The 1,153,433-nt window shown below is 45.0% G+C and overlaps 2 protein-coding genes across 21 annotated transcripts; both read right to left on the bottom strand.

Moving 5' to 3' along the window:
* Positions 1 to 287,547: 287,547 nt before the first annotated feature.
* FGFBP2 (fibroblast growth factor binding protein 2) lies at positions 287,548 to 298,760 on the bottom strand. The gene is made up of 2 exons (XM_069202545.1): positions 297,856 to 298,760; positions 287,548 to 294,219 (listed from the first exon to the last, which is right to left on the bottom strand). Exon 1 carries the CDS (start codon positions 298,482 to 298,484, stop codon positions 297,870 to 297,872), a length of 615 nt encoding a protein of 204 aa, XP_069058646.1. The 5' UTR covers positions 298,485 to 298,760; the 3' UTR covers positions 287,548 to 294,219; positions 297,856 to 297,869.
* Positions 298,761 to 390,522: 91,762 nt separating this feature from the next.
* PROM1 (prominin 1) lies at positions 390,523 to 1,007,002 on the bottom strand. 20 transcript variants are annotated; one of them, XM_069202406.1, is made up of 29 exons: positions 1,006,795 to 1,007,002; positions 767,343 to 767,401; positions 763,055 to 763,081; positions 748,549 to 748,754; positions 718,267 to 718,387; positions 710,779 to 710,842; positions 710,236 to 710,325; positions 669,980 to 670,003; positions 667,034 to 667,251; positions 639,382 to 639,456; positions 626,317 to 626,380; positions 616,053 to 616,212; positions 589,614 to 589,766; positions 563,408 to 563,531; positions 560,765 to 560,868; positions 557,119 to 557,203; positions 543,379 to 543,525; positions 542,399 to 542,470; positions 524,571 to 524,663; positions 510,669 to 510,686; positions 509,559 to 509,612; positions 491,943 to 492,023; positions 491,767 to 491,835; positions 467,440 to 467,532; positions 432,653 to 432,768; positions 431,284 to 431,307; positions 422,378 to 422,446; positions 403,368 to 403,407; positions 390,523 to 392,055 (listed from the first exon to the last, which is right to left on the bottom strand). In XM_069202406.1, exons 1-28 carry the CDS (start codon positions 1,007,000 to 1,007,002, stop codon positions 403,389 to 403,391), a joined length of 2,637 nt encoding a protein of 878 aa, XP_069058507.1. In that variant the 3' UTR covers positions 390,523 to 392,055; positions 403,368 to 403,388. The 20 variants fall into 20 exon arrangements, with proteins under 20 accessions (XP_069058507.1, XP_069058454.1, XP_069058543.1 ...); XM_069202353.1 differs by lacking the exon at positions 1,006,795 to 1,007,002 and adding an exon at positions 962,140 to 962,674; XM_069202442.1 differs by lacking the exon at positions 763,055 to 763,081.
* Positions 1,007,003 to 1,153,433: the final 146,431 nt, after the last annotated feature.

Raw genomic sequence — 1,153,433 nt, 5'->3', positions numbered from 1 at the left:
TTAGATGTAACAGTGCCCAGAACTGAGTGGACAAAACTGTTCATGATCAACATTTGTGTCATCTACCTTGTGAGCCTCACGTGCCCCAACAAGTCTGAATTTCTTGTGTCCCTGTGCATTAGGAGGGCTGTGCATGGAATCCATCACTTTGACACACCTGGTGGAACATCATGGCTTGCGCAGCCAGCAAGTAGCGTAGGTGTGGCCCATATGATAGGGGGTCAGGTAACTTCACACCTTCTATTCTAAGGTTAGGTAAATCAACATTGTTGTGTCCTGTTGTAAAACCTGCCTTGAGCACAAAAAACAAGGGGGCATGCAATTGCCTATGATGTGCCCACTTGTACAACTGACTGAAACTTCCCAGCAAGTCAGGCTTGAAGCCTGTGTTGCACATCAGAGTTGTCAACACATAACTGAACTAAAGCCCTCTATCCTGTGCCATGTAGTGCTACATGTGTTAAACGGCACACACATGGTGGCTGTATGGGTGCCCTTAGGCCCATGGTGAGTTTGGCACTGCAGTGGGTGCTGCAACAGTATCGAGAAACCTTGTCCATTATTTGCATATTTATGTCAGATGAAATCAAAGTAGCAGGTACGCACACACCCTTCACATCATATGCATATGTGATGTGATCTACATCACTCACAAATAGCCTGGTGGCAGGACCATGTTGTGAAAACCGCCTGAGAGCTGGTGTTGGAAATTCATGGACTTTTGACACAACCATCTGGAGGTGAGTTGCTCACTACATGTGTACACTACTGATTATTGCGCAGCACAATATGGCTCCTTGCAGTGCTATAGACACATGGGCCCATATTGATAGGAAAAAGACTGAGCGCGTCACTGCGGCAAAATTGTCAGTGCCACACTATGTCATGATCACAATGCAGGGATGCCGGGATACCCCTGTGTTGTCCCCTGCGCTGGCGCTAAATTTAGCTGCCGGTAGCATTGCAGCCATCCTTGCTCCATCGTGCAAGGATGTCTGCATTGAGGGGTTTGTTTGTTTAAGGGTGGGAAGGTGTCTCTTCCTGCACATAAACAATCACTAATGGAGATTTGGCACTCCTATGTGCGCAGCAGAATGCAGCACACACAGAAGTGCCAAAGCATATTTGACAAATCATTGTTTATGTACAGGACAGGACACTTTCCCGCACATAAACAATCATTTCTGGCATTTTGCTCTTTCCCTGTGTGCTGCAAAGTGCAACATACATAGTAAAAGGTAAAATCAAAGAGGAATAAAAGTATTCCTCCTCGTTGCGTCTTGCTAACGCCACCCCTGCAGTGGCGTAAGATCTTGGTGCTGCCTTTAGGTATACTAATACCTGTAAATCTGAGGCAGTGTCAAGTTGCAATGGGTCTCGCTGTGGTACGCCCACAGCAACAGCCATTGCACACCCCTTCACGCAAAGGGCTGCATGTAAAGGAGTCGTATTTACACAGTGGTGTTGATCCACAAATAGTGCCTTGACGCTACCTTGTAAATACGGCGCAGGACATAGCGCCACCGGAGCGTCACGAAAAGTGATGCTCTGGTGGCCCTGGGGGCTCAGAAATATACGCTATGATATCTGAAGGGTACTAGTCACCTGTGGTGTATGTGTCTCCACATAAGCCCCCTAGAGACCTCTGCAGATGTCACCCACATCTGTACCGTCTTGTCAGTAAGTGTAAGCTATGTGTGGCACACTGTGGTGACAATGGTATTGTGACAAAGTCTTTGTAAATGTGAAACATCACAAACAACGGGTTAGGAACAATACAGACGTTTCCCATGCAAGCATAACCACACTTGCTGGAACAACAAATACCTTTATCTGTGCATTAACCACGCATAAGCTGACCTAGGCAAATTCATGGGAAGGCACAGAAAATGGCAGGGTGGACTGGGAGTAGCCGTGGTGAAGTAAGTGGGGATGGGGCAGGCTTGGGGGTTAGTTGTCAGGGGTGGGGGTGGATTAAGGGCTTGGGTTGGGTGGGTGATTGAGCATGTTATGTTATGTTATGTTATGTTATGTTACTAGTGCTTATATAGCGCCAAACTACCCGGAGGCCTCGTAGCGCTGATCAGACTAGAAGATTAAACAAATTGGAGGAATCTTACCGCCTCCATAGGGAGAGTAGTACTGCCTTGCTGTTAGAATAGCCAAGTTTTAATGGCCTTCCGAAATTCTATCTCCTGAGTCATCATACGAATGTTAGCTGGCAGAGAGTTCCAGAGTTTGGCTCCTGGTACTTCAAGGATCTTCCTCCCATATTAGGGTAAGAACGTTGTGCTATTATTGTTTTAGGTTTCAGGGGTGGAGGGTGAAGAGAGGGCTTGGGGTGGGTGGGCTGTTGGGCTGAATGTTATTTTTTAGGACAAGGGGGTGGGGGGCCTTGGTTATTTTTGGGTAGGGGCTTGCATTATTTTTATTTTTGAGCTTTGAGAGATGGATTGGTATGAGGGCTTGGGGTGGTTGGGGGGTGGTATGATAGAACAACAAATGCCATTCCCACACATGCCTTTAGCAGCCATGCTTTTGCAATGGAAAATTGTTGTAAAGGCATGCATGGTAAAGGCATGTGTGGTAACAACGTGGTCATTGTCCCGACCACGTTGTTAAGGCATGCGTGATTCCAACATGTATTGTTTGTAAACAGGCATGCTATGTACATGAACAACTGCCCTGAGACCTGCCATAGTAGACACCAATGGATTACTGGCCACCCGTGTCAATTCCCATGTCCCAAAATTCCATGCCAGCACACGTTGCCCCTTGATCTACATGCAAGCCATTCTCATTTCACAACATTCCAACATGCAAGATGTCACCATCCATTCTCCAATTAAATCAGGTCATTGGTCAGGGAAAACCATCTTACGTTGCATTCCACACTTCAGACTGACTCACACCAAACCCATGATTTGCTCCCATAACACACAAGATGACACTTACTGGATACATCAGGTTATTTAAATTGGGCAACCTCTCTGACAGTGTAGGGTGCAGGTCCACCTGCAACACATTGATTGAAAACATTGGTTAGTGTAATTTGTACATTTTTGTTAATGGACAACATTGTTTACTGTTAACTAGTTAGACTGAGTGAGCATGTCTTCATAGTGGTAGAGCAGAGAAACTAATAAACACCTGTGATCAGTCACTCACACATATTCTCAGATAAGTAGACCCACACACCTACAAACCATCACTGTCCCTGACACTCCTGTGGTGCTTCTCAGTGCTCCATTGCTACATGGCCTTGTCATGCAGGTGTCTATTATCTCAGCACCACCATGGCCATATGGGACTGCTTGACAATGTATATTGCATCTGAGGGGCATGCAGTGGTTGTTGCAGTGGCCATTGTGACACTCATAGTATTTGCGCCTGCCTCAGATGTTGTTGTCATCTACCTCATTGTCATAGCGCACTGACAAACTACTACCTAGGGGTTGTTTGGGCATGTCAAGGTGTTGAGGAGTGACGTCATACATCCTTCAGTGACCTAAGTAATGCGTGTTTGCCATCACAAGGCACACACATAAGCAGTAATGCAATGGGAGCATACTAAAGTGAAGATAGTTGTACCTACCTGCACATTGACTGATTGAATTCATGGATGTATTGGCAATATTGTGTGGCCAAGCATTGTTGCCATGGTATACTATTATGTGTCCAGGGAGGGATTTGAACATGGGCATAGTATATGCCTCAACAGTGAAACACTTGCTCTGTGGTTCAAGGATGCATTTGTTGGTGGAGTTACCTGCGTAATGTGCCAGTAAAGGAGCAGGTGCAGGCAGCCCCATACTGCCAGTGAGAAGGTGCAGGCCTGTGGAACTGACTCTGCAAATATGTGTGGTAAAAGACATAGTATAGGGTGTATGTGATATGTAAGGAATTTGAACAGGGAAGTGCTAGTAGTCTGGGCCCAGTGCATGGTCAAGCTCCCTTACATGGCTTTGGCCAATTAAGTAAATGGGCCAATGGAACAACAGGGGTGCTGCAGCAATTGCATCACTACAATCCCTGTGGCCCTCAGTACAATCCTTACCCCAGCCAAGTGTGTGCATCATGAGTATTGAAGCACAGCATGATGCAGGTAGGGCCCAAATGCATCGATTTATGTGTAGGTAAATGATGTACTCAGCAGGAGTTGCAACAGATCCTCACCACTTCTCCTGAGAACATTGGGGGCCCATCTCACCTGCTCTCAGCAGCCTTTCACAGTGCGGGTAATATTGTCCTAAAGGAATTTTTTAGCTTACTCAGTGGCACATACATATGCCACCCAAACAGGTTTTGGGACCCCCTTCAATACATGATACATGATGCTGGCCTAATTTGTTCCTGCTCATTACCAAGTTGCGCTATGCATGCATCACAACACTTTCTAATGGTTGTGCTGGGAAAAAGGTACATGTGCACAGCATCAGCTAAATTTTTGTGCACCTCACTTGCAGGCCTATGGTGGGGCTGGGACTCATCATACAGGTAGCATACAAAATGTCCACATGTGACCTTGCACTCCTCAGCACAGAGAAATGGGCATGGAGCCCTATTTGGAACCGGTGGGCAAGTCACCCACCTGAGAGACTGTGACCTTGCACTCGCCAGCACAGATATATGAGCATGAAGCTCCCTCCAGAACAAGTGAGCAAGTTCCTGACTTCAGCTGAGGTGCTCCCCAACCCCCAACCCCCTGAGGTGCCTGCCCACTTGCGAAATTATGCCCCTGCAGAGTTATGTGCAGATGATGTCAGGAGACAAGTTGGGCCTTGGACTGTACCCTGTGGCCATGTGAGCCCTTTGTACTTTGGACTGGGCATTGGCCTGTTGTGGACAATTGTACATATCTCTTTTTTATCTAATTGGTTCATTTGGTATCTCTTCCCATTCAATACATTCTCATTACTGCCTTCTTGTTGTCCTTGCATTATTCTGCCATGTGTCGTGTACCATTGTTTTTCATCTGCAGCTGGGTGTGTGTATGGTGTGTGTGTGTCTGGTGTGTGTTATGCGTTTGTGTGTCACTCTCCTTTACCTCCCTCTCTCTCTCCCTCCATCCCTCCCTTGTGTGCTAGGCGGCTGTACTCACCGTCGTCATCTTCGTTGGTGTTGGTGTTCCAGGTGGAGCATGGCATAGAGGAGCATCGGGAAGACTTGCAGTTCTGGTTCCATGGTGGAGCTGGTCTTGTCTGTGTTTCTGTAGGTGAGTCTTTCGTCTTCTGTGTTCTGTTTCTGCTGAGCTTTTGATGGCGTCGGTTCCACCCCGGAAATCGTGGCGGTGTACTGTGTCATGATATGGTGGGTGGCACTTTGTCTCCCGCCTGGCTGTTGATGGCGACCGCCGGCGTGCGTGGTGTTAACGCCCTGGCGGATGGTGTGGTACTTTGGCTGTCTATGGGAGTTCTCACCGCCATGGTCATAATTTGGCAGTAATTACCGCCGGCCTCTATTTTCTTAGATGTTCATTGCGACAGTGTGATTACGGCCTCCGCTTCACATCAGAAGGAGGAACCTGTTTGTATAACTTTGAAATCGGCTGGGTAGTGCGCATACATTGTCAAAGATAAACACCCCGATGATAGCAGTGCACAGTGCAGCATGTCTTGCATCAAGTCTCGTCACTGGTGTGCATCCACGCCCAATACTTTTGGTTTTACGCTCCAGGCATTTACGAATACCCATAGTGTGTGGGCTCGACCTGCCTTTTTTGCGAATTTTAAAAAAATATAGGATACCTTGGCATTCATTTGGAAGCCGTTTTAAAAATACTATTGCGGATTCATTGAGAACTTATGCTGTGTATGCCACGATGCGGGTATGAACCTGGTACAGGCGTTGGGATATGTGTGCAATCTATGCCCCAAATGGATTTTGGCATCCTAAAGATGAAAGCCATCTTTTGTATGCACAAGTCTTTCTCTGTGTGCGGAAGATTACACAAGTGCGCACCATATATGGGTTAAGACTTCCACCACAGGATGGCAGATGAACCTAAAGGTTGTTTGCGAGAATCCACCATATTGTGCTGCTGTGGACTAGAAGCTACCACTAGCAATATCTAGAGGATTGCAGCCAGCTTTAGTAATAGTATTGACTGACACTTCCGGGTGGTTGGTATTACTTCCTCTCCTCCGCGCTCTCCCATTAGGCCTGAAATTGACTCTCATGCATAGACATACTCCTTGAACTGGCGAAATATGTTGCCCTCAGTCTGGGCCCGCTGTCTTCTTAGATAAGCAGACTGTGGAACTGCACACGGCTTGCCACTAGTCTGCCATCTGGCTGTGTTTGTTTTTGTGTGCTTCTTAATTAAGCATCCATCCAGTCCGTTCTTGTGGGTGATTGCAGCCTCTTAAATGGTACTGTGTTTTCAGTGATTTCTACCATACATTGGTTCACATTGACGGTTTATTCCCCACTTTATGCTGGCCCTTTATTTGGCGATATGTTCCATCAATTTCTGATTACTACATTCCGACACAGCAAAACATACTATATTGCAAAAGCCGGTATTTTTTATACCGGTTTAAAAGAGATGACGTTAAAACAGTGCCAATACTGTCAGTGTGACGTCTTAACAAGTAAACCGTTTTAATATACTCGAAAATGTCTTAGAGATCCCATGGCATTCGCAGACCACATTTCCAGAATCCGTGCTAATATTATTACTTAAGGTGTATTTTTCTGACACCAGACTGTGCTTCTATTTGCTTGGGACTTACAGCGTGGCATGCTTTATCTTGTGGAGCTGATAAGATATGATGGCAGAAATTGCTTCAGTTTCAATGGGATGTTGGTATGTAACTCGAATTTCCGTGTTTTTTTTATTTATTTTCTTTTGTGCAGAATTGTTCAAATATTTTCTACTTATATCCTACTGATGGATTTCACATTTTTGTCACAAGTCCAGTGTGGATTTGGTTTCAGTATCGTGTTTAGGTGAATGAACAAAGTTCAAAACCTCTATGATGCAAAAATTGAGGAGGTGGCCAATTGAGCACTCAAGTCATGTTGATTAAAACATAGCAACAAGATGCCGAATCTTCATGTGGCGCAGAAACTTTGTACCTGTACATCCTCGTGTGATCATCATTAACTGGCTGATATTATCAGTCAGGGTGCAAACTTGATCTTTAGACATGTTATCTTATTCACTGAAACAGAAGCATAAATCATTTTTCATATCCATGCATAAAATTGTAAAAGTAATATGTAATTGCATCCTCTTTCTTCTAAGGGTCGTATGTGATTTAATAGAAAAATAATTTAATGGAATACCACTACTGAGAAACCATTTAACCCAAACTGTTTAATGGAAGGTTGCAAAATAAATGGCATTTACCGTTTCATAGAAATTAGTTCATAGAATGTCTTTTTTCGAAATTGGCTATTCCATGCTTATTTTTTAAGGTGTAAATGCAATGGATTCAGGGATTACTTTCAGAAACATTTTTGCTGAAGCTACCTATTTCAGTGCTTTACTTCACGGGGCATTATTCGTATTTATATATTTTACATTGTCAAACAACTACATTGGATGCTTTTAATTCACTGAACCTTCACCGCCCCTAAACTATACCCATCCTGACCTCTAAACTCCACCTATTACTAATCCCTAAAATCCCTTTCTACCCCTAAATTCAACCCATCCTGAACCCTACAGACTCCTCAGCACACCTAAACTACCTCATCCCTAACTCCTAAATTCCATCAATCCCTGAACCCTAAATGCCATTTCTAGCGCTAATCTCCATTCATCACCAAACCCTAAATCCACTCACTAACCCTAGACTCCAGCCATTCCTGAACCTAAAAACCCGTTCTACAGCTACCCACCCCTGAAACGTTAAAACCCCACCCCTAAACCTCACCCAAACCTGAACCTGAAATCCCCCACCACCTCAAACTCCCACATCCATGAACTCTAAAAACTCTTTCTACATTGAAACTCCACCCATCCCTGAACCCTTAAAAACCTTCACCACTAAACTCCACCAACTCCTCAACCCCCCAAAACTCTTTCTGCCCATGAACTTTAAGCATCCCAGACCTCTAAACCCCCACCACCATAAGCTCCACCTATTCCTGCACCCACAAAATTGTTCACCACCCATAACCTCTACCCATCATTGAGCCTTAAAAACCATCACCACCTCTAAACTCCCTTTTTGAACCATAAAAATATCTTGCCCCAATACTCCACCTATTCCTGATCCCTAACAAAACCCTCACCAACACTAACTTCCACCCTTCCCTGAACCCTAAAAAGCTCTTTCTACATCTGAACGCCACCACTCCCTGACCAATAAAAGCCCCTCACCACCCCTACACATTACCCATGCCTGAACCCAAAAACGCCTCACTACCTATAAACTCCACGCTTAATGTGATTGTTAGAAATTGAGTCTCTACTTGGCAGAGGTGTGCACCCTGTCCAAGAAGGGACCACTTTCCGAGTCAAGGTAAGTCAGTTACACTCCCTAAATTAACTGATGCTCACCCTCTGGTAACTTGGCATCGAGCAGTCAGGCTTAACTTAAGAGGCAATGTGTAAAGTATTTGTGCAACACTTAATTACAGTAACACAGTGAAGGACACCACAAAAAGACTCAACACCAGTTTAGAAGAAGAGAGAATATTTATCTGAGTAAAACAAGATCAAAACGGCAAAAATCCAATCAGTAGAAGTCGAGAAATGAATTTTTAAGGCATAAACAAAAAGTATTGTTTGAAAGTCACTAGCGGTCAAAAGGTTATTGGAGGTCATGAGGGACCGTTGAAAATCCAAAGTTAAGGCCGACCGTGAGGGAGGGTAGGCCAGCTACAGAATTCACCCAGGGTCTGCTAAAACAGTACCTTGGCTAGCGCAAGTGTTAACATCGAGGATCAATTGCGAAGGTGATGTGTCAATATTTTCCACAATGTCGGGTCACTGGGTTGCCATTGAGCCTCGCAGTCAGGTCCCGCATCGGCGTTGAACTCCATTGAGATGAATGCAATGCATCATCGTGGAGCCATGCAAGTGTTGTCGAGCGGTGGTGATGATACATTGGTTTTTACAGGCAACAGCTGCAGAACCCTTTTCTAAAGCCTAGGACTGGTGGGGGGCACCGCAGGCAAGGGTAGGACTCACAGATGGCAGAATCCAGCAATACCAGGAGAGATACAAGCATCCTTTGATGTCCTTGAGACTGCAGGAGAATAGGGGCAAGCCAACAAACCCCTTGGAGAATCTTGGGTTCAAGGATGTAGAGAACAGGTCCAGACCTTCGCACTTCAGGCAAGAAGAAGCAGGCAACAGGTCAACACAACAATGCAGTTAGCAGAGTGGCAGTCCCTCCTGGCAGCACAGCAGTCCTTACTCCTGGCAGAATGTCCTTAGTTCCAGTACAGTTCTGCTTTGGTGGGGTTTTGGGGCCCAGAACGTATACCAGTTGAGCATTTGAAATGGAGGAGATTTCAAAGATATGCCTTTGAAGTGCACAAGGTCTGTGTCCTTCCTTCCCTGGCTCCTGACACTCTACAGGGGGTTATGCAGCCCTTTGTGTGAGGAGAGGCACATCCCTATGTTAGCTGTGTGTCAGCTCCTCCATCCCAACTACTCCAGGAAGACCCATCGGCCTTGTGATGGACCATCAGGATGCAAATGTCACACCCAAGCTTCCTTTGTATGTGACTGTCTAAGAGGGAATGCCAAAGCCCAGCTGTCATTCACCCCAGACGTGAATTCAGAGGCAGGCAGAGGCACAGAATGGTTAAAGTAATAAAAATGCCAACTTTTTAAAAGTGGCATTTTCAGACTCACAATTTAAAATCCAACTTGACCATAAGTTGTGATTTTAAATTGTGAGTCCAGAGACACCAAACCCCATATTTTTATATTTTCCCAACTGGAAGTTATACTTAAAGGTTAACCTATAGGAGAGATAGGCCTTTCAGTAGTGAAAAACGAATTTAATCGTTTTTCTCTACCTGGACATGTTGAACTTAAAAGTACATGTTCAACTGTTCACATAAACTGCAACCCACCCTTGGGGCTAACCAGGGCCTACCTTAGCGGTGACTATTATATAATAAAAAGGAAGGTTTGGGCCTATCAAGTGAGTGTACTTGCCAGGGCGGAACTGCAGTTTAAAACTGCACGCACAGGCTCTGCAGTGGCAGGCCTGAGACATGTTTGAAGGGCTACTGCAGTGGATGGCACAATCAGTGCTGCAGGCCACGAGTAGGGTTCTAGTTACAGACCTTAAACACCTACAGTGCGCTTTGCTAGGGATCTACAAGTAAATTAAATATGCCACTTGTGGATAAGGCACTGTTACCATGTTTACAGTACAGAGCACCTGCACTTGACCACTGGTCAGCAGTTTTAAAGTGCACAAAATCCTAAAGCCAGCAAAAATGAAGTCAGAAAACAGGGGGTCAGAGGCCAAAAGGTTAGGAGAAACCACACAAAGGATGCCAGGTCTAACAGAGATTTGGGGTTTTTCCTTAACATATCTTTCCTTTAAATTGTTTCCTTGAATTTTCGATTAATTTGTATTTCCTTAAAATTGTTTTTCCTTAAAACTGGTTTTCTATGATTTGGTTTTCACTAATGTGGTTTCTCGGTTTTCATTTTTCCATTAATTCATATACATCCTCTTCTAAGATGTGAAATACAGTACCATTAATCATATGACAGGCGCGCTAGAAAGTCCCAGTGTTCAATCACTTAGGGTGTACACTCCTTTAAACTTAAGTAGCTTTCCTAGATACCCATCCTTCCCATTCCCATTCATGCCAGGCTTGGTACTTTCTAAAGATGCTACTCTTGTTTACTGCTAAGGAAAAGATGGTGCTGTAGTAGCTCTTTCTTGTTATTGCTAGCTAACACCTTATTAGACTGCTGGTTATTAACCCATATCCCTTACATCATCCAACCAATGGGAAATCACTTTCTACTCTTCCCACAGTCCTTTCCCTGTTTCCTATAGATTACATTCATGAAGATTGACAGTGACATTACCAAAGGGCCTGTGCATACTGCATGGGCTGATCAACCTCCAGGTCCCTGGGTTTTACATGGAGCATAGGATCCACTTGTTTAAGGTAGGCAGGAACGTGCTTTTGCTAAACATCACTGGGGCATTGAAGCTAGCGAGTTATTTATAGTCAGTTCATAGGGGAGAAGCAAAGAAGGGGAGCAGCCAAGGATTGAAAAACCTTTTTCAGTATAACAGAGGTAGCAGCAATAATTGTTAGCAAGACCACCCACAGGTCAGCTGAAAGGCTAAGGAAGGGTGAAGGTTGCCACACCATGGTCCTTGGTGTGGCTTATGGCAGGGGCACTGGTGGGATTCAAGAATAATAATCAGAGGGTAGCCACAAAGTAAACACTGCAATTGCCACCTGGACACTGCCTACATGGTCTCAAGAAGACAGATAAATAGTTGCACAGTAACCCTAGAATCTGCAGAATGCAACACCTCTGATTTAGTATATTCTATGTGTAGTATGAGGCTATGAAGGTGACATTTGATTTCTTCCTCCTGCGACCGGAGTTGGTGATTTATGGTATCAAGATAATAAACTGCAACCTGTTATTTCCAACTATTGACTCCTCGTAATCTTGGGAGCGGGGTTGGTTGTGGGTTTCATAGGGGGTGGCGAACAAACACAACTGAGTGAGTTAATCCAGGGTTGAGGGTTGATCTTTGTTCCTTGCCATCCTCAGGAGACTGGTGGGAATGTTGGAGAAAAGGTTATAATATTCTCTCTTTCCATTTGGGTCACCTCTAACGTAATTGCTGGGTGTGGATTGCTGCAAAGCTGCATTCCTCTGTCAGGGACCACTCATCACAGTAGGATTTTTATGAGGTTGAAGTGGATGTCTGGTATAGGACAGTGCCAGCCAGCTCCAACGTGCAGTGTCACAGGAACCAGGAAACTGCACAAGCCAATCCTGATGCTGGTTTGATGCAGGATTGGTGGAAGTAGGCTCTCTCAGCGCTCACCAGAGCACTGGAGGCATGTGCCTTCTCTAACCCACCTGTCATAAGACGTTTAAAGACGCTTAAACTGATTAAAGTGCGCATGTTAGACTGGTCGTCGCAAGACGGCTGGCCAAAGGGACATGCGCACTTCAAACAAGTGCACAGCTCCCTGCTGCCACTCGGCATCAATTGCCATGCCCCGTCCTGACACTCAGTTCAGGATGGGGCACTGAAAAATAAAATGATAATAAACAAAGTTTATTACCATTTTATTTTTCTGTTCTAGGGGGCATTTTTTGGTGGGGCGACTCTCCTCCGCCCACGTGGAGGGGCGCCCCTGCTATAGGAGACTCCCTTAGTTCATCTGACGTGGTCACAGAATAGCATTTTTATCTGTATAGACTGTCCTTGAAAAACAAATACTGAAAGTTCTTTGAACTTTCAGGGCGGTGTTTCCTCTTACCGACTCACTACACACGTACTTTTTTCAAATTTTGAGATGCTTGCGTACATGTGTTTGAGTTGTCTCGAGATGGTTTCCCCCTTAGACCAACAAGATTTCGCTCTGATATTAAGCAAAAGATATATTGTTTCTGTCCACAAGCCAGTCCTCAGTTGTTCGTCTACCAGGTAACTAAGCTGTTTGATATTAATTGGCATAAAAAACTCCAGTGCAAAATACATTTGTGCAGGCATTGGGTTAATTTTTCCCTCCCATGGATACCTATCTTCGAAATAACGGGGAATGCAGTGCACGCATAGGTTCTGCGTCAACTGTCTTGCAGTGTTATCTCTAGTGCATTGTTTTTGCAGGGTAGTTATTATCAGATGGGGCCTGGCGGTAAAGGACTGTAGATAACACTGACGTGAGCACAATGTCGATCATTTCATGTTGGGTTCAATTGAAAAATACATTTTGCATCCATTTTAGCGCTTGCACTTGGGTCTAGGTCAGTCTTTATGTGTTCGACATGCTTTCTGCACATCTTGACCATTAAGGCCAGTAATAGCTAGGAAAGTGGCTGCTACCCTTGACCTGCCATTTCATACCCCTGAAATTGCCCCAGTGAAATTTGTTGTGAAATCCTGGCTCATTAGTTGGAATCAGGGCAAATGTTGTACTCCAAAACTGGTGGGGTGCAATAATTGCACTTAATTCCAGCGAGTGAGGTAAGCACTTCCAAATTCTTCTAGACAGGCTTTTGTAGGGTGCGGGAGTCCTTCCTCAAAAATATTTAGAAAAAAATGGTAATGTAATGTATTTTAAAGCACAGTTTTTACATTGCTCACAAACCATAGGCTCTGAAGGGGCATTCATTAAATATTACAGCACTTTCATGGCGTGTCATTGAAAATGGATGCTCCCCCGGGGGCAGCATTTTGTGAATACAAGATAAAGTGAAATATGTGAAATGCAAACAGTAACGGCAGATCGCACATGGATTACCTTCAAAGCTTTTGGAGTGAATGTTGAGAAATTGTTCTGTACTTTTACTTTGAAGTTAACTGTGTGTTGAGAAATTGTTATGTACTCTTACTTTGAAGTTGTGTGCGAATAAAGGATCCATTGGGGGCCTCTTTCAAAGTGAGTGTTTCCTTGCTTTCCATACATGGCCTTTTAAGCCCTGGCCATGGATTAGAGAGGGTTTGCAGCAAGTTGGAGCCCTGCGGAGAGGCTGGCAGTAGGAGGCAGGGCAAGGAAAGTGTTCTTAAGCAACTCCAGTTCTCTGAGGTGATGCTGTAAAGCACTGCAGCTCCTTAAAGAGAAAGTGAAAGCAGATGGCAGATAAACTGTGCACAGACAAAGCATGCACAGTCTATCGATTTACTGCATGCAACCTGACATCATGAAGTTATCCGATCACATGACTATATGCGCCAGATCGCATGGTTAAAGACTGACCCACCCTCCTTCCTCTTTCACAGGCACCTTTATCATGTCCTATGTCTCTGGAAGTACAGAGCTGAAACCCACAACTCTTGGGGCTACCTTACACAGTGTGCATCATCTACAGATAGCAATAGGGATATTGCTGTCTGATTTCTTCTGGTCACAAATCACCAGATCCATTAAAGGGTGGGTCCCTTATTGGCCATCTCATGTAGCCATCTGATGAGGATGGCTGGGAGACTATGTCAAACACTGCAAAGATGTCCAGTAGGGTGAAAGCCATCGTTCTTTGTCTAGGATCATCCGTATGATATCTGTTGCTTTGGATCCAGACTGCATGGTGTTGAGGATCCAGTGGTTGATGACTTGATTGGTGAGGCATCTATTGTTAACTTTTCCCAGGATCTTATCTGGAAAAGGTAGGAGGGAAATTGGCTGACCATCTGTGAGCTTGGTTGGGTCTGCTGAGGGCTTCTTTAATAGGGCGTTGACAGCTCCATGTTTCCAGGATTCCACAAAATGTGGCAGTGCTGATTGAGACGATAGGGATGAGTGATGGGGGGTGTCCTCTGTTGAAAGCATGGTGGGCCCCTGGGTCCTATGCTGTTCTAGAGTGGATGGATTTAATGCCTGTGGTGGTGTTCCATGTAGTCAGGGTTGCTTCTTCAGCAGAAACTAAAAGATTAGCTGCTAGGTTGATGGGATCAGTTTGTGGCTCGAAGTTGTCATATATGGGTGTGATTTTGTTGGTGGGAGTCTGGGAGATCATTTCATAGGTGATGTTGCTGTGGGTGACTGCAAGCCTGTGAAATCTCTGATGATAGAGAATATGTATTTGCTCCTGTTGCTGCTGGCATCAATCTACTAGGGCCTTCCAATTGGTATTATGGATTTGCTGGTGGTAGTGCCTCAAGGAGAATTTGAAGACATCATTTGCCATGGTTTCCTTGCTCACTATCCACCTTCATTCCAGTTGCTTTCAGGGCCGAATTGTCAGTCTGTGTTCTGTGTCCCAGCCAGCCTGAGTTTGTATTCTTGCTGTTCTACATTTGCGGGGGCCAGGGTCACGGTGCAGGCAATGCTCCAGCCATTCGAGTTCTTGATGTCTTTGGCTAGGTTACTGGTTTGCTCGGAGGGTTTCTAGGAGAGGGCAGAAGCCAATTCTACTTGGATATGTTCTTCCAGCAACAATGGGCTGGACCTTCTGTCCAGGAAGTTCTTCTGCGGTGCGGAAAGTTGATGTTGAAACTGATGTGGACATGGTCTGTCCAGGTGGTGGGTGAATGTTTGTTGTCCCTGATTTCGCTGAAGGAGAGTGAAGACCGGGTCCAGGAGGTGTCCAGCAGCAAGGCTGGCTCCAGAGACGTGTTGTGTCAGGCTGAGGTTAAAAAGGCTTTCGAGTAGTGTGACTGAGCTCAGGTCAGATCGGTCCTGTAAGTGAAAATTTAGGTCTCCCGGAAGGATGAAGGCACTGAAGTCCATGGCGAGTGGATCCGCAAAGTCTGTAATGTTGATGATGAAGTTGGTGCGGGGTCCTCGTGGTCTGTAGATGAGGGTGCTGCTTTTAGACCTGTCAGATTTAGGGTGGCTTTCCCCCAGATGTTTTGCCTTCACCCCTTTGTTTTTGTTGGTGTTAGGACTCTGTGCACTTTACCACTGCTAGCCAGTGCTAAAGTGCTTGTGCTTCCTTTTTTAGACATGGTGAAATTGGCTTTATATGCCAGAGTATTGTGGTGTTACTTGAAAGGTAAATAGTCAATCTTTCACCATGTACAGAGGTCAGAGCACACATGCTCAGTGGCTGCATAGCTGAATTATTATCCAAAACCTTCACAAAGAGATAATTAGTTTCTGCCCTTTCTTGACCAGATCATAATTCTTTGCTACAGAGTCCATGAAAGACCCTTCTCAGAAGGAAGGAAGTCTGAGTTGATTTTGCTGATATTAGAACTAATGACCTACAGATCACTGCATGTCTCACTGGTGAAAACCCAGCCCTCGGCATTATCCCATCTTTCTTGTTGCCATTCTATCTGAGAGGCTCCCGGTGTGTCTTTATATTTACTGATCTATTGTATGGGTAGCAAACAGTAGGCAAGTTGAGACAAAACTGGGGGAAAAGTAACCCCTTACAAAAAGATGGCACTACACTACTGAACTTAGCCTACCTGTGTGGAGCCAGAACTCCAAGGAATCTCTAAGATTCTGTCGGCTTGCCCCCTGTTCAAGCAACAGGCACATAAAAAGCTTCTTCGATACAGATGCATCTACACGTATCTTTACGAAGACCGTCATCGACTCTGGCTTGGGACGACGCAACTCATCCCCAATGCTCTGACACTTCTCGGTGCAAGTTCTTGCATGCCCCGGTGGCTTCTTCCATGCCAACATAGCCAGATGCTGACACTGTGCCAGTGTAGCGCATCTTGTCCCCTGCGCTAACGCATCTCAATGCAAGACTCCGCAAGCCTCATTGGCTTTCTCGACCATGTATATACAGATGCCCCCTATCGACGTGGGAAAGCTTTCAAAAAGTTCATGGTCTAAACCGGTGCATGAGATATATTAAAAAAAGAGGAGGAATCCACAGTTAGCTAATCTATCCATCAGAATAAGCGTTACTAAAAGTAAAAGGTCATTAACTTGCTGCTAAAGTAACATTATTGGAGGCACGTCTAGCACCTTTCACTGCTCCATATTTGTCTTTACCTCTCAGTCACTCAGGTAGGTTGACACATTCCTCAATAAAGTCATCAGCTGCCAGATGAACTGCACCACCTCAATATAACACCCATTGAAGCCATTGGAATTAAACGTCTCTTGTGCTGTTCAGGAGTTTTCAGTTTAATCAGGTAATACAAATCACATATTTTCCTGAATGATCTGTAGATGGCCCCTGAAAAAGCTTCTGCAGTCAAACTTCAGGAAGCCTATCATTACATCTCTGAACGCATGAGAACATGTGAACTTTGTGAAACACGTTTTGGATTCTGAAGTCACATTCAATTATTGAGATACCTGAATATTGCAGCCATAGTTTAAAAGATAGCTGTGTCCTCCTGTGTATTACTCAGTAACACAGTGCGATGAATGCTACAGATGATCATGAGACAGGGTTAGCATTGAGAGTTGATTTGTCCAGCATGCCACTGAAGTTGGACTGAAAGCATTGTGCAAAAGGAAAGACCAGGTCACCAGGCACTTCACCTGAGGTACTGTAAAGTGCACTGCAAGCTGTCCTTTCTAGTTACCAAGAGTCCCCACCAATGATGGATAATTCCAATTCCAGGTGGACAGTGACAAGACCATGTCCACTCACCTGAATTCCAGGTTCCGCTGGAGCGAAGAGAATAAAACCCTCACCCCTAAACACTATTCTCTTATATCTGAAATGAACATGTAACTAGCGAATAGCCTCTGGGGGAAAGAGATTGGCAACAGGGATTTGGGAAGGGAAGAGAAACAAACACTGGTTCTTGAAGGAGCGTCACTGTTGTTCTAAGAAAGTTGTCTTCAGGGTTTGGATCAGGAATTCTAAAACCCAAAACAAATCAAAAACAAAAGAACTGCAAATACCACAGAGGCCCTGTTAGACTTTTCATCCTTGGTGTGGTCTCCCTTAACTTTTTGCCACTGTTCCCCAGGTTGTTGATGTGTGCTGGACTCTGATCCTACTGTTTGTGTTACTCTGGGCACTTTACCACTGCCAACCAGTGCTAAAGTGCAAGTGCTCCTGTTTAAAATGTGTACGTAATTGGTTCTCCATGATTGGCATATTTATTTTACTGTTAAGTCCCTAGTAAAGTGCACTAGAGGTGCCCAGGGCCTGTAAATCAAATGTTACTAGTGGGCCTGCAGCACTGGTTGTGCCACCCACACAAGTAACCCTGTAATCATGTCTCAGACCTGCCACTGCAGTGTCTGTAAGTGTATTTTTACACTGTAAAGTCGACTTGGCAAGTGTACCCACTTGCCAGGCCTAAACCTTCCCTTTTCTTACATGTAAGGCACCCCTAAGGTAGACCCTAGGTAGCCCCAAGGGCAGGGTGCAGTGTATGGATAAGATAGGACATATAGTAATGTGGTTTATATGTCCTGACAGTGAAATACTGCCAACTTCGTTTTTCACTGTTGCAAGGCCTGTCTCTCTCATAGGATAACATGGGGACTACCTTTAAATATGATTAAAGTGTAGATTCCCCTAGAGAGTAGATGGACATGTGGAGTTTGGGGTCCCTGAACTCACAATTTAAAAATACATCTTTTAGTAAAGTTGATTTTGAGATTGTGCGTTTGAAAATGCCACTTTTAGAAAGTGAGCATTTTCTTGCTTAAACCATTCTGTGACTCTGCTGTGTTTGTGGATTCCCTGTCTGGGTCAGTTTGACATTTGGGTTGTTTTTCACCTCACACCAGACAGTGACACAAAGGGAGCTGGGGTGCAACCTGCATTTCCTGATTAGCCATATCTGCTAGGAGGGAGGGGTGGAGTGGTCACTCTCATCTGAAAGGACTGTGCCTGCCTCTGACAATGCCGGCTCCAACCCCCTGGTATGTGTCTGAGGCCTTGCCTGGGCAAGGCAGGATTTCACAAGTAGGTGTGAGTCCCCTTTGAAGAAAGGTGACTTCAAAGACTAAAATGGGTATAAGAAGGGCACCCAAATCTACAGACTTGAGAAACACTTCTGGAACCAAGAGGAACCTCTGCCTGGAGAAGAGCTGATAGCTGAGGAAGAAGTGCTGCCCTGCCTGTGACTGTGCTTTGAGGAGCTTTCCTGCAGTGCTGCTTCTGCCAGAGTAAGAGGGCAAAGACTGGACTTCGTGTGCCTTCCATCTTGTGAAGAAATCTCCAAGGGCTTGATTTTAAAGCTTGCCTCCTGTTGTTTGAAGTCTCAGGGACAGCAAAGACTTCTCTCTGCCAGCACCTGGAGTCTCTGGATAGACTCCTGCTCTGACAAGTGGTGCCCTATCCAGTTCCTGGGCCCTTGAAAGGAAAGCTGGTGGAAATCCAAGGAAATCGACTTCGGATGACTCCGGACCGACGCCACTGCTGAATCCGGTAACTCCGCCTGCACCCGGCGCTGTGGCCTTCGCTGGAACGCGACGCTCTTCGCAGGCCCGACGCCGCAGCGCCCCGCTGAAGTCCGCGACTCTGTGGAAGTCGCCGCACCACGTCGTGACCGACGCCGCTCGAAGTGCACTGATTTAACGTTTCGCACAGACGCCGCGATCCTCGACTTCGCGCATCAGCTTGTTTTCACTCTTCACCAAAGGTACTGTACTTGGGGGTCTACACGACTCCGTGTCCGGCGCCGCTGGTGTCGGCTTATTGGGAACAACTCCGTCACGACGCTGTGTTAATATCTCATCGAAGCATTTTTGTTTCTAAGCGCTATTTTTGAGTTTAATCTCTAAAAATTCATAACTTGACTTGTGTATGTTGGATTTTTGTCGTTTTGGTCTTGTTTTGTTTAGATAAAGATGTCCTATTGTTCAAAACTGGTGTTGTGTCATTTTGTAGTGTTTTTCATTAAGTTACTGTGTGTGTTGGTACAAATACTTTACACCGAGCACTCTGAGGTTAAGCCTACTGCTCTGCCAAGCTACTAAGGGGGTAAGCAGGGGTTAGCTGAGGGTGATTCTCTTTTTCCCTGACTAGAGTGAGGGTCCTTGCTTGAAAAGGGGGTAACCTGACTGTCAACCAAAGACCCCATTTCTAACATTGGTGATCAGTGGTTGGGATTTGGACTTGTATTTGTTCTTGACATACAGTAATTAAGTGTACACTACTGTTTGAGTTCAGACCACTATGTGACCACATACCGCTTGTCTTGAGATTTTTGCTTTTTCTCTTTTTGTGGATTTTTCCCTACGTCCACTTTGTTTTTTTTTCGCTGATCCTTGATTGACTTTGAACTTCATTTGGGAACTTGTTTCTTCATTTGGAACTTTGCACTCTTTTTACCTTTCATCATGTCTCTACTTGGAGATGCATCAGTTGGAGCTGACTTTGACCTTGAGAAATTGGAGAGTTATACCAAAGCTCAGTTGAAGCAGTTCTGTAAATGTTTTGACTGTCCCATTAAGAGCTCATCCAGGAAGGAGGAGCTGCAAAAGGCGCTGAGGGCCTGGGTGACAGCCAAGAGCACTGAAGGGCACACAGAGGATGAGGGAGATGAGGAGGATGAGGAAGAGTGTTCAGTACACAATGGTATTGTGGGCGGGCCTGTTATGTCCAGGGAGAAGGTCTCCAGGGCAGGTAGCAGTGTCTCATCCAAGGGTCTGACACCTGAGGAGTTGCAGGACAGACAGGCAGAGAGGGCATACCAATTGGAGCTGCAGAAGCTCAATCTGGAGAAAGAAAAAGATGAGAGAAGAGCAGTCCTTGAGGAAAGGAAGATGCAGCTGGCTCATGAGCTTAACTTAAAGGAGTTAGATCAGAGGAGCCAGTCCAGTAGGGATGGTGGCAGCAATCCTACAGTGCAGCCGGAGAGAAGGGTACACATCCCAAAAGACCTTGTGAGGGATTATAAGAGGGAGGATGATATCTACTTGTGGTGCAAGGGTTATGAGTCAGCTCTCCACATGAACCCTATCCCTGAAGCTCATTGGGGGGCAGCCCTGTGGAAGCATTTTGAGGCAGAGGGGAGGGACACACTGACGGCCTTAGGGATGCTCAGAGTCTCCCTTACCCTTTCATGAAGGAGGCCTTACTCACCAGGTATGGTCTCACCCCTGAGCAGTACAAGGAGAAGTTTAGGTTCTACCAGAGAAAGGAATCCCAAACATGGTTGGAATGTGTTGATTCTTTTTGCAGGTCACTGGATGGTTGGGTGAAGGGCAGTAAGGTAAACACGTATGAGGGGCTTTACAATTTAATTGCTTTGGAGCACTTGTACAGTTTATGTTTTCCAGAGCTGCACCAGCACCTCATTGACAGCAAGCTGACTGGCCCCAGGAAGCTTGCGCAGGAAGCGGACCGCTGGGAGAGCACCAGGGTCTAAAACAGGTATGGGGGAGACCACGCCAAGGGTGGGCAGGGTCCCTCTCAGAAGAAAGGGGGGGTAAGGGCAAACAGGGGGAGTTCTCTAAAGGGCCCCAAACTGATTCCCAGGGTAAGGATTCCCAACCCCCCAGTGAAAAGAAGCCATGGTTGTCCAAAGGGAAGCCAGTGGCAGGTGGTCACCCACGTAAGTGCTATGCATGTGACCAGGTGGGTCATGTGAGGGGAGACGCCAAATGCCCCAAAAGTACACCGGCACCCACTGGTGTACTGTCCCAGGGTTTGGCCAATGTAGCGCTTGGGGAGAAGTTGGTTTCAGGTGGGTGGGAACCAGCAAAAATGACCCTTGTCTCACTAGGGGACAGTGAGATGGTCCAGAGAAACCTAGTGCCTGATAATACTAAGAAGTACAGGCAATGGGTGACCATTAATGGACAGAGGGTGGAGGCTCTGAGAGACACAGGAGCCAGTGTGACTACAGTGAGGAGCCACCTGGTGTCTGAAGAGCAGATTGATCCCCGGGTACTTCACCAAGTAGTTGCGGTAGACAACTCTGAGCGCCTCTACAGAGTGGCGCAGGTACCCTTTGAATGGGGGGGGTCTCAGGTTCCTGGAAAGTAGCTGTGAGTCCAACCATGCCTGTTGATTGTTTGCTAGGTAATGACCTGGAGGATTCCCCTTGGAAGGAGGTGGAACACAGGTCTCATTTGGAGATGTTGGGTCTGCCTGAGTGGGTATGCGTATCCACCCGGTTTGTGGCAGCCAGTCAGAGTAGTCAAGAGCCCCTGGAGCCTGAAACAGTGGCACAGGGGACCGCCAAGAAGGGGAAGGGCAGGGGGCGCGGTAAACCGGCCCCAGAAGTTCCCACGGTCCGGGAGGAGGCAGAGCCTGAGGGTGATGCCCCGGAGCCTACAGGGGAACAGGTGGCTGAACTGGGGGAGGTCCCTGAGCTGTCACAGTGGCAGCAGGAAGGGGGACCCACCAGGGAAGCATTCTGCACAGCGCAGAAGGAGTGCCCTACTCTTGAGGGGCTACGGCAGCAGGCTGCAGCCCAGGCGGCTTGCGAGGCGCCAGGTACTCACCTGATATATTGGGAGGATGGCCTCCTGTATAGTGAGCCTAAGGTTCCTGAGCCTGGGTCAGCTCATATGCTGGTGGTACCCCAGTGCTTCAGGGCCTTCCTACTGGGTTTGGCTCATGATGTGCCTTTGGCAGGACATCTAGGGCAGGACAAGACCTATAAGAGGCTTGTCTCCCACTTTTACTGGCCCTTGATGCACAAGCAGTCAGCTGCTTATTGTAGGTCTTGTCAGACTTGTCAGGCAAGTGGCAAGAGTGGGGGGAAATGCAAAGCTCCCCTCCAACCTTTACCTGTAGTCAGTACTCCATTTGAAAGGGTAGGAATTGACATTGTGGGGCCTCTGGATCCCAAGACAGCCATGGGCAACAGGTTTATCCTGGTCTTGGTGGACCATGCCACACGGTACCCAGAAGCCATTCCTCTAAGGACGGTCACTGCTCCCATGGTGGGACGTGCCTTGATGGGAATTTTTACCCGCATGGGGTTCCCCAAGGAGGTGGTATCTGATAGAGGTACAAACTTCATATCCACTTATATGAAGTCTCTGTGAAAGGTGTGTGGGGTAACCTACAAGTTCACCACCCCTTACCACCCCTAAAGTAATGGTCTGGTTGAGAGATTCAACCATACCTTGAAAGGCATGATTCAGGGCCTGTCAGAGCCCTTGAGGCGTAAGTGGGACGTCCTCTTGCCATGCCTTCTGTTCGCTTGGAGGGAGGTGCCTCAAAAGGGACTTGGCTTTAGCCCCTTTGAGCTCATCTATGGCCACCCTGTGAGGGGACCGCTCAGTCTGGTGAAGGAGGCTTTGGAGAAAGCTCCTAGTAAACCACCCCAGGATGTATTTAGCTACATGCCGGCACTAAGAAACCAGACTGCCCGCTTCAGGAGTCTCGCTCAGGAGAACCTGGAAGCAAGCCAGGAGGATATGAAACGGTGGTACGACCAGAATGCCACTCTGGTTGAGTTTCAGCCTGGACAAAAAGTGTGGGTCATGGCACCAGTGGAGCCTAGGGCTCTCCAAGATAAGTGGTCTGGGCCTTTTGAGGTGGTGGAAAGAAAGAGCGAGGTCACCTATCTGGTAGACTTGCAATCCCCCAGGAACCCTTTGAGGGTTCTACATGTCAACCGCCTCAAACCACACTTTGAGCGAACTGAGCTATCATGCTCCTAGCGACAGATGACGGGGTGGAGGAAGAGAGTGAGCCTCTTCCTGACCTCCTGTCTGAAGGAGAGAAAGATGGGTCTGTGGAGGGAGTGATCCTCTTCCCCTCCCTGACTGAGGAACAGCAGAATGACTGTCGCCACGTGCTGGGACAGTTCGCCTCGCTGTTTTCCCTGATCCCAGGAGTCACACACCTGTGCACACATGATGTGGACACTGGGGACAGTACACCTGTTAAACATAAGGTTTACAGGGTGACTGACAGGGTCAGGGCTTGCATTAAGGAGGAAGTCCCAAAATGTTAACCCTAGGGGTTATTGAGCACTCCAGCAGTCCTTGGGCCAGCCCAGTGGTCTTGGTCCCAAAGGCTGCTGCTCCTGGTGCCACTCCAGAACTTAGGTTCTGTGTGGACTACCGGGGTCTCAATGCGGTGAGCAAGACTGACGCACACCCCATCCCCCGAGCTGATGAGCTCATTGATCGGTTAGGAGCTGCCAAGTACCTCAGTACATTTGATTTAACATCTGGGTACTGGCAGATTGCCTTAACTGAGGGGGCAAAGGAGAGGTCAGCATTCTCTACCCCAGATGGGCACTTCCACTTCAATGTGATGCCCTTTGGGATGAAGAACGCCCCTGCCACCTTTCAGAGGTTGGTCAACCAGGTGTTGGCAGGACTGGATGAGTTCAGTGCCGCCTACGTGGATGACATTGCTGTGTTTAGTTCCACATGGGAGGAACACCTGCAACACCTCTGGAGAGTGTTAGAGGCCCTGCAGAAGGCAGGCCTCACTATTAAGGTGAGCAAGTGCCAAATAGGGCAGGGTTCTGTGGTGTACTTAGGACACCAGGTGGGGAGTGGCCAGGTGGCACCCCTACAGCCTAAGATTGACATGATTCTGGCTTGGGAGCCTCCCAAGACCCAGACTGAAGTGAGAGCCTTTTTAGGTCTCACAGGACATTACGGGAGGTTTGTTAAGGGATATGGTACCATTGTTACCCCCTTAACTGAGTTGACTTCTAAGAAGCAACCCAAGAAAGTGATCTGGACAGAGGCTTGCCAGAACGCTTTTGATGCCCTGAAGGCTACCATGTGCACAGCACCTGTGCTGCAGGCACCTGACTACTCCAAGGAGTTTGTTGTGCAAACAGACGCCTCAGAGCATGGTATTGGAGCAGTACTCTCACAGCTTAATGAAGAGGGCCTAGATCAACCCGTAGCCTTCATTAGCAGGTGGTTACTACCCAGGGAACGTAGGTGGAGTGCCATAGAACGCGAAGCGTTTGCTGTGCTCTGGGCACTGAAGAAGCTAAGAGACTACTTGTTTGGGACTCACTTCCGAGTTCAGACCGACCACAGGCCCCTCAGATGGTTAATGCAGATGAGGGGTGAGAATCCAAAACTGTTGAGGTGGTCCATTTCCCTACAGGGGATGGACTTTACGGTGGAACATCGTCCTGGTACAGAGCACGCCAATGCTGATGGTCTGTCCAGGTTCTTCCGCCTTAGTGATGAGAACTCCCATGAGGTTGGGTTGTTGCTCCCCACTTTTAGCTGGGGGGGACACGTGTTAGACTTTTCATCCTTGCCGTGGTCTCCCTTAACTTTTTGCCACTGTTCCCCAGGTTGTTTATGTGTGCTGGACTCTGATCCTACTGTTTGTGTTACTCTGGGCACTTTACCACTGCCAACCAGTGCTAAAGTGCAAGTGCTCCTGTTTAAAATGTGTTCTCCATGATTGGCATATTTGTTTTACTGTTAAGTCCCTAGTAAAGTGCACTAGAGGTGCCCAGGGCCTATAAATCAAATGTTACTAGTGGGCCTGCAGCACTGGTTGTGCCACCCACACAAGTAACCCTGTAATCATGTCTCAGACCTGCCACTGCAGTGTCTGTAAGTGTATTTTTACACTGTAAATTCGACTTGGCAAGTGTACCCACTTGCCCGGCCTAAACCTTCCCTTTTCTTACATGTAAGGCACCCCTAAGGTAGGCCCAAGGTAGCCCCAAGGGCAGGGTGCAGTGTATGGATAAGGTAGGACATATAGTAATGTGGTTTATATGTCCTGACAGTGAAATACTGCCAACTTCGTTTTTCACTGTTGCAAGGCCTGTCTCTCTCATAGGATAACATGGAGGCTACCTTTAAATATGATTAAAGTGTAGATTCCCCTAGAAAGTAGATGGACATGTGGAGTTTGGGGTCCCTGAACTCACAATTTAAAAATACATCTTTTAGTAAAGTTGATTTTGAGATTGTGCGTTTGAAAATGCCACTTTTAGAAAGTGAGCATTTTCTTGCTTAAACCATTCTGTGACTCTGCCGTGTTTGTGGATTCCCTGTCTGGGTCAGTTTGACAGTTGGGTTGTTTTTCACCTCACACCAGACAGTGACACAAAGGGAGCTGGGGTGTAACCTGCATTTCCTGATTAGACATATCTGCTAGGAGGGAGGGGTGGAGTGGTCACTCTCATCTGAAAGGACTGTGTCTGCCTCTCACAATGCCGGCTCCAACCCCCTGGTGTGTGTCTGAGGCCTTGCCTGGGCAAGGCAGAATTTCACAAGTAGGTCTGAGTCCCCTTTGAAGAAAGGTGACTTCAAACACTAAAATGGGTATAAGAAGGGCACCCAAATCTACAGACTTGAGAAACACTTCTGGAACCAAGAGGAACCTCTGCCTGGAGAAGAGTTGATAGCTGAGGAAGAAGTGCTGCCCTGCCTGTGACTGTGCTTTGAGGAGCTTTCCTGCAGTGCTGCTTCTGCCAGAGTAAAGACTGCAAAGAGGGCAAAGACTGGACTTTGTGTGCCTTCCATCTTGTGAAGAAATCTCCAAGGGCTTGATTTTAGAGCTTGCCTCCTGTTGTTTGAAGTCTCAGGGACAGCAAAGACTTCTCTCTGCCAGCACCTGGAGTCTCTGGAGAGACTCCTGCTCTGACAAGTGGTGCCCTATCCAGTTCCTGGGCACTTGAAAGGAAGCTGGTGGAAATCCAAGGAAATCGACTTCGGACGACTCCAGACCGACGCCGCTGCTGAATCCGGTAACGCCGCCTGCACCCGACGCCGTGACCTTCGCTGGAACGCGACGCTCTTCGCAGGCCCGATGCCGCAGCAGCCCCACTGAAGTCCGTGACTCCGTGGAAGTCGCCGAACCACGTCGTGACCGACGCCGCTCGAAGTGCACGGATTCAACGTTCTGCACAGACGCCGCGATCCCCGACTTCGCGCATCAGCTTGTTTTCACTCTTCACCAAAGGTACTGTACTTGGGGGTCTACACGACTCCGTGTCCGGCGCCGCTGGTGTCGGCTTGTTGGGAACGACTCCGTCACGACGCCGTGTTAACATCTCATCGAAGCATTTTTGTTTCTAAGCGCTATTTTTGAGTTTAATCTCTAAAAATTCATAACTTGACTTGTGTATGTTGGATTTTTGTCGTTTTGGTCTTGTTTTGTTTAGATAAATATTTCCTATTTTTCTAAACTGGTGTTGTGTCATTTTGTAGTGTTTTTCATTAAGTTACTGTGTGTGTTGGTACAAATACTTTACACCTAGCACTCTGAGGTTAAGCCTACTGCTCTGCCAAGCTACCAAGGGGGTAAGCAGGGGTTAGCTGAGGGTGATTCTCTTTTTCCCTGACTAGAGTGAGGGTCCTTGCTTGAACAGGGGGTAACCTGACTGTCAACCAAAGACCCCATTTCTAACAGGCCCTCATTACAACCCCAGCAGTCGATAATAAAGCGGCGGTAACACACCCAACAGGCCGGCAGTAAAAAAAATGGAATTATGACCACAGTGGAAACCGCTAACACAGACAGCCATTTTAACACACCGACCGCCACAGCGGTAGCAACAAGCACCGCAGCGGTAACCGCCAATAAGACAATGTACCACCCACCCTATTACAACAAGCCAATCTGTCACCTTTTCCGGGACGGTACCAACGCCATCAAAAGCACGGCAGAAACATTACACAGAAGGAAAACGACTCGCCTCGGGACACTCAAGGAAGAACCACAATGCCATGGAGCCAGAACTGCAGATCTTCCCCATGCTGATTTACCTCCTCCTACACCAGGAACACGAACAGCGGCAAAGATGACCACTGTGAGTACCCACCTAGCACACAAGGGAGGGGGGAGGAGAAAGAGAGTGACACACACACGCAACACGCAACACCCCTACCCCTAACAACATACACACAAACAGATGCAGCAACAGTACATATCCACCCTGTACCCCTCAGGAATAACGCAAGGACAAAAGGAAGTGAGTTAAGTCAGTGTAGTAATATAAATTTCAAGAAATGCGTCCTCAAAGCATAAAACAGTATCTACAGTATATACAAATGGAGGGACACTGCCCAGTCCAAATTGTCCGTGGCCCACAGGGCCATATCACATAGGCCAAGGCCCCACTTGACTTCTGCCTCAATGCAGAGAGAACACTGCTGGGGCATCAGCTAAAAAATACACAGGCACCTCAGGGGGAAAGGAAGGGGGTGGGCACCTCAGCCGGAAATTGGTACAATGCCACTGCTGCTGGAGGGGGCCACATGCCCTCTGTGATGTCCTGGGGAGTGCAAAGCCACAGTCTCTCAAGTGGGTGGTTTGCCCACTGCTTGGTCCTGGGAAGTGCAAAGCCACAGTCTCCCAAGTGGGTGGTCTGCCCACTGCTTGGTCCTGGTGAGTGCAAAGCCAAAGTCTCTCAAGTGGGTGGTCTTCCCACTGCTTGGTCCTGGGAAGTGCAAAGCCACAGTCTCTCAAGTGGGTGGTTTGCCCACTGTGTGGTCCTGGGGAGTGCAAAGGCGCAGTCTCTCTAGTGGGTGGTTTGCCCACTGCTTGGTCCTGGGGAGTGCAAAGCCACAGTCTCTCAAGTGAGTGGTTTGCCCACTGCATGGTCCTGGGGAGTGCAAGGCCACAGTCCCTCTAGTGGATGGCTTCTCCACTGGTTCTGGAGGAGGCATTGTGACCAGTGTGCTTCATCCTGGCAAGGAGTGGGTGAGTGGATGCCTTTTTCCACTGGTCCTGGAGGGGGCCTTGTGCCCAGTGTGCTTCATCCTGGCAAGGAGGGGGTGAGTGGATGCCTTCTTCCACTGGTCCTGGAGGGGGCCTTGTGCCCTGTGAAGCAGATCATGGAGGGTGCAAGGTCACAGTCTCCCACCTGGGTGTCACACCTACAGTCTTTGCAGGGGCCAGGACGCACTACAGCCCATGGAGGCACGACTACACTCTGCCCGCCGGTATCCTGTGTCTGTGCATGATGCTTTTATCCTGAGGAATGGCGGCATCCCATATGTAATGGCTCAACTCCAAAGGGACAGAGTGTGGCTAATAGGTGAGCCCCCCCACCCAGTGTATGTTGGTATATGGGTGTGGGGTTGGCCCTAAGTGTATGTGTCTGGCTAGCAGGTATCCCTCGATATTTACAGGTGACTCTGGTTACCCCAACCTCTCATGGCTACTGACCCCAGTGAGGAATCCCAGGACAAGGGCAGAGGAACGTTACAATGAGACACATGGGCAAACAAGGAGGATCAGGTTCAGGTGCCTCCATCTGACAGGTGGATCCCTGTGCTACTCACCCAAGAAGGTCTGCCAGATCATCGTTGCATGTTGCATGTTGCACTACCTGGCCTTGAGAGGCCATGTGCCTTTTCTGCAGGAGGAGGAGGCTGGAGATGGTCTTGTGGCAGCGGTGGAGCCTGTGGGCAGTGACGAAGAGGAGGCAGATGAAGAGGATGTGGACAACAGAACAACTATAATACAACAGTACTTCCAGTGACACACAGGTAAGACACTGTAACCTCACCTTCCATTGCTGCTTTGTGAAGTGATTTTTCTCTGGCTGGCTGCTGTTCACACTACAAGGGCCACTTATTGTACCCTTTAACATGTCTATTTGCAGATATGTGTGCCCTCCTGTGGCTCCTGGTGTATTGACTGCAGCACATTACAGGTCATAAGTATGTATAAATCACTGTACAGTCTATTTTCAATGTTTACTGATTGTTAAACAACTACATCCTTAAATCATATGACATACTCCATACTTGTTTTTTCCAAGAGTGTTTATTTCAGTGCTGAGAAGTAAATGGGGATGTGCAATAGGCTTGGGTGATGGTGGAGGAAAGTCCAGGATAGGGTCCAGTCTATTTGTTTCACCGGTGCATTGTCCAAGGGGGCATAGAAAGGGGAGCGATGGCAGTTCAAGATGGACAGGGTGACAGAGTGGGGCACAAGGGTGACATTCAGAAGAGTCTTATTTCCTGACAGGGGTCTTGGCAATGTTCTCTGGCGTCTGCCTGGATCTCTGGGCCCATTTGCGGGGTGGTTCTTCTTCTGCAGGGGGTGGGGTGTTGGTGGCCTGTTGTTCCTGTGGCAGGGCCACCTGTCCACTAGCGTCTGTTCATCGATGTAGCTAGTGTCAGGTGCCCGTTGGTGTGCCACTGCCTCCCTCATGGTGTTGGCCATGTCTGCCAGCACACCTGCAATGGTGACCAGGGTGGTGTGGATGTCCTCCCTGATCCCCAGGTACTGTACCTCCTGCAGCCGCTGGATCACCTGAAACTTGGCCAGTGTCTGGCCCATGGTCTCCTGGGAATGGTGGTATGCTCCCAGGATGTTGGTGAGTGCCTTGTGGAGAGTCGGTTCCCTGGGCCTGTCCTCTCCATGTTGCACAGCACTCCTCCCAGCTTCCCTGTTGTCCTGTGCCTCTGTCCCCTGAACCATGTGCCCACTGCCACTGACCCCAGGTCCTTGATCATCCTGTGTTTGTGGGGTTGCCTGGGGTCCCTGTAGTGGTGGACACACCTGAGGACAGTGGTATGGGCCCGCTGGGTGGGTGCTGTGCTGGTGTTTCCTGAGTGGGGAGGATCTGTGGTGGTATGGGACTGTGCCTGGGTAACCGACTGTCCAGAGGTCCCTGGTGCGCCAGGTTGGTCATCCTGATCCAGGCGTGCAGAGGTGCTGTCATCACAGTGGGCCTCTTCTGGGGCGAGGACTGGATGTTGCTGGCGCCTCCTCTCCGGTGACGTTGGCTGGGGGTCCTGTGGGGATGTAAATGCAGTGTTATTGTTACTCCGTGTGACATCTTGTGCATGGGCATGTTTCCCTCTATGGTTGTTATTACCAAGACAGCTTTGGCTTGTGTGAGTTGTAATTTGGTTGGCTAGGTGATTCTCTCTAGTGTGCATGCTGTGGTGATGGGTGTCCATGCAGGGCTGTGAGTGGTGTCCATGCATTGGTGTTGCATGCAGTGCTGGGTACTGGGATTGGTGGGTTGTGATGGTGGGATGTGTGGGAGTTGGTGGAGTGATGGGAGTGAGGGTGAGTGTGGGGGTATGTGATGGCATGCAGGTAGTGGGGTGAAAGTAGTAAAGATTTGACTTACCAAAGTCCAGTCCTCCTGCTACTGCTGCCAGGCCCTCAGGATGCAGTATTGCCAAGACTTGCTCCTCCCATGTTGTTTGTTGTGGGGGAGGAGGTGGGGGTCCACCGCCAATCCTCTGTACAGCTATCTGGTGTCTTGCAACCACAGAACGCTCCTTACCCACTAGGTCATTCCACCTCTTCCTGATGTCATCCCCTGTTCTGGAGTGCTGTCCCACGGCGTTGACCCTGTCCACGACTCTCCGCCATAGCTCCATCTTTCTAGCAATGGATGTCTGATGCACCTGTGATCCGAATAGCTGTGGCTCTACCAGGATGATTTCCTCCACCATGACCCTTAGCTCCTCCTCTGAGAATTTGGGGGGTCTTTGTGGTGCCATGGGTGTAGTGTGTGTGGTGTGTGTGAGGGTGTGTGGGGTGATGTGTTGGGGTGTGTGCTGTGAGGTGTGTGGCTGGAGTATGGGTGATGGTGTTCTGTGACTCTGGTTCTGTGGGTGCTCCTGGCATGTCTCTCTCTCTCTTGTAAATTGTAGTGTTAAAGGGTTGTGGGTAATGTGGGTTTGCGTTTTATAGTGGTGTGGGTGTGTGGGTTTGGTGTGTGTATGGGTGTCAGGTGTGTGTTATTTAAATTGACCAATGTAGTGTTGTTTTGTTAGTGTATGTGTATTTTGAGCGCAGCGGTATGTACCGCCAATGGTTTACCGTGGTTGAATATCCACCACAGTGATTCGTGGGTTATAATGCTGTGGGCGGATTTCTGTTGGCGTAACGTTGTGGGTTTTGGTACCGCCATTTTATCACTGACCTGTGGTGCGGCAGACTTGTGTGTGTGTTTGTATAGTGGCGGATTTCTATGTGTGTGTTTCATGATACTGGTAGCAATATACCGCCGCGGTATGTTGGCGGCAGTCAGCATGGCGGTAAGCGGCACTTACCGCCAATGTCATAATGAGGACCAGAGTCTTTCAGCAAAATAACAATAATTATTATCATTTGATTGGGCAATCCCCTAATCTTTCAGCAAAGTCAAAATAATTATTAGTGCTTGATTGCTCAACTATTAACCACGCTTTTGTAACATACAACAAAATCGTTATAAAATCAAACTTATGAATTTGTATTTTGTTATTTTTTTTCACACAATAGACCTGCTCCAAAACAATCAGAATAAACATTAAGTTTGCATAGATATCGAGCGATGCTTTCAGGAGTTCACAACACTTCAATGCTGCTTTTTAAAAATACTTCTCAAGCTGTCTTTGGAACACAGTCTTGCATCACTGGATTCTCAGCATCGACGAATGTCTTTCATGATGTACCAAAGTTCACTAACCTCAAGAAGGCTGAAAACAGTGAAACAAGAGGGAAATTACTCACAAACCGACTTCTTCTGGAATGTTTTGATTATTTGAGGAAGATGGAATACTGCTCGTAAATTCTCCAGCTGCTGCGACAGTAATCCGCTCCAGAGAGCCTTGCACTGAAAAGACGACTCCTAAAATAATCATGGAACTCCAGCTGAACCGAAAACACCTGCGAGCGAAGGAAGTCTCAAAGCCAAGCACAGGAAACACCATGGCAGTTCTATTTATGGACTGGTGATAAGTCGTCAGACACGTGCTGGTGATGAATCAACGATCACTACTGTTAATTCATCTGAAGGAATTCTGGTGATGAGTCATCAGACACATGCTGGTGATGAGTCATCAAACACTTCTGATGATTTATATGAAGGAATTCAATGTCTCCATAAACCACTTGGCACACAGTTCACAAATGGAACAACACTTGCTTTTATCAATATAAACAAACATGCAATGTAGTGTTCCTCACAAGTTACAGGGAAAAGCTGTGCTGTACACACATTCATGACATGTTTCATTGTTCTTCATACATGCTGATTTATTTTGTGAGGGTGCAGCAAGAAGCGTGTGTGTGTGAGTGCAATGCTTGATTTAAGACTGGCAGCATTGGAAAAGGGTCAGGTAACTCTAGTGTCTCACATAAATCAAAAACTTTACTTCAGGATATAGTAATTTCTATGGAAGATAGGCTCCAAGGGGCAAGGGTCCCTGAAATGCAGATATGTTGATTCTGGGATTCAGTGTCGCTAAAGCCTTCAGGTTTAGGGCCAAAAGCGGTGTGTGAGACAAATGTAGAAACTGTAGATGATAAAGACACTTGACACTGGGGTAATTTTGTCATCTTGTTCCAGTCCTAACTTCTACCTTCAGAATGATATGTTTTCTAGATGCTCTAAAACACGTGTCAGAATATGACTTTCTACACCCCCTTGCCTTAACCACCCCACAACCACCTGATCAAGATTTACTTGAGTTGTGTTTCAGTTAACACTCAATCCTATAAGATATGACAGGGGTCGTTAGTGGAATCCAAATCCTCTTTAATTTAGAAAGGCAAACTCAAGAACACTAGAAAACAATGGATAAGGGCCTCATTAAGGGTTTGGCAGACGGATTACTCTGTCCCAAACGTGACAGATAGCCCGTCCACCGTATTACGATCTCCATAGGCTATTATGGGATCAGAATATGGTGGGAGGAATATCTATCATGTTTGTGACGGAGTAACTCCCTCCACCAAACTCTAAATCAGGACTATAATTGAAAACAATTATTTTAAGATCAAAATCCTAGCTTAGTGCACAAGGTATGAATTATTAATAGGCCTGGGTACAATTTCAATTATGTCAGAGGCATTTTGGGAAGTTCATATTGTGCTTCCTATGTGAAGTTCCTGAAATTATGGCAAAAGACTCTTTGCAAAATTATGCCACATTTATGGTAAAAATTTACAGTGAATGGCACCTTCTAACAACAGAACGCAAGTAACTCTTATTTGCTGTGTTTTTGTTTAAATACACCCTCACGCCATAAATTGATGCAAGGACACTTTTCACTTTAAAATATAACATGAAATGATTGATTTGCATTTTACATAATTTTGCGTAATACCAAGAAATCTTTCTGAAATTGTAATTAATTACGCAAAATCAAATTAAGCGAATTTTGCACTACTCTGATTGTAATGACAATGAAAACAAATAGAATGTAAGCTGTAATATTTACTCTACGTATGAACAGCAAAAAGTATCCCAACATTTTGGCTGAATGACTTTATAACAGTCTCTTCCACATTTCTTTACTTACCAATTTTTTAGCACAAAGAAACCTAATTTGCGCTTCTGAGATGGTTCACACCAGTGTACCTTTTTGAACAATAAGGCTTTATATTCAATACAATAGAACGTCTGATATTCTCTTAGGTGCTGTCTGATTAGCCTTCACCAAAAGTAGGTAATGCAGTGCTGCATTGTGTTTTGCTTGGGTCGCTTTGCCTGGGTCACCTGCTACAAAGTGCATTTCTAACCCTTCACAACGTTTGGTTATCTGATCAGCTTCTATGTTATCATTATTTAGATGTTGTTGAATCTTTCAGGATAAACATATAGAAGAAAATGGCTTGGTACCCTTTTACTTATATTCATTCTGTAAAACTGTGTCATTTCAACAATAACAAAAAATGAGGAACTAAATTATCAGCTTCCCATTAAATTTTGTTCACCACTCAATAATAATTATTTAGACAGAAAAGTCAACTCACATTAAATACTGTGAATATATTTTCAATTAGTCTTGATTAGCCCGTTGCAAAGAAAAATTATGTAAAATAAACGTGCAATCTGGATTAATCACTCGGAGTCTAAATTATTAAAATGTTTAATTTAAAAGGGGTATATCAAGAAGAGAAAAAAAGTGAAAAGTATAACAGGACTTAGTTAGTTTTTTTTACTTCGAAATCACTCAATGCGGTAATTGTTCCAGGACTAAACAAGGCTGAACACCTCCACTACAAAGTTCCACTGAATCCATTTTCCTCAAGGCAAAAATCTCTGAGCAGGATGAATCTAGAAATGTTGTCCACTGAGGTTCTACCTTTAAATGGTAGCCTAACTCCTTGCCAAGGCATATGGAGGTTCAAAGGGACTAAGGACATGATTTAGTAGTTGGGCAACGGCACGTCGTTCCTTCACGGGGTGGTAGTAAACTAGTCCAGTCCATAGCGAGGGGACCATCCGCCAAATTTATAAATGACTGCCAAGCAGGCAGAAATTTAAAATGCATTGGCAGGAACCGTCGTCATTGGAATTCCTGACAGCACCTTTCCCTGTTTGGTGCAGGGCTGCATCAGGAAGACACAGACCTGCACCAGTTTTCTTTTTTTATTTTCAAAAAGAAAATTCTGAAACATTACTTTTTTTCAAATAAAAAATGTAAGGCTCCCCTCGCCATCTGAGTCATCTCCCATGGCTGTACCATTATTGGCATTTACTTTCCTTTGCCGCCAAGGTTTGACTGCCAATACAGACAGTAGAAAATGGCTTTATGTCTGCCCATGCCGATTCGAGAGGTTTGGCCATGGCAGTTATGAAGTAGTCACTGCCGTAGCCAAACCTATGGCCTGCTGCATTTACATCGGGCAGGTGGATCATTATGTTGGCGGTAAGGATACTCAATCGCTTTTGTGATGGAGTATCCTTCAACACCATCACCATTGCGATGGAGTATCCTTACTGCCAACACATAAATCAGGTCCATTGTCCCAACTTTTTACCTGTGCTTTTTCCTGATCATTCCTAGGGCTCACAGTCCTCCGGGGGATACACCAACACCTCATTCCAGCAAAGACTCCTGCAGTGTCCAGTACAAATCTTCTTCCAACTTCTTCACTTTATGGCTTTCCTGTCTCTGACGTTGCTGGAAGAAGGCTAGTTTTCTAATAACTGCATACAAGTGGTGAGCAAGTCATGCCTCAGTCCTCTCTCTCGGCAAATTCAAACAGGACTTATATCTTCGGATTCTTCACCTCGTACAGTTATATTCCGAGGGTTGGCATTGTGAAGCCACTTTTATAATGCAAACTAGCTAGTGATTAGTTCTAACAAAATCTTCAAGTAATATTCACAGATCAGCCTGTTCACTTTTTTCATCAGTTCCTATATATGCTTTCAGAGCTCCCAAGCTCCACCTAGGGGTTGCCATAATAAACTGAGAATCCACCGCTGACTGGTTCATGAAACTGGTTCTTTTCAGTGATGAGCAGAAGGGGCAAAGAGGGAAAGATCTGCATTCAAAAGTCTTCCTCACACTATTCCTCGTTTTAGGCCATATGTACAAAATTTAGGAATTACAATTTCTACATTTTGAATCCATAGAAATTTCTATTTGGGAATTGCAAAATGGTACATACATACCCGCCGATTCCCCCAATAGCGATTTCTATGGATTCCTATTTGCAATTAGGAAATCGCAATTTTGGAAATAATGAAATTGCAATTTCCTAATAGGAAATCCCAAATTAGGAAAAGTCACATTGTAGGTGCAGAATGCTGATGCCAGAGGAGGAAGTTTACAAATACAGGGTGTGGCCACAACCTAGAAGCCTAGGAAGCTGCTGGAAGTGAGGAGGGCACCTGGCTTATTATGTGCAGTGCTTTTGGCAATTCCTGGATAACACCATGTCAAAAGAAAATGGAGACAAGAATTCAGGGGGCAGGAAGAGAAAGGTTAAATTCTCTGAGAAGGTGCTAGAGGGCCTCCTTTGCAGTACCAGAGAGCTAACAGACAAAGATCTGGACCAGCATCCTGGAAAAGGTGAGCTCCCTAGGTGTCACCCAGAGTACCATCCCAGAGATACGCAAGAGATGGTATGACCTGTGATCTCGCACTAAGGAGAAGGTGGCCAGTATGATTGTTGAGGGTCGTGGAACAGGTGGTGGACCCACTACAGACTCTCTTCCCACTCCCATGGAGACACTAATCGAGGGGACCCACTAATCAGGGTGTGTGGTGGGAGTGTCTGACATTGGCACCTCCATTCGAGCAGGCATCATCCTGGGTAAGTCATCCTCCCTTTACTTACTTAGCATAACATAATGTTAGCAAATCCAAAAATCAAACATCACAGCATTAAGAATTCCATTGAGATGCTTGCCCTATCCTGGCAATGTATTATGGGAGTTGTAATACACATAAATTGCTTCCTGTTTTGTGTGCTGAGGACTACAACAAACACATGTGTACATCATCACCATTTCCCAAGCACATGAAGCACAGTTACAACGTTATTGTGTACAAACATTAACCATTTATTTACTCTAACTATGTACATGGTTTCCACAGACCACAACCAGGATGTGTCAGAAGCATGTGATGCTGAAGGGCTACAGACACACATGCTGAAGTTGAGGACACAGCGTCACCATCTACTCAGTGCATCACACCAACTCAAGCTGCCGGGAGAGCAACCATATCATGACTACCCGACTTTGTGGACAGTAACAAGGGACCATCGCAGAACAAGGGCACCACAACATATGTGGTTAGGACACACAGACAGCATAGAGGCCAGCAATCAACATTCCACTGTAAGAATGTGTTAGACGACATGTCAGAGTTTTTGGCTGTATTTGGTGTCTTGGAGAAGTCCATAATTTCTGTGCAGCACCTGCAGACAAAACAAATAAGGACTGTTAACAGGCTTCTGCTGCAGATGTCTCAGTCAATGCAGCAGTCAGAGAAAGAGCAGGAACGGTGGCTAGCTGCAATGAAGAAGGAGCACCATGTCCAGCGACAGAGGCACAGTCAGTACCTAGCAAGGTTTGATTCTTTTACACGGTCCATCAGCCGATTGGCAGTAGCCACTAACACACTAGGAATGAATCATCTTTGTTTTGTTTTGCCTTACATATTTTCTTTGCATTTTTATCACACTATTACATCCACAGAGGTACAGTTGATCCTTCAGTGAAACAATGTTGTTGCTACCTGAATAAAAGGTAGTCTCTCAGTTGTGCACCAAGCATTACCATCTGTTCTGCTGTTTCATTGTTAGATGTTTTAATTACTCTTACCTTACCTCAGACATAGTTGTTAGTGATCTCTGTGCGTCGTGCTGGGCCAACTCCTGTACATGTACCCTTCTGCTGCACCTGTAGTGGTGGTAAGTCAGAATGGAGATGTTGAGCCGACCCTTCCTCCTAGCAATATTTTGCAGAATGACACAAGTAACAATTATCTTGCAGCACGTCTCCAGTCTGTACAGTAGTGCTCTGCTGGTGCTGTGTAGGCAGGGAAACCGGGACTTCAGGATCCCAAAGGTCCTCTCTAAAATTGCATGTGTTGTCCTGTGTGCCCGTTTGTATAGCCTTTCATTTCTCTTCCTTGTAGTCAGGTATGGTGTGAGTATTCAGGGATGCAAAGCATATGCACTGCCACCTTAAAAGCATGAGAAGGGAAGCCATTAGATCACATTACACACAGAGTCTTGGCCAATGTATTCACTGAGTGTGCGATTCTCTTATCTAGTAGGATACCATTGTTAAAGTCACCCTGTGAGAGTCGGTTTTGTATTCCACTATGTTGAAACATGAATGAGTCGTGGGTGCTGTCTGGGAATCTGGCCACAAGATCTTTTATGATACCAGAGGCATCACACACTACCTTTTCCTGTCTTTGAACATGCATTCATTTGCTGGAGGGGGACATATGGCAATATGTGTGGCATCAACACAACCTATAAAATTAGGGAACTGTGCTACTCTATAGAACATCAATTTTGTTTGTTGCATAATTGGGGGTATTAGGAAAAGATATATATTTGTTCAGTTTGGCCACCATGATATCCAGAAACCTGCGAAATAACCTGGAAAAGGCACTGTGTGACACCCTCCACCACTGCTATGACCCGCTGTTAACTGCCAGAAGCTAAGAGGTGTACCTGCACCCGTGGTTGGATTGCATTGTCTCGGAGTGTTGGGGCCTGTAGCTGAGGTTGTAACTCAGCAATTAAATAAAGAATTACATCACTACTGAGTCTGTACTTCTCGTATATCTTCTTCTCAGTCTGTTTAAACAGTGTAACCCTCAGTGTGACCTCCACCTTAAATATCCTCTCATGCATCCTCCTTCTTCTCTCTCTCTCCCAACCAAAATCCGCCCGCCAGAACATACTAAGCCACCATTGCGAAAGTGCCTGATGCATTTGGATACCTTATTATATTGTGCACCTGGTTATCACCTGATCTGAATCAATGGTAACTGTATTTCCTAAATGCCCATTTTGCAGCTGGTCGCAATTAGGAAATCTGTTGTGCATGTGGTTAGCAAATTGCAATTAGAAAATCCCTATTTGGGATTTGCAATTTTGCAACTTCCAAAATGCTATTTCTACAAGGAAGGAATCACATTTTGCACAAGCACAAATGCCTTTTGTACATAGCAAATGGCATTTTGCATTTCCTAACAACCCGAAATTGCGATTCCCACCGTTAGGAAATGCAAAATGCCTTCGTACGTTTGGCCTTCAGATTAGACATGTCACATGTTCAGCCCTCAGTTTGTTGTATGTTACTTTGTGAAAGTCTATGAGTTCCTTTTGACTCCTCCCCAAAATCTTTAGGTAAATGGCCATTGATTACTATTTCTAATCTTCTTGGCAGGAGAGCCAGACTTAGGTGGTCATTCTGACCCTGGCGGTTGAAAACCACCAGGGCAGAGTGCAGCGGAAGCACCGCCAACAGGCTGGCGGTGCTTCATGGGCAATTCTGACTGCGGCGGTAAAGCCGCGGTCAGAAAAGGGCAACCGGCGGTTTCCCGCCGGTTTACCCCTGCCCCAAAGAATCCTCCATGGCGGCGCTGCTCCCAGCACCGCCATGGGGATTCCGACCCCCTTCCCGCCATCCTGGTCCTGGCGGTGAAAACCGCCAGGAACAGGATGGCGGGAACGGGTGTCGTGGGGCCCCTGGGGGCCCCTGTACTGCCCATGCCTCAGGCATGGGCAGTGCAGGGGCCCCCTAACAGGGCCCCATAATGATTTTCAGTGTCTGCCTAGCAGACACTGAAAATCGCGACGGGTGCCACTGCACCCGTCGCACACCAGCAACTCCGCCGGCTCCATTCGGAGCCGGCATCATCGTTGCTGGGGCTTTCCCGCTGGGCGGGCGGGCGGCCTTTTGGCGGTCACCCGCCCGCCCAGCGGGAAAGTCAGAATGACCGCCGCGGTCATTTGACCGCGGTGCGGTCTTCTGACGGTCTCCACCCGGCGGGCGGCGCCCGCCGCCCACCGGGGTCGGAATGACCCCCTTATTGTCTCTGGTCCGGCAGGTGATGATGAACAAAGGTGTTTTGTTCATAATGTACAATAATAATAGTGTGGAGACCAATTAATTAGCACTTGAATTTACATATGTACACTGACTTGGAACTAATGCAGAAGAAATACATTTGTTACGACTTATTAAAGTGTGGTTTCCAGGCTTATGCAAACTAGATCTCAGTTAGGTCAACCCATCTTGTTCAAAATGGATGCTACATCATGCCCATATTTAGTTTATATTTCTGCATGTAGTGAAGCAAGATGTGGATTTTTTCTATTTCTGAATGACACTATTCTTGAACAAAGTCTCCAACCTACTGTATCACTTTTCCAAGGACAGTCCACTTTCATACTGGATTACATTCACTCACAGTGGTTCACTGTTGTTAAATAACTATCTTTTTCTGATACCTCTGCAAGGCATTAGGTGAGAGGCTCTGAGTCAATATTCATGTAGTAGCTTAGAGTTAAGGTTGTAGTGTTATGCTACATGTTAGTACTCTGTACTGAAAATGTATTTCTTTGCTGACACCACAGTGACTTTGTAGTTCTAATGTTCCTCTATGTAGATAGTGGCTATAAACCTATGAATCTGAATTCCATGTGTTACTTGGTATGCTGCCCAATTTCTCATTAATTTTGGGACTAGCCTATTGTTGCCTTTGCTTATTATTCTGCATTATTCCACTAAGGGGAGCCTACATGGCAATGTAAATGAGACTTGATGCATCTGCACTTTACAATTTCTGTATTGTACTCTTTTTGAATTTTAATATAAAATCTTTCTGGGTATCCTAAATTCAGCTCTAGAACTCACTCATTCAGTCCTTCTTTTCTTTATTTGACTGCATATTGAAATGCTCTTTTGAACCTTGCCTCTGGGACACACTGCTTGATAAAATTGAGGTTAACGCTACCCCTGATCAACCTTACTCTGGACATGCCACTGAGCTGTAAAAGCACACTCAAGGTTTGTTGGTAGTAAAGGAGGGTTAGAGAAAAGGTTTGGTTTCAGAAACTATTCTATTTTCCATCCCTAGACTGATTTTTGCTTTCATTCCTGAGTCCTCCTTTGGATTAATCCTGGCCTGGACAGCTGCAGAGCTGTTGTTGAGCAAAAACGATTGTGAGTATTAGTAGGGCAGAATGATTCTTGAGATTGAGAGTGTTCATTGTGCTAAGTAACGTATTATGAGAGTTTTAGTTGAGAGTGTGGCTTTGTGTTGAGTCATTATGTTGGAAAATGGGTTATTGGTAGGGCAGGTAGGTACCTACACCTAGCAACAAGCCACAAACCTCCACATAAGTACAGTTAGGTCTCAGTAAATTAATCCCAGCTCTACCCTGGGTAGCTTGGCATCGAGCGTCAAGGCTTAACTTAGGAGACAAAGTGTAAAGCATTCAAATATCACAAAACAGTAATTAAATAAAACACAGGAAACAGTTTAAAAATCCAAAACCAATTTATAAAAATAGCTTATATTTTTATCTTTAAAATGACACAAAAACGATTAAAATCGGTTCAGGGGAACCGGAGATATGAATTTTTAAAGTATTATTATTTTCTAGCGCTTAGAAACAAAAAGCGCCAATCGGGTCATCTGGTTGCACCAGGACCGGGGCAAAGTCAAACTTTCAGGCCGACCGCGATGGAGCCCTGCTCGGCTACAACTCGCGGGAGGCCTCGGTTAAAAAGTTACCTTCTGACTTAGTCTCTTTTTTGATGTTTTTCTTCCCCGGGACGAACCTGCCAGTTGGATCCGACCTCCTGGAGCCCTTGTCCGGATACGCGAAGTCGGTTTCCTCGGTGGTGATTTTTACCTTCGGACTTAGTCGTTTTTTCGAGATGAAAATCCTTCGACCGGGGTAAACCTGGATCTTGATCCGACGTCCGTGGAGCCCTTCTCGGATACGATGGCTGGAAGGTCCCGGTCAACTTTTTACGTTCGGACTTAGTCTCTTTTTTGGATGTTTTTCTTTACCGGGACGAACCACAAAGTCAGGCCGGGTCGCGGTTGAGGCAAGCCGGCTAGAATTTCCGCGTCGGGTCGGTCACTTTATGGAGCTTTTTTTCAAAAATTCTCTAATCTTTTCCAAACTTCTGGGGCTTCACCCAGATGTTCTTTTAAGGTTCTTTTGGGGTCCACAGCTCACCCCAAGGGTCCAGAAGTTCTGTGATGGTCCTTGGGGGGTGCGGACTTCAACTCCCAGAATGCACCTGGCGCAAACTCCTTTTTGGCCACTGGACAGTGGTCAGCTGGTCGCTTTCTTCAGGAGTTGGTGCAGGGGACTCTGGTTTAGCAATTTTTCACCTGTAGCAAACAGGGAGTCCCTCCTTGAACCAGTTGAAGCCAGGCAAAGTCCTTCTTGTGGTGAAGCCCAAGTGTGCAGCTGGTGCAGTCCTTCTGAGTGCAGGGTCCAGGTGCAAGCCAGGGGTCCAGCAGGGCAGTCCTTCTTCTTCTTTAGTTCCTTTCTTGTTGAATTCTGGAGGGGATCTGAGGTGTGGGTTCAGGTCTGCCAGTTTTATCCTTGCTCCTGGGTGAAAAGCAGGGGGGCCCTGGTTCTCCAATCAGGGACAGGGTCGTCCCCCTGTGATGACCACTTCCTGGGAAGTGTGGCAAAAATCCATCCCAGAAGGCAACAGTCTCTAAAAATCCAACATGGATGAATCTGATTTTTGGAGGTTACATCTGGCTGAGCCCACCCACTGGTGTGGCTAAAAATCATAAACACACCCCTCTCCTGCCCTCTCCTAATCTAATCAAGGGGGCACCTAGCTGTCTGGGGTTGCAGGATGTGGGGGTGTTGCTGGGTGCTGCAAATGTCCTTCTCTGCCTTTGAAGACCAGTTTGGCAGCCCTCCCCCTTCCTGCCTCACCATCTGCTGAGGGGAGATTCTCTCCCCCAAGCACATTCCTTTGTGTGAAGTCAGGCCACTTCACACCTCATCAAGGGAGCCTGGCAGAAGCTGCTGCAGGCTGGCCAATCAGAGCACAGCAGCAAAAACAATGCAGAGCTGAAATTGGCAACTTTTTAGGTAAAGTCTAAACTTTTTACCTGCACTAGTTATATTAAATCCAACAACTGGAAGTTGTGGGATTTATTATAACAATCAATTTGATACCAAATTCTTGGTATGTAACATTTAAGGAGACTTTAAAATTTAAAATAAAGTCTGCCCATTCTAGCCTATGAAGGCCATTTACTTCAATGAGGGAAAAACGAATTTGGCTGTTTTTACCTCACCAGGGCTTATAAATCTTTTTTTATAAAGTCCCTGCTTATAGTTACATGGCACCCAGCCCTAGGGGCACATAGGGCACACCTTAGGGGTGACTTATATGTAAAAATAAGGTAGTTTAAGACTTTGGAAGTACCTTTAATTCCAAAGTCGAATTTGCATATAACTTTAATTTAAAAGCAGCCAGCAAGGCAGGCTTGCTTTTAAAATGACACTGGGCACCTCAGCAATGCACCTAGGTGTGCACCACCTATGCTGTGGTCCCTAAACCTACATGCCCTACCATATACTAGGGACTTATAGGTAGGTTAACTTAGCCAATTATAATTAGCCTAATTTGCATATCCATTTTACACAGAGCACAGGCCCTGGGACTGGTTAGCAGTACCCAGGGCACCATCAGAGTCAGGAAAACACCAGCATAAAGTGGAAAATGGGGGCAAAAAGTTATGGGGCCTCTGCAATCAGCCCCAGTTTCTCACACAACCCCCCCCCCAGCCCACATGCCCAGGAGACTCAGCCCAACCCTGGGAGAGTCTTCCTGGCTTGTTAGGCGAGGAAAACAGTGAAGAAAACTGGCTGTCCCTTTGCAGGGCCTACTCTGCCTTATATCCTCCTGTCAGGGTCACTCCCTCTGGGTAGTGAAGCCATCCCAACAGTAAAAGGACCCAACTCAAACTGAAACTTCCCTCTAGGGGGGTCTTCCTCCTCTCTCTCTGCCAACTTGGGTAGTGAGGTGCCCACCTCCCCTACTCCTAACTTTGCTAGGGCAACACCTAGCTTACCCAAAGACGTCACCCAACACTTGAGCAACCCCACCATGACCAATAGGGTCAGAGGGCCTACTTTGCTATTGGCACTGGGGTCTGCCTCCCAGGCCAAGTACAGTGCTGCCAGGAAGGCTAGCACCCAGCAGAGGCTACTGACAGCTGTCAGTACCCAGAACCACACCCTAAGCTCTCCACTGACAGGTGGCTGAGCTGCTTTAGGGGCATCTTTGGGGTCCTGGCACCCCTCTTGCTGTCTAGAGTGGGGGGCTACCACCTCCTGTGGCAGACACCCTCCTTCCACTCTCCCTTCTGTCAGTGCAGGGGCAACACCTTGCATCTGGACAGCTGCCTGACTACTCAGGACTTCCTTGGGGTCAGGTGAGGCCTCACCAGTGCCAACTCTGGGCTCCCCCCTTACTGGGGCAGAGGGCCCTTGGCTCCCTGGAACTCTCTTTAAGAGTGGCCTACCCTTCCTTTTCTTCTTTCCTTTTCTTGGGGACCCCTGTCTCCTAACTGTAGGGACTGACTCCCCAGGACTTTGGGTTGGGGGGGCGCCCTGGGCGACCACCCCATCTGTGACCAGACCCACCTCTGGGAGGTCATTGCCCAGGATACAATCTAGGGGAAGGTCAGCACTGACTACCACCCTAATCCAGTCAAGGATACCCTCCCTCTCTAGGGGCACTATGGCTACAGGTTTGGAGGTGACCTCCCCTGTGGCTATCCTGACTTTCTTTGTCTTTCCTGGGACATACATGTCTGGGGTCACTAACCGGTCACTCACTATAGTGTGACTGGCACAGGTGTCTCTCAGGCCAGTGGTAGGGATCCCATTCACTTGAATGTGGTGGAAGTGCCTACTCCCACCCTCAGGGATCACCAGCTTACCATCTGGTCCTGTCTCCCAGCTAAATGCTAGGAGGACTTCATCATCTGAGGAATCCTCCTCTATGGCTACACTGGACAGCCCAGTGCTAACCACCTTCTTTGGACAGGCTGCATCTCCTCTGAAGTGACCTGTCTGCTGACAGTCAAAGCAAGCCCTACTGTCCAAGAGCTTTTTTAACCCTGGGTCTAACTGTCTCTGCTGGTCAGAGTGGGATTTACTCTCCTCCTTCTTAGGGTTCTGGGGTACAGAGGGAGTCTCTGTGGTGGGCTTACCACCTCCCTCCTTAGGTTTTTGGGGACCTGTCCCCCCCTTCTTGGAGTCTCCCCCCTGGGACTTGACAACCACCCTGGTTCTCAACCACTCATCAGCTGCCTCCCCTAGCTCTCTAGGGTTGGTCTGCTTAGAGTCCACTAGATGCTGGCGTAACCTTTCTTGGATACAATTGGTCAAGATGTGCTCTCTCATGATCAGATTGTATAACCCCTCATAAGTATCTACTTTGTTACCAATAATCCAGCCCTCTAGTGCCTTTAGTGAAATGTCCACAAAGTCAACCCAAGACTGGGTACTGACCTTCTGGGTGTCCCTGAACTTCATTCTATATTGCTCTGGGGTCAGACCAAACTTCTTGGCTAAGCACCTCTTCATACTAGGGTATGAATCTGCCTCCTCCCCCCTTAAGGTGAGAAGCCTATCCCTCCCTGAGTTGGGGACCAACTCCCACAAAAGGGAACCCCAGTATTGAGGCCTAACCCTTCTCATTTGGAGTGCCCTCTCAAAGGCCCCCAGCCACTTATCTATGTCATCCCCCTCTACATAAGCAGGAACCACCCCCTTGGGTAATCTGGGGCAAACTCCCCCACCCATGGACACCTCAGCTTCTTTATCGCTGCTTCCATCTCTTTTCTCTTTGTATGCCCACCTTTTCTTTTCTAGGGCCAGCTTCTCTGCTTCCAAAGCTATGTATGCTAGCTGGGCCTCCAGCTCTCTTTCTCTGATGGATGGGTTCTCTCCTCCTGAAAGGACCCTCTTCCCACCACTAGCTTTGGATCTGCCCCTAGTGACTGTATTTACTGAGGACCGTTCTTCCTCATCCTCACTTGGGCTCAGATGCCTTCCCTCCCCTGAGTGGTTAGAGCTTGCATCCTCCCTTCTTTCTCCCTCCTCTGGAGCTTCTTCTGACTCTACCTCTTGGGCCTCAGCCCATGCTGTCAGGGATGTGATCAGGATTTGCTTCCTGAGATCAGTGGTTGCAGGCAACCCTCTTTCAATACACAACCCCCTAAGCTGGACTACTGTCAGTGTGGGTAGGCTAGCCAGATCAAGCTCCATGGTTCCCTAGTTTTGTGTCAACAAAAATTTTTTGCAAAAATTGGAAACAAGAATTTAGAAAAATTACAAAAATTCAATAATTGAAATTAATCCAAATTAAAAATTAAAAACAATTTTTGCACTAGGACAATTTAAAGGATTTTTAATTTGTTTTACCTAAAACTGTAACGTGATATTGAACACAAGTACAGGATCCCGTCGCTGCTTCCAATTATGTTGGAAAATGGGTTATTGGTAGGGCAGGTAGGTACCTACACCTAGCAACAAGCCACAAACCTCCACATAAGTACAGTTAGGTCTCAGTAAATTAATCCCAGCTCTACCCTTGGTAGCTTGGCATCGAGCGTCAAGGCTTAACTTAGGAGACAAAGTGTAAAGCATTCAAATATCACAAAACAGTAATTAAATAAAACACAGGAAACAGTTTAAAAATCCAAAACCAATTTATAAAAATAGCTTATATTTTTATCTTTAAATTACACAAAAACGATTAAAATCGGTTCAGGGGAACCGGAGATATGAATTTTTAAAGTATTATTATTTTCTAGCGCTTAGAAACAAAAAGCGCCAATCGGGTCATCTGGTTGCACCAGGACCGGGGCAAAGTCAAACTTTCAGGCCGACCGCGATGGAGCCCTGCTCGGCTACAAGTCGCGGGAGGCCTCGGTTAAAAAGTTACCTTCTGACTTAGTCTCTTTTTTGATGTTTTTCTTCCCCGGGACGAACCTGCCAGTTGGATCCGACCTCCTGGAGCCCTTGTCCGGATACCCGAAGTCGGTTTCCTCGGTGGTGATTTTTACCTTCGGACTTAGTAGTTTTTTCGAGATGAAAATCCTTCGACCGGGGTAAACCTGGATCTTGATCCGACGTCCGTGGAGCCCTTCTCGGATACGATGGCTGGAAGGTCCCAGTCAACTTTTTACGTTCGGACTTAGTCTCTTTTTTGGATGTTTTTCTTTACCGGGACGAACCACGAAGTCAGGCCGGGTCGCGGTTGAGGCAAGCCGGCTAGAATTTCCGCGTCGGGTCGGTCACTTTATGGAGCTTTTTTTCAAAAATTCTCCAATCTTTTCCAAACTTCTGGGGCTTCACCCAGATGTTCTTTTAAGGTTCTTTTGGGGTCCACAGCTCACCCCAAGGGTCCAGAAGTTCTGTGATGGTCCTTGGGGGGTGTGGACTTCAACTCCCAGAATGCACCTGGCGCAAACTCCTTTTTGGCCACTGGACAGTGGTCAGCTGGTCGCTTTCTTCAGGAGTTGGTGCAGGGGACTCTGGTTTAGCAATTTTTCACCTGTAGCAAACAGGGAGTCCCTCCTTGAACCAGTTGAAGCCAGGCAAAGTCCTTCTTGTGGTGAAGCCCAAGTGTGAAGCTGGTGCAGTCCTTCTGAGTGCAGGGTCCAGGTGCAAGCCAGGGGTCCAGCAGGGCAGTCCTTCTTCTTCTTTAGTTCCTTTCTTGTTGAATTCTGGAGGGGATCTGAGGTGTGGGTTCAGGTCTGCCAGTTTTATCCTTGCTCCTGGGTGAAAAGCAGGGGGGCCCTGGTTCTCCAATCAGGGACAGGGTCGTCCCCCTGTGATGACCACTTCCTGGGAAGTGTGGCAAAAATCCATCCCAGAAGGCAACAGTCTCTAAAAATCCAACATGGATGAATCTGATTTTTGGAGGTTACATCTGGCTGAGCCCACCCACTGGTGTGGCTAAAAATCATAAACACACCCCTCTCCTGCCCTCTCCTAATCTAATCAAGGGGGCACCTAGCTGTCTGGGGTTGCAGGATGTGGGGGTGTTGCTGGGTGCTGCAAATGTCCTTCTCTGCCTTTGAAGACCAGTTTGGCAGCCCTCCCCCTTCCTGCCTCACCATCTGCTGAGGGGAGATTCTCTCCCCCAAGCACATTCCTTTGTGTGAAGTCAGGCCACTTCACACCTCATCAAGGGAGCCTGGCAGAAGCTGCTGCAGGCTGGCCAATCAGAGCACAGCAGCAAAAACAATGCAGAGCTGAAATTGGCAACTTTTTAGGTAAAGTCTAAACTTTTTACCTGCACTAGTTATATTAAATCCAACAACTGGAAGTTGTGGGATTTATTATAACAATCAATTTGATACCAAATTCTTGGTATGTAACATTTAAGGAGACTTTAAAATTTAAAATAAAGTCTGCCCATTCTAGCCTATGAAGGCCATTTACTTCAATGAGGGAAAAACGAATTTGGCTGTTTTTACCTCACCAGGGCTTATAAATCTTTTTTTATAAAGTCCCTGCTTATAGTTACATGGCACCCAGCCCTAGGGGCACATATGGCACACCTTAGGGGTGACTTATATGTAAAAATAAGGTAGTTTAAGACTTTGGAAGTACCTTTAATTCCAAAGTCGAATTTGCATATAACTTTAATTTAAAAGCAGCCAGCAAGGCAGGCTTGCTTTTAAAATGACACTGGGCACCTCAGCAATGCACCTAGGTGTGCACCACCTATGCTGTGGTCCCTAAACCTACATGCCCTACCATATACTAGGGACTTATAGGTAGGTTAACTTAGCCAATTATAATTAGCCTAATTTGCATATCCATTTTACACAGAGCACAGGCCCTGGGACTGGTTAGCAGTACCCAGGGCACCATCAGAGTCAGGAAAACACCAGCCTAAAGTGGAAAATGGGGGCAAAAAGTTATGGGGCCTCTGCAATCAGCCCCAGTTTCTCACAGTCATGCATTGTTATCTGTGTGTTGGTACTTTGTTACTTCATTAAATCTCCTAGTTTTCTCCTGTATAGGTTGGGAAGGCACAATTTTATTTTATTTATTTTGTGTGCGTTGGGCGATAGAAAAGGATTCGCATTTTTTTCCTATTCACGGAAAAAGCCATGCTGCAATTGGCCAGCCAGCTGAGGAGTTGCAGTAGGATCAGAAAATTGTCACCCCAGACTCAAGCTGTCATTTGTTGGGTGCTACTGAAGCCACGCTTTGATTGGTTGACCTTTGCCATAGCCGCACTGGCATTGGTTGTTACTTGTTTGTTTGTTTAGTGAGGGTTTTGAATTATTTTGAATGAGATTAATGGGTGTTGTATGGAAAAAGCCAAAAGCATCTAGTGTATCTGTTTTAGAGGGGCATTAGATTCCTCCTGAGGTTTCTCCTTCACTTGAAATGATGATGCACGTTGAGTTTTATTCATGTGTTTGGTTGAAATGCTAGCATGAGTGACAAGGACATGCAAGTCCCTTTAGAGAATACCTTTAGTACTTGTAAGGTTAATTTCCTGAGGCACTCAGGCCCATATTTATACTTTTTTAGTGCTGCATTTGCGTCGCTTTTTGACACAATACCGGTGCAAACTGACAAAATGCAATTGCGTTTTGCCAGTTTGCGCCGCTTTTCCGCCAATAAAATAACACAAATGTGGCACAAAAAAAGTATAAATATGGGCATCAGTGTGTGAGAGAAAGCCACAACCTAGAACTACACAATTTTGAATCATTAAATGACTGGGATTGAATGGCCATAGTTAAGGTTAGAAATAAAATAAGGAGCCAGTTTAAAGGTGCAATGAGTCAGTGGATGGAATCAAAGTAGGCTAATCAGAAAAGGGCATGGAGAGAAGACGTTCTAGAATGGTAAGCTTTTTCCTGCAATAGTCAATGAGTCAGAAAAAAAATATGCTGGTTCTGAAAGGGACAGACAAAACAAAAATCAGGATCATTTCTTAAATGACTTATGGGGTGCCACAGAACCACAGGACTGGCCCTGGACTGGATCACCTCTTTCCTCTCCAACCGCTCCCAAAGAGTCTACCTCCCTCCATTCCGCTCAGACCCCACCGAGATCATCTGCGATGTCCCACAAGGCTCCTCGCTCAGCCCGACTCTCTTCAATGTCTACATGAGCCCCCTCGGCGACATCGTATGCAAACACAGCATCATCATCACCTCCTACTCCGACGACAATCAGCTGATACTTTCCCTCACCAAGGACCCCACTGGCGCCAAGACCAACCTACAAGATGGAATGAAAGACGTCACAGAATGGGTGAAACTCAGCCGTCTGAAACTGAACTCAGAAAAAACGGAAGTCCTCATCATCGGAAACACCCCGTCCGCCTGGGACGACTCGTGGTGGCCCACGGCCCTAGGCACCGCACCTACCCCCTCAGACCACACACGCAACCTCGGTTTCATCCTGGACCCGCTCCTCACCATGACCAAACAAGTCAACGCCGTATCATCTTCCTGCTTCCTCACTCTCCACATACTCCGAAAGATCTTCCGCTGGATCCCCACTGACACCAGAAAAACTGTGACCCACGCCCTCGTCACAAGCCGCCTGGACTACGGAAACACCCTATATGCAGGAACCACCACTAAACTCCAGAAACGTCTGCAGCGAATACAAAACGCCTCCGCCTGCCTCGTCCTTGACATACCCCGCAGCAGCCACATCTCCGCCCACCTGAGACACCTGCACTGGCTTCCCGTCAACAAAAGGATCACCTTCTGGCTCCTCACCCACGCACACAAAGCCCTCCACAACAAGGGATCCGAATACCTCAACCGTCGCCTCAATTTCTACACGCCCACCCGTCAACTTCGCTCCGCCAACCTCGCACTCGCCGCCGTCCCTCGCATCCGACGCACCACGGCAGGTGGGAAATCCTTCTCCTACCTGGCAGCCAAGACATGGAACTCCCTCCCCGCCAACCTCAGGACCACCCAGGACCACCCTGCATTCCGGAGGCAGCTCAAAACCTGGCTCTTCGAGCAACAGTAACCCACTCCCCCTAGCGCCTTGAGACCCTCACGGGTGAGTAGCGCGCTTTATAAATGTTTTTTGATTTGATATGATTTGATTTGATAGGTCATTTAAGTTTAAGAATGCTCAGATACAGACACAAGGACTGATATGGGTGTGAGTAGTATGACAAGTACAAGTATGCAGAGAATATGGACTCTTACAGTACTAAGTGTGAGTGCCTCAGCAACTACAGGTGCTTCGCCTGATAGTGCATTACTAGTTTTATCTGGTCGCACTGGGATTAAAACCAGTAACAGTTTCTGATACTATTTCTGTTTTAGAAGCAGTAGCTACTACACCTCCTGAGAAGAGAGAAATTGCTAATCTGAAAATTGAATTTGGAGAGAATTTACAGGGGACAATTGCCTTAAGCAGAATAATGACCTGTACTTCAGATGAATTGAGATACTTTCTGATAGAAGCAGCAAGGTGCGCAAATGGCGAATATGATAATTCTGAAATTTATCTGAAGAATTAGGAGTTGATATAAGAAAAACAGAGGGCTTGAAGGAAAATTATGAAGTGGAATTGAGTAATGTAGGAATAGCATACATGGGTCTAGTTGCTTTGCAAGCTCATATCAGAGACTTAGTTGAGCAAATAAAATATTGGAGGGATTTGAGAAAATACATGTACAAGTGGAAGAAGAAAGCAAGTACTAAAAATAAAAATACTGACACAGGGAAGAAGACAAGGGTGGCTATGAGTGATCCAGAACCTGAGTCGGTGACAGATTTACCTTCATGGGGAATAAATGGAGGGAATTATGTGTATGTAGCTAATAGCGGCTGGGCACAAGAGCACAGCTATTGAGATGCCAATTATATTGGAGGAGGAGGCCTCACCCACTATTTGTGGCATGCATCATCATAGGCAAACTCATTCCTTCCTGGTAAGGTAATGCCACCAGGGCATACTCAACCTTGAAAAAGAGTGAGTTATTTGATAAAATTCGCTAGATAAGAAGGGATCCAGTTTACCTAAAAATACTAACAGGTAAACCCAGTTTGTCACCTTCATTCACAAGCACCTCCGGTATACCTAAAAACAATATGAGGATGAAGTGAGGGCATAATGACCCCACCATCCTCTGTAGGCCAACATGTTTCTGCCCTACTGTTTGCCAATACTGTTCAGTGGCATTCTTCAGGGCCAATGGGGATCCCAATTGCTACACCTCATGCTAAGTCAGTGAGCATAAAGGGGTCAAAGTGTGTCCTACCTGGACATCCCAGGCTATGCTTCCCTAACTTAAGGAATACCGGGCTGCAAGGTCTGGGTGGAGATGGTAACCTCTATAGTCACACATTCGTCAAGAGGCATATCATGCTGCATGTCTAGCTGAAAGAGAGTCTGATCTTTCAGCCCTGTACCTGGATTCCAATGAGGTCGACTCAGAGGCTGCTGGGACTAATAGCCTACTGCATCCTCCTGGTCGAGCACACCAGGGGTGTATGCAGGCTCTGCAGTGGGATCACAAGTCCCAATGAATATCAAGGGGACCTCTCTGACCATGTCCATACTTTGGAGGAGACTGCAAGAGGTCTGCAGAGGTTGATACTGAACAACAATTGGGTCAGCGGCAGACCCCCTTTCTTTCCAACCCAGAGCTGACAGTGGTGGCCAATGCATCGCTACTACATTTGGATGGCTCTCTGGGAGAGGTGCTGAACAGAGGCCTCTGGTCTCTGGTGGTGTCTGGGCTCCTTATCAACCTTCTGCAGTTGAGGACGATCCATTTGGCATTGAAAACCTTCTTTCTATCTATCAAGGGAAGAATGGTACAAGTGCTTACGGACAACAGGGCTGGGTAGGATCACCGGCCCTGTGCCTGGAGGCTTTGCACTTCTGAAAATGGCTGGTCGACCAGAGAATTTTCCTAGTGGTAAACCACAATGGCAGGATCATTGAATGCCAGGGCGGACAAGCTCATCTATCGCCACCTAGTGGATCACAAGTGGCAGCTACATCCGTAGGTGGTGCAAGTTCTCTACTGTGAATGGGAAACACCTTGGCTTGATCTGTTCGCCACCATAAGTAACATGCAATGTCAGCATTTCTGCATGTTGGAGGTTCCAAGGTGTCTCTTGCTCTGAGATGCATTCCACCTCAAGTGGAACTCAGGACTCCTGTATGCCTTTCTGCCGATACCACCCCTGCCCTGAGTTCTCATGAAGATCATGACCGACAAGGCCCAAGTCATCCTAGTTTCTTTGGACTGGGCATGGAGAGTATGGTGTCCAGAAATCCTGAGCTTGAGGATCTGTCCTTTGATAAGGCTGTCCCTCAGAAGATATGCTGTCGTAGCAGAAGCCTCAGGTTCTCCACAACCTCCACCTTTATGCATGAAGATCGAGCAGCAACAGCTTAAGTTCTTCGAACTTCTTCCAGAAGTTGATATCATATTGGCAGCTAGGTGTCCTTCGATGAAAACTGTATACGCCGTTCGTTAGGACAAATGTTTTGTGTGCCACCTGCCAGATTGACCACCTCCAGTCCAAACTGTCTGATGTTTTCTTATTTGTCTCTCACCAAAAAAGGCCTTCCTCTGGGCACAGTTAAGAGTTATCTTTCAGCCATCCCAACCTTTTGCGGTTCTCTGATCAGCCCTCTTTGTTTAAACCGCTGGTTCTTTCTGATGGGCTTTTTGAAAGAGCTGCAGGATGTTTCCCCCTTCTCTGTTTGTGATGCCCCAGTGGGGCCTCAATCTTGTCCGTATTTATCAAATATGTACTCCCTTTGAACAGCTCCCTAGTTGTTCCTTGTGGATTCTCACAATCAAAACTGTGTTCATCATTTCCATCAAGGTTTGTGACTGTGCTTCAAGGTCTGTTCATGCATGCTACACCATCTTGTTCCCCGATAAGTAGGTTCTGGTGAATAGGGCAGCTTTTGTAGGAGGAAAAACTCCATCATTTACTCCTGAAAGAGCTCCCAGCTTCTAAATCGATCATATCAAAGACCACAGGGTATGATCAGCTCTTTGTGGGGTTTGTCAGATCTAAAAAAAGGCAAGGCTGTGCACAAGCATATCATCTCATGCTGGATCATGCTCTGCATAAAGTTCTGATGTGATCTGCATTGGCAGCCAGAAAAGCTGTGTGCCTATTCTATAAGGGCAAATCCACTACCACTGCTTTAGTGCTCTAAGGCTCAGATTTACAAGAATGGTGCAAAACTGCAACATGGCGATAAGGAAAGCTTAGTGCCACAAAGAATGGCGGTAATGTGACTTGTCGTAAAAGGTAGTGGCGCTGTTGCCAGAAAAGTGGCGCTAACCTGATTAGCCAAAAAGAAAATGTCAAAAAGAAGCCTGAAAATGGAAACCTGGAGGATTCTGGACAGGAGAGACCCCAGAGAGACCCCAGTGAGCCAGGTACCAGCCAGGATGGTCATGCAGAGTCACAGGACTATAAGAAGCATTGGCATGATTGCAAGCGCAGAACTGAAGTGAAACCGGCCAGCAACAGAAAGGCAGCACTGCAGATCGGAGGTAGGAACCCCATACCCCAGGAGCAGGTGGATGAGCTGGAGGAGATGGTGGCAGCAGTCATCCCAGATGAGGCGGTGGAAGGAGTCCAGGGACAGGACACTGCAGCAATTGAGAAGCTACAACAAACACAGGGTAAGTTGCAGTGAGGGGCAATGTTGTAACCCATGAATGACATAGAGAAGAGGCACTTTGGAGGTACTGTTTGCATGCTAATGGGTTACATGGGGCATACCAGTGGCTAAACATCAAATGCATGTAATGTCCACTGACCCTCCTCCCCACCCTATCTGCACAGACCACTACACTACCTTCACACCACTACCTTCACTGTGTCAACTGTACCATCTAGCCATTTCTGACTCACAATGGGCAGCACGGACCAGGCATGTTGTGCATGGGGGGGACGAATGGCTGAGAAAGGCCTGCCTGTACCACTGGGAAAGGACACTTATGTAACTTGCACACAACAGATGGGTCTCCACTGTCCTCACCACTTGGGCTGCTGCACAATTTGCTGCCATGTGCCTCTACAGACACATCAGCACCATACTGCAAGGGGGACTGTGTTGAGGGGATGATCACTTTTGGGCATGAAGGGACACCTCCTCGTATGGACACATACACACATTGTAGGTGCATCTTACTATGGATGGTGCAGGATAATTCACATAAAACAAGAGATCACATGGAGGATGCACGTTGACAGTTACCCCCCTTGCATCACTTCTACAACACATGTGGGGTTGCAAAAGGACCTGACGCAGTCCCTAAAATGTAGATCTGGCAATGCAACAGATTCTGCCTGATTCCATGGGTCTTGCATGTGTACACTACAAGCAACACCCATGGCATCCAAATGCCATGCACTGCACACCAAGAATTGGGTCACATGCAGATGCAAATGAAAAGTTGCATAACTCAGAGGTGACATGATTTGGACATGTGGACTTGCACAATGTGTCAACAGGGGGTTATCCAAATTAATTTCCTGGTGACGTTGTGTGCGCCCAGGGACCAGTGAATTAGGCACATTTTTTTTTAAATGCAGGACTAAATAGAATATCTAGTACAGGACAGGACGTATCTCTAGCTCATTGCAGAGACTGAAGAAATCCCTCCTGGCCGGCTGCCTGTCCTGGACTTCCAAGATGATCTTGATGATCAGCTAGCAACCATCATTCCAGACACCATCCAGCAGATCATGGGTTCCAACCGGTCACCATCACTGGTTGCAGGGAGGACACACAGAGTTGCGGGGTCTCCAGATGACTCACCTAACAGAGCACACACACCACTTGCCAGCTCACACAGAGCCCTGGACTCCCAGGACCCAGATATCGTTTCCCAAAGTCAAGCGGTAAAGGTCCAGCAGTAGCTGCCACAAAATGGGCGGGTGGGGATGGAGACCATGGCGGGCAGCTTAGCTGAAGTACAGAGGTGCCTCAGCCCAAATAGGGACAACTCTGCTGCCATCAGAGGTACCCACTCCTGCACTGTGGACTGAAGCAGTCCCTAGCCAAAATCTTAGGCAGAGGCACAAACAAATTCCCTACGAAAGTGGCACCAGCGAAGTTGCCAACAGGCTGGGGGAAATGCTCACTGACATGCAATCCATGCAGCAGGAGCTGGTATCCATGAAGGGGTACTTGGCTCCCTACCACCATGATGTTGCTGCTGTATTAAGGTACAGGCAGTTTCTCCTTGCTGCAGTAGTGCCTCATATCTTCCCATAGATAACAGCTACTGGGACCTACGATTCAACCTCTTCGGCCCCTGATGTGTGTGTACCTCCCTCAACTCCAACGCCAGCACAATTCCTGGAACAGGGGGCACCACACCCATCAGAGGATGAAGATGTGGAAGAAACAATTCTCACCGGTAAAACATCCCAGTAACAGTCTGTGGCTCATGGAAGTTTTTCTTCAGCTCTGTGTTTAAGATTGTGTCAGTGTCACTAGAAAAATCTATGTCCTCACTTCTTTTACCCACTGTTGACCAATCAGACGTATGGACTGTCAATGTGCCCCATCCTAAATAATGGCAATTTGACCACCTCCTGAATGAAACTCCTCCTCCACACATGTCTGATTACATTCTCCCCTACCTCTTGTATCTAATTGGACATCCAATGAATTAGGATCTCTCATGGGGTTTATCTCCTGTGCAATGAACTGAATAAATAATTCACAATAGCATATGTAAATAAATGCATGTTATACATGATCTGAGTCAATCTGTGTCTGAGGTTGAAACTATTTGAACAGAATGCATCATGTGACACTAAAACAATGAGGAGCCTTTGTTCATAGAAATTAAGCTGTTCGATTCTACAAGTGAAGTAAATATACTGAGGTGTGTCATTCAAGAACCGCAGGGTGGGGACCTATGAAAAAGAGCAAGGTAAAAGCGTGTGCCTACAGTAGCTCATGTGTATGATCTACAGCCCAGCCCCAATGCAGGCATCATAGCACCATGCTGCAATGTGTGGCAGGCTTGCAGGTAATAGTTGCAGTCTATGCAGGAAGTTTTCCCTTCCAGAATGACAACAGTCCGTAATGTATCTTTGCACTATTCATGTGTGTTGGAAAATTGGGCATATCTAGTGAAATCCAATCTGTGAAGCAATAATCGTGTTACTCACACATGTGCATGCCAGCCACACCCCTGGGCTGGTGTCAGTAAACTATCCATTGCCTCAGGTATGCATATCATGGTATGGCTGATACTGTGTCAAATGTCATATATTTGCTTGGATATGGCCAAATCACCACCCTTGGATGCCCCTCTACCACATCACCCTACTGCAGGGGAGCTACACCTGTAAATGTGTGTTGTGGCACCCACAGTGCCCATTTGTACATATCGGTAAACAATCATCACCACTGCATTGTTGCAATAAATGACGGCATGATGGTGTCAGTGCATTGCATATATGCCACTGAGTATCTAGCAAAAGGATATGTGTGTCTACTGTATGTATCAATATACAACAATGCCGTATATACTGACTGCAACATGAATAAGGTTACTGAGTACTATGAGAAGAACCAAGTGATAAATGAGGCATCCAAGCATGGCATGTGTCCTGTAGCATGTGTGTATCATGACACCTGATCCCAAATACAACACATGTGGCTGGGCTATGCAAGTCTGTTAGTTACATCATACCATTTACATGACAAAGACATAACGCACGTGTAAGATTGTGAGGGCCAGGCATGACTGACCCTGTCCCAAAACCTTGATGTAAGGGGGATCCATTGACAAATATTCCATTGACAGTGCAAGTCACATACCTTCAACACAGTAAATTTAAATTAGATGACCTGTGTCAGGATGTGTATCCATCCACAAACAGAGTGCCATGTACCTTGCAGAAATTTGTCTTCAATAGTGGACATCATGTTATTGGCAACCTGAAAGGAACATCAGCACAGGTGATACACATTGTCACAAATGCCACAAAGTTCTGCTGGTCAGGTCAATGAATGTGTAAACAATTTCCTGTATAGACATGCTATCACCTACACAATAGACATGATGGAGAGGAAGCTGTATGGTAGAACAAGATTTATTGAACAACATACTTAAGTCTATGTACACACTAACTAAATTACCTAACTCAACTATGCTAACCTATACTAACTTATCCTACATCTATCTTAGCTTAGCCTAACCTATTCTAAACATCAGACACCACAATTGAACATCAACCTCCCACCCCCCTTAAATTGCATCCATTGACAAGGACAACAATGACTAAAGCTAAACATTGACTAACTAAACATACATGCTAAACAAAGATATATTTTTTTGTATTTTTGTTTTTGTTTTTTATTTTATACATGAAACATTGACATAAAACATCACCCTCCCAACCCCCACTATCACACTGATGCCCACCAACCCCAACCCCTACTAATGTACAACTATGGCCTAAAAATACCTACAGTAAACTAATGTAATTATACTAACTATCTAATGAAACCCCAAATAAGAAATAAAAAACATTTTGAACAAGGGGAAGGGAAAACTGTCACAATCACAGATCTTCCAGATCAGTGTCTCTTCTGGTTGGCCTGTATGTCCTCCACTATTGTCAATATTTGTTCCACCTTATGCTCCAGCCAAGCAATCCTGTATTTCTGATCTGCCAGTTCAGTACGCAGGTCCTGTATGTATGGTGGCTCCACATGGTGCTGCCTTGGCTGGATTCCTGCAGGTGGTGGCCGTTCAGTAGGTGGCACATGTGCAGATGATGGTCCTGCTCCTGATGGTCCTCCAGCATCAGTTGTAGCTGACCTGCCTGCTGGTTGAGTGGCGGAACTACCATTGTCTCTTTCTGGTCCCTCAAGCAAGAATGCCCTCCACCTCCCTGAGCCCTTGTCATGGTTATTGGGGGCCTCCATTTTCCTGTACTCCTTGTGGACCTACCTGATGTGGCAATAACATTCTGCCCATTTACCAACGTTTCTTTTTTTAGCAGAGGTCATGTTGGCAGCTGCATAAAAATTGTTAGGCTACTGTCTGTCAGGGGAAAGACAAACAGGCATACAGTGAAAACAGAAACTGAAACTCCAAAGCTCTGATATTGATATACACATTCAAATAATTTGCTCTTACAATTTGGACCATCTCCAACCTTCCTAGAAATGGGACTTGTTCAAGGTTTCATAACTATCCACTGTGGACCTATACAAAATCACTGTCTGTTATCATCTCCTGAGGACCATGACACCATTGACAACTATTGTCATAGACATCTTCCATTTGACCATGGTATGTCATACTCATCATGTGGGATAGCTCTTCTTTGATCCTCATTCATGTGCCAAAAACCTGTGCTATTATTGCATGTACAAAACCCATCTTAGCAAAGAGGGCTACAGACAGGTAGGCTTACAACAGTTAGTGCCTGCTATGGCAGGGATAGTATCTGACCACTTGCTACATGGAAAAGGTCTGTGACACGTATAATATGGGAGCTTGATGGAAACAGCAGTCACACATGTCATACAAAGTAGGGTGACACAATAAAAATATCCACACAGCTCTCTCCAGGTTCATTGTGCCATAACTGATCGGAGAGTCGAAGAATACCTTTATGTCTAGCACTATGTTTAGCATACTTTGTACACAGGTCAAAAACATATTCATTGTATTCATTGCATGTAGCACTTCAGCACTCAGCGACACTATCTCATCTGTGGGTGCACACATGTCAAAGACCTATTCTGCACTGGGAATTTGGGTCAGCACTGATAATGCTGTACACAGTGTGAAGCTATTTGATTCACATCATGGACACTTACAGGTCCAGCACTAACATAGAATGTATGACATGATGGAATCTGGTCTGACAAGGTTGTATGGACAACCCTCTGCCTGCACACACAGGTCAAGATATCTGAGGGTGACGTGTTGGCAATGTAGTGACTAATGACACTGAGCATGCGGTATGACACCATCATGCTGGTTGAGATGTGGGTAGTACTGAATTGTTGGGCCCTGCCCGCCATACAGCATCATGTAGGTAGTATTCACATGTTGAAAAATCTCACCATGTACAGAGTCAATGTGTGCCACGTGGGGCACACAGTGCAGTCACATCTTTAGCAAATAACATATGAACATTGTCTAAATATATGTCTGAATCTGAAAATCATGCACATTTACCAACAGTCAACACTGTTATTTGGACTCTTGTACCATGGCTAATATTTACAAGTCTGTTCTGGGACATGTTGACACCAGTGCATTGTGTACTAGGGATTCACATCTCAAACACATGTGCAACAAATCAGTCCACATCCATGTTTTGCATATGAGGACTGTAATGGCATCCATACAATTATTCAAGAGCATCACTGATGACCATGGCCTATCTCACACCATACTCTCACCACAGAAGTTGTAAACATTTTGACACTTACTGGCAAAATCAGGGTCAGCAAAAGCAGAGACTTCTCTGATGGTACAGGGAGGGGGACCACCTGCAAGAGTACGCATGAGACATAGCATTGTGGATGTTGATCACTCAAGAGTATGGTTACATATTGCACATCACACATATTTACCTAAAGTACATAGGGGACTTAGAATACTGAAACCCAAAAAAGGCAAAATGATATGTCTGTGTGACAGCTTGACATGTTAATATGTGTGCAAGGACAATACATACATGTCTCAGCCACATTGTACACATTACAATAAGGTCTCATAAGTGCATCATTTACCAATCATCATGTCACCCAGCACATACGTGACTCAAGGGACAGACTCAAGCATGATTCCTTTGCTCCTGCATCACTTCCATCATCACATGCACATGACTATGAAACATACACCATCCCTTAGTGGTCGAGGACATATCTTCCAGTGTAAGTGTTCTATACATCCAAGACTCAGTTGTGCCAACATTTCTTTACATCATCCCTGTGTCAAAGAGATCATACATTCTATACTGGGGATAAGGGGAGTGATGAGCTATTTGCCGACATGCTGCTTCACTGTCCTTTTTACGGTTGCATATGTTCAAATTGGACCTCACCCACTAGGTAACCATGATGCTACACTTTGTAAAATTGGGCATATGTCAAATGGGCATCCAGTAGCTTTCACACAACTGAAGTAACCCACAAAGTACTTATACTCGCCAACTGTTTCACTAACCTTAATTCGAAAAAAGACCAGCAGGTCACGCTCACGCGCTATCAGGTCTGCCCATGAATGTTTTAGTTGCCAGACCGTCCTCTCCACCTGAAAGATCCAGTTCATATGGTCCAGAACCTTGTCCCAGCGCAGCTTTCTGGCCTCGGTGTGGTAACCCTGGATCATCTTGTCACCTTGGGCGACCATGTGGGGGAGGTAGTGCAGGTCCAACCATATGAAACCCCCTACCTCATCAGCTCCAAAATGACAGGTTCTACCCTTCCCCAACATTCTAGCCTCCCACAGTACCTTATACTCCCAAAACTATGCAAGCACTACCCCAACCCCAACTGACACAACTGCTTAACTACCCCATACATGCAGCATGTTTTTGGGAATGCACTTTTTTTTTATTTAACGCTAAAATGTGTCATTTTCCCACGTTGTCACACTAGTAAAATATAGGGTAGCCCTTATGGGTCACATGGTATGCGTCATATTTTTCACACGCAATTTGTGTAAAAAACACACATATGACCAATGCGTTGTTTTTTAGGTAGAAATGTGTGTAATGTGTGCTTGCAGATGTATGGTGTCATGTCCTTGTGGATTGATGTCCTGCTTATGTACTTTCCTATATCACATTCTGCTCTCTACACGTGTACAATGTATGTGCCAACTGTTTACAAGGGCAATGATACATGCCTTTTAAGGATGTGTATATGCTAAGGCTACATTTTGTTATATTATTGTACATGTGCACTACAGGTATTTGTTTCATGTGCTGACATTGTGTTGTCATCAAATTCCTATGTCCATGTCACACCCATGGATGGCATGTACTTGACATTGGAACGTGATTGTTACATTAACATGTAGACTTGTGCACATGTCACGTATTATGTCCAACATCCTAAAGTGCAGAGTGCATGCCATCATGCAAGGTTGTGGGTGGGTTCATTTAGTGCTGCAGACGTGTTGTGATCTGATGGACGGAAAATTGTAATGGTGTATTTTTTAATGACATGACATGCATGTGAATGACAATTGTTCTTCGTGTATCTTTATCTTCAGCAAACTACTGTAGGGTGTTCTGGGTTGTCACTTTTACAATCCATGTACTCAATAACGGGTCAATACAGTCCTTTTATGCACTATCCTTGCTCATAGTGGTATATTACATGATGTCCAATGTTGAAACATCTCTCCTGTACCTAGATGTGCTGAGGTGGTTTCACCATACAGCAGGTCCATTGCTGCATCTATGCATTTACGATGTTCAAAAATGTGATACACACAATGCAGGAGGGAACAAGGGAGTACAATTAGGTAGTGATTTGTGTAACAGTTCCTTACACAAACACTTTGACAGTGACATTGCTCTTCATGTGTGATTTCACTAACTTAGTTTGCCCGTATAGCAGGGCTGTTGTCAGACAAGGAGTGCAAAGTACATATCAGTGCACAGTGATGTGCAGTGACATGAAACCATTGCATACACTCTCCTGCCCTATTACCTACTAGGGATTTACAGGCTGATTGGTGTCAGCCATACCCGTTATGTACTGGGACTCAGTGGTCAATTGGTGTTAGCCATGCCCTATTATCTACTAAGGACTTACAGGTCGGTTAGTGTCAGCCATACCCATTATCTACTGAGACTCAGTGGTCAATTGGTGTTAGCCATGCCCTATTATCTACTAGGGGCAGGTTGATTGGTGTCAGCCATACCTATTATCTATCCGGACTCAGTGGTTAATTGGTGTTAGTCATGCCCTATTATCTACTAGGGACTTACATGACACAGCGATATGTGATTTTCATGTTTTCCTTCTGTGCTGTTAACTTTCATTTGTAGACATTGGGACAGGGACATGTGTTGCAACCTGGGGTGCAACGAGTGTCAGTGCTAACATGCCTCACTCATGCTTGTTAGTGCTGGGCTATCACACTGGGGGACTTGCTAACAGTGGGAGTGTGATGCAAAGTAGCATACACAATGTTTAAGCTTGTGTGTGGGCTCACATTGCTAGAGTGTTGATTTGTAGACTAAATTTGACATTTTGTGGTATTCCCACATGTTGCAGCTACCTTGTGTACTGTAGGTGTCTCTTATGACTTGGCTACCACTATTTTCAGATTTGTATTCAGCTCCTCATCTTCTTCATTCTCGCTGTTCAGCCCTTCATGCAGGTTACAGTATTTGGTTAACACAAAACTTGCTCATACACTTTGGTTCATCTGCAGGACTATCAGTATTTGCTGTGGCATTTCCATTGTATGCAGGATTGGTGGCTGACTCCCACACATTGACAGACTTCAGCTACAACACTTGTGCAGTGTGTGAGTGGCGTTCACAAAGTGGCTAGGCCATATGAGTAGGGGAGTGTTTCAGATGTCCTTCAAAATGTGTGGGTTTCACATGTGTACTCCCACACAGCTGCAGCCAACATCCTTTGTCAGATGTACAATGAGTGTTGATTGTATGTATGATTAGTTCTGACAGATATGAATGCAACATGCCTGTGGTAATATGTCAGTGTCATGTGTTCCAAATGCATATTTCCTAGAATTTGGAACATGAAATCTCATACTTTCACATACATGCCAGATGACAACTGACTTGAGTGTGAAAGGTCTAGATATTGAAGTGTTGTGTCCTCTGTTGTCACACATGTGGTTGCCACTGAGGGGTGTGTTGGTATTTTTCGCCTGTGATAGTGCCAGTCAGACATTGATTTGTCACATAGCTCACAGTGACCCACTGATACTGGCACTGCCTACTGCTGTCCTACCTTTGCCTGACCTATAGATGGCATTAATCACTTGGATCCTAATTCTTTCTGCTGTCATGTTTTATTCTGACAGACTTTTGTGATATAAGTGTAGCTATGTGATAACTATGTTCAAATGGTAGTGCATACTTTTCATTTGCACATTCCTTCCTCAGTGCATTGTGTGTGCATGTTGGGATTCTAGAGTGTGTGAGTCCTTGTCTACCAACTGTTGTGGGCTACTCATGGTTTCAGATTTGTGGATGATTTACTGTTGCATACTAATGTCTAAAATTACTCCAAGACAGTTGAGAGGAAAAGTGATTTATTTGCAGCAATGGTGCATAGTGGCTATATCTTGGCAGTATTCATGTAAAAATTGCACTAATACTTCCCTTCTGCATGCCCCAGCAACAGTAGTCCTCTTTCATATGGTGGGACATCATTGTCCTCATCCTCCTCCCTGGGGGCCTCCACTTGTTACTCCAAGGGGACATTAGTCCTCACACATATATTGTGCAATATGGCACACACAACTATAATTTTGCATGCAAGCGTGGTGAGTACAACAGTTTGCCTCCAGATAAATCAAGGCATCTGAAGCAGCCTTTTAGAATGCCAAATGTCCTCTCCACCACGTTCCTGGTCTTTTTGTGTGCCTCATTATATGCCTTCTCAGAGTGTGTTTGTGGGTTGAGTTGAGTTCATCACCCATGGTTGGATGCCATATCCCTGGTCCGCTGCAATGGGAGAGGAGAGACAGTGTTAGACTTGCCCTTGTGTATCTTTTCAACTGGCCTGGCAAGGTATTGGTGCATGAATTAGGGGATCAGACTCACTTCTCACGTTGTGTGAGTTCCTGTTTGCGTACATGATTATATTGGTGTGTTATGGCATTCCTTCCAGTTGAGTGTGCAGCCTCAGGGGCATGGGGATTGTGTTATTTGAATGGCATTACAGTTCACCCATGAAGGATGTGTGTGATGTAGATGTATTTAGATGAAAGTTCTTGTAACGTGGCCCACCAAAGAACCATGTTGTGTGAGTTTGATCCCTTTGTGTGTGTTCCGTGCCATAAGACAGGTGTTGTGCCCTGTGTGTAGCATGCAAACCACACACCCTTGGGCTTGGCACTCTTCCCCTGCCCAAATGGCTATTTTCAATATTTCCAGACTCACAGGCATGTGTGTGTGTTTGTGGGCATCAGGTAAAGTATGGCATAGTAGCTTGGGATGTATTGGCATGTTTGTGGATTTAGGGGTAGCCCCTGTGACACAGGATGTGACAGGAATTGTCCTGCAGCCCCACCCTACACCACTGGGACATATCAACAGTGTGCTATGGCTACTAGATATGGAACATTGCTGTCCTCAGCCACTGTGCTGACACTTGTTCAGCTGCCAAGTTGCAACATGGGCAGCCTACCACCTTGATACTATGATGCCTGCATTGCAGGGGTGATTGCTTATGTGTATGAATGTTTCTTTTAGTGCACATGAGGTATCAATGTTGAAAACCTGCTAACTTTATGTGTGCTGTAGGCTGATGTACACATTGAGAGATCCAAAACAATTGTAGTGTGAAGTGTTTCTCCTTTTTACACAATACTGTTTTCAACCCTATGGTCGGCTTAATTTGTCATCTTGCCTCAGGTGTACATATTGCTGTATATGTGTGCCAATGCTAACATGCAACATATTATGTGGTGGCACACCCACATCATGACACAATGTAAAGCCCTTCCACACTCAGGGATCCATGTGATACATTTATGTTCACACAGCTGCTTAAAGAGCCAAATGAGCTGCTGAACACCACCTTGTGAATGCAGAGCAGCCACTGCTATATGGGAGCATCATTGCCAATTACATTCAGGTGGCACCAGGGGCTTGTATAGTGTTCCCTATGTGTTGGAGATGTGTGTTGGAAGTTTGCTGTGATGCATGTTGCATGTATGTTGCTGACTGTTGATCCATGTGTCCCTATCCATGTGTGGGGAGTGTTGTGGGTTTATAGTTTGCACCATGTGTGTAGAGTGTTGTAGGTGTTAAGTGATAGCTGTTTGCTTGCCATTTCCATACTGTCCATCCTGGAAGTGTTGGTTGATGGTGGACTGCCGAAAGATGTAGGCATCTTGTACAGTTCTAGGATACTTGGGCAGCATTTTGGTGAATAATCCCTTGTGGTCCACAATGGCCTGCAGTTTGATTGATGTCTGTGCTTCCTGTTCCTGTAGGGGATATTCGGTTTTGGCAGGAGGGGCAAGTAGCACATGCATGCAGTCCATGGCACCCAGCACATGTGGGAAGCAGGCAACATGCATAAAATCCCTGTTTGGTCTCCTGCTGCACTTGCTGGGTGTTGGGGAAAATGATATGGCGAGGAGTGAGGTGGATGATTGCATCCAGCACACTTGGTAGTAGGGCTGAGAGGGAGGGCTGGGATAATCCACCCATTTCGGCCACAGTTGACTGGAAAATGCCAGAGACCAGCATGTGCAGCACAGCTAGGAGCTTGGTCATGGGTGGTATGTTGGTTGACCTTGACCTGTGCATCCTGGGTGTAATTGCTGGTTCGATGTCATGAAGCAGCTGCACAACAGACTTTGGCTTCAGCCCGTAGTATCTGATGACAGTTTCCTCCCATTGGCCAAGGATGGTAATCCGTTGGCGATACACATTGGTGTAGTGGTGATGGGGGATCCTGCAGTGACGCCGGCAGTGTTTTGCGTCGTCTCAGTAACAGGTCCATGTTTCTCTGGTGGTTGTCAGAGTGCTTAATGTGTGTTTTACTTTTATACCTGTGCCTTTGCACCATTTTAACGCCTAGTCTGACCAGGCGTTTCAATTTCAGCGCTAATTAGTATTTGTGCAGTTTTTCTGATCTGCACGCAATTTTTGGGCAGGCTTGTAAATATGGCTTTAGGTGGCTAATGCCAATTTTTAGTAGGGAATGACTACCTTGCATATGATTTTTGTTAAACGGCGCAGAGTTAGGCGGTGCTACTAAAAAATGGCACAAGGGTCAGGAAAGTGGAGCTAGACAGACCTAGCGTCACTTTGTTAAGAGGGCAGCACAAAAACTTTGTAAATTTGGGCCTAAGTTCCTGTCCTAGACATCAGCCAGGCCACTTTTTGGGCGTTCCTCCACATGTTGAAGAAGAACTATTGTCTGGACCACCAAGTATGCAGAGAAGGGCTCTCTGCCCACTCTGTCATGCAGGGCTTTCTGGTTTGACTCCACCCATATCTCTCCTACCGTTAGGTACTGCTTTGGTATCTATCCCAAAAGGTGAGGGACCTGTGGCTTGTCTCGATCAGAAGAACAAGTTACTTACCTATGGTAGTGCTGTTTTGTGGTATGTATGTTCTGCTAAAATTGAAAACTCCTAACAACTATTGTAGTTTTTTGATGGTATTTGGTGTTTGTAAATAAAGATGTCCCTTCCTGCACAAAAACAATCATCCCCACAATGCAGGCACCCGTGCACCATGGTGCAAGGGTGCATGCATTGGCACTGGGCAGAAATTTGTGCACCAGCGCAGGGGGAGAGGACAGAAATGCACAGTATCTTTCATATACAATGCATTTCTGCCCGTTCCTGGTGGTGCAGGGTGGCGCAGCAAGGCACTCATAAATGAGGCCCTCGGTGTCTAGAAGCGACTATATTTCAGAGGATGACCCTGTCACTTGCAATTCGAAAGGTGGGCAGACAGATGTAAGCAGCACGTGTTTCTGAAACAATAGTGCTTTTAGTCCGCTCATCTTGTGTAAGTTAACATTAAATGTTGGAATGGAATGCCACAAGCTGCTACCCTAATTGCATGCGTTGGGGAAAACTACGTCATCATAGCAGGTCACTATTTCAGTAACAGAAGTCACATATGGGGCACCTGCTTTCAGCCTTGATCATTCTGCATCAAGTAACTTCCCTTCAGAAGTAACTGAGACACTGGGCGAATCAAGGAGAAAGGAACTCCCTTCAAGTTGCATGCCAGATTGGCCACTGGTGCATCGAATATTCCTTGCAATGTAGCCTGTTTACAAATCACTGAGTGGATAACATAAGTTTCACAATCACCTCCACTGAGACGGACTTCTTGTTCTTTGCTCATACATTTGTAATCAAAAGATAATTCCTGTACCTCATGCATGAAATTCTTCCCTAAGTCCTCAAAACTGCCTACCGGAAAATGTTTCAAACATGATGTGAACTGAAACATGGAACTTGGTAGAAACATAACTCTGTGTATTAGACATACTACTGATGGTATTTCAGCCACTGTGAAAGGCAACTTTCCTAACTTTCTTATGTTAAGCATTGTGTATTTAGCATCCTTTTTTACCTTTTTCTCTTGTTCACTTGTTAAATTAAAAGGCAAGAGCAACTCTTTTGAGTTCACGTGTTTCTGGGGCACGCAGTCGATTTCAGAGCTTGCAATGTCCAACTCAACTGTGTTATAGATCTAAGCCAACTCTGTCCATATGCTGTAAAAAAGACATGTCATTTTGTATGATGTTGACTGTAGAAGACACAATGTTGTTTATTGCGTAAAAACAAGTGGACAGTGTATTCATTCTGTTATCAACAACAGTCAATGTTTTTTCCAAAGTAGCCTGATTTACTTGCCTTAAATAAGCAGCAGCTTCCATTTGACAAAGCTTACAAATCCCATTGTAAAAGGCGTACAAGAATCTTTTGGAGCGTGGTGATCTAGGACCTAGCAAGAAATCTTGTAAATCCATGTCATAAGAGAGGAAAGAGAGGTGCCCTTTTACAGCTGACAAAGTGGAACGTTGTAACCATTGCTGACATAGCTTCCCTACGTTGTAAGTAGTGACAATTCCTGTGTGCTCTGTCTGGATGTAATGAGGGTCTGGTCTGCTTGCTTTAAAAACCTGCGAGGAGTTAATAAATTGTGCATGACAACCATTTGTGTCCACTGGCCACAATAACCACTCATTGGGAGCTGAAACTGTTCAATTAAATGTAGCATTCCAAACCATACTGTTGAGCTGTACTGCTGAGTAATTTACCAAACTTTGCGCACTGTCAAATCATGCCATTGAAGGGAACGGGGCACATTATTTTGTTTTATTTTTACTAGACCCAGGCAAGTACTCCGCTGACCTGTGTCATTCAGAAAAATCATCTGTAGTGGAATAAGACATCCATGCCCTGCATTTCCAAATTTTTTGTTCCTCAAACTGATTATAAATCAATTGCATCTTTCCAATATTTATAGCCTTTAATGACTATTTGGGAAACTAATGAATTTGAGTAAATTAATTTAGTATTGGTCAGTATGTTTTTCTTTGCTTTTGTTGATGGTAGTTTAAAGTAGTAAGATACAGGATGTGAAGTATCTTGCCCAGAAAAATATGAGAATAAGCTTGAGTAAGTCTTGGAACTCACTACTGGTGAAGTTGGGTAATGATCCTACTGTGTTTAATTGAAAATTGTACATGGAATACTAGTCCTATGAAGTGAATGGTGTGCACAGTGATGGTAACAAAACATTTCACTGTAATTAGCTGAGTTCATGTACATATATTTACTTTCAAGTACAGCATAATATTCAATCTTAGAAATCATTGGAGAAACCGTTTTTACATCAGACACAACACTTGGTGTGATCACATCGTCCATCGCAATCTTACACATATATAATTTAAATAGTTTCTGAAGGATGAAAATTTTTATATGGAACCTTATCCCAAACAATCTCATCAGGAAGTGGGACAGCAGAAATGTTCACCATGGACAGGTCTCTTTGCACTTTGTGGGAAGACAAATGAGTCTTCAATACCTCATCTACCATTTCAACAGCAGAGCATTCAGGAAGATAATGCCCATTTGTAAGCAAGAACAAAACAGTCACAAATCCAATCCACAAGAAGAGAGCAAACAACGCACGTATAATCCACAAAGAGGACCATGAAAGGATCAGATAGGTACATTTAAGCCAGCAAAAAATCTTACATATACTGTTAGAAATGGGGTCTTTGGTTGGCAGTTAGGTTACCCCTGTCCAAACAAGGACCCCTACTCTAGTCAGGGTAAAAGAGAATCACCCTCAGCTAAAACCTGCTTACCTCTTTGGTAGCTTAGCACCAGCAGTAGGCTCAACTTCAGAGTGCAAGGTGTAAAGTATTTGTACAAACACACACAGTACCTTAATGAAAACACTACAAAATTACAACACAGGTTTCGAAAAATAGAAAATATTTATCTAAACAAAACAAGACTAAAATGACAAAAATCCACAATACAGATGTAGTTTTAAACACACACTAACACAAAAAGTGCTTGCGATGCGTCAATTTCACTCACAAGCATCGTTGTTCCTTTTGTCGGATCGGGCGCGTCGTTTCTTCTCTCCGCCGGAGAGCAATGCATCAATCCGGTCAGCACTCTCAGGTCTGGGCAGGCCTTGCGTTGTTTTTACACGCCCAGCGCTGTTGGCGTCGGAAATCAAGCCGCACAATGATCCAAAAACCATGCAGCGCGGGTTGCGATCCCACCAGCCTCCGTCAGCAATGCTGCGCATTGTTTCCCTAGCTCCATGCATCGATCTTCCGGTCGCATTGCAGGTGAGCGTCGATTTTCAGCCACAAAGCCAGGGGCGCGTCAATTTTTCAGCCGCAGATCGGAGTCGCGTCGATCTTTTCCCCGTACGGCGTTCTGTGTGTGGATTTCTTCCTCTTAGACTGCCAGCTTCTCCTTTCAGGGTCCCAGGAACTGGATGGGCACCACTTGGCAGAGTGGAAGTCTCTCCAGAGAGAAGTCTTTGCTGTCCCTGAGACTTCAAACAACAGGAGGCAAGCTCTAAATCAAGCCCTTGGAGATCTTCACAAGATGGAAGGCACACAAAGTCCAGTCTTTGCCCTCTTACTCTGGCAGAAGCAGCAACTGCAGGATAGCTCCACAAAGCACAGTCACAGGCAGGGCAGCTCTTCTTCCTCAGCTCTTCAACTCTTCTCCAGGCAGAGGTTCCTCTTAGTTTCCAGAAGTGTTCTAAAGTCTGTGGTTTTGAGTGCCCTTCTCCTACCCAATTTCTCCTTTGAAGTAGGCCTACTTCAAAGCAAAGTCTCTCTTGAATGTGAAATCCTGCCTTGCCCAGGCCAGGCCCTAGACACTCACCAGGGGGTTGGTGACTGCATTATGTGAGGGGAGGCACAGCCCTTTCAGGTGTGAGTAACCACTCCTTCCCTCCCTCCTAGCACAGATGGCTCATTAGGAAATGCAGGCTACACCCCAGCTCCCTTTGTGTCACTGTCTAGTGTGAGGTGCTCAACTGACAAACTGACCCAGACAGGGAATCCACAAACAGGCATAGTCATAGAAATTGTATAAGACCCCAAACTCCACATGTCCTTCCGCTCCCAAAGGGAATCTACACTTTAATCATATTTTAAGGTACCTCCCATGTTAACCTATGAGAGGGACAGGCCTGAATATTTCACTGTCAGGACATATAAAACATATTATTATATGTCCTACCTTAACCATACACTGCACTCTGCCCTTGACACTACCTAGGGCCTACCTTAGGGGTGCCTTACATGTAAGAAAAGGGAAGGTTTAGGCCTGGCAAGTGGGAACACTTGCCAAGTCGAATTTACAGTTAAAACTGCACACACAGACACTGCAGTGGCAGGTCTGAGACATGATTACAGAGCTACTCATGTGGGTGGCACAACCAGTGCTGCAGGCCCACTAGTAGCATTTAATTTACAGGCCCTGGGCACCTCTATGCACTGTGCTAGGGACTTACTAATAAATTAAATATGCCAATCATGGATAAACCAATTACATACACATTTTGTAAAGGAGCACTTGCACTTTAGTACTGGTTAGCAGTGGTAAAGTGCCCAGAGTAACAAAAACCGCAAAACCAGAGTCCAGCACACATCAACAACCTGGGAAACAGAGGCAAAAAGTTAAGGGAGACCACCCCAAGGATGAAAAGTCTAACATGTGTCCCCCCCAGCTGAAAGTGGGGAGTAACTACCCAACCTTGTGGGAGTTCTCATCACTAAGGCGGAAGAACCTGGACAGACCATCAGCATTGGCATGCTCTGTACCAGAACGGTGTTCCACCGTAAAGTCCATCCCCTGTAGGGAAATGGGCCACCTCAACAGTTTTGGATTCTCACCCCTCATCTGCATTAACCACGTGAGGGGCCTGTAGTCAGTCTGAACTTGGAAGTGAGTCCCAAACAAGTAGGATCTTAGCTTCTTCGGTGCCCAGACCACAGCAAACGCTTCACGTTCTATGGCACTCCACCTGTGTTCCCTGGGAAGTAACCTCCTGCTAATGAAGGCTACGGGTTGATCTAGGCCCTCTTCATTAAGCTGTGAGAGTACTGCTCCATTACCATGATCTGAGGCATCTGTTTGCACAACAAACTCCTTGGAGTAGTCAGGTGCCTTCAGCACAGGTGCTGTGCACATGGCAGCCTTCAGCGCATCTAAAGCGTTCTGTCAAGCCTCTGTCCAGATCGCTTTCCTGGGTTGCTTCTTTGAAGTCAACTCAGTGAAGGGGGTAACAATGGTACCATATGCCTTGACAAACCTCCTGTAGTATCCTGTGAGACCTAAGAAGGCTCTCACTTCAGTCTGGGTCTTGGGAAGCTCCCAAGCCAGAATGGTATTGATCTTAGGCTGTAGGGGTGCCATCTGGCCACTCCCCATCTGGTGTCCTAAGTACACCACAGAACCCTGCCCTGCACTTGCTTGCCTTAATAGTGAGGCCCCTTAGGGCCCCTAACACTCTCCAGATGTGTTGCAGGTGTTCCTCCCATGTGGAACTAAACACAGCAATGTCATCCAGGTAGGCAGCACTGAACTAATCCAGCCCAGCCAACACCTGGTTAACCAACCTCTAAAAAGGGGGCAGGGGCATTCTTCATCCCAAATGGCATGAAGTTAAATTGAAAGTGTCCATCTGGGGTAGAGAATGCTGATCTCTCCTTGACCCCCTCAGTTAAGGCAATCTGCCAGTACCCAGATGTTAAGTCAAACGTACTGAGGTACTTAGGGGCATATTTATACTCCGTTTGCGCCGAATTTGCATTGTTTTTTTTGACGCAAATTCGACGCAAAACTAACTCCATATTTATACTTTGGCGTTAGACGCGTCTAGCGCCAAAGTTCATGGAGTTAGCGTAATTTTTTTGCGTGAACACCTTCCTTGCGTTAATGATATGTAAGGTAGGCGTTCCCGTCTTAAAAAATGACTCCGATGCATATGCGTCGTATTTATACTCCCGGGCAAAAATGACGCCCGGGAGTGGGCGGGTCTAAAAAACCCGCATTAGCGCCGGATTTTTGCGCCTGGGTCAGGGCAGGCGTTAAGGGACCTGTGGGCTCAGAATGAGCCCAGAGGTGCCCTCCCCTGCCCCCAGGGACACCCCCTGCCACCCTTGCCCACCCCAGGAGGACACCCAAGGATGGAGGGACCCACCCCAGGGACATTAAGGTAAGTCCAGGTAAGTATTTTTTTAATTTTTTTTTTGTGGCATAGGGGGGCCTGATTTGTGCCCCCCTACATGCCACTATGCCCAATGACCATGCCCAGGGGACAGAAGTCCTCTGGGCATGGCCATTGGGCAAGGGGGCATGACTCCTGTCTTTGCTAAGACAGGAGTCATTTCAATGGGGGATGGGCGTCGTAAAAAAATGGCGCAAATCGGGTTGTGGCGATTTTTTTGCCTCAGCCTGACTTGCACCATTTGTGGACACCCATACGCCATTTTCCCCCTACGCCGGTGCTGCCTGGTGTATGTCGTTTTTTTTAACGCACACCAGACAGCGCCGGCGGCTAACGCCGGCTAACGTCATTGAATAAATACGGCGCCCGCATGGCGCTTCAGAATGGCGTTAGCTGGCGCTAATTTTTTTGGCGCAAAACTGCGTTAGCGCAGTTTTGCGTCAAAAAGTATAAATATGGCCCTTAGCAGCTCCCATCCGGTCAATGAGCTCATCAGCTCGGGGGATGGGGTGTGCATCAGTTTTGCTGACCGAATTGAGTCCCCGGTAATCCACACAGAACCGGAGTTCGGAGGGTGGCACCAGGTGCAGCAGCCTTTGGGACCAATACCACTGGGCTGGCCCAAGGACTACTGGAGTGCTCAATAACCCCTAGGGTTAGCATTTTGAATACTTCATCCTTAATGCAAGCTCTGACCCTGTCAGTCACCCTGTAAACCTTCTGTTTAATTGGTGTACTGTCCCCAGTGTCCACATCATGTGTGCACAAGTGTGTGACTCCTGGGATCAGGGAAAACAGTGAGGGAAACTGTCCCAACATGTGGCGGCAGTCACCCTGCTGCTCCTCAGTCACGGAGGCGGAGAGGATCACTCCCTCCACAGACCCATCTTTTTCTCCGGCACCCCATCATCTGTCGCAAGGAGCATGGACAGCTCAGTCTGCTCAAAGTGAGGTTTGAGGTGCTTGACATGCAGGACCCTTAGAGGGTTCCTTGGAGACTGCAAGTCCACCAGGTAGGTGACATCACTCTTGCGCTCCACCACCTCAAATGGCCCAGTCCACTTATCCTGAAGTGCCCTAGGCTTCTCTGGCACCATCACTCACACTTTCTGACCAGGTTGGAACTCGACCAGAGTGGCATTCTGGCCGTACCACTGTTTCATATCCTCCTGGCTTGCTTCTAGGTTCTCCTGTGCGAGACTCCTGAAGCGTGCAGTCTGGTTTCTCAAAGCCAGCATGTAGCTAAATACATCCTGGGTGGATTTACTAGGAGCTTTCTCCAAAGCCTCCGTCACCAGATTCAAAGGTCCCCTCACAGGGTGGCCATATATCAGCTCAAAGGGACTAAACCCAAGTCACTTTTGAGGCACCTCCCTGTAGGCGAACCAAAGGCATGGCAAGAGGACGTCCCACTCCCACCTCAAGGGCTCTGACAGGCCCATGATCATGCTTTTCAAGGTGCGGTTGAATCTTTCAACCAGACCATTACTTTGCGGGTGGTAAGGTGTGGTGAACTTGTAGGTCACCCCACACACTTTCCGCAGAGACTTCATATACGTTGATATGAAGTTGGTACCCCTATCAGATACCACTTCCTTGGGGAACCCCATGTGGGTAAAACCCCCATCAGTGCACGACCCACCACAGGGGAAGTGACTGACCTCAGGGGAATGGCTTCTGGGTAACGGGTGACATGGTCAACCAAGACCAGGCTGAACCTGTTGCCCAAGGCTGTCTTAGGGTCCTGAGGGCCCACAATGTCAATAACTACCCTCTCAAAGGGAGTACTAACCACATTTCAAGGTTTAAGGGGAGCCTTACAATTCCCCCCACTCTTGCCATTTGCCTGACAAATTGCGCAAGACCTACAGTGTGCAGCAGAATGCTTCTGCATTGGGGGCCAATAGAAGTGGGAGACAAGCCTCTTATAGGTCTTGTCCTGCCCCTGATGCACTGCCAAAGGTACATCATGAGCCAACCCCAGTAGGAAGGCCCTGAAGCACTGGGCTACCACCAACATACGAGCTGAGCCAGGCTCAGGAACCTTAGGCTCACTATACAGGAGGCCACCCTCCCAATAGATCAGGTGAGTACTGGGCTCCTCGCCAGCCGCCTGGGCTGCAGCCTGCTGCCACAGCCCCTCTAGAGTAGGGCAAGTTTTCTGTGCTTCACAGATTGCCTCCCTGGTAGGTCCCCGTTCCTGCTGCCACTGCGACATCACAGGGACCTCCCCAGTTTATCCACCTGTTCCCCTGTAGTCTCCGGGCGTCACTTTCAGGCTCTACCTCCTCCCGGACTGTGGGAACTTCTGGGGCCAGTTTCCCGTGCCCCCTGCCCTTCCTCTTCTTGGCAGTCCCCTGGGCCACTGTTTCAGGCTCACAGGCAGACCCAGCATCTCCAAGTGAGACCTGTGTTCCACCTCCTTTCAAGGGGAATCCTCCAGGTCATTGCCTAGCAAACAATCAACAGGCATGGTTGGACTCACAACTACCTTCAAGGAACCTGAGATCCCCCCATTCCAAAGGAACCTGCGCCACCCTGCACATGCGCTCTGAGTTGTCCACTGCAACTACTTGGTGAAGTACCCGGGAATCAATCTGCTCTTCAGTCACTAGTTGACTCCTCACTGTAGTCACACTGGCTCCTGTGTCTCTCAGAGCCTCCGCCCTCTGTCCATTGATGGTCACCCACTGCCTGTACTTCTTAGTGTTCTCAGGCACGAGGGTTCTCCGGACCATTTCACTGTCCCCTAGTGAGACAAGGGTCATCTCAGCTGGCTCCCTCCCACCTGGAACCAACTCCTCTCCAAGTGCTACACTGGCCAAACTCTGGGACGGCGCACCAGTGGGTGCTGGTGTACTTTTGGGGCATTTGGGGTCCCCCCACACATGACCCACCTGGTCACATGCATAGCATTTACATGGGGGACCACCTGCCACTGGCTTCTCTTTGGAGAGCCATGGCTTCTTCTCACTGGGGGGTTGGGAATCCTTACCCTGGGAATCAGTTTTAGGCCTTTTAGAGAACACCCTCTGTTTACCCTTATCCCCCCTTTCTTCTGAGAGGGACCCTGCCCACCCTTGGCGTGGTCTCCCCCATACCTCTTCTGGACCCTGGAGCTCTCCCAGCGGTCCGCTTCCTGCACAAGCTTCCTGGGATCAGTCAGCTTGCTGTCAATTAGGTGCTGGCGCAGGTCTGGAAAACATAAACTGTACAAGTGCTCCCAAGCAATGAGATTGTAGAGACCCTCGTACGTAGTTACCTTACTGCCCTTCACCCAACCATCCAGTGACCTGCAATAAGAGTCAACATATTCCAACCATGTTTGGGATTCCTTCTTCTTGTAGGACCTAAACTTATCCTTATACCGCTCAGTGGTGAGACCATACCTTGTGAGTAGGGTATCCTTCATGATAGTGTAGGTGAGATTCTGAGCATCCCCTAAGGCTGTAAGTGTATCCCTCCCCTCTACCTCAAAGTGCTTCCACTGACCCACCCCCAATGAGCTTCAGGGGCCAGATTCATCTGGAGAGCAGACTTATACCCCTTGAACCACAAGTATATGTTGTCCTCCCTTTTATAATCCTTCACAAGATCTTTAGGAATGTGCACCCTCCTTCCATGCTGCACTGTGAAGTGGCTGCCACCATCTCTACTAGACTGGCTACTCTGATCCAGCTCCCTCAAGCTGACCTCATGAGCCAACAACAACTTTTTCTCTTCAATGGTCATCCTCATTTTCTCCAACTCCTCTGGTGCTCCCTCTCTGCCTGTCTGTCCTCCAATTATTCAGGGATCAGACCCTTAGATGAGACACTGCTACCTGCCCTGGAGACCCTCTCCCTGGACATAGCAGGCCCACCCACAATACCATTGTGTAGGGACTGCCCTTCCTCCTCCTCATCTTCCTCATCCTCTGTGTGCCCTCCAGTGCTCTTGATTGTCACCCAGGCCCTCAGCGCCTTTTGCAGCTCCTCCTTCTTGGATGAGCTCTTAATGGGACAGTCAAAGCTTTTACAGAACTCCTTTAACTGAGCCTTGGTATGGCTATCCAATTTCTGTAGGTCAAAAACAGCTCCAACTGATGCATCTCCAGATTGGGACATGATGAAAAGTCAACAAAAGTGCAAAGTTCCAAAAAGCAGACAACAAGTTCCTAAATGAATTTCAGAAGTCAATCAAAGATCACCACAAAGATGGATGTAGGTAACAATCCAAGCGAAAAGAGAAGAATCAAAAATCACAAGACAAGTAGTATTTTTTCACGTAGTGGTCTGCGCTCAAAACAGTAGTGTACACTTATTTACTGTATGTCAAGTACAAATACAAGTCCAATCCCACCAATGCCGCGTCATTTCCCCAACTCCGTGCATCGATCTTCCAGTCGCATTGCAGACGAGCATCGATTTTCTGCAGAGAAAGCCGCTGGTGCAACGATTTTCCAGCCGCAGATCGGAGTCGCAGCAATCTTTTCCCTGTACAGCATTCTGTGCATGGATTTCTTCCTCTTAGGCTGTCTGCTTCTCCTTTCAGGGTCCCAGGAACCAGATGGGCACCACTTGGCAGAGTAGGAGTCTCTCCAGAGACTCCAGGTGCTGGCAGAGAGAAGTCTTTGCTGTCCCTGAGACCTTAAACAACAAGAGGCAAGCTCTAAATCAAGCCCTTGGAGATCTTCACAAGATGGAAGGCACACACAGTCCAGTCTTTGCCCTCTTACTCTAGCAGAAGCAGCAACTGCAGGACAGCTCCACAAAGCACCGTCACAGTCACAGGCAGGGCAGCTGTTCTTCCTCAGCTCTTCAGCTGTTCTCCAGGCAGAAGTTCCTCTTGGTTCCCAGAAGTTTTCTAAAGTCTGTAGTTTTGGGTGCCCTTCTTATACCCAATTTCTCCTTTGAAGTAGGCCTACTTCAAAGCAAAGTCTCTCTTGAATGTGAAATCCTGCCTTGCCCAGGCCAGGCCCCAGACACTCACCAGGGGGTTGGAGACTGCATTGTGTGAGGGCAGGCACAGCCTTTTCAGGTGTGAGTGACCACCCATCTCCTCCCTCCTAGCACAGATGGCTCATCAGGAAATGCAGGCTACAGCCCAGCTCCCTTTATGTCACTGTCTAGCGTGAGTCACAGAAATGGTATAAGCAAGAAAATGCTCACTTGCTAAAAGTGGCATTTTCAAACACACAGGGGGTTATTACAACTTTGGAGGAGGTGTTAATCCGTCCCAAAAGTGACGGTAAAGTGACGGATATACCACCAGCCGTATTACGAGTCCATTATATCCTATGGAACTCGTAATATGGCTGGTGGTATATCCGTCACATTTGGGACGGATTAATACCTCCTCCAAAGTTGTAATAACCCCCACAATCTTAAAATCAACTGTACTAAAAGATGTATTTTTAAAATGTGAGCTTAGAGACACCCAGACTCCACATGTCCATCCGCTCCCAAAGGGAATCTACAGTTTAATCATATTTTAAGGTAGCCCCCATGTTAACCTATAAGAGGGACAGGCCTTGCAACAATGAAAAATTAATTTAGCAATATTTCACTGTCAGGAAAAATAAAACACATTACTATATGTCCTACCTTAACCATGCACTGCACCCTGCCCTTGGAGCTACCTTAGGGGTGCCTTATAAGTAAGAAAAGGGAAGGTTTAGGCCTGGCAAGTGGGTACACTTGCCAAGTCTAATTTGCAGTTAAAACTGCACACACAGACACTACAGTGACAGGTCTGAGACATGATTACAGAGCTACTTCTGTGGGTGGCACAACCAGTGCTGCAGGCCCTCTAGGGCATTTGATTTACAGGCCCTGGGTGGGCACCTCTAGTGCACTGTACTAAGGACTTACTTATAAATCAAATATGCCAATCATGGATAAACCAATTACATACACATTTTGTAAAGGAGCACTTGCACTTTGGCACTGGTTGGCAGTGGTAAAGTGCCCAGAGTAACAAAAACAGCAAAAACAGAGTCCAGCACACATCAACAACCTGGGTAACAGAGGCACAAAGTTAAGGGAGAACAAGCCAAGGATAAAAGGTCTAACATATACCATGAAGAGAAAAGTGTCAGAAGAGTCTGAAGAAAAATCATCAATGTCGATAAAGTACTCAGAAGCAGTTTGTGTGAAATCATGAGCCTCTGCAGGCAAAAGAGAACCGATAGCCACCTCTAAAGGAGGTTCATCATAAACAACATAATTGCCTTATGAAGTAGTAGGGAACTGTAGACTTTCGCCTGGTGCGTTTCTTGAGTTTGTGGCGGTAATGGGAATCAACAAAAGTTCATTCTCCGCCCTCCCCAACCTAGGGGAAACAATGTTGGTGCTGTTCAACGCCTGAAGAGATATTTCCTGTATTGTAGTGAGAGTGGAAGGAGGACTATCCTGGAGTCCTGGAGGCCTACTGCGTAGGATTGGACACATGATCCAATTTTACTTGATCAATGGAGACAAAGGTGGTCATTACAACCCTGGCGGACGGTGTTAAAGTGGCAGTAAGACCGCAAACAGGCCGGCGGTAAAAAAATGGGAATTATGACCCTGGCGGAAACCGCCAACAAAGACAGCCACTTTAACACTCCGACCGCCACGGCGGTACAGACAAACAGCGCGGCTGTCACTGCCAACACACAGACGGAAGACAATGTACCGCCCACAGTATCACAACCTACCAATCCGCCACCTTTTCAGGGGCGGAGTCACCGTGGATAAAAACATGGCGGAAACAGCCATTTCAAAGGGAAAACGCTCACCTCTACACACTCCACGAGGAACGACGACACCATGGAGCCAGAACTCCATATTCTTCCTGCACTAGTCTTCCTGCTCCTGTACGACGATGATCAACGCCAGCGGTGAAGACAACGGTGAGTACTGCACCTACGACATAGGGGAGGGGGAGGCAAAAGACAGGGACACACACACGCAACACCCCACCCCCACCTCGACCCTCACCCACTACAACACACACACCAATGCATATCCAAACATTACAGTAACAACCCCCCCGGAAGAATGCAAAGACAAAAGGAAATTAGAGGAACCATTGTAATATATCAAAATACAGTAACCAATATATATATATATATATATATATATATATATATATACACATTAAACAAAATATACACAACGATTAGTAGTGCAGGTAATGCACAAGTCATTGTCCGTGGACCACTGGGCCCAAAATGCATGGGCGAGGCCCACACAAGATACCTGATCAAAATGGAGAGAACCCTGCTGGGGCATCAGATACAAATACAACAGGCACCTCAGGGGGAAGGGAAGGGGGGGCACCTCAGCCAGATGAGTGCACCACGCCAGATCCACGAGGGGGCTCCATGCCCGTTGATGTAGCCTGGGGAGTGCAAAGCCACAGTCTCTCAAGTCTATACAGTGGGTGGGTTGCCCACTGTTCAATCCTGGGGAGTGCAAAGTCACAGTCTCTCAAGTCTATACAGTGGGTGGTTTGCCCACTGTTCAATCCTGGGGAGTGCAAAGCCACAGTCTCTCAAGTCTATACAGTGGGTGGTTTGCCCACTGTTCAATCCTGGGGAGTGCAAAGCCACAGTCTCTCAAGTCTATACAGTGGGTGGGTTGCCCACTGTTCAATCCTGGGGAGTGCAAAGCCACAGTCTCTCAAGTGGAGATCAGTCTCCACTGGTTCTGGAGGGGGACTGGTGCCCAGAGTGCTTCATCCTGTGCAGGACAGACTGAGTGGATGCCTTTCTCCACTGGTTCTGGAGGGGGACTGGTGCCCAGAGTGCTTCATCCTGTGCAAGACAGAGGTAGTGGATGCATGTCTCCACTGGTTCTGGAGGGGGACTGGTGCCCAGAGTGCTTCATCCTGTGCAGGGCAGAGGTAGTGGATGTATGTCTCCACTGGTTATGGAGGGGGACTGGTGCCCAGAGTGCTTCATCCTGTGCAGGACAGACTGAGTGGATGCCTTTCTCCACTGGTTCTGGAGGGGGACTGGTACCCAGAGTGCTTCATCCTGTGCAGGACAGACTGAGTGGATGCCTTTCTCCACTGGTTCTGGAGGGGGACTGGTACCCAGAGTGCTTCATCCTGTGCAGGACAGAGGTAGTGGATGCATGTCTCCACTGGTTCTGGAGGGGGACTGGTGACAAGAGTGCTTCATCCTGTGCAGGACAGAGGTAGTGGATGCATGTCTCCACTGGTTCTGGAGGGGGACTGGTGCCCAGAGTGCTTCATCCTGTGCAGGACAGAGGTAGTGGTTGCATGTCTCCACTGGTTCTGGAGGGGGACTGGTGCCCAGAGTGCTTCATCCTGTGATGGACAGACTGAGTGGATGCCTTTCTCCACTGGTTCTGGAGGGGCACTGGTGCCCAGAGTGCTTCATCCTGTGCAGGACAGAGGTAGTGGATGCATGTCTCCACTGGTTCTGGAGAGGGACTGGTGCCCAGAGTGCTTCATCCTGTGCAGGACAGACTGAGTGGATGCCTTTCTCCACTGGTTCTGGAGGGGGACTGGTGCCCAGAGTGCTTCATCCTGTGCAGGACAGAGGTAGTGGATGCATGTCTCCACTGGTTCTGGAGGGGGACTGGTGCCCAGAGTGCTTCATCCTGTGCAGGACAGACTGAGTGGATGCATGTCTCCACTGGTTCTGGAGGGGGACTGGTGCCCAGAGTGCATCGCTCTCCCCGTGACGGTCCCAGTTGCGTCACTGCCCCTGCCGCTCATGGGCTAGTGGTGCTTGAGTTGGTCTTTGCCCTGTTCAGCAGTGCTTGCCCTGTTCAGCGGTGCTTGCAATGACGGTCTTTACCCTGTTCAGCGGTGCTTGAGTTTGCAGTTTCTGACCTGTTCAGCGGTGCTTGCCATGGCGGTCTTTGCCCTGTTCAGCGGTGCTTGCCATGGCGGTCTCTGCCCTGTTCAGCGGTGCTTGCCCTGTTCAGTGGTGCTTGCCATGGCGGTCTTTGCCCTGTTCAGCGGTACTTGAGTTTGCAGTTTCTGACCTGTTCAGCGGTGCTTGCCATGGCGGTCTTTGCCCTGTTCAGCGGTGCTTGCCCTGTCAGCGGTGCTTGCCATGGCGGTCCTTCATTGCCCAGCTGGGCTGGGGCTGGCGGTCCTTCATTGGGCAGCTGGGCTGTGGCTGGCGGGGCCCACCTGGGCAGCGGCTGGTGGTGGCCTCCTGGCCACTGACGATCGGGCTGCCCTCCTGGGCACTGACTCTGGCGGTGGCCTCCTGGCCACTGACGATTGGGCTGCCCTCCTGGGCACTGACTCTGGCGGTGGCCTCCTGGGCAGCGGGGATGATGGCGGTCTTCTCCGCCGTGCTGCTCCTCCCAGACTTTGGCGATTTCTTCTGCCCCTTCCCCACCTTGGGAGGAGTCATAGCTGAGTGGACACTCCCCCCGGGACCCTTGTGAGCGGCTTTGCTGGCTGGAGTCTTCCCCCACTCCCGCCGGGCACTGTCCAACTTCTGGTGCTTCACAGGGGGGGACTGGCTGTGCTGTGGCTCCGTGTCTGGCGGCTGTACCTAAAGAAGTGGGGGGGCACAGATTTTGCCACCACCACAAGGGAGCTCCCATCGGAGGACGAGTCCGTGTCGCTAGTTGCTGATCCTGTCCCCGCCGTGAAGCTCCCCTCGCCCTCCGTCCCACTGGTGTATTCTGAGTCCGTGGTGTGGCCCTCCATGGCCATGTGGGATGCAGCTCCCTCGTGCTCCGGTGCCACTGTACCTCCGCCTGATGATGCTGATGCACGCAAGAACAGGGAGACCACAAAAAGGGGGGGGACGACAGAAGAAAAACAGGTTGAGTGCATGGCTTACCGCTACCGTTGGCGGACAATACAGACACAGCAGCCCCCTGCACTACGCCACGCTGTTGGGCTCTACAGATGCAGTTCGTGGGATATGGCCTACATGGCTATGGTCGACATCTGCACACATAGATGACACAGGGGCATGTATACCTGTACTTGGCACTCTACAGAGGTGGGGTGGAGTGCCACATGGCCTGCATTACGGAGGGGCCTAGCCTACGGAACTCGCCCTGGAATAGGGGAACCCACAGCCCTCCTCCCCCACCCAGACACCTTCACTGCGCACAAAGTCAGCAGAATGATGTTGTACTCACCCCCTTGTGTCTGCTGTGATGCCCTCAGGCTTGCCCACTGTTACATCCTGGGGAGTGCAAAGCCACAGTCTCTCAAGTGGATAACAGTCTCCAACGGTTCTGGAGGGGGAATGGTGCCCACACTGGATTTAGCTCCCCGTGACGGTTCCTGTACCGTCACAGTCCCAGCTGTACATGGGATAACGATGCTTGATGTGGCGGTGTTTCCTTGTTCAGCGGTGCTATGCCAAGGCGGTCTCTGATCTGTTCAGCGGTTCTCTGCCCTGTTCAGCGGTGCTGTGCCCTGTTCAGCTGTCTTCACCATGGCGGTGATTCCCCTGTTCAGCGGGGCTTTGCCATGGCGGTCTCTGATCTGTTCAGCGGTTCTCTGCCCTGTTCAGCAGTGCTGTGCCCTGTTCAGCGGTCTTCACCATGGCGGTGATTCCCTTGTTCATCGGGGCTTTGCCATGGCGGTCTCTGATCTGTTCAGCGGTTCTCTGCCCTGTTCAGCGGTGCTGTGCCCTGTTCAGAGGTCTTCACCGTGGCGGTGATTCCCTTGTTCAGCGGGGCTTTGCCATGGGGGTCTCTGATCTGTTCAGCGGTTCTCTGCCCTGTTCAGCGGTGCGGTGCCCTGTTCAGCGGTCTTCACTGTGGCGGTGATTTCCTTGTTCAGCGGGGCTTTGCCATGGCGGTCTCTGATCTGTTCAGCGGTTCTCTGCCCTGTTCAGCGGTGCTGTGCCCTGTTCAGCGGTCTTCACCGTGGCGGTGATTCACTTGTTCAGCTGGGTTTTGCCATGGCGGTCTCTAATCTGTTCAGCGGTTCTCTGCCCTGTTCAGCAGTGCTGTGCCCTGTTCAGCGGTCTTCACCATGGCAGTGATTACCTTGTTCATCGGGGCTTTGCCATGGTGGTCTCTGATCTGTTCAGCGGTTCTCTGCCCTGTTCAGCGGTGCTGTGCCCTGTTCAGAGGTCTTCACCATGGCAGTGATTCCCTTGTTCAGCGGGGCTTTGCCATGGCGGTCTCTGATCTATGCATTGGTTTGTGGCATGACGGTCCCTCATTTTCCAGCGGGGCTGTGGCAGCCGGGGCCCTCCTGGGCCGTGGTCTCCTGACCTGTGACGATACTCGGGCCCTCCTGGGCAATGACTCTGGCGGTGGTCTCCTGACCAGTGACAATACTCAGGCCCTACTGGGCACTGACTCTGGCGGTAACTCTGGCGGTGGTCTCCTGACCAGTGACGATACTCGGGCCCTCCTGGGCAATGACTCTGGTGGTGGTCTCCTGACCAGTGACGATACTCGGGCCCTCCTGGGCACTGACTCTGGCGGTGGTCTCCTGACCAGTGACGATACTCGCGCCCTCCTGGGCACTGACTCTGGCGGTGGTCTCCTGACCAGTGACGATACTCGGGCCCTCCTGGGCACTGAACCTGGCAGTGGTCTCCTGACCAGTGACGACGGTGCTGGCTGTGGCGTCCCGGCTGCCGGGGAGGATGGCGCCCTTCTCCGCCGTGCTGCTCTCACCAGACTGTGCAGACTTACTCTGGCCCTTCACCACCTTTGGAGGAGTCACAGCTGACTCTGCAATCCCCCTGGGACGCTTGTGACCAGTTTTGCCGCCAGGAGTCTTCAACTTGTCCCGTCGGCCACTTTCCAACTTTGGGTGCTTTACAGGGGGTGGACTGGCAGTGCGTTGGCTCCGTGTCACACTGCCTGCCCTGGTGGCCGGTGCACTCCACATGCCTTGAACACGCACCACTGGTACAGAAGTCTTTTTGGCTGAGGTGCTACTACGGGACTTATGAATTGGAGGGGTGGGGATGGGGGCAAAGAGGTCAACGTTTCTGAGGGGGAGTTTCTGACGAACACTGGGATGGGTAGCTGGAGGGGGTCTGGGAGTGGAGGAAGAGGAGGTGGTTGTAGGAGGTGTCACTTTAGGTGTTTTGGGTGCAGGTGCAGGTACTGGAGGCTGTCGTGAGGTGGATGGATGTTGAGTGTGGGGGTGCCCGCGTTTGTGTACTTTGGGAGGGGGCGTTACAGACACACTGGGAGAGGACACAGGGGACGTGTAAATGGAAGTGGGGGTGGTGAGTGCAGGTGAGCGGGGTGTGGTGATGGGTGTTCTGGTCGGGTCCAAGTGCCTGTAGATGTAGTGCATGCAGGTGAGAGTGTAGACGACACTGGGAGGGAGGAGGGAGACGATGAGGAGGGGGACACAGTGGAGGCAGTGGATGTTGGTGTGTCTGTATGTGTGTGATGCTTGTGTGAGTGTCTGTGGGATGTGTGGTGCCTATGTTTGCTTGAGCTACTTTTGTGTGTTGAGGTGTGTGCATGCTTGTCTGTTGGTGTGCTTGGGATAGGCTGGGGTACAGGGGATTGGGTCTGGGTGGAGGAAGTTGGAGCGGGGAGGCTAGACACAGGGACAATGGCTGCCATCAGTGCTGAGGCCAGAGATTGCAGGGTTCGATGAAGGGCAGCCTGACCAGAATGAATGCCCTCCAGGAATGCATTACCATGTTGCAACTCCCTTTCTACACCCTGGATTGCATTCACAATCGTAGACTGCCCAACAGTGAGTGACCTGAGGAGGTCAATGGCCTCCTCACTTAGGGCAGCAGGGGTGACAGGGGCAGGGCCTGAGGTTCCTGGGGCAAAGGTGATGCCCACCCTCCTGGGTGAGTGGGCACGGGGCGAACGCTGAGGGGCTGCTGGGAGGGCGATGCTGGTAGGGGAGGTGGCGGCTGTACCTGTAGAAGTGTGGGGCACAGATGGTGCCGCCACCACAAGGGAGCTCCCATCGGCGGACGAGTCCGTGTCGCTGTTTAGGGATCCGGTGCCCGATGTGAAGCTCCCCTCGCCCTCCGTCCCACTGGGTGCACTGTGGGTGCATTCTGAGTCCGTGGTGTGGCCCTCCATGGCCATGTGGGATGCAGCTCCCTCGTGCTCCGGTGCCACTGTACCTCCGCCTGATGATGCTGATGCACAAAAGAACATGGAGAGCAGAAAAAGGGGGGGGGAGACAGAAGAAAGACAGGTTGAGTGCATGGCATACCGCTACCGTTGGCGGACAATACAGACACAGCAGCCCCCTGCACTATGCCGTGCTCCTGGCCTCTACAGATGCAATTCCTGGGATCTGGCCTACATGGCTATGGTGGACATCTGCACACATGGATGCCACAGGGGCATGTATACCTGTACTTGGCACTCTACTGCGGTGGGGTGGTGGTCCACATGGCCTGCATTACGGAGGGGCCTAGCCTATGGAAGTCGCCCTGGCCTAGGGAATCCCACAGCCCTCCTCCCACACCTAGACCCCTCAACTGCGCGCAAAGTCCCCAGAATGATTGTGTACTCACCCCCTTGTGTCTGCTGTGATGCCCTCAAGCGCCCATCCAACTCAGGGTAGGCCACCGGCAGGATCCGGAACATCAGGGGGGTCATGGGGCGACGGGCACCCCTCCCACTTTGGGAGGCCATCCCCAGCTGAGCCTCTGCCATCTTCTTGCTCCAGCGGCGAATGTCCTCCCATCTTTTCCGGCAGTGGGTGCCCTGTCTCTGGTGGACCCCCAGGGTCCGTACGTCCTTGGCGATGGCACGCCAAATGTCCTTCTTCTGGTGGGCGCTGACCTACATGACATGCACAGGGGAAGAAGAGAAGTCATTAGCAAGAGCACCGTCGAAGTGAGTGGCCCCTATCCCTGCCCTTGCCATGTGGCACATGCATTCACAGTCCTTCATGTTCACTGCACTCTGCCCCCTTCCCTCTTACAACAGCACTCTCCACCCAGGCATAGCCCATACAACGTGCTCCCTGTGGACTTACCTGTTGGTCTGGAAGACCGTAGAGTAGCGTGCACTGGGGGAGGACCCCGTCCACGAGCTTCTCCAACTCCTGAGCAGTGAAGGCAGGGGCCCTTTCCCCAGATGCAGCAGCCATTGTCTCTTCCAGACCGAGGTCACAGCAGCACTTGCAGTGTAGGTCCTCTCCTGTCGAAGATCAGGTATCGAGTGATTGAACAGATAGAAAATGGCGGTCATGTCTGCGGAGGTGACATCCGCGGCGGTGCGTATCATCACCGCCGGCGCACTTCATCATTGGCTCCTGGGACCCATAGGGTCCAATGTTAACCAATGCAGCTTTGCGCTGCGGTCTTCGACCGCCTACCGCAGCGGTGTACAACGCCAGCGCAGTTACCTCACCTCCCACTGTCCCAGTTTAGAGGTCAGGCAACCGCCATTTCAGGGGCCCACATGGCTTAATTTGCAACTGCGTCACACATACCTAGGTCTACAGTCGACACACATACAGGAAGATTTTTGTCTTTGGTGTCGTGTTCTGTGTATCGGTGGGTACATACCTGGGATTTTGTTGACTCTGTTGTCGCTGTTGTCCTTCCTAGGCACCGTCAGCTTGGACATTTGAGAAGATGGCGGAATGCTCCGGTGTACCGACCGCTGGTGGACCTGTTGGCAATGGAGGAGCGACATTCACTCATCACCTACAGGTTTGACCGTGCCACAATCCAGGAACTGTGTACCCAGTTGGGGCCAGACCTGATGTCACCAATCCGCCATCCCACTGGAATCCCCCCTCAAGTACAGGTGCTGTCAGTGCTCCAATTCCTTGCAAGAGGATTGTTTCAGACAACAGTGGCCATGGCATCAGGGATGTCCCAGCCTACGTTTTCCAACGTGTTGTCCAGAGTGTTGTCTGCCCTGCTGAAACACATAAGGAGCTACATCGTTTTCCCTCAGGTGCAGGATTTGCCAACAGTGATAGGTGACTTATATGCCCTTGGACATATCCCCAACATCATAGGTGCTATTGATGGAACCCATGTAGCTCTGGTCCCCCCGCACAGGAGTGAACAGGTGTACAGGAACCGGAAGAGTTATCATTCGATGAATGTACAGATGGTATGTTTGGCAGACCAGTACATCTCGCAGGTAAATGCTATGTTCCATGGCTCAGTGCATGACGCCTACATCCTGCGCAATAGCAGCATCCCTTATATGATGGGTCAACTCCAGAGGCACCGTGTGTGGCTATTGGGGGATTCTGGTTACCCCAACCTGCCCTGGCTATTGACCCCAGTGAGGAATCCCAGGACCAGGGCAGAGGAACGCTACAATGAGCTCCATGGGCGGACTAGGAGGGTGATCGAACGCACCTTCGGCCTCCTGAAGGCCAGGTGCCTCCATATGACAGGTGGTTCCCTATTCTACTCACCAAGGAAGGTGTGCCAGATCATCATCGCCTGCTCGATGCTTCACAATCTTGCTTTGCGACGCCAGGTGCCTTTTCTGCAGGAGGATGGTTGAGATGGCGGTGTTGTGGCAGCTGTGGAGCCTGTGGAGCCTGTGGACAGTGATGAGGAGGACGCTGACGAAGAAGACATAGACAACAGGGAGTCAGTCATACGGCAATATTAACAGTGACACACAGGTGAGAACAGTTATCTTTTTACCATTACATTCACTTTCACAGTTCTACCTCTATCCTGTCTGTCATTTCATAGCAGTATTTGGTCACTGAGTTGTACCTTTCCATTACGGTTTGACAGGTGTGGTTAGCAACGTGTGTCATCTTCTTGCATCCTTCAAGGACTTGTGATGTGTGACATAGGTATGTTGGCTATAAAAATGGAAAGCATGTTGACACTGTCATTGATTATACATATTTACCAAATCACAGACTGACTCCAGATTGTTTTGTGGTTCAAGGGTGTTTATTGCAGTGCTCAAAAATGGAGAGGGGTAGTGATATGGTGATGGTGGACGGTGGAGGAATGTCCATGGCAGAGTCCAGTCTATTAGTCTCACAGGTGCATTGCCCATATGGGCATAGGAAGTGGAGCTGGGGCAGTTCCAATCGGGACAGGGTAACAAAGTGGGACAGGGGGAGGACAATCAGGGTGGTCTCATTTCCTGGCGGGGGTCTTGCCATCTTGCTCTGTCCTGTTCCTGGATCTCAGGGACCGCTTGAGGGTGGTTGTCCGTCTGCAGGGGGTGGGGTGCTGGTGTGGTGGTCCTGTGGCGGTGCCTCCTGTCCACTAGCGCTGGCGGAGGTGGTGGGCAGTTCATCATCCTGGCTAGTGTCAGGTGCCCCTTGGAGTGCCACAGTGTCCCTCCTTGTGATATTGGTACATTTGTGAGGAGTTGGAGTGATAGGGGTGGGGGCGAGGATGGGGGTCTGTGATAGCATGCAGGTAGGGTGGGGGATATGATAGTTAAGATTTGACTTACCAGAGTCCATTCCTCCACCGACTCCTGCGAGGCCCTCAGGATGCATAATTGTCAAGACGTGCTCCTCCCATGTTGTTAGTTGTGGGTGAGGAGGTGGGGGTCCGCCGCCAGTCCGCTGTAACGCAATGTTGTGTCTGGAAACCACGGAACGCACCTTCCCCGTAGGTCATTCCACCTCTTCCTGATGTCGTCCCGATTTCTTGGGTGCTGTCCCACTGCATTGACCCTGTCGACTATTCTTCTGCATAGCTCCATCTTCCTAGCAATGGAGGTGTGCTGCACCTGTGAGCCAAATATCTGGTGGTCCTGTGGCGGGGCGTCCTGTCCACTAGCACCGGCGGAGGTGGTGGGCAGTTCATCGTCCATGCTAGTGTCAGGGGCCCCTTGGAGTGCCACGGTGTCCCTCATGGTCTTTTGTATGTCCTTCAGCACCCCTACGATGGTGCCCAGGGCGGAGCTGATGGTTCTGAGCTCCTCCCTGAACCCCATATACAGTTCGTCCTGCAGGCGCTGGGTCTCCTGAAACTTGGCCAGGATCGTCGCCATTGTCTCCTGGGAGTGGTGGTATGCTCCCATGATGGAGGAGAGGGCCTCGTGGAGAGTGGGTTCCCTTGGCCTGTCCGCCCCCTGTCGCACAGCAGCCCTCCCAGTTCCCCTGTGTTCCTGTGCCTCCGTCCCCTGGACTGTGTGCCCACTACCACTGCCCCCAGGTCCCTGTTGTTGTTGGGGTGGTGGGTTATCCTGGGTTCCCTGGAGTGGTGGACACACAGCTGATTGACGTGTCCTGGGGACGGAGGTATGGGCCCGCTGGGTGGGTGCTGTGCTGGTGTTACCAGAGGGTGGAAGGTCAGTGTTGGGCTGTGCCTGTGTGAGGGGAACCGACTGTCCCGAGGCCCCCGATGGTCCGGGCTGGTCATCAGGATCCAGTAGGGCAGAGCTGCTGTCGTCACTGTGCGCCTCTACTGTGGGTGTAGTGGAGTTGTCTGGACCCTCCGGTGTGGTGACGTTCCGTAGTGGTCCTGCAGGGGTGTAAAAGCATGATTTTTGCATGTGTGTGTGTAATGGTGTGCAATGGGTGGGTGACCGTGTACCCCAGTGCAAGCATTCATGTGTGGGGGCTTGTGTGATGATGGTTAGGGAGTTGTTATGGGTATTTGCAGTGAGCATGCTTTAGTGATGGGTGACCATGCTTAGTTGTGTCATGCAGGGCTTGGTGTTGGGATGTGTGGTTTGTGTTATGAGTACATTAGTAAGGAGTTGGAGTGATAGGGAAGGGGGTGAAGGGGGGTGTGTGATGGCATGCAGGTAGGGTGGGGGGGATAATAGTTTAGATTTAACTTACCAGTGTCCATTCCTCCACCGACCTTCTCCGAGGCCCTCAGGATGCATAATGGTCAAGACTTGCTCTTCCCATGTTGTTAGTTGTGGGGGAGGAGGTGGGGGTCCGCCGCCAGTCCGCTGTACCGCTATGTTGTGCCTGGAACGCACCTTCCCCCGTAGGTCGTTCCACCTCTTCCTGATGTCCTCCCGATTTCTTGGATGCTGTCCCACAGCGTTGACCCTGTCCACAATTCTCCGCCATAGCTCCATCTTCCTTGCAATGGAGGTCTGCTGCACCTGTGACCCGGATAGCTATGGCTCTACCCGGATGATTTCCTCCACCATGACCCTGAGCTCCTCCTTCGAAAACCTGGGGTGTCTTTGAGGTGCCATGATGTGGTGTAAGTGATATGTGAGGTGATGGTTGATGTGATGTGTGGGGTGATGTGCAGGGGTGTGTGGTGTGTGGTGTGAGGTGCGTGGATGGTGTATGTGTGATGGTGTTTTGTACCCGTGGATGCTGGTGTGGTCTTTGCTTTTCTCTCTCTCTGCTTCTTCAAATTCTTTGGTGTAACGGGTTGTGGGTAATGTGGGTGTGTGTTTTGTAGTGGTGTGAGTGTGTGGGTGTGGTGTGTGTATGTGTGTCAGGTGTGTGTATTTTGAAGTGTCCAATGTGGTGTAGTTTTGTTCGTGTGTGTATATTTTGAGCGCAGCGGTGTGTACCGCCAATGGTTTACCGCGTTTGAAAGACCGCCGCGTTGATTTGTGGGACGTGATACTGTGGGCGTATTCCTGTTGGCATAACGGTGTGGGTTTTGCTATCGCCAGTTTATCACTGACCTGTGGCGTGGTGGACTTGTGTGGGTGTCTGTATAGTGGCGGAATTCTCAGTGTGGGTCATAATACCCATTGCGGATTTCCACCACGGACACAGTATGTCGGCGGCCGTCGGCACGGCGGTAAGCAGGATTTACCGCCAGGGTTGTAATGAGGGCCATAATCTTTATCAGTGGCAGTCAAGGAAGTGGCCCATTGCAGCCATCTGAGATGTAAGGCTTTTGCATTTGGGATGCTAGCCTTTGTGAGAGGCTAGAAGGCCGGAACGGAAGTAGCAACAATGGTGCATTTTCCCTGAGCCAGTAGTCTTTCCTTAAAGACAGCGATCTGAACTGCAGTCAGTATTTTTTTCAGTGGGCACAAAATGCATTTCAGCATTTGAATATAAATGGAATTTATACAATCAGCACTGTGTCACCTTCATTGAATGTGACATGGCACCCAGTATTATCTGAATGAACAGGTTTGTTTTGTTTACACGTGTGTAAGTGTCTTCCTTCAAGCTTGTCAGTCTGTAGTGATCTGAGTATTTGTGTATGTTCCGGTGTCCGGTGGTTGCTGGTAAAATATGGACAAATTAAATTGTACAGTGGGTTTATGAGTTGTGCATAATTTGGTATGTATGTTGTTCCAAAATTAAAAAATTCTAACATGGCTTGTAGTTTTTTTATGTTTGTTTTGGTGGTTGCAATTGAGCACACTTCTTCAGGAAGTGTGGTGCCAGGCTCTTCCCTTCACTTAATAACTCGGTTCCTAGGAAGAGGACATTGAGAAACGCAATTTTTGTTTTCTTTAAACTGAATTTGTCGCTATGTTCTGCAAATCCCAAAACAATGTCTTCTGCTCTGGCTAAATGAGTGTTTAAGTCATCGACATAGGACAATGCTTCTGGATCAATATCATATAATATTGATGTTACATGGGCAAGAACTCACTGGAGCTTTTGCTTCATGTTTTATGGGTATTGTGGTTGCACCTGTGAGCTGGACTTTATGGGTGTAACATTATAAGGCAAGTCCATGGCCCTGAGACTTTAGAAAACAGGAGGCAAGCTCAATCTAAACCCTTGGAGAGCACTTCTCAGCAAAGTCAGAGACGAGGGCAGCAAGACAGCAGGGCAACAGCAGGGCAGCAATCCTTCAAAGCAGAGCAGTCCAGCTTTGTCCTTGGGCAGCCAGGCAGTTCCTCTTGACAGGTTGCAGGTTCAGGTCCACAAGTGTCTGAGTTGGTGGGGTCAGAGACCCAGTTTATATACCCCAAAATGCCTTTGAAGTGGGGGAGACTTCAAAGAGTGGTGTTAAAGTGCACAAGGTCCCCTTTCAGTACCGGTCTGTCTGTCAGGGTCCCAGTAGGGGGTTTGGCAGTCCAATGTGTCAGGGCAGGCCACTTGCCATTGAAATGTATCAGGCCCTCCACGCTTCCAGCCCAGGAAGACCCTTTCAGTATGCAGATGAATGCAGATGTGTCTGAGTATCCTGTGTTTGTGGTTGTCTGGGTGAAATGCACAAGGGAGCTGTCAACTAGCCCAGCCCAGATGTTGATTGGAGACAGGCTGTAAGGAACAGATGGATTTTAAGTGCAAAGAAATGCTTACTTTCTAAAAGTGGCATTTCTAAAATAGTAATATGTAATCCAACCTTACCAATAAGCAGGATGTTGTATTAACATTCTGGTCATACTAAACATGACCTGTTTACCCCTTTCTGATCAGAATCTACCACTCAAACAGTAGATGAGGGCAGACCTAATGCTAGCCTATGAAATAAACAGGCCTCACAATAGTGGAAAATTAATTTAGGAGTTTTCCACTACCAGGACACATGAAACTCACATGTATATGTCCTGCCTTTTACCTACGTAGCACCCTGCCCTATAGGCTTCCTAGGGCTTACCTTAGGGGTGACCTATATGTAGAAAAAGGGGAGTTTAAGGCCTAGCAAGTACTTTTTTTTACCAAGTCAAAGTGGCAGTGAAACTGCACACACAGGCCTTGCAATGGCAGGCCTAAGACATGGTTATGGAGCTACTTATGTGGGTGGCACAATCAGTGCTGCAGGCCCACTAGTAGCATTTAATTTACAGGCCCTGGGCACATGTAGTACACTTTACAAGGGACTTACCAGTAAACTAAACATGCCAGTTGATTGGGAGCCAATGTTACCATGTTTGAAGGGAGAGAGCATATGCACTTTAGCACTGGTCAGCAGTGGTAAAGTGTGCAGAGTCCTAAAACCAGCAAAAACATTGTCAGAAAAGTGGAGGGAGGCTGGCAAAAAGTTGGGGGATGACCACCCTAAGGCTGTCAGCTCTAACAGGAGAGTTCTAACAAACCCTGATGGCTAATCTTTTTCAGCCAAGAGAATGTCATAAATAAGTGTTAGGATTTCCCAGAAAATTACTTTAATTGTGCGCATTGAGTCCCCCTCAGTCTGTGTGTTCAATTTATACATTGTATCTGGAGGAGTGTTTTGTCTAGCTTTAGTTTTTACTTCTATGCTGTTGTTAGTTGCTTTTGCATCCAGAAACTCTTGATGATTCTGGCAAATGAAATTGACGTCTGCCGTGCTGTCTAGCAGATGCAAAAAGAACAGTTGATGGACAGAATGTAGAACAAATCTAACATTCACCCCCAGTCACAGATCTGGGTTTAATCCAAGAGTTTTTTTGCTCACCATGCCATTCCAGTTTTGACCCAACCATATGCAAATCAATCTTGACCCTGTTCCCGATGGGAACAGTCCAGCCAGAACTGGCAGACCAGGTCCTCCCTGGACCAGAAACGAGCATCCTAGGACCGGTTTCGGGGTATCACCCCTCTTCAGCCAGGCTAGCTTGAATCTGGTGGCATAGTGAGCATGGGACCCACATCTGGGCATACCCTTCCCACTTGGGACGACAAATGCAAAAAGAACAGTTGATGGACGGAATAAAGAATAAATCAAACATTCACCATCAGTCACAGATCTGGGTTTAATCCAACAGTTTTTTTTGCTCACCATGGCATTCCAGTTTGGACCCAGCCATATGCAAATCAGTCTTGACCCTGTTCCCCATGGGAACAGTCTAGCCCGAGCTGCCAGACCAGGTCCTCCCTGGATGAGAAACAAGCATCCTAGGACTGGTTTTGGTGTATCACCCCTCTTTAGCCAGGCTAGCTTGAATCTGGTGGCATAGTGAGCAGGGGACCCAAGTCTGCGCATATCCTCCCCACTTGGGGCGACAAATGCAAAAAGAACAGTTGATGGACGGAATGTAGAACAAATCAAACATTCACCCCCAGTCACAGATCTGGGTTTAATCCAACAGTTTCTTTGCTCACCATGCCATTCCAGTTTGGACCCAGCCATATGCAAATCAGTCTTGACCCTGTTCCCCATGGGAACAGTCCAGCCTGGACTGCCAGACCAGGTCCTCCCTGGACCAGAAACAAGCATCCTAGGACTGGTTTCGGGGTATCACGCCTCTTCAGCCAGGCTAGCTTGAATCTGGTGGCATAGTGAGCACGGGACCCACGTCTGGGCATACCCTTCCCACTTGGGGTGACAAATGCAAAAAGAACAGTTGATGGACGGAAGAGTCTAGCAGAGTCATTACCCATGTCCTGTTCTGCTGTATTGTTCTCAGTATGGGTGACAGATTTAGCCTAAATTCCTTCTTCTTGATGAATTGGAGTTTTTGTTGTGGAAGTTTCTCTTCCATTTTTATGATGATGTCAGATGAGAATTGTGAGTCCTTTTTTGGTTTCACATACTATTCCTGTCTGCTTTTTGAAAGCTGCTGTCTTGGACCATTTGTCGGTTGAGTCCTGAAAGAAACAAGAAAGGCGTGTATCAGTGTCAGGCTCTTCCAAATTATCACAGTTATGTAAATTATAACTATTTCAGAGGTCTCCGGTTGCAGGGATTCTTTCTGTGATTTTATTTCATCTTTGATCTTTGTTTGTCCCATCAATTTTTAGAAGGCTCTTGTGCTTGCCTGTTATTATCCTTTTCAGGATTACTTTTAAGATGTGGCTTATTTGGTCAGGCCCCTAGATTACTTCAACCTAAGGATGTATAGGTTTTGGCAATAATTTTTGGCACTTTGCATATCTGCTCTTCTAAAGTATATTGCATGAGCTATTGGCATACTGCCAGTTTTGCTGATTCCCTTTTTATTTTCTCTGAAATACTGAGGATACAGTGGCAAAATTGCCAATTAAGTTCATCCCCAAATCCAGTCCAGGAGCAGCACTGTATTCATTTTGTATCTGTTTCAACACATCTGGTAAAACAGCAAGAGATGATGTACAATGGGTATTATATGGTATATAATGCAGCAAAGTGTGTACCCTAATGCTATGTTTATCTTGTGGCCCTGTATGGGAAAACACTGCTTCAAGCTGGTTTGTTTTTTGAGCAATACAGAATAGAATTTCCTCCTGTCTGGTGGGTACCTTACATAGCATTAATAGTTACTAGGTTAATCCAAGGCATAGCCACTTGTGATTAGACAGCTTGAGCGGTCCTCGCTGTGGCAGTGTTTAAAGTGCATATAACAGATTAAACATTTTTAAAATCTAACTAGAATATTATATAATGGGTGAAGATCGTCTGTGGCTACATTTTGTATGTTTGGATATGGTGTGTAGGCAGCTAGAACTAACCATGTAGCCCTGTCATTACTGAGGGGATCCAATCTAATGTGTTCTACAATATGTCGTAGGGTGCCTTGGACCTAATTTTCATGTTCCTGATATGTTAAAGGTATTACTAAGTATTGGTATGCTCTGTATTGGCCTGATGGGTTTCCCACTGTGTATGTATGAAATGTATTTGTGCTGGCATCGACTGCAGGAAAAGTGACCCATGAATAAAATACTGCTATTTTGTATGCATTGTGTGCCTCTACCAGGAATGTAATATCTCTGCCAGTATTAGGTAGCCCAATTTGGTGTATATGTTGTGTGATAGCATGTCTTCAATTGACAGGAATATTAACTGGATCAGCATCTTAGTGAATAGAATTCAGAGGAGGAAATACTAAGTTGGCTATCCTTTTAGAGGTTTAAGCTTGAACAGCCTACAGATAAATACAAGTGTTTCCTATACTGCTGAGGAGAATATTATCCGTAACACTATGGACGCCTCCATTTTAAGGTCAATAGGGCACCCAGGGCACACAAGAGAAACTACTCAGGAGATCCATTAAATAAGTACCAGACCTATATACGTTGGGGGTGCCATGTATTACGGCTCCTACTAGGTGATAAAACTGTGTATTAGGACAACAAAACTTTAGAAAGTGGGGGACTAACTCCATCCACACCATCTGGAGCTGTTGACCCAACTCCTGGCTTGTTCACAGTGCCTCTCCCCGACCCCTAAACCTGCTGGTGAAAGGTGATTACTGCAACCTAAACATGACACTCGGACTCTTCAGGGAAGTCGTAGAAACAGATCTCACCCTTTCATTACTCATGCATGCCCAGGTGAAACACAAGAGAGATATGAGATACGTTTGCAATACATTTATTGAAACAATTGCAATCTTGCAATTAGTTGTGTTAATTAGGCAGATAAAACAAAGCAAGGTTACCAGCTTTATGAACATTGTAAAGACAATGAATAATCCAACCGTGGTGAATGGAGTGCTAGAGATTCTCCCGTATTATCTCTTTCATAGATTCACATGCTTGAATCTTCCCCGTCTTCATGGTGGGAATCCCATGGTAACAGCAATACAAAGCAGTGCTAATAGAAAGGCCTTAGAAATCACATTGAAAATAATAGATGTTGCCAACCAGTTGATATTGTCTAAATGCATAAACATTTCAGTCAATCAGAGCACAGACCCTGAAGCACTCCTTCCCTGCAGAGCCACCATAACTCAGATTTCTTACTGCATGTTGTGATTTAGAAAGTCTCTCTGAGCTCTGCTCAGTCACAGTGTTTCATCAGTGAACTTTTGACTTGTCAGCTCTACAAACGACTTCTAAACCTCCAGGCGACATCTTATATACAGTTTTGTAGAACTATTGCCTATTTTGAGCATGTGTGAAGTACCCAAAAAAAGGCTTTTCAGGCCTTGTAAGCCCTGTGGGAAATCTATCCTCTTTTCTGAGGACCTCCACAAAGGGTGTTTGAACTGCCCTTATCTTCAGCACAAACCAAAAGAGTGCAAGTACTGTCGTAATTTTTCAGCTAAAACCCTCAAGGACCGTGAAGCCAGGTTGCTTCTCTGGTTTCAGGGTAAAAGGAAAGCTCAATCTGACTCGGAATCTGAGAGTGGAGAAGGAGAGGACACTTCCTCAAAAAAGTGAAAAAATTAGGACCCGGATTCGGAGAGGGCAAAATCCCTGAGCAGGACAACCAGTGTTGACAGGTTGAGAAGCAAGGATCAGACTTGACCCTCTCCCTCTCATAGAACATTTCCCTCCTCACCTGCATTGGTTTCCGTCACACCCTTTAAGGAACCATTGACCGATCCGGCAACAAAGATCATCCCATCGATGACCACTCCATCGATGATGCAGATAGCTCTGGCGCGTGACAACAGAGGAATTGATGACACTCACTACTAGGTCGACGGCAACCACTTCTTCATCGTCGATGAAAGCAATGACGACGACAATGTTATAGATGACCAGGATTTCTATGCCATCCTCTTGTCTCCCGTTGATGAAAATTCCATCTGGATCAACGTCGTTGATGACCGCATCGGTGGCACCTTCGAACACAGGGAAAGATGTTGTCTACATATCTGAGAAAGGCATTCCAGTGTCTCTGCAATCTGACATTTCAAAGGTGTCACTTTGCCCCGAGAATGAATGCTGAAAATTCAGGAATCAGGGGATGGACATCTGTTTGGCCATGCGTACAATCCCTCTCAGCCTTTCATTAGGTGGCAGGAGACTGAGGGTGAGGATGGCGACTAAGGTCCTTCCACCTATCAGGAAGGCGATTTTTGTTTTTGTGACAGAGGCAAGGAGTATGCAAGGAGTCTGCTCAGGATTACAATAACTTTTAAGAGCATTACACCTACGATAAGCCAGAGGAAGAGCATCAGATGCAAGGACCCACTATTACAGTCCCTGTCTCTTTGGTCACAAACTTGTGTATGATGAATAATGATTATTACAAAAGGTTTCCTTACACCAATACATCATATCCATAAGCCCCGATATGGATATTCCTGAGGCAGTTTCTCTTCTGAGAAGTTCTATAGGGACTCTACAAAAAAAATCTGCACAGCCGCCCACTACTATCAGGGATACCTTTGTGGATAGCGATGGCGACCACCAACCAGAGATAGGAGAAATTGCGTTTGTTTCAATGGGGGATGATCACATGGCTCCCCTGTTTGCATTGCCTACCCAACCCGACAGAGTCACCACTAGCGGAACTCATGGAACAAGAGTCCAAATGTTTCAATATACCCCTCCTCGTTAAGCAAACCAAGCGGCGGCTAACCCGCCAACAGGCTGGCGGTTTAAAAAATGGAATTCTGACTCTGGCGGAAACCGCCAACAGAGACCGTCACTTTAACACTCCGACCGCCACGACGGGACAAACAAACAGCGCGACGGTCACCGCCAACAGACAGGCGGGAGTCAATGTACCGCCCACCCTATCACAACCCACCAATCCGCCACCTTTTCCGGGGCGGTAGCCCCGCCGATAAAAACACGTCGGAAACAGACATTTCAAACGGAAAACGCTCACCTCCCTACACCCCACGAGGAATCTGGACAGCATGGAACCCGAACTACACATCCTACCAGCCATTGTATTCCTGCTCCTCTACCAGGAGCACGAACGCCGGCGCAGAAGACTACGGTGAGTACTGCACCTACGACACAGGGGAGGGGGGGAGGAGAAAATATTACGGGCACACATACGCTACACACCCACCACCACCCTCACCCACTACAACACACACATCAATGCATAGCAATACATCACTGTTACAACCCCCAAACCCCCCGGAAGAATGCAAAGACAAAATGAAATGATCATAAACAGTCGAATATATTGTATTATCGGCATATAAAAATATCACACATTTATAACTAATATATACATAAATATTAAAAGTCCGATAATTTTAGCTGTCATTGTCCGTGGACCACTGGGCCCAAATCACATGGGCAAGGCCCTCACAGGATGCCTGACACCAATGGAGAGAACACTGCAGGGACATCAGATAGAAAAACTACAGGCACCTCAGGGGGATCGGAAGGGGGGGCACCTCAGCCACATGAGTACACGACGCCAGATCCACAAGGGGCCTCCATGGCCACTGTCCCATCCTGGGGAGTGCAAAGCCACAGTCTCTCAAGTCCATACAGTGGGTGGTTTGCCCACTGTACCATCCTGGGGAGTGCAAAGCCACAGTCTCTCAAGTCCATACAGTGGGTGGCTTGCCCACTGTACCATCCTGGGGAGTCCAAAGCCACAGTCTCTCAAGTCCATACAGTGGGTGGCTTGCCCACTGTACCATCCTGGGGAGTGCAAAGCCACAGTCTCTCAAGTCCATACAGTGGGTGGGTTGCCCACTGTACCATCCTGGGGAGTGCAAAGCCACAGTCTCTCAAGTCTCTACAGTGGGTGGTTTGCCCACTGTTACATCCTGGGGAGTGCAAAGCCACAGTCTCTCAAGTGGATGACAGTGTCCACTGGTTCTGGAGGGGGACTGGTGCCCAGAGTGCTTCGTGCAGCCCTGCCCGACACAGATGCGGCACAGCCCCTTCCGCCAATGGGCCAGCGGTGCTTGAGATGAAGGGCCCAGTTCAGCGGTGCTTGAGACGGCGGTGCCCAGCGGAGCGGTGCTTGAGATGAAGGGCCCAGTGCAGCGGTGCTTGAGATGAAGGGCCCAGTGCAGCGGTGCTTGAGATGAAGGGCACAGCGGAGCGGTGCTTGAGACGGCGGTGCCCAGCGGAGCGGTGCTTGAGATGAAGGGCCCAGTGCAGCAGTGCTTGGGATGAAGGGCCCAGTGCAGCGGTGCTTGAGATGAAGGGCCCAGCAGAGCGGTGCTTGAGATGAAGGGCCCAGTGCAGCGGTGCTTGAGATGAAGGGCCCAGCGGAGCGGTGCTTGAGACGGCGGTGCCCAGCGGAGCGGTGCTTGAGATGAAGGGCCCAGTACAGCGGTGCTTGAGATGAATGGCCCAGTGCAGCGGTGCTTGAGATGAAGGGCCCTGCGGATCGGTGCTTGAGACGGCGGTGCCCAGCGGAGCGGTGTTTGAGATGAAGGGCCCAGCGGAGCGGCGCTTGAGATGAAGGGCCCAGCGGAGCGGCGCTTGAGACGGCGGTGCCCAGCGGAGCGGTGCTTGAGATGAAGGGCCCAGTGCAGCTGTGCTTGAGATGAAGGGCCCAGTGCAGCGGTGCTTGAGATGAAGGGCCCAGTGGAGCGGTGCTTGAGACGGCGGTGCCCAGCGGAGCGGTGTTTGAGATGAAGGGCCCAGTGCAGCGGTGCTTGAGATGAAGGGCCCAGTGCAGCGGTGCTTGAGATGAAGGGCCCAGCGGAGCGGTGCTTGAGACGGCGGTGCCCAGCGGAGCGGTGTTTGAGATGAAGGGCCCAGTGCAGCGGTGCTTGAGATGAAGGGCCCAGCGGAGCGGTGCTTGAGATGGCGGTGCCCAGCGGAGCGGTGTTTGAGATGAAGGGCCCAGTGCAGCGGTGCTTGAGATGAAGGGTCCAGTGCAGCGGTGCTTGAGATGAAGGGCCCAGCGGAGCGGTGCTTGACACGGCGGTGCCCAGCAGAGCGGTGTATGAGATGAAGGGCCCAATGCAGCGGTGCTTGAGATGAAGGGCCCAGCGGAGCGGTGCTTGAGATGAAGGGCCCAGTGCAGCGGTGCCTGAGATGAAGGGCCCAGCGGAGCGGTGCTTGAGACGGCGGTGCCCAGCGGAGCGGTGTTTGAGATGAAGGGCCCAGCGGAGCGGTGCTTGAGATGAAGGGCCCAGTGCAGCAGTGCTTGAGATGAAGGGCCCAGTGCAGCGGTGCTTGAGATGAAGGGCCCAGCGGAGCGGTGCTTGAGACGGCGGTGCCCAGCGGAGCGGTGTTTGAGATGAAGGGCCCAGTGCAGCGGTGCTTAAGATGAAGGGCCCAGTGCAGCGGTGCTTGAGATGAAGGGCCCAGCGGAGCGGTGCTTGAGACGGCGGTGCCCAGCGGAGCGGTGTTTGAGATGATGGGCCCAGTGCAGCGGTGCTTGAGATGAAGGGCCCAGCGGAGCGGTGCTTGAGATGAAGGGCCCAGTGCAGCGGTGCTTAAGATGAAGGCCCCAGTGCAGCGGTGCTTGAGATGAAGGGCCCAGCGGAGCGGTGCTTGAGACGGTGGTGCCCAGCGGAGCGGTGTTTGAGGTGAAGGGCCCAGTGCAGCGGTGCTTGAGATGAAGGGCCCAGCGGAGCGGTGCTTGAGATGAAGGGCCCAGTGCAGCGGTGCTTGAGATGAAGGGCCCAGTGCAGCGGTGCTTGAGATGAAGGGCCCAGTGCAGCGGTGCTTGAGATGAAGGGCCCAGCGGAGCGGTGCTTGAGACGGCGGTGCCCAGCGGAGCGGTGTTTGAGATGAAGGGCCCAGTGCAGCGGTGCTTGAGATGAAGGGCCCAGTGCAGCGGTGTTTGAGATGAAGGGCCAGTGCAGCGGTGCTTGAGATGAAGGGCCCAGCGGAGCGGTGCTTGAGATGAAGGGCCCAGTGCAGCAGTGCTTGAGATGAAGGGCCCAGTGCAGCAGTGCTTGAGATGAAGGGCCCAGCGGAGCGGTGCTTGGGACGGCGGTGCCCAGCGGAGCGTTGTTTGAGATGAAGGGTCCAGTGCAGCGGTGCTTGAGATGAAGGGCCCAGCGGAGCGGTGCTTGAGACGGCGGTGCCCAGCGGAGCGGTGTTTGAGATGAAGGGCCCAGCGGAGCGGTGCTTGAGATGAAGGGCCCAGGTCAGCGGTCCTTGCCCTGTTCAGCGGTGCTTGCTTTGGCGGTCCTTGCCCTGTTCAGCGGTCCTTGCCCTGTTCAGCGGTGCTTGCCTTGGCGGTCCTTGCCCTGTTCAGCGGTCCTTGCCCTGTTCAGCGGTCCTTGCCCTGTTCAGCGGTGCTTGCCTTGGCGGTCCTTGACCTGTTCAGCGGTGCTTGCCTTGGCGGTCCTTGCCCTGTTCAGCGGTCCTTGCCCTGTTCAGCGGTGCTTGCCTTGGAGGCCCTTGCCCTGTTCAGAGGTCCATGCCCTGTTCAGCGGTGCTTGCCTTGGCGGTCCTTGCCCTGTTCAGCGGTCCTTGCCCTGTTCAGCTGTGCTTGCCTTGGCGGTCCTTGCCCTGTTCAGCGGTCCTTGCCCTGTTGAGCGGGGCTTGCCTGGGCGGTCCTTGCCCTGTTCAGCGGTCCTTGCCCTGTTCAGCGGTGCTTGAGTTGGCGCTCCTTCATTGCCCAGCTGGGCTGTGGCTGGCGGGGCCCTCCTGGGCAGCTGGGCTGTGGCTGGCGGGCCCTCCTGGGCAGCTGGGCTGTGGCTGGCGGGGCCTTCCTGCACACCTGGGATGGGGCTGGTGGGGCCCTCCTGGGCAGCTGGCCTGCTGCCGGACTTGTCGGGCGTGCTGCCCTTCCCACCCTTCCCTGGTCGTCTGTGGCCCTTTCCCACCTTTGGCGGTGTGCCAGGTGGCACCCCACTTCCAGGCGGAGCCAGGGTAGGGATTTTGGTCCCTGGTGTCCTTGGCCTCTCGCGCCGGGCACTGGTGATCTTTGGGTGTTTTTCCGGGGGTGGGCTGGCCGTGCCTTGGCTCCTACCAGAACTAGTTGCCCTTGAGGGTGGGGGACTCCACAGTCCTTGGACAACAGTCTTGATAGGTCCTGGTTTGGTGGTGGCTGAGGTGCTGATTGCAGTCTTATTCGATGGACGGGGTGGGGGAGTTGTTGGAAAGAGGTCAAGTTTGGAAAGGAAAATCAATTTGGAAAGAGAGGGACGGCTAGGTGTAGTGGGTATGGGAATGGAGGAAGAGGATGTGGTTGTAGGAGTGTAAAGTCTGGTGTCTTTGGGTGCAGGTGCTTGAGCTGGAGGCTGTTGTGAGGTGGATGGCTGTTGGGTGGGTGGCTGCCTGCGTTTGTGTGGTTTGGAAGAGGGGGTGACAGACACACTGGGAGAGGACACAGGGGACGTGTAAATGGTAGTGGGGGTGGTGACTGCACGTGTGCGGAGTGTTCTGGTGGGTGTGCTGGTGATGGACGTAGTGCCTGAAGATGTTGTGCATGCAAGTGTGAGTGGAGATGTCACAGGGAGGGAGGAGGGAGACGAGGAGGAGGGGGACACAGTGGAGGCACTGGGTGTTGGTGTGTCTGCATGTGGATGTTGCTTGTGTGAATGCTTGTGTGAAGTGTGGTGCTTATGTCTGGATGAGCTTCCCTTGGGTGTTGAGGTGTGTGCAGGCTGGTCTGTAGGTGTGTCTGGGATAGGCAGAGGTACAGGGGATTGGGTCTGGGGGGAGGAAGTTGGAGGGGGGAGGCTAGAGACAGGGACAATTGCTGCCGTCAGTGCTGAGGCCAGAGCGTTGAACGATCGCTGATGGGCAGCCTGACCCGAATGAATGCCCTCCAGGTGTGCATTACTCCGGTGCACCTCCCTTTTTACACCCTAGATGGCATTCAAAAGGGTAGACTGCCCAACAATGATGGTCCTCAGAAGGTCAATGACCTCCTCACTGAGGGCAGCAGGGGTGACAGGGGCAGGGCCTGAGGTGCCTGGGGCGAAGAAGATGCCCCCCTTCCTGGGTGAGCGGGCACGGGGCAAACGCTGAGGGGCTGCTGGGAGGGCGGTGCTGGTGCGCTGGGTGGCGGCTGTACCTGTTGTTGCGGGGGGCACGGATGTTGCCGCCACCACAAGGGAGCTCCCTTCAGAGGACGAGTCTCTGCCACTGACATCAGCACGAGTCCCCGCTGTGGAGCTCCCCTCGCCCTCCGTCTCACTGGTGAAATCCGAGTCAGTTGCATAGCCCGCCATGGCCATGTGAGATGCAGCTCCCTCGTGCTCCGATGCCACTTCTCCTCCGCCTGATCATGCTAATGCACACATGAACAGGAAGACCACAAAAAAGGGGGGGGAGAAAGAAAGACATGTTGAGTGCACGGATTACAGCTACCGTTGGCGGAGAGGACAGACACAGAAGCCCCCTGCACTACGCTGCGCACTTGGGGTCCACTACTCAATCAGTGGGACATGGCCTACAAGCCTATGGACGACAACTGCACACATAGATGACACAGGGCCATGAATAGCTGTACTTGGCACCCTACAGAGGTGGGGGGCGGGGGCACAGGGCCATGCCTTACGGAGGGGCCTAGCCTACAGAAATCGCCCTGGCCTAGAGATATCCACAGCCCACCTCCCCCACCCAGACACCTCCACTGCGCGCAAAGTCAGCAGAATGTATTTGTGTCTGCTGTGATGACCTCACGCGCCCATCCAAATCAGGGTAGGCCACCGCCAGGATCCGGGACATCAGGGGGGTCAATTGACGACTGGCACCCCTCCTACGTTGGGAGGCCATCCCCCAGCAGAGCCTCCGCCATCTTCCTGCTCCCGCGTCGGATGTCCTCCCACCTCTTCCGGCAGTGGGTGCCCCGTCTGTTGTGGACCCCCAGGGTCCGGACGTCCTTGGCGATGGCACGCCAAATAGCGATTTTCTGGTGGGCTCTGACCTATGTGACATGTACAGGGGGAGAAAAAAAATCATCACCTTCTGCATGCTTGATGTGAGTGGCCCCCCATCCCCACCCTTGCCATGTGGCCAATGCTCTCATCTGTCGTCTGATGCATGCCTCAATCGATCCCCTCCCCACCATCTTTCATCCACCCGACTCAACCCAGGCATTGCCCACAAAGCATGGTCCCATTGTACTTACCTGTTGGTCTGGAGGACCGTAGAGTAGCACATACTGGGGGAGGACCCCATCCACGAGTTTCTCCAATTCTTCAGAAGTGAAGGCAGGGGCCCTTTCCCCAGTCGCAGCAGCCATTGTCTCTTCCAGACCGAGGTCACAGCAGCACTTGCAGTGTAGGTCCTCTCCTGTGGAAGATCAGGTATCGAGTGATTAAGCAGATAGAAAATGGCGGTCACACACACGGCGGTGCGTACCGTGGCGGTGTGTACCGCGACCGCCGGCGCACATCGTCATTGGCTCGTGAAACCCATAGGATTCAATGTTAACCAATGCTGCTTTGCGCCGCGGTCTTCGACCGCCTAAAGCCACGGTGTGCCACGCCAGCGCATTGACCTCACATCCCATTGTCACACTTCACAGGTCAGGCAGCCGCCATTTCAAGGGCCCACATGGCTTAATTTCTACTGCATCACACATACCTAGGCCTTTCCTCAACACTCATACAAACCATTCAATGCATAGTGAATCGTGTTGTGTGCAAGCTGTGGGAACGTACCTGTGGGTTGATTGACTCTGTGCTCGCTGTTGTCCTTCCTAGGCACCGTCCGCTGGCCAATGCGAGGAGATGGAGGAATCTTCCCGTGTACAGACCTCTGGTAGACCTGTCGACAATGAAGGAAAGACATGTCATACTGACATACAGGCTTGACCGAGCCACTATACAGGAACTGTGTGCCCAGCTGGAGGCAGACCTGATGTCACCCATCCGCCAACCCACAGGGATCCCCCCTCTAGTGCAGGTGCTGTCAGTACTCCATTTCTTAGCAAGTGGGTCATTTCAAACAACAGTGGCCATATCATCAGGGATGTCTCAACCTATGTTTTCCAAGGTGTTGTCCAGAGTGTTGTCTGCCCTGCTGAAACACATGAGGAGCTACATCATTTTCCCAGAGGTGGGGGATTTGCCTACAGTGAAGGGTGATTTCTATGCCCTTGGACATATCCCCAACATCATAGGTGCCATTGATGGGACACATGTTGCTTTGGTACCCCCCAGCAGGAGTGAACAGGTGTACAGGAACAGGAAAGGTTATCATTCGATGAATGTACAGATGGTCTGTTTGGCAGACCAGTACATCTCCCATATTAATGCCAAGTTCCCTGGGTCAGTGCATGACGCCTACATCCTGCGGAATAGCAGCATCTCGTATGTGATGGGTCAACTCCAGAGGCACCGGGTGTGGCTATTAGGGGATTCTGGTTACCCCAACCTGTCCTGGCTACTGACCCCAGTGAGGAATCCAAGGACCAGGGCAGAGGAACGCTACAATGAGGCCCATGGGTGGACTAGGAGGGTGATCGAGCGAACCTTCGGCCTCCTGAAGGCCAGGTTCAGGTGCCTCCATATGACAGGTGGATCCCTAATGTACTCACCAAAGAAGGTGTGCCAGATCATCGTGGCCTGCTGTATGCTTCACAACCTGGCTTTGCGCCGCCAGGTGCCTTTTCTGCAGGAGGATGGTCCAGATGGTGGTGTTGTAGCAGCTGTGGAGCCTGTGGAGAGTGAAGAAGAGGAAGCCGGAGAGGACGACATAGACAACAGGAACACAGTAATAGAGCAATATTTTCAGTGACACACAGGTAAGAGTACACACCAGCATATTACATTTACTTAAAGACTCCTACCTCTCTACTGTCTGACTTTTTCCCCCAGTGTATGGTAACTGTGTTGTGACTTTCCCTTCCGTTTTCAGAGCTGTGGGCCCCACTGCGTGACATCTGCTTTGTTTCCCCATGGACTACAGCTGTGTGACAGCGGTTTGTTGGCATCACAATGTGAATAACAATTTTGGCACTGTCATGTCTAATACATTTGTTACAATCACAGACAGACTCCAGATTGTTTATGTGCAATAAGTGTGTTTATTCAAGTGCTCTAATTTGGATGGGTGGTTGCAAATCGGTGAGGGGTGATGGTGGAGGATTGTCCATTGCAGAGTCCAGACTATCAGGTTCACAGGTGCAATGTCCAAATGCCTGTGGGAAGTGGAGCAGGGGCAGTTTAAGGTTGGACAGGGTGACAATGTGGGACAGTGGGATGACAATCAGGGCGGTATCCTTTGCTGGCGGGGGTCTTGACATGTTACTCTGTCTTCTTCCTGGATCTCAGGGCCCGCTTGCGGGGTGTTTCTCCTTCTGAAGGGGGTGGGGTTCTGGTGGCCTGTTGGTCTTCTGTCGGGGCCTCCTGTCCACTAGCGCCGGCGGAGGTGGTAGCCAGTTCTTGGTCCATGCTAGTGTAGGGGCCCTTTGAGGTGCCACAGTGGTCCGCAATGTGGAGATTAACTCATTCAGGGCCACTACGATGGTACCCAATGGCGGTACTGATGTTTCTCAGTTCCTCCCTGAACCCCATATACTGTTGCTCCTGCAGAAGCTGCAACCTAATATAGTGATGACAACAGACGCCTCCCTGGAAGGCTGAGGAGCTCACCTGCAGGATTTGGAAGTCCATGGGAAATGGACCACTCAGGAGGCTTTGTCTCACATCAGTCTCCTAGAATTGCAAATGGTTTTCCGGGGCCTTCATGCTTTTCTTCCCATGCCCCACAACTCTTCAGTGTTGGTGAGAACGGACATCAGTACTACCATGTTTTATCTCACCAAACAAGGAGGAACAAGAACAAGGATCCTGTCAGCTCAAACACTGCAAATCTGGGAAAGGTTACTTACCAACACCATCAATGTCGAGACGGGCCACTCACCTGAAAAGCAGGATGTCTGCAGGGGCAATGGTATGCCCCCCAACCTCCTGGAACACCTCTCGGCACTTCCTGGTGGACACAGAAACCCCAGCAGGTGTGCCAAAAGGAAAGGGGGATTGGAAGAGAAAGAGACAAAACACTGCCACGTCTTTCCGGTCCAGCCAGGCACCCTGTATCTTTGGGGTGCAGGTCGTTGTTGACAGAGTGATAGTAGAGTTAGTGCACTCAACTTCCTTGAAACTGAATCTCTCTTTCTGATATGGGCACGAGAGTGGTAGAAGAACACCGGGATGCTCCAGCACTTTTCTTGGATAATAATAATTGTTGGCACAATTACTAATACTGCATTACCAAAAACCCAAACTGAGTATCATAACAATAAGTACTGTGACACAGAAATTCACTAATGCACACCACAATTAGAACTGTGGTTGCACTTATCATGCACAAGAAAGACAAACAAGGGCATTAATTATATCACATATAACTTTCCTGCATGCATAGGGTTAAACTAAAAGGAACAAAAACAATCCAAGAAATACAAATGTCCACTCTGGGTTTAACCCCTTCGCTGCCAGGCCTTTTACCCCTCCTGTGCCAGGCCTTTTTTTTGCTATTTGAGGCAGTTCGCGCTTAGGCCCTCATAACTTTTTGTCCACATAAGCTAGCCAAGCCAAATTTGCGTCCTTTTTTCCAACATCCTAGGGATTCTAGAGGTACCCAGACTTTGTGGGTTCCCCTGAAGGAGGCCAAGAAATTAGCCAAAATACAATGAAAATTACGTTTTTTTTCAAACAAATGGGAAAAAGTGGCTGCAGAAGAAGGCTTGTGTTTTTTTCCCTGAAAATGGCACCAACAAAGGGTTTGCAAGGCTAAAATCACCAGCTTCCCAGCTTTCAGGAACAGGCACACTTGAATCAGAAAACCCACTTTTTCAACACAAATTTGGCATTTTACTGGGACATACCCCATTTTTACAATTTGTTGTGCTTTCAGCCTCCTTCCAGTCAGTGACAGAAATGGGTGTGAAACCAGTGCTGGATCCCAGAAACCTAAACATTTCTGAAAAGTAGACAATATTCTGAATTCAGCAATGGGTCATTTGTGTAGATCTACAAGGGATTCCTACAGAAAATAACAACTGAAAAAGAAAAATATTGAAATTGAGGTGAAAGAAACAGCAATTTTTCTCTACGTTTTACTCTGTAACGTTTTCCTGCAATGTCAGATTTTCGAAAGCAATATACCATTACGTCTGCTAGACTCCTCTGGTTGCGGGGATATATAGGGCTTGTAGGTTCATCAAGAACCCGAGGTACCCAGAGCCAATAAATAAGCTGCATCCTGCAGTGCATTTTCATTCTATAATGGGTATACAGCAATTCATTTGCTGAAATATAAAGAGTGAAAAATAGCTATCAAGAAAACCTTTGTATTTCTAAAATGGGCACAAGATAAGGTGTTGAGGAGCAGTGGTTATTTGCACATCTCTGAATTCCAGGGTGACCATACTAGCATGTGAATTACAGGGCATTTCTCAAATAGATGTCTTTTTTAAACACTCTCTTATATTTAGAAGGAACAAATGTAGAGAAAGACAAGGGGCAATAACACTTGTTTTGCTATTCTATGTTCCCCCAAGTCTCCCGATAAAAATGATACCTCACTTGTGTGGGTAGGCCTAGCGCCCGCGACAGGAAACGCCCCAAAACGCAACGTGGACACATCACATTTTTTTAAAGAAAACAGAGGTGTTTTTTGCAAAGTGCCTACCTGTAGATTTTGGCCTCTAGCTCAGCCGACACCTAGGGAAACCTACAAAACCTGTGCATTTTTGAAAACTAGAGACCTAGGGGAATCCAAGATGGGGTGACTTGTGGGGCTCTGACCAGGTTCTGTTACCCAGAAGCCTTTGCAAACATCAAAATTTGGCTAAAAAAACAAATTTTCCTCACTTTTTGGTGACAGAAAGTTCTGGAATCAGAGAGGAGCCACAAGTTTTCCTTCCACCCAGCGTTCCCCCAAGTCTCCCGATAAAAATGATACCTCACTTGTGTGGGTAGGCCTAGCGCCCGCAATAGGAAATGCCCCAAAACGCAACGTGGACACATCACATTTTTTGAAAGAAAACAGAGGTGTTTTTTGCAAAGTGCCTACCTGTGGATTTTGGCCTCTAGCTCAGGCGGAACCTAGGAAAACCTACGAAACCTGTGCATTTTTTAAAACTAGAGACCTAGGGAAATCCAAGATGGGGTGACTTAGTGGGGCTCTGACCAGGTTCTGTTACCCAGAATCCTTTGCAAACCTCAAAATTTGGCTAAAAAAACACATTTTCTTCACATTTTGGTGACAGAAAGTTCTGGAATCAGAGAGGAGCCACAAATGTCCTTCCACCCAGCGTTCCCCCAAGTCTCCTGATAAAAATGATACCTCACTTGTGTGGGTAGGCCTAGCGCCCGCGACAGGAATTGCCCCAAAACGCAACGTGGACACATCACATTTTTTTAGGGAAAACAGAGGTGTTTTTTACAAAGTGCCTACCTGTAGATTTTGGCCTCTAGCTCAGCCGGCACTTAGGGAAAACTACCAAACCTGTGCATTTTTGAAAACTAGAGACCTAGGGGAAACCAAGATGGGGTGACTTGTCTCCTCTGACCAGGTTCTGTTACCCAGAATCCATTGCAAACCTCAAAATTTGGCTAAAAAAACTCATTTTCCTCACTTTTTGGTGACACAAAGTTCTGGAATCTGAGAGGAGCCACGAATTTCCTTCCACCCAACGTTCCCCCAAGTCTCCCGATAACAATTATACCTCACTTGTGTGGTTAGGCCTAGCGCCCGCAACAGGAAATGCCCCAAAACGCAACGTGGACACATCACATTTTTAGAAAGAAAACAGAGGTGTTTTTTTGCAAAGTGCCTACCTGCAGATTTTGGCCTCTAGCTCACGCGGCACCTAGGGAAACCTACCAAACCTGTGCATTTTTGAAAACTAGAGACCTAGGGGAATCCAAGATAGGGTGACTTGTGGGGCTCTGACCAGGTTCTGTTACCCAGAATCCTTTGCAAACCTCAAAATTTGGCTAAAAAACACGTTTTCCACTCATTTCGGTGACAGAAAGTTGTGGAATCTGAGAGGAGCCACAAATTTCCTTCCACCCAGCGTTCCCCCAAGTCTCTCGATAAAAATGGTACCTCACTTGTGTGGGTAGGCCTAGCGCCCACGAAAGGAAATGCCCCAAAACACAAGGTGGACACATCACATTTTTTCACAGAAAACAGAGATGTTTTTTGGAAAGTGCCTACCTGTGGATTTTGGCCTCTAGCTCAGTCGGCCCCAGGTGGGGCAGAAATGGCCTAAAATAAATCTGACCCCCACCCCCCCAAATCCCCCCCCGGGAGCGACCCCTGCCTACGGGATCGCTCCCACGCGTGACATTGGCGGCAAAAAAAAAAATCCCAGTGCCTAGTGGTTTCTGCCCCCTTGGGGGCAGATTGACCTAATATCGGCCAATCTGCCCCCAAGGGGGCAGAAATGGTCTAAATACAATTTGCCCCCCAGAGGCGCGACCCTTGCCTAATGGGTCGCTCCCCATCTCTAAAAAAACAAAGAAACAAAAAAAAACACACATTTTTTTTTTGCCCAGGCGCCTAAAGGTTTCTGCCCCCCCCTGGGGGCAGATCGGCCTAATAATAGGCCGATCTTCCCCCGGGGGGCAGAAATTGCCTAAAATAAATTTGCTCCCCTGCCTCCCCAGTCCCCCCCCGGGAGCGACCCTTGCCTACGGGGTGGCTCCCCCTGCGTGACATTGGTGCCAAAAAAAAAGTCCCCGGTGCCTAGTGGTTTCTGCCCCGACCTAAAATCGACCAATCTGCCCCCAAGAGGGGCAGAAATGGTCTAAATACAATTTTCCCCCCAGGGGAGCGACCCTTGCCTAATGGGTCGCTCCCCATCCAAAAAAAACAAACAAATGGCCTAAAATAAATTTGCCCCCCAACCCCCCCCCCTGGGAGCGACCCTTGCCTACGGGGTCGCTCCCCCTGCGTGACATTGGCGCCAAAAAAAAATGCCTAGTGGTTTCTGCCCCCTTGGGGGAAGATTGGCGTAGCAAAAATCAACCGATCTGCCCCCAAAGGGGGCAGAAATGGCCTAAATACAATTTTCCCCTCCAGGGGAGCGACCCTTGTCCAAGGGGTCGCTCCCCATCTGTAAAACAACAACAACAAAAAATCCCCGGTGCCTAGTGGTTTCTGCCCCCCTTGGGGGCAGATCGGCCTAATAAAAATTTCCCCCCCAGGGGAGCGACCCTTGCCTAAGGGGCCGCTCCCCTTGCGTGAAATTCACGAAAACAAAAAAAACTCCCTGGTGTCTAGTGTTTTCTGCCCCCCATGGGGGCAGGTTGGCCTCATCAAAATAGGCCAATCTGCCCCCAAGGGGGGCAGAAATGGCCTAAATATAATTTGCCCCCTAGGGGAGCGACCCTTGCCTAAGGGGTCGCTCCCCACCTAAAAAAAAAAAAAAAAAAAAAAAAAAAAGATCCCTGGTGCCCTAGGCAGAAAATGCCTTCCTAAAAAATGCCCCCATTGGGAGCGACCCTTGCCCAAGGGGTCGCTCCCTTATGCCAGTTTCAACCAAAAAAAAAAACATCCCTGGTGTCTAGTGGGCGTTTCAAAAGCCGGATTGCAAGCAATCCGGCTTTTGAAATGCTTGGAGAGACTTCAAAGGGAAGGAAATACATTTCCTTCCCTTTGAAGCCTCTCCGGGCCTCCCCCACGTGATCGAAAGAGAAATGCAAAGCATTTCTCTTTCGATCGCGCTGGAAGCTGAGCTTCCAGCGCGGTGGGGGAGGCCCTGTGACAAATCAGTGCGCGCTCGCGCGCTGACGTCACAGGTGGGTGGGGAGGGTCGGGGGGGAAGGGGAAGGGCTTCCCCTTCCATCCCTGCCTTGGGGGGGTGGGTGGGGAGCACAGTTCTCCTGCCTTGGACGAGATGACCTCGTCCAAGGCACACGGGAACCGGTGCCTTGGACGAGGTGACCTCGTCCAAGGCACCCTAGTGGCTAAACAGTTAGGGTGGCATAGTTTGGTTTGGTTTCACTGAGTGTCTGAAAAACCCTTCAAAAGCAAATTCCTCAAACCTGAAACATAGGCAAAATGCAGACCACGTTGCAAAGTATGGCACCCTTGAAAGCACATATTTAAGATCAAATGATCAGAAACAATGCAAAAATCAGAACAATGTGAAAACAAACTTGATGTAAAGGCTTGTGATGACCTAAATAATGTCAATTGTTTCTTGTTGAATCCAGTACAGACAATTTTGAGTGAGTTATGTGAGCTGCAGGAGATAGTACCAGATAATGAAAAGAAAAGATGGGAATTAACCTGTTATGAGAAATACTACCCTAATTTGTGGGCAACCCAACATCACCAGTATGTCTTGCCAGCTTCAGGGTTGTTTCCCATGGCACGCTATTTGCATGAGTGTTCTCATGTGGGACAGGATGGAATGTTTAGGTAGTGTTAGTACAATACGAAGTTCAGAAATGTAGTAGAAGGTCTGTGCCAGAGATGTATTACTTGCCAGAGAAATAATCATGGAACACAAACATTGGTAGTCATGAGTGACATAGGTAAATCAGAAGGCCCATTTACTAGACTTCAAGTGTAGAGATGCCTGTGTATAAAGGCCTCTGATGCATTCATGTGATTATCCGTTTGTTTTCTAAATGGCTTGAGGTCTATCTGACAAGAAAAAGTGACAGCATGACAGTGGTCAAACTCCTGTTCAGGAAATTAATACAGAGGTCTGGCTTGCCTACTTCCATTCTAACGGATTGTCGAACCCATTTTATAAATGAGGTCCTAAATCTGCTATGTACTACTCTGCTGATTGAGCAAAAGTTTCACCATAGTTATCGACCACTGGCATCAGGAGTTGAGGAGAAAATTGAACTACACCATCAAAAAACTTGCTAAGGTCTGTGTCTCCACAAGTCTTAAGTGGCCTGATGTCCTTCCTCATGTTCTCATGAGCATTGGAAGTACTTCAGATACAAAGACTTGGCTCCCACCCCTTGAGATCTTAAACCATGAGAGTTGCATATATCCCTTCACAAAACTTGTATCAATAACTGATGATATCGTATGTGATTACTGCAAAGGTCCTACTAATGTGGTGAAATCTGTCTTTCCTCAGCTGAATTTGGCAACAGCGACGACAGAAGAAACTCAGTGGCACGTACTTCAAGCAGGTGATGGTATTCTGATCAAGATGCACATTTGCAAGAACTGTCTTGAACAGCGATAGAAGGGGCCACATCAAATTGTGCTTCTGACTAACACTCCTGTAGAGTGTGCCGAAATCTTGCAGTGGATCTATGTAACTCAAACAAGAAGAGTGAAGACAGCGCATGAAGAAGCGGTCCCAATAACTACTGATTCACAGACTCAAATTCATGTGTATGTATCCAGGATCCAGAGAGGGGAGAGGTTGACCCTGAAGAAATGAATCCTAAAAATCCTGCAACTGGTGAAACAGAAGGAGATAATTCTAGTGAAGGCATCGGGAGTCAGTTTCAGTTTGAGAATCACAGTGTAGAACTGTTGCAAAGTCACCAGCAGCAGCAAGAGATAGTCTCTGATCTAATTTGTGAAAAAGCCAAGCTGAAAATTCAAGGGAAAGTGATTCACAGTAGGTCAAGTTGCTGATGCTGATCAAAGCAAAAGGTCCACTGTGAGTGGAAAAGGCTCAAAAAGTACAAAAGTTGAGAAAGTACATTAAGGAGGTAAGTGGCATGAAGCAGTGAAAAATGTCAGTAAAAAGGTACGCTTGAAGAATCAGACATCAGAATCAATCAGAAGAGAACCAGAGACAATTGAAATCGATTCTGAGAACAGTGACAGCTAATCACCTGTTTCTAAGAGACCAAGAAGAAGAAGAATCCCAAATAGAAAGTATGCATCACCTGAGTAAATTATCTAGCCTCTGTGTCAGAAAAAGAATAAATTGTAGAAATATGCAGTCCAACTAGCTGTTGCCAATTCATTTTCCAAGGCGAACCAGAAGAAAAAAAACAGAGAAGCCGCCTTGAATTTTTTAAAAAATCATGATGATTTTGAAACTAAGGCCTGAATGTATACTTTGTGTTGCAAATCTGCGGGAACGCAGTTTTGCACCTAAAAGTATAGCGCCGGCTTGCGCCATTTTACAATGCCAGCCGGGCGCCGTAATAATAGAATGGCGCAAGCCGGCGCTATACTTGGGCTAGTGTCTTACAAAAAGATGCTAGCCGGGTGGGGGTGGCAGTAGGGAAGGAGGGGGTTGTGCGTAAAAAAATGACACTAGCCTGGTTAAAGGAAAATAAAACACCTCTAACCAGACTAGCGCCATCTTCTGGCGCACAACCATAAAAAACACGACTCCTGTCTTAGGAAAGACAGGAGTCATGGCCACCACCCCAATGGCCAGCCAGCGCAGGGGACAAGTGTCCCAAGGGCATGGCCATTGCACCCTGTGCCATGCAGGGGGCCCCAAGTTAGTGCCCTGATGACATTAAAAAAATGTTATAAAATACTTACCTGGACTTACCTCTGGTGTCTCTCTGGTGGGGGTGGTGTTCCTGGGGCTTGGGGAGAATACCTGAGAACCCATTCCATGGTGTTTAACCATGGAAATGGGTCCCCAGGTCCCCTAACGCCTGGTCTGAACCAGGTGTTAAAAAATTGTGCTAAGCAAGCTTAACACCATTACTTAACTCCCCCTCCCACCTGTGTGTCATTTTAGCACAGGGGGATAAATATGGAGCCATGGGGATAGCACACTTTTTTGGATGGGAACGCCTTCCTTGCATCTCATTGACGCAAGGTGGGTTCACTCATCCAACAAATGGTCCAAAGTCCTATATTTTGACGTTAGACGTGTTCAACATCCAAATATAAATATGGAGTTAGGTGTGCGCCGAATTTGTGTAAATAAATGACACAAAATTATTGCAAAAGGAGTATAAATGTGGGCCGTAGAGTTTGAACTTTGCAAGAAACAGAAGAGTTTTTGGTGATTCTGAGTATATAGACTGAGAAAAAAAGAGATCCTAAAAGTCTGATTTTGATTTTTGATTATGGTTATTGGAGAATTATTTGAATCCTGAGATTGAATTCTCTTATAATTTATGTGTTTGATCTCAGAAGAGGATGGCCTACAGCAAATGCTTTAAACGTTTTTGTGTGGTTTCACTAATAGAGAGATATTAAAGGTGTTAATTGGCCTAATGTTGTGTCTAATTTCTCTGGCTCTATGGAAATTCTGGGAATACAAAGACATATCAAATATCTAAAACTGGTTGTGCAAATTAACTTGGACATAAACATGACTAGAAGGGGGTGTGGTTGTAGTTTGAGTACAGACACGCAAGAATTTGTTAAATGTATAATGGTAGGAGAGTGAAGACCTTGAGAAACTGGAATGATGAGAGCAAAATTAAAGAACAAATTGAGGTTGTAGAGAAATTTAGGAAATTGACTTTGCATCCAAGTTTGAGAATGGAGCATGAGAGAATGGGTGACTTGTAAATAGGGTGTCATGAACCTACAAGAGTTTAAGTAAATTGAGTTTGTTGGAAAGCGTGACTGTGATAGGAGTTATGTTGTTAGTGATGAATGTTTGGTTGATACAGAGTGGAATGATTGCTCATTTTAGTCTGCCTTGTAACTGGGTTCTTCCTACCTGGCTTTAGTATTCTCAGAGGTTTACAGTGTAAATGAGATGAGTGAAGCGGTTGGTTTGAAGAGACTGAAATGAAGATTTAGACAAATTGTGCTGACTTTGTTAGGACCACTGGAATTATGCGTAAGGAGAGGACCAAATTTTGTGGCAGTGTTTACTAAATTATGCAGCACGAGAAGGGAAATTATTCAGCGTAATGCAGCACATTTTATGATAGTATTACTCTTTATTTTATCATATTTACACCTGTTTCTTTGTGTGGGCATAAGTTGCACCCCATTAGTAGCAGCTTCATAATCACATGTAGCAATACGCAACAAAAGGGGTCTTACACTGTGCAGCAACACATGTTGCTGCACATTTAGTAACGTTTGAACCATTTGAGCTAGAAACAATTTTTTTTTTATCTGTAGATTATGCAGCAGATGATGGGTTATGTAGCAAATGTGGCAACTCCATATTTATGTGAAAAACGCTGTACAACTACATATTTCTAATGACCATAGCTATAATGTATTGGAGTGGCTATGAATGATGCAAAAATTTGAAGACTATCTGCGCTTGTAAATCACTTGGCTTCTTACACTGCTGGTGCATTAACCAAGATAAATGATGAGTTAGTTGCCATACCATTATGATTATGCAGAACAGAACCACCTTGTGCTAGATAACCTACTTGCACTGGAGGCCAGAGTGTGTAGAGTTGTGAAGGTGATAGAGTGCTGCATCTTTTTTCCATATAAAAGTAGGTTTATGAATGCGTATATTGCTAATATTACTAATGTTTCTCATGGAGTTAAAAGTTTTGAAGAGCATGGCTTGAGGGCATCAGTTCCTAGTAAGACTGGAAATGGCTTCAGAAGGTAGGTGAGTGGTTTCATAATTTGGGAGCAGGCATGCTGAGGATTATACTGATCCTATAATGCCATTGTTCTATTTCTCTTGCTCAAATTGTCTGAATTAATCATTAATAAGTCGAGTCTAAATTGTGAGGGTAGAAAGAAGAAATCATCCTAGAGAAAAATGTTATGAGATTAAAGTGTAAGAAGATGCCAGAAATTGAGTTATAATCAGCTTAAGATGTTGGAGGAATTGAGATGCAAGAGACAGAAAGTGATGCAGGCTACATTGTAAAAAGTTTGGGGGTTTTATTATTGGTAGAACCATCAAAAGGTGGGATTTGACAACGTGCAAATGCATTTTGTTCTCAATGTGCATTATTAATAGTGTGTTCCACAGTTAATCGACACTCAAATTCACATGTGTACACTGACATGATCTAATGCAGTAGAAAGAAATTTGTTAAAACTTTTCAAAGTGTGTTTCCCTAGCTTATGCTAACTACGCCTTAGTTAGGCCTCGATGCCATCTTGTCCAAAATGGATGATACACCATGTTCATGCTTTGTTTATATTTCTACTGCACGTAGCCAAGCAAGATGTGGGTTAGTTTATATCTGAATTACTCTGCTCTCAATGAAAGTCTCCAGCTTACTGTATCACTTTTATGAGGAACGTCTGCGTGCTTGCATTTGTTCACAGAGGTTTACTGTTGTATGTGTAACACTTACGGATGACATTAGGTCAAAGGCTCTGAATCAATTTTCCGGTAGTAGGTTTGTGCTAAGTTGGTAGGGTTATGTGATGTTTTTAAACTTTGTATTTTGATCTGTTGAAAATATATTACTTTGCTCACACCACAGAGACTTTGCAATTCTAATGTTTCTCTATGCAGAAATTTAATGTATAAACCCATTAATTTGGGGAAGAGCCAGATACCTTTCCTAAACTGCTAGAGGTGATGCCCGGTTTCTTACTGAGTTTGCTGCACATTTGGGCCTATTAAATACATTTGCCTATTATTCTGCATTGTTTCATTCATGAGAATGCTCATGGCAATGATCTATGCATACAAGGGAGACTTGCTGCATCTGCACTTTACTATTTATTTATTGTACTATTATTGAATGTTGTAATAAGAAACCTTCATGGTTGTCCTAAGTTCCACTCTAGCTCTCTCTTATTGAGTCAGTCCTTTCTTTATTTGACTGTATTTGGAAATGATGTTGTGATACTTGTCTCTTAGACACATTGCCTGATGAAACTGAAGTTTAACACTGCCCCAATCCACTTCATTCTTGGCGACACTGAGCAGTAAAACTCCCCATTAAAGGACTAATCATTGTCAGGAGGTTAGAGCCAAGCAGAACTCATTTAATTACTGCTATGCCTTCCAGGCAGCATAAAACAGGAATTAATAAAGTTGCCTTTGAACTATATTTAGCAATAACTTACCTTCAACAATAAATTAAGCTTTCTATAAATATCACAACAGTGCTTCAGTAATCCTTGTAGAAATTTCCTAGCCTAACACATGGAAAAAGTGGCTTTTAAAAACACATTAGGCCTTTCAATAGGAAAAGCTGCAGTGGCAAACACAGTGAAATAAATCTTTAGACGTTCATACTTTTGCTTATGTAAGAATGCAAAGAGGATGTCTACCTCAACTTCAATTAAGTTGCTCTTTTTCTTTTTAATGCTTTGTATTGATTGGAACATGGTGTCTTCTTCCTTCTTGCTCATGCCCTATCAGTACATGTTCGCATGCACATTTTCACTTTATGCCTGTTATGAATATTACATCCAAATGGAGCACAAGTGCTTTTATGAATATGGGAGAAATTGGGTTTCTGGTTGGCAGAGGTATGAACCCTGTCTAAGGGGGGACCACAGTCCTAGTCAGGGTAAGTTAGTTACACACTATAAATGACCTATGCTCACCCTCTGGTAGCTTGGCACAGAGCAGGCAAGCTTAACTTAGAAGACAATGTGTAAAATATTTGTGCAATACTTGAAACAGTAACAAAGTGAAAAAACCACAAAAAAACTCAACACCAAGATTATATTTGGAGAAGTAAAACAAGACCAAAATGATAAAACTCCATTAAGTAGAAGTTGAGATATGTATTTTTAAAGAATATCTGCAAATGTAGTGCTTAAAAGTTTAAAGCTTCAACCGGATCTATCTGGTTGCACTAGACCTGGATAAATCCAAATGTTCAGGATAACCACGATGGAGTGCAGGCCGGCTACAGGGACGAACCTTGTCACCCTGAAAAAGTACCTTGTGTGGAGAGTTGCATTGACGTCAAGGATCCGATGCGAGGGTGATGTGAAGGTGGTGTGTCAGTTCCAGTGTGCGCAGTCAGTGATGCGATGTCCTCGAGCATCAGTGCGGCGTCAAATCCACTTGCAATGAAGATAATGCACCATTGTAGAGCCGCACAGCCGGCGATATGAAGGTGATGCATCGGGCTGAGGGTTATGTGTCGATTTAGAGCGATGCAGTTGGCACTGCAATGTCCTCCTTCTCAGCAGAAGTGGTGATATGTCGGCGTCAAGGAGGGATGCGGCAGTACTGATCGGCCCCGGGAAGGCGATGCATGGCTTTCTGTAGAAAGAGCAGCAAAACCCATTTCCAAGGGCCCAGGACTAGATTGGCATCACTTGGCAGGGCACGACTCACAGGTGGCAGAGTCCACAGGCCATAACAAGGGTGAGTGAAATTTCTGGTGTCCCTGAGACTTCAGAATGGGAGGCAATCCCTTGGAGTCACTTTGGTTTTGGGGATGTAGAGATGCAGGTCTAGTCCTTCTTATTCCCAGGCAAGGACGGCAGCATGCAGCAGGGCAGGCACAGCAAAGGAGGAGTGCAGCAAAGTCTAGCAGAGTGACAGTTCCTTCAGCAACACAGCAGACCTTCTTCCTTGCAGAATGTCCTCAGGTCCAGAAGTGGACTGATTCGGTAGGGCCAGAAGTCCAGTTCTGATACCCAGTGGTGCCTTTGAAGCAAGGAAGACTTCAATGAGAGGCCTCTGAAGAGCAATGGTTCCCTGCTCTTTCTGCCCTGGCTCCAGACACACTGCAGGGGGCTAGGCAGCCCTTTGTGAAGGATCAAGACCCTGCCCATTCAGGTGTAAGTGTCAGCTCCTCCCTCTCATCCTGGCCAGGATGAGCCATCAACATGCAGAAGGCCACTCAGTCATACCTAAGCTCCCTTTGTGTGTGACTGCCTGGAGGGAATGCACAAGAGCCCAGCTGTCACCCACCCAGACATGTATTCAGAGACAAGTTAAAGGCACTAGATGATTTAAAGTAAGAAAATGCCAACTTGCTAAAAGTGGCATTTTCAGAATTACAATTTCAAATCCATGTAAGGAAATGCCTCGTTGGCATGGTCACCCCCTCACTTATTGCCTTTGCTGATGCCAAGTTATGATTTGAAAGTGTGCTGAGGCCTGCTAACCAGGCCCCAGCACCAGTGTTCTTTCCCTAAACTGTACCTTTGTCTTCACAGTTGGCACACCCTGGCATCCAGGTAAGTCCCTTGTAACTGGTACCCCTGGTACCAAGGGCCCTGATGCCAGGGAAGGTCTCTAAGGGTTGCAGCATGTCTTATGCCACCCTAGGGACCCCTCACTCAGCACATGCACACTGCTTGCCAGCTTGTGTGTGATGGTGGGGAGAAAATTACTAAGTCGACATGGCACTCCCCTCAGAGTACCATGCCAACCTCACACTGCCAATGGCATAGAGAAGTCACCCCTCTAGCAGGCCTTACAGCCCTACGGCAGGGTGCACTATACCACAGGTGAGGGCATAGGTGCATGAGCACTATGCCCATACAGTGTCTAAGCAAAACCTTAGACATTGTAAGTGCATGGTAGCCATAAGAGTATATGGTCTGGGAGTCTGTCATACACAAACTCCACAGCACCACAATGGCTACACTGAAAACTGGGAAGTTTGGTATCAAACTTCTCAGCACAATAAATGCACATTAATGCCAGTGTACATTTTATTGTGAAATAAATCTTAGAGATGCCCTCTGAAAACATACCCGACTTCCAGTGTGGGCTGACTAGTTTTTGCCAGCCTGCCACACACCAGACATGTTGCTGGCCACATGGGGAGAGTGCCTTTGTCACTCTGTGGCCAGTAACAAAGCCTGTACTGGGTGGAGGTGCTTCACACCTCCCCCTGCAGGAACTGTAACACCTGGCGGTGAGCCTCAAAGGCTCACCCCCTTTGTTACAGTGCCACAGGGCATCCCAGCTAGTGGAGATGCCCGCCCCTCCGGCCACTGCCCCCACTTTTGGCAGCAAGGCTGGAGGAGATAATGAGAAAAACAAGGAGGAGTCACTGGCCAGTCAGGACAACCCCTAAGGTGTCCTGAGCTGAGGTGACTCTGACTTTTAGAAATCCTCCATCTTGAAGATGGAGGATTCCCCCAATAGGATTAGAGATGTGACCCCCTCCCCACCGGGGACAGGCACATAGAGAGTATAGCCACCCTCAGGGCTAGTAGCCATTGGCTACTAACCTCCCAGACCTAAACATACCCCTAAATTGAGTATTTAAGGGCCCCCAGAACCTATGAAGATAGATTCCTGCAACCTGAAGACGAAGAAGGACTGCTGACCTGAAGCCCTGCAGAGAAGACGGAGACACCAACTGCTTTGGGCCCAGCCCTACCGGCCTATCTCCCCACTTCAAGAAAAACTGCAACAGCGACGCGTCCCCCAGGGTCCAGCAACCTCTGAAGCCTCAGAGGACTACCCTGCATCTAAAAGGACCAAGAAACTCCCGAGGACAGCGGCCCTGTTCCACAAAACTGCAACTTTGCAACAAAGAAGCAACTTTTAAAGACCACACGTTTCCCGCCAGAAGCGTGAGACTTTCCACTTTGCACCCGACGTCCCCGGCTCGACCTGCGGAAAACTAACTCTACAGGGAGGACTCCCCGGCGACTGCGAGCCGTGAGTAGCCAGAGTTGATCTCCCCGAGCCCCCACAGCGACGCCTCCTGAGGGAATCCAGAGGCTCCCCCTGACCGCGACTGCCTGCTTCAAGGAACCCAACGCCTGGAAAACACACTGCATCCACAGCCCCCAGGACCGGAAGGAACCGAACTCTAGTGCAGGAGCGACCCCCAGGCGGCCCTCTTCCTAGCCCAGGTGGTGGCTACCCCGAGGAGCCCCCCTCCTCTGGCCTGCCTGCATCGTTGAAGAGACCCCTGGGTCTCCCCATTGAAACCCATTGAGTTTGCACTCTGTACCCGGCTGCCCCTTTGCCTACTTGTGTCCCCCCCGGTGCCCTACAAAACCCCCCTGATCTGTCCTCCGAAGTCGCGGGTACTTACCTGCTGGCAGACTGGAACCGGGGCACCCCTATTTCCATTGAAGCCTATGTGTTTTGGGCACCACTTTGACCTCTGCACCTGACCGGCCCTGAGCTGCTGGTGTGGTAACTTTGGGGTTGCCTTGAACCCTCAACGGTGGGCTACCTTGGACCCAACTTTGAACCCTGGCTTTACTTACCTGTGAACCTAACAAATACTGACCTCCCCCAGGAACTATTGATTTTTGCAGTGTCCATTTTTAAAATAGCTTATTGCCATTTTTGCCAAAACTGTACATGCTATTGTGATGATTCCAAGTTCCTAAGATACCTGAGTAAAATACCTTTCATTTAAAGTATTTTTTGTAAATCTTGAACCTGTGGTTCTTAAAATAAACTAAGAAAATATATTTTTCTATATAAAAGCCGTTTGGTCTGGAATTGTCTTTGAGTGTGTGTTCCTCATTTATTGCCTGTGTGTGTACAACAAATGCTTAACACTACCCTCTGATAAGCCTACTGCTCGACCACACTACCACAAAATAGAGCATTAGAATTATCTCTTTTTGCCACTATCTTACCTCTAAGGAGAACCCTTGGACTCTGTGCACACTATTTCTTACTTTAAAATAGTATATACAGAGCCAACTTCCTACATTGGTGGATCAGCGGTGGGGTACAAGACTTTGCATTTGCTGGACTACTCAGCCAATACCCGAGCACACGACTAAATTCCAACAATTGTCATTAGAAACTGATTTTTGAAATTTGAGCTATTTTTCTAAATGTTTAAAAGTTCTGCTAGGGCCTTGTGTTAGTCCCTGTTAGCATTTCTTTTAGAGGTTAAAAGTTTTGTAAAAGTTTGGAATAAGTTCTAGAGATAGTTTTAGATTCTTAAAAAATATTCCAAATTTTAGAGAAATAATGTCTGCTGCAGAAGAGATGGTGGTGGAGCTCAACCTCACCCCTTACCTGCATCTTAGAATGTCAGAGTTAAGGACTCTCTGCAAAATCAAAAAGATAAAAACTGGTTCAAACCCTACCAAAGTACAGCTCCAGGAGCTCTTGGCAGAGTTTGCTAAAAACAACCCCTCTGATGATGTCCTCACAGAGGGGGAAACTAGTGATGTGGAGGAATTCCCGCCTTCAGTCCTAGTTAGGGAGACCAGGGTTTCTCCAACCCTGTCTCCACAAGTGATAGTCAGAGATGTTGCTTCTCTCACAGGAGAGTCCAACAGCTCTGCAAGCATTGAGGGCAGCCTCAATGAAGATGACCTCCTGTTAGCCAGGATGGCCAAAAGATTGGTTTTTAGAGAGACAGCTCCTAGCCATAGAACGGGAAAGACAAGAGATAAGCATAGCTCCCATCAATGGTGGCAGCAATTTAAATAGGGTCAGAGATACTCCTGACATGCTAAAAATCACCAAATGGATTGTAACTAAATATGAAGATGGTGATGACATCACCAAATGGTTCACAGCTTTTGAGAGGGCTTGTGCAGCCAGAAAAGTAAACAAATCTCACTGGGGTGCTCTCCTTTGGGAAATGTTCACTGGAAAGTGTAGGGATAGACTCCTCACACTCTCTGGAAAAGATGCAGAATCCTATGACCTCATGAAGGCTACCCTGATTGAGGGCTTTGGATTCTCAACTGAGGAGTACAGGATTAGGTTCAGGGGGGCTCAAAAATCCTTGAGCCAGACCTGGGTTGATTGTGTTGACTTCTCAGTCAAAACACTGGATGGTTTGATTAATGGCAGTGGTGTAAATGATTATGATGGGCTGTACAATCTGTTTATGAAAGAACACCTTTTAAGTAATTGTTTCAATGATAAAATGCATCAGCATCTGGTAGACCTAGGTCCAATTTCTCCCCAAGAATTGGGAAAGAAGGCAGACCATTGGGTCAAGACTAGGGCTACCAAGACTTCCACAGGGGGTGACCAAAAGAAAGGGGTCACAAAGACTCCCCGGGGGAAGAATGTTGAGACATCCAAGGGTAAAAGTAAAGAGTCTTCTACAGGGCCCCAAAAACCTGTTCAGGAGGGAGGGTCCAAAGCCTCTTCACAATCTAATTTTGGGTACAAGGGTAACAACTTTGATCCCAAAAAGGCCTGGTGTCATAGCTGTAATCAGCAGGGACACCAAACTGGAGACAAGGCCTGTCCCTAGAAAGGTTCCACTTCAACTTCTACTCCAGTTAGCACTGGAATAGCCAGTATCCAGGTGGGATCAACAGTGTGCCCAGAACAAATCAGGGTTCACACTGAAGTTACATTAGTTCCTGAGGGTGGGGTGGACTTAGCCACACTGGCTGCCTGGCCTGCTAATATGCACAAATACAGGCAGCAACTCTTGATTAATGGGACTAGTGTAGAAGGCCTGAGGGATACAGGTGCCAGTGTCACAATGGTGACAGACAGACTGGTTTCCCCAGGACAATACCTGACTGGACAAACTTATCCAGTCACTAATGTTGACAATCAGACTAAAGTATATCCCATGGCTATGGTAACTTTAGAATGGGGAGGGGTCACTGGCCTGAAACAGGTGGTAGTCTCCTCAAATATCCCTGTAGAATGTTTGCTTGGAAATGACCTGGAGTCCTCAGCATGGGCTGAGGTAGAACTCAAAACCCATGCAGCCACACTGGGTATCCCTGAACTGGTGTGTGTCAAGACAAGGGTGAAAAAGAGGTGAAAAAGAGGTGTTGGAGGCTGGAATAATGGCCCAACCCTCCAAGAGAAAAGGAAAGAAGACTGGGGAACCAGCTTCAACACAACAAAAGAAAAAAAACCTCTCTTCCCAGGAAGAAGTTCTGCCCTCTGAGGGAACTGAGCCAATGGAGTTGGAACCTTATCAGGTTGAACTCTTAGGCCCAGGGGGACCCTCAAGGGAACAGTTGTGTACGGGGAAAGAAACCTGTCCCTCTCTTGAAGGCCTCAGGCAGCAAGCTGCTGAGGAAACCAAAGGAAAAATCACTGGAACACATAGGGTCTATTGGGAAGATGGACTCCTCTACACTGAGGCAAGAGATCTCAAACCTGGTGCCTCTAGGAGAGTGGTAGTGCCTCAGGAGTTTAGGGAGTTCATTCTGACCTTAGCCCATGATATTCCACTTGCTGGGCATTTGGGACAAACCAAGACTTGGGAGAGGTTAGACAAGCATTTCTATTGGCCCAACATGTCCCAGAAAGTAAAGGAGTTTTGTGTCTCCTGTGCCACCTGTCAAGCCAGTGGTAGGACAGGTGGCCACCCAAAGGCCCCCCTCATTCCACTTCCAGTGGTGGGGTTCCCCTTTGAAAGAGTGGGTGTGGACATAGCGGGTCCACTTGAAACCTCCCACAGCCTCAGGGAACCAGTACATACTAGTAGTAGTGGATCATGCTAATAGATACCCTGAAGCAATTCCCCTTAGGTCCACTACTGCCCCTGCAGTAGCCAAAGCACTCATTGGTATCTTTACCACAGTGGGATTTCCTAAGGAGGTGGTGTCTGACAGAGGTACCAACTTCAGGACAGCATAACTGAAACATATGTGTAATGAGTGTGGGGTGACTTACAAATTCACCACACCATACCATCCACAAACCAATGGTCTTGTGGAAAGATTCAACAAGACATTGAAGGGCATGATCATGGGGCTCCCTGAAAAGCTCAAAAGGAGATGGGATGTCCTCTTACCATGTCTGCTTTTCTCCTACAGAGAGGTGCCTTAGAAGTGAGTAGGGTTTTCCCCCTTTGAACTTCTGTTTGGCCATCCTGTAAGGGGACCACTAGCTCTTGTAAAAGAAGGCTGGGAGAGAACTCTTCATGAGCCTAAACAAGATATAGTGGACTATGTACTAGGCCTACTTTCCAGGATGGCAGAGTACATGGAAATGGCAAGTAAAAACCTTGAGGCCAGCCAACAACTCCAGAAGATGTGGTATGACCAAAAGGCTGCTATGGTTGAGTTTCAGCCAGGGCAGAAAGTCTGGGTTCTGGAGCCTGTGGCTCCCAGGGCACTTCAGGACAGATGGAGTGGCCCTTACCCAGTGCTAAAGAGAAAGAGTCAGGTCACCTACCTGGTAGATCTAGGCACTAGCAGGACCCCCAAAAGGGTGATCCATGTGAATCGCCTCAAACTCTTTCATGACAGGGCAGATGTAAACATGTTAATGGTTACAGATGAGGACCAGGAAGCTGAGAGTGGACCTCTTGAGGTACTGGGTTTTTCAGAACCAGTACTGATCCGGTAACCCAGCGGTGCCAGGGTACACCCAAAGACCTCGGGTACTTTCCTGATTCAGACCACAGAAACTCAGAGTCTTCTAGGTGAAGTCAAAGATCGAATTTATTGGCTGCAGCCAAGTAACAAGCGTCCTAGAAGTACAACAGCACGGTTTGTATGTTCTCAGGAGACTGTGTTTCAATGCAAAGTCAGGTTTCCTTATATACAGTTTTTTAAGCTTCAGGCAAACATTCTTGACATTTTGGTTGGTCATTCACATGTTTTCACTACAAAGGAAAAAACAGTGTCATGATTAAACCTCATATTTCATGTCATCCAACCCATAATAAATTACCCGGCAAGGCCTAGTATTTTACATCAGATAAGTGTGGACCCCCAATAAAAACGGGCACCTCCCCCTCGTAAAGTAAGAAGAAGAAAAGAGCAGGTGCAGGTGTGAGCAAGATTAGGCAGGGTGTGTGAGCGATAATAAGGGTTTTATGGCATGGTGTGCCTTGATGCTATCTGATTCGGCCACTGGGAGAGGGACTGACCAAACAGGTTTGGCCTGAGGCAATGGTTCCAGCTTGCCCAGGTCAGAGAAAAGTCAATCAAGGTGTATGTGTCCTTGGAATCAAATCTGACTGTATTATAAGCCTATATGAGGGCAACTTTTAAAATGGCTGCCGTGTATAAAATGGGAGCCACGAGTGCAGGACGAAAATGGCGATTTCAAGGTGAAAACGCTGCTGGAATTGAGCGAAAATGCTCATGCTTAGTGTACTAGTCATTATCGGTCTTTTGATACTAAAATTGTACTGCTGTGGCAAAGTAAATTACATGGGTCCAGAATTTTTAGAACCACAAACCCTCCTTTTGCCCTTACATAGGCAATAAACCTATTCTCATGCTAATCTGAGTCCAGGTCTATGTTTATAAGGCCATGGAGATGTTGCTGGAGCAAAATTCTAGTACTTGGTAACTCTCTCTGGACAGGTCTCCTCGAACATGAAGTAGCACAAAAGGCCACATATGGCAGGACAAAATAAGGAATACCTCTATCTGCAGTAGGTGGCATAAGATCACACACCCAACAATTAGTGATGTTCACTACTAACTAGTGTTGATGCAGAAACTGTACAAAAGAATTGCCTACGAATTCTGATCTTTTAACCTGCTCATGTTCAGGAAAAGGGTGAAAAGAGTGCAAAGAAACAATAGTAGGAAAAGACATAGGTTGGGAAGTGGGTGCAGAAGTCAATTGAGTAGAGAAAAACAATCCTACCCATAAATGACAACGTCATGTTTAAAAGACACTAGAAAACACGTTATTAAGAACATATAGACAACGGGAGAAAGTAGTGACCACTAACACAAATGAAATAATAATTTTTCACAACCCTAACCAAAAAGCAAATCCTAAAATTATCTAGTAACATTTTTAGGGCTCCTGTGCATTTCAGTAATTTTTGTATGTTCAGGTGGAACAGTGGTGACTCTCATCAATGCTCTAAGGTGAAAAGGGGGGTACTCTTTCCACAGAAAATTGACTTTATTCTGCTTTTACTAAACAGAATAGTACTTTAAAACAATGCCAGCAAAACAATCAGTCTCCTAACACCTAGTCTATACAATCACACGGAAACCTCTTGTGAAACCAACTATGCCCAGAGTCCGTTCAAAAAGCCTCTCTGGCAGGCTTCTATTGTCCATCAAATTTTCTTTTGTTGTTTTCTTTCGCATGGGCCTCTCAATTCAGGCCTCTTCGTGAGAAAAGTACTGCTTAGTTGGAGTGCCCTCCTGGCAAACACCCACAGCTCACTCGAAAGTCTCAATGTCTTAAAGCAATGCACCAGTGTCTCTCCTCTGTGGCAGACACTGCAAACAATGTGCTCTTCATTGATCAAGGGCACAAATCATCTCGTGCAGACCCAAGCACCATTAATTGTGAAATAGCTCAAGCTCAGCAGCACTTTCAGACTCCAACACTCATTATTTAGTGTCAGAGGACGCTCAAGCTGCTCTTTCATGGGCACCACAATATAGTGCCTTTTTCCAAACTTGAAATCTCCGGTGCACTGCCCTTCTTCCGTTGGAGCAAAGAAAAGGGGGGGGGGGTGGCCAAAACTCAGGCCAAGGGGCTCAAGGGATTGCACACTGTCAGAGGTTACCAGCACATGACAGGTAGAGAAATGAAACCTCAAAACAGCTCTGCCATCAACAACAGGAATCCTTCTCTTTAGCTCCTTTACACTGAAACTTTGGCACTGCGATGTCCAACGCCGTCTGATGGAGCAAGTACGATACCATGCGCTGGCGATCGCTGTCCAGCTTTGCTACTTTCTGGGTGCTGAGACTGTAGGGCCAAGACGTCCGTCTTTCATCTGTAGCTGTCACTGATGGGAATTAGGCTTAAATCAATGTCCTGCAGGTTATTATGACTTGATACCCGCAGAATCTAGTGACGTAGGAAATGTGCCACAGTTGTTAGTTTCCTTCAATTTAGTAAAAAAAAACAGTTCATGGTTTTTAACAAGGGGACTGCAAGCAGGTGGTCTGCAATCTTCAAAGGAGTAGCCATACACCATGGGTATAAAATACAAAGACAAAGGCAGAAGGGCAAAACAGGGTCTCTAGCATCTTTAATTGGGTTCTCTCCATTATTCTCTGCCATCTATAGCTACATGATAATTCTATCTGAATGGATTTCCTCACACAGTGGCATTGTCTAATGGGGTAAACACATATTTTCCTCAATGATTAAGTCTAGGTGTTCCTCCTTACCTTAGAACATCTCAATAGAGAAATCACATGATACCGATTATCAGGGACATGTAGAAACCTTCCTTTAAAAACTGTGCATCAGGTGCACTATGTAATACACAGGCTAATAGTCAAATGTGCAAATAAAAAGACAAGAACTAGAGGGTCCTGATATTTGCATGATTAGGACACATCTGATCCCACCAAAAATTAAAGTAGCAGGAACAGAAGGGAACCGAAAACCAAATTAAAATAGACATTGAAAATTCGTCATGTTCAAAAAGGTAAACATAAGATATCTCCTATTGAAATGGAAAACTTGTCTTACTATAATATTGAGTCAGTTAACCAGTCTATCGCTACCCTGACAGTCAGGCTGGAAAACATTGAAGCAGGCCTAAGGCAAATTCTTGAAAACCAGTCTGGTCATACCAAAGGGAATTATACATAACATGGGGGTCCCTGGTACATCACTGCAGTCTGGAAATGTGAACCTGAACAATACATCAATAATAATAAAAGGGCTGACTGGTGAAAGGAATTCGAAAAAGAGAAATGGGACTAGGACATAGCTAAAATCTCAATAACTAAGCATGATGCGACATTGGTCAGGGGAAGTAACAAAAGAAAAAAATCTATAGGAAGAACAAAAAAAATTATTTGGGTGATAGTCAGGCATGTGACACAACACCGAGAGTACGGGTGATACACAAAGGCCAAAGTTATACAAATTTTAACTCTACCGTTGGCGCCTACACCATATACAGTACTCCTGGCTAATGTTTCAGTTCCTTCTTCAGGAAAAAATGAAAACCTGGTTTTCTTTTAAGGAACGAAAGCCATATGCTACTTAGGAAACAGAACATCATTAACTAATGTAATATAGAAATTAGGCCACCTTGAGTCACAGATCTATAATTTCATCCTTAGGTCCAATCAAGGCTACATAAATGTAGGGCTGCCTGTTCCTTTAAGGGAAGGGGCAGTAACGTGACTAACTACAGGTGATACACTTTGATCCTGTATATCTCTTTTTATTTTCCTTCAATACCATTATAGCCAAATAGACATGCACTGGTGAAGTGTTGTCTTTTATGTTCACAGCAGGAAATATCATTATCTGTGGAATTTAGTAACCAGAACAAGTTCAACCAACTGTTGCGTAGCGATGGGCATCGTCATGACCATCCCCTCACAACACAGGGGAGCTTGTAATAGTATCAAAAGCAGCAACAAACATGCAAAAAACTAATAAAAAATAATAAAAACGCACAAAACATCAAGCCATCAGATATACTTGCTTTGTATCAAGCACAAAAAGCATAGACAAAACAATAGCATGTGTGAATAATCGGTGACACACAACACCATGTCATGTACTTTATGCACTGTAAACCTGCAGCCCAAAACCCAATATTTGGGCCTGTTTAATTTGTCAGGTTTAAAATCCTTACCCTCCTTTTGACAGTAGATCACCAGGCAATGGAAATCTGCTGTCAAATATAACTTTACTGTTTCTCTTCTAACATACAGGACCAGCAAGAACAATTCATGATAGGACCAAATACATGAAAATAAATTTCCATTACTTAACTGTTACCCTCTTGTCAGTTACTTCGCAACATCAAGCCACCTTAGTTTTACCTTTCTAAAAGTAAAAATTGTTACACTGACACTCCATATTAATTTGGCACCTACAATTTCCACTGTGAAAAATAAGTCTTAATTGGCAAATCGTTCTCATTAAGGCATGTAGCCTTCAAAATTTTAGAAAAGGGCTGCATCTTATTTTCTGTCTAAGACTTAATGCAACACTTTGTTTTCTGTCAAATAAAAGCGACTAGCAGGCATCATTTTATTTTTTAGAGCGTAGACACAAATGTATCAGTTCTGCAGAGCATTTAACATGATGTTGGGACTTTCGAAGAAACCCCTTTTTTTTATATTTTCCCTTTGGAATTAAGTTCTTTAATTGTATTGATGTTCTTCTGGAGAAACCAGAAATCCCACTTTTAGAGGCCCGTAGGGTCATTCTGCATTTCACAGAGACAAGGCCCTAATTTAAAAGGTCACACGTGTCAACATGACAGCCTCCTCCATTGTTTATGGGAAAACTAAAGATAGCATCTCAGCAGCGTGACTTGAGCCAGCCTCTGTAGCTCTCCTAGCTTCTGCCACTCTGAATCTGTCAAAGACAGTAGGCCTTCCTATTTTCCTTCTAACCTGCAATAATTCACTCTATTTAAAAAAAAAATATTTTTACTTTTTAGGCGCTAAAAAAATTATCTCTATTTCCAGATTATTAAACTACATTTACTGTGAATAATTCACAAACCTTAATAACACACATACCAGTTGTTAGAATAAATGCTTGTTGCAATCCCATGCAATGGTACATATTTCATCAACCTCGAATGAATGAACGTCTCAGTAGGCCCAGCTGAAGTTAGAACCTTCAAGCTTGATATTAAAACAAGCCTTTGTACTGGCACATTGACTCATTGAATCATAAGAAGGCACAACCTGCAAATATATATTAAACCTAAATGTATGCATTTACTGAAGCCTGAGACACTTTAAAAAGTACTCTGAATGAAAGAAAATGCAGTTTAAACAGTGCTTTTGCCCAAAATCGACTTTGATATTTTAGGCATTAAAAAATCAATATCCTACAATTTTCTTGCATAATATGCATTACCAGAATGTCTATTGCACAATCCATGAGTCAGCCATTGAAAATATTAACTTATACTTTATAGAAATGAGCTTGTTTGCTCCTGCGCCAAGGGAAAATTGCACATACAAATGTCATTTTAGCGGTGCAACATAACTTAAATTAAATTTTAATGTTAGGAGGTCATAGTATAGGTATTAAGCTTTATAAATATTAAAAAACGATTTTGAAAGGCACTTATTTTTTAAATAATTTTTCCATAATTAATAATTTTCTTTTTTTTTAAAAATAAAAACCCAATTATTCTTTTTTTTGTGATAATTCCACATATAAAAGCAAGCTGCATCCCTTGCCTATTATTTGGGATACATTAACTCACAAGCCTAAGCGCATAAGCCTAACTTGAAATGCGTCACATTTTTGCGCCACTTTCATTTAAAAGGAAGGTTATGCAAAATTCCACCCATGTTTAACTGGGAAAGTGCTGGCTGAATTGAACATTCCTATCAAATATACTGTAGCTGAAAAGTTTGCCTGTGAACATCTAATACAATGCATCTAAGAAAAATGCTGTAAATGTATTTTTTTTTTTTTGCAAAAATAGATAATTTCGTTTTTTTTTGGGGCCCTATTTATATCTATTGAATGTGTTTTCTAATTTATTAAGCATTTAACGGCAGTTTTGTATATGTGCACAATTGCTCATTCTATAAATTAAAGAGCAACATATAGCTATGTTAGCACATCACATGGTTCATTTCTGGATTTTTTTAAAGTTTCTACTTAATATTAATTAACCAACATTTTACTTAACAAACTGTAAACATCAAGAAGACCCACAAACACACATTGAGCTCATTTCAGATATAAACAGAAAGCACTCAGTACACACAATACAGCGCGCTTTAGCCATTTTTCATAAATAGCACCGTCGCAATTTACTTACAGAACCGTTTGCAGATCCTAGTTGTAAGTCATATTCACAAGAAGAAAAAAAAACTTTTCTCAATTATTTCCAAGAATAGCGGACCCATACTTTATTAAACGTGATGGGGCCTGCTCCGTGCTTCACATATAGTTCATAGGTTGGAGTTCCAATCGGAGGAACCGGACATGAGTCCTCCAACCGGGAGTCCCTTTTACAACCAATACAAAACAAATTTCCAAGTCTGCTAAGACCAGGCATCTTCGCTCACTAGTCTAGCTTCAAACTTCAAAGTATTATCGTTTACGATAGTCTCGTGATTACACGAGTCCTTCGGCTTTGGTACTTGCAAGTTCCAAATCAAAGTGATCCCGAAGGGATACCAAACCAAATGTCCAACTAAGGACCAAACCAAGTGTCCAACTAAGGACTGGGAGACGCTCCACTTATACTTAACTGAAAATATCGATGACGTCACCAGAAGACTCGTCTTATCGTTTCGCTCTACCAAACATCAAGGGTCCAAATCAGGGCGATAGCCAGGGCAGCAGTCCTTCGTAGCCGTCGGGAAGCGGGGAACCTCGCAGCAAAGACTTTCGGACCACGTCGACATGCAGGGGTCGATGAAGTGGCGGCCTTCCTCCAGAATTTTCACACGAAGCTCCCCACGGACCTCAGGCTTGGACCGGTACCGCTGGTATCGCCCCACGTTGGGCGCCAACTGAGGTACTGGGTTTTTCAGAACCGGTACTGATCCAGTAACCCAGCGGTGCCAGGGTACACCCAAAGACCTCGGGTACTTTCCTGATTCAGACCACAGAAACTCAGAGTCTTCTAGGTGAAGTCAAAGATCAAATTTATTGGCTGCAGCCAAGTAACAAGCGTCCTAGAAGTACAACAGCACGGTTTGTATGTTCTCAGGAGACTGTGTTTCAATGCAAAGTCAGGTTTCCTTATATACAGTTTTTTAAGCTTCAGGCAAACATTCTTGACATTTTGGTTGGTCATTCACATGTTTTCACTACAAAGGAAAAAACAGTGTCATGATGAAACCTCATATTTCATGTCATCCAACCCATAATAAATTACCCGGCAAGGCCTAGTATTTTACATCAGATAAGTGTGGACCCCCAATAAAAACGGGCACCTCCCCCTCGTAAAGTAAGTAAGAAGAAAAGAGCAGGTGCAGGTGTGAGCAAGATTAGGCAGGGTGTGTGAGCGATAATAAGGGTTTTATGGCATGGTGTGCCTTGATGCTATCTGATTCGGCCACTGGGAGAGGGACTGACCAAACAGGTTTGGCCTGAGGCAATGGTTCCAGCTTGCCCAGGTCAGAGAAAAGTCAATCAAGGTGTATGTGTCCTTGGAATCAAATCTGACTGTATTATAAGCCTATGTGAGGGCAACTTTTAAAATGGCTGCTGTGTATAAAATGGGAGCCACGAGTGCAGGACGAAAATGGCGATTTCAAGGTGAAAACGCTGCTGGAATTGAGCGAAAATGCTCATGCTTAGTGTACTAGTCATTATCGGTCTTTTGATACTAAAATTGTACTGCTGTGGCAAAGTAAATTACATGGGTCCAGAATTTTTAGAACCACAAACCCTCCTTTTGCCCTTACATAGGCAATAAACCTATTCTCATGCTAATCTGAGTCCAGGTCTATGTTTATAAGGCCATGGAGATGTTGCTGGAGCAAAATTCTAGTACTTGGTAACTCTCTCTGGACAGGTCTCCTCGAACATGAAGTAGCACAAAAGGCCACATATGGCAGGACAAAATAAGGAATACCTCTATCTGCAGTAGGTGGCATAAGATCACACACCCAACAATTAGTGATGTTCACTACTAACTAGTGTTGATGCAGAAACTGTACAAAAGAATTGCCTACGAATTCTGATCTTTTAACCTGCTCATGTTCAGGAAAAGGGTGAAAAGAGTGCAAAGAAACAATAGTAGGAAAAGACATAGGTTGGGAAGTGGGTGCAGAAGTCAATTGAGTAGAGAAAAACAATCCTACCCATAAATGACAACGTCATGTTTAAAAGACACTAGAAAACACGTTATTAAGAACATATAGACAACGGGAGAAAGTAGTGACCACTAACACAAATGAAATAATAATTTTTCACAACCCTAACCAAAAAGCAAATCCTAAAATTATCTAGTAACATTTTTAGGGCTCCTCTGCATTTCAGTAATTTTTGTATGTTCAGGTGGAACAGTGGTGACTCTCATCAATGCTCTAAGGTGAAAAGGGGGGTACTCTTTCCACAGAAAATTGACTTTATTCTGCTTTTACTAAACAGAATAGTACTTTAAAACAATGCCAGCAAAACAATCAGTCTCCTAACACCTAGTCTATACAATCACACGGAAACCTCTTGTGAAACCAACTATGCCCAGAGTCCGTTCAAAAAGCCTCTCTGGCAGGCTTCTATTGTCCATCAAATTTTCTTTTGTTGTTTTCTTTCGCATGGGCCTCTCAATTCAGGCCTCTTCGTGAGAAAAGTACTGCTTAGTTGGAGTGCCCTCCTGGCAAACACCCACAGCTCACTCGAAAGTCTCAATGTCTTAAAGCAATGCACCAGTGTCTCTCCTCTGTGGCAGACACTGCAAACAATGTGCTCTTCATTGATCAAGGGCACAAATCATCTCGTGCAGACCCAAGCACCATTAATTGTGAAATAGCTCAAGCTCAGCAGCACTTTCAGACTCCAACACTCATTATTTAGTGTCAGAGGACGCTCAAGCTGCTCTTTCATGGGCACCACAATATAGTGCCTTTTTCCAAACTTGAAATCTCCGGTGCACTGCCCTTCTTCCGTTGGAGCAAAGAAAAGGGGGGGGGTGGCCAAAACTCAGGCCAAGGGGCTCAAGGGATTGCACACTGTCAGAGGTTACCAGCACATGACAGGTAGAGAAATGAAACCTCAAAACAGCTCTGCCATCAACAACAGGAATCCTTCTCTTTAGCTCCTTTACACTGAAACTTTGGCACTGCGATGTCCAACGCCGTCTGATGGAGCAAGTACGATACCATGCGCTGGCGATCGCTGTCCAGCTTTGCTACTTTCTGGGTGCTGAGACTGTAGGGCCAAGACGTCCGTCTTTCATCTGTAGCTGTCACTGATGGGAATTAGGCTTAAATCAATGTCCTGCAGGTTATTATGACTTGATACCCGCAGAATCTAGTGACGTAGGAAATGTGCCACAGTTGTTAGTTTCCTTCAATTTAGTAAAAAAAAACAGTTCATGGTTTTTAACAAGGGGACTGCAAGCAGGTGGTCTGCAATCTTCAAAGGAGTAGCCATACACCATGGGTATAAAATACAAAGACAAAGGCAGAAGGGCAAAACAGGGTCTCTAGCATCTTTAATTGGGTTCTCTCCATTATTCTCTGCCATCTATAGCTACATGATAATTCTATCTGAATGGATTTCCTCACACAGTGGCATTGTCTAATGGGGTAAACACATATTTTCCTCAATGATTAAGTCTAGGTGTTCCTCCTTACCTTAGAACATCTCAATAGAGAAATCACATGATACCGATTATCAGGGACATGTAGAAACCTTCCTTTAAAAACTGTGCATCAGGTGCACTATGCAATACACAGGCTAATAGTCAAATGTGCAAATAAAAAGACAAGAACTAGAGGGTCCTGATATTTGCATGATTAGGACACATCTGATCCCACCAAAAATTAAAGTAGCAGGAACAGAAGGGAACCGAAAACCAAATTAAAATAGACATTGAAAATTCGTCATGTTCAAAAAGGTAAACATAAGATATCTCCTATTGAAATGGAAAACTTGTCTTACTATAATATTGAGTCAGTTAACCAGTCTATCGCTACCCTGACAGTCAGGCTGGAAAACATTGAAGCAGGCCTAAGGCAAATTCTTGAAAACCAGTCTGGTCATACCAAAGGGAATTATACATAACATGGGGGTCCCTGGTACATCACTGCAGTCTGGAAATGTGAACCTGAACAATACATCAATAATAATAAAAGGGCTGACTGGTGAAAGGAATTCGAAAAAGAGAAATGGGACTAGGACATAGCTAAAATCTCAATAACTAAGCATGATGCGACATTGGTCAGGGGAAGTAACAAAAGAAAAAAATCTATAGGAAGAACAAAAAAAATTATTTGGGTGATAGTCAGGCATGTGACACAACACCGAGAGTACGGGTGATACACAAAGGCCAAAGTTATACAAATTTTAACTCTACCGTTGGCGACTACACCATATACGGTACTCCTAGCTAATGTTTCAGTTCCTTCTTCAGGAAAAAATGAAAACCTGGTTTTCTTTTAAGGAACGAAAGCCATATGCTACTTAGGAAACAGAACATCATTAACTAATGTAATATAGAAATTAGGCCACCTTGAGTCACAGATCTATAATTTCATCCTTAGGTCCAATCAAGGCTACATAAATGTAGGGCTGCCTGTTCCTTTAAGGGAAGGGGCAGTAACGTGACTAACTACAGGTGACACACTTTGATCCTGTATATCTCTTTTTATTTTCCTTCAATACTATTATAGCCAAATAGACATGCACTGGTGAAGTGTTGTCTTTTATGTTCACAGCATGAAATATCATTATCTGTGGAATTTAGTAACCAGAACAAGTTCAACCAACTGTTGCGTAGCGATGGGCATCGTCATGACCATCCCCTCACAACACAGGGGAGCTTGTAATAGTATCAAAAGCAGCAACAAACATGCAAAAAACTAATAAAAAATAATAAAAACGCACAAAACATCAAGCCATCAGATATACTTGCTTTGTATCAAGCACAAAAAGCATAGACAAAACAATAGCATGTGTGAATAATCGGTGACACACAACACCATGTCATGTACTTTATGCACTGTAAACCTGCAGCCCAAAACCCAATATTTGGGCCTGTTTAATTTGTCAGGTTTAAAATCCTTACCCTCCTTTTGACAGTAGATCACCAGGCAATGGAAATCTGCTGTCAAATATAACTTTACTGTTTCTCTTCTAACATACAGGACCAGCAAGAACAATTCATGATAGGACCAAATACATGAAAATAAATTTCCATTACTTAACTGTTACCCTCTTGTCAGTTACTTCGCAACATCAAGCCACCTTAGTTTTACCTTTCTAAAAGTAAAAATTGTTACACTGACACTCCATATTAATTTGGCACCTACAATTTCCACTGTGAAAAAAAAGTCTTAATTGGCAAATCGTTCTCATTAAGGCATGTAGCCTTCAAAATTTTAGAAAAGGGCTGCATCTTATTTTCTGTCTAAGACTTAATGCAACACTTCGTTTTCTGTCAAATAAAAGCGACTAGCAGGCATCATTTTATTTTTTAGAGCGTAGACACAAATGTATCAGTTCTGCAGAGCATTTAACATGATGTTGGGACTTTCGAAGAAACCCCTTTTTTTTATATTTTCCCTTTGGAATTAAGTTCTTTAATTGTATTGATGTTCTTCTGGAGAAACCAGAAATCCCACTTTTAGAGGCCCGTAGGGTCATTCTGCATTTCACAGAGACAAGGCCCTAATTTAAAAGGTCACACGTGTCAACATGACAGCCTCCTCCATTGTTTATGGGAAAACTAAAGATAGCATCTCAGCAGCGTGACTTGAGCCAGCCTTTGTAGCTCTCCTAGCTTCTGCCACTCTGAATCTGTCAAAGACAGTAGGCGTTCCTATTTTCCTTCTAACCTGCAATAATTCACTCTATTTAAAAAATATATATTTTTACTTTTTAGGCGCTAAAAAAATTATCCCTATTTCCAGATTATTAAACTACATTTACTGTGAATAATTCACAAACCTTAATAACACACATACCAGTTGTTAGAATAAATGCTTGTTGCAATCCCATGCAATGGTACATATTTCATCAACCTCGAATGAATGAACGTCTCAGTAGGCCCAGCTGAAGTTAGAACCTTCAACCTTGATATTAAAACAAGCCTTTGTACTGGCACATTGACTCATTGAATCATAAGAAGGCACAACCTGCAAATATATATTAAACCTAAATGTATGCATTTACTGAAGCCTGAGACACTTTAAAAAGTACTCTGAATGAAAGAAAATGCAGTTTAAACAGTGCTTTTGCCCAAAATCGACTTTGATATTTTAGGCATTAAAAAATCAATATCCTACAATTTTCTTGCATAATATGCATTACCAGAATGTCTATTGCACAATCCATGAGTCAGCCATTGAAAATATTAACTTATACTTTATAGAAATGAGCTTGTTTGCTCCTGCGCCAAGGGAAAATTGCACATACAAATGTCATTTTAGCGGTGCAACATAACTTAAATTAAATTTTAATGTTAGGAGGTCATAGTATAGGTATTAAGCTTTATAAATATTAAAAAACGATTTTGAAAGGCACTTATTTTTTAAATAATTTTTCCATAATTAATAATTTTCTTTTTTTTTTTAAATAAAAACCCAATTATTCTTTTTTTTGTGATAATTCCACATATAAAAGCAAGCTGCATCCCTTGCCTATTATTTGGGATACATTAACTCACAAGCCTAAGCGCATAAGCCTAACTTGAAATGCGTCACATTTTTGCGCCACTTTCATTTAAAAGGAAGGTTATGCAAAATTCCACCCATGTTTAACTGGGAAAGTGCTGGCTGAATTGAACATTCCTATCAAATATACTGTAGCTGAAAAGTTTGCCTGTGAACATCTAATACAATGCATCTAAGAAAAATGCTGTAAATGTATTTTTTATTTTTTTGCAAAAATAGATAATTTCGTTTTTTTTTGGGGCCCTATTTATATCTATTGAATGTGTTTTCTAATTTATTAAGCATTTAACGGCAGTTTTGTATATGTGCACAATTGCTCATTCTATAAATTAAAGAGCAACATATAGCTATGTTAGCACATCACATGGTTCATTTCTGGATTTTTTTAAAGTTTCTACTTAATATTAATTAACCAACATTTTACTTAACAAACTGTAAACATCAAGAAGACCCACAAACACACATTGAGCTCATTTCAGATATAAACAGAAAGCACTCAGTACACACAATACAGCGCGCTTTAGCCATTTTTCATAAATAGCGCTGTCGCAATTTACTTACAGAACCGTTTGCAGATCCTAGTTGTAAGTCATATTCACAAGAAGAAAAAAAAACTTTTCTCAATTATTTCCAAGAATAGCGGACCCATACTTTATTAAACGTGATGGGGCCTGCTCCGTGCTTCACATATAGTTCATAGGTTGGAGTTCCAATCGGAGGAACCGGACATGAGTCCTCCAACCGGGAGTCCCTTTTACAACCAATACAAAACAAATTTCCAAGTCTGCTAAGACCAGGCATCTTCGCTCACTAGTCTAGCTTCAAACTTCAAAGTATTATCGTTTACGATAGTCTCGTGATTACACGAGTCCTTCGGCTTTGGTACTTGCAAGTTCCAAATCAAAGTGATCCCGAAGGGATACCAAACCAAATGTCCAACTAAGGACCAAACCAAGTGTCCAACTAAGGACTGGGAGACGCTCCACTTATACTTAACTGAAAATATCGATGACGTCACCAGAAGACTCGTCTTATCGTTTCGCTCTACCAAACATCAAGGGTCCAAATCAGGGCGATAGCCAGGGCAGCAGTCCTTCGTAGCCGTCGGGAAGCGGGGAACCTCGCAGCAAAGACTTTCGGACCACGTCGACATGCAGGGGTCGATGAAGTGGCGGCCTTCCTCCAGAATTTTCACACGAAGCTCCCCACGGACCTCAGGCTTGGACCGGTACCGCTGGTATCGCCCCACGTTGGGCGCCAACTGAGGTACTGGGTTTTTCAGAACCGGTACTGATCCAGTAACCCAGCGGTGCCAGGGTACACCCAAAGACCTCGGGTACTTTCCTGATTCAGACCACAGAAACTCAGAGTCTTCTAGGTGAAGTCAAAGATCAAATTTATTGGCTGCAGCCAAGTAACAAGCGTCCTAGAAGTACAACAGCACGGTTTGTATGTTCTCAGGAGACTGTGTTTCAATGCAAAGTCAGGTTTCCTTATATACAGTTTTTTAAGCTTCAGGCAAACATTCTTGACATTTTGGTTGGTCATTCACATGTTTTCACTACAAAGGAAAAAACAGTGTCATGATGAAACCTCATATTTCATGTCATCCAACCCATAATAAATTACCCGGCAAGGCCTAGTATTTTACATCAGATAAGTGTGGACCCCCAATAAAAACGGGCACCTCCCCCTCGTAAAGTAAGAAGAAGAAAAGAGCAGGTGCAGGTGTGAGCAAGATTAGGCAGGGTGTGTGAGCGATAATAAGGGTTTTATGGCATGGTGTGCCTTGATGCTATCTGATTCGGCCACTGGGAGAGGGACTGACCAAACAGGTTTGGCCTGAGGCAATGGTTCCAGCTTGCCCAGGTCAGAGAAAAGTCAATCAAGGTGTATGTGTCCTTGGAATCAAATCTGACTGTATTATAAGCCTATGTGAGGGCAACTTTTAAAATGGCTGCCGTGTTTAAAATGGGAGCCACGAGTGCAGGACGAAAATGGCGATTTCAAGGTGAAAACGCTGCTGGAATTCAGCGAAAATGCTCATGGTTAGTGTACTAGTCATTATCGGTCTTTTGATACTAAAATTGTACTGCTGTGGCAAAGTAAATTACATGGGTCCAGAATTTGTAGAACCACACTCTCCCTGATCTCCTCTCCACTGACCCTAAAGATGGCTCAGTAGATGGAGTGATCTATCCAGACACCCTCTCTGGCCAGCAGTAAGCTGGCTGTAGGAAAGTCTTACAACAGTTTGCTGAGCTCTTTTCCCTAACCCCTGGTCAGACACACCTGTGTACCCATGAGGTGGACACGGGAGACAGCATGCCTGTCAAAAACAAAATGTTTAGACAGTCTGACCAAGTTAAGGAAAGCATTAAAGTGGAAGTCCACAAAATGCTGGAATTGGGAGTCATTGAGCACTCTGACAGACCCTGGGCTAGCCCAGTGGTCTTAGTCCCCAAACCTCACACCAAGGATGGCAAGAGAGAGATGAGGTTTTGTGTGGACTACAGATGACTTAATTCTGTCACCAAGACAGATGTCCATCCCATTCCAAAGGCAGATGAGTTAATTGACAAACTAGGTGCTGCCAGATACTTGAGTACCATTGACTTGACAGCAGGGTACTGGCAAATAAAAATGCCAGCAAAGAGCAGGAGCAAAAGAAAAGACAGCATTCTCCACACCTGATGGGCATTATCAGTTTACTGTGATGCCCTTTGGCTTAAAGAATGCCCCTGCCACCTTCCAAAGGTGGGTGAATCAAGTCCTTGCTGGCTTGGAGTCCTTTAGTGCAGCTTATCTTGACGATATTGCTGTCTTTAGCTCCAGCTGGCAGGATCACCTGGTCCACCTGAAGACGGTTTTGCAGGCCCTGCAAGCAGCAGGCCTCTCTATCAAGGCATCCAAATGTCAGACAGGGCAGGGAACTGTGGTTTACTTGGGACACCTTGTAGGTGGATGCCAAGTTCAGCCACTCCAACCCAAGATCCAGACTATTCTGGACTGGGTAGCTCCAAAAACCCAGACTCAAGTCAGGGCATTACTTGGCTTGACTGGCTACTACAGGAGGTTTGTGAAGGGATATGGATCAATAGTGACACCCCTCACAGAACGTACCTCCAAGAAAATGCCTAAGAATGTAAACTGGACTATAGAATGCCAACAGGCCTTTGACACCCTGAAACAAGCTATGTGCACAGCTCCAGTTCTAAAAGCTCCAGATTACTCTAAGCAGTTCATTGTGCAGACTGACGCCTCTGAAAATGGGATGGGGCAGTTTTGTCCCAAACAAATGATGATGGCCTTGACCAGCCTGTTGCTTTCATTAGCAGGAGGTTACTCCCCAGGGAGCAGCATTGGAGTGCCATTGAGAGGGAGGCCTTTGCTGTGGTTTGGTCCCTGAAGAAGCTGAGACCATACCTCTTTGGTCCTCACTTTATAGTTCCAACTGAACACAGACCTCCCAGATGGCTAATGCAAATGAAAGGTGACAATCCAAAACTGTTGAGGTTGTCCATCTCCCTACAGGGAATTGACTTTATAGTGGAACACAGACCTAGGACTGCCCATGCCAATGCAGATTGCCTTTCCAGGTTCCTCCACTTAGAAAATGAAGACTCTCTTGGGAAAGGTTAGTCTCATCCTCTTTCGTTTGGGGTGGGGGGGTTGTGCCTCCTTGGCATGGTTACCTTCTGACTTTATGCCTTTGCTGATGCCAAGTTATGATTTGAAAGTGTGCTGAGGCCTGCTAACCAGGCCCCAGCACCAGTGTTCTTTCCCTAAACTGTATCTTTGTCTCCACAATTGGGACACCCTGGCATCCAGGTAAGTCCCTTATAACTGGTACCCATGGTACCAAGGGCCCTGATGCCAGGGAAGGTCTCTAAGGGTTGCAGCATGTTTTATGCCACCCTGGGGACCCCTCACTCAGCACATGCACACTGCTTGCCAGCTTGTGTGTGCTGGTGGGGAGAAAATGACTAAGTCGACATGGCACTCCCCTCAGAGTACCATGCCAACCTCACACTGCCTATGGCATAGAGAAGTCACCCCTCTGGCAGGCCTTACAGCCATAAGGCAGGGTGCATTATACCACAGGTGAGGGCATAGGTGCATGAGCACTATGCCCCTACAGTGTCTAAGCAAAACCTTAGGCATTGTAAGTGCAGGGTAGCCATATGAGTATATGGTCTGGGTATTCTGTCATACACAAACTCCACAGCACCAAAATGGCTACACTGAAAACTGGGAAGTTTGGTATCAAACTTCTCAGCACAATAAATGCACACTAATGCCAGTGTACATTTGATTGTGAAATACACCCTGAGGGCATCCTAGAGATGCCCCCTGAAAACATACCCGACTTCCAGTGTGGGCTGACTAGTTTTTGCCAGCATGCCACACACCAGACATGTTGCTGGACACATGGGGAGAGTCCCTTTGTCACTCTGTGGCCAGTCACAAAGCCTGTACTGGGTGGAGGTGCTTCACACCTCCCCCTGCAGGAAATGTAACACCTGGCGGTGAGCCTCAAAGGCTCAAACCCTTTCTTACAGCGCCAAAGGGCATCCCAGCTAGTGGAGATGCCCGCCCCTCCGGCCACTGCCCCTACTTCTGGCGGCAAGGCTGGAGGAGATAATGAGAAAAACAAGGAGGAGTCACTGGCCAGTCAGGACACCCCCTAAGGTGTCCTGAGCTGAGGTGACTCTGACTTTTAGAAATCCTCCATCTTGCAGATGGAGGATTACCCCAATAGGATTAGGGATGTGACTCCCTCCCCACCGGGAGGAGGCACAAAGAGGGTGTAGCCACCCTCAGGGCTAGTAGCCATTGGCTACTAACCTCCCAGACCTAAACACACCCCTAAATTGAGTATTTAGGGGCCCCAGAACCAAGGAAGATAGATTCCTGCAACCTGAAGACGAAGAAGGACTGCTGACCTGAAGCCCTGCAGAGAAGACGGAGATACCAACTGCTTTAGCCCCAGCCCTACCGGCCTGTCTCCCCACTTCAAGAAAAACTGCAACAGCGACGCGTCCCCCTGGGTCCAGCGACCTCTGAAGCCTCAGAGGACTACCCTGCATCTAAAAGGACCAAGAAACTCCCGAGGACAGTGGCCCTGTTCCACAAAACTGCAACTTTGCAACAAAGAAGCAACTTTTAAAGACCACATGTTTCCCGCCGGAAGCATGAGACTTTCCACTCTGCACCCAACGCCCCCAGCTCGACCTGCGGAAAACTAACTCTACAGGGAGGACTCCCCAGCGACTGCGAGCCCGTGAGTAGCCAGAGTTGACCCACCTGATCCCCCACAGCGACGCCTGCAGAGGGAATCCAGAGGCTCCCCCTGACTGCGACTGCCTGCTTCAAGGAACCCGACGCCTGGAAAACACACTGCACCCGCAGCCCCCAGGACCGGAAGGAACCGAACTCTAGTGCAGGAGCGACCCACAGACGGCCCTCTTCCTAGCCTAGGTAGTGGCTAACCCGAGGAGCCCCCCCCCGGCCTGTCTGCATCGTTGAAGAGACCACTGGGTCTCCCCATTGAAACCTATCACAAACCCGACGCCTGTTTGCACTCTGCACCAGGCTGCCCCTGTGCCGCTCAGGGTGTACTTTCTGTGCCTACTTGTGTCCCCCCCCCGGTGCCCTACAAAACCCCCCTGATCTGCCCTCCGAAGTCGCGGTTACTTACCTGCTGGCAGACTGGAACCGGGGCACCCCTATTTTCATTGAAGCCTATGGTGGTCATTACAACCCTGGCGGACGGTGTTAAAGCGGCGGTAAGACCGCCAACAGGCTAGCGGTAAAATATTTGGAATTACAACCGTGGCGGAAACCGCCAACAAAGACAGCCACTTTAACACTCCGACCGCCAGGCGGTACAGACAAACAGCTTGGCGGTCACCGCCAACAGACAGGCAGGAGACAATGGACCGCCCACACTATTATGACAGGCCAATCCGCCATCTTTTCTGGGGCGGATTCACCGCGGATAAAAACACGGCGGAAACAGGAATTTAGAAGGGAAAACGCTCACCTCATCACACTCCAAGAGGAAGGAGGGCACCATGGAGCCGGAACTCCATATTCTTCCTGCGATAGTCTTCCTGCTCCTGTACCAGGAGCACCAACGCCGGCGGCGAAGACCACAGTGAGTACTGCGCCTACGACATAGAGGAGGGGGGAAGCAAAAAACAGGGACACACACACGCAACACCCCAACCCCCACCCTCACCCACTACAACACACACACTAATACAGCATGTCCAAACATTACAGTCACACGCCCCAACCCACCCGGAAGAATGCAAAGACAAAAGGAAATGAGTGTAACCATTGTATAATAACTAAATAGAGTAAGCAAAAATATGCATATATACACTATTAACAAAATATACACCACAAATAGTAGTCCAGGTAATACACCATTCATAGTCCGTTGGCCACTGGGCCCAAAATGCATGGGCGAGGCCCACACAAGATACCCGAACATGATGGAGAGAACACTGCAGGGGCATCAGATAGAAATACAACAGGCACCTCAGGGAAAAGGGAAGGGGGGGCACCTCAGCTGGATGAGTGCACGATGCCAGCTCCACGTCTCTCAAGTCTCTCCAGTGGGTGGTTTGCCCACTGTACCATCCTGGGGAGTGCAAAGCCACAGTCTCTCAAGTCTCTCCAGTGGGTGGTTTGCCCACTGTACCAACCTGGGAAGTGCAAAGCTACAGTCTCTCAAGTCTCTCCAGTGGGTGGTTTGCCCACTGCTTTATCCTGGGGAGTGCAAAGCCACAGTCTCTCAAGTCTCTCCAGTGGGTGGTTTGCCCACTGCTTTATCCTGGGGAGTGCAAAGCCACAGTCTCTCAAGTCTCTACAGTGGGTGGTTTGCCCACTGTACCATCCTGGGGAGTTCAAAGACACAGTCTCTCAAGTCTCTCCAGTGGGTGGTTTGACCACTGTACCATCCTGGGGAGTGCAAAGCCACAGTCTCTCAAGTCTCTCCAGTGGGTGGTTTGCCCACTGTACCATCCTGGGGAGTGCAAAGCCACAGTTTCTCAAGTGGATAACAGTCTCCACTTGTTCTGGATGGGGCTTTGTCCCCAGAGTGCTTCATCCTGTGCAGGACAGACGGAGTGGATGCATATCTCCACTGGTTCTGGAGGGGGACTGGTGCCCTGAGTGCTTCATCCTGTGCAGGACAGACGGAGTGGATGCATGTCTCCACTGATTCTGGAGGGGGACTGGTGCCCAGAGTGCTTCATCCTGTGCAGGACAGACGGAGTGGATGCATGTCTCCACTGGTTCTGGAGGGGGACTGGTGCCCAGAGTGCATCACTCACCCCGTTACGGTCCATGTTGCGTCACTGCCCCTGCCGCTCATGGGCTAGCGGTGCTTGAGTTGGCGGTCCTTGCCCTGTTCAGCGGTGCTTGAGTTGGCAGTCCTTGCCCTGTTCAGCGGTGCTTGCCCTGTTCAGCGGTGCTTGAGTTGGCGGTCCTTGCCCTGTTCAGCGGTGCTTGAGTTGGCGGTCCTTGCCCTGTTCAGCGGTGCTTGCCCTGTTCAGCGGTGCTTGAGTTGGCAGTCCTTGCCCTGTTCAGCGGTGCTTGCCCTGTTCAGCAGTGCTTGAGTTGGCGGTCCTTGCCCTGTTCAGCAGTGCTTGAGTTGGCGGTCATTCATTGCCCAGCTGGGCTGGGGCTGGCGGTCCTTCATTGCCCAGCTGGGCTGTGGCTGGCAGGGTCCTCCTGGGCAGCTGGACTGTGGCTGGCGGGGCCCTCCTGGGCAGCTGGGCTGTGGCTGGCGGGGTCCTCCTGGACAGCTGGGCTGTGGCTGGCGGGCCCTCCTGGGCAGCTGGGCTGGCGGGGTCCTCCTGGACAGCTGGGCTGTGGTTGGCGGGGCCCTCCTGGGCAGCTGGGCTGTGGCTGGCGGGGCCCTCCTGGGCAGCTGGGCTGTGGCTGGCGGGGTCCTCCTGGACAGCAACGGGGGGATTGGTGGTGGCCTCCTGGGCAGCGACGGTGGGGCTGGCGGTATGCCTCCTGGCCAGCGGGGATGATGGCGGTCTTCTCTGCTGTGCTGCTCCTCCCAGACTTTGTGTCTTTCTGCTGCCCCTTCCCCACCTTGGGAGGAGTCACAGCTGAGTCCACACTCCCCCCGGGACCCCTGTGAGCGGCTTGGGTGGCTGGAGTCTTCCCCTTCTCCCCCCAGGCACTGGCCAACTTCTGGTGCTTCACGGGGGGACTGGCTGTGCTCTGGCTCCGTGATACACTGGCTGGCCTGGTGGCCGGTGCACACCACATACCTGTCACAACAGGCACCACTGGTCCCAGTGATTTTGTGGCTGAGGTGCTAGTACGGGACCTATGAGTTGGACAGGGGGGGTGGTAGGAAATAGGTTAAGGGTGGACATGAAAAGTTGTTTGGAGACACTGGGACGGGTAGCTGGAGGGGGTTTGGGAGTGGAGGAAAAGGTGGTGGTTGTAGGAGATGTAAGTTTTGTGGATTTGGGTGCAGGTGCATGCGCTGGAGGCTGTCGTGAGGTGGATGGCTGTTGGGTGGGTGTGTGGATGCATTTGTGTATCTTCGGAGGGGGAGTCACAGACACACTGGAAAAGGACCCAGGGGACGTGTGAATGGTAGTGGGGGTGGTGCCTGCACGTGAGCGGGGTGTGGTGGTGGGTGTGCTGGTGCGTGACGTTGTGGCTGTAGTGGTAGTGCATGCAGGTGTGAGTGTAGACAAGACTGGGAGGGAGGAGGGAGATGACGAGGAGGGGGACACAGTGGAGGCAGTGGATGTTGGTTTGTCTGTAGCAGAGGTGACAGGGGCAGGGCCTGAGGTGCCTGGGGCGAAGGAGAGGCCCACCCTCCTGGGTGAGTGGGCACGGGGCGAAGGCTGAGGGGCTGCTGGGAGGGCGGTGCTGGTAGGGGGGGTGGCGGCTGTACCTGTTGAAGTGGGGGGCACAGATGTTGCCGCCACCACTAGGGAGCTCCCATCGGAGGACGAGTCTGTGTTGCTGGTTGCAGATCCTGTGACCGCTGTGGTGCTCCCCTCACCCTCCGTCCCACTGGTGTATTCCGAGTCCGTACTGTGGGCCTCCATGCCCATGTGGGATGCAGCTCCCTCGTGCTCCGGTGCCACTGCTCCTCCGCCTGATGATGCTAATGCACACAAGAACAGGGAGACCGCAAAAAAAGGGGGGGAAACAGAAGAAAGACATGTTGAGTGCATGGCTTACCGCTACCGTTGGCGGACAAGACAGACACAGCAGCCTACAGTGCAATTCCTGGGAAATGTCCTACAAGGCTATGGACGACATCTACACACATAGATGACACAGGGGCATGAATAGCTGTACTTGGCACTCTACAGAGGTGGGGTGGGGGGCCACAGGGCCATGCCTTACGAAGGGTCCTAGCCTACGGAACTTGCCCTGGCCTAGGGAAACCCACAGCCCTCCTCCCCCACCCAGACCCCTCCACTGCGTGCAAAGTCAGCTGAATGAGAGTGTACTCACCCCCTTGTGTCTGCTTTGATGCCCTCAAGCGCCCATCTAGCTCAGGGTAGGCCACCGGGGGGTTCATGGTTCGACGGGCACCCCTCCCACGTTGGGAGGCCATCCCCAGCTGAGCCTCCGCCGTCTTCTTGCTCCAGCAGCGAATGTCCACCCATCTCTTCCGGCAGTGGGTGCTCCGTCTGTGGTGGACCCCCAGGGTCCGGACGTCCTTGGCGATGGCACGCCAAATATCCTTCTTCTGGTGGGCGCTGACCTACATGAAATTTACAGGGGAAGAAGAGAATTCATTACCAACTGCACCGTCAAAGTGATTGGCCCCCATCCCTACCCTTGCCATGTGGCACATGCACCCACCGTTCATGCATGCAGGACTCTGCCCCCTTCCTTCTTACAACCAGCCCTCTCCACACAGGCATAGCCCATCCAACATGCTCCATGTGTACTTACCTGTTGGTCTGGAGGACCGTAGAGTAGCGTGTACGGGGAGGAGCCCGTAGACTAGCTTATCCAACTCCTCCGATGTGAAGGCAGGGCCCCTTTCCCCAGACGCACGAGCCATTGTCTCTTCCAGACCGAGGTCACAGCAGCACTTGCAGTGTAGGTCCTCTCCTGTCGAAGATCAGGTATTGAGTGATTGAACAGATAGAAAATGGCGGTCACGTCCACGGTGGTGCGTACCATCACCATGGGCGTACACCGTCATTGGCTCCCGACCGCCTACCGCGATGGTGTACAACACCAGCGCAGTTACCTCACATCCCATTGTCCCGCTTTAGAGGTCAGGCAGCCGCCATTTCAGGGGCCCACATGGCCTAATTACCAACTGCGTCACACATACCTAGGCATACTCTCAACACACATACAGGCCAGATTTTGTGTATGAATCATGTTCGGTGTAGACTGTGGGTACATACCTCTGAGTTGTTTGACTCTGTGGTCGCTGATGTCCTTCATAGGCACCGTCCGCTGGGACATGTGAGGAGATGGCGGAATCCTCTGGTGTACCGACCGCTGGTGGACCTGTTGACAATGGAGGAAAGAAATTTGATCATCACCTACAGGTTTGACCGTGCCACAATCCAGGAACTGTGTACCCAGTTGGAACCAGACCTGATGTCAGCAATCTGCCATCCCACAGGAATCCCCCCTCAAGTGCAGGTGCTGTCAGTGCTCCATTTCTTCATGGTCTTTTCGAACAGCTGTGGCCATGGCATCAGGGATGTCCCAGCCTATGTTTTCCAACATATTGTCTAGAGTGTTGTCTGCCCTGCTAAAACACATTCACAGCTACCTCTTGTTCCCTCAGGTGGAGGACTTGCCTACAGTGAAAGGTGATTTCTATGCCCTTGGACATATCCCCAACATCATAGTTGCCATTGATGGGACCCATGTGGCTTTGGTCCCCCCCACAGGAGTGAACAGGTGTACAGGAGAGTTATCATTCGATGAATGTACAGATGGTATGTTTGGCAGACCAGTACATCTCCCATGTGAATGCCATGTTCCCTGGCTATGGCATGACGCCTACATCATGCGGAATAGCAGCATCCCTTATGTGATGGGTCAACTACAGAGGCACCGGGTGTGGTTATTAGGTGACTCTGGTTACCCGAACCTGTCATGGCTACTGACCCCAGTGAGGAATCTCAGGACCAGGGCAGAGGAACGCTACAATGAGGCCCATGGGCTGACTAGGAGGGTGATCGAATGCACCTTCGGCCTCCTGAAGGCCAGGTTTAGGTGCCTCCATATAACAGGTGGATCCCTATTCTACTCACCAAAGAAGGTGTGCCAGATCATCGTGGCCTGCTGTATGCTTCATAACTTGGCTTTGCGACGACAGGTGCCTTTTCTGCAGGAGTATGGTCCAGATGGCGGTGCTGTGGCAGCTGTGGAGCCTGTGGACAGTGATGAGGAGGAAGCAGAGGAAGAAGACATTGACAACAGGGACTCAGTCATTCAGCAATATTTCCAGTGAAACACAGATGAGAATACATTCCTGCCTACTACATGTACTTTTACACTTCTACCTCTATCCTGTCTGTCCATTTCACCCAATGTATGGTCACTGAGTTGTCACTTTCCATTACGGTTTCACAGGTGTGGGTCCCAACGTGTGTCATCTGCTTAGATTCCTCATGGACTAGAGCTGTGTGACATAGGTATGTTGACATTACTAATTCCTGGAAATTTTGTCACTGTCATTGCAAATACACTATTTCAAAATCACAGACAGACTCCAGATCTTTTGGTGCTTTAGGTGTGTTTATTTACATACAAAATATTGGAGGGTGAAGTTAAATGGTGAGGGGTGATGGTGGAGGAGTGTCCATGGCAGAGTCCAGTCTATTTGTCTCATAGGTGCATTGCCCATATGGGCATAGGAAGTGGACCTGGGGCAGTTCCAATATGGACAGGGTGACAAAGTGGGACAGTGGGTTGACAATCAGGGTGGTCTCATTTCTTGGCAGGGGTCTTGGCATCGTGCTCTGTCTTGTTCCTGGATCTCAGGGACCGCTTGCAGGGTAGTTCTCCATCTGCAGGGGGTGGGGTGCTGGTGTGGTGGTCCTGTGGCGGTGCCTCCTGTCCACTAGCGCCGGCAGAGGTGGTGGGCAGTTCATCGTGCATGCTAGTGTCAGGGGCCCCTTGTAGTGCCACAGTGTCCCTCCTGGTGTTGAGTATTTCCTTCAGCACCCGTACGATGGTGCCCAGGACGGAGCTGATGGTTCTGAGTTCCTCCCTGAAGCCCAAACACTGTTCCTCCTGCTTGCGCTGGGTCTCCTGAAACTTGGCCAGTACCATTGCCATCGTCTCCGGGGAGTGGTGGTATGCTCCCATGATGGTGGAGAGGGCTTCGTGAAGAGTGGGTTCCCTTGGCCTGTCCGCCCCCTGTCCCCTGTGTTCCTGGTCCTCCGTCCCCTGGACCGTGTGCCCACAACCACTGCCCCCAGGTCCCTGTTGTTGGAGTGGTGGGTTATCCTGGGTTCCCTGTAGTGGTGGACACACAGCTGATTGATGTGTCCTGGGGACGGAGGTATGGGCCCGCTGGGTGGGTGCTGTGCTGGTGTTACCAGAGGTGGGTAGGTCTGTGGTGGCCTGTGCCTGTGTGAGGGGAACCGACTGTCCCGAGACCCACGATGGTCCGGGCTGGTCATCTAGATCCAGTTGGATAGAGCTGATGTCATCACTGTGGGCCTCTTCTGTGGGTGAGGTGGAGATGTCTGGACCCTCCTGTCTGGTGACGTTGGGTAGTGGTCCTGCAGGGGTGTAAAAGCATGATTATTGCATCTGTGTGTGTCATGGTGTGCAATGGGTGGGTGACCGTGTACCCCAGTGCTTGCATTCCTGTGTGGGGGCTTGTGTGATGCTGGTTTAGGGGGGTGTTTGGGTATGTGCAGTGGGCATGCTTTAGTGATGGGTGTCCATGCGTTGTTGTTGCATGCAGGGCTTGGTGTTGGGATGTGTGGTTTGTGATATTGGTGCATTTGTGAGGAGTTGGAGTGATAGGGTGGGGGCGAGGGTGGGGGTATGTGATAGCATGCAGGTAGGGTGGGGGATATGGTAATTAAAGGTTTGATTTACCAGAGTCCATTCCTCCACCGACTCCTGCGAGGCCCTCAGGATGCAGAATCGCCAAGACCTGCTCCTCCCATGTTGTTAGTTGTGGGTGAGGAGGTGCGGGTCCGCCGCCAGTCCGCTGAACCGCCTGGTGGTGTCTTGAGACCACAGAACGCACCTTCCCCCGTAGGTCGTTCCACCTCTTCCTGATGTCGTCCCGATTTCTTGGGTGTTGTCCCACTGTGTTGACCCTGTCGACTATTCTTCTCCATAGCTTCATCTTCCTTGCAATTGAGGTGTGCTGCACCTGTGCTCCAAATAGCTGTGGCTCTACCCATACGATTTCCTCCACCATGAACCTGAACACCTCCTCCGAGAACCTGGGGTGTCTTTGCCGTGCCATGGGGTGGTGTAGGTGATGTGTGGGGTGGTGTATGTGGTGATAAGTGTGGTGATATGTAGTGGTGTGTGGTGTTTTGTGCGTGGAAGTTGTGTGGGTGATGGTGTTGAGTGCCTGTGGCTGCTAGTTTGTGGATGATGGTGTCTCTCTCTGGCCTTCTCTCTGTAATAGTGGTCGTAGGGGTTTGTGGGTGATGTGGGTGTGTGTTTTATATTGTATTGGGTGTGTGGGAGTGGTGTGTGTATGTGTATCAGGTGTGTGTATTTCGAATTGTCCAATGTGGCGGTGTTTTGTAGAAGTGTGTGTATTTTGAGCGCGGCGGTGTGTACCGTCAATGGAATACCGCAGTTGAAAGACCGCTGCGTGGATTCGTGGATCGTGATAGCGTGGGCGTATTTCTGTTGCCGTGACAGTGGAGGATTTGTTTTCGCCAGTTTATCACTGACCTTTGGTGTGGCGGACTTGTGTGGGTGTCTGAATTTTGTCGGATTTCGAGATGTGGGTCATAATAGCTGTGGCGGAATTCCGCGGTTGCGGCAGTGTGTTGGCGGTCTTCTGCACGGCGGTAAGCAGCTTTTACCGCCAATGTTGTAATGACCCCCTATGTGTTTTGGGCACCACTTTGACCTCTGCGCCTGACCGGCCCTGAGCTGCTGGTGTGGTAACTTTGGCGTTGCCTTGAACCCCCAACGGTGAGCTACCATGGACCCAACTTTGAACCCTGTAAGTGCTTTACTTACCTGTGAACCTAACAAATACTTACCTCCCCCAGGAACTGTTGATTTTTGCACTGTGTCCATTTTTAAAATAGCGTATTGCCATTTTTGCCAAAACTGTACATGCTATTGTGATGATTCAAAGTTCCTAAGATACCTGAGTGAAATACCTTTCATTTAAAGTATTGTTTCTAAATCTTGAATCTGTGGTTCTTAAAATAAAATAAGAAAATATATTTTTCTATATAAAAAACCTATTGGCCTGGAATTGTCTTTGAGTGTGTGTTCCTCATTTATTGCCTGTATGTGTACAACAAATGCTTAACACTACCCTCTGATAAGCCTACTGCTCGACCACACTACCACAAAATAGAGCATTAGAATTATCTCTTTTTGCCACTATCTTACCTCTAAGGGGAACCCTTGGACTCTGTGTACACTATTTCTTACTTTGAAATAGTACATACAGAGCCAACTTCCTACAATCCAACTTCACCATAAGTTGTGATTTTTAATTGTGATTCCAGAGACACCAAAGTTGGGGGTTCCATCTTGTCCCAATTGGAAATTATGCGTATGAAATGTGATAAGGCAATGCCAATGTTAACCTATGAGAGAGATAGCCTTTGCAATAGTGTAAAACAAATTTAGGAGTTTTTCATTACCTGGACATGTAAAACTTATAAGTACATGCCCATAAATACACTGCATCCTCCCCTTGAAGCTGTCCAGGGCCTACCTTAGGGATGGTTTATATGCATTAAAAAGGAAGGTTTGGGCCTGGCAAGAGGGTTAACTTGCCAGGTACGACATGGCAGTTTAAAAGTACACACACAAGCTCTGCAATGGCAGGCATGAGACATGTTTGACTGGCTATTGAAGGGAAAGCACAATCAGTGATGCAGGCCCACCAGTAGCAGTTTCTTTACAGGCCCTGGGAGCATGTTGTGCACTTTACTAGGGTCTTCTAAGTAAATTAAATATGCCTTTTGTGAACAAACCATAAGGCAATTATGTTTTAAGATATAAGTACATGTACTTTAGCACTGGTCAGTAGAGGTAAAGTGTCCAGAGTCCTAAAGCCATCAAAAGCGAATTCAGAAGAAAGCGAAGGGAAAGGGCAAAAAATCTGAGGATGACCCTGAACAAAAGGCCAGGTCCAAAAGTATATGTACCTGTAACCTCTGTGAGGTTTGCGATTGGATTATTGGCTTTTGGAAACTCTTTAGTAGTGATGGGACACTGGTATTGAAAACAGCATTATTGTTTTATCTTTCTGTGTCCAAGTGTATTTTCAGAACTGATATGTTAATATGATAAACGTGTACTTCCACTATGCTTTTATTCAGCCAAGTGCAGTGGTGCTTCGAATATAATGAGAGATCGTTACTGTTTTACTGCATTTTAATGCAGAGATGGTCTGAGGGGTCACTGTGCTCCCCTTTTAATCTGTTGGAAGTGGAGCATTCTGTTTACCGAAGAACAGAATTATGTACATTCATTAAAACACTTTCACATGCAAATGACTGAAGCCACTTTAAACAACTGATGCTCCTTCGATCTGTGTCCTCCATTTGCCCTTTCCTTTCGCACACAGTTGTTCATTTCAAAAGTGAGTACTAACGGTTTACTGAGAAAATCAAAGGTGCAAACTTGATAAAGGTTTGTAGAAATTAATCCCCTTGGCAATATTAATATTTGATAGCACATGCTTGGAATTACAGCACGACAACAATAATGCAGACTGAATGATGAGTGAATGCTTACTTAGCCTCAGTGAAAGAATAGTCACAAACACCTTTTGAGGCCAACCATCAAAATAAATCCAGTCAACCCGTTCTGTGGCTCTTGCACTTTATTCATGAATATTGTTTGTCACTGCATACGCCTCCACTGGGCAACAATGCTCCTTACACATATCCTTTATTCCACATTGATTTGGTAATATTTTTACCTGTTAATGGTATAATCCATTTTGGCTGATTTAACCTGAACTTTAGACACTTTCATTATACTAAACCCTGTTGCTAATTACCACAACCAAAAGGTTTGAGTCAAACACGAAGATTACATTATTTTATAACACGAAGCGCCAAAGGAGATTCTATGATTAGTTACTGTCAAGTATCTGGCTCTAAACCTTGCTCCTTCAACGAGTAACTTTACTGTAGTGGACTATTCTAGTGAGTGATATCCAGAATACCTCTAGCACCACCGAAGGTACTCAGACTAGATTGCCTCCTCAAACTACAACCAGTCTTCAGGTCATAGCATTCCTGTATGATGTTATTTTACCAGTGACATGGGATTAAACCTGGCAAGTGACATGGGATTAAACCTGGCAAGTGACATGGGATTAAACCTGGCAAGTGACATGGGATTAAATGGCAAGAGTGCCACTCAAGTAGGATCCTGATGGTTCACCTGATGTTCCTTGGATTCAGGGTTTACCTCACCCCTAGTGTCGCACTGAAGCAAAAGGTATGCATCACTAGAATGACCAGTATTCCATGGAGCAGATGCTCTCTCATAATTACTGTAAAACAGGCACTGGGTAGCTTTTTTAAAACTAAAATTAACCTTTGGGTTACTCATATGAATTCTCTCCAGTAGATCTGCCAAACAGAGCTTCTATCCAGTCTTCTGCTGAATGCCATCTGCTACTCCTCCAGTTCCACATTCAGTGATGACATCACAGACCGTCTGCTGCACTAATTTGCACTAGTCTTTTGCATGCATTTCAAGTCTACATGCTCACTCTCAACCAGAAATACAAGATGAACCTTCAGGTAATTACTCTCTAACAGAAATAGAATCAGCTGTGACAATACACTTGGACACAAACAATAATGCTGTTTTCAATACCACTGTCTCGCCACTACTAAGTTGTTTCCAAAAGCCAAGGATTCAACCCCAAACCTCACAGAGGTTACATGTACACATACTTTTGGGCCTTGCCCTTTCTGCAGGGCCATCCTCAGACTTTTTGCCTTTTCCCTCTGCTTTCTGTTGAGTTCGTTTTTGTTGGCTTTAAGACTGTGCAAAAGTTGTCACAGAGTATTGTGCAGATTACCGTGCATTGATTGTGCCTGTGTTGATCATTGTTTGTTACACTGTTAGAACAAGCATTGGCAAAGCTGGTATGTCTTCCGTTGGGGGGGGGGGCAGCCTTTTGTCGTGGTTTTTGCAAAACCTTATTGTTCAAGAAACTGCCGGGCTCTCATTAAATCTTTAAAAAAACAAACACAATGGTTAATATCAAAAGAGTTTTTCTATTCTCAAAAAAGTACATATTACCATGGTACACTCGTACTGAAGGGACTACCTTGTGTGTGGATGTGCTCTTTGTGAAAGGACAGCATGCCGTAACTCATAGTGAAGTCAGTCAATGGCTGAAGTACACTAACATTGCCCCTTGATGCATGCTGGAGTGAGTGGCATAGAAATGTGTATGACACAACTACAGACCAATGGATTAAGTCTGGCTGAAGACTAATATAAGTAACTACGTTATATATATGTTCAGTAAAATGTCTGGCGTTGGCTGACAGCCTCTCCTTTGAGAAAGAAGGGAAAAAAGAAAGAAGAAAGTAAGGAAGGAAGGCAGAAAAAAGGAAATAAGGCAGATAAAAAAGGAAAAAAGATGGACAAAAAAAAGAGAAAAGGGCAAAAAAGGAAAGAGGAAGTAAGGAAGTAAGGGAGGCAAGCTTGGAAGTAAGGCAAAAAGAAATAAAAAAGGAAGAGGACAAAACACAAAGAAGGAAAGGAAAAAGGAAACATGGCAAATGAAGAAGGAAAGAAATGAGAGATGGCTAAAAAGAAAGAAGGAAAGTGGACAAAAAGGAAAGAAAGAAGGAATGAAAGAGAAAGCATAAAAGAAAAAAGAAAAAGAAATCAAGAAGGAATGAATGAAAGAAGGCCAAACAGAAAGAAGGAAGGGAAGAAAGAAAGGAAAGAGAAAAAATAAGGCAAAAAGAAAAGAGAAGGAAAGAAGTGAAGAAGTCAAAAAGAGGGAAACAAGGCAAAGAAGAGAAGAAAGAAGGAAGGAAGATAAAAATGGAAAGAAAGAAAGAAGGCAAATGGAAAGAAATAAAAAATGTAAAAAGAAAAAAGAAAGAATGCAATAAGAAAGAAAGTAAGAGGGAAAGAAGGCAAAGAAAGAAGGAGGAAAAGAAAAAGAAAATTCAAAGCAAGGCAAGAAATAAAAATGCAAAAAAGAAAGGAAAGAAAAAGGAGTGCATGCAAAAAAAGAAATAAATTAAACAAGGAAAGAACGCATGGAAGTAAGCAACAAAGAAAGAAAGGATAGAAAGAATGAAAGAAGGTAACAGAAAGAAAAAAGAAAAAAGAATGAAAAAGGAAAAGGATGAAAGAAAGAAGGAAAAAAATGAAGTAATGAAGGAAAGAAGGAAGAAAAGAAGGAAGAACGAGAAAGACAAAAAAGAAAGAAAGAAAAAATGAAAGAAGACAAAAAAGAAGGAAAAAGAAAGCAGAAAAGAAAGAAGGGAAGAAAATGGAACAAATGAAAAAAGGAAAGAAAGAAGCAAAGAATGGAGCCGGAAAGAAGGAGGGTTCATAGCTTAAAATATTGGATACTAAAGCCAACATTACACCCCACCTATGTTAAAATACAACTGTTACAAGTCTGCTGCAAATTAAACACCATACAGGTTGTTTTGAAACTGAGTCCAGGAACACAATATGACATGCTGTGAAATATCAGCAGTCCACTTCAAAAGGAATTTACAATAGCATAAGAAAGAGACATTAACTGATAAAGATGGAATGGGCCATTTGCTCACTTCAAATGTGTCACTATCACATCTGGCAAACCTGGAACTGAGGGGACTTCATTGTGTGCAGATGTACAGCTTGTAAAAGAGAGAAATGAAGTCAATCACGGTAAGGTTAACCAGACATTTAGGTAAGCTGACCTATTGATCCATGCCTTAGTGGGCGGAAACAAAATGGTAGACACAACAACAAACCTATGGGTGAAAAGAGGTGGCTGAGAGCCAATTTAAGTAAGAATAGTTTAGTAAAATCAACCGCCAGACCTAAAAATAGAATAGAGATATTAAAAGAATAGTACGCACAGATGGAGTGCACACAAGCTCATTTTTATTTCTGGCATACGCTTCTGTACACCTTGGTAGTATGAAAATAAACTAATTTAAAAAACGACTATGTTATAACATACTTGTTCAATGTCTTAATCCAAGGCTATAGTTTCTGGCGAATGACATATTTTAAAACCCACAGCACCTCCATGTGGTGGTTGTTATAATAAGGCTTTGAAAGAAAGAAATTCTCTGCAGATTAATTAATAAACGTGTTGAATCGGTTCATTACCGGCATACTGCGGTGCATTCGCAACTATGCATTTCATGTTTGTTCCATGTTGTGGCAGTTTTACTGAAGTGTGTGTTTCTCATTACTTTTCAGAACTAGTTTGTTATTGGCCTTTGTTTTTGGTATTCACTGTGCGAAGGCTTGCTTGTTTCACCTCGTGTTAAGACAAATGGCTCCAGTCGGTGCACCCACAAAACGCATAGTAGTGCAAGTAGCAGCTTCGACCAACTTTAAAAAACAAAACTATTTTGTGCAGAAAGTTCTTGTGACCACAGTACCAAAAATACTTTGGTGCGCATATTGCCAACCAATTATGATATACGGGTTGGAAGGCCTAGTGGGCACACAGGCAGTGGAGTGCCCGATGGGCTGGCCTGGAAAGTCAATGTCTGAACCATTGTTTTTGGCTGTTTGTGGGCCTGATTTATTGTCTTCTGGGCTAGATTTTACTTATATTGACTGCAGAAATCAAAAACGTGTCACCTTACGAAACACCTCTGTAGCTTGTCTTTACAAATGTGGGCCACTTTTTTAGCTATCTGATTTTATAATAGGGGCACGCTTATTCTGATGCCTCGGCCTATTTTCTGTCAAAGTCTGACCCTGGACGTACACAAAAGGGCACAACATGGCGGAAACAGTGCAGGCACATATAGGAACCCACGCTTAGCCAAAAATATTACAGTAGCGTAACCTGATGTGTGTGAAAGCCTAGCGTCCAACTGAAATAGGAACAAGCATTGGGCACGCGTAATATGAGGTGATATTTGCATCACTAATATGTAATTTCTGAGAAACTATATACTTTATCCAACTTACCCTTTGCTGGTTTTCATCACGTAACACTTTGTACTATAGAGTCTACTTCAAGACACCCTGATTCACCGTTGTGCCATGATGCAAGGCTTAGACCCTCATTACCAGTGGCCTGTAAATGTCGACGAGCTCAGTAAAAGGAGTTACCGGGCCAATTGCAGTTATACATATTTCACACAGAGCCTTTGGCTGCTAAAAAATATGTGGGAATGTGGTGCCAAAACACTAATTCCCACACGCTGTTCCCCAAAAACATGTAATCCCCCTTATTTTCCCTCATCCATAATTACCCAGACCCGCAATGATTGTAGTTCAGGGACTGGAAACTAAACGTTATTTTAATAGACCACTGTTAGAAATGGTGTCTTTAGTTGGCAGAGGTATACACCCTTATCCAAATAGGGACCACAGTCCTAATCAGAGTAAGTCACAACACAATCTAAATTCTACTTGTACCCACCCTCTTATAGCTTGGCACTGACAGTTAGGCTTAGCTTAGAAGGCAATGTGTAAAGTATTTGTGCAATAAATCATACAGTAACAGTGAAAACACACACAGGTTTGTACAAATAGATAATATTTATCTGAATAAAATATTGATGAAATAATGAAAATCCAATGTACACAAGCAAAGTTATGAATTTCTAAAGGGTAAATCCAACTAAAGTGCCTAGAAAACACAATAGCTCCGACTGGGGCTATCACAGAATCGTTGACGGAGTCGGTTTCAACAATCTGACACCACTGGTGTCGGTCACTAGTCGTACGGACCCCCAGGTACATTGCCTTATGAAATTGAAGCAAACAAAGACCAAGGCCCGTATTTATACTTTTTTTGTACCGCATTTGCGTCGTTTTTTTACGCAAAAACGGCGCAAACTTGCAAAATGCCATTGTATTTTGTAGGTTTGCGCCATTTTGCGTCAAAAAGCAGCGCAAATGCGGCGCTAAAAAAAGTATAAATACGGGCCCAAGTGTGCCGGAGAGAGGCGTCACTGGAATTGGTGTGGCGTCAGTCCCTTACGGCATCTGGGAAAAGAGGCATTGGTTCCACACTGCAAAGTAGGTAAATGTGAAGCATCAATCCCGTCCAGATGCAGGGGGAGATGATGTGGCGGCGCCAGAGATGCTTCGATCCTTTCTGATCCAGCGGGGTTGCTGATTCCTGTCCGTCAGGACATGATGTGTCGACTTTACAGGGTCACGATGACCCTGGATGATGTCAGCGGATTTGCAGCAACGTTGGACTTACGTTGCAGGCCGCGGTCGTTGCTTGCAGCGAGGTCCACGAAGCGGGAGCAGGCTACGGCATCGCTGAAGTCATTCCGACGTCGCTGAAGTCGTGTACTAGCAAAAGCTAGCAGTGGAGGCCTTTGTAGTCTCTAAGACCCCAAAACAGGAGGCAAGCTCAACCGGTGAGGCATCAGTCCCTTACGGTGTCTGGGGTAAGAGGCGTCAGTTCCATGCAGTTCTGTGCTGCGAAGTTCCGGTCCGTCAGGACATGATGTGTCGACTTCGCAGGGTCACGAAGACCTTGGGTGACATCAGCGAGTCACGGCAGTGTCGGACTTGCGTTGCAGGTCGCGGTCATTGCATTGAGGTCCATGAAGCAGGAGCAGGCTAAGGCATCGCTGGTGTTGCTGAAGTCATTCCAAGATCACTGAAGTCGGTGTCCTAGCAAAAAGCTGGCAGTGGAGGCCTTTGTAGTCTCTGAGACCCCAAAACAGGAGGCAAGCTCAATCCATGCCCTTGGAGAGCATGTTTGGGGAAAGGTAGAGTCATTCCAGCACAGTCAGGGGCCAGCAAAGCATCAGGGCAACAGCAGGGCAGCAGTCCTCTGCAGCGAAGCAGTCCAGTGAGTCCATGCAGGTCTCCTGAGAGAGGTCAGGTTCAGGTCCAGAAAGTGTCTGAGTTGGTGGGTCAGAAACCCAGTTTATATACCCAAAAATGCCTTTGAAGTTGAGGAGTTTTCAAAGAGTGGTTTTAAAGTGTGAAAGTTCCCCTTTCAGCCCAGTCCTGTCTACCAGGGTACCATTGGGGGTTATCAGTCCATTGTGTGAGGGCAGGCCACTGGCCTTTGAAATGTGAGTGTCAGGCCCTTCACCCTTCTAGCCCTGTAAGACCCATTCAGTATGCAGATGAATGCAGATGTGACTGAGTGTCCTGTGTTTGTGGTTGTCAGTGTGAAATGCACAAGGGAGCTGTCAACCAGCACAGACCTAGCTTCGATTGGAGACAGGTTGTAAGGCACAGATGCTTTTAAGTGCAGAGAAATGCTCACTTTCTAAAAGTGGCATTTCTAAAATAGTAATATAAAATCCAACCTCACAAATAAGCAGGATTTCCTATTACCATTCTGACCATACTGAATATGACCTGGTTACCCCTTTCAGATCAGAATCTACCACTCAAAAGGTATATGAGGGAAGTCCTAATGCTAGGCTACGAAAGGAGCAGGCCTGCCTTAGGGGTGACATGTGTAGAAAAAGGGGAGTTTAAGGCTTGGCAAGTACTTTTAAATGGCAAGTCTAAGTGGCAGTGAAAGTGCACACACAGGCTATGACAGTCCAGAGCCATGGTTAATATGCCACTTGGGGAAGAACCAATGTTACTATGTTTAAGGGAGAGAGCATATGCACTTTAGCACTGGTTAGCAGTGATAAAGTGCGCAGAGTCCTAAAACCAGCAAAAACAGTGTCAGAAATGTGGAGGGAGGCAGGCCAAAAGTTGGGGGAAGACCACTCTAAGGTTGTCAGGTCTAACAAACACTGATAATGAGGATTTAGGCCTTCATTACAACCCTGGCGGTTGAGTTGGCGATTGCTGGCGGTACAATTCGCCATATTTTGACCGTGGCAGTAGCGCCACGGTCACACTGCCGGGACCGGCGGTTTTCCACCATTGTTGCCCCGGCAGTTATAATCCGCCAGGGCAGCACTGCTTACAGCGCTGCCCTGGGGATTATGACTCCCCTTCCCGGAAAGGCTGGCGGGAAGGGGAGTCGCGGGGCCCCTGGGGGCCCATGCACTTAGCATGGGCAGTGCAGGGGCCACCAGACACAGCCCGTCGCGATTCCAGGCAGACAGTGAAAAGCGCAACAGGTGCTGCTGCAGCTGCCGAACCGCCACATTGCTGCCGGCTCCATTAGGAGCCGGCTGCAATTTTATGGGCCACATCCCCGGCGGCCCAGCGGGGATGTCCAAATGCGGCCGTCCGACCGCCAAGGTTGTAATGAGGGCCTTAGTGTGGTGCTAAAACAGCGGGTCTGCCGCCGCCAGGTAGGTCTCAGCGTGGGGATTACAAACAGCAACTTGCTACAGTAGTCCCTCAGCATGCATTAACCCATGGGGCCCATCTCCTAATATAGGAGAGTCTAAACCTAGTTAGGTTCTTTTGTATCAGTTCATGTAAGTTGGACATTCATTTTACGCACCATGTACTCACATTTCTTTTGGTCCGAAGAAACGCCACCTGATCCATAGAGACAATATAGGCGTGAAACATGTCGACCATTTAATAGGGTTGAAGGATGAATTTTCCCTTTCCCCACCTCTTTTCCCTTTTTTGGTAGAGTGGAACATTATTACCTTGATCACTCCCCTTGTTTTTAACCTTGACCTAGACCCCCTGCTCAAAATGAACACATTGATGGAAGGGTCTAGATCCAATTTTAATACACCCTCTCCAGCTTTTCCTCATAGGCTGAATCCACTCCTACGGCTAACCACGGCACTCATCCAAAAATATCTCTAGCAAAGAACCCCCTGGAGGGGCCCGTCGGACATTGCAGTGCAGCCTGACGAGGAGCAGGCCCTATGATGAAGCATGACCCCCATTAGGTGTACGAGGGCTCTAATTTCTACTTTCAATAGTGCCCTTTTGACCTGTGGTCATCCTCTTGGAACAGTGTACTTTATCTATTTGTAATTCAACTTTGGGAGGATGTACACTGGACCATTATGAAATTTTCCTGTCCCTCCTTTAGACTTGCAATCTCCAGAGGATTTACCAGCAGTATTGCGGGGTGACACCCCTGCTTTTGTTCCTTCTACGAGACCTGGAAGCAGTGTCTCTCATCAGGGCCCAACTGCAGAGGAAAAGAGTGAGGAAAGAGAATTTCAACTGCAGTTGGCAAGAATAAAAATAGAGACAGGAGAGTAGAGCTGGGGCTGAGAGAGCCTTGGCAGAAAAGAAACTCATCTTGGCTCACAAACTGAGCCTGAAAGAGCTGAAGCTCACGTTTAGGCAGTCTGAGTCTAGCAGTGATGGTGGTAGCATACATACAGGACCTGCTGGAGATAATAAGGTTTGTGTACCAAAGGATGCGGTGCCAAGTTATGTGCTGGCAAATGACATTGATAAGTGGTTTTCTGCATATGAAGTGGCACTAAGGGCTCATGGGGTTCCTGAAGAGCAATGGGGAGGGACACACTTCTTACACTATAGGTTGGGGACCAGACCAAGTATGCCCCTATGAAAGACATTTTGATTGCCAAATTTGGACTGACCCCTGAAAAGTATTGCCAAAACTTCAGGGACAGTAGCAAGCTCCTCAACCAAACCTGGGTAGACTGTGTTGATTTTTCTAGTAAGGCAATGAATGGCTGGGTGCAAGGCAGTAAAGTAAATTGTTACATGGATTTGTATAGTTTGATCCTGAGCGAGCATATGCTCAGCATTTGTTTTACAGAGTTGCACCAGCATCTAGTTGACAGTAAGCTGACTGATCCCAGGAAGCTTGCTAAGGAGGCGAACCTCTGGGTTAGCACCAGAGTGTCCACAAAGGTATCTGGAGGGATCCCCACAAAGGTGGACTGGGTCCTCAACAGAAGAAAGAGGGGGTAGACAAACTTAAAAATAAGGACTTCTCAAAAGGCTGCCAAAATAATTCTCAAGGGAATTGTGGTAACCAGTCCCAGTCTGATTCTAAAAAGATAATTTGTTGACCATGAGACAGGGAGGTTTGTACCCTAATGCATGGAGTGCTCTAAGTATGGTCACTGTAAGGGCGACTCCTGATGTCCAAAGAGGGCACAGCACCCCACTGGAGGGCAGACACCTGGGCTGGCTAGCCTAGCACTCAGGGAGGATGTAGTCCCAGTTAGTTTTGGAGAACAGACAGAGGTAACCCCACTGTCCCTGTGGGGTGCAGAAATGGTGCCAAAAGCCCACATGCTTGCCAATACTTTTAAGTATAGGCAGTGGGTCACCATTAATGGGCAACGGTGGAGGCTCTGTGTGACATAGGAGCCCCCATGACCACTGTCAAGGGTCAGCTGGTGTCAGCAGAGCAGGTGCTACCAAACACATTCCACTAAGTGATAGTCACCCACAATCATGAGAGCCACCTATCTGTAGCTCTGGTTCCCTTTGAGTGGGGGAGGTCTCTCATTCTCTGAAAGTAGCTGTGAGTCCTGCCATGCCTGTAGATTGAATGTTAGGCAATGACCTTGAGCACACTACCTAGAAGTAGGTAGAGCTAATATCTTGCTTGGAGATGTTGGGACTGCTTCAGTGGGTCTGCATGACCCCAAGGTCCATGGTTGCCCAGGAGGGGAGTGAAGGGCATCTGGAGCCTGGAAGAATGGCCCTGACATCTGCCAAGGAGGGGGGCAAGGGGCGTGGGAAACCCGTCCCAGAAGTTCCCAGGGTGGTTGACGGGATCCGTGAGGAAGAGGCCACTGACTCAACCGGGGAGGACATTGATGCCCTGGTCGAACTACCTGAGCTTGCTGACTGGGTGGGTCAACCAGGGAAGAATTCTGCAAGACGCAGAAAGTGTGTCCCACTCTTGTGGACTTAAGGCAACAGGCCTCATCCCAAGCAGCAGGTGAAGCCTCTGGGGATCACCTCACCTATTGGGAGAATGATCTCCTTTATAGTGAGCCTAGGGTACCGGAGGCTGGGGCAACATGTGTGCTTGTGGTCCCCCAGTGTTACGGGGCCTTCCTACTGGGCCTGGCTCATGACATTCCCCTTGCAGGACATTTAGGGCAGGGCAAGACTTTTGCCAGGCTTGTCACCCACTTCTATTGGCCCCAAATGCGGGGGGGATCAGAGGTCCTGTGCAACCTGCTAGGTCAGTGGGAAGACAGAGAAAAAGCTCAAGGCCGGCCCTGATCCCACTCCCCATTGTTGACACCCCCTTTCAAAGGGTTGGCATCAACATCATTGGTCCATTGGACCCCAAAACTGCTCTAGGCAACACGTTTATCCTTGTTTTGGTGGACTATGCCACCCGCTACCCAGAGGCAATCCCTCTGAGGACGGTGACTGCACCAGTGGTGACCAGAACTCTGATGGGGATCTTTACCCGTGTGGGATTCCCAAAGAAGACTGTGACTGACAGAGGCACAAACGTCATGCCTGCATACATGAAGTCCATGTGGGATGCGTGTGGGGTGAACTACAACTGCACCACACCCTAACATCCTCAATCCAATGGTTTTGTGGAGAAATTCAATAAGACCTTGAAGGGCATGATCACAGTGGGACGTCCTCTTGCCATGCCTTCCCTAATAGAGAGCTACCCCAGAAGAGGCTAGGATTCAGTCCCTTTGAGCTTCTTTATGGGTACCCTGTCAGGGGACCCTTAAGCATTGTGGAAGAGGGTTGGGAGAGAGCTTCCAAGGCACCCCTTCAGAATGTGGTCAGCTACATGCTGGCCCTTCACAACTAGATTAACTGCTTCTGGAAGAAGGCCAAGAGCAACCTCGAGGCCAGACAAGAGATTATGAAATCCTGGTATGACCAGAAGACCATCCTGGTGGGGTTTCAGCCTGGAGACAAAGGCGGTCATTATGAACACGGCGTTAAACACCGCTGACCGCCATGGCGGCGGTGAACAGAAGGCCGCCATTGGCGGTGAATGGAAACCTGCCATATAATGAACGAAAATTCCAACCCCGCCAAAAATCACCATATCACCTGTCACCGCCATGACCTTGTCCGTGGAAATGCTGGACCTCCCCACCCCGCCACCGACAAGCACACCCACATCCCGCCCTCCAAATAATGATGCACAAATCACCTTGGTGGACATTGGAGGCTGGACGACCATTGGCGGTGCCGACCGCCACAGGTGGCAAGTGGACTTAACAGCAAGAAGTGCACACATTGGATAAGCTTGAAACCCACACACCTGACACACATTCATAACCTCATAAAACACTCCTAGACACACCCCACAAACCTTTGCAACAAAACCAGGCCAAAGAAGACAGAGAGCACCAGATGCAGACACCGAACGCCATAATACACAAGACGCACACCGACCCACAGAAGAGCACCCTCACCATGTTTCCAGCACCAACACCATTCACCACACTCACCATGTCACCCCCCAAACATCCACGCTTCACAGAAAGGGAGTTAAGGACCATGGTGGATGAGATCCTGAAGGTGGAGCCACAAATATTCGGGGCCAAGGTGCAGCACACATCCATCGCAAGGAAGATGGAGCTATGGCAGACTATTGTCAACAGGGTCAATGCAGTGGGACAGCATCCACGCACCAGGGATGACATCCGGAAGAGATGGAACAACCTGCGGGGAAAGGTCAGGGGCATGGCATCAAGGCACCACATTGTAGTCCAGAAGACTGGGGGAGGACCGCCACCAACACCACCCGAATACACCGACTCGGAGGAAAAGGTACTGGCCATCCTGCACCCTGAGGGGCTCACTGGACTCACTGGAGGAATGGATTCGGGTAAGTCGTCCACATTTACCCCACATACACCATACCTGTAATGCATGCACCACCCCCACCCCACCCACACCCACCAGGACAAATACCCCACCCAGGCAACAGCCACTGAATCCACTCCCCCTGCATGATCCCAAACCCACTAACAGGCCCACATCCCTCCCCCTGTGCACAGCCACCTACCCCTGCAAAGTTCCACAGTGGAACAACACACCCCCATGCAACCCCACACCCTAAGCTAAATGCACTGTAAACCTGACAAAGGCACCCTGGATGGCCACTAAAACGGACAGCAGCACCAAATAGCCCAGTCCTGTGCACCCCAACCGTTTATGCATTTGTAACAGACATGTCTATGTCCCCCAACGGGCACCACCACCAATGCCACCCTCATAGACAGGACAAGGAGTGCCAGTGCCCCCATGGAGACAGAGGCACCTCACAGGACACTGGTGAAGGATCCCTGGACACTGATGAGCAGGGAGGCCTCTCACACAGTCCAGGACTGTCACCATGCAGCAGCCCCACCCAGGATACCACTGTCACCACTACCACCCAGTCAACAACAGCAGCCCAGGGCAAGAGTCCCCACACCAGTGTATCCAGGCCACAGACTGGTAGAACACAGATTCAGAGGCCGCAGTCTCCCATTCCCAACATGCAAGAAGGCAAGGGCCCCAGTACAAGTGGTACTGCCAGACCTGTGTAGGGGACACAGGCACAGGGGGCTACGGCAAGTGTTAAGGCCTCAGTGTGCCGGGGGGCCACTGGATGGATGCAGCAGCCCAGGATGTGATATCTGAGGTATTGGGGACCTACCAGCATACCCATGACAGTTTGGCACAGATAGTATCCACCCTGGAGCACAGTCAGAGGATGCAGGAGGAACACCACCAAAAGGCCATGGAGCAGTGGAAACAGCACAACGCCACAATGGCCAGCATAGCAGGAGCACTGCTGAAGCTGCAACAAACCCAGCCTGAGACCCACACAGGAAAGGAGGCCCCCACTACAGCACCGGACACAGACCTGGCAATTACACCATCATCAGAAACATCCCAGGAACTACCCTCACAGGTAACCCAAGGCCCAACCATGTCATCCCCTCAAGATCAACAGCAGGCACCCAAATGGACCCTCAGGCCAAGATATGGCACTGGAACCCCAGCAAAGAACAAGGCCCCCTTCAGGAAGTAACTCAGCAACAATCTGCACAGCAACCATACCACTCAATCAACCACCACACATTGCTAGGAGACAATATGAACTAATGTAAGAATTGATGGACCCATCAATACTACCAGCAAGGCTGCCACCATGTTGGCATTGAGGGCACCCACTAATGGTCACATGCCATCACTGTAAATAGCACTATTCATTCCCTGCCACCAATAAAACACATATCACACCCCTAACACTGGCCCCTGTCATAAACTGTGAACAAAGTGAGGTATGGATGCAACAGGCTGATAACCACTTTATTGTCAAATCGTTGCATGAAAGGACTCCTGTGTGCCTAAATGTGGCCCCAAAGTAAATGCACTTAAATTGAAATCTGTACCATGCAGACCTGGACCCTGTTTCACATATAAGAATCAAACCCCCCCTATATGACAAAGCACACTGACAGTATGTGTCACAAACCCCAATGTCAGCCCTAAGTCCCACATAGTTACTGGAAGTAGAGTTGTATCAGTTGGGTCCTAGAATTGACATCTTCCCCTTCCTCATCATCACCATCACTCTTGTCCCCTCTCTGAGGTAGCTGGTCAGGACATACAGCACCCTCCACCTCCAAGAGGGGGATAGAATGTCTCACTGCCATGTTGTGCAGCATGCAGCAGGCCACCACTATTCAACACACCTTTTCAGGCCCATATGCCAGGGAACCCCCAGAGATATGTAGACAATGAAATCTAGCTTTCAGGAGACCTATTGTTCGCTCTATCACCCTCCTAGTACATCCATGGGCCTCATTGTAATTCCTCTCAGCATCCGTCCTAGGATTCCTCACTGGTGTCAGGAGCCAACACAAGTTTGGATAGCCAGAATCACCTAGAAAAAGGTGCATTACAGAGTAGTCATTGTCAAGCACCTTAGACGGCCTGGCTGTCTGCTATGTGTCAGTTAGTGACAGAAACACTTACCTATGATCCACACTCTGTCCTCTTGGAGTTGTTCCATCTTCAGTGGCACACTACTGTTCCTCAGCACAAATGAATCATGGACTGAACCTGGGAACATGGCATTCACATGTGAGATGTACTGGTCTGCAGTGCATACCAATTGGATGTTCTTGGAATGAAAGTTCTTTCTCTTTCTGTACACCTGTTCACTGACTATTGGGGGTATGATCTGTATGTGAGTGTCATCGATGGCACCTATCACATGGGGTATGTTGGCAAAGGCACAGAAATCAGGCTTGATGGCAGGGAGGTCAGTACTTTGGGGAAATCTCACATAGGACTGCAGGTGTAGTACAAATGCATTTAGAAATCTTGCAAGTACCATGCTGAACATTGGCTGTGAAAATCCAGCACCCATGCCCACAGTCACTTGAAATGAGACCGTGGCCAGGAAATGGAGAGCACTTGCACTTCAGTAGGGATGGCATGCTGATTATGATTTCCCACAGTTAGTGCAGGATCCAGTAATGCACAAAGTTCCAGAATGGTTGCACGGGTGAGTCTGTAATTGATTATGATCTGACGCTCCACCATGGTCCTCAAATCCACAAGTGGTCTATACACCAATGGTGCCCTTCCTCGCCACAAGGGTCGGTACCTACGAGGGATATCAAAAAAGTGTGATGAACACACATACATAGGCACACATTGTCATCAATTGTGCACTGCATACTTCATTGTAGTGACTCAACAGTATCATGTTCTTGACAGATCTACATCTACACCTCAGTGAGGGAACAGTGGTTTTCATGTGTGTTATATTTTGAAATGGTCACATACATAGGTGCTTCATGTGGAAAGTAGGGCCTGCATTGTGCACAATTTTTATTTATAGATGTGTAGTTAATGCCAAAATGTCTGCCCACCGTCATTGGTTAACATGGATGCCAATGGGGAATCCTGGCGTATCATGATCGCCGCCGGCAGTGACGGTGCACACCGCCGCGGTACAACGCGAATTCGTCATCTATATTTCACTTGACTCCCTGATCTTGTGCGAACAGGTACTCCACTGTGTGTACTGCTGTGTCCTGCCTCAGGTCATGGATGTGGCTTGTGTTGCAGGGGAAAGGGCCCCGGCCTTCACCCAGGAGGAACTGGAGAGGCTAGTGGACGGGGCTCTGCCCCCGTAACCAAAACTCTACGGATGGCCAGAGGTACAGGTGAGCCAGGGTTTGGGGTGCACTGTTTGGGTGTAATGGATGGTGTTGTAAGGACATATGTGTGCACCTCAGAGCCTGCATGGGCCATGGTGCATGGCATGCTGCGTGCGTGTGTCCTGTAAGTCTGACAGTACTGTCCGTCCCATAGTGGACGAATATCCAGCTGTATCTATCTTGCAAGTGCCTGACCTATGTGTTCCATTTCTGTGTCACCCTTTTAGGTCAGCGCCCACCAGAAAAGGGCACTTTGGCATGCCATTGCCAAGGTGGTGTGGACCCTGGGGGTCTACAACCGAGGGAGCACCCACTGCAGGAAGAGGTGGGAGGACCTGCGGTGCTGGGCGCTTAAAATCTGTGAGGCCCACCTGGGGAAGTCCTCCCAACATGGAAGTGGTGCCTGTCGGGCACTGACCCCCCTCATGCAATGTAGCTGGCGGTGGCGTACCCAGACCTGGATGGGCGCTTGAAGGCTGAACAGCAGTCACAAGGGGGTGAGTATTTATGTCACAAACTTAAGTCTGGAAGGATGTCTGTGTGTGCATTAGGGTTCATGCTGCTTAGAGGCAGGGACTCTGACTGTTGTCCATCTACATGATGGTCCCCATAGGGTGTAGGGGTGTCTTTGTCAGGTCTCCCACACGTCGGGTCCATAGGTAGTTCAGGGGAGGGGTGTAGAGCAGGGTTCTGGTCAGTAATCAGGGGCATGGCAATGGGCATAGTGAACAGTGCTACCTGTTGGGGGTGTCTTCTGGGTGGGTGTATGTCTCGCCACTATGTACCTCCATTCAGCTATTTACAAACGTCTCTCCTGTTTTGTCTCCCCATCCCTGTTCTCTTGTGTTATTTTTGTACAGCAGCAACACCTAGCGAGGGAGCTGAGGCACGGCAAGTGGGGAAGCAGTGGCCCACGGATCCTCGGAGGCAGAGACATCAGACGCCAAGGGGACCAGTGGGTGGGAGGGCGAGGGGAGTACCACGGGGGAGGCAACTACCACTGGAGGTAGTGACTCCGATACCTCCTCTGATGGGGGCTCCCCGGCGGTGGCGGACCCTAGTGGCCACACCACTACAGTGACATCTTCCGCCACCCCCCATTCCATCACTGCCCTCCCTTCTGCTCCCCACCGAGTTATCCGTGCCCGCTCACCCAATAAGGTGGGTGTCTCCTTCGCCCCAGGCACCTCCTCCCCTGCCCCAGTCAGCCCCGCTGCCATCACAGAGGAGGCTATTGACCTCCTTAGAACCATCTCTGTAGGGCAGACAACCATTGTCAAGGCCATCCAGGGGCTAGTATCAGAGGTGCAGCAGACCAATGCCTATCTGGATGGCATTCACGGTGCCGTGTTCACCCTACAGAGATCTTTTCAGGCTCCGGCCTCCTCGTGGACAGAAGCTAGTTTCCCTGGCCATTTCGTCCCCCCTCCAACCTCCTCTACCCCTTCCAGCATCCCACTCCCTTAACTCGTCCAAAGCACACAATCTGACATGCAGTCAAGCACATCAACACACAAGAAGCACACTTCAAAACACAAGCACCACACCTCCCACCACAAGCATTCACACAGCCAACATACACATGCACACACAACAACATCCACTTCCCCCAGTATACCCACCTTTTCCGCCTCCCTATCTGTCCCCTCTACATGCACACCCTCATGCACTGCACCTTCAGTCAGTGTTGCTGCTCCTCTTACTCCACTCACCACAGTAGCAGAAATCCATACATGCACCCCAGACACCACACCTGCACTCACCACAACTACTGTAGTTGATACATGCAGCACACTCCCCAGACTTGCAGACACCCACACAACATACATCCACACTGGCAGCCTGTCTTCTCCCACCGTGTCCACCCCCCCTCCAAAAACACACAAATGGATCAAGACACCCACCCATCACACATCCACCACACCTCAGCATACTGTCCAGTCACCTGCACCCACTACACGCACCCCTACACCACATACGTCCACATCCTGTGCCTCCACTCCCACGCCCTCATCCAGGACCACCCCAATTGCTCCGAGGAAACTTTTCCTCTTCCGTGCTGACCTCTTACAACCCACTGGCCCACCCGTCTTGTCCCCAAGTGTGCACACCTCCTTGCCCTTTCCACTACTTCCACTTCACAGCCCACCCCTGTCTACCACTCAAATTCCTGTGCCCCTTCCCCAGAAAAGAAGCCCATGCAGAGCTAAGTCCATCTGGCTCCACCTGCTCGAAACAACCCCCCCCAACCTTCAAAGGACAAACCCACACCCCCTCCACCTTCCAAGCGCAAGTCCAAGCCCCACCCCCATCGCAAGTCCCCACCACCCCTGCCCCCATTCCGTGAGGTGCCTGGATGCCCCTTTGTTGCCCCATTAGATGGAGTACCGTGCACTTTTGGGAGTCAGGTTGGGTCCATTGTGGCCCATGGCACTTGGTGCGCTACGGACTGGCCATTGGCCTTGTTGGAATTAGTTGGCTCTGTGAGCTTTAATAAATATTTCTGTTTTGCCTGTGTTTTGGTGGCACACTGTTGAACCCTGGTCTTTCGTTTCATCTTTTGTGGGTGTGGGGCATTTGTATGTACTATGGTCAGGTTGGATTTGCCTTGTGTCAGGTAAGTACCTCTTGCTGTGGGGTGTATGGGTTGTGCTCCTGGGAAGGGTTGGGTGTGTTGCAGGGTGGGTGGAGTGGGTGGGTATGTGACTGTGCCCTTTCCTCCCTTGTTTCATAGGTTGCAGTACTTACCGTCGACGTCTTCGTCGGCGGTCTCAGTCGTGGAGGTATATGGCAAGGAGCAGGGCTGGCATGATCTGCAGCTCTCAATCCATGTCTGCTTCGACACGTTGTGTGGGCATCTGGTGAGTGTTTCAATGGATTTGGTTCAGTTCCACCTGGACTTGTGTGGCGGTGGTTCCCGCCCCGGAACTGGCGGCGGAATAGTGGTTTATTATTTGATGGGTGGGTTGGGCCTTTCCGTCGGCCTCGGTGGAGACTCTGCTGTCATCGTCGGCACTCCTTTACTGGCGGTTGGTGGTTTTCTGGATGCCTGTGTTTCGATTGGTTCATTATTTGGCGGTCCAGACCACTCCTCTGTTGGTGGTTTTTACCGCCACCGTCGGCGCGCGGTACGAACCGCTGTGTTCATAATGAGGGCCAAAGTATGGGTGATGGAGCCAGTAGAGCCTAGAGCTCTCCAGGACTGCTGGACTGGTCCATATGACATAAAGGAGCGTAAAGAGGAGGCCACTTACTTAGTGGAGCTCCAGTCCCTTAGGAACCCCCTAAGGGTGCTCCATGTTAATAGAATGAAGCCTCATTTTGGGAGGACTGAAGTCAACATGCTTCTGATGACAGATGAGGGTGTGGAGGAGGAGAGTGAACCTCTCCCCAACCTCCTGTCTGCCCAAGAAGGTGATGGGTCAGTGGAGGGTGTCACTCTCTCTGACTCCCTGACTCTGGGCCAGCGAGGGGACTGCTACCAGCTGCTGGAGCAGTACTCCTCCCCATTTTCCCTCACTCCTGGAATCACATACTTGTGTGCCCATGATATTGACATGAGAGACAGTTCCCCTGTAAAGAATAAAATGTACAGGTTGTCAGACAGGGTGAGGGCCAGTATCAAGGATTGATTACCGGGGTCTCAATTCAGTCATTAAAACTGACGCTCACTCCATCCCCTGAGCTGATGAGCTCATAGACAGGCTAGACGCCGCCAAATTCCTCAGTACTTTTGATCTTACGTCAGGGTACTGGCAGATCGCCTTGACTGAGGGGGCGAAGAGAGATCTGCTTTTTCCACTCCTGTGGGACATTACCAGTTCAGAGTGATGCCCTTTGCTTTAAAAAATGCCCTCACTACCTTCCTGTGGTTGGTTAACAGGGTCATGGCTGGTAAGGATGCATTCTGCACCACCTATCTAGACGTCATTGCCGTCTACAGTTCCAGCTGGGAGGAACACCTGCTCCACCTCCAAGAGGTGCTCTCAACCCTGCAACGGGCAGGCCTGCCCATTGAGGTCAGTAAGTGCCAGATTGGGCATGGTTCAATGGTGTACGTGGGACACCTAGTTGGTGGTGGCAAGGTGCAGCCCCTCCATGCCAAGATTGAGACAATCACGGCTTGGCAACTACCTAGAACCCAAACAGAGGTGAGAGCCTTCCTAGTCCTCACTGGGTACTACTGTAAGTTTGTTAAGGGTTATGGGACCATGGTACCCCCTTAGCAGAACTAACTTCAAAAATGCAACCTAGGTCTGTGAATTGGACAGAGGCTTGTCAGAAAGCCTTTGACTCCCTAAAGGAAGCCATGTTCACAGCACCCATGCTCAGGTCCCCTGACTACTCCAAGGAGTTCCTCATGCAGACAGAAGCGTCAGAGCATGGCATAGGGGCGGCTCTAGCACAGCTGAATGAAGAGGGCCTAGACCAACCAGTAGCCTTATTTAGCAGAAGGCTGTCACCACAGGAACAGAGTTGGAGTGCTATTGAGAGAGAAGCATTTGCACTGAAGAAGCTGAGATCATACCTGTTTAGGGCTCACTTCCGGGTTCAGAAAGACCACAGGCCCCTCAAATGGCTCATGCAGATGAGGGGTGAAAATCCAAAACTCTTGAGGTGGTCCATCTCCCTACAGGAAATAAACTTTACGGTGGAGTATCACCCGTAGGCAATGCTGATGGTCTCTCTAGATTTGTCCGCCTAAGTGATGAGAGCTCCCACAGGGTTCGGTAGCTCTCCCCACTATCAGCTGGGGGGGACACATGTTAGACCTGACTGTCTTGGGGTGGTCATCCCCCAACTTTTTGCCTGCTTCCCTCCACTTTTTTGACTCTTTTGGCTGGGTTTAGGACTCTGCACACTTTACCACTGCTAACAAGTGCTAAAGTACATATGCTCTCTCCCTTAAACATGGTAACATTGGTTCATCCCCAACGGGCATATTTGATTTACTTATAAGTCCCTAGTAAAGTGTACTACATGTGCCCAGGGCATGTAAATGAAATGCTACTAGTGGGCCTGCAGCACTAATGGTGCCACTTATATAAGTAGCCCCTTATCCATGTCTCAGGCCTGCCATTGCACGGCCTTTGCAGTTTCACTGCCACTAGCATTAGGACTGCCCTTATATACTTTTTGAGTGGCAGATTCTGATCCAAAGGGTGTAACCAGGTCATATTTAGTACCGCCAGAATGGTAATAGAAAATCCTGCTTATTGGTGAGGTTGGATTTTATATTACTATTTTAGAAATGCACTTTTAGAAAGTGAGCATTTCTCTGCACTTAAAACCATTTGTGCCTTACAGCCTGTCTCCAATCAACATCTGGTATGTGCTGGTTGACAGCTCCTTTGTACATTTCACCCAGACAACCAGGACAAAAAAGACACTCAGTCACATCTACAGTCTCTGCATACTGAATGGGTCTTCCAGGGCTAGAAGGGTGAAGGGCCTGACACTCACATTTCAAAGGCCAGTTGCCTGCCTGTGGTATTCTGTTTGTTGGGGAAACATTTATGTATGCAAATTGTAATTCAAGGTTCAGGTAATTATATCTTGCCCTTTTACGCTTCGTTTATTTATGTTATGTGAAATGGTATCTTCCTGCTCTCCCTGCTCTTAGAATGGTACTGCCTGGAATGTGGGGATTGGAGGCAGTTAAAGAAGGAGCTGAGCAGGAGCGGCTGGGGTCTTTCATTATTCAGGACTTGAACAAATAAACAAGTGTTCTACTTTTTGAATTGGTATTTTTCTTATGGATTTACTTCATTTTGGCGACGAGTGACTTTTTGACCCCAGGACCCCAGGGGTCTCTCTGAGCTCTCATCTGAGCTTTTAGACCAGAGCTATTCATGCTGTTCGACATTGCTGGTTTCCTAGGCAACGGCTGAAGCTGAAGGGATTTCCTCTCCTAAGGCCGTTAGAACTGAAGGATTTGTGTTTACTTTAGGCCGTCTGCTCTTTGCCTATTAATTGACAGAGGAGGAGAAGGAATTCGGATGAGTTTCATTTCATGTTGGCCACCTGCCAATATTTACTTTGAAGCTTAACACATTGTGCTATCCCTGCTTCAAACAGAATTAGCTCATCGGAGCTCGGTATTGATTTTGTCTGCCTGCCAACAAAAGAGTGTTCAGCTGAAACTATGGAAGAAAGGATTTAACGTGTGATGTTGTTTTGGCTCCCAGCCAAAACATCGGAGCTCAGTATTGATTTTGGCTGCCTACCAACAAAAGAGTGTTCAGCTGAAACTATCGAAGAAAGGATTTAACCCGTGTGATGTTGTTTTGGCTCCCAGCCAATGTTTACATTTCACAATTATTAGAGCTGCTGTGCTTCTAAGAAGATTGTCAGAGCTTGGTATTTACTTTGGATGCCTGCCAACATGAGTCTTGAAGTGTTCAGCTGAACTTGATAATTACCTTGTTTCATTGTGTTTAAGAAAAGTTGGGTATTTATCTTGGCTTTGGGCCAATGCTTCTATCTCAGCATTAAGGTTCTGTTGCTAGGCAACGCACAAGCTTTAGCAACCTCACTAGCAAGTGCTGTAAGTCTATTGTTTTTTTTCCTCTTTGTTTTCAACTATGTATTCTTTTGATATGCTCTGCTTTGTTACACATGATTATTAACATTTAAGGCAGTTTTACATTTCAAAGGGTTGCATTTAAGTAAGAGTATATCTGAGAGAATGCAGAATATAACACCGCCCCCCTTTTTCTTGTCTTTACCTGGTGATCCACCTATACCATGGAGTAAATGGAAAAAGGTTTTTCTTACATACATTCGAGTTTGTGGCAGCAATTTATCTGCAGAACGGAAAACTTCAATTCTCCAACATTGTCTGGGTGCAGAAGGTCAGGAGATTTTGGAGAATTTACCGGTAGTTGATTCACCAGATGGAGCGGAAGGCGACACAAATTTGAATGAGTTTGAATTAACTTTGCTCAGGTTGGATAGACATTATCTCCCTAAAGTGTCCATTATTTTACAAAGGTACTACTTTGGTAAATGTAAGCAAAGTGAAACTGAGACAGTGGAGGATTTTGTGACTGCTTTGCGTAAATTGGCTGCCCAATGTAAATTTGGTGACACTTTGGAGGAGCGCATTAGGGACCAATTTATGCTGGAATGTAAGAGCGACAAGATTAGAGAAGCCTTGTGGTCCAAAGGTGATCCAAATTTGGATGAAGTTATAATGGTGGCAAAACAAATTGAACATTCTGAACTTTGCATGGAAAACTTAAGAAAATCTAAAAATGCCTTGAGGGATATCCAGTTAGTTGAAACCAAGGTGGCAACAAAGAAACCGACTGGATCACTCAAATCTAAACTGTTATGCTATAGGTGTAATTCTTCATCACACTTAGCCAATAGCAAGGATTGTCCAGCAATTAACATGTTATGTAAAAAATGTGGTAAAAGAGGGCATTTTGCTAGATGTTGCAAGTCAAGTGAGAAGAAAATGGTGAAAGTGAATGAAATTGAGTATGCTTGCAGTGATGAAGAGGAAGAGAAGTCGTTTGTGTTACAGGTTGTTAATTATGTAAATTGTATTGCCAGGGTAAATTGTGATTATCCCATTGATGAGGTTGATGTAAATGGGATCAAGGTTTCCATGATGATGGATTCAGGCGCAAAGTTAACCCTGATTTCGGAGTCAGATTATTTGAAATACTTTATCAACAATGTGACTCTTCTCCCTCCGGATGTTATGCCGTTTAGTTATGGTGGGAAACCTATTGAGTTAAGAGGGTACTTTGAGGCTAAGATCACGTTCAAGGGAAACGTAATTGAAGGAAAAATATATATTCCTGTTGTGGGTGACACGATTTTGGGATGGCCTCATCAAAAATTACTTAATATTATATTGAATCCTAATGCTAACCCTCAAGTTCAAGTGCAGAAGGTATGTATGGAGGGTGAAGATCTCAAGAATGAATTTCCTGAGGTATTTTCCAACAAAATTGGATGTGTTAAGGGCTACAAGCATCGCATTGTACTTAAGAAAGGAGCAATACCTGTAATGTGCAAAGTTAGAAGTATACCCTTTAGTGTAAGGGACAATGTGAGAAAGGAACTTCAGAGATTAGAATCAGAAAGTATCATTGAAAAAGTTGAGGCTGCGGAATGGATTGCACCCATTGTGGTTGCCTCTAAGGCCAATGGAGACATAAGATTGTGTGTGGACTTGCGCAATTTAAATAAGGCAGTAGTTGAAGACAGGTTTCCCTTACCCAACATAACTGAAATGATAAGTTCGTTAGGTAATGCTAGATTTTTCACTACTTTGGATCTCAGCTCGGCTTATCACCAGGTTCAGCTTTGTGAAGAATCTAAAGTGTTGACTTCCTTTATCACTCCTTTTGGTGTTTATAAATTCAACCGGATGCCGTTTGGTCTATGTTCTGCGGCTTCGGTCTTCCAAAGACTCATGAATGAGCTTCTTGGTGAGTTGCCTTTCGTGAAATTTTTTCAAGATGATGTTCTCATATTCTCCAGTACTCTTGAACAACACAGAACATCTGTGAGGAGTGTGCTCAACATTTTCCGGAACAAAGGTATAACTCTTAAAGGGGATAAGTGTAAGTTTTTTTTAAAATGAAATCTCTTACCTTGGACACATGATTACTGCAGAAGGTGTAAAGCCGAAAGATGATCTAGTGAAATCTATTATCAAGCTTACTGTACCTGAAAGTAAGTCTGATGTGCAGACGTTCTTGGGAATGGTGGAATATTATTCTAGGTTCATTCCTGATCTAGCTAAAAGAACTTGTGCTATCAGAAATTTACTTAAAAGTCGATCTGTATTCATGTGGGACTCAGAATGTCAAAGGGAATTTGATGACTTGAAAGAGAGCTTGTCATCGGCGCAATCCTTAAATAGTTTCCAACCTGGCCTTCCGTGCTCTATCACTACGGATGCATCTGAGAAAGGGTTAGGTTGTGTTTTGAAACAACTTAGTGGTGATGAGAACAAAACCATTGCTTTTGCGTCAAGGAGTTTACGTGGAGCGGAGTATAAATATTCTACCATTGAAAAAGAGGCTTTGGCAATTTTTTGGGCTATAAAGAAATTCAAACAATTTCTGTGGGGAACTAAATTTGTGGTGTGCACTGATCACAAACCACTACGTGAGATTTTTGAGAAGAAGGGTTTGGATAATGTTTCAGGTCGTATTTGTAAATGGATTGTGGGCCTACAGGATTATTTTTTCGATGTAAAGTATGTGCCAGGTTGTGAGAATAAAGCTGCAGACTGTTTATCCAGACTCAGAAATAAAGGAGTGGGAGAAGATGACCCTGAAAGTTCCTGGTGGGTAGATGAGGAGGTGAAAGTATGTGCTGTAACGGATGGATGTGTTACTGAGGAAGAATGGAAACAAGGAGTGGATGATGATGTTGAACTTTCCCGTGTGAGAGATTTACTTTCTGTTGGTAAGGTTTTAGATAAAAGTGAGAGTATAGGTGATGGTTTTGGTAAGATTTGGCATGAATTGTCCATTCAAAATGGAATTGTGTTAAGAGGGGAAAGGTTGATCCCGCCGTGCAATTTGCGTGAACGTATTATGGATCTTGCTCACAGTGGTCATCATGGGATCTGCAAAACTAAAGAAAGACTTAGGGGAGTGTATTGGTGGCCAGGGATGGATTTATCTATCGAGAGAAGGGTGCGTGATTGTGTGGAGTGTAATGTTGCAGATAAATCGTTGAAAGTCAGAACCCAACCCATGATACTCAAAAAAATTCCCAGTGAGGTGTGGGATTCTGTATCTATTGACATTTTGGGGCCTTTGAATTATAAATCTCATTCGAAGTATGTGGTGGTCCTCATGGATGAGTTATCTAGATGGCCGGAAGTCAAGATTGTCTCTGAGGTGTCTTCTTTGACTGTTTTAGAATTCCTCACTGAAGTATTTAGTAGAGAGGGTAATCCTAAGTCTATTTTGACTGATAATGGAGTTCAATTCACATCCAAACTTATGTGTGAGTTCTTGAGGAAAAGAGGGATTTTACACAAAAAGAGTGCATTATATCATCCAGAAACCAATGGCATGGTAGAACGCTTCAACAGAACATTAAAAGAGACTATCCAGTTAGCTAATCATTTAAATTGTGATTGGGAGTATATGGTGAAGAAGAAGGTTGAGGAATATAGGTTCACCCCTCACACTAGCACTGGTCAATCTCCGTTCATCATGTTCAGGAAACGTATACCTCACACTGTGATAAATCCACCGTGGGTTAAAAATTATACCAAGGAACATCTCAATTATGAGGGCAGGAGAGTTTCAGCAAGGAGTAAGCATTTGTCCTGTCAGGAGAAAAGAAAACTTGTGTATGATGCGAGAAAATCTGTAAAGGAGATGCATTTTGGGGTAGGGGAGTTAGTTAAAGTCAAATTACCAGGGAGAACTGGTGGAGGGCAGTCTCACTTTAGTAGAGTCTTTAAAATTATTAAAGTCTATAAAGGAGCGGTTAAATTGGATGATGGACGTGTATGGAATCTCAATAGAATTGTCAAAATAAAATAATGTGTATATATTAATAGTTATTTAGGAATCTCAATAGGAATGTCAAAACAATATTATGTATATATGTTTATAGTTATTTGTTTGAAGGGGAAAGATGGTGTGGTATTCTGTTTGTTGGGGAAACATTTATGTATGCAAATTGGAATTCAAGGTTCAGGTAATTATATCTTGCCCCTTTACGCTTCGTTTATTTATGTTATGTGAAATGGTATCTTCCTGCTCTCCCTGCTCTTAGAATGGTACTGCCTGGAATGTGGGGATTGGAGGCAGTTAAAGAAGGAGCTGAGCAGGAGCGGCTGGGGTCTTTCATTATTCAGGACTTGAACAAATAAACAAGTGTTCTACTTTTTGAATTGGTATTTTTCTTATGGATTTACTTCACTGCCCTCATACAATGGACTGATAACCCCCACGGGGACCCTGGTAGACAAGACTGGGCTGAAAGGGGAACTTGTGCACTTCAAAACCACTCTCTGAAAACTCCCCCACTTCAAAGGCATTTTTGGGTATAAAATCTGTGGTATTAACAATAATGACAAATTGTTGAGACTGTATACACTGCTTCATATGAGGCAACGGAAACTGACTTAACAGTAAAAGAAGTTGCTCTTTGTACATTCAGATAGATGGTGCAGTAGAAATTGCTTTGAACACAACTGAAAACCTAGGGGCATATTTAAGGAAAGTGGCGATGCACCTAGTGCAGCGACACTTTCCTTGTGCCCCTTAGTGCCCCCCTACCACCACCATGTGGGTGCTGTATTTAAAATACGGTGCACCATGGCACAGGGTAGGGGGCAATAGCTCCATTTTCTGTGATGCTATTGATGTGCTCCTGCAGAGTACATAGGGGCCCATTATAAATGATGGAAGCCCCCCTTTAACGCCTGCTATAAGCAGGAGTTGAAAGTGCCCTAAATAATGACGCAAGATTTCACAAGATTTGATGTTGAATTTCCTTGAGCCAGTTTTTCAGCCCCCCCCCCCAAACTGGGGAAAGCCCCCTTTGCATACATTATGCCTGGTGCAGGTATAATGTAGCACAAAGGGTTACAAAGTGGCCCAATGCATGCACTGTGCCACTTTGTAAATATGGTGTGAGGATTTTGGCCTTGGCGGGCCACATTAGCGTAAAATAAATGACGCTAACGTGGTGCAAGGTGGCACTAGGAGTTTATAAATATGCCTCTTAGTGGCTTTTGTCATCTAACGAAATAACAAAAGTCTGCATGAATTTGCTTGACCTTATCACTGATCTTCTCAAACTCAGAGCAAAATTGAAAAAGATTTTAGATAAGACCTATAGCGCGAAAGAGGGGACACTGCTGGCCCATACAATGCATCCCACTACAGACACATGATATCCCTACCATATACAGCCCTTAATGTGCCAACCAAGATTTGCATCTTATGGGAAAATGAACTTACCCAAAGAAACTAATCACTTAAACTAAAAATAATGTTAAAAAAAATTACAGGAATAAATATATGACAATGTTTTCATCTGGTATATTTTGCCTTGATCGCACATTTACAAAAGTGATATACTGTTATGTCCTTCAGGCTCTTCCGATCACAGGAATATTTAGGGGCAGATTTACCAGAAAGTGGTACATCAGTCCAGATGCGCCATTTCTCTTGAAACGCCCTTGCACCACCTAACGACACTATGGTTGAGCCGTATTTACAATACAGCACACCATTGCGGTCATTACTACAACAACGTCAACATTTTTTACACCGCTGTGGCGCTTTGCTGCAGTAGCGTCAAACATTTTGACACTAGAGCAGCAAAGCACAGGGAGGCCATAGATTATTATGGGTGTGTGACCTTAACGCCTGCCCTGAGCAGGTATTAAAAATTACAGAAAAATGGTGCAGTCAAATCTTGTAAGGGGGAATGCCCCCCTTGCATACATTATGCCTGATGCAGGCATAATGTGGTGCATGGGGTTGCAAAGTGGTGAAATGCATGCATTTGTAAATATGGCGTGGGGGAATGGCCGCCTTAACTCCACCTTAGAATCATAAAAATGATGCTAAGACAGCGTTAAGGTGGGGTAAGGGGCTTGTAAATCTGCCCCTAAGTGTTTACTGGTTGTCTGTAAGAAGCTGGCTATCTATGTATTATACCAATGTAAGGGGACAATATGCAGATAGTCAAGGGGACCCTTATTGGCTGACAGGGGTTAAAATAATAACCCTAAAAGCTCTCTTTTGTGGTAGTGTGGGGAGGCAGTTAGGCTTGTTAGAGGACAGTGTTAAGCATTTATTGCAAACACAGAGCCAGTAAATAAGACACTCAATAAAGAATTCTCATAGCAATTTATAAAAAATAATACTTATTTTTATATGAACTTAGATACCAAGATCATCAGAATCAGGTGAGTACTTTTCGGGATATGACTATATGTTTCAAAAGTTGACTGTGCAATTTCTGGAGTGGTAATGTTATTCTGTGGAGAAAATATATATAATGCATTCAGGCACTTAAAAACTATTTACAGGACTGTTCTTCTGGAGTTAAGGAAAGTATGTGGCAAGGTCCAAAGCAGCATCAATAGGTCACTTCGGGAAGCACTGAGGCACCGGTTCCAGAGGTGCTTTTCAGTCTCTGGTGCTTTAATGTTATCCTATGGGACACAGGCACTGCATAAGGGTACTTGGCAATGACTTAAAGGACTGCTCTTCTGGGCTTTAGGTGAGTATGGGGCAAGGTCCAAGGCCACATCAACAGGTCACCTTAGGGGGCTCTGGGGCATCCGGGTGTAGAGGTGTGTTACATTGTCAGATGTCCCATTCACTTCAATGGAGATCGTTCTAGAAAGTGGAGGTGATAACACCTCTTGCCAGAGCAGGCATTGTTTCTGACCTCAGAGACCAAAGGTTCTTGTTAGAAATGGGGTCTCTATTTGGCAGAGGTATACACCCTTGTCCAAGTAGGGAACACAATCCTAGTCAGGGTTAGTCACAACACAATCCAAATTATCCTGTGCCCACCTTCTGGTAGCTTGGCACTGAGCAGTCAGGCTTAACTTAGAAGGCAATGTGTAAAGTATTTGTGCAATAAATCATGCAATAACACAGTATAGCACCACAAACATACACCACACAGTGTTTAGAAAAATATATAATATTTATCTAAGATTCAGGTCAAAACAATTAAAATGCAATAAGTATATGTTGAGATATCACTGTAAAAGTGATATAAAGTGTCTTTAGTCTTATAAAAGCAATAAATGTCTCTTTGAAGCACAAAGTACCTGTTTCGCATTCAAAATGTCAGCAAAGAACTGCAGAGGAGGAGATGCATGGAAACAAAAGGGGTGTGTGTGTCGATTTCTCGGGCCACACACAGCAATACTTCATTTAGTTTTCATGCAGGGATGGCTGTGCGTCGATTTCAGGCGCTCAGTCGTGGATCCTCTTGGGGTTGCTGGGTTTTCGGAAGCCCCAGGGACGATGCGTGGATTTCCAGTGCTGACAGGACGAAGTCACAGGTGCTACGTCGATCCGGTGGGCGTTGCATGGAAATTTGGACCGCACGGCAGGTGCTGCGTAGATTCCTCTCTGGAAGTCGGGCTGTGTCGTTCCGGCTCGGCTGTGCGTCGATCCAGTGGGCTGTGCATCGAATTTCCAGTCGCTACGCTGGCGCTGCATCCATCTTCTCGTTGCAAAGTTGGGATGTTTCGTTCCGGTTTGGCGTGTGGTGAATTTTTCACCGCGGTGCAGGCTATGCGTCGTTTCTGACAGGCTGCACGTTGATTTTGACTGCACAAGGAATCCTTCTTGTGGAGATGAAGTCTTTTTGGTCCTGAGTCTTCAGGGAACAGGAGGCAAGCTCTATCCAAGCCCTTGGAGAGCACTTCTCACCACAGCCAGAGAGCAGCAAGTCAGCAGGGCAGCAGTCCTTCACAGAAAGCAGTTAGGTGAGTCCTTTTGGCAGCCAGGCAGTTCTTCTTGGTAGGATGCAAGTTCTGGTTCAGGTTCTCTTCTCCAGGAAGTGTCTGAGTTGGTCGGGGCAGAGGCCCTGTTTAGTTACCCAAATGTGCCTTTGAAGTGGGGGAGACTTCAAAGAGTGGTATAGAAGTGCACATGGTCCCCTTTCAGTTCAATCCTGCCTGCCAGGGTCCCACTAGGGGGTGTGGCAGTCCTTTGTGTGAGGGCAAGCTACTGTCCTTTGACATGTAAGTGTCAGGCCCTCCACCCTCCCAGCCCAGGAAGACCCATTCAAAATGCAAATGTTTTCAAGTGAGGCTGAGGATCCTCTGTTTGGGGTGTGTCTGAGTGAATGCACAAGGGAAGTGTCAACTGAACCCAGCCAGATGTTGACTGTAAGGCACAGAAGGATTTAAGTGCAGAGAAATGCTCACTTTCTAAAAGTGGCATTTCTAAAATGGTAATATTAAATCCAACTTCACCAGTCAGCAGAATTTTGTATCACCATTCTGCTTTCTCTTTTCTACTTTCAGATCAGCAGCTACCACTCAAACAGTATATGAGGGTTGCCCCAATGTTAGCCTATGAAGAGAGCAGGCCTCACAGCAGTGTAAAAGCAGATTTAGGAGTTTTACACTACCAGGAAATGTAAACTACACAGGTACATGCCCTGCCTTTTGCCTACACAGCACCCTGCCCCATGGGTTACCTAGGGCATACCTTAGGGGTGACATATGTAGAAAAAGGGGAGTTTTAGGCTCGGCAGTACTTTTAAATGCCAAGTCGAATTGCCAGGCCTGAGACAAGGTTGAGGAGCTACCTAAGTGGGTGGCACAACCAGTGCTACAAGCCCACTAGTAGCATTTAATCTACAGGCCCTGGGCACATATAGTGCACTTTACTAGGGACTTATAAGTAAATTAAATAATCCAATTGGGTATGTTCCAATGTTACCATGTTTAAAGGGAGACAGCATATGCACTTTAGCACTGGTTAGCAGTGGTAAAATGCGCAGAGTCTTAAAACCAGTAAAAACAATATTTAAAAAATGGAGGGAGGCAGGCAAAATGTTAGGGGGTGACCACCCTGAGGCTGTCAGGTCTAACAGTGATCCAATTTGGAAAGAGGACAGGGGAACTGCCTGGTGGATAAGCCTTGCAACCTAAACCCAGTAGTCCTCCTCATGTAATGTTGCTGGACCAGGTTTATTGAATTCCTCTTAGGAAACGTAAAATGTTGTATCTTACTGACATCACTGTCAAGAGCTTAATTATGTGCATTGATTGCTTTTACCTTTGCTGAATCCAGTGGCTAGCTTTGTTTCTAAGAAACAGATTCAGGTTGGGGCGTAGGGAGTCAAAAGACAACACCCTCCTCCTGAGCAAGGTGCAAACTACTAAGGGATATAAGAGGTGCAGCCCTAGAAATATACCTTATTTACACATGTCTTTGAGTTGGTGAGGGCATCGGAGGCCTGTACCTGGACTGTGAAAGATATGAACTGTAATTGCATGACCACATAAAATAGAGAATTACGTTTCACTCTTCCAGTGTAGTCCTCGATAACTGAAAGAACTGCCTCAGTTTTAGCAGCGGCAGTGGTATTGATCAATGGTATTGGTGTACCATCCAACAAGGCAACTATATTTTGGATCCCAATAATGGCATCTTTGACGGGAGCCTTGAAGCCCTCGGTTCACTTTATTTATTTGATGGGTGAAATTAGTGATTGCTCTAACTTTTACCAGGGACGGCTCCTCTAAGAGGGTGAAGGAGCATTGGTCCTCCCCGCCAGCAGCAGGAGCTGCAAAACGTTCACCACAAAGGGATAATAAACTATGGGGGTCATTACAACATTGGCGGTAAAAGGCGCTTACCGCCGTGCAGAAGACCGCCAATACACCACCGCGGCGGCGGGAGCCCGCCACAGCTATTATGACACACATCACGGAATCCGCCGAAAGTCAGACACCCACACAATCCCGCCACACCAAAGGTCAGCGATAAACATGCGGAAACAAACCCTTCACCTCCACGCCAACAGAAACACGCCCATGCCATTATGACCCACGAATCCACGCGGCGGTCTTTCAACCGCGGTATTCCATTGGCGGTACACACCGCCTCGCTCAAAATACACACACATCTCCAAAACACCGCCACATTGGACAATTACAAATACACACACCTGATGCACATACAAACAACACTCCCACACATCTACAACAATATAAAACACACACCCACATCACCCACAAACCCCTACGACCCAAAATTAGAGAGAAGGCCAGAGAGAGACAGCACAGATTAGAGAACCCCATCACACAGAGGCACACTACACCATCACCCACACAACACCCACACACAAAACACCACATACCACTACACTCACCACACTCATCAACACATACACCACCCACACCTCACACACATAACCCCATGTCACGCCAAAGACACCCCCGCTTCTCTGAGGAGGAGCTCAGGGTCATGGTGGAGGAAATTCTACGGGTAGAGCCACAGCTATTTGGCTCACAGGTACAGCACACATCCATAGCCAGGAAGATGGAGCTATGACAACGAATAGTCGACAGGGTCAACGCTGTGGGACAGCACCCAAGAAATAGGGAGGACATCAGGAAGAGGTGGAACGACTTACGGGGGAAGGTGCGTTCCATGGTATCCAGGCACCACATCGCGGTACAGCAGACTGACGGCGGACCCCCACCTCCTCCCCCACAACTAACAACATGGGAGGAGCAAGTCTTGTCCATCTTGCATCCTGAGGGCCTTGCAGGAGTCGTTGGAGGAACGGACACTGGTAAGTCAAATCTTAACTACCATATCCCCCACCCTACCTGCATGCTATCACACACCCCCACCCTCACACCCTCCCCAATCACCCCAAATCCTCACTAATCTACCCATAACACAAACCACCCATCCCAACCCCAAGACCTGCATGACATAACTAAGCATGGATACCCATCACTAAAGCATGCCCACTGCACAGACCCAGAACACCCCCCAACCATCAGCACACAAGCCCCCACACAGGAATGCCTGCACTGGGGTACACGCACACCCAAACATTGCACACCATGAAACACACACATGCAATAATCATGTACTTATACCCCCACAGGAACCCGAAGGAACGTCACCACACCAGAGGGTCCTGACAACACCACTCCACCCCCAGAAGAGGGCCACAGTGACGACAGCAGCCCTGCCCTACTGGATCTTGATGACCAGCCCGGACCATCGTGGGCCTCAGGACAGTCGGTTCCCCTTGCCCAGCCACAGCCCAACACCGACCTTCCACCCTCTGGGAACACCAGCACAGCACCCACCCAGTGGGCCCATACGTCCCTACCCAGGACAGGTCAATCAGCGGTGTGTCCACCACTACAGGGCACCCAGGCTAACCCACCACCCCAACAACAGGGACCTGGGGGCAGTGGTAGTGGGCACACGGTCCAGGGGACGGAGGCACACAAACACAGGGGAACTGAGAGGGCTGCTGTGCGACAGAGGGAGGACAGGCCAAGGGAACCCACTCTCAACGAGGCCCTCTCCTCCATCATGGGAGCATACCACCACTCCCAGGAGATGATGGCAACGGTCCTGGCCAAGTTGCAGGAGACCCTGCGTCTGCAGGAGGAGCAGTGTTTGGGGTTCAGGGAGGAGCTCAGGACCATAGGCTCCGCCCTGGGCACCATTGTAGGGGTGCTGACGGACATTCAAAAGACCTTGAGGGACACCGTGGCACTCCAAGGGGCCCCTGACACTAGCCACGACGATGAACTGCCCACCACCTCCGCCGGCGCTAGTGGACAGGACGCCCCGCCACAGGACCAACACACCAGCACCCCACCCCCTGCAGACGGACAACCACCACGAAAGCGGTCCCTGAGATCCAGGAACAGGACAGAGCAAGATGGCAAGACCCCCGTTGTCCTCCCACTGCCCCACTTTGTTACCCTGTCCAGATTGGAACTGGCCCAGCTCTACTTCCAATGCCCAGATGTGCAATGTACCTGTGAGACTAATAGACTGGACTCTGCCATGGACATTCTTCCACCATAACCCATCACCATTTCACAACCTCCCTTCATTTTTTAGCACTTAAATAAACACCCTTGAAACACCAATAAAACTGGAGTCAGTCTATGATTTTGAAATTTGGTTTGTCAATTACAGTGTCCAAAAGGGTTACCCATTGGAAGGGCAACATACCAATGTCACACATCACAAGCCCTTCAAGGGTGCAAGCTGTTGACACGTAGATTACCACATTTGTGAAACTGAAATGGAAGGGGACAACTCAGTTAACAAATAGTGAGTGAAATGTAGGTACAGGATAGAGGTAGACGTGTGAAACTTAATGTAATGTTAAACATGAAAATGTACTCACCTGTGTCTCACTGGAAATATTGCTGTATGACTGACTCCCGGTTGTCGTTTTCTTATACCTCAGCTTCATCCTCATCACTGTCCACAGGCTCCACAGGCTCCACAGCTGCTACAACACCGTCATCTGGATCATCCTCCTGCAGAAAAGGCACCTGGCGTCGCAATGCCAAGTTATGGAGCATGGAGCAGGCGATGATGATGTCGCACACCTTCTTCGGTGAGTAGAATAGGGACCCACCTGTCATATGGAGGCACCTGAACCTGGCCTTAAGGAGGCCGAAGGTGCGTTCGATCACCCTCCTAGTCCGCCCATGGGCCTCATTGTACCGTTCCTCTGCCATGGTCCTGGGATTCCTCACTGGGGTTAGTAGCCACGAAAGGTTGGGGTAACCAGAGTCCCCCAATAGCCATACACGGTGCCTCTGGAGTTGACCCATCATATCAGGGATGCTGCTATTTCGCAGGATGTAGGCGTCATGCACTGAGCCAGGGAACATTGCATTTACCTGAGAGATGTACTGGTCTGCCAAACAGACCATCTGGACATTCATGGAATGATAACTCTTCCTGTTCCTGTACACCTGTTCACTCCTTCAGGGGGGGACCAGAGCTACATGGATCCCATCAATAGCACCTATGACGTTCGGGATATGTCCAAGGGCATAGAAGTCACCTTTCACTGTAGGCAAATCCTCCACCTCAGGGAAAATGATGTATCTCCTTACGTGTTTCAGCAGGGCAGACAACACTCTGGACAAGACGTTGGAAAACATAGGCTGGGACATCCCTGATGCCATGGCCACTGTTGTCTGAAAAGACCCACTTGCTAGGAAATGGAGCACTGACAGCACCTGCACGTCAGGGGGGATTCCAGTCGGATGGCGGATCGGTGACATCAGGTCTGGCTCCAACTGGGTACATAGTTCCTGGATTGTGGCACGGTCAAACCGGTAGGTCACGATCAAATGTCTTTCTTCCATTGTCAACAGGTCCACCAGCGGTCGGTACACCGGAGGATTCCGCCATCTTCTCATATGTCCCAGCTGACGGTGCCTAAGAAGGACAACAGCGAAGAAACAGTCACTATTCCTCCAGGTATGTACCCACAGTTACACACAAGACTACACCAGACAAAACCCCTTCCTGTATGTGTGTTGAGTATAGGCCTAGCTATGCGTGACGCAGTAGTAAATGAAGCCATGTGGGCCCCTGAAATGGCGGCTGCCTGACCTCTAAACTGGGACAATGGGATTGTGGGGTAACTGCACTGGCGTTGCACACCGTCGCGGTAGGCGGTCGTAGACCGCGGCGCAATGCTGCATTGGTTCACATAGGACCCTATGGGTCCCAGGAGCCAATAAACAGGTGCGCCGGCGGTGATGATGCGCACCGCCGCGGACGTCACCGCCGCGGACGTCACTGCCATTTTCTATCTCTTCAATCACTAGATACCTGACCTTCGACAGGAGAGGACCTACACTGCTAGTGCTGCTGTGACCTCGGTCTAGAAGCGACGATGGCTGCTGCGTCTAGGGAAAGGGCCCCTGCCTTCACTGCACAGGAGTTGGAGAAACTTGTGGATGGGGTCCTCCCCCAGTACACGCTACACTACGGTCCTCCAGACCAACAGGTCAGTACACTGGGAGCACGTTGGATGGGCTAGGCCTGGGTGGACAGGGCTGGGTGGGAGAGGGAAGGGGGCAGAGTTCTAAGAACAGAAATGCATGGGGATGAATGGGCCACATGGGCAGAGTTGGGAGGGGGACACTCACATTGATGGTGCAGTTGGTAATGACTGTTCCTCTTTCCTTGTGCATGTCATGTAGGTCAGCGCCCACCAGAAGAGGGACATTTGGCGTGCCATCGCCAAGGAGGTCCGGACCCTGGGGGCCCACCAGAGACGGGGCACCCACTGCCATAAGAGATGGGAGGACATTTGCCGCTGCAGCAAGAAGACGGCGGAGGCTCAGCTGGGGATGGCCTCCCAACGTGGGAGGGGTGCCCGTCGCACCATGACCCCCCTGATGTTCCGGATCCTGGTGGTGGCCTACCCGGAGTTGGATGGGTGCTTTAGGACATCACAGCAGACACAAGTGGGTCAGTACAACCTCATTCTGTGGATTTTGCGCACAGTAGAGGGGTCTTGGTGGGGGAGGTGGGCTGTGGGTGTCCCTAGGCCAGGGCGAGTTAGGTAGGCAAGGCCCCTCCGTAATGTAGGCCATGTGGCACTCTACTCCAGCTCAGAACAGTGGCAAGTTGAGGTATAGTTGCCCCTTTGCCATCCATGTGCGCTGATTTCTACCATTGCCATGTAGGCCATATCCCAGAAATTGCATGTGCAGAGGGCAGGAGCACGGCGTAATGCATGGGGCTGCTGCGTCTGTCTTGTCCGCCAACGGTAGTGGTATGCCATGCACTAAAACTCTCTTTCTTCTGTCTCCCCCCCTTTCCTGCTCTCCCTGTCCTTTTGTACATCAGCATCATCAGGCGGAGGTACAGTGGCACCGGAGCACGAGGGAGCTGCATCCCACATAGCCATGGAGGGCCATACCACAGACTCTGAATACACCAGTGGGACGGAGGGCGAGGGGAGCTTCACGTCGGCCACAGGATCACCAACCAGCGACAATGACTCGTCCGCCGATGGGAGCTCCCTTGTGGTGGCGGCACCATCTGTGCCCCCCACTTCTACAGGTACAGCCGCCACCCCCCTCTACCAGCACCGCCCTCCCAGCAGCCCCTCAGCGTTCGCCCCGTGCCCGCTCACCCAGGAGGGTGGGCATCACCTTCGCCCCAGGCACCTCAGGCCCTGCCCCAGTCACCCCTGCTGCCCTCAGTGAGGAGGCCTTTGACCTCCTCAGGTCACTCACTGTTGGGCAGTCTACCATTGTGAATGCCATCCAGGGTGTAGAAAGGGAGTTGCAACACGGTAATGCATTCCTGGAGGGCATTCATTCTGGTCAGGCTGCCCTTCAGCGAACCCTGCAATCTCTGGCCTCAGCACTGATGGCAGCCATTGTCCCTGTGTCCAGCCCCCCCGTCCAACCTCCTCCACCCAGACCCAATCCCCTGTACCCCAGCCCATCCCAAGCACACCTACAGACCAGCATGCACACAAGTGAACACCCAAAGGTAGCTCAAGCAAACATAGGCACCACACACACCACAGGCACTCACACAAGCATCACACCCATACAGACACAGCAACATCCACTGCCTCCACTGTGTCCCCCTCCTCTTCTCCCTCCTCCCTCCCAGTGTCGTCTACACACACACCTGCATGCACCACATCTACAGGCACTAGTACTCGCACCAGGACACCCAGCACCTCAAGCCGCTCACCTGCACTCACCACCTCCACTGCCATTTACACGTCCCCTGTGTCCTCTCCCAGTGTGTCTGTGACGCCCCCTCCCAAAGTACACAAACGCCAGCAATCACTCACCCAACATCCATCCACCTCACGACAGCCTCCAGTACCTGCACCTGCACCCAAAACACCTAAAGTGACACCTCCTACAACCACCTCCTCTTCCTCCACTCCCAGACCACCTCCAGCTACCCATCCCAGTGTCCGTCAGAAACTGTCCCTCTGTCAAATTGACCTTTTTGCCCCCACACCCCCTCCAATGTATCAGTCCCGTCGTAGCGCCTCAGCCAAAAAGCCTCCAGTACCAGTGGTGCGTGTTCCAGGTTTTTGGAGTGCACCGTCCACCAGGGCAGGCAGTAGGACCCGGAGCCAAGGCACTGTCAGCCCACCCCCTGTAAAGGCTCTGAAATTGGAGAGTGGACGACGGGACCGTGTCAAGACTCCTGGTGGGACAATAAGTGAAATGGGATTGAAGGCGATTGGTGAGTCAGCTGTAACTCCAAAGAAGGTGGGGAAGGTCCTGAGGAAGTCTCCCCAGCCTGTTGTGAGTGTCACGGCAGAGAAGTGCGCCATCATTTCCGGCGGTCCAGACACAACCGCCAGCACCATCGTTACTGGTCAGGAGACCACCGCCAGAGTCAGTGCCTAGGAGGGCCCAAGTATTGTCACTGGTCCGGAGAACGCCACCGGAGTCAGTGCCCAGGAGGGCCCAAGTATCGTCACTGGTCAGGAGACCACCGCCGGAGTCAGAGCCCAGGAGGGCCCAAGTATCGTCACTGGTCAGGAGACCACCGCCGGAGTCAGTGACCAGGAGGGCCCAAGTATCGTCACTGGTCAGGAGACCACCGCCGGAGTCAGGAGACCACCGCCGGAGTCAGTGCCCAGGAGGACCCAAGTATCGTTACTGGTCAGGAGACCACCGCCGGAGTCAGTGCCCAGGAGGGCCCAAGTATCGTCACTGGTCCAGAGACCACCGCCAGAGTCAGTGCCCAGGAGGGACCAGGATCCCACAGCCCCGCTGGGCGATGATGGAACGACAAGCCACACACCAATGTCCAGTGTGGAGTTCGTCATGCCATACACCAATGTCCAGTGTGGAGTTTGTCATGCCACACACCAATGTCCAGTGTGGAGTTCGTCAAGCCACACACCAATGTCCAGTGTGGAGTTCGTTATGCCACACACCAATGTCAGTATCCGAACCGCCATGTCAGAGCACCGCTGAACAAGGCCAAGACCGCCATGGCAAAGCACCGCTGAACAAGGCCAAGACTGCCATGGTGAAGACCTCTGAACAGGGCAAAGACCGCCATGTCAGAGCACCGCTGAACAAGGCCAAGACCGCCATGGCAAAGCACCGCTGAACAAGGCCAAGACCGCCATGGCAAAGCACCGCTGAACAAGGCCAAGACTGCCATGGTGAAGACCACTGAACAGGGCAAAGACCGCCATGTCAGAGCACCGCTGAACAAGGCCAAGACCGTCATGGCAAAGCACCGGTTAACAAGGCCAAGACTGCCATGGCAAAGCACCGCTGAACAAGGCCAAGACTGCCATGGTGAAGACCGCTGAACAGGGCAAAGACCGCCATGTCAGAGCACCGCTGAACAGGGCAAACACCATTTGGGTATGAATAGGCCGCCACATCAGGCATCCTTATCCCATGTGCAGCTGGGACAGTGACAGGACAGGAACTTTCACGGGGAGACTCATCCAGTCTGGGCACCAGTCCCACCCAGTACCAGTTGAGAACTGCATCTACTTGCAATAATGTGGCTTTGCACTCCCCAGGATGGTACAGTGGGCAACCCACCCACTGTAGAGACTTGTGAGACTGTGGCTTTGCACTCCCCAGGATGGTACAGTGGGCACCCCACCCACTGTAGAGACTTGTGAGACTGTGGCTTTGCACTCCCCAGGATAAAGCAGTGGGCATGGAGCCCCGTCGTGGATCTGGCTTTGCAGTCATCTGGCTGAAGTGCCCCCACTTCCCTTCCCCCTGCGGTGCCTGTAGTGTTTCTATCTGATGCCCCGGCAGTGTTCTCTCCGATTTTGGTCAGGTATCTATTGTGGGCCTCGCCCATGCTTTTTTGGACTGTTGGTGCACGGACATTGTTGTGTACATATCTGCACTACTTCTTGTATTGTATATATAATTATGGCAGATTTCGAGATGTAAATCAGTATATTTTTGTATGACATGTATATTGGCACATTACAATGTTTGACCGCAATTCGCTTTGTGTATTCATTCTTCCGGGGGGATTGTGGGTTGTTAATGTGATATTTTTGACTGCATTGGTGTGTATGTTGTGATATGCGAGGGTGGGGGTATTTGGTGGGTGTCCCCCTAACTTTTGCCTCCCCCCTTCCCCGTGTCGTAGATGCAGTACTCATCGGTATGTTCTGCGCCTACATCGCTGTTGTTCGTAGAGGAGCAGAAAGACATGGGCAGGTAGGAATTGGAGTTCCGGCTCCATGGAGTCGTCGTTCCTCGTGGGATGTGTTGAGGTGAGCGTTTTCCCATAGCAAAAGCTGTTTCCGCCGTGTTTTTATCCACGGAGAATCCACCCCGGAAAAGGTGGCGGATTAGTGTGTTGTGATACTGTGGGCGGTACATTGTCTTCCGCCTGTCTGTTGGCGGTGAACGCCGCGCTGTTTGTCTGTCCTGCCGTGGCAGGCGAAGTGTTAAAGTGGCTGTCTTTGTTGGCGGTTACCGCCAGGGTCATGATTCCCTTTTTTTGTCCGCCGGCCTGTTTGCGGTATTTCCGCAGCTTTAACGCCGTCCACCAGGGTTGTAATGACCACCTATGTTTATTATCCCTTTGTGGTGAAAGGGGTGGGGCCATGGAGGTGACAGGCAGTGAGAGGAGTGCACAGAGCACTCTCCTCAGAGTACATGTGTGTTTGGCCGGCCGTCTTGGGCCGGCCAAACACACATGCACACAGGGCTCTCTCCAGCCTGACACTGTGTTGCTGGGTTGCAGAGAGCCTGCACAGGCTCCCAGTCTGCCTGACATGCGCAGCCAGGGCGCTCCCAGCCAATCCTGACACTGCTTGATCAGGATTGGCCACAGGGCAGGCTGGGAGCCTGTGTCTGTCTGCAACGGCGACCAGGGAGAGAAGAGCGGCACTGCAACGGAGGAGCTACGTTCTTATTTTATTTTACTTTTTTTAATAAACGTTACTTGCGCACGCTGGACCGCCCCACCCCTTTACAGGTCATCGAGCTGTGACTGTCTTTTACACCCCCATACCTACCTAAAGCCCAGAAGAGCAGTCCTGTAAGTCATTTCCAAGTACCCCTATGCAGTGCCTGTTTCTTTCCCATAGGATAACATTAGAGCACCCGAGGCTGAAGTACATCGCACCTCGCCTTCTCCACCTTGACCCTTCTCCAATTCCAGTTGAATAAATGCATTACTCTAAAGGGTTTCAAAAATAATCTCGACAATGAGTTCAAGCGGTGCCAGTGAGGAGTTCTTGATTGCTTAGACTACTAGAAATGTAATCGCCTGGTGTATTCAAAGCAGAAAATGAAAATGAAAGCTTGATGAGGCTCAAGATTTTTACACCTAAGCTAATGAACTGTACATTGTACTATCAAAAAGGAGAGATAATTTTTATTATACGATTATAATATTCTAATATTTTTTTAGCACTTGTTTATACTTGAGAGACATAAAAGAGAAAATGTACTAGTTGCCAGTAGTACTCCCAAGAGAAATGCGGTGTATGAATGTGTAGGGTGTAGTAAAAAAAAGTTGCATCACATATTTAAAGAAGTGGGTGATCACTTTTTACACAGCTCTGTTCTACCTCATGCGAGGATTTTTTAAACTTTCCTCTACTCTGTTATGATCATTTAAAGTGCAATAAGTTCCGTTACTCAGATATCACATTAAGAAGGGTCGTGATAGGATTCAAATTTTTGAGCGTATTTTGGGAATGCTTACTACTTACAGGAGTACAATCTCCTTGCAAAATGTCTGTAAATTAACGACTTTTTGTAATGGGCTGTAAGTTGGAGAATCCTCTCCTTCTTCCATTTGCCTGTCAACCTTCCACTTCTGCTTATTATTGAGGCTTTTTCATATATGAATACACTCGCTCCCATTAACCTCCTTCACTGAACTATATAATCTGTTTAATACCAGAACATGATGTTCATCTCATGAACGCTATGTGCACCATCGTGATTTTATCTTCCTTCACTCATTTATTTTGTCAACTACTTGTAATCGATGAATACATGCATGGTGTTATGAACTTAGGGCCAGATGTACAAAACTTTTTAGCAGTCACAGACCTTGCCATTCACTGAATTTGTGTGTGTACCCTGCACTAATTCTAATTTAGGGGTCAGTAAAGATTTAGAAATACATTTTGTGGCATCCGTTCTAAATTGTGATTCCTATCAATATTTATCAGTAGCTTATTATAATAATTCATAATAGTGGTTACAAAGTACTGAAAAGTTTCGACAACCCCCCCCCTATGTGAATTGTTGCAACAGTTTAAGGGGAGAAGGCAGTGGTCCAAAGGACCACTGTTTACCTTTCCTGAAACATTAAAGAAATAATGCCAAAGGACCACTGTTTACCCTCTCTGAAACTTTGAGAAATGTTTTCTTTAAAAAACAGCCCCCTGCTTCTTTTAAGGAAATCGTGCTGCTTTGATAAAAAAAATCTTTATTTATAATCAGACTCAGGCAAGGTTGGTTTCTGACTCCTACCTAACAAATATTAATTAGGTAAGCTGGAGTTTGATCAACTCCATTGACTTATTTTGCGAACTGGTCTGTACTTAGCATGATTCAAAAACTACATTTCTGGTCACAAAAAGTAGATACTCGTACTGTGGACACTTTTTGCAACCAGAAAGATAGGTACGTCTGACCCTTAATGTTTTAGTTTCTGCATGGGCCATCTGAGACTACATAAAAATGCTTTAAGTATTAACAAGGTTATCTTTGGTACACTCCATCTGAAAGATACATTCCCCTGACCAAAGTCATGTTTCTAGGTCTGGCTAGATAGTCCAGTTGTATGAGACTGTTGTTCCCTATTCATTAAAAGGTGATGTCCATCCAGTGAAAACGGGCCTCATTGCGAGTTTGGCGGTCTTAGGACCGCCATGTTGGTGGTGGCGATCATACAGCCAACAGGTCGGAGGAGAAGACTGCCAAATTATGACCATGACGGTCTTCCCAACAGAATACAGCCAATCCACCACCTGCACCGCCAGTGTGGTCAGGCTGCCACCAACAATGGCAACCACCTTCAGGCCAGGGGAGACCATGTTCCCCTGGGTGGCATTCATGACGGTCAACTGACCCACAGAGTTCGACCCGTAGAGGTCAATAGCCTCCTCACTGAGGGCATCTGGGCTGACAGGGGCAGGGGCAGAGGTGCCTGTGGCGAAGGAGACGCCCAACATCCTGGGTGAGAAGGCACGGACAAGTGGGTAGGGAGCTACAGGGATGACGGTGGTAGAAAGGGTGTGGCAGACAAAGATGGTGCTGGGGTGGTCCTAGAAGGGTCTGCCACCACCAGGGAGTGTCCACTGAAGGAGGCTACCAAAAATGATGTAGTGGAAGATTCGGTCTTCCCTGTGGCACGCTCCTTACCCTCTGAGCCACTGGGTCCCTCGCTGTCGGTGGTCTCAGCACTCTGGGTCCTGTGGCCGGCAGCATTCCCCACTTGCCTGTGCCTCGTCTTGTTCACCAGCCTATGCTGATGCACACAAATAGAGAGAGAGGGAGGGCGGGAGAGGGTCATCACATTCTTCGCATACACACATTACAACATGCACAACTGTAGAAATACATCTTCTGCCTAGGGAATTCTGTATAGTAAAACACAGATCCTACATCATGTCACAACATGTCATTTCTATCCATCCCTTCATGTAATATCTCTCGCCAATATCATATTCCATGTAAGGTTCCACAACTGGAGCCTTCCATCAAATCACCTGTAAACCTATCTCAGCATGCACATTATGGCCTACCAAAAGCTTAAAATTCGTCCTAATCCTGGGCATATCTCTACTATCATCATTAGGAACAGCAGTTGACAGTTAACACCACATCATGCATGTGCACATTCAACTCCTGACATGTCTGCGTCGATAATTAATATACCATGCAAGTGAAGACAACTCTATTGACTAACTACACAGCACCTGACATTGAAATCACATGCCCACCTGAACCCTCAGTACAGATTTTACACTATGGATACAATCCCTGATAAAGCTACACTATGTGCCAGTCCCAGGCTGGTGCCATCAGTATCTTAGAATACATGTCTTGAGAACAGCTACATCACAACTTGTATTAAATTCCAGAGGGTTTGTTGCAATAACCATACACAGATACCCCACATCACACCATACATGCATGTACAGCAATAGTGTCCTACCTAGCACACATGATAAAACCACTGACAATCGCAGACAGCAATGTAACTATAACTATACAAAGGTCAGCCAACTGATACCTAACATGGCAACTTATACATCACATGGCATGCAGCTACAGAGCCACAACATGTCAAAATAAGTGAACCCTCATCACTCGCACCAATCCTAACATGTGAATACTAACATGTACACATGAGGCACACATGCACCTACACCATTGCCATTGCACCTACAACAAATGCTCCCACAACACCTTGATGACAAAGAGCACAGGCAAGGCATTACATTTTCAAGTATGAAGTAAGGTTAAATCAATGCCTGTCTAACCTGTCCACATCAGCTAGGCTAAGGGTAATAAGATTTGTCCCACTGCAGTAGAGCTGACCCCAAGTAACCATTGTGACGTGATGTAAGTGGATAATACCATATGTTGCACTAATGTTGGTAGACCATTGGCAGATCTTGCATGTACATTGCACTTTATCTAACGGTAGGAAAGCCCAATCGCTTACCTCCTCTGATCCAAAGACATTGGGATAAAAGTGAATCACCTGCATCAGTGGTTCCCAACCTTTTGTTTTCTGTGGACCCCCACTTTATCATTACTGGAACCTGGGAACACCTACCGAATCATGATTGGAATCCGAGGATTCCCCACTGAGTCATTCCTGAAAGCTGGGGACCTAGAACTGTTAAAACTATTTAATTTACTAAGCAGTTGCGGACCCCCTGAGGAGGCTTCGCAGACCCCCATGGGACCCTGGACCACAGGTTAAGAACCACTGGCCTACATTATAATGGCATGGAAAAGCATGTACCACCAAATACACTATATCGCACACCCATATTTGGATGTTCTTCAGTTACATACCCCATAGTATGCATATGAAGGGACAATGGGGTCAGCACCACAAACCCATTTCTACAGTCCAAATCAACCGATACCTGTTGACTGAATGAGATGGCAGACTTAAATGAGGTCAATACCGGTACCACCACAAAAGATAACTAAGCCCAAAACCACATATGTGAGGCTATCTGTAGGAAATACATATGATGTACATGGATGGGAGTGATCAGCCACCTTAGATCTGCATGTTCATATATCCTGATAGACTGCTACAGCTGGCTACATACATGTTTCTATGGCTGGGTGGAGACACATGTGGCACTGTCAATTGTACATCTCCACATGCAGACATACATGCATATTTACACTGGCAACCTATACGTACACAGGCGTAAGCCTAGGTCCAGATATCCCTCTCTCAGTCAGGCAAATAGAGTACTATGTAATCGCTATAGTCAAGATACATGCAGCACCTGTTACATTGTCACAGCTGTTAAAATGTGACAGGAAGCGCCAAAGTATAAGAGCAAAGTACATGGTTTCTGTAAGTACTTACCCCCTTGTGGCTACTGTCCTGCCCTCAAATGCCCATCCACCTCAGGGTAGGCCACTGCCAAAATGCGGGCCATTATGGGGGTCAAGGTCTGATGGGCACCCCTCCCTTGTTGGGAGGACATCCTCAGCTGGTCCTCCGTGGTCTTCTGGGCCAAGCGTCACAGGTCCTCTCACCGCTTTCTGCAATGGGTGCGCTGATGGCTATGGACCCCCAGGGTCTGCACTTGCTTGGCGATGGCACACCAGATCCCCTTCTTTTGATGGGCATTCACCTTCATAGATGACACAGACAGAAAAAGAAAGTCATGTACACGTGCACCATACCAAGAGGAATGATCAGTTCACACCAGTCACAGCTAGCTGGCACACATACCCCTCCTCTCAGTACACTTCATGACATCTGAATGCATTTACACCCACACTAGTGCACATGCTCGAGACAACGTCACAGACAAAATGTATCACACATGGCTAAGGCGTAGGACTCACCTATTCCTCTGGTGCCCCACATAGCTGTCCATACAGGGTAGGACCTCATTCACCAGCCTCTCAAGTTCTTCCGGGGTGAAGGCAGGGGCCCTATCACCTGCAGGAGGTGGCATGATGGCTCCCAGAGGCAGTACACAGCAGCTCATGTTGTGGAGGTCTTGCTGTCAGAAGTGTCAGGAGTCAAGTGAGCAATACATCAGAAAATGGCGATCACAGCCACCACATACAGGACCATCACCGCCGGCGGTCATCGCCATTGGTCCAAGTCCGCCAAGGTCAGTAATGTCACCCAATGGCAAGTTGCATGGCGGTTGTGTCTGTCTACCGTCATAACAACTTCCGGCGGCTGACTTAGGTCACTTCCAACTGTCTAGTACAGTAGGTCTGACGCCTGCCATTTTGGGAACATTTCATCGAAGGTTGAGTATATTACTCTGCGTCATTCACCTATTCCACCAAAAGAAGTGTATATACATACGTAGTGCCAACATGTATGTGCAACATAATGGTCATACATTTAACAAATTACATGATAAGGGAGTATGTGTGAATAGTGCAGGATAGCTACATCTTACGCACATGTACACAGACATTAATTTAACATGTACATTCCCATAAACATGCTAGCCAATGTGCAGCATTGATGCTAGGAATTGTGCATATCAATGAACTTTACTGTATATGTCAGAAGTGCTACGCATCCTCAACAGATGTTATGTGTCATGTAATTCACACTGTGTAAAATATTTGTGCATGCTGCATAACTCATAGTATAATCTCTTCTCTCTACATAGTAATGCTGCCATGAGGAGAGTGTGAAACCCACCAGTGTACCAACCACTAGTGGACCTGGAAACCATGGAAGACAGCATGTCATCCAGACCTATCATTTGACTCGTCATATCATCATGGATCTTTGTACACAGTTGGAGCCCGATCTGATGCCTGCTATTCCCAATCCCTATGGCATACCTCCCATCATTCAAGTCTTGTCAGTGCTACACTTTCTGGCCACAGGGTCCATTCAGCATATTGTGGCCTTAACAGCAAGGATGTATCAGCCCATGTTCAGTCTGGTGTTGAAGGATCTACTGTGTGCATTGTTGAAATACCTGGAATGCTAAGTCAGGTTCCACCAATGTACAGATTTATCCTATGTGAAGGCAGACTTTTATGATATGGAACACATTCCTCATGTGGTCAGAACGATTGATGGCACCCATGTAGCCTTTTTCCTTCCCAGTGTCAATAAACAGGTGTATAGGAACAGAAAGAACTATGACTCTGTCAACATGCAGGTGGTGTGACTGGCAGACCAGTACATCTCCCAAGTTCCAGCCAAGTTTCCAGGATCTGTGCGTGATTCGTACATCATGTGGAACAACAATGTCCCACATCTAATGGCACGGCTACAAACAGAGAGGGCCTGACTGCTTCGTAAGTTTGTTTTGTGGTGTGTGTCTGTGAGTTATCCCTCCTGTCATCACAATTGAGGCAGTCCCACTTACAACAATCGTGTTTTTTGTTTATTGTGTACACAGGTAACTCTCTCTATCCTAATTAACCATGGCTGTTTACTCCAGTGAGGTACCCAGCCATGCCAGGAGAACTCTGTTACAGTGAAGCTCACAGAAGGTCAAGGCATGTAATCAAACGAACATTTGGGTTCCTGAAGGCAAGATTCAGGTACCTGGGCCTATCTGGAGGAGCCCTCCTCTATTTGCCCCAAAAGGTATGCCAAATAATCGTTGCCTACTGCATGCTCCACAATCTAGCCCTGAGACGTCAGATACCATTGATTGTAGATGAGGGTGAGGCAGCAGGAGCTGTGGGTGGAAATTCAGAGATGGCATGTGATGAAGAGCCAGAGGAAGAAGGAGCAGGTGTCTCCAGGGAAGATCTCATCAATCAGTACTTCAACTGACATACAGGTAGGTGAAGTGGACCTACTGATGTGTTGTGTGTGCACAACTTGAAGTAGATGTCAGCCATTACTCCTTCTGAATTGCTTCATTAGTGGGGTAGTCATGAGTTCCCATGCCTAAGTGTGAGTTGTGGATGTTGACTGATAGATTGTAATGTGTACATTACATTTTGTTCAGCTTTGTCATGTGCTGTTGCATCAGATCCTAGCATACACTTCTGTACTGGACTACTCAGTATAGAGCTATGTGTGTGGTATTCCCCTACCCTCTTTTCTTTCCCCTCAATGATATGGCCATTTCCTGTTTGGCTCTGCAAACTAGGCTTGAGGTATTCATTGTCATTGGTCAATTATAATTGATGACAGCCATGAGAGGTTTACCAGACAGATGGCTGAAAATATGGATATTGGTACAGTGGCTGCTCCCTTGTTAGTACTTCCTCCATACAAGTGGGTTGTGACAGCTTAATCCTTTCCTATTCCCAGTGGGGCTGGGGGATGTGCAATGGTCTATTATGTGTCAGTTGTAGTTAGCAGACCATGGGGGTGATTGACCGCCGGGGCCAGGGTCGGCGGGAGCACCGCCAACAGGCTGGCGGTGCCCCGCAGGGCATTCTGACCGCGGCGGTTTGGCCGCGGTCAGAAGTGGAAAACCGGCGGTCTCCCGCCGGTTTTCCGCTGCCCATTTGAATCCTCCATGGCGGCGCCCCATACCGCCATCCTGTTCCTGGCGGTTCGCCCGCCAGGAACAGGATGGCGGTATGGGGTGTCGTGGGGCCCCTGGGGGCCCCTGCAGTGCCCATGCCAATGGCATGGGCACTGCAGGGGCCCCTGTAAGAGGGCCCCAAAAAGAATTTCAGTGTCTGCTCAGCAGACACTGAAATTTGCGACGGGTGCAACTGCACCCGTCGCACCTTCCGACTCCGCCGGCTCCATTCGGAGCCGGCTTCCTCGTGGGAAGGGGGTTTCCCGCTGGGCTGGCGGGCGGCCTTCTGGCGGTCGCCCGCCAGCCCAGCGGGAAAGCCAGAATGGCCTCCGAGGTCTTTCGACCGCGGAGCGGCCATATGGCGGTTCCCGCCAGGCGGGCGGCTACCGCCGCCCGCCTCAATCAGAATCACCCCCCATGTGTGATGTCTGCATCATGGCCTGTGCCCTCACAGTGGATGAGGTACATAGTGGTGTGCTTGGCACCTAGTAGTATTTGTATACAGACGTCGCTGTCCAAGGTGCAGGTAACTGTATACTGACAAAGGTGACTGACAATCCTACAGGTATGGGACCTATGTTTGTGTATAGTTTTAGTGCTGTGTTCCTCTGTGATGATCTTTGTGTGTTCCAAGGGATATGTGATTGTGTAGCTATGGTATGGTTATGTGAAGAGCCTGCACCTGGTGATGTATTGGTCCAAACTGGGTGCCCCTACTTTGTAGGTAGTCTACCATGGGCATGACTTCTAATAGCTGAAAATGTGATTAGTATGCCACCATGCCTTCCTTCCTGATGGTACTCTCTGTCATGCTGTAAGTGCAGATTGGACTACAGACTGTACCCTGCTGTTTCTCTAGATCTCTAGATTTTCAACCTCTCTGACATCTGTCCAGTGACACTTCTGTTGTCATGTGTCTCCTGCTGAGTGAGCCTTAATCTGATGGCCATTACAGTGCCTGTTCGATTCACAGGGACATTACGAGACCACAGTTGGCAAGCAAATGTGGTTGTACCATTAAAGACACATATACAGTAGCTATGTCCAAATGTTATTTATTGTGCATTTCAGGGTAGAAAAATTCAAATTAAATGTGAACACATAAATAAAAAGGTGATGAGTGAAGTCATGGTAGATGGATTAATCAGAGTAGCTGCTACAACAGTTGGTTACACAGGTCCAGTGTCCTTGTATCATGGGAAAATGGAGTAATGTCTCAGAACAGTCAACAGGGTGTCTCAGGAGCACACCAGGGTGACAAACAGGAGAGGTTCCCTTCTTGGCAGTGGGTTTGGCCTTGGCATCTGCTCTAGCCGGATGTCTGGGGTGACGTCCACGTTTGCGGGGGAGTTCTTCAGCTACAGAAGTAGGGGTGTCTGAGGCATGTGTTTCCCCTGGCAGGGCCTCCATTCCACTAGCTGCCACTGATGTAGATGGGACAGATGTAACATTGGTAGTGGAAGGGACCTGTTGGTGTGTTGAGGAACCGCACAGGATGGTGTTGATGTCCATCAGCATCCCTGCAATGGAAGCCATGGTGGTGTTATGTGTCTGCCACTGCTGCATGACTTCATGGTGGTATGCCTTCTACAGCCTTTGATTTACCCCCAACATGGTGATAAATTGGCCCATCTATCCTGGGAACTTTGGTATGCTCCCAAGACTTGGGAGATGGTTTCCTGGTCAGTAGAGTCCCTTAGAGGCCCCATCCTCTGGCTTACAGCATCCCTCCCACGCACCCTGCCCCCAGGTGCCTGCGCCAGTGGCACAGTGTGCCCATTCCCAGTGGTGGCAGGACCATCATTGTCTGTGGTGTCAAGGTTTAACTCAGGTCCCTGTACTGTGGGGCACACAATTGATTGAACAGGCCTTGGGACATAGGTTTGGGGGCAAATGGTTGGCTGTGATGTGGATGCCCCAGGGGTGGGAGGAGTTGATGTTGGCAGGATAAGGCAGGGAGTCGTTAACTGACCCGGTGTCCCAGATGGGCCAGGTTGTTTGTCACTGTTCTGACATCCAGGTGTGTTGTCCTCACTGGGGTCTTCATCCGGAGGGGGACTGACAGTCTCTGGTATCCTCTCCATGGTGGCAATGTCAGGGTTACCTGTGGAAGGAGTGGGACACAGAGTTCAGTTTAGATACTGTGTTTGGTTAGTTCTTTGGTTAGTTCTTTGTGAGATGCAGGCAGTGACTTAACATGATTCCCTGCAATGACATTGACAGATGCTGCACAGCGTACCTTTGTTGTATATGCAGGTATGTGACTTGATTTCCATACTCCATGTTGGGAGCTGTCATTTAGTTATGGTACATATTGCACCAAGGATGGCTTACGGGTTTGTCTGATACTTGACATGACTGTTCACCTCTCTTAGCTACGGATTTGTCGGGCTTGCTAGATGTCACACATTATAGCTGCATATTGCACAATGGTGTCCTAGTGGAAACACAGTGTGTGAGTATGCTAGGGTAATAGTCCCGCCTCTGAATGTTGTGCATGTGCATGGAGTCTACCATCTCATTTTTCAAATCATGGTCAGTCTATCTCAGGCCTGGGAATATGCATCAGTGGCCCATTAGGAATGGTAAGTGAGCTGGAGCTGTGTTTTGCTTTAGTTACTATTGTGAGTGTGCCTTTGCATTGCTCCCATTGCCATGCACTGGTCCTCACTGGGACAATCTAGATGGTGTGGCTTGAACTTTAAATGTACATACATTACATGTGATGTGTTGTGCACATGCCAGGTTTTCACATTTGTGGGTTAGTGCATTCTGGGAGTCAAAGTGATATGATTAGCCAGTAGTTGACTTGCCTTTGCCTAGGGCTGTGTGGGCATTTGGACTGAGTGGGGTGGTGTCATGCAGGTGAGGGCCATTGGGTGGATAGGTGGTGGGTGTAGTGGGACATTCACTTAATTAGTGAGTATTTGGGTGGTGAGGAAGCATGAAGGACAAGACAAATGTGTGACATGGATGTTGTGGGTACTTACCAGACTCCAGTCCCCCAGGTACTCCAGTCGGGCCCTCTGGATGCAGTATGTCCAAGACCTTTTCCTCCCAAGATGTGAACTGTGGGTGGCTGGCAGCGCTGTTGGTGGGCCTGACTCTTTTCCACCCTCCAGCATCTTGGCGGTTTCATATTTGTTACAGTTTTTTGGAGGTCTTCACAGTGTGACCCATAATAAGGTGGTCAGATGACAGCAAACATGGTGGTCTTTTGGCGGCCGCCACCACAGCGCTCATCTCAAAAAGCCGCCAAACTTGTAATGACCCCCTATGTCTCTCTTCATGATTTGCTGTTTGCTTTAGGGACTGCATGGATGTTAAGGCTTATGAGAGGAGTGGCATGGGCAAGTGATTTATTTTTTAGTTTATTCTTTAGGTATGTTGGTGCTGAGCTATTCTTCAGTTTGGATTTTAAGCTTTCAGAGTGAAAGCTTTATTTATATGAGTGAAGCAAGTGGGAGACATTGTGGTTTTACATAGCAGTCGGCTGTGGGGAGAGTGACCATGAACAAAAAAGTGTGGTGGTCAAGTGGGTAGTAGTAAGGACTTTATCCAGGCTGAGGCTCATACATGTACCTGTGAATTCATTAAATTAAGGGATGGATAAATTTTCCTTGCACTAGATAACCATGACACAACTTGGCACACAACTTGGCACTGTGGCTGACACCAATAGATATGTGTTGCTCTGGCATCTATGGGAATTTCAATATTGCTAAGGGGAGAAACAGTTCCGTCATCAAATATGCTGCAGTATTTTTAAGTTTCAGTTATCTTTATTAACGTTTTAATTCTGTACACCGTGAGGCATATATATCCAACTAATTCAATACCCTAAAACTAACTTCCCTACTCTCTATTAGAACACTCCTACTGCTCCCCATACCTAATTTTCCAGTCTCTTCCCACTAGCTCACTAATCCACAAACCACTTAACACTCGTTGATTTACCTGTCTAAGCAGTGTTCTCAAATAGAAGGTATAGATTGCTTTCCTTCAAGCTCAGGGTCCTCAGTCTTCTGCGGCATGTGAAGCCATTGATGATTGAATTTGTATACTGTATTCTTTGACCATACACTTGTCTCTCATATCTATATATATATATATATATATATATACATATACAGTATATATATATATATAAATATAGATATATATGTATACGAGACAGTCAAAATTCTCCATCAGGGGCACACAACCCTGCAGGGCGGCCTCAGTGCAAAGGGTGGAGTATCCCAGTAACATCAACACAAAAATATGATGCTGAGGCTCAGTTCCAGTTGACTCCCAGGGTTTAATTCAATTTAAAATGGCAGCACCACCCAAATCCTGACGTGTTTCGACAAAATGTCTTACTCATAGATAGGTGGTTGAAAAATGCTCACAAATCAGGTGCTTTTAAATCAGATAGCATGTGACTTGCACATCGCAGCATACATTTCCCATAATGCACTGTTCAAGTTCTTCCTATCTTATTGCAGAGTTATATCATAATCATGCTTAAATAGCGTTCAAAAAACTCTACAAGTGATGTTCATGTCCATATTTACAGTGCAGAGACAAAGCCACATGTTTTTCAATGTAATTCATATATTTGTAGAACCTTTGTGTCAAAGCTGCTGTCATTAATTATAATGTGTAACACAAGGAAGTCCAAATCTGTTTGAAAGTGAGGTCAAATACCTTCCTCCCAACCCTTTCTCACCTCTGTAAAGTCATAAATATCAGGATAAATGCCTAACTTGTAAGAAGGTCAGCGAGTCGGGCCCCTGTAGTATCATATAGGAGACAGTCAAAATTTTCCATCAGGGGCACACAACCCTGCAGGGCGGCCTCATCGCAAAGGGTGGAGTATCCCAGTAACATGAACACAAAAACACGATGCTGAGGCTCAGTTTAAATTTAATTAAACCCTGGGAGTCAACTGGAACTGAGCCTCAGCATCGTGTTTTTGTGTTCATATCTATATATATAGATATAGATATAGGGGGTGATTCTGACCCCGGCGGTCAGGGTTGGCTGGAGCACCGCCAACAGGCTGGCGGTGCCCCGCAGGGCATTCTGACCGCGGCGGTTTGGCCGCGGTCAGAAGTGGAAAACCGGCGGTCTCCCGCCGGTTTTCCGCTGCCCATTTGAATCCTCCATGGCGGCGCAGCAAGCTGCGCCGCCATGTGGATTCTGACACCCCATACCGCCATCCTGTTCCTGGCGGTTCGCCCGCCAGGAACAGGATGGCGGTATGGGGTGTCGTGGGGCCCCTGGGGGCCCCTGCAGTGCCCATGCCAATGGCATGGGCACTGCAGGGGCCCCCGTAAGAGGGCCCCAAAAAGAATTTCAGTGTCTGCTCAGCAGCCACTGAAATTTGCGAGGGGTGCAACTGCACCCGTCGCACCTTCCCACTCCGCCGGCTCCATTCGGAGCCAGCTTCCTCGTGGGAAGGGGGTTTCCCGCTGGGCTGGCGGGCGGCCTTCTGGCGGTCGCCCGCCAGCCCAGCGGGAAAGCCAGAATGGCCTACGCAGTCTTTCGACCGCAGAGCGGCCATATGGCGGTTCCCGCCAGGCGGCATAGATATGTACCTATAGATGTGTATAATCACCTGTTTTGCTACAAAATGGTTTTCTTCTTACTTCAGTGGAGGGTTATATCTGGTCTGCTGGTCTCCCCAAAAAAGTTATCTTTGGGCATCTTTCTATTTCTTTTTCCATAACTTTAGAAATGCTTCATAGGACCTCCCCCCAAAACTGAATTAGGTTCAGGTATGTCTTCAGTATGTTTAATATCATTCACATCTCTTGGCAATGTCTACAGCATTAACTGTTTTTTGTGTTATCTGTTCTCTGCAGTCACACTGAGGTGTACTGTTATTTGTACAGTATTTTCTAAATTATTTTCTAAATTAGCTCTTTCTCCTGCATGCATTGTGCATAGCTGTTAGTCCGGGTAAACACTCCCTCACTGCTTGTGTTTAGAGTGATAGTAAGGTCCCTTTCCGATTTTATTGGTATGGATACTTATTTAAAACTTGCCACCCATTAAGAAGAGTATATTTCACAAACTAGGTGTTTTATGGTGTTAAGCTTCTGAAGGAGTTATTTCAAAATTTGTGGGGTGTCTTGTGTTTTACGTGAAAGATCCTCATGCAGGTCACAAGGTCTACAGCAGCCCTAAGCACTCAAAGTCCAGAAGGTGAGAGACCACAACCCCTGTAAGAAGTCTGAATTGCCAATCAGTGGTGTTAATGGTATCAACATTGAGGCGAATGTGGGGTTAGCTCTACATGTGTGACCAAGTGATCACATACCTGTGGTTCGATTACCCATGGATATGTACAGATTTAATGCTGGTTGGTATTTTGTAACCAAAAGTATTTCACCCATTTAGTGATTCTCTAGACTTTTGTGAATGAAGCACCACAACTTGTTGGTCTGTCCCCAAAATTATTCAAACTTGTACCATAGTTGGGAGGGCTTGTAGTGATTACATAAGTCCTGCAGTCTTAACTCCTCCTGCTTGTGGTGTTTTGTCCATATTTTCCAACTGAGATGGGGTTTAATCCCAGACCATGTGACTATCTTACAAATGTCTTGATTTATGGATATTTTCTCTGTTGTCAGTGAGAATAGAAGTGCCTGGAAAATGGTAAAGATATTGGTGAAAAGCATCATCTACAGCACTGCTGTCTTTCCGAACCATGATAATACATGGTTTTGACAGATGTGAGTGTGACTTTAGCATCTCTCAGGGGAGCTCTAAACTTCCCTCTGCCACACAGATGTAGGTTTGGAATTAACCTAATACCTAAATAACTCTAGTGGGGGGTCATAGACTGTGTATGACTTCTGATTGATTAACCACCCACCAGGATCAGGCCATTTAGTTGTGGTTTACTTGAAGACCCAATAAGTATTCTTCCAGGATTGTGATCAGTTCCCATAAACCTTAATTCAGCTCTTTCTAGGCAATAGCCCATGAAGGCTGAGAGTTTGAGAGTTGGTAGATGTCTGGTGGAATGACACTTCCTTGATCTGCAAGTGTTCTCTTAGACTTTGCAAAACAGCTCCAGGAAGAGATCAAACAGTAAATTAATGAAGATACACCCTGTGCAGGTTCTCTGTACCTAACAATGTGGCTAGGAGGTCTACCATTCAGCCTTATCCTGGCTTAGCAGGAATCCTAATGGGCTGCTATCCACTCCATTAAGTGATGATCTATCCCAGACTGAGTCAGGGCATCTTATCATGCCCCATTCTATTCTGTCAAATGTTTTTTCTGCATCTGTGGCAAGAGCATTGTCCCTTTGCTGCCCTTCCTGGCTATGTCAATCAAGTGGTGGGCTTCTTTGGTGTTGTTGCTAGTAGTTCAACATCCAGGATGAAGTCCCACTGGTCGGTGTGGGCCAGATAAGGCATCACCCTGTCCAATCCATGTTCAACAGGGAGATCGGGCGATATGATGTGCATTGAGTGTGGCCTTCGTTTAACAGCTATCAATGAAATCATTGATTCTGCAATAGTGTGAGTAACACCTTGTCTTTGGCCAAAGTAATTAGAGACTTCTGTCATGACTAGGAGTACCTGGTTAGCAAACTGTTTAAAATTAGCTAAGGCCACAAGTCAAGCTGATTTTACCCCTGCCTTCAATAAACTGTTTATCACTGCAATGACTTCTTCTTTAGTTATGGGTTTGTTGAGTGGCTCCTCATGCCATCCTGGTGGCTTGGGAAGGGTTAGAAGCTTTAGGTTGACAGAAACTGCAAAATTTTCAGAAGGTCCAATATTTTTAGAAGGTCCACTTGTATATAGCATCTGCTAATAGATATGGAATGCCTCCAGCTTTCTGTCTTCACACATCTGAACCTCCATTTTTTCATTTCTATGTTCACTAATATGCCTGCGTGCTTCACTAGCAGGCATTTTAGCCTTTTGCTTTCCTATAGCGCCTTAAGGCCGATATTTATGGATTTTGACGCAAAACTGCTCTAAAGCAGTTTTGCATCAAAATCTATAGCACCTGCTAGTGTCTTTCCATAGCACCAGCCGGGCACCATATTTATGGAATGGTGACTGGTGGTGCAAAGGACAGGCTAGCGTCTAAAGAAAAGACGCTAGCCGGGGGGATGGTCAGAGGGGAAAAGGTGGTAATGGGCCAGAAATGACACTAGGCTTGTTAGCGGCAATAAATATGCCGCTAACCAGCCTAGCATCATTTTCTGACGAACTACCACCCAAACATGTCTCCTGTCTTACTAAAGACAGGAGTCGTACCCACCACTCCAATGCCAACCCAGGGGACCAGTGCCACCTGGGCAAAGCCATAATACCCAGTGCCAGGCACGAGGCCCCAAGTAAGGGGTCCCCAATGGCACAGAAAAAAAATCATACTTATCTGTACTTACACAGGATCCCCCATCCTATGCCATCCCTCTGGTGTGGGTGGGGGTGTTCCTGTGGCTTGGGGTGGGCATCTGTGGGCCCATTCCATGGTGTGTAGCCATGGCAATGGGTCCACAGGTCCCCTATCGCCTGGTCAGACCCAGGCATTAAATAATGGCACTAAGCAGGCTTAGCGCCATTATTTTGGTCCGCCTACTCCGTGTGCATTGTTTTTGCACGGGAGTATAAATATGGTGGTCCGGGGTTAGCGTGATATTGTGGACAAGAACGCCTACCTTGCATCTAATTAGGGCAAGGTAGTTTGCTGCATCTACAATATGACGCTAACCCCTATATTTTGATGCTAGATGGGTCTAGCGTCAAAATATAAATATGGAGTTAGCCATGCGCCATTTTAGTGTCAACATTTTTGATGCTAAAATGGCGCATGCCTATTATAAATATGCACCTAAGTTTACTAGTCAGCCTCTCAAGAGCTGTCACTCTCAAACATTTGAATCGGGCGGCCTCCTGTACAATTGGGTCCTTGATTACTGCTCTAAGGATGTTCCACATTATTCCCCTTCTTGTCTGCGTTGTTAAAGATCTTATATATAACTGCTGGCTCTTTTAAGAGGGAATCATTCAGGTGCCAAATTCTAATAGGGTGGGCTCTGTATTCGACTTTCCACATGAGAACTAATTTTATTGGTCCATGGTCAAACGTTGGAAGGGATCCCTGATATAAGTCTTCCATGAGTTGTATTAGGCGCTTTTCTAGCAATAGGTAATTTATTCACATGTTTGCTTGGTGTGCAGCCAAGAAGTGTGAGAAGTGAGTCATCAAGGGGTGACGTTGTCTCCATGTCCCAATCAGGCGCAGATCTATGAGCTGGATTCTCTCCTCGGCCCAGGTACAAGGTACCTCTCTTCTGTCATACCCCCGTTTCTGCTGTGATCATTCTTGGGTACAATTCATTACCAGGTTGAAATCTCCATCAATTAACGGTGTTAAAGTAGATTTCACCTATTCCTTGTATGGTTTTTCTTAAGAATTCTCTTGTCCCTGATGGGGTCATATATCACTGCTAGCAGTGTTTGGTTGTGCCTTCCACTCTCCATGTACTACTATCCAGCTCCCTGATTTGTCTATATTGGTATTGCCCTGTTTGAAGGTGTGTTGTGACCTCAGCAGGATGGCCACACCTGCCATTTTGACTGGCACCAAGGCATGGTATTGTTTAGGATAAGGTCAAGAGCGTAAGCTGTGCTTGTCTGCTTGGATAAGATGTGTCCCCTGTAAGAAACAGATGCCTGTCTCCAAATCATCGAGTTTCCATAGAACTGGCTTGGTTGGATTATTGATACCTCTAACATTAAAAGTTTTATTGTCTTAAGTGGCATGTCTGAGTATTATAGCCTTCATTATGAAAAGTTCCCACCCACCTCTTGGGTAGTATGCTTCATCATTGGGCCGGCCTACCTTGGCACCAGTCTTAGCATGTTGACTTCTCTGTGTATGTTAAATAGCACCTGTTACCTTTCATTCCTATTGTCGGTAATCTAATAACATTTCTTTCTCCACCACTAGGTAGTTTTGACCTATATCCATTCCACTGTGCGTTTGAGCCCTTTAGCCATTACCCATTACCCACACATGCTCATGAAATAGCACCCATCCTGCTAACAACCTTGTAAACACCATTCAAGTTCCCCACATTAGGATAGTAGTTCACACTAGGATTGCTAATACCAGTGCCAGGGGAGACCAGATGATAAAGTATGGCACCAAATGGGTGGGTGTGGGCCTTTCATTGTGAAAACAACAGTACGTAATGGATGTATCTTGTAGCTATTATAGTGTCTACATTCTAACAAGGAATATTTTTGTGGTTACATGAATTGGAGGATGTTTGTCCTTGCTTTCTTTCCCCTGCCTTCTTTTTATTGAATTTGAGGGGGAGTTCCTTCTCCAGGTGCACAGGACCTCAATAGGAAGGCCGGTTGCTCCCAGCCTAGCCTGTTTTTTTGTGCACTCATTTGGATCAGAGTGTGTTCTACATGATTCCAACCCCTTTAGAGAAAAGATCTGTCTCTGGAAATGCTATATTGACAATGTCCTCCTAATCTGGACAGGGAGAAGAGAAGAAGCTGTTTCCTTTGTGGAATGCTTGAATGCACTGAACCCTTTCCTACATTTCACAGCAATGATGGGTAAAGGGGAATTACCATTCTTGGACTTAGCGATTAGTGCTTAGGATGGGTTTCTGGAGACTGAGGATTTTTAATAAGCCAACAGATCGCAATAGTCTCCTGAGATTTAACAGCCTTCACTCATGAGCACTGCAGGAGACCTTACCTGTGGGGCAGTTTATGCACCTGCGACATACCTGTTCTGATGTATATGTCATGTGTAAAGAAACTATCTGAAAAGCTCGTTGAAAGGAAGTATCCAAGCAATTTGATCAAAAGGCCAAGTAAAAAAAGAGCCCTTAACATCAACAGGGAGCAGGTGCTAATGTCTTTTGAGAAAGAGGACACTAAAAGATTGATTTGTCTGACTACTTTTAGTCCCTTATTGATCAGGTTCCAAAAGATTGTTAACAAACACTGGAGGATCTTACAGTTAGGGGGCCTGGATTTAGAAAGACCTATGTATTCCTATAAGACAGCCAAGAATAACATTTTGGTACACACATGCCCTAAGAAAATAAAAACACGGGGTGATCAGACAACCCTCTGGAATTTACCTCCCCCTATACGTCACTCACCTTGCAGCAGCTGTAGTGTCTGTCTTCTCACACAAAGAATGAAAGAGGTGGATGTATACCTGAGGACACAATGGAAGTTGAAAAATCCAACTAACTGCAACACAGAGAATGTTGTCTATATGATCAGATGCTCATGACATTTTATTTATTTAGGCATGACTTCTAGAATTGTGTGGATCCAGATTGTGGAACATCAAAGCAAAGTTAGGTGCAAACCAGATGCGACAAAACTGACTAGACAATATGGTGAGAAAGAACATGGCGAGGATGAGATGGAATGGTGTGTGCTGGAGAAACTGGAGAAAACACGCCTTGATATGACAAACCTTTGCTCATTTCCGAGCAACAATGGATTTTCCGACTCTGGACAGACCTGCATGGGCTCAATGATGAAGTCTCATGGTGAAGCATAAAAAATGGATTCCCTTTTCACATGGTCATTGGGTCCAAAGAAATGGACTGGGTAACCTCTCTACATTTGGTCTGTTATTATTAAGGCTGCACTGAACTGGGTTATAGAGTAACTGAGAACGGAAGTCCAAGAAAGGCCCGGGTGCTGCAATCATGGTACCCTGGCCATCAGGAGTTTTGATGAGTGCATAGAATGTGTTGTCTTGTAAAAAATGTGCTTTCCCCATTGGAGGATGAAGGCTTGAGTCCAAAAGAGGATAATGGAGAATTACCATGTTGATGATTCAGCCCTGGCAGTGAGACAGTATTAGTCCACCTTCCCCATTTCCACTTCCCCTTCTCTCCCCCTAAACCCCAGCCTAGCCCCCATTTTGTGATGGAGAGAAGACCGCACATGCATAGCGGGGTCTCTCTTTTCTGGCAGGAAATGAATGCCCCCAGTCTGTAAGAATAATAGATAGGGGGGAACTGGCCATCATTCAGAGTTTCAATACGAATCTTCGGCCCGAAAGTGGGTGAACCACAATTCCCGGCATTCCTGGAAATGCGCCCTGATGGCGTATCGCTACAGACATGGTCTGCTGAGGCAATACACCGTCTCCAGGATAGGGGACGAAGTTGACTCCAATTAGTATTTAAAGTGAGTGAAGGTGTGTGTAATATCATAGTAGGCGGGGGACCGCACTTGAGTGAGAGGGTGTGTATTTTGGGACTATGTCTGAAAGTGCAACAGCTATTATAATTGGCAACATACGTTGAATGATCCTGCGGTTAAATTGTGTCAATAACATCATGAGGGGCCCTTTTTTTGGGTGGGTTTTTACTATGTGGAGCGATCCACAGTGGTGCAAAATGCTCAGTATGTTGGGGACAATGTGAGAGTAACTATTCTAAATGAAACAAACAAACTGTATGTTTGAGTGGCAGCTCCAGCTGATGTTAAACATGAGGTGCGAGGGCTGCGCAACGCTGGACTGTTCTGAGTGAGGCAGATATGATTGGCCAGATAGTTTGTTTAGAGATACCGCAAGTATGATTAATATGTGATGTGATGTGAGCAACATATAATATAATATGTCTTTTCTTATATGTCGCCTTTGCTTGACATGTCCATGTTTTCTGTCTTTGTATCTTAATCTTATCAGGAAGCTGATAGCCCCTATAACTAGGGTAAGAATGACTAGAGTGTAAATACTCCTAAAAGAGGATTAAGTCTAGTAGATCTAGAGATAAGAACACTCTACTTTTGTAGAATGCTAGGAGTTAGTAAGCATGTATAGGGAGGTCTATTGCATGCACTGGGTCACATGTCACAAGTGTTTGCAGTGAGGTGTGCAGTGTTATGTTTGATCACAGAGTGATGCTTTAGGGGACTTATAAATTAGCAGAGAGTGTTCTCCGAGCTGTGACATTTTGATCCTGCAGGTGGATCAAGACATTTTTGGCACTTATTCAAGTAGGATTTTCCCACATGTAGTTTCCTTGCACTAAATAATATTAAATAAGGCAGAACAGTCAGCAAGGTTGACGAGGGATCCATGGCCCTGAAAAATGGTCAAGACCCATTTGGAATTATAAAAGTAGGCAGAAACATGTTGGCTGTAAATTAAGTGTCTTGAAACATAATTCTCATTATCACCTTTTACTGTTTTTAACAATACCTGTGTTCCCCACTAATATAGGTGAAAAGCCGGAGTAATATAAGGTATTTTCAGTGTAGTCATCTGTATCTCAGTTTTTATAGAGTAGTTTACTTATCAAGAACTACCTCCTGAGCTGAGTCCGTCAGGTGGTTGAGTTCGCCCTGGTGGCAATGTCTTACGAGTATGGGGAGAGGAAGCTGATGATGAAGCATGACACTATTAGGCGTGTGAGGCTTCATCTTTCATAAAAGGAATGACCCATGTGGCCTAAGACCCTGTATCTAGATGTCAAGTGGAGGCTGTTTTGAAAAGAGAACCAGCAATGGACTTCTCTGTTATAGCAGTCACATTCGGTTGTGTTTTCTTCACATTTGGGGCCATTAAAAGTGGGTGACAATCCTCTCAAATGTTTTGTCCTGCCATAGGCACATCATGAGGCAGACCCAGTAGGAAGTTGCAGAACTCCTCCCTGGTGAGACCCCTTCTTGCTGCCAATGGGTCAGCTCAGGCACATCCCCCAGTTCAGTCACCTGTTCCTCTGCAGGTTTTGGGACATCCCCATCAGGTTCAGCCTCCTCCCAGACTCTGGGAACTTCTGGGGTGGGTTTCCCATAGTCCCTGCTCCTTCTCTCCCTGGCAGGCACCTGGGCCACTCTTTCAGGCTCCAGGTCCTCCTGAACACCCTTACTGACTCCCATTGACCAAGTGGTCATGCATACCCACTTATGCAGACCCACCATCTCCAACTGTGACCTGTGTTCCACCTCACACTAAGGGGAATCCTCCAAGTCTTTACCTTTACCTAGTCTTTGCCTAGCAGGCATGGATGGACTCACAGCTACCTTCAAGGAACTTCAGACACCCTCTCATTCAAAGGGAACCTGCACCACTGTGTACTGGCACTCCGAATTGTTCACAACAGCTACTTGGTGAAACACATTGGGACCACCTGCACTTCAGACACCAGGTGACACTTGAAAGTAGTCACGCTGGCTCCTGTGTCTCTCAGAGCCTCCACCCTCTATCCATTGATGGTCACCCACTGCCTCTATTCTTAGTGTTCTCCACCATGAGGATCCTCTGGACGATCTCACTGTCCCCTAGTGAGACAAGGGTCATCTCAGCTGGCTTCCACCCTTCTCCTGGAACCAACTCCTCCCCAAACACAACCCTGGCCAACTCCCATGACTGTGCACCAGTGGGTGCTGGTGTCCACTTGTAACATTTGGGGTCCCCCCTTATATGACCCTACTGATCACATTTACGGGGACCCTTCTCTGCAGGCTTCCCTGTAGAGATCCAAGGCTTCTTCACACCTGGGGGATAGGAATCCTTACCCTGAGAACTAGGCTGGGGCCATTTAGAGAACTCCCCTGTTTACCCCTGCCCCCCCAACTTAATCTGATGGGGACCCTGCCCACCCTTGGCAGGGCCTCCCTCATTACTCTTGTCGACCCTGGTACTCTCTCAGTGGTCTGCTTCCTGGGCAAGCTTCCTGAGGTCAGTTAGCTTGCTGTCAATCAGATGCTGACACTTCTCTCGAAAGCAAAGACTATACAAGCGCTCCCATGCAATCAAATTGTACGCCCCTCATAATCTATTACCTTTCTTCCCTTTACCCAGCCATCCAGGGCTCTGCAAAAAGAATCAACCATCCCAGCCAAGTGTGGAAATTCGACTTCTTGTAGGACCTAAACGTTTCCTTGTACTGCTCTGGGGTGAGACCATACCTGGTGAGTAGGGCATCTTTCACAGTAGAGTAGGTGAGCCCCTGGGCATCCCCTAAGACTGTCAAGGTGTCCTTATCCTCTACCTCAAAGTGTTTCCACAGACCTGCCCCCCAGTATACCTCAGGGACCCTGTTCATGTGGAGAGCTGACTCATATCCCTCAAACCAAAAGTGTGTGTCATCCTCACTCTCATAATCCTTCATTAAAATCGTTAGGAACGTGCACCCTCCTCTCAGACTGCACTGGAGGTATGCTGCCACCATTGTTGCTGGTTTTGGTCCTCTTGGCCTTGAGGTCCAGCTCCTCATACTCAACTTGTGGGCCAAAAGCAATTTATTTTCCTCAAGAGCAAGGACCCTTTCCCTCTCTTGTTGTTTTTGCTCCATTTCAAACTTTTTGCTTTCAGCTTCCAAACTGAGCTTCTCAATTACCAGCTCATTCTTTCAGGCCTGTTGCCTATCCTCCAGCTCCTCTGTGGACAAATCTCTGGATGACACACTGCTGCCACTCCTGGAGGGTGTACTTCCTACAGAGAGATCCTGAGCTCCAAAGTCCCCTTGTTGTTTCTGTACCTCCACATTCTCAGCATCCCCAGCATCTCTTGCTGCCCACTAGGCCCTCAGCGCCATTTGCAGCTCCTTCTTCCTAGAGGAACTCTTCACAGTGCAATTAAGACTCTTGCAGATCTGTTTCACTTGAGGTATTGTGTAGGATTTCAACTTCTCACTCGCAAACACAACCTCTGCAACTTCACTTGCTGGTTCCCCAGACAGAGACAGGATTTGTGGATGACTCCAAGGGTTGTCAAAAAAACAGAAAAATCTAAAAGCAGTATGTGGTTGTATGATGGTCTGCACTGTGCAGCAGTGTACACCAATCACTATATTATATCAGGGACAAGCACAAGTCCTATCCTTGCAGTGGTTTGTCCCCTGTCCAACTAGGGACCCTCACTCTAGACAGGGTAAGGGAGCCACACAGCTAAGATAACCCCTGTTCACCCCCTTGGTAGCTTGGCATGAGCAGTCAGGCTTATCTCAGAGGCAAGGTGTTAAGTATTTGTACCCACACACAGTAACACAGTGAAAACACTACCAGTTTAGAAAAATAGCCAATATTTATCTAAGTAAAACAAGACCAAAATGTCAAAAATCCAACATACAGAAGAAAATATATGGATATATAAATATTAAATTCCAATAAAACGCTTAGAAACACAATAGTTCCAACTGGTGCTATAACGGTGTTGTGACAGAGTAGGTTCCCAAAAGTCTGATGCCACTCATAAGGGAGTGTGGCACTGGTCACGGAGTTGCATGGTCACCAGGTACAGTACCTTAGAAACGAGGTGGAGTTAGAGATGCGGCACGCAGTCAGGGAGGTGAGGCGTTGCTGGAGCCAGTGCGGTGTCGGTTCCATACTACTATGCAGGAGGTGAGTATGAGTTCCTTACTGCTAAGCAGGGAAGGTGCAGTGTCAGTTCCTTATGGAGGCAGTGGCGAAGCATTGGTTCCTTACAATCCATCGGTGTCGATGAGTCCAGCGGATCAAGACACAATGGGGTGAATTTGCGGTGTTGCAGTCACACCCTAGGGCCACAGGCGCAGCGGGCAGTCAGGTTCACGGACGTCAGTGACACGCATCTCAGGATTTACAATGTTGCAGGACTTCAGAGGTGGTACAGCAGCAGCAGGACTGCGGTGCCAGTCATGGTCATCACACCTCAGTGAGGACCACAGCCTTGGATGCAGGCAGTGATGCTGAGTTGGGCAGCGGCGCCAGTTCTAGAGTCATCCAGAGTCGAGGTGCCTGCCTCTTCTTGTTTTATGCCAAATTTTACTCCCCAGGGCTCAGGAACTGGAGTGGGCACCTCTTGGCAAGTCAGAGTCCTCAGCAAGAGAACCCAAGGGCTGGCAGGTGAAGCCTTTGATGTCCCTGATACTTCTTAACAGGAGGCAAGCACTGTCCAAGTCTTTGGAAAAACTTCACAAGCAGGATACACCGCAAAGTCCAGTCTTTGTCCTCTCTAAAGCAGAAGCAGCAAAGCAGGAGAAGTCAAATACTTATACTCATTTCTGCCTTTGAAGTAGGCAAACTTCAAAGGTAAGTCTTTGTAGTACACCAGACACTGCCTTTCCTGCCCTGGTCTTAGACACACGCTAGGGGATTGGAGACTGCATTGTGTAAAGACAGGCACAGCCCTATTCAGGTGTAAGTGTCAGCTCCTCCCACCACTCTAGCCAGGAAGACCCATCAGAATATGCAGATCACACCTCAACTCCCTTTGTGTGACTGTCTAGAGTGAATTCACAACCAGTCCAACTGTCATCCTGATCCAGACGTGTATTCCACAGGCTGGCAGAGGCACAGAATGGTTAAGCAAGAAAATGCCCACTTTCTAAAAGTGGCATTTTCAAATACGCAATTTTAAATCCACCTTCACTGAAAGATGTATTTTTAAATCGTGATTTTAGAGACCCCAAACTCGTGATCTCCATCTGCTCCCAATGGGAAATTACACTTAAGAGATATTTCAAGGCAATCCCCATGTTAACCTATGGGAGAGATAGGCCTTGCAAAAATGAAAAACGAATTTGGCAGTATTTCACTATCAGGACACGTAAAACACACCAGTACATGTCCTACCTTTTAAATACACTGCACTCTGCCCATCGGGTCACTTTGAGCCTATCGTAATGGTGCCTTACATATACAAAAAGGGAAGGTTTGAGCCTGGCAAGTGGGTGCTCACACAGACACTGCATTGGAAGGTCTGAGACATGCTTACAGGGCTACTCATGTGGGTGGCACAATCAGTGCTGCAGGCCCACCAGTAGCATTTGAGTTACAGGCCCTGGGCACACATGGTGCACTATACGAGGGACTTACTAGTAAATCAAATATGCCAATCATGGATAACCAATCATAATCACAATTTACACAGGGAGCACTTGCAATTCAGCACTGATCAGCAGTGGTAAAGTGCCCAAAGTACCAAAACCAGCAAAAAGAAAATCCAGCACAGTCAAAAATATGTGCGGCAGAAGCAAAAATATAGGGGAAACCACACCAAGAGTGCCAGGTCTAGCAATGCTGTTTTCAGCATGAGAGCAGCTCTAGGATTGGTGGGAGTAGGTTAATCCAGTGCTCATTTTGAGGCTGGGAGCCTGTGCCAGCAATCCCTTAGCGGTTTGACAGCCCTGGATTGCGCATGTCGGGCTGGCCATAGCTAGACTGCTGGCCAACCTGTCATTTAGTTCCTCATTATAACCCTGGCGGTTGGCGACTGCCAGGGCTATAGTGGCATTCGTACCGCCAACACACTGGCGGTACTGGACACCATATTGTGACCGTGGTGGTACCGCCGCAGTAACACCGCCATGGTGGTCCCAGCGGTCGTAATCCACCAGGGCAGCGCTGCAAACAGCGCTGCCCTGGTGATTTCAACTCCTCCTACCGCCAGCCTGTCCATGGCGGTAGACAACGCCATTGAAAGGCTGGCAGTAAGGGGACTCAGAGGCCCCCAGGCATAGCCCCATTGCGCATTTCACTGCCTGAATTTCGGGCAGTGAAATGCGCAACGGATGCTACTGCACCAGCTGCACATCAGCATTGCCGCCGGCTCTATTAAAAGCTGGCAGCAAGGTTGATGTGACTTTTCCGCTGGGCCAGTGGAAAAGTTGAAATAAGGAGCCAGACATTCTGCCAGCAATGGCGGTATTCTGGTGCCTGCAGCCTCGGCGGTCTTTTGGGAAGACCGCCGAGGTTGTAATGAGGGCCTTAGACTCAAAGGAGCAGCAGTCATCCTGCAATTGGAGGATTCACCCAGCCCCATACCCTCACGCTCATGCTGGCCACAGTGTGAGCTGGTGGCAAAATAAAATGGCATTATTATATTATTTATTTGTGTTTGCCTGCTGCAGATGGGGCGACGCTCCTCTGCTCTTTAGTAGGAACCGCCCGGGTTTATAGAAGTAATTTAGGAAAGAGAAGACAATATTGAGCACCCTTTGTAATTATATCACAATAAGGGGCGAGGTTATACTTTATGTAAGAGGGGCAGTGGCACCAAGACCCAGTGCTGTGAAAGGTCCAATGAAGTGCAAATATTGCACCCTTTTAAAGCTCATTCAGGGGATAAGCTGTCTATTTTCCTTCGTTGTATTAGGGTCCATAGCAATCTAGTTAAGTCACAGAAAACAGTTAGTTAAGTTATACTACAATGCATTACGTCCTTGCTTTTACATTTGTCATGCTTTGCTCGAGCAGAAGCGAATTACAACGTGAAGAAGAATCAAAATCAATGGCTCTTGGTGCTGTCCAGTGTGTATGTTAAAAATAGTAGTTTTCATCGAATGTCTTTTCAATCATTCTGATACCTATGAGGCACCAGCTGTTTTTCATGTCTGAGTATCATTTCAAGTCTTTTGTTCACATGTTTTGTCTTTGGCTTTCTGATATATGTTTTCAGAACAATGATTTGCATCCCAACCTACATTTTGTTCATGGAGGTAGGTTTGTTTTGGCTCGAATATAAAAAGGTTCTAAACTAGAATATGGTCAGTTTTATCAACAGCGCTTCATGGTGGATGGGACACGGGATGGGTTATGCAGCACCTGGATATCTTTAAGAGAGCTTACTGCTGGCAGAAGTTGACTAGTTATAAGACTAAGGAAATAACTACTCAAGGACTTGGTAAATGGAAACTATTTTGTTAAATGGCTGGTGAGCATAAGTGAAAGTTGAGATGATGTATATTTTAGGTGGTATCAATTGCAAATTACGACGCAGAAAAGAAAAGGCAATGAAACAAGGCAAAATATGTTTAATATTAAATAGTTTGATGACTCCCTCTTTTGATATCTCAGGATGAGAAGGTGAGTGGCAGGCCCTTACTGAGTCCAGTCTCTCCCCAGCCATGCCTGCTTTCTCAGCCTTCCACATTCTAGTCCCTCTCTCCCCAGCAGTGCTTCCTCTCACTCTCTCCATTCCCTTCCTGTCTGGACATTCTTTCCTCAGCAGTCATTGCTCTCCATCTTCCATTCCCAAACCTCTTGCCTACAAACCTCCTGCTCTCATCCTTTTTCCTCCCTTTGGCCCCTCTCTCCTCAGCAGCACCAGCTCTCTTACTTTTCCTTCCCCCTGCCTGCTTTCTCAGTATTGCCTTCTTTTACACCCTCACTCTTACTGGCCACACTGTTCTCTTACTTGCCACTCTCTTCTCAGCGGTGACGTTTTTCTATCTTGTCCCTTCTCTTGGTTTCCCTTTTCTCTGACGTTTTGCTCTTTCGCCTTTTTTACACCCTCGCTCTTACTGGCCACACTCTTCTCTTGCTTGCCACTCTCTTCTCAGCAGTGACTTTTTTCTATCTTGTCCCTTCTCTTGGTTGCCCTTTTCTCTGACTTTTTGCTCTACTTTGTGAAAGAGGGTGTTCCACTTTCTCTGGTAGGACGGACCACAGCCCAGATCTTAGTGCAGTGCATGTACAAGATGAAGGTTATATGGGTGTTGTGAGAAATTGGGTTGTTGATTGAGGAGAAAGGTGTGAACCCTTCTGAAGCAGCAGTCACAAACCCTGTCAGTGTGAACCTTACAAGTTACTTAATTAACTGTGCTTAACCCTCTGATAGCTTGTCACAAAACAAGTCAGGCTTAACTTAGAGGCAATGCGTATAGTAGGAGCACACAAACAGTAATAAAGTAAAAACACAACACATTAAAATGTCCACACCAATTCAGAAATATAGAGTCAAATGTACTAAATTATTTGACACCCCGAAAGGACAAAAATCTGATTAGTATAACAGGAGATGTGTCATTTAAAATATTTAAGGTAGATATGGTGCCTAAAAGCACAAAGTGCCACCCGCAGTCATCTGGTCGTACTAGAGCAGAGGAAAGTCACAGGTTCTGCCTGACCACTATTATACAGGGACCAGGATATACGCCAGTATTCTAATTTCCCCAAATCAGCACATACAGCATTGGAATATCTCATGTGTTCCCTTTCAGTGCATTAGCAATTTTAGCAAATGTATGCCAAAATAGTGCTTTACAAGCACTTTTTGATTTAAATTGTTTTTCAAAATTTTTCTGCAGTGGGGTGAAGGAACCTCCTATCAAAACTTTACTTGAGGAAGGCTTGTTGGATGAAACTCAGATCGAGTATTACATTTACCTTTCAGCAATGCCAGTTGTGGATTTGGGCAGAGACAATACAGAAGTAGGTGGAGCCAGGGGAAGGGGGTGTAGTCTCCTAAAAACACTTTTGAGCACCTGCACTTAATATTTTTGCAAACTAATCACTGAAAGATAATCCCAGATACTCTGTTTGTTATGATGTAATTCACAGTTGGTCCTTCTTAGCTATTCCAGCTTGTGGTGTGGGCAGTAATGTTGCCTGCCTTGCTGCTTAAAGACTGGCTGAACATTAATCAATTCTTAATGCGTTGTGGCTTGCAGTTGATAGAACTGCTAGCCAATTTCAGTGGTGAGCTATGATCAGCTTTCAATGGCTAGTTCTGAACTCATATTTCAAATCCCTGAAGCAAGGTCTACACCTGGGCCCAGAATTCCAGAGATCTAATGTAACAAAGCGCAACAAGTGAAGTTGGCCTCAGGTAGTGGAGTTTTTCAGAACTGGTTGGGGTCCACGATTTAGGCTTCTGCTATCTTATAAGCTCAGTCATGGCCTCTACACAGTAATTTTTAGAAAATTTTGAAGGTGGAAAGTGGGAACACCAAAGCATTGTAAATATCACAAATGAATTATAAATGTTAGAAATAGAAACTCCATGTTTTCTGAATTTGAAAAGTTATAGCAGACATGTCTATGGCACAAAATTGTAGAAGGTCAATTACTGGATTGTAAATACTTGGTCAAACATCATAATAATGTGTTCAGTATACCATTTAAAAACACACAAATTCAAAGTATTTGACATCCAAATATTTCATCTGAAACTTAAATTGACAGATTAACAAAAAAAGCCAATTGTGGTCCCGTACCAGAATTAAGTTTGTGAACTATCAATAAGTAAACTCACATCTGGACAATCATGTATGAATAACTTCCTTTCTATAGTGTATGCTGTAAAGCAAACCACCTCAAACCACTGGTGAAGACACTGTTCAGGGATAGTGTAAGAACAGTGGAAGCTGCAGAAGGGTGACAGTGGCATTACAACATAGTTATCCAAGTGTACTGGGAAGATTTCCATCCATTAGCACTACAGTCACTGTTGCTGGTAGGTTTTATGTTACAGTTGAAACCAGTAGTTGGTAAGAGCAAGGCCGATATTTATACTTTTTTAGTGCTGCATTTGTGCCACAATTGTATTTTGTAACTTTGCGCCACTTTTGCATAAAAAATGACGCAAGTGCAGCTTTAAAAAAGTATAAATATGGGCCCAAATGTCTGACATTGAAAGCTTGGTAAGCTACTAGTTTGAAAAACAGATTAGCAAACATTGATGGAGTTTGAAAATCAAGTATCAATTAGCTCTAGGATAATGCTTGGGGTAGAAGTCAATGTAAGGGCAGTGGTAGAAGTAAGCGTCAGAGTAACCAGTTTTTTTTTTATATTTGTAAGGATTGTCAAGGGTTACTTTGACCATCCTTGTATGATTTAAAATTATGTAAAAACAAAACTTGAACTAGATATTCCACACTTGCAATAAATATGCCCTGTTAATAAATTCATATATGGAAACACAGAAATAATTTGTCTGCTATTGACTGCTTCATATATCTGGGCTTTGAGATCAGATCTATTTAAGGTACCTAGTAACTAATGCAGATCCCCTTCAGTATTTATCATGTGTGGTAAATACCTCTTCAGGCTAAATTGTAATTAGGGCTTTATTGTTAGGCTTTATGTGTCAGATACAGTTGGAATAGGGATTGGGTAATTGATTGGGCTAGCACTAGTGTTGGTGGGTGTAGGTTAGAGATAGAGGGCCTGATCCACAAACATAAGCTTACATTTTAGTGTATGTTTATGATTTTTTTCTATTCACCAGCACATTTTACAAGTAGTATCTTTACCACTGTGGAGTCTTCACACTTGTGGCAGAGACTCTGCACTTAGAAAGATAGGACTGTCCTGTCCTATCAAAGAAGCCCTTGACAAGCATTACAAATTAAACAAATACCCTTGACATGCAACACAAATTACACAAAATTATCTTGATAGATCTAACATGGTTACTCTCACTCTTACTCTTACTTTTACCCTTGTCCTTACATTTACTTCTACCTCAGAGCTAAATGAAACTCATTTTTCATTCTCCAATTTTTGCTAACCTGTTTTTCAAACTAGTAGCTTACCAAGCTCTCAATGTCAACCCTTTGATCTTTCAAACTCATGGTGGAGAGTCTGCACAAAAAAAGATAGGCCTATCCTATATTTCTGTTTGCAGAGCCTCACCATGAGTGTGAAGACTCCATAGTGGTAAAGATAGTACTCATAAATTTTGTTTGTGGAAAGCAATAAAACATAAACATACACAAAAATCTAAGTTTACTATTGTGAATCAACCCCACGGTATTTTGTAATATGTAGTAAGTAATGAGGGTATCATTAGCATTTGGGGGGTTGAGTTCAGGGTTGTGGTACCTTACTGGAATTGTAGATACTTTCAACAACAAGATGTGTTATTTTCAAAGCTAGAATATTTAACTTTTGGCTTTTAGATAACGTTTTATGTCCAACTGACAAGCTGCATTTTCACTCATACTATTTGTGTCTTATTTTCAGTTTCACACTTTTGGCTTTCCAAATAGTAAACTTTGAACTTTCATCCTTGAATCTGTTGGTAGGCAAATTGTGACTATTCTTATGTTATTTGCATTTGTAAGGAGCACTAACACAGATGAGGGTATCCTGGCGGTGAGCAGGCGTGTGCTTAACCCTGCCTAGGGTAGGTTTGTTATTTGAAAAGGCAGCTCTTCAGCTACTTTCAGAATTCAAGAAGAGAGGAGGAGGATCTGATGTAGAATGGGAGATTGTCCACCCTTTATGAGCAATGTAAGAGAAAGCCCATCCTACTGATCTGCTTCTTTGTATGCAAGTAGGACGCCTGCAAAGCAGAGGTGTCTGGGTGGTTGGTGTAAGGAGATGCAGCTAATCAGATAGGTGGAGCTTAAGTTTTTTAGTACCTTGAATGTGTGTCAGGAGTTTGAAATGAGCGTGTTCGTGTATTAGCAGTCAGCGGAGCTCTCTGAGATGTGGTGTGATGTGAGTTCTATGTGAGAGTTTAAGTCTGGCTGCCAGTTCCAGATAGTTTGTAGTCTTCTGGTGAATTTTTTTGTGATTTCATCGTAAAGGGTGGTCCCATAGTTCAACTTGCTGGTGACTAGGGCTTGAGTGATGGCTTTTCTGGTGTTGCCTAGGAGACATTTGAAGATCTTTCTCAGTATATTCAGGGTGTGGAAGCAGGATGCAGTGATGGCGTTGACTTGTGCAGTCAGGTCCAGTATGCTGTCCATTATGATTCCCTAGGGGTGGGTCTGGGTCTGAGTTTGGCTGGCTACCAATTGGAGTCCCTTGACGAGGTGTTCTTGCCAAAGATCACTACATCTGCCTTGTCATGATGAGCTGGCTTTTGCTTGGAACACAGGTGCCTATACAAAACCCCACACACATAGATGCATTCAGAAATCCCAAAATAGCCTTTCTTTGCCTTTTAGCTTTTCACAGCACTCCTGAGTACATCTCCACTATGTAAGGTGTTCAAGATTTTCAGTGAATCCTGTCAGGGGTTCTTTCACCAGACAGTAAATGCAAGCATTGGCAATGCCGGTAAGTCTAGCTTACGAACAAAAGTGTCTTTTGTGTCACTGATGGGTGTTTATATACTTAAAAGTTCATCACGCAAGCACTCTGTCACTCATCTTTGCATTGATTCATCCATTCATCAAACCTCTAACTCATCCTTCCATTCACCTTCTGACATAACTGCTGTAAAACACACACAAACTCAACTACTTATGCAAGATAAATTAAAATATTACAAGTAGTAAAAAGAAAAGCTGCTGCCTTCTAAACATGGCAGTTATACATTTGCAGTAACAAAACTCAACATAGCAGCAGGTGATCGTCTTGCAAAGGTATTGTAAATAGTCTATAATTTTCAAGTTCAAGCATGGCTGTCACATATAGAACTAACGTGCTGCCATTTTGGAATGATAAAACAATAATACACTATGGGCAACAGTATTCTATAATGATTTCCTGGTTTGGAGTAAGTTGCCACCTGAAATGTGGTGCACTGCAGGTGCAATTAGCGACACACAAGCATTCTATTAACAAGCCTGGTGAGCTACAGTATCCAGAAGCATCTCCTGTATAAGTGTGCTGGGGCTGTCCCCCTCTCTTTTTGTGGCTTCCTAATAAGCTTACTTAAATAAACAAAATTAAACACTAATACAGTTGCTTGTCGGCTTACTTCCTGACCTTCGCTCTGAGCCACACTCAAATAGACATTTTTGCAATGCCTCCTCTGTCACCATGAGCATGTGACTATTCTAGTACTGCTGTGCTGGTAGGGTTTAACTACACACAGCCCTTGCCTTATCTCGGAGCTGGTGAACTCCCTTTCAAATTCCCATCTCCAGTTAGAGCCCCAGTTGAAAACTGCCTCAGGTGTTTTGCTACCAAGCCCAGGTTGTACAAGGCTGATTGCCATTCAGCAGCAGTTACCCAACCCCTTAACCATCATGCCACAGTGGGAGGTGAGACAAGCAAGCATCACTGACCATACCCTACACTGTGATGAGATGGGAAAGGGTGGACTTAGGAAGCCACAGACCAACATATTCCATCAGTCTGTGGTGTTATGTAATTTTATTTTGTGTACCTGAGAGGCGTGATGTGGCTCTAAATCCACAGTCAGGACAACAGGCCATTCATGCTCAACACGAAACAGAGCATGAAGCCTAGATCCAACCCTGCAGTGGAAATGAGTGTGATCTAGCATGACCTTTTCAAGCAAGATGGCCAGATCAACATACTGCCTCAAAATACCAACACAAGTTAGTTAAGAGAAAAAAAGTAAAAATCTGCTCACTTTGCTTTCCTTTCCCCTCCATAACTCCGGCTCTCTCCCCTCTACAGCACCAGTGGGATCTGTGCTAATCTCTATACTGTTATGACTGCATACAGTTGTTTTAACTCTCCTGTAGATTTTATATGCTTATTGTGACATTTGGACATCTAGATGTAATCTGCAAGAAGAAGAATACAAGCACTAAATGTAGCTTTTTATTAGTTGAAACTGCTGGCTACTCAATGGTTGATGTTTGGTGTATTTGTGTGAATGGATAAGTTATTGATTGTGGGGTTTGGCTGGGTGGGTAAACGTGATGACTGGTTATGTGAGTTGGGTTAATGACAGTGTGAAGCTTGATGCGGATAGGCAGTGTTTAATGTGAGTTGGCGGTTGCTGGTGGGGCCCACCAGCACTCACTTTTGGAGGCTGGCACTTATTTTTCCTTATATGATATTGACCATGAGTAAGAGAGTTAAAAACACACAAATGAGAAAGAAGAAAGAAGAGAAAGGTGTAAAAACAGGCACAAAGGGAGGGCGCAGTCACTGGCAAGATTGAGATATAGAGGTAGGAGTGTCTGGTAATAGAGTAAAAAGGTTTTAGGCGAATTTAAGATTACACAATCTTGGTATTTGGCACAGCAATATTTGATAGCACTGCCGGAGCAGAGCTCTGAGCACCGGCACTCATTATTTTACAAATTAAGCACTGGGAATGGTGAATGTAAGTGGGTAGGTGAATTATGGAAGGTTGGTGAAAGTGATTGAATTGTTGAATGAGGGTGGGTAGGTGAATGATCATAAGTGAGTAGGTGAGTGATTAACTAGGTTGGTGAATGTGGGAAGGAAAACATACCAGTCCAGCTCTCTTTCTTGGTGTTGGCCCCTGATCATCCAGATTCTTGCCCTCCTTGTGTTTCAATTTTTCTTTCTTCTGGTCTTTGCCCTTTGTGCCGTTTTCCTTTGCCTTAGTGCCTTTCCACTTTGTGCTTCCTTGTGTCTCGTTTTTCCCTCCCTTTTCTCCCACTTGGTTTTCTTCTGGCCTTTTCCTACTCTTGTGAGCCCTAACCACTGCCACCCTGTGCCACTCTCTCCTCCCAGGACCTACTTAATAGAGGCTGTAGTGAGGCAATCCCATCTTCACTGGTCTGCACCTGGACCTTGCCCAGTGCCAGGAACCCTGGTTTGTCTACACCCGTAGCAAATCCACCCCCAAACTCCAAGCCCTGATCCACAGATGCCACCACAACAGCTGCTGATGCACCTCCCCTGAATCCACAGCTCCTTTTCCTGCATCAACAGATCACCCACCAACATGCTATCTACCAGCACTTGAGCCTACCAGAAAAACACTCCTACTTCACAGCAACTTGCCTGCCTCCTCTTTAACGCATGCATGTGTTGCAAAACTCCCTCTCTCCAATGTTATCTTCCTCACTGAGATCTGGCTCACACCTGTGTCCACTCCTGACATCACCACAGCAATACCCGACACACACAAGATCGTACATCAAGACCGCACCAACAAACCTGGAGGAGGGATCTCCATCAGCCAAAAAGAAAACATCCACTGCACCACAAGACAGAAGACACCATTCAGACCATGGACCATCTCAACTTCAAACTCCAAACAGAAGGGAAAAAAAACATCAGAGGCACCCTCGCATACAGACCACTTGGACCTCGCTCCAGCTTCTGCATCATCATCCTTGACTTCATTCCCCCCTCTCGCCATTAACTTCAAAGACTAAATCTTCCTCAAAGATCTGAATTTCCACTTTGATGACCTCAATGGCACCAACACCACCAGCCTCCTCAACAGCATGAATAACATCAAACTCACCCAAGTCGTCACCAAACCCACAACGTCGGACACGTGCTTGTACCCATCTTCACCTCTAGTAACAGGGTCAAGTACAGCAAACTTACCTGGACAAACCACTTCATCGTGCAATTCGACATCTCGAACACCGATACCCCCACTGCGGAACCACCTAGTGCGCTTCACCTCAGCTGGAGCAAAGTATCTGATAGCCAATGGGTTGACAACTTCAACACATCATGCCCTAACACTGCATCAAACTTGGACTAAACTGTCAAAAACTTGAACCCCTGGTTCAACTGCACCAACATCATCGCTCCCATCAAGAGCAGCTGACACAGGAGATCCACCAAGCAGGCAAGTAGGTACACCAAGGAACTGATAACAGATAGACGTCCATGCAAGCAACTGGAAAGTAGATGACACCACAAGCAAGGGCACCTCAGACAGGAACACCTTCAAGAACTTCCCCAACTTCTACCAAAGGCTATTGAAAGAGACAAAGAAGAAAGCCCGGGCTGACCAAATCAAGTCCAGTTTGAACAACAGCAAAAAGCTCTTCTACATCGTCAGAGAGTTTGCCAACCCGGCAGCGTCTGAAAACAGCATCATCCCTCCCAATAATTTTGTGACAGCCTTCTTCCACGACAAGGTCACCACCATCTATGAGAACTTCAAACACCCAGCCCGAGCTCTCAAGCTTCCTTCACCTTCACACACTCACCAAAATCAGCAGAGACCACCGACTTATCTCATGGAACCAGCCCGCCCCAGGTCACCACCACCTTCATTAATCCATCCATTCAGGAGACACCACTGACCCCTGTCCGCACCAATTTTTTAACCTCAGAAGCCTCAGGATCAGCAGCAAGCTCACTACCCTCAACTCCTCACTTGCCACGGCCACCTTTCATGAAGACTGGAAACATACAGAGGCCAAACCACTCCTCAAGAAATCATCTGCTGGCTCGAGCAAACTCAAAAACTACTGCCCTATCTCCGTTTTCCCTCTCCCTGCCAAAGTCCTGAAAAAATCCACCAACTGACAACTGACAAAATATCTGGAGAAGACTTTCTCCTAGACACCTCCAAATCTGGATTCTGTGCCAACCACAGCACCAAGACTGCTTTAACTGCAGCAAAACGATAACATCAGAGCCCTCCTGAACCAGGGATAAACAACAGCTCTGATCCTCCTCGATGTCTGAGCAGCCTTTGACACCATATCTCATCACACCCAGATCAGAAGACTGCATGACATTGTTATCCAAGAAAATGCCATCATGAGGATAACCTCCTTCCTCATTGGAAGAATGAAGAAGGTCCACCTACTTCCATTCACCTTCGAACCAATGGACATCATCTGCGGTGTTCCTCAAGGAACCTCCATCAGCCTGATCCTTTTTAACACCTACATGACCCCCTTGGCCAACATCATCAGATCCCACGGACTAAACATCATATCCTATGCAGACGACACCTAGCTTATCCTCCCGTTGTCAGAAGGTCCAGCAAATACAAGAACCAACTGTGCATGACGAGCGTCACGAGCGTCACCAACTGGATGAAGGACAACTGTCTGAAGCTCAACATGGAAACAAAAGAAGTGCTGATCTTTTGCAACACCAAGAACCCCTTGGAATGATTCCTGGTGGCTCTTGGAACTAGGACCATTACCCAAACTGACTGACCAAGCCAGAAAACTACGCATAATCCTGGAAAGCAAACTGATCATGATGTCCCGGGTCAACGTAGTCACCTCAGCCTGATTTTGCACAATTTGCATGTTACGAAAAGTCTTTAAATGGCTCCCCCTCAACACCAGACATACAGTCACTCAAGCGCTAATCACCAGCTGATTAGAGTACAACAACACACTCTATGCTGGGATCACCATGCATCTTCTGCACAGACTCCAGACCATACCGAACTCCACTGCCAGTTTCATTTCCGACCTCCCAAGACGAACCCACATCACACCCAACTAAGAAAACTCCACCGGCTAGCCAAACAAAAGAGATGCTAATCCAAGTTGATGATCAATGCCTACAAAGCACTGCACAACTAAGGACCAGCCTACATCAACTTCCACCACCCTACGAGACAACTATGCTCTGCCTCACTCGCCCACACCCCCCGCATCCACCAAAGCAGCAAGCGGAGGATGCTCCTTCTCTTATCTCATGACGAAATCCTGGTACAACCTCCGCAGCTACAGACCTCCACCTCTCTGTCGGAGTTCTGGAGAACACTCAAGGCCTGGCTGCTCAAATGAGTCACCTGAACAATCATGACCCTCAAACACCTGGATACCCACTGAGATGATTAGCCGCACTATATAAATCCATTTCATTGATTGATTGAATCTGGGTAAATGAAAGCTTGTTAAAATGCCATTAATTGAATTGAAATGTAACTTGCTGCCATAAAAAACATTTTTTTAATTGAAATCTTCCTCCTAAGAAACATTCAAATAAAAAGAGAAGAAGCAAATAAATGAAAGAGGAACTATAAAAGGTGAACAAAACTAAATGACTGGCCAATCAGCCATGATACTGAAGCAAACGCTTTCAGGTGGATGTACACGTGATCAGACAATGCCATCATTCACAGAGCTAATAAGCTGCTGACAAAACTATTAGCCCATTACCCAGGCAGTTTGTTGTCATGGATGGAAGCATGGAGGAAATGACAGATGAATGCTACTACAGAAGGGACCCAAACATCCTTTATTTATCCAAATGTACATGTATTTATAGATATGGACTTATGTATTATTGAATTATTTTTTATTACAAAATCCCAGCAGACATTTAGGAAGGGATTCTAGTAAGAATTATTACAGTGCAAATGTTCTTCTAAGTTTTGTGAGAGTCAGTAACCATAACCAAAAGCATCCCCGACAAAGATTATTTGACATTTCATGTAAAAACAATATCTATCTCTGAGCTTTAATACAGAGAGATAACAATCCACCCATAAATGGCTCTTGACACTCAGTGTGTCAAGCCTTATGTGTTTATCATAAGGTTTCATAATAAACAGATCAAACCGATGGCAACAGAAATATGCAGAGTCCAAATGCAATGGGTGTTGCAGTGGAACGCCCACACCAACACCAATTGCACGCCCCTTTCACGCAAAGTAATGCATTTAAAGGGGCCATATGTACAATACGGCTTAAGCCACAAAAGTATAAATATGGGGCATGGATTTGCACCACCGGAACATCAGTAAAACTGGTGTTCCGTTGGCGCAGTGCTCTTGTAAATGAGGGCCTTGGTTTGTCAGACCAGAAGGGATTACAGATCCATTTAGCCACCCTGCCTCATTGAAACATTGTCCCAGGCTCCTATGGGGCCCCCTTTAGCGGGAAGCTCTGAGGGACCAGTTTAAAGAATGTTTTTTACTTAATGGCACAGAGGGGGTTAGGACATTGGATTTGTGGGGAGAAATGAATGCTGTGGGACAATGGAAGCTTTTAACCAAATCGTAATTTAGTGATTGGGGCAATTACACACTGGACCACGATTAATTCCATCTCTTATGGAGAGATGGTCTGGGCTAGAGAGACATGTTGGCAGGACACCAAATTTTAGGATAATGTGCTAGGAAAAAAAGAAAATTTAAGACTAGGGGCTACAGTGGCAAGTGCCTCGAAATGGCAGAGGGGAAGGTTAAAGAACTGAACAGACAGGTTTGAAAACAAAAAGAATATCAATAAGGATACTCATGATTCCTGTGTTTATCACTTTATATTATATATAGTGATTCCATTTTCAACATTCTAAGTAAACGTTTACATGTTTTACATGGATCCTGTTATAATTAGTAATGTTGTCTCAATTATTATACTTTTACAGTTTCTTACATCTTTATATAGCTATTGATGTCATGTTATTACAAGGGATTATACAAAAGGAACTCAAAATAATCTACAGTTGAGGCAAAACCTTTGGAAAATGCTATGTCTCCGTTACATCTGTACATGTCATTCGGATAACACAAAATCTAATTGGCTCATTAATAAACCTAAAGGTTATTTAGGTGTGTGTTATGCAACTTGTGTAACTATAAAGTACACAGGAAGAAGGGTTTTAGCTAAAATTGTAAAAGAAAATAAAGAATTAGTGAATTTGTTAATTACAACACTGCATATGCTCACTATGCGATTGGATGTCAACGTGACGAGGTGTACATTGGGAGCACCATTAGACCACTTAAATGTAGGATTTAGGGGCATGTTCGAGCAATCAGGAATAGGGATACAAAGTAGTCATTATCATTACATTATCATGAGGTCTGTCTAACGTTGTGGTTTCATGAAATAGAACATTTAAGGACCAATGTGAGGAGAGGGGGTAGATGGTTATTCTTGAGGCAGAACTGTGGAACTGGGCCACAACATGGACAAGTAATTGCCTGAGTTATGGACCAGGAGTTAGGAGGTCAAACATGAAATATTACAAAAAAGACTTGACATATTTTACTTCCTTTTGCATACCTTGCATGGGTAATTAGACACATGAGCACGGATGCCAGTTGTGATCATTTGAAATTATAAACATGGGGTAATATTACGATAACCATAACTGCAGCTATTAACATAGTTACTTACAAGCTTTTAAACTGTGCGAGAGAGTTTTTTAATTAACAAAATAATGGGTGCAGAATTTCAAGAGTAGAAATAACTTGTAGGTCTGAAAATGACAATGAAGTGCATTTAAATTTAATTTCTGTGTCTTTGGCAATTATAAATGCACGAAGCAGTCCTATCGGTAGGCTTTAGTTGAAGAATGCACCCATGAACACATAATTTACTTGTTTTCCCATATTTTGCTCATTTTTCAATAGTGACCTAAGTCAGAAATGTATTATAAACCTTTCAACTTTGTTAGAGATACAAAACAATAATTCTATGTAAAATAAAGTATATCCATTAGTCTTTACATGTTCATAGGTTCGATTAATGAAAAAATTTTGTTTTAAATCACAAAATATGTTTCTTTATGAGTATTTTTAATAGAAAACATGTTTTGGAAAGGAAATAAGATGTCCAAAAATGGATTATCCTAACCATTAACTTTTTTTGTCCATTCTCTAAGACTGTGAGAGACAGAATCCAGTAGATAGTTTAGTTGCAACTTTAGAAAATAAGTTAAATTATTCTAAGCTACTTTGTTTAGATAGGTTAGTCAACAGAAGATGTCCTGTTCCCATAAAGACATCTAGGCCCATATTTATACTTTTTGACGCTAAACTGCGCTAACGCAGTTTAGCGTCAAAAAGTTTTGCGCCGTCTAACGCCATTCTGAAGCGCCATGCGGGCGCCGTATTTATGGAATGGCGTTAGACGGCGCAATCAGACCGGCGCTGCCTGGTTTGCGTGGGAAAAAACCACGTAGACCAGACAGCGCCGGCGTAGGGGGAAAATGGCGCATGGGCGTCTTAAAATGGGGCAAGTCAGGTTACGTCGAAAAAATCGTCTTAACCCGACTTGCGCCATTTTTTAACGACGCCCATCCCCCATCAACATGACTCCTATCATTGTAAAGATAGGAGTCATGCCCCCTTGCCCAATGGCCATGCCCAGGGGACTTCTGTCCCCTGGGCATGGTCATTGGGCATAGTGGCATGTAGGGGGGCACAAATCAGGCCCCCCTATGCCACAAAATATTATAAAAAAAAAAATAAAAAAAACTTACCTGAACTTACCTGAACTTACCTGAATGTCCCTGGGGTGGGTCCCTCCAGCCTTGGGTGTCCTCCTGGGGTGGGCAAGGGTGGCAGGGGGGGTCCCTGGGGGCATGGGAGGGCACCTGTGGGCTCATTTTGAGCCCACAGGCCCCTTAACGCCTGCCCTGAGCAGGCGTTAAAAAGTGGCGCAAATGCGCCGTTTTTTGCCACGCCAACTCCCGGGCGTCTCTTTTGCCCGGGAGTATAAATACCACGTAAAGGCCTGGGAGTCATTTTTTAGACGGGAACGCCTCCCTTGCATATCATTAACGCAAGGAAGGGGTTCACGCTAAAAAATGACGCACATTCCGGGAACTTTGGCGCTATTCGCCTCTAACGCCATAGTATAAATATGGCGTTAGTTGGCGTTAGTTTTGCGTCGAAATTGCGTCAAAAAAAACGACGCAATTTCGGCGCAAACGGAGTATAAATATGGCCCCAAATTTGATTGACCAAACTGGTGACAAGTTAAGTTGTTTGTTTATTATAAAATGCAAGTTCCTAAAGTAAGAGAGGAGCCTTCATGATCTTTTCCGCAGGGCACTCACCCATTCTCAGACACTCCTGAGAGAGATTTCTGACTAGGCTTTTCACAGAGGCTCCCTGAGATACTACTAAGACTCACTTTAAGATGCTTTCTTTTTGACACTTAGATTCAAATCCAAGACTTTTAGCGTGAAACTTATTTGTTCCAAAACTCTACTGAGTTTCTAAAGGCTTGTACATACTTTATTTATGCACTCTCCATGGGTTTCTCTAGCTAATTTATTAATCTTTCTTTTATATAACCATCCACTAGATTAGACTGCTGAATTAAATTGAATGGAAAATGCTTCATGCATTCTTCAGTTTCATTTTGATTTAATAATCTTTGATGTATGATTTCTGTTTTTGTTGATTATATTATTTAAGATGATTAACTAAGAAACTGAAAATTAAAATACTGAACCTTCTTCAAACTCTCATCAGTGCCTCCTAAAGAAATGTCATTGATAATCTGAAAAGTACTTGATGTTTTGATTGCAACTTCATCCCTTCTTACTTGCCTCAAAAGTCGATTGCCTCGGAGTCCAGTAATAAGCTGAAAGTTAATTTGAATCACTGCTTCAGCAACTGTTTTGGAATATTCACAGGGATGTATGTTCTGACTCTCCTACAACTCAGTCAAAGCCTTTCTCCCTGCCCATACCACTCTGTAATGGCGAATGGATTCTGAATGTAGAAAGAAATAAGGTTGTCAGTTTCTATAGAACGTGTGTGTTGGGTACAGTAGGCGACATCAACATGGCGGCATAATCTTACACCATATCTTAGGTGCTTTGGGGGCGACTGTAAGAAGCATTTATGTATGTAGATATAACCTGTAGAGGTTCACAACCATTTAAAAATGGTGATGGTTTACAAATGTAAATAGAGAAATCTCTGAATTGTCATATATTTGCATTTCAACAAAATATTGGTTCCAGTTTGCTATCCTTTGTATTGTTGGCTCCTATACTATTCAGTTGAACAGTATAGTAGAAATTGAGTCTCTAGTTGGCAGAGGTATGTACCCTGTCCAAGTAGGGACCACAATCCTAGTCAAGGTAAGTCACAACACAACCTAAATTATCCTGTGATCACCCTCGGGTAGCTTGGCACAGAGCAGGCAGGCTTAACTTACAAGGCAATGTGTAAAGTATTTGTGCAATAACTCATACAGTAACACAGTGAAAACATGACAAAAAGTACTGCTCACCAGCTTAGAAAAAATAGATCAACATGAATCCAATATGCACAGGTTAAGATATCACATTTTAGGTTTAGTAAGCCTTAGACTATAGGAATCAATTGATGCATCTTTTTAGCACAAGGTTCCTGGCATGTCTCAAAAATAATGATGCAGAGGGCCACATAGGAGGGGTTGCATCAGAAAGTAAAGCGATGTGTTGATTTTTCTGGCATGGCGGAGGCGACGCATCAATTCTTTCCTCGCAGACAACGGATGTGTTGATTTCTGGGTACACAGCCTTGGCTCCTTATTGAGGGGTGGGGATATTTTGATGCCTAGGGACGATGCATTGATAATCCAAAACATGCTGTGAGGATGAAACAGGCACTGCGTCAATCCAGTAGGTGCTGCAGCAATTTTCCAGCCGCTAGACAGGCGCTGCGTTGATTCTGCAGGCGATGCATCATTGTTTGCAGGTATTGCATCAAATTTCCGATGCAGTGCATTTTCTCTCTAGTGAAGTCTTTATTGGCCCGAGACTGCTCATCCAGAGGCAAGCTCAGTCCAAGCTTTTGAAGCTCACTTGTGGGGAAGGCAAAGTCGTTCTAGCAGAGTCAGGGAGCAGCAGGCAGCAGGGCAACAAGCAGGAGAGCTGTCCTTCCAGAAAAGTAGTCCAGAGGAGTCCTTTGGGCAGCACGGCATTCCCTCTGAAAGAGTCCAGTTGTAGGTACAGAAGTGTCTGGTTTTAGGGGTCCACAGGCCCAGTATATAGACCCAAATGAGCCTTTGAAGTAGAAGAGACTTCAAAGAGTGGTTTTGAAGTGCACCAGTTCCTCTTTCAACCCAGTCCTGTCTGCCAGGAGATCTGTGGGAGGTTATCAGTCCTCTGTGTGGTTTTAGGCCACTAGCCTTTGAAGTGTAAGTGAGAGCCCCAGCTCAGGAAGACCCATCAGTATGCAGATGAATGCAGATGCATCTGAGTGGCATGTATTTATGGCTGTCTGGGTGGATTGCACAAGGGGAGCTGTCAACCAGCACAACCCAGACGTGGATTGCAGACAGGCTATGAGGCACAGAGAACAGTATTTGCAAAGAAATGCCTACTTTCTAAAAGGGACATTTCTAAAACAGTAATTGTTAGACCTGACATCCTTAGGGTGGTAATCACCCAACTTTTTTGCCTGCCTCCCTCCCTTTTCTGACACTGTTTTTGCTGGTTTTAGGACTCTGCACAAAGTGCGTATGCTTTCTCCCTTAAAACATGGTAACATTGGTTTATACCCAATTGGCATATTTGATCTACTTGCAAGTCCTTAGTAAAGTGCACTACATGTGCCCGGGGTCTGTAGATTGAATGCTACTAGTGGGCCTGGAGCACTGGTTGTGCCACCCACATAAGTAGCCCCTTAACCATGTCTCAGGCCTGCCATTGCAAGGCCTGTGTGTGCAGTTTCACTGCCACTTCGACTTGGTATTTAAAGGTACTTGTCAAGCCTTAAACTCCCCTTTTCTACATATATGTCACCCCTAAGTTTGGCCCTAGGTAGCCCATAGGGCAGGGTGCTGGGTAGGTAAAAGGCAGGACACAAATCCTGTGATTTTTATATGTCCTGATAGCGGAATCTTCTAAATTCGTTTTCCACTACTATGAGTCCTGCTCCTTTCATAGGCTAACATTAGGGCTACCCCCATATACTATTTGGTGGTAGATTCTGATCAGAAAGGGGTAAACAGGTCATGTTTAGTATGGTCAGAATGGTAATAGAAAATCCTGCTTATTGGTGAGGTTGGATTTTATATTACTATTTTAGAAATGCCACTTTTAGAAAGTGAGCATTTCTCTGCACTTAAAAATCCATCTGTGCCTTACATCCAGTCTCCAATCCATGTCTGAGTTAGGCTGGTTGACAGCTCCCTTGTGCATTTCACCCAGACAACCACAAACACAGGAAACTCAGTCACACATACACTCATCTGAATAATGAATGGGTCTTCCTGTGCTGGAAGGGTGGAGGGCCTGACACTTACATTTCAAAGGCTAGTGGCTTGCCCTCACACAATGGACTGCCAAACCCCCTACTGGGACGCTGGCAGATGGACCTGTACTGAAAGGGGACCTTGTGCGCTTCAAAACCACTCTTTGAAGTCTCCCCTACTTCAAAGGCATTTTTGGGTATATAAACTGGGTCCCTAACCCCACCAAATCAGACACTTCCTAGGAGAGACACTGTCAAGAGGAGCTGCCTGGGTGCCCAAAGGACTCACCTAGACTGCTTTGCTGTGAAGGACTGCTGCCTTGCTGTTGCCCTGCTTCCTTGCTGGCCTCTGACTCTGCTGAGAAGTCCTCTCCAAGGGCTTGGATTGAGCTTGCCTCCTGTTCCTGAAGTCTTGGGCCAAAAATACTTCTTCTCTTCAAGGAAACTCCTTCTGTGGCAAAAATTGACGGACAGCCTGCTGGAAACGACACACAGTCTCCCAGCAGTGAAGTAATCACTGCATCGCTGAACCATAACGAGGAGCCCGGCTCCCCGAGTGGAGCTCGACGCAGAGCCTGCATTGCGACCAGAACTTCAACGCACAGCCATACCGGATCGATGCACCATCGAGCCGGAACAACACAGCCTGACTTCCTGCGTGAAGAATCGACGTAGAGCCTGCTGTGTGACAGAGACTCCGACGCATAGCTATACCGGATCAACTCAGCACCTGTTACTTTGACCCACACACCCAGGATTTCCACGCATCATCCCTGGGCGTCAAAAGACCCTGAATCAGAGTGAGGATCCAAGACTGTGTGCTGGATATTGATGCAAAGCCCTTGCAGCATGGGAAGAAACGATGCATCATCTGTGCCGCATCAGGAAATCTGACGCACACCAACCTTTTTCCATGCATCTCCTCTGCTGCGGTCTTCATGCATGTAATTTTGACGCAAACCAGGTATTTTGTGCACAGACAAGATAATTGTTGATTTTTAAAGACTTAAGACTCTTCTTAACATTGGAAAAGTGATATTTCAGCTTGTGCTTATCAAATCTTGATCATTTTGACCTTAATTTAATCAGGTAAATATCTTATATTTTTCTAAACCTGTGTGGTGTATTTTTGTGGTGTTTTCACTGTGTTATTGCATGATTTATTACACAAATACTTTACACATTGCCTTCTAAGTTAAGCCTGACTGCTCAGTGCCAAGCTACCAGAGGGTGGGCACAGGATAATTTATACTGTGTGTGACTTACCGTGACTAGGATTGTGGTCCCTACTTGGACAAGGGTGTATACCTCTGCCAACTAGAAACCCCATTTCTAACATTATTGTTAAATCCAGCTTCACCAGTAAGCAGGATTTCTCACTACCATTCCAACCATACCAAATATGACAATGTCACTCCTCTCAGATCAGGAATTACCACTTAAAAGTATATAAGGGAATTTCCAATGCTGGCGTATGAGAGGAGCAGGCTTCATGATAGTGAAAAATGACTTTGGGTGTTTTTCACTACGAGGACATGTAAAACTTACAAGTACATGTCCTGTCTTTTACATACGTAGCACCCTGCCCTATGGGCTATTTAAGGCTTACCATAGGAGGGGCTTATCTGTAATAAAAGGGGAGTTTAAGGCTTGGCAAGTAGTTTCAAATGCCAAGTCAAAGTGGCAGTGAAACGGCACACACTGGCCTTGCAGGCCTGAGACATGGTCAAGGGGCTACTTATGTGGGTGGCACAATCAGTGCTGCAGGCCCACTAGTAGCATTTAATTTACAGACCCTGAGCACATGAACGTTACAAGGGACTTATAAGTAAATTAAATACAACAACTGGGTATAAGCCAATGGTATCATGTTTAGGCGAGAGAGCACAAGCAATATTACCAATGGTCACAGTGGTAAAATGCGCAGAGTCCTAAAACCAGCAAAAGAAGAATGGAAGGAGGCAGACAAAAAGTTGGGGGAAGATCACCCTAAGGCTCTCAGTTCTAACAGATGATATACATTTTCCTTCCATCATTACCATTTAAAGATGGTTCACAGATGTAGAAGTGATGAGTTCAGTGACTCATTATGCTACATGCATGCAGGGTAAATTAAAGGTCACCAACATGGCTGCCAGATACAGTACTGTGTTGTTTGGAGATGTGTGACTATATGGAGCAATTTGTGAGACCATACGGAGCAATTGCTGTGTGGGATAAGAATTTACCATCTGTGTGGGATCTGTAGGGACTTTGGTATTACACACTATTGCATTACTATACCGTTAGTAGGGTTTTTGATTCTTCTTGAACATTATGTCAGAAAGAGACATGAAAATATGAAGGAGTAGTTGCACAGTTGAATGTTGAGGCGATTGTACAATTTAATTTGTGGCTTCTCCTGTTTATGGATGTGCAGATGTTAGGGGATAGGTTTGCAGGCCTTATAACAAGCCCATATATTACTTATGTCAGTGGGGCGCACTCGTCTATCCACCCATATAGGATTAGACTGGCAATAATACACATATCAATAATAAATTCTATGATTGACTGTTTTTTTTATCCAGTAGACCATATTGGCTAGATTAGGTATGCCATTCACACACACTCCTTAATTTTAGAATGTTTAGGGCCAGATTTAATGGAAAATGATGGTGCACGACACTGCGCCAAATTTGGCAGTGTTGTGCACCGTCATTTTCACAATGCAGGGATGTGCCGTATTTAATTGAACACAGCACACCCATGTGTTGCCCCCTGCGGCGTCGCTAAATGTGCTGCAGTGTGCCAATGCAGCCACCCTTGCACCATAGCGCAAGGATGGCTGAGTTGAGGGGGAGATTATTTTTGTGCAGGAAGGAACACCTTCCTGCACAAAAACAATCTTAAATGGTGATTTGCTTTTTCTACGTGGGCTGCAAAATGCAGCATACATAGAAAAAGCAAAAAACGAGGAGGAATGAAAGCATTTCTCCTTGTTGTGCCACTCTAATGCCACCAGCAACACCCATTGCACGCCCCTTCCATGCAAAGTGCTGAGTGTGAAGGTGCCGTATTTACAAGGTTGCGTTAAGTCACAAAAGGTGACTTAACGCCACCTTGTAAATACAGCACAGGGTATAACACCTCCAGAGTGTCACAAAAAAGAGAAAAGCAGGGGAGCCAGCACACACCACTGGCGCACACCTGTTCTGATAGAGAAGCTTCCAGTGTTTTCCTCCTCAGGCCCATACCGTACGTTGTCTATTGTGCCCTCAGGTAGACTTTGCAAGGCTGTTAGCAAATACTGACAAAGACACTGCTGCCGCAGCACTAACCATAATGGGCCCCTATCAACTAAGTCAAAATCTGACTTTAAATTGAGGAACAGTAGTTGTTCCAGTGCCTTTTTTTTAACCTCTTTCTAAATCCATCTTGATTATGATTGGTCTTATGAAAACACCAGGCAATGATGGATGCTGGGTCAAAAATGTGTGAATTTAATAGATCGAACTATGCTGAACAAAGACAGATGGTCAACCATACTTTTAAGATTCTGAATATTTAATAGATGGTGGGTCTATTTCATGGTCGAGGAACTTGTTGAATAATCATTCCCATAGAGAAGGATGAATGTGACTATGAGTCTGTATATTACAGAATAGTTATACTAATGATAACACTTCTGATACGAAGAATTCTATCAATGTTAATACCCAATGGTTCAATTTATGTATTGTAGTACTGCTTGATTTTCAATTGTATATATTATTTTACGTGAAATTTGTGGAATCTTGATTATTGTATTATAATTTTGCTTATCACCCAAATCAAACACTGAAAGTGAAAAAAGAATGCAATTATCTCAGATGATTTAGACTTCTGTAGTATAAAGTGCTATGGACTTGAGTGTGATGTTATAAAAAACCATAAGGAGAGTGATGAGACCATTGATGTGTTCTACTAGGGAACAGTATCTCACTGATGGTGTGAATACAGGGAGAAACGTAAGCTATTACCTCAAATCAGATAGTAGGTTTTCATGCATCAGGCTGATTGGACTGAACCATCATTGTATAGAGGGAATGTCATTTGCATGACATCATAATCATCACAACAATATTAAATCAATGTAATCTACAATCTCATAGTACTTCAATAACCACACCAGTTTTAGTGAAAGGTTAACAATCCTATTTCCCTATATTAGCAAAGCTAAAGTCATGAAAATAATTCTCAAACACAAATGATACATATAGAGAGTAGACAAAGACTGATTAGAACGCCTCATGTATCTGAGTTTAACCAAAGCAAACAAGCAAATCAATTCAATGATTATAACACAAAAACGTAATGCCAAGATCTTTGCTAACGAAATCAAATACATCAGAACAAATGATAAACATGAATAACAATTCGAGAGCATCTGAAGAAAAACATTTCCCTCACTAACTACTAATTAGCATCAACATGTTGGGCTTCATGTAAAAGTGTTACTAACACAAATTTAGAAAAATATCTAACTCCGGTTATATAAAAAATCATTAGCAGCAGTTGATTCAGTAAGTTGCAGCTGGTACCTGGGAAAACAGAAACACATAACAAGTACAATTCATACTTTTCCAAGGAACTACAAAATCAGCAAGTTTGTCTGCTTCACTAGAGGGACACTCTCAGTAATCAGCATCAGAATACAGGATACGGGATCGGACAGGGTAATGGTTTAGATTTTGGATCATAAACTACACTAAACCATCAAAGCATTAGTAACAAATACACTCTCAAAGGGTGAACTGCTAAAGCTCTCACAGTAAGACTCTAAATAACCTCCCAAAGATGGCTGAACCTCAAAATGATGCCTGTCCAAAAGAAGTGGTGACCTGACATTAAGTTAAAACTGATGAATGAAATTGATTGGACAAAACATAAGGTGAGCAAAGTAGGACCAATTAGAATTAAAACAGAATCTAGGAATTACACATTTACACATCATTCACATTTTCCATTGGTTGTCAAATCCCTAAACTAATACATTTGTATCCTAGAATTCCTTCTATTTCGTCTCATCTGTGGATCCTTTGTTTCTCCCTCATCAAGAAATCATGCTCAGGATATGTGATTTAACATTGTTTGATTCATTTCCATCCTCGAGGGAAACACACACGTTAGTAACATTTCTCTAACAATGAGAATATTAAGACTTCGAACAACAATTGAAACTTTCATTAATTACATCATATAACAACCTTGTATATGCTTATGCTTTAGTCCTGTAGATGTCACTGTTAACACATTTATTGGTTAAGAAACGTACTAGAGAAAATACATGCAAAGTCAATAAAAATAATTCTATTCACGCTAAGTTAACACAGGCCTACATAAGATCGTGGCCATTTCATAAAACACTCGTTTTCATTACTACATTTATTAATTAAAGTTAAACCACACATTAGTCTATAAAGTGAGTACCTCATCAAATCTAGATCTTTATCACTAAAATATCTGCTTCCACAATCCCTCCTCTGGTGACTATGGGGGTGATTCCAAGCTTGGCGGGCGGCAGGAGTCGCCCGCCAAGCGCGAACCGCCAGAAGACAGTACCGCGGTCAAAAGACCGCAGCGGTCATTCTGGGTTTCCCACTGGGCTGGCGGGCGACTGCCAAAAGGCCGCCCGCCAGCCCAGCGGGAAACACCCTTCCACGGGGAAGCCGGCTCCGAATGGAGCCGGCGGAGTGGAAGGGGTGCGACGGGTGCAGTAGCACCCGTCGCGAATTTCAGTGTCTGCTAAGCAGACACTGAAATTCTAAGTGGGGCCCTCTTATGGGGGCCCCTGCCATTGGCATGGGCACTGCAGGGGCCCCCAGGGGCCCCACGACACCCCAAACCGCCATCCTGTTCCTGGCGGCCGAAACTGCCAGGAACAGGATGGCGGTATGGGGGTCGGAATCCCCATGGCGGCACAGCAAGCTGCGCCACCATGGAGGATTCCCCTGGGCAGCGGAAAGCCGGCGGTACACCGCCGACTTTCCGTTTCTGGCCGCGGCTGTACCGCCGCGGTCAGAATGCCCAAAGGAGCACCGCCAGCCTGTTGCCGGTGCTCCGGCGGACCACGGCCCTGGCGGTTTTTACCACCAGGTTCAGAATGACCGCCTATATATGTCATCACACAAACCTTTCAAATAAATGTATTTATTTCAATTTAGGAAATTTCAAACCTTGTCTCTTTTGTTTTCTTATAAATCTTCTTTCCCCTTATTTTGTCCCCATAACATTTTTCCATTTGAACATCCAATCTCTTCTGATTCTTTTCAACTTTTCTTCTTTTAATTATTTTATAAATTTTGTGTATCCCCATTATACCAATTGGACAAAACACAATAATTGATACCCATTTGATCACTTTCAATACTAATCCTTTTCCCAAGTTGGCAAACCAATTTCCCATTGAAGCAATTCCCTTGCCAGCCTTTCCCCAGATAGTAGTTTCAGTTAGTTCTTTTAGTTCAGTTTTATCATCTGTTAGATTATTAAGCAAATCTCTAACTAATTTTGAATTGTCCGGTATGTATGAACAACAGTGACGCGGACCAAGTAATTTGCAAACTCTGCCCTCTTTCGCTAAAAGAATGTTTAATGCAAGGCGGTTCTGAAGAGCCATAGCTCTTGTAGCAGCCTATTCAGTATCTAGGAGTATGATAGCTCAAGAATACCTCGTCAACATGTTATCCACGATTATAGACAACTTCTGTATCTTTATTGAATTGAGAACAACTCCCACTGAAGAAATTATTGCTCTAAAAATGTCTCCCACAATGCTAGAAACTGATTCGCGCTTAAGTCTTGTTTGAATCTTAGAAAATTTGGGAAACTTACTCAAGTCTTCCAACTGATATATTTTCGGAAAGACTATTCCCAAATAATGTGTACCATACCATCCTCTAGGAAGACGATAATAAGTATTCTTTCCACAAACATAGTATACACCAGGAATTGGAAGGTCCTGTCCATTCAACATAAAGTTCCACTTACTCTGAAACAAAAACACGTCTATATTCACTTGTGCCTATATAGTTTATCAAAATGACTTTGGGACCAATATATACAAAGATTTCCCACATGTTCTGCATCTAATGTTAGTTTTCCTTGTTTATTAATGTTAGTATAAGCATAATCAATCCCAGGTCTACGATTAAGTATTCCGTTATCTATGTTAATTTTAATATCTCCTTTCCTATCTTCTGTGTTATCTAAAAATGTCTTCTGTACAGGTGTTAGTAAGCAACTTAGATTATTTTGGTGAACAAATGCCGTCCCAAAGGTTAATGTCGGCTCAACGAAAGCTCTCATTAGTACTATGTTATGCACTCTGGCTATTTTTTTCAAATAACCAATAACAGGCACAAAAAAAAGAACTACATCATAGTTCAAGAAAAAGTATTGTATATATTCTTGGTCATAAAAACTAATTAGTAAAAGACTGCAACTTATAGCATAGGTTAGAGGCAAGCTATGATATGTAATTCCTTCCTCCACAGAGGCTGGAATCTGCGTGCAAACATAACAATCTTTCACGTCCATCACTTCAACATCCTTACTCAATAAACGATAGAAGACATTAGAAGAAAGCTCTTTCTCTTTGTGTAAATATTTCATATTTATCTTAAACCTATCTATTGTAGAAGATGTAGTAGTAGACTCTAAAGAATTATCAGAAGTGTGTAATTCTGTATCATGGTTGGCTCCATTCATCTAAAAAACAATCATTCCTACAATTAATATTAAACATATTATAGCACAAACAACAAACAAACCAATACATGCAAATCTACAACAACTATTTTTAGTGTGTTGATTACTAAAGTTTCCCATGATCTATTGAGAATCCGAAATTAGAAGTAAGCAAAAATATATAACTATGCAGCAAAAAATCAAAACAAAAGTAAAAAACAAAAGACACAAATTTTCAAAATTTCAAATAAATTTAGCATCAATCCCTCCTAGTTTTTTTTCTTCAAAAGTTCATTCACACAACAAGATTCTCCTTGTCACAATCCGATAAAACCATTTGTCAATATCAGTTTAGTAGCTTGTCAAAATATGTTATCAAAGTCTTTTAAGCAAATGTCTCTAGACACGACTTCATTTAAAATTCTTTTCTCTTTCCAAATTCAACTTATCATCAAAAAAGAAAAAAGAAAAACTCAGAAAGTCTTTCTCAAAACAGTTCAAAAACTCCTCATGCCATTCATTTGTAGCCAAATATGCCCATTCTGGTCCAGAATATCTCCTGTTTGCAACTCTGTTTTTCTTTGTTCTTGTATTACTTTCAACTTCTTCTTCACTGATGTTTTCTCTTTCATTGACCTCTTTCTCCTCTTGTACTGATGGAACTATGTTTATCTTCTCTCTTTTTTAACTGTTGTCTGGCCAGCAGTCACCTGTCAAGTGTTTTCTTGTCAATACTTTCCTCAGTATTGGACTCGAGCTTTTCTCCCCTGACGTTCCCACAGTAGGCTCAGGAGGAGTCAAATCCACTTTGTCAGGACCTGTCTCAATTCTCTTCCCATTGGGGTCAGTCACTTGATCAGTCTGGTATGTCAGACCATCTGCTTCTGAGGACACCCTCCTCTAGGCAGAACCTCTCTCTGCCAGGTGTATCAGATTATCTGTTTCTGAAGACACCCTCCTCTGATCATCTCTTCTCTCAACCGGTATTCCTTCTTGTTCTTGTTGCACCAGTTGTCTTATTTCTTCATTTGTAGATGATTCACCTTCCTCCAGTATTCTTTCGCTTTCATCTGTTAGAGGAATATGCAAATCAGTTTGAACATTTCCAGGTATTGCTTCCAGTTCTTTCTCTTCTTAGACTCTAGAATATTCTTAGCTGCAGGCAACCTCAACAGTTCTTCTTCTTGTTCTGTTGGGTTGTTCACCTTCCGAGTATGGCTTGTATTACCCAGTTCGGTAACCCTTCACATTTCACAGCTGTTGTTGTTATTAGAATCACATGACAAGGTCTTCACCACCGTGGTTCCAAACATGACTTTCTCACGTGCTTACGAAAAACAACCCAATCATGAGCTTTCAAGTTGGGACTTGGCCTTCAGATTGTTGAATTGTAGTTGCCTCCACCTGATGAAGAAAAGATTGAACCACATCAGCTAAACCTTTGCAGTAGTCCAATACCATGTCATCTGTAATATTTACAAGAGCATTTGCAGGAATTGTTGGTAGTCTTATTGCTCTCCCCATTAGGATTTCGTGAGGTGACAATTATGCCTTCTTGTCAGGGTACTTCTCATTGACAGTAAAACCAAAGGTAAAGCATCTGGCCATTTCAAATTCGGTGATGCGCACATTTTTGTAAGTCTGGACTTTAAAGTTCCATTCATCTGCTCTACAAGTCCTGAAGCTTCTGGCGGCAGCTACAATGAAGTTTCTGCTGAGTGTTTAAAGCTGAACATAGTCATTTTATCACTTCATTGTTGAAGTGGCTTCCTCTATCAGATTCTAAACAGACCAGGAAACCAAAAACGTGAAATCAGTTCTCTAAGTTGTAACTTAGCTACTGTCAAGCTGTCATTTCTCCTAGTAGGGTAAGCCTCAATCCAATGACTAAAAATACACACAATCACCAATACATATTTCAAATCAGCACATGCAGGCATCTCAATGAAATACCTTTGCATTCTGCTGAATGAATCTCCCGCCAATCCAGTGTGGTCCATGTTGACTACTGTTCCTTTGCCAACGTTCATTTGCTGACAGACAATACATCTATGGCAAACTACTTCAGCAACTTGTCTAAATTTTGGATTAAACCAATAATGCTTGAAAGTTCGAATCATTGCATCTGTCCTTATGTATGCTTGACCATGGTAATATTTAGCCATTTGAGTAAGCAAACTATTTGGTAGAACCATCTTTCCTTCTGCTGTTACCCAAACATCATCAGCACGGGCAACTTGGTGCAAATCTTTATCACTAAAATCTCTGCTTCCACAATGGCCTATCTACACACGCTCCATAAGCAGGATGTTGAGAAACTAGAGAACTACTTTACAGATATGGACCTACAATATAAGGAACGTCTTCAGTAGCTAACCTGAGACAGCTTACTCCACTGCAGGGCCAACTTAGACCATTGTATGCTAACAGAGAACCCCTCATGTTACACTTGAAACAAGCTTTATATACGGTTGCCATGCCAAGGAGGCTCCCACCTGGCACAGCAGCTTAGAGAGAAGAGAGAAAGAGAATATGTCCTGCAAGCTGAGGGAGCTCAGTGCATCTCTTTTCATATGAATTATTTCTATATATCTCATTCCAAGCTGTACTTTAAAGACGATAAATAGTCAGCAGCAATGTCTGGGTGAATTAACATTGACTCCTCTATCAGAGAGTCAAAATTAGCTGCTGGATGCTGACATCTCCCGAAACAAACTACGAAATGCGATTAAAACCCTTGAACACAATAAAGCCTGTGGACCAGACAGGTTCACAAATCCTTCTTATCAGGCATTTCAGGGGAAACTAACTCCCAAACTGGCATCGCTGGATAACCACGTAGGGCAGCAGGAGATTATACTGAAGGACATGGCAGATTCAACAATATCTGTAGTACACGAACCAGAGAACAACCCATTTCTATTCACATCCTATAGGTCAATAGCGTTATTAAATGTGGATATCAAACTCTACTCAAGGATTCCAGCAAGCAGATTAGAGAGAATTCTGGACAGCTTGATTCCCGCAGACCTTTCTGGCACACAATGACATTCACATGATCTTCCACTTGGTTGAAAAGGTACAAACAAATAACTTTCTGGAGAACTTGGGCCCAAAGAACGTTCTTTGCTTGCTGCGCTGCCCTGCGTCAAAGGGAAAGAGCAGGAATATGCTGTATTTAAGCAATACAATGTGTTCCTGTCCTTTCCCCCTGCGCTGGTGCCATTTTGGCAGCCGAGCACCAACACAGCCACCCTGTAACCATGTTGCATGGTTGGCTGCGTTGCATGCAGGATTGTTTTTGTGCAGGAAGGGGCACCTTCTGCACAAAAACAATCCTAGGAGGCTTTTTCCTCTTTCTGTGCTGCAGAATGCACATGGAAAATGGAAAAAACTAGGAGAAATGAAGATATTTCTTCTTGTTGCTCTAGCCTGGGATGGCGCAAGGTTCTGGCGCAACCCCAGGTGTACAGGGCCTTGTAAAGCTGGGGATGCATCAAAATGCATGGGTGTCGCGTGGGAACGCCCATTGTAATGCCTATGGAATGCTTCTCAGTGCAGAGTAAGGCGATGCAGAGATTTTGCGCTGCCTTGCCTTGCCTTGCCTTACTCCATAGGTATGAGGCCATTCAAAGCCATATAAAGTGGCTTTGCATGGCTTCATAAATATGATTCAGTGGTTTTCACTGCTGATGCTTCACAAAAGGTGATACAACAGAGGTGCAAAGACCTCACCAGTATGGGCCAAGGTGTCTTTAAATATCAATAAAGCCTTTGACTGAGTGGACAGGTCCTACATTCAGAAGGTTATTCAAAATGGTGTTGCAGGCACAATTTTTAACTATGGTGCTTGCACTGTATAGTTCATTGAGGGCTAGGAGCGTCCTAAATAGCTCTTGATCAGATGTGCTGCACTTGGAAAGGGGAACCAGAGAGGGTTGCCAGATGTTCCCCCTGCTTTTTGCTTTAAGCATTGGACCATTAGCAGAGAGAATTTGTAGCAAGAGAGACATAGCTGGCATCACTTTTGAAGAGATGAGTATAAAAATACTCCAAGCAGATTATGTCCTCTTGATGCTGGGAACCTTATGGCATCGCTATCGGTGGCGGTGGTGAAGCAACAGGGGTGGTACAAACAAATGTCTGGACTAAAAATAAATATGGAAAAGTAAGAAGTTTTAAACTTGTCCGTCTCTGCACAAGATATTAACATCTAGCAGACAGGGCTTCCATTCCGGTGGGTCCTTAGCAAATAAAGTATCTAGATGCACAGATAACAAACCAGGTTGACAAACTGCACAAGGCACATTATCCGTACCTACTCACAGAGATAAAATGGGATTTGGGGAGGTGACAGAATATGATGCTGTCTTTGTCAGAGAGGATAGGAGATAGGATGAATATCCTGCCATCAGTATTATATTTGTTTCAAGCCCTTGCCGCAAAAAGTGGGAAGGCATTTTTTTGAACAACTACTTAAAGTTACAGTGGGGTTTGTTTGGAGGTGTACGAGGTCCAGAGTAACATTGAGGCTACTGGAATAATCAAGAGAAAGCAGAGGAATAGCTCTCCCTGACTTCAAAATGTATTACCGGACATCTCAATTCAGAAAAAAATTGGAATGGCCAAAAAGCTGACATGGATAAGATTCTGGTTTTTATGTATCTGATCTGTGGGATCTGCTCTGGCTAAATAAACGGATAGCCCACCTAACTCCTACTTGTCCACTCTAGTGGGCACCTGGGACACAGTGGCACAAGCCTGGGTTGAACGCGCTCCCTTCTAATATACCCTTGGTTGTAAAGTGGCCCTTTTTAGATGGTCACCCCCCACTTTTTGTTGTCAGATGCTGTTGTTTTGACCTGTCAGTGTACTGAGCAGCAGAGGCTCCTCCACTATGCTGGAGGAGCGCTCCCCCCGCAAGCAGCAGCAGCTGCAAACCTTTAAAAATAAAATTATAATAAACAATGTTTACTAACGTTTAATTTTTTTAAGGGGCAGGGCAATTGGAATGACACGCAAATAGGGGGAGTGCACAGCACTCCCCTGAGTGCGCATGTGTGTACGGCCGGCCTTCTCGGGCTGGCCAAACACATATGCACACTGTGCTCTGTCTAACCCGGCACTGTGTTGCTAGGTTGGAGAGAGCAGACAGAGGCTCCCAGTGTCCCTCGGAGTGCCAAGCCAGGGCGCTCCGGACAATACTAATGCTGCTTTCATGCTGCCTGCAGCATGAAAGCAGCATTAGCAGGCTGAGAGCCTGTGCCTGCTGTTTTGTGAGGACCAAGGAGCAGAGCAGCGGGGTGGAGGAAGCGAGTAATGTATGTTTTTTTTTCCTTACATTTATTTTTCTTGTCTCCCCCGTCATTAGCGGCATGGCGCCGTCCTATCCCTTTCCCATGCTGTGAGCCACGCGTGGTACTGAGGCCCGCTATTCAGGTCCCAGTATCAATGCTCTTTCTTTTAAATTGTATGTCGAATTGCATAGGCCAATTGGCAAGCACCTTACCATCCCTATAAGTCCCCAGTGCATGGTACCCAGGACAAGGGTGGCAAAGAGGGTATCAGGGCTTCAGCACTGATTGTGCCACCCTAAGTACTCCAAGTAAAAGAGAGACTGCTCGATTGAGATTCACCAGGTGCAGAGTCCCTGTTACTCCCCATGGACAGGTCAGTCTCCCCTAAGGCAGGCCCCATCTATCCCAGGGTGCACTGTTCCATGAGTGAGGACATACGTGCAGAAGCACATATGTCTCTGTGCTGGCATTTAAAACGTGATGCTGGCCTGAGCCACGAGTGGTTTATTGGATAACATGGGCTGGCATCTGATCACTGCTCAGATGTCCAGCTCTACAATGACCCAGCCAAATCCTGTCATGTTTGGTATCAAACACTGCACTTTTCAACCCTGAACATTTTGCCCACATTTAGGATTAAAGAGCAGATGCCCAGGTGGCACCCTTAGAGGCCTGTACTGTTTTGGCAGGCTCTTTTGAGCCACTACCACAACAGACAAGAGTCTGATCTTCTGCCGGTGGTGCTAGCACCTTGGCAGGATGTAAGACAAAGGGCCTGGGCAGGAAGGACATCACACCTCCTCCCACCCAGGGTTGTCGATGAGAAAAGCATCAGGGCACTGAGCCTCAAAAGCTCCACCCGCCTTTGATGTGCAAGTAGCTGTCCCAAGTGGAGGAGAAAGTCCTTCAATTAGGTATGCATGAGGAGTGCACCCCCTAGAACTAGCCACACCATGAGGGTGGGCTAGGAGGTCTGCACAGCTGACGGCTGGTTCGGCCATCTTAGCAGACCCCAAGAATAGTAGTTTCTGGATAGTATGTGATGTACTTCCACAAGAAGTTGTTACTGCAGGGGCAGATTAGCCACAGGGGCTAGTAGCCCACTGGTCACTGTCCCTCACACCCTTAAACGTCCTCTAAACCAAGATTTAAGGGGCTCTCGTGGCACCAGAACTCAGGTCTTGCCTGGAAAAGAAGAAAAAAGCACAAAGAGATGCCTGCACCAACAACAGGACCTGGACTCCAGCCCCTGTGCAAAGGAGAGGAAACAGAGTTATCTACGGAGACCAGTACTGGAGCTGCGGGCCAGGCATATGCCCAAGGTGAAGACTCATTGTTCCCAACAAGAGGAACCCCAGTCAACACCGGAACTCCAAGGAAGGCTCCCCTGACTGGTGGTACCAGTTCCCTGTAAACTGCAAGAGTAAAGGTGGGTTGAGACTGAAGAACTTTGACCCAACAGGCTTTGCATGTCTGAGCCTAAAAAAACTCAGTGCCCAGCATCTTATGAGTGGAAGTGAGGCCTGTGCCAAGTTTCAAGCCTCTACTCCCCTCCAGATGACCTCCAACTGCTTAAAAGCACATGGACCACCCTTGCAGCTACCAAGGCTTGTCTGCCACCTGCCTGGAAACCGATGGCCATACAACGTACACCTCCTCCAGGGCATCCACCCAGCATAGAGACTGACGTTGCCAGAGATCCCTTTCCTGTGGGACTGTAGCCTGAAGGACGTGACTTTGACTGAAGCAGCAAAGCATCTTTGGCACAACCAGCTCGGTGATTGATAGCTAGGAGCTACCTCTGCACCCAGAGACACCGAATGAGGTAGTGAAGATCAAAGCGTTGATTCCTGGTTCTAGCCCCCAAAAAACCTCTACATCCAAAGGGTAAAGTGTGAGTCCATCCTTAAGTCCAGTTTTGCAATGGAGTGCAAATTGCACTAGCCACTCTGGACCGTTCAGCAACAAGGACAGCCAAGTCACCTCTGCAACTGGACTCCCTGGGCAAGATAACAAAAATCTGTTGAATCTTGGATCTAGGACCCCACAGAACCTTACGTTCTCTTGTGTTCGTCGGAACTCACACTACAAGTGCACACGAGTACACGGCTATATTTTTCATTGACTTCAATGGAGGCCCTTTAAACCTAAAAAGTATAGTATTTTCTAAAGATTTGAAAATTCACAACTTCGGTTGTACAAAATCTACAAAGTTCTTTTTGGCGTATAAATTAAGATGAAAATCGAATCTATTTTTCCAAATTGGTGTCAGGTTTCTGTCGAGCCGTGTCATTTACTTATCATCAATGTTGGTAATGTGAATGCTTCACACATGGCCCTCTAAGTAGCCTGACTGCTCTTTGCCACACTACCAGGACTGAGCTTGGGTTGCTGGGAGTGAATCCAAGGTCCACTACTGGATATTGTGTTGGCATTCCATGGTAAGGCTACCTAGTCTTACCATATAATACCTTCACCTTGCTACATTACAACTGAGTATATTTTTGAGTACACGAGAAATCCTCAATTGACTTTTAGACTCAAAAATATTTTTTTCGATTTTTCAAAAAAGTAGGGTAGGTGGAATTGCTAGGGCCCTGTGTTACATCCCCATTCCAATAGGCCATAAAAAGTTTGCAAAATAATTTTGCAAGAAGCTATGGTAGTTAGTTAAGAGCTATAAAAGTTTTAAAAAGTTCCCAACTCCTTAGATAAACCAGTGCAAGATAGAGAGGGTCCGGAGTCTCGACCAACTGTTCTTTGCGACCCACTCACCTGAATTCCAGGCATTCAGATGGGGTAATGACAATTTCCCAATCCTGTTGTGGACTAACGTGACCACGATGAAGAGTGCACTGCCCTCTCGCAAATCCTAAAGGGGAAGGGGGTTTAGGGAAGAGAAAATACCAGCTTCGGCTTCGTGGACTGCTGAATTGGACTTCTGGACCCTGGACTCCCTGTCGTGTTGGGCATCTGGACTTCTTATTTCTCAAAATACTGGGTTCTGGGCTTTTAGGATTCTGGGCTGCAAAAGACTTACTTCACTAATAAATTTATCTTGCATAAACTATTGTACATTGCATAATGTCCGTTATTGTTGACACATTGTGCATATGTTTCTATAAGGCTGAACAAGTCACTTCCTCTTTTCACAATACTTTCGGGGTCTCTGAAGCAATGTCCAAACTCAAAAACAATCAACTTCACTAAAGGGCTTCTTTGTGTTCTGGCATAATCTCTTGCCAATAATAGTTTTGATAAACATGCTCTTTTTCCAATCTCCTAATTTTCAGGGACGCACTTGATACAGGAAATCGTCATTCCATAATGTCTGTTTAGCGGTATTTTGGATTCCCACCCAAATGATATATCACACTAGCTCTTATTGTCATAAATTATTTAAATGACAGAGCTCTGTTTTGTTTCATTTAAGAGATTCATCTTTCTTTACCTTGAAATTAAGTTACTTGCTTGAAAATTTCAGAACAGAAACTGGGTTTTTTCACCTTTCTTATTTTCTCTCTTTTACAGGAAATACAGCAGAAGACAGAAGAGGAGAACTAGGACTCCGCAGGAAGCCACCGGAGGGCGAGGATCACCGGAACTTGACTGGAGGCTGTCCAGAGGACAAGAAATACTAGAACTCAACTGGAAGCTGGTTGGAAAATGAGGAACACTGTAACTCGACTTGACGCAGGCTGGAAAAAAAGGAACTTGACTTGCACTGGAACTCAACTCGAAGCAGGCTGAGGATAAGGAACTTCACTTGACTGGAAACAGCTGAGCAGAGCAATAGGTATGAAGCCAAGCAAGGTCTCAGATTCACAAGCATCCTTAAATAATCAAATGTGCACATGTGCCTTTTCGCAGTTGATTGCTTGTTAAGGAAATTAGCACTTATCCTTCTGATTGTGGCACATGTTCAATACACATCACATTGTGAAGAGCACATGCTTTGGCAGTTACAGTTGGAGCAGTTGGAATACAATGTGCATAATCAACAAGAATTAGTTATAATAAATGAGACATTTAGAAAGCATTAGTTATTGTAAACTTGATATTCAAGGATGTAATGAAAATACCCAAATATGTCTGAATGTTGCAAGCAACATCATCTCACTGTAATCGAGCACTTGGATGTGCTAGTGTACCCACAAAACCAGCCCATTTTCTCCATCTTCAAGATCAATGATTTGAAGGCAATGTGCAAAGCTAGGGGTATTAGCTTAAAGCTACTGCCAAGAGAGGAGACCTTGTAGAGGCCCACCTCTCTTTCGAAGAGTAAAGAAATAGAGAAGAGGCATCTTCCTCAGAACCAGAGTCTGTGAGAGAGGAGGAGGAGGAGGCCTTAGTCCTAGTAAGTGAGGGGAAGGTGGAGAGGACCTTGACCTTCTGTCCTTCCACAGATCGCCCTCTCCAGTGGGAAGTGTCCTAAGCAACTCTTGTAACCACCCCCTCCACCGGTACAAGGAGTAAGATCACTGATGACAAGCTTCAGCAACTCTCCCTGGAGGAGAAGAGGTTTGAATTTGATGAAAGGAGATTACACTTAGAAGAGAGCTAGACTAGGACTAGTTCCCAGAGATGGCGGCAGCAAAGAAAATAAGGAAAGTGAGGGTTCTTGTGACCCTAAGGTCCCTAAAAGGATTGTTCCAGCATACAGTGCAGGAGATGATATAGTCAAATGGTTTGCAGCATTTGAGGGATGTTGCAGAATGAGGAAGGTTGGTCCACAGCACTGGGGCTCCCTACTTTGGGAGTTATTCCCAGCTAAGGGCAGAGATAGACTTCTAACCCTACCTGAGGAAGTGGCTGAGTCTTATCCCCATATGAATGAGACCCTCGTTGAAGGGTTTGGAAGGGTTGACAGTGATCAGCCAGGGTAGAAGAGAGGTGATTCAGTTTGCACCTAGAAGTCCCCCACTGAGGGGCAGTCCAAGGATATTGTTAGTGCTGGTTTGGGAGTAGACTTTTTTGTGGAGAGGCCAGAGACAACACTGAGGCTACCTTGGTTTCACTGGGTGGAGTGCACATTGAACCTTTGCCTGTCTTACCTTCCAACTTGTAAATGTACAGACAGTTGTCATTAATCAATAGGACGGATGTAGAGGCTTTGAGGGATACAGGTGCCAGAGTCACTATGGTGACAGCCAAACTGGTTTCCCCAGACCAGGTGATCCCTGGTGAGAATCACTTTATTACCAATGCTAATAATGGGACTAGGTCACATCTAATGGCTTTGGTGAACCTAGAGTGGGGAGGAGTAACTGGCCCAAAGTAGGTTGCTGTGTCTCTTGGCATCCCAGTAGAATGTCTTTTGGGAAATGATTTGGAAACTTCTGCTTGGGCAGAGGTTGAGATGATGGTCCATGCAGAAATGCTGGGTCTCCTTGGGTGGGTGGGTGTGACTACAAGGGCACAGGCTGCACATCAGGGCAAAGATAAGGAACTGTAGCCTGAAATTATGTCTCAGCACCTTAAGAGCACGAGGAAGGGCAAGAGGACTGCAGACTCAGCCTCTACTTCCACACAGGCTCATGGGGAGAACTCACCCCAGGGTGAGGCCCTGATGCCTGAAGAGGGAACTGCAACTGAGGAAGCCTGGCCTGACCTGGCAGAGATGCTCAGTGCAGACCTTTGCAAAGAGAAAAGAATTGCCCTATCCTTGAGAGCATCAAACAGCAAGCTGTACAACAGTGGTACTCACAACAGTGGTACTCACAGAGTCGATTGAGAGGATGGCCTACTATTCACTGATGCCCGGGACCCCAAACCAGGGGCAGCCAGGGGAGTGGTGGTCCCCCAGGTGTAAAGATAATTTATCCTCTCCTTAACTCGTGATATACCACTGGCTGGACATCTGAGACAATTCAAGACATGGGACCAGTTAGTAGCCCTATTTTTACTGACCTCAAATGTCTGAGAGAGTGAAGGAGTTTTATTTCTCCTGTGTGACCTGCCAAGCCAGTGACAAGACAGGCTCACAGCCAAAGGCTCCCTTAAGTCCACTACTTGTGGTTGGGACCCCCTTTCAGAGGGTAGGGATTGACATGGTTGGTCCCCTTGGCCCACCCTCTGCATCTGGGAACAGGTTTATTCTAGTAGTAGTAGACCATGCCACTAGGTACCCAGAGGTAATTCCACTTAGGAATGCCACTGCACCTGCAGTAGCCAAGGCCCTCCTGGGTATCTTCACCATTGTAGGGTTTTCTAAAAAAGTGTTTCTGATAGAGAGACACATTTCATGTCTGCATACCTAAATGTTATGTGGGATGAATGTGGTGTGACTTATAAGTTCACATCCCCAGACTAATGGCTTAGTTGAAGGGTTCAACTAGACCATTAAGGGCATGATCACGGGACTCCCAGAGAAACTCAGAAAGAGATGGGATGTCCTCTTGCCATGCCTCCTGTTTGCATACAAGGAAGTTCCTCAGAAGGGGGTTGGATTCAGCCCCTTTGAATGTCTGTTTGGACACCCTGTAAGGAGTCCTCTGAGCCTTGTGAAGGAGGGATTCCAGACAGGAGCTTGTAAAGCACTGGTATGATCAGAAAGAATCCCTGGTTGAGTATCAACCTGGCCAGCTGGTGTGGATTTTGGAGTCTGTGGCTCCCAGGACCCTCCAGGATAAGTGGACTGGGCCATATCCCATTGTGGAGAGAAAGGGGGAAGTCACCTACTTGGCTGACTTAGGGACTCCCAGGAATCCTCACAGAGTGATTCATGTCAATCACCTAAAACACACCAGGACAGGGCTGATATGACCATACTGTTGGTCACAGATGGAGAACAGTAGGAGGAGAGTGAGTCACTCCCATACCTCCTGTCATCCAACCCACCAGATGGTACAGTGGAGGTTGTTGAGCTGTCTGCTACCCTCATTGCACAGCAGCAGGCTGACTGTAGGCAGGTTTCAAGTCAGTTTGCAGAGCTCTTTTCCTTAACCCCTGGACAGCCAACATGGTGTACCCATTATGTGGACACTGGGGACAGCCTCCCTGTCAAGAAAAATGTGTACAGACTGTTTGAACAAGTCAAGGATTGCATCACAACAGAGGTCAAAAATATGCTAGAGCTAGGGGTGATTCAACCCTCTGATATTCTCTGGGCTAGCCCAGTGGTACTTGTCCCCAAGCCTCAATCAAAAGGTGGGAAACCTGAAGTGAGGTTTTGTGTGGATTATAGAGGGTTGAATGCAGTCACCAAAACTGATGCATACCCCATTCCCAGGGCAGATGAGCTTATTGATAAGCTTGGGACAGCCAAATTCCTAAGTACCTTTGACTTAACATCAGGGTACTGTCAAATTGGACTGACCCAGAGAGCAAAAGAGAGATCTGCATTCTCCACTCCTGATGGCTGCTTTCAGTTTAAATTGAAGCACTTTATCTTGACAAATGCACCTGCCACTTTTCAGCGGTTAGTGATTCGAGTGCTCTCAGGTTTGGAAGACTTTAGTGCAGCTTACTTAGGTGACATGGCTGTCTTTAGATCTACCTGGGAGGATCACCTGGGCCACCCCAGAGACGCCTTAAAGGCCCTGCAGCAGGAAGGCCTGACTATCAAAGCTAGTAAGTGCCAGATAGGGCAGAGTTCTGTTGTCTAGTTGGTCCACCTGGTAGGTGGAGGGCAAGTTAGACCTCTCCAGGCCAATGACCAGACCATTCTGGACTAGCAGCCTCCCACAACCAATACCCAGGTCAGAGCCTTCTTAGGCCTGACTGGGTACTAAGGGAGGATTGTGAAAGGGTGTGGATCCATTGTGGCCCTTTTCACTGAGTTAACCTCTAAGAAACAACCCTGGAAAGGCAACTGGACTGCAGCCTGTCAAAATGCTTTTGATGCCTTGAAAGCAGCCATGTGTTCAGCACGTGTCCTACAAGCACCAGATTATGGGAAACAATTCATTGTCCAGACAGATGCTTCTGGACTAGGGTTTGGAGCAGTGTTTTCACTGACCAACGATAAGGATCAGGATCAGAAAGTAGCTTTTATTAGCAGGAGACTCCTTTCCAGAGAGCAGTGTTGAAGTGCCATTGAGGCATGCCCACTGTAGCCCAGGGAGCGGAAAGCCTTTGCTGTAGTTTGGTCCCTGAAGAAGTTGAGACCATACTTGTTTGGGACTCACTTCTAAATTCAAACAGTCCACAGGCCTCTCAGGTGGTTAATGCAGATGAGAGAGGAAAACACCAGATTGTTGAGGTGCTTCATTTTTTTACAGGGGATGGACTTTGTAGTGGAACACAGACCAGGGACTGACCATGCCTATGCAGATGGCCTTTTCAGGTTCTTCCACTTAGAAGGTGAGGACTACCAGAAGGGAGGTTAGTGCTCATCCCCTTTCGTCTGGGGGGTCATGTTGTAAATTACACCTTTTTGGATGGTCACCCCCCACTTCTTGCTGTCAGATGCTCTTGTTTTTGACCTGTTAGTGTACTGAGGCAAGCCCCAGTGCCAATGTTCTTTCCCTTAAATTGTATGTGGAATTGCATAGGCCATTTCGCAAGCACCTTACCACCCCTATAAGTCCCCAGTACATGTTATCCAGGGTAAGGGTGGTAAAGGGGCTACCAGGGCTGCACCACTGATTGTACCGCAAGTAAAAGAGAGGCTGCAGAGCTGCCATGTCAGCCTGCATGAGCAGCCTCTTTTTGATTGAGACTCTGCCCACACCAGGTGCAGGCAGAGCCCCTGATACTGCCCATGGACAGGTCAGTCACCCCTAAGGCATGCCCCCTGTAGCCCAGGTAGCGGGGTGCACTGTTCCATGAGTGAAGACATATGTGCAGGAGCTCTTATGTATCCCTGTGCTGGCATTTAAAACGGAATTCTTGCCTGAGTAACCAGAGGTCCATTGAATAACATGGGCTGGCATTTGACCACTGCTCAGATGTGCATCTCTGCAATGGCCCAGCCAAATCCTGTCATGTTTGATATCAAACACTGTGCTTTTTAACCATGGACATGATGCCCAGGATTAGGAATAAAAAGCAAGTGACCAGATGGTACCCTTAGAGGGTGTCCACCAAGTAACCAAGTCTTGTACTGTTTTGGCGGGCTCTCCCAAGCCACTGTCACCACAGACAAGAGTCTCACCTCTTGTTGGTGGTGCTAGCACATTGGCAGGACCTAAGACAAAGGCCCTGGGCTTAGTGAGAAAAGTATTAGGTCGGTGAGCCTCAAAGGCTTCACCCGCCTTTGATGTGAAGTAGCTGTCCTCCAATGGACGACAAAGCCCTTCCTACCCTGTTCAGCCATGCAGGTAGGAAATTAGCTTTGCAGGAGGCGTGCACCCTCATAGGATTAACCACACCTTGAGGGTGGGCTAAGAGGTCTGCATAGCAAAGGGAGGGTTCTGCCATCTAGGCAGACCCCAAGAATAGTGGGTTCTGGGTAGAATGTGATGAACTCCCATAGGAAGTCGTCACTGCAAGGGCAGATTAGCCGCAGGAGACTAGTAGCCCATTAGCCACTGTCCCTCACACCCTTAAATGCTCCCTAAACCAGGATTTAAGGGGCTCCCCTAGCACCAGAACTCAGATCTTACCTGGAAAAGAAGAAAGAAGCACAAAGAGTTGCCTCCACCAACAACAGGACCTGAACTCCACCCGAGTGCAAAGGAGAGGACACAGAGTGACCTACAAAGAACAGTACTGGAACCACATGCCTGGCGTATACCCAAGGTGAAGACTTGTTGGGCCCAGCAGTAGGGACCCCAGTGGACACCAAAACTCAAAGGAAGACTCCCATGACTGGTGGTAACAATCACCTGTAAACTGCAGGAGTAAAGGTGGGTAGAGATCGTAGAACTGTGACTCAACAGGCTCTGCATATCTGAGCCTAAAGAAACTTGGTGCCCAGCATCTTAAGAATAGGAGTTGGCCCGTGCCATGTTTCAAGCCTCTACTCCCCGCCAAACAATCTCCAGCCGCCAGAAAGCCCAGGGACCACCCTTGCAGCTACCAAGGCTTGTCTGTCACCTGCCTGGAAATCGACGGCCACAGGATGTTTACTGTCTCCAGGGCACCCCCTCAGCATAAAGACCAATGTCACCAGTGACCCCTAACCTGTGAGACTGCGGCCTGAAGGACATGATTTCGACTGGAGCAGCAAAGCATCTTTGGCATGACCAGTCTGGTGATTGACAGCCAGGAGCTACCTCTGCACCCGCAGCCACTGGATGAGGTGGTGAAGATCCTAGCGTTGATTCCTGGTCTTGGCCCCCCAAGGACCTCTACATCCAAAGTACAGAGTGTGAGTCCACCTTCAAGTACAGTTTTGCAACAGAGTGCAAAATGCACCAGCCACTACGGACCGTTCAGCAAAGTCACCTCAGCAACCGGAGTCCCTGGGCAAGGTAACAAAAATCTAACTGTTGAATCATTGTCTAGGTCCCTGCAGAACATTAAGTTCCTGTGGGTTTGTCGGAACTCACCGTACAATTGCCTGAGTGCAATCTGCTATTTTCCCTATTGACTTAAATGGAGGGCCTTTAAGCCTACAAAGTACTGCATTTTCTAAAGACTTAGACATTCACAACTCTTGTTGTACAAAAGCTACAAAGTTTGTTTTGGTGTCTAAATTAAGATTAAAATCTAATCTATTTTTCTAAATTGGTGTTAGATTTCTGTTGAGTTGTGTCATATACTTATTGTCCATCTTGTAGTGTGAAATGCTTCACACACGTTCCGTCTAAGTAGCCTGACTGCTCTTTGCCACAGTACCTGAAGTTAGCAAGGGTTTGTTGTGAGTGAATCTGAGGTCCACTACTGAGAATTGTGTTGGTATTCCATGGTAAGACTACCTAGCTATACCATATAATACCATCACCTTGCTACACCCTAGTACACCATAATCCTAACTTTACTCCTGCATGAAGATTGGTCAGTTTGAGTGCTGAAAAGGGGGAGGATGCTGAGTGATCACCGATTTATTTCTGGGATGGCAATAAAATATTTTAATCTGTGTAAATTTGAATTTGGGCTGAAGGTTATTAGAGAGAATGAGGCACTCATGGTTACAGTACTGAGTGATTCAAACTGAAACAAAGGAGGCAGCAAATAGACAAGACTCAGTTTGACAAGACCATCAGCAAGCTTCTTTCCATGAAGAGGGCAATCTTGAATGTCTATAAATTACTTGTGGGAGTGACTCAGCCAGAACAGTGGGTATATCGAGAGTGATAGGACAAACATCTGGCCCCTCAGATTGGACAGACTCAGTGGGGCCTGCTCTGGAAGGATGTACACGAAAGCTCTGTTAGCTTACAAACCGAAGAGATACACTACAAGTCCATATATGATTGATATTATACCCCAGTGAAGATACAGAGAATATATCTTACACTCCCAAACCTTTGCGAGTCCAGATGCAGTATGATTGGAACAACGCTACATATATAGGGTTGTAAGAAACTGGATTATTGGTTGAGGGGTGTAATCTCCACTCAGGGAACAACCACAATCCTTGTTGGGGTGAATCACAAAAGTCACTAAATTAACCTGTACTTAACCCTCTGGTAGCATGGCAAAAAAGCAGCCAGGCTAAACTTAGAAGCAATATATGAAGCAGTTATGCAGCACACAAACAGTAATAAAGTAAAATCACACCAAAAGAAACATCCCAAACCAATTTAGAAAACTAGAGTGCAAGTTATTAAATAACATGACAAGAAAACACATTGAATCCAACCAGTTTAGCTGGAGTTATGAATTTGTTTAGGTTTTTAGTGAAATCTAGAGCCTAAATTTCAAAGCACCAACCTGGTCACACAAGACCGGGGCAAAATTAAGGCCAGCCATGATGGAGCATGAGTTGGATGAAAGGGGTGGATTAGGACAGGTCTCAGCTTACTTTTGGAATTTCAAGAACAAGTTCTGTTGAAGGTAGAGAATCAGTGGAGCAAGGCAACAGGCTGTAGCCCACAGAAGGTCATCAACAGTGTTGAAGCAGCTGGCCAAAGTTTTGGGGAATCTGTCAATGAAGTCAGGAAAAGTTTGGCATGGGAAAAACTGGATTTTCAGAATAAGAATGTTGTTGTCATCGATGGGTGTGAGAAGGTAGCCTCTTTCTAGCCTTGTTACCCCCACTTTTGGCCTGTTTGTGAGTGTATGTCAGGGTGTTTGTCACTGTTTTCACTGTCTCACTGGGATCCTGATAGCCAGGCCTCAGTGCTCATAGTGAAAACACCATGTTTTCAGTATGGTTGTTATGTGTCACTGGGATCCTGCTAGTCAGGACCCCAGTGCTCATAGGGTTGTGGCCTATATGTATGTGTCACTGGGACCCTGTCACACAGGGCCCCAGTGCTCATAGGTGTGCATGTATATGTTCCCTGTGTGGTGCCTAACTGTCTCACTGAGGCTCTGCTAACCAGAACCTCAGTGGTTATGCTCTCTCATTACTTTTAAATTGTCACTAACAGGCTAGTGACCATTTTTACCAATTTACATTGGCTTACTGGAACACCCTTATAATTCCCTAGTATATGGTACTGAGGTACCCAGGGTATTGGGGTTCCAGGAGATCCCTATGGGCTGCAGCATTTCTTTTGCCACCCATAGGGAGCTCTGACAATTCTTACACAGGCCTGCCACTGCAGCCTGAGTGAAATAACGTCCACGTTATTTCACAGCCATTTTACACTGCACTTAAGTAACTTATAAGTCACCTATATGTCTAACCCTTACCTGGTAAAGGTTGGGTGCAAAGTTACTTAGTGTGAGGGCACCCTGGCACTAGCCAAGGTGCCCCCACATTGTTCAGAGCCAATTCACTGAACTTTGTGAGTGCGGGGACACCATTACACGCGTGCACTACATATAGGTCACTACCTATATGTAGCTTCACCATGGTAACTCCAAATATGGCCATGTAACATGTCTATGATCATGGAATTGCCCCCTCTATGCCATCCTGGCATTGTTGGTACAATTCCATGATCCCAGTGGTCTGTAGCACAGACCCTGGTACTGCCAGACTGCCCTTCCTGGGTTTCACTGCAGCTGCTGCTGCTGCCAACCCCTCAGACAGGCAGCTGCCCTCCTGGGTTCCAGCCAGGCCTGGCCCAGGATGGCAGAACAAAGAACTTCCTCTGAGAGAGGGTGTGACACCCTCTCCCTTTGGAAAATGGTGTGAAGGCAGGGGAGGAGTAGCCTCCCCCAGCCTCTGGAAATGCTTTGTTGGGCACAGATGTGCCCAATTCTGCATAAGCCAGTCTACACCGGTTCAGGGACCCCTTAGCCCCTGCTCTGGCGCGAAACTGGACAAAGGAAAGGGGAGTGACCACTCCCCTGACCTGCACCTCCCCTGGGAGGTGTCCAGAGCTCCTCCAGTGTGCTCCAGACCTCTGCCATCTTGGAAACAGAGGTGCTGCTGGCACACTGGACTGCTCTGAGTGGCCAGTGCCACCAGGTGACGTCAGAGACTCCTGCTGATAGGCTCCTTCAGGTGTTAGTAGCCTTTCCTCTCTCCTAGGTAGCCAAACCCTCTTTTCTGGCTATTTAGGGTCTCTGTCTCTGGGGAAACTTGAGATAACGAATGCATGAGCTCAGCCGAGTTCCTCTGCATCTCCCTCTTCACCTTCTGATAAGGAATCGACCGCTGACCGCGCTGGAAGCCTGCAAACCTGCAACATAGTAGCAAAGACGACTACTGCAACTCTGTAACGCTGATCCTGCCGCCTTCTCGACTGTTTTCCTGCTTGTGCATGCTGTGGGGGTAGTCTGCCTCCTCTCTGCACCAGAAGCTCCGAAGAAATCTCCCGTGGGTCGACGGAATCTTCCCCCTGCAACCGCAGGCACCAAAAAGCTGCATCTCCGGTCCCTTGGGTCTCCTCTCAGCACGACGAGCGAGGTCCCTCGAATCCAGCGACACCGTCCAAGTGACCCCCACAGTCCAGTGACTCTTCAGCCCAAGTTTGGTGGAGGTAAGTCCTTGCCTCACCTCGCTGGGCTGCATTGCTGGGAACCGCGACTTTGCAAGCTACTCCGGCCCCTGTGCACTTCCGGCGGAAATCCTTCGTGCACAGCCAAGCCTGGGTCCACGGCACTCTAACCTGCATTGCACGACTTTCTAAGTTGGTCTCCGGCGACGTGGGACTCCTTTGTGCAACTTCGGCGAGCACCGTTTCACGCATCCTCGTAGTGCCTGTTTCTGGCACTTCTCCGGGTGCTACCTGCTTCAGTGAGGGCTCTTTGTCTTGCTCGACGTCCCCTCTCTCTGCAGGTCCAATTTGCGACCTCCTGGTCCCTCCTGGGCCCCAGCAGCGTCCAAAAACGCCAAACGCACGATTTGCGTGTAGCAAGGCTTGTTGGCGTCCATCCGGCGGGAAAACACTTCTGCACGACTCTCCAAGGCGTGGGGGATCCATCCTCCAAAGGGGAAGTCTCTAGCCCTTGTCGTTCCTGCAGTATTCACAGTTCTTCAGCCTAGTAAGAGCTTCTTTGCACCAACCGCTGGCATTTCTTGGGCATCTGCCCATCTCCGAGCTGCTTGTGACTTTTGGACTTGGTCCCCTTGTTCCACAGGTACCCTCAGTCAGGAATCCATTGTTGTTGCATTGCTGATTTGTGTTTTCCTTGCATTTTCCCTCTAACACGACTATTTTGTCCTTAGGGGAACTTTGGTGCAATTTGCACTCACTTTTCAGGGTCTTGGGGAGGGTTATTTTTCTAACTCTCACTATTTTCTAATAGTCCCAGCGACCCTCTACAAGGTCACATAGGTTTGGGGTCCATTCGTGGTTCGCATTCCACTTCTGGAGTATATGGTTTGTGTTGCCCCTATCCCTATGTTTCCCCATTGCATCCTATTGTAACTATACATTGTTTGCACTGTTTTCTAAGACTATACTGCATATTTTTGCTATTGTGTATATATATCTTGTGTATATTTCCTATCCTCTCACTGAGGGTACACTCTAAGATACTTTGGCATATTGTCATAAAAATAAAGTACCTTTATTTTTAGTATAACTGTGTATTGTGTTTTCTTATGATATTGTGCATATGACACTAAGTGGTACTGTAGTAGCTTCACACGTCTCCTAGTTCAGCCTAAGCTGCTCTGCTAAGCTACCATTATCTATCAGCCTAAGCTGCTAGACACCCTATACACTAATAAGGGATCACTGGGCCTGGTGCAAGGTGCAAGTACCCCTTGGTACTCACTACAAGCCAGTCCAGCCTCCTACATTGGTTGTGCAGTGGTGGGATAAGTGCTTTGAGACTACTTACCACTCTTGTCATTGTACTTTTCATAAGAGAAAAATATACAAAACAAGGTCAGTGTATATACACATAGCCAAAAAGTTTTGCATTTCCTCTTTTCACTCTTTTCTAAGTGCTGAAAAGTACTTCTAAACTTTCAAAAAGTTCTTAAAAGTTTAAAAAGTTTTTTTCTGTCTTTCCAAAAAGTTCTGAAAACTTTTTTCTCTTTGTCTATCACTTTAACTCTCTCTAAAAAATGTCTGGCACAGGCCAAAAAGTTGAACTGTCCAAACTTGCATATGATCACCTTAGCTGGAAAGGAGCAAGGAGTCTCTGCATAGAGAGAGGTTTGAGTGTAGGGAAGAATCCTTCTTTAGAACTGTTAATTAATATGCTTAGAGTACAGGATAAGGCCATAAGTGCCCAATCTGTAGAAAAAGTAGCTAATGGTTCTCAATCTGATCCAGGGACTCCCCCAGGAAAAGGTTCAGGAAAGAAACTTCTCAGCCTGCCCATTTCTAGACAGTCTAGCATAGTTGGTACAGAGGTTGAATCACATCATACTGATGATGTGCTCTCACATTATACTGGTAGCCAAGCTGTTAGGGTGCCCTCTGTAAGGGACAGGTCTCCTTCTGTTCATTCCCATCATACCTCTGTATCTAGAAATGTCCCTCCCACCCACCCTGATGACAGATTGTTAGAAAGGGAGCTCAATAGATTGAGAGTGGAACAAACCAGACTGAAGCTCAAGAAGCAACAGCTGGATTTGGATAGACAGTCTTTAGAAATACAGAAGGAAAGACAGAAGTTGGGTTTAGATACCCATGGTGGCAGCAGCAGTATTCTCCATAGTCATCCTGCAAAAGAGCATGATTCCAGGAATCTGCACAAGATAGTTCCCCCTTATAAGGAGGGGGATGACATTAACAAGTGGTTTGCTGCACTTGAGAGGGCCTGTGCTGTACAGGATGTCCCTCAAAAGCAGTGGGCTGCTATCCTATGGCTATCATTTACTGGAAAAGGTAGGGATAGGCTCCTTACTGTAAAAGAAAATGATGCTAATAATTTCCAAGTTCTTAAGAATGCACTCCTGGATGGTTATGGCTTAACCACTGAACAGTACAGGATAAAGTTCAGAGAGACCAAAAAGGAGTCTTCACAAGACTGGGTTGATTTCATTGACCAGGCAGTGAAGGCCTTGGAGGGGTGGTTACATGGCAGTAAAGTTACTGATTATGAAAGCCTGTATAACACAATCCTGAGAGAGCATATACTTAATAATTGTGTGTCTGATTTGTTGCACCAGTACCTGGTAGACTCTGATCTGACCTCTCCCCAAGAATTGGGAAAGAAGGCAGACAAATGGGTCAGAACAAGGGTGAACAGAAAAGTTCATACAGGGGGTGACAAAGATGGCAATAAGAAGAAAGATGGTGAAAAATCTCAAGATAAGCATGGGGATAAGGGTAAAACCAAAGATCCCACTTCAAATCTTAAACACTCTTCAGAGGGTGGGGATAAAACAAATTCTTCCTCTTCTTCCCAACCTGCACACATTAAAAAGCCTTGGTGCTTTGTGTGTAAAAACAGAGGCCATAGGCCAGGGGATAAGTCCTGTCCAGGTAAACCCCCTGAGCCTACCACCACTAATACATCAAGCTCTAGTGCCCCTAGCAGTAGTGGTACTAGTGGTGGGACTGCTGGCAACAGTCAAGCAAAGGGTGTAGTTGGGTTCACTTATGGGTCCATAGTGGAAACTGATGTAATCAGTCCCAAGACAGTTTCTGTCACACCTAGTGGCATTGGCCTTGCCACACTGGCTGCTTGTCCCCTTACAATGGATAAGTACAGGCAGACAGTTTCAATAAATGGTGTTGAGGCCTTGGCCTACAGGGACACAGGTGCCAGTTTCACTTTGGTGAATGAAAACCTAGTGCCTCCTGAACAACACATCATTGGACAACAGTATAAGATTATTGATGTCCATAACTCCACTAAGTTTCTTCCCTTAGCTATAATTCAGTTTAGTTGGGGTGAAGTTACTGGCCCTAAGCAGGTGGTGGTATCACCTAGCTTGCCTGTAGACTGTCTCTTAGGTAATGACCTAGAGGCCTCAGGTTGGGCTGATGTAGAGTTTTATGCCCATGCAGCCATGCTGGGCATCCCTGAGGAATTGTTCCCTCTCATTTCAAGTGAAATGAAAAAGCAAAGGAGAGAAGGCCTGAAAACTCAGAATCCCTCTCCATCAACAGGTAAAAAGGGTATCACAGTATCCCCTAACCACCCTACCATTCAGGATACTATTCCTGTGGTGGGAGAAACCTCTCCTGGGGTGGCACCTGTTCCAAGGGAATCATCAGCTGGCAAAGCTGGACTCCCTGAGGTGGAAGTACCTCTCTGTGGGATAACTAACATTGGTGAGAAAAAGAGCACCATTTTAGTTAACATGGAGCATCCCTCCAACCCTCCCAGAGAAACTTTAGTGCAGAAACTCTGCACTGCCTCACAACACTTAGGACAGCATCCCTGCCCTAGTGTGGAGCTGATAGGACAGCATCCCTGCCCTGCTCCAACCCAAGAGAAACAGCATCCCTGTTCTCTCTTCCAGCCATATGGACAAAGTTTTTGCCCAGCTATGGCTTTTCTGAGACAGCATCCCTGTCTGGCATTTCCATCACTACAAATAGGCTCAGTGGACAATTCCCACTGCTCTAAACTAAAACTTACTGATAGAAACTCTGAAAATACATCTTCACATTGTTGCTTAGCTAAAAAACTTCAAACAGGGTGGTTTACATCCCCACAGGGAAGTAACCATATAGTGGATGATAAAGGGAGTAACCAGTCTATTGCAGAGCTACTCTCTACTTATCACCACTTAGACAATAAAGTCTCAACTGGCCAAGGTTAGCCTTATTGTCCTTCGTTTGGGGGGGGGTTGTGTGAGAAGGTAGCCTCTTTCTAGCCTTGTTACCCCCACTTTTGGCCTGTTTGTGAGTGTATGTCAGGGTGTTTGTCACTGTTTTCACTGTCTCACTGGGATCCTGATAGCCAGGCCTCAGTGCTCATAGTGAAAACACCATGTTTTCAGTATGGTTGTTATGTGTCACTGGGATCCTGCTAGTCAGGACCCCAGTGCTCATAGGGTTGTGGCCTATATGTATGTGTCACTGGGACCCTGTCACACAGGGCCCCAGTGCTCATAGGTGTGCATGTATATGTTCCCTGTGTGGTGCCTAACTGTCTCACTGAGGCTCTGCTAACCAGAACCTCAGTGGTTATGCTCTCTCATTACTTTTAAATTGTCACTAACAGGCTAGTGACCATTTTTACCAATTTACATTGGCTTACTGGAACACCCTTATAATTCCCTAGTATATGGTACTGAGGTACCCAGGGTATTGGGGTTCCAGGAGATCCCTATGGGCTGCAGCATTTCTTTTGCCACCCATAGGGAGCTCTGACAATTCTTACACAGGCCTGCCACTGCAGCCTGAGTGAAATAACGTCCACGTTATTTCACAGCCATTTTACACTGCACTTAAGTAACTTATAAGTCACCTATATGTCTAACCCTTACCTGGTAAAGGTTGGGTGCAAAGTTACTTAGTGTGAGGGCACCCTGGCACTAGCCAAGGTGCCCCCACATTGTTCAGAGCCAATTCACTGAACTTTGTGAGTGCGGGGACACCATTACACGCGTGCACTACATATAGGTCACTACCTATATGTAGCTTCACCATGGTAACTCCAAATATGGCCATGTAACATGTTATGATCATGGAATTGCCCCCTCTATGCCACCCTGGCATTGTTGGTACAATTCCATGATCCCAGTGGTCTGTAGCACAGACCCTGGTACTGCCAGACTGCCCTTCCTGGGGTTTCACTGCAGCTGCTGCTGCTGCCAACCCCTCAGACAGGCAGCTGCCCTCCTGGGGTCCAGCCAGGCCTGGCCCAGGATGGCAGAACAAAGAACTTCCTCTGAGAGAGGGTGTGACACCCTCTCCCTTTGGAAAATGGTGTGAAGGCAGGGGAGGAGTAGCCTCCCCCAGCCTCTGGAAATGCTTTGTTGGGCACAGATGTGCCCAATTCTGCATAAGCCAGTCTACACCGGTTCAGGGACCCCTTAGCCCCTGCTCTGGCGCGAAACTGGACAAAGGAAAGGGGAGTGACCACTCCCCTGACCTGCACCTCCCCTGGGAGGTGTCCAGAGCTCCTCCAGTGTGCTCCAGACCTCTGCCATCTTGGAAACAGAGGTGCTGCTGGCACACTGGACTGCTCTGAGTGGCCAGTGCCACCAGGTGACGTCAGAGACTCCTGCTGATAGGCTCCTTCAGGTGTTAGTAGCCTTTCCTCTCTCCTAGGTAGCCAAACCCTCTTTTCTGGCTATTTAGGGTCTCTGTCTCTGGGGAAACTTGAGATAACGAATGCATGAGCTCAGCCGAGTTCCTCTGCATCTCCCTCTTCACCTTCTGATAAGGAATCGACCGCTGACCGCGCTGGAAGCCTGCAAACCTGCAACATAGTAGCAAAGACGACTACTGCAACTCTGTAACGCTGATCCTGCCGCCTTCTCGACTGTTTTCCTGCTTGTGCATGCTGTGGGGGTAGTCTGCCTCCTCTCTGCACCAGAAGCTCCGAAGAAATCTCCCGTGGGTCGACGGAATCTTCCCCCTGCAACCGCAGGCACCAAAAAGCTGCATCTCCGGTCCCTTGGGTCTCCTCTCAGCACGACGAGCGAGGTCCCTCGAATCCAGCGACACCGTCCAAGTGACCCCCACAGTCCAGTGACTCTTCAGCCCAAGTTTGGTGGAGGTAAGTCCTTGCCTCACCTCGCTGGGCTGCATTGCTGGGAACCGCGACTTTGCAAGCTACTCCGGCCCCTGTGCACTTCCGGCGGAAATCCTTCGTGCACAGCCAAGCCTGGGTCCACGGCACTCTAACCTGCATTGCACGACTTTCTAAGTTGGTCTCCGGCGACGTGGGACTCCTTTGTGCAACTTCGGCGAGCACCGTTTCACGCATCCTCGTAGTGCCTGTTTCTGGCACTTCTCCGGGTGCTACCTGCTTCAGTGAGGGCTCTTTGTCTTGCTCGACGTCCCCTCTCTCTGCAGGTCCAATTTGCGACCTCCTGGTCCCTCCTGGGCCCCAGCAGCGTCCAAAAACGCCAAACGCACGATTTGCGTGTAGCAAGGCTTGTTGGCGTCCATCCGGCGGGAAAACACTTCTGCACGACTCTCCAAGGCGTGGGGGATCCATCCTCCAAAGGGGAAGTCTCTAGCCCTTGTCGTTCCTGCAGTATTCACAGTTCTTCAGCCTAGTAAGAGCTTCTTTGCACCAACCGCTGGCATTTCTTGGGCATCTGCCCATCTCCGAGCTGCTTGTGACTTTTGGACTTGGTCCCCTTGTTCCACAGGTACCCTCAGTCAGGAATCCATTGTTGTTGCATTGCTGATTTGTGTTTTCCTTGCATTTTCCCTCTAACACGACTATTTTGTCCTTAGGGGAACTTTGGTGCAATTTGCACTCACTTTTCAGGGTCTTGGGGAGGGTTATTTTTCTAACTCTCACTATTTTCTAATAGTCCCAGCGACCCTCTACAAGGTCACATAGGTTTGGGGTCCATTCGTGGTTCGCATTCCACTTCTGGAGTATATGGTTTGTGTTGCCCCTATCCCTATGTTTCCCCATTGCATCCTATTGTAACTATACATTGTTTGCACTGTTTTCTAAGACTATACTGCATATTTTTGCTATTGTGTATATATATCTTGTGTATATTTCCTATCCTCTCACTGAGGGTACACTCTAAGATACTTTGGCATATTGTCATAAAAATAAAGTACCTTTATTTTTAGTATAACTGTGTATTGTGTTTTCTTATGATATTGTGCATATGACACTAAGTGGTACTGTAGTAGCTTCACACGTCTCCTAGTTCAGCCTAAGCTGCTCTGCTAAGCTACCATTATCTATCAGCCTAAGCTGCTAGACACCCTATACACTAATAAGGGATCACTGGGCCTGGTGCAAGGTGCAAGTACCCCTTGGTACTCACTACAAGCCAGTCCAGCCTCCTACAATGGGATGCTAGTCGTATTGAGCCTAGTGAAAACTTGTACCTTCTGGCTTAAAGTTTTTTCTGGAACTCGGATTCACCTAGCGGGACGAGGCTGCAGGTTGTAGGTGAAGAGGGCTCCACAAGGACATGTATTGCTGCCAGAAGGTCCCACTGAAGAGGATTTGTTGCTGTGGAGAAGAACGTAGTGGGAGCTGCAGCAAGGTCAGTCCCATTGACGATGCACCTTGTGTGCATCGGCTTGCTGGTAGGGCCTAATCTCCTCTTGTTTCTCGGAGCAGTTTTGGGTAAAAAAGGTTGTAAGTCCCAGATTTTGGATTCCGGTAGGGGGAGACCACTCCAACACCACAGCAAGGGTCCAGGAACTTGAGGACACCACTTGGTGGGTTGGGACACACCCCTGAAGAGACCAGTAGCATGGTTTAAGGCCTCAGTAACTTGTTATGGCCCTGTAGCTCACACAGTAGGCCAGACAACTGAAGTCACTCTGGTGGTTCCTTGTTCAAAAAGCAGGTCCAGTCCTTCTTCTTCAGAGAATTGAGCAGTAAGTTCTATCAGCAGTAGGGAATCTTCCACAGGTCCGGGAGCCCAGTATTTATACCTGGTGCCAGACTGTATGCAGCTGGATATCCTGTCATATCCCCACATCTGGTTCAATAAAGTTCTTGCCTTTCCTTGTCAAGGCTCCAAACTATCTGAGGTGACAAACGGCTGGTGTCAAGTTTGTTTATGACTCTTGGACGAAAGCCCTTTGGCACAGCTCCGCCCACAGCCATCCTGGCAGAATGGCCTGTTCCGGCAGGATGGCTCATCCTGTCCACAGCAAGTCCCCTTGTGTCACTGTCTGAGAGCAATAAACAAACCCCAAAAGCACAGCCATTTACAGTCACATGACCCAGGACACTGCCAGGAGGCACGAATGGTTAGGACAAGAAAATTTTAACTTTCTTAAAAAGGTATTTTCAGAACTGTGACTTAAAATCCGACTTTAGCATTGGAGAGGAGTTTAGGTTATAATTCATTTGAGTCTAAACAACTTATCTCTATATGCCCCCAATCCAAAGTTAGCACTTATTTGATGCAATAAGGTAACATAGTGTTTGCCAGTGGAGGAGATAGGCCTTAGAGCAGTAAAAAACAACTTTAGGAGTTTTTCACCACCAGGGCTTGTAAAACTTAAATCCACATGCACTACTTTTTAAATACCATGCATCCTGCACTATGAGCCTTTAGGGCATATCTTAGATGTTATTTATAAGTATTAAAAGGAAGATTTGGGCATAACAATTGGTTTATTTTGCCAGATCAAGGTGACAGTTTAAAACTGTACTGCTGTAATGGCAGGCTAAAACATGTTTTAACGTGCTACTTTACTGGGTGGCACAATATGTGCTGCAGGCCCAGTAATAGCATTTAATTTACAGATTTACAGGGCCTTGCATACATGTAGAACCATATGTACAAGGAACTTACAAGTAAAATAAATGTGTCAATCTGGTTTAGGCCAAGTTTATTATATTTTAGGGAAAGAACACAAACACTTTAGCACTGATTATCAGTGGTAAAGTGCACAAAGCCAAAAAAACAAATTCAGAAAAGGAGGAGAGGTGAAATCAAAATGTTTGGGACAATATCATGCCAAGGATGGCAGGTATAACAGTACGATTGTCCAAAACGTGTACCTTTCTGGACCGATGAACTGGTCCTAGGTTGCCAGTGTTCTGGTTCGCCGAGAACCTGGCCGGTAGTTTGGGCTGGACTGTTACCATTGGAGCAGGGTTAAGGCTGATTTTCTTATGGCTGGGTCCAAACTGAGGTAGCATGGAGTGCAAAAAATGACAGGGGATTGGGATGCGGCCCCAAGTAAATGACTTGTGGCTAAGATTAATGCAAGCATTCCAGCTATAATTTTTTGTATACTTCAGTGTTTCTGGAAAGGAGTGGCACACAATCTAAAACTCATCTTAGGCATCCCTTTGACACAAAAAATATGCTCTTACGCTTCAGACCAAATGACTACGTCTGTATGGTTAAAGTAAAGTGATATGCTTTGCTGCAATGCTTGGGAGCAGCTAAATTGGCTATTGAGCAACACTGTAAGAAGGTAAACCCTCCCACTTTAGAACAGTGGAATCAGAGGCAAGGGAGTACTCTTGCTATGGAGAAGCTCATTGGCAATCGAGAAAATACCTCAGGAGGGCACTGGGTCTGTTGTCCTGATAAGGAAGGAATGGTCTCTTGGACAGGAAAGGGAGACAAGGGAGTTAGGCAGGGTAGCAATGGACTTGTGGATACCTGAACGACCTTGTTTACGTAACACTGCCATGTCGCTTTAGGGGAGGTAGGAAGGGTGGTAAGGATGAACAATCATGCCCATAGAAAAGAATGAATGTGAATACGAGTGTATGTATTACCGTCAGAGGGAATCACAGGATCTGTAGTAAACTGTTTTGTTGGTTTTTATAAAGTAAGCTTTGTACCTAACGAAAAGTACTAATTCAATATTATTTTTAAAAAAGGACTAGACCGTTGTACATGTGCTCTAGCTGAGCTCATAAATCACCCTTGAGAAAAGGAGCATAGAAGAACGCTACAGGTCTCTTGGAAGTATCTTAGTCCACCTTTGCTTAGTGGGTGATGAGCTCAAGACTAAATATCATAGAGGGGCTGGGGTTAGAGGTAAATAATATTAGCAGAGTTAAAAAATACTTTAATAATATTCAAACGTGCTGAAGAATATTGGCAAATAATAGCTGTAGTATTATCAGCTAACATATTGTGTAGAAAAATACAGAAAGAAAAACAAATAGCTATAGCCATATTGAAGTAAACTCAGTCGGGCAACTCTCGCCATAGAAGTCAATGTGAATATTAATATTAAATACATAGTTCTACTGAAAGAAACAGGAAACATCTCTGTTGCTGGACTTGGTTCAAAAGGTACCGCAGGCAATGACTGGACGAGACCATCTTGATGTTGGAGTTTGGTCCTGCTGAAAGAAATAACTTTAAATTTAAAAGTTTTATTGGACTGAGTTCTCTCTCATACTACAGAGACGAACACCTATCCTTGTTGGTTAGCAGAATTTCGGCTTCACAAATGGGGCTATTGGTACCATCAGAGATGTTCACTTTCGGTGCAGCACACCAGTATCATTTGTTAGCTGTTGTACCAGGCCAGCCCCCGTTTCATTTTGTGAGCAGTGTATCAAACGTTTCCAATATAATCATCATGTTGCGAATAAGGCAGCACTTTTAGCTGCTTCACTTCTCAACCGCTTTAGATAATAAATCGTTTTGCTCATAAACCTGAAAATCCATCCTCAAGGAATTGCAGCTGTTTCATCCTCCTTTGGCGCAGGTTCCATGCTGATTACCATCTGCTTCTCTGTAGATGTTTATATTCCTCCTTATTGGCACCTATAAAGGTAAACATGTGCTGCTAGATTACCTTGTGCAGGCACCTGTGTTTTACCTCCTCCCTCCAAGTCACCTTTTAAACAAACTGAGAGGAAAAGGAGCACACTGCCAGCCAATCAGTACCACTACTGGTTTTAGTGTTGACTTGCTGACAGTGTGTAACCCCCACCGTCCTTATTGTTAGACTGCTCTAGAAGCTATTGGGTTGATGAACCATAGGATAAACCTACTTGACTTGGAGTAGGAATTTACCTGACATAGCACGGGCAAGAATCCAGAAGTATGTCCAAACATGTTGCCAACACTGATGGCAAACACGTTTCTACTTTTGAATAATTATAAAATGCTTCTAACAACATTCTCCAGATGGAGTGGGAGAACTCGTGCTGACTTGTTCGCAGTGTGCTCCCTCCCCTATCTTTTAAACAATTGATGCCCCTCGCAGGCCCCGATGCGCAGTTCATTGCTGCTCGTGCCTTCCAAGACTGCTCTTGATTGCTCTTTTGCAAACCAATGTATTAAGCATTTCAATGGCTGCAAATGCTCCAATTCTGGGTTTGCAAATTGCAAAAAAAGTTGCATTTTTTACAATGCTGTTATAGACATGGTGGTCTGCTGACCCCAGCAGACCACCATCCCTGTGGTGATATCTAATTATACTCGCAATTTATGACCTACCTCATGAATATTGAGGAGGTAGGTCAGATTGCAACTCACAATTCAGAATTTTGTGAACTGACTCATTAGTATAGAGGTTGGTTAGCAAAATTCCTTCCCATTTCCCATTTGCAAACAGTTGGTGTGTAATTTGCAACCAATTTTTGCAAATGGAAAATGTGTACATCAGGCTCAATATCAAGTGAATCCTGCACAAAGAGGAGTAGACTACTTAAGGTTGTCTTCACCAACCAGCGCTCTCGATACCAAGGCTTTACTATCTTTCAGTGCCAAAAACTAACATCTCCCCAGGGGTGGCGGTGAGGGGGAGATTGTTGTGCAAGAAGGGACACCTTCCTACACAAAAACAATCTTAAATGGTGATTTGCTCTTCCAATGTGTGCTGCAAAATGCTGTACACATAGAAAGAGCAGAAAACTAGGAGGAATAAAAGTATTCCTCCTTGTTGAGCCTTGCTAACGCCACTGCAGGTGTGGCATTAGATTTTGGTGCTGCCTCAGGTTTATGAAAACTCGTAAATCTGAGGCAGCGGCAAAATGCAATGGATGTCACTGTGGCACGCTTAACGCCACCCTGTAAATACGGTGCAGTGCATAGCGCCACTGGAGCATCACGAAAAGTGACGCTCCGGTGGCGCTAGGGCAGAGGACTTCAAACTGGGGGGCGGGCCCCACTAGGGGGGCCTCAAGTGATCGAGGGAGGGGGCACCAGACTCTGATAAAAAGATGGATTATGCAGATAATAGTGCTTTGTTTTCAGCAGAAAAATGTTTATTGCATTTGTAAAAAGGTAACATAACTTAACTGCAATGTTTAAATAAGTTTGGACGTATTTAAACATTGCCAGCATAATAGAATAGTTATGAAAAAATCTGAGGGGGGCCGAAGATTTTTTTTTCCCCACTGGGGGGGACGCAATATTAACACGTTTGAAAACCACTGCGCTAGGGGGTCTTAAATATGCCCCTTAGTCAGTCCCTGCAAACCTTTGTGGAGCGTTTTACAAAAATCCCAAATTGATAAACCATCAAGCAGCAGATTAGGAGAGATTTTACGCTACACTACTTTTAGGATGATAGTACAAAAACATGTAGCTCACCTTCATCTAATTATTAGCCTGATGAAATAATCCGAAAAGTGTGTTATGCAGCCTCTGGCGAAATATACACAAAGGACGCCTTAACCTAAGTCTGACTTGGCTATGTTCAGATAATGTGTATTATCTGTGGCTACGGGTGTTGGTTATTTCGCCTTCAGGCTCTCCGTGGTTGCCTGAATGCGCCTTCTCTACACCTGTCAGGGAGCGCTACTCCCGCTCGTTAAAAAGTGACATTTTCCTTCCCGGGGCTCGCATACCTCTCTTCTCTGCCATACCACCCCCGGGGCAGGCTTCTCCTTAGCTATGGACGCTGATCCCTGGGCGGCAAGCCTACTGCACGGAGAGTGTGTTTCCCCTCGGTGAACAAATGCGTATTCACTGCTGTACATTTACCTTACAACCGCTGAGGCGTTTTATGAGGTGAACGAGGAATTCCGACCGCAAATGGACACGCTTACAGGGCCATGAAGAAAGCACATTCATATAGGCACCCATTATGGCCTTCTGGCGCAGTAAGACGTGTTTTATTAAGATTGGTTTTGATGACATTTGCTCGGTAGTGTTAACGCACATTCTCCGACTGAGGCCACGTGTACAGACGCGCTTTGTAGCACCTCTGCAAGATGTAGCGGCCTGGGTACAAAGACCCGCTGGTCTCACATGCGCTAACTGCCCTTTTCCGGCCAATGAATCTTAGAGGCCGACGGATAAGGGAAGAGTTATGTGTAAGGAAGTTTGTACCGATGGATGCTGCCAGGTCTTCTATACTTCGGACGCGGATAACTTGTTCAGTGACGAATGTTTTAACATAAGGAATGTTTTAACATAACTGGCCAGATTCACAAATTGCACTTTGTCCTGTGTTTTGTGGTACTACAAAACGTACTACAGTGTGCTATTCACAAACTGCATGCACAGTTTATGCCTTCGCTTTTACCTATACTTATGTGTGCGGAGTTTTCTGCCCCACTGCGGAGTGTCTGGACACATACGTATACGTTTTAGTGGTACATGGGGGAGGGAAGTAGGTCGAAAAAAGGGGTAGAATTACTTCAAAACAGGAGGAAAAACAGGGTTTTAGGGAGGGCAAGGGATGGGGGTTAGGAAGGGACATCACCCACCCAGACAAAAGGAAGTCGAATGATTCACACAGGAGGTTAAGGCACATAACTTATACTTTGGTAGTAAATTTACACTTGGAGTTTTTGAATACCGAAAAAAAGTAAACCTACATCAAAATGTAAATTACTCAATAGGGTAAAGTTACCTTTGTGAATCAGTCCTTGAATGTCATTTTTAGGGTTGAGTGCAAAGCGCACTGTCCCTGGTGTAATCTCTCTGTGGGTTTTTAACCATGCCCATCAGTTTGGTTGGTTTGTGGGCTTGCCTTTTAAAATTCGCATCATTTCATTTGTGAAAGGCATTCATAGCCATGCCTTTTCCGGTGTTTAGCCTTCCTCAAGCACACCGGCTAACTACTGAAAACATACAAGGCTCCGTGTTTTTCGTATGGTTTCTGGACTACCCTTTCTCTTTATTTCGTAGTCAGCACGATCTCGCTGGGCAGCAGTCGAGTGCTTTGCATGACATCGACCCTGTTACATGGATAATTATACTTTTGCCGGTTACATGGATAATTACATTTTTGCCAGTTGCATGAATAATTGCACTTTTGCCAATATGTTTCGCTGCAAGCGAACCTCTGTTTCCCTTTGTGTATCTCCTTCACACCCATGGCACCGTTGGCTTGCTTATGTGAAACCGTTTTACTTTTTATTTTTTTCCTTTGAGTTCTTGTATTGAAACTGAGTGGTCTGTGTGCATATGTTTGCTACTTGTTTTTTTTGCAGAAAGGCACCCGGAGCGTTAAAAGTGAGCAGTTGCTGTTGAATGAAAAGTAGCATTCAGGACTTCCTGTTACATGACATAGTGCGCTTCCTGTATTATTTCATCTTTAGCCGATGGGGCTTTCGATCAGACCTAAAATGGCTTTATATCACATTTGCCCGTTTGTGTTGCTCACGCCCATTAGATGGTTACATTTGGTTCAAAGTAGATATGTAGTCTTGTTGAAAAACTAAATAAGTCCTTCCTTTCTGTTTACTGACACTTATATAAATCTCCCCAGGAATATCTTTCACTTTCTCAGCAGCCTCATTAATTACTTGCCTCGCCACGCAGAAGGTATTAATTGCTGTCAGCTCTAGAAGAATGGACGTCAGATTTAATTGGCTAGGCAGGTTCCAGTTCAGAAGCGAGCTCACTGGAAAAGCCATTGGACAGACACATTCCGACCTCTTTTTACAGACAGAGCACGGATGTGTCACTCCACACATAGCTTTTAGTGCAAGGAAGCCCATTCTTTCCCTCACCTTGACCAACCTTGTAAATGTTGAATTTGATCGGTGATGTTTGCAGTATTAGCATTCTTTAGTAATCAAAAGCACACGCACCAGCTTTAATTGATTCACGAAATGAAGGGGTTGGGCGGATCCTGAGAGCCATTAAAATGTTGTTCCCGAACACAAATAACAACATAGTTGTTACAATATAACAAGGCATTTGAAAATCATTAGTTGCATCACCAAGAATAGTATCATCAATGTAAATATTTAAAACTTAGAAATAATATATGCTGGTATAAAATGTTAGCTTCCGTTCATAAGTTTCAAACTCGCATAATTGCAGTGTTCTTGTATTCGCTTTGTCGTTTTTTAGGGTTGACCCTGGGTAGCGTGCGCTTGCGCATACGTATCGCTTGCGAGACGCTGTAGTAGTTAGAAAAGGGCTCAGAGCCCCATCCATGTCAGGTCAGTGTCTTTCATTGGTTCGTGGGCTTGCCTTTTAAAATCTGCTTGCTTTCATTAGTGGAAGGCATGCAAACGTCATGCCTTTTCCGGTGGCTAGCCCTCCTCGAGCGCAGCGACCAAGTACTGAAAACATACGAGGCTCGCTGTTTTCCAGCCGGTTTGTGGGCTACTTTTCTCTTTTTTCGCAGTGCGATCTCACTTGTTTAGCAGCACGATCGCGCTCGTTTTTTATTTTTGTTCAATTCAATGATGCAAGAAAAGTCCAGTTGGGAGTTTACAACTGCTAATAGCTCTAACTCGGAGAAATGTGAGACCAGTTGCATTGCAAATGGTTGTTTGACCTTGAAAATACTTTTTATAGTGAATAGCTATTAAATTATGGACACGCAACCAGCTCTCTGTGCTTGTGGTCCTTGGATTTTTTTATTAGTATTTTACAAAATTAAAATATGACAAAATAGCCGTAGAACGGATGCAATAAAATACTACATGAGCAAAATTATGATTTATTTATTTGTGAGACATATAAAAATGTGAGCTAGACCGTGATAACTAAATATTTTGTTTGCTTCCTGAAATTTTCAGGAAAGTTACACAAAACAGTTTGTGTTGTTTTCCTTTCTTTAATAAGCTTGGTAGTGTGGTCCTATTACTGTTCTTTATGACTTGGATAGTAACACAAGTTGTAGGTATTGGAGTGCTTTTTTTTTGCAGTTTTCTGTGTCGCAAACTCGACACAAAGGTATTGGAGCGCTTTTTTTTGTTGTTGTTGCAGTTTTATTTAGCACGAACTCCATACAAATATATTACAACGCTTTACATGATCACTGGTTACATTACGCAAGAACACATTCATTTTTGGTAGTAAGGGCAGATTAAGTGATTTTCCCAAAAACCACAGGATGTTGAGCTGCCGCCAAGACGTGTTCCCCTGCTCCAATGTCAGCAGCTCTGGCGCTTATGCCACATCCTCTCATTCTTTGTCTGGTGCATGTTGGGGCAGTCTGGGAATAACTTGTTTTTAGGTTGAGCATAGCAGTGCACAAGCGCTGCTTATCCGATGTGTTGGTATGTATCTGGGCTTTAAACCACACCCACCGCACGCCTATCACTATCACTCGTTTATTGGCTTGCCTCTCAAAAATCCTTTCTTTTTGTTGGTAAATGCTTTACGTTTGTCCCTCCTTGGGGCGGTTTGGCTACAGCCTTGGCCTTCGACCGTAGTACATGGGTAATTGCACTTTTGCCGATAACTTTGACTGCGAGCGAACTTCTTTTTCCTTTTGTGTCTCTCCTTGGCGCTCATGGCGGCGCTTTGAATCGGCTAGCTTGTGTCAACTATTTTACTTTTTATTTTTAGTTTGTGCGGCAAGAAAAGTCCAGTTAGGAATTTTCAACGCTAATAGCTCTAACTCGAGCAAACACGAGATCCATTTTATTGCAAATGCTTGTTCTTCTTGGCCTTTAGACCCTAGCCTTTTGTAGTACCTCCTTAATCCCTCTGCTCGCTTCCAAAAACTTCCCCCAGCCACTTCCCGATCTACCCTTGCTCACTCTGACTCTGAACAGTCTCTGTCACGTTTAGTCCCATCACTGCTGCCTGTTCTGTAACAGAATTTTGGAATGAAGGGCAGGCAATATGAGACTTGTGGGCACTGGTATTCCTGGGTGCACACTCACAGGGTTCAGTGACCCCAGAGGTCTTTACCTTTGTGTTCCCCACCACATGGGAGAGCCCAACGACCCAGCCTGTAACATGGATTCCATTAAATACCCGTCTGGACCTCTCAGAAGCACAGAACAGCTTTCTGCCCATGATCTGTCAGTAAATCTCCCTCCATCCCATTCACCCAAGAGGCCTTTCAGAAACCAAAAGGAATACAGCCCTCTTGCAGCTGCTTCGTTTCCTGTGCTTACGAACAGGTGCAGCCCCAAACCGTCTAATCTTCCTTTTGGGAGATTGCCTTGTCTACATTACATTGTTCACTCAACCAGTGGTGTAACAAAACTTGAGGGGACTCCTCTGGAAAGTACATAGAGGCCCCTCTTATGGACTCAGTCAGGAGCTCTGAGGTCAGGGTACTGTGCTGAGGGGACCCTCCGGATCTCAGTGGCCCCTACCACCCCTCCCCCACAGGGACTGTGGGGGCCTATGTTACATCACTGCACTAAACATCTTCAACACCGCACTTAACTTTGCATCAATCCCATTACCATTGCCTCAAACTAATTGAAGTAAGGGTAGTAGGGGACATGGCAAAAATATGTTTATGGAGGAGGTGAGGGGAAAAATACAAATGTAAGAGTTAGTGTTATGGTAAGGTGAAGACAAGTGAAGCAAATGTTAAGGATTAGAGATAGGTTTAGGGCTAGCATCAGCATTAGGGTCATGGTTAGGCTTAAGTTTAGGGGAACTGCAGAAGTACCATTAATGACAATGTCATGGTACTAAGGTAATGGTATCTCCAGTGTTACATATAAGGCAGTGGCATACAATAAAGTAGTGACAAGTACTGATCGACAAGGTAATGACGTAAAGGGTAATTATATATGGCTTAACATATTGTTTGACTTGCAGCAAAATGTAAGTTTGTGTCCTGGTGAATAGTTTAATCCTGGAAGAGCTTCTACTTGCATTTAGGATGCCACTTTGGAGGAATGCATGCATTGTGCCACTTGCAAACCCTTGCGTCACATTATGCCTGCACCAGGCATAATGTATGCAAGGAGGGCGTTCCCACGCAGGGAGGCCCGAAAAAAATGCCACAATTAAATTTACTAGGTTTCATTGCACCATTTTTCTGTCATTTTTAACGCCTGCTCCAAATTTTTGACGCTAGTGCAGCAGAGTGCCACAACAGCATCAAAAATTCTGACGCTGTTGTGGTAACGACCGCCATGGTTCACCGCATTGTAAATGCAGCACAACTATGCTGTCGTTCGGTGGGGCAAGGGCGACGCAAGACAAGTGGCGCATCGGAACCGATGCACCACTTTCTTGTAAATATGCCGTAAGTGAGGCAGGAAAACACCACTCTAGATTGGCGGGACGTTTGCCGTATATTTGGTGGGTATGGTATTACCTCCCATCTCTAAATTAGGTGCACAGATACCTCCAATCACACAAAATGTTTTTAGGTTCCCCAATGAAGAGCCTGTAAACATTCCCATTCACATTTTATTCACATTTTATTAACAATTAACATTGATATCATTGCAATAATATAAAAATTGGGAGTACACAGGATAAATATCATTAACAACGGTTTTGTAACATAGTGTGATGGTACAGTACAACAAAGCTGAATAATCATTGTGCTTTTCCTAACAAATGAAAGGTATTTAAATAATTCGTAACTAAAAGTTAAGGTTAATGATGCATGCACAGTACGTTATAACCTGATACCCAACTGCGTTAATAGTATAAACTGCTCGGAGTATAATTCAAGAAAGGGTTTGCATATTCCCATATACCATATATCAACACACATACCTGACATGTACAAGCAGGATCTTTACTACTTTATTGCACATCTGCGGGGTTTTCGATCCTTTTCCAACGAGGGCCGGATCCAAGTCAAATTTATTTACCTATATATAGGCTTAATTTACTTACACGGAATGTAAATAGTAATGTACATTGTCATTAGTCACATTGAACACCTGTTTAGATCCGGCCCTTGTCAAACAACTTTGGCAATCCATTTGTAAACACAGACACATGACGATCTCTGTGTTCAAATGAACAGTACTCAATATTAAAACATGTAAAATAAAAAAAAAAAAAAAAACCCTGTAGGCACATTCTGTGGTATTTTTCCACTTTTGGTAAGCATTTTGTACTTTCCGAATTTAGGGATAGAATCACTGGTCGAGCATGCGGGCATCTTTTCAGTCTGGCGTCTAGTTTTTGGTCACATGCTTTAGATACATATTTATTCATTTTTAGCCCCGCACTTGCGTCATTTTTTGACGCAAAAGCGGCGCAAACTTGCAAAATACAATGGCATTTTGCAAGTTGGCGCGGTTTTTGCGTAAAAAAGTGGCGCAAATGCGGCGCTAAAAAAGTATAAACATGGGCCAAATTTTTTAGACTGATTTATGGTGCACAGTCAGTGTCAGTGGAAACAATTTCCGCAGGAGCGGTAGCGTTATGCTGTGTGCAGTAAGAGGCCTAGAGGGCAGGCCCTCCTCGGCCACGATGTTGACTCTCCCCTAGTTCTACGACCTCAACTGTCTCTGATTTGTTTCAATAAAGGTTCTGAGTCTCCTTTTGGCATTGATCAGTAGTTTGTTTGGTGGTCTGCTGGTTTCAGTTAGCTCTTCTGGCAGAGCTCCTTGTGTCTTTGAATCACGCGCAGCACCAGAGTAAAATGCATTGTTTATGGTATAAAATACCCCACCGTGCTTAATTTGAGCTGGTAATTGCCGGTGGGGGCACCGGCAAACATTTTTGGGGACCGACACTTACTTTTCCACATCAGACATCAACCCAGAGAGGTAAAAAAAAAAAGCGTAAAGACCAGGGAAGAGAGAGAAGGGAAAATTGTCAGAAAGGGGCAGAGGCCTGCAATAGTGTATAAATGGGCTGTGAGTGTCTGCTTAGTGGAATAAAAAGGCATCAGCTGTTTTAAGACTACGCCGCCTTGGTCTTCCACGGCCCAACGTTTAATTGCCTCGGCCTTTTGAGAAGAGCTCTGGGCACCGGCACTCCTTATTTTACAAATTAAGCACTGGTATCCATCATATATTATAAGAACATTGCAAGTGACTGAGAAATTCTATGGCTATAAATAGGCAGAAGGCGGAAAGGTAAGTGTCTTTATAGGATATGGGGAATATCACTCATTATGCCACAGACGTTTACATCAAGGTATTTTACAATGCATATAATACAACACGTGGACCTTTACAACACATTGCATTAAATGATTGTACTATTAACATGAAAAACTGTTGAGTACATATACATATATATATATACATATATATATATATATATATATATATATATATATATATATATATATATATATATATCCCACCAAGATTTTATATTATTTATATTTTTCCTCTTGCTTAAATGGGTAACATCGTCCACCCCCTTAAAATGTATGTGTATATTATGTATACATTTATTAATGTAAAGCCCTACCCATCCCTAAACAGTTAAAATAAAATCCTTAACACTCCTTAGTCCAAGTAACCCTAAACCCTAAAAAACCCTTACAACTACTTACTTAACCCCTAAACCATAAACCCCCCTTACTACCCTTTACCCCTATCACTACACCCTAAAACAAAAACCCTTACTTCTACCCAGCCCTGACCCTAAAATCCCATTATTACCCCTTTTTATCGCTAAACCCTAAAACCTCTTTACGACCCCTACTCAACCCTGAACTTTAAAACCCTTTACTACCCCTCACCCCATCCTTACCTGAAACCTAAGAATGGCTATATTTTGTAATTGACGTAAGTAATATATAATGCATACATTTTTATTCATATAGATATATGTTTGCATTAACATACATATGTACACATAAATGAATGCTCTTGCCATTAAACAAATTACTTACCTCTGTGGTAAAGACCCTAGTTTCAAAGTACTTCAAAATGGCCAACATGGTACTTCCTTGTGTTGTAAAGACTGTATGTTAAAGGTCATATGCAGTAGTGAAAAGGTAACATACTACCAGATCAGGGAACTCTGAGGTGACTTGCAGTATTCTTACAATGTATGTTTGTAGGCGCTTTAACATCTCTAGTATACGGCCAGAAGACTCATTAGCTGTCCTCCATACTCATGCCTCCCACACATTCGCAAGTGTACCTGTGTCATGTAATCGCTTCAACCAGTCCTTGCTTTGTGGCTAAAAGCACTTAGGGGCATATTTAGAAGACCCGTGCACTGCCAGAGCATCACTTTTTTGTGCTCCAGTAGGGTAGACTGCAGACCCATATCTATGAGGCCACACAAAGCCACTTTGCATCGCTTTTTATGGCCTCATAGATATGGAGTAAGGCAAAGCAGCACAAGTCACTGCATTGCTTTACTCTGCGCCACAAGTGCGTTCCATAGGCGTTGCAGTGTGTTTTCCCTTGGAACACCCATAGGTTTTGACGCATTCCCAGATTTACAAGGACTTGTAAATCTGTGAATGCGTCAAAATGTTAGGCCTCCCTGGGGGGTGTAACGAGAAGAAATGTCTTTATTTCTCCTTGTTTTACCTTTTTCTATGTGTGCTGCATTCTGCACACATAGAATTCAGCACACACAGAAAGAGGAAAACGCCTCCATGGATTGTTTTTGTGCAGAAAGGTACTCCTTCCTGCACAATCCTACATGCAACAGTGGCACCCTTGCACCATGGTGTCGGGGTGCCTGCATTGGTGGTAGACTGTCTAGATGGCACCAGCGCAGGGGGGAAAGAACAGGAATGCACCATATTTCATAAATATAGTGCATACCTGCCCTACTGCAGCAAGGTAACGTGCTGTGCTGCCATGCTCCACTATTCTAGTTAATATGCCCCTTAGTTTGATGGTATGTTACCAATGTTAAATCTAAACCAAGAAGTCCCATAATGCAACATAATATAAAAAAACCAGGACTGGCTTAAGAGGTCACATTTCAAGTGAGCTCACTTGTCAACTATAGAAAGCAGATACCACAGAAAAAGTGCGTTCCTTGTCTGAAGCTCAGAAGTTGCCAATTGGGGAGTATATTTTTTTTAACAACAACACAGTATAAAATAACAGTTTAGGAAGGGGTTCAATCTTTATGTTTTTATAAAGAAGAAGCAGTGGGTGCCCAGAGTGAGTAAAAGCAGTTTTATTGTTTGAAGTTGTCACTCATCTCCGTGTCCTGCTTCATTCTGTTGACGTGAGGTAGAGAAGAAGGCACCTCAGCCCTGCCTCACATTAACAGAATGAGGGTGCTGTGCCTCTCCTATCTTGGAGTGGAGAAGGATCCCAGTTGACAGCCAGTTAGGGCATGGAGTGCGGTGCAAGGCAGACGCATCCTCTCCAGTCAGAATGTACCAGAGAGACAGTGTGCGCACACTGTAGAACTGTCTGTCAGTGGTTAATTTGTAAATAAAAACATGCCGGTGACCAAAGCTGTCTACTGAAACACGCTGTTGCTACAGTTAACTGTGTGAGGACAGAATACTAAGGCAGTGTAATCCTAAAGCCGTCCTGGGCCTCTTTAATCCATTTACAGCCACTTCTTGCCCCTTCAGCTCATTCTTGCATCTTTCTACTTTCTCCTTTTGTGTCTCTTTCCCATATGTCTTTTTCTTGCAGTAGCTGTCCTGATGTAGCAAAAAAAGTTCTGGCTCTCAAAAATAAGTGGCGGTGCCCCTCAGCGCTAACCTCTGGCTAAAAATTAAGCACTGGTCTCTGTGCTCCAGAAGGTGGTTGAATTTCTATTGCTTTTTTCCGAAACACAGTTTTCGGGGCTGGCACACCTTCTGTCACAGTATCTGACAGGGCATGGCTGCTGCTTTGTACTGCTGTGAAGAACGAGGTTGTGACTGACATCAGAACACACTTGTAATAAGAAAATAATAGGAGACTGTAAACAAATAAATGCTCCTTATATGACATGAGCAATGAATTACCCCCCAAGTGAGCATTACACATATATTGCAAAGATGCAAAGGGAAACCCCAAAACCCAGGAGGTGGCAGAGCTGTGGCAGAGGCATGTCACTAGTCGTTACAGAAGGCTACTGAGGGCATTTTGTTGTGGGCACAATATGACCTCTGAATACAACTGTAATGAGAAAGTAAGCTAGAATACGTTCTAGAGAAATGTAATTTTGTGTGTAACAGCACTGTTTTCTGAACACTCAGCAGCCTACATAAAGGCAGAGAATGTCATTGCCATGATGAGAGGATTGTAAATAGAGGAAGATAATGGCATTATGGTGATTGGAGAATTGATCAGTTATAAATGGTTTCATAATTTAACCTGGGCGTACTGGAAGGGCATCATGACTACAGATGTGTTTTGCATATAGGGCCGTCTGGTCATACATCATATGCTCTATAACAAAATCCACATGGCAACAAAATCAGGCACCATTCCAAGGGGCACATTTATAATCCCCTTGAGCTACATTAACGTTATTTTTTTACGCTAATGTGGCACTAAGGAGGCATTTTCGTTGCACCATATTTACAAAGTGGCACAATACCAATGTAACCTCTTGCGCCACATTATGCCAGTGACAGACATAATGTATGCAAGGGGAGGCGGGTTGTTCCCCTGTTAGGAGGTCCAGAAAAATTGCTCAGTGAAATCTACAAGATTTTACTGCGCCATATTTAGCGTCAGTTTTAATGCCTACCTTAGGCAGGCGTTAAAGTGACGCTCCTATTGTATTCAGTGGGCCTCCCTTGACTTTGGTGAATTAGCGGCATAATTGTTGGTGTTAATCCACTAAAGAACCACAATAGCGTAAACATGTTTGATGCTATTGGCCTAACATGCGCCATGGTGTACCGTATTGTAAATACGGCACACTCATGGTGTCGTTGGGGGAGCGCAAGAAAAGTGGTGCATCCTCCATGATGCACCACTTTCTCGTGAATATGCCCCCAAGGTTCATAAATTACCTTTATATACAGATGTGACATCAACCTACTTTAACCCATTGACTGCCATATTCATATATAAGCCACTGTAACATGGCACAAATGTTGAAGTAAGTGCTGTTTCGGTGTTTGTGCAATGCCTAAGCAAACACGTCTCTAGCACAGGAGTACAGAGGCAAGACAAACCAGCCGTTAAAGGTTTAAGGATTGAATCCCAACACATTTTTGACTGGCACCATTACATTTAATTTGTGGTAGGTAAGGTAGTGCTTGCTATAGATACCTTTTACCACCGTATCCTTCAAGTAGATTTTCATAGGTGGTAATATGTGACAAGAATGTTTCTGCGTAATTGTCGTGTTTCAGTTTACTGCTGTCATGTGTTGCTGTTTGTGCTATTTTGTTGTGCTATATTACTGCATTGTGTTTTTGTGGTGTACTGTTGTTGTTGTGTTCTCTTTTGACTTTGTTGGGCTGTGACAAGTTATGTTTATGTTGCATTGTCATTTTGCTTTGTGTTGTACTATATGTTGTGTTCAGTAATTATTTTAGAGATTGAACACTAGACAATTTCCAGCCAAATCAGCACTTGACAGAAAGATTCAGTGATAAACAAGCATTAACCACTAAGGTGATAATATACTTCCTCTCCCTGTGCTCATCTGTCTAAGACAACAATCAGAACAAAATTGTGGCAGAGACCATGCCTTCCATTAGCCCTTTCAGTGCTCATTATATGTGATACGACCTTATTACTGTCCACATAGACAGGGTAAGTGCAGTGACATGACTTCCATATTTACAAATGACCTAAGGTACCAGTCAGATCATATTGTTCCATTCCATTCTGTATTGCTGATTTTTTGGTATATGAAACATTTTATTTAAGAGTCTTTCTGCATGGCATTTTGTATGCACCATACTGTATCCTTGAAGAGTACTTTTGATGAGGAAGCTGATGAGGCAAAATTGAGAAACAGTCATGAACGATCATTTCCCACTCACAGGGTGCGGGACATATGTTACACGCAGGGGTCTAATCAAATTCCATTCTTAACTCTTCATTTTACAATTCTTGTAGTAGGTGGGTTAGGACTTCTAAGATATGTGTTCCCCTGTGATTACTCATGACATGAGAAGCGCCAATATTTACACAGAAACCAACCCACTTGGGTAGGGAACATGGAAATGGCTGCAAGGTACAGGGCTGTCTGTCACACGTCAGGCGACCACATTCTGTAAAACAGAAAAAAAAAAAATTATTTGCAGGTTTACCACATGCACATATACAATACTTATTTGCCATGCATCCATGCCATATTTTGAAGTTAGGTAAATGTGCAATTGTTTTTTTTCTTTTGGGAATGGTCATTGTTACCTCTAGTGTGGTTCAAAACATTTTGAGTATTTACTTGCCGTAAAGGTGCCTTCTGTACATAAGCTGTATTCTGAATCACAGAATCAGAAACCGCTGACATTTACAAATGAAATTTACCATGGTGTAAATCTACAAGGGTGGCAGATTTTCTGCGTTCATAACTTTCAGCGCTGTTAATCTACTGAGAGGGACAGTCGATGGAAACTTACATTGCTGTATCTTGTCTGGGTTTTACAAATCTCCAATGGTTTCTCATACCCAGTGTATACACAGAATAGCCAAATAGGTTGATATAAGTATGAAAATGAGGTGTGAAAATCCTCAGACACTCCCTTATTTATGGGGATGAAGGGGAAATGGTTTCTGCACATGGAAACATAAAAAAGTAAAAAAAATACTTATGTAAATGAACATACAATCCGCTGGAGCAAGTATACAGAAGTAAGAGTATTTTCCATGAACCTTATATTTCCAGGTGCAATCATGAACATTGTAGAGCGCCCAAATGTGCAAAAATCTTCACAAATTGTAGGATAATGGTTCAATTCACAGATTTCCACATGCTTTTTTTTTAAATCAGACTAGAATGTGCTGGTTTCTATGATATAGCTGATCTCAGATTTGTAGTCATGAATTAATAAGAGTTTAGAGGAAATAAAGCATTTTCCAAAGCAAAGTCCACACTGCTCAAAGTCTATTGTAGCTATTTATAACGGGATTGGATTTCACGCCAGTATCAAAGCTGCTGATGTTCAGAGTCTCAATCTCACTTCCTCTTTGTAGACCTTTTGATTCTAAACAAAACCTCCGGACAAAATTCATAAGCTAAGATATTGGGCCGGATTCCAACATTTTACATACTGCTGAAATGTCTGCATTGTGCAATTCCCCACACTCCTCCTCCAGAATTACTCCTGCAGAACTGAGGGGAAACGAGCATTTACACATTTAACATTTGTCTTCCCTTTTCTACTACCTGGAAAATATTTTTCAAGTTGAGAAACCTTCTCTACACAACTATATGAATTTTGGTGGTGTTCCATACCTTGTCCTAACCCCCCAAACTTACCTCCTCTCGTCTGCAGTAGTAGATTAACGTGATTATAGGGTGAGAACGGCCATACAAAATGTCTGAATATTTGGGTGTTCTGGACATAGTGCAAGGCCATTCCTTCCCCCAAGCCATATTTTGAAACTTTCAATTATGGAATCATCATACTTTTCCCAATTGCAAGTTAAATTTGCTGTTGAATAAAATTGGAAATCCTTAACCTGTGAATCGGATTTTTTGGTTTTCCAATTGGCAAACATTTTGAGCACCAAAGTGACAGTTACCTGTGTAACACGATTTGAGAATTGGGTGCTCGGTCACTTTAAATGGCACTTTGCAATTGTCAAACCTATCTTAAAAAGGTTAACAATCACAAACCTGTGCTTTACAATTTAGAACGCACGACTCTTATATGACGAGTGAAACAACTGGTGCAAAAAGAAAACATTGGAATCAGCACAACTAATGTCACATTTTCCATGAAAGGGTGCACGCATCGAGGCACTACTGGAGCCCGATGTCATTGGATTAGTGAACCGTGTCACTGCTTGTTGAGAAGTCTCCCTTTTGCTGGATGAAGGTACCGTAAAGTGACAATGCCTCAGTGCCTTTAATTGGATCCCTGGAGCTGAAAAACGGGGATGTCCAAGTGTTCCTGTTACTTAATTATGAGGTGAATAGCATCGATTGTGGGGTGCACGAGGGCCCCATGGTGGGCTGGGGGACCCCCCTCCCGCACTGCAGGAGCCTCCCTTATGCCTTGAATGTAGGGGCCTTTCCATGTTGTCCAAGGTGTAAATGGCAAATTCATTTCCGGACATTTGCTTCTGTGGACCCATTCTTCTTTTCAAGTAACATACCAGTTGAAACCAATAGACACTTTTAGACAGTGATCACGAGTACCGTGATTATCGTGAAATATTCTTCATAGCAATTCAGTAGATAACTAAATCTTTTTATGCCAGCTTCTTGCTCCAGTAGAAGCACTGGTAGTGGTACACTGGAAATTCCACTGGGGTTTACTTTCCACTGCTCTGGGGTGTGTGCAAGGACCTCTTTTAGGGATCGCCAGAGGTCGCAGGTACGACTCTGGCTTGCCCTTTGCAACCCCAGACACTGCTTTTGCGACCTGTAAGGTGGCAAAATTAGGGGCATATTTATAAGCCCCTAGCACCACCTTGCGCCACATTAGCATCATTTTTTTTTTTACACCAATGTGGCCCAACAAGGCCAAAATCCTAGTGCCACTTTGTAACCCTTTGCGCTACATTGGGGCAGATTTATGGAAAGTGGGCCTGCACTGAGTGCAGCGCCACTTTCCCTACACCCCCAAGCACCCCCCTACTGCTACCATGTGTGCACCGTATTTAAAATACTGGGCACCATGGTGCAGGGTAGGGGGCAATAGCGTCATTTTTCATGACGCTATTGATGTACTCTGCAGGAGTAGTGCAAAAGCATTGGTGCTACTCCTGCAGAGTACATAGGGGCCCATTATAAATAAAGGAAGCCTCCTTTTAATGCCTGCTCTGAGTAGGCGTTAAAAGTGCCATGCAAAATTTGTTATTTTTTCGGCCCCCGTAACGGGAGAACACCCCCTTTGCATACATTATGCCTGGCGCATAATGTAGCTAATGTGGCGCAAGGTGGCACTAGCGGCTTATAAATATGCCCCATTATGCCTACGCCAGGCATAATGTATGCAAAGGGGGGGGAGAAAAATGTCACAAGGAAATTTAAGAGATTTCCTTATGTCATTTTGTCGGCAAAAGGCAGCTTCCGTTATTTAAAGTGGGCCTCTATGTACTCTGCGGGAGTAGCGGCAGTATTTTGATGCTACTCCTGCAGAGTACATCAGTAGCGTCAAGAAAAATTACGCTATTGCCCCCTACCCTGTGCCATGGTGCATTGTATGTTAAATACGGCGCAGACATGGTGGTGGTAGGGGGGCACTAAGGAGCGCAGGGAAAGGGGCGCAGCACCACTTTCCATAAATCTGCCACTAAGTGCCAGGAGCACAGTGGCAGCGGACTGCACTCTCGTTGCTTTCTGTCAATTTTTATCACTAATAGTGAATAATAGCATTTTTCACTATTAGTGTAATACAAATGGGGTACAATTAGCCGGGTGTATGGCCTTCCATGGCAGCTGAGGAAAGTAAAGATGTTTTTAAATGTATCTTGTGTGCGTGCTTGCTGGTAAGAGTGTGTTTATGTGAGAGTGCGTAAGTGTAAATGTGTGTGTTTTTGTAAGTATGCGTGTGAGTGAGTGAAAGTGGAGTAAACTAATCGTGTGGGTCTGCACACTCAACGAAGTTGCTTCATCAAGACCGTTGCAGATTTTTCCGGAATAGGTGTTAACTTATTTTAGTTTTAATTTAGGTCAGACGCACGGATCATTCCTTACCCCTCCCTTCCTCAATTATCAATAAAAAACACCATACCTGAAACAAAAGCTTTATCTTGTGAAGAAACCGATGACGTAGGAGCAGAAACCGTGCAGCGACTCCCAGCAGTGCTCTTGTGCAAGCTTCACTGCCTTGGCCTCGCTCGGTGTCTCAGTGGGCTTCAAGGCAGACGCTGTGGTTGGCTTGGGCTTTGCAGGTTTTTTCCCCTTCCCTGGCGGCGGTGGCGGTTTCTGAGCAGGCTTTGGCTGCTTGGCTGCATCTGCTGGCTTTATGTCACTTAAGCCGGCAGCCACCTGCTTCATTTCAGCTTCAGCTGGCGCTTTTGGGCACATGCTGGGCTTCAGGACCTTCGGCTCACACGCATTGGCGACCTTCTTTAACTCGAGGCTAATCTGGGTCCAGTAAAGCTTCGGGTTGTTGTTGAAATTCCTGCAAAAAGTTGGCTTCCCAGTGTACTCGCACCAGTAGTTCTTTCCTTGACTTTTGCACTCAACGCGGAGCATCATTTCACTATGGCCACTGGGCAGCAAAGTGCACGACTCCTTCGCTTTGGTCTGAAATGAAATCTTTTCTTCAGCATTGCTCCTTTTCTTGGGCTTCACCTTCTGTCCTTCAGCTCCCAGGTAGCAAATAGCTACCAAGAGAACCAAGGCTACAGCCCTCATGACGAAGCACAGACCCCACGACCGTTCTCGAAAGCTGGAAACGAGAAAGCAGGCTGCAGTTGGCTCCTCACGGTTTATATGCAGCTGGACAAAGAAGCCCTTCTCTGTGATGAAGCTTGGTGTGTTTGGAGTACTGTAGCCGGTGCAAGAACGCTCCTGTAATTTATAGCTCAAAGCTGCATTGTATAACTCAAGTAACCGTACATGGGAGGAACAAGACACATCTTGCTCGATGCGGCAGCACAGCCCTGTAACTCAAGGCACATTGATGCTCCATACACATGCATGTCATGGATTCAGATTTCGTGACAGGAAATATTTTTCATTTCCAGTCTGTCTTGCAGCTGTCTTCATGCCAGGTCTTGTACGGAAAAAGTGTAGAACTTTAAAAAAACGACTAGGAGCAGGATTCATAAATGGAAAGACCTGCTCTTTTTCTTCTCAGTATTTGAAATCACATGGCCAGGATACCTTGGATGTCCGTCATACAAATATCCTGTGACAAATTGCTGTATTAAGTAAATTATCACGTTTCTATACTTTTTTAAATGACATTCTTTGATTCATTTGCTAGTTTAAAACATAGGTACATACTTTTACTTGGCTTGCACCGTGTTAGTGTAAAACATTTTGAGGCTAAATCGGTGCATAGCTAACTCCATATTTATATTTTGATGCAAGACCCGTCTAGCGTCAAAATATTGGAGTTAGCACCATGTTTAGGATTCTCAAAACCACCTTGCATCAATGAGATACAAGGTAGGCGTTCCCGTCCTAAACACAACGCTAACCCCGTAGCGCTATATTTATCCCTCGATGCAAAAACAACGCTAACAAAGGAAGCGGACTGAAAATATGGTGCAAGTTCTAAATATCGCCAAATTTTAACATCTGGTCAGACCAGGGGGCTCACACATCACCACTGAAGGAAAAAACACAGGAGTTTGGAAACTGCCAGGACAACATGGAGGTGGTACTGCTCCAGTTTGGCACACACCACAGACATCTGCGAAGACAGCAGATCCAACCACCACCACCGCAGCAACCTCAAACCCCACCACAGCAGCCACAGAGGCAGCACAGAAGAAGGGAGAGGATCTTCAGGCAGCGCACAACCATCTTTGGAATGAGGGAACAAGATGTGGTCCGGATGTACAGACTCAACCAGGAGTCCATTGTATGCCTGCTGCACCAGATTGCGCCACATAACAGCATGGCTGCAAATTCCCTATAACATCCCACCCATGACAAAACTCCTCGCTGTCCTCCACATGATGGCGTCTGGATCATTCCAGACAACAGGTTCACTAGTGGCTGGTATCTGCCAGTCATCCTTCTCCGTCTTCCTACCAAAGGTCCTGGACGCAATACTATGCCTCACACCCCAATACATCTGCTTCCCAAACACCCAGCAGCTGCAGCAGGAGACCAAGCAAGGTTTCTATCAAATTGCTGGTTTTCCACATGTGCTGGGTGCAATGAACTGTATCCATGTGCAACAGAGCACCTCCAACAGAGCACCTCCATAGGAAATGCAAGCACACACATTCTATCAATGTGCAGGCCATCGTGGACCACCGTGGGCTCTTCACCAACATCTTTGAAAAATTTCCTGGTAACGTTCATGATGCATACATCTTTCGCCATTGCACCATCAACCAGTGGTTCCAGGATGGCCTATATGGCAATGAGCTACTTGTAGGTGAGCCACCATACCAATCATACCGCACAACACACCAACAATCGAGGACAAATGAGACAAATACCACAATAAATATGCATGGGTAGGTACACAGAGATGTACATGCAATAATACATGCAACAGGCCACACTACACTGCACACTTTGCAAGTCACAAACACATGCATCCAAATCTCCATAACACACCAACACCCAGACTGGCAAACCACGTGTGGACATATGGAGCCAAGTCCCCTTTGCATACAGAAGCTGCTCACAAACCACTATAAGTGTCCACAGGTTAAAAACGAAATGCAGATCACACACACACATCATACCAAACAAAGAAGTGCACAGGCATGTCAATGGCATAGTCTATGGCCATGTTGAGGAAGTCACACATAGACACAGTCCCACGTAAACCACTGTGTGCAAGCCTCGGGCAGAACCTAAATCCAATGCCACCCAAGTGGAGCTATAACCAAGTATATATCAGCTATGCATACCTGACATGCACATACACCTGTCTGCTGCATTATGTCCCACACATACGTTTACAAAAATATCTGCCATTGAAGACCATGGGGCTGAATCATGAGAAATGGGGCAGCACCTACTCCAGTGCCTCCTCACATGCACCCCTTGTGCCCCCTAGGAACACCATGTCTGTTACTACTACCAGAAATAGTCCTCCATGGTGTTGAGTCTGTTAAAAAATACTAACATCCACGGATGTCATTGTAGGATGGGGTAGGAGTATGGAGGAGAAACCTGACCTTACATGCACCATACGAAGGAACCCATGTGAAAGTAGCTGCATCCCTTCCCAATGCCTGCACTGTGCATATGTAGAAAGTGTCTGTCAGAAATCATGTAATAGAAGCCAGGAGAGTCACCTACATCAAATGACATCATCCTATCAATGTGGGAAACACACTCTCGTACACCTGATGGCTGGCACAACCATCATATGCCAAAAGGGTCACAAAGTGTCACATTATATGCGTAGTGCCAAATGGTAACATGGATGGCACAGTCTGGCTTTGTAGGGCAACTATGCTGTTAAAACATCCTACACCATTGTGCTGCTAGGAGATGGTATATGCCATGTAAGAATAGAACACTGTTTCAAATATGGACTACACAACACATTTATCTAAATCATAACCATCACTTTTGGGATCAACATAAGAATTTCCCAGGCCATTGAGCCACTACCCATGCTTGTCCTGTCTATCAACACAGTCCAAAGAAACCATTTCACAAGAACAGGAACATACAAGAAAGTCTGTGTCACCACTCCAACTAAAACGTACAACTGCCATGGGATATTTCCAAACCACTATCAACACTTACCAACACATCTCCTCTCTATCTTTTGCAGCTGACCAAGGGTACAGCATACAGCCATGGGTGATGACCCCATTTGCCAATCCCGCAATGATGGAACAGCGGGCCTACAATGAGGGACACAGGAAAACACGCAATGTGGTGGAGAGGACATTTGGCCTCCTGAAATCCAGGTTCAGGTGCCTGGCCCTGACAGGAGAAAGCCCCTAGTATGTTCCAACACTTGCCTGCAAGATAATTCTGGCATGTGCAATCCTGCATAACATCTATGTCAAAACACATATCCCCTGTGATGAACAGGTTGATGTCCCTGAGGAGGAGGATGATGATGGAGAAGTTAATGTGGTGGGGGAACAACAGAGCACTGCTGCAGGAGTTCGTAGGAGACACTTCATTGTTGAGAACTTCTACACATGGTCACAATACTATGAACTTCACATTGTAAATCGCACAAATAAATGACTTTTCACCTGATTCTCCTTGGTCTACTCATTCTCCACTACCTACACCATTAGAATGTGAACTAAACCTCAGTGAGCAGGCAAGTAACACAAAGGTGACAAGTATGGTAGCAACAATGTTTGTGACATAAGTGGGTCTACTGCCACCATCTCAAATATCAGTGACACACAATTTGTAGGCATGTGACTCCTGAAGGTCTAGATCCATGCACCACATATATTGTCCCGTCAAGTGGGCAGGGTGCTAATACTTAGCCCATTCACCACAATGCCATGCATAACAGGATGAATGCAAGGGGGGCACACATGAGGTAGGGACTGTCAACAAATGGATTTCAGGTTATGTAGGAACAGAACACTGTCACAACTCATGGTGACAGTAGTATTGCCTGCATGGTACATGTGTGACAAGGGTGGAACATCATTGTGAACTGTGGTCCCTCAGTAAATGCACAAGGATTGTAACCAATGTCCGATGCTGAGCCTGCACAGTGTATCCATGGGATTGTGTCCTGGCACTGCCAATGTGCACAACCCTGGCACATGGTGCACAGTACCCTAAGTATGGCACACATACGTTGACTGTGGAGTGTGCAATGGGTTGCCTTGACTACATAATCAGCTATGAGTGCAGAATCACTATCCAAACACATGACCCATAATCACTATCCATGGATTTATTGGGACAATGCACCACCACATATTCAACTGGGTTGAATGTAGTCAGAGTTGCAAATATTCACTGTGTACATAAGGTGCACACTTGTCACACAAATCTGCTGTCTTGACACATGGCTAGAGCAAATCTAGGCAAATATGTGCAGACTGATGAATGGGTATATGTTCTAGGTAGCAACGAGTTTGCCAGGATCAACAATGCTTGACGTGACAGCATGTACCTAGAATGCTGTGTACAACTACATCACACAGCACAAAGCAAGACACACCACTCATTGTCACCCACATGACAGAACAAGTGCATGACAGCAACATTATCAAATAGTCCCATACATGTTGTGGCCTCCAACATCGCAATCAGGTGTACGATGTGCTACTCTGTCCAGCATTGTTGAATTATGTCTGAGACACAACCCCAAACTGAGTGGGAGTAGACCTACTCATATATGTTGCAATTGGCTATTTAACTCTCCAGGACTGAGATGATGTCAGTCAGTCATGGTAAGAGTTACCTAGGTTGTGCGAAGCTGGAAGAAATGCAAACACATGTACAATGGACGTTCTAGATGAACTGCTTCCAGACACCCACAGAAACTTGCAAATAGAACACAGGAGGTGAAATGGAGACAACACAGGTAGTGTGGCAGTAGTGATGTGTGTGTGTGTGGAACTCATGACAACTCACGAATACCGTCAATGGAACCCTACCTATCAAGTAGGCAGGAGAAGGAGATGTGAACATCTTCCATGTACACAAGTCTCATGTTGCATTATGTCCATGTATGAATAGACAAAGTTTCAGTAGAAGATGTGCAGAAAGTGTAAACAGACTAAAGAATGGGAGCAATGTAGGTGATAATACATGCCTCATCAGTAGTACAGGAATACATAGAGAAGGGACACACATAGACCAACACTGGCTGTACAGCACATCAATGTCTACATGTCAACATTTCACATATGTACAGAGAAGGTGGCCAGGTCAGTAGATCACCCAGTAATGTTGGCCACTAGCATACTATGGTATTTGCCCATTGCATGCCACCATTACAGGAGGCTGTGACAGACAACACCATCTGTACCCTGGCACGTTTCCAATATTGAAGTAACAACAGAGATGCAAGCCCAAAAAGCTTCCCAAGGAAACTGCAAAGAACATCAAAACCTGTCACATGTCCCAAATGTGCAAGACCCAAGTGTTGTACATGAGAGGGGAAAGCTAACATCAAGTACAGCAGAGGTAAATGTGAGATCCTGGACTGTATGACCACAATTGTGTATGTGTCTGCTGGGGAGTGTGGGGAGTACTGCTGAGTAGCAAACATGAAGAGGGTAGGTCCCTGCTTAATGAGCCCACACACCACTGCTCTAGCTACATGAATGTATCACATTGTCAGGGGCCTGATGCATGTGCACAGGGGGGTGAGTGATTAAAATGGGGCTCCATTGACTTTTCCCTTCACATGCAACCATGGGTTTGTTTTGCTATAGAAACTCACACTGTTGTGAAGATGAGTAGGCTGCCAGCTATGTCAGACTGCAACACTGTAACACAGTGGTATGCCATTGTCTGTGACAGTCAACACAAACATGATGTGGACAAATCTGGGTGCCTAGCTGACATATGTCCGCACACATGTACCACTGTATTGGCTCAGGCATGGAAATGTGTATGGATTGAGAGCAAAAGGCAACTGTTAGAAATGTAGTCCCTAGTTGGCAAATAGGGACCACAATCCTAGTCAGGGTAAGTCACACACAATCCAAATTATCCTGTGGCCACCCTCTGGTAGCTTGGCACTGAGCAGTCAGGTTTAACTTAGAAGGCAATATGTAAAGTATTTGCGCAATAAATCATACTGTAACACAGTGAAAACACCACAAAAATACACCACACAAGTTTAGAAAAATATATGATATTTATCTGGTTAAATTAAGGAAAAAAAACAATAAAGATTCAATAAGCACAAGTTGAGATTTCACTTTTGCAAGATTAAAAAGAATCCTCAATCTTAGAAATCAACAGTTGTCTCTTGTTTGCAACAAGTACCTGGTTTGCATCAAATATAACACGCACGGAGACTGCAGAGGAGGAGATGCGTGGAAAAATAGGGTGTGCGTCGGAATTTCTGGCGCAGCACAGACGATGCATCATTTCTTTCCACGCTGCAAGGGGCTTTGCGTCGATTTATGTCATGCAGTCTTGGTTCCTCTCTGCTTTGTGGGGATCTTTTTGACGTCCATGGGCAATGCGTGGAAGTCCTGGGTGTGCAGGATGAAGTCACAGGCATTGCGTCAAATCGGTATGGCGATGCGTCATGTTTTCTGTCACACGGTAGGCGCTGTATCCATTCTTCACTTGGGGAGTCGGGCTGCGTCATTCCGGTTCGACTGTGTGTCGATCCGGTAGGGCTGTGAGTCAAATTTCTGGCTGCAAGGCAGGCACTGCATCGGTTCTTCACTCGGGAAGTCAGGCTGCGTCATTCCAATTTGGCTGTTGGGTGATTTTTCAGTTGCACCACAGCTGTGCGTCATTTTCGGCAGGCTGTGTGTCAGAGTCAACAGATCCTCGGGGTCTGTGCACGTTCCCAACACGTCCACCACTGAACAGCTCCAAGACTCTGATAGATAGGCTGAGAGAGTTCAAGAGGGGAAGAGGGGATTAGGAAGGGAACAGCTGGGAAGGAGACCTATAGTAAGAAAAAAGGTTAGAACACACAATATGACCTGAAATCAATACTAGACTAAGGTTTTAAGCATAATCATTCTGAAAACATGAGCCATCTAAGAATGAAGTTTAAAATGACTAGGTTTCAAGATGGTCGGATACCTGTAATGGAATCAAGATGAATTAAATGAAAACTTTCTTATTCAAGCATGAATCAGAAAAAAGAACATGCATAATAGAAGCATAAAATATTACATTTAGAAACTCTGACTTTTTTGTGTTTCCTTGAAATGTTTTCTTGAAATGTTTTCAACACAGGTTACACTCTTTACAGATATGTATATAAATATATATAGTAAACACTATGGAAGAATTGTGTTTCAATGACTTAATACTACATGAGTTCAAGAAATAAATCACACACTTGTACCACCAAACAAATGTCCTAGAACAGTAGTATACAATGAACAACATAAAATAAATTTGAGGAGAAAATTGCACGTCCTACTGACTCGAATGCCACCATGCAAAAAAGTCAAGAAATGGTAGCGCGTGATAAACAACAAGGTTTAAATCATCATGAAACGAATCGTGTTTTTTTCCGATTTGTAAACCTTCATGTAAATGTCAAGAAATGGTTGCGCACAATAAACAGCAAGCTTTAAAATTATCTTGAATCGAATCGCACGTCTTGCCGATTCGTAGCTTCCATGTAAATGTCAACAGATGGTAGCGCGTAATGAAACACAAGTTTTAAAGCTTCATAAAATGAATCGCGCCTCTTGCTGATTCGTAAGCGTCCATGTATATGCTAAAAAATGACAGCGCGCAATGAAACACAAGTTCCAAACTTCCACAAAACGAATCGCGCGTCTTGCCGATTCACAAACTCCCATGTAAACACTACAAAACACTCAAGTGCACTTTTTCTGAGCTCAAAGCAATATGTTAATCAAATAAATAATTAGACCCTAGAATACGATAGTTCTGAAAATAAACGGTGTTGGGAATAAACCCAACTACCGTCTTACCGCCCAAGAACAAGATTCACCAATGAAGCATGAAAAGCAGAGGACTGGAAAATCAAATAGGCCACCGGGACAGGAACTCTGGAAATAGCTGCTGTTCTTCACCGGGACCTCTGAATAGTGAGCACTGGGATTAGGGCTGGCTCTTCTTTTATAGTCTTGGCCCAGCCCACAACCACACCCAGGCATGCTGCAGGGAAAGTCTCTGGAAGGCCCTGGAAAGGGCCACACCCGAACACACTTTGAAAACCTGGAACAATACATTGCAAAGGAACAGTATTTGTAAGCATATTCAAAATCAGTCTTCAGGATTGAACTCTGCAATGCAAAAGTTTAAACCACAACATATCAGCAAAATCCATAAATTACGGTGTTTTGAGAGTGCTGGGTTTTTGCATTCTAGTCGCCAATAGAGTGCGTAATGCTCTGGTGTTGACAGTACTCCACTCTCCCAGGCGCGATCTAGGGCCTGGTTTGCCTGGATTAAGATGATGAAAGCGTCTCACAAGTACTGGAGCATGAACATCAGAAGCGGAAACCCATGAGTTACTTTCAGGACCATAACCTTTCCATGAGATTAAGTACCATAGATTACGCCCTCTCAGTTTGGAATCCAACACTTTCTGGACTTCGTATTCTTCTTCCCCTTGTACTAGAACAGGAGCTGGATGAGGGTGGATCTTTTGGACTGCCTTTTTCAAGAGGGAAGTGTGGAACACTGGATGAATCCGTAGGGATCTGGGTAATTGTAATTTATAGGTCACCGGATTGATTTGCTGAAGGACAGTATAAGGACCTATGAATTTGGGGTTAAACATGTGCTTCTTCTTGAAGTCTATATGTTTTGTGGAAAGCCACACTTTGTCACCTGGTTGATATTGCGGTCCCTCACAATGTTTCTTGTCATAATGCCTTTTGTATTTTTGTTTGGCTTTTTCTAAATGCTGTTGAATCAGTTTCTGGGTTTGATGCAAATGCTGAATGGTTTCTGACACAGCTGGAGTAAGAGAACTTTCTTTAGGAATTGTGATGGGCAAAGTGTCAGGATGATAGCCAAATAAACCAAAAAAGGGTGTAACGCCAATAGAAGTGTGGAATGAATTATTATAAGCTAACTCAACTAACCAGAGCATAGATGTCCAAGAAGGAAGTGCCTTTTCAGCGTAGGCACGTAGGTATTGTTTCAAAGTCTGATTTAGTCTCTCCGTTTGACCATCTGTTTGAGGATGGTGACTAGTAGATAGCGTAGATGTCACTTGGAGTGTTTTACACCATGTCTTCCAGAAATTGGAGGTAAATTGCGACCCTCGATCGGAGAGGATAACCTTTGGCAGTCCATGATAACGAATTACTCTGTTTAGTAAAATAGTTGCCAGTTAACTAGAAGTGGGCAGTTTTTTACAGGCAATGAAATGTCCATATTTCGTGAGACTATCTACTACCACCAGAATTACTGAATGCTGTTGAACCACTGGCAAACCGGTAATAAAGTCTAAAGAAATGTGCTCCCATGGATGACTTGGGGTTGGAAGTGGATGTAACAACCCTTTTGGTTTTGAATGACTTGTTTTAATGCGAGCACAAACTTCGCAGTTGTTTACCATTGCTTTTACATCTTTTGTTAGGGTAGGCCACCAAAAATAACGTTGGATCAGTTCAAGAGTTTTAGGAGTACCTGGGTGACCTGCCGTAGGTATAACATGCAACCAATGAAACACTATCTTGTGAAGTTTGGTAGTGGGTACAAACAAACGAGCGTTATAAAAGGGTAGTCCTTGCTTGATTGACCTTTTGGGATCTGCTTGTGCCCATTTTTGCCATTTTTCAACAGTGAAAGAATTGTGAATTTCTTCAAAGAAATCTTCAGTTTTTATGATACATAGAACCTTGTCAGGAGCAATGATAGCTCTGGAGGCTTGAAATGCATGCAACGTGGTAGGCTCTTGACGGGACAAGGTGTCGGCTTTGCGATTATCTCTACCAGGCCGGAAAGTTCCTACAAAATCAAATTCGGCAAAAAACAGCATCCAGCGTAATTGCCGAGGGGTCAAAAGTCTGGCGGAACTCATGAATTGAAGATTACGATGATCAGTATATACTGTAACCGTTTATTTGGCACCCAACAAATGATGTCTCCATTCTTTAAAGGCGTCACGAATCGCCAGAAGATCTTTTTCAGCAATGACATAGTTCTGTTCGGCTTCGTTCAACTTTCGAGACATATAAGCTACAGGATGAAGTTGACCAGTGTCTTTATTTCGTTGTGATAAGACGGCTCCTATTGCTACATCTGAAGCATCAGCTTCCACTAAGAAAGGTCGATTTGCATCAGGATGAATCAAGATTGGGGCAGTGGAGAAAGCTTCCTTCAAAGTCGAGAAGGCTTGATCAGCTTCTGGGGACCATACACATTTTTTTTTCTTTCTTAGTAGCTTAGTGATTGGAGCCACTGTCTGGGAGAAATGATTTATGAACCTCCGGTAAAAATTTGCAAACCCCAGAAAACATTGTACATCACGAACATTCTTTGGGGTGGGCCAATCAGATACTGCTTTCACTTTCTTTTCTGCCATCACCATACCTTGAGGGGTAAGAATAACCCCTAGAAACTCAACTGTGGTAACGTGAAACTCACACTTGGTTAGTTTGCAATATAAGTGATGCTTTCGAAGGGCTGCGAGAATTTTCTTGACATGTTGGACATGTTCGTTTTCATTGTCTGGGTAGATCAAGATGTCATCGATGTAGACTATGGCAAATATGTCAAGGTACTCTCTAAGAACATCATTCAAGAAAAAGTTAAATGCTGCTGGAGCATTACACAGACCAAAAGGCATGACGGTGTATTCAAAAAGGCCATATCTTGTCTTGAATGCTGTTTTCCATTCGTCACCCTCTCTCATTCTGACCAAATGATAAGCACTTTGAAGGTCAAGCTTCGTGTAGATTTTGGCTCTCTTTACTTGTTCCAATAAAACCGGAATTAGGGGTAAAGGATATTTATTCTTGATGGTGACTTTGTTCAAGCCCCTATAATCGATGCAAGTTCAAAGTTCTCCATTAGCTTTTGAAACAAAAAACAAAGGCGAAGCTGCGGGAGACTTAGAGGGACGAATGAAGCCATTCTCCAAAATATGATCTAGGTATTTTCGTAAATGTTGGTTTTCATGTTCTGACAGGGCATATACACGACAGTTGGGAAGTATCGCACCTGGGCTAGATCAATTTGGCAGTCATAATATCTATGAAGAAGTAGATTCTCTGCTCCTTTCTCATCAAATACATCTTTGTAAGTTGAATACTGTTTGGGCAATTGAATTTCTTTCTCCGCGGCAGTAGCTATGGAAGATTTGCAAATTTTTGGTACTTGAATCTTTTGGAGACATTGTTCGTTACATAGCGCAGATGAGAACACGATTTTTCGTTCTGCCCAATTGATCTCTGGATTGTGATGAGTTAACCATGGCAAGCCGAGGATAATCCCATATTGGGGAGCATGAATCATGTCAAAGATGATTTTCTCATTATGTTTCTTTCTTTGATTCTTATCTTCACAAATCATTGACAAGGGGATAGTCTGCAGAGTTACTGGGCCTCCAGTCAAGAGTTTTCCATCGACTGCCTGGATGATTTCTGGGGTTTTCTTTTCAATACATGGGATCCCCCATGCACGAACCAATTGGATATCAACAAAGTTCCCAGTAGCCCCAGAATCGACTAGAGCCTTTTTGAAATAACTCTTTTTCTTGACCTGAACTCTTATTTCCAGTTTAAGATGTCTAGATTGTGAAGGGTCCACGGTGACACCCAAGAGCAACCCTTCTCTGCATCTTGGGTGTTTTAGTTTCCCAACTCGACTGGTGTATTGGCTGCGACCTTCTGAACCGGACCTTGCTTGTTCTTTGGTTTGATTGGACAATCTTTGGCAAAATGACCCTTCCGCCCACAATAAAGACATTGTCCATTTTTTCTGCGTAAATCCTTTTCCTCTTTGGTCAATGGTCTTCTGATGGTTCCAATTTCCATTGGTTCCGGCGTTCTCTCTTTCGGAATTCTTGAGTCTCTGATATCATGAATACGCCATGAATACTTTTCAATCTTGTTGCGCGTTCCTTTACGTTCTGCTAAACAATGATCAAGCCTCAAAACAAGGTTTATTAATTCTTGACAGTCTGTGGGTCAATTTGCGCTAAGATATCTTTTAATTCTTCTTTGAGTCCCTTGTAAAACAAAACCGCTTGTTTTTCTTCAGGCCAGGATGTCTCAGCAACCAACCGATTAAAATTGGCTAAATACAATACTAGATCTTGATTCCCTTGGCGTAAATCTAATAATTCACGATCTGCTGACTGTGTTACAGTTCTACGATCAAAAACTCTCTCAAACTCACGAACAAAATTTCTCCAGTTGTACAACAAAGGACTATCTTTACGCACAAGAGGAATTGCCCAAGTAGCTGCATCCCCAGCCAAATATGATAACAAGAAAACTACTTTGGACTGGGCATTGGGGAAAGTATGTGGTCTGCAGGTGAAATGTAGTCCCACTTGAACCAGGAAAGATTGCGCTTTCGAAGGGTCACCTGAGAAACGTTCAGTGGGAGCTAAAGGAATTGCGGAAGGAACATTTAGAGAAGTGTTTGTCGGATTACTTCCAGAAGCCTGAGAAGAAGTACCTGGCCAAAACACACCTGTGGGACTTTGTTCCTTCTTCTCTACCCTATCTTGCAACTGACTCACTTTCGCAGCTAAACTAGTTATTAATTATTCTTTGGATGATACCACCTCTGCCTGGAGCTGGGTGATAGCCTTGACTAACTCGTCCAACGTGGCCATGCTGAGAACATACACAAACCAGGAGGATAATAATTAGTGGGCTCACTATTCTGTCAGAGTCACCAGATCCTCGGGGTCTGCGCACGTTCCCAACACGTCCAACACTGAACAGCTCCAAGACACTGATAGATAAATCACAGAGGCTGAGAGAGTTCAAGAGGGGAAGAGGGGATTAGGAAGGGAACAGCTGGGAAGGAGACCTATAGTAAGAAAAAAGGTTAGAACACACAATATGACCTAAAATCAATACTAGACTAAGGTTTTACGCATAGTCATTCTGAAAACATGAGCAAACTAAGAATGAAGTTTAAAATGACTAGGTTTCAAGATGGTCGGATACCTGTAATGGAATCAAGATGAATTAAATGAAAACTTTCTTATTCAAGCATGAATCAGAAAAAAGAACATGCATAATAGAAGCATAAAATATTACATTTAGAAACTCTGACTTTTTTGTGTTTTCTTGAAATGTTTTCTTGAAATGTTTTCAACACAGGTTACACTCTTTACAGATATGTATATAAATATATATAGTAAACACTATGGAAGAATTGTGTTTCAATGACTTAATACTACATGAGTTCAAGAAATAAATCACACACTTGTCAGCTCGAATACCACCAAACAAATGTCCTAGAATGGTAGTATACAATGAACAACATAAAATAAATTCGAGGAGAAAATCACACATCCTACTGACTCGAATGCCACCATGCAAAAAAGTCAAGAAATGGTAGCGCGTGATAAACAACAAGGTTTAAATCATCATGAAACGAATCGTGTGTTTTTCCGATTTGTAAACCTTCATGTAAATGTCAAGAAATGGTTGCGCACAATAAACAACAAGCTTTAAAATGATCTTGAATCGAATTGCACGTCTTGCCGATTTGTAGCCTCCATGTAAATGTCAATAGATGGTAGCGCGTAATGATACACAAGTTTTAAAGCTTCATAAAACGAATCGCGCCTCTTGCCGATTCGTAAGCGTCCATGTATATGCTAAAAAATTACAGCGCGCAATGAAACACAAGTTCCAAACTTCCACAAAACGAATCACGCGTCTTGCCGATTCACAAGCTCCCATGTAAACACTACAAAACACTCAAGTGCACTTTTTCTGAGCTCAAAGCAATATGTTAATCAAATAAATAATTAGACCCTAGAATACGATAGTTCTGAAAATAAACGGTGGAATAAATCCAACTACCGTCTTACCGCCCAAGAACAAGATTCACCAATGAAGCATGAAAAGCAGAGGACTGGAAAATCAAATAGGCCCCCGGGGACAGGAACTCTGGAAATAGCTGCTGTTCTGCACCGGGACCTATGAATAGTGAGCACTGGGATTTGGGCTGGCTCTTCTTTTATAGTCTTGGCCCAGCCCACAACCACGCCCAGGCATGCTGCAGGGAAAGTCTCTGGAAGACCCTGGAAAGGGCCACACCGAACACACTTTGAAAACCTGCAACAATACATTGCAAAGGAACAGTATTTGTAAGCATATTCAAAATCAGTCTTCAGGATTGAACTCTGCAATGCAAAAGGTTAAACCACAACATATCAGCAAAATGCATAAATTACGGTGTTTTGAGAGTGCTGGGTTTTTGCATTCTAGTCGCCAATAGAGCGCGTAATGCTCTGGTGTTGACACTGTGCGTCAATTTTCGGCAGACAAGGAGTTTCCTGAAGAGATGAAGTCTTTTTGGCCCTGAGACTTCAGGGAACAGGAGGCAAGCTCTATCCAAGCCCTTGAAGAGCACTTCTTCACCTCAGCCAGAGGGCCGCAATGCAGCAGGGCAACAGGAGGGCAGCAGTCCTTCTCAGGAAAGCAGTCCAGATGAGTCCTTTGGGCAGCCAGGCAGTTCCTCTTGACAGGCTGCAGGTTCGGGTCCAGAAGTGTCTGATTTGGTGGGGTTAGAGACCCAGTTTATATACCCAAAAATACCTTTGAAGTGGGGGAGACTTCAAAGAGTGGTTTTGAAGTGCACATGGTCCCCTTTCAGTACAGGTCTGTCTGTTCAGTAGGGGGTTTGGCAATCCATTGTGTGAGGGCAGGCCGCTAGCCTTTGAAATGTTAGTGTCAGGCCCTCCACCCTCCCTGCCCAGGAAGACCCATTCAGTATGCAGATGAGTGCAGGTGTGACTGAGTAGCCTGTGTTTGAAGTTGTCTGGGTGAAATACACAAGGGAGCTGTCAACCAGCCTAGCCCAGACGTGGATTGGAGACAGGTTGTAAGGCACAGAAGGATTTTAAGTACAGAGAAATGGTCACTTTCTAAAATTGGCATTTCTAAAATAGTAATATAAAATCCAACCTAACCAATAAGCAGAATTTTCTATTACCATTCTGGCCATTCTAAATATGACCTGGTTATCCCTTTCTGATCAGGATCTATCAACAGTATATGAGGGTAACCCTAATGCTATTCTATGAAAGGAGCAGGCCACACAGTAGTGGAAAATGAATTTAAGAGTTTTCCACTACCAGGACATATAGAACACACACATGTACATGTACTGCTGTTTACTTACATAGCACCCTGCCCTATGAGTTACCTAGGGCCTACCTTAGGGGTGACTAATATGTAGAAAAGGGTGAGTTTAAGACTTGGCAAGTACTTTTAAATGACAAATCGAAGTGGCAGTGAAACTGCACACACAGGCCATGCAATGATAGACCTGAGACATGGTTAAGGGGCTACTTTTGTGGGTGGCACAATCACTGCTGCAGTCCAACTAGTAGCATTCAAGTTACAGGCCCTGGGCACATGTAATGCACTTAACCAGGGACTTACAAGTAAATCAAATATGCCAATTAGGAATGAACCAATGTTACCATGTTTAAAGGAGAGAGCCTATACACTTTAGCACGGGTTAGCGGTAGTAAAGTGCGCAGAGTCCTAAAGCTAGCAAAAATTAGGTCAGAGAAAGAAGAGGAGGAAGGCAAAAAGTTTAGGGGTGACCCTGCAGAGAGGCCATTTCCAACAGCAACCTAGCACAAAAGTCAGTGACTGTCAGAAACGAGCTTCACGTGTGTTCTGACATATGGAAACATAGGTGGCACTGATGTAACAGCACATGCATTTGTCAGATGGCAACATGTGTCCATGCAGGAAGATAGTAATGTGAGGTTTCACATCCAATAAACACACCACTGTCGTCATAAGTGACAAAAGTCACAAAACACATGTCTATACACACACACGGCGGATACCAATCTTCACGGTAGTACATGTACATGACATCTCCTGCAACTACGGTGCATGGGGGCACAAATGGCACACGTGTAGCAGAACAACATGAAGGGAAATTCAACGACACACCACAGAGTAAACACACATATACAGGCAAAATGGCAGTGTTGGCATGATGTCAATGCAGTCCAAGTCCACTGAGTACTGCGTGTCAAAACTTTCATGGTTATCACATGCTTTACCAAGTGTTGGACATAGGCCACCAAACACGTTTGGTGTCATAGGTATGCATACATACGTATCTCAGAAATAACAATGTAGTCCAGCCCCAAAAAAAGTAAAAATATACACATAGCACGCATGTGCCACCATGTATGCGGACACAGTGTAGCTATACATGCACATGTACATGAGGTGTTGAGTAATCGCATGCAACAGACTCACAAACAAACCCGTAGGTTCAATATACCATTGTCACCGGAATGACAGGACTGGACTTTCACCCACATGTTGCCATACCACATATACACCTTTGTTGCATACCCCATGTAACAATTGAAGTCACTCAGGGTTCACCCAAGGTACACAATGCAAAACTCCACGCAATGTTGTCATGTGTGAAAAGTTTTCACACATACGCATATGCCATACAATACCCTTAAGCTAATAGACGCATAGCCCCTGTGCATTTATCGCATGTCCACAGGCCTTTTCACACTAATGGTGAGAAAATACGCCGCATGACTGTAATGCGTAAATTTATTTTTTACGCATGACTGGAAATGTGACACACAGGCCCAGGGAGTGATGTAACAGGACATCCTGCCTCAAAACAGTGTACAGTGAGTTAACTTTCACTTTCACTTTACAGTCTATTTGTCGGTTACTGAAGTAGGGTGTTTGGTGCTGATTTGGTGGTTGGATTGCTGATTTTTGGAGTGTTAGTAGTGCTGTGTCTTGTAGTTTTTGTCTTTGCTTGTCTTTTGTGGTGTTTTAGTATTGTTGTTGTCTCTGTATTGTGGGGGTGTTTGTCGGGGTTAGAATAGTTGTTGGGGTATTTGGGGGTCGTTGGGGTATTTGGGGTTAGGTGTATTTAATATAATTAATTGGGTGAACTGCACTAGCAGAATGAGTGGTAAAGGGAGGATGCCCCATATGTATGCAGATGAGCTGGGGGGGGTTCATCTGGTTAGTGCAGCACTACCTTTCATTGATGCTGGAACTGGGTGGCCGTGTGATCCTTGTCTACCCCACAGAAGCACGGCAGCTGCGGTGGGGCAAGGTGCTCCACCACCTCAACAGAATTTTCAGCAGTGACAGGAACGACGACCAGCTTAAACACCGATGGGCAGATCTGGTGACAAGGGAGCAGGATCTGCTGGCTCATCTGTGAATTTAGATTGGTGGACCAGTTGGTAAGTCTCACATTACCATGCAAAGTTCGTAGTTTTGCATGTGCATGACATTTACAGATACGGTTGAGTGCTGCATGTAATGCTTGTATATGTGGACATGTCGTATGCTACCTGTATGATGAGTCCCAGCGCCACATTAGGCCTGTAAGTGAGGTGTACAAAAATGTAGCCAATGCTGGGCAGATGTACCTTTTTCCCAGCGCAGCCATTAAAAAGTGTTGTGATGCATGCATAGGGCAACTTAGTAAAGAGCAGGAACAGATGAGGCCAGCACCATGCATCATGTATGGAAGGGTGTCCCAAAACCTGTTTGGGTAGCATATGTATGAGCCACTGAGTAAGCTGAGAAATCCCTTAGGACCATATTACCCGCACTCTGAATGGCTGCTGAGAGCAAGTGTGATTTGGGGGGATGAAAATGTATGAGATGGGCCTCCAATGTACACAGCAGAAGTGGCGAGGATGCAACTCCTGCTGAGTACATCATTTACCTACACATAAATAGATGCATTTGGGCCCTACCTGCATCATGCTATTCTCATGGCGCGCACAGATGACGGGGGTAAGGGTTGTACTGAAGGCCACAGAGACTATATTGCTACAATTGCTGTAACACTCCTGTTGTTCTATTTCCCCTTTGTGGCATTGGCCAAGGCCATGTAAGGGGGCTTGACCATGCACTGGGTGCCGGCTACTAGCACTTCCCTGTTCAAATTCCTTACGTATCACATCCTATACTATGTCTATTACTACACATATGTGCAGAGTCAGTTCCACAGGCCTGCTGCTTCTCACTGACAGTATGGGGCTGCCTGCATCTACTCCTTCACTGACACATCACTCAGTTACCTACACCAACAAATGCACTCTTGGACCACAGAGCAAGTATTTCACTGTTGAGACATGTACTATGCCTATGTTCAGATCCCTCCCTAGACACATGATGGTATACCATGGCAACAATGCCTGGCCATGCAATATTGCCAATACATCCATGAATACAATCAGTCAATGTGCAGGTAGGTACAATTATCTTCACATTAATATATTCCCATTGCATTACTGCTTATGTGTGTGCCTTGTGATGTCACACACGCATTACTTATGCCACTGAAGGATGTATGACATCACTCCTCAACATCTCGACATGCAAAAACAACCCCTGGGTAATAGTATGTCAGTGTGCTATGACAATGAGGTAGATGACAACAACATCTGAGGCAGGCGCAAATGCTATGGGTGTCACAATGGGACAGCCACTGCAGCAACCATTGCATGCCTCTCAGATGCAATATACAGTGTCAAGCAGTCCCTTATGGTCATGGAGGTGTTGAGATAAAAGACACCTGAATGACAATGCCATGTAGCAATGGAGCACTGAGAAGCACCACAGGAGTGTCAGGGACAGTGATGGTTTGTAGGTGTGTGGGTCTAAATGATCTGAGAGTCTGTGTGACTGACTGATCACAGGTGTTTGTTAGTTGCTCTGCTCTACCACTAGGATTACGTGCTCACTCAGCCTAACTAGTTAAGAGTAAACAATGTTGTCCTTCAACAGAAATTTACAAATTACACTAACCAATGTTTTCAATCCATGTTTTGCAGGTGGACCTGCACCCTACACCGTCGGAGAGGTTGCCCAATTTGAATACCCTGAGGTATCCAGTAAGTGTCATCTTGTGTGTTATGGGTGCAAATCCTGGGTTTAGTGTGATTCAGTCTGAAGTGTGGAATGTAATGTAAGATGGTTTTGCCTGACCAGTGACCTAATATCATTGGAGAATGGATGGTGACATCTTGTATGTTGGAATGTTGTGCAATGTGAATGGCTTGCATGTAGTTCAAGGGGCAACGTGTCCTGGCATGGAATTGTGTGACATGGGAATTGATATGGGTGGCCAGTAATCCATTGATGTCTACTATGATAGGTCTCAGGGAAGCTGTTCATGTACATAGCATGCCTGTTTACAAAGAATACATGTTGGAACCACGCATGCCTTAACAAAGTGGTCGGAACAACAACCACATTGTTACCACACATGACTTCACCACACATGCCTTTACAATGATAATACGTTGCAAAAGCATGGCTAATGAAGGCATGTGCAGGAAGCCCTTACTCTACCCCAACCCCTGAAACCTAAAACATTAATAGCGCAACCCCCTTGCCCTAATATGCCCAAAAACCCACCCAACCCAAGCCCTTAATCCACCCCTAACAACTACCCTCCAAGCCTGCCCCAGCCCCACTTACCACACCACATCCACTCCCAATCCATTCTGCCATTTTCTGTGCCTTCGCCACACATTTGCGTAGGTCAGCTCATGCCTAGTTAAGGCACAAATAAAGGCATTTGTTGTTCCAGCAAGCCTAGTTACGCTTGCGTGGGGAACGTCCGTGTTGTTCCTAACCCATTGTTTGTGACGTTTGATGTTTACAAAGACTTTGTCACAACACCATTGTCACCACAGTGTGCCACCTATAGCTTACACTTACTGACAAGATGGTACACATGTGGGTGACATCTGCAGTGGTGTCTAGGGGGCTTATAGAGAAGACACATACACCACAGGTGCCTCAGTACCCTTCCGATATCATGGGGTATATTTATGAGCCCCTGGCATCGCCAGAGCATTACTTTTCGTGACACGTTGGTGCTATTTACAAGGTGGTGTCAAGACACTATTTGTGGCTCAGTGCCACCTTGTAAATACGGCCCCTTTACATGCAGCCCTTTGCGTGGAAGGTGCGTGCCATGGCTGTTGCTGTAGGAGTGCCACAGAAAGACCCATTGCAGCTTGAGGCTGCCTCAGATTTATGAGTTTTAGTAAACCTGAGACAGCACCAATATCTAACGCCAACCCCAGGGGTGGCATTAGCAGTGTGCAACGAGGAGGAATACTTTTATTCCTCTTTGTTTTTAGCTTTTTCTATGTGTGCTGAACTCTGCAGCACACATAGAAAGAGCAAAATCCCAGAAATGATTGTTTATATGTGGGAAGGTGTCCCCTCCTGTAAATAAACAGTAATTTGTCAAATATGCTTTGGCACTTCTGTGTGTGCAGCATTCTGCTGTACACACAGAAGTGTCAAATCTCTATTAGTGATTGTTTATTTGCAGGAAGGGACACCTTCCCACCCATGAACAATCAAACCCCTCAATGCAGACATCCTTGCACGATGGAGCAAGGATGGCTGTATTGGTACTGGCAGCTAAATTTAGCGCCAATACAGGGAACAACACAGGGGTATCCCGTATTCAGTTGAATATGGGGCATTCCTGCGTTGTGATTATGACAGAGTGCGGTGCTACCAATTTTGCTGCAGTGATGCACTCCATCATTTTCCTATCAATATGGGTCCATGTGTCTGTTGCACTGCAAGGAGCCAAATTGTGCTGCGCAACAATCAGTGGTGTACACATGTAGTCGACAACTAACCTCCAGATGGTTGTGTGAAAAGTCTATGCATCTCTGGCATCAGCTCTCAGGCAGTTTTCACAATATGGTCCTGCCACCATGCTAATTGTGAGTGATGTAGGTCACATCACAAATGCATTGATGTGAATGGTGTGTGCGTACCTGGTACTTTTAAATACATCTGACATGCATGTGCAAATGATGTACTGTGTTTCTGGATACTATTGCAGTGCCAAACTCACCGTGGGCCTAAGGGCACCCGTACAGCCAACATGTGTGTCCAATTCAACACATGTAGCACTACATGGCACAGTGTAGGGGGCTTCATTTCAGAAATGTGTTGACAACTCTGATGTGCAGCACAGGCTTCAAAGCCTAACTTGAAGTTTAAATCAGTTGTACATGTGGGCACATCATGGGCAGTGGCATGCCCCTTTGTTATGCGTGCTCAGGGCAGGTCTTACAACAGGACACAACAATGTTGATTTACCTAACCTTAGAATAGTAGGTGTGAAGTTACCTGACCACCTATCATATGGGCCACACATTGCCTCCTTGCTGACTGGGCAAGCCATGATGTTCCACCAGGTGTGTCGAAGTGATGGAGTGCATGCACAGCCCCCCTAATCCACAGGAACACAGGATTTGTTGGGGCACGTGAGGCTCACAAGGTAGAAAACACAAATGTTGATCATGGACAGTTTTGGCTCTGGGACGTGTTGTATCTAAACACATTTCCTTCATCCCAGTGACATGTACATGATAGTGATGATGACTGGTAGGAAATACACATAGATGAGGAGTGAGTTATCTTGGAGGAATGTGTGTTGGACTGTAGGTGTTATCTGCAGTTGCAGTGTACATACTATCGGGGTCATTCTGACCCCCGCGGGCGGCGGTCGCCGCCCGCGTGGAGGGAGCCGCCATATGGCCGCTCCGCGGTCGAAAGACCGCGGAGGCCATTCTGGCTTTCCCGCTGGGCTGGCGGGAAACCCCTCCCCACGAGGAAGCCGGCTCCGTATGGAGCCGGCGGAGTGGGTATGTGCGACGGGTGCAGTGGCACCCGTCGCGTATTTCAGTGTCTGCATAGCAGACACTGAAATACAAAGTGGGGCCCTCTTACGGGCATGGCATGGCACTGCCAGGGGCCCCACGGCACCTCCTACCGCCATCCTGTTCCTGGCGGGAGACCCGCCAGGAACAGGATGGCGGTAGGGGGTGTCAGAATCCCCATGGCGGCGGAGCGCGCTCCGCCGCCATGGGGGATTCACAAGGGCAGCGGAAAACCGGTGGGAGACCGCCGGTTTTCCTTGTCTGACCGCCGCGGTCAGAATGCCCTACGGGGCACCGCCAGCCTGTTGGCGGTGCCCCCGTCATTTTAGCCCTGGCGGTCGACGACCGCCAGGGTTAGAATGACCCCCTATGTCTGTACAATCTCCACCCAATACTGTTACTGATGCTTGCTTCTCCTCGTGTTTCAGCTGCCAACATGACTGATGCACAGAGGTGAGACTTCCACAAGAGGGTCGAACGCTACCGCCACATAGTGAAAGTTGATGATGCCTACCGCCAAATGGGCCGGAGGTTCCAAAAGGAAAAAATATCAGGGAAATGCTGTGCCTTTCCAAATGAGGGGACCTCAAAACTCAGCCACAGCAGGCACTGGCAACAAGCCATCAGGGGTCCAGGGGGCCACTTCGGGAGCAGGGCCATCCACATCAGCTGCACCACTATTAACACAGCCACCAGTGCAGCCAACTGCAGCAGTGGGCCCAAGTCAATTTGCGATGGACATGAGGAGGGACATTGGGATGATATTGTCAAGACTGACAAAACTGGAGGAGGAGGTTGCAGCAAATCGCATAATGTTGCGCTACGTCAAGACTAAGTTGAAAAAAACAAGTAAACTACTGTAGCATCCTGCAACCTCTCAGATCTTACATCCTCCCTTTTACCATTTTGTATCGTTTTAATTAGGGTATTAGATATGTAGTGTTAAGTTAGTGTAGGGTAGGCATAGATTAGGTTAAGTATAGTGGGGGGTAGGTTTTACTATATCATTTTATTGTTGGGTGGGGGTAATGTTGGGGTGTTTGTATTTAAAAAAAATAAATAATACAAAAAATGTATATATTTGTTAGGTCTTTAGTTAGGTAGTACATGTGTAGTTATAGTTTATGTTGTCCTACTTGTATCTCATCTCATAAGGGGGTGGGGGGGCAATGTTCAGAGTGTGGTGTTATATGTGTAAGATAAGTTTAGTATAGGTTAGATAGGTGAAGTTAAAATTTTAGGATACTTAGGCCCATATTTATACTTTTTTAGCGCCACATTTGTGCCGCTTTTTTATGCAAAAGCGGCGCAAACTTACAAAATACAATAGTATTTTGTAAGTTAGCGCCGCTTTTGCATCAAAAAATGACGCAATTGCGGCGCTAAAAAAGTATAAATATGGGCCTTAGTTTAGGTTAGTTTAGAATAGGGTAGGTTTTAGATTTTCATATGCTTGACGGTTTTAAATAAATCCTGTTCATATTTGCCTCATTACTTGTTTTAAATGATTTTGTCTGGGGCTTTTCATGAGTGCACTGGGCAAGTTGGGGCAATGGTGTAGGGTATGCATACTGTCATGATTTCCCAGGTTTCCCATATGCATCCTCATGACCAAGGAGCTGTCAGAATGGCTGCCACATTATGTCTACTTGTGCACACATTTGACATCCAGTCAGTCACAATGTGTCTTTAATTTTCACCTTGGAGAGGTGAATATGGGACTTCACCTGTCATTGGTGGGGTCCTGGTATTTCATTGTTGGTAAGTGTGGTACATCTGAAAACTCCCAATTTTGGAACTGTGTCCTGCAACACTGACAGGTGCCCATCACTGATTAGGTTAGGTTTTCCTGTTCCACACATATCAGTTGTATTTGTACTCCCATCTGGGTAACTCAAATTTGATTGGGTAATGAGCCATACATGCCATATCTCTACTTCAAAGGCTATGTATTCAGGAGAATTTGATCTACACAGTAAATTGGTTGTAGCCAACAACACCATCATTCAGCTTCCTCTTCATGCACTCATGTACTGATATCCTTACACATTGACATGGATCGACACAATGGTAACGTATTGCTGAGTAGACAGATCACAGTAAACGTAGGAATGCTACATGTGTACAAGGTTCTTTATTTACAGGTGCAATTGTTATTGTGATTACTATAAAATGACCATTTTACCGGTCCCATGAATGAACGTTTGTCAAATATGGGTCACTCGGAGTCCAGGGTTAAGGGACATGTCACCAAACAGGATTAGGAGTAGTGTGCATAAGTGAGGAGTGTATGCCATTGACAATTAGTATGGTAGAGACATTGACAGCAAATAGCAGACATTTCAACAGTGGTACGGTGAAGAGGGCACATGTCCTAATGTCACAACACTGGCATGATCTTAAGCCCAGAACTAAGGAGAAAATGTCCATGTGGCACAGACTGGTGCCACTGGGTGATTTTCCTTTTTATTGTTATTCCTTCCACATCTTCATCCTCTGATGTGTGCGGTGCCTCCTGTACCATGGCTGATGCTGCTGTAGAGGTAGAAGGGGCCACACACACTTCAGGGGATAGAGATGTGGAGTCAAGTGCCCCAGCGGCTGCCATTTGTGGCAACACATATGGCATCACTGCTGCATTCTTCAAGACCACAACAAAGTCATGGTGGTAGGCTGCCATGTTTTCCCTGACTGATGTCACTTCCCGCTGTATGGACTCCAGGGTATTCTGCATGCTGATGGCATTTTGGGAGGCCATCTGTTTTAGCACCTGGTTCATCACAACAGCTAACTCCGCCAGGGACTGCTGGAGTCCACGTAGCGGGGAGTGGGTGCCTCTAATGGCAGCTAAGTTGTCCTTATTTGGACTGCGGCACCTCCGCACTTCCTTTAGGCTGCCTGCCATGGTCTCTACCCCCACATGAACCTGCTTTGCCAGCACCCGCTGGACTCTTACCACTGTCCTGTGAAAGCTGATCTGTGGGTCCTCAGAGTCCACAGCTGTGTGTGGACTGCCTTATGGTGTGTGTTGGTGGCTGGGTGGTTCACGTGGCGACCCCACAATGCTGTCTGTCCACCCTGTGACTGGAGGTGGTGTCTGGAGGGATCCTAGGACATCCTGGAGAGTATGTTGATTTATGGTTACCAGCTGGTCATCCATGTCATATTTAAAGTCCAGGACAGGCAGGTCAGCAGGAGGTAAGTCATCATCCTCTGCAATGAGATAGTGTAATATCAATTTTGGATTGCATTGACTGTTCACATGGTTCATCATGTATTTGCCACTGGAGGCTCAGTGACACGTTACTGACCAAAGGTTGTGGTTGTACTTATGTGTAGCATTGTGCAGCTCACATGGATCAAGCTCACTAGTTATTCGGAATGACAGAGCGCAACGCTGCGCTGAGAGTGGCAGTGCCCCGCTGCGTCATTTTCACAGTGCCGGGCTGCGCCATATTCATTTACATAGGCGCCACCCCTGTGTTGTCCCCTGCCCTGGCATGAACTGGGGGTGCCTAGCACCAACGCAAGCATCCTTGCACCATCCTGCAAGGATGTTTGCATTAATAGGTTTGATTTTTAATGATTGTTAACGTGTAGGGTGGTGTCCCTTCCTGCACATGTACAAACTAATTTTGCAAAGATAGCATTTCAATGTGGGCTGCAAAATTTAAAGGTGGGCTGTGCAACTCAAACAACAATCATTTGATGTGGTGTATCGACATGGTGTGAGTAGCCCTACCAATTATCTGTTGCGGCACGCCATGGCAGCTGGCGTGAGTGCTCTGAATGAAGATGAGCAAAGAGTGGAAGGATTTGTGAGAATGGTTGTGAAAAATTGCCTGTCCTTGGGCACTGTCACTCAAGAAAATTTAAGAAGCCACGACATTCAATGCATGTCTCGCTCAAGCTAAAGAGGCGCTAAAAGGGCGACAATGGAGGAGCTTTCTGAATGGAGCGCAAGGTCTAACGCCGGAGGAACATGAAGCTCAGACACAGATATGGAGGGTTTGTGATGAGCCCAGTGTGAGCGAAGGAGGACTAGTACCGAGAGGCCATCAGATTGTTATTCCTCCCAGTCAATGGGTACGAACAGTGGAATTAGTGCATTCAGGGCATCAGGGCATTGGCAAAACGAAAGCTTGAGTGAGAAGCAAAATCTGTTTTCCCAGAATGGACAAGTAGGTTGAGGAGAAGGTAAAGAGCTGTTATTCCAATACAATTATTGAAGAAGCCAGCAATCAGTAATGTTCGTCAGTGAGCATGGACTTTGGAAGTTTTCCTGACAACAGGCTTACTTTAGCTGCAATGGACAGCCACTCCCAATTTCCAGCTGTCGAATTGGTCCACAGCTTTGGAGTATGTCCATCCAGCGCTTGAGAAAATCTTTGTATTTCTGGGGCTGCCCAATAACGTCAAGATGGACCAAGGTCAAGATGGACCAAGGTCAACATTTTCAGAAATAGTTACATTGTCTTAATATGAAGCACAGAAGGATAACTTCGCAGTGGCCGTGGGCAAACGGGGAAGTTGAATGATTTTTGAGGACCCTCAACAAAGCACTAAGGATCTGTGTGAAAAGAGGAAAAAACCTTGAGTATTGCTGGCATCAGTTCCTGAGGGGATATCGTCAGATGCCCCACAGTACAACAGGGTGTCCTCCAAGTGATATGCTGATGAAGAGAGGTGCCCAAGACATCATACCTGCTGGTCCCCAGTGGCAGCTCGCAGTCATTGACATACAAGCCACCTAGGAAAAGAGATGGATCACCAATTGAAAAGCAAGTAGAGATCGCAGAGTGGTTGAACCAGACCTTGAAGTTGGAGATAAGGTTGCAATAAAAGATGACCACACAGTATGGAAGTTTAGGACACTGTTTGAGAAGGAGGTGTGGGAGATTGTGAGAGTGTGAGGGACCATGATAACAGTAAGGAGAGGTGGTTCTGAGATGTGAAGAAATGTGTCATGGTTCAAAAGGGTTCAGTCTGCGGGGCATGAACCAGAAGAAGAACTGGCGTTCGGTGGATGAAGACAGCCATAAAACGCTTGCATGATGACACAACCACAGGAACAACAGTGGTCAACAGTCCAAATCATTCCAGCGCACTGTCATCTGTTTGCCTAAATGATCACAGTCAACCTACCAGGAATCAAGATGCCAACAGTCGCGGTCACCCTTATCATCTGCAATCCAATCCAGAACTAAGCCAGAGACTAAGAGATGTTGTTTGCTGCATATCACTTTAATAATGGTTTGACTGTTTGCTTTGTGTTATCTTTTATTTCAAGAAAGGTTGTATGTAGTGCAACCCAAGAGCTGGGTGTGTTTGAAGGGTAGAAAGAAAGGCTAGGTAGCCGCTCACGTCTACATTATTGTAAACCCAAGCAACGGTGTAGGTGTCCTTTGTTGCGCCCCCCTCCTTAGGCCTGCAATAGACCTTGATAACCACAAGGTGGTCAGCAGTCAACAGCTCCCACACTTTCTCTGTGGGGCCTCAGTCTTGGTCTGCTCCGCCCCTTCCAGAATTTCTCAAAGGTGGAGCAACACCCACTGTGTTGAAGGAATTCTATGAGGCTGAGCACCTCATCTTTGAGCGAGCCGAACACTCTTGCACCTTTGAGGCCTCATGGGTTTGGAAGGTGACTTGCCTGGATCTCCACCAGCTGGTTTGTCTACGTTACCTGTCAGGCCCTTTGAATCCATTCCTGGGTCTGGACTGACTCCAGACGTGCATCCAATACTTCATTAGAGTCTGATCAAGTGGTGTTGTTCCTGGTGCTGCCATTTGGCAGCACTGACGCTGTTGTCATTCCCAACTCCAATACGGATCCAACGTCGACTCTGACGCCACCCGGACCAAGACCCTCCTGTGCCAGGTCCTCCATTTTCTGACAGGCCCTTTGTGGAATATGTTGAAAAAACAATTCTGGCAACAATAACCCTATAGAGGCCACACCTTCCTGTACTTTTAGTGAATATAATATTGGTGCTCATACACTACTAAACGTATCTGTTGCCAAATACGTATACTGGGGTAGGAATACACCTACACCAGTTAATATGACCACACAAAAAACAACTTGTGGAGCACACAAATGTACAAGTACTTGGCTGTCTATTATGATGGATTCAAAGATTTACGAACAGTAACAAGAATTACAATAAAATATTCAAATACAAAAAGAAACAAAAGATAAACAAGTAATACAACTAGTATGTGGCAAGTACAAATAAAACTTATTTAATTAACATAGTTATATTCATTTCAAAATACATCACGTTGAGATATGTTGATATAAAAAAAATCAACCTATTTAAACAAATAAGTCAACAATGGGTCCATCTAAATGCTGATACACTTGTATTTAAAAAATTCAGCCAATTGAACAATGAAATAAATAAAAAAGTCCATCCAAGAACAGTCTTGCTTGTATTTGCTTGGGGTGGATCTGAGTATCATTATGGTTATAGTGACAGCCCTTGTAGAACCCTTGACAGAGGATAACTGGTATAAGTACCTGGCTGATGCCATTGGTCCGGGCACTTCGCCAGACTCTTGCCCGGTCACTCCTCCTAGTGTGGCTGGGGAGAAAGAGGGTTCTTTTACCATGGGAGTTCGGACAGTGATCTCCTGCTACCACCTCTCTGCACACGGGGATCCACCTTTCCTTACCTAGCACTCCTAACCCAGAGACCCAGACAACTTGCAGGCCTCAAAATCCAAGATTAACCCTGGTGCGTTCTCTACGACACCATCGGAGTCTGGACACTATGGTAAGTGGATTTGCTCTCCCACCAGCCTTGCACAACAGTTGGGCCAGTATACCCACACATTGTGGAACATAGTTGCAAAAGTTCTGTCCATTCTCTTTGAGGAGGCCTGAGCCATCCTGACCCAGGCTATTGCAGATGACATTGCTGCAGCAACAGAATACAATACATTGCGGACTGGACACAACAGACTCGCTGAGAAGAACGATTACATCATTGGTGGCTCTCCGCCACCATGTCTGACGAAGGTCAACTTGCTTCTTGGTTGATGTCCAGACATCCTTTATGGACATGAACTTCAACTGCACTCTCCTGTTCGGTGACAAGGCAGATTCAGAGCTCAAGTGCTTTGAGGACAGTGGGCCACCGCCTGGTTGTTGGGACTCCCCATAGCTATGGAGGGGCTATCTGCTGCATCCATTTCTGCCTAGTCACCACGGCCAGCAGGCTCCTTTGTCCTTTCTTGGCCACGGATGTGACTACCACAAGCCTTGTGGGACCCAAAGTGAGAGATCTTCCCAGTTCCCCCGCCAGCAGCTGCAGCCTCCAAATTTCTTCAACATGTCCTTGCAGCATTACAGATAACCAGTTGTTGGCAGGATCAGGCACCACCTGACCCACTGGTAGTCTATGACTTTGGACAAGTGAAAGCTCCTAATTGTTCAATGGGATTATGCCCTTTCATTCATAGAAGCACCATCACCCATGCCAGCATCCTCAAATCAGCTGATGGAGGATCTACTCTCCCTATTGCGCCAGGAAGTGCAGGCTCTTTTGGCCAATGGGGCCATCAAGAAGGTGTCAACATCAGAAGTAGGTCATGGTTGTTATTCTCAGTACTTTCCAGTGTCATAGAAGGACTCAAGCCTCCACTCTATTCTTGATCTGCACCCTCTCAACTACTTTCTGAAAAAGAAGAAATTGAAAATGCTCACAATGGCTCTGGTCCTATCTGCCCTGTACCCTGGAGACTGGATGATAGTGCTGGATTTGCAGGATGCTTATTTCAATATACCTCTTCTGCCAGCCCACAGATGTTACCTATGGTTCATAGTAGGCCACAAGCACTTTCAGTTCTCTGTGCTCCTCTTTGGCTTTACCAGCCACCCTCAAGTGTCCACAAAAGTGATGGCAGTGGTTGCAACCCATCAATGGATGGCACGGGTTCCAGTCTTCCCTGACCTCAACAACTGGCTGTTAAAGGCGGGTTCACCCTATGCGGTCATCGCCCACCTCCAGACTACAACAGTCCTCATGCATTCGCTTAAGTTCACTATCAAAACTCCAAAGTAACACTTGACTCCCTCACAGATGCTCCCTTTTATCTCAGCCATTCTGGACACAGTTCAGTTACATGCCTGTGTTCTGGAGAGGCAAGTCTAGGATATTCAGGCTATGATTCTGAGGCTTCAGCCTCTATCCTGGATTTCGGCGAGACTGACTTTGAGGCTGTTGGGTCTCCTGTTTGTTGTAATTGCAACAATGGTGGATCAATAAAACATATGCAATCATAATGTAAACCCAATAAAAACATTTATCAGAAATAAACTTTGGTGTTTGTGCATTCTTTCATACCCTTGACAGTAGACTGTAATGGTCAGAACAGCATTGTAATGTATACATATAACCAGCCTCTAGCAGGGCATAACCACATGAAAGCAATTTTAGGAAAAACATAGCAGAGTAATTATACATTCCGCCCCAGGAGGGCATAACCCTATGCAATGTCATTACAACGTAATTACATTGAAACGCATTACATTGTAGCCTTATATTTAAACACTAGAGGGCACAGTGCATACATTTTCAGGCTTCTTAAAATGTTAACATACACCAGGCTTCCAGAAGACAAACTACCCTCTGCTGTAAAGCACAAGCTCTGCCACAAGAAAGCATAGAAATGCCTTGAAAAGTAGGAAAGGGGATGATTTTGGGGTTCCCTCTCAACTTAGGGTGGGGACTCAAAAGATGATTCAGTAATAAAGAGCTTGTGGTGCTGAGTATTTTGGTGGTGGTCCCATCATCCTAGGACCACCACAAGCAAGGATATGGGCACAAATGTGTTCTGAACAAGAGGCCCCGCAAGGCATTAAGGGGCGAGTTTACCCGAGTGCAGTGAATTTTATAGTAGCAGCTCTCCTGCTGGGCCAGGGAGAACCATACTCAGTTTTTCTTTGGATTTTTCTATTTAAAAAGGCGGCCTTGCAACGCATTTTCAATGTTTTGGTGAGGGGGTCCGATCCCATGCGGGCACACCAATGATGACCACTGTTGGAGGGCAGCTCGTGGAGCCCACCCATGGCTACCCTCACACGCTCCCTGTGCTGTCAGCACGTCCGCATGGGCTGCGGAAGTCAGCAGTCCTTCTGAGTGTTGGGCAGACAAGTGATGTTGCGGCTGTCTCCAGGGACCCAGGCATGGGGTCCTGGGCCCCTCCTGCCTCTACCCAGGGAAGTGCAACTGCGCTTCCTAATTATTACATGTACATGGGGGTCTGGGATGGGGTCACGACCCCTGCAAGGAGAGTCTGCCTGGAGGATGGGGTCCCAGGGCCAGTTAGAAACACAGGGAGGGAGGCCCATGCAGACCCTCTCCCCAACAACGTAGATTTAGCTTTCCTGCTCCGTCCCCTGGGCACTGACCCACCCCAGAGGAATTTTACCAGACCTGTGTCAGAGCTCCACTCACTCAGTGGCAGAGAAGGTCAAAGGTTACCAAACTTTAAAATGCTGTAACTCAGGCCCTGTTGGGCCAATTTGGACGATCCTGGGCTCATGTTACTCCTGGAGGTGAGCTCTATCAACCGGGGCAGTTACAACAACCTCCCTCCCCTCCAAAGTGGTCCAGTCCTCCAAAACCTGGGCCTACTGCCTCCCTGCGCCAGTTCACCTTCGTGGCTTTATTGGTGGGTGCAGAAAAGTCCAGGGCTTCCCCCACCTGGTCCTGAGGGGGAGTAAGGGGGGCAGCGTCACTAGAAAATTTAATTACTGGACACAGCAGGGTGGGAACAGGCCTGGGGTCTGATCCTGAGCTTATCTGAGCCAGGAAAATATGAAAACTCTAAATGACCCACAAGATGTACAGTTATCATTTTGGAAGTGGCAAATTTGATTTTCTTTCATAGGTTACACTCTAATTCATGATGTTAATGATCTCTCTAGGCCAAGGAGAAGGGAAACTACACTCTAAGGCAGTTCCCTCCCTATGTGTGTAACGGTATGTCACTATTGTTAAAACAGTAAAGCGCAATGACATTCCCTGATAGTGAACACTACTCTCATGAGGTCTATCCCAGGTGAATACCTATACCTGCAGAGTCCTTATTGCACCAAACTACCTGTGCACCGTTACTGGGCTGTGCAGGACAGTAGCCTCCCACGCGCAGCCCGCACATGTGTGCCCACACGAGTGTGTACATGTTCACATGTACCCAGCCAAGTGCCCCTTACACTTGCTGTGTCTCAGCGGTCTTATTTTAAAAGGCGGGCACTGGCGGTAAACACGGGCAGTCCGTTTATAGCGTGATTACTGTAGGAGGGACACCAGTAGTGAGGCTCACCCACAGTAAAAAGCCCAAAAGCCGGCTGATCAAAAAAGCAATAATTCAAGGCGTACTGCTGGGGCAGAACCCAGTGCAACTGCAGTAGATCCCTCTCTCTTCCCCACCCAAATCTCACAGTTGTAACACATGTATTGCTTATGGGTTGGGACAGCAATCTGGCAGAGGTGGTGATCAAAGGACTCTGGTCTCTGGGGGAGTCTCAGCTCCATATCAGCCTGTTGGATTTGAGAACAATTCACTTGGCATTGAAAGCCTTCCTTCCATCCAGCAAAGGGAGGCTGGTTCAGGTGCTCACAGACAAAACTACCACCAACTGCTATTGAAATAAGAAGGAAAGAATAGGGTCTTGGATGCTGTGCCAGGAGGCCCTGCACCTTTGGACACGACTGGAACATCAGGTCATATTCCTCGTCATACAACACCTGGCCGGATCTCTAAAAGTTAGTGCAGACAAACTCAGTCGTCAATGCCTTGCGGATCATGAAAGGTGTCTTCAACCTAAGGTGGTAGTAGGTCTCAGTCGCAAATGTGAAAAATCTTTTGGTTTGATCTATTAAGAATTGCTGAAAATGTGCAATGCCAGCACTTCTGCACGTTGGCGTTTCTAAAGTGACTCTCGCTGGGAGACGCATTTCATCTAAAGTAAGACTCAGGACTCTTGAACTCCTTCCTGCAGACACCACTCCTGCCTCAAGTTCTGACGAAGATCGGGATGGACCAGGCCCAAGTCCTTCTTGTGGCTCTGTATTGGGCGCAGAGAGTATGGTATCTCAAACTCCTGATCATGAGCATCAGTCCTACGATTAGTATACCCCCTCTGCACTCAAACCTGCGCACACTCTGCCTTCATGCGTGGAGACTGAGCAGTCACAGTTGAGTCTTCGATGTCCCTTCTGAAGTCTGTGAGGTCATCTTTGCACCCAGGCAACCCTTCACAAGGACCATATATTCTTGCCTTTGGGACACATTTGTGGCTTGGGGCAGTTATAAATATGTTGACCCTCTTTCTGCACCCTTGTCTGAAGTTTTGCTGTTTGTTTTGTATTTAACCTGGCAGGGCATTGCTCTGGGCAAAGTTTAGGGGTACCTTTTGGCCAGCCCTGCTTTTTTTGTGATTGACAGATAAACCCTCACTGTTCAAGTCACACGTTGTGACACTTTCACTAATAGGTCTTTGCAGGGTCAGGCCCAAACCTTTTGCCTTTCACCCTCCACTTTTTTCCTGACTTTGTTTTTGTTGTTTCTGTGCACTTTATAACTGCTAACCAGAGCTAAAATGCTTGTGCTGTCTCCTCTAAATTTTTTAAAATTAACTGTTCCCAATTGGCATAGTAAGGTGTCACTACATATGCCCAAGGCCTGTAAATTAAATGCTAATAGGGGGTCTGCAACACTTATGGTGCCACCCACTTAGGTAGCCCTTTAAACAGGTCTCAGGCCTGCCATTGCAGACTGTGTGTGCAGCTTGTAAACTGCCATTTTGACCTGGCAAAATAAACCCTTTTGCCCAGCCCAAACCTTCCTTTTTGATACATATGTCACCCCTAGAGTAGGTCCTAGACAGCCCACAGGCAGGGTGTTATGTATTTAAAAAGTTGGGCATGTACTTTTCAGTTTTACATGTCCTAGTAGTGCAAAACTCTTGTATTCATTTTTCACTACTGCAACGCCTACCTCTCCCATAAGATAACATGAGATAACATTAGAGTTACCTTATTACATTTTACAGGTGTAATTTCCAAATGGGAATAGGTCACTAGATCATGTTTGGTGTCGCTGGAATCAGAATTTAAAATCATAACTCATGGTGAAATCGGATTTTAAAACGTAATTTTCAAAATGCCACTTTTAGGAAGATGCAAAGCAAGCACAAAACCAGTACTGAGAATGATTTGCAGCACAGTTGCTTCACATACGTGGTCACGCAAATCAGTTAACGTGATCATATTTGTATTCTTTTTCACTATTATCAAGCAGCTTTTGTGAATTTTTCCAAATAACATGTCATAAACACCTATGGCCAAAATGAGCTGACAGAGCTGCAGAATCTTAAAGGCTAAAGAGGGACCATTTGCGCTAGTGAGTAAGGGGGGGAGTACTGTCTCCAGCGTGAACTATAAGATTCATAATGCTTTATGAAAAGCATTCCTCAGTGTAGCCGAGATTTCAGTAAAAATGAAAGCTGTTGACAATGAACATATTACACACCATACAATTCTTGTACTGGGTCAATTACTTCCTTCAAAGATCTGAATTGTAATTTTATCAAAACAAATCGATTCTCAAAAAGTAGCATTTGGAGAGAATGGACTGTAGGGCTAGTGACAATCCCCGCCTCGGTCCATTGAAGTCGATGAACCAAAGTCGTCAATACGAAACCACTAATCAGCACAAAGCACCATATGCTTTCAAAAAACAGGCAGGGTAGTTGATGCGGATAGCAGCTTCAAGACGCATTGTAACTACCACACAGCACGGAGGCCCAATTTAGAGACTGACTTTGTCAGAATCACACACGTAAGTGGTAAAAAGATACCTTGACCCTTGTGTTCTTTTGGAAGCCACACTGGCTGTGTTCATGCTCCATCGGTTTAAGACACTGTAATAGTCCATTAGATACAGGCCCATATTCATACTTTTTGTGTGCCGCATTTGCATCATTTTTTTACGCAACAATGGCGCAAACTTACAAAATATAATTGTATGTTGTAAGTCTGCGCCGCTTTCACGTTGAAAAATGACGCAAATACGGCGCAAAAAAAGTATTAATATGGGCCACAATGTCTCAGGCTGTTAACAAACTGTTACCGCTACAGACACTGCAACTTCGTTGCCAGAGCCACCCCAGATTCCGTTTAAATGTCTCCAGTATTTGTTAACCAGTGTTTCACTGTTTATTTATTTAACAACCATTTGAGGAAACTGCTTTCTATCATGAGCCTCACGAGCCTCTGGCTGCCTTTATGGCAGACGCACGCAGCTAATGCACGCTGCTACATTGTTATCACCTGCCTTCATCTTTTGCAATTTCAGTGTAAAATGCTGTATTTGTAGTTTCAGCTGCTGCGTTAAAATCAAAATAACATATTTCACAGAAAAAGTTATTGACACTGGATATTAACTTAATTAAGTAATTAACACTCTTCAAAAGAAGAACATGGATTCACAGCTTCTGAGTCCAACTGCTAGTAACCGATCAAGGATGTTGTAAAATTGGCTATAAGTGGATCTTCCCATTTTCTTCAAAACGAATTTTCATCCAGTTGTTTGAAAATCATTGCATGATAGCCAACATTATCAGAAACAAGTGGAGATCTAGCTTTTTCTAAAAAATTATCTACCTGTTCTTGGTCCTGAGGAGAACCCAGAATTGGGGTGCAAGAGTACTTGCGTTGGAAGAGGCACACATAGAAAGAGCAAAAACAACGAGAAATAAAGATATTTCTCCTCATTACGGGCTACCTGGTAAGGTCTAGCATTTTGGCACATTCCCAGGTCTACCACTTCTGGTACATCTGGGAATGCATCAAAATCCATGGATGTTACGTGGCAACACCCACGCAACATGCATGAAACGCCTCCCTGGTGCTGAGTAATTCAACACAGCAATTTGCTCTGTGCTGTTTTACTCCAAATTCATCGAACCACTCTGGACCATGCAAGGTGGCCTTGTGTGGCTTCATAAATCACATTTTGGGCTTGCGTCTCGCATGCGCCACATTGTGTGGTTCAAGAGCGATGTAATCCCTGTAATCTATGCACACAAGATCTGGAACAACATCCCCGTATACATCAGGACCATGGCAACGCTGCTCCAATTTAGGATACAAATGAAGACTGTTTAAAGAATGCTACATAATTATGCATTAACCATCCACAATCCAGCTACCTCTCATCAAATTTTGATTATATACTTATCCTTGACTCTCTACAGCTGTTTGCTGCCTTTTGGATAGGTTTGCACTACAGAAATACCATACACATACATACATTCATTTACAGGAGGCATAGGGAAAGTTTTCTCAAAAATGAGCATTTGCACAGATGGTTCCATTACCTCTGTACAGAGTTCTGCCTGGCACTGTGGCACTGGTACTGTGTGTAAAACCCCTTTTACTATAGGGACAAGTAGTTGTTCAATGTATATAGTCACAGTAAAGCCAGTCAGCGTTTGACTCCCTATGTATAGTGGATATGCTTTACATTTCCTAATATCTCAAACAGTTATGACCCAAAGAATAACCTTTAGAAGTTCAACCCTTGCAAACATAGAGGTGCCTAAGTTAGATTAGTTTTCACAAATCATATTTTAGAATTGATTAGATTGTTGCTAAAGGAAGATAGTAAAAATATATAATTTTAGAGCTAACGTCATGGAGAAAAGATGTTGACAGAATCCTAAATCGAGTAGAAAATGCGTCATTGATTCATTATGGTATCTTTGTAGCATTTAACTTCACTCAGAAATGTCTGAGGAATTATACTTTCTTAAACACGTCATGTGTAAAACATGTTAAACAGCTAGCAAATGTTCTCTCTGTCTCACTACAGATGTTCCTAAAGGCATGTCTTAAAAAAGCCGCCAATGGTGGGGGCAGAATGATTCATCTAGTTGGGTTTCTTCTGCCCCTGATTTTCAATTTGATACCTTTGTGCTGTATCCAGTCAACCTAGTGACCCATGTTATGGAAAATTGAAACAAAACAAACACCTTATTATTTAGCTAGTGAATGGAAGAAGGATATGACAAGCAGCAGGGAATTCGTGGCCTCCATGCACTTACTATATAATGTTGCTCAAGTTCTCAAATTTATCCTCACGTATTCAACGTTTTTGCAAGTTTCTATCCTGTTAATTTCTTCATCCGGACTGCAAAAGGGCATGCTCCCCTTCCAGTAGGCTGCAATATCTAGCATTAAGAGAGCTCAGCACGCTAGGTCCTATCTACCCTGTGGAAGCAGCACATTAAAAGTTTAATTGCTCAGTGAGATTATTTTACTGAGGTCTGAAAAATTAGTACAATTGAAATGGATAAAAGTAATATCTATCACTTTTCCCTGCAGCATTGCGAATTCAATATTCTTCTAACAGTAATGATATCGTTGACACATACTTTTCATCATTCTATTTACTATTATTATTATTATTAATAATAATAATAATAATGAAAATAACAAATTAATTGACACTTGAACACACAAATGCTAAACGAGAGACTTCATGCAGTGCACCTATGATCTGGGATGGAAAGATATTACAGAGCGGGTGATAGGAAGACGAACGCTCTCCAAATGAGCTTGTCTCCTGATCCAGAACTTGGTTCCCAAATTCCGCTCTACCATTTTGCTATGTCTTACTACATTTCCAACACACCGTGTTGTTATGTATTAAGCACGCGATCACCTTCATTCGAGAGATAGAATGAAGGTGACGCGGAGAGACGGTTGGGATCGGAGGCTGGATGGCTGGGGCGACATGAAATAAACCGATGGACTGTTCTTACAAACGTGTACTTTGCATATCGTATTTCACATCTGGCGACGAAGGTGGCTGTCGCCTCAACATCCTGACATTTGTGAGTTACCAGGATTTGACGGTACTCACTGTTTTACAAGGCTCCGTTCGACGCGCTCTGGCTGGCGATCGTTGGCGCGCTGATTCCGGTGGACGCAGTCTCTGCGCAACCGGTGACAGGTGTACCTTTGGCAGGATTTTATGGTCGGACCGCGTTGGAATCATGCGGATTCTCGAAACCAGCGTGTAAAACTTCAAAGAAGCAGCAAGTGGAGAGGAGAGCGACGCTGGTTGTATCCGGTGGGAAGCAGTGTTCAAGACTTCTGTTTGGGGGCGTGTCGAAGTACATCGGTGCCCTTAAAGGGATTGTTGGTGGTAGAGCTTAAAGGGGAATTTTGTCTTTCTACACTTTTAAGGTATAATAGACAGCTGTAAAGGAAGGGTGACAGGCACACCTTCTGCAGAGGAGCAATTTTATTTGTCTGTTGTGTGGAACATACGGTGACAGGCACTGTTGGAAAATGGGTTATTGGTAGGGCAGGTAGGTACCTACACCTAGCAACAAGCCACTAACCTCCACCTAGGTACAGTTAGGTCTCAGTAAATTAATCCCAGCTCAACCCTTGGTAGCTTGGCAACGAGCGTCAAGGCTTAACTTAGGAGACAAAGTGTAAAGCATTCAAATATCACAAAACAGTAATTAAATAAAACACAGGAAACAGTTTAAAAATCCAAAACCAATTTATAAAAATAGTTTATATTTTTATCTTTAAAATGACACAAAAACGATTAAAATCGGTTCAGGGGAACCGGAGATATGAATTTTTAAAGAATTATTACTTTTCTAGCGCTTAGAAACAAAAAGCGCCAATCGGGTCATCTGGTTGCACCTCGACCGGGGCAAAGTCAAACTTTCAGGCCGACCGCGATGGAGCCCTGCTCGGCTACAGGTCGCGGGAGGCCTCGGTTAAAAAGTTACCTTCTGACTTAGTCTTTATTTTGAAGTTTTTCTTCACCGGGACGAACCTGCCAGTTGAATCCGACCTCCTGGAGCCCTTGTCCGGATACGCGATGTGGGTTTCCTCGGTGGAGACTTTTACCTTCGGACTTAGTCATTTTTTCGAGATGAAAATCCTTCGACCGGGGTAAACCTGGATCTTGATCCGACGTCCATGGAGCCCTTCTCGGATACGATGGCTGGGAGGTCCCGGTCAACTTTTGGGGTCCACAGCTCACCCCAAGGGTCCAAAAGTTCTGTGATGGTCCTTGGGGGGTGCGGACTTCAACTCCCAGAATGCACCTGGCGCAAACTCCTTTTTGGCTCTGGACAGTGGTCAGCTGGTCGCTTTCTTCAGGAGTTGGTGCAGGGGACTCTGGTTAGCAATTTTTCACCTGTAGCAAACAGGGAGTCCCTCCTTGAACCAGTTGAAGCCAGGCAAAGTCCTTCTTGTGGTGAAGCCCAAGTGTGCAGCTGGTGCAGTCCTTCTGAGTGCAGGTTCCAGGTGCAGGCCAGGGGTCCAGCAGGGCAGTCCTTCTTCTCCTTAAGTTCTTTCTTCTTGAAATTTGGTGGGGATCTGAGGCGTGGGTGCAGGTCTGCCAGTTTTATCCCTGCTCCTGGGTGAAAAGCAGGGGGGGCCTGGTTCTCCAATCAGGGACATGGTCGTCCCCCTGTGATGACCACTTCCTGGGAAGTGTGGCAAAAATCCATCCCAGAAGGCAACAGTCTCTAAAAATCCAACATGGATGAATCTGATTTTTGGAGGTTACATCTGGCTGAGCCCACCCACTGGTGTGGCTAAAAATCATAAACACACCCCTCTCCTGCCCTCTCCTAATCTAATCAAGGGGGCACCTAATTGTCTGGGGTTGCAGGATGTGGGGGTGTTGCTGGGTGCTCCAAATGTCCTTCTCTGCCTTTGAAGACCAGTTTGGCAGCCCTCCCCCTTCCTGCCTCACCATCTGCTGAGGGGAGATTCTCTCCGCCAAGCACATTCCTTTGTGTGAAGCCAGGCCACTTCTCACCTCATCAAGGCAGCCTGGCAGAAGCTGCTGCAGGCTGGCCAATCAGAGCACAGCAGCAAAAACAATGCAGAGCTGAAATTGGCAACTTTTTAGGTAAAGTCTAAACTTTTTACCTGGACAAGTTATATTAATTCTTACAACTGGAAGTTGTGGGATTTATTACAACAATTAATTTGATACCAAATTCTTGGTATGTAACATTTAAGGAGACTTTAAAATTTAAAATAAAGTCTGCCCATTCTAGCCTATGAAGGCCATTTACTTCAATGAGGGAAAAACGAATTTGGCTGTTTTTACCTCACCAGGGCTTATAAATCTATTTTTATAAAGTCCCTGCTTATAGTTACATGGCACCCAGCCCTAGGGGCACATAGGGCACACCTTAGGGGTGACTTATATGTAAAAATAAGGTAGTTTAAGACTTTGGAAGTACTTTTAATTCCAAAGTCGAATTTGCATATAACTTTAATTTAAAAGCAGCCAGCAAGGCAGGTTTGCTTTTAAAATGACACTGGGCACCTCAGCAGTGCACCTAGGTGTGCACCACCTATGCTGTGGTCCCTAAACCTACATGCCCTACCATATACTAGGGACTTATAGGTAGGTTAACTTAGCCAATTATAATTAGCCTAATTTGCATATCCATTTTACACAGAGCACAGGCCCTGGGACTGGTTAGCAGTACCCAGGGCACCTTTAAAGTCAGGAAAACACCAGCAAAAAGTGGAAAATGGGGGCAAAAAGTTATGGGGCCTCTGCAATCAGCCCTGTTTTCTCACAGGCACACCTTGACAAAACGGGGAAGCAGGAAACACAGTTATTTAACAAAGGAAGTCACAGTGACAGGGACACATTGAAGGAGTAGAAACACTGGCATCTGGTACACTGCAGAGGGATTGGATATTCACTGTGTCAGTCACGCAGTGGTGCATTTGTGGACTAGTATTCATTGTGTTGTTCTGTATTTAGGTAATCTTGGACAATTTTAAGTTTAACAGAGTAATGCAGAACGTAACACCCCCTCCATTTTTTTTAAGCAGTCCAGGTGATCCGACATATCCTTGGAGCAAATGGAAAAATATATTTGTCCACTATGCTAGAGTGTGTGGACCGACACTGAGTGCGGAAAGGAAACACGCATTATTGTTACACTGTCTGGCGGGTGAGGGACAGGAGGTATGAGAAAATTTGCCTGATTTATGTATTGAAGAAGGTAGGAATTTAAATGAATATGAAGTGTGTATTATGAAGTTAGACAAACATTACTTACCAAGGGTGAGTACGATAATGGAACGATATTATTTTGGAAAAAGGGAACAAGGAAAAGAGGAGTCAGTGGAGGAATTTATAACTAGTTTGAGAAAGTTGGCGGCGTCATGTAAATTTGGAGCATTGGTGGATGAGAGAATTAGAGATCAGTTCGTATTATAGTGCAGTAGTGATAAAATTAGGGAGGAGCTGTGGTTAAAAGATGAACCACCTTTGGAAGAGGTGATTATGGTGGCAAAAAGAGTAGAACACATGCTGAGGTGTGTTAAGGAATTAAGTGGAAATAAGATTACGAGTGGAGAATGTACAAAGGTGGAGGAGATAGTGTGCGATGTGAAGAGCAAAGAAAGTGGAGGAGAAAAAAAGAAGGAAGATATAGTAAAATTCAAAGGAGAATGCTATTGTTGTGGTAAAAGTGGCCACAAAGCTAATGCGAGCATTTGTCCAGCATTGAATGTAGCGTGTAATGGGTGCGGGAAAAGAGGACACTTCTACAAATGTTGCCGTAGTAGGAAAAAAAAGTATCATAATGACAATATGATGAAAGAGGTCAAGGAGGTATCTCAGGAAGTAGTGTTCCAAGTTGATGCTCAGGTTAAGTGTGGAGAACATCCAAGTGAGGTGGTGAGAGTGGATCTACTAATGCGATTTGATTCTTGTTCACAATTGACGATAATTTCAAAAACAAGTTTTGTCAGTTTAACTCAAAAGATTAGAAAGTTAAAGAAAATGGATGTATCTCCTGGATGTTATGGTGGACAACCTATAAAGATGTTAGGGTATTTTGAAGGTCATATTGAGTTGAAAGGTAGACATCTGTTAGGGAAAGTTTATGTGTCCAATCAAGGTGACAATCTTTTAAGTTGCACACACCAAAAGCTTTTAGGTGTCATATTGAATCCTAATGCACAACCGCAAGTACAAGTTCAGAGTGTGGATGGTGTTGACAGTGAGTTAATCCATGATTTTCCTGAAGTATTTTTGGAAAATTTGGGATGTCTAAAAGGCTATAAACATAAAATTAGGTTAAAGGAGGGTGCCATTCCAATGGTAGCGAAAATGAGAAGAATACCTTTGGCTTTACAAGGGCCTGTAGAAACTGAACTTAAAAGGTTACAGGTGATGGGTATAATTGAGGAAGTGGAGGCAACTGAATGGTTGGCCCCTATAGTTGTGGCAAAGAAGGGGGATGGATATATCAGGCTTTGTGTGGACCTTAGGGCTCTAAACAGAGAGGTAGTGGTGGATAAATTTCCCCTTCCAAATATTGAAGAGATAGTGTCTATGGTTGGCAGAGCAAAGTACTTCTCCACTTTAGATCTGAAATCGGCGTATCATCAGGTAGAGTTAGAAGAGAGTTCACAAGAGTTGACTGCATTCATAACACCTTTTGGTGCGTTTAAATTCAAGAGAATGCCTTTTGGGCTTGTGTCTGTGGCCTCTGTGTTTCAACGCATCATGTACAAAATTTTGAAAGAGATCAATGGTGTGAAATGCTACTAAGATGATGTGTTAATTTACGCTGACACAGCGGTAGAACATTGGGAACGAGTAAGGTTGGTTTTGGGATGTCTAAGTCGTGCTAGTCTTACCTTGAAGAAAAAGAAATGTCGTTTTGGTTTGACTGAAGTTGAGTACCTGGGACATTTGATTACATGGTATGGGGTAAGACCCAAACCAGATTTGGTTTTGACTATTAAAAAGTTAGTTTCTCCTCAAACTAAGGAAGAAGTGAGTTCGTTTTTAGGAATGGTAGAATACTATGGGAGGTACATTAGGAACTTGGCGGAGAAAACTGTGAATATGAGAGATCTATTAAAGAAAGGAAGAGAGTTCAAGTGGGATGCCATGTGTGAAGAAGAGTTTGTCAAAATTAAAAAAGAACTAGAATATGCTCCCTGCTTACAAGCCTTTAAACCGGGTAGGTCAACTGCCATTGTCACTGATGCCAGTGCGAAAGGTTTGGGTGCGGTTCTGATGCAAGATGATGGAGGAAAGAGAAGGATGATTGCTTGCGCATCCAAATCTTTGAGCGGAGCTGAGAAGAATTACTCTGTAATTGATAGAGAGTCGCTGGCCATATATTGGGCACTGAAGAAATTTAGACATTTTGGGGGTCATTACGAGTAGCCGCCCGCCAAGCGGTAACCGCTGTGCGGCCGCCAATGCGGCCGCACTCCCGCGGACCCCATTACAACATCCCAGCTGGGCCGGCGGGCGCAAACCTAGTTTACGCCCGCCGGCCCAGCGGGGATGCGGCCGCAACATAGGAGCCGGCTCCTAATGGAGACGGCGGTGTTGCGGCCGTGCGACGGGTGCAGTAGCACCCGTTGCGCTTTTCACTGTCTGCTATGCAGACAGTGAAAAGCTGCACGGGACCCCCAGGGGCCCCAGGACTCCCCTTACCGCCAGCCTCTTCCTAGCGGTGCAAACCGCCAGAAACAGGCCGGCGGTAGGGGAGTCATAATCCCCAGGGCAGCGCTGCTTGCAGCGCTGCCCTGGCGGATTATCACCGCCGGGGCTAAAACGGTCGTAATACGGGTCTCCGTACCGCCAGCCTGTTGGCGGTACGGACGCCACATTATGACCCCCTTTGTGTGGGGCACGGAGTTTGTGGTTTTGTCTGATCACAAACCTTTAGTAGAAGTGTTTGGCAGTAAAGGTCTAAATTGCATTTCTGCAAGAATAAGAAGGTGGATCATCGGGCTACAGGATTTTAAATTTAAGGTAGAGTATTTACCAGGCGCATTGAATGTTAGTGCGGATTGCCTTTCAAGATTGGTGGAGGAAAACGTGAAGGATGAGGAACAAAAGGACATAAATTTGCAGGAGGAAATTGTGTGTGAAGTTTGTTGTGATGTGTGTGAAGTTACATGTGGAGTAATAACCGAACAGGAATGGAAAGAGGCGTTGAAAGAAGATGTAGAGCTGAGTGGAGTGTGTGAGGCTTTAGAAACTGGTAAATTTGTGGTTCTAGGAAAGGTTTGGAGGTTGATGAAAGATGAATTGGCGGTGGATAAATGTATATTGTTGAGGGGTACAAGATTGATTCCACCAAAAGTGTTAAAATGCAGGATAATGAACCAAGCCCATGAAGGTCATCTTGGGATAGTTAAGACAAAAGAAATTCTAAGAGCGAAGTTTTGGTGGCCAGGTATGGATGTAGAAGTGGAACGCGTGGTTAGGGAGTGTATACAATGAGCACGGAGTGACAAAATACTAAAAACTCGTAATGTACCTATGTATTGTAGGAATTTACCATGCAAACCCTGGGATGAGGTAGCAATATATATCGTTGGTCCTTTACCAGGTGAAAATTCTACCCCAGATCTAATTGTGTTAACAGATTTGTATTCCAGGTGGGTGGAAGTCAAAAATGTGTGTGAAGTTTCCTCTTCTAGTGTGATATCTTTCTTAGAAGACATTTTTAGGAAAGGGGGTTTTCCAAAGTCATTATTGTCAGATAATGGCCCACAATTTTGTTCGACAGTCTTTGAGAAATTTATGGGTAGCTGTGGCATATCTCATAAAAGGTCAGCAGTGTATCATCCAGAAACTAATGGTGCAGTTGAAAGATTTAACAAGTACATAAAAGAAAGCATTCAACTTGCAAAGGCGAACATTTTGAATTGGCGAGCGGAACTCTTGAAAAGGATTACAACTTATCGGTTCTCTCCGCATTCAACTACTGGTAAATCTCCTTTTGAACTGTTTAGGAAAAGGATACCCAATACCAATTTGTCTCCAGGATGGATGGAGTGGATAAAAATGGTTAGAATTTAGTCCACACGGAGTGGAGGGATAGAGAAGAAAGGCTCATACATAAAAGAAAGCAAGAATTTGATACAAGAAAGAAAGTGTGTAAAATAAACATAGCTGTGGGTGATGTGGTGAAGGCGCCCGTTGGATGTCTAGACGGGTCAAAGTTCACTAGACCTCTTCATGTGATTAAACTATTCAAGAATGCTGTCAAAACTTCAGATGGGAAGATTTGGAACATGAACAGAGTGGTTCGGCTGAAAGGGGCGGTGGAACCGAGTGTAAATACTGAAAGGATCAGAGGAATCAGAGACAATGTTTGGTCATGAACACAAAGTAATGGTCGAGATGACACTGGTGGGTTTGATGGAATAAGGAGAAGTAGTAGGAGGAAAATAAGTCCTGGACATCTTAAAGACTATGTTATCATTTGACAAGGGTGGCGCTTATGAGGTTGTGTGGTAACATGTATTACACAATATTTAGCAAATAGTTGGATTTGGGGTGATGATAATTTCATATGTTTGGGGTGTACATAGTTTTCTGTTGACCTCTCTTTTGATCTGTGTTATTGTTATGTGGGAACATTACTCCTGCATCAATTTTTGTTAATTATATAAAAGGGAGATGTGTGATGTATTAAGCACGCGATCACCTTCATTCGAGAGATAGAATGAAGGTGACGCGGAGAGACGGTTGGGATCGGAGGCTGGATGGCTGGGGCGACATGAAATAAACCCATGGACTGTTTATACAAACGTGTACTTTGCATATCGTATTTCACACGTGTGTGTTAGATACTAACGCAGCAACAGTAGTTTTATAGAGTTATAAACTTAGGGGCAGGTTTATGAAAGGGTTGTGTCGCTTTCATGCCACACAACAGGCCACAAAAGTGATGCAACCCTCAAATTTGATTTATCAGGCCATGCAAGGCCACCTTGCACGGCCCTGAGTGGCTTGGTAAATCTAGAGTGCAGATGCAACGCAGTGCAGTGATGATCTCTACATCACGTTCCTCAGCACCAGGGAGGTGTTCTTGGGTGGTGTGTGGGTATTCCCTGGCAACACCCACGGATTTGGACGCATTCACAGATTTACCATAAATGGTAGACCTGGGAATGCGCCAACAGTGCTACACCACCCAAGGTGGGCCATAACGAGGAGAAATATGATTATTTCTCCTCATTCTGTCCTCTTTCATAGAAAGAGGAAAATGCATCAGGGGATTAATTTTGTACAGGAAGGTTCCCCTTCCTGAACAAAAACAATCCTGCCTGCAACGTAGGCACCCTTACACCATGGTGCAAGAGTGCGTGCATTCGTGCTAGCCAGCACATTGTGTGCCAGTGCTGGGAAAATACAGGAATGTGGTGGATAATGTTAAATACGGCACATCACTGTACCTTACCCTGTCACAGAGTGCAGCGCAGCAAGGTGGCTTGCTGAGCTGCATGACTATTTAGTCTATTTTATCTTCTGACTTCAGTGCGGGGGGACTGAGCAGCGCTGCTCTGCTTCACTTTGTGTCAAGCCCAGTGAAGCTTTTGGAGGGAGTTGTCCGGAAGGGCTCTGCATCAAATCCAAAGTTTCAGTTGGAAGCTGCATAGAATGGCTCTGCATTCCTCATGCTATGAGCTTTAGGTTGGAAGTTGCGTGTCTCTGCAGGGCTCTGCGTCACATCTGTTGAAACCTGACTCCTTTCAAATGTCAGGACCTTGAAATAGGTTCATCTGTGTGTGGTAAGGCAGGTCCCTTTGAAGTGCAATTATTGCCGGGGCATAGCATCTCCCCAGCCATCTTGTCAGGATATCCCACACCACCACACACCCAGGCCCTTTGCCCACTACCTGGAAGCAATCACAAATTATCACAAATTACGCCAGGGAGCCAATAGGGGTCAGATAACTCCTGGCAGTGGCAGTAAGGCAGTTTTAGGTTTAGAAAGGAAAAATACAGCTTTCTAAAAGTGTAATTTCCAAAATAGTAAATTAAAATCCACTGTTCCATTAAATTCGATTTTAAATTGCTATTAAAAGGACTATTTGAAATATTTTATTAGCTGCTTCCATACTTAATTGATCCCTTATTAAGTGTAATACGATATACCAGTGTTAGTCTATAAGAGGGTAGTCTTGCCACAGTGAAAAATAGCTTTGGAGGTTTTTCACTACCAGAACAAGTAAAATATTAAATATACATGTCCTACTTTTTTTAAAAATCCCTGTCCCTTGAGCATTTAGGGACTACCTTAGGGCAGTGCTTAATTTGTAAATAAAAAGGTGCCAGTGCTCAAAGCCCTCCTCAAACACGGGGCTGCTGCAATTAAATGTGTGAACACAGAATACTCAGGAAGCGTAATCCTGAAGCCATCTCGGGCCTCCTCAATCCATATAAAGGCTACTCCCTGCCCCTTCAGCTCACTCTTGCAGCTTTCTACTTTCTCTCTTTGTGACGCTTTTTCGTTTTTCCCTTCATCCATTTTACCCATATGTGTCTTCTGCTCACACCAAATGCTTTAGGCAGGTGAATAAGTCCTGGCCCGCAAAAATAAGTGCCGGTGCTCAGCACCGGAGACAATAAGTACAAATTAAGCACTGCCTTAGCGGTAACATACAAGTAGTAAAAAGCAAGGTTTAGGTGTTGCAAAAGGTTTATTTTGCCAGGTTGAAATGGCAGCTTGAAACTGCAAACACACAGCTGCAGTGGCAAACCTGTAGCATGTATTGCAGTGGTGGCACAATGGGTGCTACAGTCCCCTAGTAGCATTAACTTTACAGGCCCTGGGGACATGTTCTATCCCATACCAGGGACTTACAACTAATTAATTGTGACAATTGGGTTTATGCATGTCATGTTTATTATTGTTTTATAACTCTGGTTTGGTATAAACCTAGGTTTTACAACATGCATTCACATGATTGTACATGTAGTCTGTAAAACGTTTGTTTACATAGTTACACAAGACTGTGTTCTCATTTGATTTCACTGCAATGTCCACCCTATATCCCAGAGTACTTTATCCACTGACCCTCACACTTTATTATGCTTCTCAGGGCACCCCCTTGATTTATATACGAATCACTTCGATGTGGTGCAGTAGTCCATGCCTTGTGCCTATTCCTCCCTTGAGAGGGCTTGTTCTGTGCAATATCTCTTTTGGTAATTAGTAATTCCATGTCTACTAGCAGCCTAATGCCCTTACTGACTCCTCATTCATCCATCAGCCCAACAGCACTAGTTTGTGTCTGGTATAATCCACACCCCAACCACCTGTGTTAGTAGGTTCTAATGTTGTGCCAGTAGATTTGTATTATAGGGCATTCCCATATGGTACATGTTAGACTTGTCAGCCTTAAGGCGATTTTCCCCCAAACCTTTTGCCTTCCCCCTCCATTTTTCCTGGTCTCAGTGTTGCTGTTCTTAGGACTCTGCACACTTTACTGCTGCTAACCAGTGCTAAGATGCATTTGCTCACTTCTTAAAACATGGTAATAATGACTCATCCATAATTGGCATATTTAATTTACTTATAAAGCCCCAATAAAGTGGTCCTACATGTGTCCAGAGCCTGTGAATTAAATATTACTAGTGACCTTGCAGATATGATTATGCCACCTACGTTAGTAGCCCTTAAAACATGTCTCGAGCCTTGGAGGGTTTGTGAAGGGGGGAAATGATGCCTCCAGTGCCTGGAATAGCTGGAAATGTCGAACGAATTCTGGATTATGCATCTCATAGGTGTCTATTCGATGCTCAAATAAGCACATGGTTTACCCTCCTGAACACATCCAAGTGTGGAGATGCCTATAGCATTACAGGCCCTGAACCCTTCAAGCCTATTTGTGTGCTGCAGCCATTTCCTGGTCCACAGCAGTGTTTCTGCTCTTGGCACGCAGTGCCACCTTATCCACTGCAGTGCTAGGGACCAGCATGACAGGGAGGTGTGGGTCATGGGAGGTAGATCAATGTAGTATACCGCGTTGCTAACACGACATGCAGCTCCACAGTTATTGCCGAGTTGTTGTGGTCCACCTGAAACCAGTCATTTATAGGTACTATCTGGCGGACCCAATAGCAGAGATTTATGTCCAGAATTCCCAGACCCGTTTTGAAGGGGCTGAGTATGCATTTGTGATACAATATGCATGGTTGGCTTTCCTCTCAGAGAAATTTCACAATTGCAGACCTGGAAAGAACTGGAGTGAAATGACGTGGGGGTAATTGTGCCATGTATATAGCAGTCTCATCAGAGATCATCTTAAATACAGTACATCTGCTTGCTATATTTAAAGGAAGATCCTGCCAAGTGTCCATTTCGCGTCATGTCCGGGTAATCAGCGGAGCAATATTCAGGTCCCATGCCTGTTAGTTGTGCAGGGCTATGTGCATACCTAAATACTTAGGCCCGTATTTATACTTTTTTAGCGGCGCAAACTTACAAAATACAATTGTATTTTGAAAGTTTGCGCCGCTTTTGCGTCAAGAAATTATGCAAATGCGGCACTAAAAAAGTATAAATATTGGCCTTAAAGTGTTATCCGTATGTCGTCTTGATTCCGGTCAGGGAGATATAGATTGACAGTAAGACCTGAGGAATCAGCATACACCTGTAGCATGTGTAACAGTTTTGGGAAGGGAAGTCTTGGGGTCGCTAATGTAGATTAGGATGTCATCTGCATACAGCGATATCCTGTCCTCATTGCAGTCCGGCCACCCAGAGCCACTAAGAAGTGTGCTGTGTCTGATCCACTCTACCAACATACTGCAGCACACATAGAAAGAGGAAAAAGCCTTTTAGGATATTTTATTTTATGCAGGAAGGTGTACCTCCTGCACAAAAACAATCCTGCCTACTACACAGGCTCCCTTGCATCATGGTACTCTAAGCACTAGGCAGCCCATCGTGTGCCAGCACGGGGGAAAGAGCAGGAATGCACATTATTGGATAAATATGGTGCATTCCTGCCCTTTCCCTATGCTGAAGGGCAGTGCAACAACGTGACTTGCTACCCTGCGCCACAAAAGTCATAAATATGCCCCTTAGTCTCTAGTGCCTGGGTCACCTTTGCTTAGGTTGTTTAATTGTTATCAATCCCGCAGCATGGTCATATAGGGCTCAGGGTAGTATGTGTGCTCAGGCCAGTGTGGCTGTGTAGGTGCAATGGATGACTAGTAATCAGTCCTAGGTGCATGACTAGTAATCAGTCCTAGGTTATGACCTGGGGGAATGGGAATAGAACATATATTCTGCAGCACAGGGGTGCATCCGGCACCAAGAATCAGTGAAGCCCAGAAAATTGACCCACATGTTCAGTATTGTTGATTTACGAGTATGCATGAGTTGGTGTTGGCATCTGGGGCCATTTCTGAGTTGAAGTTTCCTCCAACAATCGTGCACCCAGAGGTAGTTTGAAGTAGATGTCGAGTGCATAAAATGTGCCATCTATTAGTATGGGGGAGCATAGACTGAGGTGATGGTCCAGTGAATCTCTCCCATTTGGCCTTCAATCTGCTGAGGTCGCCATAATATGTGTCTATGAAATGTAGAGGGAAGTGTTTGTGGAGTAGGATTGCGATACCCCTAGATGTGTTTGTGTACCCAGTGTGCTACACTCTAATGTACCCTCTTTGTGAGAGGAGGGGGCATCTGTTGCTTAGTACAAGTGTCTCCATGAACAACACCACCGGTGGCTGGTGCCTCTTGATATAATAAAATATTGTGCATCTTTTTATAATATTGTTTAAGCTGTTGACGTTCAATGAGACTTTAAAGGAATCTTGCATTGCTGTCATAGTTTTCTGTGGTGTGTCGTATTGCGTGGGAGATGCCCATTTGCCTGTTTACTTGTTGCAATTCTAAACATAAAGAAGGTGAACACAATAAACTAAGTAAACCCCAACTCCCAGTGTGAAGTATCCGTCGTCCCTTCCAAATTATAGGAACATAGATCATGGGGATTGTGGCTCAGGCCACATGCCAAGCAACCAACCATGTGTATAATGAAATGTGTATGTGTAGACGACCCTGCCAATGTAACATACAGATATCATAGTAGCCCCGTTTGTCCTTTCCAGTCTCCCACCCAGCCACCCCACATCACAGCTCTAGTCCGCCTCAGATGTGACACCATCCCATGAAGGTGCCATCTTTGCTCACTGACATCAATTTAATTTTTGAAACATTCCTGCCCCAGGGATGTAGAATCTAGCTGACAGAATTGAATTTTACTTACTGTGAGAAAGGTAGCTCGAAACCTTACTAATTCCTGCAAGTCTATGCCACAGAACAGAAAGGAGGTGGGTGGTGAGGAAATTGCTGTTTAAGTAGAGTATACAGCAGAAAGAGCGTAACCAAAGGTAATAAAGAGTTTCTTCTGAGGCATACTTTTAACCACAAATTCCTTACCTTGTGAATCAATACCAATGCAATTCCACCTCTAAGGCAGTGGTTATGAGGAGTGGGCTCTTTATCAAGAAGTCCTACAGACTTAAGCAGCAAAATGGCCCTCATTGCAGACATGACAATTGAGGCCCTAATGCCTGGTGAAAGACCAAAACTGGACTATCCCTACCTAGGAGAGTGGTAGCAGCTTTTGGTTTTGTGGAATGGGCCCTATGGCTTTCAGGAGACCAGATCTTTGCAGGGCATAACACAGTTTGATACACAGGATAATCCAGTGGGATTAGGTCTCTTTCTAAAACACCTTTCTGTTCTTTGCACCTTTGAACCGAACGAAAAGCTAATCATCCACATTTTGTTTACATTAATTCAGCACAAACCTGATTCCATATTTGTTCTTTGGCGCTAGACACGTCTAGTTCCCTAGTTATGGAGTCACTTTCTGGATGTGAAAACCTACCTTGCGTTAATAAGATGCAAGGTAAGCATTCCCGTCCAGAAAATGTCGATATGGCCTTTGCGCCATATTTATCCCCCATGCTAAAATCTAGCACGGGGATGGGGGCCTTAAATAATGGTGCTATGCTTGCTTAGCGCCATTATTTAATGTATGGGTCAGGGCAGGTGTTAGGGGACCTGTGGGCCTTTTTCCATGGTCCGAGACCATGGAAAGAGCCCACAGGTGCCCTTCCCTGGCCCCAGGGACACCCCCACCCACACCAGAGGGACACCACAGGATGGGGGAGGCGGTGACGATGAACAGATCTACAAAGGGTTGCACCCCACTAAATGAAAAAGCCCTGCGCCACCTCTGGATGCAAGTGGTCTGCATCCAGAGGTGGCGCAGTGCTTTTTCAGGGAAGACAAACTCAGCAAGATGACCCCTGCTGAGTTTGTCTTCCCTGACATTGATGGATTTCACCAGGTGATTGATCTTTAGGAATATCCTGTGAAATGCCAGCACCTGCCAAAGCAGAACAGAGCCTCCAGACAGAAGGCACAAGACTCCACTGTATCCTGCTTGATGTGGTACCACATGGCATTCATGTTGTTCATCAATACCTGGATCATTTTACTACTGATTGGCAGTCGAAAGGCCTTTAGGGCCAGTGTGAGAAACTGGGTTGTTGGTTGACTGGGGTGTGAGCCCTTGTCAAGCAACAGCCACAGATCCTTGCAGGGCGAACCTCAAAAAGTCACTAAATTAACAGGTGCTTAACCCTGGGTAGCTTGATTTAAAAAACAGGCTGGCTTGATTTAGAGCCAATGTGTAAAGTATTTATGCAGCACACAAACAATAATAAAGTGAAAACACAACAGCTGAAAATCCCAAACCAAATTGAGAAAAAAAGAGTATATTTTAATGAATAATTTGACATGAAAATGAGTATAATCCAATCAGTGGAACCAGAGTTTAAGTTCAAAATAGTGCCTAAAAGGGAAAAAGCTTCAACAGCGGACATCTGGTCATGCTAAACTGGGGCAAAGTCAAAAGTTAAGCATGACTGCGGTGGAGCAAGGTTCAGATATAAGTGGATTGGGCCCAGTCAACGTTTACCTTTGGACTTAAAAACATTTCTGAATAACAAGTATCTGAGAAGGTAGAAGCTCAGCGGGGCAAGGCTGCAGAAGTGTGAGGAGAGAGCGTGGTCATCCGATAGCAGTGGAGCGGAGACATGGTAAAGATTTTTACCTTCAGACTTAGGGCCTGATTAGGATCTTGGCTGTAACGGTCCTGCCATTGGTTTTCCAACTGAAAAAACACCTGTGACCTTGTCGGTCCACCCGTCAGATTTAGATGTTGGTGGTCCCATAGGGAAAAGACCGTCCAAGTCCTGCCGACTCCACCACGGAGTCCCATCTGCCGTCAACGGCATCATAGGAAATAGCGGCTGATGGTGGGACTACAACGACACTTACCGATGAGCAGATTTGGATCTGCCTTTCCGCAAAGGAAAAAGTGTCGGTCCAAACTCCAAGTCTGAGTCCCGCAAGCCCCTCCAGTAAATCGTCAGCTGATCTGGAACATCTAAAAATGGTGAGCAGAAAACCATCGACTTGGTGGTCTTCTCAGGTCTGCTGCTGATGCAGCTTGGCGGTGCAACCAACAAGCTCTAAAACAGGCTTTTAGGCATCAAGATGGAAGTTGAAAATCTCCAGCGGGATAAAGCAGAAGGCTGTAGCCGAAGACAGTTCCATGTGGTCAGATACCTCTTTGGTGAAGGACCGCTGAAACAGATTTGCTGCTGCAGAGAAGAATGTAGCAGGAGAGGCCGTGAAGTCAATCCGACTGGTGATGCACCTCGGGCAGATAGAGGAGCAGGTTGGTCTTGCTGTCTTCCTGGTTCTCAGAACAGTTTTTGGGCAAATTATGTACACGTCCTCAGCACTGTTGGCACCACAACCAAGGGTTCAGGATTGATGGAGGGGTTCATGACTCACTCAGACTGAATCCAGGTGTGGGTTCAAGATGGTGGGAGCCTTATATGTCCCTGTGGCTCTGAGTAGGAGGCCAGCAAATTAGAGCTTGGAGTCACTTCTGGTAGTCCTGGGTGCAAGTGTAGAGGCAGGGCTCAACAGCAAAGTTGGCCTCTGATGGTTCATGGCAGGCTCCAGGCAGCAAAGCGGTCCTTCCAGGTACAGCAGAAGTTTGGCAGAGGGCACAGCAGGTCACAGCAGGAGGCAGTCTTTTGAGAGTCCTTTTGCAGGTCCAGTAGTGAACTGAAGAGTGGGTCTGAGAGTCTTATTTTTATATCCTGGTGCTCTGCTGCTAGAAGGTGAGAGAAGTTTCTTGTTCTTTGAAGTTCTTTGAGTTTTTTGCCTCTACTGCCCTGGCTGCAAGTTGGTTGCGCTGATAATGCAGGGTTGTTAAGCCTATTGTGAGGAGATCGGACACAGCCTATTCAGGTGCAAGTGGGGCTGTGCTCAGCTCGGCCCCCTCCATCCTTCCAGGTGATCGGCCATTCCAGCTCTGATAATCCAACTATTGTGTGACTGTCTGGGGGGAATCCACAAATTCCTAGCTGTCAGTTACATCCAGTCATGTGGCCTAAGACTTGCTGCAGACACAGAGGGCTAAGGGCAGGAAAATGTTAACTTTCTAAAAGTGGCATTTTAAAACTTTTAATGATAAATTTGACTTTACCATTAAAGAAGGTTTATCGTTACAAGTTAATAGGGACAAAACATCAGTTATCTACCTCCTCTTATTCAGGAGTTACAGCTTATTAGATGCAAAAAGGAATCCCCAATGTTATCTTATGGGAGGGGTAGGCATTGTAGTTATGAAAAACAAATTTAGGAGTTTATCAATACCAGGACAAGCAAAAATGTAAAAGTACATGTCCTAACTTTTTATTACAGAGCACACTGTCCAATGAGCTACCTTTTGTCTACCATAGGGGAGTGTTAGACTTGGCATCCTTGGTGTGGTCTCCCCTAACTTTTTGCCTCAGTTTCCCAGGTTGTTGATGTGTGCAGGACTCTATTTTTGCTGTTTTTGTACTCTGGGCACTCTACCACTGAAATCCAGTGCAAGTGCTCCTATGTAAAATGTATGTGTAATTGGATTTCCATGACTGGAATATTTGATTTACTGGCAAGTCCCTAGTACAGTGCACTAGAGGTGCCCAGGGCCTGTAAATCAAATGCTACCAGTGGGCCTGCCGCACTGGTTGTGCCACCCACATTAGTAGCCTTGTAAACATGGCTCAGACCTGCCACTTCAGTGTCTGTATGCAGTTTTGAACTGCCAATTCAACTTGGCAAGTGTAGCCACTTGCCAGGCCTAAACCAACCCTTTTCTTACATGTAAGACACCCCTAAGGTACAACCTAGGTAGCCCCATGGGCAGGGTGCAATGTATGTTTAAGGTAGGACATATACTAATGTGTTTTTTATGTCCTGACAGTGAAATACTGCCAAATTGGTTTTTCACTGTTGCAAGGCCTATCTCTCTCAAAGGTTAACATGGGGGCTACCTTTAAATGTGATTAAAGTGTAGATTCCCTTTGGGAGCGGATGGACATGTGGAGTTTGGGGTCTCTGAACTCACAATTTAAAAATACATATTTTAGTAAAGCTGGTTTTGAGATTGTGTGTTTGAAAATGCCACTTTTAGAAAGTAGGCATTGTCTTGCTTAAACCATTCTGTGACTCTCCCTGTTTGTGGATTTCCTCTTTGGGTTAGTTTGACAGGGCTGTTTGCACCTCTCTCTAGACACTGACACAAAGGAAGCTGGGGTGTAGCCTGCATATCCTGATGAGCCATCTGTACTAGGAGGCAGGGAACGAGTGGTCACTTACACCTGAAAGGGCTGTGCCTGCCCTCACACAAAGCAGTCTCCAACCCCCTGGTGTGTGTCTGGGGCCTGGCTAGGCAAGGCAGGATCTCACAAACAAGAGAGACTTTCCTTTGAAGTAGGCCTACTTCAAAGGCCAGGATGGGTATAAGAAGAGCACCCAAACCCCTGAGAAATTAGATGAAATCAAGAGGAATCTCTGCCTGTAGAAGAGCTGAAGAGCTGAGGAGAAGTGCTGCCCTGCCTGTGACAGTGCTTTGTGGAGCTATACTTCAGTTACTGCTTCTGCCTGTGCAAGGGGACAAAGACTGTACTTTGTTGTGCATTCCTGCTTGTGAAGAAATCTCCAAGGGCTTGTCCTGAGCTTGCCTCCTGTTGTTGAAGTCTCAGGGCAATCAAAGACTTCCCCTGTCAGCACCTGGACTCTCTGCTGAGACTCCTGACCTGCCAAGTGGTAACCTATCCAGTTCCTTGGGCCTTGAAAGGTGAAGCTGGCAGACCAAGACTGAAAATCCACGAACTTTTTGACGTACCTTCCGAGACACAGCTGAGAAACGATGCGCCGCCGACCTCGCGGCTGAAATCAATGCTCCACCTGCATCACAGCTGGGAGATCGATGCACGCAGCTGGAGAAATGACGCGTAACACCCGCTGATGCAGGCTGATAACATCGCAACCCACATAGCGCGTTTTTTCTGATACCGTGTGGCAGGATCTTCAATGCAAACCTCGCTGTGGGCGGGAAAAAAAATGCAAAGCCTGCCCGGACGCGAGGTGCCTGTCAAGATCAACGCATCGCTCTCCTGCGGAAAGGAAAAACAACGCACGCTGACCCGACCGGAGGAGGAATGCCGCACGGTCTCGCTTGCGAGTGAGAAATCGACGCATCGCTGGCCTATTCCGACGCACACTCGCCCGTGCGGTGTTATTTTGATGCAACCCAGGTGCTTTTTCTTGTTAACAGCATTAGCACTGTTTTCTAAGGATTTACTACTCTTTTGCTTTTTAATTCATACCTTGACTTGTGTATGGTGGATTTTTGTCATTTTGGTCTTGTTTTGTTTAGATAAATATTACCTATTTTTCTAAACCTGTGTTGTGGCATTTTGTAGTGTTTTCACTGAGTTACTGTGTGTGTTGGTACAAATACTTTACACCTAGACTCTGAAGTTAAGCCTGCCTGCTCATGCCAAGCTAACAAGGGGGTGAGCGGGGGTTAGCTAAGGGTAGTTCTCCTTTACCCTGACTAGAGTGAGGGTCCTTGCTTGGACAGCGGGTAAACTGACTGCCAACCAAAGACCCCAATTCTAACATTGGTGATCAGCAGTTGGGATTGGACTTGTATTTGTACTTGACATACAGCGATTAAGTGTACACTACTGTTTTCAGTGCAGACATCTACGTGACAACATACTACGGGGGTGAGTATGACCTTGGCGGACGGCGGAGGCCGTCCGCCAAGGTACCGCCGCCAAATGACCGGCCATTCAGACATTTCCTCTAGGCCAGCGGGCGCTCTCCAAAAGAGCGCCCGCCGGCCCAGAGGAAATGCCCCTGCAACGAGGACGCCGGCTCAGAATTGAGCCGGCGTAGTTGCAGGGGTGCGACGGGTGCAGTTTGCACCCGTCGCGTATTTCAGTGTCTGCATTGCAGACACTGAAATACACAGTGGGGCCCTCTTACGGGGGCCCCTGCAGTGCCCATGCCATTGGCATGGGCACTGCAGGGGCCCCCAGGGGCCCCGCGGCACCCCCTACCGCCATCCTGTTCCTGGCGGGTCTCAGATGGCGGTAGGGGGTGTCAGAATCCCCATGGCGGCAGAGCGCGCTCCGCCGCCATGGAGGATTCCCCCGAGCAGCGGGAAGTCGGCGGGAGACCGCCGACTTTCCACTTCTGACCGCGGCTGAAGCGCCGCGGTCAGAATGCTCGTGGGAGCACCGCCAGCCTGTTGGCGGTGCTCCCGTGGTCGGTGGCCCTGGCGGCCACCGGCCGCCAGGGTCAGAATGACCCCCTACGTGTCTTGAGATTTTGTTGCTTTTTCTCTTTTTTTAAAAATGTTCCCTACTTCCATTTTGTGGTGATCCTTGATTGACTTTTGAACTCCATTTGGGAACTTTGTTTTTCTGCCTTTGGAACTTTGCACTTGTAACTCTCCATCATGTCTCAATTTAGGGATGCATCAACTGGACTGCTTTTGAATTAGGGTAACTGGAGAGTTACACAGTGGCCCAAATGAAACAGTTCTGTAAGAATCTTGCCTGCCCCATTAAGAGCTCCACCAGGAAGGAGGAGCTGCAAGAGGCCCTGAGAGCCTGGGTGGCAGCCAAGGAAGCTAAGGGGCACACAGAAGATGAGGATGAGGGTGAGGAGGAGGTGCAGCGTATTCACAATGGTATTGTGGGTGGGCCTGTTTTGTCTAGGGGGAGGATCTCCAGGCAAGGTAGCAGTGTCTCATATAGGGGTCTGACTCCTGAAGAGTTACAGGACAGACAGGCAGAGAGGGCTCACCAGTTGGAGGTGGAGAAAATGAGGATGGCCATAGAGGAGAAAAAGTTATTGTTGGCTCATGAGCTCAGCTTGAGGGAGCTGGATCGGAGGAGCCAGTCTAGTAAGGATGGTGGCAGCAATAACGCAGTGCAGCCTGATAGGAGGGTGCACTTTCCCAAGGACCTTGTGAAGGATTACAAGAGGGAGGATGACATACTGTTGTGGTTTAAAGGGTATGAGTCTGCTCTCCATATGAATCTGGTCCCTGAAGCTCATTGGGGGCGGGTATGTGGAAACACTTTGAGGTAGAGGGAAGGGATACTCTGACATCCTTAGGGGATCCCCAGGGGCTCACTTACCCTATCATGAAGGGCACCCTGATCACTAGGTATAGTCTCACCCCGATCATTATAAGGACAAGTTTAGGTCCTATTAGAAGAAGGAATCCCAAACATGGTTGGAATGTGTTGACTCTTTTTTGCAGGTCACTGGATGGAAGGGCAGTAAGGTAACAACGTATGAGGGGCTTTACAATCTGATTGCTTGGGAGCACTTGTATAGTTTATGTTTTCCAAAGCTGCGCCAGTACCTAATTGACAGCAAGATGACTGACTCCAGGAAGCTTGCGCAGGAAGTGGACCGATGGGAGAGCACCAGGGTCCAGAAGAGGTATGGGGGAGACCACGCCAAGGGTGGGCACGGTCCCTCTCAGAAGAAAGGGGGGTAAGGGTAAACAGGGGGAGTTCTCTAAAGGGCCCGACTCTGATTCCCAGGGTAAGGATTCCCAGCCCCCCAGTGAGAAGAAGCCATGGTTCTCCAAAGGGAAGCCAGTGGCAGGGGGACCCCCACGTAAGTGCTATGCATGTGAATTAGTGGGTCATGTGAGGGGGGGACCCCAAATGCCCAAAGAGTACACCAGCACCCACTGGTGCACAGTCCCAGGGTTTGGCTAGTGTAGCGCTTGGGGAGGAGTTGGTTCCAGGTGGGTGGGAGCAAGCTGAGATGACCCTTGTCTCACTAGGGAACAGTGAGATTGTCCAGAGAACCCTAATGCCTGAGAACACTACGAGGTACAGACAGTGGGTGACCATCAATGGACAGAGGGTAGAGGCTCTGAGAGACACAGGAGCCAGTGTGACTACAGTTAGGAGTCACATGGTGTCTGAAGAGCAGATAGAGCCCCAGGTACTTCCCCAAGTAGTTGCAGTGGACAACTCAGAGTGCCTGTGCAGAGTGGCGCAGGTTCCCTTTGGATGGGGGGTGTCAGGTTCCCTGAAGGTAGGTGTGAGGCCAACCATGCCTGTAGATTGTTTGCTTGGCAATGACCTGGAGGATTCCCCTTGGAAGGAGGTGGAACACAGGTCACACTTGGAGATGTTGGGTCTGCCTGGGTGGGTATTCATATCCACCAGGTCAATGGCAGTCCTTCACGTGGGTCAAGGGCCCCTGGAGCGCAAAACAGTGGCCAGGGGACCACCTAAAAGAGGAAGGGCAGAGGGCGCGGGAAACCGTCCCCCAGAAGTTCCCATGGTCTGCGAGGAGGCGGAGCCTGAGGGTGACGCCCCGGAGCCAACATGGGAACAGGTGGCTGAACTGGGGAAGGTCCCTGAGCTGTCGCAGTGGAAGCAGGAAGGGGGACACACCAGGGAGGGATTCTGTGAGGCACAGAAGACATGCCCTACTCTAGAAGGGTTGTGGCAGCAGGCTGCAGTCCAGGCGGCTGGAACGGAGCCAGGATCTCACCTGATTTATTTGGAGGATGTCCTCCTTCATAGTGACCCTAAGGTGCCTGAACCTGGGTCAGCCCGTGTGCTGGGGGTAACCCAGTACTTTAAGACCTTCCTACTGGGTCTGGCTCATGACGTGCCTTTAGCTTGACATTTGGGGCAGGGCATGACCTTTGTCAGGCATGTCACCCACTTCTATTGGCCCCAAATGCGCAAGCACTCTGATGCACACTGTAGGTCTTGCCAAACTTGTTAGGCAAGTGGCAAGAGTTGGGGGAAATGTAAGGCACTCCTTCAACATTTTCCTGTTGTTAGTACCCCCTTTGAAAGGGTTTGGTATTGACAATGTGGGGCCTCTGGATCCCAAGACATCCATAGGCAACAGGTTTATCCTGGTCTTGGTGGACCATGCCACCTGGTACCCAGAAGCCATTCCTTTAAAATCAATAACTGCCCCTGTGGTTGGCCGTGCCTTGATGGGAGTTTTTACCCGCATGGGGTTCCCCAAGGAAGTGGTGTCTGATAGGGGTACCAACTTCATATCAACCTATATGAAGTCTCTGTGGAAGGTGTGTCGGGTAACCTACAAGTTCACCACACGTGAGAAATGCGGTGTTATTTTGATGCAAACCAGGTACTTTTTCACGCTAACAGCGTTAGCACTGTTTTCTAAGTATTTAAGACTCTTTTTGCTTTTTAATTCATAACTTGAGTTGAGTATGGTGGATGTTTGTCATTTTGGTCTTGTTTTGTTCATATAAATATTACCTATTTTTCTAAACCTGTGTTGAGTCATTTTGTAGTGTTTTCACTGAGTTACTGTGTGTGTTGGTACAAATACTTTACACCTAGACTGCCTGCTCGTGCCAAGCTACCAAGGGGTTGAGCGGGGGTTAGCTAAGGGTGATTCTCCTTTACCCTGATTAGAATGAGGGTCCTTGCTTGGACAGGGGATAACCTGACTGCCAACCAAAGACCACATTTCTAACAGGGAGGCTTATATGTAATAAAAGGAGAGTTTGGGGCTTGGCAAGGGGTTTAAATGCCAAGTCGACATAGCAGTGGGACACTGCATTCAGGCTGTAATGGCAGGTGTGGGCCATGTTTTGAAGTGCTATTTAAGTGGGTGGCACAATAGGTGCTGCAGGCCTACTAGTAGCATTTAATTCACAGGTCCGAGGTATATGGTATATGTTAGAAATGGGGTTTCTAGTTGACAGAGGTATACAACCTTGTCCAATTAGGGACCACAATCCTAGTCAGGGTTAGTCGCAACACAATCCAAATTATCCTGTGCCCACCCTCTGGTAGCTTGGCACTGAGCATCCAGGCTTAACTTAGAAGGCAATGTGTAAAGTATTTGTGCAATAAATCATGCAATAACACAGTGTAGCACCACAAAAATACACCATGCTGTGTTTAGAAAAATATATAACATTTATCTGGTAAGATGCAGGTCAAAACGAGATTCATAAGTACACGTTGAAATATCACTTAGAAAATGATATAAAGATCCTTTACTTCTTAAAAAGCAACAAATGTCTCTTGCATGAACAAAGTATCTGGTCTGCTTTCAAATTCTCTGCAAGGGACCGCAGAGGAGGAGTTGCGTGGAAAACGGGGAGGTGTGTGGTGATTTTTCCGGCGCACACAGACGATGCGTCAGTGAGTTTTCATGCAGAGCAGACTTTACATCAATTTCCGGCACATAGACTGGGATCCTCTTTAGGTTGCGGGGTTTTCGAACGCCCCGGGGACGAATCGTTGAAATCCTGGGCATGCAGGACGAAGTCACAGTGGTTGCGTCGATCCGACGGGCGTTGCGTCGAAATTTCTGCCGTACGGCAGGCGCTGCGTCGATTCCTCTCACGAAGTTGGGCGGCGTCATTCCAGTTCGGCTTTGAGTCAATCCAGTGGGCCATACGTCTAATTTCTGGTCGCAACTCTGCAGCTTGTTGATCTCCTCGTCGGGAAGTTGGGCTGCATTGTTCTGGTTCGGTGTGCGGTGATTTTCTCACCACAAGGCAGGCTGTACATCGTTTCTGACAGGCTGTGCTTTGATTTTCACCACACAAGGAGTTCTTTTCCACAGATAAAGTCTTTTTGGACCTGAGACTTCAGGGAACAGGAGGCAAGCTCTACTATCCAGGCCCTTGGAGAGCACTTCTCAGCAGACCAGAGGGCAGCAAGGCAGCATGGCAACAGCAGTCCTTTGCAGAAAAAAACAGACAGGTGAGTCTTTTGAGCAGCCGGGCAGTTCCTCTTGGCAGGTTGCAGGTTCTAGTTCAGGGTTTCTTCTCCAGTGGTATCTTGTCCAAAAGTGTCTGAGTTGGTAGGGTCAGAGACCCTGCTTAAATACCCAAATGTGCCTTTGAAGTGGAAGAAACCTCAAAGGGTGGCTTAGAAGTGCACAAGCTCCCCTTTCAGTTCCATCCTGTCTGCCAGAGTCCCAGTAGGGGGTGTGGCAGTCCTTTGTGTGAGGCCAGGCTACTGTCCTTTGACATGTAAGTGTCAAGCCCTTCACCCTCCCAGCCCAGGAAGACCCATTCAATATGCAGATGTGTGCAAGTGTGACTGAGCTTCCTGTGTTTGAGGTTTGTCTAAGTGGAATGCACAAGAGAGCCGTCAACTAAGCCAGCCAGATATGGATTGTAAGGCACAGAAGGATTTAAGTGCAGAGAAATGCCCACTTTCTAAAAGTGGCATTTCTAAAATAGTAATATTAAATCCAACCTCACCAGTCAGCAGGATTTTGTATTACCATTTTAACCATACTAAATATGACCTTGTTACTCCTTTCAGATCAGAATCTACCACTCAAACAATATATGAGGGTAGCCCTAATGCTAGCTTATGAAAGGAGCAGGCCTCACAGCAGTATAAAAACAAATTTTGGAGTTTTACACTACCAGGACATGTAAACTACATAGGTACATGTCCTGCCTTTTGCCTACACAGCACTCTGTACTATGGGTTACCTAAGGCCTACCTTAGAGGTTTCTTATATGTAGAAAAAGGGGAGTTTTAGGCTTGGCAAGTACTTTTAAATGCCAAGTCGAATTGGCAGCGAAACTGCACACACAGGCCTTGTAATGGCAGGCCTGAGACAAGGTAAAGGGGCTACTTAAGTGGGTGGCACAATCAGTGCAGCAGGCCCACTAGTAGTATTTAATCTACAGGCCTTGGGCACACATAGTGCACTCTACTAAGGACGTATAAGTAAATTAAATAGTCCAATTGGGTAAGATCCAATGTTACCATGTTTAAAGGGAGAGAGCATATGCACTTTAGCACTGGTTAGCAGTGGTAAAGTGCGCAGAGTCTAAAAACCAGCAAAAACAATGTCCAAAAAGTGGAGGGAGGCAGGCAAAAAGTTAGGGGTGACCACCCTAATGTTGTCAGGTCCAACAATTACCCTGATTAGAGAGAGGGTCCTTGCCTGGACAGGCAACCAAAGTCCCCATTTCTAACATTGGTGATCAGCAGTGAGGATAGGACCTGTATTTGTGCAGTGATATCAATAGCTAAGTGTTCACTACCTACCCACAGTTCAAGGTCAACTTGATTTTTGTCTTTTTCTGCAATTTTGTTCTCTTCATGATTTTTAACTAAATCCTCATTCAACATGTCTCTGGCTGGGTCTCAAGCAGGAGCTGAAGATTTTGACCTAGCCGAGCTGGAGGCATACCCAGGGTGCCTCCAAGAAGGAGGAGTATCAAATGGCGCTGAGGCAGAAGCCCATTCAGAGGAGGATGTTGAGGAGGAGGAGCAAGAGGAGGGCCCCTCAGAGGATTTCTCACCAGTAGTGGGGGATATTACCCCTGGAATTGTGCCCCCTAGTAAACCAGGGAGCAGTGTCTCTAGCCATGGCCTGACCGCAGAGGAAAGGTGAGAGGAGAGAGAATTCCAACTATAAATAAAGTTAAACCTGGAAGCAGAGGAAAGCAGAGAGAGAGGCTGAGAGAACAGCCAAAGAAGTTGAAGCTGAGAGAGCTGAGGCTGCAGCAGAGAGAGCCTTGGCTGAAAAGAAACGTTTGTTTGCTCATGAACTGAGTCTCAAGGAGCTGGATATTAAGCCGAGACAGTCTGAGTCCAGCAGTGATGGTGGCAGCATACATGCAGGACCTGCTGGGGAAAGGAAGGTTCGTATACTCAAAAATGTAGTGCCAAGTTATGTGTTGGGAGATGACATTGACAAGTGGTTGTCTGCTTATGAAGTTGCGCCAAGGGCTCATGGGGTCTCTGAAGAGCTCCTTGTGGTGGTATGTGCCAGTAGTGGGGAGGGACAAACTCCTTGCATTGGATCCTAAGGATCAAAACAGATACACACCCATGATAGCTGCTTTGCTTGCCAAGTTTGGGCTGACTCCTGAGAAGTACCGTCGGAAGTTCAGGGACAGCACCAAACTCTCCACACAGAACTGGGTAGACTTTTTTTATTTCTCCAGTAAGGCACTGAATGGATGGCTAAATATAAAGAGTGAAAAATAGGTATCAAGGGAACCTTTGTATTTCTGAAATGGGCACAATATAGGGTGTTGAGAAACAGTGGTTATTTGCACATTTCTGAATTCTGACATCCCCATACTAGCATGTGAATTACAGGGCATTTCTCAAATAGACGTCTTTTTTCACATTGTTTTACATGTGGAAGGACAAAATGTAGAGAAAGACAAGGGGCAATAACACTTGTTCTTCTATTCTGTGTTCCCCCAAGTCTCTCAATAAAAATGGTACCTCACTATTGTGGGGAGGCCTAATGCCCGCGAAAGTAAACGCAACATGGACACATCACATTTTTACAATGAATACTGAAGTGTTTTTTGGAAAGTGCCTAGCTGTGGATTTTGGTCTCTAGCTCAGGTGGCACGTAGGGAAACCTACCAAACGTGCATTTTTCAAAACTAGACACCTAGGGGAATCCATGATGGGGTGACTTGTGGGGCTCTCACCAAGTTCTGTTACCCAGAATCCTTTGCAAACCTCAAAATGTAGCAAAAGAAACACTTTTTCCTAACATTTCGGTGATAGAAAGTTCTGGGATCTGAGAGGAGCCTCAAACTTCATTCCACCCAGCGTTCCCCCAAGTCTCCCGATAAAAATGATATCTCACTTGTGTGGGTAGGCCTAGTGTCCGCGGCAGGGACTTCCCCAAAAAACACAACATGGACACATCACATTTCCCGCTAAGAAAACCGCCCTTTTTTTTTCCAAAGTGCCTAGTTGTGGATTTTGGTCTCTAGCTCAGCCGGCACCTAGGGAAACCTACCGAACCTGTACATTTTTCAAAACTAGACAGCTAGGGGAACCCAGGATGGGGTGACTTGTGGGGCTCTCACCAGGTTTTCATACCGAGAATCCTTTGCAAACCTCAAAATTTGGCAAAAAAAAACACTTTTTCCTCACATTTAGGGGATGAAAACTTCTGGAATCTGAGGGGAGCCACAAACCTCCTTCCACCCAGTGTTCCCGCAAGTCTCCCACTAAAAATGGTACCTCACTTGTGTGGGAAGGCCTAGTGCTCGCTACAGGAAATGCCCCAAAACACAACATGGATACATCACATTTTCCCCATTGAAAACTGAAGTGTTTTTTGCAAAGTGTCTAGCTGGGGTCTTTGGCCTCTAGCTCAGCCGGCACCTAAGGAAACCTAGCAAACCTATAAAAAATTTAAAACTAGACATCTAGGGGAATTCAGAATGGGGTGACTTGTGGGGCTTTCACCAGGTTCTATTACACAGACTCCTTTGCAAACCTCAAAATGTGGCAAAAAACACTTTTTCCTCACATTTCGGTGATGGAAAGTTCTGGAATTTGAGGGGAGCCACAAACATCCTTCTACCCAATGTTCCACCAGGTCTCTTGATAAAAATGGTACCTCACTTGTGTGGGTAGTGGCCATGACAGGAAATGCACCAAAACACAAAGTGGACACATCACATTTTCCAAAGGAAAACTGACCTGTTTTTTGCAAAGTACCTAGCTGTGGGCTTTGGCTTCTAGCGCAAACCTACACATTTTTTAAAACTAGACATCTAGGGGAAGTCAGAATGGGGTAACTTGTGGGGCTCTCAACCAGGTTCTATTACCCAGAATCCTTTGCAAAACTCACAATTTGGCAAAAAACACTTCTTCCTCACATTTCGGTGATAGAAAGTTATGTAACCTGAGGGGAACCACAAACTTCCTTCTACGCAGTATTCCCTCAAGTCTCCCAATAAAAAATAGTACCTCACTTGTGTGGGTAGACCTAGTGCCCGTTACAGGAAATGTCCCAAAACACAACATGGACACATCAAAATGATCTATAACAAAACTACCTGTTTTTGCAGGTGTGGGGGGAGCACCTGCGTTTTTGGTCCCAGGTGCGGCGATCATCTAGGGAAATTTACCACACCCAGACATTTTTGAAAACTAGACAACCAGGGGAATTCATGGAGGTGTGGATTGCATGGATCCTCCAACATTTTCTTACCCAGACTCCTCTGCAAACATCAAATATAGCAAAAAAAAATCTAATTTGCCACACTTTTCTTTGTTGGATCACAGTGCCAGCACAAATTTCCTACCAATCAATGTTCATCATCGGGGTCCTACTCGAGACACCTAGCATGTCACAGGTGTGCTTCGATGCCTGATTACAGCAGAACAGGTTTTTTCATTTTTACCACACATACTGGTTGGATTTGGCACAAGGGTGAGTGATGGTTCAGAAGATCAAATTATTAACAAGAGATTTCACAAAAATGAAATGCACTGTTAATAATTGAAAGGCCAAAAACCAGAACCAATGACTCACAGCTCGTAAGCTGTAAAGCTGCGTCAAGGCACCAACCCCTTTACAGTCCATTCACACACCTTTCATACATGACATGCACAAGACCATTCACGCTGCCAGCCGCGGGCCTAGCACATTACAACACTCTCATCAACAGACAGCGCCATTCTAGTGCCCATCACTTTCATACGCCCACATGCCTGACACAGCAATCACACCAGCTGATGGGAGTCTGAGAACTGGCATTTGGCTACCAGTGGGTAGCAGTGGCCGACAGCAAGTCACTATTTACACCACCAGCCAAGCACCACTCCACACACACCGCCAGCCAAACGACACTACATGCACACCACCAGCTAAGCGCCACTCCATGCACACCGCATCACTTTTTTTTTTAAACAAAGAAACTAATTAGAAATAAGTACAAAACTACAAACACAGAAACTCTAACTAAATACATGACAGTAATGCCAACCCCTGAAACGGAACATATGAGAATATAAAACAGGTAGTTTACGCTCACAGTAGTTCCCGATAATTCGGACAATCAGGGCAGTACATACGAATCTCCTTCTGGACACCTCTTTGAGCACAGGCTCTATGGCGGTCATTATGAACACGGCGGGAAACCCTGCCGACCGCCATGGCGGCGGTGAACAGAATCCCGCCGTTGGCCCGTTCGACCCAACAGCAAGAAGTGCACACATTGGATAGGCGTATGACCCACACACCTGACACACATCCAGAACCCCATAAAACACCCCCAGACACACCTCACAATCCTTTGCAATGAAACCAGGCCAAGAAGTCGGAGAGCACCAGAGGCAGACAGCATACAGGAGACACACACCGACCCACAGCAGAGCACCCTCACCTCGTTCCCAGCCCAGACACCAATCACCACACTCATCATGTCACCCCCCAAACATCCACGCTTCACCGAAAGGGAGTTAAGGACCATAGTGGACGAGATCTTGAAGGTGGAGCCACAAATATTCGGGCCGAGGTGCAGCATACACCCATCGCAAGGAAGATGGAGCTATGGCAGACCATTGTGAACAGGGTCAATGCAGTGGGACACACTCCACGCACCAGGGACGACATCCAGAAGAGATGGAACGACCTGTGGGGGAAGGTCAGGGGCATGGCATCAAGGCACCACATTGCAGTGCAGAAGACTTGGGGAGGACCGCCACCAACACCACCAGAATACACAGACTGGGAGGAAAAGGCACTGGCCATCCTGCACCCTGAGGGACTCACTGGACTCACTGGAGGAATGGACTCGGGTAAGTCATCAACATATACCCCATATACACCAGACCTGTAATGTATGCACCACCCACCAGGACCAACACCCCACCCAGGCATCAGCCACTAAATCCACCCCCCCCGCATGACCACAAACCCACTAAAAGGACCACATCCCTTCCCCTGTGCACAGTCACCTACCCCTGCACATACCACAATGGAACAACACCCCCACCAAAATGCAACCCCACACTAGCGCTAAATGCAATGTCAACCTCGCAAAGGCACCCTTGAAGGCCACTGAAAGTAACACCAGCACAAAATAGCCCAGTCCTGTTCACCTCAAACGTTCATGCAGCTGTAACAGACATGTTTATGTCCCACAATAGGCACCACCACCCATGCACCCCTAACGGAAGGGACAAGGAGTGCCAGTGCCCCCCAGGGAGACAGAGGCACCTCACAGGACATTGGTGAAGGATCCCTGGACACCGATGAGCAGGCAGGCCCCTCACACAGTCCTGGACTCTCACCATGCAGCAGCCCCACCCAGGAAACCACTGTCACCCCTACCACCCAGTCAAGACCAGCAGCCCAGGGCAGGCGTCCCCACACCAGTGTATCCAGGCCACAGACTGGTGGAACACAGGTACAGAGGCCACAGTCTCCCACTCCCAACATGCAGGAAGGCGAGGGCCCCAGTACAAGTGGTACTGCCAAACCTGTGCAGAGGACACAGGCACAGGGGGCTAGGGCAAGTGCAAGGGTGGCAGTGGGCCAGGGGGGAGGCCACAGGATGGCTGCAGCATCCCAGGACGTGATATCAGAGATATTGGGGGCCTACCAGCATACCCATGACAGGTTGGCACAGATTGTGTCCACCCTGGAGCACAGTCAGAGGATGCAGCAGTAACACCACCAACAGACCATGGAGCAGTGGAAAGAGCACAACGCCACAATGGCCATCATAGCAGGAGCACTGCTGCAGCTGGTCCAAAACCAGTCTGACACCCACACAGGACAAGAGGCCCCCACAACAGCACCGGACAACCAGAATCAGATTACCCCATCAGCAGAAACTTCCCAGGAACTACCCTCACAGGAAACCCAAGGGCCTATCATGTGCCCAAGCGTTCCCTCAGGTCAAGATATGGCACTGGAACCCCAGCTAAGAACAAGGCCCCCTTCAAAAAGTAACTCAGCAACAATATGCACTGCAACCATCCCACCCAATCACCAACCACTCATTGCTAAGAGGCAATATGAACTACTGTAAGACAAGATGGACCCATCAATACTACCAACAAGGCTCCCACCATGTTGGTCTTGAGGACTCCCCCCCCCTATGACTTGCCATCACTGTAAATAGCACTATTTACTCACTTCAACCAATAAAACACATATCACACCTGTAACACTGTCCCCTGTGTGAAATTGTTAAAAAAGTGATGTATGGATGCAACTGGCAGAGAACTACTTTATTGTCAAATCTGTGCATGAAGGGAGTCCTGTGTGCCTAAATGATGGCAATGAGGACAAGCATATCATTTCAATCTGTACCATGCCGAAGTGGGCCATGTATCGCCTATCATTACCAACCCCCCCCCCCATATGACTGAGCACACTGACTGTATTTGTCACAAATCCCAATGTCAGGCCCAAGTCCCACACATTTACTGGAAGTAGAGTTGTATCAGTTGGTTCCTGGAATTGACATCTTCCCCCTTCCTCATCATCACCATCACTCTCCTCACCTCTCTGAGGTAGCTGATCAGGACCTACAGCACCCTCCACCTCCAAGAGGGGGATAGAATGTCTCACTGCCACGTTGCGCAGCATACAGCAGGCCACCACTATTCTACACACCTTATCAGGCCCATAGGCCAGGGAACCCCCAGAGATATGTAGACAACGAAATCTAGCCTTCAGGAGTCCTATAGTTCACTCTATCACCCTCCTAGTACGTCCATGGGCCTCATTGTAATTTCTCTCTGCATCCGTCCGGGGATTACTCACTGGTGTCAGGAGCCAACGCAAGTTTGGATAGCCAGAATCACCTTGAAAATGTTGCAATACAGAGTCTTCATTGTTATGCCCCTTAGTCAAACAGGCTGGTTCTCTGCAAAGTGTCAGTTAGTGACAGGCACACTTACCTATGATCCACCCTCTGTCCACTTGAAGTTGTTCCATCTTCTGTGGCACACTACTGTTCCTCAACACAAAGGAATCATGGACTGAACCTGGGAACATGGCATTCACATGTGAGATGTACTGGTCTGCAGTACATACCAATTGGATGTTCATGGAGTGAAAGTTCTTTCTATTTCTGTACACCTGTTCACTCACTCTTGGGGGTATGATCGGTATGTGGGTGCCATCGATGGCACCTATAACATGGGGTATGTTGGCAAATGCATAGAATTCTGACTTGATGGCAGGGAGGTCAGTACTTTGGGGAAACCTCACATAGGACCGCAGATGTCGTACAAATGAATTCAGAAATCTTGTCAGTACCATGCTGAACATTGGCTGTGAAAATCCAGCACCCATGCCCACAGTCACTTGAAATGAGCCCGTGGCCAGGAAATGAAGTGCGGAGAGCACCTACACTTCAGTTGGGATGGCATGCTGATTACGATTTCCTGCAGTAAAGCACAAAGGGCCAGATGTATCAAAGCTTTTTGCATTCGCAAACGGTGCGAATGCCCGTTTGCGAATGCAAAAAGCCCTTTCAGAATGTATCAAAGGTTTCATAATGCAATTTTAATGAATCGCTAGAATAGCGATTCCTTAAAATTGCGACCCTGTTTAGAGAGTCGCAAATTGCAACTCTCTAAATAAGAAATCGCAAATAAGGAATCCTTATTTGTGATTTCTAAAGCACATGTATGAAGCAATTCCTTAATGCGAATTGGGCATTAAGGAATCGCTATTACCACCAAGTTGAACTTGGAGGTAACCATGTGCAAATTTTAAAAATGCATTTAGAATGCATTTTTAAAATGTACATGTAAAGCACACATGCCCTTTTGGCATGTGTGCACCTTACATGTTGTTAAAACATGTTTTGGGGTGCAGCAGAGGGGGCCTTAGGCCCCCAGCACCCTGGACTTTGCATTTCCCAAAATTGCGAATTCTTGTTAGGAATTCGCAATTTGGGACATGCAAAATATTCGCAAATATGGGCCGACAGGCCCATAGATGCGAATGGGGGCCAGTATTGCAATTTGCGATTCGGTAATAGAATTTGCGATTTTTAAGAAATCGCTATTACCGAATCGCAAATATGATACATACCATTTTGCGAATCAGAAATAGCGATTACTTAAAAATCGCTATTAGGGATTCGCAAAGTGGTTTCTTCATACATCTGGCCCAAAATTCCTGAATTGTTGCACGTGTGAGTCTATAAGTGATTATGATGTGACGCTCCACCATGGTCCTCATATCCACAAGTGGTCTGTACACCGATGGTGCCCTTCCTCGCCACAAGGATCGGTACCTACGAGGGGTTTAAAAAAGGTGTGATGAAGACACATACATAGGCACACTTGTCATCATTTGTGCACTGCATTGTTCATTGTAGTGTCTCTACATTAACTGCTACCTGACAGACATACATGTACATCACACGGAGGGAACAGAGTATTTCATGTGTGCTACAATACTGAATGGACAGAGGCCTAGGTGCTTCATGTGGCTAGTAGGGCCTGCATTGTGAGAAGTATTTAATTTTAGATGCGTAGGTCATGGCAAAATGTCTGCCCAATGTAATTCTGCCCTTTCGTTGTGGAAGTGACCTCATACCGCTAGCGGTTGACATCACAGCGTAAGGCGGTGTTTACCGCCGTTCGCACCTTCACTGGTTAACATGGATGCCAATGGGGAATCCTGGCGCATCATGATCGCCGCCGGCGGTGACGGTGCACACCGCCGTGGAATGTACGTGCGTTCGTCATCGTTTATTCACTTGACTCCCTGATCTAGTGCGGACAGGTATTCCACTGTGTGTACTGCTGTGGCCTGCCTCTGGCTATGTATGTGCCTCGTGTTGCAGGGGAAAGGCCCCCGGCCTTTACCCAGGAGGAACTGGAGAACGTAGTGGAAGGGCCCCTGTACGCAAAACTGTACGGACAGCCAGAGGTACAGGTGAGTCTGGGTTTGGGGGGCACTGTGTGTGTGTAATGGATAGTGTTGATTGGACATATGTGTGCACCTCTGTGCCTGCATGGGCCATGGTGCATGGCATGCTGCGTGCGTATGTCCTGTATGTCTGACAGTACTGTCCGTCCCATAGTGGACGATTAGGTAGCTGTTCCTACCATGCAAGTGCCTGACCTCTGTGTTCCATTTCTGTGTCGCCCTTTTAGGTCAGCGGCCACCAGAAGAAGGCACTTGGCATGCCATCGCCAAGGAGATGCGGACATTGGGGCTCTACAACCGGCGGAGCACCCACTGTACAAAGAGGTGGGAGGACCTGAGGCGCTGGGCACGTAAAATCAGTGAAACCCAGCTGGGGAAGTCCTCCCAATGTGGAAGGGGTGCCCGTCGGGCACTAACCCCCCTCATGCGACAGATCCTGGCGGTGGCATACCAAGACCTAGATGGGCACTTGAAGGCTACACAGCAGTCACAAGGGGGTGAGTACTCATTTCACATACTTCAGTCTGGAAGGATGTCTGGGTGTGCATTAGGGTTCATGCTGGCAGGGACTTTGACTGGTGTCCATCAACTTTATTGTCCCCAAAGGGTGTAGGGGTGTCTTTTATCAGGCCTCCCATATGTCACATCCTTAGGTATTCCAGGGGATGGGTGTAGAGCAGTACTCGGGTCAGTAGTCCGGGGCATGGCCATGGGCATAGTGTACGGTGCTGCCTGTTGGGTGTGTCTTCTGGGTGGGTGTATGTCTGGCCATTATGTACCTCCATTCAGCTATTTACAAGTGTCTCTCCTGTTTTGTCTCCCCATCCCTGTTCTCTTGTGTTGGTTTGGTACAGCATCAACATCCGGCGAGGGAGCTGAGGCACCGGCAAGTGGGGAGGCAGCGGCCCACGGATCCTCAGAGGCAGAGACAACCGACGCCCAGGAGACCAGTGGGTGGGAGGGCGAGGGGAGTTCCACGGGGGAGGCAAATACCACAGGAGGTAGTGACTCCGAGACCTCCTTCGAAGGGGGCTCCCCGGCAGTGGCGGACCCTAGTGCCCACACCACTACCATGACATCTTCGGCCACCCCCATTCCATCACCGCTCTCCCTTCTGCTCCCCACCGAGTTGCCTGTGCCCGCCCACCCAGAAAGGTGGGTGTCTCCTTCACCCCAGGCACCTCCTCCTCTGCCCCAGTCAGCCCTGCTGCCCTCACAGAGGAGGCTATTGACCTCCTGAGAATCATCCCTGTAGGGCAGACAACGATCGTAAATGCCATCCAGAGGCTAGCATCAAAGGTGCAGCAGACAAATGCCTATCCGGATGGCATTCACAGTGCCGTGTCTGCCCTACATAGATCTTTTCAGGCTCTGGCCTCCTATCGGACGGCAGCCAGTTTCCCTGGCCATTCCGTCCCCCCTCCAACCTCCTCTACCCCTTCCATCACCCCACTCCCTTCACCCGTCCAAGGCACACATTCAGACACGCAGTCAAGCACACCAACACACAAGAAACACACTTCTAAACACAAGCACCACACCTCCCACCACAAGCATTCACACAGCCAACAGACACATGCACACACAACAACATCCACTTCCCCCAGTGTGCCCACCTCTTCCGCCTCCCTGTCTGTCCCCTCTACATCCACACCCTCATGCACTGTACCTTCAGTCACTGTTGCTGCTCCTCTTCCTTCACTCACCACAATAGCTGACATCCATACATGCACCCCATACACCACACCTGCGCTCACCACCACTACTGTAGTTGACACATGCAGCACACTCACCAGACTTGCAGACACCCACACAACATACATCCACACTAGCTGTCTGTCTTCTCCCACTGTATCCACCCCCCTCCTCCCAAAACACACAAACGCACCAAGACACCCCCCATCAGACATCCACCACACCACAGCATACTGTCCAGTCACCTGCACCCACTACAAGCACCCCTACACCACATTCATTTACACCCTCTGCCTCCACTCCCACACCCTCATCCACGACTACCCCAATTGCTCCGAAGAAACTTTTCCTCTCCCGTGCTGACCTCTTCCAACCCACTGGCCCACCCCGTCTTGTCCTCAAACGTGCTCACCTCCTTGCCCTTTCCACTCCTTCAACATCATAGCCCACCCCTGTCCGCCCTTGTAGTGCTTTCCTCTTATTTAATTTCTAAGCACTAACATAACACAACAGAAATGCACTTCTGAGGTCAAAGAAGACTTTTATTGTTATTTTATTCTTCCCCAACCACAATGTTTATGAATGAATGACGAATTAGTAGCTTTCAAGTCCGCGTTAATCAAACAAAATATATCAGTTTGCAATATACACAGCAGGTTATATTTATAAGATATTGAATGCAAAGCAAAACAAATACTTCACCGTGTAGGAACTATTTACAGCTACATCTTTCTAAGGTCTGCAAGCTGAGACCCCTGTCAGCCGCGAGAAAGAGTGTCATCTACCCACACGGGATGCTGGCAACTGGCGCCAAGCTCCAGCACGAGGTCCGGCAGATTCGAATCTGACTCTCTGCAGCCTGTTACATTCGTTACAAAGGTGTGCCCCCTCCTCTCAGACCTGGGAAACTGAGCAAGCCTTTTGGAGACTGGCCAGGTCTCCAAGACTACTCCTGTTCCCAAGCTCAAGGGAAGAGAAACAACGCCCATGTACTCTCTCTTATCAGGTCTAGTCTACTGTGAGAGCAAAACATCTTGGTTCTCTGGTGCAAAAACACAGCTTGGAAAAATACAGAACTATTCTCAACTGCAATGTCTAACTCCACGTTAAAGGCAATGGGCAGCTAACCTAAATATCAAATGCAATGTCATGTTAAAGGCAATAGGCAGCTAACCTAAATATCAAATGCAATGTCTAGTGTCATGTCAAAGCCAATAGGCATCTAAGCTGAATACAAAATGCAATGTCTTATATCATGTCAAAGCCCATAGGCAGCTGAGCTGAATACAAAATGCAATGTATAATATCATGTCAAAGCCAAAAGGCAGTTAAGCTGAATATCATGTCAAAGCCAATAGGCAGTTAAGCTGAATACAAAGTGTAATATATGATATCATGTCAAAGCCAATAGGCAGCGGAGCTGAATACAAAATGTAATATATGATATCATGTCAAAGCCAATAGGCAGAATATCTAATAGCATGTCAAAGTCAATAGGCAGCTAAATTGAATACATCATGTCAAAGTCAATAGGCATGCAATGTCAAAGCCAATAGGCGGCTAGACTGGATACAGCGTGTCAAAGCCAATAGGCAGAATACAGAATGTAATGGCTAATGCAATGTCAAAGCCCATAGGCGGCTAAACTGAATACAGAAAGTAATGGCTAATGCCATGTCAAAGCCAATAGGCGGCTAAACTGAACAAAACATACCATGTGCTACTGGTGAACATTGAGCGACTAATATGCGCAGTGGTGAAACACAAAGTCATTGGTCAAAACAACACTTTATCAAATGGCAGGACAGCCCTTCACATTCCCAAGCCCGTTCCTCAGATAAAAAAAAGGCCCGGACTGAGCCGAGTCCGAGCTAAAGAGCCCCCACCCCTTCAAAGGACAAACACACCCCCCCTCCACCTTCCAAACGAAAGTCCAAGGCCCACCCCATCGCAAATCCCCACCCCCGCCACCCTCTGCCCCCGTTCCATGAGGTGCCTGGATGTCCATACGTTGACACATTAGGTGGAGTACCATGCACTTGTGGGAGTCAGGTTGGGTCCGTTGTGGCCCATGGCAATTGTAGCCATACGGACTGGCCATTGGCCCTATTTGGACTGTTTGGCTCTGTGAGCTTCACATTAAAGTTTCTGTGCCGCCTGTGTCATTGTTCATGGGTGTGGGGCATTTGTATGTACTATGGTCAAATTGGATTAGCCTTGTGTTGTGTAAGTACCTCTTGCTGTGGGGTGTATGACGTGTGCTGCTGTGGAGGGTTGGGGGGGCGTAGCAGGATGGGTGGGTATGTGAATGTGCCCTTTCTTCCCTTGTTCAGTAGGTTGCGGTACTTACCGTCGTAGTCTTCGTCGGCAGTCTCGGTCGTGGAGGTATATGGCAAGGAGCAGGGGTGGCATGATCTGCAGCTCTCTATCCATGTCTGCTTCGGCACATTGTGTGGGCCCCCGGTGAGTGTTTCCTCATATTTGGTTCATTTCCACCTGGCTTTGCGTGGCGGTGGATCCCGCCCCGGAACTGGCGGTGGACTGGTGGTTCATTATTTGATGGGTGGGTTAGGCCTTTCCGTCTGCCTGTGGGCGGACTCTGCCGTCATCGTCGGCACTCCTCTACTCGCAGTGGGTAGTTTGCGGGATGCCTGTGTTTCGTTTGGTTCATTATTTGGCCCGCTCCTCTGTTGCCATGTTCATAATGAGGGCCTATATCTCTTAGCAGGAAAGTATTTTTTGGCGTGGGAGGAATGTGCTCAGCAAAGTGGAGATCTTTCAATCTAGCCACATCCTCCACCACTGCTTCTCTAAGAACTCTTGCCTGTGCCAGCACAACAAGGCTCACTATGACAGACTCCTGAAATTTCACAAATGTCATCCTTGACTCTGGAGAACTATTCTTGAACACAACAAAAGCATTAAAAGTTGCCAAATGGAAGAGGTGAATTGCTAATTTCATATACCAAACGTAAGCCTTACGAGCAGCAGTGCAAGGTCCCAACTTCTGATCTACTCTATCAACACCACCCATGTGCTTATTGTAGTCCAAAATGCACACAGGTTTGCGCACTTCAGCAACCTGACCCCAAACGGTCACAGGGGAAGTACTCTCATCATGGATGGTAGTTAGCATGTAGACATCCCTCCTGTCTGCACATTTCAGAGCTAAAAGCTCATCATTCCACAAGGCACTGCACTGTCCCCTCTCAAGGTTTTTACAGACAAGCTCCCTTGGATACCCTTTCCAGTTAGAACTGATTGTGCCACAAGCAACAGCTTCCACTCTGAACAATTCCTTGAACAACTGCACTCCAGTGTAGAAGTTATCTACTTACAAATGGTGACCTTTGTTAAACAGTCGTCTACCAAGTTCCCACACATTTTTCTCACTAACTCCAAAAGTGGGCGGGCAACCAGGGAGGTCAATACTGGTGTAGACCCAGAAATTATAAAGATATTCTGTACTACTTTCAGACAGCACATTCAATTTAATTCCATACTGTACCTTCTTAATAGGAATGAACTGCCTAAAAACCAAATGACTGTTAAACAGGACCAAAGACTTGTCCACAGCTATTTCTTTGCCTGGAACATAAACTTCTGAAAAACGATCTAAAAAGTGATCAAAGACAGGTCTAATCTTAAAAAGACAGTCAGAATCAGGGTGATCTTGTGGCAAGGCTAAAGCATTACCACAAAATGCAGCATCCAAAGAAGAAGCTCATACCTGTTCGGGAAATATAGCAGTTGCCATCGAGGGACTAGTAGACCAATATGAAGACAGTGATGGCTGCCTTATCAGCCCCATCACAAAAGTTAAACCCAAGAACTTTTACAACTCTTCCAGATTTGTGGGAATCCACCAGCCAGCTCTAGAGTGTGGCCTACGCCTCGCAGCGTTATCCCTCAAATACTGCTCCGCATACAAATTAGTCTACTCAACAATCTTGTCCATAAACAACTGAAAGAAATTGACAGGCAAAAAGTTTTCTGTATTCACTCTACACCCCAGGAGAACAGTAAAGGTAGGTAACTCCGGCTGCTACATGTTTGGGGCAACCCAGAGGTCAGGTCTTCCAATGGGAAGCCTTTCAGCCGCTGGCAGGTGCACTATTGGCACATCAGTGTCCTCCTCTAAAAGAGGAACTTCATCAACACTGAGAGTGGCTAAATCATCAGACAATTCCTCTCTGACAGAAAATTCTCATCCAGAATCTTGCACTTCCTCCTCTGCCTCAGATGCAGAGTCAGTCTCATAATCATGGTCAGAAGACGACTCAAAAAGCATACCAACAACCTGCTGAGTGGTCATCCTTCGGTTAGCCATGATCCTTCCTACGAAAAGTAACTGGACAAATGCACCACCAACAACCAGCACTGTGTAAGATAAGTAATAAACAAAGTGTGGCTTTATCACTAAGAGTTATAAATTCAAAAACTATACCACTCACTTGCCTGAGAAAGCTAGACTGACCAGCAACTACTCTGTACAGCCACAGCAATCACCAATGATATCCCACTAAAAATAAAAAATAAAAGAAAATTACACATATCATCATGCACTAATCTAAGGACAATTTCACACACAATCCTGCATTTAGTACACCACTTACAAAATGTCATTCATGCATGGCAACAAATCATTTGAAGTACATTTTTTCTTGCCTAAAACATCAACTAGGCAAACTGCTGGTCAACCACTGCCAAAAATCACAAGGAGTCACAGCAAAGGAAGCAAAAGCATTGAACTAGAACAAAAAGGAGAAATATAACATTATAATCACAAATGCAAATACTTTGCTAGTCGACAAACACTCCGCCACCAAACATTTAGAAATTGCCTCTGGTGCCTTAGTGGCTTCTGCTCCCCTTGAGGGCAGATGGGCCTAAACAAAATAGGCCGATGTGCCCCAAAGAGGAGTAGAAACGGCCTACAGTGCTGTGCCCCCTATGGGGGGTGACCCTTACCCAAGGGGCCTCCCGCCCGCACAAATAAACAAAAGTAAACAGTCCCTGGTGTCATTGTGGTTTCTCCCCCCCTTGGAGGCAGCTCGGCCTAAACATAATAGGCCAATCATGGGGGGCAGAAATGGCGATAAATAATATGCCCCCTTAAGGAGAGCGACACTTGCTAAAGGGGCTGCTTCCCCGTAGTGAAATAAACAAAAAAAAAATTGCGGTGTGATCAGGCAGCAGGAATGCTGAAAGAGACATTGAGGGAAAGGAAATCTCTTTCCTTTACCCCAATGCCTCTTTTAGAGCAACTCCCCCTCCTCCCCGGTGAAAGAAGAAACTCACCTCCTACTGCGAGATCGCGCTGGAAGCAAATGGCTTCCAGCCCGACCGGCACCCTCTGATGATGTCATTAGATTGGGGGAATTGGGGTAAAGGATGTTTAAAGCATTTAGAAGAATCAACACAGATAAAAAGTAAAAAACACAATACAATAAAAATCTCACTCCAGTTTATAAAAATAGAGAATATTTTAATGAACAGAATGACTCCAAAGCGACAATACGGGGAACTGGAGATGTAGTGCACTTCACTAAATAAAAATATTGCCAAAAAGTGCAAAGCTCCAATCACAGGCTACTAGCCATGCTAGATTGGGATATGGGTAAGGCTGAGGCCAATCACAATGGACTATGGGTCGGATACGAGGTGCAAGTAGTTCCTGGTCAAAGAATTACTTTTGTACTCAGAATTTTTTCGGCAGAAAAAGTGGTTGTCGACGAAGTCCTGCAGTGCAAGCTTAATCCGAAGGATGGTTTGACAACGGCGAGTTGCTCAAAAGCAGGTTCGATGAAGGCATGCAAGCTCTGAGAGGGCAAAGTCTGGCATCCATGTCCAGGAAGGTCTCGATGTCAATTGGCTTCAGCTTGACATCTCTCTCGGTGAAACCCTCTATGACCTGATCAGCGATTTAACATTGAAGGATTTAGCTTGACAGCAGTCCTCGTCTCCTATTATTTTTTTAGAGGAAAAGTTGGCAAGAAGGTTTAAAGTTCCAGCTTTTGCAGTTTGGGCAGGAGGAGTATACTTTACACTAGCAAGGGGTTCCTGTACCTCAGGAACAGCTCATGGAAATCAGAACTAATTTCAGCAGAAGCGACACGCAGGGTCTGGAACAGGTCCAGTTGAAACCGGTCAACTGGGCTTCTTTGTGTTCCTGTAGCTTAACAGGAGGTCAGCTAACTGGCCCTTGAAGTCCACTTCCTGGTCCTGGGCACAAGTGGAAGCAGGTCTAAGACTTAGGCCCATATTTATACTTTTTGCTGCACAACTGCGCAAATGCAGTTTTGTGGCAAAAATATAGCACCGGCTTGCGTCATTCCAAGGCGCCAGCCTGGCGCAGAATTTAAAGAATGGCACAAGCCGGCGCTCAGGTTGGGCTAGCGTCAGAAAAAATTACGTTAGCCGGGTGGGGGTGGTGGTACGGGTGAAGGGGGTTTGCCTCAAAAAATTATGCTAGGCCGGTTAGAGGCAAAAAAAATGCCATTAACCAGCCTAGTGTCATTTCCTGATGCAAAACCATCCATTCCACATGACTCCTGTCTTATAAAAGACAGGAGTCATGCCCACCACCCCAATGGCCTGCACAGGGGACCAGGCATGGCCATTGCACCCAGTGCCATTCATGGGGCCCATTTCAGGGCCCCCAATGGCACTTGTAAATTAAAAAAAAAGACTTACCTATACTTACCCTACTTACCTGGGATGGGGTCCTCCATCCTCTGGTGTCCCTCTGGTGTGGGTGGGGGTGTTCCTGGAGCTTGGGGTGGGCACCTCTGGGCCCATTCCATGGTGTCTGACCATGGAAATGGGTACACAGGTCCCTTAACGCCTGGTCTGACCCAGGCGATAAATAATGGGGCTAAGCAGCCTTTGCACCATTATTTAGGCCCGCCTCCCAACCGTGCACCATTTTTGCACAGGAGGATAAATAAGGCGCTAGGGGATTAGAGTCATTTTTTGGATGGGAACGCCTACCTTGCTGCTAATTGACACATGGTGGATTCACGCATCCAAAAAATGACATTAACTCCTATATTATGTGTCAAAATACAAATATGGAGTTACGTTTGCGCCAAATTTGCGTCAAACAAATTACACAAATATAGCGCAAAGAGAGAATAAATATGCCCCTTAGGGTTCTCCACACAGGTCACAACAGCAGGTGCAGTCCTCCTTCTGTCTTCCACAGGTCCATCGTTGTTCTGAGGAGGGTATTGGGTGTGCCATATTTACGCCGAGTGCCACATGGTAGGTGCAGGAAACTCCTGACCTCTCCCTAACCAATGGGATAAAAGTTCGTAGGGGTGACCTTACCCGTTGTGCAGCACTTTCTGTGTGTTTTACTGTAAACTAGCACACAGTGCCCCTCTCTACCTAAACTCCAGATGGCAGAACTGTTCCTATCTTGTGCAGAGCTCCTGTGCCCACCCTAGAGCTGTGGCTAGGGAAATGAGCAAACCATCTCCTGTTGTCACTCAAAATCAGTTGTTAGGCAACTCCTCTCCCAATTGGAGTGGTGCCTGGCTGGCTAGCAGAACAATTTGGGTGGTCATGCCCATGTATGAGCTACATCTGCCAGTGACAGGTTAGGCACCCTTTAAAGTTGATTCATTTCCTGGCACAGTCCAAATGGCCATCTAGTCAGGAGAAGGTCAACCCCTCTCCCTTTGTCTAAGCTGTAGGAGCCAATTCACACCTAATCAAGAAGCCATTTGACGTAAAGTTCCTAAGGTCGGACTCCATTTTATATAGGCCTCAACTTCTTCTTGACTAATGGAGGACACTATCTTCCCTCTCTCAAACAATGGAAGTTACCATCTTTACCAGTTTTTTCAGAATCATTATCATGTCTTCTATTAGACGTAGATGATGCTTGACCTTATCTTACTGAGAACTGTTAACGCATCAAGCAGCATTTGTCTGAGCCAGCTGTCTACTTCCTACCATGTCAAGGTTGATTGAGAAACATACAGCCATATGACTGAAAGAGTGTAGTCTGAATTGATATCATTTTACCTTATATGTTCATAAGGAAACTTCTAGGACACATACCTTGATGCACATAACTTATGTCACAAATTAACATTTCTGATAATATTTCATATATAGGGATGACCACTTGACCACTTGTCAGGAGACGTCCTTCGCCCACATTATCGCCTGAGATTCTGACAGAGCCGGTCTCACCTACTGCCGGCACACTTCACAATGCTGCATCTCACCTAAAGCCTGAAGCTCATAAAGCTGAGCCCTGAAGGAAGACTGACTGACTGCTACCACAGTTTGAATTTGGCCATCACAGGGAGCAGTGTATTCACGCCTCTGTTACACGGTTCCTACTATGATAACAGGACTGATGATTAGGAGGACAGAACTTAAGAACGTGGGGAATTAAGTCCATCCACACTATCAAGAGCTGTCTGCCCAATTCCTGGCTAGGTCACAGTGCCTCACCTGAAACCCCTAACCTTACCGCGGTGGAAGGTGATTGTGTCAACCTAAACATAGCACTCTGATTCCCAAATAAGTAGTGGACACAGATCTTACCTTTACATTGCGTTACCCATGCATGACCAGGCGAAAACACAAGAGAGATATGAGATAAGTTTTCAGTACATTTACTGTAACAATCATAGTTTTACATGGAGAGAATTAGCTGCAAGAATTAGGCAGATGAAACAAAGCAGAGTAACCAGCATTATGAACATGGTAAAGAGAATGAACAATCGAACAATGGTGAATGATTGCTAGATATTCTACATAACCTTAATCTATACTGACAGCACAGTAGGTGTACCCTCTGCCTTTGCCTGATCAGAAAGGTTAGCCTAGCCCCTATAACTGGATAACCTCGTCAAGAGTCAGCCTGTAGAATGAAAGGCAATCCTTTCAAAAAGCTGGTAGATTAGCACCAGCAGAGCTGCATGTCGAGCACAGCATTCGTCCCAGGACAGTCGCAGCTGGAGTGACCCCTGCCCCTTCTTGGTCAGTGCATCGTTTATATATTTTCAGCGACGCTGTGTTAGAGACACAGCTCTGATTCAATTATATGTCTAAGTTTTAGAAGCTGTCTCCAAACGGGCAATGCAAGCACTAGAACACATAAAGTTGTTTTTCACTGCTGTGAAGCCTGCTCACTTTATAGCCCAGCTTTGGAAATGCCCTTATATACCTTTAAGTGGTCATTTCTGATCTGAGAGGAGTGGCATGTTCATGGTTGGTATGGTTGGAATTGTTAGTGAAAAATCTTGCTTACTGGTGAAGTTGGATTTAACATTACTATTTTAGAAATGCCACTTTTAGAAACTAGGGGGCATATTTATACTCTGTTTGCACCGAATGTGCGTAAAAAAGTTAGACGCACATTCTGCGCAAACCTTGCCCCATATTTAAACACTGACGCCTGACCCCGCGGATGTCAAAATTCCACCTTGTGCGTAATTTTTATGGAGCGGGAAACTGCCTTGTGTTAATGATATGCAAGGTAGGCGTTCCCGCCCAAAAAATGACTTTAAGGCCTGTGCGCCTTATTTATACCCCAGCGTCATTTTGACGCACAGAAGGGAGTGGGCCTTAAAAAACGGCGCACAGCCTGTTGTGCGCCGTTTTTTAACACCTGGGTCAGGGCAGGCGTTAAGGGATCTGTGGGCTCGGAAGGAGTCCAGAGGTGCCCTCCCCTACCCCCAGGGACACCCCCTGCCACCCTCGCCCACCCCTGGAGGACACCCATGGATGGGGGACCCATCCCAGGTAAGTAAAGGTAAGTTCAGGTAAGTATTTTTAAAAGTTTTTTTAAAGTGGCATGGGGGGCCTAATTTGGGCCACCCTACATGCCACTATGCCCAATGACCATGCCCAGGGGACAGAACTCCCCAGGGCATGGCCATTGGGCAAGGGGGCATGACTCCTGTCTTTGCTAAGACAGGAGTCATGTCAATGGGGATTGTGCATCAAAACAAATGGCGCAAGTCCGGTTTGAGGCCTGATTTTTGCCTCAGACCGGACTTGCACCATTCTTTGACGCTCAACCCCCATTTTCCTCTATGCCGGCGCTGCCTGGTGCGCGTAATTTTTTTTTACTCAGACCAGTCCGCAGCGCCGGCTAACGTCATTCCTTAAATAAGGCACCCGCATGGTGCGTTGGAATGGCGTTAGCCGGCAGTAACATTTTTGACGCACAACTGCATCAAAAAGTATAAATCTGGCCCTCGGTATTTCCCTGCTCTTACTACTCTCTGTGCCTTACAGCCTGTCTCCAATACACGTCTGGTCTGTGCTGGTTCACAGCTCCTCTTGTGCATTCCACCCAGACAGCCTTAAACACAGGACACTCAGCTCTATCTGCATTTATCAGCATACTGATGGGTCTTCCTGGCCAGGAAGGGTGGATGGGGCTCTCACACTTCAAAGGCTGGTGGCCTGACCTCACACAAATGACTGATAAACACCCCCCTTAGATCTCATGGCAGACAGGACTGGGTTGAAAGGTGAATGGGTGCGCTTCAAAATCACTCTTTAAAGTCTCCTCCACTTCAAAGGCACATTTAGGTATATATCCTGAGTCTGTGTCCCCCCAAAATCCACTTCTGGACCTACAACTGGACTCTGTCAAAGGGACTGCCATGCTGCTCAAAGGACACATCTGGACTGCTCTCCTGATTGTTGCCCTGCTGCCTGCTGGCCCCTGCCTCTGCTGGAAGGACTCTGTCTTCCCCTACAAGTGCTCTAGAGGGCTTGGACTGGCTTGCCCCCTTTTCTGAAGTCTCAGGGCCATCAAAGACTTCATCTGAAGGAGAAAATCCACAGCACTGGAAAAACCGACGTAATGCCTGCAAAATGTGACGAAACGCCTGCAGAATTGATGCAGCGCCTGTCTCACAGCTGAAAAATTGCTGCATTGCCTGCTGGATTGATGCAGTGCCTGTTGCCTCTTCACAACGCGTTTTGGATTTTCCATGCATCGTCCCTGGGTGTTAAAAAATCCATGCATCACAGTGAGGAACCAAGACTGTGTGCCCAGAAATCGATGCATCCCCTTGCCGCATGGAAAGAAATGACACATCATCTCTGCCGCTCTGGAAAAAACAAGGCATTGGTTTACTTTTCAATGCATCTCCTCCTCTACGGCCCTCAGCATGGTTATTTTTTACTCAACCCATGTACTGTCTGTTAAAAGGGTATAATCCTGATTCTTAAAGATTCAATCAATCAATCAAAGCATTTGTAAAGCGCACTACTTACTCGTGAGGGTCTCAAGGCGCTGGGGGGGTGCTGCTACTGCTCGAACAGCCATGTCTTGAGGTGTCTCCTTAAGGTTAGCAGGTCCTGTGTCTGTCGCAGGTGGATAGGAACAGTGTTCCATGTTTTGGCGGCCAGGTGGGAGAACGATCTGCCACTGGCAGTTGTTCTGTGGATGCGTGGGTCGGTGGCGAGGGCAAGGTCAGCGGTGCGAAGCTGTCGGTGGGGTTTTGAAGGAGAACCGTCTGTTGAGGTATTCTGGTCCGGTGTAGTGCAGTGCTTTGTGAGCATGGGTGAGGAGTTTGAACGTGATTCTCTTGTTGACGGGGAGTCAGTGCAGGTCTCTCAGGTGGGCTGTGATGTGGCTGTGGTGGGGGATGTCCAGAATGAGGCATGCAGAGGCGTTCTGTATGCGTTGCAGTCTTTTCTGGAGCTTGGACGTGGTTCCTGCGTAGAGGGCGTTGCTGTAGTCCAGTCTGCTGCTTACGAGGGCTTGGGTGACCGTCCTTCTGGTTCCGGTGGGGATCCATTTGTAGATCTTCTGAAGCATGCGGAGGGTGTTGAAGCAGGAAGAAGAGATGGCGTTGACTTGCTGGGTCATTGAGACTCATCTAAACCCTTCAAAAGTGATATCTTTTGGATTTCTGTTGTTTTGGTCTTATTTTATTCAGATAAATAATATCTATTTTCCACTGGTCTGGAATTCTTTTTGTGGTGTTTTCACTTTGCTACTGTATAAGTTATTGCACAAATACTTTACACATTGCCTTATAAGTTAAGCCTGCCTGCTTCATGAAAAGCTACCCGAGAGTGAGCACAGGATAATTTAGGTTGTGTTGTGACTTACCATGACTAGGATTGTGGTCCCTACTTGGACAGAATGCATATCTCTGCCATCTAGAGACCTAGGCCCATATTTATACTTTTTTAGCGCCGTTTTTGAGCCGCTTTTTGACGCAAAAGCAGCGCAAACTTACAAAATACAATTGTATTTTGTAAATTTGCGCTGCTTTTGCGTCAAAAAGTGGCGCAAATGCGGCGCTAAAAAAGTATAAATATGGGCCCCAATGTCTAACACTCCCAAACTGAAGTTAACCATTTTAAGATTTTATAATGTAACCAATTACTTTCGTATGGGAGAGCCAGCCTTGCTACAGTGAAAAATGGCTTTGGAGGTTTTTTACTGCCAGGACATGTGAAACATAAAATATACGTCCTACTTTTCAAATACCATGCACCCTGCCCTCTGGGGATTAGGGGCCTACATTTAGGGGTGGTTTAGAAGTATCAAAAAGTTAGGTTTAAGCCTGGCAAAAGGTTTATTTTAGCAATAAGTGGCAGTTTTAAAACTGCACACCTAGTCGGCAGGTGCAGGCCTGGAGACACACTTAGCATTGTCAGTTTAGTGGTGGCACAATGCCAACATGCTTTACGAGTCAGAGCACATGGACTGGGGCCTGGTTAGCAGTTCTCCAGTGTAACGTTGCATCCTGGTAACATTAGAAACAATATTGGAACTACAAAGTAATTGAAATTAATACTAAAGCAGGCATCTACTACAGTGCATTGCTATAATGATTTGTGTATATTGGGTGCACTTGCGCCAAATGTTTTTTATTTCCCACCCAGGAAACACGCATACATTTATATTTGTAAAAGTGATGAATATGTGTATTTCCAGAATGAGAGAAACCAGACACATATTTAGGAAAAAATATAGTGGAACCCCATGGAGAAAATGCATTATTCATGAGGAATTTTCCACTTGTTAGAAACTATGATGTGTAAATTTAGGGCCAGATTTATACCTTTTCACGCAAAAACTGCGTTAGCGCAGTTTTCAGTGAAAAAGTATAGCGCTGGCTACCGCCATTCCAAGACGCCGGACGGGCGCCATATTTATGGAATTGCACTAGCTGGCGCTAATGCCTTGTTAGTGTCCTTGGAAACTACGCTAATAGGGTGGAGGAGGCCTAGGGGAAACCGGGATTTGTGCGCAAAATTATGGCGCTACACTGTTTAGAGGCAGAAAAATTGCCTCTAAGCAGTGTAGCTACATTTTCTGGCACACAACCCCCATGGACATGGCTCCTGTCTTAGTAAAGACAGGAGCCATGCCCACCACCCCATTGGCCATCCCAGTGCTGTGCAGGGGGCCCCAAGTCAGGGCCCCGAGTGGGGTAATATAAAAAAATATATATCCTTACCGGGACTTACCTGGAATGGGTCCCCCATCCTGTGGTGTCCCTCTCGTGTGGGTGGGGGTGTCCCTGGGGCCTAGGAAGGGCACCTGTGGGCCTTCTCCATGGTCTCTGACCATGGAAATATGCCTACAGGTCCCCTAATGCCTGCCCATACCCAGGCGTTAAATAATGGCGCTAAGCAAGCGTAGCGCTATTATTTAAGACCCCCGTGCTGGATTTTAGCACAGGGGATAAAAATGGCGCAAACACCATATCATCCTTTTCTGGATGGGAACGCCTACCTTGCATCTCATTGACACAAGGTAGGTTTTCACGTCCAGAAAACAACATTAACTCCATACCTTTGGCACTAGAAGTGTCTCGCGCCAAAGCATAAATATGGAGTTAGGTTTGCGCTGAATTAGCGTAAAAAAATTACGCTAATTCAGCGCAAAACAAGTATAATTATGGGCCTCAGTGTGCATGAGTATTTCCACAATCCTATGTTTGCCACAGACTTCAATACATCATTCTAAGATTGAGTATAAAGACCATAAAAATAAAAATCTTTTACTGACAGAGGATTAATCATACAGGAGCAAATGTCTGACTTTTTAATCAAGCCACTTGTAAATAATTCCGTTTTGGGTTGGTACAGGGTTTTAAAATGGAGTAGAAGTTCTACCCACACGCCACCACTTCGGAAGAAGAATGGGACTTCCACTTTTTTAGGTCTGGCTTGATATCCCAGTTGTTGTCGAGTAATAAAAAACAGAACTTTCAGGGGTACTACAGAAAAGGACAGATATTGGCTCATTTAGGTACAGGTTTTGATTTGTCAAAAGCTGTGTGCTTCCACAGAAACAGTGCTTACCCTCCAAAAAGTGGTGATTATTTGTTTATCCAGTTGCTTGAACCAGGCTCTTCATCAAGCAAAGCGATTTTGTTTGAATATTCAATCTCACATGTGCCCTTTAAGGTCATGCAACTGAAATGTGATGCTATTAAACAGATTCAACTAGAGAATTAGATATTTGTAGGTATGTGTGAAAGGTTAGGCGATATGTGGAAGTTTACACATAATAAAGCAAGGCTTTATTGGTTATGGTGGCAAGCCAGCAACCATGACTATAAGTTAGATCTGTTTATTATGAACAGTTATGATAAAGTTAGTGGGCCTAGCCCATTTATTGTGAAAAGGATACCCAAAAGTCAATATTTGAGGGTGGATTGTTATAACTATTGTTAGAAATGGGGTCTTTGGCTGACAGTCAGGTTACCCCCTGTCCAAGCAAGAACCCTCACTCTAGTCAGGGTAAAAGAGAATCACCCTCAGGTAACCCCTGCTTACCCCCTTGGTAGCTTGGCATGAGCAGTAGGCTTAACTTCAGAGTGCAAGGTGTAAAGTATTTGTACCAACACACACAGTAACTTAATGAAAACACTACAAAATGACACAAAACAGGTTTAGAAAAATAGAAATTAATTATCTAAACAAAACAAGACCAAAACGACAAAACTCCACAATATACAAGTCAAGTTATCAATTAAAAAGCAAAAAGAGTCTTTATGTAGTTTTAAACACACTAACACTGTTAGCATGAAAATGTACCCTGGGTGCATCAAAAATAACCCCGCATGGGCGAGTGTGCGTCAAAAAGGGCTTGCGGTGCGTCGATTTCACTCACGAGTGAGACCTTGCATCGTTTCTCCTTTCGTCAGTTGGGCACATCGTTTCTTCTCTCCACAGCACTCTCGGGTCCAGGCAGGCCTTGCATTGTTTTTACACGCCCTGCGGTGCTTGCGTCAGAAATCCAGCCGCACAATGATCCGAAAACTACGCAGCGCGGGTTGCGATCTCCCAGCCCCTGTCAGTGATACTGCGCGTTATTTCTCCAGCTCTGTGCGTCGATTCTTCAGTCGCGTCTGCGGCGAGCATCGATTTTCAACCGTGGAGCTGGCGGCGCATCGTTTCTTCAGCTGCAGATCAGAGTTGTGTCAATCTTTTCCCCGCACGGCACTCTGTGCTTGGATTTCCTCCTCTTAGGCTGCCAGCTTCTCCTTTCACGGTCCCAGGAACTGGATGGGCACCACAGGGCAGAGTAGGAGTCTCTTCAGAGACTCCAGGTGCTGGCAGAGAGAAGTCTTTGCTGTCCCTGAGACTTCAAACAACAGGAGGCAAGCTCTAAATCATGTCCTTGGAGATTTCTTCACAAGATGGAAGGCACACAAAGTCCAGTCTTTGCCCTCTTACTCTGACAGAAGCAGCAACTGCAGGATAGCCCCACAAAGCACAGTCACAGGCAGGGCAGCTCTTCTTCCTCAGCTCTTCAGCTCTTCTCAAGGCAGAGGATCCTCTTGGTTCTGTGGTTTTGGGTGCCCTTTTTATACCCAATTTCTCCTTTGAAGTACGCCTACTTCAAAGTAAAGTCTCTTTTGAATGGGAAATCCTGCCTTGCCCCGGCCAGGCCCCAGACACTCACCAGAGGATTGGAGACTGCATTGTGTGAGGGCAGGCACAGCCCTTTCAGGTGTGAGTGACCACTCCTCCCCTCCCTCCTAGCACAGATGGCTCATCAGGAAATACAGACTACACCCCAGCTCCCTTTGTGTCACTGTCTAGTGTGAGGTGCAACCAGCCCAACTGTCAAACTGACCCAGACAGGGAATCCACAAACAGGCAGAGTCACAGAAATGGTATAAGCAAGAAAATGCTCACTTTCTAAAAGTGGCATTTTCAAACACAAAATCTCAAAATCAGCTTTACTAAAAGATGAATTTCCAGATTGTGAGCTCAGAGACCCCAAACTCCACATGTCCATCCGCTCCCAAAGGGAACCTACTCTTTAATCATATTTAAAGGTAGCCCCCATGTTAACCTATGAGAGGGACAGGCCTTGCAACAGTGAAAAACGAATTTAGCAATATTTCACTGTCAGGACATATAAAACACATGACTAAATGTCCTACCTTAACCATACACTGCACCCTGCCCTTGGGGCTACCTAGGGCCTACCTTAGGGGTGTCTGACATGTCAGAAAAGGGAAGGTTTAGGCCTGGCAAGTGGGTACACTTGCCAAGTCGAATTTACAGTTAAAACTGCACACACAGACATGATTACAGAGCTACTTATGTGGGTCGCACAACCAGTGCTGCAGGCCCACTCGTAGCATTTGATTTACAGGCCCTGAGCACCTCTGGTGCACTGTACTAGGGACTTACTAATAAATCAAATATGCCAATCATGGATAAGCCAATTACATACACATTTTGTAAAGGAGCACTTGCACTTTAGCACTGGTTAGCAGTGGTAAAGTGCCCAGAGTAACAAAAACAGCAAATTCAGAGTCCAGCACACATCAACAACCTGGGAAACAGAGGCAAAATGTTAAGGGAGGCCACACCAAGGATGAAAAGTCTAAAAGCTATATTAAAATGTGCAAAGATGTATTTTGTTACATAGAACCTCACAGGTTATTATATGAGGCCAGGGATTCAGTGTTGGTTACGCCCCCTGATGGATCGTGGGGGATAGAAGATTTGCACTGTGATAAAACTTGTTAAGTCCTTGTAGAAAACCTACGGGCAGATTTATCATTCATTTATGCAATGAAGCAAGACAACTTACTGCGCTGCGCTACATGAATGGGAGAGGGTAGGAATGCACCATAGCTATACAAATATGGTACATTCCTATGCTCTGCCTGTGCTGGTGCACAGTCACCATCCTAGCGCTAATTCAGGCACTCTTGGGCCATGAAGCAAGGGTGCATACGTTTAGGTAGGATTGTTTTTGAGCAGGAAGGAGCACCTTCTTGCGCAAAAACAATCCTTAGAGCCATATTCCATTTTCTAAGTGTGCTACAAAATCCAGCACACTTAGAAAGACACTGAGTAAACAGCAAGGAAAAATAAAGATATTTCTCCTTGTTGCGCCTCTGGTGTGAAGGCATACAATTCTAACACATTCCAGAGCTACCAGTTTTGGTAAATCTGGCAATGCCTCAGAATATGTGAGTGAATGTGTGGGAACACCCATGATCCACCCTTGTAATGCCCCCACCAAGTACAGTAACACAAGGCAGAGACCAAGCTACGCAGGGCCATGCAAAGCGGCCTTGTGTGGCTTAGTAAAACTCATCTAGGTTTTGTGTTGCCAAAGGAAACACAAAAAGTTGATAAATCTGGCCCCTAATATTTTGCTTACTGTAATATTGTTTACATTTCTTATTTTGTGACTGTATGCATGATGGTTGCCTTGTTGGAAAGCAGACAGTCAATACAGTCAGCCTGAGTTGGTTGATAGTCCTCATTAGGCACTTTTAAGAGTGGTAGTATATTGTTTTACCAACTGTAAAACGGTAATTTTATACATGTTTGTAATTGTGTAACTGTATGCCTGATTGTCGCTAGCATATGTATACCTCATTAGACCTATGTTGGCTATATTCTCAAAAAATAGTAATGGCTATAGGCCTTATTGGTTTGGTGTGAACATTTTTGTGAGACTTCATAGGATAGATTTGTTTTTTTATGACATGTTATAAGAAAGCCAGTAGGCCGCACCTGCTTATTTTGAAATGCATGTGTTAAAGGCAAAGGACTTTTAAAGGTGATTTATTATTACACTGTGGTCAGGGGGCCAAATTTACAGAATTATGGTACAGGAGAGCGCAGCAAGTCATCAGCTGGAAGTTTAAAATAACAAAACACCATGTAGAATACCATTGCACAATGGCAACCTGCTGATATGTTTAACTTTATTTGTTATTGCAAGCCCATGACTGCCATGTTTAGGCAGCAGCATGCTTTCTTTTTCCACTTTATTCTTTTAATTTATCTTGCATATATTGTTGAGTTTGTGTGTGAATTTATTGTATTGTGTCAGTCGAGTAATATGAGAATGAGTCAATGGGTGGATAAATGCACCCCGGAGTGCTAAGATGAGTGACTGAATGCCTATGTCATGACTTGTTGAATGCCTAAACCCATCATTGACTTGAGGATGCACTTTCATTTAGAATCCATACCTATTGGCATTGTTAATACTTGTTTGACTTACATCCCATTACAGCCCTCCACAAAACATGCTGCTAATCTCGTTCTGACTGAATGCCATCACTGGAGATCAATTAATCGTGACCAAATGTTTTTATTGTGGTATTTGGTACATTTTCTCAAAATACAGTAAAAATAGAAGGCTTTTTGTAAAAACTACGGCTCATAACAGTATATACAAATATGCTACATCATATTACTAAAGTGACAAAGAAATGAAAGCTCTACTTGTAGTTGTCCAAACAGAAGTGAAAAGACCCTGCCTGAGGCTTCGGCGTCTTTCATGTTCTAACAAACTTTGATTTGACAGAACACTAAAGATATTGGCAGACTGTAGCTGATTGCTGTACAATTCAAGTTTCTCTAACACTACACTAACGTTTTAATACAAGCGTTTGGATGTGTGGAGCCCTTTGTCATTATGAATTGTGCTACCATGGTCCATAAATGCATTCAAACATTTAAAAAGTAATTATTGTAAGACTTTTAGTAAACAATTTATGAAAGCATCTTATCAAGAATAAAACGAGACGCCCAAGGTACAGCACCAGGGCCTGATTTAGTAGGTTTCCTGAAAATGGAAACTATTCTTTTTGAATCTTATATGCGCCCAGCTGCTCTTTGTCATTCCACTCATTACTGTGACATCACTTCGAGACTGTAAAAAATCTTACATTTGATTTGAATTGACAATACTGAATGTTGAATACCCTGCGTGAAATTAACTGAAAGCACATTTTTACAGTGGCTCAGTTTTGCACTTCATTTGGTAGCACCTTTTAACATCAGAGCTTTTCTTTTCACGTTATGCATACACTTATAAACAAAAAAAAATAATAGAAAGTCAAAAACATCTTAGGGGTCTTTTTAATTTATCCGATAATTAGAATCTCCATCCTGTGCTTATGTCAAACCTATATTCAGATGAGAGTTTTTCAATGGGTGCCTTATCACTATCAAATACCAGAATGCCATTAGTCACCATGTATTGCTTTTTGTAATTTGATGGTATACTTCAGTCAGTGGCACCATATAAGTATATTATAGATACTAGACTGATTTTATTTTAGAATCATTTAGGGCAAACCATTTTCAATTTGGCATGATTGACAAAAAATAAGCAAAAAAGGGGGTGATCACAATTTCCCTTGTGGTGATAATATATCAAGATTGAAAACAGTGTTTATCGTGTGCATTTGTGGAATGTCATGTCTTGCCATTGCAAGCTAATTTATTTTAAATATTGCTGTAACAAAATACATATATATACATCTTACAAAAGTTTTTCGTACAAAATATCTACCATTTTTGAAAACACTTAAATATATAACATATCTTCCAGATAAATGGGCTTTGATGTGCGAATAATTTCAAGTACCCAAACAGTGGCCATCACTAGGTAAAGATAGCATGTGGCTGTGATAAAATGTAGATTATTGAAGATGGATGGCTTCTTCAAAGGTTTTCTGAATCAAGACGATGCTGTGTTGTCCATTTGAAATGAATAGGAAATGGCTCAGTACTTGAAAAACAAGCTTGGTTTCTCTGAACCTGGCTGTTGACGCCAAACATTTGTTTCAGACTGAAAATTGAGCTCTGTGGTTGCCCTAAAAAAGAATCACAAGGTGAATTTAGAAGCAGGTATCAAGTATCCGGAGTAAAAAAGGAGATTAGGGTCACAGAGGAAAGGAAAAAATTGATATATCTGACCAAAATGGTCATAAGTAATCGTCTAGTGCAGTGGTTCCCAACCTTTTGACTTCTGTGGACCACCACTTTATCATTACTGGAACCTGATGACCCCCACTGAATCAATACTGAAAGCTGGGGACCTTATCTGTTAATATTTTTTAATTTTCTAAGCAGTCGCGGACCCCCTGAGAAGGCTTTGCGGCCCGCCAGGTGTCCCCTGGGCCACAGGTTGGGAACCACTGGTCTAGTGCACAGCATACAAGAATGTCAGCTAACATCAAGACACTAAAACTACCATCACAGAAAGTAAGGAAAACTAAGCATTTCCATTGGTGTGCCATGATTATAGATATTGAGATGAGAGGTTTTACAAAATAATCAGGTTGGAATATTGTTAGCAATAAAATACTGTAAGACAGCATGGTAGCATGTAACATGCGACTCAGAATTTTTTTTAGGTGAGAGGTAGCAATGTTGGATAGTGCATGGTAGCAGGATGACAGGACAAGAACAAGTTATTCACCACATTGCTGGATATCTATACTATGCCTCCATAATAACCATCCCTCATATGCATAGGACATCTTGCCTGCAGGTGGGTCACAAGAACTCTCATTGCAGGGAAAACTATCTGGAAACCAAAGGTTATGCATGACGCTTTCCCGTGTCCATGCCCTGTCCCCATATACCTGCTAGGATCTCTATTCCTCTGTTCACTTTGTACTATCTACCGCCATGTTGCGTATTTGCAGATATGAGAGTAGGATTTGGCTGCTTGATTACCTGAAGGAAAATAACTAAGGGGCATATTTAAGAAAAGTGGCACTGTACACAGTGCAGCGCAACTTTTCTTGCACTCCCTAGCGTCCCTCTAACACCACCATGTATGCACTGTATTTAAAATATGGCACACCCTAGCGGTAGTTAGGGGACTACCATCAGATTTTTTATGCTAGTCCGCCGCTTTGCAGGATTAGCGTAAAAAATGTTGACGTTAATCCTGCAAAGTACCATGAGGCCTATTGTAACCAATGGAAGCCTCCTTTTAACGGCTGCTCTGAGCAGGCGTTAAATGTGCCGAAAACAATGACACAAACAAATCTCTTAGATTTCTTTGCGCCATTTTTTTGGCCACCTAATGTTGGAACCCCTTCTTTGCCTACATTATGCCTGGTGCAGGCATAATGTAGCACAAAGGGTTACAGAGTGGCACAATGCATGCATTGCACCACTTTGTAAATATGGCACAGCGTTTATTGCCTTATAACACCACATTAGCAAAATAAATGATGCTAATGTGGCATTAGAATGTCACTCGGGGCGCTTAAGTATGCCCCTAAATGCTTAGTAATGCAGACATAACTCCAGTGAGCAAATTGTACTTAATCCTGTGTAGCCAGCCTTCTTCCTTTGTGTAGGTGCAGCACAGAATAATATTCGTGGAAAGTGATAAATATGTTAAAGTTATGGTTGATTCAGTAAAAACTAGGCTTGTCAAGGTGGACTGGCCAAGCTGGAAAAACTAGAGTCCAGTCAGGTATATGTGGAACCCTAGTTGGATATCTTTAACTGTTACACTATTCAGCATGCAGTTTTAGCAAATGCCAGTATCAACAGTTCAGTCCTTAAGAGGTGCCATTGATCCTTTTTTAGGACAGATGAGGCGTGAAACATGTCGACCAAGTGAAAGATCTAAAAGACATAATTTTTCCCATATCTACTGTTTGTTTTTATTGGTATACAGAGGCCCCATGAATTAATAGATGCAGAAGGGACCTTTAGTAGATTTTAATAGTCAGACTAATCTACATTTCATTTGAACCTCTTTGTGAATCCCTTCTCTGAAATGTTATTGGTAAAATCACCCGTACCATAAGACAATTCAGAAAAGATCTCCAGCAAAGTGCCCCACGGAGGACTGTTGGGCATTGCAACACCAGCCCTTTGATATTGAGCGTAAGGTATATGTCGAATATGTAACTTTCTTTGCTCGTTGAGCATCCCCCAGGTGGCCGAAGCCCACAGCCAGTGTGTTTCACCAAAAGCCATTGCTGGTTTTGATTAGGTTTTATTGACTTGTCAATTAAAATCATCCATACCCAGTATTTTCTTATCTATGGTCAGTAGTTCTATGTTAGTGTGAGCAAGTCATTCAATTCTAGTCTGTGTATTGAGAGGGGTGTGGTAAATCATGCTGCAGTGAATGACAAGTTGGGACTGATTGTGCAGCAGGTTTCTGCACTGAAAGAATGAGTTTTGTATGCCAGTTAGTCCTGTGAATGGCAAATTAGTTCTACCCAAACCATGTCATAAGCCAACTATGCGGCAGATGATATTGCATAACAGGTCTTGAGTGAATAGTGTGTTTCTACATGAGTGGGTGCTGATGAATCCCAGATTTCATGTGAGGCCTTGGCTCCTCTGGAGGCATTACTGCAGATTTGTGGTCTACACCCTTCTTGGAGCACACTAGGCAGTATGGAGTGGTTGCAGAAGTGGCACTAGGCAGTGGATAGAGGTGGAAGGCTGAAGTCTGCTGATGAGGAGATACTACATCCGGCAAGTGATGATATAAGAGAGGTTTTATTTCTAATGAGCTGACATGGGATTGTCTTAAGACTGAATTTCTAACCTTTGATGTATATTAGTATGACTTAATGGGAAACATGCAGTGGTAATTCTTGGCAACATGTTCCTAGGCTGAGGTGGCATTGTGGTTAGGGCAAAAGGTTTGGCTCTTTTTAAAATATAGAAGGTCCCTTCACAGTCAGACAGCTTTTTGTTAATGGCCTAAATTGTGACTATTCAATTGAGGTACATCTCAATTGTAACTTTACTGAGGCAGCCAGTGCTGCATACAATGTAATTATGGAACCTTCTTGTACTTCTGAGATCCTTGGTTTTGCAAGTACTTTTGGGGAATGTTGTACTTCATTAAAAAGTAGGAAATTTCCAGACTTTTCCCAAAAGGACAAGAGTAAACTGCATGCATCCACTGCTGCCTGTCGTCTTGTTCAACAAGGATGGGATATCAGGCTCCAGTGATATATTTCTTGGCTGTCCACTGAGTTGCAATGGAGAATCACAATAGCAGCTGATTCCAACCCTCCTGCCGCAGGGCTCTTGCAAATCCAGTTCCAGAGTATTGTGAATCTGAAAAATGAGAAGGAGCGCCACCACCAATAACAGAGGTAAATCAGCGCATGGCAGGGTAAAGGTTTCTGCTGCAGTGCTAAGCCCCATTTTACACTTTTTTCCTTAAAAAAAAAAGACTTTGGCCCTCATTCCAACCCTGGCGGTCATGGACCGCCAGGGTGGAGGGACACGGAAGCACCGCCAACAGGCTGGCGGTGCTTCCAGGGCCATTCTGACCGCGGCGCTAAAGCCGCAGTCAGAAAAGGGGATCCAGCAGTTTCCCGCATGATTTCCCCTGGCCCGGAGAATCCTCCATGGCGGCGCTGCTTGCAGCGCCGCCATGGGGATTCCGACCCCCTTCCCTCCAGCCTGTTTCTGGCGGTTTACACCGCCAGAAACAGGATGGCGGGAACGGGTGTCGTGGGGCCCTCTAACAAAGCAGACAGTGAAAATCAGACTGCCTGCACCCGTCGCACCCCTGCAACTCCGCCGGCTCCATTCGGAGCCGGCTTCATTGTTGCAGGGTCTTTCCCGCTGGGCCGGCGGGCGCCCTTTTGGCGGTCGCCCGCCGGCCCAGCGGAAAAGTCGAAATGACCCCCGCGGTCTTTCGACGGGGTTACTTTGGCGGGCAGCGTCCGCCGCCCGCCAAAGTCAGAATGACCCCCTTTGTCTGTTCCACAAGTTACAAAGTCGATGAACTTTTTTAAAATACTGAATAGAATTGTAAGCCATTGGTTTATTTCGCACAGATTTAGTGAGCATCTACAATGAGGAACGCCGTAGACAGTCTAGTGCTAGTATTGTTTGGAGTTTCTTTCCATTTTTGGCAAATTAATTCCTTGGAGGCACTTTGAAATTTCACCCTGATGGATGGCTAAGTAAATAAAGGGCTGAAAACATGCAATCTACACAAAAGATAACTGGTCATATTTACCAGGTGATGTTGGAGGTGGAAACAGTTATCAATGTTTAATATATGAGTGTACAACAAAATGTTGGTTAACCATCTAAAGGAGGTGCATAGTTCAGGAGCACACTTTGGGGGTCATTCTGGCCAGGGTTGGCGGGAGCACCGCCAACAGGCTGGCGGTGCCCCGCAGGGCATTCTGACCGCGGCGGTTTGGCCGCGGTCAGATGCGGAAAACCGGCGGTCTCCCGCCGGTTTTCCGCTGCCCTTTAGAATCCTCCGAGCTGCGCCGCCATGGGGATTCTGACAGCCCATACCGCCATCCTGTTCCTGGCGGTTCTCCCGCCAGGAACAGGATGGCGGTATGGGTTGTCGTGGGGCCCCCGTAAGAGGGCCCCACTTTGTATTTCAGTGTCTGCTTTGCAGACACTGAAATACGCGACGGGTGCCACTGCACCCGTCGCACCTTCCCACTCCGCCGGCTCAATTCTGAGCCGGCGTCCTCGTGGGAAGGCTCTTTTGCACTGGGCTGGCGGGCGGCCTTTTGGCGGCCGCCCGCCAGCCCAGTGCAAAAGACAGAATACCCTCAGCGGTCTCTCGACCGCGGAGCGGTATTTTGGAGGGGGGAACTCTGGCGGGCGGCCTCCGCCGCCCGCCAGGGTGAGAATCACCCCCTTTATCATCAAGACCAGCACCACAACTACACTCAAAAAAGTGAAGTGTTGTATTTTAAGTTACATTTAAAATACACACTCTAGCTGTTCACAACTTGCCCAATGAGTATATCTGTATATGAGAAAGGTTCCAATTATTTTTAAAGATATTGGGCCTGATTACAACTTTGGAGGAGGTGTTAATCCGTCCCAAAAGTGACGGTAAAGTGACGGATATACCACCAGCCGTATTACGAGTCCATTATATCCTATGGACTCGTAATACGGCTGGTGGTAAATCCGTCACTTTACCGTCACTTTTGGGACGGATTAACACCTCCTCCAAAGTTGTAATCAGGCCCATATTGTCTTCTAATTGATACTGATAATTGCAATCTAACTTGTGGTCTCAATTAAATATACTCGAGTGCAAAATAAGTACATAAATTTGCAAAGGCACCTAAAGATGTATCTATTTCCTACGAATACAACTTTCACCTTCTACCTTATAACTCAGGCCTATAATGCTTAACCATTCTAATCAGGGATTCAGTACTTCACAAATAAGAGTAAAATTCTTTAACTTAACCGAGGACACAGTGTAAATAATAGACGTGGCCCCCCTTATAGATTTATTTGGAACGTTTATGCCACTGCCAAGCCAGATATGCTTCGTTAGCTAGAATGGGCATTGAGTCTTTTTTTTGGGAGGAACCCTTTTGGCCTTGTAATAGTATACAATTTGAGAAATTATTTACTGAGGGATATTAGTGATAGAGGGGGTCATCCTCCATGATTTGTATTAAATAATAAAAAACAGTAACTGAGACCTAACTCACTCCAGTGGCTGATGCTGAATCTCAAAGCTGTTTCTCGAGTTGGGTAATGGTCTCTTGATTTATTGTAAATCTTAAACAGCATTACAAAGGAGGAATTGGTGGGGACCCAGTAACATTTTCCATTTATTAAAGGTTAGCACAGATTAGTATCCAAAATGTCCTGCAGAAAGAGCAAGAAAGAGCCAACAGTTTATATATTGGCTCTATTGGCAGATGGAAAAGGCAATCGTCCAAGTTAAAGACTATAAATCAAAGAAAGACATGCTCAAAGGGTGCTTTGACAAACTGGTAAAGTTAATAGATGTTTCCACTATGAATGCAAGGCTTATGCAGAAGGGATCATATGGGGAGTTTAATAAAGTTCCTTTTCATAGCTTGATTGGATACGGAAAATGTATTTCCGTATGGCTGCAAAATAAACTTTATAGGAATGAACATGAACATCTGTGTTATGTCAATGTGTGTACAAGACATACCACCAAAAGGTTGATCGAGGGAGTTAATGATGTTAATATAGTATAATGAAAAAAAAACAAAGGGGCATATTTACAATGCACCTACGGCACAATAATGCTGCCAGAGCGTCACTTTTTTGGATGCTCCAATAGCGCAGTGTGCACGCACATATTTACAAGGCCACATAAAGCCACTTTGCGTGGCTTTTCATTGGCTTGTAAATATGGATGCATAACTATGCGTGAAGGGTGCATTCCATGGGTGTTGCGCTGGGTGTTCCTATGCAACTCCCAAGGAATCTGATGAATTCCCAGATTTACCATGTTTCATAAACCTGGGAATGTGTCAAAGTCCTACGCCACCCCAGGGGTGACGTAAAAGTGGCGCAACAAGGAGAAATACCTTTATTTCACATAATGTTTTGCTCTTTCTTTGTGTGCTGCATATTGCAGCACACAAACAAGGAGGAAAATCCCACTAATGGTTGTTTGTGTGCAGGAAAGTGTCCCTTCCTGCACATAAACAATCATCCCTGCAATGCAGGCATCCTTGCATCATGGTGCAGGGGGCCTGCCTTTGCGCTACTCAGCGAATTGTGCACCACTGCAGAGGAAAGTACAGGGATGCGTGGTATTCCTGTAAACACAGCACATCCTTGCACTTTCCTAATGGTGCCTTGCAGTGCCACGCTTTGACATTTTCTTGTAAATATGGGTCTCAGTCATCTATTCTTGTGCTACGATTTTCTTGTCGACCCTGAAGATGTAAGGGAACAGAAGGTCCATGCACCATATGTGGTAATGTATCCTGTTTGAACAAACGTTGTGCCTCTGTTAACTGGTGCGCCTACTAGGGAGTCAGTTTTGTTGTAGTTGTATACCCGAAAGCAGTGGAAAAATGTTCTAGGGTAACACGTCAGTCCTTAAATTATTACGTAACATACCATATAAAAGCACCTCTAAAATATCACGTTTTAGCTAATATGTACTTTGGAAAATGTACTGTAAACAATCCTTCTAAGCATATCTTTTGAATGGTTTCTTGAGAAGAACTTGTCCATTTAAAAGGCCCATTGGAATATCTGCTCCTCCTGTACTGGGGTAGTTTTGTTGAAATGAAGTCAGTACACTTTGAGACACTCATACTTGTCCTGTGTGTGTGCAACAAATAAATAAAATAAACCAGAGGACCCTTCTAGTGGTTTACATACCCTAGACTCTGTCATTTTAGGACACTTAGGGCCTGATTTAGATCTCGACGGACGAGTTACTCTGTCACAACTGTGACAGATTTCCCGTCCGCCAAAATATAAATCCCATTATATTCTATGGGATTTATATTTCGGCAGACAGGATAGCCCTTAATGTTTAGATGGAGTAACTCATCCGCCAAGATCTAAATCAGGCCCTTAGTGATAGCACTTGTGTTCAGTGGTAGAGGAAATGAATGTGCACTGAAAACAGCCCTTAAGGCTGGCCCAAAATACAGACAAGTGATCATTGCTGCACGGAAAAACTATAAATAAATATATATTTAGGGTCAGAAAGGCCGAAGCCTGGTCCGATCTGCTGTTTGGTGAGTCGCTCAAAAGACATGAAGAAATTAAGGGATGTCATCAATCCGCCCCTGTTCTCGAAGGGACCTCCGTTTAACATTGATTGACTTGTCTAAGAGACAGCATGAGTGACACATTTCTCCAGCATTTTTAACCCTGTCAATAAGCCAATAAGTCATCTAGATATGGACGCTGGCATGGTGAAAGGTAGGGATCTTGACATCCAGTTCAGTCAACCTATCTTAGTGAAGGAGTTGGAGTTAGCCATTAAGCAAGGCATGTGCAGGAAAGCCCCTGGACCAGATGGAGTCCAAGCGGACCTCTTCAAAAACAGCCCTGCCCTTTGGGCCCCAATGCTCACTAACATCTTTAGAGCAGCTATTATTATCCCACTCCCACCAACATGGCAAGAGGCCACAGTGGTCATGATTTTTAAAAAAGGTGATAGGATTGACCCGGAGTGTTATAGGCCAATTTCTCTAATTGATTCTACGGCTAAGGCCCTGGGTAGGGTCTTGTTGGTATGACTGGAAGAGTATGTCAGTGCAAAAAACATTCTATTGGGGGCTCAGTACGGCTTTGGGTAGGGATTAGGAACAGTTGAGCAGTGTCTTAACCGCTTTCTAATTGTTAGCAAGTAGAGCAAGTATAGCAAGTATAGGGAGGGTTCTTTACACCGAGCCTTCATGGACTTGTTGAGCTCTTTTGACACTGTCATCGATAGCAAACTGTGAGAGACGATGGGCATTAGAAGATCATACTGAATCACCACTGTTAACATACGATATGGTCCCCGTGACGAATGTACAGAATCTCTAGTCTCAACCGAAGCGTCTGCTAGGGATGTATTTTGGCTCTTTTTCTGTTCTTGATCTACACAAATGGCCTTGACGACTATTTACTGCAAAAGAAACTGGATTTCCCGAGGGTTGGCAATCGTTTCATCCCCATGCGCCTTTATGCTGATGAAGTCGTTGTACCTACAAGGCCTGCCAATAGCTAGCAGAAAGCCCTGGATGTCTTTGTACAGTTTATGTCTTCTTTGGATTTGAAAATTATTCATCGTAAATCTTATGTAATAGTCAGTGGGCCAAAGAAAACTAGGTCCAAAACATTTTACATTCAGGGAAACCGACTGATAAAGTACAGCGTTTTTGCTACTTGGGGATTCTTTTTACCACACGGTTAAAGTGGGACCCTTTGCTGGTCTTAATGGTGCAACAAACAAACAGAGCGATTAAAGCTCTTTTTTGCTCCGGCCAAGCTAGAACATAAGGCTGTAAGAAAAATGACAGCCCTCTACAAATCCAAGGGTCAGATTTACAAGGTCCTTAGCGTCATTTTTTTTACGCTAATGTGGCTCAATGAGGAAAACATTGCAGAGCCATATCTACAGAGTGGTGCAATGCATGCATTGTGACATTTTGCGACCCCTTGTGCCACATGCAATGGGGGGTGTTCCGGCATCAGGAGGCCCGCAAAAATGGCGCATGCAATATACAAGATTTCATTGCTCTATTTTTGGCATCATTTTTATCGCTTGCTCAAAGCAGGTGTTAAAAGAACCCACCCATTGAAATCAATAGGCCTCCTTGCACTTTGCTCCACTAAGTCAACGTTTTTGACTCTAGTGGAGCAAAGTGTCACAATAGCGTAAAAAATGTTGACGCTTTTGGCCTAACATGTGCCATGGTGCGCCGTATTGTAAATACGGTGCACCCTTGGTGTCAATAGGTGGCAGAGCAAGAAATCTGGCGCATCAGTACTGATGCGCCAGATTCTTCTAAATCTGGGCCCGTGTTTTGCAACTGCCAACTATGGGGCGGGAGTGTAGGGGCACCTTAACTGTTCAAAATTCCACGTAGTAGCTTCCCTAGGAGGCTTTTGATGATCCCTCAAGGATCTTCCATCTCCTTTTGTCATACAGAGGTGAGTTTTAACTATATAAAATCAAATTTTGTATCATGCTATGTGCTTTCATGACTATTCAAGTCAAATAAGGTTTTTATGACTGACCAACAGGACTGACTGAATGTTCACTGTGATTCTGTTAAAATAAATTCCCATATATGTGCATGATGGAGTCTGTTGAATTTGTTTGTTTACATGTTCCCAACTCCCAAAGAGTTAGAAGGTAAGGAGATTCAAACTCTGTGACTGATATAGCCAGCTGACAGGGCAGGGCAAACATAGCAGTGATGTGCTTTAGTTTCACAGCATCACTTTACCTCCCAGGGCAAATTTCAATGGCTTCAGGGCCAGGGTTCCATCAACCAGGAAAGCACGTGCAATATTTATGAACAAAGATTGCAGCATTACTGTCTACTGAAATGTGATAACTCGGTAATGGGAAGGTTCACAATGGGGGTTTAATATCAAAAGCTTCTCGGAATGTTATTAAACAAGGCTAAAAAGCACAGCAGCCATTGCCAATAAAGATGAAGCTCAAAGGACCATGGTGATGTTTCGTAGTTGTCATTCACTGGCCTGGTTGTCATTCACTGGTCTGGCAAAAGGCAATTCTAGCATGCATGATACTATGACCAACAGTCCATTCTGGTAGAGCAAGCACATATTTCTCTTTGACCTCCTAATGTGTAATGATAAATATATCTTTATAACTAGCACCAGTGACAGACTGCTCTGGACAGGCAGCAGAATGGCTCCTAGATAACATAGTTTTTGAAGTTGTGGTAAGGTGTGAGGGTTCAGTTAGTACCAGCATCAGCCAGCATGCATGAAAAAAAACCTGCTACTGTAACATGCCAGAATATATGCAGAAGAATGGTAAATTCCTTTTACATACTGGGGCATTGCGGAAATCACCTGCCATATCAGTACTGAAACGGGCATGGTAAAGTTAGCTTTCAAACTGGAGACAATTTACTTTATGTAGTAAACTGTATTTGTAAGCTCCTCATACCACTGTCAGGCTGTCTCAGACCGTTGAAGGTTGTGGGGTAGGCAAGGTTTTAGTGCATAGGTGGCAGAATACATGGGTGATTAGACTTGCATAAAATGTACAGTCACTTTGCTGAGAAGATTACGTTTTTTCCTTGGTTAGTCACCTTGAAAGGTAAAGACGCTTGCATCTATTACTCAAGGTGGTGACACATACTTACTTTAGGGTACTGTTGTTCGAAGAAGATATGGTGGCTAGAACCTGAAGGGAGCAGAAAGGGAGGACCAGACCATACAGAAAAGTCAAGCAGAAGCAGTAGGCCTTCAGATTATACTGAATCTTTAGTGAGCCTGCCACTTCTGAGGTGACATGTTACATTACATCCAACTCCTATGCTAAATCTAACAGCATTCAAGATTAAGAAAATCGCAGAGTTCACGTGGAAGGAACGTTGTAATTACCATACGAATAGAAGAAAAGTGGGCCCCATGAAGTCTGGAATTTGGCTGGCAGAAGCATGTTTGAATGATTGAGTTTAGAAAAGAGAAAGTTGTGGAAAAATGATTTCTGCATACGGTGGTATGGGAAATGGCATATTTTGGGAAAGTGGAGTAAATTGCAAAAGATGGAAAAAGTGAAAATCATGAATCTTCGCTGAGCTGGCGAATTACACACCAGGCCGAATGATTGTATGGTCAAAACACGGGGATGTCTTAAGTTAGCCGGCACAGAGTAAGATCATTTGTTCACTCGCTCCAACCTGAAATGTTCATGAATTACCTCAGATGTGTTCAGCATCCTTTACCACTGCTCCATGCCACTAAAGAGAAAACATGGAATAGAAAAATAATTACAATATAATCTCTCTGAAATGTATATATTGACTGGGCACTATCCATAACAAGATTCTCCAACACAAAATCCTGATTAGCTACAAAATATCATCTTTGGGAAAAAGCGGAGCTGTGAGGTTTTCACTTCCACCCCACGATCATACTAAATAAACTACACAGCCGACAGAAAGAGCCGACAGAAAGAGACAACAGCCGAGTCATTTTTTTACATATTTGTACCAAACGATTTAACTTTGGTTTACATACAATTTACCCAGATACGGTTATCTGCCTTTGTGTTCATGAAAAACAGTTTCTAAATTGTTTTTAGAAACATGACGTAAATTAACATCGATGATAACCCACAAAATGGGCATGGGTTATGTGATCTACTCTAAGAATCAAATTCACAAAACTGAGAAAATTGGTCTTGAAGAGTTACCCCTCTGTTTAAAGAAAACAATTCAAATCAAGTCTGCATGTGCATAACCGTATCCACAAGTGAAAATGCAGTAGCTACAAAAGTGCAAATTGTTTTAGTTTTTTTGTTTCTTCACAGCAGACATATGTTTTTTAGTTGTATAAAGCTCTTACACTCATTCCACATCAGTCTTTAGCTTGATCTTTCCCTATTACCATCCTAAGAACCCATTTTGAGGAGTAAAGTTTTCAGCCTGGGAAACTATGTGCAAGTGCTTGTAAATAGAGACAGAACACAACTGGACCGTCTACAAACACCACTACAACTGGAACTAACCATTTAAGAAAATTGTCTGAATTTCTTTGTGAGAAAAACACTTAAAGGATAAAATCCGACTATTCCTGATTCTGTAAGGCAGGGGTGTGATTTTGTTCATGGAGATTGTTAGAATGGGGTCTCTAGTTGGCAGTGGTTTGCACCCTGTCCAAGTAGGGATCCTCACTCTAGTCAGGGTAAGGTAGCCACACAGCTAAGATAACCGCTGCTCAGCCCCTTGGTAGCTTGGCACGAGCAGTAAGACTTATCTCATAGGCAATGTGTAAAGTATTTGTACACACACACAATACCACAGTGAAAACACCACAAAAGTACTCCACAACAGTTTAGAAAATAACCACTATTTATCTGAATAAAACAAGACCAAAACAACAAAACTCCAACATACACAAGCAAAGAAACGAATTTTCAAAGATTAAATCTTAGTATAGCACTTAAAAAATACAATAGCTCCAACTAGGGCTATCACAGTGTTTTGGTGGGGTCATTCTCAACAGTCCGACACCACTCATGAGGGAGTGCGTGGCGGTTCACCGAGTCACATGGACCCCAGGTACAGTGCCTTGGAAAATGAGAAAACAAACTTTTTGCGCTGAGTTGGGGAGGTGAAACGTTGCTGGAGGCAGTGGGGTGCCAGTTCCTTACTGACACTGGGGAGGTGAGGTGTTGGTTCCTTACTGTTGATTTGGTGGGGTCGATGAATCCAGCATGGCCATGATCAAGATTCAAGGCATCAACTTTGTGATGTCACGATCACACCACAAGACCACAGGTGTCACTCAGGACTCACACTGTGGCAGAACTTAGGAGGCACTGTGGCGGTATCGGGACTGTGGCGTCCGTCATGTTTGTTGCACTCAGTGGGCACTACGTCTCCGGTGCTGGCAGCCATGCAGAGTCAGACAGCTGCACCGGTTCTGGAGTTGCTCTGGAGTCGATGTGCTTCATTCTTCTTGGTTACACCAGAACTCACTCCCGAGGGCCAAAGAGCTGGATTTGGCACCACTAGGGAAGTCAGGACTCTCAGCAAGAGAACCCAAGTGCTGGCAGATGAAGTCTTTGATGTCCCTGATACTTCTTCATAGGAGGCAAGCTCAGTCCAAACCCTTAGAGAACCTTTGGAAGCAGGATGTGGAAAACAAAGTCCAGTCCTTTCACACCCAGGACAGAAGCAGTAAGCAGCAGGCCAGTACAGAAAAGCAACAGGCAGAGTGGTAGTCACTCCTACAGCATCCAGCTCTTCTTCCTGGCAGAATATCCTCAGTCCAGAAGGATTCTAAATGTGTGGGGTCAGAGGTCCAGTATTTATACTCTTTTCTACCTTTGATGTAGACACATTTCAAAGAGAAGTCTTTGCAGTGTTGGGGATTGGAGACTGCTTTTTGTAAGGACAAGCACAGCCCTATTCAGGTGCAAATGTCAGATCCTCCCACCACTGTAGTTCATGAAGAGCCATTAGGATATGCAGCGCACACCTCAGCTCCCTTTGTGTGACTGTCTGGAGTGAATTCACAAACAGCCTAACTGTCATCTTGACCCAGACGTGTATTCCACAGACAGGCAGAGTCACAGAATGGTTAAGCAAGAAAATGTCCACTTTCTAGAAGTGGCATTTTCAAACTTACAATTTAAAAATCAACTTCACCAAAAGATGTATTTTTAAATTGTGAGTTCAGAGACCCAAAACTCCACATAGCTTTCTGCTCCCAATAGGAAATTACACTTAAAAGCTATGTCAAGGCAATTCCCATGTTACTCTAAGAGAGAGATAGTACCTGGCAAGAGTGAAAAATGAATGTAGCAGTAGTTCACCATTGGGGCATGTAAACTACACCAGTACATGTCCTACCTTTTAAATACACTGCACCCTGCACATGGGGCTGCCTTGGGCCTACCTAAGGGTTGACTTACATATAATAAAAAGAACGTATGTGCCTGGCAAGTGGGTGCACTTGACAGGTCGAAATGGCAGTCTAAAAATACACACACACAGACATGGCAGTGGCAGGTCTGCAACATGTTTACAGGGCTACTCATGTGGGTGGCATAATCAGTGTTGTAGGCCCACTAGTAGCATTTGATTTACAGGCCCTGGGGCACACATGGTGCACTATACTAGAGACGTACTAGTAAATCAGATAGGCCAATCATGGATAAACCAATCACCAATACAATTTAGACAGAGAGCACTTGCACTTTAGCACTGGTCAGCAGTGGTAAAGTGTACAGAGGCCTAAAGCCAGTAAAAACAAACTTCAGCACAGGATAAAAAAACAGGAGGTCAGAGGGTAAATGTTTGTGGATAAGCCTGCAAAAGGGCCATTTCCAACAGAGGTACATTTATTTGTACACCTGTATTGAAATTAGGTTATCCAACAGATCTTTGTGACTCAGGCCTAAGAAGACCATGTTTAGTCTTTGAAGTGCCTGAGATTAAAATACCTTGCCTAGGTTCATCATGGCAGAAAAGTGGAGGTCATGTTGCAATTGTTTGGGAAGAGAAAGAAATCAAATTCATTTGGTTTCCCAATCTCTATTGGTAAACTCTATCAGTAGGTTTTATGAGATAAAATACTTTCTTTATCTCCTTATCCACTAACTTCCAAACAAGAACAATCACCAATAAACACATTTCTATTTGTGAACTTTAAAATAATATCAAATGTTGAATGAGTCTTGTTCATGAACATACTTTGCAAAAGCATGAAAACGTAGACATACTCCATTGAGGAACTCAAACCCAGTTTCACTCTACACATAATTTCTCTGCCCTTAGTCATTCTAAACCTCTTTTCTGAACTGTGAGACATTGCCCATGATCTTCTAGTTGCTCATTCCATAGCAATCTACTCCAATATTACCTATTTTGCTATTGATAATTTAGCTGGCCTCCAACAGGAGCTTTCCTAATCTTTTTGCATCAGTCCTTTTGTTCTTTTTGAATCTCATGCAGGTCCTATTATGAATGAATTTGATTCTTATTTTATATTGGTTTATGTGCCCCAGAAAATATACTTCTATGGCTGGATACCCTTGCGGCTTTAGAAATATAGGAAGTATCTGCTGGTGTGCTGACCGCACTTGCGCATGTCCTGCTCAGCCTGGTTGTTGCTTAAGCTCTGGTCTGCCAAGCAAGTCTGATCCCTTAATGTGACATGCCCTGGAGATGAGTTTAATTACAAATTAGCTCATAAAGTGGGGCTCATTTTTGCTCTTGGAAATGAACTTGCATAAGCTTTCTCTTACCCTTCACCTTTGAGCACCAACGTAACCTTCACTCAAGAAGAAAGGTGATTTTGGGAGTGCTCAAAACGTCATCCAGTCTCGTTTAGAAGAAAGCAAGGAAAGTAGAAGAGGAATAAAATGGGAAAGCTACTGCTGATCATGGAGGAGTCTGAAATGGCAGTGGAGAAGGGTGACACAGTGATATTCACATAAGAAGATTTGCAGGGCTCCTTTAATAGCCTCTAGTGAACATTAACCAGTACATTTGCAATATAAGACAAGGACACCTGTTGTGATGTGAAAATAACCCTAAAGGATAGTGATTCTGAGAGATACACTACTAACCTCTACAGAGACATATTGACAGGAATGATGACAGAGAATGCTTGACAGTGTTACTCTGGAGAAGGGCATCCTGGTGAAGATTAACTTATCACAACTCAAGGACACTATCACATAAGTGGATAAGAAGTATCAGCCCATATCCTGATGCACGTGCAAAGTACAACTCCTTCAGGAAATGTCTCAGAGTACTTCTCACTAACAGTCAAGCTTGATTCAAAATCTCAAACAATAATGACTGGAGATACATTTATTGATGGACTTTCTGAACTGAATGAACAAGAGAGATCATTCACAGCCAGGCAGAATGAGCAGGAGAGCAGAAAGAAAGCAGGAGCCAGAAGGCACAGATTGAGATTACAGTTCTCAGGATGAGGTGCCCAGAAGCATAGGTTTTTTGAAGACACTGATGGAGGTTACCAATTGGTTACCAGTTTGTGAGGCAGTTGAATACAATTTTGACAGCTACATTTGTAGCTACATTCTAATTGCCAGTATTCCCAAGAAGTGAAAAAGCAAATTACTGGTTCTTCATTAAGGCCAATCGCACTGCTCAACTTTAAAATCAAAATACATAGATAAAAATCTTGTCCAAGAAACTGAAATCATTGGTGACACTCTGCATACACCTGGACGAATCGGGATTGATTGAAGAAAACAAACCTTTGATAACAGCCACAGTGTGTGGCATCTTATTGAGAAAGTGCAGAGTAAAGAATATCTGCAATATTGATCACCCTCAATGCTGCAAAGGCTTCCATAAGGGTAGGGTGGAAATTTTTCAGTAAGTTTTTTAACCAGAGCAGGCACAAAGGAGGACACACTGAAACATACTGGGGTAACAATTATGCTCATGCAAAGGTTCCTGGTCTGTGGTGCACCACCAGAAAAAATTGCCACACAAAGAGGCTTCAGTCGCCACTTCTGTTCCCCTGCAGCTAAGTCCGTTTCAGCCTTGGAGTAAAGATGTATATACGACTCTCCATTCACTGATCATAGATGGTGTTTCCTAGAGAGTTTGAGTCCATGTCCAAAAGCACATTGATCCCTGATGGTTAAGCGCAAAGGTTTGGAGACACTGATTCCTCTACAACAAAGAGCTACTGATAATACTGCATAATTTGCATATTCATGGTTGATTCCTTACGCAAAACCATTGCCAACACTATATGATTCAGAGGGATTTCACATGCAAACTAGAATACCCTTCCCTAAATCTAATCTACACATCTAACCGCCCATGTGGATACATTACCACATTGCATCAATAGATACCCACCTCAGGAGTACAATCCTTTGGGTGCTTCTCCTTCCTTCGTCCTGATGATGACCCTCTACGAATAACTGTATGGGGTCAAACATTGACATAATACCAGTGGACTGTTTTTTTACTGTGATTTGGAGCATATCACTCAGTTTGAGAATATGTATTAACTATCAGTGTATCCATATCAGTCACTATTCTTATACATATATTGTATAGCACTTGCACACTCCATATTCACTTATTTCACTTTCACTGCGCTGCTACAATATTGAGAGCACCAGTTTACTGTGAAAAGCCTTAAAAAGAAAAGTTTCACTCTATTTTTGGATTTTAACACTAAGTAATTGAATAAATGTGTTCCTTTTTCATCAAAACCAATCTTTTGGGTGGTTATGCGTCATTACTGAGGAAGTTTAGGTTCACACTTCTCCCATAGGAACCATTGTTCACTTTAATTATAGCTACGTCTCTTCCAGCACAGAGTAGAGACAATTTTTAGGTGAATTTTTTGGAAGGAAGAGCATAAAATACAACTGTTTCTTAAAACTCAATGATCGCACCTGGGGAAAGGTGTGTTTGGGAAGGGGAACTTGAGTGGGATGCCCTATATCCTCTCTACTCTTCTCATTGAGCATCAAACTTCTTGCATGTCATATACACCAATTCAGGTATATTGCTGGCCTTCAATTTGGGGCAGAGTTGCACAAAATATTTCTATTTGCTGACAGTGCCTTGGGAACCCTGGGTGACACAGACAGCTCTCTGCCTGCACTAGCTAAATAATTAAAAGTACTTCAGGAAGTACAGATTATAAAATGAATGTGGAGAAGATTAAAATATTAAACTTGACACCCCCTAAAGAGGTGGTTGCCTCTTTGCTACAGCAATATCCCTTCCAGTGAGCCAAGCACCCCACTAAATACTCAGGTGTGAAGAACCTCCCCTTGGTGGCTGACTTATTCAAAGGTGATTGTCCTGTACCTCTTATAGAAATACACAGTGACTGGGCCATTCGCCCTCTTTCTTTGTCTACTGGATAGACAGGATTAACGCTTTAAACGTGGCCATTTTACCTCATGTACTATTTCTGCTTCAGACTTTGTTAAAATTCAACTCACCTTTTACCTTTTATTACTCTCTGCATAGAGAAGTATCCCAGTTTATATGGTACTGATCTTGATCCAAGGTGCCCTTGAAAGTTATGCAAAGTGACAGGCTGGGGGGGAGGGCTGGCAGTTCCAAGCTTTCTGAAGTTACTGATTGATTGGGCCAAACCTGAAACAGACAAAATCTGGCCCAATATGAAGAAGACTCTTATGGGGAGGTCCTCTTGGGCAAACACCTTTCCCCTCATTCCCTCACTGTTCACTCAGATGTATCTTAACCTGTTCTTCATCCCAGCCCTCCATTATCATCCCTCTAACAGATAGAGGGAAGTTGGGTGTACACCCTCTATCTATATATTTCTCAAGGGTAAAATTAAATCCTTCATGCAATCTGAACTAGACATCTGATAGAGACTTCTAGCTGCAGATTCCTTACCTAAGAATTTCCAGGCATCAGAACTTTTGCAGAGCAATACCCTTGCATCCGCTGTCGGGTAGCGTAGAATGGATCCGCGTGGTGTTGTTGGTGTTGTTGGAGCAGTCTGTGACATCACGGTCACCTAAAAAGGCACCACCCAGGTGCACGGACGTCAGTTCTTTTCCTTCCGTGCCACTTAAACCACAAATACGGAATAGACATACCCTCTGTCTTTTTTGACAGGCCTTTTTCAACCTTTTTGTCAATACTTTTTTGCATCTGTGCAGGATGACTTTGAGGAAGATGGGGTTCAAGTCATTTGGCGCCTGCCACCGCACCATGTCAGTGACAAACCCCCACTAGGTACGTTACTGGTGCCTAGACAGAGACCATACTCACAGTCGTGTTCGGACTGTCGGGCCATGGCTTCGAAAGCTTTGAGGGAGCGGTCCCTGAAGCTAATGGCGGCCCAGCAGTCGAAGCTGGGGGCGTGACTCCTCAGAGGTCATGGTCCCGGTCGAGGAGGAGCCCAAGTCCACTTCATCCCACTCGAGGTCCTCCGGGCACTTGGGGAAGATGCACAAAAGGAAGAAGAAGTACAGGCAGACTTCACCTCACCTGTCGGCCGACTCTGCGCCTTCCTCCTTTTCCGGAAGCCGGAGCGACTCCCACTCAGCTTAAGGAGTTTTACGAGGCCATGCGTCTCATATTTAAGCAGGCTGGCCCACCGGAGCGCCTTTGGGCCCTGTGGGGTCATCAGAGGCCCCATCAGGTTCCACACTGGCGGCTTTGGCCGCAGCGCCGATGGGGTCTCTTGGATACGATATCGGATTCAGAACGACACCGAGTCCACACAGTTGACCTCCTCCGGTGTCGCTTCCGATGTCGATGCTTCCGGCACCACAGGCGCCCACCGGCGGTGCGAGCACCATTCTGATGATCTGGAGCTGAAAGAGCGTGGCACAGCGCCAATTCCGGCAATGACGGTGCCCACAGGGGCCACCTCATTGCCTGAGCATTTCTACAATCAGTCAGGCACTGGTGAGGAATGAGAGGGATCTCAGGACCCTCTAGAGTCCCAATTAGAACCAATGGACTGGTATTAGGAACTAGGAGAGGCCACTAGACTGGACACCTCTTCATATACTGGCATGCTCTTAGCTCCTACTGTGGCTACAGAGGAGGGCGCATCATATGCAATGGTGGTACGCAGGGCAGCTAGGGTCCCGGACCTTGAGCTTCACTCAGTGCAGGTCAAGACTATCAACTTGACGGAGGTGCTTCAGCTGGGGGCTTTATTATCGGAACCAATGTTGCCCTTTAATGAGGCCCTCATCGATGTCCTGCTGGGAATGAGGTCCAAACCCAGCACAGGGGCACCTGTAGACAGGACAATTCGCTGCTGCCATCGCCAGGCTCCGGGCGACATGAGCTTCCTCACGTAACACCCCAACCCAGAGAGCTTGGTGGCCCAGGCCTCCACTTCCCATGTTGCCTTTGGTACCGCTTCCCCAGATAGGGAATCTGAGAGCCTGTACCAATTGGAGAAGAAAATGTTTCCTTCCTCCAGCCTCTCATTGAGGTCAGTAAACACCTCATGCCTATAGGGCTGTTTTTCCCATTCTTTATGGGATACGGTGGTGCAGGTGCTGACTCAGGTCTCAGGGGACATACGGGCCACTCTTTCATAGGCAGTCAAAGATGGGAGAGATGGAGCTAAGTTTACAATCAGGTGTGGTTTGGACACAACAGACTCGATGGATAGGGCGATTTCCTCAACAGAGACCCTTCGACGCCACGCCTGGCTACATACCTCTGGCTTTTTGAGGGATGTCCAGGCAAACCTCATTGACATGTCCTTCGATGGGACCCACTTTTTTTGGCAAAGAGGCAGACTCGGCGCTGGAGCACTTCAAGGACTCCCGGACTACCACCAAGTCCTTGGGCCTCTCAGTGACTACTCGCCAACAGTCTATCACCCTTTTCGAGGCTTTGGAAGAGGCATGGCACCACGCCATCCACAGACCAGCCACCGTCCTCCACCAGGCCAACATCTTGTGCGGGGACGCGATCGTGGTGCCTTCAGACCCAGAGGGTCTGGCCAGAAGCCGTCCACCACCCAACCCCCCACATCTACAGCATCCAAGCCCTTCTAGTGTGACTCTGCAAGACCATGTACGTCCAGTTGAAGGAAAGCTCCAATGTTTTCTCCCTCACTGGTGGTCTATAACATTGGACAAATAGGTCTTGCAGATCATATAGAAGGGCTATTCCCTCCCCTTCCAGTCTTTCCATCTCCCACTGCCTTCCTAAAAAGAACGGCCGATGGAGGATCACTTGGTTTTGCTCTGCGAGGAAGTTTCAGCTCTTTTGGCCAAAGGAGCCATAGAAAGGTTTCTGATATCAGAAGTAGGCTGTGGTTGTTATTCTCGCTACTTTCTGATACCCAAAAAGAACAAGGGCCTTTGCCCTATTCTAGATTTGTGGGGCGTCAATCTCTTCCTCAAAAAGGAGAAATTCAAAATGCTCACTCTAGCTCAGGTCTTGTCTGCCCTAGACAAAGGAGACTGGATGGTAGCGTTGGACTTGCATGATTTGTATTTCCATATCAACTTCCTGCCCACAGGCATTACCTGCGGTTCAAGGTAGGCCATGAGCACCTTCAGTTTACTGTGCTCCACTTCGGCCTCACCAATGCCCCTCAGGTGTTCACCAAGGTAATGGTGGTGGTCGCAGCCCAGCTGTGCAGGCTAGGGATTTCAGTCTTCCCCTACCTCGATGACTGGCTGTTCAAGGCTCCTTCGCCCCAGCCTGTTGTCACCCACCTTCAGACTATGGCGAACCTCTGCATTCGCAAGGGTTCACTATAAACATGCCAAAGTCATACCTGACTCCCTTTCAGATGCTCCCTTTCATCAGAGCTGTCCTGGACACTGTGCACTCTTGGGCCTATCCTCCAGAGCAGTGAGCCCAGGATATTCAGGTGATGATTTCCGATGTTTCAGCCTGTATACTGGATTTAGGTGAGACAGACTCTGAGGCTGTTGGGCCCCATGGCCTCCTGCATCCTGTTAGTAAAACATGCCAGATGGCATGAGTCCCTGCAGTGGGACCGGAAGTTCCAGTGGGCGCAGCATCAGGGATATCTCACTGACACGGTTCAGATCTCAGAGAGACCTGCAAAAGATCTGCAGTTGTGGTTGGTGAACCACCATTGGGTCAGAGGCAGACTTTTCTCCATTCCCCAACCAGATTTTACAGTAGTGACAGATGCATTACTTCTGGGATGGGGCATCCATCTGGGAGAGGTGGAGATCAGAGGCCTCTGGTCTCTGGCAGGATCCGGACTCCATATCAACTTACTGGAGATCTGGGTGATCGGACTAGCATTCAAGGCATTTCTTCCTGTTGTCAAAGGGAAGACAGTGCAGGTGTTCACGGACAACACCACCTCAATGTAGTATTGCAACAAGCAGGGCGGTGTGGGGTCATGGACCTTTTGTCAAGAGGCCCTGCATCTCTGGACATGGCTGGAACAGTAGGATATAACTCTGGTGGTTCAACACCTGGCAGGTTCTCCGAATGCCAGAGCAGACAAACTCTGCTGTCGATGCCTAGAGGATCACGAGTGATGTCTGCATCCGGTGGTGGCACAAGGACTTTTTCAGCCTTGGGAAGAGCCTTGGTTAGCTCTGTTGGGCTCCAAAGAGAACGATCAATGGCAACAGTATTGGCATTGGAGTTTCCAAGGCGGAACTCACTCGGCGATGCTTTTAGTCGTGAGTGGATCTCAGGCCTCCTGTACGCCTTTCCGCCCATACCACTTCTGCCCTGAGTACTGTAGAGGATGAGGAGTGACCGGGCAAAAGTAATCCTGGTGGCTCCGGACTGGGCACCGAGAGTCTGGCATCCCAAGCTTTTGAAAATGAGCATTGATCCGCGATCAGGCTTCGGGAAGATCTTCTATCACAGCAGCAGGGGAAGGTTCTCCACGTGAACCTGTCACCTCTGCGCCTTCAGGCATGGAGATTGAGTGGCGGCAGTTGACAGCCTTCAACCTTCTTCCTGAAGTCTGTAAAGTTATTTTGGCAGCCAGGCATCCCTCAACCAAGATAGCATACGCCTGGCATTGGAAACATTTTGTATATTATTGTATAGAAAGTTCTATTGATCCTCTTGCTGCTTCTCTCTCTGACATTCGTCTCTTTGTCTTATCCCTTGGCCAACAGGGCTCTGCATTGGGCACTCTCAAAGGGTATCTTTCTGCCTTATCGGCATTCCTTTGGTTCCCTGATCAGCCTTTGTTATTTAAATCACCTATTGTACATAGATTCCTCAAAGGGCTTGTACATATGTATCCTCCTATGCCCCTTGTCATGCCTTAGTGGGAATTAAAGCTGGCCTTCACATTTCTCATGTGTGCTCCCTTTCAGCCCTTACACATATGTCCGGTCCAGCTGCTCACCCTCAAGACACTCTTCTCAGTGGTAATAACATCTGCCAGGAGGGTGAGTGGGATGCAGGCTTTTTCATCTAAGCTGCCGTATCTCACCATGTTCACGGACAAGGCTATACTTAGAACTCGTGCCTCTTTCTTCTCCAAGGTAGAGAACCCAATTCACCTGTGTAAGAACATCACCCTGCCCACCTTCTTTGGTTCTCCGCATCCCTCTAAAGAAGTGGACCGACTGCAACGGTTTGACCCAAAAAGAGTGTTGTCTTCTACCTTGACCACACAAAAGAGTTCCGGGTGGATGAACAACTCTTTGTGGGTACGTGGTAGCAAAGAAAGGTCGAGCAGTGCAGAAGCGAACCATTCGTGCTGGGTCGTTCTCTGTATTAAGATCTGATACGCCCTGGCCAAGAGCAACCTCTTGAGCGCTTGAGAGCTCAATCCACAATGGCAAGGCTACTACCACTACATTAGTACAGAGTGTTCCAGTCCTGGAGATGTGTCAGGCAGCGACGTGGGCGTCCTTGCACAAATTCGCAAGATATTACTGTCTGGACAATCAGGTCCGTAGAGACAGGCACTTTACCATTTGGTCCTACAGGACTTTTTAGTGATAGAAGATCTGTCCACAGCCCACCGCCAGGAGGTTACAAATTGGGTATCTATTCTAGGATAAAGGATCTGCAGTTAGAAGTCTCTGTCAGATAAACAAGTTATTTACCTTTGGTAGCGCACTATCTGGTAGAGATTCTAGCTAGCTGCAGATCTCCTTACACCCACCCATGCCTCCCCACTCTGTGGACACTTTTGCTAGGGCTAGGGATTGTCCCTTTCAGGGTCCTAGTTTTTTTTGCACAGACAAAACTGTTGGTTCTTTCCATGGCTCTGCGCTTTCGGAGTGGACGTTTATGGTAAAGTACTGATGTCCGCACGCCTGGGTGGTGCCTTTATAGGCAGCCGTGACGTCACAGATGGCTCCAATGATGGCGACGATGCCACACAGATCCGAACGACGGCATCTGCATAAGTTACGGATTCCAAGTTAACACCGCAAAATTCTAAGGTAAGGAATCTGCAGCTAGATAGAGTCTCTACCACATAATGCGTTCCCGAATGTAAGTAAGTTGTTCTTTAGGGTGAGCGAGGTGGAACCTCTTCATGATCTTCAAATATGACACTAAGGTGGTCATTCCGACCTCGGCGGTCTTTTCTCCAGACCGCCGAGGCCGGGGGAGACAGAATACCGCCATTGCCGGTGGTATTCATGCCTCCCTATTCCGACATTTCCACTGGGCCAGCGGTAATGGCTCATCAACATTTCCGCCGGCTCGTAATAGAGCCGGCGGCAATGTTGATGTGCAGCAGGTGCAGTAGCACCCGTCGCGCATTTCACTGCCCGAAATTCGGGCAGTTAAATGCGCGATGGGGCTATGCCTGGGGGCCCCTGCACTGCCCATGCCAAGTGCATGGGCAGTGCAGGGTCCCCGAGGGGCACCCCCAGTCACCTTACCGCCAGCCTTTCAATGGCAGTGTTTACCGCCACGGACAGGCTGGCGGTCGGGGACTCATAATCCCCAGGGCAGCGGTGCTTGCATCGCTGCCCTGGGGATTTTGCCCGCCAGGCAGAAGCCTGGCGGGAAAGTGGAGGGGCCGGCGGTATGACCGTGGCTTTTCCGCCACGGTCAGAATTGCTGGCGGAACACCGCCAGCCTGTTGGCGGTGTTACCGCCAACATACCGCCGGCCGCCAGGGTCGGAATGACCCCCTAAGTGATGCACCTACCACTCAGAAAGGTGGCAATAAGAGCTAAAATGATTGAAAAACTCTTCACTTCACTCATGACCACCAAGGGAATCATTGCCAATCTTTACAAGATCGTACCGGGCTCCAGGCCTTCAGGTCAGATGTCATATCATTGCAAATGGGTTGGGAACCTCAACAGAGACCTTGACAGAGACCTTGACAAACGTAATAGGCGTTGCTTTGGACTGATGTGCATAAGAGCACAATGGGTTAAGGAAATAGAGAAGTACATTATAAAGTGATGCATAACTGGTATTGGACTGGGAAGTTTGGTATTAAAGTTCTCAGCACAATAAACCCACACTGATGCCAGTGTTGGATTTATTGTATGATGCACACTGAAGGCATTGTAGAGATGCCTACTGAATTTTACCCAAATCTTGGCAGTGAGACTCAAAAGCTCAGGCCTCCTGAAACAGTGCTCCAGGACACTCCAGCTAGTGGAGATGCCCATCCTCAGGCCAAGCCCCGCTTTTGGTGGCAGATCTGCTGGGAAAATTAGTTAAAACAGGGAGGAGTGAGCCCTGCAGCTAGGACCACCCCTAAGGTGTCCAGAGCTGAAGTTACCCTCTCCTTGCAGAATCCTCCATCTTGTTTTGGATGGTAGGGACCAGTAGGGATAGGAATGTGCCCCCCTCCCCAAAGGGAGTGGGCACAGGAAGGTTGTAGCCACCCTCAGGGATTGGCTACTGCTCTCTGACCCTTGTAACACCCCATAATCTAGTATTTAGGAGCACCCCTGAACCTTACTCACCAGATTCCTCGTGACCTCAAGTAAGAAGACGAAAGATGAAGGACTACTAAGCTGACCATGACAACTGACTTGGCCCCAGCTCTACCGGCCTGTCTGCAGCTTCAAGACCCCCTGCTCCAAAAAGGTGATGCATCCTGCAAGACCAGCAACCTCTACAAACCCCAAGAGGACTGCCTGCCCAGCAGAGGACCAAGAACTCCAAGGACAGTGGCCCTGTCCAGAAGAGTTCTTCATTTTTTCTTTAAGGAATCAAAGAGAGTTTCATTTGGTGCTTTTCTCTCCTCAGTAAATAAGATAATTTGTTATGTGATGCAGGACATACCTCTGTCACCTATTGTTTTTAATCTGTATCTCAGAACCATGTCTACACTTACTCATTCACGATTTTCAACCATATAAGTGGTCATTCCTCCAATGATCTCTCGCTTCAGCACTCTCTTTCAGATGTCAAAATCTAGAATGGCCACCACTGGCTGAAACCGGACAACTAAACAGAAATATTGGTTACTTGTGGAATGTCCAGCCTCTGGCATCCATCTCTCTGGCCTCTTGACTTCAGACTTTGCTAGAAGTCTGTAAAGAGTCTTGGGATTCAAATTGATTTTTGTCTTCAAATGAACTGTCAAGTTGCCACAGCGGGTTCTTCCTGCACCTTTTTTATAAAAGTTTGCCCTATTGTCCCATACCTTTCAGAAGATGATTGTCGTGCTACCATCATGGTAAATTTTTGGACCAAGATAAGACTGTAATGGTGCCTAGGTAGGTGCTAAATCTCCTCTAATTCAGCACCTTCAGTCCTTAAAAATCAAGCTTCTCATATGGTAAGCCTGGTGTGCCTTGCTTTAATCGATCAACTCATATTGTGAAATACTTGCATTGGCTGCCTATAAAAGCTTGCATCTCTTTTAAAGTTCTAGGTATGCTGTTAAGTTCTTTCTTCTGTAATCTTGATGGCAGTTAGCCTGTGTAGGGCAGACATGCTTTTAGGTACTGTCCCTACACTATGGAACTCTCATCTGCTGTGTTTCAGATCTATTGCTGCTCAGATTAATTTCAGAAAAGAGATAAAGCATTCTTTTATTCAATAAATACCTTCTGTTGTTTTTTGACACTCCTAACTTCAATATACCCTTGCTTTCAGCACCAAGTGACCCACTGAGTGGTATTGCTTTCTACAAATCACAATATCCCTTGGGTAGCAGTGCTGTCTTAGGTGAAACATGATCACTCTCATATAAAGTCATAACACCTGAACCACCATCAGGCTCATGGCTCCTGAAAACTACCACGCTGTGGTTGTCATATGGCTCTGTAAGTGTGGTGTTGTTTCCTGTAGCAGTACCATCTACTTGAGAGCATGGAAAGAAAGGCTTTCCTAGAAGTATAGAAATGGTATGATTAGATCCCAGAAGAGTTTGCCTTCTTGACATACAAACTCAGCCCGGTGAATACAGATGGCATGCACAGTCTGGAGGAGGAACATTTTAAAGAGTCCGCCACTTCCAGAAAGACTAGAAGCCTTTTAACTCTTAGATTGTATGCTACTGCAAATATCCCTGGGGTGCCTAGCTGAAATTAATGAGGCAATTTCCTCTGATTTTCTGTTCCTCCCTAAACAAATTGCAGGCACTTTCTGCATAGCTCCAATGAAAAGGTACTTCCTGCATGGCTCCTATAAAAGTGAGCCCTTTGAAACACTATAGCACATAGCCAGTTCTCTCAACAAAGGAATGAAGGAAGGATGACATGTATGCAAGAGAATCTTGTTGACCTTGCAGGGGGGAGATGGTAAATTAATAGGTGTAATCCGGGGATAGCCCAAAGAGGAGCCTGTTTCTCATTTTCAGAACTAATAGTTTCATATCTCATTGAGCAGTGGGTTGAAAAAGACTCAATTTGAGGACTCAAGTGGAACATTAACGAGAATTCTTGACCAGCTGTCTATCAACCTTTTATAGATGAGTGTAGAGGTTAGAGGGCGAAGTTAATGTGAATCCTTGATCAACTGTAAACTACTGAAAGAATGTGTTAATGCCAATTTGCAGATGAAAAGAGGGAAAAGGCTGAGGATAAGATGGGATGAGGCTGAGCAAAGGAGGGGCTCCTTGATTTACTTTTCAGAGCTTTAGCTTTTGCTTCTGATTTCTTCTCATTGTGTGGGTGGACATCGCATGTAGAAGAGAAATGGGATATAAGCACATGTATGAATGTTTTTTATCAGTATGATCTCCAACTTGCCCAAATATTTCAGGTTACTAATAGCTAGCTCCATTAAATGGCATGAACGATTCTCACTCCTAGTACTGTTGAAGGATACCATAATGCTTTGTAAAATATGTTGGGCCAGGTAACTTTGAAAATATTGTCTACACTTTTTTGGACATGCAGAAATAAGTATCTACTTTTTATAGATGAGGGAAGAGGAAAGGCAAGAAAAACAAGGCAACTGTATCCAAGTAAGGGTCTAGGGGCTACTGTACAAGTGCAAGAATGGGTACTGTAGGTCCAGCACCTTGCAGGTTCTTAGATTCTTTCTTCATAATACCATCTCCCCAGTCAACAGGTGTAAATCAGAAATATTAATCTTTTAATAGAGATGAAGGAGCCTGTGAAATATGCTATGTTTCACAGATGCATTAATCATAGCAATGGTTTATCTAAAAAGTGTGATTGTTAGAAGTAAATAATGTGGGACCGCAGCCACACAATATCTGCCTCACAAATACTTTGACAATGCTTAAATCTCGAGAAAGGGTTGCATTGATGACTTTGGCAGTAGGGCTAGCACCATCCATGATGACAAATTATCTAACATGAGAGAAAGACAATTCTTTCCTAAACTGAAGCAGGGAAGGAGGGGATTCTAATCTGACATGGCTGTAACTTATACATTTAGATATAAAGAAGCAACTCTCTGGAAATTTATGAGACCAATAACTGCTCTGATATTAAACATTTTTCTATTTTTTAGTTAGGCTGTTTGTTTCTGGGCAGCCCATATATATAGTACATACATATAAATAGAAGCCATTTTATGCAGCCTTAGCATAGGCATGGAAAATAACCCCTGGGAGAAGCTCTTTTTTTCTGGTTAGGAAAGAAAAGTTTAGCCTTCACAGTTTCAAAGTTTAGACTTTAAGTGCTAGTTATAGTGGTCGTATTTTCTTTGAATTAGGAACAGAACAATTCTCAGAAGTATATATTTTTTCTTAGTACTTATTCAGTTTTGAGATCAACCTGCACATGCAACTAGTATTCCTTAGTTCTAAGCATCCCCGGAGGCAGACAGGGAGATTCATGACTGACCCACTTTGAAGGTAGGCATAGCAGTTCAATAACCTCAAACATTCAAGAAAATAACAGGCAAGGCTTCTTCAGAAAAATGAAATAGTACCTTAACTCGCTTTGGGTACCTACTCATTCCTTTAACATTACAAACACACACTGGGGGTCATTCCTACCCTGGCGGTCTATGACCGCCAGGGTAGGTGACGGAGGAAGCACCGCCAACAGACTGGCGGTGCTTCCGGGGGCATTCTGACCGCGGCGGTAAAGCCGCGGTCAGAAAAGGGAAGCCAGCGGTTTCCCGCTGGCTTCCCGCTGCCCCAGGGAATCATTCACATGCTTGCAGCGCCGCCATGGGGATTCCGACCCCCTTCCCGCCAGCCTGGTTCTGGCGGTTTTCACCGCCAGAACCTGGCTGGCGGGAACGGGTGTCGTGGGGCCCCTGGCATGGGCACTGCAGGGCCCCCTAACAGGGCCCCACATAGATTTTCAGTGTCTGCGTGGCAGACACTGAAAATCGCGACGGGTGCAACTGCACCCGTCTCACCCCTTCCATTCAGCCGGCTCCATTCGGAGCCGGCATCCTCGTCGAAGGGGGTTTCCCGCTGGGCGGGCGGGCGGCCTTCTGGCGGTCGCCCGCCAGCCCAGCGGGAAACTCAGAATGACCGTCGCGGTCTTTTGACCGCGGTACGGTCTTCTGGCGGTTCCCGCTTGGCGGGCGGCGACCACCGCCCGCCAATCTAGGAATGACCCCCATTGTCTTGGCAAGGTTGGAAACGAAATATGCCATCACTCCTCCCTGTGTGAAGTTTAGTTGTTGCTTTATGATATCTAAGGTCTTCCCCGCATTGGAAAATGTGGTAACAATAACAAAACCTGAATCCGGTGCTGGTATGAGGGAGGCCACTCCACCCCATATCATCTTAAACCCCATGTTTACAATTGCATGGCATTTTTGTGACAGCCAAATGCATTATGGGTGTTATGATCTTAATTTGCTTAAACTAAACTAAATAGACCGACACATCTGGTAGCAATAATTTGTTACTGAAAAGGCCAGGACTGAAAATCTGGTTTTTGAAAAGACATGTAGTGAGGTGCTACCAAACCTGAATGGCACACAAGAGGGTGGCCCCCCGAAACGGATACCTGATTATCCCTGAGAAAAACACCTTTAAATGTACTTGCATTATACGTTTGAACAGAAAGATTCTGCTTTTGAAACTATCTTTCTTTGAATATTCTATGTGACTTCATTGCAAGGTTCTACAAAAAAAAACAATTGTCAGCATGCACATGCACTTATCATTCTTAAACAAATGATTCTGCTAGTGTACTTGAAAACTGTAAATCATAAGGAAAAACACCTTCAGTTAGTTGAAGGATTATGAAGTTAGAGAAATAAATAATAGAGATGCCATGCAGTGCTGAAGGGCTAAATGAAGAATGATTGAGAATTGGACATGCAGAAAAATGAGATCACTATATAGCTAATCGATCACTACTGATATGTATACCATGGCATGCAGGCTTGACTGTTCCTTTACCTTGTCATAACAGGATTGTGAATACCATATAAGTGCTCGTTATGATAACTATTATTACCATTTTCCATACTGTAAAAAATAATTACATGTAAAAATGAACACACCATGTACTGACAAGTGATGTCACATAAAAATCAACTGTAATTACAGCTTGATCACAAAAAAACTGATGGATTTGTGACTGTGCGTAAGAAATTAAAAGATATATCATATATATTTCCTATGGCCCAATATTCAAGCAAATGCCATTCTAATTAATTTTGATTAATTTCTCTAAATAGTTAAGAACCTAGTCAGATCCACCTCCGGCACTAAAGGAGTGTGGCATGTCTTTCTCATCTTGAAAATAAAATGTGGATACAAATATATCACTTGTTACTCATAGCCATGCATTTAAAAGGTGCATTTGGGAACTTATTACTTTTGGACATTTATAACACTTCCATAGAATGGACAATTCCATTTTACCAGTCTGGGTGTAATTCTCCAACAAGTATTGGCAAAGCCAAGAGGTTGTGTCTATGCAAGAGCTATTGGCTTTGCCAATGTGTCCCAGCCATGTTGTACACCATCATGGTTGCTTTTCAGCATGGCTAAAAGTAAGGGGCATAGAGGAGACTGGCAGGGAGTGTCGTTGAGTGGAATGGTGAAGAGTGGAGTGGTAGAGAATGTCGTATATTGGAGTGGCATTGAGTGGCGTACAATGGAGTGGCATTGAGTAGATTGGACTGGTGTGGAGTGCATTGGCATAGAATGTTGCAGATTATAGTGGCGTAGAGTGCAGTAGCATTCAGTGCAGTGATATTGAATTCAGCAGCACAAAATGCATCATTGAAGACAGCAGTGGCATAGATTAAAGTGGTGCATAGTAGAGTGCAGTGGCGCAGAGTGGAGTGGCACAGAGTAGAGTGTCACAGTGTACAGTGGTGCAGAGTGGAGTAGCGTAGAGTTGAGTGATGCAGAGGGCAATGGCACAGAGTAGAGTCGAGTGGCATAGAGTGCAGTGGTGTAGAATGTAGAGTAGAGCTGAGAGGCATAGAGTGGTGCAGAGTAGAGTAGCATAGGGTTATGCAGAATAGAGTATAGTGCCATAAAGTGCAGTGGCATAAAGTGCAGTGGTGTAGAGAGGCATAGCATAGAGTGGAGTAGTGCACAGTATAGTGGCAGGGAGTTCAGTGGTTCAGAGTGCAGTGTTGCAGAGTACAGTATCAGAGTGCAGTGGTGTGGTGTGGTGTGGAGTAGGGTAGAAAGCAGTGGCATAAATTACAGTGGTGCAGAGTAGAGTAGCATAGAGTCATGCAGAATAGAGTATAGTGCCATAAAGTGCAGTGGCATAAAGTGCAGTGGCATAGATTGGAATAGCATAGAGTGGAGTAGTGCGCAGTAGAGTGGCGGGCAGTTTAGTGGCAGAGAGTGCAGTGTTGCAGAGTAGAGTGTCAGAGTGCAGTGGTGTGGAGTTGGGTAAAGAGCAGTGGCATAAAGTACAGTGATGCAGAGTAGAGTGCAGTGGCTTAGAGTGCAGTGATATAGAGTGAAGTTGTGAATAGTGCAGTGGTTAAGAGTAGAGTGGTGTAAAGTACAGTGGTGCTGTCACGACTCAATCTTGTGCCCTGTGCATGGTGGGTATTACCTGCTGGCCTCATGTCATTCCTTCTACTGTGGCACCTTTCCATCTAGAAAGCTCCTTGACTCATCCCTGAACCATTGACCCTCCTGCGTGTTGCTACTGAAGTTTTATCTAGTTTGCACCTGAAGATATTGTGTACCCTATTAGGATGGGCATGTTTCCACTGTAAACCATTAGGATGTACCACCATGCCATTGGGTTTGTTGTATCTGTTAAGCCATGCCCATTTGTATGTAACATGTGATTCTTCCCAGGTTCCTTTAGAAGCCTCCACATGAGACATATACTCTTGGCTTCTGCTATAAATAGCTCCTCTGAACTTGCATTGAGGCTTGGCCTCATACCTGTATTCAGACCCGCACGACTCTACAATAAGCCCTGTGCAAGCAGCTCCCCTGCACGCACCTCCTGATTGGGCTGTGCTCCTGTTCAGTGCAAGCTTCATCCCTGCACTCATCTCCAATTTGCTTGGATCATCCTCGCTTCATTTCTGCACGATCTGCCACCTGACGATCCAGTCTTCCACGTCCTTTCCGATGATGCCAAGAACCACACTCCTGAGAACCCTCAGAGTCTCTCCTCCATAAGTTACAATTCCACCTCTCTTTAACTTCTAGCAATGACCCGCCTGCTTCCTCCAAACTCCTCTATAGTATTTCCCAGGTTAAGTACCTGTTCCAGCTTAGTGCACACTAATCTTTAGAAGTCTTTGCAGGCCTGTTTGTTATCTCCGTGCTTCCACCATTGGACTCGTTGTCTGAATCTGAGTTTTCCAAACAGTTGCCCATAGACTAGAGACTGTCTGACTGTTTGGTTGTCTGGTGTATCCTAGGAGTATTTACTACTCCAACTTTCAACTGAGAGTTAAAATGTTTTCTAGTATATCTTGCGAGTCCCCCCGACTCCATTCTGTTTTCTCAGCAGTAACCCTTATATCTAGATTATTTGGGAGTATCTCTTACTCCAATCCATGTTCCAAGTACAACCTTGGAAATCTCAGTGATTCCATGCTTGTGTCTCAATGCAACCTTGTTTATTACATTGTTGTATTTTTATGTGTCAGTCAACGTACAAAGTTTAATCCTAGGAGTGTTGATAACTCCAACCTTGTATCAATAAAAATTCCGTTTCATGTGAATGTACATTGCCGAGTCCTGGCCTATGTGCACAGCACAAACTTGGGAAAGCTGGTATCCCAACCTTGTGTCCAGCTGGGAAAACTGGCATCTCAACCCTGTGTCCGTTAAATCTTGTTTCAAGTTCATGTAGTTTGAATGTAATCAAATTCCAGTAGCAATCTGGTCTCAAACATGCCTTGAGAATTGTTTAACTTCCGACTTATGTGCTCACAGAAACTGGTTTTCTATTTACTTATGCATGTCTCTGATTTCAAAGATATGTATAGAATGCTATTTTGGGGTGCCATTAACTCCAATTATATGTTTTCAATTTTCCGTGGAGTGACTTAACTCTACCTAGTACTTCCTTTCAGTACTTCTTCAAGAGTTCCAGAAGATTTTTCTACAGTATCTGATTCATATGCTCCCATGTTATAATTATTTAAGAAACCGGTAAGTGTGAAATATTGAAAATATTGTATTGTAAACTGAGATGTGAATCTATGCAACAGTGGTAATTAACCTTTCTTGTTGTTTACAGTGCATTGCATTTTCATGATAACCAGACGTACAGACTTGCAAATTTCCATCTACGACTAACCATTAGGTCAAGAAGTGATAACCTAGTTAGCAGAGTAGTGCCGTTGTGTAGAAGAGAAAGGACCACTGGTTTTTTTCATTAGTTATTTTGTCCCTTTCTCAATTCCACCTTCTGGAGGTTGGTGAGTACTAGGAATTCTGTTCCCTGGGCTAGCCTTCTTCCAGAGCTCGGAATGGGGGGGTCTAGCATTGGCTCCAGAGCGATATCAACGGTTGAAACCAGGTCAGTGTGTGAAAGACACAGAGTGGAGTCGAGTGGCATAGAGTGGATTGTTTCCGAGTAGAGTGGCGTGGAGTGGTGCAGGGTAGAGTGCAGTTGCATACAGTGGCATAGAGTGTGATGGCGTAGATTAAAGTGGTGTAGAGTGCAGTGGCATAGAGTGCAATGTTGCAGCGTAGATTAGAGTGGCATACAGAGGACTGGCGTAGAGTGCAGGGGTACAGAGTTGAGTGTTACATAGAGAAGTGCATTGGCGTAGAGTTTACTGGCACAGAGTGCAGTGTTGCAGAGTAGAGTAGAGTGGAGTTGTGCAGAGTAGACTGTTATGGCCTAGACTGGAGTGGTGTAGAGTGCAATAGCCATGATTGTATTGGCATAGAGTAGAGTGGTAAAGGGTAGAGTGGAGAGGCATAGCATGAAGTGGCATAGAGTGCAGTGGAGTACAATGGAGTAGTGCAGAGTGCAGTGGTGTGGAATGGTGTAAAGTGGAGTGGTGCAGAGTAGAGCGGAGTGGCGTAGAGTGGAGTATTCATGGTGTTGTAGCCCACTGCCATAACAGACAACACATTTTCAATTGAAATAACCATTACATTTGCACAGACATACAGTTTTAATAATAAAACTATTCAGTCCACAGACGAAAATGTGTGGAAATTGCATCACTTCATGTAATGATTGTTTTGATCATATTAATGTATTTGTTTCCAACACACTTCAGAAATAAATAAAAAATGTGCTTTATTTGTGAAATACTAACACAGTTCACTTAAATATTGTCCTGTGGTAGAAAAAAACTCTTTCCTATCCCCAGTATCTATCAAGATTGTCACATAAATCCTCTCACTTTGAAATCAGAGAAACAAAAGTTGATTAAGCTGTCTCTGAAGACAGAGTCTGATATTTGATCTCAGCATTTGAATGCACAGCAAATGTGACAAGATAAGAACTAGATTCGCAGACCTTTTTACAGAAAGGGGGCACTTGAAAGGAAACTGTAAATACAATTTGGGCAAGGGAAGGTACTAACTGAACCTAGAGAGCCTAAAACAAATAAAGCCAGCAAATAGAAAGCAAGAAAATGTGAGTTACAAAGCCAATGGCAAGCAACGGGCAGAATGCATTCTTTGGTCAGCTCTCTTTATGTCCCCAGGATGTCTTGAGCAAACCAGACTGCTGTGCTGTCTGGTAGGCTGCGACCTAAATATGACCACACACTCACTGTTGGACTATGTGAATGGATGAATTAATTAGGTACTTGGAAAGCGCGCTGCCACTCCAGATGTAGCTTCCTGGTGCTACACAGAAATACTGACTCAAATCAGTCAAGGGAGCTAGCAGGAGATCCTCAATCTGAGAATCAGAGAGTAACAAAGTTCGTCAGGTGCAAGAAAGAGCCATGTCTTTTTAAAAATTGCTGCAGATTTGATCAATTTTAACTGCCTGGGCCGTTGATTCCATACCTTAGTGGAAAAAAAGAGAAGGTTTTACCTCCTTGAGTTTTAAGTCTAAAAGAGGGGGGTTAAGAAGATTTGCCTTGGAAGATCTCAGTGTTGTTTTAGTTGTATAGTAGGTAAATCTGATCGTTAGATATCTAGACCCAGTTGATCTGTAAACTCTGAAAGTCAATAAAAGGATTTTTAAAAGGATCCTTTTATGCACTGGAAGCCAATGTAGGGCTTACAGAGCAGCCAAGGCTGATGATCATCTGTGAACTTTCAATACGAGTCTGGCCGCCGCATGCTGCACCACCTGAAGTTTATGAATGGGTTGCTTTGAGGATCCTGCATAGACACAGAGTTTTCCTTGCAGCAATGGAAGATAATCAAAAAAACTGCCTCAAAGTTTTTATAAGGTTAAGGCAAGTCTGCTACTGCAATAAAAGTTTATTGGATGTATAGTGCCCTATGCAGACTGAAAGACTCAGACTCTCGGAGTCTAGTTAATGTGATGGTTAAAGGTACTATTTATTCAAACATGATGATAGAAAAATAAATAACTTAAGGAGGAGTCTGCATGCGGATGCATTGTGGGTTTTGAAGTGATTACGGAAACCAGAACTCAACACTAGATGGCAGGATAGTGCCAATCATGTGATCCAACGCAACCCAGGCTGCAGGTATGTTTTATTAAAATATAACATTTAGGAAGGAAGTTTTAAACCACTATGTTTATGTTTAAGAGCTCTACGTGTAAGAAAAGGGAATTTTATGCATAGAAATACGTTTTCAATGAGTAAATAAATCAGGAAGATAAATATGTGCAACTGCACAGAACAATCAGTGAGTACTCCATTAGGTTTCTTACTTGTTATGAGAATCCAAACTCTGAGTACATTTAAAAATCATAGGCAAAAACCAACATGTGGAAAAAGCAACTGCATATTCAATGTGCCAGGCTTACAACAGATCTTGACTGCACACAGAGTAGCTGTCCACAACAGTACACTCCAATTTACGTTACTCTCTGCCACTCCACTCTACTCCACTATTCGCCATTCCACTAAACGACACTCCATGCCAGTCTCCTCTGTGCCACTACTGAGGATTTCAAAAGGTGACTTATTCAGCCATTAGGCAAACAAAAATAAACAATTCCAAGGGAATGCCCAAATAGAAATGTCTGACGATCTGAATTAGGAGATTAAAGCATATAATTCCTTGGAAGATAGTGGATGTTACATTCTGAACAAATATTCAACAGTTCTGTACTGCCATCAATCACTTGCAGTCGAGACAAAAAAGAAGGCATAGCAGAGAATAATCCATGGGGGCTTCGTGTGATTTGCACATTTGACAGATACCCAAGAATGAGACATCCTGAATCAGGGTTAACAGCTTTGGACAAGTCAAAGGTGATCATGGATTGCGAAACATCCCTCAGGACATTAAGGGCCTCATTATGACCCTGGCGGTAGAGAACCGCCAGGGCCAACGGGGGCGGGAGCACCGCCGACAGGCCGGCGGTGCTCCCTTGGGCATTCTGACCGCGGCGCTTTGGCCGCGGTCAGAAAGGGAAAACCGGCGGTCTCCCGCCGGTTTTCCACTGCCCCTAAGAATCCTCCAAGGCGGCGCAGCTCGCTGCGCCGCCGAGGGGATTCTGACAATCCTTACCGCCATCCTGTTCCTGGCGGCTCGCCCGCCAGGAACAGGATGGCGGTAAGGATTGTCGTGGGGCCCCTGGGGGCCCCTGCAGTGCCCATGCCAATGGCATGGGCACTGCAGGGGCCCCCGTAAGAGGGCCCCGCTAGTATTTCACTGTCTGCGTAGCAGACAGTGAAATACGCGACGGGTGCAGTAGCACCCGTCGCACCTTCCCACTCCGCCGGCTCGATTACGAGCCGGCATCCTCGTGGGAAGGGAGTTTTTCCCTGGGCTGGCGGGCGGTCTTTTGGAGACCGCCCGCCAGCCCAGGGAAGAACTCATAATACCCTCCGCGGTCTTCTGACCGCGGAGCGGTATTATGGAGGGCGGCATCCTGGCGGGCGGCCTCCGCCACCCGCCAGGGTCGTAATGAGGCCCTAAGTATTTACTACCAATATTCCAAGACTTACTTGGGTCTAGGGGTATCCTATTGCCATAAAGGTATAATTTATCTATGACTGCAGAGGGAGTAATAAATGCTGCAATCAGTAAATGAAAAGGAAATGGCACAGATTATCTAATACCGAGAAGATATTACCGCATTTCCATCCTTCATCATGTTTAAAAGGAAAAACTTAATAAAGATCAAAGGTACACAAACCTACTATAAACGTGCAATATAGTGAAAGAAGCTGAGCCTCATCCGCCATTAAGATCTACATGCATTCATTTAATGCAAAATCAATATTCAGTTCTATACTAATAATAACAAATAATTTGGAATACATTTTCAACAAAATAAAATATTAGGTTGTATAGAGTGATCATAACTATTTCTGTGCTATTAAAACACTCCCCTAGAATGCCAAAACAGAAAACAAGAAGTCCACAATGGCCAGTGAGGAAAATGTAATATAGTTCCGTCTCATATTGACACACCAGAAGAATGAAAAGGTGCACAAAATAAGGTAATTATTAGAAATTTAAACAGATCAAAAGAACTTCACAAAAATGTGTAGAACAATGGCATGTGGAACAATCAACTTTGTGCTAAAAACTAAAGCTAAAAACAAAAGAATTGATTATAGTTCTCCGGGCAGTTTTCAAACCATTAGCTGGAGAAAGAGTTAATATGAGTACAGATAGATTTTGTTAGGTGGTAGGTTAACTGTTGTGGGAGATTCCACAAATTTAGGTGCCAAACAGTGCGACAGGGTTTTGCTGCATGGGAAAATATGTTTTGTCTGTTCCTAAGAACTAGAAATCATAGAGCTGATTAAGGAAACTGTGCACAGCATTGTGTAGCACAACTCTTTGTCGTACGACATCTACATGTTGAACATGATTACTGTAGACTTGTTTAGCTGACTGTGCAGGTAATAGCAGCATGTGTATACAATCAACAGTTACACCACATTCGGGAAACCTCATATGGGTACAGGATTGACGTGTGTTCCAATAGTGAACACATTTTTTCAGAATTAGGCACTGATCATCATGAAGGTATTTGAGCGAACCTTACCACCTTCAGTTGGCGCTATATGCCACAAATTTTGCCTGTTCTGTTCTGTTCTATTACAGTGTGCAATGTAATTTTTGCACCAGTGCTTTTTTTGCCAGCACTAATACCATTGGCGCGGGAACCAATGCCACACAAATCACCTTACTCAGAACATGATTTGCACTACTGAACATAAGAAAATTACTTTGAACTGATTAATAGCACTATCAAAGGGTTCCAATTTTTTAGATAATTCTAGACATAAATGAGCCAGAAATAGCCTACTTGCCTCCCTTTTCCTCCAACAATTCATCACTGTGGCAAACTGTAAGCATAGGGATAAATTGAAGCAGTGATATATAGTCAACAGTTTGTTATTCATATGTAAGATTGGATTCACGCAAAATGGACTGCATACCCAATACATACATATACAATGAGTCTTACTAAAGGGCTGCAGTTTTGTAATTATGATTATTATTTGATATTTAGGGCATTTGACCCCATATATTTTTATAGCTGCGGATAAGCTGGACCATTTATTAATGAAAGCAACATCTAAGTTTGGTAGGGGTGACACTGTATTACAAGACTGGCTATTTAATGCTTTGTTATTTTCAAGATGAGAAAATGTATTTGAGAGAAAAATTACAAAAACAAGTGTAAAGAAAAGAACTGCTTCTAGGTTTTAAAAATTGATTTATACACCCCAACACCCATTCCATTTGAAATTCTGTAAGTTACAGTAAAAAAGTCTTACTTTTTCATGGGTACAATTTCAACACTACAAAATATAAAAAAGCAAATGGTTAATTAAAAATACTTAGTACTAGAGGAACAAGGCTTGCATGTCATGATGTCCATTTTGATGTTCATACACATGGCATTTCTAAAATTTATTTCATAAAACTGGGTCCCATCGAAAGGTTTAGCCACACAATTACATGTGAAATGGCAAACAATGATAGTGCGATGTGCGAAGTCATAAACAAAAATGGCAACGAAAGTCAAAACATAGATTAACAAAATATAGTAAAAATAGTTATCATATAGTAAAATGCCAGGTTCCCGAGACGGAGGAACTGTAATTGAGAAATGAGAAATTAGATTAAATACAGGCTCAAAATAACACAGAAGCCAAAAGTGAATAATTCAACACAGAACGGATCAGTTGATGTAGCACTGGAGGTTTTAGTTTTGAAATGCAATGCAACAAAACTGTCTAATTGAGCATCAGTGTAAAAGACAATGCCAATGCGCACTGATTTCACTCTTGTGGTTTTTGGCATGGTTTTTGGCAGTTCCTAACAGGATATGGATTTGTAAACTGGTCCATACCCTCCAAGGGCTGCATTATACAGATAGCGCTCTGCCTAGGCTGAACTCCAGTGCACACGTAAGTCTATGGGACAGTGGAAGACTGAAACACTGAAGTGAATCGCAACAAATGTGCTGTTCTCAGAGTAGGCACAAACCCGGGCCTGCAGTGGGAACAGCACATTTGTGAGAGATAGGCAGGCTGTTTAAAGCCGCTGGTATGTCTTTCACTGTGCAGGCTGCAATGGGCAAAGCCCCCAGGGAATTGGGGGAACACCCCCTTTAAATCCTGCTAATGCATATTTAGCACAGGCTCAATCTGTATTACAGAAGAGGCTGTGTAAGAGTCTGTGGTCCATTCTATAATACTAAAGTGTACCAGGGGCTCGGAGAACCTGTTGCACCACTAGGGCACTTATTGTAATACATCCCCAGATGTTTGTGAGTGCTTGCTTTCATCTTGATAGAGACTGATTAACCTAGCATTTCAAACACTACACAATGTCAGAGAGCAAGACAGTGGGTATTTTACGTCACACAATTTTACCATCATTTGGGGTAAAGGAATACATCAATATTTAATGCAAAAGACACACATGCAATATATATAATGTTCCACTGAGGAGCTATTGAGAAAAGTGAACACTGTTTGTGATCCATTATCATATCCAGCACATCCCAATCAATGGTTTCACGTCATTTCAAAAGTAATACGGTTACCAAATACCAAAAACGTTTGGTTTTCAAGTAGAAATTATTTTGTTAAACTGACTTTTTAAGCTTAAGTCATTGTCTTTCTATAGAATACTTACTCATCATACACGTCTTCTGTGTCCATTCTGCGGTAGAATTTGGCCAATTTTACAGCAAAAATGATGGCAGGAATTAAAAATATTGTTGCGCCTCCCAAGCCAAACCAAATTGCATTCTAAAAATGAAAGGAAAAAAATGAAAATGGAACTTTAATTTTAGGTTGTAAAGGTATATAAAACAATTGCTCCTCAAATAATACATTGACTCTGGAAACATATATATTCACAAGAGTGCACATGTATCTAAAATCATTTTTTGCTTTGAGATTTTATAGTGTGCATGCACATATCTAGTTTATTTAAGGGAGTTGCACAAGAACTCATTGGTTCATTCTTTTTTTATGAAACATTTTCATTGGTAATTATGGTAAGCATTAAACATTACAGTCAAAATGATTGATGCATTTCATCATTTTACTACAACATGTAAGTAGGTTACAGACTTTCATTAACTCATATATCGTCAGGTGTCCAAAGTGGTCATGTCTTTCCCTTTTAGGTGAGGCCGCAGTATTGTGCCCAGTCACCCCATTTATTCTTTTGCGTTTGTGGGCATCGTCTAGCTACATATATGGTTGGTTGAAAGAGTCTGCAGTTGTCCATGCTGGTTTTCCATTTTTTTGTGTTTGGGTCGTCTAGATGCCTCCAGTCCTGTTCTCACTTTACCAGGGCAATCTTTAGATCCAGAAATGCTCCCTGGTATCTAGTGAGGTTCAAATGTTCTAAATTATTTAAAAGTGCCACCTGTGGGGTGAGTGTAATATGTCTGTTAGGCACTTCTACCAATGCCCATCTAGTCTCTTCACAGAGGCTTTGATGATACCACAATCATATACTGTATGGTAGAAGTCTTCTTCCCTTAAACTACATTGAATGCATATTGAAGAGGAGTCCCTGGGCATACACCATAATCTTCACATGGTGAAGTACACTTAGAAGAGCTATTTGAAATGTATTAGATGGAACCTGTAGAGATAGTAATTTTCCTGGGTGCCATGAGGGTCTCTCACCAGTATGTGTCTTCCAGGATTCCTAGGTTCACCCCAAAGCTTTGTCTGGGGATGTGAACGGTATTATGGGTATGATCAATGACCTGAATATCTTAGATAGAGCCTGATTATGACCTTTGCGGGTGGGATACTCCATCACAAACTTGTAACTTGTAATACGGTGTTAGACTTTTAATCCTTGGCGTGGTCTCCCTTAAGTTTTTGCCTCTGTTCCCGATGGTTGTTGATGTGTGTAGGCCTGTCCCTCTCATAGGTTAACATGGGGGCTACCTTTAAATCTGATTAAAGTGTAGATTCTCTTTGGGAGTGGATGACATGTGGAGTTTGGGGTCTCTGAGCTCACAATGTAAAAATACATCTTTAGTAAAGTTGATTTTAAGATTGTGTGTTTAAAAATGCCACTTTTAGAAAGTGAGCATTTTCTTGCATATGTCATTTCTGTGACTTTGCCTGTTTGTGGATTCCCTGTCTGGGTCAGTTTGACAGTAGGGCTGGTTGCACCTCACACTAGACAGTGACACAAAGGGAGCTGGGGTGTGGCCTGCATATTCTGATGAGCCATCTGTGCTAGGAGGGAGGGGAGGAGTGGTCACTCACACCTGAAAGGGCTGTGCCTGCCCTCACACAATGCAGTCTCCAAGCCCCTGGTGAGTGTCTGAGGCCTGGCGTGGGCAAGGCAGGATTTCACATTCAAAAGAGACTTTACTTTGAAGTAGGCCTACTTCAAAAGAGAAATTGGGTATAAGAAGGGCACCCAAAACCACAGACTTTAGAAACCCTTCTGGAAACCAAGAGGAACCTCTGCCTGGAGAAGAGCTGAAGAGCTGAGGAAGAAAAGCTGCCCTGCCTGTGACTGTGCTTTGTGGAGCTACCCTGCAGTTGCTGCTTCTGCCAGAGTAGGAGGGCAAAGACTGGACTTTGTGTGCCTTCCATCTTGAGAAGAAATCTCCAAGGGCTTGATTTAGAGCTTGCCTCCTGTTGTTTGAAGTCTCAGGGACAGCAAAGACTTCTCATTGCCAGCACCTGGAGTCCCTGGAGAGAATCCTACTCTGCCATGTGGTGCCCATCCAGCTCCTGGGACCCTGAAAGGAGAAGATGGCAGCCTAAAGACAAGGAAATCCACGCACAGAGCACTGTGCGGGGAAAAGATCGATGCGACTTCGATCTGCGGCTGAAGAAACGACGTGCCGCTGGCTCCGTAGCTGAGAAACAACACTCGCAGGAAACGCGACCGAAGAATCATTGCACGGAGCAGGAGAAATGATGCGCAGCACCGCTGATGGAGGCTGGGAGATCACAACCTGCGCTTCGGGGTTTTCGGATCATCCTGCGACTGGATTTCTGACTCAAGTACTGCTGGGCGTGGAAAAACAAGCCCAGACCCAAGAGTGCTGACTGTATCGATGCATTGCTCTCCTGCGGAGAGAGGAAACAACGTGCCCCGACCCGGAAAAAGGAAAAACAACACAAGGTACCGCTTGTGAGTGGAATCAACGCATCGCAAGCCCTTATTGACGCGCACTCTTCCGTGCGGGGTTATTTTTGATGCACCTAAGGTACTTTTTCACGCTGACAGCGTTAGTGTGTTTTAGAAACTACTTAAAGACTCTTTTTGATTTTTAATTGATAACTTGACTTGTGTATTGTGGATTTTTGTCGTTTTGGTCTTGTTTTGTTTAGATAAATATTTCCTATTTTTCGAAACTGGTGTTGTGTCATTTTGTAGTGTTTTCATTAAGTTACTGTGTGTGTTGGGACAAATACTTTACACCTAGCACTCTGAAGTTAAGCATACTGCCCTGCCAAGCTACCAAGGGGGTAAGCAGGGGTTAGCTGAGGGTGATTCTCTTTTACCCTGACTAGAGTGAGGGTCCTTGCTTGAACAGGGGGTAACTTGACTGTCAACCAAAGACCCCATTTCTAACATACGGCACATAGGATATCCGTCATGTTTGTGATGGAGTATCCCATCCACCAAGGTCATAATCAGGTCCTTAGTCTGCTCCTTAGAGCCAATTAATAATTAGCATGATGTGCGCTGCCTGAAAGTAAGGGGTGAAATCTGCCATCCCAAAATGTCCATCAAATGGGGACTGACAACATTTGGTTAGTGATACTGTGGGTATTCACTTTTTCCACATGCAACAGGGTCCAAGAGTGCTTGGAGAGACCTGTTTCACATGTAGTGAAGTGGGCAGCAGTGGTGGGCCCAACCTCCCTGCAGCGCTATTAAAGCACCATCACCTCGTGCAGCACGGGATGCTACACTGTCTGGGTAGGGGAATACCTCTCTCAGAGTGCATGGAGAGCCCTGTTTCACCTGGAGTGTGGGGGTAGAAGAGGTGCACCCCTAACCCTGCTTGCAGCAGTACTACTGAAAGGCCATTATGCCCACGCAGTCAGTAGCAGACCCATCTGTGCCCAGGGGAGGCTGGGCTGGGCTACCCCTCTTGGCCCTCGAACTCTTGATCTCACTGATTATCATCAGTCTGCTTTCCTGAAAGTCAAGTAATGAGTAAAAGGAAAACAACATTATAGACTAATGGCAAAACATGCACTCAGAGTAACACTTTGGCAAATTTCCTCTCAAGTGTGATAAGGGTAATTAACATAGAATGAAGCACAACTGAGGCAAGAATCGAAGCCTCAACCCGAACAGCAAAGTACATAGATTGTGCTTGCCTATCAAGTACTGGGGAAAAAGTTTGTCAGTCTCCTTCAAGGGGCCCGCAGGGAAACCTTGTGTTTCAATGGACACTCATTTAATTGATCATTCACATCCTTCTTCTCCTCCCTTAATTGACAATTTACCGCCAGCCAAGAAAAAGAAGAAAGACAAGAGGATCCCTGGCAAGCAAACTCCTGACCCATAAGCTATTGAACTCACTGACATGGACCATGCAGATGTAATGGGGAAAGACGCCCTGTGAGCAGCTTTATGACACTGTAGGATGCTATTATTAAACACATGAGTGCCCTATTTTCAGAATTTGAAGGGCAATGGAGAGTGAGATTGGATAACTGACTAGTAGTGTAAAGACAGTGGAACTATCAGTAGCCTCCTGTATGGAATCTGTCAGTTAAATACCATCACTGATGACTGTGAGGATGCTGCACTCCCAGTGGGATAAGATCAATCATCAAGTAAAATTGCCCTGGATTTGACAAATAAGGACTTTGCCGCTCGACAAGAAAAGTAGACACAAGTCAGCTAATAATATGAGGGACTAAAGAACGATATTACCACAGACAAGCTTAGGGTTAGTGGGAGATAATCTTAATAGCTCAACGAGTACACGGGGTGGGGAGAGGCAGAAAATGCTGCGATGGGAACTGTATTGTTATCAATTTTAGATGTCCAAGGGCAGTCGAGTTGAGTTTATGTGGTTACAGGCCCACAACCCCTTGCCCCTCACAGATGAATGTTGTACCCTTTGGTTTCTCTTATAAACCACAAGTGTGCTTCCCTCGTATGCAAAGGTTACTTATAAACCTTCCATTGACCAGTTTAGGGATGGTTTTAACTAATCTATTGTAAATCGCTTTAGGTGTCTGAACGAGTATAACAACTCTGAATGGCCGCTTACATGGCCAGGTTAGGTAATGATTCTACTCCAGTTCCGGTCCCCGGGGGTGTTGCTCTGGGGTTGGAGAAATGACCAAGGGATATAGCCATTATTACAGAAAGTGAGGGAGGGAACCAATGCCGGGCCAATTCTCCCAGCCAGACCAATAGTAAAATTGTTGTAGAATCTACGCAGATAGTGCCAGGAATTAGGGTATCATGGTTTTCGCAAAAAATTGGTTATCCTCTTCTGGAATGTGGCAGGGCTGAAGAGTAAACTGACCAATCCGATAACGAGTGGATCGATGTTAATCTAGGATTTCAGGTTCTCTGTTATCAGGAGACGTGAGTGATTGATGCTGATGAAGCAGAAAATGAAGGTTTTGATTTATTAACGCTTAAACGTAGTGCTGAAATAATCATGTGTGACTTTAACCGAACTAATAAAGTTTGTACGGGGACAAAATGTGCCCTCAGAGTAGTTTGCCATCATTTATACGCGAGCTTTATATAACGTGGTGTATTAGAATTGCACTAATCCGACATAATCATAAACGTGTGCTACGATTTGCTTGTTTGAATTGCTTTAGCTTAGCATGACTTTAGCGGAGGCTTTGGCCTAGTTGCCCGGTCTCACGGTTTAGGTGCTCGTATTTTTCCACTGTGCTAATAAACGTGTATTTTTGCTTGAAGCTGTACTTTTCCACAGAAACTGTTCACATGCTTATCTTAAGGTTTCGTGCCAGCCTGGCATATTTTCTCCTTACTTCAAGGTCGATTTGCAGGTGCGGACAATGGAGGCTCTGAAAGTGAGCTAATTGGTAGACAATGTTGCAACTTGCGTACCCATCTCCAAGGATAATGTATGCTTAAGTAAAAGCTTGAGAACGGTTGTTTTTGATTGGACAATTTGAAGCTAACCTATGAACCCTCCAATGGAAGACCCTACTGGACTTGACTGTTGTCTATAAAAACCAGGTGCACGAGATGAAACTCTCTCTATCATCGGACATCCCGCCATTTTGACTTCGTAGCTATTATGGCCCACTTTGCTGCGACGCCATTTTGAAAGAGACTTTGATTCTTTCTCTGATCGAGAGAAAGAGACTTTAAATGATTCTTGCCCTAGAGACTGTAACTTTGATTCGATCCCTTTGCATGAAGTAATAGTTTTACCTTGCCGCCGTGAGGAAATTGCCCCGTTCACCCCTGCCCCTTTGCCCCGTCTCATGCTGATCAAGAAACGGTACCCATGCTGACCGATGAACGGTACCTGTGAGACGAAGACTTCCTTGATTGCTGATCGTAATTGGTAAATATGAAAGGAAAATTGTAAAATTGCATTGTGTTTCTTTTAGGTAACCAACTGCTGATTTTGATAAGGTCCCTAGTTAGGAGCTTTTCCTAAATTAATGTTGCTAAATTGTTTTCGCATGAAGCCCCACATGCCGATGCTAATTTGAGGTTAGACGAGGGTTCCATATGTCGCACGATGCAATTTGAGATCTTGTTATGCTGACTAAATGTATGCAATTAGTTCATTACAGATTATCGTATTAGTGATTTGCATTGCTATTATCGAATGCCTTGTGATTCAAATGCTACATAGATTGCACCTGTTTCGCCGCTATGGACAGCTATTAATGTTCATATATGTTTATCATTTGGTGTTGAGACACATTTATATTGTGCTAGCTTTGTTAATATAGGGAAATAAAATTCACTAACTTTGAATAAACTGGTGTGGTTATTCCTGACTGAAAGGTCAGGGTTCGCCGAAATGTATTCTGGATTAATTGTTAAGTGCTATGTCTATCAAGGTATTGCCTATGTTCGTTATTGATTATTGATTAGAGGGAGTTGATCGATTAAGAGTACAGAGAGTTCCCACTTAGTCAAAAGATTCATCGGCCTAAAGAGCGTCCGGACACAAATAAACTATTACTACGGACCGCTCTATCAGTAGATGGTAGCAGAGGACGGTTACGTCTTTTGGGACCCTGTACTCTTAAAGTACATGGTGTTGAATTAACGGTTACGCATTTTGAGACCCCACTCGAGAAGTTGAATTAGATTTTTCTTAGATAAAACTGATTGACAGAATGATGATGGGCTAGGTCCACCGCGACTTTCCCGGGATCTCGGAGCTTGCGAATGGAGAGAACGGAGGTGTGGAAACAGCGTTGGCGGTACTAGTGATGGTGTGAGTGAAGTTAGGGTTTTGCGCTTGCACAGCTTATTGCCGCAGGGTGTGTGAAAAGGCTGCGAGGATTTTTCTTTTTAGGGAATAGCGGAGGTGCGACTCCGAGTGTAGAAGTAGAGAAGTCGTCGAACTTCATAGAAATAGCGGAGGTGCGGCTCCGAGTGTGAGAGTAGGGAAGTCGTCGAACTTCATGTGCGTGTGGCGCTTTGTGCATAAAAAGGTCCACGTGGTTGTTGTTGTTGAGACGGGCCCTGCGAGGTCAAGAGACTCCGGAGTATGTTGATCCATGTTGTGGTCTGGGCGGTTTAGTAGGTTGATCGGGCGTGGTCAACAAGTCGGTACGTGTGTTAGGGAGTGAAAGAAACTTCGACTTCGGGCTTTGACAAGATTCTAAGTGCACTAGAATAGATCATTGACAAGTTGAGAGTAGGTCTGCGGGTCAGATTTGCTTGCGAACGTGGGGACTGAGAAAGACGGAATAGCGGCCGAGGCTAGTGAAAGGTCCCTAAGGTCCTGAAGCGATTGTGTTACCCATCCTGTAGTAAACCGACAGATCTGTTTTATTTTTGGTAGCTCGCGATACATGCAAAAAGTTGTTACGAAAAGAGCTGAGTGAAGGAAGACTAGCCGCGAGGCTTTGTCAGCCGCAGTGTGTGTGTGTGACGTCACTAGGAGCCGCGCTGGGATAGGTTGGTTGCAGAGAAGGGTCACACACGGATTGGACCCAGTCCGTGGGACTCGATTGGAAGGGGAAAGGCAAGCGAAGAGTATTCCAGGAATTAAAGTCACCCATTGATTACAAACTTTGTGAAATAAAAGACGAGAAAATGAAATTCTTTAAAGCATTCAGGAGTGCGATGAAGGGGGAGTCTTACATTAAAGCGAGCGTAGGAGAGGAGACGCCGCCCGAGGGTACACCAGCTTACATTGTAATGGAAGAGAAGGGTGTAGCTCCGTGCCTTTGGCTAAAGCAATGGCACAAACTGACAGAGAAACATGGGAGCGTAGCGTTCCCGATACATGGGACATTCAATATAAGGATTCTAGAGAATTTGAGGTTCACGATGTACGACATGAAGGTGCCTCCAAGGCCAGCCCAGTTTGAGGCTCTAGCGATTTGGGAACTAATGGCCAGACAGCAACAGCAAAAGAAGTTTGAGACAAGGATGAGAAAGGTAGAAAAGACACTAGCGGATGCTAGGTGGGATAATGCACAGAAGGTGTGGAGGTCAGATGTATTGCAGGGGATAAAATTGTTTCCAGCAATTACTAAGGAGGAAGAGGAGACAGGTAAGAAAGCTACCTGTAAGACGGACAGGAAGTGTTCCAAGGATAGAGAGGACGAGGAAAAGTTGAGAAGAGAAGAGGAGTTAGAGGATGAGGAGTTAATAATGCAATTGCTGAACGACCGTCCACCACCTTATGCGGAGGATGGACAAGGTCCAAGTACCAGTTCTGCCCCTCCGGCACCGGTACAGAACAGTGAAACCCAGAGTTCAGGAGCGTCATCGGGATCTAAGGACCCGAGTTTATTGTTTACCCCGCAGATACCGCAGGTTAGGAGAATATATCCAGATGTGCCCATGTTGAAACCAGCAGAAAATTATCAGCCGCAGATGCCAGGGTACTACAGCAGTGACAACAGTGGAGGAACAATTCTAGAACCAACCGTAAGGGGAGTACAGAATGGTTACAACCAAACAATGGGACAAGCTGAATCAACTCAGTTTATGCTGCCCCAGAAGCAGATACAGGGAGGAAACGCACATGCTCAGATGACGGGGAGTCAGATGGGCATGCCGGCAATGATGACCCATGGTGTGGGCATGAACATGCCACAGAACATGGGAAATGGACAGAACCCAGACGCGATATCACTACCCATTACTGTAGGTCCACCAGTACCTCTGTATAGTCAGCCTAACTTGGGTATGAGCGGTCAGGGATCAATGCTCCAGAATGGGACCGAAAGGAGGTGCATAGAAAACACTCCAGGGATAACTCCGATAGCGGCTCAACCCAATGGACCCGGATCCTTGATGGAGTTTAGTCCCATATGTGCTCAGTCAACACTGGTGAGGTCGAGCCCCACACTGATAATACCTCTAACATCGAATACTGAAAAGTTGCCGCAACCATCAATGGCAGTCGATGTGAATGCCACGCTGATGGGGGTGAATGCGCAACAGTTGACACAATGGTTCAACAGTCTAAACTCCACACAAAATTCAGCCAGTGGGAAAGGAGAAGACTATATGAATAGGGTTAGGTTGAACATGGAAGCACAAGAATTGGTGGAAGGGACCATGGGTGTGAACAGGTTGGAGTCCTACACAGAAGAAGAGCTGAGGTATCTATGTCCCAGGATTACGAAGGAAGTGAACAAGGTACATAAAAGTTTGCAGGAAGTAGCGGACAGAAACGGGATTGACATAGGCAAGATGAAACACTTGAGCAGAAGCTATAGGTTAGATTTTGGGACCACAGATTTTGAACACATGAGGTCAGCAGGCATGAAGACACACCTTAGAGAATTGCTGCAGAGTGCACAAGTGTGGAGGTGCTTAGACAAATGGGAAAGCAGGTGGGTAAAGAGAAAGGAAAAGAGGAGGGACAGTGCTACAGAGCACAATGAGAAAAGACCGCAGAGTAGTGATACAGTAACAATGTTACCAATGAGGGAGACAGCAGGGGGAAAATTAGTACATGTACCATGGCACAGAAGCGATATTCAGTCTTTTACGGACGATTTTCCCAAACTGAGAGAGAAACCGATCGAATGGTATCAACAGACCGACAGGTTTGTGAAGCTTGCCAAATGTCTCTGGGAAGATCTGAACACCCTCTTTGAGATTGTGGTTCCAGCCGATTTGTGGGAGGATTGCAAAAGAGCGGTAGGTTGGCCGACAAGTGAACCAGAAAGGGACAGGGAGACGGGTGCACCATCACCTACGGTGATGAGCTTGTACTATAAGGTGATTGAGCATCTGAAGACGAAGGTACCTGCGAAAAATGTGGATTGGCAGAAGATTGATCGAACGGCCCAAGAGGCTAAGGAATCGATTCATAGTTACTATGAGAGGTTGTTGAAGGCGTTTAAGAACTACAGTGGGACGGAAACAATAGAGGCGAAGGACATGCTCCATTTTGTCTTCAGATTTGTGGAAGGGCTGAGACCAGAAATAAGTCAGATGATAAAGTCGCATTTGATTTGCTGGCAGTCGAAACCGATTGATGAGGTGTTGAATTATGCAAAATACTGTAGTGACGAAATTGAAGTGAAACAGAAAAAGCTGAAAGAGAAGGTGATGATGATGCAGCTTAAAGCAGCTCAGACAGGTTTGCAGGGTTTGCAAGGGATGCAAGGGTTCCAACAGCAGGTACCGCAACCACAGCCGCAGTTGCAGGGAAATATGGCGTTTCAGCCACAGGCCAGAGGCAGAGGCAGAGGAGGTTTTGTGAATAATGGTCCGGATTTGAACACTGTTGTGACGGGTGTGCAGGCAATGAAGAAGGTGATGCCGTGTCACGTGTGCAGAATTGTAGGTCATTGGAAACGCGAGTGCCCGATGGTGGTGCAGGAAGGTGTAGGTGCAGGTGCAGGTGCAGGTGTTGGTCAGCAAAACAATGATGTCAATGCATTTCAGACAATGAGGGGACCGAAACTGAGAGGTCCAAGCCCAAATTTTCAGACCGTAAATCAATTGCAGGGATTACAACCTATGCAGCCGCAGCAGATGCAGATGCCTCGTATGCAGATGACGCAAATGCAGCCAATACAACAGCAGTTACCTATGGTACCTAATCAGCAAATGCAATTACCCTTGGCACCAATGAGTCAGCAGCAAGTGATGGTTCCTCCACAGGTCTCGGGTCAGGTAATGAGCACAAATGGCACCGTACAACAGTTCCCATTACACAGTGAGAGTGGAATAAACAACGTATGGGAGAGTGAAAGTTCAGGAGAAGAAGGAGATTGTGTGCTTGCGGCATCCTTGGAAGTTGATCAAAGGGGTCCGTACGTAGAATGAAGAGTAATGGGTCATCGTGTCTCGTTCTTGGCTGACACGGGAGCCACCCGTTCAACAGTTAAGAGCAGTGAAGTCCCAAATTTGCCACTCTCAGGGAGGACAGTTCAAGTGGTGGGAGTAGCAAACAGACATCTGACGAACCCAATAACAGATCCGGTACCAGTCAGCATTGGTAACTATCAAGGGGTACATCAGTTTGTGGTATGTGACTCAAGCCCGATAGCACTGTTAGGGAGAGACCTATTGTGCAAATTGGGTTGTTCGATCATGTGTTCAAATGAAGGAATAACAATCCAGACGAGCAGTGATGGGGAAGAAGAGGACAGTGTAGAGGGGGATGAGGTGGAAACTGTCGATGAAGAGTATCCTTTGATTTGTCTCTTCCCGATGATAACTGAAGAGAACATCCCAGCTGAATTACGGGAAACAGTCGGAAGGGAAGTGTGGGATATGACAGGGAAAGAGGTGGGATTGATGAAAGGAGTGGAACCAGTGAAAGTGGCTGTAAAGCCCAATGCAATCTTTCCCCAGACCCCACAATACCACATGCCACAAGATACCCTCATGAAAGTTGCTCAACTCATTGACGAATTTGTAAAGCAGGGGGTACTGAAAGAAGTGTTAAGCAGTCCATGTAATTCACCAATAATGGGACTAATAAAGCCGAGTGGAAAGGTCCGACTCGTGCAGGATTTGAGGAAAATAAATGACATCATAGTCAAGTGCTGCCCTGTCGTACCGAATCCAGCTGTGATAATGTTTCAAATTCCTTGCGATGCCGAATGGTTCTCAGTCATCGATTTGTCACAAGCATTCTTTTCTGTGCCTCTTCATGAGGACAGCCAATTTCTCTTTTGTTTCAAATTCCTAGACAGAGTGTACAGTTGGTGTCGAATTCCTCAAGGGTTTTCTGAGTCACCGTCAATCTTCAATCAAATTCTAAAGAAAGATTTGGAAGAATTAGAATTGCCATTCGAGTCAACCCTAGTACAGTACATCGATGACTTACTGGTTGCATCAAAGACAGAAAGTGGCTGCACAGCCGATACCATTGCTCTGTTGAATCATTTGGGAAGGAATGGACATAAGGTGTCTCCTTCCAAATTGCAGTTCTGCCAGAAGAAAGTGAAATACTTGGGTCACCAGATAGAGAAAGGGTCACGGAGAATAATGAAGGAAAGAATAAGAAGTGTACTCCAAATGAGTCCACCAAAGACAAGGAGGGAGGTGAGGACGTTTTTGGGAATGGTGGGTTACTGTCGCCAGTGGATTCCCAACTTCTCGACTCTAGCAAAGCCTCTACTGAAACTGACCCAGAAGGATGCTTTGGATCAAATTGAGTTGAAAGGAGATGAGATGGATGCTTTTGTTGAATTGAAAGAATGCATGTGCAGGGCTCCAGCTTTAGGTATGCCTGATTACACGAAGCCTTTCACATTGTTTTGTCATGAACGTGATGCATGTTCTCTGTCTGTCCTGACCCAAGCCCATGGTGGCGTAAACAGACCAGTAGCGTATTTTTCAGCTACTTTGGATCCGGTCGCAGCAGCACTCCCAGGGTGTTTGCGCGCCGTTGCAGCAGTTGGTATCAGCCTCACTCAGAGTGAAGGAATAGTGATGGGACATCCAGTAACAGTCATGGTCCCTCACTCAGTTGAGATACTTTTGACCCGCTCCCGAACGCAGCACATGACTGGAGCAAGACTCACAAGGTATGAAACGATAATTCTGGGCTCACCGAACGTGCAGCTGAAAAGGTGCACTACGTTGAATCCAGCAACCTTGCTTCCTGGAGAAAATGCCGAAATTGAGAACGCTGAAGACGTCGAGCATGACTGCCTTCAGGTGACTGAATTTTGCACAAAACCCCGACCGGACATCAAGGATACTAAGCTTGATGAAAATGACCAAATTCTTTTTGTAGATGGTTCATGTCTAAGAGACGGGATGGGGATTTTGAAAGCAGGATATGCTGTATGTACCGTAACAGGGGTCTTGGAAGCGGGATGGCTTCAGGGAGTCTATTCTGCACAAGTAGCAGAACTCGTAGCCCTCACAAGAGCATGTCAACTGTCTGCATTGATGAAAGTCACCATTTACACGGATAGTCAATACGGGTTTGGGATTGTGCATGACTTTGGACAACTATGGTCACAAAGAGGTTTCCTGACTTCTTCAGGATCCCCAGTGAAGAACGGGGAGAGGATAAGAGAATTGTTACACGCCATTCAAGTGCCAGCCGAAGTTGCAGTGGTAAAGTGTAGTGCTCATACGAAAGGGCAGGACTATGTTTCTCTGGGGAATGCATATGCGGATCAAGTCGCAAGATTTTGTGCCTTGAACTGTATATTACTCAGGGATGATTGGAATACGATAAATGAGCCAGAACTCGAACCAGCTGAAGCATTTGCCTTGAAGGTCGTAGATACAATAGATGAATTAAAAGCATTACAAAATAATGTCAGGGAGGATGAAAGAGATTCCTGGATTAAATCACAATGTATAAAGAGACAAGACGAGTTATGGGTTTCACATGAGGGAAAATTTGTTTTGCCAGATAGTCTCTTATCACAGCTTGCGCGGTTCTATCATGGGCAGGCTCACCTAGGGAGAGATGCCATGATAAGATTGTTCAAAACTGATTGGTTTAACCCCAGATTTCGTCAAGCTGCAGAAGCAGTTTGCCATCGATGTGTCACTTGCCAGCAGATGAACCCAGGAAAGGGAACAGTTGTGAACGCGAGCCACATTGGTAGGGCAAGCGGGCCTTTTAGTCGAATGCAGATGGACTTCATTGAGATGCCTGCGCATGGAGGTCTGAAATATGTGTTGGTGATTGTGTGCATTTTTAGTCACTGGATTGAGGCATACCCCACACGTAGAAATGACAGCCTTACAGTTGCAAAGCTATTGTTGAGGGAGTTAATACCACGTTTCGGATTCCCGATCTCTTTAGAATCAGATAGGGGAAGTCACTTCAATAACGAGGTGATAAAGTTACTCTGGGAAGCGCTGATCATTGAGCAAAAGCTGCATTGTAGCTATCGCCCTGAAGCATCAGGACTGGTGGAGCAAATGAATGGTACACTGAAATCAAGAATGGCGAAAATATGTGCATCGACAAATTTGAAATGGCCTGACGCATTGCCCTTAGTGCTAATGTCAATGAGAAACACCCCTGATAGAAAGACTGGATTGTCTCCGCATGAAATTCTCATGGGCAGGGCTATGAGACTTCCTGCAGTTCCCGCAAACGCGCTTTTGAATATTACAGATGATATGGTGTTAGACTACTGCAAGGGTCTGGCTGACGTGGTTCGCTCTTTCTCTCACCAGGTGGAAGCGACCACCTTGCCACCGATCCAAGGTCCAGGACACGCACTAAAAGCAGGTGACTGGGTCGTGGTAACGAAGCACGTGAGAAAGTCGTGTCTGGAACCCCGTTGGAAAGGCCCTTTCCAAGTGATCCTGACGACAACTACCGCTGTGAAGTGTGCGGGGGTTCCCAACTGGATTCACGCCAGTCACACAAAGAAGGTGTTGTGTCCCACAGATGAGGAAGTTGAAGCGCTGAAACTGCCAGTGCCTGATAAAACAGTGCTGAGTGCTGAGACAGAACAAAACCGAACTGAAGGCGAACAGGCAGAAGCAGGAGAGAGAGAGATATTATTGGAGGGCGAAGAGTCCGACTCACTTGGGGAAGACCAAGGAGAAAGTTCAGATAGCGACGCAGAAGCTGAAGGTGACAAACAACCTGAAGCAGCTGAGGGTAGCAAAAAGCCTGAAGCAGCTGAAGGTGAAAAGGAACCTGAAGCAACCGAAAGTGATAAAGAGCCTGACGAAAGTAACGGTGACGAAGGGCTCGAAAAAGGTGAAAAGGCAGGAGAGCCTGATCAGAGGAGGGCTTTCCCAGAAGCAGACGATACAGAAAAGGAAAAAGAGAACGTGATTGATTCCCCAGAAGGAGGGAACGAGGCAGAACAAAAGGAAAAGGTTCAAGCTTCCACAGAAAAGACTGCAGGTCCATCGAATGGACATGGTGCAAAGAGAAGACTAAGTATCTCACCAATAAAAGAAAGGGGTAAAGAAAGTTTGAACGAAGGAGGAAGGCCAAAAGTGAAAGAGAAAAGAAAGGAAGTGACTGTCGTGGAACAATTGTCAAGTGAGGAAAAAGACTTGACAAAAGAGGAAAGTGCCAGCGAAGCAGAGTCGAAAAGAGAAGCAAAATTGAAAAGGAAAAGGATACCAAACAGGAGATATTCCGGTCCTGAATGGGCATATGCAGTCAATGATGATTGGACTGACGAGTTTGTATCTCTAAGCATCGAGAACGAAGAAGAAGAAGAGATACCAATAGAAAAGAAAAGTTTCATAGACTCTGTCGATTGAAAGAATAGTAAATGATATTGCTTGCTACAATCTAACGTGAAAGAAACAACCAGCTGAGACATTGCTAAACCGGATGAGACTTGCTAAACAGATAAAGACTGAGTTATTGCCAAATTGAGACAAATGCTGCTAACCGATAAGTGACTGGCCTTTTGAAGAAGACGGTGTGAACCTTGCGCTCGTTCAGCTTTGTAACTGAATCGCTAAATAGTTTCATTTATAGGTGCTTCTAGATCTCAGATTCTATACAGATCATGACTAGGTACGCTATGCAGAATAATAGAAAGAAATATTGTAAATATGTGTGTATAGGCTTGGTAATTGCATGTGTACTAATAATAATGGCAATTGTGCTTGGAATGCATGGAAAGGGTGAGAATGAGAATATTGGGGCTTCTACTTTTGCTCCTGTTACTGTCACTGAACTAACCCCATTGAAAAGACTAGCATTGGATGAGAGGCTCTTGCACGATAAGAAAGAGCTTTCGTATAACGTTTTCTATCGCTTGCTAACAGAGTATGTTGAGACTATGGATGCGAAAGATTGTTATGTGTGTACACAGATACCGACATCAGTAGAGGAAGGGGTGACTTATCACCACATGCCTCTTACATATGGGATTACATGTAGTATAGTAATGTCTAGGTTTTATGGTCAAACTAACATACAGTATTTTTATTCGAATTATGATGTTACCTTTGCTTATGTTCCTATAATAGCGCAGCTAAGCCAGATTTCTAAAGATTGGGATGCTAAAATAATGAGGGAATTTTTCGAGCCAATGCAACCTTTTGAAACGGCTCATGCTCATAGGGAGAACCTTACTTGCTCAGTTTCTGCTGTAGAAATAAGCTTTTTAGATCGCACAGATGATAGAAGGGCACAAATGAAGGCGAAATTAGAAAAAGAGCTACATAAGAGGACTTCAGTAGATAACTATGATTTTGCTGCTATAAAGACACAAGGGAAAATAGCTTTAGATGCTTGGCATGTAGGGAAATTTTGTATATATCGAGGTGAATCTTATTACGACAATATTTTTGTAGGAGCGAGTGAGTGTAAACATACGTTTATTTTTAAGGCCAAATGGACATTCATGATGAACGGACTTGACCCTGTCATTCCAGGTGTATATTACATTTGTGGGTATAATGCCTATTATCGTCTTCCAAAGGGATGGTGGGGGAGATGTTATTTGGGTATAGTATTCCCAAAGGTTTATCAGCTGGATGACGTATCGATGATTCAAAAGACATCTGGATCCCATCGTATCCAGAAAAGAGAGACCGCAGCTGCTGTGGTAGGAGATATATTTGGAGCCATGATTCCTTCGTTGGGAGTTGTGTTGAATTCCATCAAGATAAGAAAGTTGTCTACTATAGTGGATAACATGTTGACAAAGTTTTCAGGTGCTATAATCCTGATAGATGCTGAACTTGCAGCGGAAAGAGCTATGACTCTTCAAAATAGGCTTGCTTTAGACATTCTTTTAGCAAAGGATGGCGGTGTTTGCAAAATGCTTGGTGCACGACACTGTTGTACCTATATACCCGACAATAGTCTGAAGATTAAAACTATGCTTGCTAATCTAACAAAAGAAAGTGCAGATTTGAAGGAATTGAAAGAACCAGGAGTGTGGGAGAAGGTTGGAAAGGGACTTGCTTCAGTGGGACATTGGATTGGGGGAATTTGGAATGGGATACTATTGAAAATAATAGAAGGAATATTAATAGTAATAATTTGTATATTTGGAATTTGGGGAATAAAAAGGGGAATAATAATGATTATGGAAAGAATTAAAAGAAGAAAAGAAGAGAAAATTATGAAAAGAATGGCAGAAGAATACAAAGCGCAAACTAGGGGAACTAAGAGGAAAAGAGAACTGACAGAATTTTAATGGAATAAAATTTGTGGGCATGGTTTGGTGTGATGACAAGTAGTCATCAGAGGAGGGATTGATGAAGCAGAAAATGAAGGTTTTGATTTATTAACGCTTAAACGTAGTGCTGAAATAATCATGTGTGACTTTAACCGAACTAATAAAGATTGTACGGGGACAAAATGTGCCCTCAGAGTAGTTTGCCATCATTTATACGCGAGCTTTATATAACGTGGTGTATTAGAATTGCACTAATCCGACATAATCATAAACGTGTGCTACGATTTGCTTGTTTGAATTGCTTTAGCTTAGCATGACTTTAGCGGAGGCTTTGGCCTAGTTGCCCGGTCTCACGGTTTAGGTGCTCGTATTTTTCCACTGTGCTAATAAACGTGTATTTTTGCTTGAAGCTGTACTTTTCCACAGAAACTGTTCACATGCTTATCTTAAGGTTTCGTGCCAGCCTGGCATATTTTCTCCTTACTTCAAGGTCGATTTGCAGGTGCGGACAATGGAGGCTCTGAAAGTGAGCTAATTGGTAGACAATGTTGCAACTTGCGTACCCATCTCCAAGGATAATGTATGCTTAAGTAAAAGCTTGAGAACGGTTGTTTTTGATTGGACAATTTGAAGCTAACCTATGAACCCTCCAATGGAAGACCCTACTGGACTTGACTGTTGTCTATAAAAACCAGGTGCACGAGATGAAACTCTCTCTATCATCGGACATCCCGCCATTTTGACTTCGTAGCTATTATGGCCCACTTTGCTGCGACGCCATTTTGAAAGAGACTTTGATTCTTTCTCTGATCGAGAGAAAGAGACTTTAAATGATTCTTGCCCTAGAGACTGTAACTTTGATTCGATCCCTTTGCATGAAGTAATAGTTTTACCTTGCCGCCGTGAGGCAATTGCCCCGTTCACCCCTGCCCCTTTGCCCCGTCTCATGCTGATCAAGAAACGGTACCCATGCTGACCGAAGAACGGTACCTGTGAGACGAAGACTTCCTTGATTGCTGATCGTAATTGGTAAATATGAAAGGAAAATTGTAAAATTGCATTGTGTTTCTTTTAGGTAACCAACTGCTGATTTTGATAAGGTCCCTAGTTAGGAGCTTTTCCTAAATTAATGTTGCTAAATTGTTTTCGCATGAAGCCCCACATGCCAATGCTAATTTGAGGTTAGACGAGGGTTCCATATGTCGCACGATGCAATTTGAGATCTTGTTATGCTGACTAAATGTATGCAATTAGTTCATTACAGATTATCGTATTAGTGAATTGCATTGCTATTATCGAATGCCTTGTGATTCAAATGCTACATAGATTGCACCTGTTTCGCCGCTATGGACAGCTATTAATGTTCATATATGTTTATGATTTGGTGTTGAGACACATTTATATTGTGCTAGCTTTGTTAATATAGGGAAATAAAATTCACTAACTTTGAATAAACTGGTGTGGTTATTCCTGACTGAAAGGTCAGGGTTCGCCTAAATGTATTCTGGTTGAATTGTTAAGTGCTATGTCTATCAAGGTATTGCCTATGTTCGTTATTGATTATTGATTAGAGGGAGTTGATCGATTAAGAGTACAGAGAGTTCCCACTTAGTCAAAAGATTCATCGGCCTAAAGAGCGTCCGGACACAAATAAACTATTACTACGGACCGCTCTATCAATGCCGTGCATATTAACGGGTATTAAACCTTCCATTTGCCAGCAATTCAGTCTATATCTGGGAGACCAAAGGCTGGTCTCTCAGTTCATATTTCACCCAGATAATTGGAATGTATTATAATATGGTATTATGAAGACGTAATAATTGTATTATAAAGCGTAAACATCTTCCTCTGAAAACGTATGCTCTGTATATAGTTTCCGTTCTTCTTGGAATGTTTCTTCTCCATAGCACAATCTTAATGAAGCTTGCTTTAGAATGCTCAGAACAATGAGCGTTAGTGAAGCACAATTGAGCAGAGGGGATAGCTGAATAAAGAAGACTTCTCACCGCATAATTTGTCTTCTACGACTATTCTAAACTACAATACTGGTGTCGAGGATCCGCATCAGGCCATCTCCCCTTTCATTACTCTCTCCATTACTGAAGATCGTCTTGTTTGAAACGCTCACATCAGCTCATAATTCAAGAAAGCTCTGTGTAAGTAACTTTCCTGTAAGAGGAGTGTCAACCTCTGTGCAAACTTTCCAGCCTGATGAGCTTCATTCTGGCATAGGACGCTTCACTATAATCAACACACTCAACTGTTTCCTGAGGGAGCAACTTTGCATGCATATTTCAGGGAGAAGGACAGTAATCATAAATGCCTTGTGGGCCAGGAACATCGCAGCCGGAATTGTAGTGCTGATTGGTGAACGTTTGTTTAGGAATTGGAGCTCGTCTCCCGTGTGGCCAGCAACATTGCAGCCAAAATTGTAGAGCTGCCCGGCAGAAATTCTCTGAAATTGTGAGTCTTCTCTTGTGCGAGAAGTGTCTTTCATCTCAAGTTCCGTGGGCCAGCAACTTTTAAACTGGCATTGTGTGTCGCCCCCGCCGGAAGTCCTTCAGGAGCCATGCATTCTGCCTGAATTTGAGCCAAAGATCGTTCTCTCCATGCACTTATGCATGTGTGTCAAGGGAAATCTATCCACTCGTGAATAACAAAAGATCGAGGCAATCCATCTTCAATTGGTGACTATTACACCTTGCGGCTTTTTGTGGGGGTTGTGTTCCTCCATTTTTAAGCATGTGTTGAAAGTTTTGTGTAGCGTGTCATCCCCTCAGGTTAAATGGCACGATGACAACCAGACCCTCTTCTCCAACAAATTAGAACCTGAACAAACAATCAATTAATTAAACATTTCTGGCCAGCTTTACAGAACATATATTTTCTATTGAAAAGTGAAATGTTCGCAGAGACACACACAACTCTAAATTGTCTTGGAGTGTGTGCCTATGTCTTGAAATTCTACGGGCGACACTACACAAAGTGCATGTGAATTAAACATCACATTGGAGACATTAAATGTGTGTTCTTTTTCTGGACTTATTATAGACTTAAAAGAGTAGTAGTTAATTAAAGCAAGCTGGTAGGATAAAAAGATATACAATTGAGCACAACATTATGTTGTGCAAACTAAGCCTTTAGTATTATTATGCTGTTTAGTCATTTAGTATTAATGTGATGTATAGTCAGTTATTAGGTATATAAAACTATATTTATCCTGTATTCTCTCATCACTAATTCAGATAATAATGATGGTTGGAGTGAGCATAAATCAACTTCCTTCTTTATTAAATGTAATTGCAGAAGCTCACATACATTGGTAGGGTTGGGTCAAGTTATATGAGTCATACCTGATAGAGATAGGGGAGAAGGATTCAGTGCGGTGCGCAAGCAACACATACTGTTGCATAATTTAGGTTTGCATGGGCACAAAATGTATGAAGCATTACCTGAACCAAAGGTTGAGGGAGATGGTGAACAAGAGAAATATGATGTTTACAAGGTAACCTTTAAGACACTTAAGGCTCCTTTTGGTGACAAAATAAATTTAGTTTTAGAGCGGCATAAATTATTCAGTAAAGGTCAAGGGAAACAGATCACAAATTACATTGCAGCATTGAGGCTTAACCAAGTTGTGTGATTTTGGCAGTCTCACAGATTCTTTGATAAGAGACTAGTTGGTTAGATGTACAAATAATCCCTGTATTCAAGAAAAGTTAGTTGCTAAAAGTCTTTCATTAGGTGAAGCAATAGACATTACCCAATCTATAGAACATACCACAAATTGTATCAAAGAGATGAAGGGGTCTAGTGAACTGGTTGCTAAAATTCAGGAAGAGCAACAGAAAGTGAGATATATAAGGTTATGAGTAAGGAAGTAAAAAAACCTAGAACGAACAAAGAAGATAGCAAGTTGAAATATTTTAGATGTGGTAGTAGTAATCTTTTAGCCAACAAAATACTGTGTCAAGCTAAAAATGCTACTTGCAAACAAATGCAACGCCAGAGGGCATTTTGTGTGGAGAAGGAGCAGATCCTCTAGTGAACAGTGTTAAAAATACTGAACCAGATGAAAAAAGTATGTTTTTCACCTTACCAACACAGAAGTAAATTCTCAAGTGAATTGTCCTAAGTGTTAAGTGTATCTAAATGGTATCCAGTAGAAATGTATGCTGATTCATGTTCTCCTTTTGCATTGGTAAATCAGGAAGAGATTGAAAAGATAATGAAGAACAACAAAGTTATACTAGATAAACCAGACATCACCAAAAGGGTATACCAAAGAACCTATACCTCGTGTGGGTATGTTAAAGATGCATGTGTGTTTCAAAGATAGGTCCACTATTGAGAAATTATATATTGTAGAAAACGGCTCCAATTTATTAGGGTGGCAATCAGAAGGAATTAGGGATAACTCTTGATCCCAATAATAAGGAACAAGTGTCCTCATAGACAGAGGTATGTAGCATCGACATCTGTGATGAATTCCCAGATTTATTTTCAGGTAAACCTGGCCAATTAAAGGAGTACCAACATAAAATTAGATAAAAAAAATGGATCTAAACCACACCCTGTCCCTAACATGATGAAAGAACTGTCGCCTTGGCTCTCATTGTACCAATGAGGCTGCTGGATTTGGGCGGCAGCATCACCTGAAATGTGAGGAACTGAATCCAATCTCACACAATGTGACAACTGTCTGCGTAAACCGTTTCTGGCCAGCTAGCAGTGCCTCACCTGTGCCCAAGAGCAGGGATAATATGTGGCAACCAGGCGCACGACATTTTGATTTCTCAGGGAAATCGTAGTGGATCAGATCTCATCCTTTTTTCAGTTACATTAGTTTCACACATAAAAAGACAAAACGAAGCAGGAAGTAGTTCATTAAGATTTATTGAATCAGCTGTGTCTTAGATAAACTAACATGAAATGCAATAATTAGGATGATGAAACATATTAGAAGCAAAATGGTGACAAGAGAAGTGAAACACAAGAAAATTCCCATCATTCCGTTACTATACATGTTAGAAATGGGGTCGTTGGTTGGCAGTCAGGTTAGCCCCCTGTCCAAGCAAGGACCCTCACTCTAGTCAGGGTCAAAGAGAATCACCCTCAGCCAACCCCTGCTCACCACCTTGGTAGCTTGGCACGAACAGTAGGCTTAACTTCAGAGTGCTAGGTGTAAAGTATTTATACCAACACACACAGTAACTTCATGAAAACACTACAAAATGACACAACACAGGTTTAGAAAAATAGAAAATATTTATCTAAACAAAACAAGACCAAAATGACAAAAATCCACAAAACAAGTCAAGTTATCACTAAAAATGCAAAAAGAGTCTTCATGTAGTTTTAAAAACAACGCTAACGCTGGTAGCGTGAAAATGTACCTTGGGTGCATCAAAAATAACCCTGCACGGGCGAGTGTGCATCAAAAAGGGCTTGCGAGTCGTCAGTTTCACTCACGAGTGAGACCTTGCATCGTTTCTCTTTTAGTTGGGTAGGGGTGCGTTGTTTCTTCTCTCCGCAGGAGAGCGATGCATCGATCCGGTCAGCACTCCGGGTGCGGGCAGACCTTGTGGCGTTTTTACACATCCAGCGGTGTTTGCATCAGAAATTCAGCCGCACGATGGTCCGAAAACCACGCAGCGCGGATTGCGATCTCACCAGCCTCTGTCAGCGATGCTGCGAGTCATTTCTCCAGCCGCGGGCATTGATCTTCCGGTTGCGTTGCAGGCAAGAGTCGATTTTCAGCCGCAAAGCCAGCAGCGTGTTGATTTTTCAGCCGCAGATCGTAGTCGCGTCGATCTTTTCCCCGCGCGGAGGTCTGTGCGTGGATTTCTCAATCTTGGGCTGCCAGCTTCTCTTCTCAGGGTACCAGGAACTGGATGGGCACCACTTGGCAGAGTAGGAGTCTCTCCAGAGGCTCCAGGTGCAGGCAGAGAGAAGTCGTTGCTGTCCCTGAGACTTCAAACAACAGGTGGCAAGTTCTAAATCAAGCCCTTGGAGATCTTCACAAGAAGGAAGGCAACACAAAGTGCAGTCTTTGTCCTCTAGCACAGGCAAAAGCAGCAACTGCAGGGTAGCTCCATAAAGAACAGTCACAGGCAGGGCAGCTATTCTTCCTCATCTCTTCAGCTCTTCTCCAGGCAGAGGTTCCTCTTGGTTTCCAGATGTGTTCTAAAGTCTGTGGTTTTGGGTGTCCTTCTTATACCTATTTTGCCCTTTGAAGTAGGCTTACTTCAAAGGAAAGTCTCTCTTGTTTGTGAAATCCTGCCTTGCCCAGGTCTGGCCCCAGGCACACACCAGGGGGTTGGATACTGCATTGTGTGAGGGCAGGCACAGCCCTTTCAGGTGTGAGTGACCACTCCTCTACTCCCTCCTTGCACAGATGGCTCATCAGGAAAAGCAGACTAGACCCCCAGCTCCCTTTGTATCACTGTCTAGTGAGAAGTGCAACCAGCCCAACTGTCAAAATGACCCAGACAGGGAATCCACAAACAGGCAGAGTCTCAGAAATGGTGTAAGCAAGAAAATGCTCACTTTCTAAAAGTGGCATTTTCAAACATACAGTCTTAAAATCAACTTTACTAAAATATGTATTTTTAAATTATGAGCTCAGAGGCCCTAAACTCCACATGTCCATCCGCTCCCAAAGGGAATCTACACTTTAATCAGTTTTAAAGGTAGCTCCCATGTTAACCTATGGAAAGGCCTTGCAACAGTAAAAAACTAATTTAGCAATATTTCACCGTCAGGACATATAAAACACATTACTATATGTCCTACCTTAACCATACACTGCACCCTGCCCTTGGGGCTACCTAGGGCATACCTTAGGGGTGCCTTAGATGTAAGAAAAGGGAAGGTTTAGGCTTGCCAAGTCGAATTTACAGTTTAAAACTGCACACATAGACACTGCAGTGGCAGGTCTGAGACATGAGTACAGAGCTACTTAGGCGGGTGGCACAACCAGTGCTGCAGGCCCACTAGTAGCATTTGGTTTACAGGCCCTGGGCACCTCTAGTGCACTTTACAAGGGACGTACTAGTAAATAAAAAATGTCAATCATGAATCAACCAATTACATACACATTTTGTATAGGAGCACTTGCACTTTAGCACTCGTTAGCAGTGGTAAAGTGCCCAGATTAACAAAAACAGCAAAAACAGAGTCCAGCACACATCAACAACCTGGGAAACAGAGGCAAAAAGTTAAGGGAGACCACACCAAGGATGAAAAGTCTAACACTACAGATATGTGATTCCTACATGGGCCACTAATGCTCTATGTTAGAGCACAGAGGGATAAGCCCTAATCCACCCTTAGGACCCTCCAGGAAGATATCTTCCCACATACCTGAGTTTGAGAGTAGCAAAGAAGCCTGTCGCCTATTGAGAACACCATCCCCGTATAGGACAGGGAACCAGTAATCTCAGAGAGCAGCTCTAACAAAGTCAGACAGCATGCGGTCGTGGTCATCTGGCTGGAATCTCCCTCTAATGTGCATGGGCTAGAGAGATGTTTTTATAATAAAACAGTTAGTGTTCTAGGAAAAGTGTCCCCATGTGAAAATAAGTATGTTCTGCGAATTGTTAGAGATGTGGTGCACTGCTTAAGCAGGCAATCCTATCACGTTGCAGCCTTGAAAAAAACACAGAGTGAAAGAATGTTGCGCTAAGAAATATAAATGCTTTCCTAAGCAAAAGGATCGCATGATAAAGAGAAAAAACATCACCACAAATGTGATAGTTTCTAAAAGAATAAAATGAAATGAAATGAAGCATTACTAGGCTAAAGGGCACAGACAGTAGGCCTAGTTGCTAAAATAACGTGCCCACAGACATCACTACAATGGCTCCACAACAGAACCTTTAGAAAAAGAATTAAAATAAATTGTGTGGGATGGGAGTTATCCAACCTATAGAATCCCCAGAGTGGTAGGCCCCTGTAGTTCTTGCGCCTAAAGCCAATGGAGAAGGAATTTGTTTATATGTGGACTTACGCAGTTTGAATGAGAATATCTGGGTCGAAAGACATCCCCTTCACCACATAAACGAGATGTTAAGTACAATGGGAGAGGCTAAATATTTCAGTGTCATCAATCTTTTGATGGTTTACCACCAAGTAGATCTACACCCAGACTCCATGCCCTTAGCAGCATTCATAACTCCAATGGGAGTATACATGTTTTCAAGGATAGCATTTGGGCTTGCTTCAGCGGCTGCAGTTTGCCAAAATATTATGAATCAAATATTACAATGTACGGAATACCTTATGTTTTCAAGATGACATAATGATATATGGCTCATCTATTGAAGAACCTGGCAATACTTTACATGAGGTATTAAAAAGATTGAGGGATGCAGGTCTTAGTTTGGAAAAAATAAATGCCAAATAAGAGTTAGATTGGTTGACTACTTGGGGCACACAATTTCAAAGGAGTGTTTCAGCCCAAACACCAGTCTAATACAAGCAGTCAAAGAAGCTCCATTATCCTAAAAGTAAAGATGAATTAAGATCCTGTATGGGTCATATTGTATACATGTCAAAATATGTCAAAATGTCTCTGACAAATGTTATAATCTACGTTCTATACTTAAGAAAAATAAAGAATTTATTTGGGAAGAGAAACACAAAGAATTGATTGACAAAATCAAAGAAGAGATGATTAATTCACCTGCTTTAGGCACATTTTACCCCAGGAAGAAAACCTATTTAATTACAGACGCCAGTAGCAGGGGCTTAGGCACCAGTCTTTCACAGGAAGGGGAGGGAAAATAATTGCATTTGCTTCCATATCTCTAACTAAAGCAGAATGTAATTATTTTGTGATTGAAAGAGAGGCCCTAGCCTGCTATTGGGCTGTAAAAAATTTAAAATTCTATTTGTGGGGTATTAGTTCACTGTACGCACTGACCATAAACTACTTATGTACACATTTTCCATTAAGGGAGGTGAACGCAGTACACCAAGTATTGCCAAACAGATACTTGACCTTGAAAGCTACTGCTTTAAAATAGAATATGTGCCTGGGGAAGAAAATAAAATTGCTGACTATCTTTCAAGGGCACCATTAGAGCAAGAAATGCAAGAGGAATAAATGGATAAAATGATATTTCTGCCTTACCTGTATTGTCTGAAGATGAATGGAATGAGTGCATGGGAAAATATGTTAATCTTAGTTAATGGAAAGATTTCATTCTAGAAGTTTGGCCTACCAAGAGCAGTGAATTCAAGGAAGATTGAGAGACTATTGGGAAGTGACACATGAGTTACACATCCAAGAAGGGAGAATATGGCGTAATGGGAAAGTCATTCCACCTGAAGATCTGAACGGAAAAACTGTTGACTTAACACACGAGGGACACCTATGTAGAAGTATAACAAAAATCAAAGTAAGAAATAAATTCTGGTTTCCTAGAATTGACTCAATTGTTGAACAGAAGGTAAAAGACTGTGCTAGTTGTGTATTTAGTGATGAGCAAAATCACCTATAAAGTACCTTTGTCTCCAATACAGGCAGCACAAAAGCCTTGGAACAAGTTAACCATGGACATAATTGGACCAATGGAAGGAATAAGAGCATACACAATAATTCCTGCCTTAATAGAGTATACTTCACATTAGATAATCACAAAACTAGTACATCACACTGCCACTGCTATTTTAATTGAATTCTTAAAGGATGCATTCAGTAAGGAAGGTATACCTTCCACGGTAATTACAGACAATGGAGTTCAGTTCACATCCCAAGAAAGGAAAATGTTACTTCCCAAGTAGGCATCTGTTTTTGGCATGTAGTGCTATAGATTCACGTTCTCTGCATACGTCTGCCATCTTGCGTTGTGCCCGGAAGGTTGCAAGTCATTTTTCTTTTAAACGTTTTTCGAGTCACAAGTCATAGTGACTCCTCCTCTTGCTGGTAATGTATATGGGATCGACTCCATTGTTAGATTGTTTCCCGCAAGATGGTGAGAATGGAGTGTAGTGTAAAGGTAATCGGAATTAAGTGTCCATGCATGTGAATACCTCGAAAAGGCTGTAATGGCCACAGGTGTCCAGGGAGGCAAGTGGGCACAAGTGAATCGATAGCACTACATGCCACAAACAGATGGTTACTAGGTAAGTAACATTTTCCATTTCATGGCAAGTGTGGCTGTAGATACACATGCTCTGCGTAGACTGTAAAGCAGTGCCTCTCCAAATGGCTGGCTAACCTGTGGGTGTTAGTGTTCTAGAAAAGTGTACGTAGCACTACCTCACCTACATGAGCTTGTTGACATGCCAAAACATCCACACAATATTGATTACTGAAAGTGTGTGGTTTATCCCATGTAGCTGCCTTACATATGTCAGCTATGGGAATGTTACCTAAAAAGGCCAGAGATGCTCCTTTTTTATGAGTGGAGTAAGCTGTAGGAGGAATAGGTAGTGGTCTTTTGGCTTTAACATATTAAGTTTCAATACATTTGATAATCCATCTTGCTATACTGGATTTAGTGATAGGATTGCCTTTGTGTGGGGGAGAGAAGGCAACAGAAAGTTGTTTTGTTTTTCTAAATGTTTCAGTTCTATAAATGTACAATATAAGCACTCTTTTCACATCTAATGTGTGGATGGCTCTTTCAGCAACAGAATCAGGGTGTGGAAAAAAGACTGGCAATTCAATAGTTTGATTTAGATGAAATTGAGATCCCACCTTTGGTAAAAATTCTGGACTGGTGCGAAGAACTACTTTATCCTTTTGTATGTGGAAAAAAAATTCTTGCAAGGTTAAGGTCTGGAGCTCACTTCCACGTCTAAGTGAAGTGATTGCAATTAAAACAGCCACTTTACAAGACGGAAATTGTAAAGGACATAAGTGTAGAGCTTTGGAGGGTGGGCCCATAAGTCTAATGAGGACAATATTAAGGTTTCAAGAGGTTACTGGAGGTAACCTTAGTGGAATCACACTTTTAAGCCCATCCATACATGCTTTAATTAATGGGATTTTAAAAAGAGAAGAATGTTGTCTAATTTGAAGGTAAGCAGCTATGGCTGCCAAATGTAACTTTATGGAACTGTATGCTAAGTTTGCTTTCTGCAATGTAAAAGAATATTCTGCACTGACACTTTGAAGGGGTCCCATTGTTTGGACATGCAATAGTAGACAAAGCGTTTCCAATTTACTGTATAACATTCCCTACTAGTAGGTTTAAGTGCTTCCTTTAGAATTCTTGAGGTGGGTTTGAGTATCCAACTTCTCTTACTTCAGGAGCTAAATTGCAAGACACAATTCCTTGGGGTTTGGCTGCCTGATTTGGCTATGGTTCTGAGTGAGAAGGTCCAGGTTGCACGTTAACTTCTTGTGAGGAACCACTAATAGTTCTAGTAGAGTGATGTACCAGGTAACTGGCCCTTGTGGGAGCCACTAGTATCAACATAAGAGACATTTGCCTTAGTTTGCAAACCAGGTACAGAAAGAGAGGGAGAGGCGGAAAAGCATAGGCAAATATCCCTGACCAGTTCATCCAAAGAGCATTGTCCTTGGACTGAGGGTGTGGGAACTTAGAGCAGAAGTGTGGGCATGTTGCATTTTCTTTTGTTGCAAATAGGCCGATGCTTGGAAACCCCCACCTTTAGAAGTAAGGAAGTAGGACTCAAGGGTGGAGTTCCCACTCATGGACTTGTTGCCGCATCCTGCTGAGCAAAATTGTTGCGTGTTCCTGGGAGGAGTTTCGCAAATAGGCAATTGTTGTGGTGAATGGCCCAATGCAAAATTGTCTGTGAGAGATTAGAAAACTGTACAAAATGTGTCCCCATGTTTTTTGCATATAATACATGCTTGTCATGTTGTCTGTGCATATGAGGACTACATTGTTGGTAAGATGAATTATGAATGCTTTGAGTGCTAGTTGAACAGCTAGCAACTCTAGATAGCTGATGTGTAGAGTTTGATGTGTGTGACCCCAAAGACCCTGGACTGTGAGATTCTGGAGGTGAGCGTCCCATCCTCTCTGAGAGGCGTCTGTTCTCAGAATGATCTGTGCAACAAGGTCTAGGAAAGGCCGCCCCTCAAGAAGATTGATTTTGTTCCACCACTGCAGAGAGTGGTAGGAGTGGCTGTCTACCAACACTAGATCTTCTAGTCGACCCTGTGTAAACAGGAATGTGGCACAATGGCAATGCAAGAGGCCATCATGCCTAGAAGCCTCATGACACATATTATTGTGACTGGGTGATTGGGATAAAAATGAGAGAGTTAGATCTGAAAATATTGTATCCTTACTGCATTTGGGTGGGCTAGTACCAACTGTGTGTTGAGAATGGCCCCTAGATAGGATTTTATCTGAAGCAGATTTAGGTGTGATTTCTGGAAATTGATTGTGAAATGTAGCTGATGAAGCAAGTTTATGGTGACTTGAGTACGATGCAAACATTGTGTGAGGGTACTGGCTTTGATGATCCAGTTGTCCAGGTATGGAAAGACATACATTTTTTGCCTGCACAAGTGAGCTGCTACAACTGCGAGGAATGTTGTGAACACTCTTGGCACTGTTGTGACCCCAAAGGGGTCAATTTGAATTGTTAATGTGGACCTGCTGTCACAAATATGAGGTATTTGTGATGTGCTGGTTGTATAGGAATGTGAGAGTAGGAGTCCTTTAAATCCAGTAATGATAGAAAGTCGCCTTGTTGAAGCAGTGGGATCATGTTTTGAAGCGTGACTATGTGGAAATGTTCTGATATGATGTAATGATTGAAAGGGCTGAGATCTAGAAAAGGTCTTAGGGAGACGTCTTTTTTGTGTATGAGAAAGTATAGTGAATATACTCCTGTTCACTGACTGTGCGGAGGAACTGGCTCTATCGTTCCTTTGTCTAGTAAGGGATGAACTTCCTGTTTGAGCAGAATTATATGTTCTTGTGAATGTTTGTGAGTGTGAGGGGGAATGTTTGGAGATGTGGAACTGAGTGCCAGACAGTAACCATGTTGGATAATATCCAACACACATTGGTCTGTTGTGGTATTTTGCCAGTGATGAATAAAGAGCTGAAGATGTCCGGGTGTTTGATAATCAGAGAGAAGGTGAAGAGAGTCACTGCTTGGTGGCAGTGGAGGAGCCTCTAGGGGAGGGTGTTTTTCCCCAGCCTCTGTTGTTGTTTCCTGTATAGGAACCCTTATAAAATTCTCTATAGGAGGATGAATGGGGTTGGCCTTTTTGGTAGGATAACAAAGTCTCTGGTGCAGATATTTTGGAGGTTGGTTTATGTTGTGGTCTATGAAAGCCACCAGTGAAGCAGGAGTTTGCAGAGCTCCTGTGGACTTGGACACTTCATTATCTTTCTTAATTTTCTCAAGCACCTGATCGATCTGCGGGTCGAAAAGGTGTTCTTTATCAAAAGGTTTGTTTAAGATTGTTTGCTGTACCTCTTGTTTAAACCTGGAAATATGTAGCAGCGCATGCCGGCAAAAGAGGACACTAGTATCTGTAGTATTGTAGATAAGATCTTTGTTATATGTAATTGGCTCGCACGTGATAAGCGCGAGCCGGCGAACTGGAGAATGTTGAGGAGTGAATGTTGTGGAATGAATGTGGGTAAGGATTCGTGGGCAGTTGAGAAGGAGGCGACGGGAGAAGAGGCGGCAGGTCCGTTGCAGCCGGGGCTATTACTTTGTAAGGAAACTACTTGTTCGATATTTCCTTCTTTGAAGAATAAACATGCACAACCTACCGATTCCTGTGCTCATTAGTGTTTGCGGCTGGAAATCATCTTAACAGTATCTTCTGGTGCCTCTGGTGGCTGTGTCCGCAGAATCTAAGGCACAATGAGGCACAATGAATAGTATTGTTAGAAATGAGTTGTCTCTCACTAACAATCCCCTGTCCTCTTTTTCTGTGCTCCACTGGGAGGTATTGGAGAAGCTGCTCCATTTCATACCAGTGGGCACGATCGTATCTAGCAAGCTGCCCTTGTGTATTGCGATATGCCAATGGTTGGCTTCTTGAGCAGCAACATGCTTGCCAGAGGCATCAATGAGCTTGCTCTCCTTGTCAGGAGGTGGAGCATCATGAGCTGCTTGAGAGCCAGCTCTTTTCTGGTGTTAGAGGCCACCAGAGAATCTGCAGGTATTGGACCTTTGATGAGGACGGAATCAGTTTGCCCTTTGATGAAGACGGGATTAGAGAAGGAAGCCTTATACATTTTCTCCACACGCAAAGTGATTATGTGTGCCCTAGCAGGATCCTGGAAAATAGCTTCCACATGCCTCATCATGCCTTTAAGCATGGGAAGAGTGGCTCTGTGAGATGTTGTGAGGGTTTTGAAAAGAAAATCATCCTCAATTGGTTCTTTATGTAGGGGCACTTGACGGTACGTGGCTGCCCCCCAATAAGTTCCTAAAAAAGGAAGTAGTATCATCTGATGGGGATGGTAGAGCTGGACAGACATCAGAGTCAGTGTTGACATATGGATCAATATCATATTGAGACCAAGGGTCTGTGTCTGCGGGAAAAGGCATATTATCATCCCTGTATCTTGAATGTCATGAAATGAGTGAGGTGAGTCCTGTGGTGTAATGTCAAGGGGGAGGTGAAGGGGTAGGTGGTGGTGAAGGAGAGGTTGGCAGTGGGGATGTAGGCAGTGGTACATGAATATCTGTCAAGTCCATATCCACTCTTTTGTGCTTGGTAGGAGGAATTGGTGAGTCAAGAGCCTCTTCAAAATTAAGCTGCTGTTTACAGGGTATGGTGACAAAAGATTTGACCAAGATATGCCCGTTTGAGACTGAATATGAAGCTGAGATTCACATGGAGGTGTTGCTTCATTCTGTGGAGGATAGACTTGAAGGAAGTCGTCGGCTCTGAGGCTCTAGTTATTTCTATTTTTTTCGGTGTGAGGCACTCTTGATTCTCAATGCAGAAGTTGTTGGTGCTGAGGCAACTAGTAATTTTTTCAGTGCCAAAGCAGCTAGTGCCAAGTAGAATGCAGCACTTTTGGTGCTTAGGCCGGTGGTGTTCGTGTCAGTATTAAAAAGAAAGGCTTAGTCTTACTTTTCAGAGCAGAGCTGGACGGCGGGTTGCCCAAATGGGTTTTTCGGTGCCTGCCATGCCTGAAGGCAGTGGCCACCCAGTAGCCTTTGCTTCTGTAGTGGAGTATTTTTTAGTCCTGAACAGGGGAGCTTTTACTCATGGTTGACTGAGCTGGAGGAAGTTGTTGCATTTTGTGGATTGTGTCAAACTCAAGAGTCAGAAACCTCGATGGAGTAGGCCTCTTCCTCATTAGCTGAGTCCTCCTGAAGCTCCTGCTCCTGTTCGGACATGGTGCTTGAAGTCCAAAAATATCCAGAGTGTTGTTGATTTCCTGCCTCTGCATTTTGCAATGACAGGCTCTTTGATCTCACAAGGCCTTCTTCGATCAGAAAGACTGGCAGGCCTCACAGTCCTACTCTCTATGTTTTGGCAAAAACAGACATTGCAGACCTGGGGCTGGTCGGTCGGCAGAAACTTTGTGTGGAACTTAAGACAGAAACGGTAAGGAGTCTATTCCATTAGGATTTCATACTCTTGTAGCTGGACTTGAGAAAATGACAGTCCAAAGGGCTTCTATCGAAGTGAATCGATCTGATGGATAGTGTCTTTGGTCCTAGAATGCAGAAGATGAAAAATATACGTTCGAAAGACTATAATGATGGTGTGGGAGGTTTCCCGAATGGAAGAGGCCTAAAAGATAGTCTCGAACTGGAGCTCGTGAAAACACAACCAGACCCAATGGTGGAAGAAAACAATCCAACAATGGAGTCGATGCCCATGCACATTACCCGCAAGAGGAGTCACTATACCTCGGGACTCGAAAGACTTTTCAAAGAAAAACAACTTGCAACCTTCCGGACCCAACACTAGATGGCAGAAGTATACAGAGCATGTGTATCTACACCAGCATATGCCATTAAACTGAAAGATTATATACAAGCACTTAATATCAGACATGGGAGAACAGCTGTGTACTGCCCCAAAGCTAACAGCCTTATAAAGAGGGCAAATCGTCTTTATGTGATTGCATATGGTCCTACTGCCCTTCACACAATCTCATTACCAGAGTATCTCCTTTTGCAGCACTCAAAGGTAGAAACCCCAGCATCAAAATAATCCCCAATTGGTTGGAAGGAGGCAAAAGAGTGAAGGCAGACTCTGACAAGGCCCAAAGAGATAGTACGCCAACAACAAATAAAATACAAAAACTGGTATGTTAACAAACATGGGGTAAGGAATCAGAATAGGAAAATTGGGGATTGGGTACAGGTAAAAAGAGATTCCAAAGAACACCATCATCAGAGTAAATACTATCCTCCTTATCAAATAACTAGAACTTATCATAATGGGGTAAAATTGATCATGGTCAAGTTTGGAGAACAGATAAATTAGTCAGACACAAACCAATTTAAATTAGTTCACCCTGCTAGGGACAGCTACTCACTAGAAGACTTATCACCTCAAAATGGTCTTCTATAACTATTTTAAACTAAAATAGAAAGGTCTATATGTATGCAACTGAAGACCCTTTCTATCAAATCATTGGCTGTGAGTACTGAAGTGCACACACCCTGTATGCATACATATTTATAATAACACTCCTAACTCAGCAACAGCACAAGTCCTTTACAGCCTAGATATTGTTACTGCTCTGCATTGTAGCATTCCTGACGCCATAACACTTCTGCCTAGCTTGTCAAACTAAGTGTGGACCCTGAAAAGGGGACGTGGCATCTGAGCAGTACTGCCCTGCCTCTAGCACTTTGGGTACAACCTGCAGTGTAGTTTGTGCCAAAGCCATACGAACATAGGCATTAATAATAGTTATTTAATAGTTGTGTCACATGGAGCACCAGCACTTCTGACACATTGTGTTTGGCCGCTTTCATCACTGCACCTCTTCTAATTTAATCTAGAAATCTGCTGACATTCCAGGAAGGGCTACAGAATGTTGCCTGCCTTCTATCACTTATTTTGCATTCAAGTTGTTGAGGGAGATGCTGAGGATATACTGTTTACAATACTGTAACTCAGCCAACATTTGAACCATTCCCAAATGATCTCCTATCTTGCACTTCTTTTACTGAAGCATCTGAAAAAACTTTAGGTGGTATAAACATTCCCTAGTGCGGATAACAGCTAACTGCTTTTCCTCCTCTAGGTTCAAAAACATTCCCATAGAACGAATACCTTTTTTTCAAAGCCCTTTGCACCCAGAAGGATATTACATTCATGCAATTAAATTCTGATAGAGGCACTGCATACCATTGCCTCTTGGAAAGTTATCCGTTTCATAAGGCAGAGCACAGCCACTCGTGTCCGAAGTCTATTACTTGGCTGTGTGGGCCCCCAGGTTAACCCATTTGCTAATAGTACACATAAGCAATGTCCTGTGGTAATTATTAATATGTAGGAGAGTCCCCACTATCTGGTCCCCCTATCACTGATGGCTCTCTCAGGAGTAACTGCATGTCAGTTGCCTGTTTCAGAGAATCGGTGTTAGGAGGGCACTTTACCAATGATACTGAGTCAATAGTTAAGGCCCATGTAAAAAAATATGGAGCTTTCAAGACATTTTGAAGACATAAAAGGGTGTTAAAGTAATCTGGAAAACATTTTTGTGCAGGAACCCAGAAGCACTTTACAAGTGGGTACATAACATAACTGCATAAAACGTATCTTACCACGGAGTCCACCACATAGCTGCATAGAAATACATCCAGTGCTGTGTCTACCAGGTTAGAAAGGGGCTTGCATCCTGCAACTTCATAGGAAAGCTTATGGGGAAAAAGATAACCAAAATTAAGATTAAGGCATGACTACACCGATAATCTGCAGCTTCATGCAAAGGCTCTATATTGTTCACTGTCATAGCACTCATCCAACCATTCGCCTGGCTCCAATAATGTCTGTTATAATTATAATGTAAAACAAATCTAGATGTATCTTGCCTCTATGGTGAGAATGAACAAATTGTTAAAAGTATTCTTATGTGTAACATAAACTGTGAAATAAGGACAATATAATGAACAAGGACAGAGGGATTTTGCAATGAGATTAAAAGGAATATACCACATCAGGAATCCGTGGTGCATGCTAATGGGGTGCAAACACCTAGGCAGCACATGTTTTGTGGGAAAAGTGAGGTAAGAGTTACAAAAATTTGGAACTTAGTGCATGTTGCACTCCCTTAAAAGCAAACATACACAACACTTGTGCAGCAATGTAGTCTAAAATCAGAGGATCTGTGGAAAAAGACATGAAGAGACAATCATCACAAATGTATTGCTGCTTTCTAAGCACATCTTTAAGCATTGATTGATTGTAAACATGAAGCACAGTCATCTCATGATATTTGGGGGGGCACATCAGGGGCTAAGATAAAAGTGCGGGAGATGAGCTGTTGTGAAAAGTGTATAAGTGCATAATATATTATATTACATCTCTCTCTCTCTCTATCTCTCTCTATCTCTCTCTCCATATCAATATATGTATGATAAAAAAAACAAAGGTTAAAGTGACAATATAGTTAGGGAAACATTTCACAGCCAAAGTAACATTTTAAAGTATAAAACACACTGAAATTCATCTGTTATAGTTACCTCTAGTAACTATAACGCGTGCCCTAAGTTAAAAAATCTTTTTTTATTTAATGTGCTTATACGTGCAGGTATACATGATCGTACAGCAAAATAAAAAAAAACACGTTAAGTCAGGCGTTCGACCTCTCACAATACCGATGTTCATCCATAATATACTAAACAGTTGCGTAGTGCAGTATTTAACACAAAGTAAGGACATGCATTTAGAGTATAATACATCAACAATAGACATATCTGAATTGCTGCTTTATCTTAGATTTTTCATGATTAGCCATTCCCTACGATTTCTTCATATCCTACTTCCCCTGGAGACATTACGCTATTACCCCAAATACAGTGGTAGTTCCGAATGGCCCCAATTCTTTGGGCCTAGAGTCGTTATTTGAGCTGGACGATTTGATTTTGCTTTCCCAACTATCGTTGGACAGAGGCAAGTCTGTTCTCCATTGCTCCAAGATCAAAGATTTTGCAATTAATGATGAAATAAAAATAGTTTTTTTGTTTGGTTTGACAGCTCAGAACAGCTAGCTATGCCAAACAAGGCCCCAACAGAATCCGGCACTTGAGGTACCTGAAGTTGCTTACTGATCCACTGTAAGATTTTATCCCAAAAGATAGTGATAAGAGGGCAGAGGAAGCAGATGTAAATCCATTCGCCAGCTTTGCAATAACATCTTAAGCATTCACCCGAAATTGAAGGGAACATCTTGCTAACCCGCTGAGGTGCCTAATAAAGCATCCATTTTGTGTAAAAAGCCATTCTCTTAAAGTTGACGCCTCTCTAGGCTTTATGGGAGAGTAAATTATACTGCTTCCTAGACTGGGGATCTATCACACAACCTGTCACAGTCATTATTCTATTTAAAGCAGATGTGAGGATTCTTACTAGTAACTCTTGCAGAAGAATTCGGTACCAGTTCCCGACCTCTGTTTGTCTGTGAACCCATAGGGCTTGAGTAATTTTGGAGGAGAGTGTTTCGGTTGAGTAATGTATTAAAGAAAACATTGACTGGATATTGGGAAATCTGCAAAAATATAAACTTTAAAGAATCTGTGATTATTGGATATGAGTTGCTCTCATTGTTTGACATTCCCTGCTAAAATAAAATCTTGAAATTTTGAAAAACCCAGTTCAGCCCAGTCATTTATAGATTTCTTGGGAAGCAGGACTCTGAATGACGCAGCTTTCTTTAATGAAATTGATGGATGACAGTGGATAAAGTGATAAAGCTGTTACATTTCAACACCTCGGGACCATAACAGATATGGAAATTTATACCTAGTGCATTTCAGGAGCCACAGGATTTTGAGAAAATGGGATCATTTGATATCATTCTCTAAGAGCATCTGGTTGAGATAAAAATTAGAATCACCTTGATGCATGCTGGCAGCATTGACAATCCAATCCATAAATGCTGCCTCATAATACTTCTTAAAATGGGGTAAAGCTAAGCCTCCATCTCCAACGGTGAGCTTGAGCGATTCCTGCCAAATATGAGCGTTTTTACTCAGACAGATGAAGTGGCGAAGCATTGAATTTAACTCCTTAAAAATATTTTTGGGGACTTTGACAATTACATTTGAAAAAATTATTAGAACAGCTGCAAATATCATCATTTTTAAAAAGCAATGCGACCGATAATTGTCAATAGGGAATTCTGCCACCTATGCAGAAGAGCTTTTGCTTTCTTAAGGGTAGATAGATAGTTTAAGGGATAAAGATCTAAAATGTTTTGGTAAACATAGGCGCCAAGATATCTGATTGAGTGAGAAGTCCGATAGTTAATTTGCATTTCATATGCAATATTGATTCATGGCTGTTATAGAGTACTGCCTCGGATTTTGATTTGTTGTTCCAATAGCCTTGTCGACCAGAGAACGATTTGATCTTTTTAAAAGTGCACCTAATATTATGGACATCAGCAGTGAGGTTCAAAATCATCTCATCTGCGAAGAGTTTTGTTTTGGTGCTCCTAAGATTGGAGCTTGAATAGATACATCTATGCAAAAAGGAATGGGGATAACGGGCATCCTTGGCGAGTCCCACGACGTATCGCAACCTTACCAATTACTCTTGATTTAAGTAGGATTTTTTCTTCAGTCACTTGATAAAGATTTGATAGAAACTGCACTAATTTGTGAGGAAATTTGAATGTCCGCAGTATTGAAAAAAGAACCTCCCATTGTACTAGATCAAATGCTTTTTTGGCATCAAGCATTATTATAGTGGCCTTGATTTTGTTCCTAGTATAATAGTCTATTGCCTGAAGCAAGAAATTGGTGTTAGTAGACCTCCCTGGGAGGAACCCACACTGGCCTCTATGTACGAGGCTCAGGACTAGCAGGGCAATGCAGATTACCCACATTTTCAGAAGAAGCTCATAGTCATTATTAAAGAGGCTAATGGGCGATAGGAGTCTGATTTTTTCCTGGCTTGCCATTCTTGAGAAAACTGACTATTACTGCACTAATGAAGGAACTAGGAACTTCCTGACCCATAAATATTGCATTAAAAAATGCAGCTAGGGTTGCGGCAATCTGTTCGGAAATCTTCACCACAAGCTTTACCGTTAGTGAAACTCTTAATGGCCTCAGTTACTTCCAAGATATTAATTGATATTAATTGGCCGCAGCAATGCACTCCTCATTAAGACTCGGTAGATTAACTGAATCAAGATAATCATTTATATGGTGATCGCACACCGCAATCATTGGTGTATAAAGCTTGGTATAAATGTGCTAAGAACACGTTGCCTATCTCCTCATTCCGATCAACATTTCGATCCTGGGTCTCATCAAATATTATTTAATAATTTTTTGTTTTATAAAATGAGCCACAAACCTCCCTATATGGTCACTCTCTTCATAATGCTGCTGAAAGCATGTATTTTTATTAACTATCTCCTGCAATAGAAAGTGGTCTTTCAACTTAGATCTGGCATCCTAGACAAGGGTCAATGAATCACATTCATAGTGGACTTGATGGGAGTGCATGGCATGGTCGAGTTCTTGCTGAAGGTTGTCTTCTTTTTCTTTCCTTATTTTTTTTAGTTGGGCCTTGTAAGCAATAGCTTCACCTCTGATGAGCGCCTTATATGACTTCCAAATTGCACACATGGAAGCAGCTGCCTCATTACTAACTAGAAATTCAGTAACTGATGCCCTTAAGACACAAATCCAACCTCGTCAGTTAATAAGGACTTGTCCAGAGACCAACTAGGTCTCTCTATTTATCGTCCTGGTAGGGACAGTTGGACCACTGGAACTGAATGGTCCGAAAAAGGGTTGGGCATTACACTTGAGAGAGCCCTATCCCAGTAATGGGAAGGTAGAAAAAAATCAATCCTTGAGAACAAATTAAACCTTTAAATCAAACAAGTGTAATCATGGGCTTGTGGATATTCGAGCTGCCAGGAATCCTGAACTGCCAAATCACTAATACATTTTGGCAAAAATCGCAAAGCTTGCGGTTTATTTTGTGCTCGATTTTTGCGAGACGCAGTAAGATTGATGTCTTGAATTATGTCGAAATCGCTTCCTACTATGAAAAGGCCAGCAAGCAAGCTCAAAATATCACAGAGATTCTGCGGGGAGATGATCTGATCCTCAATAGGACCATAACAGCTCGAAATATGAACCAGTTGACACTAACGATACACCTGAAGCACTTCTCCCTGAAAATCTCGCATTAGGAGGAACGCAACCCCAAGTACAGCCACATTAGTGGAGGCAAAAAAAGAATGAGAAATAAAGCTAAGAGTGCTAGGAAGATGTGTCTGTTGCTTAAAGTGTGTCTACTGTAACAGAATGACCTGGATTTGGGAGGATCTTATCCACTGAAGTATAGCTCTGTATTTGTTGGAGTTATTAAGCCCATTAGCATAGCAGGAAGCAGTTTTAAAAAAGCTGTGAGAGCACAGATTAGTCTGTGCGATGATCATTTGATGATCGAATTAAGTGTCTGAAAGTCAATAGCTCAAAAAGGCCCATCCCCCCTAAAAATCTGCTTACAAAAGAAAAGGCAGACATTAATTCTTTGAAGGACCTGCACATTTCCTCCCCCCACCGTGTTGAGATTCTACACCCCAACCACCAAATGCGACCCGACCAGTAATGGCCTCACCCACCAGTGGGACCCACACCACCCCTGTGACCCACCACCTAAACCTCAAAATGGAGTACAATGGCATGGCTCTCTCAGAACCTACACCCGAAGGAGGCAGCAGAAAGGCCGAAACTTACACCATGAACTCACTTTATGAAGACAAGATTGTGGACAATATCCCTCATTAATGAAGAATCTTGAATCTTATTGTGAAATACAATCTTTAACAATCTTTATGTTAGTTGTGAAGCTGTGTTACTTCTTAAGTGAGCCCAATAAATCCCTTGCCTGCTGCACACTTTGAAAAATGTGGGCCTGACCCTTGTGAAGGACCTTAAGTTTTGCAAGTTGAACAATGCCAGCTGGGGCCCCAAGCATCTTGAAATAATCGATGAGGGTAATAAATTCACGGTGTTGACATGCAGTTGCTCTGGACATGTCAGAAAAAACCCGAAAGGTGTAATTGACCGATGAGTTGAAAGTTTTTATTATTATGGCTTGTGATAAAATCTGTTCCTTGATCCTGAAGTCGCCAAAGTTGACTAGTATAGTGCATGGATACTGTGAGTTGGAGGATCCTGCTGTGGGAACCATGGGAAGGATGCATTTTAAATAAGACCTGTAATCACTTTAGACATGGTAGACATTGCTTCTGACTCTTCGGGAATTCCAACGAATCTAAGATTGGAATGCCTTGATCTGTTTTCGGCTTCATCAATTTTAAATTGAAGTTGCTCAAGTTCTGTCCGTATCTGGTTAATCACAGTTTTGTGTCTATTATATGCATAGTCCAGATCAGGGACCCTCTGTTCTACTTGGGAAATCAGTGAAGTAAGATGTGATATGCTGCCATTCAGCTGATTCAGATGTTAGTTGATTTTCCTATGCGTCTCCTCATGCCAAACTTTCAGATTGCGCAGCTCAATAGGGATCTGAGTAAGCATAATTTTGAAAGTTAATTTAGGAGGTGAATTTTCTGGAGGCTTAGTAGGGTTTGAGCTTGATGAAGTAGTAGACAAGATCTGGATGTGGATGACATTGCTATTTAGCGGTGGATCTGATGCGGGATATGAGAGGTCTCTGATTGTTGGATCAACTGAGCTATTAAAAGATTGATTATTCGGTGCCTCATTGGACAGTGATATGTTCTTCTTTTTTTCGCTCCCCTTAATTTTTCACATTGAAAACAAGGGATAAAATGTTCCCCAACAGAAAATGAGGCACAGGGTGGAAGGGTATCCATGCTCACAGTGGACCGCCGCGCCTGGTCCTCAAGAAGTGATCTACTCCTTTCCCGATTTAAAAAGGGCAATGGTGACCCTATGATCGGTGATGCCTGAGCTGACCCTGACTCCTGCTGTGCTGTAGCCGTAGACCCAGAGTTGGTTGGAGCAGACACTGGAAAAGTCATAGGAGCAAATGTGCTTTCTTGGGGCCCCTCTGAATCTCTTAAAGATACGTCCAGATGATCTTGCTTAGGTCCCGGCTTTTTCCTTCCCAGTAGAGGAGTCAAGCTTTTCAATCCGCTAGCTTTCAGGGCTTTGACAGCTGCCCGTGGTTTAGATGAAGCATCCCGGTTAATACGCTTCATGCTTGGCTAGAAGAGGTTGCACAGGGGGATTCTGGAGGAAAACTGGAGAGCAACAGGCTGCATCTGTGCTACACAGACCGATTCCGCTACCATTCTTGTTTCACAGTCCACCTAGGGAGCTGCCTAGTGCGGCATCCAGAGGCTACCTCGACCCCCATATAGCTCTTAGCCCCAGTACAAGGAAATGTCAGGAGAAAATGACTTGCATAGAAGTACACAGAATGATCCATAGTCTCTTAAGGCAGTAGCTGCAATACTGGCAACCAGATGCTGTATACAAGGACTAGTGATAACGTAAGACTGCACTGATCAATTGTGGAAACCAGGTAACTGGATAAAATTTGACTTCTATTGTTAGCTGGCAAAAATAGAGTTCCTAGAAAATGTATCTTAAATGCAGTAGGAGGCTAATGTTTTGAATCGTGTGTGCGCCTTTTCATCAGATATAGCACTTAATGTTTTGCGCGAGCTTTTGATGTTGAATGGCAGCGTACAGGATATGGCACAATAATACTTGGTCCTTAGTCCTAGCTTGTTGGATTGGCTACTAGCAGAATATTAAAGGAGTGCATAACAGAGACTCTTTAAGATAACAGTTCTCCTTCTAGTCAGCTGTCTGTGCTTTCCCCCCTTATTGATTTCTGTAACAAAAAGGGGGTGCGTTGTAGCAGCTCGTAGCAGGGGAAAGCACATTGCAAGTACCTTGCACTTATAACATCGCACCATGCAGTCGTACAACCCCTCATAGGGTTGTTGAGCTACCAAAGAGCTGGGTTGGGCCTCCATGCATGGATGCCATAAGCTGGAAAGTGCTGCACCCACGCCCGCATGGTTCCCTAATTCACCTATCAGATGCTGCCCAGCACCGCGGGTCTCCAGTACCTGCCCAGCGCAGCAAGGTAATCCCCATCAAAGCCTTTGGTAAGCTACAGGGGTTGCTAGCATGGCTGGGCAGATGGAGGGCTCATCCCAACGACACCACTGCAAAAACAAGCTGCAAACAAAGTGGCGTTGGCTGGAGCCGCATACAATCCAGCCATCCTGCAGTCTTCCCGGAGCGGCCCAGTCACAAAGCATGACAGCAGGTCCACAAGAGCCCCTGCCTGAAACCTTCCTCTTGCCCTAACTTGTGTCTCTGCGATGCACAGCTTGTCTCGAATTATGTCATTTCTGGGGGCGTGGCTAACTGCTGGAGATGGCAGTCGCACTTTTGTAGTTCTCTGGTGCTGAGCGCCAGAATCCACATCATCTGCACACTAATGCAGCACCAATACAGCCTGGAGTGATTGCTACCTGCTGCTCACCTTCCCTGGCCCAGCGGACATTGCAGACACAATTTCAAAGGGCCCTGGAGTTGACTGTACAGCCCTTTCCCGCGGCGACAAACATTGAGAGGCTAGACGAGGCACCCACTGTATGGCCATGGGCACTGCAAGCCTGAGCCCCATTGAGCACTGGGACTGACGACCCGTTCCGAGACTGAGGTATGTGATGCAGGGATTCCCAGATGATAATGGCCAGCTGCACCTGCCTACTGCTGCACAGCATATGCTGCAGCGGCCTGCTGCATGGTGTGCCACAGATTGTCATGACCCACCGGCAGTGTGGCTGGGCCCCCCCCATTCAGTGTGATATTGTGCTGCCAGAGGAGCTGTAACATGGCATGTGACCCTGCTGATCCTCATTAAAGGCATGGATTTTATTTGCTACAGCGGCCTCCTCAAGCTCCCCCCGAGACTGGCATTTGCAGGGGACTACTACGTTGCAGAATCATTTTGTACTGAAACCTTCAGGGGCTGCTTAGAGGGGCCCTAACTGTGCTCCCTACATTGTGCTGAAGCAGTTGTTTGCAGTTGTTTGCTTAGGGTGTGACTTACCTGATTGGACTTCGCAGGTGCTTCATATTTTGGAACAGCTGTCTGGCCTGTGAACTACTGCCGCAAGGGGCCCCTCACACTGTTGCCTCTCATGCCAATCCACATTTCTTCTCTCCACAATGCGCCACACTAGGGCTAAAGCAATGCCAGTGCTTAATCTCACTCAGTCCCAAACTACCCACTCTGACATTTCTTCACTACTCGCTGTGGAGGACTGTATATCCCCCAAGCGGGCTGCTTCCCTGCAGGATATACTAGACCTTGTCCATCAAGAGATCCATGACATCACAGTAGCAACAGAGCAGCAAGTTGGTGCAATCACCACAGAATTAAGGCTTCTCAATGATGAGCATCATAAGCTAGTGGACAGAGCCAAAGCTAAGAAGGTGGCTCTTTCCTCTCTGGCACCAATACAAACTGAACAATACTCAATCCTTGGCGAAATTCACAAACAGCTCACAATGTTACATGAGTGAGCTGAGGATGCCGAGCGGGGAGTGTACAGTAACAACGTTCGTATTATTGGCATGCAGTAAAATAAGGAGGGTTCCAATGGCACTCAATATATTGAAACTTGACTGAAGACTAAAGTAGCACCTTGTGGTCTATCTGAACTGTTCACAGTCTAGAGGGTGCACAGAGTCCCAAAGCGGCGCCCACCAATCATGGCCTGCATACTCAATTTCAGAGACTGAGATGTCCTACTCAAGAATGACAAGCAGAACTCACCTATCATTATAGACAATGCTCAAATCCTTCTGTTACGGGACTACTCACTAGTGGTTCAGCACCTACGTGCCTCCTTCAAGGCAGTCAAAAAGCAGTAAAGATTGGAGAGACTAGTTTATGCGATTATGTTTTCGGCCAAATTGAAGGTAATTCACAACCAATGCTCCATTTTCTTTGGAACACTGCAGTCTGCACGGAACTAGCTGGAGGAGCAGTTTCCTGATTTTCAAAGAGCTGCTGTGTCTGGGCCTCCAGCAATAAATGTTGCTGTCCCAGATGCCACTATATTATGATCGGGGGCACCATCCACTTTTGAGAGTAGTCCTCAACTGGAAATATACTCCCTTGCCACCCCCGACCTCTGTTGCCTTCTCCTCATGAACATTGGCTGTCTCTGGACATGCCACACAATATAGAGACTAGGGTAACGCAGCCGGAGCGGTGTATCCATCCTCGTTTGACTTGCCTCTCATTTGCATAAGTGTTCTGGCCTAATGCCCCTATAGCAAATGCATACTCCGACAACCCTGTTAAATCGTTTCACCTGTTTTGGTTGAACAATTGTTTTTCACTGGACCTAGTATTGGGGCATTATTTGAATATTATTGTCATCATCACTCACCTGTTGTCTATGGGTTGTTTTAATGCAATGTGTGGAATTTGGTTGTCTATTACATTTTACCTGGTACTATGTCAGTGGTCGAGTACAGCTATAATGTAATAACATGGAACATCAGGGTCATGGGATCCATTCAGAAGTGGCGCTGTATCCTGCAGCAGCTCAATTGCAGCAAAGCCAATATACTGTAGTTTACTTGCAAGAGATACACCATTCTACTACTGAAGCTCTGAACTTACGTAAGCAGTGAAGGGGACAATTGTTTGGCACATCGTATTCAGCATTTGTATGGGCTGCAGCAATCTGCCTGCATGTGGGGGTGCCCTTTGCAGTCTTAGACACCAAAATTGATTGACACTAAAGGCTGCTATGTCTTTGTTAGGGGAACACATGATGGGAGGCAGGTGGTGCTGGGCAGCATCTATGCCCCCAATACTGAGCAGGATGTATTTCTGGTGTTCTGGTGTATTTATCCACTGTTTTAACTGATTGAGAACAGTATACTTGGGCACTGGGGGGACTTCAGTGCAGTTCTTGATCATAATTTAGATTGTTCTCACCCTCCCCTCCCTGGTAAGGGTTCTGTCAAGCAGGCCAAAGCCCTGCAGTAACAGGTTATAGGTTAGTCCCTGTCTGACGTTAGGCGGGATAGAAATGCTGGAATGCACGAGTACTCCTTCTATTCACCCCCTCATAAATTACTTGCATGCCTGGACAGGATCCTTTGTACTGCGCCCTATGGCTAATGTCACCCATGCAACATATCTGGGTAAGATGCTGTCAAACTATAAGCCATTGGAACTTTAACTGTTTTGGGGCCGCGTCCCAACCCCTATCCCCACTTAGTGGCTGCAGCCTCAGCTTTTGGAAGACACAGGGGGTCATTCTGACCTCGGCGGTAAAAGGCGATTACCGCCGGTCAGAAGGCCGCCACAACACTGCTGCGGTAAACCGCCACGGTCATTCTGACCCTCAAGAGGCAAACCGCCAAAAACCCGACATCCACAAAAGTCCACCACACCAACGGCCAGCGTTAAACTGGCGAAGAGCAAACCTCCACCGTCACGCCAACAGAAATACGCCCATGCCATTACGTCCCACGAATCCATGCGGCGGTCTTTCAACCGCGGTATTCCATTGGCGGTACACACCGCCGCGCTCAAAATACACATACAGCTCCAAAACACAGCCACATTGGACAATTTGAAATACACACACCTGAGACACATACACACAACACTCCCACACACCCAATTAACTATAAAACACACACCCACATCACCCACAAACCCCTACGACCACAAATCAGAGACGAAGCCCAGAGAGAGACAGCACAGAATAGAGAACACCATCACACAGAGGCACACTACACCATCACCCACACAACAACCACGCACAAAACACCACACACCACTACACTCACCACACTCATCACCGCAAACACCACCCCACACCTCATCCACACCACCCCATGGCACCCCCAAGACACCCCAGGTTCTCAGACGCAGAACTCAGGGTCATGGTGGAGGAAATAGTTCGGGTAGAGCCCCAGCTGTTCGGGACACAGGTGCAGCACACCACCATTGCCAGGAAGATGGAGCTATGGCAAAGAATAGTGGACAGGGTCAACGCTGTGGGACAGCATCCACGAAATCGGGACGACATCAGGAAGCAGTGGAACGACCTACGGGGGAAGGTGCGTTCCATGGTATCCAGGCACAACATCGCGGTGCAGAAGACTGGCGGTGGACCCCCACCTCAACCCCCAGAATTTACAACATGGGAGGAACAGGTCTTGAACATCCTGCATCCTGAGGGCCTCGCAGGAGTATCTGGAGGAATGGACTCTGGTAAGTCTAATCTCAACTACTTCATCCCCCCCACCCACCAGCATGCCAACTCATACCCCCACCCTCCCCCCCACTCCCATCACACATCCTCCCTGCTAATGTCTCACCATCACAACCCACCCATCCCAACACCAAACCCTGCATGCCACCACAAACCATCGACACCCATCACCTAAGCATGACCACTGCACATACCCATCTCCCCCACAAACCGCCGTCACAACAGCCCCCACAAAGGAATGCCAGCACTGGGGTACACGGGCACCCACCCATTGCACGCTATGGCACACACAGAAGCAATAACCATACTCTTATACCCCTGCAGGACCCGAACGCCACCACACCGCCCAGGAGGGTCCAGAAATGTCCATCCCACCCCCAGAAGAGGCCCCCAGTGATGACAGCAGCTCTGTCTCCCTGGACCCAGATGACCAGCCCGGCCCATCGGGGAACTCAGGACAGTCGGTTCCCCTCAGACAGCCACAGGCCACAGCAGACCTACCCCCCTCTGGGAACACCAGCACAGCACCCACCCAGCGGGCCCATGCCTCTGTCTCCAGGACACGTCAATCAGCGGTGTGTCCACCACTACACGGCACCCAGGTTAACCCACCACCCCAACAACAACAGGGACCTGGGGGCAGTGGTAGTGGGCACACAGTCCAGGGGACAGAGGCCCAGGGAAACAGGGGAACTGGGAGGGCTGCTGTGCGACAGGGGGGGGACAGGCCTAGGGAACCCACTCTCCACGAGGCCCTCACCTCCATCATGGGAGCATACCACCACTCCCAGGAGACGATGGCGACGGTCCTGGCCAGGTTCCAGGAGATCCAGGTACTGCAGGAGGAACAGTTTATGGGGTTCAGGGAAGAACTGAGAAACATTAGTTCCGCAATGGGCACCATCGTTGTGGCTCTCAACCAGATTGTCACCACATTGCGGGACCATGTGGCACCACAAAGGGCCCCTGTCACTAGCATGGACCAGGAACAGGCTACCACCTCCGCCGGCGCTAGTGGACAGGAGGCCCGACACAAGAACAACCGCCCCCCAGAACCCCACCTCCTGCAGAAGAAGAACCACCCCGCAAGCGGGGCCTGAGATCTCGGAAGAAGACAGAGTAGGATGCCAAGACCCCAGCCAGGAAAGGATACCCCCTGATGTCATCCCACTGTCCCACATTGTCACCCTGTCCAACCTTAAACTGCCCCTGCTCCACCTTCCACAGGCATATGAACAATGCACCTGTGAGACTGAGAATCTGGACTTTGCCATGGACATTCCTCCACCATCACCCATCACCGATTTTAAACCATGTCCCAAAATTGAGCACTTTAATAAACACACTTATTGCACACAAATAATCTGGAGTCTGCCTGTATTTTTGAACAAATGTATTAGACATAAACGTGCCAAAATGACCAGTTACATTGTGATGACAACATACCACTGTCACACAGCTGTAGTCCATGGGCAAACAAAGCAGAGGTCACGCAGTGGGGCCCACATCTCTGAAATTTGAAGGGAAAGTCACAACTCTGTTAGCATACACTGGGTGAAAAGGACAGACAGTAGAGAGGCAGGAGACTATAAGTAAATGTAAAATGCCGGTGTTGATTCTTACCTGTGTGTTATTGAAAATACTGCTGTATCACTGTGTCCCTGTTGTCTGTGTCGTCCTCTTCGTCTTCCTCCTCTTCACTCTCCGCAGGCTCCACAGCTGCTACAACACCACCATCTGGACCATCCTCCTGTAGAAAAGGCACCTGGTGTCGCAAAGCCAGGTTGTGAAGCATACAGCAGCCCACGATGATCTGGCACACCTTCTTTGGTGAGTACATTAGGGATCCACCTGTCATATGCAGGCACCTAAACCTAGCCTTCAGGAGGCAGAAGGTCCGCTCGATCACTCTCCTAGTACGCCCATGTGCCTCATTGTACCGTTCCTCTGCCCTTGTCCTGGGATTCCTCACTGGGGTCAGTAACCACGACAGCTTGGGTAACCTGAGTCACCAATTAGCCACACACGGTGTCTCTGTAGTTGTTCCATCACATAAGGGATGCTGCTATTTCGCATGATGTACGCGTCATGCACTGACCCAGGGAACTTGGCATTTACATGGGAGATGTACTGGTCAGCCAAACAGACCACCTGGACATTCATGGAATGATAACTTTTTCTGTTCCTGTACACCTGTTCACTCCTGCTGGGGGGGACCAAAGCCACATGTGTCCCATCAATGGCACCAATGATGTTGGGAATATGTCCAAGGGCATAGAAATCACCCTTCACTGTAGGCAAATCCCCCACCTCAGGGAAAACGATGTATCTCCGCATGTGTTTGAGCAGGGCAGACAACACTCTGGACAACACCTTTGAAAACATAGGCTGAGACATCCCTGATGAAATGGCCACTGTTGTTTGAAATGACCCACTTGCCAAAAAATTGAGTATTGACAGCACCTGCACTAGAGGGGGGATCCCTGTGGGTTGGCGGATGGGTGACATCAGGTCTGGCTCCAGCTGGGCACACAGTTCCTGTATAGTGGCTCGGTCAAGTCTCCATTGTCGACAGGTCCACCAGCGGTCTGTACACGGGAACATTCCTCCATCTCCTCGCAAGTCCCAGCGGACGGTGCCTAGGAAGGACAACAGCGAGCACAGAGTCAATCAACCCACAGGTATGTTCCCACAGCTTGCACAGTACACGATTCTCTATGCATTGAATGGCTTGTATGAGTGTCGATGCAAGGCCTAGGCATGTGTGACGCAGTAGAAATTAAGCCATGTGGGCCCTTGAAATGGCGGCTGCCTGACCTGTGAAGTGCGACAATGGGATGTGAGGTCAATGCGCTGGCGTGGCACACCGTGGCGGTAGGCGGTCGAAGACCGCGGCGCAAAGCCGCATTGGTTAACATTGAACCCTATGGGTTTCAGGAGCCAATGACGAAGTGCGCCGGCGGTCGCGGTACGCACCGCCGCGGTACGCACCGCCGCGGACGTGCCCGCCATTTTCTATCTGCTTAATCACTCGAGACCTGATCATCCACAGGAGAGGACCTATACTGCAAGTGCTGCTGTGACCTCGGTCTGGAAGATACAATGGCTGCTGCGACTGGGGAAAGGGCCCCTGCCTTCACTTCTGAAGAATTGGAGAAACTTGTGGATGGGGTCCTCCCCCAGTATGCGCTACTCTACGGTCCTCCAGACCAACAGGTAAGTACACTGGGAGCATGCTTTGGGGGCAATGCCTGTGTTGAGTCGGGTGGATGAAAGATGGTGGGGAGGGGAGCGATTGAGGCATGCATCAAACGACGGATGAGTGCATGTGCCACATGGCAAGGGTGGGGATGGGGGGGCCACTCACATCGAGCATGCAGAAAATTATGACAATGTTATTTCTCCCCCTGTACTTGTGACATAGGTCAGCGCCCATCAGAATATCGACATTTGGCGTGCCATCGCCAAGGACGTCCGGACCCTGGGGGTCCACAACAGACGGGGTACCCACTGCCGCAAGAGGTGGGAGGACATCCGCCGTGGGAGCAGGAAGACCGCGGAGGCTCTGCTGGGGATGGCCTCCCAACGTAGGAGGGGTGCCACTCGTCAATTGACCCCCCTGATGTCTCGGATCCTGGCGGTGGCCTACCCAGATTTGGATGGGCGCGTGAGGACATCACAGCAGACACAAGGGGGTGAGTACCAGCACATTCTGCTATCTTAGCACGCAGTGGAGGTGTCTGGGTGGGGGAGGAGGGCTGTGGGTATCCCTAGGCCAGGGCAATTTCTGTAGGTTAGGCCCCTCCGTAAGGCATGGCCCTGTGCCCCCGCCCCCCACCTCTGTAGGGTGCCAAGTACAGCTATCCATGGCCCTGTGTCACCTATGTGTGCAGTTGTCATCCATAGGCTTGTAGGCCAAGTCCCAATGATTGAGTAGTGTACCCCAAGTGCGCGGCGTAGTGCAGGGGCCTTCTGTGTCTGTCCTCTCCGCCAACTGTGTTGCCAATGCATGCACTCAACATGTCTTTATTTCCCCCCCCCCCTTTTTTTGGTGGTCTTCCTGTTCATGTGTGCATTAGCATCATCAGGCGGAGGAGAAGTGGCATCCAAGCACGAGGGAGCTGCATCTCACATGGCCCTGGAGGGCCATGCAACTGACTCGGAGTTCACCAGTGAGACGGAGGGCGAGGGGAGCTCCACAACGGGAACACGTGGAGACATCAGCGACACAGACACGTCCTCGGAAGGGAGCTCCCTTGTGGTGACAGCAACATCCGTGCCCACTGCAACAACAGGTACAGCCGCCACCCAGCGCACCAGCTCCGCCCTCCAAGCAGCCCCTCAGCGTTCGCCCCGTGCCCGCTCGCACACAAAGGCGGGCATCTCCTTCGCCCCAGGCACCTCAGGCCCTGCCCCAGTTACCCCTACTGCCCTCAGTGAGGAGGTCATTGACCTCCTCAGGACGCTCATTGTTGGGCAGTCTACCCTTTTGAATGCCATCCAGGGGGTAGAAAGGGAGGTGCACTGGAGCAATGCATACCTGGAGGGCATTCATTCGGGTCAGGCTGCCCATCAGCGATCGTTCAACGCTCTGGCCTCAGCACTGACGGCAGCCATTGTCCCTGTCTCCTGCCTTCCTCCTCCAACTTCCTCCACCCAGTCCCACTCCCCTGTTCCTCTGCCTATCCCAGACACACCTACAGACCAGCCTGCACACACCTCAACACCCAAGGGCAGCTCATCCAGACATAAGCACCACACATCACACAAGCATTCACACAAGCAACAGTCACATGCAGACATACCAGCAGCCACTGCCTCCTCTGTGTCCCCCTCCTCCTCGTCTCCCTCCTCCCTCCCTGTGACGTCTCCACTCACACTTGCATGCACAACATCATCAGCCACTACGTCCATCACCAGCACACCCACCAGAACACTCCACACACGTGCAGTCACCACCCCCACTGCCATTTACACGTCCCCTGTGTCCTCTCCCAGTGTGTCTGTCACCCCCTCTTCCAAACCACACAAACGCAGGCAGCCACCCACCCAACAGCCATCCACCTCACGACAGCCTCCGTCACAAGCACCTGCACCCAAAGACACCACATTTGACTCTCCTACAACCACATCCTCTTCCTCCACTCCCATACCCACTGCACCTACCCTTCCCACTGCTCCTAAAAAGTTTTTCCTGTCCAAAATTAACCTCTTTCCATCACCTGACCCACCCCCTCCATCTCGTAAGAGTCCAATCAGCACCTCAGCCACCACAACCCCTGGACCTACAAGGACCATAGTACAAGAATATTGGAGTCCACCACCTTCAAGGGCAGCTACATCGGCCAGCAGTAAAGGTACAGCCAGCCCACCCCCTGAGAAAAAATCCAAGAAAGGCAAGGGCCGGCGCGAGAGGCCAGAGACGGCAGCCTCCAAAGGCACTACCCTGGCACCGTCAGGAAGTGGGGTGCCACCTGGCACATCTACAAAGGGAGGCAAGGGCCACAGAGAATCACAGAAGGATGGCAAGGGCAGCACGGCCGACAAGTCCGGCAGCAGACGAGCTGCCCAGGAGGGCCCCACCAGCCCCATTCCGGGTGTGAAGGAGGACACCCACAGACCCGGGACTCCAGCACAGGAGGGCCCCGCAAGCGAGAAGTCGGATGGCGAGTGAACTACATATATTGGCCGGATATGGTGCCCTGGAGACACATGTCAAGAACCGCTGAACAGGGCCCTTCAAGACAAGCTCCGCTGAACAGGGCCCTTCAAGACAAGCACCGCTGAACAGGGCCCTTCAAAACAAGCACCGCTGAACAGGGCACTGCCGTCTCAAGAACCGCTGAACAGGGCCCTTCAAGACAAGCACCGCTGAACAGGGCCCTTCAAGACAAGCACCGCTGAACAGGGCCCTTCAAGATAAGCACCGCTGAACAGGGCCCTTCAAGACAAGCACCGCTTCACTGGGCACCGCCGTCTCAAGCACCGCTCCGCTGGGCCCTTCAATTCTGCACCGCTCCGCTGGGCCCTTCATCTCAAGCACCGCTCCACTGGGCCCTTCAACTCTGCACCACTTCGCTGGGCACCGCCGTCTCAAGCACCGCTCCGCTGGGCCCTTCAACTCTGCATCGCTCCGCTGGGCCCTTCATCTCTGCACCGCTCCGCTGGGCCCTTCATCTCAAGCACTGCTCCGCTGGGCCCTTCAACTCTGCACCGCTTCGCTGGGCACTGCCGTCTCAAGCACCGCTCCGCTGGGCCCTTCAACTCTGCACCGCTCCGCTAGGCCCTTCATCTCAAGCACCGCTCCGCTGGGCCCTTCATCTCTGCACCGCTCCGCTGGGCCCTTCATCTCAAGCACCGCTGCGCTGGGCCCTTCATCTCAAGCACCGCTTCGCTGGGCACCACCGTCTCAAGCACCGCTCCGCTGGGCCCTTCAAGTCAAGCACCGCTGGCCCATTGGCAGAAGGGGCAGGCCCGGATCTGTGTCGGGCAGGGCTGCACGATGCACTCTGGGCACCATGCCTCCTCCAGTACCAGTGGAGTCTGTAATCCACTTGAGAGACTGTGGCTTTGCACTCCCCACGATGGCACAGTGGGCAAGCCACCCTTCTGTAGAGACTTGAGAGACTGTGGCTTTGCACTCCCCAGGATGGCACAGTGGGCAAGCCACCCACTGTAGAGACTTGAGAGACTGTGGCTTTGCACTCCCCAGGATGTAACAGTGGGCAAGCCACCCACTGTAGGGACTTGTGAGACTGTGGCTTTCCACTCCCCAGGATGGCACAGTGGGCAAGCCACCCACTGTAGAGACTTGTGAGACTGTGGCTTTGCCCTCCCCAGGATGGCACAGTGGGCAAGCCACCCACTGTAGAGACTTGTGAGACTGTGGCTTTGCACTCCCCAGGATGGCACAGTGGGCAAGCCACCCACTGTAGAGACTTGAGAGACTGTGGCTTTGCACTCCCCAGGATGGGACAGTGGCCATGGAGGCCCCTCGTGGATCTGGCGTCGTGGACTCATGTGGCTGAGGTGCCTCCCCTTCCCTTCCCCCTGAGGTGCCTGTAGTTTTTCTATCTGATGCCCCTGCAGTGTTCTCTCCAAAGGATTCGGGTCTCCTGTGTGGGCTTTGCCCATGTGTTGAGGCCCATTGGCCCACGTACAATGACTGAAACCCAATTTGGACAGGACAATTTACATATGTGTATATAGTTATGGATGTTGGAAATAATTTTTTACTTAGCCTTACAATATATTTGAATTTCATGATCATTTTATTTTGTCTTGGCATTCTTCCGGGGGGTTTGGGAGGTGTCAGTCTGAGTTGTTGCCCTGCATTGATGTGTAGGTAGTTGTGGGTGAGGGTGGGTGTGTTTTGTATGTGTGTGCCCGTAATCTTTTCTCCTCCCCCCTCCCCTGTGTCGTAGGTGCAGTACTCACCGTTGTCTTCTGCGCCGGCGTTCGTGCTCCTGGTAGAGGAGCAGGTAGACAATAGCTGGTAGGATGTGTAGTTCTGGTTCCACGCTGTCCAGATTCCTCGTGGAGTGTGTAGAGGTGAGCGTTTTCCCGTTCGTAGTCTGTTTCCGCCGTGTTTTTATCGGCGGGGCTCCCGCCCCGGAAAAGGTGGCGGATTGGTGAGTTGTGATAGGGTGGGCGGTACATTGTCTCCCGCCTGTCTGTTGGTGGTGACCGCCGCGCTGTTTGTTTGTCCCGCCGTGGCGGTCGGAGTGTTAAAGTGGCGGTCTGTGTTGGCGGTTTCCGCCAGGGTCAGAATTCCATTTTTTTGACCGCCTGCCTGTTGGCGTGTTGGCCGCCGCTTTAACACCGACCACCAGGGTTGGAATGACCCCCACAGTGTTTAGGGACACATTAGCCTTCACAATTGATATCCATTTTTGCTGAAAACCCAACACAGTCTCTTCCCCAATTTTTGGAATGAGAAGCATTTAAGGTGGTAGTGAGTGGGGTGCCCATTAATGCCATTGTAGGTGCCCTCAATGACCTTGTATGCATTGAAAATCATTTAGGCCCAATAAACAGGCCGCTGCAGTGGATGCTGAACTCCTAGAAAGACTGTGGATTATCAATTATGCTACATACACACAAAAAACACACACTGAAGGCAAATGGCCAGGGCAGTGCTCGCTAGGATGATAAAACTGGCACCACCGCCACCCCTATCTTATCAGTGTTCATATCACTGACTACCCCTATCACAACCTAATTGGTCATTAACAAAACCTTTAAATACTTCCACACCACGCTATACACACACCATCCTGACCCAGCCTATAGTATCTCATTCCCTGAGGGATTACAGTTACCTGGTGCATCCGCTACCAACTGTGAGGCGCTGGGTGCTCCACTCGCAACGGATGAAATATGACACACCATTAATGACCTCTCTCATAATAAGACGCCAGGATTGGACGGACTACCTGTTGAATTTTATGCCACATTCACGGCTTGCTTAGTGTCACGGCTTTATAAAGCATCACTCGAAGCAGGATCATTGCCCCTCGCTACGAGCCAGTCAGAGTCACCTCCTTGCTGAAGCCAGGCTGTGACCCAGAGGTTTTGACCTCTTGCAGGCTGTTATCCTTGTTAAACACTGAATACAAAATATTGATCAATGTACAGGTGGGAGGCCTGCTCCCTCTGCTTCCACAATTAACAAATTCAAACCAGTGCGGTTTCCAACCACGCTATAACACCTCGCTCAACATTCGCCGTTTTTACCAAATCATAGACATTGTTTGGGATCAGTATCCAGAGTGTGGATATCCTCTCCCTAGACCTCCAACAAGCATTTGATACACTTGGGTGCTGCTTTATGTTTGCAGCCCTTGCACAGTTTAACATTATCCCTTCCTAGATGCGCTGGTTGATAACTTGTCCGGATTTTGGGTGAACTACGGTAAGTCCCATGGTTTCTCCTGTGTAGATACCACCAATAAGGATAGTCTTCCTTTTGGCCCTGATAATATACGGATAACCCACCAAACGTACAGATATATTGTGACCCTAAAGACCTCTTGGATGGCAATCTTTTGAGAACTATTAATGCATTGAAATCTCAAACTGAATTCCGGATCGCCTTCCACCTTTTGCTCGCAGGACGGCTGACTCTTGTCAAAATGGTCATGTTAACCTGACTGTTATATTATTTTGTCAACCTGCCAGGGGTTATCCCCTCATCGGTCTTCAGACTACTCAACTCCTTATTAATTGACATGATGTGGGGGTCTGGGAGATGCAGAATTGGCCTTTCTAAAATGCAATTGCCGTCTTGTAGTGGGGGAGTCCCGGAGTATAAAACCCATTGGTTTATGAGACAGCTGCAATGACTGTTTTTATTGGTTGGCAGGACATAACATGACTGAAATAGGCTATACATGGCATATGCTTAAACTGGGTAAACTACACCGCCTGTTCTTCCCAGGGTAAGACTGCCCACCCCACAGCCCCTGTTATTCCGCATAGCTCTCATATACTGGAAAACTGTTCTACATTACACTGCCTTGCTCCCACATTATGCCCTGAGTATCCCACTCAGAGGCCTCCCCACTTCTCTGGGCATTCTAACAGCTACTAGATTGGCAGCATGGGAATAGCTGGGGTTCAGCTGGTTGGAGACACATTTGCGGATCATCATATGATGGATCACCTGGATTTTATTCAGGCTCAGGGCTTCTGGAGACTCTCTTTGTGACACGTGTTTGTATCCTTCAGTATGTTTGTGTACACTGGCTGTCACTTGGCTCCAAACCAGAGACTCATGAGCTTGTCCAAGGGATGCATATCATGGGCCACAGTCAGCGCCTGGTTATATGGTTGTGCAGAGGCTTTCGCTCCCATCTTGCTGCCCCATTAACTACTCTGCGCACCAAGTGGGAGAAAGACCTATCTCGCTTTCTCCATGGTAAAGAATGAAAATTCGTCATTGCGTCCCCCTGCAGTCTTTCCCGCAACTCCTGTTTAAAATTTATAAAATATGCAATTCTGCATTATGCTTATCTCACACCACGTAAACTACATTCTATGTCTCTCACTGTCTCCTCTCACTGTCCCCATCACCAAACACAAGACGTGGATTTACTCCAAGTTTTGGGCCTCTTCCTCATTGTCTCCTTACTAGGAATAGGTTCGGAGCGTCTTGGTGGACCTGTTCGGGTCTGAATACTGGGGCACAATCAAACACTGTCTGCTGGGCTTATACCGGAGGCCTAAAGGTTTCAAGGCTATGGGACATATCAATTTAGTGCTTATATTGGCAAAGCGCCTATGGACAAAGCAATGGAAGTCACCCATGGATCCCCATGTCTTCCAGTGGAGAGAAGATGTGGGGCATTGGGTAACAGAGGAGAATTTTGCGATACATAGAGAAGAAAGCCATGGAGTGTGCAATACCCAATTGCCATGGATTGGGATGTTATTCTTGAATGCTTTAAATCCCAAAAGGAGAGAACTAGACAGACTCCCTACCCTTTCCCTTTAAACACCTATCAATCGACCCTCTGTGCACGCTACACTGGAACTTCCCCTCCCACACCGCTATGCCACGGTGGACCATCGGCACTCATGGGGCTTACTGACATTCTCTGCCTTACTCCTTTATTCACCATTGTTTTGCTTGGTCTCGGTAAACTGACATAACATCCAACTAGCATGTTTTGCGATGTCTCACAACACGAGTTTCACCTGCACACCAATATCTCTAATCCATGCAAAGAACAACCGTGTGACACAATAGTATCATGACAGTTGGGAGGAGTGTGGGGGGGGTCATGTTGCCTTTGCATTGTTGTGAATATTTCCTATGGTGAGATGGTCTTACTTCTGCCATAGCTTTTAGTCTTTCATTTATTTGTTATACATGCCATTATGTTAATTGTGTCAAGTGAATGATCTTTGTCATTCCACATTATTGGGTGTGTGTAACATTATACAAGGTTCAATTCCTGTACATAGTCGGGCCTCTTCTCTGAAAAATGCACATATTATCTTATGTATTCGTTTATGCTTATAAAATGCAATGAAGTTTGTGTTAAAAAAACGAATTATATAATTTCAAATGTTGTGTTGCAGTGATTTTATCAATGATGTTATAGAACACGTTATAAGGGATGTAATATGTCTGACAATTAACTGTGCATGTGTATATGTATATATATATGTATGTATGTATATATATATATTTTTTTTCTCTCCAAATGAAGTCCTCCTCCTGAACCATCGATACGGTGGCACAGCACAGACAAGTCCGCAACCAAGATATTGTAAATGATAGAATTATTTATCACCAAACTGCCAAATCCTTTAACAAAGTTCAAATAATGAATAATAAAATGTACATGAGAGAGCGAGAGAGTGTCACACTTTCCATTGAAAAGGCATTTTTTGATTTGCCTATAACTTTAACTGTGTAGCTCTGAGAATGAATTTGCACCAAATATGGCAAAGTAGCTTAGGCCAATTTCTAATTTGTATGCAGATACATGAAAAAACATGTTAAGGGAGGTTGAAATAGATGTGTTTTAGCATTGTAGCTCCCACAGAAAATGTTGCTTTAACCTTTAGCCTAACCTGTTGGAAATTGTACTCCAAACTGGAAATAGAAATAGAACTTTACTCTAAAAGTGTGCTGTCCTATTCATTAGCGTGTGTGATAAGTGTTTAAAAATATGCTTTGTGAGCTTTAAATGGTTAAACCAATTCTACATATGTGGTATTCGTTATTTTTTTTTTTACTACTGTGATTCGCGGGAGAAAGGCTGTGGAATTCTTTCTGTCCACCATCCAGAAAATCACGGATCATTTCAGGTTTGTGAACTTTGCACTGTAGAAAAAAAAATACACAGCCACCGGGTACCACCCTTAGAGGTGTGCAACCCATGGGCAGTACTGAAAGGTACCCAGAGGAGTGCAAATTTGATTCCAACTCGAGAAAAAGCGTAGAAAATGTCAGACAATCCAAAACCAAAAAACGATTGTGAGCCTGCATTTTAAGATTTCACTGCCATTTTGTGAATGATTCGTGAATCAAATAGGACGTTTGTGTGGTGGAAAGAAAAACAAAGGTTCGAGGCATTAAAAACACAGGATGTTAGATGAAGGCCTAGTGCAGCCAGGGGTAGGCTGACAGCAAAGAGATGCACACATAGCATTGGTCACAAGCCAGGCCACGTGGCCGACCCCCTGCTTTACCTGGCCAAAGGCTGTGTACTGTGGGGTTTGCCCTGTTGGACACGGGGACTGGTCACAGAACAAACCTCGCAGCCAACCCCGCTGTGCATGGCTGAAAGTCAAATGTAGCAAGGGTTGAAAATTAAGTGCATCATAAAAAAACAGTTACATTCACTGAAAAGAACACAGTTAAAAGTGAGTTATGGTTGTGGCTCAAGTATGGTAAACGGTTTAACACAAATGTTCAAGTTACAGAAACAACGCAAAGATAACCACATGGTAGGCTATTTATGGAGTTTGTTTTGTAATTGTATTTTTTCAGTGACAAGGTAAGACTACGTGCACCATAGCCTCAGTGTAACTATATGTTCAGTGTCTTCTGAATAAACTGTGTTTGACTAATATTTTTTCCAAACTAAATAGCACATCTTTAGAAAACATAGCAGTTACTTACTGAGTCCTTCACCCACTGAATATACTGTACAAAGTATCCAATAATTGAGTCAGCAAACTTTTTGGATTCCTAAAACAGGTGTAGAAAAGATTACCTCTTGTTACAAAAATCAGATTTTTCTATTAAAGGAAAAAAACAACTTTCAACAGTCCAAAGAGAGCAATAAAAAACTTTACCTTGATGATAACTGTGGAAGCATTGTTGTTTATTAGAAACTGAGCTGCGTCAATTGATGCAATTACACTCGAGATTTTTCCCTGAGAAAGAAAATATTATTTTTTAGTTTTCTAAGTACAGGATTTAACTTATGTATGGACTGTACTAAACAATTACAACAACAGCACAACAAGCTACGTTATTGTATCTCTTCACTTGTTCTTCAGTTTCATTTGGTTGCTCTTGGCGTGTGAGCAGCAATGCACCCACATGCCTTGAAGACATGCACAGTTCCCATAACACTCACTTCCGAATTTAAAACAATCAAAGATATATAACTTGTAAGTGGATGTTCACCGTGCCTATTTCAGAAAGCATGATTGCACTGAGTGCTCATGTATTTGGAGATTGTCCGATGGGGATGGATTTGTATTAGAAAGTGACCAATGCAAATCCCGTTATTCTCAATTTTTGTGGACATCAAATGTTGGTTCTAGATTATGATTCCAGCAGAAACAGGGCAAACCTAACCCACAATAACACAGACTGGCCTCTCCACGACCCAGTGGCATGCAAGGACCTTAGAAACCTACATTTAGCAACAAGGACATGGTTATATAGACCATTACTAATGGAGAGATATCGTAATGGTTCCACTACACACTGTAAAACATTTTTTGCAAGGCAACCTAATATACCACTGGGCGGCCAGGAAATATGGCATTTCTGCACTTATCACCTCTGTTGAATAAATGCTTTGCTCCCCATCAGTAACACGCTCACATCAGAGGCCCTAGTATGAAGGACGCTTTTTATTGGAACAAGTAGGTTTCAGGAAGCTGATGAGAAGAGCGTTACCACCATAAAGATGAGATACATCAAGACGGTTTAGCTTCTTGATCATCATTCTTTGAAACTCCTGTTGTTTGCTAGAGTGGGGAGAATGCAGATCGAAGTCTTAGTCGTACTCTGTTTGAGGTATACCTTGAACACTCAGAGTTTGATGGCTAAAAGGCAGGTCTTGAGACCTCATGTTATGATGTGATCTTTAAGTCTGGCTGGGTGTCAGCTGTGCATTAACGAGTGATTATTTTCATATCTGCTATTAGGACTCCCAGAGGTTTCAAGTACATATGGAAAATGACAGGAAATAGAGTAGAACCTTGGGAATACTGCATGCCACCAGAATCATGAAGAACCCACCATAACCAGCATGTCTATGTTCTCCAAGTATAGGTATTTGTTCAGTCAACATTACTAAATCCCTTCCCCAAAATCTTCGTAAGAGGTTTATGTATGAAAATATCAATAGGAATGGATGCTTTATCCATAGAATAATAAATAAAAAAATCAACTGACAGTTTGAAAAAAAATTATGTTCCAATTAATATCAATCAATTCAATAATCCTGACCACAATTTCCTCAAGTAACATAGTCCAGTTCTGAAGTGGACTTTAAGATTTGCACATGTTTCTTGACTGAGAATGCAATGGTGTTCCTGGTCTCACTTAAGATTTTTCAACTACTTTCTTTGATCTTTCTGGAACTCTTACAAGTGCTAAGGAGAACAACTCTGTTGGAAAATGGGTTATTGGTAGGGCAGGTAGGTACCTACACCTAGCAACAAGCCACTAACCTCCACATAGGTACAGTTAGGTCTCAGTAAATTAATCCCAGCTCAACCCTTGGTAGCTTGGCAACGAGCGTCAAGGCTTAACTTAGGAGACAAAGTGTAAAGCATTCAAATATCACAAAACAGTAATTAAATAAAACACAGGAAACAGTTTAAAAATCCAAAACCAATTTATAAAAATAGTTTATATTTTTATCTTTAAAATGACACAAAAACTATTAAAATCGGTTCAGGGGAACCGGAGATATGAATTTTTAAAGAATTATTACTTTTCTAGCGCTTAGAAACAAAAAGCGCCAATTGGGTCATCTGGTTGCACCTCGACCGGGGCAAAGTCAAACTTTCAGGCCGACCGCGATGGAGCCCTGCTCGGCTACAGGTCGCGGGAGGCCTCGGTTAAAAAGTTACCTTCTGACTTAGTCTTTATTTTGAAGTTTTTCTTCACCGGGACGAACCTGCCAGTTGAATCCGACCTCCTGGAGCCCTTGTCCGGATACGCGATGTGGGTTTCCTCGGTGGAGACTTTTACCTTCGGACTTAGTCGTTTTTTCGAGATGAAAATCCTTCGACCGGGGTAAACCTGGATCTTGATCCGACGTCTATGGAGCCCTTCTCGGATACGATGGCTGGGAGGTCCCGGTCAACTTTTTACGTTCGGACTTAGTCTCTTTTTTGGATGTTTTTCTTTACCGGGACGAACCACGAAGTCAGGCCGGGTCACGGTTGAGGCAAGCCGGCTAGAATTTCCGCGGCGGGTCGGTCCCTCTCTGGAGCTTTTTTCCAAAAATTCTCAAATCTTTTCCAAACTTCTGGGGCTTCACCCAGATGTTCTTTTAAGGTTCTTTTGGGGTCCACAGCTCACCCCAAGGGTCCAGAAGTTCTGTGATGGTCCTTGGGGGGGTGCGGACTTCAACTCCCAGAATGCACCTGGCGCAAACTCCTTTTTGGCCACTGGACAGTGGTCAGCTGGTCGCTTTCTTCAGGAGTTGGTGCAGGCGACTCTGGTTTAGCAATTTTTCACCTGTAGCAAACAGGGAGTCCCTCCTTGAACCAGTTGAAGCCAGGCAAAGTCCTTCTTGTGGTGAAGCCCAAGTGTGCAGCTGGTGCAGTCCTTCTGAGTGCAGGGTCCAGGTGCAGGCCAGGGGTCCAGCAGGGCAGTCCTTCTTCTTCTTTAGTTCCTTTCTTGTTGAATTCTGGAGGGGATCTGAGGTGTGGGTGCAGGTCTGCCAGTTTTATCCTTGCTCCTGGGTGAAAAGCAGCGGGGCCCTGGTTCTCCAATCAGGACAGGGTCGTCCCCCTGTGATGACCACTTCCTGGGAAGTGTGGCAAAAATCCATCCCAGAAGGCAACAGTCTCTAAAAATCCAACATGGATGAATCTGATTTTTGGAGGTTACATCTGGCTGAGCCCACCCACTGGTGTGGCTAAAAATCATAAACACACCCCTCTCCTGCCCTCTCCTAATCTAATCAAGGGGGCACCTAGCTGTCTGGGGTTGCAGGATGTGGGGGTGTTGCTGGGTGCTGCAAATGTCCTTCTCTGCCTTTGAAGACCAGTTTGGCAGCCCTCCCCCTTCCTGCCTCACCATCTGCTGAGGGGAGATTCTCTCCCCCAAGCACATTCCTTTGTGTGAAGCCTGGCCACTTCACACCTCATCAAGGCAGCCTGGCAGAAGCTGCTGCAGGCTGGCCAATCAGAGCACAGCAGCAAAAACAATGCAGAGCTGAAATTGGCAACTTTTTAGGTAAAGTCTAAACTTTTTACCTGAACTAGTTATATTAAATCCAACAACTGGAAGTTGTAGGATTTATTACAACAATTAATTTGATACCAAATTCTTGGTATGCAACATTTAAGGAGACTTTAAAATGTAAAATAAAGTCTGCCCATTCTAGCCTATGAAGGCCATTTACTTCAATGAGGGAAAAACGAATTTGGCTGTTTTTACCTCACCAGGGCTTATAAATCTATTTTTATAAAGTCCTGCTTATAGTTACATGGCACCCAGCCCTAGGGGCACATAGGGCACACCTTAGGGGTGACTTATATGTACAAATAAGGTAGTTTAAGACTTTGGAAGTACCTTTAATTCCAAAGTCGAATTTGCATATAACTTTAATTTAAAAGCAGCCAGCAAGGCAGGCTTGCTTTTAAAATGACACTGGGCACCTCAGCAATGCACCTAGGTGTGCACCACCTATGCTGTGGTCCCTAAACCTACATGCCCTACCATATACTAGGGACTTATAGGTAGGTTAACTTAGCCACTTATAATTAGCCTAATTTGCATATCCATTTTACACAGAGTACAGGCCCTGGGACTGGTTAGCAGTACCCAGGGCACCTTTAAAGTCAGGAAAACACCAGCAAAAAGTGGAAAATGGGGTCAAAAAGTTATGGGGCCTCTGCAATCAGCCCTGTTTTCTCACACAACCCCCCCCAGCCCACACGCCCAGGAGACTCAGCCCAACCCTGGGAGAGTCTTCCTGGCTTGTTAGGCGAGGAAGACAGTGAAGAAAACTGGCTGTCCCTTTGCAGGGCCTACTCTGCCTTATATCCTCCTGTCAGGGTCACTCCCTATGGGTAGTGAAGCCATCCCAACAGTAAAAGGACCCAACACAAACTGAAACTTTCCTCTAGGGGGGTCTTCCTCCTTTCTCTCTGCCAACTTGGGTAGTGAGGTGCCCACCTCCCCTACTCCAAACTTTGCTAGGGCAACACCTAGCTTACCCAAAGAGGTCACCCAACACTTGAGCAACCCCACCATGACCAATAGGGTCAGGGGGCCTACTTTGCTATTGGCCCTGGGATCTGCCTCCCAGGCCAAGTACAGTGCTGCCAGGAAGGCTAGCACCCAGCAGAGGCTACTGACAGCTGTCAGTACCCAGAACCACACCCTAAGCTCTCCACTGACAGGTGGCTGAGCTGCTTTAGGGGCATCTTTGGGGTCCTGGCACCCCTCTTGCTGTCTAGAGTGGGGGCTACCACCTCCTGTGGCAGACACCCTCCTTCCACTCTCCCTTCTGTCAGTGCAGGGGCAACACCTTGCATCTGGACAGCTGCCTGACTACTCAGGACTTCCTTGGGGTCAGGTGAGACCTCACCAGTGCCAACTCTGGGCTCCCCCCCTACTGGGGCAGAAGGCCCTTGGCTCCCTGGAACTCTCTTTAAGAGTGGCCTACCCTTCCTTTTCTTCTTTCCTTTTCTTGGGGACCCCTGTCTCCTAACTGTAGGGACTGACTCCCCAGGACTTTGGGTTGGGGGGGCGCCCTGGGCGACCACCCCATCTGTGACCAGACTCACCTCTGGGAGGTCATTGCCCAGGATACAATCTAGGGGGAGGTCAGCACTGACTACCACCCTAATCCAGTCAAGGATACCCTCCCTCTCTAGGGGCACTATGGCTACAGGTTTGGAGGTGACCTCCCCTGTGGCTATCCTGACTTTCTTTGTCTTTCCTGGGACATACATGTCTGACGTCACTAACCGGTCACTCACTATAGTGTGACTGGCACAGGTGTCCCTCAGGCCAGTGGTAGGGATCTCATTCACTTGAATGTGGTGGAAGTGCCTACTCCCACCCTCAGGGATCACCAGCTTACCATCTGGTCCTGTCTCCCAGCACAATGCTAGGAGGGCTTCATCATCTGAGGAATCCTCCTCTATGGCTACACTGGACAGCCCAGTGCTAACCACCTTCCTTGGACAGGCTGCATCTCCTCTGAAGTGACCTGTCTGCTGACAGTCAAAGCAAGCCCTACTGTCCAAGAGTTGTTTTAACCCTGGGTCTCCCTGTCTCTGCTTGTCAGAGTGGGAGTGGGATTTACTCTCCTCCTTCTTAGGGTTCTGGGGTACAGAGAGAGTCTCTGTGGTGGGCTTACCACCTCCCTCCTTAGGTTTTTGGGGACCTGTCCCCCCCTTCTTGGAGTCTCCCCCCTGGGACTTGACAACCACCCTGGTTCTCAACCACTCATCAGCTGCCTCCCCTAGCTCTCTAGGGTTGGTCTGCTTAGAGTCTACTAGATGCTGGCGTAACCTTTCTTGGGTACAATTGGTCAAGATGTGCTCTCTCATGATCAGATTGTATAACCCCTCATAAGTATATACTTTGTTACCAATAATCCAGCCCTCTAGTGCCTTTAGTGAAATGTCCACAAAGTCAACCCAAGACTGGGTACTGACCTGCTGGGTGTCCCTGAACTTCATTCTATATTGCTCTGGGGTCAGACCAAACTTCTTGGCTAAGCACCTCTTCATACTAGGGTATGAATCTGCCTCCTCCCCCCTTAAGGTCAGAAGCCTATCCCTCCCTGAGTTGGGGACCAACTCCCACAAAAGGGAACCCCAGTATTGAGGCCTAACCCTTCTCATTTGGAGTGCCCTCTCAAAGGCCCCCAGCCACTTATCTATGTCATCCCCCTCTACATAAGCAGGAACTACCCCCTTGGGTAATCTGGGGCAAACTCCCCCACCCATGGACACCTCAGCTTCTTTATCGCTGCTTCCATCTCTTTTCTCTTTGTATGCCCACTTTTTCTTTTCTAGGGCCAGCTTCTCTGCTTCCAAAGCTATGTATGCTAGCTGGGCCTCCAGCTCTCTTTCTCTGATGGATGGGTTCTCTCCTCCTGAAAGAACCCCCTTCCTACCACTAGCTTTGGATCTGCCCCTAGTGACTGTATTTACTGAGGACCGTTCTTCCTCGTCCTCACTTAGGGTCAGATGCCTTCCCTCCCCTGAGTGGTTAGAGCTTGCATCCTCCCTTCTTTCTCCCTCCTCTGGAGCTTCTTCTGACTCTACCTCTTGGGTCTCAGCCCATGCTGTCAGGGATGTGATCAGGATTTGCTTCCTGAGATCAGTGGTTGCAGGCAACCCTCTTTCAATACACAACCCCCTAAGCTGGACTACTGTCAGTGTGGGTAGGCTAGCCAGATCAAGCTCCATGGTTCCCTAGTTTTGTGTCAACAAAAACTTTTTGCAAAAATTGGAAACAAGAATTTAGAAAAATTACAAAAATTCTATAGTTGAAATTAATCCAAATTAAAAATTAAAAACAATTTTTGCACTAGGACAATTTAAAGGATTTTTAATTTGTTTTACCTAAAACTGTAACGTGATATTGAACACAAGTACAGGATCCTGTCGCTGCTTCCAATTATGTTGGAAAATGGGTTATTGGTAGGGCAGGTAGGTACCTACACCTAGCAACAAGCCACTAACCTCCACATAGGTACAGTTAGGTCTCAGTAAATTAATCCCAGCTCAACCCTTGGTAGCTTGGCAACGAGCGTCAAGGCTTAACTTAGGAGACAAAGTGTAAAGCATTCAAATATCACAAAACAGTAATTAAATAAAACACAGGAAACAGTTTAAAAATCCAAAACCAATTTATAAAAAATAGTTTATATTTTTATCTTTAAAATGACACAAAAACGATTAAAATCGGTTCTGGGGAACCGGAGATATGAATTTTTAAAGAATTATTACTTTTCTAGCGCTTAGAAACAAAAAGCGCCAATCGGGTCATCTGGTTGCACCTCGACCGGGGCAAAGTCAAACTTTCAGGCCGACCGCGATGGAGCCCTGCTCGGCTACAGGTCGCGGGAGGCCTCGGTTAAAAAGTTACCTTCTGACTTAGTCTTTATTTTGAAGTTTTTCTTCACCGGGACGAACCTGCCAGTTGAATCCGACCTCCTGGAGCCCTTGTCCGGATACGCAATGTGGGTTTCCTCGGTGGAGACTTTTACCTTCGGACTTAGTCGTTTTTTCGAGATGAAAATCCTTCGACCGGGGTAAACCTGGATCTTGATCCGACGTCCATGGAGCCCTTCTCGGATACGATGGCTGGGAGGTCCCGGTCAACTTTTTACGTTCGGACTTAGTCTCTTTTTTGGATGTTTTTCTTTACCGGGACGAACCACGAAGTCAGGCCGGGTCGCGGTTGAGGCAAGCAGGCTAGAATTTCCGCGGCGGGTCGGTCCCTCTCTGGAGCTTTTTTCCAAAAATTCTCAAATCTTTTCCAAACTTCTGGGGCTTCACCCAGATGTTCTTCTAAGGTTCTTTTGGGGTCCACAGCTCACCCCAAGGGTCCAGAAGTTCTGTGATGGTCCTTGGGGGGGTGCGGACTTCAACTCCCAGAATGCACCTGGCGCAAACTCCTTTTTGGCCACTGGACAGTGGTCAGCTGGTCGCTTTCTTCAGGAGTTGGTGCAGGGGACTCTGGTTTAGCAATTTTTCACCTGTAGCAAACAGGGAGTCCCTCCTTGAACCAGTTGAAGCCAGGCAAAGTCCTTCTTGTGGTGAAGCCCAAGTGTGCAGCTGGTGCAGTCCTTCTGAGTGCAGGGTCCAGGTGCAGGCCAGGGGTCCAGCAGGGCAGTCCTTCTTCTTCTTTAGTTCCTTTCTTGTTTAATTCTGGAGGGGATCTGAGGTGTGGGTGCAGGTCTGCCAGTTTTATCCTTGCTCCTGGGTGAAAAGCAGCGGGGCCCTGGTTCTCCAATCAGGACAGGGTTGTCCCCCTGTGATGACCACTTCCTGGGAAGTGTGGCAAAAATCCATCCCAGAAGGCAACAGTCTCTAAAAATCCAACATGGATGAATCTGATTTTTGGAGGTTACATCTGGCTGAGCCCACCCACTGGTGTGGCTAAAAATCATAAACACACCCCTCTCCTGCCCTCTCCTAATCTAATCAAGGGGGCACCTAGCTGTCTGGGGTTGCAGGATGTGGGGGTGTTGCTGGGTGCTGCAAATGTCCTTCTCTGCCTTTGAAGACCAGTTTGGCAGCCCTCCCCCTTCCTGCCTCACCATCTGCTGAGGGGAGATTCTCTCCCCCAAGCACATTCCTTTGTGTGAAGCCTGGCCACTTCACACCTCATCAAGGCAGCCTGGCAGAAGCTGCTGCAGGCTGGCCAATCAGAGCACAGCAGCAAAAACAATGCAGAGCTGAAATTGGCAACTTTTTAGGTAAAGTCTAAACTTTTTACCTGAACTAGTTATATTAAATCCAACAACTGGAAGTTGTAGGATTTATTACAACAATTAATTTGATACCAAATTCTTGGTATGCAACATTTAAGGAGACTTTAAAATTTAAAATAAAGTCTGCCCATTCTAGCCTATGAAGGCCATTTACTTCAATGAGGGAAAAACGAATTTGGCTGTTTTTACGTCACCAGGGCTTATAAATCTATTTTTATAAAGTCCCTGCTTATAGTTACATGGCACCCAGCCCTAGGGGCACATAGGGCACACCTTAGGGGTGACTTATATGTAAAAATAAGGTAGTTTAAGACTTTGGAAGTACCTTTAATTCCAAAGTCGAATTTGCATATAACTTTAATTTAAAAGCAGCCAGCAAGGCAGGCTTGCTTTTAAAATGACACTGGGCACCTCAGCAATGCACCTAGGTGTGCACCACCTATGCTGTGGTCCCTAAACCTACATGCCCTACCATATACTAGGGACTTATAGGTAGGTTAACTTAGCCACTTATAATTAGCCTAATTTGCATATCCATTTTACACAGAGCACAGGCCCTGGGACTGGTAAGCAGTACCCAGGGCACCTTTAAAGTCAGGAAAACACCAGCAAAAAGTGGAAAATGGGGGCAAAAAGTTATGGGGCCTCTGCAATCAGCCCTGTTTTCTCACAAACTCAAATGTAGTGATACTCATAGGTAAAGAGCAGACCTCAAGTGCATTGTGAGAGTAAAAACACAAGTGTGAAAAGGGTTGGAGTTGGTCCCTATGTCTCTCACTCTCTCTTTCCCTAATGGAAAGTACACCGCATGTAGATATGTACTTTGTAGGGTATGGAACCATCTTCTGGTGTGAGTCAAAGAGACCCTGACATGATTGATCATACTATTACTGCCTTTGATTTGTTGTTTTGAAAAATATAAAGTATAGTTGGACTGGTGGTTGTGGCAAATACAAGGCATTGCAACAGAAATATGATTACCAGAAAGCCAAAGAGCATCTAAGATATAAGCAGACCATCATCAATTCTACACTGTGATCAGGCAGTTGTCGACTCTGATAATGAGAGGATTAGGAGGTATCTTTCTAAAACTGTAAGATATGTTTCTTTGGGGTACTGTAGGCAAGGGGCAAACAAAGAATGTTTTCCTGCCTGTAATGCTGATCTAGGATCCCATACACTTAATGCTATTCCAAGAGAACTACTTTGTCCTACTACCAACCCTCACACCCCCATTGCAAGTAGCATACAGCTTGGTCATAGGGGAAGATTTGGCCTCAGGTGAATGCAGCAGGTGGCAGTCCATACAGCAAAGAGCTCCAGGAAACACGGACACAAGGCAGTGAGCTGAAAGCTGTTTAGAGTTAGCTCAAATTTTTTATTGCATATTGCGCTAGTGGCACCAAGGCACTGCACCTGGCACTAACAGGTAATCAGAGAAATTCTTATAAGATTAAACTGCCACAGAAGGACAGTGTCTTAGTAACTTCCTCTGTATGAGATTTGATATGTTAAGACTGCTGTGGATGACCAGACCTGTTCTCGCTTTGCAGCTTTGATTACTTCTGTATTTGGACTTTACGCTGACATTTTTCCAGGTCCTCTCTTGCTCTACTTCCTCCAGCAGATGAGTTCCCTTGGTTCTCATTCTTCCCTAATTTATACTTCTCTCCTGACCCCTCCTGTTTTGACTCATTCCACTCTTGAGCCAGTGAAGCTGTCTCTAGGGGTGGAAGAGTCACTGGCTAGCACAACTCACTTGTAGTTGCGTCCGCTTCCTATCAATCTCCAGAATGATGCATTACAAGTTCTCTGCAGTTGTTTCTGAAGATTCAGATTCCCAACAGAAGTGCATTCTAGATCAGGATGTTCACTAAGTGTGGTAGTCGGCCAGAGGTGAATTACTTAGAACACAGACTTGCATTAAACCATGAGTTCCTCTTATTGATTACTGTCATTTGTCTTATTTCACCTCACTAGAAACCACTGTTGTTTTCCTACCCTTGAGAGCTCCATACAGTTTAGTGTTATATACTAGTGAGCAGGGGTATCTTAAAACAGTAGAGAGGTACCTCATCAGAGAATAAACATCTGTCTCCAGCAGCCTGAACTGAACAAATTGACATCAAATACAAATGTCCAAGATGAGTTCACTGTTAGCTATTGTTGATTTGGAATAAAAAAAAGTGAGCTGCATATTTAGAAAATTTGAAACTGCCCTAGAATTACTAATGCTCACTTTTTGGGGGGGACTAAAGTTCAAATTATTTGGTGGAATGTGCTAAACATTTTTATTAAGACCTCCCTTTTACTATGTTAAAAATCATGAGGGTAAGTAGGACCACCTGTGTCATTCTTGCATAGCTGAGATGTCTGCGCCAATCATACTGCCACTAAGAGTCATGGGTGTTAATGAAAAATAAGGATTAATGGTCTGAAACACATACAATTATATAAGAGTATGTGAACAAAAGCACAACCCCAATTACATGTTTTTTTCTCAGGCATTTTTGGATTTTATTTGAAAACTCAAAGTCTTCATAATCCGTAATATAAAATAAAACAAGGTCCGAAATCACAAATAATTAGTAAATGCATTGGCTAAATTAGTATATTTTTCGAAAAAGGAAACAGATTCAGTAATGTGTGGCTCTGATTAGCAAATTACACTATCCAAAACAGTAAGAACCGCAGAAGATATGAAAATAACAAATTCATGCCTCGGTGTTTCAAAATGAGTCAGTCACTGTACTCTCAGACACCAAATGAGTCACAATTGTTAAAACATGACTCTGATGGGTCGCAATTTATCAGGTGTGATAATTACCACCCAATTATTAGTTTCCCTCTGATACTATATAATAGCCATAAAGATTTTGGTGCTTACTACATCAAAATCCGCATGTCCTTTTACATACTGGAATTTCCCTACTAAAAATCAGCAGGTTTGACCAGGTGAAATAAATTCAGGGGATGCGATAGTAACTGCATATGTTGCAATTTAATGGCCAACTCATAATAAGAGCCTTAGTGGGACAATTCAGCAATCAGGGGACAGCGTGGGAAAGGTGAGGGTTGGAGGTTTTTTATTGATAAAAACAGGCCGTTTCCCAGTGGCTGGTATGCCCTATGTCACTGGCAACTTCAGTCCAGCCACTGGACATTTAAATGTAGTTATATCGTTTGAGATTTTATATTTGGAGTCAACCAAGGTAGAGTGATTACCTGACCTATTGGGCTATCTCCAAGAGTCTAGTCCATAGTTGTCAACCATCATTCATAAAGGCTACTTAGGCTAAAGCAATAGGTCAATCCATGGAGAAAATGTGTGGAAGGTACTTAGAGCTATTAAGAGACGTAGCCTTTCCGCACCTTGGTTCTCAGCACACTTAGCGGAGGAGAAAAGCCAATATAAGAAACTTAAATACAGAAAGGCTTTCACAAAATATTATGTAGCAATTAAAGCAGCTCAGGCTGCATATTTTGAAGGCAAATTTTCAGTAAAAGCCAAAAGGCCATGAGAAAGGCTCAAAATTGTTAGGAATTCTCTTCATTTTGTTGTCTGTACACAGCCGACTTTGCCTGCTCTGGATTTGAACGATAAGTTATCACACTTTTTTGACGCCAAGATTGTTTCTGACCTAAAGTCCAACCCAATAAGAATGGTTGCTGAGACGAGGATGGGTGAGTCAATGTCAACTCAGAGGCAATGTGTAAAGTATTTGTGCAAGACTTCAAACAGTAACACAGTAAAAACACACCATAAAAGGTAGCCCATGCCAGATTTTGAAAAATAGAGTCATTTTATTTTTAACAAATAAAACAAAATCAAATCAACAAAAGTCCAATCAGCAGAACCAGAAACATGCAGATGCAGAGTTTAAATATAAATAGCACCAAAAGGCCTTATGCGCCAACTGAGGATATCTGGTCACGCAGGACCAGTACAAAGTGCCTGATTTAGATATTGGCGGACCTGTTACACCATTGCAACAGTGATAGATATGTCGTCCTCCAAAATCTAAATCCCATAGTATATAACGGGATTTAGATTTCGGCAGACCACTGTGACGGAGTAACTCGTCTGCCAATATCTAAATCAGGCCCAAAGTCACTAGTTCAGGCCGACCATGATGGAGTGCAGGCCGGCTACAAACATTCAGTTAGGATCACTGAACAAAGTGCCTTAAATCCTGGTTTGTGGAACATTTGGAAGATCCACGTTGAGAATGTGCCATGCAACCAAAGTAATGCATCAGTTCCGAGGTGTGGCAAGGCTGCGGTGTGTGATCGTCGAGGATCCTCTTGATGGGGGCTTGCGATGCAGAGTCCAGAGTTGGGGATGAGTCACTTTGTTGGGGTAATGTGTCGGTTCTGAGGAGCTGCGATGCAGAGTTCATCATCGTCGTCGAGGCTGCTGCCAACAAAGGATGAGAAGGCCTGCACAGAGGATGCATCACACGGCAGCAGTTCCGAATAGGCAAGGGGCTGCAGAGTGATGTGGGTCTTTGTGACAGCTCTGATCCATGCAGCAAGGGCAATGTGTTGATTCTGCGGGATCCACCGAGGCTGGCAGAACACCTTAGGCCCATTTTCAAAGGTCCAGGACTGGGGTGGCACTACTTGGTAGGGCAGACTCACAGATGGTGGAGTCCAGGTGCTGGGTTCAAGGTTGTTGGAGCCTTCTGTCCAAGAGGTGATTAAAATGTGTTATTCCCTATTCCAGGGAGATGAATTGTAATAGCTGAAATTTGGTGCAGGGATAATGCCTGGAGTTGGAGATGTCTGTCTCGGTATCCCTGGAACTCATCATATTCAAAGCTTTGGGCCTGATTTCAAGTTTGGTGGACAGGCTACCCCATCACAATTGTGAGGGAGTACTCTGTCTCCCAAACCTGGCAGTGACAGGCAGAAATAAATTGCATTACATTTTTGGTTTTTAGAGACCAACTCTCACTTTGGGAAATGGTTTCTGAAAAGCAAAAACGTTAATGCACAGCTGCCTAAAAGACAGCAACGGTGCACCAAACTTTCGGGGCCTTCACAGGAGCTGCCATGGTACTGGCTCCTGTGTATGCACACAGATGACCGCAGGGTCACAAATGATCTCTAAATATTGTGGTATTGTGTCCATCACGGTAGCAGAATGTCCTTACCTACGATGACAGAGTAAAGAACGCCATTCACTAAATCAGGCCCGTACCATGTGGTACATGTAATGCTGCACTGCACTGGGCGCGCGCACAGTGCGATGGTGTGGAGCGCTTGAAATAACGGTCTGACACCTGTGACTCTTTGGCGGGAAGGTAAAGACCCCGTGTGCACTTCTTCCCATTTATTTATACTCTTGCTGTGTCCTGGAAACAGTAACCCAACCTTCCGGGTCAACTGCAAACGCGCAGCCACCAGACAACTAAACCAAACACCCCTTTATTACATCCCTTCCCAAGTAGATCCAAACATGATATGATCATGAACTACATACAAAATCTCTTAGTCTTTGACTGGGCTGAGGGTTGGGCCGACGGCTGCACCTCTGCGACCGTAACCGACCTTCACCTGATGTGGCTGGAGAGTTGGTAGTCGCCGATGATGCAGGAGGGAATGTGTCCTCTGCCACTGATGACTGGTGCACACACCTAGGCTCAGAGCCCTCACCCACTGACCACTCCTGGGAGCAGTCATCATCACGCAGTTCATCTAGGGGCGCCTCGAACGTGGCTCTTCGAAACCACAAGATGTTTTGCGTTGCCCCCTTTCCTCGCCTTTCAGCCGTCATCATGGTCCCATCACATGTTCCTCTGTGGCCTCTCCATTGGGGCTGTGGACTTGAGCTGGATCTCCTGGGTATTGTGAGAGGAAATCAGCAGGATTCTTGGCACCAGGATGGTATGTCACCTCCATGCAGTACTGCTGAAGTTGGATAGCCCACCGTTCGACCCTGGCCGGTGGGTGTGGCACTGTCCCCTTAAACAATGGGACCAGAGACTGGGAGTCCGTGATCACCCAAAAGGGTCTTCCCTGCAGATATAGATGGAAACGCCCACACGCCCACTTGATGGCCAGGGCCTCTCTTTCGATTTTAGACTACCGTTGTTCAGTGGGGGTTAAGGCCTTGCTGGCGTATGCCAGTAGAGCCCACTTGCCAGGCTTAGTTTCCTGGGTCAGGACCACACCAAGCCCTACCGGGCTTGCGTCAACTACCAGTTCAGTTTTCTTCGAAGGGTCAAAGTATGCCATGGTAGCCGCGCAAAGAAGTGCTTCTTTCAGTGCCTGAAACGCCTGCTCTTCTTTGGTTCCCCACACCCATGGTGCAACAGCCTTCGTCAACACTCAGAGGGGCTCAGAGAGTGTTGCCAACTGTGGGATGAAACGCCCACAATAGGTGGCCACACCGCCGTCACTGTTCGTGGGGTGGGAGCTTGTTCGATGGCATTCAATTTGTATGCCACTTTGATTGAACAAGTACCCGAAAAAGTCAATTGAGTTCAGGAAGAACGAACATTTGTTTCGGTGTAGAGTGATCCCATGTTGGGATAGCAGTTTGAGAGTTGCTTTTAAGTGCTGGTGGCTTCAGCAGTGGCAGAGAAAATCAAAATGTCATCACTGACATTCATGACACCTTGTAGCCCGGACAGGGTCTGATGGACCACATTCTGCAACACCTCTGCAGCTGGCGATATGCCAAAACTTAATCGATTGTACCTCCTCAGTGCTAAGTGTGTTGAAAAAGTTGTAATGTATCTGCTGTCTTCCGCGAGGCTCAACTGGTGGTACCCAACATTTAGATCCAATTTAAAGAACCGCTTGGATCCGTTGAGGTCCTCAATGATGTTGTGTATCGTGGGAGTGATATGCCTCTCTCTTTTAATCGCCTTGTTGGGAAGCCTCATATCAATGCAAAGTCTGATTTTGCCTGGTTGTTTTGGTTTTTTGGATATCATCATCGGCAAGACCCAGGGGGTGGGTCCCGACACTTTTTCTATCTCTCCTTGTTCCTCTAGGCTGTTAAGTTCCTGCAGTCGGAGGTGAAATGGAACCCGCCCGGTGTCACAGAGCAATGGGTTTTAGTGCCTTGTCGATGTGTAGTTGTACCGGGGGTGCCTTCAGACAACCCAGTCCCATGAACTACTCTGGGAATTGTTTTAGCAGCTCTTCTACCTGACATGTCCTTATGCTTCTTGCATATGACATTAGACCTTGTTCCTCAGCCGACTGGCTACCGAGGAGGGTGTCAGCTTCCCTGTCAACGACATGAAATGTGGTGTAGATTGCTTTCCCTTCTGTTTTGACAGTCACGGCCATGCGTCCTTTTAGGGGTAGGGACGTGTTGCTCCTTTAAGTGAATATTTTAGTCTCTGACGGTGTTAGTTGCGGGCGAGGTCGGAGTCGTCTAAACTGTTGGATGCCCATGACAGTCACGGACACTCACGGATTCACTGCGGTGTCAATCAGTGCTTTGACTCAGGACCCTACAATCTCAATCAGGCACGTCGGTTGCGATCGCCTGTGCCTCTTTAAGTTGCTTGCCAAGATATCAGGAATGCCTCCTACTCTTCTTCTTCCGGGGAGGAGTCCTCCAGTGTCTGACCGGACAGTGGATGTTTGGTGTTTGTGTCCATCTGGTCACTCAATGACACCTGCTTGATCGCCTGGGCGGGTGCCCTTCGGCTTCCTCTTCCTTTCCCCCAGGCATTTCCTTTGCAGACAGCGGCGAAATGGTTTGGTTTCCTGCAATTCAAACAGATGTGTCCTAGAGCTGGACAGTCTTTTGCATTGTGCACCTCCCTCCCACATTGATCGCAGCATTCTCCTTGCCTGACTGATGGGTGCAATCTTGGCCTCCAGCATTACTGGTTGTTGCTGTACTGCATCCACACATTCTGCCTTGATCACAGGGGCTTTCTTCCGGCATTAGCGATAGGGCCAGGCCCATTCCTGCTGCCCTGGCCGCTGACAAGTCATGAGACCGTGCAATCACCAGTATTTCATCAAGGCTGCTAAGGGGTTGTCTCAATATCAGGTCTCTGAGCGTCTTGTTTCTGCAGCCTTGTATAATCTGCGTGCGTATCTCCTTCTGTTGGTCGTCTTCCGTGCATGTGCTTGCCAGTTCACGCAGCCTCGCGTAGAATTGGTCAATAAATTCCCCCTCACGTTGGCGTGCCTGACAGAGTTTACAACGTTCGAAATCCGGATTGAGCTGGGGGTCAAAGTGCACATTCAGAGCTTTCACCACTGCGTCATAGTCATCATAGTTGCTTGTGTTTGGGAGATATCTGAAAAGCTTGTAAATCTCATCCCCCGCAAAGTGAAGGATTAGGGATCTCTTGACTGCACCATCCCACTCACAGGTAGCAACAAAATAGTTCTCTAATCGCCCAATCCAGACTTTCCACCTAGGGGACTCTGTGGCCGGGTCTTGTAACTCGCTGAAAGGTGGAAGTGTGCTGACCATAGAATGCTGTGGGGGTGGGTGGACTGGCCGCTTTGGTTCATTAGATTTTTTCATGAAGAGAAACCAGGGACTAGTGAGAAACCCCAAATAAAATGGTTTAAAATTATCATGAGTTGTAGCATATTTTAGTCTTCACTATTTGCAAGATGTGTAGAAGCCTGAATGTCAGATAAACTGAGTTTTTTCAGTGTGAGGTAGAAAATTCAAACTAATGCTATTGTTTCTCTGAGATATTCTTAGGTCACTGAATTTCTCAAAGGTAGCTTTTCATGCAGCTGTTTGAATTGGGGAATCACCATTAATTGCCACAAATATAAAAGGTGTCCAACCCAAAGAGAGAGTCAAGAAGAAACATGATCAGTCTCACCCACACTAACCTAGCTAAATTAAAGGTACTACAACAGTTTAAAGATGCTTGAATCTACTGCCCTGAGGAATATGCTTTTCGGCTACTTTCTGCTCGGAGTCAGAGCACACAGGATAATCTCACCAACAAGGGTCTGTTCGTAGGCTGTGAACTCACGTTCCTGAATAACTAAATAATAGTATAGCAATATAAAAAGTCAAACATACCGCAAGCTCCGCTGCTGATCTTTGGAGAACCCTAATGCTCTGGTTTAAGGTTGTCTGGAGAAGAAAAAAGAAATCGGATTAACCATTTGCATTGCAAAACGAAATTTAAAATTCAGTCTTAAGACAAAGAAGAGTTCAGGTATTTCCAGTTTACTACTCAGGAACAATTTACTACAGAAGGTGTGCATTTATTTTTTGTGTTTTGTTATATAGTTCTGGCCAGACCCCAGAAGCCACAATGCTGCATGTGTTGCAAACAAATGTTCAATACGTATACTTTGCTGCTTCTTCGCCAGGTCCATCTATCCACAATGGAGCCCCCATCAGAATATGTAAGCCGGTTTTGAAGAAAAAAGTGCCATGCTGTGCCCCTTCTGCCTTAAGTGACAATGCCAGTGACAGCCTTAACCTATCTACTCTTGTCAGAACACCCCTCTATAATTCAGTTATGGGCTTCACACTGGGACAGCATCATGAGGCCTAGACAATGTCCTATAGAGAGCCGACCAGCTTTTCCTGAATCAGGCAGTGGAGTAGACCTGGATAGGAGGAGGTGCCATCTCATTACTGATTATGCAGTTTCAGATTCCTCAAGGGTATTTCACTCAAATTGAAGTGATACATAAAGTAACCTAAACAGAAGACTTCACTTCTTGGTGTGTTGTCTCTAAAATCTTAAGATATAGCTGGCCCATCAGGTGTTTAGCATCTACAGAGGGCTATGGATGTAATATCAGTTGTACAATAGAACTGATGAATTGTAAAAGCAATTAGTATTATCTAAGACATTTATGACATGGCTCATCAGTGGTCCACATTCAAAAGACATACCAAGACTCAAGTAAATCCTCTCAAATGTCAACTAACCTGCCCAAGTGTACCCTGTGGATTTTTCAGATAAAAACATTTGTATCTCTTGTTGATATTATAAATTGCTGACAGGTAATATGCGCTCTGTGGAGTAACTAGATGTGTTATATTCTTTAACCTCAAGAAAGAGTTGACCCACCCTCCACTAGAAAAGTGATTAAAATCAATTATCAGTTATAAGAAAAAACACACCAATAAGCCTGCTAGCAGAAACACAGTTGGAAAGTAGTATATGCTTACCCTCGCTTTCACATATTTCTTGAGAGCAAGAATGAAAAGGAAAGGAAAAAAAGAAGTTGAGAATATACAATTGTTAGTTAGAAAGGAAGCAAAGCAAGACTTGCTAAAAGTAAAGGAGAGAACACAGTTAAATAGATCAAAACAACTTTGTGAGACCGATATTCATAGCAACTTGGGTTCAGATAACACTTCACGGGAAAATACTTCTAACTACTGTTGAGCAGCAGACATTGACTCTTCAACTTTATAAATTAAATTAGAACCACATATACACGCATCGCTCAGGTATGTCCATTTCTCACTCCTGACTGCACAATTGCCTTAATTCTAAAGAGATTTTGTGGCTATAGCAGTAATGTATACTAAAGTAATTTGGCAAGAAAAGGAAAATGGTGCTTAGTAATATTATTTCTAGGCCTTGTATTGTTACTCAGGGCCTGATTTAGATTTCAGCAGACAAGTTACTCTGTCACAACGGTGATGGATATCCCGTCCACCACAATGTAAATCCCATTATTAGTTATGGGATTTATATTTCAGCAGACGGGATATCTGTCACCATTGTGACGGAGTAACCTGTTCGCTAAAATCTAAATCAGGCCTTCAGTCTTTCAAATATACATAGATTATTACTGTCTAACCTCAAGAGACTGGGTACTTGATGTATAAATTATTTCCTTCTGGGCTGATTGCATTGCAATGCCAGAGGGGCTATTTCATACCTAAATGTACAACTCAATTATCACACATTAAATTCTAAATCTCACACATGCATTGTATATAGAAAGCAAACCTTTTTTACATTTTTATTTCTGCAGTAAGCCTGTTTAAATGCTTTTAAGGACTCAATTGTGATGTTGAGGTCACCAATACTTGCAAACTCCACAGGAAATGTTGATGATATTGAAGAGGAATGAAGACAGATTTACTTGATGGTGCATTTTCTTGAGAACAATGTAAACCATGTTAAGGCCTTTCCACCAATACCCACCACCTCTTTCAGAATGTTGTAATGCTATCATGGGGTTATTGCCCGAGCCTGTAGAGGGATCACTCTGTCTAGGGCTACGACCACTGTCAGAATCTCAGCCAGGATGCTGGAAAATGGAGAATTTGTCCAAGGGTGTGCTTGGAAATAAAGGGCTGGATTCAGGTTGTGCATGTTTGTCACAAAAGAGAAGAGAAATTAGTCCTGAAGGGTCTGTGTTTCACTTGTAGGCTGTTTGCAGTATTGAGTGTTATGAGAATGTAGTCCATGGCTAGCCACTGATAATTTGAGATGTGCATGTTTACCATTAATGAGAACAGCAAATCCGTGACAATGGGTTTTGTTATGTGATGATCTGCTGGGTGAAGCCACAGCCATCCTTGAGTAAAGGTTGTGAAGAGTTCATCAACCCAGATATTGAGCTCTCCAAGGAAGAACAATCCCTTTCATCTAATCGGAGGACTTTGACCAAGGTTTTGTGATAAATTCTGCTCTTTAATGAGTGTGAGTGCTCTTCCACTTGTGAGTCATGTCATTCGTCTTGCTAAACAATGCTATACATTGTTTAAATTATGGACAATGTATCCTGACACTTTTTGCATTATAGACGAATGGATGAAGGACTAACCCAAAGCACGATTACTGATGGGAGGTGATCACGCACTGAATGTGAAAATCATGTCATATTACTATGCCTACTGGCACGTATGGTCCATATAATGATCCATGTAGGAATGCTGCATGCTGCACTCTGTTAGTCTACTATTCTTCCTTCTCAAGCCCCACTGTCATCTTTTCGAATTATGCATAAATCACTGTTTATTGGTTCAATGCAATTTGAATGCTCATTTTCGCTCAAGTCTGACTTGGGCTTTCTAGCTTTTTTTCAAACACCTTGAATACTCTACAGTGTGTTCGCTCTTATGTTATTGCCCAAATTCTTCAAATATTATTTTACCATTGTTGTTTTGAAACTTCAATCATATCCATTTCAGCAGTCATCTTATCTCTCTTTTTCTATAACTATTTTTCATAGATTCACATGCTTGAATCTTTCCCGTCATTGAGGTGGGACTCCCACAGTAATTATAACAAGTAGCAGAAAGCTAAGCATTTCACAGGAGTGGCATTGTTTGCCAACTCACATATTTATAGAAAGAGCCAAACTTCAGCCAATCAGAGAACAGTTCTTGAATCATCCTTCCACCCAACTATCACCACACCTCAGATTTCTAATCACACATCATGTGAAGGGAGTCTCCATGAGCTCTGCTCAATTCTATGATACCCTTTTCTCTTATTTTTTCTCTTGACCTTTTTCTGAACTTAAATCACCAGACTACATGGAATCTGTGATTTTCATGACAATTTTTCAAACCTCAGGCAAGACCTGTGGAAAAGGTAGACCTATCTCCAAAGACCCTCAGAAAGAGTGTTTTGTATTGCCTTTCACTTAGTCACAAGGCTAAAGACTGCAAATATTGCAGAACATTTTCTGCCAAAACCCTGAAGGACATGGAGGCGACAGTCTTCTGTGGCAACAGAATAAAAAATCAGCAGACACTCCAGTCTCTGGAGAAGACGAGTAGGGAACATAAACCAATAAAACCTTCAAGAGAGAAAGGTAAAAAAAAAAGAGTTTTGTAAACAGCCTCCTAAGAAATTATCAAAAGGGAAAGAAAAAAGGGAGGACAACAGGAATCCTCAAAACAGATCCAGCTATTTCCCATCACCTGAGTCATCTAAGACAATGAAAACAAGCTCACAACCTTTTACTGCTTTTGATATTGCTTTGGCCTCTTCACATATTAAAAAATTGTCTCAGAACCTATACGCAGATCACATGCGTCAATGACAAAACTGTTGACAAAACCGTCAGCAATACCGTAGATGGCGATAATGTCATTGTGTATGTCACCAGTGTATCTGTGGCACCCTTCTTGTTGAAATTTGTATAGATGACTTCTCCGTCAATGAGACAGTCTATGACCCTTCAAGTGTCAAAATCATTGGCAGCCGCTTCATCAGCAGGACCATCAACAAATGCTCTAGACACAGTTCTAGACTAAGCTTGCAAATCACTCATTGGGTTTTGAGAAGAGGGGATAGCAGAGCTTGAGCAGTTTAAGTCCAGCTTTGGGTTGGTGATTTCAATAAGGAGCTATTAAGTGAGCTATTAATGTTTGTGCATCTCTCAGATGGAAAGTGCCCCTTCCTAATGGTGGAGATGTTCAAAAAGAAAAAAGAAGATCCTTGGATTGAGAGGAACAGATCAGATGGTGAAGAGTGAGGAATGAAGCTGGATGCTAGCTGCTAAGCCAAAAGGGCCCCTGAAGTAATGGGTTGCATTATGAATAATATTCAGTTCCCATGATAGTTACAGCTATATGGAGTGGTAGGTTAGATTTGCATATAGAAACACACAGGAGCTACTGCAGGTTATAGAGGTCATGACAATGGGTGGATAACTGAAAAAGAGGCAGATTTATTAATAAAGAGGGTACATAAGATACCATACTTTTACATACTGCCAAAAGTCCACATAAATATACATCCATCTCCAGGACGTCCCATAGTATCAGGGATTGGCTCAGCGCTGGAACCGTTGGTCACAAACTTTTGTGATTTCTTCCTAAAATCACTTGTGAGCAGGATGGCCTCATATTTAAAAGATACTAAAGACATCCTTAATAAACTCAAGGACATATCCTTTGATCGTGAAGATGAGTTATTACTCACACTAGGCGTGGAACCCTTATATACAAACACACCACAGGAATCAACATTACAGGTAATTGAACCAATACTGAAACTGAGACAGGGAAATTACATGACACGTGATGATTTCATATTAGATTGTGCACACATGGCCTTAACCAGAAATGTGTTTGAGTATGATGGAGCCTTTTTCCTGCAAACACATGGTGCCTCCATGGACAGTACCTTTGCTCCCAGTCTAGCCTGCCTATATATGCATAATTTTCAGACATAATTTATATACAGCGAGGACAGTTCATTCACAAATCACATTCAACTGTGGAAGAGATATAGGGCCTGATTCTGACTATGGCGGGCGGCGAAGGCCGCCCGCCATAGTCCCGCCGACAAATGACCGCACCGCGGTCAAAAGACTGCGGCGGCCATTCTTACATTTCCGCTGGGCCGGCGGGCGCTCTCCAAAAGAGCGCCCGCCGGCCCAGCGGAAATGCCCCTGCAACGAGGATGCCGGCTCCGAATGGAGCCGGCGGAGTTGCAGGGGTGCGACGGGTGCAGTGGCACCCGTCGCGTATTTCAGTGTCTGCATGGCAGACACTGAAATACTTTGTGGGGCCCTCTTACGGGGGCCCCTGCAGTGCCCATGCCATTGGCATGGGCACTGCAGGGGCCCCCAGGGGCCCCGCAGCACCCCCTACCGCCATCCTGTTCCTGGCGGGAGACCCGCCAGGAACAGGATGGCGGTAGGGGGTGTCAGAATCCCCTGCGCTCCGCCGCCATGGAGGATTCTCCCGAGCAGCGGAAAGTCGGCGGGAGACCGCGACTTTCCGTTTCTGACCGCGGCTGAACCGCCGCGGTCAGAATGCTCGACGGGGCACCGCCAGCCTGTTGGCGGTGCTCCCGTGGTCGGTGACCCTGGCGGTCACCGACCGCCAGGGTCAGAATGACCCCCATAGTGATGATATCCCGGTGATGTGGAAGGGTACTGAAGAGGAGGCTGACGAATTCAATATGTGGGTGAACAGCCTAGACCCTTTCTTTAGATTTATCATGAACATCAGTAAGATGGAAATACCTTTTTTGGATCTGTGGATATATCCTGATGGTGGAATTCTAAAGTCAGAAGTGAATTATAAACCTAGAGACAGGGATAGTCTGGTAATACTTGAACAGTTTCATCCTAAGGAGTAGGTTTGCCTATTGGACGATTCTTGAGATTGTGAAGTAGTTGTACTGAAATATCCATCTACCAGAAACAAGCAAAAGACTAAGAGAGCCAGGAACAATGACAGGGAAGCACTTCTTGGCATCTATAAAAGGACCATGGACTCCTAGGCTGATATGTGTAACAACCTTCAGTCCAAGTTCCAACTTGGTGAAAAAGCTTATAGGGAAACATTGGATCATTCTTAATTTGAGGAAACTAAGAATTGAATATCCAATGTTGTCATACAGAAGAAGTCAGAATCTTCAAGATAAGCTGGTACATACAAGTCCAAAAAACAGCAATCAACACCCAAAAAACGTTATGGAATACACATGCCCCCAAAGGCCACCAACCTTGTGGGAATTGTGGGGTATGTAGTTTAACTAAAAAGTGTGCAGCTATTGACTTGGGACTAACAACACCTTGGGAGTTAAAACACTTCACCCCTGTAATTTGTTATATGTTGGTATGACAAGAAGGAAAATACGTACAACGATTACAGAACATAGAAGTACAATTAGGTGCAGAAAGTATAATACAAACCTCACCAGACACTTAAGTGAAACAAAATCACACAGGTGTTTACACTAAGTGGTACCTAATAGAGGAATTGGAAGAGAGAAGTGGGACTATGAATAAAGCATTGCTGAAATACGAACAGTGATGGGTATTTAGATTACATAGTGATTCCCATAGCATTAATAATGAAATACCCTAGGATCTTCTGGTGATCCAATAGCAAGGCCTCTCTGAAACTTGTCATTAATAGGATTCCCCCAAACGATCATGGTCTTTGTTTTTTTCACACATGTGAGGACAGTGTTCAGAAGTGAGACTTGCAAGGCAAGCATGGTCTGGCTCTACAGCAAGGTTGTGTCCTCCCCAGTTGTAAATAAGAGAAAAGTGAAATTATAAATATGTTACTGGCAGCATATTTTATTAAGTCTCCGTTCCCGTGTCACATACAAAAATAGACAGAGACACAAGAAACATAAAAGGTTTTATTGATAACCCTTTCATGCTGTTTAAATAATTCCTTTTGCTTATATAAAAGGATGCTTGGAGTGTCTGTTCATTGACAAGAGGACTCTCCATTTTTTATCATTTTCTGTTAACTAGAGTGTTTAGTATACACGTCTTGTTGGGAGGTTGAGTGAGTCTGCCACACCCCTCCCTAACATCCTTCCTCCTCCCCCTCATTTCCAGCCCTCTCAGCCCATTTCTCAATAGGCTGAGACAAGTGGTACACTCTTCCAACCAAGGGCTGAACTGTGTCACACGCTTTCAGAAAGCGCAGCCCACATCACTTCCACAGGGCAAGGCCTACATCCTGGAGTGGAGCCCTCTCAATGTGGTTTTACGCTCTGGGGCACGCATATTACAGAGCTCAGATTGGTTTCAATTCAGCCACTCCCATAGGTGAGACATGGCACCCTTGTAACGATCCTCACATTTTGAGCAAGGTGAGATGATTTCAGTCACTTACGACCCACGCAACAAGTAACGCAATTACGCCTATGAGCAAGTTGATGCCTTATACACCTGAGGGCCTGAAATCACAGGTGCAGATCATTTGGCCATGATTAGAGACGTTGCCCCACACCATAAAAGCCTCATGTTTACCAAAGTTAGAGTATGAGACCGCTATTCGAGGGGGCAGGGTAGGAATTCAAAGATCGATTCTCCTTGATGAAGTAAGTGAATGGTCACTATTATACACATATAAATACACTTTTTTAGACATCTGGAGGTGAACTCTCTTCTCTAGCAATGGATATCATATGCTGGGTTGTTTTCCTCTCATATACCATATGAGTTTGTGTAGTACATGCACAATGAACTGGGGCATAAATAATATCTTCTGTTTTATATATAGAAAAATATTTTTGACTAAAGCTTCTTCTCCAGAGTGTGACTCTAAGGCGCCCCCTACAGATCATGAGGCACGGGTCTAAATAAATTGGATAAGGCAGAGTGGGTCATAAAAACAATGCAGTATGTATTTATGTGTGTGTGTGTTGTGGTTCACATTTTGCAGCATGATGTGTGCTAGTGTTTCAGTACCACGTGTGACACTTATTTTATCTTCAGTTACAATGTGTTAGTAATAGAATGTGGTTGCGCAAAAAAATAGATGTGTTCCCATAGTAGGATTACTGATAGTCTACCTATATTTTATGGTGTATTTTCTTATTTTCTACCTCCTATTAGGTAAATTACTTGTTAAGAGATGATGAGATGTAGGTTGTTTCCTTTATTTTTACTACACCATTAAAACCTAAATGGAATAGGGATCCTAGGCAGCCATGAAGAATTCCCAAGTCCGGATTAGGCTTTAAAAAGGGCAGAACCATGTCAGCATCAGAGAGGTACACAAGGGCCATAATACCCAGCATTGTCCTTTCATGAATAGAGTTTAGTATTTTTTATGTATACCAAGGGTACCACCAAATAAAGAATAATCTTGTGGCTTATCCAAAGGTATTCTTAATAAGTACAACTGGATCCCAGAAAAGGTGTCCAGATTAATTATTTCTAAGAATTCCCTCAAGCAAACCTCCTTTTCCCCCTTGAGGTTGAGTCCACCCTGGGAGTACTATCTTACCAGGGTAGGGTGAAGTGGGCAATTATGAAGCATGTCACATTACATGAGTGAGCCCACCTCTGCCAATTTTTGGAATTGCTCACAGTTGAGATAGATGAATATGTATAGAAAGACTATCTCATATGTAAAATAATCGGGTACACGAAGAATATTAAAGTACCCCATTAAGCGGGTACCGCATCCTTTTGTGATGTGAAAACGGTTTGCTCTACCTGTGCCGGTACAACAAACAGATTGTTTCCTATATGATTTTAAGGAAACTGCCATGAAATCAGTTATACAATATAAATGGGCAGACTTGAGTGAATCACCTAGCCACTGTTCCTGGAGAGCATTCCTGGGATTGGTTTGAGTGGAATGTACTGCTGTTCTGATAGAAGGTGAAGTTCTGTGAACCAAAATTGCCTTGCCCATTCTGGGGCTATAAGAATGATTTCACTGATTTCACACGGCTCCCTGGCTCCCTCTTTTTCTTCTTGAGGATTCAAGTAACTAGAGTCAGAAAGGCATATGCAAATATTCCCACCCATTCGATCTGAAAGGCGTTCCCATATGGCTCTTTGTGGGGAAATCTGCCCTCATTTGTGGAAAATGTTGGCAGCAGAGAACGGGACAGCTCCCACTTGTGGCAGTCTTCTAATGATCTGCTTAGATATTCTGCCCACCTTAGCTGCCTGGTTCCTGAACATAACAAATTTCACAAACTGAAGATATCTCAACAGTGCAGAGACATTCTTGAAAAAGCAAGGGCAGACTCTACAAATACATCTTACAGAGCAAAATGGTTAAGGTTCTACAATTGGTGTTTATCCAACAGTTGCCATCCTCATTCCACAACCTCAGCACAAGTACTACCATGTTTGCTCAGTTTAGCTCAGTCTGGCCTTTCGTATAACACATAAAAGTCACTTTCCAGCAATTTCTAGGTTCAGATGGTCCTGAAATCAGAAGTTCTTATAAGCTGACACTGATAAAGGAATTTGTGTGAGAACTGTAACTGATCAGAGCTTACTGCCTGTCTGATCAAGAAGCCACTGATTACATGACAATTGAATATGATGCAGTCACAATTAATGCGAGGAACGTTTGAACCAATACATAAATCAGATATTAAGTAACTTTAGTGGAAAATGGCCCTTCTCCTTGCCCTTCATCTTGCCTTGACATCAGCGAGGATAATCAGCGATATACAGGGCTTTACAATTCAACAGCCTTAGATGGAATTTAAAAAAGACAGGGTCATTTTAAGGATTAACCCTCGCTTCATTCCTAATGGCACTTCCATGCTCAATATATGGAGAACATTCACCAACATTCCCAGCAGTGGAAGAAACATCCTACCAGTTCCTCTTCTTATATTTCCCTCTAGAAGTTTTGCCTCATCCCAAAGTTCTATACTTCATCCTCCCTCATTTTCCTGCTGAGCGAACTTTTCTTCCTTTCAATTTCAATGCAAACAATACCTAAAACTGCCACCTTCATCCTACTTTTATGGAGATCATTACTAATATCTGTCACCAACCAAAGCATCTTTGAATATGACTTGCATTTCTTACTTTGAAAATGCAGTCATACTAGCGGTCTCACTTCATCAATCCACTATTTTAAGCTAAAAACATCTGCGTTTATTTGGCCCTTGACTGCATTTTCACAATGTCATGCTCTTAGTTACTATAGCTTGATAATGCCACACAACACTCAGAAAGTACAGCACTAAAACACATTCACTGCTTATATGTCCTTATCCAAGTAAATTGCTTTTCACATTCTGATAGCTGCTCTGCCTACTGTTTCTCTGTTTCTCTGTTTTTTCAATGCATACAAAACTATCTGTATATATTACTCACAGTATACGTTTTCCATATCATGCCTTACTAAATTTCAGTAGCTTTTTATGAAAACCTAAATTCAATCTGGCTATCATACTATTGTTTTCAATTTACTCATTGTTTATCTAACCCTTGTATCTCACTATATTTTATGTGGTATGCTTCACAGCAACATTGTTTGGGTGCACTCTTTTTCTATTTAGCTCTCATCTGTCTGCTTCCAAAGTGTACTTTCATTCTGTTTGTTTACTCCTGAGCTCTTCAATAGTTTTGATAATTAATGTGCAGAATACTGATACAAAGGCCGCTTTCCTGCCGAAACGCGTCATGTAACTAATGCTGCTGTAATAAATGGATTTACAAGGGGACATGCTTTTGAGTGCCTATTCTTCATATAAGTATGGACCGACATGAATACTAATGCAATATATTAATCCTGCAATGGTTATCTAGTGATTTTTGTATGCCTTGCTTTTTCCTGTTTTAGTATGCTTATACAAAAATATTCTGTAATTACTCCTTGACATTTGGTATATCTGAACAAACATGGGATGTTTTTATAATTAACTTTTCATTGACTGCAGTAATGATTTAAGTTAACTTTTTGCATTAATAGGAAGTGTATGTGTTTTGTCATGAGAAACTTCATATTGTTTGTTGCTGCTCGCACATGACTTAAATGGCTTACTTTTGCAGGAGACGAAGTGGCCAGAGTCCAAAATGGCCACAGTGTTAAGAGGACTGCTGGTGAGGACTCCATTATCCACCTGACACTGTCTGATCTGTTGTGCATTCCAGGAAATAGATCCACCAATTATGCATAGCGTACTGCGGTACTGGATAGGCCCTGCCACTGAAATGACCATTCGCTGAGGTCAAGATTCTGTGACTGGATTCTCCACTCCTCCACCAGCAGAGAACCTATGTATGGTAGAGTAAAATGGTGGTCGCTTGTGGCCCCTGCATGCTAGTGTACAAGTAGGGAGTTACTGATCAGGCCGGTGCCTGAGAGGTGACCAGAACGGCTGGACTGGCATAACTGGAGAGATTCTCTGGTTAACTAGGCCCGAGAGATGCTAATGGAGGACTATAGGCTGCATGCCAGCAGTGGGAGAAACATCTGAGGAAGAGCTTGTCACATCAGAGTCATTGCTGAGAGGTTCTAACTCCAGTGCCTATGACCCAGGCGTGGGCTCTACCATCTGGACCTGACCCTGCCTGCCTCCCTATCACAGTGGAAACCATACAGATCTGCAGTGAGCCTGGAGGTATCCAACTACTTGAATCAGTGAGGCAAGTGTAGTCTAGCTGGACAGTGAAGCAAGCACCTTGAAGAAGTTACTTACTGCAAAGGAGACGTTATTTAAACTATATGATGCCAAGCAGCAAAGATATCACTGACAGACTACCCTTCAAACAGTGGCGGAGGAAAAGAACTTACTAGAGGCGATAGCATTATTCCAGTCTGTGTATGGGGTCAATGAAGACCTTGGCACGGGAACGAAGCTCACTGTATCAACAATTCGGGCCATGAAAGGGATGCTGCAGAGTCGACTTAGACCATTAAAAGAGTTAAGCAGTCCCCAGTGCAAATGGAGGCAACACTTGCTGATTTAGAATGTAGGCGATTGATTTGAGGTCACTGGCAGAAGCCAAAACAGACAAGATACTTCTAGCTAAAACTATATTGTACATTGACCCTAAAACATAAGTTGAAACTATCTTGGCCTACTATGTGAAACCCATAGCCATTGGGGCTCTCCCTTGTTATAAAGAGCCTATATGCTCTCCGCTAGCTAGAGAAGATACTGGAGGCACACTCATGTTGAGGTTATGATACGCTTTTGAATACCATCAACGTGAGAGACTTTCTCACATAAGACGTAAGGCTGAAGGTGAACTTATATGAAAGAGAATACTCATTTAAGAAGTTGGGTTTGTTGCAAGAGGGTTTGTTTACCTGAAATTACATATGAGAGTGTGTGTACAGACACATACAGAATATGCGATTTATTGTTTAGTGTGGAGATGGTCATAAGTCACAAGATGCAAAGCCTCAAATGTGCCATGATGCTTCTTCCCTCCCTCGAAAATAGCAATGAGTAGCACATTGCTCTCTGCGTGTATGGTGAATGCTATGCAGTTTTTTTTCATGTACACTAGTTTAAAACACACAACATTTATTATCAGAACCAGAGAAAAAGGGGTTAATCTGCACAATGAAACAGAATCACAATAACTAGGCAGTGGTTTTCTGCAAACGGTTTGGGAATGGAATATGAGGCATTACTCAATGTTTTCTCAAGTTATTTATCCAGTATTGTGGTGATAATATAGTAATCAACCTCTGCACTGGAGTGGTAAATGTATTAACCAATGGTTATTAGCACACGTCTGTAATTAATATGTGTTATTGGGTCACATTTATCTTCATGGGTCTGATGTGTCTGTGTGTGTGTGTGTGTGTATATATTTGCTCGTAAATTGTCTTAATTTCATTGCACTTTCTGCAAACTATGCGTGAAGCGTATTCAATAAATGTAAATAAGTTGGCCAAAAATCTATTGATCCATTGCTAAGTAATTCAGTTTGAATATCTTTGATTTTGATTCTGTCTTCCAATAAGGATATGGCATTATGGGCTACACAGCAGTGTATAATAATTCTAAAGACTTCTAATGTGCTGCGGAATAAGCAAACATATTTCATCCATCATGTTGTGTTGTGTAGGTTTCTGATGATTTCATAAGCAGTGTGGTGCTCTCTGAACAGCATTAGCAATACAAACCGACTCGAAAGGCAAAAAATAAATTGCACATTTCTTCACACACTATACAAATAACAAATGACACATTAACTTCCCATTACACTAATAAGCTGTAGTTTCAAAAAACAAAATTTAACATGCAAGGATAATTCCAATGTTATTCAACAGTTTCTGTCGGATATGGTGAGCTGTCTGTCGGATTCTATCAGGACGTTTTTATATACACAGACAAAAAGCTCACACACAATCTCCCTCTCTCGGTTTTGAAAGTCGGAACAAATGTGGTTATTTTTCAAAATATTGTGTTTTCTCTCACTTAGTACTCCTTAGTACTCCTCCCAGTCCGCATTTCTCTCCCTTTCCACTGTCTCTCTCACTGGTCCTGATTGTCCTATATAAAGTGTTTAAACATTGTGGCCCATATTTATACTTTTTGACGCAAAACTGCGCCAACGCACTTTTGCGTCAAAAAAATTTGCGCCGGCTAACGCCATTCTGAAGCGCAATGCGGGCGCCGTATTTAATGAATGACGTTAGCCGGCGTTAGCCGCCGGCGCCGTCTGGTGTGCGTTAAAAAAAACTACGTACACCAGGCAGCGCCGGCGTAGGGGGATATGGGGCTTGGGCGTCAAGAAATGGGGCAAGTCAGGTTGAGGCAATTTTTTCGCCTCAACCCGATTTGCGCCATTTTTTTTCACTCCCAACCCCCATAGAAATGACTCCTGTCTTAGCAAAGACAGGAGTCATGCCCCCTTGCCCAATGGCCATGCCCAGGGGACTTCTGTCCCCTGGGCATGGCCATTGGGCATAGTGGCATGTAGGGGGGCACAAATCAGGCCCCCCTATGCCACAAAAAAATACTTACCTGAACTTACCTTAATGTCCCTGGGATGGGTCCCTCCAGCCTTGGGTGTCCTCCTGGGGTGGGCAAGGGTGACAGGGGGTGTCCCTGGGGGCATGGGAGGGCACCTCTGGGCTCCTTCAGAGCCCACAGGTCCCTTAACGCCTGCCTTTTGCAGGCGCTAAAAAACGGCACAAAAGCGGCCGTACGTCATTTTTTTTGACCCGCCTACTCCCGGGCGTGATTTTTGCCCGGGAGTATAAATCCGACGCACATGCCTCGGAGTCGATTTTTTAGACGGGAACGCCTACCTTGCATATAATTAACGCAAAATAGGTGTCCACGCTAAAAAATGACGCTAACTCCATGGAGTTTGGCGCTAGACGCGTCTAACGCCAAAGTATAAATATGGAGTTAGTTTTGTGTCGAAATTGCGTCAAAAAAAACGACGCAATTCCGGCGCAAACGGAGTATAAATATGCCCCTGTACTTTTTTAGCGCCGCATTAGCGTCATTTTTTGACGCAAAAGTGGCGTAAACTTACAAAATACAATCGTATTTTGTAAGTTTGCGCCACTTTTGCGTCAAAAAATGACGCAAATGTGGCGCTAAAAAAGTATAAATATGGGCTAAATGCCAGCGTGATTGTTGGAAAATCTGAAGTTCAGCCCCTGCCCCTACTCCAGTCTTACTGACCAAGCTACCCCCTGAATAGCCCACGCTTGTGTCACGATGTCTTAAGAATAACAATTGAGCTTTTGCGGTTTTAGAGGCGCGCACAGGAAAATATCCCTTGCTCTGAACAGCTGCTAGGGCAGACACACACTTCAATAAACGCCAAACAGAAAAATAGTGAATAGTAAAAATTTTTACTCGAAAAAAATGTCAGCATATGTAATTAGTACAGAAATCTTGTAAAATGACTGCTAGTATTTTAGTAAATGTTTTACCATCGACTGTTCTAGTGGGACAACTTGCTGGAGATGTATCGTCCGAATGCTGTTTGCATGGCCTTTCAGGGCGTTTTCCAGTGCTCCTTTCGGCTGCAAACAATATTTATAAAATTTAGATTTTTCTTTTTGGAAAAAAAGCATATTTGAACATTACTTTTCAATAGAATCGCGTTGAAACAGTCAGTATAAGCGTATGACCACGTCAGTAATCCATAGCCCTCCATATTTTACCTCAATCTAGAGTCTTAGCATGCCTTGGTCCTTATGGCACGTACAGGCATGAGGAACGGTTTGCAACGAAGTCAAATAATACCCCCTGGTGCTTGTTTGATTTGCTGTGCTCCAAGCAAATTTCCATCCGGATCACAAGGGAAGAGAACTGCGTGGGCGCGCACCGCGTGCTGAATAAACGCTGACACAAGCCGGCGGGCATTCCTTTATTGATTCGCATATTATAAAACAGGCGGAGATTCATGTGTGCTTGATTGACAAGCTGTCAATCACGAGTACACATCGTGCATATCAGAACTATGTAAAACGCTCTAATGTAGTACTCCGAATCAAGTTTCTGAACCTGCCGTAGTCCATATTGACCGAACCAACATTCCCACCCAGAGCCCAGGCAAGGCTAACAGTCCAATAAGCCACTTGCAGAAGATACTTCAGGTGTGAATATGTGAAATGAGTATTTGATGCACTTTGTTTTCCTGCCTGCTCAACGTATGAGGTATTTTAAAGTAGGGACTAGAATAGCACTTGCAAAGCCAAGACATCTGGCATAATGTGATTACACATGCAAAGAGAATTTGTGCACGCCTATATTTGCGTTTGGTAGCACATTAAAGCCAAACCTGTCTTTGCCAATGCTTGTTTTCTTAACTCATCACACTGCCAGGCACACAGTGGCAATGTGTCTCATCAAGTATGAGGCACACAAAGACATATTCTGTATCTCCTGATCACTAACCAAAGTCTATTGCATAGGCTTTGGGCCAGCTGCTGAGTAGGTCCAGCCATACTCATGTGTATACAAAACAAGGCATGTCACTTCTAATGCAACTCCCCTGCAATTTACAAGATTGCACATATACCTGCCCGGAGCCCCTAGAATGTTTGACAACACCCCTGACCCAAACACTTAAGGAGTAATTAAATATTTAAACTGAGACAAGGGCACATTTGAGGAGACATTGAGGACTCTTCTGTTGAAACATGGATAAGGGCAAACAAGGTTTCAGGTGGAGATACAGCTAATAATAAGCGGTCATAAGTCATATTATGGAGGACTATTACGTAAAAGGAAAGCTGTTGATGAAAGGGGAAAAAGAGCATACATTACAGTGGTGAATTTTACCTGATCCATTGCTATATCCAGCACTACAGTGCAGGGGCAGAGTCTCGGTTAGGGCAGAGGAGCCTACCCTCCCCCCCCCCCGGCAGCAGTGGCTGCTGCAAAACCTTTAAAATAAAATGATAATAAACTGTGTTTATTATCGTTTTCTTTGAAAGGGGTGGGGCCACGGGGGTGATAAGAAGTGAGGGAGAGTGCATAGCACTCCCCCTCAGAGCGCATGTGTGTTTGGATGGCTGTCTCGGGCCAGCAAAACACACATTCGCACAGGGCTTTCTCCAGCCCAGCAACTGAGAGAGCCTGCACAGGCTCCAAGTCTGCTTGCGAGCGCCCCGGCTGGGCACTCCCAGCCAATCCTGACTTTGCTTTGAGCAGCATCAGGATTGGCCGCTGTGCAGGCTGGGAGCCTGTGCCTGCTGCAAGAAAGTGGAGGAGCAGAGCGGAGCGGCACGATGGCTAGGAGGAAAGTGGGTTTTGTTTCTTAATTAATTGAATTTTTATTCTCCCCTCTCAGCGCGCCGCCCGCCCCTTCTTCCCCCCGCAAGCCGCCACTGCTACATGGTATAGATTTTCTCCATTTGAAGGTGTTTGAGGACCGGGATCAGTACTGTACATACAGAAGGGCAAAGGGAAGGAGCGGGAGGCGGTGAGTTTCTAGTGGTTATTTTAGCCCTTCCATTTGGCATGCACTAATGCAGTAGCTTAACAGGAGCCATCAGCTATGCTAGCTCAGATGCATACTGGCAAGTGAGGACCTGCCTGAAAAGAGGAGAGGATGCTGACTTGCAAAGAGAATTATGCAAATTATGAGTAATGAAAAAGGACCATATGCACTAAAGCGGTTGGTAACCCTGTAATTTGGAGAATTGCAGGCTTTGCAACAGCACAGTGGTTTCCACTACATACAGGGAGTGCAGAATTATTAGGCAAATTAGTATTTTGACCACATCATACTCTTTATGCATGTTGTCTTACTCCAAGCTGTATAGGCTCGAAAGCCTACTACCAATTAAGCATATTAGGTGATGTGCATCTCTGTAATGAGAAGGAGTGTGGTCTAATGACATCAACACCCTATATCAGGTGTGCATAATTATTAGGCAACTTCCTTTCCTTTGGCAAAATGGGTCAAAAGAAGGGCTTGACAGGCTCAGAAAAGTCAAAAATAGTGAGATATCTTGCAGAGGGATGCAGCACTCTTAAAATTGCAAAGCTTCTGAAGCGTGATCATCGAACAATCAAGCGTTTCATTCAAAATAGTCAACAGGGTCGCAAGAAGCGTGTGAAAAAACCAAGGCGCAAAATAACTGCCCATGAACTGAGAAAAGTCAAGCGTGCAGCTGCCACGATGCCACTTGCCACCAGTTTGGCCATATTTCAGAGCAGCAACATCACTGGAGTGCCCAAAAGCACAAGGTGTGCAATATTCAGAGACATGGCCAAGGTAAGAAAGGCTGAAAGACGAGCACCACTGAACAAGACACACAAGCTGAAACGTCAAGACTGGGCCAAGAAATATCTCAAGACTGATTTTTCTAAGGTTTTATGGACTGATGAAATGAGAGTCTTGATGGGCCAGATGGATGGGCCCGTGGCTGGATTGGTAAAGGGCAGAGAGCTCCAGTCCGACTCAGACGCCAGCAAGGTGGAGGTGGAGTACTGGTTTGGGCTGGTATCATCAAAGATGAGCTTGTGGGGCCTTTTCGGGTTGAGGATGGAGTCAAGCTCAACTCCCAGTCCTACTGCCAGTTCCTGGAAGACACCTTCTTCAAGCAGTGGTACAGGAAGAAGTCTGCATCCTTCAAGAAAAACATGATTTTCATGCAGGACAATGCTCCATCACACGCGTCCAAGTACTCCACAGCGTGGCTGGCAAGAAAGGGTATAAAAGAAGGAAATCTAATGACATGGCCTCCTTGTTCACCTGATCTGAACCCCATTGAGAACCTGTGGTCCATCATCAAATGTGAGATTTACAAGGAGGGAAAACAGTACACCTCTCTGAACAGTGTCTGGGAGGCTGTGGTTGCTGCTGCACGCAATGTTGATGGTGAACAGATCAAAACACTGACAGAATCCATGGATGGCAGGCTTTTGAGTGTCCTTGCAAAGAAAGGTGGCTATATTGGTCACTGATTTGTTTTTGTTTTGTTTTTGAATGTCAGAAATGTATATTTGTGAATGTTGAGATGTTATATTGGTTTCACTGGTAATAATAAATAATTGAAATGGGTATATATTTGTTTTTTGTTAAGTTGCCTAATAATTATGCACACCTGATATAGGGTGTTGATGTCATTAGACCACACCCCTTCTCATTACAGAGATGCACGTCACCTAATATGCTCAATTGGTAGTAGGCTTTCAAGCCTATACAGCTTGGAGTAAGACAACATGCATAAAGAGGATGATGTGGTCAAAATACTAATTTGCCTAATAATTCTGCACTCCCTGTATAAATCCTCTTTTGCAACTTAGAAAAGGCCATACGAATTGCAAAACGAATGTTGTGACACGTTCAGAATTGTAAGTAGGAGGGGCATGAAAGGGGAATGTCCTCCTATTTGTGATTCACAATGAAATATAGCAATGATATGTGGATGCATTTATGGTTACAAATCAGTGGAATGTTATAAACACCTCAAAAGAGGTGGTAACTTATTGACAAAGGAAATTGTGTCAGGCACTGTGCGGTAGCAGGCAGTGATCCACACAGATCAAAAATCCCATGCTTCCTGTTGGGAATGTGAACGCAGGAATGGTGGTTTGCTGTCCTTTTAAGCCCACCACCCCTGAGCCATTAAGCAGGTCTTTCTGTGATCCCTGGCGAGAGGGAATATTGCAATACCACCTGTAAGAACATAGGTCGCATTGCAAACGTACAGAAAAGTCCCAAAAAGTCATGTACAACTTTCAACCAGTGTTTGCAACCAGCCTCTTAGCACGTCTAGCCAACAGTTCTTTAGAGCAGTACTAAACAGGACAAAATGAGGAGAAAGGGCAATACATAATCAGGTTATGCACAGCTGCCAAAAAAAAGTCTGCCTTGTAAAAAGTACAACATTTAGCTGGGGGCAAAACCAAGAGTAAGTACATGTAAATCAAAAAAATACACAACGAATACCACCTCTAGCTCTTAGCAGCGGTGGATATGCCCTACTTTAATAACATATTGAAAAAGCATCAATGCCACAGCAAGAAACAAAGAAGAGGACAGAGCTATGTTCATTTTAAACTGTCGCTGTATGCAAGGAATAGTGACAATCACGCCCTCCAGTTACGAAATAAAAAGTCACATTCAACGCTTCGTCAGGGGTAGTAAGCGCTATATAAATATTATCACAATACAATACAATAGTCATATTTCAGAAGGCGGAAACTGAAACACCCTTTGCAAGATGCATACCTTAAATTGATAAGTAGTGAAACTAGCAAATCGCATTTGTAACAGATACAATGCTGGTGCTGGAGAATGTGGGTAGCCCAGTGCACACCAAAAACAGCTTCCTCTAGGCAAAGCAACCACATCACACACTTTGCCAACACTTTGAAGAAGCAATGAGGAGGGTTATGAACAAGATTAATTGGGGTTAGAGTTATTTCCCCCTATTGGTCACATGGAACAGAGGCAATTTTAGGCGGGAGACAGCAGAAATAAAGACTTTTTGAGCTTAAAATAGGGAGCCTCCTGCCTGAATCAGGTCTGTTGCCATGTATGAAAGATACACTCACTATTGCCCAAGAGGAAGGCAAAGGGTGGTATATCTGAGCCGAGCACATATGGTTGGCCTGCATGGTACGCCGCAGTTATGCGTGCAATAAGCAAGATGATAGAACACACTGTGCTGCTGGAAGCTGATGTAAGAATGCAAGAATGGCCAGGATGACACTCGGTACTAATGTATGTTTCAGAAGCTGCCAGGGTGCTGAGCACCATAAATGCTGCTCACAAGCTTCCCTACGAGTGTAGTAGCTTGTTATTGTTTATCCACAAAAATAATACCCGTTGGAGTTAAAAAAAATAATCTACCCCAGTGTGATGATATTTCTGTTCGTGACATTTAGGACACACGGTTATGCCAGACGATATTTCTGATAACGATATTCTAACTTACAAACATGTAGTACCTACATGCATTATTCTAATAGGATTTCTTTTTAGTGGCGGTTTACTGAGGTTTGTGGCAGGGCTTTCCGATGATACAAGCATGTTACACACAAATCAGGCCCAATTGTGTGGCAAACACGAGAGCAGTAACTCCTTAAAGTGTGCGTGAGAGGCAGAGTGCTAAACAACTAATGCTTTAAATGATGGTAATAGCTATATAATATGCAAGATCACCATGTTTATTTACAAGCTGTTGATAGCTCACAAAAATAACAGAATTACAGCAAGGCAGAAGTATCTGTCCTGTCCAGGGAGCGACGTGTAGAGTAACATTACAAGACCATCTGGCCTGGTGCAGAGTCAATCTGGAAGGAAGAATACACTGATACATTTAGTGCCTTCCGACGTGTCTGTAACTAAGGCATAGTTACTTCAATGAAGCAATTGCACTGCTCCTCCTCTCTCCATAGAGAATCACTGGGGAGGAGGGTATAACAAGCCCTAAGGATGCTGGAGGAGGGCTCAGAAGCACTGACTGGTTGTGGAAAATGCCAGAGACCCCTTACCCGACTGCATGCCTGGAAGCTTTCTAGAGATATGCGGGGATTGTACATGGCTTGGCATAAAGAAATGAGGGAAAATACTAGTCACTCTGCCAATACTATAAACATCATGCTGACAATAATATAGATATTAGGGTTAATACAGCGGTTAAGTAGAGTTTAGATCAATTATTATAGATAGAACGAACGTGCAACACAACATGCTTTGGGTTTATCTAATGTTTATCTTATTAGTGTCTCTCAACTCAATACAATGTGGTAGGTTATTGTCCCCAGGATGAAGTGTGGTGGTCTGCTGACACCCATTGCAATATGATGGGTAACTATCTCTTGGAAGCAGTGTTCAGCAGTTTATTAACATCCCCAGTGTGCAACGTCGTTGACTAATGTCACAAAATGTACACAGTGTGATGTGTCTGTGTATCTGAGCATGCAGTGAGCTAGTGATGCAGTGCAACATGTTAGTGTCTACTGAAAGCACTGCAGTGTTGCTGGTGATTGTGTCTTTAGGATGGAAAGGAGTGTGGTGAGATGGTATCCCTGGGATGCAAGTGTGACAGGTTAGTGTCCCAGTGAAGCAGTGCAATGTATTACACATGTATGTATTTATGTGTGTATGTATGCATGCATGCATGTGTGTGGTACTTGTTTAGTACAAAACTAGTCAAAAGGTGTTGGAGACCTAAGAAACATTCAATGAGTGGACAGAGGGATTCTGAGATCAGAACTGGGCTGTCACTGCATTGAAATGCTGTATTTGTTGAATAGGGGCTTCTTCATATATTTCCTAAATTGTAACAGGATTCAGCGGTCCTGATACATGCAGAGATATTATTTCATATCATGAGAACATTGATGAAGAAGGCCAGTTGTCTAGTTTCTGTCTTTTTTGTTCTCCTTTTTCTCCAGTTTCGTGGTGTATTGGGTGCAGGCATGCTGAGGGTTACTGGAGCTTGTCAGACATACAGGAGGGAGTGGTGGTTTTAATGGCTTTGTAGATGATGCAGTTGGTTTTGAAGATGATGGGGGCTGTCAAGGGGAGTCAGTTATTTCAATCAGGGGGTATGCAGTGTAGTCTTATTTCTTCTGGCCTTAGATGAGGTGTGCTGCAAGTGTAAGATGGCCATAATGGGGCTAATGTGGGGTCTGGGAAGCCTTTGAGCAGGACGTTGCCATTAGCTAGAAGCAAGAGTATGAGGGCTTCAACAGCAGTCCTGAATTCAACTTCTGGGACAAAATGTTTTACTTTCTTGAGTGGAGAGAACTGGTAAATGGCCATCTTAGTTTTCAAGGCAATGTGTTCCCTGAGGGTTAAGTTAGTGTCCAGGGTGAATCCAAATGGTGTGGCCCTCGGGCAAAGTTGGGTTCTAATCCATTGAGCCAGGTTTTGACTAGTTGTTTATAGTTTTTCTTGACCTGTAGCAGGGTAGGAGCTGGGTACCCAGGTCTGGATGTAGTGCAGGCATGGTTTGAGGCACTGGGTGTCCACAGAGTAGGAGACTTGTATGTTTTTGTCATATGTTAATTTTCACAGTTATCTCTCCACAGGTGACAAGGATCTTCTGGGACATGGAGGTGCTCATGCAAACGAAGTGGTGCTAGTTGGTTAGGTAGGAGGAGAACCAGTGAAACATGCTGCAGGTGAATGCCATTCAAGATTTCACAGTGTGGATGATTATGGGGCAGGTGATGATTTTCAAGGTAGCAAACCATTTCAGCAATATTATGAGGCAGGAGTCATCTTTATCAGTGGTCAGGAGGGTATTGTTTATAACGTTTAAGGTAGCACTCTCGCTGCTGCAGCATGTTCTGAAGCTAGATTTGTAGTTGTGCAGCTGTTTAGCCTTGATGGGATCTTGGATTTGCATGCAGACTGCTTTTTCAATGATCTTTCCAATAAAGGATTGGTAAGTGTTGGGCCGGTAATAGGTGCGCTTAGGTTGAGCATAGATTTCTTGAAAGGTGGCAGGACATGGTCTGTTTTGAGTATTGAGATCCTTTGAATAAGTTAACAATGGAGAAAAGGAGAGAAAAGTTTCTCAATACAGGGTTTCTAAGATGAAGGACTTGGGGAAGACATCATCTTCATAGGAGGCAGCTTTGTTGGATCTTCTGTATTTTTTCACTGAAGAATAGACTAATGGAGTTCAGCACAGGCAGGTGGTTCATACAGTGATTCAGTGCCTTAAAGGAAGCTCTGCTTATGTTGGCAGATTCAGTGATGGAGTTAGTATAGTACTTTGGCTTTGGCTGGTCTGATGAGTTGTCTGTGTAACTGCAAAGAGGGACTTCAAAAGCTTGAGGTGGTTATGGCATCTGTTTTCTTCAATTTTCTTTACTGTTCTTTGATGGACATGATTTTCCAAAAATGCCTCTGGAATGGCCATAGGGTGCACTGCAGTGTGGAGGCTCTCTGCTCTTAGGATGTAGTATAATAGAGAAGGGTGTTATGCCCTGATGCAATCCAGAACAGTAGGTTATTGTCCACCAAAATAAGAAAATCAGTGGAGAGGGCAATAGTCCCTAGTATACAGTGGACTTACACTGAAGTATGTTGGCATCTAGGGTATGCACAGGAGTGGGTCATGGTCACATAGACCAAGAGAAGTGGGGTGCTTTAACGTCTCAAGGCATTTGGTTCCGTAGAAAGGTGAATTATTATTTGGGGTGGGCAAGTCTCCACTTCAAAGTATAAGGCCACCACCTGCTAGATGTCACACAAATTAAATAAAACAAATTTGTGCTCAGTTCCTGATAATGTGACACAAGACACCAAGGTGTAAATCAAAGGCAATGTGTAAAGTAGACCAATTATGAAATAAAGAGACATTTTTTACAAGTACAATAAGACCAAGATAACAACAATCCAATAGGTGGAAGCAGAGATATGATTTTTTAACCTTGTGGGTAGTGAGATACGCTTATAGATGATTTCTTTAACGTCTTTATTCTTTTAAATAAGTTGTTTATAACTTATTTAAAATGAGGTTTATATACCTGCCAAAGGGTGATTTTGACAGGTATGTGTAGTAAAGTTCAAGCGACTGCTGTCAGGCTACACAGGGTGGGCCTCAAGCCATGTTTTCACTGGCACTGTAGTGGATGGAACACTAAAGGCGGCAGTCCAGAAGTGGCATTTAAGTTTCCATGTCATGGGTGTCCTTCTGCACCATATACTATGTCCTTATAGGAAGGTTTAAATCAGGTGCTAATCAGATCTTAAACCAATTGTGACATGTTGTAAGGGTCAGAGCAAATAGACTGGCATTTAACAGCAGTGCCCCAGTGTTAGAGTTCAAGATTACCAGCAGGGGAGTCCCAAAAAATGAAAAACTAGGGGTGACCACCCAAAAAAGGAACGCTTGGCAAACGGTATATGTTGGGTCGTGCCCTTCTCATGTAATGCAATATATGTCAGTGTCCCAAATGGGGTGCACTGCAATAGTGCCTCAATGATGCACTACTGTATAGCTGTTCAGTAGATCTGTTATGCAGTAGAGTGTGGTGAGAAATGCCCATTGGCTGCAATGTAGTTTGATGGATAGGTGTACTAATCTGAAGTGCCACTGGCAGCCATCTCATGAACATGAACAGACTAGATTATGCCAAAATGTTCTGTACTTGGGGCTACCGGATTATTTGACCCAGCGGCTGCAAGTTATGCAGAGCATGGCTGTCCGCTTATTGTTTAAATTTCTAAGACACTCTTCAGTGTCCCCATTTTGGGAAAGATTACACTGGCTACCAGTGAGTCAACACATAGTGTATAAGGCTCTGACTGTGACACATCAAGCTTTTCATAATAAGGAACCCAAGAATTCTAATGAGAGGATAAAGGAGTACCACCCTAGGAGATCTTTGTGGTCTAGTAGTGCCAGTCTAATTGCAGTTCCCCGCTTTAATAGGCAACACAGGAGGCTCTTCCTTCATTGTTAAAGCTGCAGGTTTTTAGAACCAATTGCCTGCACAAATTAGGTGCATAAGAGAGGAAGACAAATTTAAGAAGGAGCGGAAAACTTTCTTGTTCAAGTACCAGGGATGAGTGAATTTGGTTGGTCCTCTGTTTCCATTGCTCTCAGTACCTAAAAGCGCCGGGACACTATTTTTGAGTAGCTGTGCACTACAGACGACTCTCTTATTCATTCATCCATTCAAGCATTCAGTCATTCATTCACCATAACTGGCTCACCTACTCCCTGGGAGTCCCAGTCCCATGGTCACAATTTTATTTTAACCTTTCAATAACGGTTGCACTACTTTTTTAAAACATACAAGCATTTTGGAATGGAATATGGGCCTCCTAAACCATCAGAGAAACATCATCTCCAGCGTAGAATTTGTCAACAACCCCTTTATGACTCTAAACCACCTGGGAGCCGAACTCATCTGACTTGCATAACTTTTTAAGGAAAAAAGCTTTTTGGCCTGCAGCATGATTCTCCTTGTACAATCATCAGGCCACCGAACTGCACTGCCTACCCAACTAGCTGTCAGAACATGCTTCCCCCTTCTTGGTGACTGACATTATTCCACAATGTATTGTTGCTCTTTGTACCGACTGGTTTGGTTCTGTCAGATGTTGTTGCAAAGGGCCTTCCAGGCACCATATTAATCCACCTCTTGACATTTGAGTTAACTATTGTGTCATGCATTTGAGTGATCTGAGCCCCTTGTTGACTGGTCTGTACTCAGTATTTGAGTGATCAGTGTTTACTGTATCCTGTCAACAGTGCCTTAAATTTTAGTGAACTGTGCTCTCTGCTAGAATGAGATCTGTTATTGTTTTCATATATATATATTTTTATTGAAATTTGTAAAACATTAACAAGTGCCGTCAGTCACAGAGTGAATTAAAATATTTGAACAGCATACTACACAGTTATAATGGATCACAATCCATACACTGCACACATTGTAGAGTTATTTCTTACTACTGTAGTAGATCTTATATTGTGGAATTTGTTAATAATATTTTGTTCACATGAGGATGTTCACAGAGGTCTGGCACCTGGTGGGTAAATTAGATAGCAACATCTAACCTCAAACAGAAATGTGTATTAGAATCTGAGCATGGCTTTCATACCTAGTTATTACCTGCCCTCAATAGTAATATTTTTAACATTTATTGCTGTTTATCAGCCTTGATAAAGTCCTCAACGGGACGAAACACGTGTCGGCTGAACCCTGCAAATACAAACAAGACTGTTCCTGGATGGACTTTTGTTTGGTTTCACTATTCAATTGGCTGAATTCTGTAAATACAATTGTATCAGCATTTAGATGGACCTATTGTTGACTTATTTGTTCAAACAGGTTGAATTTTTCTATATCAACATATTTCAACAGTGCTGTAACATGGTCAACGTGGGATGTATTTTGAGATAAATATAACTATGTTAATTAAATAAGCTTTATTTGTACTTGCCACATACTAATTGTATTACTTGTTTATTTTTTGTTTCTTTTTGTGTTTGAAAAATATTTTTTTGTAATTCTTGTTACTGCTTGTAAATCTTTGAATCCATCAGAATAGACAGTCAAGTACGTGTACATTTGTGTGCTCCATAAGTTGTTCTTTGTGTGGCTATATTAACTGGTGTAGGTGTTTTCCTATCCCAGTATACATATTTGGCAACAGATACATTTAGTAGTGTATGAGCACCAATACTATATTCACTAAAAGTACAGGAAGGTGCGACCTCTATAGGGTTATTGCCAGAATTATTTTTTCAGCACTCCACAATAGTTCTCCTATTTTTCTGTAGTCTTGAGCTCTCTGATAGGGGTGTCATCTCTGGGAGCAATGTGGAGCGTGGTGACCACCAGCAAGCTCAGTAATTTTGCCTCTTGCATTATGTGTTGAATATCTCCCATTTTTGTGCTGCTACTTTGCGCTGGGCTTAATACTGGAGGATCGGCACCCTATCCATACTGAATACTTGTGTTGCTCTTACTAGAGTTTCCAGGGCACCCAACTCAAATAGGTACCCTGCCATTTAGCAGCTCCCTATCTTCCATTGTGACATTTCCATTTTTACATTGAGCTTTGTAAATGTATTACTGGTATGTATCAGTGATACAAGTCTTTTGCACCCTGGTGAAATACTTCCCACACTTCAGTGATTGGGACCCCTTGCATCCTAGATGCAGATACACCAATACTTCATATCCCGGTACCATCTCACAGTCTGTACCCTCCAACTCACAAACATGCACACTCAAATTAAAAAGATACATACATCTTACAATAACAGAACCTTATCCACATCATCCCACAATCATAACCTGACTTTGACAAACTCACGTACGATTACTAATAACAGACAAGCATCATGAAAACTAGTGATGGACTTCCAGCAAGACACAGTTCCGTTATTCTCCTCTCAGTTCATCATAATCCACATTCTTCCAGTGCTAGTCCTCTCTTATAGTCCTCATTCCCTCACTGCCCATCACCTTTCACCATACTTACTGTTCATCTGGCCACATCAACTGTCTTCACCCCAAACACTTAATAGAGGCATCAGTCTACCAGATGACTCAACTACAAAACCATAACATATACCTTTAAAGAGAATAACAACACACATCTTGGTATCTACATACTACAAAAGCAGGATGTTGGACTTCATCAATTCACCACTGCTCTCTGCAGATTATCAAACCACCATCTTATCCAGTGAAACTAACTATCCATGAACCTACCCATCACATACTTCAAAAGACAATGCCAAACTTCAAGTTCAGTTGTTCTTTGATAATTTAGACTACTACATCCTAGCTTCCTTAACTATATTAGCATGATTCACTTCTGTTCATTGTAAAGTCCTCTTCGCATGCATGGTCAGCACTTATGCAGTCCTGACCTTGCTTACTCTCCTTCTCTCAGAAAGGCACCAGTTCTGGAAAAATCACCCTATCAAATGTCATGTGCAGATTCGTTCTTGAAACCAAAGTAACACAACACAATCTATAAATGGAAACTAAAACCTGAGGACTATACTTGCAAACAAACTAATCCCTTCATGAATACACCATTGACAGAAAACCTCCTTTAAAAGCATGCTTAGGCAAAGCCGTCAACCTGCATTAAGACTCTCTAAACACCATCCAAACTAAATGCCCACATTTTACCTGCACCTAAACTCGAGTAGACTCAGATCATATTGAACAGGCAGCACACCCTGAATATGGGCATATATCTACTTATCAGATATGAATTGCAGTGCTCATACTTTGAAAGAAATGTAATCACCTGTCCTTAAAAGAACATGTAAAGAAGAAACATGAGCCTTCTCTAAGGTTGCCCCAACAACTTCCATTAAACTGTCTGGGTCCTTGCCATAGGTGGTGACAGTTACCTGCTGCTAGGCGTTTCTGACACCACACTCCCTTTCCTGACAACCATTCAGCCAACTCCAGCCTGCCTGATTCTGAACAAAAGAAATTTAATTACCCTTCTTCCACACTAAAACAGACCCATAGGACTTGAGGTCTCAAAATAAGACACAGCTAATTCATTTAATGTGGAGTCAGAAATCCAGACGGCTAGTCACAGAAACAGCCTGAAACAATCCATTTCTACATATGCACCAACACTCTGAAATAAATTATATCTACAACTCAGACTCCCACTCTCTCTGCAACAGTTTAAGAAAGAGCTAAAAACTCACCCCTGCTCCTATGTTTATGGCTGGACAGCTTTCCCTCTCCAAAACTTTGTTTTCTCTGTGATGTTTACGCATTCAATTTTACAGTACCATTTAGCATGCCCATCACACTCTGTTCTACTCACAAATATCCCTTCTATATTGTGAATCATATTTGGAAAAGGTTACACTCATGTAGGGGTTGAGCCAACTAGTCCTTCTTATGAGCTAAATTCTCCCATAAGGAGTGTTAATTTCATAAAAATGTTAATCTTTCTTTATGTTACCCTAATTATTCAAATTTTTAGTAGTGCAATTGTAAGTTACTGAACATTATAATCATGTATTAATCACAAAAGCCATTTAGGCTTGATAGTGTCCATCATTCTCATACATTTTCCATAATTGTCTGTAAAGTGCCTTGATGAACAAGTTACTTACTTTCGGTAATGAATTATAGCGTCAACTTCGAATCCGGAATTTTTCTGCTGAGCAGTACCCTGCGCGCGCCGTCGGGTGGCGTCGCTCGGATCCGTGTGCATGTTCCGGCTCAACGTGGCATAGTTGGAGCCATCTGTGATGTCACAGTCTTCCATATAGGCACCACCCTGGCACATGTACGTCAGTCCTTTTCCACAGCTTCCCACGCCAGAAGCGCAGAGTCATGGAAGAACCAACTTTCTCTGTTTGTCTGTGCGAAATGATATGCTCTGAAAATACATGACATATCCGCAGAGCGGGGAGGCATGGGTGGGTGTAAGAAATCTGCAGCTAAATAGAGTCTCTACCAGATCATTCGTTACCAAAGGTAAGTAACCTGTTCATCTGATAGAGACTTCTATCTGCAGATTCCTTACCTTAGAATAGATACCCAAGCCATAACCTCCTGGCGGTGGGCTGCGAACATATACTTTATACAAGAAAGTCCTGTAGGACTGAGCGAGCAAAATGCCCATCTCTCCTCACCTGGCTATCCAGGCAGTAGTGCCATGCGAACGTGTGGAAGGAAGCCCACGTTGCTGCCTGACAGATGTCTAGGACAGATACGCCTCGAGCTAATCCCGTGGTAGCAGCTTTCGTCCTTGTAGAGTGAGCTCTCAAGTCCTCAGGAGGCTGCTTCTTAGCCAATGCATAGCAGATTTTAACACAGAGAACGCCCCCAGCGCAAAATGGTTAGTTTCTGAACTGCCCAACCCTTCTTTGCATCAACGGACCCCACAAAGAGTTGGTCATCCACCTGGAACTCTTTTGTGAGGTCAAGGTAGAACGACAACGCTCTTTATGTGTCCAGATGGTGGAGATGCTTCTCTTCTTTAGAGGGATGGAGCAAAGAAGGTGGGCAGTGTGATGTTCTGACCCAGATGGAAAGAGGTCACCAACTTTAGGAGGAAAGAGGCATGAGTTCTGAAGACCACTTTATCAGGATATACCGGATCATGGGGTCCCCAAAGCGCTGAGGCCGAAGCTGGCAACGTTGAATCCGATGGGGCCTCTGCTGACCCCGCGAGGCCCGAAGACCCACCTCGTAAAATTCCTTATTTTGAGCGGGGGTCACTCCGGTTCCCGGAAAGGGGGTAGGACGTGGAGTTGGCCCTTGCGAAGGCTCCACTGAGCCGCGCTCGGAACGTCGACGTTCCCTAGACGCCTCGTCAGCCAACGGGCGTGGCGAAGTCGAAGTCCGCTTGGACTTCTTCTTCTTTGTGTGCCTCTTACCTGAATGCCCCGAGGACCTCGAACGCGAGGAAGATGACTTGGGGCTCCTGGAGCGGTGCCACGATCTCCTCTTAGAGCGAACCATGACCTCCTCGGAGTCGTGCCAACCAAAGACAGCTGCTGGGCCGCTAGAAGTTTGAGAGATCTCTCTCTGAAGGCCTTCGGAGCCATGGCCCGACAGTCGGAGCACGACTTTGTGGTCCTTTTCGAGGCACCAGAGACAAACTTGGTGCAGATCAGTGACTGACATGGCACGATGACATGGGCCACACGGTTTGAATCCAGTCTTCCTCGAAATCATTTGCATAGACGATCAAAAAAACTTTGACGAAATGCAAAAAAACGGGTAGCTCTAACCGGACCTGCACTTAACCGGCTCGGAAGGAAAAGAACTGACATACGCATGCCAGGGTGGTGCCTATATGATAGACCGTGACGTCACAGACAGCTCCAATGACGATGACGATGCCATGCAGAGCCGGACGACGCACACGGACCAGAATGACGCCACTCGACGGAGCGCGCAGAGTACTGCTCAGCAGAAAAATTCCGGATTCAAAGCTGATGCCAGAGAATTCTAAGGTATGAAATCTGCAGCTAGAAGTCTCTATCAGATAATAGTTAAACAATCCTTAGCCCCAGGCTCGTCATCCAAAGAGAGGCAAAAACGTGTTGGTTGTACTTGGATGAATATAAAAAATATCACAAAGTCCTGCAACACAACATATCCTTGGGATGACATAAGGAAACTCATAGATGAGCTGATGAAACCACAGATTTTTTTGCATAATTATTGGTTTGGACATTTGCCCCATATTCCATCATTTGCTGCTTAATCTGCAGATTAAATGGATGAAACGTTACCAAAAACTTGGCTAAATTTGTTCCCTCGTAGTGGAAGGCCGTTCGCTAAGGTTAACTGGTCATTTTTAGGTTACTTATTTCTCCATTTGATTGTTAACCTAGTACTAATGAGGTGAAAACTTTGCCCAGACAGTATTACCATATGTAAAAATAACAACATACTAAAGTAGCATTATGCTGCATAATTTGCCTTTTCTTGCTGCATAATTTAGTCACCCATGCAGAATAATTTGCCTTTTCTTGCTGCATAATTTAGTCACCCATGCTGCATAATTTGGTGCTAATCTGCTACATGATTCCAGTGGCCCTACACCCTAATAAACTGTTTAACTAATATCAAGCCACTTTACTATGTATCATGGAAATTAAAACAAGAATGATGGACAATATCAAAAATACATGTTTTTTTGTGATTAATACTGAATTATAATGTTCAATAACTTCAAATTGCGCTGCTCTTAATTTTAACCATGAGGGTAACATAAAGGAATGTGAACACAGTTTGGGAAATTAACACAATGCACCAGCCCCCCCTTTGCTTATGGCCTAAAAAAGCCTGTAATTTATTGCTAATGCAGGTTGCTACTTCTAGATTATTGGGATGACTATATACCAATATGCTACTTGTGTTTTATGCATTATGATAGTGTGCTTTTAATTCTTCTATTCAAATAAAGTATCATGTTTTAGCTTAGGATTAGTTGTTTCCTATATGGACATTCATACGTAGAGTTGTAAAAATACTTGTGATATTCTTTACATGCTGCATCAGTAATCACTGGGACAGTTTCTCATGGTGGTGCTTTGAAACAGTACAAACTTAGTGTTGTCAGCTCTCTCAGGCAGAGAAAAGCACCTTGAAATCCAGTGAGTCAATTTTTCCACCACTAAGGACAGTGGCTGATAACAAGCTGGGCTCTCTCAGACAGAGTCCGGCCTTTGCTTACAGGATAGTCTGCTCATACCAAAGAGGTGTACAACAACCAGGGCCACTGGAAATATGTGATTTTGTGGCTGCAGTGTTTTCCACATAATTATGGATTTACTGCATTTGCCACATAACCCATGATCTGTAGCATTATCTGCAGATTTTAACCAAAAAACTAGTTTTCGCTCAAATGGATTAAAAGCTAAACACAGCTACATCTGTTGCCGCACAGTGGAAGATCCTTTACAAAAGTTGACAGGCCCCTTGTCTGTTGCTTATTATGTATGTGAATGTTCAACTGGTGCTTAAGAGGGGAAAACTGTGGCCAGTCAGTGTTATCCTGTGTGAAAATGATAAAATAAGGAAGTAATACTGTCACAAAATGTGCTGCATTATGTAGCATAATGTGCCTTTTCGTGCCACGTAGTTTTTTCGACCCTGCCTCATAGGTTGGACCTCCCTTGCCACATAATTCCAGTGTCCCTGACAATAATGTACAGCACCTTTCTCGACGACAGAGCATTATGTCTAATGAGTATATCATGACATCCAAAACATTAAATAATGTTATAATATTCAGAATGAATTGCATTCGACTCAATAAACAGATCACTACATTGTCTTTCATTTTGTAGGTGTTTTTACGTACCAGTAGGTCTGCACTTGCTTCCAGCTCATTCGCAAATGCTAAAAGGTCCACTTTCGTTATGCTTTTGCTAGTCTGAAAAAGAATGTTAACAATAAAGATCAGTGATCAATTCATGAGCCTAAAAGAAACACAAGCCAGGGTGCAGACGAGGCACTTCTACATGCTGAAGCACAGCACATATTTGTGGAAGTGAACCACAAACCTTAGACATTTATGCATTGAGAATTCTACCAGGATGTATGGGTTACAGTAGCAGCTACACAAGATAACTTTACAGCCAAATTCTCTGAAGTTCATATGTGCATGTGGGCTCAACATACCCTATGAGTGGATTGCATACATTTTCCCTCAAGGTAACGATTTGTGCTGACACCCATACTTGGTGTCTGCTGGCCTTCACCTCTGGGACATGCATGGTGCATACGTCTGCAGTGTGATAAGAGAGTGTGTTTTTCCCTGTGTAGGAAAGAATCGGTGGGTATTGGATTTAATGGGACTCCACAAGTGTTTGCCCTACACCAAATTTGTATCCTAAAGAAATAGCCATGTCTGGCCATTGGTTGCGTCCAAAGACCTCTGAGCGCAGAATCAGCTCTGTGCCCAGGCACTGTACTACCCAATCCCACTCACAAGCATCTGCATTTGGCCTTTGGCCATGCAGAGCAGTTTGCCATCATGGGGCCTGTTATATGACCAGACCATGTGCCTGTCACATCCACATCATCTGTGAGCTACCCCCTAGAGTCATATAGATAAGTTTATGTTTTCATATTTGGAGGAAGTATTTACCCCTTTGCATCCAACTGCACATCCTTCCTAGAGTCATGGCATACTTTTCCTCTTTTATACACAATCGAAAGAATAAAAAAACAACTTTATGTTCCATCAGCATTATGATTTTTGTTTAACATATATTAAAACACAAACATAATAAAATTCACATCTATAGCATAGTATCTTTAGAAATAAACTTAACTTACCTCAGACAAAAATGCATCAAAATCTATATCCTCTAATCCGGCTGCTCCAAAATTCAGGAGAGCTTGTTTTCCTGAGTCATCCAGTAAAATGATATTGTCAAAATGTAGATTCACGTTCTCAAATTTGCCTTCAATGTCATCTACATACTGTGAAAAAACAGTTAGTGTTCACACATGACAGATTATAATTCATTTTTGAAACAACCCTCAGGGGGTGCAGAAGGGTATCAGACACATAGGGAGACATACATGTGAGGGCAACAGTATATTCAGGACCTGTGAAATTCACTAGCCCATAAGTGGCCCACGGAACCAAGTGACTCAGTCACGGTACATTCTGAAGCAATTTAAGATGAAGTCACTATGAGTTTGATCCGCTTGTTCATTTTGTCCTAGGAAAGGGTGTTTTTCAATAAATAATAAAATTTTCTATCTGTAGTAATTACCAATATTGCAATTAGAGGGTTGTATAGAGTAACACCTCATTCTTATAGAATTTGCAGGGTTCACAAGCAGTGAGAACCTGAAGAGCACTGAACCTTCTGGCTCATGAAATTGGCACCAGGAAGCAGTGACGCAGGTGGTAAGTTTCAGGACACAGGAAATTATAGGGTAAAATATTATTATTAAGCTTCCTGGTGTTTTACAGCCAACATCTTTCCAAAGGGGATTACATTTAAGTTTTTTGGAGATAAAATCAAGGAAACTTAACGTTACACCTGGAACTTAGAGTTACCACGTAGACCAGATTGTACACTTTCTGCATTCTATGTGTTTCATAACCTGGGCCTGAGGTTCCTTGCCCATAATAGAAAAAGTTATGTAGCGTACTAACATCCCATCCTATGAAAGCAGTAAATATATTGTATGCTGATAAATGGTGCATGAATAGAAAATAACAAAAGAAATGGACCTAAACTACATCACTGGTCTCTACTTTTCAAAAACATCTGGGGTGGAGCGATCGGAGGGAGGCTAAATTCAGCAAATATCTTGAAATTATATTTAAGCCCTATTCAACTACACGCAATATGTCAAGCACAAAATTTTGCAACAAATTGAGTATTAAAATCAAACATTTATCAGTGAAGGAAGACTCTAAGAGTAATTGTGACTCCACATTTGATGATGGCTCCACCTCCAACTGTTCAAAACCTTACCCCCCCCCTTTCAAAGTCTGGGTCTAGTGGTGCCCCTGATAGGATACTATAACTGGAGATCAAGTAACGTCTATAGTGGATTCCCGTTTTACCAACAAGTTTCAAGTAGCAAATAAAAGACACAAAATTGCATGTAGACCACGTAAGAACACTAAACTGCTTTCAAATAAGTAATAATAAAGTATAAACTTCCTTCTCCAGAGTTCATGCTCCACTTTTCAAATGTATAGATTTCCGTTTGTAGCAAAATCACGCTGCTCTGTTTCCCCCTTGTAAGCAGAAATATAGTGCAAAAATGCTTTGCTCCATGTTGAGCAGTGTGTGATACGTAGTCATGTAATATGGAGATGCAAAAAATATTTGATTCATTATCAAGGAAGAAGGAAAGATGGTGCAAAGTGAATGCTTGCTCTGCACCAGTGCAAATTTTACATAAGATTTTACGACTGGACAGCCAACTGGACTACGGCAATACCCTCTACGTAGGAATCACCTTACACCTCCTACAGACACTTCAGACCATACAGAATGCTGCAGCCAGTCTCATCCTTAGGCTTCCCCGACGAACACACATCACACCCCACCTCAGGCAACTCGACTGGCTCCCCGTACAGAAGAGATGCCAATTTAAGCTGCTGAACCACATGCACAAGGCTATACAAAATCAAGGCCCGCTTACATTTACCACTGTCTGAACTTCCACTAACAGTCGAGAAGACTACGGTCTGCCTCCCTTTCACTTGCATGAGCAAGCAGCTTGAATCAAGCAAAGCAGAAGTGAAGGATGCACCATCTCTCACTTCACAGCAAAAACCTGGAACAGCCTCGCCACCACCTCAGGACCATCACCTCACTTCAGGACTTCCAAATGGCCCTCAAGACCTGGCTGTTCGACTAAGCTTTCGGGACCTGCAAGAGCCTGGATACCCTATTGGGTGATTAGCTGTACTTTATAACTCCTGATTGATTGATTGATTTGCGCATCTATTGCTAATTACTACATTTATTTAGTAGTGACCTATAGGTGCATTCCAGACATCTTTTAATGGGCAGTTTCTGACCAGTGCATTCCTAGTGAGTACCTGAAACCTTTATAAGGTCTCAACCCAAATCAAATCAATCTTTGATATCATTTTACCATTACCAGCATAAACATCATTGCTTGTTCGGTGAAAACCATAACCACCTTGCCTTGGTGTGGCATTTGACACCGCTGACAATCAGGCAATATTATAGACTTTTTCCTGATGCACAGGCTTTCAAATAGCACTTCTGTTTACTTCTCATGTTTCGGAAAGGAATCAATTTCTTCAAATGGAATTATCCTGCATCGCACCACTCCTTCTGTGGTGTCCACCTGGGATCCACACTCGTTTTCATGCTATATATTCTGTACAGAGAGCCTGTACTCCGCCCACTGTTCTTCACCAACATACCTTGAAGTAACATTTGTTTAAAACATCTATAAACTGAAGCCATGCCTGTATACCATTGAAGTATATGTGTCTGCCATGTACTTTAAACTCAAACTCAGAGTGATTTTATTATCATTTGTGTGAGCACAATCCATCATCTTGTACAGCTCTTGCTCAACAAGAATCTGGAGAACTTCTCAACCTACAGCTCAAACGCACAGAATTCCTGGGCTTTTAAATTGATTCAAATATTTTCTTCAAAAACGGATTCGATCCCTCAGCCTCACTTAGTTCAATACCTACATGACCCCCCTGGCTGACATCATTAGATCCCACAGACTCAACATTATCTCCTATGCAGACAATACTCAACTGATCCTCTCACTAACTGAAGACCCCTCCACCACCAGAACCAACTTCCGCAATGCCATGACCACCGTAGCCGACTGGATGAAGACCAACTGCCTGAAGCTCAACTCAGACAAGACGGAAGTCCTGATCTTCGGGAAAAACACCTCCATTTGTGGCATAGCTGGTGGCCAGCTGAACTAGGACCCACTCCCATGCCTACAAGCCACGCTCGCAACCTTGAAATCATCCTCAACAGTAAGCTGACCATGAAGCGGCAGATCAAAGCAGTGGCCTCCACCTGCTTCCACACCCTTTGCTTGCTCCACAGAATCTTCATGTGGATCCCAGCCTACACCGGGAATACCATTACCCAGGCCCTTGTCACCACCCACCATGACTATGGCAAAGCTCTCTACGCCGCCATATCCTCCCAGCTTCTAAAGAGACTCCACACAATACAGAATACTGACGTCAGACTCATTCTGGACCTTCCTAGGTGCTTCCATATCACCCACATATCAGAAACTTCCACTGGCTCCCTGTTCAGAAGACAGGTCATTTCAAGTTTCTCACACATGCCTACAAAGCCCTACATGATAAAGGACTGGACTACATGAACCACCACCAGACACCTGCGCTCTTCCCATCTGGCCCTCGCGCACACACACAGAATCTGGTGCAGCGGTGGCCACTCTTTTTCCTACATCATCTCCAAGGCCTGGAATGACCTCCCCCTCCAAACTGCAGCTCACTGGCAGACTTCACGAAGAGACTCATGATCTGGCTCTTCAAAAGAGATATCACACCCTGGCACCAAGATACCCCCAGGAGTGACAGCAACGCAATGTACAAATGACTGATTGATTGATAGGTCTAAATCAGCTGAACATAATCAAGCTCTTCCCATAGAATATCCTGCAACACAAGCCCTCGTTCTGTCTGTTCAGTGGGGCATGGCATTATAAGGCTGTCTCATTCCTCAGACTGCTTCTGCTGAAGGTTGTACTACTGTAGTAAATATCGCTAACTCACTGAAATTTGTTGTTCTCTTTAAAGCCTGTTGTGTAATTTTCAAGGATGTTCACTCAATAACACTAGATTATCTGGCAAATAGATCTTGTCTCAGGAGGCAGTTGTGTACAGAGTAGATCCATGATGGTCCGCCTGAAAGTCAACAGTTGATGTCACAAAACCTATACCACACAAACGGGTGTTCTCTTTACAGGGTCCCATGCTGAGAAATGCCACTCCTTCTGCACCTAAATGTTCCTTCCTCTTTACAATAGTGCCTCCAGAAATATTTCAAATCCACCTCTTCACCACCTTCCTCTCACCAGTGAACTAATCTCCCATTTTTCTTCACATCGCTGATGCCCCTTTCCCCTAATTTACATTTCTGGTGCGTAATCATCTCCTTATGTTACTTGTTAGGCATGTATTCCGATTTCTGTGTGCAGTTCTCTGCAAATAAAATAAAAATAAAAAAAGAAGGCTATGAAGGAAGCTTTCTTTATAACAAATATAGTGTTATGCCTAAGATGGTTGCACTAAAAAGGAAAGGAAGGAGCTGGCTCAGGAAATGTTGGTATAACGAGATCAGTGTCTGAGGTGATGAACAAAGATTTAAAGAAGGTCTGAAATCAGTGTCCACTAAGACAGAGCTAGTGCAGAAATCTAAACAAACATATAGAATTGTAACTGGGAAACAGTAAATAACAGGAATGTTTTTCAACAAGAGACTATGGGTGACACCAAAAAGACAATGAGAGAAAAGCTTCAGTTTTCTATGTTGTCATCCAGAAGTTAACCCCAAGATGAAAAGCACAACCTTTATTCACTGTTAGCATCTATGATGTTATGCTGTGTATGGCTCACCCAAATAATCTGTGCCTGATTTCAACTGCAATACAGGGGAAGAGGATGAATGTGGGAATTATATATGGCATGGTCCCAATCCCTTTCCCAAATGTAGGAAAAAAAATTAGCCTCTTCCCACCCACCCTTACCAACCTTTGTGCCTTTTCCACCCTCTTCGCTCCCACATCTGCGCTAGACGTAAAGCTTTACTTACAGGCTCTCTGAGAGTCCTTTCGGCACTTCTTTAAATTACTTTGTGAGACAGCAACAGTGGGAAACAACTTTTGTTTCCTGCTGCTACTACATCATTGCTGTGAATAGATCCTAGTATTCACCACAGAGACTTCCAATGGAAGCTATCCAGAACTACATAAAACATAGAATTAATGATGGGCAATACTGAATAATGGGGATGATTTTCACCAAGGTGTTTTGAGTATCATCAACTAGACCAGAGGTTCCCGACCTTTTGACTTCTGTGGACCACCACTCTATCAGTACTGGAACCTGTGGACCCCCACTGAATCATTATTGGACCCCCCCAATGAGTCATTACTAAAAGCTGGGGACCTAATCTGTTAGTATTATTAAATTTTCTAAGCAGTCACAGACCCCTTGAGGAGGCTTCACGGACTCCCAGGGGTCCCCAGACCACAGGTTGGGAGCCATTGAACTAGACAACGAGAATTAAATTTGCTTTCTCTATAATGTCACTCGAATCGGCAATGTAAAAAAACAACCTCATTATTCACTCTTTACTTATCTATAATTTTATATTATGCCTGGCCCCCAAAAATAGTTGATCCTACTTTTAACTGCTATGCAAAGGCAGGGGAGTAATTGGGGAACAATACATGACATAGCCTCTCATCCTGCCCCACATTAAAAAACAAATAGCTGGGTGCCTGCCACCTAACTCCATCACTTCCTGTGCCTTCTCTCCCTTTCCTGAAACTTTGCTTCCTTCTCTCCAAGAGTCCTGTTAGAGCAGCCTGTAATTCACTTTTGATGTAGCAGCAACAATAGGAAAAAAGTTTAGTTTCCCACTGTTGTTGTGCCATGACAATGAATAATCTGATTTGGAGTCTGGCATTCACGCTGGTGAGACCTGTACAGCTGGTAATTTGTGCCCTAGTACTACTGAGTAGCTTTCATTTTAACCACAAAATAGAGGCCATCTGCAACTTTCAAGCTGAGGTCAACAGGTATACTTTTCAAGTAAGAGGCTGCTTTTTGACTAAAATCACCAGGAGAAAACCTATTCAACACTAACACAATATGCTGCAGCTTCAGATAATGATGCATTATCAATGTTTGCTAAGTGATCAAAAATTACATTTTGATTAAAAACAGAACCTAGAAATGGTTGGCTTTCTACATGAGGGTCTGATTAGCCAGTCATTCAGGAATGCTAAAGATAAACGACCTGTCGATGTAAAACAGTCAGGACACTGATAAACACCACTGAAGCTTATTTCAAAGGGATATAACATTACACTTGAATGTTATTGGAGAAGCCACTGCTTTTGTGACAAAAGACCTTTAAAATCTTGTTACTGAACTGATGCAACAATTGTGTGGGCTGTATTTTCAAACTGTATGAAGCAAAAGCATTCTGAGCTTTCACTTCTTAGAAATGGATACAATCCGCTAAATGGGTAGGTGGTCTTGCTAATCTAGAGTAAGTAAGAACTACCACTCCCCTAGGAGGTAAGGTTGTCCGACTAAAGCTTGGATGCAAGTAGCTATCAGTTGTTCAAAATAAAAATTTCCTAGTTGCTTGCAGTTCAAAATAAGCATTTCTGCTGTAGGATGTGTGATCTCCTATGAACATGTAACAAAGCAGTAGCTTCTAGGTGTGGTGAGAATCAGAACTAGCCAGAGACATCCAGAGGAGTAGCCAAGCCCATCTGGGCAACAACCATTTTTTGATTTTACCTTAAGAGAGACATGGCACCAAAATGAATAGAGGAATGGAATTTACAGAACTAACTATCAAACTGAAGCACAGGTCACTCTTCTTACAGTAAAAGTGGATACAAACAATATGTCTAATTTGAAACATTCTCAAAGTGTGATAAGGAGCACAATGCCTGAAACTCTCGTATCAAAGTTTGAGGACCTTTCTGGTGATAGACTTGATGTGCTACGTAAAATACTGTTTACCTAATTTGTTTCAATAAAAATGAGTAGATAAAGGTCTGCATTTCCATAAACAACAATTACTTAATAAAAAAGCTAGTATACCATTTTTACAGATGTTGCTCTCAGAGGGGGTCATTACAACCCTGGCGGAAGGCAGAGAAATGGTGGTAAGACCGCCAACAGGCTGGCGGTCTTACTTTGTGGAACTATGACCATGGCAGTTACCGCCATGGTCATCCGCCGGTTCTCCATTCCAGCCCGGCGGCCGTCACTATACCGCCGGCGGTATTTGGACCCGGCTTACCGCTGTGGATTTCCAGCTGTTTGAACCGCCATGAAATCCATGGTGGTAAGCACTATCAGTGCCAGCGAACTCCTTCCCTGGCACTGATAGGGTCTCCCCCACTCCCCAGCCCCACCCCGACTTCCTCCCCTACCCCCCCACCACCCCTGCCACCCCCCAAAAGGTAGCAGGGCCCCCCTCCCCACCCCGACCCCCAACATCACTTCACCCATACCCACAAGACACGCATGCAGGCACCACCTACATATTTACACGCACACACGCCGACATACATGCCTACATCCACACACACAGTCATACACGCACATCCACATTCAAACTTACATGCACACATCCATACAGACATACCCACAGACATACACGCACTCATTCCCATACACACAACACCCCTGCAGGCATACACGCACTCACACACCCCCTCTACATACACACACGCACACCCCCATGCACCCACACAACACACAGCACCCCCCCACCCCTCCTCTCACGGACGATTGACTTACCTGGTCCGACGATCCTCAGGGAGGGGACGGGAGCCATGGGGGCAGCTCTGCCGACACCACACCGCCAACAGAACACCGCCACGGCGAATCACAGGATGTGATTCGCTGGGCGGTGTTCTGTTGGCGTGGCCGTGGAGGTGTAGCAACCTCCACTTCCCCGCCTCCCGCCAGTATGGCTGTTGGCGGCTCTCCGTCCGTAAAAGGACGGAGAGCTGCCAACGGTCATAATAGGCCGAGCGGCAAACTGACACCAATGAAGAAAGACCGCTGAGGTCAAAATGACCCCCAGAATACCCTAAATCTGTGGTACAAAGGACAATTTAAAGCTCACATTGGGCCTCATTACAACATTGGCGGGCGGCAGTGCGGCCGCCAATGCGGCCACACTCCTGCCATCCAGCGGGGATGTGGGCCGCAACATGGGAGCCGGCGGTGTTGCGGCCGTGTGACGGGTGGAGTTGCACCCGTCGCGCTTTTCACTGTCTGCATAGCAGACAGTGAAAAGCTGCATGGGGCCCTGTCAGGGGGCCCCTGCACTGCCCATGCCGCAGGGGCCCCCAGGGGCCCCACGACTCCCCGTACTGCCAGCCTTTTCCTGGCAGTTCAGACCGCCAGAAAAGGCTGGCGGTCGGGGACTCGTAATCCCCTGGGCAGCGCTGCAAGCAGCGCTGCCCTGGCGGATTACATCCGCCGGGGCCATTGTGGCAGAAAACCGCCGGCCCCGGTGGTGCGACCGCGGCGCTACCGCCACAGTCAAAATATGCCGGGAGGCACCACCAGCCTGTTGGCGGTGCTCCCGTCGTTTTGGCCCTGCGGTTGTAATACCGCCAGGGTCATAATGACCACCATTGTGTTTAGTTTTAGTGACACAGGTTAAATACTCTACCCATGGCTTAACGTGGAGTTCCAAATTCCATGTTTGTTGCCCACCACCAACTTGTTGGTGTTTATCTTTTGTAAATGGACTTAAATGAGAAGACCAAGTGGGACTGCTGTTGTCTAAAAGCCACTGCAGACAAAATAGTGAAACCGTTTCAAAACTGTCCCTTTGAGATTGTTTTCTGTTGGAAATGTCTGTATCTGCAGGGTCATCCCAAACGTTTTGCCTTTTCCCTCACCTTTTGATAACTAACTTTTATTGATTTTCAACACTAACAACATACAGTAGAACTAAACCACACCACCCAGCATTAAACACACAATCAGGGCAAACACAGGGCCATTAAGCTCTCACAGCTAGTCATGATACATCCACCACTTGCCCCAAATCTTGTCATGCTTCTGGGGCCACTCTCTTGCCTCATAAATCGGTAGCTCCTGGCAAGCACACCAATCAACACCCCTCCACCACATTGTCAGTGAAGGGGGTTCTGGTCAGGTGCGGGCAGTGTCTCACTTGACCACCAGGGTAGCCATTCCCGCCACTTCTTTGCTTAATTTGTTTTTGTTGGCCTTAGAACTCTGTGCACTTTACCACTGCTATCCAGTGCTTGTGCTGAGTCTCTTAAACCTGGTTTGACTGGTATATACTTAATTCGCATATTTAATTGACTTACACATCCCTAGTAAAGTGCACTACATGTGCCCAGGGCTGTATATTAAATGCACTGATTGTGCCACTCTCTTAAGTAGCCCTTTAAACACGCCCCAGGCCTGCCATTGCAACCTGAATACAGTGTCACACTGAAATGTTGACTTGGCATTTAATCCTTCTTCCCAAGCCTTAAGCATCCCATTTATTACAAATGACTAACCTCTAAGTGTGGCTCCAGGTAGCCCATAGGGCAGGGTGTTATGTAATTAAAAGATAGGGCATGTCCCTTTAATTTTTTTATGCCCTGGTAGTGAACAATTCCCAAATTTGTTTATCACTACTGTGAGGCCTCACCTTCTCAGAAGATAAAATTGGGGATTCCTTATTACATTAAATAAGCTTCAATTCCTGCCTGAGAGGAGGCATATCTATTGTGGTTAGAACCTATTCCACAGTAAAATTAAATCCTCTTTAATAGTAAGGTCAGATCTGTTGTTACAATTTTGAAAATGCCAATTTTAGAAAATTGCAATTTTCCTTCTCTTAGCCCTGTGTGCCTGTCTCTGATCACTTGGTGGAAGTGGGTGACAGTTGGGCATTTTGTTTTCCCTCTAGACAACCACAAACAATGGGAGCTTAGGTGTGACTTGATGGGCCCTGATGGGCTATCCTGACTGGGTGGGATGGAGGAGCTAGCCACAGCCTCACACTTACACCTGCATAGGCTGCCTCCTGTTCCCACACAAAGGGCAAGAAGGGAGGACCTTTGTGTACTTCAAAGACTGCCACTCTGCTGGACTGCTGCTCTGGACGAACTGCTTCCTGGCTGTCCTCTTGCCTGGGTGAGAAAGACCTGCACCTCTCCAACACAGAACCCAGAGTGACTCCAAGAGGACTCCTGATCTGAGGTCTCAGGAACATAAAAGACTTCCAACCAACCCAACTAGACGCTGCCAGCTGTGGGCCTGACCTGCAAAAATTGTGTCACACTAGTCCTGGGCTCCTGCTTCCCCATCAATGACTGCCTCAACGGCGATGCCGAACTCTGCATCACAGCCACTATGCTCATTGTAATCAGCACATTGCCTCATCATCAAGGAAGCCAACTACTGCACCTGAACTCCATTGCATCTCAGCTCCAACGCAACACCACCACTGCGTGGGGAACTTTGATGCATCTCCTTGGCAGTGTGGTTCAGAACCACTGCAACACTCCTACACTAGAGTTTAAGGTTATTTGTTCAGTGGGCCCAACTGGGTGCCTGTAGCTGGCCAGCACTCCAATGTGGTTAGCCTGAACTTTTGAGTTTGTCCCAGTCTGGCATGACCAGATAGCGCCAGTTGGCGCTTTTTGCTTCAAAGCACTTTTCTACAGTTTATTAAAAATTCATAACTTAAGTCCTACTAATTGTTTTGTTGTTTTAGTCTTGTTTTATTTATTCAATTAAGCTCTATTTTTCTATCCAAGTGTGGAATTTTGTGAGTGGTACTTTCACTGTTTTACTGTTTGAAGTGTTGCACAATTACTTTACACATTGCCTCTAAGTTAAGCCTCCCTGCTCTGTGCCCAACTACAAGAGGTTGAGCATAGGTTAATTTTAGGTGTGTTCGTGACTTATCCTGACTATGATTGTGGTTCCTACTTTATCAGGGTGAATACCTCTGTCAACCAAAAACCCAATTTCTAACAACATTGCACTGTTGTTTGACCAATATAACATTGTTGGATGCATCTAATTCACACCTATCAATATTAGTGTATTTACACAACCACTTTCATATACTCTCTATAATTTGTAAGGAGAAGAGACCAACGCTTCCACCAGTGAGGCCGACTTGCCAGAGAGAGACAATCAGACTGACTTACAGTAACACTGCCTGGTGTAGAAGCCTAAGCAGAACACAGGAAATGACAGACCTTATAATGAGACATTCCTGGGAAAAAATGAACAAGGCAACAGTACTCCTAACCCCCAATGTGCTGACACTCAAGGAAAATATGGTTTCTGCTTAGCCCCAAAGGAGGAGACACAGACTCCTCCTTAGTACTAGGGAACCTCAGTGGAATCAAGTGAGGTAGGATGGTGGCAGACCTGATGGTGAGCTGTTGTTGACCCAGATGCTAGCGGGCTGCACATCTAGGATGGCCATGTGGCACAGCTTCTTACTAAGGAGCGACCCATGCAGATGACGTGGTTGCACAGGACTCCTCACCAAAGACTCTAGAGGCAATTGGCCACTGCTAAATTGACTGCTGGTAAAAGAGGCATCCTTTGTGTTCTTGGTGGAAAACTAGAGGGCTGCACATTTGAAGGACTTTTACCTGGCAATAAAGTGGTGATTCCAAGCCACCTTTCCCAACAGTCGTACATCATCACAGTGACAACAAACTCAGCAAATGGATAAATAACCCCCAAGTTATATGAAATGCTGACAAATGGTGGGTGGTTCTTGTAGCTCAGGCTAAAGAAAGTATATCTGACAATTAATTTGTAGGGTCCTGAAGTCAGCCCCAGAATATGTATATTCGATTTCCTTCTCTGAAGAGGACACACTTAATGGAGTTTTCTCCAGCCTGTCCTATAATGTCAGATGTTGTAAATTTATTAAGGCCAGCTGGTTGGTGAAGCAGGATTGGTTAACAAATTTATATGTAATGTGGATAACATAGAGGGGTCCTATTTTATTAGCATGAGGGTGAGGTGGGATTTCCCTACAGTATCAAACAATAGAGGATCAGGGAGATATCCAGGAAGACAGTATTTGAAATTTGGAGAGGACTAAGCAATGGAGAGTACAGGTTAGCTCTGCAAAGGTGCAAACCCTTAGCAACAAAACACTGTGGTTATGACACAGACTCACTGAAATAGTGAAAGAGGCTTAATGGTCTCTGTTTAAGATGTGGTACTAAAAGAAACTTCAAATACTCTGAGTCATCAAAACTTTCTATTTCAAAGCATAGGTCGTTGATGCATTTGTAAGTGGTTTGATCTATTTTCTTCAGAATAACTGGAGCCAACCAGGACCCTGTTGTGAGCTAATCTTAACTTCACAATCAACCCTTACCAAGTTGGCAACAGGTTCAAAAAGTAATGATTTAATTAAGGTCTGACAAACTACTATTGGGAATTTGATGAAACAACAACAAACCAAAGTCAGACAGGAATGGGCTCTGTTTTCCATTTGCCAGCAGCCCTTCCAAGTATTAAATAAAAGACCAGGAACATCTATGTCCTTCTGTAGTTCAGAGCTTTGAATGTTTCTATGTGTAAATGAATCTTAACTCACAAAGGTATCTAATCTGAGGTAATGGTCTTCAGGGATGACTTGTAATAACTTTTGTTTTGTAGAATATGGGTTACTTTATTGCTTGTCATAAAGGTTGCACTGTCAAACCACTCTTTCAACCCCCTGACCTCTTCTCATCAAAATCACTATCTCCTCTTGATGAAAGAATTCCTATGTTTGTTGATACATAAAATAAATGAATGTATGAATGCATTCTGTCTTAAATGACTGCATGCCAGCTATTAAGTGAACACAGCAGAGAAAAATTAAAGGAGCCTAAAAATGAGTGTTTTCTTTAAGGCCCTCATCTACACCCGGGTGGAGCCACTGCTACTAGCGGTTCGACCTCTTAATTAAAGGGGTGGCTGGACCATGTGAAATAATAGCAGGGCACATCAGACATTGGCTTAGCAGTGCAGGCCCCACCAAGCTGATGTCCCTGTTCCACCTGATAGTCTTGAGGACTGTCCGGTGCATGCCATGAGGGAAGGACAATGCTAGGCACAACAGCAATTTGCCTCCTCTCCTGACCTACTGTGCATGTGTTGTGGGTCCAGAGACTGTCTCTGTGCTCCGTGGTGAGCAACATGTCAGCTACTGGCAGCACTGAGCTGGTGGTTGCCTCTGCTACCCAACTGCCATCCATCCTTGCCAGCTGGCTACGTCAGATCCAGCAGCAAATACTCTAACCACAATTTGACAAGACAGCTGTTTTCTGGGCAGCTGGAAGGCTAATGATGAGATCTCATTATCTGATTTAGGATATTTTCACCTCTGAGCCATCTTGTAAGTAGGGAGTGGGGGAATTTGGTGGCAGAAGGGAACTACATCGCTTGGCCAAGATATTATACAAAGCTAAATTTATAAGTGGCAGTTTGTGTTGTGATTAGGGAGCTGCTTTTCACATGGCAGGCCCTAGCACTAAGCATTGCTAAAGTTCCTTTTTACTAAATAGGAAAACAATGTGATTTTTCTACAATGAAAGAAGTGTGTTTGAGCAGACTGTAATAGGTAATAAAATTAGAAACATGTTTTCATACAGGGAGTGCAACCTTCTGTGTATAATAGAGGTTAAATGTTTGCACGTCGTAATCAATATGACATTAATGAGTTGTCGCCATCCTCAACATCAATATTGCTATCTGAAAGCAGTGGATTAAACACACAATTATTTGTTGCTTACCTTGCTGATGTTTAGGAGCTCATTTAGATGAAAAACATTTTCTATCTGGAGCGCAGAGTAAATCCCTTTGTTCTCTTTACAGTCACTGTAAAATGAATAATTATGAAGTGATTACTGAAATATTTGCACTTTTCCGTGCAGCATATTTATTTAAAAAAACAGAATGGAGCAGTGTAAGCAATCGGATGGAAGTCATCTGCAAAAAATGAGACGGGGAATGAAATTCATCCCACGGTTTGCACTGAAAGGTAGTTAGCACTATTTGTATTAACATTTCATATTTTATGGTTCAAAATATAATAATATTGTAATCTCTAGCCTCGAGTATTTTCAATAAATACATACATACTCTTGCACTTTCAATCAGTCTCTTTTAGCCAAAAGGGTAAAAATATATAAAAACATATTTTAATTTATAGCCTTTAAACTCAGAGTTTCATTCTTCGAAAGTATGCTCCTTGATCTATTCAGTCAACAAAGGCATAAGTGCAAGTTATCAGAGTATATTTTGAGTATCACATGAACAGTTCCCAGCATGGCTTTAGAAATGCCAGTTAAAACAATCATTTGCAATGCCATAGGTCTCGCATATTTTGAAAATGTTAATTGTCATCTTTTGACAACAGCGCCCACGAGCAAAAACAAAAAAAACACGAGTGGAAACTGAGAAAAGATGACTTAATAAAATAAAATAAAGTTAGCATTAAAAATAAAATTTAGCAAATGTGTTTGTCCTGAGGGGCACTTGAAGTTAGTACATAATAGTACCTCGATCACGTCGGGAGCTGCAGAGGGGTACTAATAAGGTTGAAATCAATCAGTGCTTGATCCCTGCTCCCCACAGAGGAACGGAAATGATGCCAGACATGCCTTGACAAATTACGAGGCTATAAAGAAGAGTGCCACGCAAAACAACAAATGGTGAGTGACAGGCAGGCTCCTAGCCCTTTACTGAACACAACAGTGTCTCATAAACTAAACACATGAGCTAGCGCATGCATTCGCAGGCTCGACCCTAAAAACGAAGGGTCGGTTACTGACTTCTGGGCTATTTGTCATAATACCACTAATTAAATAGTACCCCTAGCGCCACTGGTACCCTCTATATTACCCAGAATGTAGAATTAAATTGGGAGTAATTTACCGAAATGTGGCATCACCACATTTTTTATGAAATTATACCACTTTTAGTTAAATGCATAAATTGCATTGAATGCATGAAAAACCACTCATTTATCATTTAACAATAATGACCAGTTAAAAAAACAAAAACAGTGAATTTTGGATAATGTCATTGAACAGTGGTTCCCAACCTGTGGTCCGGGCACCTCCTCAGGTGGTCCACTGCTACTGAGCAAAATTAAATGATATGAACAAATTAGGTCCCCAGCTTTCAGTAATGACTCAGTTGGGAGTCCCCAGATTCCAATAATGATTCAGTGAGGGTCCCTGGGATCCAGTAATGATAACGTGGGGGTCCACAGAAGTCTAAAGGTTGGGAACCACTGTCATAGAACGTTCCTAAATAACATAGATGCTTCTGTTCTGTTCTACGCAACAGAAAAAATTTAACATGGCAAACAATTCTTGACAAACAACCATAAAGAATAAGATTTGAAAAATATTTTGTAAATACATTTCAGTTTGCATTCATAAAGAAGAAACAACAAGAATCTGTGAAACACAGACATTAATTTATTAATAATTATTTCTTTGTTTGTTTCTGCAGCTATAGTTTTCTATTTTTGGATGCCTCAGTAGGATTTGTACTGGGTGCTCATTCAAAAAACTGGTATGCTGTTTTCTCGGATGTAGGAGTTCACCATTAATCACTACATAAGGTCAGGCTGAACTATGTAGTCAGATACAACAATCATTGGTCGGTTAAATGATAGTAATGAGCCGGCATGAGTCTCTCTTGTCCTGCTGGAAAACGTAACAAAGACGGTATTGGGTTTCTATCTGGCGGGAAAGTAAATGGTATTTGTATGATTGGACACCAGCAATAGTTGCTGCTGTGTATGTGAGAGAAATAGTGAGGGGTTCACTTACTTTTCGTGGGGAGGAAGAGGCAAATCAATTCTGCATCATAATAAGTCTCCAGTACTAAGGATTGCTTAATGTCCCCTTGCTTTATGTTGCTTTAGGGGAATAGAAGACTGACTTGTAAATCATACATTAGACAAACAATGGATTGTTTTTGTAAATGTTGTTGTAATACACTACAAATTGTACAAACCATTTTTTAAATTGGTTCGCACACAGGTTTGCCATTCTATGTGAACCCAAGAAGGTATTACCATTTGTACTAACTTACACATTTCTGTAATAAGTCCAGCACTCCTCAAGGTCAACCACCGGTACTGCAACACCCTCCCATTGAAATTAATGAAGGTATGGACTTACTACAAAAGTGTAAGTTACTACAAACATGAAGTTTTTGAATACTGAAAAATAGTAATCTTACTCAAAACTGTAAGTTACTGCAACAGTGCAGCTTGTGAATAGCACATTTTTAGTACTACAAAATTTACTACAAAGTGCAGTTTGCGAATCAGTCCCCTAGGCTTTTACAGCAAAAATGACATGCAGGAAAATTGGGTCAGGTCTAGGGACATAGGTATGTGAGCAGGTGCTGGTAATAGCAGCTTTCTATTATAATGGGAGGCTACATCTCTAATGTGGGAATAAGTGTTGGAACCATCTTCTAGCAAGATATCTTTATTTAAAACTGACCAATGTAGTTGGCATTGCCAAACCTCAATGATTCAAATGGTTAAATAAATGTGAATGAGGGAAGACAGGACGGCAGGGTGATGCTATCTCGCCAATGCCCAAGAGCGCTGCCTTACATCTTTATATTTAGCTAGTTCAATCTGGCATGTAAAAGGACATTTTAACAAAATTATCATATGGTCCGAAGTTAAAAGGTATAGGTTGTCTGGACAAATTGCTGCATAACAAAAATGAGAAAATAATCTGAGCATAAACTTTAAAGATGGTGAAAGAGTTAAACAACCATTGTTGTAATTTCTTCAACACACAATCAAATATAAAGTGCTGTCCGCAAACACCAATACAAGCAGTGGCAAAAGTAATAGATCTGGCGTTGGCTGCCAGTCTTTTGGTTTGTCAATGCCTGCTGTGTGTTGTCATGGCTTTTGTAAAATGTTATTTTTGTGCGAGTTGCAAGACCATAGTTAATATTTTAAAAAATGGGTACAAGTAAAAATGTTTTTTTAACTAAAAAAGCACACATCATAGTAAGCGCTGGTACTGAATGGAAGTATATGGGTGAATGTGCTTGTAACAAAAGCGAAGAATGTCATTACTCAAAGTAAAGTTAGCCAAAGGTTGAGCTGTCTGGAACCTCTGTAAGTAAGTATATTATATATATACTTTTAGTTAAATCAAGAGGTCTAACGCCAGAACTGAAAAAAGGTGGCATCAGACAGATAATTTACATGTAATTATAAACAATATAAATTGGCTTTTAAACTTATATTGATTATCTGAAAAGACTAAAGGCTTAATATTACTCCTGCATTTCCTACGACCTTCACAACCCAGAAAACTGGTCCTGCAACCAGGAATTAGAACACACAAATATGTAAAAGTCTAGCTTTCATCACAGCTATATTTTTACCTGTACACTTTTTCAAATGAAAGGTTCACATTAGGACTCTGGAATAAAATACCAGATAAGTAGTTTCTCCATTGAGAATTTAATAAGTAGGGAGTGTCCAACACCTGGTCAAAAGAGAAAACATAAAAATGTTATTGATGTATAATGTTCTCCAAATAGGTAACTGTTACTTAAAATAATAATGAATTAGCAAAACGAAAGACATCCTTAAATAAAAATTATTTGAAAAGTGAAATATACTAAAAAGAAGATGCTGAAAATGTTTCTTTCAATGTTGTAGTATGAGTTTGGACAGAAGAGAAGGGTTGCATATCTTGTTCAATCGAAATGCACATTTTCAATGATCAAATTCCAAACAAAAAGACTTTGCATAACAAATTTGAGTTTAAATCCTCAAGTGCTCACTAAAAACCTGTTCAGATTTCAGCATACTGTTTGCATGTCTACGTTGCAAATCCACCATAAATTGTGTGCAACCCAATTTACTAGAGGTGCTTGTCTGTAAGCAGTTTACTTCACTAAAGTCAAGGTACCTCTGTAGTAGGACAAGATGGAGCTTCTATTGTGTGCAGATCTTAATCACAACTGGATGAGAATGAAGAGTTCACTCTCTGAAAGCTTTCTACTAGGTGTGGTCTAACTGGGTAGAAGATATACAGGGCCATAGTATTCCAGGTTCTCTTCTTTGGCACATGCATAAATGCAGCTTACAGCATTCCACATGCTACGCCCTCTAAGGCTGTCCTCTACAACAAACTCTTAGCACCCGTGTGCAACAAGCACATGTATTATCAGACATGGGAGAATGCTTTCTGTTTATGCAAGTGGGTTGCATACAGAGTACTTACGTACAAGTCTTTCCCCCCATAGCACGTTCTATTTCATAATAAAGGCGATCAATTATATCTCACCCTAATCGTAAAACCACGATATGCATGTTGCTCCTCTCACCCTAATCGTAAAACCACGATATGCATGTTGCTCCTCTTTAACCACACATCAGAGATATGTGTATCAGCCCACGTATGTGCTACCAAAAATGTATACACCGTTTGTACTCTACAGAAATTCTGGTGTTTGTACCTTGAAAAATGTTACCACATGTGCATGCAATATCTCTAGGACAAGCATGACTAGCAAAAGGGGTGGACTGGCCTAAAGGGCCAGCAGGCATTACCTGGTGGGCTGCTGGTCTGACATGTCAGTGTATGGGCCCCTTTTTTACTAGTTTGTGGGCCTGCTTTATGAGGAGGTGGGCTGTTTTTCACTGTTGATTTCCCTAATTTCACCACAAATATTGTCTTCAGGAAAAACAAATGCATGCAGTCGCCCATACCTTGCAAAATACCCATGCAGCCTATCTTTAAAAGTTCAAAGCTGGGCTGGTTTGCAAATGTGGCCCACTTGTTTAGCCATCTGATTAGCTAATAGGGGCCACTTTGTTTTAGTGCCCAGGCCTAATTTTTGTCCCAATCGGGCAATCACTAGCAATAGTCATGCAACACCTAGGAAACTCTCAAATATGGGGGCAAATTACAACATTTTAGGAGATTGAATTGCCTCCAAAGAGCTATTTTATACAGTGGGACACAAGCAGGAACTAAGAATAGGTAATTGAGGTATTCAGACAAGACTTAAGTGGTTGTGAGTTGCTTGAGGAGGTGCCGGTTGCAGATTTTTTTAAACGACAGGAAGAAGTAACGTGGAATTGCAGGAGGATTCCATGAATGGATGGGAAAAAACACAAGACAGATGATACAAAGTTCAAGGGAGGGGATACGCAAATGAGGGACCACTAGGTGTAAGTAAAGAAGGAGTGAATTGGTGGGAAAAAGTGGAAAGAAGAAGGAGGACGAAAGGAGAAAAGCATGGTAAAGGGATGCCCAGATATTTTGGCTCCTCAGTGAGTAGAAAGCTGTACAGTAGCTTGTTGTTACAAAGCACAGTGTATTAGGGGTACAGGGACAAAAATGTATCGGTGAATCAGGCTGATTAAATGGTGAAGAAGAAATGCAGTCAGTGGTCGTAGAAGTCAGAGAGAGAGAGTTTGTCAGTACTAAAATAGTTTGGAAGCTAGTTATGCCAGTAAGTTTTCCACTCTTGCAGAGGTGATCATGCATTGGGATCTCCCCTTAGGTGATGGCGAAGGTATCCTGAAGCACTGAGAAACTTGCACTGGATAATCTTGTGGTAGGTAGTGTTTTTGGGGTCGTCCTGAAACAGATCAATTGAAGGTGGTGTTGAGTAAGTATAAGTGTCCGTGCAGGCAGATGAGTGTTTAAAGACTGTAGTAGAGGGAAAGATTAGCAAAAAAGTCACGCCAGTAGGAGTACTTCTACTTGCAAAAGTAGGCGAGCATTTAAACCCACACTTTAGAAATGGCAAAGTTGACACAGGGGTAGGGAGTAGAAGTAGACAGTGTGAATAAGTTGAAAGGCGTGGCATTATTGAATGAGCTGACAGAATGTTAGGTAGGGGTGGCTGGAACTGCAGAGAGTGACAGATGGACGAAATGTACATTAAGAGGGGTTTATCACACGCGCTATACAATAATTCATCAAACAAGGAACCTGCAACTCCAAGCGACAATAATGCACTCTTGACAACAGTTTATTTAAACCAACATCTGCAATATAACTGTACCTTGAATAGGCTTCTATCTTCAAAGGGTTCACAGACCAACTTTTCAACATTTCCTCCAGCTATGAAAGTGATGACTACGACGGACATCAATATAGAGGAGAAGATGAAACTGAAACCTACGCCACTAGGGAAACATTAAAGCAAACAAAATGCATGTGTCAACATTGTCAGCAATAATCAACTGAACACATTTTTTATTTAACAATGCACCTATGCAACAGATTCGACTCGAAATCATAGTGGGGAAAAACAAATTGTTGAAAATTTAAAACACACGTGCCCGCATTAGTAAAATTGTAGCCTGCTGCAATGTTTTCTTGCTCAGGGTAACACTGCTCACAGTAAGGCCCATATTTATACTTTTTTATTGCAGCTAATTGTATTTTGTAAGTTTGTGCCGCTTTTGCATAAAAAAATGACGCAAATGAGCGCTAAAAAAGTATAAATTTGGGCCTAAGTGTATGACTTTAAGGCGCTTTCCGTTTTAGCTGTCAAGGCACCAAAACAATGAAGTAGTTTTCTCAGCCAAAAACTATGTTTTTTTAATCATTCTTTTTCTTAAACCGTTGTGCAGTATAATACATTGAAAGCATTTAATTCTCAGATTATGGACCGTAAGCAGAAAAGAGAGTCTACGTGATCAACATCTTGTCAAAATGCAAATCTCATCATAGAGCTGGAGCCCCGTTTGAATCTAAGCGCATCAATAGCTGATAGTCCTCAACAATGCTCCACATGTATTATCATGCCCAAATCTACCCATTCTTTTCGTGCATCATCTAGTACACCCTGACAAGCTCCTATATGTGCTCCGATGGGACCATATCTTGTCAAATTTTCAAGGACACCCCCGGCTCTGATAAATAATCTGCTCTGCATGGTGACACCAATCCATGCTTTCTTTCCAGGCATGAATGTCTGGCAGCCTAACCTCTCCCCAGCCTCCTGCTATTTCTCTCTTGGCCACCCCGACCGCCAACACCAGCCACATCTTCTGTTGCCGGGGCCAGGCTTCCTCCCCTGAGATGTGTAACACTAACCATCTAGCCTCCCTTGGGATCATGGGGCCTGTGACTTGGGCCATGATATGGACCACCTTTTCCCAGAAGTGTTTGATTATGGGGCAGTCCTGCAATATGTGAAAACATTTTCTTACCCTACCACACCCTCTTTTACACAGGTCAGAATCACTGTGGCCCATGCGATGTAAGAGGGATCTGGAGAAGTATGATCTGTGAGCCAAAAACTATTTTGACTTTTTGTTACACGTATAGGTCATCTCTTGTTCTCTACTACTAGTACAAATCCTGTTCTCCCCTACTAGAAATTTCTGGATGAAGGGGTACAAACGTGAGCCTTATCTTTTCCCATCAAACTTGTCTCCTTTAATGTCGGGGGCCTCGTCTGTGATTCACAGCAAATTATTTTTCTTTTCTCAATAAAACCTCTGAAACCCTGAACTCTGTTTACGTACAGTCCATTAGTTGCAATCTCCTAATAACACAGTGACCTATAAACTGTCATCAAAGAGCTGAGCTGCATGTCAATCAATCAGGTCATACTTGTAGAGTGTGGCTTGTCACCCAAGAGGGTATCCAAGCATTTGCTGCAGGTATAAGATGAAGCGCCAGGTCTTGAGCCATTTCCTCAAGTGTGTCAGCAAGGGTGAGGTGCAGAGAGAGAGGGGGTGGGCGTTCCAGGATTTGGCAGCAAGATGGGAGAAGACTTTGTCGAGCATGAAGAGCATGCAGAAGCAGGCTGAGGAGATGGCGCTGACCTGATGTTTCATGGAGAGTTCGCTGTCAAGTATGATGCCGAGGTTGCATGCGTGGTCTTCAGGTGTGTGGGTGAGTCCGAGTTCCAACAGTCACCAGGAGTCGTTTCAGAGGGCAGTGTTTCTGCCAAAGATCAGAACTTCAGTTTTGTCAGTGTTCAGGTTGTCCCTCATCCAGGCAGATAGGTTCTTCAAACAGTTGTGGAAGTTAGTCTTCGTCAAAGTGGGGATGTCTGAGAATGAGAGAACAAGCTTGGCGTAGGAGATGATGTTGATGTTGTGCGATCTGACAATGTCTGTAAGTGGTGTCATGTAGTCGTTGAAGAGGGTTGGGCTGAAGGATAAGCCTTTTGGGGGGCACAGCAGACTTTGTGCTTGAGCTGCAATGTGAAGGGAAGGAGGTGGACTCTCTAGGTCCATGAAAATATACATTTTGGCAGAAGACATCTTTTAAGGCCTTGTCCACATTTGGTTACGAGGAGGGATGGGATCAAGAGAGCAATAACTTATGCTCCATGGTGCATTGTTTGGGGACTGGGGTATTCCTGAAGATTTCGAGGGCTCAGTAGAAAAAACAATGTGGTCTCTCAATTGATTTGCTCATATACTATAATCTCAGAGAGTTTTCCAAGTATTACTTAGCATAGTGTCTCAGTGCAAAGTAAATAATCAGAAGAGTAACTTCTTCTTTGAGGAATGCACACTGCTTAGCTTGAACTGTGCCCTGTTCTGGGTCCTTTCTGTAATGTACTTAGCAAACTATTATAGTAATTATTTTGTAACACATCTTTGATCAATCTATCTCTAAATGACAAACTGAATCGAGCAGGAGGGCTCAACATCTTATTTACAATGTAGCTGGTAAGAAGTGAATGATAGGGTCAGCCCAGGTTCTCTCATGCCTGGCAATGGGGAGCAAGGATGCCTAATGCACCTAGGGACACAGGGTATCCCAAGGAGTCACCCAAAGGTACATGGCTCACATCGGGGTGCAAAAGCCTCCCCTCCCCCCCCTCTGTATTTCTGTGACTTCCTCATGTTCAGGGCGAAAATGCTGTGCTCCAGAGCAGAAGCCCAACAGTGATGGGGACACTTACTTATGTATGCCCTCCCAGGGAGTAAGCCATCAACCAGGACTCTCCAGTCATCTCTGTCTTGGGCTTTTCTTTCAATCTGACTCCAGGTGTGTAATCCAGCTCTTTGCAGTCAACCTTGAGGTCTCAACCTAGGTACTTCTTGGCCTACCTCTTTTCCTTTTCCTCTGAGGAGTCTAGGTGAAGGCTTGCTTGGTGGAGTTTGATGCAGGCTTGCGGAGGTGTGACCTATCCAGCCCCATATCTTTTCTTGATTTCTTCATAGGATGGAGTTGGAAAGGCTGTTGCCATAGGTCATTATTGGTGATGGTGTTTGGCCAGCGGGTTTAGAGGATTTTTGTCAGGTCTGGACTTTTTTGGTGATGGTCACTGTTTTCTTCCAAGTTTCTGCTCCATACAGAAGGACCAAAACTATGTTAGTGTTAAAAAGCCTGATGTTAGTTTTCAGGGTTAGGTCCTTAGATCTGCAGATCTTCTTTAGCTGAATGAAGGCAGCTCTTTCTTTGCTGATTCTTCCTTTGGCACTGGGGTTTGTGCCACCCTGCTTGTCTGCAACACTGCCAAGGTAGGTGAAGGCTTCAACCTCTTCCAGTGCATCACCTGCAAGAGTGGGTGCAGTGGTGCTGGCCGTGTTAGCCTTCAGAATCTTGTTTTTTTCTCCTGTGGATGTTGAGGCCAAGTTATGCTGATGTGGCTGCCATATTATTGGTCTTCTCTTGCATCTCGAAGATCGGCATAGGAGAGTAGGGCCAGGTCATCTGCAAAGTCCAGGTCATTGTGCTGCATCCAAAGTGTCCACTGGATCCCATTTCATCTCATTGCTGTGGATGTCTTCATTATTCAGCATATGGCTAGTAGGAAGTGAAAAGGAGAAAGCAAATGACTGTGGAGGACTATGATTCTCACTTCAAAGGGTTCTGTGAGTTGTCTTCCATGAAATATCTTGAAGGTCATTCCCTCACAAGAGTTACTGATGATTCTTACGTGTTTATCTGGCACACTTTGGTGGTGGAGGAGTTCCTGAAGTATCTATCTGCCCACACTGTTGAATGCTTTCTCCTAGTCAATTAAGTTGACATAGAGGTAGTAGTTCCATTCCATTGACTGCTCAATGATGATGTGCAGTACTGCAATCTGGACTGTGCAAGCTCTATCTTTAGGGAAGCCAGCGTGTTGGTCTCACAACTAAGCATCAACTTATTTCTTTAGTCTGTTCAGGATGACTCTGTTAAGTTCTTTGCCTGGGGTTGACAGAAGAGTTATCCCTCTCTAGTTTACAATTATTCAAGTAACCTTTTTTGGGGATTTGATGAGATATTGCTCCTTACAGTCTGATGGCACCTTTCCCTCTTCCACAGATGAGTAGAGCATGTCTACTGATGTTTCAATGTCTACCTTCAGTGCCTCTGAAGAAATGTTGCCAGGTCCTGCTGCCTTCCCATTTCTCAAATGTTTGATGGCTTGCCACAATTTTTCCTTGGTTGGTTTGCTGCAGTAGATTGGCATGTCCTTGCCAGCTGGCTGTATGTGTGGTGGAAACTGCGGCACAGGCTGGTTCAGCATCTCTTCAAAGTGCTCCACCCATATTCGTTGTCAGCTTTTGTCATCCATGATTGTCTTCCCTGCTTTGCCTTTAAAAGGTCTTCCTGGCTTGCTGTATCTGCCAGAGAGTTTCCTTGTTATGTTGTGGAGTTCTTTCAAATTTTCATAGCTTTCTGCTTCCTGGGCTTCTGTGGCAAAACCACTGATGAATCTTCACTTCTCTGCCCTTAAGCTTCACTTTGCTTCCTTGTTGGTTTTGGAGTATTCGCCAGGAGCTTTAAAATGTTCTGCTCTTGTTTGGCTGTGGTTGATTGCAGCTTTCTTTTCTTATCTCGCTTGGATTGCAGAGTCTCGGTGGAGATCCATTCTTTATGCTGGTATTTCATAGGACCCAGTACCACCTGTCAGGTTGATGTCACAATTTCTTTGAGGAGGGTGGTGTTATATCATTGGCGTTGGTTTATTGGTTTCATCCATGCTTACTTCAACTTAAGCTTTGGCCTGGCCACAAGGTAATGGTCTGATGCCACGTTCGCTCCTCTCATCAATCCCACTTCCTGCAGGGATTTCCAGAACTTCTTGATAATGCAGACATGGTCGATCTAATTATCTTGTGAAGTGTATGGTAACACCCACGTTGCCCTGTGCATTCTTTAGTGTGGGACTACACAACCCCCTATCACCAGACCGTTCAGGGCACCGAGATCTGAGAGGCTTTCACTATTCTCATTCATGTCGCCAAGGCCATGGTTGCCCATGACTTCTTCATACCCAGTGTTGTCGCTTCCAATCTTGGCATTGAGGTTTCCCATCAGCATGGCTATGTCTCTCTGAAGACATTTCTCCAGAATGGACCAGAGTCCGTTGTAAATCTGTTTTAGTTCCTCTTTTTTGCTGTCATTTGTAGGCTCACAGCACTGGATAACATTCATGTTAATCCTCTTTTTCTTTGGGCCGTAGGTCGCTGTGGGGATTCTGGGATCGTGGGCTACTTATCCAGTCAGAGCTCTGTTGGCTGATGGCGTTAGCATCAACGTTACTCCCTGAGTATATGGGATGCTCTCTTCCTTGTATCCACAATACAGCAGCATTTAACCTGGATACTGTTGTTTCTGTCCAGACTGTGTCCATTTGCTCTTGCTGATGCCAAGCAGGGAAAGGTTGTATTTTTTCATCTCCACTGCCAGTTGGGCTGTCTTGCCTGTCTCAAACATGGTATTTACGTTCAATGTCCCAATGGTGATTGTCTTGGTCGAAAGCAGGTGGATCTGCTTTGTGGCTTCAGGAATCTCTGTTTTTCCCCACAAGCTGCCACAGCTCTCCGTGAAGGATTAACCTTTCTCCCCAAGACAGGAATGTCTTTTGGTTGAGGTTTCTGTAGCTAGGATTTTTTACATGGTGGGGTAGCTAGCCCCATGTATAACCCTCCTTCTTACGCACTGGGCTTGGGACCAGCCATGGCAGAGTTGGTGGTGACCCACCAGGCCCTTTACACCTGAATGGTTCTACATAACATCAGCATGCCATTGTTTAACTGTTGTTCTTAAATGGGTCAGGATTTCCATCCCATACCAGGACACAGAATGCACAGGGTCAGGTTCTGGATGGTGATGGTGCCTTTGTTCAATATAGAATGAATTAATAGATTCTTATAACAAACTTTATTACATTTTTTAGCCTAATCACATTACAAACCTTTTGCAATTACTGGTTTATATATCAATCCATGTGGGTATGTATGGTATGTGAGTATCAATGGTGGGGAAACAGTGTACAGCATTATTTCCAAGACTGTATACCATATCATTCTGAACAGAGACTGCCATACATTACATAGGTGGTGAAGTCCGCAGGTGGGGTGATTACAAACCATGGGCACATCAAGCCATACATTCTTAAACATAGCACAGAATATGTTTATTTAATGCTTGTGTTTATGACTCAGGAGTAAAAGTTTAAAAACGTCTGAGCAGTTCCATCCTTTTGTTGTACAATTTTTTGTCACAAAGTATAACTCTAATCTAAATTATTTTCTAATGACCCCACATAACCATACAGCATACGTTTGTTCTTTGAGATTCGAAAAGTAATTCCCTATACCTTCAGCACTTTATAATAGGAATATTTTTTAGAATTTCTTTATGCAACTTTATATTAAACAACATTGCTAGACCTGGCATCCTTAGGGTGGTCTTGCCCCAGACTTGTTGCTTTTCCCTCCTGTTTTGTTGTTGTATCTTTTTGTTGGCCTTGGGTCTCTGAAAACTTCACCACTGCCAATCAGTGCTAAAGTGCATGCGCTTCTTCCCTACAAATATGGTAGCATTGGTATACTCACAACTGGCCTATTTAATTTACCTGTAAGTCCCTTGTAGAGCGGTAAAACATACACCCAGGGCCTGTAAATTAAATGCTACTAGTGGGCCTGCAGCACTTATTGTGGCAGTCACCTAAGTAGCCCCATGAACCTGTCTCAGGCCTGCTACTGCAGAGCCTGCATGTGCAGTCCCACTGCCACCCCGACTTGGCACTTAAAACCCCTGCCAAGTCGTACACTCACCTTTTGCTTACATGTAGTCAACCCTAAAGTAGACCCTAGGGAGCCCATGGGACAGGGTGATATGTAAGTAGGACGGCACAAATATGTACTTCTCTGTTTCCATGTCCTGGTAATGAGAAACCCCTCCGGTGCTTTCTCGTTATTATAAGGCCTAACCCTCTTATAGACCCGCAATAGGAATCCCTTATGAAAACCTTAAGTTGTAATTCCTGATCTCAGAGGAGTGACTGGGTCATGTTTAGTACCAATGAAATGGTAATAATAAATCCTCTTTGCTGGTAAGGTTGGATTTATTACTATCAGTCTAGAAATGCTACCTTTAGAAAGTGGACGTTTCTCTGCCCTCACTGCCCTGTGAGCCCACAGCCTCCGTCCAATACACGTCTGCCTTGGGTGGGGTGACAGTTCCACTTGTGCATTCCCTTCAGACACCCACAACACAAGACACTCAGTCATATAGGCATACTGATAGGTCTTCCTGGGGAACGGGTAGGGAGGATCACACACTTACATTTCAAAGGGTAAGGGCTGGGATGCACACCAGAGGGTTGATCACCCCCACCACTGGCTGTCTAGAGCCGAGACCGGCTTGAAAGGGAGGACTGTGCACTTCAAAAGCCTCCTTTGTTAATCATCCCCCACATCAAAGGCACTTTTTTGTATAAGTAGTGGGCGCCTTCACCCTCTAGGTAGTACACTCCTGGACCTCCAAAGACTACACTGGAACAAAGATTGCTGTGTGCCAGGATTGCAACCCTGCCAGGTCTGACTGTTTCCAGGAACTGCTGCTTTACCCTGCTGCACTGTCCTGCTGCCTGCTGATTTCTGCCTGCACTTCTCGTATACAGCCCCAAAGCGACCCCAGAGTGTCTCCAGGACCCCGCCGGTGTGCCCTGTCTTCACACAGATTAGGGGACAGCGAGCTGTTGCCCAGTCCGTGATGGAGCCAGACCTTATCAAAAGCACACCTGGCTGCTCAAGGGAGGGAGAGAGCGACGGGGAGAAGATTGCAGTATTTCTCTGAGGTGACGCACCTCTGGGGCTACTTAGTCAGTGCCGGAGCCAGACTTTCATCAATTATCTTTCTCGGCCGCTCAAGTGGGGAAGAGAGCAACCGGGGAAAAGGAGTACTGTATTTCACTAAGGGGAAGTGCCTCCAACCACTGCTCGCCCTTCAAGACCCGGGCAGCAGCGGTGATTCCCCCTTCCCTGACGACGGCACAAGTGGAGAGGAGCCCAACCTGGGAGGCTTTTTCCTAAAACAGAGGTGAAGCGCCTCCAACCACTACAAGTCCTTCAGGACCAGGGTGGCAGCAGTGACTCTCACTCCCCCGACTGCACAAGTGGTAGGACAGCATGGCTGGGGAGGCTTTACCTGAGACCGAGGTAAAGCGCCTCTGCACCTACCAAGTCCGTGCAGAAGCCGGACTTCTTCAATTACCGATCTCGGCCGCTCAAGAAAAAGAGAGAGCGACCAGGGTAAAGGACTACCATATTACCTGGGGCAGAAGCGGCCCCAACAAATCCTCTGGATAACCCTCTACTGGTGCAAACTCACCGCAGTGCTTATCCAAAGGCACTGCTCTGTTTTTGTATGCTATTTTTAAATTATTGTCGGAGTATTGACAGATTACTACTGAACAGGTGACTGTTGCTCCCACTTGAAGCACTGCTAAGTTAACTGTACCTTTGTATAAATTCACCCTAATCATACCTGAAAGATTATTGTTGAATGGACTACTGTTGCTTTTACCTCCCAATATAAAGATTCAGTGTATTTTTCTACAACCTTGTGTGGAGTCCTTTTTGTGGTGCATTCAGAGGGGACACTGCAGAGATAGAATTGCACAAATACTTTACACATTGCCTTCTTAGTTTAGCCTGCTTGCTCTGAGCAAAGCTACCAGAGGGTGAGCATAGGTTAGCCTAACTTGTGTTTCTGACTAGCCCTGACTAGAGTGAGTGGATTCTACTTGGTTGGGGTACATACCCTAGCCAACCAGGAACCCCATTTCTAACAAAAATCAATAGACTCAATCAATTAGCAATAAAAGTACATAGCTATCACTGACATGTAAGGTCAGCGGCTTATGTACAAAAACAATACTAATCCCAAAGTTAAGGTGTTCTCCCCTCCTTTGATTTGCCAATTTAGCAGTCAATAGGAGGTAACATTACATACAACTTAATGGAAACACAACCCAGTATCCAAACTGTGAGATACTTTTATTATACCTTTGGCCCTGCAAGTCCCACTAGCGTTTGTCAAAAATTACTTTAGTGAGGTAAAGTAACAACAAACAATACAGTGCATCTCAAGCACATCAGTGTTGGCTGTAAATATTAATGAAGTTCACCATTCTTGTTCTGCAGGGCCAGTAACAATATGTCCCTCGTATTTACATTCGGTTTTGTGTAGAAATCAAGAAATTTCCCTCCGCTGCCACCCATTTCAACATTTCCATGATCCGTTCTTTGAAGCAGGGTAGATTTGCAGATTTCCAAACCATGGCTATGAAGTACTAACAGTAAGCCCAAGTCTACGAATCTAGATTCTATTTTGGCTTCCTTGGGTGTACACGTGAGGCAGGGGCGTTGCTTCAGAGGAGATGTTTGGGGTGTTACACCCTACTAAAAAATGTATTCCCTACCAAATAGTTGGGTACAGGTGCTTTTAGTTGGTTATGGTGAGGTGGTTGTGAGATTTCACCTAGGATTTTTCCATGCGCGCACAGACAAAAAGTTTCTCCTCTCTGTTTTGAAGTTCTTATAACTTTTGGTTATTTCACAACATAATGAGCCTCATTACGAGAACACCAGCCTCGCGGTGACGGTCAGGTCTGCCGTTGCTGTGGCAGTCCAACCGCCACATTAAGATCCTGGCGGTCAGACCGCCAGAGTTCCGCTGTCTCCGCTGGATCAGCTAAAATTGCAAAACGAGCAGATCATGAAATTGAATTCACTTCAACAACCCTGTCATCGGGAACACCTTGAAAGCGCAAACATCCAAAGGCTATTTCACTTCGACATGATCATGTAAGCCCTGAATACACCACGATAATTATGTATATTTGTAATTCTAATTGGTTACGTTTAAATCAGATATGTATGCTACTTGACCCTAATTATAACCCACGTGGAGCGAAATTAAGCCATGATTTTCATGCCATCTGATTATAAAGTGTTCGTGTTTTTTTAACCCGGTTTTACCGATTCGGGAGAACCAAACATGATTTTTACTTCCAGAATCCAGAATCCTGAAAAGTCTTAAAAGACTGTGGTTGATGCAGCAGCATTGTATCCTTCCACTGTCAGAAAAACATAAGTGGAAGAGCAATGCATTTAGAAAAAAACTTCCCTTTCCCTCCACTACTCATCTCCCTTTCCTTCCACACCCCTCTTCCACATCCACGAATTTAAACCTATGGAATGGCGAATTCCGCGTAGTCTTCTGTCTGGAAAAATCACTCTGCATGGTCATTTCCCAAGCTTTTACTTGAATTGCACGGTACTGAGTTGACTTTAACACATGGAAACTATAAAATCCCACGCAGTTCTAGTGCTCAGTAAAATCTCCCCAGTGCCGTGCACTTCCCTACGTTTTATGCACCACTGATAAAAGACCACAGGTAGGGCCCTAATGTACCACGCTCTGTACACCCACGGGTTTCTGTGAAGGGCGGAAGCTGCTATTGAAAGTTATGCCTTTTCCATCTCGTGCTGCATATATGACTCTTCATGATAGGCGGCTAGGAGAAATAAACTTCTTTAATTTCATATTTTTCAAAAACATTTTAAAAAATAAGATGTTGTAAAACCTGTAGATAAAGTGTGTGCGTTGCACTTGCCACTTCCCTTCACAGTATCAATCTTGCTCCAGTGCCACCTTGTGTTGCACATACACACCTTAGACAGCTTGCAACCAATCATTCTCCCATCTCTCAAAACAGGATGCAGATGACTGACAACAGAAAGCCAGCCTTATTTGCACTTTTCAACACTGCGTGGCGCATTTAAAATCAAGGCCCGTGAAATCCCAAGTACAAGAATGGGAGAGGTCATTAGAGAAGCACTCAAGCTAATACCACATTCTTATTCTTACTATCAAGTCACACAGGGTTAGCCCGAAAAGAAACAGCACTGCATCCAAAGTAGTTTCAGAATCCCGTTGCCCTCGGCTTGAAGTGCTGGTAAAGCCTGTTTAACAGAAAGCCACTGCACCTTGGTTGACAGAGAACTGAATTTCACTGCCAGGAGGCTAACATCCAACTGCACGGCTATCACCGACACCTTGCACCAGTATAACCTCACTTTCCCTATTAAATGCACATATGTATGTAGATAAGTGGTAAGTGCCATTTACACACTGGAAACCAAGTCAAAAGGCAGTGGAACGCTGTACAGGGTCAAGGCAAGGATACAGTCAACGAGTGCGTGGAAAGGATAGCTGGTTCTGAGAGTGGAAGTTACTTCTTTGTGATGTAGAAGTCACTAAAGCAGTGCGTCCTCAGCCTTTTCCTCAACTGGAGCAGGGCTGGCGCAGTCCTAATGGATAGGAGGATGTTGTTCCAGAGCGTGGAAAAGGACTGCTGCTTTGCTTTTTTTGTCTTTGCACCTATTTGTTTCCATTCTGATGAAGCTCTGCCTGCAGGTGTGCCGAGAGCCATCGGAATTGGCGAGCAGGTCAGCCACACTCGCAGCGATGGTTGTTGTTATAGCTTTATAGGTTTTGCAGCTGGTTTTGAGGACTGTGCAGGCCACAAAGGGGAGCAAGTCAAGCTCCATTGAGATTGATGTGGTCATATTTCTTTAGAGCCTTAATGAGGTACGCTGTAGTGTGAACGATGTCTGGGAACTCATGGAGTAGAGAACTGCTATGTCCAGATCCAAGAGATCAAGAGGTTGAATGGAAGTTGATATCTGGGAGAAACGGCTAGTAGCAGGCCATCTTGGTTTTCTTGGAGAATTGTTCCTTGAGGGTGAGGTTAATGTCGAGGGTGAATCCGTGTGACTTGGCACCGGGTGAAAGTTGGGGTTAGAATATATCCAATTTCATGTCGGTGAGCCAGGTTTGGACTACTTGTTGCTTTTGAGGAATAGAAGAACTTTTGTTTTGATGAATGTGAACTACTGGAAGAGATGCAAGCAATGTTTGAGAGATTGTATGTCTGGAGCAGAGGAGATTTACAGCTAGAGGTAAAAGTCATCAGAATATTTGTGAATTGTGCTGCTAGTATCAGTAAGCAGAGGCCAAAAGGGCTCCATGAAGACGTCAAAGATGATGTGGGATAGGATGAGACCCTGAGAACTCTCCAAGTTATAGGGATCTTCTGGGACTGAGTGGTCTCCATGTGAACAAACAGATATTGATTGGATAGGTAGGAGGAGAACCAGCAAAGGACAATCCCACTGAATCCTCTATGAGTCTTCATGATGTGGATGAGTGTGGGATGATCAATCTTCATACAAATAAGAACAATCATAGTCAAATATACTGGTTTACAAACTTCCATATCAGCAGCAATGTTTAGGTGGTTAAGACATCCAGCAGTGTCATGAGATAGAGGTCAACTTCAAATGCAGTCGAGTACATCATCTGTTAACTGTAATAGAGTGTGCATGCAGTATGCAGAGTGATCTCAAGCTGGACTGCTAGTCATGCATGAGATGATTAACAATGATATAACCTTGGAGTAGTGCTTAGACTGCTTTTCAAAGATCTTGCTTATAAAGGGTAAGTGAAGGACAGGCTACTAGATGGTGAGGTCATCAGTGTTTAGTATGAATTTCTTCAAGAGTGGAAGGTTCTGACCTGTCTTGAGTGCTATTATGAAGATTCTTTGAGTCAGGGAGGCATTGATGATGAAATGCAGACGTGAAATTGCTTCTCCAGATTGGGCTTTGATAAAGGAAGAAGGTAATACATCATCTTTAAAGGAGGTGACCTTGAGGGAGTAGAGGATGTCAGTGTGCTATGCGAGAGATAGGAGTTAAAAGAATTACAAATGTGAGGTGCAGCATGGAAGGATGGGCATCAAAGGAAAACAGACATTGTTGTTGATAAGCTTTTGGATCTGCATTTGTTTCAATAAAGAAGAAATTGATGGCACTGCACTTACCTATGAAGAGAGGGTGATGCAGTAAGTTTAGATCAAAAGTTTAAGTTCAGACCTAAAGCCTAACCTTACTTGCAGTAAAGTTAGACTTTTGGTTTAAGTTTAGACTTTTGGTCTAAACTTAGAGCAGAAGTCTAAAGTTAGACCAAAAGTCTAACTTTACTACATGTAAAGCTAGACTTTAGTCTAAACTTAGACTTTTGTTCTAAGTTTACCTTTGCAAATCAGGGCCATTGTGTTTTAGTTGGCATGGTACTGATGGTGTTGGTGTGGTACTCTGCTTTGCTGATGTAGGAAGTTATCTGCATATTGGACAGAGATACTTCAATTGTGTGAGCTCATAGAGGGTCCCTTTTGGCTTCCATTTTCTTTCTTGTCTGTGGAAAGAACATGTGTTGTGTGCGAGATCTTTGGAGCTGAAGGATTTAGATTACATTTGTGTGGTTGAGTGAAGTGTGTTGATATCAGATGTACAGACATCAGGGTGAGAGATGAGTTTGAGATTTGGGTTGTCAATGGAGAATAGCCTTAAAAAAGTGCCCATTTGGTCACCAACCACAAAGTGACCAGCCATGCTGGTCTCACCGTTCTATGTGCACTTCACTAACACCCAAATCAAACTTGCATCAGTGGTGCATAAAATGTAGAGAAGTGCCAACATTGCTTAGGTTTATCAGGTTGTGTGTTGCGAGGAGTGTTATCTATGGAAAAAATACTATCCACAGTTATCCTATCCCCGCGTAGGACTAGGGTAGGCATTGTGTGCATTAGGTATCAGTGTGATTAAGGAAATAAGCATAAATAGTCACTCCCCGAAAATATTGTGCACATACAATTGTTTTGAAACGCTTAGCTATTTCCATAACCGTTTCAATGTTGTTTGCACGTCAAGGATCTTCAGCAAAATACACAACATAGAAAATCTCAAAATATATAAATAAAAATAAATGTATTAAGAAATGTGGGCTTCACGTTGTAGGAGGCTGGACTGGCTTGTAGTGAGTACCAAGGGGTACTTGCACCTTGCACCAGGCCCAGTTATCCCTTATTAGTGTATAGGGTGTCTAGCAGCTTAGGCTGATAGATAATGATAGCTTAGCAAAGCAGCTCAGGCTGAACTAGGAGACGTGTGAAGCTACTACAGTACCACTTAGTGTCATATGCACAATATCATAAGAAAACACAATACACAGTTATACTAAAAATAAAGGTACTTTATTTTTATGACAATATGCCAAAGTATCTTAGAGTGTACCCTCAGTGAGAGGATAGGAAATATACACAAGATATATATACACAATAGCAAAAATATGCAGTATAGTCTTAGAAAACAGTGCAAACAATGTATAGTTACAATAGGATGCAATGGGGAAACATAGGGATAGGGGCAACACAAACCATATACTCCAGAAGTGGAATGCGAACCACGAATGGACCCCAAACCTATGTGACCTTGTAGAGGGTCGCTGGGACTATTAGAAAATAGTGAGAGTTAGCAAAATAACCCTCCCCAAGACCCTGAAAAGTGAGTGCAAAGTGCACCAAAGTTCCCCTAAGGACAAAATAGTCGTGTTAGAGGGAGAATGCAAGGAAAACACAAATCAGCAATGCAACAACGATGGATTCCTGTCTGAAGGTACCTGTGGAACAAGGGGACCAAGTCCAAAAGTCACAAGCAGCTCGGAGATGGGCAGATGCCCAAGAAATGCCAGCGGTTGGTGCAAAGAAGCTCTTACTAGGCTGAAGAACTGTGAATACTGCAGGAACGACAAGGGCTAGAGACTTCCCCTTTGGAGGATGGATCCCCCACGCCTTGGAGAGTCGTGCAGAAGTGTTTTCCCGCCTGATGGACGCCAACAAGCCTTGCTACACGCAAATCGTGCGTTTGGCGTTTTTGGACGCTGCTGGGGCCCAGGAGGGACCAGGAGGTCGCAAATTGGACCTGCAGAGAGAGGGGACGTCGAGCAAGACAAAGAGCCCTCACTGAAGCAGGTAGCACCCGGAGAAGTGCCAGAAACAGGCACTACAAGGATGCGTGAAACGGTGCTCGCCGAAGTTGCACAAAGGAGTCCCACGTCGCCGGAGACCAACTTAGAAAGTCGTGCAATGCAGGTTAGAGTGCCGTGGACCCAGGCTTGGCTGTGCACGAAGGATTTCCGCCGGAAGTGCACAGGGGCCGGAGAAGCTTGCAAAGTCGCGGTTCCCAGCAATGCAGCCCAGCGAGGTGAGGCAAGGACTTACCTCCACCAAACTTGGGCTGAAGAGTCACTGGACTGTGGGGGTCACTTGGACGGTGTCGCTGGATTCGAGGGACCTCGCTCGTCGTGCTGAGAGGAGACCCAAGGGACCGGAGATGCAGCTTTTTGGTGCCTGCGGTTGCAGGGGGAAGATTCCGTCGACCCACGGGAGATTTCTTCGGATCTTCTGGTGCAGAGAGGAGGCAGACTACCCCCACAGCATGCACAAGCAGGAAAACAGTCGAGAAGGCGGCAGGATCAGCGTTACAGAGTTGCAGTAGTCGTCTTTGCTACTATGTTGCAGGTTTGCAGGCTTCCAGCGCGGTCAGCGGTCGATTCCTTATCAGAAGGTGAAGAGGGAGATGCAGAGGAACTCGGCTGAGCTCATGCATTCGTTATCTCCAGTTTCCCCAGAGACAGAGACCCTAAATAGCCAGAAAAGAGGGTTTGGCTACCTAGGAGAGAGGAAAGGCTACTAACACCTGAAGGAGCCTATCACAAGGAGTCTCTGACGTCACCTGGTGGCACTGGCCACTCAGAGCAGTCCAGTGTGCCAGCAGCACCTCTGTTTCCAAGATGGCAGAGGTCTGGAGCACACTGGAGGAGCTCTGGACACCTCCCAGGGGAGGTGCAGGTCAGGGGAGTGGTCACTCCCCTTTCCTTTGTCCAGTTTCGCGCCAGAGCAGGGGCTAAGGGGTCCCTGAACCGGTGTAGACTGGCTTATGCAGAATTGGGCACCTCTGTGCCCAACAAAGCATTTCCAGAGGCTGGGGGAGGCTACTCCTCCCCTGCCTTCACACCATTTTCCAAAGGGAGAGGGTGTCACACCCTCTCTCAGAGGAAGTTCTTTGTTCTGCCATCCTGGGCCAGGCCTGGCTGGACCCCAGGAGGGCAGCTGCCTGTCTGAGGGGTTGGCAGCAGCAGCAGCTGCAGTGAAACCCCAGGAAGGGCAGTCTGGCAGTACCAGGGTCTGTGCTACAGACCACTGGGATCATGGAATTGTACCAAAAATGCCAGGATGGCATAGAGGGGGCAATTCCATGATCATAGACATGTTACATGGCCATATTCGGAGTTACCATGGTGAAGCTACATATAGGTAGTGACCTATATGTAGTGCACGCGTGTAATGGTGTCCCCGCACTCACAAAGTTCAGTGAATTGGCTCTGAACAATGTGGGGGCACTTTGGCTAGTGCCAGGGTGCCCTCACACTAAGTAACTTTGCACCTAACCTTTACCAGGTAAAGGTTAGACATATAGGTGACTTATAAGTTACTTAAGTGCAGTGTAAAATGGCTGTGAAATAACGTGGACGTTATTTCACTCAGGCTGCAGTGGCAGGCCTGTGTAAGAATTGTCAGAGCTCCCTATGGGTGGCAAAAGAAATGCTGCAGCCCATAGGGATCTCCTGGAACCCCAATACCCTGGGTACCTCAGTACCATATACTAGGGAATTATAAGGGTGTTCCAGTAAGCCAATGTAAATTGGTAAAAATGGTCACTAGCCTGTCAGTGACAATTTGGAAAGAAATGAGAGAGCATAACCACTGAGGTTCTGATTAGCAGAGCCTCAGTGAGACAGTTAGTCACTACACAGGTAACACATACAGGCACACTTATGAGCACTGGGGCCCTGGGTTACCAGGGTCCCAGTGACACATACAACTAAAACAACATATATACAGTGAAAAATGGGGGTAACATGCCAGGCAAGATGGTACTTTCCTACACAACCCCCCCCCAAACGAAGGACAATAAGACTAGCCATTACCTGATGAGTCTTCATTGTCTAAGTGGAAATATCTGGAGAGTCCATCTGCATTGGAGTGGCTACTCCCAGGTCTATGTTCCACTGTATAGTCCATTCCCTGTAGGGATATGGACCACCTTAACAATTTAGGATTTTCACCTTTCATTTGTTTTAGCCAAAGTAGAGGTTTGTGGTCTGTCTGAACAATGAAGTGAGTGCCAAACAGGTATGGCCTCAACTTCTTCAGAGCCCAGACCACAGCAAAGGCCTCCCTCTCAATGGCAGACCAACGCTTTTCTCTAGGGGTCAACCTTCTACTAATAAAAGCAACAGGTTGATCCTGGCCCTCAGAATTAAGTTGTGATAGGACTGCCCCTACTCCTAATTCAGATGCATCAGTTTGGACATAGAATTTTTTAGAGTAACAAGGGCTTTTCAGGACAGGTGCAGAGCACATGGCCTGCTTCAGCTCCTCAAAAGCTTTCTGACAGTTTGCTGTCCATAATACCTTTTTAGGCATTTTCTTGGATGTGAGGTCATTAAGAGGGGCTGCAATGGAGCCATAGTTCTTAATGAACCTCCTGTAATACCCAGTGAGGCCTAGGAAGGCTCTCACCTGAGTCTGAGTGGTAGGGGGAATCCAATCAATAATAGTTTGGATTTTCCCCTGAAGTGGTGCAATCTGTTCCCCACCAACAAGGTGTCCCAGATAAACCACTTTACCCTGCCCTATCTGGCACTTTGAAGCCTTGATAGTGAGGCCTGCCTTTTGCAGGGCCTCCAAAACTTTCCAAAGGTGGACCAGGTGATCATCCCAGCTGGAGCTAAAGACAGCTATATCATCCAAATATGCTGCACTGAAAGCTTCCAGCCCTTGCAGGACTGTGTTCACCAACCTCTGAAAAGTGGCAGGTGCATTTTTCAAACCAAAAGGCATTACAGTAAACTGGTAATGTCCTCCAATGGTAGAAAATGCAGTCTTAGGTTTAGCATCTTCTGACATTTTGATCTGCCAATACCCTGCAGTCAAATCAAAAGTGCTTAGATACTTGGCAGATGCCAGTGTATCTATTAGCTCATCTGCCCTGGGTATAGGGTGAGCATCTGTTTTGGTTACCAAGTTGAGACCTCTATAGTCTACACAAAACCTCATTTCCTTCTTTCCATCTTTAGAATTGGGTTTTGGTACCAGTACCACAGGAGAAGCCCATGGACTGTCAGAGTGCTCAACCACTCCTAGTTCCAACATCTTCTGAACTTCTTGCTTTATGCAGTCCCTGACATGGTCAGGCTGCCTATAGATCTTACTTTTGACAGGTAAACTGTCTCCAGTATCTATAGTGTGCTCACACCAAGAAGTGGTGCCTGGCACAATGGAGAAGAGTTCTGAAAATTGTCCTAGGAGATTTATGCAATTATCTTTCTGCTCAGCAGTAAGACAATCAGCCAAAACTACCCCTTCCACAAGAGCATCTTGTTCTGTGGAAGAGAAGAGATCAGGTAGAGGATCACTGTCTTCTTCCTGTCCCTCATCTGTTGCCATGAGCAGGGTGAGATCAGCCCTGTCATAGTAGGGTTTCAGGCGGTTGACATGGAGCACCCTAAGGGGACTCCTGGCAGTGCCTAAGTCAACCAAGTAGGTGACTTCACCCTTCTTTTCAACAATTGTGTGTGGACCACTCCATTTATCTTGGAGTGCTCTTGGGGCCACAGGCTCCAAGACCCACACTTTCTGCCCTGGTTGGTACTGAACCAAAACAGCCTTCTGATCATGCCATTGCTTCTGGAGCTCTTGGCTGGCCTGAAGGTTTTTACTGGCCTTTTTCATGTACTCAGCCATCCTTGATCTGAGGCCAAGTACATAGTCCACAATATCCTGCTTAGGAGCTTTTAAAGGTTGTTCCCAACCCTCCTTTACAAGTGTGAGTGGACCCCTAACAGGGTGTCCAAAAAGAAGTTCAAAGGGGCTGAAGCCCACTCCTTTCTGGGGTACCTCCCTGTAGGCAAAAAGGAGGCATGGTAGAAGGATATCCCATCTCCTGCGGAGTTTTTCAGGGAGTCCCATAATCATGCCTTTGAGAGTTTTATTAAATCTCTCCACCAGTCCATTTGTTTGTGGATGATAGGGTGTTGTGAACTTGTAAGTTACACCACACTCCTTCCACATGGCCTTTAAGTATGCAGACATGAAATTGCTTCCTCTGTCTGATACTACTTCCTTTGGGAAGCCCACCCTGGAAAATATTCCCAGGAGGGCCTTTGCCACTGCAGGAGCTGTAGTGGTCCTTAAAGGAATTGCTTCAGGATACCTTGTGGCATGGTCCACTACCACTAAGATAAACCTATTGCCTGAAGCAGTAGGAGGGTCAAGGGGGCCAACTATGTCAACCCCTACCCTTTCAAAGGGAACCCCAACCACAGGCAGTGGGATAAGGGGTGCCTTTGGAGTGCCACCTGTCTTGCCACTGGCTTGACAGGTTTCACAGGACTTACAAAATTCTTTTGTGTCCTCAGACATCCTAGGCCAATGAAACAGTGGTACCAATCTGTCCCAAGTTTTCATTTGACCCAGGTGCCCAGCTAAGGGAATGTCATGTGCCAGTGTTAGGAGGAACTTTCTGTACTCCTGAGGAATCACTAATCTCCTGGCAGCTCCAGGTTTAGGATCCCTATGCTCAGTGTACAAGAGGTTGTCCTCCCAGTAAACTCTGTGTGAGTCACTGACATCCCCATTAGCCTGTTTGACAGCTTGCTGTCTGAGACCCTCTAATGTGGGACAGGTTTGCTGTGCCACACTCAGCTCCTCTCTGGCAGGCCCCCCTTCACCCAAAAGCTCAGCAGTGTCTGCTTCCAGCTCCTCTGGTGTAGGTTCTGCACAGGGAGGGAATTCTTCTTCCTCAGAATTAGAATCCACTGTAGAGGGAGGGATAGTAGGAAGTGGTTTGCTTCTACTAGCCCTAGCTTTAGGGAGCACTTGGTCCATTGTTCCAGGATCCAAGCTTCCCTGTCCTTTTTGCTTTTTGGCCTGAGCCCTTGTCAAAGCAAAAATATGCCCTGGGATGCCCAGCATTGCTGCATGGGCCTCCAACTCCACATCTGACCAAGCTGATGTCTCCAAATCGTTCCCTAATAGACAGTCTACAGGTAAATCTGAAGCTACCACAACTTTCTTTGGACCAGATACCCCCCCCCAGTTGAGATTTACAACAGCCATGGGGTGGCTTTGTGTTATGTTGTGAGCATCGGTTACTTGGTACTGGTGTCCAAGTATGTGTTGTTCAGGGTGCACCAGTTTCTCAATCACCATTGTGACACTGGCACCTGTGTCCCTGTAGGCCTGGACCTCAACACCATTTATTAGGGTTAGTTGCTTGTACTTCTCCAAGTTATGGGGGCAAGCAACCAAAGTGGCTAAGTCAATAGCCCCTTCAGAGACTAAAGTAGCCTCTGTGGTCTCCCTAATCAGACCAACCCCAACTAAATTACCAAAAGTGAGCCCAGCTACTCCCTTGGATTGGCTATTAGTAGGTTTGCTCCCACCACCACTGCTATTAGTAGGGACACTAGGTGTAGCAGTAGGGGTTGTAGTGGTAGGAGCTGTGGTGCCTTTCTTTGGACAACTGGGATCTGTTGTCCAATGGCCTTTTATCTTACATAAATAGCACCATGGTTTCCTTTCCTTGTTCTGATTAGAGGAAGGTTTGGGCCCACCACCCCCACCAGAGTGTTTTTGTGGGCCTGATGAAGACTCATTTTTAGATTTGTCCCCACCCTTGTCAGAAGACTTACCATCCTTCTTTTTGTTGCCATCTTTGTCACCCCCTGTATGAACTTTTCTGTTCACTCTTGTTCTGACCCATTTGTCTGCCTTCTTTCCCAATTCTTGGGGAGAGGTCAGATCAGAGTCCACCAAGTACTGGTGCAACAAATCAGACACACAATTATTAAGAATATGCTCTCTCAGGATTAAGTTATACAGGCTGTCATAATCAGTAACTTTACTGCCATGTAACCACCCCTCCAAGGCCTTCACTGCCTGGTCAATGAAATCAACCCAGTCTTGTGAAGACTCCTTTTTGGTATCTCTGAACTTGATCCTGTACTGTTCAGTGGTTAAGCCATAACCATCCAGGAGTGCATTCTTAAGAACTTGGAAATTGTTAGCATCATTTTCTTTTACAGTAAGGAGCCTATCCCTACCTTTTCCAGTAAATGATAGCCATAGGATAGCAGCCCACTGCCTTTGAGGGACATCCTGTACAGCACAGGCCCTCTCAAGTGCAGCAAACCACTTGTTAATGTCATCCCCCTCCTTGTAAGGGGGAACTATCTTATGCAGATTCCTGGAATCATGCTCTTTTGCAGGATGACTATGGGGAATACTGCTGCTGCCACCATGGGTATCTAAACCCATCTTCTGTCTTTCCCTCTCTATTTCTAAAGACTGTCTATCCAAATCCAGCTGTTGCTTCTTGAGCTTCAGTCTGGTTTGCTCCACTCTCAATCTATTGAGCTCCCTTTCTAACAATCTGTCATCAGGGTGGGTGGGAGGGACATTTCTAGATACAGAGGTATGATGGGAATGAACAGAAGGAGACCTGTCCCTTACAGAGGGCACCCTAACAGCTTGGCTACCAGTATAATGTGAGAGCACATCATCAGTATGATGTGATTCAACCTCTGTACCAACTATGCTAGACTGTCTAGTAATGGGCAGGCTGAGAAGTTTCTTTCCTGAACCTTTTCCTGGGGGAGTCCCTGGATCAGATTGAGAACCATTAGCTACTTTTTCTACAGATTGGGCACTTATGGCCTTATCTTGTACTCTAAGCATATTAATTAACAGTTCTAAAGAAGGATTCTTCCCTACACTCAAACCTCTCTCTATGCAGAGACTCCTTGCTCCTTTCCAGCTAAGGTGATCATATGCAAGTTTGGACAGTTCAACTTTTTGGCCTGTGCCAGACATTTTTTAGAGAGAGTAAAAGTGATAGACAAAGAGAAAAAAGTTTTCAGAACTTTTTGGAAAGACAGAAAAAAAAACTTTTTAAACTTTTAAGAACTTTTTGAAAGTTTAGAAGTACTTTTCAGCACTTAGAAAAGAGTGAAAAGAGGAAATGCAAAACTTTTTGGCTATGTGTATATACACTGACCTTGTTTTGTATATTTTTCTCTTATGAAAAGTACAATGACAAGAGTGGTAAGCAGTCTCAAAGCACTTATCCCACCACTGCACAACCAATGTAGGAGGCTGGACTGGCTTGTAGTGAGTACCAAGGGGTACTTGCACCTTGCACCAGGCCCAGTTATCCCTTATTAGTGTATAGGGTGTCTAGCAGCTTAGGCTGATAGATAATGATAGCTTAGCAAAGCAGCTCAGGCTGAACTAGGAGACGTGTGAAGCTACTACAGTACCACTTAGTGTCATATGCACAATATCATAAGAAAACACAATACACAGTTATACTAAAAATAAAGGTACTTTATTTTTATGACAATATGCCAAAGTATCTTAGAGTGTACCCTCAGTGAGAGGATAGGAAATATACACAAGATATATATACACAATAGCAAAAATATGCAGTATAGTCTTAGAAAACAGTGCAAACAATGTATAGTTACAATAGGATGCAATGGGGAAACATAGGGATAGGGGCAACACAAACCATATACTCCAGAAGTGGAATGCGAACCACGAATGGACCCCAAACCTATGTGACCTTGTAGAGGGTCGCTGGGACTATTAGAAAATAGTGAGAGTTAGCAAAATAACCCTCCCCAAGACCCTGAAAAGTGAGTGCAAAGTGCACCAAAGTTCCCCTAAGGACAAAATAGTCGTGTTAGAGGGAGAATGCAAGGAAAACACAAATCAGCAATGCAACAACGATGGATTCCTGTCTGAAGGTACCTGTGGAACAAGGGGACCAAGTCCAAAAGTCACAAGCAGCTCGGAGATGGGCAGATGCCCAAGAAATGCCAGCGGTTGGTGCAAAGAAGCTCTTACTAGGCTGAAGAACTGTGAATACTGCAGGAACGACAAGGGCTAGAGACTTCCCCTTTGGAGGATGGATCCCCCACGCCTTGGAGAGTCGTGCAGAAGTGTTTTCCCGCCTGATGGACGCCAACAAGCCTTGCTACACGCAAATCGTGCGTTTGGCGTTTTTGGACGCTGCTGGGGCCCAGGAGGGACCAGGAGGTCGCAAATTGGACCTGCAGAGAGAGGGGACGTCGAGCAAGACAAAGAGCCCTCACTGAAGCAGGTAGCACCCGGAGAAGTGCCAGAAACAGGCACTACAAGGATGCGTGAAACGGTGCTCGCCGAAGTTGCACAAAGGAGTCCCACGTCGCCGGAGACCAACTTAGAAAGTCGTGCAATGCAGGTTAGAGTGCCGTGGACCCAGGCTTGGCTGTGCACGAAGGATTTCCGCCGGAAGTGCACAGGGGCCGGAGAAGCTTGCAAAGTCGCGGTTCCCAGCAATGCAGCCCAGCGAGGTGAGGCAAGGACTTACCTCCACCAAACTTGGGCTGAAGAGTCACTGGACTGTGGGGGTCACTTGGACGGTGTCGCTGGATTCGAGGGACCTCGCTCGTCGTGCTGAGAGGAGACCCAAGGGACCGGAGATGCAGCTTTTTGGTGCCTGCGGTTGCAGGGGGAAGATTCCGTCGACCCACGGGAGATTTCTTCGGATCTTCTGGTGCAGAGAGGAGGCAGACTACCCCCACAGCATGCACAAGCAGGAAAACAGTCGAGAAGGCGGCAGGATCAGCGTTACAGAGTTGCAGTAGTCGTCTTTGCTACTATGTTGCAGGTTTGCAGGCTTCCAGCGCGGTCAGCGGTCGATTCCTTATCAGAAGGTGAAGAGGGAGATGCAGAGGAACTCGGCTGAGCTCATGCATTCGTTATCTCCAGTTTCCCCAGAGACAGAGACCCTAAATAGCCAGAAAAGAGGGTTTGGCTACCTAGGAGAGAGGAAAGGCTACTAACACCTGAAGGAGCCTATCACAAGGAGTCTCTGACGTCACCTGGTGGCACTGGCCACTCAGAGCAGTCCAGTGTGCCAGCAGCACCTCTGTTTCCAAGATGGCAGAGGTCTGGAGCACACTGGAGGAGCTCTGGACACCTCCCAGGGGAGGTGCAGGTCAGGGGAGTGGTCACTCCCCTTTCCTTTGTCCAGTTTCGCGCCAGAGCAGGGGCTAAGGGGTCCCTGAACCGGTGTAGACTGGCTTATGCAGAATTGGGCACCTCTGTGCCCAACAAAGCATTTCCAGAGGCTGGGGGAGGCTACTCCTCCCCTGCCTTCACACCATTTTCCAAAGGGAGAGGGTGTCACACCCTCTCTCAGAGGAAGTTCTTTGTTCTGCCATCCTGGGCCAGGCCTGGCTGGACCCCAGGAGGGCAGCTGCCTGTCTGAGGGGTTGGCAGCAGCAGCAGCTGCAGTGAAACCCCAGGAAGGGCAGTCTGGCAGTACCAGGGTCTGTGCTACAGACCACTGGGATCATGGAATTGTACCAAAAATGCCAGGATGGCATAGAGGGGGCAATTCCATGATCATAGACATGTTACATGGCCATATTCGGAGTTACCATGGTGAAGCTACATATAGGTAGTGACCTATATGTAGTGCACGCGTGTAATGGTGTCCCCGCACTCACAAAGTTCAGTGAATTGGCTCTGAACAATGTGGGGGCACTTTGGCTAGTGCCAGGGTGCCCTCACACTAAGTAACTTTGCACCTAACCTTTACCAGGTAAAGGTTAGACATATAGGTGACTTATAAGTTACTTAAGTGCAGTGTAAAATGGCTGTGAAATAACGTGGACGTTATTTCACTCAGGCTGCAGTGGCAGGCCTGTGTAAGAATTGTCAGAGCTCCCTATGGGTGGCAAAAGAAATGCTGCAGCCCATAGGGATCTCCTGGAACCCCAATACCCTGGGTACCTCAGTACCATATACTAGGGAATTATAAGGGTGTTCCAGTAAGCCAATGTAAATTGGTAAAAATGGTCACTAGCCTGTCAGTGACAATTTGGAAAGAAATGAGAGAGCATAACCACTGAGGTTCTGATTAGCAGAGCCTCAGTGAGACAGTTAGTCACTACACAGGTAACACATACAGGCACACTTATGAGCACTGGGGCCCTGGGTTACCAGGGTCCCAGTGACACATACAACTAAAACAACATATATACAGTGAAAAATGGGGGTAACATGCCAGGCAAGATGGTACTTTCCTACACACGTAGATTGCAATACCACATACATGAATAACCAAAACGTCAAAAACTAAGCACATGCACAAGGAATAAATTACACATTGCTCAATTTATGAGACCAAAATCATATCACCCCTAAAATATGTTCTGCCTGCCATGCCTCCTCAATACTCTCTTTCAGCTAACATTGAGCTTTGTTCAAAGCTTATTTTCCACACTAAAGGATAATTTTCACTCTCTAATGAGATCAATTTGACCGCTGGGGGGGAAGTTCCCCTTAGCTCTGAGCTCAATCTACTGTTGGATAAACAAGAATTACGTCTGGTGACAGAGCTTTTATTGACAAATAATGCCCTTTTAGCTTTTGTCTAATTGGCTTGGCCTCTCTGTATGGGCGTGTGTCAATCACTATGGTTGTAAAAAACACAACCTAGGAATTACAGTGGATGCTAACCTATCATATCGAAACCGGTTGCAACCGTGACAAGAAGCTGCATTTTTGCATCAAGATTTTGTTAACGTAACCATGTTTTTTATTTAAACATAAATAAATTTGCACACCTCTACTAAAATATGTTTTTTATTTGTCATCCACCACATTTTAAATCTTAGCACTTCACTAAAGAAGGATGGGTTGCATTGAGTAAACAGTCCGGCTTGCAGGGAGGTAGTGGACTAGGTGATCATGAAAATACAAATATCGAATGCACCAGATTTTCAGAAAAGCTTTTAAGCAATTTGATGAGGAAGGTGAATGAGATTGGCACTTACCTGTCCTGTGGATACGATAAATGCCTGCAGTCGAATAACTATGACTTTACTTTATTTTTACTTATTCATCAACGGCTTGCTTTTCAATACCCTTCACCACTTCACCTTGAAACTATTATTTTAAAAACATAAAATAAAAAACTTACGCCATGAGGAAATTGCCTCCAGTATTTGAGATGCACCCTCGGGTAGTCGGGGTAGCTTGTCGGTCATAGCCACATGATCCACAGAGTAGTCCAAGGCAGAAAAAGATTAGAATGAGGATAAGCATACAGCACAAAGATAAGGAACCTAGCCATCTGTGGAAGAAGATATGCAAAATAACAGATCAACAACATGTAGGACACATACAACATATATGGAAACAGCAAAAGTATCAACCCAATTAAGTGGTGTGCTTAGACACATTTAAGTTGTAAATCAAAGAAACAACTAATGTCAAGAAGCCAAGTAACAGTGGTGCCGAAACATAACAGAGCACAGTAGGAACAATAATTAATGAGTCTGAATAGCTCTCACCATGAAATATTCTCTCTGTGAACCAAAACTCCATTCACCGCCCGTTGGCGCCATGACCCAGTGACTTGCTAAAAAAAGGCAGAAACTAAAATATCGTGCTTTGCCTGTATATACTATGCTTTGTTCAAGGCCCTTCTACAGGGAAAGTATTGGGGCTAGAAAGAGTTAGGGTTCTTAAGTAGGCAGGAGACAACTGAAAGGATGGAGTGGGGGCTACAGGTTAAACCAAGATCTTGAGACTCTTCCCTGATGTGTTAGATCATCTTGACAGTGTATGTATCTTTTGCAGTGTGACACTGATATGCTTATGAATAATTTATATTGAAAAATAAAAAAGTATGGCGTTTTTGCTTTATTTTAGGGGTTATTGTTTCCTTACATATTGGGGTGTATCTTGATATGGATATTTCATGCAAAGGATTCCATTTTCATGCATAGAATCTTCACATACTAAGTATAGTGTAGCAAGCTTTGCCAGGAGCATGTATATGCTGATGAGATTAGGCATTTATAGAGAGAGGAGGGACTGACGATTGTGTGGTTCTGAAATCCCTGCTGTGAGTGAACGTGGGCCGGGGCATATCACCCGGAACTTGGATGAGCGTGGACTATCTCTTTGCTATCTATGATACGTTACCACTAAGGCAAAGGCGAGTAATATTCCAAATGGCTTAAGTAAGTCAGATGGTTGTCTTGTAGGGGCTAACTTAGGGATGTGTTTTGGGATAACTAAATGATTTTGAGATGCTATCTTTCTTTTTTTGAATACGAACCTGCAATGTTGTGAAAATGCTGAAGAAGTAAGTGCCATGCTGTGACTACATTTTAGTGAGGTAATTAGCTTTAAACAATGTTGCTTATATGGAAGTTTGTAAACCATTATATTTTACTATGATTATTCTTATTTGTATGAAGATGCAAACAGATCGGAGTATTTTTGTATTTGTGTTTAATACTTGTTTGAATGGGGCAAAGTTTTATTTAAACACCAAAAAAAAAAAAATTTAAAACAGAACTCCGAATAGACAGCACAGAGTATAATTTTAGTTTATCTTGGACATCAACAGCAAGAGAAGCAGACCCTCTTGCAAATCACATCCAAGCCCCTGAAATATGTATATACAAGAAATTAGAACTTTTGTTACATATAACGACAGATACTATGATTAATTTAGTTGGTGAGCAAATTAAAGTATACTAGGGCTGCACTCAGGAATCAGAGACATGCTTTCGATAATTAAGATAACTAGAAGTAGATATTTTGAAGGAAACATAGATAAAAGACAGTTCAGGACATTCAAAAATAAAGAATGCAAGGGCAGAACGTTAATGTGCTCGTGTACACACTTAGCTACAGGTTGGAGCCCTTGTTTATGATGTTATGCATATTGCTCGCTAATTTAAACAAACTAATTGAGAAAGTGTGCATATATTGTGAAGCGGAGATATGTGGTGAGCACTGACAAACATCTCAGTAAATAGGGAATACTGAAAACCATGCCATAACATTCCAAAGACATAAACTTTTGGAGTCACAAATATTCAAGCAATAGTATTCAATGGGAAGAACACTCCCAGGTAGTTATTTGCCAAGGTGGAGCAGGGGGCGCAAGCCAAATACAACAGTTCTACTCACCCCAGTCAATAATAACCTGTGAGTGCCCTCTCCTTTGGATAATATTACTATTATAAATCAAACCGTTGAACTGTGGGGTGAAATTCACAAGATTTGTTTGTTAAATTGAGTGTTTTCATGGAACTATTTAAGGGGAAGGTTACGAAAAGCATACTGTTGCATATATTTTGTTGCTAAGACTCTGCCATTTTTGTCTCATTGAAATGCATTGTAGTGAATAGCTCGCTTTGAGGATCACAAAATAGTAGCCTAAATGAAGTATAACAACATATTTTAGTCACAATGTCAATAATTTTACTTAATATCATATTCATTTTAGGAATTGGGATTTCTATAGTGATTTTACCCTATGAAAAATGTTGATTCTCTGCTGGGATTACATTCCATATGGAAAATATGGAAAAGGCTCCAGAAGCTAAATTAAGAACACATAATGGGCCTGATTACAACTTTGGAGGAGGTGTTAATCCGTCTCAAATGTGACGGATATACCACCAGCCGTATTACGAGTTCCATAGGATATAATGGACTTGTAATACGGCTGGTGGTATATCCGTCACTTTACCGTCACTTTTGGGACGGATTAACACCTCCACCAAAGTTGTAATCAGGCCCTTTGTATTAATCCACAAATATCGTCCTCAGCCACGTGAGAAAGATTAGGACATGCTAGGTAAATGCACTTTTAACAGCAGCAGCAGACTGTGGATTGGTACATAGAGTTCTACCTCAGCTTCACCATACAGTTCTCATGAGCAACTTGAGCTGTAACATTCTATAGTGATGGAAAGGTGAGGGACTACTGAATGCCATTTTGCTGGAATAGGAGCTTTTGAATTTGAAGTATTTTCTATGGTGCAGAGTGAAATAGATGAGCATTGAGACGTTAATGCTGATTTGAAACCAGCTGGTTTAAAGAATATGTGTGGGGAATTATGGGTTTTTAGTTACTTATGGAACAATATATTACTAAGGGGCTAAAATAATTTAATGGGAGCAATACATATCTAAATCCAGCGTCCCCTTTCCACATCTGTTTATTTAAGCCACCCATCATCTCTATCCCTTGATACCGCCTTTATTTCAAAACTATGATGGTTTGGTAGACATCAAAGGTTTTTAATCTTCAATTTAAATGTATTGAAATAGTTTTTTTGAGGCTCAGGAAGATATCTACAGGCAGATCTCCTATTTAAAACTAAAAGATGTATGCAATGGGTCCCGAGACCCTATGAATGGGATGCTGTTGCAACACTTCATTTTTTTCTTTTGACTGTTTCTCATTTACTCTTGTTAATTTATCTGCACTGGCTTCAAAATGTTTTTGATTGTGTGTTAAACATGAGGAAATGATAAGACACGGTTAACTGCTTAAGTGTGGAGGATGACCTGTTGATGTCCTCTGCACTTCCTTTAGGGCTGAGGACGTCAAAGGCTGTTTTTAAAGATCAGAGCACTTTTTTCTCAGAAATCAAAGTCAGGACACAAGGGAAGAGGTCTCCGAGCATCGTGAGTTAGATTTTTCTTTTTTTGCTGTAACACCAGCTCGCACAGAGCTTCACAAGGACTCCCACAGTCCTTATTTTGATGCACTCATTTGGCAGGCACTAGGCCAAGCCACATAAAGGGGGTAGTTTTTCTTTTGGGACAAGTGTGGAATTGCTGGGTAGGAATTTAGTGGATCCCTGCAGATGCAGGAAGTTTCTGCCACAGAAATATGAGGAAAACATGATATTTCAGGCAAAGTTTGAGGCTTTGGGTGTGCTGACCGGTTTCCTGAGGCAACATGGCAGTCAGCAGTCACTGGGCTCCGGTTACATCAACTGGATGTGTTCACGACTGGTGTCCGGGGGCCACAGTACTATTGGACCCCAAACTGGACAAACAAGTTATCTTCTACTACACTTGGGCAGTCAAAGGCTTACTCAAAGAAATGAGGTAGGTTAGACATTCAGAAAACAGTTTACACTGTAATAGTGGCTGATGTCCAGTCTGTGCTTTATTTCATCAAATAAAATATTTCAATAAACACAAGTAAAATATGCTACACATAAAGCTAAGATATACAGTGAAATTCAGAAGTCTCTAGAGTTCTGCCCCACACAGTATCATAGCTCCTAGACACAAAGCACTATGAAAAGACAGCTAACATTGCTTTATACAGACCATCTTGTGCAGGGGTACTCTTCAAAGCTAGAGCAATGGTACCAATAGTTATATCTCAGTGATGTAGTTTTCGGCAGTTGATATAAAGTCATATGTTCGTGATCTAACACCACCATTACCCAAAGCAACAGAAGCACCTACCCTTCCCTGGTGAGGTGATAGCTCTGGTGGGGTCAGGGGTCTGGTTTGGGGTGTCTGTTGTTTTGACACAGTTACTGGAGACCCAACAGCCCAGGACCCACTGGGCTGTCTGTAGGAGGGTAGTAGCTGACCAGGGTGCCATATCACCATTTTACCTCGGATGACACAAAAGGGGAGAGGGCCTGTGCCACTGAGCCCACTGGCCACCGTCAAGATTTTCTAATAGCAGGACACTCACAGGGATGCTGCTGCTTGCTACTAGTGCAGGACAAGCAAGGACACAGCTGGAAATAGTAAAAGTCCTGGAGCAGGCACCAAGGGTTCAAATGGTAAGTCCTTCAGCAAGGCACTCTTCCCCCAGCTACAGATTGTGGCTGGAAGCACCCCCACGCTCCTACAGCACAAGGGAGGGGTCAAGGGCAAGACAGTCTGGCCTTCCCCCCGATGTTGATGAGCAGAAAGTTTCCTTATCTTGAACAGCTGTCTGCAGTCTTTGTGTTGCAAAGCACAAATACCCCATAAGCCTTACATCTACAGCTTGTTCTCTGCTTGAATGCTGACTGATAAACTGAAGTCCAGATCCTTCCATTAGGCTGGAAAATTCATTTAACTGGTAATCCATCCTAGAGACATCTTGTGAAGTTCAAACCCTGTCTCCAAGTCTATGAGGAGAATGGCAATCCAGCCATTGGATTCAACTCCTGAATTCCGGCTTCCTCATCGACCCCTTGTGGGTGCCTTGTCAGAACAGAAGAACAGCCTAAACAACCAACTGGCTGATGAGGCTAGACTTTTATTTTTCCCTATTTGACAGGCTAATTTCATCATGGGGGCTGGTACTCTTGCATCCTTGGTGCCCATCCAATCCTGGGACATGTTTCCTGCATGATCATTGTGTGATCATTGTGTGTGAGGAGGGATCCCTCTCAGACTCTTGGTAGCTGTCCGGCGTATCGTCTAGAGAGGAATTTGTTATTATCACCAGACAAGGAGGCCCTGACCATCACTCATGAGAAATGGAGGGAGTCATTCCAGCAGAAGGCATCTTAGCAAAATACAGATAAGAGTTAGTGCCCACCCCAACCCACCAAGCCTTTAAAAGGAATAGTGAGGGGCACGGAACGGAGGAGCTGAAATCGGTCCAGAAGAAAGATACCAAACACACCATCCTCACCCATTGAACCCACTGGCTCTCAACACAGACATCCCACCTATGGCAAAAGATTCCAGATAAGGGAGACTGCAGAGACTTTAGAAGGAGGGAATAGATAGGCCACCCCTCTTAAAAGGTACAGGGGTACAGGCACATTGAGCATGGATTAATGCTGCCACCACAGACAGTCTACCACAGCCTAGGTAGAGATGGCAGTAGCCACTCTCTTTAAAAGAATGGAACAGTCTGCATGCCTCCTATACCTCAGAGCTGAGTTCTATGAGCCTCAATCCATCTAAACAGGAAGACGCTCAATAGACATACGTGATTGACATGTTCACTGAGGTAGAGATCAAGAAAACCTACAGTATTTTCAACTGACTAACCAGGAGATCACTTTAGGACAGGGAAGGAAGCTCTCCAGACCGTTGCAGAAGGCTTTCCAACAGCGAGGTATAATGGGAATTAAAACATTGTGGGATCCATGGAGGACACACTACCCAGGACACACCACCTGGACTCCTCTGGGTGTCTATTTTTCAAAAATGCCTGTGTTTCGTACGTTTCCTGGGTGATGGTGGAGCACATGGCCAAAATCCACAGCTACCACATTGCAAAAAAAAAGTCACTTTTGAGGGGAACATATTTGATCTGCCTATCCTGCGTATTCGGGCATTTTCTGTTAAGGGTGTCTGGGCTCACACTCATAAGTGGGGTTGCATTTTTATTGGGGCAAGTGTGGGAACATAGAGTAGCAGGAAATTAGTTGATCCCTGCAGATTTCTAAACTTCTCTCACAGAAAAATGAGGACATTTCTATTTTTTGCCAAAGTTTGAGGTTTTAAGTGCATTCGTATAGAAAAACTATGGGAATCCATGCAAGCCAACCACCCTGGACTTCCTTGGGTTTATAGATTTCAGAAATATCTGGGTTTGGTAGGTTTCCTTCAGTGGCAGCCAGACTCAGGCTCAAAATCCATCACTGCCAACATTGCAATTAAAAGGGTTATTTTGAGTAGAAAAATGTAATCGGTCCATGTTTTGAGGCCTTTTCTGTCACGGATTCCATCACCACAAGTGAGGTAGTACTTTTATTGGGACAAGTAGAAATGCTGGGTGGTAGTAAATTTGTGCATCCTTGTAGCTCCTTGAACTTTCGCTCATATAAATGTGAGGAAAATGCATCTTTTTAGCCAAAGTTTGAGGTTTGCAAGGCATCATTGGTAAAAGTATGTTGTGGGATCCACATGAGTCACACCATCCTGGACTGCCTCAAGTATATAGTTTTCATAAATGTTTAGGTCTGGTAGGGATCTCTACGTGGTGGCTGAGCTATGGCCCAAATTCCACAGCCATCCACATTGTAATTTTTTTTTTATTTTGCTGGATGGAATGTGATGTCTCCAGGTCGCATTTTAGGGTGTTTTGTGCCTCAAGCTCGAGCTTAAGCCACAAAACTGAGGCACCGTTTTTATCGAGAGATGCGTGAGACACAGAATGGTAAAAGAGTTTTCTATCATTGTTGGACTTTTTTCTTTTTGCAGGGTCAACCCTAATCTTTTTGCCTCCTGCCTCCTTTTTTTTCCGACCTGTTTTCGTTGGCTTTTGAACTCTGACCACTTTACCACTGTTAATCAGTGCGAAAGTGCATATACTCTCTGTGCACTAGAGGTGTCCAGGGCCTGTAAATCAAATGCCTGTAAACATGGCTCAGACCTGCCACTTGGTCGAACTACCAATTCGACTTGGCAAGTGTACCCACGTGCCAGGCTTGAACCTCCCCTTTTCTTACATGTAAGACACCCCTAAGGTAGGTCCTAAGTAGCCCCATGGGCAGGGTGTAGTGCATGTTTAAGGTAGGACATATACTAATGTGTTTTATATGTCCTGACAGTGAAACACTGCCAAATTCGGTTTTCACGGTTGCAAGGCCTATCTCTCTCATAGGTTAACATGGGGGCTGCCTTTAACAATGATTAAAGAGTAGATTCCCTTTGGGAGCAGATAGACATGTGGCATTTGAGGTCTCTGAGCTCACAATTTAAAAATACATCTTTTAGTGAGGCTGGTTTTGCGATTGTGTATTTGAAAATGCCACTTTTAGAAAGTGGGCCTTTTCTTGCTTAAATCATTCTGTGACTCTGCCTGTTTGTGGATTCCCTGTAAGGGTCAGTTTGACAGTTGGGCTGTTTGCACCTCTCTCTAGACAGTGACACAAAGGGAGCTAGGTTGTAATGGCCTGATGAGCCGTCTGTGCTAGGAGAGAGGTGAGGAGTGGTCACTTACACCTGAAAGGGCTGTGCCTGCCCTCACACAATGCAGTCTACAACCCCCTGGTGTGTGTCTGAGGCCTGGCCTGGGCAAGGCAAGATTTCACAAACAAGAGAGACTTTCCTTTGAAGTAGACCTACTTCAAAGGCAGAACTGAGTATAACAAGGGCACCCAAACCCCTGAAAATTAAATCACTTCTGGACATCAAGAGGAACCTCTGCCTGGAGAAGAGCTGAGGAGAAGTGCTGCCCTGCCCGTGACTGTGCTTTGTGGAGCTATCCTGCAGTTGCTGCATCTGCTTGTGCAAGGGGACAAAGACTGGACTTTGTTGTGCATTCCTGCTTATGAAGAAATCTCCAGGGGCTTGTCCTGAGCTTGCCTCCTGTTCTTGAAGTCTCCAAGCCATCAAAGACTTCTCCTGCCAGCACCTGGCACCTGGACTCTCTGCTGAGACTCCTGCCCTGCCAAGTGGTGCCCTATCCAGTTCCTGGTGCCTTGGAAGGTGAAGCTGACAGACCAAGACTGAAAATCCACACACAGACCGTTGTGCGGGGAAAGTTTTGACACACCCTCCGAGACGTGGCTGAGAAAAAATGCGCCACCGGCTTTGCGGCTGAAATGTATGCCCATTTTCTGCATTGCGGCTGGAAGATCGACGCACGCGGCTGGAGAAACGACACGCAACACCAGCTGATGAAGGCTGATAACGTCGCAACCCACATAGCACGGTTTTGCTGATAACGTGTGGCAGGATTTTCAACGCAATCCTCTCTGGGCATGGAAAAACTATGCAAAGCCTGTCCAGACCCGAGTGCTTGTCTGGATCTACGCATTGCTCTCCTGTGGAGAGGAAAAACAATGCACGCCGACCCGACCGGAGGAGGAATGACGCACGGTCTCGCTTGCAAGTGAGAAATCAACGCATTGCTGGCCTTTTCCGACACACACTCACCCGTGTGGGGCTATTTTGAAGCAACCCAGGTAGTTTTTCACGCTAACAGCGTTAGCACTGTTTTCTAAGGATTTAAGACTCTTTCTTGCTTTTTTAATTCATAACTTGACTTGTGTATGGTGGAGTTTTGTCGTTTTGGGCTTGTTTTGTTTAGATAAATATTACCTATTTTTCTAAACATGTGTTGTGTAATTTTGTAGTGTTTTCACTGAGTTACTGTGTGTGTTGATACAAATACTTTACACCTAGACTCTGAAGTTAAGCCTGTCTGTTTGTGCCAAGCTATCAAGGGGGTAAGCGGGGGTTAACTGAGGGTGATTCTCCTTTACCCTGACTAGAATGAGGGTCCTTGCTTGGACAGGGGGTAACCTGACGGCCAACCAAAGACCCCATTTCTAACAATCATCAATTGGATTTCTCTGCCTTTTTGGTTTCCAAATGTCATCCAGTGTAAGAAAGAATAAATTTTACAAAATGCACCCTGAATTACATGAGAGTATGGGTAAACCCAAATTCGGGTATTTGAGACGTTAGTCTGCACATTATTATTCTGCATGCTTTACTCAAGATCAGTTTACTCCTCAAGCCTTTATAATGCAGTTTCATTCAAAGTAATAACTGCTTTTACAATTCAACTCTTTACTCCCCTCCCCTCTTATACTTTTTCACTCTCTGTTTTGTTTTTTCGCTTTTTAAAAATATATATGTATATGTGTGTGTGTATGTGTACATAGATATATACACAATAAAAATCTGTTGTGTTGACATGAAGACGTGCACTCTGAAGTTGCAGTTACTGTCCACTTAATTTATTCAGATGAGCAAAATATCTTATGCATTTAGTCCTTGCAGCCTTGTATACTACCACATATGGTAGTGGTTGGAGACCGGACTTAACATTAAAAATATAGAGTGACAAACACAAATTACTTCAAGTCTAACAGTACTACATAGGCACATATTTGAATGTCTTATGTGTAATTACTGGTGTAACAACATATAATCAAAAGCAATTATTATCAGATTAATATCTCATACAAAGTGCAAACATTTTCAAAATAATTCAATTGTATATCAACGTGTAACATCAGTTAAAGCAAGGTATAATCCTATATATTTCCCTGCCAGTGCACACATGAATGCAGTAGTTGTTAGAGGTACTGTCACCATCATGCCTACTAAAACTAACACAGAATGTAATCAACATGAATAGCTGTGTTATCCTGTAATGACCAACACAGGCCATGTGTCCTGTCCAAGACTGTCATTTTCACTTTACGCTGCAGAGACACCATTGAGTCCTTTATGCATACACTGTGGAAATGCCCAAGAGTTCAGGCCTACTAGAATGAGATCACTGGTGAACTCTCTGCCATATTGGAGATGTTGCTCCAGTCTGATCCGTGGTTTGTGGTACTGTGGATCCCCAAAGACGTTGATCTTTCCCGCTTCAGACTCGTTTTTTATATGTTGGGACATGTGGTAGCCAGGAGGGATGTGGCAAAATACTGGGGGGTGCCGGAAATATCTTTCATGCAGGAATGGAGACGGGAAATGGATCTATAAATGGCTGCCAGAAAAAGTGACATAGTATAGCAGGGGCTGCCCTCATACGCTGGACAACATCTGGAGATGGTGGAGAACATACTGTGGACTAGGGTCACTGGGGGGGACACAGGGGAGAAATCAGGCATGGCTGGTAGCCGGAATGATTGACTGTGAACACTGTATCATTTACTGTGCATTTTATTGATTTTAGTCCACTGCAGTATAAATTGTTTCAGGCTATGTATTTCAGAACTTCATGCAGAACACACTGGTGCAGGCGACACATGACTGTAATGCCTTCCATGGTTTGTGTTATAATAAAAATAAAAATATATTTGAAAGAAAATGTCATTTTTAACTCCTATGTTTCATCGTAGTTGCATACATGTACTGGCAGGCATAAGCATCTTAAACCACATGATAAAGTTCAAATTGGCAAAAGACAAGCTCATATAATGCCAAAACTATACCGTGCACAGTCCATTCACCACATGTGTCCCTAATTGTATATCATAATTGCCCTACCTATCATATATGATCGCCTTTATGTAATATATGATGTCTCAAAATCTGTCCCTAGTAGGATTAATAATACCATTCCACAGCTTCATAGTGTCATATTCCCCTCTACTTCCATCCACCCTTAACCCTAAAATCACTCTTATCCTCCTTTACCCCTACCCACCCCAAGTTCTAAATTAACTTTTATACCCCTTTACCTCTAACCACCTCTAAATCCTAAAATTACCTTTACCACTTTACCTCTACCCAGCCCTTAACCCTAAAATCACCCTTTCCCTCCTTTTACCCCAGCCCACCCCTTAACCTTAAAGTCACCTTTACCCTGTTTTATCTCTACTCACCTTTTTACCCAAAAAAAACACTAAAATGCGAAGTAAAGGCATTTGGAGGAAGGCACATGTGGAGTAAAGGCTGAGAAGTGAAGGCTATGCGGACTAAAAACTGCAGAGTAAAGGTTACATACCCAAATTCAGAAGTGAACAAATAACCACTGCTCCTAAATTCAGCATCTTGTGTACATTCTAAAAAAACATAGGATTCCTTCATTTCCATTAAATTTCACAATATGAATTGCTACGTGGTTTGTGCACCTTGAATATCGAATCCAGAATATTGAGGCATGCAAATATCAAGGACAGATTGTTGAAACCAAAATATCAAAAGGTAAGTATGTATAGATTTTCTACACATAACTCCAAATGTATGCACCTTGGTGATGAATGTATCTTCAATGTACATAGATGTGAAGTTAGGAATAGTACATCTATACTTCCCTATATGAACTTATCTTTTGATATTTTGTCTTTTAATACTCTGTCCATGATATCCTTGTATGTTGATGTTCCTGGTTCGATAGTGAGAAGTACAACCTTGCATGGTACACAATGAAAAATCATTACAATTTGCAGCTCAGTTGCTGGCCTTGGTCATGGTGTGTTTTTACAAAACCTACAAATTCGATATATCCTTGTGACCAGATGGCCCTGACAGACATAAAGGTATACTGCTTTTGTAAATCGGCCATTGTGATAAAAAACATAAAAATGACTACGTTGTAGCCTATTCCTATTTTTTCTTATTATTGCACATCTACACAAATGACACCTCACTGAACTCAGATTTTCTACTTTTCAGAGATGTATAGCATTATGAGTTTCACACTGGTTTCCACCACAGACTGCAAGGAGCTTGAAACCACAAAAATTGGGAAAAATTAACTTTCACTTAGGAATAATACAAAAACTATGGTAAAAAGTTGTCCTTTTTTTGATACAACTCTGCTTGCTTCTAAGAAGTGGGAAGTTGGTGATACTACAACAGCAAACCTTTTGTTGGAGTCAATTTTAGAAAAAAAGCATATGTTTTCTTGCACAGCACCTAGTTCCATTTTTCTCCAAAGACACACAAATTAGCTATATTTGATCTATTGTCTTGGTTCCATCCAGGGAAATCTAGATCTCATGCATACCTTTAATATTCATAGGATGTTGGATCAAAAAGACGCAGATTTGGCCTGGTTAATTTTTGTGTACAAAAGTTATGAAGGCCTTAGGGCGGAGTGCCTCAACCATCAAAAGAAGGGATCAGCAATGGGGAGTGGATAAGCTTCAGCAGGTAAGGAGTTAACAATGGTCTACAAAACTGTTGCTTTGTTTACTTTATAAATGATTGCATTCAAGTTTATTTAATTAAAACACATTTTAGGATGTGTAACATTGTAAATCCGTAAGAACAAAAAGGCTACTATTTTTAAACACATAGAAAACTGCCATGGACTACATAGACTCGCAACAATCTAAATATGTACAAACAAACAAATATAAATGCACGTTTTTAAGGAGTTGTTATTTCATGAATTTGTAGCAGCAGAGATGAGAGCCGTTTTCATGTATATCTTCTGCACAGAATGTGCATGCACTGGGAGGCATGCTTCTTCAGCAGCATGACTCCTCTTGCAGGCACTTTCTGTGAGATAGGTGGAAATTCTACTTTTTATTAGAACTCTCATCTATAGATGCAGCTTCTATGGGGTGAAGGTGTAGGTTTATTTTGTAATGAGGCTTGCCTCAAGTATTAAGTATAAATCTTCTGGGTAGGTACTGACCGGCTATGAGCCAATGAAAATGCAGCATTTCTGTAGTCACAGCTGTCTGATTTATATCCCTATTTGGATGGCAGTGGAACATTGCAGTGTAAAGGAGTCTGTTTGGTCTGAAATCCTACACTTTGCACAATCTTTGCATTTTATTTTAGGCTAGAATGGCATTTCCTTTTTTATTTACAATCAAGGGGAGCTTTTACAACAGAGACCTCTCTGGTGTGCAAGGAATATAAGGGGTGGGCTATGAGAGAGAATGGTTAGTTTCCAGAAGAGAGCTGTGAATAAGATACAGAGCTATCTGATCTGGGAGACCCACAAAGATTAGCCAGTTTCCCAAGGTGGATATCTGGCTCCCTCACTGATTTGTGGTGTATGCAATAAGGCATAGCTTAACTGAACTGTGCATCATGCATGTAATCTAACAAAGTGCCCAAAAAGTAGTTAAGAAGTTAAAGATTCACACAAAAGAGTATAAAACGAATTCAGATTTTTTACCTAATGCCCATTAAATTATGGAAATTGGAAAAAAGGAAAATGAAGTAAGCTGTTCTTGTTGGGATACTGACCCATTAAATGGGTTAGATATAAAACAGAAAGTCATAAAACAAGAACAAAGGTGCATTTCATAGTGGAAATTCCCTAACAAGATAGGTTGCATATCTATGGAATTCATTACCCCCAACTATAAGAGCCACAGATAACTTTCTTGTCTTCAGAAAACTACTCAAGAGTTGGCTCTTTCCTTCATAACCACCATATTCAAACAACTATGGACTGCATATGCCTATGTTGATAAATATTTTTTTCAGATTCTGTGTATATTTCTAGTTATGTATAGTTCTTTAGAAAATATGTATCGCTACTATGTCATAACAATAAAATACACACACACTCTTTAAACCTGTTTGACTAAGTATATTTTACCCATGGTTCTAATTATGTATTGTATATGCATATGTGTGTGTATTCATGTGTGTTTGTATGTGTGTGTGTATGTGTGTATGTATATATATATATATATATATATACATATATATATATGTATATATATATATATATGTGTATGGAAAATGTCACTTACCCAGTGTACATCTGTTCGTGGCATTAGTCGCTGCAGATTCACATGCTGTGCACAGTCCGCCGTCTGGTGTTGGGCTCGGAGTGTTACAAGTTGTTTTTCTTCGAAGAAGTATTTTCGAGTCACGAGACCGAGGGACTCCTCCCACTTCGGTTCCATTGCGCATGGGCGTCGACTCCATCTTAGATTGTTTTCCCCACAGAGGGTGAGGTAGGAGTTGTGTATGCTAGTAATAGTGCCCATGCAATGGAATGAATAGGTATGTACAAAATGAAGGTTGAAGTAATATATTTACAAATGTACAAATGTTGAAGATCTACTTCCAAACGGCTACAGGCTCCCGGGGAGGCGGGTGGGCGCATGTGAATCTGCAGCGACTAATGCCACGAACAGATGTACACTGGGTAAGTGACATTTTCCGTTCGGTGGCATGTGTAGCTGCAGATACACATGCTGTGCATAGACTAGTAAGCAGTTATCTCCCCAAAAGCGGTGGTTCAGCCTGTAGGAGTGGAAGTAGGTTGAAATAAAGTTCTTAGTACGGCTTGACCTACTGTGGCTTGTTGTGCAGATAACACATCTACACAGTAGTGTTTAGTAAATGTATGAGGTGTAGACCATGTTGCTGCCTTACATATTTCGTTCATTGGAATATTTCCTAGAAAGGCCATAGTAGCACCTTTCTTTCTGGTTGAGTGTGCCTTTGGTGTAATAGGCAGCTCTCTCTTTGCTTTAAGATAGCAGGTTTGGATGCACCTAACTATCCATCTGGCAATACCTTGTTTTGAAATTGGATTTCCTGTATGGGGTTTTTGAAAGGCAATAAATAGTTGTTTTGTCTTCCTAAATACTTTTGTTCTGTCAATGTAGTACATTAGTGCTCTTTTGATGTCTAATGTATGTAGTGCTCTTTCAGCTATTGAATCTGGCTGTGGGAAGAACACTGGTAATTCTACTGTTTGATTTAAGTGGAACGGTGAGATAACCTTTGGTAAGAATTTTGGATTTGTTCTTAGAACTACTTTATTCTTGTGTATTTGAATAAATGGTTCTTGTATGGTAAACGCCTGTATTTCACTTACTCTTCTTAGAGATGTGATGGCAATGAGAAATGCAACTTTCCACGTTAAGTATTGCATTTCACAAGAATGCATGGGTTCGAAAGGTGGACCCATGAGCCTTGTTAAGACAATGTTGAGGTTCCATGAAGGAACAGGTGGTGTCCTTGGTGGTATAATTCTCTTTAGGCCTTCCATAAACGCTTTAATGACAGGTATTCTAAACAGGGAAGTTGAATGAGTAATCTGCAGGTAAGCAGATATTGCGGCGAGATGTATCTTTATGGAAGAGAAAGCTAGATTGGATCTTTGCAAATGTAGTAAATATCCTAATACATCTTTTGGAGAGGCATGCAGTGGTTGAATTTGATTATTATGGCAGTAATAAACAAATATTTTCCATTTACTTGCATAGCAGTGTCTAGTGGAAGGTTTTCTAGCTTGTTTTATGACCTCCATACATTCTTGTGTGAGGTCTAAGTGTCCAAATTCTAGGATTTCAGGAGCCAAATTGCTAGATTCAGCGATGCTGGGTTTGGATGCCTGATCTGTTGTTTGTGTTGTGTTAACAGATCTGGTCTGTTGGGTAGTTTGACATGAGGTACTACTGACAGGTCTAGTAGTGTCGTATACCAAGGTTGTCTTGCCCATGTTGGTGCTATTAGTATGAGTTTGAGTTTGTTTTGACTCAATCTGTTTACTAGATATGGAAGGAGAGGGAGAGGGGGAAAAGCGTACGCAAATATCCCTGACCAATTCATCCATAGAGCATTGCCTTGGGAGTGCCGGTGTGGGTACCTGGATGCGAAGTTTTGGCATTTTGCGTTTTCTTTTGTTGCAAATAGATCTATTTGAGGTGTTCCCCAAATTTGAAAGTAAGTGTTCAGTATTTGGGGGTGAATTTCCCATTCGTGGACTTGTTGGTGATCCCGAGAGAGATTGTCTGCTAGTTGGTTCTGGATCCCTGGAATAAATTGTGCTATTTGGCGAATATGGTTGTGAATTGCCCAATGCCATATTTTTTGTGTTAGGAGACACAACTGTGTCGAGTGTGTCCCCCCCCTGTTTGTTTAAATAATACATTGTCGTCATGTTGTCTGTTTTGACAAGAATGTATTTGTGGGTTATTATGGGTTGGAATGCTTTCAACGCTAGAAATACTGCTAACAGTTCTAAGTGATTTATGTGAAACTTTCTTTGATGTATGTCCCATTGTCCTTGGATGCTGTGTTGATTGAGGTGTGCTCCCCACCCTGTCATGGAAGCATCCGTTGTTATAACGTATGTTGGCACTGGGTCTTGGAAAGGCCGCCCTTTGTTTAAATTTGTACTGTTCCACCATAGAAGCGAGATGTATGTTTGGCGGTCTATCAACACCAGATCTAGAAGTTGACCCTGTGCCTGTGACCATTGTGATGCTAGGCACTGTTGTAAGGGCCGCATGTGCAACCTTGCGTATGGGACAATGGCTATGCATGAAGACATCATGCCTAGGAGTTTTAATACTATTTTTGCTTGTATCTTTTGTGTTGGATACATGGCCTGTATTACCTTGTAAAATGTTTGAACCCTTTGTGGACTTGGAGTGGCTATCCCTTTTGTTGTGTTGATTGTCGCTCTTAAGTATTGCTGTGTTTGACACGGCAAAAGGTGTGACTTTGCATAGTTGATGGAGAAACCCAGCTTGTGAAGGGTTTGTATAACATAATTTGTGTGATGTGAACACTTTGTTAGCGTGTTGGTCTTGATTAACCAGTCGTCTAAGTAAGGGAACACGTGTATTTGCTGCCTTCTGATATGTGCAGCTACTACTGCTAGACATTTTGTAAAGACTCTTGGCGCAGTTGTTATTCCGAATGGCAACACTTTGAATTGGTAATGTATTCCCTTGAATACGAATCTTAGGTATTTCCTGTGCGAAGGATGTATCGGTATATGGAAATACGCATCTTTTAGATCTAATGTTGTCATGTAGTCTTGCTGTTTGAGCAGTGGGATTACGTCTTGTAATGTGACCATGTGAAAGTGGTCTGATTTGATGTAGGTGTTTAGTGTTCTGAGATCTAGTATTGGTCTTAGAGTTTTGTCCTTTTTTGGTATTAGAAAGTACAGTGAGTAAACTCATGTGTTCTTTTGTCGACTTGGTACTAATTCTATTGCGTCCTTTTGCAGTAATGCTTGAACTTCTAGTCCTAGAAGGTATAAATGCTGTTTTGATATATTGTGTGTTTTCGGTGGGACGTTTGGAGGGAGTTGGAGACATTCTATGCAATAACCATGTTGGATAATTGCTAAGACCCAAGTGTCTGTTGTTATTTTCTCCCAAGATTTGTAGAAGTGGCTTAGTCTTCCCCCCACTGGTGTTGTGTGAAGGGGTTGTGTGACTTGTGAGTCACTGTTTATTTTGAGGGGTTTTGGGACCTTAAAATTTTCCCCGGTTTCTTGGGAATTGGCCCCCTCTGCATTGTCCCCGAAAACCTCCCCTTTGATATTGTCCCTGGTAGGTAGGTGGTCTTGCTTGTGAGGTGCTGGTTTCTGTAGGTTGACCTCGAAACCCTCCCCTAAAAGTTGTTTTACGAAATGTGCCAAATGTGCCTCTGCCCTGCGGGGAGTAGAGTGCGCCCATGGCTTTGGCTGTATCGGTGTCCTTTTTTAATTTTTCAATTGCAGTGTCCACCTCCGGCCCAAACAATTGCTGTTCATTAAACGGCATATTGAGCACAGCCTGTTGTATTTCAGGTTTGAACCCAGATGTGCGCAGCCATGCGTGCCTCCTTATCGTGACTGCAGTATTTATTGTCCTTGCAGCTGTATCCGCTGCATCCATGGAAGACTGTATCTGATTGTTCGAGATACTTTGTCCCTCTTCCACCACCTGTTGCGCTCGTTTTTGGAACTCTTTGGGGAGGTGTTCAATGAAATGTTGCATGTCATCCCAATGAGCCCTGTCGTATCTCGCCAGGAGTGCTTGCGAGTTGGCGATGCACCACTGATTTGCCGCTTGTGCTGCAACCCTTTTTCCCGCTGCATCAAATTTGCGGCTCTCTTTGTCCGGAGGTGGTGCGTCGCCTGATGTATGCGAGTTGGCTCTCTTACGAGCTGCCCCCACAACTACTGAGTCTGGTGTCAGTTGTGATGTAATAAAAACAGGGTCTGTGGGCGGTGCCTTGTATTTTTTCTCCACCCTTGGAGTTATGGCTCTGCTTTTAACTGGCTCCTGAAATATCTGTTTCGAGTGCCTTAGCATTCCTGGGAGCATGGGAAGGCTTTGATAATGGCTATGGGTGGAGGACAGGGTGTTAAAGAGGAAGTCATCCTCAATAGGCTCCGAATGTAGCAATACATTATGGAATTCGGCTGCCCTAGCTACCACCTGTGCATATGATGTACTGTCCTCAGGTGGTGACGGTTTAGTTGGGTACGACTCTGGGCTATTGTCCGATACTGGAGCGTCGTAGAGGTCCCATGCATCCTGATCATCCTGGCTCATTGTGGTATGAGCTGGTGAGTGTGTTAATGGTGGAGTTTGTGCCGGTGATGCATGAGGTGATGGTGGTGGAGAGGGTGGTGGAGTTACCTTCTTTACCACCTTTGCTTGTGGTTGCTTGTCTCCTTGCTGGAAGTCAAGTTTCCTTTTCCTTTTGATTGGGGGAAGAGTGCTGATCTTCCCTGTATCCTTTTGAATAAAGATCCGCTTTTGCGTGTGATCTGGCTCTATTGTTTGTAATTCCTCCTCAAATCTGTGTTTTTTTAGTTGAGAGGACAGTCCTTGTTCCTCTGAGTAGGAACCAGTTTTCGGTTCGGTTGCCGGCTGTTTCGGCACCGAAACCGTGTCTCTGGATTTTTTCGGCTCCGACAAGATCTTTTTTCTTTTCGGCGTCGTGCCCTCTCGGTGCCGACCAACTTCGTTGCCGCTGTGTCGGTGCCGAATTTTTTCTGCGTCACTCTCTCAGTCCCGATATTGCTGCGTGCCTGTATCTCGACCGGAGTCGGATGACTTCGACAGCAGCTCGCCCTTTTTCGGTGCCGATGGACGGTCACCTACTTTCCGGGTTGAGCCATAGCCTGTTGGCGGTGGCGTCCCCTGGGCTTTGTCAGTCTTTTCGTGTGATTTTTGTTTCGACGTCTTACTCACGGTTGGTTGTTCTTCGACGTCGAATTCTTCGGAATCCGACTTGTGGATGGAGAAAGTTTCTTCTTCCTCCTCCTCGAACCGTTGTTGTCCTGTCGGCGTGGATGCCATCTGCAACCTCCTGGCTCTTCGGTCCCTGAGTGTTTTTCTCGACCGAAACGCGCGACAGGCTTCGCACGTATCCTCCTTGTGCTCGGGGGACAGGCACAAGTTACAGACCAAATGTTGATCCGTATAAGGATATTTATTATGGCATTTAGGACAGAATCGGAACGGGGTCCGTTCCATCAGTCTCAATGTTGCACGCGGTCGGGCCGACCAGGCCCCGATGGATGATCGAAATTACCCCGAAGGGCTACCGGAGCTCTTCAAGATTCGGTGTCGATTTGTTCTAACTAACCCGATACCGAACGAAACAATACCGACAAATTTTTCCGTGATTCTGACTAACTTTCCGACCCGAAACACGGAGCGAAAAGGAACACGTCCGAACCCGATGGCGGAAAAAAACAATCTAAGATGGAGTCGACGCCCATGCGCAATGGAACCGAAGTGGGAGGAGTCCCTCGGTCTCGTGACTCGAAAAGACTTCTTCGAAGAAAAACAACTTGTAACACTCCGAGCCCAACACCAGACGGCGGACTGTGCACAGCATGTGTATCTGCAGCTACACATGCCACCGAACATGTTGTTTCTGTGCTTGGCATGTTCGTGGGTCATTGCATGGCTCCTGGGTGGGTTGTTATACTAGATATCTATGAATTCCTGCTCTCATTTTATCACACTTATCTACCCATCATCATATATCATGTCTCTATCAAACTATCCTCCATTGTCACTCTGACTTATCCCAAATCCTTTCTACTACTTTCATCTCCTAAATAACTCTGCCTAAGCTCTTCCCTCCGCTTCCACATCTAACTCACCAAACCTCACTCTACTACCGTGACCTCCCACACAACCCTACTAAATTCTCCTGCATTTATCTCAGCCTGCTACTACGCTCTCCCTAACCCTTCCACATACTCTTCCCTCCTCCATCCCCCTTTACTCATCCCAAGCCTTTGGGTTGAGTAAATGAAGGATATACTCCCAATTAACATTTCTGGATTTCTTTCCTCCTCCACCCCTCCATTACTCCAGTCAATCTAACTAACAAATTCTCATATCTGCGGCTCAAATTAACTCATAATAATACTAAAACTGTACTCATTATTTCCCGATACTAATCCATCACTAATTCTTGTTGGGTTCCAGAGTAGCGTGCTACTCACCAAAAAGCGCTTCAACGCCTCGTCAGGGGTAGTAACCGCTATATATATACGATTATAATACAATACAATACAATATGAAGAAGGTATTTTTTTCAACAGTGTTTAAATGGGGCAGTAGCACAATTGGATGAATTCAGTAGGGGATTTTAAAGCAACAGGGGCTTTCAAAAAGCCCAAAGGGTCTTGCTTGAAGCCCATTAACTTGAGTGATGCATGCTGTTTTCCTGTGCTGCTGTTGGTTCAGCAGAAGAAGTAATAGTAGCTACTGTTTTTATGTAGCCTATGTTCACCGATGTCTAGTAGCATCACCAACAATGTTTTCAATTTCTTTCTTACTTTCAAGTTTTGCAAGCATACGGAGGCTTCCCAGTTGACACCAGCTCCTTTGCCTTTGGCGCTTTCAGCATTCATGTACTTCTGTGCTCCACAGCTAAATCAGGAGAGTGAATTCAGCAGTCCTAAAATAAGTCTTCTGTCCTTTTTGGCAGAGATTCTGGTAAAGGATAGGGCAACTGTCCAGTATTTCTTGGCAGAAGGCATTTCAGGATATTTAGATCACAGGTTTTGGTTCATTTAGCACGCTGAAGCAATTCTCTAAACCCACTCATGCTGTCTGCATCTCAGAGAAGGTACAGCTGGCAGTCTTCACAGTGTCGGCATTGTCTGGTGTTAATGTTTGCATGCATAGAAAACACAGAACACAACTCAGAGGAAAAATGATGGCACATATTTATACTTTTTCAGTGCTGCACTTGCGTCATTTTGTGACGCAAAAGCGGCGCAAAATTGCAAAATATAATTGTACTTTGTAAGTTTGCGTCACTTTTGCGTTGAAAATGACGCAAATGCAGTGCTAAAAAAGTATAAATATGGGCCTATATTTCCTAGCATTCCAATACCTCTCACATTGCTCTGAGATGGTGGCAGCCATCTTGGATTATGGGATATAACTTCTTTTGTGTTTCACGGTGTCCAGTGCGAGGCAGTCATGATACAATGCTGGTGCATCCATGATTTTGCTAGGAAGATTCAGGAATTCCTTTTGTAAAGAACAGTTCCTTTCTTTGGATCTTTTTGGGGAACATTTGGGAATACACAGAAGTATTCTGACAATCAAGTTGCATTGAGAAAACAAATGTTGAACTATTTTGAACATTTAACTTTCAGTAAAGGACTGTAAAGATTGGTTAACATAAACTGGGGGTTTTATACTTTAATGGAACAGGAAGACGTCTCATGATAAGACAGCGTTGCATATATGTATCTATGATCTTGCTTATATGTCACAGAGAGTTAACTAGGAACTAAGCCCATCTACCGATTATGACATTTCAGATAGTTATCTTACTAACAGGAACAAATGTCGATGAACATAAATCTAGATATTTAGGTACTGATTTAGATCTTAAAGGAGGGGAATACTCTGTAACAAATGTGACGGCTATCCCGTCCGTCCTATTACAATCCCATTATATCCTATGGAGATTGTAATACAGCGGACAGAGTATTACATATACTGAGATCTAAATCAGGCCCTTAGTTTTGTACTTATAGTTTCAGGAGGAACAAGTTTCACATCAGATGGTCACACAGAGATACAGCTAAGGTGTATCCTTTCACTGTTATAGTTAGATGCTGCGCTTTTGCAGCAGGTTACTGAGGTATCTCTTATTGCCGTTAGGTACTCACTTCAACCCCGCAGACGTCAGGGCCAACTGAAGTGGCCAATGCAAGTGGTGGTTCAAGTGTCTCTATTTTCCCTCTTTACCCATTTCCCTTTTATCATGTCCGCTAATGGCAGCCATATTCTTGTTGTATGTTGTCACTGGTGGAGGTAGTGAGAGCCAGAAGAGTGCAAAACGCTTCTTACATCCAGAATGCAAGGTTAGTGCTTTTACATTTCCTTTGACACATGAAAACAGATGTCTGCAAACCTTTCTTTTGGTCAGGTTTCTTCTGCTTTATTAAAGCAAGATAATATACACAGGCAATTTCGAGAAATTAGTTGATGGAAAATAGTTTTTAGGAGAAGCAAAGCTGGAGGGGAAACCCCCAATTCCATATCTGACACAAAAGGACACAAGACAGTGTAGCTATGGCAGAAATATTTATATTCCTGTGCCATACAACCTAACTGTAACCGGAGAGTGGTGTCTTGCTGTCAGCCTAGTGGACTGATAAATGTGCAATGTTAACCAGGGCTGTGTCAAAAGTGAAGGCAACACCATAGTAGCAAACATATAACGGTTGGAGCCTCGTCAACACGATTCACAATGAGGTTGAGGTAAAACAAATTTTAAGTGATTAAAAGCAAAATTTTGAGATAGCATGTTCCTCAGAAGGGATTTCTAACATCATCTATGAGGCTGGGATAAACACCATCTGGCCATACTTACACCAGGAGACATCAATCAGACATGCGCAAAACAAAATAGAGGTATAAATTGATAAATGTTAGTCAAGGGCTATCAGAGAGAGCTAAAATCATTATCTCAGTCACTGGATGCAAACGTTGGAGGATTCAATTTTAAGTAACATTTGAAAAGGTTTGAGCTCCTTTTAAAGCTCAAGTAAATTTGCAATACAAGCTGGCTACTGTGTGCATATTACTGGTATGGCAAAGGATAACCTTGTGCCAGGACAAGCAGTAGTCTCACATAGACACTTAAGATCACTGGAGATCAAATGGATCCCTAGGGCAGCTGATGTCAGAATAGCACGAGTGAAAGGAGAGTCCAATTAAGCTTGCTGACTTCCTCAGAGCATCTAAGAAAAATCGAGTATTTCACTGTATACAACCATAATATATGTTTGATATGTTTACTCTGACTAGATGTCTAATTATTATACAGTATGTTACTGCTGCTGGAATATTCAGAGTGAGGTGATCTGCTGCAGATCTAACCCCTTTCAGATTTGTGTTTTCTCAACTCCAATGTGTTGCAATAGGGAGTTCTAAAATAGCATATTTACATTTGTTAAAGACTGATCTTCTTCACTTTGAAATATGACTTATTGGACATATCAAAATAAGTTGAAAGGACAATACAATCCTTTCCCTATTACCAAAATTGTTTGCAAACTAAATACTGCAACAAAAGTATTTTTGCCAGCTTAGTGATGGATGATACTTTATAACAGCGACTTTACATGTATGCATGAAAGGTTAATTACTATGTAAAAATTAATATTACTACCTGCTTTCAGTTCACAATGAAATTCAGTTCTAAAACTGCATCATGCCGTCTTTTACTCTTGCCCTGAAAACACTAGTTTTATTTTGGTGCATATGTCGCTCGTGCACTGTACAAATAACTTTGGTACCAGGCTGCCGATAAGCTGTGTGCTTACTTGATCTAAATATCTAGTCAAATATGGCTTAATCCCCGTAAGAGCATGTGTTGACACACTTTAAAAAAAGCTATGTTGTTTTTACTTGAACCCTAGCATTTCCTATTAAAGGATGACTAAAAACTGGGAGATCTCCAAGAAAGCCTCTTTTTCTTCGTGTTTAAATGGAAACCATAAGATGGAGAGCCTTATTAGGGGTTTAGCGGAGCAGAAACTCTGCCACATGATGACGGATACCCCACCTGCCTTCTTTATTTAAAGTGCCATTGATATCAATGCACTTCTAATGCAGCACAAGGGATATCCACCACTTTTTGACAGATGTCCAGCTTCCGCCTAACTCTAAGTAGGGTGTATATGTGATATATATTATAGAAAGTAAAATACAGCACACAAAACCGGACATTCTGCATTCACTTGGTGAATGGCTGGTTTCAATTTTGTTTTTAGCTTTGTTTTGTAGGCCCATAAATTGAATGACATCCATACATAACTACGAAAGAAACTGTGCAAACCATGGTACTCGCCAGTCTCTCAATTTGGGAACTAGACAATTAATTTCTGGGTATACTAAATTGATGCGAGTGGTTCTGTAAGTGGCAGGGCGCACAGGGAACAATTTTGGAGGGCTGGAAAACAATGAGCAGCAGGTTGAGGGATTCTCATCCATTCAGCCTTGAAGGCAGCCCCGATGGAGCATCACATAGTTTCCTTAAGGGAACATATTTGATTCAAAACTCCCTGCCAGATCTATTGATGTTAAGTCAGTACATCTGGAAATTGTTCTGTAAATAATCTGTCCTCATTTTTAGGTCTGACCTAAGGAGAGCTATAGTTGTCTTAGTAGGCTCATGTAATCAAATAAATCATGCATAAACATATATACATATATGATTTCATAGAGGAAGTTTGAGTTTGCCTTCTTTATCCATTAATCTATTCAACTGTCATTCACAATGTTCTTCTTCTCGCCACAGCATACACTATGAAACAAAAAGCCAGCCCACTTCAGCTACTGGCTCCCTAGCACCAGGCTTTTGGATTGATCACATCTGCGAAAAAAAGAACTGGTCTCAGTGCCAGGGATGGCGGGCCAATAATTTATTTTGTGAAGCCTTTATTGTTTTCCATTGTTCATCCTTGTTTTCAATTGATTTAGACATCCTTATGTTTTTAAAGTATGTTTTTTTCGTTTTTTTGATTACGGTAAAAAATACAAAAATATATCACACCAGCTTGTCAGGACAAGCTCCAATGGAACAGCATAATTTACTCTGTGATTGGGGTTAAGTCCTATTGGAGAATCAAAAACAGTACTGGGAGGGCCTTCTCATCGCTGTCTCTGAAAACAACCTCACACCACTGATGCTTAACAAGTTCTTTATCGCTTATCCAAGGATACCATTCCTGAATGTGCAAATCACATATACTTCTGTAACAAAAGAAAAATATCTCTGTCTCAATGGTGCCGAACATCCAGCCACTATGATAGAGTGTGGGACTAAAGGATGGATCTCCTTTTAAAATTATCTCTACAGTGAGATATTCGAATCCTCCCTATCCTCTGCAGAGGAAGTGAAAACCTTAGGGCCTGATTCAGAGTTTGGTGGACTAGTTACTACGTCACAAACGTGATGGATATCCCGTCCAATGGATTACGATTCCCATAGGATATAAGGGGATGGTAATATGGCGGACGGGATATTCGTCATGTTTGTGATGGAGAAAACCCACCTGCCAAACTTTAAATCAGGTCTTAGCACTTATTGTTTGCATTAGAAATGCACAAATTTGTCTCTTTTACCTCAAAAAGAATTTGCCATTTTATCGAACACCCCCCAAGTTTAACTATTGAAAGTTCTGGCAAGGTTGTATTATTGTAATTGCAGTCAATGGGTTACAAAACAGGCACCTCATATAAAAATTAGAACAAGAAATATAACAATGGTGCAGCAAAACTGATAATCTGAAATAAAAAAAAAACAACAAAAACAATTATTTGCCCTGGACATGTACCAACTATACGAGGACTAAACACATCGGCTGGTTAATGTTGGACATTACTGTACTTGAAGAATTGTTCCTGAAGAAAGAATAAAGTACTCATCCTATTAACCATGCTCATAGTACATAGTACAGATATTTATACTTCCTTTTCTCCTTAACCAAGATCTCTAAATGCAGCTGGCAGCACAATAGTAAACATTTATGTCACGTGAACCCATGTACCGGATTAATCTCTGAGCCATTGTACTTATCTGATTGTCTCTTTGGATAGAGATTACTACCTCAGCCGAAGATCTAAACAAAACTGACAGGTAAATACAAATTGAACTCTTTAACAAGAGTTTATGTTTTCCAACTATAAAAATGTTGCAATTGCTTGAAATTAGCTTCACTTGATTTGATATACAGTTTGATTCAAAGGAAGCAAGAAGCTTTTACATGAATCAGTAAGTAAGACATGAACACATAGTAGAGTGTTGCTGTACTCTATAGTGTCTATTCCCCAAGGAGGAAAGCAACTGAACAACAAAGATGTGGACATTAGAGTAACAGCGGCACGTGTCCCCCGAATCATCACAAAGCTAGAACTGATGGACCGAAGAGTACAAAAATATTAAGTATTTTGTCACAACTTGGAAAATATGTTGGTTACATACATTGAGAAATATTGCCTACCTGTAAAAATCATACTGTTCTACCACAGGGAAATACTCTCGAATGTATGCTTCGCTCCTTGAGACAAAGGTGGTTGCGTTGGAGAGTATATGCTGGACTGGGCTCACTTTGGAGAAGTTAGATATATTCCCGCCAATTGAATCCAAAACACTTTTGACATCTACAAAAGGAAGTGGCACAATGTTGACACAAATAGGATCTTGGACAACTGAAGTTGCGTGTGCAGATGGCTCATACATTTAAGTTGTAGACATACAATGTGGTGACTCATGACCGGAACAGAATAGTACCATAGATACAACACAGCACCACAGTGAGCCGGTCACTTCCCATACAACAGAGAAGGTGCTTCACAACATCCAGGTTTGACACACATTTGCAGCAATGTTAATGAGTGCAGATGTAAAGTCAGACATTCCTTCTTCCATAGATGTGTTTTCATACGGATGATGACAGTTTTCATCATGCTCCTGCCCTCCAGCAGCACTTGGAATTTCTGGCATTTTGTCCTGATCTGTCGGCAGATATTCAAGTTGAAACTTAATTTTTAAAATGCCGGTGGGCAATTAGAAGCTTAGCAGCTTCTTAAATCCTATTACAGCATGAAAGCCCCGCTCCCCTACATTCGGGTTGCTAAATCTTGCATTTTTAATCTTGATTTTCTAATAAACAGGTAGAAAACTCGAATATACACAGATCTAGTAAATTATAAACGTGTAAAACAAGATATCCTGATCACACTCAATTAAAAGTTCTGCTTTACATTCTACAGTACAAGAAATATCTGACTTTTCTGACGTCTCAGGCAAATGAAAAACACAGTATGCAACGACAGTGTTATACATACTGCGAACACCTTTGCCAAACTTACAAGGAAGAGCTGCTTAGAATTGCAGTACAGGTCCACCAACAAGGGTAAAAAAACATAAAAGAACATTAGTCAGCGAGGGGGATACCATTTACCACAACTTCTTAATAACAGTTTATTAAACAATACATAGAAATATGTTATGGTACAAGACGAACCCACTAATAAAGTCGTGGAATACCTGCACTGTTTCTGCATTCATGTGGACAGACTTACAGTTTCTGTGCTGATGCTGTCTGTAACTATATTAGTGATGCATTGACAAAAATCCTACGTAAAATCCTGCCAGGTGTTGCCACGCGCTGTTGCTTAAATGGTGTGCAGATGAGAATGTTTTTTATAATTATTAGCATATACTCTATTGAATTATTTTACTCACCTCTAATCTGCTCTCTTCTATATTCCCAGAAAGGCAGAATCTTTGTGTTGGACTCTCTTTCTTTGTCTCACTTTACAGTTTCTGAAGAGGCGCCCCAGAGCCATGGATATTTTTAAACAATTGCATTGTGGAATGTTTTGCAGTGGTCCTTTTGAAGTGAATGGGAACTACATCTCCCAAAAGGCTTTAGGCTGATCTAAGAAATCCAAGGCATTAAACGTGAGGCCCTTTCTGTGATTTTACATCCATGTATGCATGCATGTACATTGTACTTTTATAGCACAAACCAAGCCAAAGACAGCGAAGCACTTTACAGGGTCAAAGTGAAGTATAAAGTCAATGAGTGACAGGAAAGGTAGTTGGTTTCTGGGTGGTTGATGCATTGTGATGCAGCATTCTTTAAAGAGGTTCATCTTCAACTCTTTCCTAAATTGGAGCGGTGTTGGGGCTCTCATGTTTGATATGGGGATTTTTTCAAACCCTGAATACATAGATAGAAAAGGCCTGCTGCTTATTTATTTCCTTTTTACACTTATCAGTCTCCAGTCTGATGGTGCCCTGGCTGTGGGTGTGCTAAGCTTGTCTGCAAGATAAACAAGGGTTATGATGGCAGATGGTTGTTATGGCTTTGTAAATGATGCAGCTGGTGTTGAAGAAGGTGTGGGTCGGTGACAGGAGCAATAGCAGATCCATGCCTGTGTATTCCATGTCTCTGTTTTTATGTGAATTATGTGTATCACTTGATAACTGCTATTCTCTCAGAGAAGCTTTTATTTTGCACTGGCAGACATAACAAGTCTTATTTCAGAGATAAAATCAGGCACCAGGAATAGCGCGTTTGATGGATTTCCAAAAATGTGCTATACTGAGGTGTGAATGACTGCACACAGGGTTATTACTCCCGGCGTTAGCTCACTTGTTTGATGTTATGCTGACCTAACTCCAAGTGTGGGTGGTGAAATATATGTTTAGATAACATGATGGTAAACCTTCTGACATGTTTTCTGATGTTATATAAAGTCTTAGAACTCATCGGAAAGGTTACTCTGTCACTACGGATAACACCACTGCTGAAATCTTAATTCCGTTGTGTTCTATAGGATTTTGATTTTGATGAACGCGATATCTGTCACCACTGTGATGTAGTAACCCATCCACAGAGTTCTAAATCAGGCCTCAAATTGTACAGCATGCATTTTTTTTTAAAGAAAGATCAAATGCTGAACCCGGTGCATCATAAAGACTGGGAACATTATTTCTGTGTATTAGGTAGCATACAACTTTTTGGAGGAGACACAAAACAGATGTAATTTGTAACCAAAGGTTCCATGGACCTGAGTCCAGGCCTAGAAAGGCAGAGGGGGCAATGAAGTGTTCAGGGCACAAAAGCTCAAGATACGTGGCTGTTGTGATAGCGTGAGAGATAAGGATGCTTTTTGCACCATACAAACTTGGTGCAAACTGCAATCTCTGCTATGTCCACTGAGATGAACGTTTACCTCGAACTGAGGTTAAAATCAAAAATTCAGCAGTACATCAATGACAGTGAAGCAGAATTTGCCCCACAGGAACGAGAGAGAAGGGTAATTTCGCAAACTATAAAGGTTAATTAGCAAAGTAGTAAAGTTACAGTGCCAAATCAAATCAATTAAGTATAAATTAGTAGTCATCGGAATAAATCATGTGTGAATATAATTCAGGCAATTCAAATTACGAATGCAAATACCCGTTATTAAAGACAGCATATGCAAAGTGAAATAAAAATCTGTTCCCAAAAGGGAAGAAATTTATTGCTAAGCAAAGTGTGTGGGTAAGTCCAAGAATTTTAAGCAGCTGGTATCAGCAAATATAGCATCAAAATGAGAACTAAATGAAGGCTTTAATCAAGGAAACGAAAAATGGACTTCCTCTAGAAAGTAAGTCTGTGTTATCTTATGCAGATTTTTAGAGCGTATTCCGAAAGTACATCCTCGATCTGAGCAGAAGTGAGTCTAGGCACACCTAGGGCCTAGTGGGACTACTCGAAAAGCCAGGTCCTCAGCTTCTTGGAGAAATCAAGAGGTGAGAAGGAGGCTCTTTTGTGTAGTTGCAGGCTCGATCGCTGGATCTGGTTTTCCGTCTGATGGGATTTGTACATGTCCGGATGAGCTGAGGTGCCTGGAGGGTTTGTGAAAGCAGATGCACTTGTTGAGGTATGTTGGGCCAGTGTTATGTAGTGCCTTGAAAATGTGGGTGAGGAGTTTGTATTATGCTTGTTTGTGAATGGGGAGCCAGTGGAGCTCTTCCAGGTGTGGTGTGAGTGTGGTATGGCAGGTTAGGAGTGATTCTGACTGCCAAGTTCTGAACGTTCTGCAGCTTTCTGGTGATGCTTTTGTTACTCTCAGCATTGAGAGTGTTCCTGTAGTCCATTTTACTGGTGACCAGGACGTGGGATAGATTTCCAGGTGCTGGTTGGGAGCCATTTTAAAATCTTTCTCAGGATATTTAGGGTATGGAAGCATGAGGCAGTGACGGCACTGACTAGGGAGGCCATGTCAAGTTTGCTGTAGGTGATGATCCTGAGGTTCTTGGCATGGGTGGTATGGGTGGGTATTGGTCCTAGCTCTGTTGCCCACCAGGTGGTCTCCCATGGTTATGTGCTCTTCCCAAGGATGACGATTTCGGTCTTGTCGGTATTTAGCTTTAGACAGTTTGTCTTCATACAGAGCGCAATTTCAGTTATGCAGGCACTGAACTTGATACGGGTACTGGGCATCTTGTCCACGAAGGAGAGAATGAGTTGCATGTCGTCAGCGTAGGAGAGGATATTGAAGTTATGAGAGCAGATGATGCTGGCTAGAGGAATCATGTAAGTGGTGAAGAGGTCTGGCTCAGTAAGGCACCTTGGGGAAATCTCACAGATGTTCAAGATGTACGGTGCCATGCTGACTGACTGGGCCCTTCCTATGAAAAGAAATGTATAGAGCATTGGGTCTCAAGGGAGTGAGATCCTTCCATCATTCTGGCCTTCACAATATCTCACAAAGAAGTATTCACCAGCTCTGCCTCCCGTTCTGTGCAGGTCCTGATGATAATCATTCAACCAATAAATTGCAATAAAACATGACCTTCATGTATTAAGCTAACAGGAAATACATTTTAATGAGAACACAGTGACTCCTGTGCCTGAAACAAAAAGAGAGTTATCCACAGCAATCAGGAATGGAATGTCTTTAAGGTGAAGTCAGGCACCTAGGCAAACTCATGTCAATGTTAAAACACACATATTCTAACTATATTTATTAAAAAACATATAAATAACTATTTTCACTAAATTTAAGTGTAAAATAAAGTGTGCACACTTATAAGTAATGATTATATGTGTTGACCCCTAGGGTGCCCTGGATGTAACGGTTACGTCCTGGGCAGCACTGCTCGAGTGCCCAGGACGTAACTGTTATGTCCATCTAGGGGCCCATGGGGCCTGGCACCTCCTTCCCCCTGGGCAGGGATGGAAGGGGAATCGCTTCCCCTCCCACCCCCACCCCCAAACTCCCCATGGCGTCTGATGACAACAGTACGCGATCGCGTGCTGAGCTCATCAGAGGCTGCCCCCACCGCGCTGGAGGCTAATTGCGATGCGATTGGGCAGCAGAAATGCTACTAGACACCAGGGAATTGTTTTAGATTTTTTGTTTATATCAAAAGGGGAGTGCCCCTTGGGCAAGGGCCGCTCCCCAGGGGGGGCAATTTATTTTTAGGCCATTTCTGCCCATCTGCCTATTATAATTAGAAACCGCTAGACACCAGGGATCATTTTATTTGTTTTTTTGTTGTTTTGTGTATGTGGGGAGCGACCCCTTAGGCAAGGGTCGCTCACTGGGGACAAATTTATTTTAGGCCATTTCTGCTCCACTTAGGGGCAGATCTGCCTATTTCTATTAGGCCGATCTGCCCCAGGGGGTGCAGAAACCACTTAGGCACCAGGGATTGGTGGGTATGTATGTGTGTGTTTTGTTTGGGGGGCAGCCCCTTGGGCAAGGGTCACTCCACATGGGGGGCACAATACTATTGGCCATATCTGCCCGCCCTGGGGGCAAATCGGCCTATTTTTGGAAGGCCCATCTGCCCCCAAGGGGAGCAGAAAGCCCACCAGATATTTGGAAAGATTTTTTTCCAAAATAAGAGGGAGTGGGTATGGCGATACCCCACCCCAAATAAATGGGGTCAAAGTTGTTCCGCCCACTGGTGGGCAGGTGGGGCAATTACCCCAGATCCACTCCCCGGGAGGGCAGAAAGCATACTAGATGGCAGAGAATTAAAAAAATATAAAATAGTGGGGTGGTGGCTACCAACCAGTATGGCCCTGGTTATGCCCCCACCCCAACTGAAGGGGGTAACAGTCTTTCAGCTCTCCCCCGCCCACTAAAACATCTTATACCAGGGCAAGCAAGAGGACATTTGATTATTTTGTGTTTTGGGTTTACATTTGGGCCACGAGCGCTTGCTAACTCCCAAAATAGTCCGACTTGGAATGGTGAGGGCTGCACTTTTTGGACTTTGGGACACTGCCATGTAGAAAAATCCACAAAACCTAGACACATCTGAAAAACTAAACATCTGGGTGATTCCAGGGTGGTGTGCTTCACATGCACCGGCACCATTTTCTTACCCACAATGCCATGCAAACCACCAACTTTGCTGGAAATCACACATTTTTCCCACATTTTTGTGATGAAACCTTCGGGAATCTGCAGGAATTCACATCATTCCTACCACCCAGCATTGTCTCATCTATACTAATAAAAATTCTGCTGCACTTGTCAGCCTAAATTTTTTTTTTTCCCCAAACTGCCCTTTTGGACCCGCTTTGGTTCCACCTCAATTTCAACATGTTTTTGGCTCTTCCCTGTCACAGGCACTTGCCCCACCCACACAAGAGAGGTACCATTTTTATCGGGAGACTTGGGGGAAGGAAATTTGTGGCTCCTCTCAGATTCCAGAACTTTGTGTCACTGGAATGTGAGGAAAATGCGTTTTTTAGCCAAATTTTGAAGTTTGCAAAGGATTCTGGGTAACAGAACCTAGTCAGAGCCCCACAAGTCACCCCATCTTGGATTCACCTAGGTGTCTAGTTTTAAAAAATGCTCAGGTTTGGTAGGTTTCCTTAGGTGCCGGCTGGGCTAGAGGCCAAAATCTACAGCTAGACCCTTTCCAAAAAACAGCTCTGTTTTCTGTGGGAAAATGTGATGTGTCCATGTTCTGTTTTGGGGCATTTCCTGTCGCGGGCGCTAGGCCTACCCACATAAGTGAGGTACTATTTTTATTGGGAGACTTGAGGGAACGCTGGGTGGAAGGAAATTTGTGGCTCCTCTCAGATTCAAGAACTTTCTGTCACCAAAGTGTGAGGAAAAAGTGTTGTATGGCCAAATTTTGAGGTTTGCAAAGGATTCTGGGTAACAGAACCTGGTGAGAGTACAAGTCACCCTATCTTGGATTCCACTAGGTATCTAGTTTTCAAATATGTGCAGGTTTGGTAGGTTTCCCTAGGTCTCGGCTGAGCTAGAGGCCAAAATCCACAGCTAGGCACTTTGCAAAAAACAGGTCTGTTTTCTTTGGGAGAATGTGATGTGTCCACATTGTGTTTTGGGGCATTTCCTTTTGCGGCGCTAGGCCTACCCACACAAGTGAGGTACCATTTTTATCTGGAGATTTGGGGGAATGCTGGGTTGAAGGAAATTTGTGGTTCCTCTCAGAGTCCAGAACTTTGTGTCACCGAAATGTAAGTGGGTTTTTTGGCCAAATTTTGAGGTTCGCAAAGTATTCTGGGTAACAGAACCTGGTCAGAGCCCCACAGGTCACCCCATCTTGGATTCCCCTAGGTGTATAGTTTAAAAAAATGTGCAGGTTTGGTAAGGTTTCCTTAGGTGACGGCTGAGCTAGAGGCCAAAATCCACAGCTATGCACTTTCCAAACAACAGCATTTCCTTTTGCGGGCGCTAGGCCTACCCAAAAAACAGAAAGCCCAGCTTGCTAGTGCTGAAATGTAGGCAGCTGTCTTGCATGTTGTTGCATTCTAGTACTTGCCATTATTTTCTCTCCTAAAGTCAGTCCAGCTGCATGGAAGCAAACAAAAAGATTTGATCTTCTACTCATGTCAGGCCTAATTTCATTTACCATAGAAACGTTAAACTGACCCAATGCATGTCTGATTTGTATTCAGCAAACAATGGAGCAGGTTCTGTTTCCTTGCTACCACAACCTTTATTTTCATCTCTCCCTCCCTTCCATGATTTCCCTTTTAACTCCCCTCACCCCAGCTCCTTCCCGTCCCTCTTTCCATCCAGCTCACCATGTACTTTTTATTTATTTATTTTTATGAGGGCTTGGCAGTTGCAAAGTGTTGCCGGGGCTACTTATTTCCTTTTGCTTTGAGATCACTTGCATTTAACTTTTTTATATTTTAATTTATCATTCTAACACGGCCACCAACCACATTACAACAGTAAATTAAAAAAGGCTGCTATGCATCACAACATAGGCAAATGCACGTCACAAGGCATGCACAGCACTAGTGTCACAATACATGCATCACAAAGCACACATGCGCATGCATCATAATGTGTGTATGTGCTTCGGTGTACAACTAGGAGTAGAATTTCTTAATAGGAAACCTACTGCAAGATTGCCAACCAAGTGTGTGCATGAATGTGAATAAATGTGATTGTATGCAATTGGGAAAAAGAATTTGCAAAGCCAATGCCTGAGACTTTTGGAGAGAGACCCACTAGTTTTGTCAGTGCTTGTTCCATGTAATGTCATTATTATACCTCAAGTGTTTCTTTCTTCCAAGGTTTGCTCCCGTAGCCTTACCTAGTTTCCCATCTTTGTCTTACACTTGCTCATGATTCGGAGTAACTCTCTGATCTCATTCCCTACCATAGTTTAAGAGTTTTTGATTGCTTCCAAAGTAGTGGTTTCAGCAGATAGGTCGTCCTGGGATTTATAAAAACATAGACAATTTGTCCTTTTTCAAGCTGACAGTGTCCACCAGGGCTTCAGATTTTGCAATATACTGTTCAACTGCCTCCTTGTGGTAAAGATTTGGAGGCTGACTGAGTATCTTCCCACTTCGCTTGAGTTTGGATCTCTTATGAAGTTCTATTCTTAGACTCTATAAAGCTCTGTACTTATATCCCTGCAGTTTATAACCCTGTTCCTATGGCTATGGGTCTCGCTTTTCTCAATGAATTATAGTAAATAATTGGTTGCCACAGCAGCTGATTGTCAATTCCTGTTATTTTAGGACAAATATGTAGCACTGATCTTTACCCATTAAGGGTGAAGCAGCAGATTTAAAATGAGAACATTTAAAATGAGGTACCAAGGCATGTGTCAATAGGTGCAGAGTACCGAATTTAAAGTCAGATTTCCCGTTAATCCTATTGTGCCTCAATCAGGTTACTTACTAATTCTGTGTTCTGCACAGCAGCTGAACCCTGAAACCATGACAGAGAACTCAAAGGTTCCTGAACCTAGTAGGAGTTGGCAGTGCCTTAGTAAAATCTCTTTACTCTTAAAATATGTAAATCCTTTTTCTGGAAGGAACAACACTGGGGAGAGATAAAGCAAAAAGTAGACATGCGGATCCAGTGTCATCACTTGTAAAGACACCCCAGCCCTCTGGTGGGAAATGTGCCACCAATTTGAAGCCATGGGAGAGGATTTCAATATTTTCCTCTTCTGCCATACTGCAATTGGTATTTGTCATTTAGATTTCTTATAGCACACTAGATAATCTCAGTCACAGGGCCGTAATGTTTGATGTTGTACCACTATCGGTATTTGTCATTTAGGTTTCTTCAAGGGATATTGGGTATCCGGGCCCTGATGCAGCCAGTTAAATACAAGCATCAATTTTTGTCCAAAATTGAACATAAATTAATTCGTATTTACAGCAGCTATATGATAACCACCTTTTCTGGGATGTGGCATATCTGGAATATTTCAGTGCCCATCAAACAATAACCATTTCACATTACGTGCACTTCATATTTTACCAAGACAAATACTGCTAAGATTCTCTGGACATAAAATCTAATAAATATCAGCCAATTTAAATGTGGTGCAGTACAGTGTAGGTAAAAACACTTGTATAAAGTAATGCTTGGGATCTTCATTGCCTACGAAGCTTTATTCTAAGTAATAAAAAACATTGCAACCTCTAGACAGCTGTAAAAATAATTAAACTATTTGCAACCGTTCCCAGACCATCATAAATGTCAGGCGTAGAGAATACAACTGGAGAGAATGTTCCAAAAGAAAGGTGACAGAACTTAGGCCCTCATTCCAACCCTGGCGGTCATAGACCGCCAGGGTGGATGTCGACGGAAGCACCGCCAACAGGCTGGCGGTGCTTCATTTGGCATTCTGACCGCGGCGGTACAGCCGCGGTCGCCCAGCCGGGTCCGGCGGTTTCCCGCCGGATTTCCCCCGGGTGGGAGAATCCTCCATGGCGGCGCTGCAAGCAGCGCCGCCATGGGGATTCCGACCCCCTTCCCGCCAGCCTGTTTCTGGCGGTTTTTACCGCCAGGAACAGGATGCCGGGAACAGGTGTCGTGGGGCCCCTGGGGGCCCCTGCACTGCCCATGCCACTGGCATGGGCAGTGCAGGGGCCCCCTAACAGGGCCCCAGCATGATTTTCACTGTCTGCATAGCAGACAGTGAAAATCGCGACGGGTGCTACTGCACCCGTCGCACACCTGCAACACTGCCGGCTCCATTCGGAGCCGGTTTCTGTGTTGCAGGCCCTTTCCCGCTGGTCCGGCGCCCGCCGACCCAGCGGGAAAGTCAGAATGGCCCCCGCGGTCTTTTGAATGACCCTCTTAGTAATCCAAGGTACAGAGAGAAATATTCTTAGACCTCATCTTGTCATTCTGTGTATCAAAACAATTAAACAAACAAAAAGATGTAGAGGGGAGGACAGACACATTGGGCCATGTATGCCATGTATTCAAAAAATGGTTTATTTTCCATACCTGATTCAATATTCCTTGTTTGGTTTTGCACTAGTTCGGGAGTATTGTTAAAAGCTGCATACCCCTAAAATACAAAAGATGTTGAAATGTTGATTGTTTTAACAACGTTTGTACTTTTAAGATCACAAACAGCTTCAATATTTAGTAGAGTTGCTAGTGCACTTGAAAGCAGGTTGCAAGCATGTGAATAATAAGTGTGGATGGGGAGGCTGATAACCTGTAGTAAAAATAATAACATTTACAAACGTACATTTAAACAAACATTTTTGAAAAGGCAAATTGATGATCATTTTAAATCTCGAAATCCAAAAATAAATCTCCCCAGAACTATCCTCTTTTCTCTTCCTGGAATTGAGCGGAAGAAAGTGCTTGAAGTTTGGAAAAGTTTTAAAGTTTTTGATATTAACTGTTTAATATTAACATGACCGTAACGTATAGACCCGCAATTGCTATTTGTTGAAGAAAACTATTTTTAATCATATTTAGACTGACTATAGTTAATGTAGGCTGAATTTAAAATGAGCAATGCTGGTTTCCACATTTGCTTTGTAAGACGTGAACATTTTATTTCTAAGCAGGCTGGAGTTCTAATTGTCCGACGCAATGTTCTTTTGTTCTTTTCCTTCCGTTCCATGTGAAGAAATGTTTTCTTTTCTTTGTGATAATCACTGAATGTTTTAATTAACAGCACATTTAAGAAGACACCTGCAGTGTGAAGCCTCCATGTACCTTATAATTACAGTTACTGTAAGTTTGAAGGGCACAGAGAGAGAGCTTATTAGTGAGAAAACTATGAGAAATTAAAGAGCATACATGTGTATCATTTTGCTTTAACCTGACTGGACAGTCTTATTAGTACTGCATGCATGTGTAAAATATTTGCATTTTTGTTTAATATATTGATTAGCTAAATTAAGATGTTTGACTCAGACTTGTGCTTAGATAATGAGCAGAGAAAGAGGTTTAGAGTATTCTCTTAGAGAGAGACTTGACTTCCCTTTTGCCCTTCCCTTTGAGGTGACCATATGCTGGTTCGTCCTCTGCTTTATATAATTTTGATTGAATTGAATGGCATATGAAGTGAAACATACACATTTTGATTATTGATAAATGCTAACCTGATTTTTGCCTTCTGTAAACTATTAACGTTTAATAAATCTTGATAGTTTGAAACTAAAGTATTCTCTGTCTTTTTGGGGGAGTATAATGTGTTTCAAATACTATTGAATAAATTTGATTTGTTGACCACGCTCAGGTCTGGAATTCGATCCATCCGATTGTGCTTCATGGTCCTGAAATATGTGAATAAAATAGCACTAATAAATACACTTGCACTCTTTCATTGAGGGCCGGATCACAAAGCTATTTTTCTGGGGGTATTTCATGATCCTGGTGGTAAGTAAGGCAGTGCTTAGTGCAAACACTCATTTTCATTGTGTTATGAAATCTGATTTCTTGAGGTGTTAAAGTGTAGGTATTTGTGGAGTGCAGTTGTTTTCTTGTAGTGAGGTGCGGTGCTGACTTTTCTGCTATTGTGCTTTTGTGCTGTACAACAGTGAGACAACACAGGTTCTAAAAGTCTACTGAGAGTAAAAACAGCTTTTGCAGAATTTACACCATTTTCTGGGTTCATCATACTCTCAGATGCTGGCAGCTAGGTTGTTCCAAAGGTTCCCTTAGAGAGACTCCCTAGGAGAACCAAAAGGCCCTGTCACTAGTGCACTTTTTTGACAAGTGAGGAATTTCCACCATGTGTGCCAAATTCTGTAGGACTGGGGGCCAATACCCAACAATATTTGAGTTGGAGGGCTGATGAAAGCTTAGCAAAGCATGGACCTTGCTTGGGGAACAGAGGTTCTAGCAATAGGGATTTCTTTTATCTTATAAATTCAAAACATGTTCAGCTGTTAACATGACCAAAGCGGCTGGGGTTTGTGGATACTGCTGTAACATAGGAACCACAACCTATAGGGCTCTCATTCTGGTAGATTAAGATTACCTAATAGCACTGGGATTCTAATTCCAGCATATGAAATATAACCTCCATTCTTTCACCACTGCACTGATTAACCTATGATTGTTTCCAAATAAAAAGGGTAAAAATCACACACTGAAACTAGATTTTTTATACACTTTTTACATTGTTGTCAAGTGTTTCATGGTCATTAATAACCCCTTCAGCTCTGCCTGGCTTTTCAGGCACCAGCATACAGTGGTAGATGTTTAAGATTGTAAACAGATGCAAACAATCCCAACATACAAAGAGTTGCTGGGTAAAAAGACAGGACTTCCTGAAGGAGTCATGCATGACAGAAAATAACTTGGAGGCTATGCTTTGAAATTTTACAACAGTTCATTCCACTTACCATAACAGCTTGTTTGGCATGCAAAACCAAATACACACTCTGCTCACCTATTCCATTCACATTGTACAAGAAAACAAGAACTGGCAATGCCATGTTGCTTTATTTCTGTACAGTTTTTAGTGAAAATGTTTTCACCAAGTATTATTGACAGGCAGCCAGGGAAGACGGCAATGCTAGCTTTTCTAACACAGCACAAGCAATTGGCACAGGTGGCTAGGGCCATGAAATAATATTTTTCATGATGCAGTAAGCGAACTGCAGTGGAAATCTCCTACATGTCACAGATGAAAATTAAGGAGGAAGGCAGTGAACAAGCTGTCAACGAACTGCAAACTGCCAGCGATAGAGACCGTTTTGTGCAGTACATGCAGCACCTCTGGTTCTCTCTGAAGAATGTTCTGCTGGCCAGGTAGAACGATATACATTGAATAATCTGTCCGGTACCTGACCCTTCTCAAAGCCTAATTTCACTTCATGAGTGTTAGACCTGTCAGCTCTTGGCATGGTTCCCCCTGTCTTTTTGGCTTCCTACCTTCTATTTTGATCCTATGCTGAAGTTCGTTTTTGCTGGCTTTATGACTCTGGGCACTTTATTACTGCTGACCTGTGCTAAAGAGCAAGTGCTCTGTGTCTATATTGTATTAGTAATTGGTGTATCCATGACTGGCATATTTGATTTTCTAGTAAGCCCCTGAAACAGTGCACAGTGTGTGTATAGGCCTGTAAATCAAATGCTAACAGTCGGTCTGCAGCTCTGATTGTGCCTCCCACATGAGTAGCTCTGTAAACATGCCTCCGACCTGCCACTGCAGTGTCTGTGTGGGCAGTTTGGAGCTGCCAGTTCGACCTGGCAAGAGTACCCACTTGCCAGGCCCAAACCTGCCCTTTCACTACATGTAAGTCACCCTAAGTTAGGCCCTGGGCAGCCCCATGGGCAGAGTGCAGTGTATTTGAAAGGTGGGACATGTATTTTGTGGTTTACGTGTCCTGATAGTGAAATACTGCTACATTTGTTTTTCCCTATTGCAAAGCCTATCTCTCCCATAGGTTAACATGGGGATTGCCTTGAAATATCTTTATAGTGTAATTTCCCATTGGGAGCAGTTAGAGATCTGGAGTTTGGGGTCTCTGACCTCACAATTTGAAAATACATCTTTTGTTGAAGTTGGTTTCCAAATTGTAAGTTTGTAAATGGCACTTTTTGAAAGTGGGCATTTTCTTGTTTAACCATTCCGTGCCTCTGCCTGGCTGTGGAATAAAAGTCTGGGTCAGGATGACAGTTGGGCTGTTTGCAAATTCACTATGGACAGTCACTCAAAGGGAGCTGAGGTGTGCCCTGCATATCCTGATGGGTCTTTCTGGGCTAGAGTGGTGGGGGGAGCAGATACTTGCACAAGGCAGTCTCCAACCCCCTGGAGTGTGTCTGAGGCCACGGCAGGAAAAGCAGGGTCGTGTGTACAGCAAAGACTTTCCTTTGAAGTTTGCCTACTTCAAAGGCAAAAATGAGTATAGGTTTTTTGTTGGACTTCTGCCCTTTTGCAGGGTCATCCCCAATCTTTTTACCTCCTGCCTCCTATTTTTCCTGACCTGTTGTTGTTGGTTTTTGAACACTGAGCACTTTACCACTGCTAACCAGTGCTAAAGTGCATATGCTCTCTGTGTGAATTGTATTGCGGATTGATTTATCCATGATTGGCATATCTGATTTACTAGTAAGTCCGTAGTAAAGTGCACTAGAGATGCCAGGGACTGTAAATCAAATGCTGCTAGTGGGCCTGCAGCACTGGTTATGCTACCCACCTATGTAGCTCTGTAATCATGTCTCAGACCTGCCATTGCAGTGTCTGTGTGTGCAGTTTCTAGCTGTAAATTCGACTTGGCAAGTGTACCCACTTGCCAGGTCTAAACCTTCCCTTTTCTTTCATGTAAGGCAACCCTAAGTTAGGCCCTAGGTAGCCCCATGGGCAGGGTGCAGTGTATGCTTAAGGTAGGACATTCAGTAATGTGCAATATATGTCCTGACAGTGAAATATTGCTAAATTCGTTTTTCACTGTTGTAAGGCCTGTCCCTCTTATAGGTTAACATGAGGGCTACCTATAAATATGATTAAAGTGTATATTGCCTTTGGGAGCGGATGGACATGTGGAGTTTGGGGTTTCTGAGCTCACAATTTAAAAATACATCTTTTAGTAAAGTTGATTTTAAGACTGTGTGTTTGAAAATGCCACTTTTAGAGAGTGAGCATTTTCTTGCCTATACCATTTCTGTGACTCTGCCTGTTTGTGGATTCCCTGTCTGGGTCAGTTTTACAGTTGGGCTGGTTGCACCTCACACTAGACAGTGACACAAAGGGAGCTGGGGTGTAGTCTGCATTTCCTGATGAGGCATCTGTGCTAGGAGGGAGGAGAGGAGTGGTCACTCACACCTGAAAGGGCTGTGCCTGCCCTCACACAATGCAGTCTCCAAGCCCCTGGTGAGTGTCTGGGGCCTGGCCTGGGCAAGGCAGGATTTCACATTCAAGAGAGACTTTGCTTTGAAGTAGGCCTACTTCTAAGGAGAAATTGGGTATAAGAAGGGCACCCAAAACCACAGACTTTAGAACACTTGTGGAAACCAAGAGGAACCTCTGCCTGGAGAAAAGCTCAAGAGCTGAGGAAGAAGAGCTGCCTGTGACTTTGCTTTGTGGAGCTATCCTGCAGTTGCTGCTTCTGCCAGAGTAAGAGGGCAAAGACTGGACTTTGTGTGCCTTCCATCTTCTGTAGATCTCCAAGGGCTTGATTTAAAGCTTGCCTCCTGTTGTTTGAAGTCTCATGGACAGCAAAGACTTCTCTCTGCCAACACCTGGAAGTCTCTGGAGAGACTCCTACTCTGCAAAGTGGTGCCCATACAGTTCCTGAGACCCTGAAAGGAGAAGCAGGCAGCCTAAGAGGAAGAAATCCACGCACAGAACGCCATGTGGGAAAAAGAATGACGCAACTCCGATCTGCGGCTGAAAAATTGACGCAGCACCGGCTTCGCAGTCGATGCTCGCCTGCAACGCGACCGAAGAATCAACACACGGAGCTGGAGAAACAACGCGCAGCATCACTGATGGAGGCTGGTGAGATCGCAACCCGCGCAGCGTGATTTTTGGATCATCGTGCGGCTGGATTTCTGATGCAAGTACCGCTGGGCGTGTAGAAACACCGCAAGGCCTGCCCGGGCCCGAGAGTGCTGACCGGATTGACGCATCGCTCTCCTGCAGAGAGAAGAAACAACGCGACCTGACCCGACCAAAGGAGAAACAACGCAAGGTCTCGCTCGTGAGTGAAATCGACTCATCGCAAGCCCTTTTTGACGCACACTCGCCCGTGCAGGGTTATTTTTTACGCACCCAAGGTACATTTTCATGCTAACAGTATTAGTGTGTGTTTAAAACTACATGAAAAACTCTTTTTGCTTTTTAATTGATAGCTTGACTTGTATATTGTCGATTTTTGTCGTATTGGTCTTGTTTTGTTTAGATAAATATTCTAAATTTTTCTAAACCTGTGTAGTATCATTTTGTAGTGTTTTAATTAGGTTACTGTGTGTGTTGGTACAAATACTTTACACATAGCACTCTGAAGTTAAGCCTACTGCTCGTGCCAAGCTACCAAGGGGGTACGCAGGGGTTAGCTGAGGGTGATTCTCTTTTACCCTGAGTAGAGTGAGGGTCCTTACTTGGACGGGGGTAACCTGACTGCCAATCAAAGACCCCATTTCTAACAGTTTTGGGCCTCTGAGATCACAACTTCAGAACACTCCTGGACTGAGGACATTCTGCCAGGAAGAAGAGCTGGATGCTGTAGGAGGGACTGCCACTCTGCCTGTTGCTTTGCTGTGCTGGCCTGCTGCTTGCTGCCTCTGTCCTGGAAATGAAAGGACTGGGCTTTGCTCTCTACATCAGCTTTCTAAGGTTCTCCCAGGGCTTGACCTGAGCTTGCCTCCTGTTAGAAGCCTCAGGGACATCAAAGACGTAATCTGCCAGCACATTGACTTTCCTGCTGAGAGTCCTGACTTGCCAAGTGGTGCCAAATCCAGTACCTAGGCCCTTGGAGGTGAGTTCTGGTGAAACCAAGAAGAAACCAAGTGCATCAACTCCACAGCGACTTTGGAACCGGCGCTGCTGCCTGACTCCGAAGCGCTGCCTGCACCAAGAGCCATGGTCTCCTCTGAGTGCAACAACTGCATCCGATGCCGCAGGCATAATGCCGCTGCAGCTCCTCCATAGTCCTGCCACAGCGTGAGTCCTGAGTGCCGTGTCCCCAACGTCCGGGACACTCGACTCCACTGCAGCACCTGTGGCCCCGTGGTGAGATTCCAGCACCACGATGTTGACGCTGCATGTATTGACCTGCTGCGTCCACCGAACGTAAGGAACCGAGGCCTCGCCACCTACTCTGCATTGCCTCCCCTGCAACCGTAAGGAACCAACCCCTCACCTCCCCTGCCTCACAGTAAAGAACTTGATGCCTCACCTCCCTGGTAGTAGTAAGGAACTGACGTCACACTGGTTCCAGCAACGCCCAACTTCCCCAACTCTGTGCAATGTCTTTGTTCTATTGTTTTCAAAGGTACAGTATTGATTTAGCATTTCTTTAGATGATTTCCAGACAAGCCTTGAGCTTCAGGAGGAGGGCATACTATCTCTCTCCTACTGCAAATCGCGTCCCACCAGGCCCTTTTCTGAATCTTACTCAGGTAGGTGGGATATATCTTTGTTGGGTGTGGGGGATGCTGGCAGGCCACCACAATCAAAACTTACCTTATTGCAGCCGGCCTGCCTGTACAATGTTGGGGCACATTGCTCTCTTCCGTTGGTGGGAATATCCTGCAGAGACACCAGCAGTGTCTCCATTATGGATCTCCTTTTTCTTGTCCCAAAGCATTCTGAGAGTTAAGGATTACCTGTTTCAAGATGGCCACCATGTAATTCATTCCTATAGCCCTTTTCTGAATCCAAGATGGCAGGATAGATTCTCAATGCAGTTTCCTGCCTTTCCCCACTAAATAGGAGGAAATCCATCTGCTGTTTGCATTGCAATGCTTCAAGTAATGTATTTAGCGATATTCCTCTCTCCTAGTGTCTTTTCTCCTGAAATCGTGACAGTTCCTTCTTTGTTCCTCCCTGTGCATCCTCTGGAACTTTGCACCTTCTTTCCATGTCATAAGTACTTTTCCCACAGTGCGCCATGTCATGAGCCCAGTTCTTCTCCATAAACGTGCTGTTGGTTCCTTCGTCACTATGCTTCAAGCACCCAGCAGCCCGTCTTCATGAACTGTTTGCCTCCTTGTTTTTTTCTCCTTGTTTCTCCTGAATAAACTACGAGCTTGATATACACTTGTCTGTGCAACATGGCTACTGGAAAGGGTCGCTCTTACTGTGAGCAGACCAGTCTGTGAAGCTCAGACTGTCCATAACTGAAGGCAGTCCCAAGAATCCATCCAGACTTCAGCCAAGCGACTGTGATCTCCCTTTCCAATCCAGAAGAGATGGATTAAGGTTAGGATCTGGCCCAGACTGACCAACCATAGACAGAAGAACTTTAGTGGCTGAAGAGTAAAAACCCAGTCTTACACGAAGCCGTTGCTGCCAAACATTTGGAAATTCCTGAAGTCTAGCCAGGCACCCCTCTCTATTCCTGTGATCCAGACAAACTGAATAAGTTCCCTGTTTCCTTGATGGTGTTCTTCTCTTTTTGCCCGAGTCAGTTTTCACAAGCTGAGGTTAAGGTGGGATATCTCATTAGGGCCTTATTTAGGACAGCACTCACATGACAGACCCCTTTAGTAGCTGCCAAGACCACTTTTTGTCGAATTATATACCATGTTCATACGAATGTTCCAAAGACACTGCCTCAAGTTCTCAGCTGAAGAGGCTCTTTGTGACATTCAGCAAGGTGGACAAGATGTACATACTTATATAACCCGGTTCTATCAACTAGCAGCTAAAACCACTTGGGTAGAACAAACATTGATTGACCTTTTTCACAGGAGCCTCAAAGAGAAGATGAAGGACAAACTGGTGCACTCGCCACGGACAGCATCTTTCTGAGGTAGTAGTTCAGGCCTTACTAATTGAGTTTCACATATGGAAATGCAGAATTGAGACACGAAAGAGCCGTTCATCTCGATGGATAGTATTGGAATTCCTCATTGGAAGATTGAACTTTCTCCAGAAGGCCCATTGAGTTTGTCTAGTGAAAAAGGTATGCAAATTGGTGTGGCCAGTGAAGCCTTTTTCAGAGGTCGAGAGGGAACATTGTCGGAAGCATGGTTTGTCCATATATTGAAACCTTATTTCAGCTAGTTCTTCTCTCCTATTGGTTCTTTCTGTTCTGTTGTGTCCTGTTTTGTGGGCATTACTAGCGCCAGGACGCCCCAGGAAGACAGATGTGCTTTACAAATAAATAAATAAATAAAATATCTCTGGAATGTCTAGTACTGCCAACAGCCACTCTTTCCCCAGTTCTTGTCTTTCTCTCCCTCCTGCTTTGGTTGCCAGTGTGCTGCCTTATATTTTTGCAACTTTCAGTCCTACCTTTCTGGCATAATTTTGATTACTTTCTGACACGTTTTACCTAGGTTTTCTATTCTTTCCTGTTAAGCTCTCAATGGACAAGCTTCTTACCTGTTGGGTCTCTGTATTAAGTTACATTATTTTTTATAACATCGCTGAAGTTGTCTGCTACACAGACCCTGTTCTTGAACATGTCTGAAATGTGGAGTTTTTTGCAGACAACATCTCTAACAGGAATTGTGGATGAGGACCTCACTGAGTTTAACTACTGCACGGAGCTGCCAAATACTTTGCCCCACATGCCCTGTAGTATTAATGCTGTTAGTAATATCTCCCGCACAACCTAGATATTAGTAATTCTGAATTGCCTCTTCAGTGCTTGTCACAAGCCCCTGACAGACTTTGACAGTAACTTAATGCAATTCTTTTGGCAGGCAGTGCAACTGTCAGGACAAAATTGGATTCGCACCAGTTCAGAAAATGGAGGTACAGACTTATAATAGAGGACATTATAATTAAGGACATAAAATAAAGCCCCATAGGTAAAATGGTTAAAGTAAATGAACATATTAAAAATAGTTAAAATAGAAATTGATATTATTTAATGTTAAACAAAATTAAAAATAACTCACTTTTAATATTCACTTATAAAATATTTTAATAATCTTGTTTGAATGTGTATAATAATGTAACATTAATTTAGTAAACATATTTAAATTACCTATTCTTAATGCATAATAAAACAAATCTTTTTACTTGGGGTGAAGATTTATTTTCTCATTTAACCATCAAAAAATATGTTTTATTTAATTTAGTACATTAATGGAACACTTAATTCAAGATTAGGTTAATAGTGCTACAGCATTTTTTATTTTGCTCTACATTTAAAATAAATATATAAAATTTTACATTAATTTTAACATAAACATATTGTTATTAATTTATTATTAAGTTTAATTTTTTTTGTCTTTGTGCTTCACCATAGGAAAATCTTCACCACTACTGTGGAGTCTCCCTATGGTAAATTATAGGAAACAGTAAAAAAAATAGCACAAATAGTTTTTATGTAAAATATTAATGGAAATGTATTTGATATTTATTTTAAATGTAGACCAAAACAGAAAATGATACAGCACTCAATTTAATTTTGAGTGAAATCTTTAATTAATTTGAATATATGAAATTAAATTAAAAAAAACCTTCAAGTTCACATTAAAAAATAATTTCCTATATGAAGTAAAAAAACAATTACTATCCAATAATATTTATTTAAAGTGATTAATAGAATTCAAAACAATTTAATTATATTTCAATAAATATTATTCTTACATTCAAAAGCAATTGTTAAGATATTTTAAAAATATATAATACATTTTTTATTTTGAACATTAAATTATATTTATTTATATTTGTAACTATCTTGGATATTTTAATTTAATTTAACATTATTTTTTATGGGGTCTACTTTTAACTCCCTAAGGCCATTATTTTCTATATGAGTTTTAGTTGATTGATATACTCTAGCTGTGAGCTAGAGTAATTTACTACTGGTGTGGGTCCTTTTTTAGCATCAATAGTTTTAGAAGTGCCATTAGAAAATGGCAATGAGTTTACTCTTCTGTGTTTGGGTACAGGTCCTTCCCTAAGCACCACTAGCCCTCCATGAACCACTTATTACTCCTCTCTAAACCCCTACCATTTATTAGTAGGTATGACCCTTTATCCAGCCAATTTGCCTGCTCTCTTCCACATTTACTACTAAGTAGCAACATTACATGTGTGTGGATCTCTCCATAAAAAAGATATAGGATGTGGACATGGAGATTTAAGCTCATAGGTTTATGACTAGCCCTTTGTAGTACTTTTGTAGTGCTACTGTTGAACTAATGAATGTAGTACAAAACACAGTTTGTGAGTAGGTCCCAGAGTGTTTAAATTTAAGCACACAAGTGTCCCACTTAAAAATGACATATGTTTTAGATATGAACAATTTTCATTAGACAGTGGTCTTTTTGAATGGGGATCCTCTGGTAGTGGTTTTTTAGGTCGAACCCTACCAAACAGCTCAGCTGTCTGTTTACGAAAACACATCTTGTGGGAATTCTGAAAGCTTTCCTGGGAATGCATCCTTCCCATTGCTTATTATTGGCTTTGCAGTTTGAAACACAAATTTTCTGGCTTTCTATTTGCTGGCTTTATTTGTTTTAGGCTGTCCAGCCTGTCTTTGCTGCTCGGGTGGAGCAAACCTTGTTCACCATTGCTCCTTGTATGATTTCACGAGTCCTCGCTTTCTGTAAACAGGCCTTTAAATTTTATTCTTATCTTGTCACATTTGTGTGCGTTCAAAGACAGAGGTCAAATGTCAGACTGTATTTCGAGGGAGTATGATGTTGTCTTTTCTTTCACTGACTTCAAAGTGAGAGGATTTATGTGACAATGTTGTGGGGTACCAGGGAAGAATTTCATTTTTTTTCTCACACATAACAAAATGTAAATGTCTGTAAGTGAAATGTGCAAATATTTTAGAACATATCAGAATTACAAAAACACAAATGAAGCACATTTTATGTAATTGGAAGTGTGGTGGAAACAAATATTTTAATATGATCAAAACAAACCAGTAGACTAGGTAATGCCATTTTCACACATTATCATTTACGCGCTCTTTAGATTTATCAATACAACTGTGTGTGCAAATTTAATTGTCATTTCAATTGAAAATGTGCTGTCCGTAATAGCAGTGAGGTACCACACTATACATACTCTACACTACTACATTCCAGTTTACACCACTCCACAACACTCTAATAATTCCGTGCCACTCCACTCTAAGCTACTCCACTCTATGACACTCTGCTCCATGACACAACACTCTAATCCACTATACTCCGATCTACTCCACACTAGGCCACTCTGCTCTACTCTATGACACTCCACTCTTTGACAGTCCACACCATGCCACTCCACTCTCTCACACTCGACTGTACAACATGTTACTCCACTCTGCTTCAGACTCTGCCACTCCACTCTACAATCCACTATGCAGCACTCCACTCTAGTCCACTCTACAACACTCCACTCTACTCCAAGCCATCCTATTCTATCACACTCTACTTTACTCCAATCTACTCCACCCTATGCCACCCACTGTACACCACTCCACTCTGACACTTTACCACACTCTACAACACTCTACTCCATCCTACTACATTCCACTTTACAACACACTTCTCCACTCTACACCACTACATACTACTCCACACCACTTCACTCCATGCCATATCACTTCACTCTATGCCACTCCTCTCCACTCTATGACTCTACTCTACTATATGGCAATCCACTCTGCCACACTCCACTCAACAACTCTTTACTCCATTCTACTCTATGCTACACCACTCCACTCCACTATACAGCACTCTGCTCTGTGCCACTTTACTCTACTGTATGACACTTTACTCCACTCAACCCTATGCCACTCCACTCTGACACTCTATTTCACTCTACGACACTCTACTACAGTACACTCTACAACACTTCTCCACTGTAAAGCAATATATGCCACTCCATGGCACTCCACTATACGACTCCATTCCACTCTACAATTCTACTCCACTCTACCCACTTCATGACACTAAGCAACTCTACGACACTCCACTCATCTAGACCCCACTCAACTCTTTGCCACTCTACTCCACTCTTTACCACTCCACTCCATGCCACTCCACTCTACGCCAGTATCCTCTATGCTACTAACTTTCAGCCATGCAAAACAGCAGCTATGCTGGTGTACAACATTTCTAAAACACATTGGCAAAGCCAATAGCTCTTGTATAGGGTGAGGCCTATTGGCTTTGCCAATGCTTGTTTGAAAGGGGATTCTTGTAGGAATTAGGGTCTGTAATTTAAACCAATACACTTACACAACAATAGATATGAGGAGGATCATATTGAAGAAAGCCTGCATGCTCACTTTAGGGGTACTAAACATGTAGCGCCAGAGTTACACAGATGGTTAAAAAAAGCCTGGCTTTCAGCTAATGAAATTAAATATTCCCTTCTGATTACAAAAAAGACTTTGCTGTATTCATTTATCCAATTAGTTAAGCAAAACAGAAAAACAAAACTTGTTATATCAAAAGAAGAAAAATCTGTACCTTTTGAACCAGGCTTGTCAGGTCTGTTTTACGTATATCATTTAGACGATCAAGCTGTTCTGTTACGTCCGGCAACTAGGAAAGGAAGCACCATCAGGGTTTTGTTACATTTCAGGAAAACATAAAATATTGAAGATGCTGTCATAGAGAACAGTCTAATACGTCTTGAAGCTTTATAAAGGTGCATAATCTGCAATATAACATGTATAATGTAAAAACAGAGTGGCAGGTATTTTATGATCTGCTACAAATCTGCTTCCCATCCTTCATCTGAATTAAATTTATTAGTCGAACAGCTTATATAGCTAAGGTGGAGCATGTCAGACTCAATGCACTTCCGTGCACCGAAAAAAGTTAAAGTTTTAATTCCCATGGGAATCTTTGCTCACACCTACAGGAAAACTTGCTGTACAGATTTACACCAAAACTTCGTATGAAAGTCCAACTTTACTTAGAATACATGTTTTACTTTTGGTGCAATTCTGTTTAGGTATGGTTTGAGAAATAGGTGTTTTAAAAAGTCCTAGGTGCATTTGAAAGGGTTAACATGTTGGTAAAACCTACCTGCTTAATGTTGTGATTCAGTGACTCCTTTCAATTACAAATGACCTTTTAGAAAATGTCATTGACTGGTGAACATCTCTATAGAATATTTTCACCATTTTAAAAATGGTGAATCAAATTTGAATCAGAGCCTTTGAGCTGAATTTTTTATTTCAAACAAACAAGTTACTTACCTTCGGTAATGCTTTTCCTAGTAGATACAGTAGCTACCTTCGAGTTCTTCACCTTTTGTATATCCTCATGCACCAGTATTCCACAGAGACTTTCTTGATAGCTCTCCCACATCAAAATGGGCTATAGCATCCACACAGCTCTGCATGAGGCATCGTGTGGCATCGCTTGAGCAATAAGGAGACCCCTGGGTGTGCTGACCTCAGTTTGCACCCATTTGTTATGTGCCTTTGAGGCAAGCGGATGAGACCAACATCACAAATGCAATTATAGTTGCTAATTTCTAACTGAAAGATTTACATATGAAACTCATTTATATACAAAATATGCAAACAGGCCTCTATTTGGAATAAGCAGACAAGCAACGGGGAGGTGGGAAGGTAGGTGAGGAATCCGCAGGTAGATACTATATCCATCAGAAAAAGTGTTACTGAAAGTTAGGAAATTGTTTACCTGAAGGATACATCTACCTGTGCATTCCTCACCTTTTGAAAAGAGAACCAAAGCAATCCGACACTCGGAGGTGTTTACATATCTGCCTATACCAAACAATCCTGCAAACCAGAACAAGCAAAGTGACAGTCCTTTCTCACTTCAGAGTCTGCAAAATAGTGTTTCGCAAAAGCATCAATGGAGGCCAGAGGCACAGCATTACAAATATCTGCTATGGAGACTCCTCTAGCTAAACCAGAGCTGGAAGATTTAGCACCAGAAGAGTGAGCATGAATACCTTCTGGGGGTTCTTTGTGTGCTGCCATGGCATAGCAGAGTTTAAAATGACAAAGTCCTTTTGTGAACCTCCTTTCCTTTCATTTTGCCAATATATCCCACAAATAGCTTGTCATCCAGCCTAAAATCATGTCCTGTCCATGTAAAAACTGGCAGCCCTTTTGGGGTCCAACCAGTGAAGTCTTTCCCCTTCTTTAGATGAACAGGGAGAACAGAAAGTGGGAAAAGTGAGTGACTGACCCAAATGAAAGGGTGTAAACTTTTGGCAGGAAAGCAGCCCTGGTTCTTAGAACCAATTTATCAGAGAAGAAAGTTGTGAAAGAAGGCTTAACCCTTAAGGCCTTTAACTCACTAAACCTTCTTGAAGCTATTATGGCAATAATAAAAATCAGTGTAAAAGGAAGAAATGTCAAGGGGCAACTATGTAGAGGTCCGAATGGAGAATACATGAGATAAATAAGAACTAATTAATGTCCCATTAAGGCATAACGAAAGTAACGGGACGGAATTTATTTGTAAGTCCCTAAATAAACCTCAAAACTATAGGAGACTTAAATATGGAAGGCTGAACTGGTAAACAGAGAAACGCTAAAGGGCAGATGAATAACCCTTAACCATGGCAACTATTCAGCCTTAGTGCGCCAAAGGAAGAGTAAAACATAAAATATCTGACAAATTGGTCTTTAGAAGGTCTATAGAATTATCACTACACTGTTGAGCAAATTTAGAACATCTGCCAGCATAAACAGATTTAGTAATGTCTTCTGTACAATAAAATAACATCCTCTACATAAGGGGGAAGTGAGAAGAAACTCAGGTTGCCCCGTTTAATCTCCAGGCATTGAGGTGCAGGCTCTGGAGATGAGGGTGTAGCACATGCCCAAGCGAGTACAAGAGGAGATCTGTCCTGAGAGGAAGACAGAGTGTAGGGCACAGGGATAGGTGAAAAAGGGCTCTGCACTACACCCTTTGCACCCCAACCGTGGCTATTAATATGATTTGGGCCCAGTTGAGGAGAATCTTCTTCAACACTTGAGGAATCAAGGGAATGTGGGGGGGGAGCGTAAAACAGCTGGAAGCTTCAGTCCAATTGACACACATCCACCAGTGCCCTCTGCACCGGATACTGGAGGCTACCAATTGATGGGCGTGCACATTCTCTCGAGAGTCAAAAAGGTTTACCTGAGGAGTCCCCCTATCCTGAAAATGTGTACAACCACTTCCGGATGGAGACATCACTCATGGTCCACTCAAAAATACCTACTGAGACCATCGACAAGCACATTGAAAACTCCAGCCAAGTGATTTGCAATCACACAAATCTGATGATCCTGAGCCCAGGACCACAGTCGTAAAGCTTTTCTGCAGAGAGAATACAACCCTACTTCCCCTTGCTTGTTAATATACCACATCGCAGTAGTATTGTCTGTTAAGACTTGTTCTGACTGACTTCGAATGGAAGGGAGAAAGGCCTTGAGAACCAGTCATATTATCCACAATTCCAACAGATTGATATGAATGAACTGTTCCTACGGAGAACAAAGTCCTTTGATCTCCAGGTTCCTCAGAAGAGTTCCCCACCCTAGGGTGACGTCATCTGTTATAATTGGGGCCAGTGGAGGAGGGTGAAATGTCTTCCACCGAGCTAGATTGCCAAACACATCCCACCATTGAAGGTCCACTGCAGAGTCTCTAGAGATCTTGACAGACGCCTGGAGATCCCTCTTGTGCTGAAACTACTGCCTGCGGAGGCACCACTGGAGGGTCCTCATGTACCAGAGTCAATGATTGACCAACAGAATACAGGAGGCTAATAGGCCTAACAGGTGCAAGACCTTCAGGACTGGAACCATTGTTTCATTCTGAAATATCTGAAACATAGTCAGTATGTCCAGAATCCTCCAAGAACGAGGGAAAGGTTGAATCACAGTAGCGTCCAGTACTACCCCTATAAACAGGGTGCGCTGAGAGAGCTGCAGGTGAGATATGGGCTTGTGATGGAAAAACCCATGTTGAACAACCACTGAATTGTCAACCGCTAGTTAAGCAACACCAACTCTGGAGACTTGAATTTGATAAGGCAATCATTATCGTAAGGGAATACTGATATTTCCAACCTTTTGAGATGAACTGAGACACCCGATATCACCTTCGTGAAGACTTGAGTTGAGGAATTAAGAATAAGCGGGATGACCGCAAACTGATAATGCTGAAATACCACTGTGAAGCAGAGATACTTCATGTATGACTGCAAAATAGGGATGTGAAAGTAGGCGTCCTGAAAGTCGATCAAAACTATCCAGTCTTATTTCTCAACGCAAAGAGCTCCTGAGCTAGGGTTAGCATTTTGAACCTTTCATACTTAAGAAACCAGATAAAAATCCTGAGGACTAGGATCAGATGCAACAGCCGTCCTCCTTGAGAATCAGGAAAGAAAGTGAATACCATCCCTGGCCCCGTTCCTGCTCTGGAACCAACCCAACTGCATCCTTTTGTGGGAGGAGCTGAAGATGGTCTGCGGAAAGGAATCTGAAGGGGCGGAAAGAATGGGGGAAATTCCTGGAAAGGTAGAGCGTGCACCCCTTTTCAACAATATTTAATACCCAATGATCCGGGGCTATTGACCTCCACTGTTATAGAAACTGGGACTCTCCCACCAGTAAAGCGTGCTCAAAGATGAGATAACTAGGACTTCTTTCCTGTGACGTTGGCAGAAAGCTACGAGGAGGATAAGTAAGAAGATTGGGCAAGTGGAACAGCTTATTGTCTATCCCTCCCATGCCCCCTGTAACTTCTATAAAGGGAGTTGAATGGCTGCCTTTGGGTAAAAGAAAAGCTTTTGGTAAAACCATGGAACCTCTTAAACTGTCTGTAATCCTTAGGCTAAGACTGAGGACCCAAAGTACAAGCTATCACCTTGCTCTCTTTAAAACATTCCAGGGCAGAATCTGCTTTTGCACCAAACAGCTAAGCCCCATCAACAGGCAAATCCAAGACTTTCGGAACACACTGAGAGAATCCAGAACCCCTCAACAATGTGTGCCTTCTCACAGTGAGCGGAGTTCCCATCACTCCTGTCACCAAATCAGCAGTATCTAACCCGGATTGTATAACCTGACAGGCTGCAGCTTGGCTATCATTCGAAAACTCAGCTAAGTGACCCTAAACATCATCAAGCAATTTCGGAACAACTGTCTTGGCAGAATCCAACAAAGCATGTATGTAGTGACCCAACAATCAGGTTGCATTTGTTGAAGTCAGCACCATCCTGCCTGATGAAAACACATTCTTAGCCAACAGCTCCATCTTTTTGGATTCTCTATCTGCTAACAAAGAAGGAAAAGGTCCAGGAGTCAGCCACAACTAACATAATGCCTGAATTACCAAACTCTCAGTTGAAGGGTGAGATGACGAAAAAGCAAATCCCTCAGAGCCAGATTGTACCTTCTAGCTATTGGCCTGGAAATAGTGCTCTGAAGGCAACGATGAAGAGTGAAGGACCTCAATCAACAAATTGGACTTAAGTTTCATACTAGGAAGAGGCAAATCCAACATTTACGCTGCCTTTTTTGTATTGTAGGAAGGGACTGGTGGTGGAATCCAAATTAGCGACAACAACTCCCATTCCAGGGATATGTCCAAACCACTTGCCCCTTCCAACCCTTCAAAGTCCACATCTAGTGAAGGCACAATCTCACCCTTTTCCACTTCTTGAGGATCCTTTTCCCCAAAAGAAATACTGTCCTTCTTCAAGAGGTCTGTGAGCCTCTCATCTTGTCCTATTATGTGACATCAGTAATAGCGTCAGCAACAGTGCCAGTGACATCAGAAACTGTGCTTGAGAGGTGAGAAGAGGCACTGGAGTCGAAACATAAAATGTTGGAATAGAGCAAGCTGGTGCCAGAGAAGGCATAATCGGCGTCAATGACATCTCAACAGGGGGGATGGATAGAGAAGAAGGAGTCTTTTTTTTCAGCACATCCCTCGGTGCCAAAGTGGACCAGGAAACCTGAGCCATCGGCATGAAGGGCATAAAAGCACGTCCGGTGCCAGCTCCCCTACAACAGGTCTCCCAAACATTTGTTGCAAACTCTGTCGACCTCTCTCTCCATCTTTACCTGTCTCTCTTCCCAGCTTCTTGTCTTGCATTTCTGCCTCTTCCTCTTAGCTTTTTCTGCCGTTTTTCTCAGCTTTTGCCTCTCTACCTTTCATCTTGCCTTTAATTTCTGCCTCCTTGCCTTGCATTTCTGACTCTTTCTCTTAGCTGTTTTTTACTGTCATTTTCTTCAGCTTCTGCCTTTCATCTTGCACTTCATTCCTGCCTGTCATTTCTGACTTTCATTTTGCCTTTCATTTTTGCCTTCCCTCTCTTGGTTTTTGCCCTTGCCACATGCTTCCCACCCGCTTCCTGACATTTTCCCTCCTACCACCACCCAGCAACCCTCCCCCAGGACCTACTTAATGGGCATGCCGCAAGACTGTCTGCACCTGTCCATGCCTGGATCACGCCGAGCAGCAGGAACCATTGCCCTCCCGCCACCCACCGCTACACTACTGAGGAGCTCCAAGCACTGTGTGCCACATCAGCAACTAATGCACCTCCTACCTGCGAGCAACCAAAGGACCCTTCACCTAATGACACTGCCACTCTTCTTGCAACACAGAGCCACCAGCCCACACAGGACACTGCGCGACACCCTCAGGGAAGACCACTAAGAACCTGGAACCGCTCCAGTGCATCCTTCTCAACGTATGATCCCTCTGCAAACATGCCACCTCAAGCCCTGATCTAGCCACCGCAACACCTGATGGCTAGAAGATGATACACCGAGACCACACCAACAAATATAATGGAGGCATCAACATTATGTTCAAGAACACCATCCGGTGCATCTACACCATCAACAACCCCCACACCCCTCATGGAAGACCTCAATTTTCAGCTACGAACCAATGCCAAGACAATAATTACAGCACCCTCCTATACAGACCCCAGGACCTCGGCCAGCCATCTGCGACGCCAACCACAACAGCATCACACTGCTAGCCATCGACTCCAACCACTACATCTTACTCTGTGACCTCAATTTCCACATCAATAACCCCAACAACACCAACTCCACCACTTTCCTCAGAACATGAGCAACACAAGCCTCGCCCAATTGGTCACAGAACCCACACACAAAGCCGGACACACACTGAACCCCGATCTTCACCTCCAGTGAGATAGTCACATTTAGCCAGGTCACAGAACTTAGGTGGTCCGACTACAGCATCGTCCACTTCACCATCTCCGGCGCACAGCATACCATCACCAAATACTACTGCCACAACTACCACAACTGAAGCAAGGTAACAGAAACACAGTGGAGGCAGCCTCTCAGCACTTCCCAACCCAAGACCTCATCTGACCTTGAACAGGCAGCCCAGAATTTCTCCACCTGGATCACCAAATGCCTGGAGAGAGTTGCCCCACTGAAACCTGCCAGAACCAATAAAACTTCAAGACAAGCCAGCTGGTAAAATCCAGAGCTCAGAACTGCCAAGCGCAGATGCGATCAACTTGAGAAACATGTTAACCACCAGGAACCCGTCTGACAGAGTTACCCACAAGGCAGCCCTCAACAACTACCACCAGTCAATCAAGGAAGCCAAGAGAGCGACCATCATGGCCCGCATTGACACCGAAGCCAACTGCACAAAAGAACTATTCAAGGATAGTCAAAGAATACTCCAACCTGACAGCCACTGAGAACACTATCCACCCATCCCAAAAACTCTACGACACCCTCTTGACTACTTTCACAGCAAGATCTCAACCATCTACAACAATTTCAACCCTCAACCCTAAGTCCTTAACCTCAGCTCTCTCAACCTCCCAGCGCACACCAACAAAACAATCACCCATGGACACCGATCATCACACAATCCACCTTGGCCATTATGTCATACATCCACTCCAGGGCACCCACCGACCCATGCCCCCACCACCTGTTCAATGTCAGAACCAACCACATCAGCACAGAACTCACCAGGATCCTCTACACCTCCATCACTACAGCAATCTTCCCAGATGAATGGAAACCTTGCATAAATCAGACCCCTCCTAAAGAAATCTTCCCCTGACTCCAGTGAAATATAAAATTACCGAACCAACCTCTCTCTGCAGCCCTATCCTGCTAAAGTACACAAGAATGCCATCAATCAACAGCTCACTGAATACCTAGAGCAAAACAACCTGCTGGACATCTCCCAATCAGGATTCCGTGCTAACCACAGCACTGAGTATGCATTCATCATAGCCTCGGATGATATTAGAGCAATCCTCGATCATAGGGAAACCTCCGCCCTGATCCTACTCGACCTTCCAGCTGCATTCAAAATTGTTTCCCACTACACCCTCAACAACAGACTCCTCATCATCGGCACACATGATGCCCTCAAATGGATCACCTCATTCCAACAGGATATACTCAGAGCATCTGGTTGTCTTCTTCACCTCTAAACCCAAGAATATAATATGTGGCGTACCCCAAGGATCATTGCTCAGCCCCACACTGTTCAACACCAACATGACCCGCCTGGTCAACAGCGTTAGATCCCACCGACTCAACATCATCTCCTACATAGAAGATACACAGCTCATCTCTCTCGCTCACCGAAGACCCTCCACCGCCATACAAAGCTCCGCAATGCAATGGCCAACGCAGCCAACTGAATACAAACACACTGCCTCAAACCCAACTCCGACAAAACAGAAATGTTGATCTTTGGAAGAAACACATCCATATGGGTCACAGCTGGACGCTAGCCAAATTTGGACCACTTTAATTCCACAGACCACGCATGCAACCTTGGCATCATCATCAACAGCGATCTGACCAAGAAGCGGCAAATGAAGGCAGTCACCTTCTCCTGCTTCCACACCCTCTGTATCCTCCCCAGAATCTTCAGATGAATCCCAGTCGACACCAGGAAAACCATCTCCCAGGCCCTCGTCAACAGCTGCTTTGACTACATTAATGCACTCTACGCTGGCACTCTACTCAACTCCTCAAAAGGCTCCAGACCATGGAGAATGCTTCAGCCAGACTCGTCATGCATCTCCCCAACTGAACCCACATCACACCCACCTCAGAAACCTCCACTGGTTTCCCATCCAGAAGAGATTCTAGTTCAAGCTCCTCACGCACACCTACAAAGCCCGACATGATCAAGGTCCAGCCTACATCAACCACCGACTGAATTTACGCCAACCTGCCAGACACCTGCGCTCCTACTTGGTGGCACTTGCACACACAAATCAAATCTGTCACAGCTGTTTCTTCTCCTATGGCGCCGCCAAGGCCTGGAACGACCTGCCCCTCCTCCTCCAAACAGCACCCTCCCTTGCAGACTTCAGGACTCAAGACCTGGCTCTTTGACATAGACCTCGCACCCAGATACCGCGCAGAACGCTACTGAAAAGTAGCCTGTTAAGTTACTGGAAAGCCTCCCAACGAGTACCACAGCTGACCCATTAGGCCCGCAGGCGCACCAGATGGAGTCATCATCGCTCTATTGAAGATGTTAAACATACCATGCAAAAAGTGTGGAGGATCCCCACCTGGGTCAGGGAAGGCTGGATACATCTGCTCCTGCTGAGGCTGAGGCACTGGCTCCAAAAAAGGCACTTTATCTGGACACCCAGGCAAAGTCGGCGGTGGCACTGGAGCTGAAAGTGACGCTGGGAGCGGCACCAGAGTGACTTCTTCTCAACCCTCTTTAGAAGCCGTGCGTTTAGACACCAGCCTCAGTGACTCATCTTTGGAAAAACAATGCAGAAAGCCATGATGTTGCTTCTTCTTGTGCTTCTTTATTGTTGACCTCAAATGAGGAGATGGTGACTTGAATCGAGGATGAGACTTTCGACGACCTCTCATCTCATGCCTCGCTGTAGCCATGAAGAGATTTGCCTACCATTTTTTTTCAAGGCTTTTGGCTTTATCTTCTGATATGAAGAGCTGACATCATGATCAGACCCTAAACACCAAAGGCAAATATAATGAGGGTCAGTGATAGACATCTGACCATCACAGTCCTTTCAGGGCTTAGACCCTGATTTATGAAGTGGAGACAACTTTTTGAAAATAAATTATCATTCTTAATAAACGCTGAAAGACTTTGACCATTCCTTAATGGAGAGGCAACAAAAACTGTTACATGTCAAAGGTACGGAAAAAAGGAACTGACGTCAGTATGCAGACGGGAGCTTCTTATGGCTCCAGTGACATCATGCAGTGCTGCATGCAGAGCCGTGTGGATTCTGAAGCCTTGTCAATGTGGGAGAGCTATCAACAATGTTTCTGTGAAATGCTGGTGCCTGGGGATACTCAAAAGGTGAGGAATCCACAGGTAGATGTATTCATCAGAGTATATAAAGTACTGCTCTGTTATCAAGTGATGCTAATCTACAAATTCAGTTTTGTGGACTGACAATATAGTTGGACAGCACTGATGAGTGGTAAAAGACCTAAATTGATACAGTTGAGACCCATTTACTTTTCGATTCCATTGGCCTCCCAAACCAGCCCTCACAGTTGATGTGTATGGCCTTCGATTCAGTGGGTGGTAAGTATTTCTATTGTCTGAGTGACTTCTAGAGTGCCACTGTTTTAATTCAGCAAGGTTTCTATATCCCAAGACAGACATTCTTTCCTAAATCCCATCAGTCTAATGTGGCAGTATTCTTTTTGAGCTGATTGTGTGTTAGGGTTAAGACTGACAACACCAAATTCCGTTCTTCTTGTTCATTGATGCTTCACTGGGCATTATCTCTCAGTGCCCTAAAGTGATGAACCAGGCACCAGTGGCAATGCTTTCTTTTTGATCTTCTAGCTGATTATGTTTATTGTGAAGAGGATATATTATATTTTATGGTGTCCTGTCATATGGGGGTGTTATATTTATAATAAAGTACATTTTTATCTTGGTGCCATACCTTTTTCATCTTTTGGGGGTTGGGGGTCATGGAGCTGTGCATAGCTAGTTTTGTTGATCTTGTGTGAGAAGACATTTCTCATGGCAATGTATTTTTTCCTGGGATGCCCTGGAAGAGCAATTGGCATGGGCATCATGCACTGTTTGATTGGTTTGAAAGGAGTCTTTCTTCTTTTGGCAGTTTTTGTTTTATCAAGGTAGTGTTTTAGGTGGCTATGGATGCAGATTTGAGCTTTGCGCTGGTAGCCCAAATGTTTTTCATAAGCTGGAGCTCATCTTGCTAAGACCTTCATTATTTCTTATCCTGTGCCCAATTTTGTTGCTCGCTTGCTTTTATAAGACAGTTGAGAGCTTCTCTACAGCACGCTTGCTTGTATAAGACAGTAGAGAGCTTCTCTTTATGTGACCAGAGCTTGAGTGGTGTCGGGTATCATCAGGAGGGTGTGGTTGAAGTCGCAAATGAGTACAGTGGACTAAGAGGTTGTGGCTAGCATTGAAGATTTGAGAAGTATGTTGTCAGGGGCATAATTGACTTCTGTTGAGAATTCTACCCTCACTCCCGAAATCCTCTTCCTCATCAAAACATGGCTCACACCCATGTGTGCTTCAGAAATTGCCACAGTAATCTCTCACAAAGACCACGCCAGCAAGCCAGGAGAAGGAACAGCCATAGTCCACAAAGAAACCATACAGTGAACTACTGACAACACTACCACTCTCATGGAGCACCTCAACTGCAAGCTGTGTACTGACAACAAGACTACCATCAGAGGTACCCTCCCCCAGGCCTGTGCGCCAGCTTCTTCAACACCACTGCAGACTTCATTGCGCCCCTAGCCTCAGACTCCAGGGGCTACATCTTCCTCAGCAACTTTAACTTCCACATTGACAACCCCAATGAGAACAACACAGAACACTTCCTCAACAGTATGAGCTGCCTTGATTAACCCAGATTGTCCATGGCCATACACACACTGCAGGACACACGCTGGACCCCATGTTCACCTGCAGCAGCCGCTTCACATACAACCACATCACTGAACTCACATGGACTGACCACTCGGTCATCCACTTCAACATCTCCAGCCCCGCACCAACACCCCCAAGACATCCAGCACCCCACCACCACCACAGGACGTGACACACAGTTTTAGAGACCAACTGGACTGACATCCTCAACAATTCCAGCCCAGCCACCACCACTGATCTCAAACTAAGAGTAAAGAACTTCAATGCCTGGATACCAACTGCTCTGACAGCACTGTCCTCATCAAAAGCAGGATCCACAGAATGCCCTCCAAATGGACCAGCTAGTCCACCCCTGAACTCAGAACACCTAAATGAGACAGCAAACAGCTGGAGAGGAAGTGGCGTGCCGGCAAAGACATCTCTGACAGGGCAGCTTTCAAGACCTCTCTCGACTTCTATCACCGCTGCTGAAAGCAACAAAGAAGGCCATGTGTATCAAAACCAGCAGCAACACCACCACAGAACAAGATTGCAACCATATACAGGAACTTTGAACCACAACCTACACCTGCAGACTTCATCAACAGAGTAACTATCCCCACAACCAACACCAACCACAGACTAACCACCTGGAACCTTCTCTCCACCGAGGACACCACCTCCACCATGAAATCCATTACTCAGGAGCCCCCACAAACCCCTGTCCACACCACATCTTCAATCTCGGAAACCAGAGGATTGACCAGGAACTCTCCACTCTATGTAACACCTAAATCACCACCGCAACCTTCCCCGATGCTCGAAAATACACCAAAGTTAAACCACTATGCAAAAAAAACACTCCAGACCCAAGCGTACTCAGAAACTACTGACCAATCTCCCTGCTTCCCTTCCCAGCTAAGGTATTAGAAAAATTCATCAACAGGCAACTCATGATCTACCTGGGGCGGAACCAGATACTCGATGCCTCCCAATCCGGCTTCTGAAGCAATCATAGCACTGAGCATGCCCTTACTGATTGCAGCCACGGATGACATCAGTACCCTCCTCGAACAAGGAAAATCAGGGGCCCTGTTCCTCCTCAACCTCTTGGCAGCCTTCGATAATGTATCTCACCACACACTGCCTGATCAAAAGACTCCACCACATAGGCATTCAAGGGAACACACTCAGATGGATCATCTCCAGAAGAACCCAGAAGATTCACCTACCTCCTTTAACCTCCGAACCAAAAGACATCGCCTGCAGGATATCCCAAAGATCATCTCTCAGCCCCACACATTTTAATGCATATGTGACCCTGCTAGCCAACATCATCAGATCTCGTGTCCTCAACATAATCTCCTATGCAGGCGACACCCAACTCATCCTCTCGATCACCGACCACCCCTCCACTACCAAAACCAACTTCCACAGCTGCATGACATACATTGATGACTGGATGAAAGAAAACTGCCTACAGCTAAACACAAATAATAATCTGTTTAAAATAGTTATGATGTTCTGACCCTCTCAGGGTAAGTGGAAAAATGTTCCACAATTTATCTGCACTTACTGCAAATGCACAACCTCCTTAGTTAGTCCCTCTGCCTCTTGGGATCTTTAGTTTAAACGTATGAACTGTGAGCAAAACTTGAGTCGCAATCTTTCTTTTTATGTGTTGCTGGTGACAAATTGATTCACTGACCCAAATGGATGGATGCAATATGTCGCCCCAACTTACCTAGGGGCCTTTGAACAAAGATGAAGGAAGAAAGTATAGAGAAAAGGCAATAGTAAATACCCTGGACCCCTGGAGCCCTTGTGCATCTTCTTAAACGTGTATAAGAGTCAAGCACATTGGTGACCTTTATGATGGGGGGATTATGTTATCAGGAGTGAAGGAATCATTTGAGATTCATTCCAGATAATTTATTTTCTACGGTCTTATGAAAACAGGAAACCAACTGACCTGTTCACTGGTATCCTGAAACCCAAATCCCACAAGGTACTAGGTACCCTATCAGAACTTGAGCCAAGGTACCATATTTATGTCATAAGAATTAAACATTGGCCATCTGATAAGGGTTGGGTCTCAAATGAGTATATAAATTGGCCACTGGTGTATAATGTTTAACATGATTTGCTGTCATCAATGGGCCAGGCTCATCTAACCCTAAAATACCATGGCACACTCTTCCACTCTGCTAGAATGGGCCAAAAACGTGAATGACAAACCATCAAGAGGAAACTACAGATGGATGACTATCTGAAGAAAAATTAAAATCGCTTTACATAGTTTTGTGGCCATATGCTGACTAAAGCTATGAGTCATGTTTTATTGCAAGCTGTAATGTGGGCAGTATACAAACTCTGGGATTCAGCACATAGGGTGGAGAAAGTTACGCGGTTGGGAGGTCTATAGGTTGGTTTCCAAAACGTCCTCATTTGTAGCATCATCAAGAGAATGACGATAGAAGGGAAATTATGTACTTGTAGTGCTGCAAAACTGCAAATCAATAACTATGAACAAAAACATTCTGCATGTGGTACTCTTTACCAACTTTGTAAGTGCAATCTTTTGTCTTTTGCTTTACAATTTGAACATTTCAGGACATAGAATCAAAAGTGTGCTGGAAACCTGACGCACAGACTAGAATACAGATCTAGTTATATTTGTAATGTTGTGGTAGTGTTACTGCTACATTGGTTGAGTGTTGTCTGTCACTATAATGCCAGGGGAAGGTTCCCCCATGGTTTATTCAGGACATGAGGTCATCCCAGTTGATAAAAAGCCAGCCTGGTTCCCAGGAGGGTCAGCTGCACTCCAGCTCAAATGCCCTGTGTGCTGTTATTGCTGCGCTGCGTGCTAGCCCACACGGCCCTGTCCACACAACAAATGGTGGCAAGGATTGCCTGAGCCTACAGGTGCCCGGCCGACAGCCCTCCCAGAGCTCTGCACTCCTACGGTGCTGCCTCAATTGTGCCCAGAGGGCTGCTCCGAGATGCGGGAGAGGCACCGGTTCTCAGGCTGCCGAGAGACCGATGCGCCCCAGCATCACAGCCCTCCTCCAGCTCCGACAGTAATGCCTGTAGCTGGCCTGCTTGCTATTCTGTGGGCTCGCCTGAATTTGCGGCCCTTGTGCTTGTGTCGGCCGCCAGCCCAGGGACGCCTGACTCACAATGAAAGAGTGACATCTGTATTGATTGTCCCCATCTGTCCCCAGAGGGTGTGTCTTCCAGCATCTGCTGCATCTTCAGGGGCAAAGAATCACACATCACTTGGACAAAAAGGGACAGCGCATCGGCTGTCCAGTAGGGTGCAACCCACACCTACCTCAATCCAACTGCAGCCTCACCAAGTGCACTGGACGCGGAGGGCAGTTCCCTTCATGCTGTTCCAAAGGTACGTCCTGCCCAGCTGTTCTACTCCCTGGGGTAGCTCTGCCTGAAGTGAAGGACCTGCATACCTTGTTCGGATATCCTACCAATGAGCCCACTCACCCTAGCACCAAGTGAGTGACTGAACGTGCCACCGCATTGCTCTGCCCATAAGTCATTATAGCTGGCAAGCCAGCATTTGAACCATTCCTCATCACAGGCCTCCCATCAACCCGGAGTTCCAGGTGGAAAGTGTGGGAGGAATGCCTAGAACTCTAATTCACAGTCATCAGCGTGGGTGCCAAGCGAAAGAGAGCACTTCTACTCCACCTTGCGGGGGTGGACCTTTATGTGTTGTCACATACACTTAACGAAGCAAGTCCTCCACACATGTAGATGCTTGCAGCTGTCACTGTGTATTTTGTACCAGTGGCCAATCCTGACTACAAGCGCTTCTTCTTTCGACAGGCCAGGCAAGAACTGGATCAGTCACTAGGTGTGTTCCATGCACGACTGAAAGACCTGGTGGCTATGTGTACTTTTACTAATGAAAGTGAGGAGATCTGAGCACAAACCATCCAAGGGTGTGCATCTTCTAAACTTCAGGAGCACATTCTTCAGGTCATGGGCATGCCACTGACTGACACTCTCATGATGGGCTGCTCAAAAGATTTTTTCAAGGCACCGCATCCCTTATAGAGGCAGAGCTCAGCAAACCGATAAAAACTGAGCCTGTCAACTTAGTGACCTCCACTAAACTCAACCGTATGCCCCGTCAGAAAGCCACACCATATGGACAGTGGGGACACTTTGGAGGGCCCACTTACTGCCTAGTGGATTGTCTGACTAGAAAGATGTGCAGAGCATGTAAAAAGCTCAACCACTCCGCCAAGGTATAATGCGCAAGCAGGAAGGCCGAATCCGCCAGAAGGAAAGTTGTCAGTGCAGTAAAAGAACAAGAACTGGGAACAGACCAGGAAGAGGTAGACAATATGGTTCATGATGGCCTGGTGGTGGTTATACACTCTGTCCTCACTGTCTAGGGCTGCCATCACCGGACGAAGGACCAGCCCACCTGTACAGTCCTTGGGGGCCCCACAAAAGTCACTGCTGTGATAGAAATGGGAGCATCAGTTAATTTTGTGGCAATGGAGGCATACAGCAAAATGTCTCCCAAACCACCACTATGCTCCATGAAAGCCTATGGCTAGACTGAACCGCTATCACTGAAAGGTCAGTTTGCCGCAATGATCAGGCATGGCAGTGATAACGTCTCCACTCAGATGTATGTCACTCAAGAGGGTCAAGGTACACTTTGAAGCTGTCATACAAGGGGGGAGCTCTATCTAGTTCATTTTTCCATCCAGATTCACACCGACCAAATAAGTGATATCATCAGGGACTTCCCGAAGCTGTTCAATGGCATCAGATGCCTCAAAAACGAAAGAGTAGTTTTGCAGGCTGAAACGTTTTCTGGATTCACATGCTTTGCATTATGCTGTCATCTAGTGGTTGGGTCTAAAATTGTCCTTCCTTCCTTTTTGTTTTCATGGACGTCATCAACCACATTTGGTGGTATGCCCATTTCATGTATGACATCAGACAGCGCCCCGGATGTTCCTGTGTGTGGTCACCATCTTCGGATTCTTTTTTTTTTTTTATCTTGGAATTTTCCCTCCTTGGTGTTTGTCTCTCTTTTCTTGCCTGGTTGCATTATCTCCCATTTCTGGGAGGCAGGTGGGTTGTATGTGAATCCAGAAAACTCTTCAGGCTGCAAAACTACTCCTACTGGTAAGGAACCATTTCGTTTTGCAGCATGAATCCTTTTCTGGATTCACATGCTTTGCATTCGATTATGTAGTGGTATCCCTTCCGTTGGGTTGTTTGGAATGAAATGAGGGAAAGTTTGCAAACAGGTGCTGCAGTACCTTTTGTTACACTTTTGTCTCCTTGTTCATTTCAACGTCCACACAGAAATGTTTAGTACATGTGTGTGGGGATGCCCATGTTGCTGCTGGGCAGATTGTGTCTATGGGTATGTTTGCTTGAAATGCTAAAATTTCACCCTTCTTTCTTGTTTAGTGTGCCTTTGGGAGTGTGGGTAGCATTATCCCTGCCTCTGAGTAACAAGTTTGTATTGTTTCTACAATACATCTAGAGATTGTTCCTTTTATTACTGGAGACCCCTTGGTTGCTTTTGCGAAGGATACAAATAACCGATTTTCCTTACGAAACTCTCTTGTTTCTTGCAGATACTTTATTAAAGCTCTTCTTACATCCAAGGTGTGTCGGTTCCTTTCCATTTGTGTTTGAGGTTCCTTGAAGAACACTAGTAGCTGTATGCTTTGACATGCAAACTGTTTACTACCTTAGGTAGGAATTGAGGGTTGGTCCTGAGAACCACCTTGTCTTTGTGTATCCGTAGGTACAGTTCCTGTATTGTCAGTGCTTGCAGTTTGCTCACTCTTCATAGGGAAGTAATAGCAGTTAGGAATGCAGTCTTGAATGTGAGGGATTTGATATCGGCTTTGTGCATAGGCTCAACCAGTTTTGTCATTCATTGCGTTAACTTTGTGCTTATGTGCCACATTGGTGCTGGAACTGTTCTTGGTGGAGCAATTCTTTTTGATCCTTCTAAAAACCTCTGCACTACTGTTGAAGTGAAGAAACTGTTACATGAGGTGCCCTTGTGTATGCTCCTATCGCTGCCAAGTGTACTTTTAATGATGAATAGGTTAAGCCGCTATCCAATAAATGATTGAGACGCGAAACGTCCTGAACTATGACTCTGGAACAACAAAGTTGTCTACAACGCAAGCGTAACCACGCTTGCCGGAGCAATCACTGTCTTTTTCTCTGCCTTAACTATGCATATGTGCTGAAAAAGGCAGAGTGGATCGGGAGAGGGCACGGTCAGGTAAGTAGGGTTGGGGCAAGGTTGGCATAGTTTTTAGGGGTGGGGTGGATTAATGGCTTGTTGCGAGGGTGAGGGGTTGATTAAGGGCTTGGGGCGGGGGAGTCCAGGTAGTTTGGTTTTTCAGGGGCGGGGTGGGGGGATGGAGGTAGTTTGGTTTTTAGGGGTGGGGGATCGGGGTAGTTTGGCCAGGTAAGTGGGGTTGGGGTAGTATTTAGGGGTGGTGGGTGGATTAAGTGCTTGGGACAGGGGTTGGGGGATCAGGGTAGTTTGTTTTTTAGGGGCAGGGTGGGGGATTGGGTAGTTTGGTTTTTAGGGGCGGGGTGTAGGATCGGGGTACTTTGTTTTTTAGGAGTGGGGTGGGGGATTGGGGTAGTTTGGTCAGGTAAGTGGGGTTGGGGGTAGTTTTTAGGGGTGGGTAGATTAAGGGCTCTGGGTCAGGGTACTTTTGTTTTTAGGGGAGGGGTGGGGGTCAGGGTAGTTTGGTTTTTGGGGGCAGGGGTGAGGGGATCAAGGTAGTTTGGTCAGGTAAGTGGGGTTGAGGCAGGGTTGGGGTAGTTTGTAGGGGTCGGGCAGATTAAGGGCTTGGGGCAGGGGTTGGGGATCAGGATAGTTTGGTTTTTAGGGGCAGGGTGGAGGGATTGAGGTAGTTTGGTTTTTAGGGGCAGGGGTGGTAGGATCGGGGTAGTTTGCTTTTTAGGGGTGGGGTGAGGGGATTGGGGTAGTTTGATCAGGTAAGTGCCCGTTGGGGCAGGGTTGGGGGTAGTTTTTAGGGGTGGGGTGGATTAAGGGCTTGGGGTGGGGTGGTGGGTCGGTGTAGTTTTATTTTCAGGGGCGGGGTGAGGGGGTTAGAGTAGTTTTGTTTTTAGGGGCAGAGGGTTCAGGGTAGTTTGATTTTAGGGGCAGGGGTGGGGGTGTTGGTTGTTTTTAGGGTGGGGTAAGGGGTCGGGAAGGTTTCAGGGCTCAGGGTGGGTGGGGGTATCAGGGTAGTTTAGTTTTTAAGGGTGTGGTTGGGGTACTTTTGTTTTGGGATGGGGTAGGGGGTTGCAGTAGTTTGGTGGTTTTTAAGGGCAGCGTTGGGGGGATCAGGGTAGTTTTGTTTATAGGGGTGGGGTGGGGGATTGGGGTAGTTTGGTCAGGTAAGTGTGGTGGAGCAGGGTTGAGGGTAGTGAGGGCTTGGGGTGGAAGTGGGGGGGCCGGGGTAGTTTTGTTTTTAGGGGTGGGGGTAAGGGTAGTTTGGTTTTTGGGCAGGGTGGGGGATCTGGGTAGTTTGGTTTTTAGGGGCGGGTGGGGGGATTGGGGTAGTTTGGTCAGGTAGGTGGGGCAGGGTTGGGGGTAGTGAGGGCTTGGGGTGGAGGTGGGGGTCGGGTAGTTTTGTTTTTAGGGGTGGGGTTGGGGGTAGGGGTAGTTTGGTTTTTGGGCGGGGTAGGGGGATCAGGGTAGTTTGGTTTTTAGAGGCAGGGTGGGGGGTCAGTTGTTTTTAGGGTGGGTGGGGGTTGGGAAGGTTTTAGGGCTCAGGGTAGTTGTGTTGTTAGGGTGGTCAGAGTAGTTTTGTTTTTAGTGGGGCGATTGGGGTAGTTTGGTTTTTAGGGGCGGGTTGCGGGGATCGGGGTACTACGTCCTGAACTATGACTCTGGAACAACAAAGTTGTCTACAACGCAAGCGTAACCACGCTTGCCGGAGCAATCACTGTCTTTTTCTCTGCCTTAACTATGCATATGTGCTGAAAAAGGCAGAGTGGATCGGGAGAGGGCAAGGTCAGGTAAGTAGGGTTGGGGCAAGGTTGGCATAGTTTTTAGGGGTGGGGTGGATTAATGGCTTGTTGAGAGGGTGAGGGGTTGATTAAGGGCTTGGGGCGGGGGAGTCCAGGTAGTTTGGTTTTTCAGGGGCGGGGTGGGGGGATCGAGGTAGTTTGGTTTTTAGGGGTGGGGGATCGGGGTAGTTTGGTCAGGTAAGTGGGGTTGAGGTAGTATTTAGGGGTGGTGGGTGGATTAAGTGCTTGGGACAGGGGTTGGGGGATCCGGGTAGTTTGTTTTTTAGGGGCAGGGTGGGGGATTGGGTAGTTTGGTTTTTAGGGGCGGGGTGGTAGGATCGGGGTACTTTGTTTTTTAGGAGTGGGGTGGGGGATTGGGGTAGTTTGGTCAGGTAAGTGGGGTTGGGGGTAGTTTTTAGGGGTGGGTAGATTAAGGGCTCTGGGTCAGGGTAGTTTTGTTTTTAGGGGTGGGGTGGGGGTCAGGGTAGTTTGGTTTTTGGGGGCAGGGGTGAGGGGATCAAGGTAGTTTGGTCAGGTAAGTGGGGTTGAGGCAGGGTTGGGGTAGTTTGTAGGGGTCGGGGCAGATTAAGGGCTTGGGGCAGGGGTTGGGGATCAGGATAGTTTGGTTTTTAGGGGCAGGGTGGAGGGATTGAGGTAGTTTGGTTTTTAGGGGCAGGGGTTGTAGGATCGGGGTAGTTTGCTTTTTAGGGGTGGGGTGAGGGGATTGGGGTAGTTTGATCAGGTAAGTGCCCGTTGGTGCAGGGTTGGGGGTAGTTTTTAGGGGTGGGGTGGATTAAGGGCTTGGGGTGGGGTGGTGGGTCAGTGTAGTTTTATTTTCAGGGGCGGCGTGAGGGGGTTAGAGTAGTTTTGTTTTTAGGGGCAGAGGGTTCAGGGTAGTTTGTTTTTAGGGGCAGGGGTGGGGGTGTTGGTTGTTTTTAGGGTGGGGTAAGGGGTCGGGAAGGTTTCAGGGCTCAGGGTGGGTGGGGGTATCAGGGTAGTTTAGTTTTTAAGGGTGTGGTTGGGGTACTTTTGTTTCGGGATGGGGTAGGGGGTTGCAGTAGTTTGGTGGTTTTTAAGGGCAGCGTTGGGGGGATCAGGGTAGTTTTGTTTATAGGGGTGGGGTGGGGGATTGGGGTAGTTTGGTCAGGTAAGTGTGGTGGAGCAGGGTTGAGGGTAGTGAGGGCTTGGGGTGGAAGTGGGGGGGCCGGGGTAGTTTTGTTTTTAGGGGTGGGGGTAAGGGTAGTTTGGTTTTTGGGCAGGGTGAGGGATCTGGGTAGTTTGGTTTTTAGGGGCGGGTGGGGGGATTGGGGTAGTTTGGTCAGGTAGGTGGGGCAGGGTTGGGGGTAGTGAGGGCTTGGGGTGGAGGTGGGGGTCGGGTAGTTTTGTTTTTAGGGGCGGGGTTGGGGGTAGTGGTAGTTTGGTTTTTGGGCGGGGTAGGGGGATCAGGGTAGTTTGGTTTTTAGAGGCAGGGTGGGGGGTCAGTTGTTTTTAGGGTGGGTGGGGGTTGGGAAGGTTTTAGGGCTCAGGGTAGTTGTGTTGTTAGGGTGGTCAGAGTAGTTTTGTTTTTAGTGGGGCGATTGGGGTAGTTTGGTTTTTAGGGGCGGGTTGCGGGGATCGGGGTACTACGTCCTGAACTATGACTCTGGAACAACAAAGTTGTCTACAACGCAAGCGTAACCACGCTTGCCGGAGCAATCACTGTCTTTTTCTCTGCCTTAACTATGCATATGTGCTGAAAAAGGCAGAGTGGATCGGGAGAGGGCAAGGTCAGGTAAGTAGGGTTGGGGCAAGGTTGGCATAGTTTTTAGGGGTGGGGTGGATTAATGGCTTGTTGAGAGGGTGAGGGGTTGATTAAGGGCTTGGGGCGGGGGAGTCCAGGTAGTTTGGTTTTTCAGGGGCGGGATGGGGGGATCGAGGTAGTTTGGTTTTTAGGGGTGGGGGATCGGGGTAGTTTGGTCAGGTAAGTGGGGTTGGGGTAGTATTTAGGGGTGGTGGGTGGATTAAGTGCTTGGGACAGGGGTTGGGGGATCCGGGTAGTTTGTTTTTTAGGGGCAGGGTGGGGGATTGGGTAGTTTGGTTTTTAGGGGCGGGGTGGTAGGATCGGGGTACTTTGTTTTTTAGGAGTGGGGTGGGGGATTGGGGTAGTTTGGTCAGGTAAGTGGGGTTGGGGGTAGTTTTTAGGGGTGGGTAGATTAAGGGCTCTGGGTCAGGGTAGTTTTGTTTTTAGGGGTGGGGTGGGGGTCAGGGTAGTTTGGTTTTTGGGGGCAGGGGTGAGGGGATCAAGGTAGTTTGGTCAGGTAAGTGGGGTTGAGGCAGGGTTGGGGTAGTTTGTAGGGGTCGGGGCAGATTAAGGGCTTGGGGCAGGGGTTGGGGATCAGGATAGTTTGGTTTTTAGGGGCAGGGTGGAGGGATTGAGGTAGTTTGGTTTTTAGGGGCAGGGGTTGTAGGATCGGGGTAGTTTGCTTTTTAGGGGTGGGGTGAGGGGATTGGGGTAGTTTGATCAGGTAAGTGCCCGTTGGTGCAGGGTTGGGGGTAGTTTTTAGGGGTGGGGTGGATTAAGGGCTTGGGGTGGGGTGGTGGGTCAGTGTAGTTTTATTTTCAGGGGCGGCGTGAGGGGGTTAGAGTAGTTTTGTTTTTAGGGGCAGAGGGTTCAGGGTAGTTTGTTTTTAGGGGCAGGGGTGGGGGTGTTGGTTGTTTTTAGGGTGGGGTAAGGGGTCGGGAAGGTTTCAGGGCTCAGGGTGGGTGGGGGTATCAGGGTAGTTTAGTTTTTAAGGGTGTGGTTGGGGTACTTTTGTTTCGGGATGGGGTAGGGGGTTGCAGTAGTTTGGTGGTTTTTAAGGGCAGCGTTGGGGGGATCAGGGTAGTTTTGTTTATAGGGGTGGGGTGGGGGATTGGGGTAGTTTGGTCAGGTAAGTGTGGTGGAGCAGGGTTGAGGGTAGTGAGGGCTTGGGGTGGAAGTGGGGGGGCCGGGGTAGTTTTGTTTTTAGGGGTGGGGGTAAGGGTAGTTTGGTTTTTGGGCAGGGTGAGGGATCTGGGTAGTTTGGTTTTTAGGGGCGGGTGGGGGGATTGGGGTAGTTTGGTCAGGTAGGTGGGGCAGGGTTGGGGGTAGTGAGGGCTTGGGGTGGAGGTGGGGGTAGGGTAGTTTTGTTTTTAGGGGCGGGGTTGGGGGTAGTGGTAGTTTGGTTTTTGGGCGGGGTAGGGGGATCAGGGTAGTTTGGTTTTTAGAGGCAGGGTGGGGGGTCAGTTGTTTTTAGGGTGGGTGGGGGTTGGGAAGGTTTTAGGGCTCAGGGTAGTTGTGTTGTTAGGGTGGTCAGAGTAGTTTTGTTTTTAGTGGGGCGATTGGGGTAGTTTGGTTTTTAGGGGCGGGTTGCGGGGATCGGGGTACTACGTCCTGAACTATGACTCTGGAACAACAAAGTTGTCTACAACGCAAGCGTAACCACGCTTGCCGGAGCAATCACTGTCTTTTTCTCTGCCTTAACTATGCATATGTGCTGAAAAAGGCAGAGTGGATCGGGAGAGGGCAAGGTCAGGTAAGTAGGGTTGGGGCAAGGTTGGCATAGTTTTTAGGGGTGGGGTGGATTAATGGCTTGTTGAGAGGGTGAGGGGTTGATTAAGGGCTTGGGGCGGGGGAGTCCAGGTAGTTTGGTTTTTCAGGGGCGGGATGGGGGGATCGAGGTAGTTTGGTTTTTAGGGGTGGGGGATCGGGGTAGTTTGGTCAGGTAAGTGGGGTTGGGGTAGTATTTAGGGGTGGTGGGTGGATTAAGTGCTTGGGACAGGGGTTGGGGGATCCGGGTAGTTTGTTTTTTAGGGGCAGGGTGGGGGATTGGGTAGTTTGGTTTTTAGGGGCGGGGTGGTAGGATCGGGGTACTTTGTTTTTTAGGAGTGGGGTGGGGGATTGGGGTAGTTTGGTCAGGTAAGTGGGGTTGGGGGTAGTTTTTAGGGGTGGGTAGATTAAGGGCTCTGGGTCAGGGTAGTTTTGTTTTTAGGGGTGGGGTGGGGGTCAGGGTAGTTTGGTTTTTGGGGGCAGGGGTGAGGGGATCAAGGTAGTTTGGTCAGGTAAGTGGGGTTGAGGCAGGGTTGGGGTAGTTTGTAGGGGTCGGGGCAGATTAAGGGCTTGGGGCAGGGGTTGGGGATCAGGATAGTTTGGTTTTTAGGGGCAGGGTGGAGGGATTGAGGTAGTTTGGTTTTTAGGGGCAGGGGTTGTAGGATCGGGGTAGTTTGCTTTTTAGGGGTGGGGTGAGGGGATTGGGGTAGTTTGATCAGGTAAGTGCCCGTTGGTGCAGGGTTGGGGGTAGTTTTTAGGGGTGGGGTGGATTAAGGGCTTGGGGTGGGGTGGTGGGTCAGTGTAGTTTTATTTTCAGGGGCGGGGTGAGGGGGTTAGAGTAGTTTTGTTTTTAGGGGCAGAGGGTTCAGGGTAGTTTGTTTTTAGGGGCAGGGGTGGGGGTGTTGGTTGTTTTTAGGGTGGGGTAAGGGGTCGGGAAGGTTTCAGGGCTCAGGGTGGGTGGGGGTATCAGGGTAGTTTAGTTTTTAAGGGTGTGGTTGGGGTACTTTTGTTTTGGGATGGGGTGGGGGTTGCAGTAGTTTGGTGGTTTTTAAGGGCAGCGTTGGGGGGATCAGGGTAGTTTTGTTTATAGGGGTGGGGTGGGGGACTGGGGTAGTTTGGTCAGGTAAGTGTGGTGGAGCAGGGTTGAGGGTAGTGAGGGCTTGGGGTGGAAGTGGGGGGGCCGGGGTAGTTTTGTTTTTAGGGGTGGGGGTAAGGGTAGTTTGGTTTTTGGGCAGGGTGGGGGATCTGGGTAGTTTGGTTTTTAGGGGCGGGTGGGGGGATTGGGGTAGTTTGGTCAGGTAGGTGGGGCAGGGTTGGGGGTAGTGAGGGCGTGGGGTGGAGGTGGGGGTCGGGTAGTTTTGTTTTTAGGGGCGGGGTTGGGGGTAGGGGTAGTTTGGTTTTTGGGCGGGGTAGGGGGATCAGGGTAGTTTGGTTTTTAGAGGCAGGGTGGGGGGTCAGTTGTTTTTAGGGTGGGTGGGGGTTGGGAAGGTTTTAGGGCTCCGGGTAGTTGTGTTGTTAGGGTGGTCAGAGTAGTTTTGTTTTTAGTGGGGCGATTGGGGTAGTTTGGTTTTTAGGGGCGGGTTGCGGGGATCGGGGTAGTTTGGTTTTTGGGGCGGGGTGGGGAGATCAGGGTAGTTTTGCTTTTAGGGGCGGGGTGGGGTGGTTGGTTGTTTTCAAGGCAGGTGGGAGGTCAGGGAAGGTTTTAGGGCTCAAGGTAGGTGGGGGTGTTAGGGTACTTTTGTATTTAGGGGCGGGGTCGGGGTAGTTTTAGAATTATGGGTGGGATACTTTTGGGCTTTCTTTCGTTCCCTCTTGAACGGATGGGATCGTCAAGGGTTTCAACTACGTCTTGCCTGCAATGGTATCCCGTGATCATGGGCCTCTTTGTCTATGGGCTGACCTTCAGTCAACGTTTGCTTCAGTGGTAAGGCTGCCTTTTTCTACTTTTTTTCCGAGGATTTAGGTCTGGTGCCTTCTGGTGGCTTGGTTACCTTGTGGGCTTTCTTTTTTACCTCCATTGTCGCTTTCTTCGGTGCCTGTTTCCTCTCTGCAACTGTCATGTAGGTTTCAGCATCCGACTGTCCACTGTGTGCTGTTTCAGCTTCCTCGACATTTTCATTGTCGTCGCTGGATAGGCCGATGTCCTTCAGTGATACCTGTGGTCTCTGGGTGGCCTTGGTGTAATGTTATAGCCTTTGTCTTCAGCATGTCCTTAGGGTACTCGGCATGAATGCGGGCACGCCTCAATGGTGGTCTTAGTCCAAAAACAGGACTGTGGTGAGTGGGCCCCAGTGGCATACACCAGCAGGAACTGACGCCCATGGAGCAGCGCTATTCGCAAATCAAATGTAAAGCCATTGTGATACACTGGGGGCTGCCGCCAGTTTCATATGTATGTGTACAGCCACTTCTTTGTGGTTCAAATGGGCCAAAAGCCTTAAGAACTGCTGTTCGAAGGGTCATCTTCAAAACCTCTGCCCAATATTGAGACGTAAGTATGCCTGCTCCAGGAGTACTCTTTCAAGTTTGAATACAAGCCGGATGCCCACAACACTACTGATTACCTGCCCTGACATACCAGACCTGTGACACTACAGAGGAATGTGAAGCACTGGCGACAGAAGAACATGTTAAGTACCTGGTAGAAAGATCCCGACCAAGGGTGATGACACTGGAAGAGATCAGAGCAGGCATCATGTGAGATGACTGCCTGCAGTTGGTCAATCATGTACTGACGACCAACTTGAAGTCTTAAAGGAGACGGAGGACACCAGAAGTACAGAAAATCCTAGTATCCCTCTACAACGTTTGACATGAGATAGCAGGAGATGAGAGTGAGTGTTTGTTCCACAGCCACTAGATAATCATTCCTCAGGATCTGTTTACCCGAGCCATAGCCCTGGCACATGCTTGCAACCAGGGCATGGTAACGACCATACGGTGTTTTAGACAAAAAGTCAGATTCCCACTCTTAGACATGCTTTTTGAAAGAATGGTACAGAGTTGTGCAATAACAATCTGGGGGCAAAGCCAACTCTCTTGAGCCGGTGATCACTGACAAAAGACCTCGGCGGCCCTGGAAGTGTGTCAGCCTTGATTTTGGAGGCCTGCCAGATGGCCGACACATGATGGTCATGGCGGACGACTACTCGAAGTATTTGGAAGTAGAGCTGGTAATAACTTCAGCAGACAGTGAGGCCATACCAAAAATTGAGAAGGATATGGCCACTTATGGCCTTATTCAGGGACTGAGGACAGACAATGGGCCATTGCATAGTCAGGATCTAGCCAAGTATCTATAGTCATGTGACACTAGGAAGCCACGCCCATGTGGCCTCAGGCGAATGGAGAAGTGGAATACTTTATGCGTGCAATGAACAAAGTAAACCAAATAGCACAATTAGCGCGAATGCCAATAGAATGGGCCATCTTGTTATTCCTGCAAGAGTATCACCTAACTCCTGACATCGCCACAGGAGTAACCCAGAGGAGTGTCTTATCAAGAGAACTGTGTTAGACAGTATTCCGCATCATCCCTTCTGGAAGCCCGAAGAGATAAACAATACTGAAACCTTCGTAGAAGGGAGGTGCCCACCGCGAGTTGCCTTTTAAGCCTGAACTGTGGGTTGTGACTACGTGAAATGGTACTATGGCCACAACCAAACGCTGAGCTGAAAAGATCACTAGAAACGTATCATTCTTCAAACAATACGTTAATCCTCAGTCCAAGGGAGTAACAATGTCCAGACGAAGAGGAAGGATCCAGGGGGTATTAGAGTTACAAAGTCACCAACTGAGAACACAAGCCCCTCGTGCTCGATACCTTGAGATCACCTACACTCGGATCAGTTGTCAGCAGCTTTTAGCCAAGAAAGTGAGGCAGGATGCGGCCAGGAAGACTCCCAGGGACGGAGATGTCCCTACAGTTTGAGAAACAACCCCAAGCCATCACGCAGACTAAGAGACCTGAGATGCCCCAGTTATATGCACTCTTTGGGTTGATTACAAGGCGCTGTCAGTTCCCGGGATGTTTGAGACTCTTGTTTTGGTTGTTATGTTTGGGGGGGGGGGGGGGGGGGGTGTAATGTTGTACGAGTGTTGGGAAGCTCCATTGGTCGAGGGGTGAAAGTTCCCCGGTGGTATATTCAGGACATGATATTCACTCAGTTAATAAAAAGCCTGCTAAAAAGCTTCGGTGGGGGGGGTCAGTTACACTCCAGCCCAAGTATCCTGTGTGCTGTTATTGCTGCGGCAGGGTGCGGGCCCACGAAGCGCTGCTCACACCACAACGTTTAATTTAATCAAACAACTCTTTCGAAAGTTACAATAGGGAGACATAAAATATGGCATATGCATTAATAAACAAAATCAAAAACTGAAAATGCACGAGGAAAGTAATGGGCTAAACACTGCACACCAGATGCACAATTACAACACACCCTTTACCTTTGATGGCCCTTTCCACTTTCATCTCAGGCCGCGTACAGCAAAAACGAACTGATATGTAGTAAAAATACTGTGTTAAATAAATAAAAGTAGGCAGCAATGCTGTCAGGCTCACCGAAGCCCTGTTGGTCTAGCACCAGACATGCACCAATAAATCACATCAGAGGAATGCGATAAATTACATTAAATATTCTGCACAACACAGGAACATGTTCTTACCCCGCTGAAGTTGGCGTTGATGTTCAAGTCATGTAATGACTTTCTGATGGAGCTGCATGTCGGGGCGGCCTGCGCGCGTGAGCACGCGGGGTCGGCGAGCGTGTTGCTCAGGTTGGCTCTTGCATCTGTTAGATTAGCCTGGAGCCGTTCTGTCCTCTCCTTCAGCACCTCCACTGAGACGCTGACGTTCTCCAGGGCTTCCTTTGTTTCCCTGATTGCTGTCGGGATAATACTTTTTATCATGGACTGTTTGAACCGAATATGCTTCAGACTATTTCCAAACAACCCGTTTACCCCCAAGCCCCTCCAAAAAAATACTGTACACTGCATTTTATGTGAAGCTCAACTTTGCACAGCCTGAATCAAGCGAGATTGTTGGAGGAAACCATTAATAATGAACTCATGGGACAGGATAGGCTCAATCTATTACGGTAGACTTACCGTCATAATCCATGTTTCAATAGGTGGACGCATTAGTTTTGAGCACTAGCAAAGAAGGCATGTCAGTGCTAACTGCTCAGACCATTTGTTCAAGCACTTGTGTTCACAAGGAGAAGGACCTGGATGCATCGAATGATGCTCCAGGATTTCAGCTCCACTTGAGGAATAGGTCACAGCTGGTTTAAAAAACCCTTCCCTGGTATATGTCTGGAGGCCCTTTGCAGGCTTGGATCTTGCTGTGGTCAAGAATTCAACAGAGGTTAAAATATCCACAAATGACCTCAATGCCATCGCTAAACCCTCCCCAGCATCATCCTAAAAGGCGCAGGCTAGTATGGTAGGATGTATAACCTTCTAAGGGTTATGAGTGTCTGGCTCCCTGCATGGCACTTGTGTGGCTACCTGCCGCTGCCCCTCTTTACGGGATCCATGGTTCACATCAAGTTTACTGGGGTTCAAAGTGCGTCTCTAACAAACAAAGGTAATCCTACCCAAGATTCTGCAGCCCAATGGTTAGAAGAGAGAATTAATTCTGGTTGGAAAAGGCAGGCTGGTGAGGGAAAATGGCAAAGCTTCTCTGGCTCAAGGTGTGGGGATGCTGTTTGTAGTGAGGGACAGTCATTGGGCAGCACTTCTGCTTTCGTAGGGGGATCACATCCTTAAATTAGGTGCATGTGTACAGCTACTTTGGGCAGTTGCCAGGCAGATAAGATTGGGATTTGGACCTAGAGGTGGGTGGCACCACTGCTTGCTCATTGTGTGGCATGTGTCACTGCTGTTTAAGACTGGATACTAGAGACCTCCTGATCTCAGCAGTCATGGCGAAAGGGCTTGGTCTGGAAAACAACAGTTTGCTGCTCATTGATGGTGGCCTATTTGGTGTAAGTTCCTTTTTATGGGTGAGCGCAAAGCGCTCCGTGCATTCTGTAATCTCTCTTTGGGCTTCAAACCACGCCCATGTCACGCCAGTCACTTACATTGGTTCCTGGGCTTGCCTTTTAAAATCCGCTTGCTTTCATTTGTGAAAGCCATGCCTACTTCAAGCCTTTTCCGGTGTTTAGCCACCTACACAGCACCGGTAAACTACTAACAACATACGAGGCTCGATGTTTTCAGCCTGGGGTCCAGACTACTTTATCTATTTATTTTCCACGCAGCGCGATCACGGTGCATTTTACATAGTGCGATCGCGCAGCATTTTTTTTTTCCTTTACAACGCTAATAGCTCTAACTCGAGCAAATGCGAGATCCGTTGCATTGAAAATGCTTGTTTCATCTTGGAGTTTAGGAAGCAACAAGAACCCAGGCACCTTCAGCTTGAAGGTAATTCTGAAATGGTGCCCAGCTCTACACATCTCACACAGTGAAAAGGAAGAATACAAAAGACCCAAAGCCTGAGGTAGAAAGAACTGTGGATCTGTTCTTGGTTACTTCAGAGACCGAGTTGCTCCAATGAACCTCTGCTCCCACTTAAGACCAACCCTGATTACAAAAGAAACTGGAATAGTTTTCTGGGAAACTTCTACGATTAGCCTTGAATTGAAGAAAGGAGGCAAGTGCAGCAAGTGACTCTCTTTTCATGGTGTAGCAAAGGTGTCCGAAGCATTATTTTTCCACAGGAGAAAATCCTCGCTGAATACGTTCCTGTGAACATGAAGGTTATGTACTTCCTCAGCGCTGCTGCAGGCCTGTATGGTTGATTGATCCAACAGGACAACCAGAAAGAAAGCAGCCGCCTATCCCACTGCCCATCAGGGATTTTTACTGTAAGGATCACATGCTGCTTCATTGCGCTACCCACTATTTGCTCTATCAACAACCTTTTGGGGTACAAAGGGGTCATAGAGGAGACATGCAGGAACTCTGTAACACAAATATGTACATTATTCTTACTTGGAAAAATAGATGTCATGGGATGCACAGAAGGCGAAATTTAAAGGGGGCATGCTCAGCGACCATTAGTTGTCAGTTCTCTGTTGAGTCCCCCTCACTTCTAAGACCCCAGAAAGTGTGGGCCCTGGCACCATATAATACGCCTTCTCTGGATGGCATACATGATACGTCAAGACATCCCTCACAGACGTGTGCCATAGTTTTCCCAGATCCGTCTAAGTCTGTGAATCTGCAACGTACAACTTGAGTTTGCCCACACATTTTAATGCATCAATTGCATTATCAATGTACACGCATTGTGGTACGGTTTACCAACTTTGTAAGTGTAACTTCTTGTCTCTCGCTTCATAATATTTCATTGAGAAAAAAACACAAAATGTGCTGGAAACCTGACACATTCCTTTGTGTAGAATGCATGCCTAGTTATGTTTAATCTCATAAAAAAAACTCTTCTAAATGTCCATTGCGAGCCCAACGTTAAAAAATTAACAGTACGGAGACATAAAAATATGGTACATGCATTAATGAACAGAAACAACAACTAAAAATGCACGAGGAAAGTAATGGGCTAAGCACTGCACACCACACGCACAATTACAATACATCCTTTACCTTTGATAGCCCTTTCCACTTTGACTTCAAGCCACATACAGCAGAAAAAAGAATAATGGTGATCGAGGATGAGAAACACGTAATGGTGATCATGCAAATTAAAATGTTAAAGTGCAAAGCATAAATGTCAAATTTGATGGTCTTTATCTGTTCCTAAAATCTCAAAAGCAGGCTTTCGTTACAAACATTTCTTGTAATGGCACAAAAATAACTTGACTCAGACATCCCAATGATGTGCTGACAGTATGTGTGGTTATGGTTTGTGTAAGGGCGTTAACTTGTCTCTTCCACGGTACTAACGTGCTGAACATAAGGTTTGACATTTACTAAGACATAAGCCTGAGCTGTAGGCGTCATGAAGAGTGCAACAAGGATTCTGCAATACAACCCGCTCCATTACTGAGAGCAGGTAAGGCGATACAAGTGCCCTAAGATTGAGTTGGTGATTTCTTTTTCACTAATATCTCACCAATGCTGGGATCTAGGGTCCCCTCCACTTTTATAACAATGGCATTCTGAAATGTGGCCATGCACTGAAATGATCAAGCAGAGCAGACACAAGCAACAGTCAGTGTTCTAGTAACCATCATCAAAGTCTCCAACCTATCCAGTGATAGCATTTTCAAAGTAATAAATAATGACTACAGAATGAAAAATTAATTTCTTTCAAAACAATTCTTCAAACTTTCCTACTAAAACATTCATCTCTGGCTAATCTGTAACAGGTAAACCATTTTCATACAGTACCTGTGTACCTAGGGATGCGTTCTGTGCACTGGGTTTCTTTTTGAGGATGTCATCTGGGCAGAGTTTGATATGCTGGCATGCGGGTATTGTTCTTGATATATTATCAAATGAATTTAGTATGCAGTGTGAGCGTGCCATTTAGCGATAGCAGTTAGCATTCTAGTGCTTGGTGTGCAGGGTTCCATTGTCTCATTTTCAGCATCACTGTAAACTGATTGGGTGGTCAGTCATTTTAGCCTGCTGAGACTGCCTGTAATTTCTGTCACTTGAAGCAAGGCGGTAATCTAGGTTTGAGCTGAGCTGAAGAGAGATGGTGCAGCTAATCTCCCTTGAGAGTATCCAAGTGGATCAGCAGACAAGTAGGCACAGGATTAGGCTGTAGGGTGTCCATCCCCCATAGTTGGTCAAAGAGCCATGACTTCAGCTTCTTGTGGAATTCAAGAAGTGAGGAGGAGTCCTGAGGTGTTGAGGGAGGTTGTTTCAAGTTTTGAGTGCGATGTAGGAGAATACTCCCTTTTGGCTTTTGTGGATGCGGGGGGGTGTGAGGCTGAGCGCAAGTGTCTGGTGCATAATGAAAGTGAAGGCGGTTGTTCAGGTATGGTCCGATGTTGTGTAGTGCTTGGTAGGTATGTGTGAAGAGTTTGAAATCGCTGCCTTAATAGATGGGGAGCCACAGGAGCGCCCTGAGGTATGATGAGTTGTGGGTGCATTGTGGGAGGTCGAGGTTGAGTCTCGCTGTAGTGTTCTGGATGGTGTGGAGTCAATATAGGAGATGATTAGAAATCCCTGCCTTAACTGCGTTGACATAGTCTAATCTGCTTGTGATGAAGGCTAGTGTGACGGTGCTTCTAGTGCCTCAGGGGTAGCTATTTGAAAATGTTGCAGAGCAAGCAGAGAATGTGGAAGCAGGCAAAGCTGTCCAATCTGACCTGTGCTGTAATATTGAGCTTGTAACCATGGTTGATTCTCAGGTTTTTGGGGTGGATGTGGGACCAACTCTGCTGGCCACCAGGTGGAGTCCCATGGAAAATTCTTTCTCCCGAAGATCAGCACTTCCGTCTTGTTGGAACTGAGTTTCAGGCAGTTAGTTCTCATCCAGTCTGCTACATTGATAATGCAGTTTGAGAACTTAGTTTTGGTGGTGTTGGACTTGTCGGTCGATGCACCACCATCAAATGTGATTGTACTGTAGTCAGTCATATACATAATAAACTAGAAATCCTTTAAAGATAAGTATAGAGAAAGAAGATTGCTCAGCCTTAAGCATGAAGAGTAGTAAAGAGATCGGAAAGAACATGCCTGAGATAAACTAATCATGGCCTTGTTCTCAAAGCTTAAAAATTACATGAAAACAACTTGCCTGTTTGCTTGTATAAGAGTTACCTGAACTTTGTGATAAGTTAAAAAGACTTCTAGGAAAACAAACCTGTTTCATCCTTTTTGGCTCATTTGCCTAGTTAGGTGTAGAGAACCTTACATACAGGGTGAAAGACTACAGTGAATGACTTTAGAGTAAGGATGATTAATGAATAACTACATAGTGAATCCCTGTTATGCGTTGCGGTAGTAACAGATATAATAAATCTAGGAGAGAGACGTTCCTAACCGTTTACACTTTATGTGCTAAAATACATGTAATATTTAAATTAAGTCATAAAATGCTTACGCCCAAAACTTTAGTCTGGTAAACTAGAGACAATGACAGAGAAACTCCACCACCTCAGATCAGGTAATTTAAAGAGTGAAGTGGAGATGCAGTGAAGAACAATACATATTTACCCACATTTGTACTCACTCATATTTATTCACAGGTTCACCAAGGGATTTGGTGTGGGTCAATGTACTTAACCTCATCCAAATGTGAAACCTCAAAGAACCTATCCTATTTACCTTATGTTTTGACATACTTAAAAATGTGAAAGGGCGTAAAAAAAAATGGTGCTTTGTTGGGAGGACATACTGGTTGTTTCAGAAACAACTACCAGGCTCATTGTATATCAAAAGCAGTGCTGCCAGATAAAGCTTAACCAAGGCAGATTGATGAGACTATCTTGGACAAAACTTAAGGAAATAAATATGGTTGAGAACATGCAATGGGGTGAAGAGTATCCTGTGTCTGATGTATTCTTATCTTGTCCCCTTCTGATAGTGTTATGGCATTAGTTTGTTACAAAATGATAACAGGATCATTCCTAGACGTAGTTCACTGCATCCATAGAAGCATTTCAGAAGCCAAATGCTAGCTTTGTCTGCTCAGCAAACAATGGCCTAGGTCCTTTCATATTTGGTCATCGAATACCTTATCAAGTTACTATTGGTCACAAAAGATGATGATGTTAACAGTTCTACTCATAATTCTTCTTTACCATTGGAGACTTTCAATGGGGTGAACGGAGGAGGTGCTGTGACACTGTCCAAAGTGACATACCAAATCCTTCAGTGCCATTTTTTATGGACTTTGTTTTCAAGGTCAGAATGGTCTGTAAGGATAATCTGGCAGTACCAGAAGGGCTGGGATAACAGGCCAATGTGTGGCCTGAATTATTGGCTATTTGTGGGTCTGTTGGGCCGGTGTTTACTGCTGATTTCTCTGATATTAGCATAAATGTTATATGAAACAAGCACAAAGGCATGTAGTCGCCCATACCCTGCACAACACCTATACAGTTCACTGGTGCCCGGGACTATTTTCTGTCCGTACCTGACTCTGTTTCTTTTTATCTGAACGTAAATTTGACAGAATCTCAGTCGGGAGCTGTCACACACCATGGTGACTGAAAGCTTGTCAGCATGTGCCAGCATTTGAAATACATGCACTGCTTTTGAACTACCTCATTCCATTTGAGGTTTCTACGCTTGTCCAGGATGCAACTAAGTGATTTCAGCTCAATAGCTGATGAAGGAGTACCTACCATTTAAAACTGCCACAATTAAACTTTCATTTATCTGTTCTTTCCATCAGTCCAATAGAAAAGCAATGAACGTTTCAAATTTTTTAGGTAGAGCATTTGAGACCTTTTGTATATACTTTAGTATATAGTTCTTAATGGGTTCTCTGCTTTTTCATTGGTTTGTTTCAGTGTCTTTAAAAAATCCTTGTTTTCTAGTGGTCAATCCGTCCTCTTTCTCCCACCTTTTCCTCAGTTGTACACTCCCCTAGAGCATGGCCACAGTACTTGTACCCTTTCAGTTGTGCCACTGTAGCATGTGCTTAGGGACTACTTTTTTTTTTTAGGCTAAGAGCATTTGACCAAAGTGCTGGATGTTTTCAGTGGCTCCACTCAGTTTCAGTGAACAGGGCTCTAAATCATATTCTTTTCTGGTTAAATGTGCTGTGCATTCAAAGACTGAGGTCAAATGTTAGAGGCTGTTTTATGAGGGCGCCTTTTTTCCGCCCTCTACCGTCACCGCACAAAGACAATCATGGCCATGTTTGCATTGATTTCCTTACTTGATGCTGATGCATAGAGAAAATCACTACCCCTACAATATTTAATGCATATTCCCCCAATTTAAGATGGCCACTGCACGTTATGCGCGATGACGTCATTAACATCATAATGCAGCCATCTCTTTTCCTTTGCCGTTGCTTGTTGTTAATGGGTTTTAACCACTTGTGATAGTTACAGAAATGTGATTCATACTCCTATCGGCGGGTGATACTGCAGGTCGCTCTGCTCTCCCAAGACTGTCTCTCCCGAGTATTCCTTTGCAGAGGCTTCTAAAGTCTCACGTGACTACTCTTTTCCTCCTCTTTCGTTCCCTAAGCTCCAACATGGCAGTCGGCCAGAACAAACGGTTAACCAAAGGAGGCAAGAAAGGCACTAAAAATATGTAAGTTCCCCCCATTCATGGCGTGGTATTTAAATGACTGGGATGCGAGTTAGATGGAGTTTCAAACCCGCACTCTTCCTGTGGCAGTATGGCAGTGGGTGCGGGGAACGGAGGCGACACAGTGAAATGTCCCAACCAGAGCGCAGTGTGGAATTACATTTCATATTGCATTGTTTGTGTTTAATGTGGTCAGAACATAAGCAGTCATGGTTTGCTTGCTGTTCAAAAGCAGTTATGGTTAAATCCTACCCACCTTGTCTTAGCAAAGATATAATAAATGCAGACGTTTGCAAGAGTTATGTTCACATGATGTGGAAATGTTCCTCTTCTTAATTGTAAGTACTTGAATTTTGAGTGGTATTGAAGAAGTATGCAGACACGCATGTCTTTACTGGTGCAGAGTTAATGGAAGTAAAGCATTATGCATTATTGGGGCGACTGCCCAGATTTCGAGATAGTGATTCACTTTTGGTTTGAGTGCTGCTAGTGGTGACTTGGGATGTGTTATACTTGATCATCTGTCGTTTACTAAGCAGTACAAGTTTTTCTCATCTGTAATATGTTTATCTCTGGCCACTAATGTTACTGGTCTCACAAAAACACACCTTTTTGTCAAATATTATATATACCATGATTTTGTTGAAGCTGAACTTGTTTTCCCCTTTCCCATTTGAACATTTGTTTCCTATTTTAAGGGCCCTCTTTGGTCTTATTTGCGTGCGAGGTCTGATAAATACTTATTAATCTGTTGCATGTTGATGTCAGTAAAGCTTTCTGTGGTATATGTTAACATCTGCCCAGATTCTCTAAGCTTTGGTATTTCGTATTTTGTATTCTTGAAAGCAATTGGTCTGAGGCTGCTCCTAGTGCTACTTTGGTGTTATGGGTCGATTTGTGAGATAACGTACCCCCATCCTTACATTATAAGGATATTGCGAGTTACAGAGGAATTGCATGACTATACAGAGCAACTAGGCCGATAGCAGGGTTCTGTTATATTATAGATACTCGCAAACATTTCCCCAGGGGACACAAAGTTTGGTCAGTGATAAAAATATAATAAATAATGGAAATATTTTCGTTTTTTGCTGCAGATAGAGGTGGAATGTAAATGGGAATGCTTTAGTTATATACAAGGCCACTGGAATTATCTGGCAGAGAGGACCAAATTGTACAGCAGGGTTGACCAATTTATGTGGCAAAAAAAAGTTCAGTTTTGCATTTACAACTTCAATAGCTCTAACTCAGGCAAATGCGAGACCTATTGTATTGCAAATGCGTGTTTAACATTGTTAATTCAAAACCAGACGTATGATAGCCCTTTCCATGATTTGAAAGTTGTTTATAGCATTCCAGATGGTATTATGTACTGGGGGAGCCATTTTGACTTCAGGGAGATGTAAACTGTTTACTAAATCCTAAATAATCCTATGCTGGTCCCCAAGTGTAATGCCCTTTATCCTGTCACCTATTCATTTCCCGTTTGGGAACAAGCACCTGATCTGTTTTTTTAAATTAAACAAAGTGGTACAAAAAAAAGACATGGCACGCTGTCCTTTGTTTTTATCTTGCTTGTTGCCAAGTGGGAGATTTAATTTCATTACTGGCTGCTGCATACTCAGTGTTTACCTGAACCGTCTTCATTTGATCACTCTAATGAGCACATATTTAGCTTTGGCAGCGATGCAGCATTTCTGTCTGATTGTTTCCGTAGGCAGTCTGGTGCTATGTGGCTTCGGTTAGGAGCACAGATGATAGTATTGGCTGAATGTGTACCACTGCAGAGCCAAAGGGGTGGCTCTTATGGATCTTGATTCATTTTCACAAAGGTGAGAGAACGAAAGGATGTTAGTGGCCTTCACATATCCTCCCACATATCACAAACCATTCTCACCACAAATTGTGATGATCTAGGGATCATAGGTGCCTTTTCATTAGATATCTATCCTACAGGGTCATAAAAAATATTAAGAGGAGACATTTCACCCACCAAATGGTGGCATGCTTCATCATTGGTGTGTCCCTTCTCCCAAGTAGGTCAATACCACCTGGATGGGTTCAATCAGGTATGGAAGCTCTTACATAATCAGTATTGTCAGATGTAGCAGTCCAGTTTACATAAAAATTATTATGGGTTTACCCTAAATACCTTTGTTTATTGGGTATCCATGTCATGATTAAATCCTCAAAGATGGGATGTCCAATGAAAATGCAATGTTTCAGACATCCTTATATTTTCAGCATATTTCAGACGAGTAAGGTATTGGCCAAATGGGTCACTCTGCTTTCATCAAGGCTACTAGACCTCCGTGTCTACCCCTTACTAATTTTAGAGAAGTGTATGAAATAAGGAGGCAAAAGGCTCTCCTACCTGACCAATTAATACAAGTGAAAAACCTGTAGGATAAGAAAAATGTCAGTTAGTATTATACTAGTGAAACAATAGTTTCACACAAGTTGGTTCCAATATGAAAATACTCAACACCATTCAAACTGGTGACCACTGCAGGCCATGCACACTTCATTTCCGATTTGTGAGACTCAGCACCATTAAAAACATTTATACTGCACACCTTAAATCTGTGGCTGCTACACATGGTGTGCAGAAGTGGCACTCACTGTGTGAACTAACACACGCCTTTGGTTTTTTTTATCAGGCCTCGCCGAATAAGAGGGAGTAGTAACACTCGTGGAGTTAGTTGCAGTAAGATAATTTTTTTTATTTATTTTGAATTAGCAGTACATTTCTAATTTTGCAATTAGTCTACTAGAAATTCCATGTAATATAAGAGAACAGCAAAAAATATGACATCTGCAGTATTATTTATTAGGTTTTACGGTTTTAAGCTATTAGTATAGTCCTCCCTTGGTTAGTTATTTAGATTACAGAGTGTTGCTAATGTGCCACAAATGGTGCTGCACTTATAATGTAGAAACACTAGTCGCAGCCTACCTGGTTGATTCTTAAAACATCCACCAATGCCGTGGCCAGGGCTATTCTATCATGCTCATTCTTATATTATGATCATAGTTGCTTAGCATTTTTTGGTTATTAAGTTGTGATGGAGGTAAGTGTTTCATGTTTCTTTTTCAATGACTACAACTGACTCATGGTCCAAGTCTAGTAATTTCATGAAGGACAAACACAAACGCAGAACATAAAACATATATAACTTTTCATATGCCTTTGATCTATCTGATAAAAAATCACTCTGTCTAATCAAGTTAATGTCTCCCCCAGAAGACTTATAGTTGCAGTAGTGTGGCCACTAGAATCAAAATAAAGTTCCAGTGTGATAACGGCAGGAAGGGAGACCGACCAAATTCTAATTACTCCATCAAGGGTAAAGCTCCTCCATTGCAGTACCAACATGTCTCTCCTCTGCAGCGGTGGACTCCCGTGTAGCGGCATTTATTCTATTAATGTCTCTCAGATGCACTTCTGATTAAAATTAAGACAAGCGAAACACTGCTAAAAACCCAGATGTCAGTGACAATGTTTAAGAAAAAATAGGATGAAACCAATAAAACAATGAATTCAAGAAATTCTTAACCCATTATAAAATCACCAGGTTGCCAAATTAATTTGAAAAAAAATAATTGGAAGGGTTCTTTCCTAGCTTCAGGAATGACTACCAACCCAAAACCAATCCAAAGTCAGACAGCTCATCATGGGAATCATCAAGAGATAGCACCCCCTCAGACTCCGATTGGAGTGATGGGGATGATATGAAGCTACAGAAAAAGAATAGGTGCTGTGGCCGGGGACCCTGGAATCAACCCCAAAACTATGCGCGAACTGAATACCCCATACTCCTGTTTTTTTGTATGGAACCCTTGTTTGAAATGGGGTCTCTGGCTGGCAGTCAGTTTGCACTCTATCCAAGCAGGGACCCTCACTCTAGTCAGGGCAATGGAGATACATACTTAGATAACCCCTGCTTACCCGCTTGGTAGCTTGGCACAAGCAGTCAGGCTTATCTCAAAGGCAATCTGTAAAGTATTTGTACCAACACACACAGTAATACAGTGAAAACACTACAAAATGGACACCACACTGGCTAAGAAAAAAAGGCAATATTTATCTAAATCAAACAATACCGAAATGACAAAAATCCAACATACACAAGTCAAGATATTAATTTTTAAAATAATAAGAGTCTTACTTCATAGAAAACAATGGAAACGCTGTGGTTACACAAAGTACCTAGGACCAGATGTAGCAAAGGTTTTTACCCATTCTGTGTCTATGGGAAAAAGTGTTCGTACATATGGCCCCTGGTGTGCGTCAAAAATAAAGCTGCACGGGCAAGCGTGAATCGGAAAAGTCAGTGATGTGTCTATTTCTTACTTGCAAGTGAGGCTGTGTGTTGTTTCTTCTCCTGTCAGGTAGGTGATGGGTCGTTTTTCTCTCTCACAAGAGAGTGATGTGTTGATTGCCAGACGGGGCACCTCGGACATGCAGGTTCATGATGATTTTGATGCCCAGCGACGATGTGTGAGAAATTCTGTTGCACGGTGTTGGAAAACTGCGATGGTGGGGTTTGTGTCATTTTCAGCAGCCGCAAGCAGGTTTTGCATCATTTCTCCAGTCGTGATGCAGGTGATGTGTCGACTTCCCAGCTGCAATGCAGGTAGTGCGTCGTTTTTACAGCCATAATGCAGGTGGTGCAACAAAACTTTTCCCGCACAGCTTCCTATAGATGGAGTTCAGTCCTTGTTCTACCAGCTTCACCTTTCAAGGGCCCAGGGACTGGATACGCCACCACTTGGCAGGGCAGGAGTCTCAGCAAAGAATCCTGGTGCTGGCAGAGGAAGTCTGTCATGGCCCTGAGACTTCAAAACAGGAGGCAAGCTCAGTCCAAGCCCTTGGAGATTCTTCACAAGCAGGAATATGCCACAAAGTCCAGTCCTTGTCCCCTTCCTCAGGCAGAAGCAGCAACTGCAGGATAGCACAACTAAGCACAGTCACAGGCAGGGGCAGCACTTCTCTTTCAGCTCTTCAGCTCTTCTCCTTGACAGAGGTTCCTCTTGGTTCCAGAAGTATTCTAAAAATCAGGGGTTTTGGGTCCACTACTTAAACCCCTTTCTGCCTTTGAAGTAGACAAACTTCAAAGGAAAGTCTCTATTGTTCACAAGATCCTGTCTTTCCCAGGCCTGGCCCCAGACACACAACAAGGGGTTGGAGACTGCATTTTGTGAGGGCAGGCACAACCCTTTCAGGTGTAAGTGGCTACTCCTCCCTCCACACTAGCCCAGATGGCTCATTGGGATATGCAGGCTACACCCCAGCTCCCTTTTTCTCACTGTTTAGAGGGGATCCACCAACAGCTCAACTGTCAAACTGACAAAGACAGGGAATACACAAGCAGTCACAAAATGGTTTAAGCAAGAAAATGCCCACTTTCTAAAAGTGGCATTTTCAAACTGACAATTTAAAAACCACCTTCACTAAAAGGTGTATTTTTAAATTGTGAGTTCAGAGACCCCAAACTCCTCATCTCTATCTGCTCTCAAAGGAAAATTGCACATAAAAGTTATTTAAAAGCAGCCCCCATGTTAACCTATGAGAGAGATAGGCCTTGCAACAGTGATAACCAAATTTGGCAGTATTTCACTGTTAGGACATGTAAAACACATCAGTACATGTCGTACCTTTAACATACACTGCACCCTGCCCATGGGGCTACCTAGGGCCTACCTTGGGGGTGCCTTACATGTATAAAAAGGGAAGGTTTGAGCATGGCAAATGGGTAAACTTGCCAGGTCTAATTAGCAGTTTAAAACTGCACACACAGACACTGCAGTGGCAGGTCTGAGCCATGTTTACGGGGCTACTCGTGTGGGCGGCAAAATGAGTGCTGCAGGCCCAGTAGTAGCATTTGATTTACAGGCCTGGGGAACCTCTGGTGCACTTTACTAGGGACTTACTAGTAAATTAAATATGCCAATCATGGATAAGCCAATCACCAATACAATTTATACAGAGAGCATTTGCACTTTAGCACTGGTTAGCAGTGGTAAAGTGCCCAGAGTCCTAAAGCCAACAAAACAAAAACTGGTCAGAAAAAACATAGGAGGAAGGAGGCAAAAAGTTGGGGATGACCCTGCAAAAAGAGCCAGATCCAACAACCCTTCTCCTAATTTTGTAAATATGTTACCCCCACCAAATTTCAATTGGCATTGAATTACAAATCCTTTATAGATCTTGTCTATAGCAGCGCATATGCTGTTGCTTGCGAGTATTTTGATTCTTTTTTAAAAAAAGATTCAAAAGGGCTTAGAGCCCACCTCACTCTTGTGTCTTTCCTTCTGTTTGGTGTTTGAGCTCTGATTGCACCTTCTTTCGAGTATGCTTCTCATCCATTGGAGCATAGACAAAGTACAATTTCCTGTGTTTTTGTGTGTTCTTCCACCGTTCTTGCTTTTTACATTGGCCTACTTTTTTTTGCTCTTGGAGTATTCATTAAGTGTGTGTGTCTTTGTAGCTCATCTTCGTCTTGGTCATATTTGTGGTTCTCGTTTTGCATGCTTCCCGGTTTTTCCCTTGTTTCCTTTCTATGATGTTAATTTGTTTTGTGCTTGCGGCATTTCTTCATTTTGATTCTGTTTTGTCCTTTTCCATTTACCTGTTATTTTTTTTTTTTTTTCGGTTTTCTATTTTTTAACTTTTTGTTGTGATTCCAGCATTTATTAAGAGTGTGTGTGTGTAGCTTGACCTCCTTGCTTCCTTTTGGACCCATCTCCTGATTTTACTCTTATCTGCTACACTTTGTCGGTGTTTGCTTTTCGCAACAAAATATTTGCGTGTTTCTTGCTTGTATTTATTTTGGTCCTGTTTTGTGCTTTTGATTTTACCCTCTTCCCTTCGTCCTCCTGATTTTTTTAAATACATCAATGCATTTGCACTGTGGGCCAGATGTATCAAAGGGTTTTACCCACTTTGTGTCTTTGGGGAAATTAATTCATACACATGGTTCTATGGGTATTAACTGATCACTTTTCGAGTTGGTAGTGAAGTGGTTATTTATGAGTGTCTTGTTATTTTTCGGATGAATTGTCTATTATTGTATTGTTTCTATGCAATAAAAAGTTTGTGTTTTTAGAATTATCTTGCTCTGAAAACGGAGGGAAAGAGCACATCTTAATAATTAATGGACTGTAAACGTATTTTTTTATTTTAGCCTGTTTCCACGCATTGTCTAGTTTTATTAATTAATGCTTGCCCCTCTCCTTTTAAAAAAAAATGTAATAGTATGGTGTATGTATAGAAATAAGGCGGTGAGAGTTGTAGATACATGTGCATTGTAATGTATGACAATAGCAAAGTCCGGTCAGCAATTCTTTTCAGAAACAGCAGTCATGTTTAGGTTGAGCATGGCAGCGCGCAAGCGCTGCTTTTCCAACGTGTTGGTATGTATCTGGGCTTTTAACCAGGTCCACCTCACGCTCATCATTACCACTCATTTGTGAGCATGCCCTTCAAAAATCCTATGATGACATTGGTAAATGGTTTCACGTTTGTCCCTCCTTGGAGAGGTTTTGTTACCGCCTTGGCCATCGCCCCTGTTACATGGCTAATTGCACTTTTGCCGATTAGTTTGACTGCAAGCAAACTTCTTTTTCCTTTTGTGAGTCTCTTCTCAGTGGTGCTAATGGCGGCCGTAGGTCTGTGAATAGGCTCGTGAAACTGTTTTACTTTTCATTTTCAATTTGTGTAGCAAGAAAAGTCCGGTTAGGAGTTTACAAGGCTAATAGCTCTAACTCGATCAAATACGAGACCCGTTGAATTGCAAATGCTTATTATGTATCTACACGCACGACACTGTTGTGATTACATGGTATTCTTTCTTTCTTTAACTACTGGAACTATGAACGGAGGAGGTAGTCCTGCCGGACCCAGATCTGCCCTTTAACGATCGTACACTCACTCGCACAGCAGGCGCTCAACCCATTGGGCCACTGAAGTGCACATACTTTTCGTAAAGCATCTTTTAGTTTCTTGTACCTCAGTTCATGTTGCATCCTGAGCTGAGCAGCAGGTGCGTATTTCGACGAGTTTCCATAGCACAGTCTTTGAAAAGCATCTATTGCACGGTGCGCTTAAAGGCAGCGCGGGAGGCCTCTCGATAATGTTTTTTTTTTTTCACCGCCGCTATATTAGGATTTGATGTGTGAACACAATAATTGAATGCCGGTGTTTAATAATAGCCAGTTTGCATGTCTGCAGTATGTCCTGTAACAGATTTGACTTTTTTTTTAGAGGATACTGAAGAACGCGTTCTCCCTTCGTTATGTACAAGACATGCTGATATATTTAATATTCACAATATCTTAACGGTTCAATTTCAACACATTCGGACATACTAATGCTGTGCATTGGCTGGAAAAAGTGTTTACTTTAAGGGGGTTTTGTTTTATAATATTCTGCAGTGAACCAGGGTTCCCTTCAATTTGGAGATTTTGATTTTAGAGGCAGTATTTACACTCCTGGCATGCTATACTCCAGTATGCACACCTACGGCCTCTGATAATAATAAACAACTTCATTTTTTGCCAGTTATATATAGCGCCAACTCGGCCAAAGGGCATTGGTGCGCTTTACACGAGCTCTAGATACATTACACAAGGTCACCATTCATTGTTTATAGGGATGGGGTGGTTGCCCAGAATCACAAGATGTTGAGCCAACGCCAGGGCTAGGGTGACCACCCGTCCGTAAATTTCACAGACTGACCGTAATTTCGCCCTGCTGTCTGTTGTCCGTGATGAAAGCTTTAACGGATGGCATTTGTCCGTAATTTTAGCCTTTCACCTAAAGGGCAACGGAGGCAGGGCGAAATTACGGGCAGAGGAGTTTGCCCAGCTTGCCTGGAGGCAGGGGGTCTCCTGTGCTCTGAGGGAGGGAGGGGCAGACAGATAAGAAAAGGCCTTCTTGCCAGGGGGTCTCCTTCCCTAAAGACATGCAAATGTGGACAACTGGTAAATCTGCAAATACAAAGGGGCTTGAAAACCTGCATTGACTTTACCTAAAGGAGTCACTTGAAGTTTTCTGGTGGCAAAGATATTTCTTTCAGAGAGGTATTGTAATGGTGTTCAAAGGTGAGCTGTGGAGTGTGTGGTTTTAATGGACTGTTATAAATTTTTTTTATCCTAGGTATAAACTGTATATTATTCAAATCTGTATTTGAGAAGCACTTTTTTTTTAATTTAACCGAAATGTATTTGTGCATTTTGTAGCAGCCTTTATTATGATGTAATTGTATTTTTCACAGTTCTTTCAGGTACCTCGGTACCTCATAGTACTAACAAACATTGGCAAAGCCAATAGGTCTCATCTACGAAAGAGTTATTGGCTTTGCTAATGTGTTTTAGCCATTAGCCCTGTTACACCAGAGTAGCTGCTGTTCAGCATGGCTTAAAGCTAGTGGCATAGTGGTGTGGAGTGGAGCAGAGTAGCATAGGAGCAGTGGCGTAGAGCCCAGTGGTTCAAAGTACAGTGCAGTGGGGTACAGTGCAGTTGTTTAGAGTACGTTAGCGTAGAGTGCAGTGGCATGGAGTGGCATGGGACAGAGTAGAATGGCATTGAGTGCAGTGGAGTAGAGTGGCATACAATAGAGTAGCAGAGAGAGCAGTAGTGTAGAGTGGTGCAGTGGCATAGATTGCAGAGTAGACTCACATTGCAGGGAGTGCAGTGGTGTAGTGTAGAGTGGTGCAGAGTTGGACAAAGTGCTGTACAGTGGAGTGATGCAAAGTACAGTGGCATAGAGTGCAGTGGCATAGAATGCAGTAGTACATAGTACATTGGTGTATAGTACGGTGGTGGAGAGTGCAACACTGCAGAGTAGAGTGTCAGTGCAGTGATGTAGAGTGGAGTAGAGTGGCACAGAGCAGTGGCGTAGAGTACAGTGGTACAGAGTAGAGGGCAGTGGCGTACAGTGCAGTTGTTTAAAGTGCATAGGCGTAGAGTGCAGTGGCATAGAGTGGCATGGGGTAGAGTTACATAGAGTGCAGTGGAGTAGAGTGGCATACAATAGAGTAGCAGAGAGTGCAGTAATGCAGAGTGGTGCAGTGTCCTAGAGTGCAGAGTAGACTCATGTGGCATAGAGTGTAGTGGTGTAGAGTGGGGCAGAGTGGAGTATTGTAGAGTGGTGTAGAGTAGAGTATAGTGCCTAGAGTACAGTGGCATAGAGTAGAGTGGTGTAGAGTGCAGAGTTGCAGAGTAGAGTGTCAGTGCAGTGGTGTAGAGTGGTACAGAGAACAGTGGCATAGAGTACAGTGGTGCAGAGTAAAGGGCAGTGCAGTTGTTTAGAGTGCACTGGTGTAGAGTGCAGTTGCATAGAGTGGCATTGGGCAAAGTAGAGTGGCATAGAATGCAGTGGAATAGAGTATATTGGTGCAAAATGCAGTAGTACAGGGCAGAGTGGTGTAGAGTATAGTGGCGGCCAGAGCAGTGTTGCAGAGTGTCAGCTTGCAGTGGTGTAGAGTGCATTGAACTAGAGTGCAGTGGTCAGAGTGGTATAGAGTACAGTGGCGTAGAATAGATTGTTTCAGAGTAGAGTGCAGTTGCATAGAGTGGAGAGGTGCAGGGTAGAGTGCAGTGGCATAGAATGCAGTGGCGCAGAGTGCAGTGGCATAAAGTAGATTATTTTACACTCTACGTGAGGTGGCTTAGAGTCGAGAAGTGCAGGTTAGAGTGGAGTTGCATAAAGTGGCATAGAGTGTGATGGCATAGAGTAAAGTAGTGTAGAGTGCCGTGGCATAGAGTGCAGAGGTGCAGAGTAGATTAGAATGATGTACAGTGTATTGATGTAGAGTGCAGGGGCATAGAGCTGAGTGTTACAGAGTAAAGTGCATTAGCATAGAGTGTATTAGCTTAGAGTGCAGTGGCGTACAGTGCAGCGTTGCAGAGTGGCAGAGAGTGGAGTTGTGTGGATTAGATTGGTGTTGCCTAGACTGGAGTGGTATGGCGTGCAGACGAGCAGAGCGCAGTGGTGTAGAGAGGCGCAAAGTGCGGTGGCTTAGAGTAGAGTAGTACAGAGTAGAGTAGAGAGGCATAGTGTGAAGTGGCATAGAGAGCAGTGGCATAATGTGGAGTGGTACCGAATGGAGAAGAGAACAGTGGCATGGAGTGGTGTAAAGTGGAGTGATACACAGTAGGGTGCAATTCTGATATATTCTGAAGTCTATTTAAATGTTGTCATGTGATAGAAAAAACTCTTTCCTAACCCCAGTATCCAGCAAGATTGTTGCATAAATCCTCTCTCTTTGAAGTCAGAAAAAGGAAAGTAAACATTAAGTTCCCACCGAAGACAGAGCCTGACATTTGACTTTGTTCTTTGAATGCACAGCAAATATGATAAGATAAGAACAAGATTTACAGGCCTGTTTACAGAAAGGGAGCACTCTGCAGGATACTGTAAATAAAGTTTTGGCAAGGGAAGGGAGGAATTCAAGCTGCATAGCCTAAAACAAATAAAGCCAGCAAATTGAAAGCAACAAATTGTGAGTTACAAACCACAAGGCCAATGGCAAGCAACAGGCAGAATGCATTCACAAGGAAGCACTATGAATTTACTTAAAGTGACAGCTGTGGGATACTTTGTGGGGAAAGTCCAGTATTTTAGTCCATATCTTGCAGAGGTTTGGCTACATCAATCACCCAGGTAGTATGACAAGAAGACCTGGAGTGGTTTCCATGTTGCAGGATAGGTCTGTACACCCATTCTATCAGTTTGCCACCATTTCCTATGGTACAGAGCTTCTGGCACACCTCTTGTAGGGTTATTGCTAGGTAGCAGACATGAAATAGGGCATTTAATGATTATTTAAGGTGGTTGTAAGTAAGGAGTTGACCGGGGTGAAGATGGTAGTCTGCCACAAGGGTTTGGAAATTTAGTAGCTCACTGTTCAGAAACAAAGTCCACAATTTTAAGACACCTGCAACATGCCACTGATGGAGTTTCTCTGAGCACAGCCATCCTGCGCGAGTGGGAAGGCTTAGCAAAGGTAGTGCAGGAGCATAGGGTTTCTTCGTGTCAGTGAGTTTACAGGTTCTGGCAAGGCAAGAGAAAGCCATGCATGATAACCCCGGATGGTGATCCATAGAATTGTCCGTAGGAAACGATGAGCAGTGCATTAAGCCTTCCTTAAAAGTCTTTACTGGTAAACCCCATCTCATGCAGGGCGGTGGGCAGAAAGCCAGTGAGCCACCCATTGGACATCTGCAGCTGAATAAAAGCATTCTAAGTCCAGAAGATCTAATCCACCGCAGTCACAGTTAGCTTTAGAGTGGAAAGAGCTCCCGATGGCGCCGCAGCGACCAAATCAGATGTGTGGCCTGTCTGAAGAAGGAATGAAGGACGAGCAGGGGAAGGTTTGCAAATTAATACTATCATTGGGGTAGCACACCATTTTCGCTAGTGCCACATGGCCTCTACAGAAAGCAGAAGAGAAGACCAAAAAGCAAACTGGGTTTGGAGGGACTGTTCGCTCTGCTGAGATTTTCATCCTGGAAATCAGTGTAAGAATGGTAGATATTAATCACTAGGTATCAAAAGGTAACTGGTTCCCAGTTCAATCTGAGATCTAATTGTGTATGAAGGCGAAAACAGTGTCATATGTTAAAGAAACACTAATTAAATTTAAAAATTTGTAAATTTTGTTTGTGCAATTTACATCCCAAATATTTTGAAGATTCTATGTGTACTTGACACTTAGGGATAACCCAGATCTCTAGTTTGGCTTTTGCTCAATTTCAAAACCATATAAAGACATGGACTAAGTGGGCAATTGCCTTGCACAACCTTGCAAGGGGTCTGGCCCCTGCTCACCCTTCACAAGCACTAACAGTGAACCATTGCACCAGATGAGTTTGCCAAGGTGGATGGGTGTTGATTGTTCAACCACTTGACAGTGCCCCTTCTGTTTCGCTCCTGTGTGCAGACAACTCCCCAGGTACCCAATACCTTCAAATAGTCTTGGTGGACCCATCTTGTCTGATTTTAGGAATTGTCCCACCTTGTTCTTCTCTTCTTTATTTATCTAGTTGTTAGCAACAACCCTTTGAATTACTTGCCGTGGATCTCCCATTTGATCTCGATTTCATCCTACTCTTTTATTATCTTTGATTGGTAGTCCGGGCTCCCATTTCTGAGATACATGTAGTCCCAAACATACACTCTAGTGCAGTGAGACTACAGACAAGTTATGGGTACATCACATCCTGTCATTAGGTGTGAGACTGTCACCCACACCATCTGCCCTGCCTCTTTAAAAAAAAATTGGTTGAAAGTCCATGGGCAGTTGGGGTAAGCCAGATGTTTTTGTTCAATTTGATTAGACTAGCATAAGGTTAATTACCTTAATGTTTCCCAAACGGTTTGCCAGTAGTTTTGAAATGTTCAGAAACATAATCAAAATGTTGCTGTTACTTTCTCTTCAGGAAAGATCGGGTAGATTTGGGTTGGGGTGATGGCCTTGCCGTGAAGGGCATTAATTTACTACTGAACAAGGACATAATGTGACACCTGAATGTAGCATACCAGGAGGCAATCACAAAAGGTCCACAGTGAATAAATAGTGCTATGTTAAAAAAAGAGTACATAAATGCACTGACAACATAGTGAGGCATGGCCTCTCTTGCGTGTGTCCTGAATTTTGACCCCTTGTCCTGGATTTTTGTCCTGAATTTTGACCCTTTGTCCTGAATTTTTTACAGTCCTGTCCAGAATTTGCCTCAATGCCAGGTGGTCACCCTAACGCCGCCGGGATTCGAACCTGGAGCTCTGCACTTTAAGCCACATACTTAAGGTCAACATACTTATGATAAAGATGGCAGACTATAAGATTTTCAATGAAAGCTGTTTTAGGTAAAGAAGAGGTCCTTGCGAACTGGGAAAATATCGGTGCTGGTCCATTGGTTCACAGTGCACCCAGGGCTGCGCAGCACGCGCTCAACCCATTTAAGACCCATAACAGGCACACTGTTCGTAAAGCATCTTGGATTTGCTTGCAGTTCGATGGAAATTACATACTTAGCTGCACAGCAGGCGCTCAGCCCACCAACCTGCTGTCGCAGACGCACGCTTGCTAATTGTTTTGTAAATTGTACCAAGTGGTGTCGTGTGCCCGCTTCTAAATGCACATTTAAGCGTGTTATGATGTTTATTAGTTATTTGCAGAAACATTCTGTTATTTTACTTTAATTATTGGAACTATGAACGGAGGAGGTAGCCCTACTGGACCCTGATGTGTGGTTTAAGAACTGCACACTGACATGCACACCAGGGGCCAGATGTAGGAAGAATTGATTTTGCGACTTGGAAATTGCGAGTCGGTGCGACTCGCAATTTCTGAGTCGCAAAATCAGATGCAGAATGGTGTCTCAGACACCTTCTGCAAATCGCAAGGGGGTCGCAAAGACCCACCTCATTAATATTAATAAGGTGGGTCGCAATTTGCGACCCCCTTGTGAATCCCTGCACTCACATGGATGGTGGCCTGCTGGAGACAGCAGACCTCCAAGTCTGTGACTGCTTTTTTAATAAAGCAGTTTTTGTTTTTGTATTGCAGCCCGTTTTCCTTAAAGGAAAACGAGTTGCAATACAAAAGAAAAAATGAAACCATTTGGTTTCGTTTTTTCAGAGTAGGCAGTGGTCCCTTGGACCACTGCCGCTCTGAAAAAATATTTATGGCGACATTCACAAAGGGGAAGGGGTCCCATGTGGACCCCTTTCCTCTTGCGAATGAGTTAGCACCCACTTGACATGGGTGCTAACTGCGAATTGCTTTGCGACCACGTTCGCGGTCACAAAGCAATTCTGCATTGCGGTGCGAATCGCAAATAGGAAGGGAACACCCCTTCCTATTTGCAAGTCGCATTCCCATTTTGCGAGTCGGTACCGACTCGCAAAATGGGAATGTGCATCGCGATGCCCGTTTTGCATGGCGCAAACTGCGAATTTTGCAGTTTGTGCCATGCAAAACGGTTTGTACATCTGGCCCCAGGTGCTCTGCTCACAGACCGGGCCGTTGCAGTGCACATTATTTTTGGAAAGCATCTTTTACGTGCTGGCACTTCAGTTCATGTTTGCATACTGAGCTGCGCAGCAGGCGCTTAATCCACTGTGTTGCCATAGCAGGCACAGTCTTAAAGCATATAGTGGATAGTGGGTTTAAAGGCCTCTCCACAATGTCTAGTTTTTCCACTGCATCTATAATACGAATGATGTGTGGACACAATCAGTGTTTAATTGGAGCCGGTGGATTCCGGTGCGGGGCACTGGAACTTATTTTTGAGGGCCTGCACTTATTTTTTTGCCTCAAGCATTTACTGGGAACAAAATACACATTTGGGAAAGGCGAGGAAGAGAAAAACGAAAATGTGTTACAAAGAGAGAAAGCCGAAAGCTGCAAGAGTAAGCTGAAGGGGCAGGAAGTGCTGTAAATGAATTAAAGAGGCCTGAAGTGGCTTTAGGATTACCATGCCTCAGTTTTCTGTGCTTGCACATTGAATGCAGCAGCCGCGTGTTTCAAAGGAGAGCCCTGGGCACCGGCACATTTTTATTTACAAATTAAGCACTGGACACAATAATTGAATGTCTGTGTTTAATAATGTTTATTTTATTGGTAGCAGCGGACTTTAACTGAAAGTGAGCGTGTTCAGTGGCACAATAAATGAAACAATAAAACTAATATATCTTACATAATTGATACTTGCCCCAGGGCTTGTACAAGCTGCACTATATGCTATAAACATGCAAAACTTCCTCTAACTAAAATGCTGTTAGTGCCCCTTTAAATGTGTGTAAAAGCCAGTTTGCATGTTTGCAGTATGTCCTGCGAAAAAATGTCTTTCTTCAGATGGTGCTAAAAACACCTACTTTAAATATATAAAAGACATGCTGATACATTTAGCGCCACATTGGCATCATATTTTTTCCCGCTCATGTGGCCCAACAAGGCCAAAATCCTCGTGCCACAATTACAAAGTGGCACAATGCATGCATTGCGCCACTTTCTAACCCTTTGCGCTACATTATGCCTGCGCCAGGCATAATGTATGCAAAGGAGGCGTTTCCCCTTTAGGGGAGGCCAAAAAAATGTCGCAAGGCAATCTAACAGATTTCCTTGCGTCATTTTGTACAGCACTTTTAACGACTTCTCATAGCAGAGCAGTTATTTATAATGGGCCCCTATGTACTCTGCAGGAGTAGCGCCAATATTTTGGCTCAACTACTACAGAGTACATCAATAGCATCAAGAAAAATGACCCTATTACCCCCTACCCTGCGCTATGGTGTGTTGTATTTTAAATACGTGCGCCGTATTGTAAAGACGTGCGCTGTATTTTAAATACGGTAGGGGGGGCGGTAAAGGGTGCAAGAAAAGTGGCGCTGCACTGAGTGCAGTGCCACTTTCCTTAAATATGCCCCTTAATATCAACAATATCATAGTGGTTTTATTTTAACATGTAGGGCAATACTAATACTGTGTTTTGGTTGGAAGGAATGTTTACTTGAAAGAGATTTTGCTAAATAATATGCAACAGTGGAACCAAGGTTCCCTTCAGTTTGAAGACTTTGGATTTAGAAACAAAGGCACAGAAATTATTAAGGTTTAGTATTACCCTTGCTCCAAGACTGGGGCGTAAGGGCAACGTAAAGCCTAAGTGAGATTTAGCAAGCCATGCAAGGCCATCTTGCATGGTCCTGCATGGCTTGATAAATCTGGAGTATCGCAGGGCAGCGCAAATGACTTTGTAGTATTACTCTGCCCCAGGGAAGCATTACATGGTTGGACTATGGTTGTTTCCATGCATTCACCATGTATTTTGGCACATTCCCAGATTTACCATTAGTGGTAGATCTGAGAATGTGTCAAAATCCTACACCTCCCCAGGGAAGGTGTAGTGAGAAGAAATATGTTTATTTCTCCTCATTGTTTCCTCTTCCTACTGGGCTGCATTCCGAAGCACACATTAAAAGAGGAAAATGCCTCTCAGGATTTTTTTTGTGCAGGAAAGTGTCCCTACCTGCACAAAAACAATCTTGATTGTAACAGAGGCACCCTTGCTCTGTGGCGCAAGGGTGCTTGTGTTGACTCTAGGCTGCGCTGGTGCAGGCAGATGACAGGAATCAGTGGTATCTCGATAGATATGGCGCATGCCTGCCCTCCCTCTTTCACGCAGCGTAGTGCAGCAACATGTCTTTCTTCATTGTAGTGCGGAAAATTTTGATAAATCTGGCCCCTAGTTTACACTCATGGCATGTTACACTCTGCACACATACGGCTTTTGTATTTTTTGTTCCTTTTTTGCCAGATATATGCAGCACCAACTAAGCCCAGGGCTGCTGGAGCTCTTTAGATGAGCACCAGTAACATTACATAGGGACACATTCACTTTCTTTTAGGGCCGTAAAGATTAAGGGCCATATGTACAAAACGTTTTTCGGGGTCGCAAATGGCCCAACTCACAGGCAATTAGCAACAGCAAAAGAGGTTTCTAATATGTACAAAAAGCCAACTGTGATTTGTTACCTGTTACTGAACTGCAATTTGGGTTTACAAATCAGTGTTTGGAAAGGGCATGTTTAGGGTGTTCCTTCCTATTATCGATTTGCAGTGGTATGTATGAATGTTTTGCAACCAAATTACAGTAGCAAAATATTCATTTTTTTACCAACACCTCAAGGGTGGTGGTAACCATTCTCAAATGTGAATGGCCCCCCATGGGACCCCTGCCTAGTCCTAAAAACTGAAACTAAAATGTTTCATTTTTTTCTTATTGAATGCATCCTGTTTTCCTTTGAAGGCAGAAGAATGGAAAATACAGGGTTACAAAAGAAGTCCACTTTTACGCCAGTGATGTCACTTAGGCCACTAGAAGTCATGGCCTTTGAACAGGATGTCTCAAAAGAGATTGACAATTTGAAAAATCATTGATGTGAGATTTATCACAATCTATCTAACTTAGAACAACAAGCACTGTTAGAACTACCGGACCTGGAAACAGTTATCATCAAACCTGCATACAAAGGCGGGGCAATTGTGTAGCGATAAGTGCCTCAGGTTATTGAATTATAAGGGGAAATACAAGAGATAACTGTAAGAAATTGAGTTACTAGTTGAGGGGATGAAGCCTTACTGAAGCAACAACTACAGTCCGTGCCACAAGCAAACCCCAAATTAACCTGTGCTTAACTCTCTGGCAGTTTGGCACAGAGCAGTCAGGCTTAACATAGAGGCAACGTGTAAAGTATTTATGCAGCAGTTCAAACAGTAATAATTAGAAAACACATCACAAGAAAAATCCCACACTAACTTGGAAAAATAAAGTACAAATAAAACAAGAGCAAAATGACAAAAATCCAATCAGTAGAACCGGAGGTATGCAAGTATAAAGATTTTAGTAAAAATAGTGCCAAAAAGCAGAAAGCGCCAACTGTAGATTCTGGTTTGCATCACGCAGTCGAGGCAATCTGTTTGTACTAAGGAGCTCTATGAGCTGCAATGTGAGGTCCTGCATCACTGTCAAGAATCCAGTCAATCAGGGCTTGTGATGCAAAGTCCAGCATCTGTGATGCTTTTTCAGTCAAAGCGATGTGACACTTCCAAAGAGCTGTGAGGGGGCGATGCAAAGGTTGCTGGTGCCTTCTGTTCCTGAGGCTCTAGTCAAGAGCCTAGCCAACTAGCCCTTTGAGTCACTTTGGGATCATGGGTTCGACAGATGCAGGTCCAGCCCTTTTCACTCCGGCAACAGGGCAGCATGTCAGCACAGCAGGGCAGCAGTTTCTTCAGAGAAGCAGTTCAGCAGAGTGGCAGTCTTTTCAGCAGCACAGCAGTCCTTCTTCCTGGCAGTGTATCCACACGTCCAGAAGTGTACGGAAATGTTGGTGTCTGGGGTCCAATATTTATTCCTGGGCCTTCCTTTGAAGTGGGAGATGCTATTAGAGGTTTCCCTTTGCAGTCCCCAAGTGTTATAAATTGGATCTCTAGCTGACAGAGCTATGCACTCTGTCCAAGTAGGAACCACAGTCCTAGTCAGGGTAAGTCACAACACAATCTAAATTATCCTGTGGTCACCCTCTGGTAGCTTGGCACAGAGCAGGTAGGCTTAACTTTGAAGGCAATGTGTTAAGTATGTGTGCAATAACTCATACAGTAACACAATGAAAACACCACAAAAGGTACTCCACACCAGTGTAGGAAAATAGATATGATTTATCTGAATTAAATAAGAGCAAACAACATAAATTCAATATGCACAAGTTATGCTATCAGTTTTTAAACATTTAAATGAGTCTCAATCCCTAAGACTCAGTAACACACACTACCTGGGATATGTCAAAAATAACGCAGAGGGATGAAGAGAAAGATGTGTGTCGGAAAGTAGGGCGAAGCCTTATTGTTTCTAGTGTGGTGAAGGTGGTGCATAGTTTATTTCCCTGCAGTAAGGCGATGCACTGATATCTGGCAAAGCAGTCTTGGTTCCTCACTGCGAGGCAGGGAGATTTTCCACGCATGACAGGGACAATACGTGGAAAATCCAAAACATGTTGTGAAGAAGCAACAGCTGCTGTGTCGATCCAGCAGGCGATACAGCAATTTTTCAGCCACAAGACAGGGTCTGCGTTGATTCTGCCAGCATCGAATTTTGCAGGGGTTGCGTCGGTTTTTCCAGCGCTGTGGATTTTCTCCTTCAGATGAAGTTTTTGATGGCCCTGAGACTTCAGAACAGAGGACCAAGCTCAGTCCTAGCCATTGGAGAGCACATATGGAGGAAAGCAGAGTCCTTCCAGCAAAGTCAGGGGCCAGCAGGCAAAAGGGCCACAAGCAGGCAGGAGAGCAATCCTTCCAGAAAAGCAGCCCAGTTGAGTCCTTTGGGCATCACGGCCATCCCTCTGACAGAGTCCAGTTGTAGGTCCAGAACTGTCTGATTTCAGGGGGTCACAGACCTAGTATATATGCCCAAATGTGCCTTTGAAGAAAGGGAAACTTCAAAGAGTTGTTTTGAAGTGCACCAGTTCCTATTTCAATCCAGCCCTGTCTGGCAGGAGATCTGTGGGAGGTTATCACTCCTTTGTGTGAGGTCAGGCCACTAGCCTTTGAAGTGTAAGTGAGAGCCCCTCCACCCTTCCTGCCCAGGAAGACCCATCAGTATACAGATGAATGCCGATGAGTGTCCTGTGTTTATGGCTGTCTGAGTGGAATTCACAAGGGGAGCTGTCAACCAGCACAGAACAGACATGGATTGGAGATAGGCTGTAAGTGACATAGAGCAGTAACTGCAGGGAAATGCCTACTTTCTAAAAGTAAAAAGAACAGATACTGGACGGAATGCTGAACAATGCAAACATTTACACCTAGTCACAAAGATCTGCATTTAATTTATTGTTTTGCCTAACACGCCACCTCAGTTTGGACTCAGTCATATGGAAATCAGTCTTAACCCTGGTCCTCAGGGGAAAAGTCCAGCCCGAACTGCCGAACCAGGTCCTTCCTGGACCGGAAACAAGCATCCTGGGACCGGTTTCAGGGTATCACCCTTCATTAGTCAGGCTAGCTTGAATCCAGTGGTGCAGTGAGCATGGGACCCACATCTGGGCATACCCTTCGCACTAAAAGTGACAAAAGCAAAAAGAACAGATGATGGACAGAATGCTGAACAATGCAAACATTCACCCTCAGCCACAAAGATCTTGGTTTAATCTGTTGTTTTTTTGCCTACCAGAGCACCCTATTTGGATTAAGCCATTTGCAAATCAGTCTTTACCCTGTTCCCCATGGGAAAAGTCCAGCCGAAACTGCCATGCCAGGTCCTCCTTGGACAGGAAACAAAAATCCTGGGATCGGATTCCTTAGGATCAGCCTGAATCCAGTGGCACAGTGAGTCGGGACCGATGTCTGGGCATACCCTTCCCACTTAGGGAGACTAAAAAAAAGGGCAGGTGATGGACAGAATGCTGAACAATGCAAACATTCACCCCTAGTCACAAAGATCTGGGTTTAATCCATCATTTTGTTGCCTACCACACCACCCCACTCTGCACCCAGTCATAGGCAAATCAGTCTTGACCCTGTTCCCCAGTGGAACAGTCCAGCCCAAACTGCCAAGCCAGGTCCTTCCTGGACTGGAAACAAGCATCCTGGGGCCGATTTCGGGATATCACCCTTCATCATCCAGGCTAGCTTGAATCCAGTGCATAGTGCGCACGGGACCCACATCTGGGCATATCCTTCCCACTTAGGGTGACAAAAGCAAAAAGAACAGATGATTGACGGAATGCTGAACAATGCAAACATTCACCCCCAGTCACAAAGATCAGGTTTAATCCATCGTTTTTTTGCCTAGCACACCACCCCAGGTTCGACCCAGCCATATGCAAATCAGTCTTGACCCTGTTCCTCATGGGAACAGTTCAGCCCGAACTGCCAGACCAGGTCCTCCCTGGACCAGAAACAAGAATCCTGGGACCGATTTCGGGGTATCACCCTTCATCAGCCAGGGTTATAGATACACTGCTCCGGGCTGCCCAGGAGCTACCCTAGGGGTGACTTACATGTATAAAAAAAAGGGAGGCTAGGGCCTGGCAAAAGGGTTATTTTGCCAGGTCGACATGGCAATTTAAAACTGCACACACTGGGTGCAATGGCAGACCTCAGACATGTTTAGAGGGCTACTTAAGTGGTTGGCACAATCACTGCTGCAGGCCCACTAATAGCATTCAAATTACAGGCCCTGTGCACAGGAAGTGCCACTTTACTACAGACTTACAAGTAAATTAAATATGCCAAGTGGGTATAGGCCAATTCTATCATGTTTTATGGAGAGAGCACAAACACTTTAGCACGGGTTATCAGTAGTAATGTGTGCAGAGTCCTAAAGCCAGCAAAAATGAAGTCAGCAAACAGGAGCGTTGAAGGCAAAAGGTTATGGGGAAAACCACTGATGAGGAAGATGCCTACCTGCCTACAGGATGCAAAAGATATACTGAACCTTCTGGAAGGGATAACATTTAATCCAAAAGATGAGATTTTGGTAACAATGGACGTAGAACCATTATATACGAGTATCCCTTAGGAACAGTCAATAAGAGTCCCCACATCATTTCCATAAAATGAACCACGAGATTTCATTACACCTAAAGGTTTTATGCTGGACTGTCCACATATGGTACTGACGAAACATTATTTTCAATTTAAAGAATGTTTTTTTTCTTCAGACCCATTGTGCTTCCATGGGCAGCGATTTTGTACCTAGAATAGTTTGTCTGTACATACATGATTTCAAATCAAAACACATTTTGATGAAGTTAATCCATACAATAAAAATAAACGACTTTGGAAACGTTAAATTGTTGACGTGTTTATGATTTGGAAAGGAGAAGAGAATCTACTTCTATCTTTCAATCAGTTAGTTAATAATAATTCCTTAAATTCACTGTATCATCTATCTGTAGCGAGCAATACTTTTTAAATCTAAAGATTAGGGTCCAGCAGGGCACTTTAATACGGAGGTGTTCTACAAACAGACTGCAACAATGTGTTATGTTTTCATTAATCCTAGATCTCTAAGAGAAAACCTCCCTTTCAGACAATTGAGAAGGAATTGCACAAAAAAGACTTTCTTAAATATTCAGAAAAGCTGACAACCAAATAGAGGGAAAGAGAAACCGCCAACAAAAGTATAAGGTAGATGAGAAGGTGGACACAGAATATACCTTGTAAAGTATTATAACAACAAAACAAAAAAAAACAACAGAATAGATTGATTTGTGTTACCACATACAACCCACTCCCTAATATGGTGAAAAGATAGTCAACGAAAATATTGACATCATTATCACTGAATTGTAATAAACCAGTGTTTGTATTCAAAGGAGGTACATCAAGAGATACAGTGCTACACACAAGGCCAAAAGAAACGGATGCGAAACGAGCCACAGATATACAGTCCTTATGGAATTTACCAGCTATCACAGGGCACTACTCATGTGGGAATTGCAATGTATGTATGTTAACCTTGAAAGGAAAAGACATGGAAGTAAGACTAAGAACACCATAGGTATTGAAGGCACATACAAATTGCAACTCAGAGAACAATGCTTACAGTTTCATTTGCACATGCGCCTTACTCTCTGTGGGAATGACCACCAGAAAAGTAAAAGTGAGGATAAATGAACATAGGAGCACCACCAGATGTAGAAAAGGTAATACAAAGCGCATGAGGCACTTATTAAATGCACACCATTCAGATAGAGATTTAAAATGAGTGGCCTTGAAAACAATTACAGGCAACCCAATCTATTTGACAAGAAATTAATTTACTATGAACAAAAATGGATTTATCGCTTGGGACTGATAAACAGGGACTTAACAATGATATAGCATGGGGGCAACTTTAATCTGTGTCTCATGTGGAGTCATGTATTCTGACAGAGACCACACAGAGAGAGCTGCTAAACACAATGGGGGTGATTCTGACCGCGGCGGACGTCGGTCGCCGCCCGCCAAGCGGTTCCCGCCGAAAGACCGCTCCGCGGTCAAAAGACCGCGGCGGTCATTCTGGCTTTCCCACTGGGCCGGCGGGCGACCGCCGAAAGTCCGCCCGCCAGCCCAGCGGGAAACTCCCTTCCCACGAGGACGCCGGCTCAGAATGGAGCCGGCGGAGTGGGAAGGTGCGACGGGTGCAGTTGCACCCGTCGCGAATTTCAGTGCCTGCAAAGCAGACACTGAAATTCTTCGTGGGGCCCTCTTACGGGGGCCCCTGCAGTGCCCATGCGATTGGCATGGGCACTGCAGGGGCCCCCAGGGGCCCCGCGGCACCCCCTACCGCCATCCTGTTCCTGGCGGGAGAACCGCCAGGAACCGGATGGCAGTAGGGGGTGTCAGAATCCCCATGGCGGCGGAGCGTGCTCCGCCGCCATGGAGGATTCTCAAGGGCAGCGGGAAGTCGGCGGTACACCGCCGACTTTCCGTTTCTGGCCGCGGCGGTTGCCCAGCGGTGCACCGCCAGCCTGTTGGCGGTGCTACCGCCGACCTCCGCCATGGCGGTAATTACCGCCAGGGTCAGAATGACCCCCAATATCCCCTGGTGTTGTTATTCACCTGTCTATATCCAGACTTGGATTAGCCTGGTAGTACACAAGTTGAGATGCACCCCTTGCCAAGCTGACTATGACGGATACAAAAATCCAGCACAGATTGCACCTGAATTGACAGAAAGTGGTGTCTAAGAATTTATGGTAAATCAGCAATTAATCCATAAACAGCTAGTAAATTATCACTGCCCAACAAATACTGGATAGGATATTTTGCTAATCGTGGGACACATGAAGTTAATGACCCAGTACCTATCCTCTCCTTTTGCAGCAGTATAAGTCACTTCACAACTAAATATACGGTAATCCCCAATTATGAACAGACTATGGGGGTGATTCTGACCACGGCGGACGGCGGTCGCCGCCCGCCAAGCGGTTCCCGCCGAAAGACCGCTCCGCGGTCAAAAGACCGCGGCGGTCATTCTGGCTTTCCCACTGGGCCGGCGGGCGACCGCCGAAAGTCCGCCCGCCAGCCCAGCGGGAAACACCCTTCCCACGAGGACGCCGGCTCAGAATGGAGCCGGCGGAGTGGGAAGGTGCGACGGGTGCAGTTGCACCCGTCGCGAATTTCAGTGCCTGCAAAGCAGACACTGAAATTCTTCGTGGGGTCCTCTTATGGGGGCCCCTGCAGTGCCCATGCCATTGGCATGGGCACTGCAGGGGCCTCCAGGGGCCCCGCGGCACCCCCTACCACCATCCTGTTCCTGGCGGGAGAACCGCCAGGAACCGGATGGCGGTAGGGGGTGTCAGAATCCCCATGGCGGCGGAGCGCGCTCCGCCGCCATGGAGGATGCTCAAGGGCAGCGGGAAGTCGGCGGTACACCGCCGACTTTCCGTTTCTGGCCGCGGCTGAACCGCCGCGGTCAGAATGCCTAGCGGTGCACCGCCAGCCTGTTGGCGGTGCTACCGCCGACCTCCGCCATGGCGGTAATTACCGCCAGGGTCAGAATGACCCCCCATATGGCCAACTGGTTGTAGCACTACACGTTACATCACCATTGATTACACAGAAGTACCTCCCCACAAATATTCAATGCAGTCTACACATTTGTATGCTACATTTTTCAATATTGGACTCCATATGATTGTAGTATCACAAATCTCATAAACAATACAAAGAATGAATTAGCCCATGATGATGGAACTGTATAGCGGATAGTAAAACAATTATTAAAAGTATTGATGCCCCCAGCGTCAGTGGCACAGAGTATTTGCTCAATTACTGACACCCTATTAGTTAGGAAGCAAGTGTCAAATCATAATAAAACAAACATAGACGCTCTATTTTTAAGTACATTCAAGATAAGGTTAATCAGTAATGCCATTAGCACAAGCTAACGCAGGCTGGTGTCCCTGTGAAACAGGAGAGGTGGGACCACAACTCTCATGATGCCTTCTCACATTACCTAGGCGTACCACATGACTAGACGAAGGGGGCATGAGCACTATGAGGGACGCGGGCGAGGGAAACATAAAACAAGCATTTGCAATGCAATGGGCCTCGCATTTGCTCAAGTTAGAGCCATTAGCGTTGTAAATTCCTAACTGGACTTTTCTTGCCACTTAAACTGAAAATGAAAAATTAAACAGTTGACATAAGCGAGACGATTCAAAGCGCCATGGTCCCCATAAGCTTGAGCGTGAAGGAGAGACACAAAACGAAAAAAAGAATTTTGTTTGCAGTCAAACTTATCAGTAATCGTGCAATTATCCATGTAAAGCGGGCACTCTGCAAAGCAGTAACAAAACCGCCCCAAGAAGGGACAAACATAAGGCATTTACGAATGATAACAAAGGATTTTTGAAAGGCAAGCCCACGAACGAGTGAAAGTGATGGGCGTGCAGTGTGCGTGGTTAAAAGTCCACAATACTCACAACAGGTCAAAGTGCTTACGCGCTTGACCCAAAAAACGAATGACGTTACACAGGAGTCCCTGGCAGCAGAGGAAAAACATGTAGGTGCTGAAATAGAGGCATGTACCCTTGAGCTCCCTTGCTGCAGTCTCCACAGTGGAACTTTATTTTGATTCTATGGGCCAAGGTACTGCAACTGTAAATCTTCTGGGGGAGACATTAACTCGACTGGTCAGAACAGTTTTATATCAAGTAGATCAAAGACATATCAAAAGTTATATATGTTTTATGGTGTGCCTTTGTGTTTGTCCTGCCAGAAATACTAGACTCAAACCACGAGTCAGCTTATATTTGTTGAAAATGCTGCGAAGCGACTACGACCATGACATAAGAAACAAGCATGATATAATATCCAGGGCATGGCACATTTGTAGATAAGAATTAGCCAGGTAGGTTGCGACTAGTGTTTCCAGATTACACGCGCAGCACCATTTGTGGCACATTAGCAACAACTTTGTAATCTCAATAACCAACAAAGGGGGGACTATAATAATAGTCAGCTTAGAACCTAATAAGTAATACTGTAGAGGTCATACTTTTTGCTGTTCTAGTATATTATGCGGAACTTATAATAGAGTAATTGTTTAATTAGTAACGCACTTCTAATTTAATACAAATATTAATAAATATCTTACTGCGATTACCTTCAACCGTGTGACTGCAGGGAAGCGCCAATTTCCTCGTAGCCGAAGAGGTACAATTAAAAACCCAAAGGAGATGAGTTAGGTCACATTTGTGCGTGCCCACTTCTGCATGTCATATATAGCAACGATGGATGCTGATGTAACACCTTTATATATAGATGGGAGTGTGGATTTAAGGTATGCAGTGTACACGTTTTTAACAGTACAGGATTTTACAAGTAGGAACATGGAGTGTGCATGGCTTGCTGTGATCACCAATCTGAATGCTGTTGCGTCTCTTCATGTTGGGACGAGCTTGTGTGAAATATTAAACCACTAGTATAGTACTAACTGACATTTTTCGTATCTTAAAGGTTTTTTCAACTTTATCAATTGTTCAGGTAGGAGAGCCCCACGCTTCCTTATTTCATACACTCCTACAATTAGAAAGAGATAGGCACAAAGGTGTAGGAGCCCTGATGAAAGCCAATAATCCTATTTAGGCATTACCATAGTTGGCAGAAACATGTTGGTAGTAAAAGGATGCCGGAATCATTGCATTTTCATTTAAGAGCCCATCTGTGAGTTTTTAATCATGATATGGGTACCCAATAAATAAAGGTATTTTGGGTACACCTATAATATTTTTTACATAACCTGGACCCCTGAATCTCTCCAGAATACTAATCATGTAGGAGCTCTCACACCTGGTTGAGCCCATGCATGTGATATTGACCTACTTGAGTGAGGGGACACACAAATGATGAAGCATGCCACCATTTGGTGGGTGAGATGTCTCCTCTTAATATCTTCTATGACCCTGTAGGATAAATATCTAATGGCTAGGTACTAATGGCCACGGGCCATCGCATCTTGTAGTAAGAATCATCATACTTATTAGTCCACATTTCTTCTCTGTTAGTCTTTCCTCCTGCTCTCTGCTTCCTTGATGCTCCTATCAATAGTTTATTTCCAGCCATCTGCCTTTCCATCTACTGAACCATCCTCATATGCATATCTACCCACATTTATCCCTCCAACCAAGGCAGGGCACTCACTTTAAGGGGGTACCGTGTTGAGCAATAACTTACTGTGCATCCAGCTTTTAGGGAGCAATAAAAATGTCAAGATAATTCTTGTGACTAATACAGTATTCCTGCTAGAGAGAGGCTGGAGTTTTGTCTAGTGCAGTTTTGACTCACCATAAAGTAGAGCACAGGGTTAATATGCCTGCAAGAAGAAACAGATCTGTATTTTATGTGGCTAGCTGAGTGGATTACTAAAGTCAGTCTTTACCAGTGCTTTAAAACAAACTAATTGTATGTGAGAGAGGGGCTTTGGAGCGATGAGGGACACTTTTGCCAGATGGTACTGGGGGAATCTGGGGAGGAGGTCATGGGTGGTGGAGCATCTAAAAAGATTGTTGCACCAGGCACCACCAGCAGTAAAGCCAGCCCTGCCTTCAGATCACCCACACATCATCTATCCAACTCATCTATCCATCCCAACATCTCCTAAACATACCCATCTAGTTGCCCATTTCTTTAATCCAATCATAAATTATTGCCATCCATCCATACTGTCACTTCATCTATCCCTGGACTCACCCATCTCTTCATCCATTCCTCCAAATCATCTCTCACATACATTCCTCTCTCGATAAATACACTCCATCCACTCACCTCATCCATTCCTCCCTATCAATGCATCTCTCCAGCTCACTGAAACATTCATGCATCCATTCACCCCTTCATGCTTCTCTCCAAATTACCCATATATCCCCTGTAACTTATCCATTGACCCCAAGCCAAGCACTCATTACTCTCACACTCCATCCAATTCACTCATTCAACCATTTCTTTTGCACGTTAAGTCAGCTATTCATCTATAACTCTCTTCCCACCAACTAACCCATGCTTCCCAAAAATCCATCCACATTGCCCTCCCATATCACCCAAACACCCATTCATGCCTCCCTCATAACAGACCTATTTCTCCCTGCAAACTAACATAGAACTTTTACCACCCACCTAGCTATCAGTAAAAATGCCTAAATCCACTTATTCACTCGCATATTGATCATTGACTAATTCACTCAACGTTTCATCAATCAAATCACTCGCAAACTCTCGCTCATCCATTCAACCATTTACCTATTTACTCTCCCTCTCATGAGTTAATCGACCCATTTATCCCACAATTCTCCCTAAATGCATATGCATTAATAACGAAACATTTTGTGGACATATTCCAACACTGACTTTCATAACGGAAGCCGATAAGGAACCTGTGGCCTCCAAAACTTGAGGCAATTTGTCAAATGGTGCCTTGGGACTGGATGCAACATTCCCCATATGGCATCACAACTGTACACGCAATGCCAGAGGCAGACACCTACACCTCAGACAATACACTAAAGGTAGCCCCTATAAAATAACACCATACTCTATGTGTTACTCCCAGTGCTGGGCACCACACATCAAAGGTGGCAACCAGAACTCGGCACAATATGTCAGAAGTGATCTCCAGAATTAAAAACAGTACTCCAAATGAGGTTAATGTAACTCAACACAATGTGCCAGACGACCTCCACAAAAAAGCCTTCTCAACAGAACACTTCGAATGAGGCAATCAGAAGAGGGCACAAAATGTTGATGTAGTCGCCAGAAATGAAAACAGTACTCCAGGTGAGGCCTCAGAACTGGGCACAATATACTAGATGAAGCACCAGAACTTTACATATTACGCCCTGAAAAACTCCCTGGCCTGAACACCGCGTGGCCCTCCTCTGTGGATGGCAACTCCAGTGGGAATCCACTGCAGGGCTGCACGATGGCCATTGGAAGATGCTGAGAAGGTGAGTGGTCCACAGCTATTGTTTAAGAAAGGCCTATATTTGTATATCAGCACAGGGGTATGTGGTCATAGACAGGTGGAATGCCTGTGCTTGAGAGATGCTGCTGCTGTTGGGAGGAGTGAACATAGGCACATATTTATGGATTATGTGTTGCAGATCAGTTCAGCAAGTCACCTTGCTGCGCTGCTCTGCATTACAGGGAAAGAGAAGGAATGCTCTGTATTTATCCAATACAGCTCATTCCTGTCCTCTCCCCTGTGATGGTGCCCTTTTGGTAGCCTATTGCCCATGCAGGCACCCTTGCACCATGGGCAATAGGCAAGGGTGCCTGCATTGCATACAGGATTGTTTTTGTGCCAAAAGGGGCACCTTCCTGCACAAAAAACATCCTGAGAGGCTCTTTCCTCTTTCTGTGTGTGCTGGCCTTGTTAGGCCTCTCCTGAGGAGGCGTATTTTTTGGAGCATTCCCAGGTTTACCAGGTCAGGTAAATCTGAAAATGCATCAAAAACCATAGGAGTTGAATGGGAGCACCCATGGAGTGCCTCCCTTACTCCATATTTTTGAAGCCATTCAAAGCCACACAAAGTGGCTTTGCAGGGCTTCAAAAATATTACTTAGTGGTATGCGCCATGAATGCACCATGTTGCGTGATGCAAGCATGGCACAAACTGCTCATAAATATACAACACATTTTTCTTTATATATTCAATTGTATCCAAATGATGTAAATGATGACCTTACACTGCACCAAGATACAGCAGTCTTTATTGGGGTTCTTCAATGATTTTCTCACCATCACCATCCATAGCCCCTCTCTCACATGTATTTCATTTGTTTTATAGCACCTCTCTTATCAGCATAAGGTGTTGGAGCACTTTACATCTCACACATACACATACAGAGACAATGAATCATATGTGTGTAAATCAGTGTATAATAAATGTTGGCAAAAGGGACTACAAGGTGTAGGATTCACATGCCATCTACATTGGTAGGTATTTTTTACGAGTGCTTGGTCTGGGGAAGCATAAACACAGTGCTTAGGGTTGGCTTTACTAATAACAAAATTATTCCTACCCAAACAAAACCTTTTTTAGAAAAAGTAGGATAATTAAAGACAGAAAAAATAACATTCTAACCTGTACCATGCAGTGTGCCTGCAGCTCTTTAATGGCAGTTCATAGCTGATAGCTATGCACATAGAATACTGTTCTGTAAGCTGCATGGAACAGGTTTGTTGTAACAGGCACCTCAACCCTCTGCGCTACCTTAGATAAGTCAAAACTGCCACTAGGCAAAAACCCAAACTCTATCCAGTAGGTACATTAATCACCAGAGATATCTTGGCACTTTTATTGTTGACTGAAAACTGTTGGATATATAAGGAACTCTGCAGTGCTTTTAAAACTGCTGCACTGCTACAAAAGCAGCCCTCACCCTTCAAGCATCACAGGGAAATGCCCGATGGCCGGTACAGCCAGTTTGGCCCCGACAATCACACACATAACCTCACCACTACACACATGAGTGCACACACTGACACACACACCCATCAGTAAACCCCAGGAACTTGATACAATATGCCAATATGCTAGAGGCACCCCCAAATCTAAAGACAATATGCCAGTAGTGATTTCCGCATCAAGGAGCAATGCCAACTGTGTAACACACAGGCTTTAGGGCAGCAGCTATGTTCTTCTTGGTGTTCACCAGTGCTTAATTTGTAAGGAATCGGTGTCGGTGCCCAAGCTCTGCTCAAAATCCCACAGCTGGTGCTATTACATGTCAGCGTGTGCCAAATACCACAGTTGCATAGTTCTGAAAACACCCCAGACCTCTTCAATCCAATGGACTTCCCTCCCCTTTATCTCACTCTTGCGGGTTCCTGTTTTCTCCCTTTGTGACGGTTTTCCCTCTTTCTCTTTCTGCTACTTCCTTTTTGCTTGTTTTTTCCGTCTTACTCTCAGGGAATGTCTGATGAGTAAAAATAAGCGCTGGTTCCCAGAAATGAGTGCCAGTGGTCCCCACCGGCAACCAGCAGCTCAAATTAAGCAGTGGTGTGCATCCACCTATAACTTTCTGTGTCCAGGAACGGAACAGAAAAGATGACGAAAAAGCCCTTGTCCCCTGTTACTGGTACTTGGCTACAGGGGATGGAAAGTTAGCTGAGAACTCTAAAGATGTTGTAAGGTAGGATTCAAATGAATACAACTATGATCCCTTCTGAGCCACAACAATGTGGATCTGGGTAAGCAAGAAATGTCCAGGATACTCCTCAACCTCTACGTTGGTCATACTTGGGGCACGAAATGAGATCCATATGCACCTCTCTCCCAGCACCGCAGCAGAGCTAGATATTGTCAATACTCCTGCTGGCATCATCAGGTCACTGGGACCAGGATTTATTTTCCAGTGTATCATTGATTGTTCCTGAATTAGACAATAATGGGTTGTGTCACTATCTTCCCTGGCCAGCATTACCACTTTGTCTTTGTTCCTTCTTTGTGTCTTATCTGTTGTCCCTAAGACTTGTTTATAGGACTTGTTTATAGGCTAGTCCAGTCTTTATATCCAGCTAATCCAGTCATAGGCTTATCAAGCAGCATGTAGAGAAAAGTTCCCCAAACTCTGCAGTCCTGCCAATTTGTCTGGCATTATGATCTCTCTGAAAATTGAAGGAGAATCAGTGCACCGGGAAGAACATTTATTGAGGTATGTGGTCCCTGGCAGTCACTGGTAGGATGGGTTGGGGGTGAAGAGAGTCACAGATAATGCATTTATAGGCGCATTCAGCCTCAGTAACACTGGTAACATTATGTAGGGATTAAGGACCACTTTAGAGGAAGAAGTGAAGGTTCTTCTACGGTGATTTTTTTTTTTTAATTTAAGGACAAATGATACATTTGTAAGAACACTGTAAACACAAAGTAAGCATATTGTCAGTAACATTGTTCAAACCATTTGTTTTAAATAATACTTTTCAGTATTTACCTAATGTTTTCCCGCCAGCGATTATTTTGTATTTGTTAGAGCGTTAGGGCGTAACACTGGTCAAAACTTTGCATCATTTAGAGTAGTTTACAGATGGGACAAACAACTCAGCTTCGATGGCTGGCATGAAAATTATGCAAATGATGGTCAATGTATGTGTGTGCACGCGTGCACCACTCCTGCGTTGTTTTTATTACAAAGTTGGCAAAAAGTACCACATATACGATTGCATTCCAGTGATGGAAAACAGAAAGACAGGAATATGGTGCAGCCAGCTTGAAAGACCGAAACAGGGAGAGATGTACATTTTGACCCACAGGTGGAATTGAAGACTGTAGAAAATCAGCAAATATGTTGGATTTTCCGTGGCCATAAATTCAATGCTAGGGATGGGAGCATGGGGTTCACAGGTGGAAGGTGGGAGATAAACATACCTCCCAAATAATTTGTGAGTGTTCACAAATGTTTGCAATAGTTTAGAACACCCAACTGGCTTACTTAGCTTGAGTTAGTGTACAAACTTGGGGCCAGATTTATCATAGGACTGTGTTGTGTTGCCCTGCAATCCTTAAATCAGATTTACCAACCCGTGCATGGCCACCTTGTGTTGCCCTGCATTGCTTGGAAAATCTGGAATAATAGATGGCAGCACAAATTGCTCTGTGCCGGGAAGGCATTACAAGGGAAGAAAGTAAGGCCCGTATTTATACTTTTTTAGCGCCACATTTGCGTTGTTTTTTGACGCAAAATCGGCGCAAACTTACAAAATACAATTGCATTTTGTAAGATTGCGCCAATTTTGCATCAAAAAACGACGCAATTGAGGCGCTAAAAAAAGTATAAATATGGGCCTAAGTGTTCCTGTGCATCCACCCATGTATTATGGTGCATTCCCAGATTTACCAAGAGGGGTAGACCTGGTAGTGCGTCAAAAAGCTATACTTTCCTGTTAGAGGTGCAACAAGGAAAATATCTTTATTCCACCTCCTTTTTTTCTCTTTCTAATTGTGCTGCAAAATACAGCACATAAAAAGAGGAAAACGGTTCTAAGATGGAGTTTGTGCGGGGAAGTGTCCCTTCCTACATAAAAGCAATTCTGCCTGCAATTCTGCACCCTAGCACCATGATGCATGGGTGCCTGCATTGGCACTAGGCTGCACTGAATGTGCCAGTGCAGAGAGAAAGCAGGAATGCACCATATGTTAGTAAATATGGTGCCGTCCCTCTCCATTTCATGCAGCATACCGCAGCAAGCTATGTTGTGATGTGTCAAAAAATGCTAATATATCGGGCCCTGGGTGTACAAAACATTGAAACACACTCATATATAGTGAGAAGTGAAGGAAGTTTAAGAAACCAAATGGAAAGAAATTGGCTAAGTTAGGTATATGCCCAGAAAACTGTGAGTTCATACGTGCTTAGGTCTACGGATTAATGCAAAACCCCAAAAAGTAGTAATTTGACAAAAAGCATATGTGCAAGTCTGCTACGCATAAAGATGCTACTTTCTTTGTGAAATTGACCCGCTTGCGTCACCTCCAGTGAAAAGAGTGCAGACCAGGATTGTCATTGTCCCACAGCAGCAGTTTCCATCTTGGCTACCCAAACTCGATTCTTTAAGTAAGGGTTACTTGAATTAATTTTAAGGACAGTTAAAAATCATTAATTGATGCATTAGACCTTTAAGAAAATAAAGGTAGAAAATTAGGCCAAAACAAATTGTATTAAAATGCGTGTTGTTCCTTTAAACTGAGATTCATGTGTCAGTATCATTGGCAGAACATTCCTAGTGCTGACTAGCATTTAATACATCTGTAAGAATGCATGCAAGCTCTGTAGTTAAGGGATGAGCTGTGACACTGATAACTCTCATTAAGAGGTGATATTTCTTTCAAATGAATGTTCGTCAGAAATGCCTCCTGATGAAAACCCTTTTCCTCTTTTTAAAGGTCAGATAATGTTCATCTTATTGAGGCCCCTTTGATAAAACTTCAGGCTTTTAATTCAGAAAGGCACACTCTTAAGGCGTGCTTGACAAAGTGGTTTGCAAACTGCATGTGAAAACTGCATTAGAAGCACAAGTGGATTTATGAGTGAAAGGTAATCACTGAAGTTGTTCCGATCGTTTCTACATTTTCTTTCACTGAACATTCTGTAATATTCCACTTGGGTAAATCCCACACAAGAGTGAAGTGTGGCCATTTCAAGGCAAGCTAAACTTGGTAACTTTGTGACTAACCATAAACGTTAATCTGTGGCCACTCATAACCTCTCCTCCACCCCTGCTCATCTTGAAAATCGCCAGAAATATACTCCTGGCAAGAGCAGGGTGAACTGATTTCCAGTGCAGGAAGGCACAAGTTTACTCCAACATAGGCGTAGGTGCAGGGAAAGGGGTTTCCGCACAGGGAACAATGTTTCCTTACTGGGAACAAAATGTGCCACTCCACAAAATGTTTTGACATTTCAGCAGGCACAGCTGTACACTCACGACAACTTGTTTCCTAAGGGAAGGCTCCTTCCCATACAACCCCATTCATTTTAGACATTTCTATTCCCTACCTGCTAGACTTGTGAGTTTTGAATTTTTCTCAGATTTTTGGTGGTTGACGCTGCTAGAAAGGTTCATACCCTTGCCCCAGTCAGTAAATTTGCGTAACTAGAAATTCTACCATGCTGGACAAATTTCCAAGTCAGAAGATTACGTTTACGAGGGCAAACACTTTTGGTAAATGATGTTATCTGTGCAACTAGGTTTTACTGATGTGTGAAAATAGCTTTATGAAACGGATGAGCCTCCAAGTGGTGGGGAATCTCACCTGCTACAATAAATTACTGGTGTATGTGACTAACTGTTAACCTTTTTAATGAATTACTTATAATTTTACGGTTGACGTTTATGGAAAATGATTAACTGTGCTTCTCGTTTTAGACAAGCAAGAGTTCAATGTGTTGTTTTCCGACAACAGAGGGCTTATAGTTGATGCTTAAAGTTAAACTGTGCGTGGAGCCACAGTCTAACGTCATCCCCCACACGGATGACGCACACCAGCAGTGCCTATCGAGTAATGGCCAGAACACCAGAATGACTAATAAGGTACTGGCTAACATTCTACAATATGTGTCAAGATTCCTCTTAACAACAGTGAGCAAACCAGGCCAAAAAGAGTCGTGCTGTACAGTACCTCCTGCCATGTTCAGAACCGCGTCGAAGGCTGGGCGGACCTCCCTTGCCAGCTGCTCCTGGACTCTGCCTCCCAACAGTGGACCTACATCTAAAAATGCAATGAGAATGTAAATGAGAGACTTGTACCAAGCAGTACTAAACAGCAACTCTTCCTGCACCAACGTGTCTCAAAACCTCTGGCAGAACTCCGTGTTGTTTCACTTGCAGGCTTTAGGCTCATATCAGAGATTTAACACCGGGCGCCACACTTCTTGCTAAGTAGGACTCTAGCCCCCCCCCCCCAAAAAAAAGAAAGCGGGTCCAGATCCCTCAGACAGAGTTTATCTACTCCATGACGTCTGATGGGTTTGTCGGGGTGGCACCACATACTTCGCAGGGGTTCCCCTTGGGTTTCGCTAAGCCCCTAACAGGTATGCCTGCCCGAGCAGTGCCTCCAAAATCTGGTGACGATGAACCCAGTTCAGTGGGTGGTGGCATTGCCATGCAAGCATTTTACTCTTGTCGGCTCACTACCGATAGTGAAACATAAAAGATCACTTACTATTTAGGTCTGACAGCGCCTTGTTCTTAGTGGTGTTGTACTGGTTCACCAAATACTCAATTTGCTGAGAAGAAAACGAATAAGCAAATAATCAAAATAAGGAAAACATACAGTAGAACAACATGTAGATACTGCATTTCACAAATTGAACATTCTGAAAACTGATCAGTCACAATCCTAGATTCCTAGATGTCATTAAAAGGAGAAAACACTGGCATCTGCCCTGGTGCCGAGTCTTTTAATCTAAAAACAAGTCTAAGGCTTTGGCCTAACATTTGGGTTCAAGATTAGATTTGAAATAGGTATGATTTCAATTTTTAGCCCTAAAGTTGCATTGTTGTATCATGGTGTTCACTGGAGTCATTGCCCCCCTAATCCTTCCCCCAACCAAGAAGGAGGTTCACAAGCACTTGTAATTCTAGACGAGAGTCCGGCCATTACATCCCACCATCCTCCTTCTTCCTGCCCTCCCTGGGTCTGGGAGAATCATGCCATAGGCCACAATACTTATAGGTTCTGAACACAACCTAATCAATGTGACCATTAGGAACCAGGGCAAAAAAAGGAATAGGTTGAAAACGTGTGATGATAATTTACAGAAACAACAGAGTTCCGGGATATAGCATGACTTGTTCATGTCAATTGCCCATCAGTGTCATACGATTGGTCAATCAGGTCTTCACTGGCTTGTTTATATCAAGAGATGTTAAAAAATAAATGATAGCGGTGGCCCTGATTTAGAGCAATGGATAAAAGTTGACCAAGTTGTAGTGAAGTGTACTTCCATCTCCCCTGAACAGACACACTTTCACTCACCCCAACAGGTTATGTCCAATTATATTACAAGACACTAGGGGCCTGATTATGACCTTGGCAGAGGGGATTACTCTGTCCCAAACGTGACAGATATTCCGTCCGCCGTGTTACAAGTTCCATAGGATCTAATGAAACTTGTAATAAGATGGGAGGGATATCCGTCACATTTGGGATGAAGTAATCCCCTCCGCCAAGGTCGTAATCAGGCCCTAGGTATCTCTGAACACCCACTTTCTCCACTAATAGTGTGAAAAGTTATTAAAGGGTCATGCATGTGGACTACAATGGATGCGATCTAGTGCAAGCAGAGCACACATATACATCTCCAGGGTGAAATGCACCTATCTGTGTCCTAAATATGACCTGATAGCACTACAGTAGGGGCAGAGACACAAGCATCATCTTTGGTGTATCAGATGCAGCTTGTTGAGTAACTCTAATATGGAGTATGACTTTGGTGGCTGAACTGTTTGGTAAGGAGCTACTTTTGTTAACTGAAACTAAAACCAACTCATTTAAGAACCTATTACAATTTGTTTTTCTTGGATGTATTTGTTGCTGACAACAGGTTTTCTGATTGATTTGGGTTGCAATCCCACCCTACTTTGGACCGCGGCTCACCAGTGAAAGCTTTGAATGTAAAAAAAATCACTGTAATTACTTATGCTACATCTACCATTGCAGGTATGATGACAGTCAAAATAATAGATCATGTATTGTTTAGCTACAACCCTCCCACCACATTCAGCAGTTTACGCCATTGGAGGCAGCTGATATTACCCAGTGTTGGTAATGGCACCTATGAACAGTTTCCACCTCAGGCCAATGCTGGAGCAAGGCAAATCTTGGCAATCCTATCAATTTCAGATCTGAGATTTGAGAATTACATTTGGTGTTTGAGCCTCAGCAAGGCATCACACACCTGCTCATTTGTGTTGAACTGATACTATTTGGATGCTAAGATTCACTGACTGCCAAACAAACACTCTGTGGCCTCTTCTGTTTTGTGTATCAACATAGAATTCTAGGCTGTAGAATAAGGCACCACCAGCTAGACAACCTCATACTGCCACTGAAAGAATGAAACGTGGCTAAATGAGTAGGTAGTGGGAAGTGTGCTCAATTAGTGGGTAGCGGCTAGTTGGGGTGGGGTGTCACATCACATGGGATGTCACCAAAATATCTAGCCCTCCCAACACTGAATCCAGAGTCACAGTCAGAAATTCAGATATTGATTCATCTCAGAAAATCATTGTGGGCACAAGTATGTATACTTAAAAGGGTTATCTTAAAACAAGTACCACTGAAACATTGACTAATATAATAATACAATCAGTTCAAGTGGTCGTCACAGGCATGTCATGAAATCTGAAAGATCTAACACAAAGTTAATCAAATACCTAAAAGCAAGACATTTTGGTGATATATAAAAGTATACATATTTTTTTACTTCCAATTGAATTACACAAACGTTTCCTCATGTTCATGCTTAAGAGACAAAAACATTGGAGAGTAACGCCATCTTCTAGGCAATGCTTACAATTCCAAATCCAGTAGGAAGATTTACCCTCTGTGGATGAAGTTTTTATTAAAGACCTGTATATGTGGAAATGGTAAAGATATAGGATACCTCATATTTACCATAGAAATGGAAAGAATCAACATCATTACAAGATAACACTGTCTAATTAATTTCTCTTATAGATCTGGTCATTTGTGCAGGTCCAGATCTATGCCCCCATACCTAACTGGTCTGTAATCTGTTCACTTACTAGTTTTTTTTCTTGGGCACATGGAGGGGGGAAGACATATATGGGTCAAGTCAGCATTTATAGATGATCTATTCCCACACTACATAGGGCATCATAAATTGTTTCAGTCTCATAGGTTTCACTAACGAGCCTTGTGAGTTTGCCACCAAACCTCCTGTTGAATCTTGAGCTAGAAGTACTTAAAAAAAGTTTTCTAGATTTTTCTAGTTACAGTTCTAGTTTCAGTTGTCAGCCTATGAAGCGATAACCTTAGTGCTTTTTGACAATTTCCAGTGTCTGGACCATAACCAACTACTTACTATTTCCGAATATTTTTATTGCTTGGCTTTTTTTAAATCCTTCTAGGAGTATTTGTGTGCTTGGCAGTGTGAAAAGTCTGTGAACGTCAGCAATGGCAAGCACCTTAACAATGAAATGTCTAGTTGCAAAGGAGTCATTTTTCAAAAGGGCAAGTAAAGTAGATCTATGGCAACAGACTTTCCAACTCCCTGCGCATGAAGAAATCATGAAAAGATGCTGTACCTGGATAGGTCCCACTCTCCACAAACCTCCCATCAAAAATCACGAGGCAAGCCCTCACCTGGTATCCTCAAGAGAAAAGAGGAAGGTCAAGAGGTAAAAGAGCTGTGATGTCACAAGAGGAAGAGCTTGCTTCCTCTTTGTTCTACCACCTTGCCTGAATGACCAGCAACCCAAGTGCAGTTGCAGAATGGCGGTTAGCAGTACACACGCCTTCTTCCTCCTTTCGCAAGTCTCAACGGACCCAAAGATCAAGGGAGAAAAGGGACAACACTGTGCTTGCACCAGTCGCCTTCTCCTGTTAGCATGGGTCTCTGCAGACCTGTGCTGATATGCGGCTCTTACAGACCACTGTCGGCATTGTACTGGCTCTCTGCTGTCAATGTTAGAGTGGAGAGCATGGCTTTGAGAAGGGAGGCAGTGGGGTGGCACCCGCATTGATGGGGATGGTTGGCAGGACGCCACATTTCTTTTGTATTTGGATTTGGGTGGTGGTGAGCAGTTATAAGAATGGTAGAGGGGTGGGTAGCAGAAGTCTGTTTTTTTATGATAGGTATGGCCTCCCCATTACTTCTCCACTCCTTTGTATATGTTGAAGACAGGGCCAGTTTATTTGGAGAGTGCATTGAGAAAGTAATATTATAGATGTTTAAAATCTGAATAACCAGGAGGTTTTTCACCTCATGGTGTAGGAAGGTAGCCTCTTTCTAGCCTTGTTACCCCCACTTTTGGCCTGTTCCTGAGTATATGTCAGGGTGTTTTTACTGTCTCACTGGGATCCTGCTAGCCAGGGCCCCAGTGCTCATAGTGAAAACCCTATGTTGTCAGTGTGTTTGATATGTGTCACTGGGATCCAGCTAGCCAGGACCCCAGTGCTCATGAGTTTGTGGCCTATATGTGTTCCCTATGTGGTGCCTAGCTGTATCACTGAAGCTCTGCTAACCAGAAACTCAGTGTTTATGCTCTCTCTGCTTTTAAAATTGTCACTGCAGGCTAGTGACTAATTTTTCTAATTCTCATTTGGCACACTGGAACACCCTTATAATTCCCTTGTATATGGTACCTAGGTACCCAGGGTATTGGGGTTCCAGGAGATCCCTATGGGCTGCAGCATTTCTTTTGCCACCCATAAGGAGCTCAGACAATTCTTACACAGGACTGCCACTGCAGCTTGAGGAAATAACGTCCACGTTATTTCACAGCCATTTTTCACTGCACATAATTAACTTATAAGTCACCTATATGTCTAACCCTCACTTGGTGAAGGTTAGGTGCCAAGTTACTTAGTGAGTGGGCACCCTGGCACTAGCCAAGGTGCCCCCACATTGTTCAGGGCAAATTCCCCGAACTTTGTGAGTGCGGTGACACCATTACAGGCGTGCACTACATATAGGTCAATACCTATATGTAGCGTCACCATGGTAACTCCGAACATGGCCATGTAACATGTCTAGGATCATGGAATTGTCACCCCAATACCATTCTGGTATTGGGGTGACAATTCCATGCATCCCCAGGTCTCTAGCACAGAACCCGGGTACTGCCAAACTGCCTTTCCTGGGTCTCCACCGCAGCTACTGCTGCTGCCAACCCCTCAGACAGGTTTCTGCCCCCCTGGGGCCTGGGCAGCCTGGTCCCAGGAAGGTAGAACAAAGGATTTCCTCTGAGAGAGGGTGTTACACCCTCTCCCTTTGGAAATAGGTGTGAAGGGCTGGGGAGGAGTAGCCCCCCAGCCTCTGGAAATGCTTTGATGGGTACAGATGGTGCTCTCTCTGAATAAGCCAGTCTACATCGGTTCAGGGATCCTCCAGCCCTGCTCTGGGGCGAAACTGGACAAAGGAAAGGGGAGTGACCACTCCCCTGACCAGCACCTCCCAGGGGAGGTGCCCAGAGCTCCTCCAGTGTGTCCCAGACCTCTGCCATCTTGGATTCAGAGATGATGGAGCACAATGGACAGCTCTGAGTGGCCAGTGCCAGCAGGTGATGTCAGAGACCTCTCCTGATAGGTGCTTACCTCTCTCAGTAGCCAAGCCTCCTTTCTCAGTAGCCAAACCTCCTTTTTGGGCTAGTTAGGGTCTCTCCACTGGGCTATTCCTCAGATAACGAATGCAAGAGCTCACCAGAGTTCCTCTGCACTTCCCTCTTCGACTTCTGCCAAGGATCGACCGCTGACTGCTCCAGGATGCCTGCAAAACCGCCACAAAGTAGCAAGAAGACTACCAGCAACATTGTAGCACCTAATCCTGCCGGATTTCTCGACTGCTTCCTGGTGGTGCATGCTCTGAGGGCTGTCTGCTTTCACCCTGCACTGGAAATCCCGAAGAAATCTCCCGTGGGTTGACGGAGTCTTCCCCCTGCTAATGCAGGCACCAAACTTCTGCATCACCAGTCCTCTGGGTCCCCTCTCATCCTGACGAGCGTGGTCCCTGGAACACAGGAGATGGATCCAAGTGACCCCCACAGTCCAGTGGTCCATCGGTCCAAGTTTGGAGGAGGTAAGTCTTTGCCTCCCCACGCTAGACGCCAAACCTGTGTACTGCATGATCTGCAGCTGCTCCGGCTTCTGTGCACTTTTCCAAGGATTCCTTTGGGCACAGCCTAGCCTGGGTCCCCAGCACTCCGTCCTGCATTGCCCAACTCGCTGAGTTGGACTCCGATGACGTGGGACCCTCCTTTGTGACTCTGAGACGACTGCTGTCCTCAAGTCCCTCAAGTGTCTGCTCCGGTACTTCTGCGGGTGCTGCCTGCTTCTGTGGGGGCTCTCTGAGTTTCTGAGCGCCCACTCTGTCTCTTCCTCCAAGTGGCGATATCCTGGTCCTTCATGGGCCCCAGCAGCACCCAAAAACCTCAACCATGATTCTTGCAGCTAGCAAGACTTGTTTGCGGTATTTCTGCCTGGAAACACTTCTGCAACTTCCAGCACACCGTGGGACATCTTCCGTCCAAAGGAGAAGTTCCTAGCCCTTTTCGTTGTTGCAGAATCGTTGGCTTCTTCCACCCAGAGGCAGCCCTCTTGCACCTTCATCCGGGGTTTCCTAGGCTCCTGCCCCTCCTGGACACTCTTGCGACTCTTGGACTTGGTCCCCTTCCTTTACAGGTCCTCAGGTCCAGGAATCCATCTTCAGTGTTTTGCTGGTGCTTGTGATTCTTGCAGAATCCCCTATCACAACTATTGTGTCTTTCTGGGGTAGTAGGGTGACTTTACTCCTACTTTCTAGGGTCTTGGGGTGGGGTATTTTGGACACCCTTACTGTTTTCTCACAGTCCCAGCGACCCTCTACAAGCTCCTATAGGTCTGGGGTCCATTTGTGATTCGCATTCCACTTTTGGAGTATATGGTTTGTGTTGCCCCTAGACCTATGTCTACCTATTGCATCCTATTGTGATTCTACATTGTTTGCACTACTTTTCTAACTGTTACTTACCTGTTTTGGGTTTGTGTACATATAACTTGTGTATATTACTTACCTCCTAAGTGAGGGTATTCCCTGAGATACTTTTAGCATATGATACTTTTGGCATATTGTCACTAAGATAAAGTACCTTTATTTTTAGTAACTCTGAGTATTGTGTTTTCTTATGGTATTGTGCTATATGATATAAGTGGTATAGTAGGAGCTTTGCATGTCTCCTAGTTCAGCCTAAGCTGCTTTGCCATAGCTACCTCTAACAGCCTAAGCTGCTAGAAACACCTCTATTCTACTAATAAGGGATAACTGGACCTGGCACAAGGTGTAAGTACCACAAGGTACCCACTATAAGCCAGGCCAGCGTCCTACACATGGTTCTGACTGACATCACAGACAACTCAAGTTTTGCTCTTGTTGTCTACTTAGTCTCAGTCAGAACACCTCAGGGAAAAACTCTGTTATTTACAGTTACCCATCTATATGTCTGTGTGTTAATAGCATGTCATTCTGACTGTGTTTCTATTAGCTTGACCAGCTGATGGCTTTAGTGATAACTGCTTTACTGTTGGTCCAATCAGCTGACTCCATTACACGTGGCTTTCAGAATGGTTCCTTTGTAAATAGCCTGCACAGGTGATTTATCTATAGCCTGTACTAGTGATCAGTCATATGTTTCAATCTCTAGCTAAAGTTATGCTTTATTTATTATTGGAGCTCCACTAACTTTCCAGTGGCAGACAGGCGATACCGTAATGAAGAGTCAGGATCATTTACTGATAGTATCCTAGTGTCTACTGTATACTTCAATACATTCCTTACATTCAACTTTATTAAAACCCCAAATGGATACTTTTACAAATGTTACAAATTCGTTTGATGAAAGCAAAAACAAGAAATATTTGCCATAATTAACTACACAATATTGATGGCGTACTCAATACATTACTCAAAATCAAGGGCTGCATGCTTACCCCTGGAGCGTCGTTAATTAGCATCTTCAAATCTTTAAAATTGTTGTTCACCAATTTTTTCGTTCCTCGAACTTGGTTTGTCAGATGCTGATTTGCAAAATAAGCACTCATGACACAGATGCTGTGATAGAAATAGAAAAGACATCCATCTGTTAGAAGGAAAAGGTATTCATAATGTCAGTATATGTTATTTCTATTGCGTGAACCCAGCCAGAAGGCAGCGGAGTGCTGTACATGGTAAAAGACAAGCATAAAGTCAACGAGTAAGAGGAGGTGGAGCTGGGTTGAGGATGGTTACTGCATTGTGATGTAGTGTTCTTTAAAGAGGTGAGTCTTCAACTCTTTCCTAAATTGGAACAGTGTTAGGGTGGTCTTGATAGATATGAGGGTATTGTTCCAGATCCTGGGCTCATAAACTGAAAAGACCTGCTCTCTTGTTTCTTCTTTCTTACACTTTCTAGTCTGCAGTCTGATGGTGCCCTGGGTACAGATGTGCAGAGATCCATCAAAGATGGTGAGCTTGTGTGCAAGAAAAACAGTGATAGTGGTTGTAAATGTAAAGATACTTAACCACTTACAATCATTGTAACATTTTGGACTGCCACAGGACCCACTACCTCCTGCCGAGGATATAGAAGCAGTTTAGACCCAAAATCAGGTCTTAGCAGAAACAATGGCCTAAAGTGTAATGCTAAGAAATGAACTACTTGTTACTGCAGTTATACAGCAATTGTGATGTAAGTTATGTGAACTGTGTGTATCTGTGCAAAAGTAATAAATATATGGTTCAATGAAAAAAGGCAGTCAGACATTTCAGCCTATGCATGATTCGAAGTTCTTAAGAGTCTTGAGTCGTATATATTTTGCATGCATAGAGTTAGAAAAAATAATGTTTTTTTAAAAATATTTCAAGATTTCAGTTTTGTGCTCGACATGAAAATATATATTTCTAAACACTATTTTTCGTAATGTCCTTCTTTCCTATCCACACCCAATGGCAACGTCCTCCATTTCTCACACATTCCCCAACATTCACACTTGTCTCACTGAGGTGTGAGGTACATGTGGAGTTAAGTGCTAAATCCACTGCAACGCGTTTTGGAATATTAAAAAAATAAATGGATTTTGACCTTGTTCGAACTGCATTTCTCTGGCCACTCCTTTGGCAACCTCCTGGAAATAGTGACATCATCTACACAATTATAAATAGCACATGTGTGTGAATCCGGCTGTATGGCTAGTTTATGACTGTAACAACAGTTAGGGGCGTAGGTTTAGGTGGGCGTTTGAGGAGGTACACCCCCCTAATAAATGTATTTTCTGGTAAATAGTTGGGTACGGGTGCTTTCAGTCGAGCATGGTGAGACAGACGTCTGTCGGATTTCCCCACAAATTTTGACATACACACAGGGAAAAACGCATACACTCTCTCCCTTTCTCTGTTTTTATAGTGTTAAAAAATGTTGGTAAGTTCACAAAATACTGTGTTTACCCTTACCTAGTACCCCTACCAAAGGCGATCTGCATTCATTACCCTTTCCACTGACTCTTAAGGCCCTCTCGTGCGCCCTGACCCCACAATTATATATTTCTACATTATATTCCAGTATGATTGTTGGGAGAATCTGAAGCTTACTGACCAAGCTACGCCCCTGACAACAGTGTGGTGCCACACTAATGGCACCGACCACATTAACTTAGTTTCCACTGTTATGGCATCTGGCCTAACAATGTATTCGCTATGACACCCGTTCTGTGGAAAAGAAGTGGTGAGGACCTTTAAGGACTTTAAGAGATAGATATTGCTAAATCTATGAGTACAAAAAAGTAAGTGCATAATCACAGAAAAATATGCAGGTGTGTGTTTCTTTATTTCTGAAGTCAGTGGGTGAGATTATTTATCTTTAATCTGAATCTATTTCTCTAATTCTATGATAATTGGCATACATGTGCAATACATCTGTACTAAAATGTTCGTGATAAACCGTGATTATTAGCAGCAAGCACTCCTTTGAAATGCTTCCCTCTTTCAGTCTTTTTATTCGTATATGCCTTCAAAATAGTTGGGCAGTGGGCAAAGCGTCTTTACGTTTCTTTAACCGACTGTTTACAGAATCCATATCAAACGCTGTTTCTTCCGCCCTCAGACACCAATGGATCTGTTCTTTCTGTCAGTTTCACATAATATCCACCAGGGGGCGGTAGGTAACTACAAATGCTCAGTGGTGTGTTTCCTCTGAAATAAATGAAACTGATTTGCCTGGTACTTACTAAGCGCCCACGAAGTGACCATGTTTTGGCACCGTGAGAGTACTAGCAGAAATGTTTGAACGCGATTAAGAGGAATGTTGAAAAGCTATGGTAGGGTGTTATGTTTTATATGAAAAAGCACGTCTTTGCTAATTGTGAACTCACATCAACAATTATCGTATTCGAAAAACAGCACTTTAATAGTGGAATGTAGCTGTCGTACGTGAGTTAATGCACGAGGCCGGAGGGACAGAGCTAGTCTGTCTTCTATGTTTAGACCCCTCATGACGCCACGACCAATCTGTAACGAGGACGGTCGTGACGTCAGGGGGCGGCGCGGCGGAAAGGCAGAGGCGCGAAGAAAGCGCGGTGTTGCGGCCGGCCGGCTGCTCGTGGGCCTTATTTCTTGTGGCAAGAATAAAAGATATTAACATGAAATCTGCCTCCCTCGCATCCTTCATACTTGCCACTACAAATGGCGACGAGGGTCACAGCTTCTACCAAGGCCCACGAGTGTAGCCCACCTTACCTGGTGTTTCGGGAGGCCAGTGGAAAGCGCTGATATCTCTTCACTGGGACTACGTGCAACCCCTAAGGCGCTGATGCTGCGGTCTCCACACGATTGACTTTGACGACTCCTACCGTTCTGCGCAGCCCAGTAGCCTCCCGCTTTCCGGCCATGTCGCAGACAGGTCATATCTGCGTACCTCCTCTCTTCCTGGACTCTCCCGGTAAGCCATGCATGAAGTGGAAAGGATGGCTGCGCGCATTTGAGAACTATATTATCTCAATTGATGGTCAGGGGTATAGCCCCGAACGGAAAAAGTCTTTGCTATTGGGACTGTTGGGGAAGGCTGGACAAGAGGTTTTCGATAGCCTGCCGGTATATGTGAATCCCCATGGAGCCACAGCTCCGCTGAATGAGTACCAGGAGGCTGTACGGCGGCTTGAACTGCAGTATGCAGAGGAGTGCAACATCATGGTGGGGCGCCATAAATTCGCACTGCGGAAACAAGAGGAAGGAGAGACTATCGAGGAATATATTGCATGTCTACGTGTCCTAGCTCAAGATTGTGAATTTGCAGTGATGACTGATACGTACATTAGAGACCAGGTGGTGCTCTACTGCCATTCAAAGAAAGTGCAGGAACGTTTGCTTTCATGCAGGAATCCTTCGCTGAAGGACGTAATTGCCATTGCAAAGGCAGTGGAACGAACCATGGTATCTTCCAAGGAACTGGCGAACACTAGTCAGGCTTCAAATGTGTTCTATGTACAGGACAGCCGTAAACATGTGCCCGGAAATTCAGAAAGGGCAGCGAGTGATAGAGGGGGAGGCAGGAGGCAGCTCGTCTGTTATAGATGTGGGTCAAAAGATCACTTAGCGGATAGCAGGGCCTGCCCTGCCGTGCACAAAAGCTGTTCTAAATGCAGGAAGTTGGGCCACTTTGCGGCAGTATGCAAAGCAAAAAAATATAATACGGGCATGAAAGTGAGCTCGGTAAGCGAGAATGATACTGATGCGGATGCGGACATGGTGTTGTCCATTGATGGTGAGGACGGTAGAGTGAAGGGTCCCATTGGCTCCGTCATGATTGGTGTGATAAAATTGCCATTTACGGCTGATTCTGGTTCCCCCCTTACCCTGATCTCTGATAGGACATTTGATTCGAAGTGGCAAGATGTACGACTGCACGAGACGGATGTGAGTCCAAAGGCCTTCGGGGAACACGACATAGTGATGAAAGGTTACTTCTGGGACTCCCTCACCTTTCGAGGGCGCACTGTGAGAACAAAGATATATGTGGCTGAAAATGGGAGGAGCCTTGTAGGATGGAAGGACCTGGCGAAGCTAGGTGTGATGCTAGTCCCTGGGGCGGAAGATCCCATAGTTCTGAGAGATAACTGGGTCAATTATGTGCAGCCTGATGATTTACATGATGGATTAGCTGAGGTCCTCGAAATGTTTGACTCCGTTTTTGAAAACAAGGTAGGGTGCGTAAGAGGATTTGTGCATGCTATACGGCTAAAAAAGGGTGCCCTACCCATAAAACACAAAGTCAGAACAATTCCTCTTTCAGTAAGGGGGGAGCTTAAGGCTGTTCTTGATAAGCTGAAAAGGGAAGGAGTAATAGAGGAAGCAGGTGCATCAGAATGGGTGTCCGCAATCGTGGTGTCCAAGAAGAAGAGGACAGGGGACATTCGGTTGTGTGTAGACCTGCGATCACTGAACAGAAATATCCTGGTGAACTGCCATCCACTGCCCAACATTCAGGAGATATTGTCGGCCACAGCAGGATCGAAGTTTTTCACCCTGATAGACCTGAAGTCTGCATACCACCAAGTATGTCTCACGGAGGAATCCAAGGAACTTACCACCTTTATTACCCCGTTTGGAGCATACAGGTACATCCGTCTTCCATTCGGCCTTGCATCGGCCTCGGGCGTCTTTCAAAAGCTAATGGACCTCCTCTTCTGCGATATGAAGGGGGTTGAAGCATTTCAGGACGACATTCTGATACACACGGAAGACGAGAAGGGGCACTTAGAACTGCTGCGCAGAGTGTTGGAGGTGCTACAAAAAAGGGGGATGACAGTCTCCAAAGACAAGTGCAAATTCATGAAAAACAAGATAGAATACTTAGGTCACGTGCTTACCCCAAATGGCATCGCGCCGAAAGATGATTTAGTGAGGGCCATACGAGATGCCCCTTGCCCAGGAGACAAAGACACCTTGCGATCGTTCCTGGGACTCAGCGAATACTATTCCAAGTTCATGCAAGGATACGCAACCACTGTGGAGCCTCTAAGGAAACTGCTACGGAAGAACGAAAAGTATACGTGGACACAAGAACAAAGCGCTGCCTTCGAATCAGTCAAGCAGGCAATCGCCGCGGCCCCAGTATTACGACCGTACAACAAGGACCTCCGGAATGTAATCACGGTTGACGCCAGTGCCAAGGGAATCGGTGCAGTATTTTGCCAATTCCAAGGGAAGAAGGAGAACACTGTTGCATTCATATCGCGGTCATTGAGCGAAGCAGAGAAGCACTACAGCACCATCGAGCGGGAGACGCTCGCGTGCGTCTGGGCCGTGGAGAAACTGAGAAAATATTTGTGGGGCAGGGAGTTCGAATTAGTCACCGACCACAAACCCTTGATATACATGATGGACGGTGAAGGACGTGGCAATGGCAAAGCCAGCTCTAGGCTCCTACGTCTACTGTCTAAGTTGCAAGAATATCACTTCACCGTCAGACACATCAAAGGGGGCCTCAACTGCAGGGCGGATTGCCTATCTCGCATACCGATCCCGGACGAGGAGAATGATTCCCTGGACGACACGGAGTGCGTTGTGGCAATGGTTGACGCAACAGCCATGTGCGAGGGATCCATATCAGAGGAAGAATGGTTGACGGCTCAGGAGAAGGACGGGACTATGCGGAGGGTGATGGACCACATGAAGGCTCATTGGCCCCCTATCCGGAACTTGCACGGGGCACTCAGAAGTTTCCAACAGATTAGTCCCGAACTCACCATCGAAGGCGGCTTTGTGAAGAGACACGAGCTGTTTGTACCTCCGGAAAGCTTAAGAGACAAGCTAATCAGGATTGCCCATAAAGGCCACCCGGGCAATACCGCTACAAAGAATCTCCTCAAGCAGTACTACTGGTGGCCAGGGATGTGCAGCGATGTCAGCAGATTCATTGATCGGTGTGGACCGTGCTTAAGGGCCGATAAGCACTGGAAGACGACAAAAGGAGAGTTGCAGCTGGTGGACATACCTGCCGGCCCGTGGAACAAGATTGCCATTGATTTTGCGGGCCCATTTACAAGGCTACCTGACGAGTGTAGACATCTCATCGTCCTTACGGATTACTTCTCCAAATGGATTCACTACAAGTTCGTCAGGGAAGTTACCACTGAACGAGTGATCAAGGCATTGACGAAAATTTTCGCGATTGAGGGACAGCCGAAGATCATGGTGTCGGACAACGGCACCCAGTTAGTGTCCAGGCGGATGACGGATTTTCTGTCCAGGTTGGGGATTAAGCAAGAGAAAACCCCGCTGTACAGCCCGAAGAGCAATGGGCAGGTTGAGCGTATGAATAGATTCCTCAAAGAGGGCGTGCAACAGGCGATCGCTTCCAACATGAATGTGAAACCGTTTCTGGCGGACAAGGTGAACACTTTCCACAACACGCCCAGTGAGGTTACTGGACACACTCCGTTTTATTTGATGAGAGGGAGAAGATGCATGAGTGAGCTTACCCCCAAATTAAATAAGTGGTATGACATGAACCGGGAAATTGAGGCAGAATCTGATGAGAGATTGAGAGTCAAAGCAAGAATAGTGGCCAAACAGGAAAACAATAAGAGGTACGCTGACATGGTGAATAGAGCCAAAACTAAAAATATAGCGCAAGGGGATTGGGTATTGGTGAAGAAACCCAACAGGGTGATGAAGGGGGAGTCTGTGTTTCAAACCCCGGTGCGTGTGCAAGGAGTGACAAGAGGGGCAGTCTGCCTGGAAGGAGCGGGGTGGCGGAGCAAGGACGACATAGTTAGGCTCAAGGCTGGGCAAGAGAAAATCATCATGAAAGATGTCCGTGTGGATGGGGCCGAAGGCACGGAGGATGTTGATGAATGGCAAACTCACGAAGCCAGGGATATAGTCATTGACGAGGAGGAATGTGTGAATACGCCTTCCAGGCCAGGAATAAGTGGACAGGCGAGTGCGGAGCGATGCGAGAAGGCATGGCGTGGCTTGACGGCTCCCTCAGGACAGAATGGCTGCAGGCCCGAATCTGGGGAGAGCGACAGTCACAATGTAATGGGGTCAAGCCTAGAGGATGCGTGCGCCGTCAAGGCGAATTCACTTCAGTATGTTACTCCGAGCAGGCCAATTAGGCGTATCCGAGCACCCAAGAGGTTCGAAGATTTTGTTATGAGGTGAAGTTCCTTAAGTTTCTTGTTCTGTTGAAAAGGGAGATGTCGTACGTGAGTTAACGCACGAGGCCGGAGGGACAGAGCTAGTCTGTCTTCTATGTTTAGACGCCTCATGACGCCACGACCAATCTGTAACGAGGACGGTCGTGACGTCAGGGGGCGGCGCGGCGGAAAGGCAGAGGCGCGAAGAAAGCGCGGTGTTGCGGCCGGCCGGCTGCTCGTGGGCCTTATTTCTTGTGGCAAGAATAAAAGATATTAACATGAAATCTGCCTCCCTCGCATCCTTCATACTTGCCACTACAGTAGCCTTCACGATCTTGCTCAAAAAACGACACGCAACCCATTACCGCATATTGATGTCTTCTCCCGCCTCTACCATGGCGATCGACGCCGAATAACATACCTGGCATCTACTTCTAGTGCCGGTTAAAGTTGCTTTTTTGCTGCTGATGGAATGCAGTGATATCCCAACTTCCAGCCATCACAAGTCCCCTGGGGACTAGGTCTCTGCTGCACAGGACGGGCCCCGAACCAGTGATGGGTGGGGAGACTGCCCTGATGATGCGGCCAGTGTGAGCGGAATCATAACGCACCTCAACGGATTCCACCCTCGGCGGAGGGGCGCTTATGCTTCACTACACCACTGCCCTGTGACAGCTGGGTTGCACTGCGGTTGCGGTATTGCATTCTACTTTTACTTTTTTTCTTGCTGTACCCAGTTATGTTTGAATTGTGTTTTTATATTGCTTTGTGTAAGTTACTGCGCAATGTTCTGTTGTGTACTTTCAGGGCCCAAGTCGGGGCCACGCAGGTACACAGCTTCCACCCACTATTTTCACAGGGTGGTCACCGTCCACCCTGCAAGAAGTGGGCTCCACTGAAATTCGCTGAACATGTCCCGGTGTTATTTTCAAACACGGTGCAGGCGCTGAGGGGGCTTCCATGTTTCAGACTCCTGCTGGGCCCATAACAAAGGCCGAATTTAAGGGGCCATTAGGCCTTCTTTTGTTCCACTGTCCTGGCCAGATCTATATGATCCTCACACATAGATGCAAATGCAGGAGACCCACAGCTTGTTGCTATCACTTCATATAATTTCCGAGAGGCACACACTTTTTACAGTGCTCGGTCCCTATAGATAAGAGATATGCATGCACTGCAAGAATGTCAGGTGTGTTGGCCTGTCCCAACAAATAACAATTTAAATACCACTATTTTCTTTTATTTCTTTTATAGCACTACTTATCCCAATGTAGGGTGTCAGAGCGCTTTACATCAGACGTACACATTATACATGGACAATAAATTCTATATATGTGTAAATCGATGTCCGAGATGTGTTACATAAGACAGTGAGGCTTACAGGATGTATGAGTCATATTTCCTTCATCGCTTGCTTTGCTGTATTAGAAGGATTACAATTTACAAACTGCAAGTAACAAAAGAATGTCTGTGTTAACAGCAGTAACTCACTTAGCAACATAAAATAAAAATCTATCATCTGCAGATGCTTCGCAGGAGACACATTAACCCTCTGTTACTTTGATTCAAAACCGAGACTAGAGAGTTACTTTACCATTACTATTGTTCCCTGGGATGGTACTGCGCACACAAAGATCTCTGCAGCAGGTGCCTTAACCCCATAAGATATTTTGAAATGCAGACTTTGCAACCAATTAAGCAGAATAGATTTACTGCTACATTTCTCCTTGTTGCAGACTTCTTTGAGCAGAGTTTTTAAAACATAAATCTATAAATTAGGGCCAGGTGTGCTACATTACGAGGCAAGTTGGATCCTAGGAGGAAGTGACCACAGACATCCATTCTGCTGGACATGATGTCTGTTCTGTTGGGGTGCTCTCCAGGTTCAGGCGCCTTCCAAACCAGGCATTGAATGAGTGACTAGCCTGGCACTGAATATACTAATGGTTACTGCAATGTGTCTACATTAATTTCCTTGCTATATTTTCAAGTTGATGGATGTTTAATTTTTTTTAATAATATATTGTTAATGGTTTACATAATTTGCATGAAATGTATAGTAGTATAGTATTTAATATGGTGTTGTGGGTATATAAAAAGATGCTCTTATTTGTCACACCATGCTTCCTTTTTTTACTGTGAGAAGTATCTTTAAATGAAATTGTTTCTTTCATCAGGTTTACATCCACAAATATGCACGAAAAGATGCTCAACCTATTGTATCCTGCATGAAAAACTGACCTTCCAATCATGTATGTTTTTCTTAAATCGACCAATGCTTCTTTCTACCTACCTTCTGTCTCCCCCTTCTGTATACAAGTTACTCGAATGCTTATCTGCCTTAAAGCTCTTTTGAAACCCTAAACCATATTAATTCCAGCTAGCAATTGTACCTCATGTAGCCCCTCTAATAATCACATCAAACAAAACAAGTCCCTACACTAACCCCAATAACCAATTGACCAATAACTAGGCTCTGAATAGCATGCTACTCACCGCAAAGTGCTTCAATGCCTCATCAGGGGTAGTAAGCGCTATGCAAATACAATATATATTGCAATATATATATATATATATATAAATTGAGGTCCACATATTGTGTTGGGCTGCATCATGATTTTGGCACAAACCAAGTACAAATTCTCATTTGTTCAATCTCATAATGTGCTCACAGGTACTCATGATAGACCTGCAAAATGTGTGTGAAGAGTTAAGATCTGATGTCACTTCTCGTGATCTCACTTCCTGTGAGGTAATGGGTTGTGATATAACTTCCTGCTATGGCGTGATGTCGCATTGTGATGTCACGCCCCATGATGTCACTTGCATACTGCCTAACTTGGTTAGTCCCACTTCTTTTCTTAGGGCTTGTGCCTTGTGTACTTTAGATATGGGAAGAAATACTGCTCCATTTCCAACAGAAAACAGTGCATTGCTTTTAAGTTCTTGTGCCAAGCAGCCTGTCTAAGACAGTAAAAAAATCAGTCCTCCAACTATTTAGGACACAAGTCGGTCCAAACCTGTGGCAGAGGCTGTGGCGGAACGTAGCGCCCAGGGGACACTGTGCGATACAGTGCTCCGTACCTCAACAAGAAAGCTGCCCATATGTGGTTGTTCAAGTAGCCAATCACGCTACTGCTTCGTGGACCTAAGTAAACTGCATTGCATCACTTTTAAAATATGTATTTTTTACAGTTAAAGCACACAGGCTAGTTTACTCACCTGGCAGTTGTACAATAAAAAATGTATAACAATGAGCCCAGAAAAACTATTTAGAATAACAGAGGTGGGCCCATGGATGTCATTGAGGGGTCGCAGCTGCAACCCCTGGCTTGTCCATCACGACCCCTGGTACTGCCCCTGGCTTTAGAGGTAGCACATTCAGTGCCAGAAACACAGTGGCAGCTTGTCCATATGGACATCAGTTGGGGCTACACTCTTATTGTTTTCTGTCAATTTGTATCACACTAATAGTGAACAATAACATATTTTTCACTATTAGTGTAATACAAATGGGGTATAATTAGCTTGGAATATGGCCTTCCATGGCAGCTGAGGTAGGTAAAAATGCCTTTTAATGTTGTGTGTGTGCTTGCAGGTGATAGTGTGTTTATGTGAGAGAGTGTGTGTTTAAGTGTGAATCTGTGTGTATATGTAAGTACGCATGTGTTAGTGAAAGTGGAGGTGCAAGGGCGCATGATGTCACTTTCGCTACCACTGTCATTTTGGTGAATTGACGTCCTTGGGTGGGCCAAGCCAATAAATTAACAGGAAGGTCTGAGCCGGAGGCAAGCCAATGGTCTGGCTCAGATGTAGAGCCTGTGCACAAGACGAGCCATGAAAAAAATTACTATGTAAATCATATAACAAACATCACGTAAAATATGATATGGTCTCTTCAAAATGTAAAAAAAAAAGTGTATTCTTTTAAAATGTGGAAGCTTTGGCATTAATAGAATACATTATAGTATTACACTGAGAAATACACATTAAAAGTGATAGTTTTGTACAACTGGTAGTCTGAACTCATGTTTTTGAAACTGCTTTTATAAGCGATACTACAGAAAAAAAGAGTTTGGTGAAATATAATATTTACCTAAGATCACACAATTTAAGCAGGGAAGACGTGATTTATTAAAGTTTTCTGGTTTCACATGTAGTGCAAACTCAACCCAAAGGAATTGGAGTACTTTACGTGATTGTCAGCAAGGTAACATGCATTATTTATAGGCATAGGAACCTTAAGTGATTTGCCCAGATTACAGGATGTTGAGCAGGTAGAAGCCACATGAACGCTCTGCTCATTATGGGCTCGAGGTTCCAACAAAACCTCGAGCTGAGCCACAGCCAGGCTTCAAGCTCAAACCTGGCTCGGGCTTTCAGTGGCTCGCCCACCTCTATGGGATCATGGACATGGCATGTTGGGTATATTAATGCGAACTTTAAAGTTACATTTACGCAATTTGTACATGACTGTGTTTGAGGAGAAGACTATACTGGATTCTAGAATATATATATATATATATATATGTATGCTGATCTGTGTACACTGGGGCCAGAGATCCAGGGGTTTCAGAGGTACGAGTGACTAGCTAGTATAGTTCATATTTTTGTCATTCTTTTACTTATTTTCCTGATTTGTTAATTGGAGAAACTGGACTACATCCTCCAGAATGCAAATGAAATTCCCTGGACTAGATTCATTTATCACAGAGAGACCTGGAATACTTAGCAGCTTTGGGGAGTAACATTACTGAGGGGCAGGGTGAGACGGTGGTGGGGATGGTGAGTGCGGAGGATCAGAGTGGTAAGTGTACATTGGGTGAAAGCGTAGGGTATACAAGGGTGAGTTTTGTGAAGGGCACAGTGTGGGAGAGGGGACATTGACTACTGGGGGGATCTGGAGACATTGGGTCAAATTTATCAACATTTTGCATCAATGCAAAGCCAACACAAGTGAAGCAAACCAGAGTAAAGTGTTGGTTTGGGATTTATTTTGCAGTATACAACTTATTTTGTGCTGGAAAGAAGCCCTGAAGGAAGGCGTAGTAGTGGTATTGGCTGTTCTGCATTATTTTTCATTCACAAAGCGTCCATTGGGTGGTACCTGGGCATTTCCATGCAACCACACATGACTTTTATTGCAAAGCCCTATCTAATAACTAAAAACATGTGTAGACAGGGCTTTGGGTAAAATATTTCACTGAGGCAGACGCAAAGTAACAGAAACATTTATTTCTTCAAATTTTTGTTTCCAAATATGAATGTATACTGCATTGTATTGTACAAACAGAAACTGGGGCAGTTTAAACATAGTATTCTGTACTGGAAGGACACCCATCTATTACTTATGCCATGCTAAATATGCTAGACTCACACATACCCCTCTTTGTGTGGTGCTAAGAAGCCAGAAAGTGTACCAACACCTTGAAAGAAAGCAGCAGTACCATATCTTAGTAGATGTGGTGTTGTCCTTCTCTCTTCCTTTCATGCTGTGGGTACGGTGCTGTGTTGTATGAAAACATAGTAAATTTGCCTCAACATGTAGGGCCATTGAGGTTTCTTTGTGGTGATCCTGGAAGACAGGTGTGGCTCACAGTCGGGCTTGAAACTCAGTGATGATTGTGTGAAAATCCTAATAAATAATAAAAGCTCATATCCCTTTTTAACATTTATAATGAAATGTTGGCAAGTCAGCCACCAAGATATGGGAAACTCTATACACATTTACTGTAAATTATTGCAATTCAAGGAGCTTGAAGATCATCAAATGCTGGTGTTTAGGGCTGCTTCTATAAACAAGATGACAAATCCTGGGAACTATGAGAGTCAAATATCGGGTGGAGGACACATTAATAAATATGACATAGATGGACTGGAGATGTGAGACCCTATTTGGGAGCAAAGAGTAGACAAGAGACACTTTGGAGGAACAGGAGAGAGTTTACAGGAACATTAGTGAAACACAAGGGAACAAGTGAAATATCAGGGATGATGATCAACACTCGGGCATATTAGAAAAATGTTGAGGGAGGATGTGGAACACACCAGGAAAGACGAGAGGCACTGTGGAAACAGTTGAAGGTTTTTGAATGAAAAGAAAACACACTCTCGCAATTTTGTGGGCATGGAAATACTGAAAATACCTGAATTGGACAAGTTGAGAAAACACTGAAAAAACACAGTGAACATTTCTAAATAAAATAACCACTGAAAACAGGTATCCCTAAATATTAAGTAGTTATAGTTCAAAACGGTGACGTAGATGTTTCTGCCGAACATTCATTCATTTCATGTTTTGGAAATTTTGGAAATACCCCACACATTTCACAAATTTCTAATACTACCTACATATTTTTAACTCCGTTTGAAATTCCTGATAGAGATCAAGTGTGTAGAAACATTTTTAAAGAGTGGAGCAAGGACTGAGACCACAGAGGAGGGGCAACCGGCTCAGTTAACAAAAAAGGACACCACTAGAGTAGCAGCTGACTGAGATACCACTGTACTGTAATGGAATATCAACTAACTGAGTTGCAGTTGACTAAGCAAAGGGGGTGGTTAGGGATATGCTTTACAATTTTTTTCCTGCAGGTAATTTGGTACCTTATTGTGGATTGCCAGATGGACCATGCACAAGGATTTAAATAGAATACTTCTTTTAAGTAGAAGCTGTTACGATGATCCTATCTTTAAAGGATTAATGCTTGTGTGGCAATTTTCTACCCTTCTAAAGTCCAACATAGGAATATTTTTTTTGCAACTTAAGTTCGAAAAAAAATCACTAGATATGGTTTCATTTTGCTCGGCACTGAGAGATAAACTGTCATTGAGAGACAAAGAATCATTCTCAGAAGTTTTAGATTGTAAGCAAAGGGCAAGACTACAAAGGAAACTTAAAGCTGCCATAGACAACTGGCTAGCAATGTACACCCCAAGCTGGGCGCCAAAAAGATCATGGACCAGTGCATGCCAGAAAAGTCCTAAACAACGCATCGTAAACAACACAGACGTTTCCCACACAAGCGGAACAATGCTTGTAGGAACAACTACTGTCTTTTTCTCTGCCTTAACCATGTGTGTGCCAAACTACACATATGCGTTGTTAAGGCAGAGAGTATAGTGGATCGGGCGAGGATGTGGTGAGGTAAGTGGGGCTGGTGCAGGGTTGGGGTTTAGTTTTTAGGGGTGAAAGTGGATTAAGGGCTTTTGGGATATTTTCTTTTTTTTAAGAACGGGGTTGGGGGATTTGGGGAAGTTCAGTTTTTAGGGTTTAGGGTGGGGGGATGGGGTAGTTTACTTATTGGGGGGTTTTGGGGCTCAGGGCGGGTGGGAGATGTCAGGATAGTTCAGCTTCTGTGTCGGGGTAGGGGGGCTGGGGTAGGTTTTTGTTAGGGCTTGGGGTGGGTGGAGGGGTTGTGGTAGTTTTTTTTCGGGTTTAGGGTTGGTGAGGGGGTTGGGGTAGTTTAGTTCTTAGGGGTGGGGAAGGTTTTAGGGCTCAGGGCGGGTGGGGGGTGTCTGGGTAGTTTACTTATTAGGGGTGGGGGTAGTTTTGGGCCTCAGGGCAGGTGAGGAGTTGGGGTACTTTGTTCGGTTAAGAGGGGGGTTGTATGACAGAACCACACATGCCGTTTCCGCATATGCCTTTACTAAGCATGCGTTTACAACAAAATTTTCTCTAAAGGCATGCGTAGTAAAGGCATGCATGGAAAAGACGCAGTCGTGGTTCCGACCGCGTTGTTAAAGCATTCGTGGTTCCGGCATACGTAGTTCTGTCATACAACCGTGCATGGCTTCTTTTGTCAGCATGCATTAGTGAAGGAGGGACTGGACTCAAGGTTTTATAATAGTTTATATTAAAATTAATTGAAAATGTGTTGAAGCATGTGGTGAGATTCAGAGTAAATAAAACGACGCAGCAGCATTGAAAACTAAAATATATCTGGCACCGGAACAGTTTCAGACATTAACCTCTATCTTAGCTTCCCAAAATACAACAAGGCAAAGTGACATTACACACTCTCTGACTGCTTTTCCCTCTTAGCACCTCTAAAGCCCCCTATTTGCTGTTAAGTACCTAAGGAAGGGTGAGGGAGTGGAAAATACACAACATTAGCATAGTTTATAGAGCTCACTTAAATTTCTGAGATACACAATCATTACGGCACCTGAGATCATGTGTTGCAGGACCAGGCAAGAGAATTAAAGGGAAAGCCAGGACTAACAGCTGCGACCACCAGCTAATGATGTTTCGGTCTACTCTTTCTAGATGTCCAGGAGTTTAGAGGGTCTTAGATCCACAGACAATTCATGAAGCTTAGAACCCCTGAAATATTGAATGTTTGGCATGGTACTCCATGTTGCAAATGAATATTCTTAAAATGCAATTGGCAAAAGGAGACTTTGTCATTGAGATAAACCCTCAGGGCTTTCACCTCTGAGTTGTGAAGGGCAGGGATCCCAATTCCATGAGCCACCACTGACCAAACCATCTTGTTCTGAACAAAAAAACAGAATGTCTGTTTTAACCGAGTTAATTTTTTAAAGTATCATTAAACATCTATTTTGCTGTGGCATAGATACCTTCTGTAAACCACATTTTATTAAACTCATAATCTTCATCTACTCTCAAAATCAACAGTATTGATTTCATGGCATTGGCATCAAGATACTCCAGTGAGTCCCAGCCAGGATGAGACACAAACAAATGGAGGGATGATAGCCCTTTTTAGTCTGGCATTAGCCAATACCTTTTGATTTTACTAAATTTATATGTATAAAATACTTACTTAAAGGGGTGTTCAGCCACCTCTCTTCATCCATTGGTCTGTTGTTGTATCATTCACATTTTGCTTCCACCCACTCCAGCATATAGAATGGGACAATCGGTCAACCTACTTCAAGTGAGTGGTTAACTTCAACTTGAGTGACTGCAGTTTGCTCTTTCCCAAAGAGCACGCCCACACAAAAGGTAGTTCCCTTCAGTGCCAATGTTTTTGTTTTTACTTTATAATTACTTGTGTTGCTATTGTTCTGAGAACTTGAGTGATAGCACAATGCTTTCTACCAGATGAGAGCACAGGTCACATTCCAGCTATCAGTTCCTGTCTCCTCTTAATACTATTGAAAAATTCCTTTTGAAGTGTTCTATTTCACAGCATACATTTGAAACTGTTCTCAATTAAGTAAATCTCTTATTACTATGTGTGCAGTACACAAACCACAAGCTTCAACGTTATACGTGTGAGTTCATAAGCGGACCACTCTTCAGAACACGGGACCACTCTTCAGAACACGTATATTCTGGTCTCAGTTCCACCAATGGTTCTTTAATAAACTATGCTCAGGAACAAATGCACCTTTTATCATGTTTAATTTGTAGCACTTATAACACTGTTTCTATGTATTTCTTTCCTTCTTTCTTTGTTTCTTCCCTTCTTCATTTCTTTGTCTCTTTCCATCTTACTTGTTTTCTTCCTCTCTTGTCATCTTTTCTCTTTCTTTCTTTCTTTTGTTTCTTTCTATCTTTCTTTCCTTATATCTTAATTTCTTTCCTTCTTTCTATTTGTTTTCTTCTTTTTTCAATCTTTCTTTCTTTCCATATTTCCTTTTTTGTTTATATGTTTCCTTCCTTCTTTCTTTCCTTCGTGCCTTCTTGCTTTCTTTTCTTCTTTCTTTATTTCATTCTTTCCTTCATTTCTTTGTTTGTGCTTTCCTTTCTTTCTTGCTGTCTTTCTTTCCTGCTTTCTTTCTTTCCTTCTTGTCTTCTTTCTTTCTTGCCTTTCACATCTTGTTTCTAGCCTTCTCTCTTTCCTTCTTGCTTGCCTTCTATCCTTCTTTCTCAAAGAAAAGAGGCTGTCTGCCAGTGGCAGAACGATTGGCTTTTGTAGGTATAAGTTAGCCAAGACCTTTTAATTTTGCTAAAATTATATGTGTGACATAATAGATGCCAGATCATGATGGATCCTCCTCATTTCCAGCTCTGGGTGTGAAAGAAACGGAGAAGGACAGAAACTGAAGAGCAAGACAGAGACTACAGGGTAAAACAGGAATTGCAAGGTGAGACAGAGGTGTGGGAGATAAAGGATATCAAAGAGACAGTATATTGATGAGACAAACTGTAGGGCTGAACAGAGTTGGGGACAGGGAGGTAGAGAATGCATTGAAAGGAAAAATGTGGAAGAGACGGCTGGAAAAATCGACATTGCAGAGAAATTGAAGGTGGTGCAAACTGCTAAGTGTGACAGAATGCAGAAGTAGAAATCACAGGAGAATTGAGAAGCTAAGGAGAACATAATGCAGGGATAAACACTACAATCGCAGAGATTGCAAGGTCGACAGTCTAAAAATAAATGCAGATGAATTGTTGTGTTGTGTCTAGTACATAGAGTTTTGAAGAAGATTCGCTCCTTGATTAGGAGCCAGTGTGATTTCTGAAGAACACGGCTAGCATGAGCAAGATGAGGTACATCGAGTAGGTGAACTGCTGTATTTTGGACCACCTGCAGTTTTTGGTGCAAAAAAAATAGGATAGCCCCAGATATGAGCAATTGGCACTAGGCAAAAACCTAGTAAGGCAGCAACTACGATATGTTTATTATCAGAGGATAAGAAACAAAGGGCGAGATTTACAAGGCCCTAGCGCCTCCTTGCGCCACATTAGCTTAATTTTTTATGTTAATGTGGCTCAATGAGGACAAAATCATCGCACTATACTTACAAAGTGGTGCAATGCATGCATTCTGCCACTTTGCTACCCCTTGCTCCACATTATGCCTGCGCCAGGCATAATGTATGCAAGGGGGAGTTCAGGCGTTAGGAGGCGCACAAAAATGGAGCAATGATATCTACAAGATTTCATTGCGCCATTTTTGGCGCCATTTTTAATGCCTGCTCTAAGCAGGCATTTAAACAACACACCCATTGAAGTCAATGGGCCTCCTTGCATTTTGCTGCACTAGCGTCAAAATGTTTGACACTAGTGCAGCAAAGCCCCACAATAGCGTCAAAAATGTTGACGCTATTGGCCTAACGTGAGCCATGGTGCGCCCATGGTGTCGTTAGGTGGCGTGGGGGGGGGGGGCGCAAGAAATCTGGCACATCAGTACTGATGCACCAGATTCTTGTAAATCTGGGCCAAAGAATCTTACTCGGAAGTTGCGAGATTGCAAGCGTAGGAGGAGACTACAGAGAAAACATGGGACTGCCAAGGACAACTGTCAATCACTCTTCTCATCAAGCTGTGCGCCAGCAAGTTCATGGACAAGTGTATGGCTTCTTTTGTCATGATGCAATACTGGCAGAGGGTCTGGACTCAAGTTCTTATAATGGTTTATACTAAAATGAATTAGAAATGTGATTGAAGCATGTGATGAGATTCGGGGTAAATAAAACGATGCAGCAGCATTGAACTCTAAAATATATCTGGCCATGAAACAGTTTCAGACACACCCCTCTGAGTAGATTTATCAAAATGCACAAGCAAAAGTGACATCACACACTCTCTGAGCCCCAATAACATCACAAGGTTGACCCTTTCTCTTTCTCTTAACCACTTAACAGCCCACTATTTGCTTCTAAGGACCTATGGAAAGGTAAATGAGGGGACACTACTACACAACATGAGCACAGTAGATGCACAATCATCCTGGCACCTGAGATCATGTATGACAGAGATAAGGTGTATTAAAAGGAAAACCAGAAGTAATAGCTGCGACGACTTGCTAAGGATGTCTCTGTATACTCCTTTTTTACATCTATGAGTTTACCTGGTATGAGATCCATAGACCAGTGGTTCCCAGCCTGTGGTCCAGGGACCACTGGGGGGCCGCAAAGCCTCCTCAGGTGGTCCGCGACTGCTTAAAAAATGATCTATTATTAACAGATTATGTTCCCTGCTTTTAGTGATGACTCATTGGGGGTGGTCCCTGGATTCCAATACTGAGTCAGTGGGGGTCTTCAGATTCCAGTAATGACAAAGTTGGGGTCTACAGAAGTCAAAAGATTGAGAACCACTGCCATAGGCAACTCATGAAGCTTAGAACCACTGGAATACTGAAGGATTTGGCATGGTACTCCATGATGCAAATTAATATTCGTATAATGCAGTTGGCTAAAGGAGACTTTAATGCATATGTCATTAGCTCCTGATGGCTAAGGGTGTTGAGGACAATGTGCACAACTCCCTTTTGATGCATTTGCTGTGCCATGAAAAGGTGTATTTGGGAGAAACGTTAATGGAGAAAAGGTGTAATAGTGTATGTTGTAATATTATTTCATTCTTGAATACTGCTACAAAAATTACAGGAGGATGCTATAACTTATTAACGACATCAAATGTAAAACATTTCATGGTTATAATTATTTATATAGAGATGTTTATCTGTTTGTGTATAATCTAAACAAATTCAACTGGGTCTTTCACTCAGGACTGACAGGTGTTGCCATGGCATTTACTTGTTCGGTGGAGGAAGATGGGCTATGATAAAAGGAAGCTGTCACCTCTCCTGGGGTCCTTCATGACGTATTAATAAGTCTTTAAATAGTTAATGATGGCAGAACCTAATATTACTTGTGCATTTCTCACTCAAGTCCTGAATTGTGTTCAGTGATATGCATTAATATGTTGATTTATACATTAAGGTGGTCATTTTGAACATGGCGGTATGGTCCGCCATGTTGGCAGTGGCAGGTAAAACCGCCAGCTGGCATGGCAGGCCACACCGCCACATAAAGAACACCTTGAGGGCCGCCATCGGCAGCCCTCACTCACTGCCAGGCTGTCTCTGTCAGGCAGCCTGGCGGTGGTCGGAATCATTATCCGACAGGGCAGCGGTGCTGCCCCTCGGATAATGATCCCTAATCCTCCAGCCTTGAAAGGGTGGCAGAGGTGGTGCCCAGGGGCCCTATGCCTATGCACTTGGCATGGGCAGTGCAGGGGCCCCTGTGCAGTGCCCCATCGCGCAGGTCACTGCCCGATTTTCAGGCAGTGATCTGCCCGAGGGTGCAGATGCACCCGCGCACATAGGCATTGGCGGCGGTTCCATGTGGAGCCGCTGTGAATGTCCCAGCCAGGCATTCCTCTGGGCCAGCGGGTGGAAACAATGTTTACGCCCGCCGGCCCAGAGGAATGTTCCTAATACGTCCGGCGGGGATCCGGGGACGCTGGTGGTCAGTGTTTTGACCACCAGCATGAACACAGCGGTTTCGACTGCCGTGTTCAGTATGAGGGCCTAAGTCCCTTTTCTCTTTTTTAAACAACACGAAATACAATCCTAAATACACATTTATTTACACTTATTAACATCGTCACTTTGCTTTTCTAACTTGGACGTCAATTCACGTTAATATGAGGGGTAGTCGATGGAACGTCACGCGTTATTTTAGAGCTAGTGTCGTCACGTGGTGACGCTTTGTTGCCCCCTTCGCATTAGTCCTTCATCAGTCTGTTTCCTGCTGGTAAAGATCAATGGAACGGGCCAGAAATGAAAGTAATAACAAAGAAAACATCGCTGTTACAGCCCTGTTTACTCTCTGTTTCTGCAACTCTCTGTACTCGGTCGCCAGGGGTTGCAGGGCCATGACCGGGTGCGAAAGGGCAGGTCAAGCATCCCTAAATGAAGCCACCGTCTTCTGTGCATCTGAAATAGACACTGCTGCTGTTAGCGCGGGAAACGCTGTGTTGTTTTGGACTGGCGGTCGCGTTTGCAACTGCAATCTCACTCGTCTAGCGAGAAAGAGGCCTGCACCAAGAGGTTCTTGAAAAACGATGGCGCTTTTCTTTGAGGTATCTACCGCACGCAGACAAGTAAATGCGTTTAGCAGTGGGATCCATTATTTGAGTCACTGGAACCGTGAAGCGTTTGCTGGCAGGCCAGCAGTTTACGGCCGCAGCCCCAGAGAGTCATTTAGCCGCGAGAAAAAGGAAGTCGGCCTTCCAGCAACTGAAGGCTCTTCTTATTCCAGCATTTTTCAGAATACCTAAGATCAAAGCTGAAAACTGTGACTAACAGCTCTAAGATTACCTTCTTAGCAGCCCCCTGTAATTGCGGATTCACTGAACAGGACAAATGGAAGGGATTTTCCAAATTCCCAAACCTGCTGACGTGCAGGTCTTAGTATCTCCCGTACGCAACTCTATTTTTAGGGAGTTTTCTGAAAGTGCAGCCTGTGAATCACACGTTTGTCCCCAGTCTATTGGTGTACCTGGCTTAAGAGTTACCTTTGAAGATGTTTACAAATGATCATGGGTAAAGCCAAGAAGTCTGACTTTAATGTGTTAAAGCATACAGAATAAACAATAAAAGCACACAGGACTGTCCCACCTTAGTAAAGTGAGGTCAGTGAGTGCTTGAGTTCCTGGGTGGGTGAATCAGGAGGGCCTCTGGAACAAATATAAAATTGCATTTGCTAAAACTAGTAAATAAAGAGGCTGGCCACCAGCAACCAGGATCATCCACACTACCTTTGAAGTGACAGAGGACCAGATTTGCTTAAGATTTGCATTTCCCTTGCGTGACATAAGTCATCACAAGGCAACGCAAGTTCTTTAGTGGCACCTTTCAATCCAAAGAAAAGCAAGGCAGCATATATGACTTGCCACACGTAGGCATTCCATGGTTGAAGCATTGGTGTTCCTACACATTCACCCATGGATTCCCAGATTTACGAAGAGTTGTAAACCTGGTAATGCGTCAAAATGATACACCTCTATGACCCAGGCCTAACCAGGAGAAACATCTTTAATTCTCCTTGTTGCTTCATTTTTCTATGTGTGATGCATTCCGCATAATACATAGAAAACGGAAAATATCTTCAAGGATGATTTTAACACAGGAAAGTGTCCCTTCCTGCACAAAAACAATTCTCACTGTAACGCATGCACCCTTGCACTACAGTGTTTGTGTTGACGCCAGGCAGCACACAGTGCATCAGCGCAAGGAGGTAGCAGAAATGCCCCATATCTTTGTAAATATGGTGCATTTCTGATGTCTCCCTTTCACGCAATGCAGCTCAGCAAGTTGCCTTGCTGCGCTGTGTTGCATGAAATGTTAGTAAATCTGGCCCAGAGTTTCCTTGATGACCATAGAAGAAATAAAGGGCACTCAATAATTTAAAATTGACATAAACACTCACCAAGGAGAGATCTTCCTTGTGTGATCCTTCACGTGCTGAGTCGGGCCAGTTTGGGTTTATGAAAGAAAAAGGCAGCACACATGTAACTGAACATGTGCCATGTGTCAACATGATGATGTGACGCAATCGTTATCCCCATTGAGAGGCCTCCCTTGCATATCACAGTTGTAACATGTTTTCCACAAATGTTGATTCAAAGCAATGGTATGCTTAAAGCTTCTTCCTGGACCATAATACAACAGCAACAGACACTTACTGCTCACATGAATCTTCAAAGTTGCTCACACATAGGTAAATAGTCACCAAATATTCCAGATAAAACAATCCAAGGTAACTTCATCTAGCAGCTTCTAAATACTAGCAGTCTTTCCAACAACAAGTGGCCTGAAACCAAATATTTAAATGAAGAGAAGGATACCACAGTAACTTAGAGTAACTGCATGAGTGAATGGGTGAATCAGTGGATAGTTGAATAAGCTTGTGAATGACTCAGATATAAAGGGACTTTAGACAAGTGAGAGGATAGTTGAGGTGAATGATGAATGACTGAGTGAGAGAATTAGTTTACTTATGTGGTGCACAGAACATACCATTTCAGAGACTAAGGGCCAGATGTAGCAAAAAAACATTTTGCGAGTTGCAAATTGCGAGTAATAGCGACTCGCAATTTGCAACTCGCAAAATGTAATGCAGAAAGGTGTCTCAGACACCTTCTGCGACTCGCTATGGGGTCGCAAAGACCCACCTCATGAATATTAATGAGGTGGGTCGCAGTTTGCGACCTCATAGCGAGTCTAGGCACTCACAGGGATGGTAGCCTGCTGGAGACAGCAGACCACCATGTCCGTGACTGCTTTTTGAATAAAGCAGTTTTTTTTTCTTTTTGCAGCCCGTTTTCCTTAAAGGAAAACGAGCTGCAAAAAGAAAAAATTCCGAAACCATTTGGTTTAGTTTTTTTTAAGCTCTGAAAAAATATTTTTACTGACATTCACAAAGGGGAAGGGGTCCCATGGGGACCCCTTCCCTTTTGCGAATGAGTTGCCATCCACTTCAAGTGGATGGTAACTGCGAGTTGGTTTGCGACCGCGTTCGCGGTCCCAAAGCAACTCAGCATGGCGATGCGGTCGCAAATAGGAAGGGAACACCCCTTCCTATTTGCGAGTCGCAGACTCAAATTGCGAGTCGGTACCGACTCGCAATTTGCGGTTGTGCATCGCATTTGGCCTTTTGCGCCTCGCAAACTGCGTTTTTCGCAGTTTCCGAGGCGCAAAAGGCTTCCTACTTCTGGCCCTTAGTCACCACACTGTACAACTCCAGTGTCTCTGCCAAAGCTCTTAATACAGCCTCCCTTGCTCTGTAATAGTCACACTGCCTCTAATATTGATTTGAAGTCTCATAAAATGAAGAAACACCTTACCCATCTCTCACTGGCACACACTGAGATAACTCAAATCTCCTTGAAATTAGGGTGCACAATTGGGTGACTCCACGTTACTCTTGTAACGTGAAGTTCCAGCCATATTCCGACAATCACCATGTGGGGGAATTTTATTCCCGCAAGGTTCCAGAAATGTGAGCTAGCTATTGAGATTTGGCATCCCCTAGCGTAATTATCTAATGTGGGATGTTATGGTCAGAGGCTGCTTCTCAAGTGGATTTGTTGCCGCTCAAGTAGGTTTTCTACTCGGACTGCAACAAAATCAGCTCGAATGGCAGCATGCTCTTGTGCACCATGTGTTGCCATTGTCAGACTTTTTTCAGCATTGCTCGTGCTCCTGGCACTAAACTGCAGCTCGACCAGCGCAACATGCATATTTTCTGCCTTTTGGCAGAACTCTGAGGAATCACACAGAGATTTTATGCAATTTGCAGAATTCCGTGGAGTGAAATTCGCAAGTTCTGTCCACACTTACTTGAAATTGGAATAATTAACAAAAATGTCCCCAAGAGATACGTTTTCCACCATCACAGATGCCTTCTGAAATTAACATATTTTGTACATCATTTATGGACTGTAAAAGATCTTCCAACTAAAAATGCTTTATATTATCTGTAATGGGCCTGATTGGTTTGAATTTTTCCACAGCTTTAGCACGCAACTTCCGCAAAATACAGTTTACACAAACATCTTGAGGGTGTTTTCTAAGCAAAGGCAACCCACTTTTGAAATCTACGTGAAAGGTTTTATTATTTTATATCCCCTCGTTTTAAAACATAAGTTGTTTTCTGTCATTTTAATTTAGATTGCAGTGCTAATATTAGTGGTGCCAAGTTTGAACTCTCCTGGACTGTTGGTGGGAGCAAAAGGAGTCCCTAAATTAAGAACCAGGAGAAAGTTAATGGCAGAGAGGGATGACTGTAGATCCAGGTTCTGTTGGTGTTGATGGACCAAAGATGCAACTTCACACAGCCAAAGTCCTGTCCCACGAAATCTGACATCATCTTGAAGGTTGCCTTATGAAAGGGACATTTCCAGGTTAAATGTCTGTTTGTCATCTGTTCACATTGGTGGAAGCAAGATGCAGCTCATTGCGCTAACACGCAGACCACAGCATGTTGGTATTTGGCCCTAGAGTTAAGCCTCTAACCTAGTTATAGACAACATCATCTGCTGTAGGGGTCATTCAGTGAACCTTGGTGCTGGGATCTCTGAACTGAAGCCTAATGTAAGTCTTTGGCCTACATTCATTGTGACTTGTCATCTTCAATATGAGCAGTGTGACTTTTGAGCTATGTAACTCTGGGCATCTGCAAACCAGAACACAGTTAAACTTGGTATGTCACATCCTTGACTCTTGAGAGTTGCGACTCTTGGCATATTCAACCCATTCACAGAATAGCTTGGTATACTGCACCCTTGTACACACTTGTGTTCCTTATGTGTGTGTGTAATATAAGACCAAAGATATAGAACTAAACCTGAGACAAGGCCCACAATTGTGAATTCTGGAACTCCAGATGCTCTTGAGACTGCAGAGTGTGCAGTCTGAACAAGACCCTAGATCTGTGTCATAGTAGACAAGGAAAGTTAGACAATCTAGGAGGGCCAGTGGCTGGTGTATGGAGAGATTTACACAGTAGTGTCTGGCTCATTATAAACTACTGTTAAACTGGTATGGATACTCATCTAAACTACATCAGTCCTACCCTAGAGTGGACCTGAAATGTTGGAGAGGAGGTGACAATAGAAGATGTGAAGCATATATGGTGGAAATACTCACACATTTCACACTTCTGGATTGAAGCTTTGTATACACCCAAAAGATACTAGTTTATCTGATACCAAGAGACATTAATTCTTTGTTATTTGGGAAACAACCATATACATTGCACAACCATACTAGAGTAGATAGGATAATCCTCTGCATCACTCTGGGAGTAGTAACCACTACAATTGCATTTCACTAGAAGAAATTACACCCTCCCCCATTAGACATTGGTATACCCGATTGTGGACAGGGTGACCAGAAGTCCCACATTTGCCAAGACAGTTTTAAAAGTCTGTCCCACATCCCAGCACCTCAACTAGGAACATCAAAAAACTTCAACTCATCGAGCACGCCTTCAAGCTTCTCACCCACAAGTACAAGGCAATACACATACGCAGGACCAGCCTACATGAACCACTGCGTCTCCTTCCACACCCCACTAGATCCCTCCACTCCGCCCAAATGGCCCTGGCCACCGTTCCTCGCATCCGCAAAATCACTGCCAGAGGACTATCTTTCACCTACGCTGCAGCAAAGAGCTGGAACAACCTCCCCCTGCACCTCATACAAAGCCAGCTGCTCACCATCTTCAGGAAGAACCTCAAGATGTGTCTCTTCAGATGAGGACGCTCCCCTCCCCCCCCCGACGCCTTAAAACCCTCACAGGTGAGTAGCCACACTCTACAATTATTGATTGATTGATTGTTGGTGGGTGCTATATTGTACACCTTCATTATCAATGGTGGCTGTAAACACTTAGAGGGTCATTACGAACTCAGCGGGAAATCCTGCCGAGTTCAGTGCTGGTAGTTGAAACAACGACCGCCAGCATGTTGAAGACCCCACCGGCCCAATAAACAACATTCTGCTGGGCTGGCTGGCAGAAACAGTGTTCTGCTGGGCCTGTACATTGCCGACGGCTCCACATGGAGCTGTGGTCATTGTAGAAGTGCGGCGTAAATCGAGCAGTGACATGCGCAATGGGGCTGTGCAGGGGGCCCCTGCACTGCCTATGCCAAGTGCATGGGCAGTGCAGGGGCCCCCGGTGGGGGAGGTCCGGGGTACCCATTCCACCAGCCTTTCCCTGGTGGGCTAAACCGCCATGGGAAAGGCTGGGGGAACACAAGTTCATTATCTGGCCGGCAGCACTGCCCTGTCGGATAAGGAACTCCGCCATTGTCAGGCTACCTGGCGGTGGAAGCCTGGCAGGGGCGGAGTTCCACCTGTGGCGGTCTCCCCGTGTATATTATATGGCAGTCTGGACCGCCATGCCAGTGGCGTTAATTTCCACCACCGCCGGTGGGCTATAGTCCTAGTTCTATGTTAGTAGTCGTCCCAGTTTTTGGTTCCGAAAATATGGTCACCCTTGGTTGTGGAACCTCCTGTCCATGTAGAAACTGAATAAGAAATTTGAAGAAAAAAGGATAGACTTTGACACTGTATTGAATCCAGCGGTGGCTTATCCGCAGGGTCTCCATCTCTTATATAGCCACCAAAACAGAAAAACATAAGGCTGTTTTTTTTTATTAGAATACTGATGTAGAGAAGAAAAACAAAGAAGATTAGAATATTAAATCTACTGTAGAAGAAAAAATGAAGATGGACCTTGTTTGGAAGTCAAATGGGCAATACTATGGCACAACTGTGCCTAAAGACAAAGGAATTTTGCACCCGGATTTACTACTTTTCCATCCAACTTTGATCTGTTGCATTGTGCAATAGGAAAACCACAGCCCAGCACTGTACATACAAAGACCTGCCTGCCGTCGGTGTCATTTACTTCTCTGGCGCTTAAACACACAAAGCGCAGTCTCGTACCATGATGCAGGGGTGAGTATGCACTCTCTAGCGTACGATTTGTACTGGATGCAAACCCTTCCAGCACAGATTCCTATGGGCAGACACACTCAGAAAGTTTCCACTCATAGGATGTGTACTGTGCACTGCAAATACATATAGTGTGCCATTGTTTCTGAGAAATAATACATTTCTCCTTGCTTGCGCCTACTTCTAGCAGGCATTTGGCTTATGCCAAGTCCAGTCAGCCCATTTTAGGAATTTGTCATACTCCATGGCTGTTTGCGCTGATCCGTCCCAGTAGAGCTCGCTTGACAAAAAGCAGCATAAAGTGGGTTTTGTGCAGTGAAAAGTGCAACTTCCAGTGCAAAACTCCTTTTGTCCTGAATAGAAACTAGCATGGCCGCTTTACATTGCACCAGCGCACAGTCATACAATTTTTTTTTTAATAACACTTTATTCATTTAGGTATAAACACAGCAAGCACACACATAACGGCTTTTGCAGGGGTTCCCCAGAACACTATTACTGTTTGCCCCAACTCACCCACACCACCCTCCTGCATTCACGCCTCTGCGGTGTCCAGCCCATTATATGTCCACCACCAGCCATAGTAAATTTAGAACTCAGTTTTCTATGCACAATTCAGTTAAGTTAGTTTAACTACAAATGTATTATGTGAATCTAGAGAAAGCTTTCAGCTATTTTGTTTAGAATATCTAGATAACATCTTGTTGGTAGTAGATTTAAAAGGTAATATGGACCTAACTAATGGTGAGGATCTGTGTATTTAAAATCAGATACTGGCATCTAATGACAAAACATTTTGACGGGTGCTAGTACATTGCCTTGGAGGTAAGTACAGTAGTGCTTGGTGCAGACAGCTTTTACCACCATGTTGTAAAAGTGGACCTGGGTAAGTGGTAATGCATACTTGTTGTGTTGTATTTTGTTAAAGTGATCATGTGTGTTTTTTGTACGGTTGTGTTTTTGATGTTTTATTACATTGTATTATTGTTGTATTGTACTTTTGTTGTGGGTTGCTTTCTGATTTAACTGTTTAATTGTGTTGTGGCCTGTTTTGTTGTGTTGTTAGTTTGATTTGTTGTATGTTATTGTGTTGTCTTCTGTTGTTCTCTATAGTTACTTTAGAGATGGAAAAAATGTGGTTAAATTTAAAACCAAAAGCAGCATTTTCCTTTAAACTTCCAGTGACAATCAACCATTTATCACTGTCAAAGATGTACAATACTACTGACAGCTCTTCAGCTGTCTAAGATAACAGTCAGCCCAAATCTGTAGCAAAGTCCTGTCTTAAATTAGAATTTTCGGAGAAACAAAGTAAATAAAATAAAAAATGAAAACGCAAGTACACTATACAGAGCTTAAAGAATTTTAATTTCTTCTAATACATTCTCTTTTTATCTTTATTATCTGTGGTTTCTCCTCTCAGTCAAACGTTTGGTAAATGGACAATGATGCTAATAACATGGATGGAACACATGAATCAAACATCTGGACCTCTTTCCAGTAAGAGGAGAAAAGTCAAATGTTGAGAGGATGTATTATAAGCATAACGCTGAGATTTATCACTGCAAGGTATATAGAAGCTTGCCCTTTTCTCCCTTGCCCATTCACTTGCATTCCATACCCCAGCCATCCTGGGTCACTGGTAGAGAAGGTAAGTGTTCAGTTTCATTATAAACAATGTTGAGAAAGGATTGTAACCACGATTAGGGCACCTGTAAGGCATCTTGAAGCTCCTGCATGTAATTTACTATTCCAAGGATTCTGCTTCTGCGACCTTGCCTTGTGGGCGTGTTTATGATCCATGTCAGAAGGCCATATCCCTCTCAATACTGTTTCTCAAATATGTTCTCTCGAGTTTGCCCTTTTGCAAATGTGACTAGTCATGGTATTCTAAACGAAAATGTATAGCATGCATGCATTTTTAACTTCCCTCTAAACTCCTTGCATGATCATATTAAGACTGTGGGGGTTATTCTAACTTTGGAGGAGTGTTAATCCGTCCCAAAAGTGACGGTAAAGTGACGGATATACCACCAGCCGTATTACGAGTTCCATAGGATATAATGGACTCGTAATACGGCTGGTGGTAAATCCGTCACTTTTCCGTCACTTTTGGGACGGATTAACACCTCCTCCAAAGTTAGAATAACCCCCTGTGTGTGTATTCTTTGTAATGTTATGCAAAGGGGGGAAAGTGTAAAGATGTACTCACCATCACCTGAATGGCACTGTCCCTTTAATGCATTTATGCAACATATATAACCAAAAGCCAATTTGACTTTGAAACGAGCACTCCGTAGACAATGATTCTAACATTGGCAGCCAGCCTTTTGGCTTTGCCAGTGCTAGTTTCTCATGCTTCTTGTCAAGTGTTATTGATGGGAAAGCTGCCTTGCACTCATCAATCTAAAAAATAAATATCGGACCTGCTTTCGTGTGTGAATGTGCTCTTTGTGAAAGGGAAGAATAATATCTTAAAATGAAGCTAGACACTGGCTACAGTGGGCTCACCAAGGCCCCCATGCTGTATAATGTGGAGGGCAGAAGAAAAATGTAAATGACACAACAACAAACCAATGTATGTAGAGGGCTGGCAGGAAGCACCTCCAGGGAAGTATACTATACATATGATTTTAGTCAAATCAAACGGTCTTGGCTAACGCTAGACTAAAAAGCAAATCACCCAAACAGTAGTCTGCAACAGTATTTCCCTCTTTTATGATAATAATAGCATTTATCTTGGAAACTTGACAGTATTCCTGCTGGCTTGTCTGCAAACAAAAAAGGCTTAAGTTGAAAATAACATGAGCGAGAAATAAGGTTAATAAGGCAAACAATGGAAGGTAAAGAAAAAAGATATCTAAACAACTCACATTTTAGCATAATGGAAAACAACAAAAGCACACCATAATCGAAATAAAATACTTGCCTCATAATTAAAGAAGAAGCAAAAAGAAATGTCGCAAAGCAGCCTCTCTTACAGTCGTTATTTTTCTTCTGACGCTGATGCAGTTCCCCGCCACAGTTGTCACAGCAGCGGCACATGCAAAAGCACAGCCCCACCAGAGGCATGAGCAGAATGAATATCAGACCTATTGCAGCAGCGACAATGAACCCAACCTCATAGTGCAGCGTCTGCAAGTCAAACAAAGACAACTGTAACAAGTGTTCACGAAGCGAAAACAAGCAACCCCCAGGCACAAGAAAGAAGTGAGGGGCTCAAAACTTAATGGAAAACCAGTAGGAACCGAATAAACGTCAATCAAAGAAGTTTGTGAGCTTGAATCAATGTTTGCATACTCTGGACATCTAGGAATCTCCAATGTTGATTTACAAGAAGCGTTATTAAATAAAGCACATTAAACCACATGGCAAAATACTTTCATTGTTTTATATAAGTTATTGACATATTTTATGTAAGTCCTTTATAAAACAGTATTTATGGTATTGTGAAGTTTGTCTATTCTTAAGTGATTTGTGACTTTTAAGCATAACTAAAAAGATGCACAAGCTGGATTCAGGAATTTCCAAACCGCTTCCATTTCTTTGGTGATTTAGCTTTCTTTATACTAAACTGGCCTTCGAGAGAAAATGAAATAATCACATTAGGCAGCTGTGCCGAGATAGAAGTAACCAAGTAACATGCAAGTAAGAACCAGCTAAAAGTGACTAATGTTTTGAGTTCCAAAGGGGCTTTCATAAGAGGAGATTAATATGAATTAATCGTAATCTTCTATTGCTTTGGCTTAATATAGCTCTTGGCATAAGCCTTAAATGAAGGAACCCCTACAACAGATCAGATGCAGTGCCTCTATTAAGCTGGAGGAGCGTCGCCCACTCTGCTGCCAGCGCAGCAGAAATGAAAACTAAAACAGTAATAAAATGACTTTATCACCGTTTTATTTTTCAGTCTAGCAGCCAGTCCGAGCCAAGTGCTGGGACGGGGACATCACTGTGGAGTGGCAGCAGGGGAGTGGTGCACACAAAGTTTAAAGTGCGCATGACACTTTGGCATGCTGTCTTGCGACGCCCAGCCAGACATGCGCACTTTAAACCTCTCCACCCACGCTGTTTTAGACAGCTGGGTGGAGAGCAGGCACATGCCTCCAGGGGTCCTGTGAGCGCTGAGAGAGGCCACTCCCTCCAGTCCTGCGGTTCTCTCATGCTGGTTAACAGCATGAGAGCAGTGTCTGGATTACTTAGGGGAGTTGCTTCAGAGATCCCTTGCTGCTAAACTTCGGGACCAGAGAGGACTGGAGATGGTGAGTACTTTTTATTTGTTTTAATTAAGTTTACAGTTTCATTTATTTTTATAGGTTCGGTCTGCCTTCAGGCTCAACACCAAAGCTCTTAATCGTAGCCCGTCATAAACACGGTTTATAGCGGACCACAATTGAGAGCTTTGGGGCTGCGCCTTAAGGCACTCCTGGAGTGCCCCCGTGTCTCCCCACCACAATAAAACAGAATGAGCCACCACTGCAACAGATGAATACTGTGCACATGGTGCTCGAGCCAGAGAGGCATAAGGGAGAAAGTATCAGCTGCTAAGGAGAACAACGCTTAAAGAAAGCTATAAAGTAACAATAAAAACAGCACTGTTTTCAGTAGATGTGGTCCCTTGCCCACCTTCAGTTTGTGTAGTTATGTAAAGAGTTTGGATTGGTACCTCAATCTGTGAAACAGTGTGAAAAAGGGCTACCAGGATTGCCAAACCTACCACAAACCATTCAAAATGAGAATGAAAGAGAAAATAAACCAAACTCCCTAACTGCAGGGTGTGTGGTCGCCCACTACTCCAAGGTCTCGGCCAAGGCTAGCCATCAATAGAGGATACAAACATAAGGAAGCGATCAGCCTGATCAGTTTGAGAGCGAGACGTAGGTGAAAGGACAGCCTGCAACTCTGACGTCAAGGCGGTCGTAACATTTGGCATGGCCCCAGTGGTCTATCAGCTTCTACAAAGAAGAGCTCACTGGGACGGCAGAGCAAGGAGAATCATGAACAATTCAATAGACCCCTTTAGAAGGTGATAAATGCTACCCAATTCAAAGATGTATCTGTACCCCAAAGCTATGGAAAGGGTTGATATGAAACCAGATCTGAAGGGACCAGCAATGTAATTCGATGCCAAAAAAGTCCATACACTAGTTGGATTAAACCATGTGGGATTAAACCATGCACTGGACAACAGTTATCTGATGTTGATGATGTGGATCGATGAAAGCTGATATGCCAGTGAATGAATACTTCCTTCCTTGCAAATACCAAGCAAACATTATTTGTGAAGTTGACACAGAACCAAAACAACTGTTTTGTTTGAGATTGATAGATCGTTTCAGGAGGTTAGCTCAGTTGGATGGGTATTCGGTCTTGGTATACCTAGTTTAAAAAAACATATTTATATTTTGAAGAAAAGTCTTTTAGACGTTTCTCAAGACACGGTTCTTTGAAGTTTCTGGGCCTATTTGGGATTATTGTATTTAAATGCAAGGGTGACTAATTTAAATTCGTCATACAGTTTAGGATCATAAACAGGCTAATACATATCTCACTTATTTACTAAGTAAAAGCCATGAGCCTAAATGTATTATATTCCACACAATGCATCTCTTAAAAAAAAAAAACAGCTGCACTGCAGGGTGCAAAGTGAATATTCATATGTTGTGGCTTGCTTGTGTTGTGTGGCAGAGACTCCTTTGTCTACGCAGATGCTAAGAAATTTAAGCAGCTCAACAGATTACAGATTATAGGGAAAGTACACAAAATCCAAGAGGCTGCTCGAGGAGTGTTGGAAAGGCACTGCTGAGTGTGGACATCAATAAATGTCTTATCCAGCTGGCAAGGGACAGGAGACCATCCCAGGAGTGAACCTGGAATCCCAGAATACTGAAGGGAGTACAAGAAAAATCGAATTCTATTTGGAGGATGTAGAAATTCTAATGAATAAGTTAAGAATTGAAATATTGACCATATCGATGTCTACCCGTAAGAAATCATTGAAATCAGGACAAGTCTAAAGGTGTATTCGTCTAAATTTATGTGCATGCTGTAACAGCACTTAACATTTTTAGTTGTTCCCCTTTTGGCTGTTTCCTGCTACATTAGGTTATGGATGATGTGCACAACGCCTGGACAGGCTGTGGATGAAATGGCAAAGATAGGTGCACTCCAGTGGCGGTTGCCACTGAACCAGAGTGTCGGGCCGGGAGGAGGGGGAGGGATAAAAAAAATAAAGACATTTAAAAAAATCACTTACCTTTCTTCCAGAGATGCGTTCGTGTCTCCTCTGTCCTCTTCCCAACAGCAGAGTCTCCCAGCCAATCACGATGTGGCTGTCACCAGCATGACAGCAGCATTGTAATTGGTGTGAGCACCCTGCTTCAGCAATCACAGTGGGAGCCTGTGCACTTTCTCCATCTCCACCCGGCTGTTCAATACAGCCGGGTGGAGAAAAACAAAGTGCGCATGTCTGTTTGGCCGGGCCAACACGTCTGGTTAAACAGACATGCACACATATTGTGCACTCCACTGACCCCTCCAGCCCTCCTCCAGCCCCCTCCAGCCCAGCCACGCCCTAACCTGGCTCCCAGGAAAAATAAAATTATAATAACTCTTTGTTATTATCATTTTATTTTTCCTTCCCCTTCTGCTTAAAAGCAGCGGCGCAACGCTCCTCTGCCTTAGCAGAGGAGCTGCCCCTGGTGCACTCCCAAGGGCTTTTCATGTCACTGCCCGATAGAACAAAACCCGTATGTACAGGTGGCCACATATGAAGTGGACATCGCATGGAGTTTTCCTCATGATATCAGATGTATGGAGGTAAATGTTTTCAAGCATCCTTTCATTCAGTCTCATGTAGGTGTGGCACAACCCTGTTCTTTTTCGGGTCGAGCCTGCGAGTGCATGTGAGACTGTTGTGTACAGAAAAGGGCTTGGAGCCCACCTGTCGCTTACCATTTGTTGGCTTGCCTTGTAATTTGTTGCTGCAGGCCAAGCTTCATTATCGTTCCTCTGTGTGGAGCAGGGACCAAGCACTGATCGATTCAACTTAATCAGTGCTTGTGCACTGCTCATGCCATGATTGAGGTACTATTCTGTTCTATTTCATTATTTTTAACTTCTATTGCCCTGCAAACAGAAGACTTTTGGCTGGCAAAAACGTGCCAGCAGTGCAAACATAATTGCAAAGTTTTATTTTTTATAGCTGTCTTTTATTTTGCCAAGTCGTCTTTTGTAGTCATGTTGGATTTTGTTTTTGCTTGTGGATGCTATTCTAAAAAGGTTAAGATTATCTTGTTCTAAGTAATGCAAAACAACATTGTTTCTTTATTCTGTGTAATTTCTGAAATTATGCTCTAACACATAATTGTGCAGTACACCGCAATATACCCCACTCCAATTCACCCCACTCCAATCCACCCCACCTCACCCCACACCAATCAGCCCCACTCCAATCCAAACCAACCCACCCCAATCTAATCTGCCCCTCTCCAATTCACCCCACTCTAATCCAAAACAATCTGCACCACTCCAAAACAATCTGCCTCACCCCAATACAAACAATCTGCCCCACTCCAATCCAAAACAATACATCCCACTCCCATCTACCCCACTCCAATCTGCCCTACTCCAATCCAAAACAATCTGCCCCACTCCAATACAGAACAGCATGCCCCATTCCAATCTGCCCCAATCCAAAGCAATCTGCCCAACTCTAATCTGATACACTCCAATCCAAAACAACCTGCCCCACTCTAATCCAAAACAATCTACCCCACTTCAATCCTCCTCACTGCAATCTGTGCCACTTTAATCCAAAACAATCTTCCACACTCCAATCCGCCCAACTCCAATCTTCCCCAGTCTAATCCAAAACAATCTGCCACACTCAAATCTGCCCCACTCCAATCAAAAACAATCTGCTGCACTCCAATCCGTCCACTTCCGGTCTGCCCCCCTCCAGTCCAAAACAATATGTCCCACTTCAATCCAAAACAATACGCCCCATTCCAATCCAACTCACATCAATCCAATCCACACCATTTCAGCCCAATTCACCCCACTCCAATCCACCCCACCCCCATCCAACCCACTCCCATCCAAACCACCCCACACAAACCCAATACACCCCACTCCAATCTATTCCACCCCATCCCAATCCAATCCACCCCACTCAAATCCACACTAATACAATATCACCCCTCTCCAGACTGCCCCATTTTCAATTCAAAACAATTTGTCCCACTCCAGTCTACCCCACTCCAATCTGGCTCACTCCAGTCCAAAATGATATGCCCCACTCCAATTTGCCAGACTCCAATACAAAACAATCTGCCACTTCCAGTCTGCCCCCCTCCAGTCCAAAACAATATGTCCCACTTCAATCCAAAACAATACGCCCCATTCCAATCCAACTCACATCAATCCAATCCACACCATTTCAGCCCAATTCACCCCACTCCAATCCACCCCACCCCCATCCAACCCACTCCCATCCAAACCACCCCACACAAACCCAATACACCCCACTCCAATCTATTCCACCCCAATCCAATCCACCCCACTCAAATCCACACTAATACAATACCACCTGCCCCATCCAGACTGCCCCATTTCAATTCAAAACAATCTGTCCCACTCCAGTCCACCCCACTCCAATCTGGCTCACTCCAGTCCAAAATGATATGCCCCACTCCAATTTGCCACACTCCAATACAAAACAATCTGCCCAACTCACATCTGTCCTACTACAATCCAAAACAATCTGCCCCACTCCAATCTGCCCCTCTTAATCCAAGACATCCTGCCCCAACTTAATCTGCCCCACTCCAATCTGCCCCTCTCCAACCTGCCCCAGTCCCACTTGCCCCACTCAAGTTTGCCCCACTCTAATCCAAAACAAACTGCCCACTCCAACCTGCCCCATTCCAATCCCAAACAACCCACTCAAATCCAAAACAATCTTCCCCACTCCAATTCGCCCCACTGCAATCCACCTCACCCCAATTCAATCCAATGACTCCATCCCAATTCACCCACACAATCCACCTCACTACAATCCAATCCGCCCTACACCAGTCCAATCCACCCCAATCCAGCCCAGTTCAATCTACCCCACTAATATCAATACACCTCACCCATCCAATCCACCCCACTCTAATCCACCCCACTGCAGTCCAATCCACCTCACCCCACTCCAATCCAATCCAACCCACTCCAATCCGACTCACCCCACTTCAATCCATCCGACCCCACTCCAACCCACTCCAATCCACCCCACCCCATCCAACCCACTCCCATCCAAACCCAATATACCACTCTCCAATCCATTCCACCCCACCCCAATCTAATCCACCCCACTGAAATCCACCCTAATACAATCGTCCCCCTCTCCAGACAGCCCCATTTCAATTCAAAACAATCTGTCCAACTGCAGTCCGCCCCACTCCAATCTGTCTCAATCCAATCCAAAACTTTATGCCCCACTCCAATCTGCCACACTCCAATCCAAAACAATCTGCCCCACTCACATCTGTCCTACTACAATCCAAAACAATATGCCCCACTCCAATCTACCCCCCTTAATCCAAGACAACCTGCCCAAACCCAATCTGCCCCACTCCAATCTGCCCTACTCCAACCTTTTCCACTCCAGTCTGTCCCACTCTAATCCAAAACAAACCGCCCCACTCCAATCTTCCCCACTCCAATTCGCCCCACTACAATTCACCTCATCCCAATTCAATCCATCGACTCCATCCCAATTCACCCCACACAAACCACCTCACTACAATCCAATCCGCCCCACACCAGTCCAATCCACTCCACACCAGTCCAATGCACCCCAACCCAGCCCAGTCCAAAATACCCCACTAATATCAATACACCTCACCCCATCCAATCCACCCCACTCTAATCCACCCCACTCCAGTCCAATCCACCCCACTCCAATCCAACCCACTCCAATCCAACTCACCCCACTTCAATCCATCCGACCCCACTCCAACCCACTCAACTCCAATCCACCCCACCCCGTCCAACCCACTCCCATCCAAACCACCCCACACAAACCCAATACACCCCACTCCAATCCATTCCACCCCACCCCACCCCAATCTAATCCACCCCACTCAAATCCACCCTAATACAATCTCCCCCCTCTCCAGGCTGCCCCATTTCAATTCAAAACAATCTGTCCCACTCCAGTCCGCCCCACTCCAATCTGTCTCACTCCAGTCCAAAACTATATGCCCCACTCCAATCTGCCACACTCCAATCCAAAACAATCTGCCCCACTCACATCTGCCACACTCCAATCCAAAACAATCTGCCCCACTCATATCTGTCCTACTACAATCCAAAACAATCTGTCCCACTACAATCTGCCCCCTTAATCCAAGACAACCTGCCCAAACCCAATCTGCCCCACTCCAATCTGCCCCACTCCAACCTACCCCACTCCAACCTACCCCACTCCAATCCCAAACAACCCACTCAAATCCAAAACAATCTTCCCCACTCCAATTCGCCCCACTCCAATCTATTCCACCCCACCCCACCCCAATCTAATCCACCCCACTCAAATCCACCCTAATACAATCTTCCCCCTCTCCAGGCTGTCCCATTTCAATTCAAAACAATCTGTCCCACTCCAGTCCGCCCCACTCCAATCTGTCTCACTCCAGTCCAAAACTATATGCCCCACTCCAATCTGCCACACTCCAATCCAAAACAATCTGCCCCACTCACATCTGCCACACTCCAATCCAAAACAATTTGCCCCACTCATATCTGTCCTACTACAATCCAAAACAATCTGTCCCACTACAATCTGCCCCCCTTAATCCAAGACAACCTGCCCAAACCCAATCTGCCCCACTCCAACCTACCCCACTCCAACCTACCCCACTCCAATCCCAAACAACCCACTCAAATCCAAAACAATCTTCCCCACTCCAATTCGCCCACTGCATTCCACCTCACCCCAATTCAATCCATCGACTCCATCCCAATTCACCCCACACCAATCCACCTCACTACAATCCAGTCCGCCCCACACAAGTCCAATCCACCCCAATCCAGCCCAGTCCAATCTACCCCACTCATATTAATACACCTCAACCCATCCAATCTACCCCACTCCAATCCACCCCACTCATGTCCAATCCACCCCACTCCACTCTAATCCAACCCACTCCAATCCAACTCACCCCACTTCAATCCATCCCAACCCCACTCCAAACCCACCTCACTCCAATCCAACCCAAACCAATCCACCCCACTCAAATTAAGGCCACCACTACCCAATCCACCACACACCAATCCAGTCCACCCACACCACCCCAATCCACCCCACACCAGAACAATCTACTTTAATTCACCCCAAAACAGTTCCCTCCAGTCCACACGAATCCACTCTACTCCAGTTCAATCCTCCCCACTCCAAACTACCTTAATTTGCCCCACTCCAATCCAGTCCACCCCTCTCCTATCAATCCACTCCACACCAATCCAATCCACCCAACTCCAATCTAATCCACCCAACCCCAATCTACCCCACCCCATTCCCGCCACCCCAATCCAATGCACCCCACATCACCCCATCCAATGCACCCCAATACAATCCACCACACTCCCTCCAATACACCTACCCACCCCACTCAATTCAATCCTCCCCACTCAATCCAATCCACCTCACTCCAATTCGATCAACTCCACCCCAATCTACCCCACCCCAATCTGATCCACCTCACTCCAGTCCAACTCCTCTAATACACCCTACTCCAATCCTTCCCACTCCAATCCAATTCACCCCATGCCAATCCAATCTGATCCACCTCACCTGAGTGCAATCCACCCCACTCCAATCCACTCCACCCCAACCCATACCACACCGATCCACTCTACCCCACTGTAATCCATTTCACCCCACTCCAATCCACCACACTCTACTCCAATCCACAACGCACCATCCCGTCCCAGTTCAGCCCTGCACACTTCAATCCAATCCATCCACCCCACTCAATCCAAATCCACCCCAACCCAATTTTAGCAGTAAGGACCAATGTGACATCATACAGTCAATGGCACCCAGGACGCATGATAAATTGGCAATAGCATGGACATCTGTCTCAACTTCATCCTAATTAGGGCCTGGTTGGGGAAGACTGTAGTTGTATGGTGTGATGGGGCAGGACTGCTTTGGTGTGATGGGCAGAACAAGTGGCAAGAATGGAGACCGTGTGCATTGTGACTTCCCAACATCTTCAGGATATAGGCTCTGGAAAAAGTCTAATGCTGTAGATGAAGCACTGCAAGTGATTTTTACCTTACGCAGGTATTGCTTGCAACCTTGATGTAGTTGGGTCAAGGAAGTCTTGATTTTGCTTTAGGAGCCTCAGTATGATGTCACTGCTTAGTTCATACCTCTGTTTGATCATCTCGTTTCTCCCAATCGGTGTCCTCCTAACTTAATAGATTTTTTTCCATGCCTACTTTTCTTCATTTTTTACCAGCTGCAGAAATCACAGTGTCTGTCAGCGTATTACCGTCTTCATTGCGACATTTCAGGGGTGGGTGGTTTCTGGTGCATTTTATGTTGTTGGAAAATTGCTCAAAATGTTTGCTCCTGCACAATTTTAGCTGGTAGGTTAATCTTATTTTCTGCGCACTGTCACCTGCATCAAAATGGCCGCGCCACATGAGGTACCATGCTTTTCGTGCAAATCGTTTTTTCTGCTGCACTTGGGCCAACTTTCAGTGCAAAAAAGCATTTGCACACAAATGTTGAACGCTGCTACCATTTGCACCACTTTACATACTAGCGCTCGCACACGTGTTTAATAAATCTAGGACCTGGTGTGATGAAACACACCTAAGTATTACAAGGGGCCAATTTCACACTTGAGAAATGGTGGGAAATAACATGTCAAGTGTATCAATCCTGGGGTTTATTTTGACCGAATATATATATATATAATCCAGGCTTTTAGCTTTCAATGCACCCAATGACTGTCTATACAGGCAACAGGATAGTTACAAACACAAATTTCAAAACTCTGTAAATGAAGAGAATCCTCTGCTCAGTGTAATGGCAGCTATCATTTATCATCAGGGCCCACTGGTACATGTGCAAGATAATTAACACTTGACTGACATAATGCCACTCAGATTCATAGTGCCTCAAGCAGAGTTAACTAATTAAATTGAGCCATTACATTTTGCATTTTGGGCATACAGGTTACAGCAGCTGCAGCGTCCTGTACAAACATCACATCCCAGACAAGACAGCTTAAGCAAAACAATGGTCCAGGCCGGGCAATCCGCCTAGAAACCAAATGAATCAGCATCAGTTTCCTTCTGTCCCATTCAAAATAAAATCAAAAAATCTCATATGCCTGGCACGGAAGGCTCTGTGTGGGTGATGTACAGGCTGCAGCATTCTTGTGCAGCTGTAGGTCATCGATTTACACCTCAGCAAAACCAGTGCTTAATTTGTGCTTGTTGTTTCCGGTGCTGAACACCGGCACTTATTTTTGAGGCTTATTATTCGGCCTCAAGCATTTGCTGCGAGCAAAAGACACATATGGGAAAGACAGATGAAGGGAAAAACGAAAAAGCGTCACAAGGGGAGAAACTAGAAAGCTGCAAGGGTGAGCTGATGGGGCAGGGAGTGGCTTTCCATGAATTGAAAAGGCCCGAGATTACGCGGCCTCAGTATTCTGTGCTCGCACATTTAATTGCAGCAGCCCCGTGTTTAAGAGGAGGGCTTTGGGCACCGGCACCTTTTTATTTACAAATTAAGCACTGAGCAAGACAGTACTACTGAAGTGTGTAATACTGCCAGCAGCTGGTATAGCCCTATCTACAAGGCTGGGACAGCAAATGGCATATATAGCACAAAATAATTACAGTTTAGTATCTGTCAGTGGGATGCATGTTTCTTCAAACGAATCTGCTCATAAGTATCATGCAGTATTAAAAAGATATTGCACCCCAGGTGATATAAGTAGTGAGGAGCACGTGTTCCGGTTGTCTGGTTGCTTGCTGCTGTTGCTTTCGGAAATCTATTTCACACGTGCTGTGTGTTCTGCAGGCTTTGGAACTGTTGTCCAAAAAACTCTGCTTCAGGCCGTACAGACAGAGCAGCTGCCACGGCAAAGATGGCTGGCTGCAGGCTACCAGCGAGGGATGACAGTGCGCGTTTTTAGTTGACAGAATCAGTGCCGGGGGAGCCATGTTCTCTCTGAGGCGAGAGCTCTGCCTCTAATAGAGCTCTGTAGAAGCCTGTGTGGGGTCATGGAAGGACCTTTTTACATGCTGTGGCTGAAATGGCTCCCCTGTGACTGGGAGGCCACCAAAACCCCTCGACCTGAGCTTCAGTCCTGATGAATTAGGTCCTGATTCAAGGGGTAACCAGTATAGGATTCGTCACAACTAATACCGTCCTGTTTTCTATTTCTATTTGCGCATCTGTATTTTGAATAGTTTGATGTCTACATATGATCATCTTAAATATAACAGTCAGCAGGGTATTTTGATAAATTAGGCATCTACGGGCACTTTGATCATGGACTCTATGTATGTTTTACGGAGGGAAAGTTGAGGCTGACAACAAGACAATTGTAATTGATGGCATATTGGTTCCTTGCATTTACACATACATTTATTGTTCAGGTATGGTCATGGACACAGCCAAGTGTTTTCACTTGGCTTTATATTGGTGTATGGCTCAAATAGCTAAAACAACTGAACTGTAGTTTGGGGGACTCTCGGTGCTTAATTGCTGAAACATGTTACCGTTGATAATTTACAGGACAAAATTCTCCCATATGACCAACCCTCTTCCCACTCCATACATTGTGCCACAGAAGGCAAACTTATGTTTCGAATTGTTTTTTTAGGTATTTATAAAGTCCATCTGCTGCCTCCAAGCACACTGAAGGATAGGTATGAGGTAGGTGAGGGTTAACACATGTCATATGTTTCTCATGTGAGATACAGCCATACAGATCAAGCCATTGGGTTCAACTCACTCTAAATACTTCAAATTGTGTTGGTAGAGCACAAGTCAGATAGAAGCAAGAATGTGCGTCAGGACAGCTAATTAGATGGGTCACATTAACAATGAGACAATGTATTGGACAACATTGGACACAATATAATGTGTAATGAGAGCTGGCGATGCTACTTTCAACTGGAGGGTGATGGGCAGAAAGTAGATCCAGAACACATTCAGATGAACCAAGAAACAAATAGAGTGAAGAAGTTTGGGAATGCAGAACCAGAGCAAATGGCCTTAACCTGTGGTCTGAGGACCCCTGGGGGTCCACGAGGCCTTCACATGGGGTCCGTCACTGTTTTACACAAGTAAGTAATTTTCAAAATGAATAAATTATAATTCATACAGTATAAGAATAAAGAAGTCAGATTGGAAATGTGAAAACTTTTTTCTATATTTGATTGTAAATTAAACAAAATATTTAAGTGTTTGGGCATTTGTTTGGTGTATACTTCTTTTTATGTTTTTGTGTATTGTTTTGAGGCCCAAATCATAGAACCTGCTAAGGCTGGGCGTACTCAGCTTCCAATAATAACTCAGTGAGGGTCCCCAGATCCCATTAATGATTCAGTGGTGGTCCACAGAAGTCAAAAGGTTAAGAACTGCTGGTGTAAAGCTAGGTAGTGCGTTTTTCCAGATACACATAAAAGAAAAAGAAACAGGAATTAAGTGAGTTTATACTTTAATTGATAACATGTTATTCTAGTTTTTCAAGCCTTTCTTTCATCTTTCTTTCATGTGAACATATTTTCTGTTTATAACCCAGGATTGTCAGTCTCCTGATTTTGCCACCTATGTTCCATCTTTTCTACTTTGGTTTTGATGACTGACTTTGATTGGTAGATCTGGCCACCCAGGTTAACCTCAAAAACTGTTTTGCATACCACACTAGCCCATCATTTAGGCAGAAAGTAGATGCACCAGGGCTCCATGAAATATTATATCTGGAAAGTGGATGTCAAAGTATGTGGTCCCGATGTGTCTAAGTTTGAAAGTCTTGAGTGTGTAAGTGAGGGTCCCATGGGCTAGAGATACATAGTGGGGAGGTCAGTTTGGGCATCTAACAGGACAAAGCTGGGATAGGGCATACTATCTATCATATTGACTAGCAATTCAGAATAGTACTTTTTTTAATTTGCTTATAATATTTGGGATTCTGTTATCCCTGTATAAACGAAAGTCTCTAATTTGTTTATGATCGGCAACAAGTGACGCACCCAGTGGCCGATTTTAAAGAAAACATGTTAGAACTCAACTATTTTAAGTTATTACAGTCGAGTTCTGATGTCACAATGTCTGCTCCCAGTGCCAGCAGCTGAGGTGAAAAGCAGATCAGGTCATGCAGCATAATTGAAGCAGCTGTTTAAAGCAACGAAAACAGACCATGCTTCTGTTCTATTTTAATAACTTAAAATGACAAGTAAAAGAATATATTTATTTTTTGCACTCCTTAGCTCAAGAAAAGCTAGAAACTTTCTTCATGTTTCTACACATTCTGACAACTGACTTGTATTGAACTGTTTCTAATATTTGTTTGCAACAAACGTCTAACAGGTTTTTGATGTGTTTACATTTTCACTATAGGTTTTATTTTTATTCTTCGTGTTTGGGAAAGGTGATGGTGTGACCATATATTATATGGGATAAAGTAGCCCCTGGTGTACATGACAAAGATATTGCAAGTCACCTTGGAGATCTATAACCGTATAAAGGAACTCAGCCTTCAGCCTCGTTCCTCTATATGATTATGGAACTCCTTGGTGACTTGCAATATCCTTATAATGTACGCCAAGGGATCTTTATCCGTTATATCATGAACTGAGATCAAGTGTGGCTACAGGCAAAACTTCCAATGCTTCTACTGCTCTCAGCAAAGCTGTAGATGCATGTGCTTCAATATAACCCATACCAGAAACCCAATAGAAGAGTTTAGAAACTAAATAATGTATATGTATGGCACTGCACGCATGAGGCGTAGTAGATATCAGAACATAGTGAAATACACTAAGGTCCTGAGCCCGAGAGCATGCATGACATGAAATACAAGCCACATATAACGGTAACAAATGTCACTAAAACACACTTACTAAGCGTGCCCACCCTTAATTACATCACTAGGAATGTAGAAATACCCTGACAAGATTATCCCATGTCTGCAGAAAACCATGCTTTCAATGCGGTCCTGTTTAACAAAAGATGGGAGCTCTGGTGTTCAGTTTTTTTTAGGTAAAGTAAAGCACCTGATTTTTCAATGAAATGCCTGGGAGTAGAAGTAGGGTATCGTGTCATATACAGAGCAAGCAGTTAAGCATATGAAAGACACATTATAACGAAACATAGAATATTGCCATCAAATGTTACGACAAAGCTTTACCTGAAGAGTCAGCACAACATTCTCTGGCTGTGGGAGTCAAAGCAGATCGAGAGCGCATACAGAGGTGAAGCAGCAGCATGCACAAAAGACAAATAGTGTGAGTAATGAGTAGTCAGCAAGAACAATGAAACATTTACAAGATTAAGAAAACAATGACTAAGCCACGCCCCGTCTAAGCAGCAAACCACCATCCGCCAGCATTCGAAAGGCACCTGCCAACAGAACCCCACTGATTGACATACAGGGCATCACCCAGACAGACGGGCACACACAGAAGGGGCTGCTCACTCAGGAACTTACGTCCAAGAAGCAATTGAGTGCCTGAAGGTGCACTACAAGCACAATAACTACAAAAAACATACCTCCTGACCAGAGATGTATCTGGGAACATACATATCCACAGCATGCATGTGTGAGGAAGGGATATGGAAAAGCTGGTAGGTGGCGGGTGGAAGGGAGCGAGTGAGTAGGTTAAATTACGCAGCAGTGGGTATAGTTTTACGTCCTTTCACAGTAACAAATTAAAAATGAGATCAGCCCTAGATGGCACAATCCACATACCTAACTCTAAGGGAAGGATACGGCCAATTTGTAAATAAAGTGTAAAGACACTGATGCAAACTCTTCTTCAGTGTGCAAAAATTGCATAGTTCAGCAATTATCATTAATCCTTCAAGTTTCACTCCTTTAAGCACCATGGTGAGGATTGTCTCTAGTTGGGGGTCTAATACAAAAATATTTCTATGCTAAATAGACACAATAGGAATATGGTCAGGCAAACACATGGGCACACATTAAAATAACAAAAACAATTAAAATGTAAGCGTTCAACAGGTGATGGTTTACCTAAAGATTCAGGCCTTTTTTATATAATCTTTTTCATTGCCTGATAGCATTCACTCTTCAGACATCAATTTGTGCAGTAATATTATTAGAAACAACACTTAATAGACTTTACATTCATAAGAACATAACCAACATCCAGTATTAAATGTACATAAAAGCATTAGCACCTAAAAGATAATTATAAAACAGTTAATAACACGCTTAAAATTAGCGCAAGTTTAAAATCCATTTTATTTAGTGATTGTTTGAAAGAATAACGCTTTTTGTGATTCCATGTGCCTAATGTACAAAGTCATTTGATGTCACAAACCCCACGATTCTCAAAAACGTAGGGTTTTCAAAGACAAAATGGCTTTTGTTAAGTAAGAAACCCATTTTCCTATCGCAAAAGGATTTTAGAAATAGCTGTGAATAGCTTGTTGGAAAGGGTGTGTTTAAGGTGTCCCTGCAAAGATGCATAGCATCAGAGGAGAACACTGGCATTGACCTGCATGAAGGTTGTGTCTGCTACATCTAAGGTGTAGCTGATATCCCGATTTGATATGATATGCCTCTCTCTCGCACTCTGTTGTTCACTTTCCCAATGTGGATAAGGAAGATGCTGCAGGAATTTGTGTATTTCATCCCTCTGATTCCTCTCAGAGTTCTACGGGAGCTAGTGATTGGCAAAATGCCATTGCATACCCACCACAACAGCAACTCAAATTCCGGTGGCATCTACCTCTTTACTTTCCTTTTCAGGAGGTAGAGTATCTCTTATAAAAGCTTGCTTTCAAGACATATGCATCACCAGACAACCTGGGAGTACTAATGAAGAGACACTTTGTGGTGCAATTCCAAACTTACTCTTGACCGAAGGAATAACCACCCTTGTTTTGATAGGGTCTTTAAAGTTTCTGTACAGTTTTTCAGGATGTCTTTGAGCATAGACAAATACTGGTTCGTTGTTTTCATCATTGAAAGTATTTCAATAAGGAAATCATTCTCTTGTTCCCTAACTCACAAAGAAATATTATGTTGATTGTCAGCCCTTAGAATGACCATGTGGCATCCAGATGTTCCATCATGAGGAGACGCCTTAACAAGGTAGGCTCTAAAGGCTCATCCTCTTGTGGATCAACTGTGTAAGTACGCCATGCATCATCCTCTTGTTCTACTACCCGCGGGTCTTAGTAGGGAAGTTGTGGATAAGAATCCATGTTGCCATCTCTTTCTGTACCAGTGTCAAGAGAGTAGTAGCAGTCATCTGTGTTTCTGATCTTTGGAATAGGATAAACTCTATGTGCAAGTGATATATTCTGTTCAGCATTAAGCCAACATTTCTTTTGTTGTACTTACTGTGAAATCTGTGGAGAATGTGCAATAATTTGCACTGTGGCAGGATATGTATTGTGCACTGGTGCACATCAGGCAGCAGTGGCTGGACAATGACTATGTTTTCCAGCTCTTGTGTATGTTTTGAAGCTGTGGCACTGATGGGCGGCAACACTTTTGTAGTCATCTATGCCTTTTTTTTTGCATCAGACTTTTTGGAGTGCCCTCAGGACTAAACATTTCCAAAGCAGAAGGCTGGTTCTGATGGTGAACTATCAGCAATTATGATGGATATCAACTCTAAATGTAGGGACAGAGCTTTCTTTTGAGGGGGTGACTTAGGAAAAGAATGGTGTTCCTTTTGAGGCTGTATGTTTGTAGCAAATCAGCTCCTTTCAGGGGCAATTCATTGTGGGATGGCCATTGAAAGGTCTCTGTAGGGCGAGTATCCTTGCTTCCTTTTGAGGCCAGTTCTTAATGTGGGCCAAGGTGTTATCTTTGTCCTGGGTGCAGACTTTGTTGGGGTTTGCTGCAGAACCTTGATGTCTGAAGTCAGAGTCATATTGGGAAATAGAGCTTGGGATCAACTCTTTGTGGGCCTCAGTGGTACCCAATCCTCATCAATTCAAATGCCTGAACGCCTTAGGCAACTGAGCCAGTTGCAGACTAAGCAGAGGACTTAGGGGCATATTTACAAGCCCCTAGTGCCACCTTGCGCCACCTTAGCATCATTTGTTTACGCTAAGATGGCATTAGGAGGCCTTTCCCCCACGCCGTATTCACAAAGTAGCGCAATTCTTGCATTGTGCCACTTTGTAAACTCTTGTGCCAAATTATGCCAGCACCAGCCATAATGTATGCAAGAGGGGCGATCCGACGCAGGGAGGCCCAAAAAAATGGCACAGTGAAATTGACCGATGCACCACCTTCTTGTAAATATGCCTCATATCATGTCTATCGTTTCAGTGCCAAATCGTTTTTTGAAGCGATGTGTTCACTTTGAGCAGACAATTTTGTAGTGGTCCTTTGGCAAGCAGAGGTTACACACCCCATGTCTTTTCAATTAAGCCAGATCTGAAAGAGAGTATTTTCTGTTACCTCCTCCATCCGATTCATTCTCATACTACCTGACCCCAATGCTTTTCATCACTATCCCCTCCTGGATGGTGTGCTCAGTGCCACAGTGGGAGGCTTCTGTTCCCCAAGTACACAGGTGTCAACATTTCCTTCAGGTACAGCATTCATGCAACAATCGAAAACAACTACAAACCCAATGGCAGAAAAGGAGAACAAGCAGAGTTGTAGTGTTTGTGTCACTGTGCTTTGTAGGTTTCCGTCAATGTACCACGAGTCACCTGCAAATAGAAGGCATTTCTTCGAACAAAAATAAGTTTAACCATCACCATCCGAACACTAGAAGGCAGGAGGGTGCCCACCAGGTGATCTACAACTGCAGAAACTGTACACATTTGAGTTACTTACTCCATGTGCCTACACCTATAAAGAAGCTTTAGATTGTTTCTGCTTCGCATACATTTCCATGAGCAATATACATAAAGTATGTCTGGTATATAAGACGTGTGAGATGCACAGAAAGAAAGAACACTTTGGCCGCAGGCACTGCTGCATGGCCTGGATATGGAACCTACACATGCAAATGACTGTGAAAATAGTTATATTTTCTATATACTCAAGGTATACTTTCTCAATGGGGAAGAGTTCTTCTCTTAGAACATACACCTTTTTCGCTTTTCATTTCCCCGTGTGCAATTCTTTACTACTAGCAAATCTTGCACTTTTTGTGAACCTCGTCAAATCTGCTGTGGGATGTTTTCTTTTGAGGGGGCAGATTTTATGTATTGGCCACTTTTGTACACTAATTGTAAACTGACGTGACATTATTCTGTCAATGCTCAGTTTGTGAGATACTTTTGATGTCATTCAGTGCGAGCAACTTGAACTTTTATGAAGCGCTTCTTTATATCATGATTGTACACCTGTAATAACATACAGTTAATTAGGATCATCATTTGTGAATCAACCCTCTTTATATGCATTGTCTAGATACAGTAAGACGTTAGTGGACTGATGAAAGGCTCATTACATAACAAACTATAGATATAATTACCTTCTGGTATTCTCCATGAAATTCTGCAAACTTCTGCTGTGCTATCTTTCTGGCAAGATCTAAAATAAAAAGCGATATTTTGTAAAACATTTGTTTACTGTTTGCATAGCTGTATAATGCATTTGACAAGGCAGCAGCAGGAGTACATGCTTCTTCGTCAGAATGAAAAAACTAGAACTAAGCATAAACAGCAGCTACAGATCTAGTGCTAAATACAAACTGAAATGCTTCCATGCACTTGAACAAAAGATGTTACTAACAAAACTCAATGCAATGAATGTATCGTAGTTGTTATGTACAAGTCTTAGGCAGGAGTGCCAGACTTCAAACCTGTAACCTACCAGTCTAGAGTCAGGTGTTCAGCTCAATTAGCTAGTTTATGAACTAAACCCTCATCTAAAACGATGAAACAATCGATCTGTGATCCAATGTACTTGTATAGCGTATACAAGGTAAGCTCATCTATCTGTGGTCCAGAGTACTAAAAGGGCCATAAAGGGTCACCCGCAGAAGTCAATAATACAATCAAGTTATAGATCAACTGTGTTTGAGTCCTCTTGGGCTGAGGAAGGGACAGGACATCAACGTTAGCACTGTAGTGAATACGAGGTTGCCCACTTGCTTTATGTAGCACTTCATGAAAAATAATTGGTTCCCCTTTAAAAAATAAATGTGAACACTTTTTCATACGAAGGGTGCTAGGCTGTGACTCAAAAGAGCCCCACTTATAATGTCGAAAAACGTCTTTTGTAGAATTACCTCAATAATTCGGAGAACAATCTTTCAGGGTTCAGTGAAATATACCAGATCTCTGGAAGGAAATCTACACCAGTCATAGATTTCCAGGTGTACTCGCAATCAACAGGTAGAAATTTAAACAAACAATGCATTTGGATATTTAACTTTTATTTTCTCCTCCAAGAGAAAATATTTTACTCTATGGCGGAGTCCAGTACATATTGGGTAGTAGCTTTTACATTTTCACCCTGAAAATGTTTTCAGCTTGCCTTTGTATGTTTTTGTTGGGTGGTAATATTAAAAATGTGTTTTAAGCTTTAATGTGCTAACTGCAAAGTGCATTGTAAGGAAATTAAAACCGTTCTAAATTGTGCCCTTCTTTTGTAGTATATATGAAATCATAATTTAAATTTAACAAGACGCATAGGAAGAAGGAATAAAAAGTGCTATGTGGGACAGTGTAACGTTTTGCTGACAGGATTCTGCTTTTATAAAGTTTAGTTTCACACACTGGAGAGGATTTATTAGTAGGGGCAAAAGGGTTACCCAAAATCTATCTATCTATCTATCTATCTATCTATCTATCTATCTATCTATCTATCTATCTATCTATCTAAACTAAACCACCTACTGGCGGGCATCAGTAGGTAGGTATTGTTAGGGCCTAGTCTCCATCAGAAAAGCATATTTTGACTTGGTTATATCTTTTGTGCCGTTTGACGAATCTTCATAAAATTTTCCAAAAAAAGTGTCTTGTTGGGTCTTGTTATGCATGGAAAGTCTCAGGTTGAGTCATCAAGTGGCGGGTGAGACAAAGAGGGGTCAAAAAAAGTGTGTTTCCCATGTTAATTCTAATAGAGATGTTAGACACAACTGCAGCCCGAATCGCTGAACGGAATTACACCACATTTGGCAGGAAGGTAGCACTTTGTCCAGAAAGCACACTTTTTGTTATTTGGTGTAAATCTGTTCAGTAATTTTTGAGATATTAAAGGAAAAATAAATTTCTATATTTGTGCGGAGCATAAGAACAGATCTCAAGGTGAGCTCTGATTGGCTGACAGCACTTCAACCAGAAAGTGATGGCACCTATCTTGGGACCAATATACATGATAGCACCGTATTGAAATCCATTATAGTAAATGATAGGTTTAGAGGGCCACAAAAAGGAGAACATAAAAAGGGTGATAACTGATTTTAGTTACAACATAAATCATTTTTTGCTAAGGTGATTTGACCCTGTTAAAAAGTTTTCTGCTGGAAATTCATGACTCATGTGTGAGAGAAAACTCCTGTGATTTTCCCATAAAGTTATGGAGAGTGCTCCAGAAGCTAAAATGAGAGCATATTTTCTGTAAATTCTTACGATCTTTCTCAGCCAAATGAGAATGAAGTCTGACCTTCTCACTAAAAAATATACTTCCAACAGGAGCAGCCTGTCAGTTTATCCTCTTGTGCTCTACTGCAGCCTTCCAGAGTATTCTAAAGAAGAACTGGAGCACTAACAGTCTTACTTATGGCAAAGAGTGGCACACTTGAAGTCATCTTGATTGAATCCAACTGGTAAAACTTAAAATATTTAATTTAGAAAGTAACAAAATGAGGGGTTTCATTTTGTCATAGAAATATGGTTGGTGCTGTATAAAGAAAAATTAGGACACGTCTTAAGTTCTCAGATATCTTCCTCTTCTATTTTATTACACCATTCTGACTTGTAGACTGAAACATGCACTTTCCACACCAGCAGCAGACTGCCTGCTAACTCCCTGGTGATCAGCAGTTTACTATAGTGTTCCAATAGCCAACTCGACTGCTAACATTCTGAATTTATGCTTATGCCAAAAGTGTGACACATCTGACAGCCATCTTGATGGAATCAAAGTGGAAAACTGAGAGCATTTTCTGCTGAGGATGCTGCAATAAATGAGGAGATTAGGGAGCTTCATAACACAAAAGCCTCCCAAGAGGGCCACCAGAGACAAAAGAGCCTAAATGTACAAATATCACCCAAATGTAGCCAAAGTATAGCCCAATGACAGAAGTGTGCAAAACACTTAGGCCCATATTTACTAGAAAATGACGCAACATAGCGCGGCAAGCCAGCTTGCTGCACTGCTCTGTGCCATTAGGAAAGTGCAGGGATGTGTCATATTTACAGCAATATGACCCATCCCTGTACTTTCCTTGGCAGCCTGGTGCCAACGCAGGCACCCTTGCACCATGGTGTAAGAGTGCCTGCGTTGCAGGCATGATTGTTTATGTGCAGGAATGGAAACGTTCCTGCACATAAACAATCATTAATGGGGTTTTCCTCCTTCTATGTGTGCTGCAAGATGCAGTACACATAGAAAGAGCAAAAAACAAGAAGAAATAAAGGTATTTCTCCTTGCTGTGACACTTTCACGCCACCCCCTGGGGTGGCATAGGAATCTGACACATTCCCAGGTTTACAAAACCTTTTAAATCTGGGAATGCATCAGATTCCATGGATGTTGTGTGGGAAGACCAACAGTAACACCCATGGAATGCCCATTTTCCACAGAGTTATGCGTGGAAGGCGGCCATATTTACAAGGCCATGAAAAGTCACGTATGGTGGCTTTACGTGGCCTTGTAAATATGTGCGGGCACTGTACTGTGCTGCAAGGGACTTGTAAATATGCCCCTTTATGTTTTTGTTTTTTTGCAGTTTTATATAGCGCAGACTTGACCTGAAGGTATTGTAGTGCTTTACAGGCGCATCAGTTACATTACACAAGGACGCATTCCTTTTGGCCTTTAGGTATGGGAAGATTAAGGGCCTGATTACAACTTTGGAGGAGGTGTTAATCCGTCCCAAATGTGACGAATATACCACCAGCTGTATTACGAGTTCCATAGGATATAATGGACTCGTAATACGGCTGGTGGTATATCCGTCACATTTGGGACGGACTAACACCTTCCTCCAAAGTTGTAATCAGGCCCTAAGTGATTTACCCAGAATAACAGGATGTCGAGCTAACTACGAAACTCAAACCTGGTTCCTCAGTTGCAAAGTCTGCAGCTCTGGCCATAACACTGCATTCTCTCCCCTCAGTAACATATAATCAAGTGATCAACTGGATAAAAAAATCAAGATAGCAAATAACTTAAAAGTGCTTTGTCGCTATTTGAGAACTCAGAAAATATATCCTCATTTTAGTTTTTAGAGCACTAACTATAGTTTCTATGGAAATAAGACCCTCTAATTTTTATAATTTCTAGAGGAAATGCTTTAGCTATTACAGTTTTGAGTGCTTAAGATGACGTCAGGCATGCCACACTTTTGTAATAAATATAGAATGTTAGCAATCTAGTTTTTAGAATACTGCGGGAAGGCAGATGTCAGGGGTACAGACTCGAATAATTGAGGGCAGGAAGGAGGTTGAAGAGGCAACAGGTTGACGACGCTGGGCAGGCGGGAGGGGCAGCATCAGCACAATGGACCATGAAGGGCAGGGGAAAAAGGAGTTAGGAGCAACAAACCAACCATGCAGGATAGGCAAGAGAGGCTGTGTCAATATAACAGACCATTGAGGACAGAAGGAAAAAGCAGTGGCATTACAACCATACATGCCAAAAGACCTTATTCGGGTAGGACACTCCTGATGTTTTTAACCCCAAAGGGGCTTTATTTTATTTGTCTCCTGCTTAAAATCTCCTGTTTTTCAATGTAAGCCAATGGGGCAAATGATCTCCCCAGGTTATTTTTCAAAATGTTCCTCTTACCAAGTTCAAGATGGCAGGTATGGTACATTGGATCACTGAAAGCAGGAGGAATAGGATAGGGACATGGACTCAGATAACAGAGGGCAGAAGGGAGATGGGCAGGTGCACCAAACTGACCTTACAGGGCAGACGTCTGGGGTTGCAGCAGCTCAATACACCACACAGGGCAAGCCGGACAGCAGTGCAGGACAACCAACCGTGGATAGCAATAAGGAGGGGACAGGGCCATGCACATGGACAACAGAAAGCAGAGGGGAAAGAGGCAAGGGCAGCAAGCTGACCATACCGGAGAGATAAGAGGGACAGTTGCAGCATAGCAGACCATGAAGGGCAGCAGGGAGGAGGCAGGGGCAGGACAATGGCCCAGACAAGGGAGGGGAAAGGGGCCTACACATGAAAAATGGAGAGCAGGGGGCAAGGAGGCAGGGCTGGAGCAGCAAGTTGACCATGAAGGGCAGGCCGGATGGGCACAAGAAGCACAACACACCATGGAGGGTAACAGTGAAACAATAATGGCATACATGAAGGCAATGGAGGGAGGGGGTCAGGGGCTGTAAGTTTGGTAATAGATGGCTAATGTTTTACACATATAGAGTTGTAAGAATCTGACCTTGGATGTGGAACATCCTGGACTGTGTACTAGCAATTTAAACATTTGTTTCAATATCGTGTGGAGCTACATAGATGGACACTGTTCTCATGACAGACTTGGGAAAACCTGAAGATGTTTCAAGTTAGAGTCGTATGATTAATTCCTATTGGATATTGCCCCTTCAACGTCAAATGAACTGTTGCCCTGACGAATCAGATTGCTGTATGAACTTCAATATGTCAATACCCAGCTGGACTTTGGCCAGATAAGATTCCCTGTAGCTATGAGAAGAATCCCTTTTCCCCTCAATTCTGAATGCTGAGCCCCTTGGAGAGATATTTCCTCTTTGTGGTGGGGGAGGGGGCGGTCGGCCCTTCTGCATTTACTATTGTTTGGTCCCAGGAAGGCGGTGGTCCCTGGAGCTGTGAGGGGGGCCAGGCAGCCTCCACATTTAATACCATGTTAGTCCCAGTGAGGTGGTGGTCCCTTCCCCATATTTAATACTGTGTTTTGCCCCACGGAGGTAGCGGTCTCTAGGGTGCAGGGGGCATGCAGCCTTCCCCCGCATTCAAATTTTCAATGCTCCCAGGACCTAGCCCCCCCAGGGGCTGTTTACAAAACAAGAACAGGAGCCCATGCTTGTTTTTTTTTTTTTTTACATTTTCACTGGATCCGGGGATCTGCAGTGACTCCTGACTAAATTATTTTTTAAATGCTTTTTTGCTCTGGGTGGGTCCCTCTGGGACCCCAGCACCAGAGCTAAGGGGTCAGGGTGTACCTACCCTAGCTCCTTTTCTTTTTCTTTTTCTTAATCTTTTTTTCAGGGACTCAGCTGAAGCTGAGTCCCAAGATGGCTGCCAACACTTCCTTGCTGAAGTGCTGGCAGCCAATCAGATATCAGCACAAGATCAGAAGGGTTTGCGGAGCATTAACATCCCTATATACATAACTTTGTTTTATCTTTAATTTCTCAAAAACTACTGAATGGATTTACACCAAATAACAAAAGGGGCGCTTTCTGGGCCACGAGCTACCTTTCTACCAAATGTGGTGTAATTTTGTCCAGTGGTTCGGGCGCTATTCCTGTTCAAAATCCCTATGGAAAAATGTATGGGGAAAAAGCATTTTGGGACCCCCGTTTTTCTCTGACCCCACTTGACGGATCACCCTGAAACTTTCCTGACAGCAGCTGAAGAGAGCATTGTATTTTTTGAGAAACTTATGTGATGATTTTTTCTTTTTTTTTCTTTATTTCTTATCTTTTTTCGTTACATAATTTCTTGAACACAAATTGAAAATTTATAACCGTTTGGTTAAAGGGATTTTTCAAACTACATATACCAGAAGACATTGCAATTTAGAATGGAGGGGGAAAAACATCTCGGATTTTTGTGAATTATATTCCTTGAAAGAGAAAATATATCTGTAAAAAGTTTTTTGTTATTTTGCTTTGTTTATAGATATTTATTTGTATTTTGCAGTGATGTTTAGAAAGAATTGATTACATTTGGTGTGTTGTTTTGGAACCTTTTTTTGAAGTGGGTGTAGTTGATTTAAAGCGCCAAATCCATGTACAGGAAACACCTGTGAGCAAGGTCCGTGTGACCGAAACGCGTCAGGAGATTCCTGTTTGTTTATTTTGCTTGAGATTTCACTAATGGAATTAAAATAGAATGATTTATGGCACAACGATGGAGTGCGGTTCTTCTCTTTTCGAATCTGAAAGAGAATCCTTTCTTTATAACATGGTATGTCCTGCCTAAAACCTGCACCACCAGAAAAACAAGTGTGCCGAAAACACGCTTCCCAGGACAATCTTCATTTCATATATATATATATATCGGAATAGGAACCTGAATTAGATATTGGATACATTATTTTATTGTGCAAAATACTCCTTACATTGTATCACGTCACATTACAGTCTGTAAAGAGAGCAGAGGCCCTCACTGAGGCCTCGCGGTAATATGCTAATGATCAAGTGCACTAAGTAAATCCTAGAGAGCAGATGTTAACTAGCTCGTGACAGAACAGAAGGCACAAAATGCTTTGGGTGTTGGGGTAATTAGCGTTGTACGGTGTTTCTTTATCCGCACTTACTGCATGTGCTCTAGTCAAAATCAAGGATTGTAAAATAAACGCGCACATCGAAACGGAGGCTCACATGCCCACTCTGTCACTACGGATTTCCATCTGTGTTTAGACTAAAACAGAGCACCGCCAGCAGGCTCACCAGGGGTAGATGCACCAGGCTTTTTTTTAAATCTCATGACCATCCAAGGTTTGATGCAAGAACTTTGTGTAGTCGCAACTGTAAATGAACCACACTGTACCGAGGTGACGCTTTATTATTAGAAGCAGCCCAGGGTGGAAATGTTTTCTGCACAGTTCGATCCACATTGACCAGGTAGGGATTCAAATCATGTTCTCTTGTTTACTTCTCAATTATTCAGTGACACATTGAAAGGTACTTGAATGACAACATGAATTAGCAAATGCATGGCTTTTTCACAAATTAAAGTATTTCTTCAGTCATTGGCCATTTCTTCATGTAACGTCTTCATATTTAACAGACACATGAACTACTTTAACAGTGGGCCTGTTAGACCTTAGGGTGGTGTTACCCCAGACATTTTGCCCTTTTACATCCTATTTTGTTGCTGTATCTTTTTGTTCACCTTAGGACTCTGAGCACTTTACCACTGATAACCACTGCTAAAGTGCATGTGCTCCTCCCCTAAACATTGTAATTGTAATTGTAATTGTATTTATATAGCGCTTACTATCCATGACGAGGCATCAAATCGCTTTTCGGCGAGCAGCATGCTATTCCGGAACCCAAAAGGATTAGTATAGGGAAATATGAGTACAGCATTAGTATTAGTATAGGGAGGTATGAGTTAATTTGAGCGGAGGGCATGTGAGTCTGTTAGTTGGATTGAATAGAATAATGGAGGAATAGAGGAGGGATGAATCTTGAAGTGTTAATTGGGAGATCATAGTAGTAAGATGAGGTTTGATATGGGTAAAAAAGAGGTGGAGGAAGAGTCTGTAGAAAGGGATTAGGGAGATCTTAGTAGTAAAATATGATTCAGGATGAGTCAGAGGAGAGATACATGAGAGAAAAATTTAGAAGGGTTGTACCAACTGACAGAGTGCAGTGGTGTAGAGTGCAGAGTAGAGTCAAGTGGCATAGAGTGCAGTGGTGTAGAGTGGTGCAGAGTAGAATACCATAGAGTGGTACAGAGTAGAATATAGTGCCATACAGTGCAGTGGGATAGACTGGAGTAACGTAGAGTGGCATAGTGCAGAGTAGAGTTCAGTAGTAGAAAGTATAGTGTTGCAGAGTAGAGTGTGTGTCAGAGTGCAGTGGAGAAGAGTGGAATAGAGTGGCGTAGAGAGCAGCAGTGTTGAGTATAGTGATATGGAGTAGATTGCAGTTGCATACAGTGCAGAGGCAGTGCAGTTGTGGAGAGTGCATTGGCGTAGAGTTCAGAGGTTAAGAGTAGAGTGGCATAGAGTGGAACAGAGTGACGTAGAGTGCAGTGACACAGAGTAGATTTTTTCAGAGTAGAGTGAAGTGGTATATAATAGAGTGGTGCAGGGTAGAGTGCAGTTGCATAGAGTAGCGTAGAGTGTAATGGTGTAAAGTGGAGTGCAGTGATGCAGAGTAGAGTGGAGTACAATGGATTGGCGTAGAGCGCAGGGGCCTAGAGTTGAGTGATACAGAGTAAAGTGCATTGGCGTAGAGTGTATTGGTGTAGAGTGCAGTGGCATAAAGTGCAGTGTTGCAGAGCGTCGTAGAGTACAGTGACGTAGAATGGAGCTGTGCAGAGTATACTGGTGTGGCCTGGACTGGAGCACTTTAGAGTGCAGAGTAGACTGGCAAAGAGTGCATTGGCACAGAGTAGAGAGGTACAGAATAGAGTAGAGAAACGTAGAGTGGAGTGGCATAGAGTGGAGTGGTGCGGTGCAGAGTGCGGTGGGGTGGTGCAGAGTAGAGTGCAGTGGTGTGGAGTGGTGCAGAGTAGAGTGGCGTAGAGTAGACTATTCATGATCTGGCAGCAAACTGCAATTACATACAACACATTTTCAATCAAAATGACCATTACATTTGCACAGACATACAGCTTTACTAATAAAACGATACAGTGTACAGACAAAAACGTGTGGAAATAGCATCACCTAGTTTAATAATTCGTTTTGATAATTTTAAGTATTTGATTCCTACAAGATTCATAAATAACAAAAAGTGTGCTTCATTTGTGCGTTCATAATTCTGATATATTCTGAAATACTTACACAGTTAATTTAAATGGTGCTGTGTACTAGAAAAAGCTCTTTCTTAGCCGCACTATCCAGCAAGATTGTCACATAAATATACTTCCAGGGCCAGCTTTTCAATCTCCACATACACCACCTCCTGTTTACTTTATGAACCACAATAACCATTTTAACCATGGTAATAGCCTGCTTCCACCATCACTTCACAATAGTGCACCGCCAGCCCAACGCAAAAGACGCAAGGCAGCCATGAAATTTTCCCTACTTCAGACTATCAAACCAATACTACCAAAGTCACCGGTCCAGAACCTTCTACTCTCTCTGCTAGGGACTTGGATTTATTTCAGGGAAGGCTTTTTGATAGTGTGAAGGGGTTTTTGGGAAGTTTACTTTCACCTATTAGTAAATGATTGGGGGAGATTGACAATCTGTTATGTAGCATAAAGACCAAGTTCACAACTAAGTCAGGTAGGGATGTGGTTCAACTTACACATATACACATACACTGGTTCCTTGCCCAGTACTGACATGCCTTTAACTAATTCAAACCCTTGCCTTATCCATGCCATAGACAGTCATTTAGGTAGTCGCCCTTCCGCATTGCACCAATTTTGTCAAAATCAATTAGCCCTTGAATCACACAGCGGTAGGCGGGACCTCTGACTCCTGCAGAGGAGTTTACCTGGACTAATCAGTCCCAGCCGACTTGCAGTAGTAGTGCAGCTAAGAACCCTGGTGCTATGCATCCAATCGAACCCCCTTCTAATGATTCTTCCCGAACCCATGGAATTATGAGGAGGCAAAGCATTGAGGAGGAGCTTCCCAACCCAGTACCATCAATTTACTTTCTGCTTCTTGCCCCTATGTGGCTGTAATGCCTGACCCCTCCCCCAGCACAATTGAATCACCCATCCAGCTAAAGAACAAAGGGGGTGATTCTAAGCTTGGCGGGCGGCAGTAGCCGCCCGCCAAGCGGGAACCGCCAGAAGACCGTACCGCGGTCAAAAGACAGCGGCGGTCAATCTGGGTTTCCCACTGGGCTGGCAGGCGACCGCCGAAAGTCCGCCCGCCAGCCCAGCGGGAAGCACCCTTCCCACGAGGACGCCGGCTCAGAATGGAGCCGGCGGAGTGGGAAGGTGCGACGGGTGCAGTTGCACCCGTCGCGAATTTCAGTGTCTGCAAAGCAGACACTGAAATTCTTTGTGGGGCCCTCTTACGGGGGCCCCTGCAGTGCCCATGCCATTGGCACGGCACCCCTCCAGGAACAGGATGGCGGTATGCGGTGTCAGAATCCCCATCGCCATGGCGGATTCCCATGGGCAGCGGAAAGTCGGCAGTACACCGCCGGCTTTCCGCTTCTGGCCGCGGCTGTACCGCCGCGGTCAGAATGCCCGGCGGTGCACCGCCAGCCTGTTGGCGGTGCTACCGCCAACCTCCGCCCTGGCGGTATTTACCGCCAGGGTCAGAATGACCCCCAAAGTCCTTAAGTTGCTTCAATCCAAGTTCATTTTTCCAGTTGCCAAAGCTGGCCAAACTTTGCTGACAAGAAGGGATGGATGGATCGGCCCAGCTGAGGAATCTTTAAAGAGGGACTGTGTTATTATCAATTTTGAACATCCTAGATTTGCAAGAGAGTCTTTGTCAAGGCCTACATCCTTCATACCAACAGATGGGACCATTGCGCTTTTACCCTTGGGCTATTTTTATCGCCATCTGTGTCGAGCCCGAAAAGCACCCAAAGATCAATCAGGTACTCAGTCACTAACTGCTCACCGTCCCACTGATATCCCTTTGTACAATAGGTTTCAGGCCTTGAGTACTTTGTAAGTTGTAGGAGGTTGACTGACTACATTCCATTGTGGAATCCTCATCTTCTAGCTGCAGGTGTAACTTGTCTGACCATGCTAAGGGGTCTCTATATCCCAATCAAATGCCACAGTAACACCTACTAATCGTCTTCTGTCACATGAGCACACCAATAGAGATTTTCCCAACCCTCCGGTTTTACTCTTAAAACCAAAACAACTAGGTTATGCAGGGATTTGCCTTCTCACTAAATGGAGCTCTTTTGGGCCCCAAAGTAAGTTGAGTTTCCCGGCACTGGCACTACATTACCTCAGTCTAGAATGTAATTAGTCTCCTGGAAACCTGGCATGTTGATCCAATCCATATCTCAGCAGCTATGTCGTCCCCTGCTGGCTGGGCCAAATGTGACAGGTTCTAGTATTGAACTTGTTACCTGTCACTACCAGATGGTCTTTCTATTTCACTTTACTTCCAATTTTTATGGTTATCATTCAGGGGTGGATCCGACCTGCTGTTGGTTAGTTAGTATTATAACGTGTTTGATACTTCCCGTAGCAGTGTTGCCCAAGCCCTTGATGTTGGGCTGGAAGCGTATTTGTGCCCAATTCATTCTAAATACTTTCGTTTTTGGGATTGTGATTTCAATATACAAATATGCCTTCTCCAAGCTACATTGATATGTAGTCTAACTGATGTTGCATGTGTCAGAATCTCACACTGTCCTCACGATTATGGGAAATCACTGAACTTCTTCATTTTTAAATATGACCTTTTATTACTGGAAAGTAGCAACATGGAGAGTAATGAACACATTCCTTTCTTTATTGGCCGAGACACTCATACCACCATTGACCACGTTTTGGTGTCTTCTAATGCTAGTGACTCTGCTCATAATTTTAGAAGCATTCCTACTGCTGTGAGCATTCACAACCCACCAGTGGTTTAATGTCTCTCCAGGCAGAAATTTCACCAGAACCTTTGTGTGTCAATAAAGTCACTTCAGTTAGGCCTAGCAATAACTGTATTAAATGGATAGTGGTTAACCCTCATTAAGTGTTGCAGACATGATTATCTATGAGCTCATTCAAGTTCAATTACTGCCTGGGTACGAGATAGACCATGACAGGTTGTTGCATGCCTTTGGAAATATTACTAGGTACCTTAATGCACTACTCATGTGTCCTTCTAGACCAAGTACCACAAAGAAACATGGTTTGTTCAATCATTGGTGCACTCAGATATCTAAACCTTTACTGACCACCTTGCACAGCTCCCCCAGAGATCTTTTAGTCATTAGGCAAATAAGGAAGAACTAAAACCTGGCACTTGCTTCTAGGAAAAAGGTGCTCAGAGAGGATGGCCTGATCAAACTTGGCCAAGGCAGCTGAGAGGGACAATGTCTCCCTGTTTTGGATCACAGTTAATGCTCCTTTTTAAAAACATGACAGTTCCTGAATTCAGTTCATTTATCTCTCAACAAGATTGGGTCAACCACTTTTTAGGTATTTTTGATTCCCTTGAAGACAATGCCTCCCTGGTAGAGGGAAGGGGTGTAAATCATTTAGGCAGAATACCTTTAGATATTACTTAGCACAAGGTCCTTTTTTACCTACAGCACAGAGCCAGGGACAAGGCAATAATGGGAAAACCCATCTTGTGCCAAGAGTTTAATGCGGCTACTAAGTGCACAGTTCCTTCTAGCTGGGCAGCTTCTACACTGTGCCTACCTTCAAGCAGGGGGGTGAATCTGACCCAAAATGTCATCACCCCATCTCCCTCCTGGATTCCTCAGCCAAACTGATGGGTAGGGTTCACCTAGAGAGATTAGAGGAGTGGGAGCTGATAATTTCATCCTGTCGGAGACCCAGTATGGGTTCAGGAGGGGACTGGAGACAGTGGAGCAGTGTATGAACCTTGAACTGCTCATTGGGAAATACACCAAAGCTAAGATAGTGTCTCTTTATTTATGTTTTGCTGACCGCAGCAGCACCTTTGATTTGGTTGACCATTCAATTCTTATGACTACCTTGTATTCTCTTGGTGCCACGGAAAACAGTTTATTTTCTATCACGGCTGTATGAGAACTTGTCCTCCAAGGTTCAGTATGGCCCCAGTGGGGAATGCTCCCCTTCTTTTAACATCATGTGGAAAATTAGACAGGGTTGCGTCTTGGCACCTTTTTTGCTTTCTCTTTTCATCAACAGGGTCGATGATGTCCTGCAGGCTCTGCGGGCCGACACGCCTACCGTGGCCGACTGTTTGGTCTCAGTGCTGTTGTATGCTGATGGCGCTGTGCTGTTGTCAAGGACACCTGTCAGCCTGCAGAAACTGAGGGATTCATTCAGCAACTAAATATGTAGGACCTTTTTTTAATCAGGGGCTCTTCTATTGAGAGGGTGAGTTCATTCTGTTACTTGCTAATTTTGTTTTCCAACAATGGCTCATTCTCCCAACAGATACAAAATGCCCAATCAAAAATGAGCTGATTATGTGAAGGAGTTTTTAGGTTCTCCCACAACCTTGTCAGCTACCCAGTTAAGGAAATGATTGCCATATACAAGGCAAGAGCATTCTCAACTGGTGGGTTTGGTTGAGGAGAATGCTTTCCTGGGGCATTTGCTGTGCATCCCGGCTTCTGTGCCATCCTTTATTATTCATAAGGAGGCTGGGCTAACTTACCTGGAAGATTTACTCCTGCTGATGTCTTTATTACTTTGGCATTCCATCTGGACAAAAGCTGAAACAAGTTTAACTAAATCAATCTTTCTTGATTGTCTAGCATTAGACCTTGCTTTTATAATTCCCTGGCTCTTCAAGATAAATGATATTTACAAACTGATGTTTAACCTGCCCATATCGCACGACTTGCATAGTATGCTAGTTCTTGAATTCTTAAAAAGTAGATGTGGGAAAAGAACTTTATAGGAATCAAGAAAAACCATGGTTGTTTCCTACATTCAAATAGCCCCCAAGAGGGCTATCATTCATACCTGTCTTGGGTAACCAACATCCAACATCGTTTTGTGTTACCTAGTCTATGACAGGGTATAGTACATTTTCTAATTGCCTTCTCTGGAATGAGACAACGGCCAACAGATACTACCCTTTGTCCATGTGACAGCATTTTGAAGCAAAGCACACAGCACTTTATTTTATTTTGCAGCTTTTATGAAGGTCACAGAATATTAGGGCTCACAATGCTGCTTTACAATATCTTTGCGACTTGGGGAACCCAATAAATGCTTTAGTATTACACTTTACAAATGGGACGTGATCCGACATAGGAGAAGTTTTATACTATACTTTTATAGTTAGTAAGAGGGTGTGGCAGGGGCCTTTTTAAATCACACTGTTTTAACTTTGTATATACTATATTGATTTTATATGTTTTATGATAAACATGGTAACATTGGTGTACCACTCAGTAGGCAAAAACAAAAACCTGAGAGTACGTTTAGGTGGCACTTCAAGCAACCCCGTCTGCCACACTTTGCTCTCCGCTGATGACGGAAACACGTGTCCGGAGATACGCCATTCGTCGCACCAACTTATGGTGAAAAACTTTCCACAACGTTACAGCACTTGCTGTACCCATTTATGGTGAAAGACTTTTTGAAATATTATTCAAATTCATTCTAATGACTGCTTTTATCATGATGCTTTGGGGCTACTCGAGCTGAAATGTAAGACAGGGTGCTCCCTTTTTGGATTGTGTATTTAACGTCTCCCATGAGCCTTTGAGCTGACGAGCTCTGGTGAAGCACCTGTGCGCCTACTGTGTGGTACAAAAACCTGAGAATACGTTTAGGCGGCATTTCAAGCAACCCCGTCTGCCACACTTTGCTCTCCGCTGATGATGGCCGAAAGCCAGAAACACGTGTCCGGAGATACGGCATTCGCCGCACCGACTTATGGTGAAAAACTTTCTACAACGTTACAGCACTTGCTGCACCACTTTAGGGATGAAAGACTTTTTGAAATATTATTCAAATTCATTCTAATGACTGCATTTATCATGATGCTTTGGGGCTATTCGAGCTGAAATGTAAGACAGGGTGCTCCCTTTTTGGATTGTGTAGATTAAATGATAATAAAAATGGTTGCTGCTGCCGCATGATGCATACATGCACATGGTGACATGCAAATGCTTGGTGACGCACACAGGCTGGGATCGATGATGTGTTAAACAAAGGTTTTCTGCAGTGTCATGAGGACCAACTAACACAACTAATACATATCCCTGCGTAGTGTGGAGCATGGTCAAAGCTTTATTTATCAATCTATTACTCTTGTATTAAATACAAGCAGTTCAAGTCTGATTTAGAAAGTTCTGTTTTGTGACAAGGTAAAGTAGAGTGGATAAAAGTAACACAGAAAACGAGAAGAAATAAACGTATTTTTCCCAGTTGAATCACTTCTACACCACCTCTGAGGTGGCGTAGGAATCTGATGCATTCCCAGACTTGTGAATCTGGGAATGCTTCAGATTCCTTAGCGTTCCATGGGTGTTGCGTGGGAACACCCACAGCAACACACATTGAACACCCCTTTCATGACGTTTTATGTGTGAAAGGGTCCCATATTTACAAGACCATGAAAAGCCATGCAAGGTGGCTTTGCATGGCCTCGTAAATATGGGATGGCAAGCTGCGCCACCGGAGCGTAAAAACATGATGCTCTGGTGGCACAGTGTGCCAATAGGACCTCATAAGTGAGGCCTGCAGTTTGTCTGCTGCATGTCTCTCTGGTGCATCCTATTTGTCAACCTGGTGCCCTTGACTGAGATTGATTCCATACCGCTACTTTATCCAAGTGTGGCGGGTTAACTTGCGTTGCCTGCGCGTGCAGGCACTCAGGCCTCCTTTGAGTCTAGAGGACTCAAAGGGATGTTAGCACACGCTCAAAAGTTGGCAGCCCAAACACAACTACCAAGCCACCTTGTATGTAACTATCTACTAGGACTTGTTTTGTGGATCTAGTGCACACCTAGCTGGTCTAGGAAGAGTCCATTCCCACAGCTTCTCCATCTTCTATCTTGATTCCGCTCTCTTGGAGCGCATGAAATCCATTGCAAGTTCTACAATGTGACTATACATTTAAGGGAAAGTTTTGCCTCAATTGCGTGAGGTACTCCCCATTCTGAATACACACAGCATCAATAAGACGATCTTGAAGAGTATGAAAGTGGGAAGGGATGATACAGAACTTAAAACTGTAGATAGTAAGAAAAAAACAATGAGATATTTTGCAACTTGGAATTCCAGATAGCACTATAGTGAACTAATGCTTAACTAATGCTTTGCTCTCATGGTCTGCAATGTCACTTGAAACCTATCGGTGAAAAACATCTTTCTACTACAAATAATTCAAATGGTTGGTGATTTAGGCCTACCTACATTTCAGTTGCTACAATCACTATTATGCTATGTAGTATTTTAGCTATTTTACTTATGCCGTCACCTTAGAATTACTTAGGACAGAAACTGAAAGCAATGATTCCAATTCGCTGGTGACTGATCAGCACCTCGTCCAGGAAATGACAGGGATACAGGCACTTATAGACACACATTTAAGCAATCGAATTTCGCAACAGAGAATAACCTCGAACGCATGCACACGTAAAAGCAAATGGATATTCAAAGTTAAAATAATACAAGGACAGTTTTCACAGAGGTGTGTGACTGCAAAAGCTTATGCATTTTACCATTTTTAGGGCTGGAACAGGCAAAGTCCTTTTGTTTTTAAATAATCACAAACAGTGGGCATTGGTTGCTCTTGGTCATTTCTCTATCAACAAATGCTCTCCATTGCTCTGAGATTGTGTCAGTCACATTGTGGATCATCGCAGATGAGTATTTCTCTCTAAATGTCATGCTACTACTTGTAGGTAGTGCTTCCTTTGCAATGCATGAGATGTACTCTGACAGGGACTAACTTGAACCAGCAGATGCCATCTTGGAAATAAGGCTTCTGACACTGAAAACAACACATTTCAATTCATAAACCACTTGAAGTTGTATCTAAATAAGTATATAAATGCAGTATAATATTTGTCAGGTGCTATTTTTTCAATAGAGTCCCTTATTTTGCGGGGTAAAAATCACTGGGTAAAAAAAGAAAAGAAATAAAGGTTTCATTTAAAAAAAAGGAGATCTGAAACATTTCATAGTGTTTCTATACTTATTTTGATGCTATTTCATATAGGTTTCTATTTTTTTAGGTTTCGTATGCACAGCGCTTCCGCTGTGCTTGCAAAGTCTTATGGTACTAAATAAAATTCCTTAGATGGACTCAGTAACCGCTCCTACTTCTCTCCTTACTCACCTGAACTTCCCGTTTTCTCATTTTCACGCCGCTCCAACGTCGCTTGAATTTACTTCCTTTTTATTGGCTAGCAGGTCACTTCCCGCGCTTCTGCTCTTCAGTTCTGCTTTTGCTGTCACGAGGAGCATGCCTTAAGTACACCTTTCGGTTTTGGTTGATAGGTTACTTCTTAGTGTTTTTACGCGAAAAGATGAACGGAACACAAGTCAATTTGCGTCGAAATGTGTAAAAACATTCCGCCCGTCTTGCAATGGAGTATCGAGTGCAGATGTAAAGCAATCAGTGAATGGGACCATTATTTTGTGTTTTTCATTACTTAGGGCCAGATGTAGGAAGCCTTTTGTGCCTCGCAAACGGCGAAAAACGCAGTTTGCGAGGCGCAAAAGTCTGAACGCGATGCAGAATCACATTTTGCGAGTCGGTACCGATTCGCAAAATGTGATTCCGACTCACAAATAGGAAGGGGTGTTCCCTTCCTATTTGCGACCGCATCGCGATGTAGAGTTGCTTTGTGACCGCGAAAGCGGTCGCAAACCAACTCGCAATTACCATCCACTTGAAGTGGATGGTAACTCATTCGCAAACGGTAAGGGGTCCCCATGGGACCCCTTCCCCTTTGTGAATGCCCACAAAAATATTTTTTCAGAGTAGGCAGTGGTCCTATGGACCACTGCCTACTCTGAAAAAAACGAAACCAAATGGTTTCGGAATTTTTTCTTTTTGCAGCTCGTTTTCCTTTAAGGAAAATGGGCTGCAAAGAGAAAAAAAAAACTGCTTTATTAAAAAGCAGTCACGGACATGGTGGTCTGCTGTCTCCAGCATGCCACCATCCCCGTGAGCGCCTAGACTCGCTATGGGGTCGCAAACTGCGACCCACCTCATGAACATTCATGAGGTGCGTCTTTGCGACCCCATAGCGAGTCGCAGAAGGTGTCTGAGACACCTTTCTGCATCTCGGATTGCGAGTTGCAATTTGCGAGTCGCTATGACTCGCAAATTGCAAGTCGCAATTTGTAACTTATCTACATCTGGCCCTTAATGATTACATTTCTGATAAATAACAGTAACAAATATAAAAATTATTTGTGTTTGTTTCTTAAACTACCACTCACGTGTTTTTAAGAAAAAGTCATTTGTATAATTGGACTAAATTTTATTTCAAATTGTTCTTATCTCTGTGACTTATTAACAGGCAGTCACAAGTGCAGTCATCTTGCAGGCACTAGGGTCATGATTTGAATGGTGCAGCAGGAGCAGTGACACCTGGGCCAAAAATTGTCATAACTCCTCTAAACAACAGATATTGCTATACGTTACTTCTAAACAGGCAGTCACAAGTTACTGTGCAGGCATTAGGATTATGATTTGAATGGTACAGGAGATGGAATGGCACCAGGGCCACAGGGCATCAGACCCTCTATAAACACAGATTATTGCTACATTTTACTACTTAATAGGCTGTCACAAGTGCAGTTATCTAGCAGGCACTAGGGTAGTGATTTCAATGGTGCAGCAGGTGAAGTGACACCGGGAACAAAAGCTCTAGGCACCCCGCTAAACACTTAGGCCCTTATTAAGAGTTTGGCGGGCTGCAGAGGGTCGCTGGCCCTATTATGAGTTTTCTGCTGGGCCAGCGGGCGGAAACAGCATTTCCGCCCGCTGGCCCAGTGGGATACTCACCACAACATTGATGCCAGCTCGTAACTGAGCTGGCTGTACTCTTATGGACCACCAGACTCGTAATGAGGGACTTATTGCTGCAATATTTTACAACTAAACAGACAGTCACAAGTGCAATTATCTTGCAGGCACTAGGGTCATAATTTGAATGGTGCAGCAGGTGCAGTGGCACCAGGGCCACAAATTGTCAGAACTCCTCTAAATACCAAATATTACAACATTTTACTACTAAATAGGAAGTCATAAGTGCTGCTATCGAGCAGGGGTCATGATTTTAGTGGTGCAGCAGGTGCAGTGACACCGGGTCAAAAACTCTAGAAACCCTTCTAAACACCAAATATTGCCATATTTTGCTACTAAACAGGCATTCACACGTGCAGTTACCTTTCATGCACTAGGGTAATGATTTTAGTGGTACAGCAGGGGCAGTGACACCGGGGCCAAAAGCTCAAGGAACCCTTATAAACACCAAATATTGCCATATTTTACTACTAAACAGCTTGCCACAAGTTCAGTTACCTTTCAGGCAATAGGGTCATGATTTGAAAGGTGCAGTCGATGCAGTGGCACAGGAGCCAAAAGTTGTCCTAACTACTCTAAGCACCAAATATTGTAATATTTTACTACTAAACAGGCAGCCACAAGTGCAGTTATCTTACAGGCATTGAGGTCATGATTTGAATGGTGAAGCAGGTGCAGTGGCAGCGGGGCCAAAAGTAGTCCTAACTCCTCTAAGCACCAAATATTGCTATATTTTACTACTAAACAGGCAGCCACAAGTGCAGTTATCTTGCAGGCATTAAGGTCATGATTTGAATGGTGCAGCAGGTGCAGTGGCACCAGGGCCAAAAGTCAGAGCTCCTCTAAACACCAAATATTGCTATATTTTACTACTAAATAGGCAGTCACAATTGCGGTTGCCTTGCAGTTAAAAGGGTCATGATTTGAATGGTGTACATCACAACATAAAAACCTATTGACGGTTTATAAAATTTAAAACAAACATTTTTATAACCTTTTTCTAATATTTATTATCCAGTTAGTAAGATAGAATGCAAAAGAAAAAAACAAAGGCGAAACCTATTAGCTTTGCCAATGCTTGTTATAAGCATGTGCTACTTTTACTGGAAGAGATGATTTTCCAAAATGACTTCCCTAACAAATGGGAAGCTTCTCCTTCCCTCTTTTCCATCATTAACAACTTTCAGGATTTACAATGCACAGGGTATGATCTTTGGGTCAATGGTTGCTTTGGGTCATACGCACAAAGAGTTTGTTTTAACAGACACTGCAGCAGCAACATCCCTCGTTCATATCCATTGGCCACACACAATGAATTCAATAAACCAACTGCAGCACAGAAACCGTACAGAAGTGAAGTTCTGTTTCACCTAAATTTCCAATTAAACATGTGAAACTATATATTGGTACAATCCTTTTTGTACTACTAGGTGATTTAAGAATGTTGTATTGACACCACATTATTTATTTCAGCGCAAGGGTTGTTAGTTAATCACCCTTCCTGCGTGAAACTGGTTGCTACCCTACATTTTGTTCATTGTAGAATCTAGAAGGCCCATTTTCATTATCGTTTTAAACATGCGCATTCAGTTGTATCAGGACAGTTGCATTTATATGGGCACTCTTGTTGGGGATGGAAGCATCTTGATCGAGGACATGACTGTAATTTAATACATGAACGGAACAGTTACCAAAATCTGAGTAACTAACACAGGCTCCTCCTATTACGGGAAGCTTCAGATATGTCCGAAAATAGCTTTCACACAGACTTTTCGATTTGGACCTCCTGAGGTGTGTCCCTGTGACCTTACAGGTATTCAATAATATTGTGTTGGACTGGTCACTGGAACTAGCTGACAGTCTCATAAGCTATGATTAGAGACTTTACAGCTCAATACTCCTCTACCCAGTGTGTTGGCCAAAATATGAAAATATTAATTACACTGTGCATAGTATTTGAAAAATATAAGTATTTGGGAGCTTCACTTACAGACAACAGCAAAGGTCTTAACACAGTAGCTCCTGGACTTGCTATGAAAACCTTCAATCTCCTTTAGGATATCACAATAAAACTGTTTTTCATGCTCACATGTGCAGGAAGACTCAACCCCAAGAGAGAATGATCATGTCCTAAGTTCTCCCATCACTTTGACTGCTTTCCCAAACTGACCCTGACATGCTCCTTCGTCCCCGCATTTATCCTGGTAGCTATGCAGCTGTGGAAAGGTAGTCCCAGCAGACAACAGGAAGATGGTAGGGAAAGTGAAGAATCTCTTTTAATTTCTAGGCAATTACTCACCGCTGGGGAGAGGATGGCTCCAAGTTCGAGGTCTTAACTTAAGTATTACTGGCACGGAAAGGGAATATCTCACAATTAGAAAAAGCCAATTGGGGGCCTTTGAACACTGGAAAGCAGTCCCAAAGAGAATCTTAGGAACTGCAGGATAGTCTAATAATTACCCAGAAGCATTTCACTGCAATAGATCAAGGGCAAGATGCACAATTACACTGGTCACAAAAACTGGTCGCAATTTGCAACCAGTATTTTTGCAACCAGTGTGGAATTTTGCAAACTCACCTATGTACTAATATGCCAGTCCATAAAATTCTGAATCAGAGTGGATCGCAATACGATCTACCTCATTTATATTCACGTAGTAGGCCACAAAGTGTGACCCACTCTGATTGACCACAATTACAGAAATATTAGCCTACAACCCAATAAAAATTAACCATCATATTCCCAACAAATAGAGCTCAGATGAATGATTGTCAAGCCTGCAGTTCAGTTTGCACTGTCAGGTATTCAGGGTGCCTCCATGAAGTCTTTTCAAGAATGTGCTTCATTATATACTAGTTACTCTTTATTGGGTTTAGAACGGTGAGCACATTTTACTCGATAACGCTGAGCCTACTACTCAATCAGAGGTCCTGGACTGTGGCCACCACAGTGGTAAGCTCAGTTTACAAGTTGTGAGCAGCCCTTCTACCTACACAGGTGTACAGCACTTTTGATTTTTAATTCTGTTTTAAGAATAATTTAAGGGATGATCTACTGTCCTATTATGTAGCCTACAATTATTATCATCCTGATGGTGTCCTTTTAACTTCTAGAGAAGGTTGAAACGCTGCCAGTATTACGTAAAGTAAGACCTCGAACTTGGAGAGAAACAAACCTCAACTGTTACCGTAATTAGAGGTTCTCTCCAAGCTGCACTAATGTTCTCTATTCACTTTTGGAGCATGTACGGCCTCAAGCACCAGAAAGCTTAAACTAATCAAACCAAGTTCCTTACAGAGATGTAAGAACTGCAGATAGTCCTGCTTAATCTCTTCCAAGCTCCCAGCAGATGGCAGCCAGAAGAGAACTGGAGATACCCGCCCCAGACACATAATTTGCTACGGATTCTTTCAAGGGTGCGGATTAGTTCACCGTGCCTCGAGTGTACACAACACAACCGAGCGGAGGCACGCGCCACTCGCAAATGGCTTTTTTGAGGCTCCTGCCTCCTGTCATCTACGTCCATATGCAACATCGACTGTCAGCAAGCACCTTGGCGATCAAGGAAGGCGTTACCTGGGGCTGATGGCGCGAAGTAAATGGGACAACTGCTGACCAAAAGTTATCTAGCAGGGGGCATGGCATTTAAATATAACGGGACTGTGGTTCCCGTGATGACACTGAGCCGTGTTCACTCAAAAGAGGTGTTTCTACATCCAGAGTGATGCTATGGACACTGTCAATGCACCCTTCAGAAAAAAGCTTTTGCTGTCTGGAACCCAAGCAGTTGCAGTTATTTTAAAACATAACATACTTTTTGTGCTGCTTCACCAATTCTGAGGGCCTGATTCACAAATGCACTTTGTAGTACGTTTTGTAGGTATACAAAATGTACTACAAAGTGCTATTTACAAACAAAGGGCCTGATTTTGAGTTTGGCGGACGGGTTACTCCATTACAAACGTGACAGCTATCCCGTCCTCTGTATTATAGGATATAACGGGATTGTAATATAGCAGAGTAATATGGCAGATGGGATATCCTTCACGTTTTTGATGGAGTAATCCCCTCTGCCACACTCTAAATCAGGCCCTAAGTGTGATGTTTACACCTTTACAGCCGTCTATTGTTAGAAATGGGGTCTTTGGTTGGCAGTCAGGTTACCCCCTCTCCAAGCAAGAACCCTCACTCTAATCAGGGTAAGTCACACACAAGCCAAATTATCCTGTGCCCACCCTCTGGTAGCTTGGCACTGAGCAGTCAGGCTTAACTTAAAAGGCAATTTGTAAAGTATTTGTGCAATAAATCATACAATACCACCATAGCACCACAAAAATACACCACACAGTGTTTAGAAAAATATATAATATTTATCTGGGTAAATGCAGGTCAAAAACGATCAAAGATGCAACAAGTAAATGTAGAGATATCACTGAAAAGTGATATAAAGTGTCAAGGTTTTTAAAGCAAACAAAGTCTCTTTTAAGCACAAAGTACCTGGTTCGCATGAAAAATCTCAGCAAAGGGCCGCAGAGGAGGAGAAGCGTGGAAACAAAGGGGTGTGCGTCGATTTCTTGGGCTACACACAGCAATGCATCATTTAGTTTCCACGCAGGGACGGCTGTGCGCCGATTTCCGGCGCTCGGTCGTGGATCCTCTTCGGGTTGGCTGGTTTTCAGACACCCCGGGGACGGTGCTTGGATTTCCTGCGCTGGCAGGACGAAGTCACAGGAACTGCGTCGATCCGGTGGGCTTTGCATAGAATTTTCTACAGCACTGCAGGCGCTGCATTGATTCCACTCTGGAAGTCGGGCTGCGTCGTTCCGGCTCGCCTATGCGTCGATCCAGTAGGCCGTGCATCGAATTTCTGGTGGCTACGCTGGCGCTGCGTCGATCTTCTCATTGCGAAGTCGGGCTGTATCGTTCCGGTTCGGTGTGCGTGTGGTGAGTTCACAGGTTGTGCATTGTTTCTGCCAGGCTGTGCGTCGATTTTTGCCACACAAGGAGTCCTTCTTGAAGAGTTGAAGTCTTTTTGGTCCTGAGACTTCAGGGAACAGGAGGCAAGCTCTATCCAAGCCCTTGAAGAGCACTTCTTCACCTCAGCAAGAGAGCAGCAAGGCAGCAGGGCAATAGAAAGGCAGCAGTCCTTCACAGAAAGCAGTCAGATACGTCCTTTGGGCAGCCAGGCAGTTTTTCTTGACAGGATGCAGGTTCTGGTTACAAGTTTCTTCTCCAGGAAGTGTCTGAGTTGGTAGGGGCAGAGGCCCTGTTTATATACCCAAATGTGCCTTTAAAGTTGGGGAGACTTCAAAGAGTGGCTTAGAAGTGCACCAGGTCCCCTTTCAGTTCAATCCTGTCTGCCACGGTCCCAGTAGGGGGTGTGGCAGTCCTTTCTGTGAGAGCAGGCCTCTCCACCCTCACAGCCCAGGAAGACCCATTCAAAATGCAGGTGTATGCAAGTGAGGCTGAGTATCCTGTGTTTGGGGTGTGTCTGAGTGAATGCACAAGGAGCTGTCAACTAAAACCAGCCAGACGTTCATTGTAAGGCACAGAAAGATTTAAGAGCAGAGAAATGCTCACTTTCTAAAAGTGGCATTTCTAAAATAGTAATACTAAATCCAACTTCACCAGTCAGCAGGATTTTATATCACCATTCTGGCCATACTAAATATGACCTTCCTACTCCTTTCAGATCAGCAGCTACCACTCAAACAATGTATGAGGGCAGCCCCAATATTAGCCATCAAAGGGAGCAGGCCTCACAGCAGTGTAAAAACGAATTTACAGGACATGTAAACTACACAGGTACATGTCCTGCCTTTTGCCTACACAGCACACTTCTCTATGGGTTACCTAGGGCATCACTTAGGGGTGTCTTATATGTAGAAAAGGGGGAGTTTTAGGCTTGGCAAGTACTTTTAATTGCCAAGTCAAAGTGGCAGCGAAACTGCACACAAAGGCCTTGCAATGGCAGACCTGAAACAAGGTTAAGGGGCAACTTAAGTGGGTGGCACAATCAGTGCTGCAGGCCCACTAGTAGCATTTAATCTACAGGCCATGGGCACATATAGTGCACTCTACTAGGGACTTATAAGTAAATTAAATAGTCCAGTTGGGTAAGATCCAATTTTACCATGTTTAAAGGGAGAGAGCAGATGCACTTTAGCACTGGTTAGCAGTGGTAAAGTGTGCAGAGTCTAAAAACCAGCAAAAACAGTACCCAAAAAGTGGAGGGAGGCAGGCAAAAAGTTAGGGGTGACCACCCTAAGGCTGTCAGGTCTAACAGCTATGCTTATGATGTGTGTGGACTTCTCCACATTATCCGTTCTATTAGTAAATGTGGGTGGGACTGGAGGGAGTGGGTGGGGAAAGGGGCAGACTTACTCCAAAAGAGGATGGGGCTATGGAAGAGTAAGAGAAGTTTAGGGCGGGAGGAATGGGTTTAGGGAGGGAGGAATGGGTTGAGGAAAGGCCATCACCCACCCAAGCAAGAGTAAGCCAATTGCCATACTTTGATGGTATAGATATGTAACTTATACTTTTGTGGTAAATTTACGTTCAGAGTTTGTAAAATTACTTCAAAGTGTAAATTACTCAGAAATGTAGTTACAGGCCCAAAGAGTATTAACCCATATGAGTGTGCATAAGTAGGTGTGTGTTGCTGATCTGTTGTGAATGAATTCTGCTGGACCCATGTTAGGAAGAGAGGTGTTCTACTGATGTATTGTTAAAATATTAGCAATTGAGTGATGATATTTGGGTCACAGTGTTCAGTAAAAGCTAGCTAGTAGTATATGTTTACTGCTGGGACAGGAGAAGCTGCACCCTGGACTCATTGATCTCAAAATCCCAATAAGGCAGTAATAGCACCATTGCTTCACAGTGGTTCATAACTAGCTGAGACAAATCCAACTAAAACAGCTTGTCATTGAGATAGGACCTGGAAAGATGGGCCACAACCACCAACAGGACCTTCATAAAACCCAGAGGGGTTAATGTCAGGCCAAGTGGCAGGACAGTGATTTAGAAGTGGTCTAACCCCACTATGAAGCGGAAATAGTCCATGTGGGGCTGTACGACAAACCACAAGAAAGTATGCATCCTTCAGGTCTAGAGAGAACATTGAGTGCTTGGGATACATGGCTAGCAGAACCTGAGTGTCATCATTTTGAACTTCTCCTTTTTGAGGAATGAGTTCAATATTCTGGTTCCAAAATCTGTCTCAGGCCCCCATCCTTTGTGGGGACCAGAAAGTATATGGATTAGCCACATGAGCACCTCTCCATCTCTAGTAATAGTTTAATTGTCTCCTTAGCAAGTTACATATTCACATCTTTAGAAAGATTCAAAGATTGAAGCTCTAGGCTAGCAGATGAAAACTGTCTTTCCATAGTGTAGCAGTAGGAAAAGAGTTTTGTTTGTAGAAGCCAGAAAAGTTGGATCAGCTGGTGCAGGCTTGTCATCTGGCAATAGGGTGACTTACTAGTGGGATCGAGCAAGGTTTGGAGGAACTCAGTCAGGGTTTCAATTTTCAGTCAGTTTGGCCTTGGTTTCCAGTGTATGGAGCAGTAAATCTAGCAGCTCTGAGAGCCACATTTGGAGGAGAAGCACTCCCTTCTACTGGAGGCATTTGGAGCATATTCAGTTTTATCTCCAGTGAAATGTCGTAACCACTTGGCATTTTGGAGATAAAGATGCAAGCTAACATCGGTATAACGAGAATGGAGCTAGTGGTCTACCTGTTCATCATCATCTTCATTACAGGGAACATTCTCCAGGCCTTCAAAAGCATTAGAATCAAAGCCAAAAAAATGCCTCCATCCTCCTGAAATATTTCTTCTGAGACAATGGAACAGGTAGAGAGTCTTCTTCAAGCTAAGGCTGGCCCTTGTTGGCTGTATCACATGTCATGGAACACGCCATCACCAAGCAGAGTCCTGGACCAGAAATCATAATTAGATTTGGACCCAGGACCAGAACCTATGGAGATGAGAAAATTGGAACAACTAATGAAGCCTGCCACAAGGAGTGGAGGCATGTCCCAGTGGCAGAGGCAGTGCAGATTGAGCTCGTTCAAGGTCAATCAGCATCCAAAGAGGACCCATTGGCAGTAACTGACCGGGAGATCCAAAAGATCCATGGGGATCAGAAATGAGCCAGAGGGATCCAGAACCACTGGCTCATATATATGTATATATTCGATGAAAAATCAAAAGCTACAGGGACGTTATAGTTAGGTTCTGAATTTACTTACACAAAAGCATAGAAATTCAGCAGTAGAGTTATTTCAAGTAACTCTAACTTGCCCTATGGTAACTATAACTTGCGCCCCCACCATGCACAGTTTTTCCGTCAAAAATGTTACTGCAAATATTACATTGAAATTATCAATGATGTTATCAAAGATGTCATGAGTGCCGGAATTTGTGGGGTAATTAGCAGTGAATGGCGAGGGTGCAAGCTACAGTTACTTTAGGGCACAAGTTATAGTTACTTGAGATAACTCTAACAGGTGAATTTGTATGGTTTTGTACGTTTAAAATGTAAGCCTAACTACAACATTCTGCTGAAAATGTTTCAAAAATGCTTTTTTGCTCCATGGGGGGTAGCCATCTGGGACCCCACCACCAGAGCTAAGGGCCAGGGTGTCCCTACAAAGGTTAGGGGGATGTTATAGTTATGCACACATTTTAAACATACAAAACCATAGAAATTCAGCTGTTATAGTTATAGTTATTTCAAGTATCTATAAAACTATAATTCATGCCCTAAGGTAAGTATAACTCGCTTCTTCACAGTGCACTGCTTATTACCCCAGTTATTACATCACTCATGACATCTTCTATGATATAATTGATAATATCACTGAAACATTTGCAGTAAAATTATTAATGAGAAAACTCTGCATGGTGAGGGCTTGAGGTATAGTTACCTTAGGGCACGAGTTATAGTTATTTGAAATAAATCAAACAATAACAGCTGAATTTCTATGCTTTTGTGTGTGTAAAATCTGAACCTAACTATAACATCCTTGTAACCTTTGTTTTTTTGTGGAAATATATATAGTGTGTCACTGAAAACCAAAGATTAAAGTAACACTATAGTTAGGTGAAATGTTCAGAAACAACTAAATGTTTTAAACTAAAAAAAAAATTGAAATTCACCAATTATAGTTACCTCAACTATCTATTATTTGTGCCCTAAGTTAACTATAACTCATGCCCCTACCATGCCCAGTTTTCTCATCAATAATTTTATTGCAAATGTTACAGTGATATTATCAATGATGTCATAGACGATGTCATGAGTGATGTAATAAGTGGGGTAATTAGCAGTGCACGGCGAGGGAGTGAGTCATAGTTTGATTGCACCTAACTATAACATTACTCTAACCTTTGGTTCTTTGAATTTGATTTCTAGTTTTTTTTTTTACATAAAGTAATATTTTGTTACCATGCATAAAGCCAATTACCCACCGAGAACGGTTGGGAGATGCCCGCAGGGCCTGGCCTATGGCCAGGTCCTGCTTCCAAACCCTCCACAGGTACCCAACCAAATCTGCGAGGTCTGAGGACCACACTGGGGGGCAGAAGGGGAGCCTCAGGGACCCTGCGCCCCCAGTTGAGTCTCCACATGGTGCAGGAACTGGTATTGCTCCTTCACGGAGGGAGCAGCTAATTATGCATGCTTCCTCATGGTGGGAGCAATATCTGTTCTGTTTTCCTGCCCGCATGTGTGTGGACAGGGAAACAGAACACAAGTCTGCTCACGGTCAGGGTAAGCATTTTTACATCTCCCACAGGCTGGAAGCAGACCCTCTATTTGTTTTGAAGTGTTTTTAGGACTCAGCTTCCTGGTTGAAGTGGTGGCAGCCAATCAGATCTTTTCAGGAGACCTGTTGGCTATGCCAATCCTGTGCTATGTGGAATATGCAATTTTTTTTAGCATTCATTGCTCAAAAACTACTGAATGAATTACTCAAAATCAGAAAAACACTCTTTCTTTATCACGATCTAGCTTTCTGCCAAATTTGGTGTAAATCCGTTCAGCAGTTTAAGCTATTTTCCTGGGTTTCCCTATTCATTTTTCCATAGCCACTGTGACTTAAGTTACAATGGAAAAATGAATGCTGAAAATGCATTTTGAGACCCCCCCTTTTTTTCTTGGACCCGCTTACTGGATCACCCCAAATCTTCCCATGTGCAAACCAGTCAAAACGTAGTACTTTTTTTTTTTATGTTTTGGGGAGATTCGTCAAACAGTGCCAAAGTTATTTGCAACAGAAAAGGCCTTTCCTGTGGAAACAGGCTTCTAATTATCACTACCCAGTGGCGACCGCTACTAGGTAATACATAATGTTTGGACCTTACAGGGAGTGCAGAATTATTAGGCAAATGAGTATTTTGACCACATCATCCTCTTTATGCATGTTGTCTTACTCCAAACTGTATAGGCTCGAAAGCCTACTACCAATTAAGCATATTAGGTGATGTGCATCTCTGTAATGAGAAGGGGTGTGGTCTAATGACATCAACACCCTATATCAGGTGTGCATAATTATTAGGCAACTTCCTTTCCTTTGGCAAAATGGGTCAAAAGAAGGACTTGACAGGCTCAGAAAAGTCAAAAATAGTGAGATATCTTGCAGAGGGATGCAGCACTCTTAAAATTGCAAAGCTTCTGAAGCGTGATCATCGAACAAACAAGCGTTTCATTCAAAATAGTCAACAGGGTCGCAAGAAGCGTGTGGAAAAACCAAGGCGCAAAATAACTGCCCATGAACTGAGAAAAGTCAAGCGTGCAGCTGCCACGATGCCACTTGCCACCAGTTTGGCCATATTTCAGAGCTGCAACATCACTGGAGTGCCCAAAAGCACAAGGTGTGCAATACTCAGAGACATGGCCAAGGTAAGAAAGGCTGAAAGACGACCACCACTGAACAAGACACACAAGCTGAAACGTCAAGACTGGGCCAAGAAATATCTCAAGACTGATTTTTCTAAGGTTTTATGGACTGATGAAATGAGAGTGAGTCTTGATGGGCCAGATGGATGGGCCCGTGGCTGGATTGGTAAAGGGCAGAGAGCTCCAGTCCGACTCAGACGCCAGCAAGGTGGAGGTGGAGTACTGGTTTGGGCTGGTATCATCAAAGATGAGCTTGTGGGGCCTTTTCGGGTTGAGGATGGAGTCAAGCTCAACTCCCAGTCCTACTGCCAGTTCCTGGAAGACACCTTCTTCAAGCAGTGGTACAGGAAGAAGTCTGCATCCTTCAAGAAAAACATGATTTTTATGCAGGACAATGCTCCATCACACGCGTCCAAGTACTCCACAGCGTGGCTGGCAAGAAAGGGTATAAAAGAAGGAAATCTAATGACATGGCCTCCTTGTTCACCTGATCTGAACCCCATTGAGAACCTGTGGTCCATCATCAAATGTGAGATTTACAAGGAGGGAAAACAGTACACCTCTCTGAACAGTGTCTGGGAGGCTGTGGTTGCTGCTGCACGCAATGTTGATGGTGAACGGATCAAAACACTGACAGAATCCATGGATGGCAGGCTTTTGAGTGTCCCTGCAAAGAAAGGTGGCTATATTGGTCACTGATTTGTTTTTGTTTTGTTTTTGAATGTCAGAAATGTATATTTGTGAATGTTGAGATGTTATATGGGTTTCACTGGTAATAATAAATAATTGAAATGGGTATATATTTTTTTTTGTTAAGTTGCCTAATAATTATGCACAGTAATAGTCACCTGCACACACAGATATCCCCCTAACATAGCTAAAACTAAAAACAAACTAAAAACTACATCCAAAAATATTCAGCTTTGATATTAATGAGTTTTTTGGGTTCATTGAGAACATGGTTGTTGTTCAATAATAAAATTAATCCTCAAAAATACAACTTGCCTAATAATTCTGCACTCCCTGTATAACACCATTTAAACCAAAGAGAACAACTAACAGATTAATTTGCATTCATTTTAAGTACATGTATTGCATTGTAAACCCCCAAAATTATCAATAAAGCATTAGTATTCAAACCCTCCACCAACTCCTGTGTTAGAGTTTATCTTTTACCCCCTTCTGGGCACATAATGCGGCCATTGGACCAATCGCAAGAGAAGCCCACACTTGCGCGCTGAAGAGAAAAAGCCCCATTCTTATAAATTATTGACTTAATAGTAAAAGCTCTCTAAGGGGGATATAATTGTGCCCGAGGAGACATAGTGCAGATTTCATTAAAATACTTCTGGCTGGGCTACTGCTCTTTATGCAACCCTCCTCTCCCAAGCACTATCTGTTATATGTTGGTGGTGTATCTGACACTCTCGGGGCACCACCAAACACCAGTGGCTGGTTCTCGCCCTGCCTCAGGATTTAAGGGGTGCTGCATCTAGGAGAGGTGAATATTTAAACAGCAGGTTCGCCCGTTGTTCTGTGTTCAATGAAGCTTTGCACTGAGGCTCTACGTCAAGGTTGCCAAATTAAGGCACCTTTGCTCAATTCACCCAGAATAGAACTGTTGGCGGATGACATGATTCTTTATCTGGCAGGTGGGGAGCAGAACATAACTTGGGCATTCGAAAAGAATTAACTATTTTCAGTCCTAGGTAGGTACAGAATCAACCAAGCGAACTCGGAAGCACTTTTTTTTAATTGCCCACATCATGTTCTTTACTCCAATTTCGGTAAAAGGCCCTACAATAGGTATCTTGGTATTTTTGTATCACACAAATTAGCTGACTTGTACCAACTGAACTATATTCCGGTTTAAAAAAAGGATAAATTATTGCTGCAACAGTGGCAAATATTTCCATTCACAATTAAAGGAGGTGTACCTCTGGTGAAAATTATGATTCTTCCCTTATTTCTTTTTTAGTTTTTGAGCATTTTGAGCATTTTTATTAAGGTTCCTGAGAGATTTTTCAGGGAGGTGGACCAGATGTTACACCATTTTCTTTGCTCAGGCAAAGAACCCCGCACGAAATTAGCAACTTTGCAATAAAATGTGGAAGACAGTGAGTTGGCCTTACCACACTTTAAAACATATTGCCAGGCTGCCTACTTGGAGTGGGTGGTTGGGCATCTTTACACCTGGCATTACATAATAATTTCTACCTCAAGTTAATTATACAGGAAAGCTGTGTCAGGCTTCCCCGCTTCCTGAAAATCACAAAGTTGCCCAAACGTATCATGTATAAGGTACCCCACATGATAAGTGTCAGATAAAGGTAGCTCCTGGAAACATTTGACTTCCCTAACTTTCATCCTGCTATGCCACTGGAACAGTACAAGGTGTTGGCTCAGAAGTAAGTGCAGGCAAAGTCAAGAGTTGGGAGAGGTTCGGGAACACACAATTTAGCACTTTTCTCTCATCCGGGACGATTAGACAGTGTCAGGTAACAAATCAGTGATCCCGCCTATGCTTTTTTTACACCTCTCTCCAAATTGACCATTTTTTAAAATCAGTCACTCACCAAGCTTTTTATGCAAGACGATTATTAGATATTGGCAATTAGTATCGTATACTCTTGGAGCAGCGACCATCAAAGCTAGTCCCTAGCATTTTCGTAAGGCTTGAGGAAGCTACAGGGAGTAAGACTAGTCTTTATCTCTGGAGATAGTATAATGTATGGGCGTATAAGGTGATAAGAGGGCACATTTCAAGACAATGGCTTTTTTTTAAAGTGGATGCTCTATTACATCCCAGTTAAATTAAATTAAATGTTTCCCTCTACTACAGAGACTTATTTCAGATGTAGACATTGTAAGGAGGACTGGCTTCATGTAAGCTTTACCTGTCCAGATCTGTGTTTAGGGGAAACATGTTCAAGTGCTTAAGTGAAAAGTTCCAGTTCCTTGGCCCCTAATGCACTTGGAGTAAAGTTTGGAATTTGCACCCAATTCAATCTTACAATACGGCAAAGTCAATATTTCTTTATTGCATCATTAGTGGCAAATTAGTTGATCTTACAGCTAAGGAAAACTACAGAACTTCCTTCTTATGAGCTCTGACTCCATAAAATGCGACAAGTCCACCATAAAGAAACATTGTACGTTCAAAAGGGAGGGGCATTATTAAAATATCAGAATATCTAAGAAGGAGGATGGTCTGCTTAAATAGTAAATGGGGTGGGAGAAAGGAGAGGTGGTCCAGTCAGTAGGTGGAAATTGTAATATTCAAGTATATTTTGGTATCATTTTTAATCAAGGTAACATATATTCCTGCTCATGTGTGTACTGACTGGATTAATGGATAGAATCAATAAAAAATAAATAAAAAAAATACAACAAATGCTTTGCGCTGCCCTTTTATTTACTTTGTGACTGTCAGCCGACTTCTTTTTCTTCATTGTTTCTGTGGGTGCCCCAGTCCCACCTGGGTCAGATGCCGATTTTAACACTGCAGCACCCTCTCCCCTCTGCTCCTCATTTAAGGGTCTGGTGTTCCAGACCCAATCAATACTGCTCCTGACTCCAGGAAATGGAGTCCACGGAGCCTTGGACCGTGGCAAACTCCATGGGTATTGACAAAGGAGTTTGCATCTTTTTTTTGCTTTTTGTAATTTTTAAAACAGCACATCTTCACGGCTGCATATCTTGGGCCCTGTTAGTACCACAAGCATTTTCAGCAGGCCTGACTCCTGGTGCTGCTCTTCTGCTGGTGGGGCCATCTAACACAGCCCCTATACTAACAATCAGCAGAGCATCCCTTTACCCAAACTTCCAGGCCGCATGGCGTCCTGGGCATCCTACAGAGCAACTGGGCTCTGAGGTCAAGGTTTACCCCCAACTGGTCCTCAGTGGGCATAATGGCGCACACTTTAGCAACACAAAAGGATGATGGACAGAGTGCCAAAACTTTTCAACCACTCACCCCCAGTCACAGATCCGGGTTTAATCCATCATTCTTTTGCTCACCATGCCACCCCAGTTTGGACCCAGGCATTTGCAAATCAGTCTTGACCCTGTTCCCTATGGGAGGAGTCCAGCCTGAACTGCCTAGCCAGGTCCTCCCTAGACAGGATTCAAGCATCCTAGGACCAGTTACAGGGTATCACCCTTCATCAGCCAGGTTAGCTTGAATCCAGTGGCGTAGCAAGCCACAACAATGGATTATATTTAACCCAGATCTGTGACTGGGGGTGTGTTTGAAAAGTTTCAACACTCCGCTCATTATTTTATTTTGTGATATTGCCTTGTGCACCCAAAGTGACTAGGGTATGCCCAGACGGGGGTCCCTTTCTTGCTGCGCAACTAGATTCAAGCTAACCTGGCTGATGAAAGATGATACCCTGAAACAAGTCCCAAGATGCTTGAATCCTGCCCAGGTAGGACCTGGCTTGGCTCTGCCAAAACTTCAAAGACAAGCCCCTTTTGTGTTGGCTCAAGAGGCCTGGGCTTCCTCCTTTGTTCTGATGGACGTGGGCTGTCTGAGGTTCAGGGATGATCTGGCATGGCAGTTTGGGTCAAGACTGATTTGGTTTGGTCCAAACTGAGGTGGCATGGTGGGCAAACGAATAATGGGTTGGGATGATACCCTAAGTGACTGCCAGTGGTTAGACTTTAATGCACTCATTCCTCCCATCAATGTTTGTGTGTGTGATGTTACACCCTAAGCAGCAAGGGTATGCCAAGACATGGTTCCTGTGCTCATTCTGCCGGAGTCTGATGAACTTTGTGGGTATGCACATATACGCGCCGTTCTAATGCTGCCTTTCATTAGGCATGCCAGAATTGTTTGCGAGCCCAGATCAGCAAATTCATAGCATCTGGTGCCCTCAAATGGTATTAGCCCTTCAGATGGCTCGTAATTATTAAATAAAGCAGTCTTGCTTTACAAATGATAAATAAATGGTACAGCACAAGCGCTCAATCTGAAAAGTCGTAGGGTCTGGTGAATAATGACCACCATTCTCCATGTTTCTGATATGCCTGCCTTGCACATATAGACTTACACCTGAATAAACAAGGAATGAGTGATGAAAGTAATGTAGAAAGTACATGCTACAGCCTCACTTTTACAAATGTGTCGGTGAAATTAAATACTTAAGATGCAAAATGTTTTGTATGTTAAGGAAAAACATGTTTGTGTCACGGTTCACAAAATCCTTAGCCCTGGGAATATGACAAGTGTATATTTCTATTTCTTTATGCAAAATCATGCAAAAAACCATGAGTCAAATTCACCAACCATTTCTGGAATTCAGAAAATTTGGGTTTTGAACTCGTATAAAAAATCACTCACAGAAGTATTTGAGTAAATGTGTGGACGGGGAGTGAACGTTACTGGGCAGTAACTCCCATAAACTTGTCAACACCAACAAAAGTATCCATTTGTGCGCATTCACAATCTCCTTTCAGACCATTCATCACCCTGGAAACAGTAATAACGTTACTCCTAATACAGACAGGAGTAAAACCCTTTTCCAGGTGTGTAGGGCCGACATAATTCGCGTGGCTGTATTAAAAGGGATTTCTGGTGGAGAAAATGCTTCCCCTCTTAAAAGAAAAATGGATTTTCGGATGTTATTATAGAATATAAACATATGTATGTGGGAGTATACTTATGAAAACCTTTATTAATCACCTACAATCATAAATCTGTCACATGCTGTAAGGTCCAATGTAGGACTTTATTTTGTAAGTCGGGCTTGAGTATCTCTACTAAACCAAATATTTATCCATTTTATTTTCACATAAAATCGTTTCTTTTCAATAGCTGTATCCAACAAAAGAAAGCGAGGCACAGACGCCTCTTAGCACTTTTGCACAACGGAGTGCTTTTGAAAATAGCTACATCTTTGCTGGAAGAAACGACAGCTACCTTTTGATGCAGATTTGCATTACATAATTGAAGCACAAATTATGCCAGGTCCTTGTTACCTTTCAGCAATTAAGTTCCTGTTCACCTTCTTATTTCCTGATTTAAAAGAAAAAAGTACCCCAGCGAATAATGTTCAGTCGGAGTAAGAGTTGATAGGCAACTTTTAATAATCATTTTATGATACATTTATATGTCACAGATTACAAATACAGATCATTTACCCTGTGACACTCACTTGTAAATATGCGAGATGCCTATTATTTGCTGTTTACATTAAAAAGCTATATTTACACAGTAAGAGAGACAGGGATGGAGAATGCATATTTCTCGTGACCGCAGGTCGAGAGGGGGAGGCGGAGCTGCTACCATGTGGTATATGACATCTCCAACCGTGCAAAGTTTACTCGACAGTGGCGGCTGGCTTGCATTTACGGCGGGGGGTAAGGGTACAATTATAATAATTTTTAAAGAAAAGAAAAGGCACTTAACTGACAGCATTTTCCTCCCCTCACGGCGTCCTCCACTCCTGTTTGTGGAATCTCCAACGTGGCCGCGGGGACCAGGATGCAGCACTAACAAATCCTGACGCTGCTTTCATGCTGCTAACCAGCTCATTAGCCCACATATGAAGGTATATCTTTGATGCATCAGGGAGGCGCATACGTTCTACTATCACCGTGATCCCGATTAACTGCTCTTAGCAGCACCAGCCAAACGGTTACAAATGTTATTGTTATCTGTTATTTCCTGTTTCATAGATCAACTACTCTTCTGCAAGCCTGATACACTGTTACTCTAAGTCACCATGCTATGCTTATCCCCTCCTCCCAGCTGCCCCTTTCCATGCTAATACATACTCCCCGCACAATAACACTAGTGTCAGACCGCTGAGCTGCAATTATATGTCCTTTTCATGAACAAATGTCATGACTGTAACTTGTATATTCTTTCTGTTCTCTTTTGTGAAGATTTGCTTGACCAACTGCCAATATAAAAATTGAAACAAAAAAAGAGTGCATCTTTCTCCAACCACCCATCCTCACACACCTCTCCAAAGAACTAACACAAAGAAATCCCCCCAACATTACTCATTCATCCTAAAATGTAAGTATAATCACAAGTGAAAAAACACTCGCTCTGATGCAACATCAGAGCTAAACGCCAAACAGAAGAAAATAAGAAGAAACCCTCCACCCCAGAATTCAACGAAACAGCTGGAAAACTATAAACAAATTACAGTGAGAGATATTTAGACAAAATAACTGTTCTCTGGAGTCTTACATGTAAAGGAGCTAGACGCAACAGAAAACTACTCCAAGTATGGCAATCAAAAGAAAAGGCATGATAGCTGGTCTTTTGAATCTCTTGGCAACATAATTTAAGGAGAAACAGATCTCTACATTTTCCAGGGTGCATACACGAGAAGTTCATCCAGTTTAGGCTTTTGCTTTGCATTTTGGGACTGTAACTCTTGTTTGATATTTCTTTTTCGAGTATAATTTTTTATTTGTATTTTTTTAGTATATGAGGGTCCCTTAGCAGCTAAAGTTGTCCTTAAGCTAAACCTAAAAACAGGCTCTAACAATCATGCACTGCGGGAATTGCACCCAGGGCCCAAGGATGGTAGGGTATCAGTAGCAGTGCTGTCGCTCAGTCAGCCAAACTCCTATGTCTGAATACCTGATGCAGCACCTCAGTGAAAACAAAGGCAACCCTTTTCATTCAGTGTATGTGTACCAGCACATCACTAGTAATGGGAACACAAATGCTCACACACACAAAGAGCAATGAAAAGAACAAAGCCGGATATAGAAATCATACGCAGGTTCTGCTATGGTGTGGTATCACCTGAAGTACGCATGCGCAGATCCTTACATTTTTTCAAAGCATGAAGCAGACAAAATAGAGGAACGCCCATAACTCAAAAAGCGATCCTACTGCACAAAGGCAGGACGCAGATATCGTTGCGAATGTCGATGTTCGAGAGTTCAGCTAATCACATATTGAGGTTCTCAGGGAGTGCTCCAAAAAAATGGGGTGAACACGCACAAAGAAACAACTTTGCGAGTGCTCACAAACACACAATGCCTTTCCAATGCCTCCTGACAGCAGGCATGTCAGAAGTAAGTTTTTTTCTGGGCTTAGGTCAACAAATTCACTTCATCTGGTATTAACCACGCGAGGGGCTTCTTCATTAATATTGCGGTCTTTCTTAATGCAGCACGAGTGTGGGACCTTTAAAAAGCGCGGGCTAGGAGAATAATGACCACTATGCCCCGCCCTTATGATGGGCCTGCCTTGTACATTCAGACTTAACCTTAACTACACAAGGATTAACTGGCGCAGCTAATGTGGGAGCATAGAAGCTACAACTCCTATGCAAAATGTTTTGCATACGGATTGAGAAATGTTTTCTCAACGTTTACAAATACACCAAACCTTTGAATACAAGAGATGTTTCCATCTCTAGATGCAAAATCTTTGCAAAATCAGGCAAAACAAAGGCATGAGTCTAATCCGCAAAGCTATTTGCTCTTCGTGGGTTTGGCTCAGACACGCAAATAACTTGTTTTACTAGTGCAAACCAAATGTTGGGATTTACAAAACCCACAAAAAATGTCATTTGAGTAAATCTGTGTACATGGATTGACTGTTATATGGCAGGAATGGCCTGTACGTCAATAAACAAACACATGTGTGTGCATTCACAAACTAATTTCCACACTTTGCCTCCCTGGAAAAGGTCATACTTTACTCATTACACAAGCATGATTAAAAAACCCTTTTCGGGGTGGGAAAGAGAGCTAAAAACTCTGCAAACATTCGTAAAAGGGGTGTGTGACCTAGAAAATTATGTCCTCTTTGAAGTTAAAAAAAGGCGTTTTCAGATGTTCTCATAAGAAAATACACGCATATATTTTCAAATGAAATCGTAAATTCACAAATTTGCAGGAAAACGCTGCGAAGCTAAACAGTAGGGGGTTTCTAGGCATACTAATGAAAACCTTTAGGAAACCTATTTTCTTTTGTTATTCTTGCCAGAGTATCTCTACTAAACTAAATGATCAGTGATTTTATTTTTTATCTAAAATAAATTAGTTTTAATGAGAAAGGTTAGCCAGTGTTTCTGGGAAATGCTGTAACCTTGCTTACTGAACATTCATCGGTCTTTTAATACGGATTTGTATTTCGTAATTGATGCATAAATTATGAGATTACCTTGATACCTTTTGCCCTTTGGTTGGCAGTAAGGTTACCTCCTGACCAAGCAAGGACCCTCACCCTAGTCAGGGCAAAGGAGAAACACATCTGGTTAACCCCCACTCACTCCCTTGGTAGCTTGGCAGCACGAGCAGGCATGCTTAACTCAGAAGCAATCTGTAAATTATGTATACCAACGCACATAGTAATATAGTGAAAACACTACAAAATGGACACCACACCAGTTTAGAAATATAGGCAATATTTATCTGAATCAAACATGACCAAAACGACAAAAATCCAACATACAGAAGTTCAAATATGAATTTTCAAAAGAATAAGAGTCTTACTCTATAGAAAACAATGGAAACTATGATTTTACACAAAGTACCTGGTTAGCGTAAAAAATAAAGCCGCAAGGGCGAGCGTGTGTCAGAAAAGGGAGTGATGCATCGATTCCTTCCTCACAAGGGAGGCTGTGCGTCGTGTCTTCTCCAGTCGGGTCAGCGATGCGTCATTTTTCTCCCTCGCAAGAGAGCGATGCATCGATTTCCGGACGGGGCACCTCGGGTCTGCGCAGAGTTGGGATGACTTTGATGCCGAGGGACGATGCATGGAAAATCCTGTTGCACGATGTTAGAAAACCGTGCTGCGTGGGATTTGCATGATCAGCAGCCACAGTCAGAGCGTCGATTTTAGTTGCAAGGCCGGCGGCCCATCGTTTATCAGCTGCCTTGCAAATGGTGCATCAAAAATGTACCCACACGGCGTTTCGTGGATGGATTTTCAGCTCTTGTTCGCCAACTTCACCTTTCAAGGGCCCAGGGACTGGATAGAATACCGCTTGGCAGGATAGGAGTCTCAGCAGAGAGTCCAGATGTTAGCAGAGGAAGTCTTTGATGACCCTGAGGCTTCAAAACAGGAGGCAAGCTCAGTTCAAGCCCTTGGAGATTCTTCACAAGCAGGAATACACCACAAAGTCCAGTCTTTGTCCCTTTTCACACATAGAAGCAGCAACTTCAGGATCTCCCAACAAAGCACAGTCACAGGCAGGGACAACACTCCTCTTCAGCTCTTCAGCTCTTCTCCTTGGCAGAGGTTCCTCTTGGTTACAGAAGAGATCTGATTTTTGGAGGTTTTGGGTCCAATACTTCTGCCTTTTAAGTAGGCCTACTTCAAAGGAAAGTGTCTGTTGTTCACAAGATCCTGCCTTACACAGGCCAGGCCCCAGACACACACCAGGGGGTTGGAGACTGCATTGTCAACAATGAAGACTGAATTTAGCAATATTTCACATGTAACACATCAGTGCATGTCCCACTTTTAACATACACTGCACCCTGTCAATGGGGCTACCTAGAGCCTACCTTAGAGGTGCCTTACATGTATGAAAAGGGAAGGTTTATGCCTGGCACATGAGTACAGTTGCCAAGTCGAATTGGCAGTTAAAAAATGCACACAGAGACACTGAAGTGGCAGGTCTGATCCATGTTTACAGGGCTACCTATATGGGTGGCACAACCAGTGCTGCAGGCCCACTAGTAGCATTTGATTTACAGACCCTGGGCACCTCAGCTGCAGTTTACTAGGGACTTACTAGTTAATCAAATATGCCAAACATGGATAAGCCAATGTACACATACATTTTACATAGGAGCACTTCCACTTTAGCACTGGTTAGCAGTGGTAAAGTGCCCAGAGTATCACAAATAGCAAAAACAGAGTCCAGCACACATCAACAACCTGGGAAGCAGAGGCAAAAAGTTAGGGGAGACCACACCAAGGATGCCATGTCTAACACGTGTCCCCCCCCACCTGAAAGTGGGGAGCAACTACCCAGCCTCATGGGAGTTCTCATCACTAAGGTAGAAGAATCTTGACAGACCATCAGCATTGGAGTGTTCTGTGCCAGAGTGGTGTTCCACCATAAAGTCCATCCCCTGTAGAGAAATGGACCACCTCAACAGTTTTGGGTTCTCACCCCTCATCTGCATTAACCATCGGAGGGGCCTGTGGTCTGTCTGAATCCGGAAGTGAGTCCCAAACAGGTAGGGTCTTAGCTTCTTCAGTGCCCAGACCATATCAAAAGCTTCACGCTCAATTACACTCCACCTACTTTCCCTGGGAAGTAACCTTCTGCTAATGAATGCTACAGGTTGAGCTAAGCCTTCTTCATTTAGCTGTGATAACACTGCTCCTATACCATGCTCTGAAGCGTCAGTTTGCACAACAAATTCCTTGGAGAAATCAGATGCCCTCAGCACAGGTGCTGTGACATGGCAGCCTTCGGGGCATAAAAAGCTGTCTGGCAAGTCTCAGTCCAGATCACCTCTTTGGTTCCTTCTTGGAATTCAACTAATTCAAGGAAGCCACAATGGTGCCATACCCCTTGACAAACCTCCAATAATAGCCAGGGATGCCTAAAAAGGCACTCACCTCTGCCTGGGTCTTGGGAGGCTCCAAAGCCATAATAGTGTACATTTTTGGCTGCAGGGTTGAAACCTGGCCATTCCCCACCTGGTGTCCAAAGTACACCACAGACCCCTGCCCTATTTGGTACTTAGGGCCATATTTATACTTTTCGACCCACAACTGCGCCAACGCAGTTGTGCGTCAAAAAATTTAACACCGGCTAACGCCATTCTGAAGCGCCATGCGGGCGCCGTATTTATTCAATGACGTTAGCCGGCGTTAGCCGGCGCTGCGGAGTGGTGTGCGTAAAAAAAAAATGACTTACACCAGGCAGCGCCGGCGTAGGGGAAAATGGAGTTTGGGCGTCAAAAAATGGGGCAAGTCAGGCTGAGGCAAATTTTTCGCCTCAACCCGATTTGCGTCATTTTTTTTCACTCCCAACCCCCATTGAAATGACTCCTGTCTTAGCAAAGACAGGAGTCATGCCCCCTTGCCCAATGGCCATGCCCAGGGGACTTATGTCCCCTGGGCATGGTCATTGGGCATAGTGGCATGTAGGGGGGCACAAATCAGGCCCCCCTATGCTACCCAAAACAAAAACAAAAAAATACCTACCTGAACTTACCTTAAGTTTCCTGGGATGGGTCCCTCCATCCTTGGGTGTCCTCCTGGAGTGGGCAAGGGTGGCAGGGGGTGTCCCTGGGGGCATGGGAGGGCACCTCTGGGCTCCTTCCGAGCCCACAGGTCCCTTAACGCCTGCCCTGAGCAGGCGTTAAAAAATGACGCTAACGAGGGTAGACGTAATTTTTTTTGACCTGCCCACTCCCGGGCGTCATTTTTGCCCGGGAGTATAAATACGACGCACATGCCTCGGAGTAATTTTTTAGTAGGGAACGCCTCCCTTGCATATCATTAACGCAAGGAAGGTGTCCATGCTAAAAAATGACGCAAACTCCATGAACTTTGACGCTCAACGCGTCTAACGCCAAAGTATAAATATGGAGTTAGTTTTGCGTCGGATTTGCGTAAAAAAAAACGACGCAAATCCGGCGCAAACAGAGTATAAATATGCCCCTTACTACCCTTAATCGTGAGGCCTGCCTTTTACAGGGCCTCCAACACTTTACAGAGGTGCTGCAAATGTTCCTCCCAAGTAGAACTGAACACAGCAATATAGTCCAGGTAGGTTGCACTGAAATCATCCAGTCCAGCCAACAGCTGGTTTACCAGCCTCTGAAAGGTGGCAAAGGCATTTTTCATCCCAAAGGGCATCACTTTAAAGTGATAGTGCCCATATGCGGTAGAAAATACTGATCTCTCCTTGGACCCCTCAGGTAAGGCAATCTGCCAATACCGAGACGTCAAGTCAAAGGTGGTCAGGTATTTGGCAGCTCGCAACAAATCGATGAGCTCATCAGCTCGGAGCAGGGGGTGCGCGTCAGCCTTAGTGACTGCATTGAGACCCGGTAGTCCACACAGACTGTAGTTCTGGTGTGGCACCAGGAGCAGCAGCCTTTGGGACCAAGACCAAAGAGCTGGCCCAAGGACTACTAGAAAACTCAATTACCCCTAGGGTTAACATCTTTGATACTTCATCTTTGATGCTAACCCTGACCTTATCTGTCACCCTGTAAACCTGTTTAACAGGTGGACTGTCCCCCGTGTCCACATCATGTGTACACAGTTGTGTGACCCCTGGGGTTAAGGAGAATAGGGAGGCAAGCTGACACAGCCCCTGGCAACAGTCCCTCTGTTGCTCTGAGGTGAGGGAGGGGGAGAGGTTCACTCCCTCCACAGACCCATCTTTCTCACCAGCAGACAGGAGGTCAGGAAGAGGCTCACTCTACTCCTTCACCCGTCATCTGTTGTTAGGAGCATGGACAATCCAGTCCACTCAAAGTGTGGCTTGAGGCGGTTCACATGCATACCCCTCAAGGAGTTCTTGGGAATCCACAAGTTCACCAGGTAGGTGACTTCACTCTTGCTCTCCACTACCTCAAATGGCCCAGTCTACTTGTCCTGGAGTGCCCTAGGCTCCACTGGCACCATCACCCACACTTTCTGGTCATAACACTGTTGCATGTCTTCCTGGCTGGCTTCTAGGTTCGCTTGTGCAAGAGCTCTGAAGCGGACAGCCAGCATGTAACTGAATACATCCTGGGGAGGTTTGCTGGGGGCTTTCTCTAAGCCCTCCTTCACCAGACTCAAAGGTCCCCTGACAGGGTGGCCATACAGTAACTCAAAAGGACTAAATCCAAGTCCTTTTTGAGGCACCGCCCTGTAGGCGAACAGAAGGCATGGCAAGAGGACGTCCCACTTACACCTCAAGGGCTCTGACAGGCCCATAATCATGCTTTTCAAGGTGCGGATGAACCTTTCAACCAGAACATTGCTTTGGGGGTGGTAAGGAGTGGTGAACTTATACGTTACCCACACTCCTGTCACAGAGGCTTCATATAAGTAGATATGAAGTTGGTACACCTATCAGATTCCACTTTCTTGGTGAACCTCATGCGGTTAAAATCCCCCCATTAAAATCCCCCCATCAATGCACGTCCCACCACAGGGTAGGTGATTGACCTCAGAGGAATGGCTTCCGGGTACTGGGTGGCATGGTCCACCAAGACCATGATAAACCTGTTGCCCATGGCTGTCTTACCCACGCTCACAAGGCACTGCACAACACCGGACCAGAATACCTCAACAGACAGCTCTCCTTCTACACCACAACCCGACAGCCACCATCCCATGCATCCACAGAATGACCGACGGTGGCAGATCATTCTCGCACCATGCCACCAAGATGTGGAACACTCTTTCCACCCATCTGCGACAGACACAGGACCTACTTACCTTCAGGAGACACCTCAAGACTTGGGTGTTCGAGCAGTAGCAACCCCCCCTCAGTGCCTTGAGACCCTCATGGGTGAGTAGTGTGCTTTACAAATGCTTTGATTGATTGAAGCACTGGAGTACCACCAGCACATTGGCTGACCCAGGCTCAGCAACCTTAGGCTCACTATACAGGAGGCTGTCCTCCCAACAGATCAGGTGAGATCATGGCTCCTAGCCAGCAGCTTGGTCTGCAGCCTGCTTCTGCCAACCCACAAGAGTAGGGGATACTCTCTGTGCCTCAAAGAATGCCTCCTTGGTGGGACCCTTTTCTGCCTCCTCTGTGACAACTTAGGGGCCTCCACCAGCTCAGCCACCTGTTCCCTTGTAGGCTTCGGGGTGTCACCCCTAGGCTCAGCTTCCTCCCGGACCATGGGAACTTCTGGGGCCGGTTTCCCACGCCCTTTGCCCTTACTCCTACTAGCGGCCCCCTGGGCCACTGTTTCAGGCTCCAGAGGCTTCTGAGTGGCGGGCTGTCATTGACCGGGTAGAGATGCATCCTCACCCAGGCAGACCCAACATCTCCAAGTGTGACCTGTGTTCCACCTCCTTCCAAGGAGAATAGTGCAGGTAATTGCCAAGCAAACAATCTACAGGCATGGGTGGACTCACAGCTACTTTCAAGGAACCTGAGACCCCCCCCATTCTGCACAGGCACTCTGACTTGTCTACTGCAACTACTTGGTGAGGTACAAGGGGATCTATCGGCACCTCAGACACCAGGTGACTTGTCACTGTAGTCACACTGGCTCCTGTGTCTCTCAGAGCCTTCACCCTCTGCCCATTAATGATCATGACTGCCTGTATTTCTTAGTGTTCTCAGGCATTAGGTTTCTCTGGACCATCTCACTGTCCCCTGGTGAGACAAGGGTCCTCTCAGCTGGCTCAAACCCACCTGCAACTAACTCCTCCTCAAGCGCTACACTGGCCAAACCCTGTGACTGTGCACCAGTGGGTGCCGGTGTACCCTTGGGACATTTGGAGTCCCCCCTCACATGACCCACCTGGTCACATGCAAAGCACTTGAGGGGACCCCCCCTCCTCAGGTTTCCCTTTGGAGAACCATAGTTTCTTCTCACTGGGGGGTTTGGAATCCTTACCCAGGAAACTAGGTCAGGGCCTTTTAGAGAACTCCCCCTGTTTACCCTTATCCCCCCTTTCTTCTGAGAGGAATCCTGACCACCCATGGCGTGGTCTCCCCCATGGCACTTTTGGACCCTGGTGCTCTCACAACGGTCTGTTTCCTGCGCAAGCTTCCTGGGGTCAGTAAGCTTGCTGTCAATCAGGTGCTGGCGCTTCTCTGGAAAACAAAGACTGTACAAGTGCTCTAAGCAATTACATTGTAAAGCCCCTCATCCGTTGTTACCTTACTGCCCTTCACCCAACCATCCAGTGACCTGCAAAAGGAGTCCAAACACTCCAACCAAGTTTGAGACGCTTTCTTTTTGTAGGACCTAAACTTGTCCTTATACTGTTCAGGGGTCAGACCATATCTTGTGAGTAGGGCGGTCTTCATTATGGTGTAGGTGAGTCCCTGAGGATCCCTTAAGGATGTCAGGGTGTCCCTCTCCTCTACCTCAAAGTGCTTCCACAGACCAGCCCTCCCCAATGTGCCTCTGGGTCCAGGTTCATATGGAGAGCAGACTCATACTGTATGAACCACAAGTATACGCCATCCTCCCTTTTATAGTCCTTCACTAAAGGCCAGATGTAGCAACTTAAAAATTTGCGAGTTGCAAAGTGCGAGTCCATGCGACTCGCAATTTGCACCTCGCAAATTGGTATGCAGTACGGTGTCTCAGACACCGACTGCAACTCGCTATGGGGTCGCAATGACCCACCTCATCAATATTCATGAGGTGGGTCGCAAATTGCGGCCCCATAGCGAGTATAGGCACTCGCAAACATGGAGGCCTGCTGTCGTCAGCAGACCTCCATGTTCGTGACTGCTTTCAATAAAGCAGTTTTTTTTTAAAGTGTAGCCCGTTTTCCTTAAAGGAAAACGAGCTGCACTTTTAAAAAAAAACGAAACCTTTAGTTTCGGTATTTTTTCAGGGCCCTGAAAAAATATTTGTGGGTCCATTCACAAAGTGGAAGGGGTCCCATGGGGACCCCATCCAATTTACGAGTGGGTTACCATCCACTTCAAGTGGATGGTAACTGCAACTCCATTTGCGACCGCATATGCGGTCGCAAATGGAATTGCATTCCACTCCGAATCGCAAATAGGAAGGGAACACCCCTTCCTATTTGCGATTCTGAAATGCATATTGCGAGTCGGTCCCGACTCGCAATATGCATTTCTGAATAGCAAAGAGGCTTTTGCGCCTCGCAAACGGCGATTTTCGCTGTTTGCGAGGCACAAACCCTTTGCTACATCTGGCCCTAAGTCCTTTGAAATGTGTACCCTTCTCTCAGGCTGCACTGAGGTACTGCTGCCACCATCCCTACTGGAGTGGCTCCTCTGATCTAGCTCCCTCAAGCTGAGCTCTTCATTGGCCACCCTCCTCCCTACCATCTCCATTTTGAGCCTCTCTAATTCCATCTGGTGACTCCTCTCTGTCTGTCTGTCCTGTAAACTCTTCAGGAGTCCGACCCTTGGATGACACACTGCCACCTGCCCTGGAGACCCTCCCCCAGGCACAACAAGTCCACCCCTTACACCACTGTGTATACTGTGCCCCTTCTCATCCTCCTCTCTGTGTGCACCTCAGCTTCCTTGGCTGTCACCCAGGCCCTCAATGCCTTTGGCAGCTCCTCCTTCCTGGTGGAGCTCTTAATGGGACAGGCAAGATCCTTACAAAACGGTTTCAGTTGAGCAACTGTGTAACTTTCCAGTTTCCCTAACTCAAAAGCAGCTCCAGCTGGTACATAACCAGAATGAGGCATGATGGCAAATCAAAAGTGCAAAGTTCTAAGGCAAAAAAAGAGTTCCCAAAGAGAAGTTCAAGAATCAATAAAAAGATCACCAAAAACATGGAAGTAGGAAAAAGTTCAAAGGGGGCAAAAACTAAAACAAGTACTATGTGGTCACGTAATGGTCTGCACTGAAAAGAGTAGTGTACACTTAATCACTGTATGTCAAGTACAAATACAAGTCCAATCCTTATTGCTGATCACCAATGTTAGAAATGGGGTCTTTGGTTGGCAGTAAGGTTACCTCTTGACCAAGCAAGGACCCTCACCCTAGTCAGGGCAAAGGAGAAACACATCTGGTTAACCTCCACTCACTCCCTTGGTAGCTTGGCATGAGCAGGCAGGCTTACCTCAAAAGCAATGCGTAAAGTATTTGTACCAATACACACAGTAATATGGTGAAAACACTACAAATGGACACCGCACCAGTTTAGAAAAATAGGCACTATTTACCTAAATCAAACAAGACCAAAACTACAAAAATCCAACATACACAAGTTAAAATATGAATTTTCTAAAGAATAATAGTCAGGTCGGCGAAGCGTCGTTTTTCTTCCTCGCAAGAGGGCGTGGTTCGAATTACAGATGGGGCACCTCAGATCAGCACACAGTTGGGATGACTTTGACGCCCAGGGATGATGCGTGGAAAATCCTGCCTCACGGTGTTAGAAAACCACACTACAGGGGGTTTGTGTCATTATCAGCAGCCACAAGCAGGTGTTGCGTGTCGTTTCTCCAGCCTCGATGTGTTGATCTCCCAGCCGCGATGCAGGTGGAGCATCGATTTTAGCCGCAAATGCCAGCGGGCGTCGTTTATCAACCGCGTCGCAGATGGTGCATCGAAAATGTTCCCACATGGCGTACTGTGCATAGATTTTCAGCTCTTGTCTGCCAACTTCACCTTTCAAGGGTCCAGCGACTGGACAGGACACCACTTGGCAAGGCAGGAGTCTCAGCAGAGAGGAAGTCTTTGATGGCCCTGAGGCTTTAAAACAGGAGGCAAACTCAGCTCAAGCGCTTGGAGATTCTTTACAAGCAGGAATACACCACAAAGTCTAGTCTTTGTCCCGTTTCACAGGCAGAAGCAGCAACTGCAGGATAGCCCAACAAAGCACAGTCACAGAAAGGGGCAGCACTCCTCCTCAGTTCTTCAGCTCTTCTCCTTGGCAGAGGTTCCTCTTGGTTCCAGAGGAATCTGATTTTCAGGGGTTTTGGGTCCAATACTTGTACCCCTTTCTGCCTTTGAAGTAGGCCTACTTCAAAGGAAAGTCTCTGTTGTTCACAAGATCCTGCCTTGCCCAGGCCAGGCCCCAGTAACACACCAGGGAGTTGGAGAATGCATTGTGAGGGGGCAGGCACAGCCCATTCAGGTGTAAGTGACCACTCCTCCCTCCACTCTAGCACAGATGGCTCATCAGGATTTGCAGGCTACACTCCAGCTCCCTTTGTCTCACTGTCTAGAGGGGATTCACAAACAGCCCAACTGTCAAACTGACCCAGACAGACAATCCACAAACAGGCAGAGTCACAGAATGGTTTAAGCAAGAAAACGCCTACTTTCTAAAAGTGGCATTTCAAACTAACAATCTAAGAACCAACTTCACTAAAATAAGAATTTTTAAATTGTGAGTTCAGAGACCCCATATTCCATCTTTTATCTGCTCTCAAAGGCAATCTGCACTTTAAGGTTATTTAAAGGCAGCCCCCATGGTAACCTATGAGAGAGATAGGCCTTGCAATAGTGAAGACTAAATTTAGTAGTATTTCACTGTTAGGACATGTAACACACATCAGTATATGTCCCACTTTTAACATACACTGCAACCTGCCCATGGGGCTGCCCAGGGCCTACCCTAGGGGTGCCGTACATGTATGAAAAGGGAAGGTTTAGGCCTGGCAAGTGTGTACACTTGCCAAGTCGAATTGGCAGTTTAAAGCTGCACATACAGACACTGCAGTGGCAGGTCTGAGCCATGTTTACAGGGCTACTTTTTAGATAACACAACCAGTGCTGCAGGCCCACTAGTAGCATTTGATTTACAGCCCCTGGGCACCTCTAGTGCACTTTACTAGGGAGTTGCTAGTTAAACAAATATGCCAACCATGGATAAGTCAATATACACATACATTTTACATAGGAGCATTTGAACTTTAGCACTGGTTAGCAGTGGCAAAGTGCCCAGAGTATCAAACACAGCAAAAACAGAGTCCAGCACACATCACCAACCTGGGAAGCAGAGGCAAAAAGTTAGAGGAGACCATACCAAGGATGCCAAGTCTAACACTTGCCAACAGAATTTCTAGAAGAAATAGAGCTCTAAAGTTTGCCACAGAAATGCATGAGTAGTGCTTCCAGACAAAGGATTTGCTTTGCATTTTGAAACCTTTAGTCTTGTTTTACTGAATTTTAAGATCAGAACTATAAGTCCCAGAATGTAAAGCAAAATCCAGGAATGGATGAGCTATGCGCATGTGGATCTGAGAAATATGAGGTATCTAGGGTCTTGGTTTGGAACGCTGGATCTAAAAGAGTTCTGTCATAGTTTCAGGACAGGCGCCTGTGTAAGGGAATATAAATCTGCAGCTTCAGCGAGCCGTCTATTGGTGCTTCTTACAAAAGGTCTTAAAAATATTTTTTTTCAGTTTATGTAGAGCACTTAAGTAGACAACAATCTATATTGCTTTTGGTGCTCAAAATCCATGCACAAGAATGGAATGTGTAATTATCACTAAATGTAGAAGAGTACATTAGGCTGTATTGTTCATGAAATGTCTGTCTGCTCTGCGTATGCTGCTGCAGTGAGCGCAGCTCGGAGAAAGAATTGACAAGTATTGGCAAAGCCACTACGTTTCAGCTTTAAAGGTCAAGCTATTGACTTTGACAAGTCTTAATCACACCGACATGCAAACGCATGCATAAAGACACATGCACACAAATTGCTGGCAATCTAGGAGTGGGTTTCCTATTAAAGGAAACCCTTTCCAAGATGATCCCAGGCACACTCATGCATTTTGAAAAAAACACTTGTGCATCGTGACACAAGCATCGTCATGTGTGTTTCACATGCCCTATTACATGGCAGCCCCTATTAACGTACTGTTCTAACATGGTCAATAGCCAAGTTAGAATGGAAAATGAAAACATTAAACATACAATTGTATGCAAATTGCAAGAAAAGAAGTGAGCAGCCCAGCTGCACTATCCAGCTGGCAGGTTCAAGTAAATGTATCAAAAAATACACTTCACATGCACAGGGGCATGGGGTGCTTGGAGGAATGGGTTGGGGAAGTGGCGGGGTATAATAAGAGAGTGGGAAAGAGAAACAAGCATTTGCAATACAATAGGTCTCACATTTGCTTGAGTTAGAGCTATTGGTTTTGTAAATGCATAATTGGACTTTTCTTGCCACAAAAATTGGTCAACCCTGCAGCATAATTTGGTACTCTCTGCCACATAATTCCAGTGACCCTGCATATAACTAAAGCACTTCCATTTAACTTCTTCCTCTAGGCAAAAAATGAAAATTTTACAATTATATATTATATTTGTTTATATTATTATTTTGACCCCAAATCTAGTGTGGGGACCCAGAAATGACCTAGACAGAAAGAACACATCATGCTGAACACCTTTGTCCTAGGACCACCACACAGTGAGTTTTTGGCAAAAATGTTTAGTAAAAGGAATGCCCCACAAAGCTTTATGGGGCGAGTTTCCAAGTGCAGCGAAAAGTGCAGTATCTTGATTGTAATGCTCAGAACAACCCCTAGAGTGCACCACAATAAAAAATCATTTGTAGGAAACCTGGTCATATAACTATACAATCAGCCCCTAGAGAGCATAAGCACCTAAACAGAGAATGGCAGAATGTAATGCAATGTAACCATATATTTAGCCCCTAATGGGCATAGTGAATTACACATTTTCAGGCCTACCAGGCCTATTGCAATAATATTACAAACAAGGCCCTTAAAAACACAACGTGTTCCCAGCCGTTAAACAAAAGATCCAGCCACGAAAGCTTAAAAAGACAATGAATGGTGGAAGAGGTTACTATTTTGGGGTCCACAACCTAGTGTGGGGACCCAGAGACCTAGACAGAAAGAGCATGTCATGCTGAAAAGTTTGGTGGTGGTCTCACCACCACAGGCTTAGTTATGGGCCAAAATATTTTGTAAAAGAAATGCTCTACTAAGCATATGGGGCTAGTTTCCAGAGTGCAGTGAATATTGTAGTATCTGCTCTCCTGCTGTGCCAGTAGACCTGCAGTGACGATTTTTGTTTTTATCTGTTTAAAATGCACCAATTTGTATATTTTCAACTGCTAAACTTGTACATAAGTGATACTCATGTAAAGTGCTCCTCCGATCAAGTTCACGCTATATGAAAATTCACGTACGTAAGTGGTAATCGTGTAAAGCACTCCTCCAATTGAGTTCACGCTGTATGAAACTTCCCAAAAAAATTAAATACATAAAAAAGAACCCCTTCCAGCCTTTGTGTGCAAACACCACAAAGAAATAGTGGCATGCCCAAAAACAAGAAAGAGGAATAAACACGTATGAACACGGAGCACGAAGCAGAGAGACAAATGAAATAAGAAAAAAGTAGTGCGCCACACTAAGGTAAATGACCAATCATGCAATGATCCATGTAACAGGGTCAGTCTCCAAAGCGGTAACAAAGCAGCCCCAAGGTGGGGGCAAACTTAAAGCATTTACCTACGAAATAAAGTGAATTTCAAATGGCAGGCCAAAGGAGGAATGAAAGTGATGGGTGTGAGATGGGTGTGGTGATAGCTCACAGAAGTAGATCATAATATGTCAAAGACAGAGCATGCACGCTAGCTATGCTTGCCTTAAAAACAAGAGATAGCAAGGAAACACATGCACTCCTATTAAGTGCTGAGAACAAAATAACAAGAGAGTTCCCTCAGATAGACAGTCGAAGGAAACAACTCATCCAATCAGACCACTATAAGACCAAAAGGCTCATTTGTAGGACAAATACAATAAGAGGGAGGAACGCCATAGAAGCAAGTGAAATCAACTGAGATAGACAACAAAATTTTCCAATCATTAACAAGGGGCTGACAAAAAGCCAACTCTAAGTACTTGTTATGTACTGGAAAAAAGACGTCTCCAACAGACAGCGGTCTGTAGCCAGTTCTAAAAACGAGCTGCGAGTTCCTTTCTTAAAAATATGGTTCGATGCAACCACAGAGATGTTTTGGAATAAAGTGATGCAAAGCTCCCCTCTATGTTGGTGCGCAACTGCACATAACGCCTAGAAATAGCCTTTACATTCTCAATTTCTCACTGAAATAAGAAAATGAACTAGAATAGCAGCCTTGTATAGGGAGCAGCTTTGTATACAAGGCAGGGGGCATTAAATTCAACCGAGGCAAAAAAAAGGGAACATTTCGTAATTCTTGTCTGTAAAAAAACTGCTTTATTACGTAAGGTTGTTAGGTATATGTAAACATTTCTGATATTTCCTGAACTGTTGTATTTGCACTGTTATTATGATTTTGATGTAGCCCTTGCTTGGAAATCCTAATGTATTTCTAGTGTAATATGCACTCCACATTGTAGATGAAACATTTTGTTTAATAGCATGACTTGCAGTGGATAGATATCCGAACAGAGAAAATATTAAGCTGCACCTTGGGCACTAAAATCTGATGATTTACACAGAAGTACTACTTAGCATATATATGCCTGTATATTGTAAAATCGTGCTTTTTTTCACTTTTTACTGCATCCAATTCTCTTTTGAAGCAGGGAAAAATAATGTTAACATTTTATTTAAATAGAACAATTTATACGCTCGAAGTATTTTTAGCTGGCAAAAGTCAATGTCTAGGTTAAAAAAACATTCACTAAAATAATATTCGTTTTTCTTCACAAAACCAAAATAAATGTTTTTATGAAAATGCTGTGTTAACACACTATCAGCAGACTTTTTGCGCCCTGAGATTAAACATAACTGTGCAGAAAACAAAACTGCTGACATACCATTCGTGATTCTCACTCACAAAATCAAGATCTCAGAGGATGTATTTCCACAAACTTAATTTAGTAGGGTCGAAAATCTACTACTCTAGCATAATTTCTGCTACTCAATCTTGAGGGGGAGAAGTGGCAATGTGCGTGTTAAATGGGGCTGGTGGCCATGCAAAATACATGTGGTGGTCACAAACTCATATCTGATGTGCTTGGGCTGATTCACAAAAGTATTCATGAGTATGGGAGGTAGTACTACAGCAATACTTTTACATGCCTTTGTGAAACATCCAACTCTCTATTTGTAAAAGTGCGAAGAGGGCACTGCCCCTGAATAGTCTCATCGTACTGCCATTTTAGATATGTTGAGGCCATTTCATAAAGTTGTGTAAGAGTCTGTAAAGGAGAACCACAGGTGAACTACGTTACATATTCCGCAATCCCTTGGTGAATAGGGCCCTCTGTGCATGGGCATTCCCACTTTGGAAGCTCATGCAAACAAGACCTGAAAAAGGCAGGGGTAACGTGTTTTACTCATTGACCTCAGATTCCCAAGCTACACTTAAAAACGTTTCAGCTGCTATCATTTCAATCCTCATAGGGCTCTAGAACTCTCCCCTTCCAGGAGGGATTGCTCTTGGCTCCTGAAAAAAACACAATAACCCCTTACTAACACAAAATGTACTCTTGATATGACAGTTATGACTAATTATTGTCGAATTATCCTTCTCCCCCCCTTTTCCCAAAATAACGCATCTACAGCAAATAGCGAGCCAGCTTACATATTTTCCAGAGATGCATGTCCTTTTTCACCCTGCTCTGTCAGGCATTTGAAAAGGTTTCAGTACTGAAACTGTTTTGCCAAGGTCACCAAATAACTTTTTCTAATCCGTGATGATGGTGATGTGACAACCCTGATGCCATTGAGCCTATCAATCACTTTTGACACCATTTCTCGTGTGGCACAGGTGAAACATTAGTCAGAGATTGGTATTACACACATGTTTACAACTGGATTGATTTATTCTTAAAAGACTGGACTCAGCTTGTCTGTCCAGCCAGTTTTCTTTCCTCTAGCAAGCTGACCAGAAATGGTGTTCAGTTCCCAGTCTGACTCTGTTCTATCTGTACATGACTCCTCTTGCCAGCATGATAGGATCTTACCATTTCAACTTCTATGCCAATGACACTCAGTTGATCCTTAGGCAGGATAGCAACACTGGAACAACGCTACATCATATCTCATCTTGCCTAAGGATTAAAGATACATTTCTGGTACTCAATGGTGACAAAACTGAAGTTCTTATCATTGGAGAACGCCGCCTATGGACAGCAGAGTGGGGTCCTGCTTCCTTAAGTCCTTTACCATCTCCGGACGATCATGCCATATATGTGAGTCTTATTTGACTCCCACCCCAGCTTTGGAAAACATATTTATTCTCCAAAAACCTCTTGTTTCTGCCTCTTTTCAGTTATGTTCTCCCATTCCTGCCAGCATCTGCATGGAACACATCTGGACCAAGGCCTCACTGCATCACTGTTAGACTTCCACAACTCACTACTGGAAGAATTTACATCCTACCTTGTGTCCAAAGTGCAAATGGTATACAATGGTGCAGCAAGTACTGCCCTTGGTCTGAACAAAAGGACACCTATTGCCCATTATCTGAAGAAATTACTCTGGCTACCCACTGCCAAAATAACCCTCCTCAAGTGTTGTGTCTCTGCTGCAAAACACTACATGATACCACATCTAGCTACTGCATGGCTGCCACGGTCTCTTAATACTAAGTTCAAACACCAAAATACAAACAAAACCAACAGACAAGGTGGTTGATCATTGCCAGGTTTGACTGCCAAGGCATGGAATGACTTGGTCTTTCCCCTTCCCTCTCAGGTTAATTTTTGCATCTTCAAAGGAGTTAAAAACGTACTTGCTTAACAGATTATAGACTGTTGCATGGCTGGGAAGCGCTGTGATAACTCTTTTTGAGGTTTTGCCCTGTACACATGTATTATGCATTCAGAAAACAAACAAACTTGCAAATGCAAATTTTGATCACAGCCCCGCAGGTAATCTGCAATCAGCCCTTTGCATTTGTAGCTGACAACAGCTCCCTGATAAATAGGAGAGCCTTCGAGTTTATGTTCACAGGCGCTCAGAGTTTGAAACTGAACACCTGCCACACCTGTCCCGATTGCTTCACCTCAGACTGCACAGGGGAATCCCTCAGTCTAGCTCAATGGGGAGAGTATTGGCGCTTCCAGAACAGGGTCCACTCCTTAGTGCTTCAGAATGAGACGGGTTACAAAGCAGCCACTGCAAGCTGACGAGCACTCCTCGATTTAGCTAATGTCATTTTCCGGTGCAAACTCCGAGATTTGAGATTTGCGGATGGGAGATAGGTAATATGTTAGAAATCCATTTCTGCGAATCTAGCCTCAAAAGTGTTCATGGATGTTGTGGCCTGAATTATGTCACAGTGAACACTTTTACCGAAGCAGCATTTTGAATAAACCTTTCGGTTTGTTGTTGTGATTTTAGGTTTGAGTGAAACGGCAAGTAAGCGATGGCAGTCCACATTTGAATTAATGAAGGACTCACAGAATTAAGGGCCATATGCACGAAAGCTTTTTCCCATAGACACAGAATGGGTAAAATCCTTTGGTACATCTGGCCCTAAATATCTATGTAAAAGTAAACCATTTTAGGTGGGTTCTGATCGTAGATGCGGATGAACTGAAATCATTTTTTTGTCACATTGAACAATAGCTACTGCCAATAAGTTTTATGAAATCTCATCAACTCGTGGTCTATAGAAACATATCTTTTTAAATTAAACATGACACAAATAAAAAAAGACTGTATTGATTAAAGAAAGAGTGTGGATATATCATCAGGGTTTTGTCACCAGCTTTATGTGTTTGCTTATTAATATGCTGAGAGTGTTCTGCGGGCAAAATAAGGTAGGTAGAGCTGATATAAAACTGATAAAGTAAATAATATTTATGGAAATCATATATATGATTACGATATATATATATATATATATGTATATATATATATATATATACACATATATATGTATGTATTTTTTTTTTTTTACCTACTGGCGGTCGCCACTAGGTAGCTATAGATAGGACCATGTACCCATAGAACAAAGCGTGTTTTGACTTGCCTATAATTTTGGCACTGTTTGACCAATCTTCACAAAATTTTCCAAAAAAAGTGTGCCAGTGATTCTTGTTGCACATGGAAAGTTTTGGGGTGATCTGTTAAGTGGGGGCTGAGAAAAAAGGGGGGTCAAAAAAGTTGCATTTCCCATGTTAATTTCCATGGGACCTTTAGACACGACTACTGCCGGAACGGCAGCATGGAATTACACCAAATTTGGCAGAATGCTAGCTTTTGGTACGCAGACTGTGCTTTCACCCATTTGGTGTAAATCTGTCCAGTAGTTTTTTAGATATTAAAGGGAAAATAAATTTGTATATCAAGGGATGCAGTTCCTTGGCAAATAAACTGTGAATATTCGGGAAGGTTTGTGAATGCACGTGCAAATAAAAGCGCTGTAATTGGTTGGCTACAACCTGACTAGAATGTTCTTGCTGCCAATTTATATTATCGAAGAGGGTACTCGAGCTGAAAATACAAATGATAAGTGGTATAGTGGTAAGGGGTCGGAGTGGAGGTCATCTGACCCCAGGGGTGCGGTATAGAGGTGTTTTAGGGTCAAATTATGGGTTTTAAATGATTTTTCTTCATTATGCGCCCCACCCTCAAATATCCTTGAATATTGAAGTATATTCGAAGATATGCAAAAAAAAAAAAAATTAAACAAAAACATTCACAGACTCATTCCTACACTAATTCATTCGATCATACACGCACTCAGAGTCTCATGTAGCCACTCACACACTCACTCAGTCACTCGTGCACCCACTCAGACCCACTCAGACTCACAAACCCACTTTCAGACCCACTCAGACACTCACGCACCCACTCACAGATCCACTGACAGAGAGGGGCCCTGTGGCCAACCTTCGCTGTGCATGGGCAAAGACCAGGCGCGGCGGGGTTGGAATAAAGTACAGTAATTAAAATTACTCCACATGTTATATTACTGATTGCATCTTGTATGGCATCTTTGATATTATTGCTGCAACATTTGCAATCAAATTATTGATAAGAAAACTGTCCATGGCAAGGGCGTGAGTTATAGTTACCTTAGGGCGCAAGTTATGTTTACTTGGAATAACCCTAACTATAACTTGAATTTCTATGGTTCTATATGAGTAAATTCAGAACCTAACTATAACATCCCCGTAATCTTTGGCTTTTTCAGTGAATATATATATATATATATATATATATATATATATATATATATATATATATATATAAAACCTACTGGAAGTTGGCAGTTATATATAGTGACAGTGTCAAAAACATATATAGGTTGACTCAAATTAATAGAGTGATAAAAAGATTCCGGGGGTGTGGCGGTAGAATGGGTATGTTGGGCACATCATTTCTTGCGAGGGGCAGACTCTTAAATGGCAATCCTACTGCTTCCATGAACTTTGGCGGCTATAATGTATATTATGGCACAAAGGAAGGGTGCCCGCTTTCACCACTTCTATTATTAATAATCATAGAAACATTGGAGGTTGCCCTAAGCAAAAACAAAAGGAATAGATATGACAGCCAGTGACACCCTCCACCCTGACGACATCCATTGCCTTTTGATTTCTCTAACTGATTGGCGCTCAGAGTTCTCAGGCTATGAGATCAAATGGTCTTAGCAAGAAGCTTTATCGTTGACAACCTTCATTACAAAACCATCCTTGGATAGAGGGTCTTTAAATGGACTCAATTAAATCTGAAAGACTTGGGACTTTGTATTATGAGAGGTTTGGATAATATAGTTCAGGAAAATGTAAAGTAATTGATTAAAAAAAGGAAACAGATCTTTTGAAATGGTCTAAACTTCAATTATTCTTGTGAGGCAGGATACAAATTACGAAAATGAACATTGCTCCTAGATTTAACTATGTATTTGGCCTGATATCCCTGAAGACCCAGAGGGATACACTGCAATTGACATAAACAGAAATGTAAACTTTTGTATGTGATGGGAAGAGACCAAAATTGACAAGTTTCAAACTACACCATGCTACAGCCATAGTGGGGTTACAGCTTCTGCACATGGAATCCAAAAAGCTTCTGCTTCAGTTACCGTCAGTAGTATACATGCTGAAAACACTCGACAAACACCTACATGATTTAAGTAGAAAAACATCTTATATGACAAGAGACCTAATGAAGTTCTACCCAAAGCATATTGACAATAACGCAATACTGCATTCTTTTAGTATGCCTGGTATAAGGCACATAGGCTGGGGTATCCCCAGAATTACATTCAAAGGCACCGATGTGGTGGAACAAGGGCGTACTGGTAGGCAGGAAAGAGATTGATTAGCCAATGAGAAAGGAAAAAGAGGTGAGGTACTAAGATGATTTAATATCAGTGGGGAAAGTAAAATCATTAGCCACCCTCTACACGACTTTAGATTGCCACAACCCCAATATTGGTAAAATATGCAACTAATTTGTCGTATAAAAACATTTTTTAGGAACCACGCATCTCACCCTGCTAAAGTCACCCATACCTCAGTATTTACAGATACAGAAAACATCTAAGGGTGCAATATCCGGCCTCTAGTCAGATTTAATAAGGAAAATTATTTCAGCCTATTATTTGTATACCCTAGGCAGATGGTGGGAGCACCAATTGCAATCAGAATCTATAGGTTATGACTAGAAAGTGCTAATGAAAGAACATGATAAATACCGAAGAGAATAGGGGTTGAAACTTATTTTACAATTATCCATCAATAGCATTGGTCCTGGGTGAGGTTTTTTCATGCACATTTAGCTCTCACCTTAACCTGTTGGAGATGTGGCAAACCAGAAGGCAATGCTGCTGACGTACTATGACGTATTTGGGCAACAATCATTTCAGAGCTCAATATTACATTGAAATTGACAGCCACAATAGCACTACTACACACAAGGACACGGACCGCCCCACACTACCGCATCCCATTAAGAGGTGGGTAACTTATGCACTGGTGGTTCCTAAAATAGGAATACTTAAGACACTGGAAAACAAACTAAAATACCAACATATACTGTCCGGATGCGGATTTGTGAAATGGCATCTTATGGAAGGATAATTTACAAACTGCAAGATAAGGTAACACATTGTGGCGGACCTTTCTGATGTAAATAAGGATAGTAGAGCACTAAGAGCACTTTCGTAAATTCAAATGCTGAGTGAAAGGGGTTTCGGTAGAAGGGGGTATAACTGGGTGAGCTTAGCCAATGTACCCTAGATGCACCAACTGGGATAACACATGGAGTATTCTCTGTACCTGTCCCCTTCGGCTTATGAATGTGTTGGAGAGGTGAGTGTGAATTCAAGATGTAGCCATATGGGAGGGCATTGTGTGGGGAGCTACGGAGCAATATTTAGGGGAGGGGTGAGACTCAAAGGGAGTACAAAGAAGCCTGAAGTCCCTGTCTAAAAGCCCATAACTATTTTCCTTATTATCGTGATTTGTGATGTCTAAAGACGTAACTGCTCAACTGTAATAACTTATTACGGTTAAGTTCTGAAGTCGCAATGTCTGCTGACAAATCCAGCAGGCAAAGGGAAAGGTAGGTCTTTCTTTCTCTGCTCTGTTCTTCTAGCTGAACAGTTATAAGCAGAAAGGAGCCATTTATGGTGAACTGTTTATTATTACAAAGCTTTAGGGTATTATAGTAAAAACAGAATCTATCTGCATGCTTCTGCACATTCTGAGCTACAGCTTTTATGTTTTTTAATCTGATATGCATTAAACGGACTCTAATATCTTTTTGCTAAAAATATCTAACTACTGTTTGGTAAGTTTCATTTTGCACTAGAGATTCTAATTTTATTCTTCATGTGTACAAACAAACAACCTCTTTCATCTGAAAGAGCACCACACCAAGGATTTAAGTGGTTTGTGGGACAGGTGCTGTTCATTCCAACAATATTGCAAATCACCTCAGAATTCTGTGAGCTTCTATAGGAATTGAGCCTTCGGCCTTATTCCTGAATATAGTTACAGAAGTCCATCTTATAATGCACTGCAGGGGGTACTTTATCCTATACATAATTTTACAGTATTACTTCCTGTAATTCTCGTTATTGTAGAAATTATCCACATGGAGACAAAACATTTTTTTTTATGTGTAGCAATATGGGCAGGGTGAGACATGGTTTTGAGGCGAGCCGATAACGGCTATTGTATGTATTCAAAATAGGTATGTGATAGAATACATGAGGAGAACTTGGAAGGATGATACAGCAGAAGTAATAGAACATGCTGATTTGGTAACCATGTGTGATATGTTAGTTCATCATCTTCACTAATAAAGAACTGACATACAAAAATGAGAGTAAATGGCATTAAAAGGAGACATTTCCACTGAAGACAGAGAGTGACAGTTAGCAACAAAAGGGCCAGTGATGGAAGAAAGGTGGACATTGATGCGAGAAGCGGAAACTGATGCCAAGAAGTCTACACTGGTGCCAAGTAGTAGGCACTGCAGACAGAAATGGACAAGGGCTGGAGAAATGGACACATGACTGGGGTCAGTGATTGGAAATGTGGAAAGGGATGGTGAGGGAACAGTGAAGGGGAGGCGGACAGTAATGTGGCAGATAGGCAGGGATGGGAGAGAGGGACACTGTCAAGAGCTGCCCTCAAGGGAGCCCTCAACCCTTCAGGGGAGCCCCACGTGGCACAAGGCCAAGAATATCTGTGAGATATGCGAGACTTGGGCCTATCATCACATTCTGCAGGAGGCCTCACCATTTTGTGTGGCATTGGATATTCTCCCTTTGAATTTCACAAAGTACACATTGCCATGACAATATAAAGATTTAGAGCTGAGAATGCTTACACATACTGGTGTCCATGACACAGTTAGGTTTGGTTCAAATGTTAAACTAACAGAGGATGTTTCTGTTTTAAAAGGTGTGCAGCCGGCCTGTCCGCTAGCCTCTATCATTTTTAATCTCTACATTGATTAGTCAAGTATATGAAGAGTGTTTATGCTGACTCTCTCAGTAAGTTAAGTATTCCAAGATCTCTTGCTTTTTATGCGGACAGTACAGTGTTTATGCCTAGTATGAGAAATGTTGAATTGTGAAGTGCAAAATATTCATCTTACCTAGAGCCAATTTCCCCTTTCTTAACACCTCGCTGTTTATGGTGAAGTCTTTAATATGTCGTGCCTGATGTTTAATGGTGATAAAGGGATACTGGCTGCCTTAATTTGCAAATACTTTATCTAGTAGAACCGGGAGTAGTAGCTCTTGAGTGTTGTTAAAATGTCTATAAACGTTTTGTTCTAACATTTACCTTAGTTATATAGCAGGTAAGATGTGTTTCTTCTATCTTGAATTTCGTTTTACTGTAAGTCCACTGCAAAATGCATGAACTGTGGACATTAACAATAAATACTAAAGGAAACTATGGCATCTTTTCCTGTGTACTTCTGTCCTGGCATGCTAACATTGAGGGTAAACTCATCAATCACAGAGGATAGTGAGAAAAATATCAGATCTTTTACTGCTTTCTTCCAGGAGGCTTATTGTACAAGCTCTTGTTCTTTACCAACTTGAGTGTGGATACTCCCTGGACCTGGGTTCTCCACAATATGTAACAAAAAGACTGCAGGTACTGCAAAATGCTGCTGCCCATTTTTTAAAGTACCTAGGCACCAATCACTCTTGAGCTCATTGGTCTCTCTCCAATGGCTACCGATTAAGCAGAGAATACAATTCAAGGCCCTTTGCATAGATCTTAGTGTCACCTATAAGAAAGGCCCCCACAACTGCTTCAGTCCTTACTACAGCTTTTTACCCCTATCAGGGTACGAAGGTCTGCCAATGCAATGTTCAATCACAAGAAAGGTAGGGCTGGCAGCAGGTCTTTCTCCTATCTGATTCCAAAGTTATGGAACTCTCTACCGGATAGGATTTGGAAGGGTCGAGAAGAAGTCAGTTTGAGGAAGGAGATAAAGGCACTGCTGCTTATAAAATAAATAACCTGGAGTTAGCTAGAAAGACGGTTCTATCAAAAATTGCAGCTGGGATGCCCCTGGATAGCTATGTGTTCTTTAAATCACACTAAATGGAATAAAATAGAAAAGGTATAGATTCATTCAGACAGCGCAATAAGTGATTTGCTAAAACATTCTAGATCTTACATACATGCCAGAGCAAGGACATCATTAGACTGCAGACTATGTGTAAAAATGAAAACACAAAAGAGCAGACGTTTTCAATCTATGCACCCAGGATCTGGAACAACATCCCCTTATCCATCAGGACCAACCCAAAGATGCTCCAATCTAGGATACAGTTACAAACTTACTTCTTTAAAGTACTCTACAACACAATGCATTATTCATCCACAACCAATCTACCTCTTCAATCATTCATTGACTTTAAGCTTATCTTTGATCATCTGCTACTTTATGCTAGGTTTGCCCTATAGAAATGCCATATACTACAGACATACAGCTAGGGCCAATACTAGACCCGAAGTTAAGGGCATATTTACTAAGATTTTTCACCGGTTTGTGTCCCTTTACTGGTGCATCCCCAACACAAAGTATTTTTGGGTATTTCCTAAGCCATGCAAAGCCACTTTATGTGGTTTAGTAATTGCGTTACCCTGCGCTGGAAAGGTGTCCAATGGGTGAAGCATGTGGTTCCGATGCATCCATGCATGCATTTTGGGGCATTCAAGACTTATGAAAGCTATTAAACCTCTCAATGCATCAAAAAGCTACCCCTCCCTGAAATATATTCATTTCTTCTTGTTACTTCCTCTTTCTATACATCCTACATTCTGCAGCACACATGGAAAGTGGAATATGCCTCCAAGGAATGTTTTTGTGCTGGAAGATATCCATTCTTGCACAAAAACAATACTGCCTGTAAAGCAGACACCCTTGCAGAATTGTTAAGGGTGCCTGAATTGGCACGAGGCAGCACACAGTGCAGCAGCACAAGAAGACAAGCTGTCTCTCTATCACACAACGCAGCACAGCAACTTTGCTTGCTGCTTTGGGTTGAGTGAAAGAGGCCTCTGGGATGGACTTACTCTTTGTAAAGGAAAGGACCGTACAGCTATCAGAACCAGGGTCATATTTACATATGATGACTCTGTTCACTGCTACAATAAACTTCATAATATGAGGAGCAATTTTTCTTCACGATGTATGGTCAATGGTGTATTTTAAAGCCAAACTGGGCCACTTACATTGGTCTCAGCTATACGCTATATGGGGTTTAAAGGTTCGCCCTCAAGGAATGTTATCAGAAAAAAGGTGAGGACTACATGTTAGTACACATTGGGCCAGTTGACCCAGAAGATTGTCGAATTTCAGGTTCTGGTTTTAGAGACTATTTTACGACACGGGGTAAACCGCTGTTTACGCATTGGTCGCAATTAGGAGTGTGAGGGTATTTAACTCATCCCATAATTATTGGATGCATTAAATAACTCAATCATTGATAAATGTTGCCATATCAAACCTAGTGAAATTTAATAAGGGAAAATACGCGGTATTTACCGTATGAAGCGGATTTTGCTGCATTAAACACCGAAAGCTACAGGTTATTCCCCCTGAACTCGTAATAGGTGTTATTTATTGCAGGTGATAAATAGAGTACCCTGTAGTATAATTACGTATTACGGCTATAAATAATGCTTTGCTTCTAATCAGGGCCACTGTGTTATTTGCATTAGTTTTAATCTAGTAGGACTTCAAAAAGTAACTTTTATAATATATTTAGAATGTTTCCCTCAAAGGTAGAAGCACATTTCTTTAGGTATTGCTCTGTTCTGCATTTCCCAACACACGATATGTTTATGTGCAACATAACAAGTTGTTACAAGAGACAACTTCCTTGCTGTGAAGTAGAAGAATGCCCTTTGCCCGATGTATTATAATACAGATTGTTCAAATTGTATTTAATGGTGCTACCTCATAACCTGAATTCCAGCTTCTTTCGTGTATTTGTGGTATTGAGATGCTTAGCCCGTTCTAGACCCGAAATATAACTAATGTTTAGAATTAGCGTGGCACTCATAACATATAAAACACAGAAACAAAGCTCTTAGAAACTAGATACCCCTCCAAGCGCATGCTGACTGAGTCGTTGCCTTGAACTCAATACAGCATGCCACAGTCTTTCAGCTAGGTTCTCACTATATAAATACAATTTACAAAGTATGATTATCCATGGTGCCCCAAAAGCACACTTTAATCCAAATTACAGGTAATCAGGGTTCCCTGCTGCTACGGCTCTATTACCATGCAGTATCCCTGGCACCGCTCTTGCTGTCTCTGTTCTCAGGGTTGATGGAAGCAGACACAGGATAAAAATTACATTTCTTTAGTTCACAGTCCTAGCCTATGAGCAGCTGAAGGGCTACAGGGGTGAGTTGTATGTTGCCATTGGTAGTCTAAGTGTCTGAGATGTCACTTTCCCTAGCCCTGGTAGCATTTTAGTGATATGATGTCCATGAGAGCACAGGACCGGTACCCAAATATGAATCACATCTATGACTATGGGCAGCAGAATAACATTAATAATAAAGCTTTGTGGAAAAGTTTTCCAATGTTGCATGAAAAATAACTACTACAACTTGAGTCTGTTGAATGAGTTTTTAGAGATGGAGTGCTGCGTATATTTAACTGGAATTCTTGTATGAGGGGATAAGAAGCACAGGATGAGATTTCTTGGGGCAATGCTTAGTGGCAGCAAAACAAAATACTTTCAGAATGAATGGTAGACCAGTTTAAACTGGTGCGATAGAGCTAAATCAGAACTGGAAAAAAAAGCCCTTGGATAAACGGGAGTAATCAAAGATGGAGTTGTAGAATAATGTTGATCCTGAGTAAGAAGTAATTACTCCGATATAAAAGCTACTGCATTTAGAACTGTCCATTCCAAGCACTGCCCCTTTTGCAAAGCTGGCTCCCTCCTCCCAAACACCCTTCAACCATTGCAAAGACCTAATATCTCTAACCCTGGAGGCCTCTGCCTTCCCAGAAGCCTGGTCTCTCTTTGGCCCTTCATCTTCAGTAGAGGTCACACAGCACAATGTACCTATTAGGAGAACCTTAGCCAGGGGCTGGCCAATCTCCTGTCTCTAGGGTCTCTGCATGACCCATCTTAGTATTTCTTTAGCAGGGCGCCATGATTTCCAGTGCTCTTTCATATAATATTCTTCTCACAGTCAACCCACATAAAGCTAATTTGCTCTCCTAGACCCACTTGCTACCCATTCTTCCTCTTCTTCCCTACATACCTTTTGGCAGGTACCTAAGGCTGGCTTCCCATACAGCACCGCAGCTTTTTCTTTTGAGACACCAACTTCTTAAGGAGTAACACTTTCAACCACAAGGATCTTTCCTCAAGCCTCTCCTCTCTATCCTTCCTTCCTGTCTTCTTGTTCCTCTTTTCTCACTCCCACGTCTTCAGTGCTTTGAGATGGTACTATGGCGGCTTAAAGTACTATACAAATATACAAAAGAACACCATTACACACTTAAAGGCCACAACTTATGCCTTTTACACTAAAATGTATGCTCAACTCTTCACTTTACTTTGAAGCCCGTACACGTTTCTCTTATTTCCACTCTTAATAACTCTCCTTTGGTCTTACTATGTTGCTAGGCCTCTCTTTCAATCCCTTTCTACGCATATTTTAGTCTGTCTCTCTCTTTCCATGTCCCACTTGTTGTCTCTTTTTCACTGTCCTTCATTCTCTCTGTCGGACACTTTTTCTCTGAATCCATCCCTCAACTGCAACATGTGGGCTTGTGCAGAGTGACTTGATACATAACTAACGTTTCAATCAGGAGAGTTGGAGCATGAATATGCAATCTCTCCTGCTCATTTTTCTATCATCCTCCACCACACACTGTCCAACTCTGCAACACAAAGTGTATCATCTCCTTGTACTATGCTGCCTAGCCCATCCTCATAATTTTCTCAATCAGTACCCCGCCAGTCATCCTACAGCCACTAGCGTTCTTCTCCCTGTATCTATATGACTTTTGTCATTCGCTTCCCCATTTTTCTGCTTTCGGGTCAACCGCCCCATACACCACCACATTGGCTATTCTCTTCCTTCTCTTCTTAGCCTTGCTTATCCATTTCCTCTTCATATTCTTCACAACATCCTCCACCATAGTCCTTTAACTTCCTTATCCTTTCAAACCTTCCTGCCTCATATTCATCAATCCACAGCTTCTTCATCATTATTCTCCATCACCATCTGATAAATGATAATGAAACAAATTCGTAATGCATATGATTATCAAGGTTGCCCTGGCACTGAATTCCAGGCGCAAACCTAAAGAGGGAGACAACACACTGTGAGCTTCTTCTTGAATACAAGATTGTCAGACATGGTATGTAGGGCCAGAGAAAGCAAGTTCTAGGGAAAGACAGAGCATCAGGAAACGGAACAGCCACCCAGCAGCAGCCAATGAATGTGCAGAACAGTCAGAAGAGCCTGGAAGCGTGATTGTAGGGTATTTGAGAGGACACAGTGACAGAATTTACTCTTGAGGCATCTGGGGTCAGTAACGTTGACTGCCAGATGAACTAGACAGAGAACTTGGAACTTCCTTCACTTGTCAACTATAGGCCAAGCGAGTTTAGCCAAGCATGTGGGGCCAAGAGATATGCTTTCGAAGACAAGAAGAATGCAAGTAACTCCTTTCTTAAGACACAAGCCAAAATACAGAGGCACTACAGAGAACATTTGTGAAAATGGAGATGACAGAAATAGATCACCTGCAAACAAGGTGGCAGTGAGACCCCACAAAAGAGTGCACGTGCTTCTGCTAAGATGCAGTCCTGGAATCTCTCAGAAGGTACCTTTGAAATAGTTGTCACCGCTGCTGGTGTGGATAGCAGTTATGCATGGATGCACATTCTTTACAAGGCATGAATGAATCACCTAGATCCGATCACCAGCAAAAAATCTACAACCTCAAAGCGCATTAGATGGGGACAGCAAAAGAAAGGCCTGCCTGTTCCTCTTGTCCATGAAGAGGAGTACCTAGCAGCCCAACTCTGGCACTCCACAGGGGAAATGAACTGCAGGAGCAGCAAGGGCAAGCCCTGCTCTAAGGACTGTATGTATCACCTGGCGGCAGCCAGCAAACCTCTCCGCTTCCCGCCATCACTCCTTCTCCACGATTAGGGACCCATAATCTGTTTATCCCCAGTGTGCATTTAAATTGTAAAAACAACACCAACCACTTCAGAAAATGTTGCTAAATGCATTTAAGACTAATATATATTGTTGATGTGTGCCAAACATAAGTGTTAGACCTGACAGCCTTAGGGTGGTCACCCTCAACTTTTTGCCTGCTTCCCTCAACTTTTTTGACACTGTTTTTGCAGGTTTTAGGGCTCTGCGTACTTTACCACTGCTAACAAGTGCTAAAGTGCATATGCTCTCTCTCTTAAAACATGATGACATTGGCTCATACCCAATTGGCTTATTTCATTTACTTATAAGGCCCTAGTAAAGTGCACTAAATGTGCCCATGGCCAGTAGATTAAATGCTACTAGTGAGCCTGCAGCACTGATTGTGCCACCCACATAAGTAGCCCCTCAACCATGTCGCAGGCCTGCCATTGCAAGGCCTGTGTGTGCAGTTTCACTGCCAATTCAACTTGGCATTTAAAAGTACTTGCCAAGCTTTAAACTCCCCTTTTTCTACATATAAGTCATCCCTAAGGTAGGCCCTAGGTAACCCACAGGGCAGGGTGCTATGTAGATAAAAGGCAGGACATATACCTGTGTAGTTTATATGTCCTGGTAGTGTAAAACTCCTAAATTAGTTTTTCACTGCTGTGAGGCCTGCTCCTTTCATAGGCTAACATTAGGGCTACCCTCATATACTGTTTGAGTGGTAGTTTCTGATCTGAAAGGAGTAACAGGGTCATATTTAGTATGGCCAGAATGGTAATACAAAATCCTGCTGACTGATGAAGTTGGATTTAATATTACTATTTTAGAAATGCCACTTTTAGCAAATGAGCCTTTCTCTGCACTTAAATCCTTCTGTGCCTTACAATCCACATCTGGCTGGGTTAGTTGACAGCTCCCTTGTGCATTTCACTCAAACAACCCCAAACACAGGATGCTCAGGCACACCTGCATATATCTGCAGACTGAATTGGTCTTCCTGGGCTGGGAGGGTGGAGGGCCTTGCACTTACATGTCAAAGGACAGTGGCCTATCCTCACACAATGGACTGCCAAACCCCCTACAGGGACCCTGGCAGACAGGATGGAACTGAAAGGGGACATTGTGTACTTCTAAGCCACTCTTTGAAGTCTCCCCCACTTCAAAGGCACATTTGGGTATTTAAACAGGGTCTCTGACCCTACTAACTCAGAAACGTCTTGACAAGATACCTTCTGGGAAAGACACTCTGAACCAGAACCTTTAACCCGCTAAGAGGAGCTGCCTGGCTGCCCAAAGGACTCACCTGACTGCTTTTCTGCAAAGGACTGCTGCCCTGCTGGTGCCCTGCTGCCTTGCTGCCCTCTACTGAGAAGTGCTCTCCAAGGGCTTGGATTGAGCTTGCCTCCTGTTCCTGAAGTCTCAGGGCCAAAAAGTCTTCATCTCTGCAAAAGAACCCCTTTTGTGGCAAAAATCAATGCACAGCCTGCTGGAATCGACGTACAGCCTCCCCTAGGGTGAGAAAATCACTGCACGTCGAACCGGAACGATGCAGCCCGTCTCCCTGAGTGGAGATCGCCGCAGCATCAGCGTTGCGACCGGAACTTCGACGCACGGCCCACTGGTTTGACGCAGCCTGACTTCCTGCAAGAAAAATCGACGCAGCGCCTGCTGTGCGACAGAAATTTCCCTGCATCGCCCACTGGATCGACGCAGCTCCTGTGACTTAGTCCTGCACGCCCAAGATTGCTCTGCATCGTCCCTGGGGCGTCCAAATACCCCGCAACCTGAAGAGGATCCAAGCCTGCATGCCGGAAATCGTCAAAAAGCCCTTGCTGTGTTGCAAAACATCGATGAATTGTCTGTGTGTGCCCGGAGAAACTGACGCACACCTCCCCGTTTTCCACGCACCTCCTCCTCTGCGGTCCTGTATGGACACTATTTATCATTACAAAAGTGATATTTCAACTTGTATTTATCAAATCTTGATCATTTTTTATCTTAATCTACTCAGATAAATATTCTATATTTTCTAAACAATTGTGGTGTATTTTTGTGGTGTTTATACTGTGTTATTGCATGATTAATTGCACAAATACTTTACACATTGCCTTCTAAGTTAAGCCTGACTGCTCAGTGCCAATCTACCATAGGGTGGGCACAGGATAATTTGGATTGTGTGTGACTTACCCTCAGTGGAGAGAGGGTCCTTGCTTGGACAGGGGGTAACCTGACTGCCAACCAAAGACCACATTTCTAACAATAAGGTTATATTAGGCCTCACCCACACGTACAAGGCCATACACAACGCAGGACCAGCCTACCTGAACCTCTGCGTCTCCCTCCACACCCCCGCCAGATCCCTCCGCTCCACCCAGATGGCCCTGGCCACCATCCCTCGTATCCGCAAAACCACTGCTGGAGGACAATTCTGCACCTACTTTGCAGCAAAGAGCTGGAACAACCTCCCCCTGCACCCCAGACAAAGCCTGTCGCTCACCATCTTCAGGAAGAACCTCAAGACAGCGCCTTGAGACCCTCACTGCTGAGTAGCCACGCTTTACAAAAATTGATTGATTGATTGATTGATTGAGTTCTGGGTAGAACCTGCAGAGTTTCACTCCACAGAATTCTGTGGGGTTACATAAAAACTCTGAGATTCTGCGAGCGGTTGGAATTCGGGCACTGATTTTTAGAGCCGGGAGCTTGTTTTGCAATGTAAAATCAGCAACACACAGCACCTCATGGCGTGCCAGAGGGCACTGCTTCTTTCTGCCTCTCAAGTGTATTTTCTACTCTAGTGGCAGCTTTCTCAATGCGAACAGTCCCGACCTGCCACAACCACCTATGTTGAGAAATCTCGCCGGGGGGTGCTCTAGCGCCCAAAGTTCACACTAGGACATGCAAATTCTCACTCACCAAATCAACGTTGGTGGGCCACGCATGAGAAAAAACTCTGCCACGCAGCAGTTGGCAGAGTTTTGCAGGAACTCTGTGCTCCAAGCGGGAGCGCGGAATGGGCAAAACTCCATGAACTGCAGCGGCGGAACTGAATTTTTTGCCCACCCCTAGTTGTATTGTGTCAAACTCAGTGGCGGCTGTGAACAGCCGAAAAAGGCGGTTGGGAAAATGGGTGAAAAAGGTGCTGTGCCAACGGGGAAAATTAAAACTTGGCATGCATACAATAAGCATTAACTAAATTGCTGACATGCGTTACATTATTGTTTTAAAGTTCAAACGTTTAACTTAAAAATATGAATGTAATGTATGTCTGCGATTTAGTTTACATTCGAAAAAAAGTAAATTGAAAAATAAGCACTTACCTTGCTGCACGTCCTTCGGTCCTGGTATTCTCCTCCAGTCGTCCAGTGCAGGCCCCTGCTGACTCCCCTAACCAGTCCAAACGTTGCTATCATGCTGTTAAACAGCAAGAGAGAAGCCCAAGATTTGCCTGGAGCTGGCTGTTTCAGTGCTCCCTAAGGCACTGGAGGTGTGTGCTTGCTCTCCGCCCAGCTGTATGAGACAGCTTGGTTTGGAGAGGTTTAAAGTGCACATGTCTGGCTGGCTTTTGCAAGCAAGACCGCTGGCCAAAGTGACAGGCGCAATTTAAACTTAAGTGCCCACCACTCCTCCCTGCTGCTGCCACTCATCAATGGACGGCCCTGTCCAGCCCTGACACTCGGCTCCAGACTGAGTAGTGAAAAATAAAATGGTAATAAAATAACTTTATTACCATTTTATTGTTCGCCACTGCAGGATTTTATTTGGTGAGGCGACGTTCCTCCTCCCTATAGGGGAGTCGCGGGTGGTCAAAATATTAAAAACATTAAGGCCCTCATCACAACATTGGTGGTAAAAAACACCTACCGCTGCAGCGACGGCTGCCAAAAGACCATTGCAGCGGCTACCAGCCGTCCACCATATTATGACCACAGCCAGATTTCCGCCACAAGAAGGGCGGAAATCCATCTGTGGCCATACTGGTGGATGGTGGTAAGGTGGCACTGCTACCACCAGAAGCACCACACCAGTAGACCGCCACCAGCTGTATTTTGAGAAATAATACAGCCTGGTGGTGTTCTGCTGGTGGGAGCTGCTGGCGGTAGCAGCGCCCCGTCCCGTCTCCTGCCGGAAGACCCCTGGATCCAGGTAAGTCAGGTCTCTGACAGGGGAGGTGGGTGGCGGTGTTATGTGTGTGGGGGTGGTGCATGTATATGTGTGCGTGATTGCAGGTGTGTGTTGAGTGTTGATTGGGTGCATGAATGTATGGAAGTGTGAGTGCGTGTATGGTGAGAAATCATTATGCGTGTCTGTGTGTATGTTTGGAAGTGTGGGCAGATGTATGTGTGACTGGATAAATGCATGCGTGTATGTATGTGTGAATGAGTGTGTGTATGCATGTGTGTGTGTGTGTGTGTGAAGGGGGCGTGGATGTAGAGGGGTTGGGGGTTTGGAGAGGTAGGGGGTGGGGGCCGCCTATCAGTGACAGGGAAGGAAATCCCTGTCACTGATATGGCCTACTGCCATGGTTTTCGTGGCGTTACGAATGCCACGGAAAAAATGGCGGTAGGTGGGGTCATAATCCCACAGGCTGCACAATGGCAGCCACCAGTCTGGAGGTGGTTATCTTCAGCCCGGCGCCTGCTACCGCCATGGCGATCGGAGTGGTACATTGGCGGGTTGGCTTCAGCCAACCCGCCAATGTTATAATGTGGCGGTAAGTACCGCCAGCCTGTTGCCGGTACTACCTCCACATTATCGCCGACCGCTGTGGTCAAAATGACCCCCTAATTCTGCAATCCTCCACAAAGCTGTTACAAGCACAGCAGATTCCATAACTTTGGTTACTTTCCAGTCAACATGAAATGGCCATTACATTAAGAATCTGAGAGAAAGTAGACTTAAATAAATATTTGACATACATAGAACTAAGGACAATCAAATGTGCATTCTCTTTAACCCCTTCCCCGCCAGGGACGTAATGGTTACGTCCATGGCAGCGCCCGTGTGGCGCCATGGACGCAACCATTACGTCCTGGGACTGGCGCTTCCCCCGAGGGCCGCCCCCCAACACCCCCAGGCCAGGGCTGATAGGGGAATCCCTTCCCCTTTCACGCCCACCCCCCCCACCCCCCCCCCCCATGACGTCAGCGCGCAATCGCGCGCTGATTTCATGGAAAGGGGGAATGACGCGCTGGAAGCCATTTGCTTCCAGCGCGTCAAGGGAGAAGGTGAGTATTTCACCTTCCTGCGGGGTGGGGGTGCTCTGAGAGAGGCATCGAGGGAAAGGAAAGGGTTTTCCTTTCCCTCGATGTCTCTGAGCATTCCTTCTGCCCGATCGCGATGCGATCGGGCAGCAGGAATGCCCACTAGACACCAGGGATCTCGTTATGTGTGTGTGTGTGTGTGTGTTTATTGGTGTGGGGGAGCGACCCCTTGGGCAAGGGTCGCTACCCTTTGGGGGCAAATGTTTTTTACGTCGTTTCTGCCCCCCTTGGGGGCAGATTGGCCCTATTTTTAGGCCGATCTGCCCCCAAAAGCCACTAGACACCAGGGATTTCGTTATGTGTGTGTGTGTGTTTAGTGTGTTTATAGGTGTGGGGGAGCGACCCCTTGGGCAAGGGTCGCTCCCCTTTGGGGGCAAATGTATTTTACGTCATTTCTGCCCCCCCGGGGGCAGATTGGCCCTATTTTTAGGCCGATCTGCCCCCAAGGGGGGCAGAAAGCCACTAGACACCAGGGATTTCGTTATGTGTGTGTGTTTATTGGTGTGGGGGAGCGACCCCTTGGGCAAGGGTCGCTCCTCTTTGGGGGCAAATGTATTTTACATCGTTTCTGCCCCCCCTGGGGGCAGATTGGCCCTATTTTTAGGCCGATCTGCCCCCAAGGGGGGCAGAAAGCCACTAGACACCAGGGATTTCGTTATGTGTGTGTGTGTCTGTGTTTATTGGTGTGGGGGAGCGACCCCTTGGGCAAGGGTCGCTCCCCTTTGGGGGCAAATGTATTTTGCGTCGTTTCTGCCCCCCCTGGGGGCAGATTGGCCCTATTTTTAGGCCGATCTGCCCCCAAGGGGGGCAGAAAGCCACTAGACACCAGGGATTTTATTGTTGATTTTTATTTTTTGTGTTGGGGGGCGGCCCCTTGGGCAAGGGTCGCCCCCAGGGGCCCTCATGTATTTTTGGGCAGTTCTGCCCCCCTTGGGGGCAGAGAGGCCTATTTTTTTTAGGCCTTTCTGCCCCCAAGGGGGGCAGAATCCCAATAGCGCCAGAAATAGTATGTATGTATGTGTGCTTTGTGTTGGGGGGTGGCCCCTTGGGCAAGGGTCGCTCCCCCCAGGGGCGCAATGTATTTATTGTCGTTTCTGCCCCCCTTGGGGGCAGATTGGCCCTATTTTTAGGCCGATCTGCCCCCAAGGGGAGCAGAAAGCCACTAGACACCAGGGATTTTATTGTTGGTTTTTATTTTTTGTGTTGGGGGGCGGCCCCTTGGGCAAGGGTCGCCCCCAGGGGCCCACATGTATTTTTGGGCAGTTCTGCCCCCCTTGGGGGCAGAGAGGCCTATTTTTTTTAGGCCTTTCTGCCCCCAAGGGGGGCAGAATTCCAATAGCGCCAGAAAGATATGTTTGTATGTGTGCTTTGTGTTGGGGGGTGGCCCCTTGGGCAAGGGTCGCTCCCCCCGGGGGCGCAATGTATTTATCGTCGTTTCTGCCCCCCTTGGGGGCAGATTGGCCCTATTTTTACGCCGGGCAGAAAGCCACTAGACACCAGGGATTTTATTGTTGGTTTTTATTTTTTGTGTTGGGGGGCGGCCCCTTGGGCAAGGGTCGCCCCCAGGGGCTCACATGTATTTTTGGGCAGTTCTGCCCCCCTTGGGGGCAGATATGCCTATTTTTTAGGCCTTTCTGTCCCCAAGGGGGGCAGAATCCCCATAGCGCCAGGGATACTATATGTGTGTGTGTGTGTGCTTTGTGTGGGGGTGTGGCCCCTTGGGCAAGGGTCGCCCCCCCCAAAGGGTGCAATGTAATCTGGGCGATTTCTGCCCCCTCCCCTTGGGGGTAGATAGGCCTATTTTTTTTTAGGCCCATCTTCCCCCAAGCAGAGAAGACTAGACACAAGGGAAAATGAAAAAATGGTTAGTGGCGGAGTGTTTGTCAACTGGCGAAGTATTTGCTTTTATGATAATAACAGTTTTTCTCCTTTTTGTTCTAGTTCAAAGCTTTTGCTGACTTTGCTGTGGCTTGTTGCAGTTTTGGCAGTAGTTGTCCTGCGGTTTGCGTAGTTGCATGTTTTAGGTAAGTAAATAAATTTACTCCAAGTGAGTATTGTTGCAATGCATGAATGACACGTTTGTAGGTGGTGTACTGAATGCAGGATTGTGTGTGAAATTGTCCTTAGAGTTATGCACAATGATTATTGTGTTGGCTTATGTCTAATTTGCTTTTTTTTTCTCTTTTTAGTGGGATATCGTTGGTGATTGCTGTGGCTGTGCAGAGTAGTTGCTGGTGAGTCAAGCTTTTTCAGGCAAGTGAGCAGTATAGTTTTTGAGTTTATAATTCTTAGTGATAAACCTATACTTTGTTACTTATCTTACACAGTGCTGGTTGTTGGTGGTGTATTTGTCCAGTTAATTTTTGTAGGAAGGATCATGGCCAGCCGTAGGATGACTGCTCAGCAGGTTGTTAGTGTGCTTTTTGAGTCATCTTCTGACCATGAATATGAGACTGACTCTGCATCTGAGGCAGAGGAGGAAGTGCAGGATTCTGGAAGTGAATTTTCTGTCAGAGATGAATCATCTGATGATGAAGCCACTCTCAGTGCTGATGAAGGGCCTGTTTTAGAGGAGGACAGTGATGTGCCAATGGTGCAGGAGCCAGCGGCTGAAAGGCTTCCCATTGGAAGACCTGACGCATGGGTTGCACCAAACATGGAGCAGCCACAGTTGCCTGCGTTTACTGGTTTTCCAGGGTGTCGAGTTAATACGGAAAACTTTTTGCCCGTCAACTTTTTTGAGTTGTTTATGGACGATATATTTTTGGAAGAGATTGTTGAGCAGACTAATTTCTATGCAGAGCAGTTTTTGAGGGACAACGCTGCCAGACTTAGGCCACACTCTAGAGCTAGCCGGTGGATTCCCACAAATCTGGAAGAGTTGAAAAAGTTCTTGGGTTTAACTTTTTTGATGGGGCTGATAAGGAAGCCGTCGCTGTCTTCATATTGGTCTACTAGTCCCTTGATGGCAACTGCTATATTTCCTGCCATCATGAGTCGTAACCGGTATGAGCTTCTTCTTCGGATGTTGCATTTTGTAGATAATGCTTTAGCCTTGCCACGAGATCATCCTGATTCTGACCGTCTTTTTAAGATTAGACCTGTCCTTGATCATTTGGTAGATCGGTTTTCAGAGATCTATGTTCCAGGGAAAGAAATATCTGTAGATGAGTCTTTGGTCCTGTTCAAGGGTCGTTTGGTTTTTAGGCAGTACATTCCTAGCAAGAGGGCACGGTATGGAATTAAATTGTATATGCTGTCAGAAAGTAGTACAGGATATGTTTATAATTTCCGGGTCTACACTGGTAGGGATTCCAATATTGACCCCCCTGGTTGTCCTCCCACTTTTGGAGTTAGTGAGAAAATTGTGTGGGAACTTGGTAGACGACTGTTTAACAAAGGTCACCATTTATATGTAGATAACTTCTACACTGGAGTTCGGTTGTTCAAGGAGTTGTTCAGAGTGGACACTGTTGCTTGTGGCACAATCCGCTCTAATCGGAAAGGCTATCCAAAAGAGCTTGTCTGTAAAAAACTTGAGAAGGGACAGTGCAGTGCCTTGCGGAATGATGAGCTGCTAGCTCTGAAATTTGTAGACAAGAGGGATGTATACATGCTAAGCACCATCCATGATGAGAGTACTTCACCTGTGGCTGTTTGGGGTCAGGTTGCCGAAGTGCGCAAACCTGTGTGCATCTTAGACTATAATAAGCACATGGGTGGTGTTGATAGAGTAGATCAGAGGTTAGAACCTTACACTGCTGCTCGTAAGTCTTATGTGTGGTATAAGAAATTAGCGCTTCACTTGTTCCACTTGGCAACTTTTAATGCTTTTGTTGTGTTTAAGGATAGTTCTCCAGAGTCAAGGATGACATTTGTGAAATTTCAGGAGTCTATCATAGCTAGCCTTGTTGTGCTGGAACAGGCAAGAGTTCCTAGAGAAGCAGTGGTGGAGGATGTGGCTAGATTGAAAGATCGTCACTTTGCTGAGCACATTCCTCCCACGGCCAAAAAAAACTTTCCTGCTAAGAGATGTAGAGTCTGTGCTCGAAGAGGTATCAGGAAGGAGACTAGGATGTACTGCCCTGATTGTCCTTCAAAGCCTGGGCTGTGTGTGGGTGGCTGTTTCAGGAGCTACCACACACAGAAGAATTATTGGGAAATTCCGTGAGCGTAAACTGGTGTTTTATATTTTTATATGTTCGGTTTCACGGTTGGCATTAGTCATGTATTCAGTTAGAGCTTTTGTGTTTGTAGTTTTGTACTAATTTATGATTAGTGGTTTCTTTGTTGTTTAAAAACAAAAAAAAGGGGATGGCATGTGTAGAGTGGCGCTTGGCTGGCGGCGTGGGTGGGGTGGCGCTTGGCTGGCGGTGTGTGTGGGGTGGCGCTTGGCTGGCGGTGTGTGTGGGGTGGCGCTTGGCTGGCGGTGTGTGTGGGGTGGCGCTTGGCTGGCGGTGTGTGTGGGGTGGCGCTGGGCTGGCGGTGTGTGTGGGGTGGCGCTTGGCTGGTGGTGTGGGTGGGGTGGCGCTTGGCTGGCAGTGCCGGCCAAACGCCAGTCCACACACTCATCAGCTGGTGTGATTGCTATATCAGGCATGTGGGCGTATGAAAGTGATGGGCCCTTGACTGGCGCTGTCTGTGGATGCGAGTCTTGTAATGTGCTGGGCCAGTGGCTGGCGGCGTGAATGGTCTAGTGCATGTCATGTATGAAAGGTGTGTGAATGGACTGTAAAGCGATTGGTGCCTTGTCGTGGCTTTACAGCTCACAAGCTGTGAGTCATTGGTTCAGTTTTTTGGCCTTTCAGTTATTACCAGTGCCTTTCACTTTTGTGAAATCTCTTCTTAATAAAATTTGATCTACTGAACCATCACTCACCCTCGTGCCAAATCCAACCAGTATGTGTGGTACAAATGACAAAACCTGCTCCGCTGTAATCAGGCGTCGCAGCACACTTGAGACACGCTAGGTGCCTCGGGTGGGACCCCGATGATGAAGCATGCCACCAACTTGGTTGGTGGGTGAGGGGTCTTCTTCACATAACCTAAGTGTGTTTCTTTTCACAATTTTAGTGTTTGGCACATCACGGACGTATGTGCACACATCAAAGTGATATATTCCAAAAATACCTGTGTTTGGGGGGGAGGGCCCACCTATGTTTTTGGTCCTGGGTGCGGCCGTCATGTAGGGAAACCTACAAAACCCAGAAACTTTTTAAAACTAGGCACCCCAAGGAGTCCAGGGAGGTGTGGCTTGTGTGGCTCCCCCAACATTTTCTTACCCAGACTCCTCTGTAAACCTCAAAATTTGCATAAAAAAGCATATTTTCCTGATTTTTCTTAGTAGGATCACCGCTCCAGCACAAAATTCCTACTCCCCAGTTTTCCCCTCAGTCTCCCAAGTAAAATGACACCTCACTTATGTGGGTCCCCAAAGCAGAGTCCGTCTAAAGATGTATAAAAGAATATGCCCTTATAAACTTGCTGTGCTATCCCTTCTATCCCTTCAGGTTTTGGGCCTTATTCTGTTGCAGGCACCTGGCCCACCCACACAAGTGAGGTATCATTTTTATCGGGAGACTTGGGGGAACGCTGGGTGGAAGGAAATTTGTGGCTCCTATCAGATTCCAGAACTTTCTGCCACAGAAATGTGAGGAACATGTGTTTTTTTAGCCAAATTTTGAGGTTTGCTAAGGATTCTGGGTAACAGAACCTGGTCCGAGCCCTGCAAGTCACCCCTCCTTGGATTCCCCTAGGTCTCTAGTTTTCAGAAATGCACAGGTTTGGTAGGTTTCCCTAGGGGCTGGGTGAGCTACAGGCCAAAATCCACAGGTAGGCACTGTTTTCTCCCAAAATTTTGGATGTGTCCACGTTGGCTTTGGGGTGTTTCCTGTCGCAGGCGCTAGGCCTACCCACGCAAGTGAGGTATCATTTTTATCGGGAGACTTGGGGGAACGCTGGGTGGAAGGAGATTTGTAGCTCCTCTCAGATTCCAGAACTTTCTGCCACAGAAATGTGAGGAACATGTGTTTTTTTAGCCAAATTTTGAGGTTTGCAAAGGATTCTGGGTAACAGAACCTGGTCGGAGCCCCGCAAGTCACCCCTCCTTGGATTCCCCTAGGTCTCTAGTTTTCAGAATTGCACAGGTTTGGTAGGTTTCCCTAGGTGCCGGCTGAGCTAGAGGCCAAAATCTACAGGTAGGCACTTCGCAAAAAACACCTCTGTTTTTTTCCAAAATTTAGGATGTGTCCACGTTGCGCTTTGGGGTGTTTCCTGTCGCCGGCGCTAGGCCTACCCACGCAAGTGAGGTATCATTTTTATCGGGAGACTTGGGGGAACGCTGGGTGGAAGGAAATTTGTAACTCCTCTCAGATTCCAGAACTTTCTGCCACAGAAATGTGAGGAACATGTGTTTTTTTAGCCACATTTTGAGGTTTGCAAAGGATTCTGGGTAACAGAACCTGGTCCGAGCCCCGCAAGTCACCCCTCCTTGGATTCCCCTAGGTCTCTAGTTTTTAGAAATGCACAGGTTTGGTAGGTTTCCCTAGGTGCCGGCTGAGCTAGAGGCCAAAATCTACAGGTAGGCACTTCGCAAAAAACACCTCTGTTTTTTTCCAAAATTTAGGATGTGTCCACGTTGAGCTTTGGGGTGTTTCCTGTCGCCGGCGCTAGGCCTACCCACGCAAGTGAGGTATCATTTTTATCGGGAGACTTGGGGGAACGCTGGGTGGAAGGAAATTTGTAGCTCCTCTCAGATTCCAGAACTTTCTGCCACAGAAATGTGAGGAACATGTGTTTTTTTAGCCAAATTTTGAGGTTTGCAAAGGATTCTGGGTAACAGAACCTGGTCCGAGCCCCGCAAGTCACCCCTCCTTGGATTCCCCTAGGTCTCTAGTTTTCAGAAATGCACAGGTTTGGTAGGTTTCCCTAGGTGCCGGCTGAGCTACAGGCCAAAATCTACAGGTAGGCACTTCGCAAAAAACACCTCTGTTTTTTTCCAAAATTTAGGATGTGTCCACGTTGCGCTTTGGGGTGTTTCCTGTCGCCGGCGCTAGGCCTACCCACGCAAGTGAGGTATCATTTTTATCGGGAGACTTGGGGGAACGCTGGGTGGAAGGAAATTTGTAGCTCCTCTCAGATTCCAGAACTTTCTGCCACAGAAATGTGAGGAACATGTGTTTTTTTAGCCAAATTTTGAGGTTTGCAAAGGATTCTGGGTAACAGAACCTGGTCCGAGCCCCGCAAGTCACCCCTTCTTGGATTCCCCTAGGTCTCTAGTTTTCAGAAATGCACAGGTTTGGTAGGTTTCCCTAGGTGCCGGCTGAGCTACAGGCCAAAATCTACAGGTAGGCACTTCGCAAAAAACACCTCTGTTTTTTTCCAAAATTTAGGATGTGTCCACGTTGCGCTTTGGGGTGTTTCCTGTCGCCGGCGCTAGGCCTACCCACGCAAGTGAGGTATCATTTTTATCGGGAGACTTGGGGGAACGCTGGGTGGAAGGAAATTTGTAGCTCCTCTCAGATTCCAGAACTTTCTGCCACAGAAATGTGAGGAACATGTGTTTTTTTAGCCACATTTTGAGGTTTGCAAAGGATTCTGGGTAACAGAACCTGGTCCGAGCCCCGCAAGTCAACCCTCCTTGGATTCCCCTAGGTCTCTAGTTTTCAGAAATGCACAGGTTTGGTAGGTTTCCCTAGGTGCCGGCTGAGCTACAGGCCAAAATCTACAGGTAGGCACTTTGCAAAAAACACCTCTGTTTTTTTCCAAAATTTAGGATGTGTCCACGTTGCGCTTTGGGGTGTTTCCTGTCGCCGGCGCTAGGTCTACCCACGCAAGTGAGGTATCATTTTTATCGGGAGACTTGGGGGAACGCTGGGTGGAAGCAAATTTGTAGCTCCTCTCAGATTCCAGAACTTTCTGCCACAGAAATGTGAGGAACATGTGTTTTTTTAGCCAAATTTTGAGGTTTGCAAAGGATTCTGGGTAACAGAACCTGGTCCGAGCCCCGCAAGTCACCCCTCCTTGGATTCCCCTAGGTCTCTAGTTTTCAGAAATGCACAGGTTTGGTAGGTTTCCCTAGGTGCCGGCTGAGCTAGAGGCCAAAATCTACAGGTAGGCACTTCGCAAAAAACACCTCTGTTTTTTTCCAAAATGTAGGATGTGTCCACGTTGCGCTTTGGGGTGTTTCCTGTCGCCGGCGCTAGGCCTACCCACGCAAGTGAGGTATCATTTTTATCGGGAGACTTGGGGGAACGCTGGGTGGAAGGAAATTTGTAGCTCCTCTCAGATTCCAGAACTTTCTGCCACAGAAATGAGAGGAACATGTGTTTTTTTAGCCAAATTTTGAGGTTTGCAAAGGATTCTGGGTAACAGAACCTAGTCCGAGCCCCGCAAGTCACCACTCCTTGGATTCCCCTAGGTCTCTAGTTTTCAGAAATGCACAGGTTTCGTAGGTTTCCCTAGGTGCCGGCAGAGCTAGAGGCCAAAATCTACAGGTAGGCACTTCGCAAAAAACACCTCTGTTTTTTTCCAAAATTTAGGATGTGTCCACATTGCGCTTTGGGGTGTTTCCTGTCGCCGGCGCTAGGCCTACCCACACAAGTGAGGTATCATTTTTATCGGGACACTTGGGGGAACATAGATTAGCAAAACAAGTGCTATTGCCCCTTGTCTTTCTCTACATTTTTTCCTTCCAAATATAGGAGAGTGTGTAAAAAAGACATCTATTTGAGAAATTCCCTATAATTCACATGCTTGTATGGTCACCCCGGAATTCAGAGATGTGCAAATAACCACTGCTCCTCAACACCTTATCTTGTGCCCTTTTTGGAAATGCAAAGGTTTTCTTGATAGCAATTTTTTACTCTTTATATTTCAGCAAATGAATTGCTGTATACCCGGTATAGAATGAAAACGCACTGCAGGGTGCAGCTCATTTATTGGCTCTGGGTTCCTCGGGTTCTTGATGAACCTACAAGCCCTATATATCCCCGCAACCAGAGGAGTCCACCAGACGTAACGGTATATTGCTTTCCATAATCTGACATTGCAGGGAAAAGTTACAGAGTAAAACGTAGAGAAAACTTTATGTTTTTTTCACCTCAATTTCAATATTTTTCTTTTTCAGCGGTTATTTTCTGTAGGAAACCCTTGTAGGATCTACACAAATGACCCCTTGCTGAATTCAGAATTTTCTCTACTTTTCAGAAATGGTTAGGTTTCTGGGATCCAGCATTGGTTTCATGCCCATTCCTGTCACTGACTGGAAGGAGGCTAAAAGCACAAAAAATTGCAAAAATGAGGTATGCCCCAGTAAAATGCCAAAATTGTGTTGAAAAATTGGGTTTTCTGATTCAAGTCTGCCTGTTCCTGAAAGCTAGGAAGCTGCTGAGTTTAGCACTACAAACCCTTTGTTGATGCCATTTTCAGGGGGAAATCCACAAGCCTTCTTCTGCAGCCACTTTTTCCATTTTTTTTTTAAAAAACGAAATGTTCACTGTATTTTGGCCAATTTCTTGGCCTCCTTCAAGGGAACCCACAAAGTCTGGGTACCTCTAGAATCCCTAGGATGTTGGAAAAAAAGGACGCAAATTTGGCTTGGTTAGCTTATGTGGACAAAAAGTTATGAGGGCCTAAGCGCGAACTGCCCCAAATAGGCAAAAAAAGGCCTGGCACAGGAGGGGGAAAAGGCCTGGCAGCGAAGGGGTTAATGAATGAATATACATCCAGACAAACTAATTAATATTTTATCTAATTTATATTTTATCTAGTGTAAGTTTGAACCAACAAAGCATATTACAATCGACATCAATGTATAATAGCACCAAATAATGGTCCGTTAGACTATGAATGTAAATCCACAAAAAAATTTACATGCATACATTAGCCACGCACCTTCACATTTAAAGGATGCAACTAGCATTTAAGCTACCAAATAAATGAAAGAAGCTATAATAATTCAGAAAAACTAAATAGTGCATGCACTTTACTAAAGGACCTTTATTTACAACGTGTTACAGTACTGGTGAGATTTTGGTTTTGGGGGGCGTTTATTCTGAATTCGCTGTAATTTAATCTTTCACTGTAAGGCCTGATTTGTTTTATTTCACAAAATGTTGATGTTATGTGCTTCGTAGCTTTTTTTACAGCAGGTTTTGCACCACTGTGAAAGACAACGTGTAACTCTGTGATGTCTATTTTACCATCTGCGGGAGGATGACAGGTTGAGACACGCCTGCTGGAACTGAAAACCACTGCTGGCTGCACTTACAGGTCTTCAGAGGGAACAGTAAATAGCCCTTATACACACCTACATGTAGATGTATATCATGTGCGTTAAGCAAAACGATTCATAGCACAATCAGGCCCAGATCTACTAAAGGTCTGTGTGGCCGCTTGTACCTCACAAAACCCAATTGCTCAGTCAGGGCCGGCTTAAAGGGCAGTGCAGAAGCCGCACCTGGGGCTGACTTTGGTGGTAGGTTCTGTCTCTGCAATTATTTATGGGTTTCAAAGTAGGTGGACTCTCTTGTGTGTCCATCAGTTTTCAGGCAACAATAAAAATGTCAAGATAATTCTGGTGATTAATGTTCTTGCTGGTGAGAGATCGGAATGTTGTCTAGTGGCAGTTTAGACTCATCATAATAGCGCAGACAGTTAATGTGCCTGCTGCCAAGAACGTGTACCATGCAGATCACAGAACTGAGGGGTATATTTACAAGCCATTGCTCCACACCTTAGTGCAACTATTGCATCATTTTCTTCATGCCAAGGTGGCTTTTCTGCTGCGCCATATTTTGCAAACCTTTGCACCACATTATGCCTGTGTCAGGCATAATGTATGCAAGGGGGGGCGTTCCGGTGCAGGGAGTCCCCAAAAAATGGCACACTGAAATTTACAACATTTCACTACACCATATTTTCCATCATTTTTAACACCTGCTCAAAACATGTGTTAAAATGACACACCCATTATATTCGATGGGCCTCCCTGTGCTTTGCTGCACTAGCATCAAAAATGTTGACCCTAGTGTAGCAAAGCACCACAATAGCGTCTAACATTTGGACGCTATTGTGCTAACGACCGCCATGGTGTGCCATATTGTAAATACAGCGCAACCATGGTGTCGTTAGGTGTCAGTAACGGGGGCGCAAGAAAAGAGGCACATCCTCTGTGATGCACACTTTCTTGTAAATATGCCCCTGAGTGCGGGTGAACTACTGGAGGGTGGTAGTGAGAGGAGAAGGAGGTCAATAGTGATGTGGGCAAAGACGACTATTGCACCGGGCGCCACCAGCACTAAAGCCGGCCCTGTACTGAGTGGAAGTGACAGTGTCTATCAGCTACCCTGCGCTAAAGTTCTTAGCACCAAATCATGCCCTTTTCACAGCGTCAAAATCTGTTTTGGCCACGAAGTGCCAGCTTTTATTCATTTAGGTTTTCGGGAGTGCATGGGGTTGATGGGCACAAATAGCTCTTGACGCAAAACCAGATAAAATGAAATAAAAATAACCAGGCTTTGCATCAGATCCTTACACCAAGAAAAACTAGGCACACACAGGGTGGCAAGCACTATATCCCATGATACACCTAAAAGAAATGTGAGTGGTTAATGCAAAAACAGGTGTTACAACATGTTAAAAAGGAACGTGTTTGCGGGAGCTGCACATCAGGGTTTGTACTGTAATATGTAACTCGAGTGCAAGGTCCCTGCTAAAGGCCAGTGGCTCACCCTTGTGCCATATCACTAGGCTATGTGTCGTGCCAGCAGGCTTTTTTAGCACCTGCAGCACCGGTGTCACGGACACCATTTAAAAATCTGTCATTTTGCAATGTTTTATCCTTTGCACAACGTGGAGCATCAGTTTATCACGCAGAAGTATGTTGCATGAAGGACAGTAAACCAAGCTTATATTCAAATAAAGCTGCACATTAAGAATGGCCTTATAGCACTATGAAACTAAAAACAAACCATTATAAAGATGTGTGGTATAATTCAGTCACTAGTCTAATTTCAAAGACTTTTCCTTTCTAGTGCAAAATGCTACTGGCTTAGATAGCACCGCCTTGTGATGGCATTTACTATTGTTATCATAGTGAAGCTGTTATGGGGCACCCCTTCTGTTTATTGGTACAGGGGGTCCAGGCGTGATAATGGCACGGTTCATCCCGATTCCCTTGGGCACTTTAAAAAGCCCTTGATACCTTCTCTACAATGGAAATTAAAAGATTTGTTAGAGCGGGCAGTAGCGATCACGGAGAACAATGGACAAATAAGTATTGGGAAAGCCGATAGGTCTCATCGAGCTGAGAGACAATGGTCCATATTTATACTTTTTTAGCACCGCATTTGCATCATTTTTTGACGCAAAAGCGGCGCAAACTTTAAAAATACAATTGTATTTTGTAAGTTTGCGCCGTTTTTGCGTAAAAAAGCGGCGCAAATGCAACGCTAAAAAAGTATAAATATGGGCCAATGTTTGCCAATGTCTTTTAGCCACACTGTACAGCAGGAACCGATGCTGTGCAGCATGGCTGAAAGGAAAAAAAGACATGGCTAAAAGTTATAGGGAAACGCTAAGATGGCGAGGTTGCGGGGAAACAAGCATTTGCAAAGCCACGGGTCTCGCATTTCTCCGAGTTAGAGCTATTAGCAGTTGTAAACTCCCAACCGGACTTTTCATGCATCATTAAATGGAAAAAAAGAGCGCGATCGCGCTGCTACAGTTCACTGGTAGTGAAACCTATCAGCAAAAGTGCAATTATCTACATGACAGGCAAAAGTGCAATTAACTGTGTAACAGGATCTATGTCATGCAAAGCGCACGACTTCTGCCCAGCAAGATCGCGCTGCGAAAAAAGAAAAATAGTAGTACACAAACCGGACCGAAAACAGCGAGCCTCATATGTTTTCAGTACTTGGTCACTGCGCTCGAGTAGGAATAACCACCGGAAAAGGCATGACGTATGCATGCCTTCCACTAGAGAGGTTGGTCATATTTAAGGCCTTAGTTCCTGATCTTCTTGATCTGGCTTATCAGAGTCATAAGGGGTTCATAAAAAACAAAATGAGAACACGTCAAAAAGTCTGGTTTGCTGAAACGAACTCTCTTGTAGAACAAACTGTGGCTTCCCGTCTGTCATGCAAAGTCACTGGGCTACCTGACTCCACAGGCAATTCATTTCAAAAGAGTCACTCCATGTCCCAGACCTCTGTATTAGAACAGATTTTGCCAGCTTACCTGATGGGCAGTATCTTATAGTCGCTGTTGATGACTTTAGCAGTTGTTCAGAGTCGGAGTTTGTGCAATCCACTTCAGCAGAAGCTGTTATACCAAATATCCCCCAAAAATGTCTGCAATACATGGGTTTCCCCACAAAATCCACAAAGGTAATGGGCCACCATTTCAAAGTTAGGAGTTCAGTCGCTACCTCAAGTCAATGAATGATAGACATTGTGAAATAACGCCACAATGGCCTCTGGCTAATGTAGCAATTAAGAGGTTAATGGACTCGCTAAACAAAGTAATCCACATATCAGAACTAGAGGAAGATATCTTCAAATGGGGTCTGCCCAAGCTCTTGAGGCAATGCCATAAAACATTGCACACTCTTACAAGGTGTGCATATGCGCATCTGATGTTTCGAACTCAGTTCCTTGATGCCATCTCAGTTCATCCTATGTGGGTCCCAAATAATGTATATGCGACTGGTGCCACGATGAGAAGGAATGAAGTAAACTGACGATTAAGTCGCAGGCGGCGGCCAAAACACAAACAAAACAAGCAAGTTCAAGTCTGTGTGAGATCCCATGCTGCGGGCAGCAACCCAAGTAAGAGGGACAATGGTGTCATTGCACCGAGAAGGTGAGGTACAGCAATAACATGCAATGTGCCATGGTTTAAGAAACAGCGAGGAAACCCGCCAGTGGTCGATATGCCATCCCTAGGCCTTCCCAGTGCCTCAGCAGGATATGACACCAGTCTCTTCTCAAATAATCATGAGAATGAGAAAAGTTAATCTACCACACCCAAAGAAACCATATCCGAGTCCTCCTGTGATCCTGCAAGCAATAATTTCAACCCACGAGATTCAAAGCAGGTTGGACATCCTTCGCTGCGCGATGATGCCTGACACCACCCCGTCACAGTGCAATTGAGACTTTGTAGTCTAATACTCCCACACAATAGTGAGGATTGTTTGGTTGCAAGACTTTTTTAATCTGATATGCCTACATGGTTTGGTGCTGTTATCTTTGCTCCAGAGACGTGTGTGTGTTTTGTTTTAAAGTTATGGAGGAATGCTGAGTACTTAGACTAAGGACCTGATTACGACCTTGGTGAATGGGATAAACATGATGGATATCCGGTATTGTAATTGTATTGTAATAGTATTTATATAGCGCTTACTACCCCTGACAAGGCGTAGAATCGCTTTTCGGCAAGTAGCACGCTACTTCGGAACCCAACAAGAATTAGTGATGGCTTAGTATCGGGAAATATGAGTACAGTTTTTGTATTATTATGAGCTCATTTGAGCCGCGGATATGAGAGTTTGTTAGTTAGATTGACTGGAGTAATGGAGGGGTGGAGGAGGAAAGAATCCAGAAGTGTTAATTGGGAGTATATGGTAATAGGATGTAGGCTTGGGATGAGTAAAGGGGTATGGAGGAGGGAAGAGTCTGTGGAAGGGATTAGGGAGATCATAGTAGCAGGGTGAGATAAATGAGGGTGAATTTAGTAGGGTTGTTTGGGAGGTCATGGTAGTAAAGTGAGGTTTGGTGAGTTAGATGTTGAAGCGGAGGGAAGAGCGTAGGCAGAGTTATTTAGGAGATGAAAGTAGTAGACTGGATTTGGGATGAGTCAGAGTGGGAATGGAGGATAGATTGATAGAGACATGACATATGATGATGGGTAGATAAGTGTGATATAAGATGAGAGCAGGGATTCATAGATATCTAGTATAACAACCCACCCAGGAGCCATGCAATGACCCAGGAACATGCCAAGCACAGAACAACATACACACATACATATGTATATATATATTTATATATATATATATTATTTATATATATATATACACACACACACACACACACACATACACACACACATACATAGACTCATATGCACACATATATGTACACACAATACATATTTAGAACCATGGGTAAATATACAGGTTTAGAGAGTGTATGTGTATTTTATTTTTATGACTTAGTAGCAATACATATTTTCTAAAGAACTATACATAACTAGAAATATACACATAATCAGAAAAAAATATTTATCAACATAGGCATATGGAGTCCATAGTTGTTTGAATATGGTGGTTATGAAGGAAAGAGACAACTCTTTAGTAGTTTTCTGAAGACAAGAAAGTTATCTGTGGCTCTTATAGTTGTGGGTAATGAATTCCATAGTTTGGCTGCTTGAACGGAAAAGGATGTACCACCTATAGTCTTTTTCTTGTATGGTGGTGTTCTAAGGCGGGGTGCCAATCTTGAGCGGAGGTTTCTTTGTTGTATGTATTTGGTTATTTTGTTCCTGATAAAAAGCAGTCCTGTTCCATGTATAACTTTGTGGGTGATACAAAGCAGCTTGAAAGTGCATCTTCTGGCAACGGGTAACCAGTGTAGTGCTCTCAAGGAAGGGGAGATGTGGGCTTGCGGCTTCAGTATCCATTATATACTATGGAACTTTTAAAACGGCAGGAGGGATATCTATCACGTTTGTGACAGAGTATTTTGTCCGCCAAGGTCGTAATCAGGCCATAAGCCATTTGCAAATGCACAACGAGGTAAAACCTGCACGTCCCTTCGCATTGGTATCGCCCCATGGTGCGTCAGCAAACATTATAAAGTTGAGACCATGAAGCAAGGTAGTTCCGTGCGCCCATGTTAACAAGCAACCAATGTGGGTGGCTGTTCCTTGGGGTCGCGGGCCGCATGACCGCCACTGACTACCGGTATTTATTTTCCGCTGGCTAGTAGTTAAGCATGATAGCTGCTGGTATGTGGGGGCTGTTCAACTGAGCATTTCCGTCTCTGGACCCATTTTAAATTTCATGTATATTGCCATGGCAACGATTGGAGCCGCCATGGGGGGGCAAGGCAAACATCTGCAACAACGCCGTTGTGGTGGAGTCCCAGAGCATTTTCGATATTCATAAACTGAATGGGAAGAAGTTTGCAAGAACGTTCGATAATTATTAGAAAACACAAGTGAATGTATTTATAATTTTTTTTTTTTTACATAACGATGGCCTATTAACCGAAAATACTTTTGGTTCTGCAAAAACCTACACACGGAAAGTAAAAACACCAAGCAGATGTGGTGGCTTCCGCCTACGTCATAGAATTTAAGGGTCATTTCAATGCCACCGTCAAATTCGAATCACGTCCGCAACTGGACTTCCTTTGGTTAATAACACTGTGATCTGATGTCGCATATCGAAGCCACAACGGTTATAACAAGCGAGGAACTAGAGACTAAACACATTCTCGGGTAGGGGAAAATAGAACATATTCAACAGAAAGCGATCTAGAAAGTCGAGGTGTAAACGTGCCATAGCAAACAGAATCTAACTGTAGTGCCCCTTAATCGCCAGGCCCTGTTAAAAAGAATGCAGAGACAAAAACATTTCCAGAGCGAAAGGCACGGAGCCATGCCTTGGACGAGCGTGAAAAAAATACGAATTGTGTCTGCTGCAAAACAGGCAGTGTAGGACAATATTGTACCTGCTGCTGAGCAACCGGGAACCAAGTGAGAGACAGAAGAAATACTCAAACTGGCCGCGACAGGACACCTGTCACACTAGTACAGAGAATTGCCCTACAATGTCGTGCTTTGGAAGCGCTAATTTAAAGCGGGCATTGTGACCGACCAAAGACAAACTGAGGAACAGATGGCCGGCTGAGGGCGCGCAGACAACATTTAATGGCATCATCAACTGAGCAGAGGATTGCTGCTCACGGGATATAGATCTGGACAGAGAAGGCTCAGAGGAGGCCACCCTGGTAGTCCTTTGTGGTCTGGTGGTTGCGTCATCACCTTGACAACAATCCTTCATGGGCTGCCCATCTGAATGTCAACGTTAATAAAAGGTTGACCTTGACCAAATCATTTAGCAATCATATTAGTATATTTTATGATAATGCACATATCCTTAAAACAGAACACATTCATGGATATTCAAATACGAAGGTAAACATTGTTTCAAAGGTAAAAAGAAATTCAAATAATTCTTAAGACTTTGGCAAATCAAATCAGTAGGCTATGATGTAGTAAAGGGCGGCACCAGTAGCCCTAGTGATCTGCTATTCCAGGGCCCGATTCTAAAAAAAAGTAAACAAATATCCTTCCTTGGGCTAAAACCTGCAAAACCTGGAATTCCCTCCCCACCAACATCCGCAAGACTCAGAATCTCCTGCTCTTCAGAAAACAGCTCAAGACATGGCTTTTCGAACAGTAAATCGGCCTCCTCCCCTCCCCTCTCCTCTGTCCCTCCCCACCCACCAGCGCCTTGAGACCCTTACGGGTGAGTATTGCGCTCTATACATTTGTTGATTGATTGACTGATGTTTATAGTGCATTTCCACTTTTCTTGAGATCCTCAAATAATTTCAAGGATGCACTGGTAATACTGCACCTGCACAGCTTTCCTGGAGCCCTTATGTACATAAAAGTATTTCATCTAATGTCATAACCAATGTACATTTAGGCATGCAGAAATGTTGTGAATTTTGGGTGCACTCTCTCATCATTCCCACAGTACACTGAATTTGCTAGTGCTATCACAGGAGTAAAACCTAGACAGAATATTGATATCAAAGGTTTATGAATATCCACAAACTAATGAGTATGTGTGTGTTTACCAGTTTAGAAAGACATCCCTACACAGTCCACAAACACCCCACCTCCATGAGTAGATTCACTGAAACGTAAAATGGCACAACTCTTTTTTGTGTGAGAAAATAAATTTGTTTGAGTGTAAATTCACAAATTGTGCATAACAAATGTAATATACTCCCATAAATGAAGGCATCTGAGCACACCACTAGAAAATAAAATAAGAGGCACACATCCTCTAATAAAGCATCTTAATTTTTTATTTTTTTCATAACCTGCAAAAGCAAAAAGAAAGGTTCAAATAATAAAATGTTGGCAACTTTTAAAAAGACAGTGACAAAGGTGGATCGGATGCATTTCCCTAAAGCAATAGCAGCAGGATTTGTCTGATGGGTCAGAATTTACCTACTATGGCTGTTGCGCATGCATGCGTGCATATGCACAATTCCATCTTGGAATTATCCCAAAGCGACCCCTGGACCAGCATGCTTGTTTTTTAAAGTAGGTATATGCCACAAAAAATAAACATTGATCTCAATCTTAAAAGGTCACTCTACTGGCTCTGTCAATGCTTTTTGGCACTGGCATGCACACAAATAGTTGTCAATCTCAGAAGGGTTTTATACAAAATAAACCCCATTCCAAGATGGGCACTGTAGTGCGTGCACGCTTCATGACATGTGCATGGACACATGTACATGCTTCTTGAAAATGAACACAACGAGACAAAAAGAAAGCGAGCAGCCTGGCAGCACTTTGCAGCCCTCAGATCTAAGCATGCACATTAGGCCAAGAGAGAGCAAGGAAATACATGTAACTCCAAGCAGTGCTCAATGAAAAAGAAAAAGTCGATTTAAATAAATAACGAAAGGATATACCTCAGTCAATCAGAACACCGTGAGACCAAAATGTACCTGGGTGGGACAAACACAAGATTAAGAAGGAAAGCCATCAAATCAAACGACAAGGATGGAGATAGAGAACAAAGCCACCCAATCATGAGCAAGGCATTGACTCAAAGTGCACTCTAAGCTTATGTTATGTTCTGGAAATAATGCGCCTTGTCAACAGACAACTAAGGTAGCCTGTAGTCAAAAGCTAAAAAAATAGAAAAAAGGAAACATGCCACCAAACATGGCTTATGCATAGGCTTGCAATAAAAACAATTAAATGTAAAAATAAATCTACTGTTTTATATCATTTTAATAGAACTGTAGGTTGCTTCCTAGAACCGGTGTACATCGAAGAAGTATATCAACCCTATTCAGTTTTAATGCAAATCATAGGAAAATATGATTCTTATTGGTGCAAAGAGAAGATACTCTTGACTTTGAATAATGTAGCTTGAAGAAATACTTTAAAAACAGAAGGGTGGCTGCAAATCATTTTTATTAAAGAATATTTTCGATCACATGCGGCTAGTAAGAAAGCTAAAGCTGTCTCCCGTTAACTTTTGGCATTTTACACAATAGATCTTCAAGGACACACAGCTAAAAGCTGCCTGTAGTGCTGCAAGGCTAGAGAGCCAGATAACCACAAGAGTAACACTGTCCACAAATGTATTTTACTTCTTTTTTGTTCTTTAGTCACCATCCTTCCATGCTGCGTCTGCAGTCACAACTAGCTGCACTTTACATACACTCCCTGACTCACAGGAGATATGCTCATACTGTTTTCACATGCTGGTTCTCTTTAACAACAGCTGCTCAGTTCAGAGACAGGCAACAGGCAGTAAAGCTGGAGATTTTCTCAGCACATCCCGCTGGCAAATGAATCCCAGATTATCAGCAGCTTCCATGGACTAACACCTGGTTTCCATGGGAACAAAGAGACGTGAACCAGTAGCAACCAGGGAGCACTGTGACCACGCAGATCTTACACCAAGCTTCTGCTCACAAGCCTCATAAACAAAAGTTAAAGCTGGTTTATTGCCAGAGTAAATAAAGATGTTAACAGTCTGCCACTCTTAGCCTCGGCAGCTTCACACATTAGTCGTGGCTTCTGCACAGAAACAAAGGCAGACTGGCCATTTTTTTCCTTATTTGTTCTCCTCTGCTTAACTGTTTGTCTGCTCATGCCGTAAAAACGAAAATGAGAGTTTAGTGTGTGTTTTTGACTTTGCTATCCCTACTTTATATTGGAATGCATCCATTATAACCATAAACACTGGATTGCTTATCAATAATTAATGTCCGTAAAGCATAGCAATACAAACAAACGTCTGTTAGAGTCTTTTAAAAAAAACTATCTTCAGGTCATATAATGCAGCCATAAGACCATCTACTTAATGGTCCCTGCATTCTAGAGATGAAGAATAAAAGCTCAAGCTCATGCAGTGCTTGAAATATACGAAATATACTTAACCTGGAGTTATAGTTTCACTACCAAAAGAAACTTAGGGAAACAATATAAATCTTTCAGGAGGGCCTTATGTACTCCTTGAAGCCCCCTCGCAACATCTGGCCATCCTTTGGTGGTGCCACAGACCCTCCTTGAGGCCACCACAAGCTTCAATATGCAAAACATTCAAGCAGGACATTATGGGGTGCTCTAGTCAGAAAACCATGAATATTGTATGAGTGGCCTCACCACGGGCTGTTTTCTTCTGCAGCTTTGGAGCCAGGCTCTTTTTCCTTGTTTATTTTTCTGGCAGATCCATGGTGCCTGTGGCCACCGAACACACAGGTTGGGGGCCACATTGAGGACAGTGAGGGGAGCCCACTCCCAGCAGCCTCAGCTGGCTCCCCACCTTTTTAGCACTGCTGGTGTTTAGCGTGGGAGCTGGCATCTTAATTCTTCCTGCCTATGGGGCATGTTGCAGTGCCCACCACGCTCCCCCAAGACATGGGTAGGGGGAACAGGGTGGCATTCTTCCACTGGCAGAGATGAGGCAGTGCCCTCCCTCTCTTTCTCTCACATCAGGATCCTGGGATGGGGCCTCAGGTCCCAATTAATAGTATACCAGTACCAGGGGGCATAAAGTTAACACAGAGAGGGAGCCCCATACATGTCCCCTTCACTCCTCAATAAAGATTATTTTGATAAGGTTGTGCAGGACCCCTAAGCTGTGGCCCACCTGGGGGTTACTTAGTAAAATGGGTGGGGTGCAACACTCTTGCTTTCACTTTTAGCATGGAGACCGGCCTGGGCCACCTCTCTGACACCTGGATTACCCAAGGTATGATGTTTCCCATTTTCAAAGCTTGGGCTGAGAAGGAGCTATACATATTTGTGATCCTTGGAGCTACTGGAAACATCTAAGAAGGCTTTCACATCACAGAAAAAGTTAACTCCTGTATCTACCAAAAAACACTCTACCGGGGACAGATAATTTGATTGAGAAAGTGGAAATAATGTTACATTCTCATAACCCACTGAGTAGATGAAGTGGTTGTATTGCAATGAGCCCTTCAGTCCTTGTTTCTGCATCAGAGATCTCCCCACCTCAGCCTCTTGCTACCCCTAATGTACCCTGTAGTAATCGTCATGCCCCCTGGCAATTCCGGGGCTTGTCAATGTTGTTGAGCCGGCTCTTGTGTTGGAAGCAGGGTCTAAGGGAAAGCAAACTGGTTCTTTGATAGAACTGGTTCATGCTGTGATTAAGTCTGTTGTGGACCTCAAATCTGAGGTAATTGACCTGAAAGCACAGATAAGCTCGCTAATTGTTCTACAATAATTTGCCCTGCCTTTATTCCTTCAAACACTTGTGGGTGATCCATTTCTATCGAACAGGAACCACTCGGCCCCTGATTTTGTGAAAACCCCATTCCAGCCCCTTCTCGGGCTCACTGCCTATAGTACCTACAGAGGCCAGGCCCAAAGACGGAAGGCCCCGTTATGGAAGATAGCCCTAATAATTACTTTCCTCCACTATCTCAACAACAGTTGAGATTTGCTCTTGATCGCACAAGGTCCAGCCCTCTCCACATCACTTTGAGTAATGGGCCTGGGCCAATGAAGCTGGCATCAATTTGTCCTCATGGTCTTTCAGCTGCCATTCCATTCCTTCCTTCAGGGCTGCATCAGCACCATCTTCATTCATGGTGTTCCAAGGTTGCCAGAAGGGAATAAATAAGATCAAGACTCACTGACTAATGAAGTAATTCACTGGCTTCACAATGTGAGTAAACGCTCATCTGTCATTCACCAGGACATTGCCAGAGCGAAATGTCTATATACATTATCTAATCTAACCGTATCTAATACACCTCCTTGGGTGTATTATATACTGTTGAACCCACTCTGCTTTCCCGTAGTATAGCAGGTAGTCTCATTGTTTTAGAGGTGCGATTTCTAACTCCTGTACCGTCCAAAATCTGCTTGAAACTGAAAGCGCACAGGGCCTCAGCTGAGAACAATCTGATTTTATCCCAGTATAGGGGTACTGATTTGTTTGCGATATGACAGCCAACCCCACCAGCAGACTCATCTTTATCATTCCCTATTTCACGTTTGCAGCCTGAACCATGGAACACACTATCATTAAACATTGCTGGCCTTAATTCTAAACTGGCCGATTCGGATTGGGAAACTTTTATTGGCTCATTCGATCTACAGGAAACTTGGTGTGCAGAACCGATACAGGCGTACAACCTTTTTCTATCCAGGGGTCGGCCAGCCAGTGGATTAATCACATGGCTCAAGAGCTTGTTAGCACGTACAATTACAAGGCTTGAACTAAATTCTCTTGATATTCTGAGGTTGTCCCCTGGATAGGGGGATTTGTATATTGCATCTTTGATGTTTACAATAGGTCCAGTGGGGCAAATAGGCCATCTACCACTCTTTATACCCTAGAGGATGTCATTGACTCTTTCCTGCCTTATGACTGGTAACCTTCAGCAGTGACTTTAATGTAACATTGGAACCCCTTGGCTCCAGTCCCCTCAGTCTAACAGACGGGAAAGATGTGGTTTGGGGTGTTCCCAAGTGAGATCTGGAACCCATAAATAGATGCACAGTGGCCACTAACCAGCTGATGAGTTTATCTCTTCTCCTTGGTCTCAGGGCATGCAATGGTAGGTCCATATCCGATCCGCTCATAGAGGTACCAATATTTTCAAGTGTCTTCTGCAAAGGAGACACATTGATTATATATTTCTATCTATACAGTTATGTCTCTCATAGATATGGGGGTGATTGAGTGCCACAACAGCGACCACATTACTTTTAATTTGACCTACAAGGGTCTTGGGTGTCAAGCCCATCAGAGTGCTGCCTCTAGGCTAGAGGATGAACTGACCCTTCCAAATAATATATAGTAAGAAAAAGGGGCAAACCCTTTAACCCGTGGACACGGGTAGTCAATCTAACAATAAGAATTTTTTGGTCTGTATGGGGGAAGTGTTAGCCTAAACTCCCATGGCAAAAACTAATGAACTACCATAAGAGAAGGTTTCCTTATGATAAACCAACTTTGCATAATAATAATTCACATTCTTTCATAGGTCAATACTCTTCACTAACTTGGTTTGAAACCTAAAGATAAAAACAATTAAAACCAAAAGTAAGAATATGGTGCTCCTACAAAGTGACGGTGCAGTGAAAGGTGAGTCAGTGAATATTAAAGTGCACCAGTGATATTTACAAGCGTATATACATGAGGAATTGTGGCTGTCAAAAATTCAGTGGTTTCATAATACAACACCAATAATAAGGGTATCATGAATCCTCGAATATATTTCTAACAAACAGTTCACATTAAATCTTTATCAACGTTTCAACCCTTTCAGGAAATGAATTACCAATGGGTCATCATCAGGACTAAAGAATATTGTAGGAAGCACCAACATTGCGCCAAAGATCGCCAATCAATCAGGCCATAAACAAATTCGCAAAAATTTGCAACTCCATATATAGAAACAATGACTGTCACTGACTGAAGAAATTCAATGGGCTTCACATCAAATTTTCAGGCCAGCATCTGTTTTCTCGCACTTATGTCCCCTTAGATGCAGACATTGATTTAAGAAAACCTGAGTATGAGGAATAGCACTGCAGAGTTTATCCGACCACTCAAAGCGAAGATGCCCTAACTACTGTAAGTGTAAATAAATATTGTATTTTTAATCTTGTATATTTTATCACACTGTGTTTTATGGATCATTATATCTGAAATGAAAAGTTTTTGATTGGATTAATTTATTATCAGCAGCTTCCATGGACTAACCCTGGGTAGTCATAGCATATTTCAGAACATTCAGTAAAAACGAAAAACACCTAAGGATTACTTTGTAAAATAGGGCAGGGCACAATGCACTCACTTTTACTTTTCGCTTGGTAAAAGGTTAATTTTTTCCTGGTGCATTACTCCTGCCCTGATGGGCCAAATTTGTCGATATTTAGCTCATTTTGCTCCAACGGGCAAACTCTAGCCACCTAGAGCATTTTCAGCAGGCCTCCCGGCCTCTAAAAGAGGGTGCTGTTTTAGCAGCTTAATTTCTGGCTCTCTCCACCAGCCTTTTCCTCTGCCTGGCTTCTGGTGCTCCTCTCCTGCTGGTGGGAGGCATCTTACACAGCCCCTCCACTACCAGAAAGCAGGACACCCTCCTGCCTCTGTCTTTCATGGTGGTCATGGAGTGCAGATCGTCCCCCAACTGGTCCTCAGGAGATACATGGGGGCTAGCGTATCTGGCCCTGGAGAAACCCATGTAATCCTGGAGGGTCAGCTGGATCTTACTCTATCTTGCAAGGAATCAAGTGGCTCCAGCTGTTTATTACTCAGCAGTTGTTGCCTTCCAGGCTTTTCTTCCATGTCTCTCCCTTGTGCGGAAGTTTATAAGTGGGGGTGGAAAGTTCTAGATGCCAGGCACCCCAGCCAATCCTAGGATGTCACATCATCCCTCCACCCCTGTCCCAACCATTCAACAGAGCATTCTAAATCAATCCACAATGACATCTCCAAGTTTTCTCTCTGAAGAACTCCTTTGAGGGCCTCAGTGACTGTTCTAGCTGACATCACTGACAGATCTGCTCCCACCAAAACTTCTAAGGGGAGCCCCCCCTCTGTTGAGGCCAGATGTTTGGGATTCCTCTTTTGTTCAGTGGGCCTGGGCTGACCCAGCCCACATGCAGTGCGACAGCTAATTACCAGATACAGATTTTCCTCCCCACCTCTTCCTTGTCATAAACTGAGTCTATCAGTGATAATCTCTCCCTTTGTGTGGGGAGGTCTTTGTACCCTCTTCTGTCTGGTTTCTGGAGTACTTTTTCTTTTTATTTCATAGGCAGTGCAATCTCGTGGGGCAGTAGTCATGCGCTTTGCATGACATCGACCCTGTTACATGGATAATTGCACTTTTGCCGTTTACATAGATACTTGCATTTTTGCTGATTAAATGGATAATTGCACTTTTGCCAATACTTTTGACTGCAAGCGAACTTCTGTTTCTTTTTGTGTGTCTGCTTCGCGCTCATGGCGGCCATCGGCTCACTTAAGTGAAACTGTTTTACTTTTCATTTTTAGTTGATGTAGCAAGAAAAGTCCGGTTAGCAGTTTACAGCGCTAATAGCTCTAGCCCATTGCATTCGAAATGCTTGTTTCATACATGTTATTTTCCCTAAAACAGCGTGCTACTTTGAAAAATACACGTATATTGCCAAGTTATTCACTTTCAGTCAATGTACTAGTTTGCTTCCAAATTATCAGCTTAATGTTTTTTTTCCTGAAATACTCAAGATAACTAATGCACTTAGCAGATGGCAGACATTGACATCTTATGCAAAGGAGGCCAGTAAAATATCGTATGTGTGTCACCATATGCCAGGGGTATATATCTTATTCCAGCGATGTTCATAGATGTGAGGCATGTTAACCATCAACCATCACATCTACCACAGACTAAACCTCCACGCCCCCGCAAGACAGCTCCACTCCGCAACACTGAACCTCGCACACGTTGCCCGTATCCATTGCGCCCGTAGTGGCGCCTGCTCCTTTTCCTACATTGCAACCAAGTCCTGGAACGACCTACCCCTGCACCTCAGAAGAGCTCCTTCCTTAGCAGTGTTCAATACATAGCTCAAGACATGGCTCTTTGACGGAAGACATGGCACCCTCAGTGCCCAGAGACCCTTAGGGGTGACAGCTTCCGTGCTCTACAAATCTCTGATTGATTGATTGATGTCTACCTCTTAGGAAGGATCTCCACCTTATAATAAAGTTGTCACCAGGTGCTAAGGATGCCCATTTTATACCAATAATCTCCACTTCAAATAATGGATCCTCACCCAGTTTCACTAATCTTCACCATATGCCAAGGGTAGCTAAAAGGCTTCAGGGATGCCAACTTATTCGTACCTTGCACAATGGATCTTTATCGGAGGCAAGATGTGGCTGTCTAATACCAAGGGCGACCATGACAAGGAACACAAGCTCAGGTAATGCCAGGAATTTCCACCTGCTTCTAAGGGAAAAGAAAGAAAGAAAGCAACAAAGAAAGAAAAAAAGAAAGAAAGATGACAGAAATAAGGAAATAGACAGAAAGAAGGAATGGCAGATAGGGTTGCAAAGGCAGAGCACTCTCATAGCTTATATTCAGAGTTCACGTGAGCTACTGGAATAGTGTGAAAAAGTAACAGTCAGATAATCAAAGGCCCTTTCAAAAATGAATGTACAACAGCATTGGCAGGAGACAAGAACTGATAAAGCTGGAATGTGCCCTGTGCTCTTATCTGGAAGAAAGTGTCCTGCTATTATGGGAGGCTGTACAAACAAAGGCAACTGCTAAATTAATTATAAAGTAAAAACAAAAGCACTGGAACAACCTTGTGTGGGGGTGTACTTCTCTCAAAAGTGCTCAAAGTGAAGTTAATCAGAGGCATAAGTAAGCTGACTAATTGCCTCATGCCGTATGCAATAGTGAGCAGAAGCACAATGGGAATGACACAAGAACAGACCAATGAATGAAGAGGGGTGGCTGAAATCCCCTTTTTGTAAGTATGTTATGCATATAATTTTGGTAAAGTCAAAAGGTCTTGGCTAACGCCAGATCTAGAAAGTGCTGATGCTTAAATAGTCATAACTGGTTCAATCACACCCTGAAAAGCATTCCATTGGAAATAGGGGGTCAGAAACCTATGCCTTGAGATATTAAAAGAACACAATCCTTCGCAAGCTGAATTTCTACAAAACTGAGGTATATTTGACGCCAGCTAAACAATTCAAGAAAGGTTTATGTTGTCTGCTTGCTAGGAGAGATGCTCATCTTGCATCTAGAGGCAGAAACTAGAGAAAAGCAAAACATTTTCTAGAGTTATACTTGTTTGGAACATAAATCTGTCATAATGAGTTGTTCACAGACTGACCATTGGTTACATACACAATAATTCTAGATCTTACAGTAGATTGAATGTGTAGTCGCACAGCTCCAATGAAAGAGATTTAGTAAGGCTTCCTGGGATTGATTTGATAGAGTTTAAAGAAAGTTTCTGAAACAGACCTCTATGATTGAAGGTAATCTGAAAATGAAATTCTGGCTGTGTATACTAAAAAGACCATCAAAATGAAAGTTATTAATTTTAAATGATGCTGTTTCATGCAGCCTGCAAGAGTACATTTCGAAGCTATAAAAAAATGTTGTAGAGAACTGTAAAAAAACAAACATTGGCAAATCCAATAGGTCTATCCCTTTTGGATTTATTCCTTTGCTATTGGTAACAGGATCGGCAAGCAATAGCAAAAAAGAAAAAGAAAAACAAAGCTGTGATTATGCGTCCACTGCTGCTGGTCGTGTCATTTGCTAGGTGTGCTCATGCATCACCATGCCTGCGCACTACTACAGAATGATGCAGAAGTTGTTTATTTTTTATTGACTGTTCTAAGATAGCAGATGTCACTTAGATCAATGTATGAAATAAAGAGATTTTAATTGAGCAAAAGTGATTTTCTTTGTAGAGACGTGCTTGACTGCGAATTGCAGTTGCTAGGCCCGTAAAAATGAAAACAAGTGTAAATGACAAGTGCGGGCTGGAGGGAGAAGCACACAAGTGAGAGAGCAGCACATGAGGGAGAACAAAACTGAGCCTGCAGGGGGAATCAAGTGTTTGCAGGCAGGTAGCAGTACATGAACGAAAGAGCTAGAAAATCCATACACTGTGATGAAAAAGAAAACAAGCATTGGAAAAGCCAACAGCTCTAGCCTAAGCAAGAGCCATTGGCGTTGCCAATGTATTTCAGCCATGTTGTACACCAGCATGGCTGTTGTTCAGCATGGCTAAATGTTAGTGGTGTAGAAGAGAGAGTCATGGAGTGGACTGTCACAGAGTGGAGTTGCATAGGGTGGAGTATCGTAGACCGGAGTAGAGTGTTGTACAGTGAAGTGATGGTGAGTGTTGTGGTGTGGCATACAGTGGAGTAGCATAGAGCAGAGCGGACTGGAGTAGTGTGGAGTGGCATAGAGTGGAGTGGAACAGAGCAGAGTGGCATAAAGTGTCACAGACAGACATGCAGTAGAGTGGAGTGGCATTGAGTGTAGTAGAGTAACGTGTCATGGAGTGGGGTAGAGTGTGATAGAGTGTTGCAGTGTGGAATAGAGAGTCATAGAGTAGAGGGACATATAGTGGAGTGTCAAAGATTGGGATGGCATAGAGTGGACGTGTATAATGGAGTGGTGTCATAGACTAAAGTGGCATAGAGTGGTGTGGTGTAAAATGGAGTAGTGTCATAGAGTGGAGTGTTGTATAGTGGAATAGAGTATTGTGGAGTGGAATAGTGTGTTGTAGGGTATAGTGGCATAGAGTCGATTAGAGTGTCATAGAGTGGAGTGTAGTAGAGTGGAGTGTAATAGTGTGGAGTGGCATGGAGTAGAGTGTTGTAGAGTGTAGTGCAGTAGAGTGGAGTGGTGTAGAGTGGAATGGCAGAGAGTGTCATAGAGTTGAGTGTCATGGAGTGGTGTAGAGTGGAGAAAGGAGAAGTAGAATGTCTAAGAGTGGAGTACAGTGGACTAGCTTTGAGTGGAGTGGAGAGTAGTGGAATGGTGTAGGGTGGTGTAGGGTGGAGGGTTGTATAGTGGCAGTGTCGAGTAGAGTGTTGTGAAGTAGGTTGTTGTTGACTGGAGTGCCACAGAGAGGTGTGGTGTAGAGTGTCATAGAGCAGCGAGTCATAGAGTGAAGTGGGGTAGAGTGGATAATACATGGGGTGGTAGAGCACTGCCATTACAGACAACACATGTTCAATTAAGATTACCATTACATTTGCACAGACATACAGTGTATGGTAAGGATAATGATAAGGCATATTAAATGGCTAGCTGTTGTTATGTTTTAACACACTGGTATAAAGAAATTAAAAAGTTACTTATGTTTCTAGCTGTAGGGAAGGACCTCTTGTTTTATGATCACCCCCTCAAGTTTTTGGGCAGATGCTGCTGGTTTTTCAACCCTGTATTGTGAAGGTCCTACTCTTTGGGCCGCCTTTCATGGCTTCTGACCCCCAAAGTACATGTAAAATAGGCCAATACCCGACTAGCTCAAGAGGTACCAAGGGCTGGTAAGTTAAAGTCACTAGAGAACTGCAACCCTTAATTGTGCCACCACTACATCCACAAAGTAAAAACGTGACTCTAGGCCTGCAACTGCAGCACAATTAGGCAGCTTTAAACCTTCCAAATCAACATAGCAAGATAAACCCTTTTGCCAGGTAAAATTCTTAGTTTTTAGTATTAATAAGCCACTCCCGATGGTCTTGGTAGCCGACTAGGCAGAGTATTTAATATTAAAAAGAAAGGCATGTTTCTTTTGTGTTTAACATGCGTGCACTGGAAATGAAAAGATCAAATTGCTGTTTTTCACTGTAACAAGGCCAGTAGCCCAATTGGCTAACAGGGCGTTCCACTACCATGGAAGTGCTAACTTCCATTTAAGACCACCAAAGCTATTACTGCAGGTATCAAATTATTTGTTACTTTAAACCCAACTAATTGTGGAGATCCGATTTAAGGAAACATTTAAGAGAAATGTGACTTTCGAAAGTCATCATTTTATTGCCCAAACCTTCTGTAGACTTTCCTGTCTAGCTGCAGCAGTTTTCATCCAGGACAACATGCTATCTCTAGCTGGGAAGAGTGAAGCCCTCCAAGGAACATGGAATAAAGAGAACTGCTGAGATGACTACCAGGAGGTGGCCACAGATGGCCCAGTTTCAAAGAGGTTACCACCTCAGTGAAGTAAATGATAATTACACCTTTGCCTGGCTGCTCCTTTCGCAGACTGGCTGGCATCTCCTCCAGAGGAGAAACCATTTCAAAACAGGTTTCCCAAAAGGAGAGGCTCATTATGCTAGGCACACCCAAGGGGTGTGCCCAGAGCTCCTCAGAGGGGAGAAGGCATGCTCCGTCTTGGATTTGAGTAGAAAGAGGTATGCTGGGATTGTTTGATGGCCGAGCCCCCAAGAAGTGAGATGAAGTGGGAAGGGTAGACTCATGTGAACTATTGCTTTATTGGCTGGTAAGCCCTCCCCTCCCACAAATAAGAAGATAGTATAAAATATAGCATGAAAGTGGCACCCCATTCCCACCGCCCTCAGATCACTACTGGACCAGAAGAAGACAGAACAGGGACTGAACTTCTGCTCCTTGGACCTTGGAAAGAGAGGCTTCACCGAAGACTCAAGTGCACATGCTACACCCAAAGGACTCACAAAGAGGACTGTGCCTGCTGTATCCACTTGTACAAAAAGAGCTCCACTTGTGTCAGATGGAAGTGACGTCAAGGGGCAGGTGACTAGCCTCCTATTATGCTTCAGGGCCATCAAAAGCTAAAGAAACCTGCACCCATCGAAAGCCCAGCTGCCAAGCTTCTGGACAAAGAAGTGTCTGCTAGGAGGCTGTGTACAACCTTCCCAAATTTGATTCCACAATAGTGATTAGGGAAGCTGACAAGGGCAGCAATGTCGTGGTAATGGATAAATCAGATTATATTGAGGAAATTAACAGACAACTATCTGATAAGGTTTGTTACAAACTCATTACCGAGAATCCAATACAACCTTTGAGTGATTATATCAACATGCGACTTAATGATTGGCGGGAAAGCTGTCTTATTTCTGATGGTGAATATAAGTATTTGAAGATTCATGACCCACACTTTCCATGCATCTATGTATTGCCTAAAATACATAAAGGAAGGAAATTCCCCCCGGGCAGACCTATCATTTCTGGCAATGCCTCGCCCACTGAGAGACTGTCAGACTATGTTGATGTGTTCTTACAATCCTTTGTGCGCAACCTTCCTTCTTACATACAAGATAGTAAAGATATACTTAACAAATTTGATGATTTTGAATGGTCAGATGAACTTTTGTTTGTGACTATGGACGTGACTAGTCTTTATACCTGCATACACAAACAATTTGGGATGAGAGCGATTGAATCTTTTCTGGGTACAAGAACTGCTGATCATTGGCAGCATAATAGTATGTTGATGGAAATGATAGACATCATCCTTTCTAAAAACTTCTTTTTGCACGATGGACAATAGTTTCAGCAGACACAAGGGACTGCGATGGGTTCCAGGTTTGCTCCTTCTTATGCCTGCCTATTTATGGGGTGGTATGAGAGGGAGCATGCCTGGGGCAGACATGCTACGCAATGGACGGATCTATTAGTCTTTTGGGGCAGATACATCGATTATATTATTCTTTTGTGGAAAGGGTCTGTGGAAGAACTATTGGCATATCATCTGTTTCTGAATGACAATCCATATAATGTGAAATTAAGCTTACAGTATAGCAAGGAACAGATTGATTTTCTGGACATAGGTTTTTTTTGATTGAAAGTAATAGGATACAAAGTACCCTTTTCAGAAAAGCCACCTCGTGCAATAGTATCCTACATGCTAGTAGCGCCCATCCCAAATCAGTCATCAATAATATCCCTTTCGGTGAAATGATTCGTATTAGGCGTAATTGCAGTACGAATAACATTTTCACTGCCCAGATTGATGAAGCCAAACAAAGATTTAGGAATCGGGGATATAGTGAGGCAATCCTTACCAATGCACATAAACGCATTGAGACAGTAAAAATACATACAACACTCGTTACTGACCATAAGGACAAAAAAAAAGGACAGATCCAGTTGTTTGAGGTTCACGTCTCAATTTTCGATCCTGAGCAATGACATATATAAGATCTTACGTAAACACTGGCACCTGTTACTTGAGGTACCAGGTATTAACAGCTCTATCTCTAGGAATCCACAAGTGACCTATCGTAGGGGGCGCACCCTGCGTGATCACCTTTTCCCCAGTTATGTTACCACCAGTATGGTACAGACATGGTTATCTACAGGCCCAAAAGTTTTTTTCACCTGCCGTGAATGCAATGTGTGCAACTTTGGAGTTGACAAGATTAGCAATTTTAGTTATAACACCACTAAAAGATATGAAATCAGACATTTTATCAACTGTAAAACAAAATATGTTGTACACATTTTGGGGTGTACCTGTGATCGAATCTATGTGGGTAGTACCATCAGACCCTTAAAACTTCGTATACAGGAACATATTAGAGCAATCAAAAATAAGGATACCAAATATCCCTTGTCGCTCCATATGATGGAACAACATCCCAATGATAGTAAATTCTGGTTTCATGGGGTTGATCAGATACCTGTCAACCGCAGAGGAGGGGACAGAGAACTGGCCCTACGACGAAAGGAGGCAGCATGGATATGCCGCTTACGTGCTGTTGATATGGGTCACAACTCTGATGATGAACTCCATTACTTTCTTTAGATACTATTTTTTTTCAAATTCCCCTTCTCTGATGTGCCTGTTCTCTCATCATGGATGTCTCATTTAACATGGCATTGGTGATATATGGCTCTTATATGCTGAGCTTTACCTTTGATGCTTCATTAGCACTGTCTTGTGTGGTCTGTCCCTTTCAGTTATGTGTGGTATTATTAAGTTCTTTTACACTTTTATACTGTTATTTTCAGTTTTCCTTCATTGTTGGCTTATTTTTCTTCCTTTTTTTCTTTGATTTTATTGTCTGTTGTGTTCATTATATCCACTTTTCATTTGATCTCATATTATTCACTATAAATTATATAGTCATTTGCTTATTTCAAGATGGCCGCCTCCCCCCCTTTTTTGGTTCGTGTTGATTTTTGTTTGACCAATTATAAGATGGCCGCGCCTGCTTCCCTTCCCCGTTTCTATTTCCAATCGGCATGACTCAGGCTGATGCGTCACCATGGTAACGCTCTCTCGTTAGCGTCATCGGCAACTTGGGGGTTTGTTATAAATATTTGTAAACCCTTATACTCGGTTTACTTTGCTCGCGCTCTGTACTGTGAGTGCGGGATGCCATCGGTCTACTGCGATACCGCTCTGCATTTCGCGGTAAGTTTCCCACAAAATGGGTTTTAGATCTTTCCCTTTTTGGCTATAACTCCGTTTCCGTTTCTGATAGACGGAGAATTAATATAGTTGTCGGTTTTTCAATTATATTATCAGTGGGTTTCACTTATAGGTAGTCGATTTTATTTGTGCCTAGTAATGCTTATTGACAGCACGTGTAGCTTTCTGTTTATTCTAATATTGTCTTATACTTCGGGGCAAGTTTTTTATGAAATTTGCTCTTGGACTTTTCTCTTGTTTTGGGCATAATATCGTCCTTTGGGATGACAGACGGAGAAGGAAAACAGTAGGCTTTTTTTTTTTTTTTTTTGTCACAAACTATTGGACAAGGACTAGAGTAAGTTTATTTTTGATTAAGAACGGGTGTAGCATATTATCAATTTATTGTTTAGCCAGATGCTTGATCAGTATGGTTATTAGTTTGTGTCAAAGGAAATTCGAATTTTCTACCCTCCATTCCCATAATCTATGATGTTTTAGAATGCTTATGGCCAATTGTTTGAGATAGTTTGTTACAAAGACGATTATACTCACATTTTTAATTATTTTATTGTGAGTTAATGTTCTTTTCTGTTCTTATGTTTCTTTCTTATCTCTTTTCATTCTAAGTTCTATCCTTTTTTGTTATTATTCTGTCATTATTTTTATATTTAGTTTATTCCTTGCTTACTGGCTGCTTGTCGACACTTTTGGTAGCAAAGAATCACCAATAATCTGTGGAGAAAATGAGTGACACTTATATCTTAAGGTATGGCGCTTTCGATTTACTTATTTTCTCTTCTTTCTTTGATGGACAATCAAGAAACAGGATTATTATTTAAGTGAAAATTCTGTATTTAAAAATAACCTTAGTTAATTGTGTTGCTGTTCAATTATCTTGTCTTTGGCATTTGCTTTTTTTTCTACTTTTTCTTCACTTTTTCAACATCGGAATCATGATTCGAACATGTAATTTCTATGATTATTTGTTGGTTGGTTGTTGTTTTTTAGTTTAAATGTATTGATCATGTTAGTCTTTGTTGGTCCCTTCTACTTTGACAAGTATTTTTTGTTGGTAGCTTCCCAATTCCTGATGATAATTGTCTTTCATCTTTTGTTGTCTGCTGTTGGTGTCTCTTGCCTTTATATTTATTTATGTTATTGGTGATATTTTTGATATTTTGTATTGAAATATTTTCATTTGTTTTTGTATATGTTTTGTCTTTTATGAATAATATGTCCGTATAAATATTCAGATTACTTTTGTGTTTTTATCATGTTTACAGCCCTGAAGAAGTCCTTCAACAAGGACGAAACGCGTTGGCTGTTTTGCTTTTAGATTCAAGGACACTTCAATAAATAGAAACTATGCTTGTCACAATATGGACTAAGTTGATTTAATTACTTTGCTTTTTGTGGTGCACGTTAAAATTATTCTAGATTCAAAACTCCCTTGAGATAGTACCTTGGCGGCAGGTACTGTGTTCAGTGCACACATTCCATTACTAATATTTTTTTACTACAAGGACTATACGCAAGCTGGTGATAGGAATAGGTGCATTTCCTTTTCTCAATTTCGAACCCACTGCCATTTTTTGTTTAACCTTCCTGAAGTGTCCCCAAGACCATTGGACCCATTGCCGATGCTGAAGTGGACTCTGATTGCACTGCAAGAAAGAAACACTCATCTAGAAATAAATGACCACTGGAAAAGGGAGGCCAGTAAACCAGTGGTGACAGGACTTGTCCTGGATTTCTCTCCGACACGTCTGAGACCCGAGGACAGAGATGGCCAAGGAAACTTGTGAATACCAATGTGGCCACAAGACTACTCACCGCTTCTCTGAAGCATCTCCAGCATCCTCAGTATCTTCAGCATATCCGAATCCTACATCCCCAGCATCAGAGCTACTTCTTTGCTGGTTTGCGCTAAAGGAAGAAAAGACACCAAAGACCCCACAACTGTTGAAAAGTGAATAATCACTGTCTCTCTGGACCTAAGTTGTCCCTGTGACTGGTTCCAACTCAGATGTGGCCTATCCAAGCTACACACAGCCTACTAGCCAGGTGGCTAGGAACTGATCAACCAATTACAATTTATTGCATCTTTTAAAAATAATTTACTTACCTTTGAAAAATCAAACCTCTGGTGTCTCTTGATAGATTTTTTTCATTTTGGTGTCTAATATAAAATTTAAATATGCTATATTTTTATAAATCGGGTTGGATTTTCAACATGTTTCTTCCTTCTGAGGACTTGGGAGTATTATATGGTATAGATGTGGGGCCTCACAGTGGAATACACTTGTAAAAACTGTCTTGGATTCAGTCAGGCTTGTTTGAACAACCTTGAGCTCAATCCTAGGAGGCTATGGCTTTGAGCAGGAATGCTTTCACAAAGGCACAACACCAATTTATAAAAATAGATTATACTTCTATGAATTTTTAGAGTCCAAGATGAGCAAAATCCACCAGAGGGGTTCCAACTTTTCATTTAAACACAAGCAAGCATTGGTCAATTTAAAGTTTGCAAACTTTTGAAAGGCTTGCAAAAGTTAGTTCAGCTACTCCGGCCTGACTTTGGTAACCAAATCCGACAAGGAGAAGGCCCATGTGCCAGTGAGGTAGATTTGGACAGTTACATGGCCAAGAAAGCATTTTCCAGTCCAGTTCCAAACTTTACAGCATGGCCGCCACATATTTTAATGGAATGGTCCGGATGCTGAGAATACAGGGAATGAAGTGGTTCAGGGATGTTTCAGGTGCAGTACAGTCAACGGGGGTGCCTTTGCAGTTATTTCTCGGTCCACGGTGACATTGGCCACAGAGGTTGGAGTCCCTCGAACTTCTCTTTGAGCCAATGGAAGACCAGTTGCGGATGGGCTACCGATCTCCATACACAACAGTCCCAGCAATATCCTTTGGTGGAGGCTGGTGTCCCTCTTGGGTGACCAATCTAGATTCAGACCGCACTTCCAGCTCTGACTAACTCAGGTGCAACTTTTGGCCATCGAGGAACAGTCTACTGGATCGCTCAGCGACAGTCAGTGGGGATTCTTCCGAAGTGGCTACTGACTTGTTGGTTTGCACTACTTCAGCTCTTGTGCCCCTGGATCTGGTTCCAGGGGGTCCGCAAACTGACTCTTGGAGTCACTGCTTTGGTCTGAGGCTGGAGCATGACTTTTCCCTGAGCCAGCACAAAGTGCAGCAGGTGCAGTTCAGCAGATGGTGCAGCTTCTCTTTGTGGGGTTTAGGGGTCTGCAGGGCAGTCCTTCTTCGGTCTTTGTTCCAGTTTTGACATGATCTGAGGTCCAGGGTGCCAGGGGTGCCATCTTAATTCCCAGAAAGTGCCCTGAGGGGATGATGCAGTCATTAGCCAACGGGCTACCAGGTCCCGTCCGTCTTGGTAATGTCTTTCTAACATTGTGTGGAATCTAACAATCCCAGGGTGCACTATTCAACAAACTTCCAAGAGATCTGCACCTTTCCTCAGCTGCCAGGAGATTGGTAGCTCATCCTAGAGGTGTAGCTAACTGTGGCTACACACCCATGGGAAAACCACTTTGGGGACTGGTCTTCCCTCTCTGTCCCTGTAGCCAGCCCATCTACCTGAACAAACGGCAGTCCCTCAAGAGTGTGATCGCCATTTGCCCACCAAATGTGGCTACACCTTTGAAGCTTACCTTTTGGGCTAACACCCTAAGTGGCTTCCTGCAAAGGGGAGATAACACCTCACCCTGCGGGAGGCTGCTATTCTTCTTAAGCCCGGGAGTCCTTCAAACCACTCCCCAGGTAGACAGAATGCTGTCAGGTGGTCAGTGACCATGTGAGGCCACTGGACAAACTGGGCACAGAGTCGCAACTTTCTAAAAATTGCATTTCTTTAATAGTGACCAGCTAGGTAGTCCCATCAGAAGTTAGCTGGCCTGAGGGATCAGCCGGTAACAGTGTGTTAGCCAATTGGGCTACTAGCCATTCCACAGCAAAACAACATTTTAGATGTGTTGCTGCTAAGACATGTATGTAAAAATACATGTCCTACTTAACAATATATACCTTCCCTAGCAACACATAGGATGATGGGCGGAGTGCATGGTGAGCAAAATAACAATGGATTTAACCCAGATCTGTGACTAGGGTGAGTGTTTGAAAAGTTTCAGCACCCCGTCCATCATCCTTTTGTGTTGCTAAGGTCACCCTGAGTGGCCAGGGTATGCTCAGACGCGGGTCCTTTGCTCCCTATGCCACTGGATTCAAGCTAGCCTGGCTGATGAGGGGTGATACCGAGAAAACAGTCCCGGGATGCTTGTTTACAATCCAGGGAGGACATGGCCTGGCTGTTCGAGCTCGACTTTGCCAATAGGGAGCAGGGTCAAGATTAATTTGGTATATGGCTTGATCCAAACCGGGGTGGCATGGTGAGCAAAAGAATGATGGATGTAATCCAGATATGTGCCTGGGTGTGAGTGTTTGAAAAGTTTCAGCACTCTATTCATCATTGTTTTGTGTCGCTATTATATAGTTCCTGTTACATGGTTAAGAGAAGTGGAGGCTTTACCATTAGCCTGAATGGCAAAGTTGAAGTAGCAGCGTGACCACGTCTCTTCTAGTCTGCAGTGGCAGGCTGGGGGCCATTTTGTACTTTGTAACACAGAGGGTGGCACAATCGGTGCTGCAGCCCTGGATAGACACTCTGCCTTTTATGCCCTTGGGACCCTGGGTACCATACACTAGGGATTTATAAGTAAGTCAGTACTTGCCAAATGGGGATAGCCAAATTGATGTACACTTTGTAAGGGGGAACACTGGCACTGATGTCTAGTTAGCATGCCGCAGTGCACTCTCAGAGTCAAAAAACCAGCAGCATCAGTCTAAACATGTGGAGGTAAACATGCAAGAATAAGGCCTTTCCTTACATGTTCCCCCACCAGACGAAAGATGATGAGTAACTAACTCTTTTGCTGGTGATTCTCATCATTTAAGTGGAAGAACCTAGAAAGGCCATTTGTATTGGCATGGTCAATCTCATGTCTGGATTCCACTGCAAAGTACTATACAGGGAGATGGACCATATCATCAGTCTGAGGTTCTCTTCTCTCATCTGCATCAGCCATCTTAAAGGTCTGTGGTCAGTTTGAACTCTGAAGTGAGTCCCAAACAGGTAGGGGCTCAGCTTCTTCAGGGATCAAACCACACAAAGGATTTCCTCTAGATGCCATTCCAATGCAGCTCTCTGGTGAGGAGTTGCTTGATGATAAAGACAACTGGTTGATCTTGACCCTGGCCAATTGTCTGTGACAACACTGACCCAATCCCATGTTCTGAAGAATCAATGTATACAACAAATTCCTTGCTAAAGTCAGGTGCCTTCAGGACAGAAGCTGAGCACAAAGCTTCCTTAAGGTTGTCAAAGGCCTTTTGACATTGGTCACTCCATATGACTTTCCTTGGCCAATAACTATACAGCATTATTGCTTCCAGGGTATGACTAATTAGCATACTTTGTTGTTTTGGGTTGTTTTTGTTTTATCCCCAGCATTCCAGATACAGCATAAAAGCTCTTTTCACCACTACCTACCCCTAAACCATAAAATTACCTTTACCTCCATTTAACACTATACACCTTAAACCTTAAAATTACCTTTCCTTTCCTTTACCAATGGCCACCCCTAAACTCTAAAATTACCCTTACCCCATTTACCACAGTCCACCCCTAAATCCTAAAATTACCCTTACCTCTCTTTACCACTGTCCATGCCTAAACCCTAAAATTACTCTCACCTCTCTTTACCACTACCCACCCCTACACCATAACATTACCCTTACCTCCCTTTACTCCTATCTCCCTAAACACTGAAAGTGTCCTTACTTCCCTCTACCACTACCCACAATTAAGCCCTTTGTAACTACCCATACATAAGCTTTTTTAAATTGCATAATAATTATAATATTTCAAAAACTACTTAACTGTGTGTAAGGGCATGCATGACAAAAGTACAAATACTTAACTGTGTGGTACTTACCTGTACATGGTAAATGCTGTGTAGTAAAGGTGTGGTGAAGACTGAATTGTAAAGGCTGCTTCCCAAAATCTATTGGCTTTGACAGTGCTTGATTAAATTTAGTAGGTTTGTTCATCCATTTAAAAACTAGTCACCTAAAGTGATTTTCTTCCACTGAAAAAACGTTTTCCCTATAGGCATAATACTCTTGTGATAAGGCTCAGAAGAGCTAATCTTTATTTCATTTACCCATTGCTGAATAGCACATTATCTACCAGTGCTGCTGTCTGCATACATCTCTCAACATTTCTAAAGTATTCTTTAAGGATGGTTCTATTCTCCCTAGTCTTAAGAAACGTTTCTAGACATCAAGTATGTTGGTGTATCCTGCATACTTTGTGTTAGGCGACCGCCCCTACTAACGCAGCACATTATTTTTCATAGAACCTCTTGACACATCATGTATGAACAATGACTGGAAAGAAAGATGGGACGTCTTCACTGAGCCAAATACGCATAACTATTACAAAACCATTGCCACTTCTTCTATTCGCACAACAATTTTACTTCATTTTGCCCTGTACCTTGTCAGTAATGCCTATCCCTAACTCTGTGATTAATATATTTATATTTATCATATTAATGCAGTATTAATTCTATTGTTTTTAAGTTCAAACCAAATAATGCACCCTAATGCTAATCTATTTAAAAAAATTAATTGTACCAATGAAATGTAATTTCATGTAATTGTATTTAATTATATTAAGCACATTTCAAATTAATGTTCTTATCTCTTAAACTGTATAAAAATATTGTAAGTATCCTTACCTTAATCCTAAAACTATCCCTAACCAAAGGCACATTTTTAATCATTTAAAGAAAATTAAATTAAATAGGTTGCATTATTTGACCCTAGCCTTAATGTAAATGATATCCCCAGCTACTATCACTGTTCCATATTTAATTGCATTAAGAAAACCACTAACATTATCTTGAGGGGGCGAGTCCAAGATGGCGGCGTGAACGGACGTGTGTCCTGGGGCTCCACCGCTCGGGCCTCTTCGGCGCTGCTACGGGCTCGGATTCTGCTGGCTGGGGCGTCCCCCGAGTCTAGGGGGGGCGCAGAGAAGAACCAGGGACCACTTTGAGTGGCCAGACGGGGGCTGCTCGAGCCGCCGGAGGCTGCCGCGCAGAGCGCCGAAGGGCACGACGCGCTTGCCCTTGGTGGGCGCGGCGGCCTGGGCCTGTGATTGGGGAAGCGGAGGCAGTGCTCCTGGCCATGCGCCGCCGAGGAAGGGAGCGGCGGCTCTGGCTGGACTGGCGGCAGCGGTTGGGCCGCAAAGACGCAGAGCAGGAAGGGGGGCCGCGGCGAAGGTCGGTGCTGCGTGGTCGGGGCCCTATGGGCTGGTGTGGGCCCGGCCCCCTTCGAGGAGGCTCGACTGAGATGGTGCAGGTTGGGAAGGGGAGAGAAAGAGACCCCCGAACCCCCCTGGAGATGACAGAGACGAAAGTTTGAGGTGAGCTGGGAGAGCACGGGTGTTGGACTCGGCGGGACACTTCGGCCCGCGGCGTGCAAGTGTAGAAGGCAGCTGTGGAGGGTCATTAGGCCTCGGATTGGGGCCTCAGAGGCACAATATCCATATTAGAGGTGCCCTGGCCGGGGCAGAAGGCGAAGATTTCAGGGAGTTCGTTACGGCCCTGTTCCGTTCCATTCTGGGACCGGACAGCACGCATGAAATAGCACTGGATCGGGTTCACAGGGCTGGTCGGCCGGGCGGGGCAGGCACCCGCCCCCCGACATCCTGGCTTGTATCCATAACTTTGTGACTAAAGAAAATATCCTGCAAAAGACACGCAATCTTCCCCAGGTCCAGTTCAGAGGGCATGCGCTACAGTTGTTCCAGGACCTTGCGCTGCAGACTCTGGCGAGGCGTAGGGAACTCAAGCCTATCACAGAGCATCTCCGTGCTCATTCTACGCCTTATACCTGGGGTCACCCATCCCGTCTTATGTTCCGATGGGGGGACCAGATGAGGCACGTGAGGTCGCTGTCGGAGGCACGTCGGATCCTGGATCTGGGGAAGGAGGAGGCGGGTTCTGGGCCTCCGGTGGGGGGCCTTGCTGAGAAATGGCCACAATGGCGTATGAGAGACAAGAAGCGGAGGCAGCAGCGACTGTCGTCGTCCGAACATGCGCTGGAGAGACAGTCTGTGTTGAGCAGTCTGGCGGCGGGGTCCAGTTGCTAGATGTGAAGGTTCCCTGAAAAGTTGCTGGGGTACGGGTCTGTTTCCAGAGCAAGCGGTGAAGATGCCGGGAGGGCCCGGGCGGTGGGGTCTCGAGACATCGCGAGACAGCCTTGGGAGGCGTTGACGACCCCGTCTAGACCTTACCTTTCGTTGGACTTCCGATGAAGGACTTGTCTGTGTTTGATGTGCACCTGTTGTGCCTTTTGGTTTTGTTTTCTTGTGCTCCCCTGGGTGGCCTTTCTTATTGTGGTCTGGGCCCTTCCTCCATAGAGAGTGTGCTGATTCTGGGAGCGTCCCCGGCTGCTGCCCCGCGGGGGGGGATGCCGACTAGGGCTTTACCTACATAACCGTTCATGTCATTAAAATGCTTAAGTCTTAATGTCAGAAGCCTTAATAGTCCGACAAAGAGGTTGGCGATCCTCTCTGCTTTAGAGAGATCTCAGAGCCACATTTGTCTGTTGCAGGAAACGCACTTAGTGGCCTCAGACACATATCGTATGCGTTCCAGATGGTTTCCAAGGCAGTATTGGTCCTCCGCCCCAACGAAGCATGCGGGGGGGCGATTTTGCTATCAACAGCTTTCCCTGGGGAGGTGGTCGCCAAGCTCCACGAGGTTAAGGGGAGGTTTCTAGCCCTTAGACTGCGCGTAGAATCATTCCACTATACAGTTGCTACGTTATATGCTCCTAATGTGCAGCAAGAAGCATTTATGAGGCAGGCTATAACCCCAATGCTTACCACTCCAAACAGGGCTATCCTCGTGGGCGGGGACTTCAATTTGGCCATGGATAATGAACTAGACAGATCGGGACACCGCTCTGGGCAGCCAGGGGCACTGACACCGGCGGGGCGACAATGGTTGACTGATTGTGATCTTGATGACGTCTGGCGGAGGACACATCCGACCCTTCGAGACTATACATTTTATTCTGCGGCGGCCAAGACCTATACGCGCATAGACCTCTTTTTGACTTCCTCAGAGTTTGGTACCTGAGTTAGGGAGACTATGATTGAGCCTAGGGCAATGACCGATCACGTCCCCATAAACTTGGTGGCCTGTCTAGAAGTGGAGCAGGCTTGGGCTTCGGGTTGGTGCTTCCGGGACGCACTGCTGCAGTCCCGGTCGGTGGAAGATACGCTGCGTCAGGTGATTCTGGATTATTTCAGACACAATGATAATGGGGAGACTAGCCTACGACACTCTAGGAGGCGATGAAGGCAGTTGTGCGTGGAGGGGTGATTTCACTTTTGGCCAAAGAAAATAAGACTAGAAGAGAGCTGAGGGCGGCGCTAGAGCACAAAGTGTCAGCATTAGAATGCTCCCACAAACGCACGGGTGCCCCTAGAATATGGAGGGAGCTGGAGAAGGTGCGCCATCAGTTGAAGAGACTGGATTGGGACCGAGCAGAGTATGCAATAGCTCGGCTCAAACACAAATTTTACGTGGCAGGTAAGCTGAGGGCGCAACGCTCTGCTGATGCTGTCAAAATGGTGCGCTCAGCCGAGCTGGGTGAAGCGCGGACTGCTCGGCAAATCGCTGCGGTTTTTGCGGATTTTTATAGGGAGCTCTATGCCGCAGATTTGGTAGCTAGCGCAGATCCTTCCTCGTATCTCGAGGAATGTCGGGTTGTGCCATTATGCAAACAAGATGCGGAGAGTCTTGACCAACCCATTCGGGTAGAAGAGGTGATATCAGCGATCTCCCGTCTTAAGGTCGGGAAGTCTCCTGGCCCAGATGGCATTACGGCGCTCTTTTACAAGACCTATTGCCCAGAGCTGGCCCCAGTCCTTGCGCGGCTCTTTAACTCCTTCCTCACGACGGGGGCCCTCACTCCCAGCATGCTCGAGGCCACTATCATGGTCATCCATAAGCCAGGGAAGAATCCGGAGGATTGCGGCTCATATAGACCCATCTCACTCCTGAATATAGATGCTAAGTTATTCACTGGTGTCTTGCCTCAGCGTCTTAGTCCTTTTATGCCTGGATTTATCGACCCAGACCAGGCAGGCTTTATACCCCATAGACAGTGTGGGGACAACACGACACGGCTCTTACACATAATAGACAAAACAAACAGGTCCCGTAGGGAAGCGCTCCTTCTCTCCATAGACGCGGAGAAGGCGTTTGACAGGGAGCATTGGCCCTACCTCTTCCGGGTGCTGAAGCACTTTGGGGTGGGACCAGCGCCCATGACCTGGATTACATGTATTTATCACGAGCCTAGGGCAGCAGTCCATGTCAATGGGACTCTGTCGTCGCCTTTCCCGATACATCGGGGAACGCGGTAGGAGTGTCCGCTTTCCCCGCTGTTGTTCGCGCTGTACATGGAGCCTCTGGCGCAGCGCCTCCGGGATGACCCCCTTGTCACTGGGGTTAAATTTGGGGGGGACCGGCATCTCATTAGTCTATATGCGGATGATGTGATCCTCACTTTGGCGGACCCAATGGTTTCGTTACCACCGTTAATGGACGCCCTGAGTGCCTTTGGCAGGGTCTCAGGGTTTAAGGTGAATACACAGAAGTCACAGATTCTAAATTTGTCAGCCCTTTCGGACCATGAGGAGGCCCTTCGGTCCAGATATCCCTTCATATGGGCGGCGTCAAATATCCTGTACTTAGGTATAGAGCTGGCCACGTCAGTAACTAGGACGGTTATCGTGAATTATGCCTCCCTCGCTGGGGAGATTTTGAAGGATCTAGGGAATTGGGGTAAGCAAAAGCTGTCCTGGTTTGGCAGGGTTTCTGCGGTTAAGATGACGGTGTTGCCGTGCATACTCTGTGTTCCAGACGCTTCCTCTGACGCAACCGCTGCATACTATTGCAAGGCTTCAAAAGGTGATTCTGAAATGTATTTGGGATGGGAGGCCAGCGCGGATCCCGTGCCGCACAATGTATCGTCCTAAGGACGAAAGGGGTTTTGCGGTCCCGTGTCTGTTGAAGTACTACCAGGCAGCTCAGTTACGCTTTCTACTGGAGTGGAACCGGTCGCTTACAGAAAAGCACTGGTGCTTTATGGACCAGGCGGTGGCTGGGTCTCACATATGGAAGGAGCCCTGGCTCCGTCGTAGGCACAGAGCACATGGGCTGTATTCCTCCCCGATTACGGGTGCGACCCTCCGAGTTTGGGATGCAGTGGCGGTCAGGCAGGGGATGACGACCTTCCCCTCTCCCTTGTCGCCGATTTGTGAGAACCCGGATTTTGCTCCGGGCCTGCAACCGGAGGGCTTCCGTCGTTGGTATGAAGGGGGTTGCAGAAGAGTGGGGAGCTTATTTGATGCAGAGGGAATAATCACTTTCGATCGGATGAGGGAGGATTATGGGCTCATGGAGGCGGACAGGTTGACATATTTTCAGGTCCAATATTGGGCCCTACAGCCGGCGGTTAGGCCCTTGATGGACAGAGTGCTAACTCCTTTTGAGAGATGGCTGCAGGTAAAGAATGATGATAAACGGTTGATATCGGAGCTGTATAAACTCTTGCAGGGGGTTGCACCTCCGCCGAAAACCTCGGGACAGAAGCGATGGGAGGAGGAGTTGGGATGAGGGCTGACGGAGGAGGAATGGGAGAGTATCCACTATAGGGCACACCATACAGCACACAATACATCAGGGGCAGAGACAGCCTTTAAGCTGGCAACACACTGGTACTATACGCCGGCCAGGGTGCATGCGTGGGACCCTTCTAGAACATGGCATTGCTGGAGGGGATGCGGCAACAGGGGCACACTTATACATCTGCTGTGGCACTGTCCCAAGTTAAATAGATTTTGGAAGGGCATTCTTGATGATATGGACAACGTTTTTCATACAGAGATACCTAGGTTTCCGGCATATGTTATACTGGGTTTACCCAATCCCTGCACTTATCCCCTGCGCTCGTTGAGGGGCATACAGATAGCTCTTGTCCTTAATGCAGCGCATCAGACAATCTTAGCCCTGTGGGGTTCGGACAGGGTCCCGACTTACACCTCCTGGCTCCATAGGCTGTGGTTCATCCTTGCGATGGAGAAATTAGCACTAGCTTTGCAGCAGCGGGCAGGGGAGGCCTCTGAACTTTGGCGACCCTTCATTCAGATCCTTTCCACAGGATTTAATGAATTGACCTGTCCTACCTATCTAAGGGTATTGGGGCGGCTGGAGGTGTCTGGGGGAGGGGGTAGGCGGGCGTCCCGGGCGGTGATGGGGCTGGGGGACCTCCTGGGGAGCGCGGGGAGAAGGGCGTTGGGAGGGAGAGGCATTGCTGAAGGTTGTATGGGGGAGCACTGTTTGGTTATTGTGTTTTTGTTTGTTTGGCTACATTCCAGCTTAGCACGGACTGGTCTTATGGACACGGGCAGCGTGGGTGCAAGTGCCGGTGGATGGGGTTGCAGGGAATATAACTTCTGCGCGCCTTGTCCTCGGCTCATGCCTAGTTTGTCTTTTACTATCCATGACAGTGATACTGGTCTGTATTTAATACTTCTGTCTGTTTTGGTCGCAGCACAGTGTTTTGTGTCTGGTTTCTATGCTTTTTATATGCTAATAAACAGATTTGATCCATAAAATTATCTTGAAATAAATTCCATTAGTGAAATGTTGCTGCCTGTACTTCTTGCAGTAAGATATAGCTGGCCGTATAGTGCTGCATTAGCATGCCAGATGACCTTCTGCCACTTTTTCCAGGGTGGCATGTCAGTGAAGTTGCATGAAACTAGACATCATACCTGTTGGGTCTCCCCACTCATGTTCCAATAACATCACTTGTGGGTCGGGACTAGAGGGCTTGATTCCAGTTACTACTTTGCAGGCTGTAGCGAGAAGCAGGAATATTTGTGCTGTCTTCACATGATTTTGTGAGGTGAGTGGTTGCTGAGTTCTTTCATCTACCTCTTTAACTGGCAGTAGGTTTGTATGGTCAGTCACAACGATTTTTAATACAGACTTTTGGCTGTGTGGGGGATTTCACCAAAAAACAAGAAATCTTTACCATAAACCCAATGCTAACCCCAAACCATACCATAACCATATAGTTTCATTAATCATAATTCTAATTTATGTAATGCATGTTAATTTTTTTATAAGGTCCTCTAAGCTTAACCCCAAATCCAACCAATGGCGATTATTTCATTATATATTATTTAATGCTATTTTTTACTTTCATTTTAATTAGATTTAATGTAGTAGTTTGAATAAAGTAATTTTACAATACTTATTGAATTACTTTCACTCCCTTTTTTCACAGTAATAGTGCACAATGTACTGGTTGAAAAGATGAAAGTTTTGTACAAGTAATAGTGAAGAAGAAATTGTCAAAAATTGTGATATTGGTGAAGTGATGGTATGTTGCTGCTTAACATTTGTCATACACAAAACTAATTATTGAGCAGTACAAAATACATTGGATTCAATTTGTCAAGCTATCCTTCTACCCAGGGCTGCTTATGGCTTTACCAATGAGAAAGAACTCTGGATGTGTTTAGCTTGAGGTAGGCTTTAATAACTCTGACTTGAATTGTGACAGCTTTAAGCTTTTTGACGCTAGTGACAAATAAGACCTGATCTATGGTTGTTACAAGCATGAGGGACTATTTCCACAACAAAGATTAATGATGCTCCCCATGGGAGGATTTGATTGAAGTTTTCCACACTACTTAGATGTTATGAAAATTAGATGATCATTAGACTCAGAACAACAAACTGTATCACGTATGCATGGATGCTTTTGGTAGTCCCAAAAGGATAGCATGGATAAAACAGCAATTTAGAAGAGAATTCGGACCTTTAACCTAATAAGAACAGGCTATTCAAGAAAGATATTTTTATGACTAGGCAACACTTTGAATTGGTATTAAGAAATGTATTCCAGACAGTTAAATTGATAACTTTGAAACAACGGCCAGGACCCTGGCTGTCCAAACTGCATGCAATAATTTGAAACCCTTCTTGTGAAAGCTGAGTCTAATTTTAATATGGCCCTACAGAAGGTGGTGAAATGGTTCCCACCGAAACATGTATCAACATTTGTAGTTCAAACCCATTTGTTAAAGCCACCGATACACATGAATGATGGGATTTGGCCAGTTTGCCCATCATCATCTGTTAATCAGGGGTCTTGGATTTTTTTTAAAGCCTGTTAGGAAAAAGTTTTATATGTCTGTAAGTGTAATAATGTTTTTATGTATAGTAGGTGTTTGAGTGACGTTTATTTTATCGGAGTCTTAGTCTGGAATAATTAATTTATTGAAAATAATTACTGAGTTAATAGACTGTGAAAATAACATATTAAACTAATGATGTTAAACTCTGTGTGTCACCCACTCCAATACTCTTGATTTCAATCTTCAGTCAGCTGTTTTTTCTCTTCGCATTAGCATCTAACACCCTCCTCATCAAAATTACAACATTTTTGCACATTACTCAATCATTAAATGTTGGTGAGGTAAGTCTTCAGGTAGGTGATGTTGTGGTTGGATGCCACCTTTAGGAACTGTTGAGTACAGTCCGCAAATTTATGAATGCTGGTGCTTTTATTGGCCAGTAGAAGTCCGAGAGAGGTCATGTGAAGGTTAGATATAACTGGTAGATATGCTTCAGCCTTGGAAAACACCAGCACTCTGATTTTCTGGTTCAAATGGAACCAATGAAGGACTATGCCACCAAAGTCTATCCAATGAGTCGGGATGTTATGTATAATACTGCAGATATCTGTATTGGATGTTGTGAAGAGGTCCAGTTGGGAAGGGAGCTATGGGTCTTCAGAATCAATTGTCTGAATAGTGTTTCTATTAGAAGACCTATGTCTATTCATAGAAAGCGCCTAATGCATGGCATGATCTTCAGCCACACTGTGCTCCCATTCCTTTACAGCGCCCCCGGACTTCTGTATACTGCATAGTGAGCACTGGGCAGGAGCTGAGGCATTTCCATGTCCTGCTCCCAGTCCTCATGCCTGTGAATCCATTGTGCTCATCCATCAGACATTAACAGGTGTCAAGGGAGTCTAGCATATGGCTAGCCTTGCACCCAATATTCATGTCACCCAAGACACTGTGCATGGTCTTGAGCACAGGGTGTGGGCTAAAGGCATGCCCTGCATGCATTCCTCCTGACCTTCAACCCACTGCAAATAGTCCTGATCCATGCCTAGAAGACACTACGTGAAAGGTGGTATTCTGTCAGACCATGCACCAGTCCACCTCTCCTCATTGCCCATTTTTGCACTGTTTTCTTTTCAGAATTGTAGGTCAAGGACCACATAGGCGTTTGAGAACAACGTCCATTTACAGGTTAATGCAAAGTGATTACAGGTGCATGCATACTCCTTTAAATGCTATGTGTGGCTAAAGGGAAGTGTAGTTCCAAAACTAGAACTGAGTTACTGTCATAGTTCAGCATGTATTGTGTCCATAGTCAAGGGTAGCATTTAAAAATCTGATTTTAAACATTACCTAAAGCTATGTATGGCAGTGCCAACTCCACAGAACACACGCCTTTTTTTTGCTTCCTTTTTTTTGCTTGGGTTTTTTTTTGCTTCCTTTTTTTTGCCTGGGGTCTACAGGGGATGCCATTGTCCTTCAGACACAGCTTCCTATTTGAGTGCAATGAATGTCACTGAATGTCAAACAGACACTGGCTGTGGTAGCATTTGTTACACTGCACAATGGTGCATTCTTCATTAATGAGCCGCAAATTCCAGGAGCCCCGTTTGCTTAATTGGCACATTAATTTAACCACGCACATCTTGACCGGCACTGCAGGCAAAGTATCCGTAAAAAGCCATAGGTAACCTGTGGCTGTCGACAGAGTTCTGAAGTTCAGGAATAATTTTAGTTGAGGTATATATTCTTTGAGATATTACTCATTTGTGCATGAGCTTTTCATAAGCTATGAATATATAAAAATGAAACTCGATCAGGGGAGAGCTGCAATTATATCTCTTTATCTGTCTACGGCTTTGGATACTGTATCCTATGTAAAACTTCTGCAATCCCTCACTGACTCGGTGGTAGGGGGGCAGGACCTGGATTGGATTAAATGTTTCCTGGAGTTCAGAGGACAATTGGCGTCACCTTTCTTCTCGGCCAACAAGACGGTCTCAGTTGGGGTGCCTCGGGGCTCTTCACTCAGCATGACACTGTTTAACGTCTATATGGCCTCAATAGTATCAGTGATTCAATCACACGTATTTTAAGGTGGTGTCCGATGGTGATGGCACCCAGCAGCTGCTATCTTTTCAGAAGGAGTGTGAGACTGCGGCTGCTCTCTTCAATGACTGTCTCCAAACAGCCTTGTCCACATTCCAGCCACTTGATGTGCAATATATATAAGTTGTAGATTTTATTATTTGGGTCCTTTCTGAGTAATTGGTGGCAGAGCTGCTGGCCCGATTCTGCATCCACGCCCCCCCCCACCCCCCCTAGCCATCTGTGTTTGTTAAGGATTTGGGGGCAGGTTTGACACCAGGCTGTCTTTTCACCCTCATGGGTCATCAGTGGTTGACGCATGCGTTGGGCTGCGCCAAGCTCTAAAAAATGTCCTTTACCTTCTCCCTCTGAACTCCCACAAGACAAATGTCCACCCGCTTATCATGTCCAGATCGGACTATGCCAACATTTTGTATCTTGGGCTCCTGGACCACTTCATTTGCAGCCTGCAGGTTGTCCAAAATGCAGCAGCATGTCTGGTTTTAAAGATTCCTCTGTCAGATGTCTATGTCCCCTTAGTTAGATTTGTTAAATTGGTTGCCAGTGAAGAAGGGAATTCTCTTCAAGGCACTAATTCTGGCACATAGATGCTATTTTTCTCTTGTCCCCCAAAACCTCTCAGCAAGGCTGCTGCATTACTTTCCGCTATGAGTTTTTATTGTTCCTCTACATTTTCTTCGGTAGTGGTACCCAGAGTCAGGTGGGATAGGAAGGGCGGTCGATCTTTTTTCTATCTGAATGCTCATGCATGGATTCAGCTCCCGGCTGAGCTTTGCACTGTTAACTCTGAATTACTTTTCAGGAAACTAATGTAGTTTTCTCCGTACTGCTGTTCTGCAGTGCCGACACACTCCCATGAATAGCAGTGCTCTTTACCAGACTCTGCTCATCCATTCATTCATGTAGATAGAATTTTTTTTTCCTCTAGACTTACATAAAAAAAGACATACAATCACTAACTTTATTTCTAAGGATACTATGGGGGTTATTCCAACTTTGGAGGAGTGTTAATCCGTCCCAAAAGTGACGGTAAAGTGACGGATATACCACCAGCAGTATTACGAGTTCCATAGGATATAATGGACTCGTAATACGGCTGGTGGTAAATCCGTCACTTTTCCGTCACTTTTGGGACGGATTAACACCTCCTCCAAAGTTGGAATAACCCCCAATATCTTCCGGCAGACTTGTCACCTTACAAATATTTTCCACGAACCAGAATGCATCTGGAAAATTACCCTCTCCTCCCCACACAGCAATAGCGCTCCAGTGCCACCAGGAAATTTACAAGATTCCTGTTGCATCTTTGTCATTGAAAATGTGACGCAGTGAACAATAACTGCAAGCATATCATAGCGCATCTTAGGTTCGTATTATGAATTACCTCTATCTGATCAAAGGAGGAGGGAGAGCAGTGGGGAGTGTGCAGGAAGTGATAGTACCCATCAGAAATATATCGTCAGAGAAGGTAGGTAAAGGTTTCTGGTGACGGATACTTCTTCCCACAGATTCCACTTCTTGCGAATATTCTCAAAGTAATATGCTTCTATCCGAAAAGATGGGACTCAGTAATGCCTATTAACCGAGGGAGTCATTCAATATAGTCCTGGTGAAATACGTGTCACTGTGTGGCTGAGCTGTGAGGCAGCAATGCCTGGAAAAGCTATGCAGAGTGGACCAATGCCTACTTGGCAAATATCAGCTATGAAGGGACCGTTGTAGTAGGCAAGGTGCAATGGTCCTTGGAGTGTACTTGAATACCAGAGGGCGGGTCTTTCATGGGCGCGGCATAATAAAATTAATGTAAACCCTCAGCCTAGTCACTGATTTGCATTTTTTAACAAAGCCCACAAAGAGATGATCATCCAATCTGTCCTGTCTTATACAGTCAATGTCGTATTAGAAAGCATACCTCAGGTCCATGTAACCTCTCCTCTTCTTGGTAAGGTAACATGGAGGGAAGAAGGATGGAAATATGATAGACTAGTCTATTTGGAAGGCATACTCAACTTTTGGCAGAAACTATGTGTAGGTACAAGCATACTCAACTTTTGGCAGAAACTATGTGTAGGTACAAAGGACAAGCCCCTCTAGGTAAAAATAAAACAATGGAGGGTGGCTGGAATGCTAAAGGGAATGTGATTTGCCAGTCCTATGGACGGGAGTGATATCTACCAAGAACATATCTTCAAAGAAAGTATTCAAACCAAGTAATTGTGCACTGGTAGAGTGGCAAAGTCATCCAAAGGAAAGGTTAGCACCAAATTTAAATCCCACTGCTGAACAATTAAGGGCATGGGAGGAACCAAGTACAACCCAGCTTTCAGAAAATGCACCACGAAGGGCAACCTAAACAAAGAGGGTTGACTGACAAGACACATGAAGGCAAAAAGAGAAGCCAAATAACCTTTCACTGTGGTGAATTCCAAGCTTTGTTGAGTATGGGAAAGCGACAAGTACAAAATGTCAGACTCAAAGGAGTTTAAGCCATAAAACTAGAACCAGGAAGCAAAGTTGAGCTGATGGCTAACTTAGTTGCACGTTTTAAGGCAGCCACAATGACATCTGATAATGCCAGTGGCAAGTAAAAGTTCTGTAGTTGACAACTCTCACAAACTTGCAGAAGAAGAATCTGAGGATTGGTGTGAGGGCCCAACTATCATACTATGAAAGCTGATTTATTCTGTATGAGAGAGGAAGAGGGGGTAATTGCTGAGTTACACCAGATCTGCATACCAAATTTTCCTTACCCAATCTGAGGCAATAAGAGTCACTTTTGTTTGACCCTGTACATTCTTCAGGACCTTTGATAGAAAAGAGATCAGAAGGATGGCATACAGCAGACACTATGACTAACTGAACCTCATGGTGTCTCTCCCAGGGAACCATTCAGAGGGAAGCACTGGGCACAGAACAGAAGTCCCTTCTTTTTCAGGAACATGGCAAAGCGGTCCACGTAGGGGCAACTCTATTTTGAAAAGATCATGTTCCTTCACACATTGAGTGTGCCTGCTGGACTGTCTTGGGAATATATACTGCATAGATCACCACCATAGCCTTAAGGCTTTCAAATCACAGAGTCCAAGAACCAAGACTGCCTGACTGTTGATTAAATTGATGGTGGTTGTGTTGTCAAAAGAATTTAATAACGTTTCCTACAGAGGAAGGGGTAAAAAAGCTTTCAGGTTAACCTGGACTGCTCATACCTCTAGCAAATTTATCCTACAAGCTATCAAGTCCATCAGGTGGAGTACTTGCAGAACCAGGATCTGAAATTGATTTAGAAACATTTGTATCACATCCTTAATATTTGTAATGCTCTGAAGAAGAGGAAAGATTCTCATTCAAATTGTGTCCAACAGTGAACTGATGGGCGGCGTGGCCAGCAAGATGGGGAGCCGGGCATAGTTCTTTTAAGCTCTGGCTCTGCCCCGCTAATCCTACTATAATCCTGTGCCCGGGGGGTCAACCCAGCCTCAATAGTCACACATCTTGGGTGTCCAAATGGTGGAGGAGACGTCCCGGGGTCACCCGTTGGCGAGAGATGATGAAAGACGCCATGAAAGAAAACCAGCCGGAGGGGGAGACCGGAACTACCATTCCTAAAATGGCGGTCCGGGCCTAAGATAGATGCAGACAAACGATCACTTCCCTGGCTGCTGCCACGTAGACAGGATCATCTGCCTGGTGGCATTCGCTGGTTTCCTGTTCCCCACACCTCGCCCACACCGACAACAGACTTAGAGAGGAGCGCAGCACCAAAGCCACATGGACAGCGCTGCAGTGCAGCGGCAGAGAGAAGATTGCTGAGGACGGGCGGGCCTCCATCACATCCAGATGTCTGGGCTCTGCTGGGCCATCAAGGTAACAACATAAAGTGATCCCGTGAGTGAAGATCAGATGGAGGCAGGCAGGTGAACCAAAAATAAACAAAAATTGGCAAATAATGAAAAAGTACTTGAAGATAAGCTGGTGAACCGGATGGAGTGTGGGGTGGGACTAGTGGTGGCAGTGAGCGGCCTGGCTCCACAGGACCCCAGAGAAATTATACCCCAGTGAAGAAAGTGGAGACGGGCAAGCCCGGGAGAGTGGTTGCAAGTCCTGGGGCTTCCAGCAGGCTGAAGACATAGGGAGCAGCCTGGCTGTGGCCTCCCTCACGCGCCTCTGGTGGCTGGGGAGCCGTGCTCTGACGGCACCTGACTGCAAAAGCCCTGGGCCCAATAATCACGGACAGACTCCCCAGAGGGCCAAAGGTACTGGCCATTACAGCAAGTAACTCTAGAGGGGAGGGAGGTGGCTTGGTGAATTCCCTCCTGCCCCTTGGTCTTCCGCCTGAATAGGCTCTGTGTCGACTGGTAGACCCCCCACCACCACCTGCATCAATTACACAGCCTGGGAAAAAACCTGAACCACACTGTACCGGGGCTTGGAGGTCCCACCTCAAAGCCAGATGGGTGACCTTTGTGGGGGGGGGGCAGACACCACTTGGGAGCCGTACCGGTAGAGGCTGATGTAGTTCTGGCATAAGACCTGGTGCAGAGGTTGAGAAGATCTGACAGGATTAAGGCAAAGGACCCACCCCTTCATTCATTAGAAGTGTGGTCGCACTCCCCAGTGGCTGGAGACTGGAGGTGAGGTGTAGAAGTACAGTGAACGTGGACATCAAACCACTGGTCTGGGAAGCACTACTGCTGATCATACCAACAAAGAAACTGCCTACAGCCAGACAACAGACCCTCCTTTTCCCAACCCTGCCTCATGACCTGCGGCTGCTCGTGTCTTTGGGGAACTGAACTTTGTGCTGTAGACGGGCCTGACATATGTGGTTGACAGCCCAACCCAGCGTGGATTGGCCCAGCCAGGTGTTATACAATGGCAATAGACAAAGACCCCAAACTGCCTTACCAGTGGAAAATCAACCGATATACTAAGGTGCTGACTCCCTGGCTGGACCCCGCGGATGATAGCTCACCGCCCGACAATGCAACTCTACTAGCGGCAATTCTAACATCCAGAACTTCACTGGAGGACACAGGGGTGTGGAATTTATTAAAATAGCTACTTGTCCAGGGGACAGGTTGCTTCTCAAATCTACTTGTCCTGTAAAAAGATCTACTTGTCCCTTTGGTGCCATGTCGTGTGGCGACAAATTATGGCAGCAATCTCATTATGTAAGAGCTCTGATAATAGCCTCTCTGATTATGCCAGGGCTACTACCATAGTAGGGCTTGAATACTTGCAGTTTCAATCCCTACTGTAGCAATTTCCTTATTTTGCCACCTTTCTGCAGATCTGCATACTGGGGCTGGGGGAAGCAGTAAGCAATAGTTCCAGGGCTGGAATGCCTTTGAGTCTGCAAACCTACTAACCTGCATGTTTTAAAGATTTTTACCAGCTTCTCTCTAATATTTTCCCATAATAAGAAAGGTTGGACATTTACTCCTGACAATGGCAGAATTAGAACTTCTTCCAGGGTTGGGAAGAAAGTGGCTGGAGGGAAAATGAATTTGCAAATGCTCAATAGATTTTCACATGAGCAAATCTACACATCGTATTTACCCATGCTAAAATACAGTTCACAAATATTTTATAGGGGTACGACATATACCATGGGTGCACTTTTGTGACTTTCTTTAAGAATTTGGGGCCACATGTAGGTAGGTTCAGATTTGCGACCTGCAAATTGCGAGTCGCAAATCCGAATGTAGGATGGTGTCCCTGACACCAGCTGTGATTCACAAGGGCTTCGCAAATGCCCACCTCATGAATAATCATGAGGTGGGTCGCAATTTGCGACCCCCTCGCGAATGGCAGTCCTCACAGGGATGGTGGCCTGCTGGAGATTGCAGACCACCATGTCTGTGACTGCTTTTCAATAAAGCAGTTTTTTTTTATTTTTATTTTTTTATTTTTAATGCAGCCCGTTTTCCTTAAAGGAAAACGAGATGCATAACAAAAACGAAAAATGAAACGTTTTCGTTTCATTTTTTCAGAGCAGGCAGTGGTCCGCAAGACCACTGCCTGCTCTGATTTTTTTTTTACAGTGACATTCACAATGGGGAAGGGGTCCCATGGGGATCCCTTCCCTTTTGCGAAAGTGTTAGCACCCATTTGAAATGGGTGCAAACTGCGATTGGTTTGCGCCCGCGTTCGCGGTCACAAAACAATCCTACGTTGCACTGCGAGTCGCAATTAGGAAGGGAACACCCCTTACTAATTGCGAGTCGCAAACCCGTTTTGCGATTCGGTAACCAGGTTACCGAATCGCAAAACTGGATTTGTGCATCGCAATGTGCTTTTTGCACAATTAGGTATGGTGTTAACAAAGACATTTTGTTTTTATTAAACTTCTATTTCTCTCTCTTTCGGCTGGCTTTACTGTGAGTGATCGCATTCTGCTCTTCCACAAGGAACATATTGGCACACAAAGTAGTTTTGTTCAGTGTCAGGAACTACAGTGGCAATCAGTGACGTAACGAAACTGGAGGGTGCCCCTTTGCAAAGAACATGGAGGAGCCCCCTCTCCAGGCTCACTCAGGGCAGGTGCTGTGCTGAAGGGGCTACCTGGAGGGCGGCTGCAGGGCCTTTGTTATGCCGCTGGTGGCCACGTGTGCTTTTAGAGTTCAAAAACTTTTTTTGGGGGGGGTTTGCCAGTGTTTGTTACAATGTTGAGGGCCTGGTAGCTCCCACAACAATAAAGTGTTACAAAAGCCATGTCAAAACAAGACACGCATTGATGAAACTAAAAGACTTATGTCAGATCAGTTGGCTTTGTTAGTGTTTGTTTATTTTCATGCTTCCCATAATCATGTTGAAAATGGTTACACTGATTCTCCATTAGAAATATTTTTGGGAAATACTAGCATGCATCAACACATTTCACTAAATGACACTTCATTTGCATCTAATCAGAGAGCATTCTGGGAGCATTATACTTAGCCTCATAGCCTAAACTTTTCAAACATGTGTATACATGTTTTTTTTTTTTTTTTGTACTGGAACCAACGTCAGTAGTGAAGTGTGACCTTAAAACATTTATTTACAGCACTCACCCTAATAATGAAGGCTTTCAAATAATGAACCATAAATACAAGTTCGAACAGCATTATCTTTTGGAAACACATTACCTCAACTGCAGAGTGTTCCACTCTCTGTAAACAGGCAGCCAAAGGGTTTGTGCTGCAGAGGGTTGGGCCTACTTGTCCCAAGGACAAAGTAAACATAAAAACTTGTTGCCCTTGACCCCAAACAAGATGTCCTGGGCGTCGGGCAATAGGAATTACACATCCCTGAGGACAAAATTGGGGAGGTGCAATCAGAAGTCTCGCTCTTACCGTGTGGCAGCAGCTAATCACCCGTTAGGGTCTCAAGGCACTGGGGGGGAGCTATTGGTCATAGAGCCACGTCTTGAGGTGTTTTCTGAATGTCAAGAGGTCTTGGGTCTGGCAAAGGTGGAGCGGTAGGGAGTTCCAGGTCTTGGCGGCTAGGTGAGAGAAGGATCTTCCTCCGGCTGTGGTGAAGCGGATGCGGGGGATGGAGGCGAGGGCGAGGCTGGCGGAGCGAAGATTGTGGGTCGGGGTGTGGAAGGTGAGTCTGTCGTTGAGGTAGGCTGGGCCTGTGTCGTGGAGGGCCTTGTATGCGTGGATGAGGAGTTTGAAGGTGATCCTCTTTGATACTGGTAGCCAGTGAAGGTCTCTGAGGTGGGGGAAATGTGGTCGTGGCGTGGGATGTCCAGAATGAGGCGGGCGGATGCGTTCTGGATTCTTTGCAGCTTTGATAGGAGTTTGGTTGTTATTCCAGTCATGAAGCAAATTCGGAAGAGTAGACATGGGGACACAGGTGGATGGGGGTAGCAGCATGAGGGAACGAACATTTTTCATTCCTGTCCTGAAAAGTCAATGGGCTGGACAGCAAAATTAAGAGAGGCCTGGTAACACAATATATTTGTAGATTACACCTTGACATGGTACTTCTGCAGGAGATGCACCTGAAGGGATCCCACTGTACATTCCTGGGTAGGGGGGCACATGCTACCCTGGCCCTTGCAAGCTTTAAATCAGGTTACAGAAGGGTAGTGATCCTCATACGAACATAACACACCATTTCAGATAACCTGCACTTGGATAGACCCTCATTGTACCTATGTTGGGGTTGAGGGCCGATGGGGTAGATTCACCGTTACCATCACAAGTGTGTTCCTCCGCTCCCCCTGCAGGCGGCAACATTGAACAAATAAGCAATAATTCTCCTAAAATCCTCCTCATCGACTCATATTTTGGGGAGAGATTTTAACGATGGATTGCTTCCATCCATGGATAGTTCGAGAAACACAGTGGTCCCCGCACGTGAGAACCCCATCGGCATGCTTTGTAACTTTGCTGGGACTGACTGATATCTGGCAATGCTACTACCCACAGCTACAAGACTACTCATACTACTCAGGAGCTCCCTGCAGGAGATAAAGGCGAGGTCACAAAGGCAGAATATTTGGCACGTGGTCTGTCAGGCCACTCCCCCCTCTGGGTCACTGTGGGTATAAGAAGGGTAAAGGCCCCAAAAGCTAGAAACTAAATTCCTGGGAACTAAAGGATGTCACGGTCGCAAGAGAAATACAAATCAATACTAAGAGATACTTTGAGGAAAATGTGGGTTCTGTCACCTTGGCATTCACAATCTGGGAGACATTCAAAGTAGTCATAACTGACTGCATACAAAACATCATAGCATGCAGGGGAAAAAAAGAGAATCAGATCAGATCGAGAAATTAGAGGCGAAGATTAGTATGCTAGAGCCGGACTATCTAAATGCCCCAACCCCGGAAGTGCTGTGACAATTAGCTGCACTAAGAGAAGAGTACAAATCCATACCCCAGAGGGAGGTTCGGAAATCGCAGCTGGCAGCTCAAAATGGTTTGTATGATGTCTGTGATGAAGTGTGGAAATAATTGGCTTGGCTATGCAAGAAAAAGATGGAGGTCTGTTGGACACAATAGAAACAGAGATAGGTGAACTCTACTCAAGCGACATTCAAATCTCAAGATCCTTTGCCAGATATTGTGCAGAATTTTATACCTCCCGAGCTCTGGCTGATGACATACAAATCAGTGAGTTCCTAGTGGCAATCGGGGTCCCAACACTGACAAGTAATGATTGTTCTGACCTTGAGAAAGAGATAGAGCTTGAAGAGATTCAGGCAGTGACATCCAGACTGAACACTGGAAAAATGCTGGGCCCCAACGGTCTCCCAGTAGAATTCTTCAAGCGCCATGCATGGAACCCTGGGGCCACATCTCCTGGCAATGTTCCAGAAGGCAACAGATAAGGGACAAATGCCACCTGCAACTATCACAGTGATCCATAAGGAAGGTTTACCTAAGGCCCGCTTTGAGTCATACCGCCCAATGTCGCTTCTTAACATAGAAGCCAAGATACTGGCTACAATTCTTCTGACCAGAATCATTAAGGTAATCACTACCCTCATCCATGAAGATCAATCCAGCTTCATGCCAGGCATATCGACCTGGTTTAAACTCCAATGGCTCAATAACTGGCTAGCAGCGACACGATCAAGACTGACCACAGAAGGATTTCTTTCTCTCACTCGATGCTGAAAAAGCATTTGATACAACCTACTGGCCATACCTGCATCCCACGATGTCGAGATTCGGATTTGGTCTGAGATTTCGACAGTGGGTGGCACTAATGTACCAGGCTCTGCAGGATACAGTACGAGTAAATAGGGTCCTTTCAGATCCATTTCCTATCGTGAGAGGGATGCAACATGGATGTCCAGTGTCGCCCCTTCTCTTTGCACTAACCTTAGAACCCCTCAGGTGCTTGATCAGAGCCTGAACCAACATTGGAAGCTTTCACATTTCAGATTCAGACCCCCAGGAGGAAAATATATCCCTTTACATCAACAACATTCTTCTTTATGTCACGGAACTATGTGTTACACATCCTGCAGTCTTTGAGACCTCGATAGCGTCAGTGAATAGTCCGGATACAAAGTAAACTGGACTAAGTCAGTGCTATATGACCCTTATGATGGACTAGGTGCCTCCTCCCTTCCAGGATGCCTAAAGGTGGAATCAGCGAGCTTTAAATATTTTGGGAATACACATCACAACAGATATAGACCTCTGCCTAACAGTCAACATGGGTAGGGTCCTGGGGGATTTCCAAGAGGATGTGACACATTGGCATTGTCTACCTTTGACAATGGTGGGTAGAGCGGCATTATTTAAGATGATCACACTACCCAAATTGCTACACTGCATTTGAAACACATATCATATGATCTCGGAGATGTTCTTAGATAAAACAGATAGGAAACAGGAACTGCTTTTATGGGATTAAATTAGGGGGTTAAAGCAGAGTGGCACTACAAACCCTTCCTCGCAACTCTTACAATGGTGGAATATCATTGTCAGACGTCCGTGGATACTACTGGCCCACCCACTTGATAATAGTAAACGATTGGCTCTACATTGCATGGAGCCAGCTAGAACGGACACACTTCCACACACACACACCCCGACATTATATTTATGGGGGAACGAGTTGGGATAGCCTTTTGCCAGCAACGCAGGTGATGTTTGTGTGCGTGGTGTAGAGTGACTAGAGAGCGGCGGCAGCAGAGTGACTGAGGTGCAGAAACCCAAAGTAGGGCTTCTACCACACATTTTGGAGCTACCACAAAATCCAGACGTATTGGCCACCCCACCCCCGGTGATGATACTTTGAGAAATAAGTGCTATAATGGGACTTAATGTGTGTTTTAAAATTTCATGGCTCAACACCAGAATTGGAATTGATGTATGTGCTCCAGGTTGTCTTTTCTTTTCCTTACGTTCATTGTGTTTTTAAAAAATCAATAAAGATATTTTTTTTAAACAGTGAACTGATGATGATCAGCTATTGATTGGGGATGAGTTGGGACTTACAGATGTTCATATACAAGCCCAGATCATAAGGTCACAAATCAGTCCAGGTATATAAATGCATTGATTCCTGACTTCCTGAGTGAAGTGGCTACCTACCATGGTAAGGAAGAATTGGTAGATTGAAGTACATGTCCTAGACATCACAAGATACTATCTAATTCCTCACACTGAAGGTCAGGAGCATCTGCTCATAGACTGGGTTTTGAAATTGTTCTGCAAAATGAAGTGGTTTAGAATCCTCAGTAAAACATGAGTTTGACACCCCTGCCCTTTTTGGAGAGAAAGAAGTAAAGGGAGTGCCCCTCTCCTCCAAGGATATTATCACTATGGCTCCTTTATGCAACAGGAGAAGAAGCACCTCCTCAAAGATCGGGATGTGCACAAGACAGCATTTTTTTTGCAGTGAGGGTGTGGTCTGGGGTACAGGACAGAAAGAGAAAAGCGCACCCCTTTAAAATTAACTGGAGCACACAACAATCTGTTGTGATCATCTTCCAATTTGTGAAGAGGTGGGAGACACTCTTGCTACTACAAAGTAGTGGTGGGGGAGGAGTCAAAATGGCTTTGAGGTAGCAGATCCAGTTCAGGATGGGGAAGACTGCAGCTACTCTTGCTGTGGTTGATATCTGTTGCTGCTGTTGGTCCGGAGACCAGTAGCTTTTTGGAGGTCTAGGAAAAAGTTTGCATATGTGTGATAGGTCCACACTTTCCATAAAAAGGCTAGTTGAACTGTTGTAGAGTCTAGACCAGCTGGGAAGGTTGATGTTGCCATGAAGGTCATCTCGTGCAGAAGCCCCTGAAGAGATGGTATTGCTAGTGGAATTGTTTAGCTGGGGAGACAAGGGTGAACAAACAAGTCCGGGTATAGCAGCTGTTGAAACACTCCATGGAGGAGTCAGCCTTCTCTCTGAGAAGGGCAAGTCCATTAGTGTCATTTCAACAACTGCTGAGAAGCCCATTGACCACATAGTGTCATGTGATGCAGAGTGTAACTGACGTGGCCTTGCACCTTGCCATGGTGTTGACTGAGTCCATGCTACATATCAGAATCAGTTAGGAAGCATCCAAAACGTCACTCAATAAATTGAAGAAGGACTTGAAGTGATTATCAAGGATAACTACGGCTGCTTTTACCAATTAACACAGCACATGGACATAACATCCAAAAAGGCATATGGCATTGCCAGTTTGTAAGGCTAGACTGCCAAACACAAAAACCTCTGGACCATGTCAAGCCGTTTTCACTTACATTCGGCAAGAAACCTGAACCACCAAACTATATGATGATGAGTGCACAGACAAGAATATGAGATCAGAGGATGCTGAACTGATGCTAGCTGAACTGCATGGTCCAACAAGTGTTTTTCCCTGGCAGGCGATACAAGCTTCAACAACGCTTCCTTAAATGGTAGGAAGGGTTTGGGAGCCGTTGAAGAACGCTATAGGATGTACATTAGGATATTTCATTTTGCCTCAGCAGTCAGCAGGATTAACCCTAGTGCCTCTGCTGATTTATGTACCACAGATGTAAAGGACGTGAATTCCTGAGAAGGCCCAGAGGTGTTAGGAATGTCATCCCCTGTAGACCAGTAGTATTTTTGGGGTCCAGAAAAAAAACATCTGTATGTTAGAAGATAGGAGGTTGCCAGCCTCTGAAACGCCTTCCTCTATGTTGCCCTAATTTCTGTTGGCCATGTCTGGCCCTTCAAGGGGCCTCAAATCGTCACTCTAGCTACATGAATAATGCCCACTGACTTCAGGGCATACCTAGCTACTTGAATAATGTCCACTGGCTTCAAGGACTGAGGTGGCGCTGAAGGCAGCTCCAAGGGGAGCACCTGTGTAGACGTTGTAATCATGCCAAAGCAAATGGGCCAGCACTCCTTTAGGCTAGGGCCAGGGTTTCCTTGGAAGCAGTGCTGAGGCCATAGCATATGGTGCTGTGGACCTGGTACGCTTCAGGACTGCTGGAATCACCAATGTTGCAGGATCAGAGCTCCTCCTGGACTGAACCATAAAATATGCAACATGTTGTAATGCATCTACCTCATAAGATTCAGTGTATGGAGCTGAGAACTTTGGTTTCGTCTTCTTAAGAACTGAGATCAGTTATGAAGACAAGAAAGAGACCAGCTATGAGGAACAGTGCCACAGAGTTTCAGAACATTCACATGAGTGGGAAAGTTTCCTTGAGGAAGAAGAGGGCTTCACATTTCTGTGGCATCTTTAGTGTTTTTATTACAGGATCTCTTGGGCAATCACTCCCACTCAGGACACTGATCTGAAGGAGTGGGTGATACGCCCTTGTCAAAAAATTACGTTCTACTCCTTGATGGCTTCTAGGTGCACTGACCTGCCAAAATTTAACGAAGGGTGTGATCTATATCGGACCTCATAGTTTTCCAGGTGCGATAAATATCGCACAATGTGTAATTGCAATCCGTGAGCAAACGTGTATGTGCAGACACTGCAAGCTAATGCCACTTGTGGTCAGGTTCATGGTGTATCGCATTCCCAGTATGGGAATATGGCATCTTTAGGAAACATACTGAAGCATTATGCTGCAAATCTTTAAGGGTAAGAGGTTCCTTATAGCTAAACATACACAGTGCCCTGCCCAAAATACAATTCAAAACATATCTGGGTTCCCTCTGTAAACACCTGCTAAATAAGAACACTTGGCATAAACAAATACTGCAAGATTTTGCTGTTTAAATGTGAGATGATAATTATATGTGACTGAAAATAATCCTGTTTCCTACACCTCAGACTCATTATTTTTGCCACGGTTTCAGTCTTTTTTGATTTTTATTTAAGCCCTTTTACATTTACTCACCCAGAAGACATCTTGTTTTCTCACCCACTGCCACATTCTGGAGGCACTACAGATGTATATTTTATGTTGCATTTGTTGCTTTTCATTGGTCAGGAGGAGAAAATCTCTGGAACCCTCTGTTGATTTTTCTCATTCGTCAAGGCCACTCCTGCGTCTAAGACTTTAGAAGGACAGTGTACTGCCCATCACTTTTGCTGTCGAACTGACTATTCCCCTGAAACACGCAGGGCAGGGACTGGCACAGACGGGCATGATGAAGTGAAAAGGCCCTGAATTAGACACGGCAAGAGTGGAGGGGTGTAGGGGCTGCTTTCTGTGGTGGTACACAGGTGGTCTGTTTTCGGCTGCCTTTGCTTACAGGTAATGGAGCAGTGTTTGCTGGCTCGATCACTTTAAGTTTAACATACTGATTCGGACCTATGTAAAGAGATATGTTTTCGTAAATAAACTCATATCAATGTTTCACAGTCACTGTGTTCGCATATATTTGTGCCAGTGGTGAGATGGGCGTGGTCGGCGATAACACTCAGTACTGCAGTTTAATGGTGACATGGTAGATGAATGCAGTCAGTCCACTGTAATGTTGTTTGTTGCAGACCAGTTATGAGGTCATAATGTCCACAAAGGGCAACATTCAAAGAACCAGCATAGAGGTGACAGAACCAGCACTATCCTCCTGCCCATCTTTGGCAGCGTCGGGATCCCGGGGGCCGGGAATCTCTGACTTAGAGAAGCATCATGCTGATAAAAGTGTTTTGTTGTAAGCTGAAAAAAAGCGTCAGTAAATCACATGTAATGGGCAATCACTAACATCGTTTGTCATTTACCTACTGGCTGGGAGTAGGTGTCAAAGGGGAGAGTCTCCAAATAATCCTCACACCTACCCCCTCAACCCCAGCCCCCACCCCCAGTTACTGATAATAACACTGTAGATACAATTACACTTTAGTAAGGCCTGGCAGACCAAAATAGTACATCAATTATTTGATTGCATCTTTAAAAGGGGTAAAGTAACTTAACTGTAATATTTAAGTATGTTCAGACACTTTCCAATATTGCCAACTACATAAAAGAATTGTGAAAATGTCTGGGGGGCGCTGATGATTTTTTCTTTTTTTGTGTGCATTTTGTACTGAGCCTAAATCACCACTTTTAGCACAGCCGCAAAAATAAAATAACCCAGACAGACAACAAAATCGCAAACGAAATGAGAGAAATCGAAACTTGCCAGGGGGTACTAAGAATAGACAGGCACTGAAACTGCTTTTTAATATGAAGGCTGGCAGGCAAAAGTGAAACAAGAAATAATGAGACCGGAGATGTAGCAATGATTTATTATACGGAGCAAGATGGAACTGCGTTGCTCCACTGAAGGTAAATTACGGTGCTGTATGGAATGCATAACGCTGAGGCATTAATTGGATCCGGATACTGAGTTGTTTTTGCTATTAGAATTTTAACTATCAAGCCCCTATTATTGGGCACAACCAGGTCATTTCACAGATTATTGATTTTTCTGAGAAATCTGTTGCAACCTCTTTTTAACGCATCGGCCTTATTATTGTTTTGTTTTATACAAAAAAAGGTTTGACAACGCAGCGCGAGAGTAATTGTCGGGTTCCAGAGCGCTTTCTTTACAAAAGATTGTTTGAAAAAATATAAAATTGATGTTGTATATTTACGTCCACCCATGCTAAGAATCTTCTCATTACCAAGCACACGCTTCCAGTGTTTGGACGGCTACTTCGGAGCCTGTGCGTTAGTTAAACCGATGAAACACACTGCAGACAAGGGAAGGGCGGGCTAGAGGAAGGTGTTTCAGGCAGTCAGGTCTACTCTTGGCCTAACCTTTCCCACTGTACAGTTTCAGCCGTAAGAACTGGGCTACTCTCGGTTGTTTGGTTTTGAGCTTGGAAGTTCTGCTGTAATATATTTGGAAACGGGCATTTTATTTCCTTTTGCTTTTAAGCAATCAGATTTGCCATCATTTCTCAGTAACAAAAGGCCAGCTGTGAAAGAGCATGCGATAATTATCATTATATGTATTCAGCGCACATTCACTGCAGCATCTTGGCGCTAGGAACAGAAAAAAGAAAAGATATGAAAGCAGAATGTAAACAAGCATGTGCAATGCAATAGGTCTTGCGTTTGCTCGAGTTAAAGCTATTAGCGTGGTAAACTCCTAACCGGACTTTTTTTGCCACATAAAGTGAAAATGAAAAGTAAAACAGTTTCACGTAAGCAAGCCGACGGCCGCCATGAGGGCAAAGCAGACACAAAAAAGGATGCAGAAGTTCGCTCGCAGTGAAACATATCGGCTAAAGTCCAATTATCCATGTAATCAACTGTTGGAAATGGCTCTTTTTGCAGGGTTATCCCCCAAACTTTTTGCCTTCTTCCTCCTATTTTTTAGGTCTGTTTTTGCTGGTTTATTGTCTCTGCGCACTTTACCACTGCTAATCAGTGCTAAAGTGCAAGTGCTCACTATAGAAAGTGTACTGTTGATTGGTTTATCCATGATTGGCATATTTGATTTACTAGTAAAGTGCACTAGATGTGCCCAGGGCCTGTAAATCAAATGCTACTAGTGGGCCCACAGCACTGGTTGTGCCACCCACATAAGTAGCTCTGTAATCATGTCTCATACCTGCCACCGCAGTGTCTGTGTGTGCAGTTTTGACTGTAACTTCGCCTTGGCAAGTGTACCCACTTGCCAGGCCTAAACCTTCCCTTTTCTTACATGTAAGGCACCCCTAAGGTAGGCCCTAGGTAGCCCCAAGGGCAGGGTGCAGTGTATGGTTAAGGTAGGACATATAGTAATGCGTTTTATATGTCCTGACAGTGAAATATTGCTAAATTCGTTTTTCACTGTTGCAAGGCCTGTCCCTCTCATAGGTTAACATGGGGGCTACCTTTAAATCTGATTAAAGTGTAGATTCCCTTTGAGAGTGGATGGACATATGGAGTTTGGGGTCTCTGAGCTCACAATTTAAAAATACATCTTTTAGTAAAGTTGATTTTAAGATTGTGTGTTTGAAAATGCCACTTTTAGAAAGTAGGCATTTTCTTGCTTAATCCATTCTGTGACTCTGCCTGTTTGTGGATTCCCTGTCTGGGTCAGTTTGACAGTTGGGCTATTCACACCTCTCCTCTAGACAGTGACACAAAAGGGGCTGGGGTGTAGCCTGCATATCTTCATTAGCCATCTGTGCTGGAGGGGAGGGGAGGAGTGGTCACTCACACCTGAAAGGACTGTGCCTGCCCTCACACAATGCTGTCTATGACCCCCTGGTGAGTGTCTGGGGCCTGGCCTGGACAAGGAAGGATCTTGCAAACACTTGAGACTTTGCTTTGAAGTTTGGAAACTTCAAAGGCAGAACTGGGTATAAGAAGCAGACCCAAAACCCCAGACTTTTAGAATCTTTCTGGAATCAAGAGGAACCTCTGCCCAGGAGAAGAGCTGAAGAGCTGAAGGAGGAGTACTGTTCCTTTGCTGTGTTGCTTTGTGGACTGGCCTGCAGTTGCTGCTTTTGCCTGAAAAGAGTGCAAAGGGTGAACTTTGCTGTGTGTCCTGCTTGAGAAAATTCTCTGAGGGCTTGGAGTAGAGCTTGCCTCCTGTTGGAAGTCTCAGGGACACCAAAGACTTCAGTTTCCTCGACCTGCAGCACTGGGAACTGTGTGTTTTGTGCTGTTGAAGAGGAGAAAGCACTGCGACGCCGCCAACGATGCCGCTGGTCTGCACCATGACCTGCCGACGCCACACGGAGTCACATTGCCCCGCTCGCACCACGACCCTGGTCTCACCGACGCCGTCATCGGCCCACTTCACCGAGCCGCTGCTCGCACCGCGACCTGTGGGCCCCGCACTCCGGCGTCACCTGTTCACACCGCAGCCTGGGCATCCACCTGGGCATCCCCGCTGCCTGCACCGTGTCCTGTGGACACCGCTCGTGAGGAGCATAAAGCACCGTCCCGTCCTGCGCCGCAGCCCCAGTCCACCGCCGCGAGCACCATCGGCTCCAGTGTCATCACCAGGCATCTGTGCCTGCACTGTGGCCTGTGGACACCGCTCGTGAGGGTCACGAAGCACTGTCCCGTCCCGCACCACTGGCTTGGGCCTACCGACAACAGCGTTTTCCACAACGACGACGACGCTGCCTGCACCGTGACCTGTGGACACCGCACATTGCACCGTCCCGCTTCACACCGCAGCCCTGGTCTCACCGACGCCACTGGATGCCGTCACCAAGCCGCTGCCTGCACCGTGACCTGTGGGCACCGCATGTCGCATCATCCCTCTTCGCATCGCATCCCCGGTGCCATCCACGCCAGCGCACCTGATTTCATCAGCCCGGAGTTCGATCCCCGAGGTGCATGACTTCAAGGCCCTGACGACTCCTGCACCGACCCCAGAACCGATGCCAGCAACGCGGCTCTCCAGAGCTCACTGCGAGGATCACGACGCCCTGCAAATCCAAGGTACTGTTTGCGGGTCTTCCCCGACACCGTAGCTGGCCCGCAACGCCGCGGCCAGCCTGAACTGTTGGTTTTGTTGATCACGACACCGTGATAGCCCCAGGTGGAGCTATCGACTTCAAGGAACTGTAGTTTTGAGTAAATCTTGAATAATTCATATTTTTCTTACTGTATGTTGCATTCTTATCGTATTTGGTCTTGTTTTATATAGATAAATATTGGCTATTTTTTTAAAACTGGTGTGGTGTCCTTTTGTAGTGTTTTCACTTATTCCTGTGTGTTATGTGCAAATGCTTTACACATTGCTTCTGAGATAAGCCTGACTGATCGTTCCAAGCTACCAAGGGGGTGAAAAGGGGTTATCTGAGCGGGTATCTCCCTAATCCTGACTAGAGTCCCTACTTGGACAGGGTGCAAACTGACTGCCATCTAGAGATCCCATTTCTAACACTAACAAAATTGCAAATATCCATGTAACAGGGTCGATATCATGCAAAATGCTTGACTAGTGCCCAGCGAGATCGCACTGCCTATGAAATAAATAGAAAAAGTAGTCCTGAAATCATTCAAAACACATGGAGCCTTGTATGTTTTCAGTAGTTGCCCGGTGCACTCGAGGCGGGCTAAACATTGGAAAAGGCATGACGCATGCATGCCTTTTACTCATTAAATCAAGCAAATTTTAAAAGGCAAGCCCACGAACCAACCAAACTGATGGGAGTGACATGGGCGTGGTTAAAAGCCCATACATAGATTACACTAGGGACAGAGCGCTTTGCGCTCAACCCTAAAAAAGGGTTCGTCATTATAGAACAAAAGAAAATAGATGCTATGTTCAAACTAGGGAGGAGGACATTTTAGTGTAAGGTGCCACACACTGGCTTCCCTACTAAGGAACTTGCTTCGATGCACGGTCAGGATCCGCACAGTGTAACTAACTTAATGCAATTATCATTAAGATAATAATTACATTTTACAGCACGACAGTGCTATGTGACACAAGAATTCCTTGTTCAGGGCATTCCGTACTGTGCAGAACAAGGAATTCTTGTGCTATGGGGCATTCTGCCATTTTTAGGTTTCTCCTGCACAGCGCTTCACCTGTGCTTGTGAAATCTACTGTATTTAATATAAATCTTAAAAGGGGCTTCCATCCCGCCCCCTCGATTTCCTTGCTTCACATTGGTTCCTGTGCTTGCCATTTACTTTTCCTCTGTTTCTTTTGGCTGTCCCACTATTTTCTAGCATTTACCAATGCTTGTTTGCTCTTAACAGTTTCCGGAAGACCAAGTACTATGTTCATCTGCTTTGGTTTCTCCACCACTGCTTGTCTTTACTTTGATGGGTGGCACTTCTTTAATTTGCTTTTGTTTTATTAGATTCTCCTGGCTGAAGGCATTCCTGGCTGAAACACATTTAAAGTGTACTTTATGATACCATTTGGTTGCCTTTCCCGGTTGACTACTGCCCGCATTAAAGTGGTTGGTTTGCTTTGCTCTTCTATTTGAGCATATCCCTTTTATGTTTATTTGCTTTCATACGACTTATACAAAACTTTAATAATAAAGATAATGGGGGTCATTACAACCCTGGCGGTCAGTGACCGCCAGGGTTAAAGTGGCGTTCGTACCGCCAACAGGCTGGCGGTACAAAAAGACATATTTTGACCGCGCGGTACCGCATGGCATGGGCAGTGCAGGGGCCCCCAGGCAGAGCCCTGTCGCGCATTTCACTGCCCGAATTTCGGGCAGTGAAATGCGCGACGGGTGCTACTGCACCCGCTGCACATCAGCATTGCCGCCGGCTCAATTACGAGCCGGCGGCAATGTTGATGTGACTATTCCGCTGGGCCAGCGGACGGTAACTCTGTTACCGTCCGCTGGCCCAGCGGAAAAGTCAAAATACGGAGCCAGCCATACCGCCAGCACTGGCGGTATTCTGGCTCCCGCAACCTCGGCGGTCTGCAAGGCAGACCGCCGAGGTTATAATGACCCCCAATATGTTTTCAATGTCCCTCAAATTAATTTGCAATCACAGGTTTTTTTTGCCACACGCATGAAAACTAACTTTGTTTGCCACTTCAGCCTTTTTTTTAACTAGGAAGAAAGGACCTTCTGTGCGAGCATCCATGTTGCCTACTGCTGAGAGGCAGGCCTGTCTTTCCTTCTTTAGTCACCTGTCTTTGTAGTGAAAGCAGCTGCAGTAAGTGTCACGCAAATGGGGGAGTTATATGCATCCAGATTAACAACCATGTCCTTGTATTTTTTGGCTGCCAGTGAATAAAATACAATTAATCATGGCCTTGAACATTGCCTTCTATTGTAAAATGCAAATAATTCTGTGCATCTGTAATGAAGAATGGTACTTTACTGCTCATTCGCATCGGTTCTGCATGGCATTGTTTATTCAATCATTGTTTAAAATGGGGACCAAATTGCTTAAATCTCTAAATAAAATTGGCAAGACATGTTCTTTGAATCTCACACCGGCATAATTTGGTGTGCTCTGTGTATATAATGCAAAGGGTCTCCCTTGCAGCTTTCACAAGGGACATCTATCAGTGGATTGGTGCAATTGCAGTATCTTTAAAGGGACATCTATTGGTGAGGTTGGGACACAGAAACAGTTTCCTTGCACTATTATTACAGTCATGTAAAATGGGTGCAACTTTTTTACTCAGTATAATAATGACATTTTATGCCACCTTGCTGTAAAACATAGCCAAAATACGTATGGGAGCTTATTTGGTCCTGACTATGGATGCATTGCCTCACTCTGATAAATGGCTGCCAGGATTTCAGGTTGCTTATATGTGGCATTTCCTTGACTTCACTGCTCATATGGGTGTCATTCAACTGCCAAAGGTGTGACATTTAAGAGTAATACTTATTAAAAAAAAAAAAACAATTATGCCTATGGACAATATATATATGGATCTTTTGGCCAATAAGAAGTTTTTAAAAAAAATTGAAAGTGCTGCAAAACCCCTCCTAATATTATTCCCATAGGCGAAACCTAACGCATTTTCAGTGCTTGTTTTTATTTCAGGTCAAGTGGATGTGAAACCAACAGATACATGCAGAAGTGGCCAAAGTTTCACATTTGTGAACTGCTTATTAGAAATAAGGGATTTTTCTCACCCCTAATGATAACTAGTAAAGAGGCACGGAAATGAAAATGTCACTTACCCAGTGTACATCTGTTCGTGGCATTAGTCGCTGCAGATTCACATGTTGTGCATAGCCCGCCATCTGGTGTTGGGTCGGAGTGTTACAAGTTGTTTTTCTTCGAAGAAGTCTTTCGAGTCACAAGACCGAGGGACTCCTCCTCTTTGCTTCCATTGCGCATGGGCGTCGACTCCATCTTCGATTGTTTTCCCCGCAGAGGGTGAGGTAGGAGTTGTGTGTGTTAGTAATAGTGCCCATGCAATGGAGTGAATAAGTATGTACCAATTAAGGTTTAAATAATATATTTACAAATGTACAAAGTTGAAGATAACTTCCAAACGGCTACAGGCTCCCGGGGAGGCAGGTGGGCACATGTGAATCTGCAGCGATTAATGCCACGAACAGATGTACACTGGGTAAGTGACATTTTCAGTTCGATGGCATGTGTAGCTGCAGATACACATGTTGTGCATAGACTAGTAAGCAGTTATCTCCCCAAAAGCGGTGGCTCAGCCTGTAGGAGTGGAAGTAGTCTGAAATAAAGTTCTTAGTACGGCTTGACCTACTGTGGCTTGTTGTGCAGACAGCACGTCTACACAGTAGTGCTTAGTAAATGTGTGAGGCGTAGACCATGTGGCTGCCTTACATATCTCGTGCATTGGAATATTCCCTAGGAAGGCCATGCTAGCGCCTTTCTTTCGGGTTGAGTGTGCCCTTGGTGTAATGGGCAGCTCCCTTTTTGCTTTAAGGTAGCAGATTTGGATGCACTTAACTATCCATCTGGCTATACCCTGTTTTGATATTGGGTTTCCTGTATGAGGTTTTTGGAATGCAATAAACAGTTGTTTAGTTTTTCTGATGTCTTTTGTTCTGTCAATGTAGTACATTAGTGCTCTTCTGATGTCTAATGTATGTAGTGCCCTTTCAGCTACCGAGTCTGGCTGTGGGAAGAACACTGGTAGTTCTACCGTTTGATTTAAGTGGAACGGTGAAATAACCTTTGGTAGAAATTTAGGATTGGTTCTTAGGACTAACTTATTTTTGTGTATTTGGATAAAAGGTTCTTGTATTGTAAACGCCTGAATTTCACTTACTCTTCTTAGAGATGTAATGGCGATGAGAAATGCAACTTTCCAGGTTAGGAATTGTATTTCGCAAGAATGCATGGGTTCAAAAGGTGGACCCATGAGTCTTGTTAAGACGATGTTAAGGTTCCATGAAGGAACGGGTGGTGTCCTTGGTGGTATAATTCTTTTGAGGCCTTCCATAAACGCTTTAATGACAGGTATCCTAAATAGTGAAGTTGAATGGGTAATCTGCAGGTATGCAGATATTGCTGCGAGGTGTATTTTAATGGAAGAGAAGGCCAGGTTCGATTTTAGTAAGTGTAGTAATTAACCCACTACATCCTTTGGAGATGCGTGTAATGGTTGAATTTGATTATGATGGCAGTAGCAAACAAACCTTTTCCATTTGCTTGCATAGCAGTGTCTAGTGGATGGTCTTCTAGCTTGCTTTATGACTTCCATACATTCTTGTGTGAGGTTTAAGTGTCCGAATTCTAGGATTTCAGGAGCCAGATTGCTAGATTCAGCGATGCTGGGTTTGGATGCCTGATCTGTTGTTTGTGTTGTGTTAACAGATCTGGCCTGTTGGGCAACTTGACGTGGGGTACTACTGATAGGTCTAGCAGTGTTGTGTACCAAGGTTGCCTTGCCCATGTTGGTGCTATAAGTATGAGTTTGAGTTTGTTTTGACTCAATTTGTTTACTAGATATGGAAGGAGAGGGAGAGGGGGAAAAGCGTACGCAAATATCCCTGACCAGTTCATCCATAGGGCATTGCCTTGAGACTGCCTGTGTGGGTATCTGGATGCGAAGTTTTGGCATTTTGCATTCTCCTTTGTTGCAAATAAGTCTATTTGAGGTGTTCCCCAAAGTTTGAAGTAAGTGTTTAGAATTTGGGGGTGAATTTCCCATTCGTGGACCTGTTGGTGATCTCGAGAGAGATTGTCTGCAAGTTGATTCTGGATCCCTGGAATAAACTGTGCTATTAGGCGAATGTGGTTGTGAATTGCCCATTGCCATATTTTTTGTGCCAGAAGGCACAGTTGTGTCGAGTGTGTCCCCCCCTGTTTGTTTAGATAATACATTGTTGTCATGTTGTCTGTTTTGACAAGAATGTACTTGTGGGTTATGATGGGTTGGAATGCCTTTAACGCTAGGAAAACTGCTAGCAGTTCGAGGTGATTTATATGCAGCTTTGTTTGATGTACGTCCCATTGTCCTTGGATGCTGTGTTGATTGAGGTGTGCTCCCCACCCTGTCATGGAAGCATCTGTTGTTATCACGTATTGTGGCACTGGGTCTTGGAAAGGCTGCCCTTTGTTTAAATTTATACTGTTCCACCATAGAAGCGAGATGTATGTTTGGCGGTCTATCAACACCAGATCTAGAAGGTGACCCTGTGCTTGTGACCATTGTGATGATAGGCACTGTTGTAAGGGCCTCATGTGCAGTCTTGCGTTCGGGACAATGGCTATGCATGAGGACATCATGCCTAGGAGTTGTAATACCATCTTTGCCTGTATTTTTTATGTTGGATACATGGTTTGTATAACCTTTAGGAAATTTTGAACCCTTTGTGGACTTGGAGTGGCTATTCCCCTTGTTGTGTCTATTGTTGCTCCTAGGTATTGCTGTACTTTGCACGGCAGAATGTGTGGTTTTGCATAGTTGACGGAGAAACCGAGTTTGTAGAGGGTTTGTATGACCTGATCTGTGTGAACACTTTGTCAGTGAGTTGGTCTTGATTAGCCAATCGTCTAGATACGGGAATACGTGTATTTGCTGCCTTCTGATGTGTGCAGCTACTACTGCTAGGCATTTTGTAAAGACTCTTGGTGCGGTTGTTATACCGAACGGCAATACTTTGAATTGGTAATGTATTCCTTTGAATACGAACCTTAGGTATTTCCTGTGCGAGGGATGTACCGGTATGTGGAAATACGCGTCTTTGAGATCTAAGGTTGTCATGTAGTCTTGTTGCTTTAGCAATGGTAACACTTCTTGTAGCGTGACCATGTGAAAGTGTTCTGATTTGATGTAGGTGTTTAGTGTTCTGAGATCTAGGATTGGTCTCAGTGTTTTGTCCTTTTTTGGTATTAGAAAGTACAGTGAGTAAACTCCTGTGTTTATTTGTGTACCTGGTACCAGTTCTATTGCGTTCTTTTGCAGTAATGCTTGAACTTCTATTTCCAGAATGTCTGAATGCTGTTTTGATATATTCTGTGTTTTCGGTGGTATGTTTGGAGGGATTTTGAGAAATTCTATGCAATAACCATGTTGGATAATTGCTAAGACCCAAGTGTCTGTTGTTATTTCCTCCCAAGATTGGTAATACTGACTTATTCTTCCCCCCACTGGTGTTGTGTGGAGGGGATGAGTGACCTTTGAGTCACTGTTTGGTTGCAGGTGATTTTGGGCTTTGAAATTTTCCCCTGTTTCTAGGGAATTGTCCTCCTCTGTACTGGCCCCGAAAACCTCCCCTTTGGTACTGTCCCTGGTAGGTAGACGGTGTTGAATGTGATGTACTGGCTTGTGTGGCCTGACCCCGAAACCCCCCTCTGAAGGTTGTTTTGCGGAAGGTGCCGAAAGTGCCTCTGCCCTGCGGGGAACAGAGTGCGCCCATGGCCTTGGCAGTGTCAGTGTCCTTTTTTAGCTTCTCAATTGCCGTGTCCACTTCAGGTCCGAACAATTGTTGCTCATTGAATGGCATATTGAGCACCGCTTGCTGTATCTCCGGTTTAAAGCCAGATGTTCGTAACCATGCGTGCCTTCTTATGGTTACTGCTGTGTTAATTGTTCTTGCAGCTGTGTCCGCTGCATCCATAGAGGAGCGTATTTGGTTATTGGAGATGTTTTGTCCCTCCTCAACCACCTGTTTCACCCTTTTTTGTAAATCTTTGGGTAGATGCTCGATGAGGTGCTGCATCTCGTCCCAATGGGCTCTGTCATATCGCGCTAGTAGCGCTTGAGAGTTAGCGATGCGCCACTGGTTTGCAGCTTGTACTGCGACCCTTTTTCCGGCTGCGTCGAACTTGCGGCTTTCTTTATCCGGGGGTGGTGCATCACCTGATGTGTGAGAGTTGGCTCTCTTGCGAGCTGCCCCTACTACAACTGAATCTGGTGGCAGTTGTGAGGTGATGAACGCAGGGTCTGTGGGCGGTGCTTTATATTTCTTTTCCACCCTTGGTGTTATTGCTCTACTCTTGACAGGCTCTTTGAAGATTTGCTTTGCGTGCCTTAGCATTCCTGGGAGCATAGGCAGGCTCTGGTAGGTGCTATGGGTGGAGGAGAGGGTGTTGAAAAGGAAGTCATCCTCGACAGGTTCCGAGTGTAGCGACACGTTATGGAACTCTGCTGCCCTAGCTACCACCTGTGAATACGCTGTGCTGTCCTCTGGTGGTGAGGGCTTGGTAGGATACGCCTCCGGACTGTTGTCTGACACTGGGGCGTCGTATAGGTCCCAAGCGTCCTGGTCATCTTGGCTCATGGTGGTGTGAGCCGGTGAGTGTGACGGAGTCTGTGCCGGTGATATGTGAGTTACCGGTGGAGGAGAGGGTGACGGAGTTACCTTCTTCACCACTTTTGTTTGTGGTGCTTGTTCCTGTGTTTGGAACTCTAGTCTCCTTTTTCTCCTAATAGGGGGAAGGGTGCTGATCTTCCCTGTTCCACTCTGTATAAAGATCCGCTTTTGAGTGTGGTCCACTTCAGTGGATTGTAACTCGTCCTCGAATCTATGTCTACGCAATTGAGAGGACAGTGATTGCTCCTCTGAATAGGAGCTGGTAGTTGGCTCGGTTGCCGGTCGTTTCGGCACCGAAACTATGTCCTTACTCGTTTTCGGCTCCGAGGCCACTTTTCTCCTTTTTGGAGTCGAAACTTCTCGGCGTCGATCCTCCTCGGTGCCGCTGTCTCTGCGTCGAGCAGCTTCGGCTCCGCTGTCTCGGCGTCGATCTTTGTCGGCAGCACTTTCTTGGTCCCGAGATTGCTGTGTGCCTGTGTCTCGACCCGAGTCGGACGATCTCAGCACTATTTCAGCCTTTTTCGGTGCCGATGGGCGGTCACCGACTTTATGGGTTGAGCCATGGCCTGTTGGCAGTGGCGTCCCCTGGGCCTTGTCTGTTTTCTTGTGTGCTGGCTTCGACGTCTTACTCACTGTTTCGTGGACGTCGAATTCCTCCGAGTCCGATTCATGGATAGAGAAGGCTTCCTCTTCTTCTCCTTGTTCCTCGAACTCTCGGTGTCCTGTCGGCGCGGACGCCATCTGTAATCTTCTGGCTCGCCGGTCACGGAGCGTTTTTCGGGATCGAAACGCACGACAGGCCTCACAAGTTTCTTCCCTGGGCTCGGGCGACAGGCACAGGTTACAGACCAAATGTTGGTCTGTATATGGGTATTTGTTGTGGCATTTAGGGCAGAATCGGAACGGGGTCCGTTCCATCAGCCTCGATGTTCCACGGGGTCGGGCCGACCAGGCCCCGACGGGCGATCGAAATTACCCCGAAGGGCTACCGGAGCTCTTCACGATTCGATTCGGTGTCGATTCTATCTAACCCGATCCCGAACGCAACAATACCGACGTAATTTTCCGAATTTCGAACTATCTTTCCGTTCCGAAACCCGGAGCGAAAAGGAACACGTCCGAACCCGATGGCGGAAAGAAAACAATCGAAGATGGAGTCGACGCCCATGCGCAATGGAAGCAAAGAGGAGGAGTCCCTCGGTCTCGTGACTCGAAAGACTTCTTCGAAGAAAAACAACTTGTAACACTCCGACCCAACACCAGATGGCGGGCTATGCACAACATGTGTATCTGCAGCTACACATGCCATCGAACATATAAAAATGAAATAAATAAAAGAAGATGCTTAGTAGAATTTAGCCTGCAAGACAATTAAAAATGTGAGGTGAGGCAAACCATAAGGAAAGTACAAAAAGGATTACTGCAAGGCATTTCTTTTTCTTGCTAGATTTAGTTACTGCAACGAGCAAATATGCCTACTTCATGGTGTTCAATTACCTCGTACTAAAAGCAGCCACCTTCCTTCACAGGTCTGTCTATTACAGTAAATATACTCTTGGGAACAGGTAACAGCAGACAATGAAACACACTTATTTTGTTTAAAGATGGAAGGTTGCAGGAAAATATGCTTTGCAGTTGTCTGGTACATGGTGCATGGGATTAAAACCGTTCCCTGTGGCCTCTGGACTCTGCCTCAGGCATTACTAAAGAAGACCCCGTCGTCTTGGGCCATTGTCATTTCTGGCTCAGTCCAACATGGTCTGCAACTACCCACCTGCTACAGCAAACTGCTTGGTTAACTTGAGAAGCTCAATAGCACACCTACTTGAAGGATCATGCTGGCTGACATACAAGGTTGTACAATTAAGGGAACGGCAGTGCCCTGGACAAAAGTTCAGGAAGCCACCCTGGAGCAGGTACTTGAACTGTGCTTCTACGTTAGTATGAGCAAGCAAAGAACTTTAGGTCTCAACGCTCTTGGTATGCGTAACTTATGTGATTCTAACTCACATTCAACAAAGAGTAAAGCTGCACCCTTGAGTCTACATATCAGTGTGTTTTTTCTTTTTCTAGCAGACTCCTAAAATAAAAAATAAATGTTGCTGTAATTTTGTAGCACGCAAACTGGCTGGAAACAGGCAATGTGGTAGAAAAGATCTTATGCCATTAAATCAGACTGCCAGACTGCTAAATCCACTAACCAAAGCCTTAATGGGTTGGCCTTCTTAAGGATGTCACTCATGGGTACTCAACATGTTTCGGTCCATGGTGTGCTGATATCGTATAAGCTACATGCCGCACCAAGTTCAGATCTATGCTAAAAATGAATCTGTTTTAGAAGGCGTGCTTTGCTATTCATCTGCCTACAACAGGTTGATCAACATCTAGAAATGACCTTGTCATAAATGCAGACTATGCTACACCTCAGTCCTTCAGATGATTAGTTAGTAGAGCAGCTCAATACACTTCTGTTGGTGTTCCTCAAACATATAATGACTGAAGCTCGTAAAATGGGATACAACTTTAGAATAGTATGCAATATTCCACGGTATAAATGATGACTTATGTTCCCGCAACCAAATGCAAAGAAATACACTTAGAACATACCTACCCTGCATTACAATACATGATACAAGAGGGGGGCTTACACAAAGTGGTTAAACAAGGTTACAGGGTAATGGGTAGAGCAAGAGGAACCTTGTGATGCAGACGTTGATTGAGCTAACAGAACAAGAAACTATGCATCACAACGGAACCTGCTAATATTGAATATTGTTGTTCTGTAGCCCAAATCTTCAAAAGGATATTTAACAGACTGAAAACATGATTGAGAAGGTCTACCAAAATAGGAAATGAAGGGGAGATTTGAAAAACGACTAATAATTAAGAAAAACGTATACGAGAGGCACCTTCTCCATGTGATAAAAGGGTACGCATTTTTTTTTAAAGTATTCCAACATTATATGGAACAGGGGTAGTATGTTTAGTGTGCGGTGATGGAAAAAATTATTTCACTTATAAGTTAATGAGTTCTGAAAAGAGTGGTACAAAAACACTGAAAGTGTAAAGATTGTTATGGGACACGACCAACATTGTAACAATACTGAGTAGGTAAGGAAAACCAGGAGTCCTATGTTACAAAATTTGAAACAAGATCTATTTGTTTAGGAGTACTCAAGGGGAAGACAGCTCTCTATGCTCTCTACAACTGAAAATGTCTACTAATGAGTTAATCAGTGGCATTTGGTGCAACAAAGACAGTAATTAATGTAATAGAGGACTAAACCCCAAGAGGATAATAAGGACTGAGTCTTCATCAAGGTCATCTCAAGGAAATGAGCTATCAGCCCTTTTCAATCCAGATGGCCAGAAAAAAACTAAAGATATCTGCTCTCCAAGAGGGTCAAGGAACTGTAGACATCCCAGGACTGAGTGTGGTAAGCTGGGTCACATTAACTCATCCTGTACCATCTCTGACTTTGTGGGCGCCTGTCTGTAAGCTGAAGAGGGGTACAAGAGGTTTACCTCTTTAGCTAAGTCCTAATAGTGGTCTCCCATTTTCTCAGACATGGCAACCTGAGTCTGAAATACTTTCTCTAGCTCATATGGTTCCAGAGATATACCAGCTTAATGACGCAACTAGAATCTAACCCTGAGTCCATGCCCCCCAATTCACCTCGGAAACTAGCAAATATTTCCCAGGTCTTTCTGCCAACGTTCCTTGAGAATTTGACTGTCAACTAGCTCATCTATAGGTGAATGTGGGCAAGGAACAGGTATTAATCTCGTTTTGGGCAGCCCTAATTATGAATTAACCTTTTCTAGTAAGAGAGACAAGCCACTTCACTCTGGGTTACCAACTACATTCACAGATTTGCCAACTGCATCTCAAGCCCTGGAGCACACCGTGCATTGGTTGAAGACAGAATATCCGTGTGTGATGGGTATGGGATGCAACATGAAAGTGAACAGACATTTCCTGGAGGGTAAGGGATTTGAGACAAGAAGCAGCAGCTGTTATATGAGTGCAGTGTACCTTGAATTTTGTAGTGTCAAAAGAACTGCATCCACCTGCTTACATTGTCTTTTTTCACACTTTTTATACCCTCATTAAAAAAATTCTCATACACAATCCGCCTTCTGCAGCATATAAAAATGAAAACATTGAGCTTTAGTTATCTTGTATTCTAGTTCAATTTAATGTTCTCAGGTGTAGTAGTCTTCACACTGCTCTCCTAATGTCATTGAGAATCTCTCTAGCCTACCAATATGATCATTCAAAAATCCAACCTTCAAACTTAAAACTGTTCTTCCACTTCCAGGTTTTAATTTCTTACTCATAAGTCACCTTTCTCTGGCCATGTGTTTTTAAACGTATTATTTAAAAGAATCAATAAAGCCTCCTGTTTTAAATCTGATCTAGCAAGATTAATTTACCAAATTATTTTATTCCACACTTCTTTCAGATGCTATTATTCTAGAAGCATATGGCAATATGTCCCCTTCGTGTTGTGCTCATATCATAAGCTAGCAATATCTACATCTGTGTTTAGAATGTTTGGCAAGTCATATCTCAATTCTGAAATATTGATGCTCACGTTATATTCATGATGCTAATCGACTCAACGCTTAGCTAACGTTGCAATGATGTCCACTATGCTTTTTAGCATCTGTGAAATCACATAAAGAAGATTCCTTTGGATTTTCAGCAATTTATTAAGAAAGCCCAGCTACAGGTTGCTGTCACAAGTAGCTACACACAGACATTTTCAAGGAGTGCAACAGCATAACACTGGTTACATTGTGCACATTAAAGACAGTCTCACTTTGATCTGTTCAAGTTTAATACTACAGGAGCTTTTTAACCAGTTGTAATATTAAAACATGTTAATTTCTGAGTGTAAATACTTTGATTAGACAGCAAACTGTTCTTGAACCTAAAATGGGGTTACTTGCTGAAAGATGGTAAACAGCGGAATTACTCCACAAGTCAGTTATAATGAACATCGTAATTTCACCTGGATTGAATGATTTTGGCTGTTTGTATTATGGTTAGAAATATGCCATTTTCACTTTCTGAATTCGGTTTCTAAACTGTCAGGAATATCGAAGCAATGATCTGAAAGTACTGCACTGTCATGAAGCTCACCAATATGGTGGTTTTATGACGCTGGCTGTTTCTCCCTCATGAAGCAGTCTAACGCACCTACGTGAAACTCAACCAAACCAAGACAGAAGTCCTATTATTTGTAAACAACAATAAACAAGATACAGTACAAACCTGACTCAATGGTATGAACCTTGACAACTTTGAACCACACCTTTCACCAAATGCCAGGTCACCTGGATGCACCCTAGACTCCAGCCTCACCCTTAAGGAAAAGATTGCTAAAAAACAAAGACGGTCTGGTACCGGTTCTTTCTTTTCTAAAGAAAGTCAAAATGTTTCTTCCAGAAAGCAACTACAGAACTGTTGTTCAGGCACTTGTCCTCTCATATCTGGATGGTGGCACTGCCCAACTTCATGGCCACATGCCATATTGGCATCCATTAGGGCCCTCCTACATGCTGCAGCCCATCTCATCCAGGGCCTGAAGAAATATGATCACATCTCTTCCAACTTGATAGAACCCCATTGGCTTTTCTTGCATACCCGCACCATCTTCAAAAGCAGCTCCAACACCCGTGCTTGTCTTGCAGACAAACTCGTTATCTCTGGTGCATCTCAGCACATCAGTAGCCAGGACACCTTCAGACTGTAGAATAAGAAGTGCAAAAAAGAAAAAACAAGACAGCAGGCCATTTCCACTAATGCACCCCGGACAGGAAACAACAACCCAGCGTCCACCAGGACTGTCACCACGCTGCTCCAATTTAGGAAAGAGTTGAAAACTCATCTCTTTAAAAAACACTACATCACAATGCATTTACCATCCCCAAACCAGCTCCATCTCCCCTACTCGTGGACTTTATATTTCTTTTTGACCATGTATGGTGCTCCGCTGCCTTTATGGCTAGGTTTGCACTATAGAAATACCATATACCATATACGTACTTGCATACATACTTATCCATACATGCACCCTCTGTTCTGTGCACACACACTTGACAGTCATTGAACACTGCTTAGCAATGTGCTTCTAAGTTTAGAGGTTTGTCACTAGGTGGGCATCTGTCTGAGTGGACGCAACTCTCATTTGTAAGATTTATTCCATCAAAGACTGCTACTGACAGATAGTCTATTACTTTTTTATGTTTATCTGAAAGCTGCATTGCTCAGACTTACAGATCCCCTGCTAAAAAATACCCAATCAAATCAGGCAGCTCATTTACCTATTTACCTCATTTACTGCTGGTATAGAAGGCTATAATGTGATCCTAGTAACAGCAGATGCTTAAGCCATCAAAGAGGAAAGGATTAATTTGGTATGTTGAAAAAACTACGGAAATTTACTCCAATTTAAGAATTCACTAATATTATAAACTCATTGTTAAAGGTAGTTAATATCTAGCCTTAACAAAATATAAAATTACTGCTAGTGAACTAGAAAACATATATGAAATATATTGCAGAATAAATGTTGCTATGGAAGAAGTTGATGTGCAGGATATAATGAAAAGGAGGGGCGGCCAGGCATAAAAGAGTTCATTTAAGGCGATAAAGATAAGTAATCAGAAGGAAACTGGCACAAGGGTGTACATGGAATTGAAATGCCAGGAAGTGAGGGGGGAAATGTGATTAATGAAAAAAGGTTACAGTGGCAATTTGAATAAAATCAAAAAGAAGAACCATATGAGAATGTTGGGTGAAGAGGGAAGACAATATGCAAACCATTGAAATGAATAGAACCAACAATATACTATCAAATGGCAAGAGTGATAGAGAACAGACTTTCACTGAAAATGAGAAAATAAATTATTTATAAAGTTATGTTGCAAGAGTGTGAATACTGTTTTTTCAAGCGTTCTCAGGAAATTTACACAGAGATCTAAGTCAGGCAGTGAAATTATATAAATCACCCAGAATCTCCGCATAGAATTCTCGCAATTGTGACCCAGATCCCTCGAAATGGGGAATAAATGTGCAGAACTAGATTTAATGGGCAGAATTCTGCACAGTATTCATAATTCCGAGAGGCATCAAGAAAAGATTTAGCACCTGCTCTGAGGGGAGTGGATAGGGTGGTAATGGGAAGGATGTTGCCTGGCACTCCTCCCGTGCCTTGATGGAAAGTTAGACAGGAGAGGGGTTGGGGACTGAGCCTGAGTTACAGTGCAGCCCTTTCCCTAAATTATTTTACCGTCCAGAGCTAATATACAGTAAGATCCAGGTGCGAGAACTCAGGGCCAATGATAATTGTGCAGAGTGGAATTGTTAAGGGAATTCTGATCAGCACTTAATTTGAACCCAACAAAGGAGGAAAGAAATACCTGGGTCAAATTAAGAATGATAGAATTTTAAGGAGAATTTAGCATTCATTTATGGCATAAACTCACACCTTTTCAACGTCCTATATAGCGACCATTCAGAAATAGTGTAGTTAAGAGGGGTTCTAAGGAGGATACAGCAAGTCACCTCTGTTAAGAAAGCAGAAGGGGAATGTATTTAGGGATATATTGAAAGACCAAAGAATTCTGCTAAAGCAAGCTCTGGCACACAGAGCAAAACTAATGCTCAAAAGTAACTTGCACTTTTATGGGTTTGAAAAGAAACAATGATCTAATTTTCAGGAAATGTATGCAGTGCTGTGTTCTTCCACACAGTCAACAGGGACACTGAAAGATTTAAGCCATGAACACTGAAAAATGAACACTGAAAAGTAACTGCAACTTGACCACAAAATATTCTTAGCAATCTTCACCTAGTTTTGGCTTTGCTTTCATTATCAGAAAACACTGCAAAGCCAATAGGTCTGTGTTTAATGTGCTAACACATACAGAATGGAACATTAGATTGAGACTCCCAACAGGGGAACAGCTGGAGATGACAGAGGGGGCTACAGTTATGTTATAAATCAGTGCCTCCTGCAGTTCAATGCAAGCAACTGAGGGGCAGTGGAAGGATACATCTAAACAGCTAATAGCTTTGGGTGAGAGATAAATACTCCACTGGGCTCGGCCAAGAAGTGAATGATAAACTTTCAAACCAATGGCTGAAAAAGGCTGATCGAAGAAAGCCAGTGGTTGAAAAGGGCAACCCCAAAGCCCTTCTCGAGCATATCATTAGCAGTAGGGCTGTTTGAAGTTGTTCTCTTAAAACCCAGAAGCTTCCAACCTCCAAACTGAGGTTACTACCACAGCGGTTTCCCCACACTTGCGTAGTTGCAGGAGTACTCTCGGTATCATAGCAAATGGATTCTCCAGACTGCAAAAAAGCATCTATTTCCCTAACTTCTGGGTCTGGTCTCCAACTGAAAACTTTTGTCAGTTGCGCGTTCAGTCTGTCTACAAAGAGATCTACACTGAAAGGGCCCCATCTCTCCTGAATACTCAGAAATATCTCCTTGTTCAACCTCCGGTTTCTCAAATCTTTGAAATTCCTTGAAAACCAATCCATCACACCATTGTTTAGACCAGGAATATGTTCCACCACAACAGGAATTAATCTGCTCAAACAATATTCCCATAAGTCTTTTGTCAAATTTGCTAAACCTTTGGAATGTGGTCTGCCCATCTTGTTGATGTACCGCACAGCCGATACATTGTCCATACGGAGCATCAACCAACATTTCATCATTTCTTGTGTAAAGCAAATGAACCTGACAACAATTCCAAACAATTGATGTGTAATTTCTTCTCTTGAAATGTCCAGCGTCCACCCGTGGATGAGTTCCCATACCTCGCTCCCCATCCTTTTAAACTTATATATGACTCTATCACTATTTGGAGCTCCTCCCCGAAAATTACCTTGCCATTCCATGCCTCCACATTCTTGAACCACCACTCTAACTCCTCTATGGATTCCTGATCTAATCATATCACCTGGGAGTATGGCCAATTGGTTTGTAAGCATTTCGTTTTCAGCCTCTGAAGGGCCGTTAGTACAGTGGTCCAGGGAATATCACCTGAATCTTCAAAGATAACAGGCCCAGAATTCTTGCCAAACCCCTTAAAGGTACCATCTTCATTCCTAACACCTTCTTCAACTATTTTCATAGTTTCTTTAGTTCTTCCCTTGACAACCTCAACTCTGCCTGGACCGTGTCCACAACATAACCCAGAAACTGAGTTTCTTGACTTGGAATCAAAGATTATTTCTTTTTGTTTATCACAAAGTCCAGATATTCAAGTAACTCTATAGTCATCTCTGTATGCCATAAAACAACATCTTTGTGCTGACCCATTAATAGAATGTTGTCTTAAGTAAATAATCAGCCCCACTCCCTTTGTCCGTAGCCATGCTGCCACCAGATGAAACACCCTGAGGAAAGGACAAACGTGAGACTGCAAAATTGTGACAACTTTCCCATCTAGCAGAACTGGAGATATCTCTGGTGAGATGGCCAAATCGGTATAGTCAAATATGCATCTTTCAGATCCAGCCTCAATAGCCAATCTCTTTTCCCTAAGACATACCTTAACAGATAAATTCTCTCCATTTTGAAGTGGTGATACGCCATCCACTCCTTCAGTTCCTTTAGATTTATCACTCGTTGCATATCTTTGTCTTTCTTCTTGACCATGAATATATTGCTGATGAAACCTAGAACACCGTCCATGACTTCCTGAAAGGCCTCCTTTGCCAAAAAATCATCTACTTCTTGTGTCACTAACTTTGAATCTGCTTCTGAGAATCTTATTTTTCGAGGTGCCCTTGACTGAACTGGCTAAACTCCAGTTTGTATCCCTTGACAGCCTCAAACCCAGGGATCCTGTGACACCAGCCTCCAGTTCCCACAAAACTTGGCCAACCTGCCTCCCACCTTTATAAGGGGTGTCTGAAAGACTCTTCAGACTAAGCTCACTGCACATACAAACACATTTATAACAAATACGTAAACAGCAATGCAACTAAGTTAAAGCAAATATGAAAGCAACAGGGGAGACATTTTACATGTGGACATATGCAAATCACTCAGACATGTCCATACAGCGAATGCCCAGGAAGAACTCAGTAAAACAGTATAGAGTACTTATCTTGCGAGCAGCAGCAACAAAAGAAGGAAGATGGCTGAGTGTTGTTGGACTTTATACTTTATTGGAATGTTTGAAAAGTTCTACATTTTCTCTATCGTTTCTGCTGTGTAAGCCTCTCTATTTTTGCTGATGTGCTAGAGAGCCTCCATGTAATGCCATAAAATTATAGTGTAGCAGCACTACCACAGGTGGTCTTACTGCCAGGTTTTGACATCATTCATCATCAGGCCATACTTCTGAGACTGCTTCTCATATGCGAAAAATATCTTAACATAAGTTTCATTCTCACAGTAAAGCCTAGTATGAATACCATTGTTCACTTCACCCTCTACACTCCATTCTGTGGTGTTCCACAAAAGCTCAATCATTTCTAATCTCCTGTTCAACTGCTACATCACCCGCTTACTATAACTGATTAGCTCAATTACCTTCAAATTTTATATTTAATTACACATAAGGACACAGACATCTTTAGACTTGATGAATATCTCTATGACGGGGATACATAGATGAGGACCAATCGTCTTAAACTCCTCTAAAACCAAGAACATGACCTCTGCACATAGAGCAACTACCAATATACAACAATTTGGTCAAAGAACTGGAGAGATCATCGGAGACTTCGAACTTACCATTGATCCCACCATGAATGAAGGAGTACTTTTTACATGGCGAGAAAACTACAACATATCTTTCCGCAGCTGGGATACTCAAAGACACTGCCATTCTCACTATTGTGATGTTGTGGCTTGTACTGTGGTGCTCCCTTGTTCCTACTACATAAATTGCAAAAAAAGCAAAACAGTTCTGCAAGGGTATTACTACACCTCAAACCAAGGAAACACATGACACTAGTGCTTGGGCACCACACAGGCCGCCCATAGCTAGATGATGTGCCTTGACGGCACTGTGCATCATCCATAAAGTCATAAATGTCCTTGAAGCTAAATTTGAATACTTCTCCCAAAAAAGAAAACTTCACTTAAATTGAGCTCCTTGTCATATCATTTCTTCCCTTCAAAAACAGACTATTGGGAAAACAGCATTGTCAGCACAGGCAGCAAAACTCTAGAACACCTTATCAGCCAAGATACGGAGCATACAAGACCACCTGAAGTACAGGAAAGAAGTTGACTTGGCTGTTCCCGAGATAGGGATGGCAAACCAATTTAGAGTCCTGCCACCAGAAAACGGAACAATCAAGTTCAAATGGAATACTATACCCAAGAGTACTTCAGACCAGGGGCGATTCCTCCTTAAGAGCGGAGGAGCATCGCCCCACCTGCTGTGAGTGCAGCAGGCAAACATAAATAAAATGGCATAACAATGCTGTGTACTGCGGAAGTGTGAGGGAATGGGCGAGCTGAATCCTGCAATTGCAGGAACACTGCTGACCCTTACAGTGTGCATGTCTGGTTGGCCTGCTGTCTAGCCACAGCCAGCCCGACATGCGCACTGTAGACCTAGAAGTACCAGGGCTGTTTAACAGCTGGGGGGATTGCTGGCACAGGCTCCCAGTCGAAAATTTGACAGCTGGGTTAGCCTGCTCCCACCAATCCTGAAAACAGCAAGAGAGCAGCTCCGGATTGGTTGGAATCCTGTGTCCATGAGCAGGAAGGAAGTCCTTCCATCCTGCTCGTGGACACGGGAGAGAAGTGCGGCACTGGGGGGAGCCTGAAATATGGTTAATTTGGCGCCATCGTGCACCACCATATTTTAAACCTCCAGCCTGCCAGTGCTCCAGACTAATAAAAACACTGAGTAGTAGGCTCTGCTTGATTGGCTGTTATCAGCACAGGCCTTGGACAACACCTATATCTCTCTTGGTAGTTCTGATAAATTATTCCACCCTGGCTGCCACTAACCAGAGCAGACAGGAGTCTCCATTTATAACCCATGCTTTGGAACCCGTTGAAGAATCACAGCAAGAAACTTTCAATCGAGAGCCCTTACAGGCATGTATATACTTGCAGGCAGCCTCAATCAACCCACCTAAACCAAGCCACTCAATATCAAAGAACACAAGCCCATATGCAGAAAGAGATCTGTCACATGGTGACCAGACAAAAATGACTTTATAAAAGTTAACTCCTGCAGGTCCCAGTCACATCCATCACCAATGTCAAGAATGACCACCCTACAGCATTATAATTGTATTCACCATGACTACAGCTTCTTAAGGTTAACCATTAAACAGACCATCCAGGTGAAAACATCTCTGTCCTCACTCCATACCAAACCCTGCAACATCCTTACCACTGTGACCAGAATAGAACGTGAGGTGAATGCTCAGTAATCACCAAAAACTCCATAAGGGACAAGTAGAGTAACTCTCAGCAGTCGTCCAAGGTACACTGCTTGCCATCTATTACTCACTAGACTCTTAGCCATCACGTTGTTAAGCAGTGGTACCCAAGACAGCATGAAAACACCAATCTGGTCACTAATACATGACACCAAAACACTTACAACATCTTACAAGCATAATGCGCTTCCACGATCGCACTCCTCCATGCAGAAGAATGCTACTCGTCAATAGCAAGCTTCGGCGACTCCCCCTAGGGTATCAAACACTACCGACACTCATATACAATGCAAACATTTGTCACTTGTAATAGTAAAACACGTGTATTTTGCACATAATAAATACAACTATGAGAACATTTAAAAAGTATGGAAAACAAGACATTTTTACAGGAGCCGAACACACGAAAGCGTTTTGAAACAATACTAGTGAAAACGACATCGCTTACACAAACAAATTAGGATGGTAATAGCAGAAAATCAGTAAAGAAATCGTAAAGATAAAGAAAAAAATATATTTTTACAGCTTGGCAAAGCTGAACAGAGGGAAACAAAATAACAAAGGACCCTGCGATGTCTCAGAAGGGAAAATGAGAAATAACACCAGGTGCACGCTGGTTCCAAGGGAGGTGGGTGGATTGTTTGTGAATCAGTGGCCACAATGAAAGGAAACAGCAGATCTGATTGGAGAGGGACGAGAAAGGTCAAAGGGTAGGTCAAAAGGAGAAGAGTTTGCTTTGTGTGCTGTCTATAGATCTCTCAAGCAGAATGTCAGGGACATACTGTTTTACAAGGAAAGTATTTGTTAGATTGCAACAGCTCGGAAACGTCTTGAGCTGTGAAGAGCCGTTTGCAGAGGAACGCACCAAGGAGGACTAACTGAAAATAACACTTAACGATGCAACAAGGGTGAAATATTTGGAGAGCAAACCGAAATCTTCTTCCGATAACATTCAAAAGTAAGATTAAAGTAGCTGCACCGTAGAACACCTTTTTCTTTTCAAAGAGAAAAATATTTTTCATCGATAAACTTTGCCCGACAGCACAAGAGAGACTGTAAGACAAAGGAGGACGAGGAGAAATAAAAACAGCAAACAAGGGAGATAAGAAAGGACCTGCAGGACTGGGATAAAAAGACAGGAAGTGAAGGGTAATGGAACAAAATGACAGGAGGTGAAATCAAGACTAGGCAGGGTTGGTTTTCACTAACCAGGGCATTCCACAGCACAAAATGCTGCACTTATTTAGTTTAAGTCACACTTATCCTACAGGCACTCACTTATAACTAGTGGTTAAATTGTTTTTTGGTGTCAACATGAGTCGGGGAAATGGTCCGAAAGAGACGCTGCGGTAGGCTGACTTCTGGTAGTGATTGAGACACATTCAGGAAGCCCTGATCATCTGTGAATGTCTAGACATTGGACGGTGTTCCTACTTCATTTTTGTTATGTATATTTATTACTGCAGGAATTACAACCTGTGCACCTCCTACAGACCACTATCACTCCTGAACCATGACAACAGAAAATTGGCTATGATTATAGCCATACGCCTTTCCCTTTTAATGGATCATATATTCTCCCTTATGCAGTCTGGCTTTGTCCCACATCGTTCCACCTCAATCAACCTTTGCACCATTTTCACAGTGCTGAACCAGATCTCGCCCACGACCCCGCTCTGGTTGCTAAAAAAGCATTTGACTCACTGGAGTGGTCATTCCTGCATGCAGCCCTGATCAAACTGGGGTTACCGATGGCTTTAGGGACCTTATTATGCTACTTTACAAGGACCCCTTGGCGCTCCTTCAGGCAAATCGCACACTCTCAGTCACTTTTCCAATCACTAGGGGTTCAAGACAGGGCTGCCTGCTCTCCCCCACCTTGTTTATTATTGCTATGAACCCCCTTGTTAGACACCTGTAGGAACGCCATCACCACAGGGGCCTCCAGTTCTGTCATAGCCTATTGGTACCCTCACTCAATGCGGATAATATATTATTCATGAGAAGAAACGCTTTTGGACCTTTTCCGGTTTTCTGATTAACTGGAACAAGTCAGAGCCTTTCCACTAACGGATGCCACTGTCCTGTTTGATCTTGAATATCCCTTGCTCTGGTGCACTGACTCCTTCAAATATTTGGGTATATTTTTGCACAGAGATAAAACCAAAGTTATCCACCATAATTATGGCCCGGCTACTGACAAACACCCTACCTAGGTGGAACGGTGGATTAAGCCACGGCTAGCCATGTCGGGATGCAATACCATCATAAATAGGATGGTTCTCCCCTGATTTTTGTACCTGTTCACAAATATCCCCATTGCTTTGAGCAATAACTTTTTTTCCATTTTGCAGGGCCTCTTAACATGATTTATCTGAGCCGGCCCCGCATTTGCTGGGAAACGTTGACACTCACCTATGAATGTGGTGGGTTTGAGGTTCCGGATCTTCAACTATATTACTTAGTGGCACACTTCCACTATGCCTATTACTGATATCATTGAGACGCTAAGCTACCATACCCTAAACCTAAGAGAGCTCAAGCACTGCACTGGGATGGGGGATGCTGTACTATTCGCACATACCTCTATCGAATAATCCATGGCTCCTGCTCACTCAAGAGCAGTTGGTGCAGTGTTCACTTGCTTCACATCAGCAGAGTAAACTAGGCTACCTGTTCCCCAATGGCACCCTAAAACGCAGCTCTGCTTTGACAGAGGGTGGTGACTCGACACATATGGACTTTTTTATTTTTCACCACCTGCACAGCACACCATGCCACACCCTATCTACATATCGTGAGGAGCCCCAGGATTCCCCACTGCTCACACTGGTGATATATAACCCAGATAGTGATAAAATGCTACCCCACCTACAGCTCTCTACAGCTACACACAGCCAGCCCAGAAAAATCTATAGCTGCATGGGAACATGACTTGGGACACACCATTCCGGATAAAACTTGGCATTACCGCTGTATGCAAATTAAGCTACTGTCCAAAAACCACCAACTCAAACTGTTACATCAGAAATACCTGCACCAAGCATATCCAACTCCGAAAGCCTAAGCTAAGCTTGACCCCACAAGGCCACATCATTGTCCTACATGTAAAGTGGGCCATGCTGACTTTGTACACTTGATATGGAATTGCACTGTGATTGCCTCCTACTGGGTGGAGATTTTTCCAGGATATCCCTTGTGATCACACAAACCCTTGACCCAGACCCCTTGATGTCCCTACTGGGTTATGCTAAGCCTCTATCCTAAGGCCAGTGGTGCTTTACTGCCGTTGCACTTCTCTTAGTCAAAGGAAAGATGGCTCTCCATCAGGGTAATAGCAGACTTCCAACTGTTATTGCTTGGCTTAAGGATATGACATATTGTGACGCCACAAGTGAACTTTACGCTTCACTACAACTGCTGCCATCCAGGCCGAGAGGTATATGGCAGCCGCTAAGAGATTACCTCCTAACATTGGACTCTGATGAGCAACATGAAGATGTGGACTAATGTTTTCCCCTCTGATCTAAGACTTGTACTACACGTGGACAGCTTACCGAGTATCCTAATTTGTATAGTTGCATTGCTTTCTTGCCATTGTGTGATTGTCATGTGAAGCCTTTGTCCCCCTGCTTATAATTCTTTTTTTAATTAACCTTTTCCCTGTGTTTTTGTGACTATTCATGTGAGGAATGTCCTTTACTGTTTCAAACTGTGTAGCTCGTTTGGCTTATTCTGTAAAACTGATAACGTTTTAAAAAAATGATGTTGCATTTGCTAGCTCTTAGGACACCTGTCAAACATATTCCATTGCACCCTTTGCAGTCCCTTTTTATCAGAACAAAGGAATGATGCTAAGCAGTTCATGTTATTGCTCAAATGAAAGAGGGATAGCAAGAGCTACGGGCAATATATGGACAAAGCAAGAGTGTCCCTTAACCAAGCAAGGTTTAAAGAGTAATTTTTCTAACACATTAAACTGACACTGTGGTAGGAGCTGAACTCGGCAACATCATGTGATAGAAGAGTTGCATAAGGAACCTCCACAGACGTGAAGCAAACAAAGCCCGCTAAAAGCTGCATGCGCTCATCCAACCATGGCTGATCTTCAGACGCATTAGTCATGGTGGATAATAGCAGATTTGTCGAAAACTACTTTAGTTTGCTTCAAAGTGGCTTAGCGCTGACAAGATGGCGTCATTCACTAATATAAATAAATATGCTGTACTGTATCATTGCAAGCGTCAGTGCTTCGGATATTATGCCACAAATTGCTTTCTCCATATCTGTGTACTAAATAAGAATCACTCTCTAATCCTAAATATTGACTTTTTGGACCATACTAACTGCTGTACTCTATGTGGCCGCCAGTCCTCAGTGCTTCTCCTAAAATGAGGACAAGTGCAGCATTGATAATAAGAATGATTACTATTTACTACACTTTCTTACCTGGGGTTCTTACAGTGCCTAATTTGTAAGAGAATGAGGGCTCTGCTTACAGGCCCGCGGCCAGTGCTATCAAATGCCAACACGCCGAATACCAAGGCTGCGTAGACTTGAATCCACCCCAGACCTCTTTAATCCACTGCCAGACACTTTCTGCCCCTTTATCTTAGTCCTGCTTTCTTCGTTGTTGACTTTTTTCTGTCTTTCTCTCCCTACTTTTTTCCCCATTGTGTGTTTTCCCCACTCTTGGTGTCGGGAAATGTCTGAGGAGGAATATTAAGTGCTGGTCCCCAAAACGAGTGTGGGTGGCCCGCACTGGCAAACACCGGTTCAAATTAAGCACCAGGTACTTACACAGAATGCTTCCATTACTGTAGTATGCTAAGGAGAAATACAAAATATTTTAGCAGGGGTGGCCTCAGTATGAAACTTCAAGCTCTGACCGACACTTGCGTACCAAGAAGATCTTTTATACAAATCGTCCGGTCCTTAGCCCTTGCTGTGGATCTATTCCTCCTCTCCTCCCACAGTGCTCCTTTCCCTGGGATCTTTAAAATTATGGAACCGAATGGCAGAGCAACATGAGTAATGTCATGCAAACTAAACAAGGAATGTGCAGCCGGTCTGACAAAAATGAACATCTTTCCACTGACGGCAAAGCAAAGGGAGGTTAGTACAGTCTTCCCCAGCATCCACCCTCCCCCACCCACCTCTGGAGCCCACCCTCACAATCCCAAAAGAAGGATAACCCCTTCAGAAAATGCAAAAAAACAGGACTACCTACTTAACATAACATCAATGTATTATAAAAGTTGACTTTCTATAAGACGTGACCACTCTGCCAATAACTATGTCATCAAAATCTGCTGTTTGATAAATGTAGAAAGTGGTGGAGGAGTCCAAGACCCGTATTTATACTTTTTTTGCGCCGCATTTGCATCGTTTTCTGACGCAAAAACGGCGCAAACTTGCAAAATGCCATTGTATTTTGTAGGTTTGCGCCGTTTTGCGTCAAAAAGCGGCGCAAATGCGGCGCTAAAAAAAGTATAAATACGGGCCCAAATGTCTCATTCTTTGACGCAGTTTATAGTTTTTCCCAAAAATGTGTACATCAAATACATGCTTATAGGGACTTCTGGTAAGAGAGTTTCAACCACTGGTCTGTTAAATGGCCGTTCACAATTTGCTTCCACCCACCACAGCATAGAGCATGGGGCAATTGGTCAGCCCTCTTTACGCTACGGCTCCTTTCACTTTGAGCCACAGCACAAGGGCTCTGTGCGTAGTTCTCATCTGCCTAAAATAGTTCCTTTTTCTTCACTGAAAAAGCTGCTCTTTTTATGCTACTTTTTCTAAATTAACTTTAAATACTACTATTTGTTTCCCCTGCACTTTGGGTACCCTGCTACATGTTTATTTATTTACTCTCTACTTTCTAAAGATATCAAGCGTTTAAGTAAAATTGTAGTTGCCTGCAATTTGTGTGCTTGGTTCTGTAGTGATTTATTCTTATGTTCTTCGCTAATAATAATTATAAACCGCATAGCAAAACTGAAAGGTTGGTTATTTTAAAAACATAACCAGTGAAACAGCAATCTATGTGCATTTTTTTCAAATAAAAATTGTTAATGCAACATCACATTGCAGCTACGTTAAGGTTTTTTATTTCTTTTGTGGCATCCCCTTGCAATGCAATGAGAAAAAAATGCATAGCTTGCCAAGGCCAGTCCTACTGTCTTTGCCAATGCTTGTTATTATTTTGGCTCAGTGTGTATCACTTGAGGTCAAAATACGGGGTGTGTCGCTTAATTTCCCAGTCTTTTTGTTGCCTTTCTGGATAGAGGGAAAGTCTGGACTCCTGGATAGTTAGTGCAGGCGCTGGCCGCCAAGGAACACACACAGTCCGAAGTGAGTCAAGAATGAATAGGTAACTGCAGGGATTGAAGGGATTATGAGACCCCAGGAAGGTGTTACCCATGACATGCATCTGCAAAGCCTAGGGCTACAAAAGTCCAACCCTTCAGCCAGCCGTCAGTTGCTTGTTTTTGTCCCGGACGTTTCTAATGTGCATGGACATTAGTGGGGGGGTGGAGGGAGGTCTGAAGCACTATTCACGCATCAGCGCCTCCAGCTTTTTTATTGGAAAGAGGAATGCTGTTGACCCTGGCTCATCTCATGCACCTCTGAGGATTTCCCTAGTATATTTCCTGCGCTACATATCCCAGAGGGGGGGTTGACCCCTTTGGTCTTCTCAATCGTGATAGGATTCTGACAAACCTTGTACATATCTTTCAGTATATACTTTGTAGGGAATGTCCTCTGTGTTTAATGTACTCCTCTACGAGTCTGTGGTTTCTGCCTTGGTCTAGGGTCGAGCTGTGATATAATTGTGAAGATCGAAGCGCATCTCCCCTCGGATTTCCAAAGGTCACAAATACCGGTTGCAGTATATTGTCAGGTTTTTCAAGTCCATGCATCAGCAGCTCATCCGCACCAGGATTCTGATTTGCATTCTTGGACTTTTGTCCTTGTCATCCCATTGTAACGCCATAACTACCAGCACCAGAATGCGAAGGAAAGGCCTGGACAGCACGAGCCAGTCATATATAGGCCTAGGAATCTTGAAGGCTCTACGACAGACTGACTTTCATGCGCCGATGTAGAAAGACAGGGCAGGTGGGGAGGCTGAATACATATTCTTTAGTCATTCAGACCTCTCCTGCCTACAAACACTGGGCTGATTCTAAGAGCTTGGTACAACTTGAAAGTAAATCTTTCTTGCTCTCACTTTATAACCCCAACACCCTAACGTTTTACATTATTTTGTCCCCTTATAGCTATGTTTGCATTATAGAAGCATGCATCCATACATAAATACATCCATAAGATCTCTCTAGCAAATCCCTTCAATAAATAAAAGATAATTTCTGACAACTTAAAAGTGATCTTACCAACCGTGGAACAGAACACATCTATGCAGGATGCACCAGGCTTCACATGAGGCATGGTACAGTATATGCTTCATACGAGACATGGACCAGAACACATCTATGCAGGATGTACCAGGCTTCATACCAGACATCGACCAGAACACATATATGCAGGATGTACCAGGCTTTATACGAGACATGGACCAGAACACATCTATGCAGGATGTACCGGGCTTCATACTAGACATGGAACAGAACACATCTATGCAGGATGTACCGGGCTTCATACTAGACATGGACCAGAACACATCTAGAACACATCTATGCAGGATGTACTGGGCTTCATACCAGACATGGACCAGAACACATCTATGCAGGATCTACCGGGCTTCATATGAGACATGGACCAGAACACATCTATGCAGGATGTACCAGGCTTCATATGAGGTATGGCACAGTACACATCTATGCAGGATGTACCGGCCTTCATACCAGACATGGACCAGAACACATCTATGCAGGATGTACCAGGCTTTATCCGAGACATGGACCAGAACACATCTATGCAGGATGTACCGGGCTTCATACTAGACATGGAACAGAACACATCTATGCAGGATGTACCGGGCTTCATACTAGACATGGAACAGAACACATCTATGCAGTGGCATAACAAAGGCCCTGCAGTCCCCACGGTGAAGGGGGACCCCCTCCAGTTTCGTTACACCACTGCTTCTATGCAGGTTGTACTGGGCTTCAAACGAGCCATGGACCAGAACACTGCTATGGAGGGTGAAATGTACCGGGCTTCATATGAGACATGAAACAGAACAATGCTATGCAGGATGAGATGTACCGTGCTTCATACAAGACATGGAACAGAACATTGCTAGGCAAGATGAGATGTACCGGGCTTCATACAAGACATGGAACAGAACATTGCTAGGCAAGATGAGATGTACCGGGCTTCATACGAGAAATGGAACACAACACTGCTATTTGGAATGAGATGTTCTTAGCTTTGTATGAGACATGGAAGAGAACATTGATATGCAGGATTTACTGGGCTTCATACGAGCCATGGACCAGGACAATGCTATGCAGGATGTCCAGGATTCAAACAAAATATGGAACAACACTGCTGTGCAGGATGCACCAGGCTTCACACGACCTATGGAAATGAACACTGCTATGCAGGATGTTCTAGGCTTCAAACAAGACATGGAACAGAACACTACTACGCATGATGAGATGTACCAGGCTTTATATGAGACATGGAAATGAACACTGCTATGCAGGGTGTTCTAGGCTTCAAACAAGACATTGTACAGGGCTTCATATGAGACATGGAAATGAACACTGCTATGCAGGATGTTCTAGGCTTCAAACAAGACATGGAACAGAACATTACTATGCAAGATGAGATGTACAAGGCTTCATATAAGACATGGAAATGAACACTGCTATGTAGGATGAGATGTACCAAACTTCATGTGAGACATGGAACAGAACACATCTATGCAGAATGAGCAGCAATGAAGATGCATCGTGGCTGGTATGGCTGACCTTGGTCACATTTTGGAAACCTGGCCTGCTGTTTCCCAAATGCAGTGGGTCAGAAAAAGAGACTAAGGGCCTGATTTAGATTTAAGGGGACGGGTTACTCTGTCACAATGGTGACGGATATCCTGTCCGTCAAAATATAAATCCAATAGGAAATAATGGGATTTATATTTCGGCGGATGGGATATCCATCACCATTGTGATGGTGTAACCCATCCTCTGAAATCTAAATCAGGCCCTGGGCATGAGAATTACACACCCATGGTTGGCTGGTAAGGTCTTTAATGCTCTGCTGCGTCTCACTCCTATTCAATAGCACATAAACTTGGCAGCAGATCATATGCAGGAATGTGATTTGCTGATATTACGTACATAGTTGTGATCATCCAGTTTATGTCTTATATGAAGAATAGCAACTGACCCAGTGTAATCTCAAAATGACAATCTAGCAGTACACCCCTCTTACCTGGAGACTCTCTTTGATGCAAGCGTGTTCTTCGGTATTTTTGGTATAGCTGCAACTTAACAGTTACCTCTGGTTAAAAAGCAAGTTTGTGGTCAATCTAAGTCTCATTAGAAGCTTAACTCTGTTTTTATGCCAGACGTCTTGCCTGTCTGCCCATAAAAGTTATTGATTGACTGTCCAATATCAATATCAATATGGATGACTGCCGCAGGGTCTACAGTTGCAACACAGCGCAGACAGTATCCAAGACATGGAAAGATCATATAAGTAAGGAATTTGTAAAAAAAATATTCATAGGTATGTGCTGGTGCCCACAGTTTTTTGTATGAATGCTGGGGTTTCCGAATACCAAGGTGGCCAAGGTAAATCCACCTCATGCCTCCTTATTCCACCACTTTATACTTTCTATGTCTGTACCACACTCTCTCAGCTTTAGGCCCTTTGTTGCTGTTTTACTATATTTTCACACTGCTTTCTGTTTTCACTTTCGTCCTTTCTCTCTCTTGCTCTGGGTCACTGTCTAATGGTAAAAAATAATTCCCAGCCCAAACAATTAAGTGCCACTGTCCACCATCTTCAACCACCAACACAAACTAAACACTGGTCACAGCAAACAATAGGGATATTGGAGACCTGCTGTGATATCGCAATATAAAACTTTCTTCCATGCATCATGACGTTCCAACATCAATAAGAACATGGGATTATTTGGAGCTCTGGAGCAAAAATTGAGCTACATTTAGCCATTGTTGACTGGAATAGGACTTCAGCTCCAAAATTTGAGTTAGTCATCCTATTTCTCCCTGTTTAATTCCTCACATCCTTCTCTAAGACGGTGAAATGTTCTAATAGCATTATAGCGCTATGCTTTGGCTATAACTCATCCTCTGCAACTCTACCGTATTTAGTAGAGCAGAGGTGATATGTCATTAGGTCGAGCCTGCGACAGCACATGCGCTGCATGTGCTTTCGCTTGTGAGACATTTCATTTACAATAAAGGGCTTGGATCCTGCCCATTGCTTACCATTTGTTGGCTTCAGTGCCACTCTTCTTTGCTGTCTCCAAATTGGCCAGTGCAGGCCAAGCGTCCCTTCCTTTCCTTTCTGCAGAGCATGGACCAAGCACAGATTGACTGGTCGTAATTAGTGCCCATCCACTGCTTGCACTGTGATTGAGGTACTATTTCGTCTTTCCTTTCCCACCCATCCCTTCTTATTGTTGCTACCCATTCTGGTGCTCCCTTCTCCCTCACACCTCCATTGTATTGCTTTTCCCCTCTCTCATTGTTGCTGCTCCCACACCTCTCCCCAGCACCTCCCTTGAGTTGCTCCCCCCACCCGCTTTTAAATTACATATTGCACAGCAGCGCAGGCTGCTGTGCAACATGGCTTTAAAAAATAGGGTTATGACACGGTCACGCTGCCTGCATCATATCCCTTTTTTCATGACTTCAAACTATGTTGCACTGCAGCTTCTGTTGCTGTGCAATATGTCTAAAAACACTGACAAAGCCAATAGATCTTGGATAAGCGAGGCCTATTGGCATTGCCAATGCTTGCTTTTCTTAGTGTTGGTGAGAAACATGGAAGCATGAACAAGCTCTTAGTAAGCCAGTCTGATTTTTAGAAGACCACTGAGGACACAATAGTCAAGTCAGGGGTTACCATGACCTCACTTCAAGATTCAGATCTTGAGGGCAAAAGAATATGTTTTAAATATACGAGTTTCTGAAGATGGAGTCTGGCTGTTCCACTCATCAGGTTGTTAATGGCACTGATTAAGGGAAACTGCATGTGTATCCAATGTTATAAGGGGGGAATTTGTTTTTCTCATTTCCCTTACATTCTCCCTTTTTCCTCTTTAAACATTGCACATAAGTGGGAGGACTGAGAAACCAGGGGTTTATTAAAGGGGGATTAATGGAAGGAAGTGCCTACGTAGAAAAGGAGGTACATAAATAGATTACAGCTGCCATATTCCTACACGCTGCTAGACACCATCTTTACAGTTCTGGGATTTGCTCCTACATATCAATATTGTGAGAAAGTAGCCTTTTTCTAGCCTTGTTACCCCCACTTTTGGCCTGTTTGTGAGTGTATGTCAGGGTGTTTTCACTGTCTCACTGGGATCCTGCTAGCCAGGGCCCAGTGCTCATAGTGAAGACACTATGGCCCTCATTCTGACCCTGGCGGTCTTTGACCGCCAGGGCGGAGGACCGCGGGAGCACCGCCGACAAGCCGGCGGTGCTTCAATGGGGATTCCGACCGCGGCGGTAAAGCCGCGGTCGGACCGGCACCACTGGCGGGGTCCCGCCAGTGTACCGCGGCCCCATTGAATCCTCCGCGGCGGCGCAGCTTGCTGCACCGCCGCGGGGATTCTGACCCCCCCTACCGCCATCCAGATCCCGGCGGTCGGACCGCCGAGATCCGGATGGCGGTAGGGGGGGTCGCGGGGCCCCTGGGGGCCCCTGCAGTGCCCATGCCACTGGCATTGCAGGGGCCCCCGTAAGAGGGCCCCTACATGTATTTCACTGTCTGCTGCGCAGACAGTGAAATACGCGACGGGTGCAACTGCACCCGTCGCACAGCTTCCACTCCGCCGGCTCGATTCCGAGCCGGCTTCATCGTGGAAGCCTCTTTCCCGCTGGGCTGGCTGGCGGTCTGAAGGAGACCGCCCGCCAGCCCAGCGGGAAAGTCAGAATTACCGCCGCGGTCTTTCGACCGCGGAACGGTAACCTGACGGCGGGACTTTGGCGGGCGGCCTCCGCCGCCCGCCAAGGTCAGAATGAGGGCCTATGTTTTCAGTGTGTTTGTTATGTGTCACTGGGACCCTGCTAGTCAGGACCCCAGTGCTCATAAGTCTGTGACCTATATGCCTAACTGTTTCACTGAGGTTCTGCTAACCAGAACCTCAGTGGTTATGCTCTCTCTTTACAAATTGTCACTAACAGGCTAGTGACCAATACACCAATTCACATTGGCATACTGGAACAGCCTTATAATTCCCTAGTATATGATACTGAGGTACCCAGGGTATTGGGGTTCTAGCATTTCTTGTGCCACCCATAGGGAGCTCTGACAATTCTTACACAGGCCTGCCACTGCAGCCTGAGTGAAATAACGTTCGCGTTATTTCACAGCCATTTACCAGTGCACTTAAGTAACGTATAAATCACCTATATGTGTAACCTTTACCTGGTAAAGGTTGGGTGCTAAGTTACTTAGTGTGTGGGCACCCTGGCACTAGCCAGGGTGCCCCCACATTGTTCAGGGCAAATTCCCCGGACTTTGTGAGTGCGGGGACACCATTACACGCGTGCACTGTACATAGGTCACTACCTATGTACAGCGTCACAATGGTAACTCCGAACATGGCCATGAACCTGTCTAAGATCATGGAATTGTCACCCCAATGTCATTCTGGCATTGGGGAGACAATTCCATGATCCCTGAGTCTCTAGCACAGACCTGGGTACTGCCAAACTACCTTTCCCGGGGTTTCACTGCAGCTGCTGCCAACCCCTCAGACAGGTTTCTGCCCTCCTGGGGTCCAGCCAGGCTTGGCCCAGGAAGGCAGAACAAAGGACTTCCTCAGAGAGAGGGTGTTACACCCTCTCCCTTTGGAAAAAGGTGTCAGGGCTGGGGAGGAGTAGCCTCCCCCAGCCTCTGGAAATGCTTTGATGGGCACAGAAGGTGCCCATCTCTGCATAAGCCAGTCTACACCGGTTCAGGGATCCCCCAGCCCTGCTCTGGCTCGAAACTGGACAAAGGAAAGGGGAGTGACCACTCCCCTGACCTGCACCTCCCCTGGGAGGTGCCCAGAGCTCCTCCAGTGTGCCCCAGACCTCTGCCATCTTGGAAACAGAGGTGCTGCTGGCACACTGGACTGCTCTGAGTGGCCAGTGCCAGCAGGTGACGTCAGAGACTCCTTCTGATAGGCTCTTACCTGTGTTGCTTGCCTATCCTCCTTCCTAAGTAGCCAAACCTCCTTTTCTGGCCCTTTAGGGTCTCTGCTTTGGGGAATTCTTTAGATCACGAATGGAAGAGCTCATCAGAGTTCCTCTGCATCTCTCTCTTCACCTTCTGCCAAGGAATCGACCGCTGACTGCTCTGGACGCCTGCAAAACCGCAACAAAGTAGCAAAGACGACTACTGCAACCTTGTATCACTGATCCTGCGGCCTTCTCTACTGTTTTCCTGGTGGTGCATGCTGTGGGGGTAGTCTGCCTCCTCTCTGCACTAGAAGCACCGAAGAAATCTCCCGTGGGTCGACGGAATCTTCCCCCTGCAACCGCAGGCACCAAAAGACTGCATCACCGGTCCTCTGGGTCCCCTCTCAGCATGACAAGCGTGGTCCCTGGAACTCAGCAACTCTGTCCAAGTGACTCCCACAGTCCAGTGACTCTTCAGTCCAAGTTTGGTGGAGGTAAGTCCTTGCCTCCCCACGCTAGACTGCATTGCTGGGTACCGCGTGATTTGCAGCTGCTCCGGCTCCTGTGCACTCTTCCAGGATTTCCTTTGTGCACAGCCAAGTCTGGGTCCCCGACACTCTAACCTGCAGTGCACGACCTCCTGAGTTGTCCTCCGGCGTCGTGGGACCTTCTTTTGTGACTTCGGGTGAGCTCCGGTTCACTCTTCTTCGTAGTGCCTGTTCCGGCACTTCTGCGGGTGCTGCTTGCTTCTGAGTGGGCTCCTTGTCTTGCTGGGCACCCCCTCTGTCTCCTCACGCAATTGGCGACATCCTGGTCCCTCCTGGGCCACAGCAGCATCCAAAAATCCTAACCGCGAACCTTGCAGCTAGCAAGGCTTGTTTGCGGTCTTTCTGCGTGGAAACACCTCTGCAAGCTTCTTCACGACGTGGGACATCTATCCTCCAAAGGGGAAGTTCCTAGTCCTCTTCGTTTTTGCAGAATCCACAGCTTCTACCATCCAGTGGCAGCTTCTTTGCACCCTCAGCTGGCATTTCTTGGGCACCTGCCCACTCACAACTTGAGTGTGACTCTTGGACTTGGTCCCCTTGTTCCACAGGTACTCTCGTCTGGAAATCCATTGTTGTTGCATTGCTGGTGTTGGTCTTCCTTGCAGAATTCCCCTATCACGACTTCTGTGCTCTCTGGGGAACTTAGGTGCACTTTGCACCCACTTTTCAGGGTCTTGGGGTGGGCTATTTTTCTAACCCTCACTGTTTTCTTACAGTCCCAGCGAACCTCTACAAGCTCACATAGGTTTGGGGTCCATACATTATTCGCATTCCACTTTTGGAGTATAAGGTTTGTGTTGCCCCTATACCTATGTGCTCTCATTGCAATCTATTGTGACTGTACACTGCTTGCATTGCTTTCTATTGCTATTACTGCATATTTTTGGTATTGTGTTAATATATCTTGTGTATATTTGCTATCCTCATACTGAGGGTACTCACTGAGATACTTTTGGCATATTGTCATAAAAATAAAGTACCTTTATTTTTAGTATATCTGTGTATTGTGTTTTCTTATGATGTTGTGCATATGACACCAGTGGTATAGTAGGAGCTTTACACGTCTCCTAGTTCAGCCTAAGCTGCTCTGCTAAGCTACCTTTTCTATCAGCCTAAGCTGCTAGACACCTCTTCTACACTAATAAGGGATAACTGGACCTGGTGCAGAGTGTAAGTACCCCTTGGTACCACTACAAACCAGGCCAGCATCCTACAAATATTATCTAAGCTTGTCAGCTTACTCCCTATCACTAAGACACAACTTTTCAAGCCATGGAATTTCCTTCCCCATTGGTTGATTTCAGGTTTATTACTTCAATTGATCCAATTGCACTGAACCGCGTTTACAACTAGAAGAATGCAGCAGTTCATACATTAAATCCCAGGACAGGAACATGGTACACCTGATTCGCCAACATTATAGTTATAAGATCTAATAGACTGATTGCTCGGTGAAAGCAAACCAAGTCTGTAACATAAAGTTGTCAAATTACAGCTCAGAGGTAGAAACATCAGAATTCCCAATTTTCCTGATTCCATGCGCGAGTGACTCCCTAGTCTAGGTTTTTCTTTGGATTCTGGCACTTGAAGATTTAGTCTCTCCACAATACATTTAAGGAGTATAAATACCACCATGCAATGGAAATTCGTAAATAAGCACCTCCGACATGGACCGGAGATATGGCATCTTGCTGAAACGGAGCCTGCCACACATGGATACAGTACCAGGTGAGACCATGAGTCATCTGGGACACAGTGTTCCAATCCTTGTCCTTCAGTAACAACTCAATGACTTCTTAGTACTGATGTCCTTACAAACCTCAGCGGAACCAACGGGACTAAAGTTCTAGTCGACAACTATCAGTAAAAGAAAACAAATGGTCTGGAGTATGGAAACCCTGATGACATGGAATCATGTGGTAAAGCTTACACTTGAAGCCTTATTTTAGTTCTACGGAACTAATTTGACTAACAGACCTCATAAAAGTGAGCTGTAAATAGCAAGCTCAAGCATGGAAAAGGGGTGTTGTAACGATATGGAGTCACGTGGCAACTCTGTTCACCCCCACCTATCATTACTAGGTGCATCCATGTCTCCAACGACATGATGCACCAATTATTCTTATTTTTTTACAAATTATTATTTCTAGATGTCTTAGAACAAGTGGATCAAATTAAGTTAGCAAGGACCTCAACCCCCAGAAAACACAGGGTTGGTAAACGAAATTTCATGACTGGAGCACTGTGTCCTTTAATACAAGGAGTGTGCTAGTATCCTTAGCCCCAACGTAATATGCAACCAGAAAAGATACGCCAACCAGTCATTAGCCAAGTGTACTTCAATCTTAGGAAGGGAGGCAACCCATCTCCATGTCATCATTGACATTGCTTCCTGCCCAAAGTTTTAATGTGAAAAACCTATGCATTCTGGATGTTACGGTCGTGTTCTGTAGAATTAGCAAGACTAGCATACCTGAGATCAATGATTTAAGCTATAAAACGAGGCTGAAAATCGTGTTTGTGATGACAGTGTGGTGCTCACCCTACACCATTCTCTAAGAATGGAAACTACAGTTATCCACCAAAACAATTAATCCGTGATCAAGGTGTGACTTTTCCCCTATTGTAATATGTATGGTAACACTGCATGAGTTGACAATCATTTTCATGTGCTGCATAAATGCCAGTAAATGCCACACCCTCGCTTCATAGGCACCTATAACACAAAGTTCTGACAATACCACAAAACAATTCTGACCGAGATTGGAGGGGTGGTCGAATGTGTTGGCATAAGTTAAATAGCATCATAAAGAAATGAAACAAAGAGAACAGGATAGTTCCTAACAACAGCAACAACTTTACTCTTTAGCTTAGTGGGAAATGAAAGAACTTTGTTTATGTCTCCCTGGATGGACAGACTCCCTTAGCATTTTGAGTCCCCAAGGAGGGAGCGATCAAGATGTGTTGGAGGGGTGATGATGGTTTTCAGGGCGCAAGATCCCACTGAAGTCAGTAAAAGGCATTTTACGTATTTGAAGCATGAAGATGAGTCCAGAGTAGGGGGCGGGGGACTGATACTCTTTCAATGAAAGGGGTAAAGTGGTAAGATCTCACTTTTGTGAATTTGAAGAAGCAGTAATGGGGACATGAACAGCCACTTCCGTCCCTTATGACTAAAGCTCAGTTGGATAATGGCCAGTAGATGGTTCTTTGCTGGTTAAGTTTACAGTGGGCTTATGTCCAAGGGCCAGACTGAGCTGGTCTTATATGTGTACTTATCCCCATCAATCACGCTTTCCGTGAGCTACGTAAATAATTCTACACACATTCTGCAACTCATCATATGGAACACGCAGTATTGCCCCTTCTCTAGCTGCCATGCATATCGCCTTACCTGGTCCGTGTTCCAACAACAGCCCACTAAAAAATGGTAAAACAAATGTTAAAAATGTATCTAATTGCCAACCCAAAATGAAATACATTGCGTGTAACAGCGCACAGGTAATACTTTTTAATAAATGCAATTTGAAACGAAGCTGCTTTTACTTGAAAAAACAAGAGAATATATATTTTTTAGATAGAATTTGAAATGAAGCTTTTTTAATTGTAAAAATGAATAAAAAAGTGTTTAAATGATAACATGTGAAATGAAGGTGCTTTAAGCGGAATCTTGCGCCCAGCTGTAAGTGTGTGACTAGGAGCTGCGGCTGCGTCACAAGAAGACGTCTTCAGTCTGGCTTTTGGCTCCCCGTTCTTCCCTGTGACCTGCAGCCTCCCTCGTGGGACGAGTAAAAGGAAGCCTGGAATGCAGGTCTTTGCGCCCTAGTGCCAGGATGTTCAGAGCAGAATGGACAATCACGTGTTCTTGTGGTGGCATGAGCCCCCCCACCCTCCTTCCTAGCAGCTAGAGGTCAGGCAGGTGGCTGTTTTTAGGGGCTGTAGGACAATGGTGTACAAGGCACGCCCACAGAGAGTCTTTTAAGAATTCACCAAGAAGGAATGCGCCTCCCACCAGCTAAAGCAAGCATGGAACAAACTATTTGTTGCTCGTTTCTATGAGTGTTCATTTTAATACTGAACACTACAGGCCCAGGCTTTTTGATGCATTCGCCATTACTAGTAGATGCTGTATTTTATAGTAGCCGTTAATTGTACCAAACCAAAAACTGCAAGTTCCAGAATGCACCTATATGGTGATTGAAAGTCAAGCATCGGAACTAATGTGTTTTGTTGCACCATACAGTAAAAAAAAAGGTTTTCCCTCCACACCTATGTTTGTTTCATTCATGTATTTTTTTGGTGACAATTTCAGTACTCTAAACTGATCCTGTTGGAACTATCAAATATTTTACACTGATAAATTACGACCAGTTATGGTCGCTATCTTTACCTGAATGAACTGAAAACAATATCAGTCTGTCAAATTAACCAGTGGAAATTCCGATTACTCCATTAAACCGTTGCCCTCATGAGTACATTTAGTATTGACGTCTCAGTATCAGAAATTAATGTTTCCAGTTTTAATTCATCAGGGCTGAGAGCTGAGGTAGATCTTCAAAGAATGTTTAACCAGGAGTGAAGCGAGACGCGACGGTGTTTAACAGGGTAACCACTTCACGCCCTGAGATGGTGGGGACTGTGACCAGCCCTTGGCTTTCTCATGACAACACAATGCATTCTGGGTGCAGTACTCTTGGTGCGCTTCCAGTTCAATAAATAGACTAAGACACCGGACAGAAGCGATATATAATAGGTAAAAAGCTCTGGACTGGAAGCTGTGTCTGTGATGACATGGGGCGAGGTGGCCACACTAAGGGCCTGATTTATACTTTTTGCCGCAAAACTGCACAAACGCAGTTTTTCGGCAAAAAGTATAGCGCCGACTTGCACCATTTTACAGCGTCAGCCAGGCGCCATATTAATGAGATGGCGCAAGCCTGCGGTAAACTTGGGCTAGCGTCTTAAAAGAAGACGCTAGCCGGGTGGCGGTAGGGAAGGAGGGGGTTGTGCGTCAAAAAATGACACTAGCCTGGTTAGAGGCAAAAAAAATGCCTCTAACCAGACTAGCGCCATTACCTGAGGCACACCGCCAAAAACATGACTCCTGTCTTCGGAAAGACAGGAGTCATGCCCACCACCCCAATGGCCAGCACAGGTGACAAGTGTCCCCTGTCCATGGCCATTGCACCCTGTGGCATGCAGAGGGCCCCAAGTTAGGGCCCCCGATGGCAAAAAAAATAAAAATAAAAAATACTTACCCAGACTTACCTGGCATGGGGTCCCCTATCCTCCAGTATCCCTCTGGTGGGGGTGTTCCTGAGGCTTGGGGGGGGCACTGGGGGAGCCATTCCATTGTGATTAACCATGGAAATGGGTCCCCAGGCCCCCTAATGCCTGGTCCTTTGCACCATTATTTAGCCCCTCCTCCCACCCGTGCGTCATTTTAGCATGGAGGATAAATATGGGGCTATAGGGATAGCACCATTTTTTACATGCAATGCATCTCATTGACGCAAGGTAGGTGCACACATCTAAAAAATGGTGCAAATTCCTATATTTTACACGTCTAACATCAAAATATCAATATAGAGTTAGGTTTGCGTTGAATTTGCCTTTACAAAAATGACACAGATTTGTCGCAAACAGAGTATAAATCTACCTCTATGTGTGAAAGGCACACTACAGTGCCCTGTGTATTATGCTGAGAATATTAAATTGGGCATACATGCACCTAAGAAGACTATAAAATTACCTCAAGGATATCGTTGTGCGTTCGGTTTGCTCTGTGTAATACAGATTTCCATCATGCAGCACTACTTTTTCAGTTTTCCCTGTCTTCTCACCTCATTTTCTGGACCTAATTGTGACACCCAAAACCGGAGAACATCAAGCTCTGTTGGATAATCTTAAAACAAGGATGATCATGAAGAGAAGGATCTTGAAACGGTTCTGATTTTATTTCTCAGAGCGCAGTATTGAAAAAATGCAATTTCTCTTCTGATCCGACCCCTTCTCCTTTGGATTGGCTAAGGGTTCGATCTTAGCACACATCCATTTTTTTTTATTACCCTGAAATCGGACCCAGTAACCAAATTATGTTGTTTTGGAAGCATCCAAACTGCAGACTTCACTCCCAAAACTGGATCCCACTTCAAATTTTCTGGGTTTCCTTCTTGACCAATGCTAACACCTCAAATGGTACATCCACTCTATGGACAATTCTGTCAAATTCAGCCTTCAGAAACTTTAATATTTAAGACACATTCTGTCCCTTCAGGATCTGAAACTTGCCGCAAGGGCATGACAATCCTGATTTCACTATTGATACGCCCTTCTCAACCACCTAATGAAAAAAGACTGGCACCAATTATATCTTAAATAGCATTCATCTTCTGTCTTTCTTGTGATTGGCCTTCACTATGTGCCTGCAGTCCGCCAGCAGCTATAAATTTTAAAAATGGTTTCACTGGGTTGTCTATGGCAATTTTTAATGTAATAGATTGAAAAGAAAATATAGCAATGGGCCTCTCCGTTAACAAAAGTGAAAAGAGCATTGCGGACCTTGGAAAATTAAGACGCAAAGGTGGGAGACTATAAACATTAGCGATTCTGAGACCTCTGGATTTCACTGGCGTAAAACGTAAGTCATTCAATCCCAGGATCTTTAAAATTTTGAAACTCCTCACAGCTCTCTCACCACCAAATGAATACACCCCACTAGACTGAATAATAACATGTTGCACTAGTATTCCCTTGAAGTTTAAACCATCAGCACATCAGTGTAGCCCTGTCAGTGTTCATGCTTTCAATGTCCCTAGTTGTGGCATATGTAAAAGTGACATCCACATATCGTTGTAGGGCTCCGTTTAGTTCAGTTGTAATTTTTGTAAACCTTAATCAATTGAAATCGTTATATTGAAAAATGCACCATTTAAATCTTAACAGAAAAATAGGGCAGAAACCTGCTTTCCATCATTCTGGCCCCATCTACTCAAACCACAGCAAATGGTGCTCCCACACCACCACCTTGGTAGTAGATGAAAGGGGAGTAGGGAACATATTAATATTTATTTTATTTTGGGGTATTTTTTTAGTGCTGACTTGGGCTCCAGCAGCAATACACTGCTTAAGAGCTGGCTCATGAAGACATTTACATTGGTCAGAGGTCCATAAATCATACATATATTTATTGGGATGGAGGAGAAGCAAGAGGAAGGATGAATGTGATGGTGATTTGGTACAAATTGGCTGATGATAGCACCTGAGTAATAGTCTGTTTCAGAGCGTAAATGATGGAGGTTTGCCTTACATAGGTATGAATGCTGTGGTATCTTTTTAGAGCAGTACTAACTGGAGGGCAACAGAGCAATGAACCGTGAGCATGAACCCTGAGATATGATTTGTGATTGCTTACAAACAAGCAAAATTATTGGGGGGGATATGTTCTTCACGTGTGGGGCAGTAGTGCTCTGTATAGCCATGTCTACAATTCATTTCTGAATTACAGGAGGGGAGGTGCAGTTCTGATATTGGGGGAGGGGTGTTCCAGATCCTGTGTGCATTTGTCTTTTTAAGCTTTTGGGCCCTCCATACTTAAGAAGGGGGAATGTCTGCATATGCTGTGGCAGCAAACAGAGATGAACAATTTTCTGTAAAGTAGATCACACGTTTTGCATTCCTATTTTAATTGGTGTGCAATAGTAACTGAATTGACGACAATGCTGTTCAATCAGGGTGGGCATAATATGGCGCTATTTCTTTTGATTGCCCATTAGACATATTTCTTGAAGTGGTACAGGCAGAGAGAGTGAGGAACGCATTATCTTTGTCAATGATGTTGGAGATTAGGGTTTGGTGGATAGAGCAGACAAAGTTGTAGGGACTGACCGAGTTATACAGATAAATTAAACCTTTGAAAATGCTCAAATTACTTACTGATAAACTGCTAACAGAAGTCACCTGGTGAGCATTTGCCTTTTCCAGGCAGAACTCCCAACTACAGAAACAAGCATTGGCATAGCCAATAGGTCTTGCCTTTTGGATGTGACTGCAGGTTTACTATTTTTGCCTTTTTTGTGTTATTGTTTAGCATCTCACATAAGGTAATAACAAAATATATGTTTTTTCTGGATTACTCTTCACAATAACACCAGACTGCAACATAAACCCAAGCTAAAATTCCAGATTGCTAATAAAAGTGAAAAAGACACCCTTACATCTCCTTGACACAGATAACTGAACCAGGACTGCAACTACCCTCACAGGACAGAGGAGGAGGAAGAACAAGGCAACATGAAAACACAGCAAAAAGAAAGCATTATTGAAAGCTCTCCTCGGTTGTGCACTTTTTGATCAGAAATACAACAAATTGCTTTCCATGGGTTACAGTGGTAGACACTGCTATTAGATGATACTGCGGTTACGGGGTGTGATGGTTTTAGAATCCCACCCACTGTATTCAGAGAGAACCACGGGGAGGGGGGGGGGGGGAGTCGAGCTGATAAGCACAGTAGCCAGCACAGAGCAAGAAGTGGGCAGGCACCCCATTAGCTGCCCTCCCGTCTGACATTCACCGCCTACTGTCTATTACTACAGAGGTAAGGGAGAGAATGGGCGCTCCATCATATAGACGGAAGACCAGTCCCTTTGTTTTATTAACAGATAGTTAAATACAACACTGCAAGAACCCCAGAGTGAAAAAAGGCTGAAAAAGCTGGTAAACCCCAAAACATACCATACTGTGAACTTAAAACAAAGATAAACATTGAGAGTAATCTGACGCAACAAGCCTTGAACTTTAAAAAATGTAGCCAGAGAGGCGACTGTGGTTGTAGCCGGATGGCCTAGCGTCAGTCACATGTATTTACTATTTTTGCAACATGCTAGACCATCTGCTTTAAATCTCACCTTTGTCGATCTCTATATTTAGGAAACAATTGTTAAAAATGTGTGAAATTAGCTGCCCTGCGAAGTGTGCATTTTAAGAGGGTCATTTAGAGAACCATATAGTCCACTTCCAGGTGTGTGGGGCCCGTCCAATCAAACGGGGTTATACGCTTCTGGAAAATACACATTTATTACTTACTAATAAAAAAACAATTCAATGCATTTCAAGTTATTATGTAAAATTGGTGATGCCATCAACAACACCATTGGCATTATTCCATCTGGGACAATACCTAAACAGACATATATCTGGGTATGGGGCAATACACCAATATATATATATATATATATATATATATATATATATATATATATATATATATATATATATAGTTAGAGTTGCAGGTCTTTACAGCAATGTCATGCAAAGAACCTAGGGACCTTAACCTCTTCCTTTCAATACCCAAGCCACCAAAGCTAGATTGTTGGACTCTCTCACTAACAGAATTAAAAAGCTTAGAGGAGATGGGAAGTTTGGAGAAACCAGAGGGGTTATGACCAACAGTTATAAAAATGAGATGATACCAAGACTGGAGATTGGTGAGTCACTCCGGGGCCACCACAATCACTTTCACCTGATCCCGTATGATTTTTCTCAGAACTCTGCTGAACATGATGATTGGGGGGAAAAGCATTTGAGACCTTTTGGCCAAGGAACACTTACTACATCCACTTCCCATACCCTTGGTGACAGAAGGAGAAAGCAGTACATTTGAAGGAAAGTATTCTGGGGGGCAAAAAGGCCCAGCCTTGTAGCACCCACGGTCACCTGCATGGATTGAAAAGTTTAGGGAGACAGGGACATCCCCATTGAGAATGGAACAATCTGGCTCAAAGTGTCAGCAGATCCAGTCTCATTTCCGGTAAATTAGACTGTAGAAAGAGGCTGGGTGTTGACCTCTGTCCAAGTTGCTAACTTCTCTTGTAAAAATAGAAAAAATAAATAAAAGAACAAATATGCTTACCTGCTGCCGGGACACGCAATGCACAGAAACAATACAGAAAGTGCTTCCCTTTCACCTCTTCTAAAAGTAGCTTCACACAGGGAAGGTCTTGTGTCAGCCACATTAGGAAGAGTGAAGAGTTTTTTAGGGTCGAACTGGTGAGAGCATGTGCTAGAGCATGCATCTCGCTTCCAAGACTCTTTTTTTAAAAACTAAAATGGGCTTGGAGCCCACCCGTTATTTACCATTTGTTGGCTTTCGTGGCACTCTTCTCTACAGCTTTGTAATTTGTCACTGCAGGCGTGGCATAATTTCTGTTCCTGTCTGTGGAGCAGGTGATTGATTCAATTTAATCAGTACCCATCTGCTGCTCCCTATATGATTGAGGTAGTATTTTGTTCTTTTTAACTTCTATGCCCTGCAAACAGAAGGCATGTTACTGGCAAAAAAGTGACCAGCCGGAAAAAAAAAAGCTGGAAAGTGTTATTTTCTATAGCTAACTCTTTTCTTTTAGTTTGGCAAGTCTTTTTTCTCACTCTGCACTCATGTTTTGTTTTGTTTTTGCTAGTAGGTGCTGTTCTCAAAAGATGATGATTATCATGTTCTAAATGTTGCAAAGCAATATTGTTTCTTTTTTATTAGGTAATTTCCAAAACTATGCTTTAACACATAGTTCAGCAGTACACTCACTCCATCCCACTCCAATCCAATCAGCCCCACTCCACTCCATGCCAAAAGACCCCACTTCATCCCCACACCAATCCATCCCACTCAACCCTATTCACCCCACACCAATCCAAAACAATCTACCCCACTTCAATCTGCCCAATCCAAAACAATCTGCCCTACTCCAAACCAAAACAATCTGCCCCACTCCAGTCATTCCCACCCCAATCCAAAACAATATGCCCCACTCCAATCTGTCCTACTCCAGTCCTGAACAATGTGCCCCACTACAATCCCAAACAATCTGCCCCACGCCAATCCAAACAAATCTGTCCCACTCCAATCTAAAGCAAACTGCTCCACTCCGATCCAAAACAATTTGCCCCTCTTCAATGCAATACAAAACAATCTAATCCCACTACAGTCCAAAACAATCTGCTCCACTCCAATCCAAAACCATCTACCCCACTCCATTCTGCCCCACTCCAGTCCAAAACAATCTGGCCCATTTCAGTCTGCCCGACTCTAATCAAAAACAATCTGCCCCACTCTAAAACAAAACAATCTGCCCCACTCCAATCCAAAACACTCTGCCCCATTCCAGTCAGCCCAATTCCAATGCAAAACAATCTGCCCCACTACAATATGCCCTGCTCCAATCCAATCCAATTCCCCAATCAAATCTACACCACTCCATCCAATTTCACCCCACTCCAATCCACCACAATCCGCCCCACTCCAATCCACCCCACACCAATCCAATACAGCCCGATCCAACCTACCCCACTGCAACCCAGTGCACCTCACACCAATCCAATCCACCTGACTCCAATCCACCACAATCCACCCCACTCTAGTCCAATCCACCCCACTACAACCCAACCCACTACAATCCAATCCATTTCACTACAATCTACCCCCCACGCCAAACTAATCCACTGCACTCCAGTCTTCTCCACTCTAGTCTACCCACCCCATCTAAAACACCCCACTCAATCCAATTCACCCCACCTCAATGCAGTCCACCCCACTCCAATCCACCCCATTCCACCCCACTCCAAACCAGCCCAAGCAAGGCCACCCCAATCCAATCCACCCCATCCCACTTCAATCCAGCCCAGCTCACTCCAATCTAATCCTCCCCTTTCAGTCCACTCCACTCCAACCAACTCCAATCCGCCCCACCCCTGTTCAGTCCATCCCACTCCAATCCAATCCATGCAGCTCACCCCAGATAACTCTAGTCCCATCTACTCCAATCACCCCATTCTACCCCAAGCCAATCCACCCACCCCAGTTCAGTCCACCCCACTCCAATCCCATCCATGCAGCCCACCCCACTCCAATCCAATACACTCCTATCCAAGCCCACTCCTATCCAATCCACCCTACTCTAAACCACCCCACTCTAGTCCAATCTACCCCACTCTAGTCCAGTCCACCCCACTCCAATCCAGTGAATCCAATCCACCCAACTCCAGTCCAATCCACCCCACTCCAGTTCATTCTAATCCACCTCACTCCAGTCCAATCTAAACCACCTGACTCCACTCCAACCCACACCAATTAAATTCACCCCACTCCAAACTACCCCATTCCAATCCAATCCACCCCACCCCAAATCAATCCACCCCACCCCAATCCAATCTACCCATCCCATTCCTATCACTCCAATTCAATCCACCCACTCCAATCCAATCTAATCCACCCCACTCCAATCCATCCCACTCCAATCCATCTCACCCCATTTCAATCTACCACACTCCAATCCGCCCCACTCCACCCACTCCACCCCTATACCCCAATCCAGTTAATCCTAATGCACCTCACTCTATTCCAATCTAAACCACCCCACTCTACTCCAGTTCAATTCAACTCACTCCAAACTACCCCATTCCATTGAAATCCACCCCACCACAAATCAATCCACCCCACCTAATCCAATCTACCCACCCCATTCCTATCACTCCAATTCAATCCACCCACCCCAATCCAATCTAATTTATCCTACTTGTTAGAGGACAGTTCTGACCATCAGGTCTGCCCTGATTTTTCACTTTTTGACCACCTGTTTTTTTACTTTTTACTGTGATGGAGACTCCTATGAGGGGACTTACACACCATAAACACATGGTAAAATGGACTGCACGTGTTTACCGCCGGTGCCGCCATGCTAAGGAAAGGCTGCTGTGACGCAGCAAGGGCAGGAGGCCCCGGACGGGTTACATGTGATCATGTGTGTACATGGATGTGCACCCATGTGAGGGCAGTGGGGCGAGGATTCCTGGTGTGCGCAGCCCAAGAACACCGCTTAGTTAAGCCTGGTGCAGGAGGAACTATGCAGAGTGGGTGGTGACCTGGAGTAGGTCTCATGAGAGGGGTGTACACATGTGAGGGAGAGTCAGTGTGCTTACTGTCTTTTCACTATAGGGACACTCAGTTAAATGCCAATGTCAGTGTGCATAAGTTATTTGCATTGTGGGGATACTCCATTAAATGTCAAAGGGAAATGAGGGCCTAGGGTGCAACTCCAGTTCTCTGGGGTCCACTGAGACCAGAGTCACAGCAAAGTACACTGTAACCTGTAAGAAAAGAATGATGCAGTAGGTTACAAGAGCATAGTTGTACAACTTATGGGTCATCCATGGATGTCATCTCTCTGACTCAGCTCAGGATTAGGGCCAATTACTGCCCTGTCCTGTTGCTTGAGCAGGGCCTTGCATCAATCAGCCAGTTGTCATTCCGTGCCAGGAGCAGGCTGGAGAGGCCCTGAGAGGAATGTCAGTGAGAAGGGGCTGAAACTTTCAGAGCACATGTGGCAACTAACTCCTGGATGATGCCATTTTGAGCTATCCCAGAAGACTGTGCAAGGGGGAGGGGCAAGGAAGTGATGTGGCACATGTGGATGGGCCAGAGGTGCAGACCTGCTGGACACTTCCGCCCCCACTTAAAAGGTCCTGCACAGGGGAGAGCTCTCTCTGTTGGCTGTGCTTCACTGCTGGACACTGGGACTGCAGACAGGCGTCATGGACAGCTGGAAGGAGGAACCCCCTGACTGCCCCTGGGGCAGGGACTCTGCCCCTGAAAGACTCCAGGCCAGCGAGGATAATGCCAGGGCCAGGCAAGCTGGCCCCCTTGCCCCCCCAGAGGACTAGTTGGGGGAAGGACTGGGCTAGCACAAGGAGAGCACGCTGCACAGAAGGAAAAGATTGACACAGAGGAAAGGCTGGTGCAGGGAGTCAGTGGGACTGGCTCCCTATGATCTGGGACCCTTTGAGGCCAGGAGGCCTAAGGAGAGTGCTCCTGGTGGCAAGAGCTTGTCACCAGGAGCAAAATGACAATGGAATTATGAACATCGGCCCTTGGGGGCCCAAGATATCCTGGGAAGAAGGATTGTGACCTTTGACCTTTAGAGAAGCAGCAACAAAGTGCGTGGGGCTCCGCCGCTGCTCCAGACTGTGCCCCCGGGTGGGCCAGGCCCTGGGGGATGCCCCAGGAGGATGAGGAGCGAGGGGAGTGCTGTCCTCGCCCTCTGGAAGAGGAAGGGGCCCCGGACCTCATCCGGGGCCCAGTGAAGCCTGGCCTGTTTGATTTGATGGGGGGTGCCATCGCACACACCCCCTGTCGCGGTGGGTAGGGACCCTGGACCCCATCCTGGGGCCCCCTGCGGCCGAAGAAAAGTTAGGGAGCGCCATTGCGCTCCCCTTGAAAATTGTGAAGAGGGGCCCCGGACCCCATCATGGGGCCCCAGGAAGAAGGAGGAGTGGGGGTGCGCCATTGCGCACCCCAGCAAGATGGCCGCTGGCGGTGGAGGGGCCGGCCGAAGAAGAAGCCGGGGAGCACTGTCGCATTCCCCGTGAAGCTTGACCCGAGGGGCCCCAGACCCCATTCAAGTCGGGGGTGCCATTGCGCCCTGTGAAAATCACCACCGGGGCCCCAGACCCTATTCTGGGGCCCCAAAAGGGAAGATGGTGTTGGGGAGCGCCGTTGCGCTCCCCGTGGAGATGTGGATGGGCCCCGGCCCAGGGCCCCGAAGCTGTAAGGAGGAAGGGGGGAGTGCCGCTGTACTACCTCAGGCGGCCAGTCCAGCAACAAGTCTGCACGCATCTGCCCGCTGGAGCGGGCCGACACCACAGAGAAGGCCGGCTTCCGTGGCAGCACAAGGAGGTGCTGGCCATGCAGGGAGCCGGCGAGGGCGCCAGGGGTGGGCTCCCTGCGCCACCCTCCAACGAGGGAGCACTGACCTCGTGTGGGGGTGTCCGGGTGGCACAGGGCACCCCCCTAGAAGAAGCCTCAGTTTTGCTGGCACGGCGGCTCTCCCCAGTGCAGCAGGAGAGCCTCTCATCTCATATGCGGCTGCCCCAGCATGCTTTATGGGGCATGAGCAGGGGTTTAGTCCCCTAAACCAGCTTGTGGTGGTCCCAGGGAGATGGGGCCACCACCAAACCCATGCCCATGGACAGGGGGAGCTGCAGCAGCAGCGCAACCTCCCCCCAACGCAGTTTGTGTCCCCACCCTAGGTAGGGTGGGACAAAGGAATGATAACCCCCCAAGGGTTCTACCATTTGTTACAGCACAAGCTTATGTGGACTTTTGTGCTGGCCTACTAGAGGTGTAAGCTGGTATTACCCAATGTATTCAACTGTTATTTGATGGTCAACTAAGAATAATTTGAAAGTAATCTAAAAGTAATCCTAATGGTTAAATTGCTTGTATATGGTCCTATATGTTCTCTGTTGATGCTAATTTGAATAATGAGACTGACAGCCACCTCTTGGCAAGATAGATGTACTTAATTGCAGATGTAGGTGCGTTCATTCCACATTACTGTGAAAAGATCAGATGTTGCAGGGGGACACCGGGGATTGTTTTGCCATGTGGGTTGTTGGATTATATCCTCCCTTGGAGGAGACATGAGAGATTACACAATGTCCTCCCAGAGTGATTCTATCACTTTGTGTAAATTTGTAGATTGTTGCATGGTATTGAGTAGTGTATGTATGAGTAATAAATGTACTTTTACTTTATCAAAAGAAAAGTACAGACTGGACAATCATTTATTGAGAGTCATGCTTGTGTGCTCGTGAATGGGGATTACTAGCCCACACCACCTCCCTCGAGTAAGCCTTGGACTGCTCTGCAACGCTACCCTATGAGAGTCAAGCGCTGCAATGGGGTGTTTGGTTCCCAGTGGCGGTTGTGTGCAGACCCATTACTTGTGCAGGCCACACAACTAATGGCCCACCTTCCAACACTACTCTAATCCACCGCAATCCAATCCATCTCACCCCACTCCAATCCACCCCACTCTACCCCAATCCAATCTGCCCCACTCTACTCCAGTCCAATCCCCCAGACTTCTTCAATAAACTAAATCCCATTCCACCCTGTTCCACCCCACTCCATGACACTGCACTCTATGACACTGTCTGCCAACGAATCACTGACCTCTACTGTCCTCTACTCAACTCGACACTCTGCTCCCCCACTCCACTTTACACACTACACCAACAAATCCACTCTACAACACTACTCCCCCACTCCACTCTATGACACTCCATGCCACTTACTTTTAGCCATGCTGAACAGCAGCCACTTTGGTGTACACTATGGCAAAAACACATTGTCAAGCCAATAGCTCTTGTGTAGGCGAGACCTATTGGCCTTGCCACTGCTTGTTTATTCTGTAGTTGGGATGTCTGCAGGCAGGAGGCAAATGCTTACCAGGTGACTGCAGTGAGGAGGAAGACTGGTGAGGAAGTGATAAAGAACTTTTCACCTTAGACTAAATTTACTACCCGGAATAGGAATTATCACAAAGTCAGGGAATTCTCTAATGATGACTGGCATCTGCCTGGACCTGCTTGCATTGTTCCAAAGCCTGGGGTAATCCTGACAAGGTGGACTGCTGTTATTAGGGCAGGGTCCGGAGTAACAGCACTGGTAAAAGGACAGACAAGCTTAAAAGTGGTGGCATTCTGACACCTGATTTCCAAAAGATTAACAAGAGCCGGATTCCCATCCATCACTTGTGTTGTCCGCTTTCCAAGTTTTGTAAAAAATAATAATTAGAAGACAAGGTTAGAATGTACAAGTACACCATAATCAGTGCTTTGGTAGGTTCTGTCCAATAATGAGTATCTGCACGTCTTTAATTTGAAAGGGAGAGTATCTGCACTCCTCAGCACTGCTGCAATGTATGTTGATGCGAGAACACCAGCACTTCTCAGGGCCCTGCACGTCTATTTTTCCATTTAAAGCACTTACTTTAATTAAGTAATTATGAGTAATGACATCTTTTGTAGGGCTGACAGCTGGTAGCTGAGGGGCTTTGGCCTGGCCTGTCATCCCACAGGACGAGCAGTTATGGGAGAGGCGAGACACGCCATCATCCCACCTCGTGTAATCCCTATTTACCGATCCACATTGTGCCCTGCACACCTTGTGCCAGGTCTGTAATCTCCTCTGGGCAGGAGGGCCTGGCTGAGCTGAGTTACTGGAAATGTACCCCCTCATGTGACTGACAGTAGTAGGGGATGCTCACTGCTCGGTGGTGGATTTTACATTTTATGGTTCATTTTTCCGCGCACAAGTCAAGTGTCTGACATGACGAGTCCGGGGCGATGTCATGTTACAAGCAGCGACATATGGTAAAAGGGATTAAGAGATTTGACTAATTAAATGGTATCACTGAAAGCTCTGCGTGATCCCCGGATACCGTGTCCAACTGCAGTGGCAGAAATCCCAGTGCCAGCCGGAGGTACTTCAGGGCAACCACTGCAAACTCTCAAAACAAAATAAAAAAACGAAAATGAGGGGTCTGCAATCTGCGTGTGCTAATTGCTAGCTCAGTAGCAGAAATTAACTATTTGGCGCTCACTTGAAGAGACAATTACAGACAACGTTAGTAATTGCAGAATACTCGAATTAGCAGTACGTTCACTATGTCCCAATGAACTGTGCACACACACACACATACACACTGACATCCTATATATTTACTATGCGCCAATTTTGCCCTAACATTTGCACCGATCGATCCATGCTAACAACATGTGCAAGTGGCCGGTGCAAAAACAACAGAACGCATGCACCATTGCTCGACTCAACGTTACACAACACCCGTGTAATTGGGTTAATCTGGCCGCCCCTCTCGTTACAAATTGGCTACATGACGTGTGTCTTCGGGGCGCTGCTTTTTTGGGCAGGAGGAAGGGCCAGGACTTAAAAACAAAGTTTGTGCTCCCCCCATGGGCTCTTCCCGCTGACCTAGTTTTGTTCCCGTTCTTTGAATGGAAACGCTGTTAATTATTTATGAAAACAGATTCCAGAGCCTCTTTCAAATTCATTCCTAAACATTCTTTCCCATGGGTGCCCTGAGAAGCGTACATGCCCCGGGCCACCCCTCTTTCCGGTGATTAAAATAGATAGTCAAGTGCGCAGTTAAAGTGTACAAGCAAACGCTGGCCAATGGGAGTCCACTTAGGGGATCTAATGTTATACGGCTGCCATGTGCACAGCGCACCAGATTCCATTATTATGGCCTCGCAGCGCTACCGGTTGTCTAGAGTACCCATATATAGGATTTCAGGGTTTTGGGTGCAAGTTAGTGAAAACATATTTATAAATACACATTACCTCTCCCCCCTTTTTTAGGACTAATCGTGAGGCCATATTACTTTTTGTCGGAGTCAGCTGCTGTTCCCACCCCCGCACGAGTGGGCGGCTCCCTGGTGCATGTAACGTTCTCGCCCGGAGGTGTTAACCTAGGGTGCTTACGCTGCTTTCAGCAGTTGGATGGGTGCCAGACCCCTTCACTCGGCTGCCTGCTGGTAGCTATGCTTGATGCTACTATGAGCACTCCAGATAACACACACACACACCACGGTCGTTGATTACTTTTAAAGAATGCAGAATGGCGCTAGGCATGCACGGTGGGAGACAGGGTGCTTTCTGTAATCTGGTTGAGGAGTTGCGCCCTGACGTACCGGTCTCGAGGAGCTGCAAACTGCGGCAGTGTGCAGATAAGCGTGCGCGCATGCGGCATCCTATAGTGTGCTGTGCACTGAGTGTCAGGTCGGTGACTGCATGTAACATGCCTAAAACTGTTGCATAGCATAACGTGTATGTGTAAAGTGCATCAGAAAGGTGTCTAGTGGCGGAATAACCCAATGTTACTATTTTATCCTCCTCGAGGGAATGAAGGGCTGAGTGGACCTGGCAGGAGTTCAGTCTCTGCCCATCACGGATACCTGCGGTGAATCCATTAGTCCGCCGAGACATCCTATCTGGCATGCCAAAGGCTGAGGGTTATCGAGCAGGAACGTGCTCATGCGCCAGTCCAAACTTTTGACTAAAAGGCAACTCGCGCGCGAACCTGCTGGGTTTATTGGCGATGTTGGAGAAATGAGGGGTGGGTCTCCCGATTAGAGAAACTGTGATTTCACGTAGCTTGCAGGCTTCGAGGTTAGTGTGTGGTGAAACGTGCAGCATGTGCAGCACACAGACTGCAATGGCACACTCAGTGTGACTTGAGGTATGCAAGATGTGCATGACGCGTTGTGTTATCGTGAGGGACGTCTAGTATGTGCTGTCCAGCGCCAAGAGACCAAGCAGTACACTCTATGCTATAGATACTTTTAGTGTCTGTTCAGATACACAATGTGCGCCCAGATGTGATTTATTTTTGTTAATGCACTCCTACGCCAATATGGGCATCTTGGCGCTGTGAACAGTAGGGCAATAACGCAGAGCAAAACAGGTTCTGTGCCAAGTCCAGGATGTGGTGAGACATGGTGTGCATTAAGACGGACTGTGTGTAGTAAAAAGTAAAGTCTGTTTGAGGCATGCAGTGTGTTGTAAGACAATCTGTGGCAGTCATGCAGTGTGTGTGACTAGTAATATGATGGTGTGGGAAGACACCTAGTACTTGGTGGAACATGCGGCTATGGTGAGACGTACAGCTCTACACAGCTGCGAAAAGACGGGCAGTATGCGGTGAGAGATGCATTACTATGCAGCTGAGGGGATCCAGGCAGTATGTGGTGAGCCTTATAGCTAACACATGCCACATGAAGTGAGAAACGATGTGTGTTCACACCTGCAGGGGTGAAACAGGCTGCGCTGCACACGATGCGCGTTAACAGATGCTCTGCTCGCACTGCAGGGGGCAATTACTACATTTGAAGCCCCCGTCACACACCGCAGCCCTTTGATCACACTCACCCTGTGGGAAGGGGTTGGGCTGCACCACGTACAGGAACGCCTTGACGATCTGAAACAGCGCCCCGATGGCCCCGGGGTCGTGGTGCGCGTTGGTGTCATAGGTCCCCACAGGTACGAAGCCAAAATCCAAAGTTGCAGGAGCGGCGACGGCGGGAGACGGTGTCCGGTGCACGGGCTGGATGTCACACACAGTCCCCCCAGCCCAGAGCAGCAGCAGCAGGCAGGGCCCGGCAGCCATGGTTAGCGTCCTCCACGGGACATGGGGAGAGGGGCACGGAGCAGTACAGCCCGGCAGGCGAGCTTCCCGGCGGCTCCTCTGGAGCGGTGGTGGCTGACTCCTCACCCCGCGTCTGGATGCAGCTCTGTCCTCACTGATCGCCGTGCAGCCCTCTGCTGCTACCGCAGGCCGGCCGCGCACAGCGCCCCCTCTGCTGGAAACACAAAGCAGCTGTCAGGGACAGCACAGGGCCGCCTGCGGCCGCCACACAACTCACACCAGCCCCACAGCCGGCACTCTGTGCCTGGCAGGATGTTCACCACGCTACACTGCCCCCAGAGACCGCTGCAAGCTGCAGGGCACCCGCCAACGCCCAGCAGCTACTTCGGGGCAGACTGGGAGCCCCCCGTGTGCCAGTGCCCAGCAGCTAGCTCAGTGGGAGCAAGTGGCCAGCCTGCTGACCATGCCATGCACGCACGAGTGCCACCTGGCAGACTGCTCTGTAAGTCTAAACATCAGTATATTTAAATGCACGTCACCAGAGTACTTTCATCAACAGGCCAGGTGGCTCTTTACCCCCCTCCTATAGCAGCACTGGGTCCTGGACCGTGGAGGCATCTTGCCACCCCCCAATGTACCCTCCGTGTACCAAACTCACCCGCAGCTCCATATGAAGGACAAACAGCTTACTAGACCCAGTGTCTTGGGCACCTACTTTTCTCTATTAGGTTGCTCATGATAGAGCGTTCCGACCTAATAAATTACCTGTATTTGGACGCTCTTGGGTCGATGAATCTTTTGACCAAGTGGGGCTCACTTCACCCGAGATCAGTCAATTTAATCAAATCAATAATCAATAACGAACATAAGCAATGCCCTGATCAACTTAACACTTCACAATTAATCCAGAAAACATTTCGGCGAACCATGACCTTTCGGTCATGAATAACCACACCAGTTTATTCAAAGTTAGTGAATTTATTTCCCTATATTAACAAAGCTAGCACAATATAAATGTGTCTCAACACCAAATGATATATGTAAATGAACATTAATAGCTGTCCATAACGGCGAAAAAGATGCAATCTATGCAGCATTTGAATAACAATGCATTCAATGATAGCAACGCAAACCACTAAAACTATAATCTGTAATGAGCTAATTGCATACATTAGTCAGCATAACAAGGTCTCAAATTGCATTGTGCAACAAATGAATCCTCATCTAACCTCAAATTAGCATCTGCATGTGGGACTTCATGCGAAAACAATTTAGCAACATTAATTTGGAAAACTCCTAACTAGGGCTCTTATCAAAAATCAGCAGTTGGTTACCTAAAGAGAAACACAATGCAATTGTACATTTTCCTTTCATATTTACCAAATTCGATCAGCATTCAAGGAAGTCTTCGTCTCACAGGTACCGGTTCCGATCAGCATGGGACGGGGCAAAGGGGCAGGGTGGACGGGGCAATTGCCTCACAGTGGCAAGAGAAAAGGACAAAACTACTACTTCATGCAAAGGGGTAAATCGAAGTTAAAGTCTCTAGGGCGAGAATTACTTAAAGTCTCTTTCTCTCGATTAGAGAAAGCATCAAAGTCTCATTCAAAATAGCGTCGAACATCAATTGGCATCGTAGAAGATGGCAAAATGACGAGATCGGCAAGATGGGCCATAATGGCTGCAATGTCTGCAATGTCTAATGTCCTCAATGGGTGCGAAGGGGCAAATCCGGACTGCAATGGCGGGTAATGGCCGCTTTCTTCTTGTGCACCAGGTTTAAATAAACAACAGTTCAAATCCAGTAGGGTCTTCCATTGGAGGGTTCATAGGTTGGCTTCAAATTGTCCAATCAAAAACAACAGTTCACAAGCTTCTACCTAGGCATACATTATCCTTGGAGTCGGGAACGTAAGTTGCAACATATTTTACCAATTAACTCACTTTCAGAGCTTCCATTGTCTGCACCTGCAGATTGACCTTGGAGCAAAGAAGAAGATGCCAGGCTGGCACGAAACCTTAAAGATAAGCATGTGAACCGATCTCACTGGAAAAGTACAGCTTCAAGCAAGAATACACTTTTTATTAGCACGTTAGAAAAACACGAGCATCTAAACCGTGAGACAAGGCAACTAGGCCGAAGCCTCTACTAAAGTTATGCTAAGCTAAAGCATTTCAAACAAGCAAATCATGGCACACGTTTACGGTTATGTCAGATTAGTACAATTCTAATACATCACGTTATATAAAGCACGCTTATAAATGTTGGCGAACTACTCTGAGGGCACATTTGTCCCCGTACAATCTTTATTAGTTCGGTTAAAGTCACACTTGATTATTGCAGCACTACGTTTATACACTAATAAATGTAAAACCTTAATTTCTGCGTCATCAATCATGATATGTATTTTCTCCTAGTGTTCTGTGCCCTAGGTGGGCACCAGCAACTCTCCATTAATGTAGGTTGCTTGCCATGCACCGTGTCACAAGGACTTTGCACCAAGTTAGGCTACACACTGTTTACCAGTGAACAGGGGCCTAGTTTAGTCAGTGATATTGGGGGGGAAAGGGGGTGGGGGTTGTAAATCTTACATTTCCCCAACTAAAAAAGCAGTCTGCTCCAGAGTGGAATGTTGAGATGATCAAGGGTAGGGATGGACTGTTTCCATGAGGAACAGGGTTAATACTGATTTGCATTAGACGGGCCTCTGTTTACAGGGGCACAGTGAGTGAAAAACAGTGGGTTAGAACGAGACCAGGCAATTTCCACTGGTTAGACTATTTGCAGACAATAATCCCATAAAATTGTGGGCGTTTGATTGTCAGTAATATGCATGGAAACTTGAAACTGGCACAGCTTTCCAAGATCACTACTGCCTATGTTTTTGAATTCCAAAAAGTAGTCAATTTGCACCCATTTATGGTCACTAGATATATTTAAGATCCCAATCCAAAAAACGAACAGGTTAAAACCTCTTAATGAAATGAAAATGCTGAGAAGAACTGACACAACGTATCCGGCCTGACTCAGGGCCTCCAGACCCAACTACCAAACCAAGAATGCATCAAGGGGTGTCACATCCAAAGCACTTTGACCAGCGGGAACACTTATTTTAAATGTATTTGCTCTGGAGGCACAATTCAACTCTGCTACAAGAACCCTTGATGGTAGAGCTGTCAAATCAGTGCATGTGGGCAGGGTTCCATGTTTCTAGTTCTTGACTTTTACAAATCATTTTATCAAGTGACTGATGGCCTCATGTACTTGTGCCCAAGCCACAAATACAGAAGGGTGTGTAGGCGAATTAATAGGACGAGCCGAGCTAGATCTGAGTCATGGGTTTGACTTGGGTCAGAGAGTCAATGCATGAGCCGAGCCATGAAAACATTCAGCATGTATATTGTGCAAAACAAAATAATGTAAAATTATGATACACTCTGCTCACAATAGTTTTTTTAACATGCTTAACCTTTTCCCCTTAGTGCATCAGCTTAAATGACTGTTTTACAGAGATTTATTATAGATGACAGTTTTTAGAAACATTCATGTCTCCCCCCCCCAATTACAATGTCATTAGTGAACTAAGATGCGAGTCAGTAGTCATGTAAACCCTAAACATGGCCTAGATTCTGATTAAAGATGGATCAACATTATAGTCTATTAAATCAGACATAAGCACTATCTGTACAGTACACATCATGAACTCAAGTATTTAAAACTGCACTAATATGTGATAACAAAGAAAAAGGAGGATCTGTGAAATAAAATATTTGCCTCAGATCACATAATTTGGACAAGCAGGGAAGCCGGTATTGACTCCAAGTTATCTGGTTTCACATTTTGAAATTCAGTCACCAGATGGGTATTGCTGTCCCTCTCTTTCTCTCTCTCTGTCCCATTTTCATCAAAGGTCACTGTTTTGTTTTTATTTTTGCCTCACAAAATGAAAAGCTGGTTCTGACAGCAGTCCCTATTCAGGGCCCTCGGATCCAACTACCATGCCAATAAGGCATTTATTTTGGGGGGCGGGAAGGAAGTGTCACATCCGAAACACCCCACTGAAGCTGCGCCCCTGCCAGTGACCCTTATGGATCTGTGTCCTGTGTGGGCTGCTCTTCTCCACCAGCGGCTTCTCCACCCCTCTGACTAAGCAGACTCCTCACCATTCACAAATGCCACCAGCATGCCTGTGCCAGGGCCTGCTGCTTTCCATGTACCAAGGTACCCAGCAGGTTTTTGTCTAGTCTTGCTGCTCACATCGCATCAGAGTCATCAGAAATTCTACATCCATGACGGGCCCTCACTACATAAAGGTGTGCCTTTTGTGCATATGTGGCCTCGTCTGCCCTATGTCAAGTATGCTCAGCAATCAGCAGTCCCAAGCAGCTCTGTTCTCATGCAGGCTGCTCTACGTGCTCCTGCAACTCTGTCTCAGCAGGCTGCTCCCCAAACACTATTCGTCTGTTCAGTGCCAGGGCTAGGCTGCTCACCATGGCACCTGTCACATCAATTATAGGCCTAAATCTGAGAAACTGCCAACCTTTTTATTGCCTAACATTGAAGCTATCCGTTCTGGCATATACAGCTGGCAGACTGCTATGCAATCTAGGTCTGGCAAGTCACTGGTCACGCTAGCAGGGCAGCAGCCTGAATCCATGCAACACCGACTGACTCCACCTGTATCGTTCTCTCAATAATAGTTGGGTGAGACCTTGTTAGCTCTTAAAATGGTCACTGCTCTGGGCTACTACTCCCTGAAGCCCCTAAGAAAGTAGTGTACCTAGTTACACATCCTTCTGTTTCCATCGGACATACTCCCTTATTTTTGGAGTTCTCTTATTAACTTTTGCAGAGGCATCTATTAGACTTTTTGTTAAAAAAGATTCTCCCTAAACCCTGCCACACCTTCTAGGGTCCCTTTTTGCCTTTCCATAATACTGGTGGATTGATGCAAAATCCTGTTATCAGGCATGCTTCCCTCTTTTTTGTAAAATGCAAAAGTTTTTGGTCCATTACTAGCCTGTTTAAATCCAACCTGCTGCCCACCCTATGGCGGCCTCCATGGAGTACTGGTCTTCAGCGGTCCTTGCATTATTCCAACGTTCAGCAGCATTCACCACCACTGACTGCACCACCTGTCTTTCCAGCCTCCTCATAGTGGGTATCCATACAGCTGCATTGGTAAGGGTCTCCTACCTACATGCATTACTGGCTTAAGCTATATCTGTGCGTCCTTTTACCTCCTCCTATCGCCCCCCTAAATAAGGACCTCCATAATGAGCCCATTACACTTTAATGTTGCTATACTAGTGTTTTGGTATGCATGTGATATTTATATTCATTCATTTATTCATTCATTTGTTTTTATAAATTGTTGGGTGACACCTTTTAGTCATTTAGTCATTTTAGATGGTTGTAAAAAAAATTAGAAGTAATTTTGTAAAGTTTTGTGTGACACGTTTTAGCCACTTTAGAGTGCTGTAAAAAGTAATTTTGTAAAGTGAGGTGTGACAACTTTTGGAAAATTCTGAGTCCCAATCAAAATTTGTTTATTGCATGTAAGGTGTTGTTCGACTCAAGTCGATGAAGGGTGGGCGCCCAATCCGATACTCTTCAATCGCACCCCTCCACATGGATAGAGTTCAGCTATGGGCCTGCCGGAAGAGTTCAGATTTCAGTTGTCATGTTATGCTAATTTATTAAGAGCTTGGATGCAGAGCTCCATAGCACTATAGCTAATATAACTAGATTCCATTACACCTTAAAAATACGAAAGAAGATCAAAGGGCATCACCACAAGAGAAAGGGAAAAATGCTTCCTTACTCTGTTAAAGATTTATGTCTGCAGGCATTTCCTGAAGCAGCATTATTTAGAATATGTTTGCACAGGGGCAGCTCCTTCGCTATGGCGAAGGAGCATCGCCCCCATGGCCAAGAGCTAGGAGATGAAAAATGAAACTATAGTTTTCTATTGTTTCATTTTTCATCTGCTGGCTCAGCCAGCAGTACAGGGGAGGGATGGGGCTGGGCCATGTGAGCTGGGAGGGGGAGGAGGGGAGCGTGCACTAAGTGCGCAGGTGTGTTTGGCCGGCCATCTGAGGCCGGCCAAACACACATGCGCACTTAGGTTACAGTTGGGCTGGAGAAATAGCACAGACCTCAGGCTTGTGTCTGAGTGGTAGTGACTCCCGCTCAGACCAATCCTGACGCTGCTTACATGCTATGTTTAGCATGTAAGCAGCGCCAGGATTGCTGGGGAGGCTGTGCTGGTGTCCCAGTGAATGCATGGGACACCACATAGAAGGAAGAGGAGTGTGAGGCGGCAGGAGACAGAGACGACGGTAAAGTACGTTTTTTAATTTATTTATTTAATTTATTTTCCCCCTCCGTCTCGGTCCCCTTCTCCCCGGCCCCTCATTGAGATTGCGTCCACTTTACTTCAAGGTTATTGCAGCAAGTTCCATAGCTTGGCTGAATCTGTAGAGGAGGCCTGAACCCCCGTTCTTGCTTTGGGAACCACATGAAGAAAGTAATTTAAATTGGGCAACGAGTGAGTAGTAAGGAATACATCTAGGGCCTGATAAACACCTTATTGCAGTCACAAAGCCTGTAAATTACAAAATCATAAGGTTTGCAACCTCCAAATGGGTATTTGTTTTGTACTAAACCCATCTTGTAATTCAATAACAGGCTACCAAGTCGTAAAATGTGTTTAGAAACCCATAACTAATTTATTTTTGAGAAGGGCGGGTTTAGGGCGCCATGTGATCCGTTAAGATGCGTTTTGCAACCTAAATCCATTTGTAAAACAATGAAATCTTATCAAACCTCAAATGAAGTTGTAACCAATTTGTGAATGTAAAAAAATGGAACCATTGCCAGGTCTCAAACACTCCAGCAAAAACCTTTTTTTTAAATGAAGCCTATTTCCTTTATTTAAAATATAACCACGGGCATGGTGGTCTACTGACCCTAGCAGGCCACCATACCTATCCTGGCATCTAATCATAGTGAGTTGCAATTTGCAACCTACCTCATGAATATTAATGAAGTAGGTTGCACCGCTACTCACTATGATTCAGAACTTTGTGAACAACTTCATAGAACCTAGGTCAGTTTGCAAAAATTTGCCATAAGTCGGGGAACTCTCATAAATGTCATTGTAGACAATAGCCAGGGCTTTGAAGGTAATCCCAGATCAAATTGGCATCAAGTGAAGGTACCTTAGCACAGGGGAAATATGATCCTGTTTGGCGAAGCTCACATATCTGTTGGTTTCAGATTCAACAGATCTGTTTGGTTTCAGATTCTTTGTAGACTGTTGCTAAATGATTTGGGGCACTCATCAGCTCTACACACTTGTCTATTTTAGGGGAAGGAGGATTTTCTGAAGTATGAAAAGCTGTAAAAATGATTTCCGTTGATATCGTTTTACTTGTATTCACAGGTTCCTAACACTCTGGACACAGATGCCCCTAAGATAGAATAGAATATCAATCAAAAAGTACTGAGCCACATAATGCTGTTCTTAGTGACTCCATTTCCGACTTCACTCCATTCATGCAATCATTCAACCAGTGAGATGCATAATCCCGAAATATGGTGGTGTCTGCCTGGTTTGCAAGCCAGTTTTTCAAGTAGAAATGATTGTGGTGTCATCACTGTACATACAGAGGTTTATGTGATAGCGTTGTAGACAGTCTATCACAGGGCACACATACACATTTAAAAACAGGCAAGATAGAGATGATTTCTGTGGTCCACCAAGTGAAACCTTGGATAACAATAATTCCCTTGACTCTGTTGAGACCTGAGGGCTATGCCTGGAAAGGAAGGATCTGATTCGATCTAGGGTGGGTTCTGAAATTGCAGCCCAGATCTTAAGTCTTCTCAGCAGTAAGTTGTGACTCACAGTGCCATCAGACAAGAGGCCCAGAACAATGAGAACCTACTTAAGTTTCATCTAAGGATATGAAAGACTTCTTCTCCAATGTTAAGCAAAGGGCATTAGGTGCCCCTCTTGGGCCTGGACCCGGCTTGATGAACATCAGAGTATCGTTCAGTTCCACATAGTCTCAAGGCTGTTTATACATGTATTCTGAAGACACACAGATTATCCAGGGAACAAGCCGATGGTAGACACTGAAAGACAATGCCTACCCATTTTTTTCACTGAGTGGACGCCTCTTTCCAGCCAAGGGGCTGGCCCCACAGAAATATGCTAAACTTGTCCCAGTGTAATTTTCAGACACTGGGACACATTCAGTAGCACCTGAAGGTTGCCTGCTTTTGTTATGAGCAGCAACGTTCAGGTGGGGAGGAGGCTTGTTAGAATCTAGCTTGGGCCATACCAAAGACCGAAGTTAAGGGGCCATTGGGCCTCCTTTTGTTGGCGTATCCTGGCCTGGAGCTATCAAGAGCCGCACACATAAATGCAATGGAGAGAAAACAAAGGCACACAGTTATCATTGCATGGGTAGTTCAGAGAGGCATACTTTTGCTTTGTTCAGTCCCTGTTTACAAGACATATGCACCAACTGTAAGAATGTTTGTCTGTCCCAGTACTGATACAAATAAAAATGTAAATACCACTATTTTGTTTGATTTCTTTTAAAGCGCTTTAACGCTACTCATCCAAATCCAAGGTGTCAGAGCACTTTACATCACACTGAGGGTTAAAGGGTGGAGAATCCTGCATAGCTCACTATGCTACATTACAAGGATTACAATTTATGAGCTGCAAGTAAGAAGAGGATTTCTGTGTTAAAAGCAGTAACTCACTTACCCATTTACATAAAATAAAAACATATGTCATCTGCATGTCACATAAAGTGCTTTGCAGGTGACATATTAACCCTCTATGCTACTTTGATTTATAACTGGGATTAGACAAAACACAGATCACTCCAGCAAATATGTTAATATCGAGAGATATCTTACCATTATTATTATTCCCTGAGATTTACCAAGCACACAAAGATCTCTGCAGCAGGTGTCTTAACCCAATTAGATATTTGAAAATGCAGACTTTGCAACCAATTAAGTAGAACGGATTTACTGCTAAGTGTCTCCTTGTGAATTTCTTTGTGGCAGGGTTCAAAAAAATAAATGTATAAGTTGAGGCCCAGATTTTGTATCGGGTTGTGTCCCTTTTTTAGGACATCCCGACACAAAATCACATTTGTTGAATATTGTAATTAGCTCGCATGTATTCATGATGACCAGCTAAACGTGTGAGGTTTAATGCTCTGATGTCACTTTTTGTGATGCCACGTGAGATGTCACATGCTGTGATGTCATGCAGTGTGATGTCACACGGCATGATGTCCCTTGCATACTTCCTAACTTGGTTAGTTCCCTCACTTCTCTTTTTTAGGACTTGTACAGTGAGGCTATCCCTAAGTGAAATAGTGAGACTTTTTACAAAGATGCATGGCTTCTACTGCCTTATAGATGACTAGGAGTTGTTTAAAAATCAATTCAGATACAATGAAACTTAAGATACTGGGGGCGTGGGGATCCTCTGTATGTATGGACCTCTTCCTTTCGCCCTGCAACTGTATGGCCTCCTTTTATGGCATCTCTTTAGAATCGTGGGCTAACGTTTGATTTAAATCTCTCTCTGGTCCCAAAGTAGGTACTGTGGCTGGCTCATGTGGTCTTTGACTTGCATGCTTCTAAAAGGATTGTAAAATGGTGGTCACTACCATAATCTCATCTTTCCTTGACTATGGACCGCTTACTAGGGAGCACTGACAGAATTTATTTCAGCACCTTCATATGGTTCAAAATTTCAGTCACCAGGAAATTAATCTGTCAGCTGAAACAGTTGTGCTTGGGCCAGGAACCCATCTGGGTGGCAGAGCAATCCACATTAAAACTGGTCACACCTATGTTCCTAACCAGGTTTTTCACCATGCTCCATTGACCGACAACTTTATACCTGCTACAGCCTATTAAGCCTACAGCAGTGACAGCAGCTCTGTGTCAATCCCCTGCTGCTCACAATGCATCTCTGTGCAAGCAACAGTGCCTCGAGCCACAATGTGCCCATAAAGGCCTTTTCATCAGGCTCTAAGCGTCAGCAGCTATGTGACATGGGCAGACTGCTCACCGTGAACCAGCGCCGGTAGCAGCTCTGCTCCAGGGCAGGCTTTTAACATGCAATGAGCACTGTCCAAAGAGAACTTCAGGCACCTTTGGTGATATCTCTGCCCAGCTGACTATCTACCAGTTTCACACAGTTAATATGAACAGGCAGAGAGAGAGAAAAAAGAGAGCAAGAGAGAGAGAGTGAGTGTGTGTCATGGTTGTGAGGTGTGTGATGTAGCAGCAGAACTATCAAGGTTGGCAGCAAATGATGCGCCAGGCACGTAGATGATGTCTGAAGATGTGTTGATCATGAGATGTGGGCACATGTGGGATGGAGCAGTATGGGCAGAAAGAAGTGATTGGGAAGGATGGGGTTATGAAACAATTAATAATGTATTGACACCGTTGCCCAGGGTTAACAACACATTACAGAGTGCTCGAAACCTTATAGTCAAGAGGAAGAAAACTTGAAAAATATGATTGTGTGATCTTTCAAGGAGAACGAGCTTATCCCACCATAAGCCCTGAAAACAGGTTTAGTTGAGGACGCACGTAGAGGGAATTTGAATGTTAACACGGCTGAATAATTGGCCCACAGTGGAAAAAGACGAATGGGTAAACCGGAGCTGTAGCGTGACTCAAAGTAATAAAATATTCAATACAAGTTTATGCTCTTGGTGGGCACTGAGGAAAAAAATAAGTAATGAGCAGAACAGGCGTTAGCTTTTGAAAGTACAATGAATGTGCTGGTGATGAATCTACAAGTTGCCTTACTTTTGATTGATCATTGGCTGGACATACAATGGCCCAAATTTAAGAGAAGTGACGTTGCATCCAATGCAGCACCACTTTAATTGCATCCCTTAGCGCCCCCTACCACCACAATGTGTGCACCGTATTTAATATGTGGCACGGTAGGGGCAATAGCATAAAAATATTTGATGCTATTGATGTACTGTGCAGGATTAGCGCCACAATTTAGGCGCTAATCCTGCAGAGTACATAGAGGCCCACTGAAAACAATGGTATGCCTCCTTTTAACGCCTGCTCTGTGCAGGCGTTAAAAATAGCCACTAAAAATGGGCCTAATGGGGTAATGCCCCCTTTGCATACATTATGCCTAGTGCAGGCATAATGTGGCACAAGGGGTTACAAAGTGGTGCAATGCGTGCATTGTTCCACTTTGTAAATACGGCGCAGCGAATTTGGCCTCGTTAGGCCACATTAGTGTCATAAAAAATAGCGCTAATAAGGCACAAGGAGATGCTAGGCCCTCCTAAACTCTTACATCTCGGCTAATGTGTTTAAGCACTATGTACACAAACCAAGTTAGAATTGTATTTAAATTAGTTTTCTTGAGGTGCGGTGTTCTTGAATGCTCTGTATGTGCCAAATGTGTTCAGTATGTGTCAGAGTTGATGCAAGAATATTGAAAAGTTAAGGCATTTATTTAGTAGATATGCAACAAACGTCATCATCCACATAATAATCACAGACTGAAAATATTAATAGGGTACCAAAAGAATGCATGTAGTTAACTGGCAATGCTTAGCACAGCAAACCGTGTGTGACTATGTGGGCATGGGCATTAACGCAGTGGCTGGTTTACCGCCATTCTGGCTGTTGAAAGGGCATTGTAAAATGGTGCCAACAGGAGAGGTATAGAGGGTGGTGATAGTGTATTTTTTAATGCACTTCTAATAGCTGGAGTGTGGATTATGAAAAAGCTTGTGAGGAAGAGGGCATTTTTAGTGGATCTTTGCAAGGAAGCAGGGGGGTGTAAATATGCCTCTGGGCTAAGGCATTCCCAAGTGGTAGAGGGAATCGGATTCTACATATGACTACTTTTCTGCAAAAAAAGAATACGTCTGTGATGCCTGGGTGTGTGTTTTTGTCAGGGCTTCTCTGTGTATTCCAAAGATGGATGAGTGGGAAAGGGAATCCCTTGAATGTATGGCCATGGAATGGACTGGAGTGGTAGTTCAGAGTTTTTATGGTGGAGAATTGTTAAAGCAGGAGCTGCTTGACTCTAGGGCCTCGATTTGTGTTAATCACATTATTATTTCTCACATCCAATTAATAACAATACCCCCGGGGTTTGTTATTCATCAGTTGCAACAAATAAGAGCAATCACAGTGTCTGCCCTGAAAATGGGACATAAAAAGTACATTTTGGTGGTTCCCACACCAAAATCTCCATGTCCAAATATTTTTTAGTCTTTTTCACCCCATAAGTTTCAGTAGGCTTGACCTCCCGAAACTTATCAGGGGATAAATATCGCAGAAAAATCCAACATATTCATATCCATGCAAACAGTGATTTTCATGGATTTTGAAATTTTGTGAGGTATTGATAACTGAGGCCTAGATGCATGGAAGTCAATTCACCAAAATGCCAGGGGTAGCTGAAGTGACATCACATGCCATTTCATCTTAACTTTCAGTCACACACACATGCATGCACACACATTCACTCATACACACACACTCTTTCACATAAGCACACTCTCACCGCAAGCATGCACAACATACACGTAAATGTGTTTTTACTTACCTCAGCTACCAATGAGGGTCATATTCCAGCCAACTGTACTGCATTTTTTATTACACTAATAGCAAATAATACTCTATTATATTCATATTACTATAATAAAAAACTATTTGAAAACAAGGAATCGAAGCCCCAACTAATGTCCATAAGGACGAGCTGCCATTGTGTTCCTGGCACTGATTTTTCCACCTCTGAGGCCAGGGGTCGCAAAGGCAGCGCCAGGGGTTGCATCCCTGGTGACCCTTAAATGACGTCCATGCCTTGATGTTCATTTTCGTTATAGGTCTGGTCTACAGATAGCATTAACAGTCTAGCCAACCTCATGATTAAAAAAAAACAGTAAATAAAATACATACATTTATGTCTACATAGAGCGTCTCTCGGTCAGCCCTGTTCGTTCATTCATCTGTTCAAGTGCCACTGTATTTTGCTTGTGCCTACCACAGACTACAGCATGGGATAATGGGTCAGCCCACTTCAGCCACTTGCTTCGCCACTGTAGCAGTGTTTTGCCCTAGCACATATGCACATCTGTGTACAACGTAGTACAATTCTGCCCATGGCTGATATGACCATTTCTGCTTTTATTTCATATTGTTTAAATTTCTTCTTCCACCAGTTCACTTTTTACTTGCTTTTTTGGCTAACATGCCTTTAGATGGTTGTATTTTCACTTCCTATTACTTTTACATTTTTAAATGCCTAATGAATATGTTTCTAAAAATAGATGTAAAAGTATGCAGGACCACCAAGGCCAGACCTATTGGCGCTGTACTGTGTTGCAGAATAAATCATGTGTATTTGTGATGCAGAATAAATCATGCATACTAACTGTAGTGATAATATGCTTTTATCTAGCACACAATGTCACAGTTTCTAAGTGCTGTAAATAGCAGGTGTGAACAAGTGCGGCTGTCGCCAATCAGTTGTGGTGCTGGTGCGGGGACAGGGGGTGTTGGGGGAAGTACTGTCGGGGAGGGGTTAAAATTCTGGCCGCCTCCATCGCTCCTTTCTTCCCAGCAATCACTGGGGCCTAGGCTTCCAATCCAGATGCTCCTCTCATGCTATACCAAGTATGAGAGCAGCGCTGGCATTGGTCTTGAACAGGCTGGAACCTGTGCCATTTCTCCAACCTAGCTGTCATAAGACCGCCGGCCAAACCAACATGGGCACTTTACAGTGTCCGCCACTCCTCTTCCCTATGGCCTGGCCCCACCCCACCCTAGAGTTGCAACACTCCTCCGCTATAACGGAGGAGCCGTCCCTGGGTGTTACCATCACCAGGAGAAAGCTACTAAAATTTGCAACACAGGAAGGACGAAAGACTAGTTGGCTTTTATGAAAATCGAAATTGTAACCTGCAGGTAGTATATCCAGAAGGGACAAACACTTCCATATCCGAAAGCCTTAACATTTTTCTTAATTTCAACCTATTGAAAGGTGTTCCTGCAATATAAAATATCCTTCCTTTGGAGTACCAATGATTGCTTCCCCAGTCAACTGTGCAAGAAGGGTGTCAAAATGGAAATGTAAAAATTTCTGGAGAAGTCAGTTCATCCACACGTTTCGTCTTGTGTTGTTGGGGGCAGTTAGTGTTAAGGTAATGTACCCAAGAACTTCAGCAAACTGGCGCACATTGTGTTGTTTTCTAAACACTGAGGCCTGATTTATACTTTTTTAGCGCCGCATTTGCGTCATTTTTTTTTTACACAAAAGTGGCGCAAACTTAAAAAATTCAGGGGCATATTTATACTCCGTTTGCGCCGGAATTGCATCATTTTTTTTTACGCAATTCCGACGCAAAACTAACTCTATATTTATACTTTGGCGTTAGACGCGTCTAGCGCCAAAGTCCATGGAGTTAGCGTCATTTTTTAGCGTGGACACCTACTTTGCGTTAATTATATGCAAGGTAGGCGTTCCCGTCTAAAAAATCGACTCCGAGGCATGTGCGTCGGATTTATACTCCCGGGCAAAATTCACGCCCGGGAGTGGGCGGGTCCAAAAAAATGACGTACGGCCGCTTTTGTGCCGTTTTTTAGCACCTGCAAAAAGCAGGCGTTAAGGGACCTGTGGGCTCTGAAGGAGCCCAGAGGTGCCCTCCCATGCCCCCAGGGACACCCCCTGTCACCCTTGCCCACCCCAGGAGGACACCCAAGGCTGGAGGGACCCATCCCAGGGACATTAAGGTAAGTTCAGGTAAGTGTTTTTTTTTTTTTTTTTGTGGCATAGGGGGGCCTGATTTGTGCCCCCCTACATGCCACTATGCCCAATGACCATGCCCAGGGGACAGAAGTCCCCTGGGCATGGCCATTGGGCAAGGGGGCATGACTCCTGTCTTTGCTAAGACAGGAGTCATTTCTATGAGGGTTGGGAGTGAAAAAAAATGGCGCAAATCGGGTTGAGGCGAAAAAATTGCCTCAACCTGACTTGCCCCATTTCTTGACGCCCAAGCCACATATCCCCCTACGCCGGCGCTGCCTGGTGTACGTCGTTTTTTTTAACGCACACCAGACGGCGCCGGCGGCTAACGCTGGCTAACGTCATTCAATAAATACGGCGCCCGCATGGTGCTTCAGAATGGCGTTAGCCGGCGCAAATTTTTTTGACGCAAAACTGCGTTAGCGCAGTTTTGCGTCAAAAAGTATAAATATGGGCCTCAATTAGATTTTGTAGGTTTGCGCCGCTTTTGCGTCAAAAAATGACACAAATGCGGCGCAAAAAAAAGTATAAATCAGGCCCTATATTTGTTATTTTTGTAATGTATTGGCATTCACTTACCGGAACGCACCGAAGAGAGGCGGTATAGTCAAATCCTTTGAAACGAGGCTCGGATCTGGGCAAACCTCACTCTGGTCTGGAAAAGGAGCAGAAAAGTCTTACTTGACGCTCCAAGTCCAGGCTGCATTTATCAAACAGAGCGGCCCGAGCGCGGGCATCCTCTGCTCACAATGCCATGCTCGAGCCGAACGCGCCCCCTCCTCAGTGGTGATAGAACCCAGGAGGGCGGTGATGAGGGTGTAGAACGACTGGCCTAGGAACCGGAGAGAATGCTGGGAAGCACGCTCCAACTTCCCATATGCATACATGCCAACATGTTAGAGCAGAGAAGTGGGAGATTAAAAAAATATGTCGGGAGAATGTTTCCCCACTGACATATTGAAGCAGAGGCAATCTGGCTGAATCGTGTGTGTTGCTATGTATGGTGCTAGATAATCAGCATTTCATTGTTGGCAGTTTAATAACAGTGCAAACAAAAAGTTCAAAACTCTGTTTCAGTTTGTGCTATGTAAAACTATATAAAACTGCTAAAAGTTAAATGTTGAAGTTTGTCACATGCTGTAATCCCCCCAAAGTTTTAACCTTTGAGGTCAGAGGTAAATCTTGCAGGGGGATATTGGAGCATGTGTGATAACCATCTTCATTTTATTTTTTGCAGTTTTAAAAACTCCGAATTGGGTTTCTGCATACAGGAATCAGGTGGCGGGAGACTAGCCTCAAAATCCATATTTGGGAGGATTGTCATGTATACAAATGCTACAAACTGGGCTACTCTTTAACTGAGCACCCGGGATTTGATTAGGTCAGTATCTTTTGCTGCTCAGGAGATTCCAAAAATCAAGAATAAATATTAGTTTAAATTTCAGGTCCACCGAATAAAATGTAACAGGCTTTATTTTGCAAGTCGGGGGTTATGAAGCATGGACGGACGAAGCTCATTATGTAGCATACCACTCTGCATTATAGAGAATGGTTCTTTGAAAAATAGTAGACCATAATATAAATACTAGCGCTATTTTTGGGATGAACGGATCTGAAGCCTGGATCGTTTACTGGTAATCTTCATTACTCTGATTCTCCCGGCCTCACCCAAGTACTTATGTAACGTGGATGCTCCACCCTCTTCTGTTTGGCATTCCCTTCTTAATTTTTTTTTTTTTTAAATGCCTCTAATCAGGGTCACTGGAATTATGTGATACTGCATTCACAGTGTTTTTTGCTTAGTTATGGCTTTGTTGCGTATGGTACATAATCCATCATGTGTCGCATAATTTTCAGATTTAAACAAAAACATTTTGTTTCTAACACAAAAGGATCAAAAGCTACTAAAAATGCAGCAACATGTTTTCCCACACAATGGAAGCCTCTTAACAAAGGCTGATTAGTCACCTTTCAGTAGCTTATTGCTGTTTCAATGTTAAGGTGGTACTAATGAGGTGAGGCCTTTTCTAAAACAGTGTTAACATGAGTAAAAGTTACAAAATAATGAAGTACTACTGTCACAAAATATGCCACAATGCACCACATAATTCGCCTTTTCTTGATGTATAATTTAGCCAACTCTGCCTCAAAATTTGGTTCTCTTCTTCTGCATAAATACCTTACCTATAATCTTAGGATGTTAATGAGAATGGGACTTCACAATTCATTTTCATAGCAAGCAATAGGGCCAAAATCACAAAGTCCCCACAATGCAGGAAAAAGGGTTGGAAGTACTGGAGCAAGGCAAGGAGAATTAGAGCAATGAAAATTACTGGTAACCTCAGTACCTGCCTAGTCCCATTCTTTAGATCAAGTTCATATGCCCTAGCAGCATGTTTTTATTTCAATCATTAATATCCAACAAAGACTCTGAGAGCCAGAGAAATGCAAAATCACGCATTTTAATGCATCACTTAAAACAGAGAAAATCAGTAATCAAAGAAGTTAAGCTGAAATACCACAGACAGGATACCAGCATCAAAAAGCTAACTCACAGGCACAAGCCAAATTCAACCTGCAGTACCAAGCAAATAAAGGAGGAATGACCCAAATAGCTCACATGCAGATGTCAGCAAAGTAATATTTCAAAAGCACATACAACCTCTTTCTTCAGCCTCCAAAGAGGGAGTAAGGAAAAAAGAAGAAATCACCACGTCCTGGTCACAGTGGAAAGTTGAGATAACCTTGGAGAGAAACCCAGGACTTAAAGAAGTACCATATGATCCATAAAATCTTCTACTCGTGTGGAAGAATAGCCAAACTCACTTTGATGATGGGCTGCTGTAATGGCTGTAATGGCCACCAAAATTAATACTTTGAAGGAATGGAATTTCAAAAGGAGCATCTTCCAAAGGCTCATACAGAAGACTTTAATGCTAACAGAAGCCAGGTCATATACCAAGAAGGCTGAATTTAAAGTTGCAACAATGCAGATCCCCCCAACAACCTGGCAGCCAGGGCCTCAGTGGCTGAGAGTCCACCACATGGTCCACCAAAGGTGCAGATGGAAGCCTATGTTAACCAGTACCTGGTTAATGACATAAGACTGCCTGCAAGAATTGCAGAACTACATTTGGATCACATTGGAGGGGTGAAAGTAGACTGCACTTATAGGATGATGCTCAGTGGTGAGCATATGTCCAACTCATGGAACGTCTCCATGATGCTTGAATAGAAAGAAACAATGCACACAAAAGCTCTTGGCGGTGCAACCCTGCCTGTTCAATGTTGTAAGCTGGAGGCGACGGCAAAAGGGCATGTTGAGAGGAGAATGACACAGAGAATCTATTTTAAAATAATCTAATATGCAATAATTCATATATTAATGTATGAACAATGTATGTGTAGGGATACCAAAGTATTCCTTCATGGCCCAAAGGAAAGACCACTTCACTCTTTGAAAAGCCTTGCCAGCTTTTAAAAGAAGCAAAGTGAGTGGGGTGTGGTTAAACTCAGCCTGCTCTATGAGGGCCACTTGTTAGTTTATGTCAGATCCCATTTGGTGTGGGGAGGAGGAAGAGAGGGGAACAAGGCAAGCTGGATCTACTGGGTTTCAGCCTTACTGGACTGGAGTTATTTTACTCTTATGTCCTATGGTCGGTGATACTACGGATCTACAAAACAGGGCCATGTAAAAACCCCTTCAGCACTTGACTCTCAGTGGTAGCAATGGTGAGCTTTCACAGGCTTCTCAGCAAGATAGTGTGGAGTATGAAAACTCAATAATGACCCAGTAGTGCAATAACTGACTGTAGAACCCAGTGTTTTACTCAGATAAAGAATAGTACTTTAATACACACACATCAGGCTACAAGCACTATTACTTTACTGGTGCTTGGGATACTGCACCTCTGCTCCTGCTTCTCTTCTACGGCCTTCTCCTAGGTGTCCCTCATTCTTCGCACTAAATCCCCCCTTCAGGTTTGATTTCTAGGGGAGGTATCAAGACTTAGATGCAGATTACCCCGTTGTTATTGTTCGTGCACAGTTATTTTAAAACAGTCCCTATTTCTTAGTTCTCACCCCAGAAAATATTCAGTCTTTTTCAAGCAGCCAGTGTGGGTCTGCATCATGCTTGCTTCTTACTCCCTCTTCCAGGAGGAGACACTTCAGTTGGAGGTTCCTCCCACATTCAGCAGGGCTGTGTAGGCACGGTGGTGGTTGCTGCCCAGAGTCCTTGTAGGTGTGGCTCTTGCAAAGATGCAGTCCTCTGGTTGATGACAAACCTGCTTCTGGGCTTCAGTGAGTCAGAGGTGAGGTGCAGTGGTCAAAGGTCACCATCAGCATCTGTACTGTTGTTGCAGGGATGTCTCCTCCCTTTGGGCAGGGTTTTCAGAATGGAACGGTACATCTACATAGACACACCTCTTGTTCTAGAGTTACACTCTGCTCAGGTACTCTTCTCTCGTGTAGTGGCTCAGTCAATGCAGGCATGTTTCTCTGATGTAGCAGCACAGTATGTTCGGGCACACTTCTCTGGTTCCGCAGCTCAGTGCAGTCAGGTACATTCATCTGATGTGACAGTGCAATGTGTTCTCTGTGGTTAAAGAGAATTTGGAACTAGAACAACAAGTGAGTGAGTGGCTCCCACTCTTATACAGTCAAAGCAGGCAGGATATTCTATGTCTGCACTTTCAAAATTGATTTGGGTCAGTTCTCTTTTCATCAGTACTCTCTAGGCAATTCTTCAGACACAGCCTCTGTATGGGGTAATGCTCCTCATAGCAGTCATCTCCAGTTTGGAACACCCATAACAGAGGCACAAAGAACAGTGCCTCTAAACAATAATCAGAAAAGAGACAAAAGGCTGACCTCATCTAAAGGACCCTTCTAATTCTGAACAATAGAGACTGCAGTCTCACCCTTTACCCTCTCCATCTACCAAATGGCAGTGTTCAGGACGACCAATCAGCAGCCCCTCTCCAATTGTGTCACAAAATTTGAGAGGGTCCCTCCTGCAAAATACATGGAGAGCAGCTCTCTCCCCCCCCGGACTCAGCCAGGAGGTCGCAGGACAGGGGCGGCCGCCACCATTGCAGCTCTGCCTCACCCCCCCCACACCGCAGGAGCTGCAGGGGCTAATGTTACACCACTGCCCCTCTCAGCAAGAGGACATGATTGAATTTTGAAAGGAAACCTGCCTTCTTTTTCCTTACTGTTGGGGTCTACTCCTTTCAGCTTCAGGAATATCAGTAATGCTCGCCCACCCTTTGGGAAAACAATCTCATCTCGATCTTATACCCAGGCAAGGCCTTCCAAAATAGAACCTATAGGCTACGATTGCTCAGATTCATTCATACATACAATGCATGTACCACATAGGCCGCAACACATTACATGCACTCAGGATGTTTGCATCAGGATCTGGGTTAGTGCATAGAAGCAGCACTTTACACCAATTGACCAGTAGGCATCCACTACAGTGACAAAGATTAAAAGACCTGGTCACAATTATGGATTCACAAACAGAGTAAACTGTAAACCCCCTCTTTGCTCTACATGCTAAACCTATGAGAGGGATGGTAGTCCACTGTCAACCATAAGAGGTTATGCTTGGAGAGCCCCTCCAGGTCACATGCCATGTCCAGGACCTCACTGATGTCATACAACAGACCTAGGCCTCTGTGCATAATATAGATTACTGTGAGGTTAGGGCCAAAATGAAAAATCAGAATACCAGATACTTGCACTTGAGCATTTAGGGCAGGGGAAAACCACAATGCAGGTGACATTCCCATCCCAACTCTTAATATGTTCGTCTGTGCTTCTGGTGGGGGTAAACTCAAGCTGATAAGAAGAGAATAAACCCTTTATAATATTATCTAATCATCTTGTCTGTATACTGGAATACACAGTGGCATTTACATTTTAAAGTAAAATTGTTCTATAAGACCAGTTGTTTGCCTCTTTTACACAATACCATAATGCGGGGCAGATCCCAGGTATGCAGGTGATTCTTCCTTTCCCGAACACTTGTTTGCAGTTCATAAAATTGATGGGCTAATTGATGTGAGTCTGCTGGTATTCTGTCTGGTCGAGCTGATAGACGAAGACTTGGACCTCATTCTAAAGAGCCCAGATTAGTAAAACCAATGAGTGAGTCATGAGCACTAAAAGTTGAAGGCTTAAGATAGGCAGATGAATTCATTCACAAATCATCTGACAGAAATAGAAGTCAAGGTGAAGCAAGTAGAGGACAACTGCGAGGTAAGATGTACAAATTTAACAGTTATTGGAAATTGGTACATACAGATTTAGAGACCTTGTCATAGGAATCAAGTTTGAGATTCATCAGTATTCCAGAAGCAGCAAAAGGAACAATCAACATAAGGACATACACAAGTGACAAGAATATACCAACAGCTAGAATACATTAAGTGCCTTTCTGTAAGTCTAAATCCGGTTTCACCCCCCCCCCCCCCACCCCCGCAGCTCTATTTTAGTATTTTCTTCAGGACTTTTGAATCAAAGAAAAAACACCTTCATCACCTCCGCAATTTTGCTTTCTGGGTGTTCAAATATTGGTCACATGCACTTCACAACAAAGTAAGCAGATGAGAAACCTTGTAGATTTTAAAGGGGCTTGCGCACAATAGTCATTGGCAAACGTACTCTGAAAAGGAAACTTGTGGATCCTGAAAGAAAGGGCAAGGAGAAGAGGCAACTCTACTCATGCAGAAGATCAAAGGAGAGAAGTAAAGACATTAGAATACAAAAACAGAGCTGTGGGTATTAACTGATAACTACAAATGAAGTGAGATCTCTGCTAAGAGGGATAGTTAGCCCCTCTCATTTGTATATTTGTATGTGTAAAAACAATTGCGTGAAAGGCCCACAGACAACATGAATAGAAAATGATGAAGAGGGAGAAAAGTGGAGAAAAATATATTCAACACATTATTGTATTTAAGGTACTCTTGATATAATAGTACCTGCAGTACCCGAAGGAATTTTAAGGGAAAAATCAAAAGCTATGCAAGTTCATTAGACAAATATTAACAGAGTACATCAATAAGCATAAAACAACACTTGGATATAGGTTTAGGAATATAAGATTTTAGTTTAAGAAATAGGAAAGTGACTAAATTAGGCCTCTTGAAAAATTATTGAAATCCTTGTATCTGGGATTGGCAAGAGCAGCACTAGGGAATGCCTAGGAGAGCATTCATTTTCAAGAGTGCCATAGATACCAGATGTGGTGGGGTAGAGGCAAGGCAGGAGGGGACATAGAAGGTCTGAAGTGAGGAGAGTAGGGAAGGGAAAAAGAAAAAAGGCAGAAATTAAAACATGAGCAGAAATAGCACTATGAGTATGAGCAGAATTGTGATCTGGAACATCAAAAGCATACATGTCAAAAAGAAACAACAGCTAGTCTTGAAGGAAAATGGGATGAAGCAATGGGATATAGACTGCCTCCTAGAGGCTTTTATTAATATAAAAGTGGTAACATCTATTCAAGGATGGGGTTTAACACAGCAGTAAATGGGTGATGGCCATTTTAAAGTGCAATAACCAAGCATTTACACTTTGTGTAGTATGTTGAAGAAATGAGGCTAATCCATGTCTTTTTTCAAGGAATTGTTCACAAATTGGGGAGTCGCGCAGGCCCAGAAATACTATTTGATTATTTGATGATTTAATCTAACATCACAATAAAAACAGAATGAGTAAAGCATGCAGTCATCAAAGCATTAATGGACACATTTAGCTTAGTAGATGTGTGAAGGCTACACAATCTCAATGAGCAGGCATATACATTTTTTTCAAACCCCAATTGACAATACTTAGAAACTGATATACTCTTAGGCTCTGCTAGGCTCTGCTAACATACCCATCCAATGTGATGTCGCTATTGAAGCAGTTCCAATTTCAGATATTGCACCAATAATGATGAGGTGTGTCATCCCTGGGAAAATTTGTACCTTGAACCTTGCAGCAAGATGGTTTAACCAATTAAAAATATTAAAAAATAATATTGTAATAGAGATAGAAGAATTTATTTTTTTCTGTTAAACTAGGGGAAATGACTCCAAACATAAAGGATGCAGTCAAAACATATTTTCGGGTGATAAACCAGCTTAGCTGCATGAATTCCCATTAGGAATTCTCTATTAGAACAGAATGATAAGCTGCAGAAGAAGTTAGCAGCAGCAGAAAGCCAACAATATACAACCGGTAAATCCAACGACTGCAAGGGATTTACGACTTTACAGAATTAAGGGTACAGGTTAAAACTCCACAAATGATGGGCTTGTGTTGCATCAGAGAAAAACCGATATTTAACACCTGAGGCTGCCATGGGAGCACAACAGAGTCTGGGACGGCGGGGCAGGGAGGCAGAGATACTGAGAGGAGATCAGGTACACAATAATGTGCATGTGTCCTGTGAAAAAATATTTTGGGGCAAAATAGATACAGTCATGGGTGAGCAAACATTTCATCTTTATCTTTGGTTATCTTTGATTTAAATCTTATTTTACTTTGATGTATAATGAAGTCACAAAAACGTTAATAAACAGATTATCTAAAAAAAAAGAATTATGAGTTTGGTGATGTTAGAGCATTTTCTTCCTTCGCAGCAATCAATGCCCGATGAAGTCAACGGTCCTTTGGACCCAACATAAGGATGTGGGAAACAAGACTACAAATTTCAATACAAACCACTTACATTGCACAGTGTGACCCATGTGGCCATACAAGGAAAACTCCAGTCGGGGATAACATTAAGGACTTATTATAAACTTAAGCTCAAAGTCATGTAGATAATTCTCAGGACCACGTTATAGAAATACAGAATCACCCTCGGTTGACCGAGGCAACAAAATAAGTTCAGGTGAACCAACATTCAGAGAACTTAGCACTCAACAAATATGATACAGAACATTAACAAAATAATCTGATGGACAGAAAACAAGCATTCCTCAGTTTTAATAAGCATTAAGGCATTTCAAATCATCAAGGTTCAGCTCAGTTTGGACAAGGGGATAGCCCTACATATTAGCCAATCAGGAAATAACATGTGCTGGGCAGAACACGTGGGCATAAGACAAGAAGAGCAAGAAGAATTTGGAAAAGGGTAATCTCGGACAACAGGTCACCATCTAAGATGGGCAAAAAGTAAGTAAAAAGAAGCTCGGTCAGGGATAAATCTCTAAGTCTCAGCCAGGCATTTCAAAGGGGCAGGGGCAAAGAGGAGTATACCTCTCAAAGTCCAAGGGGCTCAGCATACGGGATAAAGGGCAAGAGGTTTCTTCTTCTTCTCTTTGATGATTCTTCTTGGATCTCCAGGGATTCTGACAAAGTTCATAGGGCAAGATGATTCGTAGGTTCATCAGTCCACCTGACACTGAAGGGGCAGCATCCAATAGAAACTAATCATGTGATTCCAACTTTAAACATTGGTACGGTTTCCAAGGTTGATCATGAGAACGGTGTCCATCTGTACTCTTCCATGCGAGATTGAAACAATTCTATAATTTGTCAGTCCAGAGTTCCGGGTGTTCTACCCTCAAGGACATTTTCTCATACTCTCTATGTGTAAAACAATAGACTTCTATTTCCAAGCTAGCATTCTCATGGGAACGAAATCTGAAAGTAAGGTACATGTTAGCAAGATGACTTGACATTTCCTACACAGTCATAAATACCGGGCCTAGCAGGCCTTGTGAAAGCTAATGGAAGTGAATTAAAACAACACATTCATCATTCAAATAATACACATTTTAATACTAAAACTATGAATTCAACATTAATTCAATTCAATTAGTATTCATGTTACAGTAACTTTAAAATGAAATAACATTGTCAATACATTTCCATTAATGGGACGCAGAACTGCCTTTCTCTATTTTTTGCATACAAATTTAAAACACTTGGCATCTAAAATCTAATATCATTTTAATTAGTTTAGACAGTATAACATTACATGACAAATTAATTCTTCAAACATGCAATTTAACTTCAATGCCACCTAGGTTTAAGTAACTAATCTAGGGTGAATTCACACTGACATGGCTTCTCAGTGCATCACTTAACAATGAAACTATTCGAATTTTTATTCACATAATGCTTAAACTATCACTCATAGATGATCACTGTGACAGTATGCACCTGGACACCTAGCCTGGACCTGGTCACGTAGACTGCCACTAGGATGTGGCTTCCAGTTCTTTCTTGTTCCAGACTAATCCAGTTACACTGCAGCTGCCTGGGTTTTCCCGCTGGGGTTTTCCCACTCACCGTTCTTCCCACCAACAGAAGTCCCGCCCATCCCAGGACCTACTTAATGCAGGGCCGCAGGCCAACCACGTCAGTAGGCACCTGGACATCTAGCCTGCCACTTGCCTGTAGCTTCCAGTTCCTGCTTGTTCCAGACTGATCCAGTGACACCGCTGCTGCCGGGGTTGTCAAACCAGGGTTTTCCCAACCGGGTTTTCTCACTCACCGTTCTCCCTGCCAACAGAAGCTCCGCCCTCCCCAGGACCTACTTAATGCAGGCTGCAGCATGACCACACAGTGGATGCACACAGGGGGCCTGCTGGTGGCACTCTGAAGGCACATCAAAAGCAGGCCTGTCTGTGCCCGTCCGCACCTGGACCCCACCCAGTGCCATGACTGCTGGTCCTCCCTCTCTCCGAAGATACACCATTGCCAAGCTCCATACCCTCAACCCTGGATGCTGCAACAAACACTGCTACTGTGACGACCCACACTCCACGTTAGCACCTTTCACCTACACCCCCTGCCACGACACCTGCCACAGCACACCCACACACACACCAGCCCACCGACCAGCCCCACCCCAAACACACCACAGAAACCACCAGAACAAAAACACCAACTCACATGCGCCCTTCTCAACACACGCTCACTATACAAGCTTTCCACCAAATTATGGGATCTCATCGCTACCCTCGCACCCGATATCGTCTTCCTCACCAAGACGTGGCTCAACCCCACATCCTCCCCAGACGTTGCCACAGCGATCCCTGATGGATATAAAATCACTCACCATGACCGTATCAACAAGCCGCAAGGAGGAACAGCCATCATCTACAAAGAGACCATACAGTGCACCACCACCACAGACAACATCACCACCCGCATGACACATCTCAACTTCAAGCTCTACTCGGATGACGAAACAACCATCAGAGGCACCCTTGCATACCAACCCCAAGGCCCACGCTTCAGCTTCTGCAACACCACTGCAGACTTCATTATGCCCCTAGCCTTAGACTCCAAGTATTACATCTCTCTTGGTGACCTAAATTTCCACATCGATGACCCCAACGACAACAAACCTGCACACCTCTTCAACAGTATGAGTAGCCTCAGATTGACCTAGATTGTCCACGGCCCTATACACACCGCAGGACACAGCTGGACCCCATTTTTACCTCCAGCAATCACGTCAAATGTACCCATGTCACAGAACTCACATGGACCAATCACTCTATTGTCCACTTCAGCATCTCCAGCCCCCACACCTCCACCCCCAAGATGACCAGTGCCCCCCCACCAGAGGTGGAACAAAATCTCAGAGACCAACTGGGCAGACTCCCTCAGCACCTCCAACCCTGCTACCACCACCAACCTCAAACAGGGAGTGAAAAACTTTAATGCCTGGTTCACCAATTGAACCAACATCATTGTCCCCATCAAGAGCAACAACCAGAGAAAATCCTCCAAAAAGGCTAGCCGGTACACCCAGGAACTAACTCAGAACAGCAACACAAGACAGCAAACAGCTGGAGAGGAGATGGCGAGCCAGCAAGGATACCTCTGACAAAGCAGCCTTCAAGTTCTCCCTCAACCTCTACCACCACCTGCTGAGGGCAACAAAGAAGACAGCCTTTTCTGCACCCATTGAAACCAGCACCAACAACACCAAGGAACTTTTCAACATCATCAAGGAATTCTCCAACACGGCTGCCAGCGAAAACAACATCACACCCTCACAGGAGGTGTGCAACAACCTTGCCCACTTCATCCACAACAAGATTGAAACCATATACACCTACAGGCTTTTTCGAAAAGTACAAAACCACCATAAATGACACAAACCACACACTGACCACCTGGAGCATCCTCTCCACCCAGGACATCACCTCCATCATGTAATTCATCCACTCAGGAACTGCCACAGACCCATGCCCGTAGCACATCTTTAACCTTGGAAACCAAGGGTTTACTCAACACATCTATCACCACTGCAATATTTCCTGATGCCTGGAAAGACGCCAAAGTCAAACCACTACTCAAAAAAACCTACACTAACCCCAGTCAACTAAAAAACTACCAGCCAATCTCCCTGCTCCCATTCCCAGCAAAGCTATTGGAAAAGATCATCAACATTCAACTCATGGTATACCTGGAGCAGAACCAGCTACTTAACGCTTCCCAATCTGGCTTCTACAGAAATCACAGCACCAGATCTGCTGTGATTGCTGCCACCGACAACATCCAAACCCTCCTCAACCGAGGAGAAACAGCAGCTTTGATCCTCCTCAACCTCTCTGCAGCCTTCAACACCGTTTCCCACAACATGCTGATCAAAAGACTCCACCACATTGTCATCCAATGGGATACACTCAGATGGATCACCTCCTTCCTCACCGGAATAACGCAGAGGACCCACCTCCCACCTTTCACCTCTCAACCCAAGGAGATCACCTGTGGTGTCCTGGGCTCATCCCTCAGCCCCATGCTCTTTAATCCATATATGATCCCGATGGCCAACATCATCAGATCCCAGGGTTTTAACATAATTTCCTACATAGACGACACCCAACTCATCCTCTCACTCACCGACAACCCCTCCACTACCAGAACCAACTTCCACAGATGCATGACAGGTGTGGCTGACAGTATGAAGAACAACTGCCTGCAGTTGAACACAGACAAGATGGAAGTACTGATCTTTGGCAATAGCAGCAACACATGGAACGACTGCAGGGGGCCGTCAGACATAGGACCCGCCCCCTCTGAGCATGCCACAAATCTCAGAATCATCACTGACAACAAGCTCACCATGAGATCAACGCTGTCTCCTCCACCTGCTTCCTCACTTGTGTGCATGCTACGTAAGATCTTCAAATGGCTACACACGAGACACACTGTGACAGGCCCTCATTACCAGCCGACTGGACTGCGGCAACGCCCTGTCCATAGGAATCACCGCACATCTCCTACAGAGACTTCAGACCATACAGAACATCGCAGCCAGACTCATCCTCAGTCTTCCCCGATGAACCCACATCACACCCCACCTCAGGCAACTCAACTGGCTCCCCATACAGAAGAGATGCCAATTCAAGCTGCTGGCCCACGCACAGAAGGGTGTACACAACCAAGGACCCGCATACATTAACTACTGCCTGATCTTCCACCAACTGTCAAGAAGACTACGCTTTGCCTCCCTTTCACTTGCCCATACTCACTGCATCTATCAAAGCAGACGTGGAGGACCCTATTCTTTCATATCGCAGCAAAAACCTGGATCAGCCTGCCCAGGCACCTCTGGACCATCACCTCACTTCCAGAATTCTGGGTGGCCCTCCAGACCTGGCTGTTCAAATAAGTTTCCAGGACCTCCAAGAGCCTGGATACCCTATTGGGTGATTAGCTGTGCTTTATAAATTGTGATTGACTGATTGTTTGACATGAGGGACAGTACTAACATTTCTGCTACTTCAGTGATAAGATTAGTGAGTCAGTTGCAGCCATGACCACCTGACAGGATGACAAGTTAGAGAATAAGAACATGGATGAGCAGGGAAACTCTTGAAATAACCCAGCTGAGACACGAATATCTCCTCTATGATGTACGGCCGTGTCCTCTGCCTTGCATACACCTGTAATTCTGTTTTTTGGTCATGCCACACACTAATCCCTTGAGTGCACGCTGACCTAGGTCCATTCTTTGACAATGATAGTTTCTGGACCTTGTCCTGAACCGGGAGAGAGGTGCACCAAGCATATGCTCATAGTGACAGAGAACTACAATCCCTGTTGCAAGTTTCATCTGTGGAGTGCAGTGGTGGCAGCATACCATGTTTGGTTAACTATAGTGACAGGTCTTTTTATCCGTGAGACATGAATGCACAGTTACAGGCCCACTCATCTCAAGTTTCAATAATCATAATGAACCCAGAATGTTGAAGGCTGGCATCCCATGCATTGAGCATGTGCATGTGTGCATGGAGTGTTCCAAATGATACTGGTACATGGGTTCCATTTCAGTAGTCCACAGCCTGTACCAGATTATAAGATTAAGGGGCAGTTACTTCCTCAGGCTTCATATGTGTATTGCTGGCATCTCCTAGATGGTACAGGGGAACACTAGATTCTGTAATGAAGAAGAAGAGATGGACTTTCTTTAGAAGTCCCAGGGCCTTCCTGAAACATTGGGCGTGGATCTGTAGAAGCATGAAGACACACAAATGTAAATAGGGTATCCTTGCATTACTGCTAGCAAAGTAGAATTCTATGTTTTCTGTTTAAAAAAGTAATTGTCTTTTATACAGAGAAACACTGGGCAAGACATTGATCTTTTTGCGCTGCTGGGGAGGTGGTGTTGATTACTGATCCTGAGCACCCCACACACTAACCTCCATGAAAAGTCTGTGACTACTCACCCTCGCTACCACTCAAATGCAGAAAGGGTTGTACTTGGCCCAGTTTCCAGAGGCATACTAGTGCGGGCCCTGGGACAGCAGTGCTAAAACACCTCTACCTCCATTGTTGTGGCCCAGTAGCACCTACCATGTGGTCTCCCAAACACAGTCTGAGAGAAAGAAGAAATAATTATGATGGGACTCGAGTGGGATCCTTTGCTCTCTGGGTCCAGAACCAAACCCCTTCCTGGGCAGAGGTGTTACACTTCCTCCCTCAGGAATGTGCACAGCCCTGCTTGCGAGCTTCAAAGGACTTGCCAACCTTGAAAGTCGACCCCCACCCCTGCTGCTATCAGCAGATGGTCACCTGTTCCCTATTGCAAACCCCCACTTTTGGTGGGAGCATCAGCGGGAAAGTGCACAAAGTACAGGAGGAGTGGCCAACCCCAGCCTGCATCACCCCCAAGGTGTTGCATGCGAGGTGACCCCTCAATTGTATTATTCTCCATCTTGCATGGTAGTAAAATAGCCATTCAGGGATAGGGAAGTGACCTCTGCCCACAGGAAGTGGTCACATAGTGGGTGTTGCTGCCCTAAGGTAGATGACTCATTGGTCACTACCAGGAACTCCCCTAAATGCTCACTAAATGCAGTAACAAAGAAGACCCAAGACTAGAGAACAGAAGTCCTGCTGACCAAAGAAAAAGGCACCAAACCCTGCCTGCTGCATCCAGAAATCAATAATCACCGCTGACGGAGTTGACATCAGACTGACTCTACAAAACCCCAGAGGACCTCCAACCTTCTGAAAAATGCCAAGGGCCTCCCTCCAGAGTGAAGGCAACACTCCCTGCAACCAAGAAGCAGAAACCAGTGAAGTCCAGTTCACTGATTGGCCGCTGACCAATGAACCACACATAGCAGCTGGACCAAATTCCATCAGACAAACCCAGAGAACAAACCCACATTTGTGTGCCATGTTTGGATGGCACTGCGACCTCCAGTGGCTGAACCGTGCAATAGCCAGTGGTAGTAGAGCTCCAACGTCGGACACTCAGAAGAAAAGTCCACTCCGGACTCTTCGAGGACCAGAAGCAAGCACCAGTCGAGGGACTTCAGGATGCATAAGAACCACCCCTGATTGGCACTGCTGTCCTACAATCCACCCTCAAAGTGACCTACCTCCTGGTTCCAAGGGCACCTTTGCGCATTGCTCTTGGCTGACCTATCTGCTCAGCACCCAGCCTCCCTGGCCCTTGAACCGGAGAACCAGCTGTGCTCTAACAGTTCCCCACCCCTTGTGCCCTCAACACTCCAAGGGAACCAACCGGCTCACCTTTAAGTCCTCTTGTGCAGTGCTTTTCCAAGTGGTCCCCCGCCCTTGCCATGCACCAGCTGCAAAGACTTTCAGCAGCTCCTCCCGCCGGAACCGGGAGACACCAGAACTTCTCCGGCTGGTCCACAGGACATCTCCAGTACCGCGACCTAGAAACAGAAGGGGGCATTGGTAAACGCATTGCCTGATTTTATATGCATTTTAAAAGTTTTCTCCCATTGATTCCTATGGTACATGATTACACACAGAAACAGAACATTTTCTATAATTTGAAAAATCATAACTTACAAAGTGCTTACCCGATTTTGATGATCTTGGTCTTAAAAAATGTATAAAAATCTGAAGTATTTTTGTAAATTGTTCTTGAGTTATTCTTTTGAGTGTGTGTACATATTTATTAATACTGCGAATACAACAAATGCTTAACACTTCTCCAAGATTGTCCTACCTGTCAACCAAGCTACCATATAAATTAGAGCATTAAGTGGTCTAGTTTTTACCTCTGTAAACCGAGGTGGGGTTGCTTGGACTCTGCACAGTGCACATCATTTTTGTAACAGCCTCCTACAGTCGTTTGTAATAAAAGTTGCAATTTTACTCTGTCTTCAACTTTGGCCTGAAAATTATGAATTTGTATTTTTTTAATTAAATTCATGACAGAGTTTTTTTAATATGTTCTGTCAAAACTAGAAATGCACTTAAAACTGTAGTTGCAAATTAAAGCAGGAGAATACAGAAAACGTATGCAAACAATAACTCCGTTCCAGTCTGTTGTTGTTTTTATTTAATTTCATTAACACTCTATTCCCTGCTTGAATGATGTTAGGAATAAGTGAACTTGAGTTCTCTAGACAGACAGTGTGAAATACTCTGTAAATATATTCTGCTAGTATTAAGGACTTGTTACCGACTGGTACTTCTTGGAGGTGTTTATGTCTTGCTGAAGGCCCTCCTTCTCTCAACACACCAATGGTGATTTGCCCACTTTACAAGCAGTTTAGATAAATCGAGCGAGCTAAAGGGAAGCTTTGTATAATAACTTTGATTTAAGCTTCCTTATAAATTTGGAGAAAGAAATGTACTTAGCTGGTGACGTTTTAGTATGAAATGCGGCAAAACCAACTCCCGAAACACGAATGGGGTTCAGGTTTCATTGAGGCACAATGGACGTGTTTACAAAGGGTTTCACGTCATTAGTTCATGCCAGAGCCTAGAGTGCACGGACATCAGATTCCAAGGCCTCTTTGTTTTGGTAGCTTCCCCGCTTCTAACTCCCCCGCTCTAAGGGCTGCTTTCTTAAGGGCCAGAGATAACATCTTGAGCTGACCCTCGTTAACATTTACTGGAGGAGGACTAAGGCGTTGAGGCTAAAGGTCGTTATTCCTCTTTTTCGTTTTTTTTCTCCTTAATTGCACCTTTGTTCATCTTTTAAGAACCAAAGGGATAAAATACCAGCCTTTCCGACAAGGGGAGAGAGTGGGGCGCAGAAAACCCTCCCCATATCATTAGCTTAGTTCCTGCGCTTCTTTCTTTTGTCCGGTTTGGAAATGTAGCCTCTGTCCACGTGCATCACAACCGAAGTTATGGAGCGTCGTTGCCAAAGTGCATGTTTTCTGTACAATGTATGGATGTGGTACTGCTTTTCTGTGTCATAGGGAACTGAGAGGATTTGTGATTTTCTGTCTTGGGTAGTGAGCCAGGAAAGCGCTTTGCATAGCGGTGGAACCTCCCACCTGGTCTCCCACCCGGATCCCACAAACTCAGACCACACCAATTTTTGCTTTTGTGAAGAATCCCCAGGAGAAAGAGGGCCCCGTGCCAGGCGCCCGCAGTTAAATACCTTGCCGGCCACATTCCTTTTGCTAAATTTATGACCGGGCTGGACCCGGTGTCCCATTTCCTAACCAGTAACCTTCCTTGCCTGCCTTATCTCCCTCCCTTACGCCTGCCAAGTCCGGGTTCTGCTCCTCGGGGGATGGCCTCCACTAAGGCCCATGGTCCAGCTATATCCCCCCACCCCAAGGGGTGGGGGAGCCGAACAAAGTGGCAGGCCATAGGCCCACTGGCCCAGGTAGTTGGCCTGACTCGCAGGCTTGGGGGTCTATTCACAGAACCAATTACAGGCACTGCCACACACTTTCATAGAAATCAGTAGAGGCAAGGAATAACATTATCACCACACAGGAAAAAATATAAAAACAAATTAAAAATATTTTGTACATTTTTAAAATATAATAAATGATACTTTTATGTCTATTTTAAAAATGAAAAATAAAAAGCACATTACAATTTATATAAAACACATATTCAAACAAGGTTTGTCACACATGCAACATGACTGCTACTGCAAGGGGAGCTTGAGGGAGTGAACAGTCAACAATTCACCATACACATCCACAAGTTAAGCTCATTATAAAATCGAGAGGGCGTCTTGGGAAGTGCACCAGTGTCAAGCCCAAAATGAAACCCCTCCCAGACGTGAAAGAGACCGCCAACCCTCTCCCGGCTGTCTCTTGTCAGTGTACTCTCCTTCCTCAACAAACAAGAGGGTAGACGTTGCTGGAGTATTAACAGCCACAGTTTTATTACATTATACATTACATGATACCTAGCAAAACATCACAACTAATGGTCATAAACACATCACATGTATGAACTATTTGTTTCTTGGCTTCTCTGATTGTCATTTGGGCTTGTTTATCTATCTTGCTTGTTGCCAGTGTCTATGTACAGCCTCCTTGTAAATTGCCCCTTTGGTCAGATGCCTAGCATTTGGCGGCTAGATTCCCAGCTTGCTACTAGTTTTTGTGGGCTGTCCCCCTGGCTGTGCCCAGGCTGCAAGTGCCGTGTCCACCCACTGCTGATCCTTTGCTGGCCCTTGCCTGCTCCCCCATACTCCTGCCATAAGGCATCCCAAGGACACAGTTTGAGCAGGACTTCTTTTAGGCTATATGCCCCTGCTATAAGGCATCCCAAGGGCAATGTTTTAGCAAGTGTTCTTTTAGGCTATTGTGCTTCTGGCTGTCTGTGTTTTTTTTTTGCTTCCGCCACACTGTCTCCTCCCTTTGCAGCTCTTTTTGATAAACCGAGCTATATACTGTAGTTAGTGGAAACCTGTCCATTACTACCCTAGATCAGTGTATGCCATGTGCTTCTGGCTGTCTGTGTTTTTCGCTTCCGCCCCCAATCCTAGCCCAGACCTGCGGCTGCGACACCCGCTCCAGTGGTGTGGGTGGGTGGGTCAATGTTACCAGGCCGTTCTTGTTGGTGGTGCTGTCCTGCACTCCCCTTTTGACCTCGAAGGCTTCACTGTCCTGGTACCTCATTGGTGGTTTCAAAGGCCGCCACCCAATGTCTGTGTTTAATTTTCACGAGCTTGTGGCCTCCCACAGGTTGCCATTCCTGCACTCGGGAGGAGTTATTCACATGCCCTGAACTGGTCCTCTCTGCTGACCAGTCCGGGACCAAACCCCATCCAGACATGCGAGAGTCCGCCAACACTTTCCCAGCCAATCTCTTGACCATGTACCCTCCTTCCTCAACAAACAAGAGTATAGACGGTGCGGCAGTATTAATGGCCACAATTTATACATTACATGATACCTAGCAAAACATCACAACTAATGGTCATAAACACATCACATGTATGAACTATTTGTTTCTTGGCTTCCTTGATTGTCCTTTGGGCTTGTTTATCTATCTTGCTTGTAGCCAGTATCTATGCACAGCCTCCATGTCAACGGCCCCTTTGGTCAGATGCCCAGCGTTTGGCAGCTAGGCTCCCACCTTGCTACCAATTTCTGTGGGTGCTCCACCCGGCCGTGCCCAGGCTTCAAGTGCTGTGTCCGCCTGCTGCTGACCCTTTGCTGGCCCCTGCCTGCTCTCCCATGCCCCAGCCCTAAGGCATCCCAAGGACATTGTTTGAGCAGGACTTCTTTTAGGCTATATGCCCCTGCCATAAGGCATCCCAAGGACATTGTTTTACAAGTGTTCTTTTTGGCTTTGGTGCTTCTGGCCATCTGTGTTTTTTGCTTCCGCCATTCTACCTCCTCCCTTTGTAGCTCTATTTGATAAACGGAGCTATATACTGTATTTAGTGGGAACCTGTCCATTACTACCCCAGATCAGTGTACGCCTTGTGCCATTTACCAATGTGTGACCTCCGAGGTCATCTCAGCCGTGTCTGGGCTGCGCCTACCGTTTGTGAATAGTAACGCATCCAACGTGAGGCACAAACCAGCAACCCTGAGATTAAAAGCCTCCTGCTCTCCCGACTGAGTTATCTGGGCAAAGCTAACATTTGACACCTTGCTTCCAGAGGTGAGATTGAACCTCTGTATTAAGGAGGATCCCTGACTCCAAGTACCTGAGAGCCCGCTTCTAAGCGACAGCCTCTGGCTAACATTGCTTGCTATTTTTGCCACCTCAAGTTACTTTGAAACCATTGGTGGGCTGCAAACCCATGCCCGGTGAACCAGTACCACCATAGGCACAATGCTACACCACTAAGCTATAGTTCTTTATTTTTGCAATTCCCCCTCCAATTGTCTCCGTCACCCCATACGTCACAGTCTGGCAATCTCAATGTCACTTCACTTGAAATACTTCTCCTGTTACTTTCTTGTCTTTCTTTTTAACTAAATGGCCCACAGTGGCAATGCTGCTCACTGGGACTTAGTAAGGGTGGGGGCTGTCTGTCTGGTTCCGGGTTTCTTCCTCTGGACTATCCCTCCTAAATCTGCTTCTGCACAACAGAAAATCTTCTTGTCTGCTGTATAAGGCCACACTCCCCCATTATTATCAGAAGCACCCTATTCAGTGTCCCTTCTTGCCGGTAAATGGGCACATCCCTAAAGCAAAATTCACCAATTGCTTGTAGCTTGTGGTTTCTCGCATTGAGATTACAGCCAGCTGCCCAGCAACTCTGTCATTACATTGAGTATGCCAACGATAACTAGCGTTTACCCCAGCTCAACTCACTGTTGTAGCTGTCCGGGTGACACAGGTGGCCTTAATAATTCCTCACATATCACTTTGGGGGATTGACGGTGTGGATGACGCGACACCAAGTGACCATGCAATCCATTATCCACTAAAGGCGGGGGCATTTTCAGGTGTGAGTGAGTGAAGTGTGCCCTGGCCCAGGACCCCAGACTTTAAGTGGCTTCCAGCTGTGCCAGCCCTTCACTATAGATGGGCTAGACCTGATGAGCTTGCTTTATTTGAGTAAGTTGTCTTAAGTACCATTTCTTTGAACTTCTGGTTAGTGTGAGTAATGCAACATCCCTCAATGTTTGCTTATATCAACAGGACCTCACTTAGTATAAATAGGATGAGGTTACAAGTATTGTTTTCCATAATTTTAGTTAATGCCTTATATGAAGAAGTATATTGGTTTGTTGTATAGATATTTTAGGCATGTTTTTAGAAAGGTTATTTTAACAAATAGGCCTGCTGTTGTGCGCTTTAGCCAAGTTACATTTTATTCAGCTTTGTTTCATTTTTCTAGCATAGGACACATTTGTGGTTCTGTTTTATTTTCTTTATGTAGTTGTTCTTTCGCCTAGGAAAGCATTGTGTTTCTAGCAGGAAATTCTTTCCACATTTTTTGCTTTCCTCAAGGCTGCAGCAAGATACAGTTGCTGGCAAAGTGGTATGCTGTGTCTCCAACATTAACAGAAACATACACATCCTTACATGGGGACATTTTGTCAAAATATCAGCTGTTTTATTATAAAAACACTTCTCTGTCCCATACACATTAGAGGGAGATTCCAACCAGATGACCATGACTGCATGCTGGTTGCTGATTGCTGATTGCCTTCGCTACAGCTGCTTGCATAGACTACCGGATCCGTGGCCTACATGGGGATGGTGCCTTTCTAGACAACAGGCTTCCTTGCTCAGGTATTGGGGATAATTTCTTCCCAAGGGGGAAACCTGAAGGGCGACTTAGGGTTTATTACGCTGTGTTCTAACACAGCTTAGATAGGAACCACACGCATGGTGACAGTATGGTGGGACTGTTCCTGTGTTTCACTCTCCTTGACATCATTTTGCTTCTAGAGTGTTTTATCATCCTAGTTATTAAAATTCATGCCATTTTATCTAAGATGCAGCTAATTCAATAAACCTTATTGAACCATTCTCTGCCTCTGTTTGTCTTTTCGTGAGTGAGACTAATGTAACTGAGAGAAAAGGATGAGATCTGATCGATAACGATTCCCCAGAGGAGTCATTTCTGTATTGCGCCCAGTTGCCACAATCATCCCTGCTCTTAGGCACAGATGAGGCACTGGTAGTAAGCCGAAAAACCCGGATTAGGCTGACAGTTGTCACATGGTGTGGGATTGGACTCAGTTCCCCACAATTTAGGTCATTCTGCCCACAAATCCAGTAGCCTCATTAGGATAATGAGAGCCTACACGACAGGTTCTGGCTAGCAATCTATTCAGGTAAGTGCCTCAGTGCTCCACACCGTAATTCGAAGTGCCATAACAATGCCTCAAATTAACAATAAACTCATACACCCTGACCATGAACAGTGACAAAGGTGCTGTACCTTGATAGACTAGCCTAGCTAGGAACCTTACTTCCAACTCATTGTCACAGCTACAAATACAGGATACAACAGTTAAGTTCAAACATCATAGAATATTCTGTAAAAGTATTAAAAAGGCTTACAACTAAATTAACAGTACAGCTACTGAGTGCATGTGAGACAAAGGAGGTGTTGCATGGCACAATGTGGCCCGCACATCACCATAAGATTCCTACAAAGTGTAGACCCCAAAGGGCTTGATAGCTGCCGATTGTCCCACCGTTGACCTGAGGCAGTGTGCTACTGCCAAATACACATCAATATCTGGTGGTATGGACTGTTAGTTGACTTTGGGGCAAAGTTGGTGCTATACAGTTGAATTATTGTTCTTTGTACTTTACCGGTTCTCCACATTCAAGGACTGCACCTTCCATTTCTGCCTCTTCTTCACAGCAATCACCCCAAGCACCCCAGGCCTATTTAGTGCTTAGGCTTTCGGTAGGAGTGGCAATTTAATTCAGATGGGAGTGTTGACAACAGATATTGGCCTTATCGGAATTAAGAGATCACCGGAAGACTGCAGGATCTGTTTACTCTCACCAGGAGACAACAGCTAGGAAAACATGTTAAATGCTATTCTATTCCCAGGCTGTTGAAGGGGGGCGGGGGCTGTACTATATAAAAAATTGTGAGTTAAAGTACCTCCACTATGCTCTTGTCATACATGTTGACATAGGGGAAAAGTTTTCTTTTTTTTTTTAAAGTGTCCATAATCACACTTGCACTTCATTTACTTTGAGTGAGAAATTATGGAAACTATATTCTGGAAAATAGGAGTCTAACCTGCAACAGGAAAGGTACAAGCTCCCTCCTTGTTTACTAATTTCTTTGAGAGTACACAAAGAATGCTGGTATTGTGGATCACATAAGTGCTGTTGTTGACTCCCATGGTGGGTTCTGAACCCTTGCCTTTAATGGCATCTGAATGGATATAAGTAAAATTTGCTGCCACTAAGGTACAGCTCCCAGCAGCTGAGCTTTCTTTTGCAATCTGTTTGTCACCGGCGCCTAGCTCTGGGTGAACTCGCCATGAACTGATTCAATAGTAAACAGAGATGCAGTTTGACATACCACTGAAGAAAATGGCGCCCTTGAGATTGTTGGAGTATCTAGGGCTAAGGTTATAATTGAACACAGAATTCACTAGTTTGCTATTTAGGACTATATGACTGAAGGAATAAGCCACATTCTATCATGCACGCTTAGGTCCTTTGGACGCCAGAGAGGTAATGCATTGAGCAAGACTGTGTAAAGCGCAGTACTGTATTCAAACAACACCCAGTAGTGACCAGTCTGATCCCTTGCCTAACTACATATCATTTTGATTCAGCGCTGCACTAATGTGTCATGCATAGTGTGGAACATAAGGCCTATAACATTCCAGTTATAACGCGGGTGAAAACAGAGCACCTCACCTCACTGTATACAGGTACTGCAGTAAACACAGTAGGAGAAGGTCTCCCCGGGTGCCTCTCAATTCCGAACAAATAACCACAATGATGGAGTAGAATTAAGTACGCCTCTGTGAAACTAGACTGTTCACCTTTCTCTTGCTTATTGCTATAGTTGGGTGCTAGGTTGGTGTTAATGAGGGGAAAACAATGCCCAGACAGTGTTACCAAGTTTTGAATTAATGAATGTGGCCCATAATTTGCCTTTTCTCGCTGTATAATTGACTCAACCCTGTCACATAATTTAGCCTTTTCTCACTGCATAATTCCAAAAGCCCTGTTTTGGATTAAGAGAAGAGTATGTCTACTGAGAAAGTCAGAGCAAAGCTGGCGACTAGGCTCAGCGCTGTGATATATTTGCCACGCTGCTACACCTCGATGACTTATGCCTATTAAGAAGCCAGCAAAGTCCCGGCTGTCATTAGGTTATCTTCTCCCATGGGCAAGGGCTGAGACATCGATGTACTGTGGCCTGCCATGTCATCCATATGCCTCAATTGAGCAACTGCAGGCTGGCACATGGACCAATGCACAGGACTCATTGGCACACCAAATGCCACCGGAGGATCAGGTTTCACCACACCACTGGAGCTTTTGTAAGACAGGTTTGATTTTTCCACTGATACGAACGTCTTGTGTGTTCCACAAAGGCCAATGCCCAAGCAGAGGGCGCCTTGGGTTGCTGTGACCCGTCATTGGCTGTGCAATAACACGCCAGCAAAGCCAGTGGCATAACACTTGCAGCACAGGCCCCATAACCCCCAGTTGCCAGAGTCACTAATTTGCACCACATATCAACGGCATGCAGCGGCAGCCGGAACAAGCGAGTAATTCATTCATAAATTACCGTTAATGGCATTACTCCTAGTCCTACTCTCTCGCCTTCCTTAAGTAACCAATGAGGCCCCTTGCCTCACCTAGACCCCTCCCATCCCCTTTTAAAAAGTCCCCCCGCCCCAGGGCCCTCCTGTACAGAAACAAGCCAAAAGCAACTCAGTTGTCCTGTACCGGGAGGGTGGGAGGAAACTGTAAGAAAGGGGAGGGAGTAGGACTAGGAGTAATGCCATTAACGGTAAGTAATGGATGCATTACCTCCCGTCCCTCCCTCGCCTTCCTTAAGTAACCATTGAGACATAGCAAGAAATCAGGAGACTGACAACTGAGTTGCAATGCAGAAAAACACTTTAATTACAACCAATCCAAACAAAAAAACACCCCTATTCCATCATAGAGGACAATACCCTATGTCCCAAAACCAACTCTAAAACTCCAATTCAGCAATTCTGTAGTGCTGAGCAAAAGTGGAGGGATTGGCCCAAGTAGCTGCCCTACAAATCTCCACCAATAATGCGCCCTGCAATTCAGCCACCGTAGCCTCCATACCTTGAGTGGAATGAGGAGGCACTACCCTTTTCAAAGTATAGGCCAACAACACCATATATCGGATCCAGTGACTCAAGGAAGCAGTAGATGGCTTTTCCCCTTTCCCAGTAAGCCCAAAACGAACAAACAAAGAATCCCCTTTCCAAAAGGCAGCAACCACTTTGAGGTACCACAACAAGGCCCGACGCACATCCAAAGCATGCAACCTGACCTCCTCCTCTGAGGAAGGGTTGCAACAAAAGGCAGGAAGGATCACCTCTTGGCGGGCATGAAAAGCCGAATTCACCTTCGGGACAAAAGAAGGAACCGGAACCAGAACAACCCGATCCGGAAAAATGTTGCAAAAAAGGGAAACAGCAGGACAAGGCACCCAACTCCCCCAAATGCCTAGCAGAAGAAATAGCAACAAAGACACAAGTTTTTAAAGTCAAATGTTTCAAATCAATGTCTTCCAGAGGTTCAAAAGGCGGTTCTGTCAAGACATCCCACACCAACTGTAGACTCCAGGTAGGAAAAGAACGCACCAGCCCAGGAAATAAATTCAACAGGCCTTGAAAAAATGTTGGCATCAAATTTCCATCATCTTTCAAATTCTGCCAAGGACCCCGAAAGGCCTGGATTGCCACCCATCGCACCAGTAAAGTAGCCACAGACAACCCCACGCAGGCCCCTTTCTGTAAAAACTGCATCACCACTAACTGAGAGGCCACAGTAGGGTCAACTTGCTGTCGTAAACACCAAGAGGAAAAAAACTTCCACTGCCGATCATAGGAATGCAATGTGGACTTGCGGCCTGCAAGGTCACGGCCAAAGGACAAGGCACCCCCTGCCCCGTCAAACCTCGCCATTCAACCTCCAAGCAGCCAAGTGTTGCCTCTACAAGGACCTCCGGGAGAGGCAAGGAAACATCAGAGGAGAGGGATGGAGAGGAAGAACCAACTCCGATCCGAAGCAAAGGAAACCAATTTGCACGAGGCCAATGGGGTACTATCACAATGACTCGAGCCCCCACCCTCCGGACCCATACCAGAAAGGAGCAAAGTAACTGAAAAGGGGGGAACACATAAAGAAGACCCTGCTGCCACTGACAAGTCAGTCCCTCCACCACCCAAGCCTGAGGACACCGAAACAGTGGGGGGAACCGCCTCACCTTCACATTCTCTGGTGAGGCAAACAAGTCCACAACCAAACAACCCCACGTCCTCACCAGACAATGGAACAGAGGCAACCTGAGGGAAAAACCCTGGGAGGAAGGAATGATCCTGCTCAACAGATCTGCTCGAACTTTGCCCGCACCCTGAATGTAGGTGACCCGAAGAGACAGAACTTAGGGTCAGATGTATCAAAGGGTTTTACCCATTCTACGTCTATGGGAAAATGTGTTCGTACATATGGCCCATAATCCTGAGCCCAGAAGAAAATGGCCCGTGCAGTCAGATTCAGAGATCGGGGCCTGGTTTCTCCCTTGTCTGTTGATGTAAGACTTGGTGACCAAGTTGCCCGTCTGGACAAGCACCACTCCCCCCTGCAGGAGCCCCTGTAAATGCACCAGAGCTAGAAGAACAGCTTTCCACTCAATCCAATTCGAGGACCTGTCTGACTCCCGGACAGACTTAAACCCCTGTACCTCGTCTGAACCCAGCCACGCCCCCCACCCTGAAAGGCTGGCATCGTTCGTCACCACCACAGGCACCGTAGGAGATAAAGGCACCCCTATCCGGAGATGAGCCGACACCACCCACCAACCCAACTCCCTGCAAATGGACCCCGACACAGGAATCCTCACCTCAATCAGGAGACCAATGGGAGAGAATCCAGTTGACCAGACAAAGGAGATGAAATCTGGCCCAAGGGACCAGAAATATCACCAAAGCCAAGTGTCCCTGCAGCCGCAACCACTCAAGAGGTCTGGGATCCATTTGTGACAATACAGTGCCCACTTGCTCTTGAAGGCCCACCAACCTCCGTTCCGATACAGTCACCAACCCCCAGAAACCGAGATCCTCAGAAAACGAGCCCCGATAAATACCAGTTACTGGGAAGGTTCCAAATCTGATTACCCCCAGTTTACCAAACATGTGACCCTGGAGGACCTGGAAGACTCGTGCCACATGAGCCCGCAACTGATCTTTGCTGGAAGCCTGTACCAAAAGATCGTCCAGGTAAGGATGCACAAACACCCCTTCTGCATGCAATAGAGCTAGCAGCGGAGCCATCATTTTTTTGAAAACCCTGGGAGAGGATTTTATGCCAAAGGGAAGAACACAGAACTGGAAATGGTCTGGTCCGACTGCAAAGAGCAGGAACATTCGACAGGACTTAGTGACTGGCACATGGAGGTATGCATCCTACAGATCCAGAGACCCCAAAAAAATCCCCTGGGCCAATCAGAGGAATAATTGTTTGTATGGTCAACATCCTGAAGTGCACAGTCTTGATCCAGGAATTCACCCACTTGAGATTCAAGACAGGGCAAACACCCCAGACACCTTTGGAACAAAGAACAGGAAGTAATAAGCACCTTGTCCGTGTTCCCCCAGAGGCATCGTAGAGATGGCCCCCTTCAACAACAAGTCCTGAACCCCCTCCAGCAAGGCCACCCTCCTGCCACCATCTACAGGCAAGGGTGTCAGACGAACCCCAGTAGCTGGAGGAACAAGATGGAACTCTATGGAGTAGCCATTTTCTACAATGTTCAGGACCCAGCGATCGGTGACATCTCCTCGCCAAACGGACATAAAATGCTGCAGCTGTCCCCCAACCACCCAATCGCCCTCACAACTGTGATTGTCAGGAGCCCTTTTGGGAGCTCCCTTTGTAGACAGAACAGACCTCTTAGGAGAAAAGCGGGGCTGAAATATATGCTTCCTGGAAGAAGAGGACCGAGGCTCAAATTTGGGAGAGGACCTAGAATGTTTCTTCCACCCCTTGCCAGATGATTAACCCCCTTTATAAAGCAAGGCATGTTTCCTGTCCTTAAAGGCCTTAGAAATCATGGCCATTAACTGATCCCCAAACAGAGCCTGACCCTTGAAAGGAAGTCTCAGAAGTGCTGCTTTTTCCCCAGGGTCTGCCTTCCACTGCCTCAACCATAGAGACCTCCTGGCCCCAATCACGGCCCCAGACGCCATAGCCGATGTGCGGATAACATCAGAAGAAATATCTACCAACAATCAGGCTTGATGATCCATAATAGCTATCAATTCCGAACATTCAGAGACTCCTGAACAGCTAAAGCAAGGTTGTCAAAGCCCTGAATGAAAGACTGCGCAGAATATGCAGACAAGATACCGGCCTGTAGAGCTAAATACCCCACTGAAAAAGCCCTTTTCAGACCAGAGTCAACCTTCCGGTCAGTGACATCAGTAGGAGTACAGTCTTCCGGATTGACTGCGGTTTTACCAATAAACATAGCCAGCATGGAGTCCAACTGCGTGGAAGGAGGCAGAGCATCCTCCCCTTCTAGCAAATACAACTTCTGAAGAAAACGGGAAACCTGGGCCTTGTCAATCTCCTTCCATTCACAGAAAACCATATCCTTAACTGGCCCCTGGAAAGGCATAGCAAAACAAGATGGGGTAATATACTGAGGAAAGAAGTAAGACTCAACCCCAGCAGGTTGAAAAGAAGGGAAGCCCAGATTGTCCCGTACATGAGCCAAAATGTCCCACATCTACTCACTGGACACATATTTTCCCCCAGCATAAGTAAAAGGAGCATCACCCTTCAAGGAAGAGGAGCAATCAGCCGCCACTGATGCATGAGAGGTTAAGGGACGACCAGACTAGGCAGCACCAGCCTGGAGGACCCTGGAGACAGCCACCTCAATCATGTCCTGCACCTCCTCCCTAGTCATAAGAGGAGCAGGCCCGTCGATCGTACCCCTGGCCATACGTGCCGTCTTCAGGGGAACAGGAACTACCTCCCCTTCAGAGGACGAACAGGCGGACAAAATATATCTCCGCTGTGCACCCCTCTGCTCTGTCATGATGTAGCCACAGAATGCCCAAAGCCACCACAGGAACCCTTAAAAAAGGGAAGAGAACCTCCCCACTACACAAATGAAAATGCAGCAGAAAATGCCCCACCAATCAGGGCCAAAACCTATAATATTAAAAACGCAGGTCCAAAAGCCGTCCTTACCCTGCAGATGGAGAAAATCGTGATGTGGTGACCCGAAACCACAGCCCCAGCTGCAACAGAGCCGTCCAACTCCATCAGATGACTCGGAAGCCGCATCATCAGAGGCGACCACGCACACCTCGGCAAGACGCAGCCCGGCCAGGAAATTGCCGCCGGAAGCCTCGCAACTCGCTGCGAGGAAGACCGAAGCCCCTCCAGACCCCACCATGGAGGAGAAAGAAAGGTAAGTCTAGCGAGGCAAAAAGAAACAGGAGGGGCTTGGGGTGGAGGGACTTTTTAAAAGGGGACAGGAGGGGTCTAGGTAAGGCAAGGGGCCTCATTGGTTACTTAAGGAAGGCGAGGGAGGGAGGGACAGGAGGTAATAGCCGACAGCTCATTTTCCCATACTACGCCCCCGTCCTCATGAATATTAGGTTCCCCTTAGGAATCCACAAATGAACATGGCCATTCTCCCACTTAGGCCTAAGCTTAGGGGAAAGAGGGGCAGGATGGCCATTGACCTTTTATTTTTATGGTCAGGTCTGTGCTCCTGACTGATGAAGCACGTTTGAAAATAGGAAGGGCAAAATTCAGCATTTCCCCAGAGCACTGTAGACAATAAAAGGTAAAAGCCTTGTGTTTAACTCCCACCTCGTTGTAGCCCTTTGTGCATAATATCGCGCCACAATCAAGGACCGGTCCTAAATTGGTCAAACAAAGCCCACATTTCTGTCACCCATCATTGTTCTGAGCAGCATGATTTTTCAAGTATCGCATCTGTTTTGGAGACCTGTTAATGCGCACCCCAGCGGTGGGATTGGAACATTTTCACTAGAAACGCCATCTCTGCCCCAGAAAGAGCTATTGTAGCTAGCCAGTAGCGTGACAGTAAAGCACAGCCAGACCAGGCGTCAACGGGCTGCGAAATCAGTAAGAGACGCACCTGATTTTTAGGGCACCACTACTGCTAACCACATACTGAGGACATAGGGCTTCTGTCGATGTGCTCTGTGAGCCCTCATGAAGCCCACATTGCCCACCTCTTTGAACCTCTAGTGCGAGACCTGCCCTATCCAGCAATCGTCCTGAGATTTAGCTGCGCCCCAGGTTGCTCACCGGTTGCCTTGAGGGTATCCTGCACTTAGAACATCACCGTGCTGGCTCAAGGTGCTTGCGCACTTGTGGAACTCCGGCCCATCACCCCTTGATGGGCCTGCCATTCTGACTGCAGGTGCCCATATGGTGGTCCAGGTGCGCTCCCAGAGTTGCCATTGCCTGTGATGCTCCCACGATCCTCTTTTCTGCTTCTCTTGCCATCTCTGCCATTTTGAAGCCCCTTGTGATAAGTCTCCGTTCAGCGCTCGCTGCTGGTACACTGGTCATTCTGTCCCATAGGTCACGGAATGATGGTAAGCGGTGCTCCTTGCTCTTCGCAGTTTGGAGAGGAGTGGGTTCCTTCTCCACTCAGCGTATTTGGCAAACAAGCATTGTGGCGACAAGCAGCATTTCCAGGTGGGACGATGTTTCCTGGTTGTTCTTGTTGGGGGTGCCCTCCTGTTCTTCCCTTTTGACCATGAAGGGTTTGCTGTCCTGTTACCTCATTGGTGGTTTCAAAGGCTGCCGTCCAATGTCTGTGCTTAATTTTCACTGGCTTGCAGGTCCCGCCCTCCTTAGGCATTATTCTCGTGCCCTGAAATGGTCTGCTCTGTTGACCAGCCCACGACCATTTAACGTGTCCATTGTCCAAATTGGATTCTGATGGATTTGGTTGTATGGTTGAAGCAATTCATTGTGAGGTCATAACTTAATTTGTGTTCTAATGATGACTCTGCCCATACTTTATAATTTAGGTGGTTGAAACATTGAGTACCTATGTGTTGACTGTCTAAATAAAACATAAAAATCTCAAACCTGAGCTTGAAATAGTCTGTGATTTGATAATTTAATGTATTACAGTCAATGCTGTTTCCTTTATCTCAGCACACATTTTTCACTTCTATCACTATGCACCCATCACTGCACTACACTATAGCGCACCTACATGTTTAGTTATATATTTGTCCAATATTGTGACCATTGAGATTAAATAACTGTTGAGTATATATGGTTGTTCATTGTCCATTGATTTGGAAGTGAAACCCCAAATTGCCTGATCCTTGAGGGCATATTTGTCATTGTTTGAGAACCTATTTGTACTGGTCTTAGCAGTTGGAAGATTTGGTTATGCAGATTTTGTCCTGTGACAGGTTGGACAGCCCTTAGTAAGTTGCTAGCCTATTTATTTGTTTTGGCAGATTTTGCAATATGGTGTTTAGGTTCACTGTTCCCTCTTCTTTTTCAGGACCATCCAGTATAGATTTGACTGGGTTAGGCTTGGGAGATCATAACTTTTCCAAGCCTAGTGAATCTTGGTATGTATTAGTTACCCAAAAGCTGATCCATTCTCTCTTCTGGCCAGTTTTATCACTACACCATATTCCTACCTTTACATAACGTGAGGAAATCTCTAACGCCATTATCCTCCTCCCAATTTTCAAATTTCTACATGGTCTTTTTCTCTCTGCTCTAGGGAATAAGAATATTCTCTGGGACAACCGAGGCATCATCCCAATTCTCTCTCAGCAAGCCTTGGCTTCTTTTTGATATGTATTTCTCAGTTATGCTCTTTTGTCAAGCACTGAGGAATGTTCCCTTCTGAGGAACAATGTCAGCCTCAGCTCATTCAAGTTTCCAAGAATAACATCCATAGCCTCATCCATTACATCCCCATAGGGTATTGATCACTCTAGACAAACCAGCCTAACTCACTCTTGTCATTCTGTGAGAAATATTCAAAGTGTTGGTGCAGTCAGGCTAATGTGTGTCATGAGTTTGTTCGGTAGGAAACACTTTTTACTTGCACTGTACAACAGCTATATAGTCATCTTAGGTATGCTCTCATCTATAAAAACATTTAAATATTGCGCGAAATTTCTAGCAAAATCTTACAATACATTTTTCTTCATTTTACTGCGCACATCTGTGTCAGTGTCAGATACATTAGGAATTGCAATAGTATGGGGATGTGGTAAAAGCTCATTCAAGCCATGCCACATTTATGGTCCATGTACACAGAAGCTCATATACAGTTATTTAATTGACCCACGGCCATGTAAAGCAGCACATATTCTATAGTGATGAAGTGAAAGGAAGCCAAAGATGCACTGTGAGCTTTCCATACCTACTGCAAGTGGCTCACCTGCTTCAGCCTCTGCAGAATTGCACATGCTTCTATTTCTTCTTCTGCACTTCTTTTTCCTTTGGGCTTAAATAATGGGGAAGTTGCTTAGCATCTCCTCCTCCAGGAGCTGAGTGTGTCTTCATTGCTGAATTGTCTGTTCCATTAAAAGTATTTTTGGTCACAATTTACCTAATTTGGCACATAGGACTACTCCACCTTGAGTGTCTCGCTACACACAAACACTAAGTGATCCATACCTTTGGCAGTCTGGACTTAAACAGAAGATGACCAATAATGTAGCAGAATGCCAGCCCTTGACTGTGAAGGGCACTGCACAACCTACACAAAGTTCAGTGCCACTTAGGTCTTCGCCTAATATGCCACTATGTTCTCCAAGTTTTCTACTGTTTTCATCAACGTTGTGCCATGCATAATCTTATAAACGTTGTTTTCTTCTCTGGCAATTTAATTGATTCCAAAAATGCAAAAGTGACTACTGTTAGTGAGCAGCAAAGGGTATATTATCTGTGACTGCTAAAGGTAAGAAATAAAATTGTTAAAACTCATTAATATGCCGAGAAAGTAAAAATATTATAAGTTGCAGTAATGATGGGGGTTATTAAAACATATAGGCATGGGGTTCTTTTAGAACAGCAACTATAAAGGGTTACAAGTCATTACTTTGCAGATAGGTGTATCGAGAATCACTATAACTGGAGTACCTTTACAGTGCAACTTCACAGGTAAGTTTACAACCTGTGCGTGTATGATTGTATGACTTTATACATTTATAAAGCATGATTCCGTCACCCAATAGGAAACTGTAGATGTGAGGCACTAAGAGAAAGTGGATTACTAGATGGAAATCTCAACCATATGTATGAATATATTAAATAAATACACGTCTTTATATATTTGTGCGTGTATGTATATATATATATATATACATATGAGAGAGTGCAGCTTATATAATCTATAGTAACATGAAATGTTTATGAACTAATGTGTGATAATGCCGCTTAGAAATTGTATTAATGTATTTTGCTTAAACGTGCACCTGAAATGTGACCACGGGTAGACTAATAAAATGACTAATGTTTATAAATTATTGTAATCGAATAAGTTTTATACTAATTATTAATGATTATGTTATTACAGTAATGCTAAACAAATTCTGTAGGCCTTAAGTTAGCATGAGCCTAAGCTTAGCTGCCTGGCTCTCATATTAAATGTGATTTTCTAACGTGCAGTGTGCTGACTCGCAAAAGGATATGACCTCTTGTTTTCTTCAAACTAGAAGCTAAATGTAACCATAGTGGATCCGTTCTCATGAAATTCATATTGCTTGTAGGAGAGTGCTAGCTGAAATGCAACAGTGTAGATTAGTGTAATATACAAGGTTGTTTAAACCGGTGAAGACAATGGAGCTACTGACCAAAATATGTGCAAAGAATTACACAAGGATTAAATCATACCTCTGAAGACGTCAATTACATGGACCAATAAAATGTCTGTAAAATAATATGGGGTGAAAGATTAATGACATAATCTGTTTTCTAATAGGGTAAAGATAGTGGGGTATAACCGTAAACCAATGACATTTTAGGGGAATGTACTACGAAAAAGGGATAAAAACCCATGACACAGGAAGCCGTTTAGGTGGGTTAGGGAATGCTATTGATTTTATCCAGAAACTTTGTCATTCTGTCTTGTGACTTTGCTGATTTTACTTAGAACCATCCTCTTCCTTAGATTGCCCATTTACACTTTGCCTCCTTATGAGGGAAGTGCCCCTTTTTCCCCAGAACCGAGTCTTAACTGATGGCGAATCGACTTTAACTGATGGCGAATCAACAGATGTCCTGAAGACGAAGACTGAACCTGAGTACTGACCTATACCTTGGTGGGTAACTATGACAATGCAATTGTGATTTGTCTGTTTGCTTTTCCTTTCTAGGTACCAACTGCTTACTTTTGACAGAGACCGTAGCTAGATGTTTTCCAAATTGGTGTTCTAAATTGTTTTGCATTAAGCCCAACATGCTAATGCTAATCTGTGGTTAGAACAGGGGTTCACTATAGACAAACGACTGAATCTATGCTTTGTTGAACTGACGCATTGATGACACTCTGCTAAAGTTGATCTATGTACACGCCGTGTTATCTTCTGATGTTTGCAATTCTTGCCTTAATGAAATCTTATCAGAGTTGCCATATCGTGACTATGCTGTTTTGTTTCTTGGTTATGAGATTAACACACCTGCTTTTAGAATTGTAACTAACAGGGAATAAAACTCTTAAAATTCTACTAAACTGGTGTGGTTATTCATGACTGCAAGGTCATGGTGGTGTCTTGAGTTGATTAATGTCTTTGACTAAAGTGAAATGCATTGTGGTAATAAATATTGATGACATTATTGATGTATTGATTGACATATTGATTAGCTATCTCGTCCTAAGGTGTCTCTCAACTGGGTCAAAAGATTCATTGGCCTAAAACGAGTCCTGATGTGTAATAAATTATCATAGAGGGACGCGTTAACACATATATATTTATATATATAGGTATACATATATATTCCCTTTGCCAAATCTTTTATTTTTCAGTTTATTTTTAAACTTAATTTAATTTCTTCCCCAGCATATTTTTATTTTTAATGAAAATGTGAATTAAATATGTTACTATTGTAAATATATTTAGAATAATATTTTTAGTAGTATTATTTATATTGTTTTTAGTACTTATCAGTATTGCCTTTGAATGTAAATGAAGCAAAACATACCAGCACTGTTATGACTCATGATGTTCTGCCTGTGATGTAAAGATAAAACAAACAACACAGTGACTGAATAAATACATGACTTAATCTCAGTCACTGGTGATTGTTCAGGGCCACATTCCAGACCGCTGTTTTTCAGGTTCAGCTGGACTGTTCCTATTGGAGAAGGTCCAAGGTGGACTCCCATTGGAGCAGGTCCAAAGTTGACTTGCTTATGGCAGGTCTCTGTCTAAAGTGGCATAGTTGGGCGTGTCCAAGATGGCGGGCGCATAGGAAGTATTCCTTGGTCCCTCGGTCCCTCTGCCCCCGCTGCCAGCTGATCGTGGTGGGCCCCTTTCCATGATACCTGAAAGTGGTCCTGGATTCCCCTGAGATGCCGGAACACCTGAGGAGGATGGAGAGGCAGAGACTGGCCACCTAGGAGAAGAAAAGTTCCTGTGAACAAGATGGCAGCTGCCTTGTGAAAGACAAGAGGCTTGGACATGCCTGCCTCCCTCGTCAGCCCTGTTGGAGCCAGGAGCATGCCCTCTCAGACTCCGGAGCCTTGGCTCTCTGCGAACTGTAAACTGGTGATTCAAGGCAGCCACAAGCCCACTGTATGTACCACTGGGGCCAACACTGCCACTGGCAAGGAGGGATTACGGAGGCACTCAGCAACCTGGTCCTGGGGGAGGAGTAGCCAGGCCGAGCCCTGGGGCGGATTGAGGACCGGTCCCCCTTTTGGGCAGCAGACACAATGGTGAGGTAGCTCTGGTGCTGGTCGCCGTCACTTACCCCACTGCCTCTGCCCATTAAACTGCACCAGGGGAGGAAGGAGATTAAGCAGAATAGCTACCTGGTGTAACTTGAAAGGTGACCAGCTGCCCCACTCCACAGACCCCCGGGCAGGCCGCCCCTTTTGCTGCAGCATCCTTGTTTCCAAACCGACCGCCTGATAGCCTCAGAACCACCCTGCCCAGCTGGCTCCAGGAATCCTCAAGACTCATCTGTGGACCCCGGGATCTTTCTTTCTAAGGTAGCCTTCGCATGCCAGTAGCATAGATGTCTCAGCAAACCTGCCGCATTGGGCCCCCCCTCCTGTGCAGCATCGGCCTGCAGTTCTCTTACTGTGGTTCTTTCACTTTGACCCCCTTCATACACTGCGTGGAGCCACCTGCATAGGAAATCGCAGACTCTGACTCACAGGGCGTGCATCAAGTCAAAATACCCCAGGCAGCACAGGCACTGACGGCGTGAGAGGGGTTGTCGAAGATACTTGGGGAAACTCACCTGATGGTCTGAGGTGACAGGGACTGGTGGTGATGTCGACAAGCAGGGGCCCAGGAGGGGGTACTGAGAATCGAGGACAGAGCCTTGCAGTTGCATAGCAGTTCTGGCTTCGGCCTTGAAAGAACACAAATAACAGCTAAATGGAGAGTGTGAGCCTATAGCAGAGCGATACCTCCAAATCTTCACCACCATTATCAGAGACCATCAGGGACTATGGAGGTCACCCTGACCCCTGACCAATCACGCAGCTGAGATCAGGGTTTCACCGCTGCAATCGAGTATGGGGCCCGCCCGAAACAAAAAGAGCAGGTCTCTTACAGATATGCTGACAAAACCATCCGGAAGTTCGGCGGGTGACCGACTCCCTCCTGCAAGTCAGGAAGTGCAAAGGGTGTAGAAACAAAGGGCCCTGTGGCACATTTCTTCTTAGAGGCTCTGTTTGCTTCCCGTAAGGAGGGTCTCCAGACAGTCAAGAAGGACATCTATCAAGATCTGAAGGCAGTACATCAAGATGTCACTGCGGGGAGATAGAGTGTTGAACCAGGAGAGCCAGGAGCCAAGCCAGGAGGAGGAGATGGAGCAACTACAACAAGAAGTCATCTGCCTCAAAGTGCAACACATCGATCTACAGGCCCATGTGGAGGATCTTGAAAACAGATCCAGGCACAACAAGGTACGCATATGGGGCATGCAGCACAGGAAGGCGGAATTGGATCCTATGTGCTGGAGCTGTTCACCCTGGTTCTGGAAGTCCCTGCTGGCTTGCCCATACAGCTAGACCGCATACACAGAGTTGGGCTCCCTCGTTCTGAGAACTATCGCCCGCTGACATTTTGGTTTGTGTCCATGATTTCCCCTTTAAGAAACAAATCTTAAGGAAGGCAAGAGAGCAGCACCTTCTACAGTTCAGAAGACACACTCTTATGCTATACCAAGATCTCTCAGCCCTGACTTTGCAAAAATGAAAAGACAACCACCCAGTTACCTTCTTCCTTTGAGCAAGGGGCATTTCTTACTTATGAGGTCACCCATTTAGTTTTAGCTTCCGTTGTGATGGAAAGCTGCTCCAACTCTGCTCTTTAAACTCAGCCTAGGAACTACTGGGGATTGAGAGAGACACCGAAACAGCCACTCCCAATAGTGCAAGGAATAGGAGAGCTACAAAACGATTCAGATGGCAGCACAACCCAAACTCGTCTAGATCACTACTTCCTGACCCTGATATCATTGCACAGGAGAGACAGGCATTCTTGGAGACTTTATCAAGGGACCCTGACAAATGACCGCTGGCACGAAGTAGCTAAAGGGCCCACATCTGCTATGTGCTGCAGCTGGATTTGGAGGGGGGATCGGCTACAGGGGTGTGGGCTGACCATACTAGAGTTTAGAGATGGAGAGGAGGAGATGACTGAGGACCCCTGTACCCAGGTCAGCACTGGAGTGCTGATGGCTCCTAGGGGAACTCTTTCCATACCCGGACCAATATGTTTGTTGTAATGTTTGTTGTTCCATTGGGGTGTTTTAATGCAGGGGTACTCACACTATAAAAGCGAGCACCTTGCTAGAGTCAGCTACCTAAACAAAGGATTTGCAGCATCATGCCCGCCAAGGGGAGAATTTGGGAGCCATCCAGCAGGAAGCCTCTGAACACTCTCTTCAGGCACCACACGATAAACTAAGGATCCTCACCCTTAATGTAAAAGGGCCCTGTTAAAAGGAGGGCCATTCTTACATATTTGGAACAGTTGAGGGCTGTACTCCAGAAGACACACTTAGTATTGTGGGATTGGCACTGCCTTAAGTCAAGATTCTTTCCACAACATTTCTTTTCCTCTGCAGCAACCAACTCAGCGGGAGTAGCTATCTTGTTTTCTCACTCATTACGGGTGAAAATAGATGCCAAATATACTGAAATTAGAGGCAGGGTTCTAGCACATCACATACAGGCTGGGGGCTCCGCATTTGTTCTTGGCACCATGTATGCCACTTACAAGGGCCAGGAGTGCTTTCTTCACAAATCTGTAGCAGAGGATATGGCCTTGGGGTATAACTGGTGTTATTACGTGGGGATATCAATATAGTCTTCATTAACGATAAAGATCGCTCCGCGCAGAGGCTGGGAGACTTGGGAGATATATCCCAAGAGGGGGGGGGTCCATTGGCTACGGGAGATGGGGTGGAGGGAGTGTCACCCTGACTCTCTGGATTATACCTTCTACTCACATGGTAACAAAACCTATACACGTCTCGCTTACTTCCTGGGGACAAAAGAGGTACAGGACCTGGTCACATCGATAGACATAGAACCCCACTCACTGTCAGATCATGCTGCAGTGATACTAGACTTATTGCTTCCCCCATCTAGGCACACGCATCAACCTTGGCGCATACGCAAAACCCTCCTGCACAACCCCGAAGTGATACAACAGATAACAACAGCACAGCATAACTTCTTAGAAATCATCAACACAGCTGAAACCTCCACACCATTATTATGGGACACTCTAAAAGCAGTGATAAAAGAAGAGTTCATAGCCATTTCAGTAGCGGGTAATAAATGCATAGGGAACAGCGTGGAAGGTTGCAGCAACAGGCCAGGGAACTGGAGCATATACTCCACCAAACTGGGACTCCTAGAGTTTGACAGCAATTGGAAACAGCCAGAAAACAACTCCTTACTGCCTCTCAAACACTCCTTTTATACTGGGGGTAATAAATGCGGGTGACTGCTGGCTAACAGACTCCACGGCCAAAAACAGTCTGCAAGGGTGGAATCCATGGCAACAGAAAGCAGTGAGGAGATTATAGACGATTGTCATATTGTCTTTAGATTCCAGGCCTTACATGAAACCTTGTGCAAGGCCCAAACTCTACCCCTAGATAATCCGGAACTATATCTTCAGGAACCCAGGAACCCATATACCCCAGCTCACTGCAGAACAAGCAAATGAGCTGGCTCAACCTATCCGAATAGAGGACGTAATTACAGCTATAGCGAGGCAGGCAGCACCCTCACAAAGCCCCAGGACGGGATGGATTTCTAACACTGTTTTACAGGACCTTTTGCTGGACCATAGCTCTGCTTTTAACTAGATTATTCAACTCCATAACAGGCCCCACCTTGGTACCGCCCTCCATGAAAGAAGCCTCTGTCATAGCGATCCCCAAGCATGAGAAAGACAGGATATGGGTCCTAGAGATCCATCTCCATTCTTAACATGGATGCTAACCTTTTCACAAGCATCTCGGCTGCCTGCTTCAACATGCCAAGATTAATAGCCCCGGACCAGGCAGGCTTTGTCCACTGAGAAAATGTACATAAACTTAATCATACACCATAGCTGTTAGGCATCTGTTTATCTTTATTATGTTGCCATGTGCTCGACAAACCTCCTGAACTTTCATGATTGACCTTGTGTTAACAGCCTTGGGTTGCAATCTGCTTATCGCTGTAATTTACTTGTTCTAACCGTAGTTCCGAGAATGTTTGTGCATAATCAGTAACTGCCAGAACAGGTTCGTACAGGTCGTTGCCACCTCCTGCCAGCTGCATCTGTACCTTCTCCCACCACACGTGTATCCCTGAAATATTCTGAAGGCCGCAGAGGACCTTGAATACGCTAGGGGTGGAGTTGTCCTCTGACTAAGCAGTTTTGTGTGTATATAAGGTTGGGTGCCCCAGTGTGAAGGGGCAGCCTCCGTAGGATAGTCACTTGACTGTCCTGGTACTCTGTATTAGCTCGAGCTATAATCCATGTAATAAACTTCCCTTTATTCCTCCAGTTGGTGACTCCGCTTGATTTGTGTACTCTCTGCTAAACGGACCCTGAGGACTAGGGTGTCCCTCCACCACTGGGAAGGAGACCCCGGGTGGGGATTCTATCTTTCCTGGTTCCTCACCCCCACTGGCAGTGTAGTGCTAACACCAAGAGGATACTACAGCTAAAAGACAAGTCCCTTCACTCTAAACAGCATAACATGCTGTTGGCCATGGATGCTGAAAAGGCATTCAGTGGGGTCCACTGGCCTACCTCGAGGAGGTACTTACACATTGGGGGCTTGGAGCATGCTTCCACACCTGGATCTTGAGTAGGTGTGGCCCCGCAAAGGCAATAGTCAGGGTTAACTGCCATACATCCACCCCATTCACCATCTGCAGGGGGACAAGACCCCTTGTCACCCATTCTATGTGCGTTATATATAGAGCCCTTTGCCAGACGGTGCATGACAACCCTAACATCACCAGAGTCTGCTTTGGAAGGGAAGATCCCACAATCATTCTCTATGCAGATGACAAAATAGTGGCACAAGACAACGCCCTTAGTGCTCTCCCGGCATTTTAGCTGAGGTACAAGTATTTGGTGGAGCGTCCATAAGTCTCAGGCCCTGAATCTCAAAATCCCCCCCTCCGCCCCCACCCACGGAAGTAGCATAGTTATCCCAAAGATTTCACATTCAATGGGATACAATGTCCATCCCATACCTGGGCATATAAATTGCCACGACTGCAGCTAACACTGCAGCCCTCAACTACAGAACCTTTCTTCAGTGGGTCAGTAAAGACCTTACGCGGAGGCTTGGTCGAGTGGCAGCCATAAAAATGACCGTGCTCCTGCAAATCCTTTTTCTCTTTCAGACCCTTCCAGTCGATCCTCTCGCTGGGACAGTCTGCAAGCTGCAAACTGCTTTACATCACTTCGTTTGGGCAGACAGACGTCCAGAATGAGTCGAGAATTGAACTATAGATCACCTGCTGAGGCAGGCTAGGGCTCCCTAACCTTTTATATTATTATTAGGCATCACAACTCTGGTACTTGGCGGAATGGTCTAGAGCGGAATCAGAGAAACACTGGTTGTTCATGGATCATGCAATCATGGGTATACATTTGTGGAAGGTACCATTCCTGAGATGGCTGCAACACGCTTGGGGCTTCTATTCTTCCATGGTCACAAGTTCATTACTAAAGGTATGGGATTCAATAGCTCCGCCGGAGGGGCCTTTCATCATTCCCTCCTCTATTAACGCCCATTGTGGGCAATACAGATTTCTCCCCAGGCCTCCATCAGAAGGCGTTCCACCTGTGACAAGAAGCTGGCTGTCAATCCATTGGTCATTTCTTTAATGAAGAAGGCTTTATTCCGTTTGACCAACTGAGGAGGGACTACTCTGTACTGGAGACAGAAAAACTGCGACACCTGCAAGTTAGACATTGGCTCACACACTCCTCCATCTGTGCCAGAGCATGCCATGACAAATTTTGAGAAGTGGCTAATCACTAAAACAGATGACAAACACTTGATTACTGAACTGTATGGCATCCTCATACTTGCTTACCCACTGCCCAAAACCCTAGGTCAAAACTACTGGGAACTCAAAATTGGTCATCAGCTATCCCTCAAAGAATGGAACGAGGTGTACTACAGGGTTCGCCATACAGGGCGCAACACTGCTAATATGGAGACTTCCACCAAGATCACTACATAATGGTATCAAATGCCCGTGCACCTACATAAAGGGAACCCTACATGCAGTCCAGAGTGCTGGTGACACTGTGGGTCACCGGACACTCTACTCCATGTTCTCTGGGACTGCCTTTCACTGGTGCAATTTTGGGACGCAGTTCTCACTGACATAGATGACTGCATAGATATGCAAATACCATGATTCCCAACTTATACTATACTGGGCCTCCCTAATGCTCTTACTTTTCCTCTCAGGTCCTGCAAGGGCCGCCAAATTGTCCTAGCCTTAGGGGCAGCTCACCAGACAATCCTTTCACACTGTGGTACAGATAAAATTCTAACACACTTACTCCACCGCCTATGGCACATCCTGGGGATGGAGAAGCTAACCTTGGTTTTGATGGCTCAAGGGACATCATATAGAGAACCCTGGAGGTCATACATCACACTTCTGTCTAAAGAATTCAGGGAATTGACATGCCCTAAGTATTTGCGAGTGCTTTGTTTGACTGACTTGTCCTCCTTGGTCGCTGCTACACCTGTCGCTAAAGTGAACACTATGCAGGCTACCTAGGAGGCATACTACTAGCACACTTTGCGGGAGGGGAAGGAGGGATGGGAAGGGGAGGTCGGGGAAAGTTAGATCCATATTCATACTTTTTTAGCGCAGCATTTGCGCCGCTTTTTGACGCAAAAATGACGCAACCTTACAAAATACAATTGGACAATTGTACAATACAATTGTATTTTGCAAGTTTGCGCCGCTTTTGCGTAAAAAATGATGCAAATGCGGTGCTTAAAAAGTACAAATATGGGCCCTAGAATGTTGTTGGACTTATTCTCATACTATCATTTGCAAGCTGTGTGACGCTCTCGGTGTTTGATGAAATGCTTCCTTTTATCCTGTGATAATAAAACAAATTTGAACTTAAAGTGGCGTAGTGCACATAAAAATGTGTACTGTTCTGCGGCACAAACAACCACTAGTGCCTGAGATTAATTCAAGTATTCCTTTCACTACTGTGTTGTTTGTTGCAGTGTAAAGGTAGTACACCCCATAAATAAAAAGGCAAGGTACTGACTGCTTTATCAAATACAACTGTGGATTCTGTTCAGTGGGTACTGGTCAACAGCAATATTGAGTGCAGCACCTGCAGTACCATACTTGTCTTGTCCACTGCTATTTCCATTGCTTTACTGTGCACAGCTGCTGGATCATTGTCCCTCAACCTGACGGATTACAGATGTTCTAAAGTCACTTCTTGTGCTCTTCATTTTTGTCCACAAACTTATATAACTAGTGTCAGTTATAAATGTGTACAGTAAGTACATGCTACATATATATAGTGCATGACATTGGCTTCTAGGTTCATACAATAGATATAATACTGCACAGACACGCAGCATTTATGCACTACATCCTGAATCTGTTGCAGGACCCAATGGCGGTAATGCTGTGGGACTTGCATCTGTGAAATATTTACACCTTGTAGTTGGTGCTGTGATAGAGTAAGTTCAGGAATCCTTTGGAGATTTTCCAGTATCACCTAGGGAGAGAAGTTATAAATATGCAGGAGGCCATTCTCTGAAACAACCACAGAATATAAGAATAGATTGATTACTGAAAGGTTTGTTTCTGTCTTTTTTGTAATTGAATCCATAAATCTTTTCTAAGAGAATTGCTGCCAGCTTAGGCCATCTTTCAATATGTATGTCCAAAAGAGCGGTGGGGTGTGACTGAAATTAAAACAACATGGCACTTTGAAACAGAAGGAGCAACGCTTCCATCATATTGATACAATATCATTCAATACCCGAATATAAAATGTATTACGTGTAAACATGACCTCAAAAAGTTATATTTTATACTGTCGGTAAAAATATAATTGTTAAATGAATTAAATAGGTATATAATCTTTAATGACATACAGTAATGCTTAAAATACTTTATTATGTGCTATTCTTTAAAAAAATCAATAAAATAATAAAACCTAAAAAAAACGTGCGTTTTCCTCCTGTACTATAGCTGCACTCGTAGAGCATCCAGCAGTGAGAGGTTGAGCCAATATAAACAAGAAATATTCTAGCACGGAGATGCAACCTAATTTTTATTCTGTTATATGAAGTAAGAGGTTCATGAGACCATAGCACTGTTTATGCTTTTTATGTTGAGCAACTGTACAACTGACAATAAAACACAAGAGAGCAATGTTCTGAGACTATTAGAAAGAGCAATTGTCAGGGTAGCATTCAAGATGCTGCAATGCTTCAAGATGTCCAAAGATGTATTCTGCATTCATGGTTCGAAAACTAGGAATATCATGTGCACCCTTAACTTAATTCACAAAAACCTCATGTGCTCTGGAATTACAGAATTAATACATGTATGGGTGGTGTAAAGTTCACATCCAACAAGGTGATTAATAGATTTGTATAGCTTTCCCTTAGCATGAGGTAATCTGATACCGCGCATCACTGGGGTTAGGAATATCAAGCATCACTAAGGGCCTGATTTAGAGTTTGGAGGAGTGTTTAATCCGTCACAAGGGTGATGGATATCCTGTCTGTCGAAATATAAATCCTATAGGATACAATGGGATTAATATTTCGGTGAACGGGATATCCGTCACCGTTATGACGGAGTAACACCTCCGCCAAACTCTAAATCAGGCCCTTGGTATTATGTCTTGCTACTTTCTTGAATTCTTCCATTTTCATTTCAAGTTCTTCTAGTGAATTTCACTTGACACTCAAAGACAATGACCTTTCGATGTTTGTCATTGAACTGCCGTTGTAAGGCAAAACTTTTTTGTGAGTTCATATGACATGTTAAATTTGCCATTAGAGAATGCGTGTGGAGTGTGGGGTGTACAAAAGTGGAATAAAGGTTTGACTGGTAAAACAAATTAATATTTGGTCCATGACAATGTGACCAGTTTAGAAACCCCCTGTTTTTTACACCATTAAAGGGACAGAGTGGGAAAAGGTTCCACTCCTCTGGGGCGGCATTATAACCACAGCCTTAAAGGAAAATGCCCTGGCACAAATCAATCTTGAAAGGAAGAAGAAACAAGGATTTGCAATGCAATAGGTCTCGCATATTTCAAACAAGTTAATTGTCATCTTTTGACAACAGCGCCCACGAGTAAAAATGAAAGAAAACATGAGAAGAAACTGAGAAAAGACGACTGGGCAAAAAAAAATAACGCCAGCATTAAAAAATATAACTTTGCAATTTTGTGTGTCCTGCTGGGCACGTTTTTGCCAGTTTGCGGAGCACTGGAAGTTAGAACAAAATAGTACCTCGATCACAGTGGGAGCAACGGATGGACACTAATTTAGTTGACTCAATTAGTGCTTGATCCCTGCTCTACACAGAGAAACAGAAGTGATGCCAGACATGCCTTGATGAATTATGAGGCTGTAAAGAAGAGTGCCACACAACCCAACAAATTGTGAGCGATAGGCGGGCTACAAGCCCTATTCTGAACACAACAGAGCCTTGCAAGCAAGACGCATGCACTTGTGCATGCACTCGCAGGCTTGACCCTACAAAAGTAGCTTTTACCATCGGTATGATTCTGCAAAGGGATATTGTTTGAACATTTTTGTAGCAAAACAGGAGCCAAGCATAGGTGGCCCGTCATCGCTCCATAAGACTTTCCTAGGGATAAACATATATAAGGTACTGATCCGGGGGCTGAACGAGACACCGGAAGTTTCTAATTGAAAACATGGCAATAGACATACTCATTTGTATCACCATTCAAACTTAGTCCTGTTTTCAAGGCTGTGTGCCTCTCATACACAGTCTCTAATATTGAATGTAGGCATGATTACATGATGTCAGGCTTGTCTTGCATGTGTGGCCATGGGGAACCCCAAAAGATCTTAAAACGCAAGGTCAGTGCAATAACATGCCCTGGGTTGGTGGACAGGGGGTGGTGTTAAACGTCAATTTCATGAGGCAAAGTGTCCCAAGATAAGGTGCAAAACAGCACATCAAAAATACAGTCAATTAAGGAAGGAAAAACTCAATAAGAGAGTTCTGGGCAGCATAGAACATTTAAAAAGGTTTATCACAAAAGTTAAAAAGTACAATAGAGAAACTGTAAGTGCAGATGCAAAAGTAAAGGCCATGGAGGCACTCACCAACAAGGCAAGTACATAACTATACTCCAAATCAAGAATATTCAGATTCCCAAATTTGCAGCAAAAACAAGTTAAGAAACTCAGACAACATTTCTAGAAGCATTGGAAAAGTCTCATTAATTACTCCAAAATTCAAGGGTTGATATATGTAATCTTCTCATAGAACTCTAATGAAAACTGGTTGCAAATTCATCATGGAGTTAGCAAAAGAATACAATTTCAGCAAATCACAGTATTGAAAATTAGAACGTAATACCAACTTACTATTTAAGCACTATCCTACAACATGAATATATTGATTCTGCCCGCTCTATGCTAATGCCATCCGGTGACAGCACAACAAACAAGTCACAAAACAACAAGGAACTATTGTGAATGAACATGCATTATTATCACACAAAAGCCCTGTCACACACAACAAAACTGTCATGTTTATCACATATCACCCTGTCTGGAAATAGATGCTTGGTCTTACACAAGACTTGCTTCAGCAGGTATGTGACTTATTTATAAATAATTTTCTATTTCATGCAGCAAAGGTTTCATTAAGGTTCGCAGTATACCATTGATGTATATACACTTTATGCCTGTCAACTTCACACAATCAGCAGCCAATCAAAATAGTCCTAACACATGACCTCTTTTTATTGGTTGCTAGGGTAACCAAAAACTGCTGAAACAGTGTGTTGGTTCAGACATTTTAATGGCCAGCCTTTCAATTTTTCATAGAGACCTTCATTAGGACAGTTCTGATTAACTGTTGGCAGCAAGTCAGAATAGCAGCAGCATCGAACTCCCTGTTACTTGTATGGAGAACAGCAATCTCCCAAAGATTCATGATCCACTGTCAGATACAGCCTACCAGTCCTGCTTTATTTTCAGTTTGTGGTGAGCGAAATGTGCTCCCTGATAATGTAGACGTGCCATGGGATTTGTATTTTGCTTACAGTGAATTGAACACACAGTGGCCAGTCCCTTGGAGAGGGCCTCAAGGATTAGAGCAAATGCATTTGTCTTGTAAGATGTGGGTGTGATGGGAAGCTCTGTAGGATGTTGGAGAATTTTTGTTGAGGTTGGAGATTGATGATTAAGAAGTGGACCTGTTATTTGTGTGTTGCATGGTGACCAGGGATGAGAATTGTGTTAGTGAGGAGCAGTTGACTACACTAGTAGTTGCCAGAAGCAATGTAGATTGTAATGGCTGATATGATGCCAAAACCAGCAACCTAATCAGAGTTCTAGAACCAGCCTCTTATGATTTCTGCTCCCAGTCAGCTCAGTCCTTCTCATTATTCTTCCAGTTAGTTATTCATAACTACTTATAGTCTTTCTGAAGCCCCTCTTTCCTCCGTACATTGTTAAGCTTTTCTTGTGCCTTGAACTTATCTGTAGTCCTTTCCCCGGGAATCTGTCAATCCTCCTTCATTTCATACATCTGTTGTTTTTAGTGTTGGAATGTCGTCATTTCCGCTCTTGCTCCTCTTGCTGTCAAATGAAGGCTTTTCCCTTCTATTGGTTCCCTGGGCCATTTGTCCATTATTTAAATCCCCCTTATCTCTCCTCATCATTCCCCTTCTTGCACTCTCTCGGCTGGAGCTGATTAAATAGCTGGCAGTGTGGATGCTATCAATGGCAGATGCCAGTAAATCTCGTCCCTCTCACACTCCCAGTACCTTCCTTGTGAGGAATGTGCTATTCCTATCATTACATCTTAGTTTTCCCATCACAGACCTGATCAGCCTTGCATAGGCAAAATGCCTACATGAATACTGGCAGCCATCATAGGAGTAGGAGGAACTTTTTCCAGACCACCCAATTACATCTTCAAGAGCTGTCATTTACTTTTTGAAGGTCTTTTGATGTGTGGTTGCACTTAGCCACATTTCTTTGCTCAAGTGTCCTCTCTATCAGGTCACCTGCTGACCTATGCAACTTGGTTGAATGCAGGGAGGGTGGACAGAAGAAAATGTTTTTGCTGCATTGAAGGGGACACAAATTTGAAATCAGCACACTTTAGATTGCTCACAATGGCTGATGCAGGACATGGGATGAGGAATGAACACCACTGAGAAGCAAGCAGGAAAGAAGACAAAGAATAATTTCTGGCCACCACTACACCTATAAAGCACCAGCAAACCTGGAGCTATATGCATCCACGGGGATTCTAAAACTGGAGTATCCCACTGCTTATGTATAGAGCACTTTTCACACACATCTTTTTCACTCAGTAAGAATGTGAGGACTGTGAGATTCAAGAGTTAAATAAGGGGCACGTGCAAGCCGCAATCCAAGATGGCCGCCTGACCTCGGAGCTCCACGCGTCGTCGACACTTTTTTACCGCTGGAGCGTTTTTTTTTCTTTTTTTTGATGGCGCTTGGAAAATAATAGCTGTGGGATGTTTTGGTGAGCATTTTTAATGTTCTTATGGTCGTCTAGCTAATTTTCGGACTCTCTAATTACGCTTTTACATTTTTCCTCATGAGAGCGCCATTTTGAATATTTTTTTCTCATCATTACAATGTTCTTATCTGTTTTTTCTTTGAATATTTGATGGCTCTGCTTGCAGTTTTTTGTGCAAGCCATGTAATTTATTTTTGCTGTCTCATCAACATTTATTTTGAGTTCCTGTGTCACTCGTCTCCTTATTGAAGGCTTTTATTTTTATATGGGCAAACTAAAGAAAATAACATCTCTGTCACATCAGTTCTCCTCAACTGACAAACTCTTGCAGTTTTTACAATTGGACACTTCTGCTGCAGCGTCTTCTTCTTCCATGTCAAAGATGTCTTCCTCATCCTCTTCTTCGCCTAAAGTTTCTCAGAATATTTCTACAACTTCTCATAAAAGGGTCAAACAGGACCCACCTTCACCAGTAAAATCTCCCTCACCGATCTCTCTTGAGCTTGTGCTTGACGAGATACGCGCATTGAGTCCTTTTATCGAAGAAACAAATTCTCTGATACAAAATCTTGATACTAAGTGGTCTCAAATGGAAGGGAGAGTCTCAGCCTTGGAGCAAAGAGTCAGTGACGTGCAGGATGAAACATAAAATTGTGAGTTCGGAGAAGGAAGCAGCAGTTTTGAAGACAGTTGTGGAAGATTTGGAAAACAGAAACAGACACAATAATCTTCGCCTTTATGGACTACCGGAGGGTCTTGAAGGGAGTGACCCAATTTCATTTTTCGCTTCATTCTTTCCACAGTTGGTGGGCCTCCCATCTTCTACAGTATTGAACATCCAAAGGGCGCATCGCATTGGTCATCGTCCTCCGCACTCCTCCACATCTAAACCAAGAGGAGTGATTATTTTCTTTCTTGAATTTACTGATCTGTTGAAAATTCTTAATGCTGCGAAAGCCAAAAAACAAATCTCCTGGCAGGGAAGTAAAATTTTCATCTCACAGGATGTGTCCAAAGCTATACCAAACAGGAGTAAATAATTTTTGAATCTTCATCCACAACTTCGTGACTTGGGAGCTCGTTTTGGATTATTCCATCCGTGTTTGTTCAAAGTGACATATCAAAATAAGACTACTTCATATACCTCCCCTGCAGCTCTTCGTGATTTTCTAAGACTACACTCTACAAACCCTATGGAAACAGCTGCTTCCTCTACACGTTGACTATATATGTTTCTTAATCTATTATTCCCTTGTTCATTGTTCATTACCAATACAATATAGTTGATGGTCCTTCCTATGCAGTTTATACAGTATACTATATTAACGTGACTACAGGCCCTCTTTGTAAATGTATTTTTTTCTTTTCACAGGTTCCTGGTGTTCTATAATCATTAGCTTTGGTCATAACTTTTGTCCGTTGATGCGTTCCGTTCCCTTGCTGTGCTATCTTCAGTCTGTGCTGTCGTCACCCCTCCCCTATTCTTCATTAATCTCAGGTATGTTTTTGCAGTCGTCTTTATTTGACATGTACTGTCTCTTCTTTTTTTCTTGAATATTTTCCATCTTTTTTCTTGCTGTATTCCCTTTACTCTTCTCCCTCTTTGTTTTTCTTGTTTTCCTTTCCCCTATATGTACTTTCAGTTATTTATGGTACAAGACCTTTCGTGTATATATATATGGTTATGTGATGTAAAATTCAGAGTTATTTCTTGGAATGTTAAATGATTTATTAACCCAATTAAAAGGCAGAGAATGTTATCTCATTTAGCTAAATATAATCCAGACTTGGTTCTTTTACAAGAGACCCATTTGACGGATTCTGAAGCTCTGAAACTTAAAAGAGGTTGGATGGGCAATGTTTTTACTTCTCCTTCATTTACAAAGAAAAATGTTGTAATTGTGCACTGCCATAAAATAATTATCAGTTAAGGTTATTTTGCAAGACTCGGATTCCGATGGTAGAAGTATTAATGGGATTATAATGACTGTTGGTAATATTTATGGTCCTAATAACTCAGATTATCTTTTTTGGCCTAATATTACTAAACAATGTTTGCATTATAATGATGATTTTTTTTCTTCTTGGAGGGGATTGCAATCAAATTATTGATACTTTTATAGATAGGCAATCTGTGTTTAAATTTTCTCCCCATAAAATGCATAAACAATTAAAGGCATTTTTCACACAATGTAATTTAATTGATTCATGGAGAACTTGTAATCCTGATAGTAGGGAATTTTCATTTTACTCTCCACCTATCTGTTCCTTATCTAGACCTGACCATATTTTGTTTCTAAATCACTATCCCAAAATCTTATTAACTCCTCTATTGAACCTATGGTAATATCTGATCATGCTCCAGTCATCACAGATTTTGACTTGCTCCCGGTGCAGCCCAAGTCCAATAGGTGGCGATTTAATAATTCTTTGTTGTTTAATTCTAAATTTTCCACTTCCTTTGTTACCTTTGCAGAGGAATTTTTCTGATTTAATGAGGATTCTCATGTTTCTCTGCAATTGTTATGGAATTTGTTTAAAGCTGCAGCTCGTGGTCATATAATCAATTTTGTCTCGAATAAAAAGAAAACTTTTAATGCCCAGCATCAATCTCTGCTTCTCAAAAGTAAACGGTTAGAACATCAATATTCTTCTTCCTCCTCTAATTTTAATCTAGAAGAACTTGTTCAAGCAAAAATGCAATTTAACAAAATCTCAACGGATAATGCATCCTCTTTTCTTCTACGTAGTAGTGCCCGTTATTATGGTGGTCGAAATAGATCGGGGAAACTTCTGGCTAAATATTTAAAAGTACGAAAGCAACGCCATACTGTGAAGTCTATAGTTACAGATACTGGTAAGTCCCTTTTTAAAGATGAAGATATCTTAGCTGAATTTGTTCATTATTACTAGACACTTTGGGCCTTATTTATACTTTTTGGTGCAAAACTGCACTAAGGCAGTTTTGCCCCAAAAAGTTTTGCACCAGCTTGCACCATTTTTAGCACCAGCTGGGCACCATATTTATGCCTGCCTAAAGTCATTTTTTGGTGCTAAACCCTCTTCTTCTATACTGCCAGCCCCACCCGCCTAAAGTAATTTTTTTTAAATCTAGCCTACCCTTTGCACCGACTTGCACCATTCCATAAATATGGTGCCCGGCTGGTGCACAGAAATGGTGCAAGCCGGTGCTAAACATTTTGGTGCAAAACTGAGTTAGTGCAGTTTTGCAGCAAAAAGTATAAATAAGGGCCAATATTTTGTAAGTTTGCGCCACTTTTGCGTCATAAAATGACGTTAATGCGGTGCAAAAAAAGTTTAAATCAGGGCCTTGGTGCTAGATGGGTCTAGCACCAAAGTATAAATATGGAGTTAGATTTGCACCGAATTAGAGTAAAAAAAAAAATGCCGCTAATTCGGTGCAAACAGAGTATAAATATGCCGCAGAGTATAAATATGCCCCTAAATATGGCGTTAAGGCCATAGAGTCATTTTTTGCACGGGAACGCCTACCTTGCATCTCATTAAGGCAAAGTAGGTCTCCACTTTCAAAAAATGACTTTAACTCCATAAATTTGGTGCTAGAGGGGTCTAGCACCAAAGTATAAATATGGAGTTAGTTTTGCACCGAATTAGAGTTAAAAAAAATGACACTAATTCGGTGCAAACAGAGTATAAATATGCCCCTTTATACTCCTGAGTCAGTCCTGACCTCCTTGCAGATTGATTATTATTTGAAGAACATTCCAAACCCTAATAAGATGCTTGTTGAAGCTACTTCACTTGAAGTAGATATTTCTTTGTTAGAAATTCTTAAAGCCCTTCAATCTCTAAAAAAAAAAGGTAAAACTCCTGGTCCGGATGGATTTACAGTGGAATCTTTTCTACATGTTTTTGATATTTTACTTCCCAAACTTTTTCAGCTTTTTCAATTCTTCATGGGTTCTGGTTGTACGGGGGAACATTTCAAGAAGCTTCAATTTGCTTAATTCCAAAGGAAGGTAAGGACCATACTTTCTGTAAAAATTATAGACCAATCTCTCTTCTCAATACAGATTATAAAATCTTTTCTAAATTATTATCTTTATGTCTTGGTACCCTTTTACCTGCGCTGATAAGTACAGAACAAGAGGATTTTGTTAAAGGTAGACTTGCTTCTGACAACTCTAGAACATTCTTCAATGTACTCAGCAAAGCTCCCACTCTTTCGTACTCTTTAGCAGCAATTTCCATAGATGCTGAGAAAGCGTTTGATTGGTTAGGCTGCTCTTTTTTATTAAAAGCTTTAGCCTGGCATGGTTTAGGGCCTCATTTCATTCATCTCTTTGCTTTATCAATCCCCAATGGCTTCGATATTGGGAAATGGAAGATTGTCCAGATACTTTGTAATACGCCGATGTGTACGCCAAGGGTGTCCGCTCTCCCCACTCCTATTTATTCTAATACTATCCTGTATTAGAAATAACATTACAATTGAGGATTTCCATTACGGTGAGAAATACTTAAAATTAACGGCATATGCAGATGATATACTTTTATATATCTCAAATCCTGAACTCTTGATTCCGTTTCTACTTCGGGAGATTGAAGACTTTTCTTTGATTTCAGGTTATAAGATAAATTTGGATAAAAATTAAATCCTTCCTCTAACAAACTGTTGTTTTAGATTATTGTTTGATACTACTGGCTTTCACTAGAATTCTTCCAAGATTAAATAATTAGATATTTGGTTCACCTCATTGTAGGAGGTTATCCTCTTTCTAGCCTTGTTACCCCCACTTTTGGCCTGTTTGTGAGTATATGTCAGGGTGTTTTTACTGTCTCACTGGGATTCTGGTAGCCAGGGCCCCAGTGCTCATAGTGGAAACCCTATGTTGTCAGTGTGTTTGATATGTGTCACTGGGATCCTGCTAGCCAGGACCCCAGTGCTCATAAGTTTGTGGCCTATATGTGTTCCCTGTGTGGTGCCTAACTGTATCACTGAGGTTCTACTAACCAGAACCTCAGCTTTTATGCTCTCTCTGCTTTTAAAATTGTCACTGCAGGCTACTGACTATTTTTACCAATTCTGATTGGCACACTGGTACACCCTAATAATTACCTAGTATGTGGTACCTAGGTGCCCAGGGTATTGGGATTCCAGGAGATCCCTATGGGCTGCAGCATTTCTTTTGCCACCCATAGGGAGCTCAGACAATTCTTACACAGGACTGCCACTGCAGCCTGAGTGAAATAACATCCATGTTATTTCACAGCCATTTTACACTGCACTTAAGTACCTTATAAGTCACCTATATGTCTAACCCTCACTTAGAGAAGGTTAGGTGCAAAGTTACTAAGTGTGGGGGCACCCTGGCACTAGCCAACGTTCACCCACATTGTTCAGGGCAATTTCCCCAGACTTTCTGAGTGCGGGGACACCATTACATGCGTGAACTACATATAGGTCAATACCTATGTGTAGCTTCACAATGGTAACTCTGAACATGGCCACGTAACATGTCTAAGATCATGGAATTGTCCTCCCAAACCAAATCTGGAATTGGGGGGCCAATCCCATGCATCCCAGGGGCTCCAGCATGGACCCCGGATACTGCCAAACTAGCTCTCTGGGGTTTTCTCTGCAGCTACCACTGCTGCCAACCATCAGACAGGTCTCTGCCCCCCTGGGGCCTGGGCAGCCCAGTCCCAGGAAGGGAGAACAAAGGGAGAGGGTGTTACACCCTCTCCCTTTTGAAATAGGTGTTAAGGGCCTGAGAGGAGTAGCCTCTCCTGGCCTCTGGAAATGCTTTGAAGGGCACAGATGGTGCCCTCCTTGCATAAAGCAGTCTACACCGGTTCAGGGATCCCCCAGCCCCTGCTCTGGTGCAAAACTGGACAAAGGAAAGGGGAGTGACCACTCCCCTGTCCATCACCACCCCAGGGGTGGTCCCCAGAGCTCCTCCAAAGAGTCCCAGAACTCTGCCATCTTGAATGCAGAGGTGTGAGGGCACAATGGAGACCTCTGAGTGGCCAGTGCCAGCAGGTGACGTCAGAGACCCCTCCTGCTCTTACCTGGTTAGGTAGCCAATCCTCCTCTGAGGGCTATTTAGGGTCTCTCCTGTGGGTTTCTCTTCAGATAACGAATGCAAGAGCTCACCAGAGTTCCTCTGCACTTCTCTCTTCAACTTCTGCCAAGGATCGACCGCTGACTGCTCCAGGACACCTGCAAAACCGCAACAAAGTAGCAAGAAGACTACCAGCAACATTGTAGCGCCTAATCCTGCCGGCTTTCTCAACTGTTTCCTGGTGGTGCATGCTCTGCCTGGTGGTGTCTGCCTTCACCCTGCACTGGAAGCCAAGAACAAATCTCCCTTGGGTCGACGGAATCTCCCCCCTGCCAACGCAGGCACCAAATTTCTGCATCATCGGTCCTCTGGGTCCCCTCTCATCTTGACGAGCGTGGTCCCTGGAACATAGGAGCTGGATCCAAGTGACCCCGACAGTCCAATGGTCCTTCTGTCCAAATTTGGTGGAGGTAAGTCCTTGCATCCCCACGCCAGACAGTAATCCTGTGTACTGCGTGATCTGCAGCTGCTAGGGCTTCTGTGCAATTTTGCAAGACTTCCTTCGTGCACAGCACAGCCCAAGTCCCCAGCACTCTGCCCTGCATTGCCCAACTCGCAGAGTTGACCTCTGGCTTCATGGGACCCTCTTTTGTTGTGTTGAGATGACCGCTGTACTCAGATTTCCTGAACGCCTGTTCAGGTGCTTCTGTGGGTACTGCCTGCTTCTGCATGGGCTCTCTGTGTTGTTGAGCGCCTCCTCTGTCTCCTCCAAGGGGCGACCTCCTGGTCCTTCCTGGGCCCTGGCAGCACCCAAAATCTTCAACTGCGACTCTTGCAGCTAGCAAGGCTTGTTTGCGGTCTTTCTGCGTGGAAACAACTATGCATCCTCCAGAACGCCGTGGGACATGTTCTGACCAAAGGAGAAGTTCCTGGCACCTTCCGTTGTTGCAGAATGTTCAGCTTCTTCCACCCGGAGGCAGCCCTTTTGCTCCTTCATCCGGGGTTAAGTGGGCTCCTGCCCCCCCCTGCACACTTGCGTGACTCTTGGACTTGGTCCCCTCCCTTACCAGTCCTCAGGTCCAGGAATCCATCTTCAGTGCTTTGCAGTCAGTTGTTGCCTTTGCAGAATCCACTATCTCGACTTTACTGTCTTTCTGGGGCAGTAGGGTAACTTTACTCCTACTTTTCAGGGTCTTGGGGTGGGGTATCTTGGACACCCTTAGTGTTTTCTTACACTCCCAGCGACCCTCTACATACTACACTAGGCCTGGGGTCCATTTGTGGTTCGCATTCCACTTTTGGAGTATATGGTTTGTGTTGCCCCTAGGCCTACAGGGAGTGCAGAATTATTAGGCAAATGAGTATTTTGACCACATCATCCTCTTTATGCATGTTGTCTTACTCCAAGCTGTATAGGCTCGAAAGCCTACTACCAATTAAGCATATTAGGTGATGTGCATCTCTGTAATGAGAAGGGGTGTGGTCTAATGACATCAACACCCTATATCAGGTGTGCATAATTATTAGGCAACTTCCTTTCCTTTGCCAAAATGGGTCAAAAGAAGGACTTGACAGGCTCAGAAAAGTCAAAAATAGTGAGATATCTTGCAGAGGGATGCAGCACTCTTAAAATTGCAAAGCTTCTGAAGCGTGATCATCGAACAATCAAGCGTTTCATTCAAAATAGTCAACAGGGTCGCAAGAAGCGTGTGGAAAAACCAAGGCGCAAAATAACTGCCCATGAACTGAGAAAAGTCAAGCGTGCAGCTGCCACGATGCCACTTGCCACCAGTTTGGCCATATTTCAGAGCTGCAACATCACTGGAGTGCCCAAAAGCACAAGGTGTGCAATACTCAGAGACATGGCCAAGGTAAGAAAGGCTGAAAGACGACCACCACTGAACAAGGCACACAAGCTGAAACGTCAAGACTGGGCCAAGAAATATCTCAAGACTGATTTTTCTAAGGTTTTATGGACTGATGAAATGAGAGTGAGTCTTGATGGGCCAGATGGATGGGCCCGTGGCTGGATTGGTAAAGGGCAGAGAGCTCCAGTCCGACTCAGACGCCAGCAAGGTGGAGGTGGAGTACTGTTTTGGGCTGGTATCATCAAAGATGAGCTTGTGGGGCCTTTTCGGGTTGAGGATGGAGTCAAGCTCAACTCCCAGTCCTATTGCCAGTTCCTGGAAGACACCTTCTTCAAGCAGTGGTACAGGAAGAAGTCTGCATCCTTCAAGAAAAACATGATTCTCATGCAGGACAATGCTCCATCACACGCGTCCAAGTACTCCACAGCGTGGCTGGCAAGAAAGGGTATAAAAGAAGGAAATCTAATGACATGGCCTCCTTGTTCACCTGATCTGAACCCCATTGAGAACCTGTGGTCCATCATCAAATGTGAGATTTACAAGGAGGGAAAACAGTACACCTCTCTGAACAGTGTCTGGGAGGCTGTGGTTGCTGCTGCACGCAATGTTGATGGTGAACAGATCAAAACACTGACAGAATCCATGGATGGCAGGCTTTTGAGTGTCCTTGCAAAGAAAGGTGGCTATATTGGTCACTGATTTGTTTTTGTTTTGTTTTTGAATGTCAGAAATGTATATTTGTGAATGTTGAGATGTTATATTGGTTTCACTGGTAATAATAAATAATTGAAATGAGTATATATATTTTTTTGTTAAGTTGCCTAATAATTATGCACAGTAATAGTCACCTGCACACACAGATATCCCCCTAACATAGCTAAAACTAAAAACAAACTAAAAACTACTTCCAAAAATATTCAGCTTTGATATTAATGAGTTTTTTGGGTTCATTGAGAACATGGTTGTTGTTCAATAATAAAATTAATCCTCAAAAATACAACTTGCCTAATAATTCTGCACTCCCTGTATTGTCTCCTATTGCATTCTATCGTGTTCTACAATGTTTGTACTACTTTTCTAAGTGTTTTACTTACCTGATTTTGGTTTGTGTGTATATTTTGTGTATTTTACTTACCTCCTAAGGGAGTATATCCTCTGAGATATTTTTGGCACATTGTCACTAAAATAAAGTACCTTTATTTTTAGTAACTCTGAGTATTGTGTTTCTTATGGTATAGTGCTATATGATATAAGTGGTAAAGTAGAAGCTTTGCATGTCTCCTAGTTCAGCCTAAGCTGCTCTGCTATAGCTACGTCTATCAGCCTAAGCTGCTAGAACACTACTGATCTACTAATAAGGGATAACTGGACCTGGCACAAAGTGTAAGTACCACAAGGTACCCACTATAAGCCAGGCCAGCCTCCTACATTCATCCATTAAAAAGTCAATTGAAGTAAATATCTCAGATGCTTTAGAGAAGGTTGATAAATCGATTTTGTCATGGAATCCCTTATTTTAATCTTGGTGGGGTCGTCTTGACTCTATCAAAATGATGATTTCTCCTAACAGTTTATATATACTATCTATGATTCCGCTTCCTCTACCTGCTACTTTTTTTAAACAATTGGACTTCAGATTGTCTAAATTCCTCTAGAACAATAAGAAATCTAGAATTTCCCTTAGTCATCTTCGTCATTCTAAACAGGAGGGAGGAGCTAATTTTCCTGATTTCAGACTATGGGCCATATGTACGAACACTTTTTCCCATAGACACAGAATGGCGAAAAACCTTTGCTACATCTGGCCCTATATCACAAATCCTTTTGTCTGTGTCAAGCTTCTAGATGGATCTCCCTGTCAGGTTCTATGTTTACTCCCTTATGGTTGGATATTGAATGTTGGTTTCTTCTGCCTTTTTCCCCTCGTGAGGTGGTATTTCGCTTATCTCCTCCCCGCTTCTTAAACATACTTGTGCTCTTCTGCGTTCTCACTATTTACCTCCATCCGTCACTTACTCCTCTTTTCTGAATTCTCCTATTTGGCATAATCGTCTCATCACTATCAATAAAAAAACTTTATTTTGGAAATCCTGGAGACAAAGGAATATAGCGTGGGTCAAGGATTTATTCTCCAATGATATTCCACTTTCTTTTTCACAATTCCAACTTCTATTTCATTGTCCCAATTCATTTATGCCTAAATATCTTCTTCTTATTAATATTATTCTTGATGTACTTTTTTCTTTGCCTTCCCATCCTTCTTCTTCGGAATTACCCTTTTCTTTGTCCTCCTTTCTTACCTCATATCCTAAGGCATCAAATATTTATAAACTTTTTCATTCTCCTGTTTTGACACGTCCTAAATCTAAAATTGAGTCTCAATGGGAATTGGATTTGGGATGTACCTGGACTGTTTCCTTTTGGAATAAGGTGTGGCATCGATCTTATAAAATATCTAGATCAGCTTCTACCACACAGTAACTTTTCTTTCTTTACCACAGACTTTATTTCACCCCTTCTACTTTAGCAACATTTTCTGTATCCTCTACTTCAAACTGTTGGTCCTGCGAGAGCCCAAAGGGAGATATTATGCATATCCTTTTTGAATGGCCCCCCACTGTCTCTTTTTGGAGAAAAGTTTGGCATCAGCTTACCTCCATTTTTCATTTGCGATCCCAATTATCTCCCTCAGTGCTTTTTCTAGGTAGCCTCTCTGCAGATATTGTTTTAGATGATGATAATTTAAAGCTGTTGGATCTCATGTTAGCTTTGACCTTTCAGCAAATTACTCCTAATTGGAAAAAGTCATCCAACATTTCCTATAAGGCTTGGTGGTATAATGTTTGCCATTACCATAGACTAGATATTGCTTTTACCTCTTTATGCTGTCCCTCCATAAACAGAGATTTGTACTGGTTACCTTTAACCCCTTCCCCGCCACGGACGTAATGGTTACGTCCATGGCAGCGCCCGTGTGGCGCCATGGACGTAACCATTACGTCCAGGGACTGGCAGTCGGGGGAAGCGCTAGCGCTTCCCCCGAGGGCCGCCCCCCAACACCCCCATGCCAGGGCTGAAAGGGGAATCCCTTCCCCTTTCACGCCCCCCCCCCATGACGTCAGCGCGCGATCGCGCGCTGATTTCATGGAAAGGGGGAATGACGCGCTGGAAGCCATTTGCTTCCAGCGCGTCAAGGGAGAAGGTGAGTATTTCACCTTCCTGCGGGGTGGGGGTGCTCTCAGAGAGGCATCGAGGGAAAGGAAAGGGTTTTCCTTTCCCTCGATGTCTCTTTGAGCATTCCTGCTGCCCGATCGCGATGCGATCGGGCAGCAGGAATGCCCACTAGACACCAGGGATTTCTGTATGTGTGTGTGTGTGAGTGAATATTAGTGTAGGGGAGCGACCCCTTGGGCAAGGGTCGCTCCCCTTTGGGGGCACATGCTTTTTACGTCGTTTCTGCCCCCCCTGGGGGCAGATTGGCCCTATTTTTAGGCCGATCTGCCCCCAAGGGGGGCAGAAAGCCACTAGACACCAGGGATTTTATTGTTGCTGTGTATTTTTTGTGTTGGGGGGCGGCCCCTTGGGCAAGGGTCGCTCCCCTTTGGGGGCACATGTATTTTACGTCGTTTCTGCCCCCCCTGGGGGCAGATTGGCCCTATTTTTAGGCCGATCTGCCCCCAAGGGGGGCCGAAAGCCACTAGACACCAGGGATTTTATTGTTGATTTGTATTTTTTGTGTTGGGGGGCGGCCCCTTGGGCAAGGGTCGCTCCCCTTTGGGGGCAAATGTATTTTACGTCGTTTCTGCCCCCACTGGGGGCAGATTGGCCCTATTTTTAGGCCGATCTGCCCCCAAGGGGGGCAGAAAGCCACTAGACACCAGGGATTTTATTGTTGATGTGTATTTTTTGTGTTGGGGGGCGGCCCCTTGGGCAAGGGTCGCCCCCAGGGGCCCTCATGTATTTTTGGGCAGTTCTGCCCCCCTTGGGGGCAGAGAGGCCTATTTTTTTTAGGCCTTTCTGCCCCCAAGGGGGGCAGAATCCCAATAGCGCCAGAAATAGTATGTATGTATGTGTGCTTTGTGTTGGGGGGTGGCCCCTTGGGCAAGGGTCGCTCCCCCCAGGGGCGCAATGTATTTATTGTTGTTTCTGCCCCCCTTGGGGGCAGATTGGCCCTATTTTTAGGCCGATCTGCCCCCAAGGGGGGCAGAAAGCCACTAGACACCAGGGATTTTATTGTTGATTTTTATTTTTTGTGTTGGGGGGTGGCCCCTTGGGCAAGGGTCGCCCCCAGGGGCCCACATGTATTTTTGGGCAGTTCTGCCCCCCTAGGGGGCAGATATGCCTATTTTTTAGGCCTTTCTGTCCCCAATGGGGGCAGAATCCCCATAGCGCCAGGGATACTATGTATGTGTGTGTGTGCTTTGTGTGGGGGTGTGGCACCTTGGGCAAGGGTCGCCCCCCCCCAAAGGGTGCAATGTAATCTGGGTGATTTCTGCCCCCTCCCCTTGGGGGTAGATTGGCCTATTTTTTTTTTAGGCCCATCTTCCCCCAAGCAGAGAAGACTAGACACGGGAAAATGAAAAAATGGTTAGTGGCGGAGTGTTTGTCAACTGGCGAGGTATTTACTTTTATGATAATAACAGTTTTTCTCCTTTTTGTTTTAGTTCAAAGCTTTTGCTGACTTTGCTGTGGCTTGTTGCAGTTTTGGCAGTAGTTGTCCTGCGGTTTGCGTAGTTGCATGTTTTAGGTAAGTAAATAAATTTACTCCAAGTGAGTATTGTTGCAATGCATGAATGACATGTTTGTAGGTGGTGTACTGAATGCAGGATTGTGTGTGAAATTGTCCTTAGAGTTATGCACAATGATTATTGTGTTGTCTTATGTCTAATTTGCTTTTTTTTTTCTCTTTTTAGTGGGATATCGTTGGTGATTGCTGTGGCTGTGCAGAGTAGTTGCTGGTGAGTCAAGCTTTTTCAGGCAAGTGAGCAGTATAGTTTTTGAGTTTATAATTCTTAGTGATAAACCTATACTTTGTTACTTATCTTACACAGTGCTGGTTGTTGGTGGTGTATTTGTCCAGTTAATTTTAGTAGGAAGGATCATGGCCAGCCGTAGGATGACCGCTCAGCAGGTTGTTAGTGTGCTTTTTGAGTCATCTTCTGACCATGAATATGAGACTGACTCTGCATCTGAGGCAGAGGAGGAAGTGCAGGATTCTGGAAGTGAATTTTCTGTCAGAGATGAATCATCTGATGATGAAGCCACTCTCAGTGCTGATGAAGGGCCTGTTTTAGAGGAGGACAGTGATGTGCCAATGGTGCAGGAGCCAGCGGCTGAAAGGCTTCCCATTGGAAGACCTGACGCATGGGTTGCACCAAACATGGAGCAGCCACAGTTGCCTGCGTTTACTGGTTTTCCAGGGTGTCGAGTTAATACGGAAAACTTTTTGCCCGTCAACTTTTTTGAGTTGTTTATGGACGATATATTTTTGGAAGAGATTGTTGAGCAGACTAATTTGTATGCAGAGCAGTTTTTGAGGGACAACGCTGCCAGACTTAGGCCACACTCTAGAGCTAGCCGGTGGATTCCCACAAATCTGGAAGAGTTGAAAAAGTTCTTGGGTTTAACTTTTTTGATGGGGCTGATAAGGAAGCCGTCGCTGTCTTCATATTGGTCTACTAGTCCCTTGATGGCAACTGCTATATTTCCTGCCATCATGAGTCGTAACCGGTATGAGCTTCTTCTTCGGATGTTGCATTTTGTAGATAATGCTTTAGCCTTGCCACGAGATCATCCTGATTCTGACCGTCTTTTTAAGATTAGACCTGTCCTTGATCATTTGGTAGATCGGTTTTCAGAGATCTATGTTCCAGGGAAAGAAATATCTGTAGATGAGTCTTTGGTCCTGTTCAAGGGTCGTTTGGTTTTTAGGCAGTACATTCCTAGCAAGAGGGCACGGTATGGAATTAAATTGTATATGCTGTCAGAAAGTAGTACAGGATATGTTTATAATTTCCGGGTCTACACTGGTAGGGATTCCAATATTGACCCCCCTGGTTGTCCTCCCACTTTTGGAGTTAGTGAGAAAATAGTGTGGGAACTTGGTAGACGACTGTTTAACAAAGGTCACCATTTATATGTAGATAACTTCTACACTGGAGTTCGGTTGTTCAAGGAGTTGTTCAGAGTGGACACTGTTGCTTGTGGCACAATCCGCTCTAATCGGAAAGGCTATCCAAAAGAGCTTGTCTGTAAAAAACTTGAGAAGGGACAGTGCAGTGCCTTGCGGAATGATGAGCTGCTAGCTCTGAAATTTGTAGACAAGAGGGATGTATACATGCTAAGCACCATCCATGATGAGAGTACTTCACCTGTGGCTGTTTGGGGTCAGGTTGCCGAAGTGCGCAAACCTGTGTGCATCTTAGACTATAATAAGCACATGGGTGGTGTTGATAGAGTAGATCAGAGGTTAGAACCTTACACTGCTGCTCGTAAGTCTTATGTGTGGTATAAGAAATTAGCGCTTCACTTGTTCCACTTGGCAACTTTTAATGCTTTTGTTGTGTTTAAGGATAGTTCTCCAGAGTCAAGGATGACATTTGTGAAATTTCAGGAGTCTATCATAGCTAGCCTTGTTGTGCTGGAACAGGCAAGAGTTCCTAGAGAAGCAGTGGTGGAGGATGTGGCTAGATTGAAAGATCGTCACTTTGCTGAGCACATTCCTCCCACGGCCAAAAAAAACTTTCCTGCTAAGAGATGTAGAGTCTGTGCTCGAAGAGGTATCAGGAAGGAGACTAGGATGTACTGCCCTGATTGTCCTTCAAAGCCTGGGCTGTGTGTGGGTGGCTGTTTCAGGAGCTACCACACACAGAAGAATTATTGGGAAATTCCGTGAGCGTAAACTGGTGTTTTATATTTTTATATGTTCGGTTTCACGGTTGGCATTAGTCATGTATTCAGTTAGAGCTTTTGTGTTTGTAGTTTTGTACTAATTTATGATTAGTGGTTTCTTTGTTGTTTAAAAACAAAAAAAAGGGGATGGCATGTGTAGAGTGGCGCTTGGCTGGCGGCGTGGGTGTGGTGGCGCTTGGCTGGCGGTGTGTGTGGGGTGGCGCTTGGCTGGCGGTGTGTGTGGGGTGGCGCTTGGCTGGCGGTGTGTGTGGGGTGGCGCTTGGCTGGCGGTGTGTGTGGGGTGGCGCTGGGCTGGCGGTGTGTGTGGGGTGGCGCTTGGCTGGTGGTGTGGGTGGGGTGGCGCTTGGCTGGCAGTGCCGGCCAAACGCCAGTCCACACACTCATCAGCTGGTGTGATTGCTGTATCAGGCATGTGGGCGTATGAAAGTGATGGGCCCTTGACTGGCGCTGTCTGTGGATGCGAGTCTTGTAATGTGCTGGGCCCGTGGCTGGCGGCGTGAATGGTCTAGTGCATGTCATGTATGAAAGGTGTGTGAATGGACTGTAAAGCGGTTGGTGCCTTGTCGTGGCTTTACAGCTCACGAGCTGTGAGTCATTGGTTCAGTTTTTTGGCCTTTCAGTTATTACCAGTGCATTTCACTTTTGTGAAATCTCTTGTTAATAAAATTTGATCTACTGAACCATCACTCACCCTCGTGCCAAATCCAACCAGTATGTGTGGTACAAATGACAAAACCTGCTCCGCTGTAATCAGGCGTCGCAGCACACTTGAGACACGCTAGGTGCCTCAGGTGGGACCCCGATGATGAAGCATGCCACCAACTTGGTTGGTGGGTGAGGGGTCTTCTTCACATAACCTAAGTGTGTTTCTTTTCACAATTTTAGTGTTTGGCACATCACGGACGTATGTGCACACATCAAAGTGATATATTCCAAAAATACCTGTGTTTGGGGGGGAGGGCCCACCTATGTTTTTGGTCCTGGGTGCGGCCGTCATGTAGGGAAACCTACAAAACCCAGAAACTTTTTAAAACTAGGCACCCCAAGGAGTCTAGGGAGGTGTGGCTTGTGTGGCTCCCCCAACATTTTCTTACCCAGACTCCTCTGTAAACCTCACAATTTGCATAAAAAAGCATATTTTCCTGATTTTTCTTAGTAGGATCACCGCTCCAGCACAAAATTCCTACTCCCCAGTTTTCCCCTCAGTCTCCCAAGTAAAATGACACCTCACTTATGTGGGTCCCCAAAGCAGAGTCCGTCTAAAGATGTATAAAAGAATATGCCCTTATAAACTTGCTGTGCTATCCCTTCTATCCCTTCAGGTTTTGGGCCTTATTATGTTGCAGGCACCTGGGCCACCCACACAAGTGAGGTATCATTTTTATCGGGAGACTTGGGGGAACGCTGGGTGGAAGGAAATTTGTGGCTCCTATCAGATTCCAGAACTTTCTGCCACAGAAATGTGAGGAACATGTGTTTTTTTAGCCAAATTTTGAGGTTTGCAAAGGATTCTGGGTAACAGAACCTGGTCCGAGCCCCGCAAGTCACCCCTCCTTGGATTCCCCTAGGTCTCTAGTTTTCAGAAATGCACTGGTTTGGTAGGTTTCCCTAGGCGCCGGGTGAGCTACAGGCCAAAACCCGCAGGTAGTCACTTTGCTAAAAACAGCTCTGTTTTCTGTGATATGTCCACGTTGTGTTTTGGGGCATATCCTGTCGCGGGAGCTAGGCCTACCCACACAAGTGAGGTATCATTTTTATCGGGAGACGTGGGGGAACACTGGGTGGAAGGAAATTTGTGGCTCCTCTCAGATTCCAGAACTTTCTGCCACAGAAATGTGAGGAACATGTGTTTTTTTAGCCAAATTTTGAGGTTTGCAAAGGATTCTGGGTAACAGAACCTGGTCCGAGCCCCGCAAGTCACCCCTCCTTGGATCTCCCTAGGTCTCTAGTTTTCAGAAATGCACAGGTTTGGTAGGTTTCCCTAGGTGGCGGCTGAGCTAGAGGCCAAAATCTACAGGTAGTCACTTTGCTAAAAACAGCTCTGTTTTCTGTGATATGTCCACGTTGTGTTTTGGGGCATATCCTGTCGCGGGCGCTAGGCCTACCCACACAAGTGAGGTATCATTTTTATCGGGAGACGTGGGGGAACGCTGGGTGGAAGGAAATTTGTGGCTCCTCTCAGATTCCAGAACTTTCTGCCACAGAAATGTGAGGAACATGTGTTTTTTTAGCCAAATTTTGAGGTTTGCAAAGGATTCTGGGTAACAGAACCTGGTCCGAGCCCCGCAAGTCACCCCTCCTTGGATCCCCCTAGGTCTCTAGTTTTCAGAAATGCACAGGTTTGGTAGGTTTCCCTAGGTGGCGGCTGAGCTAGAGGCCAAAATCTACAGGTAGTCACTTTGCTAAAAACAGCTCTGTTTTCTGTGATATGTCCACGTTGTGTTTTGGGGCATATCCTGTCGCGGGCGCTAGGCCTACCCACACAAGTGAGGTATCATTTTTATCGGGAGACGTGGTGGAACGCTGGGTGGAAGGAAATTTGTAGCTCCTCTCAGATTCCAGAACTTTCTGCCACAGAAATGTGAGGAACATGTGTTATTTTAGCCAAATTTTGAGGTTTGCAAAGGATTCTGGGTAACAGAACCTGGTCCGAGCCCCGCAAGTCACCCCTCCTTGGATTCCTCTAGGTCTCTAGTTTTCAGAAATGCACAGGTTTGGTAGGTTTCCCTAGGTGCCGGCTGAGCTAGAGGCCAAAATCTACAGGTAGGCACTTCGCAAAAAACACCTCTGTTTTTTTCCAAAATTTAGGATGTGTCCACGTTGCGCTTTGGGGTGTTTCCTGTCGCCGGCGCTAGGCCTACCCACGCAAGTGAGGTATCATTTTTATCGGGAGACTTGGGGGAACGCTGGGTGGAAGGAAATTTGTAGCTCCTCTCAGATTCCAGAACTTTCTGCCACAGAAATGTGAGGGACATGTGTTTTTTTAGCCAAATTTTGAGGTTTGCAAAGGATTCTGGGTAACAGAACCTGGTCCGAGCCCCGCAAGTCACCCCTCCTTGGATCCCCCTAGGTCTCTAGTTTTCAGAAATGCACAGGTTTGGTAGGTTTCCCTAGGTGGCGGCTGAGCTAGAGGCCAAAATCTACAGGTAGTCACTTTGCTAAAAACAGCTCTGTTTTCTGTGATATGTCCACATTGTGTTTTGGGGCATATCCTGTCGCGGGCGCTAGGCCTACCCACACAAGTGAGGTATCATTTTTATCGGGAGATGTGGGGGAACGCTGGGTGGAAGGAAATTTGTGGCTCCTCTCAGATTCCAGAACTTTCTGCCACAGAAATGTGAGGAACATGTGTTTTTTTAGCCAAATTTTGAGGTTTGCAAAGGATTCTGGGTAACAGAACCTGGTCCGAGCCCCGCAAGTCACCCCTCCTTGGATCCCCCTAGGTCTCTAGTTTTCAGAAATGCACAGGTTTGGTAGGTTTCCCTAGGTGGCGGCTGAGCTAGAGGCCAAAATCTACAGGTAGTCACTTTGCTAAAAACAGCTCTGTTTTCTGTGATATGTCCACGTTGTGTTTTGGGGCATATCCTGTCGCGGGCGCTAGGCCTACCCACACAAGTGAGGTATCATTTTTATCGGGAGACGTGGGGGAACGCTGGGTGGAAGGAAATTTGTAGCTCCTCTCAGATTCCAGAACTTTCTGCCACAGAAATGTGAGGAACATGTGTTTTTTTAGCCAAATTTTGAGGTTTGCAAAGGATTCTGGGTAACAGAACCTGGTCCGAGCCCCGCAAGTCACCCCTCCTTGGATCCCCCTAGGTCTCTAGTTTTCAGAAATGCACAGGTTTGGTAGGTTTCCCTAGGTGGCGGCTGAGCTAGAGGCCAAAATCTACAGGTAGTCACTTTGCTAAAAACAGCTCTGTTTTCTGTGATATGTCCACGTTGTGTTTTGGGGCATATCCTGTCGCGGGCGCTAGGCCTACCCACACAAGTGAGGTATCATTTTTATCGGGAGACGTGGGGGAACGCTGGGTGGAAGGAAATATGTAGCTCCTCTCAGATTCCAGAATTTTCTGCCACAGAAATGTGAGGAACATGTGTTTTTTTAGCCAAATTTTGAGGTTTGCAAAGGATTCTGGGTAACAGAACCTGGTCCGAGCCCCGCAAGTCACCCCTCCTTGGATTCCCCTAGGTCTCTAGTTTTCAGAAATGCACAGGTTTGGTAGGTTTCCCTAGGTGCCGGCTGAGCTAGAGGCCAAAATCTACAGGTAGGCACTTCGCAAAAAACACCTCTGTTTTTTTCCAAAATTTAGGATGTGTCCACGTTGCGCTTTGGGGTGTTTCCTGTCGCCGGCGCTAGGCCTACCCACGCAAGTGAGGTATCATTTTTATCGGGAGACTTGGGGGAACACTGGGTGGAAGGAAATTTGTAGCTCCTCTCAGATTCCAGAACTTTCTGCCACAGAAATGTGAGGAACATGTGTTTTTTTAGCCAAATTTTGAGGTTTGCAAAGGATTCTGGGTAACAGAACCTCGTCCGAGCCACACAAGTCACCCCTCCTTGGATTCCCCTAGGTCTCTAGTTTTCAGAAATGCATAGGTTTGGTAGGTTTCCCTAGGTGGCGGCTGAGCTAGAGGCCAAAATCTACAGGTAGTCACTTTGCTAAAAACAGCTCTGTTTTCTGTGATATGTCCACGTTGTGTTTTGGGGCATATCCTGTCGCGGGCGCTAGGCCTACCCACACAAGTGAGGTATCATTTTTATCGGGATACGTGGGGGAACGCTAGGTGGAAGGAAATTTGTGGCTCCTCTCAGATTCCAGAACTTTCTGCCACAGAAATGTGAGGAACATGTGTTTTTTTAGCCAAATTTTGAGGTTTGCAAAGGATTCTGGGTAACCGAACCTGGTCCGAGCCACACAAGTCACCCCTCCTTGGATTCCCCTAGGTCTCTAGTTTTCAGAAATGCACAGGTTTGGTAGGTTTCCCTAGGTGGCGGCTGAGCTAGAGGCCAAAATCTACAGGTAGTCACTATGCTAAAAACAGCTCTGTTTTCTGTGATGTGTCCAGGTTGTGTTTTGGGGCATATCCTGTCGCGGGCGCTAGGCCTACCCACACAAGTGAGGTATCATTTTTATCGGGAGACGTGGGGGAATGCTGGGTGGAAGGAAATTTGTCGCTCCTCTCAGATTCCAGAACTTTCTGCCACAGAAATGTGAGGAACATGTGTTTTTTTAGCCAAATTTTGAGGTTTGCAAAGGATTCTGGGTAACCGAACCTGGTCCGAGCCACACAAGTCACCCCTCCTTGGATTCCCCTAGGTCTCTAGTTTTCAGAAATGCACAGGTTTGGTAGGTTTCCCTAGGTGCCGGCTGAGCTAGAGGCCAAAATCTACAGGTAGTCACTTTGCTAAAAACAGCTCTGTTTTCTGTGATGTGGCCACGTTGTGTTTTGGGGCATATCCTGTCGCGGGCGCTAGGCCTACCCAAACAAGTGAGGTATAATTTTTATCGGGAGACTTGGGGGAACATAGAATAGCAAAACAAGTGTTATTGCCCCTTGTCTTTCTCTACATTTATTCCTTCCAAATATAGGGGTGTGTGTAAAAAAGACATCTATTTGAGAAATTCCATGTAATTCACGTGCTACTATGGTCACCCCGGAATTCAGAGATGTGCAAATAACCACTGCTCCTCAACACCTTATCTTGTGCCCTTTTTGGAAATGCAAAGGTTTTCTTGATAGCTATTTTTTACTCCTTATATTTCAGCAAATGAATTACTGTATACCCGGTATAGAATGAAAACGCACTGCAGGGTGCAGCTCATTTATTGGCTCTGGGTTCCTCGGGTTCTTGATGAACCTACAAACCCTATATATCCCCGCAACCAGAGGAGTCCAGCAGACGTAACGGTATATTGCTTTCGATAATCTGACATTGCAGGGAAAAGTTACAGAGTAAAAAGTAGAGAAAAATTGATGTTTTTTTCACCTCAATTTCAATATTTTTCTTTTTCAGCTGTTATTTTCTGTAGGAAACCCTTGTAGGATCTACACAAATGACCCCTTGCTGAATTCAGAATTTTGTCTACTTTTCAGAAATGTTTAGGTTTCTGGGATCCAGCATTGGTTTCATGACCATTCCGGTCACTGACTGGAAGGAGGCTGAAAGCACAAAAAATTGCACAAATGGGGTATGCCCCAGTAAAATGCCAAAATTGTGTTGAAAAATTGGGTTTTCGGATTCAAGTCTGCCTGTTCCTGAAAGCTGGGAAGCTGCTGAGTTTAGCACCGCAAACCCTTTGTTGATGCCATTTTCAGGGGAAAAACCACAAGCCTTCTTCTGCAGCCCCTTTTTCCAATTTTTTTGAAAAAAACGAAATTTTCACTGTATTTTGGCCAATTTCTTGGCCTCCTTCAGGGGAACCCACAAAGTCTGGGTACCTTTAGAATCGCTAGGATGTTGGAAAAAAAGGACGCAAATTTGGCTTGGTTAGCTTATGTGGACAAAAAGTTATGAGGGCCTAAGCGCGAACTGCCCCAAATAGGCAAAAAAAGGCCTGGCACAGGAGGGGGAAAAGGCCTGGCAGCGAAGTGGTTAACTGATTATCTTAATGTTGTTGCTTGTAATTCTACTGATTGTACATTATCTGAGAATTTTAAGCCACCATGAATTCTTTATTTTCTCTGTTTTTAAGTGATTTAAAATTTTAGCTGAACTTTATGCTTTATTGAAACCACTTCTTTCTTTTTTTTAGCTTTTTAAGATCCAATGTACCTTACTTATTTTAACTGGTCTTGTTCCGTTTTCATTGTTTCTCCCCCATTTTATACTTTAAAATGTTAAATAGCTTTTACAATTCCTTTCAAAATTATATTACTATCATTGTGACAGATATCTTGTATTGTTATTATGCGACCCATATGAATTTTGATTTTAATAAAGCTGATTTACCTTAAAAAAGAGTTAAATAATACATTTGGTGGATTCTGAATCTTATCCTCAAGATTCAACCCTTGAGGAGTAACACAGACCTGAGTGGGAGAAGCTCAACACACACACTGTTAGTTGGGGGAAAACAGGGGTATGGGTTAGAGAAACACCAGAGGTGTCTTCAGCAGTTAGATACTAGCTTCACAGGTAATTCTTCAGACACAAACATACTTACACACATCCTCTTAGTGCTAGCCTAATAAAAAAAATATAGGAGATTATTAATACAAAGTGGTACCATCACTTGCCCAACCCCCGTTGCAGTCTAGCACTTATCAGGTTCTCAGTAAGGTATAAAGGCAAGTAATCCTCTGGATATCTGCAGAACCTGAGGTCTGGAAAGATGAGGATGGAGTTGCAGAATCTATGAAGTCAAGATCCGTTGAATATGCCAGATGGTTAGGTTCAGTACGTGGAATGCAGGAATGAATAAAACAAAATGAGGTAGATGACTATGGGTGGGAGTAGGGGGAGGAGGAAGAAAGGAAGGAAAGGGGGAAAACAACAAATGTGCAGACAAGGAGCAAACGGTTGCCAAAACTGAGACTCGGAGAGCCATACAAATAATTTGGCACAAGATAACTGACCTCTGTTACTGACAGTTTTTAAATTCCCCTGGAGAATCTGGCCTTAAACTGGGGCTTCACTCAGATTGGTCCTGTTGTGATCTTGACCTGGACATCCCGTCTGATACTTTTATGACCCAGCCACCAGTGACCAGCCTTCCATATTCCTCCAATCCCTCTATTGCTTGCTCTTTTCTTGATGTAATTGTCTCCCAATCCTATTAATCTCATGTCTCTCACTAACCCTGATCTTGAAAGGGTCTCAGTTATGCTAAACTACAAGGATTTTATCAGGAAGTGCCAGTAGGCAATCTCTCCTCTTTGGAATGGTTCACAAATGGTTGGTCATGTTATAGTCTTATTGGTGGGGCAGTAATCCACATTAAAATTAAACTCTTTATGGGTGTGTTCTGCAGTACATTGAGGACTATACTTCTACTGCAGAAAACAGAAAGTTTGTGAAGCGCAATCTGGGGACTCCTTACATTGGTTACCTGAGATGGGAAATATACAGATCTTCCTGATTGATGAAATATGAAGCTGGATGACACAAGGTTATCGCGCCAGGAACTTCTGACCATACACTTTATTTGTGTGTCAGTGTATGGAATGCATGGGTAGGTTAAGGGGTACTTTATAGGGCTTCAATTAACTGAGTCTGTGGATGTGTGTTGGATGATGTATGATGCGTTTGGAAGTGCTGGAGTGTGCACAGAAAGTTGGGCATGCTGAAGTATGTCAGAGTGCTGGGAGTTTTTGTATGTATGAGTGTTCTTTGGTGGTGCACAAAGTGGAGTTGTGCGTGATGTACTTCAGTGTGAGGGGCACACAGAGAACAGTGCTCAATGTGTGAGTGTTTTCAGACATGCTGGGTAGGCTGTGGGATTCTTGGTGTATTGTGGTGTGCTGACCAAGATGCAATAAGAGACAAGAACAAAGGCTGCTGTGTCGGAAATAGCATGCTTGAGTGTGTTGATTTATGTTGAGCAAAATGTACAATGCTGTGGTGTGTATGTCAGTGATGGATAGAATGTGTTGATAGGTATTAAGTTACACTGCGTTGCACATACACTGTCATCTGCTGTGTCAAGCTGAGCCCTGTCAGCTTGCCTATGCAGCTCTTGCGTATTCCCCTGTGTACTGGGTGACCTCAATGGTGTAGCTAGCAGCCATGTCAGGGGCTGCAGTGCAAAAAGGAGTAGCCTTGGAGAAACTCTGGGTAATGCAAACGCTCACCCCAGTATGTCATAGAATGGGGTACATTTTCATTAGGAATATGGGTGCGAGGGACATGAAGTCAATGAGAACCTTGGCCATCTTGATTTTTTCTTAAAAGAAGCAGCCACTTCTAGATGTTCAGCAATTAAGAGATGGAGACAATTGTGAATTGCAAGATTATGAATCTGTGTACCACTTTGAAGAGCTGACAGGAACTGTGTATTGTCCGTGTTGTCCCAAACAATCTTGTGCAGCTGATGGCAAGTGCTGTGAGAGGAGCTGGTGCTCTGGCCCTGACTGACTTTGTCACAGAGTGCCACAATTTTGTTAAAACAATTTTTAAGGTGTTGGGAAATTAGGATCGTGCTGAGATCTGTTTTTGCCTCTCTGGAGGAAGGAACAGGTATCTACATCCTATGTAGTCAGTACAACGAGGGGAGAGGATTGAGAGTTACCTTGAGAGAGGCCTTTTGGCTTGAAGGCTACTGTGACATTTCCTGTTTGTCTAGAGGAAGAGTGGTTTGTGTTTTTAGGTCAAAGCCTGCAAACGTTTGCTAACGACTTCTTGTGGGCTTGCTGTTAAGCTTCCCTGGGAATGCATTCCACCCTTTGCTTACTATTTTCTTTCTGGTTTGTAACTCACAGTTGCTTGCTTTCTATTTGCTGGTGTTATTTGTTTTAGGCTGTCCAACTTGAGTTTATCCCTTCTGTTGAGCATTGCCTATTAACTGCATTCCTCCAAGCGTTTGCTTTCTGGAAACAGGAAATCTTGTTCTTTTCTCATCACATTTACTGTGCAGTCAAGTACAAAGATCAAATGTCAGGCTGTGTCACCCGAAGCAGCTTGGTGTTTACTTTTCTTTCTCTAACATCAAAGTGGGAGACTTTTGTGACAATCTTACTCTGAAAGGAAAAGCTTGGTTCTAGTTCACAACAAAAATTAAACGAGTTTGGCGGGCGGCCTTGTACTTCCACCTGACTGCCAGTGTGGCCAGAACACCGCCGGCCCTATTACAAGTTCACCCCAGGGCCTTAACATTGACCCTGGCTCGTAATTGAGCTGGCGGCAATGTGGTGGTGCGACGGGTGCAGTAGCACCTGTTGCGCTTTCCACTGATCATAATTCGGGCAGTGAAAAGCATGATGGGGCTGGGCATGCAGGCCCCTGCACTGCCCATGCCAAGTGCATGAGCAGTGTAGGGGCTCCCATGGGGCCCGTCACCCTCTCTCCACCAGCCTTTGCATGGCGGGGCTACTGCCATGCAAAGGCTGGCGGAATCCCCTGCAAGCAGCGCTGCCCTGGTGGATTGAGACCACCGAGACCGCCAGGCTGTAGGCAACCTGGCAGTGTCGGTGGTCCGACCGTAGAGGCTCCACCACGGTCGTAATGTGGAGGCCGGACTGCTGCTTTGGCGGCGGTCTGACCTCCACCGCGGCCCTGGCTGTCTCATGACCGCCAGGGTCGTAATGAGGCCCTAAATGTCTGTAAATTAAGTGTGCTGATATTTCAGGATATATCAGGATTAGGAAAGTATAAATGAAGCACATTTTTTTGTAATTCTGAATTGTAGTGGAAACAAATATTTGAATACACTCTAAACACATCAGCAGACTAGGTGGTGACGATTCCAATCGTTATCATTTCGACAAGTAAAACTGTATGTGTGTGCACATATAATGGTCATATCAATTGAAAATGTTGTTGTCTGTAATGGCAGTGCGCTACCACATCATGTATACTCCACACTACACCACTCCACACCACCCCACAACACTCCACTACATTCTGTGCCTATCCACTGTACGCCACACCATTCCATTCTACGCCCCTCCACCCTAAGACACTCCACTCTATGACATGCCAATCTACTCTGCTCTATGAAATACCACTCCATTTTATGCCACTCCACTCTATGCCACCCTACTCTACACCCCTCCACTCTGAGCCCCTCAAGTCCACACCACTTACCCCACTGCACTCCATTCTAATCTACCAAAATCTACCCCACTCAATGTCAGCCCACTCCCTCCACTCCAATGTACCACAATCTACCCCACTCCACTCCAGTCTACTCCAATCGACTCCACTCCAATCTACCCACTCCCATCCATTACAGTCGACCTGAATCCATCCACTCCCCTCCAATCTACCCCATTTCACCCCACTGTATCCCAATCTACCCCACTCCTCCCCAGTCTACCCCACTCACTCTAATCTACGCCATTCCACTCCAATATACCCCATGCCACACAATCTACCCCATGCCATCTAATCTACCTCTGTCCACTTCAATCTACCCCACTCCTCTCCATGCCATTCTAGCCCAATATGCCCCACTCTAAGGTACTCCACTCCACCCCAATCCAACCCACTTCACTCCACTTCAGTCTACTCTATTCCATTCCAATTCACCCAACTCGGCTCCATTCTAACCCACTTCAATCTATCCCACTCCACTCGACACCACTCCACTCCAATCTCCACTGCAACCCATCCCACTCTACTCCAATCTACCCCATTTCACCCCAATCTACCCCACTCTGATGTTCCACAGTCTACCCCATGCTAGTCTACCACTATCTGCCCCACTCCATTCCAATCTAACCCAATTTACTTCACTCCAATCTACCCCAAACCATCCCACTCCAATCCACCAAATCTACCCCATTTCACTCCACTCCAATCTACGCCGGTCTACCCCCACTCCCCTCTACCACAGTCTACTCCACTCCCCTCCAATTTATCCTACTTCTATATACCTCACTGCTCTCCAGTCTAACCCACTCCAATCCAATCTACCCAAATCCACCTCAATGTACCCCACTAAACCCCACTCCAATCTACCTCACCCCTCTCCACCCCAATCTAAACACTCAAACCTACCCCACCCCACTCCAATCTACCCAACTCCACTCTACCCCAATCAACCCCACTCCACTCTACTCAAATCTGCACCACTCCACTCTACTCCACTCCAGTCTACCACACTCCATCCCAATCTACTCCACTCCACTTCAATCTACCTCATGCCACTCCACTTCACCCCACTCCACTCTACCCCGCACCACTCCATTCTACCCCAATGTACCCCACTCTACTCTACCCCAATCCTTCCACTACACTCCAATTTACCCTACTCCACTCCACTACAATCTTCCCCACTCCAATCTATACCACTCCACTACACCCCAGTCTACCCCCCTCCAACCTACCCCACTCTACCCCATCTACTCCCCACCACTCCACTCTACCCCACTGCACTCAACTTCAATCTACACTACTCCACTCAATCTACCTCACTTCACTCCAATCTACCCCACTGCACTCCAATTTACTCCCTACCACTCGAATCCACTCTACCCCACTGCACCTCACTTCAATCTACAATACTCCACTCAATATACCCCACTCCAATTTATCCCACTCCAGTCTACCCCACTCCACTCCAATCTACCCAACTCCAATCTACCACACTCCACTGCAGTCTAACCCACTCCACCCCAATCTACCCAACTCCAACCCAATCTACCCCACTTAACCCCATTTCAATCTACCCCAATCTGCTCCATTCCAAACTACCCCACTTCACTCCAATCTTTCACACTGCACTCCTCTCCAGTCTACCACAATCTGCCCCACTTCACTGCAATCTACCCCAGTCCACCCCAATCTACTCAATGTAGCTCCAGCCTACCCGACTTTATGCTACTCCAATCTACCCAACTCTACTCCAATCTCTCCCACTTCAATCTACCCCACTCTAGCCGAATATACCCCAATCTACCCCACTCCACTCTACCCTACTTCGCTCTACGCCACTCCACTCTACTCTAATCTACCAACAATCTACTCCACACAAATCTTCCACAATCTACCTCACAACAATCTACCCCACCCTATTCCACATCACTAAATATTAGCCATGCTGATCAGCAGCCACACTGATGTACAACATAGTTGAACACATTGTCAAAGCCAATAGCTCTTGCATAGGTGAGATATATTGGCTTTGCCAAAGCTTTTTTTGCCTTACAGCTGTGGTGAGGCGTAGGGAACATGTTGGTGAATGAAAGACTCTGGAATCAGCAAGTTAATGTTTTGCAGTTGTGATTGCCTGTAACAGTACTGTAGGTTAACGGGTGCTGCTGGGGGCAGTAGAAGGCTGAAGGTGGTGACTGGTTTTGTGTATCAAAGCTAGCCCAGCTACCCCTACGTGTTTGAGGACGTTGAGGAAATTGCAGAGCCCTATGTGTCGAAATGCTTGATCCTATGCATTGGCGTAAATCCCCTGCATCCTCTGTAGCGTGGGGGGCAATTTTCAGGGGTTCTCCATTCAGCAAAAGGCCTAATGAATCTATAAGACACATGGGTCGCATGGGACCCTCACCCCATTCTGCAGGGAGGTGGTCATCATATTGAGTTACGCCACTGATCCTACCTGCCTTTCAGCAAAGTCTAAGTCAAAAGTAGGAATTCAGGATTGTTACCTATGATGAGGTCCTGCACAGCAAGGCAGATTTAGCCGTGGAATCATGTTTAGTCTTATTGCTTGTTGTAAGCTTAGGCACGGACCGTAAATGATCATGCTATAGTACGACTGCGTTGAGTAGGCATTGGAGTGAGTAGGTGACAAGAATGATTATTAGTGCAGAGTCACAGTGTGTGCCTGGGTACAGTAGGCAGCAGAGGATTTGTGAAGTCTATAATTCGACAGCTGGCATATGGGATTTTCAGTGGTACAGATAAAATAGCATTTTACCTACTGCCGCGCTCCCCAAACACTGAATAAAGGCAATGTCACAAACCTTTTGATGCAATTCATTCGTTATAACTATGAGATACCTCCAGCGGCCATACCTCACCTTGTGGAAGCCATGGCCATGACTGCAAGTTTTTCACGTGCGTTCTGTGTTCAGGAATACAAGATAACTTGACATGGGTGTAGACGCCGAGCATCGGGACCACAGCCCTTCCGGCCCAAACAGGAGTCACCATTAGTCACCCAAGTAGAATCCTACTCTTTATATCGAACTCCAAGCAAGCACGCCATTTTTTTTCTTTCCTGCAGACAGTTTCTGCGTGCATTTTTGCGCTAAGCAACCCCTGCCAGGACATAGTGCTGTGGAAGCCGTGGCTTGAAGCTTAACGAGCTAGAAGAAAGGTCAGACTTTGTTCCACATCCTCTGTGTGGTGCCAAGATACACAGTAAAGAACCAATGACATCTTTCGGGTTGTTTACTGGAACCAGCAGTTCTTTTTGCCAGTTTAAAACTTTAACGTCATAATCCGTTGTGACCCACGTGTATTATTCTGTGCACCATGAAAGTGCAAGAGACAGGAACTCTGATAAGTGATTCAATTATTCAACAGGGAACGAGGCGCATGTGCTTCCTGCAGAGGGCATCACCTCACATCTGTTTTCAGTAAAAATGACATTTATTTCAGGACATGCCAGCAAAGGAAGAACCGCTACGTGTGGATATGCACCACACAATCAAATCCTTGGTGGCAGCCTTGTTTAAACGTTATACTGTGGAAACCAGAATAAAGCTTACAAACAAATGGCACAATGGCGCTCTCTCCAGCTTGGCAGGGGTGTACTGCCTACACCGAATGCAAAGACCCGGTGAACCCGACTCTTCAAGCTACAGCGACCACCAGTGATGACCGGCAATGCAAGATCTGCACTTCACACATTGACAGCCCTGAGTAACCACAACACGAAACTCCAGCAATGACCATGACCATGACCATCCGTGATGCCTGACGGGATCTACAGTGATGACCGTCCATGACGCCCGCCCTGCTCTTCATGCTACAGTGACAACCATCTGAGATGCTCTCCCTGCTCCTAGTTGCCTCCTCCACCGTGAATAGAACTCCTCATGCTGGACTTTAGAAGGTAACTTTTTTTAGCAGAACAGGTCTGTTCTCCATTGTGGTCGGCCTGAACTTAGGACTTTCATCTTGTTTCACCACCAGATAACTAAAAGTGGCGCTTTGTGCTTAAAGCGCTATACTTACGTTTAATCTTTCAAATTGCATATCTCCAGTTATAATGATTATACTGATTGAGGTTTTGCAGTTTCAATGTTAAATAATTTATTAAATTCTACTATATGTTTCTAAATTGGTGTGGGATTTTCCATTTGTGGTGTTTTCACTTTATTGCTGTTTGAGTGCTGCATAAATACATTATATATGCCAACCTACCAGAGGTTAAGCACAAGTTACTTTTTATTTTTATTTATTGGCATTTTATTATATGTATATATATATATATATATATATATGTGTATGTATATATATATATATACACATACAGAAGAGCCATGCGAAGGCCATGATTTATGGTCAGTATTACATTGCAAATGTCATAGGTTACACTCAGCAACGCATCGGATGTTGAACATAGATTTAACTGTGCTGCTATTAAATGGCGGCATGTGCATCTGGTGAAAGAGATGCCCGAACACAGCAGTTTTGTCAGAGGATCTGCCAATCCAAGAAATAATATTACCACATTAGTGTCTTCAATTAACATTGTAACTTTGCATAACAAACAAAATCTGTCAGGGTCCAGTAGTTGAGGAAGTATATATTATTACTATCGGAGCCTAGTGCGGGGGGAGGAAATGAGAGGGGGGCAAGGACAGGTATCCCTACGTATGCCCTGTAAGAGAGGGGCATAATGCATGGGAAGGGGAAAGCACCAAGTTACTTTGGTGACTTTTTGTGGTTCGCCCTGACAAGGATTGTGGCTGTTGCTTGAAAAGAGTTTCACCCCCCCTCACCCAACAACCCAATTTCTCACACTCGCATGCACTGCAAATGGATTAACAAAATGGCAGATCTAAATGACTTACATCAAAGTCAGAATGGCTGCTAAGTAAGTTAAAAATTAATGTAATCAAATGCTGTTTCATGAAGGTGATGAGAATGAAATCTGCCAAAACGAATCCAGCTTTCCATGCTTCTCTGTTTGATAAATTGTTTTACCAGTATTCATTTATGCAAACACACCCGATTCAGACGGGAGACTCCCAGGCACAGATATACTAACCTTTCAGGCAATGCAAAGCAGCAAGGCAAGTTTGCTGCACTGTGTTGAAAGGGAGAGAGCGGAAATGCACCTTTATTTACTACAATATTGTGCATTTCTGACCTCACATTGTGCTGACACACTTCAGGCAGCATAGCACCAATGCAGGCACCCTTATGTCAAGGTGCCAGGGTGACTGCTTTAGAGGCAGAATTGCTTTTGTGCAGGAAGGGATACCTTCCCTCACAAAAACAATCTTTAGACAGGGGCGTAGCTTGTTTGGTAAGATGGGGCGGGGCGAGCTTCGGATTTACCGATTTTCACACTGCCATATAATGTTAAAATACATTATAGGACAAGCAGGGTGCATGAGAGGGGCTTAAGAGGGAGTGGATAGGAAGAGGAAGGCGGAATGGTAGGAGTACAAAGTGAGAGAAACACAATAATTTGTAAAAAATAATCAACATTTTCTAGGGCTTTTAAAACAGAGATGAGTGATAGTGCGTGTGTTTTTGTCAGTGTGCACATGCAAAAATCCCAGGTGAAATTCGACAGACACCTCACAATACCTGACTGAAAGCACCTGTACCCAACTATTCAACAGAAAATACATGTTGGCATGTAGGAGTACGTGGTATGCCTGTGTCTGTGTTAACATATGTGGATGACACCGTCCTATTGGCTAGAATACCCAATGGGCGTAGAACCCTTCTAGATGGGTACATCAACTTTATGGCCTCACTGAATTTGGAAATTAACCCCACCAAAACGTTATTTATGGTCTGTGGACTGAAGCACAATAAAATGAGATCTTGACCATCTAGGGCCACCCAGTTGTGAGAACCAACAAGCTCTCCTATCTCATTGTTACCTTTTGTTAGACCTGGAAGCTTTTTGCCGTGTCTCCCCAGTCTTTTTGCCTTCTGACCTTCTGTTTTTGTGGTGTACTAGACTCTGTTTTTGCTGGTGTATTGACTCTGCACACTTTACCACTGCTAATCGGTGCTAAAGTGCAAGTGCTCCCTATAGACATTGTACTGTTGATTGGTTTATCCATGATTGGCCTATTTGATTTACTGGTAAGTCCCTAGTAAAGTGCACTAGAGGTGCCCAGGGCCTGTAAATCAGATGCTGCTAGTGGGCTTGCAGCACTGGTTGTGCCACCCACATTAGTAGCCCTGTAAACATGGTTCAGACCTGCCACTGCAGTGTCTGTGTGTGCAGTTTTAAACTGCTAATTCGACTTGGCAAGTGTACACAATTGCCAGGCCTAACCCTTCCCTTTTACTACGTGTACTAGGGTAGGCCCTAGGTAGCCCCATGGGCAGGGTGCAGTGTATGTTATAGGTGGGACATGTACTGATGTGTGTTACATGCCCTAACAGTGAAATACTGCCAAATTTGGTTTTCACTGTTACAAGGCCTATCTCTCTCATAGGTTAACATGGGGGCTGCATTTAAATAACTTTACAGTGCAACCTCCCTTTGAGAGCAAATGTAAATATGGAGTTTAGGGTCTCTGAACTCACAATTTAAAGATACATATTTTACTGAAGTTGGTGTTTAGATTGTTAGTTGGAAAACGCCACTTTGAGAAAGTAGGCATTTCCTTTCTTAAACCATTCTTTGACTCTGCCTGTTTGTGGATTCCCCGTCTGGGTTAGTTTGACAGTTGGGCTGTTGTGAATTCCCTCTAGACAGTGACACAGAGCGGTCTGAGCTATAGCCTGCATACCCTGATGGGCCGTATGAGCTAGAGAGGAGGGAGGAGCGCTCACTCACACCTGAAAGGGCTGTGCCTGCCCTCACACAATGCGGACCCCAACCCCTTGGTGTGTGTCTGTGGCCTGGCCTGAGCAAGGAAGGATCTTACAAACACTTGAGACTTTGCTTTGAAGTTTTCCAACTTCAAAGGCAGAAAGGGGTATAAGTATTGGACCCAAAACCCCAGACTTTTAGAATCTTTCTGGATTGAAGATGAACCTCTGCCAAGGAGAAGAGCTGAAGATCTGGAGGAGGAGTACTGTCCCTTTGCTGTGTTGTTTTGCTGAATTGGTCTGCAGTTACTGCTTTTGCCTTAAAAGAGAGCAAAGGGTGAACTTTGCTGTGTATCCTGCTTGTGAAAGTTCTCCAAGGGCTTGAAGCAGAGCTTTTCTCCTGTCTCAGGGATATCAAAGACTTCAGTTTCATCTTCCTACAGCACTCTGTGTTTTGTGCTGTTCAAAGAGATCACGCCTGCACTGTGACCTGCTGATGCCGCATGGAGCCGCACTGCCCCCCTCCGCATTGCAACCCTGGTCTCACCAGATGACTTCACTGAGCTGCTGCTCGCACTGCGACCTGTGGGCCCTGCACTCCGGCATCACCTGTTTACACTGCAGCCTGGGCATCCCCAACTATGCCGCTCCTGCTGACATCTGTGCCCCTGCCTGCACCATGGCCTGTGGACACCGCTCGTGAGGAGCACTAAGCACCGTCCCGTCCCGCACCGCAGCTCCGGTCCACAAACACCAGCACCATCAACTTCAGCGTCGTCAACTGACGTCTGTCTGCACCGCGACCCATGGATGCCGCACGAAGCCCGTCCTGATCCGCACCGCTGACTTGGGCCTACAGACAAGAGTGTTTCAGCAACAACAACACCTCTGCCTGCCCCATGACCTGGTGACACCGCAAATCGCACCAACCCGCTTCACACCGCAGCACTGGTCTCACCAAGCCGCTGCCTGCACCGTGACCTGTGGCCCACACGTTGTCTCGTCCCGCTTCGCACCTCAGCCCCGACGCCATCCACGCCAGCGCTCCTGATTTCATCAGCCCAGAGTTCGATCCACAAAGCTTGTGACTTCAAGGGACCGATGACTTTTGCACCAACTCCGGAACCGACACCGTGATGCCAGCGATGCCACTCTCCGGAGCTCACCGCGAGGATCATGACGCACTGCAAATCCAAAGGTACTGTTTGCTGGTCTTCCCAATACCATAGCTGGCCTACAATGCCGCGGCCGGCCTGAACTGTTGCTTTTGTTGTTTACCACACAGTGGTAGCCCCAGGTGGAGCTATTGACTTCATGGAACTATATTTTTAAGTTAAATCTTACAGCATTCATATCTTGAGCACTGTTGGATTTCTATCGTTTTGGTCTTGTTTTACACAGATAAATATTGGCTATTTTTCCAAAACTGGTGTGGTGTCCTTTTGCAGTGTTTTCACTTTACTGTGTCTTATGTGCAAATGATTTACACATTGCTTCTGAGATAAGCTTGACTGCTCGTGCCAAGCTACCAAGGGAGTGAGCAGGGGTTATCTGACCAGGTATCTCCCTTATCCTGACTAGAGTGAAGGTCCCTACTTGGACAGGGTGCAAACCGACTGCCAACTAGAGACCCCATTTCTAACACCTTTGATATGGGGATTACTTGGTTACCATGTATTTCAAAGGCCAGGACATGTTTTTTGTGCTCAACTTGGCTTCACCCATAGATAAGAAGCCTATTGTGCCTCGTCTAGAAATTTATAGGGGAAAGTGTTTACCTGTGCTACCCTATGGGGCAGGTCTTCGGGGTTACAAACTGTCAGTGGCCTGCAAACTGAGGAGAATTACGCCTGTAGAAAAGCTCCTTGGTCTTCCTCCCAGCTCTCCCACCTTAGCTATCCATGAGGAGCTTGGTTTAGACTATGTGGAAGATTAGATTAATCTGGTCCCTTTACTACTGTGATATTCAATTTGGGGTAGCTCTCATGCTTCATTTAACAGGGAAATGATCAATGAATGTTTGTCCTGTGAGATGGGTCACTGTATTCCATTGGTGGACTACATAAAGCAAATGTATCTAACTCTGGGAAGGTCAACCATTTTCTCTAGGCCACGCAAATTATGCAAAATGGATAAGATTTGTATCAAAAGTTCTTATTTGGACCGGCGACAGTGCGAAAGGGAGACCGTGGTGTTGCACAAGATCCAGAATCAGGACTATGTTTTAATTCAAACCACCTTAGGCCTGGAGCCATACTTAAATTGTGTCACTAGCATGGGGTACAGGACTCTCTTAAATAGATCACGATGGGGATTATTAAATGTTAGCTTTGTTTTCCCCAGGGTCAGTATGATTATTCGTCCATACTCATTTGCCCATGTGATGATAGATCCTAGCAGAGGTTCCTTCATGTTACATTTTTCTGTAAGTTTTACTGTAATTTTTCTGTGATCTTTCTAATCCCTGTCCTGAGGCACTCGGTGTGTCCAAGTGCAGACCAGTGCTATTGTATTTGTAATTGCTGAGCTCACAAAAAAGGTGCCTTAGCATGTGTATGTTTTTTTAAATGCACTTCTTGTAATGAAATACACGGTTTACAAATGATCGAGGTGCGGCCCTCTTTTAATATAAAGTTTTATTTTTTATTGAGATCTTTTTTAACTATCGCAATGAAAGTTTTTCGCTATTAATGTTGACACAGGCCCATATTTATACTCCCTTTGCGCCGGATTAGCCTAATTATTTTTACGCTAATCCGGCACAAACTTAACACCATATTTATATTTTGATGCTAGACCCATTTAGCGTCAAAATTTCAGAGTTTGCATCATTTTCTGAATGTGTGAAACCGCCTTGTATCAATGAGATGCAAGGTGGGCGTTCCCGTTCAAAAAATGACTCAAACACCCGTGAGCCATATTTATCCAACCGGGCAAACATTACGCACGGCTGGGAAAATTACGCAAAGCCCGATTTGCGTCAAATTTTAACTCCTGGGTCAGGGCAGGCGTTAAAATGAGGCAAACACACCACTACTTAAGGAAAACTCACACAAGCAACATCTTTGCTCAAGAAGGACGACACCTTCATACTCATGCAGCATGCCAGGAAACGCAAAGCACAGGACCAACAGCAGCAGCTATCAGCACACCAACATGGACCCCAAAGGCAACCAGAAGGCAGGAGAGGCTATTCAGGACCAGGACAACCCTCCTGGGCCTCAGGGAACATGAGATCATCCAGAGGTACATACTCAACTGGCAAGCCATACAGCAGCTGCTGAGCCAAATTAAGCCACAGTTAACAGCCTGCAGACACCCAACATTATTCCACCAGAGACCAAGCTGCTAGCTGTCCTGCACATGTTGGCAAGTGGCTCATTTCAAACTACCGGTGCCCTGGTTGCCAGGGTCTCACAGCCCTCATTCTCCGCCTTCCTTCCCAAGGTACCTGATGCTATCATCTCCCTCACGCCCTGCCACATCAGCTTCCCCAACACACAGCAGAAGCAGCAGGGGACCCAACAGGGGTTTTACTAAATAAATGACTTCCCGCATGTTCTTGGTGCCACTGACTGCACACATGTCCGGATTGTGCCACCTGCTGCAACCGAGCACCTATTCTGCAACAGAAAGCACACTCACTCCATCAATGTGCAGGCCATTGTTGATCACCAGCATCATGGCAAAGTATCCTGGGAGTGTACATGCAAATGCAGGGCCCTGGTCTGAATGGAATGCTGCAACCGCATATGTACCGATAAAGATCGGCAAGTCTTTTATAACAGTTCGAGCGTCAGCGGACCCCTGCGGCCATACCCACAGGAATCTAGAACAAGAATCTACAGCGACTAAGATGTATTTGTATGCACCATCAGGTTGGAGTGGACTGCAATGGTCAAGGTACACACATTGTAGTGGCCTGCTGGACACTAAGAGGGATGTCTGAGGTGGGCGTTTGATATTGGAGCCCTTTATTTGCTGGCAAATGTCACAGCAAAGGACACATTTCTTTGTCCGTCTGCATAGACCAGGCCACCAGAAGCGTTTCTGTAAGAGTGTTATTGTGGCCGAAATACCAGCATGTGCAGAAGCGACACAACCTCATGCGCTGCTTTTACTAGATCTAGTCTCTGGTCTTCATTGGGGATCACTCGATCTCCAACCCCAGGAATTGTTGCGTAGGCAACATTCTGTGCACTGATGTGGTAAGAATAATTTGTAGGGTATCCTTTCGGGAGGGGCTTGCCTTCAGCCGAAGCTTTCACGGCAGCCAGTATTTCATTATCCTGTCTCGTTTTTGAATGAGTCACTGCAGCCATAAAACCCGTATCTACTGAAGATTTGGCTGCTTCATTAGCCAAAGTGTTGCCGGTAACGTGTACTCCTACACGTTGATGGCCCAATGTATGTACTACATGGACACATGGTAGCTTATCCTTAAGATCAGCCACCCTCCCCCACAAAGTTTTGTGTTTTATGGTGTTCCCCTTGGAATCTCTAAACACGTTCAGCTTTCAATGATTAAGATAATCATTGTATGACTGGACGCAGTAGTATGAGTCACAGACTATTAAAGTCAGGCATCCTGGCTTTGTGTGTTCTAGCGCTAATATAAGAGCTTTAAGTTCAGCAAATTGAGCTGTGCAGTCCCCTAGGGTCTGCGTGTAGGTGTTGTGAGGGTGGAAAACTCCATCCTCCATCACTCCGCTCATGGCTGCGCAAGCGGCTGAGTATTTATGTTTAGTACCTACAGCTGGTTGTGCTGAACCATCAGTGTATATGACAGTATGGTATCTGTCTAGTGGCAAGATATTTAGAGGAGCGGGGTACTCCTGTTCATACTGGAGAAACTCTTGTGTCTGTAGTTTTGGATCAAAGATGTAATCAACATCAGTGGTGATCAGAGACGTTGCCCACTGAATCCAACATGGATATAATGCTTTAGCGTTGGGAACGCTTGCTTTGGTGACAGCCTCTAAGGCTGGTACCGGGGTAACAACAATAATGCGTTTCCCTTGGGCAAGTGGCCTCTCCTTTATGACAGCCATTTGAACTGCAGTCAGAATCTTTTCTGTAGGTGCAAAACGTTGTTCTGCATTTGAGTATAAATGTGATTTATATGCTATGGGTACCGTGTCGCCTTCATTGAAGGTGACATAAGTGAATCCAATGGCACCAGCAATTATTCTGATGACCAAATTAGTTTTATTGTCATGTGTGTGCAAGTGTTTAGCTTCTATCATGTCCTGTTGCAATTCCCTAAGGATGCGTGTATGTTCAACTGTCCAGTGTCTGCTACAAAAGTTTGGCTGTACCAAGTCATAAAGTGTCTTGATACGCTGTGCAAAGTCTGGAAAATATGTTCTGCCAAAGTTGAAGAAACTTAGTAATGACTGTAGTTTCTTGAGAGTGTTAGGAGGGTGTAATTGTGCACATTTCTCTAGAAAGTGCAGGGCCAGGCTCTTCTCCTCGTTCGTTAGCTCGTATCCCAGGAACAATACCCTGAGAAAGGCAATCTTACTTTTCTTAAAGTTGAATTTGTAACCGAGATCTGCAAATCCCAAAATGATCCGATCAACCCTTACAAGATGAATGTTGAGGTCGTCGTCCGTGAGATATATGTCATCCACGCAGGATAAGGCCTCGGGATCAATATCATGTAATATTGATGTTACACAGTCTGAGAATAGCCCTAAGCTGTTCTTATAGCCTTGGGGTAAACGGCAAAAGCATTTTTGTGAGCCAAATGAGAATGCACTCAGGTCCCGACTTTCATGTGCTAAGTTCTGGCAGAAAAACCCATTAGAAATATCTAACGTTGTTTTATATTTTTTACGCACTATATTGTTTATTAGTGTCGTGCTATGTGAGTTTTGTATGTACGTGTATGACTATTTAAATGTCTGTAATCTATGACTATTCTGTAGGAATGGTCTGGCTTTGCAACGGGGAACAACAGGTTATTCATTGCAGATGTACAGGGCTCAATTACTCCCTGGTACTCGAGCTGAGCTTTTGCTTCATGTTTAACAGGATATTGTGGCTGAAGTTGGGGTGTAGACCTAATAGGAATTACATGACAAGGAGAGTCCTTGTCCCAGCCTACATGATTGCGGTATAACGCAGGTGCCTGCGCTAAAGCCCATTCAACCCATAGGCTTGTTTTTCTGCTTCTGGAACAAGATTAGAGAAAGAAGGCAAAATGACATCTTCCCTATGTGGGAGCTTACGGACATCTTCAGGTGGCCAATCTCTTTCAGCCAATAGGATATCACTAGTAAGTTCATGTAGGAGGCTGGCCTGGCTTATAGTGGGTACCTTGTGGTAATTACACCTTGTGCCAGGTCCAGTTATCCCTTATTAGTAGAATAGAGGTGTTTCTAGCAGGTTAGGCTGTTAGAGGTAGCTATGGCAAAGCAGCTTAGGCTGAACTAGGAGACATGCAAAGCTCATACTATACCACTTATATCATATAGCACAATATCATAAGAAAACACAATACTCAGATTTACTAAAAATAAAGGTACTTTATTTTAGTGACAATATGCCAAAAGTATCTCAGAGGATACCCTCACTTAGGAGGTAAGTAATATACACAAATTATATGTACACAAACCCAAACAGGTAAGTAACAGTAAGAAAAGTAGTACAAACAATGTAGAATCACAATAGGATGCAATAGGTAGACAAAGGCCTAGGGGCAACACAAACCATATACTCCAAAAGTGGAATGCGAATCACGAATGGACCCCAGGCCTATGGGAGATTGTAGAGGGTCGCTGGGACTGTGAGAAAACAGTAAGGGTGTCCAAAATACCCCACCCCAAGACCCTGAAAAGTAGGAGTAAATTTACTCTACTACCCCAGAAAGACAGTATAGTCGAGATAGGGGATTCTGCAAGAACCACAACTGCTACCAAAGCACTGAAGACGGATTCCTGGATCTGAGGACCTATAAAAGAAGGGGACCAAGTCCAAGAGTCATGCAAGTGTCCAGAGGGGGCAGGAGCCCACTAAACCCCGGATGAAGGTGCAAAAGGGCTGCCTCTGGGTGGAAGAAGCCAAAGATTCTGCAACAACGGATGGTGCCAGAAACTTCCCCTTTGGTGAGAAGAGGTCCCACTGCATCTTGAAGGTTGCAGAACTGTTTTCACGCAGAAATACTACAAACAAGCCTGGCTAGCTGCAAGAGTCGTGGTTGAGGATTTTGGGTGCTACTGGGGCCCTGGAAGTACCAGGATGTCGCCCCTTGGAGGAGGAGACAGAGGAGGCACTCAGCAACTCAGAGAGCCCCCACAGAAGCAGGCAGCAACCTCAGAAGTACTGGAACAGGCACTTAGAAGATCTGAGGACAGCAGTCGACTCAGAGTCACAAAGGAGGGTCCCACGACGTCGGAGTCCAACTCAGCGAGTTGTGCAATGCAGGATGGAGTGCTGGGGACCTAGGCTAGGATGTGCACAAAGGAAGTCCTGGAAAAGTGCATAGAAGCCGGAGCAGCTGCAAATCACGCAGTAAACAGGTTTGCTGTCTGGCGTGGGGAGGCAAGAACTTACCTCCACCAAATTTGGACAGAAGGGCCACTGGACTGTGGGAGACACTTGGACCCAGCTCCTGTGTTCCAGGGACCACGCTCGTCAGGATGAGAGGGGACCCAGAGGACCAGTGATGCAGAAGTTTGGTGCCTGCGTTGGCAGAGGGAAGATTCCGTCGACCCACGGGAGATTTCTTCTTGGCTTCCAGTGCAGGGTGAAGGCAGACAGCCCTCAGAGCATGCACCAGGAAACAGTCTAGAAAGCCGGCAGGATGAGGCGCTACAATGTTGCTGGTAGTCATCTTGCTACTTTGTTGCGGTTTTGTAGGCGTCCTGGAGCAGTCAGTGGTCGATCCTTGGCAGAAGTCAAAGAGGGAAGTGCAGAGGAACTCTGGTGAGCTCTTGCATTCGTTATCTGAGGAACAGCCCAGAGGAGAGACCCCACATAGCCAGTAAAGGAGGTTTGGCTACTGAGAAAGGAGGCTTGGCTACTGAAAGAGGTAAGCACCTATCAGGAGGGGTCTCTGACGTCACCTGCTGGCACTGGCCACTCAGAGCTGTCCATTGTGCCCCAACACCTCTGAATTCAAGATGGCAGAGGTCTGGGACACACTGGAGGAGCTCTGGGTACCTCCTCTGGGAGGTGCTGGTCAGGGGAGTGGTCACTCCCCTTTCCTTTGTCCAGTTGCGTGCCAGAGCATGGCTGGGGGATCCCTGAACCGGTGTAGACTGGCTTATGCAGAGATGGGCACCATCTGTGCCCATCAAAGCATTTCCAGAGTCTGGGGGAAGCTACTCCTCCCCAGCCCTTCACACCTATTTCCAAAGGGAGAGGGTGTAACGCCCTCTCTCAGAGGAAATCCTTTGGTCTGCCTTCCTGGGACTGGGCTGCCCAGGCCCCAGGGGGGCAGAAACCTGTCTGAGGGGTTGGCAGCAGCTGCAGTGGAGACCTCGGAAAGGCAGTTTGGCAGTACCCGGGTTCTGTGCTAGAGACCCGGGGATGCATGGAATTGTCCCCCCAATACCAGAATGGTATTGGGGTGACAATTCCATGATCCTAGACATGTTACATGGCCATGTTCGGAGTTACCATTGTGAAACTACATATAGGTAGTGACCTATATGTAGTGCACGTGTGTAATGGTGTACCCGCACTCACAAAGTCCGGGGAATTTGCCCTGAACAATGTGGGGGCACCTTGGCTAGTGCCAGGGTGCCCACACACTAAGTAACGTGGCACCTAACCTTCACCAAGTGAGGGTTAGACATATAGGTGACTTATAAGTTACTTATGTGCAGTGAAAAATGGCTGTGAAATAACGTGGACGTTATTTCACTCAGGCTGCAGTGGCAGTCCTGTGTAAGAATTGTCTGAGCGCCCAATGGGTGGCAAAAGAAATGCTGTAGCCCATAGGGATCTCCTGGAACCCCAATACCCTGGGTACCTAGGTACCATATACAAGGGAACTATAAGGGTGTTCCAGTGTGCCGATGAGAATTGGTGAAGATAGTCACTAGCCTGCAGTGACAATTGTGAAAAGCATAGAAAGCATAAACACTGAGGTTCTGATTAGCAGAGCCTCAGTGATACAGTTAGGCACCACACAGGGAACACATACAGGGCATACATTATGAGCACTGGGGTCCTGCCTGGCAGGATCCCAGTGACACATGGGCAAAAACAAACATACATACAGTGAAAATGGGGGTAACATGCCAGGCAGGATGGTACTTTCCTACAGTTCATCCCACAATATCACACCACGTCTCCCTCTATCTGAATTTTTAAATCATAAACCCTGTCGGGTGGGAGAACGCGGCCGTCCACAGTCTCAACTGCAATAAAATCGCTAGTTGCTGTCGCATCCAGATGATCTTTCAGACTCTGTCAACATATCGTGACCTTAGCTGCGCTGTCTAACAGTGTCACTGCCCACGTCTTGTTCCTCAACAATGTTCTCAATTGTATTGGCATTTTTAGCTGACAGTGCTGCCACCTTTTTCTTTTTAAACTGTGGCTTTTGCTGAGGAGTCTTTTCTTCTTTTCTGACTGTAGACTGAGTTAAGTCTTTCTTTTGTTTCATGTATTCAGGACATCAATCAGGACAGCCCCCTCTCTCGCTACGTCTATCCGGTGCGTCCTGAAAGGAACGAGAGGGACGTGAATCAGTATATCTGTCAGGAGTTTTTATATTCTCCCTATTTCTGAGATTGTATCTCCTTTCGGAGTTCTCCGGGTGTGAAGAATCAGCTTGCTTATTTCGTCTATCCTTAAATTCTTTTTGTTTTTCCCAGCGCTTTTTAGAGCCCTCTTGTGCCTGCTTCGTACCTTCCTTAAGGGTGGTACTTTGTAATTCCAACTTCTTTGGTTTGGCTCCCAAACTATCCCGCCCTATACTAGTATAAGTGTCGGAAATTATTTTTGGTAGCTGTCTCTTCTGTTCCAAATGTGGAGTTTCCCCTTTAATGTTACTGAGTATTATTGAGGAAACTACTTCAAAGTTACGCATTAACTTCATCCCCAAATCTAAGGCTGGTGCTCATTCTGTATTTATTTTAACACTTCTGGTAAATTGGCAAGTGTCGGGGTACCATGTGTGGTAGTATATATAGCAGCGAAGACTGTACCCCTTGTGGCGCAGGCATCCACTGAGGGAACCATCCCAAAGGGCAAGCACATTGTGAGAAGTCTATGTTTTTCCTGTGGTCCCATATGGGGAAACACAGCTTCCAGCTGGTTTGTTTTCTGGGCTATCCAGAACAGTATTTTCTCTCGTTCTGTGGGTACTTTACCCATGATAGTATGCAGTGTTTGTGGATTAATCCCAGTAGCCAATTGGTACCCGCCAGGTGCTAGTGGAGCTGGACGCACTGGTGTTGTGTTCAAAGTTCGCATTATGAACTGGACTAGTCGTCTATAAAGTGTTACTAACTCATTATATACATTTCGTAGATCTGCTATTGGCATATTTGGAATGCCTGGGTGAGGTGTGTATGTGGCAAACGTAGGCCATGTTGGTCCATCATTACTTAAAGGACCTAGTCTCACTCTTTTTAATACATGTGGTAGGGCGCCTTCAAACCAGTTCTGATGCTCTTGGTATGTGAGCGATATTTCATGATACTGGTATGCTTGGTACCATTGAGGTGCGTTTGCAATTTCGTATGTGTGGAACGTATGTGTTCTTTGGTCCACCTCAGGAAAGGTGACCCAACAGTAAAATGTTTCTGTTTGGTATGCTTAATTAGCTTCTATTATAAGAGTAACATCCCCACCCTCTTCTGTAAGGTCATGTGTTAGTAAATGTTGTGTTAATGCTTGTCTAGCATTCTCAGGAATTTCTATGGTGTTAGCCATATTTGTTTAGAGAAATGGAACACCAAATGGGGAGTAACGTCCTTTTATGAGTTCGAGCTCGAACAACCTACAGCCTAATCAGGTGTTACCTTTTTTAGCTGAGGAGGATCTTCCCAAAGACCACGGAGGTCTCTGTTTAATGGTACTTAGGGTACCTGTTGTCTGTGAGACAGTGATAGTCAGGGTATCCGTAAATTAGTGCCTAAATACCATAGTTGGTGGCGCCATGTCGTAGTTTGGACTCTTGCTCTAGGCAAGACTGCTGGTTTAAGGATGACAGTACTTATGTTTGTAGGCAACTATGCCTATCCTACAACAAGTCGCAGCTGTCGTCCCAACCCTTCTGGCTCACTAGCAGCACCTCACCAAAAACCCAAATAGTAAAAGGTGATTTGTGGCAGCCTTTACGCATGGACTCAAGAGTATGACATCTCAGGGAGTGTTGTGGTTAAACGGAGATTACCCCTTTCTCACAGATATATCATGTCTCATCCAAACACAGGCAATAACGACCATGCAGTAAAGTATCAATGGTTTTTATTTAACACAACTGCAATCTGCGATAAGTTGCATGGGCTAATCAACAGTGCAAGGAACAGGATTGTAAAGACGAGAGTCATTATTACAAAGACCCCCACCATCTTGCAATAACATGAAAAGATATGAAGTGTACAATATGTCCTAATACCCTATTGTGATAGGCCTAACCTCCTACATAAAGGAGAGCTGGGTATGTTAAACCTAATCTGCCAATGCCATGTCCATGAGAGGAGCCCCAACCTTCGTTACCTTGTAAAGAGGTCTCTATCTCCGTAGGGACACGAAGACTGGGTCAGCGTCAAGACAACGTGCAGCATCGATATCAGCGATGGTGACGATGCCCTCTGGTCAGAATCCCTCTGATTATCTGTCTAAAGTGTGATGTATTTATACAGATCTGCTTGGACCCCTGAAGTAGGTGTGTTCCCAAACAATAGATAACAGGCATGCTTGGGGTGGCAATTAATATAAACAATTCCCTCAAAAGCATGGAGAAGGAAAGTCCCTATGTGTGAACACCTACAGTTTGTCTTTGTCACTTGATCTTGACGCCTTATGCAAATCATAACGAGTGGCCTAACTATAAACAAGACAAATAAATAAATGGGCTAAGACAGAGCAAGCTAAGTAGGTTAAAAGTCACTAGGTGACGGGGGCACGAGTCTGCAAGCCAAAGGCTTAGCTAACTCCTGTTATCCCATTAAAACAAACTAGGATTCACTACAATACACACTGAACTGCAAGTTTGAAAATATACCAGAGATATCAGGTCAATTAGCCAAACACAAGTTTTTCAAGTCAAACAACCCAATGCAGAAAGAACCTCACAGAAGCCTAGGATACCACACAATACCACAAACACATATGAGTCACAGATGACACAAGATAACAACTGCCATGCAAAATGACATTCCTGGTGCAAGCAACAACAAAATACTTACCCCTATTTTCTCTTTCAGCTGATCAGGGTTACGGGATCCAGCCATAGATCATGACCCCATTTGCCAACCCAAGCACAGCAGCAGAGCGTGCCTATAATGAGGCACATCGGAGGACACGCACCATAGTTGAACTGACTTTTGGCATCCTGAAGTCCAGATTCAGGTGACTGGACATCACCGGAGGAAGCCTCCTTTATTCCCCAGAAATGGTCTGCAAGACCATTTTTACCTGTGCCATATTGCACAACATTTGTGTTAGGAGGAACATTCCCCTATAGGAACCTGAACAACAACTGCCTGAAGAGGAGGAGAAGGAGGATGCTGTCCGGGAAAATGAGGGGGACATCCTAACACAGCTGCAAGAATGCATCGCAGACAACATATAGTACAAATAAATTGCCAAAAATAGTCACTATCACCACTTTGTTATGATATGGAATTAAACAGCTCACGTTATCACTCAATCATGCTCTGGGTAATTATATACGCATCACATGATCTCTAGGAATCAGAGTATTACCTCAGGGACCTTTGCAGAAAGACAAATTTGCCTACTTCTGATGCCTCATCACACGTGATGGGTATGAATGTACAGCAAACATCACACACAGTTTGTATGAAAAACATCTTGTCTATTTCACATTTGAAGTACAAATTCATAGGACCACAGCTATGAGACACATCCATGTTGCCAACATGGTCCATTAAAGCATATGACACCCAACTATGATACCATCAATCATAAGGTAAAAAAGTGCATCATACATGAGGCAGTGGATGTGAAATAGCATTTTTAACAGGAATGTATGACCAGACCCTTGACATCAGTAAGTGTGACATCAGCTATCTCTGCAAGGAGCATGTGTGACAAGAAGTGCATGAAACCTGAAAATGGATAGAACGAGTGCCCCAGGTATGACAAGCAATGCTCACAAGACATGCCCTGGGCAGTCCATCCGAGGTAATAAGTCCTGCCACTGCCATGTTTTAAGTCTCTGCTAGGGGGCACTGTAAATGGACTATCTGTACCCTGGGAATCATCATCTACACTCACCCAGACTTCCATTCTGACTCCTGTGTGCTTCCCTTTTCAGTATGGCATGCCATAGTTCTACATTGGCCTGCATGGACTTCAGGTCCCATGATGCACTGCTGATAGTCGGTAAGACCTGTAATCTGCTGTTCATTGCTTCCCATGGGAAAAGTCTGATTGGCCCTTTATACTGGATTCTCAAATCCAGGACTTGTGAGAGACTGAAGTTGCACACACCTGTGAGCTCTCTCATGCAGCCCAGCCATTTGACTGTGTTCTGCCCTTGCTGCTGCCTGGAACCACTTAGAAGCTGACATTCCCTGAAGCTCCTTGTTGTGCATTGGAGTACAATTCATTTGTGTTTCAGAGCCCTTGTTGGATTGTGTTACAGTGCTGAGTACACCTGAAACTGCTCTTTGTTTTTTACAGTGTTGTTCCTGCTTGTTCCAGTCAGACTCTGCTCTCTGTTTTTCTGCCTTGTTCATGTTTGTTCCTGACAGAGCCTGCTTCCTGTTAGCCAGACTGGTTCCAGTCTTTGCGTTAACTAGAGACATTCCCTATGCCTACATTTGCCTCATAGTATGTTTCCATGCCCTCTGTTTCCTCTTGGGGTATTGTGTCTGGTAAGTCTATTATCAGTCCTCAACTGTATAGAATAGTTTTTTTTTTTTTTTTGGACCAGGACATGTTTTCCAGGGGGCGAATCCAGCCCCCATCCTTTGTCTGGTTTTGCATGTATTCATTAGTGCCAAACAGTAACAGTGTGCTATGGCTGTATTCCTGGATCTGGAACTGTGCCCCCAGCCCAACAAACAAGGGCTGCTAATGTGTATGTAAAGACAATACATGTTTGTGCCCTGACGGTCCAGACACAGATTTACTTCTGCCGCCACCTTTCGATGGGGGTTGCTTGGTGACTAGCTGTGAGATTAATCTGCACAGAGGCACTGATGTTCCCAGTTGCTGTGGGAAGTCCAGAGCCCTACCCTGTGTACAAATGTAATGATGAAACCTGCCTGTTTGTCTATTACTGATCCATAACATATTTGACCACAACAATGCTGCTCTGTCGTCACCCTTCTGTAGTTTCTGATGAACCATAGCTGCCCTATCCCCTTGTATGCCATTAGCTTATTTTTGGCACTAGGTCAAATCTACTTTGAAGGATACTCTGTTAATTCAACGGTTGGCTTCACAGACTCCTGACTAGACCTGCACATAACCGTCACACCATGGAGGCCAACACTGACACAGGATACACATGACCACACACTTGAACTGGACACGTTTGTGCAATGAACCACTGGAAATATGTGAACACATGCAGCCTGGGCTGCTGGTCCACCACAGCCACAGGAGGAACATAGGTCATTTACATTAGTCAAACTGTGGTATACATAACAATGTTATGATTGGATTTGAGGCTCTGTGTCACAAACACTGTACCTACCTAACATGTTCAAATGCCTGGCTCACACACACAAGTGACCATGAAGTGGTAGCCAACATTTCATGACCTGTGAGGGGTAACATATCTGACATAGCCCTCATCAGCCATCCTCGATCTTTCCTGTGTATTGTTTGTCATGGGAAATGTATTGTCCCCAATGTCAAGCAACTACACACAGCAAAGGAGGCAACAGATATTACAAACACATATCATGACTGTTGTACCTCATTGATTGGCATCTGATGGTGATACCCATTTGTAACGCATTCATACATGAACATTATGCCAAATGTATTGCATGCATGCTGTTCCAACAGAGGCACACAAATAGTTTTAACAGTCAATTCACACACAAAACACACAGGCCATGATTCCTATTTTTGTAGTGTAGCCTTGCTGTCCTCTATTGATGCAACACCTGCGCAAACTTAAAATTTCCATTTTAATTTCCAAAGTTTGCGCTGCTGTTGCTTCAGTTAAGAGAGCTAATCCTGCAAAACAATATGAGTATTGTGGACCGCAGTAGCATGGTCTGCCTGTACGAGGTGGGGCGTAGCAGGTACGGACAGAGAAGACAAGTTGGGTTATCAGAGGTTTTAAGTGGATTTTTATTTCTTTAAACGTGTCTTTTATATGGTTTTATAGTCCCAAGTCCCAATGGTTCTGGTGTCTAACTTCCTTCCTCTTCTTCTTCCCAGGTGAGTCCTCTCCAGCCAGGTGAAAGTCCCATGACGTGGTGTTGGTCAGCAGAGGAAACGGGAAAGAGAGAAAGGAAAGGTAGGTCTCTTAACATAGACTTCTGGAGTGGGTTAGTAAGGGGAAAGGGAGTGCGCTGAGGTGGGAGGGAACCTGGGGTTATACACCAGCCCTATGTGTGCTTCACCCGATAGTGTCGTGCTCTACGCAGTTTTAGTTTCTCCGGGTATGCTTATGTGTCCACCAGATACGATCAGATACCCGGTACAAGAAGTCAACAAAAGAGAAAATATTTATATATTTATATGTGACTCTAGTCATATAGTGGAAGGGAAACTCTTATCAGTACAGTCCGCCTCATAACGACCTGTAGTGGGTTAGAGGGGAAGTTAGTTGTCTGAGATGTTAATATTTAATTTTATGGAGAGAGAAAAGACAACACGGAGGACCAGTTAATCCACGATTGAAAAAGAGAGAAAAAAAAAAAAAAAACAACAAACCATGCACATGCACATAGGGTAGTTTTTTTTTCGCCCTCTGTCCACCTTACCCGTTAGTGAGATCATCCCTTGTCTCCCCCCCTTTAATCCTTCCCTCCTCCCGCTCCCTCTTCCCTTCCCAGCAATGTTCTGTACCCGTTATGTAAGCAGGACCGTACCTGCCTTAGCCACGCCCCTCCAGGGACGTGGCAGTCAGCGAGTGTTCTTGGGCTTCCTTGCCCTCCGTCGCGAACCTTCCTTGCTCGCGTTGTCTCTCTTCTCCGCCTTTGGATGGAGGTTTGCACCGCTGTCCATCCTCGTCCTTCGGGTCTTCCTCTACCGACACGGGCCGCGTCGGTCGTCTGTCTTTTGTGTTCACTGGAACCCGGATTTCTGGGTTCCCGACGTCTTCACTTTCTGGGCTGACATTGGCAGTGCCCCCGTGGTACCCTTTTCCACAATGGTCGCTGCCAGGAGTAGCCGGGCTGTGAGGCTCCCGGCTACACATCCATCCCCTAGAGAGGGACTGTTGTAGTTCTGAGCATATGGGACAGCGGAAGAGGTAATCCGCCGTGCATTGTTGGTCTCCCAGGATATGTCTCACCTGAAAAGAAAAGGGTTGTAGTTCCCTGAACCATCATAGAATGCGGGAATTTGTGTTTTTGTGTCGGGACAACCAGGTAAGGGGAGCATGGTCCGTATATAAAGAAAAGGGGTGTCCTAAAAGGTAGTATTGAAGGTTTTCAATGGCCCATTTGATGGCTAAGCATTCACTCTCAATTATAGGGTAACGTTGTTCTTGGGGTAGAAGTTTTCGACTAATGAACACGATGGGGTGGCTATTGTCAGATTCATCCTTCTGTAGTACTGGTTCGGTGGTGAGACTTTGTTTTAAGGTATGAAAACTAGTCAGCTGAGCTGGTGTTAAGCTTGCTATTTTCACCGGTTGTCCCTTTCTTAATAGATCAGTCAGTGGGGCAGCTAGAGTAGAATAGTTGGGTATAAATCTCCTATAGCACCCTATTAGTCCAAGGAAGGATCGAAGTTCCCTTTTGGTGGATGGGACAGGTACCTGTAGAATAGCTTCTATCTTATTCTTGTGTGGTCGGATTTGTCCCTTTCCTATGAAGTAGATGAGATATGCGACGTCATTGCAGGCAAGTTGACATTTGGATGGGTTGGCCGTGAGGCCAGCAGCATATAGTAGGTGGAATATTCTGTCTGGGTGCATGAGGTGGTCCTCCCAGGATTCACTGTAGACCACTATGTCATCTAAATATGCCCCAGCATATCCATAGTGAGGTCTCAAAAGCTGATCCATAAGTCTCTGGAAGGTGGCGGGGGCACCATGCAGTCCAAATGGAAGCATGGTGAAATGATACGTCCTAAAGGCGTGGAGAAGGCCGTTTTCTCTCGATCTTCAGGGGCCAATGGTATCTGCCAATGTCCCTTGGTCAAGTCCAGAGTGGACAAGTAACGGGCTTCACCTAATCTTTCTAACAAGGGATCGGGTAGGTATCAAAATGAGAAATCACGTTTAGCTGCCTAAAATCAATACAAAACCGAACTGAGCTGTCCGGCTTTGGCACCAGGACAATTGGGGACTTACCAAGGGTTCGATTACCCCCATCTGCAACATTTTCTTCTGAGATATGACATGACCGGAGGCGAACAACCTTTCCACTTGGGGTTCTAATATGGTGTTGTGTCAGATAGGTTCTCCCAGGTTTTGAGGAGAAGAACCTTTCGCGTTGTTGGAGAAGGGTGCTGAGCTGTATTTGCTGATGTGGCAGCAAAGAAGAACTGATCTGGGGCTTGTCAGGCCCCAAACTTTGAGTGGTAGGACACAGTTCTATTTCTAGAGTCTTTGTTGGGGTCACAAGGAACCCCGTGGATACAGGCGGAAGGGATGAGTCAGGGTCTTCCCATTTTTTAAACAGATTAATATGATAGATTTGTGTCTTTCTAGAATCCTTTGACAGCTAAACCAGGTAAGTAACAGGAGTTACCGCTTTCACTACTCAATACGGTCCATGCCACTTAGCAAGCAGTTTATTGTCTGAAATAGGGAGTAGGATAAGGACCTTTTCATCTGGTTGTAGCTGTCTTAACTTTGTACCTTGATCATAATAACGTTTCTGTTTTTCTTTGGCCTTCTCCATATGTGTGCGTGCATCTTCCCAGACCGTTTGTAGCTGGGTCTTTAGTTGTTGGGTATACTCTAATACCTGTTTTTCGCCTCCTTCTTCCTCTTCCCATAGTTTGGCAGCAATATCAAGAAGGGTCCTTGGTTGACGTCCAAAAACCAATTCAAATCGGCTGTGACCGGTAGAAGCCTGGTCTTGAGTTCTTATTGAGTAGAGGACTAGGGGTAGCTTCTTATCCCAATCCCGCCCGGACTCAGAAATTGTCTTTTTCAACATGGACTTAAGGGTACGGTTGTATCTCTCTACAAGACCGTCTGTTTGTGGATGGCATACAGAGGTCTTTAGTTGTTTGACTCCCAGGATCTGACAGATCTGTGTCATTAAGTTGGACATGAATGGGGCTCCTTGGTCGGTCAGAATCTCTTTTGGGAACCCTACTCTTGAAAAGAAACCAACCATAGCATGAGCCACATTTCTTAGTAGTCATGCTGGAGAGGGGTATAACTTCCGGATATCGTGTCGCGTAGTCCACCAGGACTAGAATATAGGTATATCCCTTGGTTGACGGAAGGAGGGGTCCCACTAAATTCATCCCCACCCTCGAGAAGGGTATATCAATAATTGGCAACAACTGTAATGGGGCTTTCTTTTGGGGTCCTGGGTCTATCATCTGACATCTGGGACATTGTATACAAAAGCGCCGTATGTGGGCATATACCCCTGGCCAGTAAAACCGGTGCAGAAGATATTCTTCGGTTTTTCTCTACCAAAATGCCCCCCTCCCATCTGACTATGTGCTAAGTGGAGTGCTTGAATCCGGTACGGTTTGGGAATGACTAGTTGTTTCTTTTCGTGGCTGTTATGATTTGTGATTCTGTACAGGAGGCCTTTTTGTATTATAAAATAAGGACCCACCTCGCCTGTGATCTCTGATTTAGCTGCCGTCCAGGCATTATGGAGTGTGGGATCCTCTCGTTGGCTACTGCGGAAAGGGGGTAGGGAGGGAATTGTTACACTTCGTACCTTCATTGGTTCCTCTCTCTTTTCTCTTAAAAGGTACAGTTTCTTGCTCTCTCTCTTATTAGGTTTGTTTCTCTCAGTTCCTGCTTTTATAGAGGTCTCTGAAAAGGGGGGCTCTCCCCACCATGACTCCAGATGACTCTTTTCCTGTACACTCTGTAACAGGTCGGTGAAATGTATCTAGTCTGTACCCACAATACACTCTTCCACTAGGTGTTCAATGATGCCCATGTTCACCGGATCCCTTCTCCCCTCCCACTCGAGGACAACAGAAACCAGTGGATAGTCCTTCAGTTCCCCATGGATACAGCAGATGGAAACTACCTTCTCGGACGCTTGGATATCGGGGTGTACCAGGTCGGCCCTAATAACAGATTGGCTACACCCAGAGTCTACCAAGGCAGTGATTTTGTGACCATTAACAATTATCCCTTGGATGTATTTGGAGCTATCCCTCCCTGTGTATAAAACACGACCTCAGGTAATCCCAATCTCCATGGGTTTGACTTTTTCCTCTTTGTGGGGGCACAGTCGGGCGATATGTTCCCACTCTCCACAATTATAACACTGGGGCTATTGCATTGGGAGTTTTTCACTAGCCTGAGGAATAGGGGCTTCTGTGTTTCTATGGGGAGTAGGCCGATAGGAAATTCCTAGGGGCCGGTTGGCCGGGCTGATAGAATTTGATGGACCTGGTTTAAAATCAGTCGACCAGTGGTATGCGCAAGCTAGATCGATAGCCATAGTCGTATACACATTGGGATGTTGCCTGATCCAGTTAAGGTTAACGTTGGGCAGGGCTTCTAAATATTGTTCTAGGAGAATGGTTTTTATGATACCCTCCCTCACAGTCCAAATCAGGCCCAACCATTTAAGTCCTAGATCGTTCACTCGATAATATAGGGTCCTGGGATCCTCTGAAGGAGACCACTTAATCTTTCTGAACTGAAGCCTGTAATGTTCGGTATCATGGCCAACACGCTCTAATATGCTTTTCTTTGTCCCTTTGTATGGAGTGGTCCCAGCCGGATTAACGGATTGGTATAAGGCCTGTAGATTGCCCGTCAACAATGGCGCCACGTATTGTCCCCACCGTTCTTCCGGCCAAACAGCGGAGGAAGCCACACAGTTACTCATTGTCCCTTGATGCAGAAGCCACAATACCGGAGTCACTGGTATTGCAGTGCACCAAGAATGTGGCATTGCATTTGTCACCCTATAACAAATGATAAATGGAGTACTGTTGGACCTGGCTTTTTGACAGGGACATCCCCAAACTTTTTGCCTCCTTCCTCCTATTTTTTCTGACCTGTTGTTGTTGGCTTTTGACCTCTGGGCACTTTACCACTGCTAACCAGTGCTAAAGTGCATATGCTCTCTGGGTAAATTGTACTACTGATTGGTTTATCCATGATTGACTATTTAATTTACTTGTAAGTCCCTGGTAGAGTGCACTACATGTGCCTAGGGCAGGTAGATTAAATGCTACTAGTGGGCCTGCAGCACTGGTTGTGCCACCCACCTCAGTAGCCCCTTAACCCTGTCTCAGGCCTGCCATTGCAAGGCCTGTGTGTGCAGTTTCACTGCCACTTCGACTTGGCATTTAAAAGTACTTGCCAAGCCTAGAACTCCCCTTTTACTACATATAAGTCATCCCTAATGTGTGCCCTAGGTAACCCCTAGAGCAGGGTGCTGTGTAGGTAAAAGGCAGGACATGTACCTGTGTAGTTATATGTCCTGGTAGTGTAAAACTCCTAAATTCGTTTTTACACTACTGTGAGGCCTGCTCCTTTCATAGGCTAACATTGGGGCTGCCCTCATACACTGTTGAAGTGGCAGCTGCTGATCTGAAAGGAGCAGGAAGGTCATATTTAGTATGGCCAGAATGGTAATACAAAATCCTGCTGACTGGTGAAGTCAGATTTAATATTACTATTCTAGAAATGCCACTTTTAGAAAGTGAGCATTTCTTTGCACTAAAATCTTGTTGTGCCCTTCAATCCACGTCTGGCTAGGTTTAGTTGACAGCTCCTTGTGCATTCACTCAGACACACCCCAAACACAGGGTACTCAGCCTCACTTGCATACATCTGCATTTTGAATGGGTCTTCCTGGGCTGGGAGGGTGGAGGGCCTGCCCTCACACAAAGGACTGCCACACCCCCTACTGGGACTCTGGCAGACAGGATTGAACTGAAAGGGGGCTTGGTGCATTTCTTAGAGACTCTTTGAAGTCACCCCCACTTCAAAGGCACAACTTAGTATAAAACAGGGCCTCTGCCCTACCTCATCAGACACTTGCTGGAGAAGAAACCTGAACCAGAAACTACATCCTGCCAAGAAGAACTGCCTGGCTGCTCAAAGGACTCACCTGTCTGTTTTTCTTCAAAGGACTGCTGCCTTGCTGTTGGCCTGCTGCCTTGCTGAACTCTTGTCTGGCTGTAAAAGTGCTCTCCAAGGGCTTGGATAGAGCTTGCCTCCTGTTCCCTGAAGTCTCAGGACCAAAAAGACTTCTCTCTTCCTCTTGGACGCTCCGTGCGCCAAACTTTTCGACGCACAGCTTGTTTCGCGGCAAGAAAAACACCGCACACCGACGCTGATCAACGCGACGTCTTCGGGACGACCAAAACTTTGACGCACGGCCTCGCAAGGACAACGCCACCCGACTCCGCAGGAGAAATCGATGCGACGCCTGCCGTGAGATCGAAACTTTGACGCACGGCCTCGCAAGAACAACGCCGCCCGACTTTCCAGGAGAAATCGACGCGACGCCTGCCGTGAGATCAAAACTTTGACGCACGGCCTCGCAAGGACAACGCCGCCCGACTCCGCCAGAGAAATCGACGCGACGCCTGCCGTGAGATCGAAACTTCGACGCGCAGCCCCGCAGAACGATGCGCAGCCGGAAAACAAGCAGGAAAATCCACGCACAGACCCGGGACATCTGGTACTCCCCGCAAACCACAGTAAGAGACTGTCCGCGCGCCGGAAGACGACGCCCGACTCCCCGCGTGGAAAATAACGACGCAAGTCCGTGTGTGCTGAGGAGAAATCGACGCACACACCAGTTTTCCACGCACCTCTTCTCCTGTGGCCCTCTGAGGAGATTTTCCACCAGAAACCAGGTACTTTGTGTTTGAAAGAGACTTTGTTTACTTTCTAAAGACTTAAGACACTCTCTATCACTTTTCAGTGATGTCTTTACAAATTCGTATTGCAACTTTGATCGTTTTGACCTGAAGATACCCAGATAAATATTATATATTTTTCTAAACACTGTGTGGTGTATTTTTGTGGTGTTATGCTATGGTGTTGTATGATTTATTGCACAAATGCTTTACACATTGCCTTCTAAGTTAAGCCTGACTGCTCGTGCCAAGCTACCGGAGGGTGAGCACAGGCTGATTTTGGATTGTGTGTGACTTACCCTGACTAGAGTGAGGGTTCTTGCTTGGACAGAGGGCAACCTGACTGCCAACCAAAAACCCAATTTCTAACAAGTACCATCTAGAATATATTAGCCACAAAAGTGTGTAGACAGGTTTGATACCACATGACTGTTAGGGCCAGTGCATGTGTGCATATGTGTGTCTATCACTCACTGGAGTGACAGTGTCAATGCAAGTTTGCAGTGGTATGTTTGTTGGAGTGTCTACATGCCTGATGTGCAGCTCTATCATATAAAATGTCACACACTGTAATTTGTTGTTCCCACATTTGTACAGTGATCAGACATTGAGCATATATCTCCCTTCCTTGTTTTACAGGTGGACCAGCCCCTCGATTCGAGGACCCAGACGTATCCAGTAAGTGTGAAAATCTTTGCCCAGTGTTGTGTTTGCAGCTGTTGTGTGATTGACTCCTGTGTGGTGTACTCATTGCAAGATATGATGAGCTGGCACGTGATCTGATATGTGACATGACTGGAGGTTGACATTTTGTTCCATGGAAGAGTTAGACATTCACTAGCAGAGAGTCATATATTGGGAGTCTAGTGCTGCGCAATAGGCATGTTCAGGTGAACAAGGTGATTTGTAGCCACATGTATGCCCACAATTGACTTGGAGGTGGCCAGTGTCATAATTTAGTCAGCAAGTCATACCCTAATTCTCACCAAAACATGAATGTATCAGTTTTACACACAAACCTGCGCATCCCTGTAATGTAATGAACATGTAGGACTGTATGGATGATTGTCCCCAGCATCTAGCCCCACATGTTGTACTCCATTTATGTGCCACTTAAGTGGTATGTTATAGGCGTGCATGCAGGTCAAGGCCAGATGTGTGCTCGCATCAATGTGGTTGATTTAGGAAATGTGTCAATGAGATCTGATGTTGATGGTTGTCCACAAATGGAAAGATGAATGTAGATGTGATTGACCAATGGTTGACTCACTCCTAGTTGGCAGGCCTCCTTACTTGTGTTACACTGACTTAATCCATGTACAGCTGGACAAAGCTTCGTGGTTGTCCTTGACGTTTGAAAACATGTTTTGCATGCCCATCCCCCCTGAGGCACAGGGCTAGGGGGAGGAAATATATGTAGCTAGGTGTGATGGTCACAGTGTAGATGACAGACTTGTAATTCAAGCACTCATGTGTGCTAAACTACACTGACCCCTTATGATTAGCAAATGCATATTTTCCTGCCAGTTCCATATATAAATCACAGGTCTTGTGTGCCTTGAAGTTGATCCAGATGATAGAGATTAGTTGGCCTGGCACATGTTGAGTACTTGCAGCATTTGTAATGTGACCAATAGTACTACATATATGCACAGATCAGTTAATTTGGTACACACCTTGTTGTGCATTGGTGTGCTGTTAGATAGTTGATGGGTAGGCTGCGTTGGCATGTCATTTCTCAGGGACATTCCATCATCTGTACTGTGATTTGGACTGCATGTGCTATTTTTGAGGAAGTGTTAGATTATCATCTGTACATGTATCACACAATGATGACACTAATGTTTGCCTGTCTCTTTTTTACAGCTGCCCACATAAATACCCATGAAATTTGTGAGTTTCAGAGGCGGGCAGTGCAGTACAGGCGCATCCTTGAAGTGGGGGTTGGATATCGCATGATGGGAAGGCGGTATCATCAAGAGAGAGCCACAGGAGCATGGAGGGCTTTTAGCCAAGGGGGACCAGCATTGGCCACAACAGGTGCCACCCCCACACCGACTGCAGGCACAGTGGACACTGGAATCTCAGCCACTCCAGCTGGACCCTCAACATCAGCAGCACAAGGCACTGCTGCAGCACCATCTATACCACCACCTTCAACTACGGCACCAGCACCTGCAACATCCGGTGCAACACAAACCACCACAGCAGGTGGAATGGACATGTCTGCATTGCGCCACCTACAACGGGACATGCAAAGGATGATTAAGCGCATGGACAGTCTCTAGCAAGAGGTGGCCCGCAACAGCAGGAGACTGAGATCCATCAAAAAAACTCTGAGGAGGGCAAACCTCTGAATACACTTTTTCTCACCCCTAATTCCGACCCCTCCCTCCTCTTTCCTCATACTGTTTTTTAATGGGTTTAGTGATAGTAGGCTATTAGTTTAGATAGGATACGTGGGTTGGGGGATGGGTGGAGTAATATTCTTACATGTTGGTTTTTGGGTGGGTGGGTGGGGGGTTAATGTTGGGGTTTATATGTATTTTTTTAAAAAAATATATATATATATATATATTTGTTTAGGATTAGTTAGTATGTGTTTAGGTTAGTATATGTTGTCCTACACGTGTCCCGTCACATAAGGGAGTTGGGGAGTTGATGTTTAGAGTATTTAGTTAAATGTGGTAAGTAAGTTTAGCATAGGGTAGTTAGGGCCAGTTTTGGGTAATGTATAGTTAAGATAGCTTAGGATAGGTGCTTGACATAGTTTAAGTTTTCTTTCATACATATGTAATAAAGTTTTAGGTACTCTTTTACGGTATGTGTCATATGCTTGGGGATCTGGGCCTTTGCTTGAGTGTACAGTGGCAAATTTGTGTTGGCCTGTGTGTTCCATCCTGCATCAACATCCCATTCTTGACATGTTTATTTCCACTTCCAAATGAGCTGTCACTTTGGCAGCTACAACAAAGCTACATGTCTATGCATCTGCCATACACTGAACCCACCACTCAAGGTGACTATGGTTCCCATGTATTGGAGAGGTATTTGTGATTTTAAAGCTGTCATCATTTGGGTCCTGTGTTGGAATCTTGGGCACTGTGGGACGTCTGCCTGCAGCCTGATGTTCACGTGAACCCTGATAAGCTGAGTGGTGTCATAATCTTATGAAGTTCAGTATACATAAATCACACCTATGATTCTTTTCATTGTACTCCCAGGTGACGTTATTGTCCAATCACTCTTACACATCCATTCCTGCTGTATGGTGTGGTTGTGGGATTTAAGTTTAGAGTCATATGTCACATACACAATGATTGTCTTGTAGGGGATGTGGGCAGCATTGAGTTTCATCTTGTAGATACCTTGGCCCTGACATATATCATTTTTACACAGCATTATACTGTTTGTTATGCTTCAGAAATGAGCCACAAGCAGAACAGATGATTATAAAATCCAGACCCTTGTGCATAGATATCAGACCACATTCTTTCTACACTATTGTATTGACATTCCGTGGCCATTGACATGTTACATGCATCACAATACTCCTGCACAGTAGATGTGTCACATTACACAGAGACAAAGTGGTTGTGTAGGTGCTGTTTATTTTATAGTGCTGTAGTGCAATATTTACATTGTCCAGGATTGTAAGTCCATTAGTGTGACACATTCTATTGTGACCCAACACAAGTGCAATGTTGAGGGACATGTCATTGGACATGCTGCAATGGAGTGTCATTCAGTGCAGATGAACATGAATTGACAATTAGGTAGTGAGAGACAATTGCAGTCCATAGTGGTAAGGTAAACAGTGGTTTGGAGAACAATACATGTTACCAAATGTAGCAAGACTGGCATGTTGTCAAGCACAGGACATAGGAACTGGTGCTACCGGGTACTCCTATGAGTGAAGGGGATCTGTTCCACGTCTTCATCTTCTGATGTGTGATTAGTCTCCTCTGCCCTTGGTGGTGGTGGGTTTGAGGGGGCAACACACACTTCAGTGTTTGGAGAAGTGGACTCTGAATTCCCGGTAGCTGCCAACTGTGGAACTAATAAGGGCATAACTGCAGCAAGGAGGAGCTGCTGGTTATTGAGTATAGGCAGCCAGGTCGGCCCTGAGGGGGTCATGATTGTAGTCATGAATGCAGTGAAAGGTTTGGGAGGCCAGGTGTTGTGGCAACTCCCTCACTGCAGTGGTGAAGTCTCTCACACACTGTTGTAGTCCTTGCAGTAGTGATTGTTGGACTTGCATGGCTGCTGACTGGTCTGCGGATGTCATCATGCACATGCGCATCCCCTCAAGGCGGGTTGCTATATTTTGCAGCCCCACCCGCACCTCCTTAGCCAGCTCCCGCTGTACTCCCACAACTGTCCTCTCAAAGGTGGTCCCTGTGTCATCAGAGTCCTCAGCTGTGTTTGAGCTGGCAGGTTGTACTATTGGGGTGGTGGGTTGGTCCTCTGTGAAGGCTGCTACATCTGTGCCCCTCCTTGCGACTGAAGGTGGGGACATCTTGGAGGGTTTTCTGGCTAATGGTTGTCAGCTCGTCATCCATGTCATCAGGGTAGTCCAGGACAGGCATATCCACATGAGAGCCATCGTCCTCTGCAATGAGATATTGTACAATTAGGCCCAAATTTATACTTTTTTAGTGCCGCATTTGCACCACTTTTTGATGCAAAATCGGTGCAAACTTAAAAAATACAATTGTATTTTGTAAGTTTTCACCGATTTTGCATCAAAAAGCGTCGCAAATGCAGCGCTAAAAAAGTATAAATATGGGCCCTAGTGTGTCTGTGTTGTGGCAGTTGTAATGTGACGTCCTATTAATGAAACATAGTAATTTGGGCTCCTGTTCATTGTTCCTGTCATTAATATTAGCATGCTCACAGGCCTATGCCCCACCTGCATGTCACATGTAGTGTGGGCAGTTTGGGGAATTGTCTGCGTTACATCCTCTAGGTGTAGGTTCAGTCCAAATTGTGTCTTTCCACCTTCTTGTCCTACTCAACCCTCCCTCTACTACCATTAACATGGTGAGGCCTTGCAATGCCTGTTGGTGTTCAGATGCCACTTGCACCACAATATGGGACTGACCCAGTCTATGATATTTCACATACACCTATACATTGCTGAGAACTAGCACATACCATGTATGACACGATACAGGCATTAATAGTGTGTCATGTTGATGTTTGTGAATGTGTGCTACATTGGATTGCACTGATGGGCCTGGCAGTGTTCCATTTCCTCTTATGACTGTGCAAGTGTGTTTCACTAGATACACACATAGGTCCTCCCCCTCAATGCTGTTGTCTTAGCAGTATGACAGTTGAGATGTTGCAAGGTGACATTGCAGCTATTGCAACACAGGCACGGTGTACACCCTCGAATGGGCAGCATGGGTATGACATTACAGCTGTGTACTCCAAAATGTAAGTAACAATACCTGATGTTTATTGCGCCTATAGACATGAGCATTTGACAGGAGGTACACTCGGTTAGGAATTGAAGGGGATAGATCACGTAGTCATACTACCGTTAACAGACCTTTCCAGTTATTCTAGTACCTTGAATTTATTAAGATTTTATTCCCACGTCTACCTCTCTTTTGATTTCACGGTGGCCAATTTACTGTCAACTCCTGATTCTTATTCTTTCAGATCTTCAGGCACTAGCCTCCTACTGGCACTCCAACATCTCCTAGCTGGTCAGATGGTCTAGGTACATTTGTATTTTTAACCCTCTCACCTACAACAAGAATTCCTCACTTTTCTCTAACACGTTCTATTTTCAATATGCGCTCACATTGCTAATCTGGAGCACACACCCAACTTGTCAGCAAAATGGCTACTTTCTATATGCTCCTAAGAATATTTTCCACTTTTGTTGTCCCTTTAATTACACAACGACCCAAATGTCCTTTTTGTTTGTTTATCGTGCCATGCCTTTCACCTCTCTCTTCTCTTCTCACTGGGGTCGCACATGGTTTGCCACCTTCCTTTGTGTACATAAATTACAATTTTACCGTTTTACACAACTTGTTGTTTTGTAAAATATGGATATTGTTACATACAAGTTTGCTTATATCACTGTCTTACAGCCTTGAAGAAGTCACCTGAGTGACGAAACACGTGTTGGCTGTATTTTGAAGAATGCACTATCTATATTGAGGCGAACTGTGCCTCCAATTAAAGACACCTTCTTCAACAGACTTGGGACACTTATGTATTATTTCTACAACTCCTGCATCCTACCAGGGATATAATTCCCTGTCACCTGACCAGACTTTACATTTGTGTGCTGTGGTCGCATTGTGCTTATTGTTCATTGTGAACACTGGTACTCAATTTTGTGCCTACTGGGTAGTAAGGCACTTGACTACTGGCACCAACATTGAATTGTGTTTACATTTGCGAATTACACTGTGTTTACTCCCTGGATGTGCGGCACTTCTCACCCTTACTGCCCCTTCTCCTTGTCCTAGGCCTAGCTGTGAAATAAAAACATAGTGAAATTGAGGTGAAAAAAGAGCCATTTCTGTCCATGTTTTCTTCTATAACTTTCTCCAGCTATTGCAGATTTTTTTTTTAAAGCAATATACTGTTACATCTGCTGGACTCTTCTGGTTGTGTGGATATATAGGGCTTGTAGATTCATCAAAAACCCTAGGTAACCAGAGCCTGTAAATGACCTGCACCTTGCAGTGGGTTTTCATTGTATACCGGGTATACAGCAATTCATTTGGTGAAATATAAAGAGTGAAAAATGGGTAACAAGGAAACCTTTGTATTTTCAAAATGGGCAGAAGATAAGGTGTTGAAAAGCAGTGGTTATTTGCACATCTCTGAATTCCGGGGTCCCCGTACTAGCATGTGAACTACTGGGCATTTCTCAAATAGACCTCTTTTTTACACGTTGTCTTACATTTGGAAGGAAAAAATATAGAGAAAGACAAGGGTCAATAACACTTGTTCTTCTATTCTGTGTTACCCAGAATGCTTTGCAAACATCAAAATTTGGCAAAAAAACAACACCTTTTCCTCATATTACAGTAAAAAGAAGTTCTGGAATCTGAGAGGAGCCACAAATTTCCTTCTACTGAGCATTCCCCCAAGTCTCCTGATAAACATGGTATCTCACTTGTGTGGGTAGGCCTAGTGCCTGTGTCAGGAATGGATCACACAACAGTCAATGTTAGTCCTTACATGAGGGCAACTGTTGAACCTGGGGTGATCCATTCCTGACGCAGGCATTAGGTACAGGCACTCAAGTGGGGTAGCGTTTTTATCAGGACAAGTGGGGAAACACTGGGTAGTAGGAATTTTGTGGATCCCAGCATATTCCTGTTGTTTGTGTGACAGAAATGTAAGAAAAATTTGTTTTTATTCAACATTTTACCTTTGCAGGGTATTCTGGGTAAGAAAGCTTAGGGGAATCCACACAAGCAACACCTCTGTGGACTCCCCCGGGTGTCTAGTTTCCAGAAATGTCTGGGTTTGGTAGCTTTCCCTATATGGCCGCCGAGCCCAGGACCAAAAGCGCAGGTGCCTGTATAACAAAACCAGGTTGTTTTGTGATAGATAATCATTTTGGAAAAAATAAACTGATTTATTGCATATTTTCCATAGACTTCATTGTGATTCTATGTGATATCCTAATTTAGAGTTTTTTATTTTCTAAGGGACCCTTTTTCCTTTATAAAATACAAACATATTAAACAAATGATAGTAACTGCATATGCGCACCCAAAAACACTGAGGGAAAGAAACAAAAGAAGGTGCATGAAAAGAGTACATAGTTAAACCATTCAAAAGATAGATTCGTACATTTTTACACAAAGACAAATGATCAATTTTGGGTACTGTTCAAGTTGAGGAGGCTTTAAACATAAACACATTGAAAACAACAAAAGCAAACTTTTTAAAGAGATAGGCAAAATAGAGTTTAAAAAGTAAAACATGGTGATGATAAAGGTGGCAAACATTAAAAAGTGAGCAGAATGAGCACATGACCTTGAAGCATTAAGTATATCTCAAGTATGGCAGCAGTCTGTAGTCGCTTGCACTCCAGACGAGAGGGCTCCTGATCTGGCAAATTTTACTGACCTTTTCCTATTAGAGAAGGACTAAGTTTGATTTGCATGTGACTCATTCCTGTCTGTTCTAACATAGTGAAAAAAATGATGGATATGCATGGGACCTGAGTGATAGACAGTGTCTGAGACTTTTGCTTGTATCCCAGCCACCACTTTAGTATGGCACCTAAGTACAATCAGAATTTCTGGTCTTGGGTCCCATGAGCTCTTTGCCATATCTTCACTGAGGTAGTCCAGTAAGTCTTAATCCGGTCTGGTGTTGCTTGTGTTCCTGTTGAGAAGGGACCTGGCTCAGCAGTTCACATTCGACTGTTGCTATAAGAGCAAGGCCATCTCTGCAGTGACTTAGTGGGGAGAAAAGACATCAAAATTGGTTGAGATTTTTACAAGCATTTTACCCATCACCTTTGTGTTTCAATTTTACATACAGTGCACGCTTGCATAATCACTGTTTAAGCCAATCAAACATCCCTGGCAGTAGAACAAGGGTATTAAAGTATATAAGTGATGGATGGCATGCTTGAATTAATCTTAGTCACTGGTAATTACTCGGGCCGCAACCCAGTTCATTGTTATTTTGTAGTGGGCAAAAAACAATGGATTGGGATGTGGCCCTAAGAGATTGCCAGTGACTGTGAATAATGCACCTTGTTGTTTTTGCATCTGCCGCCCTAAGTGCGCCGGATATCCCCAGACATGGGTCCCAGGCTCACTGTGCCACTGGAACCAACCTATATGTGGCTGAAAAGCCCTAACTAGGGTGAAACCGGTCCTAGGTTGCATGTGTTCTGGTGCAGGAACGACATGGATGCACTAGTATGCTCTTGGAAATCAATAATTGGCATAGGCCAGCACACACTTTTGCCCATGCTTATGGGAATCTTTGCCAGCAAACGCCTGACTTCTTTACTCTGGGCTTTGTGAAAGGGGCCCTCTTTGACTCCATGCAGGAACCAAAAGCAGCTGAAGGAACAGACAGAGCCACGTTTATTTTCTGTATTTTTCTCTACTTGCCAATCATTTAGCCGCAGAGAGCTAAATAGAAAGCTATTGCTGACCTGAGAGTGGGACCCTAAGTTCGTTAGTAGTAAAATGGCATGAGGTTATTTGTGCTACACCTGCTGCCACTATAATTGTATACATCCTTAACAACATATAACGTTTTACATAATAACGTGCGAAAATATTTTTTACTGAAAGGGCCTTCAGCACAAAAAGTATGAAAAAAAAGGATTCTGACAAATGACTAATTTCCCAATGTGCAGACATTGCATCAATTTCAGATAAATGTGTTACCCGATCTTCTTCCACTCAAAATGTTTTTTTAATAGCACTGGCAGAATATTAAAGGATTTTTCCAAGTCAATCACCAGGCACCATCATCATGGCTAATAGAGAAGGACTGGAATTTCACTTGCTGGCAAGTAAACAGCAAGAATACTCACAGCAATGAATGCAGTGCAAACGAATCACTCTTTTCTTATTTCCTTTAAGCCACGAGGAATGTGGAGGGATTGTTCTGAAACAAAAAGGTGCTTTATTGGTGTCACAAAAAGCACTCCGCCGCTATAAAGATGTTTCTTATCTTGAAACATCAGTTCTAGACCAGTGGCTTAGCAATGTTTATGTACTCAAAGGGTATTGAAAAAATAGTGAATGTTAAGGATGGAAATATCTAAAATATTGAATTAAAACCGGATGAAAACATGTTATCAAGCATGGTGAGATAATTTTCTAGAACAAAATCGTAGGTATATTTGCTCAGAAAGATTCAATAATTGTGCTCGGTTAGATGTGTCTGTATGACCTTGAGAGCAGTGATGGAGAACGCTCTGCCTGCGACAAGGACACCTTCAATGATCATTCTCTGCGTGCAGCTACTACAGGACCTGATAAAAATTGCTTCATTCCCACGTATTGCAAATAAGAATGAATTTCAGTTTTGTAAATGAGTCCATTTTAAACCCTGACATACTTTCACAGGGTCACTGCAGCAGTTAGGCTTGCTAACTATTAGCACTATGCAAACAGTTGGCCATTTCACAAAAGAAGGTTCTTGTTATGTGTTGTTAGCTGCTCGGGCAATGGAGAAGGGTGGCCACTAAAATAATGCAATCCAATCCTTAATTACAGAAGTCTGAGATTGTTCTGTGCTCCCTGACTAGGTATACCACACAATCCAGCTCCGCTTGGTATAAGTGATTGTTGACAAAAAACACAAGTGGGTTACTGGTTTTTCGTATGAACTTGTATTTAGCACATTGACTGTTTTATTATTTTGCTGATGTATGTTTTTGCATCAAAAAGCAATATTACACGGAGGGGTAATTTAATATACATTGTCTTTGCACTGGGCCAGGCAGCACTGAAATGGGGGTCACTTTCCTACATCAGATGTCTGTCCCTGCCATAAGAGGATGTGAGTAGGAAGGCAGCTGAAAAGTATTGGGGCTTGGTGGTTTTGAAGCATACAGACTATGACAATAGAAAACAAGCATTGGCAAAGCCAACAGGTCTCACCTATGCGAGATCTATTTGCTTTGTCAATGTGTTTTTTAGACATGTTTCACAGCAGTGCAGGATGCTGTGCAACATGGCTTGAAGTCAAGAAAAAAGCACGTCATAGTGCTTTTTTTTATTAAAGCCATGTTGCACAGCAACACACACTGCTGTGCAATATGTTAAAAAAAGCTGGGGGAAGCAACACGAGGGAGGTCCAAGAGAGGAGGGAGTGGGAAACAGGAAGGGAAGCAACAGGGAGAAGGGATGGGTGGGAGGGGAAAGAAGAAATAGTACCTCAATCACACCGCGAGCAGTGGACGGGCACTGATTAAGTTAAATCAATCTATGTTTTGTCCATTCTCCACAGAAAGGAATGGAAGTGTCACTTGCACTGCGTTGGCTAATAGGGAAGCAGCAAAGAAGAGTGGCACTGAAGCCAACAAATTGTAATCAATGCAGAGGCTCCAAGCTGTTTATTGTAATCAATAATGTCTCACAAGGGAGAGCACATGCAGTGCATGTGCTTTTGCAAGTGTGACCTAAAAACAGGCCATCCCCTCTATCTCTGGTAAAAGATGGGCAAAATAAATTAGCTTGGCCTGGCTTTCCAGGCTAGAACAGGTTCGAACAGCCAGAATATCTCACATTTCTGCAGTTAATTATCCCCCAGTAACACTCCTTCAAAGGACACTTGCAGTATTACAAAACATTTTCAATCAGCGGCGGCATCTCAGTTAGGGTGGAGAAGAGTTGTCCCCCCACCAGCAGCAGAAGCTGCAAAGCCTTTAACAAACGAAATTATAATAAACCATGTTTATTATTGTTTTGTTTGTTAAAGGGGGGGTGGATGGGGGTGACGAGCAGTGTGAGGAGTGCACTGTGCAGTCCCCTCAGTGTGCATGTATTTTTGGCCAGCCGTCTCGTTGCCGGGCTGTAGAGAGCATGCACAGGCTCTCAGTCTGCCTGGGAGTGCCCTGGCTGGGCGCTCCCAGCCAATCCTGACCCTGCTCTGAGCAGCATCACTATTGGCTGCAGGGCAGTCTTGGAGCCTGTGCCTGCCTGCAGCAATGTGAGAAAGTTGAGCGGCGGATTAGGTAAGTTTTTATTTTTTTAATTACATTTTACACCCTCTGCACGCTGCACCCGCCCCACCCTGCCCCTTGTGAGCGACGCGAGCTGCAACTTTTTCAATGCTATTTTTTCCTGGTGTTTTCACAAATATATCTGAAGCTTACCAGACTTGATTTATCAACTTTCAGCATAAATTATCATCAGCTTTATAAAAGCATATATGCTGTTATTCTATGCTTTTTGGATCTCTAGACTCTACATTAGGAATAACCAATATACCCGGGGAAAAAGAAATGTAATAAACCCTAATTCTTTGGCACTAACCATTAAATTAACAAGCCAAAATGCTATGTTTCTTTACAAAGGTTAACGCATTTGCTTATCCCTATCTTGCATATCCGCCCTTACTGAAGAAAGGTCTATCAGTACAACAAACACCATTACCTAGCTCGCCATCATTGTTATTTTAATGCCATTACATCCTTCCACAAACCACTTCCTCATCAGTGGATTTTGCCTATGTCCAGTGCAGTTAGCACTACCTGTAGAAGAGCTCAAATTATAAAAGTAAACATGTAAATTGTGATTTCTCATTAAGAGCACTGTCTTTCACTCTGAAATAACTTCCAGCATGGTTTATTATCATTTCGTTAGTTCAGATTGTAGCCCATTTCTTTGAAATGGTTTGATATCAGTTATAGTTTTTAGTTCTCACATTAGTCTTGCACTCTTCCTACCTCACTTTCACTGTCCAGTTCGGTTTATCTACATATGCGAACCCAAAAGGGTAGTTGATATTCTGTATGCAATCTTTCATACTGCAAAAAGTGTGATTTCAGTTTAATTTAATTACATTATTGCAGTTCATATAATTAAAGCTTGGACATGGTGCTCTTCTCAGAGTTACCAGGTGTTTTATATCAATTTGCAGAGTTGGTTTTTGTTGTAACATGGAATTTGATATTAACCCCTTAACTGCTGAGGCTTTCCACACCAGCTCTGGGCCCTTTTTTGGCTTTTTGGGGTACTTTGAGCTTAGGCTTCCATAGATATTTTTTCTCATAAGGTATCCACACCAAATGTGCATCTTTTTTCCCAGCACCACGGGGAGTCTAGGGGCATCCATGGTTTTTGAGTTACCTAGGAGAAAAACAAGACACTAGCCAAAATATAGCAAAATTTTGTTTTTGTTTGGGAAAAATTGAAAAAGATGCTCAGCAATCTGTCTGTTTTACCCCTAAAAATGAAATCAGCAAAGCTTTGCTGTGCAAACATCGCCACTTTCCCAGCTTTGAGGAACGTGCAGAGCTGTATCAAAAACATTTTTACCACAGTGTTTTTTGCCATTTTTCTAAAAGGTAGCCCAGTTTTCCTAATTTTTGTGCTTTCAACCTACTTCTGGTTTGTGATGAAAATAGGTGTGAAACCCCTGGCTGATGCTAGAAAGCTGTAAATTTTTGAAAAGTAGACAAAATTCCGAATCCGAAAGGGGTTATTTGTCTAGGTCCCTCAAGGTTTTCCAAAAGGAATTGTTGCAATAAACAATATTGAAAATGAGGAGGAAAGAATAGTCATTTGTGATATCGTTGTCACCTGTAACTTCACAAATGCAGAGAAATCCAATTGGTCATAACAAATGTTATGCTATTCTGTGTTCTGAAACATCTGAAAAAAAAAGTACCTCACTTCTGTCACAGGGCCTAGTTTCTGCAACAAAATACATCCCAAACACAACCTGGAGGTATCAATCAATCAATCAGCGTCTGTGAAGCGCAACTACTCACCCGTGTGGGTGTCAAGGCGCTGAGGGTGTGGGGGGTCGGAGAGGGGTGGAGCGTCCATCAGCGCGGTGGTTCTTCAAATATCCCTGTCTTCAAAAAGCCATGTCTTCAGCTTTTTCGTGAAGTTGAGGAGGGGTGTAGTCTGTCTGAGGTGGGGCGGTAAGGCGTTCCAGGCTGTGGTGGCGAGGTAGGAGAATGAGTGTCCCTCTGTTCTTGTTTTTCTGATGTGGGTACTTCGGTGAGAGAGAGCTGGGCTGAGCGTAGGGTCATGTGGGGTACGTGGAAACTGAGTCACCTGTTCAGATAGGCTGGACCCGTGTTGTGGAGGGCTTTGTGAGAGTGGATGAGGATCTTGAAAGTGATTCTTTTTTCTATGGGGAGCCAGTGTAGTGTGCGCAAGTGCTTGGAGATGTGACAGTGTTAGGGGTAGGTCGAGGACCAGTCTGGCGGTGGCGTTCTGGACGTTCTTTTGTTTGTGGGTGAGTTTCTTATTGATTCCGGCATAAATCGCATTGCCGTAGTCTAGTCTGCTGGTAACGAGGGCATGTGTGAGAGTCTTTCGGTGTTCGAGGGGGATCCATTTGAATGTCTTGCGTAGGAGTCAGAGGGTGCGGAAGCAGGTGGATGCAACTGAGTTGCTTTGGCAGTCCATGTTGAGTTTGGAGTCCAGGACGATTCTGTGGTTGCGGGCTTGGTTTGTGGGGATAGGAGGGCTTGCGAGGGTGGAGGGCCACCAGGTGTCGCTCTATGCGTCGGGTTGGGGGCCCATGATTAGTACCTCAGTTTTGCCCGCATTGAGTTGCAGGCAGCTGCTTTTCATCCAGTTGGCGACTGCTCTCATGCCTTCGCGTAAGTTGTGTCTGGCTGTGTTTGGTTAGTTGGATAAGGAGAGGATGAGTTGGGTGTCGTCAGCGTAGGAGATGATGTTGAGTCCATAGTTTCTGAAGATGGCGGCTAGTGGGGCCATGTAGATGTTAAACAGCGTGGGGCTGAAGGAGGATCCCTGGGAACTCCGCGGGTGGTAGGTGTGGGGTTTGAGAGGAAAGGGGGAAGTTTTACTCATTGAGTTCTGCCAGAGAGGAAAGATCGGATCCAGTTGAGTGCCTTGTCTCTGATGCCGGCCTCGTGAAGTCTGTGTATCAGGGTGTGGTGGGAGACTGTGTTGAAGGCTGCCGAGAAGTCAAGCAGGACGAGGGCCACAGTCTCTCCCTTATCCAATAGGGGACGGATGTCATCTGTTGCGGCCAGGAGGGCTGTGTCATGATTCACCCTGAGCTTACCGTCGATGTTGGAGAGAGGTGGTGAGTGGCCCCGGTTCCTGCAAGTCCTGCTCTGGCCGAGGTAGGGGCGACCCCTTCCGGTAGCCACGGTGCTGTTTGACAATAGTACGCCACTACAGTCCGTGCCCTCTAGAAGGAGTCCCAGAGGAAAAACCCCAAAAGGGTAAAAAACCTCCAACAGGAACTCCCTGAAACAGATGGAGAACACAAGGAATTAGGACTTAAGATTCTGGAATTCTGGAGACTGTAGACAGGTCAAGTACGACTGGCGCCACAAGAGGAAACCAGCCGGAGCGTGACTACCACCATAGGAGTGTTGCAACGCAATGAGAAGGAAGATAGATTCCCCTTATATACCCCTAGACAGGAAGTGGAAAACAGGAAGTAGTAATACCACCATCTTGGTTTGGGAAAAGGTCATAACTTTAAAATAGAAAACATGCTCCTGAGAAAGAGAAACAATGCATGCAGGGAAGAGAGGAAGTGAACAGCATGCTGGGAAGGGGAAAAGCATGCATAAAAACTAGTCATGTGCAGGCATACTGCTTTTGGCTGTGTGACAGGTAAGTGGGTGAAAGGAGGGGGTCCCGGGCATCCAAAGCGCGTTATTTATGTCTTTCGCGCTGAGCGCGGCAAGGACCGTGACCCGATTCGGGGTCTCCGGCCCTGCCGCGCTTGCCATGGAACTCGCGGCCGAAGAAAAGGGCCGCGGCGGGCGCCGCGACCCTTGAACCGAGCCGCGGCTTCTCCCGCAGCCCACCCGCGGGCCGCCGCGGTCTCCACGAGTTGCACCGCAGCGGCCCGTGCTCACGGGCACGGCGCAACAGGCTGTTTTGGTGCTGTCGTTTTTTCTGAAGCCAGATCGGGAGGTGTTGAGGATGTTGTCTTCAATGAGGGTGGCGAGTTGGTTATTGATGGCTTTCTCAATGGCTTTTGCTGCAAAAGGAACAGGGAGATGGGCCTTTAGTTCTTGAAGACGGTGGGGTCCGCCAGGGGTTTCTTGAGGAGACGGTTTATCTCGGCATGTTTCCAGTCATCGGGAAGGAGACGTCTGGTAGGGAGTGGATGATGGTAAGAATGTTCGAATAGGTGACATTACCCATGCCTGACCTTCATTGACAACCTTCCAGAAAATTACTTTATCTCAGTCACGTCAAGCTATCTTAGCCAGAAAATCAGTATACCCATATGATCCGTGTCCCCCCTGTATACTCCTCAAAATTGTGGACTGCATAAACCCAGTAATTAACTAAGTGTTGAACACGTCACTGACCTCTTCAGAGGTCCCGAAAAACTGAAAATTAGCAGTGGTTAAAACCGCTACAGAAAAAAACAACTAGCCAACCCCAACAATCTTTCCAATCTCCGCTCTACTTCATTACTTTCGGCTTTAAGCAAATTCATTGTAAAACTAGTCAATGTACAACTAATTGCGTTCCTGGGAGAGGCTAACATTTACATCCAAGGCAATCAGGTTTCCATCCTAGACATTCCACGGAGACAGCGTTGTTGAAAGTGGAATATATGCTGAATGCAGGAAATAATGCAGTGCTGATTTTACTTGACCTATCCGCGGCATTTGATATCATCTCACATGACATTCTGCTGCAACACGTTAATGACTGGAATCTCTCACCTAGCAAGGGCCTGCATTAAATCCTTCCTCTCTGAATGCAGAGAGTGGTACAACCATTTTTCTCTGTCAATTCAGGGGCACCCCAGGGCTCTTCGCTTAGCCCGGCATTATTTAATATCTATATGCCCCCCCTAATTTCATTGATTACCTCCAACGGCATCAAGGTTACATCATATGCCGATGACACTCAATTGATTATGTCATTGGAAAAAGACTCTCGGCTCAGAGCTCAACTTTAAAAGCTGCTTGACTGAAGTAATTTGGTAGATGCAATCAAACCGTCTCAAGTGCAACATCAATAAAATTGATATTATACTACTTAGAAAGTCCAGTTCTTTCGACCCTACGCTATGCTGCACCAATTCCACCCCAAAACGTCCGTCCACAGTCAAGGACGTTAAAAACCGGGTGGTAAGATTCGATGTCTCGCTCTCCTTCTGTCCACAAGTGGCGACTGTGGCAGGAAATGTTTTGGCCTCATTAAATCCCTGATAAAATTCTTTGACTATCTTCCAGTGGAGGCCAGGAAAACAGAATCCTTTGCATTCATAACATCATGATTGGATTACCACAATAGTTTGTATGCTGGCTCATCGAAACTAACCTTTCAGAAGTTACAGGTGGTTCAACACTCTGCTGCCAGACTGGTAAAGAAATTCTCTTATTGGTGTTCAGAGCTTATAGGGCCAAAATATCTAACTGCTAGAGTTACCTATCATACAACACTCCGATCTCTTAGTTCCCCAAATGCCAATCTGCTCAAACTCTCACAGTTCTGGGTGCAAAAGCGTAAAGTCGCCTCCCCAGACATCTTTGATTCATTGACTCAGAAGCTTTATTTAGAAGGCAGCTTGACTTGAGACATGGCTCTGTTTTTTTTCACCCTCTATGGCACAGGTTCTTGGTTCACTGTGTTTTTGGAGCCATATACATATATCGCCCAGAGCCAGGATGGTCCTCTGAGAGTGACAGTTTGCTTTATAAATCATATCATTCATTCATTTACACAAAGTTTATGTTTGCAAGGCATTATTGGAAAGTGAGTGGGATCAAGGGGTTGTTAACTGTTTCTTCAAAAATGACTTTCCGAAGTGCTAGGTTCAAGGTGCAAATACTAATAACAGTATCAGAATATTGTACCCATGACTAATGATGAGCCATAAAGCTCTGTAAAAGCAGCAACCATATTACAGTCATTTCATGTGCCTTACATACATCAGACACAGAGACTTTCATACTGCCACCCTTGGTCCCAATCCAATACAGCAGTACACTGACATCAAAGTACAGCCACCATTCAAGGGTCCATCACATTCATATACCACAGGATACAATCACCAATCAAACCACCTCTTACCCATTCATTAATCAACATGCTTGCAAACACACCATAAGCACACTTGTATACTCATATGGTCAGGCATGGTGTTGATTAGTGGCTCAACAAGCTTTACAAGTTCACAAATGCTAAGAAACATTGACTACGTTTTTACTACCCTGCCGTCCTCGACTTTCTGAGTGCTACTGAACATGTGCTGAGTGAACAGCTTCCATGAGAGCCACATGAAGCTCAGCAAGATGCTTCTTTCATGAGCCTTTAGCGCTCTACCTGTACTGAATTCAACTCCTTCTAGTTTGTGGATGTGAATTTGGGGTGTCCGAGAATGACCCGAGGCCTAGGTGGCTCAAACTGAGGAAGCACATCTATCTTTCAAACTAAAGTAAACATACTCTGTAAGACTATCCTAAATTCCCTAAAGAGCATGTCCAAAACTAGTAAGGACATTAGTTTTTGGTGCACAGCACATTCTGTGACAACGTGGCGTGTGTCCCATCCACTGTTGTGTGCAGTGCTGTGACCGTAGTGCACTTATCATACAGTGATAGGTGCCGCAAAACATCATAATATCGTAAACAATATATTATAAACAACGAGAATGTGCGTATTCTTACTATACACCACCTGCCATTTGCTTTAACCGTTGATACTTCACTATAATTGGTCTCTATGGATGACTTACTGAAATGGAGTACTTCAATTCAAGCTATGGGTATAGAACCACTTTAGACATCTGATGACCTGATCACTGGGAAACACATTTAACATTATGTATTTGAATCTATGTGAATAAAAATGGAGATTATATGGGAACCAATTTTTGTTAATTACAGCCTTGATGAAGTCAAAGCGAAGATTTGTCGCATGACAAAACACGTGTTGGCTGGATCGGATGAAATTTGAAGATATGTTACAATAAATATAACCGGACTGATCATTTATGTGACTACTGGAGAATATGACTGTTAGCAGTTTTGGGGAAGCAACGCAGTGCTCTTACATTTTTCAAGCTAATTAAAAACAAGCTACTGCAGAAACCATTTGCAGTGACTTAAAACTGCTCCACATGCCAAACTGCCAGGTTTGTACAGCTCAATGAGTAGTGCTACTCTCATTTTGAAGCTGTCCACTTAAGGGTTACAACCTTTATAAAGGAATGATCGGACAAGCACCCATCCAATCTTTGCCGTGACTCCTAGCATGGAAGGGCAACCTACAGGATTTAGTGCAGAATCATTCCTTGAATACACTCTCAGGCTATATACGTAACCAGTAGAGCTCTCACAGAACATGTACATTTTGATGCTATAATAAAACATTTAAAAAGATAAATGCTTCCCTGGACCCGCTGCGTTCCCTGTGTGTGGGCAGTCCAAAACATTTTAAATAAATAAATGCTCTCAGGCCCCATTCCCCACCCGGTCACCAAGGTGAGGTCAAGGTGAGGGTGTGAGAGTGAGATGCAGCAGGCTCATCTCTATGTGCAGGGCCAGTGGCTTAGAGACAAAGGAATGAACAGTAGTCAGGGATAGGTGAGGTGTAAATAAACAAATAGCACCTTGTCTGCCTGATGTGAGACCCTCCTTCTGTTGACCCAGTGGTGATCCACTGGACCAATACAATGGATTGTCCACATTCATTCAGATTTCGTGGCCACTTTTGTAAAAAGCGCAGGTATTTGTGCTTGCTGCAAGGAATGCTTCTGGCAATAACAGGAAAAACACAAACAAAAACAAGCCCAGTACATGGGCCATCATACTCACATCATACTCCCTGGTTGTCCAGATGATTAGAGCCATTTTGATTTCCACTGGGAGCAGAATCCTGCACTCCTTGGGGGACACAATCATGCCCCCAGGAGAAAATATGCAAATCAAACACAATGGTCTAGTGGGCAACACTAAAGATACAAATCTATTGCACCCATGAAACCAGTACTACAGTAGATATGGTAGCATATCAATAAATGAGACAAAGGGACCAAATTACCATGTTGATGTGATATATAATCTCATAACATCATCATAATAAAGTAGAGCAGAGCAATCTGTGTAGATGGTGCCTGGTGCTGTAAAAGTGCAAAAATAAACAACGGATTATATATATATATATATACATATATATAGATCTACACATCCAAATAGCATGACATATCCACATTGAATAACAAATCAATCCTGAGTATATCAGAATTCACAACAATGTCTTTAGGATAACCCCATGAGATTGCCGACGTTTCCACCCATAAAGGAGCCAGGAACAGAAAGGGCTTGCAACTAACCTTAGGTATGAGCTTGTAGAATCAATCCTTTTCGTTTATAGTAACTCCAGATAAAGTCAAAATCTTAGCAGTAGCTGCTCAGTGTCGGAGAACATGTGAAAAATAAACATTTGTATGAAATGTTGCCTCCCCCACAATTGGGAATTTGCTCATGTGGTAGGAAGGCCGACCCCAGAACATCTTTGTGCCATTTGTTTTTTCCCTAGGGTGTGCAATCTTGCCCTACTTAGTGACAAATGTTTTTCACATAAAATAGCCCCTGGAGCAAAGCCCATGCATCCACAGAGCGACCCCCCAGAACATGCGAATGCCATTTTTCCCCCTGGAGGGGGCAATCTTGTCCTCCATATGGGCGCGATTGCACCCCCCTGGGAAAAACAATAATTTATGAAAAATATCTCCCCCCTCCCATGGGGTCAGCTCATGTGGTAGAATGGCTGACCCTCAGAACATTAATACGACATTCTGCCCACCTTGCACCCACCCAAGGAAAAACAAACATTTAAAAAATAAAATAGCCCCCTATGGGGGTCAACCTGTATCTCAAGAGGGCTGCCCTCAGAGCTTGAGGCAGGTATTTTGTTCCCCCCGGGGAATACAAACATCATTAATAACAAAAAAGGCCCCCCCTTAGGGGTAGGCCCATTTGTGAGAGGGCCAACCTCTCCATCCCCCCAAAAAAACAAATCCCTGCTCATGGATCGCTGTACATCCATGATTTACCAGCAGTAAAGATTTTAAGAAACACACACTCTTTCCTTTCCAGGGATGCCTCCCACCCAGGGAAGCTCAAAATCACCACTGGACACAGGGAATGTACTGACCTGTTTCTCCTCTCCACATCCAATGGGGATTTGTGAGATGCACTGAAAGTCACAGATGGTTGGGAGAGGGCAGCGGGGACTGAAACCAAAGCGATTTGGGTTTGCCTCTATCCTGGGGATTGAAAAAAAGAAAATCTCCAGTACAAGCACCAGAGGTTCTCTTTAGACCCTCCTCAGCGTCAGCTGATGGACGCACTGGAGAGGCAGTGTGAGCGTTGGCCAGTGGCAGATGCCCTAACTAAAGAGGCTAATGACTAAGTTCATAGATCACTAAAGAGTGAACATAGGTTTGTTATGAAATTTTGCTTTTTTTTAAATTACAAATCAAATTGATGAATGGTCCAATTTTTCCCTATTATGCTTCTGACAAACCCACTTGTTGAATATTTTATTGCACACATTGGTTAATCCAATAGACATTTAGGCCCTCATTACAAGGCTGATGGTCTTGAGACCGCAAGCCCCGCAGTGACGGTCTGACTGCCACATTCCGACCCTGGCAGTTGGACCACCAGGGGCCTGCCATCACCAGCAGGAACAAGGTTACTGATGGCCTGATGGCGATCAGACTATTGGTCAGCCACTGTGACACTGAGCTCAAAGCTGCCATGCTGATCTCGACTCCTATTGATGCTGAACTCAGCTAACTTTCCGGTCTTTGCTGATGGTACAAAAACTACATCAGGGGATAGGAGAGTAGGGCAAGCAGACTGTGGCCATTAGATACCATTTGGTCAGTTGCAATTCATTCATTAGAGCAGAGGAGCGTCTCCCCACTTAAATGCCCCCAGAAAAGCCCCAGAGACAAAAAATAAAATGGTAATGAAGTTAATTCATTACTATTTCACTTTTCTTCAACCTGTCCTGAACCAATTGTCAGGAATGGGTGGGGCCTGTTGAGTGTCAGCATTGGTGGGCTGCCTGTGCACTAGTTTATAGTGTGCATGTCACTTTTGGCTGCCCATCTTGCAACTGCCAGCCTGACATGCACACTATAAATCTCCCAATCCAGCTGTCTTCTACAGCTGGGTTGAGGGCCTACACAGGCCTCCAGTATCCTTCTGAGTGCCGAGACAGGCTGCTCCCTCCAATCTTGGCGCTTCTGTCATTCTGGTTAACACCATGAGAGCAGCACCAGCACTGGTTAAGGGAGTTAGCTGGGGCCGTGACGTGACATGAAGAGGAGGACCGGAGAGAGGAAGACATGTTTGCAGCAAGCACAGTAAGTAACTTTTCATTGATGTATATATTTTATTTCTGTGATATTTTTATTTTATGCACCCACTCATTTGCCTTCCCCTCCAATCGCCGTACTTGCCAGCTGCCACTGCATTTGGTTACCATGCTTCTTTTCCTTCTTGTAAGAATATTCCCCTTTTTGTGTGGTGGCCCCTTTTTTTGTTGAATTTTATTACTGGTTTTTAGACTGTGCAAATTGGTGCACTGTTGTCCAGTGCCCGGTGTATGTGCTCTGACTCCCACATAATGTAGAAAATGGCTAATCCCTGATTGGCTTCTGCAGAAAATACACCTATAGCATAGAATGTTAAATTTCATCTGTGGACTGCAGCACTTATTGTGTTACCTACTAGTGTGAGAAGGAAAGCGTGACTTCAGGCCTACCAATGTCGCCTGACTGCTGCAGTTTGAACCTGAAGCCCAGTCAGTCAAGCTAACCCTTTTGTCTGGGGGTAATAATGTCACCCCTATGTAGGCCTTGAAGCCCCCAAGATAGGGTGCATAGTATTTGAAAGGGGACAGGTAGAAATATAATGCCACTTGTCTCTGCAGTGACATGCCTCCAAAAGCTAGTTTGACGGTGGAACGCCCAGGTTGTTCAATGAGAAAACAGATTCAAATATTAATTGCTGCAGACTAGACCGTTTTTTTGGGGGGCTGTACACAGAGCTCAGGCTTGCACTTTATGAATGTTACTCTAACAAGAGACACAGAGGATATATAGGATAGCTGCTGAAAATGGTCAGTAATATGATGCCCAGGGCTTAAAACGATGGCATTTAAGTATAAAATACCAGAGCTAAAGAAGAAAGTAACAACACATGAAATACTTTTCTGAAAAGCTAATTCCAGGAATCAAGTGTATGAAGCCACTGAGCATAAGAGAAGCTGATTCTGATCAACACCGGCGCTTGAAAGAGAGAAGTGGTTAGAGAGTGTATCCTTGTGAGGGAACAAGGCATGAACCCATATGACATACACTGACATCCACGGTACTGATTGTCTGTATAGCACATCGGTAGAATCAGGTTCTTGTTTGCCACTAAGAGGCACAGTGCTCAAGGGCTGAGAGTGAGTAAAAAATAAAAGTATATTTGATTTCCAGGTAGATTCTGCCACATTATTTTTGTATCCTCTGCTTATGGCCTTGTGAAAGTATTGGATCTACTCAAGTACTTTATCTATGATGCCTATAATAATTATTTAAACTTTTAGGAATGACTTTTGACCCACAAAAGCTGATGACATTCTGAGTGGGACTAAAATACAAAACTCTACAACTGCCTCAAACATTATGATCAGAGCTTGAAATACCCAATTAGCAGCGCCATCACCCCAAGAAGAACCCTCATGAGAAAACAATGATCTCCTTCATGCACGGTAACCTGATAGGCATTCGTACATTTACATACACATGAGGGCAGGCAAGAGTCATTGTACTTGTTTGGGGAGAGAGCAATCAACCTTAAAACAGAAAACAATATAAGAAAGAGGGAAGTATAGTCATTGGGAATGATGAATCCCATGATGCCCAAAATACCACAAGACTGGAAAGAGTTTATTTGGTGGCAGGAGCGGTAACGTTTTCATATTTATACTTTTTTAGCGCCGCATTTGCATCGGTTTTTGACGCAAAATCGGCGCAAACTTACAAAATACCATTGTATTTTCTAAGTTTGAGCCGATTTTGCGTCAGAAAACGACGCAAATGCGGCGCTAAAAAAGTATAAATATGGCTATAAGTGTTTTACGTTAACGTGACATGAACTCATATATACACTAATGCTAATGTAGAAATAAACCATGTTTATTTATGTTTAGAGGAGCAGGTCATCGCGCCAGCTTCCCTACGACAGGTCTCCTGTCATTGCCACCTAAACCTATGCCACCACTATATGCATCCCTGCCCTCCCCCTCTCCTTGTTCTCACTCTCTCTGCTGTTCCTTTGCTGCTTTGCCTCTTTAGCACATCACTTTTCCTGCTATTTGTCCTTGCCGCTTTGCCTCTTTAGCTACATCACTTTTTCCACTGTTTCTTTGCCTTTTTTTCGCTTTCTTTGTTGTTTCCTTGCCTCTTTAGCTTACATCAATTTTTTCTGCCTTTTCCTTACCTCTTTTCACTTTGCGTGATGGCCCACTCTCCCACACGCTTCCCTCCCACATGCTTCCCGCTCTTTCCCGGCCTCTCCCTCCCCCAGGACCTGCTTAATGGTGGCAGCAGCACGACCACATTGAGCAGATCCATGTGCCAACTCACCCGCAACAGGTCTCCTGTGACTGCCACTACCACCTCAGCCACCGCTGTCTGCATTCCTTCCATCCCTCTCTTGCCAACTTGCCCTCCCTCTCTGTTTCTTTGCTGCTTTGCCTCTTTAGTCATATCACTTTTCTCACTATTTTCTTTGCTGCTTTGCCTCTCTAGCCACATCACTTTTCTCACTAATTTCTTTGCTGCTTTGCCTCTTTAGCCACATCAGTTTTCCCACTATTTTATTTGCCGCTACATCACTTTTTCCACTGCTTCCTTGACTTTCTTCGCTTTCTCTGCTTTTTCTTTGCCTCTTTAGCTAACATAATTTTTTTTCTGCCATTACCTTGCGTCTTTTCACTTTCTACTTTGCCTCACCTCCCATTTTCGCGCACCCTTCCGCCCAGCCGCTTCCTGCTATTTCCCTGCTCTGCCTCCCACCACCCAGTGCCCCTCCCTCCCCCAGGACCTACTTAATAGTGGCCGCAGCATGAGCATGTGCAGCAAGTGCACCACTGGGGCACCAAAGGTACGCCAAAGGAAAGCCCATTTTCCCCCAACCGCGCCTGGACCGCGCCCAAATCCTGGAACCCTGGTTCTCCCCCCTCCCACTGACATGATGCCGAAGAGCTCCTGGCCGTGGATCCTAGATGATGCAACAACTGCTATACCACCTCCCAGCAATCAACCAAAGGACCCTTCACCTGCCGTCATTGCCAACTTCTTCGGCAATACTGTGCTGCCTGTACACACAGGCTCCTGCGCAACACCCACCCAGAAGACCTCAAACAACCCGCAAACACTGCAGTTCATCTTGCTCAGTGCCCCATCCCTCTGCAAGCACACCATGGAAATCTGGGACATCATCACCACCCTCTCCCCTGACGTAACCTTCATCACTGACACCTGGCTCAGCCCCTCCTCTAACCCTGAAATTGCCATTGCAACTCCCAACGGCTACACAATGATACACAGAGATCACTCCAACAAACATGAAGGTGGCATTGCCATAATTTTCATGGAAACCATCTGCTGCACCACCATTGACAACCCCGCATTCCTCATGCAGCACCTGAACTTCCAACTACAGACCGACGCCAAGACAACAATGAGAGGCACCCTCATATACAGACCTCCAGGACTCAGATCGGCCTCCTACTATGCCATCCCAAACTCATTGCCCTGCTAGCCATTGACGCCAACCACTACATCCTGCTCGGTGATCTCAATTTCCACATCGATGACCCAGTGACGCCAATGCCACCACTCTCTTGGAGAGCATGAACAACATCAGCCTCGCCTAACTGGTCACCGAACCCACGCACAAAGCTGGGCACACACTCGACCCCATCATCACCTCCAGCAACAGAGTTAAATTCAGCCACATTACTGAATTCACCTGGTCCGACCACACCATTATCCATTTCACCATCTCCAGCGCACAGCACATCATCCCCAGGCAACACAGCCTCCCCCACCACAGTTAGAGCAAGGTAACAGAGATACAGTGGATACAGGCCCTTGGCAAGTCCCAACCCCAAGCCTCTTCAGACTTGGAACAGGCTTATCGGAACTTCTCCCCCAAGATCACCGAATGCACAGACAAAGTCGCCCGATGAAGTCAGTAAGAACCAACAAAACCTCAAGATGAGCCAGCTGGTACACCACAGAGTACAAAGCCACCAAGCGCAACTACTACTAACTCGAGAAAGTGTGGTGATCCACCAGGAGTCCCTCTGACAGAGCCACCCAAAGAGCAGCCCTCAGCGACTACCACCAGCAATTCATGGAAGCCAAAAAAGCAGCCATCACAGCCTGGGATCATGGAAGAACTGGAATGCGAGACAACAGGGGTAGCACAAGAGTATGTTTGAGTGTGTGGGTGTTTATACTGCAATTGTAAAGGAAGAAACAGATGCAAAAAGATCACAAGAGCAAGGTAGGGATGAAAAGAGAACACCTGAGAGTGATAATACGGATAATGAGTTCTTGGATGATTTGCTGATTTCCTAACCAGCTCCAAACAATATTGTCCCTCAACATGTAGTGTGCCCTCCACCGCAGTTGGTGGTATGAAGAGGAGGGGCAGATCATGTAGAGGGTGCATACACACTTGCTGTGCAAGGCCCCTGGAAAGACGTTTAACTACTACAACTGAGACCATCTCAGGAAGTCCCTAATACATTCATTGTCACTATGGCTTTAGCTTTAGAATTACAATCTCAATGAGAAGAGGCTCCCCCCAAAAGGTTTGATGTAGTGCAATTAAAAGCAGACTTTGAGTACCCTGTAAAGGGGACTATTTAACTACACTACATGAATACATACAATAAGGCAAGATACAGCAGAGAGGATGCAAAATATGCATCGGAGGCCCACACCAGAATGGAAGAGTTGGCTGGTGAGTTTAAAATTAGCTTGAATTAAAATATGAACGTGCAAAAGAAGGTCAGAATAGTGATGAAGGATGATCAATTAATGAAAATGAGACTGTCAAGTGTAAAAGAACATTTTAAGGAGTTGGTGGAATGCATTAGGGGTGTGTGGAAAAGTAAAAAGGTATACAAATCAATGGGTGAAGCATGAAGGAATGGGAAGAAAAAGAAAGGAGTACAGAAGGAATGAAAGTGAGCTAGCGTGAGTGACTCATAAGCTGGAGAGTTCCTGGTGAGAGGGGTTCTTTGAGATTCATACATTCATTTGCCTGGACTTCCTGTGTTTTTTTTCCATTCAGAAATCAGTTTCCAAAGTTGAGAGAGAATCGTATCAAATGGTTTACTGAAGTGGAAGGGATTGAGAAAATCTCAAAGGTGCTTTGGGTAGATTTGAATATGTTTTTGAAATTGTGGTCCCTAAGGATTTGTGAGCAGAATGTAAAGAGGATGTGGGTTGGCCTGATAATGAGCCTTGGGGAGAAGCCCAGATGAATGTGCCTTCCACAAACATCATGGACAAGTATAACCAGGTGAATGCTTATTTGAAAACAAAGGTCCAGCAGAAAATGTTTTGGATAAGAATAAAAAGGACTACTCAAAAGCGCGAGTCTCTAAATAATACTTGGAAACCTCTTTGCCGGTGGCCCGCCTAGGTATCTCAGTGTTTCTCCAGGCTATCTAGAGTTTGAATAAGTATATAGAAAAAGAAAAGACAAGTGGTAAAGTTCGGGGAGGCAGGAGAGATCAGTCGGGGTGTAGCAGATAAGTAGACGTGCAAGATCTAGAGAAACAGTAAAGGATGTGAGATGCAAGAGGAGGGGAGGGAAAGGTAGTGAGAGAGTGGAAAAGAAGGTCAGAAAGAAGGGCATAATGGCCTAAGGGTCTAAGGGCACCCAGTGCACCGTTCTTGATTGGAAGGAAAGGTGGGGGTGGGGGAAGAAGGGAAGGAATTTACAGTAGGACTAGCGGAGAGATGGGGAAATACATAGCTAGAGAGATGGAGATGGGTGAGGGGGGGGAGGGCGGTGTGGAGAGCATCGGTCTGAAATAGAGGGAAGGTAGGCGCGGATGTCCAGGTTTGTTCCTCAAGTGTACCAATGCAGTGTTTGTAGCTTTGCCACAGACAGGTCTTCCCGTGTTCATGAGTGTGTTGTGAATAAGGAGATCATCTCGGATTACGATGCTTCGGGGAGGAATGGAGCCCATGTCTGAGTGAATAAGGTGGCTTGGTCCTGTAGATTGTAAATGACACGTTCATGCATTGCAGTTTGTATCATTGCCACCAGCCACTCTTCTGGTGTGGGTGGGTTCGGTGATCTCCAATGGCGAAGGATGCATAGCTTGGCTAGTGCGAGAGCAGTATGTAAAAGTCGACGTTGTGGTCTGGACAAATCAGGGAGGTTGCCCATGTCATGTAGAAGGATAAAGAAAGAAGGAAGTGGTTGACGGAGAGCCTTTAAGAATGGTTCTCACGTATTACTAAAAGAGGCGTATTGAGGGGCAGTCACAGAGAATATGGATGATATCACAGTATGTCTCATTACACTGCCAGCAATGGGCATGCAGCAGCAGGCTCATTTTGCACAGTTTAACTGGGATCCTGTACCAATCATTTAGTATTTTAAAGAGACAAAATTTCATTCGGGCCACTAGCATGCCCCTGGCCAGGGCATTCAGGATGTCTGCCCAGTCTTCGTCCTCAAAGACGGTATGAAGGTGGAGCTGCCATCCTGTTCGTAGATTGGTGAGAAGGGGTTGCGAATAGAGATGTTGGGTGAGCACTCCATAGGGGCCTGACAACACTCCTTTGGAACGTCCCCAGGTTTTTAAGTAAGATAGTACAGCAGAGGGTTGGAGGGACCGGGGGGGGGGGGGCAGAGCACTGCGAAGGCAGTGTTGAGGTTGCAGGTATCGCCCCACTTGATTGCGGTGAAGGCCCAATTCCTCCCATAATGTCGCAAAGTGTTTATGTTTTCCATTCGCTATAAGTTGGTCCAAAGAGGTAATACCCACCATGCTCCATTGGGGCCAGGAAATAAAGTCATTACCCCATATAGGGGCTCCCAAGTGTAGATGGGGGTGCACACCACGGAGTCGGTGCATCCGTCGCCAGGCTACAAGGGTCGCCTCTAGCATCGGGTTTTTAGGAGGAGTCTGAGGTTTGTAGTCTCTGTATATGATGCTGAGGCCACCGGTATTTGAGAGCAATTGAAGCTCAATCTGAGCCCATGGCGGGGGGCTCTGAAGCACCCGGTAACATGTACGCCAGCTGAGACAGGTGGAGGGCCAAAGCGTATTGTCCCACCGACAGAAGTCCTATACTGCCACTAGAACGGTGAGCCATATGTTTGGCAGATGATAAGCGGTGGCGGGCTGTGCCCCACACAAAAGCTCTGATTAATGCGTCAATTCTTCTGAGGATCGTGAGGGGAATTTGCATGGACAACATACCGTGGACATAGGTGAAACGGGGCAAGGTGACCATCCTCACTGCCTGTACCCTACCCCACATGGTGAGCTCAGGTGAGTCCATTTGTCAAAATTCTGAGACATACAAGACATTAGGGGAGCTATGTTATCCGCCACCATATGGTCTAGGCCTCTAATTACCAGAATTCCTAAATATTTAAGGTGAGTCCATTGGAACGGAAAACCATGAATCGCCGCTCGGGTAGTAATAATGGATAGGGGTAGGGCTTTGCTCTTATCCCAATTCACTCGATTACCAGATAGGAGGGCAAATCCATCTATGATCTCCAGCAAGGCCGGGATGGAGCAATCTAGATCCGTTAAGGTGAGCAGGATGTCATCTGCATATAGGTAGCATTTAGAGACTTCCCCCTGTATTGATAGTCCAGTGAGAAGAGGAGATGGCCGGATAGTGGCCGCTAAGGATTCCATGGCTAAGAGGAATAAGAAGGGCGATAGCGGGCACCCTTGTCTCGTCCCTCTGCGAACCGGAAAGGGTTGGAGATAAACCTGCCGCAATTGACCTGTGCTGTAGGGCTATAATAAAGCAGGCACCCTTGGGAGATGAAATGATCACTGAGGTCAAATTTCTTGAGGGTGGCAAATAAGTAGTCCCATTCAATACGATCGAACACCTTTTCCGCGTCCAGGGAAAGGGCGAGTGCCTTTTGCAAACCATAGAGCATGGGAGAGAGAACGGAGATGGTTCCTAGAAGTGAGGCCTGGGACAAATCCCACTTGTGTGGGGTGGATTAGGGCCGGGAGAACTTTACGTAGGCCAGATGCGAGGACAATGGCCAGTATATTATATATTTTTAATATCTCCATTCAGAAGAGATATGAAGTGATAGCTGCCACATAAGAGAGGGTCCTGGCCAGGCTTGTGAGTGAAGGACTGCTATCACTGCTCTATTAGCGATGGACGCTAAAGATCCCTCATGACTAGCTTCACGGAAAGCTTCGTACAGTATGTCAACCGAGTCGCTACTAGACCATTTATAGAATTCTGCTGGGAAACCGTCCTCGCTGCGTGATTAATGATATGGGAGGTTGGCTATAGACTATGCTATTTTGATCTTACTGTTTTGTCCGTTCAGCAGGGCGCATCCCCGGGAGTCAATTGAGGAAGGTGGGCTTTATCTAAAAAAGAATCCAACTGAGCACGGCTAGCCGTAGTTTCAGGAGTGTATAAGTCTTGATAGGACTTTGCAAATTCTTCAACTATATCTTGAGGTCGAGTAAGGTGTTCACCGGTAGAGGAAGAAAGCAAAGGAATGGCGTGTACCGCCTCACGTTGGTGAGGTTGAGCCGTCAAGAGCCTGCCTGCCTTCTCGCCTTGTTCATAGTGCTGTCCTCGCAGGCGTTGTAAAGCATACTCTGCCTAGGAGGTGTGCAATTCATTAAGGGCCATCCTAGCCTGTTCCAGACGTCAGCTAGTTTCTAGCAAGGGTTGTTTCGTGTATGACTGGGTAAGAGTTGCAATATTACGTTCCAATTCAGTTTGCTGAGTCTTCTTCTGCCGGTTTAAAATTGTGGCGTCTCTCATCATCTGCCCCTGTAAGGTAGCTTTCACGGCCGACCACAGTACTCTGTGGGAGTGGACTGAGCCCTGGTTATCCTGTTGGTAAGTGGAAATGTGCGACCGCAGTTAGGTTCTGCCTTGGGGCGTTCTATAGCGTTTACTGGGAAGCTCTGCGGTTTACGTCCCGGGGAGGGAAGATCAATGTCTACTGAGGTTAGGATCGAAGACTAATCAGAAAGGGCACATTCCAGAATCCGCGTGTCGCGAGACAGGGGCACTACTGTTTGCGACGCAAGGAAATAGTCCTGCCTTGATTGGGTACTTTGTACCAGTGAGAGGAAGGTATACTCCCTGTCTACCCAGTGTGTGAGTCTCCAGAGGTCCACAAGGCCGTGATCCAAAAGTATATCCGTCAGAAGGGCTCTCTCAGGGTTGTTTCCAATATCTATGAGGCCGGTCCGGTGTAGTACTGCATCTCTGGTGAGATTCCAACTACCCTCAATGATATAGCGTGAAGCTTCAGTTTCTGTAAGTAGGAGGTTTAGATGAAGAAAAAAGGATCGCTTGGGGCTTGTGGGAGCATAGACAGATCCGATACATATCGGTTGATTACCGATCTGAAGTTTAGTAAAGACGTATCTCCCGTCGGGATCGGACCATGACTTAACCACCCGTAGAGGAAGGGTTTTTCGCAACAGGATCGCACTTTCTAGGCATCCCACCCTCAGGTGATGACTGGGCAGGACAACTATTGAATATTGCTCTCCCAACTAAGTCCCGGCGTAATTAGCTGGATTCTATAGCATTGAGATTTTTCTCCTGTAGGAGGGCTATGTCTGTGTGTTTAGATCGCAGGTAGGAGAGTACTTTTTGGTGTTTCACATATTGGGTCATACCATGGACATTCCAGGATAGGATTGCAGCGTATGAAGAGGGGTAGTGGTCCCAGCAGACACATTGGCAGCGCGTGTCTGCACTAAGTGGAGGGGAGGGGATGAAGAGAAAAGAGGTAGGGAGGAAGGGAGGAGGGGAGGAGGGGAAGAGTTGAAGGAGAACAATGGAAGATTGTGAAGGTGGGAGTGAGGGGAGGAAAGGGGGGTTACAATCAGTAAGAAGATATAAGAGAGAAGAGGAAAACAGAGGGGGAGGGAAGATTGAGGGTACAGGGAAGGGGGATTAAGGGGCGCTGGGTGTATCATCAGCAATGGACCACAGGGAGGGAAGGGAGTAGGGAGGAAAAAGTGGGGAGCAGAGGTGAGGGAGATGGAAGTGGGTGGGAGGAGGATATCAGAAGTGAGAGGTGGAGTAGGAGAGAGAGAGAAAAAGAAGGGAGAGATAGGAATAGGAAAGGGGAATAGGAAAGGGGAGGGTCTAACCTTAAAGGGGTTAGGGCTCTCAAACTCTGTGAACTGCGGGTCTAAATCTGAGGGGACCGCACAGCCCCTTAGGAGGAGGGGTTGAGGGGGAGAGACGGGGGGTCTCAGGCTGGCAAAAGGATAGAAGGAGTGGGCACCGGAGGGGGGGCAGATAAGAGAGTTCGGTGGCAAGGAGAAGGAGAGGGAAGGGGGAGAAGGAGCAGAGGGGAGATGGAAGGGTGGAAGGAAAAAGAGGAGGAAGTTTGCGCAAGCATCAGCTGCAGTGGAAAACCGGTCCTCGTGGCAAGAATGAGGAAGCTAAAAGGGTGGAGACAATGAATTAGCGATTAGGGAAAGCATGTAAATTAGTCCAACATCTGCATTCATAGGTCAAATATCGTCCCCAGTTTGAGCTGCTTGAGTTGGGGCATGGAGGTGATACTGTCAGACAGCAACCTACTATGTGAGCCGAGCCCCTCCGTTGCAAACTGTGTGGCTAACGAGCCCGGGGGGAAAGGACAAGGTGGGGGGGAGGGGAAAAGAAAGGGATGGAGGGTGAGTGGGGGGGGCAGGAGAAGGTTTTAAGAGGGGACGGGTATGTTATGAGCAAATGACAATGCAGTGTTATGTCAAAAGGAGAGGATGGCAATCAACCAATAGCCAATAACTAGTAACTAATGCAGGCCAAGCATGTGGGCAGGTCAACAGTAAGACGTTATTACTTTGATTCTACAATACAATAACATAGTAAGGCAGAACAACTAAACAATGGAACTATGAGTCGGGGTGACGACTCCACAGAGGCTAGCACATATTGGTAAACATGTAGAAGTAATGAATGACTGTTCTTTGCCCTCTTGCAGGAGCCAGGTGTGGTACTCACAAACTAGATTCTCCATGGCTCCCCATGTTCGTCTTCCTTAGGGGGCCCCCACAGGATCAAGAGTTCAAATGTTCAAGTGTTAAAGTGTTCAAGCAGAGGCGGGACTGAGTTTCAATGGAGAGAAGGATTTGTCTCTGTCCGCCTGCTGAGTATGATGCGCTACAGCCTCTGTTTTTGTAGAGTCTTGGATATTTCGTCTGATCTCTGCCTCTTTGGGAGTCTCCTCTGTCACCGGGGGGTCGACCATCCAAGGAGGTGGGCTGCAACATGGCATCCGAGGAATTCTGAGGCACATCAGCGGGTAAAGTCTGTGGAGTCGTCCATAGATGTGGGTGACTGGTCATCGAGGTAAAGCCGTAAGTCTTCTGGGTCGTAGAAGTCCTGAGATCGTTTTTAGTAACCCGCATCCGAGCCGGTTCAAAGAGGCCATATTTCACCTCCAGTTTGCGTAGACGAGGGCGGAGTGATAAAAGTGCCTTGCGCCATTCATTTGTGTCTTTGGAGAGGTCCGCCGAAACATGGATCTCATAGCCATCGGCTCTGAATAGTCCCTGGGAGCGCGCAGTGGAGATGAGCTGTCGGGCTGGAGTGTGGAGCAGGAGGCAAGCTATGATAGGACGCGGACGGCGTGAATTCTCAGCCCTCTTTGGACCCAAACGATGCACCTTCTGGAACTCCAAAGGATATGCCCGTTAGAGTAGGGAAGGTTTCTTTGAGAAATGCCTGAACATCCGTCCCCTCTACGTGCACCGGGAAGCCAAAGAAACGTATGTTGTCCCTGCGACTCCTGACTCCCAAGTCCACAAGCTTACTAGGGAGGAAGAGAATTTCCTGGTCTCGGTCTGGTACAGTACTGAGGTGATCCTCGACCGCAACAACACGTTGTTCCAGGTCAGAGACTCTGGAATGCAAGCCTGTAATATCCAATCGTATAGATTTGATCTCTGCCGCCAATGCAGATATCGTAGAGTCCATCTCTTCCAGCCTCCAGCCCACTGCTGTGATCTCTTGGAGGATGCAATCCATGGTAGTGCCGTGCTCTGGGGTGTCCGTTACAGTGAACAAGTTCGTCAGTTGGGCGTCACGGGACGGGGCCAATGGACGGTAGTGATGAAGGGCTTCAGAGAAGAGAAACTGCTTCGCTGGTTTGTAGGAGGATTTATCACCAGGTTTTCCAGTGGCCATCGCAGGATTGTTTGTGCGGTCGGGCAGTAGTATTGTAGGAGTGGATAGGATTAGGTTTGGTCCTGTGCTCAAGTCTTCTGATGGTTAGGAAACAAGGGTCTTGTGCCGTACAGAGGGGGTTTCCCAGCAGGTGGGGGGGAGAATGGGGAGGGCTATCGCTCCCCTCCCGTTCCTCACTCAATTGGACTACCAGTGCCTACCGGCGCTGTATTTGTATATGTATGGGGAGGGAGGATGCGGGACGACCCCTCCTCTACTGGCCCATGCACCTATATGGGTGGCTTCCCTGAATGGATATCTGCCTTTGATGTTCTCCGTAATCAGTAGGCAGGTCTCCGTCCCTGGGTGTGTCCGCAATTCAGGTCTCGGCGTTGCTGAATGGAGGTCGCTGTGGGGCCACACGTGTCACAGGGGAGATGAAAAAGTCATAAGCCATGGCACACGCGGAGGAGCACCTCTATGGTCGTAGTTACAAGAGGAGAGTAGAGGAGGCAAGTGTGAGCCTCGTTGTCCTTCCGAGGCAAGAAGTTAAGGGCAATCAGAGGAGCAAAAGAGGGGTAGGCCTCTCAGTGCAGCTTTCTGTCAGAAAGATGTCCCTCTCGGTCCGAGTTAGTGTGGGGGGGTAAAGTAAAGGCAGAAATAGGTGGAAGGCGAACCCCCTGCGTCCTGCTGGGCCGGGCCCCTGCGTATCGCATCCTCCTCCTGTTGCAGTGTACAAGGGGTGAAGGGGAGAAAGATGGCAGACCCCCAGTGATGCTGCCGACTGCGGTCCGTTTGGCAGCACGCCATGACCATCCTCCAGGCGCGCCCCCTTGCACCAGCAGTGTGAAGTGGAAGTGGAAGTGGACCGGTAGGCCGCTCCCACCTTGATAGGTATGGCCGGCTCGCAGTGCTCCAGACAGGCTAAAGTCCTCACCTGTGGCTGGGCGTAACTCAGCTGCAATAAGGAGAGGCGTCAGATCCAACCCAGGAACGGTGCATACCATACACAGGTGCGTATGCTGCCCACTACTCCGCCGCACAGCTTCAATAGTAGTGCCCCCCCCCCAGCAGTGACTCCAGATGGGGGTGGGGGGACCGAGGTGAGCGGGACGCGGCTGTCGCGGCCGATACGCAAGGCCGCTGCTTTTCCAGGGCAGCAGGCCTCAGCTCCGCCTCCTCGTCTTCAGCCGGGTGCATGAGGCTAATGTATCTCGGAGGGTTTAGGCCACAATCTCGCTGTACGTTGACTACCCGGGCTTCACTGTTGTAGAGTGCCCCATCCAAGGCACTGCAGCGACACCACTCCTCAGGCTGCCCATTAGGTTTTGGACTGCTGCTCTGGATCCCCTCGTGTCCCCCCGGGTCCCTCCGTAGCACCCTTGAGGCGTCTATCTTCCACCGTGGCTAGACCACCACCCATCAGTTTTGTTGGTTCCTGGGCTTGCCTATCAAAAATCACTTGATTTAATTTGTGAAAGGCAAGCCTTTTTCGGTATTTAGCCCTTCTCGAGCACACTGGCCAAATGCTGAAAACATATGAGGCTTCATGTTTTCAGCATTGCTTCTGGACTACTTTTTATTTTTATTTCCTATACAGCGCGATCTCACTGCACATTTGCTGATACGTTTCAATGCGAGCAAACTTTTGTTTCATTTTGTGTGCTCCTTCACGCTCATGGCGTGGCACTTTAAATCGGCTCGCTTATGTAAAACTTTATTACTTTTCATTTTCATTTTATGGGGCAATAAAAGTCCGGTTAGGACTTTACTACGCTAATAGCTCTAAGTCAAGCAAAGGCAAGCCCCACTGCATTGCAAATGCTTGTTCTGTTATGTTATGTTATGTTATGAAAATGGGCTGCATTAAACAAAAACTGTTTTATTTAAAAAGCAGTCACTGACATTGAGGGCTGCTGTCCCCAGCAGGCCACCATCCCTGTGAGTGTGGCCATTTCCAAATGGGTCACAAATTGTGGCCTGCCTCATGAATATTATTGAGTCAGGTCCCTTGCAACTCATTTGGGAATCGTAAACAGTGTGGTTAACACTGTTGTATATTTTGTTTTGTGACTTGCAATTTGCCATTCACAAACAAATTGTGAGTCGCAAAACAAAATGACATACATCTGGCCCTTAGTCGGGTCACACTTGGTTTGCATCCATATACATTGATTGAGGTGATTTGTTTGAGGTCAAAGTCATGAGATGAGATTCTCAGAGATGTGAAAAATTGCCGTAAGGATGTGAAAGAGAAGCAGAAGACTAAGGAGAAATTTATGTTGGCGCAAACTGAGTTGACACAGAAAGGATGTCAGAACAGTTCTTCTATGGTGGGACAGGATTTTATTCAGTTTCTGGTATTGGTGCAGGAATGCACTGAGTTGGGTTACAGGGTAGCACACAGTTTGCGAGGACAGGGAATGTTTCCAAGATAGAGGCTGAGGGAAGGCTGCTGACCCGAATGAAGAGATGGACATAAACTTGTTGAAGAAAACCACTATATGTGACATTTGCAACAAAGTGGGCCACTGCAAGGGTGAATATAGATTAAACCTAAATCGATGTCAAACTAATGTTCAAATGCCAAATATGAATGCAATGCCAATACTATGTATGTAAGTTCAAAAAATATATAATGCTAATATACCCTAGGCCCCAATGATGCAACAAAACATGGCTAGCAGTTTAAATTGAAGATTTATCACAATTATTTCAGAATTTCTGACAACCTCTAGAGTTGTATGTTTCTGACCGTCTCATTGGACTGGAGCTAGATCAAGATGACAGTGCCTGAGAAGGGAAGAGGATTGTGTGCTTGACGCAGTTCTAGAAGTAGACCAGAGTGAGCCATATATGGATGATGGCCACCTCATATAATTTCTAAGTGAAACTGGAGCTACCTGCTCTACATTGAGAACAGTACCTATCACCAATCTACCCCTCTCAGGAAAACAAGTCCAACTCTAATGGCAGAGTATGAATCCAGTTTCAGCTAAATGTTACTAATGATCGTCTTTACCGACATGGCTCTAAGGGTTTTTATTTTAAGATGGCAGCACCGCTGGTCATTTCTATATTTTGTCCGGAAGCCTGTCCTTTTCTATTGTTTTGGACCTAACATACTAAGCCTTTTCAAAGACGTGTATCGAAGCCATTTCTCACAGTCTATTTCCTTTTTGATCCTCCATTTCTAACAGTTCTAGTGACTCTAGTTGTGATATTTCATGCAATTTGGATATGATTTATTTACCTTAATGGCCACTTCAAATTGGCAGCACCTCCAGAAAGTTCTACTTGTTGAGTTGATGGGGTGTCCCTCTTCTATTTCTATGGACTGCACTATTTCAGCATATCTAGAGACTCTCTCTTAGACATGGATACACACTTCAGATTAAGACTTAAGAGTACAAGTTACTCGTGCATAGCTTACAGATTCCTATTGCTTACCCCTTTCTGATGGCAAACGTACTGCAGACGTTTGTACAAATGCTATTTCTTTTTCTTTTTTTTTTTAGCTTATCACAGCTGTGTACATATGACTGTGTATTGAGGAGTGACTTCACTTGTGTCGTTCACCATTGCCGGATGTTAGTTCTTTGATTTGTCTTTGGCTCTACATATGTGTTCTCAAGCCTTAGGTAAGGTGGACTTCTCTTCTATTTATTCCTACATTTCCTCCCACTACTTTATGGAAGAATACAAAAATACATTATGTTTTCTTTGCCAAGTGTTCCATTCATCTTTTTTCTAGAGGATGAGTTTTTATTCAATGAAAGGGCTGTTCTCTTGCACCTGACTGTTGGGAACATGACATTTCCAGAGGTTTTTAGGCATCCTCTTTTTTGGGGTTTTGATTAATTGTTTCTACACATTAAGTAATTTTCCTTATTCACTACATCGTACATCTTCTTGGACTATGTGTGCACTTTAATGCAATGGACAAACAAAGGTGAAATTACTCTTTATGAGTTGTATTTTGCTGGTACTTCTTTCTCCTTTTTTCCACTGTTTCTATTTGTGGTGCTTTATTGGTATGGGACATAATTGCTTAGAGTGCATAGAGACAATAAACCAGCAAAAAGAGTCCAGTAAACCATAAAAACAGGAGGTCAGAAGGCAAAAAGACAGGGGAGACATGCCAAAAAGCTGTCAGGTCTAACAGCTGGTGACTCAAAAGATACTGGAACCTGCTAAAGGTGGAAATTGCAGTGGAGCTGCTAATGATGGTCCAGGCAGAACTGGAAAAGAGAATGTAGGACCAAAGGAGGAGCTGAAGGTGAGATTGTCACAACGTGCACAGACACTGTTTGTATAGCACAAGAATGAAGAGGAAGAAGGCTTGATTACATGTCCTGTATCACATGCTTGAGTGCAGTCATGACATCTTCTGGGACCTCAACAATTGGTGGTAGCGGCAAAATTGATGGTCCAGGTTAATGCCAAGGGTGATGATACTGATCATCATCTTCTGATTATCCTGGGACTGGATGAAAATCCAGCTCATGGGGATCCACAGATTGTTGTTCAACTTGGTAACATTTTGTACTTGGAATTGGCCTGGACAGGAGTCTCATTCGTTCCAACCTTCTGCTTAGTCACTGAATTCTTCTTCCCCAAAAAATGCTTCTTCAAAAATTAGAGGTGGAAGAACTGGTGGGATGCAGACTGGAGAGACAGGTCCAGCAATGGTATAGTTGTTGAGAAAGGCTCTGCTGCAAAGTCAGTGTTCTAACAGGCAACCAAGTGGGTATTTAAAAAGATGCCCTGTGATAACCCCTTCAGGGCCTGAAGCACTCTGTCCACCCGATCATTGAGGGTTTAAGAGCTGAAGGTCTGGCAACCATCGCAGTTTTATGTCACCAAGTAAGCAATTAATGTGTGGTTCTTATTGAGGAAAAAAGAAATCTCTCTCGCATGTGGCAGAAGTCTTAAACAAACAGCATGTTTTCAGAGCAATGCTCAAGTAAAATCCATGAGCTCAATGTCTCTGATACACCAAGTGCTGAATTCTGCACAAAAGTTGCAAAAATCTTTTACTTCTTGCAGCAGGGGATTATAACGATCCTAGAGCAGCACCAGTTGGCTCCCATAGGAAAACTTGTGCCTAAAGAGATATCGGCTCAAAAGATTAAATAAACAAACTCTGTGGGGATTCCTTACTGTCAGCTTGACTGCAGTAGAAAGTTTGAACAGCTCACAGTCTGAGTGGAGTTGTAACACTGACTCTTTCCATTTATATGGGCATGGTACATTTTAAAGAATGAGGGGGCTGGGAGGAACCACAGTCTATGGCTGTTATCAGTGTTATTTGAGTATTTATGTACACTGGTGTGTCTACACAGACAAGGAGGTTTTCCTGTCCAGTGTCAAGCATGTGTAAAAATATAAGTTTGGAGAAACAATGGATCTTTTCAGGGGAACGGCAGTGGATGCAGACTTGACTTTCAAGGCATAATCAGTTGAAAAACATGCACCACATGGTGCAGAGATAGGTCTCAGTTTTGGAGAGGATTTTGATGCTGGAAGAGACGGCTGTTTTGTCTTTTATACCTTTTCTGAGGGCCTTAATTAGGGTACACAAAACTTCTCCACCTTATCCAGACCCACTGCCCTTAGGCTCTTCTCCTCAGTGTCCCCTGCAGCATGCATCTGTGTATTGGCTGTGAATCCTAACATGCTAAGATATTCTCTTAGATGTGCCATGAAAACGGCATTTACCAGTCTGTTCTGACAAGTATGATTCAACACTGATAATTTGGCTGGAAACCAAGTGTTTGTTCAATATTTCTTGCACATAACATACCATACCATGCATGAATATCTGCAAGTCTATCCATAGACTTCCATAGGATCTTACACTTTCCTAATACTGCTAATATGTTTTCCACATTCAAGGTGGTACACAAAATGCCACAGCTTTTTGTTCCTAGAGCATTTATCATGATCTCCTTTTATAAATGTGCCTATAAAGGTGGTGCTGGTATATGCCTCCCTCTCACTGCTCTGCTGAGACAGGCAATGAGAATGGGTATGAATCTGATGCTGAGGACATATAGTTGTGTACCAGTGTCTCATACTCCTTCACAAAGAGCAGTTTTGATGTTTGGTTCAGTAAGCCCCAGAACTGTGCGAAGAGTGGCTTGGGTGGTGTATGATGCGATTTTGAAGAGCACTGACTAGCTAATTTGAGATGTACATATGGGAATACTGAGCTTTGTTGCTCACAGGGCAAAGATGTCCGGACAAGTTGTTTGATCATTGACCAGTGAAAATTCTCAGTGACAAGGTGGCTGAAAAGGGTGGAATAGTTATTCTTATAAGATTATGATGCCATGGCTATATCAGAAGAAAAATCCTGGCTTGGAGAACAGCAACAGGTTCAAGAGCATGTGAGTAAATTATCCTTTTCAGAACAAGATTGCTTTGAGTGAGATATTGCCCTAAATGGCAAGATCACCTTGATGAGCAAGACTTCTAAGAATGGATGATCTTTGCAGAGAACTACAAAGCCTAAGTGTAGAAAAACACATTTTGGGGAAATGACTCCTTGTTTGGGGTCTTGTGCTCTTCTTTTAAACTGTACTTTGAGGATTGAACTCTTACCTTTTTGGAGACTCCTTAGAAGCACGTGAAGCATGTTCCCAGTCCCCGAACCTTGAGATACAGAAGGTATATGCTTTGGTATTAGGGCTCTGTCAGTAGCCAGCATCTTCCTCAGAAATAAAGAGGACGTTGTCTTACAGCAGAAAATGTGTATTCTTTTTGTTGATGGCAAAGTCAAAGTGCTCTCAAGCATGAAAGGGTCCTTGATGTACGTCTCAGCATCAAATTGTGCCATGATGTAGAATTGGCACTCTAGAGTAAACAGGCAGTTAGAAAATCTCAGCATCAGAGAGGCATTGTTTTCCCAGGAGCAAAAAGAAAAACGCACTGGCAAAGCCAATAGATGTCGCCCTATTTCATTGAACTTGAGTAGTGAGGACATGACAGTTGGCACAAAAACTGTTTACAATAAAAATGGGATTAAAACACGACAAGATAAAAATACTGATTCCAGCATTATGCAATACAATAGGACTTTACAGCCACATACACTGGCATTCACTTGCCAAATGAGACGATTGCTGTAGTACTGTGTACTGAAACTGCTGTGATTCGCAGAATGACGTCAACTCCAGCAGTGACCGGTCTACCTAAGGCATATTCTGCCCTCATGCATGATGAGCACCGTCAGTGAGTCATCAAACAGTCATACAAGGAGATCGCACAGCTGTAATAAGTAGATTACGATGCACAACATAGACTTGTCACAGAGACTAACTGATAGGCCGTTACACACTGCCAACACTACTGAGCTTGCCTCAGCTCTACAGCCCTGACACACACATTGCCATTGGTCTACATCTGCCTCAGACGCAAAAGTAGGCTTTGTGCTGACAGGCTCTGCAGAGGCACCAAGGATATTATGAGCACAAAGTCTGAAGCCCTCTCACAAGCATGAATAAGTTTGGGAAGCATCTAATGGCAGTGTAAGAAGCTATTGTTTCCAGTGCTCTTCCTTTCACAAGGGCCAAACTTGTTCGTAGAGGCGAATTAGACAAAAAAACTGAATTACTTTGTTCACCACATACTTCCAGCAAAAAGGCATCTGAGGAATGAGAGTTAAAGGGCACAAATCCCAGCTAAAGCTGCTCCCTCCCTCCCTTCGAGAGGAAAATAGTATGTGTTATTGAGGGAAGAGAAGAGAGAAATCACATTATTTGATACACAGCACACTTCCACCTCCAGTTTCTTGTATTACAGCTAGGTCGAACCAGCAATGAATGCAAGCAGGCTTTAGCATGTTTGCATTTTTTTCTTTACAGGAACAAGGCAACACAGAACAAAGATAAAAGTTAGAAAAAAGTGCTATTGCACAGCCAGCGCTGGCTGCATCATAGCTCTTTTTTATGGTTGAACTTACAAGGGCATGCACTAGCACGTGCATCTTGGTAGCGAGAGTCTATTGTTATTGTCCACCCGTTCTCTCCCATTTGTTGGATTGTGTGGTCACTCTTCTTTACAGCCTTGTAATTCATCACTGCAGGCCTAGAATAATTTTCGTTCCTGTTTGTGGAGCAGGGACAATCACTGATTATTTCAACTTAATCAGTGCCTGTCCGCTGCTCCCTACGATTGAGCTACTTCTTTTTAACTTCTAGGGCCTTGCAAACAGAAGTCATGTGGCTGGCAAAAACGTGCCCAGCAGGTCAAACAAATTTGCAAAGTTTTCTACAGTTAACTCTTTTCTTTTATTTTGCCAAGTCTCCTTTTCCCACTTTGCTCTCATGTTTTGTTTTGCTTGTGGGTGCTGTTCTCAAAAGACAATTCTCTTGTTCTAAATGGTGCAAAGTGACATTGTTTCTTTCTTATGTGTAATTTCCAAAATTATTCTTTCAAAAATATTTGTGCAGTACGCCCCAATCCACCTGGCTCCAAACCAATCCGCCCCACTCCAATCCAATCCAATCCACCCCACCTCACCCTTAACAATCCACCCCACTCAATCCTGTTGACCCCAGACCAATTAAATCCAACCAACTCCAGTCCACCCCACCCCACTCCAAACCAAACCACTCAATCCAACAAACTCCAATCCTCCCAACCCAACTCAGTCCACTCCAACCCACCACATCTGCCCCACTCCAATCCTACCTACTACAATCCCAAACAATCTGCCCTACACCAATAAATAATAATCTGCTCCATTCTAATCCAAAAACAATCCGCTCCACTCCAAACCAAAACAATCCGCTCCACTCCAAACCAAAACAATCCGCTCCACTCCAAAGCAAAACAATCTGCCACACTCCAAACCAAATCAATCTGCCACACTCCAAACCAAATCAATCTGCCACACTCCAAACCAAATCAATCTGCCACACTCCAATCCAAAACCGTCTGCCCCTTTCAATCTAAATCAATCTGCCCCACTCCAATTTAAATCAATCTGCCCCACTCCAATTTAAATCAATCTGCCCCACTCCAATTTAAATCAATCTGCCCCACTCCAATTTAAATCAATCTGCCCCACTCCAATTTAAATCAATCTGCCCCACTCCAATTTAAATCAATCTGCCCCACTCCAATTTAAATCAATCTGCCCCACTCCAATCCAAAACCATGTGCCCCACCTCAATCCAAAACCATCTGCCCAACTCCAATCCAAAACCACGTGCCCCACACCAACCTAAACAATCTGTCCCATTCTTAAACTAAACAATATGCCCCACTTCCATCTGCCCCACTCCAATCAAAAACAAACTGTCCTACTCTAATCTGCCTACAACCAATCCCAAAAAATCTGCCCCACCCCAGTTTGCCCCATTCCAATCTGCCCTTCACCAATCTAAAAAATATGCCCACTCCAATCGAAAACCATGTGCTGGGGCATAACAATCTGTCCCACTCCAATCCAAAACAACCTGCCACACTCCATCCAAAACAATCTGTCCTACTCTAATCTTCCCCACACCACTCCCAAAGAATTGCCCCGCTCCAATCCAAAACAATGTGCCCCATTCTAATCTGACCCACTCCAAACCCAAACAATCTACCCAACTCCAATCTCAATCAATCTGTGCTACTCGAATCCAAAACAAATCTGCCTCACTCAATCAAAAAAAATCTGCCCCACTCCAATAAAGAAAATCTACCCCACTCCAATCCCAAAAAATACTCGAATCCAAAGAAATCTGGCCAACTCCAATCCAAAAAAATCTGCCCCTCCAGTGTGCCCTAGTCCAATCCAAAACAATCCGCCCCACTCCAATCTGCCCTGCCCAAATCCAAAACAATCTGCCCTACCTCTATCCAAAACAGTCTGCCCCACTCAAATCTGCCCCATTCCAATCTGCCGCACTCGAATCTGCAACAATTTGCCCCACTCCAAAACCAAAACAATCTGTCCCACTGCAAACCAAAACAATCTGCTGCACTCCGATCCAAAATAATCTGCCCCACTTTAATCCAAAACAATCTGCCCCACTCTAATCTAAAACAGTCTGCCCCACTCAAATCCAAAACATTCTGCCCCGCTCAAATCCAAAACATTCTGCCCCGCTCAAATCCAAAACATTCTGCCCCGCTCAAATCCAAAACATTCTGCCCCACTCCAATCTTTCCCACTCAAATCAAGACATATCTACCCCACTTCAATCCAAAACAATCTGCCCCACTCCAATCCACTCCAGTCTGCTGTACTACAATCCTAAATACTCTGGCCCACCACAATCTGCCACAATGCAATTCAATCCACCTCATCCCAATCCACGCCACTGCACCCCTCTCCACCCCAACCCACTTCGCCCCAATCCAGTCCACCATAATCTGCCCCACTCCAATCCAAAACAATCTGCACCTCTACAATCTAAAACAATCTGCCCCTCTACAATCTAAAAAAATCCACCCCACCCCCACACTCCCATCTAAAACAATCTGCCCCACTCCCATCTAAAACCATCTGCCCCACTCCAATCGAAAACAATCTGCCCCACTCCAATCGAAAACAATCTGCTCCAATCGAAAACAATCTGCCCCACTCCAACCCAAAACAATCTGCCCTACTCTAATCCAAAACAATCTGCCCTACTCCAATACCAAAAAATCTGCCCTACTCCAATACCAAAAAATCTGCCCCACTCCAATCCAAAAATATCTGCCCCCTCCAATCCAATAAAATCTTCCCCATTCCAACCCAAAAAAATCTGGCCACCACCAACCCAAACAAATCTACCCCACTCCAATTCCAAACAATCCTTCCCAGTCCAGTCTGCCCCACTCCAGGCCAAAACAATCCAGCCCTCTCCAATCCAAAGTAATCCGCCCCACTCCAATCCAAAACAGTCTGCCCCACTGCAATAGAAAAACAATCTGCCCCACTCCAGTTCAAAACAATCTGCCCCTCTCCAATATGTCCTACTCCAATCCAGCACATTCTGCACCACTCCAAAAGTTCACCCCAGCCCAATATACCTCACCCCAATCCAGTCCACCTCACACCAATCGAATCCTCCCCACTCCAATCCACCACAATCCACTCCACTTCAATCCAAGACAGCCCAATCCAATCTAGTCTACTCCATTCCAATCCACCCCACCTCAATCTAATCCACCACAATCCACCCAACTCCATACCAATCCACCCCACTCCAGTCCAATCACCCCACATCACTCCAGCCCACTCCAATCCAATTCACCTTAATCCAGCCCTCTGTAGTCCAATCCAGTCCACCTTAATTCACCCATCCCCAATCCAAATCACTTTATTCCACCCCACTCCAGTCCAATCCACCACAACCCTCTCCAGTCCGATCCACCCCACTTCAAGCAAATCCACCCCACACTAATCCCATCCACCCCACTCCAAAACGTCCACTCCATCCCAATCCCCTCCACCACAAAAACACCCCACTCTAATCTAGCCCACCACCCTAATAAATCCAATCCACCACACTCCAGTCCAATCCACCTCACTCCAATCCAATCAACCTTACTGCAATCCAATCCACTCCAATTCACCCCAATCCAGCACATTTCGATCCAACCCACTCCAATTTACCCCACTCCTGTCCATCCACCCCAATTTAACACAACTCACTCCAATCCACCTGACTGACTACAGTCCACTACACACTGCTCCAATCCACCCCATTCTATCCCAATCAAGCCCATCCCACACCTTCCCAGTTCAGTCCACCCCACTCCATCCAGCCCACTCCAATCCACTTCAGTCTAATCCACCCACTTTTAGTCCTCCAGTCCAAGCTAATCTCTACCACTGTAGTCCAATCTAATCCTCCCCACTCAAATTCACCCCACTCCAATCTAGTCCACCCCACCCCAGTACAGCCCACCTCAGTTCCATCACTCCAATTCAATTCACCCACCTCAATCCAATCCACTCCAATCCAATCTACCTCACCCCATTTCAATCAACTCATTTCCAATCCACCCCATCCAGTACACCAGCTTCAATCCACCCCACTCAGTCCATCCCACTCTAGCCCAATCCAATCCACCCACTCTACTCCAATCCAATCCACCAGACTACCACAATCCACTCTAACCCACCCCACTCTACACCACTCCACTCTATGACACTGCACTCTGCAACACTCTCTGCCTCTGAACCAGTGAAGTCTACTCTCCTTTACTCCACTGTACCACTCTGCCCCCCCACTCCAACCTACAACACTCTACTCCAACAAATCCACTCTGCAACACTACTCCCTCACTCCACTCCGGAACTCCACACCACTCAATTTTAGCCATGCTGAACAGCAGCCACACAGTTATACAACATGGCAAAAACACATTGCTAAGCTAATAGTTCTTGTACAGGCAAGAATTATTGGCTCTGCCAATGTTAGTTTTCTCATAGCGGGTGGATAAGTGGTCAACAGACAACAGGAGGGTGAGGAGTTGGTGGGAAGAAGCAACATGGACAACAGGTAGGGGCAACATGGATAACGGAAGGGTAGTGGGTGGTAGGGAAGAAACAGCTTGGACAACTGGATGGCGGAAGAAGCAAAATAGGAAATGGAAGTTGGAAGTGGGAGGGTAGAAGCAACAGGGACAACGGGATGGTGGGCAGTGGGAGGGAAGAAGCAACACCGACAACAGGGGTTTGGGGGGTTGAAGTGACAGACAAGAAGAGTAGGAGGGGAAAAAGCAACACAATGGGAAGAAGAAATAAAAAAAAGAAGCAACACGCTGGGAAGAAGAAAACAAGCATTTGCATGCAACAGGTCTCACGTTTGCTCGAGCTAGAGCTATTCGCGTTTTAAACTCCTAACCGGACTTTTCTTGCCACATAAACTGAAAAGTAAAACAGTTTCCCATGAGAGAGCCTACGGCCACCATGAAGTGTGACAGAGACACACAAAAGGAAACACAAGTTTTCTCGCAGTCAAACGTATCGGCAAAAGTGCAATTATCCATGTAACTGGCAAAAGTGCAAATATCCATGTAACAGGCAAAAGTGCAATTAGCCATGTAACAAGGTCGATTTCATGCAAAGTGCTCGACTACTGCTCAGCAGGATTGCGAAATAAAGAGAAAAAGTAGTCCAGAAATCATTTCGGAAAACATGGAGCCTTGAATGTTTTCAGTAGTTGGCTGGTGCGCTCGAGGAGGGCTAAACACTGGAAAAGGCATGACGTATGCATGCCTTCCACTAATGAAATTAAGCAAATTGTAAAAGGCAAGCCCACGAACCAACCAAACTCATGGGTGTGGTTAAAAGCCAATAGTGAGATTACACCAGGGACAGAGCGCTTTGCGCTCAACCCTAAAAAGAAATATAGTGCCTTATTCACAGCAGCAGAAGGACCCTATTCATTCAATATGAAGCAGTCAGTACTTGGTTCATGCTCAAGAAGAGGAAGTGAAGCTGGCACCTGCTGCCAAATTGGGAGGCGCCAAATGACAATGACAGTCAAGGCCAAGCTCCAAGCCTCTTGTAGAAAAAATATCTCTTGCAAACGAGAGTGCACGTGCCCTCACAAAAGAGATGTAAAATACGCACTTAACTGTCACAGCTTGAGGAGTGAAATTCCTGGATCAGTTAAAGAAGCATTTTTGTTTCAGGTATTTAACTCTGATGATCTGGCACAATTACATGGCATTTCTTTTAATTTTCGTATTAAATAATAAGGAATCCGAATTAACTTTTGAGTTTACATAATGTTTTAATTGTAATTGAATTACAATTATAAGATTTTACGAGAACCTTTTAGTCTTAGGAAAAATGCTGCAGCATTCCACACAAAAGAGTTTTTCAATGTTAAAGGCTCTCAATTTAGAGGCCTTGACCAACGGAAACAGATTCAAATAATGGGTTTGCAGGAGCTCAGAGGATAAAATCTTGTCCTAAAAGGTGGCTTTAAAATCGTGACAGTTCCCCAAGACACAGTTTTGTACAACAGCATGGACAACAAAAGCAACAAAGAAAATAGCACACAGAGAGGAAAAAGACAGCGAACCAGTTAAATAACTGATGACAGAACTGCAATGTTGTGGACTAGAACCGTAGGACAATTTTCAATCCCTTCTAGTCAGTGGAAATTGGCGAGTGCGAGTAACAAAATAATTCCATGGTGTGGTGTTATTGCACGATTTCCATCGTGTAACTAACTGATCGATAAGCAGTAACAAAGAGTTGGGAACATGTATTTTAAATGTTTTTTCATTGTGTAGATGGTATTGTTTCCTCCCCTGCAGTCATGTGCTGACAGTGCGTCATTTACTGAATACAGTTAAGTGGATAGTTTTCTCGTCTGGTCGTGCTATTTTAGGTCGCCTCTGCATGTGAGCCGCGCGCGCCTTCTCTCATCTTCCCTGCCCTCGCGGGTAAGACGCTCCTGTTCATTCACCTTGAAACGTTGGCAAATGAGCCACATGCCTTTCAATGAACAGTTAGGCTCGCCATCACACTTCGGCATTGGTAGGGGTTGCACCTGCTGTGAGATCTACTTTGCTCAATGCTGTCCGAGTGAGTAGAGCCGGCATGTTGCCACCGCCCCTCCACTCCGCTTCTGCCAGCCTCGCCGAGCCCTCACCCTGCTCTGAAGTGGACTGCCCTCGCGCCTTCCTTCTGTAGCGGCCCCTTCTTGCTTCGTCTTTCTCTTCAAAACTATTTAGAGGAAAGTAGCTTCCGCTCCCTTTACCAGTATCTCTCTGTAAATTTCCTCTTAGAGGAAAATACCTCAGAACGATTAATATCCTTGTTTTTCCCCACAACTATTTATAAATGAATTATTCTATTGTTACCTATATTATTATTATTTGTTGAGTTACCTCTAGTATTATTATAACGGCTGAGAGCCAATTAGAAGATTGCAACAAAAGCTTGAAGTGATGATTAATAGCACTCTAGCTAATTAGGTCATTAAAAGAGACCATTCCCAAAAAGATTGAGGTTCTGGCTAAAAAAAGATAACATTTCTAAAGGTGATGAACAACCAGAGTGTTCTAGTAAACCACAAAGGAAAAGAAACTTAGGAGCTGATTATAGTACTAAAATAAAAAATCCACATTGGCAGGTCCTGATTTGACACATATTGGTGGTCACGTTGAGCTTATTGCCTCTGGCACTGTGGATGGGCAAGATAAAGGCCCAAATGTTCCCTTGCCTGTTGATATCGATAGTGATTCTAACCTTGCAATTGATCTTTATTACTCATCTGATTTTGATTCAGAACCAGCAGGTTTGGAGATCAAAGATGTGGGAACATCAGAGGAGGCATTTAGGGCCTGGGGTTCGAATATGGGCATACTAGACCCTCTGGGTCATGAAATGTATCCCCTCTTGATAAAACATCCCTTTTCTCCTGAATGGGCTCCCTCTAAACATGTGGCGGTTTACATCTCCTTCTGGCTAAGAAGGGAAATCCCTAAAGAAGTGAGATCACATTTGTGGCCTGAATGTCCACTACCCTCTCACCCAAATACATTAACCATGACACCTGATTTGGATGCTAAGGTATTCACATTTATTAGTAAAAGTGAGAATGACCTAAGGAAAGGCCTAGATAGAGGCTTACAATCCTGCCAAGACCTCCTTTTGGACAGCATTGGTCCGCTAACTAAAATGTTTGAGATGGCTGAGGAGGCCTATTTGAATGACATTTCTGTGGATGCTAAAGAACTACGTCAGTGGGCGCAAAGAACAATATGCCTCCTAGTCAACGCTAATAAGTCCTTGTCTAATGAGTTAAGGAAAACAATTCTTCTCAAAGTTGATCCCAAATTAATAGCACTGGATAATAAGGAAGGAGGCCTCCCCTCACAAGGACACCTCTTTGGGGATGACTTAATCAAAGACATAGCGAAGTATGTAGCAGTGTTTAGCTCCATTCAAAAATCCCAAAAGGACATTAAAAAAGTATTACAAGACAAGGTTTTAGTCAGGGTCAGGAGAATGCGGGGTCGGTTCCCCACCAAGGACAGTTCAGTTATGGACCCTATTTGAGAGGTTTAACCAGACATCTTCTGGAACCTTCCAGGGATTCTATCCCTAAGACAGAAGATTCGCAGCAGACCCTTCAGAGGAGATAAGAGATCAAGAGTGTTTTTTTCAGGTAAGGGTTCTGCAAGACCTTTCTGACATCTCTATAAAGGTGGGAAGCAGGTTATCCCAGTTTTGTAGGAACTGGGTACTAGTGAGGAGGGATCCTTGGGTTTTAGAAACTGTCAAGGGTTACAAATTGAAGTTTGTAGATACCCCAGTTCAAACAACCATTCCCCAAGAAATTACCTTTTTAGAAAAAGATTCAAAACTGGTGACCCAACAGGTACAGGGCTTGTTGGAAAATGGGGCCATCTGAGAAGCCACAGATGGGGACTTAGGTTTTGTCAGCAACATTGTCTTTGTTGAAGAGAAAGACAAAGGTATGCGATCGGTAATAAACTTAAAGAACATGAACAAATGGATAGTATATCAGCACTTCAAAATGGGGGGTATTCATCTGTAAATCAGACGTATTAAGAGAAAGAGGCTGGCTAGCAAGTGGATTCACCAAGAAGTGTTGGCAAACGAGACGCACCTTTTAATAAACAGTTTAGCTCACTGTCACACTTCGGCATTAGTGGTGGTTGCGCCTACTGTGCGATTTGCGTTGCTAATTGCTATCTGATTGAGTAGAGCCGGCTTCTTGCCACCGCCCCTCCACTCTGCTTCTGCCAGCCTCTCTGAACCTTTAGCCTGCATGTAAAAGATGCATATTTGATTATACACATTTGGACTCTTCACCGGAAGTTTCTCAAGTTCAGATGGATGTGAAAATGATGGCAATTCCGTAGTCTCCCGTTCAGCCTCTCTTCAGCACCTTGGTACCCTACCAAGGTTCTTCCCCCATTGTTACCTGGCTACGCTCAAGGGGGGGTGGGTGAGACTGGTAATTTACTTGGATGACATCCTAGTTATGGGTAAACACAAAGATATTGTCACAAAACATACTCAGATGACTGTAGATTTACTAGAATATCTAGGTTTTGTTATAAACAAAAATAAATCATCCCTGATGCCGAGTCGAGAGACTCAGTTCCTGGGGTTTGTTGTAGATACAATTTAAGCAGAGTTGAGGTTACCAAGAAAAAAACTAAAGCGACTGAGGAAAGAGCTGAGGAAAGAGTTGAGAAAGGTGTTAGTGTTTAGATTGATACCACTAAGCGTTTTAGAAAGAATTCTAGGCCTTCTATCCTTTATGGTTCAAACAATATTCCCAGGGCCTCTGTATTACTGGGCCCTTCAGAGACTGAGGCCAAATCCTTAAGAACCAGTTGGTCATATTCTCAGATGATATCCCTCAAGACTGTGGAAGCAATTCTCGGGAAAGATCCAGACTTAGTGATAGAATCAGATGCAAGTTTGGAAGGATGGGAAGCGAGATGTGGGAATTCATCCACGGGTGGTCGTTGGTCGATTCAAGAGAGGAAATTACACATCACTGCTTAGAATTGTTGGCGGTTTCATTTGAAATTTGTTGCTTTACCCGGGGAACGGTGAATTGTTGTGTTACGCTCCGTATGGACAATGTGACCGCAGTGAGATACAAGTTGGGCGGTCCTCATTCAAAGGGTTTAGTGGATCTAGTGAAAGATTTTTGGAGTTATTGTTTGAACAAAAATATTTATATGGTGGCGGAACATATTCCTGGTATAATCAATGGTGTGGATGATTGGTCCTCCAGGATTTTCCAAGATTCCAGCAACTCGAGATTGAACAAAGAACTGTTCCTGAGTATTCAGGAGAGGTAGGGCCCTTTTGGTGTAGATCTCTTTGCAGACATACTGAATACACAGATTCTGAAATTCTTCAGTTGGAGACAAGATCAGGTTGCTTGGGAAATAGATGCCTTCCTACAAGACTAGAAAGGCCTAGCTCCTTATGCCTTTGATACCCAAAGTTCTTCTCCAATTACGCCAATGCAGGGAGACAGCTGTGTTAATAATTCTGATTTGAAGGTCACAGACATGGCTTCCAATACTAATGGGAATGGTTGTAGAATTTCCCTTTCTAATTCCTACTTTCAGAGAAGTAGTTCTAGGTCCGGAAGGATAGAATCACCCTCTAATGGAGCAGGGACTATTAGACTTGATGGCTTGAAAGATTTCAGGAGACAATGGGAAATCCCAGGTCTTTCGACAGAAGCTTTCAAGCTTAAATGAGTGTCCTGGGCATCAGGGACCAGGAAGGCATTTAGACTGGCTTTGTTGGTGTGTTTGCCGGGGTTATGATCCCATTTCAACATGGATAAAGCCCATGTGATTAATTATTTAACTGAGGTATTTTAATCTGGTTTGTCCTATAGAACGGTAAATGTCTACCGTAGTGCAATATTAGCAGGCCATTCCTTAGTGTGTCTGTTGAGCAAAATACCCTTACTAAGAAGATTATGCATAGTATGCGCGTCCTCAATCCCCCAATATTCTTCCTTGTGGGATGTTGGTGAAGTATTACGGGTATTAATAAGCTGGGGTGACAACTCTACCTTAAATTCTCAAACACATTACTGTTTTACTATGTTTGGTATCTTTCAGAAGAACTTCGGCTGTAAGGGCCTTAGATATTACCAATAGAACATATCAGGCAGAGGGTGTTTGTTTCTACTGAAGAAGAACAAAAACTTTATCTTTGTCTATATTTTATCCTTATTTTATAGGGAACAAGAGACTGTGGTTAAATACTTAAGAGTATGAAAAAAGAACTGAAAATGTAAGAAACAATGTGGCTTAATTACTCATTTCGTATAGATGGCTTCATAAAGCAGTTTCTCCTCAAACACTGGCAAGATGGGTGAAAGAGGTCATGAGTGAAGCAGGAGTGGATGTGAGGAGGTTTGGAGCCCATTCGATTAGCGGTGTTTCAGCTGCAAAAGCATTTGTTTTGGATGGTAGCTTGCAATACATTTTAAAAGGTGCAAATTGGTCAAACTAAAACATGTTCAAAGCGTCCTACTTTAGGCCTGTTGTGAATGCTATTGATAATGTTTTAACAGCACTTTAAACTTGCACAATGTTAGTCTCCACGTCACGTCCTAAAATGTAGATTTTCCACAACATGTTGGGCAGAAAATCTATATTTTATTAAAAGCACGGAGGCTAGGATTATCCCACCACTTTTACAAATCCACCCTAATAATTTTTTACTTTCCCTTTGAGACTAAAGAGGTATCTGAAATCTTATTTGGTTCTTCGTGGATGTTCATTTGGATGGATCACCTTTGGATTCATAATTCTTCGTTTTGCATTTTGTCTTGTTTGCAGCACTGAAAACAAGAAAGATGGCTGCTAGTTGCTAGACTTTATGGCTTACTAGAATGTTTTCAGTGTTCTAAGTTCTCTCTATTGTTGCTGCTGCGAGCGGGCAATAAAAGGAGATTACATAATGTTAGCCTCCGTGTTGCTAGCGTGGCGCACCTTATTTGGTTAATTTATAAGGGGACACGTTTGGAGGTCGATGGACCTTTGGACTGAGCTTAGAGTAGTTCCCACCATGAGACCCCGTACCAATACAAATCAATGACAATAACAAGTAGCATTAACAATCATAGGAGTCTGTAATTTCCAAAAACCATGACCTCTCAATCGTGAATGACCACACCTTTATGCAAAAATTAGAATGTTTATTTCCCTATATTACCAATGCTAATATCACGTAACTTAGTCTCAAAATCAAATGGTAAACATACAGAAACAGTACTGGCTGACCAAATCTCCTCAAGAAGCGCAATTTAATCAAAGCTTGGATCACTACACATTCTAAGGTTACAGTACGGTTCAGTGGAGAAGTGTGGCACAATGGTTAGAGTGGCAGACCCTGAAGCAGAGATCTGGCTCAAGACCAGGGTTTAAGTCCCGCTTCGGCAGGTCTTGGGCTCAATTCCCTTGGACCAGATAATTCTCGCCTCGGTGCCTAATCTAATTAACGAGTCCAACTCTGGGCAATAGCTTGCTTAATCTCCACAACAGCCCCAACAGCGCTTGGATGCCTGGCTTCACCCTGGGGGTGCCCAGGAGTGGGCACCTCACAGGGAAAAGCCAGGAGGGGTTCCATAGCGGTACGAGTACAGCGCCTTGAGACCCTAACGGGTGTGTAGTGTGCTATACAAGTGCAAAGTTTACAAATCAATAGCAGGAATAACTGCGCAAACAAAATGTGATACATTTAGATTTCAGCAAAGAAAAGATATCAACTGTTATTACATTTAGCGAACATCATCCGTGAGTACCCTTACTAACCTTCAGATTAGAATAGCATGTTTGCACTTCATGCAAAAGCAATTTAATCAATATACATTGGAAAAATCATCTAACTATGGCTCCATCAAAATTAGCGGTTGGTACCTAGGGATAAAAGTGAATTGACATAACAATCAGTAACATCGTCTTATATCTTGCCTCAGTATGGTTCAGCAAGCTGTGACAGTCTTCGTCAATTGGACATCAGTTCGGTCAGCAAGGCACTGGAATTCAGCATTAATGTTCAGGAAAATCAAAGTCTCTTCATGCAGTTTGAAAAAAATAACTAAACACTCAAGAAGAATGGGGAGAATGACCTCTCTCCCCTTGGTGCAGTCTGGCTAAGTTAGATTTCCTAAAACTACTTCCCATGTTGTCATTGGTCAAAGAATGATACGGTTATGTTTAGTCCAATGAAAGTAGAATCCCAACTCTAAGAATTTACTAGTACACGGTTCACATGACGATGATTGGCTCCTCTTCTCTTGTTCTCGTCATTGGGCGTGTCAGGTGTCAATATTGTATCAGCTTATACTCCAGTCAGTGCATCCATTGTCTTCTCCTGGGAAGGTTGCCTTTACACACACACTACGTTATACATTGTATCCCAAGTTAGTACAGCACATTCTAGCAAGCAGTTCTCATGAGAAAGAATTTCAGCTATAAGCATTTGGTCAATACAGTGGAAAATCACAATTTAATTCTCTAAGCAGCCATTTCATAACTCGCCTAAGAAATGCAGCTTGACATGATGCTCTGCAACTAGCCCCAGACCTCGCTAAATTAAGGCCATTGATTAATAAAGCAAATACATCATACATAACCTACATTAATCCAAACAAGAGCTCAACATATGACATTAATAAGCTATTAAAAAGTAAAATTCGTGAACATTGACGGCCACTCAAGTAGGTGCAACTTCAAATGCGTGCATTATTTCTCTACATTAACTAATTTTCTATGCAAATTGAACACTCAGAATACATGAATATTCATTAATAAAAATTCAGTGTTAACAATCCCTCCTCTGATGACTAAATATGTCATCACATCTACATCTTCCCACACAAATTTTCTGCTTCAGCTAAAATGTTGTCATCTCTATCCCTCTTAATCTTCATTCCCTTTTCAAATTTTCCCTAAACAAGTTTTCCTTTTTTATTTCTTCCCTCCTCCAATCATTTTTCACTTTCTTTAATTTAATCATTCAACACTATTTATTTATTCCCCATGCTCCTATTATGCAAATCGCAATAATCAATATCCCATGTATTAGTTTCAATATTATCCCTTTCCCAATGTTGCTGAGCCAATTCCCCACTGAAGCAAATCCCTTGCCGACTTTCTCCCAAACACCTGGTTCTTTCATCTCCTTCAAATCAGCACTTTCATTAGTCAGATTAGTAAGTAAGCTTCTAATTTCTTTGCTACTATCAGGAATATACAAACAGCAATGCTTCGAATTAGGCATTTTGCAAACTCTACCTACTTTTGCTGAAAGAATGTGTAACGCAAGGCGGTTCTGAAGAGTCATAGACCTTACCGCAGCCATTTCTGTATCCACTAGGATCATGGCTCCTGAAAAATTTGTCAGAATGTTATCGAAAATAGTAGACAACTTTCGAATCTTTATAGAATTCAGAACAACTCCTACTGAAGGAATCATGGCTCCAAATATATCTCCCACTATACCAGAAGGAGACTGTCTCTTTTGTTTAATGTGATGTAACTCAGTCACGTTCGCTAATCTTTTCAAGTCAGTCTATCTTTGAGAAAAGTATCTCCAAGTAACATGTGCCATACCATCCTCTTGGAAGACGGTAATAAGCATTTGGTCCATCTGTGGACCAAAAGCTTATTACCGTCTTCCAAGAGGATGGTAATATAGACCAGGAATCGCTGGATCCTGTCCATTCAATATAAATGTCCATTCACTCTGAAATGAAAACACGTCTACATTCACTCGTTCCCACAAACAAAGTGTCAGTGCTAGATTTAGGCCTATATACACAAAGCCTGCCTACGTGTTGTGCATCTAAAGCTAATTTGCCTGGTATTTTTATTTCACTAAATGCATAATCATTTCTAAAAGTCATTTTCCTTAAACACTTTTCTAATTTCTTCTTTAATGCCTTTCTCATGTCATCTATCTGATTTAGAAAGCTCTTTTCTAGTGGTGTATGCAAGCAAGTCAGGTTATTTTTATGCACCTATGCAGTGGCAAAAGTTAATGCAGGCTCAAAAAATCCTCTCACTAATTATATATAATTCTGCTTAGCTACTCTACTCAGGTACTTAATTATGGGGACAAATAAAAACACAAGGTTGTGGTTAGAATAGAAATATTGAATGTACTCCTGGTTATAGAATCTTGTTAGTAACAGACTACAACTTATTCCATAAGTGAAGACAAACTATGATAGGTAACACCTTCGACTGATTAAGGAATCTGCGTGCACATATAACAATCTCTCGCATCCATCGTCTTAACATACTCACTCAATAAGCGATAGAAAACATTAGAAGAAAGTTCCCCTTGTGTATTGTCTAAGTATAGATACTTCTCATCTAACCTAAACTTCTCTATTTCCGTTATTGTGGTAGTTGTCTCTATAGCTGAAGTATGGTTGGCTTTACTGTTGTCAAGAACAGTCATTCCCACAATCAATATCAAGCACAATATCACGCATACAATTGCCAAACCAATGCTCATGTATTTACAGCACCTATTTTTCCTACTCTGCTGGCTAATGTTACTAATGATCTGTAAAGAATCAGAAAGTAGAAGAGAAAATTACCAACTATACAGCAAAATCAGAAACAAAATCTTCAATCTTCTTTCAGCAATTATTTACAGCTTTCAGTCTCACTTCCAAGATCATTTTCTCAAAATCTGTAAGATTGTGAAAAATCAGTTTAGCATCCTGTCAAATCAGGTTATCTTGTCAAATCAGGTTTCAAAAGTATTTTCAGGTTACTTTCAACAGTCTCTTTTCTTCTTTGTACTTTTCTCAATTTTTAGTTTCAACAGTTCAGTTAATTCATTTCCTTCAAGTGCCAAAATATTGACCAGGAATGTCTCAATCAAAATAAAAAGACAGAAATTCTCTTTGCCATTCACTTGTTGTTGCATACGCCCATTCAGGACCTGCGTACCTTCTACTTGCAATTCTCTTTCATTTCAACTTTGGATCTCCATTCAGTTCTCCATCACTCGGGTCTTCTTTTCTTGTCGTACCTACTTCTTCCTCAAACTGCTTCCTTTCTCTTCGATTGCAATTCTGGCCACTTATCTCCTTTCAGCGGACCTTTGGTCAATGCTCTTTTCAGTGTTGAACTTGAAACTTCTTTTTGCTCTGCAGGATTTTCTCTTGACGGACCTGCATCTGGTTCAGCAGGAGTCAGACCACATTGGCTTTGATCCGCCTCAACTCCTTAACCCTCGGGATCTGGTGTCTGCTATGTTTGTCTCTCAAAGTCGCCCACTTCTAGGAGAGCCCTCCTCTGACTAGACTTTCCTGTTGCCTCAATTGAGATTGGCTCAATGTCACTCTCCTGGAGGTCTTCTCCTCGTCTCTCACAGGAGTGGCTGAACCGTTCTCAATGTGCCCAGATTCAGTCTCAGTTCCTCTTTCTTCTCTTTCCAGCTCTCAGGTCGGTCTGGTTGTTTTTGGTACTCTCAATAATCCCTCTTCATTGTCCAGAGGACATGTCACTTTTCTCGTATGGCTTGCGTGGATCCAGCTTGGAACTCCAGCGCACTTCACAGCTGTGGTAGTGATCAGCACTACCTGGAAAGGGCCTTTCCTCCAAGGTTCCAAACATGTCTTCCTCACATATTTTCAGACCACAACCCAGTCACCAGCTCTCAGGTTGTTTGTTTGATCTTGAGACGGTTGCAGTGAGGTGGCCTCCACCTGATGAGAGAAAGAGCAAACCACATCAGCCGGACCTTTGCAGTAGTCCAACACCAAATCATCCGTTATGTTCACAAGAGCATTTGCAGGAACCACTGGCAACCTCATTGCTCTGCCCATGATGATCTCATGTGGTGACAATCCTGTCTTCCTGTCAGATGTGTATCTCATTGTCATCAGAACTAACGGCAGTGCATCTGGCCATTTCTGATTTGTGGACGCACACATTTTCACCATTCTTGATTTCAAGGTACCATTCATCTGTTCCACAAGTCCTGATGCTTCAGGGCGATAACTACAATGCAACGTCTGCTCAATGTTTAAGGCTGAACATAGTAATTTGACTACTTCATTGTTGAAATGACTTCCCCTAGCTGATTCTAAAGAGATCGGAAACCTAAAACGTGGTATCAGTTCCCTAAGCAGTAATTTCGCTACTGTGAGGCTGTCATTTCTTCGTGTAGGGTAAATTTCAATCCAATGACTAAAGGTGCAGACAATCACCAACACATATCTCAATCCTCCACAAACAGGAATCTCAATAAAATCCATCTGCATTCTGCTGAATGGACCTCCTGCTCTTCCAATGTGGCTCAAATTGAACATGACCATTTGTTGACAAATGACGCAACAATGTCAAACTGCTTCAGCAACTTGTCTAATTTTTGGATTGAACAAATTTTGCTCAAACAGTCGAATCATGGCATCCCTCCCAACATGCACTTGACCATGATAATATCTAGCCATTTGAATCAACAAACGGTTCAGCAAAACCAAATTACCCTCTTCTGAAACCCCCAGTCCATCCTGTCACTGTACACATTTCAATTTGACCCAGGATCGTTTCTCCTCCCTGTCAACATTATTTTGCAGTGTTCTCAGTTCTTCCCAGGTATCTATTACATGCAATGCACAACTTGGGTATTTCTCATCTTCTTCAGGTAACAATTCCCACTTACCCTTGAACGATATACAGTTCAATGCACAAAACCTAGTGACTTGATCTGCATATCCATTTCCCATTGACACAAAATCTTGAGATTTCAGATGTGCACTGCATTTCACCATGGCAATCTTTTCATGCATTTGGATAGCTTGCAACAACTCTTGAATTCTCTCACCATTTCTTACCTATGAACCAGAAGATGGCAGGAAACCTCTCTGTGACCACAACTGACCACAATCGTGCAGTATTCCAAATCCATAATGGCTATCCGTATAGATGGTAACTTTAAGCTGAGCAGAAACATGGCACGCTTTAATAAGGGCTACCTTTTCCGCTACTTGTGCAGAATATACTCCACAAAGCCAGGACACTTCAAGTACACCAGAAATTGTGCACACAACATATCCTGGTGTCAGTATTCCCGTATTGTCCCTTAGACAGGAACCAAAAACAAAGATGATTTGGTCATTTTCTTCCAATCAGGTGTCTCTAATATGGGGTCTTGGTTTTGTGCACTGATCAGTTACTTTAAGACAGTCATGCTCAATGTCTTCCAATTTTTCAATTTCAACATTTTCATTTGGGAATAAGGTTGCTGGGTTAGGCACTGTACATCTTTTCAATGAGACATTAGGTGACCCTAAGATGCTCGTCTCATAGCGTCAATTCGTTCCATAGTGTGAGAGGACCGAGAACGAGACGTCATAATCCAAATTTCCATAACAATATGAATCAGATGCAAAATTTTCAACCCATACAGCAGGTGCAAATGCCACATGTGCAGATGACACAGTTGCAGCCAAGGCAACAACAGGTTCAAATGGTACCTAGACACCAAATCCAAATACCTCAAGCCCCAATGGAACAGCAGGAGGTGATACTTCCTCAATAGGTCACAGGTCAGAAGTTTAACCAGAGTAATAACACAGTACACCAATTCCAGTTACACAGTGAGAATGGAATAAACAATGATTGGGTGAGTGAGAGTTCAGATGAAGAGGAATGTGTGCTTGCAGCTTCCTTAGAAGTAGATCAGAAGGGTCCATATGTGAAGGGAAAAGTTATGGGTCAAAGTTTCATTCTAGGTTGACACAGGAGCTATACGCTCTACAGTGAGAAATGCAGAAGTTCCAAAACTGCCCCTTTCAGGGAAAAAAGTTCAGATTACAGAGTTAGCGAATCAATATTTGACCAATCCAATCCGGAGGAACTCCGAATGGACTAAGGTCTAGCAATGATCTCATTCCGTCAAAGGTTTGTCCCACAGGAGAGACTATTTGAGTATTAACGTTGAGTCCTCCCCTCATTGAATTCTGACTCAGGACTCCCTGTCCACTTGCACTGTTATTCTCGTGCGCATACAAAGGTACGATTGGACCAACGGTGACAGATACAGATACAGCGTCTGGGCTTGGTCTAACATTCAGGTTCTGTGGGTACAAAATTCCTGTACTCTGGCTCATCAATACGGGCATATCTGTCTGAGTCCCTGTTATTGGAGTGTACTTTGCCATTGCTTGTGGCTGCACTTGGGGCAGTAAACGTGGAGTTGGCTCTCTCTGAACCAATGTCGGTTTCGAGAAATCCTGTCCTGTTGGCACTCTTAGGTTTGCCACTAAAAACATTGTTTTGAATGTTAACATCCACAACTGACAAACGGCAATGGGAAACCCCCATAAAAATTTCAAAACAAGATTAAGGTCCCACAAAGGGAGTTGAGGATACAAATTGGTCGACCACTTTAGAAAACACATCACAAGAGGCGATTCGAACTTGCAGTCTGGTCCGGAAGACAGATGAACGCTGACAATACAGCCCAATTCCCCTTTTTAGTGCACATTGATCAACTCCCCATGCCCCCCACCACCCCAGTTAGGGAGAGTGCAAACTAAAGGATATACAACAAACTAACCTAAAGAGGGTCTGCACTGTTCGCTGTGCACCATCAAACAAAGCTGTTCCATCTCCAAGAATAAACAGATTTTGTGGAGCAGAAATGAACTAATAGGATTAGGTTGACCACCTCTGGTGGCATCTGAAAGGAGCATAAATGTTCCAGCTAAATCTCCAGGCGTGAAGGCATAGGCCTCAGAGGCTTCAGAACAGCACCACTCCTCCCTAACTGGGAGACAAGGTCTAGTCTAAATGGAAGCTTGAGCAGGGGACATAGGAAGAATCACTGATGATCTTCATACCACACCCTCCGTGGTCAATTCACAGAAATTAGAATGACTTGGGCCCAAGCCTTGGTGAATCTTCCTCAGAATTCAGGTAATCAAGGGTATTTTGGGGGAGGGGAGGAGCATAGAGCAGCTGAAAGGAGACTAAAGAACTGTTATCATTGAGCATTTCCCAAGAAGGCAAACAAGTCTACTTCAGGAATATAATGAAACAGGTAACAGGCCTAGAGATACCACAAGATGCCAGATGGCTCCTGCTACACATAACAGGGGAGGAAACCTGGCCCCAACATCAGCAAATATGGTTGAGACTAGCAGAGGGAGTTTCCAAATGGGACATTGCTAGAACATGGGGAGCAAATAGCCCGCCGACTATCCAAGATTGGGAACACAATATAGATTGGTGTCAACAGGAGGATGTATTGCATGTGTTCCCATTGGGACACAAACAGAAATCTGTGCCTTTATTGTGGTAACTATAATGTAATGAGCACTTGTTTGATATTAATAAAAAGACTTTATAAAAATGTCTACTTCAGGAGTGCTCCACCTCAGTTGGATTACCTCTGGCAGGAAACACCACATGTGGTTGGCAAGATGGTGCCAGCTCAGGCTGTCAGCTTTACATTCAGAGACCCCACTAGATGACTGGCTGTTAACCGGATTCCTTGGCCATGTGCCCAAGACCACAGCCTCAAGGCAAAGGTGTTGAGATCCAACTATCCCTTATTTGTTCACGTACCACACTACTGTTGTATTTTCCGTAAAGATCTGAATGCACCAATTTCGGATGGCGGGAGGGAAGGCACTGAGCACCAGCTGAATCACCAACTATTCCAGCAGGTTGACGTGAACCAAGTGCTCCTCTGTAAACCAGAGGGATCTGATCTCCAGGTGCTCCAGTTGAGCCTCCACCCTAGGGTGGAGGCATCCATCACCATCATGGCCATGATCAGATGGTAATTGAAGGACATCCCATGGTGTAGGTTCACCTCATTGCCACAGCATACCCATCTGCTGCAGCACTTGGAAAGATCACAATGGTGTTTACCAGGTCTCTCCTGTGCTGGAACCACTGCTTGCAGAGGCACCACTGCAGAGCCATCATATGCCATGTATATGTGTGACCAGGAGAATGCAGGAAACCAGCAGACCTATCAGGTGTGAGACCTTCAGGACTGGAACTCACTTGCCCTCCAAAAAGGATGGAACCATCTCCTGGATACTGAGAATTCTCTGAGGAGGGGAGGCGGGGAGAATGATAGTGTCCAGAACTGACCCTATGAACTGGAGGTGGTGGGAAGGCTCCAGGTGAGATGTAGGCTCATTGATTGAAGAGTAGCAAGAATCTCGACTGCAGATTATGTGTCTCTACCTTTGTCGATCTGGCTTTGATTTGCCAGTTGTCCAGGTGCAGGAAAATTGGAATGCCCAAGTATTAAACCTGTCAGCTCTGGTTTCCTCTGTCTTCTTGCTTCTAACCTCCTGTTTGTCATCCTGTGCTGAACTTTGTTTTTGCTGGCTTTAAGGCTCTAGCACTTTTGTTTTTGCAAATTCTATTTATTCACATTCATATAGAAGTACAATCAATACAAATGACCCAACCAATAGTAGACAACAGTATGGCTGATATGACAGTGCACTACCCCACATTTTACCAGCAAGAGAGAGGGAGAGCCGTTGACTTTAGTGATCCAAGCAGCAAGGGGAAAGGGAGTCTAAGGGCAGGGATGGAAAAGGAATTTGTCTGTAATCTTAGCAGTCCATGTAATCAGTATGATGGAAGACGAAAGGGACATGGCTACAGGCCAGGGGGACTCGGCAACAAATGCAGCATCCACACTACCTCATCCAAGCACAACATGTCCGGAGTCAGCTGCTTCACCTCCCTGCCACCACAACCCTCCTCCTCCCATATATCATCCCCCTAATCTGAATTCTCAGGGTGGGAGGATGGGGATGGAGATGAGGGGAGGGGGTTAGTGCCTGTGGCACCCAGGTCCTCAGTCAGCAGCGCATTCGTCACCACTTCTTCAGTCCCCTCCCGCAATCGTTCAAGCATGTTGCCCCAGAGTTCGATGTCACGTTGTGCGTGATCACCAGTATGGGTCCCACAAAGCCTGCACATCTCTGCTGTAGCCCATTCCAATGGATCAATTAGGAATTGTTCTCAAGTCGGGGAGGGTCGGGCTAGCCCAATGGATAGAGGTACATCGCCTCCCAAGTATCAACCTCAGCTGCGCACACCGATTTGCCATTTTTTTTGCCCTTTTTGCGGAGGGCCAGTAGTCCCAACAAACAATGCTGCAGTTAATTCCACTTTAACTGCTGTTATTATTTGCAGCACCTGCGCTATCTCAGAGTCCTGCAGGTACATGCAACATGTCCAAAGCCAGCCGGAGATGTCCCGCAACTGTCTGGTCGTGCTGGGTTTATGCAATGAAGTTGCTGAGGTGTCAAGTACACTCTATGTAGATAATAGAATTCCACTAGTTTTAATCTGGCGTTGCTTGAGCACTCATGTACCAAGGTCCAGGCCTTAGTACACTCCGGATCTGTGAGCGGCATTGCCAGGCCTGCATACCACACTGCATGCATTGCTGACACATCTGTCTATCTCTTCTGAGGGCAGCGTATAGGCAGAACAGGATCCCTCTGTCAGAGCCCAGGTCCAGTATTGTCCGCAACAGATGCGATTCAGCCAGTTCCTCTGGAAAGGACACCCAGATCTCCCTGGCCGTCTGTGAGATGCCAGAGTACTGAAGGAACTGCCCCGGTCAGTCCCAAACAGGGCCCCAGCCTCCTCCAGAGTCACAATGGCACGATTTTGGTATAAATCTCCTGCCCTGTTACAACTGCCTGTCTTCCATCTCAAAATATCCATTACGCTGACAATATGTATAAAGGGGTGGAAGGAGGTGCGCATAGGGGGCCCATCGTAGCACCCTTGTTACTGCCTGTAAGGAAATGCCTCCTTGGCATGGTTACCCCCTGACTTTTTGCCTTTGCTGATGCTATGTTTACAATTGAAAGTGTGCTGAGGCCTGCTAACCAGGCCCCAGCACCAGTGTTCTTTCCCTAACCTGTACTTTTGTACTTTTGTATCCACAATTGGCAGACCCTGGCATCCAGATAAGTCCCTTGTAACTGGTACTTCTAGTACCAAGGGCCCTGATGCCAAGGAAGGTCTCTAAGGGCTGCAGCATGTATTATGCCACCCTAGAGACCCCTCACCCAGCACAGACACACTGCTTACCAGCTTGTGTGTGCTAGTGAGAACAAAATGATTAAGTCGACATGGCACTCCCCTCAGGGTGCCATGCCAGCCTCTCACTGCCTATGCAGTATAGGTAAGACACCCCTCTAGCAGGCCTTACAGCCCTAAGGCAGGGTGCACTATACCATAGGTGAGGGTACCAGTGCATGAGCACTGTGCCCCTACAGTGTCTAAGCAAAACCTTAGACATTGTAAGTGCAGGGTAGCCACCCGAGTATATGGTCTGGGAGTCTGTTTTGCACGAACTCCACAGCACCATAATGGCTACACTGAAAACTGGGAAGTTTGGTATCAAACTTCTCAGCACAATAAATGCACACTGATGCCAGTGTACATTTTATTGCAAAATACACCCCAGAGGGCACCTTAGAGGTGCCCCCTGAAACTTAACCGACTGTCTGTGTAGGCTGACTAGTTCCAGCAGCCTGCCACACTAGAGACATGTTGCTGGCCCCATGGGGAGAGTGCCTTTGTCACTCTGAGGCCAGTAACAAAGCCTGCACTGGGTGGAGATGCTAACACCTCCCCCAGGCAGGAGCTGTAACACCTGGCGGTGAGCCTCAAAGGCTCACCCCTTTGTCACAGCACCGCAGGACACTCCAGCTAGTGGAGTTGCCCGCCCCCTCCGGCCCCGGCCCCCACTTTTGGCGGCAAGGCCAGAGAAAATAATGAGAATAACAAGGAGGAGTCACTGGCCAGTCAGGACAGCCCCTAAGGTGTCCTGAGCTGAGGTGACTCTAACTTTTAGAAATCCTCCATCTTGCAGATGGAGGATTCCCCCAATAGGGTTAGGATTGTGACCCCCTCCCCTTGGGAGGAGGCACAAAGAGGGTGTACCCACCCTCAGGGCTAGTAGCCATTGGCTACTAACCCCCCAGACCTAAACACGCCCTTAAAATTAGTATTTAAGGGCTACCCTGAACCCTAGAAAAATTAGATTCCTGCAACAACAAGAAGAAGGACTGCCTAGCTGAAAAACCCCTGCAGAGGAAGACCAGAAGACAACAACTGCCTTGGCTCCAGAAACTCACCGGCCTGTCTCCTGCCTTCCAAAGAACTCTGCTCCAGCGACGCCTTCCAAAGGGACCAGCGACCTCTGAATCCTCTGAGGACTGCCCTGCTTCGACGACGACAAGAAACTCCCGAGGACAGCGGACCTGCTCCAAAAAGACTGCAACTTTATCCAAAGGAGCAGCTTTAAAGAACCCTGCAATCTCCCCGCAAGAAGCGTGAGACTTGCAACACTGCACCCGGCGACCCCGACTCGGCTGGTGGAGAACCAACACCTCAGGGAGGACCCCCGGACTACTCTACGACTGTGAGTACCAAAACCTGTCCCCCCTGAGCCCCCACAGCGCCGCCTGTAGAGGGAATCCCGAGGCTTCCCCTGACCGCGACTCTCTGAAACCTAAGTCCCGACGCCTGGAAAAGACCCTGCACCCGCAGCCCCCAGGACCTGAAGGACCGGACTTTCACTGCAGAAGTGACCCCCAGGAGTCCCTCTCCCTTGCCCAAGTGGAGGTTTCCCCGAGGAAGCCCCCCCTTGCCTGCCTGCAGCGCTGAAGAGATCCCTTGAACTCTCATTGACTTCCATTGCGAACCCGACGCTTGTTCTAACACTGCACCCGGCCGCCCCCGCGCCGCTGAGGGTGAAATTTCTGTGTGGGCTTGTGTCCCCCCCGGTGCCCTACAAAACCCCCCTGGTCTGCCCTCCGAAGACGCGGGTACTTACCTGCTGGCAGACTGGAACCGGGGCACCCCCTTCTCTCCATTGAAGCCTATGCGTTTTGGGCACCACTTTGAACTCTGCACCTGACCGGCCCTGAGCTGCTGGTGTGGTAACTTTGGGGTTGCTCTGAACCCCCAACGGTGGGCTACCTTGGACCAAGAACTGAACCCTGTAAGTGTCTTACTTACCTGGTAAAACTAACAAATACTTACCTCCCCCAGGAACTGTGAAAATTGCAGTGTCCACTTTTGAAATAGCTATTTGTGAATAACTTGAAAAGTATACATGCAATTGAAATGATTCAAAGTTCCTATTGTACTTACCTGCAATACCTTTCAAACAAGATATTACATGTTAAATTTGAACCTGTGGTTCTTAAAATAAACTAAGAAAAGATATTTTTCTATAACAAAACCTATTGGCTGGATTTGTCTCTGAGTGTGTGTACCTCATTTATTGTCTATGTGTATGTGCAACAAATGCTTAACACTACTCCTTGGATAAGCCTACTGCTCGACCACACTACCACAAAATAGAGCATTAGTATTATCTCTTTTTACCACTATTTTACCTCTAAGGGGAACCCTTGGACTCTGTGCATGCTATTCCTTACTTTGAAATAGCACATACAGAGCCAACTTCCTACACTGCCCTTTCCCATATTTGGGTAACCTGAGTCACCACAAAGGGCACGTCTGCTGAGAGTTGTGAGCCGCACATGAGCTGTACAGGGAGCTCTGGTACACACACCAAGACACCCAGCCGTTTCTTTTCCTAGTTGGGACTGTCATTGCACCACACGGTTGCACTCCAGAGCAAGCCTGCCATGTAGTACAAGTGAAGGTCAGGTAACCCCAGTCTCCCCTTCGCTAGATCCAATTTCAGTACCACGAGGCAGACTCTACATCTCTTTGCCGCCCATATCAAGGATACCAGTAGCTTGTCGATTTGATGGAACAGTGATAGCTGCAACTCGCATAACGAATTCTGCATGATATACAAACAGCGGGGAAGCAGAACCATCTTACTTACGGCGACTCTGCCCATAACCGAGAGAGGAAGCGTTATTCAGAATTGAAGAGAGGCTTTTGGGCCATCTAGCACACTGCCCATATTCAGCTCGTACTGCAGCTGAGGGGAATAGGTCACCCGCATACCCAGATATTGGACTGAGGAGATCTCCCATGCCAGGCCCACTTGCGGAAAATCTTGTGTCTCAAGTCCAGTTAGTAACGCTATAGGGTACAACACTGTCTCTTATGCCTATTCAAGCGCAGGCACGAGACCACACCAAAATCGTCCATAAGGTGCATGAGGAGGGGGACCGAGTGCTCCGGGTCATTTGTATACACCAAGGCGTCATCCACATACAAAGACACAATATGATTCACAGTGCCAACCTTTATGCCCCAGTCCCACAGGCCCACCCTAAGACATATCGCCAATGGCTACAAGGCAAGCGCAAATAGGTGCGGGTACAGCGGGCACCCATGCCAGGTTCAATGCAAAAGGGGTCAGATTCCACCAGTCCCGTACGCACTCTTGCCACAGGTGCCACATATAACAGACGTACTCACAACATAAAGCCCAGGCCTTACCTCATATGGTCCATCACTGCCCACAAATATTCCCTGGATAAGGTGTGTTGAATGCCTTTTCTATATCCAGGGCTATCAAAGCAGCCTGTACAGCTGAGCTCTTGATCTCATGCATCACATGGGAAAGCCTCTGCAAGTTAATATGGGTGCCATACCAGGCATAAAACCACACTGGTCCTCGTGTACCAGGTGAGTTATCACTTGGCCCATGTGCATGGCCAGCCCCGTTGCCAGCAATTTTATGTCAATGTTTAACATGAACAGTGGCCATAAGAGACAGGGTGAGTTGGATCTTTACCCGGCTTTGGCATCATTACTATCGCAGCCTCCCACATATGTATTGGCAGCATGTCCTCCTCGCGCACCCAGCAAAGCATCTGCAGGAGACCAGGGAAGAGAGACTGAAAATATTTGGCTGGAAGTCCATCTGGTCATGGAGATTTACCATCGGGCATTGCCTACAGCTCCTCCTCTAGTTCCTCCAGCTGTGTGTTCAGCCTGTGTCTCAGTCAACATGGGGATAGTAAGCCCATCAAGGAATTCATCCACAGTTGAATTATCCGCACTCACTGGAGACGTGTAAACTCCCATCAGGTGTTCTCGTAGCAGCAAGTTGACCTGCGTTTGTCCCACCACCATCTCCCCGTCGGTCTCTTGAGTGACAATCAGCGGCGGAGGTCTCTCGCATTTAAGCAACCAGGCCAGCATGTGCTCCAATCGGTCACCCCCTCGGTGTAGCCTCTGTCTATAATCCTTTCGTACATAACAATCCAGCCTAGTCCAAGTAGCCTCCACCTGTCCGTGTGCCTCTAAGAGTCCCGCATCTCTAGTGTTGCCATCCCCTCCCCGGCTCTGCAGCCTTGCAAGGGCGTCGTCCTGCAGTGTGAGCTCTTGCTCCAATTTCCTCCTAATAACATATGTGCACCGGGTCTCAAGTAACCAGCGCCTCACCACCAACACCGCATCTCCTCCCCTGCAGCTGTAATGAACCGTCGCCTCACCTTCCCTGCCTAGCAATAAGGAACGGATGCATCACCTCCCTGGTAGAAGTAAAGAATCAACGCCGCACTGGTTCCCGCGACACCTCATTTCCCCGACTCTGTGCAATGTTTTTGTTTCCTCATTTTCCAAGGTACGGTACTTGGGGTCTGTGCAACTACGTGACCATCCAGCACTCCCTTGCGAGTAGCGTTGGACTGTTGGAAAAGACTGTCAAGACTTTGTGATAGCCCAAGTTGGAGTTATTGATTTTCTAAGTGCTATACTAAGATTTAATCTTATTTTATCTTTGCTTATATATGTTGTATTTTTGTTGTTTTTCGTCTTGTTTTATTCAGATAAATTTTGGCTATTTTCCTAAACTGTTGTGGAATACTTTTGTGGTGTTTCGACTGTGTTACTGCGATAAGCCTGACTCCTTGAGCCAAGCAACCAAGGAGGTGAGCAGGGGTTATCTTAGCCCTTACCCTGACTAGAGAGAGGGTTCCTATTTGGATAGGGTGCAAACCACTGCCAACTAGACACCCCAGTTCTAACACTGAGCTTCTGAAATGGTCACAATCACCGACATCCCTTTTGCGAAGGAGCGAGAATCGGATGTAAAGCCAAATGGGAGCAAAACAAATTAGTAATGGGTAGTCTCCAGCTTTCAAAGCTCATAAAATCTGATCTAGGGTCGGCATCATCAACTTCTTGCTCTTGAGGAAGAAATTAAAGTCCTTGAGGTCCAGGATCAGACGTAGACTGCTATCCTTTGTTGGCACAAAGAAATATCAGAAGTAATATCCTTGCCCAATCTCCTGCTTTGGCACTAACTCCACTGCTCCTTTCAGTAAGAGCACTATTACTTCTTGTTGCAGAATAGAATCCTGGTCTGGAAGAAGGGAAGACAGGGAGAGGGAATGGGGAGGTGGAGCCTTAAGGAAGGGTAGGGTGTGTCCCCTTTCTATGACCCGCTGGTCCAATGTAATGACCTTCCAGGCTGGTAGATAGGAGGACAGCTGCTCCTCACAGGTTCTGTATGGGTTTAAGAAGCAAGCTAGACCTGCTTTCCTGGTGGTGCAGGACAGAAAGGGGAGGAGGAGGAAGTTTGCTCAGGGATCTACTACTCTTATCTCTCGCTCTAAACCTGTGAAGCTTGTACAGCAGATTTTGGGGCTGCTGGGTCAGGGGCTGAATGGGCTGGCCCTGGCAGAAAGTGAATTCTCTTGAGAAGAGTTGAAAGCGTTGAACCTGGTGATAGTTCCTAGTAGGCTGAGGTTGTTGGAGTCCCAAGGACTGAGCTGTGGCTTTGCTCACCTTGAAACATTCCAAGGCAGTCAACTTTCTCCCTAAACATGGGTTCTCTGTCAAAATGAAGATCCTTCATGTTGGCCTATACATCAGATGAAGGTTTGAAGCCAGGCATGTTTCCTCAGGCAGAGGTATCACAGTGTGCACCACAGAGTTCGCGGTACCCAGGACAGATATGATCACACGACAAGATGCATTTTGTTCAACCCTAACAATTATAGGTAGTGGGCTCTCATGTGCTCCTGGACTTTGGGAGTGACAAGCTTGATCATATCCAATAAGGCATCGGTGTATCAGGCTAGGAAACAGGTGGCATTGAGGGACATATTTTCTTCCCCTTATGCGTCTAGACATTTTGACTCTGTCTGAAGGGACAGAAGGGAAGGTGCCAATCAATTGCCTAGAAGGGCAGGATGCTTGTATTAGCAAGATTTCTGGCACCGGGTGGGCAGAAAGGATAGCAGGGACCCCCTGGAGCACAGCAGTAGTGACACTTGTAATGACATCCACCACTGGAAGCTGCAGCTTCAGCATCTCAGTAGCTTTTTTGACCACTGAGTGAAAGGACATCACTGCTGGAGTAGGAGGTCCTGCTGGAAATTCCAGCCCTTTCTTCGGGAGGTGTCCCACCCACTGGCAGATGACACGCCTATCAGGTTATAAGATTGCTCCCCTCCACCATCATCATGGTAGGTGTAAAGATTTAGAGGATCAGATATCCAACCTGAAAAGGTAAACGATCCTCTGCCTGTACTTTTCCTCCTCCAAGAGTCTCCCTTCTGGACTGGTTGTGGGGTATGGATTCTGGAAAAGGAGGAGGCGGTGCCAATGTATCCGTGTCCAGTGCTAGAGAAGGTGGCGTGTTGGTGGCGTCTGTGGCTGCGCTAGCTATGGCGTGAAAGGCTGCAGCGTCATGTAATGGAGCGCCGGTAAAAAGGATGGAGGAACCAGCGCTGGTGCAGAAAGGACAGAGCTAAATGGCACTGGTGCCAGAGTCAAAGGCATAAACATGGGCAGGCCGTAAGATTCCATGGCACCCAAGTAAGCACCTAATGGTGCTGTGGCTCGTACAAAGATATTGTACATTGCGTTAAGGAATGTTGCAGAGTCCAAGTCTGGTGTTAGGAACTCCTAGTAGGAAGGTGTTGGGAATTTTGGAAACAACGGAGCTGGTGCTGGTGAAGCTGGGAACATCAGAGACAGTGTATGAGGGGATTCTGGAAGAGTTGGGGTAGGGTCTTGTGGAGTCACATGCACAAGGCCACCCGGAAAAGGATCTGCCAACTCCGTGATGACCAACTCCAGTTCTGAGGAAGAAGCTCCTCTGGGAGACTTACATTTGCCATGCTTCTTCTGTTTTCGCTACTTGCTTGAGGAGTGTGAGAACAGTGGCCTCGAGCACTGCCTTAAACAAAGATGGCTGTGTCCGTCATCGTATGCCTTGGCCATGAGCAACTTAGCCTCACACTTCTTGATGGCCTTTGGGCACATGCTGAGACAAGAAACAGGAACGAGAATCATGGTCCGAACCTAAACACCTAAGGCAGTTGGAATAGGGGTCAGTAATGGACATGTACACAGTATCAGTGTACACAGTACCGTCATGGCTTGAAGCCCAACCGTTTTGGACCAGACATTTTACTGCACAGAAGAGAATTTTTGTGAGGAAACCTCATAACTCTCAGAAAAGAGTAAGCTCTGGATCTGCGTTGAAGATGGTGTTAAAAAGGGAACTGACGTTGTTGCACTGGTGTGGGTGCTATGTGGCTTTGGTGAGGTTGTCCAACATTATTTTCACTGTTAACACAAAGTCAGCGTCTCCTACTGATGACCTAGGAGTTTTGAAGTTTCCGGATCCAGTCTGAAGCCTGGGATTATTCTACAGGTGAGGAATCAGCAGGTACAAGTATTCATCAGAAATACTGTTTTTCAGTGGGTGGAGGGGAAGTGGTGTAAGGGGGCTACTGAGGTTATTCATCCGATATGAACCTTTCTTATTTTAAGTTTATGTATATGCTTTTGCAGAAACTAGAAAATGTTTCATACACAATTATTACACTTCCGTATGTTATATTTCCACAATTATATTTAAAGTCATTCATTGAGAAATAGTTCATTGGAAAGCCAAGATTATTGGTGATTCTGGTTGCTTGGTACCTCTTATTGCAATGGCTATTTCATGTCTTGTGTGAAGGTATTTAATAATTTATATAGGAGACAGTTTGTAGATCGCTACTGTTTTTAGGCGTCTGAGCACGTAGGATTGGTGTAATCTGTCTGCTTTCTGA

The sequence above is a fragment of the Pleurodeles waltl genome, chromosome 1_2 (assembly GCF_031143425.1).
Source record: "Pleurodeles waltl isolate 20211129_DDA chromosome 1_2, aPleWal1.hap1.20221129, whole genome shotgun sequence".
Taxonomy (NCBI): domain Eukaryota; kingdom Metazoa; phylum Chordata; class Amphibia; order Caudata; family Salamandridae; genus Pleurodeles; species Pleurodeles waltl.
Note: the sequence above shows the minus strand (reverse complement) of the source record. Positions and strands in the feature narration are given on the sequence as shown.

What these genes read in the sequence shown, in the direction of transcription:
- PROM1 (XM_069202353.1), bottom strand. Translation starts at nt 962,377, where the DNA reads ATGGCTGCCGGGCCCTGCCTGCTGCTGCTGCTCTGGGCTGGGGGGACT. An exon ending in GCTTCTTCTTTAATTATGAG is followed by an intron (nt 718,388 to 748,548) that starts GCAAGTATTTTA and finishes TTTCTATCACAG; the next exon opens with CATCTGTGTCATGAGTGCTT. An exon ending in TCAACGCCAACTTCAGCGGG is followed by an intron (nt 639,457 to 667,033) that starts GTAAGAACATGT and finishes TTCCTTTCCTAG; the next exon opens with TTGCCGGACGTAACAGAACA.
- FGFBP2 (XM_069202545.1), bottom strand. Translation starts at nt 298,484, where the DNA reads ATGAGGGCTGTAGCCTTGGTTCTCTTGGTAGCTATTTGCTACCTGGGA.